The sequence below is a fragment of the Ovis canadensis genome, chromosome 1, assembly GCF_042477335.2.
Source record: "Ovis canadensis isolate MfBH-ARS-UI-01 breed Bighorn chromosome 1, ARS-UI_OviCan_v2, whole genome shotgun sequence".
Taxonomy (NCBI): Eukaryota; Metazoa; Chordata; class Mammalia; order Artiodactyla; family Bovidae; genus Ovis; species Ovis canadensis.
In genome coordinates, this window is record NC_091245.1 from 45,712,995 (window position 1) to 46,857,816 (window position 1,144,822).

Here is a 1,144,822-nt window from a genome sequence, read left to right on the forward strand (position 1 = left end):
AAAAAAATCATTATTTTCCCCTACATGTTTAAGTTCTTAGTTGGATTCCTCCTAACAGAAGACAGACTAACAAGAGACAAGCATACAGATTTAACATAAATATTTTGTGACATAATACTTCATAAGGAGTATTATGAGGAAGGAGGCTTCAGAAAAAAATAAAGCACCAGAAAAATAGTTCAACGTGAGTGTTTTCGTGCTAAGTTTGATGAATGATGGAAAGTCCTAGAAAGATGTAAAAGGATAAAGGTGAGCTAAGTATAGTAAACTGAGGGAAGCTTAGCAAGGCTTTTTTGTTCCGAGTTCTCTCTTTTTCCCTTCATCTTCAAAGATAAGAATGTTCCTTTCTTCTAAGTATTGGGAGATCACTTCTCACAAGACAGTTTTAAGGCCTACTTCAAGGGAAGGTCAGAAAGTCCTCCCTGCATATGCCATTTCTCAGATTCCTTCAGCTTCAAATATTTATCATGCTAAGTTGTCATAGCATGGTAAATAGTTGCCTGCAGTGTAGGAGACCTGGGTTCAATCCTGGGTTAGGAAGATCCCCTGAAGAAGGAAATGGCAAATCACTCCAGTATTCTTGCCTGGAAAGTCCCATGGACAGAGGAGCCTGGCTGGCTACAGTGCAAGGTCACAAGAGTCAGACACAACTTAGCAATTAGACCAACCAACCAAGTTGTCATGTTTGATCCCTGGGTTCAATCCCAAGTTGTCATATTTTAGAATAGCTTATCCTGAACTCCATCAACATTCCAAAGAAATTTGCATCAGAAATAGAAATTTTAAAATGTGATCAATGAAAATGAAAGCAGGGGTGACCCTGCTTAATACCACCAAGTATAATCCACCTCACTTGCTTCTATTTATTTGTCTGCATCAGATCTTAGTCGAGGTCAGGGATCTAGTTCTCTGAACAGGGATCAAACCCAGGTCACCTGCATTGGGAGCAGAGTTTTAGCCACTGAACCACCAGGGAAGTGCCCTAATTTACTTTTAGTCACTGGCTTTCAATTGATTTTGAACTAAACTCCCACCTCCTCATAATAATTTTTAAGTTGATTTTAAGGAACATTTAGCTAGTTCTTGCCCAGTTCAGACCTGTTGAGATCACCAACCATTCAAATGGGCCTATGTGAGTATCCCATGGGGGAACCTCTTGACCTCAGAGGACCCAATACTCCACCCTCAGAACATGATCTGAGCTTGTGTCATTCAGAGCCATGAAGCTAGACCACGCTTGCACAGACCACTGATTACCTCATTTTCTTGCCTGCAATCAACTTTGCCCACACCTTAGACCCCTCTGCCTCTTATCCCATGCTGTGTGTGTGCTTAGTTGCTCAGTCATGTCTAACTGTTTGCAACCCCATGGACTTCAGCCTGCCAGGCTCCTCTGTTTGTGGGGACTCTCTAAGCAAGAACACTAGTGGGTTGGCCATGCCCTCCTCCAGGGGATCTTCCCAACCCAGGAATCAAATCCAGGTCTCCTGCTTTGCAGGTGGATTCTTTATCATCTGAGCCATCAAAATAGCCCTAACCCTTCTCTTCTGGAGAAGCAGATCTGAAATTTACTTCCCTACCCCCTTGCTTGGCTGCCTTGTGATTTAACTGTTTCTCTGCTATAATCCTTTAGTGTTTGGCTTGCTATATGTCAGGCATATGAACCTAGTTCTGTGACAGAAACTATAGGGCCAAATACACATTTTTTCCAATGAGAGAATGTATTTGGTTTCATATTATGCTTATGTTGTCTTGAATTCACCCCAGTGTGGGTTTAAATCCTGGTAAAGTCAGCAAACGGCAGATATTGGAGAAATCCTGGCACGCACTTATCCTTATTTTGTTTTTGTTGTTCAGTCACTAAGTCATGTCCTACTCTTTGCAACCCCATGGACCACAGTACACTTCGCTTCACTATCCTTCACCATCTCCTGGAATTGGCTCAAATTCATGTCCATTGAATCAGTTACACACTTATTTAGACAACAAGCAGGCTTCCCTGGTGGCTCAGATGATAAAGAATCTGCCTGCAATGCAGGAGACCCAGATTTGATCCATGGGTCAGGAAGATCCCCTGAAGAAGGAAATGGCTACCCAATCTAGTGTTCTTGCCTGAGAATTCCAAGGACAGAGGAGCCTGATAGGCTATAGGATAGTGAAGAGTCAGACACGACTGAGTGACTAACACCACAATTTCCTGAGGTCTTACCAGAAAACTACAATTCCAGGCCCTAGGGGAAAAAACAACAACAAATTTATATAGTAGTCATGTTCTTTGGCTTCTTAAAGCTTATAGTATCATGAGCAATGTAGACACTAAACAAATCTGTACCAAATAAATATTTTCACTCTTCTTTAAAAATCTTATTGTAAAATAATATCAGATTTACACAAAAGAAGGAGAGAATTTGATGCCAAAACCTTGTCCTCTGTGCACCTGTGCTGAATCAAATCTTGGAGACAGTTTTGGGTGAAGTAAAAAGAACAGCTTTATTATTTTACCAGACAAAGGGGTCGCAGCAGGCTCATGCCTCAAAATTGTGTGTCCCAACCCAGAAGAGTTTGGTGAGGACTTTCATAGCAACAGTTCAAGGCTTGAGTGCTGATAAGGATCAGAGTATGTGAAGGGCTTGCATTCCTTTAATCTGGCCTCAGATGGTATTCTCATGAGTTTCTGTAGGTCCTTTAATCTGGCCCCAGGTGGTCCCATGATGAACTTCTCTAGGTTATCAAACTGTGACCTTCTCTCTGAAAGATCTTTCATTTGATGGCAGTTTTAGTTCTGCTGTGTGCTATGTTAAGGCGCTTCAGTTGCATCCAACTCTTTATGAGCCTATGGACTGTAATCCGCCAGACTCCTCTGTCCCTGGGATTCTCCAGGCAAGAATACTGGAGTGAGTAGTAATGTCTTCCTTCAGGGGATATTCTTGACCCAGGGATCCAAGCTGAGTCTCTGTTTCCTGCCTTGGAAAGAGGGTTCTTCCCCACTGGAAACACCACCTGTGAAGCACTCAGAAGAGTTTAAAGACATTGTTACATGTATCCCTTGAGGAAAACCAGGACTGTGCCCCAAGGCTACACTGTTGTTTCTTAACTGCTTCTCCTTTGTCTGCATTCCTTCCTTTCCCTGATTAGCAACTGTTTGAATCTGCCCTTTGCAACACAGGGAAGGTAATAGAAGCTGTGTGTCTATTACCTACAGATAAAAATGGGGAACACGGAAAGGCTTCTGTGTGCAGGAGCCCCACAGGGTCCTGCTAATTTCAATAGTACATTCCACTTTAATAGTACATTAAATAGTAATTCTATTTAATAGTACATTTAATAGGATATTTTAATATCCTACTATTAACATTGTCCATCACTATGGCATGTTTGCTAAAAGTGAGAAATTAGCTTAGGCAAATACTATTAACCAGAGATTTTATTTGTTTTCTTTTTCAGTTTTTCCACGAGTGTCCTTTCTCTATTCTCACGCCCAATCTAGGATACTACATTGCATTGAATGATGTCTTCTTATCACCTTCCATCTGTGACAGTTTTACCTTACTTTTCATGATTTTTATACTTTTGGAGAATTCTGGTAAGAAATTGTGTAGATAGTCCCTCAATTTGAGTTTGCATGATGTTTTTCTCATGACTAGACTTAGGTTGTGGGTTACGGGGAAGAATATTACAGGGATAAAGTATAGTTCAGTTCAGTTTAGTCGTTCAGTCTTGTCTGACTCTCTGTGACCCCATGGACTGCAGCACTCCAGACCTCACTGTCCATCACCAACTCCCAGAGTTTACTCAAACTCATGTCTGCTGAGTCAGTGATGCCATACAACCATCTCATCCTCTGTCGTCCCCTTCTCCTCCTGCCTTCAATCTTTCCCAGCATCAGGGTCTTTTCCAAGGAGTCAGTTCTTCACATGAGGTGGCCAAAGTATTGGAGTTTCAACTTTAGCATCAGTCCTTCCAATGAATATTCAGGACTGATTTCCTTTAGGATGGACTGGTTGGATCTTCTTGCAGTCCAAGGGACTCTAGAGAGTCTTCTCCAAAACCACAATTCAAAAGCATCAATTCTTCGGCACTCAGCTTTCTTCAAAATCCAACTCTCACATCCATACACGACCACTGGAAAAACCATAGCCTTGACTAGATGGACCTTTGTTGGCAAAGTAGTATCTCTGCTTTCTAATATGCTGTCTAGGTTGGTCATAACTTTTCTTTCAAGAAGCAACTGTCTTTTAATTTCATGGCTGCAGTCACCATATGCAGTGATTTTGGAGCCCACAAAAATGAAGTCTGCCACTGTTTCCCCATCTATTTGCCATGAAGTGATGGAACCAGATGCCATGATCTTGGTTTTCTGAATGTTGAGCTTTAAGCCAACTTTCACTTTCATAAAGAGGCTATTTAGTTCTTCTTTGCTTTCTGCCATAAGGGTGGTATCATCTGCATATCTGAGGTTATTGATATTTCTCTTGGCAATCTTGATTCCAGCTTGTGCTTCATCCAGCCCAGGATTTCTCGTGATGTACTCTGCATATATAAGCAGGGTGACAATACATAGCCTTGACGTACTCCTTTCCCGATTTGGAACCAGTCTGTTGTTCCATGTCCAGTTCTAACTATTGCTTCCTGACCTGAATACAGATTTCTCAAGAGGCGGGTCAGGTGGTCTGGTATTCCCATCTCTTTAAGAATTTTCCACAGTTTGTTGTGATCCACACAGTCAAAGGCTTTGGCATAGTCAGTAAAGCAGAAGTAGATGTGTTTTTTCTTTGGAACTCTCTTGCTTTTTCTGACAAAATATGGTCCACTGGATAAGCATTTCAGTATTCTTGCCTTGAGAACCCCATGAACAGTATGAACAGGCAAAAAGATAGGACACTGAAAGATGAACTCCCCAGGTCAGTATTTGCCCAGTATGCTACTGGAGATCAGTGGAGAAATAACTCCAGAAAGACAGAAGAGATGGAGCCAAAGCAAAACCAACACCCAGTTATGGATGTGACTGGTGATGGAAGTAAAGTCCAATGCTGTAAAGAGCAATATTGCATAGGAACCTGGAATATTAGGCCCATGAATCAAGGCAAATTGGAAGTGGTCAAACAGGAGATAGCAAGAGTCAACATCGACATTCTAGGAATCAGCGAAATAAAATGCACTGTAATGGGTGAATTTAACTCAGATGATCATTATATCTACTACTGTGAGTAAGAATTCCTTCGAAGAAATGGAGTAGCTATCATAGTCAACAAAAGAGTCTGAAATGCAGTAGTTGGATGCAATCTCAAAAATGACAGAATGATCTCTGTTCGTTTCCCAGGCAAATCATTCAATATCACTGTAATCCAAGTCTATGCCCCAACCAGTAAGGCTGAAGAAGCTGAAGTTGAACAGTTCTATGAAAACCTATAAGCCCTTCTAGAACTAACATCCACAAAAGATGTCCTTTTTATTATAGGGGACTGGAATGCAACAGGAGTAAAGTTTTCTCAGCAGGACATCTTTGGTAATGTTAACCTTGTCCAAGAAGTAGAGCCCGTTTTCTCTACTGGAAGGTTACTTTTTTTTTTTTAATTTTGATTTTTACTTTATTTTGCTTTACAATACTGTATTGGTTCTGCCATACATCGACGTGAATCTGCCACGGGTGTACATGAGTTCCCAACCCTGAACCCCGCCCCCCCCCCCCCCCCCGCCTCCCACCCCATATCATCTCTCTGGATCATGCCTGTGTACCAGCCCCAAGCATCCTGTATCCTGTATCGAACATAGACAGGTGATTCGTTTCTTACGTGATAGTATACATGTTTCAATGCCATTCTCCCAAGTCAGCCCACCCTCTCCCTCTCCCACAGAGTCCAAAAGTCCATTCTATACATCTGTGTCTCTTTTGCTGTCTTGCATACAGGGTTATCATTACCATCTTTCTAAATTCCGTATATATGTGTTAGTATACTGTATGGTGTTTTTCTTTCTGGCTTACTTCACTCTGTATAACCTTCCTTTACTCTTCAGCGGCAAGGAGTCACTGAGTCCAACCTATACTCAGAGGAGATTAAGCTTCACCTCCTGGAGGGGAGAATGTCCATGTTTATTATTTGGAATTCTCCTTCAAACAAGTTTTCTCTCTTCATGCCATTCCCAATACACAGTTTTACAAATTATGGTAAGTGTCGTATAGGAAAATAATGCAGTGTTGTAAGAGAGATAATAGAAGAGATTAATTTTGAAAGCTCTTTAAGCAAGATATCAACCTTCAGGTCTCCTAGACTGATGCCCCTTAAGGCATGGAACAAGCAAAGTGAAAATTACAAGGGAAAAATGTACAATTATTCTTCCTTTCCTCTCCTACCACTCATAGCAGGAATTACTTATAGATACTCAGGACTGGCAGTGCTTAGAAACAGCATCAAAAAAAGAAAAGGCAAAGTAAAAAAACCTGCAAAACTCTATCTAGAAATCTGGGACATGAACAGAATTCTTGTACTGTAATGATGGTTACTACTGATACACAGAGCATCTTGAAAGAATTCTTGAAGAAATAGCTAACTTCTGCAAAAGAAAAGTAAAAGGTCACAAATTGCTTTGCTACCTGAGAGGTATAATTTGAGAGATTATATCCCTTTCCTTCCTCTATTTCATATTTATTAAACCCAGTTATACTTATTAAAGACAAGATATATAATATGCAACATCACAGAATCTCAGTCTAATGTATTTCAAGAATAACAATGTGGAAAGTAATCAAGGCAGGGTTATGGGTGACAATAGGCTGGAGATAGCATGAGGAGAGTTAAATAATATGAGTCAGGATGTATGCACATTCATGCTTAAGTCTGTGTAACTTCACTTCATGGGATAAATGAGAAACTGGCAGATATAAATGTATAGCTTTAAAATCTTTGCATAATAGGACATGAAACCTCAAACCCCTTGTGAATTTGCAAACACTTTCCTGAGATGAAATACAAATGTTAAGAAAACTAATATTTTAAATAAAATAATAAAAGACAAGTGCATTATGAGATCAAAGAGAAAGTAGATAGATTAGTTAATTGAAACACTACTTTCAGCAGAAATGTAGATGAAATGAGCAGATAAAAGTGCTTTCTAAGCTTCTTTGCCCTTGTTTTGTATGTTTTTACTTTCTTTTCACAGCTCACTGTCCTATGCCCTATTTTAGAGCCTTTTTTCTACTCATCTTGGGAACCTCAGGACACTGAGGAAATTTGATGTTCAGATATTTTATTTTTAGGATATCACATTATATAATATCTTAGGCTGGTGTCATTCATTTCAAAAACTGCTGTTTTTGAACAAGAACTGAGAAAAATGTACCCAGTAGATATGAACCTTTTATATTCAATCTGTCTTAAAAACACCTTATAAAGACTCAGCAATCCCTCCTGAAAGCATTTTTTTTCTTTTATCCATTAACAAATACATATGTGACTCCAGGTTCATTTTCAAAGTCTAATGCTTATACCTCTATTTCTGGTAGGTTTTTTTTTTTTACAATTAATTAACATTCTTTTTTTTTCATCACTTTAGTTTTTTATTTTTTAAATTTTAAAATCTTTAATTCTTACATGCATTCCCAAACATGAACCCCCCTCCCACCTCCCTTTTTTTTTTTACAATTAATTAACATTCTTGAGAGGACAGTTAGGCACAACATTGAAAAAGATAACTTGTATTTATTTGGTTTCCCTGCTGTGTAAAGGATGTTAAGACTCCAGTATACTTCATCTTTTGAAAAACATCCTCTTGTTCTCCCATCAAGGATACCCATGAAATCAACACGTAGAGAAAGAAAAGGAGAAAAAGTACAAAGATAAAGAGTAACGAAGGGTATTGTATATATGCTGAGGCTTAAATATCAATAGGACTCTGCCACATAAATGTCCCCCAGTTGTGTCCGCTCACCACTCAAAGTACTCTTTTCATGTTAAAGGAAGAAAAATAAATTGTAGGATGTCACTGACAAGATCAATGTCAATTTTGAAATTCTGCATGGAAAACAATAGTGAGCTTCTGACTAGCAACTATCATAAAGTCAAAACATCTTACAGTTTTATTGCAAATTAGTAGAATATTTTGCTATGGTATTTATTTGGAAAACTTTTAATCAGTTCTACCAAGCATTTGATTGGTGCTTCTTGGTAATATAGCCAGTCTGATGTTTAGCAGAATTCTGCAGAAGTTAAGTGGAACAGCAATCCTAGAATGCTGCTGAAATACCCTGGATAAGCCAGGCTAGTTATTAGCTTTATTGCTAACAAAGAAGAAAATCGTGTGTATAATTATATGGATTGCAGAGCCAGCAATGAGAGCACCAGGGAATTATCTCCTTGCCACCATTTCTTCATCAGGATCAGAAGTTGCCTATATGCCTTCAAAGGAACATGAGGTTGGGAACAAAATAAATGTGTTTTCTTTTTGTAGCAGATGGTGTTTTGCCCCTAAGCAAACCTCTCTCTAACCCCTGTCAGCTAAAGTATGTTCAGAAGTCAGTGAACCCAATGAGTCAGTGACTTTAGGCTTCTTATGGTAACTATAACGCCAATACACTATCACTGGTAAAGGACTTCCTTGGTGCCCCAGTGGTTAAGAATCCACCTGCCAATTCAGGGGACATGGGTTTGATCCCTGGTCCAGGAAAATCCCACATGCCACTGGGCAACTAAGCCCATGCACCACAACTACTGAGCCTACATGCCCCAATTACTGAAGCCCATGCACCTAGGGCCCGTGCAACGAGAAGACTGCGCACAGCAATGATGAGTAGCCCCCACTCACTGCAACTAGAGAAAGCCCACACACAGCAATGAAGACTCAGTGCAGTCAAAAATTTTTTAATAAATAAGTAATAAATATAATATTGCTGGTAAAAATGACTACATATGAGAATAGAAAATCATGAGAACTGAAGTTCAGAGAAGTTTGAGTGTTTCAAAGTTATAAAGCTAGTGGTAAGTGTCTGTGTGTGTGTGTGTGTGTGTGTGTGTATGTGTGTGTATGAATGTGCTGGGGATTTGAAACTAGAACCTAAGTCATCTTGCCAGGCTAATCTACTTATATCTCTTGTTCATTGTCATCACTATAGTAAGTGATACACCAAAATTTTGAGGTCCAGTCACAGATGCCCTGCGCTTAGGTGGCACAAACAGATATGAACACAGAATCAGGTGAGCCTACCTTAGGCCTACTTGCACATTCTTATATTCTTATTCTGAAAGGCTTCTTTAGATATCAGCTTGTCAGTATCAGTATCAGTTCAGTCGCTCAGTAGTGTCCGACTCTTTGTGACCCCACGAACCGCAGCACGCCAGGCCTCCCTGTCCATCACCAACTCCCGGAGTCCACCCAAACCCATGTCCATTTAGTCAGTGATGCCATCCAAGCATCTCATCCTCTGCCGTCCCCTTCTCCTCCTGCCTTCAATCTTTCCTAGCATCAGGGTCTTTTCCAATGAGTCAGCTCTTTGCATCAGGTGGCTAAAGTATTGGAGTTTCAGCTTCAGCGTCAGTCCTTCCAATGAACACCCAGGACTGATCTCCTTTAGGATGGACTGGTTGGATCTCCTTGCAGTCCAAGGGACTCTCAAGAGTCTTCTCCAACACCACAATTCAAAAGCATCAGCTTGTCAGCCATCCTTGAATCTCTCATATCTTTTGTTCAATTAAGTGAAATAATATGCTAATTTACCAATATAGTTCCCGACACAAAGTAGACAGTCTCCCTTATCCAGATGCATTCCTATCCCTCTCTCCATTTGTAGTAGGAGAGCCCTCACTTTGGAATCCAAAGGACCCTTGTGGACAATGATCTTGAATCATTCAGATTTCTCCCTATTAACATGAAGATTGTAACACCTGTCCTACCTTTCCCAAAAAGTTGTAAAAATCAAAGCAGGTAATGCATATAAAATTGTTGTGTTTTTGATTCATTAGCTGATTTTCCTTCAGAATTCCACAGCATTTTTATGAAGCATCATTGCTTTAATCCTCTGAGATTGCTTTCCTCTAGTAAAGAAAACTTTGTCATTATCCTTGGTTCTCTTTGGCAAATAATGATATCTATAGATTAGAAAAATTTGTTTCAATATGTCCAATGCCCAGAGATTTATAAGGAAAAAATGGTCCCCGTAAACTTTGTCAAAGTGGGGATATTGGTGAGATAAAATATTACCCTGCAGAATGAAGATAAATAACAGTTCCACATGGCCTTATGGTTGGAAGCCTCTCAGCTCACAGATGCAGCTGCAGCAAATAATAGCCAGGGAGTAATGATCATTGTGATTTCAGTCCATTATTACAGGAACCCTGATATACATAAAATGTAGGTCAAAGCATTCTGTTTAATGCCATATTTATCTTCAGAATATGAAGCATGAGAATGTAGTTCCAGCATTAAAGAAATAGAGGTGATAAATTAGCAGTCTCCAAAGTGCTATTTAAATGACTACAGTCAATTTCTATCTCCTCACTGAGATATAAATTCCACAAGGGGGAATAAACCATGTTTATTTATTTATTTATTTATTTATTATCATCTCTCAGGACTTGGTACGTTGCCTGCCTTATGCAGGCCCTCAATCAGATGCATGTAAAATGTTTGATTCATTAGTTTCTTGACTGAAACCTGTATTGTTGCACTTATTTATTTACAACTGTTTTCCTTACTAAACTAGTTCTCCATGTGGGACAGGATAATATTGTATTGATCTTTTTCACCCCCTATCTAGAAAGGTGTCTATTCAGTGAATAAGTAGACATAAGAATGATGCTATAAATATAAGAAGTTGCTGCTGGATATTGTTTTTGCTCTGGGTCTTCAGCACATGTAAGAAAATACGAGATCTATAACGGAAACAGTTGTCTTCCAGGATTAAACCTGCAAGAGGAACTGATCAATGAAAGAAGGCAGAAACTATTCTGGATAGAAAAGTTACAGGAAATACAAGAAAATTAATGGGATATTCTGGACATAGACTAACTGGCGCAGAAGACCAAAAGTAACTCTGGAACAAGGAAAGAGCAAAAAGCAGAGGAGGAAATTCCTGGAGTCAAAAAAGTTAACATAGAATGGTAAATACAGCATGTTGCTTTTAAAATGTTAGAACACAAAGAAAATTTTAGAACTAAATTATGGATTTCAATTGTAAGAATTAAAAAGAAAACAGCATGGAGACAATTATTAGAGGCTAGTGATGTGTTTAGATGTAATTATGTGAAGAATATGGCAGTTTTGATTGTGAAAGCTGTGGTTAGAAATATAGGGACCTGTATTTTTTAAGCTAAACAAGTAAATTCAGATTGTTGGCTATAATCCAACAGCTGCTGTGCAAGGAATAGTGTTTATGTCTTGGAAACTAACAAATTATATTTGGCCTTTAGTCAAAAGTGAATTAACCAATACTTTTCCAGAGAGATTACATAAAATTTGCCATCATATTTTCCATAAATTGTATTGAACAACTTGAAATTCTGAGGGAAACATCAGGAAGCAGTTGATTTTTACAAGCACGTTCCCTTGCATATCTCATTCTTTCATATAAAGATGGATTTTGATAGTTTATCTGTTTCCAAAATATGCCTCCTACAGTTTATGAAAATGAGAGTTTTAAAGGTGAAAAAATAGTTGAACAGTATATTGTGCTCCCCACAATGATTAATTCCTTGACTTAAATTTTCATTCATCCTGAATTTTAAAAATAATCTGTTAAGGTATTGTATATACCTTGTATCATCTGACAGAGAGCAGAAGTTATCATGAATGGTGGTCATGAGATGGCAGTTGTTTAAACACTTTATATCTAACTGGATACTTTGAAAAGTTAAATATCAGAGCAATTCAGAAGTACAAAAGTGGAAAAATAAATATGATTTTATTTTAGCATTATATTTTAGGGTACATAATACAAATGTAAATACTGATTTGTTCAATATGGAAAATAAATTCATTTTAAGAATCTAATACATGTAAAGGCTATGGTTTTTAGAGAAGAGACCAACTTATACTGATGTTTCTTAGGACTGCTATCTCTCAAGTCATTTCCTCTTAAAATGATATTGTTAAAATTTGTCCTGAGTAATGCAGAGATATATCTCTCTTTTATCTGTCTACAATTAAAAACAATTTAATGATTCAAAAATAAGTATATGGAATATTGTATCCCAAGGATTCAGTAAATATGTCAAAAATCTCTATAAACATACATTTATGCATAAGTAAATAATTTGCATCTAAATTTTAAAATTTCTTTTGTGGGAAATAAATGTGCTAAATTGAGAGTTAAGAGAATGAAGAAGTTTTCCCAGTTTTATCACTAACTACGTCTGGATTTTGAAAGAGTCATTTAGCCGTTTGTGTCTCAGTACATAAAATAAGGAGAAAGTAGTAAATATTCTTCAAGCTTATTAAATAAATGAAATTCTATGATAACATTAACTACTGAGAACAACTGTTATAAATTGAATTGATAAAGTGAAGAATAATATCATCAATCATTATGGATTGAGTGCTGATGTCTAAAACCAATAATCCTTTGCAAAGTAATTAAATATACCCAGGGGGTTGTAGAGATCATTCTTACACTACAGTTAACATGTGAGGAACAATGGTTCTACTTCAGTTTTGTGAAAGATACATTGTAGGTTTATACAAAGATTAAGCTCATGGAAATTGATAAACTGTCAAACACATTTGAATAAGCACTGATGATAGGTTTTAATTCTATTTCTAATTAATCTCCTTACTATCTAGCTTTTTTGGTAGAAGTCTGAAATATCTATGTTTGTCAGTTGAGTTAATAGTGTCAATCTTATTAGCAGTTCAAACGTGTATTAACATTTTTGTATAGCTAGTTAGCAAGAGATTCTTATATTTGGGGGCATTTGTCACCTGGTTAATATTAAAATTAGAAAAATAATATTGATCTTTATTTAGGTTCACCAACTGTAGTCCACATGATGAAGTTCAAGCCACAGCATTTGATTGGTTCTGGGGCATGAAATGAAGTGAAGTCGCTCAGTCATGTCTGACTCTTTGCAACCCCATGGAATGTAGCCCACCAGGATCTTTGGTCCATGGGATTTTCCAGGCATGAATACCAGAGTGGATTGCCATTTCCTTCTCCAGGGGATCTTCCCAACCCAGGGATCAAACCTAGGTCTCCCGCATTGTAGGCAGATGCTTTACTGTCTGAGCTACCAGGGAAACCCATTCTGGTGCATAATTGTGGCCCAAAAACAGTTAAAATTAGTAATTTTATGAGTAAAGTTAGGGGCTTCGCTGGTAGTTCAGTCAGTAAGGAATCTGCCATCTATGCAGGAGACCCAGGTTTGATCCCTGGATTGAGAAGATCCCCTGGGGAAGGAAATGGCAATCCACTCAAGTATTCTTGCCTGGGAAATCCTATAGACAGAGGAGCCTGGAGGCCTATAATTGTCCATGGAATAGCGAGAGTTGGGCATGACTTAGCGACTAAATCACAACAGTATTTTACTAGATGATTTCAAAATTTTGACTGCTTTATAAAAAGCATAATGCCATAAATCAAATGATTGGGTATTTTTTGACCTATCACGTTTCTAATGATTGCAAAGACAACTGAGTTTGCCTTGCTTAACTTTTATTTGAAGCGTGTAGCCATTGCATCTGTGAAATAAGGTACATAATTCAGATCTAAATTTGCTTATGTGCAAAAATGAAATCAAAATATTTCAAAGAAAAGAGTTGATCCTACTGATGAGTTTCCAGACAAGTTTCAAGATGTATGTTTATCATTATCTTCCATGATCTGTTAAGGCTTATGAGTCTTTATATAACTGATACCAAAAAAGAAAAAAATATTTGTGTATCAAAATCTTGCCAGTTACTGAACAAATTTAAACTCACTAAAACCAAACAGTTTACAATATTTATTTGAGAGATACAATGTACATGAACAATTTTATGCAGAACAAACAGTTCATTCATCTTCTCAGATATTCTAAAATACCAAGCCAGACCAGGCAAGAGGTAAACATACAAAGTATACTACAAAGGCTACATATCCCAAATTACTTATTGTAAATTGTCTTCTGATTTGATGATGCCAACAGCTTACACTGAAATTTATAATGACAGGTAGTCATATGAAATTCAGTCTAGTTCAACAGTTATTGAGCATCTACTATGTGCTAACTATTGGGCTAAGGACCAGGGATATGACAGCAAACCAAATAGAGATGTTTTAGCTCCTATGGAGCCTGGTGATGTATGCAGGTATATACTGATACATACAACTTAGAAAGGAAAGTACTGTTGTGGGAGCAGTGCAAGGTGCCCTAGGAGCCAAGAAAAGTTTGGACTTAATCTGGAGGTTTCAGAAATCCTTGCTAGGGAAAGCAGTATCCCAATTAAAGATCTGAAGGATGAGCAAAAATTGGTCAAGGAAAAGGACCATTTGGTACACTATTATTAAATCTTTTGTCTTAAGGATATTACCGAAGACATTGCTTTTCACCTCAGAATGCTGTTTTTAAAAAGTAACCTTAGAATAATTCATGTCTGACCTTAATACCATGCCTGTTTGGTTTCCTTTGAATGAAAGGAATTTTTTCCTTTTGAATTCCTTTTTCCTCTTATGAATGAAGTTAAACTCCTTATTGGCTTCTCAGAGTTCAGATAAAATGGTTAGGTCATTTCATGTTGCATGTTTTGCTAAATGCTCAGTACCTACATATGTCCCTACCTTTGTTTTTCTTTCATTTTTCAACTGGTTTATTTCATAGAAATAATTTTTCTGGTTATTAATGCAGTACATGATCACTGTAGGAAATTTGAAGAGGGTAATATCAATAAAGAATCGGAAGTGAAAATAAATCCATAAATAATCTCAAGAGGAGTTACCCAGGTGGCCCTAGCGGTATAGAACCTGCCTGCCAATACAGGAGATATAAAAGGTGCGGGTTGATGCCTGGGTTGGGAAGATTCCCTGGAGGAGGAAATGGCAATCCAGTCCAGTATTCTTGTCTAGAAAATCACATGGACAGTGTAGCCTGGCAGGGTACAGTCCATAGGATCACAAAGAGTCAGACTAAAGCAACATAGCACACACACAACCTCAAGACAGTCTCCAAATAAGAATCCATATCTAAATGTTTAGATAGGAAAAAGACAACAGTATGCATTTGTAAATTAAACTACACTACGTTTTAACCAGACATCTACTTATCAATATATAATAAATATTTTCCTGTATCTTAATATTTTATTGGCAACAACATTTTACTGATTATGTATTAGTTTATCCTCTGGACAAGGGGCTTCTCTGATGACTCAATGGTAAAGAATCCTCTTGCAAATGTAGGAGATACCGGAAACATGGGTTCCATCACTGAATAGAGAAGATTGCCTGGAGGAGGAAATGGCAACTCACTCCAGTATTCTTGCCTTGAGAATTCCACGAACAGAGGAGCCTGGAGGACACAGTCCATGGGGTGACACGGAAACAGACACAACTGAGCATGCACTGTAACAAGTATACAAAGTATCCTCTGGATGTATAGTTTATCCATCTGACAGTATTTTTTTTCCAACATCTATGTTACTTTCAAATTTTGCCCTCATATATAATTTAAGTTTACTTGAGGAATATCTTATCAATACATACCTCCACTTTTGTTTTAATTTCTTTGGTTTTTGTTTTCAATCCTTCACATGATTTATTTTTTCAAAAGTATCAGTCTTTGTCAATCTGCAATATGAAACATGGCATTACTGTAAATTGAGATATTATACTACCAAGATATGGCAATTGGGTCAGGCATCTAGAAATTTCTGAAACTGCCTTATTTATTTAGTCTTTCCTTATAGTTTCCTTGACAACTTTGTCTGCAATATATATATATATATATTTTTAACCTATTTTATTTCATATATAGAATTTTCAGGTGTCAAAACTGTTTCTGTAATATATTTAAACTCACAAAAATTTTCCTTTGTGTTCATATCTTTGGTTATAGTCTTGGGAAAGTACTTCAACCTATCAAGATCTATAATTTATATATATGTATATGTCAGTTATTTTTTCTTTGATTCTCCCTACTCTTTTTTTTATTTTACATATCCACTTATACATTGCTTTAAATTATTTCTAAAACAACACAGTACATAGATACACACTATATTTCTTCAGTTCAGTCACTCAGTCATGTCGGACTCTTTGTGACCCCATGGACTGCAGCACTCCAGGCTTCCCTGTCCTTCACTCCCAGAGCTTGCTCAAAGTCATGAGCATCAAGTCAGTGATGTCATCCAACCATCCCATCCACTGTTATCCCCTTCTCCTTCTGCTTTCAATCTTTCCCAGCCTCAGGGTCTTTTCCAATGAGAAATATGACTATATTTCTTAAGACCCATAAGAACACTGAAATTTGAAAATTAATTAATTTATAATAAAAAGACAAATGAGAATGTTTAAAATTACAATCCTCTTTATAGTTCTATACAAATATTACTTTAGTGGCTTATAAATGGAATTTTATTGTAAAAGTCATGCAAGTTTCACTAAGAGTACCTATTGTGGCTTGCAAGATATACAGCATGCAAACATACTTTGAAATTGAAAGCATATTTTCACTGAGGTATATTAATTAATGACCTTCATCAAGAGACAGAATATTTATTTAAGCCCATGTGAGCATAATCTTCATAGCAAAGTTAAAGTATTCACATATGTGTTCATTGCTAGTCCTTATTATAGATATGTCAGTATTCAGTGTTTATCTGTGATGTATGTAAGAAAAACAGAAAATGTGAATGATTGAGTCAATCTTTTAATTCATAACTGCCAAGTAACTGCTGACGTTATGTTTTTCTTCAGTGTGACATTGGTCTCTTGAGATTAAATCAAGTCAAACGCTTACATCTTCTTAAACAATATTTTCTGGACTTTTTTGTTTTGTTATGTATGTGTAAGTGTGTATATATATAAATATATATATATACATATATATATATATAAAATGAATTGGACCGAATAGATTATACTCTTATATTTAAAACTCATCAATTGGTTAATGCCTATCTTTTCTAATTTTTTGTGATCTAAGCTGAGGTATTTGATTTTAATGAAAACTAAACTACCTGTTACAGTGGGTAGGAGTTTGGTACAGAGAAAATAATATGAGTTATATAGTTATGAAGAACTGGGTATACTCTCAGAAGGCTTGCTAGACATGTAGCTTTGAAAAATTACTCAAGTTCTATGTTACAGATTTTAACCTATCTAACAAATAGGAGTAATAAATATTAAGCTACTTAAATGATTAAATTAAATAAATTAAGTAATAATATATCATTTTAAATCCCCAAGCATCCAACCCAGAGTATAGTAGGTGCTAAATTGTTACTCATTTTTTTTCTTTAGGTACTAAACTGTATACTGTATAGCTTTCGTATACATAAAAAAAAGAAATAAACTTCAATTTAGCATTGATATTGTATTTCTGGACAAATCATTTGACAGTAAGAATTGGTTAAATGCTGTGGTTCAAAGTAGTAGAGCAGATGACACCCAAAATCAGCAAGAAAAATAAAAACCAGAAATATAAACACATTCTGTAACAAATCCATAAGCCGTCTTATGGATATAATCAGTAATATATGTGGAAGCATTACCATAAACTATGAACATCAACAAAACTGAAAAGTTTTTTTTTTTAATTAACATTTAAAAAAATGTCAATCAAGCAATTCCACTCCTAGCTATATATTCCAAAGAATCCAAAGCAGGGACTCAAACAGATACTTATGCACTGATGTTCATAGCAGCATTATTCATAACTTTTAAAAGGTAGAAATAACCCAAGTTTCCAACAGTACTTGAATAAATAAAGAAAATGTGGTATATATATGCAATATAATATTATTCAGCCATAAGAAGGAATGAAATTCTGATACATGCTGCAGATATGGATAAACCTTGAAAACATTGTGCTAAGTGAAGTAAACCAAACAAAGGAAAAAAGTGTTGTATGATTCCGCTCATATGAGGTACCTAGAAAGGCAAATTTATAAAGATAAAAAAGAGAATTGATGTTGCCAGCAACTGGGGTAAGGGTTGGTGAGTTACTATTTAATTAGTATAGAATTTCCTTTCGGAATAGTGAAGAGCTTTGCAAACAAATTGCAGTGATGGTATACAACATTGTGAATATACTTAATACCATGGAATTGTATACTTAAAATGATCAAAATGATAAATATTATGTTACGTATATTTTGCCACAATAAAAGCAAGGGAAAAAGAGAGAGTGCCAGAGGCTTCAGATCTCAGAAGAACTTCAGAGTACACCCTCCAAAGGTAAAGGAAACACTGTTAAGAATAAATCCAAAATCTCATATCTACAAGGAAAGACATAAGATACACAATATTAGCAATGGTCTTTTCTCCTTATCTTGTTTGGTTTTAAGCACCAGAGTAAGAAAGAGAGTCTTCATTGTAAACAGCAATCTTACAGATACTTAGATCTACTAGTATGAAAGAGGCTAAGGCTAAAAGAATTTACTAAATACCAAGAAAAATTTCTGCTGGCCCAAAATATTGCCATGGCATCTGCCAACAGAAAATTTCTGCAAATAACTAATTAAGAAAAAAATAAAACTTCCTACCTTTATTCCAATATGAAGAATCTATAAGGAATAAACACAATATCTGTGTTATGAGAAAATGCAAAAATAAGGAACAGGAAAAATGTATTCCAAATGAAAATCACCTAACTTAAAGATATTATTATGGAAGAGAAGACTGTGCTCAAATATGGCTATATACTTTTCAGAATTAGTAATAAAATAATTTTTATGAAAGAAAAAGAGTACAAAGCAGAAATACAAGTGTTCAGGGAAGAGATGATGAGAACAATAGAAGAAATCAAGATAAAACTGAAAGCAAATAAAGAATAAGTAGACAGCTGAAAATACGGTGAGGGGCACAGAAGATGAGAAAAATAAAAATGAACAAAATAAATGAGGATAATAGATATTTGACAAAGATTATAGAGAGAATGATGTGCTGTGCTGTTGCTTCAGTCATTTCCAACTCTTTGTGACCCCATGGAATGTAGCTTCCCAGGCTACATTCTACAATCTCTGTGGGATTCTCCAGACAAGGATACTGGAGTGAGTTGCCAAGAGAGAATGATAAATATGGACAAATTTTTAAAAGGGAGATTTGAAGTATACATTATAGGAGTCCACAAAGAAGAAATAATAAAGGAACAGAGAAAACTTTCAACATTAAAAGAAGATTTGAAAGTGTTGAACTTTGTCCCAATTAAAAATAAACTTAAAAAAAGAAATCACCTGCCTCACAAAATTTGTGTGAATCAAGCCAAAGAGTCAAACCTCTTAAGCCTTTTAAAAATCAAATCTTAGAAAAGATAGCAACTGTATTAAAAACTTCAAGATTTTTAAAAGAGGAAGATCTTAGTCTTCTTAACCAGATTGAAAGTGAAAGTAAAATCACTCAGTCGTGTCTGACTCTTTGCGGGCCCCCTGTAGCCTACCAGGCTTCTCCCTCCATGGGGTTTTCCAGGCAAGAATACCGGAGTGGGTTGCCATTTCCTTCTCCAGGAGATCTTCCCGACCCGGGGATTGAACCCCGGTCTCCCGCATTGTAGGCAAACGCTTTAGTTCTTACTCTCTGAACCACCAGGAAAATATTCATTAATATGAGTGTTGCGGGCATGAAGAAGAAGAGTGTGCAATTTGGATCCTACAAAGTTTCAAGGGATACAATTGTGACCTAAAATTTTTTTACTCAGCCAAATATAATTCAAATGTGAAGCACCAATATTTTCAACATGTAAGAAGTAAGAAATGAGAGATGTTAGAATCTCCTGACTCTTTCTTAAAGATAAAAACACAATAGAACAAATTTCCATAACCAAGGATGGCAGGGATGTTATAGCAGAAGAACCGGTAGTGAACGCTAAATAGTTGACACTGGGTCTAATATAAAATAAGTAATACACTTATAAAATGAATATGAGTATTTTAAACTGAGACAAAACAGAAATTATAGTTTTCAGAAAGAAAAAGCAAGAGTGGGAGGAGGAGAGATGATGAGAGGGAATATAAACTGCTTAATTTCTCATTATTTATTAACAAAATTTCAAGAGATACTATGTGAAGTTGATAAATCAGAAATCAGTGAGCAGGGTTAAAAATAACGTATTGGTCAGGGTTTCAGCAGAGGGCAGATGACATGCTTAAATGAGATAACTGAGAAGATTTAACAAGTGGATTTTTTTTTTTTAATGGTGGCAAGGTTAAAGAGGATGAGATGGCTGGATGGCATCACTGACTCGATGGACGTGAGTCTGAATGAACTTCAGAAGTTGGTGATGGGCAGGGAGGCCTGGCAGTGTTGTGATTCATGGGGTCGCAAAGAGTCGGACATGACTGAGCGACTAAACTGAACTGAAAGTTAAAGAAATCAGCTAGAAATGGTAAATTTCCCAGGACCTGGCAACAGTGAGGAGCTCTTACTACTTGAAACATGAAGGCAAGGGAGTTTCTATTACATCGTATGTGTGTGTGTCTTCAGTCGTGTCTGACTCTGCAACCCCATGGACTGTAACCCGCCAGGCTTCTCTGTCCTTGGAATTCTTCAGGCAAGAATAATGGAGTGGGTAGCCATTTCCTGCTCCAGGTGATCTTCCCAACCCAGGGATCAAACCTGTGTCTCTTGTGTCTCCTGCATTAGCAGATGGATTCTTTACCACTGTGCTACCCAGGAAGCCCATTATATGGTATAGGGTCACTCAATGGGGGTTTCCATTGACTGATCCACATGGAAGCCAGAGGTAACAGAAACTCTTGATACAGCCCATATTATACGTGTCAACATCGCAGGTCACTGAATAGAATGGAGAATTACAGATAGTGTGTAGTTCTTGAGAAACAAGTGGATAAAATCCAGTACAAACATACTTAATAAAACAAAGAAAAACAGTGAGAAAAATAAGATAATCTGCGAAGAGAAAAGGGGAGAAAGGAAAAAGAAGAGAGTGGATAGGAGAGGAAGATAAAATAATGACATCATTTGTGAAGGTGAGAAATCAATAGATATTATCTAAAGAAGTAGAGAATCAAGGTATTATATAGAAATATACATTAGCTAACCATTAGAAGCAAAAGAAACACTGAAAAATAACAGAAGATACAGGTACCCCAAACAAAACAAACAGATTATAATGACTTGATCCTAACACAAAATCTAGATCTGTTATATTAAAAAAACAATGTAAAATTATAAAACACATACAAACACATAAAAACGCATATGGACATGGGGGAATGGTGGGAGGGAAGGAGAGAAAGTTATATGGGGTAAATGCAGACAAAAAGAAGCAAGGATCACTATCATAGTTTTAGAAAAGGTTGAATTCAGGAGAAAATAAACGTTAAATGAGAAAAAAATCACTTTGTAATGATAAGACCTCAATTCACACATAACGTATGAGTATTAAATTCTAAGTGCTAAATGATAAAATATCTTATTAATAAAACAATTAATTGTGAAAGTCACAATTAATAAAACCAAAATAAAACCAAAATCCAGTAGTTCTAATCTTTCTCATTCTGGGACTAATCAAGTAAACTATGCTGTAAAATACTTAAACAATGTATCTATTAATAGCAAATTACATTGTATTTACTATATATAGTCACTTAAGACAAGAGAAATAATGATTAAAAAATAAAATGCTAAAAGTATTATTATTGTTTTTGTGCTACCTTTTGATTAAAAATATTCATTTTTAAATTTTCTTATTCAAAATTATATGTTTTCTGTTTTTCCAAATTTTTTGGCCTCCCTCAGTAACATTTACTTTTTAACAGAGAGTTTAATACTTTCCTATATTTATTTTTTAATAATTGTATTGGTTTCATGAATAGACATATTTCCTCACTATATCTTTAAAAAGCTTCTTTTTTCTATATATAAAAAAGCTATTGATTTCTTTATGCTATTTCGGTACAGACACTGAAATTTCTCGCTTAGTAGAAATTTTCTTATTTTCAGTTGGTCCCGTCCTGACAGGGACGTTATAGAGAAGAACCATTAGTGAGCATTAAATATTTGACAGTGGGTCTAATATTAAATAAATTAAGTAATATGCTTATAAAAGGGAATGTGAGTAGCTTAAAATAAGACAATACAGAAACTATATTTTTCAAAAAGAGAAACTGAGGGTGGAATGAACACATATTTCTACTTTGTTAAGTCCAATTATGTTTCATCTTTTTATTTTTTAATCATTAGTTCCTTTCTCTTACATGGCTTGTTCACCTGTTAAAAATTAATTAATCCAGTTAAGATTTTGTACATTTTTCTGAACATGTATTATTTTTCTGAACATGTATTATTTTTCACTTTAAAAAATGAAGTTATGTTTTTCAACTATGAAAATGGAAGAAATATAAAAAGTATTTTAACTGGGGAATAAGAAGAAACTGTTCTATTGCAGTGATAGTACATATATAAATTAATGCAACCTCTATGGAAGTCAATTTTTATTGTATCAAAAATCAAAACTACAAATGCACACATTCCTCTTCCCCACAAAACTACTGCAAAGGATACATTCTTCAGATACTCTCACACATGAACAAAATGATGTATGTTCAATGATATTCATATCAGCATTGTTTATACCAAATGCGTCTAACTTATAATGGTTTGATTCATAATTTTTTGACTTTACAACAGTGGAAAATTATACACTTTCAGTGGAAACAGTACTTTAAATTTTGATCTTTTGCCAGGCTAGACATCTCATGATGTTGGACAGTTGCAGTGTGACAAAGCTCCCAGTCACACAGACACACAATCACAAGGGTAAACAACCAATGCAGTTACAATCATTCTGTACCATATAACTACTGTTTTTCATTTTCAATACACTATTCAATAAGTACATGAGATATGCAATGCTTTATTATAACATAAGCTTTATGTTCTCTTGCCTGGGAAATCCCATGGACGGAGGAGCCTGGTAGGCTGCAGTCCATGGGGTCGCTCAGAGTCGGACATGACTGAGCGACTTCACTTTCACTTTTCACTTCCATGCATTGGAGAAGGAAATGGCAACCCACTCCAGTGTTCTTGCCTGGAGAATCCCAGCCGCGGGGGAGCCTGGTGGGCTGCCGTCTCTGGGGTCGCACAGAGTCGGACACGACTGAAGCGACTTAGCAGCAGTAGCAGCAGCAAGCTTTGTGTTAGATGATTTTGCCCAAATGTAGGCTAATATAAGTTTCTGAGCACTATTAAAGGTAGGCCAAACCACGATATTAAGTAGTTTAAGTGTACATTAAATGAATTTTTGACATAATATTTTCAACTTATGATGAATTTGTCAGGATGTAATCTTATCCTAAATCAAAGAAGATCTGTATTAGTAAGAAACTGAGACAACCTCAAAGGTCATCAATAAACATCTATTTAAATACATTATGGCAACAGCTATTCAATAGAAATTTATGAAACTGTTAAAAAAAAAAAAACACGAGGAAGAGCTTAATGCACAGTTAAGTGATTCCTAAAATATGTATTGCTAAATTGAAAAAAATAATATGTAGGAGGCCTGCATGGTATCTTTTCTTTTATTAAAAAAATGTTGGTGTATATTATATGTAGGGAAGGGTAGAATAAAAAATATGAAATATTTAATGCTTCTAGGCAAGGGAATCTCTTCAAGAAAATTGGCGATATCAAGAGAACATTTCATGCAATGTTGGGCACAATAAAGGAAATAAAGGACAGGACCTAACAGAAGTAGAAGAGATAAAGGAGAAGTGGCAAGAATACACAGGAGACCTATACAAAAAAATTCTTAATGACCCAGGTAACTGTGATGGTATGGTCACTCACCTAGAGTCAGATGTCCTGTAGTTTGAAGTCAAGTGGGCCTTAGGAAGCATTACTACAAACAAAGCTAGTGGAGGTAACAGAATTCCAGCTGAGCTATTTAAAATCCTGAAAGATGATGGTGTTAAAGCGCTACATTCAATATGTCAGCAAATTTGGAAAACTCAGCAGCGGCCACCGGTCTGGAAAAGGTCAGCTTTCATTACATTCCCAAAGAAGAACAATACCAAAGAATGTTCAACTACCATACAATTGTGCTCATGTAGTACGCTAATAATATTATGCTCAAGATCCTTCAAACTAGGCTTTAGCAGTACATGAACCAAGAACTTCCACTTGTACAAGCTGGATTTAGAAAAGGCAAGAGGAACCAGGGATCTAATTGTCAACATTCACTGGATCATAGAGAAAGCAAGGGAATTCTAGAAAAACATCTACTTCTGTTTCATTGACTACATTAAAGCTTTGACTGTGTGAATAGCAACAAACTGTTGAAAAATTTTAAAGAGATGAGAATACCAGACCCCCTTACCTGTCTCCTGAGAAACCTGTATGCAGGTAAAGAAGCAACAGTTGGAACCTTACATGAAACAATGGACTGGTTCAAAATTGGAAAAGGAGAGCTACAGTGCTGTATTCAGTCACTTTGTCTATTTAACTTCTATGCAGAGTACACCGTGTGAAACACTGGGCTGGATGAATCACAGGCTGAAATCAAGCTTGCCAGGTGAAATATCAGCAACCTCAGATACGCAGATGATACCATTCTAATGGCAGAAAGTGAAGAGAAACTAAAGAGCCTCTTGATGAAAGTGAAAGAGGAGAGTGAAAATTTGGTTTAAAAGTCAACATTCAGAAAACTAAGATCATGGCAATCTGGCTCCTCACTTCATGGCAAATAGAAGGAGAAAAAGCGGGAGCAGTGACAGATTTTATTTTCTGACATTACAAAATCATTGTGGATGGTGACTGCAGACATGAAATTAAAAGACATTTGCTCATTGGAGGGAAAGCTATGACAAACCTAGCCAGCATTTTAAAAAGCAGAGACATTTCTTTGGTGACAAATGTTCATATAGTAAAAGCTATGGTTTTTTTCAATGGTCATATACAGATGTGAGAGTTGAACCATTAAGAAGGCCGAGTACCTAAGAATAGATGCTTTCGAACTGAGGTGCTGGAGAAGACTCTTGGACTGAAGGGAGATCAAACCAGACAATCCTAAAGGAAATCAACACTAAATATTCATTGGAAGGACTGATGCTGAAGCTCCAATACTTTGGCCACCTAATAATAAGAGCTGACTCATTGGAAAAGACTGATGCTGGGAAAGATTGAAAGCAAAAGGTGAAGAGGGCAGCAGAAGACAGTTGATAGCATCACCAACTCAATGGACATGAATCTGAGCAATCTCCAGGAGACAGTAGAGGACAGGGAAGCCTGGTATGCTACATATAGCCCATGACATCTCAAGCTGGACAAGACTTTAGTGACTGAACAACAATAGACAAGAGAATCAGTAATGAAAAACTGATGATGATAGTAGGAAGAATTTCTACAGTATACTTTGTACTTTTTTTGACTAGGTAAATGTATCACTTCTTCAAAAATCAAATAGGACTTTCATTAAAATGAAACATCAATTGAGTAGGGAGAAAAATATACATATTATACAACAGAATAATTGTGGAAAAGGTGAAGTGAATTTTCTCACTGGATACTGTACCAATGTCAATTCTAAAGCCACACCTTATATTAGTAAATGTGAGATTTAATAAATCATTTAAAACATTCAGAGAAAGGAGTATTATAGTTCCTGTTTGATAGGATATAGGAAACCCTTGTCGGAGAAGGCAATGGCACCCCACTCCAGTGTTCTTGCCTGGAAAATCCATGGACGGAGGAGCCTGGTAGGCTGCAGTCCATAGCGTCGCTAAGAGTCAGACACGACTGAGCAACTTCACTTTCACTTTTTACTTTCATGCATTGGAGAAGGAAATGGCAACCCACTCCAGTGTTCTTGCCTGGAGAATCCCAGAGATGGGGAAGCCTGGTGGGCTGCCATCTCTGCGGTCGCACAGAGTCGGACACAACTGAAGCAACTTAGCAGCAGCAGCAGGATACCTTTGTGAGTATATTTATTGGAGTATGGCATTGTCAATTTAGGTCATGTATACTTCTTTATTCATTACTTTTTTAAAAAAATAGATTACCTAACATAGAGTCAGTTTACACTTGTCTTTCTGTTTTTTAGTTTTTTCATAATTTAAAAGAAATACTGCAGAGGCATACTCTTTATGAGTAGCTGTGTTTGCAAGGTATCTCATATCTGGATGGAAAGTAAACAATGCTTTAGTTCTAACTGTTTATATTTTTAGGTTAACAACCTTTTGTTATTTCAGCAAAATACAGACAGAGTTAGTATGGTTGTAAACTTAAAGATTTTATTAGAATGATTTTTTTTCCCCTAATTTAAAGAACACTTGGAGATATTCAAGGAATGTATTCTGTTAATATGGAAAAACGTTCAACAGAAAGGCTAACAATTTTATTTCAATAATTTATTATTGTAATATATATGTATATATTTCTCTCATATTTGGTAATATGGTATGGTTTATATCCAATGGTTAGCCAGTTAGAAAATTTTCATTTTATCAAAAAGAAAAAGAAAAACTTCATTTTATCATTGTATCCCAAACATTACTATACTTTGGAAATGTAGTTTTTAAAATGGAGGAGTAAATATAGCCTTTAAACCAATATTTTAGAAGTGACATGTTTAGTTTTCATATAAATTTTGTAGCTACATCAAGAAACTGAAGAATTATTTAAGAGCTTGAGAAAATCATTCTGTTAAATGCAACCAATATTTATTGAGAACCTAATTTGCTAGAAACCAAAGAGCTATAAAAGAACTCTTGAGTCATAAAAATCTTTTGACTGGGTTCTAAAGATACAGAACAGTAAAATCCAATCTCTACCCAGAAGAAACTTATTGTGTTTTGGATATGAGTTCTTTATCTGTAAATATATGTAAAGACATATAAAAATTCAATTTCTTGTGAGTTGTGAAACAGCAAATATTACCTGAAAATGTATGATATCCAAGAGCCTATCAGTCAGAGAGGAAGTTGGGTAACTGACCGGACTACAGAGAATCTGTAAAGAATTTAGCTTATTAAAACACCTGTTTTCAAACCCACTCTGTAGTAAGTCTACTATGTTTCATAATACAGAGAATTCATACAGTTGATAAAAAATAAATGTTTTTTAATCAATAACTGGATTAACATTTTTATAAGTAAATTACAATCTGCTATGGACACAGCATTTTCATAATAAAAATAATAAATACTATACTACAATAATAGACAGCAAATAAAGGAATTTTATAGTACTTAGCAAATAGTGATGAACACTTTTTTATTATTCTATTTTATTATATAATTTATTTGTATGTAAGTTCTCCTGAGACAACCATTTTGCCCTTTTGCATTTCTTTTTCTTGGGGATGGTCTTGATCACTGCTTCCTGTACAATATCATGAATCTCTGTCTAAGAGGTTCTTCAGTCATTCTGCCTATCAGATCCAATCCCTTGAATCTGTTTGTCATGTCCACTGTCTAATCATAAGGGGTTTGATTTAAGTCATACCTGAATGGTCTAGCAATTTTCCCTACTTTGTTTAATTTAAGTCTGAATTTGGTAGTAAGGAGTTCATGGTCTGACACACAGTCAGCTCCCAGTCTTTTTCTTGCTGATTGTATAGAGCTTCTCCATCTTTGGCTGCAAAGAATATAATCAATCTGATTTCAGCATTGACCATTGGTGATGTTCATTAGTAGAGTCTTCTCTTGTGTTGTTGGAAGATGGTGTTTGCTATGATGAGTGCTTTCTCTTAGAAAAACTCTGGTAGTCTTTGCCCTGCTCCATTTTGTAATCCAAGTCCAAATTTGTCTGTTATTCCAGGTATCCCTTGACTTCCTACTTTTGCCTTCCAGTCCCCTATAATGAAAAGGACATCTCTTTTAGAGTCAAATATCCTGGAATGTAAAGTCAAATGGGCCTTAGGAAGCATCACTATGAACAAAGCTAGTGGAAGTAATGGAATTCCAGTAATTTCAGCTATTTCAAATCCTAAAAGATAATGCTGTGAAAGTGCTACGCTCAATATGCCAGCAAATTTAGAAAACTCAGCAGTGGCCACAGGACTGGAAAAGGTCAGTTTTCATTCCAATCCCAAAGAAAGGCAATGCCAAAGAATGCTCAAATTACTGCACAATTGCACTCATCTCACACGCTAGTCAAGTAATGTTAAAAATTCTCCAAGCCAGTCTTCAGCACTACATGAACCATAAACTTCCAGATGTTCAAGCTGGATCTAGAAAAGGCAAAGGAACCAGAGGTCAAAATACCAACATCCACTGAATCATCGAAAAAGCAAAGAGTTCCAGAAAAAACATCTATTTTTGCTTTATTGACTATGCCAAAGACTTTGACGGTCAGGATCACCACAAACTGTGGAAAATTCTGAAAGAGATGGAGATACGAGACCACTTGACCTGCCTCTTGAGAAATCTGTATGTAGGTCAGGAAGCAACAGTTAGAACTGGACATGGAACAACAGACTGGTTCCAAATAGGAAAAGGACTACGTCAAGGCTGTATATTGTCACCCTGCTTTTTAAACTTATATGTAGAGTACATCATGAGAAATGCTGAGCTGGATGAAGCAGAAGCTGGAATCAAGATTGCCAGGAGAAATATCAGTAACCTCAGATATGTAGATAATACCATCCTTACAGCAGAAAGTGAAGAACTAAAGAGCCTCTTGATGAAAGTGAAATAGGAGAGTGAAAAAGTTGGCTTAAAACTCAACATTAAGAAAACTAAGATCATCGCATCTGGTCTGATCACTTCATGGGAAGTAAATGGGGAAACAGTGGAAACAGTGAGAGACTTTATTTTGGGGGGCTTCAAAATCACTGCAGATGGTGACTACAGCCATGAAATTAAAAGACGCTTGCTCCTTGGAAGAAAAGTTATGACAAGGCTGGACATCATATTAAAAAGCAGAGACGTTACCTTCCCAACAAAGGTCCATGTAGTCAAGGCTGTGGTTTTTCCAGTAGTCATGTATGGATATGAGAGGTGGACTATAAAGAAAGCTGAGCACCAAAGAATTGATGCTTTTGAGCTGTGGTGTTGGAGAAGACTATTGGGAGTCCCTTGAACTGCAAGGAGATCTAACCAGTCCATCCTGAAGGAAATCAGTCCTGAATATTCATTGGAAGGACTGATGATGAAGCTGAAACTCCAGTATTTTAGCCACCTGATGGGAAGAATTGACTCACTGGAAAAGACCCTGATGCTGGGAAAGACTGAAGGTGGGAGGAGAAGGGGATGACAGAGGATGAGATGGTTGGATGGAGTCACTGACTCAATGGACATGAGTTTGTGTAAGCTCCAAGAGTTGGTGATGGACAGGGAAGCCTAGTGTGCTGCAGTCCATGGGGTTGCAAAGAGTCAGACACAACTGAGAGAGTGAACTGATATAATTTATATATTTTGTTTGTTTGTTGTATGAGTTTGTTACTGAGGTATAAGTACCTGGAGGTAGTAGTATCTTGGACCCAGTTCCATTACTGCTTTAAGTCATGTGGTCTTAAAACACACCATAGAAATCAACAAAAACCACAAATGAGAACTTACAACCTACCTTCAGAATCAGTTGGTATACAGCACAGTAAACATATTTTAATATAGCACCCCATTGCCTAGGGGACCAGTGAATATCCATCTCCTTAGTTAAAATTTGTAGTCTACTTGGCATTCATTGGGCATAATTCTGCCATCCTAAAATTGGATATTCTCCCAGTCATTTTGCTTGGTTAATTGGTGATATATAAAAAAAGCTACATTATCTAATTTGCACTAATAAGTTTTTTCAGAACTTATTTGTACTAAAAAAAATGCTTTATGACAACTCATTGTTTTTAAATATAATTACTAAGCACAGAACTAGGTACCAGACCCTGTCAATTCAGTGGTGGTCCAAAATAAACACACTTTGTCCTCATGAAGCTAGTGACCTTTCCAAGGTGGACAGGCAGCTATAAAATTTTATAGTTTGTATATGTCTTGGTTCTCTTAGCAAAGATGTAGACTGAGGATAGGGATATATTGTCTTCCAAATTTATTTTAAGCAGAGAGAGGGGATTTCTTCACGAGATAAAGTGTCTGTTGTTGGTTCAGGTGCTCAGTTGTGTTTACTCTTTGCAATCCCAAGGACTGTAGCCTAACAGTCTCCTATGTTCTTCACTATCTCCTAGAGTTTGCTCAAAGTTATGTCCATTGAGTCTTTATGTGACCATCAATTATTTGCTGAAACCAGATTGTTACAATCTTTTATAATACTTGTCAGGTTCTGTCAATAGATATGAAACTCAAACTTTTTTTTCTCTGTTCTTTATGAGCATTTAAGTTAAAATTTGTGAGAGGTTTCACTGGCAACTACTAGGAAGGCTAATTTGTATTCATTGGATGTAACTCTGACATCCTAAAATTGGATATTCTCCAACTAGGAGCCTTCTCTTTTTAAGAAAAGTGAGTGCATTATTTCAAGGGATATTTACAACTTGAATTACAGCTTTCATTCATTCAACCAGTATCTATTGAAAACCTACTGGATGAAATCTAGTCTTAAGCTCTAAATACTATATTTTGTCAGACAACACTTACTAGTTGTAAAAAAAAATGTACCTCACTTGAATATTCCCTTCTGCTTTATTAGTATGACTGATTGATGCTGAAGCTGATGCTCCAATAATTTGGCCACCTGATGCAAAGAGCTGGTTCATTGGAAAAGACCCTGATGCTGGGAAAGATTGAAGGCAAAAGGAGAAGGGAGTAGCAGAGGATGAGATGGTTAGATAGCATCACTGACACAATGGACATGAATTTGAGCAAACTCTGGGAGATAGTGGAGGACCCTGGCGTGCTGCAGTCCATAGGATCACAAAGAGTCAGACATGACTTAGTTATTGAACAACAACAATTTAATTTATTTTGCTCAAGCATTATAATTTTCCATGGAAAACTCTGGTTATGAATCAATATGAAACTCTACTCCACTGTCTAAGGCAGAGGCATTTTGGATTCCTAGCAGACCCTGGAGCCACTTGAGGAAAAGTGCTCTTGCCAAGACTGGCATCTTGATACCATTTATTCACACTCTGTGTCAAAGTTCTCTTTCTGAAAAGATCAATATTATGACAGTCTCCTAAGATTGTTTCTGATCAAATGTCCCACTAAGTAACTTAAAGATGCCTCAAATTCCTGCGATATGATAAAATGAACCAGACAATTCCTTTGATTTGGCTGGTAAAAGCAGACACTTTATTGCTTGCAGTTTCCCTCACACAAACATCATAAACTATGTAATTGGGATGGGGAAGTTAGGGTAGGGTACTAGAATGTTATTCTACTTGCCCCATCAGTAACCTAACAATTTTTCCAATTTTTAGTACAGATTTTTCTTTTGAAATAAGGTTTTTTGGTATTGTTCTCAACAAAGTAAATGCTAATTAAATTTGCAACTAGCCGTAATTAAATAGGAAAATTGGAGACCAACAATTAAATATCACTTAGGCTATGGTTTTTCCCGTAGTCATGTATGGATGTGAGAGTTGGACTGTGAAGAAAGCTGAGCACCGAAGAATTGATGCTTTTGAACTGTGGTGTTGGAGAAGACTCTGGAGATTCCCTTAGACTTGCAAGGAGATCCAACCAGTCCATTCTAAAGATCAGTCCTGGGTGTTCTTTGGAAGGAATGATGCTAAAGCTGAAACTCCAGTACTTTGGCCACCTCATGTGAAGAGTTAACTCATTGGAAAAGACTCTGATGCTGGGAGGGATTGGGGGCAGGAGGAGAAGGGGACAACAGAGGATGAGATGGCTGGATGGCATCATGGACTCGATGGACATGAGTTTGAGTGAACTCCAGGAGTTGGTGGTGTATAGGGAGGCCTGGCCTGCTGTGATTCGTGGGGTCACAAAGAGTCAGACACGACTGAGCAAATGAACTGAACTGAACCGAACTAGGAAATTTAATACATCCATGGTACATTTAATATATCTATAATTAATTTTTATAGTGTTGCCATCAAAAACCAGTGTGGTTTCCTTTATATGTCCATTTTTAAATAGAAACTTCTTACAATTTAATCTATTTTCAAATGCCATATATTATTTGATTAAGCTATTTAATCAATTACAGGTGACATTTTCTTTTCAAATAAAGTTATGGGGATATCATATATAACCACATATCATGATTTTAAGGAATAGTGTACTCAAAATCTTTTTGTTCATATTATAGTTCCAAAATTTTGTTTTGAATGACTCTTACCTCTATAGCATGTATTTAACCTCTCTAATGTCAGCATAGATTTATTGATTGATTACTTAAATCACTCATTGAAAAGTTCTTATTTTGGCTTATCTATATGGCAGCATTGTGACAAGGCTACAACTGTTTGAAGGTTGCTACTCTCAAAGATTTTCCAGTTCAATGGGAAAAATAGCTATATAAACACATTATATTCAGAAAGAAAGATGGCTGCCAGAGCAGAGAAGAGAGAATAAGTTTCAGTTTTTGGCTTGGCAAAAGGCTTTGTGGGATAAATGATATTTAAATCTTACACTGGGAGAAAAGTGCATTTCCCATAAACAGGGGAAAAGGGTATTCCATTCAGAAGGAAATACATATCCACATGTCAAGGTTGAAGAGAAGAGCTTGTTGTGTTCCAAAAGTTTGAAGTACTATACTCAGTGTAACTGGATACAGAATGCGGGTGAACAGGAGCAATGAATCAGGATAGCTGGGCAGGGGAGCAGGGTGGGGGAAGGACTTATATGCAGTTGCAAGGAGCTTTGACCCGCACCTACAGTGTGGGAGGAAGGACACTGAAGAGTATACAATCTTCCCTCAGTATCCACAGGGAACTGGTTCCAAGACCACACCTGCCTACCTCCTTCAGATACCCAAATCCACAGATGCTCAGGTCCCTTACATAAAATTGCACAGTATTTACTTACAACATATGCATATCCTCCTATATAATTCGAATCAGCTCTATGTTAGTTATAATACCTAATACAATGTAAATGCTATGTAAATAGTTGTAAAAAATGTAAATATTATGTACATAGTTGCCAGAATGTGACAAAGTCAAGTTTTACCTTTTGGAACTTTCTGGAAAATTTTTTTTTGAAGTTTTAATGTTGAATCATGGAACCTGTGGACATGGACAGCCAACTATGTAATCCGTAATGAAACCAAAATTCCAAGTTTGAATGCAAAGAATAAGATGAACTGAGAAGTTCGGCAAAGTGATGTGTAAGGAGGCTTGGCGCATAGCTGTTCTAAGAATGCTGGTAAAAGGCTCTGGAGGCCTGAATTGTGGCAAATAATAACAAGAACAGAGGTCTGAGAAGTATTTAGGAGGTTAATTTAAGTTCTAATTAAAAGAAGATAAAGTAGATGTTGCATATGCATACGTATACCTAGCCATCTAGTCCATTTGATATGTGACTAAGAGCACCCTGTACAAAATACTGTGATGGATCAGTCATAGTATCTGCTTCTAGGCAAATCGCAATCCAGAAGTGGAAGAATGACATATTTAAATACTTGAAAGAAGAGTTAAAAAATGGCTAATGTCTGACTTGATCTATAATGATACATTTTATATATAATGTGCAAAAAGACAAAAATTGAATGCAGAATTTTTTCAAATTATTATGTGAAATGGAGTGCTATTGTAAGATGTCAAACATTAGGTATGACCTACAGGCTAATTTGAGTCCCTTGGACAACAAGGAGATCAAACCAGTCAATCCTAAAGGAAATCAACCCTGAATTTCACTGGAAGGATTGATGCTGAAGCTGAAGCTCCAATACTTAGGCCACCTGATGCAAAGAGCTGACTCATTGGAAAAGACCTTGATGCTGGGGAAGATCAAAGGCAGAAGGAGAAGGGACAGGAACAACAGAAAATGAGATGGTTGGATAGCATCACTGATTCAATAGACATGAATTTGAGTAAATTCAGGGAGATAGTGAAGAACAGGGAAGCCTGACATGCTACTGTCCAAGGGGTTGCAAAGAGTTGGACATAACTGAGCAACTGAACAGCAACAATACAGGCTAATTCATTCTGAGAATACTAATTACTGAATGAATTAAAGAATGGTTTAAAGGTTAAATGAACATTTTCCATTTTCTAGGAGACAGAGTTATTAAACTTATATAGCTCCCTACTTTGAGAGTGTTTAGAAAAACAGAGAAAATGGAAGGTATTCCAGATTAGGGAAGTAGTAAGAGCAAATGAAAAGGTGAAAATGAGATGATCTGAGTCACCAGAATTAAAATTTAATTTTAGGTGGCAGTGGATCCCAGTGTTATGTAAAGCAGCTTACTATAAAACATAATCAACTGGCTACTACAAAAGAAGAGGTAAGGAGAAAAGTCAATGTTTATCAGCATTTAGAAACTACTTATCTAAAGGCAATAAAGTATACTTTTTTAAAAGCACTGGATTATACCACTTACTAGATATTGTGAGTTTTTAAAACTTTCTGAGCCTAAATTTGATCTGTGGAGGTGATAATAATAATACCTATCTTAGAAGATTGTTAATAAGTTGTTATGAACAGACCCTAGTACATAGTAAGTTCTCTATCAGTGTTGGCTATTGTTATATGCAATATGATAGGTGGTTCTGTGTGGTTGAAAACTCATATGGTAGTTTAGTCATCATGTCCGACTCTTGTGACCCTATGGACTGTAGCCTGCCAGACTCCTCTGTCCATGGAATTCTCCAGGCAAGAACACTGGAAACAACCTATATGTCCATCAGCAGATGAATGGATAAGAAAGCTGTGATACATATACACAATGGAGTATTACTCAGCCATTAAAAAGAATACATTTGAATCAGTTCTAATGAGATGGATGAAACTGGAGCTGATTATACAGAGTGAAGTAAGCCAGAAAGAAAAACACCAATACAGTATAGTAACACATATATATTGAATTTAGAAAGATGGCAATGATGACCCTGTATGCGAGACAGCAAAAGAGACACAGATGTATAGAGTGGACTTTTGGACTCCGAGGGAGAGGGAGAGGGTGGGATGATTTGGGAGAATGGCATTGAAACATGTATACTATCATGTAAGAAACGAATCGCCAGTCTATGTCTGATGCAGGATACAGGATGCTTGGGACTGGTGCACGGGGATGACCCAGAGAGATGTTATGGGGAGGGAGGTGGGAGGGGGGTTCATATTTGGGAACACATGTACACCTGTGGTGGATTCATGTCAATGTATGGCAAAACCAATACAGTATTGTAAAGTAAAATAAAGTAAAAATAAAAATTTAAATAAAAAATATGTATAAAAAGAAAAGCTACAGCATATATACAAATAAAAAAAATTTAAAAAAAAAAAAAAGAATACTGGAGTGGGTTGCCATTTCCCTCTCCAGGGGATCTTCCCAACCCAGGAATTGAACCTGGGTCTCTTCATAGCCCATGGCATATGGTGAGTTTTCAAGAAATCTTTGCTTGGAAAAAATGAAGAAATGTTGAGAAAAGGAAAATGTGAATTTGAATTCTTGCCATATTGTTTACTGTGTGACCCTGGATAAGAGTTTGCTGCTCTGTGCTTAATTCCTTCATTAATTGATTAAATAAACACTTGTTGAATATCTATTCTGTGCCAGAAACAATAGCAAAGGAGACAGACTCGTTCTTTGTTTTTATAGTTTCCTTCTAGAGGGAGTCACCTAAAACTCCATAAACAAATACTTAAAAATAAGAATTTTGATTTGTGGTAAGCACCTCAATTCCCTCACCTGCAAAAGGAATATAGCAATACTTACTTTTTAAAGTCAGTGCAGTGTTTATAAACAACATGTGTAAAAGCGTTTGCCATAGTTCCTGAAATAGACTATATTGGAATAGTGAATGACTCCTTAGTGGTAGCATTAACTGTGTTCAAATAAATATAGCATGGTTCCAGCATTTCAGAAGCTGATGGTCTAGTGCAGTGATCAACAAACTACAACCCTTGGGCTGGCCAACTGTTTTTGTTTTGTAAACAATGTGTTTTTGGAAAATGGCCATGCCTATTTGTTTACATAAGCAGTCTACAGCTGCTTTCTCACTAAAGAGTTGAGTAATTATGGCAAAGACCATATGGTCCTTAAGCCATATTTACTTACACATTTACTATCTGGCCTTTAAGGAAGATTTTTGACCCTGGTATAATATACCAGTTAGGTGATATTTACCAAAAAATATGGCCCTAACATGTCTGTGGTGCATCAGTGATGAATATTAATCTTTAATGTTGTGAAAAGGGAGAGACTGATTGCTCCTAATTGGGGTTATTCAAGGGGAAAAAGTATTTTAACTAGAGTTAGAGAGATAAATAAAAATTCAAGAGATGGAAATGGCTGGGGAGAGGGCATTCCAGAAAAATTTCTGTAAGAAGAAAGGCCTTGATAGAACTATAGTACATGATGAGCATCACACTTCAGAAATTATTGGATAGGAAGCTAAAAGGCACGGTAGGAGATGAATGAGAAGTGTTTTGATAACCAGACCAATGTGTTCGAACTTCATTTGACAGACAGTTGAAAGTCACTGAAAATTTCTGAGCATGAGAATGACATAATCAGTTTTTTAAAGATATTCTTTGTTGGTTGGTATACAAAATGAATTGAAGCCAAGATAATGAAAAATGTCAGCCAGCAGTATGTGAATAAAAAATCTGCACAGGCATAAGATAATGAGAGCTAGCTCTAGGAGGATAGATGAAAAAGAAAAGGATGATTACAAATATTGCTGTAGTTACTGTGACAGATTGAGCGTGAGGGATGGAAGTGGGCAGGGAGAGCATGAAAGCTGGTATGTGCCATCAGTGTCAATGGTGTGAGAATGGATGAGAATAATGAACGATGTCAAATCAAACAGAGTAACCAAACTGAATGCGGACTGAATAAAGATCAGTGGATTTTGTGATGTTGGAAGTTAATTGCCTCTAGAACAATAGTGGTAGATGCAAGATTTTGACTTAAAGAGATGGTGTCCTTGAAAATCAAGGGAACAAAAAGTAGTAAGGTGGTGGGGAAAAAAAAGAAACAAGGCTCACCATCAGAGAGCTTACTGTTTTAAGCACTTCAGAACACTATTAAGTTGCATAATGACTCTATCAGTAGTCAGATTATTACCATTCCTATTTACAAATGAGGAAATTAAAACTTGACATCATTAAACTGACCCAGGATGGAAGCGACTTGGCATGTAAGTGTTCAGAAGCAAGTGACTTCCTATGGCTGGCTCAATTTGAGGCAAAACAGCAGGATCCTATGTGATTTCCAATGGCCCAGTTTCCTGACAGCAGCAAAGGTAGCAGCTCTTTGTGGGCCAGTTATGCACTGCTGTTCTGTGAGTCTTTCCTAGAAGTTAGGCCTAGAGCCTGCCAGACCCAACCCCAGCCCTCTGATTATTTTGTAAGCACCAAATTTCCTTGGTTGAATCCTTTTCTACTTAGCTTAGCTGGAATGATTTCTGTAATGTGAGCTCTAATCTATCCTATACCATACTGAAGCACTTTAAATTAGCAAGCATGAGACTGACAACCCTGAAGTTCCAGAGATTTCGTCCAAAATATTTTGGTAAGCTTTCTCTGCAAAAAAAAAAGGAGTGCACAATCAGGCAAGAGCTAGATTAAATGCGATGTTTTTAGTTTTTGTTTTTATTTTCAAATTGTGGCTATTTTCCAAATTGAGAAAAGGACTAGTGACCAACAGAGGATTCCTCAAGTTTAAGATCTTTGTGTTTGGGTTTAGTTTACTCTCTTATGAAACTGACCACAATCAAATAGTCCTGATGCATACTAGGATTTTAGGGAAATTGTGTTGCCAAAAGAAATCTCTCTAGTAGCAGCTTGTGACTGTTGCACCTAAAGAAATCCTTAGGCTCCTGAAACTTAACAATAGGGCAAGGTGTGAATGATCTGTGGTTCCCAGAAAGGCAGCCCCTTCAGAGCTTACCTAAGATAGCTGGAAGTTTTCTTTGGTTTCTATTTTTCCTCCTGATTTTCAGTTGAATTGTAATATCATCTGATAATGCAGTTTGTACTATTTCAAATTTGAAATTAAATGACTTTTTCTTTGAGTTTAATATGTAGTCCGTTTTTATAACTCTTACATGGATGAGTTCCTTTTTTTAACTAAATATATCTATAGATCAGTAGTCATCCAACTTTATTAATTCCTTTGTTATAAACTGTTCTGTTCTTACTTACAGTATTTTCTATGCAATCTAACAGAAAGTAAAAGAGATACATTTCTGCATTTATTATCTATTCGGTGTTTTGATGTTATCAGAATTCCCAGATGGCACTAGTAGTAAAGAACGTACCTGCCAGTGCAGGAGACTAAGAGACACAGGTTCACTCCCTGGGTCAGGAAGATCCCCTGGAGGATGGCATGGCAACTCATTCCAGTATTCTTGCCTAGAGAATTCCACGGACAAGGAGCCTGGCTGGCTACCATCCATAGGGTCACAAAGAGTTGGACAAGGCTGAAGCAACTTAGCACATACACATTTTGATGCTATAATATTTAAATATTCATGACAAACTATAATATGTTCACATTGCAGACTTGCACATTACAGTTATAAAGTGGTACTTTCTATATCATTCAATTTGCCTTGAATTTAATTTTGTCTCAACCTACTTATTTAAAGTTTTAATGGGCAATTGTTTTGATTGAAAATCACGAAATTTAAAACATGGTTAATAAACAAAAAGACATCCCCTCTACTGAAATAAGACAATTACATTCATTGTGCTTCTACATATTTCTGCAGTGAAGGCCAAGGGAAAGAGAGAATCAACGTCTCCCAGGGACAATAATGAAGCTAATAAGAAAATAAACCATAGGTTTCATCATTTGTAAAGTATATTAACAGATAAAAATAAAGTCTGGGGAAATAATTAAAATTTATTTAAAGAACCCCTCACCACTGAGATAGTGTGCTTTTCCCCTGATCTTTCCTAGCAAGTCTGTTTAATCTGAAGCTTTTAGTTAGGAGTATGTTCATATTATGCAGAGTTCATAAGCTGTTTGCATTTCTTTACATATTTTTGTCATTTATATGGGGAAAATTTTAGGAATTAGAATTGCATAATTGTACTTTAATTCTAAATACTTAATTCTTTTAAAGCTCTCGATAAAACTTCATTAGAAACTTCTCCTTTCATTTAGTTAACATAACAGAGTCAAGCATTTTAATAGGGTTTTTATTGCAATACAAATACGTTGTTTCCCACCACACTTAAGATCCAAATAACAGACTTTTCATAGCTTTTCTGACTATATTCCTCAGTCTCCTTAGGAATTTAAAAAATGTAACACCATTCACCATCAATATTCTTAATAGTTCTTAAAGGCCTGAAATAACCACTGCAAAGTGAAAATACCCAGAAGGGCAAGTATTCCAGTATAAACCAGTAGTTACAATTGGGCTTGTTTGACTTATAGCCATCATTTAGGTCAAATCTCAGAATCTTCTGTTTTATGTGTTTTATTGCATTTGACCTTTCTGTACATTAATCACGGTATGCTTAGCAATTAGATTACAAGATTTTTTTGGCATTTGGAAAATGTTGTCTCTGGGGGGCACCCCACTGTGAGTATGACAGACTTACTAAATAGAAGCAAAGAAATATGCAGCAGAACTGAGAAAAATTCTTATTTTACACTTTTTGGTTTTCTCATATGTGTTTTATTTGTAATTTGGCAAATTTGTTGCTTTTCATAGCTAGTAGTTATTTTTAGCAAGCTTTCAGTATTAGTTATTTTGTAGTAGTTTCCCTATTCAATCTGGTAAAGACCTAACAATGTGCAAAACCCCGTCCCGGTGAACCATTTCCCAAATATGTTAGAGGGATTGATCTCTCTTCTTTCAGAATGCCTTTTGTATCTGGATTTAAGGTCAGCTTCCCTGGTGGCTCAGATAGTAAAGCGTCTGCCTGCAATGCAGGAGACCCAGGTTCGATCCCTGGGTCGGGAAGATCCCCTGGAGAAGGAAATGGCAACCCACTCCAGTACTCTTGCCTGGAAAATTCCAGGGACCAAGGAGCCTGGTAGGCTACAGTGCATAGGGTTGCAAAGAATTGAACATGACTGAGCAACCTCCCTTTCCATGGTCATTTGGTCTGACTTCAGTGTTGCTCACTTGTAAGTCTAATTAGATCTCACCTGTTGGTTTCAACTCTTGTTTCAGTCCTTCTCCTCCTCTTTCAACACCATGTCACCCACCTGTCTCTGTCTATAAGTGAACCATCCTGTGCCTGCTTCGCTCTCCTTTTAAGTCTGTGCCAGCCTCTATGAGCAAGTATTTAGGTTATTTTTTCTCCTTAAATTCCAATTATCATTATCCTTATAGACATCAAATTTATGGCTATTACACATTGCAGAGATAATGGCACATCTTTGTTATAAATACAAATAATTATTTTCTGCTTATCTGCTTAGTATTGTTAGGAAAAAGTATCTAAAGATGTATAAATAAGGCAAAAGAATGCTTGCATACCTTTTTAATGTCACACTGAAGTATCATTTGACAGAATAAGGGTTGACTATGCAGAGTACATCACGAGAAACACTGGGCTGGAAGAAGCACAAGCTGGAATCAAGATTGCTGGGAGAAATATCAATAACCACAGATATGCAGATGACACCACCCTTATGGCAGAAAGTGAAGAGGAACTAAAAAGCCTCTTGATGAAAGTGAAAGAGGAGAGTGAAAAAGTTGGCTTAAAGCTCAACATTCAGAAAATGAAGATCATGGAATCCGGTCCCATTACTTCATGGGAAATAGATGGGGAAACAGTGGAAACAGTGTCAGACTTTATATTTGGGGGCTCTAAAATCACTGCAGATGGTGATTGCAGCCATGAAATTAAAAGACGCTTACTCCTTGGAAGAAAAGTTATGACCAACCTAGATAGCACATTCAAAAGCAGAGACATTGCTTTGCTGACTAAGGTCCACCTAGTAAAGGCTATGGTTTTTCCTGTGGTCATGTATGGATGTGAGAGACTCTGAAGAAGGCTGAGTGCCGAAGAATTGATGCTTTTGAACTGTGGTGTTGGAGAAGACTCTTGAGAGTCCCTCGGACTGCAAGGAGATCCAACCAGTCCATTCTGAAGGAGATTAGCCCTGGGATTTCTTTGGAAGGAATGATGCTGAAGCTGAAGCTCCAGTACTTTGGACACCTCATGTAAAGAGTTGACTCATTGGAAAAGACTCTGATGCTAGGAGGGATAGGGGGCAGGAGGAGAAGGGGATGACCGAGGATGAGATGGCTGGATGGCTGGACAGCGTGCTGCGATTTATGGGGTCGCAAAGAGTTGGACACGACTGAGCGACTGAACTGAACAGAGTCTAGAATGATTCTGGTTATAGTAGTTACCAAGATTCTCTCAGCATTTTTAAAACTGTTGTTCAATGTGCAAAAGTAGTAGTTTCACCAAAGCTATTCTGTGATGCTAATTTTTAAAGTCTTTCTTCCATTTTTGGTATCCCACTCACCCTGTGTAACTGCATAATATCAATGTAGCTGCATTAACCCTTGCTTCCTTCTTCATGTTCTTTTCATCTGCTTCTCAAGAGTTCATATTCCCACTGTGGAATTTTGGTCATACAATCCTTTGAGGGACTATCCTATAGATCATAGGCCACAGTTCAGGGACCCTGGTGTTTGGATATTCTTTCAAGTCACATTGACTTGCCTGACTGTATATCCAGTCTGGCCTCACCCAGAAATTTTATTTTCCAAAAGAAAAAAAAAATTTCTTTCTCACATATATACTTAAATTCAAAACTGCATCCACAAACTAATTGGTAGAAGAGACCAAAGATTGATAAACTACTTCTAAGATATTAAGTATTGTCTCATATGAATGAATATATTTTTAAAAATTTGAAAAGTCATTTACACATAACAAAATACAAAATTTTAATTCATTAATTACCTGTATAGACACAACCAAGTGTTATATTGACTTATAGTTTTCTTAAATGCATGTCCTGAAATATTCTGCCTGTACCATACATAGCTACCAGAGGTGAGCTTTATAAAGACAAAAATCATGTTTCTTTATATTGTTTTTAATAACATGATAACAAGGCTTATTATTGTTGTTTTTTTTTTTAATAATAAAGGTTGAATTGCCAGGCCTATTCTCATGTTTAATTCCAGTGAAATTCAAAGGTGAGATTGATATTTTCTTAAGAAAATCTTTAATCAGCTACACAAGACACCATTGTCAATCAGTATTGGGATTTTTCTCTATACTAGCCATGGCCTCACAAGACATAAAGTAAAATTAGAGAAATCAGAGGCTATCTAGCTCACAGAAACTTGGGCAATTTTATTAACTATTAGAAGTTATAATATCCAATCCAAATTGAAATCAGAGAGATTTTACCAACTTCTTTGAGTTTCAGAATCACAGTTTTTCTCCAGGGTTTCTCCAGTCCTTATTCTTCCTATTACTTCCATCACACCAGAAGAGAAGATTCTAACATCTCTCTAGTCCTTACCTTTTATTTGAAATCACATGGTCTGTTTTTTATATTCTGACACCATGTTCAGCTATGTGCCCTTGAAGATTATATTGAGAAAGCCAAGTTCCCTCAAATAACTATAAAGCATTTTAGGCAAGAAATAACTCCAAATAGTATCAGTCATAAAATAATTGGTTGGCATAATAGGAAAATTTAGGGCTATTACACATTGAGGAGATAATGGCACATCTTGTTTATAAATACAAAGAATTATTTTCTGCCTATCTGCTTAGTATTGTTAGGAAAAAATATCTAAAGATGCATAAATAAGGCAAAAGAATGCTTGTTATTTTTTAATGTCAAACTGAAGTATCATTTGACAGAATCATCCAACAGTAAATTCTTTAAGAGAATGTACAGTTGTTTCTCATTGCTATTCATTATTTATTAAGATAATAAATAAGGAGCCTCTTGATGAAAGTGAAAGAGGAGAGTGAAAAAGTGGCTTAAAACTCAAAATTCAAATAACAAAGATCATGGCATCCGATCCCATCACTTCATGGCAAATAGATGGGGAAACAGTGGAAACAGTGACAGACTTTACTTTTTTGGGCTCCAAAATCACTGCAGATGGTGACTGCAGCCATGAAATTAAAAGATACCCTTGCTCCTTGGAAGAAAAGCTCTGACCAACCTAGATGGCATATTAAAAAGCAAAGACATTACTTTGCCAACAAAGATCCATCTAGTCAAAGTTGTGGTTTTTCCAGTAGTCATGTATGGATGTGAGAGTTGGATTACAAAGAAAGCTGAGCACCAAAGAACTGATGCTTTTGAACTGTGGTGTTGGAGAAGACTCTTGAGAGTCCCTTGGACTGAAAGATCCAATTAGTCCATCCTAAAGAAACTTAGTCCTGAATATTCATTGGAAGGACTGATGTTCAAGTTGAAACTCTAATACTTTGGTGACCTGATGCGAATAACTGACTCCTTGGAAAAGACCCTGATACTGGGAAAGACTGAAGGCGAGAGGAGAATAGGACAACAGAGGATGAGATGGCTGGATGGGATCACTGACTCAATGGATATGAGTTTCAGTAAGCTCTGGGAATTGGTGTTGGACAGGGAAGCCTGGCATGCTACAGTCCATGGAGTTGCAGAGTCGGACATGACTGAGCTACTGAACTGAACTGACTGAAGTTAAGACTGTGAAGTTACATGTGAACTTGGAAATTTCATGTGGTAGAAATGCTAATAATTTGTATGAAAGTTAGCTTTCACAGGGTATTGTATAACATTTACCAGTTTTTTTAAAATCTAACCTGATAATCCTTTTTAAAATTCTTTATCAAATGTCCTAAAATACCCAGTTTTTAAAATGCCCTTTGAACCACATTGATTGTCATACTTATTTTTCATTAATTAATAAATCAAATAAATTTTGTACACATGCTAATCCTACATTTACATGAAATTTATGCTTTGAACCATTTGGAATTAAATTTTTGTTAGTACATATCAATTCTGTTTGAATCCTAGATATATTTTGCAGTTAACCTTAAGCATTTATGGCAAGTGCTTTTGCAAACTTAACTCATCAATTCTGTGCAGTTGATGAAATAGGATTCTCTAAAGTGATAGAAGAATACTCCTTCTGAGGGTGTACTTTGTTTTTATTTAATTAGGCATTAGTCTGCTCTGATTTCTTGGATTTCCCTATATAGGAACATTCTTCTCAGAGCAGGATGGAGCTAAGTAGCTGACACTGTCCTCTAAGGCTCAAAGTGGATATTCAGTTTATAGTTTCCAGGTTGCCTCTACCACCAGCCAGCCACTTGTGGGCTTCCTCCTACTTGCTGTTTAAAATATTGTCTTGCTAACATTTTTTGCCTAAGCAGATCCTTTGATTTTACTGTCTGGACCCTTTGGTGTCACTGCATAAACACCTTACTATTGCTGCTGGTCATTTAACTGGGGTGCTTAAGGAAACTCAAAGATCATAAAGCAGTTCTATTCTATCATATTTTGTAAATAGAAAAAAACAGTAGAAAACAACACCATTCAAGGAAATAAACAGGAAGTGAACACAGATTTCTTGTGTGAAAATGGTTTAGAAATAAGCAGATATATTTATTTTCTACTTTCAAGATAAAAAAATTTGCATGTAGACATTGAAGGGCTAACATCATTATTGCAAAAGTCCCCAGGGGTCAGAGAAAACACACTGCTAGTTTGGTGCTGTGGGCACTTGATATGGCCACTGTGCAGACTTCAAAGAGTAAAGAGAGTCTGAAGGATGGTAAACCTGCTCTATTTGCAAGTGCTAAAAATTGTTCCTCAACCAGCATTATTAAAGCTGTGATATACTTTGCAAAATCCAGTGTAATAATTTATATGAGATAGAAATGCATCCTTTTCTGGTATGTTACCTGTGTGTTTTTATGTTTGTATCACAAACTAAAAGCAGCTATTAGTAGATGTTCCTTGGCATTTTTCTTTTCCAGGAAAAAACTCCTATTGCTCTCATTTTCATTTCAATGCTGTGCTACAGTTACTTATCTTAATAGTTAGCTAGCATAACAAAAAATAATTGAATAAAGCATTTTGGTTTACTAGAGTATTTAAATCTATAAAACCAGCTGCAAATTTGATGAAGCAAATTCACTGAGGTTTAGTAGAAACATTGAGACAATTTTATTTTCTTGTTTGTTTGTTTACGAAATTTATTGAATTAACGTGGTTCAGGAACCAAAGATATGAACTGTATGTGACACCAAAATAATGAATTGGAATAGTTATATCTTTTATTGATTAAAAAAAAAACATAGTTATTTACTTTTGGCTGTGCTGGGTCTTTGCTGCTTGGCCTGGGCCTTCTCTAGTTGCAGTGATAGGGGCTACTCTTCACTGTGGTTTGTGGGCTTCTCATTGTGGTGGCTTCTCTTGGTGCACAGCACAGGCTCTAGGCACATGGGCTTGAGCAGTCGCAGCATGCAGGCTCAGCAGTAGTGGCCCATGGGCTTAGTTGCTCCTTTGCATATGGAATCTTCCTGGATCAGGGACTGAACCCATCACCGATGCCTTGGCAGGGGGATTCTTATCCTGTGTACCACCAAGGAAGTCCAAAATAGGTAGATTTTATTTTTAATCAATCAAACCAATATTTTATAGACCACAGATTTGATTGGCCAAGAGCTTTGTTCTCCACAAATGTAATTAAACAATTTTATGTGTTGGCATATATTATAAAAATCCATAGGATAGAATTCCTGAGCTTATTCAAGAAATCTGACTTTCCAGAATGCAGACATCTCTGAGGAAACCCAGCAGGAAATCCAGCATCTGCTATAGCAACTGGAGAAATCCCTTGGTTCCCAAACTGCCTCTGTCTTAATTTCCTGTCCTCCTTTTTGTTAGCTTATTTAACCTGCAAATTTATAATTAAAGTACAATGTTTTCAGCTCACTGAAAATAACCTTATTCAACCTCTCTTCTCATGTGAGTCTTGGAGCCCTGGTGGACTTGCAACAAGTTATTGGAAACTCTCTCTCTCTTCCTCTCTCTCTGAGTTTCTACATTCTACACAGAGTTTTATAAATTAAATGTCTCATCTTACAGTACAAAAGGGAAGAGATGTGACTACTGGAATGACGCTTGGGTCACATTGTTACTGAGGCAAATGGGGGCCTAGTTGCTCATGTGTAGTAAAGCCAATCCAGTGACACTGGACTGTGGGGAAGGAAAGTGCAGCATTTGCTGCTGTGCCAAGTGAGCAGTCCAGGGCAACCAGTGCTTTAAAGACCTGACCTCCCCGAAGGCTTGCAGGGAAAGGTTTTTAAAGATAAGGCGAGGGAGAAGGGTTATAGGGTGTGTGATCAGCTCTTGGCCATTCTTCTGATTGTCTGATGGAGATTAATCAGAAACCAGCATCAACAACCTTCTGGTTCCTACTGATCAGGTGTCTATATATGTGCTTGTAGGTGACATACAGTTAACTTCTCCCACTTTACAGGGGTTTCAGTATCTTCAAAACAACTCGAAAGACTTGACTCAGAGTATCTATAGCTTTTGAAGAGAAACTAAAAGTCCTTGACTTTCTTTAGTGGTTAAAATATCATTCTGTCTTGCTTGACTGTGGTTTCTTTATGCATTTTTCACTTCTCTGATTAAATTTACTCTTTAGAACTTAGGGAAGGCCTAGGAGGTGACAGTTTTTCTACAGACAAAAGGCAGGTGTAGAACATGGAGAGGGAGGTCTGTTCAGAGAAGGGTCCTGCTTTGTTACAAAATGGCCTGGGTCTGATTTTTGGATCAAAAAAATAATAAAGATAAAAGAAAATGTCCATGAAGGTATTTGTTAAGACTTTCCAACCAACCTTTAAGAATGACAAAGAGGAAGCCATAGACCCTCTTTTTAATTCCAAAGACTATATAATCGGAACAAAATCCACAGTCTAGCTTTAGTGTGACTTTGCATATCTTAATTTCTTTTCATTAAGCATTGATTTCTTGCTTTAATTCACACAGAGCAATCTTATTTTCCTAATTTCAAGGGTCTTATGGGAAGCATCACAGTGTCTTTCATCTACTGACATTAGTGAAATCTTTATATCTCTTCCTTTAAAATTATTCCCACTTCTTTTTTGCTTAGAAAATACTTCTCCATCAAGCAATCACAGAATATATATCAATTGAATTAGAATTTTTTCAAATATGAATTGAAAAGCTCAAACTAGCTTTAGAAAAAAGAAAAACATAAAGGACGTGTATAAATTCTGATAGTATACTGTCTCTTTTTTTTGACCTCTGGGATCCTTCTATAGTAGTTCCCTTTTCCTTTAGGTTGGGCTTTCCTGATGACTCAGATGGTAAAGAATCTGCCTGTAATGCAGGAAACCCAGGTTCAATCCCTGGGTTTGGAAGATTACCCGGAGAAGGGAATAGCAACCCACTCCAGTATTCTTGAAAGTGAAAGTGAAAGTGAAGTCACTCAGCCGTGTCCGACTCTTTGTGACCCCATGAACTGTAGCCCACCAGGCTCCTCCATCCATGGGATTCTCCAGGCAAGTACCTATCAGGAAGTACTCAGATCATCAGGAATCTCTTTCCATTCCTCAGTTCTACTTCTCCCACAGGTAGGCTCCCACATTCTTGCGGTGACCCATGATGGTTTCAAACTTTCATCATCCCAGCTTAGCTATTACAGAGACATCGCATGCTTCTTTCCCAATCATTCCTGCAAAAATCCCGGGTCTGACAATCACAAGAAGAGTGTGGGTTTGTTTTGGTACGTGAGTTTGTGGGCAGTGAGGCCAAACAAGCTGAAACATCAGAGTTTGCAGCAGAGAAAAGTTTATTGCAGGACCACACAAGGAAGATGGGCTTTTGGCTCATGCTCAAACCCCCCAAACTCCCTGATGGCTTCTGGGGAGAAGTTTTTCTAGGCAAAATTTGGAGTGAAGCCTAAAGTGTGTGTGACTTTTTTGATTAGTTAATGGTGAGGTGACAGGGTAGTCAGTGTTCCAGGACTCTCACTCATCAGCCTTCTGGTTTTCAAGCAATCTGGGGTCTGAGCCTGTAGTTACACTCTTCTGCCTCAGCGGTAGCCTTAGTTGCTACAGAAGAGCTCAAAGATACATTGTTATGTATATTCCTCCAGAAGGAGAGAGGGTATTGTCCTGAGCTGAACTATAGTTTCTTGTCTTCTCCTCCTCAGTTTCTGAATTCCCCCACTTCACTGATTAACACGTTTGAATCTGCTTTTTGGATCAATCACTAGCTGGGGCCTGGAGCATGTATGTAAGAAGGTTAGTCCTATGAGTAGGGACTAGGTGATGCAGGCACTGGTCAGGCAGGGAATGTACTAAGAGCGAGAGAATAGCCATCTTGAACTGAGGGAGTAGAGAAAAGGTGTCAGTTCAGTTCAATCACTCAGTCGTGTCTGACTGTTTGAGACCCCATGGACTGTAGCACGCCAGGCCTCCCTGTCCATCACTAACTCCCGGAGTTTACTCAGACTCATGTCCATTGAGTCGGTGATGCCATCCAAACCATCTCATCCTTTGTCATCCCCTTCTCCTCCTGCTTTCAATCTTTCCCAGCATCAGGGTCTTTTCCAATGAGTCAGTTCTTCACCCCAGGTGGCCAAAGTCTTGAAGTTTCAGCATCAGTCCTTGAGGACTGATTTCCTTTAGGATAGACTGGTTTGATTTCCTTGCAGTCCAAAGGGGAGAAAAGTGTATTAGAAGGACGCGCAGAAGGTTGGCTATAAAAAAACACAAATATAAAACATAATCAGTCTCATGGATGGCACATGCGCATACACATGTACACACACACACACACACACACACAAATCTCACCTCATAACCACAATTTAAACAATGCTTAAAAGTAGTGTGAAATGAAATGAAATTTTATGACAAGACAAGAAATATTTAAAGAAAGAAATCGTTGCTCTTTGCCCTCCTATCTCCCTCCATTGTATACTGTGTATAACGTAAGCAACAAACCTTCCCTATTGGAAGAAAAGCCCACTCAATCATAAAGAGTAATATTCTTCTAGCATCAATAACACAGCTCTTTAAAGATGATATTCCTTCTTGATAAGGGGCTGTGTGGCACTTTGATCTGGATTATGTAAACTATCAACAATATGTCATTCGAGGTACAGCCATCTGTCTCAAAAAACTTATGTAACTGTACCTTGACTTCTAAAGGGAGGAGCAGTTCTCACAGCTTTCTGAGATCCTCTTAGTGGGTTATAATCCTCAAATTTGGTTCAAATAAAATTTTCCATTTCTTCGTCAACAGTAAGTACACTGTAACTATTCCTCTTATAACAAAAATGCTCTCTTTCTCTCTCCATTTGAATTTATTCATAGATTCAGAAAGTTACTGCATCTAATTCCCAATTCATGGTCACTGAATGATGTGCACTTGAGTTATGGAATCCCATATTCTATAAACACTGAAGTAGATAACTGCCATAAAATGCCTATTTGAAAAAAAGAAAAAAGAAAATTACGTAGACTGGTATGCAAGAATACATGCCTTTAGCTGCACACGACTAGTTGCTGAGCATTTGAGAGTTGTCTTAATGGTTAAATGATCAGAAATCTCTATTTTCTGCTGTGGAAAAAAGAAAAATCTCCCTTTACAGTTTAGGTAGGAAGATAAGTCTTTAATTAATGATGATGGATTCATTTGCCTTGCTTTGAACCAAGCAAGCCTCCCATTCAAAAGAGTTGGAGTAGCTGGAAACAATATTTTAAAATCAAATCTATTTTCAGTTATCAGAGAGCTACCAAGACACAAGTCTTGTGAGACTAAGATTTCAGAGAAAAAGAAAATCCAGAGAGAGGTGATCCAAAGTCCATAGTGCTTTTCTTTGCCAGGCATTGGCTGATTCATAGACAGCTGCTGAGAGGCAGAGAGAGCAGGACAGTGAAGATGAGAAATGAAGCAGAGATTTCAGCCGTTTAACATGCTGAGGGAACAAACATTGATGAGAGTTTTGTTTCTGAAAGAATGAAAAAATATGAGGTGGATATTAAAATTGTCATCAGTAATTATAGGTGCCAAATATCAAACTGCTATCATGTTGCATTTTTCATATCACATTGGCTTTACCTTAGTTTTCCTCTCATTTTTGAAGTTAGATTTTGTGGGATCTGTGAGTCATAAGTTGCTTATCACTGTTTAGGTCTCTGAAAGACAGGGCCAAGAACTTTCAGAGTATATATGATTTGTGTGTGTGTGTGTGTGTGTTTTGATTCTTGAAGATATTTTGTTGCTATGCATCTATTCGCTCATTCAATATTTGCTGATGGCAACACAGAGGAGTTAAGAACACAGACATGGAACAGACTGCCCTGGTGGAATCCTGCTGTATTATGTGTTAGCTGTGTGAACTTAAGCAGGTTAATTTGCCTGTCTGAGTTTCAGTTTTTATATCTTTAGAGTGGGGATAAAAATAATACTAACATGATAGGAGTTTCTTTGAGGAATAAATGAATTAAAGCATACAAATAATCGTTCTTATCAACTAAAAAGAATTATAATAATGCTTCTTATCATCATCTGCATCTCAACATCATCTCATCACATTCTTTTTCTCTAATCTAGGGCCTTCTTTGATACTAGGAAGACAGACTTTTGTTATTTAAGGCTAACCACTTTATTTTGTGCAGTCATATATTCCTGTCCAAGGAGATTCTGTGCTGGAATTTTTATTATTATTATTAATTTTAAAAGAAAAGTAATTACTTTACAATATTGTGATGGTTTTTACCAAACATCAACATGAATCATCTACAGGTATACATGTGTCCCCCTGTCCTGAACCCCATTCCGACCTCTCTACCCACTCTGTCCCTCTAGATATCCCAGAGCACCAACACTGGGTGCCCTGGTACACCTGCCAATTAGCCCTGGCCATAGTCCATTTAGATAGGAGCCATGGAACTTGATCATGATGTGAAAAGCAGAACATGGTGAAACAGATTTGGCTGTTATGATAACCATGTGTTATTTTTCACAGAAAGTATTTCTGTCCATTAATGACCAATAGTTCTTGATTCCATTCTTTTTTATTCCACAGCACTTAGAGTTTGTCAAAGCTATATCTGAGGTAGGAGAACTGCTTCTGAGTTGTTCTGGCTACAACTTTTAGAGACACTAATAAGCTCAGGTCCATCCAAAAGATTGGCAGAGATCTAGAGAAATGTATATAGTGTTCTGATAAGATAAGAGTTTACTAATTCTCCTGAAATACAAAGCTAAAACAGTCCTGGAATAGGTAGACTGCTATGCCAGCTGATGCAATGTTAATATCTTGATGTTACTGCAGCCTTTTGAGGTATTATTTTCCTCACTAATTTTAAGTGCCATCAAAGTCAAAACCACTTCTACAACTGTGATGATTCAGTGAAAAAAAAAATCTGATTTGAATCACAAAATCTCTTTGCAACTCAAAATGATGAGTGACTGATTGTGCACTCTTATCCTTGGAATGTCAATGACATGAAAATCCAAATATACTCTCATTCTTCTGTATCTAACAACATTTAATCCTGATTATGTCAAGCTCTTAGACAACTGCTTGCCAAGTGAAGAGCTGGAAGAAATTTAAACCCAGCAGGTTGGACAAGTGTTAGTCTTTCACTGCAATTCATGAATTTCAGATGTCGCTATCTTAATCAATCTAGAGGTAATTTTCCATATCCATAAGTGGCTAATAACTACAAAAGTAGGTTAAAGCTGATTTCAGTGAAGTTGGATTGATAAAGGAGAGAGTATTTGACTGTAAGTTTTTAAAAAATTACTGTATCACAGTTTGGAATACAGTGTCTATTTGGATAGGGGATATTAAGTGAATTGATTACTCAGATTTCTCAGTGCTAAATGATCAAGGCTCTAGAAAGAGTTAATACAATGAAACAAAATTCATTTCATGTTAAATGCTAATCAAAACATATTGTGTTGTAAACTATACACAACTGATACACAGAGACAAGACTACAGCCAGTTTGGAAAAGGACTAGGGAACGGCTTTGGGTAAAATAGGCCTTGCAAGTTAAAGAACAAAGGCCTTGGGGGCATGAGTCCAAGAGACAAAAACCAGGAGTAGGAGTAAAAGATTCACTCTCTCTGTTACCGGAAAGAGTGTACTTAGTTGTCACAAGTTAAAATTGTAAATTTTAACATTATCTGTTCCTCTCCCTTCATGTAGCAAACTCTCATGTATTTCTGTTTCTGATAGCCACCATGGAGTCACCTGCTGCTGATCAGAGAAGTTTGACTGTTTCTGAAAATTATAGTGATCATGAGATAAACCCTCCCTTTTTTACAAAAGCCCTTTTCTACTCAGGGAGCTGGCACTTTTTTCCTGCATTTTTCCTTGTGCAGAAGCTACTTATTTTTATAAAAGGCTTTGCTTGCCAAAGAGTCTTGAGGAAACAATGTTCATTTCTATGGTCTTGGCTGTCCATGAATCTAGAAAGTGTCTGGTGACACAACTATATACAACACGTTATTCATAACACACGACAGTACTGTGTACTGCACAACACTGCATCATAACGAGCATAAACTGTTTAGAGACCGTACAATTCATTTCTCTATTTAAGCTGACACATCTGAGGCTCTAATAATTTAGAAAGAATTTGGTAAATGATTTTGAAAAAAAGTCAGTTAATAGATGTGAAGGAATTCTATAATACTCACATTGTTAATAGGTGCAATTTCTGGCAATGAAATAAACATCAGTATTTTCAGCACATTAATAATCCACATAATGTTTTGTTTATGGCTTTGTTATCCTTCATTATAAATAATCAAGTCACAGATTTATAGAGTGCCTAATGTCTGCTAATAATGAGCCACCTAAAGTTTCGGCCTGTGATAATTTTCTAATGGTTTATTTAAAAACTTCTGTCCTTTTTTGGAGCTGTTAAGAGCATCTGGCTTGTGTTTGTTGAATCTGTTAGAGGGAAAATGATGTTTTTATATTTACCTTAAAAATTTTAGATGTTATTTTCTTGAAATGAATATTCTATTTTTATAAGTTGAATTTTGCATATTTGTAAATTTATAACTCACATATTCAATATTTTTAGTCATCATTTATTTCAATAACCTTTTGTAAATATAAAATTAATGTATGTTCAATTCCAAAAACTTGGAAAATATAGAAAAGTACAAAAGGAAAAAAAATCAATAATTCCATTAATTAAATGTCCCATTATAAGTCTTTTTTGCACATACAATTTGTATGTAAATCTTAATACATTATGTTTGCCTTTATACATTCAGTTCAGTTCAGTCGCTCTGTCGCGTCTGACTCTTTGTGACCCCATGAATAATGTAATTGCTGTTTTGTAGCCATTTAATTTTCTACTTACCATTTTATACAGCAATATTTTTTAATAACATATTTTAATGCACACATTATTATACCATAATTTAGTAAATTAATTTTATATTATTGGACATTCAAGTTGCTGTCAAGTTTTCAGCATTATTAAATATGCTCTCCTGAACATCCTTATATCTATTTTTTCACAAATATCTGGAAATGTTCTTTCTGGTAGGAATAACCTTATGTGAACTATTGTTTCAAAGGGTGTTTAGATATTTTGATTATACTCAAGCTAAAATATTATATTTAGCATCTATTGTCTTCTCCCAACCTGATGATAAAAGCATGTTTTCAACTGATTTTTTAAAAAATCATTGTAAGTTGAAAAGCAAATTTTCTTATCTCATGAAGTTTTACAGTCTCTTATGAGCTATAATAAACTTCTGATATAAAACAATGTCAATGGTATAAAGAAAGAATTATAACTGTCATCCATAACATTTAGAATTCATTAAAGGCTTACTAAGTGCCTAGAATTTTTCTTAGAACATCTTGCTGTATGTGTGTGTGCTAAGTCACTTTAGCGTGTCCAAGTCTTTATGACACTTTTGTCCATAGCCTGCCAGGCTTGTCTGTCCATGGGATTCTCCAGGTAAGAATACTTGAGTGGGTTGCCATGCCCTCCTCCAGGGCATCTTCCTGACTCAGAAATCAAACCTGTATCTCTTATAGCTCCTGAATTGGCAAGCAGATTCTTTATTCCTAGAACCGCCTGGGAAGATCAGCTTGCTGTATAGTAAGTACTAACTCACCTAAACCTTGAAACTCTGATGAGATCAGTACTCTTAATGAGTTCATTTCAAAACTAAGAAAACTGAGGCACAAAGAGGCTGAGTAATATGCCCATGGTCCCACAGCTAGTGAGTGACAGGGCTGGATATGAAGCTCAGCACTCTGGCTCCTGAGCCCACAGTATTAACCTCCACATTACACTGCCTCTGAAAAACCCATCCTGATGTGAATAACCTCTTCATTTTTTTTGTTGTTGATGGACACTTGGCATTCCATAGCAAATATTCCCTGGTAGCTCAGCTGATAAAGAATCAGCCCGCAACGCAGGAAACTCTGGCTTGATTCCTGGGTTGGGAAGTTCCCCTGGAGAAGGGATAATCCATCCATTCCAGTATTTTGGGGTTTCCCTGGTGGCTCAGGCTGTAAAGAATCTGCCTGCAGTTCAAGAGACCTGAGTTCAATCCTTGGGTTGGGAAGATCAACCAACCTGTAGGAGGCCATGGCAACTCACTCTAGTATTCTTACCTGGAGAATCCCCATGGACAGAGGAGCCTGAAGGGCTACAGTCTGTGTGGTCGCAAAGAGTCAGATATGACCGAGCAACTAAGCACAGCACAACAAATATTCAAATGAATCCATGAAATTCTGTCCAGTTTTACAAAGTGCTTCCTGACTTTTTTTAGATTAAATATTTTCAGGTAGAAGTAATAGTTGTCTATGGCTCCTGCTTGATACATAGATTGCTTTTGTGTATACTCATTTCAAATATGGAAAATTGCATGTCTTTTTCCTGGTGGAATGAGGTATTAAGTATGATATTTGAAAAAAAACGAAAAATATGGTCTGACTTTTACCTCAGCAAAGGTGTGTTATTTTTCCTATTAAACCTGATCAAATGTACTTATTCTTGATGCTGAGCAAAGCACTTGAGATCTAGCTCTTATGAAATCTCTGGCTTTAAAAGGGGCAGGGACATCTTAAAAGTTACTTCTGAAGAAGAAACTAGCTGCTCTATCCAGAGCTCGGTTATGCCTATTAGGCTAAACCATAAAGGAAATAGATTGTTCATACTCTCCTACTACACAAGACCTTGACATTAATTTTCCTCACTCTCTTAAATAGTCTGCCAGTCTTGCTCTTAAGTCAAACAATGAAACGCCATGGACTTTGGAACTATGAGGATGACACCTTCAGTTAGGAATACTTAAAGGAATGATAATAATAACACAGTTGTACTTTTATTTTAAAGTGATCAATCTTGGAAAGTAGGTAGCTCTGTTACCCCATTTTACAGATGAGGATGTATAGGCATAAAGATAGTGTTTTGAATTACTTCAGGACATACAGCTAGGTGGCAGTTCATAGACTTGAACCCAAGCCCTTATAACCCAGGGCTTTTGTTCATGATCACTATTATCTGATCCTCAATAGCAGTGGTCTCCACACTTTTGGGTACTAGGGACCAGTTGTATGGAAGACAACTGCTCACCTCCTGCTATATAGCCTGGTTCTTAACAGGTCATGGACCAGTACTGCCACTTGGGGACCCCAGCTTTATATCATGCTGGTAATAAAAGTAATAATCACTACCTTACAAAATTTCTGTGAAGATTCATAGAAACTATCATAGTATCTGAAAGATGACATACAAATAACATACGATTGCACTGTTGTTGACCATGTTCTGGTTGCTACCACTCCTAAAAAAATTAAATTTTACTCATGTGAAATATTACATATGTCCCAATAATACTGATATATGCATTATAAATAATAAAGAAAATACATACTTCTACCCATTTTAAGAGATAAAATATGTGTGATCACTGCCTTTGAAGACACCATACAATCATGTCCCTCTCTCTAATACCCCAGTAGATTTATCTTACTCTGAATTTTTGTCTTATTATTCTCTCCCTCAGGGTTTCCCTTGTGGCACAGCAGTAAGAATCTGCCTGCCAATCCAGGAGACTTGGGTTCTATCCCTGGATCAGGAAGATCCCCTGGAGAAGGAAATGAAAACCCACTGCAATATTTTTGCCTGGGAAATCCCGTAGACAGAGGAGCCTGGCGGGCTATAGTCCATGGGTTGCAAAGAGTCAGACGTGACTTAGTGACTAAACAACAAAAAACATTCTCTCTCTCCCCAGCTGAAAAGTATATTGTCATTTATTCACTATCTGAGTTTTTGTCCAAGGACGACTATTCAGTTATCTCATCAATACTGTTTGATGAAAGTCCATCGTTCCATTTTTACCTCTAAATTTCTTGAATGGGTATTCTGCACACCTTTCCTCAGCTGAGTTTATTCATCTAGGTTTGGCTCTTATAGATACAGGAATATGAAAGTTAATGGGGAAAAGCAGGAAGCCAGACTCCTGACTGTATTTCAACACTTTTAATATGGTGTCTACGAGGGCATGAAGAACTGGAACTAAAGTGATCCTGGTGTCACCTTGTATGGCTTGTTAAAGTTTTAAGCATGCCTTTATAGTAGGGATATTTGTACCCAGCCATAGAGGACCACAGATCAGAAGGTCTATTCAGTGAGACCAGGGTTCTAGTCACACACTGAGATTTTGAAACTGGTCTGGTTTCAGAAACAGAGTGCAACATGAACATGGCTGAGTGTGCAGACTGCATCAGACAGGCCCTATCACAGCAGAGTTTTTCCTCTACAGGATGTAAAGATCTATGAATGTCTAGTTTTATGCCCAGACCTCATCTAAGATCCACTGAATATTGTGAAGGTAATAGGATTCATTCCAGATCCACATAACCATGAAAATATGGCCCCTGTAATACTACAAGATTGCTGTTTTTTTTTCCTAGATTATATAGATGTTCTCAGTAATTGTCTGCTCTGCTGTTGCTGCTGCTAGGTCGCTTCAGTCGTGTCCGACTCTGTGCTACCCCATAGACGGCAGCCCACCAGGCTTCCCCGTCCCTGGGATTCTCCAGGCAAGAACACTGGAGTGGGTTGCCATTTCCTTCTCCAGTGCATGAAAGTGAAAACTGAAAGTGAAGTCGTTCAGTCGTGCCCGACTGTTAGCGACCCCATGGACTGCAGCCCACCAGGCCCTCCATCCATGGGATTTTCCAGGCAAGAGTACTGGAGTGGAGTGCCATTGCACTAAGCTCAAAGCTTGAATGTGTCCAGAGACTGGTGCCAAGTAGAGCTGGTAGAGGAAGCAATGCATATGCCTGTTCCCGTATCTCCAGCTTCTACTCCTCTCAGTCCCTCCCACACGTGGCATTTAACTCTGTCATGCTACCAAATTCTGCCGAAATATCTTGGTTCTTCTGCTTATTCTCCTTTATTGCTTTCAAATATTTGAGAGTGCTAACCACCCTTTCTTTCTAAATTTCTCTTTCCCTTTTCTTCATTGAAATATATATGCCCTACTTCTATTATCACACTGCATCTTATTTTTTGGTGTAATTTTCTGGTTGCCATTTCACTTTCTTTTCCCTAAATTTCTTAAAAAAAAATTTTGTTTATTTTTGGATGCTCTGGGTCTTCATTTTTTTGGTGCAGGCTTTCTCTAGTTGTATCAAGCAGGAGCTACACTTGGTTATGGTGCTCAGGCTGCTCGTTTCTGTGGCTTCTCTTGTTGCGGAGAGCAGGTTCGAGGTGTGCAGGCTTCAGTAGCTGCAGCTTGTGGGGTCTATAGCCCAGGCTCAGTAGTTGTGGTGCACAGGCTTAGTTGCTCCATGGCATGTGACATCTTCCTAGACCAGGGATCAAACCTGTGTCCCTTACATTGGCAGGCTGATTCTCATCCACTGTACCACAAGAGAAGTCCCCTAAATGTACGGATCTGTCTTTATGTTTCTTTCCTTCTAATTTCTATATTTTCTTCTTTGACTATTTACTCATTCTGATGGTTCTAAGCTACTGAATAGTCTCTCTTTTAATTATTATTATTTATTTCTAACTTGTCATACATAACTCTCCATGAATATACTACATTAATTTCATCTCAATACATCTAAAACTGATCTCATTATCTGTCCTGCCAAAACTTGCTCTTTCTTACATGTTACCAGTGTTTATGAATGACATCTACATCATCCCTAACACCAAGGCTCAAGTTCTTGGCACAGCAGTTCTCAGAGGAAAAGATACTCTCCTAAGGTAGCATTTTGGACTTTCGTGTGGCCTTCAGGTTGTGATTGTCATGAGAATTAAGAATTACCCGTAGTACTTCTTATATAGGGGCTAAAGATGCTACACATCAGGCTGCCCACATCCCCCTAAAATTGTTTCATGCGTTGCATGAATTTAATTTTATTTTAATTTTATTGAAGTACAGTTGGTTTACAATGTTCTGCTTAATTTCTGCTCTACAGCAAAGTAACTTAGTTATGCATATATGTTCTTTTCATATTCATTTACATGATGGTTTATCTCAGAATGTTGAATATAGTTCCCTGTGCTATACAGTTAGACCTTGTTGTTTAGTCATGCTATATTGCATCTGCTAATTCCAAACTCCCAGTCCTTCCCTCCCCCATCCTCCCTCCTCAGGCAACTACAAATCTTTTCTCTATATTTGTATGTCTGTTTTTGTTTCATAGGTATGTTCATTTCTCAGACATTCAAAAAGGTAAAAAACATTTTATTTTTTTGAAATTCCTTCAGCCTTGAATCTAAATCCATTTAACATTAAGCATAGAATTTTTGGCAGTTTCAATACATAATGAATTTTTAGAAATGTATACACCATGTAAATTGTCCTTTTCCTTAAATATTGCCCAGAGATTTTCATCATTACAGAAAATTATATAACTGTTGGCAACACAACTCATGGTGTTTAAGTCACCATAAGTCTGCATTTGTAGCTGTTGTATTCAGTTATTATTCATATTTGTGCAAAAATCTGTAGAATCACTCTTTTCATTCATTCATTCATCCATTCAATGCATAACAACTTCCTTATGCCTTTCTATGGTGATTGTGCTACAGTTTGCATAAGGAAGTACATTTTGCTAAAACTCCTTTCCTTAATTTCTCTTTTTATATGTCACATTTAAAATATTATACTGATTTGCTTAACAAATTGATGCAGATAATTTTTAGGCATCTGTAAATTTCATTTTGGGATAAACAAAGGGGAATTACTAGAAATATTTTTATATAAGTGAAATTGAGAACTACTAACTTAGAGTCTTAAATTTTTCCTTTCCCTCAACTACTAACATAAAAGTGTTTGCAAACTTCTATAAATTTTACTTCATAAATATTTGTTTTATATTACCACTGACTGTATCTCAATTTGGGCTTCCCTGGTGGCTCAGCAGTAAAGAATCCACCTGCAATGCAGGAAACGCAGTAGACATGGGTTCAATCTCTGGGTCAGGAAGATCCCCTGGAGCAGGAAATTGGCAGCCCACTCTAGCAGTCTTGCCTAGAGACTCCCTTGGACAGAGGACCCTGGTGAGCTACATAGTCCATAGGGTCACAAAGAGTCAGACATGACTGAAGCCACTAAGCACATATCTAGATTTACACAGTCAGTCTCAGTGCTCAGTGGCTTTGTAATTAATCTTTTTTTCTTGAGAGATGTATAAAATGTTTTAACATGTTGTATAAGTCAGACTTCCCAGGTGGCACAGTGGTAAAGAATTCACTTGACTGAACACACACACACACACACACACACACACATAAGTTAGACTAACTTAATTCACATTTTATCTTTTCACTTATTAGCTATATATTAATTTTTGTATTAAAGTAATCCCTGCCTAGAAATAATGATGTTGTTACAAGTCAATAGAGCAATATACAATATTTCTAATGTGTAATAATAAATATTTAATGTAGTTTTCTCTCTCAAGTTCTATTATATATATTATGATGTTCATAACATTCTATATTGTATATTATCTTGAGTGCAATATTAAATATCATTGTCAAACCATGTGACATGATATTAGGCCTAGAAAATACAGTCAACATAATTGCAATATATCTTTTGGTATGTGCACTAAAGGCACAGGTGTATATGTACCTACAGAACAAGCAATTGAGAACTTCCTTTGTAAAGGGTATTAAATGACCTCAGGAGATAAATTCTCATTACTTCTTTAATAATATTGCAGATACATTTGATCCTGGATATGAACAAAATTTTCTTTCCCATCTAAGCTGCCATTTCTACTGAATGTCAAGAACTTACTTATTTTCAGCTTACATATTTTTGTGAACTGTATTTCCATTCAATTTCTGTTCACCTGCAATGGAAATATGAGGCATTTATCAGGAAGCAGGACTTTTCTTGCCTTTTTCATAAATGAAAGATTTCTGAAAATTAATGTTGTACCCTAAGTTAACAGCAGTCATTTGAAAGTCAGCATGGTTGCTACATAAAGAAATAGGGTACATAAGTTGTTTTTATTATTATCATTATTTGTAAAGCCCATTTCAGAAGATTGCTTATTTCCTCCAGTTTGGACTTCCTTATTTTAAATATTCATCTGTAAAATAAGTTGTCAGAAGGTTGATTTAAAACTGCAGCTCTGGCCAGGTTTCTGAGATGACTTTCTTAAATGTTAATAGATAAGCTCATTTATTCAGGAATAGTCCCAAAAGGAGAGCAGAAATAACTATAGAAAAAGGAATGAGTCAAGTTTGGAGCATTAAAGACAGTGGGAAAACCTTGTCTTCAGCTAATCTTTAGAAAGTGGATATACCAACAGAAAATATACATAGCAAGTCCAGACGGTTTTGAGCTAGCAAGGTAAATCTGGAGTTTGTAGGTAGAGAGAGAAAAATCTTTCCAAAGAAAGAGACTCAACATGCAATTCTCAAACATAGAAAGAAAAATATTAGATGGATTTGAAAGCCAGATAGTATGGGATGTAGGTATAAAAAAGGATAAAACAGATTGAAAGAGAGAGATTTTGAAAACTAAAGATAAAACAAGGAAGGAATTTGGGTTTAATGAGAAATTCATGCATCAAATTATAGATATTTTGATATAAAAACTATGAGATAAGACATAATCGAAATCCAGTATAAATATGCCAAATTAAAAAAAAAAACTTAGCTATAATTATCAAATAGAACTTGTAGCTTTATAAGCAACTTTATGTTTGAGGCATCTACTTGATGAAATATAACTTCATTGTCACATGTCCATCAGTTAAACCAACAATTTTCTTCTAGTGTTAATAGCAGAAAATAATCAAATTTGAAATCACTTGGGTTTTCTAATTAGCCACTGTTTCAGAAGCTAGGGTAATAGACTTCAGATGTCTTATTACCCTTGATTCTCTGAGAATCAATTTAAAATACCATGGTTTAGGTAAATGAATGATCACAGAACTTCTGCATCCAGTCATGACAAGAAGCTATAGACTAAGCAGACTGAAATTGCCATCCTGCTGTAAGCAAATATCACATGGCTAAATATGTGATACATTTGAAAGGCAGTGAAAAATAAGCAGTGTAGAACCAGATTCTTGAAAGAAGGGAACACATGAGGCAGACGAATGCAAATTTCTAGGTAAACAAAATAGACTAGCATATTTTTTTCTTTTTCATTTCCTAGAGGTAACTGATTGCTTAAGTGAAAAAAGCATTTCCTTATGGGGCTTATAATATTTATACACGTGAGATAAATGACAATAACAGAACATTCAATGAGAATGAAGATGGAGTTTTAGTGTTGTAAGGAGCATTATCTGAAATATATTTAGTGTGAAGTATACAATATCACTGTGGGCTTCCCTGGTAGCTCAGATGGTAAAACGTCTGCCTACAATGTGGGAGACCCGGGTTCGATCCCTGGATCAGGAAGATCCCCTGGGGAAGGAAACAGCAACCCACTCCAGTATTCATGCCTGGAAAACCCCATGGACTGAGGAGCCTGGTGGGCTACAATCCACGGGGTTGCAAAGAGTCAGACACGACTGAGCGACTTCACTTCACGACTTCACTTCATACAATATTACTGGGTGAATCACAAGTTGGAATCAAGATTTCCTGGAGAAATATCAACAACTTCAGGTATGCAGATGATACTATTATAATGGCAGAAAGCAAAGAGCCTCTTGATGAGGGTGAAAGAGGAAAGTGAAAAAGCTGGCTTAACATTCAAAAAACTCAACATTCAAAAATCTAAGACCATGGCATCCAATCCCATCACTTCATGGCAAATAGAAGGGGAAAAATGGAAATAGTGGCAAATTTTATTTTCTTGGGCTCCAAAATCACTGCAGATGGTGATTGCAGCCATGAAATTAATAGACACTTGCTCCTTGGAAGAAAAGCTATGCCAATCTAAACAGCATACAATGATCACCTTAATAAACATTACCATGAACCTTCTTTATATATACTAGCTATTCTACTCCAAAAATATACCAAGAAAAAGCTGGTTTTATTACAGTCATACAATTTTGGTTTAACATTTAAATATCAACAAATCAAATTCACCCCATTAATAGGATAAATTCCCCCAAACAGGATTATCTCAATAGTTCCCTGAAAAAAGTAGAGCGAAACCATCAATGATAAAAAGGCATTTGATACAATTTAAGAGATAAATGCCTATTTATTGGTTTGGCCCAAAAGTTTGTATCAGCTTACGGAGAAACTGAAATGAACTTTTTTGGCCACCTCAATTCATAATCTCTCATGTAACACAGAGCCTGTCATCCAGAAGTGCTTTCTTAATGTCAGTAGTTGCTGTTATTAATATTAAATATGTTTAAGCAGTTTCTTATTGTTTTAATGTGACTTTCAGGACAAAAGCTCCTATGTTTATTCAAGGACCAACTTTCAAACAAGTTAATGAGAAGAGTGAGTGACAATTTAATTCTGAGAGATGTTGAAGATAAATTCTCTGATTCATGGGTACTGGCTTCCAGCTCATGGATTAAGAGAGGCATCTGTAGTTCAACTTCATCCTCACAGTAGAAGCCGGTATTTTTACACTGATTATTATGTGCTGGGCCAGACAGCAAAGGAATATGCTTAGCTCAGAGCCTGGCAAATGGTGTTAGCTGAATCTCAATTTACCTCTAGAGTCCATTAATGACTAACTAGTAGGAGACAAAACTAAAGAAAGAAAGATTAGTGAAGTTATTTAAAAAATAGATAAGTAGGAAAAACTCTAATAAGAATTTGCAAAAGAGCAGGATGGATGTTATATCTGTCTTCTAATTTATAGTTAACAAGACACTTTCAGATATATTATCTCAGATCTTTGTTTGTCAATGCTAAGCTGACTTAAATTAGGAGTTTTGAAAGCCTTCAGTATGCTAACGTGAATTACACATCTGCAAAAGCAGATATATAATTACTCATTTCTCATACCTTTCCTTCCAAACAGTATTTACTTCCTAAAGGATCTGGGTGTCAAGGAGTATAGTTTATAAAATGTTGCACTGAAAATTTGTGACATCTTTAGGAGTATGATCTGTTTCAATTAAATCTTTATTTTCAGGACCAAGTGCAAAATCTGGCATTCTATGAATGTTTCTTTAATTAGTTTTTCCATTTATTATATTCTTGCTTTAGAAATGAAAAATAGATGCTCAGAGAAGATAAGTGATTTGCCTAAATCAAACAGTCAGTGGCAGAGATAGACTTTAATTCTCGATTACAGTCTTCTGCTGTGTAAACTCAACCAGTTAGATTCTATGCTGGAGGCAGATAGAGGGATTCATGGGGGCAAAAATGACATCAAATTGGTGGTTGTCAAAAATATGACCTTGTCGTGTTACTACTCCCTGGCAGAGGGATTTAGAGCAAGCTATGTAATCTTTCAGGGCTTCTGAGGTGGTGCAGTGGTAAAGAATCCACCTGCCAATGCAGGAGATGCAAGAGACATGGGTTCTATTGCACCTGGAGAAGGAAATGGCAACCTGCTCCTGTTTTCTTGCCTAGGAAATCCCACAGACAGTGGTGCCTGGAGGGCTACAGTCCACGGGGTCACAACGAGTCAGACAAGACTGGGCACATTCCTCATTTATTCAGCCAATCTTTCTGGGTTTTATATACTTCCTTTGCTATGAAATAGAGGAGCAATTAGATTAATGATTTTTGAACACCCAATAATTCTAAAGTCCTCTAAGTTGATCTGAGTGTGAAGGAGTGACAGAATATAAATGGGTGAAGAAGGTGAACAAGATAGTTTCAGGTATCTGGGGAACAGCTTGACACTTCAAAGTTAGTATCCATTGGCAGACTCTCCCTAAAACTGAGCACCAACACCAATTATTTTGTTCTATTAATTTCTTTGACCACATTACTCTGCAAGCCAGACCTTAGGCCCCCAATCAAGGATTGAACCTGTGACCCCTGAAGTGGAAGTTCAGAGTCTTAACCACTGGACTGCCAGAGGAGTCCCTCTTGTTTTATTAATATTGTTTTTTAGAAAAATCTGTTTATTAATTCTATTATAAGTAGTATTAATTATTAATTTTTTAAATTTTTATTTTTACTTTCTTTTGCTTTACAATTCTGCATTGGTTTTGCCATACATTGACATGAATCCACCATGGGTGTACATGTGTTCCTAATCCTGAACCCCCCCTCCCACCTCCCACCCATATCATCTCTCTGGATCAACCCCATGCACCAGCCCCAAGCATCCTGTATCCTGTATTGAACATAGACTGGCGATTCGTTGCTTACATGATAGTATACATGTTTCAATGCCATTCTCCCAAATCATCCCACCCTCTCCCTCTCCCTCTGAGTCCAAAATTCCATTCTATACATCTGGGTCTCTTCTGCTGTCTTGCATTCAGGGTTATCATTACCATCTTTCTAAATTCCATATATATGTGCTAGTATACTGTATTGGTGCTTTTCTTTCTGGCTTACTTCACTCTGTATAATAGGCTCTAGTTTCATCCACCTCATTAGAATTGATTCAAATGTATTTTTTTAATGGCTGAGTAATACTCCATTGTGTATATGTACCACTGCTTTCTTATCCATTCATCTGCTGATGGACATCTAGGTTGTTTCCATGTCCTGGCTATTATAAACAGTGCTGCGATGAACATTGGGGTACATGTGTCTCTTTCAATTCTGGTTTCCTCGGTGTGTATGCCCAGAAGTGGGACTTCTGGGTCATAAGGTAGTTCTATTTGCAATTTTTTCAGGAATCTCCACACTGTTCTCCATAGTGGCTGTACTAGTTTGCATTCCCACCAACAATGTAAGAGGGTTCCCTTTTCTCAACACCCTCTCCAGCATTTATTGCTTGAAGACTTTTGGATTGCAACCATTCTGACTGGTGTGAAGTGGTACCTCATTGCGGTTTTGATTTGCATTTCTCTGATAATGAGTGACGTTGAGCATCTTTTCATGTGTTTGTTAACAATCCGTATGTCTTCTTTGGAGAAATGTCTATTTAGTTCTTTGGGCCATTTTTTGATTGGGTCGTTTATTTTTCTGGAATTGAGCTGCATAAGTTGCTTGTATATTTTTGAGATTAGTTGTTTGTCAGTTGCATCATTTGCCATTATTTTCTCCCATTCCGAAGGCTCTCTTTTCACCTTGCTTATAGTTTCCTTTGTTGTGCAGAAGCTCTTAACTTTAATTAGATCCCATTTGTTTATTTTTGCTTTTATTTCCAGTATTCTGGGAAGTGGATCATAGAGGATCCTGCTGTGATTTATGTTGGAGAGTGTTTTGCCTATGTTCTCCTCTAGGAGTTTTATAGTTTCTGGTCTTACATTTAGATCTTTAATCTATTTTGAGTTTATTTTTCTGTAAGGTGTTAGAAAGTGATCTAGTTTCATTCTTTTGCAAGTGGTAGACCAGTTTTCCAAGCACCACTTGTTAAAGAGATTGTCTTTAATCCATTGTATATTCTTGCCTCCTTTGTCAAAGATAAGGTGTCCATAGCTGTGTGGATTTATCTCTGGGCTTTCTATTTTGTTCCATTGATCTACATTTCTGTCTTTGTGCCAGTAGCATACTGTGTTGATGACTGTGGCTTTGTAGTAGAGCCTGAAGTCAGGCAAGTTGATTCCTCCAGTTCCATTCTTCTTTCTCAAGATTGCTTTGTCTATTCGAGGTTTTTTGTATTTCCATACAAATTGTGAAATTATTTGTTCTAGTTCTGTGAAAAATACCGCTGGAAGCTTGAGAGGGATTGCAATGAATCTATAGATTGCTTTGGGTAGTATACTCATTTTCACTATATTGATTCTTCCAATCCATGAACATGGTATATTTCTCCATCTATTAGTGTCCTCTTTAATTTCTTTCATCAGTATTTTATAGTTTTCTGTATATAGGTCTTTAGTTTCTTTAGGTAGCTATATTCCTAAGTATTTTATTCTTTTCATTGCAATGGTGAATAGAATTGTTTCCTTAATTTCTTTTTCTACTTTCTCATTATTAGTGTATAGGAATGCAAGGGATTTCTGTGTGTTGATTTTATATCCTGCAACCTTACTATATTCATTGATTAGGTCTAGTAATTTTCTGGTGGAGTCTTTGGGGTTTTCTATGTAGAGGATCATGTCATCTGCAAACACTGAGAGTTTTACTTCTTCTTTTCCAATTTGGATTCCTTTTATTTCTTTTTCTGCTCTGATTGCTGTGGCCAAAACTTCCAGAACTATGTTGAATAGTAGCGGTGAAAGTGGACACCCTTGTCTTGTTCCTGACTTTAGGGGAAATGCTTTCAATTTTTCACCATTGAGGTTAATGTTTGCTGTGGGTTTGTCATATATAGCTTTTATTATGTTGAGGTATGTTCCTTCTATTCCTGCTTTCTGGAGAGTTTTTATCATAAATAGATGTTGAATTTTGTCAAAGGCCTTCTCTGCATCTATTGAGATAATCATATGGTTTTTATTTTTTAATTTGTTTATTTGTGGATATTGAAGAATCCTTGCATCCCTGGGATAAAGCCCACTTGGTCATGGTGTATGATCTTTTTAATGTGTTGTTGGATTCTGACTGCTAGAATTTTGTTAAGGATTTTTGCATCTATGTTCATCAGTGATATTGGACTGTAGTTTTCTTTTTTTGTAGCATCTTTGTCAGGTTTTGGCATTAGGGTGATGGTGGCCTCATAGAATGAGTTTGGAAGTTTACCTTCCTCTGCAATTTTCTGGAAGAGTTTGAGGAGGATAGGTGTGAGCTCTTCTCGAAATTTTTGGTAGAATTCAGCTGTGAAGCCGTCTGGACCTGGGCTTTTGTTTGCTGGAAGATTTCTGATTACAGTTTCAATTTCCATGCTTGTGATGGGTCTGTTAAGATTTTCTATTTCTTCCTGGTTCAGTTTTGGAAAGTTGTACTTTTCTAAGAATTTGTCCATTTCTTCCACGTTGTCCATTTTATTGGCATACAATTGCTGATAGTAGTTTCTTATGATCCTTTGTATTTCTGTGTTGTCTGTTGTGATCTCTCCATTTTCATTTCTAATTTTATTGATTTGCTTTTTCTCCCCTTGTTTCTTGATGAGTCTGGCTAATGGTCTGTCAATTTTATTTATCCTTTCAAAGAAACATCTTTTGGCTTTGTTGATTTTTGCTATGGTCTCTTTTGTTTATTTTGCATTTATTTCTGCCCTAATTTTTAAGATTTCTTTCCTTCTACTAACTCTGGTGTTCTCCATTTCTTCCTTTTCTAGTTGCTTTAGGTGTAGAGTTAGGTTATTTATTTGACTTTTTTCTTGTTTCTTGAGGTATGCCTGTATTGCTATGAACTTTCCTCTTAGCACTGCTTTTATAGTGTCCCACAGGTTTTGGGTTGTTGTGTTTTCATTTTCATTCATTTCTATGCATATTTTGATTTGTTTTTTGATTTCTTCTGTGATTTGTTGGTTATTCAGCAGCGTGTTGTTCAGCCTCCATTTGTTGAAATTTTTAATAGTTTTTCTCCTGTAATTGAGATCTAATCTTATAGCATTATGGTGAGAAAAGATGCTTGGAATGATTTCAATTTTTTTTTGAATTTGTCATGGTTAGATTTATGTCCCAGGATGTGATCTATCCTGGAGAAGGTTCCATGAGCACTTGAGAAGAAGGTAAAATTCATTGTTTTGGGGTGAAATGTCCTATAGATATCAACTAGGTCTAACTGGTCTATTGTATCATTTTAAAGTTTGCATTTCTTTGTTAATTTTCTGTTTAGTTGATCTGTCCATAGATGTGAGTCGGGTATTAAAGTTTTCCACTATTTCTTTGTTATTGTTAATTTCCCCTTTCATACTTGTTAGCATTTGTCTTACATATTGCAGTGCTCCTAAGTTAGGTGCATATATATTTATAATTGTTATATCTTCTTCTTGGATTGATCCTTTAATCATTATGTAGTAGCCTTCTTTGTCTCTTTTCACAGCCTTTGTTTTAAAGTCTCTTTTATTGGATATGAATATTGCTACTCCTGCTTTCTTTTGGTCTCTATTTGCGTGGAATATCTTTTTTCCAGCCCTTCACTTTCAGTCTGTATGTGTCCCTTGTTTTGAGGTGGGTCTCTTGTAGGCAGCATATATAGGGGTCTTATTTTTGTATCCATTCAGCCAGCCTTTGCCTTTTGGTTGGGGCATTCAGGCCATTTACATTTAAAGTAATTATTGATAAGTATGATCCCATTGCCATTTACTTATTGTTTTGGGTTCGGGTTTATACGCCCTTTTTGTGTTTCCTGTCTAGAGAATATCCTTTAGTGTTTGTTAGAGAGCTGGTTTGGTGGTGCTGAATTCTCTCAGCTTTTGCTTGTCTGTAAAGTTGATTTCTCCTTCATATTTGAATGAGATCCTTGCTGGGTACAGTAATCTGGGCTGTAGGTTATTGTCTTTCATCACTTTAAGTATGTCTTGCCATTCTCTCCTGGCCTGAAGCGTTTCTATTGAAAGATCAGCTGTTATCCTTATGGGAATCCCCTTATGTGTTATTTGTTGTTTTTACCTTGCTGCTTTTAATATTTATTCTTTGTATTTTATATTTGTTAATTTGATTAATATGTGTCTTGTGGTGTTTCACCTTGGGTTTATCCTGTTTGGAACTCTCTGGGTTTCTTGGACTTGGGTGATTATTTCCTGTCCCATTTTAGGGAAGTTTTCAACTATTATCTCCTCAAGTATTTTCTCATGGTCTTTCTTTTTGTCTTTTTCTTCTGGGACTCCTATAATTCGAATGTTGCAGTGTTTCATATTGTCTTGGAGGTCTCTGAGATTGTCCTCATTTCTTTTAATTCGTTTTTCTTTTTTCCTCTCTGTATCATTTATTTCTACCCTTCTATCTTCTATTTCACTAATCCTATCTTCTGCCTCTGATATTCTACTATTTGTTGCCTCCACAGTGTTTCTGATCTCATTCATTGCATTATTCATTATATATTGACTCTTTTTTATTTCTTCTAGGTCCTTGTTAAACCTTTCTTGCATCTTCTCAGTCCTTGTCTCCAGGCTATTTATCTGTGATTCCATTTTGATTTCAAGATTTTGGATCATTTTCACTATCATTATTTGGAATTCTTTTTCAGGTAGATTCCCTATCTCTTCCTCTTTTGTTTGGTTTTGTGGGCATTTCTCCTGTTCCTTTATCTGCTGGGTATTCCTCTTTCTCTTCATCTTGTTTATATTGCTGAGTTTGGGGTGGCCTTTCTGTAATCTGGGAATTTGTGGAGTTCTGTTTATTATGGAGTTTCCTCCCTGTGGGTGGGGTTGTATCAGTGGCTTGTCAAGGTTTCTTGGTTAGGGAAGCTTGTGTTGGAGTTCTGGTGGGTAGAGCTGGATTTCTTTTCTCTGGAGTGCAATGAAGTGTCCAGTAATGAGTTATGAAACGTCTATGGTTTTGGAGTAACTGCAGCTGCCTGTATATTGAAGCCCAGGGGTGTGTTCCTGTGTTGCTGGAGAATTTGCATGGTATGTCTTGCTCTGGAACTTGTTGGCCCTTGGGTGGTGCTTGGTTTCAGTGTAGGTATGGAGGCATTTGATGAGCTCCTATCGATAATGTTCCCTGGATTCAGGAGTTCTCTGATGTTCTCAGGATTTGGACTTACGCCTCCTGCTTCTGGTTTTCAGTTTAATTTTTACAGTAGCCTCAAGACTTCTCCATCTATACAGCACTTATGATAAAACATCTAGGTTGAAGATGAAAAGTTTCTCCACATTGAGGGACACCCAGAGAGGTTCACTGTTTTTGAAGACAATGATCTGCTTTTCTGGGTGCCTGATGTCCTCTGCCAGCATTCAGAAGTTGTTCTATAGAATTTACTCAGCGTTGAAATGTTCTTTTGATGAATTTGCGGGAGAGAAAGTGGTCTCCCCATCCTATTCCTCTGCCATCTTAGGACCACCCCTATTATAAATAATATTAATTATTGCTTAAGTTAGAAGAGAGTTTTCCTTTCTCAAAATTGTTTCCTCATTTATTTTCCCATCTTATCCTTTGCTTAGTATGATGCAAAAAGTGAAAGCAAATATATCTGGTTTTATCTACACTATTAGAACAAATGGAGAATTTACATAAGGTCCCCCAATAAGCAAAGGTCAGAGTCAAGGTCTGCTGACTTCCAGCCTTATGTTCCTTTTTCAAGATTGCTTTTTCCTTTCTCTTAATAAAATTTTAAAATATTTTTCTTCCAGATTTAGGTTTCTCACCTTTAATTTTGCTCAGGGATCATGATCTCTATATAACTGGAGCCAGAGCTTCTTATTTCCTTTCAGCCCTGAGGCTTTCTTCTTTAACTATAGATGATTAAAACATCTCTGCTTGTAGAGATGGTCCTTGTAAAACCACTGTAAATGCAAACTTCGAATCTCCTCTTATGAATATGCCTCAAACCTCAACTCACAGATAAAGGTATTTATTATACTTTGAAACTATACTAGAGACTTAATAATTCACTCTAAATGCAGTTTCCATACAAATTATTGTTATCCCTTCACAGGATAGTAAAGAAAGTATTTCACAGCAGAGTAAAGAAAGTATTTTAGGTTTCAGATTTGTTTGTCAGGTACTTAAGGGTGAATATGGTGTTGATAGAGGAATATAACTACTGAATGCCTAATATACTAATTAATACAAAAATGGAAATAATTCTTAAATAATTTATCTTAAGTGAGCAAAATCATGCTTTTTATTTGGTAGCATTTATTATATAACAAGATATTAGTAGAGTACCATCTTTTGCAAGAATTTGTGCTACATTCTTATTGATTTAAAGATAAACAAGGCAAACAGAAGAAAAAGAGAAAAAAAAATTAGCCTTGAAATTTTCATAGTCTAAAAAAGAGGAAAAGAAAAGAGACAAAATTCCATATTATTTCATATTGTTAGATTCCAAGTGAAAATAACTCTATGTAGGCAGAAGATGCTATGGCAACAAATAAGGCAGCTCCTGAGTATCAGGGTAAATTCAGAGAGGGTAAATTCAGAGTTAAATTGTAAAGAATGGCTAGGAAGTCATCAGGAACTGGGTGGGGAAATAATTCCAGCCATAAATTTTAGCATATGGAAAGAGCATATCGGTTTATGGGAAATGAACATTCTTTCTACGGTCATGTGGGAAAATAAACTGTGTTAAAGATAAAGCAAATCATAAAGGACACTGCATATCAAAAGAAATTTCTATTTTATCAGAAATCTCTTCAGGGATTATGTGAAGAATGTTGACTTGAATGGATTTAAAAAAGTAAAGGATTTTCCCAAATTATGAACTGAACAAAAAGGTAGTTACTTTGAAAAGGAAAATTTGGGAGAGCAGAAGGTCTCTTTGAGACATGATATTAAACACCCAAGTGAAAGTATAGAAAGCGGATACACAATCTGAAATTTAAGGAACATATAAATTCAATTTTATCAGCATACAGGTAAGAATTAAAACCAGTGACTAGATAAATCACCTACAGGAAAATGTAAATAAAAATACCTTCTAATAGTTTACCTGCAAATATATATGTGAGAGAAATAAATGGTTGTTGGGGGAGAATAATTATTGTTACAGATGAATCGACATCTTTCCTTATTTTCTCTGATTTATTGTAATCCAAAAATGAATTTGGAGCTAGAACAAAATGATGTCTTATTCAAAGTCTTGCAAACTCCTTGTTTGCAAGAATGAAAGCATCTCTTAAATTTTGGGACACAATTTTCTGGGTTGGAGACAGTGAAGCAAATAAAATACTAGCTAACTGATGTGTGTGGACTATTGTTCCTCTTCCTCTCCCACTCTGGTATCTTGAGTAGTAAATGAAGGATCTAGTCCTTTCAAGATTGAGACCTGTCTCTCTCCTTTTAGACGGTCTCTTTGTTCTTCCTATGTGAGGCCAAGGACTTCTTCCTTAACCTGGGAAACTTGAGGCAAGCAGTTTAGACATTTTCTGTTTAATGAATTTAATTTTGCTGAATCAGAGGGGTTTTTTGGCTATGTCTGAGGCATGTGGGATCATAGTTCTTAGACAAGGATTGACAAACCTTCACCCCCTGTGTTGGAAGCAGAGTCTTAAGCACTGGACCTCCAGGCAATCCATGATACAGAGATATTAATGTAAGAAACTATACCTAATATGGAAATAAAGCTTCATAGTGATACAAATGAAATGTGTTTTTACTGTTTTAACATAACATTAGTAAGTATTATAACATAACATTTTAACATTAGGTAAGTTTTTTTTTAACATATTAAACATTATTAAGAATTTTGCCATAACCACAGTTTTTCATTTTTGATGCCAGTGTTATCAGATATCTCTCAATCTTTTCCTATTTTCTCTAGGATATGATAGTCAACAATTTCTGGAAAATGAATATAGTGTATAAGAATGCATTCTGATTAGTCATATATTAATTGTCTTAAGAAAGTCTGTTTTATCCAGCTTTGATCCCACTCATTACCCTCAACTTATTGATTTGACAAAAGCAAATGGAGTATTTTTGATTGACCAATCCAGGAAGGATGCACAGTTCATACCATGACTGAAAACTCTTCTGAGGAAGGAATGGAGACAAAGTGAATTTTATCACAAAAAGGCTGAAAGGGCAGTCATACATAACAATAGATGTTTTCTTTAAAAAGATACAGAAATGGAGTAAATCTTGATTTATGTCTTTTCTGGGTGCTGGCAACATTTTTGCTTTACTACTCTTTTTCATGTATAAATGGATAAATAAAACAGTTTCATGGATAAATAAAATAGTAATCACCTACCCTGTTAGAGTTATAAAGAATTTAAAAGTTGTGTGGCTGTTCATGCACATGAAGCATGCTATGTCTAACCATTCCCATGGAAAAAGCTTGTTAATATGAATAAAGCAAATACCTGTAGGGTACAAATTACCATCCATTTAAACTTCCTCAAAGTATATGTTTACAGATAATAACAGAAATCTCAAGATTCCTGTACTTAATGTTATTATAATTTTTTGTGTGTATTTGCATGTGGGCTTCCCCAGTGGCACTAGAGGTAAAGAACCCACCTGCCAAAGTAAGAGACCTGGGTTCCATTCCTAGATGGGGAAGATGCCCTGGAGGAGGGCATGGCAACCCATTCCAGTATTCTTGTCTGGAGAATCCCACAGACAGAGGAGCCTGGTGGGCTACAGTCCATAGGGTCATAAAGAGTGAGATATGACTCAAGAGACTTAGCATGTATGCACATGCTTTGCAACCCCATCGATGTGGCCTGCCAGGCTCTTCTGTCCATGGGATTTGGATTTCTCAGCCAAAAATACTGTGGGTTGCCATTTCCTCCTCCATGGAATCTTCTTAACCCAGGGATTGGACTCGTGTCTCCTGAATCTCCTACATTGGCAGGCAGATACTTTACAGTTGAGCCATCTGGGAGACCCCTATAATTGTATGAAGTGAAGTCGCTCAGTCGTGTCCGACTCTTTTGGACCCCATGGACTGTAGCCTACCGGACTCCTCCATCCATGGTATTTTCCAGGCAAGAGTACTGGAGTGGGTTACTATTTCCTTCTCCAGGGGATCTTCCCTACCCAGGGATAGAACCTGGGTCTCCTGCATTGTAGGCAGAAGCGTTATCATCTGAGCTACAAACGAAGTTCAAATTCAGAGAGTGAGTGGTGTTCACTAAATGTTCTGGGAATAAGTAACAAAACTAAACTTCAAAACAAGAGTTTCCCCAAGGGTTCATAGGTCACTAAAGGGAAAATAAGATTTCAACATGCTAATCAATACAAACACAATCATGGAAGACTTCCTGGGTAATATTTTTCAAATTATTAATGAATTTTGACATACTCAATATAGTCTTCACTATGCCCATAATCCTTTTAGGACATCCTGTCTGACCTTTTTTTCCTTCCAATCTGTTTCAATTAGCAAGTAATTTTTGCAAAGTAAAGATGCTGGTGTCTTTGATCCAATCCACTCTTGGCCCAGAATCTTCTCTTGCTTTCTGCTGAATGAAAACAAACAAAATCAAGGCATTTTGGGGAGGAGAGAGGATCTTGATCACATGAGGCTAGAGCAGGCAGGCCAAGGACTAAAAGCTCATATTCACCTGTAAGGGCAGTCCAGCCAACCAAGAGAGGGTATTATTCCTTGGTGGCTCAGTGGTAAAGAATCTGCCTGCTATGCAGGAGATGCAGGTTTGATCCTTGGGTCAGGAAGATCCCCTGAACAAGGAAATGGTAACCAACTCCAGAATTCTTGCCTGGAAAATCCCATGGACAGAGGAGCCGGGTGTGCTAGAATCCATGTGTTCACAGAAGAGTTGGGCATGACTTAGCAATTAAACAACAACAATAATTATGGAAACACTGTAAAAATGAAACCATAAGAGGTTTAATCTTGTAAAATATATATCTTTACTGTTACTCTAAGAATTTGGTTTATTTGATAGCTTGGATAAATATTTATGTAATCTACATTCTGCATTTGAATTTAACATAAAATCACTTTATTTTTTATTTTATTTTATTTTATTTTATTTTATTTATTTATTTTTTTTTATTTTTATTTTTTTTTTAATTTTAAAATCTTTAATTCTTACATGCATTCTCAAACATGAACCCCCCTCCCACCTCCCTCCCCATAACATCTTTCTGGGTCATCCCCATGCATCAGCCCCAAGCATGCTGCATCCTGCGTCAGACATAGACTGGCGATTCAATTCACATGATAGTATACATGTTAGAATGTCATTCTCCCAAATCATCCCACCCTCTCCCTCTCCCTCTGAGTCCAAAAGTCCGTTATACACATCTGTGTCTCTTTCCCTGTCTTGCATACAGGGTCGTCATTGCCATCTTCCTAAATTCCATATATATGTGTTAGTATACTGTATTGGTGTTTTTCTTTCTGGCTTACTTCACTCTGTATAATCGGCTCCAGTTTCATCCATCTCAACAGAACTGATTCAAATGAATTCTTTTTAACGGCTGAGTAATACTCCATTGTGTATATGTACCACAGCTTTCTTATCCATTCATCTGCTGATGGACATCTAGGTTGTTTCCATGTCCTGGCTATTATAAACAGTGCTGCGATGAACATTGGGGTACATGTGTCTCTTTCAATTCTGGTTTCCTCGGTGTGTATGCCCAGAAGTGGGATTGCTGGGTCATAAGGTAGTTCTATTTGCAATTTTTTAAGGAATCTCCACACTGTTCTCCATAGTGGCTGTACTAGTTTAAAATATTCCAGATTGCAACACAGCTGACAAATTGAATACTGAATAGGATTACTGCTGTAAGGCAAAGACTTCTGCTAGTTTGCTTTAGGTAAAATAATACTCTCATATGGGTCCCCGCAACATCAAATAAATCAACTTTTTATTAAAAGACCAGTTTGGAAGAATTCCATTTTCAAATTACTCCTCTTCTCCAAATAGAATTACAGTAAAACTAGGAAATATTACAGCCATTATAATTTCAAACATTAATGGGTAGAAAAGAAATATTATCCTTCTCCCAAATAATAATAGCTTACATTTTCTATGAAGCTTTGTCATTTTATGCTTGTTTTGACATGAACAATCTCGTTTAAATTTCCTTTAACAACCAATGTTGCAGATGAGGAAAGTGTGTGATTCAGCTGCCTAAAATGATGTAACTAGGGTCAGGTGAGACTAGGACCTGCAGTTAATGTCTGTTCTACTTGTTAGTTGAGGGGTCTTCAACTACATTGAATTTCCTGTAACATTTTCAGAGTATGACACTCTAAATTATAAATATTTTTTGACAAGTTAATACAACAACTTACAGTCAGGACTAAAGTTGACTTAAAGTTGTTTCATTATTCAAAAACTGAGAGATTATTTTTCTTATTGCAATAATAGAATTTAAAACTTTAGATTTTGTCATCTTATGCCTGTTAGAAAAGAATAGAAGGAAAGAGAAAAATAGAGTGAATAAAGGATGGCAAGAAGGGAGAAAGGAAGGAAGGAGGGATGGATGGAAGGAAGGAAAGGCAGGTAATGAAAGAGGAAAGGAAGGAAGAAAGAAGAAAGATAAAAAGGGAGAGAGGCAGGGAGGAAGGAATTGCAAAATTGGTCAGGTTGTCCATTTCATCAATATTAAATACAGATTACCCCCAAAATAAAAAGTCTGTCATTTTTTTACTATTTAAGAGAGAAGACATCTAGTCAGTAACTCTTTTAAGAAACATGAAAATAATCAGCAAATCTTTGAGTAGGCTCTTTCTCAGCATAAATTCCTTCAAAGTGCCTAGAAATTATTTTCAGAAAAAATCCAAAATCTTCATTTCATTATGTATAGGTTTAAAAAGTGTATAACTTGCAAATAAATGTTCTTCTCCAGTTCACTAATTCTACATAAAAGCCTTGTGATTCTATTAGCAAAACATTCCAAAGCTGGAGGAGATAGGTATTGGGGAATAGTATAGATGCTTGCTTATCAAATTGATCTAGATTACAAATTAAGAAGCTGTTGAAGTACAGTAATTTTTAACATGAATAGCTACTTTAATGGCAAGGGAGAGATAGCCTCTAGACTCTTCAATCACATATAGTCTGAGTTGGAGGAAACCCTATATTAAAAAGTAAAACTTTCTTCCATCTAGCACAATATGGCTTTGATACAATCACTGCAGCATTCTGAAATTATAGAATTTGTAACAGAGACCTAATTGATTTTTTTATAACTTGAAACTTTTATCCTATGAAAGTTTCATAACAGAGCTTATAATTAGTAGTTACTGTTAGTGTGTTGCTACAGCTTTTTTAAGGCACAGTATAGTATCATCAAAGGGAGAAAATAGTTAAAAGAGTAGAATTATGGTAATTCTGTTTATTTAGTGTGTTTTTTTAAATGTTCTATGTATGTGAAATCTTACTGGAAATAATAATTTCCAATTAGCCCTCTTCCAACAACACAAGAGAAGACTCTACCCATGGACATCACCAGATGGTCAACACCGAAATCAGATTGATTATATTCTATGCAGCCAAAGATGGAGAAGCTCTATACAGTCAACAAAAACAAGACCAGGAGCTGACTGTGGCTCAGATCATTAACTCCTTATTACCAAATTCAGACTTAAATTGAAGAAAGTAGGGAAAACTGCTAGACCATTCAGGTATGAGCTAAATAAAATCCCTTATGATTATACAGTGGAAGTGAGAAATAGATTTAAGGGCCTAGATCTGATAGACAGAGTGCCTGATGAACTATGGAATGAGGTTTGTGACATTGTACAGGAGACAGGGATCAAGACCATCCCCATGGAAAAGAAATGCAAAAAAGCAAAATGGCTTACAAATAGCTGTGAAAAGAAGAGAGGCAAAAAGCAAAGGAGAAAAGGAAAGATATAGGCATCTGAATGCAGAGTTCCAAAGAATAGCAAGAAGAGGTAAGAAAGCCTTCTTCAGCGATCAATGCAAAGAAATAGAGGAAAACAACAGAATGGGAAAGACTAGAGATCTCTTCAAGAAAATTAGAGATACCAAGGGAACATTTCATGCAAAAATGGGCTTGATAAAGGACAGAAATGGTCTGGACCTAACAGAAGCAGAAGATATTAAGAAGAGGTGGTAAGAATACATGGAAGAACTGCACAAAAAAGATCTTCACTACCCAGATAACCATGATGATGTGCTCACTAATCTAGAGCCAGACATCTTGGAAAGCGAAGTCAAGTGGGCTTTAGAAGGTATCACTACGAACAAAGCTAGTGGAGGTGATGGAATTCCAGTTGAGCTGTTTCAAATCCTGAAAGATGATGCTGTGAAAGTGCTGCACTCAATATGCCAGCAAATTTGGAAAACTCAGCAGTGGCCACAGGACTGGAAAAGGTCAGTTTTCATTCCAATCCCAAAAAAAGGCAATGCCAAAGAATGCTCAAATTACCGCACAATTGCACTCATCTCACATGCTAGTAAAGTAATGCTCAAAATTCTCCAAGCCAGCCTTCAGCAATACGTGAAACGTGAACTCCGTGATGTTCAACCTGGTTTTAGAAAAAGCAGAGGAACCAGAGATCAAATTGCCAACATCTGCTGGATCATGGAAAAAGCAAGGGAGTTCCAGAAAAACATCTATTTCTGCTTTACTGACTATGCCAAAGACTCTGACTGTGTGGATCACAAGAAACTGTAGAAAATTCTGAAAGAGATGGGAATACCAAACCACCTAACCTGCCTCTTGAGAAATCTGTATGCAGGTCAAGAAGCAACAGTTAGAAATGGACATGGAACAACAGACTGATTCCAAATAGGAAAAGGAGTACGTCAAAGCTGTATATTGTCACCCTGCTTATTTAACTTATATGCAGAGTACATCATGAGAAACGCTGGACTAGAAGAAACATAAGCTGGAATCAAGATTGCCAGGAGAAATATCAATCACCTCAGATATGCAGATGACACCACCCTTATGGCAGAAAGTGAAGAGGAGCTAGAAAGCCTCTTGATGAAAGTGAAAGAGGAGAGTGAAAATGTTGGCTTAAAGCTCAACATTCAGAAAATGAAGATCATGGCATTTGGTCCCATCACTTCATGGAAAATAAATGGGGAAACAGTGGAAACAGTGTCAGACTTTATTTTTGGGGGCTCCAGAATCACTGCAGATGGTGACCGCAGCCATGAAATTAAAAAACGCTTACTCCTTGGATGAAAGGTTATGACCAACCTAGACAGTATATTCAAAAGCAGAGACATTACTTTGCCGACTAAGCTCTGTCTAGTCAAGGCTATGGTTTTTCCTGTGGTCATGTATGGATGTGAGAGTTGGACTGTGAAGAAGGCTGAGTGCCGAAGAATTGATGCTTTTGAACTGTGGTGTTGGAGAAGACTCTTGAGATTCCCTTGGACTGCAAGGAGATCCAACCAGTCCATTCTGAAGGAGATCAGCCCTGGGATTTCTTTGGAAGGAATGATGCTAAAGCTGAAATTTCAGTACTTTGGCCACCTCATGCTAAGAGTTGACTCATTGGAAAAGACTCTGATGCTGGAGGGATTTGGGGGCAGGAAGAGAAGGGGATGACCGAGGATGAGATGGCTGGATGGCATCACTGACTCGATGGACGTGAGTCTGAGTGAACTCCGGGAGACGGTGATGAACTGGGAGGCCTGGCGTGCTGTGATTCATGGGGTTGCAAAGATTTGGACATGACTGAGTGACTGAACTGAACTGAACTGAAATTCTATGGTCCAGTGTCATACAGACACATAATCAAAGGTGAAACTTCCCAGGTGGTTCAGTGGTAAGAACCTGCCTGCCAATGCATGAGACACAGCTTCAACCCCTGGGTCAGGAAGATCCTGTTGAGAAGGAAATGGCAACTCACTCCAGTATTCCTACCTGGGAAATCTCATGGACAGAGGAGCCTGGCAGTCTACAGTCCATGGGGTCACAGAGAATCGGACACGACTTAGCAGCTAAACAACAACAGCAACAAATTGAAGATGAAAAAAGATCCACAGACTAAGAAACCAAAACCAGTGTTCCGGTAAGGACCATATTTTTCAGGATACTCATTTATTTATTCTTTTATTTATTAGCTATGTATTAAGCTCTAACTCCATCAGAAGCACTGTGTTTTATGTCTCTGACACCTGATAATACCAGTCTTCTTATGGGATTACCATATGCAGCTGGAAGAGCCATGACTTTGGGACCTGAAAACCAGAAATTAATTCTCTCATTTATCCTTTGTTATCTGTGTACTCAAGCACTCATTACTTAATCATTCCTGAAGCTGTTTATTAGTTATAAAATAGAACCTTAACAGATGCATTATGACTTCATGAGAAATAGTTGAAATAACTACTTTTACATACCTGGCAGATCATCTGATTTAGAATCCATCAGTTCTTCAACTCCCTATGCTGAAACAGGTGAAACAGGACAATTATATGCTGATAAAATTTCTTTCAATTGACTTTTCCTCTACCAGATATTGAGTTCCTTAGGCAATCAGAGTACAACTCTGTAAGTGGATGTAGAATTTTGAGGAAATCTGAAAAATTTTGGCATGCGAATTGGTCAAATAAAGCAGGAGACCTGGGTGAGTATACTCATAAAGTAAAGGTGTGAGCCGAAATATATGTAATGGTGTGTGCTGAAATAATCTGAAATCCTCAAAGTCTTTATTTTGCAAGGACAAATAAAATGATACATTTATTTGTGTAAAATACTTTACTGTTAAACATACCTTAATTTTAATACTTTAAAATACATTTCAAATTTAAAAACTATAAACTAAAGAAATAATTGGAGACCCAAATCTCTAGTTAAGAGGTAATGTGTCTAGTATTTCAGGAGCTTCATTTATGTCCTCTGTGTGTGCCTCCTCAATCACACTAGTTCCACACTTCAAGAGGAAATTACAGACATTATTTTTGTCCTAATCAGGTCCTTGAATTCTTCTATAGTTTTTGCTATGTATATAGGTAACTCTAGGGAATATATAAGTAGTGTTGCCTATTTAAAACAATTTTTAAGTGATGGAATTATACCCTTTGTGGTTCTGTGATATATTCCTTTCAATATTATGTTTTGGGGAATTAGATTGACCCAATTCACGGCTGTAGTTAATTTATTTTCATTGCTTAATATTATTATACTGTCTGAATTAGCACAGCTAGTCTGTTCTACAACTGATCAGCATTCAGAATGTCAAAATTTATTTTCTATTACAAACATTACTGCCTTGTAAATTACCTTCTTCTGTACTTGTACAGGATTTTCCCAACTTTACTAGGCACTGGCAAACTGTCTTCCAAAGTGTTTGCAACAATTTCCAGCTCCTGAGCAATGGATGAATGTTCTTACTGCCCGACACTTCTGCTAACAGAGTCCTGTAAGATGATGTGTTATTGAGACATCAGCATGTACTTCTGGGGTTGCTAATGAGCTTGAGTATCTTTCTGTGTATTCAAAGGTCATTCATTTACCTCTTCTATGAAATGTCTGTTTGAGCTTTTTGTTCAATTTTAATTGGTTGTTTCTTTTTTTCTTGTTGATTGATTGGTTGGATAATAGTCCTTTATTAGTCATAAATGTTGTGAGAATTTCCTCAGTTCTTAGCTTGTATTTTGTAGTCTTTATGGAGTTGGTGATAATCAGTTGTTTAATTTAGTAACATATTTTCTCAATCTTTTGTAATGATTTGCATTTTCTGTTTTTTGTTTAATAAACTTTCCTTGCCTTGAGGTTGGAAAAAAGTCCTATAATAATTATAGAAGTTTCCATTTCCATTTAAATCTTAATTCTATTTGAAATTGATTCTTGAATGATGTAGAGTGTTAATTTGACATTTTTCCCCCAAATGGGTAAACAATGATTCAGAACCATTTATTTCCATTGACCTGCACTGATGACTATGTAATAAATTAAATTAAATTTTTATATACAGATATGACCATATGTGGTCTTTCTATTCTGTTCCATTTTTCTAAAATTCTACCCTTCAACCAATGCAATACTATTAAAACAATTTTAGCTTCATAGTAATTTTTTTCATAGTAAAGAAAATCTTCAGGGCTATTTTTGACCTTTTATATGTCCAAATCGGAGAAGGCAATGGCACCCCACTCCAGTACTCTTGCCTGGAAAATCCCATGGACCGAGGAGCCTGGTGGGCTCCAGTCCAGGGGGTTGCTAAGAGTCGGACACGACTGTGCGATTTCACTTTCACTTTTCACTTTCATGCACTGGAGAAGGAAATGGCAACCCACTCCAGCGTTCATGTCTGGAGAATCTCAGGGACAGGGGAGCCTGGTGTGCTGCCGTCTATGGGGTTGCACAGAGTCAGACATGACTGAAGTGACTTAGCAGCAGCAACAGCAGGATACCTCCAAATAATTTAAAAACCTAAGTGTGTAAACTTCCATAAGGATCCTGTGGGAATATTTATTAAAATTGGCCTAGGGATAAGCGGCATTTTTATTATAGTGAATCTAAAGACTTGAATACTTTTCTATATTTAGGTTTTCGATAACATCTTCAGATACATGTTATAATCTTATTTATAAAAGTCTTGAAACAATGTTTTTCATTCCTAGAGACAACATTTTTGCTTCCTATATGTAGCAAATGGTTTATTTAAAATTGCATTTTCTGATCAATCATTGCCCTTATTTTGCATATTGTAATATCTACTATCCTTTATCCATTATTAAAATTCTAACATTTTATCTGTAGATGCGTTAATTATTTTTAATAACAATCATCATCTGCAGTGTTGGAAATATTGATCTTTGTTTTTTCCTTCTAATTATTATACTCTTTCTTCTCCTTTTTTTTCCCCTTTAACTGTTCTGACTGGACCTCCAGTGCTGCTTTCAGGAAAAATAGTGAGAATGTGAAAGTGGGCATCTTGATTTGTTCTGATGTGAAGGAGAATGATTTCAAGTCTTTATTTTTACATATAATATGTGCTCTAGATGTTTTTGAAGGTCTCCTATATCACCTTAAAGAAGTTTCTGGTTTTATTTTTTTTGTTTATGTTTTTTGATTTATTCATCTTGGGATCAAATGGATGTTTTTTTAAAATGACTAGTCCTTGCAAGATTGAAGGCAGGAAGAAAAAGGGATGACAGAGGATGAGATGGTTGGATGGCATCACCGATGGACATGAGTGTGAGCAAGCTCTGGGAGTTGGTGATGGACAGGGAAGCCTCACGTGCTGGAGTCCATGGGGTTGCAAAGAGTTGGACACGACTGTGTGGCTGGACTGAACTGAACTGAGTCTTTGCAAATGGGCAGAACCAAAGCCTTACATGACCCAGCTCTCTCTTATCTCTTCTGTCTCATTTCCTACCTTGCTCCTACCCAAAACTCCAGGCACACAGAACCCCCTTTTCCTCCTACAGCACTCCAGAATGCTTCTACTTCAGTGCTTTTTCTTGTTGAATCCTCTACTCTTTTCCCAATATATCTACATGAATTATAGTTTTCTTCTTCATTTTTGTATTATTACTAGAAAACCCCATTCTCAGTAATGCTTTCCCCAGGTACCCCATTAAAACTTCAATTCTCACCCTCACCTGTCTGACAGGTCCGTTTTCCTTCCTCACTTTACCTTTGCCATTAGAATGTATCAGTACGGTGTTCAGTTCAGTTCAGTCGCTCAGTTGTGTCCAACTCTTTGCGACCCCATGAATCACAGCACATCAGGCCTCCCTGTCCATCACCAACTCCCGGAGTTCACTCAGACTCATGTCCATCGAGTCAGTGATGCCATCCACCTAGCTCATCCTCTGTCGTCCCCTTCTCCTCCTGCCCTCAATCCCTTCCAGCATCAGTCTTTTCCAATGAGTCAACTCTTCACATGAGGTGGCCAAAGTACTGAAATTTCAGCTTTAGCATCATTCCTTCCAAAGAACACTCAGGACTGATCTCCTTTAGAATGGACTGGTTGGATCTCCTTGCAGTCCAACGGACTCTCAAGAGTCTTCTCCAACACCACAGTTCAAAAATATCAATTCTTCAGTGCTCAGCTTTCTTCACAGTCCAACTCTCACATCCATACATGACCACTGGATAAACCACAGCCTTGACTAGACGGACTTTTGTTGGCAAAGTAATGTCTCTGCTTTTGAATATGCTATCTAGGTCAGTCATAATATGCATTTTTTTGTTTTGTTAGTGTCTTATTAAGAAAAATTGTCCTCTTGAGTATGCACCTCTGCTTTCACAAATAAATCAGCTGAGAAATTACTTTAGAGGCAAATAGACTTGATTCTGTCTCCTCTATTAAGAGTTTATTATCGTTCTAGGTAAATTATCTGAGTGCTCTTTGTTAAAAAGGAAAAGCACTTCAAGAATCTTTTAGTAAAATGTACACATCTGGGATCACTTAACTATGGAAGTTTGCAGCAGTTCTAAATTATGAAATATTTTATTTCCTTTATAAAAATGATATGATATATAGAATAACGAAAAGTCATTTTTTACCATGAACCCAATTGATCAGAACCATATTTTTATGGCTACTATGATTCTTGATAATGTGATAAATCAAGATTACTGAATGTTATGGTCTCAATGCATTTGGTTTTCTTTTTATAGGTGATAACAGTGGTCTTTCATTTAAAATGAAGAAAGGGTGTTGGATTTTCATTTATTTGTGAGGTCAAATCATTTGAAATTGTAGCAGCCAAAAGCACACGTGCTGGCTTTGTGTGACTATTGTGTTGTTGGTAGTTTTACCATAGGAGAAAGGACTGACTGAATCTTAAGCAGACAAGTGGCAGACTCTGGCCAGTACTGCAAACTGGCTTGTGAACTCACTCCAAACTCACTCCATTTGCTAAAAATTTCTTATCCTGGCCAAGACTAGAGTGAGAAAAGTGAGGTTTCCAGTCCCCCACATTTAAGGATGCAATCACTCTAAGACTTGAGCAGGTACAGGATTGGCACAAAAAAATGAACTCCCTGCTTGAACTCTGTGCCTTGGATGTCTCTCTTGCTTCACCCTAGTCCCAATCCTGCTTCCTAAAATCGACAACAGCTCAGTTCCACATGTGATCTAGCTTTTGATGAGTCAATATGTGTGCTATGCATGCTAAATCACTTCAATCATGTCTAACTCTTTGTTGCCTCATGCACTGTAGCCCACCAGGCTCCTCTGTCCATGGGATTCTCCAGGCAAGACTATAGAGTGGGTTGCCATTTCCTTCTCTAGAGGATCTTTCCAACCCAGGAATCGAACCCACATAGTTCAATAGTTCAGTTGCTCAGTCTTGTCTGACTCTTTGCGACCCCATGAACTGCAGCATGACAGGCCTCCCTGTCCATCACCAACTCCCGAAGTTTACTCAAACTCATGTCCATTGAATCAGTGATGACATCCAACCATCTCATCCTCTATTGTCCCCATCTCCACCTGACCTCAATCTTCCCTAGCATCAGGGTCTTTTCAAATGAGTCAGCTCTTCACATCAGGTGGCCAAAGTATTGGAGCTGCAACTTCAGCATCAGTCCTTCTAATGAACACCCAGGACTGATCTCCTTTAGGATGGACTGGTTGGATCTCCTTGCAGTCTAAGGGACTCTCAAGAGTCTTGTCCAACACCACAGTTCAAAAGTATCAATTCTTTGGCACTCAACTTTCATTATAGTCCAACTCTCACATCCATACTTGACCACTGGAAAAACCATAGCCTTGACTAGATGGACCTATGTTGACAAAGTAATGTCTCTGCTTTTTAATATGCTATCTAAATTGGTCATAACTTTCCCTCCAAGGAGTAAGCATCTTTTAATTTTATGGCTGCAATCACCACCTGCAGTGATTTTGGAGCCTAAAAAAATAGTCAGCCACTGTTACCACTGTTTCCCCATCTATTTGCCGTGAACCCCCACACATACACCTTTATGAGATTTGGAAGTAATAAGTAATGCAGAGTTCTTCTCCTAGGAATTCTGTCTTTAATGGCCTTCAAGGAAGAGAAGGAGTGTGGGTTTTCCTTATTAGCTTTATCAGCAGTTCCAGTAACTATCTCCCACATTTGTAGGCATTTAGGGGGAGAATGCAAGGAACCTGCAAAAGATCCATTTTTACTGGCATGAAATATAGCTTGAATGATGTGCTCCCGAAGCTAGTAGTTGGAGTGTTGTCTTGTTTATTCCATATCTAGATCTGATGTGGTCACATCTTAGAGCTGAGTTGGTGAAAATATCTTGACTTCCAGACTTGAGCAGAGTTGGACTGATCCTGGAGCAAGGAGTTATAGGAGCAGCTCCCTGACTTTTAGCCTTCCTGACTGGAAAGCAGCTGCTCCCTTAATAATCATTCTATGACATGTTTTGGAAGTAATCAGTGCTCAGCCTATAGCTGGTCTTGTAGTACTTCCAATAATCTTCTTAGTACACCACGTATTTTCTACTTATCTGGTAATTGCAGATCCTTCACTGATAGAAACAGAATAGATGTTTCATGCTAGAGAGAAAGACTTGATGAGTGTTTCGGTATAACACCAAGAAAGGAGGCCTGGCGTGCTGCGATTCATGGGGTCGCAAAGAGTCGGACACAACTGAGAGACTGAACTGAACTGAACAGGATTGAATATGAATAAATGTTTACTCAGGAAACATTAGGGTTTCCCTGGTGGCTCAGTAGTAAAGAGCCTGCAATTCAGGAGACAACCTGCAATGCAGAGACATGGGTTCTATCCCTGGGTTGGGAAGGCCCCCCCTGGAGAAAGAAATGGCAACCCACTCCAGTATTCCTTGCCGGGAAATCCTATGGACAGAGGAGCTGGCTGGCTACAGTCCATGGGGTCCCAAGAGTTGGACACGACTTAGTAACTAAAATACCACCACCACCAGGAAACATTTATTTACATATATATTTATTTTTAATCTTTCACCATGTTGAATATATGAATAATATTTGAACTGATAAAGAATGAATTCACTTTGGACCATGCTGATAAGTCAACTATTATGTTTTAAGAATGTGACTTGAACTTTAGAGTTTAAGAGATAAGAGATACAAAAATGACAAAATGTATTCCCTAAAAAACCTATTATAGAAAATAAAGAAATTGAAACTGATGCAAACATGACTGCCCTCCAAGAAGGCAAGAAGTATCTGTAAAGTCCAATATATCATGATACAGAATATTCATATTCAAAGTTATCTAATTGAATATATTGATAATTATAAAGAGTCCATCAATCGAAAGTGATGAGGGATTGGGTTATCACAGCCAAATAAAGGAAGAGTTACAAAGGCAAGATTGTCCATTTTAGCAATACACTGGCCACCCTGGAGGAATGTCTGTAAAGGACCTCGTAGTACTTCAGTTTCTATCTCATTGTCACATGGACATGACATTATTCTCATTTTCTTACAGTTCTTCTCATTGTGCTTTCAGGCCCAACAAGTGATATTCTGACTATGTTTTAGAGGAAATGGAAAGGTAATGCTCACCTTCCATCTGTTTTCTTGCAGTAGTTATAACAAACTATGCTATAGGTGTGCTCACTCTATTCACCACTCTTCAACTCCCTTTATGAGCATCTGTTGCTACAAAATATACCACTTTTTGTTAGGTTTATAATTTTGTGACTGTAAACACCAAGGGTTATGGCCTGGACTACGGAAAATTTACCATTGCCAACCTGTGCAACCAGATAACAAACACACTTTCCATAGGAAATAGGTATAAACCAGACATTACAAGACCACAAGTACAGTTAAAGGTTTTACTTATTTTACTTTACATTTAGTTAAATCATTTTACTAAATGGTTTATTTAATAATGTGCAATTTTTGATAGTTTGTGTTTTTTTTTTCTTTTTCTAGTTTTTTAAAATTTATTTTATTTTTGGTTGCCCTGTATCTTTGTTGTGGTATTTGAGTTTCTCGTTGCAGTAGCTTTTCTTGTTGTGGAGCACAGGCTCCAGGCTCATGGGCTCAGTAATTTCCTGGCTCTAGAATGCCAACTCAGGAGTTGTAGCATAGGGGTTTAGTTGTTGGTTGCAAGTGAAATCTTCCCAGATCAGGGATCGAACCCATGTCCCCTTGTTTGGAAGGTGGATTCTTATCCACAGAGCCACCAGGGAAGTCCTGTTTTTATTTCTTACCACAACATATACTTTTCCAGAAGCATAAAAAAATGACTCCTAAAGTTCCTATTATACTTATTTACACATTTCATCTGAACTGCTGGAGTTTTAAAGCTATGTCCTAATTCCTTTATTTTCTTGTACAAGTATATTGAAATCTAGTCCAAATTATTCACGCTATCCTAAGGTAGGACATACATGCTATATTATATATTCTATAGAACTTATGGTTCTAGATTTAGGCTCCTGCATTCTTCTCTATGGTATCTTTAACATTAAATCATGAATATTTTAAAGTGAAATTTAATTTAAACTTACGTCATATTTCTGTTTTAAACACACACAGCTTCATGAATAGTATATAGCTTATAAATGTTCCTTGATAGTGATGAAACAAGGTTATTTTAACAAGAATATGTTAACATATAAAATATATCTTTTCATTATTTTCTTCTGTGGCCAAATTTGAGAAAAATTAATAACATTCTGCATAATTTTATCTCTTTAAAAAATTGACCAGGCTAATTTTAATTCAATTTTGAATCAAGAGCAGTGGTTTATGACTTAGAGTTTGCAGATAAACATTTCACCAGCCCTGTGTAATACACCTAATCCCAGATCCTTTATAAAAACAAAATAAGATCCTGTTCTTCAAATTTCCCCCAACAATAACATCTCTAAGCTTATGCTATAGTAGTTAAAAAGTGCTTTGGTGTCCATTTTGTTTTAGCTTAGCAAGCAAGTTTGTTAGGTAGGTTGGAGTAATGTTATTTATTATTTCTATCATGCTGTTGTTGAAAATGAGGCTCAAAGGATATACTGGGTTTATTAAAATCTCTTGTTACTTAGTGCATGCTAAGTTGCTTCCATCCTGTCTGACTTTGTGATCCAATGGACTGTACCTGCCAGGATACTCTGTCTATGGGATTCTTCAGACAAGAATACCAGAGTGGTATTTTCTCCTCTAGGGAATCTTCCTGACACAGGGATCAAACCCATGGCTTTTAAAAGTCTCCTACATTGGCAGTTAGATTCTTTACCACTAGTGCCACTGGGGAAGCCCTGTTGCTTAATATTAGACCCAATTCTGAATCGAGAGTTTTCTCTCTCTTAAATTATCTTTATTGTGGTATAATTTATAAAGTAGAGAAATGAAGAGTGACTCAGAGGGTAAAGCATCTGCCTGCAATGCAGGAGACCCAGGTTTCATCCCTGTATCGGGAAGATCCCCTGGAGAAAGAAATGGCAACCCGCTCTAGTACTCTTGCCTGGAGAATCCCATGGACAGAGGAGCTTGGTAGTCTATAGTCCAAAGGGTCGCAAAGAGTCGAACACAACTGAGCGGCTTCAATTCACTTCACTTCACTTCAGGAAAAACCACTAGACCACTCAAGTATGACCTAAATCAAATCCCTAATGATTATACAGTGGAAGTGAGAAATAGATTCAAGGGATTAGATTTGATAGACAGAGTAGCTGAGGAACTATGGACGGAGGTTAGTGACATTGTACAGGAGACAGAGATCAAGAACATCCCCATGGAAAAGAAATGCAAAAAAGCAAAATGGCTGTCTGGGGAGGGCTTACAAATAGCTGTGAAAAGAAGAGAAGCAAAAAGCAAAGGAGAAAGGAAAGATATAAGCATCTGAATGCAGAGTTCCAAAGAATAGCAAAAAGAGATAAGAAAGCCTTTTTCAGTGATCAATGCAAAGAAATAGAGGAAAAGAACAGAATGGGAAAGACTAGAGATCTCTTCAAGAAAATTAGAGATACCAAGGGAACATTTCATGCAAAGATGGGCTCGATAAAGGACAGAAATGGTATGGACCTAAGAGAAGCAGAAGATATTAAGAAGAGGTGGCAAGAATACACAGAACTGTACAAAAAAGTCTTCATGACCCAGATAATCACGATGGGGTGATCACTCACCTAGAACCAGACATCCTGGAATGTGAAGTCAAGTGGGCCTTAGGAATCATCACTATGAACAAAGCTAGTGGAAGTGATGGAATTCCAGTTGAGCTATTTCAAATCCTAAAAGATGATGCTGTGAAAGTGCTGCACTCAATATGCCAGCAAATTTTGAAAACTCAGCAGTGGCCATAGGACTGGAAAAAGTCAGTTTTCATTCCAATCCCAAAGAAAGGCAATGCCAAAGAATGCTCAAATTACCACACAATAGCATTCATCTCACACACTAGTAAAGTAATGCGCAAGCCAGGCTTCAGCAATACGTGTACCGTGAACTCCCTGATGTTCAAGCTGGTTTTAGAAAAAGCAGAGGAACCAGAGATCAAATTGCCAGCATCCATTGTATCATCGAAAAAGCAAGAGTTCAGGAAAACATCTATTTCTGCTTTATTGACTATGCCAAAGCCTTTGACTGTGTGGATCACAATAAACTGTGGAAAATTCTTTAAGAGATGGGAATACCAGACCGCCTGACCTGCTTCCTGAGAAATCTGTATGCAGGTCAGGAAGCAACAGTTAGAACTGGACGTGGAACAACAGATTGGTTCCAAATAGAAAAAGAAATATGTCAAGGCTGTATAATGTCACCCTGCTTATTTAACTTCTATGCAGAGTACATCATGAGAAACCCTGGGCTGAACGAAGCACAAGCTAGAATCAAAATTGCTGGGAGAAATATCAGTGACCTCAGATATACAGATGACACCACCCTAATGGCAGAAAGTGAAGAAGAATAAAAGAGCCTCTTGATGAAAATAAAAGAGGAGAGAGAAAAGTTGGCTTGTAGCTCAACATTCAGGGAACAAAGATCATGGTATCTGGTCCCATCACTTCATGGCAAATAGATGGAGAAACTGTGGAAACAGTGGGAGACTTTATTTTTGGGGGCTCCAAAATCACTGCAGATGGTGACCACATCTATGAAATTAAAAGACACTTCTTGGAAGAAACGTTATAATGAACTTAGACAGCATATTAAAAAGCAGAGACATTACTTTGCCAACAAAGATCTGTCTAGTCAAGGCTATGGTTTTTCCAGTAGTCATGTATGGAAGTGAGAGTTGAACTATAAAGAAAGCTGAGCACCTAAGAATTGATGTTTCTGAACTGTGGTGTTGGAGAAGACTCTTGAGGGTCCCTTAGACTGCAAGGAGATCCAGCCAGTCCATCCTAAAGGAAATCAGTCCTGAATATTCATCAGAAGGACTGATGCTGAAGCTGAAACTCCAATACTTTGGCCACCTGATGTGAAGCACTGACTCATTTGAAAAGACCCTGAGGCTGAGAAAGTTGGATGGCATCACTGACTCAATGGGCGTGAGTTTGAGTAAATTCCAGGAGCTGGTGATGGACAGGGAGGCCTGGCGTGCTGCAGTCCACTGGGTCACAAGAGTCGGATATGACTGAGCTACTGAACTGAACTGAATTTTTAAACAATAACATTCACTCATTTGATGTATATCTTATGGTGATTTTTTCAGAATTTTATACCTCTCTCTGAAAATACCATCAAAATCAAGATACACAACATTGACATCAACTTAGTAAGTTCTTTGTGCTTCTTTGCAATCAGTTCCCCATCACAACCAGATATGGTCCTAGACAATCCCTGATATGTTTCAGGCCCTAAAGATTGCTTCAGCTTTTTCTAAAATTTCATATAAATGAAATCATGCTGTATGTATATTTTTGTGTCTAGCTGCTTTTGCTAAGCCTTTATTTGGGATTCATTCATGTTGTTGTGTGTATCATTATGAAATGAGATCTTTGAATGCTAGGTAATTACTATTCCCAACAGACTGTCTTATAATGCTTCTTTTTCTTCATCCCAGGTTTAGATAGTCTTAATTTTTCATTCAACTGGGTTGTTAATAATAAAATCATCTCCTAAGTAATTTTGGATCTCCACTCTATCAGCCATACTGTATAAGAGAATTCTTTCATCTTGCAGAGAAATCTTCCTTAATTAAACAATGCTAATATACTACAATTGCAGATAGCAGTCTCCAGGAAGCCCCAGGAGTGTAAGCAGAAATCATAAAAATAAGCTTATACACGGTTGGAAGAAAGTAGGAAAATAATACCACTGGTCTTTATTTCTTGACATAAACAGGTGAGGTACGCGTGCTCACCCGTTTCTGAATACTAATTTATAGAATCCTAGTTAACATGCTATGGCATCTTCAGAAGGAAACAATTTAAGAGAAGTAATAAAGATCATTTTAATTCTAGAGTTTATATGTTATTAAAGTATCCATATAAATAATAATATGTAGAATTAATTTTCTTTATTTTACCATGAATCTTTACTGTGTGCAACAGTACCAGGTACTGAGTATTCAAAATCAACATAACAAAGACCCTATACTTGGATTTCTATGAGGCAAGTTATATCTTTTGATTGAGGGATTTCCTTCAGAAAGTCACTCACCATGCATATGAAGTGACCAGAAAGGCAAGCTAGCAATGGTTACAGTGCTGAAGTGTCACTGAGTGTTCTGGCCCAAGAAGGATATAAAAACAAGTCACAAAAATTATTGCATTTCGCTGGAAAAGAGGAAAATAAAAAGGTCCTGAATATGAGAAGCCATTCAAGAAGTGAATATTCAGTAAAAAGCAAAACAAAAGCATTTCAGCTGGAAAAGAAGGAAATTAAGCTAATAAGAACACAGAAGCACATTTTATTCAGATTAAAATACTGTTGACTTCAGTTTTTTTGCCAAATACTTTACTTCACAACTGTTTGCTTCACAGTTTTTTATGCATTACACTTATAACCAATGTGATTTATATATCTTTAATCTCATATACACACACATATATGGAGAGAGAAAAAAGAGAGAGAAAGATCAAAAAAGAGCCAGAGAGTGCTTGTTTTAAGTAAATCTATACATTTATTTGAGACACGGCTATTGAATACTTACATGTGCCAGACAGTTTGGCAGGACCTGGAGATATGGCAATCGTAAGAATGACCCAGGTCCTTGTATCTTAAATATCCTACAGTCTCCTGGAAGACATAGGCAAATATAGTAAAGTATCTTCCATGATAGGAAGTACACTTCAAACTGTGTGAGCATTGAGAATAACTTAAGTCTAATGTGAGGCATTAAAAAGAGCTTCCAAAACAGTGATTTCTAAGTTGAGCCAAAGAGCAAAGATAAGAATAAGCCAGGCAAGCCCAGGAGAAGGAAAAGGAAGGGAGAAGTCAGAAAGAACAAATCTGTAAATACGATGCAAGAGGAAAGAAAATTTTCAGAGATCTAAGAGACACTTTTGTGGCTCAAGTTCAGAGTGTGAAGATAGATGTTAAAATGTTAAAATTAGAGGATATAAGTGTATTAAGATTCTATGGAACCAGATGCAGAGACTCACTGTTTCTAACTTGATCGAATAAAGGAAGGATTATATTTATAAGCCTAATGTATAGCCCGTGAACCCACATGTCAAGAAACTCTTTGGTATCAAAAAAGAAGGGAATCTGGAACTCAAATAGTATTAGGATTCCCTTCTTATCATTTGTCTTTTCTCTGCACTCTGGGTTAACTTCATTATCCATGCTCACTGCTAACATTGTCTCTAATCTATAGGCTATACTTTTGTCTTTCTCTGCTTCTCAGAGTGGATACTTGAAGTTTTTGCTTAGTCCCTGGTATTACGCTGACATAATTCCTTCTACAGCTGTCATGGTGGTCCCCAGTCATCACTTAGTACCTAATGGATTGATAAAGAAATGAAGAGTTGGCACAAGATAAGATAATAAGAATATTTTCCTGGCTAGTCTCTTAAATTCAGATTACTCAGATTTGGTTGATATGGGACCAACATATCACTATGATGACTGTAGAAAGATCTCTTTCAGGATAAGGCAAAGGTCTAAGCAAATACTTCTGTAGGTATCCATTACAAGATAATAGGGTATTGAGAAATTTGGATTTTAGTATATAAAAATAGGCTTATCAAAGTGCTGAAATTCTTCAACTGATTTTAGCACAAATGTTTCTTGAACTAGTGTGCTCTTTGAGTATATTCAACATTTATAAAATTTCCATTAGCTTAATATAAGTAAATCATTATATCAGGAGTAAATTAGCTACTTAAGCAAGATGCATTTCTCATACAGATGAGTCTTTTCGATGCATGTGAGTTCATGCACCAGGTCTGAAGACCTGAACAACTCTCATGAAGGGCCATACTTATCTCTTCAGAGATCCCTAAGATTTCATTATTCTTAGATTCAATGTAAGATAGAAGAAGTAGTGAGTGGAAGCAGATGTTCAAGCATTTTGTTCACTTTTGGCATTTTGCTTTCGATCAAATGAGATTTTCCTATATTTACTTTGGATATAGCCCTGTAGCTTTCTCCTAAACCCCATCATCTACATTTAACAGGCTATGTATAGTAGAAGTAGTGATTTTTGTCATATGACAGATCACATGTCATATGAACAGTGCAGCATGGTGACAGGCAAATAAATAAATGCTTTAACAAAGCATGGAATGGTACAGATTGTTTGGGTGCCCCTTTCTTATTCCCACTGGCATGTTTAGAAAAATGCTTTTAAAAACTCCTGAATCTTGCTGTATTGAGAGAAAAGCAGTCTTGCAGAGATTTTGTTTCTTGTATTAGTCAAGAAGAATAACAACTATCTTTTATTTATTTTGTACATGTTGTATTCCAAGTGCTTCATGTAAATTTTTTACTCAGATTTGGTTGAGATTCATGGTTTCACACACACACATACACACACACACATATACACACACAACACACACACACACACTCAGTACTTGTTCCAGTTACTTCTGGGTGACTCTGCTGTGCTTTGTATGTCCTGTGCTTAGTCATTCAGTTATGTCTGACTCTTTGCAACCCCATGGACTGTAGCCAGCCAGGCTCTTCTGTCCATGGGGATTCTCATGCAAGAATACTGGAGTGGGTTGCCATGCCCTCCTCCAGGGGATCTTCCCAACCCAGAGACTGAACCCAAGTTTCCTGCATTGCAGCCTGATTCTTTACCATCTGAGCCATCAGGGAAGCCCAAGAATACTAGAGTGGGTAGCCTATCAGGAATCGAACCGAGGTCTCCTGCATTGCAGGTGGATTATTTACCATCTGAGCTAGTAGGGTGACTAATTAAGCCCAAAGTTAGAAGCACAAGACAATCATCTTATCATGCTCACAGATTCTAGGGATCAGAAATTTCCTTATCCAACATATCGTTACTCAGCTGCCTCTGGGGCTGGGGGCGGCACAAAAACTGTGAGTCAAAATCTTCTAAAGACTCATTTACACATATCTGGCACTTGGGCTGGGAAGACTCAAATATTAGAATTGCAAACTGAAATTGCTAAGCGTGCCCTCTCTAGGTGACTTTGTTTCCTCACAGGATGGCTACCTTGGGATATTTTCACTACTAATATGGAGGCTCAGGTATTCCAATGCAGGTGTTTCAGGAAGCAAGGCAAAAGCTACATCATCTTTTATAATGCTGTATTGAAAGTCACACAGTGTCACTATCACCATATTTTATTGATCAAAGCCTCCCTGCATTCAATAAGTGGAGACACAGATCCTCTTTCAGTGGCCATCAAAATTTTTGGTGCCATGTTTTAAAAAACCCAAAGCATCAGATTGCCTAGGCATGGCATGCTTAAAATTGTAAAAATAGTATTGAAATTTTAGCTTATCATCCTTTTCAGGGATAAATAGCATATGTGAGGAATTACCAAACATTAGGAACGCTTTGGAAAAATTGTCAGTAGGTCACACATACTACTACTTGATGTCAACCACTGTGAAAAACAGGGGATAAGAGGAGAGTTCTGCCTGAGAGGAAGAGATGCTTTAAGAATTTGGAGAATTTGATATACATCTCCTGCAATTTGAAGGATCCAGTTACTACTATCTGATTCACGCCAAAGAGGTCTAAAGGATAGCAGCTTTGACTAGCTGAAGTTGTTACAACAGCAGAACAAAAAAGTCTTTACTGTAAACAAGCCAGACTTCAGAGTTCTTCTGTGCAATTTCCATGTCTCATAAAGAGGATAGCCATGAATTGTTTTGAAAATGACTGTAAGTCATTTGCCTTCCTCCAAAGACCAGGGCAACCTTGACATAAAGAAGCTAGAGGTGATAGAGGGAAAAACCAGAAGGGAGTGGATGTGGTCAACTGGAGATTGTCACATGCACCAATGAGCTGAAGTCAGAGATCCATAAAAGTGACAAAGGAAGTAAGTAAATGGCTCAGGATACCCACAACATCTACTGAATGTCACTGAACGATTAAAAGTTCAAGTAAGACCTCCTTTGCCCCATGCCTTTCTTCTACTGTTTCACAGAACAACTCTCTGGCATTGGAAGATGTGATGTGAAAATCAGAACGGAAGCATTGCCAGCCTTCCCCAGTAGAGGAGAAAGGGAAAGAAAAGGTTTTAATTGAGTCAGAATTCAATGATTCAAATGCTTATGGACTGTTCTATTATTAAAATCTAGGAAAAGAATATATCCTCTGAATACCTAATGATGACTCACTGTTTTATATCTGCTGAGATTTTATGCAGGATTGGAGATAAACAAACCCTAGCAAAAAAAGTACTTTGTGGGAGCAATTTTTGGGAGAGAATCATGCAGCAGGCTTGCTGTCTAACTTTTTCAAGTATTTCTATAAGCCTAATTCATATAGTTTAAACTTTATTTAACTCTCATAATAATTCTATTGAGGTAGGAAATATTATTCCTTGAAGCAGGCAAAAGATGGCCATAAACTCTCTGACATTCCTTTCATCAAGAGATGGAGTCTGTGTGTCCTCATCTTGAATATAGGTTGTCTCTTATTTCTCTGATGAAAAAAACCACAGCAGAAGTAATGCACTATCAGTTTCTAGGACTCAGGCCTTAAGAGACTGATAAGGGCTTTGATTTCCTTTCCCTTAAAACCTCTCTCAAGCGTTTCCCGTAGTGGTCTAGTGGTTAAAACTCAGCACTTCCAATGTAGTGAACCTGGATTTGATCCCTGGTCCAGGAACTAGAATTCTGCATGCTTCAGTTAAGACCTGGTGGGTCAAATAAAAAATAAATGAAATCTCTTTCTGAAGTCCTAAGCCACATGAAGAAATCTAGTTATCCTGATGGTATCATTTTAGAGATCCCACACATAGGTGTGCCAATCATGTAACCCTAGCTGAGTTTAAACATCCCACACACAAGATGCCATACAAGGCAGGTGAAGGAGGGGGAATCATCTAGGACCTTCCAGGCCAGACAGTCTCCCAAACGAATAATATATGGGTGACCTCAGTCAACATGGAGCAGAGAAATTGTCCAGCTGAGCTGTGTCCTAATTAGTGATTCCCAACACCATGAGATATAATGAAATATTATCCTTTAAAGCCACTGAGCTATAGAGTAATTTGTGAAAAGTGAAAGTGAAGTTGCTCAGCCCTGTCCAACTCTTTGCATTTGTACTCAGCACTGATTAGGTAGAATATCCCTATTTTGTGGATGAAGATAGTAAGACTCAGAAAGTTCAAGATTTTTCTTAAAAAGCCTACTTTAAAAATGGAAAAAAAAAGCCCCACACATTTCAAAATGTAGATTGTTTTAGATTGGATTCTCTTCACTATGCCATACTATCTCAAACTCAAATGCTGGATTGCCTAGAAAACATTTATTTTATGTCATCCCTTATTTATTCTACATATAGAAACAACAACAGTATCAACAGAGTAGAATTATTGTATCTAGGAAATTAGGATGGACTTCAAGTACTATTCAGGGTATATTTTCTTTTAAAAGCTTGAAGTTGATACACAGGATTAATGTATTTTATAGGTCAATTTACATTACAGATAATCCTGCTATTCTGTGTCATTTTCACTGAATTTGCTGATATAACATGTCCTTTTCACTTATCTATTAATTGTGTACTCCCTTACAGAAATTTTGTACATACGCTTGTATGCATACATACACTTACTAATTTATTCATTTATTCATCCTTCCATTCATTTGTTTCTCCCTTACTGCTTAAATTTTCATGGCTTTGGGACTGGTTTCCATAATTAGTAAAAACTAAGGAAAAGGTGTAGGGTTTCACATTTTTCTCCATCCCTCAGATTTTAATGGGTGGTGCCCAGAATGGTCTTAGGTTGAATTTTAGAGAATTTTAAAGCACTCATATTTCATGGCAAATGTTATATTAATTTTCAGATGTGCAATTTTGAAGAGAAAAATGTTCAAAATTTTAAGATAGTCTCAAATCTAATTTTTTAAAAGAGAGTGAAGACTCACCACTCAAGCACTTGGCAGAGTTGGGGGTCAATAGTCAATTCAAGATAAATATTGGTGATTATATTTACCTTTTGGTTTAGAACAGAGCTCTGCTTAACACTTATGAAACTAACAGCAAATGTGTGACATTGGGTCTCTACTAGACCAAGTTCAGATTCAAATTTTTCAAAAAGGAAAGTAATATACAGCTATAAAATACTAGCAAAGTCCAAAGGAGGAATAGATAAATTAAATATAAATTCATACAACATTTCTTCACTCAGAGGTAACCCTGTTAAAGTTTTACAGTATATTTTGCAAGTCCCTCTCACATCCTCTATATATAAGGCTTGCAAAAATATTCTTACCTTTTGAACACTACTGTATTGCTCTTTTAATTTTTGTCTTCTGAAGCATTGACTTTATTGTCACTCTAAAACCAAAAGGCATATCTTATAAAGGAATCTGACATTAGCATCAATGCCTCTTTACTGATCTTTCCCGAAAGCCACAGCTGGTGACCTGGGCCCTGTTTCACTTAGACACTGAGGCAGACACTCTATGCACAGACACTGTGTCACTAATAGGGAGACTGAAAGAGATCCCAGGAGTTCTATACCTGCTTTTCCTCCATCCAGTTGGCTAAGTGACTGTGGAAATGTAATTTTTAAGTCTCCAAGAAAAAGACTAGGCAAGAACTTCCCTGCTCCTTAGAAATTTATCTCCCTGATTTATTGATAACTCTCTCATACACACATACATACTTTTTTTTTTCCTGAATTACTTCTATCTAAACCTGATGTTCAAGCTGGTTTAGAAAAGGCAGAGGAACCAGAGATCAAATTGCCAACATCTGCTGGATCATGGAAAAAGCAAGAGAGTTCCAGAAAAAACATCTATTTCTGCTTTATTGACTATGCCAAAGCCTTTGACTGTGTGGATCACAATAAACTATGGAAAATTCTGAAAGAGATGGGAATACCAGACCACCTGACTTGCCTCTTGAGAAACCTGTATGCAGGTCAGGAAGCAACAGGTAGAACTGGACATGGAACAACAGACTGGTTCCAAATAGGAAAAGGAGTACATCAAGGCTGGATATTGTCACCCTGCTTATTTAACTTATATGCAGAGTACATCATGAGAAATGCTGGACTGGAAGAAACACAAGCTGGAATGAAGATTGCTGGGAGAAATATCAATAACCTCAGATATGCAGATGACACCACCCTTATGGCAGAAAGTGAAGAGGAGCTGAAAATCCTCTTGATGAAAGTGAAAGTGGAGAGTGAAAAAGTTGGCTTAAAGCTCAACATTCAGAAAATGAAGATCGTGGCATCTGGTCCCATCACTCATGGGAAATAGATGGGGAAAACAGTGGAAACAGTATCAGACTTTATTTTTCTGGGCTCCAAAATCACTGCAGATGGTGACTACAGCCATGAAATTAAAAGACGCTTACACCTTGGAAGAAAAGTTATGACCAACCTAGATAGCATATTCAAAAGTAGAGACATTACTTTGCCGACTAAGGTCTGTCTACTCAAGGCTATGGTTTTTCCAGTAGTCGTGTATGGATGTGAGAGTTGGACTGTGAAGAAGGCTGAGTGCTGAAGAATTGATGCTTTTGAACTGTGGTGTTGGAGAAGACTCTTGAGAGTCCCTTGGACTGCAAGGAGATCCAACCAGCCCATTCTGAAGGAGATCAGCCCTGGGATTTCTTTGGAAGGACTGATGCCTAAGCTGAAACTCCAGTACTTTGGCCACCTCATGTGAAGAGTTGACTCATTGGGAAAAGACTCTGATGCTGGGAGGGATTGGGGGCAGGAGGAGAAGGGGATGACAGAGGATGAGATGGCTGGATGGCATCACTGACTCGATGGACGCGAGTCTGAGTGAACTCCAGGAGTTGGTGATGGACAGGAAAGCCTGGCGTGCTGCGATTCATGGAGTTTCAAAGAGTCGGACACGACTGAGCAACTGAACTGAACTGAAACCCAAAGCTGATTGGTAAGCACTTGACTCACTGATAAATGACCTCCAATTTTGATTTCTGGAGTGGGTCCTGGTTCTGGTATCTATTATATTGCCTTAGATGATTGTCCTTAACTGTGACTTTGACATCACAACTGATGTCCTAAATCTCATTTATCTTGAAGAATTAGAGAATGTACAGCTCCACACTACATCCCAGACATATCCCTTAGAAAAAGGCATTAACCCAAATTACAGTAACTTCATTAAATCCCACTCCTTCCCAGATCTTAGATATAGACTTAGAGTTTTGAAATACTAGCCCCTTATTAAGACTTTTAGTGCATTTCTATGAATCATTGTTGCTGCAAGTTCTTGGTATACTCCCTGCAAGTTTTTAAGATCAGCATTTATATGACAGTTTGGAGATATCTCCAATTGGTAGAAGATTGCTTGGGCATTTGTCAACATGAAAGTTGTTTCAGGAAAATCAAGATGTCCCCTAGTGCAATTTAGGATGGGAAGCCATCCTAATTTCCTTCTTAGCGTTAGATCTTTCAAGCCTCTCTGAACTCTATGAAGAAAGAAGATCTTAAGTATTACATCAATACTGAAAATTATCCCTCCTATTAACTACAAAAGTTTGTATTCAATTTTATGCATTGAATATGCAAAACCTAGTCTTTGCTCCTAAATATATTCCTTAGTTTTCTGTTTCTACATTTTACTTTATTTTTCTCCTTCTGAGGCTTTATAATATTTTAGAGTGGCTATTTATAATTAAGGAAAAACATTCTCTAATTTTCAGAAAGCTGAAAAACACCCTAATGATTTTTCATACACTTTGGTATATATTGGCAGGTGTTTTCTGGTTGATGTTGTTGCTGTTTTTCTTAATTATGTAGTCATTTTCCCAGACTAATTGAATCAATTAAATAATATTCATTTATTCATTCTTTAGTTTATTCAACAAAAAAAATGATGTATCTACTCCATACCAGGCACTGTTCTAGACTTGGAGAATATTGCAGGGAACGAAACAGAGAATAATAATCCCCTGAAGAAGTTGGCTTGTTATATGAAGGGAATATAGATAATAAAGAAGAAAGTGCTAAAGAGAAAAATAAAGCAGAAAACAAGCATTGGTAAGATGTGGGATATGTCGGTCCAAAGAGGCTGAAATAAAAAGTAGAGTTTTGAGTAACAACCTTCAGGAATTGTATGAATAAGCCAGGAGGATTCAGGATAGAACATTCTGAAGAGAAGGAAAAGCAAATCCAGTAGGTACCAAAAAAGAAAAGTCACATTTTAGTATAAATTTTATAACACATTTTAATCACTTCTGGAAGAGTATTATGGCCACTGTTAGCAATCAGTGCCCAGTCAAGAGTTAAAATGAAAGAGGCTTAGGCGGAAACAGGGACAGAACACACTAAGAAGTGCAAATATTTTAAAAGGAGACCAACAACATTCAGACATATGGCATATGAAATATGAGAGTCAAGATTCACCCCAGGTTTTGACCTAAGTTACTGGAAAGGTGTATGAGTTATGAACAGAAATGGTAAAGACTATGGTAGATCAGGGTCTTTCAGTTCAGTTCAGTTTAGCCGCTCAGTAGTGTCCCACTCTTTGCGACCCCATGAATCACAGCACACAAGGCCTGCCTGTCCATCAGCAACTCCCAGAGTTCACTCAAACTCATGTCCATTGAGTCGGTGATGCCATCCAGCAGTCTCACCCTCTGTCGTCCCCTTCCCCTCCTGCCCCAATCCCTCCCAGCATCAGAGTCTTTTCCAATGAGTCAACTCTTCGTATGAGGTGGCCAAAGTATTGGAGTTTCAGCTTCAGCATCAGTCTTTCCAATGAATACCCAGGACTGATCTCCTTTAGGATGCAGGGTCTTTAGGAATAATCAGATGACGGGTAGATGAAAGGATAAATCGATAGAAAGACAGCAATGATGGAAGAAAAATGGAAACATACACATACAACTAAGGCTGCACCAAAATCCAGCTGCTCATATACATATTTTTTCTTTTATTAAATAACCAATATGTATTGAGTTACTATAATGAACTAGATGTTATATTATACTTTACATACTGTGTCACTCAGAGTCTTGTCATTAAAACAGCAACATGTCAAGTATTCATGTAGAGAATCAATTACATGAATGTGATCACTCAGAGTTGTTGGGAAACTGGTTAGAAAGAAAACAGTGAAGTAAACTGAAAATTAGAAGCTTCCATGACCAGTGTCTGCTCCAAAGTCTGAGAGAATAAAACATTACAGGAATATAAGATTATATAGATACTATGAGTCAGAGTTAGGCATTCAGACTAAAATTTATAGAAAAGAACTCAGTATTCAGGGAAAAAAGATTGCAGTGATGACTAGTCAAGTTGACAATGCCTAAGAGACTTCAAATTTGATACTATATGGCAAGTATTGAAGAGTGCTGTGCTCGCCTTTGGAAGTGTCAGCTTGGCTGGACTACAGTCCCCAGTTATTCAATCAAATGTCAATCTACATATTGCTATGAAGGTATTTTGTAGATGTGATTAAAGTCCTTAATCAAGGAGGGAAAATATCCTAGATAAGTTGTCCCGAAGAAGAAATTCCATCCATGGACAGCAGCTTGCCCTTCCTCATGGCCAGTGCTATGAATTTCGTACTTTTCCTAACCAGTTCTCATGATCAGATAAGTCTGGCAATACATTTTTAATACCTGTCACCTCTTGGTCCTGTTTCTCTGGTTGATTCTTGACTGATACACTTATTAAAGAAGACAACAGGGGAAAGGATGTCCACAGCAAATGATAAGGGGCTTCCAGGGGACACAGTGGTAAAAAAAGAAAAAAAAAATCACCTGCCAATGTAGGAGATACAGGATGAGAGACGTGGGTTCAATCCCTGGGTCAGGAAGATCCCCTGGAGTAGGAAATGGCAACCCATATTAGTATTTTTGCCTGGAAAATTCCATCAACAGAGAAGACTGATGGGCTACATTCTATGTGGTCGCAAAGAGTCAGATATAACTGAATATGCATGCAGGTCAGGTAGGCCAGCAAATGACAAGTCAGTGGGAGGGAGAGTAAGCAAGGAGACAGAGGAATGAAGTGGAGACAAAAAAAAGTCAGGTGGAATCACGATAAGTGAGGAAACTTTTGCTTCAGCCACAGGACATTTATCTTTTCTACTTACCTGTCCTTTGGCCTCGCTTATTTTGGAATGCGAGTTAGAAATGCTTGGTTAATACTCTTCATGTGCAATCAGCAAGAAGGGGAACTAGATGGTGATAGGTTGTTATGCTGAAGGCTCCCAGTGAATTACATGTGGTATTCACACCTTCACGTAGGTCCTCTGGACCTTGATAGAGGGCTTGGCCACATTATTTTTCTTTGTCCAATGGACAAATTAAATGCAGTGCTGGTTTGAAAGGCAATAAGAATTTCAATCTTGTATTAATGCCTGGAACTGCATGGAAAGAAACCCAGTCTAGTTCCCTGGAAGATGAATCACTGTAAGGAAAAAGAGGTCCAGCTTTCCAGCCCTCCTTGCTGGATGCCCAGTCCCCCTGCAATCCCACCGGCTGAATGTAGTTGTGTGAGTGAACCTATCCCTGAAAAATTACCTAGGCCATCCACAAAACCATGGAGAAGTAAAATTCATTTTTTAATCTACTAAATTCTGGGGTGGTTGCCAATGGCTAACTGATACATTGATATTCTTTGGTAAAGCCTGAGTGCATGATCTCCAGTAGTAATGGTCGAGTGCCAATACGAAATATTTTAGCTATATTTATTTTTAAGAAATTTTATCCTTCAGCTTCCTCAGTCATGTGGGATTTATAATGGTTAGAATTTAAGCTATTTAAATTTCCTATCTGGAAAACTATAAATATTCTTGAATATTCATGGATATGAAATACAGAAACATACATTATCTGATAATAAGTGATACAGCAGTCCTAAGGAAAAAGAAAGTGTGGATACCAGTAACATTATTAAATAGACAATGTATATAACTTTAGAAACCATGCTGTGCAATAATAAAACTTCCTTCTACCCAGAAGGGCTGCAAAATTGTTCTGCCTGTTTGAATCAGAGCCATCCAAGGGATTGTAGCTCCTAAATCATAACTAATTTCCTCTAAGGACATGGCTCTGCCTACTAATACAGATTTGGAAAACTCTCAAGAGAATCCTTCTGTTGCTATTGCTTTTATTTCCTGGACTACACTTGGGTATTTCTTATTCCATACTCTGTCCACCTGAGAGTTAAATTCAGTTATGCAGAACCCAACTGTCCTCTGTTCCATTTGGTCCTGAATTCAGTGGCATGTGTGTTTTCTAAGTCACTTTAGTCATGTCTAACTCTTTGTGACCCTATGGACCATAGCCTGCCAGGCTCCTCTGTCCATGGGATTCTCCATGCAAAATTACTGAAGTGGGTTGCCATGCTCCCCTCCAGGGGAATCTTCCCAACCCAGGGATCAGAACCATGTCTCTTATGTCTCCTGCATTGGTAGACAGGTTCTTTACCACTATTGTGCCACTAGGGAAGCTCCAAATTTAGTGGCAAATATTCTAAAAAATTGGTCGTCCCAGGTGGCACTAATGGTAAAGAACCTCCTGCCAATACAGGAAACATAGGAGACACGGATTTGATCTCTGGGTCAGGAAGATTCCCTGGAGGAGGTCATGCAACCCACTCCCAGTATTCTTGCCCGAGAATCACATGGACAGAAGCACCTGGCAGGCTACAGTATAGAGCATCACAAAGTGTCAGACAATACTGAAGTAACTTAGTATGCACAAACATGCTCAAAAATATACTTTCTCTTTGGGCATGTAAAGGTCTCTGTTTGTCCCCTTTACCCTTTAAAACCTCTTGCCTTTTCAACCATGCTAAAATTCTAGCTGTCCCACTGACCAGCTGGCCTGATAGATATACAAACCAATTACTGGCCACCATTTACCACTAGCCTGTATGACCAATTAACCAAATTCATACTTAAAAAGCCATGCTACCATTAGAATGGCTTTCATTAAGAAGACAAAAACCAACAGGTTTTAGTGAGGATGTTGTGAAAAGTGCACCCTGATATACTGTTGGTGGGAATGTAAATTGGTCCAGTCACTTTGGACGCAATATGAAGTTCCTTTAAAAGTTAAAATGCTCAGGAATGAGAAATAGGAAGAAGAATAAATACTAGGTCCCCCATCTCCTAATCCCTTGTGTGTTAGAAGAACATTCTTGTGGCAGTATACTACTAGAAAAAACTCACTCAGTGGGAGAAACAAAAAAGATGCTTCCACAGTCTTTTTTCTTTACTTGTTTTAAATTATGATACATCTATATCTTATGAAAATAGATCCTCGATACATCAAGAAAGTGTAGTGAAGTGGTTAAGTTAATGGGCTTTAGAACCAGATAGACAGATTTACTGGGCAAAGTGGCCATCAGCAAATTACTTGACTTCTCTAGCTCTTAGTTTTCTCTTATGAAAACAAACATTAAGTTGGTTTTGATTAGTAAGGGAAGGCAGTTGTTATTAAACTCTAGGCTGAGTTTGTGTCATATGGTGAGTATTCAATATCAGTAGCTGTCAATAGTGGCCATGCTCGTTTTCTTCATGTATTTGCTTTAAAAAAAAAAGTACCCCCAATTCCAGTCAATCCAGCCAGTAAAATTAGTAGCATTCTATCAGTAATTTTTTTAGTAGTCTTTATCAGTAAATTCTTTGCTGACCAATTTCCTGTTCTCAGATAGGAAATGCCACTTTTTCTTGTTTGTTTCAGAAGGTAATTCCGAGTGGATCTGATGAGCATCACCTCTGTGGAGCTGAGGCTGAGTCATTCATCAAAGGCTGTTAGAAGTCATCTATATCTGCTCTAACAGTGGCAGCATTCCTGCTCCTGGTGACCTCGCGTTGCACTGCTGCTCACGGGTGTTAAAAGCTCTCTCTCCAGGGCATGGCTTTTATATACAGAACCTTCAAGCAAGCACTGAAATGCCTTGACAAAATTGGGCTCTGCAACTGAAAACCCCAGTGTGTGCACTGAAAGTTGTTAATAATACACTATCACAATAATTGCTACCAAAGAGCAAAATGAGGCTGTTTTGGACTTATGCAGCTGAAAAAAAGCTGTATATGGGGAAAAGTCTCTCTCTTTTTTAGAGAGAACATTTTTCAAAAAATGTTATTTATTTGACTGTGCTGGGTCTTCATTGCAACATGTGGGATCTTTCATTGCACCATGTGAACTCTTAGCTGCGGCATGCATGCAAGATCTAGTTCACCAACCAGGGATCAAACCTGGACCCCTTACATAGGGAGCACAGTCTTAGCCACTGGACCACCAGGGAAGTTCAAAAGAAAATCTACTTTCTAAGATATCAATCCTTTGTGGAGAGTAAAGCTGACGTAGTAAAACAGCACTGAACTTGATGACGGGAGAACTGGGTGGCATGCCAGCTCAGTTTGCATGTGAGTTTGTCCCTGTGCTTTAATTCTCTGTGTCTCAGTTTCCCCACTAGGAAATTGGAGATAATCCTCCCTATCTAGGAGTCTCTGTGAGGTAATGTATGTGACAAAATCTCCCACTGCAGATGTTAAATAATGTGTGTAAGAGTCATATTTGCATAGGAAACTTGTTAATATTCCAGCTCCTGGTCCCGTTTCTAGAAATTCAGACTTAGATCTGGGGTGAAATTACAAATATATATATCGAACATGCATACAGCAGACCCTCAGAACCTGTGCAAGTTCTCTGTGGCCCATATTTTCAGAAACCTCTGCATTCTCTATACTGTATACTGTTATTTAGTATACTGCTAATGCTCAGGAAAGAAGGAACTGTGCTAAATGTTTTTCTCTAATGTTGGAAAATTATCAAATAAGAAAACCTGAGAGAAATATATGGATTCAGAGTGTCCTTTTCCTCCCCATTATTTTAGCAAAAGTTTATCAAAAGTAAATCAAGGGATGAAACATTAACATGCCAATAAATAAAGACAGAGTCTAATGACCTAATCATCATAATATCATATACTTAAATATAGTTAAGGCTTAAATGTGGATAGAAAGACCAAGAGAGAAAATAGAGGGGGATTTGGACCAAATTAACTTTTGTTTTGGCTGGAATCAGCTAGGCAACCCCCCTGACTGTGGATTCTCCTTAACCATTTAGCTATAGTTTCAGACATAACCTGTTTCTCTTAATCAACACAAATATTTAGGACAAAGCAATAAATGGAAGAAAATCAAAATGTGAAAGGATATCACAGTATTTCTGCTCTCCCGAAACTAGCTGCTGAGCCATATTTGTCATTGGACAATAGAAACAGGTGTTGCCATTAGTTTCCAGATTTCACTATTGCAAACACAGAAAATATCTACCACCCCCATTACCAGGAGAGCCTTTACAGAGATGGGATTAGCATGCACCTTTGAGTTGTCATGGAAAAGTGCCTAAAAGACTGCTTCTCAGGCCAAAAATGTATTTCTTTCTCTAATTTGTCACCAGTTGACTCCACATTGACCTCTTTTTAAAAAGCTAGCCCTTACAATAAATTAAGCATATGTGTTATTCCAGATCAAGAGACGTCAGAAGAATAGAAATTCACAGTTCTTGTCTCTTTAAAGAAATTAAATAGCCATTCAGTTCAGTTCAGTTCAGTTGCTCAGTCGTGTCCGACTCTTTGTGACCCCATGAATCACAGCACGCAAGGCCTGCCTGTCCATCAGCAACTCCCAGAGTTCACTCAAACTCATGTCCATTGAGTCGGTGATGCCATCCAGCCATCTCAGCCTCTGTTGTCCCCTTCTCTTCCTGCCCCCAATCCCACCAAGCATCAGAGTCTTTTCCAATGAGTCAATTCTTCTCATGAGGTGGCCAGAGTACTGGAGTTTCAGCTTTAGCATCATTCCTTCCAAAGAATACCTAGAGTCTTCTCCAATACCACAGTTCAAAAGCATCAGTTCTTTGGCACTCAGCTTTCTTCATAGCCATTAGGGACCTTAAATTACATTTTTGAAAGTTTTGTTTTAGACAATGTAGACTGGTTTATTTTGAAGCAACTTTCCTACTTAAATCATGTAGAAAAATATTTAGACAAAATACCAAGATCTGTGCATAAGCCTTGTTTGTAAGCTACCAAAGTAGTAAGGTTCATCAGACTAAGATCCCAAAGATGAATAAAACATAGAAATGTGAACCTGACTCTTAGGACAACTTTGCTGTCAAAGCATTTGCTGATTTGAAAGTAGTAGCTGGTGGGCTGCTGTCTATGGGGTCACACAGAGTTGGACACAACTAATGCGACTTAGCAGCAGCAGCAGCAGTAGCTGAGAGATAGGAAAGTGAACGGAACTTTAGGCAGACTCACTACATGGGAAAACAAACAGAGTCTACCAAGAATGGAGGAGTCCCAAAACAGGACATTGGAAATTTACATCCCCCAAAAGAGGGGGAAACAAATATATCAGCCCTCCTAGGGCTTCAAATTTTCTAAATCCCTGTTTCCATTAATGTTAAATGCCTTTAACCTAGACTGTTACAGAAGAAAGTCTACAACCCCACTCTTGTAAGATGGCATGGTTTAGAACCTCAATTTGTCTCTAGAAAATTTTGTCTAATATTTTCAGTTAATGGTGCTGGGTTAATTGGATATCTGTACAGAAAAACAATAACTAGATCTTTACTTAATTATCTATACATAAAACTGTTTCATAAAGCTTCAAGTGAAAGGCAAACAATCAGGCTTATAGAATATAAAGCAGAAGCAATAACTTTCCAGGAGGACATCTTTGACAATACTAAAATTAACATTGCTTTTAAACAAAAGAAACCCTGAAAAGAGGGCAAAACCAATTCATGTAGTTTTGACATTTGCAAAATATATTTAAATAGGGACTTGTGGCCCAATTATACAATGAATTTCTACAAACCAGTAGGAAAAATCAGACAGTGCAATAGAAAAATGGGCAAGAAGACTTAAAGAGGTACTTCATATGAGAGAATTTCCAAATTGCTATCATCATAGAAAGAGAAAGAAATGAAAAATAAAAGTGTGATGAGCTATCACTGTACAGTAGTATAATAGCTAAAAATTGAGATTGACAATAGTCCTGCTGGCAAAGATGTGGAGCAATGAGAGCTATCACGCATGGTGGTGGGAGTATAAATTGGTATAATTACTCTAAGAAAACTACATGGAAATAACTATTAAAGTGATTTTATGGCCCAGCAATCCCAGTCCTAAGGGCGTATATATGTGCCCTGAAAGACATGTATATATATGTCAAGAATGTTTATCACAGCATTATAATTGTCAAAAACTGGGAAATAACCCAAATGTCCATCAACTGAGAAATAAACAAATTGCAATATATTTACATTTCAGGAAGTATAGAGCATGGAAGAAAACAAATGTTTGCTACATATAGCAGCATTTGTGAATCTCACACACATAATATTGAGTGAGACAATTCATATTTAAGCATTTTTATGTCTATGAAATTCAAAATAGGCAAAATTAATATATGGTGTTAAAATTCAAGAAATTGGTTATTCTTGGTAAGGAGATTTTAAATACTTTGGAAGTGTTATGAGGGGGTTTCCGGTTCTTTGTTCTTGACATCAGTGGGCATTTCATAGGTGCATTTCTTTGTGATTATTCATTGAGCTATACACTTGTGAATTGTGACCTTGTATTTTTCTCTATATTAAAATTTAATTTTTAAAAGTATATCCTTGGTGAAAACAGCTAACATTTGTAGTGTCTTTTTTCTCACTATAAAACGTTAACTCTCTGAGGACCCCAGTTAGGACCATTTGCAAGAATCAACAGGCCACACCCTGCAAGTGAGTTAGAATCTTTAGTGATGGGACCTAGAATTTTGTTTTTTCCAATCTTCTTGGGTTCTTTTTGGCAGCCAAGATTGAGAACTACCACACAAAGTCCTCCAAGTCTTTCTCAGTTGCATTTATACATGCAAAACTATTTTTCCCGTTTGATATTCAATATTTATATTTGTTAATATACAAATAAATATAATGTATGAACATATACAATTATTTACTCTTTCCATAAAGATTTTTATAAGCTCAATTTTGTAAGGAAATAAGACGATTAATTTTTAAGTACATATTGAATTCAGTTCAGTTCAGCTCAGTCACTCAGTCGTGTCCGACTCTTCGCGACCCCATGAATCGCAGCACGCCAGGCCTCCCTGTCCATCACCAACTCCCGGAGTTCACTCAGACTCATGTCCATCGAGTCAGTGATGCCATCCAGCCATCTCAGCCGCTGTCGTCCTTTTCTCCTCCTGCCCTTAATCTCGCCCAGCATCAGAGTCTTTTCCAGTGAGTCAGTTCTTCACATGAGGTGGCCAAAGTAATGGAGCTTCAGCTTTAGCATCATTTCTTCCAGGGAATCCCAGGGCTGATCTCCTTCAGAATGGACTGGTTGGATCTCCTTGCAGTCCAACAGACTCTCAAGAGTCTTCTCCAACACCACAGTTCAAAAGCATCAATTCTTTGGCACTCAGCCTTCTTCACAGTCCAACTTTCACATCCATACATGACCGCAGGAAAAACCATAGCCTTGACTAGACCGACCTTAGTCAGCAAAGTAATGTCTGTGCTTTTGAATATGCTATCTAGGTTGGTCATAACTTTTCTTCCAAGGAGTAAGCGTCTTTTAATTTCATGGCTGCAGTCACCATCTGCAGTGATTTGGGAGCCCCCAAAAATAAAGTCTGGTGCTGTTTCCACTGTTTCCCCATCTATTATCCTTAAAAAACTTCTTTTCTTCATATATGATTATGTATAAAATTTAGGTTTCTGTTGTATCTATCTAGTAATTTGAGTCTCGAAATCTTAGTATGGGGCTTCTCTGATGGCTCAGCAGGTAAAGAATCCACATGCAGTGCAGGAGACACAGGAGATGCAGGTTCAATTCCTGGGTCAGAAAGATCCCCTGGAGGAGGGCATAGCAACCTACTCTGGTGTTCTGCCTGGAGAATCCCAGGGACAGAAGAGCCTGGCCGGCTACTGTCCAAAGGATTGCAAAGAGTCAGGTAGATTTCACTGGGATTACTTAAGTGCTACTTAAAATAGTAAAATTTATAGTAATCTGGGGAACTAATCTTTTTAATATTATAACTGAAAAAGAAAAAATAATGAGGTGATTTATGTTGGCCTTTGGAGACAGACTTTGGGCTAGATGACATTGTTCAAAATTATTTAACATATTATTATAACAGGACAAAGAATTCTTGGAGTAAGAAGTGGCAGCCCACTCCAGTAATCTTGCCAGGGAAATCCCATGGACAGAGAAGCCTGATGGGTTACAACCCACGGGTTCACAAAGAGTCAGACATACTGGAGTGACTAAACACAGATGCTTGCAGTGAAGATAATAGATTTTATTCCTGTGATTAGCTTATGTCAATGGCCCAGTTGACTTTAGAAAAGGGAGATTGTCCCGATGGGCCTGACATAATCATATTAGCCCTCTAGAAGTAGAGTTTTCTTTGGCTGGTCACAGAACATGTTGTTAGAGAGATGCATTCTGGCTAGAGGAAAGCAGACATCCATGTTGAACTGCTCATGTAAAGGAGTGACCTCAGGGGGTTGACAGTGGCCCTGCTGATAGCCAGCAAGGAAATGGGGACCCCAGGCCTATAATCCTTGGGCACTGAATTCTTCTAACAGTCAGTGAGTTTGGAGGATCTCAAGTCACAGATGAGAACTGCAGCTCCAGCAGAGTTCTGTCTTTCAGGCTTGTGCTACCCTGAATAGTGAACCCAGCCATGCCACACCCAGATTGCTGACCTACATAACTGTATGAGTTAACAATAGGTGTTGTTTTAAGTTGCTAGATTATAATTTATTACTATTACATAAGAATAGAAAACTAATAGAGATTTTTGGACCTGAAAGTGGGGTGCTCCTGTAACAAACATTTATAAATGGAATAGCTTTGGAACTTAGCAGTGAACAAAAGCAGGGAGAAATTTAAAGAGAACACTGAGGAGCATGGTAGAGAAGTCGTAAATGACCTTAAGTAGAATGGTAAGAAAAACATAGATGTTAAAAATGCTGTTGAGGGGGGCTCAGGAGGAAGTGAGGACTTCATTTTTGGAAATCAGAGCAAAAGGGATGGATCTTTATTAGATAATGGCAGAAACTGTGTCCTCTAGTTATGTGGGAAGCAGAACTCGTATGTGATGAATCTGGCTGCATTGCAAAGGAGATTTCTAAGCAAAGATTTGAAAGTTCAGCCTGAGCTCTTCTTGTTGCTTATATTAATGGTAAAATAGGATAGGAAAAAGACAGATTGAGGAAAGAACTATTTAACCAAGAGACTCACTGTCTGGAAAGTATACTTTGGAGAAAAAGCTGAAGGCATGGCTCTATTGTCCTTTGCTGAAACCTTAAAAAGATTAAATAAAAAAAAAGAAAAGAAAAATCGGATGATTCGTTCATGAGAGCTTAAGGGTATGCTTACAGATCCTCTCAATCAAACCGGAAGGCCTCTAGGAAGCTTGAGAATATTTTCTCTAAGCCACCTCAACAGGAGGTTGGGCTAGAAAAAGCATTATCTTAAAAAAATCTGTGCATGTAGTTTTTGTCTGATGGAATGAGACCCTGTAAATTCACAATGGACCCACAAGATTCTTGAGGAAATGATGTCAGCAGAAACACTTCCAGCTTGGATTACAAGAAACAGAGAGTGTGAATTTAAAACAAGCTCCTTGTTGTAAACTCCTAAAATTCTGATAAAAATACTCAGCCCCCAACACTTACTACTTTTCATGAAGAGGGAATGATGATTCAGAAGGCAGAACCAAGGGCCAGCGGGTATAAGGAAGTCCCCAGACGGCAGAACTAAGAGCCACAGAGAACTGTTCCCAGACCCTGAAACCTAATCAAATGACTCTGGTTGGATTACACCCAGCTGGATTTCAAAATTACATTAGACCCATGATTCTGTTTTACCTTCTGTTTTCCACCTTTTTTTTGGTAAGGTAATGTTTATATCCTACTCTTGCACCGTAGTTATATGTTGGGATGGTTGGGGGCAGATAACTTGTTTCATTAGTTTGAAAAGTCCAGGGATGAAGAAGAATTTTGTCCAAAAGTTTTGTCTAAAAGATAACCCTTTGGAACCTTATTTAGAAGCTTTGATGATGGAATTTTGGACTTTGAACTGATGTTGTAATAGAATGAGACCCTTAGTCACCTTGGGAGGTGGAAGGGGGAAGGAAGAAAGTGTATTGAAACTGTAGCACCTTACACTTAGGATAAGAAATGAGGTATTCCATAGGCAATGAAAAACCACAGAAAAACTTACATAGTTTTAAAAATGGCAAAGTTCAAGAAATGCCTAAAGGAAAAGCTTCTGTCACTGTAATGTAAAACTTTTAAAAAATTTGTGTATGAAATGAGGCACTATTCAGAAAATGAAAAAAAAATCACTATAAAATGGGCAAAGAGACTGAGTTTCTTGTCAGTGATGGTTCTACAGATGTGAAAATCCTATCATTTTGGAATTTGCCTTTGGTTGGAAATATTCATTAGGAACTGTTTGATGTTTTAGAAATTACAAGCTCTCTCCCCTTTATGTCAAGAACAATGTGTAAATGGACTCATGTTTGTATTTATTTATGCCTTGCAGATTTAAGGCAAGTGTCTCATCAGTGTTGCATCTGTGACAGTTTTTAAAAAAAAAAATACAAATTAAGAAAACTTCCCCCCTAATTATCCCTCATTTTAACTGCAAAGAATGTCATTTTTCTCAGAGTTTTAGTGTATCATATATTCAACTATAATGAGGCCATTTCCCCCTTTATTTCACAAAATCCAGAGATTTTGCTTTACAATCTCCCAAACCTTGTCATGATTTCTTTCTGACGATGGTCTCCTGCTTGTAGCCAATGGTGGAATATCCTAGATTTACAAAGTGAATGAATCTTCTAGGCTCTCTGTTGGCTATAAGGTGACATGAATTTTGGCACAAGCACTTAACCTAACCATAAACCATCCAATTAATTAGAAATAGGTTTCAAGAACAGAATATTTTTATAGCAATTTTGACATAGGTCTGAGGGATCTAGAACCCATGTGATGAGGAGTGACTCAAGAACTGAAGGACATTTAATCAAGTGGAAATCAAACATATTTAGTGTTCACTAATGAACTGGTACCAATTGGTAGACACTGAATACAAATTACTATTTAGAAGACAGATTTAAGATCTTGATTTGTTCAACAAAATCCATTTATTTTTTCTAAACTATTTATTAACATTTTCTAGGAGAGCTAATTGGGAGCCTATCAAATCTCTACTGAACATCAAGATGGCATTGTTTGTGTTGGCTGCATTGAGTAAAATGGACTACATGACCTAAACTCCCTTTGAACCTAGAGTCTAAGATTCCCTCTTGCAGGGTTTCTGATGTAAAGATCAACTGGTACCAAAAGGAAAAATGAATAAAGGTGACCTATATTATTTTTGTAATAGAAATTCTGTCTGACAGAATTCAAAGCAAAAATAAAAGCAACCTAGTCCAAAAAGATCTGAAAGCAACCCTAGAATTCATCTGATCCAAACTTCTAATTTTACCAGTGAGGAAACTGAGGCTCAGAGAGTTGATGTGACCTACCTAAGATTATACCACCTTCACACCTCTGAAAAGGGGACAAACCATCAAACTCCTGGTACTCAAGTTAGCTCTTAACAGTATTCTAGGATGTGTAACAATTGCAGCTGTTTTGTTGTTTATTTCCTATTAAATCATACCTCTGGTGTGAAGAGCCAGCTCATTGGAAAAGACCCTGATGCTGGGAAAGATTGAAGGCAAAAGGACAAGAGGGCAGCAAAGGATGAGACAGTTAGATAGCATCACCAACTCAATGGACATGAACGTGAGCTAACTCTGGGAGATAGTGGAGGGCAGGGAAGCCTGACACGCTGTAGTCCATGGGGTCACAAAGAGTTGACATGACTTAGTGACTGAACGACAACACCAAAAGAGTAGCATACCCTTTTTCAATTTCCTTTTGTCATCTAACCCAGTAAACTGACAATTTCTACTTCTTTCCTCTAGCACTTCATCTTACTTCCAACCTCATCCGAAACACTCAAAAGTTCTATCTGCTTCTTCATTAAACTAACAGCGGCAGATGGCTGTGTCATCTACAGTAGAGTAGAATTTAGCTTTCAGGGACACAGGTAGCAATACTCAAATTAGAAGGAAAAACTAACCCTATTGCTTACTGTTGTCAAAGGAGATCAGAAGCCAAAAGTTATGAAATAAAAGAGAAGGGCAGGAAGCCTTTAGGAGGAAATATAAGAGGTAATTGTGTAGAAGCCTCAGGAGCAGGAAGATTTGTAGGTACGGACAACACAAGAACTCATTGCTGAAAGCTCCCCCTCTCTCCCTTGACCTCCTCTGACTCTGATCCTATTTGTTACTTAAAATACTATAATAGGGGGCTGCCATAACAAAATACCATAATGTGTTTTCTCATAGTTCTGGAGGCTGGATGCCTGACCTCAGGGTGCTAGCTTGGTCAGGTTCTGGTGAGTGCTCTTTTCCTGGATTGCAGACAAGGGCCATCTCATCCTGTGCTCACATGACCTTTTCCTTGTGCGAGGAAAGAAAGCTCACCAGAGTGAGTTTTCTGATGGTTCTTCTTATAAGGTCACTAAAACCATCTTGAGGCACCATCCTCATAACTTCTTCTAACTCTAATTACCTTCCACATGAAGAATCTAGGTTACATATCAAAATACTTTTTTTCCCCAAAATATTAGTAAAGATGATGGGAGATGGCACATTAATGCCATTTTGCAAGACCTAGAAAATCTGCTTATTTTCAAATATGTACTTATTAAATATTTAGGGAAAATTGCATCTATTATAATTAAAACACCAAGCTATTGTAATATCTAGGTCAAACAAATCAATCCAAGGACTCCAAACTGGATGTTTAGTATTCAGCAATTCTAGAAAGAAAGGAATCTTGATAAAGAAGGTTACGTAAGCTGTATAATTAACTTATTTTGCTCACCCAGGGCATTCCTAATTATAAAAGGCAGATGGGAGTACTTCAGTCAAATATCTACCTGTGACAATACCTGAAAAATATTCTTAATCTCAGGACATGTGAAGACAAAAGGATTTGTTAAGAATGACTAAATCCATAATGTAGAAACAGAAGTCAATTTATTTCACTATATGTAATTATACACTATTTACCCTTTTTAAAAAAAAAACACACATTTATTTGACTTTGCTGGGTCTTCACTTCTGTGTAGGCTTTGTTCTACTTGCAGAGATCAGGGGCTACTCTGTAAGTGGGGTGTGTGGGCTTCTCATTGCAGGGGCTTCTCTTTTTGTGGAACACAGGCTCTAGGGTGCTCAGGCTCAGTAGTTGCAGCTCCTGGGCTCTAGAGCACAGTCTCAGTAGTTGTGGCACACAGGCTTAGCATTTTGTGGCATGTGGGATCTTCCCGTATCAGAAATCAAACCCATGTCTGCTGCATTGGCAGATTAATTCTTTACCACTGGGCTGCCAGGGAAACCTCTATTTATGCTTGATAATATAAAGTTGGGTTACAATTTTAAAAATTAAAAAGACACAGATGTGTATAGCAGACTTTTGGACTCAGAGGGAGAGGGAGAGGGTGGGATGATTTGGGAGAATGGCATTGAAACATGTATACTATCATGTAAGAATCGAATCACCAGTCTATGTCCGATGCAGGATACAGCATGCTTGGGGCTGGTGCACAGGGATGACCCAGAGGGATGTTGTGGGGAGGGAGGTGGGAGGGGGGTTCATGTTTGGGATCGCATGTACACCCATGGTGGATTCATGTCAATGTATGGCAAAACCAATACAGTATTGTAAAGTAAAATAAAGTAAAAATAAAAATTAAAAAAAAATTAAATTTCTCTCTATTAAGAGAATGGCAAAAATTAAATTCTATATCCTTAAGACTACATTTTTATTCTGATCCTCTTCTACCCACCACTCTTCTTCTGCTTATGTGATCTGTATTCTGAGTCATGGAGTGCTCTTACTTAAACCCACTAGAATTTAATGTTTACATCTTGTGTTTGATTCTAATGTTATGTATAAAAATCATATTTTTCTTGTAAATTCAGGTAGAGCCTCAAGTCTTTATCAGTGATATATTATATATATTGGTCAAGCCATAAATTGAAGTGTGTGAGAAGTGGGGTGTTATGTTTTTATTAATAGACATTATTTAAAATTCACATTCCTCCAGAAATTTGCAATTTATGTTCAGTTAACTTGGAGTCTCACTATCTTTTCTGAGGGGTTATATGCAAATTCTAAATGAAGGAAGATTATGTAGCACTATGGTCTTGCCATGTTAATAGTGGAATAGCTCAATAAAATCCCCATTTTCATTTATCCACTCTAACAGTCATTGCTTGTTCCCTTCTCACTTATAATCAAAGATTCACCCAGGGAGTTGCTCACCCTCTTTGCTCTAAATTAAGGTAATTAATCCCTCTGGCATGGCCACACCGCTCTCCATGTACACAAGATACATTCTGCTAATTCTGAACCCACCAGACTATCAGTACTTTTTGTACTTTCTTTTTGAAGGGTATTGGCTTACTTCTTGCTTTGGCTTTTGCTCTAGCAACATGCTTATTGTATAGTTACACTAGGCTCTACTCTGGGGACAAAGTTACAATTCCCCTCTGCTCATAGATCTCCAAATAGATCCAGAATATTCTCCCCCATCCTTCCCTAAGAGTTCTGCATGTGGTGGGGCAGGGGCAAGACATAAATCCACTTCTTGGGTAAATATCATAGGTTAAGTTGTTTGTTTTTCTCTGTGGTCATTAACGCCCCCCACATTGAGAAGAAATATGGATGCTATCATGCCCAGTGAGCTATGTCAATCAATATTCTCCACTCTGCCACAATTCCATCCTGTTTATTGTCTTTGGTAGCCTCACAGGGTAACCATGTAATCATATTACACTCAATATTGTATGAGCTTCAGAAGCATATAATAAACTCTGAAGTATAATTGATACACTTAATGCCAAGCAATCAGTACAGATAAAAAATGAGCTACTTTAATTAAGATGAGATCCAATTTGAGCTGCTGTTGTTGAGGAAGGATCACATGTAATGGTTCAATATCAAGAATATTAGAGTAATTGACTCTTCCAGTGAGCACACTCCAGATGTCAATGCTATATTCCAAGAGTAATATGTTTAATAAGTCATTGACACTGCCTCAAACTTGGCCTAAAGGATAGCAGCTGGATTTTCTACAAGACCATCAAATAACAGAGAAACCATGGTTTCCATGCTCATGAGACATAAATCTTATATAAAATTGACCTTTAGTGATTAAATAAGCTGAAAGATTTTTATCTTCTGAAACAAATGCCTTCCAGAACCTAACAAAAATCCTTTGTTTTATAAGAAAAACATTATTGAAATCATATCCCTGTTTCCTTTATATCTAACAGTTGGTCTCATTCCATAGAATTCAGATTTTAAAGCATTTTAAATTTATATATAACACAGAGTATTTGGAAGGGAATGGAGATGGGATGATACAGATTCTTTTCCTACAAATTGATGCTTATAAATGGGCACTTACATTTCCAATAAACCCATTGTACCAAATCTTATCCTCATAGCCTAAGGTGCTGGACTCACTGCAAAAGGTAGCAAAAGGTTAAAAAATAGATATTCTTATGAAAGGAAAACAAGTACAGAATTAAATGAAACAAATGCATGGCAAGCATCAAGCATCATAAGGAAAAAGTGTTGAAGAGTTATGAAGGTTCAGTTGTCTGAATGTTCACATTCATCTGGAGAAATTAAAAGTTTTCATGGAGACGTTGTCACCTAAGACATGCTGAAAGGATGTGTGAGAAATGAATAGCAGATATTCTGATTAAAAACAAAAAAATATAAATACTAAAAGTCATTATTGTGAAGGATATCAGGAGTAAGTTGAAAAACTATAGAGAACATTCAAGGAATAGGTTTGACCTGAGTGGCTGCAATGCAGAATTTTTAAGAGTAGAAGTAAAGTAAAAATGGGTCAGAAGCCATTAACTGAAGGACCTTAAAGATCAAATTAGGAGGATCTACCAAAACTGAGTGAAGCCATTGAGGAAATGATATTATGAGTGTGTTTTCTGCAACTTTTCCTGGATTGCAGATCAGCAGTTATATATTAAAACTAGCACAAAAGAAGCTGTGGTGTATATACACAATGGAATATTACTCAGCCATAAAAAGGAACACATTTGAGTCAGTTCTAATGAGGTGGATGAAGCTAGAATGTATTATACATAGTGAAGTGAGTCAGAAAGATAAAGATAAATACAGTATTCTAACATATATATATATATATATGGAATCTAGAAAAATGGTACTGAAGAATTTATTTACAGGGCAACAGTGGAGAAACAGACATAGAGAATAGACTTATGGACATGGGGAGAGGGGAGGAGAGGGTGAAATGCATGGAAAGAGTAACATGGAAACTTACATTACCATATGTAAAATAGATAGCCAATTTACTGTATGGCTCAGGAAACTCAAACAGGGGCTCTGTATCAACCTCGAGGGGTGAGATGGGGAGAGAGATGGGAGGGGGTTTCAAAAGGGTGGGGATATATGTATACCTATGGCTGATTTATGTTGAGGTTTTACAGAAAACAGCAAAATTCTATAAAGCAATTATCCTCCAATAAAAAATAAATTAATTAAAAAAGAAAAGAAAAAACAAACTGACCCTTACTGTTCTTCCTTAGTCCTGTTTCTCATGTCTGTATCTCTTATGTAGGTTCCAGATGTTGATTTTTATATTTCACTCGCCCTTCCCACACATATACAGATACACAGGTAAATAAACATGTGTACACACACTTCAGCACATCTTTTTTCTCAATTGACTTCCTGTTTGTTTTGTTATTGCTTGTGGTTTTTTCTTTCCTACCAGGATATACGGGCAGTATTTTTAGACAAGTATTGTAATGATTTATGGTTGCATTTTATGGGAAATCTAACACTCATTTCCTATCCCTTTCCCTTTGCTATTTCAATCACAGAGGCTGAAAGAATAAATATTCACTTTCTCATATTCTTCTGCAAGAAGTGAGTGGTCATGCTATACAGATCTTAGTGTATAGTTGGAAATCTGCTAGAATGGCTCCTGGGAAAGTTTTTGCTTTCTAGGTTAAAAGAACTGAATCAGTATCATAGAGACCACTTTCTTCCTCTTTTCTTCTTTCTGGAATGTGGATATGATAATTCTTATAGCTGAGGCAGGAGTGTAGGGTAGGGGAGTTCAGAAATTTCAAGAATATTTCATAAATATTGTTTTTTACATATTTGAACCATTGAACCAATATCAGAAGAAATTTCCAGATATCTAATATATGATAAAAGTAACCTCAAATTATTTAATACTCTTTTAGTTTATTTGCTGTTAGAAAAAAAAGTTCCTGATTAGCATATTATATTTATTTACTTTATGTAAATATTGATTGTACATAAATTTATAAACTATGTTTGGTTAAAGCCAAGTAATTTATTTGCTAAATTCATATAACCTTTCTGATTCTCACTTTTTTTTAATCTGCAAAACAAAGAAAATACCAGCTATTCTGGAGAATTTTGAGGATGAAGACCAACTAAACAGCAGATGCAGGATAAAAGCACCTATCACAGGGCTAATCCAGAGTGGCATATTAATAAACATTTTTAAATTAATGAATGAATCAGGTATTTGTACTTCTAAGAAGCTCCTTTGAATGGTGTTAAGTTTCTGTTGGGTTGACTGATTAAGTATATATCTTGAAAGAACCTTGTTGGTTATCTTTTCTTGCCATCAGCAAAAAAGTTGTCAATTAAAGAACATTTGATAACAATCCAAATATATATTTGTAGGTTATAATTATGTCTGTACATGAACCAAAAGAAGGAATGTAATCCTGAATCATAGAATTCAAAAGTTTTATTGGCAATCTTCTAAACAATCTTCTAATTGTTAAATTATATCAGCTTCAAATTTGAATATATTTGTCACCCACTAATCACCAAGGTTGATTTAGTATCAAATTCGAGTTCAAGGTAGAGAAACCAAATCCAAGATGCTATTTCCATCATTTGGTTTTGGTTTCTCTACCTTGAACTCGAATTTTATATTAAATCAACCTTGGTGATTAGTAGTTGGCAAATATATTCAAATTTGAAGGTGATATAATTTAACAATTAGAAGATTGTTTAGAAGATTGCCAATGAAACTTTTGAATTCTATGATTCAGGATTACATTCCTTCTTTATTTGTGCATTGCTTAAGAGTTTACTCAATAGATAGAGGAACATACTAACAACTTTCAACATTGTAGACGAAATAAAAATTACATTTTTCAAGGCTAATGCTATATATGATTCTATTCAATACCATATACCATAGCATGATGATGACTGACAGTATAAAATATTTCTTAATTTAATGCTTGAAAAGTAGAGAATCAATCAACAAATGAAGTAGAAGGATTGACATTTAAAAACCTCAAATCAATAGTACTTTAAGAGTTTGTTACATAAGCAGAAGATAATACCTGATTTCAGATAATGAAGGGATGTAGAAAACATGATTGATAAAAAGATGCTGCGGAGTTTATAATTGGCAGTTTGAGGACTGCTTATATCAATCTTCAGCATCTAGTAAAATCAAACTACAGGTTGGGTTCATATATGAATCCTTATAAAACTTTACATAGAATTTCTGAAACTGGTTTTATTTTGAATCACAAAAATGCCTATTGTGTCTTATAGTAAATCATATCAAAAATAATGTTTTTCATTTATAAACTCTCATTCTGACTCCAGAACTCAATCCTGCTGAGCATGTAGAAATTCAGAAGAAAATTTATGTAGGGTTCTTTATAAGGCCTCACTATCGGAATATATACAGAACCTTTAAAACAATAAACATGACCTCACTGGCTGTAATTCACAAGCAAATAATCATGACTTCAAAATGCTCTAGCAAAATTTTTGCCTTTGAAGTTGAATAAAGGACAAGTGCAAATACCCTCAGAGCTCAAACAAGTTCCTATCCAAAGAAAAATCTTTTATCTCCTTCTACTCAGAGCATTATTTTAAGTCTTCATGTCAATGCTACAAATGCATAGCTGTTCTCTCTTTACTTCAGTGGACTTGTATGTGAACTCTTGCTTCATGTATAAACATAGGACAGAGTAAAGACAGGAACTTAAAACAGAGAAATCATTAGTTTGGTACTCAATGTTAAGATATTTTCTCCTGCAAAGATGAAATCTTCCCAAAAGGTGTGTTTTGAGTATTGAATTATAAATAAGTAGTTCAAGCCATTCTGAAGAAACTGGCCTGGCTAGGTCAACATTTACCAGATAAATCAAGATAAGTACATTAATCATGTGGCAATTCTTTTGGAGAACTTCTTCCTGCTCAGGAAGCACATTTATGTTTGCGGAAATCTAGTGTGACAGTAATTAAGGTAAGGATTGAAATGATGTCATTTGTGAATTAGGGTGGGCCTTAAATTTAATGAGAGTGGGCTTATGAAACATAGAAAAAGGCATGTAGAGACATAAAAAAGAAGGTGATTTGAAAAGAGACAGAGATTAAAGTTGTGCTGCCACAAGCCAATGAATGCCAGAAGATACCGGAAGCTGAAAAACAGCAAAGCAGATTTGTCCATTTGAAGGAAGTTTTGTCCAGGAAACCCCCTTATTTTTGACTTCTGACCCCTAAAACTGTTGGAGAATAAATTGCTTTTCTTTTATGTATCTATGGTTCTGGTAATTCATTGCATCCATATTAGGAAACATGTAGACATGTTCCCAACCTCTGAGACTATCTCTGGTGTTTGAGAAACTAACAATTTCAAATGCTCATTTTTCCAACTTCCCTTATAGATAGCATGCAGGCCTAAGGTCTAGGTTCAGCTGCGGAATTTCTCATCTATTGTGTTTAACAATTACCAACAGTTAGTAGCCTAAGACAATGCAATGTGTGATTTCATGATTTCTGTGGTTCAGTAGACTGCGCAATGCTTAGCTCAGTCCTCTGTTTCTGGATCTCACAACACCTCAAGTTGTCAGCCAGTGTGTACTGTTATCTGAAGCACAGATGAAGGTGGATCTACTTCCAGGCTTATGTGAATATTGGCAGCATTCAGTTTCTTGTGGTTTCTTGGACTAAGGGCTTTAGTTTCTTAGTGGCTGTCAACTGGAGGTCATCCATTCTATGTGCCCCTTTCCAACATGGCTGCCTGTTTCCTCAAAGTTAGCCAGGAAGGGCATCTTTTTGGAAAGTGGGTATTACACTTTTATGAAACATAATCACATACACTGTGTCACTTTTGTCTACACTACTGCTTATTATAAACTCTCAGATCCCACTCATGCTGAAGAAAAGGGCATCACACAAAGGTGTGAATACCATGAGGGATTGTGGAAGCCACATTCAAGTCTGTCTGCACAGTCAGATATGTCTGTTCTTTAAACTGAGGAATGGTGCCATGAAGAATTGGGAAGAGCGGTGACCTTGTTTGTGGTGACCTTGTTTGGGAGTAAGTTGTGGTGATAATAGCTGTGTCAGAGATGTTCTGCAGGATCCAATACAGGTGGCTTTGGTAGGTTCATTACTGTGCCTGCTCAATAGTTCAGCTGTGTCCAATTCTTTGAGACCCCATGAACTTCAGCCCTCCAAGCGCCTCTGTCCATGGAATTTTCCAGGCAAGAATACTGGAATGGGTTGCCATTTCCTTCTCCAGGGGATCTTTCCAACCCAGGGATCGAACCTGTTTCTCCCAAGTCTCCTGCATTGCAGGAGGCTTCTTTACCACTGAGCCAATGGGGAAGCCCTGGGATCATTACTGACACTTGTGCTTATCAGCAGGGCCAGCAGTGTTGTTATCAAAATGCTCTACAGTGTTATTTGGGCTGTGGCTTTCACTACAAAACCTCTCTAGCTTTTGTTCACTTTATCTACTTATTTCTCTGGTCTATTAATATATGCCTAGTGATTTTGTGAGTTTATCGGAACACTTTCCAATATTCTTAATATTATGCTTAATATTATGCTTAAATAATATGCTTAAATCAATCTGACTTGGTTTCTATTTTGTGTAATCAGAACCCTAACTGATATACTTAGTAAAATAAAAAGTTTTCTAGTATTCTAGCTAACCTACACCCTTCCTGCCTTCCCTCACCATTGAAGATAAAGACAAGGTGATAATCATTAAACTTAGATGCAAACAATGAGTAGATGCAAAATATTTGTATTCATTTCTCTCTAGAAAGACTTCCTCTGACTCTTAGATTAGGTTAAGTACCCAACAACATGTTTCTATAATGGGTCATAATAGGTATCCCATTTTATCATCATCATTTGTAATGTCTTCCCCACTAGACTCAAAGTCTTCTTTGTTCACAGATATCATTAGCCTGTAAATCAGTGCCTGGTATGTCAATAGAGTTTCTTAAGTGCTTGCTAAAATAATAAATGTGTGAACGGATGAATGAATTTATATTACTGCTTTCTCTATAGTCTTGGTCCTACCTAGTAATCAACTGTGTCAGCTCCACGAGTTAAATGTGCTAGAGTTAACTTTAAATCAAGTTGAAATTTTTCCCTGAGAATGATGTTTCAAAATTCATTCACAGGAAAATTTTCTAATTTCCTCAATGTCATGTTATGAAACAGAGGTATTATTTCATCTTTTGGCCTACCTGAGATTCCCAAGATCGTTTTCTAAACTTTATGACATTCGATATGATATCAGATAAAATTCTTTGCTGATGTTTTCAATTAAATGCATATGCTTTATTGCCATGCTTTTTACAAAACTTGCAATATTCTCTCTTCTTCACGTCATATTTTTTTGCTGATATTTTCTGTTTCTCACACGGACCATAATTTTCTTTTTTTTTTCTATAACATAGACTTTATTTTTTTAATTATTATTATTATTTTTTTTAATTTTAAAATCTTTAATTCTTACATGCATTCCCAAACACAACCCCCCCTCCCACCTCCCTCCCCACAACAACTCTCTGGGTCATCCCCATGCACCAGCCCCAAGCATGCTGCACCCTATGTCAGACATGGACTGGCGATTCAATTCTTACATGATAGTTTACATGTTAGAATTCCCATTCTCCCAAATCATCCCACCCTTTCCCTCTCCCTCTGAGTCCAAAAGTCCGTTATACACATCTGTGTCTTTTTTCCTGTCTTGCATACAGGGTCGTCATTGCCATCTTCCTAAATTCCATATATATGTGTTAGTATACTGTATTGGTGTTTTTCTTTCTGGCTTACTTCACTCTGTATAATTGGCTCCAGTTTCATCCATCTCATCTGAACTGATTCAAATGAATTCTTTTTAACGGCTGAGTAATACTCCATTGTGTATATGTACCACAGCTTTCTTATCCATTCATCTGCTGATGGACATCTAGGTTGTTTCCATGTCCTGGCTATTATAAACAGTGCTGCGATGAACTTCTACCACCATTTCTTCATTCTTTGTTTTCTCTACAATGATCACTTTTCTCTACAAGTATTCAACTAATAAAAGGTCCAACAAAAATATGATCTCTTTCATTCTCATTTCCCTGCCCAGCCAAAAGTAATCTTTCCTTGATTCAAATTCTCATACTTATTATTTTATAGATTCTATAATAATATACATATATTTTATCTCTTTTGTACAATTTAAGTTCCCTGAGTATACAGTGAATGATGATTCATCTTCATATTTTCTGAGTGCCTTATATATTTTGGATATTCTATAAATATTTGAATGATCTTATAATGTAAAGAACATTGGATACAATAGCTATACCTGTAGACACTGACCATCTCCCACATAAAAATGCTAAGCTCTCTAAATTGCTTCATGTAGGTATAACTCAGTATCCCATATAAGCTTGACCCAGATAGTGCAACCCAAATAATATCATTCATAAAAATCTTACAAAATTAATTATCTGCCTCAGTTTCTGTGGCAGTCATTAGTGGTGCTGTGTACCAAATATTTCTGGCTTTCTGCCATCAACTCTCTAGGCACAATTTGTGATTGAGTGGAGCCATGTGATTATTCTTAACCAATGGTTTTGAGTGAAAATGATGTCTACAAGTTCAGCATTTAATGGCTTTTGTGGTACTTTCAGTCACCCTTTCACTCTGATATGGTAACTTATTGCATTTGAGATGCTCCTGCTCAATCTTCTGGGTCCCTGGGTCATTAACATGAAGAAAACTCCCTATTGACCTACAATGAACAAGGAAAAAACAAAATCATGGCATTCAAATCACAGAGAATTTGAGTTGTTTGTTAGCACAGTCTACTTTAGCTGATGGCACTTTTCTTTTCACTCAGCAAGCCTGGATGTGTTTAATAATACAAAATCTCTACAGTTTTTCATTTCTCACTTTTCTTTGCATCACAATTCTTGTCACCTACTGCTTAGAACATCAGCTATAATTTATGCACATGTGAAAGGAAGATGGAATCATTGATGGGGAAAATTAGCTATTATGAATTGGATACAGAGAAAGACTTCTATAATGAAAACATAGGGGCATTGTGGAATAAACTTCTAGAGAAAAGAAGAAGGTATTTAACCTTATTTTAAGTGTAAAATGATATAAGTGTTATACTACAGTCTCAAATTCCTATGGATTATTATTTTTTGTTTATTTTGACAATTCTTTATAAAAGAAAGACAAGATGAATGCAACTAAAACAACAAGTTTGGGCTTTAGGCTGTGATCAGAAAGGTAAACCTTTCTATTTAAAATTGGGATTTTTATTAGATAAGTGTGCTCATGGCAGAAATTTATACTAATACACAAATGTATTATTACACCTTTCTAAAGAAGAGTGCTATCTTTGCCATATATTATCATAAAATTTCAATAAATTATTTTCTTTTACAGTGGATCTAGACTTTAGAGATAAGCAACCTGCTCTCAGACATAAATGCAATGTGACATAGCCACTTGATCCTGGAAAAGATTGTGTTTTAACAATCTCCTTCCTCATAGCCAAAATGCAGTTTTAAAACAATGGTACTTTTTAAAAATTAAAGATCTGAGTAAGACTCCTATACTAGAGTAAGTTGCAATAAATTCTTAATCAGGATGTCATTTGAATCCATAATGACAACTGGGTGTTAGGAAATTTCTTTAAGCTAATATGCCTAAGGAGAACAATAGAAAGGAATGAAAAGCTTTATCTACCCACGGATCTTGGAAAAAATTGCTGACATAGCGCTTATGAAACCCTGACACAAGTAGTTTCCGTGCAGAGTCATATTAACAAAGCTTGATGCCGTGAAAGACAAAATCACCAACAATCAATATGATTTCATTTAGGCTATTGTTAATAGGGAGAACATTAATTAAAGAATAATGTCTCAAACAGAAGGATGGGGCCTGGTACATAGGAAGTCATTGCAGTGGTGCAGGAGTTATGAGAAATGGTGGAGCAAGGTTTTGGAATATTCGCAGGCGAGACACTCAGAACAAAAGGAAGGGGCTATTTCAGAATTATCAGTATTTTATGCTTGCGGGGCTCAAGTAAAGTTTAACAACATCAATTCCAAATCCAAGTTTCTGTCAGGACATAGAAATCCCTCTAAGAAGTTTTAGCAAAAGGGGGCTTAATACAAGGAATCAGTTGCTTGCAAAACCACTGGAAGGGCTGAAGATGCAAACATGAGGAGAAATGTCCTCTAGCTTTCAGGTTCACCACTACAGGTGGAGTGTGGAGAACCAGGTGGTAACCAAGTTCTTCCAACCAGAACAGAAAACTGCAGGACGCTGTTCTTGATGATCACGGCAAACTCTCTAGAAAACCTCACATCAGCCCATGCATTTACCTATCACTGCCAAAGTAAAGAAAAAAAAAGCAACAATTTGGCTCTGCCTTCCCTCCATCTTCCAAATCCTGCTCAAATGTCCCTTTTAGTAGAACCTCAATTGTATTCCAAGCCTGGAGTGAAGAGAACCTGGAGGCTGTGATTCCTAATATCCAGCCACTGTGAAACAGAAGAAATCTTAGAAGGATGTGCTGCTTGCAAAATTAAATCAGCATGCTACCTTTTATTCTCAATAAAACTTTGAAGAGGTTTAATTCATGAAAACCAGCAACATTTCTCCCTGTATCACCTGCTCAAACCTCTCCTATAACCTGCCATCCCCCCTATCCTTTCAGGTCCTAAACCCCTGCCCCTAAATTCTTCACTCCCCTCCCTCTTATTGTCTCTTTTCTATCTCTTTCCCTTAACTTTTTCTTTTGTTATTCAGTTTAAAAAATAAAGTCATTAAGTAGGCAGTCGATTTCCTACTGGATGTGAGATTGGTATTTCTCAGCAATTTCATATAAATTTCCAAGACCTGCTTGGTGATATTTTACTTAAAAATTGTACAGGTTTATGAGAATGTGATCACTCTTACAGAGTAATACACTCTCTGATATACACTGACTCATACATGGGACATGACCCCTCTTTCTTTCTTTATTCATAGCATCGCTGGTAAGAAACATTGGTCTGACAGAGTAAGGATTACATCATAGCATCATTCGGCAATGATAAAATTGAATCTTTAGCACTTCTCTTCCCTTGGCTACGTTTACTACCAGAAAGGGTTTCCTGATAGACTCACTTGTCCCTTCACGTCCCCTCTTTCCCTGTCTTCCTTCTTTCTTTCCAGCTGCCCATCTCTCCTCAATTTTTTATGCAAAACATATTTTACGATTTCCTTCTATCCTACCGTGAGTACAGGGAGATAAGAAACATTTCATCCTCTCTACCCTCAAAAGCCTATGAAGATACTTTATTAAATGAAAGATCATCTACTAAGGAAAAAAATGGTGCATTCCTATGGGGGCAGAAGTAGTGGCCAATATCATGATTCTAAATAGAGCAATTTGTTTGATACTATGCTATTTAAATGGAGAGGAAACGACAACCCACTCCAGTATTCTTGCCTGGGGAATTCCAGGGACAGAGGAACCTGGTGTTCTAGAGTCCATGGGGTCGCGAAGAGTCAGACATGACTGAGTGACTGAGCACCATGCTATTTAAAGGAAGACCAACTTTTTAATTCTCAGATCTTCCCCTCATAAAAGAGAACTGTGTGGCTAATACTGAAGCAGAGTGAAGACCACAGTACTCAGAGAAACAAACTCTCATTAGTACTAGTTTAATAATCTACCCAGGACACCATAAACTAGATCTTCAGTGCAATGTGCAAGAGTGAAACCATAGCAACCCTCCCTTCCTAAGCAATGTTTAGGTTAATACGGAGAAATGCAGTAGATAAAGAGAGTAAAAGTGTGACCCAACCTGCCTGCATTTGAATCTTGTCACTGGTAATTTAATTGCCATGCACTCCGGGATGGAGGACAACTTGACTCACATTTCGAAAACCCTGTCTCACCAACTGTAACAGAGAAATAAAATAAAGACAAATATCTTGGCTCCTTCAAGAGTTGATGAAAGTATGAATACAGCGGTGTTGTAAAGCATTTAACACACACTTAAAAAAAATTATTGGAGTAGAGTTGGTTTACAACGTTGTATTAATTTCAGGTATACAGCGGTGAATCAGTTATATATATATATATACATATATCCACTCTTTTTTAGATTCTTTTCCCATATAGGCCAGTGGTCCCCAATCTTTTTGACTCCAGGGACTGGTTTTGTAGAAGACCTTTTTTTCCACAGATGAGGGGTGGGATTTTGGGTGATGGTTTTGGGATGATTCGAGTGCATTGCATCTATTGGGTACTTCACTTCTGTAATTATTGCATCAGCTCCACTTCAGATCATTAGGCATTAGATCCCAGAGGCTGGAGACCCTGATATAGGCCATTACAGAATACTGAGTAGAGTTCCCTGTGCTATACAGCAGGTCCTTATTACTATCTATTTTATGTAAAGTAGTGTGTATATATCAATCTTGATCTTCCAATTTATCCCTCCCCCACGTTACTCTCTAGTAACCATAACCCTATTAACCATATGGATGTGTGTTTTCTATCTCTGTAACTTTATTTGTGCTTTGTAGATAGTTATTTGTACCTTTTGTTTTTTTTTAGATTTCACACATAAGTGAAATCCTGTGGTATTTGTCTTTCTCTGTCCGACTTACTTCATTCAGTATGATAATCTCTAGGCCCATCCATGTTACTGCAAATGGCCTAATTTCATTCTTTTTTATAGTTAATATTCTGTTGTATACGTGTACCACATCTTCTTTATCCATTCCTCTGTTGATGGGGATTTATGTTGCTTTCATATCCTGGCTATTTTAAATACGCTGCAAGAAATATTGGAGTACATATATTTTTTGGAATTATGGTTTTCTCCAGATATATGCCCAGGAGTGGAATTGATGTGTCATATAATAGATCTGTTTTTAGTTTTTTTAAGGAATCTCTATATTGTTTTCTATAGAGGCTATACTAGTTTACATTCCTACCAACTGTGTAGGAGGGTTCTCGTTTCTCCAAACCCTGTCCAGAATTTATTTTCTGTAGATTTTTTGATAATGGCCATTCTGGCTAGTGTGAGGGGATACCTCCCTGTAGTTCTGATTTGTATTTTTCTACTAACTAGTGATGTTGATTATCTTTTCATGTGCTTTTTAGCCATTTGTATATCTTCTTTGGAGAAATGTCTATTTAGACCTTCCACCCACTTTTTGATTTTTTTTTTAATATTGAGCTGCATGAGCTATCTGTAAATTTAAGAGCCTATTCCCTCATCAGTTGTTTTGTCTGCAAATAACACATGCACTTTCATGCAATACTTGTCACCAAAGCAAGAAATCTCACAGTCATTCCAAGCTGCTTCTTCCACTTTATCTTCTGTATCTAATTGCTCACAGAAGAAAAGAAAGCTCAGTCACATCCAACTCTTTGCAACCCCATGGACTACAGCCCACCAGGCTTCTCTGTCCATGAGATTCCCCAGGAAAGAATACTGGAGTGGGGAGCTATTTCTTTCTCAAGGGGATCTTCCCGACCCAAGGATTGAACACAGATCTCCAGCATTGTAGGCAGAGTCTTTACTGACTGAACTACCAGGGAAGCTCATGAAATTTACCCAATTATACCTTTCAAATATCTTTCAAATATTTTTCCACCTTAGTTTAAACCCTCAACAATAATATCTCCTGCTGGTACTTTTCAGCAACTAGGTGTTAACTCATATTTTATTGCTATTGTGTGTCATCCTCCTCCCCCTTCCCTATGTTTCACCTACACTGCAATCAGTGATCTTGCTGTATGGAAAATGCGATCAGTCTAACTTCAATTTTAAAACTCTCATTTTTATGCAAATACCTATAAAGTTTAATCTCTATTACTTAGTAGATATTAACCTCATCATCCAAATTTTCATTCTCTATAGCAGTGAAGATCAAACTTCAGAGTGGATCAGAATCTTCTGGGATGTTTGTTGAAAATGCAGGTTTTAGGTTCTTACTTCATGGACAAGTCTCAAATGGTGTATCAATTAAAGACCATAAGTCTTATTTTTGCACAGTTGGGCAAGGGCATTCAAATGCAGGGTTCTTGAGATCATCTTTTGAGAAATACTCTGCTCTATAGGCCCATGAGCAACCATTTCTCCACTACCCTACCTCTGTCCTCCTTACATAACCAGTGGTCTTCAACCATTATATGGCTTATATGCCTTTTTGCCTCTACAGCTGCTATTTCTATTTCCTAAAAAGTCATTCCTCACTTTCTGTCTGGCTAATTTTCATTCATCTTTCATCATTTCATTCAGATGTCACTTCTGTGTGAGGAGATACCTGAGTTCTCTCAGGGGGACTTTAGTTACATATTTTCCTGCTTTTTAGGAAGATCCTGTATGAACCTCTGCTTGTACTCATGGCATTGGATTATAAGCAAATTTTAGACATCTCTACTAGACTATAAAGACATGCCAACAGGAAAGCATCCCCTTCATTCTTGTGTTACCATTATCCAAGGCCTGGCACATACAGACACTCAAAAAAGTTCATTGGTTGAAAGAAGAAACTAATAAGTGTTAGAAAATCAATTATTGGGGATTATTTAAAGTTTAGGTCACTTCAATATGAGAAAGTATTTCCTCCATGAGGTTTCTACTCTTACCTGACCTCAGTAAATATTCTCTCTAAATCTTCAACAAGACTGTTTTCAAGACTGAGAAATAAAACATTATTAAACTTATGTTAGAAACACCTGACAAAAGTGAAAACTTTATTCCATTTATTTATTTAATTTCATTGAAACAGAAATTATGATACACTCGAGATAGAAGGTAAAAAGAGGTTTCACTTCCCCTTTATTCCCTATTAAATGCAATGCTGGAATAAACCAAGTATCTATTATTTGAACTGTTAGTAACTTTGCCTAAGGGTGGAATTCTCTAAGGACCGCAAACATTTCCTGGATGCTGGAACTGGTGCAATTCACTTGGCCATGGGAACAGATAATCCATAGTTTTGCAAAATAGAGTGACATGCAAAAAGGGACTAGTATTATTGCCAACATTTTACTGTTTCACTTAGAGGGGATACTGCTGAGTTAAAGGACTGAGAGTGCTGAACTTCACTTGAGGCCTGTGCTCCTGGAAAACAACAAAGGTTAAGAAATTCCGTTACCGTTTTGTATTCCAGGAAATGGTTTACTGCAAAGAACCATTCTTCCCTGTATGACTTAGTTAAGGCTCCCAGAAGACTGCTTTGTTTTTGGTTTTGGTTTTGTTTTTCACGACAAGGCCAGACACAGACTCTCCAAATCTCCATTATTTTCTCATAGTGATTAGCAACACTCTTTGTTCCCACTGACCAATCTGAGCAAAATGCTCACTAATGTGACTTGACTGATTTATAACCAAGCTTCTCTCTTTTCCCTAGGCCACTGAGCTCAAACAAGCCTTAAAAGCTTAAGCAGGCATTGGAACATGGGACAACCTCGACTTAGCAGTTCCTCCCAAGATTCAGCTGGGTTCAGGAAAGACATTCCCTACCTAATGTACAGTCATGGCCACAGACTCATCTCACTTTTATCCCACATACCAAACATAATGGTAGATCAAGAGATGGGTAAATCATGGCTTTCTTCTCCAAATGCACTGCTTACTAACATTATTTCTGTCTTAGAACCATCAGAGAGCTATTCTTCAGGATAATTTATTAACTGCAGAGAGAGATGAGGAGTAATGGACAAAGCACCTGTCATTCACTGAGTAAGGTTTCTACTGTGTTGTAAAGAATATGCTAACCATTTTATATTAACAAATTTGGAGGAAACTGGAGTTAAAAGGTGATTACTTAAATAAGATAATGCATCATGATTGAAGTTTAGTTATAGGAACCAGTCAATGGATAAGCTTGGATCACCAACTATAAGAACTGTCTTAATTGTAATAAGTGTCGTGTGTGTGTACGTGTGTGTGTTCAACTCTTCGTGACCCCATGAACTCACCAGATTCCTCTGTCCATGGATTTTTCCAGGCAAGAATACTGGAGTAGGCTGCTGTTTCCTCCTCCAAGTGATCTTCCTGAACCAGGGATCAAACCTGCATCTCCTGCATTGGCAGGCAGATTCTTTATCACTGCATTACCGGGTATTAAGCACTTCAGTTGCTGGGGATTGTCCTCCAGGATTTTCAGAGAGAAAAATGCAAAATAAATAAATAAATAAAGGAGATTTTTAATACGAATGTTATCCTGGCTTTCAAAAAATGACTTTATTTATGTTCAGCTGGGGGCTGAACATCTATATGTGGGCATTGAGAGATTTTGAGTGGATGGTAGAATTTTAGGCAGCTCTATTTACATGACCGATGTATTTTTCTTTCACGTGCCTGATTCTCATTAAAGGATTTTTCTATCCAGTTGAAGCATCACTATATAAGCGTACTTCATTTTATTATGTTTCACTTTATTGCATTTCACAAATACTGTGTTTTTCACAAATTGACAGTTTGTGGCAACCCTGCCTGAAGCAGATCTATCAGCACCATTTTTATAATAGCATTTGCTCACTTCTTGTCTCTGTGTCTCATTTTGGTAATTCTCCCAATATTTCTAAATTTGTCATGATATCTGCGATCAGTGACCTCCAATGTTACTGTTGGAATTGTTTTGAGGAGCTACAATCTTAATCAATAAATTTTGTGTGTGTTTTGACTGCTCTACCAACCAGCCATTCCTCCCCCCCACCCCCTTTTCAGGCCTCCTTAATCCCTGAGACACAGTAATATTGAAATTAGGCCAGTTGAACCATAGGATGGTCTCTAAGTGTTCAAGTGAAAGGAAGAATGACATGTCTCTCACTTTAAATCAAAAGCTAGAAATAGCTATGTTTGGCGAGGAAGTCAAGTGGAAGTTGAGATAGGCCAAAAACTTTATCTCTTATGCTAGACAGTTAACCAGGTTGCGAATGCAACTTTCTTGAAGAAAATTAAAATTGCTACTCCAGTGAACAAACAAATGATAAGAAAATGAAACAGCTTTACTGCTGATAAGGAGAAAGTTTTGGTGACCTGGATAGTAGAATAAACCAGTCACAATCTTTCTTTGAGCCAAAGCCAAAGTTAAAGCAAAGCCCTAACTATCTTCAATTCTCTGAAGGCTGAGATAGGTGAGAAAACTATAGAAGAAAAGTTTGAAGCTATCAGAGGTTGGTTCATGAGGTTTAAAGAAAGCAACTATCTGTGTAACATAAAAGTTCAAGGTAAAGAAGCAGGTGACGATGTAGAAGCTACAGCAAGTGATGCAGAAAGTAAGATAATTAATGAGGAACCTCAAAATAATACTTTTTTTTTAATGTAGATTAAAAAGCCTTACAGGGCTTCCCTAGTTGCTCAGTGGTAAAGACTCCACCTGCCAATGCAGGAGACATGAGTTCCATCTCCAGTCTGGAAGATCTTTTGGAGGAGGAAATGGCATCCCACTCCGGTATTATTGCCTGGAGAATCCCATGGACAGGGATATCTGACAGGCTAAGGTCTATAGGGTCTCAAAGAGTCAGATATGACTAAAATGACTTAGCATGTACACACGTCATTTAGAAATTTTGTAGTTAGAGAGAAGTAGCTAAGGCTTGGCTTCAGAGATCAAAGGACAAACTGACTTGTCCTTGTCTTGTTAGGGGTTAGGCAGCTGGTAACTTTAAAATGAAGAAAATGAAAAAAATAAATAAACAAATAAATAAAATAAAATGAAGAAAATGTTAATTTACCATTCTGAAAATCCTTGGGCCCTTAAGAATTATGCTAAATTTACTCTGACTATGTACCATAAACAGATCAACAAAATCTGAATGACAAGACATCTATTTATAACTTGGTTTGCTGAAACTTTTGAGCCCACTGCTCAGAAAGAGATTCTTTTCAAAATATTGCTGACCAGTGTACCTGGTCACCCATGAGCTCTGATGGAGACGTACAATGAGATTTATGTTGTTTTTATGTCTGCTAACACATATATTCTATAACTCATGTATCAAGAAGCAATTTCAAGCCTTATTATTTTACAAAATACATTTTTTAAAGTCTGCAGCTGCCATAGTGGTTCCTCTGATGAATCTGAGGAAAGTAAACTAAACACCTTTTGAAAATGATTCATTATTCTATATGCAGTCTGACTCTTTAGGACCCTGTGGACTGTAGTTAAGAACACTTGTAATTCATGGGAAGAGGTCAAAATATAAACATTAATAGGAATTTGGAAGAAGATTCCAACTCTCATGGGTGACTTTGAGGGGTTGAAGACTCCATTGGAGGAAGGAACTCAAATGTAATAGAAATATTAATTGCAAGAGAACTAGAAATTAAAATGGAGCCTGAAGATGTAACTGAATTGCTGCAATAAAACTTGAATAGATGAGGAGTTGCCTCTTAAGGATGGACAAAGAAAGTGGTTTCTGCATAAGTTACTTTAGTCGTGGACAAAGAGATGGAAACTACTCTTGATGAAGATGCGATGAAGATTGTTGAAATGACACAAAGGGATTTAGAATAGTATGTGAACTTAGTCGATAAGGCAGTGGAAGAGTTGGGAGGACTAACTTCAATTTTGAAAGATGTTCTGTGCATAAGATACTGTCAAACATTACATGCTTCAGAGAAATTGTTCGTGAAAGGAAAAGTCAATCGATACGGCAAACTTCATTGCCTTATTTTAAGAAACTGTCACAACCACCCCAACCTTCAGCAACCAAAACCCTAATTGGTCAACAGCCATTAACATTGAGGCAAGACACTCCTGACAAAAGGATTATGGCTAGGTGAAGATTCAGATGATGGTTAACATTTTTTTTTTTTGCAATAAAGTGTTTTTAATTGAGCTATGTACACTTTTTCTAGACATATGCTATTGCACACTTAATAGACCACAGAATAGTATAAACAAAACTTTTAAATGCACTATAAAACCAAAATATTTATGTGACTACCTTTACTGCAACAGCTGCCTTATTACGGTGGTCTGGAATAGGAACTGTAATGTATCTGAGGTATGCCTATACAGGGTAGCATGCAATATATTTATTTTAAAAGCATCACTTAAACATGGCATTGTTCATTGGCTTGAAATTCTACTATATGAAACCAGAATGTTTAGGTTTTATAAGTTTACAAATTGAAAGTTTCATTATGTTCCAATTCTAAGCATATTATGGAACTCATTATTTCTGGCTTGTATATTCTAATCATATTCTTAAGATTTATAGTTGTGATTAGAAGCACTTTGATGTTCAATGTAACACAATGACTTTTTGAAAGTGATATTTACAGTGGGTAATGTGTGTGCTTCATCATTCTCTATCTGAGCTATCATTGTCTAAAGAACAGAGATAAGCTACATTTGTAATAATGAGGATAGAGTGCACAACAAAAATTAAACATAAAACCAGAAAATAAAATATGCCAACTCCAGTTTTATGACAGTAGGCTAACATCAAAACATAATAGTATCAAGGGAAGAAAATAGAAAACCATCAGCAATTAAAATTTAACTATGAAAAGAATAGTGGTACCAGGGTTTGGAGTAGAAACACTGAAAATCTATCATTGGAACAGAGGGTTTCTAATGCAATATTTTCCAATCACTCATTGTTTAACTAAAATAGAACAGCCTGTTACTTTCACATAGTTATTAATATTGGAATACTTATAAATTTACATTAAAGGGGATTTATATCTACTGGTAAGAATAGTACTCCTGTTCTGCCCCATATGCTAATTTTTTGAAAGTGTTTGATTACTTTAGCTATCCACCTATGGAAAAACAAGATTACTTTTTTTTAAAAGACAAGCATTCCTGTGAAATTTCCTGTGAACAAATGTGCTAAAATCAAATTTTACCCTTCTTAATATGTGCTATTCCACCTCAAAGAATTTTGGCCAACTTTAATTCTTCTACCTCCTTTGTCGACTCTTCTTTTGAAGTCCAGTTCTGGCCGTGGAAGAAGAAGCAGCATGTCTCAGACATATTCCCAATCTTATAGAACAGCATCTTAACCTCACAAAGTTTTGCCTCCCATGGGGCATTGTAACTGATTAGCTAAAGGCTATCCTTACATCTTATAAGGCCATCTGCAACAAGATAATGGAAAAGCAATAAATTATATAGTTTTAAGCTATTACTGTATTTGAAAGTGGAAGTCACTCAGTCGTGTCAGTCCAATACTGTCCATGGAATTCTCTAGGCCAGAATACTGGAGAGGGTAGCTGTTCCTTCCCCAGGGTATCTTCCCAACCCAGGGATTGAACCCAGGTCTCCTGCATTGCAGGTGGAGTCTTTACCAGCTGAGCCACAAGGGAAGCCCAATTACTATATTTATTTAGAGGCACAATTCATTATTTGGTCAGGAGTACTATTTTGTGAAATATGTGACCCTAAACTAGGCATTCTATGAGTTCACATGTGAAAGCATTGCAAGTATGAAAGGCATTATTCGTATCAAGAAGAGTAGATAAATCACTGCCCAGTCTGTGAGGGAAAGGGTTCAATATAATGAATCTGCTGCTGGGTCACTTGATCTCATCCCAAAATGGTACTGTGTTCTATATACTCAACACTGATCTCATTGTTGACAGGCTGGGAACACTGCGTGGGAAACAGTCATATCAGTCTTGGTGATTGAGTATGAGTGTAGCCTTTGACCCTTGATGCCAAGTCCACTTTTTCATTAAGCAAAAATCATATATAAGTTTCCTAGCATTGCTGAAATATCACAAACTGGATGGCATAACACAAAACAATAGACATGTATCTTCTCATTGTGCTGGAGGCCAGAAGTCTGAAATCAAGGTTAGCAGGGTTGATTCCTGCTTGAGGCCTTAAGGAAAAATCTATTTCATGCCTTTCTCCTACTTCTGATGGCTGCCAGCAACATTTACTAAAAACTCTAATCTCTATCTCTCTATTTATCTGGTATTCTTCCCTATGTATCTCTGTGTCTCAGATCTTCTTCTTTGTCTTATAAGGATACTGGTCATTGGATTTAGAGACCACTCTAAATTCAGGCTGACATTATCTCAAGATTCTTAACTTAATTGTATTTATAAAGACTATTATCCATTTCCAAATAAGGTCATATTTAGTATCAAGGACTTAGATTTGGACATATCTTTTTGCAGGACACAATTTAGCCCACTACACACAGTAGGCTGAAAAGAGAGGTTGACTGAACTTGACCACAGCAAGAATCTATCTTATTTTCTTTGATGATTGAGATACTTTTTCTGCTCTGAATATCCTCTCTTGGTTATTCACTTGGAAAACAAATATCATTGCATATATCTGTGCCTATGATAAGCTATCTATTCCCATACCTCATCTATATATCATTTTCTTAACACTTTGCTAAACTTTTTTTTCTCCAAGTCATAACTACCTGGCCAAACTGTTAGCTATGTTCCATAAATCAGTGTAGATACATACATTGTAGTCCCATCATCTCTCTAATAAAGTGTCAGTTAGATACACTGTTTGAATTTCTGCTCTTTGAGAGAATTCCTTACTCTTCTATCATTCAGGACTTTCCTTGGGTACACCTTGTAATGCAATAGTTCTCTTGTGACTGGTCCCAGCATATCATACCAAGTGGTTACTAGGTACAGGCAATAAACTAACTTTAAGGAGATCTGTATAACAGGGGTTGCAAACTGTGACTCATGGGTCAAATCAAACTATAACTCATGCTTTTATAAAGTTTTATGTGAACATAGTCTCATTCCTTTACTTATACTCTATAATGGCAGAGCTGAGTAGGTTTGATCACAATCATAAGGCCTACAAAGCCTAAAATATTTACTATCTAGCCCTTTACAAAATGAAAGCTTGTCAACCTCTGCTCTATGTGGTCACAAAAATGAGTTGAAGGAGAGTAACAATATAGTTACTCTAATGATCCAAGACCATGCAATTTTCTTGAGCCCTCAATACCTGATCAAGTCCAACCTTTTATTTTTCACTTCTACTTGATGTACATATTCACTGGCTCGATGGATCAGATGAGCCCGATTTTGTCACTTTCTGCCTCATAGTCTAGAATTCAGACATTGTTGTTGTTCAGTTGCTAAGTCATGTCCGACTCTTTGTGAACCCATGAACTGTGGCACACCAGTCTCCTCTGTTCTTCATCATCTCCCAGAGTTCACCCAAGTTCATATGTCACTTTCTGTCTCATAGTCTGGGATTCGGATATTACTTGCTGCCAATAGTAAGGAGAAGGTGCTGTTCTTCTAAAAAAGCATAGTTATTTTCTAAGGAGGACTTGTGACTTTATTCTCTAAACATTGTGATTTATCCCTTCTAGACATGTATCACTAGGATCTCTATCAATGCGACATACTTTCAGCATCATCTAATATATTGGGCCATATGGACCAAGAGGAGGAAAGCTTAATTACATACTGGGTTTGTTGTAAATTTTCCTCTTACTCTAGGCACCTCTCCAAACACCAATGTTTATGGTTTATTTAGTAAATGAATCAGAGAACCATCCATAAGTGTGGTTATGCATTGTTTCTAAAATCCAAATAAGCCCAACAAGCTCTGTGCCTCTCCCTTAGTAGTAGGTTGTATATAGACTCAATTTCAATTTTTTTCAATTCAGAAATTTCCATGTTTTCATGTCCCAGATCACCTATATTCAAAGAATCTTTATTAGCTGCCCCTTAGTTTTCATGCATGTATCTCTTGCACTGGGATTTTTGAGTCTTACAAAGTCAGTTAGAACACTTCTTGCTATAGTGTCCAAATAGCATAATGTCATCAACCCAGAGGACTAGTGCAATATTTGTGTAAAGGTAGAATGATCAACATTCCTATAATGTAGGTCATGTCAAGAGAACCTAGGGCTGACATAGCCCTGAGTTAACACAGTAAAGGTATACAGTTGTCATTGTCAAATGAAATCAAAATATTTATCATGGCTCTTAGTAAATAGTATAAAAAAAGCATTTTTTCAGCTTGATAACTATACCAAATGCCAGAGACTATGCTTATTTATTTCAAGTAAGAGATCAATCTGTAATAGAAGCTGCAATTTTTGGAGTAACCAGGTGGTTAGGTTTATGATAATGCACAGTCTTTCTCTAGGATCCACTGGTCTCATTCAAAATAAAAAAGCAAATTAAGTGAAAATACTCTAAGAATCACTACCTTGTATCTTTCAAATCTTTGATAGTGAAATTGTTTTCTAAAATATTTTCTGAAATGTCCCCAAATGCAGTATTACATTTGATTTTCTATTTTGGTTGTTATTGACATTTCAGTGGCTTCTACTTGGCCATTCCTAATAACAGACCTTACTGTATGGGTAAGGAAGTCAATGTGGGATTTTACTAGTTGCCAAAAAATGTCATTTCAACTGTACTTTCAGTAACTGATTATGTCTGCCTAGTCACTGGTGCTCATTTTGAGAAAGTCTAAAGCCAAAATTTAATTTACTATCTGACCTGTACAAGCCTCTAGTTGGATCACTGGAGCACAGTGTTATCTCCGAGGATTAGTGTCAAATCTGAGCCATTGTTTAAAAATCTTCCCCAAGTCTATTTCCCTCCATTTCCTTTAGTAAAATTTTGAAGATTTACAGTACTACCTGTGACAGTACAAGAGAACTTGACCCCCTCCCTTGAATAAAGTGACTCTTGATCTATGAATTAGAAAAAACTTTTGTGACAATTCAAGTTATAGTTCTAGCTGCCAGACCTAGAATTTTGTTTTTATGTTATTTAGATCAAGTAATATTTTAGTAGGCTACCCATCTCTTCCATTCCAAGGTACAAGTGAAAACTTAGCCACCACTGAAATTCTATGGGTCAAATATTTTATTTGTCCTCTGGCTTTGCCATCTGTTAACTCTATTCTATCTTGTATCTGGTGTTTTAAGTATTGTCACCAGGACTTCACCACTGCAGCATCTTATTAGCACCCCTGTTTTATAATCATTTATTCCTGATTTTCAAGGAACCACTTGGAAGCTTTTAATGGATGATGGTGTTCCCTTTACCAAGGTATTGAGAAGTTTCTTGGTGCAAAGAGGACCTGTGTTCTTGCCTTTGTGATTCTCAAATTGTAATCTCTGGACCTCTTGGGAAAGTGCTAAAAATGCAAATTTTCTTCCCTCAACCCAGACTTACTAAATCAGAAATTTGGGGAGTGGGGTCCAGTAATCTGTTTTAATAAGGCTTCCAGGTGATTCTCATTTGTACCCCTTGATCACCACCATTTTCCATTAGTCCAGGTAAATTCTAATATAGAATGTTAGCCTTCACTGAGTTGAGGTATCAAATGAGTTCAAAGGTTTGAAATCAATCACATGAACTGCCTGATCCACCTCTGGTTTCTGGTGAATATCATTGTTGGCTAGGGCTGCCATGACAAAAAGACCACAGATATGGTGGCTTATCCTATCACTTCATGTCAAATAGATGGTGAAACAATGGAAACAGTGACAGACTTTATTTTCTTTGGCTCCAAAATCACTGCAGATGGTGACTGCAGCCATAAAATTAAAAGACTCTTACTCTTTGGAAGAAAAGCTATGACCAACCAAGACAGCATATTAAAAAGCAGAGATATTACTTTACAACAAAGGTCTGTCTAGTCAAAGCTATGGTTTTTCCAGTAGTCATGTATGGATGTGAGAGTTGGACTATAAAGAAAGCTAAGTGCTGAAGAATTGATGCTTTTGAACTGTTTTGTTGGAGAAGACTCTTGAGAGTCCCTTGGACTGCAAGGAGATCCAACCAGTCCATCTTAAAGGAAATCAGTCCTGAATATTCATTGAAAGGACTAACGCTAAAGCTGAAGCTCCAATACTTTGCCCACTTGATGTGAAGAACTGAATGATTGGAAAAGACCCTGATGCTGGGATAGATTGAAGGCAGGAGGAGAAAGGGATGACAGAGGATGAGATAGTTGGATGACAACACCAACTCAAAAGACATGAGTTAGATCAAGCTCCAATAGTTGGTGATGGACAAGAAAGGTCAGCATACTGCATTCCATGGGGTCACAAAGTGTTAGACACAACTAAGCAACTGAACTGAACTGAAGGTGGTTTAAATAACCAGAATTCCTTATAGTTTTGGAGACCAGAAGTCTTAAGATCGAGCTGTTGACAGATTTGGTTTCTTCCGAGAATTCTCTCCTTGGCTTGCAGATGGCCTTCTCAATGCATCTCTCATATGTCCTTTTCATGTTCATCCCTTGTGTCTCTCTTTCTTACAAAGACACCAGTCATACTGACTTAGACCCTGGCCCTAATGGCCTCATTTGAACTCAGTCACTTCCTTGAAGTTTCTACCTATAACTATGGTTATATGGACTAGAATCTACCCAATGATCTCATATAACTTTACATCTTTAAATAGTCTATCTCGAAATATAGTTGTACTCTGAGACACTGGGGGAGAGGGAAGTTCAGTCCATAATAGTTGGTTAAATGCAGCCACATCAGTAAAACCACCCCAGGGTAATGTGATTCCATCCTTCTGTATCTAGCACAAGATACATTCTCAAACATATTTCCCAGTCTCTGATAGAAATAAAAATCTCACAATATTTATTAAGGGGTGAGTATTTCCTCCATACTAAGATTTTGCTCTCATTCCACTGGCATACATCAGGGGTTTTTGGTTCTTGTCAAATGGAAATGGAGGTTAGTGGGATGGAAACTGAAAAAAATAGACATTGTTAGAAAAGATCATTGATATTCTTCAAGCAAGAGATGCCTACTTTGTTCAAATAGAATGAAAGGGATACTCCTATCTTCAAGGGAAGCTCATGGTAATATAAAAGTTCAAGGTTCTCAGATTCATCCAAATCCACCACAGTGCAACTATTGTTGTTGTTTTCAAGTCACTAAGTCATGTCTGACTCTTTCTGAGCCCATGGACTGCAGCATGCCAGGCTTCCCTGTCCTTCACCACCTCCCGAAATTTGCTCAATCTCATGACCGTTGAGTTGGTAATGCCATCCAACCACCTCATTCTGTCATCCCGTTCTCCCCCTGCCTTCTATCTTTCCCAGTGTCAGGGTCTTTTGCACTGAGTAGGGTCTTTTGCACTGAGTTGGCTCTTCGCATCAGGTAGCCAAAGTATTAGAGCTTCAGCCTCAACATCAGTCCTTCGAATGAATATTCAAGGCTGATGTCCTGAATTGTTTGTCCTCATTGTTAAGGTCCCACTTCTTCAGTCATTGCATTAATATCATAGACATGACAAGGCTGAATTCAAATTATGTTGTAACTCTATAACCTATATAAAGCTCTCTAACATTCCCAGTGTAGTGGCTATTCAGGCTCTCAAGAAGTCCTTCTTCATAGTGACTGCTTCAGAAAGTGGGATAAAACACAGAAAACTTGACTACCCAAAGTCTAAAATCATTGGTCCTAGATCAAGCATTAAATCAGAAAAACAGAAACAGCTCAAGGTTTTTGAAGTATCAAAAATTTAATTCAGGCTATTAGGTATAAAAATGTTGAAACGTCTGAAGGAACAAAATGGTTTGTGTTATCACACTCAGATTAAGAACTGTAGGAAGTCATCATCAGTCTTCAGGAATCTAAGAGTTCACACGTACTTAGTATTCCTCAAACTGCCATCTCTGTTATTTAGCAGGAGTGCAGTGGCTCTCACTTACCCCTGCCATTTCTAGAGGCACTACTTGAAATGGGCCTTGCTGGAACTACTGCTGTTGCCATTGCCATAAGAATAGCTTCTACATTCTCCCATCATCTCAGCTGAGTGCCTCCCACAGTCTGTAGAATGTGTCGTCCACAGCATTTATTTTTGTTGATTTGTTTTCCCAACAAGTTTCTTCTAATTCAAAGATATGTTTAGAAAATAGAAGTCTAGAGACTTTCAATACACCCAAGCACAGGCATTTGTTTCAGAGTGGGTTGCATGGATCCTCCTCTTACTGGGATTCTGCCAACTTCAACAACCAATAAAGATCAATCCTCACTGCTTCTCTGGACTCTGTCTTTGCTGACCATCTCTCTGCTGTTCATAACTGTTTTTGGTAGGCAGGTCAATATCAATGATTAAGTCAAATTACTTATTCTACCAACCTGGTGTGTGCATGTGTGTGTGTGTGTTTGTGTGTGTGTGTGCGTTAGTTGCCAAGTCATGTCCGACTCTTTTCGACCCTGTGGACTGTAGCCCACCAGGCCCTTCTGTCCACAGAAGTCTCCAGGCAAGAAGACTGGAGTGGGTAGCCATTCACTTCTCCAGGGGATGGTAGATTTTCTATATTCATATACAAAGTATCTAAATTCTTTTCATCTAACAAATAAAAACATTAACCATTAATCTACATATGTACTTTATGAAATTGGTACTGTTATTACATGCATGTTATAGATGAGAACTGGAGTAAATAAAGGTTAAGTAACTTAAAATCACAGAGGTAATAAGTGCTAGAACTGGATTTACTGAATTAGGCAATCTGACTCCAGAAGGCACACTCTTAACCAAGATGTTGTGCTACCTATGAAGTTAAAATATTATAATTCTTGAATTCAGTTTATATAAGTCAGTGCACAGTATGGATTCTGAAACACTTCCCAGTCTCCTCTCTCACACATTTGCTGAACTTCCCCAATATATGTGAATATTCATATGTCCCCTCATGCAGATGGATATTCACATGTGTGCACACCACACACACGTACACACACACACACGTACACACACACACACACAAGCTCTTCAAACTTTAGAAATATGGCCCTAGTGGTTCTTATAATGGAACCCATTGATCATCACTTAAATTCTCTTGCATATACTTCCTCACTACCTAGTATGTCCTATTTTACCTCATCACCTGATAAGCCTAGTGAGTACTGTTGTCTTTTAAATTTCCCCCATACACATACACACACATATTCCCAGTATAATTAATGGCTTCTCTTGATCAATGAAGTCTCTGACACTTGTACACATTCCTATTATTGTTATTGTTACTGCATCTGTTTCCATTATTACATTGTAAGCACAATGAATATAAGGTTTAGGTCTTAGTTTGCTTTGTATCCCTACCATCTACTACAATACCGGATGCTTAAATGTAGAATAGTATATTTTATGTTGAATAAAAATCCATTTTTTCCATACTTTTGGCAAAAAATACCTCAAAAACTCCATGCTACCTATTTTTAAAGGCTAAAATCCCTTAGTCTGCAGTAAACCCCCCCCCCATAATATTTACTCCCTTTTTCAGCTCCAGTTCTCACTTACACACAGAAACACATCACACTGGGCTCCAAACAAGACTAAACTGGGACCACCTAAAGATTCCAGAACACAATTAATCTTTGGGCCAAAAGATAAATTACCATTATTCAAGCACAAATAATGATCAATGGTTGACATGTGAGAACCACCAATTCCATATTTCTGAAGTTTGAAGAGCTTGTGTGTGTGTGTGTGTGTGTGTGTGTATAGTTTCTTTTATTTGCTTCTTGCTCTCATTGTCTCTCCTACCTGGGATCCACTGAACCAACTTTCACTGTTTTCTGAAATTCTGCTGACTTTCAACGCCTCACTTAAATGCTACTGTCCCATCAAGCTATCCCTTATTCTCTAAGTCAGAGCAAATTTTTTTTTATTTTCTATGAGATCATTCACTATAATAAACTTTCTCTCTTCTTATTTATATACAGCCATGGCTTATTTCATACAATGCATCATTAGCTCCATGGGGGCAGGCACCTATGTTACCTCTGCCTGTTCTGTATCAGCTCCCTAGAACACTTTGCCTGGAGCCTTGCCCAAAACAATTACTCACGATTAGCTACTGCGCTGACAGTAGGATGACACTCTTGTCCACACTCTTTTCAATGCTAAGTTATTATAATAGGTGTGTGCTATAATTCAATAATAATTAGGCATAATCAATAGCAGAATGAATGTATTTGCTAGTCACATTCAATTAAAATGTGTGCAGATTCAGAAAATTTAGGGAAAAAATCAGAATATAATACAAGTAGCTTCATTTAGGGCTTCCTAGGTGGCCCAGTGGTAAAGAATCTGCCTGTCAATGCAGGAGAGGCATGACATGCAGATTCAGTCCCTGGATGGAGAAGATTCCCTGGAGTAAGAAATGTCAACCCACTACAGTATTCTTGCCGGGAAAATTCCATGGACAGAGTAGCCTGGTGGGCTGCGGTTGGACATGACTAAGCCTGCACGTGTATCGTGTAAGCTTCTTTTATGAAATGCTTGCATGTCAGGCACTATACTATCTATTGATTCAGGATGCAAATTTTATTATTCCTGTTTTAGAAATAAGGAAACTGAGACTCAGAAAGCTCAAGAAATGTGCCTAAGATGACACATCTAGGAAATAGAAGAGCCCAGACTTAAGTCCTAGTCTATATGTCTCCTGTACCTATGTTTATAAAAATAGATTGCATTCCCTACTTATCATAAACAAACACATGGGCCCCAAGCATTTTACAAACATTATCATATTTGATCTTTAGAAAAACCATGTGAGGTATATATGGTCTCCATTTTACAAATGAGGAAACCAAGACTCTCAGATGAAGTTATTTCCCCTAATTCACATGCCAGTAAGTGATGAGGTTGAAAGTTGTACCAGGACCATCTGATGACAGTGTGATCTTAAATTATGAACTGTTGTGCATAGGACTCTTTCTGATCTAGCACTTTTTTTCCTTTTGTCCAGTGGACTATTTTAAATTTTCAGTGGAAGCAGTAACAGAGTCACTAAATATTTAAAATGCTTTCTTCCGGCCAGTTAAAGACTTGAAATGCCCATAAGTCACAAGGCACTAACCATTTCATACTGCAAAACAATCTCTTGTTTTTACTGAGCTCCAGGCTGGAAAAGAGACCCTAAATCTACATATAATTGATTTACTAATCATCTAGTTCTCTTTTCACAAATCATGTATTGGAAGGATTATTGATTCACATGTAAGTAGATTTTTAATTAGTTTTTCTTTTTCTTATAATAAGAAAAAGTTCAGTTTTCTCAGTTCAGTTCAGTCGCTCAGTTGTGTCCAACTCTGCAACCCCATGTCCTTCACCAATTCCTGGAGCTTAGTCAACTCATGTCCATAGAGTCCGTGATGCCATCCAACCATCTAATCCTCTGTCATCCCCTTCTCCTCCTGCCTTCAATCTTTTCCAGCATCAGGGTCTTTTAAAATGAGTCAGTTCTTCACATCAAGTGGCTAAAGTATTAGAGTTTCAGCTTCAGCATCCAGTGAATATTCAGGACCTATTGATTAATAACTAAGTAAATAATTCATGGCAGGTATGCACGCAATTAAATTGTCAAGTAGTGTCTGACTTTCTGGGTTTTCATAGAAACTCTGTGTTCAGTGATTTGTTGAAACAGTTCTTAATGGGCAGAAGCCCATGTTATCAGGGACCAGCTGTTAGGGTTGGATTGGTGCTAATCCCTGGGAAGGGAAGCAGAACGGAAACCCCAGGATAGCCTAACCCTGAAGCATGCAGTCAGCCCTCATCAAACTGCATATACCCACTAAAGCAGACTCCCTTGGAAAAGATAACTACATGTTTGCTTCCTAGCTCATTTTCTTACCAAAGTAGTGGTCATCTGATAAAAAATAATGACAAAGATGGCAAATAATAGGTTCACAGGCTTTTCCAGTTAATAGCTTTAAAGTCTGTCTCTTACTTTCATGCTTTTACTTATTTTAAAGTCTCTTTCTCAGATTTGCAAGGGCATATACCATGGAAATGTGTTCAGACGGTGGCTCAGATGGTAAAGAATCCACCTGCAATACAGGAGACCAAGGTTCAGTCCCTAAGTTGGAAAGATCCCCTGGAGAAGGGAATGGCTACCTGCTTCAGTATTCTTGCCTAGAGAATTCAATGGACAGAGGACTTAAATCTATGGGGTAGCAAAGAGTCAGACACAATTGAGAGATGAACACTTTAATTATTTTTTTTCATACCACGAAGGTATGTAAGTATGCAAGTATTTGACAAAGCTTCCTAGAAGGCCAATTTTATTCTAAATAATGTGAAACATGATTTCAATTCAAGTCAAATATAGGTATATTGTAAAGTAGACTGCAAAATAAGAATGAAATTTTAAGATAAAGCAGCAAGTTTCAAGGAAATATTATGCTTGCTTCAGCAAATTTGTGCTGTTTGCCAAAAACCCTGGGGGTTTTGACTTCACTATACTTGGCCACTGAAAGTATTAGAGAAAGTTCAAGATGCAGATATATTGCATTTCATTCGAAGTATAAGAATCAGATAAAAAGTTTTATTCATTTTATTAAATGGGTCAGGGTGATTTTTATGGTTGTAGGGTGTTTTTTTTGTTTGTTTGTTTTGTTTTGTTTTGTTTTTAAGATTTTAAGACTTTAAGATTTTCAAGCCCCATTCTTTATTTCCTGACTTTCCATCAAAACACTGGGTACTCTTTTGACCATGTGGAAAATGAATAGGTGCTCTAAGAAGATGAAAGCAATCTATCTTACTCTGTCCCTGTGTATCTGAGAATGTTTCATTAACAGTCACTGAATCTTTCTTTTCAAAATGATTCACTAATCCTCTAATTAACCTGCTTGTCGTGATTCTGAACCCTTTGGGTTGGTGCTTGTGACCAGCTGATATTTTAGACAACCATTGGCACACTCTTTCAGACCAGAGTTCTACAGAGTCAAAAGGGTAATTCTGCCAATGTTACAGGATTTCTTTCATAACTTGATTGCAGCAATTATGTCCCAAGTAGTATTTGATCATTCTAGTCTAAATGTTTTATCACACTTTTCATTTGAATCTTTTCTACTAAGACAGAACTTCAGCCTGAAGCTGTTTCCTTCAATGTATACATTATAATTTAATGTATTTGGGAAGGTACCATAGAGTGATTTAGAGCTCGTCTTCTGAAGTCAGCAGACTTGTTTTGATCTCAAGTCTGCCACTGACAAGGAAGTTGTTGAATCTTTCTAGAATCAAATCCTTACTAGCATAATTAATAAATATCCTTGGGCTTCCCTTGAAGCTCAGTTGGTAAAGAATTTGCCTACAATGCGGGAGACCAGGGTTCTGTTCCTGGGTTGGGAAGATTCCCTGGAGAAAGAAATGACAACCCACTACAGTATTCTTGCCTGGAGAATCCCATAGAGAGAGGAGCTGGCAGGCTACCATCCATGGGGCTGCAAAGAGTTGGACACAACTGAGCGACTAAATTTAATGAACTGAATGACATTCAACACCTTTTAATATTGTTGTTATTGTTTAGTCGCTAAGTCCAGTCCAACTCTTCTGCAACCCCATGGATGGTAGCCCACAAGGCTTCTTTGTCCATGGGATTTCCCAGGCAAGAATACTGGAGTGGGTTGCCATTTCCTCCTCCAGGGGATCTTCCTGATCCAGAGATCGAATCCAAGTCTCCAGCATTGGCAGATGGATTCTTTAGCACCGAGTCACCTGGGAAACCCATCTTTTAATATACTTATAGTCAATTTGATATATTCTTTTTGTTCAAAACTTTTGCTAATATTTCTGTTGTGCCACCTGTCCCTTTTTTATGACTTAATATAAATTTTGTGTATCCTCTGGATGTGAGTCCTTTGTAAAAATATCTGTATTTTAAACATTGTTATCTACCATATGGTTGGGGTTTTCACTCTATTAAAGAAATTTTTGATGAACAGATTGTTTTTATTTTGAGAAAGTTTAACTTTCATCTTTTCCTTTATAATAAATGTTCTGTGTTTCCTAATTTTTTTAAAAAACTTTGCATCTCAAAGCCACAATGATGTTCTCTTATGTTATCTTCTAAAAGGTTGATAGTTATAAATTTCACATTTATATCTACAAAGTAGGTAAAATTATATTTATATGTGAGAATTAGAGGTGAAAGTTCATGTTTTTCTGGTCATTACACATATCAACACAACATCAATTATTTAAAACACCACCTTTTCTCAGCGCATTGCTCTGTTACCTTTGTTGTTGAATGACCTCTAGACATGGGTTTGTTTTTGGACTATCTATCGTCTATTTGTTTTTCTTGCACAAGTCTTCAGTCAACTTTGTTCTTTTCTTTTTTTCTTACTAAAGCCTCCATCCAAACATTAACTATCTTTAAGAAAAAGATATTTTTTACTTCTATCAACATCAATTAGTTTTTAATTTTGTCTGTTTTCTGTATTGTATATGACTAGAAAAACACATATGTACCCTTCTGTGTTTGTCTTCCTCTTTTTTATATTATATCTGAGATTTCTTCCTGTTTCTGCCTAAAGCAGCATTTTGTTTATTCTAATTTCTTGTTTTCACTATTCTTGCCCTTTTAGATTTTCATTAACATTTTAAAATTGGCTTGTCACTTTCTACCCCTCTTTCTTGCCCTCTCCCCAAACCAAACAGCCAACCAAACAAGCCAAAAAAATCTCTTGGAATCTTAATTGAGATTGTACTGAATTGATAGATTCATTGGTAAGAAATAACATCTTTATAACACTGAGTGTACCAATGCATGTTCTGTCTGACTCTTTGTGACCCCATGCACTGTCACTCATCAGGCTCCTCTGTCCATGGAATTTCCCAGGCAAGAATCCTGGAGTGGGTTGCCATTTTCTCCTTCAGAAGATCCCTGACCCAGGGATCAAACTGGTATCTCCTATGGCTTCTACATTGGCAGGCGGATTCTTTACCACTGAGCCACCTGGAAAGCACCTGCTGTAGGTTTGTTCTCAGTTAAATGAAATTTTAATACCTATTCTCAAAGATTTTTTCTGTTCCATTTTCTAATTTATTGGTAGTGAATAGAATGCAAATGATTTATTTTGACTTTGTGTCTGGTGACTTGCTAAGTTCATTCACTAAGTCTAATAGTTTGTTTGCAGTTCATTTTGGATTTTCTATATCCATAATCAAATCTTTTATGAATTATGAAAGTTTACTACTTTCTTTTTAAGCTTTATAGTTTTTATATGTTTCTTACCTTATTGGAATAGCCTGTTTTCCAGGTCAACATTAAATAAAATTTGTGGTAGTACTTTGTCATCATATTTTGTTTCTATACACAAGAAACTTGATAAATAATTAAATATCATTTTTTGCCAAAGATTTTTCTTTATCAATTATTAAGTTAAGAACATGCCAACCTATTCTTAGGTTGCCAGTGGTTTTTATCATGAGTTTTGTATGTTATCAAGTGATTTTGCTATATTTATTAATATGATCATGTGATTTTTCTCCTTAATTTTACTAATATGGTGAATTACTTGGATTGATTGTCTAATGCAAAATCACACATGCATTCATGGGGGTAATTCTACTTAGTCATGATGAAGAGTCCTTTTTATATATTGTTAAATTACATTTACTGATATTATGGTTAGCATTTTGCAATTGTTTTAAAATTGATTTTTCTTAGTAATGCAATTTTCAACTCTTATTCTCAATATAATACTGATATTATAAAACATTTTGGGAAATGTGACCACTTTTTTTATCCTCTGAAAGAGTTGTATAAGTGTGCTACATTACAAATGAAAAAATTGATTTCATTTACTGTTAAGGGAATCTGGATCTGGAGTTTTCTTTGCGGGAAAGTCTTAGATATGGATTACAAAAGTTTTAGATATGGATTACATGTCTTTAATGAACATAAGATCATTAAGATTTTTACTTTTGTTAAATATTTTCTATATATTTCCATTTTATTTATATTTTAATTTTGTTGACTTAGTTTTCATAATATTCTCGATTTGTGTAATATCTATAGGATATGTTATTATGTCCTTCATTTTATTCCTGAAATTGTTTTTTTGTTCATTCTCTCTCTTTTTCTTTTTTGGTCAGTCTTGATGAGGAACAAACAATTTAATTTGCTTTAAAAATCAACGGTTTTATTTTCTGCCCTTCTCAATTGCATGTCTGCCTTTATGTTATAGTCTCCCTTTATTCTGCTCATACTATCATTATTTCCTTATTTCTGTATTTTGGGAATTTGCTGTTCTTTCTTACAGGTTTTTAAAGTAGGTGATTATAATTGTTACTTTTCAGCATGTCTGTATTTTAATTTATGAATTTATATCTAAACGTCACTTTATCTGCTCCCCACATTTTGATAAGTAGTATTTTAATGTAACTTATTCAAAATATAGTCTAATATTCATTTTGAAATAACCTATGGGTTATTTACAAGTGTGTGACATAATTTCAAACATTTGTAAATTTTCTAGTTTTTTTTTTTTTTAATTACTGAATATTAGCTTAAGCTCTCTGTGGTCATCAAATCCTCTGAATCATGATAAGGCTTGCTTTATGGCATAATAACTGGTCAATTTTGGTAAATGTTCCATGTGTACTTGAATATAAAATGTTTTCCCAATTGTTGATGCCGTGCTTAAACATGTAAATTAGGACATTTTGTTGATCATGATGTCTAAATCTTCTATTCTTTACTAAATTTTAGTCTGTGTTTTTTTCTCAGTGGCAAAGGTATAATAAATTCTCTAGCTATAATTATTTCTCTTGTAATCCTGCCAGAGTATTCTGTGGATATTTTATATATATATAGTGAATTACATTATAAAATATCATATATTATGGAGTGTCAGGAAGCATTTAACAGGAGGCTTCCTGTGTACTGCTTTGGATCTGTCATGAACCTCTGTCCCTTATTAATTCCTGAATATTCAGGATTTAAGTGGAGCAGCAAGCTACCCCCTGGGGGCTTAGGAATGCATGCATTTCCTGTGTTAGTTTTTCCATACAGTGATAAGTAACTATTGACTACCCTCTTCCTTTTTATGAACCATATGGTAAAAGTGATTATTTACAACCCTCTCTCTTTCATATGGATGACCTCATGTTTCCTTGATAACTTGTAAGTTTTGATTTTATCTCTGCTGAAAATAGCTGCCTTGTAAAACAGTATAAATACCCACACTATGTTGAATAAAACAACTTAGCTCCATCAGAGCTTTGGTTCCCCTGTGTTTTCTTTCTCTCTCTCTCTCTCTCTCTCTCTCTCTCTCTCTCTCTCTCCCCCGCTCCCTCCCTCTCTTTCTCCCTCCCTCCCTCTCTTCCTCTCTGTCTGTTTTTCAGGCTAGTTCTCTGTAGCGCATAGGCCCTTTGAGTTCACTTTCTTGACCAGGCTTCTAAGACCCTCTCAAGAAAGCACTCTGTGCCTTCACCCCATCAAGAGGGCACCTGAAGCCTTTGTGAACAGAGCAAACACCCTGTCAGGGACTTTATTGGTTTTCTGTGTAAACCAAGGAATATCAGCCTCGTTCTCTCTACTTTCTTATCATCAACTCCAGACCACCAGTTTCCAGTCCATTAAAGGACCTCAACAATGGAGTACTATTATGTTTCTGTCAAAGTAACTTCTTTTCCTGATACCATTTCATGCCCCCAAGTCTGAGCTGTCTGTTATGTAGTTTTTCTGGCTTTTTTCTACTTACAGTTTTCTTTTTTTTTTTTTTTTATTTTAATCCATCTTTAATTTTTTTTACACATATTTCCATGTGTATCAATAGATCTTACTTCTTTAAATCTACTCTGAAAGTATAGCTAGTAAAACAAAGTCGCAGGGTTCTTAGGAAAAGCTAAAGAGACGATGCATATATTTAAAAAATTTCTGGCCTATGGCAAGTGGTAATTAAATTGTATTTACTCCTTATTTCCATATTATCATCATTAACTACATTACAAATATTTGGGTTGACATTTCAAAGACAATTTGCGCATGCTCGCTTTAGATTTTCAATCCTTTCTTTTTGTGTTAGTATTTTCAAAGACTTGTATGTTGCATGAAGTTATTACCACCAAAGCCAGGGCCTCATGTCTTTTTTTTTTTTTTTTAGCATATTTGATTTTTATTTTATTTTATTTTTTTTTAATTTTAAAATCTTTAATTCTTACATGCATTCCCAAACATGAACCCCCCTCCCACCTCCCTCCCCATAACATCTTTCTGGGTCATCCCCATGCACCAGCCCCAAGCATGCTGCATCCTAAAGAATTCATTTGAATCAGTTCTGATGAGATGGATGAAACTGGAGCCGATTATACAGAGTGAAGTAAGCCAGAAAGAAAAACACCAATACAGTATACTAACACATATATATGGAATTTAGGAAGATGGCAATGACGACCCTGTATGCAAGACAGGGAAAGAGACACAGATGTGTATAACGGACTTTTGGACTCAGAGGGAGAGGGAGAGGGTGGGATGATTTGGGAGAATGACATTCTAAAATGTATACTATCATGTGAATTGAATCGCCAGTCTATGTCTGACGCAGGATACTTACAGTTTTCTTATTTCACTATTTTACTTTTAGCCTTAATCTGTCTTTGTATTTTTTTATTCCAGTTTTAAACTGTTTTTTTTAAACTCTGTGAATTTAGCTTATATCCATATTGATTTGAGTTTTATCAACCTTATTATTCTTTGCTTTTTGTATCATCATTTTTTCTATTCCCTTTTTTCATATTCTATTTGTTGAATCAAGCATGTTTCATGATTCTATTTGTTTCCCTATTGAGATTATTAATCATATTGTCTTTCACTATTCTTTTGATAGATTCCTTAGAGAGATCAAATATCTTTAACTTGATATAGTCTACTTTAAATTGGTATATTTTCCACTTGTACATATGTTTCAGTTCAGTTCAGTCATTCAGTTCTGTCTGACTCTTTGTGACCCCATGGACTGCAGCACACAAGTGTTCCTTGTCCTTCACCAACTCCTGGAGCTTGCTCTAACTCATGTCCATTGAGTCAGCGATGTCATCCAACCATCTCATCATCTGTTGTCCCCTTCTCCTCCTGCCTTCAATCTTCTCCAGCATCAGAGTCTTTTCCAATGAGTCAGTTCTTCGCATCAGATGGACAAAGTATGGGAGCTTCAGCTTCAACATCAGTCCTTCCAATGAATATTCAGGACTAATTTCCTTTAGGATGGAGTGGTTTGATCTCCTTGCAGTCCAAGGGACTCTTAAGAGTCTTCTCCAACACCACAGTTCGAAAGCATCAATTCTTCAGCACTCAGCTTTCTTTATAGTCCAACTCTCACATGACTACTTGGAAAACCATAGCTTTGACTAGATGGATATTTGTCAGCAAAGTAATGTCTTTGCTTTTTAATATGCTGTCTAGGTTGGTCACAGCTTTTCTTACAAAGAGCAAGCATCTTTTAATTTCATGGCTGCAGTCACCATCTGCAGTGATTTTGGGGCCCCAAAAAATAGTCTTTCTCTGTTTTCATTGTTTCCCCATCTATTTGCCATGAAGTGACGAGACCAGATGCGATGATCTTAGTTTTCTGAATGTTGAGTTTTTAGCCAACTTTTTCATTCTACTTGTTTACTTTCATTCAGAGACTCTTTAGTTCTTTGCTTTCTGCCATAAGGGTGGTGTCATCTGCATATATGAGGTTATTGATATTTCTCCCAGCAATCTTAATTTCAGCTTGTGCTAGATATACATAAGACCCTAGAAAAATAGCTATCACCTAATTCTCGGTTTTATGCTAATATTAACATGCATTGCAATTACACATATTAAACCACATGACTCACATCATCAGTGAGCCAGGGTCAAGTCATTGTTCTCACCTACAAATCCATCCTTCATTGCCTGCTTTGTGATACTCAGGCCAAACCCTCTGAAAATTTCTTCTGCTGTCTAAAGCAAGGTTTATGCATGAGTGCTCAATAACACCCAACTTGTTTGCGACTCCATGGACTGTAGCCCACAAAGTTCCTCTGTCCAAGGGATTTCCCAAGCAAGAATACTGGAGTGCTGTAGTGACAAAAGAAGGCAAAGGAGCCAGAACACACTTTTCTTCCGTGTGAAGGGCCTCCTTTTGATATAGCATGGGTGCCCTGCAGACTTCACAGATTGCTTTTCTCTGCACCCTCAGACTATCCTCTCCAATCCCAGTGGCCATCCCCACAAGGTTTTGTTGTGCTTTTATGGTAAACCTGGCTGAACCCAGGGCTTTATTTCTACCTACCCAATGGCTGCCTTTTTTTTTTTTTTTTTTTTTTTTGCCATATCTTGCATCATGTGGAATCTTAGATCTTGGACCAGGAATCAAACCTACCTCCCTTGAACTGAAAGGAAAGGGCGAAGTTTTAACCACTGGACCACCAATGAAGTCCCCCAAAGGCTGCTTCTACAAAGCTCCAGTGGGCTGTTTGCACAGCGGCTTTGGTCACATCCTCAGGGAACTGTTTCCCAAATTGAGAGCTATTTCCTTAAATCAGCTCCAGCCTGGCCACAGTTTCTAGCCAGAGCCAGTCATTTCTAAAGACCAGTCCTGGCCTGTGCCCTCTGGAATTTTTCTTTACCCTATGAGGTTCAGTTCAGTTCAGTCACTCAGTTGTATCTGACTCTTTGTGACCCCATGGTCCACAGCACGCCAGGCCTTCCTGTCCATCACCAACTCCCAGAGCTTACTCGAACTCATGTCCATTGAGTCGGTGATGCTATCCAACCATCTAATTCTCTGTCGTCCCCTTCTCCTCCTGCCCTAAATCTTTCCCAGCATCAGAGTTTTTTCAAATGAGTCAGCTCTTCACATCAGGTGGCCCAAACTGGAGTTTCAGCTTCAGCATCAGTCCTTCCAATGAATATTCAGGACTGATTTCCTTTAGGAAGAACTGGTTGGATCTCTTCACAGTCCAAGGGACTCTCAAGAGTCTTCTCCATCTGAGGTAGTGTGCTCCTATGGAAGTCATGCCTTCTTTAAAGAAGTCTGAGTCTCACCTCTGAGATGAGGCAGGGGGAGAGTCAGGAAGGATTATTTTGAGTTCTCAGTTTTAATTTTCTCTCTGCCTATAAATAATAGCTGAGTATTTTCCATTGTCGTTTGTTTGTTTGCACATGCTGCCTATGGGCTGCTTGTTGTTGTTTAGTCACTAAGTCATGTCTGACACTTTACAGCCTCATGGACTGCAGCATGCCAGGCTTCCCCGTCCTTCAGTATCTCCCAGAGTTTGCTCATACTCATGGCCATTGAGTCAGTGACACCATCCAACCATCTCATCCTCTATCGAACCCTTCTCCTCTTGCCCTCAATCTTTCCCAGCATCAGGGTCTTTTCCAATGAGCCAGCAATTCTCATCAGGTGGTCAAAATATTTAAAGTTCAACTGTAGCATCAGTTCTTTCAGCGAATATTCATGGTTGACTTAATTCCAGATTGACTAGTTTGATTTCCTTGCTTTTCAGGGGACTTTCTAGAGTCTTTTCCAACACCACAATTTGTAAGCATCGATTCTTTTGTGCTCAGCCTTCTTTATGGTCCAACTCTCACATCCTTACATGACTACTGAACTATAGCTTTGACTCTACAGACCTTTGTCAGTAAAATGGTCTCTGTTTTCTAATATGCTGTATAGATTTGTCATAGTTTTTCTTTCAAAGAACAAGTATCTTAATTCCATGGCTGCAGTTGCCATCTGCAGTGATTTTGGAGGCCAAGAAAATAGAATCTATCAGTGTTTCCACTTCCCTCCATCTACTTGCCATGAAGTAATGGGACCAGATTCCAAGATCTTCATTTTCTGAATATTGTTTTAAGCCAGGTTTTTTACTGTCCTCTTTCACTGTTATCAAGAAGCTCTTTAGCTCCTCTTTGCTTTCTGCTATTAGAGTGGTGTCATCTGCATATCTGAAAGTGTTACTATTTCTCCCAGCAATTTTGTGTCCAGCTTGAGTTTTATCTCATACAGCTTTTCTCATGATGTACTCTGCACAGAAGTTAAATAATCTGCTTAGAGTCTTCTTTTACTCCTTTTTATTAATAATAGTTAGATTTCTTTGACTAATGAACAAATCATAACATTAAATTTTCTCTGTTCTAACAACTGACTTGCTTCTGTCTCCTGGTTAGAAAGTGAAAGTTGCTCAGTCCTGTCCTTTGTGATCCTGTGGACTATATAGTCCATGGAATTCTCCAGACCAGAATACTGCAGTGGGTAGGCTTTCCCCTCTCCAGGGAATCTTTCCAACCCAGGAATCAAACTGAGGTCTCCTGCATAGCAGGTGGATTCTTTACAAACTGAGATGCTAACCATTATACTCAGATTTCTATTAATAGTAGTGTTTTTGATTATTTACCCTGTTTGGTGCTCTTTATTTCTTTCTTCATTTCTGTGATTCCATCTGAGATTGTTTTCCTTCTATCTGAAGAGCACCCTTTAGTATTTTTTGAAGTGCATGACTGTTGACAATAAATTATCTCAACCTTTATCTAAAAATGATTTATTTTACATTACCTACTAATGAATACCTTTACTTTGTGTAGAATCTGAGGTTGGCAGCTACTTCTTAGCACTTTAACAATGCAATTTATTGTCTTTGGTTTTATCATTTCTGTTTATGAGTCAGCTGTCAGTTTTATTGATGTTCCCTTGAAAACAATGTGCTTTTTCTCTGGTTACTTTTATGGTTTTCAATGTTCTTTTCTTTTTTGAAGTAGATTTTATTGTTATGTGCCTAGGAATGATATTCTATTTCCTCTTAGGTTCATAGAAATTACTGAATCACATTGACTGATACTTTCAGTTTTAGAAAATTCTCAACTATCTTTTCAGATATTTTTATTCCACTCCTTTTCCCTCCTCCTCTGTAATTCCAATTATACTTTTTTTTTTCTAATCATACTTTGTATTAAATCTTTTCACTATGCCCCTTTCATTCCTTTTGGTATTTTCAACATTTTTTTTTCTGTGTATTGATTTGGAAAACTTTTATCGCTATGTCCTCTAATTTACTACTCTTCTCTTTGAAAGTCTAATTTGTTGCTATATCAAATCTACCCAGTTATTTACTTCCATTAGTACATACATAAGATACTTTCATCTTTTTTTACACAGACCAGTTCCTCTCTGTCTTGACATTTCCTTTTCTATGAATATATCCATGATGATTATTTTATGTCCATGTCCTGTTGCCACAATATCTGGATTATAGGTAAGTCCATTTCTATTGCAGACTTTCTTTGCCATTTGGTGCTTCTTCATTAAATGTCTGTCAATTCTTGATTTAATATCAGAATCTATACAGATTAATTACTTGGTTTCTTTATTGTTTTATTTTTTACTTTTTAATTGCTTTCAAAATAAAATCTAAATTCCATATCTAAGAAGAATAAAGATTAATCTGATATGTAGGGATATTTTTGTATGTGTATCTCATTACAGATTATAATTCTAGAATTAAAGTTTACAATTAAAGTCACTGTTTAAGTCACCATATATTCATTATTGGATTTATTGTTTTGACATTTTCTAAGTTTCTATGTAAAAGTTCATGACATGTATTTTTTAAAAGGCTCTACAAGAATCAAAGGCTCTAAGAAATAAATCTCAAATAAATATCTTTATTAAGGAATTAGGTTGCATTTGGAAGAGATATGCATTTTCCCTGAGGCATTCATGATATAAATATAGAACCAATAATTATTTTTTTGAATCTAACAATTGATATTGAAATAAAGAAAAACCTGCCATGCATTTGAAATTTTTACAGATTTTGTTAAAATGGTTTAACACATAGGTCAGAGCTAGATATTTAAAGTCTGAGTGTATATCATCATCACTTTTTTTTTAAAGTCAGAAAATTATGTACCGAAAAATATTTGTGTAGAAAAATTTCTTAAACTGCTATGTAGGTACATGACTATGACTATGAGGAGAAAGAAAGAAGAAAAGAATATATAACAAGATACAATATATTCAATGAATTTTATATTCCATCATTGTGGAAGAGTTATATTTTTATCAGTCACATCTAAATTTAACAGAACAATTCAGCATGCTGAACACAGGGTATTAAAATAGAAGTGCTTGGGCCTTCTATTGTTAGCAGGAAACAGAGGTAGACTTCAAATTTGAGTCAGAAGAAGGTATTTTCTTCCTATGTTCTGGTTCTTTATCTTCACCTCCTGTGAATATAGATGAGCAGCACTTCTCGTAAGCAGCACTGTCAGCCTGGGTTGATTCACTTTGGGACCACTTATGTGCTTTTGACACCTACTGTCTCCCTTGCCACTGCCCCAAATGTCTCAGTTCTTAGACACTAGATATTAACTCATGTGGCTTTAAGATATCCAGGGCTCTCCATACTTTTAGTAGCAATAGGGTTAAGTATACAGTGGTATCAGTTCAGTTCAGTTCAGTCACTCAGTCATGTCCAACTCTCTGTGACCCCATGAATCGCAGCACGCCAGGCCTCCCTGTCCATCACCAACTCCCGAAGTTCACTCAGATTCACGTCCATCGACTCAGTGATGCCATCCAGCCATCTCATCCTCAGTCATCCCCTTCTCCTCCTGTCCCCAATCCCTCCCAGCATCAAAGTCTTTTCCAATGAGTCAACTCTTGGCATGAGGTGGCCAAAGTACTGGAGTTTCAGCTTTAGCATCATTTCTTCCAAAGAAATCCCAGGGCTGATCTTCAGAATGGACTGGTGATAGTATCAATAAAATTAATGTTATGTCTCTTTCTATGCATCCCCCCCCCAAAAAAAAAGGAAGCAGATTTTTTACAAAACCTGAAATTTTGTCTGTAAGGGTCTAAATTAACATGATTGGGCATCAGGATTTTGATAGTAACTCTAGGACCTATAAAACACTGAACTTTGGTGAGTGAAAATGAATGAGCACACAGTAGACATGTAATGTCTTATTAAATAAATCTTCGATGCTGCTTAAAGAAATTCAATATAAAGAACTGAGCACCATGAACTGAAGATGTTCTTGGATATCAAGAGACATTTTCAAGTGTAAAGATTATCACACTACAGTGAGAATTGATCTATTTTAAAAATCAGTTTTGAATAGAAATTATTTGTAACTTTAGGAAAACATAGGATATGACACACTAAAAACAATTTAAATACTTCTATTCAGATCTTCTGAAGTTGTTTTCTACTTATCAGTGAGAATATTTGTATTTTTCTATATCTGGTTAACAAAAAGGTTTTCCTTGGAATTGAGTACATTTTTTGTATTACAAAAACATTGTAAAGTTACTGAAAACAAGTCTTAATGGCACTCAATGGATGTTCCTACTTGGAATTTTCTAGAAAAAACTTGTTATACTTACTAGTTTCATACTATTCAGAGCTATTCTGTGCAAAGAACTCTGCTAGGCAAAGGGGATACAGAAATGAGTAATATATAGATTTCTTGCCATTAAGAAATGAGACACAAATCTGCATAAAAGATGCACTGCTTTGCTATTTGCTTGAGTATGAATTTCATCCTGGTTTTAACTTTTATGTTAGCTTCCCAAGGAAGAAATTTTTGAGATATTTGATCAGATTTTGCATGAAAACATAGTAATGAATCAGAGAAGATATAAACACAATTGATTCTTTTTTATTTTTAATAATTATAGGGTTTTTGTCTCATTGAAATCATAAAAAATAACCTCTTCTTCATAAAAATAAGACAATTTGTTTCAGAATTAAAGTAAGTAACAAAGCATTTCCCAAATGTTTTCTTCAAAGTGTTAGTGGTATGAGATTATGAGATCATCTGTACAAAAAATCTTTCAATAAAAATTTGTTTGTAAAATAATTTTTCTTATATCCCTCTATGAAGAATTCCAGAATATCAATTTTCTGGGAATCTGTGAATTAAGATTCCTATTTAAGTTTCCTTAGCCTTTGTTCCTCCATTATGAAGTTCAGACAAATAGTAACGTAATATAGAAGATGGTGGAAGAAGTATAATTCACACAGCAAAGAAAACGGTACCTAAATTTCCATTCTCAGACCTGAGTGTTTTCTAATAACCAAACTTGCCTGGTCAAGTAATGGTAAGAGTAAAGTTAACATTCTTACATGGAGGCTGAGTCAATAGCCCAGTACAGCAAAAAGCTGAAAGGTAAAATAGTGACCAGAATGCAACAACAAAAAACTCTGTATTATAGAGGGCACCAAAAGTTTCTAGAAAGAGCCTATGCAGTGCTTAATAGCAGGGCTCTGGACACAGACTAGATAAGTAAGTGTTTGTTGCTCAGTTGTATCCTACTCTTTGCTATCCCATGGACTGTAGCCAGCCAGGCTCCTCTATCCATGGAATTCTTCCAGCAATAATACTGCAGTGGGTTGCCATCCCCTTCTCCAAGGGATCTTCCTAGCCCAGGGATTGAACCCAGGTCTCCGTCATTGCAGGCAGATTCTTTACCATCTGAGCCACCAGGGAAGCCCCTCAGTTCAATTCAGTCGCTCAGTCATGTCTGACTCTTTGCAACCCCATGAATCACAGCACGCCAGGCCTCCCTGTCCATCACCATCTCCCGGAGTTCACCCAAACTCACGTCCATCGAGTTGGTGATGCCATCCAGACATCTCATCCTCTGTCGTCCCCTTCTCCTCCTGCCCCCAATCCCTCCCAGCAACAAAGTCTTTTCCAATGAGTCAACTCTTGGCATGAGGTGGCCTAAGTACTGGAGTTTCAGCTTTAGCATCATTCCTTCCAAAGAACACCCAGGGCTGATCTCCTTTAGAAAAGACTGGTTGGATCTCCTTGCAGTCTAAGGGACTCTCAAGAGTCTTCTCCAACACCACAGTTCAAAAGCATCAATTCTTCAGCACTCAGTTTTCTTCACAGTCCAACTCTCACATCAATACATGACCACTGGAAAAATCGTAGCCTTGACTAGATGGACCTTTGTTGGCAAAGTAATGTCTCTGCTTTTGAATATGCTATCTAGGTTGGTCATAACTTTCCTTCCAAGGAGTAACCATCTTTTAATTTCATGGCTGCAGTCACCATCTGCAGTGATTTTGGAGGCCCCAAAAATAAAGTCTGACACCGTTTCCACTGTTTCCCCATCTATTTCCCATGAAGTGATGGGACCAGATGCCATGATCTTCGTTTTCTGAATGTTGAGCTTTAAGCCAGCTTTTTCACTCTCCTCTTTCACTCTCATCAAGAGGCCTTTTAGTTCCTCTTCAGGGAAGCCCTTACATGTGTTCAAATCAACTCAACTATTAGCAGTATAATCTTGAAAATGTTGCTTAATGCTTTGTGTCTCAATTTTCCTACAAGAAATATAGAAATAGTAATAGAGGCTAACACAATCATATATAATGATTTCTAAATTAGTTAATATTGTTAAAGTACTTAGAACAATGTATAGCACATAGGAAACAGCATCTCACTGTATAAATAAATTATCCTCACGGTTCTTATCTTTCTTGGGTCTCCTACTTGAGGAATTGTCTTCTTCCAATCAAAAAATACATTTTTCTTACAAATTCAAGCTGACTGGGCTGACACTTAACAACATGTTTGGGAAATTCACAAAATGCGTTTATGGAGTATATAGAAAGCAAAAGAAGAGGAATATTTCCTTATATATGCTGGCAAAAATATTCAGCCTCTGTTCATATCCAGTATCTTGGGACATATTCACTGGAGAAAATCAACTAAACTCATGTAATGAGAACAACAGATTATTTTCCATATTGGTCCCTGTTGCCCCCAAATGTTTGCTTGTGGACTTGGTTATGCAATATTGATAATAACAAAGTATTTACTATGTGCTTGCCATATGCCCTGTGCTCTACTTAGGGATTAGTATGCATTTTTTTTCCCCCCACTCAACTCCTACAGCAGTCCTATAAGTTGGATATTACTATCCTCATTTTTATAGATGAAGATGAGAACCTAATGGAATATGTCTTCTTACTACTAAAAAATTTAAAGTTTCAAAATATTTTTAAATATTGTAAATATTTTCAGTTCTTTCAGCATAGAAATAGACTTTAAACAAGGGTCTTCCTAAGAAGAGACTGTCGGAGAGATTAATTCATAGCTTACAGATTTATACATAAATAATTGTGTATTTTTGGTGTGTGTGTGTTTGTTCCTCAGTCTTTGCAACCTCATGGGCTGTAGCCTGCCAGGAATTCTCCAGGCAAGAATACTGGAGTGGGTAGCTATTCCCTTCTCCAGAGGATCTTCCCAACCCAGGGATACACCGCTAGTCTTCTGCATTGCAGGCAGATTCTTTGTCATCTCAGTCACCAGGGTATCTTTGAAACTTAACCAAAATCCATCATTGTTTCATGTTACAAAGAAACAAACTGAAGTTCAGTGAGATTAACTCATTCATCTATGTTCATAATGAAAATAATCTACTTATTTCTTTTAAAATGGGCTAAAATTTATGAAGTATGTATGATTTTATCACTGAGGCTAGAGAAACAAAAAATGTTAGCAATAATGATAACTACATAAGAGATTATCAAACACAGGAAAATCTCCAGTGCTTAACTAGAAAAACAGAACATAGTGCAGGACAAATTTTAATGGAATTTTTTTCCTCCTGCTCACTTTAACTATCAAAAGACTGATTATGGACTCATTTACCTAATCAAGAACAAAGCATGGAGAAGTTTCTTTATATATGTATTAAATAGGACAAACAGAAAATAATCATTTATATAATTTAGTACTTCCCATGCAGGTACCTGCACATCTCCAAATTGAACCTCAGCCTTTGAACCACTTTTGCAGTTATAGGAATGATCAGAAGAAAATTTACAGTGATTTCTTATTGTATATGCTTGCATCTGGTTTTGCTGTCAAAATGAAATGGAATATCCTACAAACAGCATGAATATGTTTTCCCTAGCCACGTGTATATTTTGAAATCATTCCAACACCTTCATTTTGAAGAGAAAATGAAGTGTTTTTCTGCCTCTGTGCAAGAAGCTTGCTGTGAGTCTGTCTTCTGCAGAAGCAAAATAATTAAATTTCATGACCCTGTAATTGTTATCTTGAAAACTTTCACGCCTTAAGTTTAGCTACTTAAGAAAGCTATCTTTACAATGCATCAGGTATTCATTACTTCATTAAAAAGGGTAGAAAAACATCAAAACACTGTCAAGAAAAATCCAAGTTTATATTCAAGATTTCCAGCATTAACTATCATGAAAATGCAAAGACCCTCTCTTTCACTTCTCACTTTTTCTAGGATTTAGATCTACTGCCTAAAATATGATAAAATACTAAGTAAAAATTAAATTTCTTTTGAATAGAAGTTATGGAACTAAAAAGAAGTGGAATTCAACTCTCTCTTGTCTTTATATAGATCTAAGGGAAAAGTAAACAAAATACAAATAATATCTGGATTAAAAATCAAAGCTCATTTAGAGAACATCCTGTAGTTATTGTGATTCTCCCTGTTCGTTTTGGATTTTTAGTTTCTTCTGTCATGGTTTCATGATTTTCTTTAGTGGCGTGCTTGTGTTCCTTTCTTTCTTGCTTTTATGTATCTGTGGTAGGTTTTAAATTTGTGGTGTTCATATATATTGACCTATAACTGTATTTATTTGTTGTAAACAGGGAATCCTTTAAGTTCAAACACATTCTGAAAGATCTTCGCTTTTACTCTCCTCTCCCACGCTATACATTTTTTATATAACACTTTACATCTTCATGCTTTTCTGTTCATGGATTGTTGAAATTAAAACTGATTTTTAAGTTTTTATCTTTTAATCTTTGTAATGGCTTATTTAAATGGTCAATCCTCACTCTTTTGTATATATATGTCTTCTACAGTGGAATTTTCCTTTCCTCTAGTTACTTACTTCTTTTCATAGACTTTTCCAATTAGAGAAAGCCTTTTAATATGTCTTTTAGGGTTGGTTTAGTATTGATGGACTTTTAGTTTTTGCTTATCTGGAAGTTCCCTATCTCTCCTGAAATTCCAAATGACAATCTTAGGTAGAGTATCCCGCCCGCTAGCTAAGTCACTTTAGTCTTGTCCGACTCTTTGTGACCCTAAGGACTGCAACCCACCAGGCTCCTCTGTCCGTGGGATTCTCCAGGCAAGAATACTCGAGTGGGTTGCCATGTAAATAGGTTACAGGTTTTCCCATTCAGTACTTTAAATGTAACATGCCTTCTAATCTGTGAAGTTTCTGCAAAAATATCATCTGATAGTCTTGTGAGGGTCCCTTTATGTATGATTCTTATTTTGTTTTGTTTTTGTGTGCCATTAGAGTTCTCTTAATCATTAACTCTTGTTATTTTCATTACTATATGCCTTGGTGTGGGTCTATTTGGGTTCATTTTGTTTGAGATCCTCTGTTCTCCCTGTACCTGAATATCTTTCTTTTTTTAAAGCTTGGGAAATATGAGCCACTATTTCATTAAATATATTTTCAGCTCCCTGCTTTCTCTCTTATCCTTCTAGGGATCTCCATAATGTGAATGTTGATATGCTTGATATTATCTCAAAGATCTCTTCAACTGTTTTCTTTTTTCCTATTTGCTATCTGATTGGCTTTGATAGGAGAACTGGATTAGAGATGATCAGAAGCCATGTCTTTCTTCGGGATGTGCTGGTGGAGGTGAGGTTGAAGAAGGAAGGGCTGGGTCAGGTGTGAGGCAGGGCTTCCCTTTGAAAGGTTGTTGTTGAATTATGGGAAGACACCGGGATTCTTGGCCCCCGGAGGAGAAGAATTCAATCTGGGCCCAGAGACAAGGCTTGATAGCTCAGAGCTTTTGTGTAATAAAGTTTTATTAAAGTATAAAGGAGATAGAGAAAGCTTCTGACATAGGCATCAGAAGGGGGCACAAAGAGTACCCCCTTGCTAGTGTTAGCAATGAAGTTATATACTCTCCAATGAATCCAAAGACTATCTGGAGGTTGAAAAGACCTCACCAGACCTACTCCCATAATTTACATTTTAAGATAATAGAACTAGCCAGAAGGTTGAATCCAGAGATTTTCCTCAGGCAGGATACATTATTGTTATATAATCCTTGTAAAGACCAGAAAAGGAGTACTTCAAGGCTGTAGATTGTCACCCTGCTTATTTAACTTATATGTAGAGTACATCATGAGAAACGCTGGGCTGAAAGAAACACAAGCTGGAATCAAGATTGCAGGGAGAAATACCAATAACCTCAGATATGCAGATGACACCACCCTTATGGCAGAAAGTGAAGAGGAATTAAAAAGCCTCTTGATGAAAGTGAAAGAGGAGAGTGAAAAAGCTGGCTTAAAGCTCAACATTCAGAAAACGAAGATCATGGCATCTGATCCCATCACTTCATGGGAAATAGATGGGGAAACAGTGGAAACAGTGCCAGAGTTTGGTTTGGGGGCTCCAAAATCACTGCAGATGGTGATTGCAGCCATGAAATTAAAAGATGGTTACTCCTTGAAAGAAAAGCTATGATCAACCTAGATAGCATATTCAAAAGCAGAGACATTACTTTGCCGACTAAGATCTGTCTAGTCAAGGCTATGGTTCTTCCAGTGGTCATGTATGGATGTGAGAGTTGGACTGTGAAGAAGGCTGAGCGCCGCAGAATTGATGCTTTTGAACTGTGGTGTTGGAGAAGACTCTTGAGAGTCCCTTGGACTTCAAGGAGATCCAACCAGTCCATTCTGAAGGAGATCAGCCCTGGGATTTCTTTGGAAGGAATGATGCTAAAGCTGAAACTCCAGTAGTTAGGCCACCTCATGTGAAGCGTTGACTCATTGGAAAAGACTTTGTTGCTGGGAGGGATTGGGGGCAGGAGGAGAAGGGGATGACCGAGGATGAGATCGCTGGATGACATCACTGACTCGATGGACGTGAATCTGAGTGAACTCCAAGAGTTGATGAATGACAGGGAAGCCTGGCGTGCTGCGATTCATGGGGTTGCAAAGAGTTGGACATGACTGAGCAACTGAACTGAAGTGACTCCCATAATTTACATTTTAAGATAACAGAATTAGCCAGAAGTTTTAATCCAGAGACTGTCATCAGGCAGGATCAGTTCAGTTCAGTTCAGTTGCTCAGGCAGGATACATTATTGTTATACAATTGTAAGGAATGTAGAGAAGGAAAAAAAAAGTTTTCGTTTCTTCCTCCTTGAGAATTTCAGACCCCTCTCTCCTTGGAAACCCTTAGACTTCTTATCAACCTGCCTAGGAAATGACTCTCTCACCTTCTGCTCAGTGGCTGTCACTGCCCTATGGAGGGCAGTGTCGGGTCTCAAGACACTCGAGGAGAAGCCCATGAGGCTTGGTTCTGAGCTGGCTCACTTCTCTTTAAGTATGTGCTCTTCCACTCCCTAGCACCAGCAAATCTTGCCTCAGAGAGGAACAGTGCAGAGCAAAAGGGATAAGTATAAGTATTCAAAGAGGACTGGGGTGCAGGCTGTGGTGGTCTGCTCACTGTCACGGGTCTGGGCTGCCTCTGATGCACCGCCTGTGCTATCACCAATAATGGCTATCCCCTCTCTATTCAGATGGCACTTAGGGCTTCAGCTGTCTCACCGTCTCATGACATTTTGGGTTTTTTCCCCTGGTCGTGGCAGCTCTCTGTTGCTCCTTTGTGAAGCTGTGACATGAGACAAGTGGTGCTGGAGACTTCCATCAGCTCAGGTTAGGGTGCATGCTGAAAAGAGTGACTGTGGGAAATGTCAGCCACCTGTGCATTTTCACCTTCAATCCACTCTTTTCGTACTGCTTTGGAAGCAAGTAAGCATTCACATGCTCCTCACAAGTGCAGCCCTTGCAGCTTCCTACAGCCCTATTGTTGGTCCACCAGCCCTCTAACCAGAGAAGGAGGTTTGTATTCCACTCATTGAACCCTAGGACTGGAGTGCCCAATATGTGGCTGGGACTGCTCACTCCCCATTGTAGGATTTCTGTCTATGTAATTTCCCTTTTCCTCTGAGTCCCCTCCCACAGGGTCCCAATATGATTTCTTCTCTTCCTTTTCCTTTAGTGTTGGCTGTATAGGAGTCATTCTGATTGTCTCCATTTAGTTTCCAGTGAGAATTGTTCCACATGCAGTTCTATTTTTGATGCATTTATGGGTGGGAGGTGAGTTCCATGTCCTCCTATTCCACTATCTTGATTCCTCTTTAGATGACCCTAATTAATGACAAAATTAAAAATTTCCAAACATTCTTGACCTTCTATCTTTGTCTGGATATTCATTTCACCTTTCCATCTAAAAAGACTCCCAGAGAATAATTTAAATTTATTATTTCTTTTCCTTTGTATCTCTACTATTTATTGTGGCTAGGTAAAATATTTTCCAAAACTTATTCACCTAAAACATCTAGCATATTCAACCCACCATTTGAAGAATGTCTTAATGGGTATATCTCACTCTCTGATTCAAATGTCTCAGCTAGGGAAGCTCAAAAGCTGGGGACAAAAATCATTCGAAGTTTTGTTCCCTCTAGAAGTTAGTGCTCATGTTAGCACTGAGGAGTTAACTGGGTTATTTGACCAGAATACCTATATGTAGCCTCTCCTAGGCTTCCTCACAACATAGTTGTTGAGTTTCAAGAACTAGCAATGAGAAAGGTAGAAAGACAAAGAGGCAAGAAAAAGAGAAAACCTTTATTTCTTTTATGATCTAAGCTTGGAAGTCATATTGCTATTTCTGCTCATTGAGACAGTCTTAAAGTCTTATCTCAGTTCAAAGAAATGAGAAATTGACTCCACCCTTGCTAGGGTGTAGCAAAATTCTGAAAGAAAACTTGATATCAGAAATATTGCTGTGCTCACTTTTGGAAAAAACAATCTAATAGAATGTTTCATTCATACTTCAACCTTTTACAGAATGATTACAGTCTTCACCATTGCAATTAAACTCTGTAAATATCACAAATGAATCAATTATGGTTATATGTAGTATTTCTTCTCTCCTAATCTTGGTTTACTTCTTGCAACATTTGGTCAGATTGACCAGTTCCTTTTTCTTGATACACTACCATCTTGACTTCTTAGCATGAGCATCTCCTGATTTCCCTTGTACTGTATGGATGTGTCTTTTTGGTCTCTATATGTATGTTTTATATTTTTATATTTCCCAAAGTTTAATCCATGATGAGCTCTTACCTCATCACTCTAATATCTATTATCAGTCACATATCATCTCATAACTTCAACTAATTATTATGTGTAGGAAACCCACAAGTGTCTTAAACTCCAAGTTGAAGCCAATATAACCAACTGTGTGATAGACCTCTAAGCGTTTATATCCTATAGCCAATTCAAACTTTGCCTCTTCAAAACTAATCTTATTAATCTAGTCCTACCCTCAACTGTGGAAAATTCTGAAAGAGATGGGAATACCAGGCTGCCTGACCTGCCTCTTGAGAAACCTATATGCAGGTCAGGAAGCAACAGTTACAACTGGACATGGAACAACAGACTGGTTCCAAATAGGAAAAGGAGTATGTCAAGGCTGTATATTGTCACCCTGCTTATTTAACTTATATGCAGAGTACATCATGAGAAACACTGGGCTGGAAGAAGCACAAGCTGGAATCCAGATTGCCGGGAGAAATATCAATAACTTCAGATATGCAGATGACACCACCCTTATGGCAGAAAGTGAAGAGGAACTAAAAAGCCTCTTGATGAAAGTGAAAGAGGAGAGTGAAAAATTTGGCTTAAAGCTCAACATTCAGAAAATGAAGATCATAGCATCTGGTCCCATCATTTCATGGCAAATAGATGGGGAAACAGTGGAAACAGTGTCAGAGTTTGGTTTGGGGGCTCCAAAATCACTGTAGATGGTGATTGCAGCCATGAAATTAAAAGACGCTTACTCCTTAGAAGGAAAGTTATGACCAACCTAGATAGCATATTCAAAAGCAGAGACATTACTTTGCCGACTAATGTCCATCTAGTCAAAGGTATGGTTTTTCCAGTGGTCCTGTATGGATGTGAGAGTTGGACTGTGAAGAAGGCTGAGCGCCGAAGAATTGATGCTTTTGAACTGTGGTGTTGGAGAAGACTCTTGAGAGTCCCTTGGACTGCAAGGAGATCCAACCAGTCCATTCTGAAGGAGATCAGCCCTGGGATTTCTTTGGAAGGAATGATGCTAAAGCTGAAACTCCAGTAGTTTGCCCACCTCATGCAAAGAGCTGACTCATTGGAAAAGACTCTGATGCTGGGAGGGATTGGGGGCAGGAGGAGAAGGGGACGACAGAGGATGAGATGGCTGGATGGCATCACCGATTCAATGGACATGAGTCTGAGTGAACTCCGGGAGTTGATGATGGACAGGGAGGCCTGGTGTGCTGTGATTCATGGGGTCGCAAAGAGTTGGACGTGACTCAGCTCTGAACTGCCAGACTGACCTACCACTTAACTTCTTACCTGGACTTTGCTATCTTGATGAAATCATCACCCTTCTGAAGGCTGGGTGTCATTCTTGATTCTTTCTCTTCCATTTTGCAGCATTATATTAGTAACCATGCTCTATTACTTCCAGCTCATACTTATCTTTTTCTGTTTCTGTCGTTGACTTGGTTCAAATCTTTATTATTTGTCTCATGGACCACTGAAATATTTTTATAACAGTTTTCCTTACTGTACCTCCAATTTGCCTCTATACTGCAAGCAGAATCAACTGTTGAAAAATGCAAAGTATAGCATGGTATTCTTCTGGATAAAATTTTCAACAACTTTCCATTGTCTACCATGTATGATATCTGAAGTCCTTTTGTGGCATAATAGATTTTTTAAGCTGTGGCTCTAATCCTTCCAATTTAAATCTGATTTTAATATAATCAAAGCAATGATAGACTCTACCATAAACAATACAGTATGTAATTGTATTCATTATCTAATGTAAGCTTCATAAAATTCCTTTATACTGGTAATTAATTAATATTTGTATATAAATTATGATTTACATTTTATAATGAATCCTTATAAATATCATTTTTCAGAAGAAGAAATTGAGATTAAGAAAAGTAAAGTTATACATTTTCTTTCACTGTTGATGAGAATGTAAATTACTATAGCCACTGTGGAAAACATTCTGGAGGTTCCTTAAAAACTGTAGATAGAGCTACCATAAAATCTAGCAATCCCATTCCTGGACGTATATCCAGAAAAGATGAAAACTCTAATTTCAAAAGATACATGCACTGCAATGTTCATAACAGCCCTATTTAGTATATCCAAGACATGAAAACAACCCAAGTGCCCATCAATGGATAATTGATATATAAGATGTGGGGTATATATCTATAGGTATATTATCCCTCACATGATGAGATATTACTCAGCCCTAAAAATAAATGAGATATTGCCATTTGCAGCAACATGGGAGGACCCAGAGAATAACATACTAAGTGAGGTAAGACAGAGAAAGACAAATATGACAAGCTATCACTTATTTGTGGAATCTAAAAATAGACCAGAGTCACAGACATAGAAAACAAACTTATGGTTAGCAGAGTAAGGGGGAGATAAATCAGGAGTAGAGGATTAATGTATATAAACTACACAAAGAGTCGGACATGACTGAGCCACTAAGCACAGCATATCATGCATACATAGAATATATAAGGAAATAGATGACAGTTTCTTGTATAGCACAGGGACCTAAGGATTTCTTTGATGGCTCAATGGTAAAGAATCTTCCTGCCAATGTAGAAGATGTGGGTTTGATCGCTGGTTAGGAAGATCCCCTGAAGAAGGAAATGGCAATCCATGTCAGCATTTTTGCCTTAAAAATCTCATGGACAGAGGAGCCTGGTAGCATCATTGCAAGAGATTTGGACATGACTTAATGACTAAACAACAAGAAGGAACTATATCAATATCTTGTAATAACCTATCACACAGAAACAAAATCACTGCAGATGGTGACGGCAGCCATGACATTAAAAGACACTTACTCCTTGGAAGAAAATTTATGACCAACCTAGATAGCATACTCAAAAGCAGAGACATTACTTTGCTAACTAAGGTTGGTCTAGTCAAGGCTATGGCTTTTCCTGTTGTCATGTATGGATGTGAGAGTTGGACTGTGAAGAAGGCTGAGCGCTGAAGAATTGATGCTTTTGAACTGTGGTGTTGGAGAAGATTCTTGAGAGTACCTTGAACTGCAATGAGATCCAACCAGTCCATTCTGAAGGAGATCAGCCCTGGGATTTCTTTGGAAGGAATGATGCTAAAGCTGAAACTCCAGTAGTTTGCCCACCTCATGCAAAGAGTTGACTCATTGGAAAAGACTCTGATGCTGGGAGGGATTGGGGGCAGGAGAAGGGGACAACAGAGGATGAGATGGCTGAATGGCATCACCACTCCATGGACATGAGTCTGAGTGAACTCCGGGAGTTGGTGATGGACAGGGAGGCCTGGCCTGCTGCGATTCATGGGGTTGCAAAGAGTCGGACAGGACTGAGTGACTGAACTGAACTGAATACAACTAATCTTTAGTTGAAAAGTTTACCTTTCTCCATTGGATTTGGCATCTGTGTCGAAAATGAGGATTTATTTGGGAGCTCCTTATTCTATCAACACTTATACAGTACCACACTGTTTTGATTGGCATTAAATCTTGAAGTCAGATACTGTGTCTTCTACTTAAATTCTGTATTTTTTCAATATAGCTTTAGAGTCAATTTTTTGCATTTCTCCATATAATTAAAATTTTTCTAATCAGTGGAATACATGAATTGTCTATTTAGAACTTCTTAAAATTTTCTCAGTTTTTCAGTTTTCAGGAGAGAAATCTTACTTATCTTTTGTTTAATTTACTACTTAGTTAGAAGCTTTTGTTGCTATGATGAAGTGAATTGTTTTTAAATTTCATTTTCTAATGTTTTGCTACTGGTATATAGAAATAAAATTAATTTTTCCATCATAACATTACTTAATTTTGATGTAGTATTCTCCTGATATGCTGTGTTTGATTTGCTATTATCTTTTCCATTATTTTAAAGGATTTGGGAGGATGCAATTTTTTTATACTCTACTTGTAAGATTTTAAAATTAGAATTATAACATTGTAATATCAGGGTTTGTAACAATAACTTGGTAAATCTTCCTTTCTGCTTTTTTGTCTAACTTAAGACTGGTGATATGTTTTCTTTAAATATTTGAGAGAATTTTTTGAAAGAGATCATGTGAGCCTGGAGTGCCTACAGATTTTGGAAAACGAGTTCATCATCTTTAAAATGTGTAGGGCTAAACATATTTTTCTCTTTCAGCTTGATCAATTTGGATTATATATTTTTTAAATATTCATTTTTTTATCTAAGGACAAATATCTTGCATAAAATTGGTCATAAAATTACTTATTGTCCTTTTAATATCTGTGGAATTCAAAATGACAAGCTTTTTGATTCTTGATATTGGGAGTCCATTTTCTCTGTTTTGTATTTCATCAATATTGCTAAGCCTAGTTTGTTTTTAATTTTCTGTGTTGTTTGTTTCTCCTTCATTGATTTCCATTATTATCCTCCTTATTTCATTCTTGTTACTTATCTGGCTTTAAGGTGTTCTGTTTTTCTAACTTCTTGAGATGGAAACCTAAGTCATTAATTTTAAATCTCTTTCTTTCCAAATGTATCTATTTAAAGCTACATATTTCTGTCTAAGCACTAGTTTATTTTCATCACATACATTTTAGCGAGCTCAATTTTCCTTATTATTTAGCTGGAAATATTTAATAATTTCACTTGTAGTTTCTTTTCTGACCTATGAATTATTCAGTAGTTTTTAATTTGATTTCCAAGTGTTTTATGTTTTCCTTGATATCATACTATTATCTTATAGCTCCTAGTTTCCATTGTGGTAAGTTACTTTACTCTGTATTATTTGAATATTGAAAAATGCATTTAGAAGACAGAAAGAAAGATCATGAGAAAATCCTTGAGGAGATAATAGTTGAAAACTTCCCTAAAATGGGGAAGGAAATAATCACCCAAGTCCAAGAAACACAGAGAGTTCTAAATAGGATTAACCCAAGGCGAAACACCCCAAGACACATATTAATCAAATTAACAAAGATCAAACACAAAGAACAAATATTAAAAGCAGCAAGGGGAAAACAACAAATAACACACAAGGGGATTCCCATAAGGATAACAGCTGATCTTTCAATAGAAACTCTTCAGGCCAGGAGAGAATGGCAAGACATACTTAAAGTGATGAAAGACAATAACCTACAGCCCAGATTACTGTACCCAGCAAGGATCTCATTCAAATACAAAGGAGAAATCAAAAGCTTTACAGACAAGCAAAAGCTGAGAGAATTCAGCACCACCAAACCAGCTCTCCAACAAATTCTGAAGGATATTCTCTAGAAAGGAAACACAAAAAGGGTGTATAAACCTGAACCCAAAACAATAAAGTAAATGGTAACAGGATCATACTTATCAATAATCACCTTAAACGTAAATGGGTTGAACGTCCCAACCAAAAGACAAAGACTGACCGAATGGATACAAAAACAAGACCCCTCTATATGCTGCTTACAAGAGACCCACCTCAAAACAAGGGACACATACAGACTGAAAGTGAAGGGCTGGAAAAAGATATACCACGCAAATAGAGACCAAAAGAAAGCAGGAGTGGCAATACTCATATCCGATAAAATAGACTTTAAAACAAAGGCTGTGAAAAGAGACAAAGAAGGCCACTACATAATGATCAAAGGAACAATCCAAGAAGAAGATATAACAATTATAAATATATATGCACCCAATATAGGAGCACCGCAATATGTGAGACAAATGCTAACAAGTATGAAAGGGGAAATCAACAATAACACAATAATAGTGGGAGACTTTAATACCCCACTCACACCTATGGACAGATCAACTAAACAGAAAATTAACAAAGAAACGCAAACTTTAAACGATACATTAGATCAGTTAGACCTAATTGATATCTACAGGACATTTCACCCCAAAACAATGAATTTCACCTTTTTTTCAAGTGCTCATGGAACCTTCTCCAGGATAGATCACATCCTGGGCCATAAATCTAAACCTGATAAATTCAAAAAAATCGAAATCATTCCAAGCATCTTTTCTGACCATAATGCATTAAGATTAGATCTCAATTACAGGAGAAAAACTATTAAAAATTCCAACATATGGAGGTTGAACAACACACTTCTGAATAACCAACAAATCACAGAAGAAATCAAAAAAGAAATCAAAATATGCATAGAAACTAATGAAAATGAAAACACAACAACCCAAAACCTGTGGGACACTATAAAAGCAGTGCTAAGAGGAAAGTTCATAGCAATACAGGCATACCTCAAGAAACAAGAAAAAAGTCAAATAAACAACCTAACTCTACACCTAAAGCAACTAGAAAAGGAAGAATTGGAGAACCCCAGAGTTAGTAGAAGGAAAGAAATCTTAAAAATTAGGGCAGAAATAAATGCAAAAGAAACAAAAGAGACCATAGCAAAAATCAACAAAGCCAAAAGCTGGTTCTTTGAAAGGATAAATAAAATTGACAAACCACTAGCCAGACTCATCAAGAAGCAAAGAGAGAAAAATCAAATCAATAAAATTAGAAATGAAAATGGAGAGATCACAACAGACAACACAGAAATACAAAGGATCATAAGAGACTACTATCAACAGTTGCATGCCAATAAAATGGACAACGTGGAAGAAATGGACAAATTCTTAGAAAAGTACAATTTTCCAAAACTGAACCAGGAAGAAATAGAAAATCTTAACAGACCCATCACAAGCACGGAAATTGAAACTGTAATCAGAAATCTTCCAGCAAACAAAAGCCCAGGTCCAGACGGCTTCACAGCTGAATTCTACCAAAAATTTCGAGAAGAGCTAACACCTATCCTCCTCAAACTCTTCCAGAAAATTGCAGAGGAAGGTAAACTTCCAAACTCATTCTATGAGGCCACCATCACCCTAATACCAAAACCTGACAAAGATGTCACAAAAAAAGAAAACTACAGGCCAATATCACTGATGAACATAGATGCAAAAATCCTCAACAAAATTCTAGCAATCAGAATCCAACAACACATTAAAAAGATCATACACCATGACCAAGTGGGCTTTATCCCAGGGATGCAAGGATTCTTCAATATCCGCAAATCAATCAATGTAATTCACCACATTAACAAATTGAAAAATAAAAACCATATGATTATCTCAATAGATGCAGAGAAGGCCTTTGACAAAATTCAACATCCATTTATGATAAAAACTCTACAGAAAGCAGGAATAGAAGGAACATACCTCAACATAATAAAAGCTATATATGACAAACCCACAGCAAACATTATCCTCAATGGTGAAAAATTGAAAGCATTTCCCCTAAAGTCAGGAACAAGACAAGGGTGTCCACTTCCACCGCTACTATTCAACATAGTTCTGGAAGTTTTGGCCACAGCAATCAGAACAGAAAAAGAAATAAAAGGAATCCAAATTGGAAAAGAAGAAGTAAAACTATCACTGTTTGCAGATGACATGATCCTCTACATGGAAAACCCTAAAGACTCCACCAGAAAATTACTAGACCTAATCAATGAATATAGTAAGGTTGCAGGATATAAAATCAACACACAGAAATCCCTTGCATTCCTATACACTAATAATGAGAAAGTAGAAGAAGAAATTAAGGAAACAATTCCATTTACCATTGCAATGAAAAGAATAAAATACTTAGGAATATATCTACCTAAAGAAACTAAAGACCTATATATAGAAAACTATAAAACACTGATGAAAGAAATCAAAGAGGACACTAATAGAGGGAGAAATATACCATGTTCATGGATCGGAAGAATCAATATAGTGAAAATGAGTATACTACCCAAAGCAATTTACAAATTCAATGCAATCCCTGTCAAGCTACCAGCCACATTTTTCACAGAACTAGAACAAATAATTTCAAGATTTGTATGGAAATACAAAAAACCTCGAATAGCCAAAGCAATCTTGAGAAAGAAGAATGGAACTGGAGGAATCAACTTGCCTGACTTCAGGCTCTACTACAAAGCCACAGTCATCAAGACAGTATGGTACTGGCACAAAGACAGACATATAGATCAATGGAACAAAATAGAAAGCCCAGAGATGAATCCACACACATATGGACACCTTATCTTTGACAAAGGAGGCAAGAATGTACAATGGAGTAAAGACAATCTCTTTAACAAGTGGTGCTGGGAAAACTGGTCAACCACTTGTAAAAGAATGAAACTAGATCACTTCCTAACACCGTACACAAAAATAAACTCAAAATGGATTAAAGATCTAAATGTAAGATCAGAAACTATAAAACTCCTAGAGGAGAACATAGGCAAAACACTCTCAGAAATAGATTTGCTTTATAGTTTAACATATAGTCTGTATTGATGGACATACAATGTGTACTTGAAAAACTGTGTATTCTAAGATTGCTGTATATAGGATTGTGTAAATATTAATTAGGTCAAATAGGCTGATAGAGCCATTCAGATAACCTATGCCTTTACTGAGTTTTGTCTCTAGTTCTATTAATTGCCAAAAGAGAAAAGAAAAAGTCTTTGGTTATGTGGAATTATCTTCCTCTCTAAGTTTATCAACTTTGTATTGAGTATTTTGAGATTCTGACATGAGATACATACACATATCTGAGTTTTAGTTCTTTCTTATGGTTTGACTCTATTATCATTGTGGAGTATTCTTCCGTGACTCTGGTATCCTTTTTTCTTTATTCTGAAGTCCATTTCATCTGATATTAATAAAATGATACTCAATTTCTTATGCTTGTTGTTTGTATCATGTATTTTTTTTCCTATTCACATTCAACTTCCATTTGTTTATTTATTTTAATACAAATGTATTTATTTTAATTGGAGGCCAATTACTTTACAATATTGTATTGGTTTTGCCATATATCAACATGAATCTGCCACAGGTATACACGTGTTTCCCATCATGAACCCCCCCTCCGTCCTCCCTCCCCATACCATCCCTCTGGGTTGTCACAGTGCACCAGCCCCAGGCATCCAGTATCATGCATCAAACCTGGACTGGTGATTCATTTCATATATGATATGAATCATATATGAATGCCATTCTCCCAAATCATCCCACCCTCTCCCTCTCCCTCTCCCACAGAGTCCAAAAGACTGTTCTATACATGTGAGTCTCTTTTGTTGTCTCGCATACAGGGTTATCATTATCATCTTTCTAAATTCCATATATATGCGTTAGTATACTGTATTGGTGTTTTTCTTTCTGGCTTACTTCACTCTGTATAATAGGCTCCAGTTTCATCCACCTCATTAGAACTGATTCAAATGTATTCTTTTTAATGGCTGAGTAATACTCCATTGTGTATATGTACCACAGCTTTCTTATCCATTCATCTGCTGATGGACATCTAGGTTGCTTCCATGTCCTGGCTATTATAAACAGTGCTGCAATGAACATTGGGGTACACGTGTCTCTTTCAATTCTGGTTTCCTCGGTGTGTATGCCCAGCAGTGGGATTGCTAGGTCATAAGGCAATTCTATTTCCAGTTTTTTAAGGACTCTCCACCCTGTTCTCCATAGTGGCTGTACTAGTTTGCATTCCCATCAACAGTGTAAGAGGGTTCCCTTTTCTCCACACCCTCTCCAACATTTATTGCTTGTAGACTTTTGGATCACAGCCATTCTAACTGGCGTGAAATGGTACCTCAACATGGTTTTGATTTGCATTTCACTGATAATGAGTGATGTTGAGCATTTTTTCATATGTTTGTTAGCCATCTGTATGTCTTCTTTGGAGAAACGTCTATTTCGTTCTTTGGCCCATTTTTTGATTGGGTCATTTATTTTTCTGGAATTGAGCTGCAGGAGTTGTTTGTATATTTTGAGTTTAGTTGTTTGTCAGTTGCTTCTTTTGCTATTATTTTCTCCCATTCTAAAGGCTGTCTTTTCACCTTGCTTATAGTTACCTTTGTTGTGCAGAAGCTTTTAAGTTTAATTAGGTCCCATTTGTTTATTTTTGCTTTTATTTAAAGAAGGAATAGAAGGAACATACCTCAACATAATAAAAGCTATATATGACAAACCCACAGCAAACATTATCCAAAATGGTGAAAAATTGAAAGCATTTCCCCTAAAGTCAGGAACAAGACAAGGATGCCCACTTTCACCACTACTATTCAACATAGTTTTAGAAGTTTTGGCCACAGCAATTAGAGCAGAAAAAGAAATAAAAGGAATCCAAATTGGAAAAGAAGAAGTAAAACTCTCACTGTTTGCAGATGACATGATCCTCTACATAGAAAACCCTAAAGACTCCACCAGAAAATTACTAGACCTAATCAATGAATGTAGTAAATTTGCAGGATATAAAATCAACACAGAGAAATCCCTTGCATTCCTATACATTAATAATAAGAAAGTAGAAAATGAAATTAAGGAAACAATTCCATTCACCATTGCAATGAAAAGAATAAAATACGTAGGAATATATTTACCTAAAGAAACTAAAGACCTATATATAGAACACTATAAAATATTGGTGAAACAAATCAAAGAGGACACTAATAGATGGTGAAATATACCATGTTCATGGATCAGAAGAATTAATATAGTGAAAATGAGTATACTACCCAAAGCAATCTATAGATTCAATGCAATCCTTATCAAGCTACCAATGGTATTTTTCAGAGCTAGAACAAATAATTTCACAATTTCTATGGAAATACAAAAAACCTAGAATAGCCAAAGCAATCTTAAGAAAGAAGAATGGAACTGGAAGAATCAACCTGCCTGACTTCAAGCTCTACTACAAAGCCACAGTCATCAACACAGTATGCTACTGGCACAAAGACAGAAATATAGATCAATGGAAGAAAATAGAAAGCCCAGAGATAAATCCATGCACCTATGGACACCTTATCTTTGACAAAGGAGGCAAGAATATACAATGGATTAAAGACAATCTCTTAACAAGTGATGCTGGGGGAAATGGTCAACCGCTTGTAAAAGAATGAAACTAGAACACTTTTCTAATACCATACAAAAAACAAACTCAAAATGGATTAAAAATCTAAATGTAAGACCAGAAACTATAAAACTCCTAGAGGAGAACATAGGCAAAACACTCTCTGACTTAAATCACAACAGGATCCTCTATGACCCACCTCCTTTCTGTTTATTTAAAGTATATCCCTGTGACAACAAATATTTTGGTTTTTCTTTTTAAAATCTGACAATTGCTGACCTTTAATTAGAGTCTTGCTACATGAAACTTCAATAAAGTTATTAATATGGTTGACAATTTTAGGTTGAAATTATACCTAAGGCTTTTATTCATTTGCTTTTTGACACTACCCCTCAGTCTGTGTTTTTGGTATCTACTACTTCTTTCTTGACTTCTTTTTAATTATGTGAAGTTTTAGGATTACATTTTAATTACCCCATTGGTATTTTAGTTATACTTTTCTGGTCATTGTTTTTTGGTTGTTGCTCAAGATATTTCAATATACACCATGTTTAATGGTATAGCTAGAGTTAATATTGTACTATTTAAGAATAATAAAATTAGAAACCCTACCACCAAGAGGGTCCATTTATCACCATTCATTTAAGTTATAGTTATGTAACATATTTAACAAACATAAAAACTTCATAAGAAAAAATAATTTTGCTTTAAATAGTACATGTATTTTTAAAGTAATTAGAAGAAGATATTTACAATCATCCAGATATTTAATAAATTTTGATGGTACTTATTTTCTTCTAATGAGGTAAATTCCTACCTGGTATCATTTCTCTTCAATCTGAATGACTTTTCTTTTTTTAAAACAATCTTTGAAGCACAAGTCTGCCAGCAATAAATTTTCTTAGCTATCATTATTTCAAAATTATCTTCATTTTGCCTCCTATATCACAAAATATTTCCATTGTTTGTAGAATTCTGGGTTGAAATTTTTTAACACTTTAAAATTATTTACTTGTCTTCTTGACTCCATTGTTTTTAATGAGAAGTCGGTGATTTTCTTTTTCATCATTGAGAACAGTTCTACATTTAGTATGAACTCGTTAGAGAGTGAATTTCAAATATAGATCTTCTTGGGGATAGCTTTCATTTTGTCTTTTCTCTGGAGAATAGATCATGTTTTTGGGGCTTTTTTATTTTGATAACATTGTGGACACTGTGAACATTATGTTTACAACTCTGGATTTTCTTATAGTCCCTTGAAAAATTTGCGCTTGCTTGGATTGCTTATTCTTTCTTTGGATCTTGTTTCTTGGTATGTCAAAAATACATTGTTTAGTGCCAGGTGTTATATCTGAGAGTTTGTGGGCTGACATAATGTTACCTCCCTTTAGAGATAGCCAGTATTCACTATACTCTGATAGGCAGCAGAAGGCATCTCCATCTACTTACAGACAGAACAGACTTAAGGCTGGTTTTCAGTTTGTATTAGGCTCCAACTTTCTCTTTTTTGCCCATGATCCTGGAGTCCCTGTTGACAGCATGCATTATATTTTAAAGCTCTTATTCTTGTTAACTTCTAAACTCCATTTTTATCAGCATCAGAAAACTGCCAAAAGTTCTACTCTACTTCACAGTAACTTTCTGCTTTATTTCTAAGTTTTTGTCATATGCAACTGAAATAGAAAATGTTTGAGGATTACACATGCATCAGGGTGACTTATTTGCACTTTTTCACTCACTGAGGTCTTGAACTTTCACATCTAGGTGCTTTGGCAGTCTCAATCTCAAATTTCATCTTCCAAGTCTAAAGAGATTGCCTTGAAACTCACCAGTTCTTTGGCAGCATCTACTCTGGCATACTTCTAGGCCTTTAAGGCTCCTGTGTTTTACTGAAAATGGGTAAATGCCTTTAGAGGAAAAAACAGCATGCAGAAAATTTGGGCCGACTATGATGAATTTCCTTTGTCCCTTTCATGTAGTCTCTCAAGTTCTGACTACCTTAGACATTCTAATATCTTCATCACGATAGTTATGGAGGGTTTTTTTTTCCCCTGACTTATAAAAATTATTCTATAACTTTTCTAAGTTATTTTTACAACAAATGTTTATGATCACATTATATTTCACTGAAGTAGTACTCTGTAACTTCATTTCACAACATTAGCAATGATCTCATTTAAAACTGTCCTGCAGTGGGCATCTAATTTCAGTATAATTCTTTTTTCCCAATACGTTATATTTTCAAAATGAATTCTCAGGAACAAATAGTCCATTAGTGTTTCAAATGATGTTTGCAATGTACCTCTCATTAAAGACATTTCTTGATAATTTTTAAAACATATTTGTGCCAATTTATAACACCACTTATAATGTATACTTGCTGTAGTTTTATCACAAGCTTTCCAAAATTAAAGAATTTTAAAATATTTAATTTTGGATGATTTAATAATTTTAAATGATACCTCTTATTTCAATTTATATTCTATTTGATCACTTGAAAAATTAAAATTGTCTTATATTTAGAAAGCAGCAATTTCAAAGACGGCCTATCAGTTGAGCTACTAGGTAAGTGCTCATATGAGTGAAAGTCACTCAGTCGTGTCCGACTCTTTGTGACCCTGTGGACTGTAGTCTATGGAATTCTCCAGGCCAGACTACTGGAGTGGGTAGCCTTTCCCTTCTTCAGGGGATCTTCCCAACCCAGGGATTGAACCTAGGTCTCCTGCATTGCAGGCGGATTCTTTACCAGCTGAGCCACAAAGCAAGCAAAAGTGCTCATAATTATAACAGTAAATTAGTCCATTTCTCCAGTTGTTTGTGGTATACGTTTTCTTGTATTCATTTCAGAATTTTACATAATATCCTAGACATAAGCTGTGCTCACTAAGAATTTAGTAAGTTCAGTTCAGTTCAGTCAGTCAGTGGTGTCCGATTCTTTGCAACCCCATGAATCACAGCACTCCAGGCCTCCCTGTCCATCACCAATTCCCGGAGTTCACTCAGACTCATGTCCATTGTGTCAGTGATGCCATTTTGCCATCTCATCCTCTGTCGTCCCCTTCTCCTCCTGCCCCCAATCCCTCCCAGCATCAGAGTCTTTTCCAATGAGTCAACTTTTCACATGAGGTGGCCAAAGTACTGGAGTTTCAGCTTTAGCATAATTCCTTCCAATGAACACCCAGGACTGATTTCCTTTAGGATGGACTGGTTGGCTCTCCTTGCAGTCCAAGGGACTCTCAAGAGTCTTCTCCAACACCACAATTCAAAAGCATCAATTCTTCGGCACTCAGCTTTCTTCACCATGGACGTTTGTTGGCAAAGTAGTGTCTCTGCTTTTCAATATACTATCTAGGTTGGTCATACCTTTCCTTACAAGGAGTAAGCATCTTTTGATTTCATGGCTGCAATCACCATCTGCAGTGATTTTGGAACCCAAAAAAATAAAGTTTGACACTGTTTCCACTGCTTCCCCACCTATTTGCCATGAAGTGATGGGACTAGATGCCATGATCTTCGTTTTCTGAATGTTGAGCTTTAAGCCAACTTTTTCACTCTCCTCTTTCACTTTCATTAAGAGTTCCTCTTCACTTTCTGCCATAAGAGTGGTGTCATCTGCATATCTGAGGTTATTGATGTTTCTCCCAGCAATCTTGATTCCAGCTTGTGCTCCTTCCAGCCTAATGTTTCTCATGATGTACTCTGCATAGAAGTTAAATAAGCAGGGTGACTATATACAGCCTTGATGTACTCTTTTTCCTATTTGTAATCAGTCTGTTGTTCTATGTTCAATTTTAACTGTTGCTTCCTGACTTGCATATAGGTTTCTCAAGAGGCAGGTCAGGTGGTCTGCTATTCCCATCTCTTTCAGAATTTTCCACAGTTTAATGTGATCCACAGAGTCAAAAGGTTTGGCATAGTCAATAAAGCAGAAATAGATGTTTTTCTGCAACTCTCTTGCTTTTTCCATGATCCAATAGATGTTGGTCATGGGGAGGTGGCCGAGAAGAACTAACCCTAGTCCAAGGTAAGAGGCAGCAGCTGCACTTTGCTGGAGCAGCCATGAAGAGATACCCCATGACCAAGGTAAGAAAAACCCAAGTAAGATGATAGGTGTTGCAAGAGGGCATCAGAGGGCAGACACACTGAAACCATAATTTAGTAAGTTAAATGTCACTATTTCTTTCATTTTTTCAGGTATTGTAGTCACTCTTCAAATAACACTGCAAAGGCTGTAGTTGCATGTGGTACAAAATTGTGGCTTATCAGTTTAAACCACTTACCATATGTCCAATATCCTCCTTTCCTGGATGTCTCTTCTGATCTATTTTGCCATCATGTGAAATAATAGATTCATAAGTTATAAATCTGTTATCTAGACTTATATTGGTAAATTTTTCTTTTTATCTGTAGCAAACTGGCAAAGGGGACATAACTGTATTCCTGGATGTTAGCAGACACATAATAACAGAGTTTTAAAAAATGAGGACATTACTCAAGGCTGCTAGATAAAGCATGTCAGCCTGAGTCTTGACTGGAAAAACAGTTCTGCTCAACTATCATTCTCTTAACTCCTATCTTTCTGAAAGCAAAGATAGTAGTCAACATGTCATCAGTAATGTGATTTTGAGTTGTTTTTCTGGGAGTAGCAATCAATTTGCAATGATCCTTTCTTGTATTGCAAAATTTCTGGAAAAGATGGAATCATGGAAAATCAATTTAATGTTATTAATAATATTTTCAGGAAAAAATTTTCATTACAATATACAATACTATTTAAAATATTTTCCAACTTTAATTTAAAAGCATAAAATAGATGTTTTGATCATAAAAATCACTATTCTTGCTTAATTAAATTTAGAAGCATTGTTTATTCATGACAAAAATGATTGTTGCTTTTTTAAAAATGTGAAATCATAAGTCACTTACCATTAAAGATTCTAGCATCCCTTGAGCTACTGTGAAGTATGCTAAAATTTGTGAAGATAAGAAAACACATTAGTTAAATAAAAATTAAAATAAAAAACAAATGTATACTTTAGAATTACTCACTTTCAGAGAAACAAACAGATAGAAAAAAACATTTTTTTTTCAAATGAGCCAAAGAAGTACAGAAAAAGAAAGTATCCTTTAGCTCCTGAAATAAAATTTTATTTAATTGGTTTGATTTCCAGGTTGAAAAAAAAAAGGCATACTTTTTAAGATGTTCTATTCTTCATCTATTCAATGAATGAATATCCTTTCCATCATCTCTTATAGGAAGTTAGCTATACTGTAGGTTTAATAGCTGATGAAAGACATGCATTTCAAGAGGTATCCAGGGAAGCCAGTGTTGCCTTAATAACTTTATCTTGTCTAATTAAAGACAATAAAACATCAACTAAGAAAGTCTAAGATCTATAAGTATCATTCCCCAGTAGAAACTTAAAAAAAAAAGAAAAGAAAAGAAATAACCTCAGGATAAGATACACTTTTCACTGGATACATTTAATTGTGTAGGAAAATCATTACGATTTTTTTTCATTTTTATCTTTATCGAACAATATTTTATTCCCGACTAGTTACATGGATATGTTCATTTTGCCTCAATAAAACAAAAATTATTCAAAGTTAAAAAAAAAAAAAAAACAACTTTGCAAGCTAAAGCCAGTTCTTAGACTGACAGAACACCTAAACACCTCTAGCCACAGAAAACTTCGTGCTTTTTAAAATGAGGAAGCTCTGAAATTGTTTAAATGTTTTTATTATTTTGAAATAAAATCTGTTTCCCTATCATTTCTCCCCACAAATTCTAGGTCTGTCTTTTAAAACCCTATGGAATAGGGTTTTCCTTTTCTAAAACACAAATCTCTAAGTATTAAGATAATTATTGACGTTAAAACTTAATAACTTATTTAAAATGTAAGAATCATACTGGTAGTTTCTAAGTGTCTTCAAGCCACATTTTATCATTTTCAGGGACCTCTAAAACCCAAAGCCTTGAACATATTAAGAGCAATTTTCTGTAATTTAGTGGACTAGTTTACTTCTTGATTTTGTCTGAATTGGAGCAGATATGTGAGCTGCAGATAATGGTGGACATCTTTGAAGTAAGAGGCAGTAATCAGAGGGCTTACCCATAGACTGCCAGAAGCTTTTCTTGGCAGCACATGGACTGTATTCCTGGGTCAAACAGCTGAAGGCATACTCTGTTCTTTATCTGCTGTTCTTTATCTGCTGGAGGACTTTCCACCACAAGTCCTCCCATGCAGCCTGGTTTTCTGTCCTATGAGTGCTATAACCGTGCTGTCCTTGTCTAGTGAGAAGTGTCCCTGGAGACAGACATGAATCTTGCTTGCTTTTAAGAGTTGTATTTTTTTGTCCTTGGTTATAGAAATAGTGATGATCTGTTCTGTGTAATTTTACATGCTCTTCCTGCAACACTTGTAGGAATCACTCTGGGGGAGTAAAAGCTGAGTAACAGTATTACAGCACTTAACCAAACGGATTTAATTTAATATTCCCACTCTATTTTCCATGCAGCTACAAAACTTCTCTGCAAATATGTTCATTGCCTTCATATGGATATCTTGTAAATCAGAGGGTAAAATAGAATCTTCTTTGTGGTATTTAAATTGTTCCTGATCTGGTTCCTTTCTGACTTACCTGCATCATCTGTTGTCATTACTGCCCCCATTCAAAATTCCAGCCACACTGAACCACCAGCTCCCCCAAACCCCACATTCATTCTTACCTCTGTGACTTTGTGCCAGCAATTCCCTTTGCCTAAAATGAGTGTATACATCAAGCAATTCAACTTTTTCTTGTAGTGTCATTCCTTTTCTTTTCTTTTCTTTGGGGCACATCCATCATCATTAGTGGGACTTCATATGGGTCCCTGGTGTTACTCAAGGTTTATGGTATTGGGCTAAGTACCATGCAAATCAGGGGAGAACCACAAGAGATCTCTTTTGCTTCGATATGCAATTTATGGGAGAGGAACTGCTCACTCAGTGATGGATAGTGTCCCAGGACATTTTAAGCAGATACTTAAAACTCTTGAGCTCAAAATAGCAGCAGGAAGTGGCAATGAGATTATTACCATGGTAAAGTACACACTGCAGGAAACTTTATGCAATTATGATTTAATACTGCATCTTTACATTTGTTTACATTTCTCTGGCCTGCATATGATCTATGAGTGTCTGTGTTTGTGTGGGTGAGTTTTAATAAATTTAGACTTTTTACAGTAGATTTGTAAATATTTTATGGTAGCAAACAATAAACTAGTATCTACATATATTTTATGCACTAATAACATACTTTTTATTATATTTTTCAACATTTCTGCACTATATAGTTTATCTACAAGTGTTTTTCAAATTTTTGCAAATCTCAAAGAAAATTTCCAAGCTATGTATTGAAAAAAAAAAATCAGCATACAGTGAGTCTGTGTTGTTCAAATCTATGTTGTTGAAGGGGCAACTATATATTCAAAATGAGGATTTTATGTAGTCACCCATGTATCCCCAGGCTTCCCTTGTGGCTCAGCTGGTAAAGAATCTGCCTGCAATGCAGGAGACCTGAGTTCAATCCCTGGGTTGGGAAGATCCCCTGGAGAAGGGAAAGGCTACCCATTCCAGTATTCTGGCCTGGAGAATTTCATGGACTGTATAATCCATGGGGTCACAAAGAGTCAGACACAACTGAGTGACTTTCACATGTATCCTCACCATTTTACACAATGCATAGCATGTGGTTGTTGGTGTTTATTGCTATGTTGGGCATGACACTTTTGTGACTTCATGGACTATACCCACAAGGCTCCTCTGTCCATGGGATTTCCCAGGCAAGAATACTGGAGTGGGTTGCCATATCTTTTCCCAGGAGATCTTCCTCACCCGGGGATCTTCCTGACCCAGGAATCAAACCACATCTCCTGTATTGGCAGGCGGATTCTTTACCACTGAGCCACCAGGGACGTCCATAGCATGTGGTAGTTTCTCTGAAAATTGTATTTTTTTTTTTGTCCTCTACTTCAATAATTGATCAATGCTCTTCAATATGATCTTTTTAAATGAGTAGCTGCATGCATTTACAGAAAAACTAGCTAGAAAGTAGGATGAAAAGAAAAAGAAACAAACTTACCTGCCTCGAATACCTATTAAAACAACACAATTAGGCTCACTGCCAAAGTTGTCCAACCACATGAAGAACAAATCAAAGACCTTTTGATATCCCTTGTTTTACTAGGAATAATGGAAATTTCCCTTTCCCTGGTAGTGCACTGATGTTTGGTATTTTTGTAAAGATGCTTCCAATTCTACTGCTTGTGACAACCATAGTGCTTATGTGACCACTGTATGTAGAATAGCTGACAACTGTGAAGTCAGACAATGATGAATTTGTCATGCTCTTTTTACACTGACAAGTAGAAAACACTGCTTTATAGTTTCAGCTTAGTGGTAAGTACATTTGGTATCTTCTTTCAAAGATTTCCCAATCATCATGCCTGATGGATTGACAAGTTTAAAATCATTTTCTCAGAGGGTAAATTTAGTAAAACTTCACAACCTGATCCTGGAAAGAATGAAGTTCAGAAAATAAACGAACATAGATAAAGGAAAATGATGTCTGCATCAGAGCATGTTTTATCTAGATTAAGGAGAAAAATGTAAAGTTATTTCTCTCTATAAGATCATCCACCTTTGTATTCATAAACACATGCATTTTTTTTCTTTTTCACCCAGTAAAGTAGCAGATACTAACAATAGAGAATTTTAAAATGAAAGCCTGCTCTTTTGTTTAAGGATAGTCTATTCATAGAAATTGAATGATCACCCATTTTACTAAAATAATGCAACCAATTTCTCTTTATAAATCTGGGCAAGTCCATTGCTCTAGATATAACCAGTTGAATTTGTATGTTTTTGTGTTGGGCAGGTGCCACCGTTCTTAGTTGTGGTCAGTTACATGTGTCCTGTTGTGAATGTACAGAGATCAGGTAGTGCCTGAGAGAAATATTTATTCAACACTAACTCTTTGTTGGGTATTAGTGAGTAAAAGTCACTCAGTCGTGTCTGACTCTTGCGACCCCATGGACTGTAGCCTGACAGGCTCCTTTGTCTATGGGATTCTTCAGTCAAGAATACTGGAATGGGTTGCTATTTTCTTCTCCAAAGGATATTCCCCACCTAGGAATCAAACCTGAGTCTCTTGCATTTCAGGCAGATTCTTTACTGACTGAGCTATGAGGGAAGTCCTTGTCAAGTATTGGGTCAGTATTATTGCATGACTATTAATCATTATAAAGACCTATATGTATTTACATTTGCTTTTTATAAGGAAGTAAATTAAGTAAATAGCCTAGCTAGGATTAAAATCCAGGTAAAATTGACTTCAAAGCCCTTGCTAATTCTGTAGTGTCACATTATCAGAGATATATCAATTGTGTTTCTGTCTTTACATAGTCCATGTTTTTACTGAGCAAGACAGGAGGTAGTCCTTGAGCAGGACAGGAAGCTGCCCCAATAAATACCATCTGCATTCTATCTGGTCAAGTTGGCCTAGTTTATCTGCTTCCATAATATATGCTCAGATTTCCTGAAGTCCATATATCTCTAAGTTCTACTACAGATCTGCATAATCAGAAATTTTAATGAGGCAGAGCCTGGGTACCTATAGTTTTAAAACTTAGAAATGATTCTTTTTTTTTTTTTTTAGAAATGATTCTAATGTGGACTAAACAATATTTCTAGATTTTTCTATCCACTTAAATCAAATTCATAATTATTTATTGAAAACATATAAGGTTCTCTGCCTAAGGCTAATTTTGCTACAAGACTTGATAAGTCTCAGGAAATTTATCTTATGATTTCCTGATATTTTCCCAGAGCATGGAAAGTGACCCTCATTGATCAGATATTGTCTTCAGGGTATTTAAACACAAAAAGAACTCATCAGCCTATTTTTACACCTATAAAACATAGATAAAACTAGCTTAGTGACTTCTTTTGAGCTCATAGAAAGCGATCTGTGATTGATCTCTGTTTTTTTCTACTGGAGAGCAAGATGCATAATTTCATGTCCATACAATTTGACTATCAGGGTAGTAAAACTATTCCGTATACAATGAATACATGTCATTTTACATTTGCCTAAACCTATCAATGAGTTTCCCTGGTAACTCAGGTGTTACCTGCATTTCGGGGACCCTGGTTCGATTCCTGAGTAGGGAAGATCCCCTGGAAAAGGGATAGGCTACCCACTTCAATATTCTTGGGTTTCCTTGGTGGCTCAGATGGTAAAGAATCTGCCTGCAATGCAAGAGACCTGGGTTCGATCCCTGGGTTGGGAAGATCCCCTGTAGGAGGGCATGGCAACCCATTCCAATATTCTTGCCTGGAGAATCCCCATGGACAGAGGTGCCTGGTGGGCTACAGTCCATGGGGTCACAAAGAGTCAGACATGACTGAGCAACTAAGCAGAAGCAGCAAACCTATCAAATATATAACACAGTGGTATAACTCTAACATAAACCATAGAATTTAGCTGATAGTGGTGTGTCCATGTAGCTTTATCAATTGAAATGAATATACCACGGTGATGCAGATGTCAATAGTGTGGTAAATTGTGCATAAATGGGGATGATTATATGGAAACACTCAATTTTCTTACGAACTTAAAACTACTTTAAAACAAATTTTATTACTTAAAAGTAGCACAAAGTATGCAATATTATCTCAAAGTATCAAAATGATAAGTGTAAAAGTTATCAATAGTAATACTAATGATTTTTTAAAATTTGGAGCACATTGACCTAGTGATAATTAATTTGTTTAGATCTGTGTCTTACCTGAAAGGAGGATATCATTAAATAATGGATTTTAAATCAACATTATTTCATTTAAATCAAGCATTATTTCATTGTTTGTTCATTTCGCTTGATGTTAAATGTTGACCAAGATACAATTATAATTTTACTTCCAAAATGGTAAGCAATTGGAATATTCTATTATCAACCACGAATCAGTTATCTATATTTTTCTCATTAAGTTGACAAACTACTATTTTAGTAAATGATCCACCATTTTCTTAATAAATGACAAGAGTGAATATTAGTCTCTACGTTCTGGTTTTTCTTTCTTTGGTTATAGACCATTCAGTGCATTACTGTCTGTCTAACTAGAAACAATCTCTTAGTAAGTCTTAAAATGGCTTAACATTATCCATCAAAGTGAGGGAGCATTTTGTTGTTGCTTGTGTATGAGTGTATGTTTGCTTGGTGACAAAGGACGTTTATTAACGAGATGTTGAGTTGTGTCATTCATATACATGAATTCACTATGCTTTGTACCTTTGTACCTTCAATTCTTACTTTTCTTCCCCATATATATCTAAGAACTATTCTGGGACCATGCATGCAGCCAACATAAGGAGATGGGGAACACTATCTCTGAATTCCAATACTTAATCTATTGCCTAGACTAGTTACTTAGCCTCTTCATGCCTCAGTTTACACTTTGTTTGACATCTCTTGTAACAATCAACTATATCAAAAGAGAAGAAAGTATGGACTAACATGAGCGGTTACCAGAGTCTTACTGAACCATAATATTTTTTTAAAACTTTTATTTTGTTCAGGGATATAGCTGATTAACAATGTAGCAATAGTTTCAAGTGAACAGCAAAGTGGCTTAGTCATATATATATATATATATATGTATTCATTCTCCCCAAAACTCTCTTCCATCCAGGCTGCCACATAACATTGAATGGAGTTCCATGTGCTATACAGTAGAACTATAATGTTGATGCGGAGAGATAGAAAGCAATGGGATTGAAAACTGATAAAACTGGTAATGTTTGATCTTCATGTAATGGTAGGTGCATTTTGGGAGTTTGCAAGGGCTGTGAGACTTTGATGCTTTGAAGTTAACCTATGTAACCAACACCAGTAGCTTGGCTAGGGCAGTGGAGAATAAAAGCCTCTTGAAACAAATTTTCCATCTCTACAGGAATCCAGCAGCCCAAAGGAGCATTACTGCTTGAAAAAAAGACTCTAGAACTAAAGATGTTGAGTTCTAGGACACCAGGATACAAACTAAAAAAAAGAAAGAAAGAAAGGTGGAAAGTACAAGGCTATTCCCAGTGTGGATAAACAGCCACTTAACTAAAGCTCAGAGTTGAAGCACACCTAACACACTTTAAGAGTTCATTTCTTGGTGGCAAGGGATATCTCTTGGAGAAGGAAATGCCAACCCACTTCAATATTCTTGCCCAGAAAATTCCACTAACAGAGAAGCCTGGTGGCTACAGTCCATTTGGTCCCAAAGAGTCAGACATGACTGAGTGCATGCACATGCAAGGGACATTTATTAACAGGATGTTGAGTGATGTCATTCAAATGTACTTTGTTTAGCTTGATTGGAACTTGTCCTAGGTGCTGTTTGGGCTTCCCTGATAGTGCAGTTAGTAAAGAATTTGCCTGCAGTGCCAGAGACCCCGGTCGATTCCTGGGTTGGGAAGATCCACTGGAGAAGGGATAGACTACCCACTCCAGTATTCTTGGGCTTCTCTGGTGGTTCAGCTGGTAAAGAATCCACCTGCAATGTGGGAGACCTGGGTTCTATCCCCAGATTGGGAAGATTACCTGGAGAAGGGAAAGCCTACCCATTCCGGTATTCTGGCCTGGAGAATTTCATGGACTGTGTAGTCTATGGGGTTACAAAAACGCAGACACCAATGAACGACTTTTACTTTGAGATGCTCTTTAGTCGCTAAGTCTTGGTTGACTCTTTTTGAGACCCCATGGGCTATAGCTTATCAGGCTCCTCTGTCTATGGGATTTCCCAGGTAAGAATATTGGAGTGAGTTTCCATTCCTTCTCCAGGCGATCTTCTCCACCCAGGGACTGAACCCACATCTACTGTGTGTCCTGCATTCGTAGGTGAATTCTTTACCACTGTTACCACCTGGAAAGCCTATCTGAAGGCTACAGCCTTTGAAATTAAACTCTTATGAGAAAAAGCTCCCATAAATTTAATTTCAATGCTATATTTGCCATTTTCAAGGGGAGAATAGAGAAGAAGGATCTATTTACAGTTAAAAAGAGTATCCAATATTTCTGTAATTCTTCTTCATAGAATTAGATACCATCCATTGCTATATCGTTCTTTCTATTTTGTAATAGAACCCCCAAGTTTTAGTATATCATGTGTCCAATAAATTTCTGTATCTCTCCGTATCCCTTGTAGCCAAGGGGGGATATATGACTGGTTCTAGTTTTGAATGACACTGACATGTGCAACTTCAAGTTTGGGGGTTTGAAGTAAAAAGGCATGCTCTCTACTCCCTTTATGTCTCTTTCATTGTCTGGAATGTAGCCATAATAATAACAATCATCATAGATTATGACATATTAGTTACACTATGATTACAGTGGTCTCTGATATTATGGACCCTCCATTTAAGATCTAAACCATTTATGGTCATCTTCTTTCATGAAATTTCTATGCTATTTAAACCAGTGTTAGTTTGTCTTCATTAGAACAGCCAAAAAGATATACCAACAAACATAAATAGCATTAATGAGGAGGAGATTGTGCTAATAGGTGGAAGGAAATCATCAAAGGCAATCAGATGAAATGAAATGGTTTAGTTTTGAAAATTTTTTAGCAAAGGCATACTTCTCCAAACTGTTGTAAGAAATAGACAAAAAAAAAGGGAAAACTGCACAAAGTTTATGTGTTCTCAAATCACAAAAATTAAGCAAATAAACAACAAAGTGGAGGTTTCTCCAAGTACAGTTAAGACAGTGGATAAGGCCATGTGAATATTTCCTCCTGATTTTCCCATAAGAAGGACTTCTCTACAGTAATGCCGTTATGATGAATAACTTTGCATGCAAATGAAGTAAATTAGGAATAGAACAAGTCACACATTGCCTAAGTAGCACCATGTTAGAATAAGTAGGTCCAGGTATTTGTACCATCAATAAAAACTAAGATCCTGAATGAAAGATTTTTAACTGTATCACCAGTGCTTAACTTGAACCTGTGCTTGAAAAAATCTTTTGTGAATGGCACACCTGTTTTTCCCTATGAGTTTTCTAAGAAATAGTGTACATAATGCGCATGCAGTTGCATACTCACATATCACCAATTCAACTATTGATATCACCATCTTGAAGAACTCTTCATCTGAAAATGTTATAAGTTCCTTTTCTTGATGATCAGTGTAAGCTGCAGAATGATTATAGAAATTTGATACTTAGTTTGTTCCCACACACTTATCACTAGCAACCAGGATTATTGGAATGGCCCAGAGGAAGCACAGGGAGTAAGATGGAGAGACAAAAATCTTAACAGTTTAATAAGGAAACCTTAATGGTTTAATAAATATTGCAAAACCAAACATTCTGAAACCAGATCTGTAATCAACATAAAATGTCTTTGTTTTGATGGTGGTGGGACTGACTGTTCCCTCCACAGAAATGATAATGGTTAATTAGAGCTAGAATACAAATCTTAATTTAATCAAAGATATTAAATATGCTTGTTCCCATCAAACATTGGCTTTAATTTTTGTATAGCAATAATAATGACTAACTTTAGAACTGTACTGAATTTGAGACAGTTATCATTATTATCAATATTTATAGAAGACTAAAAATTTGTATTTCCAATGGCAGTGAAGAATAAAGTAATTAATATTCATATGGGCACACCACTTTCCTAAGTATCATACCAAAATCTTATCTTGCAAGACTCAGATATTATTTACTCTAGAAAGCCTTCTCAGAATTCCTAGCCTTATGTCTAGGTTAGACATTCTTCCTCTGTACACTGATGGCCTGATTTATCACTCCATTATAATACTTTTGTGAATTAATTTACCTGCCTCAATATGGTAAATTCTCTGGTAGTAGAAACATATATTATTTGATCATGATATGTTCCAGTTATTGATTGCTGCACAACAAATGACTCCAAGAATTTGTGGCTTGAAGCAACAGTCATTTATTTTGTTCACAAATCTGCCATTCAGACAGGATGTAACATGGATGGTTTGTCTTTGTTCCCACAGTAGCAATGAGGTAGCTGAACTAGGACTAAAAAATCTGTTGCAAGATAGCTTCATTGAATGGCTGGTATGTTAGTTATCTAGTATTGTGTAACAATTTAACCCAAATTTATCAGCTTAGAAAGGCAACAAGCAATTGTGTTTGTTTGTTTGTTTTTCTTACATAATTCCTGTGGATCAAGAGTCTAAGAATTAACTGAATTCTGCTCACTGTAGAACCACAGGTTCATGACACTGCTATCAAAACACTGACTAGGCCTGAAGTCATATGAATGCTTGACTGAGGCTGCTTCCAAGATGGTTCACACAAGTAGATAATTTAGAACTGGCTATTGTCAGAGTTCCAAAGAATAGCAAGGAGAGAACAGAAAGCCTTCCTCAGCAATGTTGTCAAAGAAATAGAGGAAAACAACAGAATGGGAAAGGCTAAAGATCTCTTCAAGAAAATTAGAGATACCAAGGGAACATTTCATGCAAAGATGAGCTCGATAAAGGACAGAAATGGTATGGACCTAACAGAAGCAGAAGATATTAAGAAGAGGTGGCAAGAATACACAGAACTGTACCAAAAAGATCTTCACTACCCAGATAATCACGATGGTGTGATCACTCATCTAGAGCCAGACATCCTGGAATGTGAAGTCAAGTGGGCCTTAGGGAGCATCACTATGAACAAAGCTAGTGGAAGTGATGGAATTCAAGTGGAGCTATTTCAAATCCTGAAAGATGATGCTTTGAAAGTGCTGTACTCAATATGCCAAAATTTGGAAAACTCAACAGTGGTCACAGGACTAGAAAAGGTCAGTTTTCATTTCAATCCAAAGAAAGGCAATGCCAAAGAATGATCAAACTACTGCACAATTGCACTCATCTCACATGCTGGTAAAGTAATGCTCAAAATTCTCCAAGCCAGGCTTCAGCAATACGTGAACCATGAACTTCCAGATGTTCAAGCTGGTTTTAGAAAAGGCAGAGGGACCAGAGATCAAATTGCCAACATCTGCTGGATCATGGAAAAAGCAAGAGAGTTCCAGAAAAACATCTATTTCTGCTTTATTGACTATGCCAAGCCTTTGACTGTGTGGATCACAATAAACTGTGGAAAATACTTCAAGAGATGGGAATACCAGACCACCTGACCTGCCTCTTGAGAAACCTATATGCAGGTCAGGAAGCAACAGTTAGAACTGGACATGGAACAACAGAATGGTTCCAAATAAGAAAAGGAGTATGTCAAGGCTGTATCTTGTCACCCTGCTTATTTAATTTATATGCAGAGTACATCATGAGAAACGCTGGACTGGAAGAAACACAAGCTGCAATCAAGATTGCTGGGAGAAATATCAATAACCTCATATACGCAGATGACACCACCCTTATGGCAGAAAATGAAGAGGAACTAAAAAGCCTCTTGATGAAAGTGAAAGGAGAGAATGAAAAAGTTGGCTTAAAGCTCAACATTCAGAAAACGAAGATCATGGCATCTGATCCTATCACTTCATGGAAAATAGGTGGGGAAGCAGTGGAAACAGTGATTTGGGGGCCTCCAAAATCACTGCAGGTGGTGACTGCAGCCATGAAATTAAAAGAAGCTTTCTCCTTGCAAGGAAAGTTATGACCAACCTAGATAGCATATTCAAAAGCAGAGACATTACCTTTCCAACAAAAGTCCATCTAGTCAAGGCTATGGTTTTTCCAGTGGTCATGTATGGATATGAGAGTTGGACTGTGAAGAAAGCTGGGCACCGAAGAATTGATGCTTTTGAACTGTGGTGTTGGAGAAGACTCTTGAGAGTCCCTTGGACTGCAAGGAGATCCAACCAGTCCATTCTAAAGGAGATCAGCCCTGAGTGTTCATTGGAAGGACTGATGCTAAAGTTGAAACTCTAGTACTCTGGCCACCTCATGCGAAGAGTTGACTCATTGGAAAAGACCCTGATGCTGAGAGAGATTGGGGCAGGAAGAGAAGGGGACGACAGAGGATGAGATGGCAGATGGCATCACCGATTCAATGGACATGAGTTTGAGTGAACTCTGGGAGTTGGTGATGGACAGGGAGGCCTGGCGTGCTGTGATTCATGGGGTCGCAAAGAGTCAGACACGACTGAGCAACTGAACTGAACTGAACAGATTGGCAGAAGGCCAGTTCCTCATCTGTGGGCATCGCCATAGAACTGCTTCAAGTGACATCATGAAATGGCAGGTCACTTTCCTCTAAGTATCCAAGGAAGAGAAAACAGAAGCTGCAATGGCTTTTTATACTTAGTCTAATAAGTCAAGTATTGCTGTTTCTGTAATATCCTATTGGTCACTTATTTAGCTTTATTTAGTGTGGGAGTGGATTACACAGGTCATGAATTCCGATAGTTAGGGATCCTGGTGAGCCGCTTTAGAGGTGACTCCCACAGCTGACAGGTTTGTACTGCCTATTACTTGGACTTCCCCATGAGACCATTTGGGCTTCCTCACAGCATAGTGACAAAGTCTCAAGACAAAGAAGATGCAGGGTGACCAAAGTGCAGCAAATGGCAGATAGCACAATGGTTGGGTCAGTTTGGGGGTATGTATTCAGAAATTGGCACAATAGCATTTCTAATTTATTCTACTAGTAAAAGCAGTTATTTATATCACACAGAATACCCAATAGGAAAAATAAAAAAAATTTGTGGTGATCTGTAATGTCAGTTCATGACATTCTCCAGGCATGAGTACTAGAATGGGTTGCCATGCCCTTCTCTAGGGGATCTTCCCAAACAACCCAGGGATGGACACTGCGTGTTAATGTCTCCTGAATTGACAGGCAGATTCTTTACCACTAGCACCATCTGGGAAGTCCTTAATGTTGAATTAGTCAATAGTATATATTACAGCTCTTAAGGAATGGAATTCATAGAATTTCTTTCCAAGACATGAGACTCTTAAAAGGTAGAAGTCAGAAGAAAGTTAAGAGGAAAGGAACAAGAAGTTTCTAGGTAACTTATAATGTACAGCTTACTCATAACCAGCTTCAGCAACAATGTGTAATTCTTAGGAGTCCCTTGGACTGCAAGGAGATCGAACCAGTCCATTCTAAAGGAGATCAGTCCTGGGTGTTCATTGGAAGGAATGATGCTAAAGCTGAAACTCCAATACTTTGGCCACCTCATGTGAAGAGTTGACTCATTGGAAAAGACCCTAATGCTGGGAGGGATTGGGGGCAGGAGGAGAAGGGGACAACAGAGGATGAGATGGCTGGATGGCATCACTGACTCGATGGACATGAGTTTGGGTAAACTCCGGGAGTTGATGATGGACAGGGAGGCCTGGCGTGCTGTAATTCATTGGGTCGCAAAGAGTCAGACACGACTGAGTGACTGAACTGAACTGAACTGAACTGAAACATTTGATGGTAAATATCACTACACAAAGATACACCCAAATCTAAGCAAGACTTTTCTAGTTAAAGATAACACTTGAGACATTAAAATCTATATTGTTTATACTTTCTAACAAAAACTGACTCTATTTTTGAAAGGTAGTGAAATAAAATTATAATCCTGCTGAGTACAGTTTCACCTTCTTTTCAATCAAATTATAAAGGTTTTATAAAGGCAAGGCAGAAATTTAATTACTATCACAAGAGCAACATCATCCCAATATAACATTCAGTAACACATATAATCAATTAAATTGAATTTTTAAGACTGTTTTGTGTAGGATACACACTTGGCTATATACTCTGTGTCATGAATAGTTTTCTAAAGACCTTAATCCATACTGGCTTTAATCCTGTTCCCTAGGGTTCTTTGCAGGATTAAATCTGAAGTGAGAAATTGTAATTAACAGATAAACAGCTCAGTACAGTATCTAAAAGTACTATGCAAACCACAGACAGGTTGGATTTTGTTGCTATTTCACAGCTAAGAAAAAACTGCAGCAACTTGACTGTGACCTGAATAATCAGAAGAAAAAAACCTTTGCATTAATTTTCAGATGAAGTTTTACTGTCAGAGAAATTGTCCATCCATAAAGTGTTTCCTTCATTAGCACTTCTCCTAGTAAATTATTTTGAAAACAGAGCAAATTCTATAATATTTCTTATATTAAATGCTATGTACCTTGAAGGTAACTTGGACAGGCTAATGTGCATTAGCAACAACAACAAAACCTCCTGCTAAATGTTTCACTGGACTTTTAACAAATAGAAAAAAGTTACTTCTAAAGATATTCAAACTTGAACCTAAAATATAAGAAGAAGCAAGATTTCAAGAAGCTCCAGGAAGATGAAATGCAGGAGTATATGAAGTGCAGACCTGAGATAGAGAAGAGTTTAGCATATACAAAGCACTTTCAGAAGATGAACGTGGTGGAAGTGCAAGAGTGAAACAAGAGGAAGAGGGAAACAGTGTGAGTTTAAAGGGTAGACAAGCAACATTGCATCCCTATAGGCAGGGAATGTATGCTGTAATTAAAGAAGAAGTAAAAAAAGAAGACTTCTTTCCAAGGAAAATGGGAAGGTATAGAAGACTTTTACATTAGAAAATATTTTGATCTTACACAAAGTTAGTGAATATAGATTGTTAGTGTGCTTAGTAAAACAATTGGGTCAAGTTAGAAGATAATTCAAATTGGAAATTGTGGTTGCTTCCACTAAGGTAGAAGCAATGACGGTGGAATGGACCAGATGTGTTTGAAATACATAGAAAATTATTTAAAAAGCAGAACCAATGGAACTGGAGGTGGATAAGCTATGCAACCTAAAAGATATCAGGAGAAATTATCAGATTTCTAAATTGGGCAGCTGATTCTGTTTTAGTGGCATTTAGTGGACAGGAGAAGCTTAGAGGCATAAAAGATTTGGGAAAACACAATAGTTCTATTTGGGGATATGTGAACTTTGCAATGCTTATGAAATATGTAAATGAGAAAGTCAAATATTCCTTCAGTTGTAGAAGTAAAAATATATCAACTGTTCAGTCATAAGTCATGTCCAACTATTTGCGACCTCATGAACTGCAGCATGCCAGTCTTCTCTGTCCTTCACTATCTTCCAGAATTTGCTCAAACTCATGTCCATTGAGCCAGTGGTGCCATTCAACCATCTCATCCTCTGTTGCCCCCTTCTCCTTTGCCCTCAACCTTTCCCAGCCTCAGAGTCTTTTCCAGTGTGTCAGCTCTTTGCATCAGGTAGATGAAGTATTGGAGCTTCAGCTTCAACATCAGTCCTTCCAGTGAATATTCAGCATCAATTTCCTTTAGGATTGACTGGTTTGATCACTGTGCTGGTGGATGTAAGTATGGGAGTTAACAACATAAAAATGATTTTAAAGTCATAGGAATGGATGAGCTCATCTAGCAAGAAAATATAAAGATGAGGACCAAGAACTAAGCTCTGCAAAGAATTTTAATAGGTGCATAATAAAAATAATTGCTAAAACCTTTGGAAGAAAACCAGTAGAGCATAGTGTTATAAAAATTAAAAGGATTTCTTCAAAAAGACAGTGGTTAACTGTGCTGAAAGATGCTTCAATGTCCAATAAGAGAGGCATAGAAAATTGCAATTTCAGTGGCCTTACAGGGACAAAAGACCAATTAGAAAGGTTAACAGAATAAAAAGTATTTGAAAAAATGAATACATTAGGAGATTGTCTCAAAATATTTTACCATAAAGGGGAACAAAGAAATATAGAGAAAATAATGAGCATATACAGGATCAAGGGCAGATTTTTTGGTAAGATGGGAAATGCTCTGGCAAATTATATACTTAATGGATTGATACACGATAGAAAAGTAGAAAATGATGATGCAGAAAAGGAGGTTATCATCAGAATATCACTCTGTCTGAGGTAGAGAAAGTGAGTGATGGAAGGTTGGGGTGATAAAAGAAATAACCAATTCCTTGAGATGAGAAGGAGGGAATATAGAAAACAGAGATAAAAGCAGAATTTATTTACTAAAACAGAATGAAACAGGAGCAGCTGGAACAAGGTGTGAAATAATTATTTCAGAGAGTGAGACATTAATTTTATGGGAAAACACAGCAGAACTGATGTGCAGAATCAGGGACTTGTTTGAAGTTTGTAATTATGAATTTTAAGTGAAAAAAGTGCTATGTGATTTTTCTCTGGTAATCTTCATTTCCTCAGTTTTAAGCAGAGGGGAGAAAAGAATTTGGTTTCTCTAGGGTTGAAGATAGTATATCAGATGATATCAGAGGGAAAGAGGAATAAGTGAGTGATGGATGTTTGCCAAGGTGTGATTATAATTACAGACTAGGAAACTAAACTTCAACAAGGATTTCAGGAAAAGTGAGAAGAACTAGGCAAAGAGACAGTGAGAGAAGGTGGAGTCATGTCTCAAGGAAGCTGAAGAATTAAAGAAGTTGTGGTTCTAGAGTAAATGTCTAAGAAGTATAGAAAGTGAAGTTTAGTTATTGGAATGTTGGAAATCCTGATCTAAAAGAAGGCTGAGTTTCTGATGATGATGACATTCAATGTGTATCCAGAAGAGCAGATGGCTGAGATGAAGTGGAAGAAATAGTCATAGGAGGTAGAAAGGAAGAGAACCGAGATTCTAGTTTCCGTAGAGATCATTGATATGCAAGTCACTAACGATGTGTGAAGGAGAAGAAGAATGTCAGCCAGGAACAGTTTTCAATGTGTGTAGTAAAACAGATTTCAGTGACTACACCTACAAGGAACACAGTCTATTTATTTCATTGAACTGTTCTTTTTAATGCAATCAGATTTATTTCTCTTTGGTTTACATGATCTTGTGAAAAATGGAACTTTTTCAATGTAGTTTTTCAGTTATATATCCTGAAAATGTCTGCATTACAAACCAAACACTTTATCACTGCAGTCCTGGGAAATGCTAAATCCAAAAACGATTGAGAAGAGCTGCTGATGTAGCAAGACAACACCAGGGAAATCATAGAGGAGCTAGACACCTTTCTAGGTGTCTCCAGAGGAAAGTAAGACATTCACCAGCAAATATATGTGAATTATATGATTGTTTACAGTGATCCTTTCTCCTCTATTATGAACTGAAGACCTGATTGTTAAATAGCCCACTTTCTCAGACATTAACACAGAGATAATAATGCAGGAGAAGCAAGACATGCAGATTTGAGCACTGGGTCAGGAAGATCTCTTGGAAGAGGAAATGGCAACTCACTCTAGAATTCTTCCCTGAGAAATCCCACGGACAGAGGTGCCTAGAGGGCTACAGCCCAAAGAATCACAAAGAGCTGGACATGGCTCCATGACTGAGCAAGTATGCAATAACACCCAGGCATCCAGTTGTTTTAAAGATTAAATGAGGGGAGCTATGTAAAGCCCATTTATTATTATTCATTATTATACTGGGTATAGGCTAATACTATAACAAAATGACTTAAAATTATAATTACTTCACAAAGAAGTTTATTTCTCTGCCACTTAACAGTCAAGGTGGGTGGGCAATCCTTGCTTTGCAAAGCCATTCAGGAACTTATTTTGTTTCCATCTTAGTGTTTTCTCAAAGCTTGAAGCTGGCTGACCTCCATGCCTGCATTCCTATTGGGTTCAAAAAAGAGAGAAAATCTAGGACAGATAGCTTGTCTTTAAGATTTGAAACATATTGTACAAGTTATTTCAACTTCCACACAGACAAGGTAGTCTCTGGCAGACCAGCCTATTTCTCAGCCTTAACTTTCGAGTTTTGGGGCCTAGCACCAAAAGAAATAGACTTTACCGGTGGCTCAGATGGTAAAGAATCTGCCTGCAATGCAGGAGACCTGGGTTCCATCCCTGGGTCAAGAAGATGCCCTGGAGAAGAGAATGACTACCCACTCCAATATTCTTGCCTAGAGAACTCACAGGAGCCTGGTGAGCTACAGGCCATGGGGTCACAGAGTTGGACATGACTGAGTGACTAACACCAAAAGAAATAAGAGGAAAATGGATCCTAGAAGAGAATTGCAGTCTCCATCACAACACCTACCACAATATTAGTATTATTTCTAATCATTATTTCCATTAATTACCCTTTTCAGGAGTAACTTCTTTCATCCCTTAGAGTGCATTAACTTTTAAATGGAAGCACCTTGGATTTTTATTTATAAACATACAGTAAAATTGGATTCCTTGATGATTATTAACATATCTCCACCAACATTTCAGGAACACTCTGCAAGTACAAGTGTTTAACCTGGTGTATTACTAAGCTATTCCTACGATAAGATGATGACATACCACATGCTATAAGTGTGTGAAGAACTTTAATTTGGAGTCTACACACAAACACTTATGTCTGTATATGGACGGAGAGTAATCTGTTATTTTACCAAGTGCAACAAATTTATGTATGTGGGTTCAGACCAAGTAAAACTACTCATAAGTAGCAAGTTAATGAAAATGACCATAACTCAAATTCTATTCACTTAATTTGGTAAATAGCCTCAAAAGCATGTATTATCTCTGCCAAAAAGAAATCTGTGACTGTCTAGTTTTATTACCTTTGCTTTACTTATTAAGCATTTTTTTCTGGCTTATGAAAACGTCTGGTTGTTCAGCATATATCCAGCAAAGCAAGAGAACATTTGCCTCTGATTCCATCAGAGCATTTCCAATAATGATCCTGTGCTGAATAAAGCAGCTGTAGCAGCACTAGGGACATGTAAATCAAGATGTTAATGAAGAACTGAATGCACTCATATCTACAGAGTTCCTAGGATTATGGCTTATAGAGATAAAATAGGTCATTACAACTCAAAAGTCAATTTTATTGGGGAATAGGCACTAAATTTCTATTGCCAAATGAAAAAATTTGTAATAGGGACTTTGCAAAATCAATTTAAAAATACAACTAAGACTATTGAAAATAATAGTATATGTATATGTGTGTGTATACATATATGTGTACGTGTGTGTGTGTGTGTGTGTATATATATATATATATATATATACAGGTTCCATCCTGGAGTCAGGAAGATCCCCTGGAGAAGGAAATGTCAGTCCACTCCAGTATTCTTGCGTAGGAAATCCCGTGGACAGAGAAGCCTGGTGGGCTACAGTCTACTGGGTGGCAAAAAGTCAACACAATTGAGCAACTAAATAACAACAACAAAAACATATGTAGATAAGGCAAAGTACCTTCATATTTCCCTCCTTTTGATCAATATGTACCATCATCTATTTTAAAGTCATTTTATATTGGACCTTCTCAACGAGGTTTTCCTTGTTTATTCGCTGTATCTTTCTACTTTATTTTAAATATTTTTAAATTATTTTAAAACTTTAAGACATGTTGATATATGACTCTGTAAAGCAAAACCAATATTATTTCATTCTTTAGATGTTAATATTCTAAATATATATAGAGAAAGAAACTTACATGTATTTAGTTACCACAAGTTATGTATCAGTTTCATTCCCATATATATTTTCATTTAATCCAATGCAGTATTATATGAGAGTGAAAATAATGTTCCAGAATCAGGCAGTCCTAGATTTGAATTGCTTGCTTAATAATTTTTGTGTAAGTCTACATAGGCAAAGCACAACTAAATTTCCTCATTTTGATAATTACAAAAGCTACTGATGAGTGTAGCTGGATGAAGTAATGTGTGCAAAGCACTATTATCCTAACATAGAATATACAGTAAACAAATATCTTTGCTGCTGCTGCTGCTGCTAAGTCACTTCAGTCGTGTCCAACTCTGTGAGACCCGATAGACAACAACCCACCAGGCTCTGTCTTCCCTGGGATTCTTCAGGAAAGAACACTGGAGTGGGTTGCCATTTCCTTCTCCAATGCACAAAGTGAAAAGTGAAAGTGAAGTTGTTCAGTCGTGTCCGACTCTTCTCAACTCCATGGACTGCAGCCCACCAGGCTCCTCCATCCAAGGGATTTTCCAGGCAAGAGTACAGGAGTGGGTTGTCATTGCCTTTAATCAGGGGCAAATGAGTTTTAAGGGTTATAAAATCATAAAGGTCATTCAGATGAAAGTCAAGTTTACACACTTACCAAAAGTTTTTAGAATTTTTATGAAAATAATAATTCAATCTTGAAAAATCTTACATCGAACACCTACTCAATACTCTGTGCTACATGGTTGTACTTCTCAAGAATCATTTAAAACTTTATTATTATTCTAAGATTTAACTTAAAGTGTAGTATCTTCAAATAAATTAATAGAAAATATTAGTTATAGTATCTTGTATCTGTCTAAAATTTTTATCTTTATTCAAAGATTTGTTTTAATGTAAATTTCTCTGACCCAATATGTAAGGGTCTCTGATCCAATATAAAGATGTTTGGTTACTGCTGAAATACCTGCAGACCAAAATTTTCACATATTTTATAATGCTTATATTTGTTTTACTTAAAATGTTGTCTAATAAAAGGATATTTAAAAACCTTGCTCATTGCTTCAATTTTATCATAATCAAGTAGCATTCACTCCACTTAGGCTGTTTAATGCATCCAGATTAAGGTCAAACATTTAGTCTATTTGGATGAGCGAGAGACATTGCATTACTAGCCAAAGTCAACAATTCAACTTTAGCATATTTTTTTATCAGAGAAAGTGAATTTTCCCAGGACTTGTCATATCTCAAGACATTAACTGTACAGTTCATCTAGACCATTCAGCTATTTACCAAAATTTAAATAAGAGATTCCAACTTTGAACATATATAAAATATGTGTTTTATTTTTATTTGGTATAATTCTATTGACACAGCCTTAGACAAGGCAGTGCAACATTGATCAACACCTCACTCTGTTTTCTTTCTATCAAATAATTAGAAATAGGAGAGCAAACTAAGCCCAAATCAAGCAGAAGAAAAGAAACAATGAAGATAACAGAAAAAATATCAATGAAATTAGAACATGAAAAAAATAGAGAAAATCAATAAAACAAAGATCTGATTCTGATTATTTTTAAAAATCAAGTAAATTGATCACTAATAGGAAGGCTGGTAAAAAATAAATAAGATATACAAAACACAAGCTTTAGAAATCAAACTAGGAATATCACTGCTCACTACATGTACTAGAGAATACTATGAACAACTACATCCTTGTAAATCTGACAACATGAAAGAAATGGACCAATATCACAAACCACTAAAACTCAACCTAGCTGAAAGACACAACCTGAATAGTCCTATAACCATTAAAGAAATTGAAATTTAAGAAACTAAAGAAATTTAAATGTAATTTTAAAGTTTCCAAAAGAGATATCTGAGGTCAAGATGGTTTTACTGGAGAATTCTACAAACTTGTAAAGATGATTCTAACATGAAATTTATTCCATTTCTTGCAGAAAATTGATTAGGAGGGAAAAATTCCAATTCGTATTATGAACTTGGCATCATCCTGATATTAAAACCAGGAAAAGAGAGTCCAACAAAGAAAACTACAGACCAATATTACTCAGACCTCATTTTTTTGGCCTCCAAAATCACTGCAGATGGTGACTGCAGCCATGAAATTAAAAGATGCTTGCTCCCTGGAAGAAAAGCTATGATTAACCTAGACACCATATTAAAAAGCAGAAACATTACTTTGCCAACAAAAGTCCATCTAGTCAAAGCTATGGTTTTTCCATTAGTCATGTACAGATGTGAGTTGGACCATAAAGAAAGCTGAGCATCAAAGAATTGGTGCTTTTGAACTGTGGTGTTGGAGAAGACTCTTGAGAGTCCCTTGGACTGCAAGGAGATCAAACAAGTCCATCCTAAAGGAAATTAGTCCTGTATATTCATTGGAAGGACTGATGCTGAAAATCTAAAACTTTGGCCATCTGATATGAACAGTTGACTCATTGGAAAAGACCCTAATGATTGCAAAGAATACACACTGGGGAAAGCATACTCTCTTCATTAAATGATGTTAGGAAAACAGTATCTACATGCAAAAGAATACAAGTGGATATTTACTTTACACCATACACAAAAATCAACTCAAAATGGATTATAATCTTAAATTAGGACCTAAGACTGTGAAATTCCTTTAAGAAAATGCAAGGAAAAATCTTTTTGACATTGGCTATGGCAATGATTTCTTGGAAAGAACACCAATATCACAGATAGTAAAAGCAAAAATAGACTAGTGGGATTACATGAAACTGAAAAGCTTCACCTCAATGAGGGAAACAATGAAGAAAATGAAAGGCAACATACAGAATGGAACAAGGTATTTGCAAACTATACATTTTAGGAGGAATAGTGTTCAAAAAGCATAAGGACCTTCTATAACTCAATAGTAAGAAACAAATAATCTGAATTTTTAAATGTACAAAAGAACTAAATAGGCATTTTTTTTTTTAAGAAAGCATACAAATGGCCAAAAAGTACTTGAAAAAGTGCTCAACATCACTTTCCATCAGCTGAATGAAAGCCAAAACCAAAATAAGATATCACCCTTCACCTGTTGGAATGGCTATTATTTAAGAAAAAGGAAAAAGTTAAGTGTTGAGAGATACATAGAAAAGAGAACTCTTGGACACTGTTAGTGAGAATGTAATTTGGAGCAGTTACTACAAAAACAGTATGGAGATTTCTCAAAAATGATAAATAGAACTAACCTGTGGTTGAGCAATTCCACTTCTGAGTATTAAATACCCAATGGAACTGATATAAGGATTTCAAAGAGATATCTATATTCCCAAGTTCATTGCAGCATTATTCTCATTCAGCATTATTCTTGGCATTGTTATTATTTTCAAGATGTGGAAGAAACTTAAATATTCATGGTTGGATGAATAAATAAAGAAAAGGTGATATATGCATATAGTTTTATATTATTCAGCTTTTAAAAAGAAGGAAATCCTGTCATTTATGAAAACATGGATAAATCCAGAGGACATTATGCTAAGTGATATAAGCCCAAAACAAAAGGCCATATATTACATGATACCGAAAACGGCATTGTAACATGTATACTATTATGTAAGAATCGAATTGCCAGTCTATGTCTGATGCAGGATACAGCATGCTTGGGGCTGGTGCACCGGGATGACCCAGAGAGATGTTATGGGGAGGGAGGTGGGAGGGGGGTTCATGTTTGGGAACGCATGTACACCCGTGGTGGATTCATGTCAATGTATGGCAAAACCAATACAGTATTGTAAAGTAAAATAAAGTAAAAATAAAAATTAAAAAAAAAAAGAAATAGACTCATAGAGGCAGAGAGCATAGTGGTAGTTTTCGAAGTGAAGTGAAGTGAAGTTGCTCAGTCGTGTCCGACTCTTTGCGACCCCATGGACTACAGCCTCCCAGGCTCCTCCGTACATGGAATTTTCCAGGCAAGAGTACTGGAGTGGGTTGCCATTTCCTTCTCCAGGGGATCTTCCCAACCCAGGGATCGAACCCTGGTCTCCTGCATTGCAGGCAGACACTTTACCCTCTGAGTCACCAGGGAAGTTTTCGAAGGCTTAAGGTAAAGCAGAAGAGGGAGTAATATCCAAAATGTAGAAAAATTTAGTTACAAAAAAGAAATAAGTCCTAGGGATCTGTTATACAGCATAACCCCATAAAAGAAGACCAATTCTTTCCAAGTTTAGGAGAGATTTCAATCAATTTTTACCAAAATAATGGTAAGATTTTTGTATACATAGAGGAGCTTATCTTAAAATTAATATGGCAGGGTATACACTCCAATATTAACAAGGTATAATAAAGTGGGTCAAATCACTCTTTCTGATTTTAAGGCCTATTATACAGTTACACTGATAAGGACAATGTTGTGTTAGTGGAGGAAAAGACACCTGAATCAATAGAACACAGAAAAATCTAAAAATAGGCACATACAAATATGACACATTGATTTTTTTTGAAAGTGCAAAAACAATTCAATGGATGATGACTGAGAAGTTTATTTACATCCAGAGATAATCATTTTTTCTTAATTATGCACTTAATTAGTAAAGAAAATGTCCTACAGAAGAATGGATAAATAAAATGAGGTATATATATATATATATATATATATATATATATATATATATATGTATATACACACACACGAAATATTACTCAGCTTTAGAAAGGAATGAAGTTGTGACATTTTCAGACACATGGATGGACCTAGAAAGCGTGATACAGAGTGAAGTAACTCATAAAGAGAAAAACAAATATTGTATATTAATGCATTTCTGTGGAATCTAGAAAAATGCTATAGATGATCTTATTTGAAAGGCAGAAATAGAGACACAGATGTAGAGATCAAAAGTATGGATACCAAAGGGTTAGGGTGGGGTGGGATGAATTGGGAGATTGGGATTGACATGTATATACTATTGATACTATGCTGAAAGATCCCCTGGAATAGTATATGGCAACCCACTCCAGTATTCTTGCCTGGAAAATTCCAGGGACAGAGGAGACTAGCAAGGTACTGGGTCGCAAAAAGTTAGACATGACTGAGCGACTAAGCACACACACACGTAAAATGGATACTAATGAGAATATACTGTATAGCACAGGAAAGTCTATGCAATGCTCTGTTGTGACCTAAACAGGAAGGAATTTTTTAAAAAAAATGTGGATATGTATACTATCATGTAAGAATTGAATCGCCAGTCTATGTCTGATGCAGGGTGCAGCATGCTTGGGGCTGGTGCATGGGGATGACCCAGAGAGATGTTGTGGGGAGGGAGGTGGGAGGGGGGTTCATGTTTGGGAACGCATGTAAGAATTAAAGATTTTAAAATTTAAAAAATAAAAAAACTAAAAAAAAATTTAAAAAAAAATGTGGATATGGGTATCAGTTCAGTTCAGTCGCTCAGTCGTGTCCGACTCTTTGCGACCCCATGAATCGCAGCACGCCAGGCCTCCCTGTCCATCACCAACACCCAGAGTTCACTCAAACTCATGTCCATCAAGTCGGTGATGCCATCCAGCCATCTCATCCTCTGTTGTCCCCTTCTCCTCCTGCCCCCAATCCCTTCCAGCAACAAAGTCTTTTCCAATGAGTCAACTCTTCGCATGAGGTGGCCAAAGTACTGGAGTTTCAGCTTTAGCATCATTCCTTCCAAAGAAATCCCAGGGCTGATCTCCTTTAGAAGGGACTGGTTGGATCTCCTTGCAGTCCAAGGGACTCTCAAGAGTCTTCTCCAACACCACAGTTCAAAAGCATCAATTCTTCGGCACTCAACTTTCTTCACAGTCCAACTCTCACATCCATACATGACAACAGGAAAAACCATAGCCTTGACTAGACAGACCTTTGTTGGCAAAGTAATGTCTCTGCTTTTCAATATGCTATCTAGGTTGGTCATATGTATGGTTGATTAACTTTGCTATGTAGGAGAAACTAACACAACATTGTAAACCAACTATACTCCAATAAAAACTAATTTTAAAATGTCTGATCATGCACCTCCAAGATTCGTGTACTCATTTCATTGTTCATACATTAGATGTGTTCTCATATACTTATTATGAAAAACATATGCAAGTCACATACAATTTTAAAGTATAAAATAAAGATGTAACGAGGGATTTAAAAAATTATTTCCATACCACAATGGATCATCTTGTATACACACTTAGGATGCAAACATTTACAATTTGATGATAACTTTGTAAATGAAGAGAAAGTTATTTAAAGGATTTATTCCTTTTGCATTAGTATCACTTTGGGGTTCACTTTTTTTGGCCCTTAAATCACTGTTCTGAAATATTACAAAGGACTAAATAACATAGGTGATAGTCTCACAGTGTTAGTCAGAACATATCATGATTCTCTAGAGAATTGTTTCTGTATTATTAATAGTGGAAACTTCACCAGTTTCTAGAGGCAAGAGAAATGTGAAGAATCTTGGGTGTGTTCATTATTTTTAAAATGTGTGTGATTACAGTAGGACTGAGTGCAGAAAACTAAAATGTAGTTTTTTAATTCTCTTAACCAATCTCCCCTTACACTATCATCATTATATCTCTCTGCAAAATATCTAGTGATTGAGAACTGTAAGTTGTTTATGGAATACATACATGTATATTTAAATATTCAGTACTACTGAAAGATGATGAGGACCTACTGAACTAAATATGTTTATCATAAAATATTTATGTCTTCTGTTTATTTTTTCTATGGCTTATGAAACAGTTCAGAACAAATACATCCATGAGGGTTCATTAAGACAGGGTAGTGCTGCATTATAGTTCTTCTTATGGGACCAACAGATGTATTTTAGTAAGTAAATATTAGAAATAATGTTTTGTATATAGGACACAACAGCCAATAACAAATATTCTAAATGCATAATGAAGAACACTGTGAAGGAGGACTTCCAACAAATATGGTGAAATTTTTAGAACAAGTACATGTTCACAAATAACCCCCTTTAAAAATAATTTCACAGCAACAAAAAGGTCCAAATAAAGATTAAAAAATACTATTTACTCCAAAACCAGAGAGGTCAACCTCCTGCCAAAGGATCTGGTGAAAACTTATCTGATGCAAAACAGTTCTGGGCCAACTTAAGAAAGGATGCTGGTACCTCATGTATATTACAATTGTATTAGGTGTAAGTGAGAAACTACTACTGGGATGTCTAGGTTCTGATAGATAAAAGCTAAAAATAAAAGGAGGTGTTTTGGTGGTAAAATGAAAAATACATACTTTCTCAAGTCATCAGTATAGGCAGGGCTAGAACAGTCATCATCTAACCTGGCCTTTTCATAAGAAAAAAGAAGAGCTAGAAAAAAAAAAAAATATCTGGGCTACTCTATAAACTGCTTTAGCAATTATGTGGCATCTAACATAAATTTTCAGCAAGATAAATGATCTACTCAAAATAGAAAGAAGAAGCTGAATTCTAAGAGGACTTACCATCAACGGAACAAAACGTTGTTGTTTAGTTGCTAAGTAATGTCCAACTCATTTGCCACCCCATGGACCATAGACCATCATGTGATTTCCCAGGAAAGAAAACTGGAACGGGTTTCTATTCCCTTCTCCAGGGGATCTTCCCCACCCAGAGATCGAATCTGCATCTGCTTCATTGGCATGTGGATTCTTTACGACTGAGCCACCAGGGAAGCCCCAGTCAAAACATAGTCTAATGAAAAATATCTGATGGGGAAAAAAAAAGATAACTTGGACTGCATTGCTCAGAGTCTCAGCTCTTTGGGCCCCATTCAGCAACCATGGTCCTAAACACTGAATTTGTAACATTAGTTTCCAGCATCATCAGGAAAACCTTACCTAATGCTCCTGAAATATACATCAGCCCTAAAGTCACTCTTACATTCCCACATGTCATTTTCTCCACAGAAATGAGAAAATGTTTAACAGTATCCTATGAATGTCTTTGTAGCTCTCCTAGAGAGCTGGCTGGCTGTCTTATTAACCTTTACATGTCAGGGCCAAAAATAGTGCTTGACACAGAGCATAGACTCCATAAATATATGTGCATTGACTGCACAGATGAACATAAAGAAAGTCGAGGAGGACATTCTACTTATAGCATTCTGTGACATATGGACTTAAATAGAACTTACCCTACTTAAAACATAAGTAAACAGAGGAAATAGGACTGCAGCAAAATCTGACAAAAGATAAAACAGGGAAACTTGTATACAATTAAATACATGGAGGGAAACATAACTCTTATGAAATAGAAATTATGACAATAAATTAAATGAAAGAGATAATAACAGAATAGGGAAATAAATTAAAATTGGAGTAAAATTTACAAACAAGCCCAGAAAAAGAAAGAATTCTGTCTACTTTTCAGAAGATCAGATCAATGGCATGGGGCAGAAATTTCAGAAAATTACACATAATACACAGAAAAACAGTTGTAAAAAATGTAATTATTGTTGTTCAGTTGTGTAGTTGTGTTCAATTCTTTGCAACCCCATGGACTGTAGCACTCCAGGCTTCTCTGTCTTCCATTGTCTCTTGGAGTTTGCTCAGATTACTGTTCATTGAGTTGGTGATGCTATATAACTATCTCATCCTCTGCTGCCCTCTTTTTTTTTTGCCTTCAATCTTTCCCAGCATCAGGATCTTTTCCAATGAGCTGACCCTTCAAATCAGGTTGCCAGAGTACTGGAACCTCAGCTTCAGCACTAGTCCTTCCAATGACTATTCAAAAAGGTAATAAAAGGGAGAAAAAAATTATCCAACATAAGGATTATTATAACTTATGCCTAGCAAGGAAGGTTGAGCTAGTAAACAAACAAACAAAAAAAACGCAAATATAATTAAAAGAAAATTATCTTGAAATGAAATAAATGTGCATCTCCAAAGTATTCACTGAGGTCTGCTTGTTAGAAAAATACAAACAAGCAAGCAAAAAAAAAGCAAGGACTGACAATCATAAATTCTATTTGTCACAAATTTTATACTTAGCTTACTTAAGAAGTTTTCAGCTAAAAGAATTACTCCTATAAAGGAAAATAAACAAATATGTTTGCCACCCAACTCTCTTTGGCAACTAAGCTGTTGACAGTGGGGCAGTGTCCAAAGCTGAGGGATGAGTACAGATCAAAATTGCAGATTATCATTCATACGTGTTAACAATAAAAGGACATTTTCAAGTACATCACCCATGTATCATTTTAAATTTTTTGTTTGAAGTGATCAAGTCAAATGAAAGATTAATCAAAGGATTTTCATAGCAAAATTATGAAAATAAGTGACAAATAAAATATTAAGAAATGTTACATATATTTTAACCATAAAGTATTTACTTATGCATAATTACATTTTAATTCAGAGGTAAATACAAATGTGTGTGTGTGTGTGTGTGTGTGTGTCTGTGTGTCTGTGCTCAGTCGCTCAGTCATGTCCAATCTGTTGTGACCGCGTGGACTGTAGCCCACCAGGCCCCTCTGTCCATGAAATTTTCCAGACAAGAATACTAAAGTGGATTGCCATTTCTTACTTCAGGGCATCTTCCCTACCCAGGGATTTAACCCACATCTCTTGTGTCTTCTGCATTGACAGGGGAATGCTTCACCACTGCACCACATGGAAAGCCCTAAATATGAGTATCTATCACAGTTGTGGCTGTAAAATAGAATGTAAATGTAATTTACCCTTCTTCTTAAACCAGCTAGAGGAGTTTCTGTTGTAGAAGTGAAAATTTTTCTGTAGGCGTGTATAATCCTGACGTCAGGGACTAGTGATCTTACTTACTGATCTCCACTGATCCCACTGATCACTATGCATATGGTCACACCTAGTCTTGGATCTCACTCTGCGCTAGCATTAGCTGCTGTTGTCTGGCGTCACTTGAGCTCTTGTTCCATGTTCCATATTCCTCTGCCTTTGCCCTCTCAATATTTTTGCATTTCCAGTATTGCTGATGGTAAAGGGGGTAAGGGTGGGAGTTCTAAATTTTTAGATATTTGCCTTCACCTATTAGCCGTTGTCTTCAGATTATTGGTCTAGACACATTTCTCCCCATTAGTGGGTATCTATAAGAAGTTGGAGGCTCTCTGAATTTGGAAGTATGAAGCCAAATCTCTGGTATACTGTATAAGTACATTTTGGGAGGTCTCTGAGAGAAAGTTATCTTTCTTAAATACACACATGCCCATATACATATATGCATACACATCAGAGTTTTTGATCTGCAGAAGGTAATGTAGAAATAGCAGCTTCTTAGGACTGCCAGCTAAAGAGTACCAGGCTTCTCACATCTGAGCTTCCTCTTTCTATGGTTCTGTGTTAGTGGTAAAGAATCCAACTGCCATTGCAGGAGACACAGAAATGCAGGTTCCATCCCTGGATCAGGAAGATTCTGTGGAATAGGAAATGGCAACACACTCCAGTATTCTTGCCTAGAAAATCCCATTGCCAGAGCGGCCTGGCAAGCTACAGTCCATGGGGCCACAGAGTCAGACAGGACTACAAGCACACAATCACGGTTTAGGTCTCCATGCTTTTCTCTTTAGTAATAAATCAGTTTATGAAAACAAGGACAACCTTTTCTTTTAAATAAAGTCAAATTTGTTTGGCTTTCAAACCACTGTCCCAATCTTGGAACTTAAATCTTTCTTTTGAAACTCGAAACTGAGCAATGAAATTTTTTGTTCTAGTCAGTACCTGCCTTTGCTCTAACTTCCAGTATTTCTCCTTTTCCAATTATACCTTGGAAATACTCATAAGTATTACTTCTTTTGTTTATTAATATTTTTGTTGAGTTTGGTGTCTCTTTCATGGTGCCAGTTTTCTTGAACAGTCAACAATTCTTGTTTATCTTCTCATATTTGTCTTGAGATCCTCTCTTTGCCTGTGGTGCTTGTTATGGAACACTGGCAGGGGTGGCCTTATCTTTGGAGTTTAGGTGCCAAATCAGTTGGGTTTGACAAACCATTTGCATGTCAAATTCCAGTTTAAGTTATTTGCTAATGTAGGTACACAGTTTATCAGATTTCAATGTACACTTTTACTCCTTTAAAAGTGAAATGAACGTGCTAGTCACCCAGTTATGTCTGACTCTTGGTGACCCCATGAACTGTAGTCTGCTAGTCTCCTCCGTCCATGGAATTCTTCAGGCAAGAATACTGGAGTGGGTAGCCATGCCTTCTCCAGGGGATCTTGCCAACCTAGTGATCAGAACCCAGGTCTCCTGCATTGCAGGCAGCTTCTTTACCATCTGAGCCACCACTTCTTTAGAACTGTGGGCAAATACTCCAACTACTCACTATTCAGTCAACCGTAAGAAACACAAGGGACAATCCCTCAGCTGCTCCAAATGCAGCTCACCAGGAAATGACCCTAACATTCTCCTTCCCTCCACTTCTACCTTTGTTCTCCAAGCTCAGCTTCCCAAAATCACCCCCATCACCTGAGGATCCTTTCCCTGATATTCCCTAATTTTTATTTCAGCAGTTCATCAAGATTTCTGCTGTAGTATCCTTGCTGATTGCTTATCAGCAGAGTAAAGGATTAAAGAAAAAAAGGATAAGGGTTTAAGTGGTTCTGGGAGAGGTATCATTTCTATAGAGAGCTAAGGAAAATGAGTCATATTATTTTATATAATATTATATAACATAATAAATCTGTGAGACTAGTATTCCAGGCAGTGGGAACAGCAAGTTTGAAGACCCTGAGAGAAAATTACTTTTACCCTGTTCAAGGAATTCAGTGGTACTGGAGAGTAGCATGCTGGTGGAACTGAGAGAAGAAAAATCATCACTGTGCCATGGTAAGAATAATAAACACACATTAAAAAGCAATCCAAAATAGAATAAGATGAACACACAAGAAAGGTCCTATCGGCATGGGAGAGATTAAATCTCACCTGGTGAATCAGGCAAGATTCAGTGAAAGACTTTACAGGAAGGGGCTTATTTCTTGTTTATGAAGCAGTGTGAGCTTGTTTGTTCACCCTTCTATGTGACTTCAACGAAGGAGCCATCACTGGTGAAGCTCTGCTCTTGTCTGAGTGGTATAGGATGTCTCACCACTATGTTGATATTGCAGCTAGCAGAGGAAAAGGAAGGCAAAGGGCATTATCTCTTCTTAATAAGGATAAGACTTGAAAATCACACACATCTCTTACACTTCATTCCATTTTAGTCACGTGGGCTGCTGCTACTAAGTCACTTCAGTCGTGTCCAACTGTGTATGACCCCACAGACGGCAGCCTACCAGGCTCCTCTGTCCCTGGGATTCTCCAGGCAAAAACACTGGAGTGGGTTGCCATTTCCTTCTCCAATGCATGAAAGTGAAAAGTGAAAGGGAAGTCATCATGTGGGCTACTTAGCTGCAAATCAAAGTTTGGAAGTGTAATCTTTATTGTGAGTTACATTCTACCTAGCTAAAATGTATTTCTCTGGAGCAGGGAAAATTCACTGTTAGGGAAAATGAGAAATGTATACCATGCTTTCTAAAAAAAAATTCATAATTTTAATAACAAAAATCTATCAACTATAGCACAGTTAAAACTCTACTGATATATAAATTTCAATTCTCCTAACCGTCTAAACAAACACATTCATTGTTAAGTGGTGCTAATTCCACCTTTCATTATATTTAATTTAGGTATTATGTGGAACACTCTTTGACTTGTTCAGTTACTTGACTAATAGATTGTAGCCTAAATTAAGTAGACACTCTACATCCAAACACAAATACTTTATAGGCTACCTGTCAAATTCCAAATTATATTAAATAAAATTTTTATTACTTTAGTCTCCATCACCTTCGTGGATTTTTATATTCCCATTTATAAGGGTATATGCTATTTCAGATTTGATGGATATGCATAGAATATGAAGCAATCTATATTTATGTTCCTTGCAAAGGCCAGAAGCTGACTAAACACATCTAGAAATTGCTCCTGTCAAAAGGTAGTTGTACACGTCATGAATACATTATTGCTGCTGCAGCATCTGCAATGCATTTGGCACAAACTGCTGCAGACTTTCAGCAGACTGCAGCAAATTGTAAATATATGCTGCTCCTCAATCAAAGAGGGAACTATTACATATTTTTTCCTGAAAGTATGGTCCTCAAATTAGTATGTAATGTACTGCAATAAAAACACAAAACCAAGTATTATTTATTACAACTGTGGTGACTTTTTAAATTAATGGGGCATTAATTTCAATGCTGCTGCTGCTAAGTCACTTCAGTCGTGTCTGACTCTTAGCGACCCCACGGACTGCAGCCTACCAGGCTCCTCCGTCCATGGGATTTTCCAGGCAAGAGTACTGGACTGCAGTGCCATTGCCTCCTCCAATTAATTTCAATAATTCTATACAAATGCTATTCTGCAAAATAGTTTACCCTATATTATCAATGACACCAAAATATTGATTTTGAATGAAACTTAAATGTCATTCTTGACTTAATAAAATAGTAGTTTTGTGACTAGAATATCATCCACAAACACTATAAATGCATATGGAAGAAATAATTTCTAGTTTTCAAAACAGCTAAAATACTGTTGTATTACTTGCATTGTCTGTATAATAATGAATAGTCATAGTTAAACAATAGAATTAAAGAAGCAGATGTTTTAACTATCAGGCAAGTTTTCATAATTTTTTTAAATAAATAACCTTAAATTAATGTATGAAAATGTGAAAAGTGAAAGTATTAGTCACTCTGTCGTGTCTGACTCTTAGTATCCCTGTGGACTGTAGTCCGCCAGACTCCTCTGTCCATGGCATTCTCCAGGCAAGAACACTGGAGTGGGTTGCCATTCCCTTCTCCAGGGATCTCCCCAACCCAGGGATCTAACACAGGTCTCCTGCATTGCAGGCAGATTCTTTACCATCTGAACCACAAGGGAAGCCCCAAAGTATAGTAGTCAAGAAATAATCACAATGAAAAATCACTTCTAATTTACATCTCTTGATCAGTTTGTTTTGAAAAAAGTCGTGAAAAACTATAATTGATATTATCAGAAATATAAAACATTGCATTGATAAAAATATGGAGAACAGTGTGGAGATTCCTTAAAAAATTGCAAATAGAACTACCTTATGACCCAGCAATCCCACTGCTGGGCATACACACCGAGGAAACCAGAATTGAAAGAGACACATGTACCCCAATGTTCATTGCAGCACTGTTTATAATAGCCAGGACATGGAAACAACCTAGATGTCCATCAGCAGATGAATGGATAAGAAAGCTGTGGTACATATACACAATGGAGTATTACTCAGCAGTTAAAAAGAATTCATTTGAATCAGTTCTGATGAGATGGATGAAACTGGAGCCGATTATACAGAGTGAAGTAAGCCAGAAAGAAAAACACCAATACAGTATACTAACACATATATATGGAATTTAGGAAGATGGCAATGACGACCCTGTATGTAAGACAGGGAAAGAGACACAGATGTGTATAACGGACTTTTGGACTCAGAGGGAGAGGGAGAGGGTGGGATGATTTGGGAGAATGACATTCTAACATGTATACTATCATGTGAATTGAATCGCCAGTCTATGTCTGACGCAGGATGCAGCATGCTTGGGGCTGGTGCATGGGGATGACCCAGAAAGATGTTCTGGGGAGGGAGGTGGGAGGGGGGTTCATGTTTGGGAATGCATGTAAGAATTAAAGATTTTAAAATTTAAAAAATAAAAAACTAAAATAAAAAAAATTAAAAAAAATGAAACAGAAGAATGAATTCTTGAAAATAAGAAATTTGATAGCTAACATATTCAAGAAAAATTCAAATTGTTAGAAATTGCATCATCTAGGAGGAAAATAGAAAGACAAATATATCAAAAATAGGGAGGAAAGACAAAATTAAATTCAATGCAGGGAAAATTAAAGTCAATTTGAATAACAGAAATATTTGAAAAAATAAAAAGGAATATTTCCAAAGAATTCCTTTAAAAAGATTTCCCACTACAAAGAACTTAATTCCATATTGATAAGAGCCACAAAGTATTCTCCTCATTGAATAAAAATTATCCATACAATGCAGCATTACAAAATATCAGAACAATGTGGATACCAAGAATATTCTAAAAACCTTCCAATAGGAAAAACAAATCAGATATGAAGGGAAAAAAAGAAAACACAGCTTTGGGCTTCTCAACAGCAACTTCAGCTACTAGGAAACAATCAGCAAATTCTTCAATACATTTAGAGGAAATGAATTCCAAATTAAAAAAAAAATTTTTTTTGACTGCATCACACAGCCTGTTGGATCTTAGTTCCCTAATCAGTGATTGAACCTACACTCCCTTGCGTTGTAACAGCAGAGTCTTAAACAATGGACTGTCAGGGAAGCCCCAAGTTCCAAATTAAAATATTATATTTAATGAAATTCTCAATCATTTGTGAGGGCAAAATTTTCCTATAAGAGTGAAAAAGAAATTACACCTCATGCACCTTCTGAGGAGAACAAGGAATAATGTGTCTCAGTAAAACAAGGAGATAAACAAAAAAATAAAAATCTGAGTAGCATAGAAGACAAGCAAGGGGAATTTCTAAAGTAAAAGTGAAGGAAGTTCCCTGCTGCTGCTGCTGCTGAGTCGCTTCAGTCATGTCCGACTCTGTGCGACCCCATAGACGGCAGCCCACCAGGCTCCCCCATCCCTGGGATTCTCCAGGCAAGAACACTGGAGTGGGTTGCCATTTCCTTCTCCAGAAAGTTCCCTGAGTGACAGTTTATTCATCAGAGTGAGAAAGAAATCTGTTCTATTGGAGCAGGGGGAAAAAAAATGTATGAAGAAAAGCTAGTAGGCAGGGAAAGGAAGAGAAAGGAGATGAAAATAAAAGCAGAGAAATGATAAATCATCTGGTCTTTGGCAGTATTTGTCAACATTACTGTAAATTTGGCTGGCCTGTTAGAGTATTTAGGGGGAAAATATAGCAATTGGTACACTAAGAAAAGAATAAAAATGAGACAACAATCAGCTGGAGGTAAAATTAAATGTATGTTTTTTTTAAAAGTAGTTTCATAGTCTACTACAGGGCTCAGTAATTTGCATAATCCTAGTTGGAGAAGGAAATGGCAACCCACTCCAGTGTTCTTGCCTAGAGAATCCCAGGGATGGGGTAGCCTAGTGGGCTGCCATCTATGGGGTCACACAGAGTAGGACACGACTGATGTGACTTAGCAGTAGCAGCAGCAGTAATGTAAGTACTAATGCTTTTACCAAGATTTATGATATAATTATACTGGGAAGATAAGAGGAAGGATTGTTAGCTTATCCAAAATCTTATCTGCTATAATTAAAAGCTTAATTGCTGTTGCTGTTTCCACTCTTTTTCAACCCCATCAACTGTACTCCACCAGGCTCCTGTCCATGGGATTTGCCAGGCAAGATTGCTGGAGTGGGTTGCCATTTTCTCCTCCAGGAGATCTTCCCAACTCAGGATGAACCCATGTCTCTATGTCTCCTGCTGTGCAAGTGGATTCTTTATCACTGAGCCATCAGGGAAGCCCCTGAAAAGTTTAATAGATTCTGTCAAAATTAACCAATCAAGAGAAATCTGAATATGCACAGATTTTAGAAGTATGGATGTAAATACCAGGAAAGGAGCTAAAATCTTCAAAAACAGCCACCTCTGGAAAGCATGACAATGGAGAAGAGGTGCTGGATAAAGATATTTTTTAATATAATGCCTACAATTTTATTATATGGGGGCTTTCCAGGTGCCTCAGTGGTAAAAATCCATTTGCCAATGCAGTAGATACTGGAGACAGGTTTCATCCCAGGGTTGGGAAGACCCTCTGGAGGAGGAAATAGCAACCCACTCCAGTATTCTTGCCTAGGAAATTCTATGGACAGAGCAACCTGGTGGGCTACAGTCCATGGGGTCTCAAAGAGTCAGACATGACTAAGCAACTGAGCAAACAGGCATTTTATTACATGGGCAGGAGTCAATAAGGTGCAAGTAGAAAATGGTGCCTCCACTGCTCTTTCAAATGCAATCTGCAGTATCTTTTTTCCTCTATCCCTTGGGTAAAATTTCTAACAGTTTCAATTAGTATTTTAGGTTATTCTCAGCCAGTAAAATGTCCTCTGGTCATTTTTAGATCTAAGCATAATAACTACCTAGTCCAGACTCAGGTCATATTTACAGAGCTCCACAGTTTTTCCCATTTGAAACCTGTTCTCAATCCTCAGGATTGTTTTAGGATGGGAGCCTGCAGTGAAGGTTGGGAGTGGTGATGGGAGAGAATGGAAGGCTTCTCTGTTTAATGTTTTTCCTTTTCCCTCACTCTTTGATTTTTTGTTTTGTGCGTAGTAATATTTTTGTGAGTTTCCCAGGGGTATTTTTTTCTGGGGCTCCCCTAAACTTTTTTTGCTGTGAACAGTAATGGCTCTCTATTATTAGTTGTTCTCTTAGGATGATACATTGAGTTTCTATACCAAATAACAGTTTCAGTCTTTAAAATGTACTATTTTAACTTGGCTTTAGACCATGTACACCTTCTGGGTCCACAGAGCTCATGGGAATAAAAATTCTTATAAGGACTAAAAATATCAGAAAAGCTTTCTCTGTTTGCCCTGCTGCCAGAGCAACTCCACCTACTAAATTTCAGCTTTACCTTTCCCAGATATGGCCAGTTACCAGACATTATGTCCCTTTAAAATCTAAGAGATAAACAAATTATCAGAATGATCCTTTCAAGGACCCCCTCATGCATCTTGAGTGGAAAGCATCCCATCCCCTCCACCTTATAGAGGTAAAAATCACACAGCACACGGCAGTACTCTCCAAGAATCCTCTTTTCCAGTTCCTCAGCCTCCCTTTTTATTGCAGGATGTGGTTGGTGGTGGTTTAGTTGCTAAGTTGTGATCTACTTTTGCGATCCCGTGGACTATAGCCTGCTAGGCTCCTCTGTCCATGGAATTTTCCAGGCAAGAATATTGGAGTGGGTTGCCATTTCCTTCTCTTCTTCCCAACACAGGGATCAAACCCAGGTCTCCTGCATTGGCAGGCAGATTTTTTACAGCTGAGCCAACTGGAAAGCCCCACTGCAGGCTGTGGAGGGTCATCAAAGCTGGGAAAATCAGTTCCACTATTGGCTAGTTTGTACAACACAGATCTGTAAGCACTCAGCTTCAGAATAAAGGGGTATTTGGTTGCAATTGTTTTGTTCTTGGCCTTTGAGCATCAGACAAAACTGTAAAAGCTGTTATATTATTCTGCTGCATTAGCTCTTTGGTACTATTTTTTGAACTATGTGCATTTTTAATTTGGACTAAAAAGGAAGGTTATTTTTTCTAAAGAAGAGCAAAAGTAATGAGACCCACCATATAAGTCAAATAATAGATTATAATCCTGAGTCTTTTTGTCAAATTTCTTGATAAAGGAAGACTTGAACATGATATAGGCAGCAAATTTCAGGTAAGATTCAGGGTCAGATCTGCAAAAGTCAAACTCAAATGCCCACAAGAACCTGACAGCTATGAAGTAGAGTAACACAAAAAGTAGGTTACCCTGACAAAAACTATGGTGCAATTCTCATATCCCCCCAAAATAAAGAAATAACATTAAAAAAATGTGAGCCAAGGATATGCTAATTAACTGATGGAGAAATCCTTTCAAATGTTTATGTATTAATATATCAAATCACCAATATACTACAATGTGCACTTGAAATACCTTACAATTTTTAAATCAGTTTTACCTCAATAAAGTTGAAAATTAAAAAGCAAAAAAAAAAACAAACAAACAAACAAACAAAAACGGTGCAAGTGTACTGAGCAGTGATAATCGTGTCAGGAAATATGAGAGAGTGCAGGGATTCTGAGAGCCTGTACAAGGTAAAGCAGATAGCTACTACTCAGTTGCAGCTGATTGCTATGCAGTGATTTAAAATCCTCAGCTTACAAAAAGAAACTGATTTTATGTAGACTTTCTTTTTTAAAAATTTGTTTGACAACTAATTGAAAATAACATGAACCATTTTCTAAAGAAAAATAAACATTAAAAAGAACTTGTCTCTCAGCCAGATACAGCATGTAGTCAAATCTTCAGATTTCTTTGCATAATTTCGTATATCAGTGCTATTAAATAGATGAATTATTTCCCATAATGCTTTGCAATTTTCTCTAAGATTATAAACCCTAGATTACAAGACCACCAGTCAAGGTGACTTAATCCACTCAACAAATATTTATCAAATACCTATAATTGTACAAGGCACTATTTAAGGCACTAGGGAAAAAAAAGCCCTGTTTTCGTGGAACTAAGTCTGTTGGCAAATTAACATTAGGGAAGAAACATTGTCTTTATAAGCATCATTGTTGGTTTTTACTAAGTGTTTATTTAATCCTTATAATAAAATAATAATGAAGTTACATTGGTGTCCTAATTTTACAGATGAGAAAATAGAAGTCTCAAAGACATTAAGGACCTTGATTAACTTAACACCAATATTAAATGGCACAATAGGGGCTTGAACTTAACTTTGTCTAACTTAAGGACTCTACATTTATGCTGAATGAAGGTCAATAAAATGACATGTTTGGAACTTGAACTAATATAGAAGGACTACACATGAAAAAAAATTGATATGATGATCACACAAGCATCAAAAAAGTGTGACATCAGGAATCACAATCAGGATATTAGGAAATAGCAAATACAGATACACAAGCTTCATGTTCAGTTATCAGAAATACAGAAATTCTTTAGACAAACACACGACAAGTATGCAAGAGGTGAACGACTCAGCTAGGTTGCATTCAGTTCAGTTCAGTTCAGTCACTCAGTCACTCAGTCGTGTCCAACTCTTTGCGACCCCATGAACCACAGTACACCAGGCCTCCCTGTCCATCACCAACTCCCGGAGTCCACCCAAACCCATGTCCATTGAGTCGGTGATGCCATCCAACCATCTCATCCTCTGTCGTCCCCTTCTCCTCCTGCCCTCAAGCTTTCCCAGCATCAGGGTCTTTTCAAATGAGTCAGCTCTTCGCATCTGGTGGCCAAAGTATTGGAGTTTCAGCTTCAACATCAGTCCTTCCAATGAACACTCAGGACTGATCTCCTTTAGGATGGACTGGTTGGATCTCCTTGTAGTCGCAGGGACTCTCAAGAGTCTTCTCCAATACCACAGTTCAAAAGCATCAATTCTTCGGTGCTCAGCTTTCTTTATAGTCCAACTCTCATACCCATACATGACTACTGGAAAAACCATAGCTTTGACTAGATGGACCTTTGTTGGCAAAGTAATGTCTCTGCTTTTTAATATGCTGTCTGGTTTGGTCATAACTTTCCTTCCAAGGAGTAAGCATAGTTTAATTTCACGGCTGCAATCACCATCTGCAGTGATTTTGGAGCCCAGAAAAATAAAGTCAGCCGCGGTTTCCACTGTTTCCCCATCTATTTGCCATGAAGTTGCATTAGATACCAAATAAAAGGAGACATGAATAATAGTAGCTTATACTATACAGATACTTTGTGTTTATTAACAAAACTAGAAGTCAATGTTTCCAAGTTTGTTTCTAGCAGTTCGACTTTGTTAAAATCCCAGGTGTTTTTCAATGCTTCGTCTCAGGCAAATGCATCTTTCTGGCTTCTCTTCTCTGGCTTGTTATCTCAAGGTCACAAGTGTCTAAATGAGGAAGAGGGGTGGATTTTCTCTGTCTCACTTTTGTGTGTCTTTACTAGAAAGAAATGTTGATTCTTCTATGTGGCCAGATACATTGTTTCTTGAATGAAATTTTGGTTTTATTAGAAACAGGAAGAAATAAACAGCCATTGGATAAGTCACTAATAAAATCTTCCAAAATAAAAGACTTACTGTGCCTATTATATACATGATACTTAACAGTAAAAAAAAAAAAAAGAAAGGTACAATACAATGATCTATGACTACAAAACCTTACTTTTTGTAAATAATCCTGAGTCAGATAGCTCATGGGGCTTCCCTGGTAGCCCAGCTGGTAAAGAACCCACCTGTAGTGCAGGAGATCCCGGTTCAATTCCTGGGTTGGGAAGATCTCCTCGAGAACGGTTAGGCTACCCATTCCAGTACTCATGGGCTTCCCTAGTGGTTCAGATGGTAAAGAATCTGCCTGCAATTCAGGAGGCCTAGGTTCAATCCCTGGGTTGGGAAGATTCCCTGGAGGAGGGCATGGCAACCCACTCCAGTATTCTTGCCTGGAGAATCCCCATAGACACAGTCCCATGGGGTCTCAAAGAGTCAGAAATAACTGAGCAACTAAGCACAGCACAGATAGTTCATGGATTCAATCAGATGTATCAAAAGTAATGACCTGCAAGAAATGAAAAGCCTTCTAAAGAAAAGTCACAGATGAAAACTAAAATGCAATCTTGACCTTGTATAGTAGGAAAGACAGTGGATTTCTGCACAGAAAAGATCAACCATATAGTTAGTGACATTATATTTTATTCCTACAATTTTTTAACCTTACTGGAGCTAGGTATACATACAGACACATTCTTTTTTAATAAGCAGTGGAATCAAGATATGCTTGTCTGACTTCTAGAAACCAATCCCTCCATCTTTCAGTTGCAGGCAGGCAGGAAAATATCTCAAAATGAAACTGCCTCTGTACCTGGAAACAAAAAACGTGTATACTTGATTAAAAGAATGCTGATTATTAGGTCCTTTTCTTCTATTCCTGTGTTTCTACAGCTCTGCAGACAAATTAAATATGAATTCCCCCAATTCTCTCTTCACACACATATTTTTTAAAAGACAACTGTGCCCTTTTTTATTTCTATATCTTAATATTTTACTTTCTCATTTGTTTCCACTTTTGCTTTTCTCAAATCAAATATGATTTTAAACATTGGGAGATGATTTACAGATACTCAGCACACATATTTACAATAGGAGTATTTTCCAAGTTTACTAACTCAAAGAAAACAGGAAATAAAGGTAAATAAATATAACCACAGAACCTCACTAGAAAGGAAAGCAATGGATTGTATGTCTGATTTACTTACCCCTTTTCTGCAGATAATTGATGTTCTTTAATTGCTTCCCAACGCATTCTGGCGGGTGCTGTCAGGGCTTTGCCATAGTTCCCAACCCTTTGCTAGTTTTCCCCATATAGCCCACTGTTGTTCTTTTCCTCCCAAGAGCTGACAGTTAACACCCTTGGATGAGGGTGTTTCACAGGTTGATCTCTGTTTACTGGAACCAGCACAAAGAAATGGAGAAGAATCCCTCTATCCATCCAGACATAGTGGACCCCTCTAACCAATGGCTGCTCTGTACTGAAGTTCTAAATTCCTATTCTCCTGGCTATGACAAAGATAACACAGAAGCGATACTTATACTGTTCAAGAGTTCTGTGAGAATGAACTAAAGTTTCCTTTTATGAACTTTCCCTTTTTGCTTGCCTTTAAAGGACAGAAATGGTATGGACCTAGCAGAAGCAGAAGATATTAAGAAGAGGTGGCAAGAATACACAAAAGAACTGTACACAAAAGATCTTCACGACCTCGATAATCACAATCGTGTGATCACTCATCTAGAGCCAGACATCCTGGAATGTGAAGTCAAGCGGTCCTTAGAAAGCATCACTACGAACAAAGCTAGTGGAGGTGATGGAATTTCAGTTGAGCTATTTCAAATCCTGAAAGATGATGCTGTGAGAGTGCTGCACTCAATATGCCAGCAAATTTGGAAAACTCAGCAGTGGCCACAGGACTGGAAAAGGTCAGTTTTCATTCCAAACCCAAAGAAAGGCAATGCCAAAGAATGCTCAAACTCCCACACAATTGCACTCATCTCACATACTAGTAAAGTAATGCTCAAAATTCTCCAAGCCAGGCTTCAGCAATACATGAACCGTGAAATCCCTGATGTTCAAGCTGGTCTTAGAAAAAGCAGAGGAACCAGAGATCAAATTGCCACCATCTGCTGGATCATGGAAAAAGCAAGAGAGTTGCAGAAAAACATCTATTTCTGCTTTTTTACTATGCCAAAGCCTTTGATTGTGTGCATCACAATAAATTGTGGAAAAATCTGAGAGAGATGGAAATACCAGACCACCTGACCTGCCTCTTGAGAAATCTGTATGCAGGTCAGGAAGCAACAGTTAGAACTGGGCATGGAACAACAGACTGGTTCCAAATAGGAAAAACAGTACATCAAGGTTGTATCTTGTCACCCTGCTTATTTAACTTATATGCAGAGTACATCATGAGAAACGCTGAACTGGAAGAAGCCCAAGCAGGAATCAAGATTGCTGGGAGAAATATCAATAACCTCAGATATGCAGATGACACCACCCTTATGGCAGAAAGTGAAGAGGAACTAAAAAGCCTCTTGATGAAAGTGAAAGAGGAGAGTGAAAAGGTTGGCTTAAAGCTCAACATTCAGAAAACGAAGATCATGGCATCTGGTTCCATCACTTCATAGGAAATAGATGGGGAAACAGTGGAAACAATGACAGACTTTTTTTGTGGGGGCTCCAAAATCACTGCAGATGGTGACTGTAGCCATGAAATTAAAAGATGCTTACTCCTTGGAAGAAAAGTTATGACCAACCTAGATAGCATATTCAAAAGCAGAGACATTCCTTTGCCAACTAAGGTCTGTCTAGTCAAGGCTATGGTTTTCCCAGTAGTCATTTATGGATGTGAGAGTTGGACTGTGAATGAGGCTGAGTGCTGAAGAATTGATGCTTTTGAACCGTGGTGTTGGAGAAGACTCTAAGAGTCCCTTGGACTGCAAGGAGATCCAACCTGTCCATTCTGAAGAAGATCAGCCCTGGGATTTCTTTGGAAGGAATGATGCTAAAGCTGAAACTCCAGTAGTTTGCCCACCTCATGCAAAGAGTTGACTTATTGGAAAAGACTTTGATGCTGGGAGGGATTGGAGGCAGGAGGAGAAAGGGATGACAGAGGATGAGATGGCTGGATGACATCACTAACTCAATGGACATGAATTTGAGTGAATTCCAGGAGTTGGTGATGGACAGGGAGGCCTGGTGTGCTGGGATTCATGGGGTCGCAAAGAGTTGGACACGACTGAGCAACTGAACTGAACTGAACTGAATTCTTCTGGTCCCACTTCCTAAATCCTCTAGCAGTTTGTATTTGTTTCCTGGGGTTGCTATAGAAAATAAGAGATAGGGTATTTACCTGATAAAAAATTCCAAATAATGATAGTGAATATGATCCTAAATCTTGAAATCAAAATGGAATCACAGATAAATAGCTTGGAGACAAGGATTGAGAAGATGCAAGAAAGGTTTAACAAGGACCTAGAAGAAATTTTAAAAAGTCTTTATATAATGAATAATGCAATAAATGAGATCACAAACACTCTGGAGGCAACAAATAGTAGAATAACAGAGGCAGAAGATAGGATTAGTGAAGTAGAAGATAAAGTGGTAGAAATAAATGAATCAGAGAGTAAAAACAAAAAGCGAATTAAAAGAAATGAGGACAATCTCAGAGACCTCCAGGACAATATGAAACATTCAAATTATAGGAGTCCCAGAAGAAGAAGACCAAAAGAAAGACCATGAGAAAATACTTGAGGAGATAATAGTTGAAAACTTCCCTAAAATGGGGAAGGAAATAATCACCCAAGTCCAAGAAACACAGAGAGTCCCAAACAGGATAAATCCAAAGCGAAACACCTCAAGACACATACTAATCAAATTAACAAAGATAAAACACAAAGAACAAATATTAAAAGTAGCCAGGGAAAAACAACAAATAACACACAAGGGGATTCCCAATAGGATAACAGCTGATCTTTCAATAGAAACCCTTCAGGCCAGGAGGGAATGGCAAGACATGCTTAAAGTGATGGAAGAAAATAACCTGCAGCCCAGATTACTGTACTCAGCAAGGATCTCATTCAAATATGAAGGAGAAATCAAAAGCTTTACAGACAAGCAAAAGCTGAGAGAATTCAGCACCCCCAAACCAGCTCTCCAACAAATGCTAAAGGATCTTCTTTAGACAGGAAACACAAAAAGGGTGTATAAACTCGAAGCTAAAACAATAAAGTAAATGGCAATGGGATCATACTTATTAATAATTCCCTTAAACATAAATGGGTTAAATGCCCCAACCAAAAGGCAAAGACTGGCTGAATGGATACAAAAACAAGACCCCTATATATGTTGTCTACAAGAGACCCACCTCAAAACAGGGGACACATACAGACTGAAAGTGAAGGGCTGGAAAAATATATTCTATGCAAATAGAGACCAAAAGAAAGCAGGAGTATTTCTTTCTGGCTTACTTCACTCTGTATAATCGGCTCCAGTTTCATCCATCTCATCAGAACTGATTCAAATGAAGTCTTTTTAACGGCTGAGTAATACTCCATTGTGTATATGTACCACAGCTTTCTTATCCACTCATCTGCTGATGGACATCTAGGTTGTTTCCATGTCCTGGCTATTATAAACAGTGCTGCGATGAACATTGGGGTACATGTGTCTCTTTCAATTCTGGTTTCCTCGGTGTGTATGCCCAGAAGTGGGATTGCTGGGTCATAAGGTAGTTCTATTTGCAATTTTTTAAGGAATCTCCACACTGTTCTCCATAGTGGCTGTACTAGTTTGCATTCCCACCAACAGTGTAGGAGGGTTCCCTTTTCTCCACAGCCTCTCCAGCATTTATTGCTTGCAGATTTTTGGATCGCAGCCATTCTGACTGGTGTGAAGTGGTACCTCATTGTGGTTTTGATTTGCATTTCTCTAATAATGAGTGATGTTGAGCATCTTTTCATGTGTTTGTTAGCCATCCGTATGTCTTCTTTGGAGAAATGTCTATTTAGTTCTTTGGCCCATTTTTTGATTGGGTCGTTTATTTTTCTGGACTTGAGCTGCATAAGTTGCTTGTATATTTTTGAGATTAGTTGTTTGTCAGTTGCTTCATTTGCTATTATTTTCTCCCATTCAGATGGCTGTCTTTTCACCTTGCTTATATTTTCCTTTGTTGTGCAGAAGCTTTTAATTTTAATTAGATCCCATTTGTTTATTTTTGCTTTTATTTCCAGCATTCTGGGAGGTGGATCATAGAGGATCCTGCTGTGATTTATGTCTGAGAGTGTTTTGCCTATGTTCTCCTCTAGGAGTTTTATAGTTTCTGATCTTACATTTAGATCTTTAATCCATTTTGAGTTTATTTTTGTGTGCGGTGTTAGAAAGTGATCTAGTTTCATTCTTTTACAAGTGGTTGACCAGTTTTCCCAGCACATATATATGGAATTTAGGAAGATGGCAATGACGACCCTGTATGCAAGACAGGGAAAGAGACACAGATGTGTATAACGGACTTTTGGACTCAGAGGGAGAGGGAGAGGGTGGGATGATTTGGGAGAATGACATTCTAACATGTATACTATCATGTGAATTGAATCGCCAGTCTATGTCTGACGCAGGATGCAGCATGCTTGGGGCTGGTGCATGGGGATGACCCAGAAAGATGTTCTGGGGAGGGAGGTGGGAGGGGGGTTCATGTTTGGGAATGCATGTAAGAATTAAAGATTTTAAAATTTAAAAAATAAAAAACTAAAAATTAAAAAAAAAAAAAAAAGAAAGCAGGAGTAGCAATACTCATATCAGATAAAATAGACTTTAAAACAAAGGCTGTGAAAGAGACAAAGAAGGACACTACATAATGATCAAAGGGTCAATCCAAGAAGAAGATATAACAATTATCAATATATATGCACCCAACATAGAAGCACTGCAATATGTAAGACAGATGCCAACAAGTATGAAAGGGGAAATTAACAATAACACAATAATAGTGGGAGACTTTAATATCCCACTCACACCTACGGATAGATCAACTAAATAGAAAACTAACAAAGAAACACAAACTTTAAATGATACAATAGACTAGTTAGACTTAATTGATATCTATAGGACATTTCACCCCAAAACAATGAATTTCACCTTTTTCTCAAGTGCACATGGAAACTTCTCCAGGATAGATCACATCCTGGGCCATAAATCTAACCTTGATAAATTCAAAAAAATCGAAATCATTCCAAGCATCTTTTCTGACGATAATGCATTAAGATTAGATCTCAATTACAGGAGAAAAACTATTAAAAATTCCAACATATGGAGGCTGAAAAACACCCTGCTGAATATCCAGCAAATCACAGAAGAAATCAAAAAAGAAATCAAAATATGCATAAAAATAAATGAAAATGAAAACACAACAACCCAAAACCTGTGGGACACTATAAAAGCAGTGCCAAGCGGAAAGTTCATAGCAATACAGGCATACCTCAAGAAATAAGAAAAAAGTCAAATAAATAACATAACTCTACAAATAGCTGTGAAGAGAGGTGAAAAGCAAAGGAGAAAAGGAAAGATATACGCATCTGATGCAGAGTTCCAAAGAACAGCAAGAAGAGATAAGAAAGCCTTCTTCAGCAATCAATGCAAAGAAATAGAGGAAAACAACAGAATGGGAAAGACTAGAGATCTCTTCAAGAAAATTAGAGATACCAAGGGAACATGGAATGATCCTAAAGCTGAAGCTCCAGTACTTTGGCCACCTCATGCAAAGAGTTGACTCATTGGAAAAGACTCTGATGCTGGGAGGGATTGGGGGCAGGAGGAGAAGGGGACGACCAAGGATGAGATGGCTGGATGGCATCACTGACTCGATGGACATGAGTCTGAGTGAACTCTGGGAGATGGTGATGGACAGGGAGGCCTGGCTTGCTGCGATTCATGGGGTCGCAAAGAGTCAGACACAACTGAGCAACTGAACTGAGCTGAATTGATACCTAAAGCAACTAGGAAAGAAAGAAATGAAGAACCCCAGGGTTAGTAGAAGGAAAGAAATCTTAAAAATTACGGCAGAAATAAATGCAAAAGAAACAAAAGAGACCATAGCAAAAATCAACAAAGCCAAAAGCTGGTTCTTTGAAAGGATAAATAAAATTGACAAACCATTAGCCAGACTCATCAAAAAACAAAGGGAGAAAAATCAAATCAACAAAATTAGTAATGAAAATGGAGAGATCACAAGAGACAACACAGAAATACAAAGGATCATAAGAGACTATTATCAGCAACTATATGCCAATAAAATGGACAACATGGAAGAAATGGACAAATTCTTAGAAAAGTACAACTTTCCAAAATTGTATCAGGAAGAAATAGAAAATCTTAACAGACCCATCACAAGCAGATAAATTGAAACTGTTATCAGAAATCTTCCAGCAAACAAAAGCCCAGGTCCAGACAGCTTCACAGATGAATTCTACCAAAAATTTAGAGAAGAGCTAACACCTATCCTACTCAAACTCTTCCAGAAAATTGCAGAAGAAGGTAAACTTCCAAACTCATTCTATGAGGCCATCATCACCCTAATACCAAAACCTGACTAAGATGTCACAAAAAAAGAAAACTACAGGCCAATATCACTGATGACTATAGATGCAAAAATCCTCAACAAAATTCTAGCAATCAGTATCCAACAAAATATTAAAAAGATCATACACCATGACCCAGGGATGCAAGGATTCTTCAAATCAATCAATGTAATTCACCACATTAACAAATTAAAAAATGAAAGTCATATGATTATCTCAATAGATGGAGAGAAAGCCTTTGACAAAATTCAACATCCATTTATGATAAAAACTTTCCAGAAAGCAGGAATAGAAGGAACATACCTCAACATCAGTTCAGTTCAGTTGCTTAGTTGTGTCCAACTCTTTGTGACCCCATGAATTGCAGCACGCCAGGCCTCCTGTCCATCACCAACTCACGGAGTTCATTCAGACTTACATCCATCGAGTCGGTGATGCCATCCAGACATCTCATCCTCTGTCGTCCCCTTCTCCTCCTGCCTCCAATCCCTCCTAGCATCAGTCTTTTCCAATGAGTCAACTCTTCGCATGAGGTGGCCTAAGTACTGGAGTTTCAGCTGTAGCATCATTCCTTCCAAAGAAATCCCAGGGCTGATCTCCTTCAGAATGGACTGGTTGGATCTCCTTGCAGTCCAAGGGACTCTTAAGAGTCTTCTCCAACACCACAGTTCAAAAGCATCAGTTCTTCAGCGCTCAGACTTCACAGTCCAACTCTCACATCCATACATGAACACAGGAAAAACCATAGGCTTGACTAGACGGACCTTGGTTGGCAAAGTAATGTCTCTGCTTTTGAATATTCTATATAGGTTGGTCATAACTTTTCTTCCATGGAGTAAGCGTCTTTTAATTTCATGGCTGCAGTCACCATCTTCAGTGATTTTGGAGCCCCCAAAAATAAAGTCTGACACTGTTTCCCCTGTTTCCCCATCTATTTCCCATGAAGTGATGGGACCGGATGCGATGATCTTCGTTTTCTGACTGTTGAGCCTTAAGCCAACTTTTTCACTCTCCTCTTTCACTTTCATCAAGAGGCTTTTTAGTTCCTCTTCACTTTCTGCCATAAGGGTGGTGTCATCTGCATATCTGATGTTATTGATATTTCTCCCAGCAATCTTGATCCCAGCTTGTGTTTCTTCCAGTCCAGTGTTTCTCATGATGTACTCTGCATATAAGTTAAATAAGAGGGAGAGAATATACAGCCTTGACATACTCTTTTTCCTGTTTGAAACCAATCTGTTGTTCCATGTCGAGTTCTAACTGTTGCTTCCTGACCTGCATACAGATTTCTCAAGGGGCAGGTCAGGTGGTCTGGTATTCCCATCTCTCTCAGATTTTTCCACAATTTATTGTGATGTGCACAGTCAAAGGCTATGGCATAGTCAAAAAACAGAAATAGATGCTTTTCTGGAACTCTCTTGCTTTTTCCATGATCCAGCAGATGTTTGCAATTTGATCTCTGGTTCCTCTACCTTTTCTAAAACCAGCTTGAACATCTGGAAGTTCACCGTTCACGTATTGCTGAAGCCTGACTTGGAGAATTTTGAGCATTACTTTACTAGCATGTGATATGAGTGCAATTGTGTGGGAGTTTGAGCATTCTTTGGCATTGCCTTTCTTTGGGTTTGGAATGAAAACTGACCTTTTCCAGTCCTGTGGCCACTGCTGAGTTTTCCAAATTTGCTGGCATATTGAGTGCAGCACTCTCACAGCATCATCTTTCAGGATTTGAAATAGCTCAACTGAAATTCCATCACCTCCACTAGCTTTGTTCGTAGTGATGCTTTCTAAGGACCGCTTGACTTCACATTCCAGGATATCTGGCTCTAGATGAGTGATCACATCATCATGATTATCTGGTTCATGAAGCTCTTTTTTGTACAGTTCTTAAAGCTATATATGACAAACCCACAGCAAACATTATCCGAAATGGTGAAAAATTGAAAGCATTTCCCCTAAAGTCAGGAACAAGACAAGGGTGCCCACTTTCACTGCTACTATTCAACATAGCTCTGGAAGTTTTGGCCATAGCAATCAGAGCAGAAAAAGAAATAAAAGGAATCCAAATTGGAAAAGAAGAACTAAAACTCTCACTGTTTGCAGATGACATGATCCTCTACATAGAAAACCCTAAAGATTCCACCAGAAAATTACTAGACCTAATCAATGAATATAGTAAAATTGCAGGATATAAAATCAACACTCAGAAATCCCTTGCATTCCTATACATTAATAATGAGAAAATAGAGAAATTAAGGAAACAGTTCCATTCACCATCGCAATGAAAAGAATAAAATGCTTTGGAATATATCTACCTAAAGAAATTAAAGACCTATATATAGAAAACTATAAAACACTGGTGAAAGAAATAAAGAGGACACTAATAGATGGAGAAATACACCATGTTCATGCATCGGAAAAATCAATATAGTGAAAAAGAGTATACTACCCAAAGCATCTATAGATTCAATGCAATCCCTATCATGCTACCAATGGTATTTTTCATAGAGCTAGAACAAATAATTTCACAATTTGTATGGAAATACATAAAACCTCGAATAGCCAGTCTTGAGAAAGAAGAATGGAACTGGAGGAATCAACTTGCCTGACTTCAGGCTCTACTACAAAGCCATAGTCATCAAGGCAGTATGGTACTGGCACAAAGACAGAAATATAGATCAATGGAAGAAAATAGAAAGCCTAGGGATAAATTCATGCACCTATGGACACATTATCTTTGACAAAGGAGGCAATAGATTAAAGACAATCTCTTTAACAAGTGGTGCTGGGGGAAATGGTCAACCACTTGTAAAAGAATGAAACTAGAACACTTTCTAATACTATACACAAAAATTAACTCAAAATGGATTAAAGATCTAAACATAAGACCAGAAACTATGAAACTCCTAGAGGAGAACATAGGCAAAACACTCTCCAACATAAATCAGAGCAGGATCCTCTATGACCCACCTCCCAGAATATTGGAAATAAAAGCAAAAATAATCAAATGGGACCTAATTAAACTTAAAAGCTTCTGCACAACAAAGGTAACTATAAGCAAGGTGAAAAGACAGCCTTCAGAATGGGAGAAAATAATAGCAAATGAAGCAACTGACAAACAACTAATCTCATAAATATACAAGCAACTGCTGAAAGGACCCAATCAAAGAATGGGCCAAAGAACTAAATAGACATTTCTCCAAAGAAGACATACAGATGGCTAACAAACACATGAAAAGATGCTCAACATCACTCATTATCAGAGAAATGCAAATCAAAACCACAATGAGGTACCATTTCACGCCAATCAGAATGGCTGCAATCCAAAAGTCTACACACAATAAATGCTGGAGAGGGTGTGGATAAAAGGGAACTTCTTACACTGTTGGTGGGAATGCAAACTAGTACAGCCACTATGGAGAACAGTGTGAAGATTCCTTAAAAAACTGGAAATAGAACTGCCTTATGACCCAGCAATCCCACTGCTAGACATATACACCGAGGAAACCAGAATTGAAAGAGACACGTGTACCCCAATGTTCATCGCAGTGCTGTTTATAATAGCCAGGACATGGAAGCAACCTAGATGTCCATCAGCAGACGAATGGATAAGAAAGCTGCCATACATATACACAATGGAGTATTACTCAGCCATTAAAAAGAATACATTTGAATCAGTTCTAATGAGGTGGATGAAACTGGAGCCTATTATACAGAGTGAAGTAAACCAGAAAGAAAAACACCAATACAGTATACTAACACATATATATATAATTTAGAAAGATGGTAATGATAACCCTGTATGAGAGACAGCAAAAGAGACACAGATGTATAAAACAGTCTTTTGGACTCTGTGGGAGAGGGAGAGGGAGAGGGTGGGATGATTCGGGAGAATGGCATTGAAACATGTATAATATCATATATGAAACGAATCACCAGTCCACATTTGATGCATGATACTGGATGCTTGGGGCTGGTGCACTGGGACAACCCAGAGGGATGGTATGGGGAGGGAGGAGGGAGGGGGTTTCAGGATGGGGAACATGTGTATACCTATGGCGGATTCATGTTGATGTATGGCAAAACCAATACAATATTGCAAAGTAATTAACCTCCAAGTAAAATAAATAAATTTATAATAGTTAAAAAAAAAATACCATAGCCAAGTGGAACTTGTCCCCCAGCTCTGGAGGTTAGAAACTTGAGCTTAATGTGTTGGCAGGATTAATTCCATTTGAAAGCTGTGAGATAGAATCTGTTTCATCTTCTGACTTAGCTTCTAGTGATATGTTGGTAGTCTTTGTATTTGTTTGCCTAACCTAATCTTTGCCTTCATATTCTCATGGCCTTCTCCTTGCATTCATGGCTATGTCTAAGTTTCCCCTTTTATAAAGAAACCAGTCATATTGGATTAAGAGCCCACCCTACTCCAGTATGACCTCATCTTAACTAATTACATATGCAATTATATACACAAAACCTCATTTCCAAATAAGGTCACATTCTCAGGTATTGGGAGTTAGGTTAGGACTTCAGCACCTTTTGGCAGGTAGAAGGAAATGGCAGCCCACTTAAGTATTCTTACCTGGGAAATCCCATGGACAGAGGAGCCTGGCAGGCTACAGTCCATGGGATAGCAGAGTCATACAAAACTTAGCAATGAAACCATCTTTTGGCAGGACACAATTCAACCCATAAGAAAATTTTTTCTAATAAATTACTTTCACATGAATTCTCATCTCAAGGTTTACTTTCTGGTAACTCATCCTGTCCATCTGATATTAATTACTGTCTCAGTTACAATGCTTTTAGCAACAAGGAAAAGATAGTTCAAATTAGATTGATTAAAATAATGAGAGGAGTGTACTTTTTATGTAAATTAAAAATTTAAAGAGAGACTGACTTTAGGAAAAATTTCATTCAGTGATTCATGAGTCATTCAACAAGTTTCTTAAGTGCCAACTCTATGCCAGGAAATGTTTTGGAGATGTAACAGCAAACCAAACAGAAAAATTCCTGGAACTTATATTTAATTATGAGAAGACAAAAATGAATAAAATTAACAAGTAGAATATTAGGTGATGATAGGATTATAGTGAAAAAATAAAGCTAAAAAGAAATCAAGTAGAGTTGGGGTATATGTGTGTGTGTGTGTGTGTGTGTGTGTGTGTGTGTGTGTGTGTGTAAAGGGGTGGTGTTTGTATGTGTAGTTTGGTCTGGAAATGTCTCACTGAAAAAGTAATATTTGAATAAAGACCTTAACAAGGAGGGAGGGGTCCATGAGAAAATCAAGGGGTAAAGCCGTTCAGAAAAATTAAAATTAATAGTGAAAGAACCTCAAGTGGGAGTTTGCCTGGAATGCTGAGAAGCAGAAACGAAGTTGCTTAGGTCTGAGCAGAGTGAAGAGGAGTGAAGGTGGAGAAAGATGGGCCAAGAAACAAAGACTGTTCATAGCTCACAGAATACATTAGGCTATTATAAGAAACTTAGATTTGACTCTGAATGAGATGAGGAACTATCAGGGGATATTGAGAAGAGAAGGGGAAAGATCATACTTGGCTGCTGTTCTGAGACTAGGCAAGCATAAAAGCAAGGAAACCAGTTCAAAAGCTATTAAAGTAAGACAAGCTGGAGTTGAGGTGTCTTGGACTAGGGCATGGTAATAAATGTGCAAGCTGGTCAGATCCTGAAACTGTTTTACATATAGAGTCAAAGGATTTGCTGGGAAATTTTTTCTTTAAAGAGAAATGTCCTCAAAAATTCATTTACATTTCTTTGCAGCTACATTTCTTTTTAATTCACTCAATTCTGTCATCATCATGGACTAGCTGCATCTTCAACTTATTTATCTCATGACGGAGAAACAAATGCTTAATGCTTCTTTGATAACATCCAGGAGAAAAGGACCTTCGCTTTCTCTAATCATTGCCAATAATGTCCTAAGATCCCCTTTGAATGAAGTAGCTTTGGTTACATTCACAGTGATCAAAAGAAAACCTTGTACCATATGACTTAAACCTAGGTTATGTGCTCATCCCTAAACCATTAACTGAGACAAGAAGCAAAGAATTTTCTTGATTGCTTCAACTCAACTGTTGCTCATCAGGTAGTCAAAATTCCACATGATGGCTACAAAATGGGAAAGAGGTTAAATATATCCTGGCAAAGCAAGCACAATATTTATTACGAATACAGCTCTATGGTCTAAAAGTTGTTTTCAAACCTAAACCTATGACTTCATATTAAATATAAGTAAAGCATCACAGTATAGTCCATTACACTGTTTTGAAAGAAGAAAAAGTGGATAAGCATCAGGAGAATTGCTAGTCTTTCAGTTGCCAATTATGAATGTCTCTTGCTGGGCAGACAGGAACATATGCAAAAAAATGAGAAAATGAGTTGAGTTTAATCTGATCTAATAATTTAAATAAAGAGTTATCATTCATACTTAACAGATGAATTAGGCAATACCTCAGAGAAGTTTTCCCAGGTGGCACTAGTGGTAAAGAACCCACTTGCCAATGCAAGAGGCATAAGAGATGAGGATTCGATTCCTGGCTTGGGAAGATCCCCTGAGAAGGAAATGGTAACCCATTCCAGTTTTCTTGCCTGGGGAATCCCATGGACAGAAGAGCCTGGTGGACTACAGTCCATGGGTCTCAAAGAGTCAGACACGACTGAAGCACAGGCATGAACAGAGAAGGCTGCTTTAGTAAATCTCAGTTTATCTTAGTTATACTGTCTTTAAACTAATAATCTTTGATTATACTGTTCACCTTTGGTCTTACTAAATATTCAAGTTTAAGAGTAGTCTGAAATAATAATATTATCTTTAATTATATATTTAGTAAGCCCTCTTTTAGATGTTGAGAACCATGCTAAACACAAATCCAGAGTGAAAAAATCTTCAGATCATCTGGAATCAAACTCCTGTTCTTGACCAGGAACTAAATATCCATCTGTAAACAGCACATTTTGTTAGGGTAATTAAATTCTATAATTACCCTATAAATCTTATTCACCTAACCAATTCAATATACATCTTTCTACTCCAGTTCATCAAGTAGTCTAAGCTATTCTGGATGAGATGGTTAGATGGCATCACGGACTCAATTGACATGAGTTTAAGCAAGCTCCAGGAGTTGGTGATGGACAGGGAAGCCTGCCATTCTACAATCCATAGGATCACAAAGAATCAGACAAGACTGAGTGGCTGAACTGAACTGACTGAAGCTATTTTGAGGACTCTCAACTATCAGAGTTATTATAGTGGTAATAAAAACTAACAGTCAAAAAAATAGTTTCCAAGAGTGGAATGGTAATTGCTGGGAGCTGGAGGGAAGAGAAATGAAGAGTTATTATCAATGGGCTTGAAGTTTCAGTTAAACAAAATGATTAAGCTCTACAGAGCTGCTGTACAACATTGTACATATAGTCAACAATAATGCACAGTACATTTAGAAATTTGTTGAGAGGGTAGATGTCATGTTAAGTGCTCCTAACAAAAGAAAATAAATGAATTAAAAATAATACCACCACCTACAAAAACAATGGCTGACTCATTCGTTATTAACTATGCAACAACCATTCTTCTAAGTGCTTTACATATTCAGCACATTTCATTCTCACAATGGTATCATGATCCCCATTCTTCAGATGGAACAGAGGTGCAAAAAGGTTAAGTAACTTGCCCGGTATTGAATCCAGACAGTTTATAAACTGAAAAACCACTGTGCCAGTAGAAAGGTGTTAACTATTGTATTGCTATTTTTTAAAATTTCAAGACAGTTATTACTGGAAGAAGATAATATTGGTGGTGTCTCTGATTTCAAATCTAGTGAAAAACATTAAAGCAAAAGTGCTAGATCTAATATTTGTAAAATATTGTATTGTAAGCTTTGTATCATTGACTCAATTGACTTCACCATGTAAAGCAGCCACAGTAAAAACTATTAATTTTCAAACAAATTAATTACATTGTTGAATAGATTTAACTTGATCTGGTAAAAGACAGAATAAATGAATGTCAGCAGTAATGGAAATTTTATTCACCTCAATTTAAAATAAGTAATGTAAGAAATTTATTTTGCTAAATTCCATTACTTTTTACCCTCTAAATTTCAGTATATTGAGAAGAATCATAACATTTGAATTATGCTAAAACTAGGGTTTTAATCTTGACTCTATGTTTTGACGTTATTTTGTCCTTGAAACAAAAAGGGAGAATTAGATTATCTCTAACTTTGCTTCAAGCTCTTACATTCATAGATAGAAAAGTGACAGAATATCTTTAAAATTTATTTCCTGCAGTTTCTTACTATATGAAGTTAAAGTGTTTATATTATATAGTACAAGGCATCTGAATTTTTACACTAAAACATTTATAATTATAATATATATGTATGTGTGCATATGTCCCCACACATGCACACTATTTTAGATAATGTTTTAATTAAATGAATAAGTTTTCTTATCTGAGACAAATAACTGCAGGCTAAATTTCCATAGGCAAGTTTGGAGTAAATCTTTTAAAAACATAGTTTTACTAGTGTTCTAAAAAGAAATATGATAGCAATATTGTTTTAAATCCCAATTATTTTGTCCTTCTTTGAGTCAAGTCAATTTAAAAGAAAAAGGAACTTTAACTTTTTGACATAGACCATAAAATTATCACACGTTAATTTTCCATTTTCACCTGTGTAATTCTTGTGGAAATAGTTGTTTGTCGTATATTCACCTTGACCCGAGGGTTTTAGTCACATTTTAGATTTCAGGGAAGGCAAAACAGACACAGCACACAAAATGCTGACAGCAATTCTGACATATCTGTATGACCTTTGATATTTTATAATACTCATTGAGGGTAGGGATTTAAACTTTCTTTACACAGAATGGCACTCACATGGTCTGGACAGTTTCACCTACATGTATAAGCAACCTTACTAAGGAAAGAACTCTGTATTTAGAGTTAATGTCTTAGATAAGCATCCTGATTGCATCTATTGCCTGTGGGTAATTTGTTTAACCTCATCTTTGGTTTTCTTTTCTGTAAAAAGAGAATGAGGTTATTGCTTACAAAATGATAAGGATGATGTTGTTACAGAGTCTTTAATAAGCTAAACTTGTATGATCTTCTCAGTAAATAAATTCAGTAAATGATTACAGATCTCTTTCTTAAGCTCTGGATCTGTATCTTACCCAGATGCACAATAATAAAACCAAAAACTGGTGGTAGTGAGCACGCATATCCTGTATCAACTGCTCCAGTCATTCATGATGGAGAACAGTATGGAAGTTCCTTGAAAACTTAAAAATGGAACTACTGTAGAATCTGTCAATTCTAATTCTAACTTATATGCAAAGACAATGAAAACGGGTAACTAATGAGACATATGAAGTTCCATGTTCATTGCAGCATTATTCACAGTAGCCAAGGTACAGAAGTATCCTAAATATCCACTGATAGAAGAATGGATGAGGGCTTCATGGTGGCACTAGTGGTAAAGTACACACCTGCCAAGCAGGAGACACAAAAGACACGGGTACAACCCCTGGGTCAAGAAGATCCCCTTGGGTAGGAAATGGCAACCCACTCCAGTATTCTTGCCTGGAAAATTCCATGGACAGAAGAGCCTGGCAGGCTATAGTACATAGGGACACAAAGAGTTGAACATGACAGAGCACACACACACACACACACACACACACACACACACACACATGAATGGATAAAGAAGCCATGTATGTATACAACATAATATTATTCAGCCACAAGAAAGAAGAGAATTCTGCATTTGTCCACAACACCAAAAAACTTTGAGGACATTAGGAAAAGTGAGATAAGTCAGACAGAGAAAGATAAATGCTGTATGATAGCTCTTATACACTGTTGGTGGGAATGCAAATTAGTACAGCCACTATGGAGAACAGGGTGGAGATTCCTTAAAAAATTGCAAATAGAACTGCCTTATGACCCAGCAATCCCACTTCTGGGCATACACACCGAGGAAACCAGAATTGAAAGAGACACATGTACCCCAATGTTCATCACAGCACTGTTTATAATAGCCAGGACATGGAAACAACCTAGATGTCCATCAGCAGATGAATGGAAAAGAAAGCTGTGGTACATATACACAATGGAGTATTACTAGCCATTAAAAAGAATACATTTGAATCAGTTCTGATGAGATGGATGAAACAGGAGCCGATTATACAGAGTGAGGTAAGCCAGAAAGAAAAACACCAATACAATATACTAACACATATATATGGAATTTAGAAAGATGGCAATGATGACCCTGTATGCAAGACAGCAAAAAAGACACAGATATGTATAGCGGACTTTTGGACTCAGAGGGAGAGGGAGAGGGTGGGATGATTTGGGAGAATGGCATTGAAACATGTATATTATCATGTAAGAAAAGAATCTCCAGTCTATGTCCGATGCAGGATACAGCATGCTTGGGGCTGGTGCACGGGGATGACCCAGAGAGATGTTATGGGGAGGGAGGAGGGAGGGGGGTTCATGTTTGGGAACGCATGTACACCCATGGTGGATTCATGTCAATGTATGGCAAAACCAATACAGTATTGTAAAGTAAAATAAAGTAAAAATAAAAATTAAAGAAAAAAAACAGAAAAGAAAAGAAAACCTGAAATTATAAAAACAGAGAGTAAAATGATGGCTACCAGGAGATGATGATGGGGGCATATGAGAGATGTTGTTTTAGATACATATTTGTGATTAGTAGATAAATAAATCCTGGACATCTAATACACAGTACAGTGATTATAGACAATAATACTTTATTATAAACATTGATTGCTAAAAGACTAAATTTTATTGTTCCCTACTCTAGAAGAAATGAAAATTGTCTGACATGATAGCTAATGCTATTATGGCAGTCCTACTGTAATATAAATGTATAAAATCAATATGTTGTATACCTTCAACTTAATGGAATGTGGTTATGTCAAACATAATTCAGTAAAAAGTAAAATTAAATAAAACAGAAAATCAACCACTTTTGAGAGCTCCCACAGGGAAATGGTTAAAGTCATACCCTCCCTACTCAAAAGTACAAACAAAACAAACACGTGAACAAAACCTGGAAAACCACTACCATGTAAGGAATTAATTCATGATGAGATAGAGTTAGTAGAAAATATAAACAAAAAAACAACAACTTAAGAACTTGAAATAAAGAAACTTGCAAAAGAAAATGTGTGTGTTTAAAAGTAACAACAGTTACTTTTAAGATTAAGATTTACTTTGTATTTACTGTGTGCCCTGTTCTTCTTGCTTTACATACATTGTTACTTAATTTTTTTTTAATTCTACATATAACATAAAAAAAGCTTAAAATAAAAGGCAGTTTGTCTAGAAAGAATGATATTTAGGTAGATAGCAATAATAGAACAGTCATGGAGATAGAAAAATATTGGAATATGTTCTTCAAAATGCTATAGAAAAAATAACCTCAACCTAAAATTCTATTCTCAATAAATTGTGACGCAATAAAATGTGGAAAACTGTGAAAGAGATGGGAATACCAGACCACCTGACCTACCTCTTGAGAAACCTGTATGCAGGTCAGGAAGCAACAGTTAGAACTGAGCATGGAACAACACACTGGTTTCACCCTGCTTATTTAACTTATATGCAGAGTACATCATGAGAAACACTGGGCTGGAGGAAGAACAAGCTGAAATCAAGATTCCTGGGAGAAATATCAATAACCACAGATATGCAGATGACACCACCCTTATGGCAGAAAGTGAAGAAGAACTAAAGTGCTTCTTGATGAAAGTGAAAGAGGTGAGTGAAAAAGTTGGCTTAAAGCAAAACATTCAGAACACTAGGATGATGGAATCTGGTCCCATCACTTCATGGCAAATAGATGGGGAAACAGTGGATGACTTTATATTTCTGGGCTCCAAAATCACTGCAGATGGTGACTGCAGCCATGAAATTAAAAGACGCTTACTCCTTGGAAGAAAAGTTATGACCAATCTAGACACTATATTAAAAAGCAGACATTACTTTGTCAACAAAGGTTCATCTAGTCAAGGCTATGGATTTTCCAGTGGTCATGTATGGATATGAGAGTTGGATGATAAAGAAAGCTGAGCACTGAAGAACTGATGCTTTTGAACCATAGTGTTGGAAAAGAATCTTGAGAGCCCTTGGATTGCAAGGACATCCAACCAGTCCATCCTAAAGGAGATCAGTCCTGGGTGTTCATTGGAAGGACTGATGCTGGCCACTTCATGCAAAGAGTTGACTCATTTGAGAAGACCCTGATGCTGGGAAAGATTGAGGGCAGGAGGAGAAGGGGACGACAGAGGATGAGATGTTTGGATGGCATCACCGACTCAATGGACATGGGTTTGGGTGGACTCTGGGAGTTGGCGATGGACAGGAAGGCCTGGCGTGCTGCAGTTCATGGAGTCGCAAAGAGTCGGACATGACTGAGTAACTGAACTGAACTGAACAGGAGTGAAATCAAACATATTTTACACAATGCCTAAGAAAGTTTGTAATTCATAGCTGTTTAGGCATGAAGGTATGTGCTGTGCTCAGTCATGTTCAACTGTTTACGACCCCATGCACTATAGTCTGCCAGGCTCTCTGCCCATGGAATTTTCCAGGCAAGAATACTTGATTGGGTTACCATTCCTTTCTCCAGGGGATCTCTCCAACCCAGGGATTGAACCTGAAGCTCCAGTGTCTCCTACATTGGCAAGCAGATTCTTTACAACTAGTGCCGCCTGGAAAGCACAGACTGTTTGAAATAACCACTAAGGCCAACATATTGCTGTGGAGATTTTTAAATAAAGAAGGCAAGATTATAAGAAATATGATTAGCATAGTAATTGATATTGGCAAACCTAAATAAGTATCAATTGTATAAAACAATTATGATGATAGTGACTTCAGTTCAGTTCAGTTCAGAGGCTCAGTCATGTGCGACTCTTTGTGATCCCATGAACCACAGCACGCCAGGCCTCCCTGTCCATCATCAGCTCCCAGAGTCCACCCAAACTCATGTCCATTGAGTCAGTGTTGCCGTCAAACCATCTCATCCTATGTCGTCCCCTTCTCCTGCTGCCCTCAATCCTTCCCAGCATCAGGGTCTTCTCTAATGAGTCAGCTCTTTGCATCAGGTGGCCAAAGTATTAGTTTCAGCTTCAACATCAGTCCTTCCAATGAACACGTGGGACTGATCTATTTTAGGATGGACTGGTTGGATGTCTTTGTATCCCAAGGGCTCTCAAGAGTCTTCTCCAACATCACAGTTCAAAAGCATCAATTCTTTGGTGCTCAGCTTTCTTTATAGTCCAACTCTCATATCCATACATGACCAATGGAAAAACCATATCCTTGACTTAAACGGACCTTTGTTGACAAAGTAATGTCTCTGCTTTTTAATACGCTGTCTAGGTTGGTTATAACTTTCCTTCTAAGGAGTAAGTGTCTTTTCATTTCATGGCTGCAATCACTATCTGCAATGATTTTGGAGCCCAGAAAAATAAAGTCAGCCACGGTTTCCACTGTTTCAAATTTATTTGCCATGAAGTGATGGGATCAGGTGCCATGATCTTAGTTGTCTGAATGTTGAGTTTTTTCACCTTCCTCTTTCAATTTCATCAAGAGGCTCTTTAGTTCTTCACTTTCTGCCATAAGGATGGTGTCACCTGCATATGTGAGGTTATTGATTTTTCTCCTGACAATCTTGATTTCAGCTTGTGCTTCCTCCAGCCCAGCATTTCTCATGATGTATTCTGCATATAAGTTGAATAAGCAGGTGACAGACAGTCTTGATGTACTCCTTTCCCAGTTTGGAACCAGTCTGCTGTTCCAGATGAAGTTCTAACTGTTGCTTCCTGACCTGCATACAGGTTTCTCAAGAGGCAGGTCAGGTGGTCTGCTATTCCCATCTCTTTCAGAATTTTCCACAATATTGTGATCTACACAGTCAAAGGCTTTGGCATAGTCAATAAAGCATAAATAGATGTTTCTCTGAAATTCTCTTGCTTTTTTGATGAGCCAGCGGATGTTGGCAACTTGATCTCTGGTTCCTCTGCCTTTTGTAAAGCCAGCTTAAACATCTGAAATGTCACGGTTCACGTATTGCTGAAGCCTGGCTTAGAGAATTTTGAGCATTACTTTGCCATCATGTGAGATGAGTGCAATTGTGTGGTAGTTTGAGCATTCTTTGGCATTGCCTTTCTTTGGGACTGGAATCAAAACTGACTTTTCCAGTCCTGTGGCCACTGCTGAGTTTTCCAAATTTGCTGGCATATTGAGTACAGCATTTTCACAGCATCATCTTTCAGGATTTGAAATAGCTCAACTGGAATTCCATCACCTCCACTAGCTTTGTTCATAGTGATGCTTCCTAAGGCCCACTTGACTTCACATTCCAGGATGTGGGCTCTAGGTGAGTGATCACAGCATCGTGATTATTTTTGTACAGTTCTGTGGATTCTTGTCATCTCTTCTTAATATCTTCTGCTTCTGTTAGATCCCTACCATTTCTGTCCTTTAATGCTGAAAAAGCTGAGGTTGAACGGTTCCATGAAGACCTACAAGACCTTTTAGAACTAACACCCAAAAAAGATGTCCTTCTCATTATAGGAGACTGGAATGGAAAAGTAGGAAGCCAAGAAACATCTGGAGTAACAGGCAAATTTGCTCTTGGAGTACGGAATGAAGCAGGGAAAAGGCTGATAGAGTTTTGCCAAGAGAACACACTGGTCATAGCAAACACTCACTTCCAACAACACAAGAAAAGACTCTACACATGGACTTCACCAGATGGTCAACACCAAAATAAGAGGGATTATATTCTTTGCAGCCAAAGGTGGAGAAGCTCTATACAGTCAGCTAAAACAAGACAGGGAGCTGACTGTGCCTCAGATCATAAACTCCTTATTGCCAATTCAGATTAAATTGAAGAAAGTAGGGAAAACCAGTAGTCCATTCAAGTATGACCTAAATCAAATCCCTTATGATTATACAGTGGAAGTGAGAAATAGATTTAAGGGACTAGATATGATAGACAAAGTGCCTGATGAACTATGGACGGAGGTTTGTGACATTGTACAGGAGACAGGTATCAAGACCATTCCCATGGAAAAGAAATGCAAAAAAGCAAAATGGCTGTCTGAGGAGGCTTTACAAATAGCTTTGAAAAGAAGAGAAGCAGAAAGAAAAGGAAGAAAGGAAAGATATTCCCATTTGAATGCAGAGTTCCAAAGAATTGCAAGGAGAGATAATAAAGCCTTCCTCAGTGATCAGTGCAAAGAAAGAGGGAAACAACAGAATGGGAAAGACTAGAGATCTGTTCAAGAAAATTAGAGATACCAAAGGAACATTTCATGCAAAGATGGGCTTGATAAAGGAGAGAAATTGTATGGACCTAAGAGAAGCAGAAGATATTAAGAAGAGGTGGCAAGAATACACAGAAGAACTGTACAAAAAAGCTTCACAACCCAGATAATCATGATGGTGTGATCATTCACCTAGAGCCAGACATCCTGGACTGTGAAGTCAAGTGGGCCTAATAAAGCATCACTAAAAACAAAGCTAGTGGAGGTGATGGAATTCCAGTGGAGCTATTTCAAATCCTGAAAGATGATGCTGTGAAAGTGCTGCACTCAATATGCCAGCAAATTTGGAAAACTCAGCAGTGGCCACAGGACTGGAAAAGGTCAGTTTTCATTCCAATTCCAAAGAAAGGCAATGCCACAGAATGCTCAAACTACTGCACTATTGCACTCATCTCACATACTAGTAAAGTAATGCTCAAAATTCTCCAAGCCAGGCTTCAGCAATACATGAACCGTGAACTTCCAGATGTTCAAGCTGGTTTTAGAAAAGGCAGAGGAACCAGAGATCAAATTGCCAACATCTGCTGGATCATAGAAAAAGCAAGAGAGTTCCAGAAAAACATCAATTTCTGCTTTATTGACTATGCCAAAGCCTTTGACTATGTGGATCACAATAAACTGTGGAAAACTCTAAAAGAGATGGGAATACCATACCACCCAACCTGCCTTTTGAGAAACCTATATGCAGGTCAGGAAGCAACAGTTAGAACTCGACCTTGAGCAACAGACTGGTTCCAAATAGGAAAAGGAGTACGTCAAGACTGTATATTGTCTCCCTGCTTATTTAACCTATATGCAGTGTACATCATGAGAAACACTGTGCTGGAAGAAGCACAAGGTGAAATCAAGATTGCTGGGAGAAATATCAACAACCCCACATATGCAGGTGACACCACCCTTATGGCAGAAAGTGAAGAAGAACTAAAGAGCCTCTTGATGAAAGTGAATGAGGAAAGTGAAAAAGTTGGCTTAAAGCTCAACATTCAGAAAAAGATCATGGCATCTGGACCCATCACTTCATGGCAAATAGATTTGGAAACAGCGGGAACAGTGTCAGAGTTTATTTCTCTGGGCTCCAAAATCACTGCAGACAGTGATTGCAGCCATGAAATTAAAAGACGCTTACTCCTTGGAAGGAAAGTTATGACCAACCTAGATAGCATATTCAAAAGCAGAGGCATTACTTTGCCAACAAAGATCCATCTAGTCAAGGCTATGGTTTTACCAGTGGTCATGTATGGATGTGAGAGTTGGACTGTGAAGAAAGCTGAGCCCCGAAGAATTGATGCTTTTGAACTGTGGTGCTGGAGAAGACTCTTGAGAGTCCCTTGGACTGCAAGGAGGACCACCCAGTTCATCCTAAAGGAGATCTGATCTGGGTGTTCATTGGAAGGCCTGATGCTAAAGCTGAAACTCCAGTACTTTGGCCACCTCATGCAAGTAGTTGACTCATTGGAAAAGATCCTGATGCTGGGAAGGATTGAAGGCAGGAGAAGAAAGGGAGGACAGAGGATGAGAGGGCTGGATGGCATCACCGACTTGATGGACATGAGTTTGAATAAACTCCAGGGGTTGCTTTTGGACAGGGAGCCCTGGTGTGCTGTGATTCACGGGGTCACAAAGAGTCGGACGTGACTGAGCGACTGAACTGAACTGAACTTGCTCTCACTGGTAACCCCACAAGGACACAGTAATTTCCCCTAGAAGTGTAAATGACATTTGAAGGAAGAACAGAGGAAGGTTGTAAAACTATGAGAAACAGCCTTTACCAATAAAGGACTAACTTAAGTTCAAAAATATTATAAACATGTAATCTTTCTAAAGTAGTTGTATTGATTTAAACAACAATAAAAAAAATCAGCCTCCTAACTACCCAGCAGAGTGAAGATGAGTGAGTAAGATTCAGTTCAGTTCAGTCATGCAGTTGTGTCCAACTCTTTGTGACCCTAGACTGCAGCATGTCAAGCTTCCCTGGCCATCAGCTACTCCCAGAGCTTGCTCAGACTCATGTCCATTGAGTCGGTGATGCCATCCAGCTATCTCATCCTCTGTTGTCCCCTTCTCCTCCCACCTTTAATCTTTCCCAGCCTCATGGTGTTTTCCAATGGGTCAGTTCTTCACATCAAGTGGCCAAAGTATTGGAGTTTCAGCTTCAGCATCAGTCCTTTCAATGAATATTCAGGATTGATTTCCTTTAGGATGGACTAGTTGGATGTCCTTGCAGTCCAAGGGAATCTTAAGAGTCTTCTCCAACACCACAGTTCAAAAGCATCAATTCTTCAGCAGTCACCTTTTTTTAATAGTCCAACTCTCACATCCTTACATGACTACTGGAAAAATAATAGCTTTGACTAGACAGACCTTTGTTGGCAAAGTAATGTCTCTGCTTTTTAATATGTTGTCTAGGTTGCTCATAGCTTTTCTTCCAAGCGGCAAGCATTTTTTAATTTTACGGCTGCAGTCACAATCTGCAGTGATTTTGGAGCCCCCCAAAATAAAGTCTCTCACTGTTTTCTTTGCTTCCCCATCTATTTGCCATGAAGTGATGGGACCAGATGCCATGGTCTTCATTTTCTTAATGTTGAGTTGTAAGCCAGGTTTTTCTGTCTCCTCTTTCACTTTCATCAAGTGGCTCTTTGATTCTTCTTTAGATTTGATGTATTTAAATGTTACACATTTTATACTTCTGTGGGTCATATTGTGAGTGCATTTTAAAAGGTATAAAGGGAGTCTCAGATATATTACAACAAAACTTTTTTTGTGCCTATTATCGTGCATGGAAAATATATCCTAAAGAACATATTTGGTTACTGTTTGCATTATAACTTTTTTTCATGATCATACATTTTTAGTGTTTCTGTATTTAAGATTCTCCAGAGAAACAGAACCAATAGGGGATATACAGAGAGAAAATAATATATCTATAGATAGATAAAATATTCAAATATACATATATTTGTAAGTATAAATATCATATATAATCATATATGTATATAATTTATTATAAAAATTTCTCTCATGCAATTATTAAGGCTGCCAAGTCCAAATCTGCTGTGTGACTGGAGGACAGAGACCTCAGGGGGCTGAGGGTGCAAATGAAGTTCGAAAGCTGTCTGCTAGAGAAACACTCTTGCTGGAGGAATCTGACTTTTTATTCTGTGTAGATATTCAGCTGATTGGATGAGACCGCTCACATTATGGAGAACAATCAGCTTACTTATAGTTCATTGATTTAAGTGCTGATCTCATTCCAAAACAGTTTCCTACTTTGTCTTTACGCTTTTGTTTGTAATGCTCTTCATAGGTTCTTTTTAAAACCAATTTCCAAGGACTTAATTCTTGATTCATTACTTTTTTTTTATATTGTTTTAGCAATCTCATCCAATCACAATTTTTAGTGCCTTCCATACACTAATGAAGCGCATCTATACCCCTACTTAACGACATCTTCTTTAAGCCTCAGGTACTTGTATTCATAATCTAGCAGCATCAGTTCATTTTGTGTTCATAAACACAAACCTGAAAACTTCCAATTTAAACTCTTACAACTACCTCCTTTCCACACCACCACTTCCCCCAAATCTTATTTTAACATTACTTATGCCCAAGCCATCCTCTCGTCTATTTTAATCCCAGCATTTTAAAGGCTTAACTACTTAGTTAAACATACAAAGATGTAAGCCATCTAAAACTTACTCAAATATTCTTGCTCCTAACTTCATGTTTGAGGTATTGAACCACATGTAAGTCTTTTACACTTTTTTCAGAGTTCCTTTTTGGCTGGAACACTATCCTCTCACCCATTTATTCACCTGGCCAAACTTTTAGCTCTGAATATTGTTACCTAAGTCAGCAGACTTAACTAGGGGCACTCCCTGTTCCAATCATTCCTTCCGCTTCTCTATTAGAACACTTCTGACACTGAGAGGCAGTTAATCTGCTCACAATTCCATTCCCAGGCACAGAATAATTCCTTCTTAAAAAATGTTATTGAAGTAAAGTTGATTTACAATATTGCGTTAGTCTCAGCAAACTGATTCAGTTATAGATGTTCATGTGCATTTTCTTTTTTAGATTCTTTCCCATTATAGGTTATTACAAGATGTTGTTGAGTATGGTTTCCTGTAACACAGAAGGTTCTGTTGGCTATCTTATTTTTTTCTAATTGAAACTTTTTTAAGATTTTATATTGGAGCATATTGATTTACAATTTTGTGTTAATTTCAAGTGTACAGCAGAGTGATTTAGTTATAATATACATGTATCCATTCTTTCTCAGATCTGTTTCCCATATACGTTATTACAGAGCATTGAGTTCCCAGTGCTATACCGTAGGTCCTTGTTGTTTATCTCTTTTATATATAGTAGCATGTGCATATGTTAATGCCAACCTCCTAATTTATTCCCCAACTTTTCCCCTTTGGTAATCACAAGTTTGTTTTTTAAGTCTCTGAGTCTGTTTCCATTTTGTAAATAAGTTCATTTGTATAATTTTTTATATTCTACATAAAAGTAATAGCATACGATATTTTTCTTTCTCTGTCTGACTTATCTGACATAGTATGATAATCTCTAGGTCCATCCATGTTGCTGCAAATGATGTTATCTCATTCTTTTTTATGGCTGAGTAATGTTTCTTGAATGTTACTGCTTTTTGAAAGTATGAACATTACATCCTTTTAACTCTAGCACCTATCAGAGTGCTAAGAAGAGAACAAGCTTGCAGTTTTTTGTTAAACTAAGCTGAATATGGGCTTCCCAGTTGGCACTAATGGTAAAGAACCCACCTGCCAATGCAGGAGATGCAGGTTCCTTCCCTGGGTCGGGAAGATCCCCTGGAGGAGTGCATGGTAACCCACTGCAGTATTCTTGCCTGGAGAATCCCATGGAGAGAAGAGTCTGACAGGCTACAGTCTATAGGGTCACAAAGAGTTGGACATCACTGAAGTGAAGTCAAATTGGCTGAACTTCACAAGATTTTTATAGACTAGTAGTTCTCAGGCTGGTCTGTGGATGCCTAATAAACTCAAAGCACTACCAAGAAATCCACCAAGCCAAAACTATATTCATAATAATACCAGGACATTATTTGCTTTATTGACTATGTGGAAATTTACACTGATGGTGCAAAAGAAATGATGGGTTGGATTGCTTGCTTTTTAACAAAAATCAAGGCAGTGGCACCAACTGTATTTCACCACACACTCTAGTGAAAAATAACAACAAAATAATAACTAATAAAAGTGGCAGTTTCACTTAATGTTCTTGATTTAAAAATAAAAATGATTGATTCTATTAAAGCTGTAGCTTTGAATATACTTCTTTCAAGTATATTCCTTGTGACAAAAATGGGAAGAATGCCACAGCATTTCTGAATAATACAAAAAATGTATTTGTATCAAGAAAAGCACTTGTGTAATTGTTTAAGGTGAAAGCTAAAATAGTCACTTTTTTCCCACACAAAACACCATTTTTGTTTGAAAGAATGATCGATAAGCTACCTGACTATTTTGCAAACATTATTTTCAAAAATCAACTAGTGAGCCTGCCATTTCAAAGACAACAACTGATATTATTGTTGCCAGTGGTAAAATTTGAGCTTTAGAGACCAAAAAATTAGAATTTTGGAAAACTTATGTCTTAAACCATAAGCTTGACATCTTCCCAATACTTAAAATACTTTTCTGATGAGATCAGTGTCAATATTTATAAATATGATTTTCATTGTGCAATGAAATATATTAATATATTTTGCAACATAAATATGCAGAAAGATCTGTATAAATTAGTGAACCAATATTTTTGTCATATTATTACTTTTATTTTTTACATTTTAATTTACTTTTTTAATTATGAACGTACAATAACAAATTTACAGGAGACTTGGAAAATACAGGACAAGGGTGAACCAATACTTTTACATAAAAGTGGTTGATGGCACAAAATCATACATGGATAAAAGATCCATTAAAAATGCAGAAGAAGCCAAGGATTTTGTTGTAACAGAATACAGAAAGTTTACCGATATAGTTTCAGATTCTGTTTGAAACTAATTTTAATGAAGCACTCACTTGTTAAGTTTTAGTGCAGTTTCAAAGAATATCCAAAATCATCTAAAAGCTCTCCTCCTTTTTTCCCCTATTAATTTAAGAACTTCCTTCATATACTTCAACCAAAATATATATATATATGAAAGATGTAGCATATAAAGAAAGCTGTCTTCTATTAAATCAGACATTACAGAAATTAACAATGCCTCTCTTCTCACTGAATTTTAAAATTTGAAGTATATAATTATTTTAACAAGATATTTCACTTATGTTAATATGCAATGAGTCTGTTGTGGTTTAGTCACTAAAATATGTCAGGCTCTTTTGTGACTCTATGGACGATAGTCCTCCAGGCTCCTCTGTCCATGGGATTTCCCAAGCAAGAATACTGGAGTGGGTTGCCATTTCTTTCTCCAAGAGATCTTCCCAATCCAGGGATTGAACGCACATCTCCTGCACTGACAGATTCTTTTCCTGAGCCACCAGGCAAACCCTAGGTAATAAGCTTGAGTGAGTGAGTGATAGTTGCTCAGTCATGTCCAACTCTTTGCAACCCCATGGACTATAGTCTGCCAGGCTCCTCTGTCCATGTAATTCTCCAGGCAAGAATACTGGAGTGGGTTGTCATTTCTTATTATTGCTCATCTTAAGGAAATTAATGAATAAATTTTATAAATTTTTAGTTTTAATTTCTACTTTGGTGAATATAGATAGGAATAACCCACCTTATAAGAACTCTTTATGGTCCTTAACAATGTCTAAGAGTGTAAAGAGGCCCTGAGACCAAAATATTCATGGACTACAGCTGTAGTAACATGAATCTTAAGCTGCAAATACTGCCATGGAATTATTTTTAAGAATACTGCCTATTCTCTAAATTGATAAAATAATTTAAATATTTATTTTAAAGTACATCTAAAAGTGACTTATTCTGTATTCTTGTATAGTCCCTTAGAGCACTGGTTAGGGGTGAAAGGAGGTAAACAGACCACTGTTCAAATCCTGGCCCCACCAGTTAGGCATGTTAGGAGTGAGGAAGGAGGAGGAAATGTATTTCAGATAGAGATGGCACACTGTATTATTGTTCCCAGTTATCAGTTGCCTGTGAGAGGATTTGACTTCCTTGACTCAATGGCATCAGCAAAATTTATTTTGCTTGATTAAGTCTGAGTAATAGTGACATAAGCCACTTCTTATAAGAAGTTCTTTTTTGACACTATGAGGTTCTGATATTACCCTTGTCTCTTTCCTGCAAAGTCACAGGTCATGTACAGGGATATGCTTTCAGCCCACATCCTAGAAAGAGAAAAACATGGGATAAAGCTGCTTGAACCATGTAACATGAGCAAGAAATACAGCACTGATTTTGCAAGATACTGAAATCTGTTACCTCAGCATAATTTAGCAAATCTGATGTATATACTAGGTCATTAATAGTGTCTACCATGAGGTTCACAATCTTGTGTAGATAATATAATAATAATGTATTACATGTGTTATTACTACCAAGTCTGAGTATAGTAGGCTCTTAGTGAATAAGAAGCAATTGGCTTCTTCTATTGTTCATTCTCACCCATCTATTTTTTCTGTCTTCTTATCAGAGCTTCACTTTAAATCAGGTATAATTTCCCTCCCCATGTAGCTCACATGACTCGGGATAGATGCCTCATCTCTAGGATCTGGAATAGTTCTGATTGTTTTAAGGATCCCATTCCTCCTTGTCTGGAATTGATGGACTTCTCTCTGTCTGGAGTTCATATAATTATTTAAATCAATGGCTTTCCTTTCTGGTTAAATTAATTTGAGTCATATTTTCCGATTTCTGTAGCCAAAAACATCCTAAGGGCAATAAGAAAGCTACTTTTTATTATTAAAGCTTCTCATTTAGTAGGATTTCATAGGTTTTTGACCCTCATCAGTGGCTTTCTTGCCATAGGGAGTAATTTCCAGGGCAACAGGTGTTCGCAATCTTCCATTTGTCTAGAACACTCTCCCATCATTTGGCTGATTGATTCAGGCCTCAGGTAAGGTCTTTTAAAACTTTAACTTTATATTTTTCATAGCAATAAAAATTTTTGATGCTACACTAACAGATATGTTGTTTAAATATAATTGCTAGTGCTTAACCAAAGCTTTCTTATTTTTTTAGTACTTTTGAGAACTTTATTTGAGAGTAATATTATACCAAATCAAGCATTATATTGATGAATATCCAAGAATGTTAGTTTTATTAAAAATGTATACTATGAATATTTTGTATATAATCTTCACTTGTGATGAAAATACTATGTCAAGACCATTGCCTTGACTATATGGACTTTGTCAGACTTTGTCTCTGCTTTTCAACACACTGTCTAGATTTGTCATCCCTTTCCTGCCAAGAAGTGATTGTTTTATGATTTTATGGCTGCAGTCACCATCTGCAGTCATGTTGGAGCCTAAAAAGAAGTCACTGCTTCCACCTTTTCCCCTTCTATTTGCCATGCGGTAATGGCATGTCCCTTACCATCTTCTATATGAGATGTAATTTAACTCTGTTTCTTCTGAACAACTCAACTCTCACCAAAATCTACCACTTACCACTTTGGATAATCAGAGCTGTTTTCACCTACCTCAGAAGACAAGCAGACTGTCGGTACAAATCAAGATGAGAGGGGAAGAACTGGTATGAACATTAGTGTCTACAAACCAGTCACTCGTGATAGGAAAGATGACCTAATCTGGTTCACCTAACACTTCCAGTTCAGTCACTCAGTTGTGTCTGACTCTTTGCGACCCCACGGACTGTAGCATGCCAGGCTTCCCTGTCCATCACCAATTCCCAGAGCCTGCTCAAATTCATGTCTATCAAGTAGGTGATGCCACCTAACACTCTGCAATTTAACAAACAATGTATATTCTTCAAAGAGTGATATTTTACCTTTGAAAATTAGAAATGACATAATATCAAGATGAGAGTTTTAATAAAAAGTGGTACAGCTATAACCTACACTGATAATGAATTGATGATAGATAGATAAATAGATTGATACATAGAGAGTAGGTGCAGAGAATGGGCTTTCCAGGCACCTCAGTGGTAAAGAATCCACCTGCTAGGCAGGAGACTTGGGTTTGACCCCTTACTTGGGAAGATCCCCTGGAGTAGAAAACAGTAGCCCACTCCAGTATTCTTACCTGGGAAATCCCATGGACAGAGGAGACTGTCAGGCTACAGTCATGGAGTCGCAAAGAGTTGGACATGACTTAGGGATGAAAGAGCAGCAACTTCAGGTGGAGAGATAGGTTTTTAAATTTTTGAAAATACTCCTCTGGACCAGCACTGATTCTTAAGACAACCATGTAAGTGAGCTAAGAACACTTTAGAAGCAAAGTTTAAACAAATGGGGACACTGAAGAAGATTTTAAAAAATACATATTCCTTTGTACAAGTCCATATTATTTCTTTCCAAATTTCACTTCCTGTCCCCAAAGTGATTCAACTTTTATAGCCTCTTAATTCTAAGTACCTTTTAGCCCATTATCTGTTAGTTTTATAAATTAATTGATTGATTTAGTCAATTAACACTTATTGAGCACATAGTACATGTGAAGTGTAGTGATTTAAGAATATGGTGATGTATAGAACCAGATCCATTCTGTCAATTACCTGCCCCATTCCCCGATCCCCGATTCTGTTTGTTCATGTTTCCAGAGTATTAAAACAGCTTGTTTAAAACTGATCAGAAAAAAGAAGGACCCTCTCATATTAATTTTCCTGTTGAAGTTCTTTGCGTTATTTAGTCCACACGTCTGCTCACTGTTCTACAATGAACATCTTCTTTACCATATTTAGGAGAAAAACTTTAAATTTTTTAAGTTATAGTGGTAATATTACAATCAGGAACATCCTGTCTTGTTATTTGCTCTCAGAGTGCTTTCTCCTTCTAAATAGCACAAGAAGAATTCAGCTATGGCTGATGTCTGTCTTTCCTACTATCTTGGAATCTCCTTGAAAGTGAAAGTCAAAGCTCAGTCATGTCCAACTCTTTGCGTGACCCCTTGGACTGTAGCCTGCCAGGCTCCTCCCTCCATGGGATTCTCCAGGCAAGAATACTGGAGTGGGTTGCCATCTCCTTCTCCAGGGGATCTTTCCAACCCAGAGATCGAACCTCCATCTCCCACATTGCAGGCAGATGCTCTAACCTCTGAGCCACCAGGGAAGCCACAGTCCAAATCCGCTAGTTCATTACATCTCCAGTACCAAGAATAGTTCCTTAAATATCATTAGAACTTAATTAGTTTTTGTTGAAGAGATAAGTGAATGAATTCATAACCCTACTCAACTTTAATTTCTATATTCTCAACTAATCAGTGAATGATTTATATTAATGCAGAAAATATCCATTAAACAAAATTGAGAGAGCACATGCTACATGCCTGCAAATGGAGAGATAAAGTTTGTGCTCTCAAGGAGCTCACAGTACAGTAAAATTGTTTTTTCACATTTGAAACTTGATTCTGATTTTTTAACAGATGACACATGCCTAATGCGGCAGATCACTTACTCATAATATTCTCTGTACAATATTTTTGAGTATTTAAAACACAATTTGAACATAATGAAATTGCTTTCTTTTTAAATCAAGGCTCTATAATACTTTCCTGTTAAAAATCAGGCAGAGAATAAACAATCTGGAGGGGAATGTTTGGAAGAAGAAAGTCATGGAAAGGATGATCAGGGCCACTTATGATGTCAGCTGCTCATGGAGAAACTTAGAGAATTGCAAGCACACACGCATGAAAAGCACATCTGAACAATGAATATAGATATTATTTCACAAAATATTTCACAAAAATACTATTTATTTTTAATAAAATAGTAGGGCTAATAAAAACTCATATATATATTATATATATATATATATAAATTTGAAAATGTAGTATTTTTTGAAAAGGTAGTATTTTCTTTATTATTCTCCAAATCTCCTCCTCAAGCTTTAAGATCTTATTCAAGTGCCATATCTTCTAAGATGACTTCAAGTGGTTCCTCTGCTAAAAGTAACACCATTTTATAGAATCCTTAGGAAGAGGAAAACAAAAAATATTTGTGAGTGCCCCTTCTGATGTATAAAGACTTAAATAACTATTAATTTATTCATTCTTTAATCCAATAAGACTTTATTAATCATCTGTCATGTACCAGCATTTTTTCAGGCACTGGACAGGGACAAGTTAAGAAAGAGACAAAAATCTCTCTTGGAGTTTATTTAATAATGAGATAAAACCAACAATGAACTAGAAAAGTAAGATATGTCATACTTACAGTTAAGTGCTCAAGAGAAAAAATTAAACAGAAAAGAATGATATGACATTTGTGTATGTGGCTAAAATTTACAGAGGGTGATTATGGGGAGTCTCATCGTGAAAGAAATTTTGATTAATAATCTGTAAGTAAGAAGTTGAACTGTAGGAAAATCTGGTAAAGAGGCAATCTAGGCAGAGAGAAGAGAGAATACAAAATTTTCTGAAAAGGAACTGTGTTTAGAAGGCTGGAGGAACAGTGAGGGGGCCCATTCGACTAGACAAGGTGGGAATAGAAAGTAGAGAATGAGGTTAAAACATGATGGGAGATTAAATAAGGATTTCATTATCAAATGTACCAATCAGTTATTAGCAATTCAGTTTTTATAAGTACTACAGTTCAATCACTCAGTCATGTTGGACTCTTTGCAACCCCACGGACTGCAGCACACCAGGCCTCCATCAACTCCTGGAGCTTACTCAAACTCATGTCCATTGAGTCGGTGATGCCATCCAACCATCTCATCCTCTGTCATCCCCTTCTCTTCTAGCCTTCAATCTTTCCCAGCAACAGTGTCTTTTCCAGTGAGTTAGTTCTTTGCATCAGGTGGCCAAGGTATTGGAGTTTCAGCTTCAGCATCAGTGCTTCCAATGAATATTCAGGATTGATTGCCTTTAGGATGGACTGGTTGGATCTCCTTGCAGTCCAAGGGACTCTTAAGAGTCTTCTCTAACACCACAGTTCAAAAGTATCAGTTCTTTGGTGCTCAACTTTCTGTATAGTTCAACTCTCACATCCATACATGACTACTAGAAAAATCATAGCTTTGACTTTATGGACCTTTGTTGACAAAGTAATGTCTCTGCTTTTTAATATGCTGTCTAGGCTGGTCATAACTTTCCTTCCACAGAGTAAGCATATTTTAATTTCATGGCTGCAGTCACCATCTGCAGTGATTTTGGAGCCCCCCAAAATAAAGTCTGCCACTGTTTCCACTGTTTCCCCATCTATTTACCATGAAGTGATGGGACCGAATGCCATGATCTTAGTTTTCTGAATGTTGAGTTTTAAGCCAACTTTTTCACTCTCCTCTTTCACTTTCACCAAGAGGCTCTTTATTTCCTTTCCTCTTTCTGCCTAAAGGGTGGTGCCATATACATATCTGAAGTTACTAATATTTCTCCCAGCAATCTTGATTCCAGCTTGGGCTTCATCCAGTCCAACATTTCTCATGATGCACTCTTCATATAAGTTAAAGAAGCAGGGTGACAATATACAGTCTTGATGTACTCCTTTCCCAATTTGGAAACAGTCTGATATTCCATGTCCAGTTCTAACTGTTGCTTCTTGACCTGCATACAGATTTCTCAGGAGACAGGTCAGGTAGTCCGGTATTCCCATATCTTGAAGAATTTTCCACAGTTTGTTGTGTTTCACACAGTCAAAGGCTTTGGCATAGTCAGTAAAGCAGAAATTGATGTTTTTCTGGAACTCTGTCACTTTTTCAATGATCCAATGGATATCGGCAGTATAATGTCTGGTTCTTCCAGCTTGAACATTTGGAAGTTCACAGTTCACATACTGTTGAAGCCTGGCTTAGAGAATTTTGAGCATTACTTTGCCATCATGTGAGATGAGTGCAATTGTGTGGTAGTTTGAGCATTCTTTGGCATTGCCTTTCTTTGGGATTGGAATGAAAACTGACCTTCTCCAGTCCTGTGGCCACTGCTGAGTTTTCCAAATTTGTTAGCATATTGAGTGCAGCACTTTCACAGCATCATCTTTCAGGATTTGAAATAGTTCAACTCAAATTCCCTCACTTTCACTGGCTTTGTTCGTAGTGATGCTTTCTAAGGCCCACCTGACTTCACATTCCAGGATGTCTGGCTCTAGGTGAGTGATCACACCATCGTGAATATCTGGGTCATGAAGATCTTTTTTTGTATAGTTCTTTTGTGCATTCTTGCCACCTCTTCTTAATATGTTCTGCTTCTGTTAGGTCCATACCATTTTTGTCCTTATTGTGCCCATTTTTACATGAAAAGTTCTCTTGTTATCTCTAATTTTCTTGAATTATAATTAGCAATAAGTAAATATTTCCCTACCTGGGCACTTACAGTGCATTTTAATGGTATTCCTTAATGGTCCTTATCATTTTTTTTCCTTTTATCCATGGCTTTTCCTATCTATTATATTATGGGATTACATTGTATTCATCATTTTGTAGCTTATAATATTAGCTCAAGAAAATTTTCCCCATAAAAATCTGAGTAAAACCAAGTTATTGAGCTGATCTTTATTGGTGTCTTTTATCATAAACAAATAGTCCCAGGTTTGGCTTCACCTTCACATTAGCCAAAGTAAGAGCTGGTGAAATTGATTTTTTTTTAAGACATGGTTCAACTATCTGATTTATCCTGTATGTATATGCAGTTTTCCAGATTTATTGGGACCATTAATGTTCTGTATGGCAGGGAGAACTACAAGTTCTTCAGGACTCATCACATGTTAATGTTTCCATAATATTTTAGGACTTTAAATGTCCTTGTAATATCCAAGTGTGGCAGTAGTATCCTCCTCAGTTGCATGCATGCATGCTCTCCTTTGGAACTTTGTAAGGTATATAGAAAACTTCTGCCTGGGTTACCGTTTGACAGTGGGTGTTTTTCCTACATTTATTGGCAAGATCACTTTACAAGCAGGGAAGCCTGACATGCTGCTATCCAAGGGCTCGCAAGGAGTCGGACAGTATTAAACAACAGCTTTATAAAATGTTTCTTTACCAATCCTCTTTTGAGCTCATTGAATACTTCTTATTGATGTATTTATTCCAAATTGGTCATATTATACCATAAATTATTACTTCATTTATGTATATATATATATATATATATTTATATATGTAAAACCTACACGTAAGCTGAGCGTCCTCACGGGGTGATTTTGTCTCTTTCTTCCAGAAGTTAGTTTGTGGTCATTGTTCCTTTCTTGCTTACTATAAGAAATCTAAACACAATCAGAATTTCCTCAGTTTAGTCCCTTCGGTACAGATTTGATGGAGTCATGGGACTAAATCACATTTTGGCATTCGACTCCTATAATCTCACCATGGCTTTCTCTTCCTCAAACTATCTCTTTCCCTGGGATATCTTTAATAATTATGCACCAAATAACATGAATGTTCATAGCCTCCACCTTCCTCTTTGATTTCTTGTTCATGTCAGCTGTTAACACTACCACTGTCCACTTTATTCTGCAGAATAATGTATCCAATATCAGCTTCTACCCTAAGCATTCCTAACCCATGCCATTTCCATTCTTCAGAAAATAAGATAAAATAATAAACACATATAGCTACTATGAAATATCACATCCTAGAAAACAGTGTTATCGTTTTATTTTTTAGCCTCTTTATTGAATTGAACTTACTTCAAGAGATTGTATTTTACTTCTCTACATCACCAATAGTTCTTTGCATTAGATAAATGCTCTACTATATGTTATTTGGTTTATGCATAGAATAGAACATCTGGGAAAGTGAATTAGTGAAACCAGTGTTTCCTTCTGAAATATTTTGTATAGTTGAGTTTTGTATTATCGGAAGGAGAGACTCCAGTAGCTCGTTTTGTTAGTTTTTAAAACAATATGTATGTAAGCTTACTTGGCTTGAAGCTCCTATAGGATGGAGACTTGGTCTATTTCATCTTCCCTATGGAAGCTCATGGGAACTTGGCGGCAGGAACATCAGAGAACAGCTGTATGAAAATGGTACAACAGAAATAGCCTTTCAGGGCTTGAAATATTGGACTCCTTCTTGAAAAAAAAAATTAAAAAAGAGTCTACTTTCTAGATGCAGAGAAATTCTCAGTATCACAGTGGGGCAAGGTTACAGACAGTAGTTTCAGCTCTATAAATTGTTGACTAAACCTCATCAAGTGAATGGAGTTTTCGATCTTCTTTCTATTCTGTGAGAGACTTAGTTGTCCCTATCAGTCACTGCAAGTTAGCCAGTATAATTTTATATTCTTCTTTTCAGGGGAAGGGCTTTGTACATTGTAGGTATTCATTAAATATGTTAAATATCATTTTATACAATTAAGAATATATTCAGCATAAGTAGAGTTTGAAAACAGAACAAAAGTCTTAAGTTTTGTCATAATTTTTAGGGAAATCAGTTAAAGGCATAGAATTTTCAAAAATCAGGCATGTTAATGGGGATGGATAAAACAGTGGTAAAGTATAAATAAAAGTGAAATCATTAATCATTTAATCATTGATTAAGTCATTTTGGTGTATATTGCAGTCATAAAGATATTTAAATACATTGTGGGTAATGTAAGAAGGCAGTTCAATTTTAAATTCAATTTTTATATAATAACTCTGCTACCTTAGAAAATTTTGGTTTATTTCCAGAGAAGTAAAATAATCTCTTTAAATTTAATGTTAGTTAGCATAAGCAAGGAATTCGTCAATTAACCAAGTGCATACTTTAGAGAAACAGGAATATATCTTGACATGTTTTTTTTTTTAATTTTTAGTTTTTTATTTTTTAAATTTTAAAATCTTTAATTCTTACATGCATTCCCAAACATGAACCCCCCTCCCACCTCCCTCCCCAGAACATCTTTCTGGGTCATCCCCATGCACCAGCCCCAAGCATGCTGCATCCTGCGTCAGACATAGACTGGCGATTCAATTCACATGATAGTATACATGTTAGAATGTCATTCTCCCAAATCATCCCACCCTCTCCCTCTCCCTCTGAGTCCAAAAGTCCGTTATACACATCTGTGTCTCTTTCCCTGTCTTGCATACAGGGTCGTCATTGCCATCTTCCTAAATTCCATATATATGTGTTAGTATACTGTATTGGTGTTTTTCTTTCTGGCTTACTTCACTCTGTATAATCGGCTCCAGTTTCATCCATCTCATCAGAACTGACTTTCACCGCTACTATTCAACATAGTTCTGGAAGTTTTGGCCACAGCAATCAGAGCAGAAAAAGAAATAAAAGGAATCCAAATTGGAAAAGAAGAAGTAAAACTCTCACTGTTTGCAGATGACATGATCCTCTACATGGAAAACCCTAAAGACTCCACCAGAAAATTACTAGAGCTAATCAATGAATATAGTAAAGTTGCAGGATATAAAATCAACACACAGAAATCCCTTGCATTCCTATACACGAATAATGAGAAAGTAGAAAAAGAAATTAAGGAAACAATTCCATTCACCATTGCAACGAAAAGAATAAAATACTTAGGAATATATCTACCTAAAGAAACTAAAGACCTATATATAGAAAACTATAAAACACTGATGAAAGAAATCAAAGAGGACACTAATAGATGGAGAAATATACCATGTTCATGGATTGGAAGAATCAATATAGTGAAAATGAGTATACTACCCAAAGCAATTTACAAATTCAATGCAATCCCTATCAAGCTACCAGCCACATTTTTCACAGAACTAGAACAAATAATTTCAAGCTTTGTATGGAAATACAAAAAACCTCGAATAGCCAAAGCAATCTTGAGAAAGAAGAATGGAACTGGAGGAATCAACTTGCCTGACTTCAGGCTCTACTACAAAGCCACAGTCATCAAGACAGTATGGTACTGGCACAAAGACAGACATATAGATCAATGGAACAAAATAGAAAGCCCAGAGATAAATCCACACACATATGGACACCTTATCTTTGACATGTTTTAGAAATATACAATACATAAAGACTGGATAGCAAAGGTAAAATCTTCTCATTTTTTTTAGATACACATTTAACATTATAAAATATCTTGTCAGATTTAGAAGATAATGTTTGCATTCTAATCCAGTATCTATTCATATGATGAAAGTAAAAAGCACCTTCACTGTTTTATACTGCAAATAAATTGAATCATAATGATTTTCATATTTTCTATTCATTCTCAACACTCCTAGATTCTTACATATTATTTTAATATGGTTTGTGGTACATAGAGAAGCCACCATAAATAAATATTATTCATTTTTATTTGAAATCAAATATCAACCTTAAAATAAAATGACTGAGTGGACTATGTTTAATCTTATTCTCTTACGCAGGAATAAATACACTAAGTAACCCAAGCTCAAAGATACTTGTTTATGTCATTTTCAAGCAATGAAACTAAGCATGTGTTAGTGAGGCTGATGATTACACAGTGTGGACTGTTAGTGTCTGGTTAGAAGAACAAGGTTATTAAAAACCTTTTGGCTATATCCATGTGATGTAAAATTTCTGTCCTCACACTCAAACATTTCTTTAAATCAGCTGACTATAAGTTAGCTTATTGATGTGGATTAAATCCAAGAGGATATCAGAGATGTTTGTATCTGTGACCTTTATCTTGTTAAAGAAATGAGAAGGAGCAGGGGGTGGAGATTTTAAGGATATGCAATTGTTACTCTTGGGCTTCCTTGACAGCTCAGTGGTAAAGAATCTGCCTGCCAATGGAGGAGACATGGGGCTTCAATCCCTGTTCAGGGAGATCCACTAGAGAAGGAAATCCCCACCCTCTCCAATATTCTTGCATGGAGAACCCATGGACAGAGGATCTGGCAGCTACAGTCCACAGGGTCTCCAAAAAGTCAGAAATGACTTAGCTGCTAAACAACAATGGTTACTGCTAAACTGTCATAAAGCTTGACTAAAAACTATAGGGAAGATTTTGATTTCTATATTGTTGCCTTATTTCTGGTTATTTTCTTGTCACAGATAAAAAGTAAGATAAAATGAGACCATCTTTTCCATTTTGTAAGTAATAAGATAAATCCTCTACATTTCAAACTTCAATAAAAAGACATAACACTTACCTTCAATTCAATAATCATCTTGTTGTTTTCATTGTTGTTTAGTTACTAAGTTGTGTTCAGCCCTTTGTGACCCCATTGCAAATTAAAACATGAAATGTTCTTGTCTGTTAGATTGGGAAGGTTTAAAAGATGATTGTTAACCAAGGTCAACAGTAGTATGAAAAACAAAAATTTCAATAAACAGTTGATGACAACTCAAATTAGTTTAATAGTTTGGGAGAGATTTTGGTACCATCAATTAAATTTTGTATAGGTATAGTTTTTAATAATGCTATAATTGTTATTATAGATTTTCAACTGGTATTAGAAAAATCAGAGGAACCAGAGATCAAATTGCCAGTATCTGTTGGATTATAGAAAAAGCAAGAGAATTCCAGAAAAAAAAAAACCCATCTATTTCTGCTTCATTGACCATACTAAAGCCTTTGACTCTGTGGATGACAACAAATTGTGGGAAATTCTTAAAGAGATGGGAATACCAGACCACATTACACCTCCTGAGAAACCTGTATGCAGGTAAAGAATCAATAGTTCCCCGGACATGGGACAAAGACTGGTATCACATTGGGAAAGGAGTATGTCAAGGCTGTATATTGTCATCCTGCTCCTTTAACTTATATGCAGGGTACATCATGTGAAATGCCAGGCTGGATGAAGCACAAGCTGGAATCAAGACTGGTGGGAGAAACATCAAGAACTTCAGATATGCAGATGACACCACCTTTATGGCAGAAGGTAGGAAAAACTAAAGAGCCTCTTGATGAAGGTAATACCAGAGGAGAGTGAAAAAATGGCTTAATACTCAACATTCAAAACACTAAGATCATGGCATCTGGTCCTATCACATCATGGCAAATAGATGGGGAAACAATGGAAACAGTGACAGACTTTATTTTGGAGGACTCCAAAATCAGCACATTTGGTGACTGGAGCCATGAAATTAAAAGATGCTTGCTCCTTGGAAGAAAAGCTATGATGAACTGAAACAGCATATTAAAAAGCAGAGACATCATTTTTCCAATGAAGGTCTATCTAGTCAAATGAGTCAGTTCTTCATATCAGGTGGCCATGGTTTTTCCAGTAGTCATGTATGGATGCAACAGTTGGACCATAAAGAAGGCTGTGTGCTGAAGAATTGATGCTTTCAAACTATGGTGTTGAAGAATTCTCTTGACAGTCCCATGGACTGCAGGAGTTCCTACCAGTCAGTCCTAAAGGAAGTCAATCCTGAATATTCATTGGAAGAACTGATGCTGAAGCTGAAGCTCCAATACTTTGGCCACCTGATATGAAGAACTGACTCATCTGAAAAGACCCTGATGCTGGGAAAGACTGAAGGCAGGAGGAGAAGGGGATGACAGAGGACTATATGGTTGTATTGCATCACTGACTCAATGGACATGAGTTTGAGTAAGCTCCAGAAGGTGGCGGGCAGGAAAGCCTGGCGTCCAGTCCATGGAGTCTTAAAGAGTTGGACATGACTGAGGGACTGAAAAAAATTTTTATTATATAGTCATAGTATTATATGACATCATAAAAGGAGTGTACTTAATGTATTGTATTTACATTATTATTATATAAAATGTACAGTTTTCTACTAATCTTTCTAAAAATATATGCTACAAAAGTCATGCATAAGAATGCAAAAGCATATATACAAGAAAATTCACTGGAAAATTGTTGAAATGGTGACAAAGTTAAGATTAGCCTAGCAGCCATTAATAGCAAAGTGGTTAAATAAATTATGATATATTCATGCAACAAGAGTCTATAAAGTTATAAAAAGGAACAGTATATCACTACATTGAGTGAAGTAGAATATTATTTCACTATATATTTTCCATTGAAAACAAGTAATAAGGCAATATGCATACATATAAAGAATATATTTTGAAGGGATAAATTTCAGAATGTATCTACCTTTATGTTACTGCATGCTAATAATAATTGAAAAGAGTACATTATACTAATAACTATGGTCATTTAAGAGGAAAAAATAAATAATACTTTGGTACTTTATAAAATCTGCATTGCTTGAGATTTCAACAAAAAACATAAATTAATTCTGTGATCCAAAAAATAGATATACAAAATGTCTGTCAGAGAAATATTTTGGTAATTTTTAATATATTTTTTCTTTCACAATGCTATATTGCTCCTATTTTTTTTCTTCATAATTTTCTAGATTATTTAATTCTATTACGTCTTTATCAAAGAATCCATATATTTCCAAAGGAGCGAAATTTGATTGGTTGTCTACCTTTTATGTCTCATGCATAAATTCTTAATAGTTAGATTGATGTTTGGAACACCATTCATGACTCAAGTTATTTGTGCATACTGCTATCTATCAGGAGAGAAGATTTTCATCAAATAATAATCATTAATGCTGTCTGCTAGTATGCCCTATAATAAAAAATATCTCAGAAGAATGTGTTCATTATCTAACTGATGGAGATAACTGGTATTAAAAGAGATTTTTGCCTAAACTGATCCTAATAATATAATATGGTCATCAAAAATAATAACCAAGTATGTTTCTGTTTGCTTCACTTAGAAGCTGTCGGTCGGTAAAGTCCTTTGTAACCCCATTATGGTGACAAGGCTCATTTCCACTGTCACCTCTAATGACATCATGCTTCACAGAAAGGCAACATACAAATGCTATTTAACTTAAGTAACTTCAACAGTTTGACACTGAAAAATATCACCTTAAAGTTGTGATATAATAGATAAATTAGTTCCACTTCCAAAATAAGTCAGTCTAAATGTCATCGAAATTTTTCTAGGACAAAACATCTAGAAATACTGAATAAAAATAACAAACTACTCTTTCTCTGTTTTGGGGGGGGGACAATTAACTTATAAGAAAGAAAATTAATTATTGGAATCCAAACAACTGATAAAATAAGAAACCACAGTGGTAAGAAGCATTAAAGATACAATTCTTCTGAAGGCATTGGCCAGTAAGTAATCTAGAATCTCCCTATAAACAGACAGCTGAATAGGACACTAGACCATTAGCCTAGAAAAGGTGGGAAATAACTTAAAAAGGGAAGCCTTTAGGGCTTACATTTGCATTAAAATTTTAATTTGGAAACATTCACCTCTGGAAAACAGGGATTTCAGTGCACATTGTCTGCTTCAATCTTGTCTCTGGGCAGGGACAAAAGTCTTTTCTTAGGATTTATGATCTCAGGCATATTCTTCTGAGCATTTAGGATTTATTGATGATCTGGGAAATGCACAGCTAAAAATTAAAAATAAATACAAATCCTTATTAGAGGAAAATGCCTTTAACCAAAAATTCACAATATTCATTCCCAAATGTAACAACCAACTGAGTATGAACTCAGAATCCAAGGAAATATACCGCCATGACCAAGAATTAGGAGAAAATAAACCAGCACTCCAAATTAGATTCCTTGAACTTCAGATATTGAAATTATTAGACCAGCAAGCAAAATAAAAGAGTGAATCAAAAATATGGCCAAAAACATGATGCTTTCAGAACATATCAGAAAATTGTATACATAACAAAAAAACTTGTTGAAATTATTAGTGAGATTCAATACATTAAATAGTTGAGAAAGAATCAGTTAACTGGAAGATAAAGGCCAAAAATTATAGAAAATGTAGCACAGAGAGAGAAACATTACAGGTTAGCTAGTGATATGAAAGATAAACCAAGAAAGAGGCAACATAGGGAATGGAAGAGAGAGAATACTTAAAGAGAGAAAGGCTGAAGTTTTTATCAAAATAAATGAATATATTTTTAATCCATAACAGCATAAATAAAAGAAATATTTTTTTAATTTAGAAAGTACAATGCAAGGAATTCTATGCTAACTATTACAATTATGGAACATATAGAAATATTACAGTATGATTTACATACTTAAAGGCTTTTCTTTCCTCTTAAAGTAAGCTAAATAATGAGAACTAACCTAAAAGTTCTGGGGTCCTTACTACATATGTCCAAACTACTCTATTCTGCTTTTACTAAAATTTTACTAAAATTTCAGATTGCTGAAAATACTGTGTTTGGCACTGTTATTTGACTATTTCCTGTCAGATATATAATAGACATCAGTATATCTCGCCACAGAATCCAATTAGAATTGTGTTCAATTTATATTTTCCTCCATTATTTTGATTTAGGTTTTGATGTGGTTTCACATAATAAACAAAAATATAGCATAAAGATTTTTCTAGTTATGTCTATTCTCCCATTCTTGAATGGAGAGACATTCTTTCCTAAAAATTATCTTCCTAAACCAAATCAGATTTCTCACACTGTAATTAAGGTCCTAAGATTTGTGTAATACAAAAAAATAATTATACACATACTTTGGAGATATTTTGGGTTCAGTTCTACATGACTACAATAAAGTGAACTTTGCAATGAAGCAAGTCACAGAAATATTTTGGTTTCTAAGTGCACATAAAAGTAATATTTATACTATATTATAGCCTATTAAGTTTGTGTAAGAAAGCAATGTATGAATTTAAAAATAATTTATTACTAAAAAATGTTAACTATTATCTGAACCTTCAGCAAATCATAATGAATTTGCTGGTGAAGGTTCTTGCCTTGAAGTTGATGGCTCCTGAAATAATCAGGATGGTGGTTGCTAAAGCTTGCTGAAAATTGGGGTTACTTTGGCAATTTTAAAAAAAAATCAGACATTAAATTTGCCATGCCAATTGACTCATTTCATGAACAATTTCTCAGAAGCATGCAATGTTGTTTGATCGCATTTTATCCACAGCAGAACTTCTTTCAAAATTTGAGCCAGTCCTCTCAAAGCCTGGCACTGTTTTATCAACTAACTTTATATAGTAAAGTTAGTTCTAAATCCTTTGCTGTAATTCCAGCAATCTCCACAGCATCTTCATCATAAGTAGTTTTCATCTCAAGAAACAATTCTATTTTATGAATGAAGCAACTCCTCATCCATTAAAGGTTTATCCTGAGATTGCAGCAAGTCGGTCACATCTTTAGGCTTCATTTCTAATTCTAGCTCTCTTACTACTTCCACTACAACTGTAGTTATTTCATCTATGATATTGTAAAGCCCTGGGTAGCTCAGACAGTAAAGAGTTTGCCTACGATGCAGGAGACCTGGGTTTGATTCCTGGGTGTAGAACATCCCCTGGAGAAGGAAATGGCACCATTTTAGTATTCTTGCCTGGGAAATTCCATGGACTGAGGAACTGGTAGGCTGTAATCCATGTGGTCACTAAGAGTTGGACACTGCTGAGCAACTTTCACTTTTAGATCTCTGTCTAACCCTAGTTTTCTTACCATTTCCACTACAGCTGCAGTTACTTCATCCATGAAGTCTTAACCCTCTCAAAATCACCCATGAAAGTTGTAATCAACTTCTCTCAAACTTCAGCTAATATTGATATTTTGACCTCTTCCCTTCAATCACACATGTTCTTAAAGAGATCTAGAATGGTGAACCTTTCCAGAAGTGTTTCAACTTGTTTTGGCCAGATCTAGCAGAGGAATCACTAAGTCAGATACTGTCTTAAGAATGTATTTCTTAAAGGTCAAAATGACTTCAATGCAATGCAAGGAAGGCATGGAGACTCAGATGTAAACAGACATGTGAACACAGTGGGGGAGGGAGAGAGTGGGATGAATGGGGACAGTAGCATCAATACATATACACTATCGTGTGTAAAATGGATAGCTGCTGGGAAGATTCTGTATCACACAGGGAGCCTAGCTGGGCACTCTGTGATAACCTAGAAAGGTGGGATGGGGGAATGGGAGGACTCAAGGACAGGATATATTTTATGGCTGATTCACATTGTTTAAAGCAATATTCTTCCAACAAAAAAAAAAAAAAAAAAAGAAAAGAAAAGTTAAAATGACACCATGATACTTGGGCTGCAGAATGGATGTTGTGTTAGTTGCCATTAAAACAACATGAATCTCATTATACTACACCTCCATCGGAGTTCTTGCATTACGAGATGCACTGTCAAATGGTAGTGCTATTTTGAAAGGAGTCCTTTTCTGAGCAGCTGGTCTCAATCGGGCTTAAAATATTCAGTAAATCGTGTTGTAAACAGATGTGCTTTATTGGTCTGTTTATGGAGCACAGGCAGAGTAGATTTAGCATAATTTTTAAGGGTCCTAAGATTTTTGGAACATTAAACAAGCACTGACTTCAACTTAGTCACCATTCAGTTTCATGAATGAGAATCAGCCTTGAAACTTTGAAGCCAGGCATTGACTTCTCCTCTCCAGATATGAAAACTCTAGGTGGCATCTTCTTCCAACAGAAAGCTGTTCACTGCATTGAAAATCTGTTGTTTAGTGTAGCCAACTTCATTAATTATCTTAGCTAGATCTGCTGGAAATTTTGCTGTAGCTTCTATATCAGCACTTTCTGCTTCACTTGAAACTCATTTTATAGCAATGGTTTCTTTTCTTAAACATAAAGAATCAACTTCTACTAGTTTAAAACCTTTCTCTGAAGCTTCCTCACTTCTCCCATGTTTCATGGAACTGAAGAGAATTGGGGCCTTGCCCTGAATTAGGCTTTGCCTTAAGGAATACTGTGTTTAGTTTGATCTTGTATCCAGACCACTAACACTTTCTCCATATCAGCAATAAAACTATTTTGTTTTCTTCCCATACATGTGTGTGCTGGAGTAGCATGTTTAATTTCATTCAAGAACTTTTCCTTTGCATTTCAAAACGTGGCTAACTATTTGATACAAGATTTCTACCTTTTGGCCTATCTAGGCTTTCAACATGTATTCCTTACTAAGATGAACCATCTCCAGTTTTTGATATAAAGTGAGAAACTCTTCATTTTCAAGTGATGCTAGTGGTAAAGAATCCATCTACCAAAGAGAGGAGACACAGAGACGAAGTTTCTATCCCTGGGCCAGGAAGATCCCCTGGAGTAGGAAGTGGCAACCCACTCCAATATTCTTGCCTGGAAAATTCCATGGACAGAGGAGCCTGGTGGGCTACAGTCCATGGGATTGCAAAGAGCTGGACACAACTGAGTGTGTGCATGTACACACACACACACACACAAACACACACAAACACACACTTCCTTTTACTTGAAAACTAAATTCCATACTGTTGTATCTCAGGAAAGAGGGAGACCCTGGGAGAGGGGGAGAGATGGGAACCATCTGTTCAATGGAGCAGTCAGACACACACTTACAAGTTTGCTCATAATATCTTACATATGGGTGCAGTTTGTGACATCCCAAAAGAATTATAATAGTAACATTAATGATCACTGGTCATTATAACAAATATGATAATAGTGAAAAAGTTTGAATTATTTTGAGAATTTCCAAATTGTGACACAGAGACACAAAGTGAACAAATATTAGGAAAATGGCACCCATAGATTTGCTTGATGTAGAGTTGCCACAAACTTTCAGTTTATAAAAACCAGTACCTATAAAGTGACATAAAGCAAAGCACAGTAAAACAAGGTACATCTGTATGATGGGCTAACATGACTCAATGATACTGGTGATAACAGGGCACTACTCTAGCAGTTATTTGAAAAGATAGAACCAATAGAAGAATTTATATGTAGTTAATTTTTCAACTATTTGGAGGTATAACCCACCTGCCAATACAGGAGATATAAGGGACGTAGGTCTGATCCCTGTGTTGGGAAGATCTCCTGGAGAAAAGTATGGCAACCCACTCCAGTATTCTTTCCTGGAGAATCCCATGGACAGAGGATCCTGGTGGGCTACAGTCCACAGGGTGGCACAGGGTCAAAATGACTGAAGTGACTGACCAGCAGCATGACAAAGGACAAAGTAGAAAACAAGCAGCAAATATTATCTTCCCCTATTAGTGTTTCCTTATTGACTCATTTATCATAAACAACTTTGTATTAGTAATTTAACAGATTCTTGGATTAAAGGATCATGTTGTCTAAGGAAAAGTCAGCATCATATATGTTCTGGATTGTGTGTACCTGTAGCCTTTCGAACTCTCCTGAGTGGTGAATTTAAATTCCTATATTTGCAGACTACTGAAAATTCTTTAGCAGTTTATAATTGTCATAAAAAATAGACTATTAAAACTATGAATTCTCCACCTATTTATTTATAAATCCTAACTCCTCAAATTAATAATAATGCATTGTATTAAAATTTAAGATCATGGAATAATGTAACTTTAGAATCAGAAAGAACTTTTGGTTTCTTTAACTACACTTACTAATTTTAGAACAAAAAATGTATTTTAAAATTTATGTATAGATATGAAACTACCCAGAGATAGCAAATACATTCTCAGAAAATGTTTACACCATAATGTGTTAGTGAAATCTACTTTAAAAAAATATCTATTTATTCCCTCTTAGCTAGTCTTTTTACTTATATTTTATCTAAGATCATCTTTCTGTTGGAGTACTGGTATATTAAATTTAATCTGAACTCTTTGTGAAAGAAACATGCCAAGTGATTTGGTTCTACGTATAGTGTGCAATAAGGGATTAATTTTTGTTCATAGCTTCAATATATTCCTCAGAAAGTAAATGATGGTCTTCTGCCTCCTCTATAATATAAAAGCTCATTGTTAAGTTTTTTTGTCTTTGTATTTGGTTTCATCTATTACTGTTTCAACTTAAAACTGTCCTAAATTACTACAGTTTCATAATCAATATTGACAAGGAAAGCAAGATACCTCATCTTCAGTTCAGTTCAGTTCAGTTCAGTGGCACAGTTGTGTCTGACTCTTTGGGACCCAATGAACCGCAGCATGCCAGGACTCCCTGTCCATCACCAACTCCCAGAGTCCACCTAAACCCATGTCCATTGAGTCGGTGATGCCATCCAGCCATCTCATCCTCTGTCATCCCCTTCTCCTCCTGTCCTCAATCTTTCCCTGCATCAAGGTCTTCTCAAATGAGTCAGCTGTTTGCATCAGGTGGCCAAAGTATTGGAGTTTCAGCTTCAGCATCAGTTCTTCCAGCGAACACCCAGGGCTGATCTCCTTTAGGATGGAATGGTTGGATCTCCTTGCAGTAAAAGGGACTCTCAAGAGTCATCTCCAACATCACAGTTCAAAAGCATCAATTCTTCGAAGCTCAGCTTTCTTTATAGTCCAACTCTCATATCCATACATGACCACTGGAAAAACCATAGCCTTGACTAGATGGACCTTTGTTGACAAAGTAATGTCTCTGCTTTTTAATATGCTGTTTAGGTTGGTCATAATTTTCCTTCCAAGGAGTAAGAAGCGTCTTTTAATTTCATGGCTGCAATCACCATCCGCAGTGATTTTTGAGCCCAGAAAAATAAAGTCAGCCACTGTTTCCCCATCTATTTGCCATGAAGTGCTAGGACTGGATTCCATGATCTTAGTTTTCTGAATGTTGAGCTTTAAGCCAACTTTTTCACTCTCCTCTTTCACTTTCATCAAGAGGCTTTTTAGTTCTTCTTCACTTTCTGCCATAAGGGTGGTGTCATCTGCATATCTGAGGTTATTGATATTTCTCCCGGCAAGCTTGATTCCAGCTTGTGCTTTTTCCAGCCCAGCGTTTTTCATGATGTACTCTGCATATAAATTAAATAAGCAGGGTGGCAATATACAGCCTTGACATACTCCTTTTCCTATTCGGAACCAGTCTGTTGTTCTGTATGCAGTTCTAACTGTTGCTTCCTGACAGGCATACAGGGCTGGTATTCCCATCTCTTTCAGAATTTTCCACAGTTTATTGTGATCCACACATTATCTTATTCTTTTTCAAATGGTCTGTAATTTCTCTTTATCCTTTCTTTTTGGGATATTAATTTTTAAGCACAAGGTGGATCCATGATAGCTTCTTTATTTTTTCTCACACCACTGATCTCTTGAAAACAGACTGTTAAATCACAAGACCTTTTTCTATCTAGTCATTTTAAGATAGTTAAAACAGTCAAATTATAAAAATTTTAGCATACAATATAGGAAAATATACTTGTAATCTTGGAATAGTAAAGATTTTCTTAAACTAGAAACAAAGCACATACCATAAAGGACAGTACTGATAAAGTTAGCAAAATCAAATTTAAACTTATTTTTGTAAAAATAAATCATATTAAGAGTGAAAATTAAAGATGATATATAACTGAGAAAGGATTAGAATCCAGGGTGCACAGACACAAACACGCACATATCAAGAAAACCCAATTGAAAAATGCACAAAACATATAAGCTAAGCAATTCATATTGGAAATCTAGACTGTTAATAAACATAAAAGGATGCTCAATCTTGGATGGAGAACAAGATGGCAGAGGAGTAGGTGAATGTGGAATACATCTCTCCCTACTAATACATCAGGAACACACCTTCAGACACAGAAGTGCATGCAGAACACCAGCTGAGAGTAGACAGGAGTACCTGACCACCGGAAAAGAACATACAGAACCATGCAAAATTCAGTAGGACAAAGGAACTAGGGGGGGGAAACAGGATTGTTAGTAGGACTGTACCTGCCCTTGGTGGGTGGGGGAACTGAAACTGGGGTATGATCCCCACATTGGGGCAATTGTCTGAGTCAGAGGAGAAATATTTAAAGCAGAGAGTGAAACAGCTGATCTGTGGCAGCCAAAATGGAATAAGAATCAGACAGTTCTTGCCACAAACATACATAACCTGGACAGGGAAGCAGTTCCTCTGGGAGACACAGTGGGGAGCTGGAGTTTAGGGATTGTGGAGCAATCCAAGGGCAAGGACTGCTGTTGACTGTGGAGAGACAGATCAGTGGGGTGTGAGGAAGGAGACTGTGGTGGGAAATGCCTGCAGAAGAAAGCTGGGCAGCCATGAAGCAAGGCGATACTGCTGAGTCATGCATAGGGGGTGAAGCCATCACCATAGCCTCTCTCTCCCCTAACGCCAGCATGGCAGCTGAACGATAGAGAGGCTGGCCCATCAAAGGCCTGACACTCTGAACTACAGAGTAGGACCCATCCAGCTTGCCCCTTTAAGTGACTGATGCACCCATTTCAGAGTAGGACCCTAGCCAAGGGGGCCCCTTTATGTACCTGCTGCTCAGAACAACAGAGAAGGACCCCAGGCAAGGGAGCCCTCTAAGTGCCTGAATGGGGCAGAGCTATGGAGAAAGACTGGCCAAAGAGGTCTTCTGACCGCCAGCTATAAGAAGCTTGAAAACAGACTCTGATATGGCCATAACTCATGCGTCAGAGGCACTCTGTGTCCCTGCACACTTGGCACGGCCAGAGTCCCCACAAGCCAAGCACTTGTGCCTCCTTCACGCTCAACTCTCACTGAGGCAGCGCTGCCACAGGCAAAAAAATTCTTCTATGCATGCAGGGTCATTTCAGTAATGTCTGACTCTTTGGGACCATGTAGACTATGGCCTGCCAGGCTTCTCTGTCATGGAGGGGGTTTCTCCAGGCAAGAATACTAGAGTGTATTGGCCAATACTGGTTTCCATACCCTCGTAGAACACTATATTTCCTGCTGCCCTAGCCACCAATTCCCCTGAGTACCTGGTGCTTCCAGAACCTCCACACGTGGCCCTCACAGGGGCAAACCCAAATCCTCCAGGGCAGCCCCAGGAGCAAACCCCAGTGGATGACCCACATACAGAGGTAGAAATAAAACCACAATTGAAACCCAGGGGCAGTGTGGCTAAAGAAGACCCAAAACCTTCCCACTAGCTGTACAGCTGCAGATTAAATCCACACAATCAACTGTGTCTATGGAATATATGAAAGGTCATTGAGAGCTCCCACAAAAGAAAAAGCACTAGTTCTGATAGCTGTAGACATTGGAGGCAAGAACACACAGGAGCAGGACCATATTAGAATCTGAGCTGCTCCCACAGCAGGTCCAGAGATCAGCACAGTGTTGGAGGGCATCCTAGGAAGCTGATGTGGACTGTGACACCCAGTGAGGGAAAGGACTCTGACAGCAGTTACTCAAGAAAAACATTTATTATTCTTATGTTTTGACGTGTTTTATGATTCTTTTGGATTGTTTTTCTTTTTTATCCTCTTCCTGCCACCCCCTGCCATTGTAGTTGTAAATTTTATTGGTACTATGAAGTCTAATTATGCTTTTGAGCTTTTTTTTTCTCAGTCATATTTTTAATTTTTGTTATAAACCTCTGCCTCTACACTGGGCTTTTACAGTTCTGTGGAGTTTCCCCCACTTTTTTTTTCTTTTCTCTTTTTTATTTTTAATTTTTTAAGCCTATCATTATTTTTTCTGCATTTATTCCTTTGTTTGCTTTTCCTAGTGCTCTTTTCTCCTTGCAGTTAATCTTTAATGTATAAAAATCTTCATCTACCTCTGTTTAACTTTGCATATCTATTCTTTCTTTCCTCTGCTCTCAACACATTTGTTAGTTTTGTTTTCATTGTTCTATTCCCCACTTGACACCTTGCTTTAGTTTTGTTTTCCAGTTTGTACTTTAGTTAGTTTTGCTCTGGTAGATATAATTTTTTATTCCCTTTGTTTGCCAGGCTAATCTATTGCACTTTATTTTTGTTGGACCGTTTTGATTTTGCTCATGGGTGTATATGTATGTGTGTCTATTCCATTATTTTAATTATTATTTGCCTGATTTTGTAACTCCCATTTGTCTGGGGTTCAACTTTGGTTTCTCATTTTTGGATATTTGTTTTAATCTCAGTTAATGCATAACAAACCACTTGTGGAATCTTCATTCCTGGGCAGAGATCAAGCCCTGAGCCTTTGGAGTGGGAGCACTGACTCCAAGACTCTAGATTACCAGAGAACTAACCCCAGGGAGTATCAACTAGTGAGAACTCACACAAAGGAAACCACCTGAATACAAGACCTGGCATCACCCAACCACCAGTAACACCCTGTACAGGATGCCTCATCTAAACAACAATAACAAAAAAAATACAAACCCAGTCATCAGCAGACAGGATTACCACCTCACAGCCTTGCCTATCAGAGGAAAACAGAGAAACAAACAAAACACAGCACAAATCTCACCCTAAATGAAGCTTACACAAATCACTGGACCAATCTTAGGAGGGCAGAAACCAAAAGGAAGAAAGAATTCAACCTTGAAGACTGGGAGAAGGAGACCTCAAACACAATAAGTTAAAATGAAATAATGAAAAGGTAAAGAAATACTACACAAATGAGGGAACAAACTAAAAAACACAGAAGTCCAAATAAATGAAGAGGAAATAGGCAAACTACCTGAAAAAGAATTCAGAATAATGATTGTAAAGATGATCAAAAACTTTGAAAACAAAATGGAGAAAATGCAAGAATCAATTAACAAAGAACTAGAATTAAAGAACAAACATACAGAGACAAACAACAAAATTACTGAAATTAAAAATACTCTAGAAGGAATCAATAGTGGAATATCTGAAGCAGAAGAACAAATCAGTAAGCTGGAAGATAAAATGGTGGAAATAAATTCTGAAGAGCAAAGTAAAGTAAAAATAATGAAAAAGAACTGAGGATAGTCTCAGAGACCTCTGGGGCAATATCAAACACACCAATAATTGAATAATAAGGGTCCCAGAAGAAGAGAAAATAAAAGTGCAGGAGAAAAACTTTGAAGACATTATAGTTGAAAATTTCCCCAGCATGGAAAAGGAAGTAGTCAATCAAGTCCAAGAGGCACAAAGAGTCCCATACAGGATAAACCCAAGAAGAAACATGCCAAGACACATACTCATCACACTAACAAAGACTAAACACAAAGCAGCAAGGGAGAAGCAACAAGGAACATACAAGGGAAACCCCATATGCTTAACAGCTGATCTTTTAACAGAAACTCTGAGGGCCAGAAGGGACTGGCAGGATATATTTAAAGTATTGAAAGGGAAAAATCTACAACCAAGATTACTGTATTTGACAAGGATCTCATTCAAAATTGATGGAGAAATAAAAAGCTTTTCAGAAAAGCATAGTTAAGAGAATTCAGTACCACCAAGCCAGCTTTGCAACAAATGTTAAAGGGACTTACGTAGTCAAGAAAAACAGGAGAAGAAAAAAGATCTACAAAATCAACCCCAAACAATTAAGAAAATGGCAATAGGAACATATATATCAATGATTACTTTACATGTAAATGGATTAAATGCCCCAACCAAAAGACACAGACTGGCTGAAGGGATACAAAAGCAAGACCCATATATATGCTATCTACAACAAACCCACTTCAGACCTAAAGACACATATAGACTGAAAGTGAGAGCATGGAAAAATATATTCCATGCAAATGGGAAGCAAAAGAAAACTGGAGTAGCAATGTTCATATCAGACAAAATAGACCTTAAAGAATATTACAAGAGATAAAGAAGGACACTACATAATGATCAATGGGTCAATCCAAGAGGAAGACATAACAATTTTAAATATCTATGCACTCAACATAGGAACACCTCAATACATATGACGAACACTAATAGACATAAATGGAGAAATTAACAGTAACACAATAATAGTAAGAGGCTTTATCACCTGACTCACACCAATGGACGATCATCAAAACAGAAAATTAATAAGGAAACACAAGCCTTAAATGATACATTAGATGAGATAGATCTCATTGATATCTTTAGGACATTTCATCCAAATGCAGAATACACCTTCTTCTCCAGTGTACATGGAACATTATCCAGGATAGACCATATCTTGGGTCACAAATCAAACCTCAGTAAATTTAAGAAAACTGAAATTGTATCAAGCATCTTCTCCAATCACAATGCTATGAGACTAGATATCAATTACAAGCGGAAAAAAAACAACTGTAAGAAACACAAACACATGGAGATTAAACAACATGTTTCAGTAACCGACAGGTTACTGAAAAAATAAACAGAGAAATCAAAAACATTTTAGAAACAAATGACAATGAAAACACAACTCAAAACCAATGGCATGCAGCAAAGCAGGTTTAAGAGAGAATTTATAGCAATACAATCCTACCTCAAGAAACAAGGAAAACATCGAGTAAACAACCTAACTTTACACCTAAAACAGCTGGGAAAAGAAGAGCAAAATTACCCCCTAAAATTAGTAGAAGGAAAGAAATCATAAAAATCTGAGCAGAAATAAATGAAAAAGAAATGAAATAAACAATAGTAAGGATTAATAAAAATAAAAGCTTGTTCTTTGAGAGGATAAATAAAACTGACAAGCCTTTAGCTAGGACTCATCAAGAAAAGAAGAGAGAGGAATTAAATCCACAAAATTAGAAGTTAAAAAGGAAAGGTTACACAGACAATGCAGAAATACAAAGGATTATAAGAGACTATTATTAACAACTAACTATATGGCAATAAAATAGATAAACTGAAAGAAATAAAAGATTCTTGAAAAAGCTCAATCTTCCAAGACTGAACCAGGAAGAAATATAAATTATGAACAACCCGATTACAAGCACTGAAATTGAAGCTGTGAGGAAAATCTCCCCAAAAGCAAGAGCCCAAGACAAGATGGCTTCACAGAGGATTTGATGAAACATTTCAGTTCAATTCAGTTCAGTTCAGTCACTCAGTAGTGTCTGACTCCTTGCGACCCCGAGAACTGCAGCAAACCAGGCCTCCCTGTCCATCACCAACTCCCGGAGTTCACCCAAACTCATGCGCATCGAGCTGGTTATGCCATCCAGCCATCTCATCCTCTGTCGTCCCTTTCTCCTCCTGCCCTCAATCCCTCCCAGTATCAGGATCTTTTCCAATGAGTCAATTCTTCTCATGAGGTGGCCAAAGTATTGGAGTTTCAGCCACAGCATCAGTCCTTCCAAAAACACCCAGGATTGCTCTCCTTTAGGATGGAATGGTTGGATCTTCTTGCAGTCCAAGGGACTAGCAACAGTCTTTTCCAGCACCACAGTTCAAAAGCATTAAATCTTCAGTGCTCAGGTTTCTTCACAGTGCAACTCTCACATCCATACATGACCACTGGAAAAACCATAGCCTTGACTAGATGGACCTTCGTTGGAAAAGTAATATCTCTACCTTTTAATATGCCATCTAGGTTGGTCATAACTTTCCTTCCAAGGAGTAAGCGTCTTTTAATTTCATGGCTGCAATCACAATCTTCAATGATTTTGGAGCCCAGAAAAATAAAGTCTGACACTGTTTCCCCATCTATTTCCCATGAAGTGATGGGACCAGATCCCATGATCTTCGTTTTCTGAATGTTGAGCTTTAAGCCAACTTTTCCACTCTCCTCTTTCACTTTCATCAAGAGTCTCTTTAGCTCCTCTTCACTTTCTGCCATAAGGGTGCTGTCATCTGCATATCTGAGGTTATTGATATTTCTCCTGGCAATCTTGATTCCAGCTTGTGCTTCTTCCAGCCCAGTGTTTCTCATGATGTACTCTGCATATAAGTTAAATAAGCAGGGTGACAATATACAGACTTGACGTACTCCTTTTCCTATTTGGAACCAGTCTGTTGTTCCATGTCCAGTTCTAACTGTTGCTTCCTGACCAGCATATAGGTTTCTCAAGAGGCGGGTCAGGTGGCCTGGTATTTCCATCTCTTTCAGAATTTTCCACAGTTTATTGTGATCCACACAGTCAAAGGCTTTGCCATAGTCAATAAAGCAGAAATATATGTTTTTCTGGAACTCTCTTGCTTTTTTATGATCTAGCAGATGTTGGCAATTTTATCCCTGGTTCCTCTGCCTTTTCTAAAACCAGCTTGAAGATCTGGAAGTTCACAGTTTACGTATTGCTGGAGCCTAGCTTGGAGAATTTTGAGCATTTCTTTACCAGTGTGTGAGATGAGTGCAATTGTGCAGTAGTTAGAGCATTCTTTGGCATTGCCTTTCTTTGGGATTGGAATGAAACCTGACCTTTTCCAGTCCTATGGTCACTGCTGAGTTTTCCAAATTTGCTGGCATATTGAGTGCAGCACCTTCACAGCATCATCTTTCAAGTCTTGAAATAGCTCCACTGGAATTCCATCACCTCCACTAGCTTTGTTTGTAGTGATGTTTCCTAAGGTCCATTTGACTTCGCATTCCAGGATGTCTAGATCGAGGTGAGTGATCACACCATTGTGATTATCTGGATCATAAAGATCTTTTTTGTATAGTTCTTCTGTGTATTCTTGCCACCTCTTCTTAATATCTTCTGCTTCTGTTAGGTCCAGACCATTTCTGTCCTTTATTGAGCCCGTCTTTGTATGAAATGTTCCTTTGGTATCTCTAATTTTCTTAAACAGATCTCTAGTCTTTCCCATTCTGTTGTTTCCCTCTATGTCTTTGCACTGATCGCTGAGGAAGACTTTATTATCTCTCCTTGCTATTCTTTGGAACTCTGCATTCAAATGGGAATATCTTTCCTTTTCTCTTTTGGTTTTTTCTTGTCTTCTTTTCACAGCTATTTGTAAGGCCTCCCCAGACAGCCATTTTGCTTTTTTGCATTTCTTTTCCATGGGGATGGATCTTGATACCTGTCTCCTGTACAATGTCACGAACCTCCATCCATGTTCATCAGGTACTCTATCTATCAGATCTAGGCCCTTAAATCTATTTCTCACTTCCACCATATAATCATAAGGGATTTGATTTAGGTCATACCTGAATGGTCTAGTGGTTTTCCCTACTTTCTTCAACTTCAGTCTGAATTTGGCAATAAGGAGTTCATGATCTGAGCCACAGTCAGCTACCAGTCTTGTTTTTGCTGACTGTATAGAGCTTCTCCATCTTTGGCTGCAAAGAATATAATCAATCTGATTTCAATGTTGACCATCTGGTCATGTCCATGTGTAGAGTATTCTCTTGTGTTGTTGGAAGAGGATGTTTGCTATGACCAATGCGTGCTCTTGGCAGAACTCTATTAGCCTTTGCCCTGTTTCATTCCGTATTCCAAGGCCAAATTTGCCTGTTACTCCAGGTGTTTCTTGACTTCCTACTTCTGCATTCCAGTCCCCTATAATGAAAAGGACATCTTTTTTGGGTGTTAGTTCTAAAAGGTCTTGTAGGTCTTCATAGAACGTTCAACTTCAGCTTCTTCAGCGTTGCTGGTTGGGGCATAGACTTGGATTACTGTGATATTGAATGGTTTGCCTTAGAGATGCACAGAGATCATTCTGTCATTTTTGAGATTGCATCCAAGTACTGCATTTTGGATTCTTTTGTTGACCATGATGGCTACTCCATTTTTTCTAAGGGATTCCTGCCCACAGTAGTAGATATAATGGTCATCTGAGTTAATTCCACCCATTCCAGTCCATTTTAGTTCGCTGATTCCTAGAATGCCAATGTTCACTCTTGCCATCTCCTGTTTGACCACTTCCATTTGCCTTGATTCATGGACCTGACATTCCAGGTTCCTATGCAATATTGCTCTTTACAGCATTGGACCTTGCTTCTATCACCAGTCACATCCACAACTGGGTGTTGTTTTTGCTTTGGCTCCATCCCTTCCCTTTCTGGATTTATTTATCCACTGATCTCCAGTAGCATATTGGGCACCTACCGACCTGGGGAGTTCCTCTTCCAGTATCCTATCATTTTGTTTTTTCATATTGTTCATAGGGTTCTCAAGGCAAGAATATTGAAGTGGTTGCCATTCCCTTCTCCAGTGGACCACATTCTGTCAGACGTCTCTCCATGACTCATCCGTCTTGGGGGGCCCCATAAGACATGGCTTAGTTTCATTGAGTTAGACAAGGCTGTGGTCTGTGTTTTCAGATTGGCTAGTTTTATCTGATTATGGTTTCAGTGTGTCTGCCCTCTGATGCCCTCTCGCAACACTTACCATCTCACTTGGGTTTCTCTTACCTTGGATGTGGTGTATCTCTTCATGGCTGCTCCAGCAAAGCACAGCTGCTGCTCCTTACCTTGGACAAGGTTGCCCCTCCTGACTTGAACGTGGAGTAGCTCCTCTTGGCCTTCTTGCGCCCATGTAGGTGACACTCCTTGGATTTGGGGTTGCTCCTCTTGGCTGCCACCAAGAATGAAACATTTAGAGAAGAGCTAATGCCTATCCTTCTAAACCTCTTTCAAAAAATTGCAGAGGCTATTATAAACAGTGCTGCGATGAACATTGGGGTACACGTGTCTCTTTCAATTCTGATTTCCTCGGTGTGTATGCCCAGAAGTGGGATTGCTGGGTCATACGGTAGTTCTATTTGCAATTTTTTAAGGAATCTCCACACTGTTCTCCATAGTGGCTGTACTAGTTTGCATTCCCACCAACAGTGTAGGAGGGTTCCCTTTTCTCCACACCCTCTCCAGCATTTATTGCTTGTAGATTTTTGGATCGCAGCCATTCTGACTGGTGTGAAGTGGTACCTCATTGTGGTTTTGATTTGCATTTCTCTAACAATGAGTGATGTTGAGCATCTTTTCATGTGTTTGTTAGCCATCCGTATGTCTTCTTTGGAGAAATGTCTATTTAGTTCTTTGGCCCATTTTTTGATTGGGTCGTTTATTTTTCTGGAGTTGAGCTGCATAAGTTGCTTGTCTATTTTTGAGATTAGTTGTTTGTCAGTTGCTTCATTTGCTATTATTTTCTCCCATTCAGAAGGCTGTCTTTTCACCTTGCTTATATTTTCCTTTGTTGTGCAGAAGCTTTTAATTTTAATTAGATCCCATTTGTTTATTTTTGCTTTTATTTCCAGAATTCTGGGAGGTGGATCATAGAGGATCCTGCTGTGATGTATGTCGGAGAGTGTTTTGCCTATGTTCTCCTCTAGGAGTTTTATCGTTCCTGGTCTTACATTTAGATCTTAATCCATTTTGAGTTTATTTTTGTGTATGGTGTTAGAAAGTGATCTAGTTTCAGTCTTTTACAAGTGGTTGACCAGTTTTCCCAGCGCCACTTGTTAAAGAGATTGTCTTTACTCCATTGTATATTCTTGCTTCCTTCGTCAAAGACAAGGTGTCCATATGTATGTGGATTTATCTCTGGGCTTTCTATTTTGTTCCATTGATCTATATGTCTGTCTTTGTGCCAGTACCATACTGTTTTGATGACTGTGGCTTTGTAGTAGAGCCTGAAGTCAGGCAAGTTGATTCCTCCAGTTCCATTCTTATTTCTCAAGATTGCTTTGGCAATTCGAGGCCAGATGTGTATAATGGACTTTTGGACTCAGAGGGAGAGGGAGAGGGTGGGATGATTTGGGAGAATGGCATTCCAACATGTATACTATCATGTAAGAATTGAATCGCCAGTCTATGTCTGATGCAGGATACAGCATGCTTGGGACTGGTGCATGGGGATGACCCAGAGAGATGTTATGGGGAGGGAGGTGGGAGAGGGGTTCGTGTTTGGGAATGCATGTAAGAATTAAAGATTTTAAAATTAAAAAAATAAAAAACTAAAAAAAAAAAGTTAAATAATCAGGGTGACAATAAAAAAAAAACATGAAGTCAATATATTATGGCAGTTCAGGTAACTTAAGGTGTTATTAAGAAGAATTAAAATTGTTTTCTAAGATTATTTAAGAGCCATGATCTGATTAAATTTTTAATATATATTTTAATACATTATTTCAAAAACCTTATTATTAATTAGACTTATAAGTCTAGATAAAATAAATATAAATTTATTTGTTTATTTACTTTCTCATATGCTTTTTACATATTTGAAATTTTTTATTAAAAATTTTTGTCCTAATATTAAAAAAAAAATTGCAGAGGAAGGAACACTACCAAACTCATTCTACAAGGCCACCATAATCCTGATACCAAAACCGGACAAAGACAACACACACAAAATAACCTATGGGCCAATATCACTGGTGAACACAGATGCAAAAGTCCTCAACAAACTTTTAGCAAAAAGAATTCAGCAACACGTCAAAAAAGCTCATATACCATGATCAAGTTGGATCTATTTCAGGGATGCAAATATTCTTTAATATATGCAAATTAATCAATGTGATACACCATATTGACAAATTGAAAGATAAAACCATACAATCATCTCAATAGATGCAGAAAAAGCCTTTGACAAAATTCAGCACCCATTTATAATTAAAACTCTTCAAAAAATGGACATAGAGGGAACCTACCTCAACATAGTGAAGGCTATATATGATAAGCCTACAGCAAACATTATTTTCAATGGTGAAAAACTCAAAGCATTGCCACTAAGATCAGGAGCAAGACAAAGGTGTCCACTTTCACCACTATTATTCAACATAGTTCTGGAAGTCCTAGCTACAGCAATCAGAGAAGAAAAAGAAATAAAAGGAATCCAGACTGGAAAAGGAGAAATAAAGCTCTCACTGTTTGCAGATAACATGATACTTTACATAGAAAACCCTAAAGATAGTATCAAAAATTACTATAGTTAATCAGTGAATTTAGTAAAGTTGTAGGATACAAAATCAATACACAGGAATCCCTTGCTTTTCTATATACTAACAATGAAAAATCAGGAAGAGAAATTAAGGAATCAATCCCATTCATCACTGCAAGAAAAAGAATTAAATATCTAGGAATAAACTTACCTAAGGAGACAAAAGAACTGTACATAGAAAATTATAAGACACTGATGTAAGAAATCAAAGATGACATAAACAGATGTTCCTGAGTAGGAAGAATCAATATTGTGAAAATGACTATACTATCAAATGCAATCTACAGATTCAATGTGATCCCTATCAAATTACCAATGGCATTTTTCACAGAACTAGAACAAAAAAAAATCACAATTCACATGGAAACACAAAAGATCCTGAATAACCAAAGCAGTCTTGAGAATGAAGAATGGAGCTGGAGGAATCAGTCTTCCTGACTTCAGATTACACTACAAAACTACAGTCATCAAGACAGTATGGTACTGGCACAAAAACAGAAATATAGACCAAAGAAACAAGATAGAAGGTCCAGAAATAAACCCATGCAACAAACAGGTATCTTATTTTTGACAAAGAAGGAAAGAATATACAATGGGGCAAAGAAAGCCTCTTCAATAAATGGTGCTGGAAAAACTGCACAGCTACATGTAAAAGAATGAAATTAGAACACTTCCTAACACCATACACAAAGATTAACTCACAGTGGATTAATGACCTAAAAGTAAGACCAGAAACTATAAAATTCTCAGGGGAAAACAGGCAGAACGCTCGATGATATAAATCAAACCAAGATCCTCTATGATCCACTTCCTAGAGTTATGGAAATAAAAACAAAAGTAAACAATTGGGACCTGATTAAACCTAAAAGGTTTTGCAAAGCAAAGGAAACTATAAGCAAGGTGAAAAGACAACCTTCAGAATGAGAGAAAATAACAGCAAATGAAACAATTGATAAAGGATTAACTTCCAAACTATAGAAGCAGCTCATGCAACTCAATGCCAGAAAAACAAAAAACCCAATCAAAAAGTGGGAAAACGACATAAACAAATATTTTTCCAAAGAAGACACACAGATGGCTAAAAACACATGAAATGATGCTCAACATTGTTCATTATTAGAGAAATGCAAATCAACTACAATGAGATATCACCTCACACCAGTCAGAATGGCCAGCATCAAAAAGCCTACAAATAATAAATACTGGAGAGAGTGTGGAGAAAAGGGAACACTCTTGCACTGTTGGTGGGAATGTAAATTGATGCACCCAGTATGGAAGACGGTATGGAGATTCCTTTGAACACTAGGAATAAAACCACTACATGACCCAGCAATCCCACTCCTAGGCATATACTGAGGAAACCAAAATTGAAAAACACACATGTATCCCATTGTTCACTGCAGCACTATTTACAGTAGCCAGAACATGGAAGAAACCTTGATGTCCATTGACAGATGAATGGATAAAGAAGTTGTGGTACATATACAGAATGGAAAATTCAGTTCAGTTCAATTCAGTTCAGTTCAGTTGCTCAGTCATGTCCAACTCTTTGCAACCCCGTGAATTGCAGCACACCAGTCCTCCCATCACCAACTCCTGGAGTTCATTCTAACTCATATCCATCTAATTGGTGATACCATCCAGCCATCTTGGCCTCTGTCCTCCCCTTCTCTTCCTGCCCCTGATTCCTCACAGCATCAGAGTCTTTTCCAATGAGTCAACTCTGTGCATGAGGTGGCCAAAGTATTGGAGTTTCAGCTTCAACATCAGTCCTTCCAATGAACACCCAGGACTGATCTCCTTCAGAATGGACTGGTTGGATCTCCTTGCAGTCCAAGGGACTCTCAAGAGTTTTCTCCAACACCACAGTTCAAAAGCATCAATTTTTCGGTGCTCAGCTTTCTTCACAGTCCAATTCTTACATCCATACATGACCACTGGAAAAACCATAGCCTTGACTAGATGGACCTTATTGGCAAAGCAATATCTCTGCTTTTTAATATGCTATCTAGGTTGGTCATAACTTTTCTTCCAAAGGAGTAAGCATCTTTTAATTTCATGGCTGCAGTCACTCTCTGCAGTGATTTTGAAGGGCCCCCCCCAAAAAAAAGTCTGACACTGTTTCCACTGCTTCTCCATCTATTTCCCATGAAGTGATGGGACCAGATGCCATGATCTTCATTTTCTGAATGTTGAGCTTTAAAGAACTTTTCCACTTTCCTCTTTCACTTTCATCAAGAGGCTTTTTAGTTCCTCTTCACTTTCTGCCATAATGGTGGTGTCATCTGCATATCTGAGGTTACTGATATTTCTCCTGGCAATCTTGATTCCAGCTTGTGCTTCTTCCAACCCATTGTTTCTCATGATGTACTCTGCATATAAGTTAAATAAGCACGGTGACAATATACAGCATTGACATACCCTTTTCCTATTTGGAACCAGTCTGTTGTATGTCCAGTTCTAACTGTTGCTTCCTGACCTGCATATAGGTTTCTCAAGAGGCAGGTCAGATGGTCTGGTATTCCCATCTCTTTCAGAATTTTCTACAGTTTATTGTGATCCACACAGTCAAAGGCTTTGGCATAGTCAATAAAGCAGAAATTGATGTTTTTCTGGAACTCTCTTGCTTTTTCTATGATCCAGCGGATGTTGGCAATTTGATCTCTGGTTCCTCTGCCTTTTCTGAAACCAGCTTGAAGATCTGGAAGTTCACGGTTCACGTATTGCTGAAGCCTGGCTTGGAGAATTTTGAGCATTACTTACTAGTGTGTGAGATGAGTGTAATAGTGCAGTAGTTTGAGCATTCTTTGGCATTGCCTTTCTTTGGGATTGGAATGAAACCTGACCTTTTCCAGTCCTATGGTCACTGCTGAGTTTTTCAAATTGAAATATTGAATGCAATATTTTCAAATTTCATATTGAATGCAGCACTTTCACAGCATCATCTTTCAGGATTACTCAACCATAAAAAGGAAAACATTTGAGTCAGTTCTGATGAGGTGGATGAACATAGAACCTATTATACAGAGTGAACTGAGTCAAAAAGAGAAAAATAAATATCATGTTCTAACGCATATATATGGGACCTAAAAAAATGCTACTTAAGAATTTATTTACAGGGCAGCAATGGAAGAACAGACATATACAATATACTTACAGATGTGGGAAGAGGGGAGGAGAGGGTGTGATGCATGGCAAGAGTTACATGGAAAGAGTAACTTAGATTACCATATGTGAAATAGACAGCCACGGGGAATTTGCTGTATGGCTCAGGAAACTCAAACAGGGCCTCTGTATCAACCTAGAGGGGTGGAATGGGGTGGGAGATGGGAGGGAGGTTCAAAAGGGAGGGGAATATATGTATGCCTATGGCTGATTCATGTTGAGGTTTGACAGAAAACAACAAAATTCTGCAAAGCAATTATCCTTCAATTAAAAAATTAATTAATTTTTAAAAGGTGCTCAATCTCATAGTTAAGCAGGAAAATGCACATTTACAGTATGATAAAATGCTACTTTATACCTCTTGGATTTGACTGGACAGTCTTAAATTACCTAATAATACCAGGTACTGACAGGATGTGAATCAAAGAAAACTCTTATAAATTATAGCAGGAATGTAAAACTGTTTGAAAACTATTTAGTATTAAATATGTACTACAACCCAGGATAACTGTGATATTGAATGGTTTGCCTTGGAGACGAACAGAGATCATTCTGTCGTTTTTGAGATTGCATCCAAGTACTGCATTTCGGACACTTTTGTTGACCATGATGGCTACTCCATTTCTTCTGAGGAATTCCTGCCTGAAGTAGTAGATATAATGGTCATCTGAGTTAAATTCACCCATTCCAGTCCATTTTAGTTCGCTGATCCCTAGAATGTCGACGTTCACCCTTGCCATCTCTTGTGTGACCACTTCCAATTTTCCTTGATTCATGGACCTGACATTCCAGGTTCCTATGCAATATTGCTCTTTATAGCATCGGATCTTGCTTCTGTCACCAGTCACATTCACAACTAGGTATTATTTTTGCTTTGGCTCCATCCCTTCATTCTTTCTGGAGTAATTTCTCCACTGATCTCCAGTAGCATATTGGGCACCTAATGACCTGGGGAGTTCCTCTTTTGGTATCCTATCATGTTGCCTTTTCAGTTATCCAAGTCTATGTCACAACCAGTAACGCTGAAGAAGCTGAAGTTGAACGGTTTTATGAAGACCTATAAGACCTTTTAGAACTAACTCCCAAAAAAGATGTCCTTTTCATTATAGGGGACTGGAATGCAAAAGTAGGAAGTCAAGAAACACCTGTAGTAACAGGCAAATTTGGCCTTGAAATGCGGAATGAAGCAGGGCAAAGGCTAACAAATTTTTGCCAAGACAATGCACTGGTCATAGCAAACACCCTCTTCCAACAACACAAGAGAAGACTCTACACGTGGACATGACCAGATGGTCAACACTGAAATCAGATTGATTATATTCTTTGCAGCCAAAGATGGAGAAGCTCTATACTGTCAACAAAAACAAGACTGGTAGCTGACTGTGGCTCTGATCATGAACTCCTTATTGCCAAATTCAGACTGAAATTGAAGAAAGTAGGGAAAACCACTAGACCATTCAGATATGACCTAAATCAAATCCCTTATGATTATACAGTGGAAGTGAAAAATAGATTTAGGGGCCTAGATCTGATAGAAAGAGTGCCTGATGAACTATGGAATCAGGTTTATGACATTGTGCAGGAGACAGGGATCAAGAACCATTCCCATGGAAAAGAAATGCAAAAAAGCAAAATGGCTGTTTGAGGAGGCTTTACAAATAGCTGTGAAAAGAAGAGAGGCAAAAAGCAAAGGAGAAAAGGAAAAATATAAGCATCTGAATGCAGATTTCCAAAGACGAGCAAGAAGAGAAAAGAAAGCCTTCTTCAGCAAGCAATGCAAAGAAATAGAGGAAAACAACAGAATGGGAAAGACTAGAGATCTCTTCAAGAAAATTAGAGATACCAAGGGAACATTTCATGCAAAGATGGGCTCGATAAAGGATAGAAATGGTATGGACCTAACTGAAGCAGAAGATATTAAGAAGAGGTGGCAAGAATACACAGAAGAACTATACAAAAAAGATCTTTATGACCAAGATAATCATGATGATGTCATCACTAATCTATAGCCAGACATCTTGGAAAGTGAAGTCAAGTGGGCCTTAGGAAGCATCACTACGAACAAAGCTAGTGGAGGTGATGGAATTCCAGTTGAGCCGTTTCAAATCCTGAAAGATGATGCTGTGAAAGTATGCACTCAATATGCCAGCAAATTTGGAAAACTCAGCAGTGGTCACAGGACTGGAAAAGGTCCGTTTTCATTCCAATTCCAAAGAAAGGCAATGCAAAAGAATGCTCAAACTACTGCACAATTGCACTCATCTCACATGCTAGTAAAGTAATGCTCAAAATTCTCCAAGCCAGGCTTCAGCAATATGTGAACCGTGAACTCCCAGATGTTCAAGCTGGTTTTAGAAAAGGCAGAGGAACCAGAGATCAAATTGCCAACATCTGCTGGATCATGGAAAAAGCAAGAGAGTTCCAGAAAAATATCTACATCTGCTTTATTGACTATGCCAAAGCCTTTGACTATGTGGATCACAAGAAACTGTGGGAAATTCTGAAAGAGATGGGAATACCAGACCACCTAACCTGCCTCTTGAGAAATCTGTATGCAGGTCAGGAAGCAACAGTTAGAACTGGACATGGAACAACAGACTGGTTCCAAATAGGAAAAGGAGTATGTCAGTGCTGTATATTGTCACCGTGCTTATTTAACTTATATGCAGAGTACATCATGAGAAACACTGAACTGGAAGAAACACAAGCTGGAATCAGATTGCCGGGAGAAATATCAATAATCTCAGATATGCAGATGACACCACCCTTATGGCAGAAAGTGAAGAGGAGCTAAAAAGCCTCTTGATGAAAGTGAAAGAGGAGAGCGAAAAAGTTGGCATAAAGCTCAACATTCAGAAAATGAAGATCATGGGATCTGGTCCCATCACTTCATGGGAAATAGATGGGAAAACAGTAGAAATGGTGTCAGACTTTATTTTTTTGGGCTCGAAAATCACTGCAGATGGTGACTGCAACCATGAGATTAAAAGAGGCTTACTCCTTGGAAGAAAAGTTATGAGCAACCTAGATAGCATATTGAAAAGCAGAGACATTACTTTGCCGACTAAGGTCCGTCTAGTCAAGGGTATGGTTTTTCCTGTGGTCATGTATGGATATGAGAGTCGGACTTTGAACAAAGCTGAGCAGTGAAAAATTGATGCTTTTGAACTGTGGTGTTGGAGAAGACTCTTGAGAGTCCCTTGAACTGCAAGGAGATCCAACCAGTCCATTCTGAAGGAGATCAGCCCTGGGATTTCTTTGGAAGGAATGATGCTAAAGGTCAAGCTCCAGTACTTTGGCCACCTCATGCGAAGAGTTGACTCATTGGAAAAGACTCTGATGCTGGGAGTGATTGGGGGCAGGAGGAGAAGGGGACAACAGAGGATGAGATGGCTGGATGGCATCATGGACTCGATGGACGTGAGTCTGAGTGAACTCCGGGAGTTGGTGATGGACAGGGAGGCCTGGTGTGCTGCGATTCATGGGGTCACAAAGAGTCAGACATGACTGAGCGACTGAACTGAACTGAACTGAACAACCCAGGAAATCCACTTCTAGATAGTATACAAAATAGAAAAGCATCATCCATATACATAAACAGACATATTGAAAACAGTATTACTTATAAAAGTAAAAATTGTCATCAGAAGGTGAAAATGATAAATTTATGTCAACTATCACACAGCAATAAATATTAGTGAACCAGAGTGACATATAACAAGATGATTCATTCTCATAGACATAACGTTGTTTTCTTCAAAATCCAAAGAAAGTGGCAAAAGAATTCAAACTGCATAATATCATTTTTGTAAAAGTTAAATTACCAAAGCAATGTAAAACTAGTCTTAGTGAAAGGGCATGAAATTTATTAATGTACAAATAAATACAAAAATTTAGGAATGGGGTTGCCTCTGTGGGGTGAGGGAAGAAGAGGTAAAGGAATGGCAGAGGAAGCTTCAGTCTTAATCAATCATATTGTCCTTCTTAAAAGAGATGCACGATTCATACATCAGTGTTCACTGTAATTTGTATATCATAAATATGCAATTAATGTTTAAAATAAAAAGTAATTATCCAAATGCATTAAATGTAACAATAACCCTTCTCTTTCACTAGAATTAGACTGTTAATCTGAGAGATTAGTTTCACAGTAAGGCCATCTAACAAATGAATTTGAAGAAGAATCTAATGACTCCCACTTCCTGCTCAGTGCTTCTCCCTGTTTTTCAAAAACTAACAGCCCTCCGTACCCATATGGTTCCCCACTAATGTTGATCCTGTCATACCAAGCTCCAGGAACTCTGAGCTCTTCAGATCTACATCCCCATACATAAAAATTTAACATTTTTAAAATTCCAATAAGAACCAATATCTAATTAAGTTAGATATTAGATAAGATATTAAACATTAAGATATTAAGATACATAAGTGGTTTTTGTTTAAATCAGGAATTGCCAAGCAACTTCTCTAAAACCAGGCCTCTAAAGAAAGTTATTAGAAAGATAGTTGACACCTGACAGTTAATATCACCATATGTCTTTTATTGGTCCTGCGTTTCCTGGACACAGATTATCATCTCAAAAATTTTAGTAGTGAGTCAAAGGAGTTGATTAACAGTTTATGAAATTTTATGGATTTAATATTTAGCCATTGATAGATGTAATCTGAATAGCTAATCTATTAAAACTGCTTTGATCTAATTTTGGAGTTGTTAATGTTTTGGAATTGGATCTCTGCTTGAGCAACAGCCTAAGGATATTCAGCATTCATCTTTCTCCAGTGTTCCGACAGTCATCTGCATTTCCAGAGGGTTGATGACAGGGCAACTTGGAGTTTTAGGACAAGCATCCGCATTTGCATTTCAATAGTTCCATAATTCTATGGAACTATTGAAATCTCCTCAGTATGCTTCATTGTTTAAATAGTGAAGGTGGCCAAAATTTGTTCAAGATTCATAAATCTTAGGAAAAAGTTGAATCATGGTATTCAAGGCTCATTCTACAGAGAACACTTCCTTCTATTTTTTTTTTAATGCTAAAATAGTGTTTGTTAAAACCCATAGGCGTTGCATCACACCTGCTCGTATTTAAAATGATTTATCCATTTGAACCTCTAGAGTCTGAAATCAAGGTTCTATGATATGACAAAGAGGAAAAGAGTACATATGTCTTGAAATATATTACAGAGGTATCATCAATTTTTAGTTTGGGGTTTCAAAAATATCTTTCTCCTCATTGTATGCATCTTAAATTGCTTCAGTCATGTCCTACTCTTTGATAACCTATGCACTGTATCCCACCTGGCTTCTCGGTCCATGGGGATTCTCTAGACAAGAATACTGGAGTGGTTGCTATTTCCTTCTTCAGCGGATCTTTCTGACCCAGAGATGGAACAAGCGCCTCTTATGTCTCCTGCATTGGCAAGTGGGTTCTTAACCACTAGTGCCACCTGGGAAGCCCTTCTCCTCATTCAGTTCAGTTCAGTTGCTCAGTTGTGTCCGACTCTTTGTGACCCCATGAATCCCAGCACGCCAGGCCTCTCTTTCCATCACCAACATCCGGAGTTCACTCAGACTCATGGCCATTGAGTCCGTGATGCCATCCAGCCATCTCATCCTCTGCCGTCCCCCTCTCTTCCTGCCCCCAATCCCTCCCGGCATCAGAGTCTTTTCCAATGAGTTAACTCTTCGCATCAGGTGGCCAAAGTACTGGAGTTTCAGTTTTGGCATCATTCCTTGCAAAGAAATCCCAGGGCTGATCTCCTTCAGAATGGACTGGTTGGATCTCTTTGCAGTCCAAGGGACTCTCAAGAGTCTTCTCCAACACCACAGTTCAAAGGCATCAATTCTTCAGCGCTCAGCGTTCTTCACAGTCCAACTCTCACATCCATACATGACCACTGGAAAAACCATAGCCTTGACTAGACGGACATTAGTCGGCAGAGTAATGTCTCTGCTTTTGAATATGCTGTCTAGGTTGGTCATAACTTTTCTTTCAAGGAGTAAGCGTCTTTTAATTTCATGGCTGCAATCACCATCTGCAGTTATTAGAAGGGGACAATTTTGTTTTTATTTAAGAAAACAGTTCCACTTAACACATGGTATATAATTTCTTTGGTTACCTATTTGCAATGATCTTAAGTTTCCTCATAATTGGCTGCGATTTTACATACAGAATTTTTTTGTAAAATATTTTGGTAAAAGGGAGTTAAATCCTGGAGTTAAAATAAGAAATTCTGAGTTCAGGTGCAGGGCAATTGGGTACATTTCTGAGATGAGCCTTGTGCCCTTCCAATAAGTGTGGGAAAATATTGTCCACTAAACAGTTTTAGGAAATGATTGAATAATGGATATATGTGAAAGTTATGTGCAAACTGCATCCAAAAGAACTGCAAACCTATAACAGTATTGATACAGCTGTATAATTGTTGTGTGAGGTTATTTATTTATTTTTAGATTTTCAATTGTAACCTAAAAATTTTCATATCACTGTCCAGCTGAAACACTGAGATGTGGCATATGTTTATAAGAATAAAACTGTGGGTGAAAAAGCAGAGCCCTAGAGAGCTCAATTCAAAAATTTGCTTTTTTGAGGGGGTTTAGGATTGGGAACTCATGTACACCTGTGGCGGATTCATGTCAATGTATGGCAAAACCAATACAGTATTGCAAAGTAAAATAAAGTAAAAATAAAAATTAAAAAAAAATTTGTCCTTAATTTTTTTTTTTGTTTGTTTCCTTGCCCTTTCAGAACCCTTTCTTGGTGGTGTTTTATAACTCACTTTTAAAATGACCTGGCTTTTAAAAATATGCTTTTATTCCTTTTTCCTTTTACATGCAAATAATATGATACACTGGAAAGTTATCCTTAAAAGTCACCCCTCTTTCATGGCCCAGGTAAAGTGGAAAATAATCATTTTTGGTACTCTGCTGATTAGGTGTCAATCTCCCAAGTCTCTTCCTAGACAACCCTTAGCAGCCGGAAAAGATGGCTTTTGACCTTGAAGATTTTAGTATTGCAAATCCAAGAATATGAGCAAATGCATTTTCTTTTTAGTAAACTGTGAATTTGCATCCACTGGAGTGCCATCTGAACATCATGACGTCTACTGTATTAGCGATGTAGAGAGATGAAGGGACATTCTCACTTATCATGAGGAAACGAAAAGCTTATAGCCCCTGTAATCCAAGAAAAGGAAAAAAAAATGATTTCAGGATGATAAATCTTATTTTAAAGAGAGAATTGACCTGTTGGGTTCAGAGAATAAAAGAGAAGTCTAAATATAGCACCAGCCTCGTCAATAGGGGTTTCTTAACATATTGCTCCTTTGGGGAGTTTAAAGACGTGTGAGACTTTATATGTCTGTGTGTGCCTTTACGTGAGAGAGGAGATGAATGTGCCTGAGTGTGAGAATGCGTGTTCCTGGCCTGAGGAGAGGGGATGGAAGCGTGAAGGGTGGTTGGAAAACCCCTTCTAATTTTGTGCACACCCAGGGCAGCCACCCGGGCCCCAGAAGGAGAAGGGAACTCGAGAGCAGGCACAAAGGTCGTTGCCTTGACTGATGTGAAGAGACTGAACCGCTAGCAGAGACTTTTCTCCTTGGCAGCCAACAACCTGCAGCCGGAAGGCGGGGGGGGGGGAGGAAACCCCGAGGAGGCGCTCCCGGGCGCCTCTTTGCTGAGATAGCAGGAGCGGCAGCCTGCGGAGCCACCGGCGCAGCGTCACCGAGCCGGTGCGGATGCGGGGCGCTCGGGAAGGCGCAGAGGCCCGGAGGCGCTGGTGCGGCGGAGTCGCCCGCGCTGCAGGACGCCGCGCCGGGGCCGCCGGAGCGCCACGGGCCGGTTGAGCTGCAGGAAGAGCCGGCGGCCGCGCGCTGCCCGGAGGCGCCGTGCCTCGAGCACCTGCTTGAAGCCCAGCGGGCGATTGAAAGACCCCGGAGAGCTCGACCAGTCGTCCCGTTCTTTACAAAAAACAGCCAGAGCCGGGAGAAGGCAACCATTTCAGTACTCCACGGGACTGGGAATTTGCTTCTCACAATTTGGGGGAGCCCGAGTAGAGGTCAGAGGGGCAGGAGAGGATCCCGAAAAGGAGCCGAGGACTGTGAAAGTGGTCACCCCCTTCCCTATTGCTGGAAAATCTCCTTGACAGGTTTTAGCACTTTGAGGCTGCTGCAGCTGGTGTCGTCGGAAAAGGGGGTGGGAAAAATAAGAGAGGGGGCGGGGAGATCAGGGAGACAGCCAAGAGCCAGGAGCAGCGCCTCCTCGACTGCCAATCCAGGCACCTGTGCACCAAGCCACTGCACCGAGGAGGACCCCACTCCGGGAGAACCCCGGGCTTGAAGCCACGGACAGTCAGCCCCTGCGCAGCGAGTTCTCACCGGAGGGACCTGCACCCGCCCACTCCACCGTCGCCTGCAGCCGCGGGAGCGCACTGCCCCTCCGAACCGCCCGCTGCTTCCTGGGTCCCCGGGGATCCTCGCCCAGGAGAGGCGCGGCAGCGGGCACGGGGTTTTACGGAGTTGGGTGCAAGATTCGCCTCTTTGGCTCGTCTCTTCTCCTCCCAGGATTTATTGTCTGTGGAGCCTTCTGGGGTGGGGAGGGAGCTGCGCCTCCGCCACCGCCGCGGCCGCCTCTGCTGCTGCGGTCGCTAGCGCGGCGCGCAAGGCAGGCGGAAGCTGGGGAGTGGATGCGCTCCTGCCTCCCCCGCCAGCGCTTCGGGCTTCCCCTCGGCCGCTTCCCGCGGAAACCTCTCCAGCTGTCCACCTGAAGGGCACCAGCATCATGGTCTAACGTGGCAGCTGCCTGGAATCCCCGCTTTCTCCTTCTCTTCTCCTCCTTCACCCCTCCTCTCCTCCGAGGTCCCTCGTGCCCACTCTACTGCGGACCCCGGACACTTTAAGGAATAACCCTCGGCAGCTGCACGATTCACTTTCTCCGGAACCTCATGGGCAGTTTCTCCCGCCGGCGATGTGAGTAGGATAATATTGCTCCGGGGCCAAGGGGGTCGCGGGGGCCTCGCCGCTTGTGGCCTCAGCGACAGTGAGCGCCCTAGGTGAGGGACCCAGGTGGCCGACGGAACGGGGGTGGGGGTTAGGAGAACCCGAGCCTTCAGCGCTCCCTGGGAGCTGCTCGCCCGCTGGCCCGCGGAGGTGGCGAGGATGTGGTAGATTGCGGGGCATTTAGAATCGCGTGCTTGCTGTTGCGGGTGCTGGGGAGTGCCAAGTGGCCTGGGCTGGCGGGTGAGCTTAAAGGGTTACATATTGCGAAAAGGAAGGCAAAGAGCGATTTTGGGTGCTGGTGCTGAGACCGACGATTGAGGTTGAGGTTGATCACAGTTCTTTATTATCTGAATATCTCCAGTCAGCTTTTTCCGGAGGTGTCTGAAGGATGAAGCGCTCCTTTGATATTGGTTCTCTGTCTCTCTCTTTCTCTCACACACACACTTGTGGCAGGTCACGTTTGTCCCTTTATCTTAAAAGCTATAGTATTACTGTGTGATGCCTATTTGTTTGAAAAATATAATTAGAAGACCTTTATGCCATTGGGAACTGAAGGGATAGGGTGGGGTTTTGGGGAGGGGATGAAGGGGAAGAAAGAGTATAAAAGACTGGAGGACCAAAAGAAGTAGGGGAGCGATGGAGCGAAGCCCTTCTTCCCGGGAGTCAGGGAAAGCGATGTCTCCTTCCCCTAAGCTCAACAACTCCAGCCCACACATCTCCTTTGTGTTGCTCGGAGAAGCTGGTGAAGCAGCGCTATTCCCAATCCCAGCGCTGGGCCCCCTTCAGCATCTTGCATCCTTCTTTCAGTCATTAAGGATGCAGGACTAGTTTTGGGTCCTACGTGGAAAGAGGGAGGAAAGCACATTAGCATCAGGGTAATAATAGCACCTTAGCTCACGGACAATTAAATCGGGTGCCAAAGGTTCTCCTGTCTTTACAGTTTGCAGAGTCAAGAATGGGAATAGGGGATGGGACTTTTACAGAATGTCTTTTTAAATAGTATGACTTCATGATAATGGAGATAGCTGCAAAACTGCCTTATTATAATACTTCTTGGCCATCAGGTCTGCATAAAGGACCCGCCTCCGCCCTCTCCCTTACTGTCTCCTCCCCATCAAGTCACAAAGCGAGAGGGCTGGGCGAGAGGGCGCAGCGCCAGGCAGAGAAGGGAAGGGGTCACTTTCACAACTCCCAGGAATCGGCTTCAAAAAGGAACCATCTGCGACTCCCACGACTCCCACGTTCCTTTCGAACTTCTTCAAAAGAAATTAGAAAACGGGGGAGGGCAGGGTGCGCTCAGTGAGACACGATCTTCCACCTGCTCTTTTCCATTACTTTCCCAATACACTTTCAACACAGAATTCACCTGCAGTGGTAACTGGGTCACCACGTAAATGTGTACCTGTGTACGTTGAAATGTGGTTCTCTTGGTAGATAAAAAGCAATTCATAAGTGAGCATATTTTAACGTGGGTAAAATTTCTAAGCACCATAGAGATTTTATAGCGTGGGCGAGAAGAGTGCATTCCAGCGAAAGCAGGACACGTGATCTCCAGCGGGAGAGATACAGTATTAGGAACTCGGTTTTCTTTGTTCCTGACTGAGCCTATGAGATGCTCAGCATCCCTATTGCTTAAACCCTCCTGTAAAACGGAAAAATAATAAAGTTGATGAGGGAGAGCCTAGAATGTGGGGAAGCACAAGTAGATACCTGCGAAGGGATTGAACCTTCTGCTTCGCCACCACCTCTCCTATTTTCCTGCCCACCTTCCACCCACCCAGCTCCTCGCCGCCGCTAGCCCCCTATTTAAAAGTGAGACCTTCCTTCCGGGAGACGTAGCGGAAAAGTTCCCCAGGCCCTGTACACGTGGGTTCTCTAGCGCCTCAGAACCTGCTGCGTTTCTCAACAGATTCTGCCACCTCCCCAGTCCAAGTGTCACGCCTCCATCCAGGCGTCTTGAGCTGACTTCACAGACTCTTAAGAGAACCTCCAGGGGATTTTGGGCAAAAGGCAGTAGAGCAGAGTCTGTTCCTTGCTTCTTGGAAACCGTTGAGAAAGTAGGAATGTAGGAATGATTTTATTTTTCCTTAAAAATAAGGCATAAGACCAAAGTATGTCGAGAGTGATGTTTAGTGATGTTTGCATTTGGACGCCCAGGAAGTGTATCATCAGGCCTGTGGAATGTCCTGAGGTGTGATTATTTATTAATTTAATGGAATTAGAATTTGTTCTAGACCCACAATTAGTTCTCCGACTTGGAGATTTCTTATTTCATTTTTCACTCCATGTTTTATAAGCGATCTTACTGGGTCGAAGTTTTTTAAAATGTGGGTTATTTCTGTACTGTGTTGCATTGCATCATACTAATATGTTGGTAAGGAAAGCAGAGTCAATTTCCATGGCATATTATGAAGTGAAAGTTCTTTATGCATTTTTAAAAAGACTTGACTGTCCAAGAAAAGATGTGTACTTCCATGGCAACCCTTACATTCCCCATCACGTGTGCCTGCACATTTGCAGCTTCAGAATTAGAAACCACTTCCTAAAGAAATAAACCTGTTTCTGTTACAGTAGCCATGTTTTATTCTGAATTTTAGGGCTGCTTTAGGCTGGCATTAAAATTTTCTCAACTAAAATCCCATTTCACTTTTGTTTATAAGCTTTAAATTCTTCTGCTTCCTTTATAAAATTCAAAACGTAGCTTGAAGTGTTTTGCGTGTCTGTATTTTGGTGTGTTTTTTATTTTTTAAAGATTGCAAAGATGGAAATTAATATCACTGAATTTTTAGCGATTATAAAGTCATTAAATGACAGTATTATCCACATAGTGTTAATTCTCAGAGCATTTCTTAGATCTCTCTCATTTGCAGTTTGTAGTCCATGGTAATACTTGATGTAAAAACCTAGTTTTTTTTTTAATGACTTAAAATAGTCACCTTTTTAAAACACTTGAAAATTTGAAGATATGTTGATGTATCAAAATTACACCTATTTTTACTATAATTTTATCTTTTGATGACTTTTGCTTCAATATGAGTGGATCCCTCATTCGATGATATTATCATTTCATTTTATACCCAAATTAACAGAGTACACAAAGAGTAATCAACTACTACTAAATTACCATCTGAGTTATTTCTGGATCCTTGTTCCCTTTTTTTCCTTTACATAAATTATTTCATATTTTTTGGAAAATTTCTCATTTAGAGAACATGTGCCATTTGTTGAGTATAATAATTAATAAAAGACAAAAAGACATTACTTGTTTGGGTCTCTCCAGTAACAATGGCTGCTTTGTAGAGTATCATCCACATTTCTTTTTGACTGGGTCTAGTCAGTCACGTGAATTTGCAAGATGACTTTGGGGGAAACATTAATTCACATCTATGACAAAAAACAGACCTTCAGTTTGTGCCAAGCCAGCTGACCAGTAAGTGATTCATATCTCCAAGGAAGAACATACTGAAGATGATTCTGGGATCTTCCTAGAACCTTGACATTTTTCTCTTTGAAGCTCTTTACTACATCAGTATTCAATAGAGGGTTTTTAATGCCTCAGGATTAGGGAATTTTAGTATCAAGCAGCAGTTTGACCATATAGTGTTGCTATTAAATTATACTCTGAGGGACTACAAAATCAGAAAAGAGATTCCTAGATGATAGGTTTTGTACATATGTTTAAAATATTGATTCGTGAATTGTCAATGAAAACTCAGATTTAAAAGTGGTACCATAAGTCAGCAATATTTGGAAAATGATGGCCATAAATCAGTAATATTTTCCCTTTACAAAGTTTTTAACCATGTTTTGTGAATCAGGCTTTAATCATTAGAAATATTCATGTTTTTATAGAAAATACTCTAATGAATTATCCTGAGATAGTGAAAGAAAATTAAGAAAACCAAATGTATTATACTTCCAAAATTAACATGTGATTTGGTAATACAAACAAGTCTCCTTTAATGCTGAAAATAGAAGTAGTGATAATTCCTAATTTATAATTCTAATACATAGCAAATAATAAGACAGATGGTACCTTTTAGAGGAGTGCAACATAAACTTTTTGGTACAAGTCAGGTTTTCCATAGTAGTGTGTGTGTGTATACGTGGTTATATGTAGTGATGGAATATGCTTTTAAGGTATGCTATTTAAATAAGAAATATATTTCTTTCCTATTTTGGAATTAATTGATATGCTTAAAATTCACGAGCTTTTGTGCCCAAGAGCCAACCCTGATCGTCTGGCTTCTCTTAACATACTGCATAATTACAGTAACAGCTACCAGTTCCTAAGTCAGGTGCTTATTTCCAGATAATCTTTAAAGAAGCAATATTATCACCATTTGAAAAATTAGAATGTTTAGATTCAAAGACAGAAGTGATAAGTTCATGTCACAAAGCTATTAAATAGAAAGTGATGAAGATTTAAATTCAGATTTGTCTCCTGTACCTTTTCCTCCATACCATGTCTTCTCCCTCATAGGCGAAAAGTGGTGCTTGTTAAATAACTGAAATCTGTAGGTCATTGAATTATTTCCTAATGAATAAAGAAAACAATATTTTGAAACAGCTTTTCAAAGTTATCAACATATATGGCAATAATGTACCACATTACTTTTGTGGTCATCTTTTAATATTGGTATAGGAAATGCTGCTGCTTGTCTTCCTGGCATAATTAACTCATGACAGAAACATTTAATAAACTCGTAGAACCTGTCATATAAAAGCTCATTAAGGAAGTTTTCAATAAAGCAATTTTGGGTCAATAGCTGTCATATCTACTTTGAAACAGTGATGATATATTTGATATATAAATCCCTAGAGAGGTATCATGTATGCTATTTAAATTATTAACCATAACAGAAAAATTATCATTTGTCATTCAATGACACATGAAAAACTATTAAATAAATTTAATAACCCAAAGATTTCCTACATATACTCCCTTTCATTATATGGTTTACTGCTTGATAAATTACTTAAAAATCTCTATACAATAATATTATTTTACTTTAATAAACATGGAAGCAATAGTATTTATCAGAGATGAAGTATTAAAATTTATATTAGCATTGGCATGATCTGTTTAAATATTTTAATACTAGAATAGATACTTAACATTGTTTAAAGACTTCACTTTCCTCTTTCTTAGTGAGGCAGTTTCTTCAGTTACATCAGTATATTTTTGCTGTACATCAAGTTCAGTACTTTGAGAACATCTTTAACCTTAGGTAATAGTGATACTGGGGCCAAGGTGATAGAATAACAAATTTATTAAGAACATGGGAATTTCAGGATACGTGTGTGTGTGTGTGTGTATGTGTGCAGAGAGAGAGAATTAAATTTTGTGCTCTTCAAGAAGTAAGACAGTATAAGAAGAAATGAGAAGCTATAGGTTTCAATTATACAATACAGATGAGGTAGGTGACCTGAAAAGAAAAATACTGATAGTGTAAGTACAATCATTGTGAGATTTTCACAGGGAGAAAGAAAAGAAAGTGGTACTGTGGAATACAGAGCTAACAGAGAAAAAGATGTGAAAAACAGTCTAAGAAAGCTATTTGACTTAATTCCCCAAGAAGAAAAAATAAGCTTTTATGCTATTATGATATTGAAAGATATAAAGATATATTTGTGTAGTGGAAAAATATTTTATAGATGGCTGTCTGCATTATCAAATTATTTGCTAATGGAAGAAAAGGCAGGGAATGAACCTTATTGAAATAGTGCCTAAATGTTATGAGGGTATTTGTTGCACTAAAAAGGTGAGTAATGGACACAAAGCTAAAATGTGTCAGCTGAATTTAAAGGATTAATGTAATGCAAATGGTGTAGCTAAAATAACTTAACAGTGTAAATAACAGACTTCTTAAATGTTAACTGATTAAGGGTTCTGCATCCAGTACATTCACCATTGCACTTCTTACTGTGAGTAGGCAACCTACAGAGTTATGAAGGATGGAGATGTATCTCAAACCTCATAGTGTTAGCACTGACAACACATTGAATATTTACTCTGTGTCATTCTGAGTCAATGTAACTCAAGGCGTGAAAAAATGTTCTTCCCTACTTCAAGTGTAATTAATTTCTTAAGGCAATTATAAAAGCTATTGTAATTAAATCAAATACCTATTTCAGCTTCCATGATTGTTAAATATTAGCAGTGTCCTTAGGGTAATATAATATTGTTGAACATCGAGCATACCACACACATACACATATAGCTGTAATTGCTCTATTTTATAATATGTACTCTCACATAGCTGTCATCTTACTATCTCATGAGTTCATAACTTTTCAGAGATGGAAAAGACTTTAGAGGGTCTTATTTTACAAAAGAGGAAACTAAGTACAGATAAGTTTGCCTTCTTGTACAAGGTTACACATATGTTGGTGAGAGAAACAAATAGAGCCAGAGCGCTTCACTCCCAACTTCTGCCACTAAAACCATACCCTTGGACCACTTAAGTTTTTACACCTTAGCAAAGGAAAATAGGGAAAAGAACCTTAATCTGATAAATTAGGTTCATGAAGTCAGCCAACAAGATGACCCACCCAAGATACACTTCTTTCTCATTTTATTTTGGCCTGAGGTTTCATTTGGCCTAAGTGTTTTGGACAATTGCCTTATCTTTCCATTTTGATTTGACTGTCTAGGCAGTTTAATTCTATACATTTAACATCTATGAAGTATTCTATTTTTAAAAAGTTACCATTATTTAAGAAATATGGAATTAATTTCACTAACATTAAAGTTTTGATACTATATTCTTTTTAATGAAAGTTAAAAATGTTCTTTAAAATTACTGATCTATTTAGAATAATGCCAACTAAATATCAGATAATGGAAAACGTTCAATTCCTTTTAAATGAATTAATTTCCTTCTAAATTTGCTAATTACATTAAAGCATTAATCAATGATTTTTCTTACCAAAAATCAATAATTCCTTAAAGTAAGGTTAGGCATTTCTGTAAAACATTGCCTTGAATATTGATTAGGAAAGATTTTTGATCAGGAAAGCAAAATATGATACAGCTAGAACATTTAAAAGCATATTCATTTCTATTAATTTTTTTGCATTACAAATTATATTTTGAAGGGCCTTTTGAAATAATAAGTTCCCTCTTGCTGCTAAATATCTGTTTATCTGTTATGTTATGACTGTTATGACTTTAAAGAAAGGAATTCTCTGTTCTTTCATGAGACAAATTTGAAACAAATGTTCTTGTTTAATGCTTTCTCTAATGCTTAAATTCTGAATCCATTTTATCTAGAATCTTCAGTTATTGGGAAACTTAAGGCAAGTGTTTTTGAACCTACTACAAAGCATATTAACAACAACTATAAAATATTTTTGAAATTATGATGTACAGCCTTTCCTGGTAGCTCAGTCTGTAAAGAATCTGCCTGCAGTGCAGGAGACCCAGGTTCGATCCCTGGGTGGGGAAGATCCCTTGGAGAAGGAAATCACAAACCACTCCAATATCCTTGCCTGGAAAATCCCATGGACAGAGGAACCTTGTGGGCTGCAATCCATGGGATTGCAGAGTTGGGCATGACTGAGCGACTAACACTTTCACTTAAAATATGTATTTGGCTTATATAAAGGCATATAGAAATATCTACAAACAAACATTTATTTAGCAAGATGTACTTAATAGCCACATCTAATAACTATTTTAAAGACAAATGAAATTTCTTAGTATAGCAATAATATTTAAAACTGAAGAAAAAATTAGTGACTAAAGTAGTTCATTACCTATCAGTAGATTAGCTATGCTTTTCATTTGTGGAATGGATCATATTCATGCCAGCTTTCAGTGTACTGTTCTGGGACTCGTGGGTGTGATAGAACGGAACATATTTCTGTATCTGTGAATATAATCCCACACAACATTTTACATGACAAAATCTGAATGTCCTAAGACTGGGTGTTAAAGATAAGACAAGATGCCAACCTTTATCCGTCCAGGGTTTGAACTACCTTCATATTAATACATGTTTTATCTTACAAAGTATCCAGTGCTATTTAAAGAGAAGCTATTTAGACAGGTACTAGAAGAAGTGAGGGTGTTTTGTGTTTGCTTCTTTGCTTGCTAGCTTGCTTGTTTTCTTACTTGCTTGCTTTTTCTATCTCGATAAAACTAAGGTTTGCTTTCTGCAGACAAAATGCAAGCTGCTGAAATAAACATAGTAAGCCAAAGTGGGAAATGAACAAGGGAAGAGGTGCAATGGTGATGTACTTTTGGACTTTGGTGTAGAAAGAAACTACTAGAACTGCAACACATATTTATTTTCTATATAAAAATTATGAAGAAAAATAAGCTTTATTAATGCTTATTAATATAGTTACTAAATAATTATGAAGAGTTAATAAATATATTAATTAATAGATGGGTGTATGCTCATTTACAAAAATATATTGGAAAAACTAGGAAGATGTGTGATTGAGAATGCATTTGTCTTAAAGTCTAAAATGTGCTAATGAATAAAAAGAGCACTGTTTGTATTAAGTGTTTAATGTTTGTTTTTTCTAAATACAATTGTCTATATATTGAACTCAGTCCTCGGTACACTCTATATGCATCCCATTCTAAATACACTCCCTGAGCCAAGCCCAGGGTGCTCAGTCACTCAGGCATGTCCGACTCTTTGTGACCCTATAGACTGTAGCCCACCAGGCTCCTCTGTCCATGGAATTATTCAGGCAACAATACTGGAGCAGGTTGCAATTTCCTTCTCCAGGAGATCTTCCTGACCCAAGGATCAAACCCACGTCTCCTGCATCTCCTGCATTGACCAGTGGATTCTTTACCAGGGAGCCACCTGGGAATCCCATATATCTTCTCTACATGTATTAGTATAAATTCAGCTGTGAATACATGGTATAATGCCGACTGCGAATGAAATAATATCAGTCCCTTTGCAGTCAGTCTTGTGGATGTACTTGTCACCCCTTTTGGCTCTGCATGTGACTAAGGCAGCCCCAAACCTTAAGGGTACATGTCTTCTTTACACATGTAAATTTATCCATGATTTTTAGAACGGAATATATTCTTAATCTTCTTTTTTCAGATAGAATTTCTTTGTATGATAATGTGTGAAAATAAATAGGAAGGCCGAAAAAGAAAGTTGAATTTGGATTCTAGGAATATGAATGAATATATTCTTGTCTTAAATGTCACTTAATGTTTTTAATATTGTTAATAATAGGTAAAATGGTATATTTTGGTATAAAAAGTAGAACATTTTAACGCGTCAAGAGTTATAGTCTAGTGGGCTCACAGTATAAAACTAATATAATAGTTTCCAGTATTCATACCGAAAAGGAAGACAACAAAAACTCTATGATGCTACTTAAAAAGTTTTATACTCTTCTAGGTCTGAGACAAGTGAGAAATTTGTCCTTAAGCTGAGTAAAGATTACTGTTATGTTGGTACCTTCTTTTTTAGAGAGCCTAGTCAAATGAAAATATATAGACAACAATAATGAAACTTTAGAGTTCTTTGGTAATCTTTTAAAAAAGAAAAAGATCAAACCTTTAACCTTCAACTTACGTGATTTGTGAGATCACCCAGTTCAGTTCAGTTCAGTCGCTCAGTCGTGTCCTACTTTTTGCGACCCCATGAACCGCAGCACACCAGGCCTCCCTGTTCCTCACCATCTCCCGGAGTTCACTCAGACTCACGTCCATTGAGTCCGTGATGCCATCCAGCCATCTTATCCTCAGTCGTCCCCTTCTCCTCCTGCCCCCAATCCCTCCCAGCATCAGGGTCTTTTCCAATGAGTCAACTCTTCCCATGAGGTGGCCAAAGTACTGGAGTTTCAGCTTTAGCATCATTCCTTCCAAAGAAATCCCAGGGTTGACCTCCTTCAGAATGGACTGGTTGGCTCTCCTTGCAGTCCAAGGGACTCTCAAGAGTCTTCTCCAACACCACAGTTCAAAAGCATCAATTCTTCAGCGCTCAGCCTTCTTCACAGTCCAACTCTCACATCCATACATGATCACTGGAAAAACCATAGCCTTGACTAGACGGACCTTAGTCGGCAAAGTAATGTCTCTGCTTTTCAATATGCTATCTAGGTTGGTCATAACTTTTCTTCCAAGGAGTAAGCGTCTTTAATTTCACGGCTGCAGGCACCACCTGCAGTGATTTTGGAGCCCAAAAAATAAAGTCTGCCACTGTTTACACTGTTTCCCCATCTATCTGCCATGAAGTGATGGGACTGGTTGCCATGATCTTATTTTTCTGAATGTTGAGTTTTATGCCAACTTTTCCACTCTCCTCTTTCACTTTCATCAAGGCTCTTTAGTTCTTCTTCACTTTCTGCAATAAGGATGGTATCATCTGCATATCTGAGGTTACTGTTATTTCTCCCGGCAATCTTGATTCCAGCTTGTGCTTTATCCAGCCCAGTGTTTCTCATGATGTATTCTGCATATAAGTTAGATAAGTAGGGTGACAATATACAGCCTTGGTGTACTTCTTTCCCGATATGGAACCAGGCTGTTGTTCCATGTCCAGTTCTAACTGTTGCTTCCTGACCTGCATTCAGATTTCTCAAGAGGCAGGTTAGGTGGTCTGGTATTCCCATCTCTTTCAGAATTTTCCATAGTTTCTTGTGATCCACACAGTCAAAGGCTTTGGCATAGTCAATAAAGCAGAAATAGATGTTTTTCTGGAACTCTCTTGCTTTTTCCATGATCCAGCGGATGTTGGCAATTTGATCTCTGGTTCCTCTGCCTTTTCTAAAACCAACTTGAACGTCAGGGAGTTCACGGTTCACATATTGCTGAAGCACCCAAGATCGCTCTAAACTGGTCTTTCAGGGATTCTTCAAAATGTGAATATGCACCATTCTTAGCTTCCTTAAGTAATTGTTCAAGTGGCTTTCTCCAGAACTAGCACACTTGATTTTTTATTGCCAGCAAATTAGTTCACAGCATAATGCAGAAAAAATGCATGTTATGTGAATGAATGGTTTCACTTATCCCTTGAATGTCTCCGACTCTAGCAGCCTGTAGTGTGGTTCCTCTGGGTTTCTTCTTCTCTTCCCTTTTTGAGACTATCATAGGATTTAATTTTCCAGTCTCTCTTTGCATTAGGCTGTCATGTGACTTACTTAGGCCAATGCCACAGGAGCTAAAATTGAGGAGTACCTTTTTGGAGTAGAAGTATTTATGGCCTAGTGCACTATTTGCTCTTCTCCTCTAATAGCAATTTTAGCACGTGTGTCATGATGAGGACTCCATCAGCCTGGTCTCTGAACAACTGCACTAAGTAAAGTCATCCCTTTTAATATGTAGCATGGGCAAGAGTAAATGTGTTCTGTTAAGATTTAGGGGAGTTATTTGTTACTAAATTTAACCTAGCCTTTCCTTCCTTTCACATTCATTGAGTGAAATTCTATCGAAAGAATCCTGATGTCCATTTTATGGTATCACAATTGCAGGGCTGTTATATGGACATGCCTCTAGTTTACATTTTAATATAATAATGTACTCTATTTTATGATTGATGAAAATTATAATTAAAAACTATGTTTAAAAGATACAAAATAAATCTACTTGAGACATTTTTATATGCTTAAAGCACTTTGACTTTCTCAGTTTGTTATTTTATGTGCTTACATATTTTGATATACCCAAAGTCTAAAAACTCCGATATTCTTATACAACACAGCAGCAGCTCCCCTGATTCATAACAAATTGAAGAAACCAGAAAGATACATATGTGTTCATTCTATAGCTTGTTGGGAGGATACTTGTAATTGAAAAAACTCTACCATGTCTACTAGAATCTGCAATATTTTCGTAATTTAGTACATTCTACCCAAGTTCACGCATCTGTTCATTCATCTATTCTAAATATCTATTGTGCTGTTACTCCACACCATGCCCAGTGCTTGGCGAGACTGATTACAAGTTGACTCCTGTCTTTAGGGCACTTACAGCCAAATGGGTTAGACAATATTAAAAAAACTAACCATTCTGGAAATATACAACTTCAAGTTATTATAAGATCTAAGAAGAAAAAGACCAAAGTACTGAGAGTGAATATAATAAGGATCTGAGCAGGAGAAGGAGAATTTCTGATGAATTGATATTGAAATAAGATGCCTAAGATGATAGGAGTTAGCCAGGCGAGAAGGAGAAAGAGAATTCTAAGGTAAATGGTATACGCAAAGACTCTATGGCTGAAGAAGGGGGTACATTGGAGGGCAGTACGCAGTGTGGCTGAATGTTAGGGAACAGGGGGTGACTGGCATAATAAGAGGTGAAAAGTGAAAGTCCTGTCCAATTGTTTGGGACCCCATGGTCTCTACAGCCCATGGAATTCTCCAAGCCAGAATTCTGGAATAGGTAGCCTTTCCCTTCTCCAGGGGATCTTCCCAACCCAGCAATCAAACCCAGGTCCCCAGCATTGCAGGGATTCTTTACCAGCTGAGCCACAAGGGAAGCCCAAGAATACTGGAGTGGGTAGCCTATCCCTTCCCCAGTGGATCTTCCTGATCCAGTAATTGAACCGGGGTCTCCTGCATTGCTGGTGGATTCTTTGCCAACTGGGCTATCAGGGAAGCCCTATAATATGAGGTAGGCATGAACAAGATCATCTCAGAATTTATTGACCTGGTTAAGAATTTAAAATTTTTATTCTATATCCAGTGTGAAGTCATTAAGCATTTTTAAACAGAAGAGTGATCTGAACTTATTGATTTTTTAAGTGATCTCTTATGCTGCTTTTAAACTCACTACAAGAAAGTCAGAGAGGAAGTAGGGATTTATAAATTAGGAGATATTTACAGTAGATTGGGCAAGAGATTAGGGTATCTTGTGCTAGTATTTTAGTCATGGAAATGGAGAGAGGTGGATAGAAAAGTGAAGTATGCCCTGTAGAAGCTCTTATATTCTTTGTTAAACTGATAGTAGGAGAGAGCTAGAAAGAAAAAGTATGGAACTGAGGATTATTCCAAAATTTCTGATAGGAATAACTGGACACATAGAGATGTATTTTATTGTCTGAAGAATCCTACATAAGGAGCTAATCTATTCAGGCATAACTAGAACATTGACACTAATATTATGGAACCTGAATAACTGACATATTGAGGAAGCATGAATCAGCATGTCAATTTATAAACATAAACATCCCTATATAAAATTACTGGAAATGTAGTGAATACTTTTGTAGGGAAAATAATAAAAACCTCTTTTTTTTGTTTGTTTCTATTTTTTTATTTTTTTAATTTTAAAATCTTTAATTCTTACATGTGTTCCCAAACATGAAAGAAAAATATTTTTCAAATAAGTGATAATTGGGTACATTAGAATGATTCACTTGATATTGCTCTCTTGATTTCCTTCTAATTATTCTCTGGCAGGAAAAGAAAACACGAATGTGTATCCATTCCTTCTGAATACCAATTTCTTCCACCTCTTTCTGTTATGCTTTAATGTTTGGGAAGAACAATTTACTCCTGGTCCTTTTATATTGGGTTGTCTGAGATGAACAGAAGGCTGTTAACTGCTGATATATATTATTTTAAGCAACCCATCTGAAGCACTTCCTGCCCTCTTGTAGCCTTGTAGCTACCCAAGTAACCATACTGTGAAGTTCTCTGGGCAAGGCCACACACATCTGCAGATTATTACCTGAGCTGTCTCTTTCCTTGAGCCTTCCACACTTGTAATATCCTGATGCTAAGCTCTGTTAGTTCAGACACAGTGTAAATCACTGCCCAGAGAGTACATATGTTAAGAAAAATGATAATCTTTCATTTATGTACATATTTTGGATATATTATTTAGGAATGTGTTCAGCTGCAAGTAACCACAATTTGTAGCTTAACTGAATAAAATATTATTTTACCCTTTCTTCTAGTTACCATTTGCAGTGGTAACTAAAAATCCCAAAACATTTCAGTGGCTTACAACTACATATATTTATTTCTCACTTAACACAAGTGTGGAGCAGCAGCAACTCTGCTTGGCTCTGTCCACTCAGTCTTCTCATTCCAGCATCCAGGCTGAAGGGATGTGTTGTTCTCCTCGTGGAGGTCAGGAGCAAGAGACTGAACTGACCCACTCAAATTCAATGAAAGCTTCTGTTCACACATAGCACATTTTATGGTCATTCACATTCCATTGGCTAAAGCAGGCCATATAACTATAATCAAGGCTCAGTGATGCTTTTAGGAACTCTGACTCCTTCCACATCATTGCTTATGGCTTGGGTAGCATTCTTAGCATTTATATTTGAAAAGACTACTCCTTCCATAAGACAGCTGCCTTCAAGTGGATTGGCATCTAATAGAAGCAGTGGATATCAATTGTGAGTTCTCTCAGGTCTCTTCTTTATTTCTGCTCTCCTTTTTTCATAGCCAGCCTACAGATATGTTTGATACAGTAATACTTGTGAATATGTTTTGATTATTTATTTTTTGAGTTTAAATGTATTTTATAAATTTCTAAAATGCATTACTTTGGCTATGCCCTACTATTTCCATAACATAGCTATTACCCTACCATGGGGCACTTGAGTAAAATAACATTCATCTTGAAATTTAGATTAATAATAATTCAGTTTTAGTTTGGATAAACAGAATTTCTTATTTTTTCAAACACTGAAGCTTTAGCTATGAAGTAAAATTTTATTCTTTTATGAAAATCTGAAGGATCTATAGAGTGATTTAGATTTTAAGTATAGATATACTTTGGAACTCTCAGATAACTGATGCTTAAATATCAATTGACAAAACTATCATCTGAAATTCCCTTTAACGTTTCACAATCTTACATATTTTATTTTTATTCAGGTCTACTTTATCTAGGGCTTCCCAGGTGGCTCTATGATAAAGAATCTGCCTCCCAGTACAAAAGACATAGGTTCGATACCTGGGATGGGAAGAGCCCCTGCAGAAGGAAATGGCAACCCACTCCAGTATTCTTGCCTGGAGAATCCCATGGACAAAGGAGCCTAGTGGGCTACAGTCCATGGGGTTTGCAAAGAGTCAGACATGACATAGCCACTGAACAACAACAAAACACTTTATCTAGAGCTTTGATTTACAACCATTATTTATTTCATGAATCATATTTTCACAAAGAAAAAATTTTTTTTCTATTATGTGGAATTGGAAGTATTTCTGACTAAACTCTTCAAAAGTAAATATATAAGAGTATTTATGTTTTACCTTCTTTGGTGTTCTTTTAAAACCACTTGAACTTCTACTTTGAATAACAACACAGTCACCACTAGATCAATGATTTTCAAACAGTTTTGTAATCGTGGAAAGATTTTATCAAGTAAAATAGTACAAAAAACTCCAATGTATAAAACAGAGGCACGTAAGTTTGCTGTGTTTGAAAATCACTGTTTTATATTCAAGAATTATCAAATCAAAATATAGTTATTTTATAGTTTCTTATCTTTTGTTTTAACAGAAAAAACATTTTACCCTCAATTGGTGACATTTGAAGAAAATATAGACATTATTTCTTTTCAGTTACAGGTTACCAACAGAATTAGCATTGAGAAAAGTTATTTGAATTGTCTTATGCTCCAAACAGGATTGCATTGCATTAGCTCTTCCTTTTCCTTTTTTCTCTAATTGACAGAGGGCAATATCTGCACAATGACTCCTAGAGGGTTTCACTTTATCATACCAAATTATCAGTGTATATTCAAGACATCTCTCTGCAGGACAGAAAGGTATTTGGAACTGCCACTGTTGCCTCTTAATGAGTATCTTCTGTACTCAGCCAAATAAGTAAAATGGTAGTGAAAACACAACTCTAGGATAATTGGAGGTAGTCAGAAAGACTCATTTTGCTGAATATAGTTCATTAGTTTTGGCTTTAGCTTTGGTTTTTTATTTTGTCAGAGCTTAAGATCACTTACTTCCCTCATCCCAAATATCCTGTTGAGACTGATTGCAGATTTTGTGAAAGTCAGTTCCAAGATCAGCAAAACAGAGCTTCAGAAGCAAAGGTGGACTGAATGATTATTTCTTCAGAATTTCATTTCTCTATTATACTATGTGACAGAAATATTTGAGGGTATTTGGGGGAGGTTTCTATTCAAGAAGGCATGGAATTATTGGCTAACCCATATTACTCTCTTGCCTTCTGTCATCCTGGCCTTGAAATTTTTACTTTATCAAATATCTCTCAAAATTTTATTTTGCTGGCCTCTGTGGTTTAGTGATATACGTAGTTGAGTTATAGTTAGACGAAAATGTGGGTTTAAATTTATTTCTGTTACTTTTTTGGTGGTTGACCTTAAGAAAGTTAATTTTAATGCTCTACTTCATAGTTTACTCACACTTGAAACAAACATACCATACTGTACTGTGAAAGTCACTCAACTGTGTCTGACTCTTTGCAACCCCATGGACTGTAGCCTCCCCAGGCTTCTCTGTCTGTGGAGACTCTCCAGGCAAGAACTCCAGAGTGGGTTACCATGCTATCCTCCAGGGAATCTTCCCAACCCAGAGACTGAACCCCAGTCTCCTACATTGCAGGCGGATTCTTTACCAACTGAGCCACCAGGAAAGCCCTGAAACAAACATAATATTGGTCATTTCACATAAATGTTGTGATGATTAAATAATTCATGTAAGAAAAAGTATCTAGCACACTGTTGTCTTAGTGATACTTTGGATATGCAAATTGAATCACCTTATCTCTCCAATGAAAATAATTTATTGATTTGCCATTGGTTTGGGGATAAAGACCAAAATTCAAAGTTTTTCTACAAGTCCCTCAAGTCTGTTATTCACACTGCAACTTAACTTCCTACATGTCCGAAAATGTAGGCCCTCTTTCTTTGCCTTGAAGAGACTTGTTTCCTTTAATCTTAGGGCCATTTCCTATGCTGTTCTCATTAACTGCTCTCTTCACCTGGTTAACTCTGAGTCAATGTTCCTGTTTCGAAAGAGTGATCACTTCCTGGGGAAGACCTCTGCCATCACATTCTCTTTTGGTACTGCACATGTAGGGCAATGCCATACAGAGTGTTCCATATGTGTTTATTGTCTGTGAGCTGCTCCACTCATGTACAATTTTATCTTTCTGGTCCTTCAAACTGTTTTATCTTGGACGTCATTAAAATGATTGAAAATGAATTTATATATAAAATGGAACAAAAGGAAAATTTAAAATCTAATAATTAGAGATCTACTGTCATTTCATGAACTCATCTACACATGCTATACTGTTTCCTTATTACTGACTCTGTGAGAAAATATGATTTTTAAGAAATAAATAGTGTTATATATAATATTATATTACATATCTATTCCTTAAAGGTCAAATTAAGAGGAGAAAGGGAAGTGTGCACAATTTATAGACTAAAAAGTACTTTTTTCTTTTGTTGACAAGATAGTTACAGGAAAGTTTTATTGCATAAGGAAAAGTTCATGCTGTAGAATACTGTAATTCTTTTTTTTCCTCAGGAATATATTTACCATTTGCACATATCAGGCTAGATAAAATCTAAAGCCTTTGATATTTTTGTATATTTATATATTTGTAAAGTAAATCGCTATTATGAAATTAATTGCCATCACACATAGAAGTATCTATGATGTTGATACTCATTTGCATTTGAATGCAAAAAGTTTTGAAAGAGCCTACAGATGTCAAGAATAAACTATGGGCAATCACAGTAAACGTTCTTAGAAGTGCAATATGTAATAAAATGCTTGCATCCAGTTAAGTCAGGGCCACTGACCTTGTCAGGATGACACTGCCAGCCACTGGTAATTTAAGAAGAACTAAATTAACTATTACCAAAAATATATATCCTTATAAAATTTTTAATTAACAGACTGTTCCATTGTTTATCTTATATATTTTAAAAGATAATGCCTTTGGTTCCTTTATACCATAAAAATGGTGAATGTCAACAAATAAAAATCTTTGCCTATAAAAAATGATTCTTAAAATGGAAGGAATATGGATGGTTTTTGTAGAATTAAATCTACTGTTATTAAAAAGTAGGGGTACTAAGAGATGATCTGACGTTCAGCCAGGCTTATTGTCTCCAGTTACATTATATGATAAGCCAGAATTTCAAAATAAAATTAAATTTTTGTCAATTTAAAATATTGACCCATTTAAAAATGTTTATTTCCTCTTATCTCTTTCCCTACATGTAAGAATTTAACATATTATTTTAATTGGTTTTTCTGACTTTAGTCTCCCTCACCCATCTGTCAAGTTAATCTTTGTGAAGATCTTTCCAGCAAAATTAATTTTCCTTCTGGGAGATCTCCAATAATTCCCCACTGCTTATAAAAGTCTATTTCTTAAGCTGAAGCTCACAAGCTTTCAAATTTCACTTGCAGCTTTCTTAAACTTATTCTCTGTTCTTTCTCTTTATTTACATTTCTCTCTTTAAACTAAGCTGAGGTCTCCAAAGAGACCTTATATATGCCTTCAAGGAGGAGGCATTATGGTGGGATGACCAAGGGGTCCTAAGTATTTCTATTGTGCTCAGTTACTTAGTCATGTCCCACTCTTTCTGACCCCATGGATTGTAGCCTGCCAGGCTCCTGTGTCCATAGAATTTTACAGGCAAGAATACTAGAGCGTGTTGCCATTTTCTTCTCCAGGGTATCATACCAACCCAGGGATCAAACCCCCATCTCCTGCTTGGCAGGCAGTTTCTTTACCATTGAGCCACCCTTGAGCCCTTTGTATTTCCATTACTCTTTTCCAGTAAACTGCACACCTTTGCATGCCTAACCTTTTCTCTATATCCCACTGATACTCAGTTTATCCCTCTGTACAGTGGGGACAATTGAAATAATAATTGTTAGCTCCCTCAAAGGGATGTTTTGAATATTATGTAGGATAATAGATACAAAGCAACAAGAGTCTAACACTACTGAGGCTTAATAAATGCTAGTTTTTATACCACTTGCTTTATTGAGTCAGTGCTTCCCCTAAAAGCACTAATGAATTGCTCAAGGTCACAGTGAAATGTAAGTCCAGGTGATTACAAAGACAGAACATGCAGGGAGATCATGTACCATTTGTAGTCAGGAGCAAGGGGTTCAGCTTCATCTGGCCTGGAATGAAGGCTCTAGTGCTGCTTTTTTTTCCAGCTGTGAGACCATAGATAGTTTAGTCTCCTGGATTCTTGGGTTCTGACATGTAAAATCTGTTGAGGAGGAACTTCCCTGGCTGCGGTCCAGAAGTTGGGATTTCACTTCCAGTTCAGGGGTGTGTGGATTTGATCTCTGTTTGGGGAGTTGGATCCCCTGTGCCTCACAGCCAAAAGACTAAAACATAAAACAGAAGCAATATTGTAATATTTACTGACAAAGGTCCATCTAGTAAAAGCTATGGGTTTTCCAGTGGTCATGTATGAATGTGAGTTGGACCATAAAGAAAGCTGAGCACTGAAGAATTGATGCTTTTGAACTGTGGTGTTGGAGAAGACTCTTGAGAGTCCCTTGGACTGCAAGGAGATCCAACCAGTCCATTCTAAAGGAGATCAACCCTGGGATTTCTTTGGAAGGAATGATGCTAAAGCTGAAACTCCAGTACTTTGGCCACCTCATGCAAAGGATTGACTCTTTGGAAAAGACTCTGGTGCTGGGAGGGATTGGGGCAGGAGGAGAAGGGGACAACCGAGGATGAGATGGCTGGATGGCATCACCAACTCAATGGATGTGAGTCTGAGTGAACTCTGGGTGTTGGTGAGGGATAAGGAGGCCTGGTGTGCTGCGATTCCTGGGGTCGTAAAGAGTCGGACACGACTGAGCGACTGAAATGAACTGAACTGAACTGAACCCTACTGCTATAGCCCCTGACTGGCTCTTATTTCCTCTTGACTCTTCTTCCTCTAGTCCAAACCCTGTGATGAATAGAACTCTCTGCCTCAAAAGTTTGTGAAAGACAGTAGTTCTACTTAGGACAATTCTCCTGATTGAAAGCCATCCCTGACTCCTTGTGTTCCAACTCTTTGACATGAATTATATATACATACAGTGACTTCTGCTCTAAATTCTCCTCCTATATGCCTTTAATATTCTGACCATATTTCACTGCTAGAAGGCCCCAAAATATACCCTGCCTTGCTCCAAGCCATGTTGTGTGCCAGAAATACTGGCAAGCTTTTATTCATTCTTGAGCTTTTACTCACAAATATTGCTTTCTCCATGCAGTCTTTCTATAACCTTTCTTCTTCTATTCCAGAGAAAGTTAGTGGCTTTTCTTCTGTGTTTTGAGAGTAATTTGCATTTACCTCTCAATTCAGTTCTGTTCAGTAGCTCAGTCATGTCTGACTCTTTGCAACTCCGTGGACGGCAGCATGCCAGGCCTCTCTGTCCATTGCCAACTCCTGGAGTTTACTCAGACTCATGCCCATTGACTCAGTGATGCCATTCAACCGTCTCATCCTCTGTTGTCCCCTTCTCCTCCTGCCTTCAGTCTTACCCAGCATCAGGGTCTTTTCCAATGAGTCAGTTCTTCGCATCAGGTGGCCAAAGTATTGCAGTTTCAGCTTCAGAAAACTAACTGTATTTTAATTGTTTATGTGTCTTTTCTGCTAGAATGAGCATCATGGCATCAAATGGTTATACCCATATCAAATTCTTATACCTATCTCTTAGCAAGCAGTACCTATGCAATAAATATTTGAGGAATAAATGAAGAATGAATAAATGAACACTAAAACTTGACAACAAATTTGTGTATACATATAGCTAATTCCATGAGGCCTAATGTGATCAGGCCTATACTCTAAATTGTGTGTTTCTTCTTGTTGTTTGATACAGATGAAAGAAGATCCTAAACATTTAATTTTCTAAATTGAGTATACCAACATTAAATAAAATAAATACAATGCATGAAAGTGGAAAAAGTATAAGTTTATGCATTATCAAATCTAGATTTGAGTTCTAGCTTTACCAAGTAATAGCTAGGGAATTTGGAACAGACTGCATAATTTTTCCAAGGACTGGTTTTTTACATCTAGGTAAAGAAAATAATATTTATGTTTACCTCACTGTTTGGCCATGAGAATCAAATAAAATAAATAAGTGGAAATATTTTGTAAAAGAGCCTAATGGGTGGAAAGGTTCTGTAAGTTACTGAAAACTATTAAAATATTAATTTAATTTTTCAGTAGGTTTAAACTTAGAGTCACAAACTCTGAAGTTCCAAAATGCCCCTCCTAAAGTCTAAACGAAGATCATGGCATCTGGTCCCATCTCTTCATGGGAAATAGATGGGGAAACAGTGGAAACAGTTTCACACTTTATTTTTTGGGCTCCAAAATCACTGCAGATGGTGACTGCAGCCATGAAATTAAAAGACACTTACTCCTTGGAAGAAAAGTTATGACCAACCTAGATAGCATATTCAAAAGCAGAAATATTACTTTGCCAACAAAGGTCCCTCTAGTCAAGGCTATGGTTTTTCCAGTAGTCATGTATGGATGTGAGAGTTGGACTGTGAAGAAGGCTGAGCACCAAACAATTGATGCTTTTGAACTGTGGTGTTGGAGAAGACTCTTGAGAGTCCCTTGGACTGCAAGGAGATCCAAACAGTCCATTCTAAAGGAGATCAGCCCTGGGATTTCTTTGGAGGGAGTGATGCTGAAGCTGAAACTCCAGTACTTTGGCCACCTCACGGGAAGAGTTGACTCATTGGGAAAGACTCTGATGCTGGGAGGGATTGGGGGCAGGAGGAGAAGGGGACCACCGAGGATGAGATGGCTGGATGGCATCACTGACTCAATGGACGTGAGTCTGAGTGAACTCCGGGAGTTGGTGATGGACAGGGAGGCCTGGCGTGCTGTGATTCCTGGGGTCGCAAAGAGTCGGACACGACTGAGTAACTGAACTGAACTGAAAGTCTGTATATAACCGCTATCAAAGCATCTCACAAGCTCTCAGTTTGTATTTATTAAATATATATTTTCTTGACAAATATGTCACTTTTTATCTAAAACAGTATATTCTTCTTTCTCTTTTTCATGCTGTTGCTACTGCTAGTACATGTGTGTGTACATGTGTGTGTGTGTGTGTGTGTGTGTGTGTGTGTGTGTGAGAGAGAGAGAGTGTGAGAGAGATAGGAGTAGGGGGAGGGGTACCTATCTCCCAAGCCACCCTCTTCCTCTGCTCAGGTTTTCAACCTCTGGATCAGCCCAGTCCTCACTACTGCTGCCCTTGAAAGTAAAAGTGGAAGTCGCTCAATTGTGTCCAACTCTTTGTGACCTCTTGGACTATAGAGTCCATGGAGTTTTCCAGGCTAATATACTGGAGTGGGTAGCAGTTCCTTTCTCCAGGGTATCTTCCCAACCCAGGGATTGAACCCAGGTCTCTCACATTTCAGGAGGATTCTTTACTGAATGAGCCACCAGGGAAGCCCAAGAATACTGGAGTGGGTAGCCTATTCCTTCTCCAGTGGATCTTCCCGACCCAGGAATCGGACCTGGGTCTCCTGCATTGCAGGCAGATTCTTTACCAGCTGAGCTCCCAGTGAAGCCCATACATTTCTGTATATCCTATTGATCACTCAGGTATCTGTATTTTATGTTCTCATCCAAGTTCCCCATCCCTTTTATACTTCTGTCCTATTAGCGCTTCATGCTCACCTCAGAAACATTTAGTTTAGACACTTTCATCTTTTACTGGGATGTGAAGAACCTCTGTGAGGTGTTCCTTCATCCCACTTCTGTAGAGATCTCTCCAGTCTGTTCCCTAGAGAACAGTTGTGAATCCAAGGTATTTTGAGAGGCTTGCAGACTTTCAGGGTTATGCTATTTCCAGGCGAGATGCCATTAGAGCCTTTTGGATGTTTCTTTCACACTGAGATTTTAATCCATACTGTAATTCTGTTCACTTTGAATCATTTCCTCTTCCTACGGGGTGAAATGTCTGTTTATTTTGGGGTAAGAAGTCAGATATTAAGTCACCAAGCACTTTTTTGTACTCTGTACTGAAAGTCACAATCTGTGCCCTTTTTTCTAGCTTGATCCTTGATGCTTAATGTCCAGCTTTTGAAATTACCATGAAAGAACTTCCACTTCACATATGTTTAGTTCCAGTTGTTCATGCTAGTTTCTAATATCGTTGGGAACATTTTATGTTGCCACTTCATAAAAAGGGGCGGGGGGGAATAAGAAGCTATTTGCAGAATAGTAGTTCCTCACAGATGTCGAGAGGAAAAATCTGCCCAGCAAACGGTTATACATGCTTTGAAGTAAAACCACATGATCCTCTGATAATCTCCCTATAGAAAAGCATAATGAAAACAATAGCTTCCATGATAGACTTATATTCTACGGACATTTATAAATCTGATCTTTAGTATTTTGACAACTCTGATTCCACAATATTTTATCACCCAATATCGCCAAGATAAACATTTTTTTTTCTTTTTCTGTACTCTCTGCAAAATCATCAGAAATCTAATCTGTGATTCAAGATTGATGATCAAGTGGGTAATGAACTATCTATTTCTTCATCCAATTAGAATAAACAGGAATCAAATCAATCAAGAAATGGACATTTAAAAATTCTTATTAGTGAAACATTTTAACATTTAGCACATCTATCTATGTAATAGCTCTTTAAAGGTAGGTCTACCATCTTATTTCAGTAATGCAAAACTTTTCTCATCTCTCACAATTCTCATTCCTCCATGTATTTCCTCTTTTATTTTTTCTCCTTCTTGCCTTGTAAACACTTATTAAAGTATTAATCTAATTATTAATTAGATTAATCTAATTATAATATAGTAATCTAAGTATTAATCTAGTTATATTCCCTATGTGCAAGGTATGTCAAGTGCTGGGGATGGACTTAATTCCTATTCTTAAACACTTTATAGTCTCAAGGAGAATATTGTGCCACATGCTACAAAAGGGCAATGTAGGTTATCTTGTGTAGTTGCACGCTAAGTTGCTTCAGTCATGTCCGACTCTTTGTGACCTGGACTGTTGCCCACCAGGCTCCTCTGTCTGTGGGGTTCTCCAGGCAAGAATACTGGAGTGGGTTTCCATTTCCTCCTCCAGGGGATCTTCCAGACCCAGGGATCAAACCCAGATCTCTTACGTCTCTCCTGCATTGACAGGCAGGTTCTTTACCAATAGCACCACCTGGGAAGCCTGTAGGTTATCTTGCTTAACTCAAATTCTTTTTCCTATCTACTGTCTATCCCCTTACACACACACACACACACACACACACACACACGCACTCCCACGCGTGCCAACACATTCCTTATGCCCTCAGTCTGTAAAAAGAGCAGATGTTCCAACTTAATTAAAGTTTTAAATGAAATTAAATCATTGTATAAAATCTGCTGATTCAAAAGAACATAAGGACATAACCTGAAAACGATCAACGATCAAAAATTTAGAGAGATTGTATTTTATTCCCAAGCAAAGAATAAAAAGGATAAAAAGGAGAGTGAGAGCAAGTTGTGTTTTTTTTTTGCACAAAAAATGCTGCCTTTATGGAAACACTTAAACATATTCATATCTTTAGTTTTAGGTCATTACATTATAAAGTATCTAATTTTAGCCAAACGCCAAAGTAAATTTTCTATATAGAGAGTGAAGGAGTCAGGACTATGAGGTCAGGACTAAATTTATGGTAGTTTTTTTTTTTCCTCTACTAAAATTTTGGCTAAAGCATAACTGAGCATTTAAGGAGCACTGAAAATTTAAGAACTTATATTGGTAGTAGAAATGACAAACATCTTATTTTTAATTTTCATGTATCAGGCATACTTTCATGAATGTCTGTTTTGTTTTTAAGCTTCAAAATATCTCTGGGAGAAAAGAAATCTTATCTTCCTAATTTTACAAACAAGGAAAACAACATATTGCACAACTGGAAAGGATAAATGATTTTTCTCAAGGTCCTAGGATACAGAGTTAGGATCTAAACCTGGAAATCCTGATATTTAAATGCTTACCCTTTAATGGCTCATAAAGGTTTTCACTTTCTTTTTTTTACATAAATATTTCTAATTAATACGTTGTTTTATTCTGCATAGAATATTTTCAGAAGATTAAATTTGTTTGATTTTGCAGTATGTAGCATGGAAGGGGGTGTGTGATGGAGAATATAAAATTAAAATTCTGTATTTAGAAATTTGATTATTCTTAGAATAATTGAGAAAGGAATCACATTCTAAGCAAATTAAGTAAAAATAATGTAAGTTCATGAAAAATCCACAGTAGAATCTGAGTGGTTTTCATAATAATAAAACTATATTTGAACATTTGACACATGCTTTATACTTTCTATATTGTTTTGCTTTTAGAACCAATTCATAGGTAGTTATAGAAATATTTCACATTTATTTTAAGCAAATAGTAGATATTCAATAAATATTCTTTGGTTTAAAAACATACTGACAGTTTAAGGTATCAGCAAGAGACTTGGATGTGTGAAATATAAAAGATTTTTTTAAACTTAAATACCTTCTAGTTATTAAATGTCCTTTCTTTGTGAAACCAAACTGCAGCAATAGCTAATGAAATTTAAACTTTCACAATACAGTGGTTCCCATTTTTCCTATAGATTTCTTTTCTTTGTCTTTTTTGTGCACATTTTACAGTAGAAACCATAGATGTTCAACTCTTCTTGTTTAAACATGACTTTAAAGCTGGTGTTCAGAACATAGGCTTTGTAGCCAGATGAACTTGATCTGAGCTTAAATCATTTGTCTTTTTGGGGAAACTGAGGCTGAGGGGAACTTCCTACAGCTATGAACTCAGAAACTGACCCTAATCCCTTAGCAGATCCTGTCCACAGGCAGCTTCTCCAGCCCTTTTGCCACTCATTAGCTAGGTGACCTTGGAAAATTGTCCTAATTTCTCTGCAGTCATATTTTTTCCTTGTAAAATAGGGATAAGGGTACTTACTGTTGAGAATTATGATTGTTAAATGAAATAACATAGAGAGTGTCTAGTACAGTGAACTCAGTAAGTGATAGAAGTTATTAAAATGTATAATTCCTATTGTCTGTGTAGCATTCTATGAAGTTGATATACTGTATAACTAGCCTTCTCCTGAAGATCATTCAGGCTCTGCTGACATTTTTCCTATTATCAAAAATGTCTAAGTTACATTTTTGTGTACATGGCTCTTTATCCCCTTATTTTCTAAATATATTGGAATAATTTATTAGAAGTAAAATTCTTCTATGACTAATTGTGAAGTTTTTTGCCTCTTTCTGCATTCCATCAAATTATTTTCCAAAAGGATTATAGTAATCTTTGTGCTGACTGTGACCAATTTTATTTGGCAAGCATTCCAGAATATAAACAGTAACATAAGTGCAATTGCACTCTTTTCTTCAAAGTAACCCCCAAGAAGGCTTTGTTCTGGTGCTAACAATTCTATTATGGTTCCTAACGGTTCTGAAATGCCTTGGGAATTGCTTTTATAACCCACCTCTCAGAGCTTGGTATTGAATTCTCCCTCTTCTTAACTTCCTATATCTTATTCATTGCTAAGTCCTGTCCATACTCTCTATATACAGACTTTCATGCTCACTTGTGATTTTTATCTTCTTATCAATGCCCTAGTCCATATCCTCAAAATCTCTTGCCTAAAATATTCCAGTTGCATTTTAACTGGTCTCACTCCACCCTTATTTTATCCCTCTGAGTCATAGTCTCTGGTGCTAACTGGTTAACTTTTCAAAATCAGTGTGTGTGTGTGTGTGCATGTGATCAATCGCTTTAGTAGTGTCCAACTCTTTGTGACTCTGTGGACTGTAGCTCACCAGGCTCCTCTGTCCCTGGGATTCTCCAGACAAGATACTCAAGTGGGTTTCCTCCACTACATAGTTATGGTCAAATCCTGCTTTCCATTCCTTATGTTCCTCTCTCCTCAGTGCTTTTGTTACCCATTTGCCTGGCTAACTCCTACTTAGCCTGGAGGAAGTGTTACCTAAACTATTCTAAATAGTGAAAAAGAATCTTAACATCGTTTCCTTTTGATATCAACATGCATAGAAAATGATGTCACTGTACATAAAGAGAGTTTTGTAAAAATAATTGTTGTTACATTTTTTGAGTAAATTTGCCATATATCAGGCACTATTTTAAACATGGGAGAAGGCAATGGCACCCCACTCCAGTACTCTTGCCTGGAAAATCCCATGGATGGAGGAGCCTGGTAAGCTGCAGTCCATGGGATGCCCGCTAAGAGTCGGGCATGACCGAGCGACTTCACTTTGACTTTTCACTTTCATACATTGGAGAAGGAAATGGCAACCCACTCCAGTGTTCTTGCCTGGAGAATCCCAGGGACAGAGGAGCCTAGTGGGCTGCCAGCTACGGGGTCGCACGGAGTCAGACACGACTGAAGCGACTTAGCAGCAGCAGCAGCAGCATTTTAAACATGTCACATGAATTAATTCATTTAAACCTCACAACTGTCTTATGAAAGAGGTACCATCTAGTGTCCATTTTTCTAATGAAGAAAATAAAGCAGAAGAAAGTTAAGTAACTTACCAAAATCTATAGATGGTCATGAATAGGAGTCGATTTCAAGGTGAGGAAGTCTGGCTTTTGTGTGTAAGTGTGTGCTAAGTCATTTTAGTGTTCCACTGTTTTGTGACCATATGGACTGTAGCCCACCAGGCTGCTCTGTCCAGGGGATTCTCCAGGCAAGAATACTGAAGTGGGTTGCCAGGACCTCCTCCAGTGGATCTTCCTGACCCAGGGATCATAACCAGTATTAGACCAATAGCTACCTGGTAATTCTTTTTTTTTTTTTTTTTCCAGTGGTAATAACTCTGCTGGGCTTCCCAAGTGGCTCAAGTGGTAAAGGATATGGTTCTATCCCTGGGTGGAAAAGATCCACTGGAGAAGGAAATGGCAACCCACTCTAAATTCTTGCCTGGGAAATCCCATGGAGATAGGAGTCTAGGCGGGCTACAGTCCATGGGATCACAAGAGTCAGATAGGATTTAGTGATTAAACAGCAATAACAATTACTCTACTGCAGCTACTAACTTTACATTATTTTCCTTAGCTTAGTGTTCCTGCTCTAATGATGTACCAGGCATTACCTGCATAGGAAAGTTTAACCTGTGCTGGCTTCACTCCATGCCATGTGTGATGAAATGATGTAGCACATTACTCATTCCAATGGCAATTAACTCTACCACATGGCACTTTTGTCATATCTTTGGTATATTATGAAATTTGTACAAATATCCCATCATTTCTCCATTTTGGAAATCTTTAGCTACAATTATACCACTTAAGTTTCCAGTAAATTTTCTTTAACTTGCTGCTGAGCACACTTTTACTTTAAATATATATTTAATAGTATATTCAATAAGTGATTGCCTACTCAGGCTATTAAACTGTCTCATATAGAGGAGATTATGTGATTTAGTTACCTTGTACTTGACTCTTCTAAGTAATTATCCTAAATCACACATAAATGAACAATAATACATGTGGGTCTGTCTGTAAGAGAAGGACTCTCCAGGTACTTTAAGGCAAGGACTTTTTGTTTTCTGTTCCGAGGCAAGTCCTTTTTCACAGTAAGAGCACTTCATTTGTACCTGGAGAGCTACAGTCCATGGAGACCCAAAGAGCTGGACATGACTGAGCACATACACACTGCAACCACCACACCACACTGCAATTTATGTCAAGCATTATTCTAACTACTTTATTAGGATTATTATATTTACTCTTCACAGCAATGCCAATGTTAGTACCAATTAGGAATTTCAAAAGAAAAACCCGGAGAGGTTAAGTAACTTGCTCAGACCTACACAGCATATTAAATGGTGAAAACAGAACAAAAACTCCAGCCATTTGATTCTAGAGCCCTTACTGTTAATCACTGGAGATAAACACATGGATGAAAACAATAGGATCTCGTAAATTGTCTCAGAAAGATAACCTTTTTATAACTAAGTGGTGGCTCCACCTACATTTACAGCTTTAATTGGAACAAACCTATTAACTCAGATGTCCAGGAAGTCAATCTTTTGATTTGTGGGGATATTGTCACCAGGTTTAGCTAAAAGCTGAACCACTTATATTCTCATCTGGAATTACAACTTACTTAAATTTTTTTTTCCTCATACTGATTTGGAGAATGGAAATGGAATTCACCCACAAAAACATGTTTGAATTAGGCTGAGAAATATGTGGTTAGACCATGACCAGCGTGCCTTTTCTTCCTGCCTTTCACTGGTGTAATAGCTGCACGTGAACTACACAGAACTAGTTATAGTGCCTGGATTGGGAGCAACAGTCTGCTATCGGTCCCTTGGTGTGTTGGTGAGGCAGGCAGATTAATTTTAGAAATTGACTTCAATTTTCATTGACTATCTTATAAAACTGAAAAATAAAATGTAATAAATACTACTGTTATCTTTTATTAGCCTTATTATAATACTATGTTTTCGTGATTAAATATTAACTGATAATTCCTTACACTTGGTCAGTGTTTCCCAATTTGCTTATACAAACGTTGCCTTATTTAATATTTGCAAAACTCTGTGGAGTGGCACTATCAGAGTTTCCCAACCTGGACTTGAATCCAAGGCTTTAACCTGCAAACCAGAGTTTTTTCTACTGTATATTCATTAATTTGTTGTTTTGTTTATGCAACAAATATATATTCAGTTATTATTATATACCAGATCTATTTTAAGAACTTAGGATAAACACTGAGCAAAATAGTAAAAAGTCTCTGTCTTCATAGAGCTTATACTCTAGATAGGGGGTGGAGGAGGTAAATAGCTGATATATGATGAGTATTTAAAAGCTAAGTCATATATAGAGTATATTGAAAATAATACTCTATACTGAAATTTCAATATCAGGTATTGATGACCTTGTTCATTAATTGATTCATATCCAGGCATATTTTCATAAGGAGAATAAGTTGAGAATTTTATTCTAGTTTCAAGATACAGGTGTAGATGCTTAATACATAATTGCTGAATGAATAAATGAAAGAATGAAAGGGATTGAGATGTGAAAGTCATTAGATTTAGGGAAAGGATCTGTAATTTCTGTACTGATTGTGGCTTAACTGATATATTTACTCAATAAATATATTCTGAAGACCTGGTCATTAGTTTAAAAAACATAAATTGTTTTTAAGGTTCAAAATTTCAAAAAATTCACGTGCAAATGTGTAGAGATTACAGACTATAATTGATTTTCTAAACTAAATAGTTTGGTTCTCTGAGTCTTTAGAAGGAAAAACAACTTACTGTCTTTCCCACCTCTTCTATCCTTTGTCTCCTCTACCATAAATAAAAATGTTCATTAAGCGAAACTGGTTCTACTAGGTATAATTTAAATAATATATCTTCAAGATTTAATTTGAATCCCAGCATCAAGCACAATGTCTCCAGCATGTAGGAAAATGCCTGACCTGTAATAAATAGTCAGTAAATTGCTATTGACTGAAAAAAGGTTATGGACTTGAAATCTTCAAGTGGCTGGATTTTAGAGGGAGTGTGGGATGATGCTAAGAAGAGATGTCTAGGGGACAGTCTGCTAGACTAACACCTGTTTCAGTGATGTCCATTTACCTCTAACTTCAACATAAACCACTAAGATATTAAATCAAACAATATCACATATTACTGTAAAGCAGTGTGATCACTTTCTTTGTAATTTGCACCTATGCAAATATTAATACTTTTGTGACTCAGTGAACTTATTTATATCACAGTCATAGAAATAGGGAGAGAACAAGCAAGGAAGACTTGACAGAAAAAAAAAATCACAATAGAATATTCTGTGAGGGAATGTTCACAACTACTAAATGAAATTTTTATGTGTGAGGTAAATTGATTTAAGGAGCAAAATTCTGTTAATGTATTACTTGAATAGATTTAAATCTGAATATGTTGTCCCTTCTACTTATGCGTACCCGGAAAGATGTATTTAGCCACAGTTAACTAAATTGCAGCTTTTTAATGAAGTGTGAGTTTTTCCTACTCAGTTGCTATTCAGTGTCAGGTTACTAAGCTTCATTTACCCATGATCCAGAGACTGAACTTTCAAAGATGTAATCTATGGGGAAATATCAGGAAGCATGTTTTGATCCAGTTGAAATAATTTGAAATATATATTCAATAGTGATGGCAAATATCTTGAGCAAACACAAGCCTTCTCCGTAGTATAGTTTAAGACTGGTAATTTTTACAAAGGGCTTCTCTGGTAAGGGAAGCTTCAGAGGGTAAAGAATCTGCGTGCACTCCTGGATCGGGAAGATCCCCTGGAGAAGCAGCCCACTCCAGTATTCTTGCCTGGAGAACCCTATGGACAGACGAGCCTGGCAGGCTACAGTTCTTGGGGTCACAAAGAGTCAGACACAACTGAGCATATTCTTTTTCTTAAATCTTTTGCAAAAGTTTCTTGAACAGTAAATTGATGTATGGTTGACATGAGGGCAGACTTGTTATTGTCAGAACTTATGAGTTATTTCCTTGTACTAAAATTTTTTTCCTAGGCATTTTCTAAAAGACAGGTTTAGATTTTTGAGGCATAGGCTGTGTTTCTCTAGGGAGAGGCCACTTTGTCTCCATGGAACAACTGATCTTTTTCTAACAAGCATATGAATACAGATGCTTAACATGGTAAGAATAACTATATAATAAATATTATACTTTGTAACTAGAAAATAACTTTCACATATATTGACATCCATAGCTATCTTGTAAGGGAGATGTGATACCACCATATACTATACTAAATACAGAAAATAGAAGCCCAGAGGAGTAGAGCAAATAAGGGGCAACCAAGGAAACTTAGCAAAGAATTAGAAAAAGGCTGACTCCAGCTGAAAGGAAGTCTTCTGTTTTCATTGTATGTGTCTTCCTACTACATTGTGAGGCTCAGGATACGTACTCTCTTAGGATTCTCCAGAGAAACAGAACCAATGGGATATACCCCATATATGTATATGGGCTTCCCAGGTGGCTCAATGGGTGAAAAATCTGCTTGCAATGCAGGAGATGTGGATTTGATCACTGGGTTGGGGTGATCCCCTAGAGGAGGGCATGTAACCCACCCCAATATTCTTGCCTGGAGAATTCCACAGACAGAGGAGCCTCGTGGGCTATAGTCCATAGGGTCACAAAGAGGCAGAGACAACTGAAGCAACTGAGAATGCATGCATGAGTTTGTGTGTGTATACACACACACACGCACACACACACAAGTATTAGTGAGTGTGTGTGTGTTTTAAGGAATTGGTGAATTGACTTACATGATTCTGGTTTGATGAATCCCAGATCACATGGGGCAGGCCAGCAGGCTGGGAAACTCATAGAAGTTTCAGTTTGAGTCCAAAGGTAGCTCCTGGCAGAATTCACTCCTGCTTTGCGGCGAGTCTGGAGTTGGGAGGGGGGTGGACAGATAAAGGGAGAGAGGAAAGGAGGTCAGTCTTTTTCTAATAAGGTTTTCAGCTATTGCAAGATGTCTGCCCTTATTACAGAGGGTAGTCTGCTTCTTCAAAGTCTATCAGTTTAAATGTTCAGTTCAGTCGGTCAGTCGTGTCCGACTCTGCGACCCCATGAATTGCAGCATGCCAGGCCTCCCTGTCCATCACCAACTCACGGAGTTCACTCAAACTCATGTCCATTGAGTCGGTGATGCCATCCAGCCATCTCATCCTCTGTCGTCCCCTTCTCCTCCTGCCCCCAATTCCTCCCAGCATCAGAGTCTTTTCCAATGAGTCAACTCCTCACATGAGGTGGCCAAAGTATTGGAGTTTCAGCTGTAGTATCAGTCCTTCCAAAGAACACCCAGGACTGATCTCCTTTAGAATGGACTGGTTGGATCTCCTTGTAGTCCAAGAGACTCTCAAGAGTCTTCTCCAACACCACAGTTCAAAAGCATCAATTCTTTGGCACTCAGCTTTCTTCACAGTCCAACTCTCACATCCATACATGACTACTGGAAAAACCATAGCCTTGACTAGATGGACCTTTGTTGGCAAAGTAATGTCTCTGCTTTTTAATATACTATCTAGGTTGGTCATAACTTTCCTTCCAAGGAGTAAGCATCTTTTAATTTCATGGCTGCAGTCACCATCTGCAGTGATTTCATCCAAAAAACACCTTCACGAAAACATCCAGTATAATGTTTGACCAAATATCTGACACTATAGCCCAGCCAAGTTCACACATAAAATTAACCATAATATATACCAAGGTATTTCTAGCCAACATTCACAGAGACATATTGGATGCAATTAGTAAAGTCATAGATGCTGTCAGCAGAGTCAATGATCCAATTCTACAGATTTCACATTCCAGGTATTTCTACTGAACATTATTAACTCTGATCCTATTCGAGCCTTTTTATCTCTTTCTTTTATATACACATTTTCTCAGACTTTTCAGAGTCACCATGGTTTTCATATATTTGGTTCACACACTTTTCTTACCTGACTTGGCATAGCAAATGATACCTAATAAGTACCTCAAATATGCCTGAAGCTCTAAGAAGAATCTCTACAGGAGAAGTATAAAAAAGAAAAACAGTGTGCATTACTCATCTCATACATTTCGCTAATGGGTACCATAAAAGTGGGATAGAAAGGATCTTATTTTTACAAACAAAGAATCAAAGGGCCAGAGAGGGTAAGTAATTGGCCTGAAAGTGAAAGTAAAGTTGCTCAGTTGTGTCCGACTCTTTGCGACCCCATGGACTATAGCCTATTAGGCTCCTCTGTCCATGGGATTTTCCAGGCAAGGGTGCTGGAGTGGATTGCCATTTCCTTCTCCAAGTAATTGACCTAGGATCACACAAAATAGAACTCAGTGCAGATGGTGCTCACGTTAATTTCTTTTTGGTATACCTGATTTTTTTTTCAATTTGCTACCTTTACTAAGGATTTTTGTAGAAATCTGAGGAAGCAGACTGACAGCTTTCTTGATCATTTATCTTGTTACAGTGCTTCTTACTCTATGGGACTATTGTTCAGTCGCTAAGTCATGTTTCTTTGCAATCCCATGGACTCTGGCACTCCACGCTCCCTTGTCCTCCACCATCAGTTGGCTCAAATTCAAATATCCATTGAGTCAATGGTGTTATCTAACCATCTCTTCCTTTGCTTCCCCTTTTCCTTTTGCCTTCAATTTTTTCCCGGCATCAGGGTCTTTCTAATGAGTCGACTTTTTGCATCAAGTGGCCAAAGTATTGGAGCTTCAGCTTCAGTATCAGTCCTTCCAATGAATACTCAGGGTTGATTTCCTTTATGACTGAGTATATATGATTTCCTTTAGGATGAGCTTATATGCAGGCTATATATTCTCTGGGAACTTCCCTACCCTGCTCAGGACCTTCTATTCTCATGAGATAATTTATGTAACTTACAACAGTAGACTAGAAGTAATGTAGGCTAAACTCCAGTCTTTACATTCTAAACCATGTTGTAAGTTGTCGTTATTTTTTTAAACTCAGTACACTAGAACTATGATAAGACCTTTAATAAGCTTTGGAAAATAATGTTCCATTCATTGGAAAGTCATATCTGATAAACCAGAAATAACATAATGCAAATGAAAAGTAGTAGGAGTTAGAGCCTGTAGTTTTCAGCCTTGGCCCTATCAATGTTTTGATTATGGGATGGCAGCAGACATGACTAGTTATCTACTTGACATCCAGCCTCTTTTTCTTGCTTGCTGACAGAACCCTAATTTTATTTGGATCTTTTTCTCCCCCACAAGTGTCAGGGAAGGATATATCTCTTTCCATTTACAGGGTAAATCATGATTGGTCTAGCCTGATCATGGCCATTCCAATCCTTTGTCAATGATTGGTTTAGACCCACTTCTGGCCAATGAGATAGGAAAGGAGTTCCATAAAAGTTTCCTCACCCCTCAAAAGATACAAAGATATTAAACTCCTTTTATTCCTATGCATATTTTTTTTCTTATCTATATTATACCTAAGACCAATGCATTTACATTTGACCACAAAATTAACCAGATTTAGAATGAATCTGATTCAAGAGTTGGCAGAATAGAGAAGGAGATGGAAGCTCCCCAGTTCCATGTGACTCTTTGAGACACTGATCAGATTAAGTCTAGAGCTACTCTACCTCTAGGCTTTATCTTTTATGTCCATCTAAAAGTCAGTGTAAGACAGGTTTTCTATTACATGCAGCCCAGTGCATCTTAAATTATACAGTTTACTTTTAATGAAGAAGAGACAGCCTCTTATTAGTGGTGATTCTATGAGCCTTGTTTTGTTGGTGTTTGTTTGTTTGTTTTGTCAGGAGGGGATTATTTTTGTTTATGTCCCTTCTTATCAATCAATCAATCAATTCAGTGGCTCAGTTGTGTCGGACTCTTTGTGACCCCATGAATTGCAGCACACCAGGCCTCCCTGTGCATCACCAACTCCCAGAGTCCAGCCAAACCCTTGTCCATTGAGTTGGTGATGCCATCCAACCATCTCATCCTCTGCCGTCCCCTTCTCCTCCTGCCCTCAAGCTTTCCCAGCATCAGGGTCTTTTCAAATGAGTCAGCTCTTTGCATCTGGTGGCCAAAGTATCAGAGTTTCAGCTTCAACATCAGCCCTTCCAGTGAACACTGAGAACTGATCTCCTTTAGGATGGACTGGTTGGATCTCCTTGCAGTCCAAGGGACTCTCAAGAGTCTTCTCTGAGTCCCTTCTTATACATACTAGAAAAATTAAATTTAGCAAAAATGGACTACTCTAAGTTGAAAAAATAATACCCTGAAAATTTCAGCACTAAAACTCAGGTGTTCAAGTTACTTAACCTCTCTGGAGCTTGATTCCCTTTGCTGTCAAAGGAAATGATAGTAAATATAGAGATTTAATATAATCATAGATATAAAGCACTTTAGTATTGTGCTGGATATCTTATGAGCTCTAAAGTTTATCAATAAATATTTATTGGTTGTCATACTATTTATTTCTACTGTAACTATTTTTGTTTCAAAAACCTTCCTATAAGCTTAGCTACTTACTTTCATTTCCTATGGAAAACAAAATTAAGACATATCTAGACTTTAGCGTATATCTCATTGCCTTTCTCTACAATCCATAAAAGCTCATAAAGGTTACAAATTTTATTTCAAATTGCATTGGTAAAAAGTAACAGAACCCCAAAATTCTGTTTTTCTGGTGTGCTGTTTCATACAACATAGACGTCTTCCCAGAAGTAACAGAATTGAAGAAGGGAACTGGCTGCTAAAGACTTGAACATATATAACAAAGCTGAAACTAGAAATATGGTCATAGAGGAAAAAGGAGATAAGTGAGCTCAACAAAGTGATTGTAAGGATCAAGTTTAGAACTGTAAGGCAAGCAAAAAATACACATCTAAACTAACCTTAGGGAATCACTGTATTATAGAAAAGCATATTTATGATGTTTAGAAAAGGTCATATTCAGTATATTCTAATTAAAAAGGTAAACTACACAATATGATATTCTATAAGTGATAGTATTTTTTAGTTAAATCTACTACTATTTCCATTTCTATGAACTCCATTGAAATAATACCATACAGATAAAGTATCATTGAATTATGTATAGGGTCTACTGAAATGGCATCATCAACAAGTAATAGAAAAATAAAACCTGAAATTTACATTTGTCTTTAGTAATAAATTGATATCATAGTATAGAGGACAATACATTCATAGTACAATTTTCAGTTTAGTTCATTCAGTAACTTTGTGACCTTGAGCAAGTACATATCTTAGTTTCATAGGTAAGGTGAGGTCATTGAAACAGGGGAATAGTCTTGTTCTTTCTCTTGGATACCATGACTATGATCATTTAAAAAAAATTTTTTAGAAATAATACAAGTATTTATAGAAAAATTTCAAGATATTACAGGGTGTTCCCATATACCTTCATGCCAACTTTCCCCTTTATTATGTTACCTTTTGTGGTTGTTTAATTGCTAAGTGGTGTCTGACTCTTTGTGACCACTTGGACTGTAGCCTGCCAGTCTCCTCTGTCCATGGGATTTCCCAGGCAAGAATACTGGAGTGGGTTGCCATTTCCTTCTCCAGTATCTTATGTTAGCATGGTACATGTGTCACTATTAGTTAGCAAATATTGATATATTGTTCTTTAAAGTCCATACTTTATTCATATTTTTCTTAGTTTTTAACCTAATGTCCTTTTCTGCTCCTGTCATCCAGGATATGACATTACATTCAGTCATCCTGTCTCCCTGGCTACCTTTGACTGTCTTTTTTTTAGATTTTCCTTGTTTTTGATGACCTTTACTGTTTTGAAGCATACTGGTCAGGTATTTCTTAGAATATCCCTCTACTGAGACTTGTGTTATGTTTTTCTTCTGATTAGACTAGGGCTAAAGGATTTGGGGAGAAAGAACATGGTGATAAGTGCCAATAGTGACTCATGGATGTTTATTTTATACTTTGGGTTATAATCCAATACAACTTTATTTTGTTGTTCAAATTCTTCCAGTTTTAAACATTATTAGTGCTCTGTTGGAGAAGGCAATGGAAACCCACCCCAGTACTCTCCCCTGGAAAATCCCATGGACGGAGGAGCCTGGTAGGCTGCAGTCCATGGGGTCACACAGAGTCGGACACGACTGAAGTGACTTAGCAGTAGCTTATGTGGGACAAAACACAGGACAGAAGGAAAAGGGGGTGACAGAGGATGAGGTGGTTGAATGGAGTTACTGACTCAGTGGACATGAGCTTGAGCAAACTCTGGGAAATAGTGAGAAACAGGGAAGCCTGGCATGCTGCAGTCCATGGGATCGCTAAGAGTTGGACACGACTGAGCGACTTCACTTTCACTTTTCACTTTCATGCATTGGAGAAGGAAATGGCAACCCACTCCAGAGTTCTTGCCTGGAGAATCCCAGGGACGGGGGAGCCTGTGGTCCGCATGGAGTCAGACGCAACTGAAGTGACTTAGCAGCAGCAACAGCAGTGCTCTACTATTTGCTTTCTGTGTTCCTTTGATATACACCTGTAGTTTTGCATTACTTCCTTACTCTGTCATGCTACAGGATACTCCTGGCTCATCTTGTATATTTCCTGTCCCAGTCTTAGAATCAGCCACCCTGCAAGAACATTTTAAAAAAGGATGGTATTAGAGACCAAAATCAAGCCACTAAGTGTGTTGCTGCTACTGGGATGTCATTGCCTCCAGGCCCTCTCAGCTGACAGAACTAGAAAATATATGTGTGCACACTAATGTATATCTATACATGCCCCAAGGTATTTCTATCTGTAATTCTCCATATCTGTGTTAAACTAAACATGAGTTTGTACTCTCTCGAACTTTCATGTTTTACAACTGGATTATTCTATTCTCCTCCTCTTGTTTCTCTGTAACCACCCATCCCAATAGTAAGAACCTACTTTCCACAATTTGCTATTCATTTATTTGCTTAGTTGTTCAATCCCACTACACATACATAGTAGTTTCAGAAAGTTAAGTCATTTCCTTGTGGGAAACAACTTATGAGCTAGTATGTATGTAGCTACTTACATGCAGCTACTTTTGCCTTTAGTGGATCCTTTTGTTTATTTACATTAACATCATTTTACCCTGCCCATATGGTAATTTTTAGTATAACAGCATAATCTTCAAATTGTTATAGATAAATATTTTATATGAATATCAATATATGAAACTTTTACCAGGTCAACATGAAAAAATAAAGACATCATGTAATGCTCCAGCCTTTTCATAATTTCTTTTTTCATTTATTAACAAGAATAAGCTGAACATACATTTATTTGAGGTCCAAATGATTTCCAGATTTAATATTTGTTAACCAAGCATTACCTTTTCACCTTTAGAAGAAGCTGCTGGTTTTGTTTTGTTTTTCTTTTGAAGAAGCCATTGCCGTTGATAGCCATATTCAAATTTTGTAAAGGTACTTATACTGGTTCACACATATACTTTCTTTGCAGTTTAATGTTTAAAAAACATTACTTTTAAGAAAATTTTTGAAGTATCTAATTCCAGTAATGTATAAAACATTTCATATAATATTTGATGTTTCAAAGAGAATATTAAGAAGATAGACTGGCAAATTTTTCAGGTTCACTTTACAAATAAAGAAATTGAGATTTAGTTAGTTCCATGTTTGTATGACTTTCGAATGGCAGAGCAAGGAACGGAACTCAGATCTTCTGTCTCCCTGTTCAATTATAGATTTAGTTTTAACAGTTTTTTGTCATTCGCAGTTGGATTTACTCAATTTTTTTTTACAGTTTCATGATTAGTTGATGGTACTAAATGACAAAAGCAATATTTCTAATCAGCAGTGCAAGACTGACCATAATGCTTAATAATTAGAATATTGTACACAAAGTACACTACAAAGAGAATAAATGTCCTTTGAAATAGACCAGTGATTCTTATGAGTGGCATATAGTTAAATGTTATGATACATATTTTATTATATATCTGAATTTTACAAAGCCTTAAAATGGAAATTTTCAAATGAATGGATTTTGGTAAAGCAAATTAAAATTAATTTTTAAATCACTGATATTTTTATTTTTCCACTCTTGTTCTATTGTATTATATTAGTTTCTTAGGACTACTATACAAAGTATCATAAATTGGGTGGCTTAAAAACAACAGGAATGTATTCCCTCATAGTTCTGGAAACCAGAAGTGTGAAACCAAGATGTTAGGGTTAATCCTTCTGGAGGCCTAGAGGGGAAAACCAGCCTGTCTGATGCCTCTTTTCTAGAATCTGGTCGCTTCAGCTCAGGCAGCTCTTGGCAGTCTTTCGCTTATACATGCATTGCTCCAATATTTAACTGGCTTCACGTGTCAGAATCTGTTCTCTTTTTCTGTCTCTCTTGTATGGGCACTCATGACTGGATGCAGGGTCCACCCTAAATTTGCATAATCTCATATCAAGATTCAGACTCTATTTCCAAATAAGATCACATTGACAAGTATCAGAGTTTAGGACTTGAACATACATTTTTGAGGCAGTTATTCAGTCTGCTACCAGTAGGTAACTTATATAGTAAAATTCACATGATTTAGAATCAACAATAAATTGTGTTATATGATCCTGGTGAAATCTGGTAAAGCTGATGATGGATGTGATAAATGGAAGGACACCCTTATTTGTTAGGAAAACAGCTTAAAGTGTGTTGAACATAATTTGATATGTTATAGTAATTATATTTTGTAATTCTTTTCATTACATAAAAATGTAGCTCCTACATTTATTGTAATCCATACTAGTTATGTTTCATTACTGAAATAACTTGTTACCAGATGTTTTCTACCCAGTAAAACCTCTGTTTGACTAATATCTTAATTCAAAAAACAAATGAAAGTATTTTTAAGGAAAAAATAAGTTGAAAGTTTGGTTTCATTTATTGCTTTTCTGATCTCAAGAACTAGATGTTTTGAATCAAAACACTGTAAAATCCTTTTACTCTTATATAGTATGTGCCCTGGGATTCCTTTGGAAGGAATGATGTTAAAGCTGAAACTCCAGTACTTTGGCCACCTCATGCGAAGAGTTTACTCACTGGAAAAGACTCTGATGCTGGGAGGGATTGGGGACAGGAGGAGAAGGGGACGACAGAGGATGAGATGGCTGGATGGCATCACTGACTCAATGGATGCGAGTCTGAGTGAACTCTGGGCGTTGGTGATGAACAGGAAGGCCTGGCATGCTGCGAATCATGGGGTCGCAAAGAGTTGGACACGACTGACCAACTGAACTGAACTGAACTGAATACTCTCCGAATTTCTGGTTATGTTTATATTTAAATTTATTGTGTATGTTTTGGGGGTACCAGAATGTGGATGACAAGTTAGGAAGATAGTAACCAGTCTCCCTGTAGTCACTCTGCTTGTGCCTTTTTCCTTCTGTATTCTTATTAGCTTGAGTTAATTCTCAAATATTTGGTTAGAAAAATAAATGGATCATTTTTCAGAAATATGAACAGTGTAAACTTTTAAGTTTATTTGCATCAGCTTTATAAATTACTTTTTAAAAATGTTATCAAGTTCTTGATTTTTTTTTTCCCTTTTCTTTGGACCTGGGGAAGCAAAGTATATATCTAAAACTTTTTTAGAAGACAAATTATGACTTTCATGTTTCTCTTTCTGGGTGGGACTTTACATGGATAGATATTCATTTTCAAATTCAAAGTCTAAAATACTAAGCCCCTCAAAATTTATACAAGAGAAGTAAAGAAGAGAAGCAAAAGGCAAAGTAGAATGGGAAAGATATACCAATCTGAATACAGAATTCCAAAGAATAGCAAGAAGAGACAAGAAGCCTTCTTAAGTGAATAATTCAAAGAAACAGAGGAAAACAACAGAATGGGAAAGACTAGCAATCTCTTTAAGAAAATTGGAGATACGAAGGGAACATTTAAGGCAAAGGTAGGCACAATAAAGGACAGAATGGTAAGGATCTAGCAGAAACAGAAGAGATTAAGAAGAGGTGGCAAGAATACACAGAAGAACTATACAAAAAAGATCTTAAAGACCTGGATAACCATGATGGTGTGATTACTCATCTAGAGCCCGACATCCTGGAGTGTTAAGCAAAGTGGGCCTTAGAAAGCATCACTACAAAGCTAGTGGAGTTAATAGAATTCCAGCTGAGCTGTTTCAAATTTAAAAGATGATGCTGTTAAAGTGCTTCACTTGGTATGCCAGCAAATTTGGAAAACTCAGCAGTGGCCACAGGACTGGAAAAGGTCAGTTTTCACTTGAATGCCAAAGAAGAGCAATGCCAAAGAGTGTTCAAACTACTGCACAATTGCACTCATTTTACATGCTAGCAAAATAATGCTCAAAATCTTTCAAGCTAAGCTTCAACAGTACATAAACCAAGAACTCCCAGATGTATGAGTTGAATTTAGAAAAGGCAGAGGAACCAGAGATTAAATTGCCAATATCCGCTGGATGATAGATAAAGGAAGAGAATTCCAGAAAGATGTGACTTTTGCTTCATTAACTACACTAAAGCCTTTGTGTGGATCACAACGAATGGTGGAAAATTCTAAAAGAGATGGGAATACCAGATCACTTTACTGCCTCCTGTGTAACCTGTATGCAGGTCAAGAAGCAAGAGTTAGAACCAGAAATTAAACAATGGACAGGTTCAAAACTGGGAAAGATGTATATTAAGGCTGTATGCTGTCACCCTGCTTATTTAACTTATATGCGGAGTACACCATGCAAAATGCTGGGCTGGATGAATCCCAAGCTAGAATCAAGATGTCTGGGAGAACTATAAATAATCTCAGATATATAGGTGACACCCCCCTAATGGCATCAAAGAGCCTCTTGATGAAAGTGAAAAAGAAAGAGCCTCTTGATGAAAGTGAAAGAGGAGAGTTAAAAAACTGGTGTGAGACTCAATTTTCAAATAACTAAGATCGTGGCATCCAGTCCCATCACTTCATGGCAAATAGAAAGGGAAAAAGTGGAGATAGTGACAAACTATTTTCTTTGGCTCCAAAATCACTGTGGATGGTGACTGCAACCACGAAATTAAAAGATGCTTGCTCCTTGGAAAGAAAAGCTATGGCAAACCTAGATAGCATATTAAAAAGCAGAGACATCACATTGCCAACAATGGTGCACATAGTCAAAGATGCTGTTTTTCCAGTAATCATGTATAAATATGACAGTTGGGCCATAAAGAAGGCTGAGCACCAAAGAATTGATGCTTTTGAATTGTGGTGCTGGAGAAGACTCTTGAGAGTCTCGGATAGCAAGGAGATCAAACCAATCAATCCTAAAGGAAAAGTGAAAAGTGAAAGTAAAGTCCCTCAGCCGTGTCTGACTCTTTGTTACGCCATGGTCTGTAGTCCACCAGGCTCCTCTGTGCATGGGATTTTCCAGGCAAGAATACTGGAGTGGGTTGCCATTTCCTTCTCCAAAGGAAATCAAACTTGAATATTCATTGGAAGGATTGATGCTGAAGCTGAAGCTCCAATATTTTCGCCACCTGATGTGAAGAGCCAACTAATTGGGAAAGACTCTTATTCAGATACGGATATGGATATGGAAGGTCCGGAGACTATGGTGGCAGAAGCCAGGGTGGTTATGACCGCTACTCAGGGGGAAATTACAGGGACAGTTATGACAACTGAGATAAGGTATGCACACCTAATGTGAGACTTCTGTGTTGCCATTTAAGAGACCTCTGTCCACCAGTCTTATCCTGTTCTCTCACCTTTCCTCCTGTATGTGCATACCTCAACAGGCCCACCTGACAACCATTCCTAGGCTTCTCTTGCTTTCAGGTGCCTGCTAAAGCTAGTCTGCTTTGATGGAAGTAGGGGTTGGGGGACCACCTGTCTTGTCTATAATCATCTACTCCTGTTGAGCATGTAAGAGATGGAGGGGTTTCCATCCTTTCAGCATCCTCGTCAACCCGGGGAATTAAGCATCTTAGCATAATCCCCGGAGAAGGCAATGGTAACCCACTCCAGTACTCTTGCCTGGAAAATCCCATGGACGGAGGAGCCTGGTAGGCTGCAGTCCGTGGGGTCACACAGAGTCGGACACGACTGAAGTGACTTAGCAGTAGCTTATGTGGGACAAAACACAGGACAGAAGGAAAAGGGGGTGACAGAGGATGAGGTGGTTGAATGGAGTTACTGACTCAGTGGACATGAGCTTGAGCAAACTCTGGGAAATAGTGAGAAATAGGGAAGCCTGGCATACTGCAGTCCATGGGGTTGCAAAGAGTCAGACAGGACAGAAAGACTGAACAACAATTTTATTTTATTTGTCAGAGACTTTCCAGATTTGATCCTAGCCCACAGAGGTAAATACTGCAGTTTTACTTTTTGTCTTCAAAACAAAATATTTTTTTAAAAATTTAACATGTCAATAAAAAATTATGGGGTAGTCTATATTGGCCATTTAGAATAATTCACAACTTGTAATTATTTAATCCTCTTGATTGGTGAAAAGAAGATAAATTATAGAAGTAGTCTTTTGAGATGCCATTTGGAGCTAGAAAAACATTAAGTCATTAATATCTTAACTTGATTTAGTGATTTGGTTTATTGGATTAGCTCTAGCAAAGAGTAAAACCCCAAGAGAATAATGTGCCTGATAGATTAGGTTTTGGTGAAGGACTATGATGTCTTTGGCATCACTTTTTATTGTTTTACGGTTTTGCTGTAATTATTTTATAAGTAGTTGTGAATCTACCAACATTTTTATCATAGTCCCCTGGGTTTGCTGGCCTTAGGTGAGGTAGCAGGTATTAGGGCAGCTCTGAGAAATTTCCTACCACATTAGAATCTGAGAATTAAAATAATACAAATTTAGAAGTTTCTATTCTGTAAAAGAAAATTAAACTATTTACTACTCATGGTATTACAGTAATGAGGTAGAAAAGACAGCATTGTGTATATATAGGAAAAATACTAAAAATTAATCATTCATCAAATGTAGGAGAGCAATCTGGTTTTGACATACGTTGCTGCATTAAACACCATAGTGATTCACTTGCTAGTCAGGTATCCTCTTACTTAGTCAAGATGATAGAAATGGACTGTTCTATTGAATATATAAAATGCATTCAGCAAAGTTATTGACAACTTGACTTATACAAGGTACTTGACTATATGCCAAAATTAATAAGGCAAAATGTCTCCTTTAAAATGAGTTAGATCTATTAGAAGGTGGAAGGGCTTCCCTTGTAGCTCAGCTGGTAAAGAATCCACCTGCAATGCAGGAGACCCTGGTTTGATTCCTGGGTAGGGAAGATCCACTGGAGAAGGTAAGAAGGTATAGGCTACCCACTCCAGTATTTCTGGGCTTCCCTGGTGGCTCAGATGGTAAAGAATCCACCTGCAATGCAGGAGACCTGGGTTTGATCCCTGGGTTGGGAAGATCCCCTAGAAGAGGGCATGGCAACCCACTCCAGTATTCTTGCCTGGAGAATCCCCATGGACAGAAGGGTCTGGCAGGCTACAGTCCATGGAGTTTCCGTAGCACAGTGGGTGGAATGGTAATTGTAACTGAGGTAAGTAGTTTGGTTGCCACATGACTATAATTGTGTTTAGACAGGGACATCAGCTGGTCCCTGACTCTGGATACTGTAGGGACAGTCCATAGAAACGCTTGCATTTGATGTGAGTCTTGAAAGATGAAAACAATTTCAGTAGTCCAAGATAAGGTAAAGATGTGGTATGGAAAAACACACATAACAAGTAGGAGGGCATGAGTTCTTATTTATTTCTTTAGAATAAGAATTGACTTTGACAAAGATTTGGGGTTCATTGAGAGTTATCACTGAAAAACTCAGTGTGCTAGATGTATGGAAAGATCTTAATGCTAAGCCAAAGAGCTAGAGTAATAGTCTCTAAAAATAAAACTGTAGATTAAACTCAAAGTTAATATTTAACCTTATAAAGAATCTTCTTTTTAAAGGAGCAAACTACAGTTGCTTTAAAAACTGAAATATATGTATACATTTGTATATATAGAACTCAAATTTCTGAACTGAAAAAAATTACCTCTCATGTGGTTGATGAAAAGTTTTATATAAAGCAAGTTCAAAATGCCTTTGGAATTTACACATTTAACATTTGTGATTTTACTGAGGCATCATTTTAAGTAAGGTACCTTTAAAACTAGTTCAGATCTAGTCACTTATCTAATTGCTGATCTTAAGGAACCAGCAATTCTCTAATCCTGATCGAAAACACATTTTGCAGTTGACCTTTGAACAAGTTAAGTTTGAACTGCACTGGACCACTTATATGCTGATATCTTTCTGTGGTAAATACTATAGATCTACACTATTCCTGGCTCATTGAATCTGTGGATGTGGAAGAACTCTGGATAAAGAGGGATGACTATAAATACTGGTCATAGCAAACACCCTCTTCCAACAACACAAGAGAAGACTCTACACATGGACATCGCCAGATGGTCAACACTGAAATCATATTGATTATATTCTTTGCAGCCAAAGATGGAGAAGCTCTATACTTTCAACAAAAACAAGACCAGGAGCTGACTGCGGCTCAGATCATGAACTCCTTATTGCCAAATTCAGACTGAAGTTGAAGAAAGTAAGGAAAACCGCTAGACAATTCAGGTATGACCTCAATCAAATCCCTTATGATTATACAGTGGAAGTGAAAAATAGATTTAAGGGCCTAGATCTGATAGATAGAGTGCCTGATGAACTATGGAATGAGGTTTGTGACATTGTACAGGAGAGAGGGATCAAGACCATCCCCATGGAAAAGAAATGCAAAAAAGCAAAATGGCTGTCTGAGGAGGCCTTACAAATAGCTGTGAAAAGAGGAGAGGTGAAAAGCAAAGGAGAAAAGGAAAGATATAAGCATCTGAATGCAGAGTTCCAAAGAATAGCAAAAAGAGATAAGAAAGCCTTCTTCAGTGATCAGTGCAAAGAAATAGAGGAAAACAACAGAATGGGAAAGACTAGAGATCTCTTCAAGAAAATTAGAGATACCAAGGGAACATTTCATGCAAAGATGAGCTCGATAAAGGAGAGAAATGGTATGGACCTAACAGAAATAGAAGATATTAAGAAGAGGTGGCAAGAATACACAGAAGAACTGTACAAAAAAGATCTTCATGACCCAGATAATTATGATGGTGTGATCACTCATCTAGAGCCAGGCATCCTGGAATGCGAAGTCAAGTGGGCCTTAGAAAGCATCACTACGAACAAAGCTAGTGGAGATGATAGAATTCCAGTTGAGCTGTTTCAAATCCTGAGAGATGATGCTGTGAAAGTGCTGCACTCAATATGCCAACAAACTTGGAAAACTCAGCAGTGGCCACAGGATTGGAAACGGTCAGTTTTCATTCCAATTCCAAAGAAATGCAATGCCAAAAAATGTTTAAACTACCACACAATTGCACTCATCTCACATGCTAGTAAAGTAATGCTCAAAATTCTCCAAGCCAGGCTTCAGCAATATGTGAACTGTGAACTCCCAGATGTTCAAGCTGGTTTTAGAAAAGGCAGAGGAACCAGAGATCAAATTGCCAACATCCGCTGGATCATGGAAAAAGCAAGAGAGTTCCAGAAAAACATCTATTTCTGCTTTATTAACTATGCCAAAGCCTTTGACTGTGTGGATCACAAGAGACTGGAAGAATCTGAAAGAGATGGGAATACCAGACCACCTGACCTGCCTCTTGAGAAATCTGTATGCAAGTCAGGAAGCAACAGTTAGAACTGGACATGGAACAACAGACTGGTTCCAAATAGGAAAAGGAGTACATCAACGCTGTATATTGTCACCCTGCTTATTTAACTTCTATGCAGAGTACATCATGAGAAACGCTGGACTGGAAGAAACACAAGCTGGAATCAAGATTGCTGGGAGAAATATCAATCACCTCAGATATGCAGATGATACCACCCTTATAGCAGAAAGTGAAGAGGAACTAAAAAGCCTCTAAAAAGTGAAAGGAGAGAGTGAAAAAGTTGGCTTAAAGCTCAACATTCAGAAAATGAAGATCATGGCATCCGGTCCCATCACTTCATGGGAAATAGATGGGGAAGCAGTGGAAACAATGTCAGACTTTATTTTTGGGGGCTCCAAAATCACTGCAGATGGTGACTGCAGCCATGAAATTAAAAGATGCTTACTCCTTGGAAGGAAAGTTATGACCAACCTAGGTAGCATATTAAAAAGTAGAGATATTAGTTTGCCAACAAAGGTCCATCTAGTCAAGGCTATGGTTTTTCCAGTGGTCATGTATGGATGTGAGAGTTGGACTGTGAAGAAGGCTGAGCACCAAAGAATTGATGCTTTTGAACTGTGGTGTTGGAGAAGACTCTTGAGAGTTCCTTGGACTGCAAGGAGATCCAACCAGTCCATTCTAAAGGAGATCAGTCCTGGGTGTTCTTGAAGGAAAGATGCTGAAGCTGAAACTCAAGTACTTTGGCCACGTCACGGGAAGAGTTGACTCATTGGAAAAGACGCTGATGCTGGGAAGGATTGAGGGCAGGAGGAGAAGGAGACGACAGAGGATGAGATGACTAGATGGCATCACCAACTCGATTGACTTGAATTTGGGTGAATTTCAAGTTTGGTGATGGACAGGGAGGCCTGGTGTGCTGTGATTCATGGGGTCGCAAAGAGTCGGACACAACTGAGCGACTGAACTGAACTGAACTGAGGTATAAATTTGTTTAAAGTATTTTGCCAAATGTATGAGACTTAATTTTCTTCCAAACAAAGTAATTTTCTTCCAAACAACTACTTTTAAGTACTAAGTGTCAAAACTCTCATGTCAACAGCTTTTTTTACTTCACATTCTTCATTAGTACTTTTCAAATTTGTGACCAATGATTTCAACTACAGTTTTAGCAAAAGTGGAATTAAAGACAATTGACTCAATAAATCTTATTTTCACAACTTTTTATGTTTGTTTTCTCATATATTATTGATACTAGCCCTTTGCTGTCAAGTGCTGCGTGTTTTTTTCCTAGGTTGTCATTTAGCTTTCACCAGAGTTTACTTATTGGAAAAGACTTTGATGCTGGGAGGGATTGGGAGCAGGAGGAGAAGGAGACAACAGAGGATGAGATGGCTGGATGGCATCACTGACTTGATGGACGTGGGTCTGAGTGAACTCTGGGAGTTGGTGATGGACAGGGAGGCCTGGCATGCTGCGATTCATGGGGTTGCAAAGAGTCGGACATGACTGAGCGACTGAACTGAACTGAATACTGACGTTATTTTAGATTTGTAGCATTTAAAAATTTTTATGAGGTAAAGTATGTCAGGAAATTGACTTTGGTTATCTGTAGTAACTGTGTTCTTATAAATTTGCTGCTAATACTGAAATAGCAAATCATGGCTCCTAGGAGAGATATAGGGTTAGATTCCTGCAAGCTTCCAGTCACAAGGCTTTTGTTAACCAAAGAATACATAACCTTGCCTTATGTGTCTTCTATTTGAAGACACCTTATGTAACATGTATTGTTGATTCATTAACAATGAGCTAATGGCCAAATAGCACTATAACTCATGCCTGAACAAAGCTTATCAAGATATTTCTTCCATAAGGTGTATGATAGCCTTCTTGCGCTTAGGAACACTAGATAGAATCTCAGTACCATGTTCTGGGAACACTTTAAGAGCAAAACCACCAACAAAAAAATGCAAATACATGGTGCTGAAGACCACAAAGAGGACACTTGTTTGAGGTATAAATGATGAAAGAAGAAGGCAAAACAATATGCATTCAATCCTCGGCTGGAAGTGTGCACATGGAGCAGTTCAACTTTTTGCTGCTCTGTGTATGCACATGGCCACACATGACCACAAACATGCTGTAAATATTAGGTTGCAGTTTACAGATACTTTTTTTTTGAAAGGGCAGCTTCATAAATTCAGGATCTTCAAATAATGGATATTGACTTTTGATTTGCTTTCTTTGCTTTTCTGTGCCATTGACCGTTTAATTATGTCTTTGAATACTTCCTATTATGGTCTAATGTTATTGCCCTATATTGCATTAAAAATAAATGTATATATTTCAATAAACTACAATGAAAATAATATGCCAAACCAGAGTTTTCTGACATAAAATAGTTTACTATAGATTTTTTAAGAATTTAAAAGTTAAGTGACTAAGTTAAAACTTGATCTAATATTTAAAAAAGACTGCAGCGCACTAGGCATCCCTGTCCATCACCAACTCCCAGAACTTGCTTAAACCCATATCTGTTGAGTTGGTGATGCCATCCAAGCATCTCATCTCTGTTGTCTCCTTCTCCTCCTGCCTTCAATCTTTCCCAGCATCAGGGTCTTTTCCAATGAGTCAGTTCTTTGCATTGTGTGACCAAAGTATTGGAGCTTCAGCATCAGTCCTTCCAGTGAATATTCAGGGTTGATTTCCTTTAGGATTGACTGCTTTGCTGTCCAGGGGACTCTCAAGAGTCTTCTCCAGCACTACAGCACCATCAGTTCTTCAGTGCTCGGCCTTTTTTATTGTCTAGCTCTCACATCTGGACGTGACTAGTGGAAAAACCAAAGCTTTGACAATATGGACTTTTATAAGCAAAATAATGTCTCTGCTTTTTAATATGCTGTCTAGATTTGTCATTGCTTTTCTTCTAAGGAGTAAGCCTCTTTTAATTTCATGGCTACAGTCACCGTCCACAGTGATTTTGGAACCCAAGAAAAATAAACTCTGTCACTGTTTCCATTGATTCTGCATCTATTTCACGTGAAGTGATTGGATCGGATGCCATGATCTTTGTTTTTTGATTGTTGTTTCAAGCCAGCTTTTTCACTTTCTTCTTTCACCTTCATCAAGAGGCTCTTTAATTCCTCTTCGCTTTCTGCCATAAGGGTGGTGTCATCTGCATATCTAAGGTTATTGATATGTCTTCCTAGTGTTATTAAATATACTCACAAGATAAACGGCAGGGAAAAATATATATCCAAGAAGAAGAGATAATGAAAAGCAATTATGGATTTTCATTAATAGCCTAGAAAAGAGTAATGACTCATGAGAAAAATATAAAAATATTTATTGAGCATATAATTGTGAGAACTCAATATTATCATTCATAGAATTTCAGCAATTAGAAACCATTCATCTAACTATACATCTAGTATCTCTGTTCTTGACAAATGTGAAATATTTTTTTCATATTAGAAAATATTCATAGATATATATGTATATATAGAGAGAGACACAAATTCTCCATTGGAAAAATTATTTATTTACTTACAGTACAAGAGCATTTGTTAATCATGTTTGTGCTTGAAGTGGCACATGGGAATAACACCAACAAAAAATGAATGTGACAGACACAGTTTTTCTTCTCAGATAACTTTATCATTAAGATAAACACTTAAGAGCATAATAATAAACTGTTCATTGTAACAATTTCCATACCCAATCCCATTGGCCACATATTTCAAGTAATATTAAATACAATTGGAATATAACCCTGGAGTATTTGATAACTGTGTAATACTCTTTATCACCCACTGTGTAACTGTGTACCACTAAAACTGAAAGCAAATCAGCTAGGGAAGGTGTTCATTTTTACCTATCAGCATTGTAGGCAGATAAAGCTCTGTGTCCTGGCCTCTGTGGCATGTTAATATCACCAAACAAACACCAATTTGGGCTGTGTTCTTTTGTGCAGAAAGGAATAGGAGCAATTTAAATCACCCTGAGGCAACTTTCATTGTCTCATTCATGTTCCCTTTCTTGGCACTGATTACTTATCTTGGCTCTCCTATTAACTTCTGTGTGACTTGAGGGATACAGAAATTTAACAACTTGTGTGATCTATCTCATTTGTAAAATGCAACTAATCTACTTACTGTGGCAATGAGTGGAATTTGTAATAACATCAGGCAACTCTAATTACTTGAATGACTAGAAACAATTTGCCACAAATTTGGAAGCAGGACATAGGTTTTATAAAATGTTTATCATTATAACATACAGATACTTCCAAAGTGTATTCCACTGCATAGGATAAAAGCTAGCATAGGTATACTGTATTTATGTCTTTTTAAGAGGCTGGCATAGCTTTCTTCTTCTTTCCTTTTGGCCAAATATTTGGCATAAGACATGCAGATTAAATATAAGCATGCTGGAATATGCATATAATTACTCTTTCTACTTTAAAATTATTTGTTGGACTTTATCAACTATGTAATCCCTTTTATAAAGAACCAAACACTCTTAATTTCCTTCTCTCTTGCCACTTGCATATATAGGAACTTAAAAAAAAAAAAATCCTCATTTCTGTAGCCTCCCTTGCAGCTAGGCTTGGTCTTATAACAATAGTTCTGGTCAGTGAAGTATTCACAAAAACTACTGGGGTCTTCTTGAAATGATTTTGCTTTTCTAGTGAAAGAAGCAGAGGCTTATCAAGTTGAAAGAAATCTGCAGTATCTGTCTTGAGAAAAATGTCTAAATAATATAAAGAACAAGGAGATGATTTGTTGAGCTATTAAATCGTGCCAACAGCTTCCTGCTTTCAGCTTTCTAATAATGTGAAGAAAATAAACCTTTATTTAAACCTCTATAAGTGGATTGATTTTAAACAAACACATTCTTGAGACAAGATAAGAGGCTATAAATATATATGTAGTTGTATGTATGTGCATATACGTATGTTAATGAAGATATTTGAAGGGGGTGCAAAAGATCAGTTGCAGTTTCATGTTACTATCAGGTTAATGGAAATTATTATTCTAGCAAAATCATTATTACTCTGAATTGAGAAAACCCCCAATGATCAGGAAGCAATCACTTACTAACATCCCTACCCTGCCCCACCACCCTCAACACAAAGAATGTTATAGGGAAAAGCCAATTTTGACTCCATGTTGGATCTATTTATCTATTTCTTTTACTTTAACCTTGGCTTCCCATTGTTTTTGTTCCCTAAAAGGATACTGTCCATACATAATGGTCTTTCTTGGGAACCCTGCCCCTCTGCCTGAATGTTAAATCAAAATGCCTTTGTTCAGGACCTTGTCCACCTGTGGATGCCTACAGGAAGGAAGAAATTAACACATCCCTCCCCCTACCACCCACCCCTCCTCATTCCAGGAGAGATATTTGCAAGGTTAATGGCCTTTTTATTTTACTTCCTCACCTCCTCCTCTCTGCTCTATAAAAGAACCTGTCATCCAGACCCCATAAAATGGCTAGTTTGAGACATTAGTCTGCTATCTTCTTGTTCAGCCAGCTTTCTGAATAAAGTCATATTCTTTGCCTCAACACCTAGTCTCTTGGGTTTATTGGCCTGTCATGCAGCCAGCAGAGGGAGTTTGGACTTGGTAACAAGAAAAGAATTTTTAGCTCCCTTCATGGGGTCGGGTGGTTAGAGGATGGGACTTAATCACCAAGTATATATTAATATTACTAAGATTACTATTAATGAAATTATTAATTTACTGTAAAAGATAAAGCAAAATTTAAATGATTGTCAAAGGACAATCTTAGCTATTTCTCAAGTACATTTTTTATATCAGTGCTGTGCTAGCACTGCAAGGTATACAAAAAAATATGATTGTTAATATCAGCCTCTTTAAGAAGATTACAAGAAACATTGAATATAGTTTTTAAAACCTCAGGCTTCATTTTGTAATGAATAATTTTTTATGTAAATAGAATTTAATGTTAGTTTTAAATACCTAGAAACTGAATATTTATTAGTAAAATCCAGATTCTTTTGGTTACTGTAAAAAAAAGCATGTCTTTGTAACAAAATGTAAGTACTTTCTGTAAGTAATTTTCTGTACTTACATTCTAAAATATTAATAGATCAATAATTCTGTTATAATAAAGGTATTTAGTAGTACCATGTTATATATACATCCAAACAGAACTCTCAAAATCAAATGTTTAGTAAAAAAAAATAATAATAATTCAAGCCTTCAAGTCCCAGTTGTTTTCTTCCTCAATTAATTCAGCAATATTTTATTTAAATTTATCATTATTGTAATACAGAAAACTTAATGGAAAAGTCTTTTCTAAAGCCTCAGTGATTTGATATGTTTGTGGACTTTATGATGAGGGAAAATAATAATCTGAATCCTAGAAAGCCTAATTGAAAAATAAATTTCACTTGAAGTACTTGCTAATGAATGACTAAGGTTAGTTTGGATTCTGCCTTAAAGATATATTGTCAAAAGTGTTAGCTTTACCAAGTTTCCAGAGAAACTAAATAAGCTGTATTTCAAAGTGGAAAGGACACATTCATAATGGCAAGGCATAGGCCAGAGTAGGAACAATAAGTTTAATTGGCTAATTGTCTATAATAAAGTACTTCTCCAACCCAAGGAAATTTACAAGTTTAGATTATACGGCAGGCAAGTGAGAGAAACATGTTCTTAGAGATATTCTGTCAGAAGAACTTGAAGGTCATTCATTGTTCTTTGAGAAGAATTTAATTTCCATATTGCATTTGCATTTTTAATCCTACATCTATTTGTCCCAAGTTACATGACAAAGACATTAAATTTTTAATCAGTAACAAAACCAGCGTTTGTCTGGTGGCCAGTTTCATTGCCCTTCTCTTTTTCATACATTTTACTCACAGCTGTGATACTTGAATGGATGTCCCAATTACCTTGGAATATGGGTGGCAGCAGCTAGAGATTAGAATTCAGCCTTAGGCACGTCTAGGATGGCATCTAACATAAATCAAGAGGATATAAGTCAAATGCAAATGAGTTAACAGAAACAAGCCTATTATTAATATAAGGTGAGGGATCATGCCCGATTAGCTGATCATTGTCTCACCGTCACCTACTACAATGCCTGGCACATGGTAGATTCCCAATTAATAATTATGGAATCTCTACTTTAAAATAAAAAGGTCAGTTATCTTGGGAATGTTATGTATAGGAACACATTAGCAGCAAGGGAGAGTGTGGAGTAAAAATCTTTGTGAGCTGAGTCAAAACTCAGAAATACTCAGACTGCTTGTGGGTCTACAAGTGGAGGAAATGATTTTTTTCTGTAGGACCCAACATCTCAAGCATTATGATCAAGGTAGATGACTGGTATAAAACAAAACAAGCAAACACCCCTAAATCTCAGCAAACATTGTAATAAAAGGCTTGCTTCACATTTTTGCTCGAAGTCTAGTGCAAGTCAACACAGTACACTCTGCATAAGCAGTTGTCCAGAGACAAAGGCTTCAGAGAACTATTTAGTTCTTTAAATCTTTGGAATTTTCATCATCAGCCAGAAGCTGAAGGAAGAAAATGGAAAATGAGGTATTTATATACTCAGAAATTGGCTCACATCACTTCCACTCACATTCCATTGTCCAAAAATAGGTTGCAAGCCCACGCCAAAGAGGTGTGGAAAATATATTCTTTGCTCAGAGAGAATGGAAGAACATGGAAACTGGTGAGTACCTGCCTTGTCATTTACAGTCTACTCTTCAGAACATCACGTACTTGTTTCGCTCTTCTTCCCATGCATAGGACAGATTCATTTCTCTTCCAGAAGGGCAACCCAAAGTTCCCTGTAGTCCCTGGTCCAGGTCAAAGTGGAGGGACAGTACTTGCGTGATAGGCAGTCCTCTTCATGAGATCTGAATGTGGTTCTTTGTGGGCCAGCATCCTAAAAACGAAAAGAAAACTTTACAACCCCACACATAGCAGTAATATTCAATGTGGAGCATAATTTAAAAAAAAAAAAGCATAATTGAAACTTGTTTTTAGGTAGAGGAAGACACTGGTCTGTAACATTTATGAAACAGAATGACAAGGCAGGATGTGAAGATTCCTGCTGTGACGGAGGTAGGAGGGATGTTCCTTAATTAGACTCCAGTTCTAATAAGAACACATTTGTCCTTTTTTTTTTTTAAGTTCCCTGGCTCTAGGCTCTGTCTAGGAAGTTCTTCCTTTCCTAATAGCCTCCATCAGCTGATCTGATGTGAGAATTCTGCGGGGGTGCTGGGGCGGGGGTATGTCTATCTTAGTGGAGGCCCAGTCTTCACAACTTACTTCTGACGCATGCAGATATTGGGGCCAGAGTCATTTTAAATATCAAGTAATTTCAGACTCCTGATTTTTTTGGCCATAAAATTTTCTTGAAAACTTACTAAGCTTTTGATCTATTTAAGTCAACTCTATGTTAGTAACTATACCCTAAGTTCTTTCCTGTGTATGCCAGTCTGACTCTACTTAATGATATCTACACACTAGACCATCAGATGTGTCTGGGGAGGCTGTATCCTGAGTCTGACCTTTGCTATAATGGCTAAGACTTGGTCAATCTTTGACTCTGAGAGGCAAATTTTAGGGATCTTATTTCCTATCGCTCAGAGCCTAGAAGTTGTTGTCTCTAGCATTCCTTCAAGGCCTCAAATTTATGGGCTTTCTCTTCCCTATCATCTCTGCTAACAAATCTATCAATTCTTGTTTAAGTTCATCTCTGTCTCATTAATATTCTGCTGAAAACAGCAGTAGCATCCAATACATAGGATTATGTTCATTCTTTCCTCTAGAGCTGTGGGTTCTGTGAACAGGTGCCTCTTCCAAGCTTTCGCTAGAGATAGTTCTACCAAATGTTTTAAAAGGCAGAATAGGACTTTCCACCCTTATAGCTTCTGTCTCCTTGCCATCTATAGCCCACACATCTTGCATTCACATAATGTCCATATTTGAGTTTTTGTCATGGTAACACCGAAGTTCAAAATATCACTTTCTAAGTTGAGATATTTTTTGCTGAAACAAACAACCTCAACATCGAGTAGCTTGAGCAATGCATTACTCATGCATGACTCATGTCACAGCCCAATGTAACTCTGGCGGAGGGCTTGACGTGTGTGCAGGCTCTGCTCTAGTGCTGCAGAGACTGACTCCTGTCCCGTTTATCTGTGACTACTTCTAATTCACAGTTTATCTGTGACCAGCTGTAGCTACCAGTTTTTCAGTTACTACCAGGGCTTCCTGGTGACTTATCTGGTAAAGAATCTGCCTGCAATTCAGGAGACCTGGGTTCAATCCCTAGGTTGGGAAAATCCCCTGGAGAAGGAAATGGCTGCCCATTTCAGTATTCTGGCCTGGAAAATTCCATGGACTGTATAGTCCATGGGGTTGCAAAGAGTTGGACACAACTGAGTGACTTTCATTTTTACTTCTACTTTAGGAATTCTCAAAATGTGGTCCATGGACCTTTGGGTTGGGTGGCCAGTATGGTCGAACTTTTTCTTAGTAACTAATGAAAAGTATATGTCTTTTTCAATGTGTTTGGCACTGATGGTAAAAAAAAAAAAAAAAAAATGCCGAGTAAAGCTATTTATGCCTTCATATGAATCCAAGCAGTGTCATCAAACTGAAATATTACTCTCCACTGCCACTCACCTGCAATCAAAATATCATCAGTTTCTATTAAGAATGTCCTTGATGAAGTAAAATTAATTATTTTAATAAATAATACTTTAAAAAATATTCCTGTATTTATTTTAGTTTTGGCTGTTCTGGGTCTTCATTGCTGCCTGCAGGCTTTTCTCAGGTTGTGGTGAGCAGGGGCTACTATTCACTGAGGTGTGCACACTCCTCATTGTGGTGGCTTCCCTTGTTGTGGAGCATGGGCTCTAGGTACAGGTTCAGTAGTTGTGGCACATGGACTTAGTTGCCAAACGGCATATGGGATCTTCCCGGACCAGGGATGGAACCTGTGTCCCCTGCGTTGGTAGGCTGATTCTTAACCATTGGAGCACCAGGGAAGCCCAAATCCTAAATTTTGAGTGCAAATCTATTTTGATTCTTCATGAAGAAATAGGAATTATGCATAAAGCATTTCTGCTGCAAACAAAAATAAAATGGTTGTTACATGGAAAAGTCTTTGTTCTATTTTTTAAGTTTCAAACTGAACTTGTCCTTTTTTTGAATACTATTTCTTCTTGAAAGAACAAACTATTCAGACTGGTTATTTGGCAGAAATTTCCTCAAAAGATAATAAAGTGAGCCAATTATTTCAAGGACAATAATTGTAGGGGCAAATGGTACAATTAAAGGTTTCAAGTGAAAATTAGCATTTTGGAAAACTTGCTTGTGCCGCTGTGAGCTTGAGGCTTTTCTGATAAGGTTGGTGGTACACTATCATTGCATAATGGCATGTGTCGGCATTTGGAAGACATGTATGACTCAGTGCTCTGCTGCTGCTGCTGCTAAGTTGCTTCAGTTGTGTCTGAATCTGTGCCACCCCATAGACGGAAGCCCACCAGATGCCCCCGTCCCTGGGATTCTTCAGGCAAGAATACTGGAGTGGGTTGCCATTTCCCTCTCCAATGCATGAAAGTGAAAAGTGAAAGGGAAGTCGCTCAGTCGTGTCCAACTCTTAGCGATCCCGTGGACTGCAGCCTACCAGGCTCCTCCATCCATGGGATTTTCCAGACAAGAATACTGGAGTGGGGTGCCATTGCCTTCTCCAAACTCAGTGCCCTAGTGTTGTCCAAAATGATCCATACTTGATATTGCAAAATTGTATATTGGTAAACTATCCATTCAAAGTGAAAGAGCTATAGATTTTAGAGTAACAGAAGATTAAAGTTGGTACTGCCCAACTTAAAGCTTACTATAAAGCTCCAGTAATCAGGGAAATGTGAAATTGGTGAAAGAATAGACAAATAGGTCAATGTAACATAATAGAGAGACCAGAAATGAACCCATTCAAATACAATTACCTGATCTTTGACAAAGAAAGCAGCAATGGAGAAAAGAGAATCTTCTTCTGTTCTGGAATAACTGGACATCTATGTGCAAAAATATAATTTAGACAGAGATCTTACACATTCACAACAATTAACTTAAAGTGGATCATCTATCTCAATGTAAATTGCAAAGCTAAGAAACTCCTAGAAGATATCAGGATAGAATCTGGATGACCTTAAGGTTAATTTTTTTTTGGCACACCACCAAAGGTGTGATCCATGAAAGAAAAAATTGATAAGCTGAACTTCATTAAAGTTTAAAAAATTCTGCTATACAAAAGACACTCTGAAGAAGATGAGACAATAAACCATAGAATGGAAGAACATATTTGCCAAAAACGTATCTGATAAAAGACTGTTATCCAATACATGCAAAGAACCCTGAAAACCCAACAATAAGAAAATGAATTATAAGTGAGCAAAATTTAAACAAGTGGGCAAAAGTTCTGAAAATACACTTCACCAAACAAGATATAGGGATAACAAATAAAAATATGAGAAGATGCTCAACATCGTATGTCATTAAGGAACTGCAAATTAAAACATCAAGAATTAACACTGCACATCTATTGAAATGGCAGAAATCCTAGACACTAACATCAAATGCTGATAAAGTTTTGGAACAACAGGAACTATCATTCCTGATGGTAATGCAAAATGGTATAATCACTTTGGATGACAGTATAGCAGGACTTCCCAGATGGTGCTGTGGTAAAGAATTTGCCTGCCAGTGTAGGAGACACAAGAGACATAGGCTTGATCCTTGGCTTGGGAAGATCCCCTGGAGTAGAAAATGGCACTGCACTCCAATATTCTTGCCTGGAAAATGCCATGGGCAGATGGGCTACAGTCCATGGGGTCACAAGGAATCAGACACAACTGAACAACTGAGCATGCACACAGATAGCTTTCTTATAAAACTAAACTTGCTTTCCAGGAATCATACTCCTTGGTATAAACTGAGAGGACTTAAAAACTACATTCACACAAAAACTTGAACATGGATCTTTACAGTGGCTTTATTTACAAGTACCATAACTTGGAAGCAGCCAGCAAGTCCTCTAGTAGGTGAATGGATGAATAAACTGGTTTATTCAGGCAAGGAATAGTATTCAGTACTAAAAATAAATGAATTATCCAAACCATGAATGGCATGGAGGAAACAGAAAAGCATATTACTAAGTTAAAGAAATCAATCTGAAAATGCTACATATCATATGAGTCCAACTATATGATGTTCTAGAAAAGGCAAAATTGTTGAGATAGTAAAAAGATGATTGGTTGCCAGGCTATAGGGGGTTCAGGAAAGGATATGAAGCAGAGCACAGAGGATTTTTAGAGCATGGAAAGTATTCTGCATGATAATATAATGGTAGATACATACATGTATTTTATATTTTTGTTATTTATATGATAATACACCAAAAAATGCTCAAACTACTGCACAATTGCACTCATCTCAAATGATGGTAAAGTAATGCTCAAAATTCTCCAAGCCAGGCTTCAACAGTATGTGAACCATGAACTTCCAGATGTTCAAGCTGGATTTAGAAAAGGCAGAGGAAAAAACAGAAAAGAAAGAGGAACCAGAGATCAAATTGCCAACATCTGCTAGATCATTGATAAAGACAAGAGAGTTCCAGAAAAATATCTACTTCTGCTTTATTGACTATGCCAAAGCCTTTGACTGTGTGGATCACAATAAACTGTGGAAAATTCTTCAAGAGATGGGAATACCAGACCACCTGACCTGCCTCTTGAAAAATCTGTATGCAGGCCAGGAAGCAACAGTTAGAACTGGGCATACTGGTTCCAAATAGGGCAAGGAGTATGTCAAGGCTGTATCTTGTCACCCTGCTTATTTAACTTATATGTAGAGTACATCATGCAAAATGCTGGGCTGGATGAAGCACAAACTGGAATAAAGATTGCTGAGAGAAATATCAATAACCGCAGATATGCAGTTGACACCACCCTTATGGCAGAAAGTGAAGAAGAACTAAAGAGTCTCTTGATGGAAGTGAAAGAGGAGAGTGGAAAAGTTGACTTAAAACTCAACTTTCAGAAAACTTAGATCATGGCATCTGGTTCCATCATGTCATGGCAAATAGGTGGGGAAGCAATGGAAATAGAGACAACCTTTATTTGGGGGGGCTCTAAAATCACGGCAGATAGTGACTGCAGCCATGAAACTAAAAGATGCTTGCCCCTTGGAAGAAAAGCTATGACCAACCTAGACAGCATATTAAAAAGCAGGAACATTACTTTGCCAGCAAAGGTTCATCTAGTCAAAGCTGTGGTTCTTCCAGTAGTCATGTATGGATGTGAGAGTTGGACTATAAAGAAAGCGGAAGGAATTGATGCTTTTGAACTGTGGTGTTGGAGAAGACTCTTGAGAGTCCCTTGAACTGCAAGGAGATCCAACTAGTCAGTCCTAAAGGAAATCAGTCCTGAATATTCATTAGAAATGAATGAAGTGTCAGCTTAAGCTGAAGCTCCAATACTTCGGCCAGCTAATGTGAAGAGCTGACTCATTTGAAAAGACCCTGATGCTGGGAAAGATTGAAGGCGGGAGGAGAAGGGGATGACAGAGAATGAGGTGGTTGGATGGCATCACCGACTCAATGGACATGAGTTTGAGTAAACTCCAGAAGTTGGTGATGCACAGGGAGTCCTGGCATGCTGCAGTCCATGGGGTCGCAAAGAGTTGGACACGACTGAGCAACTGAACTAAACTGAACTGAACTGAATGTGATTTATATATGTGTCAAAAGCCTATATGCTGTGCAATAACAAGAGTGAACCATATAATGACTTATCAGTTGTGACCAGTGTACTGTTCTGGTGTGGATGTAGATGGGTGGAGGGTCTGTGGGTTAGCAGGGGCCAGAGTGTATATGGAAATTGTACTTTCTATTTAGTTTTGCTGTAACCCCAAGACTTCTTAAAAATATAAAACCTATTAAAAATATATTGGCTCTTCTCAAAAACCATTATAAAAACCACTTTGACAATATTTTCAGTTGCCTTGGGATTTTGTTTAAACTGCAAATAAAACTGTAAATTAAGATTGGTTGACAGTTTGATTTATTTAGTATAGGATTTTCTTTGAGGAACATGTTATTCATACCTTGGTTTTTTTTTTTTTTTTTTTTTTTAGTTTTCTGAATGTTGAGCTTTTTTTAAATTTACACTTACTTATTTTAATTGGAGGTTAATTACTTTATGATATTGTATTGGTTTTGCCATACATCACCATGAATCCACCATGGGTATACACATGTTCCCCATCCTGAACCCCACTCCCACCTCCCTCCCCGTACCATCCCTCTGGGTCATCCCAGTGCACCAGCCTCAAGCATCCTATATCCTGCATTGAACCTGGACTGGCGATTCGTTTCTTATATAATATTGTACATGTTTCAATGCCATTCCCCCAAATCATCCCACCCTTTCCCTCTCCCACAGAGTCCAAAAGACTGTTCTATACATCTGTGTCTCTAACTGGAAATACCAATTCTTTATAACCTTAAGCATCTCACTCTCTGCAACCTGCACTTCTCCACACTCAGGCATTCAGCCTATCACCTATTCTTCAAACACTCTGAGACCCCATTCCATAACAGCTTTACACTTTCTATTGATTCTGTTTTATTTCCATTTTGGTGTAGTTTTAACTTCTTAATGTATCTTTAACCACTATGTCTCCAGTATATCCTCTATTCCTTTCTTTTTTTCCTTCTTACTCACTGACAAGTTCTCTTTCTACCTTTATTAATTATTGACAAAATAAATAACCCCAGAAGTCAATGTCATCAGAGTTTATGTGTTTTACTAATTTCTGGTTCTCATTGTATACATGCCTACTTCCTATCTTTTTCACATCCCCAAAATCTAATTTGAAAACATATACAACTTGCAACAACTAAACTTTTCTTCTTAAATTGAAAAGAATACAGACACTGTCCTATGTGAATTTTTCAATCTCTTGTCACCAAATCTGTAATCGTACTGATGTGAGTCCCTGTCCTCTTTTCTTCCTGCCGTTTCATGGTTCTTATTCACTTCTCTTGCTTAGGACTACAGTGTCTTCTACCACCATCTATCCATTATGCACTATCTCTGTATTTTAACATATCTATTTTCACTTGTTCCTTTTCTTTCTGATTTAATCTTCCACATTTATCTCCCATTAAAAACAAACAACTTGCCCTGTCTTACTTCTCTTTACCATTCATTTCTTTCCTCCTGTTCACAGCAAACCTTCTTAAAAGGGTTGTACCTTTGCTAAAGAGAATTGTTCAGTATTGTGCTATTCCAGATTATAGTGAAATTGACACATTTCTGTAGAGTAGATTTACAGGATTGCCTTTCATATGTCATGGAATTTTATAGTGCTAAATTGCCTTACAAAAAATGTGTGGAACAATTACCAACCCATCCACATATAGGTTTCATTTACCTATACTTGTCACCTTTACCATATATGATTAATTTTGGATAATCTATAAGTTTAATATTGTTCATCATTGCTTTTATCAGTAATGATATTAGTACCTTCTCAAATATTCATTGGCTATTTCTTTTTCTACTAATTGCCTGTTTGTATCCTTTAAGCTTTTATCTTTATATTTCTATGAGCTATTTATAAATTTACCCCCATGTGTGAGTGCTCAGTCATGCCTGACTCTCTGCGGCCCCATGGGCTGTAGCCCCCAAAGTTCCTCTATCCATGGAATTTTCCAGGCAAGAATACTGGAGTGGGTTGCCATTTCCTTCTCCAAGGGATTGAGCTCCTGACCCACGGATGGAACCCACATTTCTTGTGTCTCTTGCACTGGTGGGTGGATTCTTTACCACGGAACCATCTGGGAAGCCCTTATAAATTATTTCCTCTTATAAGCTTATAAGTATGTATTATACATATTTTTCCCTTTGTCTTCTAACTTAGACTTGGTAGCTCTGTAGCCAAATTTGTAACTCTCTTGATAATTTTCTTTCTGCCTCCTGGGTCACATGCTTCAAAAATCACTCCCTCTGAGGAAACTGTCTACATTGCTTGCATGCACTTCTCAAAACCCTGTTATACGAGTTAATCTGTGCAGTGTGATTTCTGTCTCCATCACCTAACTGAACTTGCTCTTGCCAAGGATACCAATAGCCACTGGGACCACAGCTTCCAAGATGCCCTCCTTTCTGCTGTTTTACATGATACTAGGCCTTATTCATTTGTTTGCTCCTTACTTTCTGACTAGCTTTCAGTGTACTCCTCCTTAACTCAAATTTCATTTTTTTTTCAAATATCCTCACTGTTGCTGCCCCTCAGAGTTTTGCCATAGGACCTCATCCCTCCTTATTTTACATTCAATGTGTTTTGTAGTGATAATAATTATCTCTGAGTTTGACATAACTTTGATAATTTTGGAATAGAATGATGTTCTAGTCTGTTTGGTACCATTTTGACCAGGGACCAAGGAATGCCAGGAACCTGTCTGCGAGTCTCCCTTCTTTCCTTTCTCCGTAGCCCTGAAATAGCTTTTGACCAAGAGCAATAACCAGAGAGGGGAGAGAAGATGCCGCTTTGTTATCCAAACTCAACTGGTTTCACCTAACCTAATAGAACACTGTTAACTTAGGCAACAGTATGTTGTTTAGACTTCCACTCTTTCCCCTAAAATCCCTGTCTTTACTTTTGTAATCTTACTACAGTCTGGCTGGTTGCTTGATAAAGAATCTCAACCCATTAATGAGCATTCTCAGTGTGTTCACAATCTGTTTTTGACTCTATAGCTAGCCTGTGTCAGTTCAATCGCTCAGTTGTATCCGACTCTTTGCGACCCCATGAATCACAGCACTCCAGGCCTCCCTGTCCATCACCAACTCCCGGAGTTCACTCAGACTTGCGTCCATCGAGTCTGTGATGCCATCCAGCCATCTCATCCTCTGTCATCCCCTTCTCCTCCTGCCCCCAATCCCTCCCAGCATCAGAGTCTTTTCCAGTGAGTCAACTCTTCACATGAGGTGGCCAAAGTACTGGAGTTTCAGTTTTAGCATCATTCCTTCCAAAGAAATCCCAGGGCTGATCTCCTTCAGAGTGGACTGTTTGGATCTCCTTGCAGTCCAGGGGATTCTCAAGAGTCTTCTCCAACACCACAGTTCAAAAGCATCAATTCTTCGGTGTTCAGCCTTTTCACAGTCCAACTCTCACATCCATACATGACTCCTGGAAAAACCATAGCCTTGACTAGACAGACCTTAGTCAGCAAAGTAATGTCTCTGCTTTTGAATATGCTATCTAGGTTGGCCATAACTTTTCTTCCAAGGAGTAAGCGTCTTTTAATTTCATGGCTGCAGTCACCATCTGCAGTGATTTTGGAGCCCAAAAAATTAAGTCTGACACTGTTTGCACTGTTTCTCCATCTATTTCCCATGGAGTGATGGGACTGGATGCCATGATCTTTGTTTTCAGAATGTTGAGCTTTAAGCCAACTTTTTTACTCTCCTCTTTCACTTTCATCAAGAGGCTTTTTAGTTCCTCTTCACTTTCTGCCGTAAGGGTGGTGTCATCTGCATATCTGAGGTGATTGATATTTCTCCTGGCAATCTTGACTCCAGCTTGTGCTTCTTCCAACCCAGCGTTTCTCATGATGTACTCTGCATAGAAGTTAAATAAGCAGGGTGACAATATACAGCGTTGATGTACTCCTTTTCCTATTTGGATCCAGTCTGTTGTTCCATGTCCAGTTCTAACTGTTGCTTCCTGGCCTGCATACAGAATTCTCAAGAGGCAGGTTAGGTGGTCTGGTATTCCCATCTCTCTCGGAATTTTCCACAGTTTATTGTGATCCACACATTCAAAGGCTTTGGCATAGTTAATAAAGCAGAAATAGATGTTTTTCTGGAACTCTCTTGCTTTTTCCATGATCCAGCAGATGCTGGCAATTTGATCTCTGGTTCCTCTGCCTTTTCTAAAACCAGCTTGAACATCAGGAAGTCACGGTTCACATATTGCTAAATCCTGGCTTGGAGAATTTTGAGCATTGCTTTACTAGCATGTGAGATGAGTGCTAGCCTGTGTGGTCATCTTAATCTTAAACCAGATCGTGTCTGCCTCTTACTCAAGTCACTCCAGATGCTCCCTGTTGACCTAAGGTTAAAATTCAAAACCCTTGCTGTGGCTTCCAAAGACTTTTTGATTCACCTCTGCTTTCAATAAAATCTCTTTTTCTTTCTTAATATTTTTCTTCTCTCTTCACCAGGAAGTCATAATCTTGTTTAGATTATCTAATAAAATATGTTCTCTCTAACCTTACATACTTTTTGCAAGCTTTTACCTCTCGCAGAACCTCATGCATTTCTTCCTGTACTGCTACCTTGAATTTCAAAGATGAGGTGAGTGGCCGTTCTTAGGTGGTTATCCCTCCAGTACATATTACATTGGGCTTCCCAGGTTGTGTTAGCAGTAAAGTACTTACCTGCCAATGCAGGAAACATAACAAGTGTGGGTTCGATCACTGGGTCTAGAAGATCACTTGGAGGAGGGCATGAAAATCCACTCCTGTATTCTTGACTGGAGAATCCCATGGACAGAGACGCCTAGCAGCCTACTGTTCATGGGGTTGCAAAAGAATGGGACACGGCTGAAGTGACTTAGCATGCAAGCAGGTATTACATTATATTTTACTTCCCTGGATATTTTTGTAGACCCCACACTAGACTTCGAGCTATGTGAGGAAAGAGGTAGTTTTGCTCACCATTTTATCCTCAATGAAGAGCTGACTCATTTGAAAAGACCCTGATGCAGGGAAGGATTGAAGCTGGAGGAGAAGGGGACAACAGAGAGTGAGATGTTTGGATGGCATCACCGACTCAATGGACATGGGTCTGGGTGGACTCTGGGAGTTGGTGATGGACAGGGAGGCCTGGCGTGCTGTGGTTCATGGGGTCGCAGAGTATCAGACACGACTGAGCAACTGAACTGAACTGAACTAGCACAGTACCTGAGATGTGGTATATGGTTTATAAGTATTTGTTGAATTAATAATTGAGGGCCAAGTATTCCCTTCAGTTCAGTTCAGTTCAGTCGATCAGTCATGTCTGACTCTTTGTGACCCCATGAATTGCAGCATGCCAGGCCTCCCTGTCCATCATCGACTCCTGGAATTCCCTCAAACTCATGTCCATCGAGCTGGTGATGCCATCCAGCCATCTCATCCTCTATCGTCCCCTTCTCCTCCTGCTCCCAATCCCTCCCAGCATCAGAGTCTTTTCCAATGAGTCAGTTCTGGTGGCCAAAGTACTAGAGTTTCAGCTTTAGCATCAGTCCTTCAAAAGAACACCCAGGACTGATCTCCTTTAGAATGAACTGGTTGGATCTCCTTGCAGTCCAAGGAACTCTCAAGAGTCTTCTCCAACACCACAGTTCAAAAGCATCAATTCTTCGGTACTCAGCTTTGTTCACAGTCCAACTCTCACATCCATACATGACCACTGGAAAAACCATAGCCTTGACTAGATGGACCTTTGTTGGCAAAGTAATGTCTCTGCTTTTCAACATGCTATCTAAGTTGGTCATAACTTTCCTTCCAAGGAGTAAGCATCTTTTAATTTCATGGCTGCAGTCACCATCTGCAGTGATTTTGGAGCCCCCTACCAAAAAGTCTGAGACTGTTTCCACTCTTTCCCCATCTACTTCCCATGAAGTGACAGGACCAGATGCCATGATCTTAGTTTTCTGAATATTGAGCTTTATGCCAACTTTTTCATTCTCCTCTTTCACTTTCATCAAGACGCTTTTTAGTTCCTCTTCACTTTCTGCCATAAGGGTGGTGTCATCTGCATATCTGAGGTTATTGATATTTCTCCCGGCAATCTTGATTCCTTCTTGTGCTTCTTCCAGCCCAGTGTTTCTCATGATGTACTGTGCATATAAGTTAAATAAGCAGGGTGACAATATACAGCCTTGACATACTCCTTTTCCTATTTGGAACCAGTCTGTTGTTCCATGTCCAGCTCTAACTGTTGCTTCCTGGCATGCATACAGATTTATCAAGAGGCAAGTCAGATTGTCTGGAATTCCCATCTCTTTCAGAATTTTCCACAGTTTATTGTGATCCACACAGTCAAAGGCTTTGGCATAGTCAATAAAGCAGAAACAGATAGTTTTCTGGAATTCTCTTGCTTTTTCCATGATCCAGTGGATGTTGGCAATTTGATCTCTGGTTCCTCTGTCTTTTCTAAAACCAGCTTGAAGATCTGGAAGTTCACAGTTCACGTATTGCTGAAGCCTGGCTTGGAGAATTTTGAGCATTACTTTACTAGCGTGTGAGATGAGTGCACTTGTGTGGTAGTTTGAGCATTCTTTGGCATTTCCTTTCTTTGGGATTGGAATGAAAATGGACCTTTTCCAGTCCTGTGGCCTCTGCTGAGTTTTCCAAATTTCCTGGCATACTGAGTGCAGCACTTTCACAGCATCATCTTTCAGAATTTGAAAAAGTTCGACTGGAATGCCATCACCTCCACTGGCTTTGTTCATAGTGATGTTTCTAAGGCCCACTTGATTTCACATTCCAGGATGTCTGGCTTTAGGTGAGTGATCACATAATCATGATTATCTTGGTCGTGAAGATCTTTTTTGTACAGTTCTTCTGTGTATTCGTGCCACCTTTTCTTAATATCTTCTGCTTCTGTTAGATCCATACCATTTCTGTTCTTTCTCAAGCCTGTCTTTGCATGAAATATTCCCTTGGTATTCCCTTATAACATTTTAAATTTTATATATCATTCATTCTTAATTTTGCATACTTTTGATTAATCATTTTTATGTGATTACTATGTGAAATCCCAGTTCACTAATTTTTTTCAAGAAACTGTTTTACATTTATTTTTCTCTTTTAAAGCTTGTGGCACTCCAAATTACTTTTTTATTTATTATTAAATTTTCTTCTTGCTTGTCTCAGGGTTTTCCCCATTTTGGTTATTTGATAACTTATTGATTTATTGAATGAGTAAGTTAATGAGTAAGTGCTTCTTTCCCTTCCCCAATGGAACTCCAGGCCAGCTAAGCAAGAACTGTTTTTCTTGCTTATCACTGGAAACTCAGTGACTTGAATAGTGAATATATATGAAATTAATGAATAAATACATATTTTAAGGCTGTCACTTTATTGAGTAGTTTCAAGTTCCTATCTTAATGTTCTCTCTAACTTAAGATGTTGTGGGGAGGGAGGTGGGGGGGGGGTCATGTTTGGGAACGCATGTAAGAATTAAAGATTTTAAAATTTAAAAAATAAATAAATAAATAAAGAGTTAAGTAGGGAATTTTGTAATTTCTAAATAGAGAGCTTTTCTTTCTTATTTGTATTATTGCTTTACAGTTTTCATGCAATGAAATCACAGAAATAGAGCGTTTACAATTTGTTCTTCTAATAACTTGCTAGGGTTGTCTTTGTGGTATAATATCTGATAGCATATTAAAATTTCTATAATTATTTAAGCATGAAATTTCTATAATTTACTGTTTGACTTACAACTTTTAAATAAACAAGAACTTAGTATTCAAATTTTATTACTTTGTTTTTCTTGTTTATTTTGGAATAATTTTCTAAAATTGGGTTCAGTTCAGTTCAGTCACTCAGTCGTGTCTGACTCTTTGCGACTCCATGAATCGCAGCACGCCAGGCCTCCCTGTCTATCACCATCTCCCGGAGTTCGCTCAGACTCACGTCCATCAAGTCCGTGATGCCATCCAGCCATCTCATCCTTGGTCGTCCCCTTCTTCTCCTGCCCCCAATCCCTCCCAGCATCAGAGTCTTTTCCAATGAGTCAACTCTTCACGTGAGGTGGCCAAAGTACTGGAGCTTCAGCTTTAGCATCATTCCTTCTAAAGAAATCCCAGGGTTGATCTCCTTCAGAATGGACTGGTTGGATCTCCTTGCAGTTCACGGGACTCTTAAGAGTCTTCTCCAACACCACAGTTCAAAAGCATCAATTCTTCAGTGCTCAGCCTTCTTCACAGTCCAACTCTCACATCCATACATGACCATAGGAAAAACCATAGCCTTGAGTAGACAGACCTTAGTAGGCAAAGTAATGTCTCTGCTTTTGAATATACTATCTAGGTTGGTCATAACTTTTCTTCCAAGGAGTAAGTGTCTCACATCATTTGTTATTATCCCACTATTTTACTTTTGTGTTTTTATCATTTCTTCATATTTTAGTATCCTATTTTTTATTATATAAAGCTTTATGATTATGCACTATACCTTTTGCCAAAGTTAAATCACCATATTTCTCCAATTTAAAGCTACTTGTTTTAAAATGATTTTTAGATGAATTCTCTGGCAGTCCAATGTTTAGGACTATTCACTTCTCCTGCAGGGGACAAGGGTTTGATCCCTGGTTGGGGAATGGGCATCCTGCAAGCTCCATGCCCCCAAAAATAAAAATGTTAATCTTTTTTTTTGTTTGTTTCATGTTTTCTAGTTTATTTCTGACTAATGCTTTACTTTTAATCCTTTCCTGTCATTTTTTTGAGTGCAGTTCTTAATAAGAGCATATTTTGACTGTTTAACAGTGAAGTCTGAGAGTCTTTGCAGAATAAGAGAATTTAACTCATTTATACTTAGTGACATACTAATGTTTATATAGTTAGCCTTTTAGAGATACTTACAATGTGTCAAGTACTATTTTAAACACTTTTATCTAGTAACACATTTCATTCTTATAACAGCCCTATCAGGTCATTGGTACTAATATACATATTTTACAGATCTGGAAACTGACATACATAGTGATTCTAAGTGACTTACTATAGTTACAGGGGTAAAATGCAGAAAAGCCAGAAAGTGTACTAAGCAGTCTGGCCATAAAGCCTGTGTTAACAACCAAGCTTTATTGTCAGCTAGTTTTATGTTGGTTTTGAAAACTGGATAGTATCTTACTTATTCATTGTGTGGTCTACAAAGATCTTTGAGATAGTCATTTCAAGTTGTTGCAAGTATGTGTTTTTACACATAGTCCAGCTGTTGTGGTAGTTTTCATCTATACTCTGAATCATAAAATTCTGGAATAACATTGCTCTACATGCTTAATTTGTGGTTCTGTTGAAACTATGTATCATTTTATATTTTCTGGGTGAAGGGTGAAAGAAAGGCTCACTCTCTGCCAGCCTAAGAATTCTATTATCTATTGTACAGTTTTATCCTTTTGTGTCCATAGAATTCAAATTACACTTTTCCTCTTTTAACTTTGTGGCTACAATTGCTGTGACCACCTCTCTCAGGATTCTTTGGAATTGTTACAGTGCAGCCACTGACATCTGAAACCCTAGAAGCAAGACAGATTTTTTAAGTTTAAGGATGAGGACAGGAGTCCAATAGATCTAACAGTATAGGCAGACACTTAACTGAAGATTGAAGTAAATGTAAAAGAAAAGCTGACTGGAGAAGTAAAATTGAAGAATGTAGAGTGGAAAGTGTCTGACATTCAAGGTCTTAAAGAACTTTAGTGTTTGCTTTAAGCTTAGTGAATATGATTAAGCCTTACTAAAAGACGAAATGAAAGAGAATGATATCAAAACTACTTATAAATATGGAATCTCTTATGAAAATAATAATTGTTGCATGAATTGTTGAGACAGAGTAGTAATTGTAGGAATCTAAAATAGATAATAAAGATAAGATCAAAACAGGAGAAATCAGAGATAACAGCATAAATGGAAGGGGGAACCAAGTAATGTGGGCTTCCCAGGTAGCTCAGATGGTAAAGAATCCACCTGCAATGTGAGAGACCTGGGTTTAATCCTTGGTTCGGGAAGATCCCCTAGAGGAGGGCATGGCAACCTTTTCCAGTATTTTTGCCTGGAGGATCCCCATGGATAGAGGAGCCTGGTGGGTTACAATGCATGGGGTCACAAAGAGTTGGACAAGACTAAGGCCCAGCCAAGTAATGTAGCTTTGTATATTTTTAAATTAAGTAACTTTGTTGGCCCACTAGAAGGGAGTGCCGAGGTTCACAGTGTTCCTGCAGATACTCAGTTGCATACAGGAAAAACACAAGACAGGTTGCTGGCCAAGTCAGCAATGCTGGGAAAGATAAGCATTTAGCAGAAATGACTACCTCTACAAAATTAACTGTGTGGTTTGTTGTTATGAACAAATCCTCCTGGAGAGCAACTCTAGATAATATTTAAGCTGTTTCAAATGAAGAAATACTCATGCAACTTAAGTGAGATACTAAATCTGTTGTGAATTATTATATGCATTAAATTTTACCCAACTTGAAAAAAATTAAATAACTTTGTGTTTTTGACAAAATGTTGAGTAAATTTTTTAACTTTTTGTCCAAACTGAAATACTTGTGTGCTTCTTCCAGCCCAGCATTTCTCATGATGTACACTGCATAGAAGTTAAATAAACAGGGTGACAATATACAGCCTTGACGTACTCCTTTTCCTATTTGGAACCAGTCTGTGGTTCCAAGTCTAGTTCTAACTGTTGCTTCCTGACCTGCATTCAGATTTCTCAAGAGGCAGGTCAGGTGGTCTGGTGTTCCCATCTCTTTCAGAATTTTCCACAGTTTATTGTGATCCACACAGGCAAAGGCTTTGGCATAGTCAATAAAGCAGAAATAGATGTTTTTCTGAAATGCTGGGAGGGAAGAAGCACAAGCTGGAATGAAGATTGCTGGGAGAAATATCAATTACCTCAGATATGCAGATGACACCACCCTTATGGCAGAAAGTGAAGAGGAACTAAAAAAGCCTTTTGATGAAAGTGAAAGAGGAGAGTGAAAAAGTTGACTTAAAGCACAACATTCAGAAAACTAAGATCATGGCATCTGGTCCTATCACTTCATGGGAAATAGATGGGGAAACAGTGGAAACAGTGTCAGACTTTGTCTTTTGGGGCTCCAAAATCACTGCAGATTGTGATTGCAGCCATGAAATTAAAAGACACTTACTCCTTGGAAGAAAAGTTATGACCAACCTAGATGGCATATTGAAAAGCAGACACATTACTTTGCCAACAAAGGTCTGTTTAGTCAAGGCTATGGTTTTTCCAGTAGTCATGTATGGATGTGAGAGTCGGACTGTGAAGAAAGCTGAGCGCCGAAGAATTGATATTTTTGAACTGTGGTGTTGGAGAAGACTCTTGAGAGTCCCTTGGACTGCAAGGAGATCTAACCAGTCCATTAGAAAAGAGATCAGTCCTGGGTGTTCTTTGGAAGGAATGATGCTAAAGCTGAAATTCCAGTACTTTGGCCACCTCATGGGAAGAGTTGACTCATTGGAGAAGACTGTGATGCTGGGAGGGATTGGGGGCAAGAGGGAAAGGGGATGACAGAGGATGAGATGGCTGGATACCATCAACGACTCGATGGACGTGAGTTTGAGTGAACTTCAGGAGATGGTAATTCATGGGGTCGCAAAGAGACACAGCTGAGCTACTGAATGAACTGAACTGAATTGAAATACTTGTGTAATGGAATAATTGAAATAATTGGAATTTTTCTACTGGAACTTATTATACAGGCAACATTTTAATACAATAGTTTTTCTACTTTTGTATTTTTCAAATAAACCAGAGCAAAAGTACAATGTTTGCTCAAGGAAAACAACCAAAGAGTTTGTGTGAAAATTAACAATACCCATCTATTACCTATCAAACTAGTGTAATTAAAGAAATGAAAGATAAAATATACATCATACATTATTCATATTTATTTTAATAACACTATGTCATCTTGGCTGTTATGAATAATGTAATAAACATGAGAGTGCAGATAGCCTTTCTGTACCCTGTTTTTATTTATTTGGATATATACTTAGAGGTATTTATATGATATGATAGTTCTATTTTTAATATTTTGAGGAACCCCCATACTGTTTTCCATAATGGTTAAATCAACTTAATGGTTTTCCATAATGGTTAAATCCCACTAACCCAGTGTATAAGGGTTCCCTGTTCTTAATGTTCTCACCAATACCTATCTCTAGTCTTCTTGATGGTAACCATTCTAACAGATTATTTACAATAGCCAAGATATGGAAACAGCCTAAGATATGTCAATGAATGAATGAAGCCAATGAATGAATGGATGAAGCCAAGATATGTCAATTAATGAATGGATAATGAAACATATATATACAATTTATATATCATACATATAATATTTATTAACAATAAGAAAGAAAGAAATCCTGCCATTTGTGGCAAAGTGAGGTGAGTCAGACAATGACAAATGCTATATGAAATTGCTTATATGTGGAATCTAATATAGGTGAACCACAAAAGCAAAGTACAACGGTAATTACCGGAGACTGGAAGGTGGAGAAATTGGGGAGATATTGGTCATATGGTACAAGTTTGCAGTTAAAAGATGAATAAATTCTGGAGATCCAATACACAATATAGTCAACAATATTATGTTGCATACTTTAAGATTTCTAAGAAACTAGATCCTAAATTTTCTCACCACCAAAATGAAATGTTAATTAGGTGACTTGAATGTTAATTATGTGACTTGATAGGATTACATAGAGAAGTTTAGTTAACACTATAGGTGGCAATATTATTACAATATATATATGTATCAAATTAATATGTTATGTATCTTAAACTTACAACACAGTGTGTAATATGTAAATTATATCGCAATTGAAGGTAAATTAATGTTGACAACATATGAAATAATCCCATAAAGATTATTAAATTAGTAAAAATGAAGACAATGCAGTGTTTAACCACAAACGATGCAATATTAGAAAATAGATATTAGAAAGTAGATTAAAACAAGTTCCCTAGTATGTGGGATTAATTAATCATTTTAACTGGCAGGCTTTGTTTAAGACATATTTGTTGAGTGATTGAATAAATGAGTACATGCTGAGCTTACTGGTTTGAAAGAATCCACTGTGCATCCATTCAGTACTACCCAAGAAAAGTGTACAGTTATGCATTTCTTGGGGGAAAATAAATGACTAGCTTCATGTTTTCAGGCCATGCAACCAAGTATATGATTCTACTTAAGTGTCTTGTATTATGAATCCATTGATTACTTTTCTTTTCCTGGAATATGACAGTTTTTCTGGTAGTAAGCTTGCATTATTTTTTTACAGAGGCAGAAGGAGAGAGAGTAAAGTTCAGTTGAACTTTAGAATATCCGCTCCTTAACTAACTAAATAAATGTAACATCCCTATGATCAATGAATTTTACATATGAACCTGCACACATATAGACATACATATATGTATATGGAAGTGATGTATACATGTATATATCTTCCTATAAAAACAACTTTTGTAGGAGGAAGAAAGGCTGTGATTATCTAAAGAATTTCTGTGCTGTGCTCAGTCACTCACTCATGTCTGACTCTTTGTGACCCCATGAACTGTAGTCCACGAGGTTCCTCTGTCTTTGGAATTATCCAAGCAAGAATACTAGAGCGGGTTGCCATTTCCTGCTCTAGGGGATCTTCCCAAGCCAGAGATCGAAACTATGTCTTCTGTATCTCCTGCATTGGCAGGCAGACTCTTTACCACTACATCACCTGGGAAGCTCAAAGAACTTGTAGGATCTTTCAGTTATTTGTTTCCTTATTATGAGCTTCTTAGGTGCTCTAGTGGTACCCCACTCCAGTACTCTTGCCTGGAAAATCTTATGGACAGAGGAGCCTGGTAGGCTGCAGTCCATGGGGTCTCTAAGAGTCAGACACAACTGAGCGACTTCACTTTCACTTTTCACTTTCATGCATTGGAGAAGGAAATGGCAACTCACTCCAGTGTTCTTGCTTGGAGAATCCCAGGGACAGGAGAGCCTGGTGGGCTGTCTATGGGGTCACACAGAGTCGGACACGACTGAAGCAACTTAGCAGTAGGTGCTTTAGTACAATGTTAAATACAAATGTTGACAATGGATGTATTTTTTGCTTGTCTCTGAATATAGAGAAACTATTTCTGATGTTTAATTTTACTGTAAAGTATGATGTTTGCTGAAGGTATTGGGTAGGTACTTTATTCAGGTTAAAGAAATTTTGGTATTTATTTTGTTGACATGAAAATCTAAGCTTTGAAATTCATCTAAAAGTTTTTGCACCTATTGAAGTAGTCATATGGTTTTTCTCCTTTAATAGGTTTATTAGGGAAGTTATAATAATAGATTGATTAAAGTTAAACCAACCATGCATTCTTGGAATGAGTGTGTATTGATCATGAATACATAAATATTTATTTTGCTGAATTTAGCTCACTAATATTTTATTCATGATATTTCAACTATGTTTATGAATGAAATTCAATTCCAATTTTCTTCTCTCATATTGCCCTTGTCTTATTCTTTGACATAAAGGTTACAGTGACTTAATATTACTTGGGGGACATTCTCTTTCTTTTCTCTTCCTTCTCCCTTGTTTCTCTTCCACATTCCCTACCAATTCACTTTTTTTTTTCTCACTTTCTTTTTCTTTCTTTCATTTCTCTAGAATAGTTTGTGTTAGGTAGATTTAGATTATTCAACCCATCTAGATTTGGGGGTTTTTGTAGTAGTGCCTGTTTGTTTCATTTTGTGGCATGGGAGTAGGTTTCAGACTACTGGTTGAATGTCTTTAATAGTCCTAAATAAATTTAGGTTTTCTAATTCTTCCTGGAGTCTGTTGTAGTTGATTATATTTTCTATTAAAATGGTCCTTTCTTTTGCATTTCAGATTTAAAATACTAATATTGTTCATAGCCTTGAGGTTATTTCTAAGGAAAGAATTCAGTATTATAGAGCAGAGCAGCAAAGTAGTAATATAATTACTATATTACAAGTAGTTAGAAGACCTGATTTTATCATCACATCTCTGTTACTAAATACACATGGTGGCTTAGGCAAAATGTTTTTTCACATCAATTCTATTACCTTGCTTAGAATTTTGGAAAATTGATAGAATTGTTTTGATAATTAAATGAGACAGTATATGTAAAATGTTAAACCTCTTCTCAAAAGGAGTTTCCAAATATATGTTAGTTCTATTTCTCTCTCCCTTTTTATGACTATTCGTATATATCTATTTTGTGAATTACCTTCAGTGATTTCTTAGCCTTATGTAATCCCTTTCCCTAAGCTAACGTATTTCCTGGTATATTAATTTCTTCTTATATGTTTCATATTTAATTATATAGAATAATTTTAATATGCTGATGATTGATTTTCTAAAAGACTAACAGAAAGTTTCTTAAAGGATAAACAAAGAGATCTATGGGCTTCCCTGGTGGCTCAGTGATAAAGCATTTGCCTGCTAATGCAGGAGACTCAGGTTTGATACCATTCCAGTATTCTTGCCTGGGAAATCCCATGGACAGAGAAGCCTTGCAGGCTACAGTCCATGGGGTCACAAAAGAGTTAGACATGACATAGCAACTAAACAACAACAACAAAAGAGATTTATTGATGAAACAAAGGGAAGTTTCTTAAGCCCAGTGCACTAAGATAAAACATGACCTAGATAGGATCTTATTAGTGTCTCAGAACAGGGAAGTCAGGGTAAGATCTTTTTTAGGATTTAAGAGTCTTGTCTGAGATTTTAAGGTAAGCTCAGCAGGGAGAAGAATAGGCTGGCACAGAGGATATAATGAAGTAAGTTTTTGTAAGTAATATATTAATCTTGGTAAATAAAATTTCTTGATAGTTCACAGAATTGTCTTTCAGAAGCAAGTATTTCTATAACTACAACCAAGTTTATTTGATTTTTTCTCAGTGATAACATTGGACTGGAAAGTATGCACTGTCTCAGCATTGCTTAATATTTAGGTACAGGAAAGTAATCCTGCTCTCATCATCTTTTAACACAGTGTCAAGGATGTCTATTTACTGCAGTTTTCAGTGACATTCTTCTGGTAATTTCTAATCAGAAACTGATATAGATCATTGTGATATGACGATGATTAATACAGACTCAAACTTGTGTTCGATATGTCATGATTATGTGTACATATGATGGCATCATTTCATTTTCTGTAAGTGGCATATTCTGTTCTTTTTGTTAGGCGATCATTTGTTGCATCTTTTATTGAGATGGAACAGTCATTGCATGGCAGCATTTGGAACTCTGAAAATCAAAAATTTGACCCATGCAACACAAACAAAAACATAAGTATTATAAACAGAGTTTTCAGTCTACTTCTGAATTAAGAGCATGAATTAAGCCAAGAGACCAAAACCCATCCACACTAAAGATTCTGTAGAACCAATGTGGACACTTCGGTTGTTTAGTCGCTCATTGGTGTCTGTATGCAACTCCATCGACTGCAGCACACCAGGCCTCCCTGTCCCTCACCATCTACTGGAGTTTGCTTAAACTCATGTCCATCAACTTGGTGATGCCATCCAGCCACCTCATCCTCTGGCATCCCCCTATCCTCCTGCCTTCAATCTTTCCTAGCATCAGGGTCTTTTCCAATGAGTCAGCTCTTCGCCTAATTGTATTCTTTATTTCTTTTCTGAAATCATTTTTCCCCTGGAACCATGGAGATCTGTCAGAATATAAGTACAACATTTTTCACCTAAGAAAACACATGTTCCACCAAAAGTTGTCAGAATTATATATAAACGAATTCTACTTTGAACCATCACCTGTCCAATTTTATGAATTTCTTGGGTGAGAAGATCTGTCTTATTGTCTTGTTATCCTACTATTCCCTGCGCTAAAGCAGGTAGGTGTTTTTGACCCCGTTTTCCGGTCTCTTTATTGTTGTTTCGTCACTAAGTCGTGTTTGACTCTTTTGTGACCCGGTAGACTGTAGCCTTCTGGGCTCCTCTGTCCATGGGGTCCTCTAAGCAATAATACTGGAGTGTGTTGTCATCTTCTCCTCCAGGGGATCTTCCTGACACAGGGATCAAATGCCGCATGTCTCCTGCATTGGCAGGTGGATTCTTTAACTCTAAGCCAGCTGGGAAGCCCTTTCAGGTCTCTTACGTAATGTGAAGTAAATAGGTTTGGAGGATGAGGAAAGTAATCAAAAGTTCTCCTTTGGGGTTAAAGTTTTGAACTCAGACTGAGATCCTCTTTTACCTTTCTTGTATCAAATGTCTATTTTCCTTCAAAGAGGAAAAGTTAATGGTCCCAACTGGGCTCTGGATAATATCAGACACCATATTGATTGCAAGTATTAGTTTATTGAGGTAAAATATCATATTTAAATTATAGATAGTAATCAACAGATTTTTGTGCCCCAAATCCAATAATAATATATTTTTAGGTCTCTCAGTGATCTGTTTCAGCTGAAATAATCAAATGGTGTTATTGAATGGCATGTAAATGTTCTGCCATCATTCATCAATAATCACCAGTGAACCAGAGAGTGACACTTCTAATGCAGAGATCATCTGATATACATAAAGCAGGAGTTTAGATTTGAGTCTAAGTGAGGCGATTTTCTTATCGCTTCTATTATAAATGGCAACCTCAGACTATATGCCAGTACTTATTTAGCTTTTTTGCCAGGTTTTATTTATGTGAAAATTTTGCTACCAAAACAGACCCCTGTGAAAGGACTCAGTTGTTGATTCTGTGAAAACAAGAACCTTCCCATAAAGGTGCATCCTTAAAGGTGTTTTAGATTCCTGGTTTCTGTCTTCTTGCATTGTTTGCAATGCCTTAGTATTTCAATCAAAGTACCTGGGAGACAACTTTTTCATTATTTTAAATTGGTATCATAAGCTGGATGGAACTGAACTATAAGTGAATATAAACACAACAGTTGGATCGGTCAGATGTTTTAGTCTAACACAAGCAGGTTAATTATTGTCTGATACCAAGGCCTAAAAAGGCAAAAAAAACTATTAAAGATAGAGACTTTGAGGTATCATAATTACCAAGTGAAAAATAAATGTCTATTAATAATATTGAATTTCAAAACAGTAAAAAGAAAATAAAATAGCTATGAAAAATTAAAAATCAAAACACATGGAGATGGAGGTAAGACTGTGAGTCTGTGACTCTAGGATTTTACTTTGTGGTTTAAGTCTTCAGCTTGAGGTCTTCAGAAGAATATAGAGGTGAGGAACAACAATCTTGTCTTTTACTATTGTATTCATTGTTAACAGGTGATAATTCCCTTCAGTTGTCTTAATGGAAGTTTTTTTCTGATGTCTTTTCCAGTTGATGAAATCTCCAGAAACAATATCATAATGGTAGAGACTGAAATCCTTTATTTAGGCATAGCAGACGGTGAATCTTTAAAGATGCAACCCATGTTTGCCTTGGGAGAAGAACATTTGTAAACAGTGCAACACAACTAATTTCAAAAAGAGCCTGTTTGACAATCCCTCTAAACTTGTCTATTCTGAGACTCTAGGATAGACCTAGGTTGGGCTTATCAAACTTAAAGCAATTTTCTTTCAATAGACTGTGTTTTAGAGACTCACCATGGAAAGTGACAAGAATAGGTAGAGACTATTGGTTGAATTTTTAGTTGTGTTATCTCTTCCACCAAAGAAATAACCATTTCTAAATCTAAACAGATAACCAGAACATTCCTAGCCCAAAAGAAATTTAGCATTTGGGAGCTTTTAAAAAGAAATCAGAGCTCAAATCCAATGAAGAACCTCCTCACTGTCACAGCTGGAGACATTCCTCAGTGGGTGATCCAAAGAAATACAAGGGAGAGCCTCACCCATGTAAGGGTTTTGAACCACATCTGCTGGGATATCATGACTGAATCTTGAGGCCTTAAGGCCTTGGAAAACCTTAAGATGAATCTTGCAAGGTAGGAACCTGATCGGGTTTTGGATAGTTTATAACAATAGCGTCAAATTATTGAGCACTTTCTTATACTGATCTTGGTGAGTAAGTTGATAGGCTTGCTATATAAAGTATTTTATTTTACTAGTTCACTAATACTAAAACTACTTTAATTTTAGTTAGTTCATAGTCTCCTTTTACAATAACAACTATTTCCTATAACAAGATTTTGTTGCTATTTTCACTGTTGTTTAACACTTGGCCAGAAAGAAATGCTTGCACCCAGGGTTATTAAACACAGAGACAGAAAATCATGTTGATTTTTATTCTTAACGTTAATGTAAGTATATTTACATTAGAAGACAAGTCAGTTAAAAGCAAATTTAATGTAATCTTAATTTAAATCTCAATGACCTTTAAATTGTCTATATCATTTCTTTCTTCTATTAGTAAGGAAAATTATTCACATTGCATGAATCACATACTTTTTCAAATAAAAATATCTTCTCTGAGTTTAACATTCTGTGAAATTAATGTCTATTTAATGCTTTAAATGTTTATTAATTATTTAAAATGCATGCTGCAAGTGGCAAGTCTCAACCTATGAATCAAGAACTTGATATATGAAATGGTAAACAGTGTGGTGCCTTTTGCAGTAGATCACATTAGATTTATTTTGTTAATCGCAATAATAACTCACTAGAGAGTTTGCTTACTTGCTTAGCAGTCTGCCACTAATTGATATGCTGAACCAACAGTGCCACCACTTATGCCAGATTAGTCCTTTGCCTCTGAAAACCACTCCAGAATGAGCCCTCAAGAGGTTTCATTTTAAACTATTGCCTGTTAGTTCTAGGATAACCCTTAAATGGTGAGCTTCCAATTCAGTTAAAAATGACAAAATATTAATCAGCCCTCAAAATAGAGAGCAATATATCATATATATAATCTCTATAATATAAAAAAGTAAATCTTCTGCATAAGACACAATGTCTACCTTGGTTCATTAGCTATACTAGAAATATCCACAAATTAGATAACTGAGTGGTTAAGGACATATAAAACTTAATTTGGAACATGTCTTTCTAAACTATTTGTAGAAATAATATACAATGACAAGAGGCAAAGTGTAAAATCTGTCCCCAAAGCATCCAAATCTCAGTTTTGCAAAAGTCTTAATTACTTCATTACTTCATCTTTCTGAGCTTTTATTTCTTCATCTGTTCGATGAGTAAAAACAAGGTTGCTAAAAATTACATGGGAGAGTATCTACAAAATTTCAAAGTGAAATGCCTTGTATAAAAACAGGAATGGTTTAGCTATTTGTTTTCTCAATGGGTCATGTAATTATGTGTTTATAATAGTATACATTATTTTTCTATCAGTCAATTGGAAACTGATCTTTTCTCTGTTTGTATTCCCATGCATTCAGGCATGCTAAGTCACTTCAGTCGTGTTTGACTCTTTGAGACCCTGTGAACTGTAGCCCACCAGGCACCACTGTCCATGGGACTTTCCAGGCAAGGATATTGGAGTGGGTTGCCATGCCCTCCTCCAGGGGATCTTCCTGACCCAGGGATCGAACCAGTGTCTCCTGGCTCCTGCATCGGCAGGCTTGTGTTTTACCACTAGAACCACCTGGGAATCCCATATTTTACTACTTGCAGCCACAACATAATGTTCAGTCACTCTCTCTGGCAGGCGGGTTCTTTACCACTAGTGCCACCTAGGAAACCTCTTGCATTCCCATGCCATTTTCCTATATGTTTCAAGGCTTTTATATTAACCTTTATTTTATAATTAATCATACTTATGAACTTTCCTAATTCAGTGAGATTCAAGCATCAGTTTTGAGGTATTTTTCTCCTATTAATCACTATCTTCAACAACACCCTGCCTTTCCTGTCAGTTAAAAACACTTGAGGCTCATTCCATAAATTTCTGATCAGTTTCTAATATTTAAATGTTCAGTCTAGATTGAAACTTCAATCACAAGGCCGATGCTTCTCTTCCTTTTAGAATAAGCCAAGCAAGCCAATGGGTAAGAGGAATGATCTGCTCCTTGTCCTCCTCCTTCTCTCCTCTTACATGTTAGTCCTGGAAGAGAGAGATAAAGGACAGGTGCTGATCTCATCCTTATCAAAGACCTAAGCTGACTGTGAAAACATACCATCTTACCCAGTGCTTTCTGAGAAAATACTGATTTCTACCTTTCTTTTGAAGCGCAGGTACTAATATCTGCAAAGGAGCCTGTAGAAGTGGGTCCTTCATGCTCTACTCTTGTGTAATAGAAATGCCTGTCCAATTGTTTCTCTTCCAGATTCCTTTAGCTGTTTTCTCAAAGGTACAACCCACATTCTTCTGCAATTCGAGTTCTCTTTCCTAATGATGAGTGATTCGTCTTCGTGATTGGTTAACCATAGCTTTTCCTTGCTAGGCCAAGTGAGAGATGCCTCTAAACTACCCCAAACTCTCTCTCTCTGTCTCTCTCTCTTCTTCCATTATTCTCTAATTATTGCTCTCTTTACTTAAAAAGTGGAAGGATTAATATCAGATTAATATAAACAGTTTATAGAAATCTCAAAACTGTCCAATTGTTTTTTAAGCCTCCCCTTACTTGGTTTAGGAAGAAGGCCATGTAACACTTTTGTTGACCCCTGGGTATATTCTTTCTCTCTCTCTCTCTCTCTCTCTCTCTCTCTCTGTCTCTCTCTCTGTCTCTGTCTCTGTCTCTCTCTCTCTCTATATATATATATATACATATATATATATATGTATATATATGAGGATATACCCTACCCCTGGGGTATATTCTCTTATTACAATGGAATTAAATAAGAGATTGATTTTTCAAAGAACTTGAAAATCCCTAAATGTTTTAAATTTATAAAACACATGGAAAAGTAGCCCATGGGTGAAAAAGAAATCACAAATTTTAGAAAATATTTCAAACTGAGTTAAAACAAAATTTATAGGAAGCAGTTAAAGTAATGCTAAGAGCAAAATTTTTAACTTTAAAAAGATTTTATTCATTCATTGCCTTTATTTGGATTATCTTGATATATGTCTAATGAGGGCTTCCCTGGTGGCTCAACCATAAAGGATCCACCTGCCAAATGCAAGAGACACAGGTTCAATCCCTGGGTCAGGAAGATCCCCTGGAGAAGGAAATGGCAGTCCACTCCAGTATTCTTACCTGAGAAATCCCATGGACAGAGGAGCCTGGCAGGCTACAGACCATGGGGTCTGTCCAGCAAAGAGTTGGACATGGTTTAGCAACTAAACAACGTCTCACGTATACCTGAAAAAAATGTGTATTCTGCAGTTGCCGGGTAAAGTAGTCCATGAATGTCAGTAAGATTAAGGTGATTGAAAGTGATACTCATATCTTCCATGTTCTTACTGATAACAACGTGTTAGCAAATAGAACCTAGCAATATAAAGAATGAGAATACATCATGAAAGAATGAGGTTTATCTGAGGCTTAATATTCACAAATTAATGTAAATCACCATATTAACAGAATAAAGAAGAGAATTCATACGACCATCACAATAGGTGCAGAAAATGTGTTTGACAAAATTCAATATGCTTTAATCATAAAAAAATCTTTAGCAATTTCTGGAATAGAAAAGAACTTTCTTCACCTAATAAGAGTAACTGTGAAAATTCACAGCTAACATTTTACTTAATAATTAATTGAATGTAGTCCCTGAGACAGGAACAAAGCAAGAATATCTACTTGCATGACTTGCATTTGACATAGTATTGGAGGTCCTAGCAACTGGAGGTAAGGCAAAAGCTTAGAAAAGAAGAAGGAAAATCATTTTTTAATTCTCAGATGACATGATTGATTTTACAGAAAACCCGAAGGAATGTATAAAATAACTACAAGGAGTAAGTAATGTTGTTATTGTTGTTATTCAGTCATTAAGTCATGTCAAACTCTTTGTGATCCAACGGACTGTAGCACACCAGGCTCCTCTGTCCTCCATTATCTCCCAGTTTGCTCAAATTCATGTTCATTGAGTCAGTGATGTTATCTAACTTTCTCATCTTCTGCTGCCCCTTTCAAAATATGTAAGTTCAACATGCAAAAGTCAATTTCATTTTTATACAACAAAACTCTCCAAAATGAAGTTTTAACAATTTTATTTACTGTATAAAGCATTAAACATTGTAAAATATTTAGTCATATGGTGGGTTTTTATGATTTAGAAGCTCAGGTCTTCACTTCTTAAAAATTACCTTGTCTTTGCATAATTTTTCTCCATTTTTGCGTTCTTTTTGGAATTTCAATAAGTCAGGATACTTAATCCTCAGAATTAATATCTCTAATTTTCTTTTCTCTATTTCTTCATCTTTCATGAAATTTTCTCCTTGTTTCACATCATTGTTCATTTTGAATAGATCAGGAAAGAAAGACTTCTAAGACTATTTTCTAAGAGATATTTTTAAAATGATTTGAGGGTCTGTTGAGTATTTTTGCATATATTTTTTACTTAAGCCATTATTTCACAGTTTTCTTCATAATTTTGGAATAAAGCAATAAAATTGTGTAAATTAGCAAATTCATTATAACTCACACAGCTGTAATAGCGTGTGGTACATATATGACATTTAGAGTAGCACTTGTAGAAAAAAATGAGACATGAGAATTACCCACATTTGGCTTTGTAGTCTTCTGGCATAATGAAAGTTAAGTATTGATTTCCACTTTGAATGTCAGCATTTTCCAACCTAACCAGTAGTCCTTGATGTAGTCTCCTGAAGCATATGATAAATTAACTATGAAAACAAAGATTGAAACATGAGTTAGAAGTTGTTGGCAAATACTGAATGAAGAGTTATGGCCTGTAAGAATGGAGGAAGAGCACTACAGGGTAGAACTTGAATGAGATGAAAAAACAAGAGAATCAGTTCAGTTCAGTTCAGTTCAGTCGCTCAGTCATGTCCGACTCTTTGCAACCCCATGAATCACAGCACGCCAGGCCTCCCTTTCCATCACCAACCCCAGGAGTTCACTCAAACTCACGTCCATAAAGTCAGTGATGCCATCCAGCCATCTCATCTTCTGTCATCCCCTTCTCCTCCTGCCCCCAATCCCTCCCAGCATCAGAGTCTTTTCCAATGAGTCAACTCTTCACATGAGGTGGCCAAAGTACTGGAGTTTCAGCTTTAGCATCATTCCTTCCAAAGAACACCCAGGGCTGATCTCCTCTAGAATGGACTGGTTGGTCTCTTTGGGACTCTCAAGAGTCTTCTCCAACACCACAGTTCAAAAACATAAATTCTTCGGCACTCAGCTTTCTTCACAGTCCAAATCTCACATCTATACATGACCACTGGAAAAACCATAGCCTAGAGAATAATTGTCTACTTTCCCATTGTGCTATTTTCTACTGTTTTAGTTCCATTATTAACTTTAAAGGCTGTCAATTTGGTCTTACTTACTTTTTAAAATCAAAAGTAGTTCAGATTTGCTAATATATTTTACTAATTTCTTTGCTAACCAATGTTTTTCCTTCCTACAACTCCTACCAAATTTAGCTTTTTTCTTATAGCCCATCCTTAAAAGATTCTATAAAGTGGAAGAATCTCAGTTTTTTAATGAAATATCTTTTTTCTGCTGTCAGTCTTGAGTCTAAGGATAGTGTACCCAAAAAAATTTTAAGTTTTCACCTGTTTTTTCAAAACTGAAGATATTTTAGTTCTGGCTGCCACTTTTGTACATGAGAAGTCTGCTACCATTCCACCTATCTCTTTTAAGACCTTATCTTTTTGTTTAATGTTTTGTATTGACACTACAATTTATTTCAGTGTAGATTTGTTTTTATTTTGCTCAGATCTTATGGTCTCCTTCCATTTGAAACTTATATGTTTATTTACTTCCGGAAAAGTTTCTGTCAATTCTTTGAATATTATTTCTATTTTATTCTCTCCTTTTAAAAATCCCATTATATGTATATTAGTTATATATAATCATTTGTACTTTTTAATATTTATTTCATATTTCACATCTACTTTAGTCTTCATGTTGCTCATGGGGTGATTTTTCAAGACAGTCTTATAATGAACTAGTTTTCTCTTCCACTGGTTTTATTCTGTTGTTTAACCTTTCCATTGATGCTTTTTTTTTTTTTGTATTTCAGAGACTATATATGTAATTTCCACATTTGCTTGAGATAGCTAGCTAGTTAACTAGATATATTTTAAATACACACACAAATTCTTGCTTCTGAAGTATATTCTTTCCTTTATATTTTTGAACACTAAATTTTTTTCATTCTACAATCTCCTTTATCACTCTTTTGGAGTGAAATTATGCATTTTTTGGTTTGCAGACCTTTTGTTGATTAACAATGTTGTGTTAGTTTCAGCTGCACAGCAAAGTGATTCAGTTGCACGTATACATGTATCCTTTTTCAAATTATTTTCCCATTTGGGTTATTGTAGAGTATTGAGTAGAATTCCCTGTGCTATACAGTAGGTCCTTGTTGGTTATCTGTTTTAAAGAAAGCATTGTGTACATGTTCATCCCAAACTCCCAATCTACTCCTCCCCTTCACTCTTCCACCTGGCAACCATTAATTTGTTCTAAGTCTGTGGGTTTATTTTTGTTTTGTAAATAAGTGCATTTGTATCATACTTAGGTATTAAAAGAAATTAACCGTATGGTTCTTTGGGAGAATCTAAGTGGTACAGGGAGATCTTTGTGAAGAAGGGCTAAGAATGAGGCATTCAGCAGATGTGCAGGGCCTGAGACTGCTTCAGGGCCTGCGCTTCTCTGCCTGCCTTCTTCTCTTGCCCATGCTCTATTAGTTGGTTTCTGGCTGGAACTCCTGTTGGAAGATTCTGGCTGGAGATGCCAACTTAAAAAGAAATGCAAAATGTGAGAATTGAGAATTAAGTTTTATTGGGGGCAAAATGAGGACTACAGCTTGGCAGACAGCATTTCAGATAGCTCTGAGAAACTGTGCCGGGCAGGGGGGAGGTCTATATATTTGTGATTTTGGTGAAGAGGGGAATACATGCAATCAAGCACATAGTTTTTTCAGAAGGTTATTGCTAGTCACAAGGAGCAGTTGTCACTGTGAAGGATTTTAGTGCTTTTCTAGATATGAGGAGATACAAGAATTGGGCTCATAAATTTGCTCCTGAAAATATCTAACTATCCAAAGACCTGTTCTGCCAGTTTTTCCCAGAGCACGAAGTGCCTCATTTCTACTCTCCATCCTGAACTCCTTTCAAGGGGTATTAAAAATCAGCAGCTGCAGCAGTACATGAATTCATTTCTGTAGAGGTAGCTGGCAAGTGCCCATGGCAAGTGCCAATTTGTAATTGACAAAGAGAGAAAGAGAGAAAACAAAGTAGTTCTCTTCCACTTCTTTGCCACAAAGGGCTAAACTCACAGGGGTACATCTCCACCTTGCTTTTGGCTCCTCCCAGATAGACATGCCATGCTTAAGTTTCCGCCAGGTGAATTGATACCCAGGCTTCAGAAACATGCCTCCTTCCTCAGTTTCTATGAATGAGTGCTGATAGTGGGTTCCTACCTGCTGTTGCTAATCTCTGTCTGTCCCCTGTTTGGCATCAGTTCCTCCACCTCCTGTGTCACTAATGTCCCTGCGTTCAGTTCTCTCTGTTGTAAACATTTGAAGTGGTTTTTTTCTTTTTTTGAGATACTAGATAAAACTAGGTGATGAGACATGTTCTAGAAAGTACAAACTTTATATTTGAAGGAAATATTGTTTCTATGGATTATGAAAAACCACCAGAAAATGTTGAGAATGTAATATTATTTCAAGTAAATAATTATGTGCTAACATAGAAGTAAAAATTTATGAATGGTGTTAAGTTGAAGTTTTTTAAGATTTTCAGTTTTCTAAGGGGTTATTTTTATTGGAATGTGAACTTACAGATTCTGTGTATCACTCCCTGCAGTCTTCAAATCCTGGCTCCACCACTTATTAGTTCCATGATATCGTGTAAGTTACTTTGCTTCTCTGTGCTTCCATTTACTCATCTGTAAAATGGAAATAATAATAGTAACTACCTTGTAAAGTGCTTAGAATGATGCCCAGATACAATGGACACTCTGAAATTATTAGTTGTTATTTCCCAATTTTGAAAGTGAAGAAATTATTATTTTTTTTCCTCCAGGAGGTGAAGAATGATCCATTTGCTTTGCCTAACTTAGACCCTGGAAAATCCCATGGATGGAGAAGCCTGGTGGGCTGCAGTCCATGGGGTCGCTAAGAGTTGGACATGACTGAGCGACTTCACTTTCACTTTTCAGTTTCATGCATTGGAGAAGGAAATGGCAACCTACTCCAGTGTTCTTGCCTGGAGAATCCCAGGGACGGGGGAGCCTGGTGGGCTGCTGTCTATGGGGTCGCACAGAGTCGGACACGACTGAAGCGACTTAGCAGCAGCAGCAGCAGCAGCAACTTAGACCCTAAGCAGACTTGCAGGGCTAGGGAAGAGTAGAAGTAAATGTGAGAAGAGTTGATTGGCTTCAGATGTCTAAGAACCTTGTATGACATACACAATTTAAGTATTTATAATATGAGGAACCATAAAACTGTTAAGAGAGATAGTTATATTTATCTTTTTATAATTATCTTTTTAAGAGCATAACCTCTGGTACCTTTAGATAACGGGATTGGCGGAAGATAAGGGTGAAGACTAGGAGAAATCCTCAAAGCTCTAGAAACCCTCTGGGACAGATGTTTGTGTGTCTGGCACCTTTGTGTGTCATGTGGCACCCCTTCCTCCATGCAGGAGCGACTCCAGGTAGGAACATATGGTTTTGTCAACAGACTTCCTAACCCAGAGGCCATTATGCAATTAACAAATTGCCATTTACACTGCAAACAGCTCTAGATTGGCCTAGGGCCTGAGAATGGCTGGTAAGAGTGATTTAAGGAATAAGATAGATATCAAGAGAATCCCTCATAGGTTACTTGTTAGGCTTCAGTGATATTCATATGTAGATGATGCTCACTCCTCAAAGCGGAGGCAAGCATGCAATAACAGATAACAAAATACCAAAAAAAAAAAACAAAACCTATCAATATTCTCAAACAAAATATTAAAGTCAGTGTGACTCTCTGCTAAGGAAATTCAAGGATATAGCACAACAGTAAAAATAATGCATCTTTATTTTGTGGTTTGCTTTTTTTTCCCATCAAGGCAAATTCTACCTTACTACTAGGTTTGTTTCTTCCTCATAGAAAGAGAGCAAATTTGTGTTTAAAAAAAAAAATGCTTTGGCGTATTCTCCAAAACTTTCTAATAAAAAACCTAAGCAGCTATGTCGTTTGTTACAAATGAATACATCATTTCATATACATAGGAAATATTCATTAAGTACCCATTGTGGGCTGTCTGTGAAGTCTTTGTTTGATTCTTGGAATGCCTGTAATCTTTGTGCTCTATTAGTATTTATAAACCACCCATTTTGAATGAAATATAGTGTGCAATTTTTTATAATCTGAAATTTTTAATTCTTTCTTCTTAAATGCACTTTGAGTGTTTCAAATTTGCAAACACACTTTGGTCAAATTTGGGAGCATATTGCAAGCATCATTTCTTTGGCTCTGTCAATAGTTTACCTAATTTAATGGGTATATTTTAGCACATTTTTCATTAGATGATAGCTGCCACAGATAGGAATGCTATACTCATATGAGAGTTACAGCTGTGATGATAAGTATAGATGTCAATTCAAGAATTATGGACTGAGGCCTCCAGCTAGATCATCCGCCAACACAGTTTGGCATATCTAAATTCATAAAAATAAGTGATGGATGTCAATTCTTTCTAATTAGTTGACAAGCCAGAGGTACCTGAATATAACTAAGTTTTGCAGTGAAATTAGACATAAATAATGATAATTTTTAGTATTTTATTCATATTGTTCATATATAATTTCAAATGTATAAATCTATTTAAAGAAATAAAAATAGTTAAAATTTTTTCCAGGCAAGTTTAACTTAGTTTACAAATTAGCTATAATAGTTATTTAGAAAAAAAATAAAAGTTTGAAAGAAACTTACCTCTAACTTTCTTTGTAGTTGAGTCCAAATTATGCATTTTTTTTTGGTCACAATGGAATTTTGGAAATCCAAGAGCATCTGTCAATGCAAAGACTATTTTACCTCATATCTGCTAGAGCTATTTTAAAAAGCAGCAGCAGATAAAATAAACTGGGTAATTTATTTAAAAGTCAAAAGCACAGTGGGGAAAGCAAAGACATGATCCTGAGAACCCTATATTTATCTTAGAAGCAGGATAAAAATATATACATACAGCAGGATAAGAAACTTCAGAAAAATATCTCCCAAATGTGGAAGCTTTAAATTTGAGTCACAGGTTTAGTTAGGTTGCTAATTCAGATCTCTTTTAGTGCATCTCTTTCTTTGTCTTAACAACAACAACAAAACCTGTATGTATAAATTCAGAAAACAGTTTCAGGTGAAATATTAAAATGGAAACTGCTGACTCTTTACCTTTTATTTAAAGAAATCCAGATTTTAAAAAAAGGTATATCTTAATTGTGATTATTCCAGTATAAACTCCTAATAGATACTTGCTTCCAGTTGCCAAATTAAGTATGTGCCAAATAGACCTTAAGAAGCCTTCCAACAGAGCACTATTACAGTGATGCTAGGCTAAAAAGCAAAGTTACCATTCTTAACACAGAGAATCTAGCTTTTTAATTAAAAAAAAAATCACTTCTGAACCCTTGCCCAATACTTTTCTATGCATTATAGGTTCATTTTTCCCTTATTTTTATTTTTATTTATTTATTTATTTATTTATTTATTTATTTATTTTATTATTTTTTTTAAATTTTAAAATCTTTAATTCTTACATGCGTTCCCAAACATGAACCCCCCTCCCACCTCCCTCCCCATAACATCTCTCTGGGTCATCCCCATGCATCAGCCCCAAGCATGCTGCATCCTGCGTCAGACATAGACTGGTGATTCAATTCTTACATGATAGTATACATGTTAGACTGTCATTCTCCCAAATCATCCCACCCTCTCCCTCTCCCTCTGAGTCCAAAAGTCCGTTATACACATCTGTGTCTCTTTCCCTGTCTTGCATACAGGGTTGTCATTGCCATCTTTCTAAATTCCATATATATGTGTTAGTATACTGTATTGGTGTTTTTCTTTCTGGCTTACTTCACTCTGTATAATCGGCTCCAGTTTCATCCATCTCATCAGAACTGATTCAAATGAATTCTTTTTAACGGCTGAGTAATACTCCATTGTGTATATGTACCACAGCTTTCTTATCCATTCATCTGCTGATGGACATCTAGGTTGTTTCCATGTTTCCACTCTCAGACATAAATCACAGCAGGATCCTCTATGATCCACCTCCCAGAATTCTGGAAATAAAAGCAAAAATAAACAAGTGGGATCTAATTAAAATTAAAAGCTTCTGCACAACAAAGGAAAATATAAGCAAGGTGAAAAGACAGCCTTCGGAATGGGAGAAAATAATAGCAAATGAAGCAACTGACAAACAACTAATCTCAAAAATATACAAGCAACTTATGCAGCTCAATTCCAGAAAAATAAACGACCCAATCACAAAATGGGCCAAAGAACTAAATAGACATTTCTCCAAAGAAGACATACGGATGGCTAACAAACACATGAAAAGATGCTCAACATCACTCATTATTAGAGAAACGCAAATCAAAACCACAATGAGGTACCACTTCACACCAGTCAGAATGGCTGCGATCCAAAAATCTGCAAGCAATAAATGCTGGAGAGGGTGTGGAGAAAAGGGAACCCTCCTACACTGTTGGTGGGAATGCAAACTAGTACAGCCACTATGGAGAACAGTGTGGAGATTCCTTAAAAAATTGCAAATAGAACTACCTTATGACCCAGCAATCCCACTTCTGGGCATACACACCGAGGAAACCAGAATTGAAAGAGACACATGTACCCCAATGTTCATCGCAGCACTGTTTATAATAGCCAGGACATGGAAACAACCTAGATGTCCATTTTTCCCTTATTTTTAAAATTTGTTTTTAATTGGAGGATAATTTCTCTACAATATTGTGTTAACTTCTATACAACAACATGAATCAGTCATAAGGATACATATGTCCCCATCCTCTTGAACCTCCCCCCATCCCCCACCACATCCTACTCCTTTAGGTTGTCAGAGTAGTATGCTGACCTCCCTGTCTTATACAGCAACTTCCCATTTGCTATCTATCTTATATATGGAAAATATCATATATTAATGCATGTATATGGGATCTAGAAAAAAATCATTCTGATGCACCTATCTGCAGGGCAGAAAGAGAGATGCAGACTTGTAGGTTCATTATTATATAGACAATAGCTGCTATTAGGCTACAAGAGAAGCTGCACTTAATTTTCTTCTGCAAACAAGTGAAAAAAACATTTAGGACAAGTTAATAGCAAATATGGCAGCTTGCCTGCCACTTATTCACTATTATTAAGTGATAAATTGTTTTAATAACATAAATGAGCTGTACTTCTCAGAAATGAAATTAATAAAAAATACACATTTTGATAATAAATTATCAGAATTACCCATACCAAATATGCTGGACAGTATTTCAAACAGATTGGTTTCAGTTCAGTTTGAGTACCCTATTGCCATTCATCATAGTTGAGGTTTTCTTCTAAGATGGTGCAATATTCCATATCTCATAGCTAATTGGTCTCATCAAGCCTATAAGCAAATGAATCCCTGGAGTAAGTTAGGCATTAGGCACATTGAGAAAGCCATGACTTGCTCAGATTTCTGTGATAAATTTCTGCTCAATAAATATTTAATGGAGTTAAAGATTTCACAGATTTTATCTATATGTCTAAATGCATTTATTACTAAAAGGCATTTGTACAAGTTATGAATTACATTCAATTGCTAGTAAAATTGACCCCCCCCACACTGACTTAAACCAGCATTTGATTCATGTTTCTATACTTATCTCTACTATAAGCAGTAAGATCAGCCCAGTGAAGTAGCTAGGAGATGCCACTAGAAAGCCCGGATTTTTCCAGCTGTCTATCCAACCTTGTATAGCTTTTTCTCTGCTTATTGCCTGCATGTTTGTATGGGCCATCTCTACTATCATACTCATGTTACAATCAGGAGGAAGAGAAAGGGCAAAGTGAAGAAACACAGAGACAAAGCGTAGCCAAGCCTCTCTCTTTCAAAGAGCTTTACCAGAAGTCTCTAGTGACTTGGCTTACAGAACTTCAGGTTGGATTGGTCACATGGCCACCCCTAGAGTCAAAGGAGTTTGCGACCTACCACCTCAAGAAGAATTGGGGCAGCAAGGGCACAAACTCACTTATCAGAATGCTTCCAGTAATTTGAAGAATTCGCAGTATGATAACCACCAAATAGAAACATTTTACTCTCAAACATTGCTCTAAGGATTGCTGAAAATTTGAGTTCTTTAACTTATGAAACAGGAAATTAACTATCTGAAGAAGAAAATGGCAACCCTCCAGTATTCTTGCCTGGAGAATTCCATGGACGGGGAGCCTGGTGGGCTACAGTCCATGGAGTCACAAAAAGTTGGACACGACTGAGCGACTAAACAACAGCAAATATTAACTATCAGGTTGGCCTAACGGCTTTTGTAATAATAATAAACTATGCAATACCATGAACAAAACTGCAGGTATTTCAATAATGTTAACAAGACCTGATGAGTTATCCTGAAAATAGAAAATGTTATATAACATTTTTTATATGAGCTTTCAAGACTAGGGCTGACTAATACTATTTGAAACAATGGGGTTGTTGATTTAATTTGCATTATGTGGATTGGTAATTTTTCCTTATTGACTGACTTAATACACTGCAGTTTAAATGTTAGTTCTTGTGTTATTAAAACCTTGGGCCAGCTCATCAACTTGTGTGCTTATTTATCCTAACCACTTTGATTGACATTGAGGGTAGTAGAGAACACGGCTCAGTTTCTGCTTTCCAGAGTTGATAGTCGGGTCTAGCAAATGCCAGTGGTAACCCATAGTTACCAGGATCCAGAATTCCACAGGCCACCATTAACATTGTATTCTAAGTGAAAGATGCTCTCCCCCAGGTTGTTATAATGGGAAGGTTCCAGGTAAGCCACTTGTGCATTGCAATAGCTTTTTACATTTCCAGAATAATTGGGAAATGTTTTTCTCTAGGGGAAAAATGTTACCCAGTAATAGTGTTTGGAAAGTTAAATAGAAACAAAGGCATTATGTAGGTATGATAAATTTTAGTTTAAAAATCTTAATAAATTTTAGTTAAAAAAAACATTGTCCTGTTCTCTTGGTTGAAAGTTTGTTTGATCTATGGAGCCAAATGACTTGAATTCAAATTCTGACTCCACCACTTTCCAGCTGTGACCTTTTTCATGAAATGCTGAACTCATAGGATTCCTGTGAAGAGAAAATGAGTTATATAATTCCTATAATCACACATTGTCAACACAGTTTGGTTATTAACTTATTAAATTGACCCTGGATTATTAAGCTTCAGCATCCATTTTGTTGGACAGTAATTGATGGCATTTTCTTAACTGCTATAATCACTTTGTCTTTGTCAATAAAGTAGAATAAACATAATTTAAACCTGTCCTCATATAAATATTGCTTTTACAAATTTTGATATTATACTGTAATAAAATTAGCTTGAATTTATTGATTCCTTACTAAGCATCAAGTACTCCTGTAAGCGTTTTACACATATAATCTTATTTGAGTCTCAGAACAAAGTTTGTTGTAAGATTCAGAGGCTTTATTTTCATTTTGTTATTGACTTCCTTTCATAGTCTCAGCTATAATTCAGATAGTTGAGGTTTCTCAATAACTGAATTACAAGATGAGTAAATATGAATATTTTTAGTACTTTGCAATGAACACTGTTAAGCTCACAATACCATTCTAGATCAGTGTTACTCAGTTTTTTCCCAAAACAAAAAAGACCCCCTTTTGAATTTTGCGCAGTGAAAAGGGTCACTATGAACCTGACCTAAAATATTATCTCCACTCCCACACCAACTGTAGCTATTTGACTTACTCTCTATTAAGAAATGTTGTTCTTGGCATTTGAAAAAATTATGATTGACCATACAATACTCAATTTTTAAAAACCCCATTCAAAGAAAATCATTTGCTATCAATATAAAATTCCAAAATTATAAAAGATATTGAGTTAAACTTTTATATTAAAACAAGAGTCTCAGTTTTTAAATCTTAACTTACGTTCATACTGTAGAGTCACTCTCTCTCCTATCTCAATCCAAAGTGACTGAGGCAAGCTCAGGAAAGAGTTTCTCATTTGGAAGTTAACTCAGATCTAAAACTTTAGTTAATTAAATAACCAATTAACCTTTACACAAAAGACTGATAGACATGAAATCTGTATTATTTTGCTAAGAATGCCATGATAAAATATCACAGATTAGATGGCTTAAACAACAGAAATTTATTTTACACAGTCTGGAGGCTAGAAGTCCAAGGTCAAGGGAGTGGTGGGTTTGGTTTCTTCTGAACCTTCTCTTCTTCGCTTGCAGATGGCCATGCAGCCTGTCCTCACCTGGTCTTTTCTCTGTGTGCATACCCCTGGTCTCTCTGTGTCTAGATCTTCTCTTTTTATAGGAACATCAGTCAGTTTGGACTAATGCCCACCATAACAGCCTGATTTTAACTTAGTCATCTCTTTAAAGGCTCTCTTAAAGATGACTATAAAGTCATCTCTTTATACCATTTCCAAGTATAGTTACATTCTGAAGTACTGGGAGTTAGGACTTTAACATATGGATTTCGGGAGGCACACAGTTCAGCCCAGAACACAATCTATTTAGAGATCACTTCTCTTCCATACCTCCTGATTACTAGACATTAGACTTCAACTAAATGCACAAAATAAATAGTAATATGAAATGATATATTTTTTCATGTTGTAGTAACATGTCATGTTTTTCTGATCAAGAATGTGCTTATTATTTTAATAAACACAGAGGGTAACATCTAATAAAATCTTAGTTTTAGTGATGATAGTTATTTTGGAATAATGAAATTGACATATAATATCTTACTAATGCATATGTTTATCTAACTTTGGTAAAAATAAACAATGCCTATTTAAATAATGCTAGCCAATATAGAAGGAAATGCCACTCTAGGTCAAAGGTTTAGAAATTATATTATTCAGTACTAGCAAATACAGCTTTTATTCAATACTAGCAAAATAGCTGCTGAATAATCATTTTTAGAAATGCCTATGTAAAATAAGATTGCTAAAAGAATGAGAAAATAAATTTTGTACAAAGGACAGTACATTCAAGAAAAGATAGTTTTATCTGTTATTTTTAGCTCCTGACTTTTCTCCTGGAATTGAGCTGGATTTACAAAGGGAAATAATGTTTTTGTTTCTCTCCTAGGTCTTAAGATGGATTTTGGTTACAAGTATCTATTGTTGCTATTGTTTTAGTCATTAAGTATTATCCAGCACTTTTGAGATTCCATGGACTGTATCCCACCAGTGTTGTCTGTCCATGGACTTTTCCTGGCAAGAATGCTGGAGTGGGTTGCCATTTTGTTCTCCAGGGATCTTCCTGACCAAGGGATCAGACACACATCTCCTGCCTTGGCAGACAGATTCTTTGCCACTGAGTCACCCGTGATGTGGATCAATTATTAGCACTTGTTTGGTTCCACACTCACTGGTACATGCTACAGTGCTTCCTGTTACAGTGCTAGGCAAGAATAAACTTCTGACTGGACCACACATATTCAAATATATCCATCCATGTTTACAACTGGCTTCCCTGATAGTTCAGTTAAAGAACCCGCCTGCAATGCAGGAGAACCTCGCTCGATTCCATGGTCAGGAAGATCTGCTGGAGAAGGGATAGGCTCCCCACTCCAATATTCTTAGGCTTCCCTTGTGGCTCAGCTGGTAGAGAATCCACCTGCAATGCGGGAGACCTGGGTATGATTCCTGGGTTGGGAAGATCCCCTGGAGAAGGGAAAGGCTACCCACTCCAGTATTCTGGCCTGGAGAATTCCATGGACTGTATAGTCCATGGAGTCTCAGAGAGTCGGACACGACTGAGCAACTTTCACTTTCATATTTACAACTGTACTTTAGTTCACTTAACATTCAAACAGCTAGTATTTTTTATTTTTAAATTAATTTTTATTGGAGTAAAATTGCTTTACAATGTTGTCTTGGTTTCTACTGTATATCAAAGTGAATGATTTTATATATACATATATACATCCTCTCTTTTTTGGATGTCCTTCCCATTTAGGTCACCACAGAGCACTGAGTAGAGTTCCCTGAGATATACAGTAGGTTCTTATTAGTTATCTGTTTTGTGTTCTTGTTGTTCAGTCACTCCATCATGTCCAACTCTTTGCAACCCCATGGACTGCTTTATCAAACTCATGTCCATTGAGTCAGTGATGCTATCCAACCATCTTATCCTCTGTTGTCCCTTCTCCTCCTGCCTACAATCTTTCCTAGCATCAGTATCTTTTCTAATGAGTCAGCACTTCCCATGAGGTGGCCAAAGTATTGGAGCTTCAGCTTTTGCATAGACCTGCCAATGAATATTCAGGATTCATTTCCTTTAGAAATGATTGATTTGATTTCCTTGCAGTCCAAGGGACTCTCAAGAGTCTTCTCCAACACCATAGTTCAAAAGCATCAGTTATTCAGTGCTTAGCCTTCTTTATGGTCCAGTTTTCACATCCTTATATGACTACTGGAAAACCATAGCTTTGACTAGACAGACCTTTGTTGGCAAAGTAATGTCTCTGCTTTTTAATACATTGTCTATGTTTGTCATAGCTTTTCTTCCAAGGAACAAGCATCTTTTATCTCATGGCTGCAGTCACCATCTGCAGTGATTCTGGAGCCCAAGAAAAGAAAGTCTGTCACTGTTTCCATTGTTTCCCCATCTATTTGCCATGAAGTGATGGGACCAGATGCCATGATTTTTTTTTTTTTTGAATATTGAGTTTTAAGACAGCTCTTTCACTCTCCTCTTTCACCTTCATCAAAAAGCTCTTTAATTCCTCTTCACTTTCTGCTACAAGGGTGGTGTCTTCTGCATATCCAAGGTTACTGATATTCCTCCCGGCAATCTTGATTCTAACTTGTGCTTTATTCAGCCCAACATTTCTCATGATGTACTCTGCATATAAGTTAAACAATCAGGGTGACAATATATAGCCTTGATGTACTCTTTTCTCAATCTGGAACTAGTATGTTGTTCCATGTCCAGTTCTAACTGTTGCTTCTTGACCTGCATACAGGCTTTTCAGGAGGCAGGTAAGATAGTCTGGTATTCTCATTTCTTTAAGAATTTTCCAGTTTGTGTGATCCACACAAAGGCTTTAGTGTAGTCAGTGAAGCATAAGTAGATGCTTTTCTGGACTTCTCTTGCTTTTTCTATGATCCAGTGGCTGTTGGCCTTTTGATCTCTGGCTCCTCTGCCTTTTCTAAACCCATCTTGTACATCTGGAAGTTCTCGGCTCATGTACTCTTGAAGCCTGGTATGGAGAACTTTGAGCATTTCTTTCCCAGCAGGAGAAATCAGTGCAATGTGCAGTAGTTGAACATTCTTTGGGATTGGAATGAAAACTGACCTTTTTCAGTCTTGTGGCCACTGCTGAGTTTTCCAAATTTGCTGGCATATTGAGTGGAGCACTTTAACAGTATCATCTTTTAGGATTTGAAAGAGCTCAGCTGGAATTCCATCACCTCCTCTGGTTTGTTCATAGTGATGCTTCCTAAGACCCATTCGACTTCTATTATATACATTATTGATACTATATATCTATTTTATACATAGCATCAATATGTATCTATTTTATACAACAGTGCTAGGTATGTATTTTATGCAACAGTGCTAAACACTTCCCCATGCTTTTTAATTTTTCCTAAGCAAGGGTATCACCAATCTCCAGCTTACTAAGTTGATCAAGAATGTGCTTTCCCAAAAGATCTTCCCCAAGATCATGTAATTCATTGCTTCCCAGACATTGAAATTTCACAGAGCAATGCTAGTTTTTAAATTGGAACATTTTGTTAGAATAATAAGGATAAAGTTATCACTGATTATCACCATCATTTTATGAGAACATTTTAGTACCAAAAGGACTGCTTAAAGAAGCCTCAAAACATTGCTTATTTTTTTCGTTTCCCTATTGAAAATTTTGTCATCCAAGGTGCAATGTTTGAGAACCACTAAGCCAGAAAGCAGAACAGAGAAAAATAAAGGTCATAAATATCAAAGAACTAATTAAAGATCTATGTGTGGAATAGTACATCCCTTCTCAACATGTTACTGATTTTCTAATTAAAACATCAAAAGGATTGTTGCTGTATAACATTTAAAAGAATGACATTTAGCTTATTTCATTTGTAATAATAGATAAATGAGAAAGAGTATTATTTTAAATGAAGTCATCCACTTGTGGCTTTAGTTCCTAACAAGATTCTCAAGTTATTTAACATATCTTGTAGCACAAACATCTCTCTCAATATAAAAAGTAGATTTTCAAATGTGTGTTTCCATTAATTAGAACCTTTAGATCCTAAAGATTGATTAAATGCTCATAAATATCTGTGATATTAATGACAGTAGAGATAAACAATTTTTCTTTCTTAAGTGAAAGTCGCTCAGTCATGTCCAACTCTTTGTGACCCCACAAACTATACAGTCCATGGAATTCTCCAGGCCAGAATATTGGAGTGAGTAGCCTTTCCCTTCTCCAGGGGATCTTCCCTACCCAGGAATCAAACCAGGATTTCCTGCATTGCAAGTGGATTCTTTACCAGCTGAGCTATCAGGGAACCCCCTGATAAATCATTTTAGTGATAATATAATGGAAAGCATCAAGAAATAACTATGATAATATTCAATTACTTTATAGTTACAAAAGATAAAGAAAGAAAAGGAAAATAGGAGACATAAATATTCAATTAAAAACAAAATCATAGTGATTTGTTTAGCTGTAAAAATCCACAGTCAGTTGTAGACCCTAATTAGACACTTGCACTGTGAGTCTGTGCGTATGTGAGGAGGTATTGGTAACTGACCCATATTCACACTGACCTGATTTCTCACCAGTGCTTGTATGTTTCTAATAGTGAGAAATATTCCTGAAATATTGTTACACTATGATTAATCAGAAATGCCAAAAGCATAGTAATATTTTTAAAGTATAATAACTAGTTAAGAACATTATAATTATTTGTTTGAAACAACTGTTTATTGAAATCTTAATGCACTATCTTAAATAGGTGATTTTAGATAAAGGATTACCAATACTTAAGGATATTTCATGTAGAGAGAATTATTTCAGAATAAGAATAGAACCATATGTAGAACCAGATTAGAAAGTTACCGATATTGTTCAATTTGAAAAGTACTCCCAAGACTCTGCTTTATCCAGGTATTATACATCTGAACCACTATAAGTAAAATGCATTCATAGTATTTTTTTCTTTGTGTATCTTTTATATATAAAATATTATGAGGCAATATTGAATAAATCCACTGTAAGTTATTACTGACTTACCCAGATCTTGAGAGAAACTAGGTAAAATAAAAGTAGAAAAAGCATGGGAAGTGAGGAAAATGAACAAAAGTAGATTTGAAGGCTCATGCAGATGAATTTTTTCCTATTAAAAATTTGTCTGGGAATAGACAGAAATCACCTATTTTTATCATGTTATCTTTAAGGTCATCATCCATTTTTTTCAAGTACTTCACATGGATTTATTTATCCTTATTCTTGTTCAGAGTACATTTTTGCCTAGTGAGATAAATTCATTTGGTTTTTTAATATTAAAACTGATGAATCTATTAAAATCTGTATACTGTTTTATTGATTCTATTGTATCTTATAGCATCTATTTTTAAACACATCACTTTTACACCAATAGCATGGGCATGTAATGGCTCCTGCTGCTGCTACTAAGTCACTTCAGTCATGTCCAACTCTGTGCGACCCCATAGATGGCAGCCCACAAGGTTCCCCCGTCCCTGGAATTCTCCAGGCAAGAACACTGGAGTGGGTTGCCATTTCCTACTCCAATGCATGAAAGTGAAAAGTGAAAGTGAAGTTGCTTAGTCGTGTCCGACTCTTTGCAACCCCATGGACTACAGCCTACCAGACTCCTCCATCCATGGGATTTTCCAGGCAAGAGTGCTAGAGTGGGGTGCCATTGCCTTCTCCTAATGGCTCCTACTTGAGCCTAAAGTAATTTCGTGTATTCTTAGCAGTATTATTCTGATATATACAAAAAACCAGGGTTAACAGAGGTCTTATAGCATGGAGAATCTGAAATCAAAGAACTTTAAAATTGAATTCTGTCTTTCCTACTTCTTATTCTGCAGCTTACATGCTTAGCATTTCTAAGGCTCAGTGTCCTCATATGTTGAATATAATGGCAATATTTTAAGTAATTCCTATTAGTTTGTTTTTATCTCTTCCAAAATATATTATCATGACAATTGAATTTGTTTATTTGAAAAATGTAACTTCTATTACTGTCAGCATGAAACACTAAATACTCTGAAAATACCTTCCCATGAAAACAACTTAAAAATCTGGAAAAACTGTAAATTACTGTTGTTGCTATTTAAATGCTAAGTCATGTCCAGCTCTTTGCAATCCCATGGGCTTTAGCCCACCATGCTCATCTGTCCATGGGATTTCCCAGGCAAAAATACTGGGGTGGGTTGCCATTTCCTTCTCTATGCATTTCTTTAAATGAATTGCTGAGCTGGTTAGAAAATAAAGAAGTAGGCAAATGCTTAAACCAAGGAGAAACCCTGGAAGGTAGGTAAGAATTAAAGCCAGATTTTGTCCTAAGAGCATCTGCTAAACTTGAGAAATCTTGAACTTCTGTTTTTGTTTCTGGAAATGGCCAGGCAGTAAGGAAATAAAACTTAGGTATTCTCTGGAGTAAACACATTTCAGTCTGGAATTCAAAGAATTTTAAAGATAAAATATCCCAGAAAAATGAGTTCATTGTATAAAATCACAAAACACAAAAAGAAACTGTAAGAAGCATAGTACTATAAATCAGGGTCAGCAGAAACAAGAATCAGAAGAATCAGATTACAAAGTCTTCAGATATTGGAATTTTCAAATGTATGTGCATTTAGAAATAAATAATGTAAATGTGAAAAAAGAACAGGAGTCTATCAAAATAACAAGATGGATTTATAAAAACAGGATAGTCAGAATGAGAGAAACCAGAAAGGTATGATGAAGCATCCAGGACTAACAAGAGTCATTTTCAGCCCTATGTGTAAAGGTTCATAGAAACAGAGGTTACAGGAAACTGGAGAAAGCTGTAACTGTAACAAGAGCAAAGAGTTATCTGAGAGGAATTACAAGCTTTGGTAGAGGCCTACATGCTAAATCGTGCCTGACTCTTGTGACTCCAAGGATTGTATGTCACCAGGCTCCTCTGTCCCTGGGATTTCCCAGGCAAGAATACTGGAGTATGTTGCCATTTCCTCCTCGAGAGGATATTCCCAACCCAGAGATTGAACCCACATCCTCTGTTTCCTGTATTAGCAGGCAAATTCTTTACCACTGAGCCAAATTTGGCAGAATGCAGCAAATGCTGACCCACAACCCACTAAGTATGCAGATGGGGAAATAAATATTCCCATCTCTCTCCTCCCACACCTGTTGTACCTTTCACTGACCAAACCACACCTAAATACCAGAGGCAAGGGAACTTTGGTAATGCGTGATGTAGATGTTAATATACCAGGACACAGAGCAGAGTGGAGAAGGGAGGATTGCAGGGACAAAAGAGAGAATTACCAGCAGAAGAGTATGAGACATTAAATATAGAGTGAAAAGTGAAAGTGTTAGTCACTCAGTCGTGTCTGACTCTTGTTGACCCCATGGACTGTCGCCCACCAGGCTCCTCTGTCCATGGCATTCTCCAGGCAGGAATACTGGAGTGGGTTGCCATGCCCTCCTCCAGGGGATCTTCCCAACCCAGGGCTCAAACCTGCATCTCTTACTTCTCCTGAATTGGCAGGCAGGTTCTTTATCACTAGTGCCACCAACTTACACTTAAACAGAGTTCTTTTTTAAAAAATAGGGGCGAGGAGAGAAAGCAAATGTTCAGAGATGAAATGGTTGATCATTTTCCAGAATTCCTGAAAGACAATACATCTCAGATCAAGAAACAACCTAGATGTCCATCAGCAGATGAATGGATAAGAAAGCTGTGGTACATATACACAATGGAGTATTACTCAGCCGTTAAAAAGAATTCATTTGAATCAGTTCTGATGAGATGGATGAAACTGGAGCCGATTATACAGAGTGAAGTAAGCCAGAAAGAAAAACACCAATACAGTATACTGACACATATATATGGAATCTAGGAAGATGGCAATGACGACCCTGTATGCAAGACAGGAAAAAAAAACACAGATGTGTATAACGGACTTTTGGACTCAGAGGGAGAGGGAGAGGGTGGGATGATTTGGGAGAATGGCATTCTAACATGTATACTATCATGTAAGAATTGAATCGCCAGTCTATGTCTGACACAGGATACAGCATGCTTGGGGCTGGTGCATGGGGATGACCCAGAGAGATGTTATGGGGAGGGAGGTGGGAGGGGGGTTCATGTTTGGGAACGCATGTAAGAATTAAAGATTTTAAAATTTAAAAAATAAAAAACTTAAAAAAAAAGAGAAAGAAACCCCGTTTAAAAAGAAATTCACAAATAGACAATATCATAGTGAAACTGAACACCAAAGACAATGAAAAGGTCTTAAAATCAGCTAGACAGAAAAGAAAGATTAGTTCCAAAAGACATCATTATTGATTTCTCAACCACAACGGGGCTGTAAATTGAAAATAACACCTTCAATGAGCTAGCATTTAATACTTCAAAGCTGTCCCTCAAGAAGAGGTATAAGATGTAGACATCTTCAAATGAACAACTTAGAGGTTTAAAATCTAACTCACTTTAAAGACAATTTTAAAGGATGAACTTTGGGAAGGAGAGTGATCAAAGGTAGGTCTGAGAAACAATAAAGAATAGTAAACAAATATTAATTACATGGTATATCTAAGCATAAAAATCATAATTTCCAAAGTAGAAAATGAAAATAAAATGAAAGCAGGGGGAAAAAACCCTTCATTTAAAAGAATGAAAGAAAGAAAATAGAAAATCTGCATAAATAGAAAGCACAAAATAGGAAATCAAAAGTAAATGTAATTATTATCAGTGAAATGAGATAAACACAAATATAACTTTCTTATAACAAAAATTCTGATTACAAACTGAGTTTTTAAAGAGGTGGATTTAAAATGCTCAACAATATTCTTTCCAAGAGACATATCTTAAATAGAATACCAAAATAGGCTTAATCCAAAGTATGGAAAATGATATTCCAGGGAATCACTATCCACAAGAGCTCTTGAAAACTATGTAATTAACAGGTAAACAGAATGTAAGGCAGACAGTCTGATTAGATCTTAAGATCACTACATAATGATAGAAGGGTCAATTTGTCAGGATGTCACAGTTTCTATATACTCAAAAATATAGCATCAAGATAGAAAACAAGGACTTCATGGGGGTTTCCAGTGGTTAAGACTCTGCTTTCACTGCAGGGTGCATGGGTTTGATCCCTGGTCAGTGGACTAAGATCCTGCATGATGTAGTAATGCCAAAAAAATAAAAAGAATTCACAAGCTGTATATATAATTTTTAAAAAATTATATAAAACAAAAAAATGACAGAAAAACGAGGATAAATTCACCATCAACCTGGGGAAGGCATTCACATATCTCTCACTAATTAGTAGATATATCAGAAACAAAAATCAACATTTGAATTATATACATTCTTTTCAAAGCACATATAGAATTTTACAGTCAATAAACTATGCAGATAAGTAGATTAAAAATTATTTTAGATGTGATAAACCCAAGGTTAAAGAGAAAAGTAGAAAAGGACAAGGGAGAACAAGAGTGTTCATGGAAGAATGAAATATTGGGACTGATTAAGAGGGGAAGGAGAGGATGTAGGGAGAAGTTACAGGCAGCATAACACAAAGGACCTCATAGGCCATTTTAAGGACTTTGACTTTTGCTCTGAGGGGAGGGAAATCCCCAGTGTACTGAGCTCAATGCAGTGATATAATCTGACTCATGATTTTGAAATCTGACTCATGATTTTGAAAGACTCCCTGGCTGCTAAATTGAAAATAGGAGGCAGTCCTAAGATGGCGGAGGAATAGGATGGGGAGACCACTTTCTCCCTCACAAATTCATCAAAAGAACATTTCAATGCTGAGTAAATTCCACAAAACAACTTCTGAATGCTGGCAGAGGACGTCAGGCATCCAGAAAAGCAGATCATTGTCTTCAAAAACAGTGAACCTCTCTGGGTGTCCCTCAGTGTGGAGAAACTTTCATCTTTAACCTAGATATTTTATCATTGGTGCTGTATAGATGGAGAAGTCTTGAGGCTACTGTAAAAATAAAACTGTAAACCAGAAGCAGGAGGCTTAAGTCCAAATCTTGAGAACATCAGAGAACTCCTGAATCCCTGGAACATTAATCAATAGGAGCTCATCAAATGCCTCCATACCTACACTGAAACCAAGCTCCACCCAAGGGCCAACAAGTTCCAGAGCAAGACATACCACGCAAATACTCCAGCAACACAGGAACACAGCCTGAGCTTCAATATACAGGCAACTCAAAGTTACTCCAAAACCATTGACATCTCATAACTCATTACTGGACACCTCATTGCACTCCAGAGAGAAGAAATCCAGCTCCACCCACCAGAACTCCAACACAAGCTTCCCTAACCAAGAAACCTTGACAAGCCATTGAAACAACCCCACCCACAGCGAGGAAACTCCATAATAAAGGGAACTCCACAAATTCCCAGATTACAGAAAGGTCACGCCAAATGCAGCAATATAACCAAGATGAAGAGACAGAGGAATACCCAGCAGGTAAAGGAACAGGAGAAATGCCCACCAGACCAAACAAAAAAGGCAGAGATAGGGAATCTACCTTGAGAAAGAATTCCAAATAATGATAGTGAAAATGATCCAAAATCTTGAAATCAAAATGGAATCACAGATAAATAGCCTGGAGACAAGGATTGAGAAGATGCAAGAAAGGTTTAACAAGGACCTAGAAGAAATAAAAAAGAGTCAATATATAATGAATAATGCAATGAATGAGATCAGAAACACTCTGGAGGCAACAAATACTAGAATAATGGAGGCAGAAGATAGGATTAGTGAAATAGAAGATAGAATGGTAGAAATAAATGATACAGAGAGGAAAAAAGAAAAATGAATTAAAAGAAATGACAATCTCCGAGACCTCCAGGATAATATGAAACACTCCAACATTCAAATTATAGGAGTCCCAGAAGAAGAAGACAAAAAGAAAGACCATAAAAAAATACTTGAGGAGATAATAGTTGAAAATTTCCCTAAAATGGGGGAGGAAATAATCACCCAAGCCCAAGAAACCCAGAGAGTTCCAAACAGGATAAACCCAAGATGAAACACCCCAAGACACATATTAATCAAATTAATAAAGATCACACACAAAGAACAAATATTAAAAGCAGCAAGGGAAAAACAACAAATAATACACAAGAGGATTCCTATAAGGATAACTGCAGATCTTTCAATAGAAACGCTTCAGGTCAGGAGGGAATGGGAAGACATACTTAAAGTGATGAAAGAAACTAACCTACAGCCCAGATTACTGTACCCAGCAAGGATCTCATTCAAATATGAAGGAGAAATCAAAAGCTTTACAGACAAGCAAAAGCTGAGAGAATTCAGCACCACCAAACCAGCTCTCCAACAAACACTAAAGGATCTTCTCTAGACAGAAAACACAAAAATGGCATATAAACCCAAACCCAAAACAATAAAGTAAATGGCAACGGGATCATACTTATCAATAATTACCTTAAACGTAAATGGGTTGAATGCCCCAACCAAAAGGCAAAGCCTGGCTGAATGGATGCAAAAACAAGACCCCTATATATGCTGCCTACAAGAAACCCACCTCAAAACAAGGGACACATACAGACTGAAAGTGAAGGGCTGGAAAAAAGATACTCCACGCAAATAGAGACCAAAAGAAAGCAGGAATAGCAATACTCATATCCGATAAAATAGGCTTTAAAACAAAGGCTGTGAAAAGAGACAAAGAAGGACACTACATAATGATCAAAGGATCAATCCAAGAAGAAGATATAACAATTATAAATATACATGCACCCAACATAGGAGCACTGCAATATGTAAGACAAATGCTAACAAGTATGAAAGGGGAAATTAACAATAACACAATAATAGTGGGAGACTTTAATACCCAACTCACACCTATGGACAGATCTACTAAACAGAAAATTAACAAAGAAACGCAAACTTTAAATGATACAATAGACCAGTTAGACCTGATTGATATCTATAGGACATTTCACCCCAAACCAATGAATTTCACCTTCTTCTCAAGTGCTCACGGAACCTTCTCCAGGATAGATCACATCCTGGGCCATAAATTTAACCTTGACAAGTTCAAAAAAACTGAAATCATTCCAAGCATCTTTTCTGACCACAATGCATTAAGATTATATCTCAATGACAGGAGAAAAACTATTAAAAATTCCAACATATGGAGGCTAAACAACACACTTCTGAATAACCAACAAATCACAGAAGAAATAAAAAAAAAATAAATAAAAATATGCATAGAAACGAATGAAAATGAAAACACAACAACCCAAAACCTGTAGGACACTATAAAAGCAGTGCTAAGAGGAAAGTTCATAGCAATACAGGCATACCTCAAGAAACAAGTCAAATAAATAACCTAACTCTACACCTAAAGCAACTAGAAAAGGAAGAAATGGAGAACACCAGAGTTAGCAGAAGGAAAGAAATCTTAAAAATTAGGGCAGAAATAAATGCAAAATAAACAAAAGAGACCATAGCAAAAATCAATAAAACCAAAAGCTGGTTCTTTGAAAGGGTAAATAAAATTGACAAACCATTAGCCAGACTCATCAAGAAACAAAGGGAGAAAAATCAAATCAATAAAATTAGAAATGAAAATGGAGATATCACAACAGACAACACAGATATACAAAGGATCATAAGAGACTACTATCAGCAATTATATGCCAATAAAATGGACAACATGGAAGAAATGGACAAATTCTTAGAAAAGTACAACTTTCCCAAAACTGAACCAGGAAGAAATAAAACATCTTAACAGACCCATCACAGGCATGGAAATTGAAACTGTAATCAGAAATCTTCCAGCAAACAAAAGCCCAGGTCCAGACGGCTTCACAGCTGAATTCTACCAAAAATTTCGAGAAGAGCTCACACCTATCCTACTCAAACTCTTCCAGAAAATTGCAGAGGAAGGTAAACTTCCAAACTCATTCTATGAGGCCACCATCACCCTAATACCAAAACCTGACAAAGATGCCACAAAAAGAGAAAACTACAGGCCAATATCACTGATGAACATAGATGCAAAAATCCTCAACAAAATTCTAGCAATCAGAATCCAACAACACATTAAAAAGATCATACACCATGACCAAGTGGGCTTTATCCCAGGGATGCAAGGATTCTTCAATATCTGCAAATCAATCAATGTAATTCACCACATTAACAAATTGAAAAATAAAAGCCATATGATTATCTCAATAGATGCAGAGAAGGCCTTTGAAAAAATTCAACATCCATTTATGATAAAAAACTCTCCAGAAAGCAGGAATAGACGGAACATACCTCAACATAATAAAAGCTATATATGACAAACCCACAGCAAACATTATCCTCAATGGTGAAAAATTGAAAGCATTTCCCTTAAAGTCAGGAACAAAACAAGGGTGCCCACTTTCACCACTACTATTCAACATAGTTCTGGAAGTTTTGGCCATAGCAAGCAGAGCAGAAAAAGAAATAAAAGGAATCCAAATTGGAAAAAAAGAAGTAAAACTCTCAGTGTTTGCAGATGACATGATCCTCTACATAGAAAACCCTAAAGACTCCACCAGAAAATTACTAGAGCTAATCAATGAATATAGTAAAGTGGCAGAATATAAAATCAACACACAGAAATCTCTTGCATTCCTATACACTAATAATGAGAAAGCAGAAAAAGAAATTAAGGAAACATTTCCATTCACCATTGCAACAAAAAGAATAAAATACTTAGGAATATAGCTACCTAAAGAAACTAAAGACCTATATACAGAAAACTATAAAACACTGATGAAAGGAATCAAAGAGGACACTAATAGATGGAGAAATACACCATGTTCATGGATCAGAAGAATCAATATAGTAAAAATGAGTATACTACCCAAAGCAATCTACAGATTCAATGCAATCCTTAAGCTTCCCCAGTATTTTTCACAGAGCTAGAACAAATAATTTCACAATTTGTATGGAAATACAAAAAACCTCGAATAGCCAAAGCAATCTTGAGAAAGAAGAATGGAACTGGAGGAATCAACCTGCCTGACTTCAGGCTCTACTACAAAGCCATAGTCATCAAGACAGTATGGTACTGGCACAAAGACAGACATATAGATCAATGGAACAAAATAGAAAGCCCAGAGATAAATCCACACAGCTCTGGACACCTTATCTTTGACAAAGGAGGCAAGAATATACAATGGATTAAAGACAATCTCTTTAACAAGTGGTGCTGGGAAAACTGGTCAGCCACTTGTAAAAGAATGAAACTAGATCACTTTCTAACACCACACACAAAAATAAATTCAAAGTGGATTAAAGATCTAAACGTAAGACCAGAAACTATAAAACTCCTAGGGGAGAACATAGGCAAAACACTCTCCTACATAAATCACAGCAGGATCCTCTATGATCCACCTCCCAGAATACTGGAAATAAAAGCAAAAATAAACAAATGGGATCTAATTAAAATTAAAAGCTTCTGCACAACAAAGGAAAATATAAGCAAGGTGAAAAGACAGCCTTCAGAATGGGAGAAAATAATAGCAAATGAAGCAACTGACAAACAACTAATCTCAAAAATATACAACAACTTATGCAGCTCAAGTCCAGAAAAATAAACGACCCAATCAAAAAATGGGCCAAAGAACTAAATAGACATTTCTCCAAAGAAGACATATGGATGGCTAACAAACACATGAAAAGATGCTCAACATCACTCATTATTAGAGAAATGCAAATCAAAACCACAATGAGGTACCATTTCACACCAGTCAGAATGGCTGCTATCCAAAAGTCTACAAGCAATAAATGCTGGAGAGGATGTGGAGAAAAGGGAACCACTGTTGGTGGAAATACAAACTAGTACAGCCACTATGGAGAACAGTGTGGAGATTCCTTAAAAAACTGGAAATAGAACTGCAATCCCCCTGCTGGGCATACATACTGAGGAAACCAGAATTGAAAGAGACACGTGTACCCCAATGTTCATTGCAGCACTGTTTATAATAGCCAGGACATGGAAACAACCTAGATGGCCATCAGCAGATGAATGGATAAGAAAGCTGTGATACATATACACAATGGAGTATTACTCAGCCGTTAAAAAGAATACATTTGAATCAGTTCTAATGAGGTGGATGAAACTGGAGCCTATTATACAGAGTGAAGTAAGCCAGAAAGAAAAACACCAATACAGTATACTAACACATATATATGGAATTTAGAAAGATTATAATGATAACCCTGTATGCGAGACAGCAAAAGAGACATAGATGTATAGAATGGACTTTTGGACTCTGTGGGAGAGGGAGAGGGTGGGATGATTTGGGAGAATGGCATTGAAACATGTATAATATCATGTAAGAAATGAATCGCCAGTCTATGTTCGATACAGGATACAGGATGCTTGGGGCTGGTGCACAGGGAAGATCCAGAGAGATGATATGGGATGGGAGGTGGGAGGGGGATTCAGGATTGGGAACTCAGGTACACCCATGGCCGATTCATATCAATGTATGGCAAAATCAATACAGTATTGTAAAGCAAAATAAAGTAAAAATAAAAATTAAAAAAAATAAAGCAAACTTCATATATATTATAAAAATAAAATAAATTGAAAATAGATCAAAGGGAAGCAAGGGTTGTAGACAGACTGTGAATATATGCTCTCAGTTCAGTTCAGTTGAGTCACTCAGTCGTGTCCGACTCTTTGTGACCACATGAATTGCAGCACACCAGGCCTCCCTGTCCATCACCAACCCCAGGAGTTCACTCAGACTCACATCTATTGAGTTGGTGATGCCATCCAGCCATCTCATCCTCGGTCGTCCCCTTTTCCTCCTGCCCCAAATCCCTCCCAGCATCAGAGTCTTTCCCAATGAGTCAACTCTTCGCATGTGGTGGCCAAAGTACTGGAGTTTCAGCTTTAGCATCATTCCTTCCAAAGAACACTCAGTATTGATCCCCTTTAGAATGGACTGGTTGGATCTCTTTGCAGTCCAAGGGACTCTCAAGAGTCTTCTCCAACACCGCTGTTCAAAAGCATCAATTCTTTGGCGCTCAGCTTTCTTCATAGTCCAACTCTTACATACATACATGACAACTGGAAAAACCATAGCCTTGACTAGACAGACTTTTGTTGGCAAAGTAATGTATCTGCTTTTCAATATGCTATCTAGGTTGGTCATAACTTTCCTTCTAAGGAGTAAGCTCTAACTTTCCTTTAATGGACTCACAAAAGAACTTGGTAGAGGATAAGCAAAAAGGAAACAAAGAAACGCAAAGTCTTCTGGCCATGGAGAGGGAAGGAACTGAGAATGAAATGCCAGATAAGATTGCTATGATCCATAGGATGTGATTCTTCATTGTGAGCCCATAAAGTTTTAGGTAAAGCCAGAAGATTTTTTTAAATGCTCCTAGAATTAGCACATAATTACATGAGGTCCGTCTGAGTAGTTCAGGCTGTTCAGGTACTCAGTCCCAAATAGAAGCTTAATTGGATTTTTCCCAGAAACCTATCTTTTCAAGGTCAATGAATCATCTTGTCCCTTCTTTCCTTAGTAAAAGATACAGCATGTTCCATTTTTCTCATCTAAGATACTAAGATGTTGAAAGTATTCGTGCTTTAAAACATCCTAGAAAATATAAATATGATTTCAATTATGTAGTTTTTTTTCTCATAAATAAGAGCAATAGCCATCAAACAATACTCAATCATAACAGTTTATTTATTTAAAGAAAATTCTGAATATCTTCTGTGTCTCAGAGCCATATGCAACAATACTAGAGAATTTACTAAGGGAATGTTGTCCTAACATTCAGTAATCTCAATCTGGTGACAGAGTCATTGACTCATGGGCTGTAACAAAGAGATTATTCAGGGATAGGATGCAGGAGAGCAGGCTGAAGGCAGAACTCCAGGGAAGAACTTGATGTTTACATCCCGGAAAGACTGTGATATCATTTATATTATCCATTATAGTATATGTTTAGATATTTATGCACATTTGGAAGATAATATTATTTTATATTTGCCAACTCTCCATATTTCACTTGCAGAAAGGAATATATGCTTTTCTTACAAAACAATTAAGTCCATCTGCACACATTTTTTCTGCATCTAAACAACTGCATATATGGTAATAGTCCTTCCTCTGAGACTTAATGAAGCTCCAGGAATCACTGGAAATGAGCAGAACAATTCCTTCATTTAGGCAGCTGTGCTCAGGTGCAAAAATCAGCAGGAAGCAGAAAATCCAGACATTAGTCTGGCTTTGCTGCTGACCTTGGGCAACCAAGTCTCAATTTCATTATTTGTAAAATATTGAGCCCATAGGCTCTTTATGAGGAATAAATAATACATATGAAGAGGTTTATAACCGTAGATCACATTAGAGCTGTACAGGGCATACATTTATTTCTCAAACCACTCATTCATTCAGTCATTTAAAAATGAATATTTAATTTCTACTATGCTCTGCAAATTGTGCTCAATCCACAGGAATGATACAATTTCTGTTCTAAAGGAATTTTAGTGGAGCCTGGGATGCTAAGATGTGTGTGGAGGATCCTGTAATAGGACAGAGAGACAGAAGATAGTTGGGGATGTGGTTGAAATCGTAGAACACTTTAAGAGGAGAGACGATTCTGTATTCCAGTGGCATTAGTATTCTCATTCAATAAATGTTGACTCAAAATCATGAAAGCAAATGTTAACACAAGTGTTGTTTTCAATCTTTGAAATCAAGGTATGTAGAGGAAGGAAAGAAAGAATGGAGAAAAAATCAGACTGGGTTTATAAATATGTATTGGGCCTCTCAAGTGGCTCAGTAAGAAAGAATCACCTGCCAATGCAGGAGATGCCAGTTCCATCCCTTGTCCAAGATGATCCCTAGGAAATGGCAACCCACTCCAGTGTTCTTGGAAAACAAGAAGATCAAACCAGTCAATCATAAAGGAGATCAACCCTGAATATTCATTGGAAGGGCTGAAGCTCCAATACTTTGGCCACCAAATGAGAAGAGCTAACTCACTGGAAAAGACCTTGATGCTGGGAAAGACTGAGGGCAGAAGGAGAAGGGAGCAACAGAGGATGAAATGGTTGGATGGCATCACTGACTCAATGGACATGAGTTTGAGCAAACTCTTGGAGATAGTGAAGGTCAGGGAAGCCTGGTATGCTGCAGTCCATGGGGTCACAAAGATTCTGACATGACTAAGTAACTGAACAACAACCAGTATTCTTACCTGGGAAATCCCACAGACAGAGGAGCTTGGCGAGCCACAGTCCATGGAGCCCAAAAGAGTTGAACATGACTTAGTGACTGAATAACAATGTCAATAAATAAATATGTATTGTGTTAATTTCTAAATAGTAGGTAAATATATTATATCTCTATATTTTACCTTATTCAAAAAACATATCTTAGTTTCCATATACTCATAAATTTTAAAAATGATGGATAGTTCAGATATGTTCCTTTCTAGTCACTCAGTTGTCCCTGACTTTTTGCAGCCCCATAAAATGCAGCACACCAGGCTTTCTTGTCCTTCACTATCTCCTGGCGTTTGCTCAAAATCATGTCCACTGAGTCAGAGACCCCATCCAACCATCTCATTCTCTGTCACCCTCTTCTCCTGCTGTCAATCTTCCCAGCATCAGGATCTTTTCCAATGAGTTGGCTCTTCACATCAGGTCCCAAAGTATAAGAGCTTCAGCTTCAACATCATTCCTTCCATTGAATATTAAGGTTTGATTTCCATTCAGTTGAGTTCAGTTCAGTCGATTAATTGAGTCCAACTCTTTGCGACCCATGAATCGCAGCATACCAGGCCTCCCTGTCCATCACCATCTCCCAGAGTTCACTCAAACTCACGTCCATCGAGTCAGTGATACCATCCAGCCATCATCCTCTGTCGTCCCCTTCTCCTCCTGTCCCCAATCCCTCCCAGCATCAGAGACTTTTCCAATGAGACAACTCTTCGCATGAGGTGGCCAAAGTACTGGAGTTTCAGCTTTAGCATCATTCCTTCCAAAGAACACCCAGAGTTGATCTCCTTCAGAATGGACTGGTTGGATCTCCTTGCAGTCCAAGGGACTCTCAAGAGTCTTCTCCAACACCACAGTTCAAAAGCATAAATTCTTTGGCACTCAGCTTTCTTCACAGTCCAACTCTCACATCCATACATGACCACTGGAAAAACCATAGCCTTGACTAGATGGACCTTTGTTGGTAAAGTAATGTCTCTGTTTTTGAATATACTATCTAGGTTGGTCATAACTTTTCTTCCAAGGAGTAAACGTCTCTTAATTTCATGGCTGCAATCACCATCTGCAGTGATTTTGGAGATGAAAATAAAAAAAAAAAATAAAGTCTGACACTATTTCCACTGTTTCTCCATCTATTTCCCATGAAGTGACAGGACCAGATGCCATGATCTTCGTTTCTGAATGTTGAGCTTTAAGCCAACTTTTTCACTTTCCTCTTTAACTTTCATCAAAAGGCTTTTTAGATTTAAGGGACTAGACCTGATAGATAGAGTGCCTGATGAACTATGGACGGAGGTTTGTGACATTGTACAAAAGACAGGGATCAAGACCATCCCCGTGGAAAATAAATGCAGAAAAGCAAAATGGCTGTCTGGGGAGGCCTTAAAAATAGCTGTGAAAAGAAGAAAAGTGAAAAACAAAGGAGAAAAGGAAAGATATAAGCATCTGAATGCAGAGTTCCAAAGAATAGCAAGAAGAGATAACAAAGTCTTCCTCAGTGATCAATGCAAAGAAATGGAGGAAAACAACAGAATGGGAAAGACTAGAGATCTCTTCAAGAAAATTAGAGATACCAAGGGGACATTTCATGCAAAGATGGGTCAATAAAGGACAGAAATGGTATGGACCTAACAGAAGCAGAAGATATTAAGAAGACGTAGCAAGAATACACAGAAGAACTATACAAAAAAGATCTTCATGACCAAGATAATCATGATGGTATGATGACTCTCCTAGAGCCAGACATCCTGGAATGCAAAGTCAAGTGGGCCTTAGAAAGCATCACTACAAACAAAGCTAGTGGAGGTGATGGCATTCCAGTTGAGCTATTTCAAATCCTGAAAGATGATGCTGTGAAAGTGCTGCACTCAATATGCCAACAAACTTGGAAAACTCAGCAGTGGCCACAGGGCTGGAAAAGGTCAGTTTTCATTCCAATCCCAAAGAAAGGCAATGCCAAAGAATGCTCAAACTACTGCACAATTGCACACATCTCACACGCTAGTAAAGTAATGCTCAAATTTCTCTAAGCCAGGCTTCAGCAATACGCGAACCGTGAACTCCCTGATGTTCAAGGTGGTTTTAGAAAAGGCAGAGGAACCAGAGATCAAATTGCCTACATCCTCTGGATCATGGAAAAAGCAAGAGAGTTCCAGAAAAACATCTATTTCTGCTTTCTTGACTATGCCAAAGCCTTTGTGTGGATCACAATAAACTGTGGAAAATTCTGAGAGAGATGGGAATACCAGACCACCTGACTTGCCTTTTGAGAAACCTGTATGTAGGTCAGGAAGCAACAGTTAGAACTGGACGTGGAACAACAGACTGATTCCATATAGGAAAAGTAGTATATTGTCACCCTGCTTATTTAATATATGCAGAGTACATCATGAGAAACGCTGTGCTGAATGAACCACAAGCTGGAATCAAGATTGCCAGGAGAAATATCAATCACCTCAGATATGCAGATGACACCACCCTTATGGCAGAAAGTGAAGAGGAACTAAAGAGCTTCTTATTGATAGTGAAAGAAGAGAGTGAAAAAGTTGGCTTAAAGCTCAACATTCATAAAACTAACATCATGGCATCTGGTCCCATCACATCATGGCAAATAGATGGGGAAACAGTGGAAACAGTGGCTGACATTTTTGTGGGCTCCAAAATCACTGCAGATGGTGACTGCAGCCATGAAATTAAATGACACTCACTCCTTGGAAGGAAAGTTATGCCCAATCTAGACAGCATACTAAAAAGCAGAGCCATTACTTTGTCAAAAAAGGTCTGTTTAGTCAAGGCTATGGTTTTTCCAGTAGTCATGTATAGATGTGAGAGTTGGACTATAAAGAAAGCTGAGCACCAAAAATTGATGCTTTTGAACTGTGTTGCTGGGGAAGACTCTTGAGAGTCCTTTGGACTGCAAGGAGATCCAACCAGTCCATCCTAAAAGAAATCAGTCCTAAATATTCATTGGAAGGATTGATGCTGAAGCCGAAACTTCAGCTGAAACTTGGCCAACTGATGCAAAGAGGAGTCAGTCTTTTTGTCTGAAAAGACTCTGATGCTGGGAAACGTTGTGGGCAGGAGGAGAAGGGGACGACAGAGGATGAGATGGTCGGATGGCATCATGAACTCAATGGATATGAGTTTGGGTGAACTCTGAGAGTTGATAATGGATAGGGAGGCCTGGCATGCTGCGGTTCATGCAGTCTCACAGAGTCGGACATGACTGAGTGACTGAACTGATCTGATGGAACTGGATGTCATGATCATCATCTTTTTTGAGTTTTAAGCCAGCTTTTTCACTCCTGTTTATCCTCATCAAGAGCCTCTTTAGTTCCTCTTCGCTTTCAATATTAGAGTGGCATCATTTGCATATGTGAGGTTTTGATATTTCTTCTGGCATCCATAAATGTATGACATGGCAGTATAAAGCCAGTTTCTCCTTGAGACTATCGATGATTCTTGAATGTCTGGTAAATTATCATCACTGGCTTTATAAATCACACATCTGTTTCTTTTCCAACTGAACAGTGCTTTATCTATCTTTATATTCTCTTAGGCATTTCACTCTCAACCTGAGCAGTTTAAGGGTAGTTAAAATGTGATATTTTTCACAACAGTGTTTCTGTTTAACTTTGTCCAGTTTGTCCTTGTTACATATCAATTCAAAATATTTGACTGAGATAATTCGGTATTGATTATTTTTGCACTGTCATTTGGAGTTCAAATTGGATCTTGATAAATACTTGAGACTTTTTAATGGCTACTTTATTAATATGTGTTCATAGTTCTAGTTTGGCTCCAGTTTGATTTGGAGTGCTGAATTCATACTCCACTTTCCATAAAAACAAAACCAACAGCTCAGAGATAAAGCAAGAACACTTTCCACTGCGTTTTTATTAATAACTCTTTCCTCTTTTTTCTTAAATTCAAAGCCAACAAAGGATTTCTGAAAAGCTGAGTGGTCACCTGACCTTAGAACTTTGTAAGGATGGATGGTCACAATATGCTGCCACCTTATTATTCTAGTTCCCTGGACAGAACAGACTACCAATCGTTATTTTCAAAAATCATATAGCAATATTTTTCTTCCTTTTTCTATATGCAGGCATAAGTACATTTTCATGTTTTAAATTCTTATTACTTTTATTTATTTTACTATGAATTATTTCTATTTAGTTTTTAGACTTAATAGAAGCCTAAGTTAAAGTGACAATAACTGATAAATATTCCATATTTTAAGATTTAGTGAACATCTACAACTCAGTAAGAAAACTACTTTTTGAGACACTAAAAATTAGGAAAAAGAAAAGATTGACAACCTTTTCTATGCATTGTGAGATGAAGATTAAATTTTGGGAGTCAAAGGACCTGAGTTCAAGTCCTTCCTCTGGCCCTCATGTGTTGCCTTGCCTATGTTACTTAATTGCTTAGACTTCCTGTTGTCTCATCTATAAATAGTAATGCACTGATATCTACTTCAGAATTGTCAAGAAAACGAAACAAATTATATGATAGTGTTTTGACAAATGTAATGTGTTATGTCAAAGGCCTCAAATGGGCTAGAATCTATATGAGTAAAGGATCCAAACATTGAAATGAAGAATAACATTAGCTGGAAGATCTTTGGTTACACTTCCAAACATTTAGTAGATATCACAGAGAAGAATCAGAAGGCAAGAACTGAGTATATTTGAAGTGGTTGAATTTGTTTCTGAGTGTAATCAGAAGTTAAAAATAGATCTTCAAAGATGGGTAAAATATGGAATGAAAAAGGAGAATATTCCAAATATTTCTGCCAGGATAGAGCAGACTTCATCTATCCACTGAATCATTTATTAAATACTTATGGTCTATTGACCATAGTCTAGGCCCTGGAAGGAATATCAAGAAAGATGGAGTAGCAATGGAAAGAAAAAGATGTTTGACTTGTATCACATGGAAGACACTTTAAACTTACTGACATGGCAAGCCTTTGACTCTGTTGCTCCAGCCACTCTTCTTATTTTTGATAGTACCTATCCTAACTGCAGTCTTCTCACCAGACCTCACCTTACCTCTGAACCAGTAGAACTCACTGAACTCCCATTTCCTGCATCTTCAAATATACATATTTTTATTTACATGGGTTCCCAAAGCCAATATTAGAACTAGTGTAAGGCTGTTTTAGAAGCACTTTTTGTTGTTGTTCAGTTACTCAGTCATGTCCGACTCTTTGCAACCCCGTAGACTGCAGCATGCCAGACTTCTCTGTCCTTCACCATCTCATAGAGCTTGCTCAAACTCATGTCCATTGAGTTCATGATGCCATCCAACTATCTCGTCCTCTGTTGTCCTCTTCTCCTCCTGCCTTCAATCTTTCCTAGCATCAGTGTCTTTTCTAATGAGTCAGTTCTTCCCATCAGGTGCCAAAGTATTGGAGTTTCAGCTTCATCATCAATCTTTCCAATGAATATTCAGGACTGATTTCCTTTAGGCTTGACTGGTTTGATCTCCTTGCAGTCCAAGGGACTCTCAAGAGTCTTCCCCAAGAACACAGTTAAGAAGTAAAAATTATTCGGCACTCAGTCTTCTTTATAGTCCAACTCTCACATTCAAACATGACTACTAGAAACCATATAGACCTTTGACCATATGACCATATGACCATATAGACCTTTGTTTGCAGAGTAATATCTCTGCTTTTTAGTGTGCTGTCTAGGTTTGTCATAGCTTTTTTTCCAAGGAGCAAGCATCTTTTAATTTCATGGCTGCAGTAATCATCTGCAGTGATTTTAGAGCCCAACAAAAGAAAGTCTGTTACTGTTTCCAATTTTTCCCCATCTATTTGCCATGAAGTGATGGGACCAGATGCTGTGATCTTCGGTTTTTGAATGTTGAGCTTTAAACCAGCTTTTTCACTCTCCTCTTTCACTTTCATCAAGAGGCTCTTTAGTTCCTTTTCACTTTCTGCCATAAGGGTGGTGTCATCTGCATTTCTGAGGTTATTGATATTTCTTCTGGCAAACTTGATTCCAGTTTGTGCTTCCTCCAGCCTGGCATTTTGCATGATGTACTCTGCACATAAGTTAAATAAGCAGGGTCACAGCATACAACCTTGATGTACTCACTCAATTAATGTTGAAAAAATATATATCTACCTGGACCTGACCCCAGCTTGTTGAATGGAAATCTTTAGTACTGAAAATGGGGGAATCTGTATTATATAAATTTTCTCAGATAATTTTGTGACCTTTATTTTGGAGACACTGCCAAGAGAGTTATGGACATGGTTGCTCATGACCTCTGATTGCTTTTTCATGCTGTTTGATATCAATCTGGCTGCCCCTATTTTTTCCCAGCAGTTGACATGTAGGCTGCACTTTGCAGAGCTCTTCAATGAGTTGTTAGAGCATCTGTCTTGCCTGTGGTCATCACACTTAATCTCTCCTTGCTGGCACTGTTAGCACACTCCCGGCTGGTGACATGCCAAGCCTGAGAGTAGCTAGAATAGCATCTTTGCTGTGTCCTGGCTGTGCTCCAAGGCTTCATTCTTGGTCATTTTGTCTGACCATTTAATGCAAACTGTATATTGTAGATGACACTGGTCATCTGGTAGAAGAGTTCAACTAGCCAGAAGTATAATCTCAAGAGGGTGGAAATCTCACAGTTATATTAGCTTGGACATGAACATTGCTGTGTAATACATTTAATTTGATTCAAAGTATATTTCCCACTTAGCATTCTGACAACTTTTAATGCTATTTGAATTTACATTCATCTATTACTATGTTGTATATATAGTTTATAGTGAGTTTCCTTGACCCCAGTTATCTTTTTCTTGGTTCTAAAAATTTTAAATATTATAAATGAAAGCAAGCATTTCTAAAATAACTAATTGGTTAAAAAATCAACATGTTAATTTGAAGATAAACATTTTTACAAATATATATATTTGTATAATATTATATTTACATATAACATATACTTTTTCTATATGAGTATGCATGAGTGTGTGCTAAGTCACTTCAGTTGTGTCCATCTCTTTGCTACTCCATGGACTATAGCCTGCCAGCCTCCTCTCTCCATGAGATTCTCCAGTCAGGAATATTGGAGTGGGTTGCCATGCCCTTCTCCCGGGAATCCTCCCAACTCAGGGATCAAACCCATGACTCTTGTGTCTCCTGCATTGAGATGAGGGTTCTTTACCATTAGCGCTACCTGGGAAGCCCCAAAATAACTAAGTATCTTTCCCTGAAATATTTCTTTAAGAGACAGAATGGGAGTTTAGCCCAGGCAGTCCAATTCCAGAACTTGGGCTCATCACATTTAAACCATGCTTCTTTGCTAATACTGCATAATCTCTTGCATATCTACTTGTGAGCATTCCCATAATGCAACATTTGGGCACCATAATTCTTCATGATCTTTGATGCCAATTAACAACCACTGTCAGTGAAACTCTCCTGGAATCTTTACCGTTACTTTCTAACATACATTCAGTTTTTCTGGTATACCCTCAAGTGTAGTTACATGGAAATCAATTAGACCACTTTTGTTTTCATATATTCAATAGTCAGATACATAAAAAGAAAATTAATAACCCATCTAAGAGACTGGTTTACTTAGATTTCCAACCAGGATAAATTGTAATCTCTCATTAGTATAATCATGATGACTAAAAATTGGTTTTTAAAGTTAAATCACAATCTTATGTAGATACTTGCATTTGTAGGTTATGTTTGTTGCAGTTTACTATTTTGAGCTTGTGAATACTAGTGGTTAATTTTAAGTTCACTTGAATTGTTATTATATCATCATGAAAATACATGCATTTGCTGAAACATGTAATCAGAATTCTGCGTTGAATTAATTCAAGAGTCAGAATCTAGAACATTTTGTATAATTTGCATGGTTTATACTGAAACTGCAGAGTTGGTCCTGGAAGCTCAGACCCTGCCCCTCATATATAATATTAAAGAAAATTATGTCTTAAACTGTTGAGATTTTCATTTTCTTACTTGTCACTGTATTATCATACACTGATAAACTTTTTTCTCACTCGAGCTTTGAGTGACATTGTTTCAAGTTATCACACATTGAGAAATATTTTCATGTACTTTATATACATAGCATGGGCATATGAGTGAGTACACACACACATGCACACATACACACAAAGTAGTCCTTACCTATGAATAGATTGGTATCAGTAAGTATATTTGGAAAAGTGTTTTTAGAACCAGTGACAGCTTCTCATAGGAATAATGTTATGTTACTGCGTGCATGCTAAATTGCTTCAGTCATGTCCGGATGTTTGCAACCTTATGGACTGGAGCCCACTAGGCCCCTCTGTCCATGAGATTTCTCCAGGCAAGAATACTAGAGTGGGTTGCCATGCCTTCCTCCTGGGGGTCTTCCCAACCCAGGGACTGAACCCAAGTTTCTGATGTCTCCTGCAGTGGCAGCAGGTTCTTTACTACTAGCCCTATTATGTTACTATTCCAGTACAAAAATGTTATTTACTCATATATCATGCCATTTTACATATTGCTTTTATTGGATCATCCTTTCCCAATTTCCTCTCTAGACACTAGAAATATGTCTCTGTACCACTAACCTTAGAAGATCTTCCACTACTGTAACCCATGACAACCATGCTGTTTTCAATATATGCTATCAGCCAGCACAGTGGTATTCCATTAGAATAATTATGTAGATGTTAAGCTATGTTTATATTTTCTTTTCTTTCTTTATATTCTTTTTCTATGTAGGCCATTACAGAGTATTGAGTAGAATTTCCTGGGTTATATAGCAGATTCTTATAAGTATATGTTTTTATTTTCAAAATGATACATATCACTGTTTTGTTCTGAATTTTCAAATCTTGAACACTCAATAGTTGCTTAATGTTTTCAAAATAAGTAGAGTGTACAATGGTGGCACAAAACTGTAAGGTTTACTAAAACTAGAAAATACTAATCACAAAGTATATTCTGTTTAATATTCCAACTCAAGTTGCATTTGGTGCATTTATTATTATTTTCTGGTTGTCAGCATTGAAAGTAACTGAGAAGTGCACTTTTTATTAGCCATATTTTCAAGGAGTCACAATTAATTTGGAATTAGAAAACCCTTGTCAATTTAATCATTGTCACAGAGGAAATCAGCAAGTAAACTCTGGAAAGCTGGTATTCAGAATGCTGGTGAAAGGTTTTTTCTTTCTAAAGTGTAAGCTGATTTTTAATCAATGTGTTTGTTTGTAAGTAACCACTTTTTAATCAATGGGTCTCTGACTTAGTTTAGGTAACTATAACAAAATACCACAGACTGGGTGGCTTAAGCTCACACTTTTCTCACACTTTTGGAGTCTTGGAAGTCTAATATAGAGGCACCAGCAGAGTTGGTGCCTGGCGAGAGCTCTCTTCCTGGTGCCTTTTCACTGTATCCTCCTATGCAGGGGAGAGGGAGCTCTAGTCTGTCTTCCTCATTTTATAAAAACACTAATCCCATTATGTGTGCCCCACCCTTATGACCTGAGCTAATCTAGTTACTTCTCAAGGGTTCCACATCAAAATACTGTTACTTAAGGGGTTAGAGTTTCAACCTGTGAAGGTAGGAGATGGGAGGAGTGGAGGGGAGTAGGGACACAAACATTCAGCCCATAAGAGTCCCTAATTGGAGAAAGTGCATATGAGTTTCATCCACATGGGTTTCTATATTTTTAAAATTGGAATGCCTTAGAGAAGTCAAGCCCTCTCCAGTTTACTACAGTCTCTGCCACTCCTGACTGTCCTGCTCCTTGCTCAGTACTCTTAAGGATGTGGTCTACTAAGCATCTTTATATACCTGAATCATTGATTCTTAATCTAAATCATTTAATTTTAAAAAATGTATCAAGATTTTTATATTAAACTATCCTTTTAATTTCCTCCTATAGGATGGAGAACTTAATACGGGGAAGGAATCCCCCACAATATCAGAGAAGTCCTTGTAAAGAAGTTCGTGCAGCACTTCGGAAGAGGCCTGAAGAGGAGTGTAAGTATGTTTAATAGGATTAACTTTGTTCTAGATAGTCTTAGGTGAGTAGCATAACAAAACTACAATGTTAACCTTTAAGTGATCAATCAAATAGTAGAGGTATTTAACAAATACTTGTTGAATCTAATTGAAATTACTGTATAAAATATCATATAGTACCTGGGTTTAGGCACTAAGAACATTGTTTTCTTTGTTGTTTCTTGTGTACTTCAAAATGCTCTACTGATAATTTGGTTCTGTGTTCAGATGAGATTGGAAAAGGCCGCACAGTTTACCACATCTTTCTTAGACATATGTTCCATGAATACTGCTTCTGAAGAAGTTAAAAAAATTTTTTAATTTGTTTTAAATGAACATTTTCCAGTTTTGTTTGACCACAGTACTCTTTCAACCTTTAAAAAACAAAACAAGACAACCACAAACCAAGGACTCTTTGAAAACCACTGCATTGATCTAAAGATAACTGTCTAGTGGCAAATATAAATCCATTGTTCAAAATGAAACATTTAAATTAATTGAATTTAGGAACAGATTTTGAATGAGGAGTCATGTATTCCCTCATAAAGCCATTTTAATCCATCCTTAAGTTATCGAAATGTTCCAATATATAATTGCAGAGATCTTGTCTAAATGTTTCTAGTCTATAGCATTGTTGGAGATGTTTTTATCATAATATGTGTATTTTAAGTTTATATGATGCCCCATAATACTAGCTTTCCTCATGGCATTTGCATCTGGTTATTTTCAGGGAACTAAATCGCAATTTATTATGACAAAAATTTATCTGAATGATGTATATTTACAGGAATTTACATTGTGTTAGGATAGAGCTAATGCAGTGGATTCACTGGCATAAACAATTTAGTAGACTTTTAAGGTAATATTGGTATTTTAAATTAGTTTGAAGTACACTATTCTGGGTGAAGATCAAATATATTAAATCTGGGCACACTCATAGCAAGCAGTATGCTTTTGTTTTCTTTCATTTTATTAGAAAGTCAATAGATGATCTGATTGGGTTGGCATCTATGTCATTCGATATAGTGTTTCATTTTGGTATACTTATAACTTCCAACATTATAAACAATATCCAAGTAAAACTAAAATTTAAAAATGAAGATATAGTTAATGGGCATGTTAAGACAAAAACTGTTTGTAAAATGCAGACTTGTGCATAAAACTATTCCTTCTTTATTGGGTTCACCAGGATTTCTCCTCTATGATGGTTTAACACAATCAACTTAGTCTCTGTTATAGTTCTACAGGTTTTATTTAGAAACTTAGAAGGGATTTTGCAAATAAAGCTATAGTTGATTCTCTTGGAGTCACAGAGTATAGTTAGTATATATAAAGTCATTTTTCAGCCCTCTTATACTGACTTGATCTAACCCAGAGGTTGACCAGCTACAGTCCAAATATATCCTGACACCTCTTTCTATAATGAAATTTTATTGAAACAGAGCCATCTCTGTTCATTTAGGAATTGTGTATGACTGCTTTCCACAACAAATGAAAAGTTGAGCAGTTGTGACAGAAATTATATGGTCCACAAAGCCAAAAGTATTTACTTGATCCTTTACAGAAAAAGGTTTTAAAACCCTTGTCTAGGCCAGTGGGTCTCAAAGTATGGTCTCCTGACCAGCAACAGAACCTGGGAATGTGCTGTTGAAGCACAAATTTTAAGTTCTACAGCCCACATCTACTGAATCCAAACAGCTGATAGTCTAGTCCTATAATCTGTGTTTTGAAGAAGCCCTAGAGGAGATTCTGAAGCAAGCTCGAACCTAAACACCACTAGGCTAAGTCAAGTGACTGGCTGTAAGATGACATTAAATTACCATGGTTACAAAAGACTAATAATAATAGACATATTTCAGAACTAAGTCTTTGTTGTTTAACGTAAGGTACATTAAAAAAAAAAACTTTATTCTGTTATAACAAGCAAATCCTCAACAACTGGATCATGGCAGTCAGGACAATTTTTGAAATATCACTACAGGAGCTCAACTGGATTGATGATGTTGTTGAACATGGAAGGACATAATGAGAAATTAGAAACATACAAAGTAATATTCTCTCGCATTATTCCCTATTAGTTTAATACATAGTTCTTCGTGTTTGGAATTGACTGCTGTTAATTCCCTAAGAAAGAATACTCTTTTTTAGAATGAGAGCAATACAGTAGTTAATTAAGACATTAACTTTAAAGTTATACACAAGGATTTATTCTTTAATGTGACACAATATGATCAGATGTAGGACCCTGGGTATTATTTGCTTAATCTAAATGAGTTAGTCTGCTTATTTGAAAAATGAGGATAATTAAAGAGTCTTCCTTGAAAATTTGTTTGGAGAATTAAGGACGATTTATATTAAGTACCTGGTATAGAACTTGGGATGTGGCAAGTTTTCTTCTTTCTTGCTTTCTTCCTCTTCAACTATTATGGCAGTGCTTATTTTCAGCTAACAATTTGAGAATAGCAAAGCATGTTTTGATCATAGAAATGTAAATGTAGGGAAATTATAACTACTATTTACCATAAGGAACAGGTTGTAAACAAATGACACAAAGCTGGAATCCTTGCAGCAGTGTTAGATAGATAGTAATTTGTCTCACGTTCTTTCCTCTTAATTCTTCAAATTCAACATGGGGTCTAGATCAAGACTTACACGTCAGCTCCTGTGGAAAGCTGCCACCTTAGAAAATCGTCATAGAAAGTCAAATAATAGTGGCTTTCCTTTGCTGAGAATTGAAAGAATAGTGGAACTTGACTCTGACAATGTGTGTGTATGTGCTGTTAGTCGATAGGATCCTCCAAACACAAGGAAGCCCTCTTTCATTTGGAGATTTGCAAACAAGAGGGTTTAGCTGAATAACAGAATTTATACTACTTTCTTTTATAATCATTTACAATATTTTCAATGTTAATATTGATATTAGGTCACCAGACATATTGCTTTTAACCAGTTATTTCATGTAAGTTATATCTAGCTATGCTGCATTTAGCATAGCCAAGCAAATTTTCAAGAATCAAGTACAAATTTTCAAGAATCAAGTAAAACTTGATCCTTCAAAAAGGCAGATTTTTAAATATGCTCGTTACTTCCCATAAAAAAACAAAAATAAAAACTTTGTCCTCAAAACCAAAGCACCATTCAGCTACAGCCCTACATTCTCCTTCTGTCCCCAGACAAACCTCTCTAAAGAGTCATCTATGCTCACTCCACTTACCCTCCTCTCACTCCTTCAAATCAATGCAGTCTGGCTCCTATTCAATCACTCTGCTGAGACAGCTTTTATTCAGACTAGCCGTAATCTCTTTATGATGCTGTATTAATTTTATATTGCTTTGTAATAAATTATCACAAATTTGCTGTCTTAAAAAAACAGTTTATCTCAGTTTCTTTGGATCAAGAATCCAGGTGGGGCTTAGCTAGATTCTCTGCCTCAGAACCAGGCTGAAGTTTCATCATGAACTCAGTTGGGGAAGAAGCCACTTATAAGCTTACTTAGGCTGTTGGCAGAATTTGCTTTCTTATGGCTCTATGACCAAGAGTCTAGATTTTTTTATGACCAAGAGTCTAGCTGAGGGCCACATTTAGGATCTAGAGATCTCCTGCAGTTCCTTGGTATATGTGCATTCTCAATACGGTTGCTTACTTCATTATTTATATGAAATGTCAAAATATTCTTGTATTAACCAGTTTGGTAAAAATCATGATAATTAGTCAAGTTCTTGCCTTCATATTAGAAGTTATTGAACATGATTTAATGTTCATTTACTGTTCATTTTCCCTGACGACTCGAGAGTTTTGTAAATGCCAGTTCCTATCTAGAATTTTATCTGAGTGTCCCTCCATATCAGGTTGTCACCTTTCACTTTTGCTGTGGTTGCTCTTGCTTTTTACCTGTCTACCCATTCTTTTGGGATTGTGTTTCCTATTTTAATGTTCTCTTTCAGAAACCATCCTTTTTAAGAATTTCACACTAAACATGTGTCAATGAATCAAGGCTTGAAAACCAGTCAAGCCCTTGGATGATTTACAGTGAACAGGATAGAGAAATAGGGAATAGTAAATGCAATATAAGAAGTGGGGTGCATTAATTTAAAAGATCTTAAGCCTACCTTTCTTCTCACTGACTTCATCTCAAGTTTGTGATGGGTCTCTGGAAACTTGGATTCTTTACCAGGTTCCTGTTTCAAATTATGTCCCAGTGATTCCAGTATGGTGTGGATGACCTGGTGTTACTGTCAACTCACTCACTTGGTCAGGGCGCTTAGGCGGTGGGGGTGGGGGAGGGTTCATATTTGCTAAGGAAATTTGAAGTCACCCTTTACGATGGTAGCACCGTGCTATGTGGTTATAGAACTCATACATGTGTGTAACAATGTCAGTGTGCAGAGGAAGAGTTACTTTGTTTTCCCGGGCTTCTGTTTATGCTAGGAAAATACTCCCTATCCTTTCATTAGCCTGCTGCTGCTGCTGCTAAGTCGCTTCAGTCGTGTCCAACCCTGTGCGACCCCACAGATGGCAGCCCACCAGGCTCCCCCATCCCTGGGATTCTCCAGGCAAGAACACTGGAGTGGGTTGCCATTTCCTTCTCCAATGCATGCCTAAATTGGGATAAATCCTTATTCCTGTATCTTCAATATACACCATAAGAATGCTATGTACTCATTGGCTTAAGCCTATTATACTGGACCAATCACATTTAAGAGTTGGTTTGGGGTTCCCTGATGGCTCCCATGGCAAAGCGTCTGCCTGCAACACAGGAGACTCGGGTTCAATTCCTGGGTCGGGAGGATCCCCTGGAGAAGGAAATGGCAATCCACTCCAGCTCTCTTGCCTGGAAAATCCCATGGACAGAGGAGCCTGATAGGCTACAGTCCATGGGGTCGCAAAGAGTCGGACACGACTGAGCAACTTCACTTTCACTTTCGTATTAAAAGTAATCCTAGATAATGTAAGGTAATGAAAGTGAGGTAATGTATTTGTCATTTGGCCTAGCATAATGGAAAAGGCAAAGTTACTCAACACTATATCCCATACTATTGCTTATAGTATGTATTTGTCTCTGTATATTTAGCTATCCCAAATTGTTTTAGAGTTGAGAATGGGAACATAGAAACAGAAGAGGTGGTAATTGGCAGATCAGGAATCTGAAAGTGAAAGTGTTAGTTGCTTAGTCATGTCTGACTCTTTGGGCCCCATGAACTGTAGCCTGCCAGGCTCCTCTGTCCATAAAATTCTCTAGGCAAGAATACTGGGGTGGATAGCCATTCCCTTCAGGGAATCTCCCTGACCCAGGGATAGAACTCAGTTTTCCTACATTGCAGTTAGATTCTTTACCATCTGAGCCATTAGGGAAGCCCCCAATGATATTAAAGTGACTTCCTGGCCTCTATTTATCATGCAGAACCCTCTTTCCCTATCTAAGCCCTATAATTTGTGGGCAGTTGTGTTTCCATTATCTTCAGTTGCTCTTCTAGCTTTTCTTAAGATACAGTTTCCTTCTTGTTTGGAATGAAACTCATTTCCTCTACATCTCCCTTCCGTTCTAGGGCCAGCCCTCCTTTTTGTCAAGCTTAATTATTGGTTATATTGTATAGATGAGGCTGGGGCTCCCCAGTGGCTCAGTGATAAAAAAAAAAAATCCACCTGCAGTACAGTAGCTGCAGAAGATGCAGGTTCAATTCCTGGGTCTGGAATATCCCCTGGAGAAGGGCATGGCAACCCACTCCAGGATTCTTGCCTGGAGAATCCCATGGACAGAGGAGCCTGGCGGGCTACAGTCCATAGGGTTACAAAGAGTCAGACACGACTGAACCGACTTAGCCCGCATGTACATAGATGAGGCTGTAGGATCTCAGACATGTTAAATAATTCATACAGTATCACACAACCAGTCAGTGCCAAAGCTGGGATGCAAATGTTAAGTTTGTCTCCAAAAGCCATCTTATTCCTACTGTTCCATGCTATATGCCTACACACAGTATTCTATGCCCTCATTTTAGCTCTCCAGGATTCACTTCCTTCTTAATTCTTAAAAAAATTTTAAGCATAAATTATCATACAAAGAAAGGTATATAACATGTGTGTATAGCTTAAAGAGTTAGAAACTAGCATGCATGTATCTAAAACATCAGAGTTGCTGAATTATAGATTCCTACTCAACTCTGTTTATCTCTTTAGTTTGGCATATCCATTCTAGAAAACTAGTCTTTCCTACTTCTCATTTCTGAGGTCTTTCTTTACAGTGACCATTTTTAAGTCCTACAACAGTCAAAGGAATAATGTACATGATTTTCGTACTAGGGGACTCAAAAGAAACAAATGGTCAGTGATTTCTTATTAGCTTGAAAATCTTATTATTTGTTTGATTTTTTTATTAATATCTTAGGTTGTGACTATACAGTGTCATAACAAAAAAACAAAGTTGCATTTTTAAGTTGAATTTTATCAGCACATTTGAAATTAATACATTACTCACTAATAATTTGCTCATGATATATTGTAAAGATAGAATTAAAAGATTAGATTAAATTAGATTCATAGCCTGACCATTCTTAGATTAATTAAAAAATTGAAATCAAGCTCATGCAAGCTTAGTACAAAATTGGTATATTTTAGATAACTTTTCCATTCAAGGTGGTAACAGAAATTCAGGCAGAAATATGTCTTGAATTTTTCTTTGGAATATCCACAGGTTTAAACCACCTTTCTCAGTTATCAGCAGTTATATTTGTCCCAAGACTCTATGTAAGATATAATTTTAGAAAAAATCCACTAGCAGTAATTTTACTGGCACCTCTGGCTTAGCAAGCCATTCATTTGAATTAGGTCTTGAATCATCACTGGACTTTTTAAAATGCAAATTCCTTCAAGGATAATACTAGTCAAATCTTAAGACTCTCTAACATAAAAGTGATTTTAGATCACGAATCTCAGCAATCAAATCTCGAGAGAACTTTGGATGCTCAGAAAGAAAAAGAAAAGGTCAAAAAATGGTTATATAGGTGAGGAGTTTAAAAACAAATTCACTTGCTACATATTTTTGCTAAGGGTTGGTTCTGTTATTGGGTGAAAGATATTTTCACATAAAATTTCAGCCCTGTCTACATTCTTCCATTTATTTCAGTAGTAACTACCATACTAATTTATTCCTCCTTTGTGAAAGGTTCTCCTTCTCTCCTTGGCAGATGGCAGGAAGGAATGCCCTCCTTTCGGTCCCTGAAACACTTTGCACAGATTAATAATGCAGTACTTACAGCACAGTATTTTACCATTTGCTTGCATGTTTATTTCCTCCTAGTTGGGTTCTAAGTTGCTTAGGAGCAGACAGATACATCTTACTCATCTATCTACCACTAGCATTAAGCATAATATTTGATATACAATCATCACGCTAATAAAAGTTTACCCCCCAAAATTAACAAACTGTAAATGATAAAACTAGATTCATGCCATGATATTTATTGGAGTCTGTGCCTGTGTGTGCTAAGTAGCTTCAATTGTGTCTAAGTTTTTTGTAACCTTATGAACTGTAGCCTGTCAGGTTCCTCTGTCCATGGGGATGCGCCAGGCAAGAATCCTGGAATGGATTGCTATGTCCTTCTCCAGGGGATCTTCCTGACCCAGGGATCAACCTGCATCTCTTATGTCTCCTGCATAAGCAGGCAGGTTCTTTACTACTAGCACCACCTGCGAAGCCCCTATTGGAGTTCAAAGGAATCCAATAAATAACTTCAATTTTCCAGAATAATTTTGGAACCAATTAAGGTATTGATAAGATGTCAGGAAATTAGAGATCAAGCATCACTCTCATTACTTTTAAAAGCTGGATAGGAAGACATAACTGAGATCTTTGACAACAATTGACTTCTCACTACAAATGCATACTTAACCCAAATGCATTCTTAACTCAGCCACAGCAGTTCAGGAAAACCATGGACCTGCTCATGTGGGGAATTCCTCCTACAAAATGTATAGCATTGAGAAACAGATCAGTGTACCTTGTCTTCCCTAAAGCAGGTTCACCCCAAAGAAAGATGGAGGAAGGGGCTAGCCTACACAGGTCCAATTCTTCAAAATTTACAAATAAGGTAAATCACTGCATTTCCTAGTAAGAGTTAGGAAAGAGATAAGAGGATCTATAGTGTTGAAAATATCTCTCCACACAGAAAATAAGTGAGTGGAGAAACATCACCACTTGCAATGTTGCTTATAATTTTTATGTCTTAAGCTACAGAGCTTAAACATTAAACCCTGAGAAAACTAGAGGGGAATTAATTAGGGCAATCTCTCCCAGATATAAACTGCTATTCTTTCATGAACTCTTCTGGTATCATTGGGGGCAGAGAGGTGAAGCAGTGTAGATTTAACTCCAAGACCACTGTAGACCAAAGTCTTAACACTTCATGTTCTACTTACTATCCAAATAATGTTCTACATGATTAGCAAGGTTTCTGCAATATGATTAAACTACATTCATTTATCCAACAAATATCTACTGTTTGAGTGCACATGTGTGCCTGTCTTGCTGTTCTGGGTGTTTGTGATACATAGTGAGAAAAAATTTAAAAATCAAAAAAGGTAAACATTTCTTGTCTCAACAAAGTTATGCTTTTGTTGGGGAAAAGAGACATTAAACAAAATAAGTAGGTTATAATCCATAGAAGGTTATTCATACCGTAGAACAAAGAGCAAAGTTAAGGGGGTTTATGATTAGAGAGACATTTGAGGGCACTTTTAAGTAGGAAGACCAGAATATGTAGACCTTCACAAATAAAGAGATGAAGGAGTTAGCCACACCAGTTTAAACTCTATGACTCTTGCATTTAAATTTAACTGGAAGAACCCTCCCATCCAGAGGTTAATTTTGGCATCATGCATAGTTGGGCATAGCTGAGTGACTAAAACTTTCACTTTTTTTGCATGCAATATTTTCAAACCTCTAAAAATTGCTGCCTTTTGGAGTGCCAGATATGGGGTGAATGTGAGTCTGACCAATAGCATGGTTTCTACAAAGTCTGATGAGCAAGTGTCTTTAGTCCTAGAACCCTAGTGCCTTTTGCCACGTGTACTGCTATGGAATTACTTGTTGTTAGTCATCAATCAATCATGTCTGACTCTTAGAATTCAATGAACTGTAGCCTGGCAGGCTGCTCTGTCCATGGTATTCTCCAGCCAAGAATACTGGAGTGGGTAGCCATTCCTTTCTCCAGGGGATCATCCTGACTCAGGGACTGAACCAAGGTCTCCTGGTTTGCAGGCAGATTCTTTACCATTTGAACCACCAGGAAGACCATGGAATTGCTTAGACCTTTATAACTGCTGTCATTGTCATCTGTTTCATCTGGAGAATTAACCTCAGCACATTCATGGCCTAAATCAGCTGTTGTTTCTTCAGAAATGTATGCCTCTAGGGACTTAATGAGGCTAAGTGTCTGTTCTTTCAAGAAACATTCTTTCTTCAACATTGGATTGTTCTGGGAAGGGCTTGAGTAGAATCTCTGTATTATCTTTTTCACAGAAGTAAAGTAGGCACTTTACTGATGAAGTAGGCTTCATCTCTTTCTATTGTACTACTGATTTTAGGTTAATGTTGCCAGATAGAATACAAGTTCAGTTCAGTCACTCAGTCGTGTCCAACCTTTTGCGACCTCATGAACCGCAGCACATCAGCCCTCCCTGTCCATCACCAACTTCCAGAGTCCACCCAAACCCATGTCCATTGAGTTGGTGAGGCCATCCAACCATCTCATCCTCTGTTGCCCTCTTCTCCTCCTGCCCTCAATCTTTCCCAGCATCAGGGTCTTTTCTAATGAGTCAGCTCTTCGCATCAGGTAGCCAAAGTATTGGAGTTTCAGCTTCAACATCAGTCCTTCCAATGAACACTCAGGACTGATCTCCTTTAGGATGGACTGGTTGGATCTCCTTGCAGTCCAAGGGACTCTCAAGAGTCTTCTCCAACACCACAGTTCAAAAGCATCAATTCTTTGGCAAGGCACCTGGATAAATTTGAATACATATACACAACAAATACATTTTTATATCTTATTTAACATTTAGAGTACATTTAAAATGAAAATATTATTCTTTATCTGAAACTCAGATAAGGGTGTTTGGATTCTACAGAAAAACAGAAACAATAGCGTGTGCGTGCGTGTGCGTGCGTGTGTGTGTGTGTGTGTGTGTGTGTGTGTGTGTGTGTATGTATTCCAAAGGAATTGGCTCACCTGATTATTTTGGCTGGCAAGTCCAAAATATGCAGGCTGAAGAACCAAGAAGAAACTGATATGTAAATCTAAAAGTCCATCTGTTAGCAGAGTTCCTTCTTCCTTTGGAAAAGTCAGAGTTTTTCTAGAAATAACTTCAACTAATTCGATGAGGCTCACACTCATTATGGCTTTCCAGGTGGTGCCAGAGGTAAGGAATCTGCCTGCCGATGCAGGAGACACAAGAGACATAGATTCAGTCCCTGGGTCGGGAAGATGTGGGGAGTAGGAAATGACAATCCACTCCAGTTCTTGCTGGAAAGTTCATGCACACACACACACACAGTCATTATAGAGGGTAATTGGTTTTACTCAAATTCTACTAATTTAATATCAATCTCATCCAAAAACACCTTCACAGAAGCCTCCAGAATAATGTCTGACCACATATTTAGGCATAGTGGCCCAATCAGTTTGACCTGGAAAATCAACCATTTCTAAGAATTTTAATTGTTCCTATGTCTGGTCCCATCACTTCATGGGAAATAGATGGGGAAACAGTAGAAACAGTGTCAGACTTTATCTTTTTGGGCTCCAAAATCACTGCAGATGGTGACTGCAGCCATGAAATTAAAAGACGCTTACTACTTGGAAGAAAAGTTATGACCAACCTAGATAGTATATTCAAAAACAGAGACATTACTTTGCCAACAAAGGTCCATCTAGTCAAGGCTATGGTTTTTTCCAGTGGTCATGTATGGATGTGAGAGTTGGACTGTGAAGAAGGCTGAACACCGAAGAAATGATGCTTTTGAAATGTGGTGTTGGAGAAGACTCTTGAGAGTCTCTTGGACTGCAAGGAGATCCGACCAGTCCATTCTAAAGGAGATCAGCCCTGGGATTTCTTTGGAAGGAATGATGCTAAAGCTAAAACTCCAGTACTTTGGCCACCTCATGTAAAGAGTTGACTCATGGGAAAAGACTCTGATGCTGGGAGGGATTGGGGGCAGGAGGAGAAGTGGATGACAGAGAATGAGATGGCTGGGTGGCATCACTGACTCGGTGGACATGAGTTTGAGTGAACTCCGGGATCTGGTGATGGACAGGGAGGCCTGGCATGCTGCGATTCATGGGGTCGCAAAGAGTTGGACATGACTGAGCGACTGAACTGAACTGAACTGGTGTTGATCTATTTCTTTCTTTAATAATGTAAAACTATAACTATTTCCTAGTACTTTGGTTTTTAGGTTTTCACTGCTTTTGGACTCAAATATATTTTTTGTAATATATTTTCCTAAGCTTCATCTCATGAAGTCTTCTATATGAGAGCTATTAAATCAATAAATTCTGAGTTTTTCAAAATAATTCACTATTCAAAGCAATCATATTCATCCTCACTTGTCTGGGTTGGATAGTCACACTGAGGGAGAAATTTCCCATGAAATCAGGATCAAAATCAAGCCGAGACTCCATCTCTTATTGTTCTGCATGCCTTTTCCTGCAGTGTGTCTCCTTTGAAAAGAAGTGAAAATGAAAGTCTCGGTCGTGTCCCACTCTTTGCGACCCCATGGACTGTAGTCTGCCAGGCTCTTCTGTCCATGGAATTCTCCAGGCAAGAATACCGGAGTGGGTAGCCGTTCCCTCCTGGGGATGTTCCCAACCCAGGGATTGAACCCAGATCTCCCTCATTGCAGATGGGTTCTTTACAGTCTGAGCTACCAGGGAAGCCCTGGATCTTCCTTTAAACTGATAACTGTATAAATTTCTGGAGTGTTTTTCTTAGGGTAAGACAATGCCTATACCCTCACCTATAATGATTTCATCACTTTGAAACTCACCTAATAATGCTTTAAATATACTTTTCTATCCTTAAATTTGTCCAGATTTTGTGGATGCTTTGGTACTGTGTCCTCTTTCTTTGAGTTGTAGTTCCCAGTTGCTGTCATTCTGGAGTCTTTATCTACAGCTTTGAAAGGCCACATCCTCTGTAGTTTCCCAGACCCTGCCATCTCTTGGGGATTCATTCCAGATTGCTCTCTGAAATTCTGTCTCTCTGCTTTGGTTAGATTTCTTTAAGCTACAGTCATAACTGTTTGACTTGGTACAACTGAAACATCTTTTGCTTTTCTACTTCCTCCTTTAAAATTTATCAGAGCTGGGTCTATCCGTTTCTTTTTAATATTTGTTTCTCTTGGCCTGAAAGTTCCCATTTTCTTCTCCCTGTCTGTCTAATATATCTTATAAAATCTCAATATTTCTCCTAAGGAAAACTCTCTGTTCCTCCAGTGTAATTAGCCAGTTTTCCTTTATTTTGTTTTTATTTTTGTATTTCTTCTGTTATAATAATAAAGCTAAAGCATGTTCCTTTTCATACCATTCCAGTTCCCCCTGGGTACCTTAACAAACTCAATTCTTACAGACTAAGTGCTCCAAACAGACTTTATTGTTTCTGTTTGTGGCCTTTATATATGCAGTCATTTCAATGGTATGTTTGTTATCTTTCTCAATTCCACCTAGGAGAGGACCTAGGATTCTCTTCATTATAAGGACTCCCTATTACTTTTCATTTGTTTGCTAATCAAATTCACTACTCTTCTGTGGGACCATCCACACTGAGAGTTCTCTGATTTATAAGGCCATGGACAGTGCTTATGTGAGGATCAAGCCTAGAGCTCAAGATCTAACTGCAACAGCTTAAACACTGTGGCCAGTGCCCAATACAATCAGTGAGGTCAATATAGTGTTGATAAAACAGCCTCGTCTACACAAAAACAACCATTTGCTTGGGCATAAGAGTGCTGTGAGTTGCAGTAAACCCCCAATCAAATCTTGCATATCCTACTTGCTAATACTGAAAGATGATGACTCCATGCCCTGGTCCCATCAGAAACTTTTCCAAGTGCCATTTGCATCACCAAAATTTACTTTTTGCCTACTTATTTTTATTACTGATAAAACTGACATTGGAGGATGTGGCTAATGTGCTTGGCTCCCATGATCTTCCTAAGAATTAGCTCATGTAACTTCATTCCAATGGGACATATTGCTGTACAGCTGGAAACTTGCAGGGTAAAACCAGATGTCCTAGGCAGGCGGTAGGAGGGAAAAGAGGGGTTCTGAACACAGCATCTGTGCCCAGTTCTTCTTCAGTATATGTTAAGTCGCTTCAGTCGTGTCCAACTCTTTGTGACCCCATGAACTGCAATCTGCCAGGCTCCTCTGTCCATAGGATTCTCTAGGCAAGAATGCTTCAGTGGGGGGCTATGCTCTCCTCCAGGGGATCTTCCCGACCCAGGGATCAAATCCACATCTCTTAGGTCTCCGGCACTGTCAGGCGGGCTCTTTACCACTAGCGCCACCTGGGAAGCCCTCTGAAACCACAGAGCTGTCTACAAAAGCAGGCTCCTGCTCAGGACACTCTTAGCTGCAGAAACAGACACACACCCAGGTAAGCCAGCTCTACACATGGCTCCAAGGCCACACATGAATGGGCGCTGGATCCCTGCTCTGTGGGGGACCAGCCTGACCTGCTCTCATGGGCAGACATGGAGAACATTGCAGCTGGGGAATCTTCTGGGGAGATGACATGGATCCTGACCAAGCAGGCCCAAGTTCAAGGCTTCCTGGCCTTGAGCCATAGACCTGGGCTCCCAGAGCCGCCTTCCTGAGAGCTGGGGATTCCTCTGAGAGCCCCCTGGCACATCCACCTTCTGCCTCCATCAGTAGACATGGGAGTCAGCTCTCCAGGGAGTCCGGATGCAGGCAGCCACTTGGGGAGATGAGAAGGGAAGCCCCCAGCAGCCGGTCAGTGGGAGGCGGTGTGGACCCAAAATGTCTTCTTCAGAACTTACCAATCAGATAACCCCATTCCACATCCCTGGAAAGGAGACAGCAGGGCAAGAGCTCAGGAAGTTTAGGGCAAATGTCTCCTCATGTAATCCTTAGAAGCGGGCGATATGTCTGTCTCCTCCTATAGCACTCATGGCACTCAACAACCATGAACCAGTTCTGGCAGGTGCTCTTATGGGTTATCTCTATCACAATGAGACTGCTCTTCAGTATCTAGAACTCCTGTTTCAGAATGAAAGGCCAACGCCAAGAGAGCATCCTCACTGGGATGGGAAGGTGCTCACACAATGGCAATAACCTCTCCAAAGAAGTTCCTTCATAAAGTCTCCTTTTCTTTCAGTGCACTAATTCTTTTTATAATAAATCATTGATCTGACTGGAAGGAGAGGATATCCAAAAATCACAGAGCATAAGCTTAGCTGCATAGATCAGATAGGTGTAGTCCAGAACACAGATTCTGGAGCCAAGCTGCCTACATCTGAGTGACACGTTTACTACCTCTGATCCATATGACATTGTTCTATATACGGAATAAATAAGTGTTTTTACAAAATAAAAGTTCTAAAAGCAAAGAATGTATATTTGCCCCCTTGGAAATTCTCTGATTTTATTAAAGAAAACATAACTATTTAATTGGAGCATGCTATCATAGAAATAGTTACCTTAATTTATTTTTATTGTACACAAAGAGTATTTGTACGCAAAGATTTTTAAATGGCATCTCGATTACTAGGGAGGCCAAAGGAAAGATTACATTTTACATGTTTCAATTATTTGAATTGACAGTGTGTCCATATGATATAAAGGCAAGAAAATTTTCACATCAGTACTTTTGAATTCATTCACATACAAAAGTCAGGCATTGCGTTGTTTCATTTTGTGTGAATTTGAAACTCCTGTCATCAAGACCAAAGCTAAATGCATGCATGCTCATTTGCTAAGTCATGTCCGACTCTTTAGCAACCCCATGGACTGTAGCCAGGCTTCTCTCTATATAGTATTTCCCAGGTAAGAATGCTGCAGTGGGTTGCCATTTCCTTCTTCAGGGAATCTTCCCAACCAAGTGATCAAATCCATGGCTCCTACATTAGCAGGCAGATTCTTTTCTCACTGAGCCACCGGTGAAACCCCAAAACTAAAGACTTCCTTTTTAAATGTTTTAATATGTATGTATGTATTTGTCTGTGCCAGGTTTTAGTTGCAGCATGCGGGGTCTTTAATTGGGGCCTGCAAACTCTTAGTTATGGCATGTGGGATCCAATTCCTAAACCAGGGATCAACCCAGCTCCCTGGCATTGGGAGTGCTGAGATTTAGCCACCGGACCACCAGGGAAGTCGTTCCTCTTTCATTTCAAAAGCAGAACTATATGTGACTTTTTGTGCCATTTGGCTGCACGCCTGAAGATTGAATAATGTTACCTACCGGCTTACAGGTCTTCACATACCATGTTTAATCAAGAGCCTCTTTTCACTTGTAACATTTGACATGTCACATGCCCATCAGTTTACTGTCAAGCAAGATAGAGCACATCATCAAGTACATCAGTTCCTATTGCTCTCTTTTAAAGTCAAGCACTACAGACGACCTTAAACTTGACAGCTTTTGTGATCAGCAGCATTTTTGCTGGCATCCTGTTATTAATAATAATACTGTGCCTAGACAGTATTACTAGGAATAATCCACGTTGGAACAATGGTTCCTGCATCATTAACTGCAAAATGATTTCTAAGCTTTTTCAAGGCTTTTTTGTTTTTCAGGTTTGTTTGTTTTTTTTTTTTCCCTCTCCTGTTAGGCCAAACGCTTAACTAAATTTGTTATAAAATTAACTGGGAAGGGGAAAAAGAGAAGAGACTGTTAAAGGCTCACTCTAATTCTTGACTCAACGGCTGACTGTAATTGAGAGGTGAACTTCAAAATATATAAAGAATTAAAAAGTGAGTTTTGATTGAATATGTAATTATAGCACTTGGAAAGCATATTAATAGCATGAATATTTCTGATGATTTCTGAAATGTAGGCAGTATTCTAGGCATACTATAATATGTACTTAATAGACATAATGACTTTTTTCTGTTTAAAAAAATCAGTGACAGTCAGAAAAGGGTGAGCAGTTTTATGACCAGTCATTATCCAAACATGTGTTCCTCTCCTAGGACCAATTGCAATGTTTATTACATAAATGTAACTTATATTTCTAGTACCATGTATTATCCACACCATCATTAAGCAAAGTTCATAAGGTGGCTTGTTCCAAGCTCAATGATCCATCTACACAGACTCCAGCCTTCAATTATGTAGTGCTTTCAGTTCTTGTGATCACCTAGGAGTCTGAAAACATCAAAGCTTTTGAATAAATCTTACCTCTGACTCACAAACTACCTTGCACTTTTACCTGTCCTGATTTGCTTTATTTTGAAAACTCTCATGGAAATGAGTCTCTCTGGAATTACTTATTAAGATTATAAGTGGTAAAAAAATAAATTATATACTTTCTCTAATTGTTTAATGCTTCAAGATAAAAAAAAAATCTCATTTCACTTTGTTTCAAAAAGTTGTTGCTCAATTTTTCTATTTCACTATAAATTCTAAGTGCTTTCGATAAACTTTTAGATAAGACCATGTGGATTTAAGAGGAGGTTATATTTCAGTCTTGAATTGTGCTAACTCTAGTTTCCTCCATGGGCTTCCCAGGTGGCACAGTGGTAAAGAATTTGCCTAAGCATGCAGGATTCTGAAGAGATACAAGTTTGATCCCTGGGTCAGAAAGATCCACTGGAGAAAGAAATGGCAACCCACTCCAGTATTCTTGCCTGGGAAATCCCATGGACAGAGGAGCTTGGTGGGCTACAGTCCATGGGGTTGCAAAGAGTCAGACATGATTGAGCACACACACACACTAGTTTGTCTAAGGATGGCATAACCTTAAAGTCCTTAAAAGATATATCACTCATTACATGTCTATGTATCTATTCCAGTAATAAATTCAAATCTCTGATCATTAGGATTCCAAAAGATTATATAAATTATTGCTTCAAATTCCCAAAATTACACAAATGTTTTTGTGTATGTATGTACACATATATATCATTTGTATAATGTGTGTGTGTTAACATATAATAATTTTGAGATGTACCTTTGAAGTAGCATAAAAACACTCAGTATTAAAAGGCTATTAACATAGAAATATAGGTAGATGATAATCATGCTTTTGATTTAATCACTATTCTTTATTTATTGAAAGGTCTTCTGTTTCTTTTCTAAACTTGGAAAAGTATAGAATTTGGTCACTGATAAACTTAACAGGTATTTTAGGGTGTACATTATGTGAATCAACAAATTAACCCCCATTAAGAATTCTACAGGCTTTCCAGGTGGCCCTAGTGGTAAAGAAACACTCTTCCAGTGCGGGAGGCATAAGAAACTTGGGATCAATCCCTGGGTTGGAAATAATCCCTGGAAAAGGAAATGGCAACCCTTCACAGTATTCTTGCCTGCAGAATTACATGGACAGAGAAGCCTGGAGGGCTACAGTTCATAAGGTCACAAAAAGTTGGACACAACTGATGTCACTTAGCACGCACAAGAGTTCTGCATCAGACTTAATGTGCTTCGTTTAAACAAATTAAGAATATGTATGACCTCTACTTTTGCCCTGTTGCCACCTTTCCAGGGAAGCAAAGAGATTCATCCCATACTAACTCACAGTAAATGTTAGTCCTAAAATGAGACCTTTTCATATTGTTGATGGGGTTCTCAAGGCAAGAATAGTGAAGTGTTTTGCAGTTCCCTTCTCCAGTGGACCACGTTTTGTCAGAACTCTCCACTGTGACCCATCCATCCTGGGTGGCCCTACACAGCATGGCTCATAGTTTCATTGAGGCATGAACATCCACATCTTCAAGCTGGATTTAGAAAAGGCAGAGGAACCAGAGATCAAATAGCCAACATCCACTGAATCATCGAAAAAGCAAGAGAGTTCCAGAAAAACATCTACTTCTGCTTTATTGACTATGACAAAGCCTTTGACTGTGTGGATCACAACAAACTGTAGAAAACTCTGAAAGAGATGGGAATACCAGACCACATGATCTGCCTCCTGAGAAATGTGTATGCAGGTCAAGAAACAACAGTTAGAACTGGACATGGAACAACAGACTGGTTCCAAATAGGAAAAGGAGTATGTCAAGGCTGTATATTGTCACCCTGCTTATTTAACTTATATGCAGAGTACATCATGCGAAATGCTGGTGTGGATGAAGCAGAAGCTGGAATCAAGATCACCGGGAGAAATATCAATAACCTCAGATATGCAAATGACACCACCCGTATGGCAGAAAGTGAGGAAGAACTAAAGAACCTCTTGACAGTGAAAGAGAAGAGTGAAAAAGTTGGCTTAAAGCTCAACATTAGGAAACTAAGATCATGGCATCTGGTTCCATCACTTCATGGCAGATAGCTGGGGAAACAGTAGAAACAGTGACAGACATTATTTTGGGGGGCTCCAAAATCATTGCAGATGGTGACTGCAGCCATGAAATTAAAAGATACTTACTCTTTGGAAGGAAAGCTATGACCAACCTAGACAGCATATTAAAAAGCAGAGACATGACTTTGCCACCAAAAGTCTGTCTAGTCAAAGCTATGGTTTTTCCAGTAGTAATGTATGGATGTGAGAGTTGGACTGTAAGGAAAGCCAACCGCCAAAAAATTGATGCTTTTGAACTGCAGTGTTGCAGAAGACTCTTGAAAGTCCCTTGGACTACAAGGGGATCCAACCAGTCCATCCTAAAGGAAATCAATCCTGAATATTAATTGGAAGGACTGATGCTGAAGCTGAAACTCTAATACTTTGGCCACCTGATACAAAGAGCTGACTCACTGGATAAGACCCTGACACTGAGAAAGATTTAAGGTAGGAGGAGAAGGGGACAATGGAGGATGAGATGGTTGGATGGCATCACCGACTCAATGGACATGAGTTTGAGTAAACTCTGGGAGTTGGTGATGGACAGGGAGGCCTTGGTGTGCTGTAGTCCACGGGGTCGCAAAGAGTCGCACACAACTGAGCGACTGAACTGAACCGAAAATGAGATCTTTACTTTCTTTTTCTTTTTCATGGTTCTAATATTTTTTACTTAAACCTAGATTATATCTGTCTTTTATTATAAACCTCCTCAAATTCCTTTACGTAGGAGATAAAAGGAAATAAAGTAATAATAAAAGAAAATGCCTTTTTTTTTTTGCATTGTCTTTATTAATTCAGTGAGCACTTACCAAGAACTTGCTATGTACAGTGTGTTTGTTTTTTTGTTTTAGTTACTTCAGGTAGGAAAAATCTCTTCTCTTCTTAAAGAATAGTCCATCCAGGTGGTGAAGCAAACATTTCAAAAGAAAAATCAGAGAATAATTTTTTTCAATATACAAATATCTATAATAGCTAAGACTTTATACAGTGATTTAGAAAGTTTTTATAAGTGAACATGCATTAACATTTTAAATGCAAAAAGAAGATGATAAAGTGCATTTTATGAAGCATTTGAAAGCCATTGTAAAAAGTGTAGTATTACCATAATTTTGGTTTGGGGCAAATTTAATTTCTCTAAGCCTTCATTTCTTTATTTACAAAATGAGAAATATTTTATCACTTCATAGTGACTTTTGTTGCTGTTGATTTTTAAATGTTATAGGATGACTTTTGTGCACAGTGAAGATTATCTATGGCTAATGCAATTTTTAATTTTTATTTTATAAAAGTTAAAGTTTTTAACTGAAACCTAGTTTTGAAATGTTTTTAAGAAAACATACAAATCTTATTCTATTTATAAATTTGTTACATTTTAAGTCCATTTAAAACATTTATTTAAATATTTTGTTAAATATTTTCTTCATAAATCAAATACATTTATCTTCTTTATAATGTATTTCAAACCCTGCTGTAACAAGCAAAACCTCCCTAAAGATTTAAAACACGCTTGCAAATCTTATCAATTAAATGTATAAATGTAGTAAATTTCAGGCATTTGTAAGGGTTATAGTAGTATTACTAACCAATAAAATTCTCCAGCACATTTCAAATAAATGTTACAACTCAATAAATAATTTGTCTTTTCATTTGAAATTATGTGCCCTTATGCTCTAACCTGTCAAAGTCTTTTCAGTATTAAAAACACCATTTATAAATTTTTCTTACATTAAACTTTATGAGTTATGAATGAAAAGTGGTTTTCCTTAAGATCTCAATTTTTAATTGTAAACTTCCCCAGAATGAGAAAGACACTTTAACCTACTTCTTTGACCACAACTTTTATCATTATAATAATAAACAACCTTAAACCTTTGTGTTTACAGCAGCCAAGATTTATTTTTCACCACCATTACATGTTGATTGTATATTGGCTGGGGCTCCATTCCATCATCTTTCTGTTCCAGATCTAAAGAGAAAATGGAGCCAATAGCTATGATTTGCCACAGACAGCAAAGAGCACAGGCAGGCTGGCTTAAAGCTTCCCTTTGACTTTGTATTCCATTAGCCTAAGTGAGTCACATGACCTAGGCTACTATCACTGGGCAGGAAGTATGATCCTCCCATAGGAAGAGGCACCCATGAAGAGGAGCAATAGCGTATGGAAATGTTTCAAATATGTTTAATCAGTCAATACATTCTACCACATTTCTCTTCTAAAAAAGAGAGGGAAAAAAAGTCATATTATTACCTAATTATTTCAAATGTGAATTTTCACTGTCAGTATTTAGGCTGCAACTCTCTTCTTTCAGTAATTTTGTTACTGCATGACTGAACACTAAATTAGGTTCCTGCTTTCCTTGGGCCCTACAGTCATGCTAATGACCTGGTCCTAAGGTTTAAATGAAATAATGTGAATGAAAGAATCTACATATCCATAGCAAATATTAGTAGAAATACATTGTTTTCTTGCTCTCTTGTTTCCTACCTCATTTTTCCTAGTTCATGTTGCTTGTGTGGTAGAGTGTTTTTTGTTTAGGCCCAACATCTATAGCAAAATCACTCATCATCCATGGATAAAAGGAATTGTGCTGTCCTGTCATCAGTTTATCTGAGTTCCAGTCATTTTTGGCCTCAGAAATAGTCTTAAGTGCACCATCATTAACACCCACCCCTCTGACTGCTCTAGAAATTACATTTATATTCATTTAGCCTTTTACTTTGGACTTTTTAGAAGCGACATAAGGCTCTTTTCTCATACGACACTAATTTTTTGACAATAAGCAACCCGCAAGTCATTTTTACACATGGTTTTAAGCAACATTTCATTCATTCTATAATGTGTTTGTGCCCTGATCTTTTTAAGATGCACTTACTAGCTAGGTTATAGAAGGAATTGGAAGTTATGCAGAATTTAGATTTAATGATGTAGGAAATAGGAAATAATTGAGTTTTCTGAGGCAGGAAATAGGAAAACAGCATGATATCATTATCACAGTGTGGTAAAGAGTATGGGATTTTAGGTCATCCTTTCCTGGATTGGAATACTGTCACCACCAGTATGGCCTTTGTGTTCCTATCCAGTAAAGATTACACTATCTAGCGCTATCAATTCAATAACTGATTCAGCAAATATTGGGTTCCTACTTTGTACTAGGTGGTGTTGAATGAAATAAACTTGGTTCTTGGCTTCATTATGTTCACAGTCTAGAAACAAATATAGAAATACAAGAAAAGAAGCAAAGTAATAGGAAACAATTGTAATAAAGGCTCAGAAGGACAGGAACAAGTGATAGTAAACTGGGGTATATGTCTTTCAGTGATCAGGGAAAACCTCTCTAAAGTGCTAATATTTACAAGGAATTAAAAAAAAAAACAAAAAACAAACAAACAAAAAAACCACGTTCTGTTCTGTAGCTGTTGGGAGCCGTCCTCAGACCTCCTGAATATTGACATTCTTCTGTGTACTCATGGCTGGAGGAGGGTGTGGCAGTCCAGTCCAGTATTCTTACTTTGGAGAATCCCATGGACAGGGGAGCCTGGCAGGCTGTAGTCCATAGCATTGCACAGAGTCAGACATGACTGAAGCAAGTGAGCACGCACATACGCATGTGCTCACGGCATCTAAGTGCAAGCACTGTTAGATTTTATTGAAACCCTTGTGAAAGCTTGTGTCCAGTGAAGCTGGGAAGTACAGAGGGATTAATGGCTCCAGGTGCAGCCTTCAGTCATTCACAGATGAGAGCTGGAGAATAAATAGTCCACGTTTCTCACCCTCTGATGGCTCACCTGAGGTATATTCCACATGGATGAGCCTTTGTTGCCCGGAGTGACAATCGCTCCATTATGTACTGATTGCTGGCCTCCGTCTCTTCCCTGTTTCACTTCTTTTCTACTGGTGTTTTCTAAGGTTGCCTCCCAAATAAAGTATTTATTCTCAAATCTTTATATTAGGCAGTCTCCTTCCAGGGGAACCCAATCTGAAAGAAATATCATCTCTAATTACCTAGGATAATGTTTGGAATAGCACATGCACTCAGTAAATGTTAGTTCTTCTTTTCTTCATTCTTAGTGTTCCTGAGTAAAACATATATGGTGAAATGTTTTAGGAAGTTATCTCTAGATTATATTATAAAATTGGAGGTAGCAACAGTTAAGAGTCCAAGAAACCAGTGATGAAACTATTACTTTAAGGTATCTGCTTCATTTATATCTCATTTTCTTCCTAGGACCAGTAGGCTAATCTGTATATGTTCAATTTCACAACCTTTACCCATGGTACAGGTGTAACAGTATGAAGAGAAACACACAAGGTCTTTTAAGACCTGGACTCAAAGTGGGGACTGTCACTTGGTTGTGTCCAACTCTTTCGTGACCCTATGGACTATACAATCCATGGAATTCTCCAGGCCAGAATACTGGAGTGGGTAACCTTTCCCTTCTCCAGGGTATCTTCGGAACCCAGGGATCGAACCCAGGTATCCTGCATTGCAGGTGGATTCTTCACCAGCTGAGCCACCAAGGAAGCCCAAGAATACTGGAGTGGGTAGCCTATCTCTTCTCCAGGGGATCTTCCTGGGCCAGGAATCAAACTGAGGTCTCTGCATTGCAGGCAGATTCTTTACCAGCTGAGCTACCAGGGAACTGGTCCATTATTATTTCCTCCTCTTTTGTTGGCCAAAGCAAGTCACAGAGCCAAACCCAAAATCAGTGGTACTGTTGGAAACATGGGGATTGGGAAGGGAATATTTCTGAACCATGATCCAATCTATTACAAAATGTTTCCTTTGTTATTCCAGTTCAAAGTACTCATTTTATTCCCTTCCAGGCAATTTTGTTTTTGTTATTCAATTGTTTAATGACTGTCTCCCCCATGAAATTTTGTATTAGACAAGAAAGAAAAAATAGGCTATCTATGGTATCAAATTAAACCTCAAATATTGTTTCACACAATCAAAGTTTATTTATTCCTCATGTCACAGTTCGACACAAATTAAGAAGCACTGCTCCCTTATATAATAGCCACGTTAATTGAGCTTGGGCAGCCCATCCAGGAGAGAACCGAAAGATCAAATGTGAAGATTCTTTCCAGGGCCAGGCCAAGAAATGGCTTCTATTACTTTTACTCAGTGGCACTAGTGGTAAAAAAAACTCAGTTGTCAAAGCAGGAGACATAAGAGATGTGGGGAAAATCCCCTGGAGGAGGGCATGGCAACCCACTCTAGTATACTTACATGGAGAATCCCATGAACAGAGGAGCCTGGAGGGCTACTCTCCATAGGATCGCAAAGAGTCAGACATGACTGAAGCAACTTAGCACACACACACTTTTACCTACCACTGGTCAAAACTCAATCATATGGCCCCAGTACTGCTGTAGTATGAGGTAGGAGGCAGAGAAATCCAGCCTTTTTGCTATTCAGGAAATTAAAATGGTGTGATGAACACACAACTTTTTTTTCTACTAAGATTGTGGGGTCTTTGATGGCAAGATGTGTCTCTGGTACCATAAAGCCTGGCAAGTAGAAGCTCATCACTTGTTCAGTGAATAAATGAACAGCTACAATAATGAACTGATTCTGAAGTCAGTTTCTTCATTTAAGAAAATAGAATAATAATACATACCTAACAGGATCATTATAAAATTTACAAAGTAATCACTATAATAGGCAGTCGTTTTATGGAAAGATCTACTTTCTATGGGTCTATCTTGGTTTTATGACCTCACTTCTGCTTTAGAAATGGTTCAGAAAACAACAAAACTCTAAAGCAATTATCCTCCAATTAAAAATAAATTAATTAAAAAACAGTAAAATTTTAAGTATAACTGATATGCTAAGAAAAGGAGAGAAAATCAAATCATATAAAATAATCACAGAAAACCACAAATGGAAGAAAACCAATGGAAGACAAAAATAGGGACAAAAAAAAAAGGGTAATGACCTGAAAAAATTAACAAATATGGTAGATGTTAATCCAACTGTGTTAATAAAAACTTTAAAACATCAAAGAAAAAGAAATGCTTCAAAAATGTTGTTATTGTGTATGAATTATTATCTGTGATAAAATAAGGAAAATTATTGATGCATGCAAATATGTGGATATATGAAGCAAGACTTGAAGTTGCGTTTCTTAAGATAATGGTTGAGAGAATATGATCTAAAAAAAAAAAAAAAAAAAGGATCAAGACAAGAGACTTAAAGCAGAAAGAGGCAGAAAGGACAGCACCGTCTAGCCCAGAGTCTTGTGTAAAGCCGTAGGGCTTCCTTCTCTTGGCCCCACTACTCAGAGCAGCTCTATACATGTGTACTCCTCTCCATCCCTGTAGAGCTGAAAGGATTTGGAGAGGGGAGTGAATGAAAAAGGAACAATGAATGAACACCTTATAGTGATTCATGAGACTCCGCCATTTTTTTCTGTTTTTTACTGGCCTTAAGGTAAAACAAATGCATAGAAGAAACTTAAGAAATTTTGGGTTTATTGACTGATCTTCAATTAAAATTTAATAAAATGTATAAAATGCTTGGGGACATCCAAGGCACTGACTGATCACTGCATCAGAATTTCCATGAACCCTAGATTGTGCTGAGTGCCCTTCCTCCAGGCTCCCCAGTACAATGTGCACACTTCTGTCATATCACGCCTTAGATTATATTTACATGTTTTGGGTCATTGCCCTTCAATGATAAGCTCTTGTAGGGGTTTATTCATAATTTATCCCAGAACCCACACAGGCCTTACTCTTGCATAAAGAATTCTGGATTGCCCTCTGGTTTCTGAAAAGGCTTCATATCTGGACTTCAAAGCTTTGCCTTTAAATTCAAGTGATTTGTAGTGCTACTGCTAAGACATCCTTTGCCCCACGTAAATCTCACAAATCTAGTGTTGAGTGTATAGCCTCATGCTTTCTGGAAAACCTCTTACTCTAATTATCATAGGTTGAAACCTGCCAAATGTAACAACACATCTTAATGAATTTTCTGAAGATATTTGTGACATTTAAAATGCAGTAGATTCTCACTTGCTAAGGACAGCTGTGGTGAAATTCTTCCCCAAATACTGAATGGACTGTGGCTATTTAAAGTGTCTCTCAAGCTTATAATTCAACTAAACATACAATATTTGTAGGGTAAGGGAGTTAGAGAAAGCGAGGTTCTGAAAAAGAAGGAGACTGGCACTTTACAGAAACAGACACCTTTAATGAGGCCAGAAGCGAGAAGGGGCAGCAGTCAGATTAGTGAGCTGCTGTACTAACCCAAGAAAAGAGTAAGTATGTATAGGCATATATGTGGAAAGCTACTGTCTTAAGGGGGCCTATTCTTCTCCAAGGTTGTTCGGAGTAGTTATCTCTTAAATGGCTAGGGCAGGGAATTCTGGAGATGGCCAAAGGCTGGCCCAGCTGGGAGCTGGGCATAATCAACCTTAATATCCTTTTTTTTTTTTTTCTTTGAGTGAGTGAGTTCTTTGTTTTGCATAGAATGGTGGGGAATACCCAGAGGGGGCATTTTAACTCCAGGCTATTTTGAGACATGTAACTTTCCTTCAATATTCTCTACCATAATTCTTTCTTGGGTTACAATTATTGAATTCATTTGATATGCCGCCTGTTCTTCTTTAGATCCAAGAACATTATTGCATTAAATGATTATTAGTAATCATATCACAAAACAGTAAGAGAACATGAACCTTGAGTTAGAGTTAAAGTTCTTAGTCAATTTAATGTTTATTTCAAAGCATTCTTGACATTTCAACCCTCCTGAATTTTTCATTTGTGCAATAGTGGTTGGAAACCTAAATCTCAAACTTTAGTGTTATTAGGAGTGCCCACGGGCACTGTGAATTTGAAAGGTTAATTTTAATGAACATTTAAACACTTTCATTAGCATTCTCATTTAAATATAATTGAAATGTGAAGCTGGGAGTTGTAGTGCTTGGCATCCAGGTCTGGTCTATTTATTGTTCAGTCACAACTTAAGTGCCCTATCCACACTTGTTAAATATTGCAGTGTCTACAGGGTGATAAACACTGATTAGACACATAACTGAACAAGGTCTTATCCCCAGGAGACCATATTTTAAGTAAGAACTTGTACCTTAAGGACTTTTTCTGTGTACTTTCTACTTTTGAGTAGCAGGAAAAAGAGGCAGCTGAATGCAACTCACGCCATTGAAAAATACTGAAAGTGCAGGAAGGAAAGGGCTATGAAATAAGAAGCACAAGCAAGTGATAATTAGCATCCACCTAATGCACACAATGATTTTTTTTTTCTCTTCTCTTGGTCTCATCATTTAAATACAAATAAGGCAGAAGGTGAAGAGGAACTAAAAATCCTCTTGATGAAAGTGAAAGTGGAGAGTGAAAAAGTTGGCTTAAAGCTCAACATTCAGAAAACGAAGATCATGGCATCCAGTCCCATCACTTCATGGGAAATAGATGGGGAAACAGTAGAAACAGTGTCAGACTTTATTTTGGGGGGCTCCCAAATCACTGCAGATGGTGATTGCAGCCATGAAATTAAAAGACGCTTAGTCCTTGGAAGAAAAGTTATGACCAACCTAGATAGCATATTCAAAAGCAGAGACATTACTTTGCCGACTAAGGTTCGTCTAGTCAAGACTATGGTTTTTCCTGTGGTCATGTATGGATGTGAGAGTTGGACTGTGAAGAAGGCTGAGCACCAAAGAATTGATGCTTTTGAACTGTGGTGTTGGAGAAGACTCTTGAGAGTCCCTTGGACTGCAAGGAGATCCACCCAGTCCATTCTAAAGGAGATCAGCACTGGGACTTCTCTGGAAGGAGTGATGCTGAAGCCGAAACTCCAGTACTTTGGCCACCTCATGTAAAGAGTTGACTCATTGGAAAAGTCTCTGATGCTGGGAGGGATTGGGGGCAGGAGGAGAAGGGGACGACAGAGGATGAGATGGCTGGATGGCATCACTGACTTGATGGACGTGAGTCTGAGTGAACTCCGGGAGTTGGTGATGGACAGGGAGGCCTGGAGTGCTGCAATTCATGGGGTCGCAAAGAGTCGGACGGGACTGAGTGACTGAGCTGAACTACAAGTCAAAGTGGTCACAACCTAGAAGTCTGCAGAGACAGGAATAACTAGCAAGTAAATACTATGTTATTTTACTATGACTAAGTATATAGAATTAAATAGTATTTTGGGAATTTTACTCTATAATGACCAAATAGTCTTATAATTTTAAATTTATACTTAGTATTATTTTTGTTAAGTATATGACATCACAAAAATAGTAAATGAGGTTATACTTCAAGAATGTTTACTAAAACCTGGGAGCCAGGAATACACAAAAGGAGTTTAGCCCCAAACAAGGAACTTTTCAAAAAGCTTTCATACAATATTTCCAAATATAACCCACTAACTCTTTTAAAATCACTTTAACCCAAAGGCTCAGGCACTTAACTAAGGGTATGCTGGACCAACCAGGACAGTGATAGCACTTTAAAAAAAAAAAAAAAAGAAAAGAAAAACTAGAAAATTTATTTTTTAAGATCTTATTTTATTTGTCAAAAAGAAACCAGTAAGACTGGTATGCTGGTCTCTAGCATCATCAAATGTTCTTTTTCTTGCACTTCAACATTGGCCTTAAAAACATGATGTTACCCCCAAAAATGTGATGTTACTAAAAAAAAAGAAAGTTATTTTACTTGTAACCAAGAATACTAGGTCTCTTGCAAAATTAAAGTATTGTATTTAACAATATGTATCTTCCTAATATCCTACAAACTTTTCTGAAAAGTGTGTATTTACACTAGCTATGGCAGGACTCAGTTCCAGTGATTTGCAGAGAACAAAAGCAAGTCTATCTTGTTGTTGTCCTTTAGTCACTAAGTCATGTCTGACCCTTGAGCTCTCATGGACTGTAGCCCACTAGACTCCTTTGTCCATGGGATTTCCTAGGCAAGAATACTGGAGTGGGTTGCCATTTCCTTCTCCAGAAGATCTTCCTGACCCAGGGAACAAATGCCCATCTCTGGTAGTGGCAGGCAGATTCTTTACCACTGAGCCACCAAGGAAGCCCAACATAACTCTATATTGTTGTTGTTGTTCAGTTGCTGAGTTGTGTCTGACTCTTTGTGACCCCCATGGACTGCAGAACACCATGTTTCCCTGTCCTTCACTATCTATCTCCCAGAGTTTGCTCAAACTCATGTCCATTGAGTTAGTGATGCCATCTAATTATCTCATCCTCTGTTGTGCCATTCCCTTCCTGCCCTCTATCTTTCCCAGTATGAAGACCTTTTCCAATGAGTCGGCTCTATGCATCAGGTGACCAAAGTATTAGAGCTTCTGCTTCAGCGTCAATCCTTCCAATGAATATTGAGGGTTGATTTCCTTTACGACTGACTTGTTTGATCTCCTTGCAGTCAAAGGGACTCTCAAGAGTCTTCTCCAGCACCACAGCTGGAAAACGTTAATTCTTTGGCACTCAACCTTCTTTTGGCCCAACCATATTAATATATAATAATTATAATATTATAATTGATATAATAGTATGTATATTGTACTATAGTAGAGTATCATTTTTATAACACTATAATATCATTATAATAATAAAATTTATTGTTCTATATATAGATATGTTAAGACATATATTTCTCTCATTATAGTGAATGATGAATCTGCCTGAAAGTGGAGCAGCAATTTTAGTCTTCAACAAGCAGCAACAAGATAACTGAAAACAAGAATATAATAAATTTATTTTTAAGTATATATCACTTTCTTGGATACTTAAATAGTAAATTTTGAGTTTATAATTTTACTCACTATAATAAAAGAAAATAACAACAAGTACATTTCTCCTAAGGAGAGTGATTAACTATTAAGAATTTATACAATTAAAAAAAAAAAAGCTTTATGGGACACTTAGGGTTAGTTAAGGGCTTTCCTGGTGGCTCATACAGTAAAGAATCCTCCTGCAATGTGGGAGACCTGAGTTTGATTCCTGGATTGGGAACATCCCCTGGAGAAGGGAATTGCTACCCACTCTAATATTCTTGCCTGGAGAATTCCATGGACAGAGGAGCCTGACAGGCTCATCTATGGGGTCGCAAAGAGTTGGACACAACTTAACGACTTTCACTACAATAAGGTTAATTTTTGAGATTCCCAGGTGGCTCAGTAGTAAGAATCCGCCTGCCAAGCAGGAGACACAGGTTCAATCTCTGGTTTGGAAAGATCCCCTGGAGAAGGAAACGCTAACTCAGTATTCTTGCCTGCGATATCCCATTGACAGAAGAGACTTGTGGGCTATACAGTTCATGGGGTTGCAAAAGAGTCAAACACAATTTAGTGACTAAATAACAAAAGTTTAGTTATTATTGCCATTTTACAGATAAAAAAGTTAAAATAGATGATTCAAGTTTTCAAATATGTAGGCCTAGACTGTATTAAATAGTATTTAATCAGACTGTATATTTGTCTTTCTATAAAATTCAAGATAATATATTGCAGACTGTAAGGATTTCATAGTGTAACACTGTAATGGTCATATGTAAATCACTTTTAATTTTCATATACAAGTTAAAATTGTTGACAATAATTATAACTACAGAATTTGTTAATTTCTTTTATTTTAATAATGCATTTATAATCAGAAAATTACTTCAGGCTAAACACATGGTTTGCTAAACTTTATTATATGATTGTACATTTTATAGACAGAAAGAATTGCATCAATTAAATAAATATAATCTCCAACATTTTGACTGCTGTTTATATATTTTCATCATAGTTAATGTTTCCTAGAATATCCTTTACAGTCCTAATTTCAAGAAGAGATTTATTATTTACTTACTAGACATAAAACAGGCAAGGAGTAAGATGCTTATATAAATAATTTTTCTTGAAGCTGCTGCTGCTAAGTCACTTCAGTCGTGTCCGACTCTGTGCGACCCCATAGACAACAGCCCACCAGGCTCCCCCATCCCTGGGATTCTCCAGGCAAGAACACTGGAATGGATTGCCATTTCCTCCTCCAATGCATAAAAGTGAAAAGTGAAAGTGAAGTCGCTCAGTTGTGTCTGACCCTCTGCGATCCCATGGACTGCAGCCTTCCAGGCTCCTCCACCCATGGGATTTTCCAGGCAAGAGTACTGGAGTGGGGTGCCATTGCCTACAGAAGTGTTACTTTAAGGGGGAATATTGAAGAATAGTATCTTCTTGTTCCCCACTGAATGTAGATAGTCACAGCATCTAAAGTGGTAGTGTCTATGTATATATACTAATAGGATGTGTAACCTGACAATTAGAAAAGCATCTGATTATGCTCTTCACAACCCAATCTTGCTTTTTATGTTTATTTGGATGCATTTGTCAATTTATAAGAATAGTTAATCAAAATTTTTTACATTTTCTTTTTTTTTAAAGGAGCCCGCTACATGAAAAAATGCAAGTCAAAGTGGTCACAACCTAGAAGTCTGCAGAGACAGGAATAACTAGCAAGTAGATACTATGTTATTTTACTATGACTAAGTATATAGAATTAAATAGTATTTTGGGAATTTACTCTATAATGACCAAATAGTCTTATAATTTTAAATTTATACTTAGTATTATTTTTGTTAAGTATATGACATCACAAAAATAGCTAGGAAGAAAAATTACAACTATATTTCAGGAAACTAATTTTCTGTCAATAATAATGATATGATCTTGTATTCTCTCTGAGGTCTTCTTTTTAGCACCCTAATTCAACAGTCTATTCCTTTGTAAAGAATAAGAGCTACCTTTCTCTTATGACATTCTTAACCACTATATAAATGTGTGAATTCCTCTCTTAATCATTAACAGAAATTATATTATAATCATGCTTTTAAGAACTAGAGTGAAATTACATTCAGTTCTGAAGGTTACATTTCAAAATTTCAAGGTTATATCAAATAAAATCCAGGCACAGAGCAGGAGCTTTCCACTTATTAGAACTCGCTGACATGTGCAAGAAATGAAATAGGAGGTTCAATGATAAAGACAAGCAATGTGGGAAGGAGTAAATAAGATTATTTCAATGGCAAGAAGAATCTTTGAAAGTCTCATTGTTCCAAATGAAAGTGTCTGGAGGTGATTCTTTCTCCTCAAATGTATCTTGAAGATTGTAGTAGAATCAGAAAATGTTAAAGCTAAAAGGATTTTAGAAAGCATTTTATCAATGCTTTCACTGATATGGATTAAGGAACAAAGATTGCAAGTAAGACTGATTTTATATGCTAAAATTACACATATATCGCATTGATACCTTTAGATACATACATATACATATGAGAGATAGTGAAGTACAAGGAAATCTTGTGTGCTTCAGTTCATGGGATCACAAAGAATCAGACACAACTTAGTGACTGAAAAACAACAACACAACATAATATACATATATTTTAAGATAAAATGAGTTCCCTGGTGGCTCAGAGGTTAAAGCATCTGCCTGCAATGTGGGTGACCTGGGTTCGATCCCTGGGTCAGGAAGATCCCCTGGAGAAGGAAATGGCAACCCACTCCAGTATTCTTGCCTGGAGAATCCCATGGACGGAGGAGCCTGGAGGGCTACAATCCACAGGGTCACAAAGAGTTGGACACGACTGAGCAACTTCACTTTAAGATAAAATTAATAAAGTTCTTAATTCAACAGATAGTTTTAATGGTGATTAAAATATATTTGCAAAGATACATATATAAGAAATGATAGCAGTATTTGCAATCAAAATATTTTAGAAATTTTCCATAAATATTTTTATATTTAAAATCCTATAGCAGAAATTTCTATAATTACAAAAAATATTTAAAATTGTATTTTAATTTCTTAACAGTAAAGATTCCTAAATAATTATGTAAACCAACAGAAGTTTCTTCTCTTTCAATCTATTTTAAGGCTTTATAAATGGCAAATCATGGATGGTAAACACCTTATATTTAAATGCCATCAAATATTTATACAATTTGAGCCATTTATTTTGAAAAGAAAAATGCTAAGAATGCCTCAGTAGAAATGAAAAACATCATTATAATGTAAAGTATTAGTCCTTAATGTATTTGGTTTACTAATTTAGACTATTTATCATGGATACACGCTTACACTATAAAATGGTAGAAAGGAAAGAACCTTCAAAATTAAAAAAAAAATTTAAAATAAGCATAGTTGATTTACAATATTCTGTTCATTTCAGCAAAGTGATTCAGTTATATATACATATATATATATATTTTTTTCAGGTCCTTTTTAAAATAGTTCAGTGCCAGGGTCCAGCCCTGGTGGATCCAGGGTAATTCGAAGGGAAGATGGAATCGACGTCCTAGGAAAAATCTTATTTAGTTACAGATATAAAGAGAGATTAGAAAAGAATAGTGTAGTAGGAAAATTAGTGGAGAAAAAGATGCTGAATAACTTGGTTTACGTGAAATACCAATAAAACTCCAAGACAAGGAATTTGCATTACCTACATAGGCCACAGGCATCTTTCTGTTCTCCTGAAGGAGAGGAGACATTGAGGCCTCCCCGGTCAGATCTTAGGAGCCCAGGCAAACTTAGCAGGCTTGGCGAGTACCCATGCTCCAGATGGGAATTCAGCCAGAAAAACAGAGAACAAGAAAGAAATGACACAGGGGAATAAGTCTTTCCAGAAACTGATCTGTTTTCTTTATTTTCAGGTTTGCTTACATACTTTTTGTTATACATAGGGATGAATACAGAGTCACGTGGGGTCAGCAGACCTGACCCTTGTCAAAATCAGGTGCTTCATATAAAAGTATACAAAGGTCTTAGAGGTTTTACATCATCTTCTGGCCATGAGGCCTGCTGACATTTTATGGCCCTTTCTCATAACAGTCAGTCAACTAGAAAACTTATTTTTTCCAGGGGTGATTTTTTTTCTTAAACCAGGCACCACCCTCCGGAGGTACCAGATAAAGTTGCATTCCTATAGGGTGAGGGTGTAGTGGGTTACAATTAAGAAAGGAATTTACTTAGCCTAAGGTTTAACATGATTAATCTTAAAGGTTAATACTTATTTCTCCTATATGCTAGTTATATTCATTATAAGGGCAGGGAATATGGAGATTTAGCAGCAAATATTGGCTCAACAAATGAAAAACCCTTCACCAATATAATTTCTAATCAACCCACTATACTAATAATTTTCTAACTTCTCAGAAGAGTCTGTATTTAGAAAGTTTTAAAGCATCTTGTGCCTCTCACAGTTGGGAGGCTGTAAAACAATCATGTGTGGCTGGACGAACCTGCTCAGGCAGGCTAGAGAACCTTCAGAGAAGTTTGTAAGTTGAAACACTCTTGTCACGCCTAGGAATTTCTATTAACTTGGAGCTGTAAGTTAACTCCTTCTCTGAAAGAGGTGGTGGAGGTCAGCCCCCCATAAAGTCAGAGGTGTAGGTGAGAGCATAAAAGAGTAAAGTAGGCAGACTCTGGTTTTGGGGGTAGATGCTTGGGAACAGGGGGTCTCCTGACGCTCGATCCCGCCTTTGCATAATGCCTAGCCTCCTTCCTCATGACCTTTGCCATGGGCAGAGTTCCTCACGCTGGCTCCCGGCAGTTCAGTTAGGCTATCTTGGTATTAAAGGAGACAACATTGTGAAAATATGTTTAGAAATACATTTGTAATAGTCAATATCAAATTTAACTCAAAAAGAAATGAAGAAGACCATAACTTTGAAGATACTGAGGAACTTACAAAGGGAAAAACATCTGCTATACTGTTGAGAGAGAGTCTGTACACAAAGAAACTGATGCTTGGAATATCCCAGGGGGAAAATTTTAGGAGCCAAACTATGTGGCTGCAGTAGGAGGATTTTGATGAAAGAAATCTCTTTTTCTGTGGATTCTATAGGAACCTGGTTTGGAAGAAGAGTAATCCCATTGTATAAGATCTGGATGATTAAAAAAAGAGCAGACACTTTTCTTGGTGGTCCAGTTGTTGAGAATCCACCTCTCAGTGCATGGCACTCAGGTTCCATCCCTGATCAGGAACTAAGATCCCACATGTCACAGAACAACTAAGATCATAAGCCACAATTAGAGTCATTGTACTGCAATGAAAATTGCACGTGCCCCAGATAAGAACTACACAACCAGAAAAATAAATATATTTTTAAAAAGAACACAGTTTACTTTTAGTAAAGGATGTTAAAATCCTTTTTAAAATCCTCTTTAAGGTAACTTTAATTTTAATATGAAATTCATGTGCCTCTAGCATAATAAAATAAGAATATTACAGAGTCAGTGGAAATGCAGAACTAGAGCTCCAGAACTAGAAGACATTGACTTGATTTATCTGAGTAGGGATACTGGTTGAACACACCAGAATTTGACCAGGCAGAAAACATACAGAGTGAAAAGGAAACATTGCTCCAGTATAGTTCCTAAGTTCAATTCACTTGCCCAGTCGTGTCCGACTCTGCAACCCCATGGACTGCAGCACATCGGGCCTCCCTGTGCATCGCCAACATCTGGAGTTTACTCAAATTCATGTCCATTGAGTTGGTGGTGCCATCCAACCATCTCGTCCTCTGTCTTCTCCTTCTCCTCCCACCTTTAGTACTTCCCAGCATCAGAGTCTTTTCAAATGAGTCAGCTCTTTGCATTAGGTGGCCAAAGTATTGGCATTTCAGCATCAGCATCATTCCTTCCAATGAATATTCAGGACTGATTTCCTTTAGAATGGACCAGTTGGATCTCATTGCAGCCCAAGGGACTCTCAAGAATCCTCCAACACCACAGTTCAAAACCATCAATTCTTCGGCACTCAGCTTTCTTTATAGTCCAACTCTCACATCCATACATGACCTCTGGGAAAACCATAGCTTTGACTAGATGGACATTTGTTGGCAAAGTAATGTCTCTACTTTTTAATATGCTGTCTAGGTTGGTCATAGCTTTCCTTCCAAGGAGCAAGCGTCTTTTAATTTCATGGCTGCAGTCACCATCTGTAGTGATTTTGGAGCCCAAAACGATAAATTCTGTCACTGTTTCCACTGTTTCCCCATTTATTTGCCATGAAGTGATGGGTCCAGATGCCATGTTCTTAGTTTTCTGAATGTTGAGTTAAAGCCAACTTTTTCACTCTCCACTTTCACTTTCATCAAGAGGTTCTTTAGTTCTTCTTCACTTTCTGCTATAAGGATGGTGTCATCTACATATCTGAGGTTATTGATATTTCTCCCGGCGATCTTGATTTCAGCTTGTGCTTCATCCAGCCCAGCGTTTCTCATGATGTACTCTGCATATATGTTAAATAAACAGGGTGACAATATATAGCCTTGATGTACTCCTTTTCCTATTTGGAACCAGTCTGTTGTTCCATGTCCAGTTCTAACTGTTGCTTCCTGACCTGCATATAGGTTTCTCAGGAGACAGGTCAGGTGGTCTGGTATTCCCATCTCTTTCAGAATTTTCCACAATTTATTGTGATCCACACAGTCAAAGGCTTTGGCATAGTCAATAAAGGAGAAGTAGATATTTTTCTGAAACTCTTGATTTTTCAGTGATCCAACGGATGCTGGCAATTTGATCTCTGGTTCCTCTGCCTTTTCTAAATCCAGCTTGAATATCTGCAAATTCACCATTCATGTACTGTTGAAGCCTGGCTTGGAGAATTTTGAACATTACGTTACTAGCATGTGAGATGCGTGCAACTGTGAGGTAGTTTGAGCATTCTTTGGCATTGGCTTTCTTTGGAATTTATCTGAGTAGGGATACTGGTTCAAGCCACCTTGACTAGGCAGGCAGAAAACATACAGAGGGAACAGGAAACATTGCTCCAGAACAGTTCATAGGGTCATCCATATTAAGTTGTCAAATTTCTGCATAGAGGAAGAAGAATTGGCAGCAAAAACTGCACTCTAGTCAAAAATAAGAGAAAACCTGACTTCAGATGTTTTTGTTTTGTTTTAAAGGAACCAAAGAAGCAGAGAGAATCAAAAGGGTTAACTGTATTAAGTGGTGCTGAAAAGTGTTCAGAAGAAGACAACTGAGGGAGAAAAAGCTTTTGGATATCACAATTAGTCAGTCATTGGGAGCTCTAATGGAGATAATCCAATTTCAACAGTCAGATGGATGTACGAATCATTTCCAATATAATAATGCCTTTGTTCTCTACCTTATCACCTTCCTATGTCAATCCCAATAATAGAATTGTATTTTTCAGATTTATCTTTAGGTAGTTTTATTTTATTCACTCAGATTCACTTAATCTCAGAATATAATTCAGTTAAAGATACCTTGCGTGCATGGTGCTAAGTCTCTTCAGGCAAATCCGACTCTGTGCAACTCTATGGATTGCAGCCTCCTTGACTCCTCTGTCAATGGGATTCTCCAGGCAAGAATACTCGAGTGGGTTGCCATGCCCTCCTCCGGGGAATCTTCCCATAAAACTTCCCATAATTAGAAGAGCTAATTCAATTAATATAGAGATGGGAATACCAGACCACCTGACCTGCCTCTTGAGAAACCTATATGCAGGTCAGGAAGCAACAGTTAGAACTGGACATGGAACAACAGACTGGTTCCGAATAGGAAACAGAGTACGTCAAGGCTGTATATTTGTCACCCTGCTTATTTAATTTATATGCAGACTACATCATGAGAAACACTGGGCTGGAAGAAGCACAAGCTGGAATCAAGATTGGAGAAATATTAATAACCTCAGATATGAAGATGACACTACCCGTATGGCAGAAAGTGAAGAAAAACCAAAAAACCTCTTGATGAAAGTGAAAGAGGAGAGTGAAAAAATTGGCTTTAAGCTCAACATTCAGGAAACTAAACTCATGGCTTCTGGTCCCATCACTTCATGGCATCTGGTCCCATCACTTCATAGCAAATAGATGGGGAAACAGTGGAAACAGTGGCAGACTTTATTTGGGGGGCTCCAAAGTCACTGTTGATGGTGATTGCAGCCATGAAATTAAAAGACACTTACTCCTTGGAAGGAAAGTTATGACCAACCTAGATAGCATATTCAAAAGTAGAGACATTATTTTTGCCAACAAAGGTCCGGCTAGTCAAGGCTATGGTTTTTCCAGTGGTCATGTATGGATGTGAGAGTTGGACTGTGAGGAAAGCTGAGTGCCGAAGAATTGATGCTTTTGAACAGTGGTGTTGGAGAAGACTCTTGAGAGTCCCATGGACTGCAAGGAGATCCAACCAGTCCATTCTACAGGAGATCAGTCCTGGGTGTTCATTGGAAGGACTGATGCTAAAGCTGAACTCCAATACTTTGGCCACCTCATATGAAGAGTTGACTCATTGGAAAAGACTCTGATGCTGGGAAGGATCGGGGGCAGGAGGAGAAGGGGACGACAGAAGATGAGATGGCTGGATGGTATCACCAACTTGATGAACATGAGTTTGGTTGGTGATGAACAGGGAGGCCTGGCATGCTGCAGTTCATGGGGTCAGAAAGAGTTGGACACAACTGAGCGACTGAACTGAACTGAAGGTAATCTTTACTATTGGGTAATTCTATCAAATATAAACAACTTATTATTATTTCATTTAGTAACCTCATAGATGCTTTTCCACAATAGGCTGACAAATATTCTATATCCCTCTGGGTTGGGAAAAACCAGACCTCCTGCATCTCTTCTACTATTATCGCACTCATAATACTTCTGACGCCAACGTATGAGGATTTTTCTCCCACAGCAAGCAATTTTATGTGATACCATCTGGGTGTCATAATTTAAGTCAGTTGTGACACCATTTACCTGAAGATACTGTCAGATCCCACAGGTGAAGGACTCACTCTCAAAGACTGCCGCCTGACACGCACACTTTAGATGACAACTGCAAGTAGCAGGTCCTAGAAGTTATCTCCAACTTCTGTCTGACAAAAGGCTACCCAGTCCGGTATTCTGGCCTGAAGAATGCCATGGACCGTATAGTCCATGGGGTCGCAAAGAGTTGGACACAACTGAGCGACTTTCACTTTCACTTTCACACTTTCTGTCTGACTAAGCTACACATTGGCAGATCCCAAGTCATACTCCCTTTGGATTCAGTTATTTGCTAGAATAGCTTACAGAATTCAGGGAAACATTTACATGAACCAGTTTTTAAAAGGGTATGATAAAGCATACAGACAAACCTCCCGGTGAGAAGATACATATAGCATGGTCTGGGAACGTTTTGAGAGCAGGAGCTTCTGTCTCTCTGGAGTTATAGTGTATTACTCTTCAAGTGGATGGATGCATTCACCTTCTGGAAGCACTCTGAACCCCACACTATTGGGATTTTCTGGAAGCATCCTCATGTAGGTATAATCACATATTAACTCTAGTTTTAGCCCCTCTCCCTTTTCTAGAGAATGAGAGATGGGGCTGAAAATTCCAGGCTTCTAATCATGGTCTTTCTGGGGACCAGCCCCAACTCAGGAGCCATCTAGGAGCCTACTCAAAGTCACCTCACTAGAATAAAAGACATTCCTATCACTCAGGAAACTCCAAGAGATTTAGGAGTAGGGTGTTAGGAACCAGAGTCAAAGACCAAATATTAGAATAAGAGATGTTTCCTGTGCTCTTACCACGTAGAAATTTATAAAGGATTTCAGGAGCCCTATGTCAAGAACTGGAGGTAGAGATCTATGAAAGAAAGTGTTAGTTGCTCAAACATGTTTGACTCTCTGCAACCTAATAAGCTGAAGCCCACCAGGCTCCTCTGCCCATGGGATTCTGTAGGCAAGAATACTGGAGTGGGTTGCCATTCCCTTCTCCAGGGAATCTTCCTGACCCAGGAATCAAACCCAGGTCTCCTGCATTGCAGTCAGATTCTTTATCATCTGACCCCCCAGGGAAGCCCATAGCCTCATAGGTAATAATTTCAACCTGGCACATAGTACCTACTTATTTATAATTACTTGTAAGTAATTACTGAATGAGCAAATGAATCAGTGCTCTTCTCCCTTTGGATTATCTCCACATTGTTTTTAAAGTACAATTCAGTTCAGTTCAGTTCAGTTCAGTCGCTCAGTCGTGTCCAACTCTTTGCGACCCCATGAATCGCAGCATGCCAGGCCTTCCTGTCCATCACCAACTCCCAGAGTTCACTCAAACTCATGTCCATCAAGTCTGTGATGCCATCCAGCGATCTCATCCTCTGTCATCCACTTCTCCTCCTGCCCCCAATCCCTCCCAGCATCAGAGATTCCAATGAGTCAACTCTTCACATGAGGTGGCCAAAGTACTGGAGTTTCAGCATCATTCCTTCCAAAGAAATCCCAGAGCTGATCTCCTTCAGAATGGACTGGTTGGATCTCCTTGCAGTCCAAGGGACTCTCAACAGTCTTCTCCAACACCACAATTCAAAAGCATCAATTCTTCGGCGCTCAGCTTTCTTCACAGTCCAACTCTCACAGCCATACATGACCACAGGAAAAACCATAGCCTTGACTAGACGGACCTTTGTTGGCAAAGATAAGTACAATTATCCTCTTGCAAAAAATACACTCAGAGTTTTTTTACTATATCAAATCCTTAAATAAACAAATAAGGAGATTATGTAACACTTTTGTGTGAGATTTTCTACCTGATTCTCATTAGTGCTACGTTTTATTTTTATGTCCTGTCACTATATACTTTATTATTATGGTTATCATTCAGTTCAGTTCAGTCGCTCAGTCGTGTCCGACCCTTTGTGACCCCATGAATCGCAGCACGCCAGGCCTCCCTGTCCATCACCATCTCCCAGAGTTCAGTCAGACTCATGTCCATCGAGTCCGTGATGCCATCCAGACATCCCATTCTTGGTCGTCCCCTTCTCCTCCTGCCCCCAATCCCCGCCAGCATCAGAGTCTTTTCCAATGAGTCAACTCTTCGCATGAGGTGGCCAAAGTACTGGAGTTCAGCTTTAGCATCAGTCCTTCCAGTGAACACCCAGGACTGATCTGTAGAATGGACTGGTTGGATCTCCTTGCAGTCCATGGGACTCTCAAGAGTCTTCTCCAACACCACAGTTCAAAAGCATCAATTCTTTGGTGCTCAGCCTTCTTCACCGTCCAACTCTCACATCCATACATGACCACAGGAAAAACCATAGCCTTGACTAGGCGGACCTTAGTGGGCCGTGTAATGTCCCTGCTTTTGAATATGCTATCTAGGTTGGTCATAACTTTTCTTCCAAGGAGTAAGCGTCTTTTAATTTCATGGCTGCAGTCACCATCTGCGGTGATTTTGGAGCCCCAAAAAATAAAGTCTGACACTGTTTCCAATGTTTCCCTGTTTAATTCCCATGAAGTGATGGGACCGAATGCCATGATCTTCGTTTTCTGAATGTTGAGCTTTAAGCCAACTTTTTCACTCTCCTCTTTCACTTTCAAGAGGCTTTTTAGCTCCTCTTCACTTTCTGCCATAATGGTGGTGTCATCTGCATATCTGAGGTTATTGATATTTCTCATCTTGATTCCAGCTTGTGTTTCTTCCAGTCCAGCGTTTCTCATGATGTACTCTGCATATTAGAGCCTAATAACCGACACATTTTTCTAAACTTTTAATTTAGAAAACAAATACTCTTAAATCTTTGTATTGTTTTATTCTTTTCTTTGTCCACATAAAAGTAGCTTTGTTGTTTTATTTCAGGTTATCTAAATAGTCCATGCTCATTGTGAAAACTTAAAACAATGTGAAAGTATGATAAAGAAAGTAAAAGTTGCTTCAAAAACCATTAACTGACTGGCTTTTTATCCACTGATAAAACCACAGTTAGCATTTACAGTCCTTATGGGTTGACCACTTTATCATTGTGAAATGTCCCTTTTTATCTCTAGTGATTATTCTTGTTTTAAAAGTCTACCTTCTATCTTTAGTACAAATACTGCCATTTTTCTTTTAGTTAATATTTGCATGGTATTTATTTTTGCATCCTTCTTCTTCTAAACTTCTTGTGTTCCTATAACTATGATTTCTTGGAAGCATCATTAAAAAAATCTAGTCTGATAATATTGATATTTACTTGGAGTGTTTAAGCCATTTACTTTTGTATAATTGCTGAAGATACAGTTGGGTTTTTACTGGGTTACCAAAAAGTTTGTTTTGGTCTGTAGGAAAAACTGGAAAGTCCATAGGAAAAACTAGAATGATCTTTTTGGACAATCCAATAATACTGAAACTCTGTACCCATTAAAAAACAACTCCTCAGTCTCCTTCCCCCTAGTCTCTGGAAGCCACCATTCTTTCTGTCTCTATGAATTTAGCTACTCTAGGGATCTCACGTAGGTGACTCACAGAGTATTTATCCTTGTGTTACCAACTTATTTCACTTAGCATAATATCTTCTACTTTCATCTCTGCTGCAGCATGTGTCAGAATTCCTTTTCTTTTACATGGAATAATATCCCACTTTAAGTATATATCACATATTTTATCATTCATCTGTGGATAGATACCTGGGTTGCTTCCTCCTTTTGCCTACTGTGAATAATACTGCTATAACTATGGATAATACAAATATCTCTTCAAACCTCTGCTTTCAACTCTTTCGGGTATATATCCAGAAGTAGAATTCCTGGATCATATAATAATTTTCTTTTTAGTTTTTTGAGGAATTGTCATACTGTTTTCCATAGTGGTTGCAAACTCATTATCTTGTGGGTTGTTTTTATTAGTAGCCATCCTAGGGGACTTCCTTGGTGGCTCAGATGGTAGAGAATCTGCCTGCAATGCAGGAAACCCAGGTTCAGTCCCTGAGTCAGGAATATCCTTTGGAGAAGGGAATGGCAATCCACTCCAGTATTCCTGCCTGGAAAATCCATGGACAGAGGAGCCTGGCAAGCTATAGTCTATGGGGGTATAAAGAGTCAGATACATATATAGTCGGATACATATTTATATATATAATTAAAGTCACTTTATTATGGTAAAATATACATAAAATAAATTTTGACATTGTTAAGTAGACAATTTTGTGGCACTGTTCATTAACATTCTTATGCTAAATATTATTATTAATGTTAATTGGTAATAAGTTACATAGTTCAAAAATGAAAACTTCCAAATGATATGACTTGAAAAAGTCTCTTTCAACTTTATACCCAGTCAACCAATCTGCCTCTTTAGAGGGAGGTAGCTGCTATTATCAATTTCTTATATAAATTTCCAGAGATATTTTTCCAATATATAAACCTATGGACACACTTTTTTTTCCCCCTTCTTCTCCATAGATAGCATTTTTAGACACTATTTGAAAAAGTTGCTTTTTCCACATAGTAGAAAATACAGGAGATAATTTGATATCTGTTTATAAAGAATTTTCCTATTTTTATTTTTTAAAACTCCTTAATAGTACATTGTATAGATGTATGTTGCCTCCAGTCTTTTGCTGTCACAAGCAGTGCTGCTCTAAGTAACCATATATAATTCATAAATTTCTTTGCATACATGCAAGCATATTATATGAATCAGAGAAATTGAATTGTTTTATAGAATGATATGTCATTTTGGTTGAGTCTGTCAAATTCTCCCTTATAGAGCTTATTTCAGTTTTTACCGTTATCTATAATGTGGTGTATGCATCCATGTTGCTTCCAGTCATGTCCTACTCTGTGCAACCCTGTGAACTGCACCCCGCCAGGCTCCTCTGTTCATGGGATTCTCCAGGCAAGATTCCTGGAGTGGGTTGCCATGCCATCCTCCAGGGGATCTTCTCAACCCAAGGATCAAACCTGCATCTGTTACATCTCCTACATTGACAGGCAGGTTCTTAACCACTAGTGCCACCTGGGAAGCCCCCAATGTGATGAATATGACTTTCTAAATTTAATAGATGGATATTGTACTCAAAAGCTGTGATGGATTAGATTGCCACAGGATTATATGTAGACATCCTGTCCTAACATTGCCACCCAGAAGTAGATTGTAATGATTCTTTTCTTATTCTGAGTCTCATTGTGCTGAATATGTAAAGTAATATATGAATTACTTCAAAGTTGCATTTTCTTGACAGTTAGAGAGATTCAGCATTGTTTCATATCTATCATATACTCTTCTATAAATTGCATATTATTGCCTTTATTGCCTACTTTTTTGTTGTTTTCTGTCACTTTGTAACTATACTTTATGTGTTAATTCATATACCAACCCTGTTTTCTTTCAAATATATAACAAATATTCTACCTAGCTAAAATTTTATTTTGCATATGTTAGTTTTTGTCATTTTTTAGCTATATGAGGCAAAACAGATCTTTTCTTATTCTAATAAAATTAGCTAGTTTTGGCTGTGATTCTTCTGTATGTAGTTTATATCGGTAATTAATTCTCTGGAAAGAGTTGTGTTGTTCTTAGAGTTTATGATGACTGGAAATCTGTTTTCTTAAATTATTTCATTATTTTAATCTTAATTCATTTATGATTGTGAAAGAGGTAGTTTTTACAGTTATGGAATGTTTTGTCTTTAATGTTAAATGCAGAGATGGTTTCACACTTTTATGCAGCTATCCTGAAAGTATTAATATTATTTCATAGAGAAGAAATGTCAGTAAATAAGAGAGAGGAAATGCAACCCACTCCAGTACTCTTGCCTAGAAAATCCCGTGGATGGAGGAGCCTGGTAGGCTATAGTCCATGGGGTCGCAAAGAGTGGGACATGACTGAGCGACTTCAAAGTGAAAGTGAAAGTGAAGTCGCTCAGTCGTGTCCGACTCTTTGTGACCCTATGGACTGTAGCCTCTGTCCATAGGATTCTCCAGGCAAGAATACTGGAGTGGGTTGCTATTTCCTTCTCCAGAGGTTCTTCCTGACCCAGGGATCGAACCCAGGTCTCCTGCATTGCAGGCAGATGCTTTACCCTCTGAGCCACCACTAAACCTCAATTTAGACTTACTGGACTAAGAGAAAAAAAATTATCTCAAAATGCCAGGAAGGGGAGAAGAATACAGCTGTTTTGTTTTTTCTGATACTAAAAAGTTGCCAGGAGTCCTCTTGGGTTATTTCTTACTTACCTCCATGCTTACTGGATGATTCCCACAAATTATTTGGATGAGTATTTGGAAATTAAAACTTTTACTTCTATTACTATTCATCTCACATGATAGAGACCCTCTCTGCTTTACAAATTACAATGTTAGTTGAGCATGATGAGTAGCAAGGATACATATGTCATGAGGATAATAGAGTCCAGTGGTTAAAATGCATGTTTGGGGGTTAAATCATCTAGGTTAAAATCCAGCATTACCATTTAAGGCTGTAAAAAATTGAATACATTTTTAAACCTTTCATTCCCTCTGTTTCCTCATCAGTAAAGTGAGTTTCATTGTGTGTGTGTGTGTTAGTCGCTCATCTGACTCTTTGCGACGCCATGGACTCTAGCCAACCAGGTTCCCATATCCATGGGATTCTCCAGGCAAGCATACTGGAGTAGCTATTCTCTTCTCCAGGGGATCTTCCCAACTAAAGGATCGAACCCAAGTCTCCTGCATGGCAGGCAGATTCTTTACTGTTTGAGCCACCAAGGAAGCCCCTCATTCCCATTTCTGTTTCCTCATCTGTAAAACAGTTTCATTGTACTTGTCTTATAAGATTGTTCAGGTGTTGTGAAGAAATCTGCAAACAAAAATGGCAAAATCCGTGAATTCATAAATGAAGTATTTGGGGATATTCATATGAAATATATATCTGAGAACACTATGAGAAATGAATCAGAATAAGAACCAACAGGACACATGGCACATAGTGAGCACACAATAAACAATACTTATAATGATTTTTTTAAGAATCAAGAAATACACATCAAAATGGACAAGTTTATTTCAAAAGAAAGTATGTTTACAGTAGGAGTCCGCAACCCCTGGGCCACAGACCAGTACTGGTTTGTGGCATTTTAGGAACCAGCCACATAGTAAGAAGTGAGTGGTGGGTGAGAGAGCAAAGCTTTATCTGTATTTACAGTCTCTCCCCACTGCTGCGTTACTGCCTCAGCTCTGCCTCCTGTCAGATCAGCGATGGCATTAGATTCTCCTAAGAGCATGAACTCTACCATGAACTGCACATGTGAGGGATCTAGGCTGTGAGCTTCTTATGAAAAACTAATGCCTGATGATCTGAGGTGGAGCTGAAGTAATGTTACTAGTGCTGGGAAGTGGCTGCAAATAAAGATTATCATTAACATAGAGGTTTGACTGCACAGAGACCATAATAAATCAATTGTTTGCAGACTCACAGCAAAAGCATATCAATGAGTGGCAAGTGACAATTAAGCTGCATCTGGTTTCAGGCTTTATAGTGACGTTGATGTACTTCAATTGTATGGCTGCATCTGGTGGCAGGCTTTAAGTCAGAGCCCAACACTTATTTTAGTCCACAAGTGGCCTGCCCATTATTATATTTACCATTTTCATCCGTGCCTCTTTCCTGCACTGCATGCTTGTCTCAATCACAGTTTTGGTAAGCCCGCAAACTACCCCTAGCCAAAATGAGTAAAATACAAACATCGCTGGAGAGCTTGTTTGAAAAAGCGGAAAGATTCAGTGATGAGACAACAGAAGACCGTAAGACTGCAAACTGAAATAAAGGTGCATTTGAAAGAAAATACAAGGAGTCCTGCTTAAATTATGGATTTGTTGCAACAAGTGATTCACATTCTCCAGGGCCACTTGCTTTGTATAATATGTGGTGACTGGCTCTCCAGTGAAGCCATGAAACTTTCAAAACTGCTTCACCACAGAGAGGCCAACCACCCTGCATTAAAAGGCAAGTCTTCGGAGTTTTTCGAAAGAAAAATGTGAATACAAAGGACAGAAGCAGTTATTGAAGGCCACTACTTCATCAAATGTGTCTGCAACGAGAGCATCATTCTTAGTGGCTAACCACATTGCTAAAGTTAAGAAGTCCTTTACTTCTGGTGCAGAGTTGATTCTGCCTGTTGCTGAGGACATTAGTCCTGAGCTTTAAGGAAAGGCTGCAGTTCAAAAGCTGGCACGTGCTCCTCTTTTGGCTAGCCCCATAACTGGACAAATTGATGAAATAGCAGAGAATACTGAGGCTTAATTGTTAGAGGGGATTAATGAGTCACTGTGGTACACAATCCAGGTTGACAAGTCTACTGACATTAACAACATGGCAATAATGCTTGTTTTTGTATGATGTATTTTTAAAGAAGGATGTGCCTGTACTATTTATTTTTAAAAAAACACCTGCAGGTACATATCTTACTGAGTGTGCCTTAGTCATTTTGTTTCTAGATACTCAGAGAAATATAAATATACAATATTGTCCATGAGACAGAACCTAAAATTAATAATCAGTTGTTATAGGTGTGGCATCTATATGGACAGAAATTCAACATTTAAAGAATGAAACTGGTTATGTGGTTCTTCAGATCCTGTAATGCCCATATGGACTTCCCTGGTGACTCAGGTGGTTAAGAATCTGCCTGCAATGCAGGAGACCCAGGTTCGATCCCTGGGTTGGGAAGATCCCCTAGGGAAGAGAATGGCTATCCACTCCAGTATTCTTACCTGGAGAATTCCATGGACAGAGGACCTGGTGGCCTACTGTCCATGGGGTTGTAAAGAATCAGGCATGACAGAGAAACAAACACTTTCACTTTCAACAGAATGCCCATATGCAACTTAGGTGTCTGTTATGATAGATAAGAAAGTAATTGTGGGTGAGCCTCAAAGTAGTGATCATATGAAAGGAAAGCTAGTGGTTAGGAGGGAAGTTAACACAGACTGTACTTGACTCTCAAGTCATGATGGGCAGAGAGAGACCACTACCAGCTCCACACTGCAGGCTCCTCGCCAGACCTGTGCTGCTCTGGGAATCTCTGCGTAAGCCTGCATCTTGGCTTCTGTGTCCTGAGGTGTTTTGATGCTAGGTGAATGAGTTCCTGATGCTTCTGTGTCCTGAGGTGTTTTGATGCTAGGTGAATGAGTTCCTGATGCTGTGGCATCTATCTGAATTTATTCCTACCTGTGCTGAAGAGCGAGCCCAGTTCCTACCTATGGCCTGGTTGAGAACTTTCTGGCTGGAATCTAGGAACTGATAGTTCTTTAAACCATAGCTGGAGCCAGGAACATGGAGAGGAAAAGAAGGGCAGAAGAGAGGGAAATTGACATTTATTGAGTAACTTTTATGTAGTCCAGTTTCATCTATACACACATTTTCTTTTTTTTTTTTTTTTTTTTTTTTTAATTTTATTTTTTTTTTTAAATTTTAAAATCTTTAATTCTTACATGCGTTCCCAAACATGACCCCCCCCCCACCTCCCTCCCCACAACATCTCTCTGGGTCATCCCCATGTACCAGCCCCAAGCATACACACATTTTCTCACTTAGCCCTCATAATATCTAAATGAGAGAGAAAAACTGAGCTGCAGAGAAGCTAGTTAAGTGACTTTTCCATTGTTACTACAGCTGCTAAGAGCTAGACATGACTGAGCAACTGAGCATGCATGCACACACAGCTACTAAGGGAAAATCAGTCTTAAAATCTATTTCTATATTACTCGAAGGATTATTATCTTTCTACTCTATTGCCAAGGGAAGAGAGTTTGCATGAGAAAAACTGAAAGGAGAGATCATAAAATTTAACCAGCATTATAAAACTCTAGAGCCATATGTCTATGAAATAGAAATTGAACAATGCCTTCTTAAAGCAATAACAATGGAACAATGACAATAGCTGTCAATATTGATGCATCAAGTATGAAGCCTCTGACCATGGGGATAAAGAGTACGTTTATGAAGATCATGATAGGAGGTAGACAGAATGACTGTTCAGGAGCCATGAAATATCCAGGAATAATACAAAGTAGGTTTTTGAAACATAGGACAGATCTGAGCTAAAAATGTAGATTCAGGAGGATTTACCATGAAGATGATAACTAAAGCCAAGGATATAAATGAGATTTCCCAAGAAGTAGAAAGCAGAATAAGAACCAAGAGCAAAACCTGAGCTAAAGAACAAGACAAAAAAAAAATAGCAAAAGCATTTAGAGAGGTAAGGAAAGGACAGGGTTAAGCAAGTTCATGGAAGCAAAAAAGGAGAGTGCTAAGGGGAAAAAGTAGTCAACAGAGTTAAATAAAAGCTGCAAAGAAACCTAAAGGTTTATGGAATCTGGTGGTTAAGATACTGTAAGGTAACTGTGGAAGAAGCCCATAATAGTATAGTGTAAGGAACTGAATGTGTCTTCAATTGAGTCCCTTGGAAACAAGCTCCAAGATAAAGATTATTTGAGAATGCTGGATAGAGAGAAAAATTAAACTATTGATGACATTACAAAGGGGGCCTCAATAGACCCTACAGAGAGCACTGGAGCTGGGGAAGCCCTTCAGAATTATGCCAAAGTGAAGCTTTTAAACGAGCATCAAACAGTCTTTGGAGGAATGTAACTAAGGGAGGTAATTGCCTTCAGAAAAAGACAGTACCCAGAGAGAGATGCACCTGTGAGCCATTAGTAAGTAACCTTCTAGCAGCTAGAAGAATGAATAGTTCTAGCCTACAGGAGATCTCAGTTTGGCAGCATCTCACAGCATCCCAGGAGAGGGTGGAATCAATGATTGGGAAGGGCAGGCTATCATTTTAAATACTTCGAGGTAAGAGATATTATTGCAACCAGTAATCCTGTCTTCCAAATTTTTCCCCACCATCTTCTTGCCAGTTCACTCCTTTACTGCCAGATTTTCTTCTTAGGTAGATTCTTCATCTACTTACACAGCCTCCAATTAAGTAGCTCTCTTTTCCTTCACTGTTCATTAATTGTTACTCTTAGATATATCTTGTACCATAGATGCAGCTGTGACCCTAAGTGGATATCTATGGCCATTGCCGTTAGCATGTATTATGTGAAGAATAACCATATTTTACAGAGTTGCTTTTCCTAAATCAATTACCAGTAGAAAAGAGGCTTTCCATGTTTGGTCTCAGTTAAGGAATTCAGAAATTACAAACCAAGACACGGTGTATCACTGTAAGGCTCTGACTGCATTGAACAGTCTAGTCTTAAATATTTCATGTGGGGCTTTCCATTTCCTTAGAAGACACTAAGTAAGCAGGCTGTACAATTACAAATAAGAAATCTCATCATAGTCACATGCTCGTGAATATAGAAAAAAGTTAAATATAGCTTTTCATCATCTTGGTGATTATTAATTTATGACAGCACTGAGTGTGAGGATAGTGCAAAAATACTTCCCAGGAGGGCTTTGAGTTGATACACACTTATATCATCATGCCAACCACTTTTATCACTCTGTAGGTACTTAATGCAACATCAACTGTCTGTAGTGGTCACCTGGGATGTGTATTTACTGGCAGTTTTATTACTTTTTACAGAATGTGTGTGTGTGTGTGTGTGTGTGTGTGTCTGTGCGCGTGTGCACTTAGTCACATAAAATAGAAGACTGTTTTTATTTCTCTTCTTAAATTATCAATGGAATAGTTTAATGTCTACGATGTATTGACAGAGTTCTTTAGGAAACTGGTTGAAGTTCTAATACACTAAATCCCCACATAACCAACACCCCCCAAAAAAACATCCAGAATTATGTGCAGCCTTATGGAGTTATACCTGGAGACTGTCTGAAAAAGGCAGATTTGTTCTTGCTTTGAAAATACCACATAAACACCAAAAAAAAAAAATCAGTCCCATCTGTCAACTTGCCTGGAGAATGCATTTAACAAGGAATGAAGCTACATTAAAGGCCATAAAATATGCAGCAAGGGAAAGAAGGATAAAGCCATCCTGCAGTTCATTGGCTTCACCTACTGTGCAGAGCTCTCCTTGTGAACAAGACAGATTGGGTAGTTATTGCCATATGAAAATATCTGCCATTGTAGAGTGTAAGAGAATCAGAAAGGGAACATCGGATTCCAGATTCCAGCTCTTTCTATGATCATTAGCCAAGGAAATGTGAAAATTAATTACATTTCATTTCATTTTAAGAAAGCAGATCAACTTTTTCAACTAGGGAGAAAAAACACAATTTTTATTTGCAAGCAAGGAAACTGATTGCTCCACTAATATTATTGCCAATTTGGCAACTGAAAGAAGTGAACTTTGCCTAACAGTTTTGCAGCTATGCCTAAGGGAAAGGAGCAAATTGTCAAAGGGTATACTGATAGACTAGCTATTGGGCAATTATATAAGATCATTATTATTTCACCAAAATGTGTAAGCGGCACAGGAAAATAAGATCCATTTGGAGTAGCTAACAGAATATAAATCACATCTAACTCAATCTTCTGGGGGGAAAAAAAAAAAAGACAAAGCATTTCGATACCCTCTTCCAAAGTACATTTTTACACAGGTAGTAATTGTGAAAAGTGTTCACTTCTTTGTCAAACAGCAAATTGGAAAACAACTATCTGAAACAAAATGTTCAATGCTAAGCTTGTTGGTCTCTATCTGTGAATGTTAGCAAATCATCCAATGATTCTCTGTTGATGCATTTTGAGGGTGAAACAGTAACATCAGATGTTCTGAGCAGTTTATAAGTACTTCTGGAAAAGGAGTGACAATGTTAAAAGGTCTTGCTTGTTATTAGTAATAAGTTATTATTTGGTGTTTTCAGCTAAAGGGTGAAAATTTCCTTTATATTGTCCTAATTTTACTCACTTTATAGAGAAACATGACATTTTGATGGCTACCTAGATAATTTATTTGAAAATATGAGACAGATTCTTTTACTTGATTTGTTTTATAAAAACTATAGAACTATTCGTCTAACCTCTTAATTCCTAGAAAGTGTAATAAACTAGAAAAAGTCTCTCAATAAAAATGTATTGCAAGTTGCAAAAGTAATTCCAGTTTAGTTCAGTTCAGTCACTCAGTCATGTCCGACTCTTTGTGACCCCATGGACTGCAGCACAACAGGCCTCCCTGTCCAACTCCTGGAGCCTACACAAATTCGTGTCCATCGCATTGGTGATGCCATCCAACCATCTCATCCTCTGGTGTCCACTTCTTCTCTTACCTTCAGTCTTTCCCAGCAACAGGATCTTCTCCAGTGAGTCAGTTCTTCTCATTAGGTGGCCAAAATATTGATTTCAGCTTCAGCATCAGTCATTCCAATGAATATTCAGGACTGATTCCCTTTAGTATGGACTTGTTGGATCTCCTTGCAGTCCAAGGGACTCTCAAGAGTCTTCTCCAACACCACAGTTCAAAAGCATCAATTCTTCAGTGCTCAGCTTTCTTTATAGTCCAAATCTCACATCCATACATGACCACTGGAAAAACCATAGCCTTGACTAGATGGACCTTTGTTGGCAAAGTAATATCTCTGCATTTTAATTTGCTGTCTAGGGTTGTCATAGCTTTTCTTCCAAGGGGCAAGCATCTTTTAATTTCATGGCTGCAGTCACTATCTGCAGTGATTTTGGAGCCCAAGAAAATAAAGTCTCTCATGGTTTCCACTGTTTCCCCATCTTTTGGCATGAAGTGATGGGACCAAATGCCATGGTCTTAGTTTTCTAAATGTTGAGTTTTAAGCCAACTTTTTCACTCTCCTCTTTCACTTTCATCGAGAGGCTCTTTAGTTCTTCTTCACTTTCTGCAGTAAGGGTAGTATCTTCTGAATACCTGAGGTTATTGATATTTCTCCTGGAAATCTTGATTCTAGCTTGTGCTTCTTCCAGACCAGCATTTTGCATGATGCACTCTGCATATAAGTTAAATAAGCAGGGTGACAATATACAGCTTTGACATACTCCTTTCCCTATTTGGAACCAATCTGTTGTTCCATGTCCAGTTCTAACTGTTGCTTCTTGACCTGAATACAGATTTCTCAGGAGGCAGGTCAGGTGGTCTGGTATTCTCATCTCTTCCAGAATTTTCCAGTTTATTGTAATCCACACAGTCAAAGGCTTTGGCAGAGCTGATAAAGCTGAGGCAGAGGTAGATGCTTTTCTGGAACTCTCTTGCTTTTTCGATGATCCAAAGGATGTTGGCAATTTGATCTCTGATTCCTCTGCCTTTTCTAAATCCAGCTTGAGCATCTGGAAGTTCACGGTTCACGTTCTGCTGAAGCCTGGCTTGGAGAATTTTGAGCATTACTTTACTAGCGTGTGCAATGAGTGCAACTGTGCAGTAGTTTGAACATTCTTTGGCATTGCCTATCAGCTAATTTTAAAAATAAAGATCTGAAACATATCTTCAAGAAAAAAATCTGGTATTTTTTTAATGAAGGAAACATTTTACATTATTGCAGATAAAAATTTTAAAGGTTTCTTATAGTTTTTGAAAATTGGATAGTGTTATACAATCTAATGAAAAATTGGAAACATATGTAGCTAATTGTTCAAAGGAAGATACACACTATTATGACTAAAATAGGCAATCACTGAGAAATTCAAAGTCTTATTCAATGAAAAAAGACACCTAAAAGTTTAGAAATAAACTAAATATCTTGTTCAAATTTAGAAACTGTGAAATAGTAATTATTTTAATGTTCTATGTGTTAACATACTGTTGTGAGAGAATGAAATAAAAATATGTCATATTGACAAACAGGGACAAAAATCTGAAGAAAAAATCGATTTCAGTAAATGTAATTATGGCATCTCTCTAGTGAAGAAGAACTAGAGAATTTTCTGCAACGCTCACTTGTACTTAATATACACTTGCAATACTTTGCCCCTAAATTTTGACAAAATGAATGAAGACTTGGCTATATCTCCTTTTTATAAACAAAAATACTTAATTTTCTTGAACTAAAAATTAGCTGTGAATGCAGACTGGATTGTAACCTACATGCTCCTTTGAACATATTATACTTTTGCCAAAGTATACTCTTGAAGTAAATGACCTTTTTACTCCTTTTGTAGTAAATCACCTTAAACATAAAGCATTTAATAGTTAATAGGGCCTCCATACATTCCTGAAACAGTAGTTCATCAGCAGCTCTGAAATTGATCCAGAGGCTCTGTACTGGATAGATGTAAAAAGAATATCTCATTCCCAGGGAGATTCCAGAGTAGGAAGGATCTAGATGGGTTTTGGTAGAAAACATAACTAAAGAAAAAATACATGGAGTATGTATTTTCTTATCTGTTTAAGATAAGGTAAAGTTAGAAAATCAGAGAAATATGTCCCAGTATACTCTGTTTATAGATGAGAACACTTTAGGAGAGGAAAAAAAGATGGTGATTTGATTCACCTCATGTGGCTACTTAATTGCCGAACTGGGACTAGCATTCAGGGCTCCTGACTCTTAATCCAAAGCCCTGTAGTGGAACTCTGGCAAGGTTTCTGATGATACTTGATGTTCCCTGTTAGACACGCAATTAAGCTTATAATTGGTCCTTGTTCCACTTTTCTGTGAACATGACTTTCTTCAGATTCTATGAGAGGGCACATTATTCACCCCGGGACAGAGAAGACAGTGTGAAAATTGAGTCAGTGAAGTAATTTTATTTAAATTATCCAGAAAACAAGGATAATAACATGATTTGATTATTTGTTATTTTCTGCTTAGGTTTCCTTATTTGCATTAACTGAACTACCTGACATCTCCCTTAGGTTCAAGTGACTCCCAATTTATTTTTAATTTTATTTCTAAGTAATAGTGGAAAATTTGCTGCAAATTGGGACCTCCCACATCAAATTTTGCCCACTTCTCCTGAATTTTGATAGTTATATATCATTCTCAACTTTTAACTTCTATAAGCTATCAAAGTGTTTTTTTACTAGCACTAAACATTTATTTCACTGATTTCTCAACACAGAATCTGTTTTATGCAGAGAAATCATGTCTTTGCTAAAACTGTAATTTTTTTCCAAAGGCATTTAATTGTATCAGGTTATGCATCTATACAAGCAGAAATTTTCTGTCTTGGAAATCATCCATCAGGTTTTCTTATCATTGTAATTGCACTAGCTACCATAAGCAGCTCAGTTAGACATACTGTCTCCTGTTGCAGTCTTCAGGTGATCATAAACAGGAGTTTGAGTTGATGATATGATACTCTTATTTGTCAGTAGGTACTTCACAAAATTTAGAGCATCACACAAAATAGCATAAGTATCAGACTGAGAATGTCACATATATTTATCAAGAATCTAAGATCCTGCTTAATTTTATTTTGCTTTATATTAATATTTTATCTGATTATTGGAGTGAAACAGAGTGGCTATAGAAACACTAGACAATACATATAGTCAAAACAAAGAAAATTGGAAATATCCATAAGCCATGAGAGATAGCCCCTGTTTAGCTTCTGAACACATTTAATACATAAGCACATACAAAAGCTAACATATATGAAAAGGAATAATTCCAAAAAGGTGACCTGTTAAGCTTTTTGGCTCTGATCAATATATGGCAAAGATCTTCTCATTAAATAGAATCAATTTTGAATTTAAAATAGTAATTATGTGGATTTTCCATTAATATTATCTCTGAATGAATGAGAGGTGTATGAACCAGAGTAGGATAGTATAAGCAATGTGAACATTATTCATCTACATCATTTTTAAAGGTTGCATGGTATTCTACTATGAGTGCATTCTATATTTATTTAACCAATCCTTTGTGACTATATTTTAAGTTATTTTAAATTGTCTTCACTTTTATAAACAATTCTGGGTAGAGTTTTAAGGGTATAATTATTGTTCAAATAAAAATTCTGATAACAGTTTTGAATTCATCACTTCTTATTCCTTATCCCACTGGTAATTCTTTTTTTGTTTTTTTCTTTTGCTTGAGGCATATTTTTATAATTCAGTTTTATTGCACTATGGACAAAATGGCTGATAAATAATTTTTAAAGTTGTGTGGATAAAGAGCCTCCTTATCCGATGGCAATATGCAAAGAGACATCATGAAAAGAGTAAAAGATCTTTCCCAATTTTTCAGAAATCTCCATATCTATAAAAAAATAGACAAATACCTTCATATGTTCTCCCTAGATTTACCAGTTGTCAGCATTTAGCCACATTTATTCAACTTACAGAGAAAGATTAGCTTTATCTCTTTCCCTGCAGTTTCACACATTATGATATTTTACTTTTAAAGATTGTACTCTATAGATCCTAAAGTAAAGACAATCATTTCCATAAGTACAATATCATTGTCAGACTTAAAATACCTACAGTTACTCCATAATATCATCCACTATGTGTTCCATATTTAAATTTCTCAAATTGTCCCCCAAATGCAATTTATGGCTGTTTCATTTTTAATTCAATCAATGTTCATATATTTTGGTTGTTGTATTCCTTTTGTCCTAATAACATTTACATGACATTAAATTTTTAAACATCATACTCAGTCATCTTTTTAAAGATGTCTTAGATACTGGATTTGTTAATCATAGCCTCTTTGGAAAACTTCTAGATTGTTGGTACTAATTGCTTCTGATTGCATCAGAAGGTGTATAAGGTCAGTTTGTCCTTCAATTGATGATACTAAAGTATCCCTTGGACTGAAAGGAGATCAAACCAGTCAATCCTAAAGGAAATCAACCCTGAATATTCATTGGAAGGACTGATGCTGAGGCAAGAGCCAACTCATTGGAGAAGGCTGATGCTGGGAAAGATTGAAGGCAAAAGGAGAGGGGGCAACAGATGATGAGATGATTAGATAGCATCACTGCCTCAATGGACATGAATCTGAGCAAACTCTGGGAAGTAGTGAAGGATAGGGGATCCTGGAGTGCTATACTCCCTGAGGTCACTGCAGACTCTGACCTAGCTTAGTGACTGAACAATAGCAGTAACAACAAGGAATTTGACCACTTAATTGAGGTGGTGCCAAATCCCTCCACTGTACATTTCCTCCTTTATAATTGGTAAATAATGGGTGGGTTTTGAAAGCTGTGAATATATCCTGACTCTTTTTACCCAATAGTTTTAGCATTTATGATGATGCCTTAAATTGCCATTGTTGTTGTTCAGTCACTCAGTTGTGTCTGACTCTTTGCGACCCCATGGACTGTAGCACACCAGGCCCCTCTGTCCCTCAACATCTCCTGAGGTTTGCCCAAGTTCATGTCCATTGCAGTGGTGATGCCATCCAGCCACCTTATCCTCTGACACCCTCTTCTCCTTCTGTCCTCAATCTTTCCCAGCATCAGGGACTTTTCCAATAAGTTGGCTATTCACATCAGATGACCAAAATACTGGAGTATCAGCTTCAGCATCAGTCCTTCCAATGAATATTCAGGGTTTATTTCCCTTAAGATTGGCTGGTTTGATCTCCTTCTTGTCCAGGGGACTCTCAGGACTCTTCTCCAGCACCACAGTTGGAAGGCATCAATTCTTCAGTGCTCCACTTTCTTTTGCATTCAGCTCTCATGACTGAACGTGACCACTGAGAAGACCATAGCCTTGACTACATGAACCTTTGTCTGCAGAGTACTGTCTCTGCTTTTCAACACACTGCTTAGGTTTGTCATAGTTCTCCTGCCAAAAAGCAAATGTCTTCTGATTTCGTGGATGCAGTCACTATCCATAGTGATTTTAGAGCCAGAGAAGGGGAAATCTGTCACTACTTCCACGTTTTCCCCTTCTATTTGCCATAAAGTAATGGGGCCGGATGCCATGATCTTAGTTTATTTAATATTAATTTTAAGACGGCTCTTTCACTCTCCTCCTTAACCCTCATCAAGAGGCTCTTTAGTTCCTCTTTACGATCTGCCATTAGAGTGATATCATATGCATATCTGAGATTGTTGATGTCTCTCCCACCTATCTTAATTCCAACTTGTAACTCATCCAGCCCAGCATTTTTCATGATGTGCTCAGGATATAGGTTAAACAAACAGGGTGACAGCAGACAGCCCTGTCATACTCTTTTCTCAATCTCGAACCAATCAGTTGTTCCATACAGGGTTATAACTGTTGCTTCTTGACCTGTATACAGGTTTCTCAAGAGACGGGTAAGATGGCCTGGTATCCCCATCTCTTTAAGAGCTTTCCACAGTTTATTATGATCCACATAGTCAAAGGCTTTGGTGTAGTTGATGAAACAGAGGTAGATGCTTTTCTGAAATTCCCTTTCTCTATGGTCCAGCAAATGTTGGCAATTTGATCTCTGATTCCTCCTTTTCTAAATACAGCTTAGACATCTAGAACTGCCATTAGTGAATGCCAAATGGGCATTCTATCATTTTTCTACACTGTTTTAATATTCTTTTCAGGAAGTTCCTTTCTTGCTCTCTCTCTCACAGCTTTGTAGACTCATGAATTTGTTTTAAATTCAAATATTTTTGTTAAATTTAGTGAAAGCAGTGGAAATTCAATTGTAAATCTAGTTCATTTTGCTGATAAATAATGCTCAGGATTTAGTGCTTGGGAAAGTGAATATATTTAGTAACATTAATATTGTTCCATTATTTTGAAAATAATGCTGCTTTTCTGTAAGTCTCCATGATATGTGGTGAAATTATTTCACAATTTTCTATATCCAAAATGACATTTAGAATTCGCGGGACTAAGCATTGCAGAAACAGTGTTATATAGCTTGCTTTTTATAGGCATTCCTATCTTTATAGAAATAAGGTTTAATTACCATTTTAACTGATTCACTAAGAATAGACAATTATTAATTTATTTAACAATGCTACAGTGTTTAATATGCAAACACTTGCCAACTCACTTTGCTGTATCTTCACCTCTTTGAGAAAAAAAAAACGACTTTATTTATAATTCTAGTTTTCTATTTTTAGCTTTTTACAGAAATATTTTCTGAATATTTCTTCATATTTTAATATAATCCAATAGTATTTGAATAACAATGAGACATTTTAGACCATCAAAAACTGATTTTCAAAAATACCTCATTAGTGTTTGTGAATATGTTATGATTCTCTTTCAGAAAAACAGAACATCTTCTGAAAGATGAAATTTTCTCTCTCAAAAGTTGCAGAATATTTGGGTTTATTTTAATAGAAAGGTGCATTCTCACGATAAGAAAGGAGTTTGTATAGAAGATAAATACAGTTTTTGTAAACTTCCCTGTGATTGAATCTCGATGCATTCACTAACTTGGGTTGTAGTCTCTTTATCTGTATAAAGGGAATAAAACTACCAGCTTTTTCTCCTGGTTATGAGGTTCAGAGTAGGCTGTCATCTAATTAATGTAGCCATCATGATTATTATTATCAACATCATTATCTTTATATTACCTTTTATATTTATCAGCCCTTGAATTGATCGGAGAAACTAAAGTTGTAAACTAGGGTTCTGCAAGTATGACCTCTGTGTATTGGCTCCTAGAGTTTGTCTTCACTGCAGGCTAAGACTGTTAGCTCAAAGTCTATCAGAGCCAAACTCAAATTCTTTCATGTCGAATTCATTGCCAAAGCTTAATTTTAGTCATGTGGAGCCTGCTGCTTTGCATGCCCCACAAAACTGCACCCAGTAGATGCTAGCCATGGATAAGACAAACCATAAGACAAACCTGGTGGCTCAGATGGTAAAGCGTCTGCCTGTAATGCGGAAGAACTGGGTTCAGTCCCTAGGTTGAGAAGATCTCCTGGAGAAGGAAATGACAACCCACTCCAGTATTCTTGCCTGGAAAATCTCATGGACAGAGGAGCCTGGTAGTTTACAGCCCATGGGGCTGCAAAGAGTCAGATACGACTGAGCAACTTATGACTATGACTATGACGACCCAGGATGAGATGGCTGGGTGGCATCACGGACTCGATGGACCTGAGTCTGAGTGAACTCCGGGAGATGGTGATGGACAGGGAGGCCTGGCATGCTGCAGTTCATGGGGTCGCAAAGAGTTGGACACGACTGAGTGACTGAACTGAACTGAACTGAACTGATGGCTACAAAAGAGGCTGTTACCCTTAGCAACCCTCCAATTCAAAGACTCCCCATCTATTGCTGATGGACATCATTACCTGGGCATATAAACCCCTTCTCCAATCCCTTTCCCTTGTCCTAGTCCTCTTCTGGAAGTTATAGTCCCATACTATACTGTAAGGAAGCTTTCCCACGACTGAGGTACTTCCCAGAGCTCTCTTGGAATCTTGGCCAACTGCCACAAACAAATCTTGCTGTGAAATGCTACCAGTGGTTGTGTTTCCCCTTTGATCAGCCCTGATATCCTTAAACTTACTGGTTTTATACTTGAGTTTTGGATCAAAGACCAAGGAGCTGAGTCTTTTAATAAATATTGATATTATGCTAGGGATACTCTTTTTCTTTTTTTGTGACAAGAGAGAAGAGGAAGAAAGAGCTTTTGTTGAATTTTTTTCACAGTTTCAAGCCAGGAAATTTGATTGTGGGCTCACATTGCAGTTGTCCAACAGAGGAATCTGATTGTCTGGAGCAGAAACCGCTTTATTTTACTCCAGAGGGAAAACTTATCCTGTCTGGGCTGTTTTGATGGTTTTTGTTCAGTTGCTAAGTTGTGTTTGACTCTTTGCAACCCCATGGACTGTAGCACACCAGACTTCCCTGTCCTCCTCCTCTAGAGTTTGCTTCGATTCATGTCCATTGAATTGGTGATGTTATCTAATCGTCTCATCCTCTGTGTCCCCCTTCTCCTTTTGCCTTCAATCTTTCTCAGCATCATTGTCATTTCCAATGAGTTCACTCTTCACATCAGGTGGCCAAAGTATTGGAGTTTCAGCTTCACCATCAGTCCTTCCAATGAATATTCAGGATTGATTTCCTTTAGCATTGACTGATTTGATCTTCTTACAGTCCAAGGAACTCTAAAGTGTCTATTCCAGCACCATAATTTGAAAGCATCAGTTCTTGATGCTTAGCCTTTGGTATGGGCCAACTCTCACATCTGTGTGTGACTGTTGGAAAAACCATAACTTTGTCTATACAGACCTTTGTTGACAAAGTAATGTCTCTGCTTTTTAATATGCTGTCTCAGTTTGTCATAGTTTTCCTTCTAAGGAGCAAGTGTCTTTTCATTTCATGGCTGCAATCACCGTCCCCAGTATTTTGGAGCCCAATAAAATAAAATATCTCACTACTTCCACATTTTCCCCTTCTATTTGTCATGAAGTGATGGGACCAGATGCCATGATCTTAGTTTTTATGTTGAGTTTCAAACCAGCTTTTTCACTTTCCTCTTTCACCCTCATCAAGAGGCTCTTTAGTTCTTCTTTGCTTTCTACCATTAAAGTGGTATCATGTGCATATTTGAGGTTGCCGATATTTTTCCTAGCAATCTTGATTCCAGCTGTGCTTCATTCAGCCTGGCATTTTACATAAAAGTTAAATAAGCAGAATGCCAATATATAGGCTTGACATACTCCTCTCCCATTTTGAACCAGTCAGTTGTTCCATATCTAGTTCTAGCGGCTGCTTCTTGACCTGCACACCAGGTCTTCCATCGTACTTCCATCTCTTTAAGAATTTTCCAGTTTGTTGTGACCCATACAGTTAAAAGGCTTTAGCATAGTCAGTGAAGCAGAGGTAGATATTTTTTCTAGCACTCTCTTGCTTTCTCCATGATACAAGCAATGTTGGCAAATTGATCTCTGGTTTACTGACTTTTTCTGGGTGCCAAGTGAGAGTTGAATTACTTGTCTCATAGAGATCATAAAATAAGAAAAATATACTGAGACCTAATAAGAAGTTTTGCATTGATTACTTCACTGAGTCCTATTTAGAATGGAATATGCCTCTTTTATGGGGAAGGTAACTGACATGATAGCACCAGTAATGAGTAGAGCTGAAATTTGAATGTTGTTGATCATCTGATTTCAGAAGTCCTGGTCTTACCCTCTCATCATTCTGCTTCACCTGTCCCAGAGTTGATACTAATCCATAATTGAGTGTTTTATAGGCTCTATAGGAAATGGCAACCCACTACAGTGTTCTTGCCTGGAGAATCCCAGGGAAGGAGGAGCCTGGTGGGCTGCCATCTATGGGGTCACACAGAGTCGGACATGACTGAAGCGACTTAGCAACAGCAGCAGCATGAATGATATAAATTGCCGGGGTCCAGCCCCGGTGGATCCAGGGAATTCAAAGTGGGGACAGAGTCAGCATCTGGGAAAGGACTATTTAATCAGAAATATAAAGAGAGATTAGGGAAGAATAGTATAGTAGGAAAATTGGTGGAGAAAAGAGGCTAGATAACTTGGTTTACATGGAAAGCTTATAAAACCTCGAGACAAGAGGTTTGCACCATCTACGTAGGCCACCGGTGCCCACTTAAATAGTGGAGGGTGCCCCGCCTTGGGCTCCCTCTCACAGGGGTCGTAGAAGCCAGGGCAAGTAAGTATACATGGTGAACCTCCATGCTCCAGATGGGAATTTAGCCTGAAAAGGAGAGGGAGGGAGAGGGAGAAAGAGAGAAAGAGAGAGTCGACATGGGGGGAGCCAGATTTCCAAGAAACCAGTTCGAGAAGCTGGTCTGAGAAACTGGTCCATCCTTTATTGTTCAGGAAAGCTTTTTATACTTTTGGTTGTACATAGAGATCAATGGGTAATACAAAATTATGCAGCGTCAGCAGCCCTGACTCATTGAGACCAGGCTTTCTCTCTGCATACCTAGCTGTATACACAAGTCTCAGGTGATTTACATCATCTTCTGGCCAGGAGGCCAATTAACATTTTACGGCCCTTTTCTGATAAGGGTCTCTCACCCAGAAAACTTATTTGCCCTTAAAAGTGTTGTTCTTCCCAAAGTCTGATGCCACTCTCAGAAAGCACTAAATAAAGTTACATTCTTACATAGCAAGGACACAACAATTTATAACAAGGAAAGAGGAGTAGAGTGATTTATAACAAAGAGAAAATTCATTAACTCAAAAGTCTAGTATTGCTAACATCAAAACTACTATATTCCTATTTCTGCATCCTGTTTACATTGATTAATATCCTCCCAGTTGCCTAAAAGATAAAGGATATGGAGGCCTGGCAGTAAACATTAACTCAACAATGAAATCCTTCACCAAACTAATTCTTAGCTCTAAAGGCTCTATATCTTTAAGATTTTTTAAGCTTCATGCCTCTTACGGTTGGGGGGCTATAAACAATCACAAGTTGTAAAAGTCCAGGGGAACCTGTCAGGCAAGTTAGAGAGCCATCAGAGGGATTTGAGCTGAAACATTCCTTTCATATGCAGGAGACCAGTTGGAGCTCTAAGTTAACTTTTTCCAGAGAAAGGTAGTCGGGGATAACCCCCTGTATGTCAGAAGAGTATAGTATAGCAGACAGTAAACAGGCAGATTTTGGTTTCAGGGTTGATGCTCAGGTAGAGGACCCCTTGAGACCTGACTTGCTTTGCCTGTCAGGTCTCTCCGCATGACCTTGTCATGGATGGGATCTCCCGTGCTGGCTCCAGGCAATAAATCTTTTTAAAAACTTTTTTTTTCTGCCATTTTTTACTTCTTTATTTTTCTTTATTGTCAGTTCATTGAGTATCTTATAAAACTGAAATATGGAACTCTTTAAAACAAAAGCCTACTTTTAAAAAATTGTCTTTATGTGTTTTTCTTCTTATACATAATGTTGTTAGTATACCAGTATGCTGCTTTTAGAGCCCATTGCTTAGAAATATTGAATAGTACACCTTTGAGAGAGAAAGAAAAAAGGCTTTTTCTTTTTTCTTTTTTTTTGTTCAAAAACACACACTGATGGATCTGTTAGTTGTAAAAGGCAAGCCCCCCCCCAGGGGCAGTTTATGTGAGAGAAATAAGACACAGAAAGAGCTAAATTGCTTTACTTAATAAACTATCAGGAATTACAAATCTGACTCTTTCTTGGCATCTTGAAAAGAAAAAAAACCTAAGTGAACCCTGGAGAGTTAGTAAAAAGTAGATATGCAGGAGGAAGTTCTTGGAGGACTTTTAATAGCTTGGAATCAAACAGGACCTGGAAAAAGATGGCCAAGTGAGAAATTCCTTAGAGAGAAAAAAACAGACTATAATTATACCCCCAAAGAGCAGTTTTTAGGTTACTGGGTATAATGCAAATTCCTGTATTGAACAATAAAGAGAGTTTGAAAGACCTGACTAAAAGCAAAATAGCAATAGCTGGTCACTATGGTAACAGAGGTGAAATGATGTCATTGGGAAAGATTAAGATTAGGTTGAGCTTATATATAAAGGCCATAGGAAAAGAAAACCAAGTTTCTTTTTCCATCCATTCCTTCCTGACTTAGAAAAGAACGGGTGGTGGGATAGACACTAGCTGTGCTATGTGCTTGGTTGCTCTGTCATGTCCGACTTTGTCCTCCCATGGACTGTAGCCCACCAGGCTCCTCCTCTGTCCATGGAATTCCCCAGGCAAGCATACTGGAGTGGGTTGCCATGGCCTCCTCCAGGAGATCTTCCCAACACAGGGATTAAACCCAGGTCTCCCGCAGTGCAGGCAGATTCTTTACCATTTGAGCCACTAGGGAAGTCTAGGTACTAGCTAGGAAGTATGTTCTATAGTTTTCCTTGGCCTTGCTGGAGCCAGCAAAAGGACAGCTGAGTTAAGGGTAGGCATAGTAATTAAAGGTGTTAGTCATAGTGTGATACAGCCATGGGCTTTCAGCAGGTCCACTGTAAACCCAGCAAGAAAGAAGGAATACTTCCAATCCACCTGGAAGGAATACTTCCAGGATGGCTTGAGACCATCTTTCTACCATCAAGCCTGCTTAGCAGCTACAGGATATTTAAACTGGACAGTCTCAGAAGGAATACAGGATGAGAAAGCACAAGATTAAAATAAGATTGGGAGCAGACTTTTAGAAAGTTAAGTGATCTGATTACAGACCTTTGTGTCCTTTTTTTTTTCCTATTACTTTGAATGTTGCATTTTTATCATCAAAGGAAAAGCAGCTATTTACTGGTCAACTGGGCAATTTACTGGTTAACTATACTAGATAATTTATATCTCATTTATTGAAGGATTAGTTGTTAAAGATATAAAGTCATACTTCGCCAAAAAGAAGTTTAATTTTTGTGTAATGGTGGCTATATATCTGAATTTTAAAGATGCCAATCACCAGAGGAGAAACTGGCTGCTGGTATAAAACAAAGAACTATTAAAGAAAGAACTATTATTAGTCAGACTGAATTCACTTTAAAAGTTAACAGTTTAAAAAAAATGCCTTTGTCATCTATTAGTCAGAATCTGCTTTCATAACTACCATCACTCACAGCGAGGAGGAACATCAGAAAAACCTCTAAGGTAGAGAACAAACAAATGGGGAAAACGAGCAAGGGATGTGAGCTTATGGGCTCTATTGTATGATTGGTTAGTTTTCTAAATTTAAAGGAAGATATGTATTGATTAATGATAGCAACATACACCAGGATTGCTGCATTAGTCTGCTTGGGCTAACATAACAAAATATCATAGACTGGGTGGCTTAAACAATAGAAATTAATTTTTTGACAATTCTGGATGCTAGAAGTCGAAGATCAAGGTGCTGTTAGAGTTGGCTTCTCCAGAGTTGGCTTTTCCCTTTTTGGTTTGAAAGCAGCTGATTTCTTGTTGTGTCTTCATAGAGGCCTCTTCTTTGTGTGTGCATATCCCTAGTAGTCTTCATCTTCTTGAATAGATACCAGTCCTATTGGATTGGAGCCTACTCTTCTTGACTTTAACTTCAATTATCTCTATAAAAGACTCTCTCTAAACACAGTCACCGGAGAAGGCAATGGCACCCCACTCCAGAACTCTTGCCTGGAAAATCCCATGGATGGAGGAGCCTGGTAGGCTGCAGTCCATGCTAAGGGTCAGACACGACTGAGCGACTTCCCCTTCACTTTTCACTTTCATGCATTGGAGAAGGAAATGGCAACCCACTCCAGTGTTGTTGCCTGGAGAATCCCAGGGATGGGGAGCCTGGTGGGCTGCCATCTATGGGGTCACACAGAGTCGGACATGACTGAAGTGACTTAGCAGCAAACACAGTCATATTTGAGGTTAGGGCTTCAACCTATGAATTTTGGGGAATTATGGCTCTGTCCATAGCAACTGCAAACCCCCAAACAGAACAGATTAGTAGAAGTAACCATAAATAAATTTACACATGACCTATTTTTATTAATTAGCTACTGTGTGACAGATTTTGTTTTCTTGGGTTCCAAAAATCATTGTGGATGGTAACAGCAGCCACGAAATTGAAAGACACTTGATCCTTGGGAAAAAAGCTATGACAAATCTAGACAGCATATTAAAAAGCAGAGACATCAGTTTGCCAACAAAAGTCTGTATAGTTAAAGCAATGGTTTTTCTAGTAGTCTTCTACAGATGTCAGAGCTGGATCATATAAAAGGCTGAGCCCTGAAGAATTGAAGCTTTTGAACTGAGGTGCTGGAGAAGACTCTGAGTCCCTTAGACAGCAATGAGATCAAACCAATCAATCCTAAAAGAAATCAACCCTGAATATTCTTTGGAAGTACTGATGCTGAAGCTGAAGCGCCAATATTTTGGCTATGTGATATAAAGAGCTAACTCACTGGAAAAGACTGACACTGGGAAAGATTGAAAGCAAAAAGAGAAGGGGGCTGCAGAGAATGAGATGGTAAGATAACATCACCAACTCAATGGACATGAATTGGAGCAAAAACCGGGAGATAGTGGAGGACAGAGGAGCCTGACGTGGTACAGTCCATGGGGTCACAACTGAAAAATGCACTCACTAGTGGTCACCAAAGGAACTGCCATAAGGAAAGGCAGTTCAGTTCAGTTCAGTTCAGTTGCTCAGTCATGTCCGACTCTTTGCGACCCCATGAACACAGCACACCAGGCCTCCCTGTCCATCACCAACTCCTGGGGTTCACTCAGACTCATGTCCATTGAGTCAGTGATGCCACCCAGCCATCTCATAATCTGTCATCCCCTTCTCCTCCTGCCTCCAATCCCTCCCAGCATCAGAGTCTTTTCCAGTGAGTCAACTCTTCGCAAGAGGTGGCCAAAGTACTAGAGTTTCAGCTTTAGAATCATTCCCTCCAAAGAAATCCCAGGGCTGATCTCCTTCAGAATGGAGAGGTTGGATCTCCTTGCAGTCCAAGGGACTCTCAGGAGTCTTCTCCAACACCACAGTTCAAAAGCATCAATTCTTCGGTGCTCAGCTTTCTTCACAGACCAACTCTCACATCCATACGTGACCACTGGAAAAACCATAGCCTTGACTAGACGGACCTTTGTTGGCAAAGTAATGTCTCTGCTTTTGAATATGCTATCTAGGGTTGGTCATAACTTTTCTTCCAAGGAGTAAGCGTCTTTTAATTTCATGACTGCAGTCACCATCTGAAGTGATTTGGGAGCCCCAAAAAACAAAGTCTGACACTGTTTCCACTATTTCCCCATCTATTTGACATGAAGTGATGGGACCGGATGCCATGATCCTTGTTTTTTGAATGTTGAGATTTAAGCCAACTTCTTCACTCTCCTTTTTCACTTTCATTAAGAGGCTTTTTAAGCCAGAAAGAAAAACACCAATACAGTATACTAACACATATATATATATATGGAATTTAGAAAGATGGCAATGATGACCCTGTATGCGAGACAGCAAAATAGACACAGATGTGTAGAGCGGACTCTTGGACTCAGAGGGAGAGGGAGAGGGTGGAATGATTTGAGAGAATGGCATTGAAACATGTACACTATCATGTAAGAAACGAATCGCCAGTCTATGTCCGATGCAGGATACAGCATGCTTGGGGCTGGTGCACAGGGATGACCCAGAGAGATGTTATGGGGAGGGAGGTGGGAGGGGGATTCATGTTTGGGAATGCATGTACACTCATGGTGGATTCATGTCAATGTATGGCAAAACCAATACAGTATTGTAAAGTAAAATGAAGTAAAAATTAAAATTAAAAAAAAATAAAAATAAAAAGCAGAGACAAAAAAAGAGGCTTTTTAGTTCCTCTTCACTTTCTGCCATAAGGGTGGTGTCATCTGCATATCTAAGGTTATTGATATTTCTCCCATTAATCTTGATTCCAGCTTGTGCTTCTTCCAGCCCAGTGTTTCTCATGATGTACTCTGCATATAAGTTAAATAAGCAGGGTGACAATATACAGCCTTGACGTACTCCTTTTCCTATTTGGAACCAGTCTGTTGTTCCATGTCCAGTTCTAACTGCAGCTTCCTGACCTGCATACAGGTTTCTCAAGAGGCAGGTCAGGTGGTCTGGTGTTCCCATCTCTTTCAGAATTTTCCACAGTTTATTTTGATCCACACAGTCAAAGGCTTTGGCATAGTCAATAAAGCAGAAATAGATGTTTTTCTGGAACTCTCTTGCTTTTTCAATGATCCAGCTGATGTTGGCAATTTGATCTCTGGTTCCTCTGCCTTTTCTGAAACCAGCTTGAACATCAGGAAGTTCACGGTTCCTGTATTGCTGAAGCCTGGCTTGGAGAATTTTGAGCATTACTTTACTAGCATGTGAGATGAGTACAATTGTGCAGTAGTTTGAGCATTCTTTGGCATTGCCTTTTTTTGGGATTGGAATGAAAACTGACCTTTTCCAGTCCTATGGCCACTGCTGAGTTTTCCAAATTTGCTGGCATATTGAGTGCAGCACTTTCACAGCATCGTCTTTCAGGATTTTAACTAGCTCTACTGGAATTCCATCACCTCCACTAGCTTTGTTCGTAGCTATGTTTTCTAAGGCCCACTTGACTTCACATTCCAGGATGTCTGGCTCTAGGTGAGTGATCACACCATCGTGATTATCTTGGTCGCGAAGATTTTTTGTATAGTTCTTCTGTGTATTCTTGCCACCTCTTCCTAATATCTTCTGCTTCTGTTAGATCCATACCATTTCTGTCCTTTATCGAGCCCATCTTTGCATGAAATGTTCCCTTGGTATCTTGAATTTTCTTGAAAAGATCTCTAGTCTTTCCCATTCTGTTGTTTTCCTCTATTTCTTTACATTGATCCCTTATGATTATACAGTGGAAGTGAGAAATAGATTTAAGGGACTGTAATTGATAGATAGAGTGCCTGATGACCTATGGACAGAGGTTCGTGACACTGTACAGGAGACAGGGATCAAGAACATCCCCATGGAAAAGAAATGCAAAGAAGCAAAATGGCTGTCTGAGGAGGCCTTGCAAATAGCTGTGAAAAGAAGAGAAGTGAAAAGCAAAGGAGAAAAGGAAAGATAAAAGCATCTGAATGCAGAGTTCCAAAGAATAGAAAGAAGAGGTAAGTAAGCCTTCCTCAGTGATCAGTGCAATGGAAAGGCAGACTCAGATCTTATTCTGCAGGTTAATGAGGAAGAGAGGCATTTAAACAATTAAGTTACATTTGGCAAAGTTCTGAATTCACTGAGTGAACTATGTACGAGGATTTAACAAGAGTTCTCAATCTAATCTTGCCAGATTAAATATAGAATTCCCAGTTAAACCTGCATCTCAAATAATTTTTGGTATAAACACGTCCCACCTATTGCATGGGACATACTTATCCTATTCATTGCTTATCCAAATTTTAAATTTAACTAGGTATCCTGATTTTTTATTGTTATTTGCTTCCTCATTTTTGTTTGTTTCTTAAATCTGACAACCTTATAATTCAGTCCAGGAAGATCAGGGAAACTCCACAAAGGTTACATGTAACCCAAGGCCTGAGGGAATGAGTAAGAGCAGAAAAAGAATAGGAAAGCTAAAGAGAACCTCACACAAGAGAAAATTGCTAGACACCAGCAGTGAATTAGAGATCACCAAAATGTAGTGTAGATGACAACCAGTGGTGAGAAGCAGACATCTCACAATGATTAACAAAAAAAAAAAAAAATGTTGACCAGAGACATCCATGTGAGGGAGATGGAAGAAATAACCAAATTCTACCATCTTCCAAAGGAACAAGCTCAGGAGATTTACTAACCATGACCAGATAATCTCCAGTCTTGCCAACTGTAACTATAATTTATTTACTAAATATTTTATTGTGCTTACTTCTCACATCTCTACCTCCATGCTGGCCACAGCTTCCTCAAGAACCTCCTGATGGGTTTCCCAGTCTTCCTGCCACTATTCTTCACTGGGGAGCAGGATACAGATGCAGATCTGGTCTGATCTTTTCCCCCTTTAGAACCCTCAGGACACTTAAAGATAAACTTTTATTTGTTTAAGCCAAGACAAATTATTCAGAAAGTGATGCTTTATTCAGAAAGTAAAAAATTTAAAATGTGATGAAGAGTTGAATATAATTTTTATAAAACAAGAGCAGAAGTCTTAAAAACTACATTAGTGTATGTGTATATGCAAATTATGTAACACAAAAACTCAGAATAAAAAGACTACCTAAAATTCTCATATATTCCAAATTAAAAAAAACAGAGCTAAGTATATGAAATAATTCAAATCATAAGGTATTACTTTAGGTAAAGATCTGCACTATTTCAGTCTAAAATTATTATTTACTTGTGAAAAACTAAACATCAAATAGTCTAAAACACTTATTGGTTTGTATCAGAATTAGGACTATGATACATGTTTCTTTATATCTTGATATGACCATGCTACTTTGTATAAGTTATATGTAAATAACTGGCAAAATATTTCCAATGAAAATATTTCCAAACAGTAATTTTAAAGGAAATATATTTTTATGACTAAAATAATTTTATATTATCATATATATTTTATTTTGAGTATGTTTAATGCCGACTAAGGTCTGTCTAGTCAAGGCTATGATTTTTCCTGTGGTCATGTATGGATGTGAGAGTTGGGCTGTGAAGAAGGCTGAGCACTGAAGAATTGATGCTTTTGAACTGTGGTGTTGAAGAAGACTCTTGAGAGTCCCTTGGACTGCAAGGAGATCCAACCAGTCCATTCTGACGGAGATCAACCCTGGGATTTCTTTGGAAGGAATGATGCTAAAGCTGAAGCTCCAGTACTTTGGCCACCTCATGTGAAGAGTTGACTCTTTGGAAAACACTCTGATGCTGGGAGGGATTTGGGGCAGGAGGAGAAGAGGATGAAAGAGGATGAGATGGCTGGATGGCATCACGGACTCGATGGACCTGAGTCTGAGTGAACTCCGGGAGTTGGTGATGGACAGGGAGGCCAGGCGTGCTGCGATTCATGGGGTCGCAAAGAGTCGGACACGACTGAGTGACTGGACCAAACTGAACTGAACTGAACGTCTTCAAATTATATGGCATTAGAAAGTGTTTAGGTATGTGTGTGTATGTGTGTATCTGTGTGTGAGTATAAATATTGTGAGATAGCACAGCAGTGATTGTGAATAATTTGGGGTTATTAGACCCATCTATTTAATAATGTTTATGAAATTCTGCAGTGGCATGGTCAGTCATTTTCAGATTAAAGCAGGAAAATAGGGTCACTATTATTTCACAGAGATGTGCCATATATAGACCTCTGTTATCTTAAATCTTTAGGAGAGAAAATATAATTATATAAGTGCTTTCAACTCTGTTACTAATTTCTTATTTTTTAAGGAGCATAATTATAATCTATAACTGACCAATGCTTTTTAAAAATTGATGCATATTATTTTGTACTTGAGGCAGACCTGCATTTCTGAGCCATAAGTTCACTAAAGGAAAGAAAAAATAGTGTTTTATTTTGAAAGAAAACAGAGTTGGCTTCTGGTTATATTTGTTATAACCCACCAGATTGTTATTTTGAACATAAATGTGACTATAGAAACTATTTCATAAAGAATATGATTCATCATTCAGATGTCACCTATATGTAATATCCAGTAAAGCATGAAAGTGTTTTGATTTTCTTTTGAAATTTAAAAAAGAAATTTGAATCCTCAGCTAGCTACAGATGGGTACTTTTAAAGTAAAGAATTCTGAAATTGTCTGTATCAGTCAGGGATGTGCAGGTTGGGTCATTATAATCCACAAATAAGCTTTGACAAATTTACCAGAATAAATGCTAGGAACTATTCTGAGGACAAAAGAAGGGATACAACTTACATGCTAAGGGAATTGGAAAAGATTTGCAGAAGGTGAGTCATGTGAGCTATCTTCAGGATGAATGATTGAGATTTCTTCAAGTTGAAAAAAGAGTGAAGATCAATACTGGCAGAGAAACACATTTGCAAAAGCATGGCAGTATGCAGAGGCATTGTGGATATGTGTTAGGTGGAATAAGAGGATAGCATTTATAGACTATGTTGAATCAACTAGGAAATTATTTAAGAAGTCAGAGGAGTTAAAGGCAAAAGGATCTAACATTCCAGCAATAGTTATGGGGAATGGGGGTGACTTTGAAAGTTCTGACTCATCTGTGATATTGAAAATGTATAACGATAGAAAATGCAGCATGAAGGATGGTTCCAAAGGTGTAGCTTAGGAAACTGGAGAGGGTTGACCCATTAACTGAAAGGTGACAGCACATTAAGGTCCAATTTGGAAGATAAAAAATTAATAAGAGCATGTGTTAAAAATTGAGGGCTTCCCAGGTGACATAGGGGTAAAGAATCCACCTGCCAATTCAGGAGACACAAGAGAAGTGGTTTTGATCCTGTATAAGGAAGATCCACTGGAGAAGAAAATGGCCACACACCCCAGCATTCTTAGGAGCCTGGCCAGCAATAGTCCATGGGGTTGCAAAGAGTCAGACATGACTTGGTGACTAAACAGGTAGTAGTAGCAGTAGCAGCAGCAGCAGTTGAGTAGTAGTCAACAATAGAATCTTTACAGGGGAGAAATTCACTGGGGAAACAATCTGTGAGATTCATCTGAAGTATAAACTTTTAACAAGGAAAAAATATATATTTTGTCTCTTACTCTGATATCTTGGTTGTATGATTGAACATATGTACTCAAAGTGGAAAATGTGCTAAAAAATATGGTAAAATTCCATTTAGTTTCTATACTCTACCCAATTATATCTAATATAATCTTTGCAAAGCAGACTCCCAATGCTGATAACTCTGAGACAGGAAGAAAAAATTAATTATCCTAAATATGTATTCATATATTCCCTTATTATGGCTCAAAGAATTTTTGCAGTATAAATGAAATGCCTATTCTAAAAAGCCAAAAAGATTAATTATCTAGTAAACTCACTTATCTCAAAGTGTTCATCTTTTCCCCTATTTTGACACAGCTTGCTCTCAAACCCCATACACACATACAAACACACACTGGCACAATGCTTATAAACTCTTTTAATGAATTATTTTCTACTATCTTTAAAACCTAAGCCTAAGGCCCGGGAGAATGATGAAATTGTGTTACTTTTCTCTTTCAGATTAGATTTAGCCCTTGGTTCAGAGCCAATCTAGGAAGACAGTTGTTGCTACTTAATGAGAAACCAGGTGCATTTTGTCTCCATTGATGTTCATTTCTGTGCCTTGTTTTGTTGTATGTACATCTAGAAAATGTGAATTATAAAGAAGATTTGTTCTGACAGCATTCATATGTTAATCTCACTATAATTGTTAGAGGTGGACTGAGCTCTAACTGGGTTTGCAAGCAAAGTAAAATATTAAATTTATATTAGTAAAAGAATTATTTGGTCTATGGCATCCTGTGTCAGTAAGAAAAATAAATATCTTGACCTAAGGCTTAGAATATTTAGATTTCAAGGTCAGTTAACAGAAGAGCCATCAGGAGGCATTTCCATTTGAAAGAGCCCATTAGTGACAAAGGAGAACAAAATCTTAGAAATATTTTCCCCATTTATTCATGTAAACACACAACCAAGTGAAAGATTAAGTTCTAAATTTTCACATATAAAGATGTACCCTTTATATAATCACTACCTGGTTCTCTTATAATGGACCCATCTGCATAAAAACCATGGCCAATAGAAAATTTCCAAAAATGTTTGGATTATTCACACACTATATTAGAACTTTACCCGAGAAAAAGTCTAATTATCTAAATGAGACTCCTCTTAGAACTGAAAATTTAGGAAGATATGGGATTGACAAAAGTTTTTTTCCAGGAGGAGAGAAAAGTATTCCCAAAGATGATATTTAAAAGCAATGACTGATAAAAAAAGAATAAATAAATAAAGTGTTTTCTTTTTATAATCCTGGAGAAGACTCTTGAAAGCCCCTTGGACAGCAAGGAGATCAAACCAGTCAATCCTAAAGGAATTTAACCCTGAATATTCATTGGAAACTGATGTTGAAGCTTAAGCTCCTATACTTTGGCCACCTGATGTGAAGAGCTAGTTCCCTGACCTAGAATCAAACCCCATACCTGCCAGAGATGCTTGGAGGGCTCAAACAAAACCTTATGTGCACCAGGGGGCCCCACAGAGACTGAGCCGAACCTGCCTTTGAGTGTTTGAATGTCTCCGTCTGAGGTATGGGTCAGCAGTGGCCTGCCACAGGGGCAGGGGCTCTGGGTGCAGCAGCCCTGGGTACGGCATAAGCCTTCTTGAAGGAGGTCGCCTTTAACCCCACCATAGAGCTGCCAGAACTTGCATAGGAATGGGGAAACAGACTCTTGGAGGGCACAAACAAAACCTTGTGTGAGCCAGGACCCTGGAGAAAGGAGAAGTGACACCACAAGAGACACCCAGACTTCCCTGTGAGTGTCCAGGAGTCTCAGGCAGAGGTGTGGGTTAGTGGTGTCTTGCTGCATGGTTCGGAGCACTGAGTGTGGCAGTACCTGCAAGGGACCTTTTCAAGGAGGTCACCATTGTCTTCACTACCTCCATCATAATTTGGCCTCAGGTCAAACAACAGGGAAGGAACACAACCCTGCCCATCAACAGAAAATTGGATTAAATATTTACTGATCATGGCTTCGCCCATCAGAACAAGACCCACTGTCCCCCTCAGTCAGTCTCTTCCAACAGGAAGCTTCTATAAGCCTCTTATCTTTATCAGAATGAAAACCACAATCACCGAAAACTAATCAAACTGATCACATGGATCACAACCTTGTCTAACTCAATGAAACTATGAGCCATGCCATGTAGGGCTGGCCACCAAAAATAAATGGGTCATGGTGGAGAGTTCTGACAAAATGTGGTCCACTGGAGAAGGGAATGGCAAACCACTTCAGTATTCTTGCCTTGAGAACCCCATGAACAGTATGAAAAGGCAAAAAGACAGGACACTGAAAGATGAACTCCCTAGGTCAGTATGTGCCCAATATGCTATTGGAGAGGAGTGAAGAAATAACCCCAGAAAGAATGAAAAGATGGAGCCAAAGCAAAAACAACACTCAGTTGTGGATGTGACTGGTGATGGAAGTAAGGTCCAATTCTGTAAAGAGCAATATTGCATAGGAATCTGGAATGTTAGGTCCATGAATCAAGGCAAATTGGAAGTCATCAAACAGGAGATGGCAAGAGTGAATATCAGCATTTTAGGAATCAGTGAACTAAAATGGACTGGAATGGGTGAATTTAACTCATGACCATTATATCCACTATATATATTGAATGGCAAACCATTCAATATCACAGTAATCCAAGTTTATGCCCCAACCAGTATTCTATGAGGACCTACAAGACTTCTAGAACTAACACCCAAACAGATGTCCCTTTCATTGTAGGGGACTGGGATGAAAAAGTAGGAAGTCAAGAGATACCTGGAGTAACAGGAAAATTTGGCCTTGGAGTACAAAATGAAGCAGGGCAAAGATTAACAGAGTTTTGCCAAGAGAATACACTGGTCATAGCAAACACCCTCTTCCAAAAACACAAGAGAAGACTCTACACATGGACATCATCAGATAGTCAATACCAAAATCAGACTGATTATATTCTTTGCAGGCAAAGATGCAGAAGCTCTATACAGTCCATAAAAACAAGATGGGGAGCTGACCGTAGCTCAGATCATGAACTCCTTGCTGCCAAATTCAGACTTAAATTGAAGAAAGTGGGGAAAACCACTAGACTATTCAGGTATGACCTAAATCAAATCCCTTATGATTATACATTGGAAGTGACACAGATTCAAGGGATTAGATCTGATAGACAGAATGCCTGAAGAAGTATGGAAGGAGGTTCGTGACATTGTACAGGAGACAGAGATCAAGACCATCCCCAAGAAAAAGAAATGCAAAAAGGCAAACTGGCTGTCTGAGGAGGCCTTACAAATAGCTGAGAAAAGAAGAGAAGCTAAGGACAAAGGAGAAAAGAAAAGATGTTCCCACTTGAATGCAGAGTTCCAACGAATAGTAAGGAGAGATAAGAAAGCTTTCCTCAATATTCAGTTAAAAGAAATAGGGGAAAACAATAGAATGGGAAAGACTAGAGATCTCCTCAAGAAAATTAGAGATGCCAAAGCAAAATTTTATGCAAAGATGGGCACAATAAAGACATAAATGGTATGGACCTAAAAGAAATAGAAGATATTAAGAAGAGGTGGCAACAATATTGAGAAGAACAATACAAAAATGATCTTCATAACCAAGATAACCATTATCGTGTGATCACTCACCTAGAGCTGGACATCCTGGAATGCAGTCAATTAGGCCTTAGGAAACATCACTGTGAACAAAGCTAGTGGAGTGAGGGAATTCCAGCTGAGCTATTTCACATCCTAAAGATGATGCTGTTAAAGCTCCACTCAATATGCTAGCAAATTTGGAAAACTCAGCAGTGGCCACAGGACTGGAAAAAGTCACTTTTCATTCCAATCCCAAAGAAAGACAATGCCAAAGAATGCTCAACCTACCACACAATTGCACTCATCTCACATGCCAGCAAAGTAACGCTCAAAATTCTCAAAGCCAGGCTTCAATAGTATGTGAACCATGAACTTCCAGATGCTCAAGCTGGATTTAGAAAAGGCAGAGGAACCAGAGATCAAATTGCCAGCATCTGTTAGATCATCAAAAAAGCAAGAGAGTTCCAGAAAACATCTACTTCTGCTTCATTCACTCCACCAAAGCCTTTGACTGTGAGGAACACAACAAACTGTGGAAAATTCTGAAAGAGATGGGAATACCAGACCACCTGACCTGCCTCCTGAGAAATCTGTATTCAGGTCAAGAAGCAACAGTTAGAACTGGACACGGAACAACAGACTGGTTCCCAATCAGGAAAGGAATATGTCAAGGCTGTATACTGTCAACCCTACTTATTTAACTTAGATGCAGAGTACATCATGCAAAATGCTGGTCTGGATGAAGCACAAACTGGAATCAAGATTGCCAGGAGAAATATCAATAACCTTAGATATGCAGATAAGAACAACCTTATGGCAGAAAACGAAGAAGAACTAAAGAGCCTCATGATGAAAGTGAAACAGTAGAGTGAAAAAGTTGGCTTAAAACTCAACATTCAGAAAACAAAGAACATGGCATCTGGTCCCATCACATCATGACAAATAGATGGAGAAACGATGGAAACAGTGAGAGACTTTATTTTAGGGGGCTCCACAGTTCCTGCAGCTGGTGACTACAGTAATGAAATTAAAAGATGCTTACTCCTTGGAAGACAATCTATGACCAACCTAGAGAGCATATTAAAAAGCAGAGATGTTAATTTGCCAACAAAAGTCATTCGAGTCAAAGCTATGGTTTTTCCAGTAGTCATGTATGGATGGAGATTTAGACTATAAAGAAAACTGAGCACCAAAGAATTGATGCTTTTTAACTGGGGTGTTGGAGAAGACTCTTGAGAGTCCCTTGGACTGCAAGGAGATCCAACCAGTCCATCCTAAAGGAAATCAGTCCTGAATATTCATTGGAAGGACTGATGCTGAAGCTGAAACTCCAATACTTTGGCCACCTTATGAGAAGAACTGACTTATTGGAAAAGACCCTGATGCTGGGAGAGATTGAAGGCAGGAGAAGAAGGGGATGACAGAGGGTGAGATGGTTGCATGGAATCAGTGTCTCGATGGACACGAGTTTGAGTAAGCTCCTGGAGTTGGTGATGGACAGGGAAGTGTGGTGTGCTGCAGTCCATGGGGTTGCAAAGGGTTGGACATGACTGAGCAACTGAACTGCACTGGACTGAGGACCCTTATCCTAGGAAAGATTGAAGGCAGGAGGAGAAGGGGCGACAGAGGGCTAGATGGGTGGATGGTATCAACAACTCAATGGACAGGAGTTTGTGCAAACTCCAGGAGACAGTGAAGGAAAGGGAAGCCTTGCATGCTTCAATCCATATAGTCAAAAGAGTTGGACATGACTGAGCATGTTGAACAATTTATAATTACGAGTCAAGTACATTCAGCAAACTAATATTATAAGCAAAGGAGGAACAAATAAAGGAAGAGATTAGAAACACTTCAAATTAAACACTGTCTCTCAAACTGACACAGCTTGTGAAAAAACTGATGATATCTGCTGGCAATGGTGCAAGGAAATGGATATACAGGTATAATACTCTGTTCAGTTCAGTCGCTCAGTCATGTCCGACTTTTGTGACCCCATGAATCACAGCACGCCAGGCCTCCCTGTCAATCACCAACTCCCGGAGTTCACTCAGACTCACGTCCATCAAGTCAGTGATCCATCCAGCTATCTCATCCTCTGTCATCCCCTTCTCCTCCTGCCCCCAATCCCTCCCAGCATCAAAGTCATTTCCAATGAGTCAACTCTTCGCATGAGGTGGCCAAAGTACTGGAGTTTCAGCTTTAGCATCATTGCTTTCAAAGAAATCCCAGGGTTGATCTCCTTCAGAATGGACTGGTTGGATCTCCTTGCAGTCCAACGGACTCTCAAGAGTCTTCTGCAACACCACAGTTCAAAAGCATCAATTCTTCGGTGCTCAGCCTTCTTCACAGTCCAACTCTCACATCCATATATGACTACTGGAAAAAAAAATAGCCTTGACTAGATGGACCTTAGTCGGTAAAGTAATGTCTCTGCTTTTGAATATGCTATCTACGTTGGTCATAACTTTTCTTCCAAGGAGTAAGCGTCTTTCAATTTCATGGCTGTAATCACCATCTGCAGTGATTTTGGAGCCCCAAACAATAAAGTCTGACACTGTTTCCACTATTTCCCCATCTATTTGACATGATGTGATGGGACTGGATGCCATGATCTTTGTTTTTTGAATGTTGAGCTTTAAGCCAACTTCTTCACTCTCCTCTTTCACTTTCATCAAGAGGTTCTTTAGTTCTTCTTCACTTTCTGCCATAAGGGTGGTGTCATCTGCATATCTGAGGTGATTGATATTTCTCCTGGCAATCTTGATTCCAGCTTGTGTTTCTTCCAGTCCAGTGTTTCTGATGATGTACTCTGCATATAAGTTAAATAAGCAGGGTGACAATATACAGCCTTGACGTACTCCTTTTCTTATTTGGAACCAGTATGTTGTTCCATGTCCATTTCTAACTGTTGCTTCTTGACCTGAATACAGACTTCTCAGGAGGCAGGTTAGGTGGTCTGGCATTCCCATCTCAGAATTTTCCACAGTTTATTGTGATCCACACAGTCAAAGGCTTTGGCATAGTCAATAAAGCAGAAACAGATGTTTTTCTGGAACTCTCTTGCTTTTGCGATGATCCAGCGGATGTTGGCAATTTGATCTCTGGTTCCTCTTCCTTTTCTAAAACCAGGTTGAACATCTGGAAGTTCACGGTTCACATATTGCTGAAGCCTGGCTTGGAGAATTTTGAGCATTACTTTACTAGCATGTTAGATGAGTACAACTGTGTGGTAGTTTGAACATTCTTTGGCATTGCCTTTCTTTGGGATTGGAATGAAAACTGACCTTTTCCAGTCCTGTGGCCACTGCTGAGTTTTCCAAATTTGCTGGCATATTGAGTGCAGCACTTTCACTGCATCATCTTTCAGGATTTTAACTAGCTCTACTGGAATTCCATCACCGCCACTAGCTTTGTTCATAGTGATGCTTTCTAAGGCCCACTTGACTTCACATTCCAGGAAGTCTGGCTCTAGGTGAGTGATCACACCATCGTGATTATCTTGGTCATGAAGATCTTTTTTGTATAGTTCTTCTGTGTATTCTTGCCACCTCTTCCGAATATCTTCTGCTTCTGTTAGGTCCATACCATTTCTGTCCTTTATCGAGCCCATCTTTGCATGAAATGTTCGCTTGGTAGCTCTAATTTTCTTGAAGAGATCTCTAGTCTTTCCCATTCTGTTGTTTTCTTCTATTTCTTTGCATTGATCACTAAAGAAGGCTTTGTTATCTCTTCTTGCTATTCTTTGGAACTCTGCATTCAGATGCTTATATCTTTCCTTTTCTCCTTGGCTTTTTGCTTCTGTTCTTTTCACAGCTATTTGTAAGGCCTCCCCAGACAGCCATTTTGCTTTTTTGCGTTTCTTTTCCTTGGGGATGGTCTTGATCCCTGTCTCCTGTACGATGTCACGAACCTCATTCCATAGTTCATCAGGCACTCTATCTATCAGAAGTAGTCCCTTAAATCTATTTCTCACTTCCACTGTATAATCATAAGGGATTTGATTTAGGTCATACCTGAATGGTCTATCAGTTTTCCCTACTTTCTTCAATTTAAGTAACAGTATCAATTGGCACGCAGTATCAACTGAGCAATTAGGCAGTATTTATCAAAAATAATAAAAGTGTTAGATTCATTTCACCTAGTAAATGCAGAAGAACTTATATTTGCCATTGTTTATCAGGGTATTAGTTATAATTTGGGAAAATAGCAAACTTTATAAATTTCTAGGATAAGATGATTGGTCAAATAAATTGGTAGACCTACTCACAACAATATTTCATAGTCTTCAAAAAGTATACTTTAGGAATGTTTTATGATGTGAGAAAATATTTATAGTATAATGCTACGTGAAAAAGCATGACACAAAGCAATGTACTTAATCTTAGTAATATATATGTATGTTGTATGTGTGTGCATGTGTATTTGTATGTATGTGTGTATTCAGAATTGCAACCTTAAATGAATGATAGAAAATACTCCACTGTGTTAGTAGTACTTTATTTCTGGATGATAGAAATATGGTGAGTTTTATTTTTCTATTATACTTTTCTATTTGCTTTTATGTTCTGAAGAAAATAACAAAGAATTTTAAATAGAAGAATTTTGATTGAGCAGAATTATGTGTCCAAAATATCTCAACAGCTTTTCTATCATTACTCCTATTTTTCTCTTGGTGCCGGTGGGATAATATTCATTAGAAAAACATCATTCATATATATTCCACATAATCTGAAGGTTAACAGGGTATTTTCTAAGGTAATATAATTTCTATATTTATCTTCTCTTAAATGTTCTGTAGTTTGCTTCAACTATCCACTTAAGATATCCATACTGACATAGAGCAGTCACTTTTTTCTTTTAGAACCGTTTCTTTTAAATAAGATATACCCGTTATTTACATATATCATCATATCAATTTTTCAAGACACTTTTGAAATCTTTAACTCTTTGGGTTAAATTGTTCAGTTCAGTTCAGTTCAGTCGCTCAGTCATGCCCGACTCTTTGCTACCCCAAGAACTGCAGCACGCCAGGCCTCCCTGTCCATCACCAGCTCCCAGAGTTTACCCAAACACATGTCCATTGAGTCAGTTAAATTGTTAGATTCAAGTAATTTATTGCATTCCCCATGTGTGATGATTAAAGACATTTGCTCAGTCATGTCCAACTCCTTAGCCCCATGGACTATAGCCTATCATGCTCCTCTGTCCATGGGATTTTATAGGCAAGAATACTGGAGTGGGTTACCATTCTCTTCTCCAAGTGATCTTCCTGACCCAGGGTTCCAATCCCCATCTCTTGTTTCTCTTGCATTGGCAGACAGATTCTTTACCACTAGCACCACCTGGGAAGATGGATTAAAGACAATGGGAGTCGTTTATTTTCCAGGATGTTTAGTTCTAAGAAAGAAAGGGATTGTCTATTCATTTTATTCATTTTGTAATATCACATATATTGTTCTTCAGAATATCTAATTTATACTTTTTTACCTGCATCTGAAACTGCAGTTTTAAATCTTCAAGGCTCCCCTGGTAGCTCAGCTGGTAAAGAATCTGCCTGCAAAGTAGGAGACCTGGGTTCAATCTCTGGGTTGGGAAGATCCCCTGGAGAAGGGAATCTAGAAGGCTACCCACTTCAGTATTCTGGCCTGGAGAATTCCATGGACCATATAGTTCATGGGGTCACAAAGAGTCAGACATGATGGAGCAGCTTTCACTTTTCAAACAAATTGGTGAATCTAAGGCCAAACAAAATTTCCTTCTTTCCCTCTATTCATTAATCTATACAAAAGAGAATTTCACTTTGCATGTCTGCCTTAGACTAAGAGAACAAACAGAAGAGAGAGTTCATGGTCTAATTAATACTACCTCAAGAGATTCACATGGAGAAGGCAATGGCACCCCACTCCAGTACTCTTGCCTTGAAAATCCCATGAATGGAGGAGCCTGGTAGGCTGCAGTCCATGAGGTCACTAAGAGTCGGACACGACTGAGCGACTTCACTTTCACTTTTCACTTTCATGCACTGGAGAAGGAAATGGCAACCCACTCTAGTGTTCTTGCCTGGAGAATCCCAGGGACAGAGGAGCCTGGTAGGAGGCCTTCTATGGGGTTTCACAGAGTCGGAAAATGACTGAAGCGACTTAGCAGCAGTAGCAGCCGGAGATTCACAAGGAAACAATTTTAATAAATCTTTGCCAAATTGGATCCTGGGTTTTATAGATGCTGAAGAAGAGATACTTAACTTTTGCTTGGAAGGTGAAGAAAGAGGTTTTATTTGTTTGCTGAGGCTGCTGTAACAAAGATCAGAAATTAGGTGGCCCACCCAGCAGGAATTCATTGTCTCATAATGCTGGAGAGTAGGACTACTAAAGGTTCCTTCTGAGGGCTATGAGAGGCCTGTTCCAGGACTCTCTCCTTGGCTTAAAGATGGACATTTTCTCCATGTCTCTCTACATTTTCCATCTATATGTGTCTCTTTCTTCACGTGCAATATTCTTCTAAGAATACTAGTCATACTGGAGTAGGGCCCTATCCTACAATGGCCAGACTTCATCTTAACTAATTATACTGCAGCAGATCTGTTTTCAAAGGGTTCACATTCTGAGGCACTAATTGTTAGAACTTCAGCACATGAATTTGGGGAAGACACAATTCACCTATAATAGGGATAGTAGAGGAATAGTTTTCTTAAAGGATAATCCTTGAATTTAGTTGAAAAAAGATAAGGAAGTGTAATGAGGAGAGATAAGCAGGTAAGATTGTTCATGAGAAGATCAGGAAAGGCAAAGACAAGAAGACATTTAAGATAAGGTATGAGTGTGGTCCAGGAGGAGACTGAAGTCTTGGCAGAGGATTATATACCCAGCTTGCAAATACAGAATTCATGGTGAGGTAGCAGGAAGCCTGAAAATAGTTTTACACATGTTCAGATTTGAATTTTAATAGTGATTACTCTGGTAACACGTGGTCTTTTTGAAGTTTATTCTATCTACCAGCAGGACTGTATTAGTTCAGCATGCTCTATTCATTCAGAGGTCTCATCTGCCTTCTTTAGGCTTCTTTCAATTCTTTTTCCAAAACTTTGCTGCTGATTTTATTCTCTTGATTCTCTCAAAACCTGTTGCCTTTTGTCATCTCCTAAATTATTAAATTCAATAAGAATATAAACCAAAAATTTTCATATATAATATTTATTATTTATAAAACAAATGTATGGCAAAACCAATACAGTATTGTAAAGTAAAATAAAGTAAAAAATAAAAATTTTAAAAGATAAATAAATAAATAAATAGCAAATAATAATAATAATAAAACAAATAAAGATAAGTAAATACTCAGGGTGGTTTAAATTCTTGTTTGAAATTATTCTTTTAATCTCATATCAGAAACTAACAATGAAAATAATTCAGAATCATAACAAAATATTTCAGTTTTAAAATGAGCCTCTGATTCTTCCATATTAAGCTTCCATAAGTTTGTCATTTAGCAATTATTAAATCTATGAGTGCATGCTCACATGTCATTAACTTCCTTGCAGAAAGCATTTTAAATAAATTTTCTTTTATTTTAACATTTCTTTCAGCCCAAGGATGACCTCAAGCAGGCTTACATGTTTCATGAGTCTCCTAAAATCTTTCCAATTATAAAGTAAATGCCTAAATTTAAATCCAAAGAAACTTAATTGATTAAAAGATTATTACCAGAAGCCCTGTTTATCTAGTTCACATTTTCAACATTTGCTCTAACTATCCTAAAGGCATAAGTACCACCATCATGAGCATTAATTAAAATATTAATAAACAGAGCTAATATCAGAACTTATCTATACTTGTGATTAAAGAATGAATATAAAGCAGCATGAAATACCATTTTCAAATGCTTTCTCAAAGTTGTTTGTATCAGATTGAAAAGATGGGTGTTTCATCATGTCTTGTGAAGGGCACCATATGGACATTGTGCCACTTCACAAAAAGCAAGAAATCCCTTAGCTGAGACAACTGCATGGAAAATGCTTTCTTACTGGCTCCCTCTGAAGCTCCTACTCAAATATTTGGAAGAAGGTGTAGAATAAAGTGTTTCACATAAGGTGAAATTTTTAAAAAATAAATATTAAGCATCATGTTCCCCAACTTTTATTAAATAAAATATTTGATTAAACTACTTCTAAATGTACTATATGTATTTCTGGCTTCTCAATAAATCATGCTGACTAATTGACCTTTCTCATAATTACTCAGTCATCAGGAACATAAGTAATTTTCTTATACCATATGATAAAAATATCTCCAGAGATATCAAGGTATAAGAGTATCATCTAAGTAATTTATTCAAGGATGAGATAAGTGATTAGACTAAAGTTGTAACCAAACCTAAGATGCTATTAATAGAATTGCCTCAATTCAGTCCAGTTCAGTTCAGTCGCTCAGTTGTGTCTGACTCTTTGTGACCCCATGAACCGCAGCACGCCAGGCCTCCCTGTCCATCACCAACTCCCGGAGTTCACTCAGACTCATGTCCATCGAGTCAGTGAACATCCAGCCATCTCATCCTCTGTCGTCCCCTTCTCCTCCTGCCCCCAATCCCTCCCAGCATCAGAGTATTTTCCATTGAGTCAATTATTCGCATGAGGTGGCTAAAGTACTGGAGTTTCAGCTTCAGCATCATTCCCTCCAAAGAAATCCCAGGGCTGATCTCCTTCAGAATGGACTGGTTGGATCTCATTGCAGTCCAACGGACTCTCAAGAGTCTTCTCCAACACCACAGTTCAAAAGCATCAATTCAGTGCTCAGCTTTCTTCACAGTCCAACTCTTACATCCATACATGACAAATGGAAAAACCATAGACTTGACTAGATGGACCTCTGTTGGCAAAGAAATGTCTCTGCTTTTGAATACGCTATCTAGGTTGGTCATAACTTTTCTTCCAAGGAGTAAGCGTCTTTTAATTTTATGGCTTCAATCACCAGCTGCAGTGATTTTGGAGCCCAGAAAATAAAGTCTGACACTGTTTCCACTGATTCCGCATTTATTCCCCATGAAGTGATGGGACCAGATGCCATGATCTTCATTTTCTGAATGTTGAGCTTTAAGCCAACATTTTCATTCTCCTCTTTCACTTTCTTCAAGAGGCTTTTTAGTTCCTCTTCACTTTCTGCCATAAGGGTGGTGTCATCTGCATATCTGAGGTGATTGATATTTCTCCCGGCAATCTTGATTCCAGCTTGTGCTTGTCCAGCCCAGCGTTTCTCGTGATGTACTCTGCATAGAAGTTAAATAAGCAAGGTGACAATATACAGCCTTGATGTACTCCTTTTCCTATTTGGACCAGTCTGTTGTTCCATGCCCAGTTCTAACTGTTGCTTCTTGACCTGAATACAGACTTCTCAGGAGGCAGGTCAGGTGGTCTGGCATTCCCATCTCTCTCAGAATTTTCCACAGTTTATTGTGATCCACACAGGCAAAGGCTTTGGCATAGCCAATAAAGCAGAAACAGATGTTTTTCTGGAACTCTCTTGCTTTTGCGATGATCCAGCTGATGTTGGCAATTTGATCTCTGGTTCCTCTTCCTTTTCTAAAACCAGCTTGAACATCTGGAAGTTCATGGTTCACGTATTGCTGAAGCCTGGCTTGGAGAATTTTGAGCATTATTTTACTAGCGTGTGAGATGAGTGCAATTGTGTGGTAGTTTGCGCATTCTTTGGCATTGCCTTTCTTTGGGATTGGAATGAAAACTGACCTTTTCCAGTCCTGTGGCCACTGCTGAGTTTTCCAAATTTGCTGGCATATTGCGTGCAGCACTTTCACAGCATCATCTTTCAGGATTTTAACTAGCTCTACTGGAATTCCATCACCTCCACTAGCTTTGTTCATAGTGATGCTTTCTAAGGCCCACTTGACTTCACATTCCAGGATGTCTGGCTCTAGGTGAGTGATCACACCATCGTGATTATCCTGGTCGTGAAGATCTTCTTTGTATAGTTCTGTGTATTCTTGCCACCTCTTCCGAATATCTTCTGCTTCTGTTAGGTCCATACCATTTCTGTCCTTTATCGAGCCCATCTTTCCATGAAATGTTCCCTCAGTATCTCTAATTTTCTTGAAGTGATCTCTAGTCTTTCCCATTCTGTTCTTTTCCTCTATTTCTTTGCATTGATTGCTGAGGAAGGCTTTTGTATCTCTCCTTGCTATTCTTTGGAACTCTGCATTCAGATGCTTATATATTTCCTTTTCTGCTTTGCTTTTCACTTCTCTTCTTTTCACAGCTATTTGTAAGGCCTCCCCAGACAGCCATTTTGCATTTTTGCATTTCTTTTCCATGGGGATGGTCTTGATCCCTGTCTCCTGTACACTGTCAAGAACCTCCCTCCATAGTTCATCAGGCACTCTATCTGTCAGATCTAGTCCCTAAAATCTATTTCTCACTTCCACTCTATAATCATAAGGGATTTGATTTAGGTCATACCTGAATGGTCTAGTGAGTTTCCCTACTTTCTTCAATTTAAGTCTCCATTTGGCAATACAGAATTCATGATCTGAGCTACAGTCAGCTCCTAGTCTTGTTTCTATTGACAATATAGAGCTTCTCCATTTTGGCTGCAAAGAATATAGTCAATCTGATTTCAGTGTTGACCATCTGGTGACGTCCATGTGTAGAGTCTTCTCTTGTGTTGTTGGAAGAGAGTGTTTGCTATGACAAGTGCATTTTCTTGGCAAAACTCTATTGGTCTTTGCCCTGCTTCATTCCATATTCCAAGGCCAAATTTGCCTGTTAGTCCAGGTGTTTCTTGACTTCCTACTTTTGCATTCCAGTCCCCTATAATGAAAAGGACATCTGTTTTGGGTGTTAGTTCTAAAATGTCTTGTAGGTCTTCATAGAACTGTTCAACTTCAGCTTCTTCCGTGTTACTGGTCAGGGCATAGACTTGGATTACTGTGATATTGAATGGTTTGCCTTGGAAACGAACAGAGATCATTCTGTCATTTTTGAGATTGCATCCAAGTACAGCATTTTGGACTCTTTTGTAGACCATGATGGCTACTCCATTTCTTCTGAGGGATTTCTGCCCGCAGTAGCAGATATAATGGTCATCTGAGTTAAATTCACCCATTCCAGTCCATTTTAGTTTGCTGATTCCTAGAATGTCGATGTTCACTCTTGCCATCTCTTATTGACCACTTCCTTTTTGTCTTGATTCGTGGACCTAACATTCCAGGTTCCTATGCAATATTGCTCTTTACAGAATCAGACCTTGCTTCTATCACCAGTCACATCCACAACTGGGTATTGTTTTTGCTTTGGCTCCATCCCTTCATTCTTCCTGGAGTTATTTCTCCACTTATCTCCAGTAGCATATTGGGTACCTACTGACCTGGGGAGTTCCTTTCAGTATCCTATAATTTTACCTTTTCATACTGTTCATGCGGTTCTCAAGGCAAGAATACTGAAGCGGTTTGCCATTCCCTTCTCCAGTGGACCACATTGTGTCAGACCTCTCCACCATGCCCACCCATCTTTGGTGGCCCCACAAGGCATGGCTTGGTTTCACTGAGTTAGACAAGGCTGTGTCCTAGTGTGATTAGATTGACTAGTTTTCTGTGATTATGGTTTCAGTGTTTCTGCCCTCTTGCAACACCTACGGTCTTATTTGGTTTTCTCTTACCTTGTATGTGGGATATCTCTTCACCGCTGCTCTAGCAAAGCACAGCTGCTGCTCCTTACCTTGGATGAGGGGTATCTCCTCATCGCTGCCCCTCCTGGCCTGAATGTGAATAGCTCCTCTAGGCCCTCTGGTGCCCGTGCAGCCACCGCTCCTTGGAAATGGGGTCACTCCTCCTGGCCGCCGCTCCTGGCCTCAGGCGTGGGGCAACTCCTCCCGACTGCCACCCATAGCCTTGGACGCAGGGTAGCTCCTCGAGGCTGCTGCCCCCGACCTTGGACGTGGGGTAGCCCCTCCTGGCTGCCGCCCCTGACCTCGGATGTGGGGTAGCTCCTCTTGGCTGCCGCCCCTCGGGCATGGGGTCCTCCCGACTTCTGCCTCTGACCTCAGACGTGGGGTAGCTCCTCTGGGCCCCTCTGCACATCGTCGCAGCCGCCCGCACTCTGACTATTTCTCTTCCATTTTCTTATTCTGTATCTCTATATAAACAAGGCTTCCAATGTTATTCCAGAGACTCTACTTTAGGTTACTACTTTTTGAAAGTTAAATCTTTGAGAATACCTTAATTAGAAATTTGTTACTTTATACTGCTCGTGGCTCAGGTTCACATGGTTCAGGATAGTTATAACGAATGTTGAAAATGTGCCTGAAAGCAAAGTTCTTCAAGAATTGTAACTGTACCATTTTATTACAGAATTAGAACTTTTTCAGGAACTTGGGTTATTTTAAGCTAAAACTGAAGTTTGATTTCTACTGTCCTCTATAGTCATATTTACATATTTAAGTAAGTCAGTAGATAAAAATTCTAAGAAAGGATGTATGGAAGAAGGTCAGAATTACTGAAATATTGTTATTCACCTATGTGATACAATATGGAGAATGTTGGGTTTTTTTGTTCTGGTTGTTGTTAACTTCTTTGGTTTTAGTTACATGGTCAGGGCCCTAGTTCCCAACTCTTAACTACTGAATCACCAGGGAAGTTCAAAGAGAGATTTTTGAATAAGCTCATAACTGCCACTACTCAATACAAATCTCCTCTTGAGATTTTTTTAAAGGTTGATTCTGTAATCCTTATGGTGATATTCTTTAGTTAGTGCTAAGATGATAATAATAATAGTAAGGAGGAGGAGGAAGACAAGGCAAGTGGCATTATTTATAGTCTGGAACAGTTAGAGAAGACTTTAAAAAGAAAAATTTGAGCTTCATAAGTGATCCAAATTCAATATCTGAGGATCTCTTTTCTATCAGAGCACAAGCAATGTGTGTTAGCAGATGGAGAAATGAACTACTGTGTGTTAGCAGATGGAGAAATGAACTACTGTGATGTTAGAAGACCTGCAAACAAATTATAATAACCAGAGATAAAATTATTCAATATAAAGATAGAATGGTATTACCATAGAGTGGCAGGATTGACATAGAAGAAAACGGATCAGTGTTTCAATCCTACTACTCTATGGTAATACCATAAACATCTATTTCTGCTTTATTGACTACGCCAAAGCCTTTGATTGTGTGTATCACAACAAACTGTGGAATATTCTTAAAAGGATGGGAATACCAGACGACCTGACCTGCCTCCTGAGAAATCTGTATGCCGGTCAAGAAGCAACAGTTAGAACTGAACATGGAAAAACAGACTGGTTCTGAACTGCGAAAAGAGTATGTCAGGGTTGTATATTGTAACCCTGCTTATTTAACTTACATGCAGAGTGCATCATGTGAAATACTGGGAAGGAGGAAGCACAAGTTAGAAACAAGATTGCCAGGAGAAATATTGATAACCTCAGATATGCAGATGACACCACCCTTATGGCAGAAAGTGAAGAAGAACTAAAGAGCTTCCTGATGAAAGTGAAAGAGAAGAGTGAAAAAGATGGCTTAAAACTCAACATTCAGAAAACTAAGATTATGGCATCCGGTCCCATCACTTCATGTAAAATGGAGAAGCAATGGAAATAGTGAGAGACTTTATTTTAGGGGGTTCCAAAATCACTGCAGCTGGTGACTGCAGCCATGAAAATAAAAGACGCTTGCTCCTTGGAAGGAAAGTTATGACCAACATAAACAGCATATGAAAAAGCAGAGACATTAATTTTCCAACAAAGGTCCATCTAGTCAAAGCTATGGTTTTTCCAGTAGTCATGTATGGACATGAGAGTTGGACTATAAACAAACTGAACGCTGAAGAATTAATGCTTTTGAACTGTGGTATTGGAGAAGACTCTTGAGAGTCCCTTGGACTGCAAGGAGATCTAACCAGTCCATCCTAAAGGAAATCAGTCCTGAATATTCATTGGAAGGACTGATGCTGAAGCTGAAACTCCAATACTTTGGCCACCTGACATTAAGAACTGATTCCTTGGAAAAGACCCTGATGCTGGGAAACAATGAAGGCAGAGGAGAAGTGGACTACAGAGGATGAGATGGTTGGAATGAATCAGTGACTCGATGGACATGAGTTTGAGTAAGCTCAGAGAATTGGTGATGGACATGGAAGAATGGCGTGCTGCAGTCCATGGGGTCGCAAAGAGTTGGACATGACTGAGAGACTGAACTGAATGATGGTGTAAGATAGAACATAAACTCAAAAGTACTAGATAAAATAGCTGAAAATTTAGATTAAGAGCCTGACTATCAAACTAAAGAATTTTGTTGGAGGATCTTTGTTGGAGCCTTTCCTAAAATGTATGATTTAGAAGACTAATTATGTTGATAAACTGTAACATTTTATATGTTTTAAATTTTAAGCAGTTTAGGAAACACTGAATAAAAAGAAGCTTATCTCTTTATCCTGAAGAACTCTTAGGCCTCAATTTGCTAACACAGCTTGCTTATGTCTTAGAAGAAGGTATGACCTGGGAATATGAACTGGGAAATATTTCTATTTAAAAATGTACACTCAGTGAAGCTTTTAGAGCTGGGGAATGAACATACATTTTAGAGGATTAATCAAGCTATGTTATGTGTAAATATATAAAATAGATAATTCTCTAATGTTTTCTTTTATGGCAATTATCTCAATGAACAAGTGTGGATTTATTTGCTTAATTTTTTGTTGAATATTTATCTCTCTCACTATCCAGGGAGATTTATCCAGAGCAGGGAATGTAGCTCTTTGCTCACTGGTTCTTCCCATCATATAACCCAGTGCCTAACACATTGTAGACATTTAATTTGCTGAATAAATTATTGTAAGGAAGGATGTCTGAAAATAGTATACTTTTGTACCATATTACTTTGGGCAGTACTGCTAAGAGATGCTGAGTTTGAACTAGATTGACTGAATGGTAGAGAAAGGAAAGGGAAGACATTGAATGTCTAATATAGAAGGAAAGAAAGGAGAAGTAAAAGATGACTCCAAGGAACAGCATTAAGAGAATTAAAACACAGTTAGCCAAAGCAAGAAATCAAGAAGGGAGGCACAATGTCTGGTACAGATTAGGAGCTTAGCAAATATTTTCAAGTTCTGCTTTAGAATAGTTGAATTGTATTTAAAAATAGGTAACTCATTAAGCAGTTAAAAACTAAATCAGAGATGGTATATATTAAGAATCATTTGTAGAAAGAGACATTCTGCTCAGTGGATGAAAATTCCTGGGAAATATGTGAGGAAAGAGAATGGAAGCACTGTTAGTCTTAAAACAAGTCACTTGCCTAAAAGCTGAATTAGAAGTATTTAAAAAGCCTTTTCATGGTACCAGGCACCATCCTTTCCTTCTTGATTTCTTGTTTTGATTGCTGATGTCATAATATCAGCATTAAAGACCATAAATGTGTTTCTCCTAATAACAGTCCTTTGATCTTGAAGACAAACTGGTTTTCTTGTAATAATAGCAAATCAAATTGTGGGTAACACTTGCAGGCTTTCAGATATTGTAATGATAAGATGAAAACAAACCCATGCAATCTGAGTATTTTTGAAATGTGAGTGTGTGAATAATCAAAAAACAAACGAGCCTCAGATGATCCACTTGGAGTCCAAGAATCACCATGATACTGTTTTGATAAGGGAGTTTCAGAGACTACTTCAGGTGAAGTATTGGTTTTAAAGATGTTTCTTGAAGTAGGACATGGAGAGAGATTGGCAGGTTTCCATATTCCTGTGGCAAAGGGTTTTTCAGTGAATAAATTAGAAACATTTGTCATTTGAAAAATGTAAGACTGTGCCAACTGATGAGGACAGCCAGAGTATTTATCACAAGAAATCTTGGAAAGATTGAACTTGCCGTTGTCCTTTTAACTTTCCAGGGATGAAATATTCGGCAAGGATAAAATTGGCATCAGTTCAGTTCAGTTCAGTTCAGTCACTCAGTCGTGTCTGACTCTTTGCAACCCCATGAACCACAGCACGCCAGGCCTCCCTGTCCATCACCAATTCCTGGAGTCCACCCAAACACATGTCCATTGTGTCGGTGATGCCATACAACCATCTCATCCACTGTCATCCCCTTCTCCTGCCCTCAGTCTTTCCCAGCATCAGGGTCTTTTCAAATGAGTCAGTTCTTTGCATCAGGTGGCCAAAGTATTGGAGTTTCAGCTTCAACATCAGTTCCTCCAATGAACACCCAGGACTGGTCTCTGTTAGGATGGACTGGTTGGATCTCCTTGCAGTCCAAGGGACTCTCAAAAGTCTTCTTGAACACCACAGTTCAAAAGCATCAATTCTTCAGCATTCAGCTTTCTTTATAGTCCAACTCTGACATCTATACATGACTACTGGACAAGCCATAGCCTTGACTAGACGGACCTTTGTTGGCAAAGTAATGTCTCTGCTTCTTAATATGCTGTCTAGGTTGGTCATAATTTTCCTTCCAAGGAGCAAGCGTCATTTAATTTCATGTCTGCAATCACCAGCTGCAGTGATTTTGGAGCCCATAAAAATAGTCAGCCTCTGTTTTCACTGATTCCTCACCTATTTGCCATGAAGTGATGGGACCAGATGCCATGATATTAGTTTTCTGAATGTTGAGCTTTACACCAACTTTTTCACTCTCCCTTTTCACTTTCATCAAGAGGCTCTTCAGTTCTTCTTCACTTTCTGCCATAAGGGTGGTGTCACCTGCATATCTGAGGTTATTGATACTTCTCCTGGCAATCTTGATTCTGGTTGTGCTTCCTCCAGCCCAGAGTTTCTCATGATGTACTCTGCATATAAGTTAAATAAGCAGGGTGACCATATACAGCCTTGACATACTCCTTTTCCTATTTGGAACTAGTCTGTTGTTCTATGATGTCCAGTTCTAACTGTTGCTTCCTGACCTGTATACATGTTTCTCAAGAGGCAGGTCAGGTGGTCTGGTATTCCCATCTCTTTCAGAATTTTCCACAGTTTATTGTGATCCACACAGTCAAAGGCTTTGGCATAGTCAATAAAGCAGAAATAGATGTTTCTCTGGAACTCTCTTGCTTTTTCCATAATCCAGCAGATGTTGGCAATTTGGTCTCTGGTTCCTATGCCTTTTCTAAAACCAGCTTGAACATCTGGAAGTTCATGGTTCATATATTGCTAAAGCCTGGCTTGGAGATCAGCCAATGTGATCACACAGACTACAGCCTTCTCTAACTCAGTGAAACTGAGCCATGCCATGTGGGGCTACCCAAGACAGACAGCTCATGGTGGAGAGGTCTGACAGAATGTGGTCCACTGGAGAAGGGAATGGCAAACCACTTCATTATTCTTGCCTTGAGAACCCCATGAACAGTATGAATAGGCAACAAGATAGGACATTGAAAGATTAACTCCCCAGGTCAGTAGGTGCCCAATATGCTACTGGAGATAAGTGGAGAAATAACTCCAGGAAGAATGAAGGGATGGAGCCAAAGCGAAAACAACACCCAGATGTGGATGGGACTGATGATAGAAGAAAGATTTAATGCTGTAAAGAGCAATATTGCATAGGAACTTGGAATGTTAGGTCCATGAATCAAGGCAAATTGGAAGTGGTCAAACAGGAGATGGCAAGTGTGAACAAGGACATTCTAGCAATCAGCGAACTAAGACAGACTGAAATGGGTGAATTTAACTCAGATGACCGTTATATCTGCTACTGTGGGCAGGAATCCCTTAGAAGAAATGGAGTAGCCATCATGGTCAACAAAAGAGTCTGAAATGCAGTACTTGGATGCAGTCTCAAAAACGACAGAATGATCTCTGTTCGTTTCCAAGGCAAACCATTCAATATCACGGTAATCCAAGTCTATGCCCCAACCAGTAATGCTGAAGAAGCTGAAGTTGAATGGTTCTATGAAGACCTACTAGACCTTTCAGAACTAACACCCAAAAAAGATGTCATTTTCATTATAGGGGACTGGAATGCAAAAGTAGGAGGTCAAGAAACACCTGGAGTAACAGGCAAATTTGGCCTTGGAGTACAGAATGAAGCAGGGCAAAGGCTAATAGCATTTTGCCAAGAGAACACACCGGTCATAGCAAACACCCTCCTCCAACAACTCAAGAGAAGTCTCTACACATGGACATCGCCAGATGGTCAACACCAAAATCAGATTGATTATATCCTTTGCAGCCAAAGATGGAGAAGCTCTCTACAGTCAGCAAAAACAAGACCGGGAGCTGACTGTGGCTCAGATCATGAACTCCTTATTGCCAAATTCAGACTTAAATTAAAATAAAATTGGCATAATGGGTCTAAAAAATCCTAGAGAATGCAAAGGTACTGAAAAACAGATGTTTTGATACACATATTCTTATTGCGTGAGTCAACCTCTGCAGACATAATTCTCAAGTGGTTGAAATTCTCTTTGGTTTAAATTATGAATAGAGAAGGATTTGAGGAATATATCAAGATGAATATTTCTGCTTCTTCAGCTAGTTTAGGCTGTGTTAGTGAGTGCTGCTATTTAAATGCATTTGATTCAGAGAGTGTTGATAGGAAGACTGTTGGCTGTATGCTTTGGTTGTAAAAAAATTCCCTTTAGCTCTTCAATTTAGATTTTAAAAAATAATGTTCAAGAGAGAAGAGAATCTATGCAGTGATAATCTAAAAAATAATATACTCTCAACTTTGATTTATGGAATTTATTGGAAGGATATTAACAGGAAGAGATTAATATTTTTGTCTTGCCTTTTTAAGTCCCTTTGAAAACCTGAAAATCTAAAAATCCCTCTTTGGGATATTTCGTAAGGGTATGTAGTAAGACAGGAAATCAGGTTGCTTCTGAGTCAAAGTCCATATACTAGACGTGAAGCTGCACACTTCTATAGTATACCAGGCAATGGTCGTGTTTCAGAAAGAAAGTAAATGATGCTTCTGTATGTCATGTGTGTAATATTTATGTGCTTTCTTGTGTGTTATGACCTACTCAATTCCTGAAACACTTTTTTCATTCCTACCTTATATTCCCATACTTTAGACATTCGAAAAAGCTTAAACTCTTTATCATCAGATAAAAGAGAGCAATGTTAACTTCTCTCACTGCTACCCCTTCATTCTATTTGTACCTATGAAGTATTCTGTGTGTAAATAACCATCAAATGTGTGCGTGTGTGTGTGTGTGCTGTAAAACTACTGATAAATTCATGTTTGATAAATTCTCAAATATTGCTTTCTAAATATCACTGTAAATGCAATGCATTGTCTGCTAATGGGGAAAAAATGGTGGCTTTGGGGTCAGGAAAAATGAAATCTAATCTCAGTCTACTAATTACTCTGTGTGTGACCTTATGCACATTACAAACTCACTAAACTTTAATTAGTTTATTATTAAAATACAATAATATATGGATGTCTATTTGTCTTGATAAAACAAGATAATTGATTATAAATTGTTTTGAAATTTTCCAAAGCTATATAAATAAAAGTCACTATAATCATCTTTAGTTCTCATATTCTTTCACTAATACAGTTAATGTTTTTAAAGTACCTATTCTGAACCAGATATTCAATACTAAAGTTACTAGAAATGTATGTTGTTGAAAGGCTAGACATGGTCCCTCTCCTTACAGAGGTGTCAATCTAGTGAACAAGATTTATTTGAATAAGTAATCAAAATGTGACCAACGGCTATTGCAGCATACAGTTGGAACATACAGAGAAGAGGACACAGTTGGAACATATTGAATAAAGAGAGGCTATTTTCCATTCTAAACTAAATTTTTAGAAAAGAGCAAGGAAATGTGCCCTGAGCAAAAGCAGAGCTATTTATGAAGACCCTCATAGAAAAAAAGATCAGGTAGTCCTGATTGTGGTAAAAGAAGCCACGATTACAAAGAGCACTGAAAACAAGGAGAAGAGTGGCACCTAACGAGGTGGAACAGAGCACTGGGTCTGAGAGTGGAAGGCCCCAGTCAGCCCAGAGGACAATATCATACTTGCAAGCCACAGTAAAAAACTTTTGACTTTGTCTGGAAGATAGAGAGGAGACATTGAAGTATTTGAAGTAAGATGATGACATAATATTTGCATTTTTAGAAGGTCACCCCAGCTTCACTGTGGTGGGAGAAAAATAGAGTGGTAGAGACAGGTACATAGGCAGGAGACAATAATTGAACAACATTGCTGGGGAGTTAAAATGAAGAAAAACCTTCCTGAATCAAGATAAGTTTTGGCTATTGAAGGATTCAGACTTGGTTATTGTTGGATGTGGAAAGTGAGAGAATGAGAGGAGCCAAGAATATTGCTAAGCTTTCTATCTTGAGAAACTAGGTGAACTGTGTGGCTGTTCTCTGAGACTGAGAACACAGGAAGAGGAGGTTTGGGCAGAACACTCAGTGAATACTTAAAACTAGATGGTGCAATTCTACAGGCTTGGTAGGTGCTCTGATTTTAGAGAGGACTAGACAGATAGAGGTTAAATATGTGCCGAGAGTCATACAGCCAAGGAATTGGCTTCAGAGTCTAAATTCTTGACCATGATGATAGACTCATACCTTTGAAAAGCATTTCTTCAATTTTGAACATTGTTATGTTTGAGATAATGATGAGGGAAATAAATCTGAGTAGAAATTTGAAATGAAAAGAGTTGGGAAAGGTGAGTGAGATTGTAAAGACTGAAAGGGAGAGAGCATACAATTAAAAGGGCAACAAGACTAGCTGGGGAATAACTCTAATATTTTAAATGTCAATGTTTGTAAGAGAAGATGGATCTTCTTAAAAGACTGAAATTGAGGAACATAAGCAGAAGGATAAATGTCAGAAGAGTGTGAAGTCAGAGGAGCGAAAGGAAGAGAGTGTTTGTGAAAAAAAAAATGTCGTTCTAGTCCAATACTCCTAGTAGGTCAGATAAGAAGGGATTAAAAGTATGAAGGGGATTAAAGAAAGGAAAACTTTCTTTTAAACATGGAAGTTAATCTCCTACTTACCTTGTTGAGCTGAACTTACAACCAAAATTCCACCAAACTAAAATAAAATTTTTAATGCATTTACTCCCAAAGAGAGAGAAAATTGAAGAAAAGATACCAAGAGATAAGAGATTTCAACAAATTTTAAGAAGACAGGGAAAGACAATGTAGTTTATATTTATCTGTATAGAAAGTACATTGTCAGCTACATTATAATATACCCACAGACATGCATGCATGCTAAGTCTCTTCAGTTGTTTCAGACTCTGTGCAACCCCATAGATGGCAGCCCACCAGGGTCCTCCGTCCACAGGATTCTCCAGGCAAGAACACTGGAGTGGGTTGCCATTTCCTTCTCCACAAAGGGATACAAAAATTAATTTGCTTCATAGCTCTCCTTAAGAGTCTTGGAGACAAGTACCAGACAAAGAACTGGAGAAACTTAGTAGTGAAAATAGAAAAACTGACTTAGATCCTTATTTACAAAACTGCATAGTTATGCCTCAGGCAGAAGACCAGAACATTCTTTGACTGACTGCCAGTCATCCTGCAGTGAAACTTATTATGCATACAAAGCTTCCAATTAGCTCTGTAGGGAGTCACTCTTCATAATTGAAGGACAGCCAGGGATCACCAGATACTTGTGAAAAACCTCTATCATGAAAGATAAAGACCAAAAGACCAAACAGAAAATGGAACTCAGAATAAATGCAAGGAGCAAGGGGGAAAAGGCACACACACAAAAAAAGTCCATCAAATTGTAGTGCTGGAGAAGACTCTTGAGAGTCCCTTCAACTTCAAGGAGATCAAGCCAATCAATCCTAAAGGAAATCAACCCTGAATATTCATAGGAAGGACTGATGCTGAAGCTGAAGCTCCAATACTTTGGGTACCTGATGCAAAGAGCCAAATCATTGGAAAAGACCCTGATGCTGGGAATGACTGAAGACAGGAGAGAAGGAAGTGACAGAGGATGAGATGATTAGATAGCATCACCAACTCAGTGAACGTGAATTTGAGCAAACTCTAGGAGATAGTGAAGGACAAAGAAACCTGGCATTCTGCAGTCCATAGGATTGCAAAGATTCAGACTTGACTTAGGAACTTAACAATGCTATCTTCTAAGAGAAATGAAAGTGATATGGCACCCTGAAATAAAATCATGATACTATGAAAAAGCGGGCCTCCCTGGTGGCTCAGAGGTTAAAGCATCTGCTTGCTTTGCGGGAGACCTGTGTTTGATCCCTGGGTTGGGAAGATCCCCTGGAGAAGGAAATGGCAACCCACTCCAGTATTCTTGCCTGGAAAATCCCATGGAGAGAGGAGCCTGATAGGCTACAAGTCCACAGGGTCACAAAGTCAGACCTGGTAGGCTATAGTCCACAGGGTTGCAGAATCAGACACGATTGAGTGACTTCACTTTCACTTTCACTGTGAAAAAGGAGCATGCTTTAAGAAGGAATAAATAATTTTTGGACAGTATGAATATGTTACCTGATAAAAGATAATGCAGGAGATGGATTTAAAAGATGAAGTTGAGACAATATCTCAGAAAATAAAATAAAAAGACAAAGGCATGAAAATTACAAAAGAAAAATAATTGAATTACCAGGTAATTCTAAGAAGTAGGTCCAACTGATCAGGATGGCATAAAAAAAATAAAAACAATGAAGAGGAAATTCTCAATTAAAAAAATATTAGAAGATTTAACAAGGGAAGGATAAGTGCTTTCAAAGTGAAAGGGCCCATTGAGTACCCAGCAAATGAATAAAAACATACCAAAGCACATCATCTTGAAATTTCAAAAGACTAAGAATAAGATAAAAGTTCTAAAATGTTCTGGCAGAGGGGAAAGTGGGCGTAAAACAGGAATTTGAATAGTAATGGAGTTAGATTTCCTGACAACAACCTTGAAATCTAAAAAATAATGTATTAAAAATGACTTCAAATTTGTAAAGAAAATTACTTCTGACCTAGAAGTATATATCTGACCAAACTTTAAATTTATTTGTAGGTGAAATGAAACTATGATCATATATGCAGAGGTTTAAACATGTTCCTGCTGTATATTCTCTCTCAGTGAGTTACTGGATATTATGTCTCACCATTGGGTGTTATAGTCCAGTAAGTCTAAAAAGAAAAAGACAAGGGGTTCAGGAAATAGGAATAAAACAGAAGAAGGAAATGTAAAATTTACAGAATGACAATGAAGAGCTATTCCAGGATCAAATGCACACACACATATACACAGACACACACACACACACACACACACACACATACACAGACACACACTTATATGTGTGTGTGTATGTGTGTGTGTGTGTATAAGATCTAGAAAAGGAACCACTCCAGACAGAAACAGGAAGGTAGAGTGCTCCTGAAGGATTATCCTTGGGGGTAAATTACACATTTTTCACTATACCAAGAGAGGAGGAGATAGTCAGCAACTTGAATGTGTGAAAGATACATTAAAAAAAAGAAAAACATAAAGCAATTTTAAAGAAAAAAAAGATGCAGAAGAAATAAAATGTAATTGAATTATAGTGATATTTATAGCTATAGTAAAATAAGTATTATTAATTTAAAACAAAATTGCTATATGTATTTTGGTTGGTTATAAGTGTGTGAGAATTTGTTAGAAGAAAGGTAAACCACCATGTTATATAGCAAAAATCTGTAAGGGAAAAATCATGGAGTAGCATTACAATTAAGTTTCTTAGAAATTCAGGGTGGAAAAAGTTGAAAGCTATTATGTCTAAGGAGTATACATCAGGAATGCAAGGAGTTACAATGAATAGATAATCCATAAATTAGATACCAAAGTCATCAATGGGTTCTAGAGGTAGTGAACTGAAATGAGAAAGAGTAGAACCATCCCCAAGAAAAAGAAAGGCAAATGGTTGTCTGAGGAGGCCTTTCAAATAGCTGAGAAAAGAAGAGAAGGAAAAGCAAAGGAGAAAAGGAAAGCCATATCCATCTGAATGCAGGTTTCCAAAGAATTGCAAGGAGAGATAAGAAAGTCTTCCTAAGTGATCATTGCAAAGGAAATAGAGGAAAATGATAGGATGGGAAAGACTAGAGATCTCTTCAAGAAAATTAGATATACCAAGGGAACATTTCAGACAAAGATGGGTACAATAAAGGACAGAAATGGTATGGACCTAACAGAAGCAGAAGATATTTCAAAGAGGTAGCAAGAATACACAGAAAAACTATGCAAAGAAGATATTAACAACCCAGATAACCACAATAGTGTGATCATTCACCTAGGTCCAGACATCCTGGAGTGCAAGTCAAGTGGGTCTTAGGAAACATCACTACAAACAAAGCTAGTGGAGGTGATAAAATTTTATTTTTTTTATTTTTTTATTGCAGTTTATTTTTTTTTTAATTTTTAGTTTTTTATTTTTTAAATTTTAAAATCTTTAATTCTTACATGCATTCCCAAACATGAACCCCCCTCCCACCTCCCTCCCCAGAACATCTTTCTGGGTCATCCCCATGCACCAGCCCCAAGCATGCTGCATCCTGCGTCAGACATAGACTGGCGATTCAATTCACATGATAGTATACATGTTAGAATGTCATTCTCCCAAATCATCCCACCCTCTCCCTCTCCCTCTGAGTCCAAAAGTCCGTTTTGAGCTATTTCAAATCCTAAAAGATGATGCTGTTAAAGTGCTGTACTCAATATGCCAGTAAATTTGGAAGACTCAGCAGTGGCCATAGGACTGGAAAAGGTCAGTTTTCATTGCCAAAGAAAGGCAATGCCAAAGAATGTTCAAACTACTGCACAATTGCACTCATCTCACACGCTAGCAAAGTACTGCTCAAATTTCTCCAAGCTAGGCTTCAATAGTACGAGAACTTCCAGATGCTCAAGCTGGATTTAGAAAAGGCAGAGGAACTAGAAATCAAATTGCCAACATCCATGGGATCATAGAAAAAGCAAGAGAATTTCAGATAAACGTCTACTTCTGCTTCATTGATTATGCTAAAGCCTTTGAATGTGTGAATCACAACAAACTGTGGAAAATTCTTCAAGAGATGAGAATACCAGACCACCTTACCTACCTCCTGTGAAACCCATATGCAAGTCAAGAAGCTATAGTTAGAACTGGACGTGGAACAATGGACTGGTTCCAAATTGGGAAAGGACTACATCAGGCTGTTTACTGTCACCCTGCTTATTTAACTTATATGCAGAGTACATCATGCGAAATGCTGGGCTGGATGAAGCACAAGCTGTAATCAAGATTGCTGGGAGAAATATCAATAACCTCAGATATGCAGATGACACTACCCTTATGTCAGAAAGCGAAGAACTAAAGAGCCTCCTGATGAAAGTTAGAAGAGTGAAAAGCTTGGCTTCAAATTCAGCATTCAAAAAATGAAGATCATGGCATCTAGTCCTCTCACTTCATGGCAAATAGATGGGGAAACAGTGGAAAGAGTGACAGACTTTATTTTCTTGGGCTCCAAAATCACTGCAGATGGTGACTGCAGCAACAAAATTAAAACACGCTTGTTCCTTGGAAGAAAAGCTATTACAAACCTAGACAGCATATTGAAAAGCAGAGACATTACTTTGCTGACAAATGTCCATCAAGTCAAACTATGGTTTTTCCAGTAGTCGTGTATGGGTGTGAGAGTTGGACCATAATGAATGCTGAGTGCTGAAGAATTGATGCTTTTGAAGTGTGGTGTTGGAGAAGACACTTGAGAGTCCCTTTGACAGCAAAGAAATCAAACTAGTCAACCCTTAAAGATGTCAGTCCTGAATATTCATTGGTATGACTGATACGAAGCTAACACTTCAATACTTTGGCCACCTGTTGTGAAGAAGGGACTCATTAGAAAAGACTCTGATGCAGGGCAAGATTGAAGGCAAGAGGAGAAGGGAACGACAGAGGATGAGATGGTTGGATGCATCATCGACTCGATGGACATGAGTTTGAGTATGTTCCAGGAGTTGGTGATGGACAGAGAAGCCTGGTGTGCTGTAGTCTGTTGGGGTCACAAAGAATCGAACATGACTGAGTGACTGAACTGAACTGAACTAAAGAAAGAGGTTACTGGCAGGCAATGAGATTATCAGAGGAACAATGCTTTGAACAAAAGGGAAAGCAGTACTAAAAGTGCATTTAATTGCAAAAGCCTTCCTGGACGGTAGACACTCTGACCAAACGGTTCAGGTACAGGCTTGGATATTCTCTTTTTTCTCCTCACAATAAAAAAATTGCAGTTGAAACAACAGATGGGCATCAAGAAATAGCCACATGGTTTGGCACAAAAGGGTGAGTGTAATGTACTGGGTAAAAACAATGTATCAACAATTGATTCATCAGCTGTGAATCATAGAGACAGACAGGATAAATGCCTTGAGTCAGCTTTATGGCATCACAGCTGAGTAGTCATGTGGCTACTAGAGACTTAAAAACTTGGGAATTTTTCAAGAATTCTCCCTACAGTACCCTTTCCACCTCTCATTTAATCCATCACCCACGCTAGGGATTCTGCTTCTTAAATACCTTGCCAGTCTATCACTTCTTCCCATTCTTACTGCTACTCCCATAGTCTGAGCCATCATCACTTACCTTTTACAACTACAATAACCTCAACAAACATTTGGTAGGTGCCTAGTGTATGTCAGATATAGTATGTGTCAGATATTAGATGCATTTACTGGCTGTTTATATGTCCTAGATCCTATGTAGAGATCAGCCTGTAATCAGGGCTTTCAAGTAAGGTCAGGTAAAACAACAATTCCAAAACCTTGTGATTCAAGCTCCCAGAAATGAGAAATGTAGGATTTTGAAAGATAGAAACTAATGGAGAAGAAAGGTCATCTTTTTAATGTTTTTAGATAAACCTTCTACAAATTACCATGTACAAATAACCATATGTAAGAGCTGACTCATGTGCCCCAAAATATAATTTTATAAATTTCATAAGTTAAAGGAAGAATAAAGGTGGCTTTGGGCTGAACTTTCACCATCTCTTAAGCATATCATATTCATTTGCCTCCAAATTTGATTTAATCTAAGCCATTCCAAAACAAAATACTGCATTGTTTTTGTCAACTATTGCTACTTTCTTTTTCTGCAACAGGTTTATGTTGATCAGTAAAAATAAATCAGTGAATAAAATACAAGTTTCAAGATGATGCTCATTCAATACTGTTTCTGCAGATGGCAAACTATGCTGTTACTATGAATTCAGAGATGAAAAAGACAAGATGCTCTCCTTCAAGAACCCACCTAGTACATGGGTAAATAGTACACATAATTAGGAAGCAGTGAGATTAGTGCCTGGTAGCTCCAAGGAAGATGCTATTCGTTTATCCTGAGACATTCCAGAGATAGTGACCTTTTAGTTAGAATGAGAAGATTTTCAAGCTAATTACCAGTATCTGATGGTGGTTGAGGACAGACTCTCAAATATATCCATCTGTTCATTCATGAATTGATTTGTTTAGTTTACATTGGTTATTGCTTGTCTACTATATGTCAAGCACCAAGACAAATGTAAAAATGAACAAAATAGCTTCTACCCTCAAGAGGCTTAGAGTCTAGGGCAAAAACGACTTGAAAAACAGTAACTTTAATGAAGTGTGGTAGGTGCCATGATACCAATTCATGCAAGTTTTCATAGCATTTGGTTGGTGCCAATCTAATGAAAGATATGTCAGGACATCACAGAAATTTCTGCCATGATTGTTTTCTCCCATTAAAATAAAAGGATTCATAAGTACGGATTCTTATTCTGAAGTGAATAACCAATATAGCTGTCTCCAACAGCTGTCTCCAGGGAGTTTGTTCAATTTATGCCTCTCTCCCTAGTTCATAGTTGAATGTCTAGAGCACATTAGCTACTCAATAGATAATTATTGATTAATGGAATAAATTTGAGTCAAAAAGAGGAAATCATAAACCTTATGGGTAAAACTTAACTATTAATATTTTGGAGAAATGAGGGAAATATATTTTTTGAACAAATCTGGAGGTTTCTATCCTGTACTGCAATTAGTATAAAATTTTAAAAATCTATATTATAGAACTATGTTTCAAATGTGAGTGTAAGCTCACTGTCAGGATTGTGTTCTGGTCCAGTTCTGCCATTCCAAACGTGTGTGACAAAGGGAACTATCTGCCCCTTTCTGAATCTATTTCTGTTTGTTAAATGTTAATAAAAATCTGTCTTATATACCTTACGGATTAAATGATATAATGCATATGCATGTCTTATGTAAACTTTTTTAAAGCATTATATAATTATAAAATATAATCATAATTAAATTTCTAAGCTTTAAATATTTTAAGAATGCCTTCCAAGGCTGGTGGTTAAGCAGTTGGTTTTTTGTTTTTCTGTTTTTCTCTAGTGCAGTGCCTGGAGATGACCACCAAGCGGAAAATCATTGGCCGTCTGGTGCCGTGCCGATGTTTCCGAGGTGAAGAAGAAATCATCTCAGTTTTAGATTACTCCCACTGCAGCCTTCAGCAGGTGCCAAAGGAGGTTTTTAACTTTGAACGGACATTAGAGGAGCTTTACCTAGATGCCAATCAAATTGAAGAGCTACCAAAGGTAATTTTAGACAACCTAAAACACATACTTTAAATGAGTATTTCATAGCTCCAAAGACTTGGCATAATGATAATGCTAACTATAGCCTTCTACCTAGGTAATTGACAAGTCATTCAAGTTAGCATAACTTTTCCCAATAGTTTCATCACCTTTTAATGCCATTCCATTTGCAACTTCTTGTGATATGTTAATAACCATGGAAATCATTACTTTATGGGATATGCATTTTTATTTTAATTTAAGATGCTCTTCAAGAAAATACAGATTGGTGAGTTGAGATCAATAGCTTATATTTAGAAAAGAAAGAGAAAATATAGTACTCTCTATTCCAGAACTGAAAATTTGAATATTGTATGTTAAGGTAACATTGTTTTAAAGCCTCAAATTATATGTTAAGTCTAAGTAATGCTCTTATACATACACATACAGACAAAAAATTAAGAACACTGTTATGGAAAACATGCTGTTGTTTCTAGAATTTGAAATCTTTGATTATAACAAATATCACTGAGTTTATATGGCATATAACTTATAAATATCATGTAGCTAAAAAAAAATTAACTAATATCAATTTTGCATACACATGAACACACACTGACTATGACCAGGAAAGATTGGAGAATTAGCTGAAGCAGACAAGGCTACACAGCAGAAAGATAAAATGTAAATCATTGGATCCTATTGTTCACCTAAATAAGTGACTCGGATTAAGTAGTTGGGCATGGCATCTACCTGTGAAGAACTTATGTGATAGCTCAGAGAGAAAAAAATGTCATGCAATACATTTCTATTGCTTATGTTAAAAAAATGCATATTAAATATCCAAGAACCAGAAAAAAAATCCTCCATCACAAAGCGAAAGTTACTCAGTGACTCTTTGCAACCCCATGGACTATACAGTCCATGGAATTCTACAGGCCAGAATACCGGAGTGGGTAGCCTTTCCATTCTACAGGGGATCTTCCCAACCCAGGGATCAAACAGGGAAGCCCAGGAATACTGCAGTGGGTAGCCTATCCCCTCTCCAGCAGATCTTCCTGACCCAGGAATCAAACCAGGGTTTCCTGCATTGCAGGCAGATTCTTTACCAACTGAGCTATGAGAGAAGCCCTGCATCATAAAAGCTAACTTAATTGTCAAAAGCAGAATAAAGTATTCTGATCAAAAGAATTTTTGAAAATTATCTTCGTTTAGGATGATGGATTATGGTGTTTATATAATACTTCAGAGACAGGAGCTATTTAATATATACTTCAAAGCAAATATTCTTCATTTTTGATAACCTAAATGTATAGTGTCATCTTGAATCTTTGCCCAGGAGAGCTGGGTCAGGCCTAAAAAAAATTTTTCCATATGGATTAACATCCACATTGCACGTAACTAGAGACAGGACTAAAATGAGCTGTATCTTCTACCAGGCTATAAACTACTTGAGGGCAGAGGAAGCATCTTATTCATATTTGCGTCCCTGTACAGGAGGATGCATGGTGACTTTTACATAATGAATACTCAATTTATATGTTGCCACCACTAGATGAAATAATGCAGAGAATTTCATGTGCTATAGGACTTCATTGGCAAAACTATATAAAGTTAAACAATTCATAAATGTGGTATTTAGCTCTAATTTAAGAAATTAAACACAATGGTTTTTTTTGTTTGTTTGTTTTTTTACGTCAGGTCCGTTTAGAATTTCCAGATGAAATAAAGGACATCCAGTAAAATTTAAAATTTAAACTACTAAACAAGCCATTTTTTAGTATAATTATACCCCAAATATTGCATTAGATATACTTATGCTGAAACTAAATAGTTATTTATTTATTTGAAAGTAAAATTTAACTGGCTATCCTGTATATTTATTTGCTATATCTGGCAGTTCTAAGGCAATCCAGATATTTAACATCTTTTTCTAGGTCCATGAAACAGTCTTTAAGACAAATAGCCAGCACAAGGTCAATTGATCAAATACATACTCATTTAATATCTACTCAACTAAACAGTAGTTGAAACTTTAGTGAATTACAAGAGAAATCAGTCTCATTCCTTGCTCTCAAGGGTCTGACAACCTAATCACAGAGAAAACTGAAGATTTAGAGGTGAATGCACAATGACAGATAATCAGAGCCAAAGAACCAAGTCCTGTGGTAGAGCTTATGTCCAGAGAAGAGTACTACTGTTGGAGGGGGGAGAGGAGGGCTGGGCCAAAAAGCACAGAAGCAAAAACTAAGATGGAATGTATGGAGAAGGGGAGGAGAGGAGCAGCAAAACCGTGAAGGGTCTGGAGCTGCAGGTGCAGGTGGGAGAGTGCTGACATATGTAGGTAGAGGAGGAGAGCAGAAAGAACTCAGATTATGAAAGGTCTTGAGAGCCACACAGCAGGGTTTGACTTCATACATCAGACAGATAATGCTGTTGGAGACTTTTACATATCAAATCACTAGGAGCTTAATGAGGAAAGCTTGGATTAACAATAAAGAAAAATAATACAAGTGAGTCAAGGACTTTAATAACACTTTTCTGTTGTATTAGAATTTAGGAGAAATGGTTATCTTTTGTTATTAGTATGCTTTACATATTTCAAAGATTTTACACATAATCTTTCAGGGTTTCTTTGACTCTCAAAGCTCAATATTATTACTTTCCTAAAACAACCCTGTAGATTAGTTTCTTCTAAAGCATCTAATATTGAGATATGATCTGAATTATTTGATTGCACAATCTGATCATAATAATACCTGTATATATTTCTATATGATTGAAAAATAGGTAAATTAAGAAACAAAAGGGCTGACATATCAATTAGGGTCCACTGAAAAAGTGAAAGTGTTAGTCACTCGGTTGTATCAGACTCTTTGCGACCCCATGGACCATAGCCCGCCAGGCTCCTCTGTCCATGGAATTCTCCAAGCAAGAATACTGGAGTGGGTTGCCATTTCCTTCCCCAGGGGATCTTCCTGACCCAGGGATCAAACCCAGGTCTCCCACACTGCAGGCAGGTTGTTTACTGTCTGAGCTACCTTATGTGTTTTAATTAATAGAAACCACAATCCAAACTGACTTAACAAGAAATAGGCTTGATTGGCTCACATAAATGGAAAATGCATTTCAGGACATGCTCCAGACTTGGTATGTTTCTATTTGCTTTATGTGGGAATAATTTTCCTGAGGCTGGCTTTCCCTAAGGGGGCAGGATGGCTACAGCAATTCTAGTGTTCACTGCCACATTCTCCAAAAATAGAAATATTTGGCTTCTGAAAACATTCTCTTTTTCTAAGAAGGACAAGAAGTAGCTCCTCCAGAACTCCTCGGTTACCTTGTCCTTAGATCCCACTGGACTTAATTGAGTCACATGTTCATTGTTGATCCTTTTGCCATGGGATCCACTGTGCAAGAAAAACAGGATTACTCTGATTGGGTTCAACAGTGATGGGCCACCTCTGTGGAGCTGTGGTTACTGGCAGCAATACAAGAGAAAGAGGTAGGAAGACTGGAGGGGAGATTACCACAATGTACACTACAAACCAAATGCTATACAATCACAGTTCATCTTCATCAAAGTTTGTAAGGACTTGTAGGCAAAATATTGAGTCCTTAGGAGATTTAAAGTTTTCAAAGTTAGATTAAATATAGTATTTTTTACTTGCTCTCTTAGTTTACTGTTTTTCTGGTACTATTTTGACATTGTTACCATTATGATTTCAGATTTGTTGAGTAATGAGATAACCATTTGTATTCTCGATATTACATTATGGCAAAAATTACCTTTTATATTTTTTTTATCTTCATTCTGATATTTTATACTGAGAGTGTTCTAGCTGGCCATGAATATCTAAGTTCTTATGCAACAGGTAGAGAACAGAATCAAGGTTAATGGCATTAGGAAAAGAATGTCAAGAGTGTGTCAGAAAAGACGCAAAAATAGATATGAAAGAATAAGAAGTCTTTTGATGAGAAATAGTTCAATCTGTGTTGCTTGAAAGGTAAAAATATAAAAATGACATGCCTTTCACACAGTGATAGAAACCCACACAGCTTATAATTTAGTGCTGCTTTACTTGTTATTTGGAATTGGAAGCTTAAAATTATACAAAGTACAAGAACATCACAGATGTATATTATAAATGAAGTAGTGTGGAAAGCCAAATGTGAAAAAAGTGCAATAAAGAAAAAAACTACAAAGAAACTTCTTGAAATTGAAGAGAAACTTTGAAAAAGATAATAGAAATAATTTTTGTAAAGTCAATATGAACCAAAATTGAAGGACACAGAGTGAATTTGGTAGAAGAGGTCAATTTATCTTTATATGAAAGAAAGGTGAAAGTGAAAGGTGTTCAGTTGTGTCTGACTCTTTGTGACCCCATGGGCTTTATAGACCGTGGAATTCTCCAGGCCAGAATACTGGAGTGGGAAGCCTTTCCCTTCTGCAGGGCACCTTCCCAACCCAGGGATTAAACCCAGGTCTCCTGCATGGAGGCAGATCCTTTACCAGTTGAACCACCAATGAAGCTTGAGTACTAGAGTGGTTAGCCTATCCCTTCTCTAGGGGATCTTCCAGACCCAGGAATTGAACCAGGGTCTCCTGCATTGCAGGTGGATTCTTTACCAGCTGAGCTACTAGGGAAGCCCTTATATGCAAGAGGATGGGACTAAATTTGAAATACTGTACTTACTAAATTTTGTGCATTTAAACTATCCAGAATTATTTTAGAGATTAAGAACCTTGGCTTTGGACTCAGACAAACCTGGTATCAGAACCTAGCACTGCTAATTGGTTGAGAAGGTATTTCATTTTCTGAAAACCTCAGTCTCTTCATTAGCAAAACTGGGAAAATTATAGCATCAATTCCTAGGTTAGACAGACAGATATATACATATATATATATATATATATATACACACACACACACATATGTACATAGGTAGATATATAAATAGATAGGGTGCTTGGTGTGATAATGTTTATGGAGAACTTAGAATAAAAAAAATCAATAATTGGTATTTATCATTCTTATACTACAGAGAAAGAAAATTCTCCATATTAACTACCCTGGGTAGAATAGTAAGATTTCAAAATAGTTCTGCATGTTAAACTCTCCATCAAAAAATGTTGTGGCATGTCTTCATTTCTAACTGGAATCTCCAAAGACAGCTTCTAGAAAAACAATCCTCTGTCCATAGTGGTGTTCAGTTGCTAAGTTGTGCCCAATTCTTTGTGACCCCACGAACTGCAGCATACCAGGCTTCCCTGTCCTTCACTATCTCCCGGAGTTTGTTCAAACTCATGTCCATTGAGTTAGTGATGCCATCCAACCATCGCATCCTCTGTCCATAATGAGTGATAGGTTATTTACCCAAATAGCTACTCCAAGTGCATGTGTAATAGACAATACCACCAGTTCCCCAGAGAATTTCCTTGACTCACAGAATCATGTTACGACATTTTGCAGTAAGTGCACCTTTGGAGATTATTTTATTTAAGCCCTTAATTATTATAATAAGCAAATCAAGGTCAGAAAAGGTAATTAACTTCTCTTAGGCCACATGGGATGTTAAATTTCTATCCAAAATTAAAATCAAAGACTGTGTTATAGTTAAGATAGAATCAATTATGCTATAGTAACAAGTCAAAAATGTATACCTGAAATTTTTCTTTGTGCCCCATGTTGTGTTGGCAGGGACCACTGATCTCTAAGAACCTATAGCTGATAACTAGTCCAATTTTCCACACAGTGCAGAAATGTCTATTATTTCCTTTTTAGAACAGTCATCCAACATCTTCATGAACCTTTCTATGGTGGAAGAAGCCACTCACTTAAGAATCAGACCATTATATTCTCAGAAATGTCTGGTTATTTGCAAATTCTGCAATATGTTAATGATGGAGATCCATTCACCTGTCTATCCATCTAAAACTTGGCTAGGCATTCAGAGTGCTGCTAACATTATGAAGGAGTGCCTTCTCTAGATAAAGAACTATGCTTCTGGAATTACTGCCTTGATCTTCAAATCATTTTAAAGGATTTTATATACATTGGTTTAGAGTTCTGTTTTCCAAGATGAGTTTCCAAGTTTCTCAAACCACTTTTCAAGGATATGCTTCCCAGATGCTTCATCATCTTAATGATATTTCATCCATTGTATTCAGAATATTGTTCTTAAGCTGAGAGATGCTAGGGGAAAAAAAAACTTCCATATCAACAGTTGCTTCTTCTGGGAAGGAAACAAACATTGGGAAGCCAGGCAAGGGCTGGCAAGGCCACCAATAAACAGATGGATGGTGCTCATTACTCTATCTTGGTCACTCATGCAAGGCTATAAGGCTGAGAAATTGATTATCCAGTATAAAGCAGACAAGAGTTTATCAAACAGGTATGTTTTAGATGGGTGAAAATTTTGGCATAGCTTGGATCCAGTCACTGGCTGTGACATGGAAGATATCTTCACTGACTCTTTAAAAAAATAAATGACCAATAAAAACACACCTGAATTATGCCTGCAGGTAAAATAGAGCTCCAAGTGAATGAGCAAAGAATGGGTTTTGACAACAGTGCTGGAACTGTTTCGGCTGAGCCTGCACATAAAAGTCAGGCAAGCTCTCTGGCCAGAGACGGCCCCTTCTCTTTCCCCTGCCAGTGCTGCCCTTCCTCATGGCCTCCTGCTTCATTTCCTTCAGGTCTGTGCTCAAACATCACCTTACCAGAGAATCTTTACCAGTGTTATTCTTAGACAAAATAACAATGCCCACCACCACCGTTTACTTCCCTCAACAAAACCTTAGGGTTAATTGTATCTCTATAAGATTTCTGGTACAGTTCAATCCTGTTAACCAGTAGTAAAACACTGCTGAAATACTGTATCATTGTTGTAAAAAGTCCCCACAACTTCCTCTGAAACAATGTATATTATCTTGCAAAGAGTAAGACCTTTGACAGCAGCCAGAGGTGAGGACTGGCAATGTTGGCACATATCTGGATCAGTTCAGTTCAGTTCAGTTGCTCAGTCGTATCAGACGCTTTGCGACCCCATGAATCACAGTACACCAGGCCTCCCTGTCCATCAGCATCTCCTGGAGTTCACCCAAACTCATGTCCATTGAGTCAGTGATGCCATCCAGCCATCTCATCCTCTGTCATCCCCTTCTCCTCCTGCCTCCAATCCCTCCCAGCATCACATGAGGTGGCCAAAATATTGGAGTTTCAGCTTTAGCATCGTTCACTCCAAAGAACACCCAGGACTGATCTCCTTTAGAATGGAATGGTTGTATCTCCTTGCAGTCCAAGGAACTCTCAAGAGTCTTCTCCAACACCACAGTTCAAAAGCATCAATTCTTCGGTGCTCAGCCCTCTTCACAGTCCAAATTTCACATGGCTACTGGAAAAACCATAGCCTTGACTAGACGGACTATTGTTGGCAAAGTAATGTCTCTGCTTTTGAATGTGCTGTCTAGGTTGGTCATAACTTTCCTTTCAAGGAGTAAGCATCTTTTAATTTCATGGCTGCAATCACCATCTGCAGTGATTTTGGAGCCCAAAAAATATCTGCATAGAACATAGAAAATAAAACTCTCTCATTGAATTTGTTGGTTGTTGTTTTCATTTTTAATGCTGACTTAAGAGGTGGAAGTGAGGTAGGATAATTTTCGAGGCTCCTCCATAATCCACTGCCTAATACAGTACACTCTGCATTTATTTTTACTCTCAACTTTAAGTACTTCATCCCTGTAAAATAGAACTTTCACATAATATTTTCTCAAGTTAATAAAACTGCTCTCTGACTCTAGAAGTGTTATAGGAGCAATGTCAAGGAATATACTTTAACATCTGTGGCAGTAGAGGGTGGAATAGTTGCTCTAAAATCCCTTTCAAACTTAACTTGTGATTCACTCATTTGAGATTTCTTTGAAATAGATTAAAATAATAAACAGTGGAAGGAAGTATTCTGAAAAGTAGAGTAGTGACTGTAGTTACTGATTGTTATCTCAGAAGTAATACAGTAAATGCAGAGTTCTGAATGGAGAAGACCTAGTTTTAACACAAGTTCTGGCAGAAATTCGTCAGGTTACTTTGAGCATCTTACTTAACCCCTTTGAATCTTGGCTTCCTCATCTGCATTAGATTCTAACAAATTTATTTCTGCCCATCTCCTGGGATTGCAGTAAGCACCAAACACTATAAAGTACATGAGTGTTCTTGAGCTAAGAGCAATGGCTTATTTTGATAAGAAAGAGCATATGTTTAATGCAGTTGATTTGCTTTTTAATATAAATTTATACAAACTGTATTATGATAACAAAAAATTTATTCAACAAATGCCTATGCATTTACTACTTAGTATGTATATACAGTTGTGTCAGTTATGGTTGTCTTTTTTTTTAATTTTAGGTCATAAAAAACAACCGGTCATTTTCGGTAAAGACCAAAGTCCATTCAAAATGTATCTCAGGTCCCAAATCAATAAGAGCCTGAAGAACTTTACATGAAAAAAAAAAATGGTAGAAACCAAGGGATCTGAATTTCTGCGTAGAATTCACAGTGCATTGATCATACAGACCAAACACTGCCGCTTTTGTGAGAAACGTACTTCAAACCCCCCGATATAACCGTGGCAGACATCTCTTAAGAAGCTGACATCTCTTAAGATTCAAATTCCAGATGCCTCCAAAATTATTAAACAGTGAAAGATGCCTTTAAAAAGAAGGTTGAGGTTCTAGTGGGAAAAGAGTGGATTTTGGATAAGCAAAAAAAGTGTCCTCTAATATTCTACATATCATATATCTGCAATTTTATTGATTCTTTCTTCTTTTAATTCACTCACATCTGCTAATTAGAATTAGGGAGCCTGAAGCCCTGTTTTTCTTAGGCCTTTAAATAAAATTGTTTGAAATCAAGGGCACTAGCTTATTTTGTGAGAAGTCTAATAACACCAAAGGAGCCAAAGAAGACATGTTTTAGGGGGACAAATTCTGAATTGTTTATTCATAATTATGATTTGTTTATCAAAACAAATGATCATTGATTTATTTTCTTCAATTCAAGAGGACTCTTTCAAAGTAAAAAAAAAACCTACTTGTTTCAGTATAGTTGTTAAGCAATTGTCATGTGTAAAAATGTGAAAAACTTTGCTCTAGATCAAACACAGGCTAAATTAACACATGCAGGATATAAAAACTGCTACCTGTTTAATAAATTGCCTAATTTTTTTTTTTAATTTCACAGTAACAGGTAACTGCCTAAGTGTGTGTCTTGCAGAAACACAATCTATAACTGTGGCATGTTATATAAGTAGCACTACCCGTATTTATGGAGGGCTCTCTGAAAATTCAATAAAAAATTTAAAAATTACCTTTTTCAACTCTCTCAGTCCCTTAAAGATATTCAGTGTGCATAGTGTGTGTTATTCTGTCTGCCAGTTCCAAAGGTATAGAATTTATCTGAATACAATAAAGCCATATCTGAAATCAAACTGTCACATGAGTGGTACATAAATAATCAAAGTTTGAATCTGTTTAATCTCTTGCCTGAAGCATCTTTATCCAAATCTGTTCTTTCACCTACAATTACTTTAGCATTCAAATGCATTGGCTTTTTCTTTTAATAAATAAAAAACATAGATGGACTCTTGTGGGGCCCAAGGGAAAGCAAGACAAAGGATAAATTTGTAAAAACCAAACCAAAGCAAAGCCCTGTGTATATGTGGAAATTTGTAGATAATTTTTTGTTACTCAGATTTCTACTCTTGTTTAAAATGTTTTTATTGTTTCAGCGGTGTATATTCAGTTCAGTTCAGTTCAGTCTCTCAGTCATGTCCAACTCTTTGCGACCCCATGAACCACAGCACGCCAGGCCATTGGCCAACTCCCAGAGTCCATTGCCAACTCCCAGAGTCCACCCAAACCCATGTCCATTGAGTCGATGATGCCATCCAACCATCTCATCCTCTGTCATCCCCTTCTCCTCCTGCCCTCAATCTTTCCCAGCATCAGGGTCTTTTCAAATGAGTCAGCTCTTCGCGTCTGGTGGCCAGAGTATTGGTGTTTCAGCTTCAACATCAGTCCTTCCAATGAACACCCAGGACTGATCTCCTTCAGAATGGACTGGTTGGATTCTCTTGCAGTCCAAGGGACTCTCAAGAGTGTTCTCCAACACTATAGTCTAAGCAACCCTCTATTATGTGTATTAGTGAGAAACTGGGACTTCTGTAGTACTCCAGTCAGTTTTTGAGATGTTTTATCTTGTAACTGGAAAATTACTCACCCCATCATTTATTGGTAATCTTTACACAAATATCAGATCACACTGAAATTTAAATGCAATTGAAAAGTTTTATTGATTTTTACTGCCTATTTTGGGAAATGGTATTAAAAAAAAACAAATTTTAGGTAAAATTTAAGCATTGATTAGTTCATGTACTCAGCAAACAATTTATGAGTACCAATTACATGCAGACAACTGTTATAGAAGCTAGAGATACATTATTGAGGAAGACCAATAAGTTCCTATTCTCACAAAACCTTTGTTGTTCAGTCACTAGGTTGTGTTCAACTATTTGTGACCCCATGGACAGCAAGCAGCTCACCAGGCTCCTCTGTCCTTCACTATCTCCTGAAGTTTGCTCACATTCATGTCCATTGAGCTGGTGATGCTGTCTAACCATCCCATCCTTTGTTGCCCCCTTTATCTTTTGCCTTCAGTTTTCCCCATCATCAGGGTCTTTTCCAATAAGTCGGCTCTTCACATCAGGCAGCCAAAACATTGGAGCTTCAGCTTCAGCATCAGTCCTTCCAATGAATATTCAGGGCTGATTTCCCTTAGAATTGATTGGTTTGATCTTGTAGTCCAAGGGACCCTTGGGAGTCTTCTCTAGCCTCACAATTCGATAGCATCCATTCTTCAGTGCTTAGCTTTCTTTTTGGTTCAACTCTCGCATCCATACATGACTTTTGGAAAAACCATAGCTTTGACTAGACAGACCTTTGTCTTCAGTGTCTCTGCTTTTTAATATACTCTCAAGGTTTGTCATAGTTTTTCTTCCAAGGAGCAAGCATCTTTTAATTTTGTGGCTGCAGTCACAGTCCACAGTGATTTTGGAGCCCAAGAAAATAAAATCTGCCAGTGTTTCCATTTTTTCCCATATGTTTGCCATGAAGTGATGAGATTGGATGCCATGATCATAGTTTTTATAAGATTGAGTGTTCAAGTCAGCTTTCTTACTTGCCTCTTACACCTCATCAAGAAGCTTTAGTTCCTCTCTTCACTGTCTGCCATTGGAGTAGTATCATCTGCTTATCTGAAGTTGTTGATATTTCTCCCAGTGATCTTGATTCCAACTTGTCATTCATCTAGCCTGGCATTCTGCATGATGTACTCTGCATGTGAGTTAAATAAACAGGGTGAAAATAGTCAGTCTTGTCACAAAACTTCCTTTGCTGCAAAAAGAGAATAGAAATAATTTTTAAGAGAAAATGTTATATAATGGCAGGTATCATGATGAAAATAAAGCAGAGAAATTGCTTAGATTAAGAGGACAGTAATGCCTCTCAGATGACAGTGAAGAATCAACCAGGTAGATTTTAGGTAGAGCCTTCCAGACAGAGGAAATACACCAAGGTAGAAATAAGTGAGGGCTTCCCAGGTGGCACAATGGTAAAAGAACCCACCTGCCAGTACAGGAATCACTGGAGACATGGGTTTGAACCCTGGGTCAGGAAGATCCCCTGAAGGAGGAAATGGCAACCCACTCCAGTATTCTTGCCTGGAAAATCCCATGGACAGAGGAGTCTGGTGGGCTACAGTCCATGGGATCACAACAGAGTCAGACATAACTGAGCAACTAGCATTAGTGTAGAAAAAGCAAAGCATTTCAGATTATGCTCTTTAGGTAAAGTTAATAGAGTTTGCTAACAGAATGGGTTTGGGAGATAAGAGAGTAAAGCCTGAAAAGAGATTTAGAAAGAGTTACCATTGACAGATTAGGATAGCAAGAAGAGAAAATGTTGCTATGGATACAGGAAGAAACCATGTGCTATTGTCATGGAAGCTAATGACAGAAGTTGTTTTAAGAGATGACAGAAGAGGGACTGTTGTATTTGCTTGCTAGAATATGAGTAATTGGCAACCTTGCTATGGGCAGAAACCCAGTGAAGTGGATTGAAGAAACAATGGTGTGTGTGTATATATACACACATTCTGTTCTATGAGGTTTTGCATTGAGGGAAAGCAGAGAAATGAGACAAGTTAGAGAAAAGGTTGAGGTCAAAATAAGTTTTGTTTGTTTGTTTGTTTTAATATCAATTGTATTAAAGCACATTTGTACACTAATGAGTGAAAAGAATGGCTTACAGCTCAACATTCAGAAAACTAAGATCATGGCATCCAGTCCCATCACTTCCTGGCAGATGGGGAAAGAGTGGAAACAGTGGAAACAGTGGCTGACTTTATTTTTCTGGGCTCCAAAATCACTGCAGATAGTGACTGCAGCCATGAAATTAAAAGATGCTTACTCCTTGGAAGGAAAGTTATGACCAACCTAGACATCATATTAGAAAGCAGAGACATTACTTTGCCAACAACGGTCCGTCTAATCAAGGCTATGGTTTTTCCAGTGGTCATGTATGGATGTGAGAGTTGGACTATAAAGAAAGCTGAGTGCTGAAGAATTGATGCTTTTGAACTGTGGTGTTGGAGAAGACTCTTGAGAGTCCCCTGGACTGCAAGGAGATCCAGCCAGTCCATTCTGAAGGAAATCGGTCCTGGCTGTTCATTGGAAGGATTGATGTTGAAGCTGAAACTCCAATACTTTGGCCACCTGATGCGAAGAGCTGACTCATTGGAAAAGACCCTGATGCTGGGAAAGATTGAGGGCAGGAGGAGAAGGGGACGACAGAGGATGAGATGGTAGAATGGCATCACAGACTCAATGGAAATGAGTTTGGGTAGACTCCGGGAGTTGGTGATGGACAGGGAGGCCTGGCAAGCTGTGGTTCATGGGGTCGCAAAGAGTGAGACACGACTGGGCAACTCAACTGAACTGAACGGTACACTAATGAGAATAAATTAGAAGAAAGAGGGAGAAACTAAATGAAAGAAATTGGTGGGATAATTATAAGACCAAAGTCCTGAAGGCAAGAGGACACAGAATTCACAGAATGCATAAAAGGGTCCCTTTTGAGAGGAATAGGAGCATTACATTTATTTTAATAAGAGAAAAGAAAGAAAATATGGGTACAGATGATGATGGTTGATAGGACTTAAGGGGCTAGATAGATAGAGAAATCTTTAAATGATAGTGGCCTCAGTATGTTAAACACTGGAATAGATGAGTCAAGAAAATGGCAAATGGCAATCTTGTTGTGACCTGAGAGGGTGAGAAAAGGTGTATAAAGCTTACGGTTATACAGGAATATAATTTACAAAAGAATTAAGGTTCTTAAATGTATAAATTACCTGTATTTTGTGAAGTTTTTCTTGAAGTAGCAGATAGTTGAGAAACAGATGCCAAGGCCAAGTTCTTCTAAACACTTATTAGCTCACATGCTTGGGCCAGAGAATTAGCAGTAGAAAAGGAAGAAAAAAAAAAAAAAGACAGATGGAAGAGCTAAGAAAAGAGCAGAAGACAGGAAATGCAACATTTCTTGAGCATCTACTTTGTGCTAGGCTCTTCATATGCAGTAGCTCTTTTGTCCTTTAGATTAACTCTGACAAATAGGTTTTGTTATCCTCACTTTAAGCCCAAGGATACTGAAGTACAATGGAATTATAAGAATTTACTAAAGGTATACAAAACAAGAAAATGGTAAAGTCCATAGAGTAGAAACTTAGGCTCATGTTACCCCAAATACCACATCCTTCCCACTTGACTAATCTGAAAGAATACCTTTCTTCTTAGACCTTCCTTCCTAGCATTTGACTAGACTGGAGGATAAACAGGAAGGAGGAATCAAGGATGATAAAATTTTTATCCATGAAAACCAGAAAAATTATACTATTAAAATATGTTGGAAGGGGCTATTGTGTACAAAACCATGACAGATTCTGTTTTAAATGCGAAATGTGAGCTATCAGCTGAGCATTCTCATAAAGATGCCAAAAGAAAGATCCAAAGCTGAGCCTCATCAGAGCATGACTGGAAATACAGACCCATCTTTCAACCAGACATCAGAAATAAGTAGCCATGTTTTGCTTGGCTTATTTTTGAAAACGAGTTAGAGCCAACTTGTAGAATATTAACTTTTACAAAAAAATACAAAACCTTTGCTTGCATTTAAAAAAAAAAAAAAAGGAAGATCTGGTGCTGCCCGTGTGCTCAACGGGTAACAATTAGGTGGCACTTAGTATTTTGCGTCCCTGTATTCCTTTGATGAAGCAGACCTAGGTTGCCATAAATCCCACCCAGGCTGCCCCTAGCAATGAAGTTACCCATCTAGCTTTTCTAGGAAATTGAGTTTCCATCCTAATATATATTGGATTGGCCAAATGTTCATTTGGGTTCTTCAGTAATGTTATAGAAAAACCCAAATGAACCTTTTGACCAACCTCTGTATTTATTCATTTTTTCACGAAAAAACATCCACTATGTACCAGATACTTGCTAGTGACTGGGAAAATAATGATTGGACAGAATTATGCACATTTAGCAAGAAAAGTAAACACTGAACATGTAATTATTACAAATATTGTGTATGCGTCTATTATAATGGGTGAGGAAACATTCAATGGAGTGTCCCCCTGAATAATATTACAACTAAGACACTGATAAGTCAGGAACTAGAAGTAAAGTACTTCTTAAATACATAGTGCAAAAGAAACCATGGGAGAAATGAGGCTGGAGAAATTATAAAGGCCTTCCATGCTAAGACACATGGTTTGAATTTTATACTGAAATGTATGGAAATTGACTTAAATTTTTATTTGGGTAGCAGGAAGATCAGATATGTATTTTAAAAGATAATTCTAGCTATCTGTTTAGAAAGATAGTTCTAGCTGCACTAAGAATAGAGTTCAAGGGTTAAATCCAGAGGTGAGCAGACCAGTTAGGCAGAGCTTGCAGAGGAATCTGTGAAAGATGACCATAGCCTGACCCAGGGTAGTGGCCCTCACGATTACACAAAGAATACAGATTGGAGAAGGTTTGGGGAGGCAATGTTCCTGAAGTTGGTCATGTCTTTGATCTCTTGATTTCTGGGTAGGAAGCAAAAAACCTGGTAACTCCTAGATTTCTATTAGAAGATATGGGCATAAATGCAAAGAAGGAAGGTCTGAGATCCAGAGAACCAGAACCCAAGTCAGCAAAGTAGCAACTTAGTCTCTGTGGAAGTCATGTGTATATCACAGTGACAGAGCAATCTACCCACACTGGAGCTGGCTGTTCTAGGTGCAGGAGTGAGGTCCTCCAGAATAAAATGTGGACCTACGAAATCTGATATTCTTTAGCATTTTGAAATACAACTGTTGGGCATTTGACAGAGTTATTTGTATAGTTGAAAATAATTAAAGATATATGCGCAGAAAACCAAGCAAATAAAAAGTGAAGAAACATCAGGGGAAAAAGAAAACTTTTCTACAAATACAATGTAAACAGTATAAAACAAACACAATGTGTGGACAAATATTACTGATTTAGCCAAAAATTCAGATGTGAGTATACTGGGAAGATGAGGAAACAGAAAGAGAGGGATGGTGGTTGTGGTGGTGCAGATGATATGACTTTTCAATTGCAATATGTGAAATAAATAGGCAGTATCTACAATTGATAAACAGGAAACTAAAATGCATGTGTATTCTCTAGAAATATAAAGGGAAATACAAGAAACTACAGCTTTAAAAGTTGAACTATTTTTAGAAAAGGGATGATACAATGGAAATGAGAGAATAATGAATTGATATAATGCTTTTATAAAATGGATATTAATTTCAAAAAAATAAAGAGAAAAAAGAGAATTGTGCTGGAATAGAGGAATTACCAGGAGTTAACCTTTTGGTAGCTGTGACCAAATCTGACCATATTATGGTAATTTCCTTTGAAAATGATCCATAGGACACATTGATAAATATAAATGTCTGATGCGCAAATAAATCATATGGTATCATTTGAGCAAATTAAATGACATTAAAATTGAAAAGTGTAAATTTATAAAGAAGGATCAATATCTACTATCTCTTCTTTTCAATGGCTCACATGATAATTCACTGATTATTAGAAGTTTTAGTGTTATTCATTTCCTAGTTCCATCCTTAGTATATGAAGTGGTGCTAAATCACAGACCATATTCTACTAATGTAGCAGTTTGGACTCACTTCCAGAATTAAATCAGCATTTAGGAAGTTGATGGAGGTTTATTTCTCTAGAGTATTAACTTTTTTGGCCTAAAGTTTCTTCATTTTTATTTGCTTGGTTTTCTATACGTTTATCCTCTAAATTTCTGGAGTAATAATTTCCCTAAAGTATTTGTGAGATTTAGAACAATTTCGTCATCCGGTTCTTGGCCAGGGTCTTCTGGAAAGTCAAGCTATGCTCAACTTGTTACAGAAATATGGCATTATGTCAGTGTGATTACGATGAGGTTGACCTTCCATAAAGCTGAACTATAGCTGATCTATCATATGTAACAATCACTATGTGAACATTTACTTCCAAAATTTAGTATAGATATGTTAGTATCTACCATATCATGCATGTGGTACATCTTTCTAGGTTGAAAATTCAATAAAAGATTTCTAAGAGAGAATATGTTATGGAATCAAAAACAAAAAAAAATTTCTGAATTGTAAAGAAAAAAATCACATTGGCTATATTCTGTTGTTAGAGGTGCTGTGGTGGAAGGTAAAGAGATCCTTAACTGGACTCCATAGATAGGTAATAGCTCCTCAGGTGCTGAGTGATAATGGGAAAGAAGAGAAGCAAAGGATATGAATAATATAAACTCACAGTTTTTACTTACTGGATCACATTATTTAATTTCAAAGGTCAGCTCCCAAATTTCATTAGAACCTCTAGTTGCTGAGATGAAGAGCAGGAGTGAAATGTCTGGTGTGCTGGAAAGCTATAGAGCTTTAGAATCAGGCAGATTTGAATTTAAGTTTGGGAGAGGTTTTCAATCTGTTTCTCCCCCATGTAGGAGATACCATTTACCTTGTTGGATTGTTTTCCCTACATCTTATTTCTGTCAACTACTGTTCAGTTCAGTTCAGTTCAGTCACTCAGTTGTGTCCAACTCTTTGCGACCCCATGAACTGCAGTACACCAGGCCTCCCTGTCCATCACCAACTCCAAGAGTCTACCCAAACCCATGTCCATCGAGTTGGTGATGCCATCCAACCATCTCATCCTCTGTCGCCCCCTTTTCCTCCTGCCCTCAATCTTTCCCAGCATCAGGGTCTTTTCCAATGAATCAGCTGTTCGCATGAGATGGCCAAAGTATTGGAGTTTCAGCTTCAGCATCAGTCCTTCCAATGAATATTCAGGACTGACTTCCTTTAGGATGGACTGGCTGGATCTCCTTGCAGTCCAAGGGACTGTCAAGAGTTTTCTCCAACACCATAGTCCAAAAGCATCAATTCTTCAGTGCTCAGCTTTCTTTTTTTAAAATTATTAATATAATCATTTAATATTATAATTATGCAAGTCCTGTGTACATTGATTTAAAGATTACAATTTCAAATTTTTTGTTATTTTTTTATTTTCATTTTTACTTTATTTTACTTTACAATACTTTATTGGTTTTGCCATACATTGACATGAATCTACCATGGGTGTACATGAGTTCCCAATCCTGAACCCCTCTCCCACCTCCCACCCCGTATCGTCTCTCTGGATCATCCCCGTGCACCAGCCCCAAGCAATCCTGTATCCTGTACCGAACATAGACTGGCGATTCATTTCTTACATAATAGTATACATGTTTCAGTGCCATTCTCCCAAATCATCCCACCCTCTCCCTCTCCCTCAGAGTCCAAAAGTCCCTTCTATACATCTGTGTCTCTTTTGCTGTCTCACATACAGGGTTAACATTACCATCTTTCTAAATTCCATATACATGTGTTAGTATACTATATTGGTGTTTTTCGTTCTGGCTTACTTCACTCTGTATAATCGGCTCCAGTTTCATCCATCTCATTAGAAATGATTCAAATGTATTCTTTTTAATGACTGAGTAATACTCCATTGTGTATACGTACCACAGCTTTCTTATCCATTCATCTGCTGATGGACATCTAGGTTGTTTCCATGTCCTGGCTATTATAAACAGTGCTGTAATGAACATTGGGGTACCTGTGTCTCTTTCAATTCTGGTTTCCTCAATGTGTATGCCCAGTAGTGGAATGGCTGGGTCATAAGGCAGTTCTATTTGCAGTTTTTTAAGGAATCTCCACACTGTTCTCCATAGTGGCTGTACTAGTTTGCATTCCCACCAACAGTGTAAGAGGGTTCCCTTTTCTCCACACCCTCTCCAGCATTTATTGCTTGCAGACTTTTGGATCGCTGCAATTCTGACTGGTATGAAATGGTACCTCATTGTGGTTTTGATTTGCATTTCTCTGATAATGAGTGATGTTGAGCATCTGCTCAGCGCTCAGCTTTCTTTATAGTCCAACTCACACATCCATAGATGACCACTGGAAAAACCATAGCCTTGACTAGACGGACCTTTGTTGGCAAAGTAATGTCTCCGCTTTTTAATATGCTGTCTAGGTTGGTCATAACTTTCCTTCCAAGGAGCAAGCATCTTTTAATTTCATGGCTGCAATTGCCATCCGCAGTAATTTTGGAGCCCAGAAAAAAAAAGTCTGACACTGTTTCCACTGTTTCCCCATCTATCTGCCAGGAAGTGATGGGACCAGATGCCACAATCTTAGTTTCTGAATGTTGAGCTTTAAGCCAACTTTTTCACTCTCCCCTAGAGGCTCTTTAGTTCTTCACTTTGTGCCTTTAAGGGTGGTGTCACCTGCATATCTGAAGTTTTTGATATTTCTCCCGGCAATCTTGATTCCAGACTGTACTTGTTCCAGCCCAGCGTTTCTCATGATGTAATCTGCATATAAGTTAAATAAGCAGGGTGACCATATACAGCCTTGACATACTCCTTTTCCTATCTGGAACCAGTCTGTTGTTCCATGTCCAGTTCTAACTGTTGCTTCCTGACCTGAATACAGGTTTCTCAAGAGGCAGGTCAGGTGGTCTGGTATTCCCATCTCTTGAATTTTCCACACTTTATTGTGATCCACACAGTCAAAGGCTTTGGCATAGTCAATAAAGCAGAAATAGATGTTTTTCTGGAACTCTTTCTTTTGCAATGATCCAGCGGATGTTGGCAATTTGATCTCTGGTTTCTCTGCCTTTCCTAAAACCAGCTTGAACATCAGGAATTTCACGGTTCACGTATTGCTGAAGCCTGGCTTGGAGAATTTTAAGCATTATTTTACTAGCGTGTGAGATGAATGCAATTGTGCTGCAGTTTGAACATCCTTTAGCATTGCCTTTCTTTGTGATTGGAATGAAAACTACCCTTTTCCTGTCCTGTGGTCATAGCCAAGTTTTCCAAATTTGCTGGCATATTGAGCGCAGCACTTTCACAGCATCACCTTTCAGGATTTGAAACGGCTCAACTGGAATTCCATCACCTCCACTAGCTTTGTTCGTAGTGATGCTTTCTAAGGCCCACTTAACTTCACATTCCAGGATGTCTGGCTCTAGATGAGTGATCACACCATCATGATTATCTGGGTCGTGAAGATCTTTTTTGTTCAGTTCTGCGAATTCTTGCCACCTCTTCTTAATATCTTCAGCTTCTGTTAGGTCCCTACCATTTCTCTCCTTTTTGAGCCCATCTTTGCATGAAATGTTCCCTTGGTATCTAATTTTCTCAAAGAGATCTCTAGTCTTTCCCATTCTATTGTTTTCCTCTATTTCTTTTCATTGATTACTGAGGAAAGCTTTCTTATCTCTCCTTGCTATTCTTTGGAACTCTGTATTCAAATGGGTATATCTTTCCTTTTCTCCTTTGCTTTTCACTTCCCTTCTTTTCACAGCTCTTTGTAAGGCCTCCTCAGACAGCCAATTTGCTTTTTTGCATTTCTTTTTCTTGGGGATGGTCTTGATTCCTGTCTCCTGTACAATGTCATGAACCTCCATCCATGGTTCATCAGGCACTCTGTCTATCAGATATAGTCCCTTAAATCTATTTCAACTACTGATCATGTGGTAATTTTTCTTCAGTGTTATAGATTAAATAACATGTGTGAAGTGTGAGTATGGGGTCTGGCAAAGCATAAAACCTTCAACAAATAGTGGCAAATTTATTAGCTCCACTAACATAAAGAACACCAAAAAGCTGACTTTCTTTCATAAAATGAAAAATGATGGTACCAATTTTAAAAGGAAGGTTTTTTTTTTCTTTTTTAAATTAATAGTGATATGAAAGGGTGAAAATCTTTGGAAAAATCTTTTAAAATTTGTGTGAAAATTAATTTTTAACAAAATCCTAGAGATATGTATTCTTTCTATTCAGAGATGGTTTGCAGTTTCTGAAATGAACCCAAGACAGCAATAAATAGTTGAATCCTAACCAGAGATTATAGAAAATACCAATAGTTCTCTCTTTCTCTGTGTCTGTCTCTCTCTCTCTTTATAACCTTTTTTGTGGCTTCTTGATTTACTGGTAACAATGTAGCCTTGTTGTTGAGTTTTTATTTTGGCATGTGTATATGCATATCTGTGCTAAATGATTTCCCAGAGAGTTAAGTTTTCTATTTTCTTTAAATTTTAAGTGGATGATTGGATGATAAAGGTTTGTTCTCTTTTTTGAGGTGGTAAAAAAGATTGTGCTGAATATAACTCCCCTGGCTTTCAGTTGTCTCCTTTCTTTTTGTCAGTGTCCTTTAATATGAGTAAAGGTTCTCTTTCTTTGTTCTAAATAATTAAGAACTGACTACACAAAAAGCTTGTAATATACGTTCACCACATGAATTTACTCATTAACATTAATGATGGCTGCTTCTTCATTGCCAGTGAAACATTGCCACCCACCTGCGGAGAAGCCGTCTCTCAGGAGAGCTGGAGTGGGGCCAAGGCTGTTGCGGCAGGGTTTGAGGGCGGCGGTGCATGCTGACAGTTGGAACTCTGTTTAGAAGAATAGTCACAGAAACTGAGGGAGTGAAAGCTTCTAGAGAGGGAGTGATGACATAGTCAAATGGAGTAGGAAGGCGAAGTAAGGCAAAAACTAGATAATGCATTAATCAGGGCTATAAAGTTTCATTTATGACTTTTACAATAACAGCTTTAGGGGAGAGGAGGAGGGAACTTCTGGATCTTTCCATTTTCTCCAGTTTATCACATTCATCCATCCTCAAGTTTTCAGCCACCGCACTGAAGACTCACAAATCTCTTGTGCCAGCTAAGTTCCCTCCATCCTCAGATTTATATGTGCTTTTAGGGCTTACCTGAATATTCACACTCAGCAAGTCTGATCCCCCCGCCCCTGAAACCTGTCTCTTGTCTATATTTTCTTTCTTAGTTGGTGACTGTCCATTCAGCCCCAATGCCAGGATGCTGCCATCCTTTACTCTTCCTACTTATTCACCTTCTGCATCACATCAATGGCCGAGACCTACCAATTTTGCCACCTAAATATTTCTTAATTTCTTTACCCTATCAACAGCGCCTTTGTCAGGCCCTCATGATCTCTCAATGGATTAATGATACAGTCTCCTTAATTGATATATCTTAAACCCGATTTTCATTTTTTCCCAATGTATTTTTCACATAGCCGACAGTGGTAGGTGCAAATGTAAATATGACCAGGCTTCCTGCAAGGTTAACTATGTTTCCTGTTTTCTCTGTAACTTACAGAGGAAAATTATGCAACCAAACATATAATGCTAATAGGAGTCCTCCCATGATCCAGCTACAGCTTACCTCTCCAGTCTCTTACTTCTGCTCTGAAAGGAAGTGTTCCTGATACACAAAGCTCTTTCTTGCCTCTCAACTCATCCTATTTCTTCTTCTTCACATGCTACTTCAGAATTCAACTCAGTTGTCACCTTCTCCTACAATCTTCATTCTTCACTTGCTGGAATTGTTATTTAAGTCTCCTCTGTGTCTATCTATTTACTATGTGTACAATTCTATAATTACATTTACCCAGACCTGTTGTACTTATTCATTCGGTACATATTTACTGAATGCCTACTCTATTCTGGGGAAATAGGATTTAAGAAGAAATACACTAAATTATGAGACTATGTCTACTTAATCAATGTTTGGCTCAAAGTTAGGATCTCAGTGAATATTTGATACATAAATAATTATGATTTTGCAAAAGTGGATTGTAGAAATGTGTCCCCAAGATTATATAAAACCAAAATAGAGAGACAGCTACTCCTGCTCTGCTTCTGGGTCAAGGCAGTCTGCTTGGCAGAAATGCATTGTTAAAGATAAGGTTAGGATACAATTTAGTTGGGTTATTTAAATGACAAACTGAGCCTTAGATGTATAAAATTTGCTCAATAGCATGTGACTTTTTCATGAAATCAGAATTCAAATCTATGTCTGTTTGCTTCCAAAATGTATAATCTTTCCGTTATACGATAAGTGAAACAGAGACTCCAGCTATACTTCGAGCCAACTTCACTCTGGTTTACTGACCTAGGCAGAGCTGGGTTTTTAGTACCTAGAACTGATTAAGGCATTGATAGTAAAAAAATTAACTTAAATATGTAAACTAGCTTATACTAATATGTATGTTACTTATCCATATATACAAACTTATACTAATATGAAAGTCAAAATTAATGTCATTCAACCCAGTTGTTAACATATCATATTGATTAATCTCTAGAGATAAAGCCAAGATTTTTAGAAATGTTAATTGACCAAATTTGTTTTAACAACCAATAGGTATTTTCCCAATGGCTCACAGGTATGGAATCCAGCTGCAATGCAGGATATGTGGGTTCATTCCCTGGGTGGAGAAAACTCTCTGGAGAAGGAAATGGCAACAAACTCGAGTATCAGTTCAGTTCAGTTCAGTCGCCCAGTTGTGTCCAACTCTTTGTGACCCCATGAATCGCAGCACGCCAGGCCTCCCTGTCCATCACCAACTCCCAGAGTTCACTCAGACTCACGTCCATCGAGTCCGTGATGCCATCCTTCCATCTCATCCTCTGTCGTCCCCTTCTTCTCCTGCCCCCAATCCCTCCCAGCATCAGAGTCTTTTCCAATGAGTCAACTCTTCGCATGAGGTGGCCAAAGTACTGGAGTGTCAGCTTTAGCATCATTCCTTCCAAAGAACACCCAGGGCTGATCTTCTTTAGAATGGACTGGTTGAGTCACCTTGCAGTCTAAGGGACTCTCAGGAGTCTTCTCCAACACCACAGTTCAAAAACATCGATTCTTCGGCACTCAGCTTTCTTAATGATCACAACTCCAGTATACTTGCCTGGAAAATCCCATGGGTAGAGGAGCCTAGCAAGCTATAGTTCATGGAGTCGCAAAAGAGTCAAACATGACTAAACAACAAAACAAGTTATTTAAAAAGCAACAAAAGAAAATTCATGCACACACCCACATACTGCCCCCACCCACACACACACACACATACCACTTGTCTTAAGTAATGTAGAGATATGGGGATTTGCCCCAAATGCCTAACAACAGTTAAGCTAGGTCAAAATTAAGAACATTTAAAGTGGTGCTGTTTATATTCAACTTTTAATTTTTCCTATTTGTTCCTTGGTGCTATTAACTTGCTAAAGTAATCATGAATATGTAAGTTAAAGAATATGTTCATTTAAAAAATCTTAATGAAATTTGTTATCATGTAGAATGGCCATAGCAACCTTCTGTATCTTATATATTTAAACAGACAGCTCTTATTCCAGTAAAAGAATAGATTCCCTTCCTTCTAAGACAGTGACAAAAGCTAAAATAAACTTGTCCCAAAGGGAGAAATGATTCAACATTTGGAAAACTTGTTGCTGAGAATATCTGTATTTTAAAAACAGCCGCAATGATAAAGGAATATGTCGAAGCTGTGTATTGTCACCCTGCTTATTTAAATTAAATGCAGAGTACATCAAGTGAAATGCCAGGCTGGATGAAGCACAAGCTGGAATCAAGATTGCCAGGAGAAATATCTGTAACCTCAGATATACAGATGGCACCACCCTTATGGCAGAAAGTGAAAAAGAACTAAAGAGTCTCTCAATGAAAGTGGAAGAGGAGAGTGAAAAAGTTGGCTTAAAACTCAACATTCAGAAAACTAAGATCATGGCATCTGGTCCCATCACTTCATGGCAAATAGATGGGGAAACAATGGAAACAGTGAGAGATTTTTATTTTGGGGGGCTCCAAAATCACTGCAGCTGGTGAATGCAGCCATTAAATTAAAAGACACTTGCTGCTTGGAAGAAATGTTATGACCAAACTAGACAGCATATGAAAAAGCAAAGACATTACTTTGCCAACAAAGGTCCACCTTGTCAAAGCTATGGTTTTTCCATTAGTCATGTATGGATATGAGAGTTGGGCTATAAAGAAAGCTGAGTGCTGAACAATTGATGCTTTTGAACTGTGGTGTTGGAGAAGACTCTTGAGAGTCCCTTGGACTGCAAGGAGATCCAACAAGTCCATCCTAAAGGAAGTCAGTCCTGACTATTCATTGGAAGGACTGATGCTGAAGCTGAAACTCCAATACTTTGGCCACCTGATGCAAAGAACTGACTCACTGGAAAAGACCCTGATTCTGGGAAAGATTGAAGGCGGGAGAAGAAGGGAACGACAAAGGATGAGATGGTTGGATGGTATTACCCAATCGATGAACATGAGTCTAAGTAAGCTCCGGGAGTTGGTGATGGGCAGGGAAGCCTGGCATGCTGCAGTCTATCGGGTCACAGACAGTTAGACACAACTGAGTGACTGAACTGACCTGAGGATAAAATGATGAGTATTTATTGCAGTTGCCATCTAAGAAAAGAGCGCTTCTGTACAATACATCCAATATTGCTAAAATGTACTGGAAGGGATTATAAGCTTTCTCCTCCCCTACAGCCTCAATTTTATTTGATACTACCAGCATTTACTATCTCCATACCTCTCACACCAGCCCACAGCTCCATTGCTGCTGGAGACCTTAAAGTGTTGTTGAATCATAAAATCCCCGCTTCTTTGACTGCCCATGTTACTGGCACCAAGTCTTTATGAGTCCTCTACCCAGAATGCAAATGACACCACCCTTATGGCAGAAAGTGAAGAGGAGCTAAAAAGCCTCTTGATGAAAGTGAAAGAGGAGAGCGAAAAAGTTGGCTTAAAGCTCAACATTCAGAAAACGAAGATCATGGCATCCAGTCCCATCACTTCATGGGAAATAGATGGGGAAACAGTGCAAACAGTGTCAGACTTTATATTTTTGGGCTCCAAAATCACTGCAGATGGTGACTGCCGCCATGAAATTAAAAGACACTTGCTCCTTGGAAGAAAAGTTATGACCAGCCTATATTGGTTAGTATATTCAAAAGCAGAGACGTTACTTTGCTGACTAAGGACCGTCTAGTCAAGGCTATGATTTTTCCTGTGGTCATGTATGGATGTGAGAGTTGGACTGTGAAGAAGGCTGAGCGCTGAAGAATTGATGCTTTTGAACTGTGGTGTTGGATAAGACTCTTGAGAGTCCCTTGGACTGCAAGGAGATCCAACCAATCCATTCTGAAGGAGATCAACCCTGGGATTTCTTTGGAAGGAATGATGCTAAAGCTGAAGCTCCAGTACTTTGGCCACCTCATGCAAAGAGTTGACTCATTGGAAAAGACTCTGATGCTGGGAGGGATTGGTGGCAGGAGGAGAAGGGGACGACAGAGGATGAGATGGCTGGATGGCATCACTGACTTGATGGACATGAGTCTGAGTGAACTCCGGGTGATGGTGATGGACAGGGAGGCCTGGTGTGCTGCGATTCATAGGGTCTCAAAGAGTCAGACACGACTGAGTGACTGAACTGAACTGAACTGACACAGTGTGTCTCCTAACTCTTCCTGATAGTGCCTTGACTAAAACTCTCATTATTTTTCACCTAGATATTTTCTCATTGTCCTTCTGCCTGCTTCTCTGGTCAGAGGTGCCAGTTTCTCAAAAACAAAAATCTGAGTTAGTCCCTCCCTACTTACGAACATTTAAGGGGTGGATTATAATGTGAGGGATTAGTGTAGAATAATTTAAAAAGGCACACAAATCCAAGCATCCCATATTTTCTAGGACAAGGCCAAAGTCCAGGAATGTTTCTCTTGGAATAAAATGTGCTTTGCAAGGCCCTTGTTCTGTGGTAGTATTTATCTGTTTTGGGGTGGTTTAGTCTCTCAGCCTTGTCTGACTCTTTGCAACCCTTTGAACTGAAGCCCATCAGGCTCCTCTGTCCATGGGACTTCCCAGGCAAGAATACTGGTGTAGATTGCCATTTCCTTCTCCAGGGAATCTTCCTGACCCAGTGATAGAACCAGCATCTATTGTGTTCCTGCATTGTCAGGCAAGTTCTTTACTGACCACCAGAGAAGCCCCACCTATTTTTACTACATTGCATTTTATTTTGTGTGTGTGTTATAACCACTAGTTGACTGTATGGGCTTCCCTGGTGGCTCAGATAGTTAAGAATTTGCCCGCAAGGCAGAGACCCATTTCAATCCCTGGGTCAGGAAGATCCCCTGGAGAAGGGAATGGCTACCCACTCCAATATTTTACCTGGAGAATCCCATGGACAGAGGATCCTAGTGGGCTACAGTCAATGGGGTTGCAAAGAGTCAGACATGACTGAGCGACTTTCACACACACAGTTGACTGTATACTTGAGAAAAGAAATACTTTGTTATTCCTCTTTGGGTTTTGACATTGTGTTTGTCACTGAGTTGATGTTCACGAGGGCTTCCCTGGTATCTCAGATGATAAAGAATCTGACCGAAGGAGATCAGGGTTTTATCCCTGGGTCAGGAAGATCCCTTGGAGGAGGGCATGGCGACCTATTCCGGTATTCTTTCCCAGAGAATTCCATGGACAGAGGAGCCTGGAGAGCTATAGTTCATGGGGTCACAAAGAGTTGGACACAGCTGAATGAATAACACACACACACACACACACACACAAACACACACAGATGTTCAAGAGATGCTCATTGAATATAAGCAGTCTGGAAGGAAGGGAATTGGGAAGGATAAAAAGGAAGGAGAGAGGGAAGGAAGGAAAGAGGAGGGAGGGAGAAAGTAAAGAAAGAAGTGAATGAATGTCATAATTGGAAGCCTACAATTTCACCAAGTGCCTACATTAGAATTATTTTTATTCTATTATTTTTGAATTGGCTCTTTTCTAACTAAAGATAATTATTAATACCTATTAAGCTAAATAATTTTAAAAGCATTTTATTGTAATATGCACAAAATAATTATTTATTTGAAACAGCTTTCATTTCCAAACTCATCTGGAGTTTGGAAATGCTGCAGGCTGAACACTTTCAAGGGGATTCAAAGCAAGAACTGCTAAGAAACCAGCCATTCAGTAACACCAACTCATTAGACAATCGCCTCTTTTCCCTGATGGAATCCACTTGTGCCAACATAGGGCATTAATAACACTCTTGTTGTACAACAGTGACCTTACATAAAACTTCTCAGGAAATGGGTTTATCTTTTCACAGTTCACAGGCAACTCATGCTTTTAACATCTGTAGTAGGAAAAAATAAAACACCTTATTCTTTCTAAGGAATTACATTTTGAGATCTAACCATTCATATTCATGATGTCATCACTGTGTCCTTAATTTTCCAAGCCTGAGCATAAAGGTGATAATAAAATGTTAATCCAAATTATAGTGTGTTGCATTTATGTAGCAGTTCAGGGTTCACAAAGCACTATAACATGTACTCAAATTTACTCAAATTCAGGACCTTGCTGTTAAAAGATAGTCACTGAATCCAAGTCTTCTTCCCTAACCTCTGTAGGATCATTATGATAGGCTGGAGATTCCCCCTCTTTCATTCACTTTCCCCTCCCAGAAAGCCACCAGCTGTCAATTATCACAATTGTCTTTCCCTTGCATAGATCTGATGGTACAGAGGGAACAATATGCTGCAGTAGAAATAGCTTTGTTTCCAGACAAAACTGAATTTGAATGCTGGTTCTGGCACTTTCTATATATATGACCTTGTAAAAGTTAACCTCCTAAATTTTCTCATCTACAAAGCAGGGATAATAACACCTTCCTTGCAACATTGTTGCAAGAAGGAGATTCATATACTTTAAAATCTAGATTAGTGTCTTGCACCTGTATAATAAGCACTCAGGAAATGGCACTATCTTATTATTTACCACCCACCCCCTGCCTCAGAATTTTCATGAAAGAACAACTATTTACTGAGAAAATACCATGTGTCAGGCATTGCATTATACACTGTAGATGCTGCAGAAACCAAAGAAGCTTACGGTCTAGTAATCCCAAAACAGGGGCATCCAGGCTTCAGTAGAGATTAGTACAGAATGTTGTGAAAGTATCCACAAATAAAGCATGTAAACCAGTCTTAAGCTGTAACCAGAGAGGTGAGAGGGCCTGAGCTTGAAGAAGAGGGTTGAGGGGAGGTGGGGAAGGATGGGGTGGAAGAAAGCATCAGCTGGAGACCTGGCATTTACAAAAGTAAAGGAGAGCAGGTGGATACAGAATATGACGCTGCTCAGTGTAGCTGAAGATGTGGTCCCACAGGATGGCAGGAGGGAAGGTGTGAGAAAGAAACAAGAGACAGGGGAATGACAAGATGAGATTCTAGAGAGGTAAAGAGCATTGAAAGCTGTATCAAGAAACTTGGACTGTCCCAAAGAGAGGAGAGAGCCACTGAATACAGTATAGGCAAGAGATGGACTTGCTCACATTTGCTTTTTTTAAAAAATTTATTTATTTTAATTGGAGGTTAATTACTTTAGCATGGCATGACCTATCACAGAGGTCCTTAAGCTGGTCCATAAAGCCATGCATGGGCTTCCAGTGATTTGCAGGCTTCTTGAAATTGGCTGCAAATGTGTATGTTTGTGTGGATGTGTGTGGATGTGTGTTTCTAGACAGAGTATCAGTAAGATTGACTCAAAAATGATTAAAAATCATCATCTGAACAACTTCTGTGGGATAAAGCCCTGACTGCTTTTATTTTTTATTTTTTATTGAAGTACAGCTCCAGGAGTTCGTGCTAGACAGGGAAGTATAGACTGCAGTCCATAGGGTCGCAAAGAGTCAGATACGACTGAGCAACTGAACTGAACTGAACTACTTTACAATGTTGTGTTATTTTCTGCTGTATAGAAAAGTGAGCCAGTCATATGTATACATATATATATATATACATACATACTATTATAGTCCCTCTTTTTTGAATTTCCTTTCCATGTAGGTCACCATGGAGCATTTCACGTTTTGATTAAAATCTTCATTTCCTATCCACCTCCACAAAGCTTAGAAAAGAGTCACTTTTAATTTTTTGCCATTCCTAACATACCTTGGGGCCTTTCCTCCCATTACAGCTTCCTGTACTGCCCTGCCTCTTCCCAATCTACCCCGATTTCCCCACCCTGCCTTCTGCTCACAGAACCTCTTCTCTTTCAAAGCTTGGATGGACTGTTTCTTTCTTCTCTAGAAATTTCCTCTATCCCTTCCCCATTCTTCTCTAGCATAAGCACAAGTCAGAGCCATAGAGTTCCGATTACCAAGCTAAAATGAGAGATAGACAAATAGACCAGTGGACTACCGATAGAAAATCTGAAGCTCTGTTGGAAACCCAACAGAATTTGTGTTGCAAATCGGTGGAAAAAATAATGCCCTATTTTTAAAATGGAACAACTGGTCATCTATAAAGAGAAAAGAATGGATCCTTACTTCACTTCATTCTCAAAAATAAATCCCAAATGAGTCAAATCAAAGCATTAAAACTTTTAGGAGGGAAAAAATAGGAGACCATCTGCACACACTAAAACTGAGACATAAATTTGACTATTGTAAATGTCTTTTTATCAAAAACTACCATAAAAAGAATGGAATAATGAGCCATATTTTGAGAGAACTGTCAAAAAATTCATATTCAGAATATATGATGAACTCTTTTAAATGAATAAAACATGAAACAGTGTTCAGTTTTTTTAGTAATAGATAAAATGTGTTACCATTTTACATACCACATATTGGAAAAAAATAGTCTGAAAATGTCAAATTTTGGAAATAATGTGAGGAAATGAGAATTCTTATCCATGTTAATAGGACTTTAAATTGTTACAGTCACATTGGAAAAACAAAATTCTATTATTAGTAAATGTGAATGTATGCCTACCCGCCTCAGAGAAACATTTGTATATGTGCACTAGGAGATATATACACACACTTAGCAACATTGTTCAAAAAATTGGAAATAACTCAAAAGTCTGTGAACAGTAGAATATATGAGAAGATTGTGTTATGTGGAGCATAAAGTAGTAAAGATGAATGAGTGGATTATATACATTAACATGGAATAATGTTAAAACACAGTATTGAATGAAAAGATCAAGCTGCAGAAGAAAGTATACCCCCATTATTTCATTTACATAACGATTAACAGACAAATCTCAGCAGTATATAAGTTTAGGATTACTAGACCTGTGGTAAAAGGAGAGAGAATGAGAAGTTGGTTACTTTTGGTGGATCAGGTAAGATGACAAGGGACGTGTTTTGGAGAAGAATAAAGTAGCTTTCTTAAACTGATTTGAGGAATATGGCTCTTTGTTTTATCATATAATTAAAAAATATGTATTACATATATTCCTGTGTATATAGATTTCACAGTATAAAAAAAAATTAAAAGATGGAGCCCATTATAAGATACATGCAATGACCTGGAAATGATGTGGTTCCTCTGTTTAAGGAGCTCCCAGTCTGGGGCTTGTTTCCTGCTTCATAGACCACTGTGGGTTGTAAGGGACTTGTTTCTTTATTGTTCCTACAATAAAGTTGGACATGACTGAGTGACTGAACTGATCCTGGTACTACATTCTGCTAATATTTTTCTGTCTTTTTAAGCTGCGTGCTTATTTAACTCTTTCATTTTCATCCAAAATAGTATTTGCACCCGTTAAACAACATCTTCCTATTTCTCCCACCATTCTATTTCTGTGAGTTCAACTCTTTCAGATCCCACATACAAGTGAAATCATACAGAAAATATTTATTTTTCTCTGCCTGACTTATTTCACTTTGCGTAATGCCTTCAAGTTCCATCCATTTTGTCACAAAAGATGGGACTTTATCTTTTTTATGGATGAATAATATTCCATTGTGTATACAGTTGACTCTTGAACAACATAAGGATTATGGGCACAGACCCCCACAGAGTTGTAAATCTGTATATTGTCCTCCCTTGCTATCTATGTGGGATTGGTTTCAGACTTGCCACAGATACCAAAATCTGTGGATGTCAAGTTCCATAGTTGGTTCTCCAGATCCATGATTCCGTAAGTGAGGATTCAACCAATCATGCATTCTGTAGCACATATTGTATATATGTGTGTGTGTGTCTCGGAGAAGGCAATGGCACCCCACTCCAGTACTCTTGCCTGGAAAATCCCATGGATGGAGGAGCCTGGTGGGCTGCAATCCATGGGGTCGCTAAGAGTCGGACACGACTGAGCAACTTCCCTTTCACTTTTCACTTTCATGCAGTGGAGAAGGAAATGGCAACCCACTCCAGTATTCTTGCCTGGAGAATCCCAGGGATGGGGGAGCCTGGTGGGCGGCTGTCTATGGGGTCGCACAGAGTCGGACACGACTGAAGCGACTTAGCAGCAGCAGCAGTGTGTGTATATAGATCTCATATTTTTATCCACTCATCTGCTTATAACACACAGGTTTTTCTATGTCTTGTCTACAGGGAACATGGGGGTGCAAACATGTCTTCAAGACAGCGTTTTTATTTCCTTTGTATATATACCCAGAAATGGGATTACTGTATCATATGGTAGTTCTGTTTTTAATATCTTGAGGCTCCTCCATGCGGTTTTCATGATGACTCTGCCAATTTACATTCCCACCAACAAGGTACACAGTTTCCCTTTTCTCTACTTCTTTGCTATCACTTGTTGTATCTTGTCTTTTTAATGATAACAAGTGTGAGTTCTTATCTCATTGTGGTTTTAATTTGCATTTCCCTGCTGACCCATAATGACAAGCTTCTTTCCATGTACCTGTTGGCCATCTGTGTGTTTTCTTTGGAAAAGTATATATTCAAATATTTTGCCAATTTTTTAATTTGATATTTTAGTATTGAGTTGTATGAGTTTCATGTATATTTTGGATATTAACCCCTTTTCAGATAAAGATTTGCAGGTATTTTCTCCCATTCTGTATGTTTTATTTCTGCTGATCACTTCTTTTGCTCTGTACAAACTTTTTGGTTTCATGTAGTCCTACTTGTTTATTTTTGCTTTTGTTGCCTTTGCTTTTGGTGTCATACACAAAAACTCTTTGCCAATACCAATGTCAAGGAGCTTTTCCCCTATCTTTTCTTCTAGAAACTCTATAGTTTCAGGTCTTATATTTAAGGCAGTAATTCATTTTGAGTTATTTCTGTGATTGATATAAGATAGGAGTACAATTTCATTCTTCCACTTGCAGTTATCCAGTTTTCCCAACACCATTTAATGAAGAGCCTATCCTTTCCACATTGCATCTTTTTGGCTCCCTTGTCAAATATTAATTGACCATATATGAGTGAGTTCATTTCTGGGCTCTCAGTTCTGTTCCATTCATCTACATATCTATTTTTATGCCACTACCATATTTTTTTCTATTTTGACCTACACTGATGTTTTAATCCCACAAGTAGACATTTTGGGTTTGTTTTATTCTTTTTCTCCTTATCTTTTTTATTCATTCTCTTCTTCCTTCCTCCCTTACTCCCTCTCTCTTTTCCCTTCTTGCCATCCTTCCTTCCCTCCTTCTTTCCTTCCCTCCTTTCTCCCTTCCTTCCTCCTCACCTCACCCAAGACTGAGAAAGTCATATATTCACCACTGACTCTTTTTGCAGAATCCAGATTTCTTCCTTCCTTTACTGAAGTATTACCCTTAGGAGAACCCAACTGTGTATAGAGTGGTCTCTCAGCCAGTCTCCAACCTCTGTTCAGACCCCAAGCAGTCTTCTATATTCCACTGGCAAAAAAAAAAAAAAAAAAAAAAAAACAACCCTTAGTCTTCAGCCACCAGAGACCAACAGATACCACCAGAGCAGAAGCTAAATACAGACCCACTCAACTCTGTGTAGTAACATTTTCTTGTTATTCTGGAATTTGAGAAATTCCAGTATTTTTCAGCCAGAGCTCAGCTATGTATTAAAGGAGTGTGTGTGTGTGTGTGTAATTCATTGCACTAAAAAATTTTCCTTTGAATATTTAGCCTACCATTCTGAAAATAGGAATTGATGGGACTCTCATGTCCTTATGCTCAGTGTTGAAATAAACCATATCATATTCTAGGCATTCAATAAACATATTTTAAATGCATAAGGATGTTGTAGACATAGAGAATTCCCTCCACAATCCTAATATCCTCATGATGTCAAGCATATATTTGAAACTAGTTTGAGTTACACAGTCTTTGAATTTGGAGTATCTTTAGCTACTATAAATACATTATCCTTGTTTAGCCTTTATCTGGTTATCTTGTGCTGGCTCTTAGGTGATACACATTTTTTAATTACCTCTTCCAGATATACTTTCATGAGTCAACCTCATCACCATTGTCAATGTAAATTCGAGCAGACTTCTACCAGTGTGTTTTCATTACATCTGATATTTACCTTAGCATAGTCTTTTCACATGGTATTTAATATCTAAATATTACACTGTAAGCTGATCTACTGAGCTCAATTGCTGTGTCTTATTCATTTTATGTACCTTTCACTTAGCATATTGTTCAGTTTTGTGGCAGATATCATTGAATGGTTTTCCATAAATTAATGAGTAACACTTTTTAGAATGTGCATTTTTGGTCCCAAATCTGTTTTATTTTCAACAGTTAGGTCTTTCTCTTTGGTATCAGCTCCCTTGCAAACACCTAACAATTCCTGTTTGGAGTCAGTAATTTAAATTGCATAGTCTTCTTAAACCAGTTTCTGTCAGAGTTAAATTGCTTCCTTCAGTCCAAGAAAAAGAACACTTTAGTACTCAAATATTTTAAGACTCAAAACATTTTTTTGAAATGGGAAATATCATTAGTAAATTAAAGGCAGAATAACCATAATCATTAAGAGGTTTACTTTAATTATTAATTATAGTTGCTGTCTTATACTATATTGAAGAATTTATGATAATTCTTTACCTCATTTTCATTCAAAGTTTGAATATTTAAAGAATCTTTAAGATGCCTTCATTTCTTTGCCAGCTTATAGACATCATGACTCATATTCAAGAGTTCACTGCTTTGTTTATTAAATTTAGATTCCATTGAGATTGTTAGTCTATCTGAAACTTCCAAACCAGTGAAGTACCACTTAAGATGGAACTTAGCGCTTTCCTCATTTTCACTTTACTTATCTAAGTATACTTTCAAATATATTTATTCAACATACAGTATGTATAGGGCACTATGTCAGTCACTTTGTTATATACAAAGGTGAAATAAATTGACACCAAGATGAATCAGACATGACTCCTGCCTTCAGAGACCTCATCATCTAGAAAAGTAAGGAATAGATTATTATGCAAGTATATATATATATATTTCTGTATTAACATGTAAATATTAGTAAAGACTAATAGTTATCAAGCTCTTACTATGTGCCAAATGTAGTTTTACATTTTTACAAGTAATTCATTTTATCAAATCCAAGGTTATTGATTATAAGACACAGCATTACCATTATTATAGTACCATGAAGGGAAAAAAAAACTGCTTTAAAAATATAACAATCTAGATTGGGAGATAAATCCCAAATATCAAAGATATATGTGAAAAAGTATAAGACTTAAAATTGATGACAGGCATTAAAGGTAAAGAGCCTGCCTGCCAGTGTAGGAGACACAAGAGATGCACATTCAATCCCTGGATAAGGAAGATCACCTGGAGGAGGGCACTGCAACCAACTCCAATATTCTTGCCTGGAGAACCCCATGGACAGAAGAGCCTGGCATGCTATAGTCCAAAGGGTCACAAAGAGTTGGGCATGACTGAAGTGACTTAGCATGCACACACGCACACACACACAAAGTAACTCATTTAATTCTCTCAACAATCCTTCAAGTAAGGTAATGTTATCCCCATTTTACAGATGAGGAAATTGATAGAGTTCAGAGATGTCAGGTAACTTTCCCAAGGTCATACAGCTAGTAAGTAGATAAGTGGGGATTGAATCCACATCAGTCTGATTCCAATGCCATGCTCTTAACCACTGTACCATATCTTGGATCTCTTAATGTAATAGTGTGTTCAGAAATTCCCAAACCTTTTCTTCCTCATGTGGCTTCATTTAAAATTGAAGAAGAATGTAGCTTCTATTAATTCTTGAGATAAGCTGAGAATTTAGTTGAGAAAATAAGACTTGAATTTACAGATTGAAAAAAAAAGAATGTTTTGAAAATAATTTATCTGAATTTTGCATAAAATGGTTATAATATACTAAGGAGTAACTAATACCATTTACCAGTATCAACCAAGATTGATAGGGTTGATTTAAAAATATATGTATCTGCAGCTATAATTAACCACATTGCATGTAGTGCAATGGTCTTAATAGAATGATAGACCCTAGACAAAAATTTAAGTTAACTCTGGTCATGAGTGTAGATATTTTTTCCCCTATATATTAAGGGAAAATTAGTAGTTAGTGGAAACTGTCTATTGAAGTTCTCTTTTTTAGATTTTATAACAGTAAGTAGCAACATTTCTATGGAGAATATTGAAATTCTAGCACTACATGAGATATTGCAAGTGAGCTTTGTAAGGAGCCAAAAATGACAAATGTATTTATCCTAAATAACAACTAACACAATATATTTTGTAGAAAAAAACTGAGTTAAGAAATAATAACCATGTACTATATAAATTATGAATTATGTGTGAGAAAAAGCAATAGTTAAATGTACTGTTTGCCAATTGCATAGTCATGGATACCAGAGACTTCATCTGTGGAAATTCAGCAAAACAGAATTAGAAATGTTAAACAGAAAAGATCTCATTAAGATAATTCTTTCAGAAATGAATAAGAAATTTCAGTCCCAGCTGTTCAAATCTTGAGTAGTTAAGGTGAGATGGACATAGTGAAAAAAATCTAACTGCATTATTTCCAGAAACAAGATACTGGAAACACCTATGTAAAAAATAACCATATCACTATTATTTCTTGGGATTTCCTGGTGGCTCATACGATAAAGAATCTACCTGCAATGCAGGAGACTCAGGTTCAGTCCCTGGGTAAGGAAGATCTCCTGGAGAAGCAACAGGCTACCCATTCCGGTATTCTTGCCTGGGAAATCCCTGGCAGGGTACGGTCCATGGGGTTGCAGATTCAGACATGACTGAGCAACTAACTTGAAACTTGAGAACTAATTAACTAACTAACAGGTGACTAACTTGGAACTAACTTATTAAAAGTGACGATTTTTATCTTCATCCCAGACCCATCATATCAGTATTTCGTTGGGCAAAACCCAAAGACCCACATTTTAACAAGCACCTCCACCCACCAGTGATTAAAACCATGCTGGATTTGAGAACCTTTGTATTACCACTGACTCGTCCCCATCTAGTACTTTTGAATTAGTGGAAAAAATGAACCAACTACTAGTGGTTATTTTTCATAAAATATCAGAGATTAAATGTTTCATTTGCTAGATATTTATGAAGCAGTGTGGGGGTACACAAAAGAAATGTGAGTGCATATATTCAACTGTTTTGCATTTCTTGCATGTCTGATAAACAGCTGTTTGACGTGATTAAATGGAAGTAATTTGTGGTTGTGGTGAAAGAGAATTAAGGTAATCCTGGTACCTGAGGGAATAAAAAGGAAGTAGCTACTTGAGAAATTATTTCAAAGAAACAAAATCGATTGGTTCACTGGCAAATTAAACATTAATGTTAATGAAGAAAGAAATGTTGAATACCTTGGGTGGCAAATCTGGGTAGCAGACAATCGGGAGGGACTAATGTGGGGATGGAATGTGAAAAAATTCTGAAAAGAATCCAGAGTATTCTGTGGAAGGGTGTGGAAGAAAGTGAGACTTTTGTACTGGCCCTTTTATTACCACATTGGTAAAGATGGTGAATTGAATGTTGCTTCTAAGTTTATATATAAATGGATATAACCAAATTAAGATCTAACTAATTATTATTTTCTTTTCACAGCAATTGTTCAACTGTCAAGCTCTAAAAAAGCTAAGTATTCCTGACAATGACCTTTCAAATCTGCCAACCACTATCGCTAGTTTAGTAAACCTTAAAGAACTCGACATCAGTAAAAATGGTAAGATTTTCAGTTCATCTCTAAATAACTTGAATTTTTAACTGAAAATATGCTTTACATGTTTTCTCTTAGGAAATGATATAACACCTTTTCCTTGTTTATGTTACAACTCTAGCTTAATGTTTGTTGAAAAACTAAATCTTCAATCATAAAACTGAAGACAGAAAATTTTACTCCCCTCCTCTTACTAATGTCCCTGACTCACTCAGGCCTTATTTCCCCTTGCATTCAGATATGTGATTTAACCTCTGTGAGATTATTTTAGTGACTTTACAGTGTACATTTTTCTCATTCTTTGAGTAAAACTTTTTCCAACATGTTTCAGATATCATCTGCTCAACAAGGCCTACCCAATCACACTTTTTGGCATTGGAACATCCAGTCTCCCTGTCTCTGCTCATTTTTCTCCCATAACAGTGACCATCTTCTCAATACATATAATTTACTTAGTTTTTATGGTTTTGTCCCCCTTCTCTTGCCCCAAAATATAAACTACATTATGTGACAGGAGGGATATTACTCTGTTTTAGTCACTGATGTATCTCAGATATTTAGAGCAATACCTGGTGAATAATAAGTGCTCAGTAGCATTTGTTATAATTTTGGCCAAACTTTATATCTGGTGATTTTGTTGATATTCGTGTTGATGATGTTTTCTTCTTAATGTTTTTGGGGGTCTCCTGTGTTCTCATATGTTCATTAAATCCTCATTTTCTTCCAAATGAACATGGCCCTCCATTTTATTAGAATAAAGCAAGAATCAGTCAAAAAAGGTTATGTCTAGGCATTATGAGGATATAAAGCAGGACTCCTCTGTCATTAAGCTAGTTGGTTAAACTTTGTGTGTTGTATGTATATCTTTGTTAACTTAAGGCATTATTATTGGGGCCAAAGAAATAGACATGAACAAAACAGATCCTTGCCTTCATGAAACTTACATTCTAGAACATGCATTCAACATTAAATAAATAATTAAAAGGAAAGATATACCCATTTGAAAGCAGAGTTCTAAAGAATAGCAAGGAGAAATAAGAAAGCCTTTCTCAGTGATGAATGCAAAGAAATAGAGGAAAACAATAGAATGGGAAAGACTAGAGATCTCTTCAAGAAAATTAGAGATGCCAAGGGAATATTTCATGCAAAGATGGGCACAATAAAGTTCAGAAATGGTATGGACCTAACAGAAGCAGAAGATATTAAGAAGAGGTAGCAAAAATACACAGAAGAACTATACAAAAAAAGATTTTCATGATCCAGATAATAACAGTGGTGTGATAACCAACCTGGAGCTAGATATCCTGGAATACGAGGTCAAGTGGCCTTTGGAAACATCACTACAAACAAAGCTAGTGGAGGTGATGGAATTCCAGTTGAGCTATTTCAAATTCTAAAAGATGATGCTGTGAAAGTGCTGCACTCAATATGCCAGCAAATTTGGAAAACTCAGCAGTGGCCACAGGACTGGGAAAGGTCAGTTTTCATTCCAATCCCAGAGAAAGGCAATGCCAAAAATGCTCAAACTACTGCACAGTTTCACTCATCTCACACGCTAGTAAAGTATTTCTCAAAATTCTCCAAGCCAGGCTTCAATAATGTGTGAACTGTGAACTTCCAGGTGTTCAAGCTGGTTTTAGAAAAGGCAGAGGAACCAGAGATCAAATTGCCAACATCCATTGAATCATAGAAAAAGCAAGAGAGTTCCAGAAAAACACCTTCTTCTGCTTTATTGACTATGCCAAAGCCTTTGACTGTGTGAATCACCACAAACTGGAAAATTCTTCAAGAGATGGGAATACCGGACCAGCTGACCTGCCTCCTGAGAAGTCTGTATGCAGGTCAGGAAGCAACAGTTAGAACTGGACATGGAACAACAGACTGGTTCCAAATAGGGAAAGGAGTATGTCAAGGCTGTATCTTGTCACCCTGTTTATTTAACTTACATGCAGAGAACAACATGAGAAATGCTGGTGCGGATAAAGCACAAGCTGAAATCAAGATTGCCGGGAGAAATATCAATAACCTCAGATATGCAGATGACACCACTCTTATGGCAGAAAGCAAAGAACTAAGCCTCTTGATGAAAGTGAAAGATGAGAGTGAAAAAGCTGGCTTAAAACTCAACATTCAGAAAAGTAAGATCATGACATCTGGTCCCATCACTTCATGGCAAATAGATGGGGAAACAATGGAAACAGTGGCAGATTTTATTTGGGGGGGGGGGGGGGCTCCAAAATCACTGCAGATGGTAATTGTAGCCATGAAATTAAAAGACACTTGCTCCTTGGAAGAATAGTTATGACCAACCTAGACAGCATATGAAAAAGCAGAGACATTACTTTACCAACAAAGGTCCATCTAGTCAAAGCTATGGTTTTTCCAGTAGTCATGCATGGATGTGAGAGTTGAACTATAAAGAAAGCTGAGTGCCAAAAAATTGATGAATTTGAACTATGATGTTGGAGAAGACTCTTGAGAGTCCCTTGGACTGCAAGGAGAGCCAACCAGTCCATCCTAAAGGAAGTCAGTATTGAATATTCATTGGAAGGACTGACGCTGAAGCTGAAACTCCAATACTTTGGCCACCTGATGCAAAGAACTGACTCACTGGAAAAGATCCTGATGCTGGGAAAGATTGAAGGTGGTAGGAGAAGGGGACGACAGAGGATGAGATGATTGGATGGCATCACTGACTCAATGGGCATGAGTTTGAGTAAACTCCTGGAGTTGGTGATGGACACGGACCTGGCATGCTGCAGTCCATGGGGTCGCAAAGAGTCAGACATGACTGAGCAACTAAACTGAACTGAACTGAAATAATTATCAGTGGTTAAGTAAAAATTGAGTTAAAGGTACATTGAAAGTGAAGGGCATGCATACTAGTAGGACATAATCCAGTCAGTGCAGTTAGATAAAGTTACCCTAAGAAATAATAACTAAATCCAGCCATGACAAATAATAGTTGTTATTCAGTGGGTATAAAGTTTCATTTGTGCTGGGTGAATAACTTCTAGAGATTTACCAACCTACATCTTGCCCATAGCTAAAATTACAGTATTGTGCACTTCAGAATAACTGGTGTTATCCCAATGTCCTTCCTGATTTGATTTTCTTAATAGTCTTTATGAGTAACTGACATAGCGTATTTTAGCTTGTTTAGGTATTATTATCTGTGTTGTCCTTAGTCACTCAGTCATGTCCGATTCTTTACCACCCCATGGACTATAGCCTGTTATGCTCCTTTGTCCGTGGGGATTTTCCAGGCAGGAATACTGGAGTGGGTTGTTGCCATGCCCTCCTCCAGGGGATCTTCCAAACCCAGGGATTGAACCCAGTTCTCCTGCATTGCGGGTGGATTCTTTGCTGTCTGAGCCACAGGGAATCCCAAGAATACTGGAGTGGGTAGCCTATCCCTTCTCTAGCAGATCTTCCTAACCAAGGAATTGAACTGTGGTCTCCTGCATTGCAGGTGGATTCTTTAGCAGTTGAGCTACCAGGGAAGCCCTATATATTTTTTAGATTCCCCTAACTAAAAAGTTCAGTGATGTTCTAACTTTTTATCATTGTCTTGGTCACTGATACATCTCTATTGCATAAAACAATGCATGGCACATTGAAGGAGTTCAGTACAATTTATTGGATGAATTCATAAATGAATGGTTCTTCTGGACATGAAACACTTGTTGAAATATACCAGTTTAAGTCACTAACAGTCTTCAAAACTACGAGAGTCATAGAAAAGTTTACATTCTCACTGGGGAGAGAAGACTAACATAAAAATAATCAAGGAATATTGTAAAGCATTATATTGGGTTGGCCAAATTTTGTTTGGGTTTTTCTGTAAGATGCTATGGAAAAATCTGAACCAATTTTTTGACGAGCCCAATACAATGAAGCAATTAATTATATGGCATGTGTGTGTGAGCTCCAGGTTTCCCACATGGCACTAGTGGTAAGGAGCTAGTGGTAAAGAACTTGTCTGCCAATTTAGGTGACAAAAGAGACATGGGTTCGAACCTTGGGTGGGAAAGATCCCCTGGAAGAGTGCATGGTAACTCACTCCAGTATTATTGTTTGGAGAATCCCAGGAACAGAGGAGCCTGGTACAGTCCATAGGGTCACAAAGAGTCAGACATGACTGAGGTGAAATCGCTTCAGTTATGTCCAGCTCTTTGCGACCCTATGGACTATAGCCCCACCAAACTGCTCTGTCCCAGGGATTCTCCAGGCAAGAATACTGGAGTGGATTTCCATACCTCCTTCAGGGAATCTTCCAAATCCAGAAATCCAGCCCACCTCTCCTGCACCACAGGAAGATTCTTTACTGCTGAAGGCCACCCGGGAAGCCCTAACTGTATGGCACAAATTACAATTGTAAGTTCTTAGAGAATAAGATTAATAGAGAGTGATTTATGATTAGGGAAGCGTTAAAATAAAGAATATAGCTTGAGGAATTCCTTGAAGCACAGTAACATATAAATAAAGGAGAGCATTTCATTTAAAGGAAACAATGAAGTACAAATGAAGGACACATATTTCTATACCAACTTGACTTAGCACTTAGAGGGTTTTCAGGAAGACAGTGCTAAATGGATAATTTGCCAGCTTCAGTTCAGTTCAGTTCAGTTCAGTCGCTCAGTCATGTCCGACTCTTTGCGACCCCATGAATCGCAGCACGCCAGGCCTCCCTGTCCACCACCATCTCCCAGAGTTCACACAGACTTGCATCCATCGAGTCCGTGATGCCACCCAGCCATCTCATCCTCTGTCATCCCCTTCTCCTCCTGCCCCCAATCCCTCCCAGCATCAAAGTCTTTTCCAATGAGTCAACTCTTCGCATGAGGTGGCCAAAGTACTGGAGCTTCAGCTTTAGCATAATTCCTTCCAAAGTAATCCCAGGGCTGATCTCCTTCAGAATGGACTGGTTGGATCTCCTTGAGGTCCAGTGGACTCTCAAGAGTCTTCTCCAACACAACAGTTCGAAAGCATCAATTCTTCAGTGCTCAGCCTTCTTCACAGTCCAACTCTCACATCCATACATGACTACTGGAAAAACCATAGCCTTGACTAGACAGACCTTAGTCAGCAAAGTAATGTCTCTGCTTTTGAATATGCTATCTAGGTTGCTCATAACTATTCTTCCAAGGAGTAAGCATCTTTTAATTTCATGGCTGCAATCACCATCTGCAGTGATTTTGGTGCCCCAAAATATAAAGTCTGACACTGTTTCCACTGTTTCCCCATCTATTTCCCATGAAGTGATGGGACTGGAAGCCATGACCTTCGTTTTCTGAATGTTGAGCTTTAAGCCAACTTTTCCACTCTCCTCTTTTACTTTCATCAAGAGGCTTTTTAGTTCCTCTTCACTTTCTGCCATAAGGGTGGTGTCATCTGCATATCTGAGGTTACTGATATTTCTCCCGGCAATCTTGATTCCAGACTGTGTTTCTTCCAGTCCAGTGTTTCTCATGATGTACTCTGCATATAAGTTAAATAAGCAGGGTGACCATATACAGCCTTGACATACTCCTTTTCCTATTTGGAACCAGTCTGTTGTTCCATGTCCAATTCTGACTGTTGCTTCCTGGCCTGCATACATATTTCTCAAGAGGCAGGTCAGGTGCTCTGGTATTCCCATCTCTTTCAGAATTTTCCACAGTTTATTGTGATCCACACAGTCAAACGCTTTGGCATAGTCAATAAAGCAGAAATAGATATTTTTCTGGAACTCTCTTGCTTTGTTGATGATCCAGCAGATTTGGCAACTTGATCTCTGGTTCCTCTGCCTTTTCTAAAACCAGCTTGAATATCAGGAAGTTCATGGTTCACGTATTGCTGAAGCCTGGCTTGGAGAATTTTAAGCATTACTTTACTAGCATGTGAGATGAGTGCAATTGTGTGGTAGTTTGAGCATTCTTTGGCATTGCCTTTCTCTGGGATTGGAATGAAAACTGACCTTTTCCAGTCCTGTGGCCACTGCTGAGTTTTCCAAATTTGCTGGCATATTGAGTGCAGCACTTTCACAGCATCATCTTTCAGGATTTGAAATAGCTCAACTGGAATTCCATCACCTCCACTAGCTTTGTTCATAGTGATGCTTTCTAAGGCCCACTTGACTTCACATTCTAGGAAGTCTGGCTCTAGATGAGTGATCACACCATCGTGATTATCTGGGTATTGAAGATCTTTTTTGTACAGTTCTTCTGTGTATTCTTGCCACCTCTTCTTAATATCTTCTGCTTCTGTTAGGTCCATACCATTTCTGTCCTTTATCAAGCCTGTCTTTGCATGAAATGTTCCCTCGTATCTCTAATTTTCTTGAAGAGATCTCTAGTCTTTCCCATTCTATTGTTTTCCTCTATTTCTTTGCATTGATCACTGAAGAAGTCTTTCTTATCTCTTCTTGCTATTCTTTGGAACTCTGCATTCAGATGCCTATATCTTTCCTTTTCTCCTTGGCTTTTCACTTCTCTTCTTTTCACAGCTATTTGTAAGGCCTCCCCAGACAGCCATTTTGCTTTTTTGCATTTCTTTTCCATGGGGATGGTCTTGATCCCTGTCTCCTGTACAATGTCACGAACCTCATACCATAGTTCACCAGGCACTCTATCAGATCTAGTCCCTTCAATCTATTTCTCACTTCCACTGTATAATCATAAGGGATTTGATTTAAATCATACCTGAATGGTCTAGTGGTTTTCCCTACTTTCTTCAATTTAAGTCTGAATTTGGTAAAAAGGAGTTCATGATCTGAGCCACAGTCAGCTCTTGGTCTTGTTTCTGTTGACTGTATAGAGCTTCTCCATCTTTTGCTGCAGAGAATATAATCAATCTGATTTCGGTCTTGACCGTCTGGTGATGTCCATGTGTAGAGTCTTCTCTTGTGTTGTTGGAAGAGGGTGTTTGCTATGACCAGTGCATTTTCTTGGCAAAACTCTATTAGTCTTTGCCTTGCTTCATTCCGCATTCCAAGGCCAAATTTGCCTGTTACTCCAGGTGTTTCTTGACTTCCTACTTTTGCATTCCAGTCCCCTATAATGAAAAGGACATCTTTTTTGGGTGTTAGTTCTAAAAGGTCTTGTAGGTCTTCATAGAACTGTTCAACTTCAGGTTCTTCAGCATTACTGGTTGGGATATAGACTTGGATTACCGTGATATTGAATGGTTTGCCTTGGAAACGAACCGAGATCATTCTGTCGTTTTTGAGATTGCATCCAAGTACTGCATTTCAGAATCTTTTGTTGACCATGATGGCTACTCCATTTCTTCTGAGGGATTCCTGCCTGCAGTAGTAGATATAATGGTCACCTGAGTTAAATTCACCCATTCCAGTCCATTTTAGTTCACTGATTCCTAGAATGTCAACATTCACTCTTGCCATCTCTTGTTGACCACTTCCTTTTTGCCTTGATTCATGGACCTGACATTCCAGGTTCCTATGCAATATTGCTCTTTACAGCATCGGACCTTGCTTCTATCACCAGTCACATCCACAGCTGGGTATTGTTTTTGCTTTGGCTCCATCCCTTCATTCTTTCTGGAGTTATTTGTCCACTGACCTCCAGTATCATATTGGGCACCTACTGACCTGGGGAGTACCTCTTTCAGTATCCTACCATTTTGCCTTTTCATATTGTTCATGGGGTTCTCAAGGCAAGAATACTGAAGTGTCTTGCCATTCCCTTCTCCAGTGGACCACAGTTTGTCAGCTCTCTCCACCATGACCCGCCTGTCTTGGGTTTCCCCATGGGCATGGCTTAGTTTCATTGAGTTAGACAAGGCTGTGGTCCTAGTGTGATTAGAATGACTAGTTTTCTGTGAGTATGGTTTCAGTGTGTCTGCCCTCTGATGCCCTATTTCAACATCTACCATTTTACTTGGGTTTCTCTTACCTTGGGCGTGGGGTATCCCTTCACGGCTGCTCCAGCAAAGCTCAGCCGCTGCTCCTTACCTTGGATGAGGGTTATCTCCTCCCGCCGTCCTTCCTGACCTTCAATGTGAATGGCTCCTCTAGGCCTTCCTGTGCTCGCACAGCCACCACTCCTTGAGCGTGGGATAGCTCCTCTTGGCCGCCGCCCCTGGCCTTGGATGCAGGGTAGCTTTCGGCCATGTTTAGTAACGTATGAAGCACAGTAACATATGCATAAAGGAGAGCATTTCATTTAAAGGAAACAATGGAGTACAAATGAAGGACACACATATTTCTATACCAACTTGACTTACCACTTAGAGGGTTTTCAGGAAGACAGTCATAAATGGATAATTTGCCAGCTTAGTGAACAGCAATTAGATTTAGGCCAGTTGAACGATAATGTGAGGTCTTCTGCTGCTGCCAGGTCTCTTCACTCATGTCCGACTCTGTGCGACCCCACAGACGGCAGCCCACCAGGCTCCCCCCTCCCTGGGATTCTCCAGGCAAGAACACTGGAGTGGGCTGCCATTTCCTTCTCCAGTGCATGAAAGTGAAAAGTGAAAGGGAAGTCACTCAGTCGTGTCTGAGGTCTACCTTTATTCTTTTAAAAATAGACTTACAGCCCGCTTGTTTTTATGGATTGATATTTCTTTACTTTACTAACAATACTATTTTTATGTTTATATACATTCACACATGAAATTCTGTTTTCAAATTACAATTTCTTAGATATATTTTAGAACCAAATATAACAATCCCTTGGTCTTCAGGCAGGTCAGGTTTGACTAGATAGTTCAAATAAATAAAAATCTATCTTATTCATAAAGAGAATCAGAAGAAAATTCATCACCAAATACAGACATGAAAGTTCTAAGAAATACGACATTTTTATGAGCACTGTAATCATCTCCTAGCAGTTTTCTTGCATCACAAAATTTTTGTTGCCAGGATGTAAACTGCGAGTTATAGTTCTATTCAGAAATAAGTCTGTAAACATAATTAGAAGTCCTAGTAAGTAGAATTTAGGAACTTTTAGCTATGCTTATAATGGTTATATTGTGTAAATATTTATGCAAAAAGCCAAGCAAAGCATGGCAAATCAATCTGCAAGGTTAGTATAGTACAAAAGCTTTGATGAGCATGATGATAGAAGTGACATTGCTAGAAGTGACACAAATAGTGAAAGATTTCAACACATCAGTCCTTTCACAAAATTATACCTAAAAAGCTGTCATTGAATTTCGTGGCAGAGACCTAGACAGTTACTTAAGGAGCATAATGTATCCTTTGGGAATCTCTCAAGTGAAGAAAGGGCAGGTAGAAAAGAAGTGCAGTGTCAGCATCACTGTTTGGCAAGGTTGGAATTGTCCTGGTGGAAAAGAGTCAAGACATGTGGTATTGAGGGACTGAAAATGAATCTTTATTTTGGACCAAGGGCCCATTCAAGTGCTAGTCAATCTTGATAAATATTTGCCTTAATTGTGTTGGAATTTGATGAGTGACCCCTTATGAGGAAATTAATTCACTTGGAGATGGATGTGAAATCTGATCTTGGTTGTCCCTGTGCCTCCAATTTTTACTTTTTGGGTCTAATTCTTCCACCTGTTATCCAAATGCGCTATTTTTCTTTCCACAATTTAAAAATATTATTTTATATTAAAACCTTTAGATAAGCAAACTGTTGTGCAGAGGAATGGATCTAGAAATTTTGTGTAGATAAGTGTCACTGCCTCTCTAACCATACCTCCAACCAACCCATGTCCCTTCCATTGCATTCCCAGGTAATGCCAAACTATCATTTTCAAATGCATCAGGCTGGTTACTGTGACAAAAGAAATGATACTATTTCTCTTCCCAAAGTATTCCTTCCTCTCACTATTGTCCCCAGCAACCAGAGTCCTTTTCACCTTTAAAAAGACATCTGTGATGTCATTTATTCTGAGAAACATTCCTGATATCCTGTAGATGAAGAGAATTAATTGCTCCTTTCTCTGTTATATGTTTATACATCTTAAGTGTTTTTGCTAGAAACATATCTCACTTTGTAATTTGATTTCTGTTTATCCTTATGTATTGACTAGATTGTAAAACCCTTGAAATCAGGGAGTATCTTGTTCATTGCTCTATTTGGAACAACTAACCAATACCCATAAATGGCAGGTGCTCCATAAATGTTTGGACGATGAATAAACTTTATACTTTAGCATTCTGTAAAATACATAACATATATTTCTATTATATTACATGAGGGACCCTACAAAGAATAGTATCCCCACCTATTATACTGGGATGTGTTAAATATTGCAACTGAATGCTGAAAAATAGGAATGATACTGCAATAAATGCTGCTCCTGCTGCTGTTAAGTCACTTCAGTCGTGTCTGACTCCGTGTGACCCCATAGACGGCAGCCCACCAGGCTCCCCTGTCCCTGGGATTCTCCAGGCAAGAACACTGGAGTGGGTTGCCATTTCCTTCTCCAATGCATGAAAGTGAAAAGTGAAAGTAAAGTCGCTCAGTCGTGTCCAACTCTTAGCGACGCCATGGACTGCACCCTACCAGGCTCCTCTGCCCATGGGATTTTCCAGGCAAGAATACTGGAGTGGGTTGTCATTGCGTTCTCTGGCAATAAATGAGTAAGCCCTAAGATCAGCTCCAAACTGCCATATAGTAATATATTTGATAGTCCTGTTCATAGGATAATGACTACTTCACATTAAGCTTTGACCTCTCCCTTGAGCTTCAAACTGGTTTAGCCAACTACAGGCTGGACATAGCTAAAATAAGTTCCACAAACTCCTCCAAACATAATGTGTTTAAAACCAAGCTAAGCATCCACCCCAGTCTGTTTTTCCTCCATTATATCCAGTTCTCTGTTAATGTTACTATTATCCACACAGGCATACAATGCAAAAACCCATCCTTTTCTTAACTCCAATATAATTGAATTAGAGTTAATTCCAATAGTTGAATCACCAAATCCTGCCTATTACATCCCAGGGAAAGTGAAAGTCGCTCAGTCATGTCTGACTCTTTGTGACCCCATGGACTAGTCCAGGGAATTCTCCAGGCCAGAATACTGAAGTGGGTAGCCTATCCCTTCTCCAGCAGATCTTCCCAACCCAGGAATCAAACCGGGGTTTCCTGCATTGCAGGGGGATTCTTTATCAACTGAGCTAACAGGGAAGCCCCACACAGGCATACAATGTGAAAATCCATCCTTTCTTTAACTCCAATATACATTAAATCACCAAATCCTGCCCATTTTACATCTTAAATGTATGTCAAATCTGTTTCTTTCTCACAATTCCCACTCTTACCATCTTAATTTAGTGACTTGTCTGTTTCCAAGACCAGTTGGTATAGTCTCTTAATTGCCCCCCTCCCCATTATCTTGATGAAGGTGAAAGAGGAGACTGAAAAAACTGGCTTGAAACTCAATATTCAAAAGCTAAGACCATGGCTTCCAGTCCCATTGTTAGTTGCTCAGTATTATCCTACTCTTTGTGACCCCATGGACTGGGGCCCGCTAGGTTCTTCTATCCATGGGATTTCCCTGACAAGAATACTGGAATGGGTTGCCAATTCCCTCTCCATGGGATCTTCCCAACCCAGGGGTCAAAGCTCGGTCTTCCACATTGCAGGCATATTCTTTACCACCTGTGCCATGAAGGAAGCTTCACTTCAATTCAGTTCAGTTCAGTCGCTCAGTCATGTCTGACTCTTTGCAACCCCATGAACTGCAGCTTGCCAGGCCTCCCTGTCCATCACCAACTCCTGGAGCCTACCCAAACACATGTCCATTCAGTTGGTGATGCCATCCAACCATCTCATCCTCTGTGGTCCCCTTCTCCTCCTGCCCTCAATCTTTTCCAGCACCAGGGTCTTTTCAAATGAGTCAGCTCTTCCCATCAGGTGGCCAAAGTATTGGAGTTTCAGCTTCAACATCAGTCCTTCCAATGAGCACCCAGGACCAATCTCCTTCAGAATGGACTGGTTGGATCTCCTTGCAGTCCAAAGGACTCTCAAGAGTCTTCTCCAAGACCACAGCTCAAAAGCATCAATTCTTCAGTGCTCAGCTTTCTTTATAGTCCAACTCTCACTCCCATACATGACCACTGGAAAAACCATAGCCTTGATTAGACAGACCGTTGTTGGCAAAGTAATGTCTCTGCTTTTTCATATGCTGTCTAGGTTGGTCATAACTTTCCTTCCAAGAAGTAAGCGTCTTTTAATTTCATGGCTGCAATCACCATCTGCAGTGATTTTGAAGCCCCCAAAAATCAAATCAGCCACTGTATCCCCTGTTTTCCTATCTATTTGCCGTGAAGTGATGGGACCAGATGCCATGATCGTAGTTTTCTGAATGTTGAGTTTTAAGCCAACTTTTCCACTCTCCTCTTTTACTTTCATCGAGAGGCTCTTTAGTCCTTCTTCACTTTCTGCCATAAGGGTGGTGTCATCTGCATATTTGAGGTTATTGATATTTCTCCCAGCAATCTTGATTCCAGCTTCTGCTTCATCCAGCACAGTGTTTCTCATGATGTACTCTGCGTATAAGTTAAACAAGCAGGGTGGCAATATACAGCCTTGACGTACTCCTTTCCCTATTTGGAACCAGTCTGTTGTTCCATGTCCAGTTCTAACTGTTGCTTCCTGACCTGCATACAGGTCTTACTTCATGGCAAATAGAAGGGGAAAAAAAAGAAGGTGTGACAGATTTTATTTTCGTGGGCTCCAAAATCACTGTGGATGGTGACTGCAGTCATGAAATTAAAAGACACTTGCTCGTTGGAAGAAAATCTATAACAAACTGCGACAGCATATTAAAAAGCAGAGACATCACTTTGCAAACAAAGGTCCATATAATCAAAACTATTATTTTTCCAGTAGTCATGTATGGGTGTGAGAGTTGGACCATAAAGATGACTGAGCATCAAAGAATTGGTTCTTTTGAATTGTAGTGCTAGAGAAGACTCTTGAGAGTACCTTCAACTGCAAGATCAAATCCTAAACGGTTATAATCAGTCAGTCCTAAAGGAAATCAGTGTTGAACTGAAAGGATCATTGCTGAAGCTGAACCTTTAGTACTTTGCCCACCTGATGCAAAGAGCTGGCTCATTGGAAAAGACCCTGATGCTGCTTAAGATTGAAGGCAAAAGGAGAAGGGGACAACAGAAGATGAGATGGTTAGGTAGCATCACTGACTCAATAGACATGAATTTGAGCATACTCCAGGAGATAGTGGAGAACAGTGGCATCCCCAAACCTGTCCTTCATTAAGTAGCTTCATTACTTTCTAAGTTGCAAAGATGACTAGGTTACTCTCCTGCTTAAGATGCTTCAATTGACCTAGGATAGAGGGTAGGCTCCCTAACAGCATTAAAGTGAAATGAAAGTGTCAATTCCTTAGTCGTGCCTGACTCTGTGACCCCAAAGAGGATGTAGCCCACCAGCCTCCTCTGTCCATGGGATTCTCCAGGCAACAATACTGGAGTGCATTGCCATTCCCTTTTCCAGAGGATCTTCCTGACCCAGCGAACCCAGGTCTTCTGCACTGCAGGCGAATGCTTTACCATCTTAGCCACCAGGGAAGTCCAACAGCATTAAATGTCTCCACAACTGACCACCTACATTTCCATTCCATCTGCTCATCTCACCAAAGATAATTTGTGTTTTTTTAAGTTTATGGTTTAGATGTTGAAGAGTCACCTCAAATGTTTAATGCTGTTGTATTATCTCCGTGACTCTATCTGTATAATTTCCTCTGCCTGAATTACCTTTCACACCTCTTTTCATTTCTTTCAATCTTAGTTATCATTCAAAACTCAATTTATTATTAAAAACTGTTGACAGTTATATTAAAATATTTACGTGGCTTTTACTTTTTTAATGATTAAATGTTTAAAGCATGAAGGAAATAGTATGGAAAGCAGTTTGCCCATTGTGAAAGTGTTAGCATTTATTAAAAACATAACAATCCAGCTATTTTAAATGAATAAAACATTACTGAAACTTGTAAATTCTCATCTCCTTCCTTTGTCTTTCCTTTGTGTTAATGTATTTAAAATTTCAGTGACGTGCTAACACATTGTGGATGTTATTCTGCAAGTTTTCGTTTACATTATGTCTCTAAAATTTGTCCTTAATGATCAGTGTGAATCTAATTGTACCAGCAGAGCACAGAAGTCCGCATTACTCCATTTCCTTGCTAATACTTAGAGTTATTCATGATAATTTAAATGTTGGCCAATCAGATGGATATATAAGGATAGTTCAGTGTTTTAATTTGTATTCTGTTAATCACCACCGAGGTTGGCATTTTTTTCATTTGTTTTTATTAGCAAGCGTAGAGTATCTTTCTCTACAAGTTGAAGTTTTTGGTCCATTTTTATTTTGGATCATTTGTCTGTTAGGTTTTAGGTGATTTGAAAGACTTAATGTACTGTGAACACTAATGCTTTGTTGGTTAAATGAGTTACAAATGTCATCTCCCAATTTGTGGTTTTTCTTTTCACTTTGCTTGGGGTGCCATTTATCACAGAGAGTTGTCAATGATAATGTACTAAAATTTACCATTGTTCTCTTTTGGGGATGTATTTTTACAGTTAATCTAGGAAACTCTTGTATGCTCATATCATAAACTATTTGTCTATATTTTCTTCCAAAATTATTAGTTTTTCTTTTCATATTTATGCCTTCAACTCATTTGCAGCTTACCTTTTGTACTATATGTTATCAAAATCTATTTTGCCATATAAATAAATGATTAATTATTCTACCACTTATTAAATAATCTCATTTTCTCACTAATTTATAGTTATAGTTATATCCCTTTTACATATAAAAGACATTTTTTTCCTAACTTTCCTTTTTGCCCCATCAGCTTACTTGCCTATTCTTATACCAATATCACATCATTCTAATCATTCTAACTTAATGTTGTTTTAATATTTAATAATATTCTTTTAAAAGTATTATTATTAAATAATAAACTTATTATTACATACTCTTTATTTTTTAAATTATTTATTTATTTTAATTGGAGGCTAACAACTTTATAATATTGTAGTGGTTTTTGCCAAACATTGACGTGAATCAGTCACGGGCGCACATGTGTTCCCCATCTAGAACCCCCCTCCCACCTCCATCCCCATCCCATCCCCCAGGGATATCCCAGTGCACCAACCCTGAGCACCCTGTCTCATGCATCAAACCTGGACCAGTGATCCACTTGACATATGATAATATACACATTTCAACGCTGCCCTCTCAAATCATCCCACACTCGCCTTCTCCCACAGAGTCCAAAAGACTGTTCTTTACATCTGTGTCCCTTTTGCTGTCTCGCATATAGGGTCATCGTTACCATATTTCTAAATTCCATATATATGGGTTAGTATACTGTATTGGTGTTTTTCTTTCTGGCTTACTTCACTCTGTAGGCTCCAGTTTCATCCACCTCATTAGAACTGATTCAAATGCTCTTTTTTAAATGGCTGAATAATATTCCATTGTGTATATGTACGGCAGCTTTCTTATCCATTAGTCTGCCAATGGACATCTAGGTTGCTTCCATGTCCTGGCTATTGTAAACAGCACTGCAATGAATATTGAGGTACATGTGTCTCTTTCAATTCTGGTTTCCTCAGTGTGTATGCCCAGCAGTGGGATTGCTGGGTCATATGGCAGTTCTATTTGCAGTTTTTTAAAGGAATCTCCACACTGTTCTCCATAGTAGCTGTACTAGTTTGCATTGCCACCAACAGTGTAAGGGTTTCAAAGTGTGTCTCACTGTTTTTGGTACTCAATTCTTTATATAAATTTTAGGTTAACTTGTTGAGATTCATAATCTATTGGAATTTTTTAATTGGTTTGAATTTAAAGATGAATTTGAGATAACTGAAATCTTTATAATAGTAAGTATTGTAGTCCATGAACATGGTATTCACCTTTATTTAGATCTTATTTTGTCTTTCAATTAAGTTTTGTTATTTCTTTCAAGAAAGATCTGCACACTTTTTATTAGAGTTATCTCTAAGTAGCTGAAGTTGTTAGTTTTATAAACTGTATTCCTTTTATTTTTTATTTTTTTTCTGGCTTCACTATGCAGCATGCAGGATCTTAATTCCCCAACCAAAGATCAAATCCATGTCCCCTGCAGTGGAAGCACAGAGTCCTAACCACTGGACCAGGGAACTCCTGTATTCCTTTTTAAAATTTTAAATGTTTCAATTGATACTATGTATAAACACATTGCTCATTTTGATGTCTCAATCTTACATTCAGTCATGGTGCGGAATATATACAACCAATAGACCCTTTTTAATTATTTGCATATAAAATCCTATCATCTGCATACAGCAATTGTATTTTTCTTTTTATTCTTACACCTTTATATCTTTGTGAGCTACTTTTTTATGATATAATTTTCTGAAAAATAATCTATTCCATCACCCAGATGTTTAATTTATTGTAAAAGATTGTCCACAAGCTTCTTTAAGGTGTTTTAGAAATCTCTACCATATCTGTGGCTCAGAGGTTAAAGCGTCTGCCTGCAATGCAGGAGACCTGGGTTCGATCCCTGGGTCGGGAAGATCTCCTGGAGAAGGAAACGGCAACCCACTCCAGTATTCTTGCCTGGAGAATCCCATGGATGGAGGAGCCTGGTGGGCTACAGTCCACGGAGTCGCAAAGAGTCGGACATGACTGAGCGACTTCACACACACACACACACCATAACTGTGACTGTTTCTTTGTATTCTTAATGTTGTTTAATTATTCCATCTATCTTGTACATTTTTATCTTCCTTACTGCAAGAGATTTTTCTGCTTTACTAATCTTTCTCATAATACTCTTGACTTACTAGTCTCAATATTGTTTGGCTGGGTGGTTGTCTTTTTCTCCAATCAGTAGAAAATTCTACTTTATACTGCAGCTTTTTCATTATGCACCTCCTACTTTTTTAGTTTATGTATTGGTTTTTAGTATGCCAATATACTTGCAACTTTTTTAGTCATATTATTTCTACTGAAGCATGTTGCAGATTACATAATCTGGATAATTTTTCTTTATTCATTAACTTTCATATAGTGTCCTAGGATATGGTCAATGTTTAAAATATATTCATTGTTTGTGAGAAAAAATTTATATTCTCAGATCATTGAGTATAGGGATCATCTAATAATACACTTTGTTCTTCACAGTATTATAGGCTTTTCTAGGACAAATACAATCTCCTAGTGATTTCTATATGCCTGGACATTAAGAGCACCCAGTGTTTAGAACATTTACCTACTTGAAACATTGAACACACCTAATGAACTGGGATAAAATTAATTGGAAATGAGATTTTAACCTCTTGTGTTCAATAAAAATTCTATTCTTTTTTTTTTTAATAAGTACTTTAACCTCTATATTCCTTGAGGAGAAAGAGAAAGAAATGTAGATAAATATTCATGCTGTGTGTAAATCACTCTTCCTCTCAAAGGAAATTCCCCAAAATCATATACAGCAATCCATGGGTAAATGTGTTGACTTTCCATGCCAATGGATCTTTAATCTTTTCTTCCTCAGATCTTAATCCAACAGTAAAATTAAAATCCTAGTCCATCGGAGATAACTGCATTGTATGATAGTGTGTTTGAATAGATAGTCTATGCCTGTTGGCAGAGCTGATACATGGTCATAATGGAGTAAATTGTTTTATATAATAAAGCAGGATAATGAATGATAAGGTTTAATGAGGCAGTGATTCAGTTTTAAGTCTGATTGTTGATTTGTCCTAGCTTCACAGAGACTGTGACACTCTAATTTAAGGACGTTAATGAAAATGATTTAATGTGAAAACTTTTCCTAATACTGCAGCAATTAAGTGATTTTTCTCCCATCCTCTCAAACTTATTTCTATACAAAAATGGATTTGAAAGGCATCATAGTGGGCAAAATCACTGTTGTTAGTTATAATGAAAGGCAATCAGAGTTGAAGGCATTATTATGTGTTTTACTGACTTGCCAATTATTCCACCCCTTCCCCAAAAATGCATGCAGAACACTGAAGACAGCAATATCCTCAGTTTTCAGTGAAGAGAAAGAGTTTCTCTCAAACACACTAGGGACAGAAAATATTAGGAACCAGTTAAAGGATGAAAATCTTTAAAATTTTGAGCCTATTAACAGAAGAATAGAGACTCTGGTTATACATATATATTCTCAAGGAAATCTATTTTGGAATGACTTATGTGAGTTGGGGATAAAATATCACCATGCAGTTGTTCTCAATTAGCAGTAAATATGTTCTTTGATGTTTGGCAAATCATTAGGCCATTTGTTTAGAGTAAAGCTTATTATTTTATTCTCTTAAATACCTCACTTTCAACACTTGATGTGCTGTTTATCTAAAACTCATTAGCACTTCCATCACTGTAGGACTACTTTCCTTTCTTTAGTATCTACTTCTGCCCAAGATTATAGTGTTTAAATAGAGGATTGACTCCTCTATTTCCATTAAAGAATATGATGGCAACAAAAGCCATGTCTATCTCCTGCCACCTTCTTAGCTGGATGCCAGGATTTTTAACTCTTTCTGATGTCTTCATCAGGAAATAAAGTCAACAAATAATTTTTCTGTGTGTTACCATGTAAGTACCAACATTTACTCCATGGGGGTAGAAATTCTAATCTGGTAATAAATCTAAATACTAGGGAAAAGGGAACTGGTGTCACCTCGTCATCCTTTTGAAGGTAGTGTTCACTTAGACCAATAAATTTTCCTGGAGTTCAGCAAAGTCTTTTATGGGCTGATTGATTAACCTGGCTTCTGGCTTCTTTGTGTGTCTCTGTAATTCCTGGAAATTGTAAACTAACCAAATTGAACTGGTAATGGAACGTCATGAGCATTCTCTCTACTAGGCCACACTCTCTCTCAGCTTCAGTATAAACTCCTTAAAAATAAACACTGCTGCACTTTATACTGTTTCTAGATCCACAATAGCCACTATCAAAGAGCAGGCATAGTAAATGTTCAATAAAGTGGTTAATTGATAATGAAAGAAAAAAATCATTAGTCAAATATGAAGTAAGATTCTTAAATAGGTTCATTTCACATAATGTGAGCTCAGTCACTCAGTCACGTCCAACTTTGCAACTCTGTGGGCTGTAGCCCCCTAGGCTCCTCTGTCCGTTGAACTTTCTAGGCAAGAATATCAGCGTGGAATGCCACTCCTGACTCCAAGGGATCTTCCCAACCTCGGGACTGAACCCATGTCTCTTGCATCTTCTGCATTGGCAGGCGGACTCTTTATCACTAGCACCACCTGGGAAGCCTATTTCATAAATAGTGACTCCATATGTTTGTTGTTGAGGCAAAAAGAAGGTGAGCAGGGAGGGTAGGCGTCATTTTAATTCATTTTGACTAAGATTCATTTCTCTGTGAAACAACTCATTGTTGGTCAAGGTCATAAAGATTTCTCAAAATTTTCTCCAGACAGACATGTCCTAAAGGCAGAATCCGTTGCACAACTGCCTCAAAGTGTTGATTATTTTACCTGATTTAGCTTTCCTCTTTATAGTGCCACTAAAACAGGCTGAGTCTTGCAGGAAACTGTCCTCTTGCTTGGGTTCCTACTGAGTGCTTCAGTTCAGTTCAGTTCAGTTCAGTCACTTAGTCGTGTCCGACTCTTTGAGACCCCATGAATGGCAGCACGCCAGGCCTTCCTGTCCATCACCAATTCCCGGAGTTCACTCACACTCACATCCATCGAGTGGGTGATACCATGCAGCCATCTCATCCTCTGTTGTTCCTTTCTCCTCCTGCCCCCAATCCCTCCCAGCATCAGAGTCTTTTCCACTGAGTGCTTAGCTCCCTTCATTTGAAGGATAGTAAGTAAAGCAATTCATTCCAGTCAGTTTGTTCTCTCTCTCTCTTTCTCTTTAAGATATAACCGACCTGCCCAGTTTCTCCCAAATTTATGAACCTAATTGCTGTATGCTTTTACTTTCTCCCGTACAATAGGTTGTGTCTCTGAAATCTAACTCTAGTCCGTACTTCCATTCTTAATAGAGTATTGCCTCATTTACTGGATATCCTTCGGGAATGTGGGCTTATACACAAAATTATTTTCCCAAAAATATGTACAATTTATCACTTTATATGTCAAGTTTATAAATCTTGTGTGAATCATGCTGAATGGAAAATATTCCAAAAATATTTCCTATTTTTTTTTTATGTGACCGTAATGAATGCACTTTAACCTTTCCAAATTGACTTGAGTTCACTGTGGTTTGTGTCACTGAATTTTTTTTTTTTTTTTAGTATTTGTAGCTGCTTGCTTCTAGACAAAATAATAATGTTAGACTTTAAGAGTTCTGGTGCTAGAACTTCTCTGGCGATCAAGTAGTTAAGACTTTGCCTTCCAGTGTAGGGGGTGAGGGTTTGATCTCTGTTAGGAGAGCTAAGATCCTCCATGCCTCGTGGCCAAAAAAACCCAAACATAAAACAGAAGCAATATTCTAACAAATTCAATAAAGACTTTAAAAATGATCCACATCAAATAATCTTTTTAATAAAAAGAGTTCTAGTGTTAATGTTGTACTTTGCCCCATTACTACCTTTTCTATCAGACCATGTGATCACATTTTCAGACTGATATTCTCCCTATTTTGAGTAGCCTTTTCCTATTTGTTCCTTCTAATAGCTATTGGTAGGACTATATATTAAAAGGACAAATTCTGAACTAAGCTTATAGCACTTATAGTATGTTAAATTCAGAACTAAAGGAAATGAAAACCCACTCCAGTATTCTTGCCTGGAAAACCCCGTGGACAGAAGAGCCTGGCAGGCTATAGTAGATGGGATCACAAAAGAATCAGACATGACTGAGAAGTTAAACAACAACAAAACAGAAAACTTTATGAGCTGAGCAATGTACTCAAAGTTCCAGAAATTTGATACTATTAATGCTGATTGAAATTTGATCTAAGATAATCGTAGTACAAATGCAGTTTGCAATGCCCCTGTATGAACACCACATGGTAAATCCTGAATGTGGATTAAACTCAGAGTTCCAGGAAGTTAGGGTTGTTTGTATTTGACCTGGAAAATATGTATGGAACAAATCCAATATATTGTGGTCTGTTATAAATGTTGCATTTTCATTTTTGAGTAACTAAAATTTATAAACCCAAATAGTTTAAATCCTGGATTTGATGGAGTTACCTTAATAACATGAAATGCGATAGTGTTTGGAATAAACTTGGCCTGGTTTCAAATACTAGCTAGCCTCAGAGCCTCAATTTCTTCATTAGTTAAGTAGCAATAATAAATCATTTTATAAAATTGTTGTGAAGATGAAATAAAGCAAAGTGCTTATAATGTTTCCTTAATAAATTTCATTCATTCTGTTCCTAAATCTAATACAATTTATTAGATATCCAAAAACCTGCCCACTTTCTCAAAACTTTAAAAGAGAAATATAAAAATTGCTATCACATTTAAAATATCAGGTGAAAATTTTAAAATGTTATAAATATATATCCCTCTTCTTTATATAACATTAAGGTTTCAATCATTTTTCAGCCTGTGTCATTTGCATCATGGAGTAAATCATTTGAGCTGATGATACCTCTGAAATTCAGAGAACTCAGAAACATTTCAAAATGCACTATCCATAACTATTATCATGTATTCAGATTTATATACAAATTTAAGTAATAAACATAAACTTTAATGCATTTGAGAGCACATAGAAGCATTCCAACTTTGGTATTTGCAGGAAGTCCTTTTTATAATTTTGTATGGAAAAGTTAATTTGAATCTAAAGCATCTATACTTAAGAGCCTGTGTTTCTTTCCATGTTTGTAAAGTGTTTTGCTTCATTGTTTCAGGATATTGATACAAAAATATAATTAGAGCCAATTTAACAGATACTTCTGAGTTTCTGTTGTTTGCCTAGGTCTGATCTAGGTATTGTCGGGAATATCAAATGGAATGCCACTGACTCCATCCTCCTATCTTAACCAGAACACTCCCTCTTATAGCACTCCAACTTTCCTTTGACCCCATCAAACCCACCAGTCTATAAGTACCACCATTATTTCATGAATTCTGTCAACCTCAATGTTTGCTCTGCCCTTTTTGCATGGCCTGAATGTTATGGCCAGTCATCAGATGACCCCTTTTACATCTTTGCTTCTCTCTCATTTATCTACATACACTCAGTAAAATTACAGGCATGACTGAATCTAACTGTCTACCTACGGTTGAAGGGATCTGAAAAAAGGAAAAGAAAAACACTCCACCGCACTGACTGACATGACTTAAAATTCATGACTGCTATTCTGAAGTGTAGCCTTAATGCTTCCCAGTAATCATATTGTACTTCCTTTATCTGTTGACTCTCCTCTTCTGGTGACTGTTTCACATGTTCTCGTCTGTCTTCAAACCTCTCACATCTTCTCTCCAATGTTCATGGTTATTTGTCCCACTCTGCTGAGAAAATTAAAGCTTCCAAAAGATAATCTCCAGACTGGCAGCATCCTGTCTTTTCTACCAACATCTGCATCCATATCCTCCCATTTCTCCCTGTTATAGATGAGCTACTGTCTCTCTTTAAACCTGTGTCCCCACTGGATAACCATCCTCTCTTGCCTACCTATGGATATCACTGGAGCACTTCTCAGCCTCTACCACATGATCAAGATTTCCCTCTCTACTTGTTCGTTCTAATCAGTTTCAACATATGATATATTTTTTTCTATACTAAAGAATACTTCTTAGATCTTCTTCCCTTAATAGTCTCTTACCTCCTTGTAGCAAAAGTTCTAGATGTCTACTTGTTTATATCCTCTATCTACAATTCCTTTCCTCTCATCCTCTCTTAAACCCACCCCAGTCTTTAAATCCTCTACTGCAAAGTAATTTCAGTTGAGGTCATACAGATATCCTCACTACTAAAGTCAAAGGCAGTTTTAGGGCATTGATTTACTTGACACCTTGCTTGAATCTGCCTACAATGTAGGAGACCTGGGTTCATTCCCTGGGTTGACAGGATCCCCTAGAGAAGGAACAGCAACCAGCTCAGTAATCTTACCTGAAGAATTCCATTGACAGAGTAGCCTGATGTGCTGCCATCCATAGAGGTCACAGAGAGTTGGACACAACTGAGCAATTAACACACATGCTTTACTTGACAGAGTAACATCATTTGAAACAGTTGAGCACTTCTTCCTTCTTATATATGTTCTTCATTTGACTTCTAGGATTCAATACTCTTATTTTTCCTCCCGTCTCACTGATTTATCTTGTTCAGTATCTTATGCTGATTCTTCTCCTCATCTTCATTTTGGAGTACTTCACGGTTCAGGCCATGGTCCTTTTTGGTTCATTATCTACATTTACACCATTGGTGTTCACATTTTTTCTCATGGTTTAAATACTGTCTAAATGATAATGAATCCTACATTTTGAAATGTACAGTCTAGACCTCTCTCCTAAAACTGTATGACATTTTCTCTTTTACCTCCACCATAGTTTGGCCCCAGGTAAATAGCAGGGAGGGAACACAGCTCCAGCTGTTGACAGAAAATTGGATTAAATATTTGCTGAATATGGCTTACTCCTTGGAAGAAAGGTTATGACCAAACTAGACAGCATATTAAAAACAGAGACATTACTTTGCCAACAAAGGTCTGTCTAGTCAAGGCTATAGTTTTTCCAGTAGTCATGTATGGATGTGAGAGTTAGACTATAAAGAAAGAATTGATGTTTTTGAACTGTGGTGCTGGAGAAGACTCTTGAGAGTCCCTTGGACTGCAAAGAGATCCAACTAGTCCATCCTAAAGGAAGTCAGCCCTGAATATTCATTGGAAGAGCTGATGCTGAAGCTGAACTCCAATTCATTGGCCACCTGATGTGAAGAACAGATTCATTTGAATAGACCCTGATGCTGGGAAAGATTGAAGGCAGGAGGAGAAGGGGACGACAGAGGATGAGATGGATGGATGGCATCAATGTCTCAATGGACATGAGTTTGAGTAAACGCCAATTGTTGGTGATGGACAGGCAGGCCTGGCGTGCTGCAGTCCATGGGGTCACAAAGAATCAGATGTGACCCAGTTTCCCCCTCATTCAGTCTCTCCCATCAGGAAGTTTCCATAAGCCTCTTATCTTTCTCCATAAGAGGGCAAAGGGAATGAAAACCATAATCACAGGAAACTAACCAATCTGATCACATGGACCACACCCTTGTCTAACTCGGTGAACCGATGAGCCATGCCGTATAGGGCCGCCCAAGACGTCCGGGTTATGGTGAAGCTTTCTGACAAAACGTGGTCCACTTGAGAAGGGAATGGCAAACCACTTCAGTATTCTTGCCTTGAGAACCCCATGAACAGTATGAAAAGGCAAAATGATAGGATACTGAAAGAGGAACTCTCCAGGTCAGTAGGTGCCCAATATGCTACTGGAGAAGAGTGGAGAAATAACTCCAGAAAGAATAAAGAGATGGGGCCAAAGTGAAAACAACACCCAGTTGTGGGTGTGACTGGTAATGGAAGCAAGGTCTGATGCTGTAAAGAGGAATATTGCATAGGAACCTGAAATGTTAAGTGCGTGACTCAAGGCAAATTGGAAGTGGTCAAACAAGAGATGGCAAAAGTGAATGTCAACATTTTAGGAATCAGCAAACTAAAATGGACTGGAATGAGTGAATTTAAATCAAATGACCATTATATCTACTGCTGTGGGCAGGAATCTCTTAGAAGAAATGGAGTAACCATCATAGTCCACAAGAGTCCAAAATGCAGTACTCGGATGCAATCTCAAAAATAACATGTGATCTCTGTTCGTTTCCAAGGCAAACCATTCAATATCACCATAATCCAAGTCTATGCCCTGACCAGTAATGGGGCTGAAGAAGCTGAAGTTGAACAGTTCTGTGAAGACCTACAAGACCTTCTAGAACTAACACCCAAAAAAGATGTCCTTTTCATTATAGGGGACTGGAATGCAAAAGTAGGAAATCAGGAAACACCTGGAGTAACAGGCAAATTTGGGCTTGGAGTACAGAATGAAGCAAGGCAAAGGCTAATAGAGTTTTGCCAAGAGCACGCACTGGTCATAGGAAACACGCTCTTCCAACAACACAAGAGAAGACACTACACATGGACATCATCAGATGACCAACACTGAAATCAGATTAATTATATTCTTTGCAGCCAAAGATGGAGAAGATCTATACAGTCTGCAAAACAAGACTGGGAGCTGACTGTGGCTCATATCATGAATTCCTTACTGCCAAAGTCAGACTGAAATTGAAGAAAGTAGGGAAAACCACTAGATCATTCAGGTATGACCTAAATCAAATCCCTTATGATTATACAGTGGAAGTGACAAATAGATTCAAGGTATTGGCTCTGATAAATAGTGCCTGAAGAACTATAGACAAAGGTTCATGACATTGTACAGGAGACAGGGGTCAAGACTATCCCCAAGAAAAAGAAATGCAAAAAAAGCAAAAAGGCTGTCTGAGGAGGCCTTACAAATAGCTGTGAAAAGAAGAGAAGTGAAAGACAAAGGAGAAAAGGAAAAATATATCCATTTGAATGCAGAGTTCCAAAGAATAGCAAGGAGAGATAAGAAAACTTTCCTCAGTGATCAGTGCAAAGATATAGAGGAAAACAATAGAGTGGGAAAGCCTAGAGACCTCTTCAAGAAAATTAGAGATACCAAGGGAACATTTCATGCAAAGATGGGCTCAATAAAGGACAGAAATGGTATGGACCTAACAGAAGCAGAAGATATTAAAAAGAGGTGACAAGAATACACAGAAGAACTATACTAAAAAACCTTCATGACCCAGATAACTACAATGGTGTGATCATTCACCTAGAACCAGACATCCTGGATGTGAAATCAAATGGGTCTTAGGAAGCATCACTGCGAACAAAGCTAGTGGAAGTGATGGAATTCCAGTTGAGCTATTTCAAATCCCATAAGATGATGCTGTGAAAGTGCTGCACTCAATATGCCAGTAAATTTGGAAAACTCATCAATTGCCACAGGACTGGAAAAGGTCAGTTTTCATTCCAATCCCAGGGAAAGACAATGCCAAAGAATGCTCAGGCTACAGCACAATTGCACATATCTCACGTGCTAATAAAGTAATGCTCAAAATTTTCCAAGCCAGGCTTCAACAATATGTGAACTTGAACATCCAGATGTTCAAGCTGGATTTAGAAAGGCAGAGGAACCAGAGATCAAATTGCCAACATCCACTGGATCATAAAAAAAGCAAGAGAGTTCCAGAAAAACATCTATTTCTGCTTTACTGACCATGCCAAAGCCTTTGACTGTGTGGATCACAATAAACTGTGGAAAATTCTTCAAGAGATGGGAATACCAGACCACCTGACCTGCCTCCTGAGAAATCTGTATGCAGGTCAGGAAGCAACAGTTAGAACTGGACATAGAACAGACTGGTTCGAAATAGGAAAAGGAGTACGTCAAGGCTGTATATTGTCACCCTGCTTATTTAACTTATATGCAGAGTACATCATGAGAAACGCTGGGCTAGAAGAAGCACAAGCTGGAATCAAGATAGCTGGGAGAAATATCAATAACCTCAGATATGCAGATGACACCAACCTTATGGCAGAAAGTGAAGAAGAACTAAATAGCCTCTTGATGAAAATGAAAGAGGAAAGTGAAAAAGTTGGCTTAAAGCTCAACATTCAGAAAACGAAGATCACGGCATCTGGTCCCATCACTTCATGACAAATAGTTGGGGAAACAGTGGAAACAGTGTCAAACTTCATTTTTTGGAGCTCTAAAATCACTGCAGATGGTGACTGCAGGCATATCATTAAAAGAAGCTTGCTTCTTGGAAGAAAAGTTATGACCAACCTGGAGAGCATATTAAAAAGCATAGACATTACCAACAAAGTTCCATTTAGTCAAGGCTATGGTTTTTCCAGTAGTCATGTGTGGATGTGAGAGTTGGACTAAAAAGAAAGGTGCTCACTGAAGAAAGAATGCTTTTGAACTGTGGTGTTGAAGAAGACTTTCGAGAGTCCCTTGGACTGCAAGGACATCCAACCAGTCTATCCTAAAAGAAATCAGACCTGAATATTCATTGTAAGGACTGATATTGAAGCTAAACTTCGATACTGTGGCCAATTGATGGGAAGAACTGACTCATTGGAAAAGACCCTGATGCTGGGAAAGATTGAAGACTGGAGGAGAAGGGGATGACAGAGGTTGAGATGATTGGATCACATCACTGACTCAATGGACAGGAGTCTGAGTAAAGTCCAGGAGTTAGGGAGGCCTAGCGTGCTGAAGTCCATGGAGTCAAAAAGAGTCAGACATGACTGGGCGACTGAATCCAGCTGAAATTAACAGACATTTCAGATTACACATGTCCAAAACTGAAATTTTTATCTTCTCTCCAATACCTATTTCACATACTGTTTTTCCCATCTAAATTCAAGACAACCCTTTTATTCAAGTCACTCAGGGTAAAAAAAGCTTGGAGTTATCCTTGATTTACTTTTTCCTTTCATACTCTACATCCAGGGAGAAGGCAATGGCAACCCACTCCCTTACTCTTGCCTGGAAAATCCCATGGACAGATGAGCCTGGTAGGCTGCAGTCCATGGGGTCGCTAAGAGTCGGGCACGACTGAGCGACTTAACTTTCACTTTTCATTTTCATGCATTGGAGAAGGAAATGGCAATCCATTCCAGTGTTCTTGCCTGGAGAATCCCAGGGACAGGGGAGCCTTGGGGGCTGCTGTCTATGGGGTTGCACAGAGTCAGACACGACTGAAGCAACTTAGCAGCAGCAGCAGCACTCTACATCCAAAACATCAGAATATTCTATTTGTCTTATGTTCAAAGAACATCCTGATTCCACTCACTTCCTTCTTGTTCATTGCTCCTACCCTGATGCAAGCCATCATCAACTCTCTTTATGGTTTATTTTCAATAGCCTGTGATTGACCTCCCTCTCAGGAACACTGTACTACTCAGGAGCCAGTGCTAGCATGCATGCATGCTAAGTTGCTTCAGTCATGTCCAAGTCTTTGCAACCCTGTGGCCTCTAGCCTGCCCAGCTTCTTTGTCCATGGGATTCTCCAGGCAAGAAATCCCCTCTCCAGATGATCTTCCCAACCCAGGGGCTGAAGCTGCATCTCTTAATGTTTCCTGCATTGGCAGAGGTGTTCTTTACCACTAGTGCCACCTGGGAAGCCCGTGATCCTCTGTAATTATATATCAGATTATATCACACTTATGTGTTTCTATATCAATCTATGTCATTCAGAGTAAAAAGCAAAATTTTTGTGATGGCTTGAGGGGCCTATAGAAGTTGACTGCCCCCCCACCATCTCCCCACCATACATACCCTTATTACTTCTCTAACCTAACTTTTTGCTGCTCTTCTCTTCCTCATTGTATTCTATCCACACTGGCCTCCTTGCTATTCCTAGAATATGCCAAGAATAATTCAGCTCTGTAGCATCTTCAGTGTCTATTCCTTCTGCTTGAAACTCTTACTTTCCACCCTCAGATGCCAGATATCTATATTTCTGTCATTCTCATCTTCTTTAAGTAATTTCTCAATTTCCATAAGGTTTGGAAATACTTTATGGAATAAATAAGGTTTACCTTAATCAATCTAGTTAAGTTTGAAATCGTCAGGCATTTGTGATCCATCCTGATTCTGTTCTAATTAGATTTTCTGTAGCATGTCTCAAAACTTAAATGCAATTTAATTTTATATATTTCATAATATGCTAATTATATCTATGGTTTATTGCATGTGTTCCTTTGCCAGAATATAAGTTTCACAAATGAAGGGAATGTATCCATCTTTATCACACTGTATCAACAATGTTTGATACAATTCCTAATACAGAGTAAGAACTCAATAGATATTTTTTGAATGTATAAATTACTTTCCTTTTGGATATCTTATAATCAAAATATCAGAGAATCATATAAGACATAATGATAAAGCAATGATTCCTTACTTTATAACCATATACAGCATCTTGTTATTTTTCATTATTTCATTTCAGAAAGAATACAATCTAAAATCATGGAAGAGGGAGTCATATGAACTAAAACAGTTGAATAAACTTCCATGCAGATGATAGAATTTAAATGTATTTATATAGATAAATTTAGACAAGATTTGGATGAAAAAGTGGGTGGGGATAGGTAACATAACTTTATTCATAAAGTGATATTAAAAATAAATATGTGTTATAGAAATGTCATACACCCAGTTTTGTGTTTCAGAGATCTTCTATTCATGACATAGGAACAAATGTTGCTATTGGTATTGGTAGATTCTTTAAAATCACAAAATTGTTGCCACACTTAGATTCCATACTTATCTATTACACTGGAAAAAAAAATGTTGCTTTTATACTTTAATTACAGCTTAAAGGGCTTTCCTACCCACTCCAGCGTTCTTGCCCGGAGAATCCCAGGGACAGGGGAGCCTTGGTGGGCTGCCGTCTATGGGGTCGCACAGAGTCAGACATGACTGAAGTGACTTAGCAGCAGTAGCAAAGGGCTTTCCTGGTGTCTCAGTGGTAAAAATCAACCTGCCAAGGCAGGAGACATGAGTTCAATCCCTGGGTTGGGAAGACACCCTAGAGAAGGAAATGGGAACTCACCCCTGTACTCTTGCCTTCAAAATCCCAAGGACAGAGAAGCCTGGCAGGCTATAGTCCATGAGGCTGCAAAAGAGTCAGATGAGATTTAATGACTAAATAACAACAAATAGCTTAAAACCAACTTAAAGTCTAACACAATTTTAATGACATTTAGTTTTGGCTTTCATTTTGAAATCAATAATGTTTCATAATAAAATAAATTATAAAGCTATATTCATTAATATTTTATATTTTATATAATTAAATTTTTTTATATTTACATAATTAAATATTGTATAATTTAACAAAATTAAAAGATGCTTACTCCCTGGAAAAAATGCTATGACCAATCTAGACAGCATATTAAAAAGCAGAGACATTACTTTGCTGACAAAAGTCCATCAGTCAAAGTTATGATTGTTCCAGTAGTCATGTATGGATGTGAAGTTGGACCATAAAGAAAGCTAAGCACTGAAGAATTGATGCTTTTGAACTGTGGTATTGGAGAAGACTCTTGAGAGTCCCTTGGACTGCAAGGAGATCCAGCCAGTCCATCCTAAAGGAAGTAAGTCCTGAATATTCATTGGAAGGACTGATGCTGAATCTCAAATACTATGGCCACCTGATGTGAAGAACTGACTCATTAGAAAAGACCCTGATGCTGGGAAAGACTAAGGGCCGGAGGAGAAGGGGACGACAGAGGATGAGATGGTTGAAAGGCATCACCGACTTGATGGATATGAGTTTGAACAAGCTCGAGGAATTGACAGGGAAGCCTGGTGTGCTGCAGTCCATGGGGTCACCAAGAGTTGGACATGACTGAACTACTGAACTTAACTGATATTAATTACAGATTTAAGGTTCTTCTGTCAAGACATGGAAAGGGTAGTCCAAATAAAAATATTTAGCCTAAATTTACCTGTGACTTTCAACTTCTCCCATGCTAGGAAGGAAAGAGCCACATTGGATGATTTCAGAATTCTCCCTTTTCCCTTCTCTGGTGGAAGAATGGCTGAGCAGTCAATGGTCAGATAGAGGCAGGCGAATTAAAACCCCACCAAGTAGATTAATTATTGAACCATGAAGAGTTGAGCAAGCAGGACCTTCTTCAACCTCTTTTTTTAAGAGGAGGAACAGAGAAAACAATCAGATAAAGTAGGCTTTTACATCTTTTCTTCCTCAAGGTATTAATATCTTGAGTTGGACATGACTGAACAAATGAACTGAATGAAATTTTGCATAACTCCATTGCATTAAAAGCTTCGTTTCCAAGGAGTTTTAAGATCAAAATGCAGAGGTGTTATTTGTCATTTGACAGTACTTTTGTGTACATATTCAAAATAGATTTATGGCATAGTTACTGAAGTGAACATTTGGGGAAAATATTACCACAATGTCCTAATTGGAAGGGTAAACTTTTTTTATCTCATCTGATATTTGTGAATAAGGCAATTGTCAATTTTTAAAACTAAATATATCATTTTGCTTATAAAACACAGTACTTCCCCTGTAATTATTTCAGAGCACAGTCCTTACTGGTTGTTCAGTTTAGGTTCAAATCTAAGCTAAATATCAATATAATGAGCCTGACTATCCAGGAATTCCCAAAAGAATTAAAATTGTAGTGCCTTTAGAAAAAAAGTTCTTTATAGGCCTGTGTTAGAAACTTTATGTGATGTCTCAGCTGAAAAATTGAGGTTAAAACTTGAGTTACACATCTACAAATGTTTGAATCTATTTTTTGTAATAATAGCAAAAAAAAATGGCTAGAACAAGATACATTATAAAAGTGAAGTCCTATTTCTGGGTAACTTCAAATCAAAGCAAAGTTAATCTTAAGTGTGTGTATGAACTTTTTTATAATTAAGGAGTATATGTGTGTGTATATTTATATATATATATATATGTATACATATATTAGTATATAACATTTTAAAAATCAAACATGCTGTATTTCAGAGGACCAGAGAGGCCAATCTCAAAAACTGGTTAATAAAAATGAGGATTCTACAAGGAATTTCCTGGCAGTTTAATGGTTAAGACTCCATGCTATCACCACCAAATTCACAGGTTTGATCCCTGGTCAGATCTCACAAGCCACCTGACCAACCAAAAATTTAAAAAGAAAAAAACAAGATGCTTAAAAAAAATATGGGCTCTATGATAAAATACCACCCAATTCGAATGAGAAGTAACATAATAAGGAGAAACAATAGATATGGTGTAAAAAAATTAATCAAACCCCACATATATCTGTTTCTATCTATAAACACCCATTAGGTATTTTAATAAGTCACCTAATCTTTGTGAATGTGTGTTTCTTCATCTACAAAATGAAAATAATATTGCCTAATACATCTTCCTCACAAGATTATTAAAGGGATTAAATTATTTTACACAGTGGCATAAAGTACAAGTTAACTTTCCTGTTATTAATACACAAATTTTATCTAGTACTTATTAGGTACTTATTAAGTGCCTGACATGATACTAAGTGCTTTGCAACATACTATCTAGTACTCAGAACAGCTCTTTGAACTAGACCAGAAATGAGAATCTTATGTTCAAATATTATAATGTCTGACCAAGATTACATGGCTACTTGACAATACTGAGATTCAGTCATCCTTCCAACCTGTGCTTTTAACTACAATACTTTATTACCTGGTGGCTCAAACAGTAAAGAATTTGCCTGCAATACAGGAGATCCGGGCTTGATCCCTGGGTTGAGAAGATCCCCTGAAGAAGGGAATATGTACCCACTCTAGTATTCTTGCCTGGAGAATTCCAAGGACAGAGGATCCTGGTTGGCTAAAGTTCATGGGGGTCGCAAAGAGTCAGACATGACTGAGTGATTAACACTTTCACTTTTTCACTTTTTCCATGAGTTGAAGATATGCTCTAGAATCTTTTCCTAAAGTCTAAGGGACATATATTAGTATATATAGTAAAGTTCTCCTGGCAACCTATTTTTCCAAATGTGTTCTGACTTTCATGGGCAAATTGAAATAGCTATGAAAAATCCACAAAAATAGAAAAATATCGCTCAGCATAGGCTAGTTATATATGTTTATTTATGTATTTACACTATAATTTATAAATACATGTTTATGAATACATGAATTTACTGTTTACTTCGCATCTATTAAAACATTTATCTGAACTACTACATTGATAAGAAATTGAGATATTCTTTCAGCACACTAATTTCTTTCTCTTTGCTATACTCTTAGGTAGATAAACTTTGCAAATTTATACAAGTCAGATCATTTCAACATGATTGTTGGTCCCTTGATTGGCATACACCCTCTGCTTCTGTTTCAAATGACTACATAAAACATATATGCAACACTTTGTGCCAGTTACTTCACCTACTTTACCTCCTTCAATCCTTACTGCAACTCTCTGATGAAACCATTCATATAATAATGATATTGCAGAGTAGAAAACTAAAACATCAAACATTTATATGACTTGCCTAGTTACCCAACAAGAAGTTAGTAAAGTTGGATTCAATTTTTTAAATTTATTTGTTTTAACTGGAGGAAAATTGCTTGCAATATTTTATCGGTTTCTGCTGTACAACAGTGTGAATCCCTTGTGACTCGGTCAGTGAAGAATCTGCCTGAAATGTGGGATACCTGGGTTCGATCCCTGGGTTGGGAAGATCCCCTGGAGGAGGGCATGGCAACCCACATCAGTATTCAGGCCTGGAGAATCCCCATGGACAGAGGAGCCTGGTGGGTTACAGTCCCTGGCATTGCAAAGAGTTGGACACAACTGTGCAGCTAAGCACATGAATGTGCATACACACACACGTGTGCACATATATCAGTTCAGTTCATTTGCTCAGTAGCATCTTACTCTTTGTGACCTCATGGACTGCAGCATGCCAGGCTTCCCTGTCCATCACCGGCTCCTGGAACCTACAGAAACTCATGTCCATCATGTCAGTGATGCCATCCAACCATTTCATCCTCCATCTTCCCCTTCTCCTCCTGCCCTCAATCTTTCACAGCATCAGGGTCTTTTCCAGTGAGTTGGTTCTTCACATCAAGTGGCCAGAGAATTGGAGTTTCAGCTTCAGCATCAATCCTTCCAATGAATATTCAGCACTGATTTCCTTTAAGATTGACTGATTGGATCTCCTTGCAGTCCAAAGGACTCTCAAGTGTCTTCTCCAACACCACAGTTCAAAAGCATCAATCCTTCAGTGCTCAGCTTTCTTAATAGTGCAACTCTCACATCCACACATGACGACTAGAAAAACCATAGCTTTGACTAGACGGACCTTTGTTGATAATGTCTCTGCTTTTTAATATGCTGTCTGCTGCTGCTGCTGCTGCTGCTTCTGCTAAATTGCTTCAGTCGTGTCCGACTCTGTGCAGCCCCATAGACGGCAGCCTACCAGGCTCCCCCATCCCTGGGATTCTCCAGGCAAGAATATTGGAGTGGGTTGCCATTTCCTTCTCCAATGTATGAAAGTGAAAAGTGAAAGTGAAGTCACTCAGTCGTGTCTGACTCTTCCCGATCCCATGGACTGCAGCCTACCAGGCTCCTCCATCCATGGGATTTTCCAAGCAAGAGTACTGGAGGGGGGTGCCATTGCCTTCTCCAAATATGCTGTCTAGATTGGTCATAACTTTTCTTCCAAGGAGCAAGCATCTTTTAATTTCATGGCTGCAGTCACCATCTACAGTGATTTTGGAGCCCCCCCCCCCCCCCCCCGCCAAATAAAGTCTCTCACTGTTTCCATTGTTTCCCCATCTATTTGCCCTGAAGTAATGTGACCAGATACCATCATCTTAGTTTTCTGAATGTTGAGTTTTAAGTCAACTTTTTCGCTCTACTCTTTCACTTTCATCAAGAGGCTCTTTAGTTCTTCATTTTCTACCATAAGGGTGGTGTCATCTGCATATCTGAGGTTATTGATACTTCTCCCAGCAATCTTGATTCCAGCTTCTGCTTCATCCAGCCCAGCGTTTCTCATGATGTACTCTGCATATAAGTTAAACAAACAAGGTGACAATATACAGCCTTGATGTACTCCTTTCCTGGTTTAGAACCAGTTTGTTGCTCATTGTCCAGTTCTAACTGTTGCTCCTTGACTCACGCACAGATCTATCAGGAGGCAGGTAAAGTGGTCTTGTATTTCCAACTCTTTAAGAATTTTCCACAGTTTTATATACCACCTCTATCTTGAGCCTACTTTTACTTCATGCCCCATCCTCTTGGTGATCACAGAGCACCAGACTGGGCTCCCTGTGTTATGTAGCAGCTTCCCACTAGCTGTTTTAATGATGTTCATATATCAATGCTACTTTCTCAATTAGTCCCACCTTCACCCTCTCCTTTCCACACTGTGTCCACAAGTTTATTTTCTACATTTGTGTCTCCATTACTTACCTGCGAATGGGTTCATCAGTACCATTTTTCTAGATTCTATACATATGATTTATATATGATATTTGTTTTTCTCTGTCTGACTTACTTTACTATGTGTAACAGGCTCTAGGGTCAAACACCTCTCTGCAACTGACTCAGTCAGGTTCCTTTTAATGACTGAGTAATATTCCTTTGTGTATATGTAACGCATCTTCTTTATCCATTCAACTGTAGATGGACACCTGCTCCCTTCTATGTCCTGGCTATTATAAATAGTGCTGCAATGAACACTGGGGTGCATGTGTCTTTTTGAGTTGTGGTTTTATCGGGATATATGCCCAGTGGTGGGATTACTGGGTTAGATGCTAGATGCTTTCAAACTGTGCTGCTGGAGAAGACTCTTGAGAGTACCTTGGACAGTAAAGGAGATCAAACCAATCAATCTTAAAGGAAATCAACCCTGGAAGGACTGGGCTGAAGCTGAATTTCCAATACATTAGCCACTGATGCAAAGAGCCAACTCATTGGAAAAGACTCTGATGCTAGGAAAAATGGAGAGCAAGAGGAGAAGCAGGTGACAGAGGATGAGATGGTTGGATGGCATCAGCAACTCAATGAACATGAGTTTGAGTGAACAGGGAGATAAAGAAGGACAGGGAAAACTAATGTCCTACCGTCCATGAGGAGGGAAAGAGTCAGACATGAATTCACTACTGAACAACAACAAGTGCCAGATTCATTCCTAGATTGTTAAGGAACCTCCCTACTGTTCACCATAGTGGCTGCATCAATTTACATTCTCAGCAGCAGTGCAGGATGGTTCCCTTTTCTCCACATCCTCTCCAGCATTTATTGTTTGTAGAAATTTTGATGATGGCCATTCTGATTAGTATGAGATGATACCTCATTGTAGTTTTGATTTGCATTTTTCTAATAATGAGAATCTTTTCATGTATTTATTAGCAATATGTATATCTTCTTGGAGAAATGTGTATTAAGATCTTCTGCCCATTTTTTATTGTGTTGTTTGTTTTTCTGATATTGAGGTGTATGAACTGCTTATATATTTTGGAGATGAATCCTTTGTCAGTTGCTTCATTTGCAATTATTTTCTCCTGTCTTGAGGACTGTCTTTTCATCTTGTTTATCTCTCTTTTGCTTTGCAAAAGCTTTTAAGTTAACTCTTGCCGGAAAGGTCCCATGGATGGAGGAGCCTGGTAGGGTGCAGTCCATGGGATTGCTAGGAGTCAGACAAGACTTCACTTTCACTTTTCACTTTCATGCATTGAAGAAGGAAATGGCAACCCACTCCAGTATTCTTGCCTGGAGAATCCCAGGGACGGGAGAGCCTGGTGGGCTGCCGTCTATGCGGTCACACAGAGGCGGACACAACTGAAGCGACTTAGCAGCAGTAGCAGCAGCAGGGTCTCATTTGTTTATTTTTGGTTTTTTATCCATTAAGTTAGGAGGTGAGTCATGGAAGATCTTGCTGTGATTTATGTAAAAGAGTGTACTTCCTATGTTTCCCTCTAAGAGATTTATAATTTCTGGCTTTACATTTAAGTATTTAATCCATTTGAGTTTATTTTTTGGTACAGTGTTAGGATGTGTTCTAATTTCATTCTTTTATATGTAGCTGTCCAGTTTTCCCAGCACCACTTATTAAGTAGGCCATCTTTCCACCATTGTATTTTTTTCCTCCTTTGTCAAAGATGAGGTGCCCATATGTGTGTGAGTTTAATCTCTGGGCTCTCTCTCTCTTGTTCCACAGGCCTGTATTTCTGTTTTGTGCCAGTACCATACTATCTTGATGACTGTAGCTTTGTAATATAGTCTGAAGTCAGGATGGTTGATTTCAACAGATCCATTTTTTTTCCCCTCCAAGATTCCTTTGGTTATTCAGGGTCTTTTGTATTTCTATACAAATAGTAAAAAAAAAAAAAGTTTCTAGCTCTGTGAAAGTGCCATTGGTAACTTGATAGGGATTGCATTGAATCTGTACATTGTTTTCAGTAGTATGGTCATTTTCACAATATTGATTCTTCCCATCCAAGCACATGGTATGCCTCTCCATCTGTTTGTGTTGTCTTTGGTTTCTTTCATCAATGTCTTATAGTTTTTTGCATACAGGTTTTTTGTCTCTTTCAGTTCAATTCAGTTCAGTTCATTTCAGTCTCTCAGTCATGTCTGACTCTTTGCGACCCCATGAATCTCAGCACGCCAGGCCTCCCTATCCAACACCAACTCCCGGAGTTCACTCAAACACACGTCCATCAAGTCAGTGATGCCATTCAGCCATCTCATCCTCTTTTGTCCCCTTCTCCTCCTGCCCCCAACCCCTGCCAGCATCAGAGTCTTTTCCAAATGAGTCAACTCTTCACATGAGGTGGCCAAAGTATTGGAGTTTCAGCTTTAGCATCAGTCTTTCCAATGAACACCCAGGGCTGATCTCTTTTAGGATGGACTGGTTGGATCTCCTTTCAGTCCAAGGGACTCTCAAGAGTCTTCTCCTGCCGGGGTCCAGCCCCGGTGGATCCAGGGAATTCGAAGCGGGGATGGCGTCAGCGATTAGATAAGATTATTTATTTAGAGACAGAAAGAGAGATTAGGAAAGAATAGCGTAGTGGAGAAAATAGAGGAGAAAAGAGGCTGAAATTCCTTGGTTTACACAGGAAGCCAATAAAGCCCCGAGACAAGGGACTTGCACCGTCTACGTAGGCCACAGGCACCCACTTGAATAGCAGAGGATGCCCTGCCTTGTGTTCCCTCTCACGTGGGTCTCTGAAGCCCGGGCAAATAAGTAGACACGGCGAGCCTCTGTGCTCCAAACGGGAATTAGCCTGAAAAGGAGAGAAAGAAAAGAAGACACAGGGGAAACCAGTCTGTCCATGAACTGGTCCATCTCTTTATTTTTCAGGAAAGCTTTTATACTTTAAGTTATACATAGAGATCAATGGATAATACAAAACATGCGGGGTCAACAGACCTGACCCTTATCGAGACCAGGCACTCTTTGTGCATGCATACAAAGGTCTTAGGTGATTTTACATCATCTTCTGGCCAGGGGGACTGCTAACGTTTTATGACCCTTTCTTTCTGATAATGGTCAGTCAACCAGAAAAATTATTTTTTCAAAGGGTGATTTTTTCTTAAACCAGGCGCCACTCTCTGAAGGCGCCAGATACAGTTGCATTCCTACAGGGCAAAGGTGCAGTGGGCTATAATCAAGAAAAGAATTTACTAGCCTAAGGTCTAATGTGATTAATATCAAAGGTTATTACTTATTTTTCCCATATGGCAGTTATATCAATTAATGTATATAAGGGACAAGGGATATGGAGACTTAGCAGCAAATATTGGCTCAACAATGAAACCCTCCACCGGTATATTTCTAACAATCCACTAATACTGCACTAATAATTTCTAAGTTCTCAAAAGACTCTGTATTTAGAATGTTTAGAGCGTCTCATGCCTCTCATGATTGGGAGGCTGTGAACAATCACATGTGGTTGTAAGAAGCCAGATAAACTTGCCAGGCAAGCTAGAGAGCCATCAGAGGAGTTTTTGGACTGAAACACTCTTGTTACACCCAGGAGACTTATTAACTGGAGCTCTAAGTTAACTCTTTTCAGAGAAAGGTGGTAGGGGATATCCCCCTGTTAATGTCAGAAGAGTTGGTGAAAGGCATAATACAATAAGGCAGAGAGACTCTGGTTTTGGGGTAGATGCTCGATAAAGTCCAGGGGGTTCCCTTGAAGCCTTATCTCGCCTTTGCCTGTCAGGCCTCTTCCTCATGACCTTTGCCACGGGCGGGATTCCCTATGCTGGCTCCTGGTATTCTCCAACACCACAGTTCAAACACATCAGTTCTTCGGTGCTCAGCTTTCTTCACAATCCAACTCTCACATCCATACGTGACCACTGGAAAAAACATAGCCTTGATGAGATGGACCTTTGTTGGCAAAGTAATATCTCTGCTTTTTAATATGCTATCTAGTTTGGTCACAACTTTTCTTCCAAGGAGTAAGTGTCTTTTAATTTCATGGCTGCAATCACCATCTGCTGTGATTTTGGAGCCCCAAAAAACAAAGTCTGACACTATTTCTACTGTTTCCCCATCTATTTCCAATGAAGTGATGGGACCAGATGCCATGGTCTCAGTTTCATGAATGTTGAGCTTTAAGCCAACTTTTTAACCCTCTTCTTTCACTTTCTTCAAGAGGCTTTTTAGTTCCTCTTCACTTTCTGCCATAAAGGTGGTGCCATCTGCATAGGTGAGGTTATTTCTCCCGGCAATCTTGATTCTAGCTTGTGCTTCTTCCAGCGCAGCATTTCTCATGATGTACTCTGCATATAAGTTAAATAAGCAGGGTGACAATATACAACCTTGACGTGTTCCTTTTCCTATTTGGAACCAGTCTCTTGTTCTGTGTCCAGTTCTAACTGTTGCTTCCTGGCCTGCATACAGATTTCTCAAGAAGCAGGTTAAGTGGTCTGGTATGCCCATCTCTTTCAGAATTTTCCACAGTATATTGTGATCCACACAGTCAAAGGCTTTGGCATAGTCAATAAAGCAGAAATAGATGTTTTTTTCTGGAACTCTCTTGCTTTTTTCCATGATCCAGTGGATGTTGGCAGTTTGATCTCTGGTTCCTCTGCCTTTTCTAAAACCAGCTTGAACATCTGGAAGTTCACAGTTCACGTATTGCTGAAGCCTGGCTTGGAGAATTTTGAGCACTACTTTAGTAGCATTAGGTAGGTTTATTCCTAGGTATTTTATTCTTTTTGTTGCAATGGTGAGTGGAATTTTTCCTTAATTTATCTTTCAGATTTTTCATTGTTAGTGCATAGGAATGCAAGAGACATCTGTGTATAAATTTTATATCCTTCAACTTTACTAAATTCATTGATTACCTCTAGGGATTTTCTGGTAGCATCTTTAGGGTTTTCTATGTATAGTATAATGTCGTTTGCACGCATTGAGAGTGTTACTTCTTCTTTTCCATTCTGGATTCCTTTTATTTCTTTTTCTTCTCTTAGTAGCATGGTTAGGACTTTCAAAACTATATTGAATAATTGTGATAAGAGTGGGCACCCTTGTCTTGTTTCTGATCTTAGAGGAAATGCTTTTAGTTTTTCACCATTGTGAATAGGTGTTTGCCATGAATTTATCACATATGTTTATTATGTTGAGGTAGATTCCTTTTATGCCCATTTCCTGGAGAGTTTTTATCATAATTGGGTGTTGAATTTTTTCATAATGTTTCTCTGCATCTATTGAGATGATATGTTTTTTGTCTTTCAGTTTTTGGTATGGTGTATCACATTGATTGATTTCTGTATGTTGAAGAATCTTTGCATCCCTGAGATAAACCCCACTTGAGCATAATGTATGATTCTTTTAATGTGTTGTTGGATTCTGTTTGCTAGAATTTTGTTGAGAATTTTTGCATCTATGTTCATCAGTGATATTGGCTTGTAAATTTCTTTTTTTGTGATACCTTTTTCTAGTTTTGGTATCAGTGTGATGATGGCCCCATAGAATTTGTAAGTTTTCCTCCCTCTGCAATTTTTTGAAAGAGTTTGTGCAGGATAGTGTTAGCTCTTCTCTAAACATTTGGTAGAATTCAGGTATAAAGCTGTCTGGCTCTGAGCTTTTATTTGTTGGAATATTTTTTATCACAGTTTTGATTTCAGTTAGTTCACTTAGTTCTGCTTATGATTGGTCTGTACACATTTTCTATTTTTTCTTAATTTAGGTTGTGCTTTTCTAAGAATTTGTCTATTTATTCCAGGTTGTCCATTAAATTAGCATATCAGTTCAGTTCAGTAGCTCAGTTGTGTCCGACTCTTTGCGACCCCATGAATCGCAGCACGCCAGGCCTCCCTGTCCATCACCAACTCCCGGAGTTCACTCAGATTCACGTTCATCGAGTCAGTGATGCCATCCAGCCATCTCATCCTCTGTCATCCCCTTCTTCTCTTGCCCCCAATCCCTCCCAACATCAAAGCCTTTTCCAATGAGTCAACTCTTTGCATGAGGTGGCCAAAGTACTGGAGTTTCAGCTTTAGCATCATTCCTTCCAAAGAAATCCCAGGGCTGCTCTCCTTTAGAATGGACTTGTTGGATCTCCTTGCAGTCCAAGGGACTCTCAAGAGTCTTCTCCAACACCACAGTTCAAAAGCATCAATTCTTTGGTGCTCAGCCTTCTTCACAGACCAGTTCTCACATCCGTAGATGACCACAGGAGAAACCATACATTAGCATATAGTTGCTCATATTATTAGTAGTTTCTTATAATCCATGGTATTTCTGTGTTGTCTGTTGTAACTTCTTTTTCATTTCTAGTTTTATTGACTTGAATCTTCTCCCTCTTTTTTTTTAAATGAATCTAGTTAATGGTTTGTCAATTTTGTTTCTCCTCTCAAAGGACCAGCTGTTAGTTTTATTGATCTTTGCTCTTGCATCCTTCATTCTCTGTTCATTTATTTCTACTCTGATCTTTACAATTCCTTTCCTTCTACTAACTTAGGCAATTTTTTTTCTTCTTCTTTTTCTTGTTCCTTTAAGTCTAAGGTTATATTATTTGTTTGATGCTTTTCTAATTTCTTGAGGTAGACTTTTATTACTATAAACATCCCTCTTAGGTCTGCCTTTACTGGATCCCATGGGTGTTGAATTGTCTTGTTTTCATTGTCATTTGTCTCTAGGTTTTTTGTTTTGTTTTTTTTTTTTTTTTTTACCTCTTCAATTTATTCAGTGACCGCTTGGTTATTTAGAAACATATTGTATAGCCTTCTTGGGCTTGTGTTGTTTATAGTTTTCTTTTCCTTTGTAATTGATATCTAGTCTTATTGTGGTCAGAAAGAATGTTTGATACAATTTCAATTTTTTTTAATTTTACCAAGGCTTAATATGTGACCCAAGATGTGATCTATCCTGGAGAATGTTCTGTGTGCATTTGGGAAAAGGCATATTCTACTGTTTTGGGGGTGGAATGTCCTCTAGACATCAGTTAAGGTCCGTCTGATTGTTTGTGACATTTAAGGCTTATGTTTCTGTATTAATTTTAATTTGTCTGGACGATCTGTCCATTGGTGTGAGTGTGGTGTTAAAAGTCTCCCATTATTGCTGTGTAACGATCAATTTCCCCTTTTATATTTGTTAGTATTTGCCTTACGTATTGAGGTCCTCCTATGTTCGGTGCATATATATTTATAATTGCTATATTTTATTCCTGGATTGATCCTTTGATGATTGCATAGTGTTCTTCTTTGTCTCTTATAGCTGTCTTTATTTTAAAGTCTATTTTACCTGTTATGAGTATTGCTACTTCCACTTTCTTTTTATTTCCATTTGCATGGAATATCTTTTTCCAGCCCAAGACATTGGTCTTTATGTGTCACTAGGTCTGAAGCAGCTCTCTTGTAGAGAACATATATAGAGGTCTTGTTTTTGTATTCATTCAGCCAACCTGCGTCTTTTGGTTGGATCACTTAATTCTTTTACATTTATGGTAATTATTGCTATGTGTGATCCTATTACCACTTACTCTATTGTCTTGAATTTGTTTTTGTAGGCCTTTTCTTTCATGTTTCCTGTCTAGAAAAGTTCCTTTAGCTGTAAAGGAAGTTGTAAAGTTTAGGAGTTGTAAAGCTGGTTTGGTGGTGCTGAATTCTCTTAACTTTTGCTTATCAGTAAAGCTTTAAATTTCTCCTTAGAATCTGAATAAGATCCTTACTGGGTACCGTGATCATGGTTGTTGGTTTTTTCTTTTCATTGCTTTAAGTATATCCTGCCACTCCCTTCTTGCCTGTAGAGTTTCTCCTGAAAGATCAGTCATTAACCTTCTTGGGATTCCTTTGTATGCTATTTGCTGCTTTTCCCTCACTACTTCTAATACTTTTGTTTGTGTTTCATTTTTGTTAGTTTGATTAATATCTATCTTGGTGTGTTTTGCTCTGCTTTTTCCTGTATAGGGCCTTGTGGGCTTCCTGGACTTTGGTAACTATTTCCTTTCCCATGTTAGGAAAGTTTTAGATTATAATCTCCTGAAATATTTTCTCATACCATTTCTTTTTCTCTTCCTCTTCTGGGATTTCCTATAATTTGAATATTGGTGTACTTCATGTTGTCTCAGTGGTCTCTGAGACTTTTCATTCTTTTTTCTTAGTCTTCTCTGCTTCAATTATTTCCACCACTCTATCTTCCAACTCACTTATGAGATTCCATTTTAATTCAACAGATTCAACTCTGAATGGTTTTTTAAGTTTAAACTGTAAACAATATAATACAAGTTTTTAACAAATGATGTGGTAACATTTCACCACAGCAGGGGATTCCATTTTCAGCAGAAGATAAAGAGATACAGTCTTTTCTTTAAAATCCTACTTTAGTTTGCTTCTGCTCCCATATCTTGGTTTACACATAATTTCAGCCAATATCAGCCAAAGGCAGGCACCTGTGGAGATAAGGCATCAGCACACTGGCTTGTAATGAGCCCAGATTGGTGACTGAACAGAAAAAGCTAAAAGGAGCAAAGAAAAAGCCTTGTATCCTTTTTGGTTGCAGCTATTCTGAGTGATTATGAATACTCAGGAGAAATGTTGAGGATAGTTCAAAGGTTACCTTATTGACTTCAGTGCCATTTTGTTAACATCTAGTTAATAAGGGCAGCTCTAGGTGTTATGACCTTTCCAAAAAAAGAGAATTGCTTTTCTCATCCAATTCATACATAATGGCACTCCTAAGACTTCTTGAGTTTTCATTAAGAAACCAGACACTTCAGCAGTAATTTTAGGATAGCATAGTTTCTGATGAATTTTCACATAGAAAGAAGTGGCTGAGAAACATCCCCATAACACTTTCATACCCTTACTTTTCAGTGGTAAATGACCTGTTTGGTTTGGTTATCCTCCTGCTGCTTTGCTCGACCTCAAGATCCTATGAACATGGTGGTCTAGATCACCTTCCTAGAATCTAGGAAGGTGAGGATTTACTTTCCCATTTATCTATCATCAAAAAATTCATCTAAATCCTACCACAAACTGTTCCTTATCCTTCTGTCAGATATGAAGTACTTGGCAGGGCTAGTGCTTCATGCTTAATAATATTTTCAAGGTGAAAGTGTTAGTCACATAGTCATGTCCAACTCTTTGTGACTCAATAGACTATAGCCCTTCAGGCAACTCTGTCCATGGGATTCTCCAGGGAATAATACTGGAGTGAGTTGCCATTTCCTCCTCCAGGGGATCTTCCCAACCCAGGAATTGAACCCATGTCACCTGCATCTCCTGCATTACAGGCAGATTCTTAACTGCTAAATCACTGGGGAAGCCCAATAGTTTCAAAACTAGAGACCAATCAGTACTGCAGGGATATAACAATGGCTTCTTATAGCCATTTTCTCTTCTAACCTTTGTAGGGCTTATTAGAGTCATTCTTCAGTAACTATGAGGGATGAGTTCCAGAAGCCCTGTGGATACCAAAATCCACAGGTGCTCAAGTCCCATATATAAAATGATGGGATATTTACATGTAACCTATGCACAGAAGCAGAAGATATTAAGAAGATGTGGCAAGAATATAAAATGGTGGGATATTTTCACATAATCTATGTAACAGAAGCAGAAGATATTAAGAAGAGATGGCAAGTATACACAGAACAATACAAAAAGATCTTCACAACCCAGATAATCATGATGGTGTGATCACCAACCTAGAGACAGACATCCTGGAATGAAAAGTCAAGTGGGTCTTATGAAGCACCACTAAGAACAAAGCTAGTGGAGGTGATGGAATTCCAACTGAGATATTTCAAATCCCAAAAGATGATGCTGTGAAAGTGCTGCACTCAATATGCCAGCAAATATGGAAAACTCAGCAGTGGCCACAGGACTGGAAACGGTCAGTTTTCATTCCAATCCCAGAGAAAGACAATGCCAAAGAATGCTCAAACTACTTCACAATTGCACTCATCTCACATGCTAGTAAAGTAATGATCAAAATCCTCCAACCCAGGCTTCAACAATATGTGAACCATGAACATGCAGATGTTCAAGCTGGTTATAGAAAAGGCAGAGGAACCAGAGATCAAATTGCCAACATCTGCTGGATCATTGAAAAAGTAAGAGAGTTCCAGAAAAACATCTACTTCTGCATTATTTAATCTGCCAAAGCCTTTGACAGTGTGAACTACAACAAACTATGGAAAATTCTTAAAGAGATGGGAATACCAGACCAGCTGACCTGCCTCCTGAGAAATCTGTGTTCAGGTCAGGAAGCAACAGTTAGAACTGGACATGGAACAACAGACTGGTTCCAAATAGGAAAAGGAGTACATCAAGGCTGTATATTGTCACCCTGCTTATTTAATTATATGCCAAGTACATCATGAGAAACACTGGGCTTGATGAAGCACAAGCTGGATTCAAGATTGCTGTGAGAAATATCAATAACCTCAGATATGGAGATGACACCACCCTTATGGCAGAAAGTGAAGAAAAACTAAAGAGCCTCTTGATGAAAGTGAAAGAGGAGAGTGAAAAAGTTGGCTTAAAGCTCAACATTCATAAAACTAAGATCATGGCATCTGGTCCCATCACTGCATGGCAAATAGATGGACAAATAGTGGCAGGCTTTATTTTTGGGAGCTCCAAATCACTGCAGATGGTGACTACAGCCATGAAATTAAAAATGTTTGCTCTTTGGAAGAAAAGTTATGACCAATGTAGACACCATATTAAAAGGAGAAGAATGGAACTGAAGGAATTAACCTGCCTGACTTCAGGCTCTACTACAAAGCCACAGTCATCAAGACAGTATGGTACTGGCACAAAGACAGAAATATAGATCAATGGAACAAAATAGAAAGACCAGAGATAAATCCACACACCTATGGACACCTTATCTTCAACAAAGGAGGCAAGAATATACAATGGAGAAAAGACAATCTCTTTAACAAGTGGTGCTGGGAAAACTGGTCAACCACTTGTAAAAGAATGAAACTAGATCACTTTCTAACACCACACACAAAAATAAACTCAAAATGGATTAAAGATATAAATGTAAGACCAGAAACTATAAAACTCCTAGAGGAGAACATAGGCAAAACATTCTCCGACATAAATCACAGCAGGATCCTCTATGACTCACCTCCCAGAATACTGGAAATAAAAGCAAAAATAAACAAATGGGATCTAATTAAAATTAAAAGCTTCTGCACAACGAAGGAAACTATAAGCAAGGTGAAAAGACAGCCTTCAGAATGGGAGAAAATTATAGCAAATGAAGCAACTAACAACTAATCTCAAAAATATACAAGCAACTCCTGCAGTTCAATTCCAGAAAAATAAACAATCCAATCAAAAAATGGGCCAAAGAACTAAATAGACATTTCTCCAAAGAAGACATACAGATGGCTAACAAACACTTGAAAAGATGCTCTACATCATTCATTATCAGAGAAATGCAAATCAAAACCACAATGAGGTACCACTTCACACCAGTCAGAATGGCTGCAATCCAAAAGTCTACACGCAATAAATGCTGGAGAGGGTGTGGAGAAAAGGCAACCCTCTTACACTGTTGGTGGGAATGCAAACTAGTACAGCCACTATGGAGAACAGTGTGGAGAATCCTTAAAAAACTGGAAATAGAACTGCCTTATGACACAGCAATACCACTGCTGGGCATACACACCGAGGAAACCAGAATTGAAAGAGACACGTATACCCCAATGTTCATCACAGCACTGTTTATAATAGCCAGGACATGGAAGCAACCTAGATGTCCATCAGCAGATGAATGGATAGGAAAGCTGTGGTACATATACACAATAGAGTATTACTCAGCCATTAAAAAGAATACATTTGAATCAGTTCTAATGAGGTGGATGAAACTGGAGCCGTTTATACAGAGTGAAGTAAGCCAGAAAGAAAAACACCAATACAGTATACTAACACATATATATGGAATTTAGAAAGATGGTAATGATAACCCTGTATGCAAGACTGCAAAAGAGACACAGATGTATAGAACAGTCTTTGGGATTCTGTGGGAGAGGGAGAGGGTGGGATGATTTGGGAGAATGGTATTGAAACATGTATAATATCATGTATGAAATTAATTGCCAGTCCAGGTTCGATGAATGATACTGGATGCTTAGGGCTGGTGCACTGGGATGACCCAGAGGGATGGTATGGGGAGGGAGATGGGAGGGGGATTCAGGATTGGGAACACATGTACACCCATGGCGGATTCATGTTGATGTATGGCAAAACCAATGCAGTATTATAAAGTAAAATAAAGTAAAAGAAAAAAAAAAAAGCAGAGACATTACTTTGCCAATGAAGGTCCGTCTAGTCAAAGCTATGGTTTGTCCAGTAATTATGTATGGATGTGAAAGTTGGACTATAAAGAGAACTGAGTGCCAAAGAATTGATGCTTTTGAACTGTGGTGTTGGAGAAGACTCTTGAGAGTCCCTTGGACTGTAAGGAGAGCCAACCAGTCCATCCTAAATGAAATCAGTCCTGAATATTCACTGGAAGGACTGATGCTGAAGCTGAAACTCCAATACTTTGCCCACCTGATGTGAAGAACTGACTGATCTGAAAAGACCCTGACGCTGGGAAAGATTAAAGGCAGGAGGAAAAGGGGACAACAGAGGATGAGATGGTTGGATGGCATCACCGACTCAATGGACATGAGTTTGAGTTAACTTCAGGAGTTGGTGATGGACAGGGAAGTCTGGCATGCTGCAGTCCATAGGGTCTCAAAGAGTTTGACACGACTGAGCAACTGAACTGAACTGAACCTATACACATCCAGCTGTGTACTTTAAGTCATCTCTAGATTACTTATAATACTTAATGAGATATATAGGCTATGTAAATATTTGCCAGTGTGTAGCAAATTTGAGTTTTGCTTTCCGAAAATTTCTGAGGTTTTATTAAAAAAAATATTTCCTACCTGCTCTTTGTTAATCCGTCAATGTGGAACTTATGCTTATGGAGGCCAACTATTTGTTTAACTCATTTTTATCAACTGATTGTAACATCCACTGCATCTTTTATTCCTCTGACTATCACATTTATGGATTAAGTTGTGGCTTACTGATTTTGAGTAAGAAAAATTCGTGTTTTTCTGCCACAAAGCCAACAGCACAGCTGTGACAGCAGATGAGCAGTTCTCCAAGGGCAATCAGCCATCTGGCTACCTCAGAGACTTCGGAGAGGATTCCAGCAAGGGCTGCTCACCTAGTCACCCTCTCAGGCAGATGCAGCGTTGCACTGTGTGCCAGCTAGGAAGAGCTGTATAAAATGTTTTAGGGCTCCTGAATAGTTTGGGGATATCTATTGATTTATGATTTTTCTTTAGGCGTCTTTCCATTGTGCATGTTCAGTCTTCCCAATCTTTTAAAATGAAAGGAGCAAGCACAGATTTTACTCTTTTCTTATATCTGCTGGTTTCCCCTTCCTTTTGTTAGCTTTTATGATAACTAGATAAGCCCAACTATTTTTTCTTTAGATTAGTAAATAGCCAAGATCTATCTTATACTAAATTTTTCTGTTTTTTGTCTAATTTCCAATTATTACTTCATAAAATATAACCGTGTTCACATTTTATTTTTAAAACATAGACATGTACTGTATGACACTAATGTATTATTAAGTTTTTATTCTTACTTAATGATTATCCATATGGTGTTTACACTATGTATTTATCTATTTTTAATGTTAAACTATAGTTTAGTATATTTTCATGTACTCTTTTTCCAATTTTAGGTGTACAAGAATTTCCAGAAAACATAAAGTGCTGTAAGTGTTTAACAATTATTGAAGCCAGTGTCAATCCCATTTCTAAGTGAGTATAAGTCATCACATTTTATTTACCTTTGTGTTTCCAGGGATAAAAGAATAAAGATAAAAGAAGCTTACATAGTAAATGAATTTTAAATGCTGTGCTTAAAATTTAATTTAATAGAATATTGGTAAAGGAATAATCAAATCAGAATAGTTCAACAAAAGATGAATAAAGCATTGCTGAATAACAGTGAAGGCCTAATTGGCACAAGATGGCATTACTTTACAGCAAACCATATCATTTTTTTGGCTATCAGGTGACATTCCATGGAAAAGCACCAAAACTAAGAAAACAGTTATTAGTTGTGGTCATGCTGAAAATTAGCATCACGGTTCTGATGAAAGTTCAAGAAAGTACAAGAGTGTAAGGTGCATGAAATTAGTTGATAATGTGGTTCAAGCTGAAAAATGAATTAAGTATGATCTGAAAAAAAGGACTATTTAGGTACCAGTGATTACATGAAGAGGGAAAAAAAATATAATTATATGAGGATAGCCAAATGGAAGACATGGATGGTAAAGATGCTATAACCAGAAGTAGGGTATTTGTGTGTTACGATCTGTTAGTAGAGCAATGCCATGGGAAAGTGAAATTCAGCATGTGACCATGTTTCAAATTACAATTATGTCATAGTGATAGAGTGTGTGGAATCAAATAGGTCAAGAAACTATGACATGAATGGCTTTGGTGAGTCATGAACCTAAATGTTAAAGTTATTTAACCATAAAAATCTAGAAAGTCTATTGAAAAGTGTAGTAATATTTGAAAGTGGTTGAATTTATTCAGTGGTGTTGGTTGCAGGTAATGAGTTGCAAAGACTGGTATTTTAATTATACAAAAACTGACAGAAGGATTTGAGAAAATTCCTTCAGTCCTTTGTCCACATAGAGAAAGGGAGACAAGGAGAAACTAAAGTTCAATTAATCAATCTAGTGTTTCCAGAAGACAAAAGAAGTGTATCAAAATGCATTTAATGGGAAATTTTTCTCCAGTAGGGTTGAGGATATGTAGAAGTGAGGATGGTTTCTCTATAGATCACAAAAAGAGGATGTAAGTGAGACTAGAAATGAAATAGAATGTAAAAGGATAAGTTTAGATGAGGCTCTTTACAGTGAATGGTTAGTTAGTGAAATAATTTGAGGCCTTTAGTAGAAAGTGTGGAGCATTAAGGAACAAACTATGATTGAAAGATACAAATTTTCTACCTCAAATGTAAAATATGGTGCAGAAAAAAATGTGAAAAGTATTCTTCAAAAAACTTAGACCAAAATGCAACTTTCTCATAAAAGAAATAAATATTGCTGACATATCACAAGACTATAAGTATATCCTTGACTTAAGTCATAATCCAAGGCAGATGATTAATTGTTTTGATTTCTGGTTCTTTAATTTTAATAGCTCATTTTATATTTAGGAATCATCAGGTCTTTGGGAGTGGAAGTCAGATAATAAATTACAAAAGCGTAAAAGCTATAGTTTTATTGACTATGTCTCTGAATTCCTTTCATATACTTAACATTTCAAAAGATAAATGAATATAACCAATTTCATCAAAAAATGTCTAACACTAAAAGCAAGTTTGAGAATTCATTTTAAAAAATTACTCGAAAGAAAAGTCAATTTAGGAAAAAAAAATTACTCAAAAGGAAAATCAAATTTCCATGGTTTTGCTTTCCCAAAATATCATATAAATAGTGCCATACTTTGTGTGTTTTTACTTACCACAGTGATTTTAAGATTTATTCCTGCCATTTCAAGAATTCTACTACATTCCCATTTATTTCTAGGCAGAATTCCTTTGTATGAATATAGCAGAAGTTGTTTATATATTCCTCAGTTGATAGATAAAATTTAAGTTGTTTCTAGTTTGGAGCTATTATGAATAAAGTAGCTGTAAACATTTCTGTACAGGTGTTTGTGTAAGCATCTGTTTTCACTTCTACTAAGTGAACACCTAGAAGTAGTTTTCTGCATAGTGAGGTACATGTATGTATCACCATATAAGAAATTTCCAAACTGTTTTCAAAATAGCTATTTCATTGTGTATTCCCATCAGTAATCTATTAGATTTTCCATTATTCCTTATTATTGTCAGGATTTGATACTATCAGTTGTTTAATTTTTTTTCTATTTTAGCCATTCTAGTAGATACAGTATCTCTTTGTTATAACTCACTGTAGTTTTAATTTACAGTTTTAAAATCAAATTAAAATCTTTCCTTGTATTTCTTTAAAATATTATTGCTTCTTTGATAAATGTTCATGTTTTTTCATATTTATTGAGTTCTCTTTAATATTGAATTATAGAAATTTTTTATAAATTCTGGCTGAAAATTGGATACTTTTAGTCAGAATTTAATTTGATTTTAAAACTGCAAATATTTGCTCTCATGACTTACCTTTGCACTTCCTGAACAGTGACTTTCAAAGAGTAAAAGATTTTCATTTTGATGAGACCTATTTATAATTTTTTATTATTTATTCTTCTTGTTGCTATCTAGGAGATCTTTACTATTGATAAATCATAGTTATAAAGATTTTCCCCTAAGCTTTCCTTTGGAACTTTTGTAGCTTTGATTTTACAGTTAGGTATATGATCCATTTAAAGTTGCTTTTTGTTTATATGTATGGTGTGTGTGTGTTGTGCGTCTCTTTTTTCTTTATTTATTGCATTTTATATGTTCCAGTACCATTTGTTGAAAATTTTATCCTCTTTTGTAAATAAAATTATCTGAGTATCTGTTTTGTAAGTCAGTTGATCTTATGTGTTTGGATCCATTTCTGGATTCTATACTTTTGTGTTAATCTATATGCCTCTCCTAATACCAATTTTACACTATCTCAATTACTGTAGCTTTGTAATAATTCACACAGTCAGTGAGTGTGAGTCCTTCAGCCTTTTTCTTCTTAATCAGATTATTTGGGCTCTTCTATTCCCTTTGCTTTTCCATATATTTTTTTAAATCAGCTTGCCAGTTTCTACAAAAATATGAAAACCTTATGGAATTTTGATAATAGTTGTATTGAATCTGTAGATAAATTTGGGCAGAATTGACATGCCAAAAATATTGAGTATTCCTTTCCCTAAACATAGTGCATATCTATTTTACTCCAAGTATTTCAAGTTTGGGGGTAATTATAAATGATTTATTTATCACAAAAATACAATTGCTTGTTGTATGTTGCCTTTAAATCCTGCAACTTTAATAGATTCATTTAATGGTACTAATAAATATTTCATAGATTTGAGGGAGAATGCATGCAATTTTCTAGTAGATCATAATGTCACCTGGGAATAAAGATAGTTTTATTTCATTCTTCCCAATCTATAATCCATTAATTTACTTCTTTAGCTTTATTGTCCTGGCTAGGACCTCCTGTATAATGTTGAATAGAAGAGGTGAAAACAGACACCATTGCCTTGTTTCTCAATCTTAAGGAAAAAGCATTCAGACTTTCACCATTATGTATGATAGTTACTTTTTTTTTAAATACATTCCCTTTACAGGCTGAGGAAATTTTAAATAACCTATTTCTCACTTCCTTTTAAGCTCTTAGCAACAGGGCTCTCAAAGCTTAGATTCCTACTTTCAAACTTTTTAAGAAAATCTAAGCTTTCTCTATAATGTTCTTCAATAGTTGTGCAGTCTCTGACCACTTCCTGACTCCAAAGCCACTCCACATTTTTTAGGAATTTATTATAGCAGAATCCCAATTTCAGATACCAAAATCAGTGTTAGTTTTATAATTCTGTACAAGAAATCACCACAGACTTAGTGGTTTAAAACAATATATATCTGTTATCTTTTCATTTATGTAAGTCAGGAATCCAGGCATGCTATAGCTGGGTTCACTTTTTGAGATTTCCACCAGGCTACTATCAAAGCAACAGTCAAGATGTAGTCTCATCTGGAAGCCCAACTGGGAAAAAAATCCATTTTCAACCTCATTCAGCTTATTGGTAGAATTCATTTCCTTGCTGTCATAAACCTGTGAGCTCCAGCATTTTTCTGGCTGACAGCTAGAGGCCATTCTTGAATCCTAAATGCTAGTGCAATCCCCAGTCAGGTGACCCTCTCCATACGTAGTTCACAACACAACATCTTGTTTCTTCCGGGCCAACAGATGAGTAGAGTGAGCATCCTAGTAAGATAGAGGTGTATAACATACTATAGTTTAGAGAATGACATCCTATTTGCCACAGTCCATTAATCAGAAGCAAAGGACAAGTCCTACCAGTACTCAAGAGGAGAAGATTTTGCAAAGGCCTAAACTTCTAGGGCTCCAAAATCAGTGCAGATGATGACTGCAGTCATGAAATTAAAGACACTTGCTCCTTGGAAGAAAACCTATGACAAACATAGACAGCATATTAAAAAGCAGAGACATTACTTTGCCAACAGAAGTCCACATAGTCAAAGCTATAGTTTTTCCAGTAGTCATGTATGGATGTGAGAATTGGAACATAAAGAAGGCTGAGTGCTGAAGAATTGATGAATTTGAACTGTGGTGTTGGAGAAGAATCTTGAGAGTCCCTTGGACTGCAAGGATAAAACCAATCAATCCTAAAAGGAATCAATCCTGAATATTCATTTAAGGGACTAATGCTGAGGCTGAAACTCCAATACTTTGGCAACCTGATGCAAAGAGCTGACTCATTGGAAAAGACCCTTATGGCTGGGAAAGATTGAAGGAGGAGAAGGGGATGACAGAAGACGAGATGGTTGGATGGCATCGCCAACTCAATGGACATTAGCTTGAGCAAGCTCTAGGAGATGGTGAAGGACAGGGAACTCTGGCATGCTCCAGTCAATGGAGTCGCAAAGAGTGGGACACAAATGAGAGATTGAAGAACAACGAAACTTATAGGGGCTTCCAGGTGGCACTAGTGGTAAAGAATCTGCCTACCACTGCAAGAGACACAGGAAATGTGGGTTTGATCCCACTTTTGGGTCAGGATCCCACTTCTGTATGATTACTCAACCAGAGCCAGACATCCTGTAATGCGAAGTCAAGTTGGCCTTAGGAAGCATCACTAGAGACAAAGCTAGTGGAGGTGATGGAATTCTAGCTGAGCTATTTTAAAATTCTAATAGATGATGCTGCACTCAATATGACAGCAAATTTGGAAAATTCAGCAGTAGTCACAGGACTGGAAGAGGTCAATTTTCATTCCAATCCCAAAGAAAGGCAATGGCAAAGAATGCTCAACTACTGCACAATTGCACTCATCTCACACACTAGCAAAGTAATGATCAAAATTGTCCAAGCCAGGCTTCAACAGAACATGAACTGTGAAAATGCAAATGTTCAAACTGGATTTAGAAAATGCAGAGGAACCAGAGATCAAATTGCCAACATCCGCTGGATCATCAAAAAAGCAGGAGAGTTCCAGACAGCCACTTCTGCTTTGTTGACTCTGCCAAAGCCTTTAATTGTGTGGACCACAACAAACTGTGGAAAATTCTGAAAGAGATGGGAATACCAGACCACCTGACCTGCCTCTTGAGAAACCTATATGCAGGTCAAGAAGCAACAGTTAGAACTGGACATGGAACAACAGACTGGTTCCCAATTGGGGAAGGAGTACATCAAGGCTATTTATAGTCACCCTATTATTTAACTTATATGTAGAGTATATCATGAAAAATGCTGGTCTGGATGAAGCACAAACTGTAATCAAGATTGCCTGGAGAAATATCAACAAACTGAGTTATGCAAATGATACCATCCTTATGGAAGAAAGAGAAGAAGAACAAAAGAGCCTCTTGATGAAAGTAAAAGAGGAGAGTGAAAATGTTGACTTCAAACTCAACATTCAGAAAACTCAGGTCATGGCATCCAGTCCCATCACTTCATGGCAAATAGATGGGGAAACAATAGGAACAGTGAGAGACTTTATTTGGGGGCGGGGGGTGGGGGTGCCCAAATCATTGCAGTTGGTGACTGCAGCAATGAAATTAAAAGATGCTGACTCCTTGGAAGGAAAGTTATGACCAACCTAGACAGCATATTAAAAAGCAGAGACGTCAATTTGCCAACAAAAGTCCATCTAGTCAAAGCTATGGTTTTTCCAGTAGTCATGTATGGATGTGAGATTTGGACTATAAAGAAAGCTGAGCACCAAAGAATTGATGCTTTTGAACTGTGATGTTGGAGAAGACTCTGGAGAGTCCCTTGGACTGCAAAGAGATCAAAGCAGTCAATTGCAAAGGAAATCAATCCTGAATATTCATTGGAAGGACTGATGCTGAAGCTGAAACCCAATACTTTGCCTGCTTGATGGGATGAACTGATTCATTAGAAAAGACCCTGATGCCGAGAAAGATTGAAGGCAGGAAGAGAAGGGGATGACAGAGGATGAGATATTGCATGGCATCACTGACTCAATGGACATGAGTTTGAGTAAGCTCCAGGAGTTGGTGATGGACAGGGAAGTCCAGCGTGCTGCAGACTATGGGGTCGCAAAGAGCTGGACATGACCTAGCAACTGAACTGAACTGAACTGGGTATGGAAGGTCTCCAGGAGTAAGAAATGGCACCCCACTCAAGTATTCTTGCCAGAAAAATTCCATGGGCAGGGAAATCCAGCGGGCTATTTTCCATAGGGCTGCAGATAGTCCCACATGACTAGGAACTAAGCAGCAACAAACTTGTAGAAGAGATCTTAGGGGACACCTTAGAAAATAGCCAATTTTGATATCTGTTTTGCTGAGAATTTTTGTTGTGAATAGATGTTGAGTTTTGTCAAAGTTTGTGTTTTGTTTTTTAAAATAATATCTATTGCCACAATGATATAAATAAACTTACCTGGTCATGAAATATTATGCATTTTATACATGAATGCCTCTGATTTGATAGTATCTTCTAAGGATTTTCCATCTATATTCATGAGGCATATTAGCCTGAAATTTTTTCTTATAATTTCTTTGTCTGCTTTTGGTATCAAGGTAAAACTGGCCTCATTAAAACAGCTGGGAAATGTCTTCTATTTCCTGTAAGAAATTGTATAGTCTTGGAATTATTTCTTCCCTAAATATTGATAGATTTTACAAGTGGAACATTCAAGCCTGAGCTTTTCTTTATGGGAAAGTTTAATTACAAATTTAATTTCCATAATACCTATCAGTTCAGTTCAGTCACTCAGTCGTGTCCGACTCTTTGCGATCCCGTGAATCGCAGCACACCAGGCCTCCCTATCCATCACCAACTCCCAGAGTTCACTCAGACTCACATCCCTCGAGTCCGTGATGCCATCCAGCCATCTCATCCTCTGTCGTCCCCTTCTCCTCCTGCCCCCAATACCTGCCAGCATCAGAGTCTTTTCCAATGAGTCAACTCTTCGCATGAGGTGGCCAAAGTACTGGAGTTTCAGCTTTAGCATCATTCCCTCCAAAGAAATCCCAGGGCTGACCTCCTTCAGAATGGACTGGTTGGATCTCCTTGCAGTCCAAGGGACTCTCAAGAGTCTTCTCCAAAACCACAGTTCGAAAGCATCAATTCTTTGGCACTCAGCCTTCTTCACAGTCCAACTCTCACATCCATACATGACCACAGGAAAAACCATAGCCTTGACTAGCCGGACCTTAGTCGGCAAAGTAATGTCTCTGCTTTTGAATATGCTATCTAGGGTTGGTCATAACTTTTCTTCCAAGGAGTAAGTGTCTTTTAATTGCATGGCTGCAGTCACCATCTGCAGTGATTTTGGAGCTCCCAAAAATAAAATCTGACACTGTTTCCACTGTTTGCCCATCTATTTCCAATGAAATGATGGGACCGGATGCCATGATCTTTGTTTTCTGAATGTTGAGCTTTAAGCCAACTTCTTCACTCTCCTCTTTCACTTTCTTCAAGAGGCTTTTTAGTTCCTCTTCACTTTCTGCCATAAGGGTGGTGTCATCTCCATATCTGAGGTTATTGATATTTCTCCTGGCACTCTTGATTCCAGCTTGTGCTTCTTCCAGCCCAGTGTTTCTCATGATGTACTCTGCATATAAGTTAAATAAGCAGGATGACAATATACAGCCTTGACGTACTCCTTTTCCTATTTGGAACCAGTCTGTTGTTCCATGCCCAGGTCTAACTGTTGCTTCCTGGCCCCTACATACAGATTTCTCAAGAGGCAGGTTAGGTGGTATTCCCATCACTTTCAGAATTCTCCACAGTTTATTATGATCCACACAGTCAAAGGCTTTGGCATAGTCAATAAAGCAGAAATGGATGTTTTTCTGGAACTCTCTTGCTTTTTCGATGATCCAGCGGATGTTGTCAATTTGATCTCTGGTTCCTCTGCCTTTTCTAAAACCAGCTTGAACATCAGGAAGTTCACGGTTCACATATTGCTGAAGCCTTGCTTGGAGAATTTTAAGCATTACTTTACTAGTGTCTGAGATGAGTGCAGTTGTGTGGTAGTTTGAGCATTCTTTGGCATTGCCTTTCTTTGGGGTTGGAATGAAAACTGACCTTTTCCAGTCCTGTGGCCACTGCTGAGTTTTCCAAATTTGCTGGCATATTGAGTGCAGCACTTTCACAGCATCACCTTTCAGGATTTGAAATAGCTCAACTGGAATTCCATCACCTCCACTAGCTTTGTTCATAGTGATGCTTTCTAAGGCCCACTTGACTTCACCTTCCAGGATGTCTGGCTCTAGATGAGTGATCACACCATCGTGATTATCCAGGTCATGAAGATCCTTTTTGTACAGTTCTTCTGTGTGTTCTTGCCCCTCTTCTTAATATCTTCTGCTTCTGTTAGCTCCACACCATTTCTGTCCTTTATCGAGCCCATCTTTGCATGAAATGTTCCCTTGGTATCTCTAATTTTCTTAAAGACTTCTCTAGTCTTTCCCATTCTGTTGTTTGCCTCTATTTCTTTGCATTGATTGCTGAAGGCTTTCTTATCTCTTCTTGCTATTCTCTTCAACTCTGCATTCAGATGCTTATATCTTTCCTTTTCTCCTTGGCTTTTCACTTCTCTTCTTTCACAGCTATTTGTAAGGCTTCCCAAGGCAGCCATTTTGCTTTTTTTGCATTTCTTTTCCACGGGGATGGTCTTGATCCCTGTCTCCTGTACAATGTCACGAACCTCATTCCATAGTTCATCAGGCACTCTATCTATCAAATCTAGGCCCTTAAATCTATTTCTCACTTCCACTGTATAATCATAAGGGATTTGATTTAGGTCATACCTGAATGATCTAGCGGTTTTCCCTGCTTTCTTCAATTTCGGTCTGAATTTGGTAATAAGGAGTTCATGATCTGATCCACAGTCAGCTCCTGGTCTTGTTTTTGTTGAATGTATAGAGCTTCTCCATCTTTGGCTGCAGAGAATATAATCAATCTGATTTCGATGTTGACCATCTGGTGATATCTATGTGTAGAGTCTTCTCTTGTGTTGTTAGAAGAGGGTGTTTGCTATGACCAGTGCATCTTCTTGGCAAAACTCTATTAGTCTTTGCCCTACTTCATTCCGCATTCCAAGGCCAAATTTGCCTGTTAGTCCAGGTATTTCTTGATTTCCTACTTTTGCATTCCAATCCCTTATAATGAAAAGGACATCTTTTTTGGGTGTTAGTTCTAAAAGGTCTTGTAGGTCTTTATAGAACCGTTCAGCTTCTTCAGCGTTACTGGTTGAGGCATAGACTTAGATTACTGTGATATTGAATGGTTTGCCTTGGAAACGAACCGAGATCATTCTGTCGTTTTTGAGATTGTATCCAAGTACTGCATTTTGGACTCTTTTGTTGACCATGATGGCTACTCCATTTCTTCTGAGGGATTTCTGTCCACAGTAGTAGATATAATGGTCACCTGAGTTAAATTCACCCATTCCAGTCCATTTTAGTTCACTGATTCCTAGAATGTCGATGTTCACTCTTGCCATCTCCTGTTTAACCACTTCCAATTTGCCTTGATTCATGGACCTAACATTCCAGGTTCCTATGCAATATTGCTCTTTACAGCATCGGACCTTGCTTCTGTCACCAGTCACATCCACAGCTGGGTATTGTTTTTTCTTTGGCTCCATCCCTTCATTCTTTCTGAAGTTATTTCTCCACTGACCTCCAGTATCATATTGGGCACCTACTGACCTGGGGAGTACCTCTTTCAGTATCCTATCATTTTGCCTTTTCATACTCGTCATGGGGTTCTCAAGGCAAGAATACTGAAGTGGCTTGCCATTCCCTTCTCCAGTGGATCACATTCTGTCAGACCTCTCCACCATGACCCACCTGTCTTGGGTTGCCCCGCGGGCATGGCTTAGTTTCATTGAGTTAGACAAGGCTGTGGTCCTAGTGCGATTATATTGACTAGATTTATGTGGGTATGGTTTCAGTGTGTCTGCCCTCTGATGCCTTCTTGCAACACCTACCATCTTACTTGGGTTTCTCTTACCTTGGGCGTTAGTATTATTCAAATTATCAACTTTTCTTTGAATCATTTCTGGTATTTTGTGTTTTTAGGGATATGTATATTTCATATGTTTTCAAACTCATGGCATCTTATTTTCCATATTATTTTATTAGCCCTTAAAATCTATAAGGTCTCTAGTGATGCTCTCTGTTTTGTGTCTTTTTTCTTTTTTATTTGATGAGTTATACTAGAGATTTATTAATTTGCTCTATTGAAACTAGATTGAGGTTTCATTTTTCTTTCCTGCTTTCTGTTTTCTTAGATACAAGACATCTACATGGTAGTTAAGTCATGAAAACCCTAGAAAATGAAAGTTACAGTTTTAAGTGTTATATTGCTAGGTTTAGTTTTAGATGTGAACTCTATAGTATAGTCTGAATGCCTTAACCGAGTCAGTGGTGAAAATTATTACAGTAAAATTGAGAATAACAACTTCTCAAAAAGTTGAAGACCATCATTTACTGAGAACCTAGCATATCTCAGGCTTTTAGACACATTATTTCATTTTTGTCTTCACAGAAAATATGAAGTAGAAAAATAGTATCTACATTGTTTTTTACATATGGAAATACACAAGGATAGTATAAATTCCTGGATTCCTTTTATTATATTTCACAAATCCTGGGGGAACAGTTTGATTTTGGTTTAAATTAAAAGATACATTTTGAAAAAATTGAACATTCTTAATACTCAACAATAAGAAAATTGCTAATAAATTATAATACATCTTCCACATGGATATGAAGATTGTATATAGGATGATTATATGTCTCTGCTCAGGTCTTCCCAGTTTATATGTCATGATGTGGCATGATTACTAATAGTTCCCTCTACAACTGAGCAACTGAACTGAACTGAACTGAACTGAAACTCTAAAAAATGTCCTAGTTTGACTGATAGATTATAATCACTCTGATTTACAGCAAAATTGAAAGATAATAACAAAGTAAAGGGAGAAATCATGATACAAGTTGGCAGTGATGTTAAAATAATTAATTGGAAATTAGATAAAAAATAAATGTATTAAATAAAAATAATAGTTAAAATGTTCTCTGATAATGTTATGTTAACTTTATAACTTTAAGGTTATAAATTATAATGTTTAGATGCAAAATACCTTTCCAATTAGACCAGAAGATTTTACATTGGCTTCTTAATCACAACTTATAGCTCCTAAAATTTTAATTTGGTTTGACATTCTAATGGAGGTCAAATGCCTGTAATGTGTTTTCATTAAACTTCTAAAGTAAACACATTTAAAAAAGAAAAATGTTGAAACAAGGATGTCTGCAGCCAATCTTAATTTGTCTATTCCAACAATAAATTTAGCACTAATATAAGTATTTAAATTAGTATTCTAGTTAATATTGAAAAATTAGAATAAAAGCAATAAAAACAAAAGTAATACTATCGCTCCTATTTAGTGAGTCTTATGGAGCAGATAATCATTTAACTCTTTGAAGCAACTCTGAAAGTGGATATTAGTCTTATCATTTTACAAAAAAAAAGGAAACTAAGTCTTACAAAGATTAAGTAATTTGTAAAAGTCACAGAGATGAATAATTGAAAGAACTGTGGTTCAGATTTAGATCTTCTAACATCAATGTCCATGTGCTCAAGCACTAAATATTTTGGGTGTCTGATTCTAGTATCATTTATTTATTATAATTTGAACATGCTACTTTTAATTTAAGCCATTAGTGAAATGAAAATGTTTCCTTAGAGAAATTATTTATCAGTATATATATATATTTTAAATGCTTTGAATTTTAAAATTAATCTGTCCACTATGGAAAGCTACCAGTTACTCTAGGAACATGAAAGTATTTCATTAGACTTCACTTACTTAGTGTAAACTGTTGGATTCCATTGAATATCTTGGAGGAGGATAAAGACAGCCTGTGGTTTTCATCTTGTTTAAGTTTAACCTAGCTTGTTAAAGAGTATCTTCTTCCTCACAGGTTCTTGTGTGTTCCTCCAGAAATGGTGATTTTGACAAGTGAAACCATTAAAACTACAAAAACATACCATAAAGTTAATAATAAATAAAGTTGAATTTTTTTAGCAGATCTACTGACTATATATTTTTCAAATAATATGTTTTCAAAGTACAATACTAGGTCTTGAGGAGATTTTAAAAATTCCTTCTCAAAGAATGTAATTTAGCTCTGGAATAAAAAATTCTTAACATTTGTGTAAACTTAATTGTCATAGCATTTTGCTAAATCTATAAATATAATGCTGTGGAGAAGGTAAGGAAGAAGGCATTAATTTTGAATGTCAGTGCAGAGTGACCATTCAACAAATTCTTGTTTAAATAAATTGAAATTTAAAAATGTGCATGCTATTAAACAAGACATACTGTATAAATGTACCCCTTAATTCTGCATTTTTAAAAAGAAAGATTTGATATAAAATATCACCCCATCTCTGTTTATAAGCAGACTGAAAAAACTATCTTACATTCCATTCTGATTTTTCATATAACTTAGTTTTGGCAGTCCAGTCTTGCAGTTGGAATCTGCCCAATGTAATCAATTCTTAAATCCTTAGAGAAGTGCTCTATTTAACAGCCAGATTTTCCTGCATCATAAACTTTCTCAGAGAGGTACCATAAAGAAATATATTTTTCATCAAAAGAAGTAGTATAAAGTAATATCATTTAGTGCATACATGGGTAGAATAATAGACTAAGGTAAGCTGGGTTTTCCAAGCTGTCCTTATAACTAAAAAATTAATATTTTTAAAGAATTTTTATTTACTAATAGTTATGATGTTAATATTAATTTTTAGATCAAAAGTCTTAGCATTCTTCTCATTTTACACATATTAATCTTCTTTTTTGAGAAACCATAAATGATTTCTTTTCTTGAATGATTATAGGAACGAAAAGAACATCAAAGTAAAATAGTAGTTAAATTGAATTGTAATCTGTTGAACATCTGTGCCATTTTCATGAAAACGATTATACTACCAGGATATGAGCTCTAAAGTAGTTAAGGAAGAAAAACATAGAGAAAAACAAAGATTTCCAGTAGATTCTTTTTTACTTTTATAAGATAAAATGTATACCTATGAGTCAAGCATTAAATATCCTCTAAAACCTGTCCCCTACTGATACTCTCAAATATTAACTACTGATACTCTTATTCATAAAATATTCTCCCTAGAACCCATGTTCTCTTTGTAACCCATCTCAGGTGAATTTTTACCTCTTCACTGTAGCTCTGACTTTCCCCAACCTCCTTTTCCCCTCTTCTCTGCTTTTATGAATCCTACCTCCTTTTGGAAGCAAATTTATGGAAGCATCCTCTAAGAAGTCGTATACAAACAATCGAGCTCCAAAATACAAAGTGAAGCAAGATGTTTGTAGCAAAAATAATCCATATAAGATCAGTGTCTTAAGAGCGTATAAACAATTCCTACTGAATCGATATAAAAATATTAATTGTGTTTAGTTTGGGTTCCTCAGAAGAAAAGTTTAGAAAAGAATTCAAGCAATATATTTAAAAAATGATATCAGGAAATATCAATTAAGGATATGTTATCAAGCTATTTACTAGTATGGACACTGGACCTTAAGCTTTCTGAGGAACTCTGGGAAAGAGTTTAAACACACATCACAGATTTGGGTGAGAGAGCTGAGGTATTTATACTCCTGCTAATCATTAGCTGAGAGCTTTTCATAAGGATATTAATCTCTTCTGACCATCAATATTACTTAAGTAATCTCTTGCACACCAGGATATATGTTCAAAAATAAATAGAATATATAATAGAAATACAGACAAAAAGTAGAAACAACTGCAATGTTCAATTAGATGAAGAATGATTAATGAATTGTGATATATTCATACAATGGAATACCATGGTATGGTGATCAGTCATCTACATCTAAATGAATGAATTTCACTTAACTAATGAATTATTTAATAATGTGAATTATTAAATGTCCCATAAAAATATTCATAGTATGATTTGATTTAGATAATATTAAAAAAACCAAACCACATGACTTTTCCTCAGGGATTTAAATAGGTGTAAAACTCCTTAAAAAACAGAAAAGTAACCATCATTTAGAAATTTGTGGAGCAAATAGAAAGATGTAGTCAGGGAGGGACAGCCAGAGGGTTTTAAGGATACTGGTTCTATTTGTTAAATTATATTGTGGGTATGCATATACTCTTTTATATACATAAAACATTTCATAATAGAAGATTGGTCAGAGGAAGAGAAAGCATGGAGTGAAACTCAGATCTAGTGTTCCAGGAGTAGGAAGAAGAGCAGGGAAGTGGTGTAGTAGAAGCCCAGAAGGAGAGGACAATCAGTGATGACAACTGTTGCTGGGCAGTGTGGGTTATGAAATAAAATGAAGTTAATGAAATTGGAATTTAGAGGTCATCAGAGGCTTTGGCGAGTGCAGCATCAGTAATAGAGTTGGAGTAGATGTCAGAAAACAATGGCTTGAGAGTAGTAAAAAGTAGTCACTAGAGGCAGCTTTTTAAATAATTTTGTCAGTAAAAACAAGAAAGGTCATAGGTTATAATCTGAGGAGAAGGCATATTTGGACACTCTAAAAATATTCTGTGAAACAATATAGTCTTGTCTAAAGTGTAGAAAAAGGCATTAAAATGTTTAAATAGAAATTAAATTAATAAAAAGTCAATATCTTTTTAAGAAAAATCCTTGAGTTAAATCTTTTTGGTAAAAATGATTTAAACATTTCAAATAATTACTTAACTCACTGATAAGATTGTTCCCAAAGGATACTTTCTAAACTTTTAAATGACTCTTAAAGTCTTTAGAATTCTGTTTATTATTTTAATGTTCTTGTTCATTTTTAGCGTGCATGAATCAGGTCAGTTTGAATTATAATGCATGTATCTGTTGGGCCTGCATTAAGGAAATTATCAATTAAGGGACAAAACACTCTTTCCCTTCTCATTTTGGGCACCTTTAGCCATCAGTGTCGCAAACTCCACACAACTTCTAATGATTAAGTGAAAGAGTAGATAACCTTGCCTGACTATACATGTGAATTTTCTAATGAGAAGAATCATAAATTTGAAATTATAAAAGATAGTACACATCTTGAAATTTCCATAAAAATATCTCACTGGTGTGTATAATGCCAGGGTAACAGTAAGAAATGATGCCGCTGACTTTGGCGGTGACATAAATCTCAGCATAGGAGAGCAGTGTGGAGGGGTGAATGCCATTTATTTTAATAACAGGCAAAATTTTCAAGCTGTAACAACATGCTCAATAAATTCTTCCATTACTGTGATACCAAAGGAGAGTTGAAAAATGTATTACACTTCTATTTTTTCTCCTTAGAGATATATATTTTTGTTCTGTTTCTATGGCAACATCTACACAGTGACTAAACCTTTAACTCCTTTCTAGACTCCCTGATGGCTTCACGCAGCTTCTAAATCTGACCCAGCTCTACCTGAATGATGCCTTTCTTGAATTTCTTCCAGCCAATTTTGGAAGGTAAGAATAAGAACTTTATTTTTTTTTTTTTTTTTTTTAAATTTTTAGTTTTTTATTTTTTTAATTTTAAAATCTTTAATTCTTACATGCATTCCCTACCATGAACCCCCCTCCCACCTCCCTCCCCAGAACATCTTTCTGGGTCATCCCCATGCACCAGCCCCAAGCATGCTGCATCCTGCGTCAGACATAGACTGGCGATTCAATTCTTACATGATAGTATACATGTTAGAATGTCATTCTCCCAAATCATCCCACCCTCTCCCTCTCCCTCTGAGTCCAAAAGTCCGTTATACACATCTGTGTCTCTTTCCCTGTCTTGCATACAGGGTCGTCATTGCCATCTTCCTAAATTCCATATATATGTGTTAGTATACTGTATTGGTGTTTTTCTTTCTGGCTTACTTCACTCTGTATAATCGGCTCCAGTTTCATCCATCTCATCAGAACTGATTCAAATGAATTCTTTTTAACGGCTGAGTAATACTCCATTGTGTATATGTACCACAGCTTTCTTATCCATTCATCTGCTGATGGACATCTAGGTTGCTTCCATGTCCTGGCTATTATAAACAGTGCTGCAATGAACATTGGGGTACATGTGTCTCTTTCAATTCTGGCTTCCTCGGTGTGTATGCCCAGAAGTGGGATTGCTGGGTCATAAGGTAGTTCTATTTGCAATTTTTTAAGGAATCTCCACACTGTTCTCCATAGTGGCCGCACTAGTTTGCATTCCCACCAACAGTGCAGGAGGGTTCCCCCTTCTCCACACCCTCTCCAGCATTCACTGCTTGCAGATTTTTGGATCGCAGCCATTCTGACTGGTGTGAAGTGGTACCTCATTGTGGTCTTGATTTGCATTTCTCTAATAATGAGTGATGTTGAGCATCTTTTCATGTGTTAAATGATACAGTTTTATTTCACTTTAGGTAAGTACTTAACCACCATCAGTAGGTGAGGCTTCAAAAGTGACCCCAGTAATTAAAGATACCCTCACTTTTATCCAATAAATGAGACCATGACAATTAATGAAACATTTTTAAAAAATAAAGTAAAATTAGGTCTTTACATGTCATTAATAATCAGATTCCAGATGAATTAAAGAGTTAAATATTAAAAAATAATATCAGAGATGATCTGGAAAAATATACATATGTATATTTTTGACACGGGTTAGAGAATACTTTTATAGCATAGAAAAAAAGGAAAATACCATAAATGGATATATTTGAATACATACATGCCTTTAAAATAAAATAATATTAGAAAATATTTTAAATATTAAGGTAATAAATAGGAAAATATTTCTACCATATATGCAAGGCAAATTAGATCCTTAACTTATAAAGAATTCTTTCAAAAGAGTATTAAGTTAAGATCTCATTAGAAAAAATGGGTAAATAACATGTGGAAGCAGTTCATAATAAGTGTACAAGTTGAAAACACAAAAAATGTTTATCATAAATAATAAAATAATACAAATTAATATGTGAATAAAGGGCCTTTGTGCTCTAAGCATATCACAGAAACTGTAAAACTATTTAGAGTGTGAGGAAAAAGATAACTTCACACTGCTGATGAAATTGCAGAATGTCATGTGCTCTGTGCAGGGCAGTGTGCTTTAAAAGATGTGAAAATATTTATAACCACTGCCTTTGTAATACATTTCTAGAAATGTATCATCATATATCACACTAGGATTTATGGACAAAGATGTTTATCATTATTTACAATATGAAAAATTTGGAAGCACACATCCATCTAGGAGATTGCTTGAATATATTATGGTACATCCATATGACAATGTAGCAATTTATAATCTTGACTAGAGACATATCTTTTAATTTCTATGATGTTATGTTTAAAGCTTATCATAACTATATATAAACTGTGTTTCCCATATGAATATGAATATGCAAGAGATAAAATAATTTCCTTGGAAGGGAAATTATGGAAGGTTTTTATTTTCATCTTAAATTCTCAATATTTTCTAGGTGTTCTAGACTGAACATTTTTCATCTTTATTGAAATATAATTGATATATAGCACTGTATGAACTTACGGTATACAACATAATAATGAGAAATTTATCACAAAATGATTAGCACATTAAATTTAGTTGATATCTATTACTTTATATAATTATGAAAAAACATTTCCTTGTGATGAAAATGTTTAGAATTTACTCTTAGTTACTTTGAGATACATTGGACACTATATAGCAGTATTAGCTATAGTAATCATGCTATGCATTACATCTCCAGTACATATTTATTTTATAAGCATAAAGTCGTATCTTTTGATGACAATCAACCATTTCTCCTTCCCCTACCTCCACCTCTGATAACCACAAATCTGACCTCTTTTCTGTAGTTATTTTTTCTTCTTAGATTTCATATGTGAGATCATAGAGTGTTTGTCTTTCCCTGTCCAACTTATTTCACTCAGCATAATGCCCTTAGGGTCAGTTCATGTCATTACAAATGGCAGGATATTCTTCTTTTTATGACTGGTATATTCCACACACACACAGGTTTTCTGTATCCATTCATGTGTCAATGTAACTTTGTTTCCATATCAAGGCTATTTTAAATATAAAAGATATAGCTTAAAAGTTAAGATATTTTAAGTTTTTTGTTAACTGCCTTTTTCTAAGTGATCATCTCAAATTGTTCAAATAACTGACTGACTGTACCTCAACCTCCTCCTCTGGGCAGAAGTTAATAAATGACATTAAGAAGAACTCAGTGAAATAATGAAGTCTTTAACAGGTAGCAGCCTCTATTTGCATATAGAAATCACCTCAAAAGTTTTTTCCAAATTCTCTTACTTTTGTGGATCATGATTTCATAATATCTGCGAATACCATATACTCAGACAGTTATGAAAATTCACAGATATTCACAAGAGCATATGCCTAGTCTCTAAATGAATTAATATTTCACCATTTGTTCATATAAAGTAGATTTTCATTCTGGTACTGGCCACAACCACAAGTATACTTTTGGTTTATTAAATCATAAAATGTTTAATTATCTCCCTGAAATACATTATTTGCTTTAGCATTTTGTTAGTTCTCTTTACTAGTCCTAATACAAGGGAAGAAATCTGGACAAATATATAACTTAATACCCAAACCACTTCGAATTAGATTTCAATTTTATGTAAATTATCTGCCACAAAATGCTCCATTTTATTATTGTAATCTAACAAGCTTTTGAACCTTCAGCTGGATAATTTGACAAAGAATGTTTAATATACTTTCTGAAACCTAAGATTTAGTACCCCTAAAGGCCAAATTAAGTCATAAAATGTTATTACTCTAGTACAGATACTAAGATTTTAGATATATAAATGTTTAAGAAATGTCTTTTACTAGTGATATCCCATGCTCTGAAGAACTGAGACAATTTGTTTCAAATACAGATTAAGAGTTATAAGATTAAAGTTAAATTGGAAACTTGATAGAACTCAAAACCAAAAGGAAACGGGAAGAGAACTAGTTGAATACCTAAAAGCACAGTAAATATGGGACACTGTAGGTTAAAATAGTTCAAACAGTGAAATATTCCCACAACACTGAGAATTTGGATAAGTCATTTAATATTTGTCCTAAAATAACCACAACTGAGTAAATTGAAAAGCTCGCTTATAGACATTAGCAGGCTTCCCTCGTTGTTCAGCTAGTAAAGAATCCACCTGCAATGCAGGACACCCTGGTTAGATTCCTGGGTTGAAAAGATCCCCTGGAGGAGGGCATAGCAACCCACTCCAGTATTTTTGCCTGAAAAATCCCCAAGGACAGAGGAGCCTGGTGGGCTAGAGACCGCGGGGTCACAGAGTCGGACATGACTGAGCGACTAAGCACAGCACAACATAGACATTAGTAGCAACACTGCCCCAGATTGCAAACATTAACAGTGTGAAATGCATTCCTAATCACCCAAGTATTTTGCAAGCATCAGAAAATGTAAGCACCTCTCATCCACTTCACTTGATTTTCCCAACTCTAGTACTATCATAGGACGGATGATACGACAGGATTTTAAATGTGCACTACTTGAAATGTTCACATCTCAGGCTCAGAGTCCATTAAATATGCTATATTATGCCATATATATGGCACTTTTCCCAGTATTTAATTAAAGGTAACAGTAACTGTCATGCTCTTTGCACAGGTTGAAAAGAATTTCCAGATACAAGGCAGAATGACAGTAGAATAGAGTTTATTAGAGCAGGAGACACTGTTAGAACAGAGAGCTGGCTCACTGGAGAGCCAACTCCTTTCGTGGTTTAGTAGCCAATTTTTATAGTCTCAAGACAAAGAAAACTATTGCTGGAAGACTGGCATTAGGTGATTGGTTAGGGTGCTATAGGGTGAGTACGAAGGTGGATATTTTTACCTAATATGGGGTCAAGAAGTTAGCCACTTTAGATCAGAGGGGCTCATAGCAAAAGTCAGTGTCTGAAACTAGAGCTCTGTCAGTTCTGCACATGACTTTGGTGCGGAGTTCCAGATCTGTGGCCTTGGCAACAAAACTTTACAACTATGACCTTGGTATAGGGCTCCACGGGAATAAGTAACACTCACTAAAACTTACAGTGTGCCACGTATTATGTTTTACATGTATGATGACATCATTTAACATTCAAAACCATATAAATTTTGTACTATTATTGCATACTCATTACAGATGAAGAAACTGGAGTTAGGAGGGGTTGATTAATTTGCCCAGTGTCATAGGGATAGAATACAAAGAGTCTGGATTTCACCCAGATATATCTGACCACAAAGCTCAAGCTTTTAACCACTATGCTTTATCACTTGCTTTAAAAATCCGTTTGTCATCGTCATCTCTTGAGGGAAATTGTTACCATGTTTCAGAGAACTCAGTACTTAGTATTTAGTAAATATTCAATAATTTGAATGCATATGATTAAACAACAGTGAATGTATTTTTATAAAACAGAAAATTTAGATGGTTAAGACAGTGATATCTTTTCAAGATTTTAGGAAAGTTTAGGAAAGTGGTATTTATCATTCTCCAATATTGATACAACCCTACTCATAATCAATTTACATAATTCTTAAAGATCTATAACCATGGTTTTTAATGTTTGGACATTGTCATTTGGTTAACACAGTAACAATTTGGTTTACCATAAAAATATTGTTTTATAGAGAAATATCAAGAAACAAATTTTTAAATTCATTTCTACAGACTTGCCAAATTGCGGATATTGGAGTTAAGAGAAAATCACTTGAAAACTCTACCAAAGTAAGTGACTGAGTATTTTTGAAATTTTTAATGGTGATTTTTCACTAGTAGGAAGAAAAAGGACTATTTTAATTTTAGCTGTGTTTTGTCATTATGATTGAGTTAATTTTTCTACAATATTTTTCTAGGGGTGGAAAAGTACAGTATACTATAAGAGATTCATATTAAGTAAGAATGTATCCTGCCTTATAAAATTGTATAATTACAAGTAAAAATGGGAAGAATCCATTTAAGATTCTTGTCATAACTGAACATACGTACCAGGAAGTTACTGCCTTGAAACCTATGAAACTGACATTTCTATGACCCTCAAACAATCACCAGTTTCAAATGCTTAACTTTTCAAGCTAATTTATGGATTGTGATAGTTTTCAAATAAAAAATATAAAAGATATTTCATAAAAATGAAGTTTTTCTAGAGATCCTATAGTGACTTGGCAGAAAATATGTATTTATACATTCTTCAAACTGTACCTGCATATAATAGTCTACGTAAAATATGGTTTACATAAAAACACAGGATAGTTTTGTATAAAACAATCACCAAAATTTTATACAATGTTTAGTTTAATAGAATTGTTTGTTCCATCCTGTTTTGCCTTATTTATATCTAATAACAGAATGTGTGCTATATAGAAAAAATATTTTTGAAAGTCAAAATTTATTTAAAGTGGGGATTATTTTTACTCAGATAAATTATTATAATTTGTATGTGTTACAGTTAAAATATTGAAAGTACTATCTTGCTGTTTCAACCCTCCTGCAGTATTGCATAAAAACATTGAGTACAGTGATTAATTCTTCAAGCATATCAGCAGGATTTAGTGACATTTCATCTGCTGAACCAAAACTTAATTTTATTTTCCTCTTTTTATATTCTTTCTCTATGCAAACTACACTGAATTTCATTGATTTTTTTTCAGACAATATAGCAATAAAATACTCTCAAATACATTTTGATACATAAATATGCATGAAAATTCTATCAGTACAATATAAAACTTCCAATAATTATGTGAATTTCATTAAATATATGCACAGAGATTAAACATCAGTTCATTTCTCCATAAGTGGTAGACAAGGGGAGAACATGAAAAGTAGGAGATGTCTCTGTATCTAGACACCCTGCCTTTTTGAGTGGTTTTTCGCTAAGCCAAAGCATTATACATAGGTTAATGGAAGGCACCTCTTCTATGGTGGGGGCACAAACAGAAATGTAAATATAATTGAGTGTTATTTATCCAGCATTAATCTACTGCAAATTCATTTCTATCCCCCATGTTTTCAATGTCTACATTTAAAGTAGAGTGGAAACAAGCTAAGTACAAGCTAAACTATGGTGAAACAGCAGTTGTTTCGTTCCTCTAAATATAAACATTTGAGTTAAGGAGAAAATACTGATGGTGTAGAAAAGATTCCTTTCCCTTCTGCTCTTAAATAACAATTTTGACATAAAGTAATAAATAAATCTGACACGGGTTTTCAAATACGTATTTTTAAATATACATTTTAAATATAAATTAAAGCTTGACCATAGATTGTTAATACAGTCTTTATATGAGATAGGTGAGTGGACATTTCAGAGTAATGAATAACAATGCTCATAATTGGTACACGGGTATTCTGTAAATTGTGAGACTGAGTATCAGTTATCAAACAAAATTCAAGCAAGTAGAATAATAGGCATTTAATTTTGTCATTGAAAAAGTGTAAAGATATGTAGAAATGAAACTGCGTCTTCTTGGTGGACTGTCTGCATTTGTACCATTAGTATAGCTGTTACAGTTTTTACATTTTAAAAATCTTCAGTTATTTTCAATCTAGTGTGCTTAATTTTTACTTTATAGACAAAAATAAACAGAACCAAGGACATGCATAATATATGGAGAACTTTATCTTATTTTGATGTCTACAAAAATTAGAGTTGCAAAAAGTTCTGTCTTGAAAAAAATTAACTGTGCTTTCAGTATGCTTTATCCATAGTGCTTTCTGATCACCAGTCTAGACCTCTAATGGAGAGATACATGAGAGCTTCCTACTGTCCTTTATTTTGCACTTCCAATGAAAATAAAGGAAGAGAGTTAGTTTTAGGAAGAAAGCTAATTTTTAAATAATTATTGCAAGAACAGATAACTCATGATTTCTTCATGGACACAAACATGATGTCAGGTCTTTAGCAGATCCTCAGTGGCTTTGTTCTTCTTTTTGTCTTAAAGTCCGCATGTCTAACAAGGTATAAAAAATGTAAAAATATAGAGAATTAAAATATGACTTTTTAAAGTAAACTGATAGAGACATCTTGATATGTGCAGATTCTAGAACAAATTCTATTATTAATTAGAATTTAGCATTATAAATTTTTCCACACTGTTCCTTTATGATCACCCTTCTAGATATGTCAGTAAGTGAGAAAATTAAATTCCTCAGGTACACATTTGCTGGAAAATCATTGACACAATCACTTTTGATTATGTGTAATAATTGAGGACATTGAACATCTGGAAAAAACTCAATAACCATAAAGAAAAAAACTTTAAATTCGATGATAATATTTTTCCTCATAGCAGAATTATCCTCTTAAGTATAATTTTGAGGAGTCCAAAAATGAGTACGTTCCCATTTTGTAGCTTTTGCACTAGCTATTTTCTTTGGAATTTTCTTACTTCAAATCTTTGCAGATTAGATCTTCCTTAGGATTCCAATCTTTCTTCAAATGGTGCCTCCTCAGAGGCTTTTCCTAATCACATCATATAATGTTGCTCTCTCAGTGCCTTTATATCATCTCACTATTACATTTGATTTTCTCGCTTGTGGCTCTCTGAATTGTATTGACTCCGTTTGCTTGGAAATGAACTCCTCAGGAGAACATTAAATTCTGTTAAGAAAAAGGTTTTTTTCTGTTTTGTCATTGCTCAATCTCCAGTGCCTAAAACAATGCCCAGTGCATAGGGAGCACTTAATGAATAAACTAGAAAGCTGATATATAGATTCACAGAGAGAAATACCTGTCATATGACCTGGACATTTTGTGTCACTTGTATTTTTTCCCATAGAAAAGTATATGGGATACCAAATATTAAAATGAGTCTTTGAAGAGCATCAAGAAAGCAAAAAAGGATAAATGGTTAATGAGTTCTCAATGGCTGATAGGTGAGCCTTGAATTTTAAACCTACACACACACACACACATGCACACACACTGCTTCAGGTGGTTTCAAGTTACATATAACAGGCAAGGCATGACAAGGGAAGAAAATAATTTCAAATTAAGGCATTAATATTTATAACAACTAAAGAATATCCAAAAGTAGTATAACTTATTTTTTTATTTTGTCATTAAAAAGTGATACATTTAGCTAAGAAACATCTGTCAAGATAAAAACAAGAAATAAGACAATTCTTTTAAATGAAATTTAAGAACCATTTCCATGAATGTTAGCATACAAATGGTCCCTAATAATGGTGAGTTTTATCCTTAAATGGAAATTTTCCATTTTATGACAATTTTTCTAAAACCTTAAAGTTAAAATATGGCCTATCCATTGATAAATTTTTATGACTATGACTGTATCAGCTTGAGCTAAAATATGATGTTGTATAAATGTGTCTGTGGTGATGACAAAAATATGAAATAGTTTGAAGAAAAGGAAACATGATTTAAGCCAATATTCATTTTATTTTTGCCCTGCCACTTGAGTACCTAAGGCATAAAGTGTGATTCCTTGGTCTGTGGTCATAATACAGCAACTAAGAGAGGAATATTCCAAACATGTTCCAGTAGAATTGCTGGGGCAATGTCAATAAATAAGTAAACCCTGGTAAACAAATCCAGAAAAGGAAAAATGAATGAATTTGATGGATAAGAATCTTTAACAGTTTTGGAGAAAGGGATTCAGGTTAGGGAAATGATGTCTGAACATCATAGGGACAACTTTTAGACCCTAGACTTCTCTGTGAAGCTGACAAAAGCAATGGGATCCAGATGCGTATTAATTGTGTAAGCCAAATTGTCTCTATTTTCAACATATTCATGGCCCATTGTGAGTTTTCACATTTTTATTTTTACCTAGAAGCACATTATTTGGCACTTATATAAAATAAGCCATACCAAAATACCTAGTATACTATGACAGAGCGCTAAAAAGGGAGCCCTCTTTGAATGGATTATTTTAATTGTGTAACTTCTTCTAGTATATTCACTCAAAAGATAATATTTTGCTGAGCAGATTTTCCTTGGAGTTGTTAAAATAATCATTCTATTTCATTATCATCTGTGACAGTTTTTGAACTCTCCATAGAAAAAAATCATTAGGGAAAAATTGAAAAGAAAACTTTGCCAAGTACAAGCATGAATGATGCTTTGAAACTGCTAGAATATATATACTTGAAAACTAATAAACGATGCATCTATTATTTACATCACTTTATTCCTTGAGCACCATTGCTTTTATTAAGTATTTCCTCCACCTAAAAGAAAAGGTTCAGAAACTCTATTGTGAATGCCTAAAGACACACACATATATTTACAGAAGGTGCAGAAACATTGGACCTTATCTGTACATACTCGAAGAAAAATTATAAATTGAATTATAAATATAAATTGAAACAAGACACTAGATCGTGAAAGTGGAGAAAAGATTGAGAGAATGTTTCAGATTGAAGAAGAGTAAAGAGACATTATAACTAAAAGCAGTGACTCTGAATTGATGCTTTTGCTATTAAAAACAAATCAACACTATTGGGGCTCTTGGCAAAACAAGGGCAAAACTTGCATGGGGTCTGAGAATTAAATAGTAACAATGTATCAGTGTTAATTTCCTGATTTGGATGATTATGTTTTGGTTTGTTAAGAAAATGTTCTAATTTATAGGAAATATACACCAAAGTATTGGGAAATGATGGTGCACCAGTTCTGAATTTACTATCAAGTAGTTCAGAAAAGTTATTTGTATGATACTTTGAATTTTTTTGTAAGTTTTTTGTAAGTTTTTGTATTGTTTCTACATTAAAAAAATCATTTTAAAAAACTATTTTCAAGGAAGCCCTTTAAAATTAAAAAAGTCACTATCAACACAGAAAACTATCAGTTTCATATCTGAAATATTTGCAGTTATAGTGTGCAAGGGAAGAGTATGTATTTATGTACTAAAATGCTTAACTATTCATAAAAATAAAAATTTCAGTGATAAACATTTTACATATATGAATATATATGTGCTTTTTCCTAACCTGAGTGGCAATAAACATTCCATATTCATAATTTTCATTCAAATTTCTATTTATTTGCAAATTACATTTTAATTTTCATATAAATTTATTTATTCTTTTAAAATAAGATTGCTTTTTAGTGAGACTTACAAAAATGTAATGTATTTGACACATTTTCTTTTTAAAAGCCTTTCTTCCTTTGTTATTTATTTCCCACCAGTTATCACTGTCAGCATAGTGAAGAAAAATCCATAAAATAATATGTATTCTGAACTGGGCAGGTGTGGCTAAGTCATATTCTAGTCTTATTTCAGTGTCCTATTAATGAATTTATGTCATTGGGCTTCACTGTACTAGTTGCTACAATGAAATACATCAATAGGTTCCTTGGGGCTACTGTAACAAAAAAAAATTTATATTCAGGCACAGCTTACAGAATAGCTTTTTGATGTTTCTATTAACTGGTTTTGTGACAATAATACATAATTGGATACAATGTGTTTTTATTATTGTATTACCTTATACTTTTACCAATTAGTATCAATTTATAAGGCTTGATGTTTTGTTAAACCCATGGTACCATCCCATTCTGGGTTACTTTTATCAAAAGTGACAATGTAACAAGTGCCTAATCAAGGATAACCATGGTAATCCCCTCGGGTTTTAAAGAATTGCACGTAGGACTTTTTTTACTTCTTATCACATGGTCTTATATTTTTAATTCAACTGAAATAAGTGATAATTATGACATTTAAGATTTTAAAACATTCTATAAATTATAATGCATCCTAACAATGTAATTATTTTAGATTCCCTTTGAAAATATCAAACATACACTTTCAGATGTGCTTCCCTCCAGTGGGCTCAGCAGTAAGAATCTGCCTACCATGCGGGAGCCTCAGGAGACGTGGTTTCTGTCTCTGGGTTGGGAAGATCCCCTGGAGGAGGGCATGGCAACCCACTCCAGTATTCTTGTCTGGAGAATCCCATGAGCAGAGGAGCCTGGCAGGCTACAGTCCATAGGGTCTCAAAGGGATGGACACGCCTGAAGCGACTTAGCACTGGCAGGGCACAGCACACTTTCCGACAATTCACAAGAGTGTGAGCTCTCTGTCTTGTGAGCTAATTATATTTCTTTTTAGGCTTATATTTTCAGTATAAGATAAGACTGAGAGTATTATGGTTAGGAAATGTTGTGTCAAGTCCAGCGAGGAGCTAGTGGGAGGGCACAAAAGCCACATAAAACCATGGGATCAAGTTGCTGTTTTCAGAGACTTCAAATCAATAGCCACTCTGATCCCTGATGATTAAATTTACCAAAAGATTGAAAACTGCCTGATATAATAGCAAGGTTAAAAGTGCTATGACTTCACTTTCATAAGATCTCAAGACTTAGACTCTCATGGAACAATTAGCTTGAACCTTGTTTCATTTTAGCTGAGAAGAGCCAGAATGTACTTAAAAGAGGATTTGCTTTGCAGGCAAACTTGGATTTGTATTCAGGCCCTTGCTTCTTGTTTATGAATTATTTAACTTCTCTGAACTTCAGTGTCATTATTTTAAAAGAATATTGGGTGGTCATTGCCTTCTTTAAACTGTGGAATATTCTTTGGGTAATTGTTGATGAAAATGAGTCTTGTGATCATTTAGAACCAGAAAACTGTTAAAGCAAAAGTAGTATACTATGGTACTTAGACAACTTAAGAGGGTTCAAGAAAAGATTGGAATGAATTAAATATTTTTTTCTTTTTATCTCAAAAATATCTTTATTAGAATGGAAACAGAAGGTATTTTTGTATTTTCTGTAATATTTAAATCTTTAAAATAGCATTTAATGCTAATATGTCTTTTGTATTCTTCAAATAGTACTGTAACAAGAATTTGTATAAATGATTGTCTCGCAGTCTCAGTAAAGTATATAAAAAGTTTAAATATCTACCAATCAATTCTTAACGACTGTTTTCTAAGATTTAGAGTTTCTTTGGGTGAAATGAACTCAGATAATAAGACATGATAAAAAATAAATAAAAACTCTTTGTTGTTCTTGTTCAGTTGCTCAGTCATGTCCAACTCTTTGTGACCCCATGGACTGCAGCATGCCAGACCTCCCTGTCCTTCACCATCTCCTGTATGTTGCTCAAACTCACGTCCATTGAGTCGGTAATGCCATCCAACTGTCTGGCCCTCTGTCATCCCCTTCTTTTCCTGCCTTCTATCTTAGAACCAAAAGGAACATACCCACCATTTGCAGATTTGCAAATTCAGACAATTTAATGTGGATGATTGCTCTCCCCTTTATGAAAAAATGTAGTTTCTTTATTAAAGATATATTCTGAACTGTACATTAGTATTGATCTTGGTCTCAGAGTCTTGGCCCAGAAACATATACAAAGACACAAAGGACCTAGCTAACAGATTTACTCCTGTGGTTTCAGATATGGTGCCTTGCAAACATCTATCTGATTTCCAATTCCATTTTCCAATAGCCGGATCTCAGATGGAATGTTCACCACATATCAAAATTGAAATCATCTTCATACCTCTTTGCTCACCACTCCAAGCAAAACCAAACCAAACAGAAATTCCAGGCATCTTATTATATACTCTTTAGTGACAGTACCATCCACCTAATTACAAAAATCAGAAGTCTCAACACTATTTTCCTCTCCTACTACCCACAAATCCACTTATGTCCATCAACTTATATCACTCTTCTCTTTCTTCTATCATTGCCCTACTTGTGATCTTTAATATTACTCATCTTAACCACCAAATACTCATCCTTCATCTTGTCTCTTCCACTGGAATCCATCTCCTTATTATTGTCAGAGCTTCTTACTAAAATACACCATGACATACATCAATGTAAAAGCTCATGGTGACTACCCACAGCTTGCAGAAAACAAGCGTGTCCAGACCCTACATGACTGGGAGCCAACATTTCCAGTGTCATCATCTTTCAATATCCACTGTCCCACAGGGAATCTCGGATAAAAACAGTTTACAATGCGCCTTTGTATCTCCAAGCATCTTTCTTGGAATCTTCCCTTTTTCTCTCTGAAAAACTCCAAATCATCCCTTAATTTTCGCATCACTTGTCCTGTGAAATTAGCCATGAATTCTGCATTCATACTGGTAGCTTAAAAAATCTGCTAGAGTTTTTTCAAGGCTAAATTTTCACAGGAATTTTGATCTTATTATAGTCTGACTCAAAATTCTAATAAGCTTCATTTTGTGGGAAACTTTTTGTCATCTTAAATATGTTATTTGAAGCCCCAACTCTACAGTCCAACTCTCAAGGAAGCAACTGCTGAGCAGTATGCTTTTTCCTTCCCAGTTACTAACTTTGGGATGACAGTCTCAACAACAGTGGACATGCAACAGGAATTGGTAAAATGATTTTCACTAGGGTCCTCCTCTAGTTTTTTGGAAAGTGCAGGGGAAAAAAAAAAAAAAAAAACCTGACTGCTGGGAAATATGCCTTATTCCGGCATTTTAAAAGATTTCCCTGCCACCCATGTTTTGATTTTCGCTTTTAAGAAGGACTCATGATGAGTAAACAACAAAGTATTACTGATAATTGGCTCAATAGGACACATGAAAACAAGTGAAATATATCTAACTTCCAGAGATTTCCTGCTTTCTTCATGTCTCCACTTTTCTCTCTACTCAGGTTGGGGTTAATTCGGTCTTTCAATATGCAAAATATATCCTAAAAAAAACTTGATGTTCTGCTGAACAGACGCAAGGGAAACATTTCTAAATTGCTATAGTTTTCCACAGTTTCTATGACATTTAAGATCAGTGCCTGAGCAATATTAAAAGTAAAAATTCACAGAAGATATTAACTCCCTGACATTAATTTCCTTGGATGTGTATTTTATACTGCCTTTTAGTAACACAAGATTTTTTTTGCCCTTTTATGGCTTTTAAAAATTGTGAATTCTTCCTTGCCAAACTTCCTATTTCATTACGTTTAGTTTTACATTTATGCTCAAAATGATACCAAAATTTACCTAGCTATATTGTGTTTCCATTCATTTTCTTTTGTAGTTAAATTTATTCCAGTATATTAAAAGGACTTCTGTTAACCTGTAGTACAACATAACACAGTAACTTTTCTAGTTATAAAGTAAATACTGTATAATTTTATAAGTAAGATTAAAACTAGAATTAATCAGATTAAAGCACTATGATTCCTACCAAGCTTTTGCTGTTCATTTATGATTGTTCTAAAACAATGGGGTAGAAAATGCACCAAATGGAGTGGTTAAAAAGTAAGAATAACACACTCTCTATTAAGACATGTTCAGTTGCAACTTAGATAAATAAATTATGTGATTTAATTACATTAAAGCTATTGACTCTTCTGATTTAGTAAAACATTTCTAAATTAAACAGATTTCTGGAGGCAAAAGCTTTATTTTGATTAAATATTTCATGATATTTTCAAACGCAAAAACATTGCTTATACTAAATAGACCCTTAAAGGCATCTCTTTAAATATTAAATCCAACTTAGTAGAAATAATTTTAAAATACACTTACTTTAGTTTTATAAAAGAAAGATCTCATAACTACGGACTTTAAGAGAGAATATAGTTTTAAATCTTTGACTTTCCATTGATTTCACAATAACATCCAAGCCGCTAAACTTAATTAGAGTTTAAGACCATTCATAGTCTGACTCCCTAAGTTCTCTCCAGTTACTCCCCTAAATATAACATGCAAGTGTGTGCCTCTGTACATTTGGCAATAAATTCTCAGTTCATATGATGAATGTCAGTTTAAAAATAACTTTTAGTATATACCTAGCATGTGTCAGACACTATTCTACATGTTAGAAGATATGACAATATGACAATGAACTATAACGATGGATTCTCTTTTATTCAAAAGCTACAACTATTCAAGTGTAGTTGAGGGAGACAGACAACAAACACATAAATAAATAAGTGACTGAGACGAGTAACTGCTATAAAGAAAACAGGATGACAGTATAGTGGTTGAGTTTGGAGTAGTTGTTTAGTTGGTTAATGGTTCTCTGGATTTTTAAAATTCTTTTTTGGCCAGCCTGGTCAGAAAAGACCTTTGTGAAAATGTGGCCTTTGCATGATTTAAATGATGAGAGTAATACAAAGTTCTAGAGGAACAGCAAAAACAACAAGGAACAGCAGGAGTATAAACATTTGTGATGGGAGCAAAGCCTGATGTGGCAGGAGCAAAAAGGCCAGTGTGGCCAGAACATAATGAACACTAAGGGGAGAGGCAGGTTGGGCAAAATGATGAAGTGTCTTGTGAGCCATGTTTGGAAATTAGGATATAGTCTAACTATAATGAAATTCATTTGAAGATTTGAGCAAGAATGATGTGTGATTTCATCAAAGCTTTGCAAAGATCTGTCTGGCCACTTCACAGTGAAGGTGTTCTAGTGGACAAAACTGAAAGGACATCAATTAGGAGGTGACTGTGATCATGCAGATAAGAAATTATGGTAGGACAGTACTCTGGAGATGGTTAAGTGGTCAGATTTGGGATCCATTTGGAGGTGGAACCTTGCTAATGAAAAGAATTTGTGGTGAGAAGAATAGATAAGGATATAAGAAGAAATTAAAGAGAATTTCCAAAGATTACATTTGACTAACAAGATTTTTGGTAGCATAATTTCCTCATATGGAAAAAAAGCTGAAGAACAGATGCAGGAATTATAAGTTTGATCTTAGCAATGAAAAAATGGAGATGCCTAAGTGTAGGCATTTGAATAAATGATATGCTCAGGAATATAGAGATATAAATATAAGAGTTATTGCTCTGCTCAGGAATATAGAGATATAAATATAAGAGTTATTGCTCTATCGATGATATTTAAAAATAAGAGATTGGTCAAGGTAACCAGTTGAGAGTATAAATAGAGAAGAGATGAGAACCCAGAGTAAGTCTAGGAGACTTTCATATTTATAGTTTAAGTATGGAAGAGAGGATCCTACAGAAGCCCCTCAGGATGAATAACCAGAGAGTTAAGAAGGAAACCAATTGCAGGAAGAATGAAAGAGGAAGGGAGGAGTCAATTGTATCAAATGCTAGTTGGAGGTCAAGTATGATGGGAACAGAAAACTGAGCAAGATCTAGGGCATTGATGGGGCTTGATAAGAGCTATTTCAGTAATGCATTATCTGTTCTCTCATTGGAGTGGCTGAGCAAAGAGCAGAGATTAGCAAAAGAGGAGAACAAGTACAGAGGGTTCCTTCAAGGAGTTTAGGTGCAGAATGAACAGCAAAAAGGTAGTGTTAACTGCATAGGGGTATGGTGTTAGGAAAACTGGGATGACCCAGAGGGATGGGATGGGGAGGGAGGTGGGAGGGGGACTCAGGATGGGGAACACATGTACACTCATGGCGGATTCAAGTCAAGGTATGGCAAAACCAATACAATATTGTAAAATAAAATTAATTAATTAATTAAAATTTTTAAAAAGATTTTGTTAAGAATAATAATGTTAAAGCGTATTTACAGGCTGATAGAAATGATGCAATAGAAACAAAAGAATTAATGACGCAGGAGAGAAGGAAAATAATTACAAGAGGAGATGAGGGAATGGGATGCAGAGCACAAGTGGAGGAAGTGGCTGTAGAAATACAAGGATGCTTCTCACACAGAAACATAAGGTTTCTAGGGAAAATGGATTTTAAGGTAGATACATAGATTTGTGCCTTGAAAGTGGAAAGATAAGAATGTTTGCAACTAACTGCTTCAATTTTCTCTATGAGGCATGAAGAGTTATCACCTGAGAGGGAGTATGGGATAATGGAGATTTGAGGAGATCAGAGAAAGTGTGAAAGAGAAATAAGTTCTCTGAGAAAATGGGAAAGTGAATACACTAGGTCAGTGTCATAGAATCCTCTGGCAGTGTTGACTCCCCATTTGAAATTTATGGTTATACATGTGAAAGACATCCATTCAGCAAGTTGAGCAGACTTCAGAAAGTCAGTTACTTTGCTTCAGGCTTAGAAGACAGCTGGCTGGGTTTGGCCAGGCACACCAGATGGAGGAGGAGAGGGGCAAGGGAATTTAGGATGTTGACAGAAGAGTGGCTGGGATCTGGGGCTACAGAATCCAAAATGGGAGATGGAAGTAACTGAGGATGTGAAAGGGTCAGGAAGAAATGTTTTATTGACCTTCTCTCTTTTTTGATATACTGTGAATCTTTAAAGTACAGACCAAATGCCACTTCTCTATAAAGTGTTTCCTGACTCTGCAGATACAAGTAATTATTCCTTCCACTTTGCTACCACAGTGTTTTGTACATTCCTCTGTGATAGCCTTTATCACATTATATTGAATTTGTTGCCTATCAGTATATCCCCAAGAAGACTGTAAATTTTTAAAGGAAAGAATTATATCTTATTTATTGATCTTTTTATTGACAACAAAATGAGATATAAGGAAGGCTTTCAAAGAACATTTGATGAGTGAATGCAGGCAGTGTAGTGCAGAAGGAAGTTTTTCCTTTCCTTAAACATTGCCAAGCATTTGGTGGGCACCTGGTGAAAACCTGATTAATTGAAAGAACCAGAATTGAATAGGAAGTTAAACTATGTGTTATTTTCTCATTAAATATTTTGTCCACTGCAGCTGGCTCTTGATTATTGAAAATTAACTCAGGTATAAGGCACATTGTATTTCTTTATTTTAATTTCCCTGGCATACATTATAGTCATCCCACTGATCCTTAGCTTTGAAGAGAGCACATTACAGATATCAAGTTGGTGTTGCTGTATTTTGGTTAAAAAAAAAAAATTAGCCATGTGGTTGCTCAGGAGGGGACAGGGAAGGGATGGAGGGAGAGTTTGGAGTTTTTGTTATTGTTGTTCAATTGTTCAGTCATGTCTAACTCTTTGTGACCCATGGACTGCAGCACAACGGGTTTCCCTGTCCTTCAATAGCTCCCTGATTTGCTCAAACTCATGTCTATTGGGGCTTCCCTGGTGGCTCAGCTGTAAAGAATGAGCCTGAAATGTGATAGACCTGGGTTTAATCCCTGGTTTGGGAAGTTCCCCTGGGGATGGAAATGGCAACCCACTCCAGTATTCTGGTCAGGAGAATTCCATGGACTGTACAGTCCATGGGGTTGCAAAGGGTCAAAAGAACTAAACGACTTTCATTTCACTTCATATCCGCTGAGACAGTGATGTCTTTCAACCATCTAATCCTTTGTTGCCTCCTTCTTCTCCTGCCCTCAATCTTTCTCAGCATCAGGGTCTTTTCCAATGAGTTGGCTCTTTGCATCAGATGACCCAAGTATTAGAGCTTCAGCTTCAGCATCAGTCCTTTCAATGAATATTCAGAGTTGATTTCCTTTAGGATTCACTGATTTGATCTCTTTGCTGTCCAAGGGACTCCAGCACCACAGTTCATAAGCATCAATATTTGGTGCTTGGGCTCCTTTATGATTCAACTCTCACATCCATACATGACTACTGGAAATACCGTAGCTTTGACTATATGGACCTTTGTCAGCAAAATGTCTCTGCGTTTTAATATGCTGTCTAGGTTTGTCATAGGTTTTCTTCCAAGGAGCAAGCATCTTTTAATTTCATGGTTGCAGTCACCATCTGCAGTGATTTTGGAGTCCAAGAAAAACATCTGTCACTGTTTCCACTGTTTCCCCATCTATTTGCCATGAAGTGATGGGAACGGATTCCATGATCTTCATTTTTTGAACATTTAGTTTTAATCCAGCTTTTTCACTACCCTTTTTCACCTTCATCAAGAGGCTCTTTAGTTCCTCTTCACTTTCTGCCATAAAGGTGATGTCATATGCATATGTGAGATTATTAATATTTCTCCCTGCAATCTCGATCCAGCCTGTGCTTCATCCAGCCCTGTATTTCACATGATGTATTCTGCATATAAGTTAAATAAACAAGGTGACAATATATAACTCTAACATACTCCTTTCCCTATTTGGAACCAGTCTGTTCTTCCATGTCCAGTTGTAACTGTTGCTTCTTGACCTGCTTACAGGTTTCTCAGGAAGCAGGTAAGATTTGGAGTTAGCAGATGCAAATTAGTACATATAGAATGGATAAATAACAAGGTCCTACTGTTGCATCAGATGGCCCAAGTATTAGAGCTTCAGCTTCAGCATCAGTCCTTTCAATGAATATTCAGAGTTGATTTCCTTTAGGATTCACTGCCTCTTGAGAAATCTGTATGCAGGTCAGGAAGCAACAGTTAGAACTGGGCATGGAACAACAGACTGGTTCCAAATAGGAAAAGGAGTACGTCAAGGCTGTAGATTGTCACCCTGCTTATTTAACTTATATGCAGAGTACATCGTGAGAAACGCTGGGTTGGAAGAAGCACAAGCTGGAATCAAGATTGCCAGGAGAAATATCAATAACCTCAGATATGCAGATGACACCACCCTTATGGCAGAAAGTGAAGAAGAACTAAAGAGCCTCTTGATGAAAGTGAAAGAGGAGAGTGAAAAAATTGGCTTAAAGCTCAACATTCAGGAAACGAAGATCATGGCATCCAGTCCCATCACTTCATGGGAAATAGATGGGGAAACAGTAGAAACAGTGCCATATTTTATTTTGGGGGGCTTCAAAATCACCACAGATGGCGACTGCAGCCATGAAATTAAAAGATGCTTACTCCTTGGAAGAAAAGTTATGACCAACCTAGATAGCATATTCAAAAGCAGAGATATTACTTTGCCGACTAAGGTCCAGCTAGTCAAGGCTATGATTTTTCCTGTGGTCATGTATGGATGTGAGAGTTGGACTGTGAAGAAGGTTGAGCACCGAAGAATTGATGCTTTTGAACTGTGGTGTTGAAGAAGACTCTTGAGAGTCCCTTGGACTGCAAGGAGATCCAACCAGTCCATTCTGAAGGAGATCAACCCTGGGATTTCTTTGGAGGGACTGATGCTAAAGCTGAAACTCCAGTACTTTGGCCACCTCCTGTGAAGAGTTGACTCACTGGAAAAGATTCTGTTGCTGGGAGGATAGGGGGCAGGAGGAGAAGGGGACGACCGAGGATGAGATGGCTGGATGGCATCACGGACTCATTGGACTTGAGTCTGGGTGAACTCCGGGAGTTGGTGATGGACAGGGAGGCCTGGCGTGCTGCGATTCATGGGGTCGCAAAGAGTCAGACACAGCTGAGCGACTGAACTGATCTGAACTGACTGTTGCATAGAGAAATATATTTGATATCATGTGATAAACCATAATAGAAAAGATAATAAAAAAGAATGTATAGGGGGACTTCCCTGGTACTCCAGTTGTTAAGACTCTGCACTTCCACTGCCGGGGCACAGTTCAGGGATCTGGTCAGGGAAATAAGATCCTACATGCCATGCCAAAAAAAAAGAATGTATAACTGAATCACTTTGGACTACAGGAGAACTTAACACAACATTGTAAATCAACTATATTTCAATTTAAAAAATTTTTAACAATATAAAAATTTGGCTTAAACTGATACAATTAGTTATAACTTTATTTACTTTTTTGGACTAATCTATGTGTTAATATTTTAATTTAAAAATTCATCTCTGGATATATTCTTTGATTATGTTTCCTTGTAAGGAAATTTATTATGATAGTTTTTATATGGAATAAATTTCCATAGCATTATGTAAAATGAAAATGTGTTCTAAAGATAGAGATAACAAAGAAACAGTGTACTGTGAGACACTATGGCCTCTTCTAGATTGCCAAATTGTTGCCTGGGAGGCAAACCATTTAAAACACTATGTATCAGAATATCCATAAAGCAATTATAATTTGCTATAGATGCCATTGCCTTCTCCACCAAGGTTTATAGAACTTATTAAATGCATTCTGCTTGGAAATATTTACAAAATCTTTAAATTATTCCTGATACCCATATGCAACTATTGCATATCCCCTTGATATGAACAGTAAAACAAAGCAAAGAACAACACTAGATTATACACAGTGTGTTTCATTGTTGTAGTGAAGGAACCACTATTGAGTGATTTGTGACCTATCTTAAATTTTAAAATAAGCGACATTTTAGTGGAATTCTGCTCTACTTGAATTATCGTTAAGAAATTTAACACCTTTTATTTCTTCCTTTTGGATATAATTCATGATAGTTAATTTTTCATTTAAAAGTATTTGGGCCATCATAGGAGGAAGTATGTTGAAAGAATCCAATCCGAAATTAAGGCAAAACTGAAACTCAGCAAAGTGTGGGAGAAAGTAGAGGAGAAATATGAACTTAATTGATTTGGGCAATGGATAACTGTTACCTTTTATAGTAATAGTGAGAAACCTGAAATTCTTTCTTCAGTTGTAACTCAGTAACTTACCCAAAATTTTTTTCTATCAACTACAATGGCTACCATTCAATATTGGTTCATGATTAAAATTTACTCCATAAAATCCAGCAGACATTCCATTTATGAGGTTTTGGATAGATGATACAAAATCCCATTTAACAAGCTGATTGTGTTTGCTATTTTTATTCTACCTGGAAAATAAGTATTAAATAAGTAAATCTAGATTATTTTTAAATTAAAACTTTAAATGTAATTATAACAGGGATAACTGACTTCCTAAAAATTTCGTCTAAAAAATGCATTTTTCTGTTTTCTCTATTTGCATTTTCTAACAAAAGTCCATACTGATGTTCCCTCTGTTGCTACTAAACAAGTAAAATTAAACAGAAATAGAATTTTTGGTATATCATCAACTATTTTTTAATCATCATACTTGGGTTGGCCTGATGCAAAGGAAATCCAGAAATCATTATTAATCTCATATATAAGGAAGCTATTGCCTGAAAAGTATGTACTAAAAAATAAGTATTGCTTTGGAAAAAAAAAAAAAAAACAGCTCTTCAATGAGCTATTCCAGCAGTTTAATAGTAAAATTCAAAAATCTTCCTTTAAAATCCAATTCAGATTTCCATAGTATATCAATATGATTGTTTTGGAGTACAAAAAGTAAAGTCTGGAATACATTTTCTTAACTCAACCTGTGGTTCCCTGCCTACATCAGGATCAGGAAACCATCATGGCCAAGAGAAGGGGGCTTGGACTTTAGAATAGACAAATATGAATTGAAATGTCTTTTACCCCTTAATAATGTGTGCCTTAGAGCAATTAACTTATCCTTCTTAAACTTATTTCCCATATGTATCATATATTTAGGCACTATAGAGTATGTATTCAGTTCAGTTCAGTCGCTCAGTTGTGTCCGACTCTGCGACCCCACGAATCGCAACAAGCCAGGCCTCCCTGTTCATCACCATCTCCCAGAGTTCACTCAGACTCACATCCACTGAGTCGGTGATGCCATCCAGCCATCTCATCCTCTGTTGTCCCCTTCTCCTCCTGCCCCCTATCCCTCCCAGCATCAGAGTCTTTTCCAATGAGTCAACTCTTCGCATGAGGTGGCCAAAATACTGGAGCTTCAGCTTTAGCATCATTCCTTCCAGAGAAATCCCAGGGTTGATCTCCTTCAGAATGGACTGGTTGGACCTCCTTGCAGTCCAAGGGACTCTCCAGAGTCTTCTCCAACACCACAGTTCAAAAGCATCAATCCTTTGGTGCTCAGCCTTCTTCACAGTCCACTCTCACGTCCATACATGACCACAGGAAAAACCATAGCCTTGACTAGCCGGACCTTAGTCGGCAAAGTAATGTCTCTGCTTTTCAGTATGCTATCTAGGTTGGTCATAACTTTTCTTCCAAGCAGTAAGCGTCTTTTAATTTCATGGCTGCAATCACCATCTGCAGTGATTTTGGAGCCCCCAAAAATAAAGTCTGACACTGTTTCCACTGTTGCCCCATCTATTTCCCATGAAGTGATGGGATCAGATGCCATGATCTTCTTTTTCTGAATGTTGCGCTTTAAGCCAATGTTTTCACTCTCCTCTTTCACTTTCATCAAGAGGCTTTTTAGCTCCTCTTCACTTTCTGCCATAAGGGTGGTGTCATCTGCATATCTGAGGTTATTGATATTTCTCCCGGCAATCTTGATTCCAGATTGTGTTTCTTCCAGTCCAGTGTTTTTCATGATGTACTCTGCAGGGAAGTTAAATAAGCAGGGTGACAATCTACAGCCTTGATGTACTCCTTTTCCTATTTGGAACCAGTCTGTTGTTCCATGTCCAGTTCTACCTGTTGCTTCCTTACCTGCATACAGATTTCTCAAGAGGCAGGTACGGTGGTCTGGTATTCCCATCTCTTTCAGAATTTTCCACAGTTTATTGTGATCCACACAGTCAAAGGCTTTGGCATAGTCAATAAAGCAGAAATAGATGTTTTTCTGGAACTCTTTTGCTTTTTCTATGATCCAACGGATGTTGGCAATTTGATCTCTGGTTCCTCTGCCTTTTCTAAAACCAGCTTGAACATCAGGGAGTTCACGGTTCACGTACTGCTGAAGCCTGGCTTGGAAAATTTTGAGCATTACTTTACTAGCATGTGAGATGAGTGCAATTGTGCAGTAGTTTGAGCATTCTTTTGCATTGCCTTTCTTTGGGATTGGAATGAAAACTGACCTTTTCCAGTCCCGTGGCCACTGCTGAGTTTTCCAAATTTGCTGGCATATTGAGTGCAGCACTTTCACAGCATCATCTTTGAGAATGTGAAACAGCTCAACTGGAATTCCATCACCTCCACTAGCTTTGTTCGTAGTGATGCTTTCTAAGGCCCATTTAACTTCACTTTCCAAGATGTCTGGCTCTAGATGAGTGATCACATCATCATGATTATCTGGGTTATGAAGATCTTTTTTGTACAGTTCTTCCATGTATTCTTGCCACCTCTTCTTAATATCTTCTGCTTCTGTTAGGTCCATACCATTTCTGTCCTTTATCGAGCCCATCCTTGCATGAAATGTTCCCTTGGTATCTCTAATTTTCTTGAAGAGATCTCTAGTCTTTCCCATTCTGTTGTTTTCCTCTATTTCTTTGCATTGATCACTGAAGAAGGCTTTCTTATCTCTTCTTGCTATTCTTTGTAACTCTGCATTCAGACACAGAGAAGGGAATGGCAAGCCACTTCAATATTCTTGCCTTGAGAACCCATGAACAGTATGAAAAGGCAAAATGATAGGATACCAAAAGAGGAACTCCCCAGGTGATTAGGTGCCCAATATCCTACTGGAGATCAGTGGAGAAATAACTCCAGAAAGAATGAAGGGATGGAGCCAAAGCAAAAACAATACCCAGTTGTGGATGTGACTGGTGATAGAAGCAAGATCCGATGCTGTAAAGAGCAATATTGCATAGGAACCTGGAATGTCAGGCCCATGAATAAAGGCAGATTGGAAGTGGTCACACAAGAGATGGCAAGGGTGAACGTCGACATTCTAGGAATCAGGAACTAAAATGGACTGGAATGGATGAATTTAACTCACATGACCATCATATCTACTACTGCGGGCAGGAATCCCTCAGAAGAAATGGAGTAGCCATCATGGTCAACAAAAGAGTCCGAAATGCAGTACTTGGATGCGATATCAAAAATGACAGAATGATCTCTGTTCGTTTCCAAGGCAAACCATTCAATATCACAGCTATCCAGGTCCCTGCCCCAACCAGTAACACTGAAGAAGCTGAAGTTGAACGGTTTTATGAAGACCTACAAGACCTTTTAGAACTAACACCCAAAAAAGATATCTTTTTCATTATAGGGGACTGGAATGCAAAAGTAGGAAGTCAAGAAACACCTGGAGTAACAGACAAATTTGGCCTTGGAATGCAGAATGAAGTAGGGCAAAGACTAATAGAGTTTTGCCAAGAAAATGCACTGGTCATAGCAAATGCCCTCTTCCAACAACACATGAGAAGACTCTACACATGGACATCACCAGATGGTCAACATTGAAATCAGATTGATTATATTCTTTGCAGCCAAAGATGGAGAAGCTCTATACATTCAACAAAAACAAGACCAGGACCTGACTGTGGCTCAAATCATGAACTTCTTAGTGCCAAATTCAGACTCAAATTGAAGAAAGTAGGGAAAACCGCTAGACCATTCAGGTATGACCTAAATCAAATCCCTTATGATTATATAGTGGAAATGAGAAATAGACTTAAGGGCCTAGATCTGATAGACAAAGTGCCTGATGAACTATGGAATGAGGTTCGTGACATTGTACAGGAGACAGGGATCAAGACCATCCCCGTGGAAAAGAAATGCAAAAAAACAAAATGGCTGTCTGGGGAGGCCTTACAAATAGCTGTGAAAAGAAGAGTATGTGTGTGTGTATATATATGTATGTACGTATGTATTATACCCAATAGTGTTTGCATGAAGCAGATGCATGATAAATGGTTCTTAAGCTGCAGAGGGAGGAAACAAAAAAGAATCCAAGAGAAGCTTCTCAGAGGGATTCAAATATGCAGTAGTCCTTGGTCAAGATAAAAAGAAATTCATAGGGAAGTGGGTATATCCATGTAGGATACACAATAATACTTTTCATACTAGAAGTACCATACACTGAGTGTTCCCTTTTCTCTTTTTTCTTTCACCCTTTGAATTGAAAATTTTGAGAGGACCCCTGGGTTCTGAATTTACCAATTCTACTCTGGCTTTTTCCACTTACCTCATACTGGCAATTATACAGCAGGATCCAGGAAGCCAAAATACTGATATTAGAATCACCCCTCTGGCCCATTAAACCTTGAGTCATAACATATTTGTACTAAATTGCCATAATGAAAGTGCCCATTTTGCATTTCCTGAGTAATCTGACCTCTAGTTCCTGAGAACTGTCCTTTTAGCTAGCCCTTTTACCTTATTTGGTGGCTCAAACTATAACAAACAATTGGTGGCTCAGACTGTAAAGCATCTGCCTACAATTCGGGAGACCTGGCTTTGATCCCTGGGTTGGGAAGATCCACTGGAGAAGGAAATGGCAACCCTCTCCAGTACTCTTGCCTGGAAAATCCGTTGGACGTAGGATCCTGGTAGGCTATAGTCCATGGGTTCGCAAAGGGTCAGACACAACAGAGCGACTTCACTTACCTTACCTTACCTTATTTATCATAGTAACCTCCTCAATGTCTAGCATCTTAGGTTACACAAAGTTAAACAATCAATTATTATTCAATCACTGAAGAAATAAATATCATTTATTTTCAGAGAATGCATATTTATCTTGGAATCAGAAGACATAACCAGAAGGCAATACACCTATGTCTTCTGATTCCAAGATAAATATGCATTCTCTGATAACAAATGATATTTATGATCCAACCAGTCCATCCTAAAAGAGATCAGTCCTGGGTGTTCATTGGAAGGACTGATGCTGAAGCTGAAACTCCAATACTTTGGCCACCTCATGCAAAGAGTTGACTCATTGGAAAAGACCCTGATGCTGGGAGGGATTGGGGGCAGGAGGAAAAGGGGATGACAGAGGTTGAGATGGCTGGATGGCATCATCAACTCAATGGACATGAGTTTGGGTAAACTCCAGGAGTTGGTGATGGACAGGGAGGCCTGGCATGCTGTGATTCATGGGGTCGCAAAGAGTCGGGCACGACTGAGCAACTGGACTGAACTGAACTGAACTGAAGAAATAAATATCATTTGTTTTCAGAGAATACATATTTATCTTGGAATTAGAAGACATAACCAGAAGGCAATACACCTATAGCTATTTGCAATGGGTAATATTTTATATTGATGCTAAAGTTGAAACTCCAGTACTTTGGCCACCTCATGCGAAGAGTTGACTCATTGGAAAAGACTCTGATGCTGGGAGGGATTGGGGGCAGGACGAGAAGGGGATGACAGAGGATGAGATAGCTGGATGGCATCACTGACTCGATGGATGTGAGTCTGAGTGAACTCCGGGAGATGGTGATGGACAGGGAAGCCTGGCATGCTGCGATTCATGGGGTTGCAAAGAGTGGGACACGCCTGAGCGACTGAACTGAACTGAACTGAATATTGTATATGCACCAGTGTACACCACACTCCAAGTCAGATGTTATGTGCCCCATGTTCATATGCTGAAATCTAGCAGACTTACTCAATTCAAAACAATTAACCATGAGTAGACACATGGATCATTAATGTGATTGAAGAAAGATGTGTTTATTTACAGAAACAATCTTAGAAACATTTCAAATTATTAATTTGATCACACAGTGAATAATGAAGATATGTATATTTATACATTTATGACACTTTTAAAGTCAAGTATTCAACTTTCCTTGTATTTCCATACTTACCTGATAGTAAATATATTAAGATCTATTATGTTTTCAAAATGTTTTTGTCTTAAATAAAAGCAATAATTGCCTGAATATCCATGAAGATCATATGAAGATAAATTCAAAACCTTTAGAATTATTTCCAGCCAATTTTTAAAAGTTTTTCTTAACCAGAATGTTGTAGAGAACCCCATCAATACTTCACACTCATGCCAAATTCAAACTGACATTTAGATGTTATTTTTGCTATGCCTTGCTCAGGTCAATAATCTGCTGTAACAAGTTCTGGTTCAGGTAAAGGCAGTGAGCAGTATTATTCAAACAGCCAAACAGTAACATAAGATTGAGCAGGAATAGTTGAACATTCTGGATGCTTTCATAAATATTGTGTTAGATTGTTTTACTCTCATAGCCATTACATTGAATTATTTATTGTTGACTTGTTTAATGTTGCCATGAATCCTTTAATACATTCAAAGCTTGCCTCTGCAACTTATGGTATGAGAAAACCTAGAGAGGACACACAAGAAATGTAAGAACTTCTGCTTGAAATCACCCACTTGAATTTATGAAAACTTCGGCAGTAGTTTTATATGTTTGACTTGATTTAATACGAGTCAAATGAGTCCAGTTCTCGTTTTCTGGTGATTCTTCCTGTTGCTGCTGCTGCTGCTGCTAAGTCGCAAAGCAAATTCAATAAATAATCGCTGGTGATAAGAACAATATTTAGTGAAGATTCTTTTTCCTGATTCTGTGATATAGAAAAAATAGAGTTATTTGAATGATGACCCAACTCCACATAGTTTTGAAGGGATGAGATAATTTACTGTTGTTTTTTATAGGAAGACTACAGTTTTCATAATCAAACAAAAAACAGTTTAGTTGAGATTCTGTGTTGACATGCAACAAGGAGCCTCTTTATAGAGAAACAAGAAGGATAAAATTTGGATTGTATTCATATTGCAATAAGGTGTTTAATAGAAAAATGAGACTAATGAGGCAATTAAGGACAAACTTTATATAAATATCTGGAAAGAGTTAAGTGGAAGAAAATGAGTTTTACAAATATAAATTGCTACTCTTAACCCTGATCAGGAAATGAATGTCATTATTCACAAACAAAACTAAGCTCCTACCCATTCCCCCGAAGGAATTTCCCCAGATCAACTCAAACTCAAATACACTGCTTCACATCAACCCATAACATTGCATGCTTCTGCAGAGAGTGATTCAGTTTGTACTCTCTGTGTATATAAGGTTCACATTAATAAACGTGATTCTCAATTAGAGAGTTTTGATAATTTCCAGTAACAAGATGAAGACAATAATTTTTTTAAATTTTCAGACAATGAAAACATGCATTATCAGTCTTGCATTATTCAGATTATTTATTCAGTAATATTATGTTAACATATTATGTTAGTAGCACATATTATGGTAGTATATTTACTATATACGTTATCAAAACTATCATTATTGTATCAATTATTATCACCAAATTCAACACACTATACCAGATAGCTAATCTGAATATTAGCAGTGGCAGACTTTATTTTGGGGGGTTCCAATACCACTGCAGATGGTGACTGCAGCCATGAAATAAAAAGACGCTCACTCCTTGGCAGGAAAGTTATGACCAACCTAGATAGCATATTAGAAAGCAGAGATATTATTTTCCCAACAAAGGTCTGTCTAGTCAAGGCTATGGGTTTTCCAGCAGTCATGTATGAATGTGAGAGTTGGACTATAAAGAAAGCTGAGAGCAAAAGAATTGATGCTTTTGAACTGTGGTGTTGGAGAAGACTCTTGAGAGTCCCTTGGACTGCAAGGAGATCCAACCAGTCCATCCTAAAGGAAATCAGTCCTAAATGTTCATCAGAAGGACTTATGTTAAAGCTGAAATTCCAATACTTTGGCCACCTGATGCAAAGAGCTGACTCATTGGAAAACACCCTCTTGCTGGGAAAGATTGAAGATGAGAGGAAAAGGGGACGACAGAACATGAGATGGTTGGATGGCATCACCAACTCAATGGACATGAGTTTGAGTAAACTCTGGGAGTTGGTGATGGATAGGGAGGCCTGGCGTGCTGCAGTCCATTGAGTCGCAAAGAGTCGGACACGACTGAGCTACTGAACTGAACTGGACTGAATCTGAATATCCTGTCTACCATTTTGGTTAGTAAAGCCTATATTAAAGGTTGAGTTTATTATAAGGGAGTTTTTATTCCCTTTGATTTTGCTCTGATGTCAGTTAGGGTTAATGAATTCTCATGTTAAATCTCTTTCTTTTGACAAGTGTAAATTAATCACTTTGGGTGAAGCTTTTTTAAGCTAAATTATAAAACTTTAAGTGTCAATCTTTTTATACATAAAATGCTTTTATTAAGAACTTGCAAAGTTGAAAAGGAGTGAAAAATCCAAAACTGTGGAAGTTTTTTTAAATCGACAAAATAATATGTTCATTTTGACCTGTTTTTAAATAAACAAAAAAATTTCCTAGAGAATTTACTCCAGTTAGTTAGACTTCAATAAAATGTATTAATATTTGAAAAAAACTGCATAAATCTTTCTTTATTAATAAGTTAAATATTTAGGAATAAATTTAACCAGAAAGTCATAAAGAAAACTATAAATTCTTATTGAAAGGTATACAAGAAAATCTGAATGGTTGAAAACAAAAATTATTTTATATGGGAAGTTTAATATCATAAAAATATTATTTCTCTCAAATTACTACCAATGAAGTTTAATATTTACTTAACTCATCTTGTCTTACAATTCCAAAAGCTTTTATTTGGATAAAATAATCTAAAATTTATATGAGAAAAAGGAATTATGTATAACGGTCAAGAATGTATAACAAAAGGTATTAATGATGGAAGAACTTGCCTTGTCAAATATCAGAATATAGCATTATCTATTCTTGAGGCAGGAGGTAGATGGGCTCCAGGTTAGACATCTACAACTGGCCTCCTATTTGTATTTCAGGGGGCACAAAGAAGTGGGTTTCAGACTGGATACTTATAATTTTTAGTATTTCCCAAGACAGAAGATAGATAGGCTCCAGTTAAGGCATTTATAATAAGCTTCCTGTTTGCCCTCTGAAATGGAAGTAACAACAGAAAGAGTGAGTACCCAGTCTTCGTCTCTTGTAAATACCTTAGGGTAATAGTCATGGCAATAGTCAAGGTAATAATCATGGCAAAGACAAAGAGGGGCAAAACCATGTTTGAGTGAAAGATTAAGAAATCTCCACTCCCCTTTTCCTGGGACAAGAGAGACACTACACATGCACAGAAGGATTCCTTGTGGGTCAAAAGTCGGGGGAAAATGCCAGGCCATATGAGTCTGTTCCTCCCAGAAGCCTTCAAAATTCATCTTGGCTGAGAGGTGCATGCACACTTAGGGCAGGGTCCCAGGGGAGGGTAGATGTGGGAAAAGAAGCCAGATAATTGGCCTGAAGGAAGACCCAGAAGAACTGACCTATATAAATGACTCAACAACTTCATTACTGCACTCCTCCTCACTAAGGACGCCCACACCCTTTCTCTCCAGGTGCGCGTCTCTGCCTTCCTTCTGTCTTAACTGAACAAACTGTTTCTTTGTGTGCTCTCCCACTTGTTGTTATGCTATGTCTCTAATAATAAACTTTGTACCAGCATTTGTAGTTTCTGTCTCTGTGATAAATGCATTTTTCACTGAGGGCAAAGATCCAGGGATAAATAGCTTCTAAACACTAAGCCTTGCTGGTCTGGTAGCCAGGATTCTTGGTTTTCCTACAGGCTACTCAGGTTCAATTCTGGGCAGGGAATTAAGATCTTGCTTCATACCACCACTCACTGCTGCCTCGCCAAGATCATTCTTATCAAATATTGTCAAAATAAAAAGCACATCAATGTATAAATGCAAGGTAGAAATAGATCTCAGTATATATAGCAGTTTTAAATATGACAAAATGGATATTTTAAAGCAGTGGAAGATGATACATTACTTTATAAGTGCCATTGGTACAATTGATGATTCATTTGAAATAAAATAGAATTAGACTCTGTATCTGTATATATCGAACATTGTTGGGGGTTACTTAACTTACAAGGTTTATGTCAGCATTGTTTGTAGTACCAAAAAAAAAGATTTGGAAAAATAAAAATTGACAAAATGAAGGCTAACTAAAATAATAGTACTGAGTTGATAAAGTCATTGAAATGACTTCTATAAGTTATTATTGAAGGAAGAAAGATTCAGAAGATGGCATACAGTGTAATTTAATTTTTATATAACAATGCCAACACTCTTTATATTTGTGTGTACTTGTGTCTAATTATATAAGCATCAAGAAAAATATAGGCTGCATACTAGGTTATATATTTGGGTCACCTGAGACTGGAGTTAAGATGAGAAATGAGTAAAAGAGTTAAAAGGAAGGAGGAAAAGACATAAAAAGTAAAATAAATAAATAAATAAATTTAATTAAAACTGCACTAAAAAAACTATATATGTGATCATATTTATACATTTATGAAAGTGATATTTTATTTTATGTATATATAAAGCATTTCAAATATAAAACAAGTTGAAAAGAACTACAAATTAATTACGTCAATTGTTATCAGCAATTTGCAACTCTTTGCATTATAATCTGCCACATCTTCAGCCATATTGATATTTCCCTAGGTTCATATATAATGTGTAAATTCAGTAAATGGGATTCTTAAGCAATATTTAATGGACACAACTTGCTATGACCTTGTGGCAACATATTGCTTTAGAAAAATGAGAGTATCATTAAAAATCTAGCAGTGAGAACATGAAAATTGCAAACGCTTTTTACTGGACTTTGACTCCTAAAATGCAATAGATTCAATCTATATTATGAGTCCTGCTGGACGTGACAAGCAATTTACCCAATTGTGTTTACAGAGAGCTAAGAGTAATAATCAGACTAAAAAGGAGGAGCCTAGAAAACAGGTTTGAGAAAAGCTAAGTACATCCACAATCAAACCAGTCAATCCTAAAGGAAATCAACCCTGAATATTCATTGGAAGGACTGATGCTGATGCTGAAGCTGAAACTCTAATACTTTGGCCACCTGATGCAAATAACTGACTCATTGGAAAGGACCCTGATGCTGGGAAAGATTGAAGGCAGGAGGAGAAGGGGATGGCAGAGGATAAGATGGCTGGATGGCATCACTGACTCGATGGACTTGAGTTTGAGCAAGCTCAGGGAATTGGTGACAGACAGGGAAGCCTGGTATGCTGCTGTCCGTGGGGTCGCAAAGAGTCAGACACGACTGAGCAACTGAACTGAATGGAACTGAACATCCAAGAAGGTAGAAAATGAAGCTGAAGAAGAGAAAGTGTTAAACTGGGCAGGATCCAGCTATCAGTGAAAGTGTCCAATTCATATAACAATGGGAGAAGAAGCTAATCAAGAATCTTAATTCTAACCCAGAAGCCATTTGCTTTATGCTTTATATCATGCAGTGTCTATGTGTGGCAGAGCTAGAAATCATGATGTTAGCAGTTCAAAGACAAGAAGCTACCAGGTCTTACCCACACTTGATAAAATCAGTTGCTAAAGTCTAGCTTTCTGGTACTTTTTAAAAGTTATCTGAAAAATAGGTTTATCAGGTCAAATTCCTTGTAATCGAGCCTTCTCTTTTTAGATAATATTTCATTGTGAAGTTGCAGCAGTTGTGTATGTAGCAAGACAGTCTCTGCTATGTCTGTTCACAAAGGACACTTTTTACATGGCATGGTCTTTAGTCATTATAACACCTTTCGAAATTAACCACAAAAAATATCCTCAGTAAAGAAATTTTATTTTCTCCCTTCTCATCAAAGGCCTAAAGGGAACTGTCCACGCCCAAGATAGTACTGAAACATTTGCAGTATGCCACATAGACGTGAACCTAATCCCCAAGAGTACGTTGAACAGGAAAAAAAAATGGTAATAGGTTTTTATGTATGACATTTCAGCAAAAGTAGTGGATGAGATCCCTCAAACCTTGGTCATGTTTCAATAGAAGTGAAAACTATTTTTATAAGAAACCAAAAATTAAAACAGCATTGAAACATTGTAGTGAACAGCACAGTAGAAGAGTATAGATTTCCAGATTTCTGCCTGGAAATAATTAGTCCTGTCTAAAGACTACCAACAACTAATAGTCATATTGTGTTTGGATATTCATGTTAGAGAATCCTAAACAGAACAGGGTTGGCTTGTCCTGAATAGTAGGAGGTATTGGGAAGACTTTCAGCACACATAGTCAGCTGACAATATTGTCAGCCAAGAAGTTTAATCTAAAGAACCCTAACAATCCTTTAGAGTTGTAGTCTATACCCTTTCTGTTCTTATAAAGTTTCTTGGAGATAAATTACCATCTGCTTATTTCAGTGCATCTCAAGTACCTTAAAATCAACAGTTCCAGCACTGAACTGAATATTTACATCACTGAAGGCAATGGCACCCCACTCCAGTACTCTTGCCTGGAAAATCCCATGGACAGAGGAGTCTGGTAGGCTGCAGCCCATGGGGTCGCTAAGAGTCAGACAAGGCTGAGTGACTTCACTTTCACTTTTCACTTTCCTGCATTGGAGAAGGAAATGGCAACCCACTCCAGTGTTCTTGCCTGGAGAATCCCAGGGGTGGGGGAGCCTGGTGGGCTGCCGTCAGTGGGGTCACACAGAGTCGGACACAACTGAAGTGACTTAGCAACTTAGCAGAATTGGTACTTTAGCCAGTATCCCCAAGCTCATTTAGAAATAATAGAAATAACACTTTCCAGATCCTGTGAATCATCCTAGGCCTATTTCTTACTCCCACAGCCAATCAGTCAACAGATTCTGTCAAACCTGTCTAATTTGCTTATTCATTTCCTTCTGTCTGGAACTCTCTGCCCCCAGATCCACCCGTGGCTGGCTCCTCTCTTATCATCCACATCTTAAATCACATGTCACTTACCCTAGAACTCTTTGATGACCCTTCCATCTAAAGTCACCTCTTCCACTCCAGCACTTCCCTAAAACCCTATTTTAACTTCTTTGTAACACTGAGTACTATCACAAGTTCTCTTATTACTTGTTTCTTCCCTTTCTAAAATTTCTCCTTGAAAGCAGGAGTCTTGCCTAGCTTATTCAACACTGAATCCTCACTGCCTTGTATCCTGTCCAGTTCATATTTAATATGAATGTACTTCTAAAATTCATTCATTATTGAATTCACTCAACAAATACTTATTAAGTATTTGTGTGCCAGTCGCTGTGTTAGGCACAGCAAATCTAATGGCAGACAGAAATGAATTCTATCTTTGTACTCACGGAACTTATATTTAATAAAAGAGATATATACTAATAAAAGTCACATAAATAAAAGTAAAATGGCAACTGTAAGTAGTGATTTTCATCTGTTTTACCTTCCCTTTATTTCCATTACTATTGCTTTAGTTCAAGTTATCATTGTCTCATGCTTCAGCTATTAAAATCATGTCTTTCCCTGCTTCCAGTCTTGCACCCTCCACTATGTTTTTCCAAACTTAAAGTGCAAATTTTAAGTCATTTTCTACATTAAAATCCTTAATAACTTCAGTGACCTTCAAGAACAAATATCTAAGCTTGTTAAGATAATGACCCTTTATGTCCTGCCCTTTAACTCTCTTTTTCCCTCCTCATACTCTATGCTTGATTCACCCTGAATTACACCCTTATCTCTGAGCCTTTATGTATTTTATCCCTTCTGCCTTGCACATATTTCCCTACTCTTTGAGTAAGTAATTCACAAATTCTTTATAATTCAGGGGAGATAAACTCCTCCAGAGGGCATTTTCTAAACTCAGTCAGACTGGCACAGCCATTCCTTTAGTGTGCTCTCTTAGGAAAAAAAAAAAAATTATCATGTTGTGCTATAGTTGTTTATTTACTTGCTTGGTTCCCTTGCAGGCCAACAGTTTCCATTATGGCAGACTGTCTTTACTATTTCTATCTCCATTGCCAGAGCAGTAACAAGTGTGTAGAATAAATGGAAAGAAGGTTGGTAGGATGGATGAATGTATGGATGAGTTCTCTTGACAAAATTAAAAATAAAACTCTAAGATGATATTCAACAAAACTTCAAACATATGCTGTTAAGAATGCATTTAAAAACATACTGGCCAGAATGAAAGGCTGGTGAAGAAGCCCATGATGAATCTTCCAAGCACTGTGGAGGGCAGCACTCAGTAGTTTGTCACTAATTATATTTCATGTTTGTTGTTGTTAAGAAAATAGCATTAACTATCCAGAGCCCAATGTTGAAGTGTTGGAAGATAAGGCAACATAGCAATTATCAGTTCAGGTCAGTTGCTCAGTCATTTCCAACTCTTTGTGACCCCATGGACTGCAACATGCCAGGCTTCCCTGGCCATCACCAACTCCTGGAGTTTACTCAAACTCATGTCCATTGAGTCAGTGATGCCATCCAACCACCTCATCCTCTGTTGTCCGCCTCCCCTCTTGCCTTCAATCTTTCCCAGCATCAAGGAAATGATGCTTTTCCAATGAGTCAGTTCTTCACATCAAGGTGGCCAGAAAGTATTAGAGCTTCAGCTTCAGCATCAGTCCTTCCAGTGAATATACAGGGTTGCTTTCCTTTAGAATTGACTGGTTTGATCTCCCTGCAGTCCAAGGGACTCTCAGAGTCTTCTCCAACACCTCAGTTCAAAAGCATCAATTCTTGCATGCTCAGCTTTCTTTATGGTCCAAATCTCATATCCATACTTGACTACTGGAAAAAACATAGCTTTGACTATATGGACATTTGTTGGCAAAGTAATGTCTCTGCTTTTTAATATGTTATCTAGGTTTGTCAAAGCTTTTCTTCCAAGGAGCAAGCATCTTTTAATTTCATGGCTGTAGTCACCATCTGCAGTGATTTTGAAGCCCCCCCTCAAAAAAGTCTGTCACTGTTTCCATTGTCTCCCCATCTATTTGCCATGAAGTGATGAGACCAGATGCCATGATCTTTGTTTTTTGAACGTTAAGTTTTAATCCAGCTTTTTCACTCTCCTCTTTCACTTTCATCAAGAGGCTCTTTAGTTCCTCTTCACTTTCTGCCATAAGGGTGGTATCATCTGCATGTCTGAGGTTATTGATATTTCTCCTGGCAATCTTGATTCCAGATTGTGCTTCATCCTGCCCAGCATTTCACATGATTAAAGGCCAATTTGTAAGATTTATAATACTGATAAAACACAAACTTAAACAAAGGATGTGAACACTGAGCTCAAAACATATTAAAAAAAAAAAAAACCCTCTAGACTTCAGTGGGAACTCTGTAACCAAAGAAGAAAAAGGTGGGATGACAATCTTTTTGTCACTGGATAAATGGAATCATGGAGCTAATACCATATCATATGTTAGAGAAACGTGAATATTTAAACAAATAAAGTATAATAGAGACTTAGGCTTACTAAGCACTAAGTGGCAAAAACTGCTTTGCAAGTGAAGTTAACTATTTTTTTTTCTAGTGAAGAAGAACATGAGGGCACAAAGATAAGCTGGTCCTTGAGAAACTCTCAGCATCTGTTTGCAACAGAAAGTTGCCTACTGAAGTTTGCCATTAAAGATAGAATCAGTATCAACCACAAGTATAAAAATAGGGTAATTTTAGTTATTCTACCTGAGAACATCCTCATAGAGTATAACTATTTCCACTTCACCCAGAACAAATGTAGAGAAAATAGCTTCCCTTGCCTGAAAAGGGTAAACTAATTACTAGTGCAGGTACTTATATTGTAGCTATGGTTCTAGTAGAGGTGTCAGCTGACCATCTGTAAAACATCTCTTTAATATTCAACAAATGTTTATTAATTGCCAGCTATTCGATGCATTAAGCACTGCACTGTGCTTAGTTGCTCAGTCGTGTCCAACTCTTTGCCATTCTGATGGACTGTACCCTGCCAGGCTCCTCTGTCCATTGGATTCTCCAAGCAACAATACTAGAGTGGGTTGCCCTGCCCTCCTCCAGAGGATCTTCCCAACCCAGGGATTGAACTCAGGTTTCCTGCATTTCAAGCAGCTTCTTTATCATCTGAGACACCAGAGAAGCCCATATTAAGCACTAGGCCACACGAACTCTAATTATTAGAAGGAAGAACTAAGGGTGCTAATGGAATGGAGCAATAGTGAACTTTTATAAGCCAGTGCTAATAGTCATTAGGTTTCAACAGCCAAGAAAGTAAGGTCCTTAAAGAGCATCAGAATAAGTGAGCCACTGATGGCAATTCTTTTTGTATATATGACAGAGATGCATAGTCACTGAACAAAGTACTGGTCATGTCAGGAGTGATCTGAAAATCAGCCTCCTAAACAGGATAACTTCAGATCCATCATCAGTAATGAGGGAAGACATAACTCCTAGGTGCTACTGCCAAAGCAAAAGAACATTTGGGGGTATACAGAATGTTTGGAAGGGAATAACTGAGTCTAACCACATTTCTGATACTATAAAGAACACTATTACAGAAGAATCTGGAGTTTTAGGTATGTGAACCAAGGTGAATTGGACATTATCAGGCAAGAGATGGCAAAATTGAACTTCAGTGTCTTAGGAATCAATTATATCTTAGGAATTAGTGAACTAAAATGGATGGGATTGGGCAAATTTAATTCAGATGACCATTATAATACTGTAGGCAAGAACCCCTTAGAAGAAATGGAGTTGCCCTTATGGTCAAAAAGAGTCTGAAATGCAATCCTTGAGTGCAACCTCAAAAGTGACAGAATGATCTCAGTTCATTTCCGAGGCAAACCATTCAACATCACAGTAATCCAAGTCTATACCTAAACCACTGATGTCGAAGAAGCTGAAGTTGACCAGTTCTGTGAAGATCTACACCACCTTCTAGAGCTAACACCAAAAGAAAGATGTACTTTTCATCATAGAGGATTGGAATGTGAAAGTAGGAAGTCAAGAGATACCTCGGGTAATAGGAAAGTTTGTCCTTGAAGTACAAAATGAAGCAGGGCAAAGTCTAACAGGCTTTTGTCAAGAGAATATCCTGGTCATAGAAAACATCTTTTCCAACAGCCCAAGAGATGACTCTGCACATGGACATCACTAGATGATCAGCACCAAAATCAGGTTCATTATGTTCTGTGCAGCCAAAGATGAAGAAGCTCTATGTAGTCAGCCAAAACAAGACCTACAGCTAACTGTGTCTCAGATCATCAGCTCCTTATTTCAAAATTCAGACGTAATTGAAGAAAGTAGGGAAAAACCACTAGACCATTCAGGTATGACCTAAATCAAATCTTTATTGATTATACAGTGGAAGGTGACAGATTCAAGGTATTAGAGCTGATAAACAGAGTGCCTGAAGAACTATGGATGGAAGTTCATAATATTGTACATAAGGCAGTGACCAAAACCATCCCCCCCAAAAAAGAAATCCATTAAGGCAAAGTGATGGTCTGAAGAGGTCTAACAAATAGCTGAGAAAAGAAGAAAAGCAAAAGGCAAGGGAGAAAGGAAAGAAATACCCAACTGAATGGAGAATCCCAGAAAAAGCAAGGAGAGATAAGAAGGCCTTCTTAAACAGTGCAAATAAATAGAGGAAAACAATAGAACGAGAAAGACTAGAGATTTCTTCAAGAAAATTGGAGATACCAAAGGAACCTCTCATGCAAGGATGAGCATGGTAAAGAACAGAAGCTGTAAGGACCTAACATAAGCACAAGAAATTAAAAAGAGGTGGCAGTAATACACAAAAGAACTATACAAGAAAGGTCTTAATGATCTGGATAGCCAACATGATGTGGTCACTAACCTAGTGTCATACATCCTGGAGTGTGAAGTGAAGTGGGCCTTAGGAAACATTGCTGTGAAAAAAGCTGGTAGAGATGATGAAATTCAGTCAAGCTATTTCAAAGCCTAAAAGATGATGCTGTTAAAGTCCTACACTCAATATGTCAGCAAATTTGGAAAACTCAGAAATGACCACAAGACTGGAAAAGGTAAATTTTCATTCCAATCCCAAAGAAGGGGAATTCCAAAGAACATTCAAACTATAGTACAGTTGCACTCATTTTACATGCTAGCAAGGTAATGCTCAAAATCCTTCAAGCTAGGCTTCAGCAGTACGTAAACTGAGAACTTCCAGATGTACAAGATGGGTTTAGAAAAGGCAGAGAAATCAGAGATCAAATTGCCAGCATTTGTTGAATCATGAAGAAAGCAGGGAGTCCCAGGAAAACATCTGTTTCTGCTTCATTGACTATGCTAAACCTTTTATTGTGTGTATCACAATAAAGTGTGGAACATTCTTAAAGAGATGGGAGTACCAGACCACCTGACCTGACTCTTGAGAAACATGTATACAGGTCAAGAAGCTACAATTAGAACCAGACATGAAACAACTGACTGGTTCCAAATTGGGAAAGGAGGAAAACATGTCTGTATATTATCACACTGCTTATTTAACTTATATTCAGATTATGTTATGTAAAATGCCTGGCTGGATGAACCACAAGCAGGAATCAATATTTCCAGGAGAAATATGAACAATGATATTTGTTAATATGAAATTTAGATGTGCAGATGATACCACTCTAATTGCAGAAATTGAAGAGGAATTAAAGAGCCTCTTGATGAGGGTGAAAAAGTTGGCTGAAATTTCAGCATTAAAAAAACTAAGATCATGACGTCTGGTCCAACCACCTCATGGAAAATAGAAAGATAAAAAGTGGAAGCAATGACAGATTTTATTTTCTTGGGCTCCCAAATCACTGTAGATGGTGACTGCAACCATGAAATTAAAAGATGCTTGCTCCTTGGAATGAAATTTATGACAAACCTAGACAGCATATTTAAAAGGAGAGACATCTTCTTTTGTTGACTCTGCCAACAAAGGTCTTCCAGGAGTCATGTACAGATGTGTAACAGACCATAAAGAAGGCCAAAGAATTGATGCTTTTGAACTGTGGTGTTGGAGAAGACTGTTGAGAGTCCCTTGCACTGCAAAAAGATCAAACCATTCAATCCTAAAGGAAATCAGCCCTGAATATTCATTGAAATGACTGATGCTGAAACTGAAGCTCCAATACCTTGGCCACCTGATGCAAAGAACCAACTCATCAGAAAAAATCTTGATACTGGGAAGGATTGAAGGTAAAGGAGAAAGCAGTGAGAGTGAGATGGGTAGATACCATCACTGACTCAATGAACATGAATTTGAGCAAAATCCTGGAAATAGTGGAGGACAGAGGAGCCTGACGTGCTGCAGTCCAGGGGTCACAAAGAGTTGGACATGACTTAGTGACTGAACAGCAACTAGTACATCTCATCTACTACTTAATCATAAGTTGACTTGTATTTGTCAAGGTAGCAAATTCTCAGATGGTGATGGAATGAAACCTAAGATACAGTCAACAAGATGTTTTTCCTGTAAGTCTGTTACTATTTCTAGCTTTGAAATACTGGAAAGGAAGGTGAGTGAATCTTCTAATGGAAAAAGGAGATTTGGGATTTGTGTGTGTGTGTGTGTGTGTGTGTTTGTAAGTCACTAGGTCTGAAACAAATAGATGGTAAAAATAAGACAAAGTAGAATCTTCTCCTTACTTCCTCTCCAATAAAACTAATTGTTCTTTATGGGCGATGTGGTTTTCAAGGGAGAGAGTATTGCTGTGCCAGGAGTGGGGAAGCTGCAGGGTCTGAAAAGAACCATAAAGCTAAAGAGAATTGATAAACCAACACTGTGTGGCTCACAGTAACAGGCTCAATGGTAGAATGGTGTATCCTTTCATCTCCCCAAAGTATAATTAAAGAGCATTTAGAGGTTAGGATCTGATGGCTTCCAGACTTTTTAGAACACAGACCTTTTGACTTCAAGGATTACTTACCATTTTCTGTTTATAAAGCATCTTACTATAATCCTGCCTTAAGAATATATGTATTACCTGGTTTCCCGTATAAGGCATACGTCAGAACATTCTTAAAAATCATAATAATAACCATTACTTATAGTGGTGTTATTCAAAACACAGTTTTGTTTCAATTAGCTTCAAAATTAATTTTCTAGCGCTGAATATCAATTCTGCATTAGTGCTCCTTTGGTAATTACTGCTTACCATCAAGGCTCCATTACGTTTCCATGTTTAAAATAATGAATGTGTAACTCTGTTGATTACTACTTGTGGTTTATTGAGTTATTCTTAGAATACTAATGTTTTTAGCAGTATGTTTACTGTTTTTCCAAGATTTGTGAATCTACTAAACCTTGAAAAGTATATGTAGATATGTATGATATATACATATTAATATACATATAAAGTTAAAAAGTGTGTATGCTGCTGCTGCTGCTGCTGCTAAGTCGCTTCAGTCGTGTCCGACTCTGTGCAACCCCATAAACAGCAGCCCACCAGGCTCCCCCATCCCTGGGATTCTCCAGGCAAGAACACTGGAGTGGGTTGCGATTTCCTTCTCCAATGCATGAAAGTGAAAAGTGAAGTTGCTCAGTTGTGTCCAGACTCTTAGCGACCCCATGGACTGCAGCCTATCAGGTTCCTCCATCCATGGGATTTTCCAGGCAAGAGTACTGCAGTGGGGTGCCATTGCCTTCTCCCAAAAAGTGTGTATCTCTGTATATAAAATTTAAACTCAAAGTAGGTGTACTATGTCATATTTTTTTCAGGTCCTTAGGTATTCTGGTATAAATACATTAGTGAAGATTCTATTACAAAATTATCATACATTTCCATGTCAGAGGAACTTAGAAATGTAAAAAAAAAAAATCAGTTCTTATTGTGATTCTATTACAAGTTTCTTATATTTTATTCTGCTTTCTCTTTTAATATCTTTCCTACCATGAGCCTACTTGAAGATTTTGTCAACATAAATATTTAGACCTGTTGGCAAATTTTTTTTTGGTTTTATACCTTCTTCTAAGTTCCCAATCTGAGAACAGACACATAAGTAGACAGTCAAAACAGACTTCTTTAAGAATGGAAAACTCAACTGATTCCCTCAGAGGAGTGCAAGAAGGATTGGTCGGTTCGGTTCAGTCGCTCAGTTGTGTCCAACTCTTTGCGACCCCATGAATCGCAGCACACCAGGCCTCCCTGTCCATCACCAACTCCCGGAGTTCACTCAGACTCACGTCCATCGAGTCCGTGATGCCATCCAGCCATCTCATCCTCTGTCGTCCCCTTCTTCTCCTGCCCCCAATCCCTCCCAGCATCAGAGTCTTTTCCAGTGAGTCAACTCTTCCCATGAGGTGCCCAAAGTACTGGAGTTTCAGCTTTAGCATCATTCCCTCCAAAGAAATCCCAGGGCTGATCTCCTTCAGAATGGACTGGTTGGATCTCCTTGCAGTCCAAGGGACTCTCAAGAGTCTTCTCCAACACCACAGTTCAAAAGCATCAATTCTTCAGCGCTCAACCTTCTTCACAGTCCAACTCTCACATCCATACATGACTACTGGAAAAACCATAGCCGTGACTAGACGGACCTTAGTCAGCAAAGGAATGTCTCTGCTTTTGAATATGCTATCTAGGTTGCTCATAACTTTTCTTCCAAGGAGTAAGCGTCTTTTAATTTCATGGCTGCACTCACCATCTGCAGTGATTTTGGAGCCCCAAAAATAAAGTCTGACACTGTTTCCACTGTTTCTCCATCTATTTCCCATGGAGTGATGGGACTGGATGCCATGATCTTCGTTTTCTGAATGTTGAGCTTTAAGCCAACTTTTTCACTCTCCTCTTTTACTTTCATCAAGAGGCTTTGTAGTTCTTCTTCACTTTCTGCCATAAGGGTGGTGTCATCTGCATCATTAGTAGAGATGCTATTTGAAACAGTGAGAACAGATCAGTGAGTCTGAGTGATGAAAGCAATATACTTAAACAGAAAACCAGCATTTACAGACCAGGCAGATAATGAGTCCATGGTGGAGAAACGAAAGCAGAAGAGTGCCTCATCGTAGAACCTAAGGAAGTAGAGAGGTTTGATGAAGGGAATAATCAAAATGTCAAAGAGAGCAAAGGGATCCCAAATGCAAAAACTGAAAAATATTAGTTGGCTTTGGAATTATTAGGGCTTTTAGACATGGACACTTAACAAGTTCCTTGAACTTCTATGTACAAGGCACTGGGTGAAGCATTATAAAGCATATAATCATACTTCATTTTGAGCTTCACTTAAGACTGAGGAAAGGAGCATTATGTTTGTTTTATAGAATGAGAAAGCAGTGGCTCAGGGAAGTCAAATAACTGTCTTAAGGTCAACAGACAACCCAAGATCAATGGAAGTCAGCTTTAGATTTCTTTCTGTGTCACCCAAACTGGCATGATTAACTGCTAGTAATACTAACTTCCTAAAGCAGAGGCAGTTATATTAAGTTGGAAGGACTGGAATTCCACAGAGCAGTGGATTGGTGAGTGGATGTTAGATGAGTAAGTAAAACAGAGTACCCTTTTCAGAAGAGAAGAAAGGAGGACAGCTCATCTTGCTTTCATTTCTTTAGTACATTGCATGGAACACAGTAGATGCTCAATAAATTTTAGTTCAGTGAACAAGAAAGAAATATTGACTTGAGCTAGGTATGTGGTATACATGGAAGTGGAGGCAGCAGAGATGTAGGTGGCATACCACCCAAGGCGGGGAAAGTAAAGAGGATAACACAAAGAAGAAAGGGAGGAAAGCTTAAACCAGATGCTTCCTAGAAAAGGTTGATAGAGTTCCGGATCAAGTGCACAAGTAAGAATTTCACCTGAAACAGCTTTTTTAAGGTTGGACAATAAAAGTGAAGTAGAGAAATAAATGTGTAAGGACAAGATGCTTCATCTTTTAACAATTTTTTCCATATTAAGCTCCCTCAAGAAAGACTGTCTCACCATTTCCAAGTAATAAATTCATATCTGTAATGTCCTCTGCCTAAATTTCCCTCTTTTTCACTGTATGGCAATCTCTTATTGCAACATAATGGCTCCAATCACAGATTATCTGTTCAAATTTTTTGTTCAATTCTCTAAACAGAATCTGTTATTCCTTCTCTTTTCTACCTCTTCATGCACTCCTGTAGTGACTTAAAGGCTATGGATAAAATACTCTTACATTTACCTATTAAGTAAATAAATGAAATACCTCATGAAATTAAATACCTTAGCATATCAACAAAATATTTCAAAACATTATACAGTGTGTTTCAAACCAAAGGAATTTCATAAGTTGATTTAGCTTTGACACAAATTGTATTTATTAATTCAACCTTTTATATACAAAATAATGTTTTATCTTTTCTTACTAGTTAGCTAAAGACTACTCTGTCAGATGACTGTATTTTGTCATAGAAACACATTCATAAGTTTTAATTCATTGAGTTTTAATAGTCTCACTGCAAATGACAGATAGGTTGGAAAATTTTTTGCAATGTATTTAAAGAATGAAATGTTACTTGCCATTATAAAAATTTATATATTGCTCACTGTGATGTTTAAATAAAATGGTATGTTCTTGTGCCCTCACTTCAAAGTCAAATTGTGTGCTGTAACACTTTAAGCTTTCAGTGTTGAATTTTGGCTAGTTCAATAGTGGGATGAGATTATTGACTGCTATACTACTATTCTGTAGACAAATTCATTCTTGAATAATCTGTATGCCCTATGAGAAGGTCAAATGATAAGGGAGAAAGATCTGAAACAAAGCACTAAGATTTCATTGCTTTGAGTTTGGCAGGTATCCAGTTGCATATTTCAAATTATCCAGAAAAATACACAAAGTGAACAATTATATTCAACTGGAGCTGTATAGTATTATCCTCATCTAAATTATAAAATACAGTTGTTCATATAAAATAGGAAATATAAAATTCTTTTTAACATTTTGCACATGCAATATATTCCTTCTATACTAAGAATGTGAATTTAATAAGCATATATCAGAAGAATTAAGATAATGTTGTAAAATAGCTATATCAATTTGTCTAATAAACACCTCTCTAAATAACTATTTAATATTATACCAAGAAAATAAATGAAACGAAACTCAAGAAAAATTTGAGACAAAGTATCCTCACAGATAATCTGTGTATGTATTGCCTGTCCATTAAGTTTGCCTGTAGACAATTTTTGCTCAGTCTATGTGCATTTTTAATCCACCTTATGCAAGTATTGAGTTCAACATTTAGAGAATTTCCAAAGTTACACTGTAATTAATAATCATATAGATTTGAAGACTCTAATTCTTGCTTTCTACTGCAAAAATGCTTGAATGTGTGTTAATTTCAGTTGTATGCAAAAATATTGTAACGTAATATGTTTCTGTTCTTAATTGAAAATGTAAATCTCTTACTGGAGCAAAGAGAAATTTCTAATGGAGATAAGGTATTTAATCATTATTTAATATTTTGTATAACCATAATTGCATTTATCTGAGAAACTGTAATTTGCTTTGTTTTGCTATTTAAGCATATCCAATTTTTAAATCATACGTTAATAAAATAGAGCATTTAACTAATTTGAATAAAATGTACATCAAAGTTGTAAGTGAAATACATATAAGTCATTAATTGAAATATGCAATTGGTGACTTTTTTGGAAAAAAAGAAAAGCAGAATTAAAGTAAAGTAATACTGTGATTAATTGATTCAGGATGGCTCCTGCTGAAAAATTATGTTCAATAAGATTCTGTCATTCTAATTTGTGATCATTTGTCACTTTACACTAAATCAAATATAATGGATTCAGGTTCACAAGCTGTATAAATGACTGCCCTAAAAAAGACAATTTTTAAAATAAAAAGACGGTTGTTTAAACGATTTAAGTTAAAATAGTCACTGTATATTAATTTGAGCTACTTATGTGTTTCCAGTAAATATTTACTTTGTAAATGGTTTTTTCTCCTATATGCATATGTAATTTTAAAATCAAATCAATTTTTAAAAATATGTTTCAAGATTCAAGTTACAAATATTTTGTCAGAACATGAAGATATCCAGTAAAAGTTGTTGTTAAATATTTAGAAAAAAATAAATAGAATGAATGATTTTTTTTATAACCCAAAACATGATTCTACTCAAAATTCTTTGAATATAGTAAAGCACACTCTTTTACAGTATGTTCCCTTCTGTATCTCAACTGATTTCTTCGGTGTTGTTGTCCCCTATAAGAGCTTTTGTCAAACACTATAGATTAAGCTGAATTATTCTACATATGATGTAAACTGATAAACTTGAGAAGAAAATTTTACTTAACAAAGAACAATCATAAACCAAATTTTGTTATTTTCAGAGGGAAAGGGACACTGAAAAATTGCAGTTAAATATTAATGGATTCATTTGTATTCTGCCTTGAACATCATGCATCAATAATGCTTGTTATTGTAGAATTAATTTAAATGAATAGAAATAGCCTTGAAAATAAAAGTTTAGGCAAGTTATTTTCATGAGACTGGTTTATTGCTCAATGATCCTTATATGAGTGTTTTGCCTTCTTCTTTTAGGAAGCATGCATGTTTTTTAGTCATCTTGTCCAATACCACTCAGTTTGATTTTCTGTTTCTATCCTATCTAGTATTTGTCTAATCCTAGAACTGTACCACTTTACAAAAATCTTGTTTATAACCTACTTATATGCAATTATATTGAAACAAGCAAACATTTCCCCTCCCTGTAATATAGACCAATTGAAATAGCTATTTTAGTCACCTTCTGCATTAGGAATTCCATCTTTTGGGCATTGAAATTGATTTTTCTCATCTTAGCATCTGAAGATCCAGAGTGTGCCCCTTGCCCAATCGCCTGAGACTATACAGTGACACCTACAACAGAGGATGTGGAGGCAGCTGCTTTTCGGGCTCCAGAAATGGCAGCATCAGGAGCATCAGCACGAATAGACTTTGTAGAGGTAGTTCTCCCAAACTGTATTATGAAACCAAACATTTTTGGTGTGCTACCTGCTGATGGGGGCTGCCTTCTTACTGCCTAGTGTGATGCAAAATGTTTGGTCTTTGTTAAAATTTAACAATGACATTTCTGGCTAATATAAAGCAACCTGAATTTTTCCCAAGTGTGTTCAGTTGCCTTAATTTCCAATTAATATGAAATTTTATCAGTCTTAGAAAAACATTAACAAATATTTTTGTCCAATTTATTTCACTTAGTTGATATAAAGCTGCTGTCACATATAATTTTTGTATAAATATTTTTGAATAGCTCAAAATAAACCATCATTTAAAAGGCATCCTAAAGCAGTTAAACAAGAGAATTTCTCTAATACTTCAGAGGCTGAATAGAGTTGCCCAGTTTATATGTCATACCCGCTAGTTATGTTCTATTATGAACTTACTTTGCAAAGTAAATGACTATTCCCAGATGGCCCTTATCAAAATATGAAAGATCAGTGATTGACTGGTTTTATGTTTCCTTAAATTTTATGTAATTTAATGTGAAACAGTTATTTTGTAGCTATAAAACACATTTGTTAATTAACCACATTAGCTTTATCTATGCAGTTCAATGACTTATAACATTTCAATTTGCATATAAAATGAATCTCTCTAATGATGTCTTTGCAAAATAAATAACCATTGACATAATGGGTGCTAACATTTTATACATTTGACTTCAAAGAGTAGGATATATTTCATAGTGAAATTTTGAAGAGTTTGAAATTCAGCATCCAGAGATCTTCATCTTGGTACAATACCACATATTCATTCTTCACTTGGTCTTCACTTCTTTTTGGAACAAGACAAGATACAAAGAATTTATACCAGTTTTATTGGAACTATTGCTTGATTGAATATAATTTGAAGGTTCTTTTCATAAACCAAATATAAGAAGTATAGATACATTGAGCTTAATAATGTTTTTATTTTTTATTGTCATTTGCTTCCATTTTATTTTCTTAGTTAGGAAATTACAAATTGTCACTTTTTATAAAATCTACACTATAGAGTTGAATTGTACTTTTCTGAATATTTCTATTCTGTTTCTAATGCATTTTAATTATGTGAATTTATAAAATAATGACCCTAAATGTATAGCCTTTTGTAAAAAGCACATATATATTTGAAAGTGGATATTGTTCTTTCAGTTCAAATTGTGTAAATATGGATTCTTCCATGTGTACTTGTAAAGATCTTATGTAAAGTTTCACAAACCTATTTAACTGAGTTTGTACATTGTTTTCAGCTGTGTGGCATATACTCATTGACTTCTGTCATTTACACATATACTGCACATATCTCTAGAAACTGTGTTTTGAAACGTATATTGCTTTCCTAAGAACATAAATATCTGACTCTGCTTTAGAACAAATTGTGCTATTTTAGTGTAGTTTTATAATATGCTCCCACCATGTCCTTCAAATAGTCTGCATGAAAATAGCATTAAAGTATTTAAGAAATATTTCTGCCTCTGTCATATTCCAAGTAAGGAACTAAATTTTCTATTGTTAAATTTGAGAAGTCTTACAGAACTGCAGTTAAACTCTGCAACAACATGCAGTAGTTCTGTTGGATAATTATTTTGCTGAACTATGTTGCATTTCTGGTCTTATGATAATGTATTAAATGCAATTGAGAGCTTATATGTATAGGATAAAGGAAAGTTCTCTTAATGAAAAGACATTAACAAGTAACAAATAATTGTTGTCTAGTTGGAATGGTTTAAAACTGCATCAATAGAAGTGATTACAGAAGTAAAAAATTAAATTATATACCATTGACTATGATACTTGATTCATTTTTGTCCACCGTTAATGCTACATCACAGTAGTGTTCCAACAAGTGGAACTGATTGTAAATTCTTTGACAATGTTTATGGCACTCTAATCTTTTATGCTAAGAGGAATCACATGTGTTAATTTAACAAAAATATTAAATGTATTTGTTTTATAAAGTTGCATATTTTTTAGCCTCTAGATATATATTATTTAAATTAGATAAATTGCTTAAAAGATGTGTTCATAGGCATTTATTATTATTGAAATCACAGTAATCTCATTGAGCTAACATTTAGAAATATATTCAGTTGATTACATTTTCATGGGTGGTGGGATATGCATATTAAACCAGAATTTAACTAAATATACAATAATAATTAAAATGAAAAATAATTCTTAAAAAGAAGGCAACACAATATGTGCTTACCCATTGTCTAGGATACCAAGTATTGTACGACAGAACCCCTTCCCACCTTGTAAGATAAGTATCCGTCCTGGGAACCTGGACCATCATGTGAGCAACATATTGAGTTGCCTTTCGACATCTTATTGACATTTCATGAAAAGAAGTCAATTTTTAATGGCTCTTAGCAGTGTGTAAAGGCCTTCCTTGCTGGTTCAGTGGTAATGAATCCGCCTGCCAATGCAGATTTGATTTCTGAGTCAGGAAGATCCCCAAAGAAAATGGCACCCCACTCCAGTATTCTTGCTTGGGAAATCCCATGGACAGGTGACCTTGGTGGGCTACAGTCCATGGGGTTGCAGAAGAGTCGAACATGAATTAGTAACTAAACAGCAGCAGCAGTATCTTAGAAAACAGAATACATCCCCTTATGTTTCTCAGAAATCACAGGTTCCTGCATGTTTATTAAGAATTTCATATACTCTCCCATTCCTATATTTTTTTGCATCAAATTTTACCAACTATGATTTCTGCCATTTTGTATTCTATTTTAAATCAAGTCAACTTTCTCTGGAACAAAGCTGACAGATCTAAAAGTATGTTAGTCACTCAGTCATGTCTAACTTTTTGTGACCCCATGGACTGTAGCCCACCAGGCTCCTCTGTCCATGGGATTCTCCAGGCAAGAATATTGGAGTGGGTTGCCATTTCCTTCTTCAAATTTTGTCACCAAAGAGTATGATTACTTTACAAATTTTTAGTCATAAACAAAACATGGCAAAATTATATTAGGTGTTGTCAGTTTTACTTTATGGTAGTTGCTTCTGCCACAGCAACCAATATAAATTAGGTAAAGAATGATAGTCTATGTGTACTTATTAGCATAAAACCAGAAAATATTAATAGGGCAAAGATATAGCATATTGATGTCATTACAGTAAAAGTAACAGGTTTAGGACAGAAGAGGTTAGAAGAGCTTGAGGATGTGGAAACTACACAGTTGCTCAAAATCTTAGTGAAGTAAAATCTTCTGTAAATCCAGTAATTCCCCTTTACCCCTCACTCAACACATACAGCTGCTTTGGTTGCAGCTATATGATGCATAAGGATGGGACTAGATACCATTTAAAACATAACTCAGTAATCTCTTGTGCTTGGGCAAATTTTGGAGAGAATGCAAACTAATTCAGTCCAGCTCAGTAAACATTGGTTAAGCACTGTGATTAACATCAGAGACACCAAGTACAGTAGATCCCCTGCAATTAGGCCTATCATGTTTTGGTAAGGAATATAGACAAGTAAAACATAACATGCTATGCAGCATTTGCATAGGATTATAGAAACGTGATGAACAGAAATAGTATAGAGTAATGCTTAATCCTGTCAGCAAAGTTCAGATAAAAATGTACAAAAGAGGTGAAGCTCAAAGAGTCTTTTGAACAATAAATTTGAATCAACCAATAACAAGTGGTCAGAAGGAGTAGTTCGCTTAAAGAGGAAGCATGACACAAGGATTGAACATGCAAAATCACATGTGTGAGGGAGGAATAGCCAGGAAGTAGACAGAGAAGATCTCAGGAAGGACCCATGTGCCACGGTTGGACTTCATTTGTGGGTAACACTGAGGTTTCAGTGAAAGGGCTTTCAGTTGAGGAATGATGAATTTGTGAGTTATGGGATAAAATTTGTAAAGATTTATAGGCGACTTCTTCACTAAGGCAGCAGAGAGCAAAAGCCACTCAGTGTATCTTTTAACAGCTTTATTGAGGTGTATGTTACACAACGTAAAATCTGCCCACCGAAGTGCACAAGTTAATGATTTTGGGTAAATGTATAGAGCTGTGTAATCATCACCACAAAGCAGTTTGCAACATTTCTGTCACTTTCCAAAGTCCCATGTGGCATTCCCAGTCAAGCTTCTATCTGATCTGTTTTCACTCCAGCCCTATGGCAACCACCATTCTGTTTTCTGTCTGTATAAATTTGTCTTTTCTCAACATTCCATGTAAATGGAATCACACAATATATGATGTTTTATGTCTGACTTCTTCCACTTGGCATCATGTTTTGAGGTTTCTGAAGAGTGTTGTGAGACAAGCAGAACAGAGGTATTTCACTTCTCAAAAGGTTGTGACTATGGCAAAAACAAGACATATGAGAAGGGTGTTGTGTGAACCTGTCCAAAGTGTGAGGGATACAAGGGGACCAAGAGTGTGAGACAGGATGGCATGGAGAGTTCATTCAGAGTAAAAGAGTCAGAAGTGTACAAAAACAAAAGTAGAAAAAAAAAAAAGGAAAACTATTTTAATTAAATGTACTGAAGACTAAATCTTGAACTGCTGTTTCCTCCCCTCTTTAAAGGTTTGTAATGGGCATTTGTAAATATTGTACTTCCTACTTGTGGTTACTACTCTAGAGATATCACAAACTTGTTGGCTTCTTGGATTAAAATCACTTCTCCAAAGAACACAATGTCTTAGAAGAAAGTCAGTACATTGGGACAGACTGACATCTGCTGTTAAGATGTAAAGGGGAAGGTGAATCTAAAACAAGCTGTATTTTCCTTGGAAAACCACTTGGGACTTTGTGTTTGGTCACACTGGTACTGAAACTACAATTTTTTAAGTATGCAGGGTTGGTTTATGAATTTGTGTTCATTATAAAGCCACTCAAGTCATAAAGAAAGTTCTTTCTTCAGGAAGAGAAGGCTACTGGCACATTCTCTAGATCTATTTTGAAACTCCACCCTATTAGCTGATAAGGCCTACCCTGCTGGACTACTAGTATTAGAAAAATAATAAGATTAATGGTGTAGTTGATGAAATAAAAAGACTTAAGTGCTCACCGAAATAGCCCACCACTTGGGTGTACTAGAAGGGCAAGCTCAGAAACAAAGAAGTAACCAAGTAAGAGAGCCTGACAAAGATTTCCAGCTTTAATGTCTTGACTGACTCCAGTCCAAGAACCAGATTAATAAATATCAGAGCCTCAGAGCACAGCAACCAAGTTCTGGTTTCCCAAGGCTCTATCAAGAGAACTTCATCCACGTAAACTCTGGCTCCACTGCCAGGGAGGCTAGACATGAATTTGCCGCAGCTCACCCACTAAAGAACCTTGTGGTATAGTGTGACCTAAGGAGGCAAAGAGAGACTTTTGCTCAGTCCTAGTTAGAGTCCTTTGGCAGTCATTTCAGGTAAGGACTAGAACTCAGTTCCAAAGCCACAGTCTTAGGGTCCCCTGATGTATCCCAGATTGGACAGGACAAATCCAGAACCTGAATCCAGAACCTGATAGAGGTTTTTGTATTTTTCCTCTTCCATTTACCCACTTAGTTTCTTCCCCTACATCTGTATACTGAGAGGAGAAAAGATAAACCACTGGCAGATTCTTTTAAAGAAAAGTTGTCAAAAGAGAAGAATTGTACTCTCATGTGGGCTTCATGTAGAAGCTGGTGGTGAAGGGACATGACACATCAGGAGTATACACTGTGAGACTTTTATCCAACACTGAGAAAGAGTATATATCCATATAGTCAAAGCTATGGTTTTTCCAGTAGTCATGTATGGATGTGAGAATTGGACTGTAAAGAAAGCTGAGCATTGAAGAACTGATGTTTTTGAACTGTGGTGTTGGAGAAGACTTTTGAGTGGAAGGAGAATCTTTGGACTGCAAGGAGATCAAACCAGTCAATCCTAAAGGAAATCAGTCCTGAATATTCATTGGAAGGACTGATGCTGAAGCTGAAGTTCCAATATTTTCACCACCTGATGCAAAGAGCTGACTCATTGGAAAAGACCCTGATGCTGGGCAAGATTGAAGGCAGGAGAATAAGAGGACAACAGAGAATGAGATGGTTGGATGGCATCACCAACTCGATGGACATGAGTTTGAGGAAGCTCCAGGAGTTGGTGATGGACAGGGAGGCCTGGTGTGCTGCAGTCCATGGAGTTGCAAAGAGTCAGACAGGACTGAAGAGACTGAACTAAACTGAGAAAGAGATGATCAAAGGTACAAGATGAGGTGAACATGATAACAGAAATAAGAGGAAGATTTACAAAGAATAAGAGAGTAAGCTTTTCTTAGGTGTTGGTGTCATGTCGGGTTAATAGGAAATACTATGAAACAAATTTGGGCTTCCCGGGTGGTTCAGTGGTAAAGTATCTGCCTGCCAATGTAAGAGACACAAGAGATGCAGGTTCGATCCATGGGTCGGGAAGATCCCCTGGAGGAGGAAATTTCAACCTATTCCAATATCGTTGCCTGGAAAATTCCATGGACAGAGGAGCATGACAGGCTACAGTCCATGGGGTCACAAAGGGTCAGGCACAACTGAGCACACACACACACACAAACACATGAAACAAGTTCACAGCATGATTCCCTTATCCTTCAGATAACTCAAGGAAAGAAGCTTCTATTTAGAAGCGGTGTTTCTTTAAACATCCTTTACAACGCTATTATAAGAGTGAATACAGATAGCAGGGAGATCAGCTGCTATAATCTGGCAAAGAGAAGGTGAATGCAATGACAATAGGGCCAAGAAAAGTAAGTAAAATTGAGAAGTATTTTTGGAAGTGAAATCCAAAGGCTTTCATCAGAGTGTTTGCTCTTGATGTATATAAGGAAAATAGGAAAAAGTTGACAAAATTAAACTGCTTTCAGTTTATTCCTTAAATCAGGGTTTCACTTTGTGGCTTTATGATTTGATTTGAAAAGGATTTTCCATACAACAGACATGCTGCTGCTAAGTCACTTCAGTCGTGTCCGACTCTGTGCGACCCCATAGACGGCAGCCCACCAGGCTCCCCCGTCCCTGGGATTCTCTAGTCAAGAATACTGGAGTGGGTTGCCATTTCCTTCTCCAATGCATGAAAGTGAAAAGTGAAAGTGAAGTTGCTCAGTCATGTCTGACTCTTAGCAACCCCATGTGCAGCTTACCAGGCTCCTCCATCCATAGGATTTTCCAGGCAAGAGTACTGGAGTGGGGTGCCATTGCATAGGCATGTTCAAATGCAACTAATAACAAATCTGTAAAGCCAAACATAAGACATTAACACTTTTTGATTGACTATAGCTCTTCTTCCATATAGTACTTGACTAAGGTCCAGTCCAAGTGTCGGTGCTGGTGATTTAGTTAAGCTGTGTCTGACTCTTGAGACCCCATGGACTGTTTTCCAGGCAATAATCCTGGAGTGGGTTACCAGTGCCTTCTCCAGGAGAATCTTCCTGATCCAGAGATTGAACCCATGTCTCCTGCATTACTGGCAGATTCTTTACTGCTGAGTCACCACGGAAGCCCCCAAATGTTAATACCTTTGAGAAAATTATGGTTTCCCATCCATAATAACTCTACCACAAATACATATAGGCCTTTGAATACAATATTGTTAAAAAATTGTCATAATTAGTTGTTTGAAGGTCTGTTTCCTTGAGCTCTTTAAAGACAATACTACATCTTTATTTTCTTCACCATTGCATCTCCAGTAGCTAGTACTTTGTCCAAAGTTAGATTTGTGGAATGAACAGAGAAGATATGGCAGTTGAAGGAATTATAATTTTCTGTTCAGTTCAGTTCAGTCACTCAGTCATGTCCAACACTTTGCAACTCCATGGACTGCAGCATGCCAGGCTTCCCTGTCCATCACCAACTCCCAGAGCTTACTCAAACGCATGTCCATTGACTCAATGATGCCATCCAACCATCTTATCTATATAATTTTCTGCTTAGTGTTTAAGTACTATTATGCAATAAAAATAACACAAATTTGAAAGGCAGTCTCTATCCAGAAATTGTGAAATTGTTGCAAGAACTATTCTAATCAGAACTTCCAGTGAAATCAACATATTTACATGCTCCTAGTCCAGTGGTCATGTATGGATGTGAGAGTTGGACTGTGAAGAAAGCTGAGTGCCAAAGAATTGATGCTTTTAAACTGTGGTGCTGGAGAAGACTCTTGAGAGTCCTTTGGACTTCAAGGAGATGCAACCAGTCCATTCTAAAGGAGATTGTTCCTGGGTGTTCATTGGAAGGAATGATGCTAAAGCTGAAACTCCAGTACTTTGGCCACCTCATGCAAAGAGTTGACTCATTGGAAAAGACTGATGCTGGGAGAGATTGGGGGCAGGAGGAGAAGGGGACGACAGAGGATGAGATGGCTTGATGACATCACCGACTCGATAGACGTGAGTTTGAGTGAACTCTGGGAGTTGGTGATGGACAGGGAGGCCTGTTGTGCTGCAATTCATGGGGTCGCAAGGAGTTGGACACGACTGAGTGACTAAACTGAACTGAACTGAGTCTCAGTTATTCAAGCTGCTAGATTATTATTGAGTACTTATATAGATGTCACTGAGTGCTCACGGTGGCCAAGAAGGTAAAGCCTCTGCCTGCAATGAGGGAAACCCGGGTTCTATCCCTGGTTCAGGAAGATCCCCTGGAGAAGGAAATGGAAACCCACTCCGGTACTCTTGCCTGGAAAATCCGATGGATGGAGAAGCCTGGTAGGCTATAGCTCATGCGGTCACAAAGAGTCGGACATGACTAAGCTACTTCACTTTCACTTTCATATAGATGTCACTTCCATTTGAATTACTAAAGTATAATTTTAGACCATCATTCTAAAATTGAGCAAATATCTTTTAAATGAAGCAATGATTCTGACCTTTCTCATCTAGCTTCACCTACTTGATTGATTTCTTACTATCCATCCTTTAATTTACCTATGTATCAGGCCTACATGTCTCTCTCTCTGTCTTATTTATTAATGTACTTTTTGTATTTTTCTAAATTGTAGGTTTCCTGAAGATGGGTATGTTGTTTATTCACTCTCCAGAGTAGCTAAAATAGTGGCTTGAAATTGGTATGCGGCTAATGAAAAAGAAAGAAAAAAAAACTAATTCCCCCCCATACTTAGAGAAAATAAGATTACTTCCAGTTGGGAGGTAAGGAGAACATACTTGAGAACATTTGACCTAGGCTTTAAAAAGGAAATTATATTTCAACTACTGGGAAGAAAGCAGTGGTATATTTGCAGAGGAAATGAAGGCTGTCAGAAAGTACCAAGCGTAGTCATGGAATGTCCTAATTTTGCTGACAGTTGGATAAGTTAAGATGAGTAGTGGGAGTAAAAGTAGAAAGGTGGATTGAGGTGGACCTGACTAACTAATGGCTACTAAAAATTTTTGATTATGTGAGTAACAAGGAAAAGCTGGTATTTAAGACAGGAGTTAAAAACTTAAATAAGAAAATAAATGTTAGAGCAATATTCAGTGAATAAAGCATATGATGTGTTTCAGCACAGTGCTATGCACCTTTTTAAGTCTCTTCTGAGTGGCTGGCACTATGATAGGCCTGAAGATAGATGAAGTCATATGCTGAACAACTTAGTCTTTGTCTGTCTTTCCCTCCAATAAAACAATAATCTAGACAAAACTGATTTAAACTGTAGGTGATCTTGTATTCATCGACAGTGAAAGGGAATTAATATTTATTTAGTGGATACACCAGGCTCTTTATCCACAAACATTATTTCATTAAACCTTTTAACAGTGTAAGGTATGTGTTGTGACTTTTCTTAACCAACTGGGAAACTGCGTCTCAGAAATTAAGCAGAAAGTGGCAGAACTTGAATTCAAACCCATTTCTTTTTCCAGTATTCTGTAATGTCCTAACTTCACTATTTTGCCTACAGATTATAGCTCTGCTTAAATTATACTTTTAGCAACCTCAAATTATTTATGCTGATATTGTTCTTAATTGAATTATCTTCAAGGCACTTGATTAAATATCATACCCTATTAATGCTTCTTCTGTATTATAGATATGAATCACATATGACAAGAATTGCTATTATTTAGAAGTGTTTTTCATTAAAAAAAATACATCAGGATACATTTTGGGTTCTGATGTAGCAGATTAACCATTCAGTCCCCATAACGATAAATTAAGCAGATGATCAATGAATTTCAAAGACTGTAAGAGTATCAGTATATTTGTAATTATGTAAGGTTTTGTTCCTCCTTTAAATTTATGGCTCAGTGTCTTTATCAGTTTTACCTTTCCAACCTGTTAAAACCAAGCTGATTTCTTCTTTAGCATTTCCTAACATAAGAGACTATAAAGGTACCAATACCTCACACAGTCAACATACATTACATTTTTATAAACTTTAAATTGTAATTTTTTGATCTGCACATTAACTGGTAAGGAAAACATCAAAGATATTTTTCATTCAGGTAATAAGAATTTTAATGTTATTTGTTACCATATAAATAATATTCTTTGTACCACAGGTAATGAACTGGTTTTTGTGTCAATTTTATGATGTTTATTAGGGCTTCCCTCATAGCTCAGTCTGTAAGGAGTCTTCCTGCGAGGTAAGAGACCCATTCCTGAGTGGGGAAGATCCCCTGGAGAAGCAAATGGCAACCCACTCCAGTATTCTTGCCTGGAGAATCCCATGGACAGAGGAGCCTGGCAGGCTATGGTCTATGGGGTCACAAAAGTTGGACGTGACTGAGCAACTAATCACATAGCACACAATATACATCAATTCTATATTATATTTCTTCTTGAGGAAAAATGTTTAGAATTGTAATTTTCATTATAAGTTGATGCTTTGCAGAAGGATTTTGGAAAATTGGTGACACTTTGAAATAGAAATTTTTTCTACAGTAATTACTGTGAAACACAGTCAAGTAAGTAGTTCAAGATGTTTCCATAGGAATTACTGAACAATGTGCTTTCAGTATTCCTTGATGTAAGTAAATATAGAAACTTCAGCTTTTAATATTAAAGCATTTGTTACTTTAGGATATTTCTAAATTTACTTTTTAATGTAATATTTATCATGCTTGAAATCAAACTTATTTCTGTGATACATAATTGATATACAATTTACTCTTTAGGAAAATAAATAGGAACTGAAAATTTTTTAGGAAAAGCAAAATAATGTAATTCTCATCAGTCTTCTCTAGATCAATAGGTTTGCACATCTATAATTGTAAAAAAAAAAAAGACTTGGAAATAAGGAGGATTAAAAAGCAGCAATAAATGTGGATACATTGAGATGACAATCTATAAACTATCATCCTAATTTTGTCTTTTAGTAATGCTAACAGAAGAGCAAAAGGGTATATTCCATTAATACCAAGCTTAAGGAACAAGAAGTAAATGTATTTAACACTAGTGACAGAAAACTCAGTAAGAGAATGAATATTAGAATCAAGGAAAACTTGTCCAGCATAATGTATTGAGTACTGTACTATGTGTTCAGAATTTCAAAGATATATTGATTCCTTTTATTGAGATTTTGGTTCTGTAGAAAAGGTATTCTAGCCAAGGAAACTCATGTGCTAAAGTTGAGAAAATGGATAAATTATGAAAAATACTGGGAGATTCATTTGTGTTGGATGTATTGAATTGTACATAGCAAAACAGAGGGTTTGAAAAGTAGAGTAGAGCCTATCCAAATTTTGTGTGCTAGTATAAAAAGTGACATGGAACAAGAGACTGGTTCCAAATAGGAAAAGGAGGACATCAAGGCTGTATATTGTCACCCTGCTTATTTAACCCATATGCAGAGTACATCATGAGAAATGCTGGGCTGGAAGAAGCACAAGCTGGAATCAAGATTGCCGGGAGAAATATCAATAACCTCAGACATGTAGATGACACCACCCTTATGGCAGAAAGTGAAGAGGAACTCAAAAGCCTCTTGATGAAAGTGAAAGTGGAGAGTGAAAAAGTTGGCTCAAAGCTCAACATTCAGAAACCGGAGATTATGGCATCTGGTCCCATCACTTCATGGCAAATAGATGGGGAAACAGTGTCAGACTTTATTTTTTTGGTGACTGCAGCCATGAAATTAAAAGACGCTTACTCCTTGGAAGAAAAGTTATGACCAACCTAGATAGCATATTGAAAAACAGAGACATTACTTTGTCTGTCTAGTCAAGGCTATGGTTTTTCCACTGGTCATGTATGGATGTGAGAGTTGGACTGTGAAGAAGGCTGAGTGCTGAAGAATTGATGCTTTTGAACTGTGGTGTTGGAGAAGACTCTGGAGAGTCCCTTGGACTGCAAGGAGATCCAAGCAGTCCATTCTGAAGGAGATCAGCCCTGGGATTTCTTTGGAAGGAATGATGCTAAAGCTGAAACTCCAGTACTTTGGCCACCTCATGCGAAGAGTTGACTCATTAGAAAAGACTCTGATGCTGGGAGGGATTGGAGGCAGGAGGAGAAGGGGACGACCGAGGATGAGATGGCTGGATGGCATCACTAACTCGATGGATGTGAGTCTGAGTGAACTCCGGGAGTTGGTGATGGACAGGGAGGCCTGGCGTGCTGTGATTCATGGGGTTGCACAGAATCGGAAACGACTGAGCAACTGAACTGAACTGAACTGATAGAAAGTGGAAGTGAAGTCACTCAGTCGTGTCCAGCTCTTTGCGACCCCATGGACTATAGTCGACCAGGCTCCTCCATCCATGGGATTCTCCAGGCAGGAATACTGGAGTGGGTTGCCATTTCCTTCTCCAGGGAATCTTCCAGACCCAGGGATAGAACCCAGGTCTCCCACATTGCAGGTGGACGCTTTAACCTCTGAGTCACCAGGAAAGCAAAATACATTTAATTCAGTCAATTTTTCAAGGAATACTGGACATTTAATTTTGCCTAATATAGGCACAAGAATTTAACTCATAAGTAGTATAATTGCTAATATTTATTGAGTTCACCTATATTAACTCATACAACCTTCATATTAATTCTCTGAAGTATTAATACTATCCTTGTTTTATAACTATATAAAATTTATAAGTATAAAAATTTTGTAATTGCTTACATTTATTGAGTTCACCTATATTAACTTATACCATCTTCATATTAATTCTCTGAAGTAAATATTAGTACTATCCTTATTTTTTTTCTTTCTTTCTTTATTTTTTTAAATATAAATTAATTTATTTCAATTGGAGGTTAATTACTTTACAATATTGTATTGGTTTTGCCATACATCAGCATGAATCTGCCACAGGTATACACATGTTCCCCATCCTGAACCCCCCTTCCCACTTCCCTCCCCGTACCATCCCTCTGGGTCATCTCAGTGCACCAGCCCAAAGCATCCTTATTTTATAAGTAAGGGCACATAAAGAAATCACTTACCCAATGTCACAAAGCTGGTAAGGTGAGATGGAAGGATTCTAACCCTTGCAGCCTGACTCAGAAGCCTTGTTCTTAATTACCATGGCTCAGCAAGGTAGAATCCACTCAAACTGGATTGAAGTTCTGAGGATATCTGATGATATTTTTGTAGGTTTAAATACATATTGAGTTCAGGAAAGCTTTACATTTGTTAGCAAAGTACCCAAATCTTAAAAAATAAATAAAAACAGCTTTATTTAAGTATTTACGTGTGTGTGCGAATGGTATATATGCTTAGTCGCATCCAACTCTGTAACCTCATGGACTGTAGCCTGCCAGGCTCCTCTGTCCACGGAATTCTCCAGGCAAGAACACTGGGGTGGGTTGCCATTTCCTACTCCAAGGGATCTTCCCAACGAAGGGAATCAAAACTGCATCTCTTATACTTCCTGCATTGGCAGGCAGATTTTTTTTTTTTTAATCACTGCACCTGGGAGCACCTGGGAAGCCCTTATTTAAGTATAATTGATATCTAATTGCACATATTGAAAGTAACATTTAAGTATAATTGATATCTAATTGCACATATAGAAAGTAACAATTCGATAAATTTTGAGACATATATACACCAACAAAATCATCACTACAGTCAAGATAATGATCATATCCATCATCAAAAAAATTTTTCCTCATGACACTGTTTACCCACTCTCACCCAGGCAAATACTCTTCTGCTTTATATCACTACAGATTTATTTGAACTTTCCAGAATTTTATGAAAATGTGATTTCAGAATATATTATATTTTTGGTCTGACTTCTTGAATCATTGATCATTACTGGTTTATTTGTCTACATTTTAATGGTTATCAAATTTTGTTGTTGAAAGTGTACATTGTATAAATATAGCACAAGTTCTTTATCTTCACCTCTTAGTGGATATTTGAGTTGAAAGTTTTCTCCCAGTTTTTTGCTCTAAGCAGGCTGCTTTTGTTACAAGTAGGTTGCTATGAATAGTCAGGTACAAGTCTGTATGAATGTTAAATAAAAGAAGTCAGGCACAAGAAATATCTTTGTTTTAATTTATGTAGGCTACAACATGAGGCAAACTAGTCTTGTCTCAGGATTTATCAGAAATTATAATAGTGGTTATCTGTAAAGGGTACATGAAAGAGACTGCTGCTTTTGGACTCTGAAAGCATTTTATTTCTTCACCTTGATGTTGATTATGTGAGAGTCAGTTCAGTATATACTTCATTATACTTCTGTACTCTTTTATAGGTATCTTACACTGTGATTAGCAGTTAAAACAAAAGTGAAAAGTGAAAGTGAAGTCGCTCAGTCGTGTCCGACTCTTTACGACCCCATGGGCTGTAGCCTACCAGGCTCCTCTGTCCATAGGATTTTCCAGGCAATAGTCCTGGAGTGGATTGCCATTTCCTTCTCCAGGGGATCTTCCCAACCCAGGGATCGAACCCAGGTCTCCCGCATTGTAGACTGACGCTTTACTGTCTGGGCCACCAGGGAAGTCCAGGGGCAATGAAATGGTTTGGTTCCATCTAGATGATTTTCTATATGTTATCTGGCATGTATACTTTTTATTGCACTATTCTGGTTATATATTCCTATAGTATCCTCTCTGGATGTCCTATACCATTACACTTATACCTTTTACTGTGATTACTCTATTTTACTGTATGTCTTCTTGTTATACTATAAAATTTCTATAAAAGAAGAGATAATGTCTAACTTTCTTACCTCCGTGTCCATTATCTGGCATGGTGCTTGAAATGCAGTAAGTATTTGATGAATACTTGGATGAATGATATGGAATTTTTCTTTGTGGTTTCCTATGCATCTGCTCACCTTATTTGGTTCCTACTGAAGATTTGGCTTCCCCTAACAGTTTATGTCTATAAATATGGATTAAATTATGTCTATAAATTATGGATTGTATTGTGTGATATTTTCTCTTCCTAACCTGCATACATTTTTCAAAACAATAGTAACTTCTGTCATTGAGTGTTTACCATGTGCTTTCAGCACTTTACATCTATCAACTTATTTAAGAGGTACAACCCAATAATATAGATACTCATATAGTTCCCATTTTATGGGAAAACTGAGGCACAGGGATACTAAATATCTTGCCCTAAGTCTTATAAGTGACAGAGCTCAAATTTGATCCTGGACAGTCTTAACCACAGAAATCATGATTTATACAGTATAGCATTTTGTGTTTATATATCTACCACATTATGTCACTGCCTTTCTTTATGTCTTTCAGAATTTTGATAAAATGTTAGCTTTACACAGTGGCCTTCTCTGACTCTTTTATATGAAATAGCAGCTCTCCAAATACTCTCAATCATTCTCACACTGCTTTACTTTCTTCATAACACTCTCAACACATAGTATGTTGTATGCTTGTGTGCTAAGTCCCTTCAGTCATGTCGCCTCTCTCCATGGGATCCTCAGGCAAGAATACTGGAGTGGGTTGCCCTGCCGTACTCCAAGGGATTTTCCTGACCCAGGGATCAAACCCATGTCTCTTGGGTCTCCTGCATTGTCAGGCAGATTCTTTACCACTAGTACCACCTGGGATGCCAGCTGTATTGTATCCTTATGTTTATTTCCTTCTCATACATCTCTCCCACTAAAATGGTAGCTGCATATGGCAGAGACTTTATCTGTTTTACTTTTATCTACATTCTTATATTGTAGAATAAGTCCTAATCCATAGTAGATGCTTAATAAAGATTAAATGAACAAATAAATGCTTCTTAGGATTAATTTATACTGTGATGCTTTGGTGCTTACAGGGTTTGCAAAGGTTTCTAAAAACTTCTTTGGCAGAATCATTTCCTGTTTAGAATAGAGACTAAAAAGAGTCACTATTAGACATCATTACACATTCCATGAAGCACAATTGAAGATATCCTGGAAATAGTAACTCAAGAGCATTTGAATCATGTGAATTTTTATTCTGGAAGCAACTTTGTTCTGGCAAGGGGAGCCAAAAGAAAAGTTTTATTTGACATTATTATAATTTTTGCAAATTTAAGAGATATATGCAGCTTCTAAGTGGAGAGTGTTATAGAGGATACAATAACCAGTTGACAACACCAGGGAAGTAATTCACGGGACAAACAATGATTTGAACTAGAGCTATGATGGTGAATATAGAGATGAGAAGAAACAGGTTTCAGAGAGAGTAGAATCCACAGGACTTGTAACTAATTAGTTATGGGTTTTTGATTTACGTAGTATCAACTCATACTCAGGAAAATAGAAGAGGTCTGGGAAGATGACTAACTTTGTTTTCAACCTGATAAATTGGAAGTGCAAATGATGTAGCCAAAGTGTTCAGCAAAAAATAAAAAAATTTAGACCTGGAACTTAAGAGCATCTGTGATTAGATAGTTATATTTCAATCATCAAATGTTTGAGTTTGCATAGGGGGATACTATGTAGAATATTGTTCCAGTATCAACAGATTCTTAACCAACTTTGTATGATTTTAAAATTTTATTTATTTATTTTTGGCTGTGCTGGGTCTTTGTTATCATGCAGGGCTTTTTCTCTAGTTTCTGCTAGCAGAGGCTACTCTCTAGCTACAGTGTGTAGGCTTCTCATTGCAATAGCTTCTCTTGTTGCAAAGCATGGGCTTCAGTAGTTGTGTCCCCCAGTCTATAGAGCACAGGCTCACTAGCTGTGGCACACGGGCTTAGTTTGCTCCGTGGAATATGAGATCTTTCCCAACCAGGAATCAAACCTGTGTTTCCTGGATTGGCAGGTGGACTCTTTACTGCAAGCCATCATGGAAGCCCACTCCGTGTGACTTAAGCTGAAAAGACTTTAATGATAGGACACTGGATAAATGAAAGAACAGACTATATAACAAGTAAAACTTAGAAAAAAAGGCAAAAGCAATTTTAAAAAGAACACTGTAGTATAATACCATTATTGCCACCACTGAATGCTGAATGCCACTGTTTGTACTGGCACCCTGCCAGCACTGCGTTCTCACCACCAATATTGAACCATCGCCCTGCAGTGTTACTTTTGCTGCTGTTGCTGCTTCAGCCATAAAGAATTCTCCATAGTTAGCTTCTGTGGCAAGAAGGAAGCACGTGTCTGATGTAAAGCCCCTGCACCCAATTCACTGATGCCAGCCAGAGAAACTTGAAAGCAAGATACCTGGTTTCTAAAAGGGATGTTGATCCCCAGCAGCCAAAAACCACCATGTACACTTACTCATCAACATTAGGTTTGTTCATTGCTGCAGCATGCAAAGCTGCATGCCGTGGAGAACCATGGGGTAGCTCAGTAAGGGGGAGTTAGGACAGACTTCCAGGCGATTTTGGAGAAGGTTTGAGTACATGTTTGTCTTTTCTGGATCAGGTGTTCTCTGAAAGTGGGACATTCGGTTATTGGAGATTTGGGCATTTTTTAACCCATGAGACCAGGAGAATGGAAAGGAATTAGAGTTGTCATGGGAGAGGTAGTAACACCTCATAGTAATAGAAGCACGAGGTCGGCTTTGGTCTCTATTCAGGTCTGATTTTGTAGTCGACTTATGTCTGTTTTATTGTATCATTGTCTGAAGAGTCTTCAACTGATAATTTTGTGAAATTGCTTATGATCAGCAGGGAAATCTCATGATTTGGTGGTAGGAGCCAGGCTAGCTACCAGCTGTCAGCTGTCAGGCCTGCTGTTCCTTTCTCAATAGGTAAGCTTTGCCTCCTACCAAGATTCCTAAAGTGGAAATTACCAAAATGCCAGATGTTGGGGATCCAATTTAAGAAATTACCAAGCCTGTAATTTCCAAATATTATTAGTCAGCTCAGGTTGCTGTGACTGAATGATTTGAGCAACAGGAATTTATTTCTCATAGTTGTAAAAGTTGGAGGACCAAGACCAAGGTACTGGTCAGTTCTGTTCCACAAGAGGACCCTCATAATATAGGTCCTATGGAAAAGGTATAGCTTTTCCAGTAATCAGGTATGGGTGTGAGTATTGGACCATAAGGAAGGCTGAGCACCGAAGCATTAATGCTTTTGAATAGTGTCGCTGGAGGAGACTCTTGATAGTCCCTTGGACAGCAAGGAGATAAAACCAGTCAAAAGGAAGTGAACCCTGAATATTCATTGCAAGGACTGATACTGAAGCTGAAGCTCCAATACTTTGGCCATCTGATGTGAAGAGCTGACATATTGGAAAAAAGACCCTGATGCTGGGAAAGATTGAGGGCATGAAAAACAACATATATATTTATACAACATATATGCATTTATGTGTATATACTGAAATTATTTTTCCAGTAAGTTTAGTTAGCATCTACCATCTCATTTAGAGGCATAAAAATAAAAAGTAAAAAAAGAAGAAATTTGTTTCCTTATGACAAGAACTCTTAGGATTTCCTCTCAACTACTTTCATATATATCATACAGCAGTGTTCCCTATAGTCATCATGTTATATATCACATCTCTTACATAGATTTTAAAATATTATTTTCTATTACTCAGCTTCTCATGAGAGACTTCATATTGGTTGCATACAAACCAAAATGGTTTGGTGGGGTTTTTTTTTCTGATCTACAAAAATTATGACAGTTTTTCTTATAATAGTCCTCTGATAGCATAATACTTTTCAAGAGGCAAAACCGCAATGATATTTTCACTAATAATTTCCTTTCATAAAAATGCAGTTCTTCTCAATTGTATTTTTTAATCTGCAGAGTCTTCTGAGACATTTCTAAAGGGGCACAATTTAGTCTCATGGCCTCCCAGGCTAAATCTACCAGAGAATGGCTCCCATTAGAGAATATAGCTAATTTAGGATACTATAAATGGCTGTAGACAATAATATCTATAAGGGGATTATAGGTAGTAAAACCAGAAAGGTAGACTGGTATCAAATTATAATTTCCTTGAATATAGTGTTGAGGAATTTGGATCTTTCCCTGAAATAATTTGATTTCTGTGCCCAGAAATGACATGAATTGAGAGATTACTCTTTGACAGTGATAAATATGAATTAGTTGAAGCTGAAAGCTGAAGGTGGGCAACTAGCAAAGAGGCTGTTACAAAGTCCCAGGTCACCATAGCCCATGAAGTAAGAGGGGCTAAACCAAGAAGTAAGTAAACTAACAAGTGAAAGCAGCTAAGGGATTCTTCATCTTTTAAACCCTAATTCTAATATCATCTGATGTTGTTGTTGTTCGGCCGCTAAGTCATGTCCAATTCTTTGTGACCCCATGGACTACAGTACACCAAGCTCCTCTGTCCTCCACTATCTCCTGGAGTTTGTTCAAATTCATGTCCATTGGGTCGGTGATGCTACCTAACCATCTCATCCTCTGCCACCCCCTTCTCCTTTTGCCTTCAGTCTTTCCCAGCATGAGGGTCTTACCCAATGAATCAGCTCTTCACATCAGGTGGTAGAAGTATTGGAGCTTCAAATTCAGCATCAGTCCTTCCAATAAATATTCAGGGTTGATTTCCTTCAGAATTGACTGCTTTAACTCCTTTAATCCCCAGTCCAAGGGACTCTGAAGAGTCTTCTCCAGCACCACAATTCAAAAGAGTCAGTTCTTTAGCACTCAGCCATCCTTACGGTCCATTTCTCACATCTGTACATGAATACTGGGAAAAAACATAGCTTTGATTGAACAGACTTTTCGTCAGAATGTTATCTGATATGAAGCCTTTTCTGGGTCAGGCAGAGAGGATAAAAAGAGAATATATATTCAAGACATATAACAGAGGAAGAATAAATAGATGCTTGAAATTCACTGATTTGGAGGGTGCTAGAGGAAGAAAAGTTAGGAATAGCTTCCAGGTTTCTATTTTAGACTACAAGGAAGGTAGTGATAGCACTTATCAAAATAGGAGATGGAGACGTTAGAGGCAAGTTCTTTCTAGCAGCTTTACTGGGGCAATCAATCCTTCCTTTTCTTAAAGTGTGGTGGGCTCCATCTTATTTTGGCACTGATGGTTCTCCATCCCCAAGACCTGTGAGCTGTACTCACAGTGTGAAGGTCCAGTTTGACTCTGGGAACATGACCCACTGTGGCCTCACAGGGGAGTTATTCTCTGAACCAGTCTTCCCCACGAGTGAACTGCTTTGAGAAAGAACTTTCTGTGTCTTCCTCAGGCTTTAACGTTAAGGAAACAAAGAACTCCTTGGAGTCCCTTCTTGTTTCCAAGAGTTTTATTGAGAAAACATTTCTCTATTTCCCAAACATGTCAAATACTTCAATACCTTGGAGAATGCTGATGCTTGTGTCCTTTCTTTGCTTGAAATTTCCTTTTTGCCTGCTCTGTCCACTGAACTCTTCATCTCATTAGCCCTAATTCCAATATTATCTGATATGAAGCCAACTCTGGGTCATTTCCTGAATCACAAGTTCTCACAACACTGACATTTTCTGGGCAACATGAGTCCCAGGCATAATAAATTAGCACATTAATTTCTAAATCATTGAACTTCTGAATTTTCTGTTAGAATATAAACTCCATCAGAGAAGGGACTATGTTTGTTGTATAAATCCTTGAATTACTGTTTAACACATAAGAAAAACTTCCGATGATCCGTTATTATTGTTAATTTTAAGTTTTTACGTCCATTTCACTAAGTTGTGAGGTACCTGAAGGCAGTGAGGACATGTTAGTCTTAGCCCTTAGCCTAGTGTGCTTAATAGATGTTTGTTACATTAATGAAATAATTGTTTGTTTAATAAATTTAAAAGGCTTAATTTACAAGGAATTTGTAAAGTGAAGTTTCAGGGTAATACAAAAGAGAGATAATGAATTTGTTACTTTGTCTACAGTGACAATGATGATATGAAGATCAGACCTTTCTTTCTCTTTGGGCACTTAGCTTAGTGTTTTGTAACACTGACAAAAAGTTAATCTTTCCTCAATAAAATTCAGGTTCAAAAACGTAATTTTTGACAGTACATTGAGAAACACTAAACTTATGACTTTTTAAAAGCAAAACTGATTTTATATAATTACCCTTAAGAAATAGTGATATTAGAATTTGGTGTCTTTAACAGTTCTTTGATTGAAATGAGTCTTCATTATGAGGCGCATTTCACAATGGTCTCACCTGGAGTTTATTTGTTACCCATTGTTCCATTTGGTTTCTCTTATACAGTCTATTATTTCTGGTAGCTATTGCATTATATTTTATTTCACAACTTCTGACCACAGATTGTTACGTTTTAGCGTGATAGACTATATCCATGGGGGAAAAAATTAGTCCTGTTTCAGTTCAGTTCAGTTCAGTTGCTCAGTCGGGTCCGATTCTTTGGGACCCCATGAACTGCAGCATGCCAGGCTTCCCTGTCCGTCACCAACTCCCAGAGTCCACCCAAACCCATGTCCATCGAGTTGGTGATGCCATCCAACCATCTCATCCTCTGTCATGTCCTGTTTAAGGCTGATCAAAAAGTTATCTTAAGTGAATTTGTTCTATATGTACTGATAAGCACCATAAAAAAATACTAGTAATGGAGGTTTTAGCATTCAAATATTAAGGGAAGAATGTCTCATAGTAAATACATAGAAGAAAAAAATCTAGTTGAGTCTGAAGCAAATATTTTAAGAAGAAGCTGAATTAAAAAAAAAATTTGTGAATATATACCAAATATAAAAGTGAAGAGGTATACAGATTTGAAAAATATTATCTTTACCTTATTTCTGAAACTATAAAGTAATAAAAAGTAAAGAAAACAGAATATATAGAGACCTACAGTCATTGTTTCTGAAAAGTTGAAATTGTAAACATCAGAAATCATACCAAAATCCACAGAATAATTGATGAAAATGAAATTGTCAAAATGAAAAACTAGGATTTTGATAAGTCAAATTCAGGAAGGAAAAAACATAAACTACTTATAACATTGTTGAACCTAGAAGGTATTATGTTATTAATCAATGAAATAAGTCAGACAGAGAAAGATACATACTATAGGATTTCACTTATACATGGAATCTGAAACCCAAAACACAGGATCAAACAAACAAAATACAGAAACAGTCACAGACACAGAGAACAGATGGTTGCCAGAAGGGAAAGGCATCAAGGGGATGAGTGAGATGGGTGGAGGAAGTTAGTACAAATTTCTAGTTATAAAGTAAATAACAGGGACGAAATGTACAGTGTGAGGAATATAGTTAATAATTATGTTATATCTTCATGTGGTGACAGACGGTAAGTACTTATCACGGTGATCAATTTGTAATGTATAGAAATATCGAATCATTATGCTGTGCACCAAGAACTAACATAGTGTTGTAGGTCAATTATACTTCAAAAACAAGCAAACAAGCTCATAGAAGAGAGATCAGATCTGTGGTTACCAAAGGGGAAAAAGCAAGGAGGTGGTTGAAGATACAGATTTTCCAATTTTAAGGTAAATAAGTACTGCTGCTGCTGCTGCTAAGTTGCTTCAGTCGTGTCCGACTCTGTGCAACCCCATAGACGGCAGCCCACCAGACTCCCCCATCCCTGGAATTCTCTAGGGAAGAATACTGGAGTGGGTTGCCATTTCTTTCTCCAATGCATGAAAGTGAAAAGTGAAAGTGAAGTCACTCAGTCGTGTCCGACTCTTAGCGACCTCATGGACTGCAGCCTACCAGGCTCTTCCGTCCATGGGATTTTCCAGGCAATAGTACTGGAGTGGGTTGCCATTGCCTTCTCCGAAATAAGTACTAGGAGTGTGATATATGACATAAACAATGTAATTAACATTCCTGTATATTCTATATGAAAGTCACTAAGAGAGGAAATACTAAGAGCTCTCATCACAGGAAATTTTTTTTTCTTTTCTTTTGTTATCTATATGAAATTATGGATGTTCACTAAACCTATTGTGGTAATCATTTCATGATATAAGTCAAATCATCTTGCTGTACATCTTTAAACTTGTACAGTGCTGTATTTCAATTATAGCTCAATAAAAGTGGAAGAAAAAATCAATTAAAGCTGCAAAAGCTATGCAAATAATTTTATACATATTTTCTATTTCTTTTTAAATTTTTTAAATGCATATTATCTCTAAAAGTCCCCAAAGTGCCTTTGTACTTAATTTAGGTAGTAAAATATTCATTTCTGCACTAGCTTAGTATTGTCAAAAAATGTCTTTTCTAATCAAGAACAAAAGTGCTAAGACTATTTCTTTTATTTCTTTTATACTTTTGCCTAAAACTCAAATTAACAAATCAGGATTTTTTTAGGATTTTTTTTTAAATGAGTGGGATATAAGACACTTCTGGGATTTAAAAGATTTCTATTTTTACTTTAGATCTGCCACCAACAAGCCATGTGACACTCTTAGAAGTACTTATTAGCTTGGTAGAAGGAGTGTATTTAGAAATATGCTTTTGGCAGTAAGAAACAGAATTCTGAGTAAAAGTGGCTTTTTAATTAATAAGTACCTTGTTGTCCATAACAAAGCCTTGAGATAAGCAGTTCCGGTTTCCGTGGCTTAACAACTTTACCAAAAGCTTTTTTGATTTTTCTACATGCTATTCCCAGCATATTGGTTGTCATCCTTGGGTTTGTTGCCTCATGGTTTCATAGTGTCTGCCACAACTCCAGACCTCACATTTTCATTCACACATGAGAAAAAGAGGAGAAAGAGGGACAGGGGGAGAGTTCTCATGCCTCTCTCCCTCTTTTTAAATCAAGGGGAAATTTTTTTCTTAGGATCTCCCTGAGAATCTCTTTTCCTCCTCTTTCTGTTCTAGTAACCAGAACTGAGTCATATGCTTATGTCCTAGCTGCAGAGGAGGTTTGCCTAGTAACTCTTTGGCATTTCCAGTTTCTGATGCAGGCTGATACCGCTGGCAAGGAAGAAAGAGAAAGGAAATGACAGTTGCCTGGGAAACCAGCCATGGCTACCTTGGCAGATTATTTTCAAATGTCTTTATCTGCTAAAGTTCAAATTCTATGACATCTTAGTCACAGGGTTGTTTCTGTATTATACATCAGTCAGTGTATCAACACTCTAAGGCCAGATCTATCTAAAAGCACATGAATATATAGAAAGCCCAATGTGGCAAGTTATAATTTTTTCATCAAATAATAGGAAGAAATAATAAGCCTGAAACAATGAGCCTGTGTGTGTGTGCATGTGTGTGTGTGTATGTGAAAAGGGTCTTATAAAACACACAGGGTCCCTGCTCAGTTTAAAACTATAGGAGTTTTAAAATAGCTTTGCCTGAGTGCTTTTTCAGTAGCATTTAAAACCTATTCATGAGCAGACAGTGTAGCTTGCAGCATATTCTAATGCAGACGAACATCTTCATAGTTGACTATGTTTCCCATAACCTCTTGATTGGACAGCTTCAGTGCAAGTTAGGAGCTTCAGTTCCTCCAGCGTGGTCATCCACAGAGATGATTGTTGTAGTTGCTGCTCATATGTCACCGTCCCTCCAGAAAGAGTTCAAAAAGTCTTGTATGATTTCTTTGTTGCATTGTCATGAGTTAGGAATGCACAAAAATGTTTTGTCAGTGGGAAAATTCATGCTCAGAGTGAATGAATGATTGGTTCTGGTCATAAACCCAAGAAGACTAGAGAGTAATGAAATCCAGCCTTCTCCTCAATCTAATTAGAGCAGTGCAGAAATTGTCTTATATCTGGTTGCAGTTTCAGTTCGGTTCAGTCGCTCAGTCTTATCTGTTTACAAGGTACTATTTTACACTTCATTGGAAAAGTTTATCTTACTATATGAACTAGAGGTCATCTTCAGAAGTTACCTGTGAGTTTATTTCTTCATACAGAATATTTTTTCATGTTATACATTAAATTAGAGACATTTAGTTATAAGAAAGAAAATTTTTTCAATATGACATCAAAAAATCAGCTTAAACTTTTAAATGTTGACTATTTACATGGAAAAAATATTTCCCACAGACACACTGAAAATATGTGACAGTTTGATATAAATTATACATTTAAATATTTTTCTAATAATTTAAATACTATAAGGAGAAATATCTTAATTAGAAGATTTGCAAATTGCTTAATTAGAATTAAAAATAAAGTCTTCTCAATATTCTTCAACAAAATAATAGATGTTTTATGTGGTTACATGTCCTTCTGGGACATCCAAGGAGTCAGTTTAGCTTTTTGTTGTTCTTCTTAGGAGGAAATTGAATGGATATGATGGAGAGTACATTAGTATTGTAACTGTAACTTTGCCTTAACATTTAACAATAATCAAGGAAGAATTCTTTAAATTTTTATTGGAATATAGTTGATTTACAATGTGCATTATCAGGTATACAGCATAGTGAATCAGTTATACCTAAGCATACATCCATTCTTTTTTTAAGATTCTATTCCTGTATAGGCCATTAAGGGAGAATTTTTATAGAAAATATTTTATCATAGAAATTATGTTATTGGGTACTAGATTTTATATTTTTTCTGGTGTGTAAAGATAATGAATGTACATTTCTTCAAAATAAATGAGGTATGCCAGCGTTGCATTTTTAAAGGATATAAATTCCTGGGCCTTCTTGTCCTCAGTACATATGTCATAAGAAATGATGCCCATCAGCAGATGAATGGATAAGAAAGCTGTGGTACATATACACAATGGAGTATTACTTAGCCATTAAAAAGAATTCATTTGAATCAGTTCTAATGAGGTGGATGAAGCTGGAGCCTATTATACAAAGTGAAGTAAGTCAGAAAGAAAAACACCAATACAGTATATTAACACATATATATGGAATTTAGAAAAATGGTAATGAAAACCCTATATGCAAGATAGCAAAAGAGACAGAGATGTATAGAACAGGCTTTTGGACTCTGTGGGAGAGGGAGAGGGTGGGATGATTTGGGAGAACAGCATTGAAACGTGTATAATATCATATATGAAATGAATTGCCAGTCCAGGTTCGATGCATGATATAGGATGCTTGGGGCTGGTGCACTGGGATGACCCAGAGGGATGGTACAGGGAGGGAGGAGGGAGGAGGTTCAGGATGGGGAACACGTGTATACCTATGGCGGATTCTTGTTGATGTATGGCAAAACCAATACAATATTGTAAAGTAATTAACCTCCAATTAAAATAAATAAATTTATATAAAAATAAAGAAATGATTTATCTCAAAATGTATAATATAAGGTTCATTTAAAGAAAGATTGTGAACAAGAGAAAGACTCAATAGTGTGATAGAATTGGCATGTCCAAAGTATAAAATGCAAATGTCCATTTAACATAGGAGATGGATTAGGTAAAGTGGAAAAATAGTATATTCTTTTCCTAAGTTCCAATGAGAGAGAAACATCAGACAGTAGGAACTGAGGGGAGTTTTCCTATCCTTGTGACATGAATAGCCACTAATTAGAGAGTGTCTGAGAACATTTGAAAGACAAGTTAAAAGCTGGAATGAATAAACCCATGCCAAAAATTTGCAGAATCTTGCAAGAGTCAGCAAACCCAAGTTACTGCACTGGGAATTTATGGAGAAACAAAAATCCTGCCAACTTAATGTGGTTTCAGAAGTAATTGTACACTTAAATAGATAAAACCTCTGAATCTGATAAAAAGTAAATCACAGATTATACAATTTTATCAAAGTGACAGATGTACCAAGATATTGCATTATTTCCCGTAATTGCTCTAACTGGAATCTTTTACCAGATTTGCAATTGGATAAATGATATAAAGTAATAGCATTTTAGTAAGGATTTAATTTTCATAAGTGAAACCAAATGACACTATTAAGAACGAATGCCCCTAGATTCCAGTAACATGTACCCTAAGAATAAGAATTTCAAATAGTGTATAAATATAATTATCTAGTGGCAATTATCTAATGATAAATATTTCTGGTCCTTAATTTATCTATCAAGTTTTGAAGACTTAGATATTTCTTATGGACCAGGCTTATATCATAAACACATTGAGCTATTTAGACTGATGTAGAACAGGGGTTGGAAAATTATGGCTTATATTCCAAATTTGGTGACCCTTTTTTTATAAATAAAACTTTATTGGAAAACAATCATATCCATTTGTTAACATGTCATATATGGCATTGCACTACAATAGCAGAATTGAGTAATTGAGACAGAGAAAATATGGCCCACAGAACATAAAACACTTCTTGACATATTGAAATTGAAGACACTCAGTCATGTTGGACTCTTTGCGACCCCATGGACTCTAGCCTACCAGGCTTCTCCGTCCATGGAATTTTCCAGGCAAGAGTACTGAAGTGGGTTGCCATTTCCTTCTCCATGAGATCTTCCCAACCCAGGGATCAAACCCGGGTCTCCCTCATTGTAGGCAGACGCTTTACCGTCTGAGCCACCAGGGAAGTCTTCAGTTCAGTTCAGTCGTTCAGTCGTGTCTGACTCTTTGCAACCCCATGAATCATAGCATGCCAGGCCTCCCTGTCCATCACCAATTCCCGGAGTTCATTCAGAATCACATCCATCGAGTCCGTGATGCCATCCAGCCATCTCATCCTCTGTAATCCTCTTCTCCTCCTGCCCCCAATCCCTCCCAGCATCAGAGTCTTTTCCAATGAGTCAACTCTTCGCATGAGGTGGCCAAAGTAGTTTCAGCTTTAGCATCATTCCTTCCAAAGAAATCCCAGGGCTGATCTCCTTCAGAATGGATTGGTTCATTCCTTCAGAATGCATCTCCTTGCAAGAAGTCTTATATAGCCTTAAACAGAAAAACGTTTGTTGACTTCTTATCTAGCCTTAAATAGAAAAACATTTGTTGACCCCTGGCATAGACTACAGTCTTAGAGCATATACTTTTCTTAAAAACACTCATATTTAAACAATGGTCAAGCCAAATAATTTAGGCCAGATTTAGATGACTAGCCACTGCTGGAAAAAGTGGCTGCCCTGTGTCAGCCCTGACACTAACTTTCCATGTGACCTTAAACAAGTCACCAAGTCTCCTCTAGAGAGAAGGGAACATTCCTTTTTCCTGAGGTTGCAGTGCATAACACCAAATGGCAAAAATCAACACGGTCTTTTAAAGAATGTGAAAGTCAAACCAGGGGAACGTGTCTAAAATAGTTATAAATGCAAGGCAAGCCTGAAGTGAATATTGGGAGCTGAGAGGCAGAGCCTGATTGGTCAGAGTTAGAGGATGGTCATGAGGATGATTTGATCAAATTTAAATCCTGTACTCATGATAGGAAAACACACAGGCTTGTGTTTTCATGCACTAAGTATATGTCTATGATTTTATGGACTAGGATGGAGAAGAACACAATTTCATCATCTGCAAAAAATCATTTAAAGCATTCTCCAAGTCTAAGAAATGTCCTGTAGAAAAGAGAAATGTTTTTGATCATATATATGGGAAATAGTCAAAATGAATCTGTTAAATAATCATAATAAGCATTTGTATATTTTATGAGAAATCCTGCTGATAAGAAACCTATTTGACATTTTTAAAGCAAGATTTGCCAAAATGTACTGGCCATCTGAATCTTTTTTTAAATCATGCAACACATAAGTCCTTAGGAAAACTTCAGGCAGCTCTGACCTCAATAATTTCTTACAATATTTCCAACTCTGAAAGTCTTCCCTAAGTTTTTCAATACCTAACTCTTAAAGACCACCTACCATATGTCAGGCACTATTTATGTGCTTAACTTATTAACTTATTTTAATCATCAGAATAACCCTATAATGTAAGGATTCTTATTATCATTCCCATATTACAGATGAGAAGCGAAGATATTCTTGTTGATTTAAAGTCAAACAGTTAGTGAGAGGTAGAATTGGGATTTAGATCCAGGTTGCCCGAATTGATTCTGTGTCCTAAACTGCTTTCCTTTTGGAGTTTTGTTGCTATATTTGAGATATCAAAAAAAAAAAAAAAGAAAGAAACTCACCTGAATATTTCACTTAGTATTTTTTATTATTTGATTTTTTTTTTTTTTACTTTACAATATTGTATTGGTTTTGCCATACATCAACATGGATCTGCCACGGGTGTACACATGTTCCCTATCCTGAACCCCCTCCCACCTCCCTCCCTATACCATTCCTTGGGTCATCCCAGTGCACCAGCCCCAAGTATCCTGTATCATGCATCAAACCTGGACTGGCAATTCATTTCACATATGATATTATACATATTTCAATGCCATTCTCCCAAATCATCCTCTCCCTCACCCTCTCCCTCTCCCACAGAGTCCAAGACTGTTCTATACATCTGTGTCTCTTTTGCTGTCTCGCATACAGGGTTATTGTTATCATCTTTCTAAATTCCATATATATGCGTTAGTATACTGTATTGGTGTTTTTCTTTCTGGCTTACTTCACTCTGTATAAACGGCTCCAGTTTCATCCACCTCATTAGAACTGATTCAAATGTATTCTTTTTAATGGCTGAATAATACTCCATTGTGTATGTGTACCACAGCTTTCTTATCCATTCATCTGCTGATGGACATCTAGGTTGCTTCCATGTCCTGGCTATTATAAACAGTGCTGCAATGACACTGGGGTACATGTGTCTCTTTCAATTCTGGTTTCTTCAATGTGTATGCCCAGTAGTGGAATGGCTGGGTCATAAGGCAGTTCTATTTGCAATTTTTTCAGGAATCTCCACACTGTTCTCCATAGTGGCTATACTAGTTTGCATTCCCACCAACAGTGTAAGAGGGTTCCCTTTTCTACATACCCTCTCCAGCATTTATTGCTTGTAGACTTTTGGATAGCCGCCATTCTGACTGGTGTGAAATGGTACTTCATTGTGGTTTTGATTTGCATTTCTCTGATAATTAGTGAACTCCGGGAGATGGTGATGGACAGGGAGGCCTGGCGTGCTGCGATTCATGGGGTCTCAAACAGTCGGACACGACTGAGCGACTGAACTGAACTGAATTGATAATGAGTGATGTTGAGCATCTTTTCATGTGTTTATTACATGTCAGGACTAAACTTAACATAAGATATAGATATTCTAAGACAGATGAATTTCAGCTTTATCTGCCTTTAACATTATGCATACTTCTTAATAAGTAAGCTAATGTATATTCATTATAATATTCATTAAATCAGGCTTATTAGGATATCTCTTTGGCAACTGTTAATTAATTGTAGATGCCTGGTAAAAATTGAATGGTTTTTCTTTGTAAATATTTCTAGAATTCAAACATCTCACTGGTAAAGAATCATTCATTCATGCACATATGAATATCTTCACTAAACAAACACTGACTGAGAAACTGTTTGTATGACTGACAATTTACTTGCTTTCATGAAGCTTGAATCTAGCAGGAGGAAAATAATTAGGAAGTAATCAAAAAGTATTTTAATTTTCAGTATTAAATATTTAAATAAAAATGTTAAATAATTTCAATGGTAAGTGTTAAGAAAATGGAACTGGGCAATGTACAAAGTGAAGATGGGAAGGGAGATTTAATTTGGGGATATGAGAAGGAAATATATGAGCTGAGTGGAAAAGGAGCCAGCTTTGCAAAGATATATGGGTAGAATGTTATAGGCAGGAGAAGTAGCAATGATAAAAGTAACAGTCATGGATATTTTACACATTTCTACCACTTTTACATATAGAATATGAACATAGGTTGGTAAACATCATTTAACACAAGTGAGTACCAGTTTCATTAGAACTTGATCATTAGAACTTCAGATAACTAGGTGAACATTACAATGAATCTGAATTATCAGCAAGTTACTTCGTTCAGACAAGTGATGATGAAATTGTCATCATAACTGATGGAGAATGTGACCCAAACTGTAACCAAGTCCTGATGTTTTCTCCCTGACGTAAGGTTGTGATTGTGCCTTCTAGGCCAGTCATTTGTAAGGGGAAGTCATACCAGTTAGATTCCTGTGCAGAAACAGGGAAATAGGCCCCAAACCCACATGTGTTTACCATAAGGACAAAGGCATAGAATCAAATGAGTACACTATACTCACATTTCTTCTCAATGAGACCTGATTACCCTGTTAGAAAATGCAATCTTGTTATAAGAATTCTTATCTTCCTCCTCTGCTTAACTATCCTTCATAGCACTTACAACCTTCTAGTATATTATTTTATTTTACTTAATAATTTTATTGTCATTATCATCTGCACTGGAAGCAGAGTCCTTTCAAGGAGTAATTTTTCTTTCTTTTCATACAGTGCTATTCCCCAGACCCCAGAAGACTCTCTAGCACATAATAATCTTTCAAAAGCAGTTTCTGAGTAGAGAAAGAGTACACAGATATATATATATTTTTTGCATTTCTGAGTGTCTGAAAGAGTCTGAATTATAGTAGTATTTCATTTGCTGATCATAAAAGTCCTGTAAGATAATGGCTACATAAATTTTAAAGATGAAGGAACTAAGTTTTATTAAGATTTGAGTCAACAATGCCTCCAGAGTTTCTGTACATAGTCAAAACTTGAGGATAGCATTCTGGTTAGTGGGGAGATAAAAAAATTTGAAAATCAGAAGAATGGTACTATCTTTTCCTATGTTGTTTGTTATACTTGAAAATGGCTTGATAAATACTGATTATGTATGTAATGTGCATAAGTACTTCTAATCTTTGGGACCAACTCTCACCCTAGGTTTACAGTTATTCAAAGCTGTAACATCATCAAGCCAATATGCTTAGGAGATAATGAGTACAAAAGTTAGGAGTAGGGGCTTTTAGTACAAGCTGCTATGTATAAAATAAGCTACCAGGGTATATAGTACATCTCACGGAATATAACCAATATTTTATCATCTATAAATGAAATATAACCTTTTAAAATTATGAATAACAAAAAAAATAAAATAAAATTGTGAATAACAACCTTGTCCATCTGAAACTTACATGATATTTTAAATCAACTATACCTGAATAGAAAAGAAAAAAGTTTGTCTATAGCAGAAATTCATTTAAGAAAGTAAAAATTGACAAGACTGATGATGAAATTGTGGCCATACTGTGGAATTTTAAAATGCTTCATGAAGAGCTGAGTTTATCCATTGGTTCCCAAAGCTGTGTGGATTATTAAAAATATGGATGTTAGAGCCTCAACTGGTACCTTGTTTTGGTACAGATATTTAACAAGCTTCCCAGATTTTCATTATGCAGTCAGGCCTGTACTCCATGCACAGACTGGCATTTGGAAACATGGTAAGCTACTAAAGGTTTTCAGGTAACAGGTAGAACATGTTTCTGTATATTTGAAATTTACTTATTCCTGAAAAATACCCCCATATCTGTGCATAATAAACCCAGATAAATCTGACAAGAAGGTGGTTGGAATGTCTTTTGGAGCAATGTGTCATACACTGCCTCACAATATTATTTTTCTCCATCTGTTATAGGTCAATGCACAAACTGGCCCAGTTGGAAAGGCTTGACCTAGGCAATAATGAATTCAGTGAGCTGGTGAGTGAATACATTTTCTAAACTTGACCAATATACACCAGGAGATTATTTCTGTTGTTCTTTGTAACCCCAGGTATTAAATCAAGTGCACATTTACATTTGCTAAGTATAAAAACAAAATAAAATCTGAAATTAAAGTGATTGTTTAGCTATATAGTAAACTATAGGTAACAATAATATTATGATTAACTTTTTTAAAAAAGTTAAAAGGGTAGGGTAAGTAGATAGGCAGATGCAAATTGTCAATTTTGAGCACCAGCTATGTAGCAGGCACCATATTCAGTGTGTTATATATGTTGCCTCATTTAATCCTGATTTGCCATGTTACCATATTAACTTTATAGACACAAGCTGAAAGTGGCACTGATTTACATATCTTTTATGTGGTTGAACAGGGCTTCCCTCATAGCTCAGTGGTAAAGAATCTGCCTGCAATGCAGGAGACCCCAATTCAATTTCTGGGTCAGGAAGATCCACTAGAGAAGGGATAGGCTGCCCACACCAGTATTCTTGGGCTTCCCTTCTGGCTCAGCTGGTAAAGAATCCACCTGCAATGTGGGAGACCAGGATGCCATCCCTGGATTGGGAAAATCCCCTGGAGAAGGGAAAGGCTACCCAAAGCAGTTTCTGGCATGGATTCAAGACATCCTGGATTCCATGGCCTAGATTCCAGACATCCTGGAATGTGAAGTCAAGTGGGCCTTAGGAAATATCACTACGAACAAAGCTAGTGGAGGTGATGGAATTCTATCCGAGCTATTTCAAATCCTAAAAGATGATGCTGTGAAAGTGCTGCACTCAATATACCAGCAAATCTGGAAAACTCAGCAGTGGCCACAGGACTGGAAAAGGTCAGTTTTCATTCCAATCCCAAAGAAAGGCAATGCCAAAGAATGTTCAAACTACTGCACAATTGCACTCATCTCACATGCTAGCAAAGTAATGCTCAAAATTCTCCAAACCAAGCTTCAACAGTATGTGAACCATGAACTTCTAGATGTTTAAGCTGGATTTTAAAAAGGCAGAGGAACCAGAGATGAAATTTCCAGCATCCGTTGTATCATGAAAAAGTGAGGGAATTCCAGAAAAACATTTACTTTTGCTTTATTGACTATGCCAAAGCCTTTGACTGTGTGGACCACAACAAACTGTGGAAAATTCTTCAAGAGATGGGAATGGAGGACCACATGACCTGCCTCCTGAGAAATCTCTATGCAGGTCAAGAAGCAACAGTTAGAACTGGACATGGAACAACAGACTGGTTCTAAATCGGGGAAGGAGTACTATTGTCACCCTGCTTATTTAACTTATACGTAGAGTACATCATGTGAAGTGCTGGGCTGGATGAAGCACAAGCTGGAATCAAGACTGCCGGGAGAAATATCAATAAGCTCAGAGATGCAGATGACACCACCCTTATGGCAGAAAGTGAAAAAGAACTAAAGAGCCTCTTGATGAAAGTGAAAGAGGAGAGCGAAAAAGTTGGCTTAAAGCTCAGCATTCAGAAAACTAAGATCATGACATCCGATCCCATCACTTCATGGCAAATAGATAGCAAAATAAGTGGAAAGAGTGATAGATTTTATTTTGGGGAGCTCCCAAATCCCTGAAGATGGTGACTGCAGCCATGATATTAAAAGACTTTTAGTCCTTGGAAGAAAAGTTATGACCAAACTAGGCAGCATGTTAAAAAGCATAGACATTACTTTGCCAACAAAGGTCCATCTAGTCAAGGCTATGGTTTTTCCGGTAGTTGTGTATGGATGTGAGAGTTGGACTATAAAGAAAGCTGAGCACCAAAAAATTGATGCTTTTGAACTGTGGTGTTGGAGAAGAGTCTTGAAAGTCCCTTGGACTGCAAAGAGATCCAACCAGTCAATCCTAAAGATCAGTCCTGGGTGTTCATTGGAAGGACTGATGTTGAAGCTGAAACTCCAATACTTTGGCCACCTGATGTGAAGAGCTGACTCATTTGAAAAGACCCTGATGCTGGGAAAGATTGAAGGCGAGAGAAGGGGATGACAGAGGATGAGATGGTTGGATGGCATCATTGACTCAATGGACATGAGTTTGGGTAAACTCCAGGAGCTGGTTATGGACATGGAGGCCTGGCGTGCTGTGGTCCATGGGGTTGCAAAGAGTCAGACACGATTGAGCAACTGGGCTAAATTGGGCTAAACTTTGACCATAACTAATTTGGTCATTATTCCAGCCTTTATCCAGTTTATTGAGGCTAAAAACTAATTTTTATTCCTCTGTGATTAGAAGTTTAATCTAATTTTATGAGTTACATGTTCCCTTTAGGTTGTGTTCATCTTTCTCGCAGAGAAATGCTCTGTCATCTCTTGCTTTTCTCTGCATGTCTCCTTAAGATGAAATTTGGGTGAATGCAAAGGAAGGTACATGTCTTTGTAACTTGAGGGAAAGAGACCCCCTGGACTCAGACTGGCTTTCAGAAGTGTTGGCCTCTGAGGCTGATGTCTGCAGCTGATAGTTCCTTCTATGTCCAGTCTGCAGTTCTGAACCTGCAGTCAGTTTTTTGGGCTCAGGCGGTACCCCCCTGCTAGCATTGGCCATCTCCCTCTTGCTGAAGGTGCGATCACCCAGCCATCATTGCATGTGCGTGCGTGAGTCCCTGCCCTGTCTTCCCTCCTGCACCATGCTTGGCAGTCTTTCCCTGAATTCTGTTGTGAAGGAACCCTCACCAGTCACAATGCTACTAGTGGACCTAAACCAAGTCTACAGGCTCCAAGAATCCACATGACATGCAAACTGAAAAAGGTCCAATAAAACATAAATTTCAGACCTTCCTTTTGCCTGCTACACTGCACTGACAAGCTTACTCTGCTTTGGATGCACCTAACTTTGAGGCAAGTTGGCCTCAACACAATATGTCAAGAGGACCTGGTACCTAGTATAACACACCTCTGGTATTTTTAAGGGAAATGTTTATTAATTTAAGCAGAGCGAGTGGTAATGGTAGTGCATAACAGTAGCAAAACTAGTTTATACTAGTTTTTAAATTAGTTTTTAAGAAGGTAGGGTCTGCCCATGACATATAACTTGGCCTACTAGTTGAAAGAACATGTACAATGGTTTCAGATGACTGAGGTTTAACTTTCATCACTGGTTAGCTAGGTACCTTTAGATCTGTAACTTGCTCTCTATCCTCAGCTTCCTCTTCAATAAAATAAATATATTGAACCTATCACATAGACTTTTTGAGAGAATTTCATGTGAGAGAATCTATAATAAACAATGTGTGTTTCAAATGAATTTCAATTCTGTCCAGTATAGCATTTTGCAAGCCTTTTGTATGGATACTTTGTGAATCAATGTTTTACTCTAAATATTTCCATCAACAAAGATGAATAAGACATGTTTATTTTTCGAAATTAAGCTTTCTAAAAGTAAATTTTAAATACATTTATTTTACCTTCTGCTTTATGATGTCTAAGAAATCATCTGAGCAAAAATATCTTTTACTTTTGAACTCCCAATATTCCCACTTGTCACAAAGTAGGTCTCTTAAACATTTTCTTTTGCATTTGTACTGGGGTACTTTATTTGATAATACTCAGTTATTTGGTAGGGTAGGGGGATGGGAGTATAATTCTAGAACTTCATATCTCTAATATTATTTACTTTTAGTCAAATATTTGACTTTCATTAATCATACTTGTGGGAGTAGCTGTTGTTTCTGTGACAGTAACAATTTTTAATGTGAAAATAAGAGAATTTACTTTGATAAGAGACCTCTAGAAGCAATATCACATGGAGGAAAGGGAATTAAATTCTAATCTGTAGCTAAATACTGACACATAAAAGATTATTAGATGATTCATTTTGTGACACAGTAAAAATATGGAGGGATGGCAGTAAGTAAAAAAAGAAAGAATGAGGAAGCCTAACGAAGAGAACAGATGTCTGCTTGTTAGAGAAGCAATGTACATATCCTGCATAAGGTTTGAACTGGAAATGCCTACTTATGGATGCTTTTGTAGTCATAAAAGATTCTACACAAAAGAAATTATGCTTCTAATAGCAGTAAACTCTAGAAGATTCTGGGCTTCCCTGGTGGCTCAGAGGTTAAAGCGTCTGCCTGAATGAAGGAGACCTGGGTTTGATCCCTGGGTCAGGAAGATCCCCTGGAGAGGGAAATGGCAACCCACTCCAGTATTCTTGCCTGGAGAATCCCATGGATGGAGGAGCCTGGTGGGCTACAGTCCACGGGGTCGCAAAGAGTCGGACACGACTGAGTGACTTCACTTTCGTTAGAAGATTCTGGACACAGTTCTGAAACATAATAGATTCCTAAAGCTTTTTTTCCCCCAAAGATATCTTTTACAGCTTTTTAATCAATATAAAAATTAAATAAACGTTCATATAAATTTATAAAATTAAAAGTATAAAGATGATAGTATAAATAGTTGGTGATTTCATCCATGTGTATAATCATTATTAATAATTTTGGTATATTCTTTTTCCCCTCTCCCACTTTCTTTTTTATGAGATCAAATGAATATTACTTGGGGCCTGATCAGAAATGGCACACTGTTAGGTTGATGTGAGGAGTTGGATAGTATCAATCCTTAAACCCTTTTGTATATCCTAGGTAGTACAGTCTTCACAATGTCACAATAATGAATAACATCTTAATGTCAAGCAATGGGCAACGATGCTAAAACAGATTAAGTGATTGTCATGGGGCCCAGAAGCTGTATGGTAATATATTTCAGGAATATAGAGATTTATCCCATAAACTAAGAACTGTTACTGGTTCTGAACTGGTGGAGGAAATAATGAAGCCCCCAAAGTGAATCACCATCAGCAAGAATACTGGCAAATGGAACAGACTGAATAGCAAAGCCTGGAGGAGATAGGATGGCTCCAGTAACAGTGTGAGGTCACGGCTGACCATCCCTCAGATCTAGCTCCAGCTTCCTGCTCCTTCACTTCCTTTCTTCACCCAACTCTGCCTTACAAAGGAGAGGCTGAGACACGCAGAGAAATGTCACTTAGAGCCCTCGACAATTCTGCTATGAGAACCTTCATCAAAAGAGTCAGTCATAAGAGCAAAATAGAAAGCTTTTTGCCACCAGAAAGAGAAATTTGCTCAGCTCAGAGGAGGTTAACAGCAGACTGGAAAAGGGTCTGTGTGTAGCTTAGAGTTCTGGAATTGAAAGGTAGCAGGCAGCAGCCGGGGTGACAAACCACTGACCACAAAGTGACAAAGGGCGGGAGGTGAACACAGAGATTACAGTGAGCATTGGAGCAGCATCTCCTGTTATGTGAAAGTTTCTCTTCTTTTTGCCCACCACTCCGCACCCCCACCCACCACCACAAAGGGACTCCTACAAGGAATACTTGGGAAAGAGGATCTTGATATGGGAGGTCAGATCCAAACAGGAGGGAGGCAAGAGAAATGAGCTTTGAAATTTTACCTTAACTATGACATACATATTGTTTATGTGTTATATAGAAAGAGATTTCTATTTACTATATTGAAATGATAGTGTATACTCTTATTTCTGTATTCAGTCATGATTATCAAATTCAAATAATTAGATTCTTTATAGACGTTATGTCATAAGCTTTCTCTGCAGCTGAATTAGGAAGACTGTCAAATAATAGCCATGAAACAAATAGTGAACTAAAACTTAAATTTAAGAGAAAATTATAAAATTAAAGAAGCTTAAAATTTTATTATATCAAATTTGCTAGGTTTAAAATAATATATGTAATATATGTTTAAGTTAGAAAGCAGAATAAAATATATCCTTGAGAACCTATCACTATATTCTTATGAACTAGAAAATTATCAGTTCTGTACAGTCCTAAATTTTATTTCACATTCCATACATTTGCATATATTTCAAACATTATATTATTTCACTTTGCTTGTTCTCAAGCTTTCTAAAAACATGACTATACTACAACTTTATTTACCCTTTATTTTCTCATGTACAATCATGTTTATTACACTTTTTAGCTTTTTATTTTGTATTGGAGCATAGTTGATTAACAATGTTGTGTTAGTTTCTCTCTGGTGCCTCAGCAGTAAATAATCTGCCCACCGTGCAAGAGACCATCTGCAATGTAGGAGACATGGGTTCAGTCTCCCAGGTGGGGAAGATCCCCTGGAGAAGGAAATGGCAACCCACTCCAGTATTCTTGCCTGGGAAATCCCACGGACAGAGAAGCCTGGCAGGCTACAGTCCATGGGGTTGCAAGAATTGGACACGACTTAGTGACTAAACCACCACCATACAGCAAAGTGATTCAGTTATTCATATACATGTATCTATTCTTGTTCAAATTCTTTTCCCATTTAAGTTGTTACATAATATAGAGCAGAGTTCCCTATGCTATACAGTAGGTCCTTGTTAGTAATCCATTTTATTGCTGTGATGAATATTTTTATAAATACACATGTACAAGAGTTTATGTAAGACATATATTTACAAGTGAAATTTCTTGGTCCTAGATTGTGCACATACTCAATTCAAAAAATAGTTTTAGTTTTATTGTTTGTTTGTTTCAAAACAGTATGTTTTGAAAAGTTCCCAAGCTTTGTATCTTCTTCTATACGTGATTGTCAGATTTTATTACTTTTGTTTCTTTTTTTTTTTATGTGTAGAATCACTTTTTTTTTTTTACTTTATTTTACTTAACAATACTGTATTGTTTTGCCATACATTGACGTGAATCCACCACGGGTGTATTATTATGATATTAATTTGCATATCTCTGATTCCTAATGTGATTAAAATTTTTCCCTAAGTTAGTGGTAGTTTGTGTTTCCTCTTCTGTGAAATGCCTGTTTATATATTTTTGGGCCATATACTGTTAGTTGTCTTTTTCTCATAGATATCCAGTGATCTTTTATATATTCTAGATATTAATCCTTTGTTGATGATGTGTACTACAGATATCTCCCCTGATTCTCTGCAGGGTCACTTTATTTTCTTCATAATATCTTTTGATGACCAGAAGTTCTTAACTGAAACATAATAAAATGCATAATTTTTATGTCTAGAAGGTCCTGTGTCTTACTTAAGAAGGTCTTGGTTCCCCGAAATCAAATAGATCTTTTTATATGTTTTCTTCTTTAAAAAATAAGGATTTCATTATTCATAGTCAAATTTATTTCCACCTGGGCTTAATGTTTTATATTGCATACATTTTTTCTTAACAGATATTGAATTTCTCAAGCAACATTTACTTAGCTATTCTTTTCACCTATTGTGACTACAAAGTCCTATTAATAAAATATGATTTCTATACACTAATATGTTACTTCCTTCATTGATCATTTTACTATCTTGGTGCTAAAACCGATGTCTTAATTAGCACAAACAGTAAATTTTTGATATCTGATAAGACAAGTGTCTCCAACTTAGGCACTTGGACATTTTAGATACTTGAATTTTAGAAAAAGTTTTTCAGGTCTCTCAAAAGGGAAAAAAACATTGTTAGAATTTGATTAAAAATGAGTTCTATAAATCAATTTTGATTGGACTAAAAATAGAAAATTGATATTTTATGATACTGAATTCTTATACATCATGATATATCTCCACTTGTCTATTTTTATATTGTTCAGTATAATTTTGTAATTTTTTAAAAAGTTTTTATGTATTTCTAATTAGTTTACTCCTTTCTACCTTATTTTTTTGTTGTAGTTATAAATGCACTTTAAAAAAATATATAGTCTCCAACTATTTTGTTGCAGCCTGTAGTAATCCATTTGATTCTTGCATTTTTACTTATATCTATGTACTTGCCAAACTCCCTTAATAATATGAATAATTTGTCTGTAGATTCTTTAGGGATTTCTAAAGTGATTTCTAATTTGTCTGTAGATTTCTTTAGTGATGGTTTAGTCACTAATCTGAATAGTTGAGTAGAAGAAAGTGTCCTTGATTCTTGATTTTAATTGAAAAACATTTAATGTTTATTATTAAAAATGCTCTTTAATATTAGTTTTAGATAGATACTTTTTATTAGGTTCAAACATATCTTCCTATTTCTAAGAAAATTTATTATGATGCTTTGCCAAACTCTATAAAATGCTCTTTTTGAATTTATTCAAATAATATTGTTTCTCCTTTAAACTGTTAATGCCATAAATTACATAGAATTTCTAGTGAAAACCGCCTTTGAATCTCTGAAATACATCCAACATAATTATGACCTTCTGTATAAACTACATTCAGTTCAATCTTGAGAATTTTTTCTACATCTATGCTCATGCATGAGGTTGGTATATATTATTATTGTGTGCTCTATCTGTGGGTTCATTTTTTTCATCCATTTTGGAAGATTAACAGTCTTTATCTCCTCAAATGCTGCCTTTTATCTTTATCTTCTGTCTCTTCTGCTAAAATCTGGATTAAATATGAGTGATTTTGAAGTAAGTGATTTTGAATAACCATTTTATTAATTATTTTGTAAGCTTTTTTCTGGAAAAGTAATCAGATAAAGGGTAATTCTAAAATATGTATTTCATGTCCTTAAAGCAAGTCTTTCTGCCTCTGTACCTAAAATTAGCCAGTATTCACTCTCCAGAGTTTAAGGCATGATGATGAAATCATTTTAAGAATATGTTCAACTCTTTGAGCAGCTTAATGTACCAGTTAGTTCTAAACTACAGGTGATTCAAATTCTGGATACAAGAACAAAACATGCATTTTAAAAAGCAAAACACCTAAATAACAGCAACAAAAATATTTATAGTGTAAAAAGAAATTTTTTAATTAAGGAAACAATTCTTTAAACACCAAAGATGGATTGCTTTTAAAGATTCAGAGGATTCATTAGGAAATAATAGCATTGTTTGCATTGTTTTAAATATCTAATATTTGAAACAGTATGTCAAGTAGTCTTTATAGATTTCATAAATTCGGCCATCCATAGACTGTATTCGGGCTTCCCAAGTGGATCAGATGGTAAAGAATATGACTATAATGTCAGAGACTTGTGTTCAGTCCCTGGGTCTGGAAGATCCCCTGGAGAAGGGGATGGCAGCCCACTCCAGTATTCTTGCCTGGAGAATTCCATGGACAGAGGAACCTGGCAGGCTACAATCCATGGGATCTCAAAGAGTCAGACATGACTTAGCGACTAAACAACAGTGGACTATAGTGGAGTATTTATATTATATAAAACTTCTTTATGGAAAAGCAAAAATAGTCTGCACTTTATAAATCACTATTTTAAATACTTAGTAAGGCTACAGATCACGATAAACAAGAATTTCTAGTCTCAATATTCAAACTGAATTTGTTTCTGTTGACTTTTTCAACTTTATTTCATTGAATCAAACAAAACTTTCAAATGAATAAATCAAGTGAAGAATGGAAGCACTCTGAGCAAAATAATGTAGAAGAAACGCCAATACTTTTATAGACCATTTGGCTTTATAAATAAATATGAATGTGTTTTCATAGAAATTTGAGGCAGCTGAATGCTGTTTTAACTTGTAATTTAAATTGATTAGAATTTAATTAAGCTTTACCTTAATGGCCAATGAGTTCACCTCCATAGTTTGCCCAAGGTATGTTCATTTTTAATTACCTAGGATGCGTGTATACATGAGGCAAGCATTATATTCACATATCCAGCAATTTCCTTTATAGATAATTACAGCATAGGCTTTCCACGTGCCATGTCATAACTCACTTCACTTGTGTCCAACTCTTCAGGACCTTATGGACTGTAGCCCACTAGGCTTCTCTGTCCATGGGATTCTCCAGGCAAGGAGAGGACAGAGTTGCCATGCCCTCCCCCAGGGGATCATCCCAACTCAGGGATCAAACTGGCATCTCACATCTCTGGCTGTGGCAGGCAGGTTCTTTACTAGTGCCTTGGGAAGTCCCAGGTTTGCCACACCTACTAATAAAATTTTGCTAATTATTCCTCAAGTAAAACTTATAAGAAAGAAAAAAGTAATAAAAATATGATTTGTCATCAGATAACCAGTCATCCCATTTTCAGGGAAAAATATTTAAAACATCCTAGTTATTAACTCTTTCATTTCCTGTATTTGTAAAATGATTGATGCCATAGATTTTGTGTGTGTATACACATATAAATTTATATATATCACAGACATTGCCAGAGTTTATTAATATATCAAGAGAAAGTTGAAAAATGTAACTCGTTTTAAAATTATTAGAGGCACATCAGTTTCTGTACCAGTAAAGGTTCAAACAGGGGATGGAAACTATATTAAGCATTTAACAAAGAAAGTTTAATATAAACAATGGGCAATCATATTAGAAAACTGGACAGAAGGGGGACTCTGAAGGACCAGAGATGTAATAACTCTAGGAAGCAGCTACCACCTCTAATAGAGGAGACAAATGGAAGACAGTAGTCTAAGGAATTATGAAAACTTAAAGCTGAGACTCAGGCATATAAAGTGGGGCACCAGTGAGCTGGTGCTGATGTCTTCAAGGGGCCAATAAGGCTAGTTCTAGTTGTGTGGAAAAACTGCAAGCTGCAAACAACTGCTGTTGCTAAATGTTAGTGTCACCGTAGGGAGCAGTGTTGCTGTTGAGATGCTAACTGTCCAGCCATTAAGTAAAAGAAGCAAGTCCCTTCTTCTTCCTCTAGCCTCCCAGTCTGTCTCCACTATAACCAGTTGCCAGTGCCTGATGCAGAGCCACCTGTCAAAAAAAAAAAATTAACTCAGAATTTCACTTCATGTCTGAACATAATTATGGAGTTTTTTTCAATAGGAGGTCAAACTGGGGTGTCCATTTTTATAAGTACAACATCTGTTGATCTAGAACTTTAAGGAGCAATCTACAATGTTGTATCTACAAACCTCATTTATTTACTTTTCAACTTTCTTTTTCCTAACAATAAAATAAATTATCTTTGCCTCTGTTTTCAGAGGAAGAAGCTTTTCCCTCATGGCCATTTCTCATTACTGCAATAAGGCTGGGCACTTTAAATGAAATTAATTAGTACTATTTGTTGTTGTTCAGTCACTAAGTCCTGTCCAACTCTTTGAAACTCTATGAACTGTAGCACACGAGGCTTGCCTGTCCTTCGCTATCTCCCGGAGTTCACTCAAACTCAGGTCCACTGAGTCAGTGATACCATCCAACCATATCATCCTCTATCACCCTCTTTTTTTGTCTTCCATTTTTCCCAGCATCAGGGTCATTTCCAATAAGTTGGCTCTTTGCATTAGGTGGTCAAAGTGTTGCAGCTTCAGCTTCAGTCCTTCCAATGAATATTCAGGGCTTCCTTTCAGATTGACTGGTTTGATCTTGCTGTCTGAGGGATTCTCGGGAGTCTTCTCCAACACCACAGTTCAAAAGCATCAATTCTTCAGCACTCAGCTTTCATTATGGTCCAATTCTCACATCATACATGACTACTGGAAAAACCATAGCTTTGACTTTATGGACATTTGTCAGCAAAATAATGTCTCTGCTTTTTAATATGCTGTCTAGGTTTGTCATACCTTTTCTTCCAATAAACAAGCATCTTTTAATTTCATGTCTGCAGTCACCATCTGCAGTGATTTTGGAGCCCAAGAAAATAAAGTCTGTCAATGTTGCCATTGTTTCCCCATCTATTTTCCATGAAGTGATGGGACCGGATGCCACGATCTTAGTTTTTTTAATATTGAGTTTTAAGCCAGCTTTTCACTTTCCTCTTTCAGCTTCATCAGGAGGCTCTTTAGTTCCTCTTTGCTTTCTGCCATTAGAGTGGTATCATCTGCATATCTAAGGTTGTTGATAGCTCTGTTTTCCTTTCCATAAATAATTTTTTTCTGAGTGGCATATATCTAAGTATAATCAAGTGTCCTGGTGATTCTGTCAGTAGTTTCAGCCAGAGAGTTAAAGAAAAAAAAAAAAAAAGCTCTCTGATTGAACCAATATAAATTATGTTAAAAAAGAATACAAATTTGTAGTCAACACTTTACCAAAAAGTAGGAGTATTGTGCAATTATGTAATAAACCCACAAGAATATTCTTGAGTTGTGAATAGGATTTTCAAATAACCCAAAAACTAAAAAAAAAACAAAAACCTATATTTGAAATAATTAAATTCAAAATGCCATCTTCTACATTTGTATACTGAATATCATATCAGGATGTACTTTCTGAAATTTAATCAAAAATTTATTTGATTTCAACCTTCCCAACAAACTGAAACTAGAAGGCAATGAAAATACTAATGAGAAATATAAAGAAAGACTAGAAAGAGAGAGTATGTGTGTGGTTGTGTGGGTCTGGGTATGTGTGTATACAGGTCTGCAGAGTATAATTAGATAAGGTGGCCAGGGAAGTTTTACACAGAAGGTGACATTTTAATAAAAAACCTAAAGAAGACAAGGGAATGAATCATGCTAATATCTGGGTGTATGATCATTCTAGACAGGGGAACAGGAAGTATAAACACCTGAGATGAAAGCAAGCCTGACTTGTGGACAGCAGGAAGACTAGAAGGCCTGGAGCAGGGTAAGTGAGAAGAATAGGTGATGAGTTAATTGAGGGAACTTGAAGGCAGATACACAAGGAGAGGTGGAATCCTGGAAGACATTTCAAGGCTTTTGGTTTTTACTGTGAGTAAAGTAGAAGCCCTTTGGAAGGTTTTGAACAAGTAGAACCCACGGCCAATTTATGTTGTCATGTCATATTATGTTACATTAGGTTACAGTATGTTACATTAATTATACCATATTATATCACACCAGGATAATTTGATTGCTGTGTTGAGTATCATGGAAAGTGGGGCAAGGTATAGTCAAAGAGACCAGTTAGGAAGTTATTGCAATAATATAGGCAAGAAATGCTAGTGACCTGGAATGAGGTAGTAACAGTGGAGGTGGTAAGAAGGAGTTGATTTCTGGGTAAATGTTAAAGATATAGCTAGAAGGAGGATCTGAACTTGGAAATCAGGGATGTGCGTGCTCAGTCACTTCAGATCTGTCTCTTTGCAGCCCTATGGACTGTAGCCTTCCAGGCTTCTCTGTCTATGGAATTATCCAGGCAAAAATATTGGAGTGGGTTGCCATGCCCTCCTACAGGGAAATTAGGAACACCTTCTTTCAAAAAATAACACAAAATTATGAATACATAATTAAGTTAATGTTTACTCATGATGAAAAAAGAAACTGTGAATTTTAAATTACAAATTAACAGAATACAGTTTTGACAAGCTGATAAATGTCATAAACATCATTAAATCCAGAAAAAATAACATAATGGCACACATCTGCAATACTCCTTTTCCCTTCAATATGATGCTCTTATGCTCTTTAACAGTCTTTTCACAAGACAAATATTTTGTAATATTATTTTCTATTGTGATAATAGGAAACTAACCCAGGTTTATCTCTTCCATAGTTTTTATTGATGATAATTTGGAAACATTTGTTTCATCTTTATAATTTTCCATTGGTACACCTTGTAAAATTTTAGGATTGTCAAATTTGGGAAACCTCCCTATATTTCAAGCCTCGTTTTTCTTCCTTCACCTACAAATCTGGTACTGAGAACCAAAGAACATATTCATATTCCAATACTTTCCTTGGCCTTGTACCTTAAAGTTATGAGGGTCAGGGGAGTTGAACAATGAACACAGTCAGAATATTTCTGGGAGATATTTCAACTCTAGATGGCTAACAACCGGTTAACTATATAGAGACTTGATTGCAAACTATATAAATATATTCCATGAAATGTATACTAAAGGTATTCCCATGCAACTTCCTTTTATCTATTAATATCTCCCTAAAATGCCTGCGGTCATTTCATCAGAACATGTCATGAGAAAAATTGCAGCACAAAGGAAGTCAGGTTCATTCAGTTCAGCAGCTCAGTCGTGTCCAACTCTTTGTGACCCCATGGACTGCAGCACACCAGGCCTTCCTGTCCATCACTAACTCCCGGAGTTGACTCAAACTCATGTCCATTGAGTCGGTGATGCCACCCTACCATTTCATGCTCTGTTGTCCCCTTCTCCTCTCTCCTTCAATCTTTCCCAGCATCAGGGTCTTTTCCAATGAGTCAGCTCTTCCCATCAGTTGGCCAAAGTATTGGAGTTTCAGCTTCAAAATCAGCATCAGTCCTTCCAATGAACACCCAGTACTGGTCTCCTTTAGGATGGACTGGTTGGATCTCCTTGCAGTTCAAGGGACTCTCAAGAATCTTCTCCAACACCACAGTTCAAAAGCATTAATTCTTCAGCACTCAGCTTCTGCTTCTGTTAGGTCCATACTATTTCTGTCCTTTATTGAGCCCATCTTTACATGAAATGTTCCCTTGGTATCTCTAATTTTTTTTGAAGAGATCTCTAGACCTTCCCATTCTATTGTTTTCCTCTATTTCTTTCCACTGATCACTGAGCAATGCTTTCTTATCTCTCCTTGCTATTCTTTGGAACTCTGCATTCAAATGGGTATATCTTTCCTTTTCTCCTTTGCTTTTTGCTTCTCTTTTTATCTATTAATCTATTATTCTATTAATCTATTATTATTTACCTATTAATATCTCCCTAAAATGCCTCTGGTCATTTCATCAGCACATGTCATGAGAGAAATTGCAACACAAAGGAAGTCAGGTTAGAAATTATAATTAAAAGGTGTTACTTTTCCCAGCATTTCAGGCCTAGGCACCTACCTGTATTTTTTTCTTATTGTTGATCAAATAACCCCAGACTTAGTGGCTTAAAACAATGCAAAGTTACTATCTTACAGTCCTGGAGGTCAGAGGTCCTAAATTTGAAGTGTTGTCAGGGTTTTGATCCTTCTAGAGTCTTCATGAGAGAATCTGTTGCTTATCTTTTCTAGCTCCTGGAGGCTACTTCATCCCATGGCTGGGATCCCATTCTAAATTTGAAGTGTTGTCAGGGTTTTGATCCTTCTAGAGACTTCATGAGAGAATCTGTTCCTTATCTTCTCTAGCTCCTGGAGGCTACCTCATCCCGTGGCTGGTGATCCCTTTCTCACATTACTTCAGTCTCTGTGTCTGTTATTATGTCTCCTATTCTGATTTTACTTCTGTCATTACATCTCTTTCTTTCTCTTCTCCCACTCCCCTTCCTCTCTCATCTAAGTACTTTTGTGATCACTTTGGGACCACTCAGATAATTCAGGATAATCTCTTTCTCAATATCTTTTAAATTAATCATATCTGCAAATTCTCTTTTATCCTGTAAGGTAACATATTCATAGGTTCAAGGAATCAGGACATGGACGTCTTTGAAAGTCCATTGTTCAGCCTACCAGTAAGGTCTCTATCCCCACAGATTCATTTCTAACCACATGAAAATGCATCCATCCCAACTCAAGGTCTCCAAAATTCTCACTTATTACAAAATCAACCAATGTATAAAAATCTCATCTAAATCTCATAAGCTCAAAAGTTCCAAATTCCATCACCAAAGTCATCTAAGTTAGACATCTAAGGACAGGGAAGCCTGGCATGATGCAATCCAAAGGGTTACAAAGACTCAGACACAATTTAGTGACTGGACAACAAAAAGCTAGACAGAAGTAAAGTTCTGGGTATAATCTACCCTAGGTCCAAATCTCTTTCCATCTGTAGACCTATAAAACTAGAAAACAGGTAATCAGGTTCCAAAATATGACTGTGTGATAGGGAAAGGATAACAGTTATAGATATCTTCACCAAAAAAAAAAAAAAGGAGGATGGGAATGGAGGCATAGAAAGAGTCTACATTCAAAACCAGTTTCAAAATTCATCCAAGCAAACCCCATGAGGTTTCAAGGCCTGAGAATAACCTCTGTGGTTCAAGATTCATTTTTCTGTGCCTGTAGCCTTACTCTCTGCATCACTGTTCTTTTTTCTGAAAGGAAAGCAAGGATTTGCAGTGGAGTAGCTTTATAAGCCTGTTTACTACCTATATAATGTTATGAGTCTGAAAGAAAAGTTATGACCAACCTAGATAGCATATTCAAAAGCAGAGACATTACTTCACCAACTAAGGTCCGTCTAGTCAAGGTTATGGTTTTTCCAGTAGTCATGTATGGATGTAAGAGTTGGACTGTGAAGAAAGCTAAGCGCCAAAGAATTGATGCTTTTGAACTGTAGTGTTGGTGAAGACTCTTGAGAGTCCCTTGGACTGCAAGGAGATCCAACCAGTCCATTCTGAAGGAGATCAGCCCTCGGATTTCTTTGGAAGGAATGATGCTAAAGCTGAAACTCCAGTACTTTGGCCACCTCATGTGAAGAGTTGACTCATTGGAAAAGACTGATGCTGGGAGGGATTGGGGGCAGGAGGAGAAGGGGACAACAGAGGATGAGATGGCTGGATGGCATCACTGACTTGATGGATGTGAATCTGAGTGAACTCCGGGAGTTGGTGATGGACAGGGAGGCCTGGTGTGCTGCGATTCATGGGGTCGCAAAGAGTCAGACACGACTGAGCGACTGAACTGAACTGAACTGAACTGCACAGTCTTCTTTCATTTTGTCCACTCTCTGTTCCTTTCAGCCCATGCTGTCTGTGTTTCTGCTGATACAACAGTCTAAAGAGCCTGTGGGTCTTCCATTTATATCTTGAGGATTCTTCCACTGTGCAAGAGAGTTTCTTTACAGATCAGTCAGTTCAGTTCAGTTCAGTTCAGTTGCTTAGTCACGTCCGACTCTTTGCAACGCCATGAATTGCAGCACAACAGGCCTCCCTGTCCATCACCAACTCCCAGAGTTCACTCAAACTCACGTCCATCGAGTCGGTGATGCCATCCAGCCATCTCATCCCCTGTCATCCTCTTCTCCTCCTGCCCCCAATGCCTCCCAGCACCAGAGTCTTTTCCAATGAGTCAACTCTTCACATGAGGTGGCCAAAGTACTGGAGTTTCAGCTTTAGCATCATTCCTTCCAAAGAAATCCCAGGGCTGATCTCCTTCAGAATGGACTGGTTGGATCTCCTTGCAGTCCAAGGGACTCTCAAGAGTCATCACAGTTCAAAAGCATCAATTCTTCAGCACTCAGCTTTCTTCACAGTCCAACTCTCACATCCGTAAATGACTACTGGAAAAACCGTAGCCTTGACTAGATGGACCTTAGTCGGCAAAGTAATGTCTCTACTTTTGAATATGCTATCTAGGTTGGTCATAACTTTCCTTCCAAGGAGTAAGCATCTTTTAATTTCATGGCTGCAATCACCATCTGCAGTGATTTTGGAGCCCCCCAAAATAAAGTCTGACACTGTTTCCACTGATTCCCCATCTATTATTGCCCATGAAGTGATGGGACCAGATGCCATGATCTTTGTTTTCTGAATGTTGATCTTTAGGCCAACTTTTTCGTTATCTTTCACTTTCACTAAGAGGCTTTTTAGTTCCTCTTCACTTTCTGCCATAAGGGTGGTGTCATCTGCATATCTGAGGTTATTGATATTTCTCCTGGCAATCTTGATTCCAGCTGTGTTCTTCCAGCCCAGAATTTCTCATGATGTACTCTGCATATAAGTTAAATAAGCAAGGTGACAATATACAGCCTTGACATACTCCTTTTCCTATTTGGAACCAGTCTGTTGTTCCATGTCCAGTTCTAACTGCTGCTTCCTGGCCTGCGTATAGGTTTCTCAAGAGGCAGCTCAGGTGGTCTGGTATTCCCATCTCTTGAAGAACTTTCCACGGTTTATTGGAATCCACAGAGTTAAAGGCTTTGGTATAGTCAATAAAGCAGAAATAGATGTTTTTCTGGAACTCTCTTGCTTTTTCCATGATTCAGCAGGTGTTGGCAACTTGATCTCTGGTTCCTCTCCCTTATCTAAATCAGCTTGAACATCAGGAAGTTCATGGTTCACGTATTGCTGAACCCTGGCTTGGAGAATTTTGAGCATTACTTTGCTAACATGTGAGATGAGTGCAATTGTGCAGTAGTTTGAGCATTCTTTGGCATTGCCTTTCTTTGGGATTGGAATGAAAACTGACCTTTTCCAGTCCTGTGGCCACTGCTGAGTTTTCCAAATTTGCTGGCATATTGAGTGCAGCACTTTCACAGCATCATCTTTTAGGATTTGAAGTAGCTCAACTGCAATTCCATCACCTTCACTAGCTTTGTTCATAGTGATGCTTCCTAAGGCCCACTTGACTTCACATACCAGAATGTCTGGCTCTAGGTGAATGATCGCACCATCGTGTTCCAAAGAATAGCAAGGAGAGATAAGAAAGCCTTCCTCAGCAATCGATGCAAAGAAATAGAGCAAAACAACAGAATGAGAAAGACTAGAGATCTCTTCAAGAAAATTAGAGATACCAAGGGAACATTTCATGCAACTATGGGCTCGAAAAAGGACAGAAATGGTATGGACTTAACAGAAGCAGAAGATATTAAGAAGAGGTGGCAAGAATACACAAAAGAACTGTACAAAAAAAAAAAAGATCTTTACATATAATTACTGGATAATCTCAATTTTATTCTTGGTTTCTGCTAAGATGTCAATCAGGTTCCATGAAACACTTATCTAAGCACTTTAATCCTTACAAGGAATTAATAAAATGTGCCCCCACACACCCCAACTTTATTTCCAAAGCACAATTTCCTGGCAGTGAATCTCCTCATTTTAGCATTTTTTGTAGTCTGAATAGGATGAGTATTTACCAAATAAGTCTCTGGTTTCTTGGTTACCAACCAAGTCCTGGTTTCTTTTTGCTTAATAACTCTTTCAGCTTACTCTTTTCTCTTATATTCTAGCACAATCAGCAAGCAAAGATCAAGCCACACCTTCAAAATTTTGTTGGAAATCTCTTCAGCTAAATATAAAATTTATCTCCTACAAGTTATGCTTTCCACATGAGTGTATGACACAGTTCAGCTACTGTATAACAAAGATTCCATTTACTCCATTTTTCATGTCAACATGTTCTTCATTTCCTTCTGCGCCCTCCTTCAGTTCAGTTCAGTTGCTCAGTTGTGTCCGACTCTTTGCAACACCATGAATCGCAGCACACCAGGCCTCCCTGTCCATCACCAACTCCTGGAGGTCACTCAGACTCACATCCCTCGAGTTGGTGATGCCATCTCATCCTCTGTCGTCCCCTTCTCCTCCTGCCCCCAATCCCTCCCAGCATCAGAGTCTTTTCCAATGAGTCAACTCTTCTCATGAGTTGCTCAAAGTACTGGAGTTTCAGCTTTAGCATCATTCCTTCCAAAGAAATCCAAGGGCTGGTCTCCTTCAGAATGGACTGGTTGGATCTCCTTGCAGTCCAAGGGACTCTCAAGAGTCTTCACCAACACTACAGTTCAAAAGCATCAATTCTTCAGCACTCAGCTTTCTTCACAGTCCAACTCTCAGATCCATACATGACTACTGGAAATACCGTAACCTTGACTAGACGGACATTTGGTGGCAAAGTAATGTCTTTGCTTTTCAATATGCTATCTAGGTTGGTCATAACTTTTCTTCCAAGGAGTAAACATCTTTTAATTTCATGGCTGCAGTCACCATCTGCAGTGATTTTGGAGCCCCAAAAAATAAAGTCTGACACTGTTTCTACTGTTTCCCCATCTATTTCCCATGAAGTGATGGGACCAGATGCGATGATCTTAGTAGTGTCCTTATAATCCACATTGCCACCTGCAGTCTTTTAATGAAAATTTAGCTGTAACCCTATAAAGATACAGTTTTTCTGTACCATGCTCTTCACTTTGTTCCAAGTCCTCCTTAGCAGAGTTTATTATCATCCATATTTCTATTAGCACTATGTTCAAGGCAGTCTAGGCTTTCTTGATCATGAATTTTTAGCTAGAATTTTTCCAGCTCTGTTCACTACCCAGTTCCAAAGCCACATCTGCATTTTTAGTTATTTGTTCCAACCCACTTCAGAATTCTAAAATTAATTCCAGTTGTGGAACTATAACAAATTATGACAAGTTTGGTGATTTAAAGCAAACATATAATACAATACCGCACAAAATTGTTATTTTAAAGTTCTATAGGTGTTATCAGAGCTGTGTTATTTCTGGAGTCTCTAGAGAGCAATCCGTTTTCTCTCCCTTTTCAGCTTCTAGAAACCACTTGCATTCCTCTGCTCATAGCCCCTTCTTTGCATCACTTCAACTTCTCTCTGTCATGACATCTGCTCCTCTACCTTCCCTGACCTTCCTATCTCCCTCCCGCTTGTGACTACATTTGGCCAATCAGATGATCTCTTCATATCAAGATCCTTACATTAATAGGATCTGCAAAGTCTCCTTCTCCATGTAAGGTAATGTATACAGAGCTCCCTGGGAGTAGAATGTGTGCATCTGTGGGGAGTTATTATCCACCCTACCACACTTCCCAAGAGAATTTAAACCATATATCCACACAAAAACATGTACTTGAGTATTCATCGCAGCATATTCATAATAGTCTAAAAATGGAAAAAATCCAAATGTCTACTAATTGATAAATTGATAAACATGATACAGTATACCCATACAATGAAATAATATGATGAGCTTTGGAAACATCATGCTAAATGAAAGAAGCTAGAAGCAAAGGCCAAAAGGCCAGCTATTTGACCTGTTCAAAATAAACAAATTCACAGTGACAGAAAGTAGATAAGTAGTTGCCAGGACCCATGGAGAGGGGAAGAATGAAAAGACTGAATGTGGTTTTTTTTTTTTGGAAGAGGGGGATGATGAAAGTGATCTAGAATTATATAGTTATGGTAGTTGCACAACTTTTAAAATATTCTAAAAATCATTCAATTTTGCATTCTAAAAGGGTAAAGTGTATGATATGTAAAATATTTTTTAATTTTTTAATCTAAAAAAAGATCTGTGCAAATTACGTGAAAACATATGGCCATGTGAACACTTTGCCAGGCTGCCTCCCAGGATCTGGAAAGGAGTTCATGAAAGTAAGAGGCCTGAAAGTTTGAACTTCATTAAGCTTAAAGTAACCTGCCTCTATGTAGAAGCAATAGGATTTGTTGACAGATGGGATGTCAGGAGTGAAAGAGAGAGTAGTTAAGGATGAGTTTAAGATTTGAGACTAAGCAACTAAAAGACGACATTTCTACTTCTGAGTAGAATACTGTATAAGGTGCAAGGGTTTTGTTTCATTGCGGTAAAAAAAAGAAAGAAAGAAACTGCATAACATAAGACTTAACCTCTTAAATTTGTAAGTATTCAGTACAGTATCTTTAACTATAACCTTCTTCAACTTTTGAATGTCCACTTCCCTCCCCAGATTTGGGAAGTTTTCAGCCATTTTTTTTTTTTGCTTTGTTTTTTATTTAATATTATTTTTTATTGAAGCATAGTTGATTTACAGTGTTGTGCCAATTTCTGCTATAAAGCAAAGTGACCCAATTACACACACACATACATTCTTTTTTAATATTCTTTTCTATTATGGTTTATCACAGGATATTATGTATACTTCCATGTGCTATACATTAGTACCTTGCTTTTTATCCATTCTCAAGGTAATAGTTTACATCTACCAACCCCAAACTCCCAGTTCATTCCTGTCTCCCTGCCCTTGACAACCACAAGTTTGTTCTTTATGTCTGTGAGCCTGCTTCTGTTTTGTAGGTAGGTTCATCTGTGCTATATTTTAGATTACACATATAAGTGATATCATATGGTATTTGCCTTTCTCTTTGTGACTTACTTCACTTGGTACAATAATCTCTAGTTGCATCTGTGTTGCTGCAAATGACATTGTTCCATTCTTTTTATGGCTAAGTAGTGTTCTATTTGTGTATATATGAACCACATCTTGTTTATCCATTCATCTATCAATGGACATTTAGATTGTTTCCATGGTTTGGCTGTTGTGAACAGTGCTTCTGTGAACATAGGGGTGCATATATATTTTTGAGTTATAGTTTTGTCTGGATATATTCCCAGTAGTGGGATTGCTGGATTGTGCACTAGCTCTATTTTTAGTTTCTTAAGGAACCTCCATTCTGTTCTCCATAGTGGCTGAACCAAATTATACTTCCACCCACAGTGTAGGGGGGTTCCCTTTTCTCCACACTCTCTCAGCATTTTTTTGTAGACTTTTGATGATCAGCTGTTATTTCTTTAAATAAACTTTCTGCCTTTGTCTCTCTCTTCTTATTCTAACATTTTAATAGTGAATATTTTGATACATTTTACAGTATCCTATAAGCTCCTTGAGCTTTCTTCACTCTCTTTTCATTCTTTTTCCTTTTTTCCCTCTGATTATGTAGTTTCCAGTGTCTCATCATTTCTTCTGCTTGATCAAGTCTGTTGTTGAACATGAATTTTGCAGTTTAGCTACTATATTTTTCAGCTCAAAAATTTCTGCTATTTTTATTATCTGATTCTGCTTTAAAAATATTTTTAGTCGTTTGTCATATATCATTTTTTTCAAGTTCTTTGAACATTTTTATGACATTTATTTTGAATTCTTTAGTGTTGATTTTTTGAGATTTATTTTGTTCCTTTCTTCAAGCCATATTTCCCTGTTTCTTAATGTTCTATGATACTTTGTTTTGGTGTCTGCACATTTAAAAACACCTACCTTTCCCATTGTATAGACTAGCTTTGTATAGGCGAAGATCTTCACCAGTCAGCCAGATAGAGATTCTGGGGATAGAGATGTAATTTTAGAGGGAAATATTAGTTTTATTCTGGAAATCTTAAGTTTGATATGCCTTATATTTCCAAATGAAGATATCAAGAAAGATATTTACTCTGAGTCTAGGCAGAAGTTCAGGACAGATCTAGAACTTTAAGAAATACCAGTATATATGTACATTTTAAAACTATGAGGCTAGATGTGATTACCAAAAGAAAAAGTATAAACAAAATACAATAGCTATTTCTACAGACTATTGTTGTTGTTCAGTTGTTCAGTTATGTCTGACTCTTTGGGACTCCATGGGCTACAGCACGCCAGGCTTCCCTGTCCTTCACCATCTACCAGTTTGCTCAAACTCATGTCCATTAAGTTGGTGATGCCATCCAGCCATCTCATTCTGAGTCATTCCCTTCTCCTTGTGCCTTCAGTCTTTTCCAGTATCAGGGTCTTTTCCAGTGGGTCAGCTCTTTGTATCAATCAGGTGGCCACAGTATTGGGACTTCAGCTTCAGCATCAATCCAATGAATATTCAGGGTTGATTCCCTTTAGGATTGAGTGACTTGAGCTCTTGGCAGTCCAAGGGACTGTCAAGAATCTTCTTCAACACCACAGTTCAAAAGCATCAATTCTTCTGTGTTCAACCATCTTTATGGTCCAACTCTCACATCAGTACATGACTGGTGGAAAAACCATAGCATTGACTGGACAGACCTTTGTCAGCAAAATATTATCTCCGCTTTTTAATATGCTATCTAGGTTTGTCATAGCTTTTCTTCCTAGGAGCAAGCATCTTTTAATTTCATGGCTGCAGTCACTATCCACAGTGATTTTGGAGCCCAAGAAAATAAAAAGTCTGTCACTGTTTCCATTTTTCCCCCTTCTATTTCCCATGAAGTGATGGGACCAGATGCCACGATCTTAGTTTTTCAAATGTTGAGTTTTAAGCCAGCTTTTTCACTCTCCTCTTTCACCTTCATCAAATCTACAGATGATAATTGTGTATAATAGTTAAAAATGGGATTGCCCTGGTAAAATGAGGGAGGGCTCCCACATTCAATAATCTTCTTCTGCTTCCTGTGGCTCCACAGAACATGATTCTCTGGTCTGTATTACCAGGCTAAATTAGCAACTGGGGGCTGTTGAGAAAGGCAGAATTCTAAGATGGCCCCCAAGATCCACACCCTCTGGAATACAGACTTCTCTCAATTATTCAATCAAACACTGATATCAGCATTACTGGGAATTTGCAGATATAATTAAAGTCCGAAATCAGATGACCTTAAATAAAGAGATTATCTTGGGTGAATCTGACTTAATTGGGTTATCCCTAAAAAGGGAATGGACTCTTCTTAATTAAACAGATTGAAAGTGTAAGAGGGCTCTTGGAAGGAGCCACATTCAAGGAATATAGGATTCTTTAGAGCTGAGAGTGACCCCAACAAGAAAGTAGCTGACAGCAAGCAAGAAAACAGGGACTTCCCTCATACAACTCCAAAGAATTGAATCCTGCCACATCTACATGAGTTTGCAAGAAGATGCCAAGCTCCAGATGATAATACCACCCTTTTAGCCTTTTGAGAGCCTAAGCAGAGAACCCAGCTACAACATGCCCTGACATCTGATATACAACACTGTGAAGTAATACGTGAATACTGATTTAAGCTGCTGCTGTCATTGTTCAGTCATGTCTGACTCTGCAACCCCATGGAATGCAGCATGTCAGGCTTCCTTGTCTTTCACTATTTCCCAGAGTTTACTCAGACTCATGTTCATTGAGTCAGTGAAGCCATCCAACCATCTTATCCTCTGTTGCCCACTTCTCCTCTTGCCTTCAATCTTTCCCAGCATCAGTCTTTTCCAATGAATCAGCTCTTCACATCAGGTAGCCAAAATATTGTAACTTTAAGCTACTGGGTTTTCAGTAATTTGTTATGCAGCACTAAAAAACTAATACAGCTATATTTTATTGATGATACTTACAAAAATTACAACACAGATAATTGAAAGTATTTGCAAGACCCCACAGAGCTTTCTCATATAAGATTTTCAATAAAGGCAAATTATACAGCAGAACAGTAAAAAATAGAATGCAGGCAAACATTAGGGACCCAAGAGCCTTCCAAGTACAACTTCTCAAAGTCCTTATTGTTCACACAGGACATCCTGCATCTCTGGATAAAACCACCAAGATTTATATGATAAATCTTATTTTTAAGAGGCCTCCCTAGAAGTCTCTAGTGGGATCTTTCATGCCCTTCTGTACACATAGCCAAGCTAGGCTATTCATCCTATGATGCCAGATATAAGTCCCAATAAACAAATTAGCCATGAGTACTACTAGGGGCATTTCAAACTTTAGTTCAGTATAAATTATTAATTAGCCCACTGCCCTTATTTCAGCAAAAGTCAGTGCCAGACTTATCAACCCCGAATATAAGCATGGCCCTGACATGACTGAGTGACTTCACTTTCACTTTTCACTTTCATGCATTGGAGAAGGAAATGGCAACCCACTCCAGTGTTCTTGCCTGGAGAATCACAGGGATGGGGGAGCCTGGTGGGCTGCCGTCTATGGGGTTGCACAGAGTCGGACACGACTGATGCGACTTAGCAGCAGCAGCAGCAGAACCACTCCAACTATAAAATAATTCTCTCATGCTCTTCTGTTTCCCTTTTCCTACTTCACTCCCCGTAAGCAAGGTACTATGTACTGACTCTGATGAGTGAGCGAGCAGGTAGGCATCATTTGGAGCCTTCAAGAATGGTGGATGGCAGCCGAGGGGCCTCATTTAGGCGACATATCTTCTTTTTACAGTCCATGCCTGGATAATTAACGCTGTGGTCAGCTACCTCTTGTGAGGCAGTCTAGTTGAGTTCTCTCAACCCACCATCTCTTCTAGCCATGGTTAGGGGCTTCCTAGGGGCTAAAGCTGTACTTTGGAAAAGGCAATGGCACCCCACTTCAGTACTCTTGCCTGGAAAATCCCATGGGCGGAGGAGCCTGGTAGGCTGTAGTCCATGGGGTCGCTCAGAGTCGGACACGACTGAACGACTTCACTTTCACTTTTCACTTTCATGCATTGGAGAAGGAGATGGCAACCCACTCCAGTGTTCTTGCCTAGATAATCCCAGGGATGGGGGAGCCTGGTGGGCTGCCATCTATGGGGTCGCACAGAGTCGGACACGACTGAAGCGACTTAGCAGCAGCAGCAGCAGCAAAACTGTACTTGCTAGCAAGATGTTGAGGAAGAATTACTAACGAGGATAAACCGTAGTGGAACTTTATTGCTGCTTTTATTGTGCCAACCTGAAGTTAGCTAGAATACTGTCTTCTCTATCTGACCCTGCCCATTATATTAGAACCAATCTTTAATGAGCAGACAGTGAAATAACTAGATATTGAAATAACCAGATAGTGAAATAACTCTAAGCACTAATCCTTACTATCCTAGAAGTCCTTTGATTGTTCCTTATGGACTACTATGGCCTATTTTGCTCTTAGTCCCTCCTATTCCATGTCTGAAATTTTTCTTTGTTTAAGTTGTTAAACTGCTTATATTGCTCTTTTTGAAATTAATTTTTATTGAAGCATAGTTGTTAGTTTCTACCATACAGAAAAATGAATCAGCCATATATATATATAAACTTATATCCTCTTCCTTTTGGATTTCCTTCCCACTCGGGTCACCACAGTGCATTAAGTAGAGTTCCCTGTGCTACATAGTATGTTCTCATTGGTTATCTATTCAATACATAGTATCAATAGTATATATGTGTCATTTCCAATCTCCCAATTCCTCCCTTTCCCCTCTGGTCGCCATACATTTGTATCTCTATTTTGCACATAGAGTTGTCTGTATCATTTTTCTAGATTCCACATATATGCATTAATATGGGATATTTGTTTTTCTCTTTCTGTCTTACTTCACTGTACTCTAGGTCCATCCATGTGTCTATAAATGACCCAGTTTTTTCATTTTCTATGGCTGAGTAATATTCCAGTGTGTGTGTGTGAATACCACATCTTCTTTATCAGTTTTCTATTGATGGACATTTGTGTTGCTTCCATGTACTGTCTGTTGCAAATAGTGCTGCTGTGAACATTGGGGTGCATATATCTTTCTGAATTATGGCTTTCTCTGGGTATATACCCAGGAATGGGATTGCTGGGTCATACGATAATTCTATTTTTAATTTCTTTAAAGAAACTCTATACTGTTTTCCATAGTGGCTGTATCAATTTATACTCCCAGCAAGTTATAAAAGTGATTATAATATAGAAGTTAAAAAGGAAAAAGAGAAAAATCCCTCTTAGCAAACTCCAGTCCCACTCCCTAGAAGGAGGTACAATTTAATGTCTGTCGTCTCACTTTTTTTTAATGCATTTACAAATATGCACATGCATATGCATATTTTTCACTTAAGAATGTATCACAAGTATTGTACATCTTTTATTCTTTTCTAAAAGTTATATGTGGTTTCCTATAGTGGGTGAACATTATTTATTTAATCTGTAATCTATTGATGGACGTGTATGTTATTTCCAATATTTTGCTATTTTAATGATGCAGTGACCAGCTATTCACATATAAATGCAAATATTTGTATAGAATGGTTTCTTAGAGGCAGAAATGGTGGATCACTAGCCATACATATTTCATGTTAATAGATGCTACAAGTTTTCCCTCTCAAAATCAGAACTAATTCGCACAAACTTTTGGAACTCGTTAGAGAAACCAAGCAATTCTGACTTCCCAAAGGGACATTTTTTGGATTGTATTAAGTCACAGGTGATTGGCATTGAATTTTTTTTAATATAATTTAGTCTATTTTGTATCCTCCACAGAATTTTCTAAGTTTCTGGCTTCTTATTTTTATCATTTCCTGTTTACTAGCAGCAGCACTTTTTCTTTTTTTTTTTTTTTTTGTGGAACTTGGGAGAAAAATGAGAGATAAACCCATTTTGACATTTGAATCCACTTGCTGTTTATTCATTCACGTTATGTTTATACTATTTATGCCGGTACTCTGCAAGGACTGAGAATACAAAGATGAATAAAACATAAATTTTGCCTTTTAGAAATTCAAGTCTAATAAGAAAAATGCAAATGATAGCACCACAATTAAGAGACAAAAGGTAGATGCTTAAACAGGTAGAAAATAAAATAGAACTGAAGAGTGACTTTCAGAGGGAAAGACAGAGAGGTTCAAGGTAAAGAAAGACTTGAAAGGTAAGTTCAGTTCAGTTCAGTCGCTCAGTCGTGTCCGACTCTTTGTGACCCCATGAATCGCAGCACGCCAGGCCTCCATGTCCATCACCAACTCCCGGAGTTCACTCAGACTCACATCCATCGAGTCCGTGATGCCATCCAGCCATCTCATCCTCTGTTGTCCCCTTCTCCTCCTGCCCCCAATCCCTCCCAGCATCAGAGTCTTTTCCAGTGAGTCAACTCTTCCCATGAGGTGGCCAAAGTACTGGAGTTTCAGCTTTAGCATCAGTCCTTCCAAAGAAATCCCAGGGTTGATCTTCAGAATGGACTGGTTGGATCTCCTTGCAGTCCAAGGGACTCTCAAGAGTCTTCTCCAACACCACAGTTCAAAAGCATCAATTCTTTGTCACTCAGCCTTCTTCACAGTCCAACTCTCACATCCATACATGACCACAGGAAAAACCATAGCCTGGACTAGACGGACCTTAGTCGGCAAAGTAGGGGAGAGAAAACAGCTCATGGAAGTTATGGATGGATGAAACAGAAGAAGAGGCTTGGAGGGTTTTAAGTGGTTAGATATAATTGGCATACAGATACTTTTGTAGGATAAAAGATGGCAAGATTAGATAAATGAACTGAAATGAAAGCTTTAGACTCTGAATTGTCATGCTAAGAATTTGGTATTTATATCATGAATGACAGCCTGGAAGTTTTTAAGTAAGAGGTATGTTCAAGTCTACATTTTAAATTTCACCCTTGATCTGAGGGATGAATTAATCACTATCAACATTTTTTTTTAATTTGTTACCTACTATGTTTCAGAAATTGTGATAGGAGCCAGGACTTCAAATAAGAACAAGCTAAAAACTGATAAGTGAAAGATTACTAAAATAGTTTAGTACACAAATTAAATAGCCAGAACTAAGAGAGGGAGACAGAAGACATGAAGAAAAAGTTCATGGATACAGTAAAAAAAGAACTGATGGATAGGGGGAGGTAGATAGAATGAAGAATCAGATCTGTTGTGTGTAGTTGTAATTGGGGTGATTTGGTGGATAATGTTGGTGTTAATTGAAATAAGAGGGAAATAGGGAGAGGAGGAAGTTGAGTAGGAGAAGATGGACATTCTGAGCACACTGAGTTTGAATTAGGTAGAGGTGCCTAAAAAATACTTAGAAATATAGATCTAGAATTTGGTAAGCGTGTCTGAGCTAGCAATAGAGATTTGAAAATCATTGACATAGTGGACCCTATGGAAATGGATAAAAATAAAACAGTTTGAAAAATCCAAAGGAAAGACAGTTGTGAAAAAATAACACAACAAATATGTAAATGTTTTACAAACTTTAAAATACTGTACAATATAATTAATTATTATTATTACTATTGCTATTGTTGTTATTGGAACAGTTGAACCAAACTACTAGATCTTATTAGAATTTAAGTCTTACAAAGCATATGCCAGAACCTAGAGTATTTTCAAACATGAAATAGATTTTCAATAAATATTTATTTTTTGTCTTGATGTATTTATTCAAAGTCATAGGCATATATTTGTTATGGGGGTGAATTAGCAATCATGATTTTTCTTCATCTCATGACCCTTCTTCAATCCATAAAGAATCTGAGGGTGAGTTCTTTAACTCTTAAAAAAAAAAAATTTGAAACAAAGCAATACAAAAGGTTTCTTGCTTAAATTTGTAACCCAAATAAAACTATAATAATCAATCATTACATTTTAAATATTCAAACTGCTGTTTTACAGAGTAGTCATTACTATATGTTTCCATTCCAAGTGTACATTTTTATTTATGTTAATAAGACAGAAATACAAATTTAAGAAAATATCATTAGTTACTGTGCAGAAAATGAAAAAAAAGTATGTATCTGTAGTTCAGTTCCCAATGGGCTAAAATTTCATTTTTAAATACCTCCACATACTCATGGCCTGACCTCTGTGATTGTCAATCGTGAAAATTTTCTCATATGCTTAACATGGAGCCAACAGAGTGAAGTTTTGTCAGTGGTATATGGCCCTCCTGTACATTATGAAATCTTTCCTTCTGAGAACAAAACCAATCTCTTGATCAACCAACAGAAATATTTTGAACTCCTGCTGTGTGCTATCATTGTCATACATTTTGAGGGATTTCAAAAAAAGTGTGAAACATGCCCCAGCCTTCAAGGAAAAAATAGGTTTATTGGGCAGACAAGTTATAAAATGGAATATATATATATACACATATGTATATGTATGTATATAACTTATATATGTATACTTGCTTGCTTAATCATGCCAACTCTTTGCGACCCAATGGACTGTAGCCTGCCAAGCTCTTCTGTTCTTGCCTGTTCTGCAGGCAAGAATACTGGCATGGGTTAGCTTTTCTTACTCCAGGGGATTTTCCCAACCCAGGATTCAAACCCGTGTCTCCTGCACTGGAATGCTGATTCTTTATCACTGAGGCATTGGGGAGGCCCTAATACGTATTATCAGAGAAGGCAATGGCAACCCACTCCAGTACTCTTGCCTGGAAACTCCCATGGATGGAGGAGCCTGGTAGGCTGCAGTCCAGGGGGGTCGCAAAGAGTTGGACACAACTGAGCGACTTCACTTTCACTTTTCACTTTCATGCACTGGAGAAGGAAATGGCAACCCACTCCAGTGTTCTTGTCTGGAGAATCCCAGGGGTGGGGGAGCTTGTTGGGCTGCCGTCTATGGGGTCGCACAGTCAGACACAACTGAAGCGACTTAGCAGCAGCAATATGTATTATGGGCTTTCCAGGCAGCATTAGTGGTAAAGAACCTGCATGCGAATGCAGGAGACATAAGAAACATGAGTCCTATCCCTGGGTTGGGAAGATCCCCTGGAGGAGGGCATGGCAACCCACTCCAGTATTGTTGAGAGTCCCTTGGACTTCAAGGAGATCCAACCAGTCAATCATAAAGGAAATCAGTCCTGAATATTCATCAGAAGGACTGATGCTAAAGCTAAAACTCCAATGCTTTGGCCACCTGATGTGAAGAACTTATTCACTGGAAAAGCCCCTGATGCTAGGAAAGATTGAAGGCAGGAGGAGAAAGGGACAACAGAGGATGAGATGGCTGGATGGCATCACTGACTCGATGGACATGAGTTTGAGTAAACTCCGGGAGTTGGTGATGGACAGGGAAGCCTGGCATGCTGCAATCCACGGGGTCACCAAGAGTCGGACACGACTGAATGACTGAACTGAACTGAACTGAACTGAACCAGTATTCTTGCCTGGAGAATCCCATGGACAAAGGAGCCTGGTGAGCTACAATGCAAAGAATCGCAAAGAGTTGGATATGACTGAAGTGACTTAGCTTGCACACACAGTATATATTAAATGTCAAATAAGTCATCCAAGGAACAAATGCTACTCTGAAGTCTAATACTCAAAGTCCTCTAAGATCTAGTCTAGTTTACCTTCCTAAAGTATTTCCCTAAATCTACAACTACAAGAAAATTAACCTTCTTATACCCTTCCCAAGCCAAATTAAACTGCTTGCTTTTCTCCCTGCATGCGGCTTGCTTTTCTGCTTCTGTGTCCTTGCTTGTACTGATTTTTCCTTCTGGCATATCTTGCTTTCCCTTCATGCTCATGTGTATATTATAGTTGGTAGATCTTACTCTTCCTTAAGGCCCAGTTCCAATGCAGCATCTCCTAAAAAATTTTCTGATGTTACTAGCAAGAAATCTTTCCCACCTACAAATCCCTCTCTAAGGAGACCTCCACTGCACTCATTACTTTCCTATGTCTTAGTTGCCCCTATCCATGTAGATACATGCTCCAGAACACCACCCTTCCTTCTGCCTCCTCTGCTGCTTGGTGAATATTGTCTTCAAAAGGACTTTAATCCCTCAGAACCCAATGAGGTTAATTTGTAGTTTTAGTGTACCCAGTACTATTGATTCTTTCCACCCCCTAGGGTCACTAAAACTATCTCACAAGCCTGTTCTATTTTTAATGTAATAATTCCATAATATTTGATTTGCATTATGATTAACCACTTGCCTAACTAGACTGTGAGCTCCTTAGGGGCAGAGAATCTGTGCATTCATCTGTCCAAGAATTGTATATTAGAGAAGCATGCTCAAATTACCATCAACATTTTTACTTTTGGGTCACACTTTTAGAAATTCTGATTGAGTGGGTTTCATGTGGAGCCCAAGAATCTACACTGTATCAAGCTCTCCAGATGATTCTTATCCACCATAAATTTTAAAGTGTTCACCAGTTAATAAGTATTTTTTGGATGAATGCTGACTTTTTTCTCTCTTAAACTGTAGCATCATAGGGGAAAGACATGTAATTACATAATATTCGCTTTTCCCCTTATGGCTGGTTTATATAAACAGAGTAGAATCTCAAAAACTGTGGAATTGATGTATGTTCATGGGTTGACTGATAACTGCTATAATTTTTAAAAGCTTTTCCTAAGGCATAGGATTTGCTGGGCCATGGAGAATGAGTTGGTTTTGGATGAATGGGGAGGGGAGAGAGCAGCGTGGCCAGGAAATTGATATGATCACAAGAATAGATAGAGATGAGGAAGTGCACACATGCTGAGGGTTGATTATTAGATTAGTGTAACAAGAGCAAAGGTTCTTGTGGCAAAGGAATGAGAGATGAGGCTGCCTCCCCACCATATAAAATAGAGCCTTTGTTAGCAGAACTCTCACTTTCATTTTAATTTAATAATAGCAAAAATAAGTGGATTTGATGTGATTAATGACCAACAAGGGAGCTACAGTGCTGACTTGGCAAGCATCCACCTCCATACACATGTAGAAGTAAAAGATTTAGTACAGAATTAACCTGCCCAAGCATCTGTTCACAACTCCATATGAAAAAGAAAAAAATAGGCCGTAGCATATGTTACAAGTTGAAGCCTGGGAAACTTTTTTCACATGTTTGTCGGAATTTACATTTTAGCAATATTCCTTATTGACTTCCTAATATGAATTAGAATATTAAATAACCCTAATAGTGATAGGTTGTTATTAAATTATTAAAAATATGTTCACACATGAAGAGAATAACTTGTTATGAAAAGGACAATGAATTTGCAGTTAAAATATAGTCCTTTGTTCCTGTGACAATAGCCAGCATTAACCTACACATCATAATTAATCCAATGGGACATTAGTTTACTCATCAAGCTGGCAAATGGTTATTAGCAATCTACTACTTGCAAAGCACTGTACACAAAATGTTAATGGCAAAGCATGTGCATGAAGCAAAGGTTCATTCTCACATGGAAGAAAGGTTGATATGGAATAATTAGTATCAACAAGTCATTATTCATCCTTTTATGCAATAACTCTTGGATGAATGAACGTAGCTCTATGACTTTGTTTTATTCTCTGTCATATCCCCCACACTAAGCACAATGCTTGAGGTACATTAAGTGCTTAATAAAATGTGGTGGATGAATACATTTATTGAGCACTATGTCAGACTCCCAGTATCCAAAATAGAGTGAAAAAAGAGAGAGTTCCTCCCTGGTGAAGTTGATAATGTAACGAGGACAGCAAATATTAATCTAGTGCACTCAGAAATGTGAAATTCCAGCCATGACAAGTGCTGAGGATCACCTAATGGAGTTTGGCCATGCAAACACTTTTCTCAAGGAGCGACCTTGAGCTGAAATCTAAGGGATGACTGGAAATTAGCCAGGCAAAGAAAAGAAGGAAAAGCACTTTGGCAGAAGAAGGAGTAGAATGGAGCATGAGGAGTGACTGCAACATAGATTGAGACGGAGTCACAAAAGTGAGGGTAGAAAGCTGGGTAAGTAAGGTGTGAGTATGTGAGGACAACTCAAGGAGTTACAGAATTACAAATACTAGGCTAGATTATATAGATCAGAAAGTTTCTTGCTTAAAGTTGGTATAATATAAATTGATTTGAGTTATAACCTCAAAATTCATTGCTCCTTTGTAATAGAAAAATTTGTGTGATAAAACATACCAAAATTTTTATAGTGACAAGCAAAACAATGGAGCATGTAATTTCAAATTGCATAACTTCAATCCTTGTAGATTGCCCCGATAAATATTATAATTTTACTAAATTATGTACATAGCAGCAATTAGCCCTCAAATGGGGGTTAATAAAGGAATCAACACAGAACAATAAGAATAATTTGGGTGTACTGATGTAGAACAGATTGATGCACCCTAGTGATGGCTCATTCAATTATTTTATGAAACTATTAAAAATATATATAATTTATTGGTATAGTTCACATGATAGAATTTGTGCAGAGAAAAATAAAACCAAGACTTTTAAAGTGTCTTAAAGCAAATATGGAAACAATGAAATGTTAAAATCATATTAGGATCCTCTGGAGTTTTCCCTCTCCTGTGTGCACCTAAATCCCATAACAGAGAGCTGGACATGAGGGTAGTGCTCAGAAAGTACTTGTTAAATTTTCAGAAGTGGCCAGTTAGAAAATTTACAAATAAATAGATTTAACATTGTGGCACTTTAGTTTACCTATTCGAGAAATGGAAACACTTATACTTATCCTACTTTACTTCACTACATAGCTTACAGCGAAAGATGTCAGATTTGTGATCTCCAAAGAAGATAGAATTTCAGGACCAGGGACCAGGCTTGATCACTCAAGAGCTTTTGTGTCGCAGAGTTTTATTAAAGTAAGAAAAGGGATAGAGAAAGCTTCTGACATAGATATCAGAAAGGGGACCGAGAGTGACCCCTTGCTGGTGTTAGCAACGGAGTTATATACTTTTTAAAATTAAGTTATTACAATAAATCAAAAGCATGTCTCAAGGTTGTAAAGATTTTACTAGACCCACTCCCATAATTTACACTTTAAGATAACAGGATTAGCCAGAAGGTTTTCAGGAAGGAGAAACTGTCCTCAAGAAGGAGACATTGTTGTTATATAATCCCTAGTACAGAGTTTAAAAACCAAGTTTTTTGTTGTGTAATCATCGGTGAGCTTAAAGAAAAAAAAAGTTTTATGTGACTAAGACTAAAGAATGCAGAGAAGGAAAAAAAAGTTTGTCCTTTCTTCCTCCTCTTCCTCCTTGAGAACCCCAGACCCCTCTCTCCTTGGGGACCCCCAGACTTCTTATCAACCTGCCTAGGAATTGACTCTCTCACTTCTACTGATAGGTAACAGTTTTTTTCTTTTTTAATTTAACAAATATTTATGAAGCAGAGACTAAGTGGTAAGGATATAATGGTGATAATGATAACTCACTTTTAACATTTCATAGTTGCTACAACTTGAAATCAGGATAACTTTGGAACCCAACTATGAATGGGTATTTTCTTGACTCTTCTTGCCTACCTCTAATGAGCTACTCTGGCTATGAAACACTTAACAAAAGGATCTTCACATGGAAGAATTTAGAGTTTTTAATATAAGTTCTCATTTCAAGTGATATAAAAATAATGATCTGCCTTATCACTTATTGGCTTTTGGGCAGAAAAGACAGGCATGCATACTTGACAATCCAGTTTCTTATTTGATGCATTTCTTACTGTTTATCAGACCAGTGACATAATTTCTCTATTATTATCTGTTCAAGTAATTGGGCTTTGTAAAGTTTAATAGAAAACTAATTATATGGTATACCAAATACTGATTACTGATTTTCAAAGAATTTAAATTCTTAATTACATTTAAATTACTCTGAATAGAAGTGGACTTTTTTTTTAATTTTTTTAATTTTTAATTTTAAAATCTTTAATTCTTACATGCGTTCCCAACCATGACCCCCCCCTCCCACCTCCCTCTCCACAACATCTCTCTGGGTCATCCCCATGCACCAGCCCCAAGCATGCTGCACCCTACGTCAGACATGGACTGGCGATTCAATTCTTACATGATAGTATACATGTTAGAATTCCCATTCTCCCAAATCATCCCACCCTCTCCCTCTCCCTCTGAGTCCAAAGGTCCGTTATGCACATCTGTGTCTTTTTCCCTGTCTTGCATACAGGGTCGTCATTGCCATCTTCCTAAATTCCATATATATGTGTTAGTATACTGTATTGGTGTTTTTCTTTCTGGCTTACTTCACTCTGTATGATTGGCTCCAGTTTCATCCATCTCATCAGAACTGATTCAAATGAATTCTTTTTAATGGCTGAGTAATACTCCATTGTGTATATGTACCACAGCTTTCTTATCCATTCATCTGCTGATGGACATCTAGGTTGTTTCCATGTCCTGGCTATTATAAACAGTGCTGCGATGAACATTGGGGTACATGTGTCTCTTTCAATTCTGGTTTCCTCAGTGTGTATGCCCAGCAGTGGGATTGCTGGGTCATAAGGTAGTTCTATTTGCAATTTTTTAAGGAATCTCCACACTATTCTCCATAGTGGCTATACTAGTTTGCATTCCCACCAACAGTGTAGGAGGGTTCCCTTTTCTCCTTTTATGATTCAGAAGGTACATCAGTTTTGCAGTACAACTTTTATGACCTTCAAGGGTCATTGCTGATATTTATGCAACAAGCACACTGCTATGATAAGTGTTTGGAGCAAGAAATGGCGACCCACTCCAGTATCCTTGCCTGGAGAATCCCATGGATGGAGGAGCCCGGGGGTTGGGGGGACGGTGCTATAGTCCAGGGAGTAGCAGAGAGTCAGACAAGACTGAGTGACTAATCACATAAGTGTTAGGAATTCAGAAACGTAAGCCCTGCTCCAGAAGCTCACAATGACAAGTGTGGAACTAACAGTGTAAACAGATTTCAGGTATTGGTTTGCCAAATAAACTAACTTTCATGGTATTAAATAAGTAAAATCCAATAATGTTATCATCAAGTAGTAATATATAAAGAATTTTCCCAGTATCTACAGAAAATAAGATTAATGCTATACATAGATTCTTATGTACATCTTAGCAGTTTCATTAAAAACATTTCTTTCTCATTGCTTGTAAATTAATCCACATTGGAGAGTTGACTAACAGTGATAAATAAAAAATAGTGATTCAGATTTGTTTTTGATTCAGTGAAACAACTATATTGGAAAAAAATATTTATCTGATACAGAAGAAAGAAAACAATTTTAAATATTTTCATAGATTATCTCATAGGAATATATGAATTATAAAATATGATGCATCTAAAGTATATATTCATACTTCCAGCATTTCAAACATTAATAAGAGATAGAGAACATAGGTATAACATAGAAATTATATAGTTTACCATAATTACAATTTCTATTAATGAACACTCAAATATCACCCAATTATTCTGAAATTTTAAACATCATTGGCAACTGGAAATTTTTTATGTATCTTGAAAATACTTACAACATAAATTTTCTTTAATCAATTTTCCCTTTAATACAAATTTTTCATTTCTACATTTAATATTGTTTTTCTTCCCTGATTTTCTACTTTTCCTTTATTTTCTGACTTTAGTAGCTAAATACAAAGTCAGAATCATGTAGCTGTAATTTAGGGACCCCAGTCGTAAAATGCAGCTCATGATGACTGGCACAAAAGCAATTTTCAGTAACATACCACAGTTTCAAGAGTAAATGGGAGATAAGAAAGCAAAGGTAAAAAGAGTAGCCAAACTTTTTCTAAAGTGTCTCTGTGAAGAAAAGCAAACAAATGGAAAATAGATGGAAGAGACCACGGAGGCAATGAAAATAGTATTTTTTTTAAACGATGAGACAAACTAAAGCATGTTTGAATGCTGCTGGAAGTTGCCTAGTAGAGACAGAAAAATTCATGTTGTATAGGGGGAAAAAAAAGATTACTCTAGGCCTGAAGTAAAGTTGCTCAGTCTTGTCCGACTCTTTGCAACCCCCTGGACTGTAGCCTACCAGGCTCCATCCATGAGATTTTCCAGGCAAGAATACTGGAGTGGGTTGCCATTTTCTTCTGCAGAGGATCTTCCCGACCCAGGGATCGAACCCAGGTCTCCTGCATTGCAGGCAGACGCTTTACCGTCTGAGCCAATCCCTGCAAAGATGAAAACAAAAAGTGGAAGAGATATATAATCTAGAGCTCACACGCACAAAGGAAGTCACAAATTTGGAAGAGCCAGAGGTGCTTAGTGAAAGAAAACTCCAGAAATGACTACAGAGCACAGACACATATTATGCTAAACCCAAAGTAAATGTATCCCCAACTTAACTCCAACTAAACCCAAGCCCAACTGTGCCACATCACACCCTAGGAAGTATGATGGAGGGGAAATCTGTGTATCAAATGACAGGAATCTTAGCTAATTGTTTCTAAAATATATTCCTCTGCAAATTTTTCTAACTACGTGTGTGGGAGGCCTGAAGCAAAAGCTTCATTGCCTTTGGAATAAATCCACCTCAGATCACGCGTTTGCTTGTTCATTAGTTTCAGAGAACAACAGGGTATTATGAGCTGGGGTATGGGAAGGATATAAGATTGAAGAACTATGAAATAGTTTCAGAGAGGTGAAAAGTAACTTCTCAGTGAAAAGAAATAGGGTCACCTGTCAATATGTGGTCGACATTTCATGTACTTGTCATGAAGTTAAAGTAAAGCTGATCAAACAAAGTGATTTTCTCCAACTAATCTTGGTACAGTAGCAGAAAAAGCAGAAAGTTGGATGCAATGAACATTAAGTTCATTTAGCTAAACATGACAAAAGGAAAGAGGACATATTTGCCAAGTGATGTTAGCGAGAAGAAACTGTTTATAATGATGGAACATTTATCATGAATCTCAGCATGATAAGGAAACATAGACAAATAATGGTTAAATTTATAACATCAGTGATCTATCAATTACTGCTGTTAGGGAGTTCTAGGGTGTTGGAATAAGTGAACTAGAAGCATAGAAAGTTGTTGTTGTTCAGTCACTAAGTCATGTCCGACTCTGTGTAACCACATGGACTATAGCACACCAGGCTTTCCTGTGCTCCACCATCTCCCAGATGTTACTAAAATGCATGTCCATTGAGTCAGTGATGCCATCCAACCACCTCATCCTCTGTTGTCCCCTTCTTCTTCTGCCTTCAATCTTTCCCAACATCAGGGTCTTTTCCAATGAGTTGGCTCTTCACATCAGGTGACCAAAGTATTGGAGTTTCAGTTTCAGCATCAGTCCTTCCAGTGAATATTCAGGGTTGATTTCCTTTAGGATTAACTGGTTTGATTTCCCTGCTGACCAAGGGACTCTTAAGAGTCTTCTCCAAAACCACAGCTCAAAAGCATCAATTCTTTGGAGCTAAGCTTTCTTTATGATCCAACTCTCACATCCATACATGACTGTTGGAGAAACCAAAGCTTTGAATTTATGGACTTTTGCTGGCAAAGTGATGTCTCTGCATTTTAATATGCAGTCTAGGTTTCTCATAGCTTTTCTTCCAAGGAACAAGCATCTTTTAATTTCATGGCTGCAGTCATCATCCACAGTGATTTTGGAGCCCAAGAAAATAAAATCTGCCACTGTTTCCATTTTTCCCCATCTATTTTCCATGAAGTAACGGGATCAGATCCCATGATCTTAGTTTTTGAATGTTGAGTTTTAAGCAAGCTTTTTCACTGTCCTCTTTCACCTTCATCAACAGGCTCCTCAGTTCCTCTTTGCTTTCTGCCATTAGGGTGGTATCATCTGCATATCTAAGGTTGTTGATATTTCTCCCCTGTTGATATTTCTCCAAGCAATCTTGATTCCTACTTGTGATTCATCCAGCCTGGCATTTTGCTTGATGTACTCTGCATGTAAGTTAAGTAAGCAGGGTGATAATATACAGCCTTGATATACTCCTTTCTGAAGTACTACCTTGCACAGATTACCATGAAAGGAATTGGAGACGCAGAGGTGAACAAAATTCAATTCCGTGCTTCAAAGAGTTCACACTGTAATTTACAAAGAGCTACAGTAGGCTTACCAACATTGAAGGAAGGACTTAAACCAGTCAGGGATCAGGTGAACAGGCTTAAAGAACATTTGTAAAGACCAGTTGCAAACTAAAGCTTGATACCTTTGAGAACAGCAAAGAGTTGACTTTTCCTTGAGGCTCACTTTAACTCAGGGTACTGTGAAAGAAAAGCCTGAGAAGTAAGCAAGGGTCAGATGAGAGTCATTTTGTCTGATACAGTCAAGGTATGCGGGCCTTGCAAAAGGCGACGCAGTGAAATGGCCTACTGGCTGCACTGTAGATAGAGAATGGAGGAAGTCTTTTGGAGAAAGAAAGCAAGAAAATCAATTTGAATTATGAGACAAGAATGCATTTTATTCAGTTTTCACTCTTAAATTTAGACTTAGACAAGGTCATTAACGTTTGCAATCTAGGTAACGGGTAGTGCATTAAATTGGAAGTCCTGAAGCCAGAATTGTTTACCATGCCCAGATGTTAACATTTTGTAGGACCCAGCCTAGTAAACATGAAACATCAGAATGTTATCTTCATGAGGACTTGGTTGTTTTGTCTACTACTCTTTCTCCAGTGCTAGGCTCTTAATAGACTCTTAATGAACATTTTCTGAGTAAAATTATTAAGTTAAACTATTACATTAATTTATTAAATTAAATTATCAAACAAGTCTGTCTTAAGCATCTAATCTCCTTTGGCACCTTCGTTCTAAAGCCAAGTAGTTGAAAACCATACCTTTTCTCTGGAATACTCATCTCCTTTTGAACCTTATTTATCACATCTTACTTCAAGATTATGCTCTTGCCTTCCCTGTATATTAGTCATTTAATTCTGGACACAGTAATTTGCTTTTTTATATCCAAATTTCCTTGTCTATAAATAGGAATAAGAGCTAACACTAACTGAGCATTGAGCCCTAACACTTAGAACCAGGCACTGTTCTATGCATTTGAAGTGTTTTATCAGAACTATTCCTCATTATCACAACTATTCCTCATTATCACCCTATGTGGGGAGTACTACTGTTTTCTACCTATTGCAGAAGAGGAACATGAGCAAATATTTGAAAGCAAGTAAGTGACAAAGCCTGGATCTGGACTCTGTCTAGCTCCTGAAACCACGTTCTTAATCATTCTGCTTATTGCCTGTCCAATGATAGTACCACCTGTACAATAATAATTGTGAAGATTCAAGGAGAATAATCTATGTAAACACATTTTTAAAAGTGCCTTACTGTCCCAAGTGATCAATAGAAATGAGCTTTTGTCGTTGTTATTGTTTTGTTCTTTTTTATTTATACCTTCTCGGGGAGCTAAGTGTTCCTTTGAGGGAAGAGTCACTATCTCCTAAAGGAAATTAGATTATTTCATTTTAGACAGATCGAATAGGAAAAAATCACTCCTGTGTAATGCTTACTTACATCCACTTTCCTGCAACTTTCCTCATGGATTCTAGTTCTGATCTGGGGATAGAGGATAAACCCAGCCCCTCTTCCTTATAATAATCCTCAAAGATGGGAATCTTTAACACCTATATCTTCAGTCCAACAGTTTGAGGCATTTTCACCATTTCTCCTATGGAATGGTTTCCAGATATTCTGAATAAATTCTGCTTTGTTGAAGACACTTAATGTTTAGTAACTTAGAGGGGAACAACCAACATATGTTGCATTTGGAACAAGACATTGACAAAGAAGATGGAGAAACAATCCTGTAACAGTCTGTATTGTAATCCCAGAGACCTTAATAAAATGTCTTCTTTTCATAGCGTAGATAACATTTCTTGAGTGAGTGTATTTATAAACAAATGAATTAATGAATCTCCTAATATTTCAGATTATTCTGGAAACTAATTCAGTGATTTAATGGATTGTCTCCCTCTCAACATCATGTCATCTGTGGATTACTTCCTGCGTGCCATTAATGTATTGATTTGAATATTTAAATGAATGTATTACACCCCTATATTTGGTATAATATTCCTAATAGTTTATGGCTGAAATGTTTTAATTAATTATAAATTAATCTTATTTTCTCAGCCATGCATTTTTATTATTGTTGTTAAGAATGCTTATTTATTCATCCAATAATTTCTAAAATATAAAAATATTTTCTACATGTTACCTAACTGTAGTAGTTACATTGAAACCAAAACTTTAAAATTTTTGAATGTATTAGTAGAAGTGGCATCTGAAATAAAATTGAGAAACGTGAAACTAACATAAACTGGAAATATGCTCAACCATATGGAGCTAATCTTTTTATCTCCAAAGAAATTAACTGAAGAAGTTAAACGGTCTAAAGGCATGTTCGACAGAACTACTGAGAGAATGAACAAGCATCAAGAGCTGAACAATTTCAGTTATTCAGTTTTGTGTATCAGAAAGAGTTTCAACAGTACATCATAGAATTCATAAATAAAAGATTTCCCAGTTGTGAGAACTATAGAGCTGGTAATAAGCTAAAGCGAAAGTGTTAGTTGCTCAGTTATGTCTATCTCTTTGCAACCCCATGGACTGTAGCCCTCCAGGCTCCTTTATCCATGGAATTCTCCAGGCAAGAATACTGGAGTGGGTAGCCATTCCATTCTCGAGGGTATCTTCCTGACCCAGGGATTGAACCAGGATCTCCTACATTGCAGGCAGATTCTTTACCATCTGAGCCACCAGGGAAGCTTAAGTGTGTTGTGAAATTAAAAAATGAAGGAAAATGAGGGAAAGTTTGTTAAAATGCAGTCATATTTCCTTGGAGGGGCATGTGTGTACAGTTGTGTCCAACTTTTTGCAACCCCACGACTACCCAGGGAGCAGGTTGCCATACTGGACTGGGTTGCCATTTCCATCTTCAGGGATATTCCCACCCCAGGGATCCTGCATTGGCAGGTGGATTCTTAATTACTTGAGCTGCCTGGGAAGCCCTGCTTCCTTGGCAGATTGCAAGCTCTAACATTATCAAGCAAAAATGATAAAGTAAAAAGTAAATAAATAATACTTTGAAATATTGATCTCAAAATTTAGAAAGGATGTAATAACAGATAATGAAATGTCATAATTGGATCACTTTGGTTAAAGAACATAATTTTTTAATTTGCATTGGATATTTTACATGTATTAATTTGAGAAATCACTTTCTTGTGTATTATCAGCATTTTGAACCAGGTTCCATGTTGACTTCCAGTTCTGCATTATTTCTGAGAATAACAATTTTTTGTTACTACAGTGTCTACTAGATAATCTCAATAATTTTAAGACATTTCAAATGCAAAGTGCTTTTTTAAGTTTTAGAGTTCCCTAGTTTAATTTTGACAAAATTAGATAAATGTCAGATGTTATATTTTTCAGTGAACATTTCTCTTAGCCTTATTGGAAGAAAACATTTAATAGAGGTATAAATAAATATAATCAAACTCTATTATCCAAATTAGTGGAATAAAAGTAACACCTGTAGTCAAATAAAGAGAACAGAGTAAACTGCATATACACGACAGGAGTTTTTGGAATCTGTTGTAGTAATGGAAACCGTATGTTAAAACTGATGTAACCATTTTCTTAGATCACTTCAACTAATAAAAATAAGATTATTTAATACTATAGTGGTGTAGGTAAGTATAAATGTAAGACAAGACACTGAAATGTTCCCTAATTCTTTTATTAAATTAATGCCTATATCACAAAGAGTCAGACATGACTTAGCAACTGAACAACAACAATATACTATAGGATTTGGAAAACACAGAAAAAATTCCTATGAAGAAAAAAATAATTATGATTTTATCATATTTTTTCTAGTGTTTTAAAAAATGAAAGCAAATATAAAAACTTCAAAGTAACAAATAACTGCCAACTGAAAAGAACAATTGTTAACCATTTTTTGTATCTGAGTTAGATTTGGGGGGGGAAGGAAATAAAACAATGTAGACCAAGAAGCTGGAATTAAGATTGATGGGAGAAATATCAAAAACCTCAAGTATGCAGATGACACCCCTCTTACGGCAGAAAGTAAAGAAGAACTAAAAAACCTCCTGATGAGGGTGAAGGAGGAGAATGAAAAAGCTGACTTAAAACTCAACATTCAGAAAACTCAGATCATGGCATCTGGTCTCATCACTTCATGGCAAATAAATGGGGAAACAGTGGCAGACTTTATTTTTGGGGGCTCCAAAATCACAGCAGACGGTGACTGCAGCCATGAAATTAAAAGATACTTACTCCTTGGAAGGAAAGTTATAACCAACCTAGATGGCATATTAAAAAGCAGAGACATTACTTTGCCAACAAAGGTTCATCTAGTCAAGGCTATGGTTTTTCCAGTAGTCATGTATGGATGTGAGAGTTGAACTATAAGGAAAGCTGAGCCCCAAAGAATTGATGCTTTTGAACTGTGGTGTTGGAGACAACTCTTGAGAGTCCCTTGGACTGCAAGGAGATCCAAGCAGTCCATCCTAAAGGAAAGACTGATGCTGAAGCTGAAACTCCAATACATGGCCACCTGATGTGAAGAACTGACTTATTGGAAAAGACCCTGATGCTGGGAGAGATTGAAGGCAGAAGGAGAAAGGGAAGACAGAGGATGAGATGGTTGGATGGCATCACTGATTCAATGGACATGAGTTTGAGTAAACTCCAGGAGTTTGTGATAGACAGGGAGGCCTGGCATGCTGCAGTACATGGCATCACAGAGTCGGACATGACTGAGCAATTGAACTGAACTAAACTGATCCTATTACTTCATGGGAAATAGGGGAAAAAGTGGAAACAGTGAACGATTTCATTTTCTTGGGCTACAAAATCACTGTGGATGGTGGCTGCAGCCACAAAATGCTTGCTCCTTGGAAAAAAGGAAAAAATGCTTGCTCCTTGGAAGACAACCTGTGATCAATCTAAACAACGAGTTAAAAAGAGACATTACTTTGCCAACAAAGGTCCATATAGTATAAGCTATGGTTTTTTCAGTAGTCATGCATGGATGTAGCAGTTGGCCCATAAAGAATGCTGAGTGTTGAAGAATTGATGCTTTTGAATTGTGGTGCTAGAGAAGACTCTTGAAAGTCCTTCAGACAGCAAAGAATTCAAACCAGTCAATCCTAAAGGAAATCAACCCTGAATATTCATTGGAAAGACTGATGTTGAAGCTAAATTTCCAATACTTTGGCCACCTGAAGTTAGCTAAATCTCCAATACTTTGGCCACCTGAAGGTTCTTTTGCCAAGAACCAATCATTGGAAAAGACCTTGATGCTGGGAAAGATTGAGGGCAGGAGGAGAAGGGACAACAGTGGTGAGATTGTTGGATGGCATCACTGACTCAATGGACATCAGTTCAGTTCAGTTCAGTTCAGTCTCTCAGTAGTGTCCAACTCTTTGCGATCTCATGGACTGCAGCTCGCCAGGCCTCCCTGTCCATCACTGACTCCTGGACATGAGTTTGAGTAAACTTTGGAAGATAGTGAAGGACAGAGAAGCCTGACATACTGCAGTCAATGGGGTCACAGAGTCAGACATGACTGAGTGACTGAAAAACAACACCAGACCCAAGTAAAAGTCTCCGTCCTAGTCCTACTCCAATTCCAGGACAATTACTATTTTTAGTTTTGTGTGCATCTATTCTATATATTACTATTTTTATTGTATGTATATATATTTATAAATATGTAACACTTTAAAATCTATGCAGATTTGTGTTATACAAATTTTCCATACTTGCTTTTTCATTCAATGTTATTTTCAAGGTCTATCTTACATAAAAATATAGATAATTCATTCTCATTGTTGTACACTGAACCAACTTATGATTTTACATAATTTGGTTATCTCTTTTCTTATGCTGTTGTTTATTTAAAGTGTGACTAAGTTTTTAATATTATTAATTATCCTATAATAAAATTTTTCTGCAATAAGTTTTTCCTATGTGTCAGATAATTTTAGTATAACTGCCCCAAAACCAAAGTGAACATTTTGATAACATGAGATACATATTTGAAAATGTTTTCCTAAAATACTACACTAAGTTATAATCATTAAAGGAGTTATATGAGTGTCCAGTGCACAACACCTTCATGAGCATGAAGTATGCCAAGCCATTCTTCAGTTAATTCACTCATTTTTAATGGAAACAATTGATTTTGAGAATGAAATCAAATGGTATGAATAAAAGGCAATTTGTGTGTTAGGTTGGGTGAAAGCCATTTAGTTTAGTACCAAGATCCATTTCAAAACTGTCTATTGATTATGAGATATCATTGCATCTTTATGTTGTTTCAGCAAGGCTATGTATTGATCTGCTAAATATACTTGGTCTCTTCTTATATCAGGAAGTTGTTGAGATTTCCTCTGTGACACATTTTATATAACATCCAATAATGAAAACATTATCTATTTTTTAGAAATCCAGCATATGCTTTACTTCCTTTATTGGGCATTTGTGATCACCAGTGTTCATTATTTCAGTTTTAAGCTGTAACATGATGTCATCTTTGGAGCCAGGAGATCTGAGTTATGATCCCAGCTGCAGTTACACAACCCTTATCCACCTATTCTTATTTTCCCCAGAAAATGATATTTAGAGTATTCATCTGTAAAGTAGGACTACTGTTACCCTATTATGTTATTAAGTTAATTAAATGGAACTTTTGAAATAAAGTAGAAATATAGGTTAGCATCAGAAATCCCTCTCCAAGTTGTCTTAGATGCCTAGAGTCCCCAGAATAACCCAGCATGAGAGATATTTTAGAGGTATTGTTGGTCAATTTTATCTGACATTTTACCTAATGGTGGCTCAGATGGTAAAGAATCCACCTGCAATGCAGGAGATCCGGGTTCCATCCCCAGGTTGGGAAGAACCTATAGGAGAAGGGAATGACTACCCACGCCAGTATTCTTGCCTGGGAAATACCATGGGCAGAGGAACATGGCAGGCTACAGTCCATGGGTTGCAAAGAGTCTGACATGACTGAGCAGCTAACACTTTCACTTTCACCTTACCTGACACAGCCAAGGGAGCAAGCAATGTAGTTCGCCAAAGGTTACCCGGATCCTTAGAGATCATGTGAGGTCTTATGTTTCCACAGCATTCTCCCTTGCCCACACATACCAACGTGTCATAATACCCAGGGTTACGGCTTGAATTTTGTCATTGCCTGAAACAATTTCAGCAATCTTGACCTCCTAACTTCTGCTCTCTCATTCTAATTTTTTATCCTTTTACTTCTCCCAGTCCTTCACTCCTGCTACATTCTGTCTGGCCTCGTGGGAACCTGAAATCCCTTATTCTGTGTTTTCCTAGATTGTCAGTCTCCCACCTGGCTCCCCCAAAAGTTAAAATAACAGTGATCATTGATAAAGCTCTTTGGATTCCCCTCAGTTTCTTCTTTGATTCCCCTCAGACAATTCCAATATGAACCATTCTCATCTAGTATCTTCCTGTCAGCTTTCTTTTTTGCCTCAGCTTCCTCAATTTCTTCCTAGCTCCTCAATTTCTCTCCTCTCATCTCACCCAGACTTTACAAAGAATATTCTATCTGTGCTGTCCCCATTTATTTGCCTATTATTTATCTTCAACCCACTGTAATATAGTTATCTCATGAAATTACTATCACTAAGTTTACCAGTATGTAACTATTTCCAAAACTGAGTTCCCATTTTCATCTTTTATTTTACCGGACACCTCCCCAGTGTATGATACTCTTCTTCACTTCCTTATTTTAATACAACTCTGTTCATTGGACTTTAATAAGCCCTTACTCTCCTGGACTCCATTTCTTCTTACCTTCTTCTGTATTTTGCTCTTCTTTTACTGACCCTTTCTAGATGGACCCCAACAAGGGTCCTCCTGCCTGGTGTCCTTCCAGCCAATAGAACAAGACTGAGTTCAGCTCAGGAGCAAAGGAAAGTTTTATTCTTTGATCAGGAAATGAGGTGGAGCTCACACTCTAGCGCACGCGCTCTAGAGGGCACAGATGTGCTACTTTAGGCTCCATATCACAGTGCCAGATGCAATGTCCCTGCACATGCCCCAAGATGAGGTGTTCAACATAATTGGTACAGCCATTTTACACTAGAAAACTCTGTTCTGAAGTGCTTGGGGTAAGGCTTCTGTGGGTGGCACCCTATGAGAAGTGTAACAAGATGAAGTTCAAAGAGAAAAAGGGTTCTATTTTATTACCCAGATCCTACTTTTATTTCTTGGAGATTTTTAGTGGGCTTTGCCAGTGATACTTCCAGTTTTCAACTGTCAAATGTTAGTATCCACAGTGTTCCTTCCTCAGTCGCCTGTACCTCTGATTCTCTTCACATTCCCCATAGGGAGCTCATCCACAAGAGTTCTATTTCCACAAAATACCTAAGTTGAACATCTTTAGCTCAGACTCATCCCGTAAGTTTCAGATTTTAATAGCCAACTGATTTCTGGACGTGTCCATCTGTGTCTCACAGAAGCCTAAAGCTAATCATGATCAAAACTGAATTAAGTGCTCTGTGACAACCTAGAGGGGTGGGAGATTGGAGGGAGGTTCCAGAGGGAAAAGTGGGAAGGAGATACAAAAAAAGGGATCTATGTGTACCTGTGACTGATTTGTGTTGATGTGTGGCAGAAACCAATACAGTATTATAAAGCAATTACCTTCCAATTAAAAATAAATAAATTTTTAAAAACGCATCCAATCCCTTTCATAAACCTACTCCTACCTCCATATTCTGCACCCCCATAGTTGTCAGTACCATATGCTGTGTAACTGGGGGACATGCATCTCCTAAAGGTCTCCTGAATCCAACTTCTCTTTATTTCTCATTATTTATTACTAGTCCTAATAAACTTTTCTGGCTTCTTCTTTTCATTTTTCAAAAAGGAAGTTGGCGCTAGTGGTAAAGAACCTGCCTGCCAATGTGGAAGATATCAGACATGGGTTTGATCCCTGGGTCAGGAAGATCCCCTGGAGGAGGGCATGGCAACCCACTCCAGTATTCTTGCCTGGAGAATCCATGGACAGAGGAGCCTGTTGGGCTATTGGCCATAGGGTTGCACAGAGTCAGACACTACTGAAGTGACTTAGCATGCGTGCAGAGTGATAAGGATAAAATACCACTTCCTCTTAGAAATCCTTTAGTGATCCTCCTTGACACATAAGATACATTCCTATCTCCTTAACAAAACGTGAGGCCTTGACAGACCCTACCCTCTTTTGTTAGCCTCATTTTCTGCTGCTTACACTAGTTACTCCATATTAAACTTGACAATTCAGTAAAGCAAACTGCTTATGGTTCCCCTGCATACATCATGCTGTTTCTCACCTCTCTGATTCTGGTTAAAATATGCTTCCTCTCCTCTCCTTTCTTCTCACCAGTTCCTTCTCATCTCAGCTTCAGGAATCCATGTCTGGTTTCCCTTGATACTATAGCATTATAGACCCCTCCTTCTTTGTATTCCCATAATGTCACGTAATTGCTCTTTATATGTTTGCTCAAGAAATAGACTATGCGTGGGCTTATTCCTTGAAGGCAGAGATCATAGCACACATTTTGACTCTAGTGAAGTACCTGGACTTAGAAGCTGTGTAAAAAACACTTTTAAAATTAAGGGATAACTAAATCATGAAAGTACTATATCTTCATTCTTGTCATTCTTTATTTCATAGGGTGTCACTGTGTGGCAGGGGCAGTTGTTGTTGTTTAGTCACTAAATTGTGTCTGACTCTTTTTAGTAGTCACCCAATATTCCTTGAATTCCTCCCACATTCCCCAGCCTTCCCTAAACTTAGGTCCAGGCTGTATAAACAGTTCTAGACAATGAGCTATAAGAAGAAGTGATTCAGTGTCACTTCCAGCCTGAGATCTGTAAGGGCAGTGGCTAGTTTCCATACTCTCTCCCTGCTTTGACTCTTCTGAAAGTCTTGGTTTGCTGGTAACACAAGACTGGTTGGTGGGGGGCAGAAACCCACAGTGAACATGAAATAAGAGTAAGTAACCCTGTTTGTTAAGCCACTGAGATTTCAGGATTAATTTGTTACCACAGCACAGATAGACTTCCTGAATAATGCTCATTGTTTCAAATTTATACACTAGCCTCTGTCTTATTCCATAAACTTGTGTTGAGCTGGAGAAGGCAATGGCACCCCACTCCAGCACTCTTGCCTGGAAAATCCCATGGATGGAGGAGCCTGGTGGGCCGCAGTCCATGGGGTCGCTAAGAGTCAGACACGGCTGAGCAACTTACACTTTTCACTTTCATGCATTGGAGAAGGAAATGGCAACCCACTCCAGTGTTCTTGCCTGGAGAATCCCAGGGACGGAGGAGCCTCATGGGCTGCCGTCTATGGGGTCGCACAGAGTCGGACACGACTAAAGCGACTTAGCAGCAGCAGCTTAGCAGTGTTGAGCTAAGGTATGCAACTTTTTCTCTTCCCCTAAAGTCTGCATGATGCCTGAGCTTAGAAATATTATGCCATATGACTGATACAGAGACAGAGTTTTCCAATAGAGTAGTTCACTCCCTGTTCCCCATGAGCTAAGCAATAGTGGGAATATTTTCCTATACAAAAATCCGCCCCCGACCTTCCTCACATAGTCCTAACTATTTTCCAAGTTGAAACTTTAGATTTTGATCCTTGTTACAAATGAAACTTCTCTCAGGAATAGCACCATATTCCATCGCATTTGCAGGCTAAAGGCATCAGAAACTTATCTCCAAAGTAGTCCAGAAGTCTCTGAAGTGTATTGTACTGACCCATAATTATCAATAGTCCAGAGTAACATTGATACCATTCCATTCTTTTCCACTGAATATCCCATCAAATATACTAGCTTTCCTCATTAGGTCTCAAATTTTACTGAACTGTGGTTGTATCTTATTTCAGTGATAATTTTTTTAGTTGGAGACCAAAAAAAAAAAAAAATCTGACTTAAGGTGATGGCTCAGACGGTAAAGAATCTTCCCGCAATGCAGGAGACCAGGGATTGATCCCTGGGTCAGGAAAATCCCCTGGAGAAGGGAATGACAACCCTCGCCAGCATTCTTGCCTGGAGAACTCCATGGACAAAGGAGCTTGGCAGGCTGTTGTCCATGGAGTCACAAAGAGTCGGACACAACTGAGTGACTAACAACAAGGTGTGGCTTAATTCTAAGCTTAAATGATGCCATCAGGATCCATCTTTTAATTCAAACAGGCTCTCCTTCTTACCTCATGCCTGAAGCCCCCAGAACTGTACCCTTCCAGCTTCAAATCCAGCAGACAAGAGCAAGAGTCTTTTCCCCAAGTCCCAGTCAGAGACGTCTTCCCTGGTGGCTCAGTGGTAAAGAATCCCCCCGTCAATTCAGGAGACGGTGGTTCAATTCCTGGGTCAGGGAGATCCCCAGGAAAAGGAAATGGCAACCCTCCAGTATTCTCACCTGGAGAATTTCATGGACAGAGCAGTCTGGCGGACTATAGTCCTTGGGATTGCAAGAGAGTCGGATACAGCTTAGCGACTAAACAAGAACAAAACCCAGTCAGAGAACCATTGCTTCTTATCTGCTCTGAGTGGATCCTCGAGCCAAACCCTGAGGGCAGGTGAATATAAGGCAGTAATTAGTTTTGGCCATTGTCAATTCCCTGGAGTGGTTAAAAAAAGAAAAAAAAGGAATCAACTTCAAAGGAAGCAGGTGGCCTTTCCCTGGAGTGGTTAAAAAAAGAAAAAAGGAATCAACTTCAAAGGAAGCAGGTGGCCTTAGAGTGGGAGCAGGGGAGATAGTTTCTGGAAAGAAATCAGGAAGAGGTCATCATAAATCAAGAAATGATGCTGTCAGCAATAGCAGCTGACCCTCTGAATAGTCTGCTTCCCAGGAGACAGAATTTAGAGACAGCTTCTAATTTTGAAATTAAAGTATCTATTATGCACAGTATGTTACCTCTTGATCATATTCTCTTTTTTTCTCTGAACTTCTCTACATTATTCTTTTCTCCCATATGATGCCTTGTGATTTTGTTATTTATATACATTTATTTCCCCAATTAGCTCCTCAGCTACTTCAAGGCAGGGACTAGCTTTGAATAACTGTGGATCCTGCATTGTATGTTTTGCATAGTAGGCCTCCCCATTATTCAACAAATAATTTTTTATTAAGTAAATGAAAAGATAAGAAATGAGTGGGTCTTATACTATTATTGTGTGTGTGTGTGTGTTCCTTCACTCACTTGTGTCAAACTCCTTGCAACCCCATGGACTATAGCTCACCAGGCTCCTCTGTCCATGAAATTTCCAGGCAAGAATACTGGCGTGGGTTGCCACTTCCTTCTCCACGGGCTCTTCCTGACTCAGGGTGTCTCCTGCCTTGGCAGGCAGATTCTTTACTATTGTACGACTTGGGAAGCTCCTGTACTATTATTACATCATGGAGCAGAGGGTGTTTGTGTGTATGGTGTTATGATAAAAAACTGCTATTTACCAAGTACCATGGCAAACAAAGAGGATCTGAGGACCCAGGGATTAAAAACTGGGTATTACTCTGCCCTTCAAAAAATTATACTCTAGTGAAGAAGACAGAGATTGATAAATACTGCAGAGAATAGTTATTGCATGTTAAGGGAGAGTAATAGATTCTACCTTTTATTATTCTTATTCTAATGGTTTCCACATCAATTATAGGTTGGCTACCTCAGGGAATACCAGTTTTGCTAGAAGAGATCTGTTAAACTTGTAATTTCTTAGAGGATTAACACTGGATTCCCAAATAAAAGTTTCAGATCCAGTAAATTACGTCTTATACTGTGATAAGAAAAGACTAATGTAGTTTTCTTCTCCTTTCTCTTTTCTCCCTACTTCCCCAGCCTGAAGTTCTGGATCAAATACAAAATTTAAGGGAGCTGTGGATGGATAATAATGCATTGCAAGTGCTACCTGGGGTATGTAAGTTTTTATTATGCCATGTCGTCTAGCATCTACATTGTATATTAACTGTAACTGATAATGGTTAATCTTACATCTTAAACCTCAGCATTTTCATTTCAAAGTTAAACATTTGATAATAATATTCCATCAAGTGTTTTTCACTAGTTTTTTAATACTGAGTGTTATGAGTGTTATGTGTGTTATAGGTGAGTAAAATGAGTATGTAACGTATGAAAGATTTTTCTTATACTCTTAGAAGTACATTTCATCTCTTTCTGTACTAACTGTTTTTCAAATCTGAACAAAGTTATATTGTTATATGAAAAAAATGCTATACATAATACCAAGCCTCAGTTTTACAAAATCATTTTTTTTCTTATCAGTAATTAGATAATGGTTTCTGCTCATATTGTTTGAGCTCTTCCACAAGATAAAAACTCTCTCAGTTCAGGTGATTTCCAGTAGACCTATTTGATTTTTTGAAAAACACAAAGAACATAACTTGTTAAAAATAGGAAGTTAGAGTCAAATTATCTCTCTAACAGAAAATTCAGTAATATCTCCTGAATCATAGGTGGACTAATCAACTCACTGAGTGTGACCATTCATTTTCCATCCAGTGAAAGAATGGCTTTCCATATAACACTGTTTCTTGCCACTCATGACACGTGCACTCAAGTATAAGCATGTACATACATACACAGGGCTTCCCAAGTGGCTCAATGGTAAAGACTCCTCCTGCAATGCCAGAGACATGGGTTCAGTCCCTGGGTTGGGAAGATCCCCTGGAGGAGAAAATGACAACCCACTCCAGTATTCTTGCCTGGAAAATCCCATGGACAGAGGAGTCTGGTGAGCTACGGTCCATGGGGTCACAAAAGAGTTGGACACAACTTAGCAACTAAACAACACACAAAAAAAAAAACAACTAGAAGGCTCTCAGTAGTGAAAACCACTCTAAATTCCTTGCGTGGGGTTAAGTAGCCAGGGCAGTTGGTTGTGGAATAATTCTTCAGCCACTGAGATTTCAATGTGTGCTCCTAAAGCCAGACTTGATTCTTTGTTTGAACTGACATTAAACATTTCTTAAAATGATTGCAAAAGCAAGAAGAGGAAGCTATTCTCTTTTGAATAAGCATGGGACCACATAAAGAAGAAAATCTGACAAAAGATTAGGGAAAATATACTTTCTTCTCTCACCAAAAAATACATTTCTACTATCCTCACAAATACAAAACAGAAAAGCATGCATATTTTCTGTTTATTGATTTATTAAAAACCATATACAAATATACCTCTATGAATTAGAAACCATGCTTATGTGAGAATTACAAAAATAATATATTCAATGACCTTGAGCATATTTGTTTGAGAGGTTTGCATATAACAGAAGAGATGAATCTATATTCTACTACACATAGCAGAGACTGATATGTGCCATATTCAAGGTGTATATCAGTTCAGTTCAGTCGCTCGGTCATGTCCCACTCTCTGCGACCCCATGGACTACAGCACACCAGGCTTCCCTGTCAATCACCAACTCCCGGAACCTACTCAAACTCATGTCCATCATGTTAGTGGAAATCAGAATGCATGTCTAGTGGGAAAAGTTTATACCTGCAGTGTATTTATTTATTCAAAACTACTTACATAGCATTTATCAGGGGCTACGCACTATCTAGATATTTTACAAGTGACTCACTAAATTCTCAGAGCAACCCTGTGAAGCAGAATTTATTACCAAGCCCATGTTATAGATGCGGAAACTGAAACAGAAAGAGTAAGTAACTGGGCCAAGGTCACACAGTCAGTAAATGGTGGACCTGTGATTCAAACCAGCTTCAGAGGCTCATGCTCACTATGGTGCTCCAAATGCTGTTGCTATGGGAATCAGTAGAAGGTATGAATGAGAATTGGGCTTATCCTACTTTTCACACTTATTCTGTTCCCAAAATCCAACCTTGCAGGTGAATTCCATGGTGGTCGTTTAGTCACTAAGTCGTGTCCAACTCTTGCGATCCCATGGACTGTAGCCCACCAGGCTCCTCTGTCCATGGGATTCTCCATGCAAGAATACTGGAATGGGTTGCCATTTCCTTCTCAAGGGGATTTTCCTGACCCAGGAGTCGAACCCGGATCTCCTGGATTGCATGCAGATGATTTTCCGACTGAATTATGAGGGAAGCCTGAAGAATTGCATAGTCGATGTATTATTTAATGTATTATTTAAATGTAAAGATAGTGATTCAGTTGTCTGTAAAACAGACGGTGCTGTCTAATTTGCCTGTTACAAAGTATTTTTTTCTTATATGCTGCCATCTTCAAGTGGGTTTCTTGCTTTACTTAGTACACTTGAACTCCATATTTTGTGACACTCCTTATGGGAATACTTACGGGATACTCCTATACCTCCTGCCCTTAAACAGGTGTGGTTTTTGATGCCTAAGGCTGGCAAAGAGCTGTTAGACATCGGGCCTTGAAAGTTTAAGCTTGAATACAGTCTTCAGCCCATGTCTATGAGTTTCACAGAAGGATTAATTCTAAATATTTAGAGTCACAAGATACAGGAGAAAAAAGCACATTCCTTTTGTTTTTAGTTCACATACCATAATACATTAAGCTAATATATTTTTAAATACTTTTAGAAGCCTGGATTATCACTTAGCCACTTTACTTTTCACAAATCAGAGAAGCAAATAAATAATGATCAAAAATTTGTTTGCTACGAAGCTCTGTCTTAAAACCATCACTCTAATATCAGTCAATAAAAATATAATTGAACAGCAAACTCCAATATCTCCTTTTGCTTGTAGTGGCTTCCCCTTTTTTAATTTGTTGCCCTATGCTCATCTGTAGATCCCTCATTGTCCGGATGTTGGAGTAACATTTAATATCCTCAAGAACTCTGAGTCATTGGGCTACAAAGGCCTTTATCACCCCAGGCTATTATTGCCTTTATAAGGTGCTTCAAAGTGAGGATTTAGAAAGACTCAAAAATAAACATTGAAGTGTTATTTTGCTTCCAAAAAAGATGTTTAGAAACTTCACACAAACATATTGAGTTGTGCTACAGATAGCAATTTAGGAAGCTTCAAAGAGAAAAGAAATTTTCTCATGATAAAGGAACAAAAAAAAAAAAGAAATCCTCATACACACACACATACAAACCTAAACACATGTATTATTCTTTGTGTGCTCATCAGAAGAGATGAGCTAAGTTAGCATAATAGTTCCTTGGGGTGGACAGCTCTAAGAAGTGTGACAGTGTTTTTCCAAGTGACGTATTTCTAGGCATGAGAAGAAACTCAGCCCTCTGGCCTGATTCATCCAGAGCACCCAGTTCCTAGCCTAGCAACGATTCACCTACCCTGACTGTGTTCACACTCTCTGCCTACAAAGGAAGAGCAGGGCTAGAGATATGAGCTGGATTAATAAGCAATTTAGAGGTCAGGACCTGCTAATCTAATTAATAGGCTTTACAGTCTATAATCTGATAAAATTGAGTTTGAAATTTTAGTTCCACTCCTTATTAACAGAGCAATGTTGGAATGTTACTTGTGGTGGATCTTGCCATGTGTCATCCTCCTGGAATGAAGAGCTTATTCTATTCCCTCAACCTCTGGGAATACTGCTTGCAACTCTCCACCCTCTTCAGGACTTTCCTCAGCTGAAGAGAACTTTCTCATGTAGGGTTATAACTGTATTCCAGGAGACCACCAATTCAGTGATCAATCAGTGCAAGAGTATGAAGCTCTGGCCCCTTCACTGCTACTCAAGACAACTGCAGTACTACTTGAAGAGTCAGCTGAGTAATTCCTCAGAACCTTCACCTGCCCAGTCCTTCTTCCTTCCTTCCTTCTTTCTTTTCACTGGTATTAATCCCAAGAATCTCTCTCAAAAATTTCTCTTTGTCTCCATTTCTCAGGGAACCCAATGTGTGATATTACTTAACCTCTAAGCTTTAGTGTGTGTTAAAGTGCAGATTCCAATTCAGTGGGTCTGGAGTGGATCTCGATCCCACATTTCTGACAAGCTCCCAGGTGGTGCTGATACGGCTGCTGTGTAAAACACATTCTGAGCAACAAGAACATAAAGTATTGCATCAAGTAATATGTATAAGGTACTTAGCACAGTGCCAAGTATGTGCTTGTGCAATTAATTTGTTGATGTAGTGTTTATGTGCTTATACTCTGTCAAATAAGTAGAGACAGTATAGCGAAGTGTTATAGGTAGACAAACAAGCAGATGAATCATTGAACACAGATATGTGTGGGACATTTATTTGCAAAACATGCCCTTAAAGAAAAGGAAAATGAATTTCGTCTTGCCCTAAGTCCCATAATTCACGTCCAAGCTAAATAACCATTGTTCATCCCTTGCCCACCATATGGTCTGATTCCACTCCTGTCCTCAAATATCAGTTATTAATCCAGTCATTCCACTTCTAAATTTTTCTTGAGCCATCCCCACTTCACCCTCACTTCTGCTGCCTTCATTCAAGTCCTTTTCATCTCGTTAGCTAAACAGCTTCCAGATCCTTCTGATCCTTTCAGTTCTACTCTAACTCTAGTCATAAATCTTCCCTTCACATTTCCCTGAGATTAATATCTCAAAATGCATATCTAATAATGTTATTCACCATCTTAAAAGCCTTGAATAGCTCTCCTTGCCAATAAGATAGAATTCAAATAACCTTCACATGAAAGGTAAGGCGTTTTAACAGGTGACTTCTAAGGCTTAACTTCATCACTATATTCAGTAACTTTGAATTTCCCACTCTTCCTCAAATATACTGCACTATTCTCTGCACTATTCTCTGCACTATTCTCTCTTCCAGGTACAAGTTCTCTTTTTCTGGACAAGCAGTGCCTTCCTGGCAATTTGTGGCCTTGTGTGTCTATGGCATTCTCTACAGGCTTTTTTAATTCCACATATCATAGGGCTTTATAATTATTTGTTTATTGGGCAGTTTCTTTCACTGTATGAGCACCTTAAAGATAAAGACTTTGTCTATATCATGACAAGTCTCTCCCCATACTTAGCTAAGATATTCATGATTGTTCTCCAGTATATAATACAAACTCTGGTATGTAGTAGATCCTCAAAAAGGACTGTTGAATAAACAAAATATTGATTCTGCTTAGTAGGGTAAAGTTCAAATCTTGATTTAATACCTTTCTCATGCATTTGAAATTGTAAGCATCATTATATCAACAGAAGTTGTTTGGGTAACAACTTTCTCTTCCATCCTTCCTTTTTTTTTTCTATATTCATTTAAGTCTTTGGCAACTTTGAGATCGTTGTTGTTATCTTTTAACATATCTATGTTGCAAGATATATTCCCATATTATAAAGTTCATCTATTTGAAGTATACAGTTCAATGGTTTTTAGCATACTCACAAAATTGAACAAATATCACCACAATCTAATTTTAGAACATTTCCATTACCACTGACAGAAGCCCTGAAAGCCATTAGCAGTTATTTCCTTCCCCCTGATCTCCCAGCCTCTAGCGACCCTAGTCTACTTTCTGATTCCATAGATTTACCTATTCTGGACAATTCATATAAGTAAAATCTTACAATAGGTGATCTCTTGTGACTGGCATCTTTCACTGCATTTGTTTCAAGGTTCACCCATTTTGTAGCATGCATTGGTACTTTATTGCTTTTTATTGCCAAATAATGTTCCAGCTTATAGATATATCACATTCTGTTTATCTATTCATCAGTTTATGGACATTTGGGTTGTTTCCACATTTTGAATGTTGTAAATAACACTGCTTTGAATATTTGTGTTTCTGTGTGGACAAATGTTTCATTCTTAAGCATGTACCTAGGGATTGATAGGTCATATGGAAATTCTGTTTAACATTTTGAGGAATGGCCAAACTGTTTTCCAAAGTGGCTGCATAATTTTACATTCCTACTAGAAATGTATGAGGGTTACAGTTTCTCCACATTCTCACCAATACTTATTATTGTTGCATTTGCTTTTGAAATGAATTTTACAGTGTTGTGGTTTTTACAACTTTAAAATATTTCCTGAAAGTTTCTGACTAACCCTGAGTTTACTCAATGTCATCAAGTCTATAGGGAAGTTAAAGATGTTGGTATACCTGGATATGTCAAAAAACAGAATAGAAACTGTTGACATGGATATTTCTGGATGTGAAGCCCTGGAGGACCTCTTACTATCATCCAATATGTTGCAACAGTTGCCTGACTCTATAGGTGAGAACATAATATTTTGTTATCAATGTTTATATCAAATATACTGTTTTCATTTTTAGCAGTAGAGTTTGTTTGCAGATATAGGGAATATACTGTTAGCCTGATATTAATAAATTAGCATAATCATTATCCAATATGAAAAATTATTTCACCAATATTTTAGGATGAAATAGTAACTCTAGCTGTCAAAATACTCTCCTATTAAAATGATCTTACTAAACTGACATACTTTAAATAATTGTAGATCTACTAAGTCTCAAAGTGTTATTAAAAGGAGTATTCATCTTAGATTTAAGTACTTGAATGACTATGTGTATCTTCTTTTGTCACTATAGAATCACCAGTACATGGGCTTCCTTGGTGGCTCAGATGGTAAAGAATCTGCCTGCAATGCAGGAGAGCCTGGTTTGATCCCTGGGTTGGCAAGAGCCCCTGGTAAAAGGAATGGCTACCCACTCCAGTATTCTTGCCTAGAGAATCCCATGTCCAGAGGAGGCTGGCAGGATACAGTCCATAGGGTCCTAAAGAGTCAGATATGACTGAGCAAATAACACTTTCTATCCACAGTGTTGCTCTATTCCACTTTAATTTTATTGTAACCTTGCTCTATTTTAAGAAAAACAAGATAAATATATAAATATAAATATATCTTCATAGTTCTGTCATTTAAAAATGACATCTCATCTTTTGCATGCTGTCAAGAGTCATAAGAGCAGAAATTTGTCTGTTAATAAATATTAATTACTCAATCCTTTTTTTGTCATAAATTTTATCTGAGTAGCAATGAAAGAGTCTAAATAATGAGTAAACTTTTATATCTTACTCTTATTATTTATGAGGGGACACAGATAGGAGAGGAATCATCAAACTACTTAATTTTGGAATATAGTTTTAACACTCCTTGAATTAGATTATCATATGTTCTGGAACATATTAATGCTTCTGAAAACTGAATCACAAGCCAAAATTTTTCTCCAATTTTTGTTGCTTCCATTTTCACTATTCTTTTAGGTTAATAGAGAATACTACTTTTAACAGAATGGATTAGTTTTTCCTTCTTTGTAGATTTAATGATTTTTTATATAGTTATATATTTTTGTAACAGTGTTCTTTCAGCTTACTCCTCTGTAAGACTTATCTTAAGCTTAATTAAACACTTCCACATTTTCAGGCTCTTTCTGTGAAAATTCTGACCCCATAAGTATGTAATAAGCCCTGTGTTCTGCATCCTTATTAATTATCTTAGATGAAACTTGTGATCAGATAAGCTTAGAAAGTACTATTTTATGTTGTAGAAAGTAAGGAAATATAATGGTGTAAAAGAGCATCCTCTGATGAAGATGCTAGAGATGATCATCTGGTCAAGATAGCAATCTGGTCAAAATACATTTCTTACTCTCCTTACTCAAAAACCGCTCCATATCTTCAAAAGCATAATGAGAATTAAAAAGCTATTTATATTAGAAGAACATAATTTTCTTCATTACTTTCTTCTCCATACAAAGAATTATGGGTAGTATATGGTGAGTACTCCTTAAGTATTGAGTCAATAACATAATTTAGCTCTGCTTAAAGGGAATGAGCATATACGTGGAACTGAGATATAATGGAAACACAGTAATGCCTACAGACATGATGGCATCCAGACCATAAATTCTCATCCTGAGTAGTTTAAAAAAAAAAAAAAAAAAACCTTAAGCATAACAGGAGAATACGAATTTACAGGGATTGAGGAAGGAAAAGCTTTTCTGCTAAGAGAGACTGAAGAACCTAGAGCTAGGGTGAAAGGAGAGAACAGATACAGATTCAACACTGAAAATTACAGCACTTTACCAGCTGCTGTGGACTGAATTTGCAATATCCGGGTTGAATGAGAGCACTAAGTTGCTAATTTAAGACTTGTTTCTAAACCCCAGAAACTTGAGTGTCAGGTGGAAGTAACCAGTGTCAGACATGGAGGAGTGAACATAGGTAAGATAATATTCACTGACACAAATGGGCATGAAAACAAATACTTTAAAGGAAAACTAATGTTAAAACAACTCAAACAATAGAAATTTTACCCCCAAGGGAAACCAAAGTTATCAAGCAAGTTAAAAAATTACTTTAAGTGTGTGTAGATTCTCAAATAAATAAAAAGAAGAACAATATTTATAAAAACAATAACTTATGAAACACGAATGATGACTAAGAACAGGTGGTTATAAACAAAAAAAGAACCAATTAGAAATTCTGGAAATGAAAAGGTCACATAGTGAAATAAAAGATGATGTAACTATTTCTTTAAAATATCCTCTGTTAAGAAAGTGGACTAGGGAGTTAGCCTTCTGGTCTGGGGAAAATAGCCTGTACAGATGATAGAAAATACCAGATTAGATGCTTGGCTGGCATTAAGCAGACCAGCACAGGCAAGTTGTATTATGTATTTAATATCTTCCTTTAGAATCTGTGCATGTGTGTGTGCTAAGTCGCTTCAGTCATGTCCGACTCTTTGCGACCCCATGGACTGTAGCCCACCAGGTTGCTCTGTCCATGGGATACTCCAGGCAAGAATACTGGAGTGGATTTCCATGCCTTCTTCCAGGGGATCTTCCCAATCCAGGGATCAAACCCACATCTCTCTGTCTCCTGCTTTGACAAATGGGTTCTTTACCACTAGCGCCACCTGGAAAGCTGAGCAATCCTCAAATTAAGAAGGTAACTTTGACAGTAGCTTCCTGCTGGAAGTATCTTTGGACCCTATTGACCTTTTAGGGAAAATTACATTTATTCATCTGCAGAGTTGCCAGAGTACCTGATTGTATATGTAGAAAGGCTGGCTTTCCTTGAAAAATTTCCTTCTTGGTCAAGAAAAATACCTGGGAACTCTGTTCAAAGGTCCTAAAATAATTTATTGATTCTGATTGGATGGTAAATTACACCTTATCTTCTCTATTTGAACCTGAGTTGTCTATTGGACTACCAACATTTAAATGAATAAAAGACAAGAACTGTCATAGTATTATTAATAATAAAAGGAAATAGGAACGAAAAATCTTCAGTTCCTTTATACCTATTTTAGCTGTGGGGTAGTTGAATGGAGTTATATATTCAACAAACAACCCTGTATGCTGAGTCTCTTTCAGTGTGCTAGTTCCAGGGAAAATGAAGAGGACTTTATGTTTTCTAGGTAGAGCTTTAATAATCAGCTTCTTTGGACAGCAGAGAAACTCAATAAAGGAGAATATATATATATATATATATATATACACGTACATATACATATATATATATTTACTTTCCAAAATAATTTATCTTATTCACTTAGTGGTTAAAGACACAAGTTTTGCAGTCAAGCTGCTTGAATTCAGAGTCCAGCTTTTCTACCTTATTAGCTGTGTGACCTTATGCAAGCTACTTAATCTCTCTGTGCCTCAGTTTTATCATCTTTTAAATGGGGAAGTAATAGTACCTGCATCGGGGAATTATTTTGAGAAATAATGGATTAATATATGTAAAATTGCTTAGAACAGAACTTAGTATACAGTAAATGTTCAATCAATGTTAGGTACTATGATAATATAATAATTATTATAATCTTAGATTTGATGAGTACATAGCAACTTGGCTTTCAAAAATTCTAAATATAGTGTAAATGTCATATAAATATTAGCTATTTGATAACAAATTATATTAATGTTTATTATACTGCTGCTTATTGTATATTTATATGAAAGTAGCCAGAATCATAGTAAAAAAACTTCCTTTTCCTTTCTCTTCAGTATATCTGAATTGGGAATACAAGATAAAGAGGTAGAAATAGTATAAAATACCTTTGGTTCCTGAGGGTAGAAGACAGTCCAAACAGATATATCAATAGCTAGACAGTAAAGGAATTATCTGTCAGAGGAAGTCATGAGTAACAGAGCTGAGGTTGATGGCCTATTTCTATTCCAAGAACAACCAGACTACTACAGAAGTTCTGGAATCTGTCCAGAGAGCACACCCTTGTATGGAATGTGTGAATGACAAAGTAGCCATACCACAAATGAATGATGATCCCTTTAGCTCACATATGTGGAACAAAGGAGGGAGCCCTCACTTGCTTTAGCATTTAAAGTTGTAGAAAGAAAATGAAGTCGCTCAGTCATGTCTGACTCTTTGCAACCCCATGGACTGTAGCCTACTAGGCTCCTCCGTCCATGGGATTTTCCAGGCAAGAGTACTGGAGTGGGTTGCCAAAAGTTGTAGAAACTTCTGTCAAAGATCCATTATTTTAAAAAAAAAAATCTGTTGTATCAATCTTTTGACCTTAATTCCTATCCTGCCTCAAGATTTTCACACCACTACTTCAGACCTGGGGACTGTGATTCTCTTAAAGACTGTTTGGCAACCTGGCTTCAAGGTGTTTGCACAGCCTTCTGTAATCCAACGCAAAACTTCTCATAACCCAGCCAAGTGATGTGGAAACCGTTAGCCCTCCTCTGACTCCACCTGTGGGCAGGGACAGTAGTTTGATCACAACTACAGCTCATAAAGAATTTAGTTGTAATTCATGGTCCTGTGTTTTCTTTTCACAATTGATGAGCAAGCTCAAGAGTTCTTTTATATTTCCAAGGTTGATGGTTTTTTACATATACAGTAGAGAAGCTAAAATGATTCAGTCACCCTTTGAGCATAGATGAATAGGCAGTGGGTGTTCAAATTTCAGAGATAAATAACCCCAGTGAGAATCGTCCTCTTTCCCAGGTGACTGTTTTCAGCTGTGTATCATAAGGGCACAAGCTGATGTATTAATCTCCAAATATTTTAGGTATTTTCTCACAGCAGTCTGATAGTGATGACATTTCTCTTCACTAGAGATTCTGCGTGCTTTGATAGGCTATGTAATTGAGCATACTGAAACTTCAAATGCAACAACAGCTTTATTTCTGACTTCTTGTCAGTTACTTTTTGCCTTTAAGCTATGCTGAAAATACTTGAGGTGGGTAGGTATGAGCTGTAACAGCACTTCTCAGAGCATGTTTGTGAAACACCACTGTACAAGATATTCTGCATACACACAGAAGTTCCACAATAACTTTAGAGTCACCCTGCTACATTAGTATATTAAAAGTTCCTTAACATTTTTCATTAAAAAAAATATGGTTGATTTTGTTTAATTTAGCATTTCCCAAATCCCATGGACGGAGGAGCCTGGTAGGCTGTAGTCCATGGGGTCGCTAGGAGTCGGACACGACTGAGCGGCTTCACTTTCACTTTTCACTTTAATGCACTGGAGAAGGAAATGGCAACCCACTCCAGTGTTCTTGCCTGGAGAATCCCAGGGATGGGGGAGCCTGGTTGGCTGCGATCTATGGGGTTGCACAGAGTCGGACACAACTGAAGCGACTTAGCAGCAGCAGCAGCAGCAGAAACACATTTGACCAAGGAACCTGCTATATCTGTCAGAACAAGTTTTCTGCAAAACATATGTAGAGCCAAAATCAGCCACTGTTAATGCTTTGTCTTGGATTTTGGCTATTTAGGCCATAGTGATACTCTGGGTTCTGTTATGGCTGGGTAAAGGAAGCTGTTCTTCTATTACTCTGCAGTATTTGCTCATTAATACCCTGAGAATAGGAGTAGATAAAGCAGGAAGTTTATGAAGGGCATAAATTAGAGAAATATGAATAGTTAGAATGTCAATTATTAGCCAGTTCTGCTTGATATATTAAAAACTGAGGGTTTTGTGTTTACTACTGATCCCAGTCAAGGATTTATGGTAACTGAAAGAGTATGAAGTTATATGTTGTTATTTTCCAAGTCCATAATTATAACCACTACACTGCAGTACTTCAGTACCCATTCAGGTTTAATTCAGATTTGTTTTCAAGTTGTATCACAACAGGAATGTTAGTTATTAGTGCTTATGAGTTAATTAAATATTGAATCACAGCTGGCTTGAAAAATTTCATCTCGTCCGTTTGCTATATAATAGATAAGGAAAATGTGGTAGTAGTACCACCAATTCAGGTTTCTTTGGAACCCTATGTTTTCTTTATTGTCTCCATCATTGTACTTGAACTCCCACTGATGTAAGCGAAGTTTTTGCAACTGGAAGGTCGGAACTAGACATGCGAATATGTTTGTAGGTTGATAAAAGCATAGTACAGCCATTTAGCATGACAAACATTCATCACAATTACATTGTGACGTATATTGTACTTTATATATTGTATTTTCTGTCAGTAGTCTGTTCTTGTGTACTAATACATCTTCTCTGTTTTAGGGTTGTTGAAAAAACTAACTACTCTGAAAGTAGATGACAATCAACTTACGATGCTACCCAATACAATCGGAAAGTAAGTGCCAAAGTTTCATACTAGTTTGCTTCTCTAAAGCCAGAGACAAAGGAATATATTGAGTTTTCTACTTTAACACATTTTCCACTGGAGATCGCAACAATTTTGTTCATATTTAAACTCATTTTAGACCACATTTTATTTACTTATATATTTGTGTATATCAATTTAGTTTCATATGTGAACATTACATTGACACCCAGCTATATAACATAAGAAATACTTGACCATTGCCCTTTCACAAGCAAAGCGATTGCCCAGACCATCAATTATATCATTGCCTGTAATTTTCCAGATACTACTAATTTGGATGCTTTTGACTGAGTAGCTGCTCTAACTTCACTTGAATGTCTTACAAAATCAAATCAATTTTTATAAGATCTGCATTATGTATACGTTACCATTACACTGTTAGTAAAACTTGATATTTATAGAAACTTTATGTATTTTTAGACTTAAGGAAATAAACATATTTTAGCTTGCATAAAAAGCTTCAAGGTAAAAGATCATTGTTCCCTTTTAAGAAAAAAATATATTCCATTGATCTGAAAGTGATTCATTTCTAATTTTATGTTGTCATTAATGTTTGATTTACAGTTCTTAAAGAAATGTATGTATGCTATTATCAATGTTTCATTGGAATTATTTTGTTTACAACTTGTGTAAAGTGAGAAATCCATAAGCTGTCTTCATTCTAAAATTATTTAAAGCCATTTTATAGGAATCTTGTCCCACATTTCATGTGAAGAATTATATAAATCCACATTTTAACAGATTTGGGTGTACTTGGGGTGGGGAGAAAGCTTTTTTAAAAAAACAGTTTTATTAGACATGATTGAGGTACAATAAACTGCATATATTTAAAGTCTACAATTTGATGTTTTGATACTCATATAAAGCCATGAATGGAAGTGTTAGGGAAATGCACTATAATAGTATAGTTTATTGCAATAAAAAGGAGAATAAAAAAAGCAGTAGGAAACATATGAGAAATCTCTATCTTCTGCTCAGTTTTGCTGTGAACCTTAAATGGCTATAAATTAAAGCCTATTTTTAAAAAAGGGAGAATGACTGACAAACTGTGGTTAGTCAGACTTGGGTATTTGGCAGACATTTTCTCAAAAATGAACAAAGTGAGCTTTGTTACTTCAAGGACAACAACTGACAGTATTTGTTGCCAACAGTGAAATTTGAGCTATCAAGCAAAAGTTGGAATTTTGAAAAATGTGTATCTTCCTCTGTAAGTTTGACGGCTTCCGTACATGTAAAGGCTTTTCTGATATCACTGGTGTGATAATGAATGTGATTTATTGAGGTTGTCTGTGAAATGCATCAACATTTGGAAAATCTGTTTAATTCTATAAAGCAACATTTTCCATGACCAATGCATGAGCTACAAAATCACACATGAGAAATAGACTCATTCAAAGTGCAAAAGGATTAGTTGATGTTAATGTATTGGTATGAAGAGTAAGAAAAGTTCACTGATGTATTTTAGATTCCATATTGCAATTACTATATCCCCTAAAAAACCACCACTTGTTGAGTTTTGGTATAGTATCAAAGAATAGTCACAATTATTCAAAAAGACTGTGAAAATACTCCTCCTTCCCTTTTCCAACTACATATCTGTGTGAGATTGAAATATATATATATATATATATATATATATAAAACTTAAACAGAATAATATACAACAGCATATTGAATATGTAAGCAGATATGGGAATCCAATTACCTGCTATTAATCTAAACATTGGAGAGATTTGAAAAAACAAAGCAATGTCACTCTTCTCACTAAATGTTTTTGTTTTGGGAATATAGATACTTTTATAAAAATATGTCACCTACAGTAACATGTCATGGATTTATTATTGTTATTTAAGACTGAATAATAAATATTTTTAAATGCATTTTTAATTTATAATATGATAGATACCAATAGATATAAACCATATAAACAAAAGTACTTTAGGGTTACCAGTGATTGTTAAGAGTGTAAAATGGTCCTAAAATGAAAAATTTTTAAGATTTCAGTTCTACAGTACATTTTTTGGTTGGTAAAATTATGACAGCCATTTCCTCACTTACATTCTCACTTCAATGGAGCACTTGTGCAAAACGTAAGCCAAATCTAAACTTTTATAGTATACCTTGATAAACAATCTTCATGAAGTAAAAATAATAATGATACATTGGCATTGCTTTCTTTAGGGAATTCAGAACTGACAGATCAGAGGTTTAGCTCAAGGCTAGAGATAAATTCTATTAGAATACTATTTAATGTCACCCCAGGTCACATGCAGAAAGTATTTTGTAAATGGTGGAAGTTATTTTTGTTCAGTCACTCAGTTGTGTCTGCCTCCTGCAATCTATGAACTGCATCACACCAGTCTTCCCCGTCCTTCACTATCTCTGGGAGTTTGCTCAACCTCGTGTCCATTGAGGCAGTGATGCCATCCAATCAGCTCATCTTCTGTCATCCCCTTCTCCTCCTGCCTTCAATCTTTCCCAGCATCAGGGTCTTTTCTAATGGGTCAGCCTCAGGTGGCCATCACCCCTTTGCATCAGGTGGCCAAAGGGTTAGAGTTTCAGTTTCAGAGTTTCAGAGTCTTATTTTATTATGGACATTCTATCTAGCACTCTGCTCACCAAAATGTTAAGATCAGCTGCAGTGAGCAAAAATATTCTCATTCTGCGTATAGAATGTTTCCTAGATTAAACTTATCTTTGGTAATTTTTAATAGTCCAACTAGTAAAAATTGCTGAAAGAATTCGGCTGTTTTTCACAACTGAAATAGATTCCATGACTTTTGTGCCAAATGACTTGTAAAATTGGTTATTTTTGTTGTCAAATCTTAAGTTGTGCCTAGGAGTTCCAGCCATTCTAAGAACTGAATGTGCAATGACAATAGCAATAGACAACTTTTTGTTTGTGTTCACATTGTGCCAGATACCATGTTTGGTGCTTTACATGTATTCTTATTTAAAAACCCCATCAATACTATTCAGTGTGTATTGTTTTCTCCCCATTAACAGATGCAGAAACAAAGGCTGAGAGAAGTTATCAGATCTCAAAGTTAAACTGTTAATTGACCTATGATGCTTCTTAATATATGAGATAGTTGAGTCACATATTTTGCAATATTTGATCATTGAAGAGCTCCAGTGCTCTAAGGGCAAAGGATCTTCCATAGGAAGAGTAACTACACTAAGCCTTCTCTCTGTTAGCTTTGTAGTTTTAGAGAAAAACAATGAAAGCTCAAAAATTTGAATGGATGTTTTAAAAAGTCATTCCATCATAGCGTATGGTCAAAGAGAAAGATTGGAATCATAAAATTTAATAACTATGCAAAGCTAGATAAATCACTTCTTTCCTGTGGCCCCATGACTGCTGAGGGATAATGCAAGGAGCACTGGCTTTAGAATCCAACAGCATGGGTGTGATCCCTCGCTACGCCACTTAACTATGTGAACTTGGACAAGTTATTTAAATTCTCAGTGGCTTAGTTTCTTCATTTGTAGTTTCCACCTATGTCTAAGATTCTAATTATTTGATCTAGATATTTAGTTTATATAACATTAATACCCTAGATGGTAAATTCCAGTAGTCCACTTACTAGACTGCTATGACAAGAAAATAAGCATTCTATGTACCTGAATGCTCAAAACTGTGCTTCCCTTTATTCTCTCATCATAGAAAGATACACAAGGAACTAGAAATGTATGTGACTTTGGGAGGAGAACTTGGGGGCTGGGCAATAGAGTAAACAGGAGATTTCCTTTTATTGAATCCACAGTGTACTTCTGAAGATGTAAAGTTATTCTAGTCAAAAACTTAGAGAGCATACACACACACACACACACACACACACTTCATTTGATAAAACCTAAATTCCTTCACACTAATATTCAATTCTTTCCATAGTCTAGAGTAGCCTGGTGATTCTCAGTACGTGGTCCTCTGACCAACATCATCAACTCCAACTGGCAACTTGTTAGAAGTGCAAATTCTCAGAGACAGTCTCAGATCTATTGAATCAGAAACCCTGAACATCAGACCAGCAATCTGTGTTAACAAGATGTTCCAGGGTTTCTGATGCATGCTAAAGTTTAAGAACCAGTGTTTGGATTCAGCTTCTTAAACAGCCATCAGATAACTGTCTTCTCAAACCCTATTCCATTGTGATGCTGGTTTAAAACAAAGCTCCCTTAAACAAGCTTGCATAATGGTTGGCTGCTTTGGCTCTGGAGCCAGACCTTTTGGGTCCAAAATCTGGCTTGTCAATGTACTAGTGGGTTTATAGCCTTAGATTCCTCCTCAGTAAAACAGAAATCATAATAATGCCTACCTCATGAGAATGTTGTGAGAATTAAATGGGAAGTACTCACACCTTAAATGCTTCTTAAAAGTAAAATCTAATAAGGTAAAGAGCTATTGACAAATCAAATTGGGGGTATTTGGGTTCAAAATATATGTTTACTTGTTTTGCTACTTAATTATTTTCCTTCTGCCCACCTAGACCACTGCAGCTTCCTCTAAATTCAAAGCTCAGTATACCTACTAGATGAACCAGCATTTTCTAAACTTAATTCCTCAAAACAGTCATTACTTGAGATTTTAATAGGTATGACACAAAAATAAGCTTCATGGACAAATAAGTTTAGGGAACTCTTTACACAAGTTAGAGAACACTAATGTGATATTTTTCCATTTCTTATGTTGGTCTTTTGTATCATCATTTAACTTTTCAATTATAATATCAAATTTATAATTTATAATTTTCAAATATAATATGCCTTCCCAACTAGAATATGTGCTCCTTAATGGTTGATAACATGTCTTGAATATGTTTAATCCCTTCACGGGATTCTCCTTTCATTAACTAATTGACCTTGGGCATGTCAAATCACATCTCAGAGCTGCAGTTTTCTCATCTGTAAATGGGAAGTAATAATACATCTCAGATATTATTGCCAGACTTAATGTTAGATAGCCTTCAACAAATCATAATAGTCATCAACAATAATAAGCAAAAAGACATTTCTTTATTGATCCTTGCTTATGTTTATCTGTGTGAGGATTAGTAATATAACATGAGTGAAACATCTAGTTCTTAAAAAGAAAATTTAAATACTTATGAACAAAATATAATAATGCATTGTCATTATATATATATTATATATGATGATGCAATAATGCATTATTCTGCTCAGACTGCCATAACAAAGTAACCATACATGAGTGGCTAAAACAGCAGACATTTATTACTCTAAGTTCTGAAAGCTGAGAAGTCCAAAATCAGTGTGCTAGCAAGGTGCATGCATGCTGAGTCGCTTCAGTCTTGTCCAACTATTTGCACCCCTGTGGACTGTAGCCCGCCAGGCTCCTCTGTCTATGAGATTCTCCAGGCAAGAATACTAGAGTGGGTTGTCGTGCCCTCCTCCAAGGTATCTTTCCAACCCAGGGACTGAACCCAAGTCTCTTATGTCTCCTGCATTGGCAGGCAAGTTCTTCACCACTAGCACCACCTTGGCATCCCCGTGCTAGCGAGGTAGCATACCTTGAATCGTCCCTGATACTCCATGCAGCAGGCATTATAAACCAATTTTATAGATGAGAACACAGGGATTAATAAGCAATGAAGTGCACTCAACTATTAAGCGACTATGCAAGCCTGTCTCAACATTTTTCACATTTTTCCATTTCCAACATTACTTCTATTGAGTTAAAAGTGAACTAAGAAAGTAAAGCCCAAAGTCATTTACTTTTATGTTTATTACCACCTACAAAATAAAAGATTTAATGGCATCTGATGGTTTCTAATGGTCATACATGAAGTTAAAGTGAAATTTTGCATTATCTATGTAATATAGTGACAATCCCTCTTCTTCACTAGCTCAGTAATTGAGGGTTAATAATAACCTCAAATGATAACCTGAGAAGGGCACTATCTTCTCATCCAAGACTAATTCATGGAGACCGAACTAGAGAACAATGTAGTTTTAGATTTAGAGAATAGTTTTAGAAAACTAAGTCAGTATTGTTGTTTACCATCAAGCATTACTGCCTCCAATACTGTCACTAGTACTGACATGTGGTCTAAGGCAAAATTTTACCAACTCTTGTAATATGTATACATGGATTTTAGCTGTCATTGACATATTTTTTGTGTGTGTTTCATGTTATCCTTGAAATATTAGCAAAGGACTTTAAAAATGTGTGGTCCCAGGACCAGCAACTTCTATATTACCCAGGAGCTTGTTACAAACACAGAATCTAGGCCCCATTCCAAATCATTACATCTGAGTTTGCATTTTAACAAGTTCTCCTGGGGATCCATATGCACGCAAAAGATTGGGAAGTACTGCTTTGTATTTTGTTTGTTTGGGTTTTTTGGTGATGCTGTTTGTGGGATCTTGGTTCCCCAGTGAGGGGTTGAACTCATACCCTTGCAGTGAAAATATGGAGTCCTAACCACTGGACCACCGGGGAATTCCCTGGAGAGCACTTTTTTCAAGTATTCTACACTTCTTTGTAGCTTGTTTTTACTTTCAAAGTGCACTATTATAGACAATAGAAAAACTTCTTTAAAAAGATAGGTTTTTGTCTTTTTTATACACAAACGATAATGCGGTTTTGTTGCGCTACAGGATGATTTTATATTTGTATATACTAATAATGGTTACCACATTAACTCTAGTTAACATTTGTCACCATATATAGTTACAAGTTCCTGGTGGCTCAACAGTAAAGAATCTGCCTGCAGTGCAGGAGCCATAGGACGCACAGGTTCAATCCCTGGTCCGGAGGATCTCTCAGAGGAGAGGATGGGAACCCACTCCAGTAGTCTTGCCTGGAGAATCCCATGGACAGGGGAGCCTGGCAGGTTACAGTCCATGGGGGCACAAAAGAGATATGACTTAGCAACTAACCAACAGCACATGACTTATTTATTTTATAACTCAAAGTTGGTTCCTTTTGATCACTTTCACCCATTTTTCCCACTTGCCTAACCCCACCTCTGCTGCTACTGCTGCTGCTAAGTCACTTCAGTCGTGTCCGACTCTGTGTGACCCCATAGACGGCAGCCCACCAGGCTCCCCCATACCTGGGATTCTCCAGGCAAGACCACTGGAGTGGGTTGCCATTTCCTTCTCCAATGCATGAAAGTGAAAAGTGAAAGTGAAGTCATTCAGTCATATCCAACTCTTAGCGACCCCATGGACTGCAGCCTACCAGGCTCCTCTGTCCATGGGATTTTCCAGGCAAGAGTACTGGAGTGGGTTGCCATTGCCTTCTCCTCTGGTAAACACCAATTTGCTCATGTATTTATGAGCTTGGTTATTTTTTCACTTTTTTGCTTATTTTTAAATTTCACATACAAGTGCAATCATACAATCTTTGTCTTTCTCTGTCAGACTTATTTCACTTATTTTGGTCTATCTTTTGGACACCAGTGATCGTGTGAGTAATATGGTACAACTGTACTCAGGATCCTGTAATAAAATACTTTAGGTGATTTATAGCAGGACAGCCATCAATAAAGTCAGTTGGAATGTTATATTTTGAGTTTTAATCCTTTGAATTTCAGAGATAATTGAAGGATGTGTGTTTTGCACCTAATAGTTTTCTTTGTAACACAAAGGTGTAAAATAATTTCAGGGTATAAATTATTAATTCAACATAGCCCATGATCCAGTAAAAATGTTACCTTTTTATTTCAGGAAGTGCTCACTTTACATTGTCTTGGGGACTATGAAAACAACCATGCACTGAAACTGCACAAAATAATCTTTTTAATCAATGGGGAAAATTATGATAGTTTTCATGAAGGATCTTTCAGTTCAGTTCAGTCGCTTAGTCGTGTCCGACTCTTTGCGGCCCCATGAATTGCAGCACACCAGGCCTCCCTGTCCATCACCAACTCCCAGAGTTCACTCAGATTCACGTCCATCGAGTCAGTGATGCCATCCAGCCATCTCATCCTCTGTCGTCCCCTTCTCCTCCTATCCCCAATCCCTCCCAGCATCAGAGTGTTTTCTAATGAGTCAACTCTTTGCATGAGGTGGCCAAAGTACTGGAGTTTCAGCTTTAGCATCATTCCTTCCAAAGAAATCCCAGGGCTGATCTCCTTCAGAATGGACTGGGTGGATCTCCTTGCAGTCCAAGGGACTCTCAAGAGTCTTCTCCAACACCACAGTTCAAAAGCATCAATTCTTCGGCGCTCAGACTTCTTCACAGTCCGACTCCCACATCCATACATGACTACTGGAAAAACCATAGCCTTCAAAACATCAAATACTGTTACTGTTGGTTATCAATGTATTGGAGAAATGGAAAAATAATAAAACCAACATGCATTTAATGTACCATCACTGTAAACATTAGGAGCATTAAGAATTAAAGTGAGTTTTTTGTGAAAAAACCTATCAAAATTACTTTGAACAGTACTTGCCTTGTTTTCTTTGTGTGAGTCATAATTCAGAGTGGACATCCTTTCTAAGCATCAGTGAAATGTCATCATCTTTTTAAGCTTGGAGCAGCTTCCAGACTTCTATCTTTTGTGTTTTCAACACCATGAAATATCTCTAAGAGTTTCTTTAAGGTAAAGTTTATTGCCAGGGTCACTTCCTCTGGGACATCATCCTTTTCATTACAACCACTTTCCTCCTTGATGTCAACAAGTTTTGCTTCACTAAGCTCCTCTGGCAGCAGATCTAAAGGCTCTTGAATAATGGCAAGCAGCATTCCCATAGTCAGCTGTTTCTTCTATAATCCCATATATGTTCAGCTCAAATCCTACAGTGTTATTTGCACATTGTGCTGAAAGTTTCTGCTATACTGCATCCATATTACGTCCTGTTACTTCCTCCCATGATGCTTGCATATTTTCAATTGAACGCTTTATGTCATATGTCTTCTAAAACTCTGCCAAAGAAACTGTCTGATCTCCAGTTGTAGCATCAAAACTTATTCCAAAATGTGTGTAAGATAATAGGCTTTCAAAATTGAAATAGCTACTTGGTCCACCAGTTGAATTAATGAAGTTGTTCTTGGTGATGGAAAGCAAATTTTAATATTTTCATTTAAATCCCCAAGAAAATTAAGATGACCAAGTGCATTACCCAACAGGAGTAGTGCTTTAAATGTTAAATTTTGGTGCCAACAGTATCTCTTCACAACTGATTGACAAGAAGGCAACACAACTACAGGATTTACTGTCCATATGTGAACTGAACAGCAGATGCACAGAGGCTGATCAACGACAGACTGAAAAGAGTAATGAGACTCATCCCTGATCATGATGCACATCTGTTATTTACATTGTGATCTATGGGCTGAAGAGTTAGCAGCAAAGCTTTTACTTCATGTAGTTATTCACAGTTAATATAGACCTTCCCTAGTGTCTCAGACAGTAAAGAATCTGCCTTCAATGCAGAAGAACCAAGTTTAATCCCTGGTTCAGAAAGATCTCCTGGATAAGGGAATGGCTACCCACTCTAGTATTCTTGCCTGGAAAATTCCATGCCTGGAAGGCTATAGTCCATGGGCTACCGTCCATGAGCTAAACTCCATGGAGTCGCAAAGAGTCACACACAACTGAGCAACTAACACTTTCACAACTGATATCCCAAGGTAATTGGAATTTGAGCCATGTTGTTGTAAGACTAATGCTATTTAACAAATCCTGAGCATTTAACAAATCTTGAGCATTACTTTGCTAGTGTGTGTGGTGAGTGCAATTGTGCAGTAGTTTGAACATTCTTTGTCATTGCCTTTCTTTGGTATTGGAATGAAAACTGAACTTTTCTAGCCCTGTGGCCACTGATGAGTTTTCCAAATTTGCTGGCATATTGAGTGCAGCACTTCCACAGCATCATCTTTTAGGATTTGAAATAGCTCAACTGGAATTCCATCACCTCCACTAGCTTTGTTCGTAGTGATGCTTCCTAAGGCCTACTTGACTTCACATTCCAAGATGCTGGACTCTAGATGAGTGATGACACCATAATGGTTATCTTGGTCATGAAGATCTTTTCTGTATAGTCCTTCTGTGTATTCTTGCCACCTCTTCTCAATATCTTCTACTTCTGTTAGGTCCATACCATTGTTGTCCTTTATTGTGCTCATCTTTGCACGAAATGTTCCCTTGGTATTTCTGATTTTATCTGAGAGATTGCTAATCTTTCTCAATCTATTGTTTTCCTCTATTTTCTTTGCATTGATCACTAAGGAAGGCTTTCTTATCTCTCCTTGCTACTCTTTGGAACTCTGTACTCAGATGGGTATATCTTCCCTTTTCTCCTTTGCCTTTCACTTATCTTCTTTTCTCAGCTATTTGTAAGGCCTCCTCAGACACCCATTTTGCCTTTATGCATTTTTTTTTCCTTGAGGATGGTCTTGATCACTGCCTCCTGTACAATGTCACACACCTCCATCTATTGTTCTTCAGGCACTCTGTTTATCAGATCTAATCCCTTGAATCTATTTGTCGCTTTCACTGTATAATCATAAGGGATTTGATTTAGGTCGTACCTGAATGGTCTAGTGATTTTTCCCTACAAAATTTAAAGTAATACTCAAATTCTCCAAGCCAGCTTCAACAGTACATGAACCACCACCTTACCTGCCTCCTGAGATATCTGTATGCACGTCAAGAAGCAACAGTCAGAACCAGACATGGAACAACAAAGTGATTCCAAATTGGGAAAAGAGTACCTCAAGGCTCTATATTGTCACCCTGCTTATTTAACTAGTATGCAGAATACATCATGTGAAATTCCAGGCTGGATGAAGTACAAGCTGAATTAACAAATGCTGGGAGAGATATCACTAACCTCAGATACACAGATGACACCACCCTTATGGCAGAAAGCAAAGAACAACTAAAGAGCCTCTTGATGAAAGTGAAAGAAGAGAGGGAAAAAGTTGGCTTAAAGCTCAACATTCAGAAAACTAAGATCATGGCATCTGCTCCTATCACTTCATGGCAAATAGGTGGGGGAACAATGGAAACATTGAGAGACTTTATTTCGGGGGTTCAAAATCACTATAGATGGTGACTGCAGCCATAAAATTAAAAGACACATGCTCCTTGGAAGAAAAGTTATGACCAACCTAGACAGCATATTAGAAAGCAGAGACATTACCTTGCTGACAAAGGTCTGTCTAGTCAAAGCTATGGCTTTTCCAGTAGTCATGTATGGATGTGAGATTTGGATTATAAAGAAAGTTGAGTGCCAAAGAATTGATGCTTTTGCATTGTGGTGTTGGAGAAGACTCTTGAGAGTCCCTTGGACTGCAAGGAAGTAAACCAATCCATTCTAAAGGAAATCAGTCCTATTCATTGGTAGGACTGATGCTGAAGCTGAAGCTCCTATACTTTGGCCACCTTATGCAAAGAACTGACTCATTAGAAAAGACTCAAAAGATTGAAGGAAGGAGGAGAAGGGGACAAAAGAGGATGTGATGGTTGAATGGCATCACTGACTCGATGGAAATGAGTTTGAGCAAGCTCCAAGATTTGGTGACAGACAGGGAAGCCTGGCCTGCTACCGTGTGGGGTCTCAGTCAGACAAGACTGAGCGACTGAACTGAACTGAAGTTGTATAAAAGCAGACAAAACTTTTTGTTATTCTCAGGCTCAGTTAAATGACAAGTGAATTAAGAAAGGAGAAAAATGAACTATATTTATTTTACCAAATTGAGCCACTTATTAAGATATATTGAACCATTTAGTTGAACTGATAAATTAACTTACATAATATTAAGCAGCACTACATAAATAACTTTTGTTGGTGAATTTTAATATGTGGGCTTTTCAAAATTTTTTTGCCATCTGACCTTTTAGAATGTCTAACTAATGTATTTAACTTTTCAGTTTATCTTTATTAGAAGAATTTGACTGTAGCTGTAATGAACTGGAGTCTCTACCTTCTACTATTGGCTACCTTCACAGTCTTCGAACATTAGCAGTCGATGAGAACTTTCTTCCAGAATTGCCCAGAGAAGTAAGGAATAAACTTGTTTCTATTAATTAATTTTTAATGACTCTGTTTGGGATATAAATTTTAGCAGGTGCATTAGCAGTGTAGCTTCATGAGTTGAGCTGTGAATGCGTATAGGAGTTATATATTTGTTAATCATTCTTTTTAAAATAACAAGGGATAAGATCTTATATTTGACCAAGGAAATGCATTTGACTTAAACATTGCTTGCCAAAAATTGTAATAAAATAAATTCATGCAAACAATTTGTATATTTTGCTTTTAAGAACAGTTTTTAAATAAATTTGGAGATAATTATATTTCCATGTCTAAGTGAAAGTTTTAATGTAAATAAGTTTTTTAAAGTATCATGTTGCATAATATTATTTTAACTTCAGGATCCACCAAAAGGGTTCATTAGCATTCATCTCCAAACAGGACTTTCATTTATTCATGTCAAGAAAAAACTGTGAAGTATATTTTAAATTTAACATTTTCTATTAAATGCTTTCATAATCAGGAGCAGTAATCCATATATCATTGTCTTAGAGACAAAAGTTACAAATAAAAACAAAAGTACCATTGTAATGTGAAGTTAAACTAATTTTGCAAAGGAAATGTCAATAAGACTTCATTTTTTAGTATATTGATCTTTTATAAACAATATTATTAGTGTTTATTTGGATAGACAAAAAAAGGATTTGTGAAAACAATGAAGCTGACAAGTATTCTTTTTTTTGGACAACTATTCTAATCATAAAATTTAAAGGAAAATTATTCCTTTGTAACATGTATAAGAATATGAGATACACATTGCCTTAATATCTAAAGGAATATATTATATAATATATTTTAAACATATTTTAAAGATACACATAAAAATTAAACTGCACATATTGAGTCTTAGAAGTGATAAGGAAATCTATGAATCAATCAGATCACCTCTAAATTATAAATATTAATATAGAATAGTTTACACTGTGATCCTTTGCTTTTTTTGTTACCTGTAGATTGGAAGCTGTAAGAATGTAACAGTCATGTCTCTACGCTCCAATAAGCTGGAATTTCTTCCTGAAGAAATTGGACAGATGCAGAAACTGAGAGTCTTAAATCTGAGTGACAACAGGTATTTTTGAAACTTTTCACAATCTCTTTATTTTCTAAAAGCAAATTATTCCTTTTTATTAATAATTTTGGAAATTTCTTCTATATCTTATAAAATATGTGGAATGCAAATATTTATGTAAATATGCAAACATTGAGTTAGAAAATAGCAGAAGCTAAATTATTTTTAAACTATGTTTCAAAAATTATATGCCAAAACCCTCCCATATGCAGAAAGCATAATATTATGAAGACATGGAAAATAATCATAATAAAACTATAAAAGTTGATAATAAAAATGTGTGCATAGGTATGTATGTATGTACATATATGTTTTCATATATACATATATGTTTCCAGTAAATTAACAGAGCTATTTTTATACTGTCCACACCACCAAAACACTGGTAAGAATAATGACAAGAACCTAATACTAAAAAGTCATAAGGTTTGTGCATTTTAGTAAGGACAACCAAATGATTATTTAGCCATGTTCAGAACAGAATGGACAAAGAAAGAACAGGTTCTCTTTTTGTGACTAAAGTGTTACATTGTTGAACAGGCAGAAAGAAAAGGTGAAAATGCAATTCATCTTTATCTCTACCACAAATGTTTTCAAATAGGAAAGGACAAAAATCAATATTGACTAAAAATAACTGTGAAAAAGATAAAGTGGTAATGGAATATAACAGACTACTTGAACTCTGTGTTTTCATTACGTTTCAGTCAGACAAATAATAATATGAGAAGCTGAGACTGCAACAAAACTATCAAAGATTAGCTTTTATGGAATCATGGAGAATGTTTAGATTCTAAAGTTTCAGTGGGTGTAGGAGTTGTTATTTGTTAGTAGCTCAATAATTGGAAAAGGAAATGGCAACCCACTCCAGTATTCTTGCCTAGAGAATCCCGTGGACAGAGGAGCCTGGTGAGCTGCTGTCCATGGGGTCGCACAGAGTCGGACACGACTGAAACAACTTTTTAGCATGCATGCATGCATTGGAGAAGAAAATGGCAACCCACTCCAATATTCTTGCCTGGAGAATCACAGGGACAGAAGAACCTGGCGGGTTGCTGTCTATGGGTTGCAGAGTCAGACATGACTGAAGTGACTTAGCAGCAGCAGCAGCAGCTCAATAATATTTTCATGTAAAGAATTAAACATTTTTTTAAGCTTTGGAATTTTATTTTTAAAATCGAGCTGACCAAGAAGCTTCATAACTTGCTGCAACAAGAGTAATTCATTTCAAATCAACCCATTTCTTGTTTTGACTCTTTGACAGGAAAGTGAAGTAGATGCATTAAATATTGTGCTCAACTTTCAGTAAGACATTTTTCAGAATTTTCTAATTATATTCTTGTGAACAATATTATAAATACACTCATAGAGAGATTATAGGAAGATGGGTTCCACTGGGTTCTATTACAGTCCTCAATGGAATCAAGTTCCATTATTGTCAAACTGGAGGAAGAGTTTTCATGATGAGCTGAAAGTTTTTCCTAAATTCTTGGTCCACTCAAATTTTATACATGAATAATTCACACAATATGGAAAATATGCTTACAAAATATTTAAGTGACCTGTAGTTAAGACTACTAATGCAATTATTTATCCAACAAATATAGCATATGTGAGTGCTTACCATGGGACAGTACACTGCTAAAAGCTAGCGCAAAAGATATTAATAAAACATTGAGAATCTCATAAAACTAGGAATTTAAGTACTTTATCAGGTCAGAAATATAAGCCAATCTATCTCCTAATACAGTGATTGGAACATAATATAGAACCAAACTAATATTTTGAGATTGATGAATTAATCAGTGAATTTTTTTTAATTTTGGAGAGTTGCTTACAACTATACTATTGTGCAATAAATAATGAATCTTAACCTGAGATTAAAATCAATATTCAGTCAAAGCTGAGGCAAAAGTTGAATATCACTATCAGAGAATAAACTGCTTGAATAAAAGATTAAATATTGCATGTTATTTAAAAGTCATGATTACTCCAATTTTATATTCTCAATACAATAAATTTTAGAAGTTTGTCATTACAGTTAAGGAACAATGATTCATTTATATTATCAACTATAGGATTGCTCCTGTGATCGATTTACTGGACAGTTATAATACTAAATAAAGCCTCACTTTCAATGGTGGTCAGAGGAAGAGGGAAAAAAAATATGGGTAACATCTTCTCTGACAGTTTCTTTCCATATTCTACTTTTATGATTTGCCTGATGATTTATCATGGATACTGTAAATGATTCTGGAGGTTATCCCCTCTTGTAATTTTGATGTGGCAGAATGGATATTTTACTTTTAATTCATCTCCACATGATGTAAAAACTTCTCATAGCATCTTACTTTATAATTTCCAACTTAAACTAAATAACTAAAATTAGAAATAGCTTTTATGGACAGTTTGGTTTAATGTTATAAATGCTAGTATAATAATTATATTAAAAATAATTATGATATAATTTGATCTCGTATTCTTTATATTCTTATGTTTTACAAGTACCTATTAGCTGAGCAAGGTCATTATATCCTTCCTAAAGTTTCCCAGCCAATGCACACTCTGTTGATACGTTTATAGGCTTGTCAATATCTTTTTGTATTTGTTAAATTATTTAATAGTGCCTTTGGAGATACAATTAACTGCTTCCAAAATCCTTATTCATTATTCTGACATTTTCTATCTTTGTTATCAAAATATATTTATTCAGCATTTGGTTGATAGAATTCCAACATATTAAAGATTTAGCAGAAATTTTCATTCCAAGTCTTATCTAAAATGTTTGTCTGTATTCAAAAATGAACATGCAGAAAGTAAGAATAAATTCACTGGTGTGCCTTGTTTGTATTATTCACTGTGCTGACTAGCTATGATGGTAATTCATGTAATAACAATATATTGATCATGCACAATTCAGGTATATCTTATTTATGTTGAAGTAGGCAATTGGTGATTTGACCCTCCACAGGCTGAAGCCAAAGCTTAATAGATAATTTTGATTGAATACAATTTCATATACCTTAAAATGCTATTTTTAAAGATTGCCTCTTTGAATATCTATTAAATGATGTATACAGGATGGAAGGACAAAAGGACACACTTTCAGGAATCAATATATGTTGATGTATGGCAAAACCAATACAATATTGTAAAGTAAAAAAAAATAAAAATAAATGTTTTACCATCTTAAAAAAAATTTCAGAGCTGTAAATTCATTTAGTAATAAGATGAAAATGGCCCTTGCCCTCATAAAGTCTACAGTTTTAAAGAGATATTAAACAGTAACCGTAAAAAAAAATAACTACAAAAATAAATATTGTAGATAATATCAAACTGTGATATATCTATGAAGTAAAAGTGCTTTGAGACTAGATTGGGGAAAGAAATTTAAGTGAGGAGTCAAGAAAAGCTTCTTGCAGAAACTGGCATTTCAGCTGACTAGAAAATCTGTGGAATTTTAGTTCAGTGAAGTATGGAAGAAAGAGTATTCCAGGCAGAGAAAGGAGCTTGGCTCTTCCTGGGAATAGGCTGATTGAAGGCCAGTGGCACTGGCAGGACTGCCCGAAAAAGAGTAGCAAAGAAGCTGTGGAGAGGTTTGAGGGGACCAGATCTTAGAGGGTCTGACGATGCATGGTAACAGTTCTAGGTTTTATCCTATCATTTGAAGAATTGTAGCCTCAAGATTTTCACTTTTACATGATTCCTCAGGCTACTCAGAAGAGAAAGAAGTAACGAGAAGAATGAAATAAATGTTATAGTATTTTAAATAACTCTTCATTAAATGATCTTTATCCATCTTCACCCATTCTATTAAAAATTTCTTGTTTTTGCAGATTGAAGAATTTACCATTCTCATTTACCAAACTGAAGGAGCTTGCAGCTTTGTGGCTTTCTGACAATCAGGTAACATTTTTTTATCACCTGATTTATTTTGTTTATTAAAATGAACTATAATTGAAATGTTGAATTACTAATTTATTTGCAATATATACCTTTGACAATTACTACAAAATATAGATTTTTTATCCCCTGGAGGAGAGATTTTTATAAGGGTAACAATTCAAATAAGTATTCCATTCCTATGGACAAACAATAGTACAATTCTCATCCCTTTGAAATATGTCAATTTAGTGTCTACTTTCCTCTCAGAAATCTAATACACAAAAATGATCATTTTTCTAAGTGATATATACATGTCCTTAGAGGATGTACTTTAATTATACCTCTGAAGGTAAAGAATAAGAAATCATTACTGCAATCCCCATAAGAGGGAGTTACTATCCTCCATGTTCGTTTTTTTCCATGCTTTTAATTATAGTCAACTTAATTCTAAAAATGTATTCAAAAATATTGTGATGCCTTTTGTTGCTCTTATCAATACTTTCTGTGAAATTGCTATGATATTAATTCTTACACTTATGAAATTAGATTATAATTGAATCAGTAATTTGAGTGTTAATGAATAATTTTATTAACTGGAAAGTAAAAATAGTCGAAACCATCTGATTTACCACCACAAAAACTAGTGATAGACCATTTTGACATACTTTGTTTTCTTTTGGCTTTTCCTTGTAATCTTAAAATTTTAAAATATCCTACCCCAAAATATAAATTCTTGGATTTAGTTTGTTGTGATTATTTTCTGAGCATAAAAGTGACATTACCAGTAAATGAATTGTTCAGACATAAGTATTGGGCAATTTTTGTAAAAAATTAAACCTCTGCAAAATGTTATGTAAGTGTGAGAATAATGTTTATATTCCTACAGTCATTACAGCATTTTCTTCCCATCTACTAAGTAAAAAATTAGATTGTCAGTCAAATTCAAGTCATCAATGAACTGTAGATTTTTCAAATCATCAATATACCATTATAAAATAAATCATTTCTGGAATCAATACAAACTATGCTAATGCAACAGTCTTTTCTACAGTCTTACATCGTAAAAAAAAAAAAAAAAACAAAAAAAAACAAACACCATAATATCAGGATTTATATTCTTGTGGAAGAATGAACAGAACAGTGGCTGCATCATTTAAATTTTATTTAGAACAGTGATTTAATGTGTTTTTGACTCAGTTTCATGAGACAAGTTGGCATCCTAAATTGCCATTGTACTTCACTCTTATTAATAAATGTCATGAAATAAGCATAAACTATTAAACAATATCATTATTCTCAATGTTTATATATTGTATTTAAAATCAAAGTTCTAAAAACCTTCAAAAATTGCATTTCTGAAATAAAATTAATATAGAGAATTAAATGTTATTATCCATAGGTAAATTCTTTGTGATATATCAGATACAAGGACAGTTGCTTATGTATATGTAGACTTTGTCTTTGGTTACAAAAATCTCTTAAAAGTAAATGCTTATGTTTTAACTTAATTGAATTCATAGATGATCTTGTATAGTATGAACTTAATAGCAAATTCCATTTGCCTTTTTAAGGCAACAGTTAATGAACATATAGAACTATACCAAAAGTTTGCTTAGTTGAAACAGTTTAACACATTTTGGTCTCTTCAAGGTAAAAACAGGTATTATTCAATGAAGATGAATAGGTTTTGAAAAAGAAAATAATAAAGAAAAAGAAAATCTCACTATGAAACCCTTATAATTTCAAAATATTCCTCTACAGTAGTCTTATTTTATCTTACATTTTATTTTTTTGTTATTTTTCCCTACTTTTCTTTTAATTGTTCATTCAACACAGTGAGGCCAGACTGTTGACCTCTATCTTATAGCCAGACTGTTGACCTCTATCTTATATAAAAGAAATATTCTTTATATTTCTAATATTAATCTAATTTATATCCTTTGCTTCCAGTCCAAAGCCCTTATCCCTTTACAAACTGAAGCCCATCCAGAAACAAAGCAAAGAGTATTGACTAACTACATGTTTCCCCAGCAACCTCGTGGTGATGAAGGTAAACATAGAAATTTCTCCTATACTTGTATGATTATGGATAAAAGGGATTAATTTCATTCTAACTCTGGCCAATACTAGCACATGGCCATGCCACATAAATCATTTGGGAGCTAACTCCAAGCACAGATCTTATCTTCCATACGATAATATTTTATTAATAAGTGAAATTTCAAAAAACATAACTCTTCCTCTCTATATTTATCATGAAAATAACATTGACTCTTAGGAGCAATATCTTATCTTGGTGAATTGACAGGCACAAGACTTCTAACTAAGCACTCAGTTCAGTTCAGTGGCTCAATCATGTTAGACTATTTGCAACCCCATGGACTGCAGCACGCCAGGCCTCCCTGGCCATCACCAACTCCTGGAGTTTACTCAAACTCATGTTAATTGAGTCAGTGATGCCATCCAACCATCTCATACTCCATTGTCCCCTTCTCCTTTTGCCTTCAATCTTTCCCAGCATCAGAGTCTTTTCCAGTGAGTCAGTTCTTCACATCAAGTGGCCAAAGTATGGGAGCTTCAGCTTCAACATTAGTCCTGCCAATGAATATTCAGGACTGATTTCCTTTAGGATGGACTGGCTGGATCTCCTTGCAGTCCAAGGGACTCTCTAGAGTCTTCTCCAACACCACAGTTCAAAAGCATCAATACTTTGGCGCTCAGCTTTCTTTATAGTCCAACTCTCACATCCATACATGACTATTGGAAAAACCATAGTCTTGACTAGACGGACCTTTGTTGGCAAAGTAATGTCTCTGCTTTTTAATATGCCGTCTAGTTTGTCATAACATTTCTTCCAAAGAATAAGCGTCTTTTAATTTTCATGGCTGCAGTCACCATCTGCAGTGACTTTGAAGCCCCAAAAAATAAATCTGTCACTGCTTCCACTGTTTCCCCATCTATTGCCATGAAGTGATGGGACCAGTTACCATGATCTTAGTTTTCTGAATGTTGAGTTTTAAGCCAACTTTTTCACTCTCCTCTTTCAATTTCATCAAGAGGCTCTTTAGTTCTTCGCTTTCTGCCATAAGGGTGGTGTCATCTGCATATCTGAGGTTATTGATATTTCTCCTGGCAATCTTGATCCCAGCTTGTGCTTCATCCAGCCCAGCGTTTCTCATGATGTACTCTGCATATAAGTTAAATAAGCAGGGTGACAATATACAGCCTTGATGTACTCCTTTCCCAATTTGCAACCAGTCTGTTCTATGTCCAGTTCTAACTGTCACTTCCTGACCTGCATACAGATTTCCCAGGAGGCGGGTCAGGTGGTCTGGTATTGCCATCTCTTTAAAAATTTTCCGCAGTTTGTTGTGATCCACACAGTCAAAAGCTCTAGGCATAGTCAATAAAGCAGAAATAGATGTTTTTCTGGTACTCTCTTGCTTTTTCAATGATCCAATGGATGTTGGCAATTTAATTTCTGGTTCCTCTGCCTTTTCTAAAACCAGCTTGAACATCTGGAATTTCATAGTTCACATACTATTGAAGCCTGGCTTGTAAAATTTTGAACATTACTTTGCTATCACATGAGATAAGTGCAATTCTGTGGTAGTTTGAGCATTCTTTGGCATTGCTTTCTTTGGGATTGGAATGAAAACTGACCTTTTCGAGTCCTGTGGCCACTGTTGAGTTCTCCAAATTTTCTGGCATTTTCACAGCATCATCTTTTATGATTTGAAATAGTCAACTGAAATTCCATCACCTCCACCAGCTTTGTTTGTAGTGATGCTTCCTAAGGCCCTCTTGACTTCACATTCCAGGATGTCTGGCTCTAGGTTAGTGATCATACCATTGTGATTATCTTGATCATGAAGATCCTTTTTGTATACTTCTTCTGTGTATTCTTGCCACCTCTTCTTAATATCTTCTGTTTCTGTTAGGTCCATACCACTTCTGTCCTTTAATGAGCCCATCTTTGCATGAAATGTTCCCGATAGACAGAGTAGACAGTGTCTGTCTTGAATCTATTTGTCACTTCCATTGTATAATCATAAGGGATTTGACTTAGGTCATACCTGAATGGTCTAGTGGTTTTCCCTACTTTCTTCAGTTTACGTCTGAATTTTGCAATAAGGAGTTCATGACCTGAGCCACAGTCAGCTCCTGGTCTTGTTTTTGCTAACTATAGAGCTTCTCCATTGTTGGCTGCAAAGAATATAATCAATCTGATTTCGGTGTTGACCATCTGGTGATGTCCATTTGTAGAGTCTTCTCTTGTGTTGTTGGAAGAGGGTGTTTGCTAAGACCAGTGAATTCTCTTGGCAAAACTCTGTTAGTGTTTGCCCTGATTCATTTTGTACTCCAAGGGCAAACTTGCCTGTTATTCCAGGTATCTCTTGACTTCCTACTTTGAAAATTCCAGTCCCCTATGATGATGAAAAGGACATCTTTTGGGGGTGTTAGTTCTAGAAGGTCTTGTAGGTCTTCATAGAACCATTAAACTTCAGCTTCTTCAGCATTACTGGTTGGGGCACAGACTTGGATTATTGTGATATTGAATGGTTTGCCTGGGAAAAGAACAGAGATCATTCTGCCGTTTTTGAAATTGCATCCAAGTACTGCATTTTGGACTTTTTTGTTGACTATGATGCTACTCCATTTCTTCTAAGGGATTCTTGCCCACAGTAGTAGATATAATGGTAATCTGAGTTAAATTCACCCATTCCAGTCCATCTCAGTTCACCGATTCCTAGAATGTCGATATTCACTCTTGCCATCTCCTGTTTGACCACTTCCAATTTGCCTTGATTCATGGACCTAACGTTGAAAGAGCAAATTCACTTTAATTCACCCAAGGGTTAAATCCACCCAACCCATTTAAAAGATCAATTTTTAAAAGAAATTATTTGCTCATGAAGTTCATATTTACAGAATAATTACAATAAATGTTGTTAGGTTTTTGTTTTTGTTTTTGTTTTGTTTTTACTTAAAAAGGAAAGTGAATCATTTGTGGATATTTTTCTTCAGATTTTGATCTACAGAAGTAGGAAAAGGAAATCTTGTTTCATACGTATTTTTCAGGCTTCAGTAAAAGTGATCTTTTAGAATTTATGAAGTAAAATCCACTATGTTTACATAGGTTATAAAAAGAATCTTAAGTAAAGATTATGTTTTATTCATGCAATTTTACTTACATTCTTTTTTAATATCCCTAGATTAACAGAATATTTCATTTTGAAAAGATATAGGAGAAAATGAAAAGTCTCTCATATTTGCCAGTTATTTCTGAAATCTAGCCTCAAAGATTAAATCCCCAATTTGATCCAGGGAATGAGGTTAGACCTAGTTAGGTAAGATGGGGTATTAAGAAATTAGCCTAATTTGTTTTGTTTTGTTTTCCTTTGAGGAGAGCAGAGCTGGTAACAGAAAAGCTTTCTTGAACTTTAAGCAAGTCACTTTTTTCACTTTTCATGCAGAAAACCAACTCTCAGAACTCCTTGCAATAAAGTTTTATATATAATAAAGTTGATGTGTTGGGAAAGAATTTAGCCTAAATTAAGTACTTTTATTGGACGTGAATTTTAGCAAACTGGGAGACAGTGGAGGACAGAGGAGCCTGATGTGCTATAGCGCATGGGGTCACAAAGAGTAGAATATGACTTAGCAACAGAACAAAAGTGCTTTTATTGCCTTTTAATGTGAACTTCACAATAATGTTGCAAAGAAGATATTACCATTAACCAGCATGTAAATTAAAGATTGATAAGCCATTTCTTTTCCCTGTTGATTTGAGACATATTTAAACTAATTGAGACCCAAATGTTAAAGACTTCATTTCCACATGTTTTTACCTAGCACCACTACATTGCCCCCCAACCAGACACACAAAACTACAACAAAAAAGTTTGAAATCTTGGGCCATTTATTGCAAAGCAGCGTTACATAGTATCTTTTATAACACCTTAATAAAGATTACTGATGACATTTATGTAATTAGTCACAGGACATGGAATAGAATCCTGCATTGGCCATGGAGAAGCTGCACCACTTTGAACAAGTCTCTCAAAATTCAGTGATAGTTTTCTCATTATTAAATTGAGGATTATATTAGTATGACCATTATGCTGTTTTGCAAATTAAAGGAGATAATAGTTTAAAATGCTTAACTAGCTCTCTCTTTTATCATAATTATGCTATGTCCATTCTCTACACTGGAAAACTTCTCAACCCCAATATATAATTAATGTACACTTAGCAAAGCTGAATTTGGGTTAAGATGTCAAAAGACTATACAACAAATATCAAGAGAATTTTTCCTTTTTTTTTTCCTTTCCTTGTTTTTTACTTGCTTTTTTCTTTCTATCCCTTTATTTTTTCTTTTCTTTTTTTTAATATTTGTTTTTAGTACCTATCACCATTTTTTTGTATAGTATACTAAGTTCTATTAAATAATAATTTTTGTAAAAACAAAACAAAACAGTAACACTTTGGAATCTAACTGTAGATTTCCAGTCAGACAGTGACAGCTTTAACCCCACACTATGGGAAGAACAGAGACAACAACGCATGACTGTTGCCTTTGAATTTGAAGAAAAAAAGGAAGATGATGAAAATGCTGGGAAAGTTAAGGTGAACCTTTTAATTTTTGTTTCCTCTTCCTTCTCATTATTTTTGTTTGTTCATTGTTATTATTCAGATAGACTTTGGGACTCACTGACTGACCTCTGCTAGAAGGTCAGATACATCTTCAAGTTTCACGGCGGTACTTTTCCTTATAGCAGGATGTGATTTTGGAAGCACGGCTGTGCTTCAGAATGAGGCAAACATCCTGACTGAGAAAATTTCATAAACCACCCCATCTTACAGAATAGCAACATGAGAGATTCAAGCTGAGAGAAAGCAAAAAACAAAACTAACAAAAAGTCTGAGTAGTGGGCTTCACCTAATACCTTACTACTACATCTTTGAAACACTGAAATGCTTTTTTAACCACTGAGCAAGGCAGGGCATCATTCAGACTGTATGAAGTCAAAATCCACATATATGAAAGAGCCAGTGGGTTGATATATTACATTGCATTAAAATTTTGGAAAGATTCTACGTTTCCGGAATGTTTGAGAAGACGTTATGAATTTTCTTAAGTGTGAGAACAAGTTTTTCACTTAGTGTGAATGTCTAATAGCAGATAGTATCCCTTAAGGAAAATTACTTAAAATTTTTCACCTTAAAGCATATTTTAAAAAATCCTTTATTGGTACTAATCTAAGTAACAAGGTCAGAATTTTAAAATCTATATTTTTCCATTATATAAATTTGAAAATGTCAGAATTTATATGAATTACATTAACATCAGGTCTTCATCTTATCATCAGGGCAACATCTTGAATCTCTCATCATTTTTATATTATTTTTGCACTTTTTCCATCATGGATACTAACAGCTCTCACCCTTGGTGACTACTTGCCTAAGTAATTGTATATGCATCCTGTTAATAGATCTGGATTGTGTGACATGTTCTTCTCTGTCTCCTCCTTCCCACATTTTCTAAACTTTTGTCTTGAACCAGCACACCATAGAACCTTACTGTAATTGACAAAGCCTACCTGTATCATTGTGAAGAACTCAAAATAGATTCCCAAATCAAAATAACAATTGTGTTAAAGATTTGGGTTTTAAAAAAATGTTTCTGAATGGTTGATTAGTGCTGTCTAATAACCAAAGAGACATTTTTAACTAAAACAAGAAAAAAGACCTTTAGAACATTTCAGTTCTTCTTGTAAGGATTTTATATGTTAAATCCGGAACCAATGGATGATGCATTCTATCCTGGACCTCTGATTCATTCTTTTATTTCACTGAATGTCAAAAACTACATAATTCTTCCTTAAAAAAAGAAAAAAACAATTCAAAGGCTCTAGGAAGAAAAGAGTACACTTAATATGCTTTGGTATATGTGTCAATGAAAGCATAAAATATAGTAAATGCAAACAGACATTTAGAAGCCCTGTTCGTGTGTTATGTGATCAGGTTTGATTTTAATGAGAGTAGGTTCATTATACTTTAGAGTACATTTTCTCTATGTTTATTTATATTTGATTTATTTTATATATTGGGGAAATAATACATGTTTCCAAAATCTCAGAGTACTTGGTTTTGACTAATTTGAGTATTTCCAATGCTATTGGTTATTGGAAAAATTAGAATATGAGCGAACATCTAAATAAATCATCATGGAAGCATGATGAATGGAATATGCTGAAATCTTACACGAAATTATACTTTTCTGGCTCATTACATATACATTAAATTTAGCACCATTTTCATTTTACCTTTAATTTACATAAAATTTTAAAAGGAACTGCTAACCTATGGCATTAACTTCCAAATGGACTAGAGTATAATGCCCTACTTATAGTGTGCTTAGTGTAGTATGAATGCTGCCTTGTGTGAAGAAATTGAGACCCTGTGGTTTTGTGTGACACTGGTACTGTTTTATCACGCAGAGTTAAAACTAATTTTCTGATGGTTGTTTTAAACGCATTACCCAGAATGAAAAAAAAAAATCAAGAATAGAAAAATGATAAAGTGAAAGTTTTGCTACAGTGCTCCTCTTTCTCCCAGAAAATGGAGATTCCTTCTCCCACAGGATCACTCCTGCCAAGCCCCCTGGGAAAGGGGCCAGCGTGGGATTACTCTCCAACCTGCCAGACTGTCTGGCGATTGCTGCACACCATGGGCCAGGTGTGATCAGCAGATCCAAGAAATGCCTGTCCCCCAGAATGACCCACAGCTGGCATGGGGTTGTATAAGTGGCCTCCAGCAGGAAAGGAGCATGTGCACTCCATTGCCAGTTGCAGCACAATCTACCACTCTTCCCTCTCTAAGTGGCAGACAGGTAGGCCTAGGTGTTTGGGGTAGGAGAATCCCCTATGTAGAAGCAACCTTGGAACAGTGGTTTATGGGGTATGTTCTGCATGATGTGGGGTAAGAAATGTTGATCATCTAGAAACCTTTCAATTGCCAATGTTTGATCCCAATTTAACTTTTGTTCATTGACATCGGCAATGGGGAGGGAAGAACTGAGTCAGAGGGGGAGGGAACATCAATATGAGATGCCTACTGGTGGGATAGCTGGCATGGTTTTTGAGTTGGGTACTTCATTTTTGTTTATGTGTTTTTTTCCAAGGTCTTTCTCTTAAAGTGTGGGAATACCAATAGTTGGGCAGAATGTTGATGACACTATTGATGCAATCTAAATTGTCCCCAGACATACACACATTTTTCTGTAATATCAATTCTAGGAGAGATTGAATAACTAAAGCTAGATTCTTAAAACAGCATGAAATTGCAATTGAAATTTGCTGAGAGTGGATTTTGAACACAAAGATGAACATCTATTGAAAAGCATCAATTTCCCTTTAATTTGAAGGCACAGATAATGAGAATTCCTGTAAGAGAAGATTGGCCTGGAAATTCTGGCAAATAGGACTTCCTTATCTCAGTAGGTGGGGTGTTTAAGAGTTTAATGAAAAAGAAAATCTTCATGGGAAGTAGAAGAGCACTACTTTTTATAAACTTTATCATCCACATATAGTGGACTAGATTCTTATTCTGCGGCTTATATTCTTTCTACAATATAAAGCAAGCTGAGAATCCTAACTGAAACTACTATAGGTTTCCTTTCTATAAAATGTTCCAATTAATTTCTAGAATAAGATATTTAAAAGAACTAACAACCAAAGCATTAACTATTATTTCTCTTACTGGAATTTACAGTCAAATCAAATTATATTTTAATCATTATATAAGAAAAGCATACTTCTATGTGAATTTGTGATATCATTTCTAAATCCCTTACTGGTTTTTTTTTTTTTTCCCTTACTGTTAACATTAATTCTTCATTGCCAAATCTTTGGGAGTCTCCAACATCTTGCAGCTACTATTTGCATTTACTGCACTTTTTTCAAGGTCTAAGATATATATAATGTTGTGAAACACTTCTATTTTTCAAAATTAAGATAAAATAACATTTCAGTAAAAATCTTGCATTTTGATAAAATGTATATGTAAAATGAGCAAATACTTTATGGTGAGTGATATAGACAATATTTTACTAAGAACATAACTGACAAATTTTTACCACCTATTACATATATCCCATATTAGAATAAGGGAATATTTATAACTTATATATTTAGAAATATAAAGAAACTACTTTTTTATTTGAGCTTTACCAAACTATAAATATAATTGTATTTATGATCATGTTTATTCATTTCAGAAGCACATCACACATGAGTTGGAAACACTTTGCATAGTGCCTGGCACATGGCAAATATTGAATAAATGATATTGGTGCATACAACCTGAAAAAGATCCAGTTAGATATTATGGTTAGACATATATATAATAGATCTAAATTGCCAAAAGACTCCAGATTTTAAAAATACCTAAGTAGAATCTAATATTAAAAATAGTATCTAATCTCTGAATAGAAATTGTATATTTTCAAAGAACTTTTACATTTATCTTATTTGAGTTCTGAATTAACTCTAAATATTATCATTACATCTACTTATTTTACACAAATAGAAACTGGTCAGATTTGTGGCTTATAGCTAGTTGGGGGTAAAATTTAGTTATTCCAGTCAATTCTGCTGGTAGACTAGCAAATGGGAAGCAAGGACCTTATTGTATAGGTGGAACAATTCCAGATTTCATGATTTTCCACAATTTGGAGAGGAGCCTCTTTAAGGAAAAGAATATAAAATAACCCTGTAAATACATAAGTAGGGCCCCTTATAAGGCTTTGAAAGAGCCCATGAAGGTGATATACCCTCAAACAAACTTCTTTAGCTTCATGGCAAATCTACTCTATTTCCACATTTAAATATTTTTACAGAGATAAAGTACCCAAATATATTCAGTGATGTGACCAAATATAACATTAACTTGTTTATAAAAAAACCAGAAAGTTTCAGCACTATGGCCATAAGAAAATAGTTATCTAATCGTGTCAGTGGAGACACAGCATCTTCAAAAATTAGATTACATTATTCAATGAAGTATTTAATTCAATTAAGAAAGAACATGTCCCATCCCATTTTTTGCCTTTGATTCAGTTTACAAATGTAATTTTACATTGAAGATATTTTAAGATGTGTAGAATTTTAATTTAATGCCTTATTTGAAAATTACTTTTCATTCATATACCACCACTTATTAAAAATTAAAAGGTGTTCTTAATTGGTATACTAGGCATATCATTTTATAATTTAAATTTTATAAATGTAGTTTTTTGACTTTTAGTCCTCTGATATCAGGTATTTTTAAACAAGTTCAATAATATAATTTAAAACTCAGATTGAATTTGTGATTAATGTTTCTAATACCAATTTAAACAGCAGATCCAAGAATGCATGCATCCCAGTGGACTTTGTCTAGCATGGCTATCATCCTTTTTATTTATTTAAGAATGCATTATAAAGTACCCTGAGAAATACTTATATTACACTCTAACAACTTATACTTTTTTTTTGTAAAGTCTAATTTTTTTATGGGTTATATTTTTTTAGATTTATTTCTATATATTATTAACTTCATCCTTGTTTCAGCATGTTAAGGATTAAATCACATTTCAATGATATTTATACTAACAAAATTATCTGATTTTTTATAAGCTTTCTAAACATTAATTGAAAAAATAATTTTAGTACTGAAGCGAATGTTAAAAATCATCCAGTGAAGTCTAATCCCAGTATTTAATATGGACAGTGAGCCACAAGAAAATATACTAGAGTAACAAAGTTGGTGGATTTGCTAAACTGCAGATGAGCAAAAGTGTTTGAATTCATATTTATAACCCTCAGATCTATACCACTGTCATAGTTTCTTACATTCCATGTGTTACACAGGTATGGGGGGATGTGTGTGCCCCACCCTTTTTCTCTTTTAATCTCTCATTCCCTCTCTTCCTCTTCCACCTCTGCTCACTTCTAAACCACCCTCACACATATTTTTAATAACACATACTCACCACAGTCACATAAATCATTCCATTTTGTAAAGTTGATTCTACTCAGATGCAAAAAGACATGGCTATTAGAATAAACCAAGCCAAGTAAATATGCCCCTATTTTTCCTCTTACTCCATTTTAATCAGCCTGGATAATTTATATCTATGCCATTTTAAATATATTTTAAGCACTCTGATGGTGGAATATTCTATATGGAATGTCTCATATTTTCTTTCTCTAAATTAAATGTGAAGAATAATAATTAATATACATGTATTCCTTAAAGTGAGATTCATATGCCAAAAATGAATTCAAGAATGGAAATAAATCTCTCAATAAAAACCAGCCAAAATTTACGTATTTACCTAGACTATCTTAGACAAAGGTCTCAATTTTTTTTCTCTTTATTGTAAGATATAACCTATAATGCATGTTACTTTATTAGGGTAAAAGCTAACATGAAAACCTTTCTAAAGGTGTTTCTTTAAGTTATTAACAAGAATTAGCTACCTACCTTCTGATGTAACATGCTGATTAACATAGAGCTGGTGCATATTTGATGATATTAATAGATAGTGTCAACTCCCCATTTTTTTCAATAAGTGATAAATCTACTTGTAAATCTTTTAGAGTCTCATTGCATCACCTGCATTGATATTTCAAAGATATTTCTAATGTCAAAAGTTATTTATAAATAATTAAGATAGTGCAGAGAATAGCCTCTAAAGTATAAATAAAGCTGACAGTAACTTGATTAAATTTTTCAGAGATTACCAATCACTTAAGTGTTTGACCTACTGCTATTTCAACCATTTATAGAGTAGGTCTAAACAGGATAAAACCCCAAAATTGTTTTTAATCTAGAAGGGTGACCAGGGGTGGGGAGAAGCCCTAGGAGGCAGAGTGTGTAAAGAACACTCTATAGCACAGTTTTTCAGCCAGCTCAACACTCACTATATTGCATTTGGTTATACTACTGCGCATAAAATGGAGTTTTGTGAACATGCTTGCTGAAGGTATTTTTATGTTAAATTTCTTTTTATAAACTTCTAGGTTGAAATAAACCTAAAACGATATCCAACTCCTTATCCAGAGGATTTAAAGAATATGGTAAAATCTGTTCAAAATCTGGTGGGTAAACCAAGCCATGGAGTGCGTGTTGAAAATTCAAATCCAACTGCTAACACGGAGCAAACTGTGAAAGAAAAATATGAACACAAGTGGCCTGTAGCCCCAAAGGAGATTACAGTGGAGGTATTTCAAGGTTATTGGTAATTGCCAGTGTGGTTTGGATTTTTTGAAATTACTAAATGATATTTTTTTTAACTGAGCAGATCTTCATTAGGTGCATTTTTTCCTAATGTATAAATAAATCTGTCTACTCTTTTTAACTCTGAGGGTTGCATTTAATAAATGACACCTTCATGGTCTTAAACCATTAATACAGCTTCGAAAGTTCCAATACGCAGAAGGAATAGTTTACTCACCTGGCTAGTCCTGGTCAGTAAGTTAAATCATTTTCACAATATTCCTTTGACTATCCCTAACTTTTATTGTATGAGTCATTAGAGAAGTATAAATGAAGTTTTATTATTATTCTGCAGATCTTATTAAAACTCTTGATCAGATTTAGGGCCAATTTTTTTAAATATTTTTGTGTTTGGGTTTCACCCTTTATAGAAAACACTATTATAAGCAGCAAAAAGGGGGCAATAACTTTGAAATTTAGCTTTATGGAATGTAATATGAAGCTTAATTCCTATATTTTAGAATGAATTAAATATTCATCCTTATCAATTTGTGTGGTCTGAAAAGAATTCAACTACATTTATGCCACCTCTGTACTATCTCATCTACTCTTCAACTAATTTTATTATCATCTTTTTATCTTCATTAGAAACATAACTGATATGAGTATATCTAGAAATTCCTATACATGCTGCTTAAATATCTAGGTTGACAAAACTCTTTTACAAATCTGCATTTCAAAGCGTCAGTTTGTTGCACTGATTGAACACCAACTGTACATTTAACACTGTGCTAAACACTGTGAGAGAAAGAAAAGAAATATAAAATGTATTAATAGTCCCCAAATAATTTAGAGACTAACCAGGTAAATTTAAGACAGATGAAGCAACTGGAGAATATATAAAGTGTGATAACATGATCGGCTTTGTGATGGAGAGTACAGTACTCTAAGAAACTGGAGACACACATGATCATTGCCAGTCACTTTAAAAGTTACATGACGTGTTAAAGGTTGAATTCCATGTTCAAGATTGGGTGATTCTTTTAAAGTCAAAAACAGAGGAAGGCATTCTAGGCAAAGAGAAAAAAAAAGCCTAAGCAAAAATAAGCATGGTGTGCACCACTTATTCATTTTCAGCACTTCTTTATTTTGCCTATAAGAGCCATATTAATGTACTTCTTCATTTCTAAAATATTACAGATATTTTATAACAAAGCAACAGACTTTTATATCTAAGTACTGCAATAATATAAAAAGGAGGAAAATTAAGAGCTAGTGTGTACACAGAAGTATACATACACTTTATATTTAGCTCTCCTGTCATCATATAACTGTAAGGTAATGATAATCCATAAGCTGAATAACTACAGCAAAATACATAGATCCTAAAATTGCTTTATACCTGGATGGAAGAAGTGAGGCAAGGAAAAAGGAGCTTTGATCATGAATTTAATGATAACCTGATAGTAGAGAAAAAATCTTAAAATTGTCCGACAAGGACTCCAAACTTAACAAATCCAAAAAAAAATTTAATCTTTTCACTTCAGACTTACTTCTCCTCTGCATAATTGGTCTTGACCTCAGCTGGTACCATTATCTACCAGTTCACTCAAGCTAGACAATTGAGAGGTATTTTGATTTCTTTTTCCTTCTTTCTCCCTTCTCTATGCCCCTTCCAAACAATCACCAACGCCTATACAGTTTCATGAGTGAGTCTCCTAATACTCCTCAGGTCTTGCTTGAACTCTGCCCTTCATTTCTGTAAAAACTGTCAATTTCTTGGCTTACTTTGTCCCAAGCTTCCTCACTGCCTTGCTTTTGATCTTTACAAAACACAAGTCTAATCCTGCCCTCCTTAAAAAACAGTACAGTGACTTGGTATTAGCTATCTGAACTTCCTAATTAGCTATAGTAGACAAGCTAAATAAGACGGAAGCTCAGCTTTTAGCTTCATATTTATTTCTGTGATTTGCCCCACTCTTAGTTTTCTTATTCTACAAGCCTTTTCCTCTTGAAATTTCACTGATAATATCAACATTTTTCCTGAAATCAAGATTCTAGATCTTTCCTCAATTTTTAGACATCCTAGAACGAGAAGATGTTGCTTTCTGTATCATCCTCCCTTTTCAAATTACTGCACGCAAATTAAGGGGCCATACTCCAGTATTCTTGCTTAGAGAATTCTATAGACAGGGGAGCCTGGTTGGGTTATAGTCCAGACACGACTGAGCAACTAAGCACCCACACCCTCTATCTATTCTACTTTCAGATATAATAAATACAAATAACCAAGTGTCTAGCTGGTCTGTGTATATTATGCATTTTTATTTTATGTTTTGCCTGTGTATGAAATTTTTGAATCATCATTATTTAGATCATACTGCCAAGAATGTGGAAGAGTACCCTCTTCCACACTACATGATATATTTATCCATGTTGTTAAATATGGAGAACCACGAAAAAGGCAAATAGAGGTAGGCAGAATCAGAAAACAGAAAGAAAAAAAAAAGGTAAAAACAACAGAGAAAGACGAAGAAGGAAAATATATCAATATAATTATTGATCACTTTCTATTTGCAACCCTATGCCAATAGTTTTAATGTAAATCTAGACTGAGACTATGGCCAAGAATACCATAAACTGGATGACTTAGAAACAGTTTTTAAGGAGCCAGATTTTATTTATATATAAAAATCAAAGCCTAAGAGACTTAAAATTTCAAAGGCTCAAAAGTGTCAGTGGTTAATAAACAGTTATAGCCAAGAAATACATAACAGTTCTATTTATTATTGTTAGGTCTGAACAACTTAGTAAATATTTATGCCCCATTTAGTGGTTGAGAAACAGTACACAAAACCAATTCAATGGACATGAGTTTGAGCAAACTCTGAGAGATAGTGAAGGACAGGCAAGCCTGGCGTGTTGCAGTCCATGGGGTCGCAGAGTCAGACATGACTTAGTGACTGAAAAACAACACACATAAACTGAAAGAAAAAATAACAGTTTTATTTCACTCTTAAATAACCAAAACTACTTACTAATGAAATGTGTGCACCTTTTAGACACCACCTACCACCTCAAACCTTGGAATAATATTGGATACCACAATTCTAAATTCTGTTTCACATTGATTTTTGGGTGGCACTTGATTTTTTGATCACAGCAACAAATACCCAATTCACAAAGACTATTAATCAAAGAAGTGTGCAACTGAATTTTGAAATTGAGAGCTACCTAGGGTAGCAGACATAAAGATAACTATTGTGCATAAATTTATATCACTACTTACTCAGGAGAATAAACAAGCCACTTTTATACCTAGAAAAATGAAAATTTAGTATTTTTGCATTTCTTAATGTTCTCTTGCTACCTGGTTAATTGGGAATAATAAGTTGAATTCAGTTCATTTCAGTTGCTCAGTTATTTCTGACTCTTTCCGACCCCATGGACAGGCTTCCTCATCCATCAGCAACTCCCAGAGTTTACTCAAACTCATGTCCATCGAGTCAGTGATACCATCTAGCCATTTCATTCTCTGTCGTCCCCTTCTCCTCCTGCCTTCAATCTTTGCCAGCATCAGGGTCCTTTCCAGTGAGTCAATCTTCACATCAGGTGGCCAAAGTATTGGAGTTTCAGCTTCAACATCAATCTTTCCAATGAGTCTTCAGGACTGATCTCCTTTAGGATGGACTGGTTGAATCTCCTTGGAGTCCAAGGGACTCTCAAGAGTCTTCTCCAACACCACAGTTGAAAAGCATCCGTTCTTTGGTGCTCAGCTTTCTTTATAGTCCAACTCTCACATCCATACATGACTACTGGAGAAACCATACATTTGACTAGACAAACCTTTGTCAGCAAAGTAATGTGTCTGCTTTTTAATATGCTGTCTAGGTTGGTCATAGCTTTTCTTCCAAGGAGTAGGCATCTTTTAATTTCATGGCTTCAGTCACCATCTGCAGTGATTTCGGAGCCCAAAAATATAAAATCTCTCACTGTTCCCATTTTTTTCCTATTTGCCATGAACTGATGGGACTGGATGCCATGATCTTAGTTTTTTTTAATGTTAAGTTTTAAGCCAACTTTTTCACTCTACTCTTTCACTTTCATCAAGAGGCTCTTTAGTTCTTCACTTTCTGCCATAAGGGTGGTGTCATCTGCATATCTGAGATTATTGATATTTCTCCCAGCAATCTTGATTCTAGCTTGTGCTTCATCCAACCCAGCATTTCTCATGCTGTCTCTGCATATAAGCTGAATAAGTAGGGTGACAAATATGCAGCCCTGACATACTCCTTTCCCAATTTGGAGCCAGTCTGTTGTTCCATGTCCAGTTCTAACTGTTGCTTCTTGACCTGCATAGATTTCTCAGAAGGCAAGTCAGGTGGTCTGGTATTCCCACCTCTTCAAGAATTTTCCTCAGTTTGTTGTGATCCACACAGTCAAAGGCTTTGGCATAGTCAATAAAGCAGAAGTAGATGTTTTTCTGGAACTCTCTTGTTTTTTGAATGATCCAGTGGATGTTGCCAATTTGATCTCTAGTTGCTCTGCCTTTTCTAAATCCAGCTTGAACATCTGGAAGTTCATGGTTCATTTACTGTTGAATCCTGGCTTGGGGAATTTTGAGCTTTAATTTGCTAGTGTGTGAGATGAATGCAATTGTGTGAACATTCTTTGGCATTGCCTTTCTTTTGGATTGGAATGAAAACTGACCTTTTCCAGTCCTGTGGCCATCGCTGAGTTTTCCAAATTTGCTACAGAAGTTTAAAATCCATTGGTTTTTTTAATATGATTATTTTGTTATAAAGTTATATTCTTATACCAGTGTTGTTCATTACACTCAGTGAATGAATTTAGAGTGAAGATTTAGCAGGCTAGATTGATCATGAGAAAACCAGAAATCTTAGGAAGAAGGCATGACATAACCAAAGAAACTGAGATGATCACTTGGAAAACAGTAGGCATTGAGAGAGAGATTGGTGGTTAAAATAGGTCCAATTGTGCATTAACTTTGTTAATAATCCAAAAAAAAATCTAGTTTGTCAGTGTATACTTTACTCTTAGAACTCTAAAAGAGTTCACCCCTTAGAACTCTTACATGCTTCTATCTTATATATTACTTATATATTACTTATCATAATTCAATCTTGTTTTATGAGTTATATCTAACTCCGTAACTAGACTGTAAATCCCCACAGGGCATGGGTGACATTTTGTCTTTCTTTGGAAACTCTGCAGTTCTTCGCACAGTGTAAGACATATAAATAGCTTTCAAAAAGTGTTTGAGGGATAAATGGACTCATTTAAATTAGGAAAAAAAAAACATTTTAGTGCTTACCTTAGAGATACGTATGATTCACTTCTTCTAGCGTGCCACAGTGAACTAGATTCTAGAGTCCTATTATATCTGAGCCAAATAAAGATATTGCCTTCTTGGTTAACCAGTATTTAAATGTTTACTTTCCTTGTCCTATATTATTATATCTCTCAGGATTCTTTTGTTCATCCAGCTAATGAAATGAGGATTGGGGAACTTCACCCTTCATTAGCTGAGACCCCTCTGTACCCACCCAAACTTGTTCTGCTAGGGAAGGACAAAAAAGGTAACATTGTGAACCTGATGTGGAAAATGTGCCACAAATGCATGTGCATGACGAATCACCAGTTGTAAATTATGATACACCATAGTCTATAGAAATATTTTGTAATATGTATTTCTGACATTCACTAGTATGCTATTTTTCATACTTGCTTTTCTGTTTATACTTGTCAATGTTCATAGCACTATAATATTTTTTTTCCCTTTACATTTCAGAATCAACTGATGAATCTGAAGTTGACAAAACTCACTGTCTGAATAACAGTGTTTCCTCAGGCACTTACTCAGACTACTCACCTTCCCAGGCTTCCTCAGGATCCTCTAACACCCGGGTTAAAATGGGGTCCTTGCAGACAACAGCTAAAGATGCAGTACATAATTCTTTGTGGGGTAACAGGTGTGTTTAGAATTCCCTCTTTTCTGTCCCCAAATGCTTATTTTCAGCAACTTTTTAAAAAATGGAATCTTCCTAATTTGGGAATTGTGTTCAGCACATGAATGGCATAGAAGACCTAAGGGGCAGGTAAGCAAATGTAGTCCCGCTGGGATTTCCAAGAGCGAATGAATCCATTTTGTGAAGCAAAACCATTGTTTATGGGAGAGATGGTAAGAGATTAGCAGATTGAGAGGATAGAACCAAAAATAATTAATCAAAAGTTGTGTTTGCATCATTACATAATTGTGACATATTTGGGCATTCAGCATCCAAAATGGTGTTAAAAACTAGAGTAAAATGCATGGAAAGCACTAAGTGCTGAGTACAAAGTGAACTCAATAAATTTTTCATTGGCCTCTTCATCATCATCATTTTATCACCACATGGGAAAGTTAGAATGTAAGTAAAAGTATTAAATCCTTCCAAAATGCCTTCTATTCTATTTTACTTTCATTTTTACAGATATATTAAGATCAAAAGCCATAGAGGGCAATAAAGTGACTCAGAGAAGTAGCATTTGCCCAGTTCTGATTCCTTTTTTTATAGCTTGTTGCTATATTTCACACTACAAATAGCAAATAAAAATTGTCATATGACATAGATAATCAATGACTTCCATGCAGATTTAACTGATAATATCAATACCATCTGCAATATATTCTTTGGTAATTAATTAATGACTGTTTCTACTCACTGATGCCAATGATAAAAATTTAACTCAGTTTATAAATTTATTATTTGTCATACAAGCTGAGACTGATTTAGGTACTTTTGGAAAATGCCTTCCAATGCACTTTTTTTTTTCAGTTAGTGAAAGCACTTAAAAGGCTATAATAAAAGATATATAATTTGAGATTAGTATGCAAATGGTTTAAAATAAACTTAGAAAAATGGGCATCATCTAGAGATACTGTGGTCACTGGAATAAACATACCAATGACCAATACTCATAATTTTATTTACCTTCTAGAAAAAGATATGTGAATGCATTCACTATACAATGGATTTAATGTCTTCCAATACCTGCCCCTCAAATATATTATTTGAAGACAATTTGAATTTATTTGATATACCAAAAAGTGATAAGAAAGGTACCTTCAACCAATAGTTTGGAAGTGTACTGAATCAGAAATTCCAGAGATGGAGGCCAAGAATCAGGTAGTTCTAATTATCAGACAGGTTTCAGGACCATTACTGAAAATCTCTGTATTTCTTCATTCACTCATTTATTCATTCATTCCTTCATCTGACAAATATGTGCTTAGTACCTACTATGTGCCAAGTACTATGTTAGGCACGAAGAGAAAAAAAAACCTCTGCCCTCATGAGTTTACATCCTGCAGAGGACACAAGGCAATGTGCAATAAATATAATAGGTAAGTAAACTATATGTACTGGAAGGTGGTAACTGAGAAGAAATAAAAGATCAGGGTAAAGGGGTGAATTTTTTTGGACATGAAATAAAAATACTATTCTTAATCATAAGTGAAGTGTGGCTGAATGATCAGTTGAACAAAGGATGCTGGTATTCTTGCCTGCTTGTTCTCTTTCTGGCAAAGACCCAGCTCTTCCTCATTTTCATGTTTCTTCTTCCCATTGTGTTCACAGGATTGCACAATCTTTCCCACAGCCTCTTGATGCAAAGCCATTACTCAGCCAGCGGGAGGCTGTCCCCCCAGGGAACCTACCACAGCGTCCTGACCGGCTGCCAATGAGTGACGCATTCACAGACAACTGGACCGATGGCTCCCATTATGATAACACGGGGTTTGTTGCCGAGGAGACCACAGGCGAGAATGCCAACAATAATCCCCTCCTGAGTTCGAAAGCTAGAAGCACATCTTCTCATGGACGCAGGCCTTTGATTAGGCAGGATAGGATTGTTGGTGTTCCCCTGGAACTTGAGCAGTCTACACACAGACACACACCAGAAACAGAAGTGCCTCCTTCCAATCCTTGGCAGAATTGGACCAGAACCCCTAGTCCTTTTGAAGACAGGACTGCTTTCCCTTCCAAATTAGAGACAACTCCTACCACCAGCCCATTGCCTGAAAGGAAAGAACATATAAAAGAAGCTACTGAAATCCCTAGTCCTTTTTCTCCAGGAGTACCGTGGGAGTATCACGATTCTAATCCCAACAGGAGTCTCAGTAATGTTTTTTCTCAAATCCACTGCCGCCCAGACTCTTCTAAAGGTGTTATTTCGATTAGCAAAAGCACAGAGAGGCTTTCCCCACTAATGAAAGATATCAAGTCCAATAAATTCAAAAAGTCACAGAGTATCGATGAGATTGACATTGGTACATACAAGGTTTATAATATACCATTAGAAAACTATGCTACTGGGAGTGATCACTTGGGAAGTCATGAACGACCTGACAAAATGTTGGGACCAGAGCATGGGATGACCAGTATGTCTCGAAGCCAGTCAGTCCCGATGCTGGATGATGAGATGCTCACCTACGGAAGCAGTAAAGGGCCTCAACAACAGAAAGCATCCATGACCAAAAAAGTCTATCAGTTTGACCAAAGCTTCAATCCCCAAGGAGCAGTGGAAGTTAAAGCGGAAAAGAGGATACCGCCCCCTTTTCAACACAATTCTGAGTACGTGCAACAACCCGGGAAAAACATCGCCAAGGATTTGGTTAGTCCTCGAGCTTACCGAGGATACCCACCAGTGGAGCAAATGTTTTCATTTTCTCAGCCATCTGTTAATGAAGATGCTGTGGTCAACGCCCAGTTTGCAAGTCAAGGCGCCAGGGCAGGCTTCTTGCGAAGAGCTGACTCCCTGGCGAGCTCTACAGAAATGGCCATGTTTAGAAGGGTCAGTGAACCTCATGAGCTAACTCCGAGTGATAGGTATGGCCGACCTCCGTATAGGGGTGGTCTGGATCGCCAAAGCAGCGTTTCAGTGACTGAATCCCAGTTCCTGAAAAGGAATGGCAGGTATGAAGATGAACACCCTTCATATCAAGAAGTGAAAGCTCAGGCGGGAAGTTTTCCAGTTAAAAACCTTACCCAAAGGAGGCCATTGTCTGCAAGAAGCTACAGTACAGAGAGTTACGGTGCCTCCCAAACCAGGCCAGTTTCAGCTAGGCCTACTATGGCAGCTCTTTTGGAAAAAATACCATCTGACTATAACTTGGGTAACTATGGTGACAAGCCATCAGATAACAGTGATATAAAGACGAGGCCCACTCCTGTCAAGGGAGAGGAGAGCTGTGGTAAAATGCCTGCAGACTGGAGACAACAGCTGCTTAGACATATAGAAGCTAGAAGGTTAGACAGGGTATGTTTGGCATTTCTCTGTAAGAATATCCCTCCTGCCTTTAGTTTTACTTTATTGGCATTTCTGAGCACATGTAGTGAAGCATGAACTACATGAATGAATAGATGATGAGCATTTTATTTATCTTATATGTGGGGAAATTGATCATAATAGTTTTTCATGGATACTATTTAATGCTCTTCGAGAGTTCACCACTTGTAGGTCAATTATTTATCAAAACTATCCTAAAAGTGGTTAGTGAGAAAGAATTCAACTCTGTTATATGGGATGGTGCTTCAATTGCTTTCTAGCCATGAGGGCAAAATGCCTCTCCTAGGACACGAAACTGTTCTCTAGTGACCTAGAGAAAATTATTTTTATTGAATCTATGAAAAGTGAGTATTCTGCTCCATTCTGCACAGACTCACATATACTGAAGTCAGACCTAATTTGTTTATAAAATCCGCATATAGTTACTGCTATGGGACTCCTAAAGTTGTTACTTCTAATGAGCAATAATCTTCCCAGCAAGAAACAGAAAAATAAAATAAGCAGAGATTGAATGCCCTCCCACACATTACTTTGTTTAATGAAAGTCCTGCCATTTAGAATGTTGGTTTTCATATAGAAAGAAATGTTTAAATTCTAATCATACTACAGACAACAAAAATAGATGATGTCTTTATGAAGACTATAAACATACAAATTAGTGTGTGTATATTGCAGCAAAAAAGAGGAAAATAATCCCAATTCAGTTAAAATTGAATCACAATAAATCACAGAATGCATAGTAATTGAAGAGAGTAAAAAAAAATTTCTATAAGGCCTGAATTATATTCTTGTTGCTGTTTATATCTCTCTAAGAGAAATCTGGTATTTCATTTTCTAGAACTATGATCAATTGACCGTCACCACTGAGTGTACTTTGTAGCTTTGGTGTAGAGGGCTCTGTACACTGCATTGACCTTAGAATCTTAAAACTCTAGTTTGTGAAAATAGGGCTTTTTGTTCTGATTTTCTAGGTTTCAACGCTCAGTGTAAATTGGGGATCTGGGTAATAATATACCATTAGAATGTTTCACTCAGTAGTTTTAGTTAAAACTATTAAAAGCATAGGTCATTGCATTTATTATATATTTTCTTAATGGTGAATTTTATGTTTTCAGGTGTACTCTTTTAAAATAATTATATTGTTTGTAGGTCGTGTCTACATGACAAGAAAAACAATTATTAATAAGAAAAGAGTGAACTAATAAATGTGGGTGTGGGTGTTAGTTTCTCAGTGTGGAAACTGGTTCTGCCTTGCAAAATATTTCATCAGAATGTCTGTTTCAAATAGATGTGCTCAGTCCCTTTGAAGGGAGCCTCATCAAAGCCCCATGACTGGGTGTCAGTGGGAGACACCTGGTCGGTTGTCACCATGCCTTACTTCAAGTTTTACCCTCCATGTAGACAGATAACTTGAAGGGCGAAAATATTTGGGGACAAATAAAACAGTACAGTTTGGGAACTCTGGCCTTGTGTAGACACGACCATACATAACAGGGTAAGATGAACTAGCCGAGAAAGGTTATCAGAAGCTTTTTGGAGCATGTATACAATGACTAGTAAATTGAGGCAACAAAGGAGTGAATGGAAACAGATAATGAAAAAAAAAAAAAAAAAGACAAAATTTTAAGCATTTGGTACTATCATTTATTTACTAGTTTCCCAGATAAATGTTTCATTTCCCTTGATCAGAGTTGCTGTAAAGTAGGCATCTTCCCTAGTTGGAGCAGGAATTTGGAGGGAGGAAAATAGGACTAAAGAAAGGGGATTTAGATCAGCAGAATTCTAGAGACCCTGCCCATCCCAGATGCAGATAACTAAAAGTAAATTTGTATGTATTTTCCCTTGTTGTGACAATGCCTCCCTTTTAAATTAGTCTTCACATATCCCGTGTCTGTTTATAATTTCCTCAGTTTGTCTTTCATTTTTCAGAGCAATTTCAATGTATGTTCAATAGCTTCTCATTTAATTCAAAGAAAGTAAATTACCTTAGAATACTGCTTCAATCCATCAAATCCTGAAAGCTCTTACTCCTTTCTCTGAGTAACTTCTTCCCTCTCTCAATCAAGTTGCTGAGTTATTCAGGTTGTATCTTACTTAAAACTTACATACAACATAAATTCAGGGTACTGGAGCACAGACTTATTATGTAAAAATAGTTCTGTATTGTGGTATTTGACATTTTGCCCAAAGTGAGATTGCACCAGGCACAGCTTGCTTCCTTCCCAGTAAAATTTAGTTGTGTGATTTGAACTCTGGGAATCAAACAGTTACACTGGAAACTACAAGATCTTTGTCCATTCCTTATAAAAGAGAACTGCCTAGAATCTTGGACATTGGATAAGCTTAACAGCTCTACATAATGTTGGTTAAAGACCTTGCTTGGTGTTGACCTTGGAGAGGCAGCTCTGAGTACTGCCATAGAATAAAGGTGCTTGTTTTCTCCTTTGGTTTGATCTCAAGGCTCGTGCTTCCACTACAGAACCCCACTTGACTGAGAGGTAGTAAAACATGAACCCATATGTCTAAGACTGCTACTCTGCCATAGCTGCTGAGAAATCACTAGACTGAAGTCATTTTAAACCTTAAGGAATCCTTCAAGTGCTAGCTTGAAATGTTCAATGTCCTTCTCAACTTTGGCATGGTGACAATGAAAAAAATTCTCTGAATGAAATAATCAGGTATCCATAACAAATATGAATGGTTGACAGCACACCATCAGGAGTGTAATCGTCTTTCAGTTGACAAAATTCTGATCCTAAAAATCATTACTTTGCAAATAATGCAATAATAACTGTCAGAATAATAACTGTCTCCTGCTAATGTTCAATAATATTCGGTTTTAAAAAGTGTACTAACTTCAATAGATTTTTTAAAATTAATTAAAAGGGCCAAATGCTGTCAGTTATTGTATTTTCATGACAGGCAGAAAGTAGAGATCATACTGATGAAAACCATCTGATGACAAGATATGCAAAATGACTTAATTTTAAAATGAAGTTCTGTAGAAAAAAACTGAACCACTTGGAATAACTTCAGATGCACTTACTGAAGGGTAGCCGCAGTGCAGATATCACTAGAATATTCTATAAATGTTTAGGTATATCAGATAAATAGCATTAATAATTCAAAGCATAGTTCCTTTAGTTTCATTATGAAATTTCATCAGTTTAAAATGTAATTTTTAAGAAACAACAAAAGAGAATAATTGGATTCACATACAAAATGAGTAGTTTAACTAAATTAATAAATTCAATCATCCACTGGTCAGATTGAATGACTTTTTGACCAGCTCTTTTCCTGAGTTGCCATAATTATGCCTATAAGACAGAAAAAAAAAAAAAACTGACTGATTTTCACTTTAACTTTGCAGGGCATTAGTTTTAAGGCAGAATTAGGAGCTAGTATTTGTCTTTTGTGTATGCTAATCTCACAATATGAAAGAGACCATGAGATTTGCAGCTGACAAAATTTAAGACCTCACTGTTTGAAATTTTTGAATTAATAGATCACTACTGATAAACATTTGTCCAGAATCACTACAATCATGATATATAAAAGATAGGCTCTATGCCTATGAGATAGTAACAATGTAAAACAGAATGTTATCTTTGCTTTTTTGTCTTTTCTGTAGTTTTGGATGGTACTCATTATGTTCATAACTAACACTGTTTACTGTATGCTTCTGTCTGATCAAGTGCATGTTTAAAAAAGAAAGTTACCGTTTGCCTGCATAAAGTTAAATGTTATAAATTTAAACATGTTCATGTAATAATCAGTTTGTTGAGCATGTGTTCACATCCTGTCACATGATTATTTCCTCTACTCAGAATGCTGCTTACAAACACAACACAGTTAACCTTGGCATGCTGCCCTATGGAGGTATTTCAGCAATGCATGCAGGCAGAAGCATGACTTTAAACTTGCAGACTAAGTCTAAATTTGATCTACAAGAACTACCTCTTCAGAAAGTAAGTATGGACTGCCCTACATGTGTCAGCATACCAAAGCCAATTAATGTTGTTTGTTCACGTAATGTGTTTAGGCTGTACGTACAATCCTGCTTACAGACTCTCAGGAGTCCAAAAAGCATAAGGGCAAATAATATAGAGCCCCTACTCTTAGCTGCTCAATGAATATTGATAGCTAGACTGATTATTAGGTTCCTACTTAACAGCTTTGCTTTTTGGATTGAGCAGGTACATGGCTTCTTGTGTTGCTTTAAGACTCATTTTTCTTATTAGTCATTTCCTTTTTCTTTTATTCTTTGCTTTTCTTTCTTTCGTGTGTATGTATATGTATATATACACATGTTGACTTTTTTTTTTAACTTTTTGGAGATAGTCCTATACTCTCTTACTGATGCATTCTGAGAACAGAAAAAGAAATTATGATTGGATTTTAGTTGGAAAAGTCCTAGAGCCCTAGGTTAGAATGACAGTTAAGTCATTAGCACTTCTAAAAGCTTCATTAGTCCATTTTTTGTGTGGGAAATATTACACAGAAGTAAAACATGGGAAACGAATTTGCGGCTTAAGTAGCAAATTTTTACTCATCCTAGGTTAATGGGAAAGTAGCAAGTTGACATGGTTTAAAATGAAAATGTAGACTCATTTGAAAGGGCATATACGATAAGAGAAAATATTTCCATTGTCCGAGGACCATTTCTGCTTGTTTTATTCAGGCAAAACAGAAAATGTCCATTATACCTGTTTAAATTGACTAATGCAATCTGTCTTAATTGCATTTCAATGGAAACTAATGAGTCATTTTCACACAATATGCCATTATGACTATATTGTTAATGTAGTCATTAACCTGGTAAGTTTTTATTAAAAAAAGAAAAAGCAATGTCAAAGTAAGGATAATAAAATGATGGTAGCCTCCAAACTCTCTTCTCTTAATCAATTAATGAACAGATGAAACAAACTACCCTCCCAGCAAAATGAATGTCATAAGACCTCAAACTCATATTTTATTGTCAAATTAGTCTTAATAACAGTCCCTAACTCTGGATACTTTGCTTCCTACTCTGAGGAGAGTCATAAAATCAGCAAAACATTTCTGTTCATAGCTTTTTTTCTTTAATCACCCATGATCACTTAAAAAAAAAAACCGACTTAATTGAGAATTTCTGTAAGTTATTTTCTCTGTCCTCAGTCTCCTGTTGCAGAGCCAGTATTGTATACAAAAGTCTCTCCAGGAAGAAAAATGCCTGATCTGTGGCCTGTGCCTATGTCAATGACAGAACCCTCGCTCTCTGAGAAATTTCAAAGTGGTAACTTGACGTCACTGAGCTCAGAATTGAGACTGAGTGTTGTTGGCTCCAACACACTACTATCAGTAAGACCCTTTTCACTGGAGCCTCTCCTTTAATGGAGCCTGTTCTTAACATCTTCTTAGATGCTCAGGGCTCATCCTCTGCCCTCAAAAAAAAAAAAAAAAAAAAACAAACAATGTTCAAAAGGGCCTTGAAACTCATTTGCACTAAGGAACAGATGAGCTATCACCAACTTAAACAGACAGCTTTCCTGGAGGGCTTGTCAATTAAATAGAAATCAAACCCTTAAGTTACAATGATAGAATTTCAGAATACAAAGAGCAGATTAGAGAGGGCTTGGTATGAAATAAGCTATTGCTCAAACTCCTTGAAATTATTGTATGGACAGCCCCTTATTTTACTTAGTTTTTTTGCCCTGTTTTCTTGTCAGTCTATAGAATAATATGCACATATTCAGTGCCTGAAAGGGCTTCCCTTGTGGCTCGGCTGGCAAAGAATCTGCCAGCAATGCAGGAGACGTGAGTTTGATCCCTGGATTGGGAAGATCCCCTGGAGAAGAGCAAGACTACCCACTCCGGTATTCTGGCCTGGAGAATTCCAGACTGTATAGTCCATAGGGTCACAAAGAGTTGGACGTGACTGAGCGACTTTCATTTCAGTGCCTGAAAAATGGTAATACACTTGAAACACTGTTTCTCACTGTGTACATTATTCTCCAGATATAAATTAAGTACCTCTTCGCTGCTGTATTAATTTTATGATGTTCTTTGGAGTACTCTATAGAATGGATTCATTAACTATTCTTGTTGTTCAGTTGCTCAGTTGTGTCTGACTCTTTTCAAACCCATGGACTGCAGCACACTAGGCCTCCCTGTCCTTCACCATCTCCCAGAGTTTGTTCGAACTCATGTCCATAGAATCAGTGATGCCATCCAACCATCTCATCCTCTGTCATCCCCTTCTCCTCCTGCCTTCAATCTTTCCCAGCATCAGGTTCTTTTCAAATGAATTGGCTCTTCGTATCAGGTGGCTGAGGTATTGGAGCTTCAATTTCAGCATCAGTCCCTCCAACCAATATTCAGGGTTGATTTCCTTTAGGATAGAGTGGTTTGATCTCCTTGCAGTTCAAGCGGCTATCAAGAGTCTTCTCCAACACCACAGTTCAAAACCATCAATTCTTCAGCACTCAGCATTCTTTATGGTCCAACTCTCACATTCATATATGACTACAGGAAAAACAATAGCTTTGATTATACGGACTTTTGTCAGCAACACGATGTCTCTTCAATATGCTATCTAGGTTCATCATAGCTTTTCCTCCAAGGAAAAAAACATCTTTTACTTTCATGACTTAAGTCACTGTCCTCAGTGATTTTCGAGCCCAAGAAAATAAAGTCTGTCACTGTTTCCATTGTTTCCCCATCTATTAGCCATGAAGTGATGGGACTCGATACCATGATCTTAGATTTTAGAATGGTGAGTTTTAAGCCAGCTTTTCACGACTCTTTAGTTCCTCTTCAGTTTCTGCCATTATAGTGGTGTCATTTGCATATTTGAGATTATTGATATTTCTTGCACCAGTCTTGATTCCAGCTTGTGCTTCATCCAGCCCAGTATTTCACATGATGTACTCTGCATATAAGTTGAATAAGCCAGGTGACAATATACAGCCTTAATGTACTCTTTCCCAATTTGGCACCAGTCCATTTTTCCTGTCCAGTCTAACTATTGCTTCTTGACCTGCATACAGATTTCTCAGAAGTCAGGTAAGGTGGTCTGGTATTCCCAACTCTTTAAGAATTTCCCACAGTTTGTTGTAATCCACACAGTCAAAGGCTTTAGTGTAGTCAATGAAGCAGATGTTTTTCTGGAATTCCCTTGCTTTTTCTGTGTTCCAATGGATGTTGGCAATATGATCTGTGGTTTCTCTGCCTTTCCTAAATCCAACTGGAACATCTAGAAGTTCTCAGTTAATGTACTGTTGAAGCCTAGCTTGAAGGATTTTGAGCATTACTTAGCTGGCATGTGGGATGAGTGCAATTGTACAATTGAACATTCTTTGGTATTACCTTTCTTTGACCTTTTCCAGGCCTGTGGCCACTGCTTAATTTTCCAAATTTACTGACATATTGAGTGCAGCACTTTTACATTATCTTTTAGGATTTGAAATAGCTCAGCTGGAATTCTATCACCTCCACTAGCTTTGTTTGTAATAATGCTTTCTAAGGCCCACTTGACTTCACACTCCAGGATGTCTGGCTTTAGGTGAGTAATCACACCATCATGGTTATCCAGGTCATAAAGACCTTTTTTTGTACAGTTCTTCTGTGTATTCTTGCCACCTCTTCTTAATATCTCCTGCTTCTGTTAGGTCCATACCACTTCTGTCCTTTATTGTGCCCATCTTTGCGTAAAATATTCCCTTGGTATCTCTAATTTTCTTGAAGAGATCTCTAGTCTTTCCCATTCTACTGTAGCTCTAAGACGATCTATGGATGGCACAGATCTTCCCTGGTGGCACAGTGATAAAGAATCCACCTGCCAATGCAGGAGATGCTGGTTTGATCTGTGGGTCAGGAAGATCCTGTGGAGAAGCAAATGGCAACCCACTCCAGTATTCCTGTCTGGGAAATTCCATGGACAGAGGAGCCTGGAGGGCTACAATCCATGGAGTCACAAAAGTAGACACTACTTAAAAACTAAACAGCAACAAGATGATCTGTAACAGAAATGTTGCAGAATTATAATACTTGGAGATATTGCAAACTTCCCAATTGGGCAAAGAGATGATGTAAATGAATTCTGTTTGGAAACTCTATTAAACTGCAAACCAAGAATAAAGAAGTATGGAAAAGAAACTGAAATATATATGTATGTAGACACACACACATATGTAGAACTGAATCACTTTGCATACAGCTGAAACTAATGTAATATTGTAAATCAACTATGGCGCCTGTGTTCTAAGTCACTTTAGTCATGTCCAACCCAGGACCCTGTGGATTATAGCCTGCCAGGCTTCTGTCCATGAGATTCTCCAGGCAAGAATACTAGAGTGGGTTACCATGCCCTTGTCCAGAGGATCTTCCCAACCCAGGGATCGAACCCACATCTCTCATGTCTTCTGCATTGTTAGGCAGGCTGTTTACCACCTGGGAAGCCCCAAATCAACTATACTTCAATATAAATAAATTACTATGCTGCCATCCAGCTTCGCATCAAAAAAGAATATCAAGTATTGAAATAGCCTATCTCAAAATGAATTATCACTAATACTTTATTATTTGGTGATTCAGTTGGTAAAGAACCACTTGCAATGAGGGAGACCCAGGTTCGATCCCTGGGTTGGAAAGACTCCCTGGAGAAGGAAATGGCTACCCGTTCCAGTATTCTTACCTGGGAAATCCCACGGACAGAGTAGCTGGTGGGCTACAGTCCATAGGGTCACAAAGAGTCAGACACGACGGAGCAACTGACACTTTTCATTCATACCAAAAACAACAACAACAACAGAAGAGAGAGGGCAAGGATGGAAAAGAAACAGGGTTACTACTCTGTTGCCCCCAAACTATTATATGATCCAAAGGATCGCTTTAAGGCCTATAAAATGTAGGTATTTAGGCATCTGGACAACTTTCCTCCCCTGCTACTATTGCAAAACATTATCAGGTGTATGTACCGGATGCTTAATCAGTTTCAAAATTACTCCAGGGACTCCTTTCTTTCCAACCTTGGTCTCTGCCCTTTTGCCTTTGTGCTCAGATACGTCTCTCCCACAGAGCTTATTAATTATAAAATTTGTTTGGTTTTCCTGGGAAACTTTAGGGTTAACCTTTCTTAAGGTACAATCTCTCAGAGTCTCCCTTCTGGCTCCACTGACCCATTGATAATCAGTCCTATGACTGAAGTTCAATTTCCTGGAACTCTTCTCACCAGGAAAGGAGATAGGCAAAAATTATTTTCCTTTGATTTACAAATATATAAAAATCTATTATGACACTCTCACCTTACCACTTAAGATAATAATATTAGCATCAGCTATTTAAATATCAGACGACACTCTCACCTTACCACTTAAGATAATAAATATTAGCATCAGCTATTTAAATATCATGAGGGCCTCTAAATGATTGTTAGCCGTGAGAACTGCACTAAAATATAGAGTAAGATCAAAATATAAACACTCTCAATAGGTAAAATTAACAAAACTGTTTATTTTCCCTTGAAAATACTGGAGCTGTCTTTTTATTCATAAAATCCCTGAATGATAATAGTGCCTCTCTATTTATGTGCTATGGTAAATGAAACTGAGTTGTCCTAGAAAGAATGAATGAAGTGTCCTAAGAAACTGAAATGAATGCTTTCAGGTATTGCCAATTAAGCACTGGATAGGGAATTGCAGCATCCATTTTTCATAGATGGTGCCTTTGCCAGGGAATATTTGGAAGCTGAGATCCAGGCCCTTTCCCCACACTCTCTGCTGGCAAGACTTAACTTCTTGTAATTAGGAGAAAGGAGAATCCTTTTGTATTTTTTCTGTTACACTGAAATTGTCTTTTTGCAAGTTATGTACCCAGAGAGAGCACCTTTGTGTGATTGCTACCTCTCTACTCCCTCATGGTAATTGACAAAAAGATGCTATTTGTATTAATACTACCTGAAGTCCTGATCCAGCAATTTATTTGGGTTTTTTTTGGTTTGCTGATTTTTTATTTTAAGGCTACCAAAATGTGTCTAATTCTTTTTTTTTCCAAATTTTCTTTTAAGCTAACTTGTAATAAACTAGAGGATATATCTGTTGATGAAGATTAAAGAACTCTGCACTTAATAAAGCATTTAAACAATGAATATTTAAGTGGATAAAAAGAAAAGGCACTCCCAGATTTTGATACATGTTTTGAATATTTCTATTTTTTTATATTTCTTATATTCCAAGTCTAGTATTATACATTTTCCATGGATTACAAGCCAAATATAGGCTTTCTGTACTGTAAAGAGTAAATTACAGTTTCTATGGTAACTTTATAGAATTTCTTGATATTAACAGAATGCAAATAAAAACCATAAAAATTAGTTTGATAAATTTAATTTCTTTTTTAATATTTTCATTTTTTTGATGCTTATTCTAATTTCCTAAAAGATTTCATAGTACTTATTACCAGAACATGTAAGACATACACATGTGCTATTGAATTATAGATTATTAGTATTCTGTCTTTATTTATGTATTCATTTATTCATTCATTTATTCATTTCTCATTTATAACTGCCTCTCCAAAAAGCATTTAAGGTAGCTTTCTATGACTTTATTGATGGTTCAATGTGCTTCTTTGGATGTGCTCTGTTGTAAATGAGCTTAGCTAATGTCTTGAAATTTTATGTTATCAAAAGAAATATAATATTGCAAAATGTCAGTTCAAACTGTCATTTTTATTATCCACATTAATGGTGGGAAAAAATAGATATCTTGACAGGAGAAGAATAAAGACTAGGATTTATTGAAAATATGTACCTAGTACCATGAGATATTTTAAATGCATTTTTTCACACAACCCTCACCAAAAACCCTAAATGGAAGTATTATCACCATTGTATAGAATAGGGAACACAAAAGAATACACAAATAGAATGTTTTAACTAATCCAAAATATATCACAGCCCAAATCATCCCCTATGGGCTATAGAAACAGTACTTTCTTATTTAGCTGAGTTTAATAAATGCTAGTAGTTACCTTCCACTCTTCAACATATGCTTGCATTTCCTGAGCACTCAGTATCACTAAGAAATATGTTTGGTAGCAATAAAAGGTTATGAACCTAAGAAAATTGCAAGTTACTCATCCATGCTACTGCTGCTCCAGAGATATGCAAGCCTAGGAAAGAAATCACTTGCCTTTTCCAACACCCTATCTGCAGGTGTCCGGCTGCCAATATACACAGTGTGGTCTCTTCTGCACTGAAGAAATAGATAATTTTTTTCTTGTTCTTTTTTTTAACTTCTACCACCATAATATTATTCCATAGCTCCTACTACTTACTGGCTATTGAAGCAGACACTAATATAAATTATAATTTCAGGGGAAGAGAAGTTGAAATTATGGAAACATGTATTAAATAATATTTTAATATAATTTTGCCTGGAAGAAAATGACCTCACTGTTTTATTAGTTGATACTCATTTTACTATCATTGAATTAGGGAACGTTTGCACGTAAACTCTTTAAATTTCTAATGTCCTTTCCTATAGATATATGTGCATTACTCAGGATCAGATAGTTCCGGTATTAACATGTATTCATTCACCTGAGTTCCAAGGGTTATTTATTTAATTCCAGTTCTGTTTTGTTTGCTGAAAGCAAAGCAAGATTTATGTAGAACCTTGGGTTAATTTATGCCTATAGTTTCTCTTGATTTTGCTGCATCTATTATTGGCTATCTATCACTCAGGAAGGATTCACTTATCTTTATAACTACGAAAAAAATCCTTCAGTCTGTAAATCCACATAATTCCTCATAGACAGTGACTAAAACTACCAAAATAATCTTGTACTCATACAGATGCTTCCTCACCTTTATAATGAAACAATAGCTTAAAGATCATCTGGATATTCCATTACCATCTTCAGACTGAGATCTGTGAAATCATAATGATGTAGATTCAAGCTTGATGTATATTTGTCTTTATGACCTACTTTTTTCAGAAAAAGAATAATATAACAATAATTTCACTGAAAATACTTTGGAGAAAGTTGTTTTCAATACGTTTTTTAACTGTGTGCCTTTGTGAACTATGTGCCAATTACTAAGTGAAATAATCCTTGAGTTCTTAAGTAATATATCCCAAGATCTTTGCAAAGTGCCAAATTATAATACTACTCTGATATAATTCTTCCAGCTAATTGCCATAAGTTAATTTCCCAAGCTTGCAATGCCCTTAACACTAATGCAATTAACAGTCAAGAGCAAACCTTCAGGAGCAGCTAAGCCCATTTACTCATATATGCGAATCCTGTACATACACATATACTCACATAGAGGCATGCATACACACACATGCATACATACACTCATATACATGCTTGTACATACACAGATATATAGACACATAAAGACACATATATTCATACACATTGTGTCTCAGGAAAATCAGAAATTACTTCTTCCAGTGGAGGCTTGTGATCATTCGCAGCAGTCAAAATCACAATTGTTAAATCTGCAAATGTTTGCAGTCATTTTTTGGACTAGTGTCTGTTCAGCAAAACTTTTTCTAACATTACTGAATTTCTTAAGTTTAATTTCTGACTTTTAAGTAAATCACACTGACCATTTTCTCTTTTATTTTGAAATATTAAGGATCTGCAGAATTTAGAAGCTGAAGAAATGCTATATTGTGATGATTCTCCACATATTTTATGTTTAATTGGTTATATGTGGTGAGGAAAAGACTAATTCTTAATCTTTTAAAGTATCTAAAGAAAATAACTCAAATGTGATACTAAAAATAAGTGAATGAAAACTGAACTCAATTGATTATGTTCTTTGAAATAATAAATTATAGCCTCATTATTCTTTTTACACTTTTTGGTTGCTCCTTTTAACATTTCATAAAATTTTAACAACTGCATTTTTGAACAGTTCAGGAGCACTTTATTGAAAGTATTTTTTTGGTAAATAGCTATAATCATTCCTTTTGAGAAAAAATGTGAACCCACTACATAATTCTCTTTTGGGTTCCTCCCTCCCAAACATAAATAAATGTTTTCACAGTATTTCCGCGTTTGAAAACTGAAGTCACTCCTCGAGTGTCTCACTTAAGAGAAACAAAGAAGCCAGAGCATTCTGGAAATGAATAAAGGAAATTGCTTTCAGGAAATTCCTTTACTCTTGTTGTCTATTCAGAGTATTTTCTTTTTCGTGTGTCTGTGTATTTATGTTCTCTTTGGCCGCTGTAACATATTGAAATTGGTGGAGTTGTTAGTTCTAATTTTAAAAAGAGAAAGATTAATTGGTAAATGAATGAAGAATCTATGTCATCATGATCTTAGGATTTTTAATAAGGGTTTTAGCCTTTTTTAACATTAAAAAGAATCGTGCAATTTCAGTTGTTCTCTGTGACTAAGAGTCATGTTGGGGTAGCTGACGGAAGTTTAGTGGAGGAAATAGTGATAAAGATGGGGATGAAATGGAGAAAAAAAAGGATTATTTGTGCTTAATTCTGGCCACTTTGAAAAACTCTGTGTTCCACAAACTGAGCTAGTTGAACATATTTATAATCCCACTTTACTGGCAAAGAAATCAAACCAGCAACAACATGCATACTAAAAATTCCAAAAGAAAACTGTCCAGTAGGGCCCACTCTGCATAATTGTATTTTAACTGCTTAATTTTAAAAATTGTATGTCATAATATTAGCTAGAAAAATTATGCATGGGCATGTACAAACACTAATCTCTAAAAATAAAGATTGAAAAATTAATGCTTGAAATCAGGCAGATAGATGGTCATAGAGGAGCTGTCTGGTTATTTTCAAGTAGTACATACGTTACATATGTTAAAGTGAAGTCACTCAGTCGTGTCCAACTCTTTGTGACCCCATGGACTGTAGCCTACCAGGCTCCTCCATCCATGGGGTTTTCCAAGCAAGAATACTGGAGTGGGTAGTCATTTCCTTCTCCAGGGGATCTTCCCAACCCAGGGGTCAAACCTGGGTCTCCCACATTGTAGGGAGATACTTTAATGTCTGAGCCACCAGGGAAATCCTCTTAAATATGTTAACCTAAATCTGATTTTCAAGCAAACACAGGTGAATTCATTCCTAACTAACCCAGGAACCTTAATTCAATACCTTTTTTCTTTTTTTTCATACTTTCTGATACTCATGAAAAAGGAATTCACACAGTCAAAATACAAGAAGAAAACTGATTTCCTTACTTTCACTATATCCACTAGACCCCAGAAAAATTTCACCTAAATTTTAGTTAGTTTTGTCATAATAAATATTATTTTTAACAGTTCCAAGCAATGCTTTTTAAAAATGCATGTAATGAAAATGCAGATAGGATCATTATAAAATTGTTTTGTAAAGGAGGACAGTTAGGACCACTCAGTATAACTGGATGAAGCCTGGCAAGCAGCACATCTGCACCATATTATGAAGAGAATGGCCCAGTTCTCTCATTCCAGGGCTGGAGGACAATTCTTCACACAAAGAACTGCACATACACTCTCTAATCAGACTTTCTGTATCCACAGGGATCCTCCAAAATATGTGGGGTAAATGGCATAAGAAAAACTGACTATAATATCTCACCCCATAAGAATTCCCCAGGAAATCAGGCAGTACTTGTATATCCTATAAGCTAGAGGAGAAAAAAAGTCTATACAAAAAGTTAATCTGCTTCGACAGGAAAAATATCCCACTACTGTAGCCCTCCATAGGAGGCTGTCTTTCTCTTGGTTTATGATTACCTTCTGTTACTTAGATCAGATTACAAATGCCTCCCAAAATATCCAGTAGTAATAATAACAGAGACAGGAGTATTGTTATTTGTTAAAAAATAATAAGCAGTAAACCAGCCAAAAATAAAATATATATGAAGAGTTTAATCTTTAATGTATAAATGATCTACACAAATAAATTTGGAGTCAAAACAATTATGATTTATTTAAACTGAAATTCTAACAGCCCAATACTTTTTGATGTGTTAGTTTTTCCTCTAACTGATCTATGGATAATGTCATAGTAACATGAATCTCACACTATGCTAGTGTTAACATCATTGTAGATTAGTGCAAGACACATTCTCCCAGAATCAGTACAGCTTGATAAAATTTGTTTTAGATTATGGTTTGGAATATTAGAAATTACATACTGTGTATTGTATGGTTTCAGTTTATATTCTAAATGCTAAGATCATACTAAAGAAGTAACTTAAGCAACTTTTAAATGTGGTTTGTAACAATTGGTTAATTTTATTCTGATTATTTTTATTCCAGTACTGCAAATTTAAACTTCTCTTTAAAATTAAGTAAATAACTCTAAGATGGTTATTTTAATTGAATTTCTCATTGCTTCCAAAAAGCTATTAATTTACAATTCTTATCAAGTAAATAGTGGATAAAAGTACCTCCAGTTTAGGATATATGTTTTTCTGCAATTAAAAAAAAAAGTAATTTTACCATAATCATTAGGGACTCTTTTCAGAAAACTATGATAAACTTCTATTACATCACTAAAGAATGCCATACCATTTTTGCAATAGACCCCGTCCCAGCAAAGCAACATTTTAGACAATGGACAAGAAGATGTATCTCCTAGTGGCCAATGGAATCCTTATCCTCTTGGGAGGCGGGATGTACCTCCGGACACCATTACTAAAAAGGTAACCAATTTCAAATTAATGACACAAACCATGAACCTTGCATATCCATTGTAATATGTAATCCATATCTTGTGTCTTAACATCATTTCTAACTTTGTGATAAATTTAGGCTAAATACTATCCTACAATAGGGAGTTTGGCTAACTGTTTTAAGTGTGTTGAAAAAAATGAAAAGTGAATATTGCCAAATGTTCAGAGCTGGTAATGAATTTTTATAAACAACATCCTGCCACCTCTCTGAAAATGTATCACCTCTTATTAATGCCTGACACCCACCTTCAAAGTACAAGTACAGGAAATTGTGTAGTGTATACTTTCTGAGCTCGGATTCAGCAGCATAGTGTAACCAATTTGTAGAAAATGAAATTTGACCACTAAAAGATTGATTCATCACCTGTAGAATCATAGCAACTCATTTATCCTGTCATTCATTCATTTAACACTTAATGAGCAACTGTATGTATGAAGCAGCACTACTGTGTTGAGGTCTCGCTAGATGTTAGGGCACAAAAATGAATAAGATATAGTGTGATGTTTTACCTCTAGAACCTGTTAGTCTGGTGAGACAGGCTGAGTGATAAGTACGTGATTATAATACTTCATGTTAAATCACCATAAAAGGAGTAAAAAGAAAGCTCTAACCGAGAAGATAGCTGCAACATATATGTAGGACAAGAGACTAATATTCCAGAATATATTTTTTAAAACTCCTACAAAAAATATGAAAAGATGGATAACACAATACCAAAAGTATGGTAAAAATGAAAGCAATTGGGAGAGTAAATTAATATTAAAACTGAATTTTTTATCAATCAGGAAAAAGCAAAAAGCTGTTATTTTAAACCTACTAGACTATCAAAAATTAAGAAATATGAAACTATAAGCCGTTTCCAAGTATAAGAGTAGTGGGCGCTCCTTTATACTTCTTGAAAGAGTATGAAATACAATCACATTGACAATGAATTTTCTTATAAAAGCTGAATATGAATATATCCAACATTCCAACAATTGCCCTCCTAAGATATCCTAGCAAAACTCTTGTGTATGTCATTCAAGATACTTGTAAAGCTTACAATGGTAGAAAACTGGATAAATCTATTACAAGGACTGTGAGAAAGTAAATTCTGTTATTTACACAAAGGAATATTTTGCAGCAATGAACACTTGTTAGCTATAAGGATAACATGTATAAACTTTAGAAGCATAGTTTGAGTGAGGAACAAGTTTCAGGTGATGGCACACATCAAGAGCAAAAAATAAAGCAAATGCAACTGAATCAATTAAAAAGAATTTCATATTTATAAGTCTCAAAAACAAGTGAAACTAAAATATATTATTTAGGCACAAGTATATGAGTGAGAAAACTTTTTATAAGGGAATGGTTAGCAAAACATTTAGGATTATGGTTGTCTCTAAAGAGATAGGATCTAGGGATAGAATGATCAGGGAGGAAGCTGATAGTAGTAGTAGTATTCTGTTTCTTCAGCTGAATTGTGGTTCTTACACTTTAGTTCTTAAGCTCATGAATGTTCATTTTGTAATTGTGCTTCATAACATATACTCTACACAATCACATACTTTCTTTGTAACTTAAGTGATTTTTTCCCTTGATGAGTGCTTCAGTGCTTTTTTAAAAATTATACAGTAAATGTCAAATTATTTTACCCCAAAATTGTTAATATCCTGGTTTTCAAGTGTTATACATATTATTAATCTGCCTATTGAGCAATATCCAGCACTGCAGATAAATACAGTCCTGTGAGGATAGAATACAGGGCTGGGAGAGCACCTGGAAAGGACACCTATTTAGTAAAGATATTGAAGAAAGTAAAGAGAGAAGGATTGGAGAAGGCAATGGCACCCCACTCCAGTACTCTTGCCTGGAAAATCCCATGGATGGAGGAGCCTGGTGGGCTGCAGTCCATGGGGTCGCGAAGAGTCGGACATGACTGAGCGACTTCACTTTCACTTTTCACTTTCATGCATTGGAGAAGGAAATGGCAACCCACTCCAGAGTTCTTGCCTGGGGAATCCCAGGGACGGGGGAGCCTGGTGGATTGCCGTCTATGGGGTTGCGCAGAGTCAGACGTGGCTGAAACGACTTAGCAGCAGCAGTATCACCAAGAGAAAAGGATGGTGTGAAAATAAGGCCAGGAGTATAAGCATAAACCAGTGCTTTATCCTGAAAGAAATGGGAAGAAGTGTTTTAAACAGGGGAGAGCCATCATTAAAATTTTACCTGAAGAGCACTTTGACAGGTTTTCTGAGAAAGAATTGGAAAGGAGAAAGATTTGAGGCCATGCAACAAGTTACAAAGCGTCTCTTGTAATCCAAGGGAGAGTGGATGGACCAATGAGTGGTAGAGAGAAAATGCAAAGATTTGGTATATTCTCAAAAGATAGAGCCAACATGATCTTGTGATTGACTGTACATAGGGCATAAAAGACAGATAATAGTTCTAAGATTGATAACCAGGTTTCTAATTTGTATGAGTCATGATGTGCCATTCACTGAGGTGGGGTGGCAAAACAAGTGACAAGTGGAAGTGGAAGAGAGGAAGGGAATTTAAGGTTTAATATGTTGATTTAAGACTTCCCTGGCAGGTCAGTGCTTAAGACATCATGCTTCCAAAGCAGGAGGCAGGAGTTCAATCCCTGCTCGGGGAACTAAGAGTCCACATACTATGCTGTGCAACAACAAAAAAAAGTTAAAATGATGATTTGAGGTATCTTCTAGAAAATGAGTGGAAATTTTTAGTGGATATTTAGATATATTTTTCAGGAGTTCAGGAGAGAAATCTTAGTTGATGATACAAATTTAGCAATCATTAAAACATAAGTCATAACTGAGTCACAAATAAGACAGAAGACACAGAGCTCCACGGAACACCAACATATGACATATTCTTAGAATCACAGAGAAGAAATGGCTAAATATTTTATCAATAAGGTTTTTTCTACCACAAGCTATAGAAAATTTTAGTCTTGAACATTAAAGAAATATTTAGCTAACATAAGTAGACAAAATCTAGGCTGAGCCTCAGATTAATCTTCAGTTAGATAATTGGAAAAGACCCTGATTCTGGAAAAGATTAAAGGCAAAAGGAAAAGAGGGCAGCAGAGGATGAGATCATTAGGCATCACCAATTCAATGGACATGAACTTGAGCAAACTCTAGGCGATAGTAAAGGACAGAGGAGCTTGGCATGCTGCAGTCCATGGGGTTGCTAACAGTTGGACTTGACAACTGAACAACAAAGATAATTTTAAATACTTGGGGTTTTTCCCCTCTCCACTCTTCCATTCATATTGTTGGTTCTATCCTAAAATTGGTTCCTCTCATAATTATCAGCTGACTGCCTATGACAGTTGAAGATAACAAGCTTCCTCTTTCAAGTTTATAAGGAGAGAGAACCAAGTTTCCAGTAGTTGTCTCTTACAAGCAAAGCCTTTCTTCCCTAAATCCCCCAACAAGCCTCTTTTTCCATCTCACTGATCCAAAATAGCTAAGGATTTCTCACCCATAGTAAGATGAATAAAACTATATGATTGGCTTTGACTGGTCATTTGGAGTAGAATAGATGGGGCTTTCTACTCCAATGACAAGCAAAAAGCTGTAAAAGGGAAAAACAAAGAAAAGTGACGTCACCTTGGAACTAAAAAAAAATGTTAAGGAAGGGTCAACAGTATCACATGGTGACAAAAAAATCAGGCAAGGTATGACTAAAGACTTTTTGACTTTAGCAACAAAAAGGTTATTGGTTGTCTTGGCAAAAGTAATTTATTTAATCAATGGGGCTGAATCCATACTAACCCATGTTAAGAAATAGAGACAGAAAACTCAAAAAGTAGTTTCCTTTTAGAAAGAGAGAATTATGGTAGACTCTGGAAGAGGGTATGACGAAGACAGAAGTGATATTTAAGATGGCAAACACCTGGTTATATTTAAAGGCTGTTGAGTAATGATTGGTGAAGAGGAAGTTGAAAGATCTCAGAAAAGTAGGAAAATTTACTTCTTTATGAAGAAAGAGGAGAAGTTGAAGAAATACCTATCAAAGCCAAGGGATCCTTAAATAACCTGACCAAAGAAAATAACCATATCACTTACTTGGTTGCAAAAGGCTTCAATAATTTTCCCATAAAAGGAAAAGTTTTATTCATTTATTACTGTAAATGGAATGAATAGGTATTTACATTATCCATACATGCATCCATTTTACATGAAATCTATTTTCAAAATCCATGATATTATGTTTAATCATATTAGCAGTACAACTCATGATGATCATTTGCTTGTTTCTCTCCTTGCTTTGAGAATCCCATGCAATTATGTAAGGATTAAACATTTGTGAGCTAGTCCCTCTTATTAATAGCTAAATAATTGTTTAATCTATCCAAAAACTTTATTAATCATTTTGTAAAATAATGTAATATGTCTTTAAATTTTCTGTATCTTTCATGTGTAAACTCATTTATATCTTCTTCCTACTATCATAAGCATTTCCTGAATACCCTATATTGTATAGCACTTTTGCCTAAAATCTGAAATTTCAGAACCTAAAATGGGTATGTTTGCTATTACCGCACAGAGTAAAAAGAATAATGATTCCTTTAAATGTTCAATTTTAGTTTTTTATTATATGTTAATTGAGGATATCAAGTTAAGATTCTAGTGAGAATCAACCTAAAGAAATGAAAATGATAATAGGATTATTAGCCTGGGCTTCCAGATTGACTGAAATAGGTGTGAAAATGGTACTATTATTATTTGAGGTTATATTTCACTCTACAATTAATGTTTTTTGTTTCCGTGTTAGTTTTACAGTTGTCCTAAAATGAGTAGGCATTAGGCTGGATAGGATGAAAGTGTGAAAGTGTTAGTAGCTCAGTCATGGCCAACTCTTTGCGACCCCATAGACTATACAGCCCACCAGACTCCTCTGTCCAGGGAATTCTTCAGGCAACAATATTGGAGTGACTAGCCATTCTCTTCTCTAGGGAATCTTTCCAACCCAGGGAATTAAACCCAGGTCTCCTGCATTGCCATCAGAGTCTTTACTGTTCAGGGAAGCCTGAATAGGATGAGAATGAAGAATCAGAAATTAAACTACCAATGGAATGGGAATCAAAGGATATTAATTGGTGAAATCTTAGCCAGTACCCCATTTGAGTCTGTTTTGCCAAGTCTCTGTAGAAGATTTTTTCAATCTTATCTCTATGTCAAAAGATACTACTGTGATATTTCTACTGTGATAATCCTACTATGTAGCATTAATACTTTGATACTACTGTGATCAGAAACTACTGTGATACTGCAGAGATTCAGTGGGGAATCCATTTTATAAAGGCTTTGGTTGAACCTTTTACTCTCGGTTGTAGCTATTGTAGCTTTTGAACTAATTTTGGTGATACCTATGGCTTCCCTGGTGGCTCAGACAGTAAAGCATCTGTCTACAATGCGGGAGACCTGGGTTTGATCCCTGGGTCAGGAAGATTCCCTGGAGAAGGAAATGGCAACCCACTCCAGTACTCTTGCCTGGAAAATCCCATGGACGGAGGAGCTTGGTGCAAACTACTGTCCATGGAGTCGGAAAGAGTCAGGCATGACTGAGCAACTTCACTTTCACTTTCATGGCTATGCAGAGCTTCCCCAGTGGCTAGCAGTAAAGAATCCACCTGCAGTGCAAGAGCTGTAGGAGACACGGGTTTGATCCCTGGGTCAGAAAGATCCCATGGAGGAGGGCATGACAACCCACTCCAGTATTCCTGCCTGGAGAATCCCATGGACAGAGCAGCCTGGAGTGCTACAGTCCATAGGGTCATAAAGAGTTGGACATGACTGAAGCAACTTAGCACGCAAGCATGGCTATGCCTAGCAGTACTCCAAGCATTATGGGAGAGCAAATTGTGGGTACCCACCAAGTTGTGGATCCAGAGATTTAGATATATAAAATAAACAAAATGTGTTCATCTATCAGAAAGAATTTTGCTCCTGCATCTACTGTCTTATTCTATATATCTGGGAGTGGATATTACATAACAAAGTGTTGAAGGTGTTAAATCTTAGCCTGTTTTTTAGTGGTAGTTTAAATTTTCTCTTGCTATGTCAGTCTCCAAAATCTTAAATTCTAATATCCATTATTTCAAAAAGTCTGTGAATCACTGCTAGAAGATGTCACAGTGAGGTAAATCCACCCCCACTCCTCGAATTCCAGGGAGTACTACTTTGGGCACTTTGAGAATTAGTTGAAACTTTGGTGGTGACTGAAAACAACAGTGCTCTCAGGAGTATTTGTATTTTAGTCTTCGTATCACGTCATTGTTTTTACCTTCAGTCTATCAAATTATATTGCAGTCACCTTGGGAAGAACTATGAGGTACCATGGCAGGCATTGTGCTAAATACTTATTTGTTCATCTTATCCTCACAGCAATCATATGAGGTAAGCACTATTATTTTTGTCCACTTTAATGAAAGAAGAAACTGAGTTTAGACTTTCTCAGTTGTAGACTTGGAGTTTAGGTTAAGTTACTTGCCAAGATCACACACATGCCTGCTCAGTCCTGTCCGACTCTTTGTGACCCGATGGACTGTAGCTCAACAGGCTTCTCTGTCCAGAGATTTTCCCAGCAAGAACACGAGAGTGGGTTGCCATTTCCTACTCTAGTGGATCTTCCTGACCCAGGGATTGAACTCAGGTCTCCTGCTTTGCAGAAGCATTCTTTAAAACAAATGAAACTTAAATTATTTCCCTTCTTGTAAGAGCAACCCAAGAAACTTTAAAATTTCAGTGATATTAAATCTGAAAGTTTTCAGTATGTAAAGACTAGACATTCAAATCTCTTGCAACATTAGTGACTCTGCCCTCTTTCAAGTGTCTTTTGTTCTAAGTGCATAATGACTTGGCAGTTAAAATAATAAAAAATGGGTTTCAAGGTCAATATCAAGATGAATATAATTGAAGAAAAAGGTATTAAAATGCAGCTAATTAAGTCTTGGCTTACAGATGACTTCTGTTGAGCTTGCCCATGGTTTTTCCACATCTATAATGCCTGCTCAACCATTCAGAGCTTCAAGATTTCCAGATGTTCATCATTTCTGAGGCATGCCCAAAAACTCACTAGAAGAAACTAAAAGAAATTTGAAAGAAATTATGTGGATTTTAGGCTTCCCTTGTGGCTCAGCTGGTAAAGAATCAGCCTGCAGTGTGGGAGACCTGGGTTTGACCCCTGGGTTGGGAAGATACCCTGGAAAGGGGAAAGGCTATCCACTCCAGTATTCTGGCCTGAAGAATCCCATGGACTGTATAGTCCACGAGTTGCAAAGAGTCGGACGCGATTGGGCCACTTTCACTTTCACTTATGTGAGGTTTTGTCATTTTTGTGTTCTTTTAATCCTTTCTTTCACAAACCCCCAAATCAGAATTTTTGCTTTTCAGACTGTATAAAATACTAATATTAAAATTTGTTTAATTCATTAATAATCACTCCTTATTATAATCGTGCCATTTGTCACATTTCTTAGTATAATGCATTTTATTTAGTGTAATGTATGTTTCTTTATATACTTATTTAGCAAATGTCTAAAATATATTTTGAAAATCTTAAATTGTTTTGCTGTTGAATACCATGCAGCCACACCATTGTCTGTGTTTAAAACAAACAAATCAAATTACCACTGGGATTGATTTTTCACTTGGTAATGAAAATCTGTCTGTTGTAAAATTTTTCACAGGGTAAGAATAGATATATGTCATTTTTTAAATGAGAAGTAGATGTTTAAAAGAAAATCAACTTCACCCATACATTTAGTAATTTAAATAAAATCATTTTATTGCTGTGCTATAAAAAATCTTGGGGCTTCCCTAGTAGATCAGATGGTAAAGCATCTGTCTCCTGCAATGCAGGAGACCTGGGTTCAATCCCTGGGTTGGGAAGATCCCCTGAAGAAGGAAATGGCAACCCACTGGTATCCTTGCCTGGAAAATTCCATGGACAGAGGAGCCTGGCGGGCTATCATCCATGGGGTCACAAAGAGTTGGACATGACTGAGTGAAACACACACACACACACACAAAATCTCATCTAAAATATATAATCTTCAAAGTTATAGTCATTGAAAAGTAATTTTCTCCAAAACTTTTGCCTTTAAAAGCAAATATTGCTATCAGTAGTCTATATAAATATAGAACTGAAATAAATGCAACTACAGTTCTTGGCTTTTGCAGTTTAACTGAGAGTGGGCAGTGTTGCTGTTGGAATCCTTTATAATGATTAAGGCAGGGGGCAGGAAGTGGGGTAGGGGTGGAGGGTGGATGTAGCTCACTTACATAGAAATAGAGAAAGTCTGGAGTAGATAAGAAAGAGAAATGAAGATTTAAATATTGGAAAACATAGGGATGGCAGTAAGCAGAATAAATTTTGAGGCTATAAGAGAGCGAGACAGATGTGGATGAAGCAGATAGGAAAATCAACTGAGTAAACCTTACATACGAGAGATAAGAGACAGGGAAATAGAAATGCTTCCTATTTCCATCACAAGCATAAGAGTCAAGAATATCTGTTCGAGTGTAAAGTAAAATTGAAATTTAAAACATTCTGAAACTTTAGTGAATGTCAGTGCGATAGCTAAACTCTTCTTTTGTACAGAAAGAAATATGTCAAGTAGTGTAAGTTTTGCCTGAAGATTTGTACTTTTTCCCTCCTAAAGCAATATACATAATTAACTGTGAAGAATACCCAGGAGTAATGTCTTGACTTCATCAGTCCACAAGCAAATGAAAACAATATTCTCTATTATTGTGAGTAATGCCAAGCACAATTCTGGCTTCCTCTTTTCTGATTCTTTCCCAAACCTCATTTTTCTCCTCTGATAGCAAATTTTGCACTGGTTGGAGTACATTTTTCTTCTGGTACACTCAGTCATCTGGTAGACTTGGTCATCACAGAAACTCAACAACAGATTGGAATTCCTTTATAGAGTCATTCTGAGCCCCAAACGTTTTTATAAACAGTCGGGAAGGAGATCTTTTTGAGTCAGTTGGTAGGTTGATATTCTCCTTGCTTCCTTCAACCATCCTCTTCTCATCACTCCTACTCATGTTGGTGTCACTTCTACTGAGGCTTCTGGACTTCTAGAAAAAATAGCAGTTGAATACATTTGCTGTCAGTAAGCTCTGCCACCAAAATGAGAAGAGAGTCACTGAAAGGGTAGATTGATGAATTCATACAATTATAGATTTCTTTAATTATTAAAAGCAAATAAACAAAAAATTTTAGACCTATCTGTTGTCCCCAGAGAGTTATTTCTTACACAGATATATTCATTTTTTCTCTTGACCAAAAGCCACTTTTTCCCAGGAGCTTAAGTTTTAAAAGGGAAGTGGAACCATGGGAAGATACCAAATGTGTCCAAATGAAAAAGAACCTCTATTCCTAACAAAACTTTGAATATGGCTCTCTAGATCTAAATGACACAACTCTACTTTTCTTGGAGTTTGGGATTTCAGAAATAATCTAGAACTGAATATCTGTGTGAATAGTATGTATTCACACCTTAATTTCAAATGTCAGTTAAAAGTGTTTTAAGCAACAGTTCCAAACACATCAATTGCCTGAAGGGCTGTCATAATTACCACAGATTAGGAAGGGTTAAGAATAGAAGTAAACAGGTGAAAATTATATTTTATGCGACTTTTATGGATAAGGATCAACTATTGATGATATTTTTAGGCATCCATCAAACACCAGACGGCTCCGTGGAAATGTAGAAAAGGCAGATTTCAGAATGGGTCAGAATGATCCTCTGGAGGAGAAAAATGACAACCCACTCCAGTATTCTTGCCTCTTCCTCCATGGAAAGAGGAGCCTGGTGGGCCATAGTCCATGGGGTCGCAGAGAGTTGGACATGCCTGAGTGACCGAGCATACATCAAACACCTATTGAGAGCTCATTGAAATTCTTCAGGCTTATATTTAGTGACTATTAAGAAATATCCGCTAATTTCCCCTCCTTAACAAATACATGCTTCTGTCCAGCATGGTCTTTATGGAATAAATATATTATTGTTCTCGAATAGGATAAAAATGCACCGTTTAAAGTTCTACAAATTCAGTTCAGTTCAGTAGCTCAGTCGTGTCTGACTCTTTGCAACCCCATGAATTGCAGCACACCAGACCTCCCTGTCCATCACCAACTCCCACAGTTCAGCCAAACTCATGTCCATTGAGTCGGTGATGCTATCCAGCCATCTCATCCTCTGTCATCCCCTTTTTCTCCTGCCCCCAATCCCTCCCAGCATCAAAGTCTTTTCCAATGAGTCAACTCTTTGCATAAGGTGGCCAAAGTACTGGAGTTTCAGCTTTAGCATCATTCCTTCCAAAGAAATCCCAGGGTTGATCTCCTTCAGAATGGACTTGTTAGATTTCCTTGCTGTCCAAGGGACTCTCAAGAGTCTTCTCCAACACCACAGTTCAAAAGCATCAATTCTTCGGTGCTCAGCTTTCTTCACAGTCCAACTCTCACATCCATACATGACTACTGGAAAAACCATAGCCTTGACTAGATGGAACTTAGTTGGCAAAGTAATGTCTCTGCTTTTGAATATACTATCTAGGTTGGTCATAACTTTCCTTCCAAGGAATAGCGTCTTTTAATTTCATGGCTGCAATCACCAGCTGCAGTGATTTGGGAGCCCCCTAAAATAAAGTCTGACACTGTTTCCACTGTTTCCCCATCTATTTCCCATGAAGTGATGGGACCAGATGCCATGATCTTAGTTTTCTGAATGCTTTGCTTTAAGCCAACTTTTTCACTCTCCTCTTTCACTTTCATCAAGAGGCTTTTTTAGTTCCTCTTCACTTTCTGCCATAACGGTGGTATCATCTGCATATCTGAGGTTACTGATATTTCTCCCGGCAATCTTGATACCAGCTTGTGCTTCTTCCAGCCCAGCGTTTCTCATGATGTACTCTGCATATAAGTTAAATAAGCAGGGTGACAATATACAGCCTTGACGTACTCCTTTTCCTACTTGGAACCAGTCTGTTGTTCCCTGTCCAGTTCTAACTGTTGCTTCCTGATCTGCCTATAGGTTTCTCAAGAGGCAGGTCAGGTGGTCTGATATTCCCATCTCTCTCAGAATTTTCTGCAGTTTATTGTGATCCACACAGTCAAAGGCTTTGGCATAGTCAATAAAGCAGAAGTAGATGTTTTCCTGGAACTCTCTCACTTTTTTGATGATCCAGCAGATGTTGGCAATTTGATCTCTGGTTCCTCTGCCTTTTCTAAAACCAGCTTGAACATCTGGGAGTTCACAGTTCACGTATTGCTGAAGCCTGACTTGGAGAATTTTGAGCATTACTTCCCTAGCATGTGAGATGAGTGCAATTGTGCGGTAGTTTGAGCATTCTTTGGCATTGCCTTTCTTTGGGATTGGAATGAAAACTGACCTTTTCCAGTCCTGTGGCCACTGCTGAGTCTTCCAAATTTGCTGGCATATTGAGTGCAGCACTTCACAGCATCATCTTTCAGGATTTGAAATAGCTCAACTGGAATTCCATCACCTCCACTAGCTTTGTTCACAGTGATGCTTCCTAAGGCCCACTTCGCATTCCAGGATGTCTGGCTTTAGGTGAGTGATCACACCATTGTGATTATCTTGATCATGAAGATCTTTTTTATATGGTTCTTCTGTGTATTCATGCCACCTCTTCTTAATATCTTCTGCTTCTGTTATGTCCATACCATTTCTGTCCTTTATCGAGCCCATCTTTGCATGAAATGTTCCCTTGGTATCTCTAATGTTCTTGAAGAGATCTCTAGTCTTTCCCATTCTGTTCTCTTCCTCTATTTCTTTGCATTGATCACTGAAGAAGGCTTTCTTATCTCATCTTGCGATTCTTTGGAACTCTGCATTCAGATGCTTATAGCTTTCTTTTCCTCCTTTGCTTTTTGCTTCTCTTCTTTTCACAGCTATTTGTAAGGCCTCCCCAGACACCCATATTGCTTTTTTGCATTTCCTTTCCATGGGGATGGTCTTGATCCCTGTCTCCTGTACAATGTCACGAACCTCATTCCATAGTTCATCAAGCACTCTATCTATTAATCTAGTCCCTTCAATCTATTTCTCACTTCCACTGTATAATCATAAGGGATTTATGTCATTTAGGTCATACCTGAATGGTCTAGTAGTTTTCCCTGCTTTCTTCAATTTAAGTCTGAATTTGGCAGTAAGGAATTCATGGTATGAGCCACAATCAGCTCCCAGTCTTGTTTTTGTTGACTGTATAGAGCGTCTCCATCTTTGGCTGCAAAGAATATAATCAATCTGATTTCAGTGTTGACCATCTGGTGATGTCCATGTGTAGATCTTCTCTTGTGTTGTTGGAAGCAGGTGTTTGCTATGACCAGTGTGTTCTCTTGGCAAAACTCTATTCGCCGTTGCCCTGCTTCATTCCATACTCCAAGGCCAAATTTGCCTGTTACTCCAGGTGTTTCTTGACTTCCTATTTTTGCATTCCAGTCCCCTATAATGAAAAGACATATTGTAATCTACAAATTAAAATATGTGAAATAATCCAAAGAATGATTATAGGAATTATAAACTAAGGGCTCAAATTTAGCCTTGAGAATTTTAAACTGAACTTCTTTCAGGCTAACAGGATCAGAACAATTATTCAGATGAACTGAATATACCCTTTTAAAACAAGGTCATTAACTGATTATCATGTTACTTGTTCTAGTGAATCTATGCAGCCATGCCTTTTGCTATACTAGAGGAATAAGAATGAATGTATCCAGTTAGATTCAAATCTCCCTATAATTGGTATTATTTATGGCAGAGAGAAAAGGCTGAAGATATATAAAGACTTCCTTGCTAAATGAGAATTAATTGCCAAAGCAAGGGTACATGGCTGGTAGGAAGTCAAAATTTTCATGAAAATGGGATCCTTCAGAGGCAGTTCCACACACTTAGTAGCTGAATCAAGAAGAAAAGCTTGAAGAAAGCAATGAAATATCCTCTATTTAACGATCCATTTCAAATACTTCTTTTGTTAATCTGAACAGTCAGGATGACATATTTTAATCAGTTGACTTTAGTATTATTTCAGTCATTGGTATATTTAAAACCTATTCTACTTCTATTATGCAATTAAATTTGTTCTCAGAAATAATGCAGTAGGAAGTTGTAGAAATATCAATGGAAAATTTCTTGTCTAACTTACAGAAACAGTGACAGATGAGTAAAGTATTGTTAGTTCCACAGTTGTTTTTGTACTAGACTTTCTTACTTAATTACAGCATTAATTCTTTAACTTATAAAGCATATTACATTATCTCCTAATGCCAGTACAAAAAATATAGCTGTATCCAATAGTAAGGGACATCACTGTCATAAAATCTGGAGATTGTTCTCATCCAGACTGATTCTAAATTATTTCCTTAATAAAAGTGAGAGCCCAAAGAATGTCTATCAAATGGTTCTTAAATGACAGGTAAAAAAAAAAAAACTTTGTCACAGATTAAACAAATAGAAACCGTGGCAGATTAAACTACTTATTCCATCAATTCTTAACATTTGTTCCTTAAAACAAACAAATAGTTGACTTCAGAAAATGGAGATAACAATAATATTTATACTATCTTCATTTCAGAAGAAATTTAAGAGCAAAAAAAAAAAAAGTGAATTTGACCCATTGTAATGAAAATGTCTGTGATTGAATATGTAGTTTGAAGACCTAAACAATATGATAACTGGCAGATGATTAAGGATTGCTGCCACATGGAAACTATTAAAATGATAAGATTCCATTTTGTGTCATTTGACTTTTATGTGATTACTCCACTACCTATCAGTTCAGTTTAGTCGTTAAGTCGTGTCCAACTCTTTGCAACCCCTTGGACCATAGCCCACCAAGCCTCCCTCTCCATCACCAACTCCCCGAGTTTACTCAAACTTATGTCCATTGAGTCGGTGATGCCATCCAACCATCTCATCCTCTGTCTTCGTATTCTCCTCTTGCCTTCCGTCTTTCCCAGTATAAGGGTCTTTTCAAATGAGTGAGCTCTTAACATCAAGTGGCCAAAGTATTGGAGTTTCAGCTTCAACATCAGTCCTTCAGTGAACACCCAGGACTGATCTTTAGGATGGACTGGTTGGATCTTCTTGCAGTCCAAGGGACTCTCAGAGTCTTCTCCAACACAGCAGTTCAAAAGCATCAATTCTTCAGCGCTCAGCTTTCTTTATGGTCCAACTCTCACATCCACACATGACTACTGGAAAAACCATAACCTTGACTAGACAGACCTTTGACAGCAAAGTAATGTCTCTGCTTTTTATATGCTGTCTAGGTTGGTCATAACTTTCTTTCCAAGGAGTAAGCGTCTTTTAATTTCATGGCTGCAGTCACCATCCGAAGAAGGCAATGGCACCCCACTCCAGTACTCTTGCCTGGAAAATCCCATAGACAGAGGAGCCTGGTAGGCTGCAGTCCATGGGGTCGCTAATAGTCAGACATGACTGAGCAACTTCACTTTCACTTTTTACTTTCATGCATTGGAGAAGGAAATGGCAACCCACTCCAGTGTTCTTGCCTGGAGAATCTCAGGGACGGGGGACCCTGGTGGTCTGCCATCTATGGGGTTGCACGGAGTCGGACGCGACTGAAGTGACTTAGCAGCAGCAGTCACCATCTGCAGTGATTTTGGAGCCCCAAAAAATAAAGTTTGCCACTGTTTGCACTGTTTCTCCATCTATTTGCCGTGAAGTGATGGGACCAGATGTCATGATCTTAGTTTCTGAATGTTGAGCTTTAAGCCATCTTTTTCACTCTCCTCTTTCACTTTCATCAAGAGGCTCTTTAGTTCTTCTTTGCTTTCTGCCATAAGGGTGGTGTCGTCTGCATATCTGAGGTTATTGATATTTCTCCCAGCAATAATGAATGTCTATTTTCTTAGTTCATCAGTTTTGTTTTACACCTTTGCACCTCTTTTTCTGTTGTGTATACATTTAGGGTTGCTTGTTTTCTTGGTCGATTGACTCTTCTTTCATCACATAAGATTCCTCTCTTTTCCTAGTATATGGTCTTTGTTCTGAAGTATACCTTATCTGGTATTAATATAGCCACATCTCATTTCCATTAATTCATATTTGCATGACATTTACTTTCAACCCTTTTAATATCTACCTGCCTATGTCATTATATTTGAAGTTATTTCTTATAGTCTGCATATAATTAAGCAATGTTTTTTAATCTACCCTTCCAAGATCTGTCTTTTAATTTGCATATTTAGTCAATGTTTAATTTGACACATTAAGGTTTAAGTTTTAATAAGTTTTTGTTTTGTTTGTTCTCTTTTAGTGCTTCTTTGTTTCCTTTTTCCTGCTTTTTCTGAGTTTTTGAATATTTTTTAGAATTTAATTTTGATTTATCTACAGTGTTTTTAGTATACCTTTTTGTGTAGCTCTTTTAGTGACTGTTCTTGGTATTGCATTATGTAAACATAACTTACAAGAGTCCATTAGCATCATCACTTAGCAGCTCAAGTAAGTAGGTAAGAAACCTTGCCTTCTTTTATGTCCCTTCACCCTCCTCTACTTATAATTGTCTTAAATATTTCCTCTACATACATTTAGTATTGCCTCAGATAGCACCATAATTTTACTTCATCCTCAAACATAATTTTGAAAATTCAAGAAGAGAAAGAAAGCTCATTTTATTCACCCATATATTTGCTTGTCTTGTTCTTTTTCCTTTCTTAATGTTCCAGGTTTCTTTTTTTATCATTTTTTTGTTTAGAAAATTCCTTTAACCATTATTTTAGGATAAAAAAGTGGTGACAAATTCTCCTCATTTTCCTCATCTGAGAATATTTCGGTTTTTCTTTGATTGCTGAAGAATATTTTTCAGGAGTATAGGATGTTGAGTTGACAGTTCTTTTTCTTCAGCACTTGAAAAATATTGTGGCACCTTCTTCTGTCCTCCACGGTCTTTGATGAGATATTCAGTGTAATTCAAATTGTTTTTCCTCTATAGGTAAGAATGTCATGTTTCTCAAGCTGCTTTTGAGATGTTTTTCTTTCTCTTTACTTTTCAGAAGTTTAATTATAATGTGACTATGCGTTGATTTCTTTGTGTTTACCCTGTATGAGATTTCTTTCTGCTTCTTAAATCTATAGGACTTTTCTTTTGCCAAATTTCAGAATTTTCTGTCATTATTTCTTTTAATTTTTCAGCCTGACTTCTTTCTCATCTGTTTTGACAATATTACTGTTGGAACCTTTGAACAGAGTTTCTGGGACTCTGTTCATTTTTTTTTTTTTCTCACTGTGTTTTCTCTTTGTTACAGACTGAATAATTTCTATCATCCTTTCAGTTTTTTTTTCCTCTTTGTTCTCTACATTCCGATGTTAAGCCCATACACGGAGCTTTTCAGTTATGTTTTCTAACTGTGAAATTTCCATGTGTTTCTTCTTTACATCTTCTGTTTCTTTACTAAGATATTATATTCCTTTGGTGGGTTTCTGTTCTTCTGTTTCAAGCATGTATGTAATTAACCACTGAAGCATTTTTTTATTGTCACCTTAAAAATCTTTTCAGCTAGTTCTAATTTCTGTCATCTCAGTGTTAGCATCTATTGGGTTTTTTTTCCCCATTGTTTGAGATCTTCCTTGTTCTTGGTATGGTTGAAACCTAGACATTTTCACACTATGTTACAAAACTCTGAATTATATTTAAATCATCTGTTGCAGCTGGTCTTCTCTGACACCACTCCAGTTGCCTCATTTTGGCCAAGCTGGGGTACAAGTCCAATTTTTTCATTTAGAATCCAGTGACACTTGAGGCAAAGTCTCCTCATTTTTGTTAGGGGATTAAAGTTCCGGCTCCCAGAATGTCTCCACTGATACCTAAGTGGGAGTAGCCCCATTGTACTTAAGCGATGGATGATATCCTGACTGTCTCCTAAGACCTCTCTAACCACCCTAATCCGAAGGTAGAGTGCCTCATTACTGCTGGGTTGGGGTGTGAGTCCATGCTCCTTGTGTGGTCTCCACTGACACCACTGGGTGGCAAGTGGCTTACTACTGGCCAGTGGGGATGCATTCACTGATGCCTCACTTGGCCTTCTCTGACACCACCCCAGCAGAAGTGTTGTGCCTTGTTAAAGCCTTATAAGGGTAGACGTCTCCTCTTCCCACTTGGTCTTTGCTGGCATTGTCATGGTGGGACCACAGTCCTTTCCATGGTGTTTGGCTATAATAGAGCAATTTTTATCTAAAAGTTTTCTGTCTTGCTAAGATGCTCTTTTTTTCCTTGTCCTTTGGCTAGAGAGAATAGGCTTTTGTTGGGGCTTTCCTCATCTATCCTGGTTGGCATTTGGGGGATGTCCACTTTTTGAACTCCTAGTCTGGGATATATGACACAAAAATAAAACCTGAGAAATTTACTACCATGTTGTTACTTGGTCCTTAGCCTCTTCAGTCTACGTTCCCGAGTTTTCCTATATTTGTTTATTTATAACATCCAGTGTTTTTCATTGTTCTTAATGGAGGGAATAGGGAAAAGTATGTCTACTCTATCTACTTGAAGCAGAAATCCTACTGTCCTGATTTCTGACACTGAACCCTATCTGTTAAAAAAAAAAAAGGTACTGCAGAGTATATGTTGTAGATTGTAACTGATAGAACTGTTTTGTTGTTGTTTTACAAAATTATTGAAACCAACTCATTTAAATGAGTACTGCTGTTTCCTTGAAATCAGTTACTTAATTATTCCTTGTAGATGTTTCTGTGTTGTTGACATTGCTCCCAACTATCTTTATAACTCTTTTGAACTCAATTTTAGAAAATGAATTGTATCCATTTGAGTATTCTCAGTGGCATAAATTGTCATCCTTTGAGGCTGTGTTTAATTTTTGGAAGCAATTACAAGTGGTCCAAGAGCCAAGATAAGTAGTAAAACAGATAGCCAAATTGAGTAATACACTTGTCAGTCTTTTCTAAGAAAATAGTGTGAATCACAACTTGATGTAGTGAAAAAATATCATCTATTTTATATCATACAAAACCCCCCAAACATTTCAAATTTCCACAGAATAACGAGCTGTGCGATAAATTGTATATGAATAGTGCCATTTGGTATCGAATCACATTTTTTTTTTCCTGTGGCTTTGACAAAAATATTTCCTTGGGATGTTTGGAGTTTTTCTCTGTAAACCTTGACAGTGTTTTTGGGTCAACTTGAAAACATCATATTCCATACTATTCTCCTCAAATACATGTTATTCTGTTCAACCTCCCTTTGAAAGTTCAAAACAAATGTCAAAGCTTCTCTATTTCTTTTTATCATTCAAAATGTGCAACTCAACCTTTATAGAAAACTTCATGTTCAAATTCTCCTTCAGTATGAGTCAATGTTCTCATAGCTAACCCTCTACTTGAACAAATCCAGTCTCTTTTTTTTTTTTTTTTTTTTTGGGTTGGCCAAAATCTTTATTTATTTTTTTTTTTTAATTTATTTATTTTTTGCATTTATTTTTTATTATTATTATTATTTTTTTAAATTTTAAAATCTTTAATTCTTACATGCATTCCCAAACATGAACCCCCCTCCCACCTCCCACCCCATAACATCTTTCTGGGTCATCCCCATGCACCAGCCCCAAGCATGCTGCATCCTGCGTCAGACACAGACTGGCGATTCAATTCACATGATAGTATACATGTTAGAATGGCATTCTCCCAAATCATCCCACCCTCTCCCTCTCCCTCTGAGTCCAAATGTCCGTTATACACATCTGTGTCTCTTTCCCTGTCTTGCATACAGGGTCGTCATTGCCATCTTCCTAAATCCCATATATATGTGTTAGTATACTGTATTGGTGTTTTTCTTTCTGGCTTACTTCACTCTGTATAATCGGCTCCAGTTTCATCCATCTCAACAGAACTGATTCAAATGAATTCTTTTTAACGGCTGAGTAATACTCCATTGTGTATATGTACCACAGCTTTCTTATCCATTCATCTGCTGATGGACATCTAGGTTGTTTCCATGTCCTGGCTATTATAAACAGTGCTGCGATGAACATTGGGGTACATGTGTCTCTTTCAATTCTGGTTTCCTCGGTGTGTATGCCCAGCAGTGGGATTGCTGGGTCATAAGGTAGTTCTATTTGCAATTTTTTAAGGAATGTCCACACTGTTCTCCATAGTGGCTGTACTAGTTTGCATTCCCACCAACAGTGTAGGAGGGTTCCCTTTTCTCCACACCCTCTCCAGCATTTATTGCTTGCAGAATTTTGGATCGCAGCCATTCTGACTGGTGTGAAGTGGTACCTCATTGTGGTTTTGATTTGCATTTCTCTAATAATGAGTGATGTTGAGCATCTTTTCATGTGTTTGTTAGCCATCCGTATGTCTTCTTTGGAGAAATGTCTATTTAGTTCTTTGGCCCATTTTTTGATTGGGTCGTTTATTTTTCTGGAGTTGAGCTGCAGAAGTTGCTTGTATATTTTTGAGATTAGTTGTTTGTCAGTTGCTTCATTTGCTATTATTTTCTCCCATTCAGAAGACTGTCTTTTCACCTTGCTTATATTTTCCTTTGTTGTGCAGAAGCTTTTAATTTTAATTAGATCCCATTTGTTTATTTTTGCTTTTATTTCCAGAATTCTGGGAGGTGGATCATAGAGGATCCTGCTGTGATTTATGTCTGAGAGTGTTTTGCCTATGTTCTCCTCTAGGAGTTTTATAGTTTCTGATCTTACATTTAGATCTTTAATCCATTTTGAGTTTATTTTTGTGTGCGGTGTTAGAAAGTGATCTAGTTTCATTCTTTTACAAGTGGTTGACCAGTTTTCCCAGCACCACTTGTTAAAGAGATTGTCTTTACTCCATTGTATATTCTTGCCTCCTTTGTCAAAGATAAGGTGTCCATATGTGTGTGGATTTATCACTGGGCTTTCTATTTTGTTCCATTGATCTATATGTCTGTCTTTGTGCCAGTACCATACTGTCTTGATGACTGTGGCTTTGTAGTAGAGCCTGAAGTCAGGCAAGTTGATTCCTCCAGTTCCATTCTTCTTTCTCAAGATTGCTTTGGCTATTCGAGGTTTTTTGTATTTCCATACAAATCTTGAAATTATTTGTTCTAGTTCTGTGAAAAATGTGGCTGGTAGCTTGATAGGGATTGCATTGAATTTGTAAATTGCTTTGGGTAGTATACTCATTTTCACTATATTGATTGTTCCAATCCATGAACATGGTATATTTCTCCATCTATTAGTGTCCTCTTTGATTTCTTTCATCAGTGTTTTATAGTTTTCTATATATAGGTCTTTAGTTTCTTTAGGAAGATATATTCCTAAGTATTTTATTCTTTTCGTTGCAATGGTGAATGGAATTGTTTCCTTAATTTCTTTTTCTACTTTCTCATTATTAGTGTATAGGAATGCAAGGGATTTCTGTGTGTTGATTTTATATCCTGCAACTTTACTATATTCATTGATGAGCTCTAGACATTTTCTACATTTTCGTCAGTCCTTTATACTTCTTCATGAGCATCCTCATTACTTTCTCAAGCCTCTGTGCCAGCCAAAATAACTTCCTCTTTATAGTCCCTCCACACCATAATTGTTCCATTAGATGTCTTGTGTCATTTATGTTTGGTTAACTTCACATAAAATTTAGTGTTAATTCTTTGCTTTCTATAGCTGTCATTGCCCATCCCCAATTATTGCACCCTGTAGCCCCAACAGAGGGTGAAAGAACTGCTGCTGATGTGAGCAGAATCATTTTACAGAATGTTCTTTTCATGCCCACTTTATGTTTGCCAAGCCATCTGAGAACATGAGCATTATTATTTTATAATCATGAGAAGATTGCTAAATACACAGAGCATCCTCCTGTTTGCTGAAGTATAAAGTTCTAAGTCACATACATAAGATCTAAAACTAGATAATAGACCTAATTCAAAAAGTAGGAATGGCTCTTTAGCAAATTAAAGGACTGCTAAAGAAATTTGATATACCCTTCCTCAATAACCTGATACTTTTGTTTCTTTTTGTGGTTCCTTTTCATTTCATAGTTCAACTATTGGAGGGAGAGAGACAATTTGGGGGAAATGGTTGTTGCACTATAATTTTGCATTTAAGAACATGAACTCTGATTGTCAGACAGCCTTGGTTCAAATCCTGGTCCATCCAGTTTCCCAGTTGTGCAAATTACTTGGGAGAGTTACTTAACTTCTCCAAGCCATAGTTTCCTCCTCAGTAAAATTAAATAATAACAGCTAATAATAATTAATCCCTTAATACTATTGTAAGGGTTAAAGGAGATAATATGTATAACATAAGTCTTAGCACATTGTCTGGCACTTAGTGTTTGGATGGTAGCCATTGTTTATTAAATATAAATTACAGTGCCAGTTATTAAAGATGTTAAGCATGCCCTGAAAGGTTTCAAATCAAAGCATAATTAAAGCTCAAACTTTCCAATCAGAAGGAAAAAAATAAGCCATAAAAATTATTTTTTAATATAAATTTATTTATTTTAATTGGAGGTTAATTACTTTACAATATTGTATTGGTTTTGCCATACATCAACATGAATCCACCATGCATAAAAATAATTTTAAAGGCTATAATATAATACATTTTAAAACTATAGCATACAGTTTTTTACCCTTGAGTAGACCATTATCAGAATATTCTAATCAATGAAATTGTGGCTAAGCAATCATTATTGATTATCTCATGTGAATTATGCTTATGGGACTTGAGCTATGTTCTGGACCCCTCTAAATTTGGGGGGCTGTCACTTTCAATTAAACAGCCAGTCTTCCTCTTTTCCATTGGCTCAAGCACTAACTGAAGACCCATGAATACTACATCTATGGAGACAAGAAGAGGATATAAAGTCAATTGATTGTTTAGTAGTCAAGCCAGTCAGTCTTAGTCAGCCTGTACCCCCAGCTTCTCTAAGTCCAGGAAACTATTTCCTCTAAGTAACTCAGCAGGCCAGTGAATTCATTCAGAGTACAGTAGCTCAAAATGTGATTCTGGGCTTATCATGGTTTTCCTCTCCTACCTAACAAGAGAACATGAAATTCCATGGAGGTATGAGAGAATGGAATTTGCAAAAAGGGAATACTTGACCAAAAGTGTGTTCAGTCTTCTAGAATGGCTGAGAAAGTTGTGACATCTTTCATTTAGATTTCTGAGAAGGAAATAGATATATTAGAGAAATACACATTTGCCTATTATGACTTTATCTTAGTTGTGCTTATGATGTCATAGTTTTGTGATCCCTGGTTACATTAGACAGTATTGGTATGATAATTGTTTTGATATTGCACTGTGTTTGATATTGTGCCTGAACTTCTTTTTGCATCTTTTCCTCCAATTTCTTGTGACTGAAATATCTTTACTGTTTTTGAATGTAAAAAAAAATTTGTACATGATAAGACAATCAATTGGATATCTAAAATGTAATCAAATGATTTTTTACTTTGCCTTACATATTGCCAAATAGTAATTTTTAATATTTTCTTAGCTGAAATACCTGTTGTTTGAAATCAAACAACATGCCTTCCCTCTCCAAATGATTTTCCAATGATCACTGTCATCTCCTTATATCCCTATGTTGCTCTTCTGTAAGAACCTTAAAGTAATGAAGTCATCTTTTCCTTGAATACTTGTTAAATAAATTTTCCTTGTTCCTCCAATCTGACTTTTTCATAGTAATCAAAAATCTTGATTAGTCAGGAAAATTCACCAACTTTCATAACTAATGAATTCTTAGGTGAAATTTACTTTTAAATTCCAAATTGCCTACCCTTAAAACATCAATAAGAAAGACAGTGAATTCAGAACGTAATCCCTCAGATCCTTTCATAATGATGGTGTAGTACCAAGCACAATATTAAAATATAGTTTTAAAAGTATTAAGGATGAGCATTCATTTCCCAAGTTAGACCTCCACATTAAACCATACTTAATTTTAAAAGGCATGTTCTAGGGGACTTCCCTGATGGTCTAGTGGTTAGGACTCTGCCCTTCCATTGCAAAGGGTATGGGTTCGATCCCTGCTTGGGGAACTAAGGTCCCCACAAGATGCCTGGTGTAGCCAAATCAATCAATCAATAAATAAAAGGCATGTTCTGGTTATCAACTCACAAACAGAACTACCTCCTTAGAAGAAAAGATGTCAGCCAGAATGACTCAAGAAACCCATGCTAGAATGAAGGTGAGAAAATGGAGTGAACAAAGAACTGGATTAGATATTGTTTCATGTAAAGATTGGAGACCAAACTTTCCCATGCCCTTTAGCAACTCTCCTCTAGCAAACTAGACTTGTTAAAGTTGCTCAGTCGTGTCTGACTCTGCGACCCCAAGGCCTATATATACAGTCCATGGAATTCTCCAGGCCACAAGACTGGAGTGGGTAGCCATTCCCATCTCCAGGGGATCTTCCCAACCCAGGGATCTAACCAGGACTCCCGCATTTTTCAGGCAGATTCTTTACCAGCTAAGACACCAGGGAAGCCCAAGAATACTGGAGTGGGTAACCCATCCCTTCTCCAGTGGATCTTTCCAACCCAAGAATCGAACTGGGGTCTCCTGAATTGCAGGTGGATTCTTTACCAGCTGAGCTACCGGGGAGCAACCATACATGGACTGATAAATGATTGCTGTTGCTTTAAATGGGGTACTGATGAATCTCTGAAAGCTCACATCAAGATCTGCATGCAGAGCTCATTTTAAAGACCTTTGCATAGCTGGGCTTCCCTTGTGGCTCAGCTGGTAAAGAATCCACCTGCAATGCAGGAGACCTTGGTTCAGTCCCTGGGTTGGGAAGATCCCCTGGAGAAGGAAACAGCTACCCACTCCGGTATTCTGGCCTGGAGAATTCCATGGACTGTTTGGTCCATGGGGTCACAAAGAATTGACAGGACTGAGCATCTTTCACTTCACTTGCATAACTAGTGCCTCTACAGGCTAGACACAAGAATTTCACATGATTAATTTTAATGGAATTTTAAAATTCCCAAAAAAGTATTCTTGGTTTAATAATAGAGAAAATTAATAAATATCAATTGTACTCACCAAAACAAGCTTCCTATACATATGTGTGGCATGAAGACAAATATGGAATTCAACTCTTTTGCTTCAGAATTAGGAATTCGTTTCTATCATTTCCCCCAATGTTTCACATATTACATTCCTCTCCCTGCTATTGTTCAAAGTGAAATGCCAGATGGTTCACCTCTTTATTTTTTAAGTTCTGACCTTTTCTTCTTGAAATTTTTCAGACTGAACATTGTTCCTTTAAAATGGGGGTTAAAATCACCTTTGATAAGCTATCAGATGACTACGAATGTATTGAATGTGACCTTGCTCTGATATTAACATTTTCACAGACCACAGTAGGCAGACCCTTACTGTTTTTTCATTATCTTTTCCAGCCATGGCTGAAAGCCCAAATGATGCCACTATACTTATTCTGTGCTTTTTCCCCCCCTACTTTAATCACATCCTTTCAACACCACAAATCTTCTGACAGATTATCTTCTCCACAGGCAGGCAGCCACATCCAGACCTTGATGGGCTCCCAAAGCCTTCAGCATCGTAGTCGGGAGCAGCAGCCATACGAGGGAAACATTAACAAAGTGACCATCCAGCAATTTCAGTCACCATTGCCTATTCAGATCCCCTCTTCACAGGCCACTCGGGGACCTCAGCCTGGACGGTGCTTAATTCAAACTAAAGGGCAAAGGAGTATGGATGGATATCCAGAGCAGGTGAGAGGAGTTCTTATAACTGATGAATTTTTAGGAAATGTTTGGATAAGTCCCAGCAGTCCATGGTTTGCCTTCCCTCATTAATGTAGCATGAGACATGTTAATGTGTCACCATGTTGAATGGATTGAAGCCCTCTTTGTTGCAATTTTACTGTCATTTTCAGTGGTTAAGATCTACAACATATAGTAATTGATGGTTGATTAAAATGCCCATTTCACATAGAGAAAAATTGATGAGTTGGGATAGTTTTTCTGGTTTATCCTGCACCTTTTTCTACCTACTCTCAACTCTGATTTAGCTTTTCAGCACAGCTTTTGAATGTTACGAAGTGCTTCAGTGAATTAGGTGTAAATACAAGGCCTTTGGTGAAATTAACAGTGTATAAAGTAAACTGTATATTCCCTTCTATTTGTGGGATTTTTTTTTAAGTTTTATCTTCTAATTGTTGAATAACACAGAGATAAATCTTTGCTATGATCAAAATGATAAAGCAGTTAGGAGGGAAACATTCCTGAAATGCTCCAAAAGCTATTGATAAATACCATGTAGTAAAAAAAAAAAAAATTGGTGCTCTTCTGACCTACCTAAAATTAGGATTTGGTTTTCTATTGTAAAATCTTTTTTTCTTCCTTAAGGCTAGAATATTGAATAGGCTCTCATCTTTTGAGTCATATTAAGCTTAGAAAGTAAGACAACAAGATCTTAATACTCTCAGAAAATTAATTTCCCTTATTTCATTCTGCAGATAATAAGGCAAAGCTCCTACTGACTTCACTAACCCCTTAATATGGTTTGTAAAGGTTTCACTTTATTATTGCTTACTCAAAGCTTCACAAATCACCCTTCTCATTTTCTAAACATATCAAATAAGATTATCTTCATTCTCTAGCTTTTTCCTTTATGCTATTAAGAGTCATTTATTATTTGGATCCCAGCTGCTCTAGAAATCTCCTGTGTTTCCTAATACCCTTCTTGAACCTGAGATTATATATTAATCATTCTCAGAATCACGGGTTTTTTAAGATAATTTTCTTCCTATCTTGCTTTGATCTAGGCCAAGTGTTAGATTTAAGGTAAAATAAAGCAGACAGATGTCTTTAATCAGGTAATGAGTTGAGGTTTTTAATTCTCTAGAGATTTTTAAAAGTTAATAAAGTGTTAAATTATGCTTTACCACAGGCATCTTAGGTTAAAAATTGTTCATATCCTCTTCACTACAAATATCATAAGTTCAATCTAATTCTCTGATTTAATTATTCCTGTTGTTAGCAGACATAATTAATAAAATAAGTTATTACAAAAGTTCTTTCTCCCAGAATCAGCGCATTTAAATCCACTGAGATCAATACCCTCTGTTTCACCTACTTTTAGTGATAGGGTTAGTATTGTTATTTGTTGTTTATTTGCTAAGTCCTGTCTGACTCTTTTGCAACTCAATGGACACCAGGCTCCTCTGTCCATGGAATTTTTCAGGCAAGAATACTGGGATGGATTGCCATCTCCTTCTCCAAGGGTTAGTATTAGCATGCGGTTATTCTGAACACTCTAATTTAAAGGCCTTTTAGCATTATTACTCCAAAAATACATAAATTGTATAGCTTGACTTAATGAGAGTATTACTAAGTTTTAATTCACATACTTATTAAATTTAAAACATCATAGAGAATGCATTTATAGTCATTGCAAGTGTTTTGCAGCTCTAAAAACATGAGGTATCTTTCAATCTGGGAGGTGAAAACTTAAACATTCAGTGTTTACATTAAGGAAAGTACTTAAGTGTAATTACTTTTGAAATCCCCAGGTTTTTTTCTGCCTTGGTTTCAGGCTGAAATGGTTTGGAATGCTGAGATAAAAACTGGAGTGAACATGAGGAAGTCTAAGGACACTTTAAACAAATAGTACTAGTCCCCAAACAATGCTCCCCCTTTCCCTGAGTTACAAACCCAGAGACAGTTTCTCAGAACATTTTTTATGACTCAGACTAATAATTATCCACTACCAGTGGCAGGCTGACACATAGACATCCTGGCTCATTACAATGTACATCTCTTCCCAACTCCACCTTCGGTGACATCACACTGATAAATTGAAATTGTGAAGATAATTACACTAGGGAAATCAACAAACACTACAAACCAGGGGCCTCACCTTCTCCCAGCCAGCTCTTAAACATTTCCCAGTACATCACCAACTGCTACACTGCTTTCTTTCATATCTGTCTTTTTCTAACCTCTCCACTTCTTCGTTTAGCTCTACAACAAGGGGTCCCCAATCTTTTTGGCACCAGGGATTGGTTTCATGGAAGACAATTTTTCCACAGACCTGGGAGGGGGGATGGTTTGGGGATGATTTGAGCACAGTAGAGTTCACACTCCTGTGAGAATCTAATGCCAAAGCTGATCTGACAGGAGACGGAGCTCAGGTGGAAATGTGAGCAGCAGGTAGTGGTTGAAAATACAGATGAAGCTTCACTCGTTCACCTGCCACTCACCTCCTGCTGTGTAGCCCAGCTCCCCACAGGCCACGGGCAGTACCAGTCCATGGCCCAGGGGCTGGGGACTCCTGCGCTATAGCATTCAACAAATGCTAGAATACTAGGAATAGGTCTCAGAATTTGGAGTTTGAGTTTAATGGTACCTTTTTTAAAGTGTGTGACTCTGACCAAGTCTTTAACTCTTTCATGAGGTTCTGTTTTTCTCCTTATGAAATGAGAACATTACCACCCACCAACAACATTCAAAAAGTTTTGGGGGCAGTCAAATGATACAATTTTACACATATGCATGCACATGCAAAATAAGTTTGGCACTAAAGAAACTGGAAACAAAAGAAATAGAAATACAAGATTTTAAGGATTAAAATACTAGATGTTGCTTAATGATTATCAGTACCAACCTCCCTATACAGATAGAAAACAAACAAAAAGAGGCTGAGGAGATTATATAGTTCACTCTCATAATAAAAATACTTTATGTATTTTTTTACATTCCTAAGTCACTTTAATTTTGAAAACTCGGACCTCTCTAATAAATGTGTGTATGCGTTAAAAGCAAGACGTTTTCCATATTTAGCAAGAAAAAATGGAGGAGAATATTTAAAACATCTAAGATCTGTATAGTTTCACATGAAAATTATAGAGCAATGATTGAAGTGCAAAGACCCAGGAAGTAACTGACAATTTCTAATATAGGCTTTAGACATATAAATCAAAATCCTGTATCTTCATAAGACATTTTTAGTGGTGCATTAAAAAGACCAGTAAAACAGTTTTCTTAAATGATTACAGCAACAGTGTAAAATTTGATCAAGTACTGCATGGAAAAAACCTAAGTCATTCACAATTTTTAAGTGCAAGGAGACATCATAAACATAGTACCAATAGATATGCTGCTGCTGCTGCTGCTGCTAAGTCGCTTCAGTCGTGTCCGACTCTATGCAACCCCATAGATGGCAGCCCACTAAGCTCCTCTGTCTCTGGAATTCTCCAGGCAAGAACACTGGAGTGGGTTGCCATTTCTGTCTCCAATGCATGAAAGTGAAAAGTGAAAGTGAAGTCGCTCAGTCGTGCCCAACTCTTAGTGACCCCATGGACTGCAGCCTACCAGGCTCCTCCGTCCATGGGATTTTCCAGGCAAGAGTACTGGAGTGGGGTGCCATTGCCTTCTCCAATAGATCTGCTAGGTATAGCATAATAAAGCACAGTAATTTCTATGAAAGTTTGGAGATTTTTACTTTTACAAAATAATCACTTAGGATATCCCTGGTGGAGCAGTGGATAATGCTTAATTATAATTCTTCATTAAGATTATAATTCTCAATAATCATCCACCTGCCAATGCAGGGGACATGGATCTGATCCCTGGTCTGGGAAGATTCCTCATGCTGCAGAGCATCTAAGCCTGTGAGGCACAACTCCTGAAGCCCACACAACTAGAGCCACTGCTGCCCAAGAGAAGCCTCTGCAATGGAGAATGACCCTGCTAGCCACAACTAGAGAAAGCCCACACAAAACAACGTAGACCCAGCACAGCCATAAATAAATTAATAAATTAAAACTTTTAAAAAAAGTAATCACTTATTGGAATGCTATAGGTATAAATGTCAGAACCAATTACAATGAATCTACATTTTTTTTAATTCAGGGAAGAGAAGTCTGAATGAAAATAGGAAAAGAAGGGACAATAGTTGTCATATATTAAGTATCTACTATGCTATTTATATTACATGTAGTGTATCTGTGCTATATATACCAGGTACCTTGCACACAGGCCTGGCTTCAGGATGTGTGATCTGTACAGCTGCACCTGCACTTGGACGGGCCCTGCACTTGGTTTAATGCTCTGCTATCACCAACTTGTAATTCTTAATAATCATTAAATAAGGAGCCTCATGTTTTCATTTTGCATCAGGCCACACTAATTATATAGCTTGTCCTGCTTGCATATCCTCTTGTACTTAGTGTGCACAATAATCTTACTTACTTTTTATAAATGAAGACCAAGGCACAAAGAAAATAATATGTGAGAGGTATAATTGGCCAAGCTGAAATTTTAACCCAAGGCTGTCTAACCCAGAACCCAAGTTCTGTGTGCCAGTTTTACTATTAAATTAACCATATGAATCAGAAACTTGCTGTGGCCTTAGTGTCCCCTTCTGTCAAATAATATTAACTGAACCTGTTTCAACTACAGTTCAAAGTTTTAGAACTGCTTTCTGTTCAGTCTCTCAGACGTGTCCAACTCTTACGGCCCCATGAACTGCAGCACTCCAGGCCTACCTGTCCATCACCAACTCCTAGAGTCCACCGAAACCCACGTCCATCGAGTCGGTGATGCCATCCAAGCATCTCACCCTCTGTTATCCCCTTCTCCTCCAGCCCTCAATCTTTCCCAGCATCAGGGTCTTTTCCAATGAGTCAGCTCTTCACATCAGGTGGCCACAGTATTGGAGTTTCAGCTTCAACATCAGTCCTTCCAATGAACACCCAGGACTGATCTCCTTTAGGATGGACTGGTTGGATCTCCTTGCAGTCCAAGGGACTCTCAAGAGTCTTCTCCAACACCACAGTTCAAAACCATCAATTCTTCTGCACTCAGCTTTATTTATAATCCGACTCTCACATCCATACATGACTACTGGAAAAACCATAGCCTTGACTAGACGGACTTTTGTCAGCAAAGTAACGTCTCTGCTTTTTATATGCTATCTGGGTTGGTCATAACTTTCTTTCCAAGGAGGAAGCATCTTTTAATTTCATGACTGCAATAACCATCTGGAGTGATTTTTGGAGCCCCAAAAATAAAGTCAGCCACTATTTCCACTGTTTCCCTGTCTATTTGCCATGAAGTGATGGGACGGGATGCCATGATCTTAGTTTTCTGAATGTTGAGCTTTAAGCCAACTTTTTCACTCTCCTCTTTCACTTTCACCAAGAGGCTCTTTAGTTCTTCTTCACTTTCTGCCATAAGGGTGGTGTCATCTGCATATCTGAGGTTATTGATATTTCTCCTGGCAATCTTGATTCCAGCTTCTGCTTCCTCCAGCCCAGCGTTTCTCATGATGTACTCTGCATATAAGTTAAATAAGCAGGGTGACAATATATAGCCTTGATGTACTCCTTTTCCTATTTGGAACCAGTCTGTTAATCCATGTCCAGTTCTAACTGTTGCTTCCTGACCTGCATACAGGTTTCTTAAAGGCAGGTCAGGTGCTCTGGTATTCCCATCTCTTTCAGAATTTTCCACAGTTTTTTGTGATCCACACAGTCAAAGGCTTTGGCATAGGCAATAAAGCAGAAATAGATGTTTTTCTGGAACTCTCTTGCTTTTTCCATGATCCAGCAGATGTTGGCAATTTGATCTTTGGTTCCTCTGCCTTTTCTAAAACCAGCTTGAACATCTGGAAGTTCATGGTTCACGTACTGCTTAAGCCTGGCTTGGAGAATTTTGAGCATTACTTTACTAGCATGTGAGATGAGTGCAATTGTGCAGTAGTTTGAACATTCTTTGGCATTGCGTTTCTTTGGGATTGGAATGAAAACTGACCTTTTCCAGTCCTGTGGCCACTGCTGAGTTTTCCAAATTTGCTGGCATATTGAGTGCAGCACTTTCACAGCATCATCTTTCAGGATTTTAACTAGCTCAACTGGAATTCCATCACCTCCACTAGCTTTGTTCATAGTGATGCTTTCTAAGGCCCACTTGACTTCACATTCCAGGATGTCTGGCTCTAGGTGAGTGATCACATCATCGTGATTATCTGGGTCATGAAGATCTTTTTTGTACAGTTCTATGTATTCTCGCCACCTCTTCTTAGTCCCTACCATTTCTGTCCTTTATTGAGACCATCTTTGCATGAAATGTTCCCTTAGTATCTCTAATTTTCTTGAAGAGGTCTCTAGTCTTTCCCATTCTATTGTTTTCCTCTATTTCTTTGCATTGATCACTGAGGAAGGCTTTCTTATCTCTCCTTGCTATTCTTTGGAACTCTGCATTCAGTTGGGTATATCTTTCCTTTTCTCCTTTGCTTTTCGCTTCCCTTCTTTTCACAGTTATTTGTATGGCCTCCTCAAACAGCCATTTTGCTTTTTTGCATTTCTTTTTCTTGGGGGTGGTCTTGATTCCTGTCTCCTGTACAATGTCATGAACAGCCATCCATAATTCATCAGGCATTCTGTTTATCAGATCTAGTCCCTTAACTCTATTTCTCACTTCCACTGTATAATTAAAGGATTTGATTTAGGTCATACCTGAATGGTCTAATGGTTTTCTCCACTTTCTTCAGTTTCAGTCTGAATTTGGCAATAAGGAGTTCATGATCTGAGCCACAGTCAGCTCCCGGTCTTATTTTTGCCAACTGTATAGAGCTTCTCCATCTTTGGCTGCAAAGAATATAATCAGTCTGATTTTGGTGTTGACTATTTGGTGATGTCCATGTGTAGAGTCTTCTCTTGTGTTGTTGGAAGAGGGTTTTTGCTATGACCAGTGCGTTCTCTTGGCAGAACTCTATTAGCCTTTTCCCTGTTTCAATCTGTACTCCAAGGTCAAATTTGCCTGTTACTTTATGTAGATGGAATAGACACTGACTGGAACTCACATGAACATGTCCAATGCTTTAAAAAGCAAAAATACTCAACAAATGGAAAGTTTTCTTATCAACAAAAATTTACCTCTGTATCCCTTAGTGTGGCCTAAAGAACTAATGAGTTCTAATATGATTAAAGTGAGTTCCATATACCCCTGAAAATACATAATAAATTCTACCACCAATGATATTGAATGGATTTAAATGAATGTCATTTGTAGCTAGCCAGCACACTTAACTTTTTTTAACCTTAAAGAAGCACTTAGTAAACTTTGGTTTTCCTCCTGAATGATGAAACTATCTCAACATTCAAACTACCCATCACAATAACACAAGGCAAAATATCCAAGAATTCTAATTTAATACACTTATTTTTACGTATTCATTTCTCATAGAAATTAAGTAGAAAGTCTGTTTTCAACTCTATAATTAACATAAAACATATGAAAGTGATTTTTAAAGCATAAAGTACTATCCAGATTCAAGGTATTAGTTTTTATAAACTAGAAATCTGATGTATAATAATTATATCTTTTTTAACAAATTACCTTCAACAAACTCGTGTGCATGTCACTGGAAGTTCATTATCAGGGAACTCTACTTAGAAAAGGGATTATACAAATGACCCAATTTTGCTCTTTTTTATGGCTGAGTAATAAATATTCCATTGTATATATGTAACACATCTTTATCTATTCCTCTGTTGATAAATATTTAGGTTGGAATCTATAAAAATGATACAGATGACCTTATTTGCAAAGAAGAAATAAAGACACAGAGGTAGAGAATAAATAAATAGATATCAAGAGGGAAAAGAAAGATGGAAGGAATTGGGAGATTGGAATTGATACATATATACTATTGATGCTATGTATAAAATAAAGAGCTAATGAGAACAACTCTGTAGCACAGGGAACTCTGTTTAATGCATTGTGATGATCTGAATGGGAAGGAAATCCCAAAGGAAAGGGATATATGTATATGCATGGCTGATCCACTTTGCTGAACGGTAGAAACTACACAACATAGTAAAGCAATTATTTCAACAAACAATAATTTTAAAAAAGAAAAAATAAGGGATTATAATGCATAAACTATTTTGATTATTGACAAATATAATAGAGAATCATAGAATTGTATTAAACAGTGAGTTGAAGAAAACCAGAGAGTGAAGACTTGACTCCTTCCCATTCCACATGAAAATTCTTAGCCATCATATCCATTTTCTCAGCTCCTTCCTTTGTTTCCCAGTTCAAGTGACTATTTACCTTATCCTCTTCTCAGTAAATTATACTTTATATCAGTTTTTCTCAACCTCAGCTGTACTTTAGAATCTTCTCAACTTTTTTATTGAAATATAGTTGATTAACAATATTATTTTAGTCTTAGGTATACAGCATAGTGATTCAGTATTTTTGCAGATTATATTTCATTATAAATTATTGTAAGATATTAGCTATGATTTCCCATACTATATAATATATCCTTGTTTATTTATTTTATAAATAATGGTTTGTTTCTATTAATCCCATACCCTTAATTTATTTTTACCCCCTCCCCTCTTCCGTTTGGTAACCACAAGTTTGTTTTCTATGTCTATGAGTCTATTTCTGTGTTGCATATATATTCATTTGTATTATTTTTTAGATTCCGCATGTCAGTGATGTCCTACAGTATTTATCTATCTCACTTATTTCATTTAGCATAATGCCCTCTAAGCCCATTCATTTTGTTGTAAATAGTAAAATTCTATCCTTTTATATGGCCTTTTATATTGTGTGTATATGTATTACATCCTCTTTATTCATTTGTCTGTTGATGTGCACTTGGGTCATTTCCAAGTCTTGGCTATGGTAAATAGTGCTTCTGTGAAGATAGCACTTCGTGCGTCTTTCTGAATTAGTGTTTTCATTTTTTCTGGATATAGGCCCCAGAGTGGAATTGCTAGTTCTAGTTCTAGGCTTCCCTGGTGGCTCAGATGATAAAAGAATCTGCCATGCTGGAAACCTGGGTTTGATCCCTGGATTGGGAAGATTCTCTGGAGAAGGGACTAGCAGCCCACTCTAGTATTCTTGCCTGGAGAATCCCATGGACAGAGGAACCTGGTGGACTACAGTCCATGGGGTCACAAAGAGGGAGGGAGGTTGTTCAGGAGCTTTGAAAAACACTAATGTCCGGGCCTCATTCCCAAAGAAACTGATTTCATTAGTCTGAATGTGAGCTGAGTGATGGGAATTTTTGAAACTCCGCAGGTGATTCTATTGTGTAGCTAAGGCTGAGAAGTCATACTTGAGATATTCTACAGCTCAACAATGTACCAGCTGAATAACGTATTGTTATTAACACTATTTAGAAGCATACACAATTCATACATAACTTGTTGAATATTTTTAAAAGAAACTGAAATAAACGTTTTCTCTTTTGCAAATGTATAAGTAAAGTAAGTAAGTGTTAGTCACACAGTTATGTCCGACTATTTGCGATCCCATGGACTATAACCTGCCAGGCTCCTCTGTCCATGGAATTCTCCAGGCAAGAATACTGGAGTGGGTTGCATTTCCTTCCAAGGCAAAGCATATTTGTATATGTAGAATACATAGACTCCAAAGCATAAATAGGAAGGAAAAACAGCTTGATGCTTCAAATGTTTCAAAATCCTTTCATATATTAACTGATTTCATCTAACCAATAATGTGATGGATAGAGCAGTTCCTGTTTTATTGACTAGAAGCCTAAGATTTGAAGAAGCAGAACTAGAATTAAAATCCAATTTCATGAGTGTACCACATTATAAGCCACAGCCTGCTGCACTATGGCCAAACACAGGGGTCAAGAGTAAGCTCACACTGGAAGAATAAAAATATAAAAAATACACTCTAGAGTTTCTGTCTGCCCCAGACAAGAAAGAGGACATACCCGCTAATGAACCTAATACATCAGGATGGCCAGAGCCGCAGAGCTGTCTCCTACCAGGAGTATACATTCAAACTAAAGTTTGTGCCTGAAAGAGGACTTGTAGCATTACATTAGAATTACATTAGAATAAGCTCGATGAGTTATACAAAGCAGTTCCCATCCATCATATTCAAGGACAAAAAAAAATAAAGCTCAGAAACCCTCCCTGAAGGAGATGCTGTAGTGTACCCCAGAAGAAATCATTTTTAATACTTAATAATATGTGGAGCATATAATAATTCATGAAGCAATTGGCTAAGACATGATTTCAGACATTTCTTTAGATACTCTGATCAGTTGCCTGAAGGGCTCACAGGGTTTCCAGTTGAGGCTTTCATCTATCAGGACCAAGTGAAGAAAAAACCATTATTCTGAATGCTTAATAGTTTAATATAAGAAGAAAAACTTGGAAATATTTTGGGGTTTTATTTATGAATTTTTAAATTAAAAGGCAATAATTTAATAAAAGTTATAGAAAACAGATATTAAGATGGTTTTAATGTATATTATTTACTAAAATGATTTCAGGGACATCCCATACCTCATCCTGCTCCACTTAAAATACAGCTATTAATTCATATTTTCCTCATAGAATTTTATTCTTCAGTAACCTTAGTACTGCAATTCTGAAATTACAAATGATAGTGCGACACAAATAATGTCTAACTCATCACAACAAATTCTACAAATTGACTTATGAATTTTATGCAGTTATTATAGACAGTGGCATTCAGTAAACACTGTAGTAGGAATCAGAAGGCCTCTCTCAGTGTTCCACTAAATATATGTATGGTCTTGGTTTCCTTAAGGGTAAAATGAAGGAAATGAAGTGAATAACCTTTTAAATTCATTTACATACTAAAAAAATTGAGTTTCTGTTTTCTAGAAACATATAGAGTTGGCAATTTTTTTCCTGAAAATCTAGAAAATGCTACTAGAAGGACTGTATTCATCAATTTCTCTTTTTAAAAAAATCATTGTATTTATTTACTGTTTTGGCTGTGCTGGGTCTTCACTGCTGCGCGGGTTTTTCTCTGTTGTGATGAGCAGAGACTACTCTCTAGTCGCAGTGCACAGGTTTCTCGTTGCAGTGGTTTCTCCTGTTGCAGAGCACAGGCTTCAGTAGTGGCTGCCCGTGGGCTCAGCAGCTGTGGTTCCTGGGCTCGAGAGCAGGAGCTCAATAGTTGTGGTGCCCTGGCTTAATTTCTCTGAGACATGCAATATCCTCCCAGATCAGGGGTCAATGTCTCCTGAACTGGCAGTTGGATTCTTTACCCCTGAGCCACCAGGAAAGCCCCTATTCATCAATCTTTCTATTAGGATGTTTCTTCAAAGATTTAATGAGCAATTTAGTTGGACTTGCATCTCTAATTCACAACAGAAAAAAATATATGAAAACAGAGGATCAAAAGTAGTAACTGTTCTTAAATATTTATATATTTTATAATTGTTATATTTTTGAGCCTATTACCTAGGCTTCTTAGAAATTCTGGAAATGCAGAGTTTTATGTAGATTTTATATAATTGTATAGAATTATTTATCACACAAGCCCTGTTATATAATAACCCATAACACCAGGTACTAAAAGTAAAAGTAGCAGCAAATATAATTTCAACCACAGAACATTCTCTCTACCTCTGTCAAGTCCCATAGTCAGATCCCCATCATCATCTCTCAGCATGTGGCTTGACCTCTTTCTTTAAATTTTCTTCACTTGGCTATCACTATTCTGCTTGTTTTCCTCTTTCCACACTAGCCTTTCCTTTTTTTTTTTTTCCATTAAGATGTTTCACTCAAGAGTGGATTCTCTGAGCCAGATTTCTTTGTTCTTGTTTGGGGGTATAGTTGCTTTACAATGTCTCTTTTGACCATGCTAAGTTAAAGAATTCCTTGTAGCTCAGTCAGTAAAGAAACTTCCTGCAATGCAGAAGACCTGGGTTTGATTCCTGGGTCAGGAAGAGCCCCTGGAAAAGGAAATGGCAACCCACTCTAGTATGCTTGCTTGAAGAATCCCATGGATAAAGGAGCCCCAGCAGGCTACAGTCCCTGGGGTCACAAGAGTCAGACACTCCTTAACAAGTAAACCACCAAGGACAGAAGAGCCTGGTGGCCTACAGTCCATGGGACTGAAAAAGAGTCAGACACGACTTAACTGACAACTAATCAACAAGTTTCAGAAGTTCACTGGGCATTCAGATTGAGATATCAACAAGTGGGTAATTGAATATAAACATCTGAAGTACAGAGGAGAGGCCAGGGGTAGAGATGAATAAATTTTGGAGTCATCCATCCTGGAGCCGAATGAAACCACATAGGTGTGTGTTGTTTTTCAGTCACTCTGTTGTGTCTGACTCTTTGCAACCCCATGGACTGCAGCACTCCAGGCTTCCCTATTCTTCACTATCTCCCAGAGTTTGCTCACTCATCCATTCAGTCGATGCTGCCATCCAAGTGTGTATGGATACAAAAGAGAAGAGGGTCAAAGTCTGAGCACTGAATCACTCTATCATTTAAAGGTCATGAACAGAAGAAGAGCCAATAAAGAAATCAAGAAAGAATGGTTAGTTTGTGCTGTACAGTGAAGGGACTAGCCACTCTTTTTTTATTTCTTTATTGGTAGAAAAATAGCTCAAGAGCTTCAGACCCTCTCAGACTTAAAACGAGCAAGTTAGAGCAAGATTCTCTTTTCTGAAAATCCCAATAGGCTTCTCATTTCTCCTATTTGATCAGGTTACCTGCCCATCCTATAATAAATGATATTTTTAGGGGATACAGTGCTTTGTTTTAGGTCTAGATAACATGATTCACTGAAAGCATAGAGGCTAAGAATAATGAAGTGGGTGGTTTTCAAAGAAAATTGGAGATGATAGCTGCCAGACAAAGAATGAATGGCTCTTGAGCAGAAAAAACAGCAGGTATCCACTGAAAGCTTCATAAATACACACTGCTAGGAAAGGGAATGGTCTCTAGAAGAAAGCACAGTAAGCAAGTAAACTACAGCATCACCAGGTATCTTTCTATAATGCAACTCTCTAATCCTGAATTACACCTCACATACATCCAGGCATGTGCATGTACACACACATGTTTTTCATATATATAAACACACAAGGTACAACAATTCCCTTTATTCTTTTTTTTTTTTGGTGCAGTCTCTTTTTTTTTTTAACATCTTTAATTCTTACATGCGTTCCCAAACATGAACCCCCCTCCCACCTCCCTCCCCATAACATCTCTCTGGGTCATCCCCATGCACCAGCCCCAAGCATGCTGCATCCTGCGTCAGACATAGACTGGCGATTCAATTCTTACATGATAGTATACATGTTAGAATGTCATTCTCCCAAATCATCCCACCCTCTCCCTCTCCCTCTGAGTCCAAATGTCCGTTATACACATCTGTGTCTCTTTCCCTGTCTTGCATACAGGGTGGTCATTGCCATCTTCCTTAATTCCATATATATGTGTTAGTATACTGTATTGGTGTTTTTCTTTCTGGCTTACTTCACTCTGTATAATCGGCTCCAGTTTCACCCATCTCATCAGAACTGATTCAAATGAATTCTTTTTTACGGCTGAGTAATACTCCATTGTGTATATGTACCACAGCTTTCTTATCCACTCATCTGCTGATGGACATCTAGGTTGTTTCCATGTCCTGGCTATTATAAACAGTGCTGCGATGAACATTGGGGTACATGTGTCTCTTTCAATTCTGGTTTCCTCGGTGTGTATGCCCAGAAGTGGGATTGCTGGGTCATAAGGTAGTTCTATTTGCAATTTTTTAAGGAATCTCCACACTGTTCTCCATAGTGGCTGTACTAGTTTGCATTCCCACCAACAGTGTAGGAGGGTTCCCTTTTCTCCACACCCTCTCCAGCATTTATTGCTTGCAGATTTTTGGATTGCAGCCATTCTGACTGGTGTGAAGTGGTACCTCATTGTGGTTTTGATTTGCATTTCTCTAATAATGAGTGATGTTGAGCATCTTTTCATGTGTTTGTTGTCTATTTAGTTCTTTGGCCCATTTTTTGATTGGGTCGTTTATTTTTCTGGAATTGAGCTGCAGAAGTTGCTTGTATATTTTTGAGATTAGTTGTTTGTCAGTTGCTTCATTTGCTATTATTTTCTCCCATTCAGAAGGCTGTCTTTTCACCTTGCTTATATTTTCCTTTGTTGTGCAGAAGCTTTTAATTTTAATTAGATCCCATTTGTTTATTTTTGCTTTTATTTCCAGAATTCTGGGAGGTGGATCATAGAGGATCTTGCTGTGATTTATGTCGGAGAGTGTTTTGCCTATGTTCTCCTCTAGGAGTTTTATAGTTTCTGATCTTACATTTAGATCTTTAATCCATTTTGAGTTTATTTTTGTGTGCGGTGTTAGAAAGTGATCTAGTTTCATTCTTTTACAAGTGGTTGACCAGTTTTCCCAGCACCACTTGTTAAAGAGATTGTCTTTACTCCATTGTATATTCTTGCCTCCTTTGTCAAAGATAAGCTGTCCATATGTGTGTGGATTTATCTCTGGGCTTTCTATTTTGTTCCATTGATCTATATGTCTGTCTTTGTGCCAGTACCATACTGTCTTGATGACTGTGGCTTTGTAACCTGAAGTCAGGCAAGTTGATTCCTCCAGTTCCATTCTTCTTTCTCAAGATTGCTTTGGCTATTCGAGGTTTTTTGTATTTCCATACAAATCTGGAAATTATTTGTTCTAGTTCTGTGAAAAATGTGGCTGGTAGCTTGATAGGGATTGCATTGAATTTGTAAATTGCTTTGGGTAGTATACTCATTTTCACTATATTGATTCTTCTGATCCATGAACATGGTATATTTCTCCATCTATTAGTGTCCTCTTTGAAACTAGATCACTTTCCTTTATTCTTGTTACTAGGTTTTAGAGCACTGCAAGACCAAATCAGGTCACTGAATTCCAGAGATTATAGATTATGATTCACAGAGCCTCACTGCTACATAACAATCCATTTTGTCACAGGCTTCTCCAAGTTATGACCCAGTATTTTAGTTGGAACAAGATCAATATAAACCAGAATTATCAAGTAGTCAAATGATAGAAGCAGACTCCACAAGAAGCAAATGCACCATTTATTGCCAAACTGTTGCCAGTATCTTCAGTCAGAAATTTCACTCATTGATATCAGTAACTTGATAGAAAATAGAAAAGCTGATTGTCACTAAATAAGCTATTTATTAGCCTCCTAGATCTGACCTTTTGCTAGAACACGGCATTTCCTCTTGGCTAAACTTCTTTACTTTCAGACTGCTTCTTAACGTATTCTCTGCTCTTACATTTCATGGCCCCTTTGGGCCTTAGCAGACAGGTGGAACTCCTTATATGTGAGATGCGTACTGTCTCTGACATGCTTTATGGGACACAACAGCCGCACACAACCTATTAACCATAGCACAGCATGCCCAAGAGGAGTCTAGCTTCAGATCAGAATGTATGGCTGTTTGTCACACTTATAAAACCACAGTGGCATCTTTATTATTTCTATTATTTAAAAAATATATTGAAGCAGTTCTTCATATACCTGGCACATATGAAATTTGTTTTCCTTAGATTTTTAGTTCCTTCCAGATTGACACTATAAAATAGATAGAGTCACTACAGGAGAATAGCTGAAAAGTGTTCTCAGCAGTTTACTTTGTAAATAAAATCTGTTACATATGTTTCCTTTCAGTTTTTATAGTGGTCTGGAGAAAGCCAGAAGTGTGCATACCTTCCACATATTGCATTGTAAAATATAAAATTTTCACATTAGAAAAATATAACCCCAATTTTGAATAATTTAATTGGAAATACACAGAAATACTGGAAAATATAAAGGTAAAATATTTAAGTTATGTTTAGTTCCTTTCTTCTCATTTTCTAATTAATGACAAATAACAAAAAAGGACTACTAAGTGAAATGGTATGTTGAATAAACCTAAAATATTCCTTCAAGCTACATCAAGCTGTTATATGTTCCTGTTGATAAGACAGTGAGCCATTTAAATACAAAACTATTCAAAATCGTAGTTTCTACCACCATTTGATAACTAGTTTTAACAAATCTAGATCAACTAAAGGAAAGTTTTAATTAAACCTATCTTTAAAATAAAACATAGAGTACTTATGATAATTGCAGTTACTCATCATTTAGAAACTGTTCATTAATGACTTCACCATAAAAATCACATTAGTGGATAGTTTTTTGTTCTTGTGCTGCAAGTGAACTACATATAATAGTTAACCATTGTATTTACTGTTAAAGAATATGACAGTGAATTAAGGATAATCTCATTAAATGGCCAGTTCCCATTTAATGAGACATGATGGGAGCAAATTGATCCAGTTCCCATCAACTCACAATATATGCTAATTAAGTCAGGAATAGGACTCAAGTTTGCCTTGAACTGTCTAAGAGGTAAGGATTAAATGTACCTTAAAAATAAAGAGGTAGAGAACATTTTGGGCATTTGCATTTGCCTGTAAGCAAATTAACAGGCTAAGAAGTGCTGCTGGAGAAAACATTAAGCTGATGATGGAGGTTGTGGTTCAATAGCTAAGTTGTGTCCTACTCTTTCGCAACGCCATGGACTGTAGCCCGCCAGACTCCTCCATCCATGGGATCTCCCAGGCAAGAATACTGGAGTGGGTTGCCATTTCCTTCTCCAGGGGATCTTCCCAAGCCAGGAATCAAACCTGCGTCACCTGCATTGCAGGCAGTCTCCTGTGCTGAAGGCAGATTCTTCACCACTGAGCCACCAGGGAAGCCCTTCCAGTATGTATTTACATAAATACAAAATGTATTCTAATGTATTTTTAAATTTTTTTAAACTCTTTTTTAACCTTTTGCCTGCTAATCTCTGGTAATACTTGGTTCATCCTAGTTTCAGTCCTTGTTCAGTAGATTAAAGTTATAAAAGTTTTTTTCCCGTTATGTAATCAAATTATATGCTACCTCTGGGGTTCCGAAGTCTTTCAGTCATCTGGGGTCACCCTGTCCCACTTCAGATGGAAAACTAGCATTTTCTCACAGACCCCCCACACACATCCCCAGCTCTGAATCATCAAGAATTCCTAGGTTTTTTATAATTTCTCTGGGGCAGTGGTCCTCAGTCTTTTTGATACCAGGAACCGGTTTTGTGGAAGGCAGTTTTTCCATAGACAGGGTGGGGGGAGGGCAAGATGACTTACGAATGATTTAAGCGCATTACTTTTATTGTGCTCCTTATTTCCATTATTATTAATCAGTTACACCTCAGATCATCAAGCATTAGATCCTGGAGGTTGGGGACCCTTGCCCTAGCTCAATGTTGGCACTGACGTTCCTTCCACTGAATTCTTGATCTGCATCTTTTTATCAACTTTTATAATGGCTGTTACCTTTTCTACCTCCTTACCCCAAGCTGGACCTACTTCTAATGCCATCATTTCATTGGAAAGCATAGGGCTCTGATGTTTAACAGATCTCATTTATGATTTGGGGCTTCGGGAGGTAACAGAGCACAGAATACTAGAATATTAGCCTTCACAGTCCTAAATATTTACTGACTCTTCTCTATCACAAACAATTCCTCCGTATTTTTGATCTCTTTCTTTTTTCAGTCTTTTCCTCTTTCCTTTAAGACCTGTTAACTGTCTCTTCAGGAGCTGCTGCCAAAACCCTGAACTGTTTTCAGAGTCTTCCTTTTCTCTTTTCTTTCACCTTCACTCAAACTGTGGCTAAAACTTCACCCCTTTCTCAAATTAAAGCCTCTGCTGTATCTAAACAATAGAATTATCTACCCAGGAGATGAATTGTTCTATTCTCCTAGAAAACAATAGCAACTAATTTAAATTACGTAGCCATCTTTTCCCTCACTCTACATTTGCAAAATTTCTTTCACTTAGTCACACAGCTCTTTCTAATTAGTCAGAATATATGTGCATTTAAAGTAGATAATTAAAATAATGCAATTGTTATTGCTAAAAGATTTTTAAGTTTTACAAACTGCTAATCAAAATTTAGTCCTGCACATGGTAATGAATGAATACTTACTCATGTCTGCTTGCTCAGGTAATTTTAAGTTAATTCCTATCATAGTTGATGCCTATAGAAACACTGTTGCTAAAGCTGAAACTCCAATACTTTGGCCACCTGATGTGAAGAGCCAACTCCCTGGAAAAGACCCTGATGCTGGGAAAGATTGAAGGCAAAAGGAGAACAGAGGATGAGATGGTTAGACAGCATCACTAACACAATGGACATGAATTTGAGCAAACTCCAAGAGATAGTGGAGGACAGAAGAGCCTGATGTGCTGCAGTTCACTGGCCCACAGAGTCGGACGTGACTTAGCAACTGAACATCATCACCAGAGAAATACTATTTTGTCAGAGTTTATACTGTCTTTTGTGTACCAAGTTAACATAGGCTAACCCTGAGAACTTAAGTGAAATGTGAATCTTTTTTAGTAGGATACAATTATTTGAAGATATTTAGCTTTACATGTATTTGATTACTTTTTTATCTTTTTTTACATAGTTTTGTGTAAGAATAGAAAAGAATCCTGGCCTTGGATTTAGTATCAGTGGTGGAATTAGTGGACAAGGAAATCCATTTAAACCTTCTGACAAGGTAAGAAGTTAATTCCTTATTGACAATTTTAATTAGTAAAACACTGTACTGTGGCAAAAAAATATTTTTAAAATTTTGTGATTTTACTGTGCTTTGATAAGCTAGCTAACTATGAAACCAGTTAGAAACTTTCTCAGCAAGGGGAAAAACAATTGACTACAGTGATTGACAAATCCTACAAATAAGAAGAAATAAATTTAAGCATGCTCTTTGAAAAGGAAGTTCTCTGTTTTTTACTTTTTGTTTTGTTCACCATTGTATATATCTGTAAAGGAAGCTACACAGGTAATTTTTAACAATTTGTTTCCAAAAGTTGTAAATCACTTATTTGAGAAGATGTTTTCTCATAGTAACAGAATGAATAAATACTAATTCAACACCAGGGCTAGTTAATTGGCATCTTTATGTTTAATCCATCATATTTGTAAAGTATTTCACTGATAGGATTGTAGAACTAAAAGCCCAGAGAAAAGAGTTATCCTGTGAGAACATCAGTTGACCACGGCAGAGGGATCGGGTCCTCCTCTCATGGTTACCCCTGTGTGCCAAACCACGGGTAAAGGGTCACCTCCTCCCCCAACTCTACCCTCAACCATTGCCAGATATCCACCATGCTGCTCATGCTCACAATTGGCCTGTCTGATCCCACTGAAGAACGCTTGCCTTTTTTATTCAAAAAAGTGTACCCTGGGCTGCATAATCTGCCCTCTGCCATCAGTGTTTTAATACTCTCAGCTTCTAAACAATTAGTAATTATAATTTGATGGTAATTGAAACTGTCTGCTTTTGACCCCATCAAATTTAACTGCATTAAGCAACATCATAAAACTTTGGGTGATGAAGAAATACAGAAATTACATATAAGTAAAACCTCCACAAGCTCTTGACTTACTTCTGAGTCACATGCTGGTGTAGACCTTTTCAATGTGCCACTGTTATAAAGGTAACCCACATATCAGTTTCTGATCAAAAAACCTATTTCTGAAAAAACTTGTATGCCCCTACTCTGGAGATTTCCAAAGCCTTTAATCCCTTATTTTCCTCACTTCTTCCCACTCTTTTTGTCTCCTACTATCCATTATGCCCTTCTTTTTCTTTTTGGAGAAGAAGAAAGGAAGAGTTTAGACCAAGAGGAAGAATTATTCTTACTGTACATATTATATTAGGATGGAAGGGAAAGAAATCCCCAGTATCCATAAATAAGAATTTCTTTGATTAAGTAATTGGAACAGGTATTCCCATATAAGGAATGTGTATCAAGCAGCCCTATATAAAAGGGGAATTCCAGTTTAAAATGTTTGTATAAATAACTGCTGCATTTCCTTTTTGAAATGATGTTGAAGATAATTATTGATTTAGTAGAATTTAAATATTTGTGGCTTAGTAGGACCAAGTGTTTACTGAATTTTAATAAGTTATTAATGTCTTAAGACAAAAAGCATGAAAATGCAAAATCATCAGAAACATATGATATTTTTAAAAGCCTCAAATCATTGTCTGATTCACCTTGGCCCCTCTTTTTCTCTCTGGTTTTACATCTCCTCCATAAGCTCTTTCAATGAAAAGTTAACCACCTTATCATTCATAAGACAGTTTAAATTCAAATTCGTTTTCCTCTCCTTTCTCACCAGCGTGTACACTTTTCCACCATATTTTTGGAAAGCACAGGGTACTAGATATTTTTCAATTAAGGATGAACAAATTACTAAGTAGTCAAAATGTCAGAATGCTGTTACTTTTTTGCTTTTATTTTTAACTGAAGGGGACAGTAGATGTGAGGCTTTCAAATCATTGCCTATGATTCTTCCTCTATGAGGAAATATGAACACTTTATAACTATTAATTTAATTTCTCATTTGTAATATGTTAATGACTCTAGTGAGACTGAATTATTTCTATGATCTATATAATCTATCCATTGAAAGATTTCCTCTCAAAAGCATTTTCTTTGCCTGATTACTTTCTAAAACATTTAAAATCTGAAAAGTCTCCATTACTGCAAATTGATCAGATTAATTAAAAATTAATTAATTTTCATTTCTTCTGTAGTTCCAAATCTACAGAAGATTCTCAGATTGCTTTTAATTTATTGACCACATCAATCATATGGTAAATCCTCAGTAAAAAGTGTTGAGGGGATCTAAAGACACTAGCTCTGGACAAAAGAGTTTAATCCTCTCACAAGGAAAGGGATTACTCTCAAAGAAATCCAGCTGCATTTCTTTATCCCCCATGCTCCGTTCCTATAGTGGTTGCATAAAATTTAGTGTACAACCCAGTGCCTAAAACCTAAAAGTGTCAAACAGCAAGAAAATGAGAATCAAGCTTAAAAATACTCTTCTTGAGAGGTTCCTGGAGCTCCAGTGGTTAGTACTTGGCATTTTCACTGCTGTGGCCCTGGGTTCAATTTCTGGGCAGGAAAATAAGATCGCACAAGCCATGTGGCACAGACAAAATAAAATACTCTTCTCTCCAATGTTAAAGAACAAGTTTCATCATAAATAGGTTAATTTTCAGCTGTGAGGAGAGGTGAGGAGAACCAAATTCAACCGATGTTTTAATTCAGCAGATAGTAACTGGATCAGAGGTTAATGCTTTCTTTATAAGGAGTTCTAGTAAAGTTAGGAAAAAGCTTAAACTTTAATAGAATATATACCCTCTTCCAGTAAGAGCTTCCTTCGTGTCTCAAGGATAAAGAAAACACCTGCTAATGCAGGAGACATAGAGATGTGGGTTCAATCCCTGGGTCGGGAAGGTCCCCTGGAGAAGGAAATGGCAACCCACTCCAGTATTCTTGCCTGGAAAAGTCCATGGACAGAGGAGCTTGGCAGGCTACAGTCCATGCAGTCACAAAGCGTCGGACACAACTTAGCAACTGAAAAACAACTCTTTTAATAAACAGGTCATGGATTTAAAATGGTCTTTCAAGCACACTGTATAATTTTACTTACTATTTATGAATGTTCAAGTGTTTGTTTTATAATGTCACTCAAAATTCTAAGTATCCAAGATATCTGAACGTCTTAGAGTCATTGAAGACTTTCTGTACTAAAGCAGCCAATGGAATTGTTCCAGTCTCTTTATTACAATTGCTAGGAACTACTGTTTCAGCCAAATGACAATGGCCAAAGTGAAATAGCATCCAAACCGATTACGGGTATACAGCCGGGTAGGAAAAGCATGAAGTAGTCATCCCAAAGGCCTGAGAGGATGGAGCTGAGGCAAAAGTGAGTTGTGTTGTTCAGTCTATCAGAAGTTCCAATTTAGATTCTGTTCCAACTTATATATTGCAGAAAAACTCTTGCTACAGCTCAAAAGTTAACTGAGGTTTTAGAGAGAATTGAGGATCAAGCCAGATACGAAGACTGTACCGGATTGTATCAGACTTTGAGAGCTGAGAACAGCATCTAGTCTTGCAAATGTAACTCCTCTCAAAGACCTCAGGGTAGTCTGAATCAACTATGGTCTCCTTGGATTAAACGGATGGAGCGTGATTAGTCAGTCCTACAGTTCATATCATTGTCAGAACGGTGGTGAACAGAACAACTACTCACAGTTGAACAACCCAACTCACTCATCATGGAGTTCATTATTTTAAGTTCACTGCCAGGTGAAAGCTGCTTTTACATACTTGAAAAGAGAAAACTGTAGAAAACCAGATAAAAATGACCTTATGTAATGCTTGCCTTTGCCCTCTCAGTGAAGTGGATGGAGCCATTATCTGATTTATTATTATAGAGGAACATTGCTATCAAGATGGCAAGATACTCCACAGAGATAAAAGATTTTGATGTAACAAATCTGATAATAATAATAAAACTATATAGACTTTTATTATCTATAATGTGTTAGTCACTATATTTGGCTCTTTAAATACATGAACTGATCTGATCTTCATAACAACTTATGTTAGTTGAATACTATCATTCCTCATTTTGTGGAATGGCCCAGAGAGGTTAATTAAGTTGCCCAGGGCCATTTAGCTGATCTGTGGCAGACAAGATTGGAACCAGATTGATCTGATTCCAAATCCTTTTCTCTTAATAAGCCATGTGATGCACACCTCTATCTGCAAATACCACTTAGCAGAACATGTGACAAATTTATACCTTGTAGAGTTGAGACTAATATAATAATCTAATATTGAAGGTGTTACAGAACACTCTAATTAGTTATAGCCTAGATATTTGCTTCAACAAATCCTCAAAAGTCAGCATATTTTCTCTATTGAACTTAGATAATTAGAAGCATGTGTACAGCATACAGTACACATTGGATTGCTAAGCATTTGTATAATTTTTGGACTAAGGTATTATTACAGTGGAGATTGTGCCAATGGAGCAAACCACAATAATCTTTCCCTATTTAAGTGTTCATAAAATAATAACTCATGATTGTAAAATTTAAGATACCAATACAGTTTCCATGAGATGTTGTTGGGAAGAGATTGGATTAATGAATGATTGATATCATGTTGTGTGACTTCATAAGGCAGCCCAAGACCTGAAAATAAATAAATTTTTAATGTATTCACATAGCTCCTCATTGAAGGACTGATATCCCTCCTTGCTTCATTTGCGAAGGATGGACTAAGAAGCTTCTGGATTTTAAAGATATTAAAGGAGATGACAGCCCCTTTCTCTATATGCTGTAAAAGTATAGCACTGAATAATTCCATGAACAATTACCTAGAAACAGGACCAAATGGAAGCTACACTGTGCATAACCTCTAATTACATGATAGCAGGAACTACACATACTAGGATATTGAGACCAAAGAATCACTTATTCTCCACAGTTTCATCATAAACACTTATGCTCAGCAGATGCCGGAGACCTTACTTATATTTCCATGAATTTGGACAATCTGCATGTAGACAGAAGTGATAGAAGAAACAATTCATGTTCTTTCTTAAATGCCTTAATTTGCCCATGGTTTAGGTAAAATCCCAAGCCAAAGAAGAATATTAGAGGCATGTCAACTGTAAGATTCTATAATCACCAATAAACTCAAAATGTTCTGGAATTTCAGAATAAATTACTGTGCTTAATTGTACATAAATTTTAAAAGATCAATTCCAGATGCCAAACAGCCTGCAGCCAGATGTAGGTCCCTCCTATTTACACACCACCTTCCACCCCTAGAAAAAAAGTTGTATGGAGATGGGCATTACAACAAATAGAAGTGTTTTTTTTTAATTAAAAAGAGAAGAAAAGTTAGTTGTGCAAATCCAAAGCATTTCTTTGATACCTTTATTGAAGATAATAATACTCAGAGGCATGCTTGGCAGTAGCAAGTTCGAAAACATACAAGAAAAATTTTTCAGGTTTGTTCAGTCTCATGACACTGGTGGATCACAAACAAAAAGTTGCAAAGATCTGTTCTCGACTTATGAAAAAAGTACATATCATAAACCTATTTACTGTCATGTATTCTCCATGGATATAAAAATCAAGAATAGCAAACACATTTATCTAGAACTCCACACAGCATATGATTTATATTTACTACATAAATATTAAACTACATGCAATATTTCCTTAATTTTTTATAACTCCTAAAGATGATTTATTTTATATATTTCTAAATTAATTTTATAATATAACTTATATGTCTGTTCCATTCTGAATTCTACTTTGAGTGCTTATGTAATACAAAGTAATGTGGAGAACCTATTAATTATATGAAAATAACAAGAAAGAAATAGATTAAATATAAATAGATAAAGAAATAGATAAAATATAAATATGTGTAACTTTTATATAAAGCTGAATTTTTAAAAACAAATAACAAGCATAAATTATTGTACTACTTGATTATCCCAGCTGCATCTTAGTCACATTGGAGTTTGAGGTTTAGAATACCATTTGGTTGTTTAAGGACATTAAAAGCAAGGATTTTTTTTTTAATAAAAATGCATTTTTGCCTATTTTGTTCTTTGTCTTATATGTTAAAAAGACCCTAAATCTATTCAGAAATATGAATAGAAATGCAGTCTTCACAATCTCCTTTTACTAGGATTCTACAAGTATGATCACCTATATGAGGTCTTTTAAGAAGGCTCCAAGGCTTCTCTGGTGGCTCAGACAGTAAAGAATCTGTCTGCAATGCAGGAGACCTGAGTTTGATCCCTGGGTCAGGAAGATCCCCTGGGAGGAGGAAATGGCAACCCACTCTAGTATTCTTGCCTGGAGATTTCCATGGAGAGAGGAGTCTGGTGGGCTATTGTCCATGGAGTCTCAAAGAGCTGGACACAACTGGGTGACTAACACTCACTCAAGAAGTGTGGCAATGTCCTTTAGTCAATTCGATGATTTTATTATCAAGACATTATGTTATAAAAAAGAGATATAAGATTTCAGCTTGCAAAGGGATGTAATAAAACATAAAAACACAGACAAGATTCTTTAAGAAAATATCATTCTATTTTACATATGAAAAAATAAGGTGATTTAAAAGAACCATTTCAAATAAGAACATTGATTGGGACATTTTAATTCCATGGTATATTTAGAAAAACACTTGAATTGAGATTGCTATCACTTTGTGATATTTTTTAACAATCAGTAAAATATTTTTCAGTAAAACTGAAGTCCAAGTATATAACCAGTTATATTAGTTGCTAGAGTTAAGTGTTATCTGTGTTTTGTCTGCTGCATAATGTCAGCTATTTAGCATGGAACAAAATATACTCACTAAGGAGACAGAAATGGTATGGGAAAGGACTTGAGACTTTTTAAGTTTGTTTCAATTTTTGGAAAAACATCAGAGACTTTTCAATCAAAATATGAAAACACTTAAAATTAGTTCATAAATAATATCTTATGTAATAACTAATAAGAATTAACAGGTCCATCAATTAGAGAAAGCTCATTACTAAGGGTTCAAAAGATCTTTGAGAAATGTGTGAAATCTTTCATATCCCGTTTATAAATATACACTACAAGCTGTAAATGGTATTCCAGGGACTCCCATAGTATTTCTAATTTCTGCTTGAAGATGTTATAACTAACTAGAATCTTGAAAATATTATGAAGTCAGATTAATAGAAATAAAAACAAAGTAAAAAGTAATCTTCCATGTCTCTTCCTGTAGCAATATTGTTTAACTTTTAAAAATTTACCCATCTAGCATTTGAGATATATCTCAATAGCATGTATTTAATAACAGTATTATCCATGTTTCCTCCAATCCACCCCCAAAGTTGCTATATGCACGGGAGCCTGATACTGGCTTCCAAAGAATCTGCTGCTACGGCTAAGTTGCTTCAGTCGTGTCCGACTCTATGTGACCCCATAGATGGCAGCCCACTAGGCTCCCCTGTCCCTGGGATTCTCCAGGAAAGAACACAGGAGTGGGTTGCCATTGCCTTCTCCAATGCATGAAAGTGAAAAGTGAAGTCGCTCAGTCGTATCCGACCCTCAGCGACCCCATGGACTGCAGCCTACCAGGTTCCTCTGTCCATGGGATTTTCCAGGCAAGAGTACTGGAGTGGGGTGCCATTGCCTTCTCCCTCCAAAGAATCACTAGTAAGCAAAATATAGAATCTGCATATACCTTCCAGGCAAGAAGATACTGCAGAACTTTAATTTTTGTAGTTTATATTTTTCTAAAATCAGATCCTCAAGATGAAGAACCAGAGATGGAGATTTTTGTGCAAGTTAATTGAAGAATTGCTGTTAGGTGAAATCTATATGAGAATGAGGGATGCAGTAGGGCAGGTGAAGAAACCAGGCAAAGATATGGATTTAGTGGAAATTTTAATTAAATTTTAAAAATTGAATTTAAAAAATAGGGTACCACAGAGTTGTCTCACCCTAAGGAAGGAAACAGCCTTTTGTATCCTGGTACCAGTCATTGAGGGCTTCATAAGTGGCTCAATGGTAAAGAATCTGCCTGCCAATGCAAGAGATGTGGGTTTGATCCCTGGGTCGGGAAGATCCTTGGGTCGGGAGAAGGAAATGGCAACCCACTCCAGTGTTCTTGCCTGGGAAATCCTATGGACAGAGGAGCCTAGCAGGCTACCGTCCATGGGGCTGCAAAAGAGCCAAACACAACTTAGCGACTAAACAGCATCATCAGTCATTGACTACGTGGGAAGGAGCATGACCTACCCAGCATTTCTCAGTAAGGAAGCTCCAGGCTGAGGGTAATTTTCAAAAGAAGTGTTAGATGTGAGCTGTCAGCAGCATCTGCAGAGTGAGAGCACCAACCTTATCAAGGGAATCTGGGCAGGTCCCCAAAAATGTCCATTATACCATTATGAAAATAATGGATGTTTTTCATCTTTCAAACTGAAAGTACTTCAGTACCAGTAATTCTGATATGCTTTAATCTATGAGAATTACTTCCCTAGAGCCTGAGTGCTTTCAACCATGGCATCTGAGAGGGATTGCCAAAGCAACTGATACTTCAATATGGATCTTGAAATTTGTTGTGTTGTATTTTTTCAACAAGACCTATTAAATCTGCTTTTAAATCCTTGTAATTTTCTGATTAATCTTTAAAAAAAAAAGACTGCTATGTCCCACATTTATAGTCTTAGCCTCTCTAAGAGATGGTAATCACTAACTGAGCCAAATCTCTGTTCTTTGATAGCTAAAGAAAGTGGTTCACAAAATAATATTGATCACAAGGAGCAGGGAAATTTGGTGTGAGCACACTTAGGTGGAAAATAAATCAGGTAGCAATAGGTACGACCAAATAAATCTAAAACAACTAAAAAGAAAACCCAAGTAACTGCAAAACACTTTTATTGTGTCATTTTTCTCTTTTGGGTGTGTAAAGAAAATCATGAGAACACAAAGAGTTGATTCTTAAGTTCTGTAAGTTCCAACTTAAGTTTTCCCTAAGATCTTTTGAATGAGTTGAAAGAAAGCCGTAAAAAGATGAGAATAGATTTCCAGACACCAAGTTAACCTGAAGGCCCCAGAACTCTGCTGGAAAGTTGGACTACTAGATCAGAATTTTTAGATTGTGTTATTTTAATATGTATATATATATAAATACATGTATAAATATATATATACACACACATATGTAAGTACGTATATTTTCAAAATATATATTATGGGGTTTGGGGGCCTATTGCTTTTGTTTTCTGGCTGTGCTGGGTCTTCATTACTACACACGGGCTTTTCTCTAGTTGCTGCAAGCGGGCGCGACTCTCTAGCTGCAGTGCTCAGGATTCTCACTGCAGTAGCTTCTCTATGGCAGAGCACAGGCTCTAGGCATGTGGGCTTCAGTGGTTGCAATGCGTGGGCTCAGGAGTTGTGTCTCACAGGCTTAGTTGCTCTGCAGCATGTGGAATCTTCCCAGACCAGGAATCAAACCAGTGTCCTTTCCATTGAAAGGTGGATTCTTGACCACTGGACTACCAGAGAAGCCCCCAAAATATATAAATTGTTAATAAACCCACAGTTACATTAAGCAGTGAGCCGTAATAACAGTTTAGGATTACTGCATAAGGTACAAAATTACTAGTAAGATTTTATTTAATTGTCTATCATCTTTATAATATAATTAGCATAGCTATACATGGTCTTGCGGAGAAGGCGATGGCACCCCATTCCAGTACTCTTGCCTGGAAAATCCCATGGACAGAGGAGCCTGGTAGGCTGCGGTCCATGGGGTCACGAAGAGTCAAACACGACTGAGCGACTTCCCTTTCACTTTTCACTTTCATGCATTGGAGAAGGAAATGGCAACCCACTCCAGTGTTCTTGCCTGGAGGATCCCAGGGACGGGGGAGCCTGGTGGGCTGCCGTCTCTGGGGTCACACAGAGTCGGACATGACTGAAGTGACTTAGCAGCAGCAGCATACATGGTCTTAGTAACCAATTCTATTTTTAAATATAAAGGGGTAGAAATTATTTCCCATATTTGAAACCTACTGGGTCAAACCCCATCACCCTACACAAACCACATTCCAATAACAAGGCACTATCATTTAACCTCCAAGGACATTTATTAATAGAAAATAGGAAGCGTTGAACTATACATTAAAATGATTAAAGAGAATCATATCTTAAATTTGTGTTTCTCTTTATTTATTGAGCTATACCAAGATTTATTTTTATTGAGAGGAAAATCATATATTCATCCTGTCCTCTACTTTTTAAATATGGTTTCTACCTCAACTCTGAATGACTAATTTAGTAGGATACCTCCACTAAGGTACAAGATGTGCTTATTCCTATCCTGCAAGAAAACCCTATAGTATGCTGGGTTTTGTATTACTTGCACACACCAGCTGGGAGCAGCTTCAGTTCTCCGAAGGTGTCCGTCTCTGAGCCACAATGTGAGGGTCGCCAAAGAGATAAACAGTTGAGAGCCACTTTCACTTAGGTATCTTCTGCTGATTGTGAACTAGGGCATTCTCAGAGCTTTTACTCTGGACAACATAGTCATCCTTTTAAATCATAATTAACTTAAAAATATACAACAAAATTCTAACCAGTAGGTTTAAACTTTGAATTTTTAAAAAGTAAACACGTATTACTTACAGTCTTCAAACTTCACACATTTGTTATTTTTACATGGTCTTTATTACCAGGATAACTTGAAATAAAAAGGCTCTTAAGCATTTGTTGTATATTTTTAAATGCTTTTTATCTTTCATGGTTTACATACTTTTTGCAAACCAGCTAAGCTTTTCCTGGAGAAGGAAATGGAAACCCACTCTAGTATTTTTGCCTGGAAAATTCCATGGACAGAGGAGCCTAGTAGGCTACAATCCATGGGGTTGCAGAGTCGGGCCCAACTGAGCACACACTGCCCAGGCAGTCTTCTCCTTTATATTAAAGTATCCAATTACATTTATCCAATTACATTTATCCAATTACAGTTGTGACTTGAGTTGTATCTTTCAGGAATGTTGAAGTTTTGTACATATTTTATAATTACTAAATCTGGTGTTTTCTCTGCACAAAAAATAATAAATACAATCATAATACAGTCTTAGTCTCGGATGTGTACAACTGCAGTCTTTTTACTTAACTTAAACCTCAGAAAAATTATACAGGTAATAAATGAAAACATTGTCACTATAAAAATTAAATAATATAGAAATATAGAGACTAAAACGTAATTTTTTTTTGGTGTTTCTTTTTTTTTTTTAATTTTTAATTTTTTTATTTTAAAAATATGGAACGCTTCACGAATTTGCGTGTCATCCTTGCGCAGGGGCCATGCTAATCTTCTCTGTATCGTTCCAATTTTAGTATATGTGCTGCCGAAGCAAGCACTAAAACGTAATTTTTTTAAAAAAAGAAACTTCCTTTTCTCTCTACCTCACACTGCCAATGCACAGCCATGGCTAAGAGCCACACTGTCAGTCAGTGTATCAGAAATCCACAACTGTAGAGCCTCCGAGACATTTGTCACTGGCCTTTTGACCTCCTGATTTCACTGCCGGCTCTAAGCAATACTCCAGCATGGTCTACTCTACATAAAGCCATATTTTATATAAAAGAATCATAGTTTGACTGAATGTAGCTCAAAAGAGAATAATTTTTCACTTTAGAAACCTTATTTTAGTGTAAGTGACAAAAAAGACTTCACTGAATTTTTTACTTCTCAATCCATTATTTTGAAATGGTATAGTGTCAAAAAATTTGACAATTGAAGGGGCTTTGGGGAAGCTTGCAGGGGTGATAATCAGAAAGCTGATTATTGATACTATTTTAGGAATAACTAAGAAGGAGAATCCACAGCCACCTACAGTTACTCACTCTTGGTTTTAATGGCTTCTACTATTTTATGCTATATATTAAGCTGAGAAGAAAAGCAAGTAGGAGCTCTGACAGAATCAGTAAACTGTATGAAACTCAGCAACCAACTACTCACTGCAAGTTAAGGTCTCATATTAAATACAGGCTTTAAAGTTTAAAGAAGTCATAAAATAAAAGAAATGGAAAATATTTCACCTGTTTTTCCCAAATAGGCAAGAAATCTGGAAAAACAGTATATAAAGGAGTGTGATCTCTTAAAAGAAAATGTGAAAATCAAATGAAAGAAGATTCTTTTTTTAAGCTTTAGAATTTTAGAAATTCTTTAGAAATAAACAGAAATAAAAAGGTAGTTTAAGTCACAAAAGAGAGACTCCCAGAGATTTTTAATTTTTAGGTAATAATTGGAATACTGTAACAATCAATTAAAGAAAAGTTATGATTATAATTCCTATAGGAATACCTCCAGGATATTAAAGTTTGGTTCCAGACCACTGCAATAAAATGAATATTGCAATGAAGCAAGCCCCACAGATTTTTAGGTTTCTAAATACCTTTAAAAGTTACATTTATACTATAATGTATTCTTTTACGTTATAAAATGTAAAAATGTGGGGAAGGCAATGGCAACCCACTCCAGTACTATTGCCTGGAAAATCCCATGGAAGGAGGAGCCTGGTAGGCTGCAGTCCATGGGGTCGCAAAGAGTCGGACACGACTGAATGACTTCACTTTCCCTTTTCACTTTCATGCATTGGAGAAGGCAATGGCAACCCACTCCAGTACTATTGCCTGGAAAATCCCATGGAAGGAGGAGCCTGGTAGGCTGCAGTCCATGGGGTCGCAAAGAGTCGGACACGACTGAACGACTTCACTTTCTCTTTTCACTTTCATGCATTGGAGAAGGCAATGGCAACCCACTCCAGTATTCTTGCCTGGAGAATCCCAGGGACGGGGGAGCCTGGTGGGCTGCCGTCTATGGGGTCGCACAGAGTCGGACACGACTGAAGTGACTTAGCAGCAGCAGTATTCTTTTAAGTGTGCAATAGCATTATGTCTAAAAATAATATAGATGCCTTAATTCAAAAATACTTTATTGCCAGGGGATTCCCTGGTGGCTCAGATGGTAAAAATACTTTTATTGCCTTTTTTTTTATAGTGAGTGAAGAGATGGAGTGGGAGGTTGGAGTTAGCAGATGCAAGCTTTTATGTATAGAATGGATAAACAAGGTCCTGCTGTATAGCACAGGGAACTGTATTCAATATCTCATGATAAACCATAACGCAAAAGCATATTTTAAAAAAGAATATATATATATATATATATATATATATATATATATAAACTGAATCACTTTGCTGTATGGTAGTAATTGACATAGCATTGTAAATCAACTGTACTTCAATCAAAAAATTTAAAAATATTGCAAAAAATGCTATTATCTAAGTCTTCAGTGAGTAACATCAATTATCACTGATCACAGACCACAAACAGAATAATAATATTGCAAGACTTACCAAAATGTGACACAGAGACATTGAAGTTAGCAGATGCTGTTGGAAAAATGGCACCAGCAGACTTGCTTGACAGAAAGTTGCCACAAACCTTCAATTTGTTAAAAAAAAAAAAATGCAGATCTGCAAAGTGCAGTAAAGTGAAGCACAGTAAAACAAGGTATGCCTATATAAAGTAGGCAAAGCCAAACATAATTTTAACTCATATTCAGATTCCCCAAAAGAGAATATTGCATGATAATCAGCATCAAACTATTAAAAAAATTCAACTTTTTAGTAGTCAATTTGTCGTGTCTAACAGGAATCGCAGATAAAAGGAAATCAACTTTTGGGTTGCTTTTATCAAGTCATAAGGGCAGTATCTTGAAAACTGTATATCTATATACATTTTTCTTTTTGGCTACTAAATAAATCTTACAGTGACATAAAAGAATGATGCAAATGTATTTTTTTCTGTTAGGATTGCTCCATTATATTGTTACTAAGATATCTATAATCATATAACCAGGTTCTATGGGCTTTAATAGTCTCCTGTTGCACCAATGGATTATTAATAAATATGTGATTTTTATGTTAATATTTCTTTATATAAAAGTTCATGAAAGAGAGTTTTGAATTTCTTTAAAATCTGTGGATAAGATTTTAGTGACATTTTTAGAGGACTTTAGTCAGTTGTATAATTTGCAATCTCTGTCTTTTGAGGCTCAATTATTTTAGGTTTCTAAAGCAACTCTTCTTTCTGTTCATTTTGTATGGATTTCATATTCATTTTTTGTCAGCTAGAGTTCAGTCATACATTGAAGCATCATGTTCAGCTCCCAATGCCCTCTTTTATCTTTTTTTCTTTCCTTTCCTTCCCTCTCTTCTCTTTCTCTCTCCTCTTCTTTAGTTTCTAATGATCCCTGGGTAAATCTCTTCTCTTGCTGCATACAAAGTCTTCAATTGTTAAGCTAGGAAACTGTTCAGAGCTCAAGATTTGACTTTCAGCAATTAACCTTACAATATTTTTTTTTCACACTTTTGACTCATAGAGTAAAACTATTGATAGCATCTTTATTCTTGATGTGTCAAGTGGTCTAATAATCACAGGGATTAAGTAAACGCAGTCTACTGTGTATTTGTCATGCTGCGCCTTTGAGCCACATCATAGCTTAATATTAACATTGCCCAATTTATGAAAAAAATATTTGCCAATATTTGACCCCCCAAAAAGTTACACCTTACAAGCTATTGAATCAATGGCTAAGTTTACTATTTCTATGAGTCATTTTTTTCCTCTAGAAACACTCTCTGAACTTTTATAGTTATATGAAACCATAAAATATCATATTTTATAATATATAACCAATATGTTATAAATTATACTTGCAATCATATGCAATTTTTATCTTATGTATGGCCTTCCTAGAAACCAATTTCTTAGCATCAGCTAGAGCCAAGTCTTTTTCAGAATTTTAAAGAAAAGTATATTTCACAAACTGATGTTGCAGTTCCCTTAAGACAAGTTCTATTTTGGTGTCTACGTTTACAATAGCTGAGACTGTCACAGTCATTCACCTTCATCATTAAACAGTCATATAAAGTTCCTTTCTCCTCTAAAGTTAGAATGTTAAATGTTTGCCTTGTAGACTTACTTCCTGAGTCCTTCAAGGTTTATGTCCAGTGGTATGCAGGCTAGATAACCAATAAGACAAGGTCAGATCGTAACACTATGAAAAATCTTCCATACCCATCTTTTTTTCAAAACTACTTGTGAAAAGCAAAACTTTTTAAAAGCCCATAATGGGTACTTTTGGAAAAACCATTTATAAACTTATATGAAAACTGGTTCAAAAACTGGGGTAGAAATATGAAATGGTAACAGGTCATGCCTATTTGCAGCACATGGCCAACGCTCTCTGGATTAGCTTTGGTTCAAAACTGGGAGGGTTCCTCTGTGATCCCTGAGTCCACTGAATCTGTGTCTGTCTCAAACACACTTAGATATTGGTGTTTGATAGGAGAAAAGACTTCTTTGGAAAGGACTGAGATACTGTTGGAGAAGACAATGGCAACCTACTCCAGTACTCTTACCTGGAAAATCCCATGGATAGAGAGTAGGCTGGTAGGCTGTAGTCCATGGGGTTGCTAAGTCGGACGCAACTGAGCGACTTCACTTTCACTTTCATGCATTGGAGGAGGAAATGGCAACCCACTCCAGTGTTCTTGCCTGGAGAATCCCAGGGACTGGGGAGCCTGGTGGGCTGCCATCTATGGGGTTGCACAGAGTTGGACATGACTGAAGCGACGCAGCAGCAGCAGCAGCAGCAGCGATACTGTTGCTCTGCTGCAAGAAGCCCTCCAGAGGTGGTGCTGAGGGAAGACCACTGAACTGCTAAAAAACATGAGCTCACACAGGGGCCCTGTAACAACCTAGAGGAGTGAGAGGCAGGAGGGAAGTTCAAGAGGGAGGGGACATATGTACACCTATGGCTAATTGAGGTATGGCAGAAATCAAACCAATATCCTAAAGCAATTATCCTTTGATCAAAAATAAATTTGAAAACAAAAATAAATAAATAAATAAAAAACATGAGCTGAACATGAGGTGCAAAATATTAGAAAAACATACTCAGATAAGCCATTAGCCAATAACTAGACTCGGCCATTGTTGCAGATCCGATGCTCTACTGACTTGGAGCGACCAAAGGAGATAACCTCTAAGTGTTCTTAAGGACCATCAGAAAACCCTCTTGTTGGGACCTATGTCCACTATTAAGAGTAAAACAATAGTTGGAGCCATTATAGCTGAGAGCCACCACTAGGAAACCACAGATGATATAGGAAAGACTTTCCAGCCCTCTTGCCATCCCCTTCCCGAAATAAAGATGGCATTCAGTATGGGGTCAATAAATGTTGTTGTATACCCTCTTATCAGTTGGGAATTCGAGGGAAAGATAATAAATGTTGGTCTTTCAGTACACTCCAAGACTAAGAGTAAAGGAGAATTTTCTGTCAGTAAATCCAGTACAGTTGGGAGACTCAGAAGTCTCTTAAAGTGGGCTTTGCTGGATAAAAAGACACTGGATTGTAGCTCAGTCTTCAAATTTTCAATAATTATAATAACACTTATTGACCCCATACTGAATGCCATCCACTGCTCTAAGTGTTTTATATATATTCACTCAACCTAGTAACTATGAGGTATAAACCACTATTACGGGCTTTCTTGGTGGCCCAGAGAGTAAAGAATCTGCCCACAATGCAGGAGACCCAGGTTCAATTCCTGGCTTGGGAAAATCCCCTGGAGAAAGGAATGGCTACCCACTCCAGTATTCTTGCCTGGAGAATTCCATGGACAGAGGAGCCTGGCCAGCAATGGGTCGCAAAGAGTTGGACACAATTGAAAACGCACACCTGCAGGCCAACACCTTTGTTGCAGCCCACTGAGAACTGAGTTAAATGGCTAACCTAAAGAACTGCCAGATAATAAGTTTGTGATGTTTAGAGCCACTAGGTTTGTGATAACTTATTATAGTAACAGCAAAAAAAAAAAAAAAAAAAAAAAAAAAAACCCTAATACACACTACTCATTGAAAAACCGTTACTGAGATATTTTCCTTATTTGGGCAAAATGGATTTGCTATAGCCTTAGGTATATAGGTGTTTCACTAGTTTGGAGGTATTGCATGATAGTCTGATCCACATTTAGCACTCTGCTAAGTGTTACAAGAAATAAATATTTTAAGATCTTGTCCAGAGAATTATAAAATTGGTCATATGCCATGATTTGGATCTTTGATACATACAAGATGGCTTACTGCACTTGGAATTCAGGAGATGGCTCTTTACCAGTCAGTGGGAAGTTATTACTCTAATTTTAACAATACAAATAGTTTGGTGATTCCTCACCAATATCTGTCAGTGTCAAAGTATTCTTTGAAATCTCAGAATATAATGAATTTGTTGAAAGGGTAACACACTGCTACAAAGAACTTTTTCAAAACAGTGTCAAAGTTTTCATATTTCTCATTTATATTCATCATAACAGAGACCATAAAATGAGCTCAGAATTATTTTGTCTCTTTCATATGACAGTGTTTATATATGTAAATACAGTGGAAAATCAGGGCACTGGCCTTTCAAAGCAGCCTTTGGGGAAACAGTCCACCTCCAAAAATAATGAATGCTACACACCATTATCAAACATGACACTCATTGCTATCTGTTTTGACTAATGAGGCAATATGCAGGCTGATAAAGTGAAAGTGAAGTTGCTCAGTCGTGTCCAACTCTTTGCAACCCTGTGGACTGTAGCCCACTCGGCTCCTCTGCCCATGGGATTCTCCAGGCAAGGATACTGGAGTGGGTTGCCATTTCCTTCTCCAGGGAATCTTTCCGACCCAGGGATCGAACCCAGGTCTCCCACATTGCAGGCAGACGCTTTAACCTCTGAGCCACCAAGATATATGTACATACAGAAAAAAGGAAACTATATCAATGACAGTAGCAATTTCATAGTTGGTAAAAAAAAAAATTAGTGATTGAAAAGAACTATTAGAGCTTTAGAAAACAGCAATAAATACTTAGGAAGACTCAGGCCACCATAAAAGTAAGCTTCAAAGCAAGTCTTCAGAACAGTGGCTGAGTTATGCAGAGCTTTGTGATGAATGAAATTAAACTTGCCACAGACATGACATTTGGATTCTTCTGGCAGTCCGGTTGTGGGGTGTTGCTGTTCCTCCCAGCATTGCAGATATGATGGTCACAATTTCGCTCCTACAATCTGGATTCACACAAACATTATTAAAACCGTTCCTGTATAATGAGCTGGAAAAAGGCAATCAAAATTAACTAGGGAGCAAAGACTTTTGACTGCTGGGACAAAATATAATAGTAAAAGAAGCTTCACCTTCAGCATCCAGAGATGCAGTGCCTTATTTTAGGCAATAATGTCATTCTGTCTGTTGTACAGTGATCTCAACAGCAAAAAGAGGGGACCACCAAGGGAACTGAGTACTCATACAGTTTCCTGGATTGATGGAGAATGAGTTATGTGCTCAGTATGAAAAGGACTGTAAGAATTATATTTGTTTTCACAACCAATGCCATTCACTGGTCTAGTGGATTAGTCGTTATGTTTTATTTAGCTGTCCCTTTCAAACAACCTGTTTTCTTTTTCATTGTGAACTGAGCATTTGTACAACTGAACTGACCAAAACAACTAGCTGTTTGGACATGGCACTGATTTGTGACAACATAAAGTTTTTAAAGTTTTTATTACTATTTTTTTAAAATAGTAATACCTTATTTTTCTTATAAGTAGTGTCTAATTATTGTAGAAAAATAAGAAAATTAGAAAGTGCAGATAAGCAAAAATAAAAAGAAAGATATATATACCCCACTCCAGAACTCTTGCCTGGAAAATTCCATGGACGGGGGAGCCTGGTAGGCTGCAATCCATGGGGTCTCGAACAGTCAGACGCAACTGAGCGACTTCATTTTCACTTTTCACTTTCATGCATTGGAGAAGGAAATGGCAACCCACTCCAGTGTTCTTGCCTGGAGAATCCCCGGGACAGGGGAGCCTGGTGGGCTGCCGTCTATGGGGTCACACAGAGTTGGACACGACTGAAGTGACTTAGCAGCAGCAGCAGCAGCATATATATATATATGTAAGGGTATACCCCTAAACATAAACAGTGGTTGTGCTAGGTAATATAACATCTATATATATATATATATATATATATATATATATATATATATATATGTATGTATATGTATACACACACATATTTGCACATATATACAATGTCTCATTACCCAGTACAGCCACTGCTAAGTTCAGGAGTATATCCTTCCAGACACTTTTCCACAAAAATATACATTTAAACATGTTTCATTGAAAATAGTATTATGCCACACATAATGTTTTATAACTTGCTTGTTTTTGCTAAGCACCAGTATACTTCTGTATCTAAAGAAGTCCTCACCTAAGGACTTCATTTTTAATGACCACATATCATTCTATTATATAGATTTACCATAATTTATTTAATCTATCTCCTATTGTTAGATATTTTGGTGTGGTTTCTAATTTTTATTATTAAAAATAATATAATGAACATATTGGTAAATCCTTGCTGCATACTTATCCAGTTATTTCCTTAACCTAAGTTCTAGAAGTCAAATTACTGGTTAAAGTTATGTACTTTTCTAAAAATGTAATGCCTATCTAGAGTTTCATCTTTGAATGGAAAAGAAAATAAGTTAAAATCAGAAGATAAAAATCATTCAAAAGCCTTAATGTCTCATAAAGACCTGAATTGCTAAAGTAAAATACATGGAAATATTTTAATTGGCTCTGCTTGTTAAACCACTTACATACACACAAAGTTATGGGTTTAAGTGAGTCATTAAGTCTACAGATTAGCAAGAGAGATAATTTTCTGAATAACAGGCAAAGCCATTATAATATTATCTTCTATTAATACTTATTTTAATACAAATTATTTTTAATAATTTAAAAATAATAAGAGCAATATTGATATACAATTCATATAACATAAAATTCACCCTTTTGAAATGTACAGTCAAGTGATTTATAAGTATAGTCACAGAGTTGTGCAATCATCACCACTATCTAATTTCAGAATCCTTTTATTACCTTAAATAAAATCTGTACACATTAACAGTCACTCCTCAGCCCCCTGCTTCCCAGCCTCCAGCAAACACTAATCTGCTTTCTATTTCTATGCATTTGCCTCTTCTTGACATTTCACATAAATGGAATCATACAATATGTGGTCTTTGTGAATGGCTTATTTCACTTAGCATTGTTTTCAAGTTCCTTGATGTCAGCACTTCATTTCTTTCCACTGTCGAATAATATTCCACTGAATATACACGTTTTGTTTGTCCATTCTTAGGACAGATGCTATTCTTAGGATATTAATTAAAATTTTATCATCATACTTCAAATACTTCAGTAGCTCCCCAAACTGATAAGGATGTCCATTAAAGGCCCGTCTTGATCTAGCACCTACTTAATTTGGGGAGTTGGTGGGTTGTTTTCTCATACTCCCAACCCAACCAACCTGAACCCTTCCACAACCAACGCAGTCATAATAGAACTACTTGCAGCCTGCTTAATATAAAAGGCATGCAAAAAATAAATAAATAAATAAAAAGCATGCACTTTTGTATATGCCATCCCTTCTATGTGGAATATCTTTCCTCTCCTTATCTGTGTGGACCCTTTAATTTTCATTTGTGATCAGTTGCCAGATAGCTCCTCTTTGTGAAAGCTCCAAACTTTAAGTTTAATATGGATTCAGTATTTTAAATGTTTAAATCTATTATATTTCTATCATAATTAGAAACCCCGACAAACTAAGGATAAGCTGAATTCAGCTTTGTAAATAATTTATTATCCCTCTATCGTAACACTTGTCACACTGCTTTATACTCACTGGTTTTCTTAACTTTTCTTCTACTGTATAGTGAGCTCATTGAAGCCAAAAATTATATTCAGTGTACCTTTATAATACCAGCAATCAGGCCTCAGTTCAGTTCAGTTCATTCACTCAGTCCTGCCCAACTTTTAGAGACCTGATGGACTGCAGCCCCCCAGGCTCCCTGCCCATCACCAACTCCCAGAGCTTACTCAAACTCATGTCCATTGAGTTAGTGATTCCATCCAACCATCTCTTATTCTATCATCCCCTTCTCCTCCAGCCTTCAATCTTTTCCAGCATCAGGATTTTCCAGAGGGTCAGTTCTTCACATAGGGGGCCAAAATATGGAGTATCAACTTCAGCATCAGTCCTTCCAATGAATATTCAGGACTGATCTCCTTTAGGATGGACTGGTTGGATATCCTTGCAGTCCAAGAGATTCTCAAGAGTCTTCTCCAACACCATAGTTCAAAAGCATCAATTTTTCAGTGCTCAGCTTTCTTTATGGTCCAACTCTCACATCCACATATGACTACTGGAAAAACCATAGCTTTGACTAGACGGATCTTTATTGGCAAAGTAATGTGTCTGCTTTTTAATATGTCTAGGTTGGTCATAGCTTTTCTTCCAAGGAACAAGCATCTTTTAATTTAATGGTTGCAATCCCATGGACAGAGGAGCCTGGTGGGCTGCAGTCCATGGGGTCGCGAAGAGTCAGACACGACTGAGCGACTTCACTTTCACTTTTCACTTTCATGCATTGGAGAAGGAAATGGCAACCCACTCCAGTGTTCTTGCCTGGAGAATCCCAGGGATGGGGGAGCCTGGTGGACTTCCGTCTCTGGGGTCACGCAGAGTCGGACACGACTGAAGCGACTTAGCAGCAGCAGCAGCAGCAGTCACCATCTGCAGTGATTTTGGAGTCCCCCAGAATAAAGTCTGTCACTGTTTCCATTGTTTCCCCATCTATTTGCTATTTAGTGATGGGACCAGATGCATGATCTTAGTTTTCTGAACGTTGAGTTTTAATCCAACTTTTTCACTCTCCTCTTTCACTTTCGTCAAGAGGCTCCTTAGTTCTTTGCTTTCTGCCATAAGGATGGTGTCATCTGCATGTCTGAGGTTATTGATATTTCTTCCAGCAATCTTGATTCCAGCTTGTACTTCATCCAGCCCGGCATTTCTCACGATGTACTCAGCATATAAGTTAAATAAGCAGGGTGACAATATGCACCCTTCATGTACTCCTTTCCTGATTTGGAACCAGTCTGTTGTTCCATGTCCAGTTCTATCTGTTGCTTCTTGACACGTATACAGATTTCTCAGGAGGCAGGACAGGAGGTCTGGCATTCCCATCTCTGTAAGAATTTTCCACAGTTTGTTGTGAACCACACATTCAAAGGCTTTGGCATAGTCAATAAAGCAGAAGTAGCTGTTTTCCTGGAACTTTCATTCTTTTTCAATGATCCAAAGGATGTTGGCAATTTGATCTCTGGTTCCTCTGTCTTTTCTAAATCCAGCTTAAACATCTGGAAGTTCATAGTTCACATACTGTTGAAGCCTGGCTTGGACAATTTTGAGCATTACTTTACTAACGTGTGAGATGAATGCACTTGTGTGGTAGTTTGAGCATTCTTTGGCATTGCCTTTCTTTGGGATTGGAATGAAAACTGACCTTTTCCAGTCCTGTAGCCACTGCTGAGTTTTCCAGATTTGCTGGTATATTGAGTGCAGCACTTTCATGGCATCATCTTCTAAGATTTGAAATAGCTCAACTGGAATTCCATCACCTTCACTAGCTTTGTTCATAGTGATACTTCCTAAAGCCCACTTGCTTCACATTCCAGGATGTCTGACTCTAGGTGAGTGACCACACCATCATGATTATCTGGGTCATGAAGATCTTTTTTGCATAGTTCTTCTGTGTATTCTTGCCACCTCTTCTTAATATCTTCTGCTTCTGTTAGGTCCATACCATTTCTGTCCTTTATTGTGCCCATCTTTGCATGAAACGTTCCCTTGGTATCTCTAATTTTCTTGAAGAGATCTCTAGTCTTTCCCATTCTATTGTTTTCCTCTATTTCTTTGCATTCATCACTGAGGAAGGCTTTCTTATCTCTCCTTGCTATTCTTTGGATCTGTGCATTCAAATGGGTATATCTTTCCTTTCCTCCTTTGCCTTTTGTGTCTTTTCTTTTCTCAGCTATTTGTAAGGCCTCCTCAGACACCATTTCACCTTTTCGCATATCTTTTTCCTGGGGATGGTCTTGATCATTGCCTCCTGTACAATGTCGTGAACCTCTGTCCATAGTTCTTCAGGCACTTTGTCTATAAGATCTAATCCCTTGAATCTATTTGTCACTTCCACTGTATAAACATAAGGGATTTTATTTATGTCATACCTGAATGGTCTAGTGGTTTTCCATACTTTCTTCAGTTTGTATCTGAATTTTGCAATAAGGAGTTCATGATATGAGCCACAGTCAGCTCCAGGACTTTTTTTTTTTTTTTTGGCTGACTGTATAGAGCTTCTCCATCTTTGGCTGTAAAGAATATAATCAGTCTGATTTCAGTGTCGACCATCTGGTGATGTCCGTGTGGAGTCTTCTCTTGTGCTGTTGGAAGAGGGTGTTTGCTATGACCAGTGCATTCTCTTGGGAGAACTCTATTAGCCTTTGCCCTGCTTCATTCTGTACTCCAAGGCCAAATTTGCCAGTTACCCGAGGTGTTTCTTGACTTCCTACTTTTGCATTCCAGTCCCCTAAAATGAAAAAGATATCTCTTTGGGTGTTAGTTCTAGAAGGTCTTGTAGGTCTTCATAGAACCATTCAATGTCAGTTTCTTCAGCATTCCTGGTTGGGGCATAGACTTGGATTACCATAATATTGAATGGTTTCCCTTGGAAATGAACAGAGATCATTCTGTCATTTTTGAGATTGTATCTAAGTACTGCATTTCAGACTTTTTTGTTGGCTATGATGGCTACTCCATTTCTTCTAAGGAATTCGTGCCCACAGTAGTAGATATAATGGTCATCTGAATTAAATTCACCCATTCCAGTCCACTTTAGTTCACTGATTCCTAAAATGTCCATGTTCAGTCTTGGCTACCTCCAGTTTGACCACTTCCAATTTACCTGATTCATGGACCTAACATTCCAAGTTCCTATGAAATATTGCTCTTTACAGCGTCGGACTTTTCTTTCATCACCAGTCACATCCAAAACTGGGTGTTGTTTTTGCTTTGGCTCCACCTCTTCAGTCTTTCTGGAGTTAGTTCTCCAGAAAGCATGTTGGGCACCTACTGCCCTAGGGAGTTCATCTTTCAGTGTCGTATCATTTTGCCTTTTCATACTGTTCATGGGGTTCTCAAGGCAAGAATACTGAAGTGGTTTGCCATTCCCTTCTCCAGTGGACCATGTTTTTGTCAGAACTCTCCACCATGACCCATCCATTTTAGGTGGCCCTACACATCATGGCTCATAGTTTGATTGAGTTAGACAAGCCAGGGCCTCGCATATGGTAAAATGCAATAAATGTTTGCTTTGTGTAAATGATAAATAAAATGATTTTTTTCCCTTGACTGGATAAAGTCTGTCTAAATTTTTTATATTTTTTGAATTATGAGTATATGATAAAACATTTACAAAAAACTTGGAAAATACAGAGCAAAGTTACATATAGTTCTACTATATATTACAATAACTTTTAAAGTAAATTCATATTTTTAGTTGGAGTTCCAATATCAAACTCTCAAAAATTGATACAGTGAATAGACAGAAGAGCAGAAGGACACATACGCTTGAAAAGCACTATGAACCAACTTAACACAATTAAGATTTGTACAATTTTCACACAACAGCAGGGGATAAATTTTATTCAAGTTCCTGTAGCTCATAAACCCAGAGACACTGGAACATATCCAGAGACATAAAACAAGGTGCAAAAATTTCATGGTATAAAGGTTTTGAAGTCATACAGTCTATTCTCTTATCACTGGTAATTTGACTTTTTTTTAAACTAAATCAGTTTAGGAATTTTGTAACCATGTAGCTGCACACTTTGTATTTAATATTTATATTGGAATTTTCTTATGTTTAATTTGTTCATTTTACTTTAAAATTCTCAGTAACATATGAAGTAATACTCATTAAAATAAACCAGTATTATATGTAATTCTAGTAGGTTTTTAAAGTGTATATTGAGTTTACAACCTGTCAAACAGGAGACATTTTCAATGAGGAACAACTTTAGACAACTTCAGAAGCTACACAAAAGATGATTTAGTACCATACACGAAATTATTTAAGGAAGAAATTAAGAATATGCCATGAATTTAACTTATAAATCATAAGTGCACTTTAAAAACAATATGAGCTTTTTATGCAAATAAAAATGTCATTTTCCTTAAATGACTTAGAGGTGTGTTGCTTAAAATAGCATAATAATCTTTGAACCTTATATGTGTAAACTGTTTTTAATGTTTTCACTGTTTTCTATGTAAATGAAAAAAGTTTTTAAGTAGGTCTAGGTCTTGAAAATAGAATCCTAACCTCTGTTACTTCTGACTTATAGGGTATCTTTGTTACTAGGGTTCAACCTGATGGACCAGCCTCCAACCTGCTACAGCCTGGTGATAAAATCCTTCAGGTAAGACAGATACAAAACAATGCTTTCCAAGGCTAATATTGAAACAAATAAGTGATTTTAGTTAAATGATTGAAAACAAGTTTTCATTACATTTCTTATTTGCCTTTACTGTTTTGGGGTGGAGAGACCGATCAGAAACCAATTCAGCCTGGTAGAGTCCTATATTCTCAGTACCTGGGGCTTGGAAGTTGTTCTGCATATTTGTTTAAAGGAATGGTGTTACTTTGGGAATGTAAGAAGAACTGATGTATACAAGAATCTGTGCATAGTTATCAAGTGTAAGTAAGAAGGATGAAGCACCCAAAAACGGTACTGATGTAACTTCAGATGAGGGAGAAGGGACTGGTTCATATTTAATTCCTCAACAATAATCTAGTTACTGTTTTAATAGTGTTTATGGTTATTTCTCTCTACTTTCCCTGCTCAGATAGTTACCAAAATGGAAAGACCCCACTCAACTCAGCAGTGATCCTCTACCTTCTATTTACTGAACTCTGTCAAAGAATTGCAGAAAAGTAAAAACTCTATATAGATAAATTGTCTTGGAATTGTATTCTCACAAATATCTTAAACTAACTAGCAAGATCATGAAAACCTAAGTTTTCAATAATGATAATTATCTGAAAAGACTATTAATTACTCCAGCCTTTGGCAATGTCACAGTAGAAATACCACCCAAAAGGTCCATGTCAATTTCACGTTGACAGAAGACCAAACCAACCACTTTTCAAATGTGCTTGTACAGGGATGGCTATCAGAGTGCTGTTATAAAAAGAGCAAACAGAAAGCAGCCTTACTATCCAGTTAATATGAAAAAGGTTAAGTAGCTTATGACAAGGCATTTCTTTAATGAAGCACTGTATGGATTTTTAAGAGCCATCATTCAAACCAGATTTTTATTTATGTATACAGAGAGGTTAGTGATATGTTGTTGAGTGGCAGAAGTAGATTACATAAGAGTGAATTATATGAACACTTTTGTATCCATCTGTTCATCTCTTGGTATCCATATTGTGTGATTATACAACATGTACATTTTATATATAAAACTGTGCTATGTTATGCAAAAAAAAAAGACCAAATTGGTAGATGGGCTTTTGAGTGAAGACATTGAAACAAAAGAGACACATAAAAGCTAAATATTTTCTTCATTATTTAATTATCAAAGTTCTCTATTTTTTAATTGCATAGCTAGCCCTTTGATGTTAAGCATTTTATATCATTTCTATAGAACTCACATTCATCATATGTAAAATGAACTGTGGTTTATATGATAGCTGAGGTCCCCTAACTTAAAAATTCAACTGTTCAATAATTTTATCAATTTCCGTGGAAAACAGCTATGAATAAACTCACAATGTAACTACCTAACATTTAGTACATGGTGCTGTTTAACAAAGGAACTCGCTAGTTCTTTTCCTCTACTGAATTTTGAACAAATTATTTCAAATGTCAGAGTCTGTAAAAAATGAAGCCAGCTCATCTCAGATCCCGGACCTATTAGAATGCCAGGCTGGATAGAGAAGTATCCCATAGCATGAAACAAGTTTGGAGACTTTGCCTTCATCCGTGACAAAGGAGCGCAAAAGATTTTTCTCTCCAAACTGAGAAAAGAAATATACTTAAATGGATATTAAAATATTCTATAGATAGAGAGATACAGATGTAGATATCCTACAGAATTAAGATGATATCTAGTTGCAGGTTGAGAATATGTTCCTGGCTGTGAAATTCTAGAACGGTTATATGTGGGGAAATGAGGATTTAGTAAACTGTGTTTCTAATCCTGAGAAGTATACAGCAACAGCAAAGTGCACAGAGAAATTAATTCTTAACGCGAGAAGTAAAAAAGAATTAAAAATGGAATCAAAGTCAGAAGAGCTGCCCCTGGGTTGTCTATTCTCTCCACAGAGGAGTCTCAAGGATGTAACTTTTATTTTTTCTGTAGAACTCATTTGTATCTAGTACAATAAAATCAAAGTCCATTTTCAGTAAAAGAAAAATGTACATAGACCTTCATCAAACAAATTGCTGTATTTACAGTTTCATTCATACTAGTTAAAAAGTACAAATGGCCAGTTATATTTTCTGAAGGAAATAAAAATGACTAATTCTAAACTGGAATCATTGCCAACATCAGATGTTAAGAGAGAAAATTATATTTTTATCTCTTAATGATACAGTAGCTCTTAGTTTAAAGAACACTGGGATAAAAATGAACTTATAACATTGAGTAATCTGTCGCTTCAAGATCATTAGAATATATCCTCACTGGAGCAAATTTATTTATAAATCTTAATGAAAGCATACAACCTGGAAAATCAAGGTAAAAAAATAAAATCAATGAATGAGCTCCTCTTTAATGTGAAGGCAGTTTGGGGCTTGATCTAAATCAGTAGCAAGTAGAAAAAGATATATAAAATGGCAAGAGATGTACCTTTCCCAAACCTCCCCCAGGCCCAGAATTTAAGAGCTCTCTCTTTCTTCTTCTGTAACTCTTTTTACCCACAACTCTCTTATTCTGCTGTTGTATTATGAGCGTGTTATTTGAGTTACATGAAAACGTGTGCATTAAGAAATGATGTTAATTAAAACATATTCACATGATTATTCTGTCATTTACTATTCATTTTCCTAGAATAGATACTGTAATTCATGAGCTTATTCAAATTATTGACTAAAGTTAAGTAAGTCATTTTGCTTTAAGATAGTGTAGCATGAGGAAAGAGCACTCTGCCAGGGGACCTGACCCCTCACAGCTTCATCTTATGTAAAGTCGAATCATAAAAGAGTGAGAGAGAAAAAGGGAAAGCACATGGACCATAAAAAATGTTATTCAGTTGAACCCCCACCATGTGAACTTGCCAATATTTGACCATTTTTGAAGTGGCAGTTTTGTTGGTTTAAAAATCACAGTTTCTTTTTTCTAATATTCTTTCCAGTTTAAAAAGTCAACCTAATTATACATTTTACAATTTAAAATATATTTAAATATAGAAAATCCACTAATTATAGTTACTCTGTTCAAAAGATGAATAGACTGCAAAAAAAAAAAATGTATTGTACTTTGATAACATGACTCACAGTTGTAGGCCACTTGTAAGTATATTGTATCCTAGTCTATCACAGTAGTCAATTCCTATCCTCTTCATTTACTTGCCCTCTCACCTTCCCAGGACAAGAGCCTAACTTCATCAGGAGCAGAGAAATTAAGTGACTTATAATTAGTTTATGATATCCAGTTCTACTTTTCCAAAATTTTAATAGCTTTGAACTTTATAATTCAATGTATACTCCTGGTCTATGGCTATCTCTCAGAGATACCAGTATAGAATAATCAGAGATGATAATTCAAACAAACCAGATATATCCCTTTTTTTCTAATCTTGAAACACCTTGTCCCTACAATTCATACAGACAAGTTGAAAAACCACTCTCAACAAATGTATCTGTCAAGTTTCACTAGTCATTGGTAAGCTATTGGGTCAGAGCATATGATATCTTGATGAAGCAGGAGTTATTCCAGATTTAATAGACAGGAGAAAAGACGATGAGTAGAAGGAAGAATAAAAGTGAGAGTGAAAATGTTAGTCTCTCAGTCATGTCCAGCTCTTTGCAACCCTGTGGACTGTAGCCTACCAGGCTCCTCTGTCTATGGAATTCTCCAGGCAAGAATACTGGCGTGGGTTGTCATTTCCTTCTCCAGGGAAAGAATAGCCATGGGCTAGACTGGCATCTGTCTTCAGGAGCAGAGGTGAGGGCCTTATGATGGACGGGTGAGTGTGGAGTACAATGAGAGAGGAAAGAGATCCCAAACACAAAGAAAGAAAACCCTCTAACTTTATAGTTTCTCACTGAGTTGGAGAATTCAAACATAGACATGGCTTGGTGTGAGACTGGGGGTTAGGATAGGATGATGAGTTACAGCTTTCATGGTTCAGAATGGAAAAAGAAAGTTTAGATTTCCCAAAAGTCTAAATGGAATAAATGTCCATGAATGCCTGGGTCAGCTGTGTACAGATATACAGTGCTATATCTATATACAATCACTGAATCAAACATTCCTTGTCTGAGGGGAAGTTTGATACCTCTTTTAATGACCAGTAGGTGTAGTTAGCTGCTAATAGTATTATCTTACTCAAAGTTTACTTATTTAACAACCTCAAACAAAGTTCTTTCGAGACACGGTATTATTGTCACGAATTCCACGCACTAAATCTCATGACTTTAACTCGTAAGAGAGACTTATTTCTTACTTGGAGTCTTTGGTCTAGTTTTCCAGACCATCAAGGGGAAAGCCTCTGGATCCAGGCACATTGTAGGAAGCAAGAAGTCATGTACACCCGTGGTGGATTCATGTCAATGTATGGCAAAACCAATACAGTATTGTAAAGTAAAATAAAGTAAAAATAAAAATTTTAAATAATAATAATAAAAGAAAGAAAATTCAAAAAGTATTATTCAATTTAGAATACTGTTTCCCAATGGAATCTTTTAAAAAAATTTTTTTAAAGAGTTCCTTACTCAAATAAGTTTCAGAGCCACTTTAGAGTCTATCCTTTGTTTCAGAATTTCACAATGTTCTAAGCATATTAAGAACCTGAAAAATCTTACATTTCTCAACATACTTAACCATACAACCATTTTGACCAGCAACATCAATTAGCTATTTCCACAAAATACATTTAGGGAACTGTCTTTCATGGAAGCAACTAATTGGCTTTATTCCACAGTGCTCACATTCATAATTATTATCATGAGTCACTAAGAATGGGTTAGAGTATGTTTATTTCTCTGAATTCTTTACAATTTCTTCCCAAAAAAAGGCCACAAAAAGTAAAGAGGAGACATCTTTGTTATGGTTAAAATGAAAGTCAGTCAGTCAGTTCAGTCACTCAGTCGTGTCCAACTCTTTGCAACCACATGGACTGCAGCACCCCAGGCCTCCCTGTCCATCACTAACTCCCAGAATTTACTCAAACTCATATCCATTGAATCAATGATGCTATCCAACCATCTCATCCTCTGTCATCCCCTTCTCCTCTCACCTTCAATCTTTCCCAGCATCAGGGTCTTTTCCAATGAATCAGTTCTTCGCATCAGATGGCCAAAGGATTGGAGTTTCAGCTTCAGCATCAGTTCTTCCAATGAATATTCAGGACTGATTTCCTTTAAGATTAACTGGTTGGATCTCTTTGCAGTCTAAGGGACTCTCAAGAGTCTTCTCCAACACCATAGTTCAAAGGTATCAATTCTTCAGCGCTCGGCTTTCTTTATAGTCCAACTCTCACATCCATACATGACTACTGGAAAAACCATAGCTTTGACTAGACACACCTTTATTGGCAAAGTAATGTCTCTGCTCTTTAATATGCTGTTTAGGTTGGTCATAATTTTTCTTCCAAGGAGTAAGCATCTTTTAATTTCATAGCTGCAGTCACCATCTGCATGAAGTATAAGACCCTTAAAGAAATAAAATATTTGAAAATTTCACTAAAGCATTTCCCAACAAGGCTAAATGTGTTAACATTTTCTATAGTTGATCTCTTTTGGCGGGTGAAAATCAAACCATCAGAGAGGACTGGGGAAAGGTGGGCAGGGGTGTAGGTGGTGAGTGGGTTCAGTATTATGTAATGCTTAGTCTTCAGAGAATGATAAAATACATTTGAAACATTTTTTATAATACTGTTTGGTTAGAAGACAACCAAAAATAATTTTTTAAGTGTGGATGGTTTTATATGCCAGAATTTCACTGCATATCTTTATCCATTTGCTTTGTTCATTATCTATATAGTTCAGCACAGATAACTAATTAGAGATTGAGTAAATACTTTTTGCAAATCAAAAAAAAATGTACTAAGTAAAACACAAAAAACAATGAAGACAAATTAAGTTCATTAAGCTGGCTCTAACTTCCATAATTTGAATAAAGTAAAAGTAGCATTAACTGGGTACCCATAGTATGTCATTTATAGCACACAACCACCCTGCAAGGTATCTATTGTTGACAGAGGCTAAATCATTTATTTGAGCTTCTTCCATTATACCATGCTGATTCTACTGAAGCAAATTTTACTGATAGCAACCTGTTCATCACATTTTCTACTTATTGGTTTGGAAAATATGCATTCAATGTTGATGATGTACAAAATATTGTGCCAAGCAATGTAAACAATCTAATAGGGATTTGTAACTAAGTTTTTGCCCAGGAAGTAGACACGTCGGAAATTACCTAGAACAGATAATGGAGGAAGAGAGACAGGGAAAAGCTGACTTCAAATATGTAATAAAATCCATTCCCAGTATGTCTTCTTTTAACAGCAAGCTCTCTACAAAATCAGAAACCAACCTGGCTACAAATATTGCCTGAAACTAAGAGACTGATTTTGCAGTTCCTTTTGTGGTAAGGTAAAAGACATAAAGTGTAGGTTATTGGGAAACTGCTTTCAAACAACATAGGGAATTCATTTGAATTCAAAGGGAATTCGTTAGAAATATTCATTCAACATATTTGATAAGAAGAAAACAGGCATTCTAAAATCAAAGCAGATAAATAAGTAAATATCTTCAGGATTACTATGTATTATAAGTTTCATGCCAGAATTTCTATACAAATAATAGACAAAGTCTTCAGTTTAGTGTTTTCTATTTTGTCTTGCCTTTTTTTGAGCCTGAACTCATGAAACATGCAAGCTGCAGTACATGAGTAAGTTTAAGACAGAAGAGAAATTTTTATTTATGTTTTAGTCTATCAAGATTTTTTAATACTATAATAAAAGCCACTGAGACATCAAACTTTCTCACATTTAAAAAGTGCAGTATAAAATTTTCATTGGAACTGTCTAAGAATTAAAGGTCTGTAGTTCAGATTTTTGATAGAAAGGAAAATGTTTCAAATGACTTGGCACACAGTCAATGTAGTATTGATTATACAGTATACTCAGCCCTAAATATATCCTTATATTTAATGAGATTAAAATTCTGCAATGGGAAATAATTCCAGGTAATGTGAAACATAATTGTAATTACCTAAGATACCCACTGTTTTCTCTCTTAATGTCTCGCTCTCAGGTTTAGACAACATGAAGTCCAATGACTCAAATAAGATTGCCATATATTTTCACTTTCTTTCATCCTAAGAGTTATACACATTCAAAGTACACTATATTAATTTAAAGAATCCGCCTGCAATGTGGGAGACTTGGGTTTGCTCTCTGGGTTGGGAAGATACCCTGGAGGAAGTCATGGCAACCCACTCCAGTATTCTTGCCTGGAGAATCCCCCTGGACAGAGGTGCCTGGCAGGCTACAGTCCATGGGGTCACACAGAGTCAGACACGACTGAGTGACTAAGAACAGCAGCAATGTATATCTAATGCATAAGATATATGTGTACTGGCATTTTAAATGTTTGTTCCTTGAAGGGGAGTTTAAATCAATTTGAAATCATATAACAAATCTCTAATCCCATTTCTCCTTTGGATTCTAAGAGTCATGCTGTCCTTCTTATTGGATAATCCCACCAATTTTGTGGCCAAACCTTCTCAGAAACTCGTGTTTAAATATAAAGCTTTGAATAATAAGAATACAGTGAAATTCTTGGAGAATTACAACACCCTCTGGAAAATGTCTATGGCATAAACATCCATAATTTAGCCACTTAACAAAACATTTACCAGAAGGAAATCAAAGATAAATTCAGTAAGGAACAAGAGGATGAAATCCAGAAACTGAGTATGTTTTACAGTAAATTGATAAGCTGTAATTGCAAAGCTCCACTTTTTGTTAGAATTGCAAATATTATGTTCATTAACCCTCCATCTTTTCATGTCTAAGTCATGCAAAGGAGCAATTTAAAAACATTTTGTGGCACAGATGTTAACTGGAATTAAAATAAGGAAGGATACCTTCTGGAAATAATGTTGCTATAGTAAAATAATCCTTTATGCTTCAAATCAGTTAAAGTCAGAAATCAATGAATTATGTACTCTTGAAGCATAAAATTTTTTGAGTATCTTTTCTTTTGTAAATTGTTTTCTTTTTAACTTCATTTTTACTTAATAAACCATGCAGTTAAGTTGCAATTTCCTCAAAATTGGACATATTTTATTATAAGCCATGATAGTGTGTATTTATATAAAATATATATGTAGCCAAATTTGACAACATATTTTAAAGCTTCATTAATTTATTAATAGGATTTGTTCTTCAAATTGTCTTTTGTATTTATATTATATATATTCAAAATATCAAATGCATAAATGTAGATTATATGCATTTAATTTCAAAGCATTATCAGATTTATACTCTGCAATTAAATGGAATAGTATCCTCCTTTATTTCCTCAGCTCTTCTTCTAATCACACACATGAAGCAGCCACAAGACTTTTCTAACTGGAATATTGTGATTCTTCGAAACTTCATGTGGATTGGGAAAGTCCCACATACATGTAGTAACATAACTGTCTGATTCCCTGTCTGAACCATCCAAGATGTAAGCCAGACAGCCATAATCACTTTAACAAATACAATTTTTTTTAGCTCTTCTCACAGTGGAAGAAGAAAGTTCTCTACAACTAAGATTTTATCTTTTCCTTCCATTCAAACCCCTCTGTTCTTGCCTCTCCTGGCATCATGCCTACCGTAATGTTCCATATCAAGAAATAGCTCAATTAATCTTAAAAAGTGAATTCACTGAATGAGTCTGTGACACTTAATGAACCTAAAAACATTTGTTTCAACCTCACAACACCCAGTGAAATGAATTGTGTCAAGATACAGAGTCATGACATAAATTCCCATCTAGACACTAGCTGTGTGAGCTTGGATATTTCATGTAATTTCATTGATCTTCACAATTCTCATCTAAAAAATTGCTAAGGAAAAAACCAAAACAAAATAAAAGTTAAAAATTGCTAAAATTAAGTAAAATAGTTCTTTCCTCTGAAATTTTGCCCTTTTGTTCTTGTTACTATTCTTGTTACGTAATGAAAATTGTATTTCTGAAATTCAAAAAAGTACTAGTGAAGTAATTAATATTAATAGTAGTAGCTAACATTTATTGATTGTTTATAGTGTGGCAGGCCTTGTCCCTAAGCAGTTGACATATGTTAACTCATTTAATCTTTAATAAACTTTCTAAAATAGTTTGCTTTCAGATCTTTCAGAATCCTTTTGGTAATTTGAACCAATTCCCAGGAAGTCTCTAGCTGTGGTCTTTTAAATAGGCCCCTTGAGATTCACCAAAGTTCTGGCTTAGAGGCAAAACATTTCTGGGGACTAGAATTACAGGTAGAGTCCTACTGTTTGACTCAACGATCTAATTTATCAACTTGCTTATTTCCTCTGGGAAATCAGTTCTTCGTGTTTCCAACTATATGACTATTATTTATATAGTTACAAAGCATGTACTTTGAACTTAACAAAGCATGAAAACTAAAAGCTGATGCTTTAAAGCAGTATTGAAGCTAAATTTATACAAGGGGTTTCCCTAGCCTTGAATCAGAACCTGGATGGTGGGTCTGAACATCTTAAAGCCTGATTTATTGGAAACGGACCCAGATTTCACACCAGCGTTCATCTAGCTACATTTTATTTCCTGCTGTTTCCTCTGTGAGGCAGAAAACTGAAGCCATTACAAAGGACTTGATCCCCTTGGATTTCCTGCTGCCTAGCCTGATCCCCATCAGGACAACCCTTTCCAGTTCTCCTCCTGCCAGTTTTCCTGTCCCCTCCTCTCAATGCACCTGTATCTTCTTCCTTTAGTTCAGCCACCAGCCCGAGTCAGCTTTCTGTCATGCTCTGGCAGAAAAGACTGGGCCCTCTTTCACTTTTCCCTCCCTCACTTCAGACAGATTTACCTAGATGCCCAGGTCCATGGGGTCGCAAAGAGTGGAACATGACTTAGCAATAGACCAAGAACAACAAGGTCAACAGCAAATGCCGTCTTTCAGTTCTGCTCCTCGAATTCAAAGCTACGACCAATCCTGCTCCCCTCCCTAGATTTTCCTTCTTTCACAATGCTCCCTTTTAAACTTATTTCCTGATAATTCTCTCAGCAAGAAATAATAAGAAGGAATATTACAGTATCAGATGATTCAGCCCTAGGTTAGCTGCGTAACCCTAACCTAATGCCTGTTGCTAAAGGGCCACTCTGACCTCCTTCCTGAACTCCAGTCTTTTATTTCTAAATGTATGATCAACATTTCCTTGCATGTGTCGCCGGTACCACAAACTCTGTTGTTTTCCTGACTAAGCCTGCTGCTTCTCCAAGATTTCCATTTTCTGTTAACAGCATCATACTTTGATTTTTCATTTATTTCTTATGCCCTTATCCAATCAGATGCTTAAAAGTTTTCTCCTTTTTAATGTTCCCTTTCAGGTCTCACCGCCCTAGCAGATGGTCTCACTTAGTCTTTCTACTTTTGAGATGGTTCACACGTAACTGCAACAACAACAATTAAGCCAGAGTTAAAAGTTAAAACTATAAGAATGAGAGATTCAGCATTTCTTTAGATTCTAATTTAGGACAAAGTGTTATTCTTACAAGTACTCAAGTTAGATTAAACCTGTTAGGAATCTGAATGAGAATTATAGCTTTGAAATCATGATGTACTAGGCATCACCACAGTTTCCCTTGACTTCCACATTCCTTCCTTGCCAAAGCCACTTCTCTTATTTGAGATTCTGCATAAATTGAAAATAAAGAAGTGGAAAATTGGTGTAAAAAAAATTACAGTAGAAAATAAGATAGCAACTATTTTAAGGATAAAATGTTGATTAATTTATCATGATCAATGAAATGGTAGTTCAAATCACTGGGAGCAATTGTAATGTTACTATTTCAGTAAAGTATTGCAAGAAATAATAAGAAGGAATATTATAGTATCAGATGATTCAGCCCTAGTTTAGCTGTTTGACCTCAGGCATGTTGCTTAACCTCGCTGAGGTGTAACTCTTTCATTTATAAAAATAACAAAACTAGCCTAGATCACCCAGAAATTAATTCATCTCTGAATGGGATTGAGAACCACTGATAGAAATAATGAATATATTTGCTTTTAACAATGAGGGAAATAGAAATTATCTTTTTAATATTAAAATTTTAAATTAAGAACTTTTCAGTGAGTCAAAATAAGATTTAACTATACCATATGTTTTGTTTTACACAAGTGAAACATTTGACAGTGTTGGTGGGTTTATCAGTTCAGTTCAGTTACTCAGTCGTGTCTGACTCTTTGCAACCCCATGGACTGCAGCACGCAAGGCTTCCCTGTCCATCACCAACTCCCGGAACTTGCTCAAACTCATGTCCATCATGTCGGTGATGTCATCCAACCTTCTCATCCTCTGTCATCCCCTTCTCTCTCCTTCAGTCTTTCCCAGCATCAGGGTCTTTTCCAGTGAGTCAATTCTTTACATCAGGTGGCCAAAGGATTGGAGTTTCAGCTTCAGCATCAGTCCTTCCAATGAATATTCAGGACTGATTTCCTTTAAGATTAACTGGTTGGATCTCTTTGCAGTCCAAGGGACTCTCAAGAGTCTTCTCCAACACCACAGTTCAAAAGCATCAATCCTTTGGTGCTCAGCTTTCTTTATATGACAAAAAGGCAATGGTCCTGTGAACACTTCTAAATCACATCAACAGAGTTCCTGAAAAAACAAAATAAATCAGACCAAGAACAAAATAACTATCATATTTCAAGTGTATCTGTGTGGTACTTACTGGTGTTTCTCTGTGATTTGCATAGTGGCTATAAGATCATGGCATCTGGTCCCATCACTTCATGGGAAATAGATGGGGAAACAGTAGAAACAGTGTCAGACTTTATTTTGGGGGGCTCTAAAATCACTGTAGATGGTGATTGCAGCCATGAAATTAAAAGACACTTACTCCTTGGAAGGAAAGTTATGATCAACCTAGATAGCATATTGAAAAGCAAAGATATTACCTTACCAACAAAGGTACATCTTGTCAAGGCTATGGTTTTTCCTGTGGTCATGTATGGATGTGAGAGTTGGACTATAAAGAAAGATGAGCACTGAAGAATTGATCTTTTGAACTGTGGTGTTGGAGAGGACTCTTGAGAGTCCCTTGGACTGCAAGAAGATCCAACCAGTCCATTCTAAAGGAGATCAGTCCTGGGTGTTCTTTGGAAGGACAGATGCTGAAGCTGAAACTCTAATACTTTGGCCACCTCATGCCAAGAGTTGGCTCATTGGAAAAGACCCTGATGCTGGGAGGGATTGGAGGCAGGAGGAGAAGGGGATGACAGAGGATGAGATGGCTGGATGGCATCACCGACTCGATGGACATGAGTTTGGGTGAACTCCAGGAGTTGGTGATGGACAGGCAGGCCTGGCGTGCTGTGATTCATGGGGCCACAAAGAGTCGGACATGACTGAGTGACTGAACCGAAATGAACTGAACTAGCATTATACTAGGACAAGCCAAAGTAGGATATACTAGATAATTGATAAGTATTTGTTGAATTAATAAATTAAGTTGAAGCTGGGTGAAATTAATTAGTTGTTTCCATAGTTGCAATTCTGGTGTGAATTTTAAAAACATATGACTATTGGTTGCTCATACTCTCTTAAATCTTATTATTAGAGACAGGAACAATGTGATAAACAAGTATCTTGCATTGATGACCCTGTTTTATTTGTGTGTTTACAGGCCAATGGACATAGTTTTGTACATATGGAACACGAAAAAGCTGTATTACTACTGAAGAGTTTCCAGAACACAGTAGACCTAGTTATTCAACGTGAGCTTACTGTCTAAATATTTTTTATAAATAGTGAAGATACGTCTAGCCAGACCTAATGTTCAAATAAATTTATACATAGAAACAAATTTTGCCAATTGCTGGACCAATGGCAAACATTAGTGCCAAATGTATAATACTATAATGTTAGCACTGATCATCCTTAAAAATGTTAACTATATAAATATGATGTTCATGTGGTTATGTATTAGTTTTAATTGTCAGCCTCTGGCTGTGCATTGGTGCAGTTTTGGTTTTGATTTTTTTTTTAATTGAATAAGTTTCTTCTCAAAGTGGATTTCATATAATTTCGGAGCACGGAAGCACACACAAGCTCTTTATGAATTCTGCTCTCCATCAGAAACACTGCCTCAAAATTGTATATGCCTTTATATAGAAAATACAAATATAAAGAATTGTAATTCCCATAAAATATTTCTAGCACAAAGTATATGTTGGCATATAAACAAAAAGAATATAGAGAAAAAAACAATATTTTCATAAATTAAACATCTCGGATTGAGAAAGAAAATATATCTTAAAATAAGACTTTACTATATTGAATCTTTTTCAATAAAAATTACAAGATAATGCCTTATGAAAGTAACTGTACATATGGTATAAAGTGTTTATATTTGGTTCCATATTCATTTGCTAAATTCTCATAACACAGAGTGAAATATTTCATCAGTTAGCCATTTACCTCTGGGACCTGAATAAAAGATAGAACAACCTAATTTGTTCAATGCCTTTAGCTAATTACAATACAGACAGAGTTAAGAAACAGACTAAAGGTCATTGTAGATAAATCTTTTCACCACAAATGTAAGCAGTGAATGATGGGTGGCAGCAAGGTGTTGCTTTATTTCTTTCAAGTTTATGTTGATTATAAACTGTAGCCCTGCAATTTCTTTACTTGTAAATGTGGAATTTATTTGTGTGTTGCTTTATCCAATTTGCTACTTTTAAATCATTTTAAATGAGTTTGGGGTATTGATAAAATTTATCATTAAGAAAGACTATTGTTAGAAAGTTATGGGGGTGATAAAATAAACTTTGCTATTTAAATATGAAACTTCAAATATAATTTCTCAGAGCCATGGTCTATCTGGTATTACTAATTTCCATGCCTGCCTTGGAGGGCAAAGTAGAGAAAATATCTTTTTTCCCCCCAAAGTTGCAAAATACATATAATCTTAAATTCTATCTCACTGAAGAGAAAGATGAGCATCATTAATATATAATTAGTTATTTTTACATTGGAACTGTTTTCCTTTACAAATGATCAAAATCCATTTTATAACCCTTTAAAAATGTTTCTTTTATATATTAGTCATTCATTTGATTAAAATATTAATTTCACATTCCAGAATAATTTCCCGGAGTTGGTTATATGCATTCTCTCACATTTTGACATAGCTCTCTTTTTTTAAATATATATAATGAATTTACTTTACACGCCAGTGTTCCAAGTATTTTGTTACAATTTTCACAACAGTATCATATATTGATGTCACCAAAGCTCTGAGAGTAATATTTGTAAGTTAACTGTTTTATGGGGACATTGAAAATATTGTATTTTTGTAGGGTCTATTAAAATGAGTGTCACTTATTAGAAGTACAGTGGTATTTTTTTGGCAATAGAATTTGTCACTTGAAGGCAAATGATACTTCACTTTATAGATGATGCACTAATTTTGATGTTGCTTTATGTCAGGGTGACATTAAACTATGATTTTATAGGCTTTGATATTTAGCAAATGATTAAATGATTGGCCTATTTAATATGCTTCCCAGAAGTAACTTTTAAATGCATTTTAATATATTGACAATTTCTGATGAGAAATGTCTTTCAGAGCCTAATTTTTTCTTTGCCAAAAACTCACACCAAACTACCATACCAGCCACTATATTCGGATGATCATCAGTAGTCAAGATAGAGGCCCTCACTGTCTTCCCAAGATCACTTAAAGGAGAAACAAACTCATGGGTGTAGTTTGGCAGCCATGAAGCAGCTCCAGTCATCCCATTAGCTTTGTTAATCTTTCATGGGATAATTGGGAGAAGAGCCAGATAAAGGACTTCCCAAGTCTTTTTTCTTAGGTCAAGCTTCCACATCAAACACAGGGTCTCAGGAGATATTTCTGAGGCCAAGCGGAGAGAACCATGACCTAGTAAACCCTCTGCCACTCCTAATGTGACAGACAACATTGTCTTGGGCCATGCTTTACTCCTTCCTGTTCTCAGGAAATGAGAAAAAGAGAAAAGGGACCCCTGACCAGCTGGAAAGGAAAGCTGATGTGCAAAGCACCTCATTGTCAATTGTACTGCCATGCTGCATACTGAAAAAAGGCAGGTAATAATGAAAAGAGGCATTTTGTTTTTTTAGGTTGACTGAAAAAAATCATTGATCACTTAAGGGGGAAGAGTATTATTGATTCCATGGGTGACCAAAACCAATAATACACAAATTTGTGGTATTGGTTTTTTTGGAAGGACTGGTTTTGCTGTTTGAATTAGCATCTGGTTTATGTTAACAAAAATGAACAAGCAAAAGTTAAGGGTGTGCCTTTAAAAAAGAAAAATCAACAGCCACAAAAAAAAAAGGAGTGCAATTCATGATGACTCCAATAGACTCACCTTGGTCTTTGATTTTTATTAGGATCTTTCTGCTGAGAAAGCTGTCTTATACCTGACATGAGTAAGACATAATGGGAGGGAATGAGAAAAGTATTAGGTGAAAAGAATAAGCACTGAAAATTACTAATAGAATTGTTACAGATTTTGCAAGCCAAACAGACATTAGTGGACATTTTTTTTTTTTTTACAATTTACATGGCTTATCATACATTGTCACCAAAGCTCTCTTATGATAATTCTAGCTTACCAGACAACACAGCTACCTAAACAAATATAACACTTTCAAAATATAAGGATCTTTTTGACAAGAAATATTGAAAGTCAGTATACCATACAAATATTTATATCATGATAATTTATTGCTTATTGAAATCTATCAAATATATGTGTCCCAGTTAATAAGAACTGTAATTACATAGATGTCAAACAATCTGGGACTTATGTTGGATTACCACCTTCAGGATGGAAAGCAGTTTTAAAGAGAATGACAAATCAAGATTGATTAGTTCTTAATCTTGAAGATGATTCCACATATATCACTAATATAATTACTTATTAGAAGCAGTACTGAGATATGTTTTACTAGATGAGCTAAAGACAGGGAGTATTCAAAGGAAGGAAAACTTTGAAAAAGTTAAATTTATACATTCATACATTACATGAAAAGTATCTGAATTTGGCAAAATGACTGATGAAGGAAAAGATTTTACTTTTAATCACAAAATCGATTTAATATCTCCACCACAATTTAAAGCCTTGGAAAACAGTGTGTGTTTGCCAACTTGCCTTTCTATTGACTTTTAATGCTGTCCTCAGTAAGTTCTGCCCCTTGTTGGCACACAGATCAAGAGTCCATTCTGACAACTTCACACCTGGCAGAGGGTACCACAACATAAGCAGATGACAAACCAAGTTGGCAGAGGACCACCACTCTAAGTCTTTGGTGAATTCAGTCAACATCTTTGGCTGATTCCTGATACGCTGACCAAATAACAGCTTTTTTGAAACACTGGGTCAGTAAAAAGTTATGCAAATAATAAAATCTAATCAGTTAAGAAGATAGGTCCTTTATGTAGTATCAAGAAAAACAAGGTTGAGTTTTCCTCTCACAGAAATGCTAAATCATTCTGAGGCTTAATAAAATATTCAAACACTGGGTTGGTGATGTGCCCTCTCTTTTGGTTGTATTAGTGCTGCCTGATCATCTGGGAATTGGGAGGAAATCTTCAATCTGCATGAACTTTTTTCCTAAATAATACACCTTCCATTAAGAAAAGCATCCTGGCTTGGCCCAGAGTATTGCCCCCATCATTCTCAGCACAACCATCCCCCAAGTATACATTACAGCGAGAAAGTAGAGTGTGGGCTATGGAAAAATAAATGTGCGACAAAGAAAAGCATGTAGGTCAATATTATAGGAGATCCCGGTCATCACCTCTCCTAGGCATCCTTTCAACCTCATTTGATCTAAACTCTTCAGAGAATGTTTTTTGAAACACTCTACCATACAAAACTAAGGCAGATACAATCAAGTTTTCTAGTTACATTCTGAACCTTCTGGTGTTGTTTTTGGTTCTAGAATGCAAAACTGACCTGTCTTCCTCACTGCTGTTGCTGCTATAGATCCATACCTCCAACTCCCCGTGATGTTCCAAGGGCAGATGACTGCTTCTGTCCTGCTGACACAAGGATAAGAGGTCCCCTTAGAGTTCCATTTGGAGACCCCTGACTATCAACTGATGGGTCCAGCTTCCAGTTTGGGAGGAAATTTCTTGGGTGATCCAGGAACCTAGAGTAGTAGCATTAACCAAGGCTCAAAGGTGGAGCATGGATCATGTTTCTGACAGCATCAAACAAAGCTCGTGTGCAAGGGTGAAGCTGGCAGGGCTTCAATAGAACTGTTTCCACTTCTGTTTTTGAAACGTTGGGTTTTACTACATTGAGGACACTCTCTGAGGCTCCCAGCTGATTGTCATGGGGACAGGTTCCAATCGTCCTCACCTTTGACACTGTCTACAAGAGGGTGATTGGGAAATACTATCCTGTGATAGTATAAACTCCATGATTTTAACTTTGGAGAATTCAAAGATTTCTGATAAATGGAGGGAGAAAGTCCACTCTAAGTTTTGAATAAAGAGGGTAAATGAAAACCTAGGAATTTCATTAAAGCCTTGGGCTTTTAGCTATGTGATTATCATAATCTTCTCTGACAGCAGTTCTATAGGAAGTAAAGAGAGAAAAACAGAGACGGAAAATAATTCACCGGCCCTATCTTTAGAAGCATTATTTTATCTGGTAGCTTTTTCCCTGTTGGATTTTGATGTGTAACAGTGAGCTCTTGCTTTGCAACAACCCAGTGAGCGCTGAGCAAGATAAGAAGTAGACCAGGATGTAAAGCAGGCACAGATGAGAACGTTATCTCTACAGCCACACCAACCTCCCCTAATTTTCCTGGGCTGCATAACTCACTTTTCTCGGCCTAATTTTGTATTTTGTTAATAGCAGCACCTCAGAGTAGAAGATTGTGAAATTCAGGCAGTGTTTATGTAGAAAGCAGTGAAATCCTGTGACTCTGCTGGTAAAAGTCTTATCCCTTTTTTTGTGGGTGGGGAGGCTTTTAAAATATTTCATTCTTTAAGCTAGTGTAACTTTTAATGTGTGTAGGAAAGGATGTTGAGGGGAAAAGTTAAACGAATCATCCAATCTTTCTCTACTTTTGAAAATGCATATTTTTTCTCAAATCTATCCCTGTTACACAATTGTATTATTTGTGTCAGTTTTTTCCTTCCCTTCTTTAAAATAACTGGATGAGTAAGCAGCCTAAAAATAGTCCACTAACTCTATACCTAGAGTAAAACATCTTAGTACAGAGCCGTACTTTCATCAGCAAACTCTGTAATTCCTCCATAGGAGAACTGTAGCTGAATCTCAGATGCCTAAGGTATGTCATTCATAATGTCAAAACATTTGGGGAATGTTTATTGAAGAATATAACAGAAACATTAAATGTGATGTTAACAAATATTTGTTGAGCATCAGCTATATACCAGGCACTACGAGGGCTGTAACATGGTCTCCTCTGCACAGAATCTCACAATCAAGTGAAAAGGTGGGAGAACTTCCCGATCAAAGAGTACAAGACCATATGGTGAGTCCCTGTGTCCCTGCCCTCAGCCCATGCATTGCAAAAGGAAGCAGCATCCTTATCTAGTCAAATCTCTTTGAGGCTGGAGCATGTTACATTTGGAGCTATAAATAGGTCTTCCTACTGGGTTCTATGGTCTTTGGGAGGCTATATGAGTATTTCCCAAGACTTAGGACAATATTTGAGAGGCTAGAAGTGGCAAGAGTGGATGCCTTACTAGACAAGATAAATAGCAACTGTAATCCTTTGAATCTGTGAAAGAAAATTTTACCAATTTGTTCCAAAGAAGAGAGAGACTGTTAGAAAAAATGATATCCTTCAACCTGGCTCTGCAGTGTGCCTGTATGTCACTGACATGATGGAGGAAAGAGATAGAAGCTGTGTTTTTAAAGGCTTGATGTGTTTGATTGAAGAGATTCTTCTATGCTTAATGTCCCTAAAGGATCCCTCCTATGACCACTGCTTCTTACAGGCCATCAGAAAGCATGAGTCCAGAGGAGCAATATTAGAATCACTCATGACCCATGGAGAAATGCAATGAGTTGAATATTCATTCAGCTGGCTGCATGTCATGTTTATTTACCTCACTTACTTCAGTGAGGTGAAAGTATTTTACTGAGTGCTGTTCAGACTAGCCCATGAAAATACTGTTTGCATTAAGTAGGATCAGACATTCACATATCATGGACATCTGTTTATTCTTTCAAGAAAAGTTTGATTATTTGAATCTAGGAATTACTTGTTTTTTTTCACTCAATCTGTACATATGCAGGGTTTTTTTTTAACAATTTTATTGAGGTAGAATTTGTCCCCAGGTTGTTTTTTTTTTATTGTTATTGTCTTTTTTTGGCTGCACCATGTGGCATGTGGGATTTAAATTTCCAGACCAGAGATCAAACCTGTGCCCCCTGCAGTGGGAGATAAAAGTCTTAACCACTAGACCACCGGGGAAGGCCCCATACCCAGTGTTTTGGACATCTAAAATCTTTACCTTTCACTAAGTACTTTCTGATCTCAGCCTTTGCCCACAATGGTCCCTCTATTGAAATGTCTTCCTCTCCCCATTCTCTTTGTAAAGTATCAAAATTATGTGCAGCCTTCCGGATCCAGTTCAAAGATTACCACTAGATTTTCCCTAGTATTATATTGGAAGAAGTTTCTCTCCCTAATATTAATACCATCATATTACTTTTTGTATGTTTTATAGTACTTATGACATTCTACCTTCAGTCATAGAGGTTTGATACACCTTTGTTCTTTCCTCTCTTATCACCTGGATGCTTCTTGGGAGGATCAGACAATACTTAAAAGAGGCATTCTAGACTGAAGAGCATCGAGGAGGCACATCTGGTTTTGCTTTCTATGTATCCTTAGGGCCTGTAGAGTGTCAGAAGCATAGCAGGTGCTCAATAAATATTTGTTCAGTGATTAAGTGGATGATAGGCCTGGCACATAAACACATTTACTGGATTAAACAAGAAGTTGATGTTCAATTTACATAACAACTTTGAACAAACGTTCACTTTCTCAGTTCATTCTTTTCTTTCTTCAATTCTCCCTTTTAAACCAATCTTCCTCTCCTCCCCAGCATTTCTTCTAAGACCTTTCAGGTTCTTGTGCTGTGTTTCAACAGTTGTATTTGATTTCCCTTTTATATTTTCTAAGGACCTTGTGATGTGCTTAGTCACTCAGTCGTATCTGACTCTTTGTAATCCCACAGACTGTAGCCTGCCAGGTTCCTCTGTCCATGGGGATTCTCCAGCAAGAATACTGGAGCGGGTTGCCATGCCCTCCTCCAGAGGATCTTCCCAACCCAGGGATCAAACTCAGGTCTCCCGCAGTGCAGGCAGATTCTTTACCGTCTGGGCCACCAGGGAAGCCCATGAATACTGGAGTAAGAAGCTTATCCCTTCTCCAGGGGATCTTCCCAACCCCAGAATCAGCCCATTGAAAGTGGATTCTTTACCAGCTGAGCTACTAGGGAAACTAAGGACCTTAAACACCATCCAAAGAGTTTAAGAAACAACTTTTGTTCATTTAATTGGAGTACATCATGTCAATCCTTTTGATTTCGTTTGGGTCTTCTCTTCTTGGAAGAAGTCATGCAGATGGATGCCAGAAATCTCCCAGAGAAATGAATGCAAATGTTGAACTTATAGAGCCATTGTCTTGGTCTTAGAGTATCTTAGAGGTGATCAAGCCCTGTTTCCACATTGTACCAGAGGCCTAAGACCTGGAGAGGTCAAGTGATTTTGTAAACCAAGGAGACAAAAGTGCATGCTTAGAACTGGCTTTAGGTCCCTATTTAGGGTTATTCCAGCTCTACACTGTGACTTGGTAGATCACTTTATCAAGCTTTACAATTTGGAGCGTGGGCAGTAGTAAAAGAAGTTGTGATAGGGATGGCTAGGGAAAAGTAGTTGAGAAGAGCGAATCCCTAACCCTATTTTAGCTCTAAAATTTAATGAAACCACTGCCTAACGCTGCCTGCTCTAAATAAAGACAAGTCTGTCCACAGCTTTTAGCTATAGTTCAACATAACATTATTTTCACACTGCATTTGGGATCCTTTCATGGGGATAGTCCACTATCGTCATCCTTAAAGTAAAATATCATATACTCCAGAATTCTCAGGCTACTGCAAAAGCTTTAAAATTAACATAATTAACTGTGTACAGAGATCACAGAAAAGCTGATTACTTTAATAAAACCACATGCCCCCTCCCAAACTTTTATACAGATCAGAATCTAGCCTGTTGATCTCAAAGCAGAAAGAAAAGTATTTCTACTGCCATTGCTATTAGTTTCATTGTGTATTTTGTTTGTAAGAGCAAAAAAAAAAAAAAATGGAATTCAACCCCTGAGGGAGAAAAAAAATGTCTGTTAGGAGAACACTAGGTTGGTAAGCTCCTAACCAGAGTTCCTTTATTACCTCATAGGATCTTGCTTTCCTTACAAATAAAGCATTTCTTTCTTAGCTTTCTCTCAACAGTATTTCCCACTTGGGTTTCTATTTGGGTTTCATAGCAAATTGAATTACAGAATTCAATCAGTCTCAAACATTAAATCTATTTCTCATTACTGCTGTGTTTATACTAATAATACTAATTATTCCAGCTGCCTCTGCCTTTTTTTTTTTTTGGTCTCTGCCTTTTAATTTCTTTGTATGGGGAGAACTTGCTAACGGGCCGTGTAGGGCTTCTTTTAATGAAATTTTGTATCTAGAAGCCATTAGTATATCCTGAAGGAAATTTCAAATCATTTTTTTTTATAGTAGGGTGCCTCAAACTGTCCAGCTTGGTCATATAGCCCACTCTCTATGTATTTACATGAGGAAAAGAATGCCAATTTCTGTCTGAACAAAAATGCAGTGAAAATGAAAAGGGTAGTAGTAATCGAGAGAGCAACATTATTTTAGACTAGCGAGTGGGTAAGAGTATTTTAGAAGAGCTGGAGTGCTATATTTTAAGTAAGAGTTTTTAGAAAAGTGAGGAAGAGTAATAAAAGGCTGGATGAAAGGGAGAAATTAATGTTATTAGGGAAGTAAGAATGAGAACGGGGAACAAATGGAGATGCAAGGCTGATAGAGAGGAACGGAAGGAACTGGATGGCAGAGATCAGACCCAGATTCAAACACATCCTCATCTCCTGGTGACCACACCCGCTTCAGACATCCCTGGAATTCCCTTCCTCTCCCTCCCTCTCTCCTGGCAGAAAGTGATGAAAAATAAGGCATAATATTAGAAATATGTTTCATTTCATCATTATTTATAACAAGTTATTTTTGTAATGTGGTGGATAATTTTTTTAGTCATGTTAACTTCTCAGTAAAGGAAGGGAAAAAAAAATCACCAAAAGGTAGCTCATAAAAAAAAAAAAGTTACCAGAGCCCTCTTCTGAAATAAAGGCCAATATCAATATAGCCCTAGGTGAAAGTTCAGCGAAGAAATAAGGAAAATTATCGTTCTATAACAGACAGAAGAGGACCTTGAGAGGATGGTTTATCTATCGACCTTTAAGGAATTACATTCCTCCAAAGAGGAGGCTACCGCTTACCTCTATAACCCACCCTGATAAGGAAACAAATCATATGTTTCATCTCACTGATACCCTCCGTTTAAATTACGGAGAGTAACAAACTAGGCTTCACGTCTAACGTAGTATCTTCATACATGGTTGAACAGAGCCGCACTTTGTAGGAATACGTATGCAATTCTGAAGAGTTGCCACCAGATGGAGCCCTTATATCTATAGTACAATTTTATGTATCTCAATCAGCAAGTCTGCAGCTTGGATAACCACACTCTGGACAGTCCGTTTTTATACCGGTCCCGCTGATATAACAGTAAATAAGTGTTAATAAACTATTGATAAAACTGTTAACACCCTTTTAAAACTGTTAATACTCTTTTGAGAGAATTAGTTTGAAATAATGCTCTAAATTTAAACAATACAAGCAAAAAATTAAAAGTTTTAAGCTTATTTTAATCAGTTTCTATATTTTTGACTACACCTCTCAGGTTTTACCAACCACCCAGGACCCAACCACAGAAAGAAAGAGTCTCTCTCTCAACTTCAAGTGAGTGTGTGATTTTAAATCCTGATATTCCAGCTCAGATTAATTACGACATCTGCCAGTTTGTTCTTTAACCTCCTTTGGTTCTCCAAATATTTTGTAGAGATATTTTAACAAGTTTCCTTCCTATATGCTCATTCCAAATATGTGGGAAGGTATTTACCACAAATTATTTAAAATATGTATTTTTAGATGACCTCTCCAAAACATAAACATCAGGAATTAAATATATAGGCCTGGCATGCTGCAGTCCATGGGGTTGCAAAAAGTCAGACATGACTGAGCGACTAAACTGAACCAAAGTGAGCATAATCTTGATTATGCAAATCTAAAACTAGTCCAAATCTAAATATGTGTATATACGTATACAGCTTTATTTCCAGGTGACACCTGGTAGTAACAAGGTATCCAGCATAAAATCTAATTTTTCATTTTATCTATGTGAAGAGAAATTAATATAATATTATGATCAGATTTGGGCTTTCCTGGTGGCCCAGTGGTATAGAATCTGCCTGCAGCGCAAGAGACGCAGGGGACACGAGTCCGATTCCTGGGTAGCGAAGATCCCGTGGGAGGAATTGGCAACCCACTCCAGTATTCTTGCTGAGAAAATCCCATGGACAGAGGAGCCTGGCAGGCTCTAGTCCATGTGGTCACAAAAAGTCAAATCTGACTGAGCACATCATCAGATATTATGTATTATAAACTGAATACAGAATGTATTTCAAAATACATCTCATAAATTGATAATCAGATTCAAGGGGATGGTTTAAAATCTCCCCCAGCCTCCCTTCTTTCAACCAGAATGTCTGGGTGTTGAAGGCACAAAGCCCCTAGCATCCTTGGTGACCAGTGTCCTCAAGCTATTTTGGTTCTTAGACATTTGGAATGTCAGGGCCTCTACTGGCTAGATCATTGTTTTAAAAACCGAATGTTTCTGTTTACTTCTAAGCTAATTATATCCTCACTTTCATGGCTTAGTGATGGCTTAGCCATCATCCTTGTTTGGTCCTCCTCTGTGCTAGTTCCACCAAAGGCCTATTTATTCCTGTTTGTGGTATTTCTCTGCCAACCATTTAATCTTTGTTTCTTCTGAACCCAAGCAAAGCTGGAAAGAACACACAGTGTTCCTTCCCAAAGTCTATGTAAAACTGTTTAATCCTCTGGAGTTTTCCTCCAAAGGAAACACATGATCAACCCACTACTAATACAGTATGTTCTTAGCAAATTCAGTCAACCTTCTTTGGGGGTTGGCCAAAAAGTTTGCTTGGATTTTTCCATCAGGTGTTATGGAAAAACCCAAACGAATTTTCTGGCCAACTCAATAACTTCTCTATGACCTGAAGCGTGTTGATTTCAGTGCACCATCTTGGGTTTGCTTACCAAATGTGCTTTCTCTCTTTTCAGAAGAGAAAAATACCTCCTAAACAAATTTAATTGTATACAACATGGCCACACATTTTAAAGCACGGTTTCATTCTTTTTAATACAGCTTTTGCCTTGTTTTATTTGCTTTATTTTCTATTTCATCATCTTTTTTCCTCTCTTCTTAGATTTCCAAGAGCTTTTCATGATAGTTTTGGCTGTGAAATCTGAACTAAATATTAGAACAAAAATTAGGAGAAATTTGTACTGAGAATGAGAGAAGAGTTACTTGAAAACTATTTCTGTACTCAAATAGTGTGGGGTTTTTTGTTTATTAATGCTTGTGGTACTTTTTTATTTCTAGAATTTTTTATATCAAATAGCACCTAAAGCATTTTCACATATAGAGTGTTTTAGGGCTTCCCTGGTGGCTCAGTGGTAAAGAATCTGCCTCCAACGCAGGAGACGCAGAAGACGTGGGTTCGATCCCTGGGTCAGGAAGATCCCCTGGAGGAGGAAATGGCAACCTACTCCAATATTCTTGCCTGAACAATCCCATGGACTGAGCACCCTGGCGAGCCACAGTCCGTGGGGTCTGAGTCGGACACGACTGAGCGATTGAGCATGCACCACACACACAGTATTAACTCTATTCCTGGGAAGAGACTCTAGGTGAGGGCTTTCTATCCAGCAGGCAGTTTAGTTCCCTCAAGCACTGAGATATTGATCCCTTCAGAGTACATGGACTTGTGACTTGTTGCTTTCACTTGCGGCCTGGAGAGACCTTATCTATTTTACCCACCTATACCCCATTATGTAGAACAAGCATGACTGTTTTCTATCTGTGCCATGATGTAAAGAGGTTGGGAAGCTCTGGGTTTTGTTAAAACAAATGGGGAAATCACCCAGGTTGGGTTGGGTGTGGAGCCCTAAGCGGCTGAAGGAAGAGCAGAAAGTTGTGAAGAACGGTTGCTTACAATGCCTACACCCCTCTGGAACACTCCTTGCACGCCTGCCACCACATGTAGGGTGCCAGTTGTCCAGCTGTGCCACCTCACTGAGAAATAAGTGAATGATGGACATATTTGACACTCCATTTACTACTGCTGTTTATGAAGCCAGGAATCACCCATAAAAGAGAGTTGTTAGGTTGTGGGCAAGATCCATTTTCCAAATTTGATTTTTCCTCTGTTATCATTATACACAGTGTTCTTGACTTGCAACATTTGTCTTTACTTGCTGTCCTTCTATTTATTTTATCTCTGAAAGCCAGTTTTTGGACATAATTTTTTGCCATATTAAAGGTGTCGTTCAATTTAGCAATAAGTGTTTTCCATTTGATATAATCACACAGTGTTATTGTGATCAAGACAGATTCCCTAACAGGCCATCACTCTATGTTCTTCAGGAAACCATGAATGTTGCTAGCAAATGTTACCAATCTCTTTGTGACCATTTCTCAGAGAAACGCAAACTCAAGACTCTCTTTCTCTTTTGCAGTCTCTCTCTGGCTGCATCTCTCTCACACACAGAGGCACACAGACACACACAGTATCAGGTACTAATTTCTCTTTTTTTTGGTTTTCACATATTTCTCCAAATGACCTAGATCACCATAAAATACTGAAAGGTAAGGGACTATGTCTTCTTGTTCTTTTCTTTTTAAACTTCCCATATCAACAATAATATTTACTCATATTTAGAATATTCATCCAGGCCTATATGTACGTTTGAATAGTTCTATAGCTTAGAGAGGTGATTAAGTAATTATCTCCCAAGTCTTCCTCTGAGCCATCCTAAGATTTGTCCTGTAGTCAATCTATGTGTTTATCCTTTAAGAAAAATTATCAGTGATTAAAATGACTTATCTCTTTTACTGTGCATTTAATAAACATATGTTAATGAGCAAAAGATTTTGAGAACAATGGGAAATAAAAATATAATTAAGCCATGGTCCTTCATCTCAAAAGCTCAGTCTAATGGACAGACAGACGCATAACCTGCCTAATAAATACTACAATATAGGTATAAAATATAAGGTGATGACAGAGAACAGAACAATATCACTTTCTCTCCCAGAATAATAAAATGGCAAACACTTCCTTTCAGCTTTATTGTGTGTGTGGTTTTTTTTTTAAATGTGGACAGAGAATATTTTTCAGTTCCCCTAGGAAGGCAAGGTTCTTGTCCCTCATATATGTTCTTTTTCAAAAAAGACAAAGTCTCAGGTGACAGGGAGAATCTAATTCACTGCAGGATGTGTGCAGGGCATGCCCAGTCTCTAAGTCCTGTCCAATTCTTTGTGATCCCAAGGACTATAGCCCACCAGGCTCCTCTGTCCATGGGACTTCCCAGACAATAATTCTGGAGTGGGAGCCATTTCCTTCTCCAGGTGATCTTCCTGACCCAGGGATCAAACCCACATCTCCTGCATTGGCAGGCAAATTCTTTACCACTGAGCCGAAGCATAACAAATGCCTACTGTTTCACTTAAAGAGCTCAGTCTCAGGAAAGGGAAGAATCAAACAGTTAAACTTTAGGGTCTTTTGAAATCTTTGCTTTAAAATAATTTGTGTTTTAAATACCTTTAAAAATGTACATACTTCTGGTGGACTCGCATATTCTAAATACTTATGTACATAAAGAAAAGATCACACTCTTTGTATTAATAAACACCTTCATATTAGGAAGATCAGTTCAGTTCAGTCGCTCAGTTGTGTCCAACTCTTTGTGACCCCATGGACTGCAGCACGCCAGTCCTCTCTGTCCATCACCAACTCCCAGAGTTTACGCAAACTCATGTCCATTGAGTCGGTGATGCCATCCAGCCATCTCATCCTCTGTCATTCCCTTCTCCTCCTGCCTTCAATCTTTCCCAGCATCAGGGTCTTTTCAAATGAGTCAGTTCTTTGCATCAGGTGGCCAAACTATTGGAGTTTCAGCTTCAGCATCAGTCCTTCCAGTGAATATTCAGGACTGATTTCCTTCAGGATGGACTGGTTGGAGATACTTTGTGTGTAAGAACAGAACAGGCCCATGAGAATTCAGAAAAAAACAAAAAACAAAACTTGAGCAGTATATCTATGATAAAATTTTCTGAAAGTTGAAGACTAAAGAGTGCCTAGAACTCTGCAGATACAGGCCAAATCTCACGTGTACCATTTAGATGGACGCTGAAATGCCTATGTGGTCAGTCTTCACACCCTTCTCTAAAGGTCCCCCAGTGTTGACCGTTGCAACTGCCCTGGCATCATCTCCTAATTATCAAGAAGTGGAAGTCATATAAACTTCCACAAGTTATTCTGAGGAGAAAATCTCCTCAGAGATTACACTGGCCAGAGAAATAACAGATGTGGTTTTTAATGCAACAAAATTTTAGAGATTTTGTTTGCTATTTGAGATGAAAAATCAAGGATTTTCAAATTCATTTTAGCGTTAACCTAGAGGTGGGATCGCTATGTTATAATAAAGGTGGGTGGGTGAAAAGTATGAGTTCAACCACGGTCTGAAAAATTAGCTGCAATTGTGGATGAAGTGGCTGGTGGGTTTTATTTGTGAACAATGCAGTGTCTCTGTGCAGCAACTCAGACAATGGGAATTATTAAAGCTATGCGATGGACTGTGAGGCATGCTTGAATTTGAAAATAAGATTGTGGTTATTAAATTCTTAATCAGAGGTATTTTGACCTTCAGATATTACTTTGGGCATATTACTGAAGATCAAGGTTAACAGGTATTGAAAAAAGCCCAGTAACTACACATGGTCAGTGGTTCGTATGCGAGGTCATATTTTTTTACTTTATTAAATTGAACTATTTAGCCAACATCTCACCTTAATCCAGAAAGAACAGCAATGGCATGTGACATTTTGGGTTTTTTTCATAAAAATTATGTATATTTAAGGTGTACAACATGATTTGATGTACAAATACATAGAGAAATAATTACTACAGTCAGTCTAATTAATGTCTCATTGCTTTGGTCACCATAGTTGCCATATTGTGTGTGGTGAAAACACCTGAAAGATACTCTTTTTAGCAAATTTCCAATATTCAATATAATACTGTTCACTAGTCATCAATGCATATTATATCTCTAGACTTATTCATCATATGCCTTCCATGCAGACACCATCATTCCATTCAATTTTTCTTGATTTCCAAATGCTTGTAACTGAAAGCAAAAAATGTACTAGATTGGCAAGACTGGCTATTTGTGACTATATGCTAAACTGTATGATAAACTAGAGATAACTCCATAAAAGTTATGTCTATAACCCTTTAAGGTGCATTATGTAGCAAGGAGTCACTTAACCTCAGGAAATTGAGAAGGGAAATCAAATTGTTTTTAAAAAATGAAGAAATCAAATTTAAATTCTCAGAACTCCAATTTAAATTCTCAGAAATCAAATTTAATACATCATGAGATGTTAAGTGTTTCAGATTCTTATCTGAAGAATGAACAGATGATGCAGAACTATTAAATAGTATCAGGTGGCCTCTTAGCCTGAAGGAACTCAAGTTGTCCAAGGTATGTCCAGTTCAGTATAAAAAGATGCAGAAAAACCTACATTGTTTAGTTTAAGGCAGACTATTTAGTCTTCCTCTAGGCATCTGCTGACTGATTTTAGAGATGACAACAGAAATTAAAAGCAGTGTCTTATATAGCATGTCAATTCCAAGGCATAACTGCTTGTGAAGATCCTATCATATTTTATTTGCCTATTTCAGAAACAGCTGCTGAACTGTCCTTAGGGCTTCATGTAGCTTTAAAGATTAGTCCTGCATCAGTCTATTCTAATGCTTCCTACCTGCAAAACCCAAGCATGGACGTCTCAAATCCTGAAACTCACTGAAATATTGATGTAAAAAGTTATTTTAGCATAAGCAAGAACACTGTACTCAAATTTATTATCAAGATCACCTCCAAACTCTGCAAGCAGCAGAAAATAAGGTGTTTAACTGGATTTCAGAACCTTGTAGGCCCTACTGGAAAAGCAGAAATTTAGTGGGCATCTGGCATTTCAAGAACTCATTGAGACTGTCAAAGGTTTCAGTAAGAAATTCTAACAACTAGAACAGCAAGTCATTAGTGAGAAAGAAGAAAGCATCTCTAGTGAAATGTGTGTCCAGAGGACTTTGCTGCTGCTGCTGCTGCTAAGTCACTTCAGTCACGTCCGACTCTGTGCGACCCCATAGAAGGCACCCCACCAGGCTCCCCCATCCCTGGGATTCTCCAGGCAAGAACACTGGAGTGGACTTTAAGTACTGCCCAAAGAGCATATTTTATTCAGACTATCTGAAGTTAGATGTACCCCTCCCCCCAAAGACTGCTGTACAATAGTGGCTTTTCTCCTATTCCTGGGTGATGTTTTTAGCTTTTGCATATGTTGGGAGGGTGTCAGGTGAAGGGTTTCACTACTACTTGAAAACTAGCTCTCCATCAAAGGTGAAATAAATTCCTCTATAGTGTGACCTTCCCTCCTCTCCTTAGGGCAGTTATACTTAAACATGGGCCAAAGGCTGAAGTCACAAAATGAGGTATTTAATCATAGGATTTCAGAAAGTAGCCCAATTAGAGAATAGGACAGCTGTCTCCTGAGAGCCTCTGAAAGTATAATAGGTAGGTCTGCTTTCTCAGGACAGGCTGAAACTCGAACCAAGCCGTTATTATAGATGGTCCTGATATCCTACTCTGGCTTGATCAGTGTATTATCAACTCCAGAATGACAAGAAGGCACACAGGAGGACTTGTATCAGATAAAATAAATATTTCCTAAATAAAACAAATTTAAATTCTACTTACAAAAGCTTTCTTATGGAGGGGCAGGGGGAACCACTGATTTGAAAGCTGCTTTTGTTAATTTTTTAGTATTTGAAAAGACATTTCAAGCAATAACATATTAGGTGAGCAATACTTCTGCCAGGCAGTGTGTGGGGCTTTGGAAAGGTGAAAATTGTTACAGCAAGGTACTTTCATTTATTAAGCTAAGCATGCATATGCCTTTTGAAGGGTCCCTTTGATCATAAAGTTAACATTTGGGCTGTTCATCACCAGAGGTTTTACAAGGCCCCCTTATCCAAACTACAGCACAGTTACTGCTTCTTCCTGTATCCCCAGATAAGTCTCCAGGACCAGATACCAACAAGTCATTTTGTCTGCTTTCATTGGTTTGGCCACACAAGGAATATTCTGTTTATTTACATCTCAAGTGCTCAAATTGCCATGCAAAAACCAACGATCAGTTTTTCTCCATATTTAATTCCCAGCTTTTTTTTTTTTCATTTTCTGCATTAGTTCCCATGGTAACAAGTCTGTTGGCAGAGAAGGCATGACTCTGATTCTAGCTTTCTGCACAAATTCAAAATTTTTCTAGTGATCCTCAGGCGAGTGTCATACAAACAGGAAGCAAGAGAGCACAGTTCCCTTAGCTAATGCCTCTAATCCCTTACCCTGCCATATGCATTTCCCACCCTATTCCCCAAACCAGGCCTGCTGACCCCAGAGATGAAGGTCAGCACTCAAGAAAACTGTGCAGAGTCCCTTCACCTGTCAATACAAGGATTCAAAGGGCCCTTATATCCAACTACAGGTGCAAGGGTTGAAATCTTTCCAGTTGGCTTCCTCTTCTAAATGTCAGTGACTTAACTGACATGAATGCATAATTAATGACAATGTCATCTGGGGGCAAAGTGGAGAACCAACTTGCACTCATTTTCTAAAAAATTTTCTCAATGTGCTTCTGAGATGTTTACAGCCCAGGGATTATGTAGATCTTGAAATAGCCTTAAATCAGTATCTCATGATAAGAGGGGACATTGACTGAATTTCCCCCAATACGTAGTTAAGTGGTATGTGAGAGGGGGCAAGCAAGTCATCCCAGAAAACTGAGCTCCTGAAGAGAGATTAATAAAGATGTAGATAAATGAAGAGGACATTGTCCCTGGTGGCTGAATGTGAACCAGGGAGGCACAAGTCACAATCAGTTGGCACAATTCAGGGTTCAAGAATGGAAAACTAAAGAAATGAAATAAAATGAAAGCTAAGGAAATGGAGTGGAGAAAGGAGTTTTTAAGAGTGAATCATTTGCAGAAAGGGAGCCTGCAGGTAAGAATGGCTTCTTGCAGACTTTGGCCCAACTCTATCCACAAAATATTTTTCCAAATAGTTTCTTTTAAAAAATAGATTATATTTCTTTTGAATTTTAGAATTCCTTTGTGGCTTGGCATTGTTATATGCCTAGCAACCCCAAATCTCCTAGGTCCTCAATATTTAGAAAAAACCAGGAACTGTTCATCACAGTCCTCATATCTGAATGTGCTTTTAACTTTTTTCTTTTAGAAAAGTTAATGAATTCAGGGGAATGAAAATAGACATTAGAAATTAAAATATGGGTATCTAAGCTATAGTGAAGAAAATTGTAAATGGTTGCTTTTTTTGTTGGCTTCTATAAAATATGTGATGCTTATGCACACTGAAGTTTTAAAGGTAGTACATTATATTGTACAAAGGTATTTTTTGCCCTTTAAAAGTTATTTTCCTACATTAAGAAGTTTTCTTATATTAGAAACTTTTTATTGAAACTCAGGTTTTATGTCTCTGTATAGACAGACATAGGTGTTTTTCTTTGCACACTCGTTTTGCACAGGTAAAGTAATGAGTTAGACAATGCCCAGGTATGCAAGTCAACTGACCATTATATTAGCTAGATTAGGAAAAGTATTTGATGAATGGAGGAAAAAAAAAATCACCTTATATTTCTTTGTGTCTTTCTGTCCCTCTTCCCCTTTCCTTATTTAGTCAGGAAATCTTATGTAATTTTTGAATAGTCCACAGGAAAACCAAGATGAAACTCTCAGGCAGATATAATATAAAGCAGTTCCTGTATCAGCTATGGTAATTAATTTTCAGAATGTACTGCTGTAATAAGTTTTATTTTCAATACTTGCAGTCTTTCCACACAGAGGACTCTTCTTGGTCTTGAATGTGGAAAGGCATCTGTTCAGGGCAGAAAGAAATGTTTTATGTTAAGTCTTACTCTAGAAAATTTGGTTTTAGCTTTGATGACACCTAGTGTCAATGGAATGCAATAAATGTTTAATACTGCTTTATGATGTTTAGGCATTTCTCATTAACATCCTCAAGTACGTTTTCCTCCTCAAAAATGCAAGCCTTAGTATTGATGTGAAAAATAATTGATACATAAACCACATATTTTTAATCTCAAGAGCCAATCAAGTTTCTCTGTGTATTCAGTGTATAGATGGGACTAAAGGAAGCTTAAGGACAATGACACTGTCTTCGTATGAAAGAGGAATTTTTTCCTAGTTGAAAATGAGAGGTAAAAAGCTACTGAATTCTGTTTATAAATTTTAAAGACCACCAAAAATAACCTTGCAAAAGTAAGATTTGCAGGTACTGTAGTTTTATTTTTCCTACTTTATAACCACCTAAGGGCACGCCCCCACCCAGCTGTATAAAGTATGATATGAACTATAGTCTCTTTCTATTCAGAGAAGAAATCTTAAATTAACAACAGCAATTCTAAACAAAGACAATGATAAAAATTTAATTGGCTTAAGAATTAAAAGGATACTAGATACTATGTTTTTAGGATTTTTAAGTATCCGTGAAAATTCTTTCATTCCTAAAATATTTTATAGTTGATTTCTTTTGACCTCAGTTATTTTGGGGCATAATCCTTTTATTATTGTATAATGAAGCTCTAATTCCACCTATTTATTTAATATTTTTCCATATGCTAAACACATGCACACACACACATTTTCCACTTTTCATTTGAGGTCATATAATTCAGTTAGTGAAATATTTCACTCTTCTGTAAGTTTAAAAACTAAATCCTATGCAGAGATGCAACACTGGGCCACAGTTTTAAAAAATGAAGACAGCCACTAGACTCATATTCTTTTACGACATCTGATTTCTCTACCATATGTGCAGCACAACAGTGACATCTTAAGGCCAAGTAACTAAAGCTCCTTTAGCCAGAGAAAGAACTTGAATTGGGATCTATGTTCAAAGAAATTCCATTATATTATTAAGAACTTTTCAAGTTTACAATTTGCAATTGGTAGATCTTAGAAGTGCTTCTTTATTTATGACTTCTTTTGCAGTCTTTGTGAACATTTTAATGTGCACTAAATGCTAACATTTTACATAGACATATTGTATATTAATGCATGCATTTCACTGCATAGTTTATTGACACTCCCCTTGTAAAGATTTTATGGAAGAAACAATAAGCCACGGCAGTATAGCAAAAGAGGCTTAATCTTTATAAATTGGGGCCTTTTCTGTCTCTTTGCTAGCTTAGGTGGCTGTATACAAATTCGGGTGGGAGGGGCCGGAAACACCTCTTACCATTTAAGGTTTTCTACATGGTGAACTCTAGCCAATTCGAAACAAATTGCTTACTTTAATAAAAAATTTTACCGTTTTATAAAAAGTTAAATCATGACATGTTTAATTGAAATGGCTGTGTTGTAATTAATATTTTGAGATAATTGTGATTTTGAGCTTAAATTATATATAAAAATTGTCATTTTTGTATGTGTTAAAAAAAACTACTGTATCACAACAGTACCTTTTAGTTGAACTACATATTGATGTAAATAAAAACTGAATGAAGACATATTTACTACTTTATTAACATAGATTGTGAATGTAGTTAATGTTTTTTTTTTGCTGTATAAGACCATGACAACCTTGAAAGCTGCTTCATTTTATGTGCAAAGAACTCCTATGGATCTATATTTTAAATTTACTGAATCAATGAAGTTACTTTGTCAGTTAATTCGCAAATGCAAGCTGTATTCTCCAGTTTTATTTTATGTATTGACACTAAAAGGTAAAGGTGTACAATGTGATTAGAATGCATTTTGAAGATGCTTTCTGTACAGATACAAAATACAGGGACTATAATAATGCTGTGCAGTGTATAGCAAAGCCATTTTTCGGCTTTGATGTACTCAACTTTTTCAGTATTTAAAAAAGTGTTTTGAATAACATAAAAGTCTCTTTATTGTATAAATAATAAAATGTCACCTTATTGTAAAGTGTCTTTTGTTTAATATGGAAGCTGATTTCTTAGGCAGCAACAGAGTTGTTGTATGAAAAGGGAATATTTCTTTTAAACCAAAAACATAAACATTGTAATCAATATTTGAAAAATGTAACTTTTTAATGAACATGTAGTATTTATCTTTATTAGCAATGATTTTTTCATAATATGATTATGTCTCAATCACCCACAAACAAGCTATCCATCCATCTATTATCTACTTACCTACCTGTCCACCCATCTATTTATATAAACTAGTTAATACCATCTATCAATTGGTTACTTAATAGAATCACACAGTACATTTTATAATGACTGACTAGCCTACTTCTGACATTTTTGGTGTAAATACAAATGTTTATATTTAATTTTTATTAAATCGGTTCATCTATAACAAATTACTTTTTAGAAAATTACCGCATGACTACAAATTTAGTCTTACTAACATTACTAGCAAATTAAAAAATTAAGACCTTGGAAATTAAAAAGAAATGCACAAGGTAGGATTAGAACACATCAACAGAGTAATTATACATACAAATACCTGCTTAGTATTTAAATAAAACACATTTCAAGATTTCTATGCGGTATATGCTCTTATTTTCTGTTGCTGGTATCTATAAAATTAATAAAATTTTAGTTTTTTTTTTTAAAGGACAAAAGGTATTGTTTAAATGCTCACACTCTGAGGGAAAAATATGCAGATCTAATTTCTTTAAATGTGTTGAATCTAGAAATACTAGGTTGTTGTATGGAAACTTAGTACTTTAGTACTAAGCATCTTAAAAACAAAGTCCAATCAAGTTTTAAATTCAAAATTGTGAGAGCAATTAAAACAACACTTCTATTATTTTCTCCACTAATAACTATATCTTGTGTACCATTTCTGTGACATTAGAAACCCTGGTAAAATGATTTCATGAAACATGGAAAAAAGACTAGGAAAAAACATTTCAACTATATTAAAACAAAACAATAAACATTAATTTCAAACTTATATTGATACCAACCATATCACAAAAGTCTTATCATGGATAATGAAAAGCCAAAGAACAGTATTAAATAAAATTCAATTGTATAGTCAATGAAAATTTAGAAATTAAAAAAAAGTTTAAAGAAAAGATAGAAATTGGATGGTCATATTCAAGTCAGTTGGTCATAATATACGTAACACAAGTAGAAATGGGAAAAGCATCTCTATAAAAATGCTTTGTCATTATAAAAGTATTTAACTATAATAAATAAAAATTCACTTTTGAAGAAACTGTTTGCTATGTGGGAATGAGTGAATTATTTTTGCATAAATCTTATGCAAAACATTTAGAACAAATGTATGAACACAATACGTGGTTACACCATCATAAATGAAGATAATACCTTAGAAAAATGTTAGTTATCAATTTAAGAAGTCTAAGAATTAACATGACCAAGATTATGTAATGACTGCAATTTAAGTAGGAATTCTGTCTCTCAAATATTCCAAAATAGCAGCTGTTCCTTTCATTAAGATGGCTGCTCGAGGAACACGGAATGGATTTCCATCTAGTAGCAATGTCCTAAACAAAAGAGAGAAATCAGAATTTTAACAAAAGAGAGAAATCAGAATTTTAACATTTTCCATTAGGGAGGCATTTCTTCTAATTTCATTTACTATTTCATAAGTAAAATATGTGTGTTTTTTTTGAATTGTCCCTTTTCAGTCTAAGCATTTAAACAGAATTGTAACTATAATAATGACTGAAATAACATTAACTGAATACTCATTACGTGAACGGTATGATTCTAAGTAACTTACATTCACTGACTCTCTTAAAGATCTTGACAATTCTATGAAGTAGGCACCATTAATATTTCAGTTTTATAAATAGGAAACACAAGCTCAGGAAGATAAGACTTGTCCAAGATTACAGTTATTAAATAGAAGAGCTGTGATATGAATCATTATTTTACCCATCACCTCCTCAATCTTATAATGACCATATACTAAATGGTTGAATTATATTTACACACGTTAGAATGAGCAAATTGACAAATACTCATATCAAAGACTATAACATAGTCAATATATCCTATCCACACCAGCAACATTAACACGTCTGTCTTTGTACTTCCTCCCTTGACCAGATGCACTTATAGAATCTATTTAAATGTTCTGAAATGAGTGCAGTTTAAGATCTAAGGGATGGTTGATTTACTTATTAAATTTAATGAAATAAGTTATAAGAGATTTTTTTCTTAATTTTCACTAACAACTGTTTATATAAACAAACATCAAAGGATTCACAACATATTATACAGTAGATCTAAATTATATCTTCAAATATATCTGTGTGCCATGGGAATTCTTTTAAAGACTGATTTTCTCAATTTATAGAAAAAAAGTTAATTATAGTCAATCTTCACTACTTATAGACTCCAAATTTGTTGATTTGCCTGCTCACTAAAATTTATTAGTCACCTCCAAATGAATACATGAGGCACTTTGAAGATCATTTTGGACATGTACAGAGCAGCAAAAAATTTGAGTCACTTGACACTGAGGACAAAAAAGGTGACGCTTTGTCTTGCATCAGCTCTCATACCATAAACAAGTGTTCCTTCCATCGTCTATTCAGTGTGACTTTTTTTGTATTATTGTACTTTTTCTTGGTGATTTTGCTGTTTAACACAGCCTGCAAGCATAATGCTGACGTATTTCTAGTTTTTCTAAGCACAAGAAGGATGTCATGTATCTTACAGGGAAACACACACATTAGATAAGCTTCATTCAGGCATAAATCATAGCGCTGTTTAGCCATAATTCAATATGAATGAATCAACAATATTAAATAAGGCATCTATTAAGATGTATTAACAGAAACACACATAACACAAGATTATGTGAGGATTGGTTGATGAAAATGTGACCAGAAGCTTGAAAGAGCCTAACTCTGTGCTTCCCCTAGGGAATAATGGTTCAGTATTTGTTAAGTTGGTTTTCACAAAGACTTTATAGAATACACTTATGGAACATAACAAGAATCAACTCACTTGCCTTCTATAATTCAATAATTGAGGTACCAAAGATATCAGTGCTGCCCTAGTAAACTAAAATGTTAAACCATTATATGCGGTTTTCAAGAATTAAAATTTTCTGACACATTCTGTTTAACTACTAGGCTTGCTGTTCATGTCTCAAATTCCCTTTATATTCATTTAACAAGTACTCATTAGGTGCTTACCACTTTCTCAGCACTGGGATAACTCTTGTATAGGAGGACAAAGAAATGATATAAATGAGTCCTAACAAAGCAGGATGGGAAATCTTAGGCTTGACTAACTCTGCCTGGAGTTTGGAAAGGTTTTTAAAGGTGATAATTAGGTTGATTACTGACAGAAGCAGGGTAAAGGCACTTGAGGCTGAGGTAGTAGCAAACACAGAGTAAGAAAGACCGTGCAGGGCTTGAAACAATCGGTAGTAGTCTATAATCAGATTTTAAAAATCCCTATCTGCACAGCTAAGGAGTTGATATTTCCCTGATGTTTTTATGCAGTAGTTTCAGGTTATACACATACAGAGGAATGAGAAAAGTGTCACTAAAAACAATCAACATGTATGATAGATGTGTACTATATTTATACATATAGCATGCTATATAAACAAAACTAAAAAATACATTTGGTAAAATTTGGAAAACAGAATTGGGATTCAGAGTTTTGTTACTTGTTATTTTTAACAGGACATTACATTTTTTATTTCAACTTGCCTGCAAGAGTTCCTCAAAAAACAAACAAACAAAAAGAAACAAAAACACTTCCACAACTGAATAAATGAAAAAACTTAGCATTTACCTTAAGTTCACACAGTTACCAAGCTCTGGTGGAATCTGTAGGAGGTCATTATTTTGAAGGTCCAATGTGATCAGATTTTCCATTGTCTTCATTTTCTGAGGGTCCAAAGATCCAACCTGATTATTACTAATCAAAATTGTTTCAAGTGTGGGAATTCGATACAGAACTTCAGGTAGTATTCTGAACCTATTAGAATATGAACAGAACAAACAGGAATCAGAGGCAAAATTATCCCCTAGAGGATGGAAGTTTGATCTAATGACATAAAGCTTTCTTAATGTAAGGGGTTTTTTTTGTTTGTTTTAATTTGGTATAAGTTCTGCACTTAAATTTTTCAGAAAATTCTTAAAAATGGATAAGCTTTGGAACCCTTGAAATATATGTTAAGTGGACATATATGTTAAATTGTTGCAGTTTCCATTGACTATACAAAAAAAAATCAAACAAAAGTTCAGAGTAAATTCTCCCATGTTTTTCTTTTCTCATTCAGGAGACAAGGAAATCTTCCTGAAATGCTCTTTATAAAACGTCTCCATGTAGGTATTCTTCCTTAGTTTACTTTTATTTCTTATGAAACAGAATTACTGCCAATATTTAGAGTAAAAGAGACTTATTCTTTGCTTTGACTTAGGCTTCAACAATCAAAAATACATTCATTTTGGTTTTTGAAAACATTATAAAACAACTCTAGGTTGCTGGCTTCTTATCCAAAGTAACCCTGAAGAGGCCACAAGAGAGCTGGGAAAGTTGATGGCTCTCAGAGCAATTTTCAGTAACACTTCAGGATCCCTGGGTGGGGGGAAAAGAAACTAGCTTGGTTTTAACGTGAGGCAAACTGCTGCCTCAACTGGAAAAGAGAAGGATGTGGTGAAGGAGAGCTGTATAGTGGTGGCCTTTTCACTTCCCCATACTGCCCTTCCTTTGCTGCCTTGATGTTAAAAAAAACTGAACTACAATGAAGGGTAAACTCATTAAGGAAGTTCTGAAGTTACAGCGGGACGGAAGAGTCAATAACCAGAGGTACAGATGGACCAAATCATCTTGAGTAGTCCCTCCAACTTCTCCCACAAAACATGAACAAAGTAATTAAAAATGATGCAGCTAACCAGTTAACAAAGAAGCTAAGGTTAGGTTTTGCCAGCTCCCCAAAGACATTAATTAACAATGCAATTGATAGCTCAATGCATGAGTGCATGCTTAGTCACTTCAGTCGAGTCGGACTCTGTGACCCTGTGGACTGTAGCCCTCCAGCCTCCACTGTGCATGGGATTCTCCAAGCAAGAATACTGGAATGGGTTGCCATTTCCTTCTCCAGGGGATCTTCCCAACCCAGGGACTGAATCCAGGTCTCCTGCATTGCAGGCAGAGTCTTAACATCTGCGCTACCAGGGAAGGCCCTGATAGCTCAATAGACAACTCAACAGAGAACTGATAGTTCATATCAATAGAGACTGACAGTTCAATTAATAAAAATTAGAATACACAACTCAATAGAGAACTGATAGTTCATATCAATAGAGAACTGACAGTTCAATTCACAAATAAAAATTAGAAAAATCTGAGAAGTACTTATATTTTTAAACAATGACAGCAAAGGTATAACCTATACTCGAGAAAACACAAATAACTGAGCAGACAGAAAAAAAATTAATAGGCAGTATTTTAACATCACTGTGCCTTAGATTTCTTATCTGTAAATGAGCATGAATAACAGCACTAAAATTATATACTTGTTACAAGGATTAAATGAATGTATACAAAGGTCATGGGACAGCATCTGTAATATAATAAATGTTAGCCACTACTATTTATATTAAATTGTTACCAGAATCAACTTTCATCATAGGAAACAATATGACATCATTGTTAAGAGCCCAACTTCTGGAGTCAAACCACCTGGGCTCAAATCCCAGTTCTACACTCCTCGATTTCTAAATGGACATAGTAATAGAACCTACTGTGCCGGGCTTTTGTGAAGATTAAGTGAGGTAATACACATAAAGTACTTAGTTCAGTGTCAGCAGACAATAAATATTAATAAATAAGCTCCCAATAAAAATTAGTTATTCTTGATTATTACACTGGGCTTCCCTTGTGGCTCATCTGGTAAAGAATCCACCTGCAATGTGGGGGACCTGGGTTCAATCCCTGGGTTGGGAAGATCCCCTGGAGAAGGGAAAGGCTACCCACACCAGTATTCTGGCCTGGAGAATTCCACAAACTATATAATCCATGGGGTCGCAAAGAGTCGGACACAACTGAGCAAATTTCACTTTAACTAATTATTATATCTTAGTGTTCACAAAATGCAATCTAAATTTCACTAGCATAAAAAGCTCTGAAAGGGCTGGCTACTGCTACACATCCAATATCATTTGTTATTCTAGTCTTCTGCTACCTCACTTTTTGTTCTGAGCCATACTAAACTTCTTGAAGGGTCCCAAACACATCATTTTCTCACATCCTTGGGCGTCAATACATGCTGCTTGCTCTACATAGGATGCCATGTCCCTGTGTGTTCCAAGCCTCAGTTTCAGAGCGACCTCCTCTACCTTCAAGTAATCTCTGGAAATACCTCCGTATGCACTGTGCTTCCTCCGTAGCAATAAGAACTATTTATTTGCATATCTGTCTTCCTACCAGGCTACAAGTTTCTTAAAATAGTTAAAAGGAACAAAAAAATGTAGACATCAGTTGTGAAAATTCTAAAACGGCAACATCACTTTTAACTCTAAGTGGAACTAAGTGACAAAAAACCTGGATATTTAAACGAGGAAAAAACATACAGCCTTTTTGTTTGTCTCTTTATTCTCTAGTAATCTCTAGTATTCTCCAGTAAGATCTACAAATTTTCTACAGAATAACTGTGAGTAAGCTGTTTCTTACCTATTAAAGGAAAGGTTGATAGTTTGTAGCCGTGTCAATGATTCCATTTCTTCAGGCAAAGAATTTAAAAAATTATTCCTAAATTAGAGAGAAAAAGATGATTTACAAAATTTGAAAATTTGTCCAACTTTATAATTAAAGTATTGATTGGACAAAAATGTACATAGCTCAGTTTGTCAATTCTTGATTTCAATAAGACTGTGTCCTGAGAATTCTGAATTAGTCACCAGCTTTATGTATTTGATCAATGGGCCTAATCCTAATACCAAAGTGCAACCAACGGGTAATGCAAACAACTCTTTAATAATAGATTTAACAGAGTAAACACTGTAACTAATCCCTTATCTACTTCAAATTGTAATCAGCAATACTTTCCACAGTCAGAGCCCTTTAGGTCATGCCTATAAATACTGTATTATTTGACATCACAAGTATTCTACGTATTTGATTAATACAAATATTTCATATATAGAATAATTGAAGAATAATGGAAAAATTACATGAAAAAGATGAAACAGAAATGCAAAGGGATTCTGTATATTTAGAAACTTAGAGTTTTCTACTATATAAGTAGACTGTTTCTACTATATGAGGAAGACCATTTCTACTTTTAGTTTAGAATTTTAATTTGCACAATGTGTAACTTTTCACTATCTTACAATAAAACACAGAAGGGAATCTCATTTACCACTGAAATGATCTGGGAAAAAATTTAGAAGGTTAACAAGAAGGTAGAAATATTCTAGAGGCCATACAACTACTACTGTTGTTGCTGTTTGGTTGCTAAGTCATATCTTACTCTTTTTGTGACCCCATGGACTGTAGCTCACCAGGCTTCTCTGTCCATGGGATTTTCCAAGGATGGACTTGGAAAACCCATAGAGTGGGTTACCATTTCTTTCTCCAGGGGATCTTCCCAACCCAGAGACTGAATGCACATCTCCTGCATCCGTTGAATCCACAGGTGGATTCTCTACCACCGAGCCACCAGAGAGAAGCCCCAAAACTACTAATAATAGAAAACATTTGTGAGAAAATTATCTCCAACTAGATGGGTATCCATCACACTGAGTAATTTTCTCTAACCTATATCTTTGCATTCACAAGTGAAGCCTAATATATTAATATGCCATACTTTGTACAACTCAACATATGTCCTTTTTTCTTTTCTCTGTATTTTTCTCCATTATTGTCTTTATTAATCCGTGTTGAATACCAAATGATAGTCTGTATCTTCTCCTAGAGTCTTATACATACTGATATAAGCATATTTTGGTCACTTAATTAGAAATTTCCACGTATAGTTATAGACAGAGGCACACACATAGATAGACACACATATACACACAAGGATGGAATGAAAAGAAATAAAGTCAACAGCACTGGGGCAGGGATTCATTCTCACTGTTCCATTTAATACTGAACTAAAATGTGATTTTAAACTGTTTTGCCAGTGTAACTGTCCGTGGAAAATAGAAATAATTCCACATTTAGCAATAGCATATATGCTAATATACTTGTTTTAACTGCATAAGGAAAAAATTTTTGTCTCTGTATGAAGACTAAATCTTCAAACAGATATAATTAGCTTATTGTAATTTTAACTACTGTGAGAGTGGAGCAAGAGCAGTTACATTTTAATAAACTAAAACCACACCTAGTAACAACATACATGAGCAGTAAGAAGCCCAGGCAATAGAAATATACTTTACAAATCAAGTTTTAAAGCCTAAGAAAATAAACGACTATCTGACCCTGAAATACCTATTATCACCCTCAAAAACCTGTGACACTTCTGATCCTGTCACTTAAACTTATGACATATTTAAATTAAACTTTCTATTACCTCTGTAGAGCCTTAAATAGTTTCATTTTTGCTGTCAATCATAGTGTTCTTTTTCTTTAACTTGCCTTGCGTGGCTAATATATTTTGAAACCAAATGGGTTCTTTTTATGATAAAGTCATGCTAGCTATTGTGCCAGCATAGCATTTGGACAGTTTTATGTTAAAAAAGAAAAAAGCAGTATGAAGCAAATACTTTCCATGTGCTATTTTAATTTTGCTTAAGTATGAATCTAATAAAGTGTCAGTATGTCCTATTTTAAATAATTGTCTTATCACATAACTTCAAATGATATCTGATTAAAATATTTCCTAAATGCTTACTTTTAGATTACTCCTAAAATTTTATTAATAAAGACCAATTTTGTTTCTTAGGAAAACATGAGGGAAAGGGCAAAAATCAGGTAAAATACAAATTATTATTAAAAAGGGAAGCAATAGTATCAATAAATACCTGAGATCTAAAAAAGTCAATTTCTGAAGTGTACATAATTCCAAGGATATACAGGAAAGCTTATTATAACTGAGATTGACATCAGAAACCATTTCCTTCAGTTCCACAATCCTGAAACAATAATAATTTTAAATATTAATACTTGAATTCACTGTCAAAACTTTAAAACTACAAGCTGACCATAGAGAAAAAAAGCTTATATTATTTTTGCTAATTAAGATTTTCTGTAACTTTTACTTTTCTCACAAAAAATCACAGTTTAGATGTGTAACTGATAAAAATAGATTTTTAAAAACAGCTGCAATATTATCTGTCCAGGAATTTCTATTTGACTTTAAACGTATGTTGAAGTTTAAGAAACCATTCAGTCTATACTTAAACTAATTATGGACTCACTGCACTTTCTGCCAAAATCTAGGCAATATTTTATTAATTCCTATCTCAGGAAATACTTAAGTAAATTTTACCAAATCCCTCAAATATTAACAATGTAAGGTATTTTATGTAGACTTTCTATTAAAAAACTATGAAAAATAATTATTATTGCAACTAAGATGTAAGTACAACTGAGAATGAGTCACAGCTTAATAGAAATAGCATCATTAACAGTTCTTACCTTTTGGGAATTTCACATAGCTGATTCTTACTGAAGTTAATCGAAGTGATAATGTTACTTTTTACCGCATCAAACACTTCATCAGGAATCAAAGCTGTCTGTTTATCACTAAATGAAAAATGGTTTAAAAATGCATCATTCTGGGACTTCCTTCGTGGTCCAGTGCCTAAGATTCCATGCTCCCAATGCAGTGGGCCCTGGTCAGGGAACTAGACCCCACATGCCCCAACTACGACTGAAGATCCAGACAGCCTCAACTAAAATCTGGTGCAACCAAACAAATAATTTTTTTTTTTAAGTGCATCATTCTCAGCAATCTGGAAAGACATGATTATTGCTGTTCATTTTAAAGGCCTTTAAAGATTTCATAAGGAGATTTTTCAAGGTAGTTTATTATGAAGTTCTGTAAAGAATACAACAAAAACCTACCAACTCACAAAATGTTAGGAATTCAGACAACCTATTGTGTCATAACACTTTGTGTCACACCTTTGGTGTGACATAAACTCAGTCATAAACTCAATATGAATAAAAACAGGTACCTTTAAGGTCTAAGATGTCCAAGATTCATACAGTAAAGGAACAGTAATTGGGATTCCTGTACTGCAGAGAACAGCTAAATCTTTAATTTTAAAAACTATCTCGCCTCCTTTCTTAAAAATCTCTTAATAGAGTTTAGCTGTCAACTTTCTTTGGATACAGAGTTAACTGCAGACAACAATCAATTTTTAAAAGTTTAGCACGATACTAAACTAGTTTTCTCATAACCTAAACCAGTTTCTCCCTCACTTAGCATGTGACTAAGTACACAGGGTTATGGCCTTGGACTAAACTATTTCTGGTTTTTTCATTAATATACTTTGTTAATTTACCTTCCTTAAACCTCAGTTCCATGAAGTTAGAATCTAAAGGCATTTTCTTTTCATTAAATTTCATTACATTTCTTTTCGATTAAAATTTTCAGTTATATTTTCAATAAAATATAATTTTACTAAGAAAGTATAGTAGAACTCTGGCATTTGCAAATTTAACAATTTGGTGTTATAATTGGGCATTATGCCTATGTTCTTCTGTTACAATTTTTAATTCCTAACCTCATCCACTAAAAAGAATCTTCAGAGGAATGCCAAAAATGAATGACTGTATGAACAAGAAAACAATATTACATATAATGTGTGATACTGGAGAACTGTATAAGAAAAGCACTATAATACAGAAAGATAAAAAGCCTAAATTTCACCGTTATTATGCTTCCACTTTTGCTTTTGGGTTCCATTTTCTGCTGTGCAGATGGAGCACTTTTACCTTTTCGATCAGAATTGCTCAAGTCACAGAGAACTGATTTATTTAAATTAAAGTTTGAAGAGTTATGCTATTTTAAAAACTTCAGTTGAAGGCATTTATGCCTTAATATTGGGAAATAATTTATACCTTAAATAGAATACTTCTGTCCAATTCAAGTCTCCAAGGAAAACAAGTCACAATAAATTTAGAATCAAAACAACCTAAGATATATAGTCTTAAGTGTTACCTTTATTATGCTTTTGTGATATCTGTGCCTTTAAAGAATGAGAATGATTAACCCTCCCCCCAAAAAAAGTATCAATACTACTTTATAGATTGCTTATAACAATTAAAAGAAAGAGCATATGTAAAGTAGCATAGTGTTCAGCATAGAAGAGAAACTCAATAAACTCAATAAATCATATCCATGCAGAGCAGGGGGAGTGGAAGCCAGAGATAAAAGGAATTCTAAGCCAAGAAATTCCAAGACAGGAATCAAGTCTGTCTGAACATTTGGTATATTACAAAACCTAACATAGAATTTGGTACCTAGTAAGTTCCAAAAATATCTACTGAATAAATGGGTATATTATGTGTAAAATAAAACATACTAAAGTACTACACTAGTATGCTATGAAAAGGACACAACTACAACTATGGATGAGTACTATCTTGTGTTACAGTGTCAAAGAAGGAAGGCTTAGAGTAGTGATTTCTATGTGAATGAAACACAGCAAATATGAAATGGAGACTGTATCCTGACTGCTGAGGAGGTAGTACCCACTGATACTACACATTAAGGAAAAGAGGCCAGGAATTGATGATGGTTCTGTGGATAACTGAATAAACCTTGTCACTATCTGACTTGAGAATGTATTCTTTTCATTACAATACCAAAGCATGAGCTAATCACTGAAAGACTTCTGACTGTACTGGCTGTTTTTATCATTGTTGCCTTAGACAGTACTGACAAATACTTGACAATCACTTCCAATTTCCACATGGGTATATCTTCTTTCTCCAGTCAAACACATGCCCATAATATATAAACATCATTAGGCTTCTCCCTCGGTTTACATACCAACATTGTAACTATTTCAGGTTTTATATATGTGCCACCAGAGCACATTATTATAATATATTATTTGACTTGAATTCAGATATATAAACAGAGTACAACCTCTCAAGCTTTGCCTGCTTGAGGTATTCATTAAATAAATGATACTTATACTTCTTAGTTACCAATATATGACCTCCCTCCAGTATAATTCTCTCTGGATGCTAGTTACTAAGTCAGAAAATTTTATTACCAAACAATACTGCGTCTCATATTTTACAGTTATAAAATGTTATTATAAAAAATTACTACTGATAACCATATATCAATCTCCTTAAGCCTAATAAACACAAATCACCTAAGGAATGGTGATTAAGTTCATTGTACTTTTAATATGCTTTTATCTCATCTCTTTTTTTGCAACTGCTATTCTTCTAAGTACTAATGCACTCTGATGAATTCTTCTTCACCAACTGTCCTTTTCGCTGAAGAATTATTTCTGAAAGTTACCTATGTGTTTTACAACATTTAAGAAAATGAATTACATACCTATAGTCTAACATTTTTAATGTGAGGATGGTATGCACATTGACTCTAGATTCACTTGGCAGTGTCATGGCAGTCTCAGTAACAGAATCATTTTGGCTAGGTCCATCATCTGGCAAAAGAAAAGTTATATAAAACTAATATTTATACTACAAAGTCATTTAAAAATTCCTGAAAATACTTTAAAAGAGTACACATGATTTTTAGATACTATTGGTGAAAATGTCTTTTCATATGCTTTATTTCCAATAACTCAAATCTAGGTATAGAGTTTGATCTTTATTTAATAGAAAAAAGATAAAAAGTTCAAAATCTTTTAATAAATCTTACCATAAGAAAATTTAGGAGTAGAAAAGGATAAAGAATAACTACAATGTCTTAGAAGAAACAATGACAAGCAAAAATAGTATTCCTTCCAACAAAGGAATTTGTTAACAAAGGAAAAGTACTATTTTCCAAAAATGTCTACCAAACAGGCATCTGCCTATCTTTTCAGTTTAGGACACAATGAAGCTGATTATCCCCAATCATTTGAAATCTGGCAATCTGCATAGCCTAGTAAGCTTTTGGTACATTAGTTATATTTACTAAGATTTTTCCTAGCAAATATAAGACTGTATTCTCAATAGATATTTCCTAATATGCATACCCACTCACATTTACATATAGTCAACTCCTTCACCAACTTCTGAAGACTGTATAATGTTTAACACTGTCATCACACAGCATAAAAAGCAAAACAAACAAAAATCATCCACAATTAAAAGAAATGGCTTGGTGATTTTTTGGCGAAAGAAACTTCAGCCATTTAGACATAAATAAAATAAGACAATTTTTAGCAATGTGGAAATCATGGAATAGTCTTAATAGTCACATTAAGAACAGAGGCTTGCCAAAAGAACATTAAAAAAAAATTAGCGGTATCCCTGATCTTTCCTCAACCCTGCAGGCATTTAATGAAACTTGCTGAATGATACTAAGTATACTTCTCTTGCCTTAAGCTCACCAGACATTCATCAGTCAATAATTATTAAACTATTTTTTCCACACAAATACATTATGTTACATACAGTAACATAATAAATGACAGACTATCGAATAGAGATAAACGACACAGAGGACAACACTGATTTCAAGTGAAGTGCTTTGCTATTTAGAAGCGCCCTAGCGGTCTGCTTATGCCACTTCAAAGAATATGTAATATATACTGCCAAATTACATCTGCAGAGACAATATTAAACCAGCAACAAAACCCAACATTATTTTTAAATGTACATTTATATTAGCATGATTATATATTAAAATAGAATATTCTCAATACTTTCCAAAGAGCTACTTTTATTTATTTATTTATTTATTTATTTTAATTGGAGGCTAATTACTTTACAATATTGTATTGGTTTTGCCATACATCAACATAAATCTGCCACAGGTGTACACATGTTCCCCATCCTGAACCCACCTCCCTCCCCATACCATCCCTCTGGGTCATCCCAGTGCACCAGCCCCAAGCATCCTGTATCCTGCATCAAACCTAGACTGGCAGTTCATTCCTTATATGATATTATACATGTTTAATAATCAGCATCAAAGAGAATGTAAAGAGGAAGGCAATTGTCTCTCGGGGGGAGGGGGACACTATTGTGAGAAACAGATTTACTTTGCACTATATTTTCTTGTACATTTACATTTATTGCCTTTTTGATTAAAAAAAAAAAAACAAGATGGTAAAATTCCATAACTGGACCTAGATTCAATGCAATCCCTATCAGAATGATAACTTACTTCTTTGTAGAAATTAACAAGCTGATCCTGAAATGTTTATGAGATTGCAAAAAAAACCCAGAACAGTCAAAACAAACTATTTTGAAAGAATAAAGCAGGAGGACATAAGTCCACCTTCCAATTTCAAAATTTATTACAAAGCGATGGTAACCAATATACTGTAGTACTGGCACAGGATAGGAATACAGATCAATGGAATAAACTTGTGAGTCTAAAACGAACCCTAATTTCATGGTTAACTGATATTCAACAAAAAAATGCCAAGACCATTCAGTGAGAAAAGCTGACTTTTCAACAAATGGTACACAGAAGCTGCATAATCACATGCAAAAGAATGAAAGTGGACCTTTATCTCATAGCATTTATAAAAATTAATTCACAGTGGATCAAAGACATGAATTTAAGAGCAAAAGTATAAACCTCTTAGAAGAAAAAAAGTATAAAATCTTCATAAAACAGGATTTTGCAAAGAAATTTTAGATATGAAACAAAAAGCATTAGCAAAAAAAAGAAAATGACTTAAAATTTAAAAAAAAAACTTGTGTTTTGAAGGACGCTACTGAGAAAATGAAAAGACAACACACAGACGCCTAGAAAACATTTCCAAATTATGTATCTGACAAGAGACTTATACCTAGAATACATAAAGATTCTTACATCAACAATTAAAAAATTAAAAATTGGGCAAAAGAACTCAAGATATTTCACCAAAGGTGTACAAATGGCTAATAAGCACATGATGCTCAACATCATTATTCAAATCTGTTAATATACTTCCCAGTCAACAGAATCCTTATTTTATACAGTAATAGTCAAGTTTTGTTCTTTTACAAAGGTAAAGCATTAGGTGCTGACACAATATTTATTATAATTTCTAACTGGTACCCTATAATACAACTCAGAGATTAAGGACAGAACAGTATTACTGTGAATTTAAGAGTGTTTCCATAATTTCAGCATATTTATGGTCTCATGGATTCAGATCAGAACCACATCTACCAGAGGCCATTTCTTCTAAATATTTATACTAAAACTATATGCAAATTTATATACAATTAACACTTCACCACTTTTCACGTCATCTTTCAATATATGGGAGAAAATAGAAGAGTACCTTTAATCTTGCTTCGTAGGTATTTTAAGACTTCTTGGGTTCCTTTCTGAAAAGAGGGGGATAAAAACATATTCACCAGACATACATTGTAGTTTTATATTAATAGATCATGTGCATGTTTCAATATCAAGTTTAAAAACAAGAGCTGAATTCTAAATATGCTTACATTTATAATTTCTCTTCGAATGGTTCTCAAAGGATTTCCTTCAAGTGCCAGGAATTTCAAATGAAGTCTTCCCAATGAACAGGGCAGACTATAAAAGATTAAATAGATTTCAAGGAAAACATTAGGGATAAGTATAATTCAACCAAGCAGTTGATTATAAAACAAACAACATATGACAAGCTTTACATCATAAAATAGTGTCAAAGAAAACCCAAGTTAATTTAGGCCTAAAATATTTCCTTTCAAGATAAATGCCAAACATGTTTTAAATAAGATTTGTTTCAATACTGTCATATTATGATTACTAGAAAAAGAATGTGAGCTATAAAATATTTCCTAAATTGTAGACAGTACTACTCTTATGGCAGAAAGTGAAGAACTAAAGATCCTCTTGATGAAAGTGAAAGATGAGTGAAAAAACTGGCTTAAAACTCAACACTCAGAAAACTAAGATCATGGCATCTGGTTCCATCACTTCATGGCAAATAGATGGAGAAACAATGAAAACAGTGACAGACTTCATTTTTCAGGGCTATAAAATCACTGCAGATGGTGACTGTAGCCATGAAATTAAAAGACACTTGCTCCTTGGAAGGAAAGTTATGATTGACCTAGACAGGATTTTTAAAAGCAGAGACATTACTTTGCCAACAAAGGTCCGTCTAGTCAAAGGTATGGTTTTCCCCGTAGTCATGTATGGATGTGAGATTTGGATTATAAAGAAAGCTGAGTGCCGAAGAATTGATGCTTTTGAACTGTGGTGTTGGAGAAGACTCTTGAGAGTCCCTTGGACAGCAAGGAGATCCAACCAGTCCATCCTAAAGGATATCAGTTCTGAGTGTTCATTGGAAGGACTGATGTTGAAGCTGAAACTCCAATACTTGGACCACCTGATATGAAGCTCTGACTGATTAGAAAAGACCCTGATGCTGGGAAAGATTGAAGGCACAGGGAGAAGGGGATGACAGAGGATGTGATGGTTGGATGGTATCACCACCTCTATGGACATGAGTTTGAGTAAACTCTAGGAGTTGGTGATGGGCAGGAAGGCCTGGCATGCTGCAGTCCATGGGGTTGTAAAGAGTTGGACATGACTGAGTGACTGAACTGAACTCAGACAGTGCTAAAAAGTAAATGTTAGCAAATAAAAAAATTCCTAAATGAAAAAAATCATAAAGAATAATTTTTAATCATATACTTCAGATTTCATTCAAAAAGGAAAGTCTTTTTTTTTTGGTATACAAGATAAAACCTGTTGATATACATAAAAATTAAACCTCAAAATTTATTAAGCATCTATAATATACTAGGAATTGTTGTAGGGATATCAAGGTCCTTTCCCTTAAAAACTTTTCAGATGAACAAAAGAAAAGGAGACATAAATGGCTAACCAAAATACAGGAATTATCATATGTTGCTGGTGAGCATGTAAAATAGTACAGCCACTTTGGTGAGTGGGAGTTTTTTCAAACACACATTTACCATATAACTAAGCAATCCCACTCCTACATATTTACTCAGGAAAAATGAAAATTATGTCCAATAGAGACTTACATGAGTGTGCACAACAGTCAGAAAATTGAGAGCAATCCAAACATCCATCGACTAACTACTGAAGAGATGAAAAAATTGTGGCATATCTGTATAATGGAATAACACTTGGTATAAAAATAAAATGAAATAAAAATGAATAAATTACTAAGACAAAAATCACACGAATGAATCACAGAAGCATTATACTACATGAAAGAAAGCACAAAAACTATATGCTGTGATTTCATTCATATGATACTTAAAAAAAGAAAACTACAGTGACAGAGCTCATCAGTGGTTGCTAGGGGTTGGGTGTATGAAAGGTGGATTGACTGCAAAGGGTATGAAGAGACTTTAGGAAAACAGAAACGTTCATTACTGTGACAGTGAATTATACCAACACCTATAGTTGTCAAAAATCATCAAATTGTCTATTATATATATATATATAAAATTAGATAAATGCTAAACAAGTAAAGCTGCTTTCAGACTAGGGAAGTAGAAATTAGATAAAGGACTAAAGGGAGAAGGAAGTAGCAAAGCCTGGATTTGGACCTAAAAAGAACAGAATTCCATTAGGGAGTCAAGCAGGAAAAGAGCATTTTAAGGTAAAGAAAATGAAGAAAGAAAAAGTCAGCATATTTACAGTTCAATGTAGACATAAGATACTTGTGGGACCCAAAGATGAAAAAGAGAGAATGATGAAGTCTGACTATGAGATGTACTTGACTATTATGCTAAAAATCCTGGACTTTATCTTACAAGACAGTGATTCCTAATTGTTGGTTAGAAAACCAGATGTATCAAAATCTCTCAGGAACTTTAAAAAACAAAACCAAGGCAATCCTAAGGTCCCACTGCTAAAGATTCTGATTTACTACTGTATCTGCATTTTTCTTCTTAAAACTTTTCTTGTGGTTCTAATACATAATTAGGAAAAGTGCTATAACAATGGAGAACCATCAGTTTTTTAGTTGAAGAAAAAGCTGATAACCTGTATTTTATAAAAACTACTCTGGTAGCATTGTAAGGAATCAATTTTGTTAAAGGAGATTCTGGAGGGGTACGAAATGAAAAGAATGGTCTTAATGTCTAGGACGGAGAAGGCAATGGCAACCCACTCCAGTACTCTTGCCTGCAAAATCCCATGGACGGAGGAGCCTGGAAGGCTGCAGTCCATGGGGTTGCTGAGGGTTGGACACGACTGAGCGACTTTACTTTCACTTTTCACTGTTATGCATTGGAGAAGGGAATGGCAACCCACTCCAGTGTTCTTGCCTGGAGAATCCCAGGGATGGGGGAGCCTGGAAGGCTGCAGTCCATGGGGTCGCTGAGGGTTGGACACGACTGAGCGACTTCACTTTCACTTTTCACTTTCATGCATTGGAGAAGGAAATGGCAACCCACTCCAGTGTTCTTGCCTGGAGAATCCCAGGGACGGGGAAGCCTGGTGGGCTGCTGTCTATGGGGTCGCACAGAGTCAGACACGACTGAAGTGACTTAGTAGTAGTAGTAGTAATGTCTAGGAAGTATGAGGTTAGATGAAAGTAAAGAAAATATTTACTAGCTTCATTATGTCCTAGGCCCTGTGATACATACACACTTTATATCCAAAGCTCTGGAGAAAGAGAAATGTACGTATCAGAAATATTTGTACTGATTACTTAAATAGTATTTATCACCATTTTTGTTTCAAATATTTCCTTTCTACTGTTTTTACATATTATTAGTAGCCATAATAAAACTGCTATGGGGAGAAAGGTAACTCCCTGGTGGCTCAGATGGTAAAGAATCTGCCTACAATGCAAAAGACACAGGCAATGTGGGTTCAATCCCTCGGTCAGGAAGATCCCCTGGAGAAGGAAATGGCAACCCAGTCCAGTATTCCTTGCCTGAAAAATTCCATGGACAGAGAGGACTGGTGGGCTACAGTCCATAAGGTTAGAGAGAGTCAGACACAACTGAGTGACTAACATGGGGAAAAACGTACATGTCAATATTTATGAGGCAAGCAATTCTTTCATTCATTAGTTATAGGTACTTTTAGGGATATCCATTCACTTACTAATTGTCATAAATAGAAGTGACTGAAAAGAATGGTCACTGTCCAAGTATTCAAATTGATGGTCAAGATGTACCATATGCCATATGTACACTGTGAAAACAATTCTGACTTTTAAAAGTAGCTACTGAAATAGAAACCAAGAAGAAAGTCTACCTTGCTTAACCTTTTCCCTCTTCATAACAAAACAGGTTTCTGACATCCAAATACAAAACTGCAGACACCTAACTGGATTACTGGTTTATAACCCTAAGTAAGTCTGAGTTTTATTTTTTTATATATCTGTAAAGTAATTCCATCTCTAAATATTATGTCTTTATAAGCTTTTATGAGTCTTTGTTCACTATCCTCTTCCTCTGCCTCTCCAACACAATCAATTGCCAAATACTACTCAGATTCTAACTCATCACACCTCTCACATCTTTGTCTTTCCATTCTCATTGTCACTAGTTTAGGTCCTTATTACATGAGAGGAATCTAAAAAGCTGTCAACACAGTAAACTGGACATAGCAAGTGTGCATTTTCAAGTTAATTATTACATTAATCTAACAGAACTTATTTAGAATTCCTATCTATAAACCCACTCCTATCCAAAGCATTCAACCCACTATTATCAACTTACAAGGTTACAATCAAGTTAATTTTGCTTTTAATCTCCCCATCTCTTAACGAATGAAAACTGACTCTTCATAGGGATTTCAAGGACCTCTTTCACATGGCCTCAGTTTATCTTTCAAGACCTGAATACCTCACTACATGTACCCTACTAAACCTGATCCCTCACTGTCCTCTGAACATATACCTATAATTTATTTTCTAAACTTTCAGAGCTTTGTTTGTAGTTTTCTCCTGCAAAGTCATTCTGACCACCGTACATATGAACTTGAAAACTGTGGTCATCCTTGAAAGATGGATGTCTCAACTAGAGTGAGGCATGCCCCAGTGAGTACAGTTTTAAATTCTGTGCTCTAGGCAATTAACCTGCTTCACTCTGGTCTCAGTTCTATAACATCATCTAAAAATTTTACTTCTTACACAAAGTCTGCCCTGACTTTTCTCAATAAATTGTGATCCCTGTATCATCTTTAAGTCCCCAAAGTATTTCATATCTTTCCCATGGTTTTATAGTCATTTAACAAATTCAACAAATATTTATCAGGCAGCTTCCATGAACCCAGGCACTGACATAGAAGTTAGAGCAGTGAAAAAAAGAGATAAAAACCTACCCATCCTCGAGTTCATGTTCTAGTGGTTTACAAAGAAAAATAGCACTAAGTCATGTCCGACTCTTACAATCCTATGTACTGTAGCCCGTCCAGGTTCCTCTGTCCATGGGATTCTCCATACAAGAATACTGGAGTGGGTTGCCATTACCTTCTCCAGGCGGATATCCTGAGCCAGGAATTGAACCCAGGTCTCCCGCGTCGCAGGCAGATGCTTTACCAACTGAGCTCCGCAGGAGTCACTTGCAAATACAACTGATTCCATTAGTATATTAAGCTTGCTGCCAAGAACAAAATCTAATTACCTTTGTAGGTCTGCACATGACACCTGCTAAATAAACATTTATTGAATTCAACTTATAAAAAAGATCTCTGCATGTTTTAACCTATGAATTATAATCAAATACAGACATGATTTCATATCATTCCTTCTTAAACTTACCTACTAATATCATTGTTGCTTAGATCCAGTCTTTCCAAAGACTGCAGCAGTGTAATTTCATCTGGAACAGATTTTAACTTGTTATCCCGCAGGTCTAGCACAAGGATAGAATTCAGATGCTTAAGATGTTCTGCCCCTAACTTTTCAATCTGGTTTTCTCCTACATGTAATTCCTACAAAACCAAAGATCAATCATGTGTATTTTTGTATTCAATTTTATACTAGATAATGAAAGCAAAACTGAAATATTAATTTCAAATCACTGACAAACATGGAAAAACCATAATTTTCTAATAACTAAGTTGCTTAAATTTTTAATTATGTTTAAGCTATTTTACAGTTACAGCAAAAAAGAAAATTTTCAAGAATTTCCTAGTAATTTAAAAATAACTAAAGGCTTAATCCAGCAGAAAGTTCAAAGTTTAAAAAACTAAGGTAGAGAAATGATTTAGTAGTTACATTTTCAGAACAAAACTACAAATCCAAGAGTTATACTGATGAAAAACTAAAGTTTTAAAACAAATCAGTATATGTTTAAAAAGTTATTTATATTATAATAAATGTTTGTTACTCAAAATTTGTATTCATGATTTATAATAATATATTGTTATAATACATATTGATTTCCCATTAGCAGAATCTAAGATTATCAGATAATTAATTTTATTAAATGACAACTTTATTTATCATTGTCACCATTTTGTTTAAAGAAACTCAATGTATAGAAGTATACATAAGGGAAAGCAAAGTATGGCAAATTTAAATACAATGTTAATGCATATACTTAATACCAAAAAAAAAAGTAAATAATTTTAAACAGATCTTATGATGAGGTAAATAAGAATTGGCAACTTAAAGAATTAGAAACATATTTTTTCCTGGTATTCCAGGCTTCCTACACTATGGTCCCAATTTACTTTGTTAGCTTCATCATCTATTAAGTTGGTACAAAACTAATTGAGGTTTTGGATTGTGAATTTTAAGTCATTATTTTGCTATTGTTCAGTTGCTTAGCTGTATCCAACTCATAACCAGGCTCAAACATATTTTTATTAACCAAAATAGGACCATTACAATCAACACATTTTTGCCAATGAAAAAATAAGTTTATTTCTACAGAATAAAAATCTGTGCTTCAGGATTCGATGAACTCTTGGAAAGCATTTTCTGCATCCTGCTAGTTATGGAAGCGCTTTCCCTGCAAAAAATTTTCGAGATGCTTGAAGAAGTGGTAGTCGGTTGCCAAGAGGTCAGGTGAATATGGCGAATGAGGCAAAACTGCACAGCCCAATTCACTCAACTTTTGAAGTGTCGGTCATATGACGTGCATTCAGGTGCTGTCATGTGGAACTGGGCCCATCTGTTGACCAATGCCAACTGCAGATGCTGCAGCTTTCAGTGCATCTAATCGATTTGCTGAGCATACTTCTCAGATGTAATGGTTTTGCCGGGATCCAGAAAACTGTAGTGGATCAGACAGGCAACAGACCACCAGACAGTGACCATGACCTTTTCTGGTGCAAGTCTGGGTTTGGAAGTGCCCTGGAGCTTCTTCTCGGTCCAACCCCTGAGCTGGTCATTGCTGGCTGTCGTATAAAATACACTTTTGGTCAAAAGTCACAATCTGATCAAGAAATGATTCATTGTTGCATAGAATAAGAGAAGACACTTCAAAAAAGATGATTTTTTTGATCTTCAGTCAGCTCATAAGGCACCCATTTACTGAATTTTTTCACCTTGTCAATTTGCCTCAAATGCCAAACAACTGTAGAATGACTGGTCAACGATGAGTTCTTCAACAACTTCTCATGTAGTTTTAAGACGATCAGCTTTAATGATACTCTCAATTGGTTGTCACCTTCTGATGGCTGGCCACTATGCTCCTCATCTTCAAGGCTCTCATCTCTTTTGCAAAACTTCTTGAACCACCACTGCACTGTACGTTCGGTAGCAGTTCCTGGGCCAAATGCATTGCTGATATTGATGTGGCGAGTTGTTTCTGCTGCTTTCTGATCCATTCTAAACTCAGAAAAATTGCTTAAATTTCTCTTTGTCTAACATCATTTCTATAGTCTAAAATAATTATAAAATAAACAGCAAGCAATGTCATTAGCAAAGATATAAAGAAATGTACATTAAAATGATATATAATGTAACCATTTATTTAAGAATGTATTCCAGTACCAACTGGCAAAGTTCAACAATGCAAAATCACAATTACTTTTGTACCAACCTAATACTACTTCTCAAGTTATAAACTACCCTCCAGATGAAATCGGCAAATTCTTATTTTTAAAACCGATTATTTCTTTTCTAAAAAAAAATGCTATTAACAATACCATTAATATATTTAATCATAATAAAATTCTGAAAGATAAAATTATAAGAAAAAACCCACATAACTAATACATATTCTTAATGTAAAATAAGTTTAAATTTTCATTTTCATGATTAACTTTCAGAAAATATATCTTTAATAAACAACTAAATAGTACCTTTAATAGTTTACAAGAAGGAAATTCTGGTAGAAAACGTAATTTATTCCTTCGCAAATATAGCAATTCTAATGATTCCATGCTGGCCAATTCAGGAGGAATAGTTTCCAAGAGATTTGAATTGCAATCCAAATGCTTTAATCCTGTAATACATATTTAGTGAAACACAAAGATACTTTAATAGAGAAAAATATTGGTTTACAATTCTATATATGTTAAAGAATGTTCATGTAATCATGAGGACTCACAAAACTGATTTTCTACACTGCTGTAATAATCAAGAATCCTAGAATACCACTGAATTACATAAATGTAAACTAAAACATTTTTACATTTAGTTACAATTAAAGAAAAACAATGGTACTAAAGTCAATGTTTAATAACAGTCCAGGTCACCTTTGCAAAGACTTAAAAAACAAAATACTCTAGTACTCCCTTAAAGTACTCTAAAATATATAAACTATACTCTAAAATATATAAACTATGAGATTATTTACCTCAGTATCATACATCTTTAAAGAAAAGCTTAAATTATTAAAGACATGAATATACATGCATACTACTCATATGAATGAATGTCAAGTAACCCTGGCCAGTAGTAGCTTCAGTTCAGTTCTGTCAAAAAACCCATGGATTTCTATGTATTCTCTTTTACTCTTTCAACCACTCACAGTGCCTCTGTCCCTGTCTTCTTTCCTTCCTTTTTTTGAATTTTAAGTTAAAGGCTTTTTCTAACAGCTTAGCTCACGCTCTTGATAAGAATGTTCTCACTTGCAGCATCTCTCTTACCTCCTGAATATCTCATAGAAGGCAGGATGGAAAACAAAAACAGAAGAAAAGTAAAGGTCTTCTTTTTCTTAAGACTTTAATAAGCAATTTCTCCCTAATCCATATTGCAGATTCTCCACTTACTGCTGCTGTTGTTGATTTAGTCACTAAGTTGTGTCCAGCTCTTTTATGACCCCATGGACTGACTGTAGCCCACCAGGCTCCTCTGTCCATGGGATTTCCCAGGCAAAAATACTGGAGTGATAGCCATTTCCTTCTCCAGGGGGATCTTCCCAACCAGGAATCGAACCCACACCTTCTACGCTATTAGGTGGATGTACTACCACTGAGCCACTAGGGAAAGCCCTCTTCCACTTATATCTTCCACTATTCTCAGCCCTATAGTTTGAATAGGTAATATATATTTTACAACCATTTTTCATGTACTTTAAGCTTATCAATTTTAACATTAATTCAAGACTGAATTGATCTATTTAGACTACTTTCAGGTTTACAGAAACTAATGGCTTTTCAAAACAAATTTAATAGTACTTCAATTTATAGTCTGATAATTTATGTATCATTTGGCTACAGCACTGAGGAAAATGTTATAATCCAATCCACCCTAAATCCAGTAAATTCTATAAATAAGTTTGTTTTACATCTAGAAACTAGTTTTCACAAGTTTTTGCATTTAAGAGCACTGGTTGAGAATACAAGCAGTATGTAGCAGAAAAAGCAAGCGGGATGAAGTAAGAAGATGAAAACCCTGGCTTTACAATTGGCTGTATAATTTCTAAACCTAGGTTCCTGAATCTTTAAAATGTAAGTAATATGCATCCCCATTGACTTATAGAACTATTGTGATGGCAAAATAATATATTTTAAAGCATTTTGAATTACAAAGAACCATACAAATGTTAGAAACTGTAGAATCTCGGTCGTGAATAGTGGAAAAAACAACTAAATTTCCTACTGGTGATAGCTTAAAAGTATCTTTGTAATGGCTAAAGCACAGAAAATACCTGAGACTAACTATATAGTATATTAGAAAACCTTCTATAAATTTAAAGCATTTTTCTGTTGATTTCAATATCTATTCTTCTCTCTCAATATTTCTACTCAATTAAAAAAAAAAAAACAACACACGCTTCTGGCATACTCATTCCAGGTATCGTATTTTCTGTTCAACTCTGTTTTCCAATACCTTTACTGAAAAAATGGCAAAAACAAGCAGAGTTAACTATTGGTATCACAAGTAAAGGCTCCCCTAAAATGTCAATTCAATTCATGGCATTTAATTCACGCATTCCTGTAATAAATGACAAATAACCATTGTGCTGTGCTCAGTCGCTCAATCGTGTCTGGCTCTTTGTAGCCTCGTTGACTGTAGCCCACCAGACTCCTCTGTCCATGAGATTTTCCAGGCAAGAATACTGGAGCAGTGTGCCGTTTCCTACTCTAGGGGATCTTCCTGATTCAGAGATTAAACGAACATCTCTTGCAACTTCTGCACTGGTAGGCGGATTCTTTACCACTAGCACCCAATCAAAAGCCCAAATAACCATTATTCTATAGTAAAACAGCAGTGATCATTCGTAATGTATAAAAATATCAGTTTTATTTTTGCACACCTGAAACTAATAACATTGTTAGTCAATTATACAGTATTTTTTAAAAATACCTAACAGCACAATTTTACAAACTCACCTCTAAATAATCTCTAACAAAGTGTTCGAAATCACATCTATGATTTTCTCCAAAAAAGGGAGGTTTAAAAAAAATGAAAGAGCTCACATATGATTAGCAGAAAAAGTATATAAGGTAAACAGTCTACAGTTGACACATAGTGATCATCAACTGAGAAATAATAAGAGTTTGCCTTTAGGTGAAAAAGAGTTGATTGATTTTGGACTCAAGAATTCTAACATGAACAAGTATACTTATTTAAATTACTGAAATGTACCTTCTATTTTTTTCATCCCACATATTAGTTCTACAATACTTCAAATGTACTGATTCAGTGGTGAACTTTAATAAAATAGAAACACTAAATTTAACCTTCTTTTAAAAAGGATTAACAATCTGAGCAAAACTAGACTATCTCTTGACTAGACTACCCACGGTCCAAGGTAAGGAGCAGCGGCTGTGCTTTGCTGGAGCGGCCGTGAAGAGATACCCTACGTCCAAGGTAAAAGAAAAACAACTAAGACAGTAGGCACTGAGAGAGGGCATCAGAGGGCAGACAGACTGAAACCACCATAACAGACAACTAGCCAATCTGATCACACAGGCCACAGCCTTGTCTAACTCAATGAAACTAAGCCATGCCATGTGGGGCCACCCAAGACAGCCAGGTCATGGTGGAGAGGTCTGACAGAATGTGGTCCACTGGAGAAGGGAATGGCAAACCACTTCAGTATTCTTGCCGTGAGAACCTCAAGAACAGTATGAAAAGGCAAAAAGACAGGACACTGAAAGATGAACTCCCCAGGTCAGTAGGTGCCCAATATGCTACTGGAGATCAGTGGAGAAATAACTCCAGAAAGAATGAAGGGATGGAGCCAAAGCAAAAACAACACCCAGTTGTGGATGGGACTGGTGATAGAAGCAAGCAAGGTTCAATGCTGTAAAGAGCAATACTGCATAGGAACCTGGAATGTTAGGTCCATGAATCAAGGCAAATTGGAATTGGTCAAACAGGAGATGACAAGAGTGAACATTGACATTCTGGGAATCAGTGAACTAAGATGGACTGGAATGGGTGAATTTAACTCAGATGACTATTACATCTACTACGGTGGGCAGGAATCCCTTAGAAGATATGGAGTAGCCATCATAGTCAACAAAAGAGTCCAAAATGCAGTACTTTGATGCAATCTCAAAAATGACAGAATGATCTCTGTTCATTTCCAAGGCAAAGTACTCAGTATCACAGTAATCCAAGTCTATGCCCTATCCAGTAATGCTGAAGATGCTAAAGTTGAACAGTTCTATGAAGACCTATGAGAACTTCTAGAAGTAATACCCAAAAAAGATGTCCTTTTGATTTTAGGGTACTTAAATGCAAAAGCAGTAAGAAAAGAAACACTTGGAGTAACAGGCAAATTTGACCTTGGAGTACAGAATGAAGCACGGCAAAGGCTAATAGAGTTCTGCCAAGAAACACATTGGTCATAGCAAACACCCTCTTCCAACAATACAAAAGAAGACTCTACACATGGACATCACCAGACGGTCGACACTGAAATCAGACTGATTATACTCTTTGCATCCAAAGATGGAGAAGCTCTATACAGTCAGCAAAAACAAGACCGGGAGCCGACTGTGGCTCAGATCATGAACTCCTTATTGCCAAACTCAGTCTGAAATTGAAAAAAGTGGAGAAAACCACTAGACCATTCAGGTATGACCTAAATCAAATCCTTTATGATTACACAGTGGAAGTGAGAAATAGATTTAAGGGACTAGATCTGATAAACTGCCTGATGAACTATGGATGGAGGTTCGTGACATTGTGCAGGAGACAGGGATCAAGATCATCCCCAAGAAAGAAATGCAAAAAAGCAAAATGGCTGTCTGAGGAGGCCTTACAAAGACCTGTGAAAAGAAGGGAAGCGAAAAGCAAAGGGGAAAAGGAAAAAGATACACCCACTTGACTGCAGAGTTCCAAAGGCAGCAAGGAGAGATAAGAAAGCCTTCCTCAGGGATCAGTGCAAAGAAATAGAGGAAAACAAAAGAATGGGAATGACTAGAGATCTCTTCAAGAAAATTAGAGATACCAAGGGAACATTTCATGCAAAGATGGGCTCAACAAAGGACAGAAATGGTATGGACCTAACAGAAGCAGAAGATATTAAGAAGAGGTGGCAAGAATACATGGAAGAACTGTACAAAAAAGATCTTCATAACCAAGGTAATCATGATGGTGTGATCACTCATCTAGAGCCAGACATCCTGGAATGTGAAGTCAAGTGGGCCTTAGAAAGCATCACTATGAACAAAGCTAGTGGAGGTGATGGAATTCCAGTTGAGCTATTTCAAATCCTGGAAGATGATGCTGTGAAAGTGCTTCACTCAATAAACCAGCAAATTTGGGAAACTCAGCAGTGGCCACAGGACTGGACAAGGTCAGTTTTCATTCCAATCCCAAAGAAAGGCAATGCAAAAGAATGCTTAAAGTACCGCACAACTGCACTCATCTCACACGTTAGTAAAGTAATGCTCAAAATTCTCCAAGCCAGGCTTCAGTAATACATGAACTGTGAGCTTCCAGATGTTCAAGCTGGTTTTAGAAAAGGCAGAGGAACCAGAGATCAAATTGCCAACATCTGCTGGATCATGGAAAAAGCGAGAGAGTTCCAGAAAAATATCTACTTCTGCTTTATTGACTATGCCAAAGCCTTTGACTGTGTGGATCACAATAAACTCTGGAAATTCTGAAAGAGATGGGAATACCAGAGCACCTAACCTGCCTCCTGGGAAATCTGTATGCAGCTCAGGAAGCAACAGTTAGAACTAGACATGGAACAATAGACTGGTTCCAAACAGGAAACGGAGTACGTCAAGGCTGTATATTATCACCCTGCTTATTTAACTTATATGCAGAGTACATCATGAGAAACGCTGGACTGGAAGAAACACAAGCTGGAATCAAGATTGCTGGGAGAAATATTAATCACCTCAGATATGCAGATACCACCACCCTTATGGCAGAAAGTGAAGAGGAGCTAAAAAGCTTCTTGATGAAAGTGAAAGAGGAGAGCGAAAAAGTTGGCTGAAAGCTCAACATTCAGAAAACTAAGATCACGGATTCCGGTCCCATCACTTCATGGCAAAGAGATGGGGAAACAGTAGAAACAGTGGCTGACTTTATTTTTGGGGAGCTCCAAAATCACTGCAGATCGTGACTGCAGCCATAAAATTAAAAGATACTTACTCCTTGGAAGGAAAGTTATGACCAACCTAGATAGCATATTCAAAAGCAGAGACATTACTTTGCCAACAAAGGTCCATCTAGTCAAAGCTATGGTTTTTCCAGTAGTCATGTATGGATGTGAACACTGGACTGTGAAGAAGGCTGAGCGCTGAAGAATTGATGCTTTTGAACTGTGGTGCTGGAGAAGACTCTTGACCGTCTCTGGGACTGCAAGGAGATCCAACCAGTCCATCCTAAAGGAGATCAGTCTTGGGTGTTCACTGGAAGGACTGATGTTGAAGCTGAAACTCCAATACTTTGGCCATCTGATGCAAAGAGCTGACTCATTGGAAAACACCCTGATTCTGGCAAAGATTGAGGGCAGGAGGAGAAGGGGACGAAAGAGGATGAGATGGTTGGATGGCATCACCGACTCGATGGACATGGGTTTGGGTTGACTCCGGGAGTCAGTAATGGACAGGGAAGCCTGGTGTTCTACAGTTCATGGGGTCACAAAGAGTCAGACATGACTAAACTACTGAACTGACTGAGACTATCCCTTGCCGTTATTACTTATGGACCTCAAGGAGGATACAGATATAACATAACCTATCATAGGTGGAATCACCTGGGAGAGGGTCATGACCTCTCAGTGAATATTAAATATGAGAAAGAAGAGACAGCATGCTTTAAACCTTAATCAATTTCTCAGGTATATAATTTTCCCACAACTTATAATCTTACTTCCTTTTTATTTTTTTGATGTGTTAAACTACTGTTCGGTAGTATGGATAGCATAGGACAGGATGGGATGGTTGGATGGCTTCACTGACTCAATGGACATGAGTTTGAGCAAGCTCCGGGATTTGGTGATGGACAGGAAAGCCTGGCGTGCTGCAGTCCATGGGGTCACAAAGAGTCGGATATGACTGAGCGACTGAACTGAACCTTTTTGGTGGTAAATCTTAATGAAGTTGCTAGACAATAATGCCCTGGAGAAAATCTGACTAGTTGTTATTGTTTGTATTTACCACAATAAAATCTATTGTTTTACTTGTCTGTAACTACATAAAAATTTATTTTTCTAAATGTAAGTTACACAAACTTCAAATTTATTCAATTCTTAAAACAGAGAAGATTTACTTTTCATTCCACTTAGCTCTGCTGGCAAACTCTTCAGTTGATTACTGGAAAGATTGAGACGCACCAAGCTGGACAGAAAAGAAAAACTAGCAGGAACAGTTGTAAGACGATTATTTGAAAGATCCTTTAAAAAGAGGAAGACAAAATGAATGAATGAATAAGTAGATAAAAAAAAATAAATGAAGGATCCCTAAGGGGGGTGTTCAGAATTTTAAGGGCATTGCAACATTTAAAAAAACTATTTAGAGTAGATACACTTTCTAAGTCCCATTCACTGGCAATTTCACAGATCATCATTCATTGCATCAATATTTTCTGTGAACCTATTACATGTCTAATAATGTAACAGAGAGAAATTAAAATGAATTTATTTCAAAAATATTTTACAGACACATTTCTGTTAGTACTAAGTCATGCTGTATCTTGCATTGTGTTTCTAAAAAATCCATTTATTCATCCAGTATTTGCTGAGTATCTACGATACATCAGGCAAAATGTACTATGATACATTTTAATGATATGTTAACAATGTTTAATGATACTTCAGTTAAACTGTAATATATAAAGAAAAACGTCTTTACAAAAAAGAAAAATGCTTGAAAGAAAACAAGTAAGGCTGAAAAATATGGCCATTTTCATTTGGGAGGAAAAAATATTCCCTCTTGGTTCTTCTGCTTACCACAGTAAGTCTGCTTTAACTAAGTAGAAAAGTCTACTGTTTAGTTTTCACTCATTCACTCTACCTAATTAATCCCTATACCTTACTTTTGCATTATAAGTCTTTGCTTTTTCTCTAAATAGTTATGAGAATTTTTTGCAACTCCTTTTAAAAGACAATACTATATATTAGGCATTCTTCTTATGACATTCAAATTAAACCTAAGTATTCTACCAGCTATCACTGAACTATTAGGTAGGGCAACAGTGAATAAGAAAAAAATGACTTAAAGGAACTGTTCTCTGAAGACTATCATTTAGTCTAACATTAAATAACTATAATTCTAAATAAATCAAGAAAATAGAAAAAGGAAAAATGCTATTATACATCAGCATATTTTTTAAACATACTGTTATTATTATAGTAACAACACATAATCTACAACATACAACATAATACTCTACAACTCAAATACTCTAGGGTCTAAGAATCAACAGATTACTAATAAGTATTTTGTGATATCAGAATTTACTGACACTAAATGGAATGTAGTATTCTGGATTGGATCCTGGAACAAAAAGAAAAGGACATTAGTGAAAACACTGGGAAAATATTATAAAATCTATAGTTTAGTCAGCAATATTGTACCAAAGTCAATTTTTTAGTTTTTATAAATATCCTGTGGTTATGTAAAATGTTCACCCATTAAGATGGGTGAAGGGTATACAGACACTCTGTACTATCTTTCCAACTTCTCTATAAATTAAAATTATTCTAATATCAAAAGCTAAAAATAAAGTTTCTGATAAAAAAGATTAATTCATAAATTCTTAAGAAATTTTAAAGAACTTAAAGTAACAGAATTACTAATAGTTAAATATTAAACTATTGCAGTTAATGATTAAATCTGATACAAAATACACTGCATATGAATTAATCATTATTTATGTGACACATTTCTTCAATAAATATTTATTTAACACTGTGCTAAGCAGTTCTATGTAACTTTAAGAAATATCACTAGCTTAAATTCTTGCCCAGAAATAAGACCACTGTTGAGCTACCACTAAAGAATAAATGAATATTTTAATGCTACAATCTTTCCTGTTGCCTATGGAGTCTCTGCTGAAATGAATTAGGATTCGAGTTCTAGGATGAGACAGAAAATCAAAGCATGTTGTTTGCCAGGACACTGTGGGTTCATATTGATGTGTAACAAGCTGATTTAGAACACTGGAATTCCATACTTTTTTTTTTTTTGGTAAAGGCAATTAACTAGTCCCAGGAAGGATCCTTCAGTTATGTAAAATTTTGTTTCATCAAATGTCATGACTCCATTCATAATTTTGTCTTGTTTCAGCTGGTATATACAACTTTCAGAGCTCTTGTATTTGGAAAATTGGAAGGGCCCAGAATTTGAAACAGTATCTTATTTTCACTGTTTTTGTTTTAAACTATAGCTATATAAAGCTTGTGGATTAAACAGAATTAATTTCTAAATTAAAAAAAAAGAAATATTCTTAGCTTAAATTATTACATATCTTATACTTTAAATGCTTTAATTTATTGTTGCTCACATTTATGATTTATCTGATAATTAGTCCTTAAGATCATAGTTCTTAACTGAAGCATTCTTTTATTAAGAAAATGAATATCTGGGAACCCAGAACAAAAGTTTATAAGATTTCCATTAAGCCTTCTACTAGATTCTTTTTTTAATCAATTGCTATCTTTTACCACTAAATTTTATAAGAAAATGTGATGGCTCCCTTCCTTCCCATTCATTTCATCTACCTTTTACTTTTCAAACTTTATTTCCAATCTGATCAGACTGAAAAACAAAGAGATACTAAAGAAATGGTTGAGGAGAGTATAACTTTGATTTCAACCACTAGAGCAGATGGGGGAAAATATCAAGAAAGAAATAAGTAAAAGGAGTAATTTGTCCTTCAATAAAAAATAAACAAGTCTAACACTAATGAGTTTTTCAAAACATGTAATAGTGAACAGAACAAGAATGTACTATGAAATAACTACGTGGAGTAGAGATTTATATTGGAACATCTGATCTAATAAAGCTCAAGTCTTTCAGATAGGATAGCTTATAGTAGAGTCTTACTCCTCCTGTGGTAAATTTGGGAGGGAAAAGTGTATACACTTTGAAATCCAATTGTCTGATCTTAAAATCCTGAATTCCTTAATCAGTTGTATGACTTTGGATGTTACTTTTTAAAAAATCTATAACAGGATGAAACTACTTAGCTATATGTAAAGTAAAGTGCCTATTGTCTGTATTATTCTTAATAATATGACTAAAATAGTATTTGTACTGCTTCATGGTTATCTCTACTTAAGATGTGAAACAGATGGAATGAAAATTTCACCAAGAAATGTGGCCACTTCGGAAAACAGGGAAGAAAAGGCAGGCCCTGAAGGTATTATCTGGACACTTAGGGAACAGAAGGACCATAAGGGCTTAAGAGGAGGTAACAGGAATCTACAAGAGAAGCCACCTCCATTAGAAGCCCAAGCACCGCAACTAGAGAGGAGCCCTCACGCACTGCAACTAGAGGAAGCCTGTATGCAGCAACCCCCGTGCAGTCAAAAATATAAAAAAAAAAGGGGGGGGGGGTAAGTATACGCTAAAAACCCCTTTCCTCTATTTTGCTAAATCATAAAAGCCTCTGAATCGCAAAGTCATCATCATCAGGCCCCTTCTAAAACTCTACTCTGAAATTAAAATCTAAGGTAATTTCTATCATAAGAAAAACATAGGAAAAAAGAAGAAAAACAGGAAAATAAATTTGCAATTATTAATTTAGCAATCTAATTGTAATACATAGTTCTGATAATCTAGTCATACAAACAGGCGCCCATGTACTCATGATTGGTATCATATATCCAATTTCTCAGCCAAATGAAAAATCCCTCCAGCCCCAAATTATACAAATATTACAAAATCAAAACTTACTAAATCTTCTAAGTTGGAAAGTTGTTCAAACCCCTCTGGTATGCAAGTGAGTTCATTATGTTGGAGATACAGGCCCTTCAGATTTCTTAGATTTGTAATTTCTTCAGGGAGTATTTTCAGCTTGTTATGGCTATTGATTGATAAAACAAATGCTGAATAATTTGGTGACAACAAAATAAATACTTAACAAGGCATTTCTGCTAATCAACTACCTGGGTTCATTAAAAAAAAGACAAGTAAGGTTACTAATTTTAAGTACTTATCAAACTTTACATCCTAAAATAAAACACCCATTAAAATGACAGTAATGTAATCAAACTGAGTGTTTCAAAGAAATAAAGATTTTGAAGCAAAGATATAATTTGTGAAATTTTGATTGGTTCCTTTTAATCAACTTCATTTCACATGCAATGTGAAAAAATACACTGGACTCTAAATTTTCACACTCTGTCAGAGTTTCAAGATTTTGACAAAGATGCATACACACACTACAATGAAGTCACATTTTACATGGGGATTAGGCTTCAATCTAGCACTCAAAACAAAAAGAGCTATTTCTATTAGAGGGTCTAACATATCCAGTTGAATGTGTAATATGCAACTCCAATCTTATTTGTACTGAATCATTATTTTCAGTTCAGTCCTGCAGAGATTCCAGTTTATTGGTGGAGAAGTCCCAAGTCACTTAGAATAATACATTCCCTGATAATTAAGAGATGATTTAACTTGTTCTTAGATTCATGCCAACTGCTTGTTTGGGAACTCTATTCTATTGTCTAGCCATATACAGTTTCTTCACAAATAACAGGCAGGAAAAGGGAAATATAAGCATATAATAATGACTTTAAATTATAATAAAACTAGCTGGAACAAAAATGCCAAAAAATGTTTTCTAAAATATGAACCACTGAAACCCACTAAAAATTGGTTGACATTGTCAGTTACTTAATTGTAATCTTTGCATATCTGACAGGAATCTAGTTGGGCAAAAATATAATTTTTGCTATATATTTCCTTCTTTTCCTCTCGTTCTATTCCTCCATCCTAACATTCATACTCTTTAAGTGCTAGAAGCTAAAGCTAAAGCCACCCACAGCTGCTGCACACTCTCTTCTCCTCTCAACCCTGCCCACTCTTCTTTTTGCAGGGCATATCTATGCCTTTGGCTTGCAATGGGAAGAGGTTCTGATGTACAACTAAACAATATGTATCTTCACTAAGTGTCCTAAACAATTTTGGGTACAGATATTTTTGTTAATTTATGGTAATTTTAAGTTTTTCATCAAATAAAGACTGTTATTTGAGGAACTGTTCTCCCTCAAACTAGTTAACTTCAGAAAACTGAGGCTTGATCATGCTATGTTAGACAGATCAATAACCCTTTTGAAACAATGTTTAACACTTAAACCCTTTTAATTTTTTCTCCTAAATTAAATCATCCCTAATCCCTTTTCCACAGTGTATATATAACATATAAGGCAGTAATTTTTCTTGAAAGTCTGAATGCAGACTGAAAGGCAAACAGAGGTATCTGGAATCTCAGCTAGCTGGCTTCCCATGTACCTATCAAAGAGTACCAGAGGCATACCCATGGAATCTGAGTCCTCAGAAAGGTTTAAAACTACTAATACCAAAAATGTGAAATTTTCCTGACTGATGAAAAAAATTGTTTTAATTTCTTCCTACTGTTTAACACATATATATCTTTAGACTATCAAAGTAACATAAAACTTGAGATGTCAACAAAGATTTGGAAAATAACCACTACAAATTATTTCACAAAAAATATAGAGTATTTTTTTAATTGGTCTTAAATTTGTAAAGCCAAAAAATATGTAGGCAATTCTAAAACAAAAAATAAAATAATCGGAGAATTAAAGCTTAAAATTCTTATCCTATTTAATCACTTTCTGAGATAATATAAAATTTTTTTTGCATGTTAGAAAAAATGTAAGAAAAAAAATTTTTTGAAGAATATTAGATTTATACCTTTATACACTGAAATACTGAATTAAGTTTAAATATTACCTGACATTAAGTTTCTGAAGATTTTCTAACTCTCTTATAGCAGAAGGAAGGGATGTCAACTGATTATCATGTATCTGAAAGTTATTAAAAGACACAGTCAATATCTTGCTCTTATAAATAACCATAAACTTTGTTATTGCAAAATATTCGCTGGCAATACTCTAATTATTCTAATTGAATAGTACTGTTGGACTACTGCTAATTTGTTCTGAGTATAGAAGAGAAAAAAAGTTTGAAATTGACCACATTGCTGTTCAGAGATCATAAGTGGCAAGACATTAATTTTAAATATTACAGTTAAAAAAAAAGGAAACTTCACCTCATTGAGTGGAATTTCAATCTCAAATGAGAGACGAGAGGGTTAGAATGTATAGCCCTCTGTTGCTATGATTATGCCAACATTTACAAAAAATAAATGAGGAGGAAGATTTCTTCTCTCATGTTTTTACAGAATCATATTGTTTTCAAGGTACAAGGAACCTTCAGGAGAACACCGACACCAACGGATTCACTTTACAAATGAAGAAAATTAAAACTTCTCTAGAAATCTGATTACATCCAACTTTTTCAGACAAAAACTGGAAGATTTTTTGGTGATCCTAAGTAAAACAGTGGATTGTGATACAGAAGTCAGTGGACTGTGAAATAAACTGTTCATGTTTCACTTTACCACATGACATACCAACTAGGGACTAAAAACAAAGTCCCTGAATAAATCCACAAAAACTTAAGCCCAATAATTTAAGTCAGTATTGGAGATAAGTAACAAAATAATAATAATAACCTTAAGTACTTGCTTTAATGTCTAAAATAATAATGATCATAAAATAATAGCAATAAAAAAAGACAAGCTGCAGAAGCCACCAGTTAAACATTAATTCTAATTCTGTTTGTATGCGTTAACACATTTAATTCAAAGATAGGCAGTACTAACAATCTCGATTTATAGATATGGAAACTGAAGCACAGAGAGGTAACTGTCCCAAGATCACACAGCTATCAAGCTGCAGGCGGAACCGGAAGCCTGAGGTTCTGATTCTGCATTCTTAACCATGATGCTTTGCCTAACACAGTAATTTGTTATTCTTCTTGCACTCTACCAATTGGGCTTTCTTGCTTCTCGAACTTAGCTTCAGAGTCTTTTCAAACAAAAGACTCATAAATCAACTTACATCAAGAACAGTCAGTGCAGGAAGGAGTCGGAGGTCATCAGTAAGTGACTGAAGTTTATTATTTGATATGATTAGTTTGGTCAAATCCGTCTGCTCCCACCATCGCTCAGAGGCATTGAATGAAAGATTCTGATTAGCTTCCTCAGGGATATCCACATTGATTCTCCAAACACACTGAGGCACTATTTCCACCATAACCACACCAAAAAAAGGAAAGAAAAAAAGTGAGATACTAAGTACGTAAGTTGATAACAGCTATTCAAGTTATCCACTGAAATTTCTGAAACATTAAAAACTTTCAAGTAAATCAAACAAATTACAATGAATTACAACAACATTAAAGTGAAAGTTTGATTTTATTCCAAAACAGAATAGGGGATATGTATTTTTCATATTAGATCTCACTTTTATCTTCATTCAACTCTATTTACTATATACATTTCCTGCATAGCACATAGTGGTTGGATATGTAAGACAAATAAAAAATGGGCTCTATCTTTATGCCACCATAACAGAGAAGATATGGAAATCAAATGAACAAACTCCTGTATCACATAACAACTCCGGGAGGCAGGTGTTATGACTATTCTCACTTTATACATGAGAGAAATGGGACACAGAGAGAATGTATCATTTGTCCCAGGTTATACAGCCAGATAAGATTAAACCCTGGAAAAGCTAAACTATCTTGCTTCTCAGTGAATATTGGAAAGGTATATCTGACTCTGGTAGCTGCTCTCTATCTGACACACAACACAACATTGTTACTCTTGTTGCAGCAAATATAGCAATTCCTTCCACATAGCAAATGAGTCTGTACAAGTTAAAACAGAAAGAGTTCAGGTTTATCACTATTAAAATGAAACTCTAGAAGGTATTAACTTGCTTCAGTGCTACAGCAAATGTGTTATCGCACATTACATCCATGAAAGAAATTGAATTTGCTATTTAAAACAATCCCACAAACAAAACTCTAGACCCAAATAGCTTCACTGGTGAAATCTAGCAGACATTTAGAGTAGAAACAAAACTAATTCCATAGAACCTTTTAGAAAATAAAGGAGATAAAACTCCTGACTCAATTTATGAAGTCAGCATTATTCTGATACCAAAACCAGAGACATTAAAAACAGTGGGTTACTCCAAAAAACAAAAACTATATCTAAACATCATGACCAAGCAGGAGTTATATCAGGAATGCAAGGCTGCTTTCAGTTCAGTTCAGTCGCTCAGTCGTGTCCGACTCTTTGTGACCCCATGAATCAAAGCAAGCCAGGCCTCCCTGTCCATCACCATCTCCTGGAGTTCACTCAGACTCACATCCATCGAGTCCGTGATGCCATCCAGCCATCTCATCCTCTGTCATCCCCTTCTCCTCCTGCCCCCAATCCCTCCCAGCATCAGAGTCTTTTCCAATGAGTCAACTCTTTGCATGAGGTGGCCAAAGTACTGGAGCTTCAGCTTTAGCATCATTCCTTCCAAAGAAATCCCAGGGTTGGTCTCCTTCAGAATGGACTGGTTGGATTTCCTTGCAGTCCAAGGGACTCTCAAGAGTCTTCTCCAACACCACAGTTCAAAAGCATCAATTCTTCAGTGCTCAGCCTTCTTCACAGTCCAGCTCTCACATCCATACATGACCACAGGAAAAAACCATAGCCTTGACTAGACGGAACTTAGTCGGCAAAGTAATGTCTCTGCTTTTTAATATACTATCTAGGTTGGTCATAACTTTTCTTCCAAGGAGTAAGCGTCTTTTAATTTTATGGCTGCAATCACCATCTGCAGTGATTTTGGAGCCCCCCAAAATAAAGTCTGACACTGTTTCTACTGTTTCCCCATCTATTTCCCATGAAGTGATGGGACTGGATGCCATGATCTTCGTTTCCTGAATGTTGAGCTTTAAGCCAACTTTTTTGCTCTCCTCTTTCACTTTCATCAAGAAGCTTTTTAGCTCCTCTTCACTTTCTGCCATAAGGGTTGTGTCATCTGCATATCTGAGGTGATTAATATTTCTCCCAGCAATCTTGATTCCAGCTTGTGTTTCTTCCAGTCCAGCGTTTCTCATGATGTACTCTGCATATAAGTTAAATAAGCAGGGTGACAATATACAGCCTTGACGTACTCCTTTTCCTATTTGGGACCAGTCTGTTGTTCCACGTCCAGTTCTAACTGTTGCTTCCTGACTTGCATATAGGTTTCTCAAGAGGCAGGTTAGGTGCTCTGGTATTCCCATCTCTTTCAGAATTTTCCACAGTTTATTGTGATCCACATAGTCAAAGGCTTTGGCATAGTCCATAAAGCAGAAATAGATGTTTTCCTGGAACTCTCTTGCTTTTTCCATGATCCAGCGGATGTTGGCAATTTGATCTCTGGTTCCTCTGTCTTTTCTAAAACCAGCTTGAACATCAGGGAGTTCATGGTTCACGTATTGCTGAAGCCTGGCTTGGAGAATTTTGAGCATTACTTTACTAACGTGTGAGATGAGTGCAGTTGTGCGGTACTTTGAGCATTCTTTTGCATTGCCTTTCTTTGGAATTGGAATGAAAACCGACCTTTTCCAGTCCTGTGCACTGCTGAGTTTTCCAAATTTGCTGGCATATTGAGTGCAGCACTTTCACAACATCATCTTTCTGGATTTGAAATAGCTCATCTGGAATTCCATCACCTCCACTAGCTTTGTTCGTAGTGATGCTTTCTAAGGCCGACTTGACTTCACATTCCAAGATGTCTGGCTCTAGATTAGTGATCACATCATCATGATTACCTGTCGTGAAGATCTTTTTTGCACAGTTCTTCCGTGTATTCTTGCCACCTGTTCTTAATATCTTCTGCTTCTGTTAGGTCCCTACCATTTCTGTCCTTTATCGAGCCCATCTTTGCATGAGATGTTCCCTTGGTATCTCTAATTCTCTTGAAGAGATCTCTAGTCTTTCCCATTCTGCTGTTTTCCTCTATTTCTTTGCAGTTGACAATCAAAATTCATTTGCTCCCTGAAACTTTAGTAGACTAAACCATCTGGGTCCAATCAATAAGTACATTCCAGCACACACTTAGTTTTTGGGGACAACTCATTCATCTACTTATTCCTTCCACAAATTTTTTAATAAGAATCTACTATGTACCAAGCACGACTTTTGAGTGCTAAGGACACAGTGAGCAAAATGAAGGTCCCTGACCACATCTAATTAATATTCTAGCAGAGGGCGAGAAGACAATAAACAAATACAGAATACAGATTCTGATAATAATAAATGCTATTAAAAACAGGTTAGAGAATACAATGTTACCAAAAGAATTTATTATAGATAGGGTAGTGAGGAAAGACCTATCTAAGCAGAGTCCTTGAAGAAGTCAAGAAGTGAACCCTAGTCAGGCATCTTGTAGAAAGTTCCAGGCTCTGGAGTACGCATGTGTACAAGCACAGCAGTAATTTTAAAATATTTATGTTCCCATTGATTAAAACTTTTTCTAAGTAGAGCAGAGTTTTTATCATATATCCTTTCATTCAGCAAGTGCTTGTTTGCACGGTCAACTGTCTACATGGCACAATTTTAAAAAAGCAATCATTACAAGGAAATGGAAACGTTTAACTCCAGATGGCCTAAAACCTAAATATAAGTAAAGGAAAACATTACAGGAATAATGCCATAATTTCTGTCTCCCCACTTCCCACGCCCTCCCTTACACAACAGAAAATCAGAAGAGCATCTGACTGTAATTCACTCATGGTATCCAGATTTGCGCATTTGATCTTTACTAGATTTTTAGGATGGCCCCAAATTCACTTTGTGTGGCATCCATCTTGATTTTCAATTTAGGAAATATGCTAAATATTCCTTGTATTTAGGATTCTGTCCACATGCAGATAGAAAAGGGACTTGAACAAAGAACAGTGTCATTTACTCTATATGCACAAAGAAGCAGATCAAATACAGAATTTTGGCGTTGGTAAATGATCTAAAAGATTAAATTAAGAGGAACAGAGGACCAAAGAAACAAAGCATGTGCCCATCATGTGACAGCTAACTTAGTCAAACATTATGTTGTTTATCCGACAGAATGTGGTAATCCCAGAAAGCGCCCCGTTTAAATTTTGGCCATATCCCCAACACATCCCCTGCACCAGACATTTCCTGGAACGAAAAGCAGAAACCGAACAAGCTGACCAAACCAGTGGAAATGTGATAAAAGCCCGAATTCCAGCAGCAGGATCTTGGCTAGGATACGGAGCCAAAGGTAACCAAAGCCAGGACAGAGGAAAGAGAGGCTACCAGGGGCAAGCGCTTTGTGCCAGGTCGCACAAACGGGTCGTACCTCTGGATCTTACCTTCGCTGAGGTTGCGGCCCGACAGATTTAACTGGCCGCTCTTCCTAGCCGCCTTTAAGAGTCCCTGGGGTACGCAGGCACTGCAGTCTCTGCTCTCAGTTCGGAAACCCGCTCGGGTATCCCGCCCCGCTAACCCCTTCAGCCGCGACATGTTCAAAGCCCGGGGCTCCGCAGCAGAGTCCCGCCCGTGACGCTTAATGGTGGCGCCGCTGGGCCGCCCCGCCCCTATCGGGAGCGCGCGCGGCGTGCGTCGGGCCTTCGCTCTCGGCGGCGCGACTCGGATGTCGTCATCGCCAGCGCCTGGGGCAGGAGGACAGAGGAGCCCTACCCGTTGCCGGTGCCGGCCTAGTGTCTTGGAATTATTTCGCTCAAGTAAGTGCGTTTAACGGGCTGAAGAACCATGTTGAGTTTACTGTGTGTACTATTACTGCGACTGCAATCTTCTCTTTTGTGCTCCCGCGGCGGCGAGGGTGTCAGGAAAGGATAACCTTCTCTGCGCCTCTCGTCTGACCGGAACGTGGGCCTTGACTAAAACTTGAGACCTGGGCGCGGTCTGCAGCCTCTCTGGACCCCTGCCTGTGTTTGTTGCCTGTGGTGCTGGCGCCAGATCTTCGTTCCGCGTAGGAAGTAAAGCCGATTTCGGTTCTTCTGATCTCTACTCCGACTCTCAGCATTAGTGCGCCTTGATTGTTGTTGCATGGAATTTGTAGCCCAGCATAGGAGGCAGTGTGAAATGGAAGGGTTGGCCACAGAGAAGGGAAGGGGGAAAAAAATAGAGCTTCATAATAAATGTCGTCTCTGCCAGACAGTTGAGAGGAGCCCAATGTAAGCGCGAGCTTGAGTATAGCGAGAAAAGCTTGCTCTTCGGAACTCGAGAGATAGGAGTTCGAATCCCAGCTGCTTCTGTAGCTTACAAGCTGTGTAACTTTAGGCAGTTTGCTTGACAGCTTTTAAAGTTAACTCCTTTTTCGTTAATTTAGGGTTAATCATTTCTTTCTCATTCGATTTTTTAAATAATTAAGTGACAATAAAGTTTTAAATATTGAGCGCTTGGTGGGGAAAGGAACTCCATCCAGTTCCGAATGGAAGATGAAAATTTTGTTCAAAGTCGATTATCTTGGGAAGTTAGTTTCTATCTGAAATGTAGAGCTTTAATGAGTCATTCAATATGTAATTAACAACTCCTCATCTTTAGTATTGCCTTGGGTGGTAGATTTTTCTTTTGCCTAAAGTAATTTTGTCTTAAAACGCATACAGCAGGAAATACTCTCCTGCTGCTGCTGAGTCGCTTCAGTCGTGTCCGACTCTGTGCGACCCCATAGACAGCAGCCCATCAGGCTCCCCCGTCCCTGGGATTCTCCAGGCAAGAACACTGGAGTGGGTTGCCATTTCCTCCTCCAATGCATGAAAGTGAAAAGTGAAAGTGAAGTCGCTCAGTCGTGTCCGACTCTTCGCGACCCCATGGACTGCAGCCTACCAGGCTCCTCTGTCCATGGGATTTTCCAGGCAAGAGTGCTGGAATGGGGTGCCATCGCCTTCTCCGAAATACTCTCCTAAGCCCCCTCAACTAGGCTGGGGATCTTTAGGGTAGTTAAAGGTAATATGATGGCCCGCTGACGAATTATGCAGCACACACAGTTTTTCCCGAGTCTAGGTTCTTGCCAACCATAAAATTTGGCTTCTAGTCCCCCACCCCCTCGATTATTTCTCTTAATTCTCTGGTGTCCTTTGCATCGATAGTGAGCAGCACTACTAGTAATTACACTCCTAAGCAAGAAAAGGTGAGTTTTGAAGCAAGGAACATAGTAGTTTTTGCAGGATCACTAATAAACACCCAATAAATTGAAGGTGAAAGGGATTAAGAAACTTGCCAAAGGTCACGAGTTTCTCTTAAGTGGTGTGAGCAAGCATTTGAACCTAGCCCTTTTAACCTTTCTTGTTAATCATTATGATTTGCCTAGTGGCTTTTATTTCGTCATTTTCAACTGGCTTTTGTCCTCCAACCATTTTTAGGAAGACTTCAATTATGTTTTAAGAGATAATTATTACAGAAAACTCTTATTTTCTCTTTTTTAGGGTGTAGAAGCCTACCTTTGGCAGATTAATTGCTTGAATGTAAAAATTTACAGTAGCCACCTCTCCCCCTTAAAACTCCTTTATAGCTCAGCATTTTTTTAAAATTACAGACAAGGTATAGTTTTTTGATTTATTGTGCTTTTACTTGATGTTAGATATTTCATTATTGACATTAATTATAGTATTATATTGAAACTGTTGCATTTTGAATGACAAGCATATTCTAACTAATGGCAGAGTAATTCTGAAAAATCCATGTGACTGCACACTTGTGGTAAACTTCAATAGATATAAACTGACATGTATAAAAATTTAACAAGTATATGTCTATAGTACACCATGTATTATACCTGTGTAGCAAGTGCAGATTGAACAAGTAAAGGTGAATATTATTACCTCATGCAGTCAGGAAAATCATGGGTTTTGTCTCAAATTGATGCAAACTGAAAGTTTATCAACTTGAACTTTATGAGAAAGTGTAGTTATGTATAGTTATATTTGTGGGAATTAGCACTGTATATAAATTGTAACGCTTCCGAAAGAATACATTAAAACAAAAAACCCAATCCTTTTTTGACGTGGGCATTGAAGCTCAAGTATTTGCTTTTTTTTTTTAAAAAAGATCAATTATTAAAACAATGTGAAACGTATATTCTGTATAAGGGCTGGAGACTGCATAGTTACCTTTATAATATAATTTCCCTAGCTACAATTTATTATATTCATTTTATTAAAGTATGGAAGGCTTTGCTCTTCTAGCTTTGCTAAATGAAAACAGAAAATGAGGAAGTCAAATATATATTGAGAATTAGATCAGCCAAAAATAATATTCCGTCTCATAACAGAAAGTAAGACTTATCAAAGTAAGGTAGAGTGGCTTGTCACTACCACTAAAATTTAATAAGATGTTAAAACATGGCTGTGTTATTCTTATGAACAGTGCTATGTGTTAGATATTTTCAGTGTTTAAAGGTACATTTGATAAGATGAATCTATTGAGGCAGATTGATAAATTGTAACAAAGGAAAATGGCATTAATTTGTGCACATTTTTAAGCACAGTTTTTTAAATGTCATCAGGAACTAAGTGAATTTGATTGCAGGCAAAACGTCTGGGAAGTTTTCTTTTTCTGTAAAATGGCAGATTTCGATTTAGCCTGTATTGAATCAATAATGTTCAACTTTCAGAATATTGCCTTATCTATGAGAACTGCTATTTTATGCTAAAATTATTTATTAAGAGAACATTCTACTTTTTAGCAGTCATTATTGACAAGCTGTTGCACCTAACAAGTATTGCTTATTAAATATTCTGAGTTGAATGTTTTATATTCTCATATACTTATTATTCAGAATTTTCTTTCTGTGTTTGCCTTTACTCTATAAATAAATTAGTTTAAATTGTCAAAATGGAGAGCAAATTATTTTGCACATGGACTCGTCATGTTTTAAATATTCAACTTCAGTGGTGCTTGTTACTTTTAGTTTCCTTTGAAAATTGCATTTTGGACATTTGTTTTCTATTTAAACTTACAACTACCAGCTTTTAAAAGTAGTTGGTAGAAAACATACTATTTCCTTGAAGGCAGTACATATTTTGCATATTTATTCACAGTTTCAAATGTGGCTTTGCCTTGCATTTTATTTTTACTGGGGCTGTGTGGTAATTTTTTCTGAAGACAGTGCATTTTACTTAGATTATTCATTTGTGTATATATCCTTTGTATGCTCCCTTTGTTTCTCTTCTTAGTTTTGAATTAGGAAGCAGTGAATTTGTTCTAGGAGATTTAATATTTTATATAAATGTTGTCTTCTATTTCTCTCTACTTTCAGTGTAAAAGTCCACTAGAATTAGGGAAATATTTTTAGTTTCCTTTTATAAAGAGGCTTTTACATTGCTACTGGTTTTCACATGAAGTGGAGGAAGTAGGGTTTTTTTAAGTTTTTATATCTTGATTACTTGTATTGTTTTTTGTTTGCTTATAGTCTGTCTGTTGAAAATAAGTTAAAACAGAGGTTTTAAAGCAATCTTGCTTATGTCATTAAATAAGAAGCACTTATGGTATTATTTCTTTTTCTAAAATCAGCTGAAAATGTTTCCATTATCTGTGAAAGTGAAAGTCACTCAGTCGTGTCAGACTCTCGAAACCCCATGGGCTATACAGTCCATGGAATTCTCCAGGAATACTGGAGTGGGTAGCCTTTCCCTTCTCCAGGGGATTTTTCACAACCCAGGGATTGAACCCAGTTCTCCTGAATTGCAGGTGGATTCATTACCCCTAGAGATTCTTAACTATTAACATTTAGTAGCTGTTTTCTTGCTTGTTTTTCCATGATTAATGTGATCTGTGACTTAAAGTCTTAATTTTAACATTAATTGTATAGGTTTCTATGATTTTGTTTATCTTAAAGTAGTAGAGTAATAAGAGATAAAATTAGGACACTAAACCTGGAAATGTACTTCATGCCATTCATTGTGTTAACAAATACAAAATCAATACCAAATAAATGTTCTTTTAATCATTTTTATAAAAATCCACTATTTTAATATTTGACTTTATATTATCTCTGCCAACATTAGATTTGTCTAATAGATAAATTTGCTCAATAATTATATATGGTAAATGGTGTTCTGTATGGACAAATGTCCCCAACAGCTTTAATAAGACAAGATATGGCTCCTGAGACTTTATTCTTAATACCAACTTAAGCTGATAAGGGGAAAAATATTAATTTGATAGTTTGTTGACATTCACAACTAATAGATTTTTATTTAAAAATTTGATTGTAAATTTGCAGATGGGATATTTATATTCACAATTGCAATTAAGATAAATGCTAGCTTAACTTTCAAAATACCTTCGACTGTCCACTACTTTTTTTAATCATTTTTTTTCCATCCTTTAAAATATTACAGTTACTTATATTTACATGATTTGAATGGTACTATTATTGCCAGGGAGGGGTGTGGTAAAATCCTAATGAACATTTAAATACTTGGTTCTCACTATACAAATCTGTGAAACCAGAGCTTTTGCTTTTTATCCTTCTAGAGATAACATGTTTTCCACTTGTCAATAAATTTACCTGACCAGTATCGTTGCCTAGAGAATCCCATGGACAGAGAAGCATGGTGTGCTACAATCCATGGGGTCGCAAAGAGTCAGATACGACTGAGTGACTAACACACACACATACAGTTTTAATTTTTTTTCCATTTTAGAGCTGCTGATTTTTTTTGCTTTTCTTTTGATTCCTCATTTCCTAAAAAGTTATCTTTCCCCCATCTGTTCCTTCCTTCAGAATAATTTAATCAATGTCTCCAGGTGCTTTAGACTTCTACATGAGCTAATTATGTCTTGAAAGTTGTTCATAGTTAAAAGTAGCTAAAATGGAAGTTGAAGGAAAAAATCATTGTGGTCTTTAGCGTTAGCGTGTGTCAGAAATTCAGTTTATTTTATGTTTTTCCTAATGTTCGCTTTTTTATTTTTCTGATCTGAGCTCTGGTTATTTGATAGTCTGTTGCTCTAACCCATGGCAGTGTACTTTTAAAACTGATCAAGTGTATGTGGAGTTGTTTGTCTTTTGAAAATTAAATAGTGAGTGATCTTGCTGTAAATAGAGACAAGTAATTGAACCCTTCCTAGAAGGAGTTTTCCATGAAGCATTTGTGTTTTATCAAAAAAGGAATGTTTTATTTAGCTATCATCTATTTACACATACTGTTGGTAAAGTGCTACTTTAGGAACAAAATGAATATGAAAATCTGAAATTTGTTGTAATGTTTCCTTTGTGGCACCCGCTTAAGAGAGAAAGAACAACTAGTAATAGTGTACTTCACATGTTTACTAACACTTACAAAGTATTTTCGCATTTGATAGTAATGCTCCAAGGTTAGACAGAAGTATTACTGTTATTATTCATCTGTTAAAAAAAGAGGAAGTTGAACACAGACTTTTTTGTAATGGTATATTCCATTTGTTGAGTACCTGTGTGCTGGGCACTGTGATATGTGTTTGATACCCATAATACTTTATAATCTTTTAAAAGAGAATATACCACCAAAAACCTATATTAGAATGTGAGCTCTTAAGTAAGAAACTCTTCCCACTATATAAATTAACTCTTCTGATTCATATCTTTCATGTAAATGATGAAGTAGAAATAGTTCAAGGTACTAGCCTAAAATAGGGTGGTATAAAATAGAACCCAGCTGAGGTTACCATTTTTCAAACTAAAAGTTTTTAAATTGTAGAGTAGGAATAATAGTTAATATTTTTTCTAAGCATTTATATTAATATTCTCATTTCATCCAGAATTCATCCTCACAACCCAGTGAGGCGGGCATTATTTTTCAAATGAGGAAATTGAAGCAGAAAATAATAAGCCAAAGACTGCAATATCTTAATTGGTGGCAGAGTTCCTTTGATTTGACTCTAGGCCTGCATTGTTAATCCACTGTAGCACCTTTTAAATGTGAGGATTAAAGTTAAGTTGCTCAGTTGTGTCTGACTCTTTGCGACCCCGTGGACTGTAGCCCACCAGGCTCGTCTGTCCATGGGATTTTCCAGGCAAGAATACTGGAGTGAGTTGCTATTTCCTTCTCCAGGAGATCTTCCCAACCCAGGGATCGAACCCAGGTCTCCTGCATTGCAAGGCAGACACTTTAACCTCTGAACCACCAGGGGAGCCCTGTGAGGATTAAAGGGCATTTCAAAAGCATACGGTTAATGTGGATCTTCAAATTACTGAGTTAAGTACATTTTGGGTTTTATTAGTTTCCTAAGATTTCCTTTATGAAGAGACAGTTCATTTTATAGCATAAGGGGGGAAAAGAGCTCAGATGGTGCAAATGTCTAATTCCTTAATCAGGGAAAACTCTTTAATATTAAAATGCTTGAAACTATTTATTAGATAAAGAAACATGTAAATAACTGCATTTTTTTTTCACTTTTTTTTTTTTTAAAGGTTAAGTAGTTGTCCCTCAAACCGCCTTTTTCTCAATTGAGACTCTAAAAAATCTTATAAAACATAGAGGATAGTAATGAGTGCTGCTAAGTCACTTCAGTCGTGTCCGACTGTGCGGCCCCATAGGCTGCCCTGTCCCTGGGATTCTCCAGGCGAGAACACTGGAGTGGGTTGCCATTTCCTTCTCCAGTGCATGAAAGTGAAAAATGAAAGTGAAATTGCTCAGTCGTGTCCAACTCTTCTCGACCCCATGCATGGACTGCAGCCCACCAGGCTCCTCCATCCATGGGATTTTCCAGGCGAGAGTACTGGAGTGGGGTGCCATCGCCTTCCGTTGACCCCATTCAATTCCAAAAGCCAAACAAGTCTGTTACAAATAAATTGACTATGGTTTTTCCAAACATTTGTATGGACTACAGCTAAGAGTACTATGCATATAGATATAAGCAGTAGTATCTTAATGTAACTACTCTTCCCTCTATGTTAATCATAAACAAAGCTTTGAAAAATGAAAAGTACAGATTTTTGCCTACAGTTTCAAAGTACTCTGTCAGTCTTATAATATGGATACGGAATGTCTGCTATTGACAGACAACATAAATTAAAACAAGTATTTGGGAGTAAGTAGACTTTTCCTATTCTGGTGTGTGTCTGTCCATCCCTAATGCTAACGTGTCCTTCAGTCTCTGAAAAGGGAGCATGGGATTTAGAATTTTGACTTGAAGATAGATATTAATCATTTTACATTTATCTAATTTATTGAATTAGAAATAGAAGAAAAATTCGGTTGTATAGTTTTTAGAAGGAGAAAAACAAAATAGATCTGTAGGTAAGTTTTTTTCTTTTTTTTTAATTTTTAACTCTAGTTTGTAAGCAGCAATTTATTTCCTATGTTTTTCTTACTGCTTTCTGTAGCTATAGGGGAAAAATGTATAGCAAAATAGTTTTGAGTTTCTCAACCAAACTTTCTTGTAAATCTAACAAATGCCTTGATTCACCAAGCTTTTGTTGAGTGGATTGTGTAAGGCATAAAGTTTCTAGCATATTTGTTGTTCAGTCACCAAATCATGTCTGGCTTTTTTCGACCCCATGGACTGTAGCACTCCAGGCCTCCCTGTCCCTCTCTGTCTCCCAGAATTTGCCCAAGTTCATGTCCATTGAATCAGTGGTTATATCCAATAATCTCATCCTCTGCCACGCTCTTTGCCTTTTGCCTTCAATCTTTCCCAGTATCAGGATCTTCCAATGAGTCAGCTATTCACGTCAGGTAGCCAAAGTAGTGGAGCATCAGTCCTTCCAATGTGTATTCGGAGTTGACTTCCTTTAGGATTGGCTGGTTTGATCTCCTTGTTTTCCAGGGGACATAGATGATACTCAGTAAGTTTTTGTCAAATGTTTACTTTGTTCCAGTAAAATATTGCTGGATATCAGAAACACAGAGATAAATACATTGTCTTCCCTCTCCTCAAAAAGTATATTTGCTAGAGGGAAAAAGCTGCTTAACAACTAATTTGGTAAAACCTGTTGGTTGTGAGGATTTGCAAAATTATGTCAAATTTGGAGGACTCTACAGTCTTCTCAAATAGTGTAAATAAACAAAGGTGGCTAGTAGTAACAGGTAACTTACCCAACTGGGAGCATGGTGTCTAGTGGATAAAGTTATTATACATATTTGTGGCTATTCTATGTTTTAATTAAAGAATTTCCGTCTAACACATGATGTCTTTTCCTTTGAACTGTCTTTACTCAAGTTCTTTCCAGTTTTACTGCCGAATAATTGACATACAGCACTGTATAGTGAAAGTGAAGTCGCTCAGTCGTGTCCGACTCTTTGCGACCCCATGGGCTGTAGCCTACCAGGCTCCTCTGTCCATGGAATTTTCCAGGCAATAGTCCTGGAGTGGATTGCCATTTCGTTCTCCAGAGGATCTTCCCAACCCAGGGATCGAACCCGGGTCTCCCGCATTGTAGACAGACGCTTTACCGTCTGAGCCACCCTTAGTGAGTTGACATACAGCACTGTATAAGTATACAGCATAAACATTTTACTTACATATTATCTTGAAATGATTACCACAAGTTGGTTAATATCCATCATCTCATATAGATAGAAGATGAAAAGTAAACTTTTCCTTGTGATAAGAATGCTTAGAATTTACTCTCTCAGCAACTTTCATGTATATCATACAACATTGTTAAGTATACTTGTGTCATACATCCCCAGTAATTATTTGTCTTATAACTGGAAGTTTTTATCACTTGACCACCTTTTTCCAATTCTCCCTCCTCTCACTCCCATCTTTGATAGCCACAAATCTTATCTCTCTCTTTTTTTTATGAATTTGGTTTTATTTTTTTATTTTTTTAGATATAACTTGTTTGTCTATTCATCCATCAGTGGGCACTTCCCATGTCTTGTCTATTGTATATAATGCTGCTATAAACATGGGGATACAGCTATCACAACATGGTGTTTGTTTCCGTAGTGGCTGCAACAGTTTACATTCTTACCGGTAGTGCACAAGGGTCCCCTTTTCGCCACATCCTCTTTAATTTTTGCTCTTTTGCCTTTTTGATGCTAGTCATTCTAACAGATATGAGGTGTTTTGGAGTGCTCTGTATTACTTTAGATATTAATCCTTTATCAGACATACGGTTTGTAAATATTTTCTCCCATTCTGTAGGGTTGTCTCTTCATTTTATTGATGGTTTTCTTTGCTGTACAGAAGCTTTTGAGTTTGATGTAGTCCCACCTGTTTATTTCTAATCATGTTGCTTATGCTTTAGATGTCCAGAGTATCATTCCTAAGACCTACATCAGGGTATTTTTTTTTTCCTGTGTTTTCTTCTAGTAGTTCCATTGTTTCAGGTGTTACATTTAAGCCTTTAGTCCATTCAAATTAATTTTTGTGAGTGGTATAGATAAGGGTCTAGTGTCATTCTTTTATACATGAGCTCTTTTAGAACCTTGATACTGGAAAGAACTAAAAGCTTGTTCTTTATGACTGAGAGAATTGGTATTGTTTTTGAGAATTTCCATAAAGTATTTTGTAATATTCTTTGAGAGACTTTCTTTCCAAAATCAAGCACCACACTGTAAATTTGTCTTAGCGGTGTGGTGGTAGCAGAAGCTCCCCACCTGTGAGCAATAAGGCCCTACTATCGGGAGTCTTATTTTTCATGTTTCAGAAATATATCAGAAATCATACACTGCACTATACATGTATAGGCCAAACATGACTAATAGGCCGTAATATGACTAGAGAGAGCAAAAGGACAGGTTGCTTTTTGCTTTGGATTAGAAATAGCATTAACCATTAGTAAGATTGGTGAAAGTGAAAGTTACCTTAGTTGTGTCTGACTCTTTGCGATACTGTGGACTGGAGCCCAACGGGCTCCTCTGTCCATGGAATTCTCCAGGCAAGAGTACTGGTGTGGGTTGCCATTTCCTTCTCCAGGGGATCTTCCCGACCGAGGGGTTGAACCCAGGTCTCCTGCATTGCAGGCAGATTCTTTTACCGTTTGAGCCATATTCATCAATCAAGTATAACTGGAAGCTTTCCCAAACTCACTCCCAAAAACGAGCTGTGGCTCTTCCCTTTTTCATGCTTCTTTCACTTCAGTTCCCACATGATACTGAAAGGATCTTTTTACCATTCTCTCTGTGAAATATAAGTTGTAAAGCATTTAATCAACAAAGGAAAGGGGTCTTCCTACTTTCCTTGAAAGCTTCAAACTTGTTCTCACCATTAAGTTTCTAATTACTTATTTCCTTTGCTTGGACTGCTCTTCCCCCAGAAATTCAAATGGCTTGCTTCCTCATTTTAATAAAGTCTCAGCTCAGATAACACCTCCCCATCCTCTATCATGTTTATATATATATATATATATATTTTTTTTTTTTTTTTAATTTTTCTGCGCTGGGTCTTAGTTGCGGCATGTAGGATATTTGATTTTGTTGCCACAAGCGGGATTTAGTTGTGTCGGGTGAACTCTTAGTTGCAGCTTCTGGGATCAAGTTCTCTGACCAGGGATCAAACGCTGGCCCCCTGCATTACAAGAGTGGAGTCTTAGCCACTGAACCATCAGGGAAGTGCTTTCCTGGTTTATTTTCACCACAGCACATTACTTTCTTCCGTCTTTGTTTTTGTTTATTGAGAACTTGCAGTACTGAAGCTGGAGTTTCATGAGATCAGAAACATTGCCTGATTTTTTCCTTGCTGTATTTCTAGGGGGTGGGAAAATCCTAAAACATAATATTTGAAGGAATTCATGAGTTTTTTTGTTCTTTTTTTTGTTAACATTTTCATGATCCTTGGGTTAAAGTAAATAAGACAGGCATGATACTTTTCTCCAGGTTCTGTACTTTTTTTTGACGTGAAAGTCTCTCAGTTGCATCCAACTCTTTGCGAATTCTCCAGGCCAGAATACTGGAGTGGGTAGCCTGTTCCCTTCTCCTGGGGATTTTCCCAACCCAGGGATCAAACTCAGGTCCCCTGCATTGCAAGCAGATTCTTTTCCAGCTGGAGTTGTGTTTAATTGGGAGCCTAAACGAGTCTAAAGTGATTTAAAATTAGTATATATTAGATATATCTGTTATTTGCTATCATATATTAGTAATTTGCCTTTAGCTATTTCATTTCTTTCCCCCCCCCCAGGCTAATTGTTCATGCTTTATTAACAGTGTCATAATAATATGTTATTTATGCAGGACATAGTCAAAGATTTATCTTCTCAGTAATGTGTGAATGAGAACTGTGACATTAGAGACATAGACTAATGTATGAATCTAAACTCGGGATGGTGACTGACAGTGTGTTGGTAAAAGAAACTGATGTTACCTGGCACAATTCTAAGAGACCACAGAACTAATTTATCTTCTGATATAGTCTCAATTCTAAATGAGAGGAGAAATGGCGATACATTAGCTATTTCATTTCTATGGGAAACAGACAATAATAACACAAGGAAATTATGTAGTTATTCCATCTGTTGGGCCTAACAGGATCTTCAAAATTATAATACAACTCCTTACTCAGCTTCTGACTGAAGCAGATTCTTAAAAGTGAAGTGAAATTTCCTCGTTACAATTAATAACTAATTGTAGTTATTAAAATACTACTAAAGGTATTTTATCTTAAGCCAGTCTTCTGGCTCTAAGTTCAGTATTGTTTTTAGCTGCTAGATAATTTGAAAATAAAATACTCAGGAATCCTCCTTAATTGAGTGATTCTTTTTTGGCACTCTGTTTCGCCATCTGGAAGCACCGTCCATCTGTATATCCAGTAAGTTTTTATGTATAACCTGGCTTCTGATGATTTAAAAGATTTATCTTAGCACAGAACTATATGGTTTGTGTGGGGTTTTTTTGACCTGAATGTGTAATTTTAATTACATAATGTGTCAAACATACAGAAAACTGTGGAATAATAGAAAAGATTTCTGTGTATCCACCGCAAAGAATAAAAAGATGTTAACATTAAAAAATAAAAACAAAAGGAAAACCCTGAACCCAGCCCTTGTATTTATTGGTCCTTTTGTCATAGAACATTGTAGCATGCCTTGGTACATGGTAGCCACTTCTAATGAGAGTTAAACTTGTCAGGTGACAAAACTGAAACAATTTAGTAAGGAGTTTAATGCCATTTATTCAAGGAAAAACAGTCCATGGATTGGGGGAATACAGTGCCTGACAGGTGTGGAGCGCTCTTCCCAAGGGATTCTGGGTAAGAGGGAGTTTTATAGGGATGAGAAGAGATATTGGTCAAGAGGTGGAGAATTCCTCATAAGCTAGCAGGTCTTATTTTCTAGGACAAAGAAAGCTAGCTAAAACTGAATTGGAAGATTGCGAATTTGTATGTTTTCCTTAACAGGTGTTTCCTCTAAGTGCAGGCAGACGTAGGTTTAGGTTTGTTTCATGGACCAGGTCACTGTGGCAGCCTCCGTTTTGTAGGTACTGATACACTGATTAACTTTACAAACAAGACTCTGTATTTGGCAGTTACATATGTACTATTCAAAATAAGAAAGTTACTTGACATGTTTTATATTAACAGACATTAATGAATAATGTGCAATTAGTTGTAATTAGTAATTTTGCCAGACTTATGGTCAACTTACCATTCCCTTTGTATAAGAGCTAGGAGAAATGGCTTAACTGGTAAGTAAACCTAGCCAGTTGGCTTTACATCCAAATCTCAATAACTTTAGTTTCTAATCTCTCACAAATCGCACTCTCAGTTGCATTATTCCATAGAAGTATTTACTAACAAAAATAATCTGTGAGTCCTCAGATTTTGGCCTCCAGGAGTATTTAGGATCAAGTAATTAACAATTGTCAGAGTAAATGACACTTACTTGTGGGTGTGTTCAACACATCTATTGGCATTGGCTGTGTGACAGACATTGTGCTAGATCCTAAACTGACCCAGGAAACTCGGGAGCTTTTGGCAGGGGAATACATGTCAATATAACAAATATTTTTGTGCCTCTGTCCTTGAGTGGAGAGAAGGAAACTCTAACTCTGCTTGAGGAAGTTGTGGCAGTGAGGTGAGGAAAGCCTTATGAAGGATAACGGGTAAAATGAGGGAGGTCATTAATAACTTGTGGAAAGGCACAGCGAAGTAAAAGATTTTGTCAGGTTTGGGGAACTGCAAGTCTTTAAATAACACTGGATGAAAGTGGGAGAATAGTTCACATGAGGTTGAAAAATTAGGCAAGGATCTTTTTATGATCAAAATTATTAAAATTAGGCAAGGATCTTTTATGATCAAAATTATTTTAAGCAAGAAATGCATGTAAAGGAAGTTCTGTCGAAATATTAGATAACATACTTGAACATATTTGGGTTCTGTAAAATATTCTTTAAAAAAGTGAATTTGTTAAAGCACTAGTGAGTGTAACATTAATATACCTTTTTCTTAAGATTTTAGTGCCAAAGCAAATTCGTTGCAAATTTAGTATTACAAGGATGTGTGTATGGTAAAGAGAAAATGTTATAGGAGTGGGGAGGAAACTCTTGATAGCTAGGGTTAAATTTCATTAGTAGCTGACCAGATCTGTAGAAGATACTCTGTACAAAGAAATACCGTGGGCATTTTAAATAAGAATAGTTGTTTAAGTGTGCAGTTTTTGCCGGGGAGTGGAGGCGTGCTTTTAAAAAAAAAAAAGAGAGAAAGAAGTTAACGCCTTCCACCTTTCTCCTCTTTTTGGGAGTGGGGGGGGAAAGGAGCGAAGAGGGATGCAGGAGATAAGGCCTTTCACTAGACAGCAGCCCCTTCTCGCGTCTTTTCCGGTTGCGAGCATGGCTTGCTGTGCCGGCAGAGGGCGGAGCCGACGGTGACGCACCCGTGCGCCGCAAGGCACTGTGGGAAGCTCGGGCCGCGAGTGAGGTGGTTGGAGGCGAGGTGGGGGCGGCCGTTTGTTTTCTCGTGGTCTCGAACTCGCGCGTTCTCTTCCTTCCCCGCGGCGAGCGGCGGGGCGGAGAAACGGCGGCGACGGCAGCAGGAGCAGCTGTAGCTTCGGACACCGTCCTGTGCCTTTTCCGGCGAATGGTTCCTCTTCCCCCTCCCTCTCACTGTTTGTTGTGTGTTTGGTGTGTTAAAGCAGGAGCGAGAACGCGAGCAGCGCCATGAGCAACACTACCATCGTCCCCAGCACCGCGGGCCCGGGCCCCAGCGGCGGGCCGGGGGGCGGAGGCGGCGGCGGCGGAGGCGGCGGCACCGAGGTAATCCAGGTGACTAATGTCTCCCCGAGCGCTAGCTCTGAGCAGATGCGGACCCTCTTCGGTTTCCTAGGCAAGATCGACGAACTGCGCCTCTTCCCGCCTGAGTGAGTATCGTCCACCATCACGGTTTTTGCTAACTCCTCCCCAGCCTGGGCCTACCCACACCATTTCCTGCAGGCCCTTGTCTGTGCCTCCCTGGGCCAGGCTGCTTTGGTTGAGATTGGCTGTTGGGTTTACTTATGAAGGAAATCTGCATTAGGCCTACTACTGATGCACAGAGGCAGAGCCAGGGTTTGGGGGTTTAGGAGACAACTGGCTTCTAATCTTGGTGTGTTTTTTTTTGGTTTTTTTTTTTTTTTCTTTTTTCTCTTTAAATTGTGCCTGCGTGGTCGTTCTTGGGGCCCTTAAAAGCAAGACAGACTCCATTTTATGTATTTTCTATAGGTTAATTTCTCAAAAAAAAAACGCGTTTGAATTCTTTGAAAAGTAACAAAAATTTTCATTTCTGTGTTATTTTGATATTGAATTTTATAAACTGTTCGCTAACTGCTCGATATTAAGTGATTCTGGCCTATTTAACATAATTCAGTTAATACTCTGACAGACATTCAGTGAGCTTGAAGTCGCTCAGTCGTGTCCGACTCTTTGCGACCCAATGGTCTGTAGCCTATCAGGCTCCTCAGTCCATGGGATTTTCCAGGCAAGAATACTGGAGTGAGTTGCCATTTCCTTTTCCACAGTGAGACTTAGTACTTTTTAAAATGAGAAGAGTTACAGCTGAAACCTCATATTTCCCTTTGTTAAATAACGTACACATTTTTTATATTCTAGAATTATTCTTCAGAAGGAATTTTTTAGAACGTTAATTTTTTTAATTTGGGGTGTACGGGTTTTTGTTTTTATCCTGTTGTCTTACATTTCTTATTTTTATCACAGATGTGTTAAATGAGTGCAATAATTGTAAAAAAAAAAAAAGCTATAACAAGATGTGATAAATACTAGAGCAAAAATTTGAAGTAATAAAAACAGTCCAGTGCTCTTTGGGAAGAGTGAAAATTCAGATTTTACTATCAGTGGGTACTCAGTTCCAGCTGTACCATAAGTTTTTTATGATGCCGCTTAAGTACTACTAAACAGGAGATTGGAATCCTCAAAGAATCCACTGTTGTGGATGTAATAAATCATTAATAACCTGGGCATGATAAATCTGTGCGCTTGTCTTAAGTTGAACATACCGCAGTCGGTATTTATCACTGTATTTCATCATGTTTTCCTTAAAGTATTTTCGGATAATAGTGTTCTCAAGTGCTGTATTGCCTTTAATTTGGGAGTAAATACTATAGGTATGGAGGGAGGTTTAGAGTTAATTAATTTACATGAAGTGTAGAATTCTAGGAACAAACTTTTTGTTGAAGTTATTTTAAACAGGTATTTACTTTGACAATGAAGGACAAATGGCTTTCATAATAAGAACTTACGGAAATGGATGTTTTACTGTTAGTTTCTGCCAACATTCCTTTTATCGTTAGTAGTATTAATAAATGGTAAAATGGCAGGAAATGAAAGTGACACATCTGATTATTATTGATTACTTGATTGTAATCATGTTATTTCTGAAAGTGTATGAGATGCTGGACTTATTTATAAGAAAATTTTCCAGTCCCACAGGTCATTAAGAATTTTTTTTAAGAGTTGCTGACTATGAAATGGTTTTCTTGTGAAAATGTTCTTTTTATGATACTTTCATAAAAAGATGACAAGTGTGGGATGTTACCTTGTCTGTTGTCTCAAGGGGGTCATGATAGAACAGACTGGCTTTTTGATTTGTAGTCAATGGAATGGTTCAATCCTAACCAGGAGAGTTGTGTGTTCCAGGTAACTTGATGTCTGGGGTGCTATGCATTAAGAGGATTTTTTTCCTACATTGGGAAGAATAAATACTGACACATGTTTTGCTCTGACTCCTTCATATATGCGCCCACGTACAGATCATTTTCTTTTCTGAAAATACGTAAGGTTATAATGTAGTGAATTTTACATTACTTTAGTGGCCTTTACAAATTGAATAGTGTGAATGTAGATCCTGTTGTTCATTTAATATTATATGTATATGAACATAAAGTGTTTTTTGTTTTTTTTTTTTACTAATTTGTCTTAATAGATAAGCTGACCTGCACAATTTGGAAATAAATTATTGACGGTTTCTTTAAGCTCCCCACAGTTTTCAGTAGTAGCTTGTTACAGATAATGTGCTATGGAGTCCTAGTAGTCTAAAAGGGGTTCATCTTTCCAGAAGTACTCCAAAAATTTACTCTTACTCACAGAATAAGATTAAATGACTTAACTTGAAATTTTATTGATTGTAAATATATTTGTTGCTTGATTTCTTTTTTTTTTTTTAATGGGTGTGTGTTTCTCCCAGAACGTGTTCATATCCACTTGGAACTCTGACATGCTTGCTTTCTTTTTGTTGTTCAAATGTCACCGATTCACGCTTAATAAAAATGCAACCACTCCCTGCCTTCTCTATTCAATTTAATTGCTTTTTCTCTGTAGAGCTGTTCACCAACTGACAAGTTTTAACTCCTCTGTCTTCTAGAATAAGGTTCCTTGGGGTCATCAACATCACTTGAGGGGCCGTTTTAAAGTATTATGTGACTGAGTTCCGACCCACACCTACTGAAATTCTAACTTTAGCCCCAAATTCCTGTTTGTGGGGAAAATTCCTGGGATCATAAACATTTCACTGAGAACCTCAAGAAGGTGTCTCCCCTTATTTTGTTATCAAATCCACCTATTTCTTGGTTCTTTTAAGCCAGAAATTGCTAACTTAGAATTCCATGCAGTGATACGACCTGTCTTCATAAAGTAGTATTTTATCCCTCTTTCAGTATGATAGCCTGATATATACAGAGGAACTAAGCCTTGTATCCTGTTTTACAAATGAGTGAACTGAAATTCACATAGATTTCTATCAGTGTCAGAACTAGTATTTGAAACCTAATGTGATTCTTTTCTACCACTTCATCATGATTTCCTCAAAGCCAAGCAACTTGTGAGTGGAATCATTCTTTTACACCTAATAGGTATTCTTCAAATGTTTGATTTTAGTGGGGTATCAGTGGAGAAAGTCACTGGAGTGCTTATCAGGTAATGATCCTTGAGAAGCATATGTCAGTTACTCAATAACTGAAGACTTCTGTTACACTGCAGATAAATCTATTACTAACTTCTCAGGGACCAAAAAGAGATACTTTCAGGATCATATAAGTAACTTAGTATAGTTAGGTAAGGGAGAGAACATAATTTCTTTTAAAAATTTTTTAATTTAAAAATATAAAATTTATGTTTAAAACTAAATGCAACGATTTACTGGTTTTTTTAGAACTAAATGAGACACATGAGGGAAAGAGGATGTGAGGTCAACAGAGTTAATTTTGTCACAGACTTGCTATTTTGTGGGGCTTAAGAGGTAACTTTGTTTATAAGCTCAGAATTCTCTGCTCTGAAATGGTTAGCTCAATATTAAGATGAGGTTGAAAGAACTGACCCAGACCAGAATTTCTGCTTTAGCAGTCATGAATATCAGCTAAGGATCTTGTTAAAAATCAGAGCCTTCCTCTGAAAAGGATTCTCACATTCAGTGGGCTTGAGGTGGAAAACAGTCATCTGAATTTTATGTGTGTATCCCAGAAGATTCTGAAACAAGCCTCAGAGGTCACTGTAAGAAACTAGACACAATACCACCACCACTGTTAGATGGTGAAAGCATCACACAAGGCTTCCTTTTCCCTATCTTGTTCCTCAGTTCTTTTCAACTGCACTGCCTCTTCTATATTAATTCTTAAAGGTAAGGATATTCTTAAAGGTAAATTATGTTTAATTCTTAAGTCATATTTTTAGCAGTGGTACTTGCACAAAATCCTAGGGTGGGAAAATAATTTCTGATGTCAGTTCTTAACGTCTCTTTTATTGATTTTAACTGAGAAAATGTGACAGTATAAATTGCAGGACCAAATGGCAGTGGTTTTACACGACAGTTTAAAGTGAGGAGAGATGAATTATTTGCCCTTCTGCGTTCTTACTGTACTTCCCCATAATATTTAAATTGTTCATGTTTTATCTTTACCTCACCACCACTTATAGGTATAATAGAGTAGTCAAATAATGTTCCACGTACATGAGTGGGTAGAAAAAAATGTGAACATTTAAGATCAGTAAATGGAAATATATTGGAGGCATGTAGGCATACTTTCCTAGGTTTTTAGAACACTTGATTGTTTATATTCTTTAATAACCTAATATTTGATAGTTATATTTTCTTTCAGTTAGATGCCAATAGAAGGTGTCAAAGAAATAGTAGAGGTCATTTTTTTTTAATTGCTTCACAATGTTGTGTTAATTCTGATGTACAACAAAGTGAGTCAACTGTGTGTATATATATACCCACTCCTCCCTGGATCTCCATTCCACCCATCTGGGTTGTCACAGAGCACCGAACTGAGCTCCTGTGCTATACAGCAGCTTCCTGCTAGCTGTTTTACACCTGGTAGGGTATATATGTCAGTCGTACTCCCCCAGTTGATCCCACTGTCCCCACCCACGTCTGCATGTCCCTTCCCTATGTCTGCATCTCTATACCTGCCCTGCAAATAGGAACAAAATTGGGTGATTGGTAGAGATGTATAGTAGGGTCACTTTTTAAGAAATGATTGCACTTTAGAACATAAAATGATAGCATTTAAAGAGCTTTTTATTTTAGTTGTAAAAATGTGGCTGTCAGAAATAGGAAGAGCTATGTAGCTCTAGTACTAATGATGAAAAAGCTTTATTTTCAATATACTGGGTGTAGCATTTTAAAATTTCAGAACAGTGATGCTTCACATTAAAAAAAAAATTGTATCCTTTCCAAAAAAAAACATTTTCCAGTAAACTTCTCTAGCAATATGGCTTAAATCCATTTCAGTACATACATTGACAGCTTTGCTTTGAATCTAGATTAGCATCTGTGCTAATAAGGGCAACGCCTTGAAGAAAACTTACATTCTAGGAGGTTAGAATTCTCAGATTATAGATTGATGTTGGTAAAAAGTTTTTATTTTCATATTGTGCCCAAATTATAAGAAAATGTTTCTTTTCAACAAAACTTAATCTGAAACACTTAGTGTGAACAATCTGATGTAATCCAGTTTTTATGCATATATTGAAATCTCATTTACTTAGAAAAGTTGACAATTACCCCGTTCTGATAATTCAAAACAGGATTTCCCTCTTCTTTATTGAGTCTCAAGATATAATTGGCTTGTTAAAGCAGTGGTTCTTTACACTGGGTGCATATTAAAATCATCAGGGAAAATTAAAGATGGCATCATTCAGTACTTCTAATTGTAGTCCTCCCCCCCACCCCACCCCCACTTCGAAGATTATAATATAAACCTGGGATAATGTGATTACTTCAGTTCACTGATTTTCAGATAGCTTATGGTTTGGTGTTAGAGAGCAGAGAAACCTACCTTATTTAATCTTTCCTTCCACAAAAAGTTTAATGGCAGAAATTTAACTGTCTCATATTTTTAAAAAACAACTCTGCTCCCTTCCTAATCTTATCTTGCTTAGAGCGATTGTTGCTTGGACCTTAGCTGCTTTTTGTTTTACATAAACAAGTTGCCAAGGAAAGTGACTTTTGTTAATTGAAATTTTGGGTAATAGTTGGGGGTAGCAGTATTCCCGTGAGTGCTTAATTTTTTTCTCTGTGTGAAACTGCCCTGAGAGACCCTTAACTATTTATAATGCCTGGGAGTGTTAATCAGCTATAGATGAAGGAGGACAGGGCATTTAGTAGGCAGGTCAAGAAAACTCATTGATTGTCAAATAGATGTACTTGACCATAATACTCTTTTGTCCCTGAAATGGAAAATTTTTGTTTTTAAGTCTTAAAAAGTTAGCCATGTGTAATGAAAAGTTTTCCAAGCCAAAACTAATTACTTGCTATTTGTATTTTTAAATGCCTGGTATTGATATTATGAAATAAATGTTGACATTTTTGTGATCTGTTCAGACTCTGAGACTGGTTTCAAACTGTTTTTAACTTGATGCATTATGAATTTAAACAGTGATTGTTCTGGGTGTAATTTTCTATAGTCAGTTCTATGGATAGTACTTGGTTGAAAAACGCCATGTATTTTTGAACTGGTTAATATGTGTGCAGTTATGTATTTCTCTGCCTCTTATACTTTTGAATGCAAGTATTTGTGAGTCATTCATTTGTGGGTTTGCTTATAATTTCCTCTTCTTTATGTTATCTGTGTATTTTTTAGTGATTCGCCTTTACCAGTCTCCTCCCGAGTCTGCTTTGTTAAGTTCCATGATCCGGACTCAGCAGTTGTGGCACAGCATCTGACAAACACTGTATTCGTTGACAGAGCTTTGATAGTCGTACCATATGCAGAAGGTTTGTGCTTTGTTTAACTACCTATGTGGGCATCCTATGATGACCATCTACCTCAGTGTAGTTTTAGAGTGAGCATTAGTAGCATGTTAAAAAATCTAAGCTATTAACATTTTGAAACCCTTGTTATACTGTGGTCCATAGTTTTTACGTGAAGGCTTCCTAACTTAAAATTCAAAATCTGATTTGTTTTTATAAGATATTTAACCTTTTGCATTACTTTAAAACATTTTAAGTTCACTAAAACCACTTCCCTAATCGTAATTCCTTAAGATACATCTACTTAGTTAATTTAATATTGTTTTATATAAAAGTCCTGAAGGTAAATGGTTCACTTCATGAACATTTACACAGAAACCTTCAAATAAATGCATGATGATGTTTCTATTTTGAATAAATGTGACCAGGTTGGTTTTATTTCCATAGTGATTTCTCTTAGTGATTCTTCTTACCAATAACTTTAAAAAATATATCCCACATTGAATTTCAGTATACCAAGGGTCGCAATGGTTTTGGTTTTTATGAAGTTCAATATTTCCTATAGCTTAGGTGCCAAATGGGCACTGGGTGTTTTGTTTTATGCCAGATTTTCTTGTTCATTCTTGCTATATTTTCTAGAATATCTCTAAATAATAAATTCTTCTCTCTGTTATTTGTGTGTGTGATTTTTGTAGTGGAGAAGGCAAATGCAAAACTCTTCCAGATGACTGAAAAACAGTGGGTCCTCTGCAGCTACAGGGGATTCTAGACATTAACTAAAGGCCAGCAAGCACTCAAGTCCCCCAAGTGTTTTCCTGGTGTAACCATTTGTTAACTACATTTTCTCTCTTTTTACATTTTAGGCTGTTAAAGTAATTTGGCAGAAAAATAATGAGCAGGGTTTTTGGATCTTAAAAAGCCACTGTGACAAGACAACACTATCTTTATTCCACTTTGTGAAATTTTCTAAGACATTTTTTTACTTAGCTTGTTCCCAGTGTACTGCTACTTTATTTGCTTTTTGGTAACTATAAATTTAGTGAAAGAAATCACTGAAATATGTTAAAATTACTGGATTTTATTAACATATGCTGACCAGGGTATAAATGCTTTCCCCTTTCCTTAATGAACTGGTCAGTGGAAGCAGAATCTAGATACTGTTAACTTTAGTTGCTATCTTTGAATACTGATGTGAACATTTAAAACCATTCCTTGTAAAAATTGTGAAATGTCTCGTCCTTAAAACTTAGAAAAATTTCCTCTGTGGTTTTCTAAAGAAATTAAATTGCATTCATGGATAAATTAAGGCATGCTATATAACAGTAAATCTGTCTCCATGCTATTAAAGTGTATGAGCCCAGTTTTAAGGTTTTAAAGTGTATATATATATATATATATGTAGTGATAAACTTGTGAGTGTGTTTTGATTAAGCGATTTCTGTCAGTGTGCCTGTTGTAGGATGACTTACCATCAAGAGAAAATTTGCAGAATTCAAATGTAGGATAAGTAAATGTAGAATATAGCTTTTGGAACAAGGGTCAAATCATGTGAGTAATTTGCAAAACACTAGTTAGCCTTATAATTTTAAAAATTCTTTTTGGCCAAATATGTCATAGTTCCCAAGCCCTGAACATAATACAGTATATCATATAACAAGATTTCATAAATATTTTTAGACCATAGTAATTTTTTTTCATTTGTTTTGAAACAAATATTTAGGGAGTACATTATTAGAATTACAGAACTATTTAGTTACAGAATCTATTAGTATATTACTGGTAATTACTGGTATGGTATGCTGTATTAATGTTGCCTCCACTAAATAACTGATGTACTCAACCCTTTTGTCACCATTCACCCTGGTTTTAGCTCTTAAATTATGCCGTTGCTTCTCGGTCAGTGTTTTAGAGCAATAGACACAGTCTACGGTAAGGAATAGTGTTTAACCGATAAAACTGAGATAGCTGAATTTGGAAGGAACTCTTAATAATAATGGATTTGGGGACTATTTAGGTTCCTTGGTTAATGTTTGTTTCTTTTGTCTGTTTCTTTTTCTTTCGTTTCTACACATTCATGCAGTATTTCATGGTTCTATCAAAGCAGCAGTAAAAAAAATACTCTTGACGCATGAAAATTAACTGGTGAGGGGCCTCATTGCTATTTTTAAATTGTAGTTTTATTTTTAAATAGTCTTTTTTTAATCAGAGGATCAGATGCATGACTTTTTTTTTAATGGATGCAGATCTTCTATCCGGTGTCTCACAATAAATTCAAGAGGATTTTAGTTTGCCAGAAATGTTGCAAATGCACTAATTTTAGCAAGATGTTGATACTTAATATTATCCTCTTGAGACATAATTTTGCATGCAAAATTATCCCATAATCTTTGTAGGTTTGTTAATAATGATGCATTAATGCCCTATATCTAAATCTTCTCCCTTCTCCCCCCCTCCATAACTCTTGGTATCTAAATTGATGACAGCTCTGACACAAGCAAGATAACAGTGCTGTGTAGTATACATTTGTTTTATATTATCGGCACTTCTCAGTTTAGGTGGAAGGAACCATTACCTTTATTTAACAGTGGTTTTTCTTTTTTGTTGTTGTGTTTTACAGTTCTTTTCCCTGGTTCAGCCTGAACTATATACCAGGCCCTGCTGAAAATACCACCCAACAGTTTTCTTCTGCAGCTTATCCAGTTTCTCTTAAGTGCCCTGTACATATTGTATGTTTTATGATGAGATGCAGTTTCTTAATATGTATTACAGAAATACTACTGGTATTTGCAAATATGTAGTTTAATTGTATTATTGAACTCTCATTTTGGGGGCTTGGGCACATTAACAGATTAATCCATCTGTATAGGGCTTTTGCTGTTGGATAGAATTTAAATTGTCTACATAAATATTTGTCTCAGGACCCTTAGATTTTATCTGAATACACAGATAAGGCTTTAAAAACAGACATACATGTTGTTTTTGGCTTTAGGAGTTTGGCTAAGTTAGCTTTTGAACTGACACTATATAGCAGCATTTTTTGGTATGGTTAGCATGGCACATATTGGAACATAAAGCATTTTACTGTACAGGTAAGGAATGTGCCATGTTTTACTTTTTCTCTTTCTCTTTCCCTCTCACTCACTCCCACACACATCCTGTGTGTATTCAGAGACCTTCAGAAACATTCATATTCATTTTCATGAGTCAGCAAAAGCCCTACTCTTGATTCAACAGAATATTTCCTTTACATACTTTTTTCTCTTAATTTTTACAAAATTGTATGGTAGGTGTAAAAGAAAATCATAGTAACTGTACCATATTATTAACCCCTAAATCAAACTTTTTTTGTCTTGTGTATCTTGATTTTTCTGTGTGCTTTATAGTGAAGCAGCCGACACGAGTCGTTGTTCATAAAACAGCTTTTGAAAGTTGAGAGCACACCCCTGGAGAACCGACTGTGCTTGCTTACGTTTGGTTCATGACTTAAAAATCGAGTACAGGTGATGAAATCTTGGCAGTGTTAACAAAAAAGTAGTGTGTATTGTGCTATTTTTTTTTTACTCTAGAAACTTAACCATTTGTAGAGAAAAAGGAAACAAATTTTCACACATTGAAGTTTCATTCTGACATAAAATTAATGATAAATAATCATAGAAATCAAGCTTTATATTTTAGCGAACATAAGTACTTTCAACAAACTCAGGTGGTGTATCAGGGAGACATTTTCTGGGTGTTTTTGTGTGTTTTCTGTCTTGCAGAAGAGTGTGTTCTAATGCATGGGTGTTTCTCTGCAGGAGTTATTCCTGATGAGACTAAGGCTTTGTCTCTGTTGGCACCAGCTAATGCAGTGGCAGGTCTTCTGCCTGGTGGTGGACTCCTGCCTACTCCTAACCCACTTACCCAGGTATTAGTTCTGTTGAATTCTTAAAGCATGGAAAGGAACACAGAATGGTGGATAAATCTGAATGTATTTGTGCCTTTTTTGAGTCCTGTGTGATTCCACTTCACAGACTATTGTCACGTGGTCAGAGTATTGTAAAATGCTGTTGTATTATAATCATAAGTATTAAAGTGGTAGTTTACATTTTAAGGACATTCTCAAAAATAATATATATCTTATGATTTTGTCACTGACTCTCAAAATAGCCCATAAGTCATGAGGCATATTTCTGTTGCAGATGTTGTTTAGTATGTTGATCTGAACTGAGAAAATTAAGGTGTGACGTTAAGACTTTTTTTTTTCTTTCCCCATACCCTTTTATCTTTTGCTCTTGGGGTTTACATTAGGTAGATAATGTGAAGATGAATTTGAAGATCTAGGTAATTCATAGATACCTTTGATGTATAAAATTGTATAATAAGCCAATTTTATAATGGTAATCTTTGAACAACATGAGTTTGAACTGTTTGCTCCATTTATATGAAGATTTCTTTTTAACTACTACATGGCTTACCTGGTGGCTCGGACAGTAAAGAATTTACCTGCGATGTCAGAGATCCAGGTTTGATCACTAGGTCGGGAAGATCCCCTGGAGAAGGGAATAGCTACCCACTCCACTCCAGTATTCGTGCCTGGAGAATTCCATGGACAGAGGAGCGAAGTGGGCTATAGTCCATGAGGTTGCAGAGAGTCAGACGCAACTGAGCGACTAACGCTTTCACTTTGAATACGTATTATAGTACTACACACCCAAGATTGGTTGAATCAAAATGTGGGCCAGTCAATAACGGAGAGCTGACTGAAGTTACAGGTCGACTACATTAAGAGTCGCACTGCTAGCCTCCATGTTGCTCAAGGATCAACTGTATGAACAGGATTTTAACTCAGTGATCGGTTAAATTACAGTATGTTTGCTGCCTATACTTAATAAGTAATAATGAAACAAGGAGAACTTCAAGGACAGTGCTTGTGAAGAGGCTCAAACTGCCTGCAAAGTTAAAGATTTTGCATTGTTTGTGTGCGTTAAATTGACTAATTATGAGGAATTCCTAGTGGCTCAGAAAGTAGAGAATCCTCCTGCAATGCAGGAGACCTCGGGATGATCCCCTGGAGAAGGGAATGGCTACCCACTTCACTGTTCTTATCTGGAGAATCCCATGGACAGAGGAGCCTCGTGGGTTACAGTCCGTGGGGTTGCAAAGAGTCAGGCACGACTGAGAGACTAAGAACATACAACAGGAAATTACTAGAGAACTCTTAATGAATATATATAACTCAGGTATAGAAAGAGCCACTACTGCTGTGGTAAGAAATGTAAGAGTTGCTAAGTCATGTCAGATCCTTTGTGACCTCATGGACTGTAATCCACCAGGCTCCTCTGTCCATGGGATTCTCTAGGCAAGAATATTGGAGTGGGTTGCCATTCCCTTCTCCCAGGGGATTAACCCACCCCAGGGATGGAACCTGGCTCTCCCATGTTGCAGGCAGATTCTTTACCATGTGAGCCACCAGGGAAGCCCTAAGGAATAAACTTAAGATATACACACTTAGTTGGGGGGAGGAGATCCCACAGTTTATAAACTTCAACTAGTAGTCATCCGACCCTTTAGAGGGAAAAAAAAAAACGTTGACATACTCTGCCAACCTGGCAGTATAAGACATAGAAACAAAATTTTAAATAAATACAATCTGAAATTTCACAGATTGGCGCTGTTCCATTGGCTGCTTTGGGAGCTCCTACCCTTGATCCTGCCCTTGCTGCACTTGGGCTTCCTGGAGCAAACTTGAACTCACAGGTAATTTAATATCCTTGAACTCTGAGCTCCTTTTATAATTCAGGAATTTGCTTCATTAGATGTTAGTTTGCATTTCAACAGCAGGAGATAACCAACTGTAATATTGTAGTGAATTTTTTCTTACGTAAACTTGTTAATGAGAGATATAAAAGGTCACTTCATTAGCCCCTTGCCCATCAAAGAATTTCTCATTTTATGATGTTCAAAGTAAAGACTAGTTAGTGGAAGACTAGTTAGTAAAGACTAGGTAGTGGAAGCCACTACCACATCAATGTTGCAAAGTCAGAATACAAGTCATGAAAAGATAGGAATGTGTTCATAATTTGTTCTCTTCTCATTTACTCACTTGGAAATTTTTGTTTTCCCTCATTGAAATTTAGATTAACTTTTATGAAGTTCTTTATGAAACTTTTGATTATTATACTGATTGAGCACTTTGATTTTTGTTTTACATGTTTCCTTAAAATGTTACTTATCCTCAGGAAATCTTTAAGCAGGAGCTAGTCTATAAAATCTGGACTGTTCAGCTACATCATCTTTGTATTTAACTTGATAGAGCAGCTCTGGATATCCAGCACTGTAGTCACTATTGTCATCTGTTTATTTTTTTGCAGCTAGAAAGTTTACTGTGACGTGTTTGCCTGGCATTATATTTCTGTTAGTCATTGTGGTGCTTGGGATATGTTAGCTTCTATAGGTTTGCCAAATTGTTCTAGGTCATTTCAACATACTAAAAAAAATTAAAATTGTAATCATTTACTATTCTGTGTTCTCATTTTTAATATTTTCATTTTCCAGTCTCTTGCTGCAGATCAGTTGCTGAAACTTATGAGTACTGTTGATCCGAAGTAAGAACTTTTTTCCTTTTGTTTCCATTGATGATAGAAATATGTCAGTGTCTACAGATAGCACTTATTTTTTGATAGCTAAAAGAAATTGATCTCACGGCGTGCAATCAGTTCAGTTCAGTCGCTCAGTCGCGTCCAGCTCTTTGCGACCCCATGAATCGCAGCACGCCAGGCCTCCCTGTCCATCACTAACTCCCGGAGTTCACTCAAACTCAAGTCCATCCAGTCGGTGATGCCATCCAGCCATCTCCTCTGTCATCCCCTTCTCCTCTGCCCCTAATCCCTCCTAGCATCAGGGTCTTTTCCAATGAATCAACTCTTCACATGAGGTGGCCAAAGTACTAGAGTTTCAGCTTCAGCATCAGTCCTTCCAATGAACACCCAGGACTGATCTCCTTTAGAATGGACTGGTTGGATCTCCTTGCAGTCCAAGGAGCTCTCAAGAGTCTTCTCCAACACCACAGTTCAAAAGCATCAATTCTTTGGTGCTCAGCTTCTTTCACAATCCAACTCTCACATCAGTACATGACTACTGACATGCAATACATAATCCTGTTTTCTAGAAAGAAAAATCCAGAAGTATGCCCATCTATAAAGTGTTTTGTTTTGGTGTAATTTTTAATCTTTGAAGATCATTGTCAATAGCTTAAACCAGAGTGACCAAAACCATCTACGAAAAAAATGCTGCAAGGCAAAAGGGTTGTCTGAGGAGGCCTTACAAAATAGCTGAGAAGATAAGTGAAAGTCAAAGGAGAAAAGGAAAGATAGTGCAGAATTCCAAAGATTACTTAGATATAAGAAAGCCTTCCTAAGTGAACAGTGCAAATAAATAGAGGAGAACAATACAATGGGAAAGACTAGAGATCGCTTCAGGAAAGTTGGAGATACTAAGGGATTATTTCATGCAAAGATCGGCACAAAAAAGGACAGAAAAGGCAAGGACATAACAGAAGCAAAAGATACTAAGAAGAGGTGGCAAAAATACACAAGTGAACTGTACAGTAAAGGTCTTAAGGACATGAATAAAAATTATGATGTGATCACTTACCTCGTGTCCCATATCCTGGAATGTGAAGTCAAGTGGGCTTTAGGAAGCATTACTGTGAGCAAGGCTAGTGGATGTGATGGATTCCAGCTGAGTTATTTCAAATCCTAAAAGATGATGCTATTAAAGTACTACATTTTATTAAAGAAGTGAGGGAAGCACTAGCCTAGAGTAAGAGTAATATACATCACATACTAAAAGTCACTGTCTTTCGGTGCTTTGAAAAGTTTTATTTGTGCTGCAATTTATATTTCCTACTTGACATATCGCAGCTTCTTGAGATGTTTTCATTAGTCATTTCTTAGTGTGTTAAGTGAAAGTCACTCAGTCGTGCTCGACTCTTTGCAACCCCATGGACTATACAGTTCATGAAATTCGCCAGGCCAGAATAGTGGAATGTGTAGCCATTTCCTTCTACAGGGGATCTTCCCAACCCAGGGATCAAACCCAGGGCTCCCACATTGCAGACGGATTCTTCACCAAATGAGCCACAAGGGAAGCACCTTAGTGTGTTAAATGTGAGCAAAATTAATTTTCCTTTTTTTTTCTGTTTATTTTAATTGGAGGCTAGTTACTTTACAATATTGTAGTGGTTTTTGCCATACATTGACATGAAACAGACGTGTGTACATGTGTTCCCCATCCTGAACTCCCCCACCACCTCACTCCCCATCCCATCTCTCAGAGTCATCCCAGTGCACCAGCCCTGAGCACCCTGTCTCATGCATGGAACCTGGACTGGCAATCTGTTTCACATATGATAATATACAGGTTTCAATGCTATTCTCTCAAATCATCCCACCCTTGCCTTCTCCCACAGAGTCCAAAGGACTGTTCTATACATCTGTGTCTCTTTTGCTGTCTCGCATATAGGGTCATCATTACCATCATTCTAACTCCATATAAATGTGTTAGTATACTGTGTTGGTGTTTTTCTTTCTGACTTAACTTCACTCTGTATAATAGGCTCCAGTTTCATCCACCTCATTAGAACTGATTTTCATTTTAACTGGGTGAAAGTTGCTGTCAGTAAGTAGAGCATGTGGGGGAGGCAGAACAGAATCATTTGATTATAGTAGTTGTTGGCGTTTTTTCTAAAAATGACCAAGTGAAATCCAAGCATGTATCTACCATGAAGCTTATTAAGTAAAATATGACTAATAGAGTTAAAAAATAAAAAAACCTCCCATAGTCATTCTTGTTTACATTTTACACTGCCCGCAAATAACTACCATCCTCAACTTGGTGTCTATAGTTTTTTCTCATTTTTATAAACCCTTAAGGCTAAAGACTAAACCCTTTAGCCTGCAGTCAGGAATTTCATAAATAACTTTGGTATGTCATTGGCTTCTGCCTCAGTTTGTCATCTGTAAGCTTAAAAAGTAATTCTCTTCCCCAAGAAAATTAGGATGAAATAGAAAACATGAAGGAACATTCTGTTAATCAAAAATCACTAGCATTATTATATTCTCATTTACTAGCAATTCTTAGTATATGAAAAGTTCATGGATGTTCAGCAAAATTAGTTTTTTTCTTATTTGAAATATCTTCGTCTGTTAAAATGGTGAGTAACATTTTGCATAGTACTATTTTACTATATTGTTTATGATTTTGTCAAAGTTATCATGGAGTCTTCTCACTTTTTTTCAAGGAGTATCTTAGTAAAATGATGATAGGAAACGTGTATTTAATTAGATATACAAATACGTTTTTAAATGTGTCAAATGCAATTCTTGGTTCTATTCCAGATTGAATCATGTCGCTGCTGGTCTTGTTTCACCAAGTCTGAAATCAGATACCTCTAGTAAAGAAATAGAGGAAGCCATGAAGAGAGTACGAGAAGCACAGTCCCTAATTTCTGCTGCTATAGAACCAGGTAAAATAGATTTATGCAATTATGTTTGAAATATGTTGAGTAATACTTCCATCATTTTTTCCCCATATTTTGGTAAAAATTCATTCTGAAATATTGGTGCCTAGGATTACCTAATGCTTGTGTGGTATTTTGGTTGTTTTTAATTTGGGGGGTTTTACTACTGTTATTTTTAGTCATTTATGTTTGCCTAAGTTCAGGTATAACCTAAATCAAATCCCTTATGATTATATAGTGGAAGTAAATAAATTTAAGGGACTAGATCTGATAGAGTGCCTGATGAGCTGTGGATGGAGGTTTGTGACACTGTACAGGAGACAGGGATCAAGACCATCCCCATGGAAAAGAAATGCAAAAAAGCAAAATGGCTGTCTGAGGAGGCCTTACAAATAGCTGTGAAAAGAAGGGAAGTGAAAAGCGAAGGAGAAAAGGAAAGATACACCCATTTGAATATAGAGTTCCAAAGAATAGCAAGGAGAGATGAGAAAGCTTTCCTCAGTGATCAAGGCAAAGAAATACAGAAAAACAATAGAATAGGAAAGACTAGAGATCTCTTCAAGAAAATCAGAGATACCAAGGGAATATATTTCATGCAAAGATGGGCTCAATAAATGACAGAAATGGGTATTGACCTAACAGAATCAGAAGATATTAAGAAGAGGTGGCAAGAATACACAGAAGAACTATACAAAAAAGATCTTCATGACCCAGATAATGATGATGGTATGATCACTCACCTAGAGCCAGACATCCTGGAATGTGAAGTCAAGTGGGCCTTAGGAAGTATCACTACAAACAAAGCTAGTCAAGGTGATGGAATTCCAGTTGAGCTCTTTCAGATCCAAAAAGATGATGCTATGAAAGTGCTGCACTCAGTATGTCAGCAAATTTGGAAAACTCCGCAATGGCCATGGGACTGGAAAAGCTGTTTTCATTCCAATCCCAAAGAAAGGCAATGCCAAAGAATGCTCAAACTACCGCGCAGTTGGCACTCATCTCACACGCTAGTAAAGTAATGCTCAAAATTTTCCAAGCCAAGCTTCAGCATTACATGAACCGTGAACGTCCAGATGTTCAAGCTGGTTTTAGAAAAGGCAGAGGAACGAGAGATCAAATTGCCAACATTTGCTGGATCATGGAAAAAGGAAGAGAGTTCCAGAAAAACATCTCTTTCTGCGTTATTGACTATACCAAAGCCTTTGACTGTGTAGATCACAATAAACTGTGGAAAATTCTGAAAGAGATAGGAATACCAGACCACCTGACCTGCCTCATAAGAAATCTGTATGCAGATCAAGAAGCAGCAGTTAGAACTGGACATGGAACAACAGACTGGTTCCAAATAGGAAGAGGAGTACATAAAGGCTATATATTGTCACCCTGCTTATTTGACTTCTATGCAGAGTACATCATGAGAAACGCTGGGCTGGAGGAAGCACAAGCTGGAATCAAGATTGCAGGGAGCAAGAACAATAACCTCAGATATGCAGATGACACCACCCTTATGGTAGAAAGTGAAGAAGAACTAAAGAGCCTGTTGGTGAAAGTGAAAGTGAAAGAGGAGAGTGAAAAAGTTGGCTTAAAGCTCAACATTCAGAAAACCAAGATCATGGCATCCAGTCCCATCACTTCATTGGAAATAGATGGGGAAACAGTGTCTTTACACTTAAAAGTCTGTGGAAACAGACTTTAGTTTTTGGGGCTCCAAAATCGCTGCAAATGGTGATTGCAGCCATGGAATTAAAAGATGCTTACTCTTTGGAAGGAAAGTTATGACCAACCTAAACAGCATATTAAAAAGCAAAGATATTACTTTGCCAACAGAGGTCCATCTAGTCAAGGCTGTGGTTTTTCCAGTAGTCATGTATGGATGTGAGAGTCATGTATGGATGTATGGATGTGAGAGTTGGACTGTAAAGAATACTGAGGGATCAAGAATTGATGCTCTTGAACTGTGGTGTTGGAGAAGACTCTCGAGAGTCCCTTGGACTGCAAGGAGATCCAACCAGTCCATCCTAAAGGAGATCAGTCCTGGATGTTCATTGGAAGGACTGATGTTGAAGCTGAAACTCCAATACTTTGGCCACCTCATGTGAAGAGTTGACTCATTTGAAAAGTCTTGATGTTGGGAAAGATTGAAGGGAGGAGGAAAAGGGGGCAACAGAGGATGAGATGGTTGGATGGCATCACTGACTCAGTGGACATGAGTTTGGGTAAACTCCGGGAGTTGGTGATGGACAGGGAGGCTTGGTGTGCTACAGTTGATGGGGTTGCAAAAGTCAGAAGTGACTGAGCGACTGAACTGAAGTTGGGATAGCCTGATCTATAGTCTTTTATTTGACCAAGAAGGCCTAATTAAGTTTCTTCTATTTACATCATTTGTTTACAGAAAAGTAAATACATCATTCTTTGCAGAATGTCTTTTTGTGATGAGATGAATTATTGTCCCATTTTCTGCATATGTGTATTTGGATATTTGGTCCTGATTTTTTTTTCCCCTTGATAAACAATGCTTTATTCATTTTCTTCATTCCAGTTCTTAATGGGATGATTTTTATTGTATATGGTATTAGACAAATAATTATAAAGTATAATGGATAAATTAATACCAAATCTTTATGTGTATTATCTCATTTAACCAAGTTATTAGATAATTAACCCAGCATCATATGACAAGCAGTTTATATAGATAACTGGACCTGTATGACTCCAAAACAAGAACATTTCTGTTTTCATTGGAAACATAACTGAAATGACTGAAAACGACTTCTTTATGAAATTTTGTTTGCTGCACAAATTTCTGTTAATTTGATATTCACAATAAGTTGAATTCTATTAATGAAATGATAGAAATGTAAAAGAGGAACTCATTCTCACTTTGTGCATGTGGGCTGTCGCCTGAGTCATGTCTGACTCTTGTAAACCTATGGACTGTGGCTCACCAGGCTACTCTGTCCATGGGATTCTCCAGGCAAGAATAGTGGAGTGGGTTGCCATGACCTGCTCCAGGGGATCTTTCTGAGGGAATGCAGCTCCTGCATTGCAAATGAATTCGCCGGGGCGGGGCCAGCATTCTCACTTTGAATGATAGTCCATATATGAAGAATGCAATAGCTATATTTCTCCTTCATTTGGTCCTTAAAGGAATTTGTGTTATTTTAAACTACTAAATGGTAACAGATCATTCTTGCTCTGCTCTGTAAACTTCCACAGTGTTGAAAATGAATGCAAAAGTAGAACAAAGGTTAAAGAGAGCTGGTTTAGTTTCTGTCCCAGAAGTATAGAAATGAGTGAGTGAATGAGACATATCTAGGAAAGAAGCATAGAGTTAAGTGATGACTAAAAAGGAACATTTTGCTGGTCCAAGAATTTTAAATGTTTATCTTATGTTTTTATTATAGATACAAATATTTTACACTTAGGTACAGTTTGAGGAGGTTTTATTAATCCATGAACATGTACAGAGTAGAGTTTTAATCTGGGTAGATTGTAGCTCTGTTTGGGGAAAGAGAACCTAAGGCATGCAAACAGAAAGGAGTCATAGTTTAGAAACCTCTGAAGAGTAAAGAATGAGAAAGGTGATCATTTTCATGGGTTGTTTTATGGATGACACTTCCTAGCTCCAGAAACCTTTAGCTACCTGAATTTAAGGATCATATAGTAAACCTGAAAATTAGTGTAATAAACTCTTACAGTAACTTCTAAATGGAAATAATCTTTCTGCTTACTGATTGCTAAATGCAGATTTCTTTTCATTTTAATCCAGATAAGAAAGAAGAAAAACGAAGACACTCAAGGTCAAGATCACGTTCGAGGAGGAGGAGGACTCCCTCATCTTCTAGGCACAGGTAATTAGGTTGATTGCTGTTTGGTAGTAAGTTCTTCCTTAGACAAAGACAGTTTCCCTATGTCACACCCGCTGTTAACCCGATCAGCTCATGGTTACAGTGGTTTTGATAACTGCTGCTATTTGCAGAGTATGTGAATTACTATTCACAGGTATATAAATAGAGGAAAGATGGTAGATACTTTAAAACCCCAAAAAATCTAGAGGTAGGAAGAAGCCACTGGGATTTGAGCACTTAGTACTCTGGAAAGGACACTATCCTTGAAACTTTTGACTTGAATTCTAGTTCTGACATTTTACTAGACTCCTAACTTGGAACATGGAGGGTTGTTATGCAGCCTTAGCTTACCCATCTAAAGCTTGAATATTTGCAGATGACGTGTTTTGAGATTGTTCTTTGTATTACTGGATAAACTACATGATGGTAACTATTATTCTTTATCCTACCTATAGTCAGACTCTGCAGGGTAGAAGGACCAGTGTATTCTTTCTCACATGACATACTTGTGTATATTTGTAAGGATCTTGCTAGACTAGTGACTCTCAAACTTGGTGATATTAGGACCTCTATACTCATAAAAAATATAAGAGCTCCAATGAGCTTTTGTTTATGTGGCATACAGCATCATTGTTGGCCATAGTAAAATTTGAAACCATCATTTGAAATAATAATGAATATTGAAACCCATTCGTATTAACTTAGCTTTGAAACAAAGCTTTTTCCCCCAAGATTAAAAGAATGGCTTTATTTACATCTTAACAGCTTTGCAGATTCTTTAACGTTTAGCTAAATAAAAGATGTATAGGATTGTGCATTCTGCTTATTGTAGTATATTTTGGTTAATATATATAGAAAATCTGACTTCACACAAATATATCGTGAGAAGAGGGAAAAGTAATTTCTTACTCTGGGTAATTGGGAGTAGTATTCGGGTAATTGGGAGTAGTAGTCTTTGATACAATACCAAAACTTGTAAAATCTGTTGATCTTTATTATACTTTGAGTGGATCTCTTCACCAGGCATCCTTTTGTATAGTTATGCATTGTTTGGAAAATAATTGGTTGATTGCATTATGCAAGTTTTCAAATGTTGACACTTTTCTACACAATCTCAAAAGATGACTTGGTGATATCACCATACATCTTACCAGTAAACCCTTTTAAAATGTGCTGTCAGATTCACAATGGTGGGTTTAAGTTTTCCAAAGTTTAATTTTCTTCTGAAAGCTCAGATTTTATTATTGGCAACATATTTTTTTCCTTGAAATGATAATTCATTTTTCATGAAAGTGTCTACCAGATACCCAAGTCTGAAGAACAATGGTTTGTCAGTTCTTTCAGGTAAAGATGTTTCATGGCAAAAGCAATTAGGTAAGCTCACACTCAATCACACAAGTGTCTTCCTTGACAGTTGCTGAACTTAAAAATATCAGAAATGATATATGCATACTGCCCATTTCATTGCAGAGAATGTTGCTGAAGGGACCAGATTTAACATTTCTAGTCAATAATGATACTACTTTAATAGCACTCACGGAACTAGATTTAATAAAATTAAAAGTTTTTACTGGCTCTATCAAAGATGTCGTTGGTGAAATGGTCAGGATTTTCACTACAAAATCTTCACTACAAATGCCAGTGAAAATACAGTAAATTGCAGGTTCAGTTGCCATTATCTTGATTTGTAGTAAGGAGATGCTTTTGCACCATTGGTGCAAATGTCAAAGTGGCAAAGGAAGTGTTACCTTGTTACAGTTCTGGGGGGCGGGGGGGAATTGACCTTATAGCTCCCATAGCATTGTTAAGTCATTTCTTAGACTGTCCCTTAGTCCATTTGACTGCTATAACAGGATACCATAGATTGGATGGCTTGAAAACAATAGAAATTTATTTCTCATAGTTCTGGAGGCTGGGAAGTTCAAGATCAAGGTGTCAGAAAACTTGCTGTCTGGTGAGGACCTACTTCCTCATTTATATTCATAGTTTGCTATATCTTCACTGTGTTCTCACACAGAAGGATGGACCAGGGGTGGGGTATCTCTTGAGTTTTTTTATTTTAATAATTTTATTTATTTATTTTTGAGTGTGCTGGGTTTTCATCACTGTGCAGACTTTTAGCTAGTTGTGGTGAGTAGGGCTACTCTGTAGTTATGGTGTGTGGGCTTCTCATTGCAGTGGTTTTTCTTGCTATGGAGCACAAGCTCTAGACGCTCAGGCTTCAGTAGTCATGGCACATGAGCTCAGTAGCAGTGGCTCCAGTCTCTAGAGCGCAGGCACAGAAGTTATGGCTCATGGGCTTAGCTACTCCATGGCATGTGCAATATTCATGGACCAGGGATGGAACCCATGTGTCCTGCATTGCCAGGTGGATTCTTTACCACTGAGCCCGCTACCAGAGAAGCCCCTTCTTGAGATGTCTTTCATTCATAAACGCATTCATCCTATTCATGAAAGCTGGGTCTTCGTAACCTGATCACCCCAAAGGCTCCTACCTCATGTTGGGTATTTGGTTTCCTCTAAGAATTTTGGGAGGACGCAAAGTTTCAGTCTGTAGCAGAATGTTACACGGTGGTTCTGTCTGGTGTGTTTGTGTCATCCACCTTCATCCCAGCCCATTTCATGCTTAAAAGATTTTGTCTTTCAAAAAACCCAAATCTAGAACATCTGAGGGTTCCATTGAACCTTTAGAAGTTCCCTATTGCCTTAATGTATGTACAGTGTTTCTTAGCCATAGTGCTATTGCATACTTCACAGATTATACTACAGTGTAAACATAACTTGCAATGTACTGGGAAACCACAAATTCATTGTGACATACTATTACTATGATATCCAGTTTATTGCAGTGGCCTGGGAGCAAACTCGGTATGTCTGAGCTGTGCCTATAACTTAGAATACTAACTTTGCAGGACAAGTGCTTCCATGGCTTTGTTTAATACTTAGACTTAAAAAGGAGAACTTACATCTTTTGTATATAGGAGTTACATGCTAAGGTTTTCAAATATTAATTTTAATTATGACCATGAGAGAAAGTCCTTTGGAACACTTGTTGTAAACACATCATAGCAGAAAGATAGTTATTATAAATTGTAGTATTTTAAGCATCTTGACATATAAAATGACTCTTACTTTCAATATGCTTTTTACTTATATATAAATAATAATATATAATAATAATTGTTTAATTGCTCAGTTGTATGCAACTCTCTGTGACCCCATGGATTGCAGCACACAAGCTTTCCTTGTCCTTCACTATCTCCCAGAGTTTGCTCAGACACTTGTCCATTGAGTCAGTGGTGCCATCCAATCATCTATCTCATCTCATCTTCTGTCGGCCCTTTCTCATCCTCCCCTCAATCTTTGCCAGCCTCAGGGTCTTTTCCAATGAGTCAGCTCTTCTCATCAGATGGCAAAAGTATTGAAGTTCCAGCATCAGTCCTTCCAGTGAATATTCAGGATTGATTTCCTTTGGGACTGACTAGTTTGATCTCCTTGCAGTCCAAGGGACTCTTAAGAGTCTTGTCCAGCACCACAGTTCAAAAGCATTAATTCTTTGACATTTAACCTTTATGATCCAACTCTCACATGCATACATGTCTACAGTAAAAACCATAGCTTTGACTATGCGGACCTTTGTCAGTGAAGTGACGTCTCTGCTTTTGAAAACGGTCTGAAAAAGTGAAAGTAAAGTTGCTCAATCGTGTCCGACTCTTTGTGACCCCATGAACTGTAGGCTACCAGGCTCCTTCCGTCCATGGGATTTTCCAGGCAAGGATACTGGAATGGGTTGCCATTTCCTTCTCCAGGGGAATCTTCCTGACCCAGGGATCGAACCCGGGTCTCCCACATTGTAGACAGATGCTTTTAACCATCTGAGCCACCAGAGAAAGTCAATGGTTTGTCATTGCTTTTCTTCCAAGGAACAAGCGCCCTTAAATTTCATGGCTCCAGTCACTGTCCACAGTGATTTTGGAGCTCAAGAAAATAAAATCTACCACTGTTTCCACATTTTCCCCATCTATTTGCCATGAAATGATGATACTAGATGCCATGATCTTCGTTTTATTGAATGTTGAGTTTTAAGCCAGCTTTTTCACTCTCCTCATGCACCTTCATCAAGAGGCTTTTTAGTTTCTCTTCACTTTCTGCCGGTAGGGTGGTATCACCTGTGAATCTGAGGTTGTTGATACTTCTGGCAATCTTGATTCCAGCTTGTGAGTCATCTAACCCAGCATGAAGTACTCTGCACATAAGTTAAATAAGCAGGGTGACAGTATACAGCCTTGACATGCTACTTACCCAGTTTTCAGCCAGTCTGTTGTTCCATGTCCATTTCTAACTGTTCCTTCTTGACCTACATACAGGTTTCTTAGGAAGCAAGGTGATCTGGTATTCCCATCTCTTTAAGAATTTTCCACAGTTTGTTGTGATCCATACAATCAGAGGCTTTAACGTAGTCAATGAGGCAGAATTAGTAATTTTTCTGAAATTCCTTTGCTTTTTCTATGATCCTACGGATGTTGGCCATTTGATCTCTTGTTCCTGTGCCTTTTCTAAATCCAGCTTGTACATCTGGAATTCCTTGGTTCATGTACTGTTGAAGCCTGGCTTGAAGGATTGTGAGCATTACCTTGCTAACTTGTGAAATGAGCACAGGTGTACATTATTATGAACATTTTTTGACATTGCCCTTCTTTGGGATTGGAATGAAAACAGACCTTTTCCAGTCCTGTGACCGACAATTGCTGAGTTTTCCAAATTTGCTCACATACTGAGTGCAGCACTTTAACAGCAGTATCTTTTATGATTTGAAATATCTCAGCTGGGATTCCATCACCTCCACTAGCTTTGTTGTATAAAATATATAATAATCTCTATGTTTCTCTAATTTTTAAAAGCTTATATGAACTGAATGTTGAAGTGACTGCAGTGCAGTGCTGTTGAAAAATAACTGTTTCAGGACCTTATAGTAAACTGATAGATGTAATGTTTCTGCTTATTAGATTTTTAAAATATTATTAATTTAGAAGGAAACGTGAGAATGCATTCATAATTTTTATAGCCATTTTTTTATACATTAGAGGTAAGATAAATATGTTGCATGGTTTTGCTAAAATGATTGTTTAATTTTTTTTAAAGCCAGATTTCTCAAAAGATGAACACTTGCTAATGCAAACAGCATCAATTTTGGTTTTCCATAATTTCTTTTTTTTAATTCTTCATAAGAAAGTGATGGTTCTGATATTTTAGAGGGTCAGTGTTTCACTCAAAATACATTAGTAGTACCTTTTATTATATAGTATAGTAGTTGTTGCTCAACGGTATAGTTGGTGAATAAGATAGACATATATACTGCTATCCTTATGGAGCTTAAAGAAAGGTAGGTAAGTATTACATGAAAATTTCCTGGGATATAGACATGTTATTGAGAGGGATTGTTTAGTTTCAGATTTGGTCAAAAATAAGTAATGTACAAATATAGTTACTGAATTTGATGAGATGTTACTCCTAATGTGTTTTGAAACAGCTGTTCTAGAGAATGATGGCAACACTATGGTAGCACAGCAGTAAGAGAAGTTAGTATTTAATTTATATGTCTACACTAAGGTGCTGAGCTGGATTTTATAATTTTGCTTAAATTACAACTATTCTATGATGTAGGTGCTTTTTTTTTTTTTGCCGAAGTAATAGGCTCAGGTTAAATAATGAATACTTTTATTAACTGACTTTAAAAGGCGGTCAAGAAGCAGATCCAGAAGGCGATCACATTCTAAGTCAAGGAGTAGACGACGATCCAAAAGTCCAAGACGGAGAAGATCTCATTCCAGAGAGAGGGGTAGAAGGTCAAGGAGCACATCAAAAAACAGGTACAGTAGAAAACTAGTAACGAGTGAGTAAAATTTCTCTGTAGTAAGAATTCTTAGCTGTTTCTACTACCTTTTTTCATTTCGTCTTTTCCATTCAACCATTGGTAAGAATTTTGTGTTCCCAGCAACTTCTTGATATGCCAGAGTTTTTGGCATACAATCATGCCTTCTTAATTCTTCTTTATATATCTCATCATGAGCAGCTTTTAAGTATGAATTAGTATTGCTGTATTCCTGACACTGAACCATACTTAAGAGTCTAATCCCGTAATTTGGAGGCCAGTAAAGAATTAAAGTGAGGACTTGCTAAAAACCAAAACATCCACACCTTAACATTGTATTTTGACTTAAACATTCATTCAATAATTTATTTTTCATACAGGGCCAAACCCTTTGAAATTAGTAGGCCTAGTTTTGAATAATAGATACAAAATCACTTTTTGTTTAAACCACTTTTAAAGTATCAAGAACTCTGTTACTTGAAAGTACTTAGATTTTTCCCTCCGTTTTTAGCTGTCACACAGTATAATTTTGTAACACTTATTTTTTAAACTATTATCTCTTTATAAAATATTTGCCTTAATTTTCTAGAAACAGCCCTATATTTTATTCTTTACCCATTTATGTATTTAATTATGTGATTAAAAGTAGTAAGAATCACAGCAAAAAGCAGCAATTTTTTTTTTTTCCCCCCAGAATTTATTCTTGGTAAGCATATAACTCAACTTGGGACTTGGATTTTGTGATAGCTTTACTGCATACTCAGCCTCTGATGAGACTTCTAATCATATTTAGAGCTAGTCATCTCTTAATTCAGCTAAACAAGCTTACTTAATGAACCATCTCTTACACAGAGAGCAATTAGGCATTCCTTCACTTGAGGAACTTTATTTATACTAGGGGAAAAACTAATGTAATTACCAAGGAAGGGCCATTGTTAGGGATGTTGGAAGAGATTTATTGAGAGGTGACTTGAGTATTAAATTCTGATAGATTTGACTGGACTCAGGAGCATGATTTCCAGTAGAGAATACTTACAAGGTTAGCATGAATTCTTGAAATACGGAGTATGTTGGTGTAGAAGGACCAGGAAATGAGGTCAGGACAGTTGAGACAGATCACACATAAAAGGCTTTATGGTTCACACTAGGGAGTTTACAGCTGATCTGAAGTCAATGGGAATGAATTGCAAAGTGATAAGCAGAGAATTAATATTTTCAGATTTGTACTTTGAAAAATTTCTGATAAAGGGGTATAATATGAATTTGTAAAAAACATGACTGGGACCACTTAAGGGACCATTTAGAGTTGAGGTATGCTTGTAGTACCAGTCCATTATGATTATTTTCCCTAATAGTATTGAATAGCCCAGAATATATAATAGCAGGGCCACACTTAGAAGGTTGGCTTCATTCATGATAGATGTTTACATCAGTTGTGTGCTTTAAAAGAATAAAAGTTTTTATCAGAATAACATATCTTAAGAATGAGCTTCCATTTCATTGTACTTTTGTTTTAAATTTGTATATATATATATTTTCTATTAACTGAATCTTCTAACACATTAATAAATTGTGTTCATTTATTAGAGATAAAAAGAAAGAAGACAAAGAAAAGAAACGTTCCAAAACACCACCAAAAAGTTATAGCACAGCCAGACGTTCCAGAAGTGCTAGCAGGTAGGGTGGCATTATGAATTCTTGGCATTATTTTTGAAACTTTGTTTGCAAAGACTTATAAGGCTATGAACATGAAATGTTTTCCAGTACAGAACTACATACTTTAATGGTGAAGTTTTCTAAAGGCAATCTGTGAAGAATAAGTTTCCAATTAACACTTTATGGTATAGAGTTCATTTACAATAACATGGAATTCAACAGAAGTCAGGTTTTATGTTTGCTCTATGCATTTCATATCCTAATTTGAACTGTTTGTGAGTTTTCTTTTCTCCCAAGCATTTGATGGCTAAAGTATACTGCATTATCACATTAGATTCATTTTATTACATGTTAATACTTAAAATAGTTTTTTTTCCATACATAATGGTTTGTTGATAAAATAATTAGAGGCAAGGCAAGTTCAAGTTTGTGTCATTCTTAGAGTAGTTAACCTGCTATGGTGAAAATTTGGTGTTACAGACTTTAAGAAAATGTATTTTTCATGCTTAAACATGGCATTCGTGTGATAGTAGAAAGAACTGGCCATACTGCATTTTCTTCCTGTCTTGTTTACACATTTTTATACAGTGTTTGTTTTCTTAATCTTGATCATTTAAATTCACCTAAGGGCTCAAACTGTCTATAAAAATTACCTTAAAATGGATAAAACACTTAAACGTAAAAGCCAAAACTAAAAAGCGCTTAGAAAAAAACATGTAAGTTAACCTTCACAACCTGGCATTTGTCAGTGGTTCCCTACATATGACAAAAGTCATAAGTAACAAAGAAATAGCCAAGTTTGAGGATAATAAAAACTGAGGAGTTTTTGTTTCAAAGAACACTGTTAAAGACAGCCCTCAGAGTGCTAGAAAAATGTTTCAATAATGGACTTCTGCCTAGAATATAACAACTCAGTCATAGAAAAATTGTGCAGCTGCATTGGAAAAACAGGTTGGCAGTTCCTACAGAAATTAAATTTAAGAGCTCTTTAACACAGCAGTTTTGTTCCCAGTGATACGCCCAAGAGAAGCAAAAACATGTCTGTACAAATACATGAATGTTCTTGGCAGCGTTATTCATATCCAAGAAATCAACCAAATATCCGCTTAACACGAGTAAACAAAGTTGTATACTCATACAGTAGATTATTATTCGTCTGTAGAAAGGAACCAAAGTAATGATAGTACAGTATGAAAACATGATAGTACAATATGTACATACTATATGTACATGGTAGTACAATGTGTACATGGTAGTACAATATGAAAACATGCCATGTTACAGAAGCTAGTCACAGCAGACCATACACTATATGATTTCATTCATATGAAGTGGACAGAATGGATGAATCTATAAAATAGATTAGTGGTTGGAGTATGATAGCTAAAGACATGGGGTCTCTTCGGGGTGTTGAAAATTGTCTTTTTAAAAAAAATTTTGTGTATATATAAAGAAAGTGAAACCATATATAAGTGCTGAAGGAATACCAAAATAGGTCTAAGGCGGCAAAGGGGAATAAAAGATGAGAGGTGCAGTATGTATTCTATTACCTTAAAAACTGGAGGCATATATTATTTGTTTCTTTCCTTAATGGAATTGCTCATAAGTGCCTTACTCTGCTTAATTATTGAATCATTCTTTATCATTTTTGGCTGCATTGGGTCTAAATTGCTGTGTACAGGCTCTCTTGGATCCAGCAAGCAGTAGCTACTCTAGTTGCTCTGTGTGGGCTTCTTATCTTGGAGAGCACAGGCTCTGGGGCACACAGGCTTCAGTAGTTGTGGTGGCATGTGAACTCAAATTCCATCATTGTGGCACAAGGGCTCAGCTGCCCCGTGGCATGTGGAATTCTCCCAGACCAGGATTGAACCCATGTTCCTTGCATTGGGAGGCAGACTCCCAACCAGTGGACCACCAGAGAAATCCTGAATCATTCTTAAATTATGGCATATTCTATACATTTCTATTGAATACCTACCAACATGTTTGCACCTGTCATACAGTCTATCATAGGTCACAGAAATATAACTTTTTAAAGCCCATCTTTTCTGAGGAATATGGAATATTTGTTATACAAAGAAGTATGAAAAAGTGTTAGGTATATAGCCCTGACAAGCTTAATAAACATTTGATGAAGGAAAAGTTCTGTGTAACGTTTCCAGGACAGGGGTCACAGACAACTTGTGGTTTTTTGTTCTTTGAAGCTTCATGTGGCTGCTGAAATGAAGACAAAGCATATTGGGCTTAATTTTTTTTAATTTGTGTCTAAATCATATACTTTTTTCATTTAATCAGTTTTTTATTAAAGTTTACTATCCCCTTATAGTTATTACAGAATACTGACTATATTCCCCATGTTGCATAAGACATCCTTGAGTCTATTTTAAACTTAATAGTTGCTTGTCATTAGGTGGGTTTTTAAGTATAGTTGCTATACAGTACAGCAATTCACAGTTTTTAAAGACTGTGCTGTTTATTGTTGTTATAAAATATTGGCTATATTCCTTGTGTTGTAAAATATAAACTAGTAGCTTATTTTACACCTAGTAGTTTGTGTCTCTTAATCTTCTACCCATGTAATGTCCCCTGCCTTTTCCTCTTCCCAGCGGTAACCACTAGTTTTCTCTCTGTATCTCTTGAGTCTGCTTTTTTGTTATTCAGATTACATGTGTAAGTTATATCCTACAGTATTCGTCTGTCTCTGTCTGACTTATTTCACTTTGCTTGAATGCCCTCCGTGTCCATCCATGTTGCTGCAAATGGCACAATTTCATTCTTTTTTATAGCTTACAAATATTCTGTTGTATAAATAGTAGCAATTTTCTTTATCCATTTCTTCTGTTGATGAACACTTGCATAGCTTCTCTATCTTGAGAATTATTAGGAAATGGTACTGTGAATATTGGGGTTACATTTCTACCAGCAGTGTAGGAGGGTTCCCTTTTGTTTATACCCTCTCCAGCATTTATTATTTGTACACTTTTTGATGATGGCTGTTCTGACCACTGTGAGGTGATAGATAACTGATTGTAGTTTTGATTTGCATTTCTCTTAATAATTAGCAGTGTTGAGCATCTTCAATTTTGGCCATCCATATGTCTTTTTTGGTGAAATGTCCTGTTTGGATCTTCTGCCCATTTTTGATTAGTTTGTTTGTTTGATACTGAGCTGTATGAGCTGTTTGTATATTTGGGGGATTAATGCCTTATCAGTCAAATTGTTTGAAAATATTTTCTCCAGTTCTGTAGGTTGTCTGTTTTGTTTATGGTTCTTTTGCTGTGTAAAATCTCTAATTAGGTCCCATTGGTGGTTTTTGCTTTTATTTACTTTAGGAGATGAATCCAAAAAAAATTGCTATGATTTATGTCAGAGAATGTTCTACTTTTCTTTTCCTCCAGTTTTATAGTATCTGGTCTTACACTTAGGTCTTTAATCTACTTTATTTTTGGATATGGTATTAAAGAATGTTGTAATTTCTCTCCTTTACACGCAGCTGGTTTTTCTAGCACCACTTATTGAAGAGGCTGTCTTTTCTCCATTGTATATTCTAGCCTCCTGACCATAAGTGTGTGCCTTTATTTCTGGACTCTTACTCTGTTTCATTGATTGATGTGTCTGTTTTTGTGCCTGTACCGTACTGTTTTGATTACTATAGCTTTGTAATATAGTCTGAGGCCAGGGAATGTGATTCCTCCAGCTCTTGGTTCTTTCTGTCAAGATTGTTTTGGCTATTCAAGGTTGTTTTTGTTTCTATACAAATTTTAAAATTGTTCTAATTCTGCAGGAAGTGCCATTGGTATTTTGATATGGATTGCATTGAATCTTTAGATTACCTTGAGTGGTGTAGTCATTTTAACAGTATTGGTACTTCCAGTCCAAGAACACAGCAAAGCTTTCCATCTGTTTGTATTGTAGAAGCAGGAGTTTTTAAAAAGTCAATTTAAAGAGAAGGAGGTATATCTTAAAAAGCTAATTGCTCAAAATAGGGATTGGATTAGGGGCATGATTTGCTGGACAACAGGAAGTCAGTTTGATCCCCGTTTCCTGATGGCTCAGTGGTAAAGAATCAGCCTGCAGTTCAGGAGAGGTGTGTTTGATCCCTGGATCGGGAGATCCCCTGGAGAAGGAAATGGCAACCCACATCAGTATTCTTGCCTGGGAAATCCCATGGATAGAGGAGCCTGGTGGGTTTATAGTCCTTGGGGTTGCAAAAGAGTCAGACATAACTTGGCAACTAAACCACCACCACCATTAACTCTAGTTCTCGGTTCTCTGTTTTACCTGATGATTTAGAAGTAGTTTTGAATTTCATTAGCAACTGCCTTCCATAACACAACACATTAATCCTTTACATGTTCTGTCCTTTGAATCTAAAGCTGGTTCTTTGAATAATAATTTACTTCAGACTTGAATTAGCACCTTTGTTGATCAGTTTTTCCTTGAGCTTAACATTTCTGATGTTTTGATGACATCATGTCTTTAAGAATTGCTAGAAATTAGGGCTTTCCTAAGGGCATTAAAGGAAAGGCACATAGTTTACCCCCAAAAAGTTGCCGACTTTTATTACCCATTTGCTTCTTCAGCTCCAAACAATATTTGAAAATGGAGTTTTCTGTTTCTATTGGAGTTCCATTGTAGACATTTCTGGTATGATGTGCCTGCATTTTTTGAATAACACTGTATTTTAAAGTCTAGTTTGCACATTTGTTCTTCTAGAGAGAGACGACGACGAAGAAGCAGAAGTGGTACAAGATCTCCTAAAAAGCCTAGGTCTCCCAAAAGAAAATTGTCTCGTTCACCATCCCCTAGAAGGTAAGTATTAATCTTTTATTAGATCTATCCTGTTTTTCAGAAACTGTCCTAGGATTTTTCTTCCTTCTCAGGAATTAAAATACTAAGAATGTGCTGATACATTCTCTTCATGACTTGAGATTGTTAAAATAAACACTGTTTATGATTAGGCATTTTAGACCTGTAATCTCCTTATAGCAGTGAACTTAACATCAAGCTTACCATCTAAAACAAATTTAAACTTATTGCTGTTTAAATAATGGCAAAAATTCTTGAGCACTTTGTTTCAAGCATCTTGTGAGCATTTTACTGTCATCCTAGACATAAAAAGGAGAAGAAGAAAGATAAAGACAAAGAAAGAAGCAGAGATGAAAGAGAGCGATCCACAAGCAAGAAGAAGAAAAGTAAAGATAAGGAAAAGGAACGGGAAAGAAAATCAGAGAGTGATAAAGATGTAAAAGTATGTTTACAAACTAATATATTCTGGTGTTTTGGTTGATGTTGGTACTTTAAAGAAGTAATTTTTCTGTGAAGACGTTTACTTTTCTTATTCTCCTTGGCAAAGCAGGTTACACGGGACTACGATGAAGAGGAACAGGGGTATGACAGCGAGAAGGAGAAAAAGGAGGAGAAGAAACCAGCAGAACCAGGTTCTCCTAAAACAAAAGAATGTTCTGTGGAAAAGGGAACTGGTGATTCACTAAGAGAATCTAAAGTGAATGGGGATGATCATCATGAAGAAGACATGGATATGAGTGACTGAACCATGCCTCTGTGGGAATCTAACTGTGTACATGCATCAGTGTCATTCCTGTGTGATTTCTTAATGCTGTATTTGTTCATCTCAAACCTAGATGTATACAGCTCTGAGTCATAAATGGTTATAAAGCTCCTGATGTTGATATTAGTTATTTACATCCAAAAGCTTTTAGGAAAATGATACAGGGGTAACCAATTCGTGACAGGGTGAAATCTGATTGAGTAACCAAGCAGTTTTACTATCCTGGTGCTGCTTCATAACAAAAATGAAAAGCTGCATGCATCTACAGCAGGCATGGATTGTTTATGTTGTATGATCTCCTTTATTAAGTAAGTTCACTTATAGTATTTCTAGAATTTGATTCATTGCCGTAATAGAGCCATGTAGGGAATGCACTGATTGCATGTTTATTGTGGCAGGAATATCCTAAATGTCATTAAAATCCTTCAACATGATGGATCTACTTATGGTCGTTTGTTGACATGACAAATTAACCTCCTTATAGTTACATCTGGAAATGAGCATTTGAAATAGATAATCCTTTGAGCCTTGTGGCTAAATTTTTGTGGCTTTTGTTTAACTTTGAAAGGTTATATATGCACTAACCTTTTTTGATGGCTATAATTAGGCTTTAATTACAGAAACAAGATTTCAAATGACTGTCTTTGGCAGTAAGTAAATAGCATATTTTGAAGTAGAGTTGTATACTTTTTCATAAGGTGTTTGGGAATTTTTTTTCCTAAAATAATTTATTCCACATCTACATCAGTGACAGCTGTTTGCCTATCCTGAAGTCCATCCGTAAAAGAAAGTTAGCTTTTGTCCTGAGTTTGTTTTCCACACTTTTATTAATTTGTTTTAATCTCATTGTTGGAAAAGGGGGATAGTGCATTTTAAATTGACCTTCATATGCTTTTAAAAATAAGACAAATCTACTTGATAATGTACTTTTTATTTGATCTCAAGTTGTATAAAACCAATAAATTTTGTGTTACTGTTACTGCAGTAGTAATTTTATGCACACAGTGATTCCATGTTAAATGCAAAGTAGTTAGGCAACTGTTTTCTTACAGGAGTTTCCAAGCTTTACTTTTGTGCAGTAAAAACAAAAGTAGGCTACAGTCTGTGCCATGTTGATGTACAGTTTCTGAAATTGTTTTACATGACTTTGATAATAAAACCCTTAAACTTATGTTTATGTTCTGTAAAAACGTATTTGTATTTATTTACATTGTTGAATGTATGGCATTTACCTCACTCATTTTACAAATCAAGTTCGTTCTCCTTGCAGACCACATATTTTAATATAGCAGTAAAATGAAATCCATCGGTAGTGATTAGTTGCCATCAGAATTGTCAAAATTAGTTTAATTTCTAAAACAGTCTTTTTAAGTGTAATTTTATTTCTTATATTTTGGGTGTAGGATTTGCGTTGAGTCAAGCAATGAACTTTAGGATAAACAAATGATCCCACCTATATTTAGTAAATTTATATTTTTGGTGAATATAAACATAACTTTTCTGGAATAGTATAGAAACTCAATGGTATGTATCTACTGTACAGTACTAAATAGTATATTTATTCATTTATGAAATGAGTAGTGTTTGAGTGGCCGGGATTAAGGGGAAAGTGAGACTTGGAATTGTAGCTTTTATCCAAGTTGGAGTATGATTTTTTTTTTTTTAATCTTTTAAAATTGAAATGCCGTATAGAAAAGCACCATTGTTTTTACAGTTTGTAGTAACTTTTTAAAGATTTTATGGAAAGGAATTTTGTCTATAGTAAGACATTGTAGTAATGGTCCGAATAATCACTGCATTTTTAAACACAAAGTTGAATGCAAATGACATTTCTTTAAAGTTAAAAAAATTTAGTAGAAAAAAATCTAAAAGGTTGAACCATATAATATTGTCTTTTGTAAGTCAGAAACAAGTAAAATATTGGCAGTTTCACTTGGTTAAGCCTAATTTTACTCATTCTATTCCCTTTTAGTCTGAATACAAAGTACGCTAATTTCTCAAAAGGGATTAAGAAATTTTTGGCCTTAAATAGTGCTACTGACATAAGATACTATCGAAGGGAGTCTGTATTTAGGTTATTTTTCAGTGAACATTTATGCACAAAGGTAGAGTTGCAGGTTACATGAGCCTTTAATACAGATGAGTTGAAATCAAGTGAACACTGCCTCCACACTGAGTTTTGTTCTGTATTTGATAGTAAAAATGATTTAAAAATAAAAGTGGTTTTGTTAGAAAAATGTTTGTGCTATTTATTTGCTTAAATTCTTCAAGAGTGAATGAAGATAGTGGCCATGTAAGGGTCCAGTCATGAATTTTGGCTTCAGTTACAGCTGGGGAGACATGTCTGTCTTACTCATTTTTCTGTTTGTAAAATGAGGAGTAATATTTACCTTGTAAAGTAGTTAAAAGTGTAGCCCTGTACACCGGGTCAGTAAGTGGTACCTACTATTTAATTATGGTGCTTTTCAAAGCTATAGAAAATTTTAGTTTGGGAAAATGGTTTAGCAAAAGCACAAGGATAAATTTCTTACAGTGATGGCTATGTTGCCCTTTATGTTTTTGTAAATACAGATTTTGGATAATAAGCTTCCTGGTAGTGATTTCTATGTGGAAGGTAGAAAAAACTATAGTCATTTAAGGGGAAGAAAAACTCAGCGGGCACAGTGAGAACTAGTTTTACATTTACCTTGGAGCTGCATCTTAAAACAGGTTCTACTCGTTACCATATAGGCTGCATAAGCCAGCTTTTCCTCTGATAGAGCAGTACCACTTTCTTCACTTGGCACCTGATTAAGTGGTCTGTGCTGTTTGAAGTCTTCTGTGCTGGCATTAAGATTAACATTCTTTTCCTTCTGTCTCAAGTCTAGCTAATGCATCTCCTATCGAAAATACTTCTCTAATCAAGTATATGTAGTATATACTGAAGTATATTTACATATGGATGTAATGGAGATGCTATTGGTACTTTCAGAATATGTGTTACAGAGGTAGTTTTTAAATGAGACTACTAAGTTGTTGATTCTGAGTGTTCTATTTTTGTTCCTACTTTAGTATCAAAGATTACCTAAAATTCATTCAGACATTCTTCAGCAAAATAACTCACGTGTGAACAATGCTAATTCTTTACCAGTGGGGATATCCATAAGAATATCCTTAAAATTTACAGTAGGTGTTAAATACCAGGTTTTGGGAGACAAGCGTCAGGTCAGCATCATATAGTTTTGCTCTTCTTATTCAGCATTCAATCCAGGAAGCAGAGTGACTCAAAGGTTTGTTAGAGATTTGACCTTAATTGTGGGAGCTGTCTTAATGGTCTCAAAATTGTCTATACTATGCATCTGATGCTAGAGACTCAAGCCCACAGGAGTCAAGAAGAGCAGGCTGGTTGGAGGGGTTGAGGTTAAATTGAAACTACAAGCTGGAACCCACAAGAATGAACTCAAAACAGCTAAAAGTCTATGTACCATACGTGCCATAGCCAGAAGTACTATTCTAAGATGAGCTATAACAATTTTTAAAAATCGTCACAGGTATCGCCTAATGGCATTAACCACATTATTGGGAAGTAATTACCCTCCAATTAAAGATCATCACAGGTAGTTAAGTCACATATCAAAGTTTCACTGTCAGTTGTCTTTTAAAGGTCCCAAATTTAGGTATTTTGGAAGATAACCTTTTGCTGGAGCTAACAGTACTAATCAGTAATTCAGCTCAATAGTAAAGGTTAGCATACTACAAACAGAACTTGTAATTCACCTAGATTCTTAACTGTCAACCATGTTGTGTGTGGGTCACTCAGTTGTGTCCGACTCTTCCTCCCCATGGACTGTAGCCCACCAGGTTCCTGTCCATGGAATTCAGGCAAGAGTACTGCAATGGGTAGCCGTTCTCTTTTCCAGATCTCTTGACCAGGTCTTCTGCATTGCAGAAGATTCTTGACCATCTGAGCCACCAGGGAAACCATGTTGGCAAATAAAATACTAAGAATGAACAAAAGGAAGCACCCCTTTAGTATTTTCTTTACTCATTGCTTTGTGGCCTTGAAACAAGCTCTGTCTGCTGTAGGCTAAGTGGAAACTAGGGAGAAGCTTTAGTAAAACACTTGTTATTCACCACCCTTCCCTCAAGATGTGAATGATAAGCTGTGCATGAATAACACTATAAAAACATTTTTTTGTGTGAGTGGGGCTCAATACCAGTTCTAAGCAGGAGAAAGAAACTGAATAGTTTTTCAGCTTCTCTGACGTGTTCCATTTCCAGACCGTGTGTAGCTATACTCAAGATATTATCAGAGCATCAGCTTTGTGCCTCCCTCTTAATGAAGCTTCATAATTTTGTATACATGAATGTCTAGTCTACAGAGAGGCAAATTGCCTTCAGGGAATTTTCTTTTAAGACTATATTCTTTTGAAACCATAGTGGTGGCAGGGTATATTGAGCCTTTTAAGTGGCCATTTAAGGTAACCATTTTATAGTCCAATTTTTAAACAAGTTTTTTAATCACAAATGGAAGGCATAGAGAATTTATGAGCCTACATTATAATACTTAGATCTTCATGTAAGTATCAAAATATAAAGTTTTTATCTACTTGAAACAGCATATAGCTTCACTCATTAGCTGGATTAAAAGGCACATTTTGAAAAGTCTAATATTGTGAAAAGTTTATTTGCATTAAATAGCTCCTTATTTTTACCATTATAAGAGATACTGACATATACCTGTCCTTTGTGATCAGATAAAGACATTTTGGAATGGATAATTTCTTTCTACTATTATTTATGAGAGAGAGTTAAAATCCAAGTGCAAAAGTTTCAGTAGTCTTCCTACCTCCAGTGTACCCCGGCAAAAGTCACAGCTTGTAGGGAACTGATAAGTCCTAAGCTGCAATGTACCATTTTTTTCCCCCACTGAATTAACCAGTACAAAAAAGATCTGCAGTATATTCCTGAAAGTATACCATATTGCCACAAAGTAAGGGAGCCTAAAAGCAACAGTGATCATTCATTACCTTTCAGTCTCAAAACCTCACATAATCATTGACAGGATAATAGATCTCTAAGTCACTTGATCAAAACATTCCCAAAATAATAGGGATCAACTTCTATTCAATAAACCTAGTATGGTTTTACCCACTCTTTCCACAGAATTCGACAGACCCACATAAGGTAATAACTGGTCTTTGAATTTTTTTAACTATGATTATTTTTCATCATATAAAATGTATTTAATAAACTGTCAACATATGCAGTGTAATAGGTATCAGCATGGAAGATGCAGCTTCAAAGACGTTTATTATAAAATTTCTTATGGTTGATGCTTTGGATTTTTAAATAAATCATCTCTTCAATAAAGGTCTCTAAACTCATTCAAATTATTTAAAATCCTGGAAAAAGTTTAAATTACTGATCACTCTAAAAAACTTGACAGATCCATTCTGACATTTCTCGGGATACATTTAAAAAACATTTCTTCAGCTAAGTTCTTTAATGTAACATAACATTTTATGACTGTTAATACATTATTCTCCCTAATTTATATTCATTTTTGGACCTTCAAACCATCTTGGAATAAGTATGAAAGATTTTAAGTGCAAAAATGAATAATGCATGATTTAAACACTGTGGAGGTAATTAAAATCAATAAATATTTTCTTGTGACTTAAAAAAATAACAGTAGGAATTGTCAGTCTTGAGTACGTTTCTGGAATTTAACTTGTAACAAATATATTCTGTTAGCATATAAAATGTTTTTACCTTATTTTGAAAGCATTAAATATGTAGGGATGTCCAAAATATGTGGATTGTTTTTAAAACTGACACAAATGCATCCATATACCACTAAAAACAAATGAAATAATCAGAATGATGTGCACTTATTAGGAAGCAAGTTTAAATATTTGGAATTTCTTTAAAGTGCTCAGATTTGGAAGAAGAGTATCTTTAAGCATGCTAACTGTACCTTATCATGAACACAAAAAAGGACTTTTAAACTCAAGTTTAGAAAAAAAAACCGAGGTTCTATGAAAGGAAGATTAGTAACAAACATTTTCCATTGAAAGAATTCAGGTAAAAATAAATAGCACCACAATGAATTGCACTAAGGTGCTAAAGGAGGTACCTTATTCCCTGCAGAGTGAACGCTCCTTCTGAAATGTATTGCAACATATAAATGCAACTGTTTAATGGTTACCATTTGGTTCATTCATCTACAGAAAACTGCATTCCTTCTAGTTCATTATATTGAACGAACATTCAAATTACTGAACTATACATAATGTTACATACTTTACATTTTATGAAAACAAAGCTTGAAGGAATATTTATAAAGGTCACCTTGAATATAAGATGACAAGTTTAAAAGGGCTTCATTTATCTTAAGACATTTAATTTATGTTAATGGTCCAGGAGTGTTTTAGATATAGATATAGATATATGCATATATATTTCAACAAGAAGTGTAAAAATTTTTAAAAACAAATCACAGCACTCAGCTGTTTTACATAAGAAGGACTTGGGGTCATTAAGGTGTCAAACTATTACACTTATGTATATTTTTAAAAAGACTGAAAATGGCACATCAGGAAACTTGCTGAAATTCTTGTTAGAGGCCCATTTCATTATATCACTGATGTGTCAAGTCAACATTAATTCCCTTTTCCTCGATGAAAGCATTTGTCCCTTCTATTTGGATTCACTCTGGGGTCTCTGCATTCTCTAGCTTTCCTTGGTTGAATGGCATCATCTTCTGTGTCAGTTAAAGATCAGGAAAACGGCTTGGGTCTTCCTTGTAGTCTTCAGGTATGGTGAAGATGGAGCCATCAAATTCATCATATCGAAACTCCTGAAAAGTCACAGTGGCTGTGATCGTAGGAAACACGGGTATATCTAGAGAGGACAATTAATGGTAACACTGTAAAATGAAATGGTAACTTATTTATAGACAATGAAATACTGTAAGAGAGAAATATATATATTCCTTAAAGTGTAAAAAAGCATTAGTCAGGGACCAGACAAACCCTAATACATGTCTAGTATGAGTGTGTTTGGCAGGGATGAGGGATGTGGGGGGAGAAGTTTGGCTACTCATGAGAAAAGAAAGACACCAAGGCATCAAGAGTTACATCAAAAAATCAAGGTCCCACTGCTCCCCAATCTTAGAACTATAATGGCAGATTCCACTAGACTATTTTTTCTTTTTCTTGGGGCAAAGGTATGGCTACATTTGTACTTTTTTGCATTCTGATATATTTTCTTTAGAATGTAGTGTATAGACTCTGAATCTGAGCTGATTTTTTTTTTCATTTAACATATGAAATGCATTAATCCTTTTTTGTTTTTAAAACACTAAAAACAATCCGTCACTTAAATATATGAGATAAAAACAATCTTGTCGGAACTGGAGTAATATCATACCACCACAGCCTAATATTTTTCTAAATAATATACATTTCTAGCTGAAATTGAGTTAAATCTGACAACAAAAATGACCAAATGGGACTTCCCTGGTGGCACAGTGAATAAGAAACTGCCTGCCAAAGCAGAGGACATGGACTCAATCCCTGATCTGGGAAGTTTCCACATGCCATGGAAAAGCTAAGCAGGTGCACGGCAACTAATGAGCCCTGTGCTCTAGAGACCAGGAGCTGCAATCACTGAGCCTGCGCGCCTAGAATCCATGCTTTGCAACAAGAAAACCACTGCAATGCGAAGCCCTTGTACTGCAACGAAGAAGAGTAGTCCCAGTTCACAGCAACCAGAGAAAGCTCACACAAAACAACGAAGACTCAGCACAGCCAAAAACAGATAAATGAATAAATTTATTTTTTAAAAATTAAAACTCAAAATTTGATTACTCTGCTTAGTTTTATTCCTAACACAATTTATTGGAAAGAACACAAATTATAAAACCTGGGTTGATTGCTACAAGTCATTTAACTTATCAGGCTCAAGGATTTCATCTATGAAATAAACTTGAAAGCCTCCTTAAAATTCTGAAATGATTCTATGAAAGCTAAGTTGAATGTCTGTCTAGGATAAAGGCATACCATTAACTAAGTCTGACTGTTACAAACCTAGTATTTTATTGCAGAAAGTAATATTTTCATTAAAAAAAAACTAAACACAGAAATCAACATAAGAATTACAGAGTTTTTCCAGTTATTTCTGAGGAAAAGATCATTCATTGGGGCCTACTGAGTGAAGATTCTGTTCTGATTCAGAGGTCAGCAAATTAAGGCCTGTTGCCTGGGCCTTGCAAGGCCTACGAGCTACAAAAGATTTTATATATTTTAATGGTTTAAAAAAATGGTTCATGCAGATAAAATTACATGAAATTCAAACATCATTGCCCATAGTAAAGTTTTATTGGAACACATGGTTTACTTACTCTCTATGGCTGTTTTCATTCTCTAATTAGAGACAATAGTTGTAACAGAAACCATATGGTCTGCAAAGTCTAAAATACTATCTTTCAGAAAAGTTGGCTGACCCTTGTTTTAGGCACTGGATATAAACCAGTAAACAGGAGAAAACAAATCATGCATTTAAGGAGGTTACATTCTGGTTAGGAGATCCAAACAAGTAAGTAAAGAGTAACTGTGACTGAGGATCCAAAAAAAAAAACAAAGCAAGTTGGGGGATAGGCAATTTCACTGTTGAAGGTAAGAGTTCTTGATTAGGGTTCAAAAGCAAACCTCAATAAAGGGACCTTTCAGCAAAGACCTGAGAAAAGAAACTATACAGTTGCCTAGAGGAAGAAAATTCTAAGTAAAGGGAGTAAGTTTTGTTTTTGTTTTTTAAAAAAAGCCCTAAAATCAAACAGTATGGTTTATTCTGGGGACAGGTGGGAGATCAGTTTGGCTATAGCCAAATGAGTAAGGGACAGATTAGCAGATGAGGTCCGAGGAGAAGTAGGCAGCCAGATCAAGTGGGGTTTAAGTCAAGGAAAAGTCTTTGGCTTTTACTCTGGATGAGATGGAAATCAATAGTTGGTTGTGAGCATACTAGCAACACATTTGAATAAAAGTCTGGACAGAGATAATGAGAATTTAATGTAGGATGACAAAAGTAACAGGAGAGATGTGTTCCAGAAGGAGCAGTCAGGGCGGCAGGAAGAAAATCGAGAGAGAACTCTATCTCAGAAGAGAGGAAGAGAATCTGTACCAAGAAGCTCCGCTGTTTCTAGCCTAAGGCTGTTACAAACTTATTTTTGTATACAGCCTTTTATGTGAGTATATCTTTATTTTTCTGGTACAAAAGGCTAGGAATGCAATTGCCTGACTGCAAGGATGTTGGATAGTTAGTTTTTATGTTTTCGTTTTTTTTTTTAAAGCAACAGCTAAAACGTTTTCTAGAGTGGCTGTACCATTTTACATAACCATCAGCAATATGAGTGATTGATCCAGTTTCCTCACATCTGCACTAACATCTGGAGTTGTCACGTCTTGGTTTTCTTAAATAGCATTATTTATTCATGTTTGGCTGTGCTGGGTCTTTGTTGTGCTCATGGACTTGCCTCAGTTGTGGCAAGTGGGGGCTACTCTCTAGTTGTGGTGCACAGACTTCTCGCTGCAGTGGCTTCTCCTGTGACTCGCGGGCTCCAGAGCGCAGGCTCAGTGGTTGTTGTGGCGCACAGGCTTAGTTGCTCTGTGGCATGTGGGATCTTCCCAGACCAGGAATAGAACGAGTGTCCCCTGCACTGGCAGACAGACTCTTAATCACTGGACCATCAGGGAAGCCCCAGCAATGTTTTATTTTAGCCATCCTGTTGCTGCTGCTGCTAAGTCGCTTCAGTCGTGTCCGACTCTTCGCAACCCCATGGACTGGAGCCTACCAGGCTCCTCTGTCCATGGGATTTTCCAGGCAAGAGTACTGGAGTGGGATGCCATCACCTTCTTCTCTGCCATCCTGTTAGGTATATACAATGATCTCACTGTGGTTTTAGGCTTCCCTGGTAGCTCAGCTGCTAAAGAATCTGCCTACAATGTAGGAGACCCCGCTTCGACTCCTGGGTCGAAGATCCTCTGGAGAAGGGATAGGCTACCCACTCCAGTATTCTTGGGCTTCCCTTGTGGCTTAGCTGGTAAAGAATCCGCCTGTAATGTGGGAGTCCTGGGTTCGATCCCTGGGTTAAGAAGATCCCCTGGAGAAGGAAACAGCTACCCACTCCAGTATTCTAGCCTGGAGAATTCCATGGAGTATCCATGGGGTTGCAAAGAGTTGGACATGACTGACCAACCTGCACTTTGTTTCACTGTGGTTTTAATTTTTTGTTGTTTTCCAGTTGCCAAGCCGTATCTGAAATTTTGATATTTGTAATTTTATTTTCATACAGTTCAATATATTCTTTTCCCTTGAGATTTCACCACTGACCCATATATATATTTAGAAGAGTGCATAACAGAATACCACAAACTGGAGATTCTCCTGTTATTATTTCTAGTTTGACTTGACTGTGACTGGTTTCCATTCCTTTTCAATTCTTACGGTTTTATTTTATAGCCCAAGATACAGCCTATCTTGGTATATGTTCCATTTAAAAAAAAAAAAGGGTACCCTGCTGATGTTGGGTGAAGTGTTCCCATAAATGCCAACTAGGTGCTCTGGTTTATGGTGGTATAGAGCTGTTCTATAGTATCCTTGCCGATTTTCTTTCCAGTTGTTCTGTCAGCTGTTGAAAGAAGGATGTTGCAGACTCCAATAATAATTGAAAATCTATTTTCCCTTTCATTCTTTCAGTTCTTGCTTCACCATCCTACAGTTCTGTTGTTTGGTGTATACATATTTAAGATTGCTTTCTTCTTCATGGATTGATACCTTTATTGTTATATAATACCCCTCCCCCCCATAATTTTCTTTATTCTGAAATCTACTTTGTCTAATATTAATATATCTAGTCCTGTTACCCTTTGATTCATGTTTTCATGATACATCTTCTTCCACCCATTCACTTCATTTTCAACTTGCCAAAATCATATTTGAAGAGAGCTTCTTAAAGACAGCATGTATTTGAATCATGGTTTTTAATCTATTCTTCCAATCTATGTTTTAAATGGTCTGTTTAGACTGTTCACATGTACGGCAATTATTTATATACTAAGACAATTCTGCTATTTCATTGCTTTTTTGGTCATCTCTTTTTTCATGTCTTTTTCTTGCTTTCCTGTAGGTTACAGGAATACTATTTATTTGTTTGTTTACTTTTGGCTGCACCACGAAGTATGCACAACTTCCCTGATCAGGGATCAAACCCCACAACCTCTGCAGCAGAAGCGTGGAGTCTTAACCACTGGACCACCAGTGACATGACCACAGTTTAGAATTTTATTTGTATTTATCTATAGTATTTTTGAGTATATCTCTTTGTACACCTTCTTTTTTTTTGGTAGCTGCTCTAAGTATACATTAAATATAACTAACTTATCATTGGTTCCTGATGTCATCATTTCAGCAGTTCAAGTGATATAGAAAAACCTTGCCTCCCCCTCCTTTACCTCCTTTTCACTTTCCCCTATTTATAATATAACTATAAATGGAAAGAATGGAGAGATAAAAGTAGACTTGGAGTAACCTGGCTATGAGAAGCAAAGGTTAAAGCCAAGTGCTGGGTAGGGTAGAGCTAAAGGGATTGTTTTATTAGATTGGTTGAATTTTTCTCTGAAGTTTGGCCATATTCCTTCACCTCCCTGACCCTGAATCTCTCTTTTTTTTTTTTTAAGCTACACCATACAGCTTGCGGAATCTCAGTTCCCAAACCAGGGATTAAACCCAGGCCATGACAGTGAAAGCCCAGAATCCTAACTACCAGGCCACTAGGAAATTTCCTAGATTGGTTGAGTTTTAAAAGGAGAAAGACCTTTGACTGGTTGAATTTTAAAAACCTGAACACAACCTAACAGCTAAGAGAAGGCGGCTGTACTGGGCTTCCCTCATGGCTCAGATGGTAAAGCGTCTGCCTGCAATGCGGAGACCTGGGTCCGATTCCTGGGTCGGAAAGATCCCCTGGAGAAGGAAATGGCAATCCACTCCAGCACTCTTGCCTGGAAAATCCCATGGATGGAGGAGCCTGATAGGCTACAGTTCATGGGGTCGCAAAGAGTCAGACACGACTGAGTGACTTCACTTTCACTTTAAAGCAGTTGGGAGGTTAAGGAGAAATGTAGGAAAACAGAGCCAGCTTTTTTAAAAAGTGGGAAGGAGAACAGATCCATAGTACAAATGAAGAGATTACTCAAGCTAAGAAAAGGGACACCACTTACAATGATATAGAAAAGCTGTAAGAAAAGATAGCGCTTGGGGCAAAAAGTTTGTATGAAAGGTTGGGAATAATGAGGGAGGTCTCATTATTTCTGATGGCCTCTTTTTGTAACTAAGAAAACAAAAAAACTCATCTGCTTAGACTGCGGGAGGAAGTAATGGAGGGGACGCAGACGGGGACTGATGAAGGAGGCTCAGATTTAGCCTTTGAAAGCAAACTGAGAGAAGCAGCAAATCAGAGAAAAGATCATTCAAAATTAGCATTTAAAGCTTTGGCTGAGGACTTCCCTGGTGGTCCAGAGAAGGTGGCACTAGTGGTAAAGAACCCACCTATCAATACAGGAGACCTAAGAGACACAGATTCGTTCCCTGAGTCAGGAAGATCCCCTGGAGTAGGGCATGGCAACCCACTCCAGTATTCTTGCCTGGAGAATCCCATGGACAGAGGAGCCTGGTGGGCTACAGCCCATAGGGTTGCACAGTCATACACAACTGAAGCGACTTAGCACACACGCACACCAGTGGTTCCCCCTTCCAATGTAGGGGACATGGGTTTGATCCTGGAGTTGGGGAACTAAGATCCCACATGCCATAGGGCAACTAAGCCCACGCACATGTTTCACAACAAGAGAAACAACTACAGAAGCCCCGATCACCGCAATGAAGAGTCTATGTGCAGCTCAGCCAAAAAAACAAAAAGCTCTGGCTCATTTTGAAAATATACACTTGTGTTAACAATTTCCAGATTTCCCCCCTCAGTTGTACCTTCTATCCTAAATATAGAAACAGAAATGACTGAAGATTAAACTGACCTAGGACTAGATATTATAGGGTCATTGTAAAAGAAGGACAGAGACGAGAAAGATACTTAAGCAAATTCCCTATGAGTATATACGCAAAAAATTATAAATCCCTTGTCAATAAAGCTTATGTCAGAGAAATGCCTGCAAAAAAGTGCTGTAGACTTTTTTCCCATAAAACCAAGGTGTTTCTTTTTCACAAAAACTTGTGTTATAAGGTTTGACTTTGGCTTGGAACTTAAAAAAAAATGTGAATACAATAATAGTTTCATATACTTAATTCCTGCCCTCTATTCAGGTTTGTCACTGTGCCTCTTAAATACAATATACAGAACAGAGCCAATGCTTGAACTATTTTCTGGCTATAGATAAAGACAGTGGGATTTTAAGCTTCTGCAGAAAAAGTTGTGTGATGATCCATAACTCAAACACTCAGCTCTTCTTTAGTTTTTAGCAATTTCTGCCTACAATCTTATCATTGGTTTACTCAAGTAGATATAGGTTCTCTGCATTTTAATATCACAAAGGGAATCTAGAATGACATATTGAGAATATGTTTTAAAATCAATTTTAATTCACAATATGCATATTCCCAAATTTGAAAAATTGAGAAGGTTGGGTTTAATTTTTAGTAATAAAAGCATTACTTCTGGGAGTATAGCACCTGCCCTAATTGTTCTGAGATGTGGTTTCAGTAATATTGAGTGAAATAAGATAAATATATCAGAGGAATTATACAAAAGTTATATTTTCTCTGTAATACCCCCTACCCCATCCAGAATATAAACACCAAAAGGACAGGGATTTTCACTGTCTCTCATCATTAGAAAAGGGTTCAGCACACAGTAAGCACTGATTAAATACTTGGTGGCTGGATCGATGGGTGGTATTGAAGGCCCCCATGGAGCTTAGTGAAGTGAAGTCACTCAGTCGTGTCTGACTCTGTGACCTCATGGACTGTAGCCTATCAGGCTCTTCCATCCACAGAATTTTCCAGGCAAGAGTACTGCAGCGGGTTGCCATTTCCTTCTCCAGGGGATCTTCCCAACCCAGGGATTGAACCCGGTCTCCCACATTGCAGGCAGATACTTTACCATCTGAGCTACCTGAGAAGCCCCCCATGGAGCTGAAATCACTGCTAAATCTAAGCCTCAACTCCTAAAGAACCTGTAAATAGTGTCTTACTCCTCTTTTTCTAATATAGTTAAGAAGATAAATATATACAAAATGATTTTACTGTTTTGAAAGATCATTGGTAAAAGTGAAGTTAGGTTTAAATATTTAAGACTGAAAAATAAAATGTAGTAAGTATTACTTTATCACTGAATATGACTGTTGACCCCAGAAATATTCCCACTGTTCAGAAGCTCAGAATCTGCAGAAAATATGGGCTAAAATCCTGTCTCTCGATTTCACATTAAAATATTATCACAGTGCATAAGTTCACTCACACCCTCTTGAATGAAATATTTGTATATCCCTCACTTACATTTGCTTTAAATCAAGGAGAGTTTTCATCAAGCAAAATATGAATATCAATGCATGTAATTACAGAAAAAAACATAAAATTATAAACTAGGAAATCCATATTCCTTCAAAGAATATTTCTTTTTAATGTTAGTAAACAGCTCTGTATTTCTAATAGACATTAAACTTACAAGACAATTTTTCTCTTACCTAGTTTTACAGGAAAGCCTGGAGGAAGTTTCATTTGAACAAATTCTCTAAGCTTATTAAAGTGCTTGAAGGGAGCTATTACTTCCAAAACATTCAATAATCTGAAATATGGAAGGAGAAAAAAATTTTTCACATTGATTTTATTGTGTCCTTACATTTTATAACTACATGCTCCAAACTTACAGTATCACAGCTCCAATATCACAGATGTTAAAGATGACACCTCCTTTACCTCATTTTTTTTGGTTTATTATTCTTTTCACTGTGTCAAGGTCTATAACTTTTACCTTTTATTGTGCAGCCATAATTTCCACAGTTATTTGATCTTAGATCTACATTTCAGCAGACTCAAAGCTCACATTAGTCCTCCTCCTAAAGTCTACACATCCCCAAGTTCTTTAATTAGCCTACTGTTTGGATGCCTGAATTGCACTGTCAATTTTGTGTGTGAGAGGGCTCCGAAGTGTTTATTATTCCTTGATTTCTTACAGATTTGATAAATGAGTATTTCATTTTTGCATACAAAAGGGGACTCTGACTGGCATAGTTTCAGTTTATACTATTTCCCTCTTAACTAACACAATTTCACAAGGTCTCTTAGCAAGTGCTAAGAGGTCTCACGTACTCTTAGCACTCAGTATTACACTCGTCATTATACTGTAACTCATCCTTTTAGCCTTTGGTTGGATGAATTTGATTTCAAGTAGTATTAATTTTCTCTCAAGAAGGGCTCATGGCTGCTGTACTGACTGAATTTTTCTGTGTCCTTTTCAATTGCCTTGATATATAAATGAAATTTTACCTAATTGTGGAAAAAAAGTAAGGTCAGGCTGTTTTTTCAACACCTTTTCTCCCAAATGCCTTTAGAGAGTTCTCTATTATAACTGAAATGCAATAGTTTAATCAGGAAAATCACTGTTACTACTTCTTGTCTATTTTTATTGAAGCCTAATCAGACTACAGATTTAATTCTTCCACACAAGAAAATTTGCTTCTATTATATTTTGAATACTATTTTGTTTACATTTTGGAGGCTTTTTATTTAAGTGGAACAGCAACGATCCTTATATTGAACCACTCTCCTCCATAAATCAGTTCAGTTCAGTCACTCAGTTGTGTCCAACTCTTTGTGACCCCACGGACTGCAGCACACCAGGCTTCCCTGTCCATCACCATCTCCTGGAGCTTACTGAAACTCATGTCCATCAAGTCGGTGATGCCATCCAACTATCTCATTCTCTGTCATCCCCTTCTCCTCCTGCCTTCAATCTTTCCCAGCATCAGGATCTTTTACAATGAGTCAGTTCTTCGCATCAGGTGGCCAAACTGTTGGAGTTTCAGCTTCAGTATCAGTCCTTCCGATGAATATTGAGGACTGAATAGTATTATCCTCCATATATATTACTTCTCAAATTCCTTTAACATTTTCTTTCACTGGACTTCCTAGGTGATACTGGTGGTAAAGAACCCGTCTGCCAATGCATGAGACACAAGAGACGCGGGTTCAATCCCTGGGTCCAGAACATTCCCCTGAAGGAGAGCAAAGCAACCCACTCCAGTATTTTTGCCTGGAGAATCCCATGGACAGAGGAGCCCGGCAGGCTACAGTCCAAGGGTCACAAAGAGTCGGACACGACTGAGCAGATTTAACAAGCACATGCATTTCTTTCACTGGATTCACTATTAGCTATCAAAATTTAATTTTTGGCCACATCTGTTCTGTTCATTGTTGTTTCTAATGTATTTCTTTTGCAATAGTGCTATTTAGTGCTTAACTTATTTCCTTAGCTTTATAATCTCCTTTTCATTTCATTCTATTATACCTTAGAGTGATCTAGTTTACAGATCATGTTCTTTTATGCTCTCCTAAAGTATTTCTAAAACTTATATTTTCACTTACATTTTATTCTAGAATGAGTTCTTTAGCTCTTACATACTATCTATGTTCCTTATTTTACTTTTTTAAGGGGGAATGGTTATAATTGCCACATTTTATAAATTCTGAGATACCTAATTTTTATTCACATATTAACATCTCTGAAATTGGAATAACTCCTAAAACTGATAACATCTTATAATTTGCCACAGTTTTCTTCTTCCTTACAATATATATCCAGAGTATCTTAGAGTCATTTTGGGTTCAAGATAAGATAAATTTTGCAGACTTGTATGTATGGCTAATTCCCTTCCTACATCTTCTGAGAACTATTATTTTCCTCTTTGATCAACAGCTTGAAGACTAGATATGGAACTCTATCTACTCTTCTAAAACTTGGCTATTGAGGAGTATAGGATGTATATAGAATCTGTAGAAAAATAAGGGTCCTGCTCTCTTCCAAAAGAAATTTTTTTTTAATGTATTAGGTCAGACTGGAAGTAGAAGGATCTAGGAAGGAAAGCCTAGGGCTTCAACTCATCCCCAGCTTGTGAGAAGCCTGAATTTACCGTTCTGTCCGAATCGGCTCTAGCTACCCATCTCCCATTCCAACATCTCTCCAAACTGGTTTTTTTTTTTTTTTTTAATGAGCAACTGATGAATACAGGTTTGGAAGGATATATTCAAGATATTCATGGGAGTATTGTTTATATTGGTGACAAACTAAAAGTAATTAAAATGTTTATCAGTAGGAGGATAACAAAATAAATGGCAGTACATTAATACCATAAAATACCAAGGAAAGAAAAAAAAAAGATAATGTAATTATTTTAAGAACTCCAAGATAACTCACTTTTAAGAGAAAAGAGGAAACAGAATAAAATGCAGACTATTTCCCCATTTTTACAAAAAATGCTAAAAAAACACAAAGCAAAATTTAGACAAAAATACATTATTTACCTGTCAACTATTAGGAAGGTCAAAGAAAACTGCCATGTTTATTCTATAAACTTCCATACTGTTAGATTTTCTACAATAAGCATGTATTCATGTATTATTTTTATAATTTAAAAAAATTATTCAAAATTTTATTTAGTTGAAATAATTAAAATGTTAATATTTTGAGAGCTGGAAAATTACTAGAAGGGTGTAGACACTGCCAAAGCAAAGGCTATTTTACATTTCAAAGGCCTCAAATCTACCACTCAGATGCAAACATAATTATAGCCTTAAGATTTTAATAGTTTCTTTCATAAACTTGTGCAGTTAGTAACAAACTTACGATTCAATTCCCAAGGGAAATTCCTGGCTCATGGCTATTGTGGCTTTAAACGTTTTCTTACTTTCTTTGCACACCAGTTCTCTACCCAGATGAGGAGCTCTAAATTGAAAAAGAAAATATTAGGAAATTTTTTCCACGCTGTATCATCATCCTAAGAAGAATCTGTCATCTTTCAATGACATTCATTAATATTTCAACTTTTCTTACTCTGAGCATAGAAATAAAATTATGCTAATAGAGAATGAGACATGTATAACAATTGAGACAAGGGTAACAAGGAAAATAACAAGGTATAAAAAGTTATTTCACACTGAATATAATTTTAATAATCACTATTTTTAGTAACCAAAATCCTAGAGAAAAACAAACTTTAAAAATATCATTCCAGGTGGGAGGGGGGTCCAGGATGGGGAACACGTGTATACCCGTGGTAGATTCATGTTGATGTATGGCAAAACGAATACAATATTGCAAAGCAATTAACCTCTAATTAAAATAAATAAATTTATATTTTAAAAATATATATACCATTCCATATTTTTAAATCACTTATTCAATTCAATCTCTTTTTACTATCTATGGTTCTCAGCACTGATCAATAAGAAGCAAGGTAAAGCATAAAGAATTTTATATTGTCAAATATTATAAGAAGGAAACATTTTATAGAAATTTTAAAAGTATACTACAAACCTTCCAATATTAAAGAAAAGACAACTTCTTCCTAAGCATAACGGTAAGTAATATTTATTCTCCAACAAAAGAACATTTTCTATGAAAGACAGTACCTTCTTTGATATGGTCAGCTAGAAAAATTTATTTATTCAAAATAAACTATTCATTCATCATTCTTTTATTCAATCAGCATTTACTGGCTACAAACTATGTACTAGGTACTTTACTAATTATAAGCAATATCAGTTCAGTTCAGTTCAGTTGCTCAGTCGTGTCCGACTCTTTGCAACCCCATGAATCGCAGCACGCCAGGCCTCCCTGTCCAACACCAACTCCCGGAGTTCACTCAGACTCATATCCATCAAGTCAGTGAAGCCATCTCACCCTCATCCTCTGTCGTCCCCTTCTCCTCCTGCCCCCAATGCCCCCCAGCATAAAGTCTTTTCCAATAAGTCAACTCTCCCATGAGGTGGCCAAAGTATTGGAGCTTCAGCTTCAGCATCATTCCCTCCAAAGAAATCCCAGGGCTCATCTCCTTCAGAATGGACTGGTCGGATCTCCTTGCAGTCCAAGGGACTCTCAAGAGTCTTCTCCAACACCACAGTTCAAAGCATCAATTCTTCGGCGCTCAGCCTTCTTCACAGTCCAACTCTCACATCCATACATGACCACTGGAAAAACCATAACCTTGACTAGACGGACCTTAGTTGGCAAAGTAATGTCTCTGCTTTTCAATATGCTATCTAGGTTGGTCGTAACTTTTCTTCCAAGAAGTAAGCGTCTTTAAATTTCATGACTGCAGTCACCATCTGCAGAGATTTTGGAGCCCCAAAAAATAAAGTCTGACACTGTTTCCACTGTTTCCCCATCTATTTCCCATGAAGTGATGGGACCAGATGCCATGATCTTCGTTTTCTGAATGTTGAGCTTTAAGCCAGCTTTTTCACTCTCCTCTTTCACTTTCTATCAAGAGGCTTTTTAGTTCCTCTTCACTTTCTGCCATAAGGGTGGTGTCATCTGCATATCTGAGGTGACTGATATTTCTCCTGGCAATCTTGATTCCACCTTGTGCTTCTTCCAGCCCAGCGTTTCTCATAATGGACTCTGCATATAAGTTAAATAAGCAGGGTGACAATATACAGCCTTGATGTACTCCTTTTCCTATTTGGAACCAGTCTGTTGTTCCATGCCCAGTTCTAACTGTTGCTTCCTGACCTGCATACAGGTTTCTCAAGAGGCAGGTCAGGTGGTCTGGTATTCCCATCTCTTTCAGAATTTTCCACAGTTTATTGTGATCCACACAGTCAAAGGCTTTGGCATAGTCAAGAAAGCAGAAATAGATGTTTTTCTGGAACTCTCTTGCTTTTTCCATGATCCAGCGGATGTTGGCAATTTGATCTCTGGTTCCTCTGCCTTTTCTAAAACCAGCTTGCACATCTGGAAGTTCACGGTTCACGTATTGCTGAAGCCTGGCTTGGAGAATTTTGAGCATTACTTTCCTAGCGTGTGAGATGAGTGCAACTGTAACATTAAGCAATTGTCTTGGGTAAGGAAAGTAGTCTGGCAGAGGCTGAAACAAAGGGATGATGACATGGAAAGGTAAAAAGCAGATAAACAATGAGTGGCTTTACAGACCTTGCAAAAGACTCTGGATAAGAAGAGAATATAAAGTTCATCTTACAGCGAAAAAACTCAAACAAGCAGTTTAACTAGGCAGTCTTCATATTCTATTTCCTTAGAATAATGTCGTATGGGTTTGGGGAGTATATAAACTGGCAAGAGGGTCGTAAAACTGCAGCTCTACATTTTACTTGAAAGAGAGAATGTAATTAGGGATGCTTCTCCCTCATCATACTTCATCCACATTTTTAAAAGAAAAAAGAAGTGCTTCAGACAAAACTATACTACTAATTCTCTGTAAAAAAATTTTTCTATAAAACTTTTTTCCTATAAACCAAAAAATACATGAACACAACAAAACCAACACTTACTTTCCATTTTCAGCAGATATATACTCTTCCCATGTAATAGTGTTCTGAGGAGGAGGGGTAAGGGACTGTCTTCGAATCGGCTGCCAAAAAAAAAGAAAGAAAGAGTAAGGGGGAGAGGGAAAGGGAGAAAGAAGGGGAATAGAGACAAAAGAGAGACCGAGAGGGAGACAGAAAAGAAAATTATATTTTAAAAAATATAAAATTAAAACATGAAATAAACTACAATCTCCTTAATATCATCAATATAATGCTTTAAGAGGTTATTCAGAGACAGTTCCATGTTATAAGCTCCATCAGTAATATTTATTATTAATATCATTTTTAAAATCTCAAAAAAAAGAGAAGTATAAAAGAGGTAAAATCCATTCATTTATATCATCTAAAATGTTTCTGACATTATGCTAGATGCTGATCATGGGAACTACAGAGAAGTATAAAAACTAATCCTGACTTCATGGGGCTCACAGTTCAGAGCTGGAAAGAAAAAACATACACAAACATGAACAGTTAATCAGGAATACAAAATATTAAATGACTAAAGACAAAATTTGCTTACAAAAAACTGGGTAATACAGGGGTTCAGAAAACAGGGCAGTCTTCTACAGACAATAAATTGAGATTAGAAGATTAACACTCCAATTTAAAAGAAAAGAAAAAGAATATTTTGGACAGGGAGAATAACGAAAATACTAGGTTGACTTGAACTAGGGAGGAAAGTTCAAAAGGAATATCAACAACAGTGGTAAGGGTCATATCAGATTTAAAACTTACCCCTTGTCTTTGTTAACTAAGAATCTGGATCACTATAGGATAAACTGGCAATAAAGAAATAAGGGAGTAGAGTAGAAATTGCTAAGAAAAAATCAACAGGACAAACTATGTACAGCAAAAGGGTAATAAGTGAAAGACTGCTATAAATAACAACAACAAAAAAAAAACAGTACCACTAGGAGAGGTTCCATTCAGAAAAGTATAGTTTTGGATATAATGAGTTTAAGATGTTAATAGGCAGCATGTTAAACCAAGGATTCTGAAGACACAAAAATGAGCCAGAATCCCACCCAGCTCCACTAGCTAGTAGTTATGTGAACTGGGACAAGAAACTTTATATAACTGTCAATTTAACTCACCTGCAAAATGGAAATAGGACCATCACATCACAGTTAAAAATTCAATGAGACAATGTATAGAAAGGGTTAGTGCGTGGCACATTAGAAAAGATTCAGTAAATAATAATGAGTATTTTATACTGGGAAGTTCCTAAAGGGCAGTTACAAAAAGAGAACAATCAAGAAGGAAATCATATTTAGAAATAATGTTAAGAATTCTCTGACTAAATAAAAAGTAAGAAAACAGGACTGATGACTGAGTCCTAAAACTCACACAGACTGGGGGTGGTAGGATTGGAGAATGCAGAAGAGGACAGAAAGGAGCCTTTCAAAGTGTTTAAAATTAAAGGAGATATTAGTCAATAAGGAAAAAAAAAAACAACAGAGTACCAAGGTATCATGGACGTGAAAAGACTGTTTCAGTACCATAACACAAAGACTTTAAAGAAGGCTGAAAAACTGGCAGTTAGATTTTGTTGGCTAGAAATCATTGATGATCTCTGAGTAACAGCCGAAGAATGTGGGATGAAAGGAAACATAGTTTTTTGAGCATCGGGCAGTATGAAAGACAAAATTCTGCCCTTGAGAAGCTTATAAAGAGATACACAGGAAGTGAGTAATTATAATCCAGGGTGATGGTTATTATGATAGAGAGATCAAGAGGATGGCATAAAGAGCACAGAGAAGAGATTGGCCTGACCCAGGCTGGGGCAGGCAGCCAAAAAGATGTGGGAGAAAGGCTGGTTCCTAGTGGAGAAGTCTGAAAGAAAGAGAACAAAATAACCAATTGAAGGACACTGAAGAACAAACAATGGTGAGAACAAGCATGCTGTAACAGGAAACTACAAGTGTGGTGTGTCTAGTTGGCATAAGTAACATACATAAAAAGAAAAACAGCAAGATACAGGGTAAAAGGGCAAGACAGAAGAGAAAAAGTAGTTTGAAAGGGTTTTACGCAGTAAGTAGACTGTATTTTACTCAAAAAGCAATGGACAAATATTTTGAGCAATATTATGCAGCTTTTAGAACACAAACATTGGAGCCAGACTGACCAAATCCTGGCTTTGCCAATTACTAGCTGACTTTGGAAAATTATTCAAACTCTTTTGTCTCGTTTAGTTAACTATAACTTCTCAGGGTTGTTGTAAGGATATAACTGGATAGTTAACCTAAAATACTTAAAACAGTGCCTAACGAACAGTAAATATTCTATACATTTTAGTTATTAAGGCTTTACATAGTTCAATCTATTTCAGAGAGCTCATTCTGGTAGCAGTAAGTTAGGAAGCTATCTCTAATTCAAATGAGAAATGATAAGGGGAGCTATTTCAAAGTGGAAGAAGAGAGATTCGTGAGATCTTTAGGATTTTGTGATCAAGTGTAGACACAGAGAAGGCAATGGCACCCCATTTCAGTACTCTTGCCTGGAGAATCCCAGGACGGAGGAGCCTGAAAGGTGGCAGTCCATGGGGTCGCAAAGAGTCGGACACGACTGAGCAACTTCACTTTCACTTTTCACTTTCATGCACTGGAGAAGGAAATGGCAACCCACTCCAGTGCTCTTGCCAGGAGAATCCCAGGGATGGGGAGCCTTGTGGGCTGCCATCTATGGGGTTGCACAGAGTCAGACACGACTGATGCAACTTAGCAGCAGCAGCAGCATAGACACAGAGGTAAGGAAAGTTAAGAAGCTCAAGGACAAATGGCAGGGTGCTGACTTAGGTCATGGTAGCAGATAATGGTGGTACCACTCAGAGAAGGAAAAAAATTGTATGATCAGATTTAAACATACTAAATTTTAGATACCTGTATTTATCCATGTGGAGGAAGGAAAATACTATAGATCTGGTGATTAAAAGTCAGGTCAGAACTGAAGGTATATACTGGGGGAGAGTTACTAGTATTTATGTGGTAACTGAAGCATCAGTTATATATCTAACAGAGAGACATTAGAGAATACTAGATGTCTACTCAATCAATAATCTATTCTGCTATTCTTTGTTGTAAAATCTTCCTACCAATTTTTGACTGGACATGTTACTTCCTAGATAAAAGACTTCTTTTCTAGCCATCTTTACAGCCAGCTAAGTGTTATCATGTAACTAAGTTCTAACTAATGGGATTTGAGCAGTGATGTGTGCAACTTCTGGTTGGGTTCTCAAACAGAACATGTATGGCCTTTCCTTCCTAATTACTATTAGGAATTATTATTCCTAATGGTTGGGATACTAAGCAGGTAATAAACCATCATATACCATGTGGATGAGAGCTAGATCCTAGAAACGCTAGAGAAATATTGATAAGACAGAAAAAAAAAGGATAGGTCTGAGATGAACTCACAGAGCAATGAAACCATACAAACTCAGATTTTTACATAAGAAACTCCTGTCTTGTTTAAGTTACTGTAATTTTGAATCTCTTATAGTCAGTGAAACTAACATCATGAAAAAAGTGGAAGTGTTAGTTGCTCAGTTGTGTCCAACTCTTTGCAGCCCCATGGGACTGTAGCACACCAGACTTCTGGGTCCATGGGATTCTCCAGGCTGGAATCGGTTGCCAACCCTCCTTCAGGGGATCTTCCCAACCCAGGGATCCAACTTGCATTTCCTTCATTGCAGGTAGATTCTTTACCACTGAGTCACCAGTCTATTTAATACCTATATATATATTTAATACTTGTATATATATTTGGCTATAACTAGTGTTATATATATATATATATATATATAAAATCTTAGTGAAGACTCATTTTTCTGGCATGATTAATGTAGCATGTCATATAATTTTACAGGTAATAAACTTCTCTAAGCAGTTTCTACTATTTCCAGTAGAATTCTTTCTAAACTATGTATTAAACGTCCCCCATCTTAGTAGAGACTAATGAATCTAACTTCACCTTTTACTGAGCACTTTACCTCACCATTATGAAAATCAGTTGTTAGATTTTAATAAGCTCTGTCTTAGTTTATGTTTATTCCAACTTGCCCTTTGTTATATACTGATACTAGCAGTTGAATCCGTCAGTGTTCCCTCCGTGCAGTTATCACAACTATTTAATGAAACAAGAAGACATGAAGGCTGCCACAGGACACCAGATGGCTTTCTGTTATTTCCCCAAGGCTCTGTAACTGAAATGACATCAAACCTTTCCTACATAATTAAATGCAAACTTCTAATGCCTGTTTTTCTTAAAGCATAAAAAAAGAGTTTTAATTTATTGCTAGATTTGCTAAATTTTAGTATTTTATGTTGCAAAGATTTCTGGAAGTTTAAGGCATTCATGTATTTTATGTCTATGTGTTCCTATTTTGATTTTATATATTAAAAAATATATAATCACTAACAGAGGTTAACTCAATATTCTACATATATATATATCTAGTTGGCATAAATTAATACTTTTATCAATGACTGTCTAACGTATAAATATGACACTGCTTCCTCCAGTTGGATAGAACAAAGTGGAAAGCAGCACCAAAAGTATAGGAGCAAGTAGCCATGACTTAAGAATTTCTGAGCACTTAAATTTTACTATAAAAAATACTGTTAAAAATATATACTAAATATGTCTGGAAAGGAGGGGGGAAGAAGAAGTAGGCATGGCAAAACTAGTTAAACAGCAATTTCTCCTAAATGCTACCTATACGCTATTTCTTATAGAAATTAAAACAAATATTTGGCTATAAAAATGAGAAGAAACTCAAAAGCTAATTATTTAGAATAAAGAACATAAACTCATTCTGAAAAAGACTAGTATATTTATTTTTAAGAAATGAAATTTTATTAAAATGTGGCTTTAAAATATAGTATTTTCGGGAATTCCCTGGCAACCCAGTAGTTATAACACCATGCTTTCTGCAGGTTCAATCCCTGTATAGGGAACTAAGATCCCACAAGCCATGCAATGCCACCCAAAAATGAAAAAAAATATATATATATATATATGTATATATACAATATTTTCATGTCTTTTTGAAAACAATCATAATAAAAATAGTCATACATATTTTCTAGGCTTGCAAAAATTTCAATAATGCTCAAAAGCCGAAAACATGTTTTTTACTAATATGTTTTAGACACAACACTGAAAAAAAACACAATACTAATTTTTAATACACTTTTCAATAGCAAACTTCCCTTATTCCTTTTCCAAGTTCAATTTCACAATATTCTGAAAGAATTGCTAAGATTAGTTAAATATGTGAATACACACAAAGAAGAGACTATAACAAAGGCAGACTGGGAAGCTATATACTTAAAATAAGAAGAACCTGGGGAACGGTCCTAGAATCAAAACCCGTCATTGCTACTTACAGCTTTATGATTTCAGATATATTATTTTTTTTTAAACTTCACTCTCCTTTCTATAAAATTGCATAATGATAGTCATCTCAGTTCAGTTCAGTTCAGTTGCTCAGTCGTGTCTGATTCTGCAACCCCATGAAGTGCAGCATGACAGGCCAATCTGTCCATCACCAACCCCCAGAGCTTACTCAAACTCATATCCATTGAGTCGGTGATGCCATCCAACCATCCCATCCTCTGTCTTTCCCTTCTCCTCCTGCCTTGAATCTCAGTAGGTCAATGTAACAATTAATAACAAAATGAGATAATATATGAAAAAATACTTCACACAATACCCAGCACAATTTCCTTTGATTCCTAATTAGAAGTCAAAAGCTTAATTATTTAACTCACATTATTTTGTTCTATTATATAGGCATCTGGGATTAAACTAAGTTTTAAATTCAATGTGTAAAACTGTACTTGATTAAAATGTCAATTAAAGACCCTTTTAACAATTCAATTGCATTGTTACAAATTCCACCCTAAAGAAAATAACTTGTGTACTTATCTCAAAATGGTTTGCTGCCAAAATTAAACAAAAGTAGCAGTAAACACCTATAAGCAATAAGCAAAACAATGTCATCTTTTTAAAAAGAACTATAATAAAAATAAATAACAATGTAGGTCCAAAGAAATGCCTTTTTTGGCTATTTTACAATGAAAAAGGGTAGTGGCTTTGTGAAAGATTAAGCTCATCATTCCCTCTCAGTCCATTTCCTATTACCCCAACATAACACATCCTACAACTCCTACTGATCAAGAGATCAGTAAATACCAGGAGATGTATGGAAAATAAAGTCTAGTGAGGCTCTATCCCAAGGACAAAAGAAAAATGAGGACTGCAAAAGGATCTGACAGGAAGAGAATAGGATCATACTAAACTGGTCTGATCACATTTTAACTTAAACATTTAATGTGGATTCTTAAGTACTTTTACATCCTGTACTCATGAAACAATGGCTGATTTGCTCAATATATAAACTTCTTAAACATTAAAATAATTTTCCAAACCATCACAGTATCACCATGAATTAATTGAAACCTGGCATACTTTTCTACAAACTTTGTCTATCCCTAACACAAGAGAAGACTCTACGCATGGACATCACCAGATGGTCAACACCAAAATCAGACTGATTATATTCTTTGCAGCCAAAGATGGAGAAGCTCTATACAGTCAGCAAAAACAAGACCCGGAGCTGACTGTGGCTCAGATCATGAACTCCTTATTGCCAAATTCAGACTGAAATTGAAGAAAGTAGGGAAAACCACTAAGACCATTCACGTATAACCTAAATCAAATCCCTTATGACTATACAGTGGAAGTGAGAAATAGATTTAAAGGACTACATGTGATAGACAGAGTGCCTGATGAACTATGGACGGATTGGTGACACTGTACAGGAGACAGGGATCAAGACCATCCCCAAGAGAAAGAAATGCAAAAAAAGCAAAATGGCTGAGGAGGCCTTACAAATAGCTGTAAAAAGAAGAGAAGTAAAAAGCAAAGGAGAAAAGGAAAGATCTACCTGTTTGAATGCAGAGTTCCAAAGAATAGCAAGGAGAGATAAGAAAGCCTTCCTCAGTGATGAATGCAAATAAAGAGAGGAAAACAATAGAATAGGAAAGACTAGAGATCTCTTCAAGAATATTAGAGATACCAAGGGAACATTTCATGCAAAGATGGGCTCAATAAACGACAGAAATAGTATGGACCTAACAGAAGCAGAAGATATTAAGAAGAGGTGGCAAGAATACACAGAACTATACAAAAAAGATCTTCACGACCCATATAATCACGATGGTGTGATCACTCACCTAGAGCCAGATATCCTGGAATGTGAAGTCAAGTGGGCCTTAGAAAGCATCACTACGGACAAAGCTAGTGGAGGTGATAGAATTCCAGTTGAGCTATTTCAAATGCTGAAAGATGATGGTGTGAAAGTGCTGCACTCAATAGGTCAGCAAATTTGGAAAACTCAGCAGTGGCCACAGGACTGGAAAAGGTCAGTTTTCATTCCAATTCCAAAGAAAGGCAATACCAAAGAATGCTCAAACTACCACACAATTGCACTCATCTCACACATTAGTAAAGTAATGCTCAAAATTCTCAAAGCCAGGCTTCAGCAATATGTGAACCATGAACTTCCTGATGTCCAAGCTGGTTTTAGAAAAGGTAGAGGAACCAGAGATCAAATTGCCAACATTCACTGGATCATCATAAAACCAAGAGAGTTCCAAAAAAACATCTATTACTGCTTTATTGACTACGGCGAAGCCTTTGACTGTGTGGATCACAATAAAATGTGGAAAATTCTGAAAGAGATGGGAATACCAGACCACCTGACCTGCCTCTTGAGAAACTTGTATGCAGGTCAGGAAGCAACAGTTAGAACTGGACTTGGAAGAACAGACTGGTTCCAAATAGGAAAAGGAGTACGTCAAGGCTGTATACTGTCACCCTGCTTATTTAACTTACATGCAAAGTACATCATGAGAAATGCTGGGCTGGAGGAAGCACAAGGTGGAATCAAGACTGCCAGGAGAAATATCAATAACCTCAGATATGCAGATGACACCACCCTTATGGCAGAAAGTGAAGAAGAACTAAAGAGTCCCTTGATGAGAGTGAAAGTGGAGAGTGAAAACGTTGGCTTAAAGCTCAACATTCAGAAACCTAAGATCATGGGATCCGGTCTCATCACTTCATGGCAAACAGATGGGGAAACAGTGGAAACGGTGGCTGACTATATTTTTTTGGGCTCCAAAATAACTGCAGATGGTGACTGCAGCCATGAAATTAAAAGATGCTTACTCCTTGGAAAGAAAGTTATGACCAACCTAGACAGCATATTAAAAAGCAGAGACATTAATTTGCCAACAAAGGTCCATGCAATCAAGGTTATTGTTTTTACAGTAGTCATGTATGGATGTGAGAGTTGGACTATAAAGAAAGCTGAGCACAGAAGAATTGATGCTTTTGAACTGTGGTGTTGGAGAAGACTCTTGAGAGTCCCTTGGACTGCAAGGAGATCAAACCAGTCCATCCAAATGAGATCAGTCCTGGGTGTTCATTGGAAGAACTGATGAAGCTGCAACTCCAATACTTTGGCCACCTGATGCAAAGAGCTGACTCATTTGAAAAGACCCTGATGTTGGAAAGATTGAAGGCAGGAGGAGAAGGGTTGGTAGAGGATGAGATGCTTAGATGGCATCACCGACTCAATGGACATGAGTCTGGGTATGCTCTGGGAGTTGGTGATGGACCGGGAGGCCTGGCTTCCTGCGGTTCATGGGGTCGCAAAGAGTCAGACATGACTGAGCGACTGAACTGAACTGATAATGTAATTTGGCACAACACTGCAAGGGAGAGACTAAACATTCAAGGAATTCAAGTCTCTTCACAGTAGCCTTTAAGCTTTTCGTGACTGTGACTGACGTTTTACACTATAACCCAGCAGTCAACACATATCCACATAAACACAACGTATACACACACCCCTGACACTACTGACTCATAAAGTAATATGGACCCAACTGGAGATGCAGGAGACAAGGATTTGATCCCTGGGACAGGACGATCTCTTGGAGGAGGAAATATGGCAACCCACTCCAGTATTCTTGTCTGGAGAATCCCATGGACTGAGGAGCCTGGCGGGGTACAAGTCTATAAGGTCACAGAGTTGGACATGACTGAGCGACTGAGCGCACACACACACTATGTGCTCTAGTTTTTATTATCTGAATTTAGATTCTACTTAAAAAAAAGAGCAGAAGTCATAATAGCCCACTAAACTGAATTCATAATCCACTAGAGGTCCCAATCCTACAATTTGAAAACACTGCTATAAAAAATGTCATAAAATGTTAATCTTTAGGAATCTTTTCTTTTCCAGTCTTAAAATCTAAAATTGTTAAAAGACCAATTCAATTCATCTTACTAAGGAAATAAGATTGCAGACACAAGTTATCGTGTCTTGTACCTAAGTATTTCCTTGATTTCCCTCCCCTTTCCAAACTGTCACACAATTCTTTGCAGGTAACATGTTTTCAATAAATACATACTGAATACAAAATTTATTGGATGGTATTGGCTAAAGGAGATCAGCTCTGGGTGTACTTTGGAAGGAATGATGCTGAAGCTGAAGCTCCAGTACTTTGGCCACCTCATGGGAAGAGTTGACTCATTGGAAAAGACTCTGATGCTGGGAGGGATTGGGGGCAGGAGGAGAAGGGGACGACAGAGGATGAGATGGCTGGATGGTATCACAGACTTGATGGACGTGAGTCTGAGTGAACTCCGGGAGTTGGTGACGGACAGGGAGGCCTGGCGTGCTGTGATTCATGGGGTCGCAAAGAGTCAGACACGACTGAGCGACTGAACTGAACTGACTGAACTGATTGGCTAAAAATGACTTCATAAAGTAGGCAGATTGTTAGTAAGGCCTTCAAAGCAGCAGCAGGTTTCAGTTGATGGAGTAGAAAAAAATGTATGCAAAGGGATCATGCTTTGGTTTCATGTTTACAAAATGATTTTAATCTATTTATTAGTGAAGACTCAAAAACAAACAACAGATTCACAAAAAAATCACCAGACCATCACAGAAAAATAAAAGGTGATACATGGTAAACGAAACCTATGAGCATACTTAAATAAACTCACTGAATGCCAGGAATGAAGTCTACCCCCTCCCTTAGAACATTATACATTAAGAAAAGTAAAATTATACCTCAAAATTCTGTTCCATTATGTTTCCACCTTTACTCAAACTCTCCATAATGGCCTTATTTCGAAGAATGTCTTCTTCACTGAGATGTTCTCTTCTTTTTCTTGATTCTAAAACAAGTCCATTCACCAGGTAAAAGTCGGCCAAAAAGTTTCCTACCCTTTCCTAAAACGAAATCAAATATTTCAAAATAATAAAACAAATAAAGTTTACCTTAGATTTTTTTTTTAAGTTTCAAAGTAAAATATACAGTTTCTCCATAAACATGTAACATTTAGATGAAAATAAATATTCCTCTGGTACTTAAAATTATCAAATTATCTTATACATTCTATTAAGCTAAAAAATACATAATATTACACATTTTAAATTTGTAAAGGAAAATTTTTAAACACATAAAATGCAGGTAGTTAATCTCCAATTAAACAGCACATAGTATTCCTTTAAAATCTACTAAGTAGCACAAAGCTACAGAAAACTTAATTTAGATAATAATCAAATATCATGAATTATAAGGAGGGGTCAGGGATAATTAATGTTCCCATTTTATAGATAGAAATAAAAACTAGAATAAAAAGAAATAAACTAAGTCACATAAAAACTTCTAGTACAACTAAAATTAATTACCTGTTCCAATATTCTCTAGCAGGCCCAAACTTCCAAGATACAGTTGCTTGCTTCTTTCAACAAAAAGAGAACAACCAAGCAGTCTTCCTCACTAGTACAATTTATATTTATATTATGGATTGAGACTGAGGAACTCAAATGGAATAAAAGGACATCAAGAAGAGTCCTCGCTCAACATTAACCTTCATTTTTTTCAGACCCACAGGTGGTCAGAGTTTGAAATACCTTACCTGAAACAACATGATCAGTAACTTACTAAAAATAGGCTTCCCATTTCTACCTGTATGCAAATCACTTCTCTTGCTGCTGCTTTCTGGCATTCCAAAACTAAGTGTTTAGAGTGGTTTCTGTTTTTACCTTGCTTTGTGGCTTCCTTATCAATCATTAGAAAGGAAGGCATTTTGCACCTGTTTCTACCTACAAAATGGGAACTATAAGCAATTACTGACTCCCTCCTTACCTGTCAACGATTTAAGAAGATCACCTAGACACTCTTCAAGAGCTTTGAGCTGCTTAGCAGTAGTACTAGATGAACAGCAGCTTCAATTTTTATCTTCTCTTGAAGTGATCCTTCTAATGCTGTCCAGAAGAACAGAGTACAAACATAAGACTCAGGCCAACAAATGGATTGCAATATAGGATCTCACATCTGGAAATCCTATAATGTTACTTGTTGCCAAATAGGCTTAGAGATGAAAACTGATGAACATAGACCTCAAAGTGAGAATTTTTCTGTGGTTGGGAAACATTCAGGTGATAATGATCAATTTTTGAAATCTTATAATGAAAAAGCATTTATTAAAAATAAATCAAAAGACAAGTCATATCAATAAAAATATTTAAATGTATATTTCCCATAATACAACCATTCCATTTCTTGCTAGCTATAAAAGACAATGCAAAGGGATATAAAAGGATGGTAAATGTAACATCATTTATACTGGGAGAAAACTGGACACAAATGTGTATCCACCTAAACATCCAAAAATCAGATACTGAGTAACTAAATTACAATATATCCATACTATGGAATACAATGCAGTAGTAAGAAGAATAAAGTAATTCTAAGACATACTAAAAATTGGGTGGGTGGGGGGAGGAGTTGCAAAATAATAGATACAATGCAATGACACTTTTTGAAAAAATAAATATTTGTATCAATAACTAAATATTATTATAGATATAAATCAATATACATTGAGATATGTTGATTATTATAGGTATATATCAATGTACAATGAATTGTACATGACTGAGCAACTGAACAACAATGTACATAAAGTATAAAAAAAGTCAGGAAGATATACAGCTGGATAATCTGCAAAAGACTCTGGGACTATAAACTGTAGTCAAGGGGGATTTCTCAGCTTTAAATGTAAGACTGTGTGGTAGTTAATTTTATGTCAATTTGGTTAGACTATGATGCTCAACTGTTCAAACAAACACCAGTTGAGATGTTGCTACGAAGCCAACATTGGGTATTGGGGGGGGGTGCGCCACACAGCTTGCAGGATCTCAGTTCTCCAAGAAGGGACTGAACCAGGCCATGGTGGTGAAAGCATATCCTAATTACTGGACTGCTGAGGAATTCCAAGATGGCATTTTTCAGATTAGTTGAAAGTTAAATCTGTAGACTTGGAGTAAAGCAGATTACCCTCATAAGGTGGGAAGGCTGTTTCCAATCAAATGCAGGCCTGAAGAGCAAAAACTAAGGTCTCCCAAAGGAAATGCAATTCTGCCTCAAGACTGCAACACAGAAACCTTGCCTGAGATCCTGATCTATAGATTTCAGGCCCAAAACCATACACCTCTTTCCTGAATTTTCAGCCTGCTAGACTGCACTATAAATCTCAGACTTACCAGGTCCTACATTCACACAAGCTAATTCCTTAAAGTAAATCAACCTCTTCCTTACTCTTCTCTCCTTCTGTCTATATATGTGTATGTGTGTGTGTATATATATACACATGCAGATATATACATATATACAGATAGATATAGGTCTCCTACTGATTCTGTTTCTCAGAGAACCTTGACTAATTTACTTTTGTCTTTCTAATAAGGATATATTTCTGTTGTGTGTAATAAAAGATAAATTCATAAAATCTTGGCCCTTACTCAATGTTATTTATTCTTTAAAATTTTATAAAATGCTTCTTCATATATCCAACTAAAAAATGTGTGAGTTTATTTTGAGCAGATGAAATAAGAATTATGGAAAGAATTGACAATTTACTAATGGAGAAACCTCCAGTGAGATTTAATTAAATAAGTACTGTAGAAATGTAAGCTTATTTAGTCTTAGTCAAATATATGGAATACTCAGGAATAGATAAGGGGTAAGTAAATAGTTTTAAAGTTGAAAAGTGGAAAAAAGGTCCAGGGAAATGAATTTAACAGTGGAGCTTCTTTATGGTCTTCTTAAAATTAAAGCATTAGAAATATAACAGAACCATGTGAAGCACTGTTTCCTATTCAACAACAAGGCAACTGACAACAAGAATATTTTTCAACATAAAATTCAAATGAACTAAGCTTTCTCTCCTGGCTTCTCTAAGATGATCTTCCAACTCTGTAACCAACCATTATAATCCCTATTTGGATTCAAGGAGAAAAGAACACACGACTTGACAACTAACTAAGCTACTTGTTCTCCATGCATTTCCATCACATTATTTTGGCAATATTAAATGCTGAACAGTTTTTAAAGTGTAAAAATCTCGATTTGCACATACTGTTTTATCTTCCCGAAAAAGCCATCCAGTTTGGGCACGCGTGAAAGAAATTGATTTGGTTGATAAGGTTGCAGAGTAAATATCGCTACTCATTAAAATGTCAACCTCTTCTTCTGTTTCCATCTCTGATTCCTGAGGTAGAGGCAAAAGGTAGATATAAGAAACTAAGTTTTTAAAGGTTATTAGTGCCACAAATGAAAATATCAACAATTAAAATGCTACGCATTTCAAGAAGCAAAAAGGACCGATTCTAAAAACAATTACAGAAGTTTAAACTTCATATATCTAAATAAGTTGGGTTTCCCTTGTGGCTCAGCTGGTAAAGAATCCATATGCAATGTGGGAGACCGGGGTTCGATCCCTGGGTTGGGACGATCCCCTGTAGAAGGGAAAGGCTACCCACTCCAGTATTTTGGCCTAGAGAATTCCATGGACTGGATAGTCCATGGGGTTGCAAAGAGTCAGGCATGACTGAGCGACTTTTACTTTCATCTAAATAAGTTAGAATTATAACTAATTATGAATCTAAAAATACAGGACACATGAAAAATGTACTTTATAATGAAAATAATAATAGTTTACCCCATCATAGAAATATATAATGGAAATAATACTAGATTGATTACTCATTACATAAATACAGAGTACATAATTACAGAAGATTTAAGAATTAAGTAGACAGGTCTGAGACAAAATGCCTATACAAAGGTTTTGTTTTCTTTAAATACAGATGAATCTTACTTTAGTTTTTTTAACCTGAAGACCCACTGCTACCATTTGAGCCCTTCTTTCCCAATAGTTTTAAGTAGAAGGAAGGAAGGGAAGAGAAGAAAGGAAAGTAGACTTTCTTTCCGAATAGTTTTAAGTGGATGGAAGGAAGGGAAGAGAAGGAAAGAAAGGAAAGGAGTATAGGATCTTCTCTATACTCATCAAAGAAACAAAAGGAATCCACAAATATCATCCCATGGTTTCCAAACTCAATTAGCAGCCTTGCTGCTAATAACTAATAACTTGTGCTGGCATATAATAATTGATCAATAAATATTTTTTAAAAGAAAAAGCTTTGCGCTTGTTTCATGTACAGAAATGTAACTAAATGACCAAGTACAGAAGAGTAACTGAGTAGGTAATAAATGAGGTTCTATTCCCTTAATAGGCTAAGAGAGTTTCCCTGATACTTTGGACCACAGAATCCGAAAAAGAGAAGGAGAAAAAAAAGAAGAACCCAGAGCCTTAGTGGACAGTGAGAACCATCCATAGGGTTTACAGTAACTAGAGGCTCTATTTTCCATATTTCCTGATTTCTAGATTCCCAAGAGGCCCATTTTCTATTCTTCACCACCAAACTTGCACCCAGATTTCCTTCACCCTTGCAAGCGAGAAATGGAAAATCTTGACATTAATGCTCTAAGGCTGTAATAGATGAAAATGTATTCCTGGTAACCCAAACTAACTCTGAACACAACTGCAAAATTTTGGTTGGCATAGACTGTACAGAACTATTAATCCTCATGATGCAAGTATGTTATAAATTAGGATTTTATGTATTAGCTTGGGAACAACACCATATGTAACACTACCTATGAAGAAATTTGCCTTAAGTTTTCAAACATCGCATTTCCAATAAACCTTTTTATCTATAATTTTACTTATGGATTTATTGTGGCTGTGCTGGGTCTTTGTAGCTACATGGGCTTCTCTCTAGCTTAGGTGAGTGGGGGCTACTCTCTAGTTGTGGCACAGTGTCCTCAGTGCAGTGGCTTCTCGAGTTGCAGAACGCAGGCTCCAGAGTGCAGGCCCAATCGCTGCGGCACACAGGCTTAGCTGCTTCTTGACATGTGGGATCTTCCTGGACCAAGGATCACACCCCTGCCTCTCTCTTGCACTGGCAGGCAGATTCTTTAGCAGTGAGCCATGAGGGAAGCCCGCAAAAAACATCTGAAACAGAACCCTTCTATAAACTGTACACTGACTATCTCCTAACCACATCATTGAAAATGACCTGTTATTAATTACATTCATTCAGCAAACATTTAATGAACAGTTATTACTTATATATACATATTTGAGGAAAAGAACAAGTATTCCCTGCCTTGAGAACTACTGCTCACTATCTAGCTTTTCTATATTCTTTTAGACATAAAATACACACGCATATATCCTAAATACATCAGCTAATATTTACACCACTAGCCTTAATCTCTGGCTTCTCTTTTAGTATCATCTTTCTAATTCATCTATTGCCTCGTTAGCTATCCTATTGTTATTTAAGACACAAGAATTCAAATTATTTAGTACATTTCTGAGAGTCTAGAAAAAGGGTCAGCAGAGTAAGAACAGCAGTCAAATCCAGTGCACCACCTGTTTTTATAATTAAAATTTTATTAGAACACAGCCATACTCATTCATTTATATATTGTCTAGCAGCAAGGTGACTTTTACGTTAATAACAGCAGAGATGAGTAGCTGTGACAGAGACCATATGACCCCACAAATACAGTTAAATATCTAAAATATTGACTCTCTCCCTTACAAAAAGAGTTTGGCAAACTCTGGCTGAAAATGCACTGATGCTGTATTAAGTACCAGAGAACACAACTAAAAGAACCCCATACCTTTGAGGAGCTTAGCCCCCCAAAAAAGAAGAATGCATATAGATTAAAAGAAAAAAGAGAAATAGCACTAGAAGCTCTACAGTACCAGATTTAGTGGATCATTGAGAAAAGAATGGTCACCCAGGAGAGGAGGAAGCAACAACACTAAATAGGTATCCCTCAGGGTGAGAGTGTAAGAAGTGTATTCCTGGAAGTGGAAACAACATGAACAAAGGAATGAAATACTAAATAGCCTGGAAAAAACTGCAAAGAGTTCAGCATGAGGGTAGCTACAATAACAAGGTAGGCAATCATGGGAAAGTCAGCAAGAGCCACGTCATGAAGGAACCATACCATGAGGAGGAATTTGGATTTCATTCTTCTTGGCAATAGGGAACTTTTAAAGTGTCTTTAAGGAAGACAAGTTTCATGAATTTTTTTTCAGTGTTCAACCTATCTCCAATATGTGAGATAATTTAGAAGCAGGCAAGAAGGGGGCCAGGAAGATCATTTATGAGACATTTGTGGCAGTCCAGCTGAAATAGTGAGTATCTAAATTATGGCAATAACAGCATCAATAAAAAAGGGATAATTATAAGGCATTTGGAGAGGGAAATGGCAACCCACTCCAGTATTATCACCTGGAGAACCCTGTGCACAGAGGAGCCTGGTGGGCTGCTGTCCATGGGGTCACACAGAGTCGGATGAGACTGAAGCAATCTAGCATGCGTGCACCCATAACGCATTAGGGAGACAAGAATAACCACACATGTTCTCTAATTAGGAAACCTGAGAGTACAAGAAAAGATGTCCAAAAAACTCCAAGCTTTCCCACGGAACAGAAGATGATATTAATCACTAAAAGAAAGAAAATGGGAGAACAGGCACCTAGAGGGAAAATAATGAGTTAAGTCTTCAACAAACTGAATTTTGAGGTACTTAAGAGAGGCATATGATACCCAATAGGCATTTAAATAGGTCCTCACTCAGAAGATTTGAGTTAGAAATAAATACTCGTGAATTATCAACTAAAAAGAGGTAGTGAGAGCTGTGGGGATATTCTGGCAATTTGTAAAAATGAGAACAACATCAAGGGCCTATCAATATTCAAGAAGTAAGCAGAGGAAGAGCCTCTTGACGAAAGTGAAAGAGGAAAGTGAAAAAGTTGGCTTAAAGCTCAACATTCAGAAAACTGAGATCATGGCATGTGGTTCCATCACTTCATGGCAAATAGATAGGGAAACAGTGGAAATAGTGTCAGACTTTATTTGGGGGGCTCCAAAATCACTGCAGATGGTGACTGTAGCCATGAAATAAAAAGATGCTTACTCCTTGGAAGGAAAGTTATGACCAACCTAGACAGCATATTAAAAAGCAGAGACATCACTTTGCCAACAAAGGTCTGTCTAGTCAAGGCTATGGTTTTCCCAGTAGTCATGTATGGATGTGAGAGTTGGACTATAAAGAAAGCAGAGGGATCAAGAATTGATGCTTTTGAACTGTGGTGTTGGAGAAGACTCTTGAGAGTCCCCTGGACTGCAAGGAGATCCAACCAGTCCATCCTAAAGGCGATCAGTCCTGGGTGTTCATTGGAAGGTCTGATGTTGAAGTTGCAACTCCAATACTTTGGCCACCTGATGCGAAGATCTGACTCATTTGAAAAGACCCTGATGTTGGGAAAGATTGAAGGCAGGAGGAGAAGGGGACGACAGAGGACGAGATGGTTGGGTGGCATCACTGACTCAATATGTGTTTGAGTAGGCTCTGGGAGTCGGTGATGGACAGGGAGGCCTGGCATGCTGCAGTTCATGGGGTCACAAATAGTCGGACACGACTGAGTGACTGAACTGAACTTAACTGAAGTAGAGAAAAAGGAAGAGGCAAAACAGAGTAAGACAGAAACAAGGGAAAAGAACATCTACTGGCCAGTCAAATTACAAGGAAATGAAATTTTAAGAACTGAGTTACTGAAGCTGACTGAACTGAACTGAATACTTCAGAGAAGTCTACATAAAGAGAAGGTTGAAACAAGCACAATGATATCAGCAATGGACTCACTATGAACATCATCTAAAACCCCAAACCCTACTTCCTTTTCCAAATGCTCCAGTGTATCAGTGTGACACCACCATCATGTACACCATTCTGTAGTCTGTGCAGTGTGCAATACCATCGTGCTTAAAAAGCAAGGTACTTACCTTAATTTAAAAATATCAATATACTTTATTGCTAAAAAATGCTAACCATTATCTGAACCGTCAGCGAGTCATAATCTGTTTGCTGGTGAAGATTCAAAACATTTCAGTTCAGTTCAGTTCAGTCGCTCAGTCGTGTCCATTTCTTTGCAACCCCATACACTGCAGCATGCCAGGCTTCCCTGTCCATCACCAACTCCCAGAGCTTACTCACATCCAACCATCCCATCCTCTGTTGTCCCCTTCTCCTCCCGCCTTCAATCTTTCCCAGCATCAGGGTCTTTTCAAATGAGTCAGCTCTTCGCATCAGGTAGCCAAAGTATTGGAGTTCCAGCTTCAGCATCAATCCTTCCAAGGACTATTCAGGATTGATTTCCTTTAGGATTGAGTGGTTTGATCTCCTTGCTGTCCAAGGGACTCTCGGAGAGAGTGTTCTCCAACACCACCTTTCAAAAGCATCAATTCTTTGACGTTCAGTTTTCTTTATGGTCCAACTCTCATGTCCATATATGACTATTGAAAAACTATAGTTTTGACTAGACGGATCTTTGTCCGTAGAGATGTCTCTGCTTTTTAATATGCTGTCTAGGTTTGTCACAGCTTTTCTTCCAATCAGCAAGCATCTTTTAATTTCATGGCTGCAATCACCATCTGCAGTGATTTTGAGACCAAGAAAATAAAGTCATTGTTTCCATTGTTTCCCCATCTATTTGCCATGACATGATGGAACCGGATGCCATGATCTTAGTTTTCTGAATATTGAGTTTTAAGCCAGCCTTTTCACTCTCCTCTTCCATCAAGAGGCTCTTTAGTTCCTCTTTGCTTTCTGTCATAAGGGTGGTCATCTGCATATCTGAGGTTATTGATATTTCTCCTGGCAATCTTGATTCCAGCTTGTGCTTCATCCAGCCTAGCAACATGCATGATGTACTCTGCATATAAGTTAAATAAGCAGGGTGACAATATACAGACTTGACATATTCTTTGGGATTGGAATGAAACTGACCTTTTCCAGTCCTGTAACCACTGGTGAATTTTCCAGATTTGCTGGCATGCTGAGTGCAGCACTTTGACAGCATCATCTTTTAGGATTTGAAATAGCTCAACTGGAATTCCATCACCTCCACTAGCTCTGATCGTAGTGATGCATCTTAATACCCACTCGACTTCACACTCCAGGATGTCTAGCTCTAGGTGAGTGATCACACCACTGCGGATTTTACCTGGTCATTAAGATCTTTTTTGTACAGTTCTTCTATGTATTCTTGCCACCTCTTCTTAATATCTTCTGCTTCTGTTAGGTCCATACCATTTCTGTTCTTTATTATGCACATCTTTGCATAAAATGTTCCCTTAGTATCTCTCATTTTCTTAAAGAAATCTCTAGTCTTTCCCATTCTATTGTTTTTCTCTATTTCTTTACATTGATCACTTAGAAAGGCGTTCTTCTCTCTCCTTGCTATCCTTTGCAACTCTGCATTCATATATGATAGTAATTGATATACAGTTGGCCCTCCATATTTGCAGGTTCCACATCTACAGATATAACCAACCAAGGATGAAAAATATTTGGGGAAAAGATTCCAGAAAGTTCCAAAAACCAAAATTTAAACTTGCCACATAGTCCAGTCAACAATTTACAAGTCATTTACATAGTGTTTACAACTATTTACTTGTGCGTCTGTGGATTTTGGTAACCTCAGGGCTCCTAGAATCATTCCCCGGTAGACACCAAGGGACAAACTGTCTACTATTAACACAATGCCACTATACATAGCACCTGCTTCTGCTGCTACTGCTAAGGTGCTTCAGTCGTGTCCAACTCTGTGGAACCCCAGAGACAGCAGCCCACCAGGCTCCTGTGTCCCTGGGATTCTCCAGGCAAGAATACTGAAGTGGGTTGCCTTTCCTTCTCCAATGCATGCATGCATGCTAAGTCACTTCAGTCGTGTCCGCCTCTGTGCAACCCTATGGACAGCAGCCCTCCAGGCTCCTCTGTCCGCAGGATTCTCCAGGCAAGAATACTGGAGTGGGTTGCCATTTCCTCCTCCCATGCATAGCACCTAGCAGTGTCTAGACGCATTTTATTAGGTCCTTGATAAATGTTTAAGAAAGAAGACAGGGAAGGAGGAAAAGTCAACTATGTAAAATTAATTCACTTAAATTACTTTTTGATCATATCAATATGCTGTTTAAGAATCTTGCTCTGTTATCAACTATGTGTGCCTGCATAAAATAAAAATAAAAACAAAATAAAAGCAACAGTGATTAAACAAAATGTTGATCTAAGAACATCTGTAGTGCTATCAATGATATATATAGATACTATAAAAGCTGTTTCTTTGGTTTATAGCAGGGAAAGGAGCTTTCAGGGAACAATGGATCAAGATAATGGTGCATATGGTTTTTCAAAGGTGGTTGTAGAGGCAAAACCAATATGGTGATACAGTGTTTAGAAGGAATATAATTTTACACTTTAAGAGTGAAAAAAAAGAGAAAACAAAGATAGCCAAAAGAGTTAGTTAGTAAAAGGGTCCAGACAAAGAACCCTAAGAGTTACTCATATTAAAGAGACCGAGATGGTTCACAACCCTAAAACAAAGTAGGGGCAGAACAGGTTCAATAAATGAGAACTACAAGAAGTTAGAGTTTATTTAACCAGGACATTATCAGTGAATTATGAGCAAACAGACTCAATAGTTTAGTCAGGATAAAGAACAGATGATAAAAAATTTTTTTAAAAAACTAGAGGTAAGAAAATGGAAACTTTAGGAATAAACCATCTCAATTATGTCTTATGCCTTTCAAAACAATTACACTGAGGCTTGGCTGCATACACAGACTTTTTTAAAAACCCATTTATAGGAATTTGCTCAACATGCTCACCTCATGGTGTATTCGCTGATAAACTTTTTGTTCATTGTCTAATACTACAAAAGATTCAGAGGGTGCCGCATCCCCATTGAAAATGAAGCTTAAATCCCCTCGTTGGCACTTCATGTCAGTAAAGTCTATGAGAGTAGTGTCAAGCCTGTGAAAGAAGGACAGATGAGAAATTCTGACAAATAAAATTTCAATAAAACTCCATATTAATGAAACAAGCTTTGTTCCTTCTAAACTCAAACCAAGAGGCTAATATATTTCAAAGCCAAACTTATAAATAAGTGCTAAATTTTAAATATCTCATTAAAAAACACCAAAAGAATATTTAAATATATATTCAATTTTACCTATATTTCATGTTATTGAATATATAACTTCATTAACCCAGCAGGAGAAAGGTTGTTTTCCCATTGCTGATGCATCTCTCTACCTATACCCCATTCTATTTCCCTTACCATAGCTACTCCACAAAATTTACTTCAAGGAAGAAGGGCAGAAAAGGAAAGCAAACCCGTCTAACATTTTTTGATCCCTTTAAGACAAAGTTGCTAGCTCAGCAGAGTACAGCTGACCCTTGACCACAGGGGTCTGGAATACTGACTCCCATCCCCTCCATATATAACTTTACAGTTGGCCCTCCATATGTACATTTCCACGCTCTCAGATTCAACCAACCTTGGATCATGTAGTACTATAATATATATTTATTGAAAAATGATCTGGATATAAGAAGGTCCAAGTAGTAGTTCAAACCAGTGTTGTTCAAAGGTCTGCTGTGTACATGAAGAGTATAGCAATGGACAGACCACATTCTTAGATTAAGGACTGTCTGTCCACAGTCTTGTCCTTGTCAGCTGCATCGATGCTGACGCTTAATCATACAGTACTAAACCTTACTTCATCCTTCAACTCAATAAACCTTTTAATTTACTCCAAATTCTTGGCCTTTTTGCTTGACTTCTCAGATTCAGATTAGCATTCTCTTTCCCAACATTTTCTTTTCTAACATGTCCACGGCCTGAAACATTTTGGATCTTTCCTATGGCAAATATTCATGTATTCAAACACCTGTACATTTGTTGTGTTCATTGTAACCAACACCTGACATGGTCGACCCAATGGGTTGGTCTCAAATAAATTCCATAAATCACTACTTGGTGAAATTAGAGAGAATAACGGAGTGGAAAACTTTACAAGTACCCTGACGTGCTTCAGTCTTGCCCAAGGCTTTGTAGTCTCCAGATCATCGTATCAGGACCTCTCTGACTGGCTGCTCAAAACACAGTCCTTAAGTTAAGAAATAGGTTCACACAGCTGTTAAGAAATGCTGATCACATCCCAAAGAAAATTTCTTTTTTTTTTTTTTCAAAGAAAATTTCTTGAAGTCTTTGTGAGAGGTCCACCATGGCTACTGAGTTTCTAACACAATATAAGAACTCATTACTTTGTAGGATTTTCACCATAGACAAGGCAAATGAGTGGGCGTTACTAGTTTCCCTTTATAGGAAAAGCTGAAAAATAGAACATTTTCACATGCTGCATCAAAAGAGTAACCAAGGTTACATATAATTTAACACCCAAACTAGTAACTTTTGAAAGTGAAGGTGACACTATTAATAATTTTACTAGGACAACAGAGATGAACAGGGAAGTATGATTAACCTGTGTATACTGCTACTGCTGCTAAGTTGCTTCAGTTGTGTCCGACTCTGTGCGACCCCATAGATGGCAGCCCACTAGGCTCCTCTGTCTCTGGGATTCTCCAGGCAAGAATACTGGAGTGGGTTGCCATTTCCTTCTCCAATGCATGAAAGTGAAAAGAGAAAGTGAAGTCGCTCAGTCGTGCCTACTCTTAGCAACCCCATGGACTGCAGCCTACCAGGCTCTTCCGTCCATGGGACTTTCCAAGCAAGAGTACTGGAGTGGGGTGCCATTGCCTTCTCCGAACTTGTGTATAAGAAGCTCTTTTCTGAGCCATGTAAAATACAGACACCCCTCAGAGTCAAATAAGTCCTAAAAAAATAGCAAGGCACCAACTCCTGTAGGAGTGAGCTCGACTTGCTGCTTTATAGTTGAATTCTTGCTCCTGGTCCACTTTCAGTGGCCTGCTATTGCACTATTGGTGCTTGTACTACTAAAAATATTCTGTTATTGCTTGTACATGTGGCACAAGAGAAAATGATGCCAATAAAAGGGGCTTATCTCCTACCTCTAATGTGGGCTAATGTGGGCTAATGAAGTCTCAAAAAGGGGACAGATCATTTTATGAGTGGCCTATTTGGACTCCACACTTCAGCTACCAGGGAACTCTATACCCTTTGAAAACAGAAGACATGGGCCTGAATAGTCTTTTGCCTCCACTCCCTTCTTGCCCATCTTGGGTGAGAACAGTAGTGGGCTGCAAGGGGTTGGGGTGAGAGAAGAGATGCACAGAGAGACAAAGACAGACTGACATTGGAGACACTTGAGCCCTTCAATCTAGTCACACCTAAAATCAGTCAATTGTCAATTTTTATTTTATATGTGTTTTCATAATTTGCAACTGAAAGACTATCTAATACAGCTTAGATATTAGACATATTAGATGGCATAGTAAGCTGTATCAAATATGCCTCATAATGATATAATTTATCATGGTGATATTTTAATGTATTAACTAGTCCTTGGCTTTCAGCTTAATGAGCCTAAATACTTCTAATTTTTACCATGTAATTCACCATGAAGGACACAAAGTTCTTTACACAAATGCAAAGATTCAAATAGAAAATGTCCTTTTACAGAAAAAACTTGATAACTACCCAAGTAACAGTGAAAAGAAAATAGGGCCTACCCTTGAGATAGGAAGAACTCAAATGAGACAGTTCGCAAAGATTATGTAGGTCAATAGTTATATATTACCTCAAAATTATTAACAGTGAAAATATCTATTAGTATTCTCAACAATAAAGTTGTTCATATTACTATTTCTACAAAAATACTAATTTCTCCCTGACACCAAGGAAGATACTGTGTTGTTTTTTGCCCACACAGCTTGCAGGATTTTAGTTCCCCAACCAGAGATGGAATCTGTGTTCTTGGTAGTGAAAGCATGGGAGTCCTAACTACTTGACCGCCAGGGAATTCCCATACTTTAAATAATCACACTGCTATCATGAGATACAAGTAAAAGTCATTTGAAGTGATGTTTAAAAGAACTAATTATCTCATGATTTTAAATGTGAAAGTTTTTACTTAATGTTAACAAACTTGTTTTTCTTTTAATTCTTCACCTATGCAAAAAACCTTTACCATACATTCTAAAATGCAGCTTCTCCATTACTCTAGTTAACTTTGATAACCAGCATTTTGAACCCATCACTCTTCAGCCTTAATAAAGAGCTTTCCTGCTAGTAAGCCCCAGGTTTCAGTGTCTTACTAAATTACAGTAGCTCCCCTTAAAATACATTCTTTCACACAATTATTCTCTCGGGCCCTTATTCTCATATGTCTATCTTAGCCATTTTGTGGGGTTTTTTTAATCATCTATATTTATTATGTAATATGCATCATGTCATTTACTTTTAAAAGGTATATATAAATATGAAATAATTTTTTAAAAGAAAGAAGCTCCTTTTCTTCTAAATTTAAGAATCAAACAGAACTAAAACTAACCTTTAACACAGCACATGGAAGACAATACTATTCTCCCAAGTTATCTACTAACTGTGGCAAGTACCTATATTAAAATTTTTTAAACTGATGAATAATTTTTTGAAATTCATAATATATTGCTAACAATAGGCTACTGAATTAAATCTACATCATTAACAAATCCTTTCATAGTTTTTCATCCATACTTTACTGTGTTTTCCAAGGTTTCTGTATTGACCATGAATTTAATGTGCATGAGAACGTTCATGATGAGCAATATCTGAGGAGGTTATTTTTAAAAAACAAAAATACAGAAAACTCTACCTTAACCAATAGAATTTTGCTTGAGAATAATTACCCTAGAACTTACTTCTAACTAAAGGTTATCTCTTCATTATAATTCATCATACTTAATAATTAATCTCATAAACAGTTGATTTTCTTTAAATTTCTGTCTTGTGACATGATAAGAAGTCACATGATAGGAAGACAGTAAGTCAGAGAGGTCCTGGCTCAGCCATTAATTTGGAATATGCTCAAAAAAAATCACTTCACCTTTCTGAACTTGCTAATCTATAAAATGAAGAGTTTATATAACTTTTTAAGGCATCTCTAGTTCTAGACAATGCTCAAATTAATATCGTGAATTTTTATAAACATAGGCATATAAAATTATATATATACATATATAAATATACTAATATGAATACATTAAAATGGGGACATTTCCTGGCAGTCTAGTGGTTAGGACTCTGCACTCTTACTGCTCAGGGCCCAAGTTTGATCCCTGGTTGGGGAACTAAAATCCCATAAGCTGCACAGTACGGCCAGTTAAAAAAAGTTTGCATATTCACTAGCATTCTAAATAGCTTAAATATGTATCATTTATATAATTTGTTGTTCAATGCTAAATTGTATCCAACTCTGCAACACCATGGACTGTAGCACACCAGACACCTCCGTCCTCCACTATCTCCCAGAATTTGCTCCAATTCATGTCCATTCTGTCAGTGATACTAACTAACCACCTCATCCTCTGCCACCCAATTCTCCTTTTGCCTTCAATCTTTCCGAGCATGACGGTCTTTTCCAATGACTCAGCTCTTTGCATCAGGTACAAAGTATTGGAGCTTCAACTTCAGCATCAGTCCTTTCAATGAATGTTCCCAGCTGATTTCCTTTAGGATTGACTGCTTTAATCTCCTTGCTATTCAAGGAATTCTCAACATTAAAAAACTAAGATCCTGGCATGTGGTCGTCCCATCACTTCAAGGCAAACAGAAGGGGAAAAAAATGGAAGCAGTGACAGATTTTATTTTCTTGGGCTTCAAAATCACTGCAGATGGTGACTGAAGCCATGAAATTGAAAGACATTTGCTCCTTTGAGGAAAGCTATGGCAAACTTAGTGTATTAAAAAGCAGAGATATCACTTTATTAACATAGGTCCATCTACTCAAAGCTACGGTTTTTCTCGTAGTCATGCACGGATGTGAGAATTGGACCATAAAGAAGGCTGAGTGCCAAAGAAGTGATCATTTATAAATATACCTATATTAATATAAAGATAAAGAAATAATGATAAAATTCTGAAATGAGTAAAATAAATAGATTCTTCATGAGATCCAAATATCAATCAGTTAAAAAGGAAACAGAAGAAAATTAAAATTAGCCTTAAAAATATTCACTAGAATCGACAGATGAATGGGTAGAAGCATGGGTAAGTAGATAGGGGAGGGAACAGTAGGAAAGGGATGCAGTAAAAAAGGACAAGAATCGGGTCCTCCTTATGTGTTCCTTATTCCCTAAAAAGCTAGGAAGAGGGGCATGACCATCTTAAATCTTCTTGGTATTGTATCATGATCTATTTGCGTTCTAGATAGTCTGTAGTTGAACAATAATACTAGATAGTCTGTAGTTGAACTTTGTTTTAGTCAAGATTTTATGCCTTTGGTTTCTTATCTCTAGTACCTCAAAGGAGAAAAAACATTGTGAATACATTAAGACATGTTTAGGTTATAAAATACTACATCCATGTATAAGCTACAGAAAGAAAAGCTTCCTCTAAATCTCAGTTATCTGTTACTCAGAGAAAAATCAAATTACCTTACCTGATATTGATACCTTGCTTGTATATTTTACATGCATCAGAAGGCAGAATTCGGGAAAGTAAAGGCACTGTATTTGTAAAAAGAAAAGGTGAAAAATAACCACCTAAAGTTCTGAGACATTATAAAATTTTTAATTAGAAGAACAGTACTGTAACATTTTACTATTTTATCAAAATTGTCATAATTTCCTTTAAAATTTCCTTTAAAATTATTTTTCACTGAAAAATAATACACAAAGCAATTCTGAGCAACCTCAAATATCTACTATTTAATTGTAATTACCATCACCACCACCCACCACCAAATACAAATAAGAGTAGCAGAACTGATGCACTGCCATTCTTGGTAGATATTGCAAGATGCTACTATTAGTGAGAAAACAAGGCCTTTTAGTAACTAAACCCTCCTGAACGGGTAACCAGATAAACCTGGATCCCATCTAATTCTTTACATATAACTGCATAAAATACCAGAAAAGTAATATGTATAATAGAAAAATATACTTTTAGAGCTAGTTGAATTTGAATTTGAATTCTAAATATATTGATTACTCAATAAGCTCAATGTACATTAGTTTTAAAATTCTTAAAATGCAATCATACTATTGACTCACACATTTCTACATTTCAGTGTTGCTCACATTCATATCATAAGCTATATTCTTATAGTTTTTTATTATTCATTATCTGCTATATTTTAAGGAAAGATGAGTTATTCTATAGATAAATAAATCTACATAACAGGCTAAATAATTAAACTACCATATACCAAAAAAAGAAAAGAATGTGAAACTCAAAATTCTTGAAATTAAAGATCTCATCCCATGTACAGGTGTATGTATGTGTGTGTGTTTATCTGTGTAAGATGTATTACACATATATTTTATAAAACTCAAGTGTTTTAAAAATGGGTGATAAAAATCAACCTGGTTAGAAAGAAAGACCCTAGAGAAAACTAAAGACTAGGTTTTTAACTTTTTCAAAAGTTTTCTAAATTTTTATATATTTTCTAATTAACATTAAAAGTTTTTTAATTCTTTAGAGGTTATTCAATCTAAAATGATTATATCATTAAAGACAGTTTTCTAGACTTTTTATTTTATGAAAATAAGAAAAGTTTACAGCCCAGAGGGAGTATCAGCTAAAAGTTACCCTGGTCAAAGAACATAAGAAATCATTTTCCAATCAAATTCTTCCCTATATGAAACAACAGAAGTTAAGAAGAGTAATAACGGCATATGCCTGTGCGTGCTTCGCTCAGTCGCGTCCAACTCTACGACCCCATGGACTGTAGCCTGCCAGGCTTCTCAGTCCATGGGATTCTCCAGGTAGGAATACTAGAGTGGGTTGCCATTTCCTTCTCCAATAATGGCATGCTGCTGCTACTGCTGCTAAGTCGCTTCAGTCATGTCTGACTCTGTGCGATCCCACAGGCAGCAGCCCACCAGGCTCCCCCATCCCTGGGATTCTCCAGGCAACAACACTGGAGTGGATTGCCACTCCCTTCTCCAGTGCATGAAAGTGAAAAGTGAAAGTGAAGGCGCTCAGTCGCGTCCGACTCTTAGTGACCCCATGGTCTGCAGCCCACCAGGCTCCTCTACCCATGGGATTTTCCAAGCAAGAGTACTGGAGTGGGGTGCCATTGTCTTCTCCAATAATGGCATAAACCTATATAAATGATCAAGCTCCTCTTTCTTACTTATTAATTGAGATCTACTTTTCTGTTCTTAAATATTTGATGTAGTAAGAAAAAGATGATTACAATAAGCCAGCACTCTAACTTAATTTAAATTTATTATATCTTGTAAAGTAGTATGGTAAACTACAAAAGCAAAATTCAGAATCACACACCAATATCCACTTATCAGAAAAGGAAGAAAGGGGGAATGTAGAGAAAAAAAGAATCTGAAGATTGAAAAGCAAAAGTTAAAAAAAAAAAAAGAAGGTATATCATAGAGGAAAAAAACAGATTTCAATGCATTCCAAAAATAGAGCAATTTGCATTTTCCCAATTGTGTGATGACTTTTTCTTCCCCCATGTAAATTGAACAATCAGGCTCTCTATATCTTATTTCAACTTTATCTAAGAGTCTAACAGAGTACTCCAAAGACAGTATAATCTACTGAACTGAAAAATGAACAATCTCTAAGTTTTCATTCTGGCTTTGCTATCACTTATTTCCTGATTTTAAGAAGAGTCTAGGCCTGATGTTTTCCATCTCTAATATGCAAAAAAAAAAAAAAAGTCCTAAAAACAGGACAGATATTCTGTAGATTATGAGATAAAGAAAAAAACTATTAGTTTTTCTATTGAAACATGCCATACACATAATGTTAAGTTTGTAGTGATTATAATACTATAAATTATTTAACACTTTACAGCATCTAAAGTGCTTCCTTCAAAAACATGATTTCATTTCATCTACACCAAAACAAAGACTTGAAAATAGGTGGGGTGTTTATTCTTACTCCCACTTTTAAAATGAAAAAACCCAAGCTCAGGAAAAATATGTGATTATCCATTGCAAACAGGAGTCAGTACTTCTGGTTCCATTTTAAGGCTTTTCTATACCTAAAAACTCACTCTGGAATAATTTAGCTGCCTTCAGACTTGCTATTAACCAAGTCTCAGGCTATTTTCAGCCAAATACTGAAGGAGAGAGAGTGGAGTTTTTGTGCTCTACTACCACTAAACTAAACTTACCCCTGGATCTCAGTATTTCTTAACTTGCCCTTATTTCTGGGTTGCCTTTTTCTTTTCTTTCTTTTTTTTTTTTTTTTTTTTAATATCAGGGGCTTTCACAAGGGAGGAAGCATGCCTAAACTCTAGAAAAAAGCTTGATAATCAAATCTTATATCAGAGATTATCCAATGTTTTTTAATCCAAAGCATCTAAACTAAATCTAGCCAGTGAGTTTAGTTTTTAGAATGATAGATGACATCCAAACATCAGGTGCTAATAATGTGACATGAAATCAGTAAAAACCTTTATCAACAATGAATCAGATGTGCTAACTTTCTTGCATCAAAGTCAAGTTCTCAGAGAAGCAATACATTTTTTCAAAAATAATTTTTATTATATTTTGCCCAAGTCATGGGGCATGTGGGATCTCTGTTCTCCAACCAGGGACTGAACCCAGTGCCCCCTACTCAGAGTCTTAACCACTGGACCACCAGGGAAGTCCCAGAAGCAATACTTCAAACTAGTACCTCAGTGGTTACATAATAAACTTGATTATGCAACAGTTACAATGTGTTTACAACTACAGATAATATGTGCAATTTCAGGAGTAATTATATCCATTTCAATTTGTTCATGTAATTGAAATGTCACTTTTAAAATATTTCAGAATATTTTGCTCAGCAAGATAAAGTGACAATATTAGAATTCAAAATACTAACAGTTACTAAAACAGTCAATTAAAGAGCCAGTATACCCAAGGATCACCAAGAATGACTGGGGTCTTAACAGTGAAAAAAATAGCATCCAGACTTTAGACCAATCTAACTTGGAGCTCTTTTATTACACAATGCTATCACATCTCTTTTTCTTTTGGTATTCTAGGACACTGGGACTTCTGAATGATAGAGCATAAAGCATTATGAGAGTTAAGAAAATCTTGAATGAGTGTTTTTGGCCACACCAAGGCACTTGTGGGATCTCAGTTCTCCACAAGGGATTGAACCTGGGCCAGAGTCAGTGGTAAAGAGTCCACTTACAATGCTGGCGACAGAGTTTGACCTCTAGGTCAGGAAAATCCCCTGGGAAAGGAAATGGCAACCCACTCCAGTATTCTTGCCTGAAGAATTCCATGGACAGAGGATCCTAGTGGACTATAGTCCACGAGATCACAAAAAGAGTCAGATGGGACTTAGTGACTAAACACCACCACCACCTACAACAGGAAGGAAAGCCCAGAATCCTAACCACTAGACCACCAGGGAACTCCCACATGTATGATTTTTGATGGAGCCAAAACTAGCCTGATGATCTAAAATTGTAACTGATTATATTTAGGGATTAAAATTTTTTATTTAGAGATTAAACAAATCAGAAATATCTTAATCACCCATCTCATAAAGTATTATGCTGCTGTTTTTTTTTTAAAAAGGAGGTACTTCATGAACTAAAATGTAAGATATTTATGATAAAATAAAAATGACAAAATGTATAATAATTGTATGATTTCATTTAAAAAACTAATGCTGAGGCTATATATATACATTTAAATTTATATTTATCTGTGTGTACAAACACATGTTCATAAGCATTGAAGAGAGTTTGAAAATATTCATATGAAACATTAATAGTCATCTCTAGAGTGGTCTCTGTCAATTTCTGATTTATTGTTATGATTATTTTATGATTTATCTTTATGATTATTTTGGTGATAATAAGCATTCAAATGTTTACATCATAAAGATTAATTCAGATGCTTTTAAAAAACACATAAGCATACTATATCCAATTTATATATAGATTACATTAAAAAATGTTTAACCCAAAAGTCAGTTGTTTGGATAGTTATTTATTTAGTAAAGTATAGGTCACTAGGATCAAGCTTCCTATTTGAACACAAAAGTTTCCTAAGTAGACTCATGTTTAAAATGAGAAAGAGAGAAAACTTACCTTACTGAGGTAAATCAAAATGACTATAAAATATCTAGGAATTAATATCTTTTATAAATAAGTGGAATGGTGTGCAACCAATGTGTTAAGACAGTGGCTATAAAGTATGCAATAAAAGCAGCAAAAGTGATTGAAAGATGAGAAAATATACAAATTCAATTAATATTAACCAAATTCTTCACATTTAGGTATCTAAATACTATACCTCAAATTTCCCTAAATTCAGTAATCTAATAATCCCATAGTTATTCTTCTCTTCTCTCTGAAAATTTCTTACATTAAATTATTATATTTGAACCAGCATTTCGTTTTTAAATAATACAATTTTTTACCTTAAAAAAATAATTATGGAAGTTACTAATCAGGTTGGGATAACTAAATATTACTATAGGGCTTTATGGGCTTCCCTGGTGGCTCAGATGGTAAACAATCTGCCTGTGCTGTGGGAGACCTGGGTTCAATCCCTGGGTTGGGAAGATCCACTGACTGGAGAAGGGAATAGCAACCCACTCCAGTATTCTTGCCTGGAAAATTCCATGGACAGAGGAGCCTAGCAAGCTATAGACCACGGGGTCTCAAAGAGTCAGACAGAACTGAGCAACTCACACACACACAGGGCTTTATAACCATTATATTCAACATGATGAAAAATATTTAAATTTCCTTACGGCAAGTATTGGTTATTTTAACATGTCTATTTAATAGTTATTTTTGCATACCTACATATTACACAGTAAAACATAGCACATTCTTACCCCAGCTTTGAAAATCCCAGTGAAGTTCGAGATAAAAGTCACCTAGCTGAGAAATGAAGTATGTATAATTAGTAAATGCATACCTTAGTTAACAGCTCTTATACCTGCATAACATTTTGCTTTAAAAAAAATCTGTTATCATTAAAGATCTATAGACAGAAAAAGGAAATAATTTCAATTATGGAGTCGGAGAAAGAACCAAAATATATATATATACTTACTGCTTAAAATAATACTACAATAGCAGACATTACTACACTTATCCACAGAGGAAAATACAGACCACTTTAGATTTTACAAGAACGTTTTAATCACATAAAACTGATAGGCATTTAAATTTGCATCAATAAATATTCTACTTCTCAGTATAACCAAAACGAAATGAGTAGTATTATGAAAATAGTTAATAACTTTAGAAGTGTTATTAAAAAAAACTTCTAAAATGATTACTGTGTAGGCTCATAATAATCTAATAAAATCATTCACTGCAACAGAAACTTTTTTCCATAAAGTGATAACACAAGTTTTCTAAATTTGAAATAATCTGTCATCATATTATCTACAGACAATGCTTTTATTTCTTAAATTAGAAGGTAAACAACAAAAACTATAACTCTTCAAGGAACTATTAATCAAATAGTCTCAAATAATTTATCCCTTGAGATTTCAAAAAATAGCATACCTAAAAGAAGACACAGTCATAGGTCTTTCTCCCACAGTTTTTTCAGGCATCCAAAATAAAGAGAAAAAATAACAGAAAACAAACCTCTCTCCCATTCTGTACCACTACACCCAGCTGTACCACCATGGAGTAGGATAGATAAACAGTTTTGTTACATATAGAAAATGTAAACTGCCCCTACTAGCAGTAGCAGCTTCTGCTCAGAGAAAATTTTTGAATCCAAAGAACAAAGGAAAATTACTTCCATTAATTATCATTTACCTTCTTTTTTCTTAGAGCTGTTACCTAATTTATTGAGAGCAATAATTCTTTATCTACCTTCTAAGTTCAAAGCAAATAATGCTTCCCATAAGATTACACACAGTAATTAGTATTTTTTAATGTCATTATTGCTTAATTGAAGCAGGATTTTTACTATTTCTTGACCCTTAATAATTAGCGAAAAATTAAACTGCATTTTTAAAATGCATAAAAGTACACTTTCAATTACAGTTTAGGTACAAAATCAGTCAAGAAATTGAGCTTACCTCTTTCAGGGCTTTTAATAATCGAGGTCGTTTTTCTTCAACACTTTCCCTGGATTGCTGCTTAAGCTTCCTTAAAAGAGCTGTAACTAAAATTTAAATTAAAAATTCTTTTTTAATTTAAAATAAATTTTGCCATGTTAGACTGCTAATTATACCTCAAAAAAAATTGTGAAAAAAAATGTCACCATGCTAAGAAATACCACTGGCTTATTACACACAGATATAATACAGATATTGTGAATATGTTAGAAAATATCTTTGGCAAAGCTGTTATGATCCTCAAGAAAAATTGAAAGGAGATACCTCAACATCAACTTACAGTCATACTAGCTTTGGTGGTTTTTAATCATCAGCAAGGCTTCATCTGACTGAGTCAAGATAACCAACCTCAGTCAGATGATACAGTGTCCTGTTGTTAACAGTGATCTAAAAGATAATCTCAAAGATAGAAAATCTCAAGAATCATACTAGATATTATTTTTCTAAAAATGTAATTATCTACAAAATTTTATCAGTTGAATCTGTTCTTTTACTTGAGACTGTACTTGCTCTCACATACTACCAACATAGCATAAAAAATACTAAAAAGAATCCTATTCTATCTGTAAAAAGAACTTCAGACTCTTAAAAAACCCCTGAAACCCTCCAGTGTCTTCTTGATAGTTAACAGATATTTAGACAAACTGCTTAAGTGCAAACCACAGCTTTACTACTTATTAGCTGTGTCAATATGGAACACAATTAATTTTCCTAAACTTCACTTTCTTTTTTTCATTTGTCAAGTAAGAATGAATCTATATTAAAATCTATAGTAAATCTCAAGTAAAATCTACTATAAAGAGTTACTATAGAGGCTCAAAATTAACTGCTTACTACTGTGCCTGCAATTAGGTAAACAGAAATTTTATTAGAATGAAGGTCTAAAATATACCAGCAAACTCAATCAATCTCTCACATTTACTGAAATAAGAGAAAATATTAGCCTTGAATAAAATAAGATAAAAAATGTATTAGTGGGGTGGAGAATGTATACATCAATACATGGTGAAAGAGGAGAGTGAAAAAGTTGGCTTAAAGCTCAAGATTCAGAAAACTAAAATCATGGCAGCCAGTCCCATCACTTCATGGCAAATAGATGGGGAAACAATGGGAACAGTGGCTGACTTTATTTTGGGGGGCTCCAAAATCACTGCAGATGCTGATTACAGCCATGAAAGTAAAAGACACTCCTTGGAAGGAAAGTTATGACCAACCTAGACAGCATATTAAAAAAGAGACATTACTTTGTCAACAAAGGTCCGCCTAGTCAAGGCTATGGTTTTTCCAGTAGTCATGTATGGATATGAGGTTGGACTATAAAGAAAGCTGAAAGTGAAAGTGAAAGTGAAGTCAGTGTCCGACTCTTTGTGACCCCAAGGACTGTAGCCCACCAGGCTCCTCCATTCATGGGATTCTCCAGGCAAGCATACTGAAGTAGGTTGCCATTTCCTTCTCCAGGGGATCTTCCCGACCCAGGGATCGAACCCAGGTCTCCCGCCTTATAGGCAGACGCTTTAACCTCTCCGCCACCAGGGGAAGCTGAGGGATCAAGAATTGCTGCTTTTGAACTCTGGTGTTGAAGACTCTTGAGAGTCCCTTCGACTGCAAGGAGATCCAACCAGTTCATCCTAAAGGAGATCAGTCCTGGGTGTTCAATGGAAGGACTGATGTTGAAGCTGAAACTCCAATACTTTGGCCACCTGATGCAAGGAGCTGACTCATTTGAAAAAACCCTGATGCTGTGAAAGATTGAGGGCAGGAGGAGAAGGGGATGACAGAGGATGAGATGGTTGGATGGCATCACTGACTCAATGGACATGGGTTTGGGTAAACTCCAGGAGTTGATGATGGATAGGGAGGCTTGGCGTGCTGTGGTTCATGGGGTCGCAAAGAGTTGGACATGATTAAGTAAGTGAACTGAACTGATGCTAAAATGAAAACTTCAGCTACCTACATCAATCCTCAAATAAAATTCTTTTCTGGCCTATAAAATCCAAATAGTCTAAGGACCAATTACCTAGATAAATTAGGATTCTTTAAAGATTCAAATTTATATGACTCTGACTAACCTCCATGTTTGTTATAATATCAAAACTATATTATCTAAGTATAGAATTCTTTCTATAATTCTTCTCCACTATAAATGCAAATAGTTTAATAAATGTTTATTCAATCTACCTTTACTTCAGGTCAAAACAGAACCTCATTCACATGAAGAACAAAAATAATTAATTTTCTAAAAAGAAAAAGCATCTTAATTAAAAGCAGAAACCATACAGTTTCCATCAACTAAATATACTATAACTGACTGAAGACCTTCAATACATAGAAAATTATTAAAATGACCAAATATTATTAAAAATGTAGTGACAGCGACTACATATAACATAGTGATGTGTGCAAAAAGATTCCTGTTCTATGAGATTTCACATTAAAATATAACATCAACTTATGGAAACACTCAGAACACAATCAGACAAAATTATTAGCATATCTGGGGGAGTCAATATTTGTACTGCCATATTATAAGAATCTTATTAACAGTGATTGACAAATAAAATAAAATTAGCTACAACAAATGTCATTGGTGATGGTTTAGTCATTGAGTAATGTCCAATTCTTTGCAACCCCATGGACAGTAGCCTGCCAGTCTCCTCTGTCCATGGGATATTCCAGGCAAGAATACTGGAGTGGGTTGCCATTTCCTTTTCCAGGAGAACTTCCTGACCCAGGGATCAAACCCAGGTCTCTTGCATTGCAGGTAGATTCTTTACCAACTGAGTCACCAAGTGACGAAAAAGTCACCAGCTGTTTTCCTCAATAATTTCCGAACTTTCTACAACAAATGTCATTACTTTCTTTAAAAAAAAATTTTTTTGAGTATCTCAGGAGAGTGATAATAAATAAAAATCTAATATAATACTTTTCAGAAATTTTTAAATTATTGATTAATCTCAAATCTTCCTTGTAGTTTTAATTATCTTCATTAATTCACTGAACAAATACATATGCCAAGCACTGTTCTAGGAGCCAGAAATGAAAGGCTGAATAAGAAACATATTGATGACTTGAGTTTTCACAAAGCTTACATGATACACTATGAGGAAAAGACATTGCAAGACAGCAAAAGAGACACAGATATAAAGGACGGACTTTTGGACTCTGTGGGAGAAGGCAAGGGTGGGATGATTTGAGAGAACAGCATTGAATACATGTACATTATTATATGTGAAATAGATCGCCAGCCCAGGTTCAATGCATGAGGCAGGGTCAGGACTGGTGCACTGGGATGACCCTGAGGGATGGTACATTTATATATATACGGTAATATATATATATAGTCAAGAATAATTCATACATAAGTTTATAAGTAGCTGTAAATTCTTCATAGTATGGAAAGTTACACCAAATGAAAAATATGTCAAATGCATCATTTCATATTTTTAGAATACATAACAACAATAGTAATTTATATTGCTTACTCATCTGTCTATCTCCATAACTGATGGCTTCCGCCAGCGGGCTCCATCCCTGAGCATTTTTCACCTTTACTGGAGCATTGTGAGCCAAAAGTAAATGGGCACATTCTGAAACACAGAACGGTAATAATGTCAAACATGATACAATTTTCAGAATCTCTAAATTAAAAAATCATGTAAAAATTCAAGGTATCAAGTTAATATAAACAGATCTATGAAATAAGCATTGTACTATAGAGAATTAAGTAATTTTTTTAATTCCTATGTATCTAACCATGTTATTTCCAATCCTTAGATTCAAGAATTATCTATTCTAGTACCCAAAAATAAATTGGATCTCTCTGCAAACAAAATATTGTGTTCCCTAATAATTGTTTCCAAGGATATTTTAAGAATGTTTCCATATTATAACAAATTACTCAAGAAAGTCATAAGTAATTTACATAAAAACTTCTACTAACTAATAAGACCCAGAAGAGGACTATCTGCAAGGTCAAATGGAAAGTTCATTATTTATTTCAAGGGGAAAAAAAAGTATTTGCAAAAAGAATCACTGATGTTTCCATATTATTTTTCAAATTTTACAGCTTGTTTAGTTCAGAAAAATACCCAAAGGGGACAAAAACTTGTTTATAAGGACAAATCTGGACAGTCTTTCTAATAATCAAAAAAAGTAATAAAATAATCAAAAAAGGTAACTTTAAAAAAGGTATACTTGGCTCACCATCCAGCCCAGGCACAGTTGCCTGCTGAAACTTAAGAGAAACACTGAAGACTGCCACAAGAGACAGGAAAATTACAGTTAAAAATCTACGATCAGGACAAAAGTTCCCAAAACACTGGATTTTGGGGGGGCTGGTCACACGGCATGCAGGATCTTAGTTTCCCATGCAGGATCTTAGTTCCCCAACCAGGATCAAACCTGTACTCCCTGCAATGGAAGCATGACGTTCTAACCACTGGACCACCAGGGAATTCTCAACACTGGATATTTTAGGATGCACTGAGGGATCTCAGCCTCTTTGATCTCAGCTGGTAAGTTCAGGGGTGGTGGCTTTAAATCATCACTGTCAACATTTTCAGTTATTCATGGGAAAATTAATTTACATAGTACTTCATCAATGGATTTTGTGGTTTCAACTGTTTTATCTATATAATACTTGCTGTTTCCAACTCAGTGGCTAGGGCATTTCCAACATTTAACATTGAGGATATGTCATAATCTGAACCAAGTCTTACAATAAGAACTAACATAATATATGACAATATGAATAAAAGTTTTCTACAATAGGAAAAAAAAGTCTAAGGTATAGACCTATGTATAGGCTGAGGACATTTTTCTTAAATTAAAAACAATAAGCATATTAACAGGCAGGAAAACATCTAAAACAAGGCTCATGGGAAATTTAAGATAGCTATCCAACTTAAATTCCCTAAATGAATGATTCATTCATCCAATCAGTCTTTTAGCATATATTTATCAAGTTCCTATTATATGCCATTTCTAAGTTCTAGGTCCTAGATATAAGCAGTGAAAACAAAGATAATCAAAGAGCTCACATATTATGTTAAAATATAATTAAGTAACGCAGTAAATTAAAAAAAAATAATGTTAAGGGCTCTGAAGGAAATAAGAGTGTTATGACCGTTGTAATGCAAGTGAGCTGAGGTGGAAGAAGAATGGTATTAGCGCTATTTCTAGTAATAGAAGAAATACCTACACTAGCAGGACATTATATTAAGTAAGTAAAACAAACACAGAAATTTCACAAAGGTGTTTAAGAAAGTCTGCTAGTAGTACATAAAAATATATGTACACTGAAATCTCCTTTAACTATAATGTTCTTCTCCATTTCAACTCAAATCCATAAGTGAAACTCTTCCCAGCCAATATGGCCAATATACCCACCAGAAATTCAGAAAAAATTAAGATTTCACTAGTGAAAAACAGGTTACTCAGTAGGTTAAGGTGAGGGAAAGAAGTAAATACAAGTGTGTAAGTTATAGGGTATCTTCCTCTAATTCAATCAACAAATGTTTGAATGCCCTGGGAATTTTTACTGTGTTTACAAATACGTATACAAATAAAAATTGCCCTTCACAGCACACCTCTAAAGGAGAAGATAAAAGAGAACAGAGTAGCACAGACTGAATGGTGGTAGGATGTAAAATTGCTGTACAGAATTAAACATAAGGTACATGTTTTATCTTCCACTACCTATTTCAGTCTCACACCTATGCAACCAAATACCAAAAATATTAAAAGGTCAAATAGGAAAAAGTAGAAAAAGAATATATAACTGGAAAAATGTAAATGGAAAATTATAAATTGATAGGTATATTAATGGCTACCTACTCTACATGAAAAGGACTTAGGAAGAGCAAAAACGGATATTATTTTCAGATCATGAATAATCTAACCAAGTGTTTCCCAAAATATGTTCCACAGAATTATAGTTTCTCAAGATACTTGTAAAAAAGAGAAAATACCAAAAACTACAGGGAACAATGACTCTATAATAGAAGGCTCCAATTCAGAATGTCACAATGAATATTAGCACCTCAAAGGTGCTAAGGTCCACAATTTAAAAAAAAAAAAAACTGCTTAATATGTATTAAGCCACTATTTTCCAAATCACTATTTTCCTCTAAAAATTACTTCCCATGAATCAAATGTTCTGTGAAACAATTTTGGATAGGCCGATACAATCCTATGATGAAACACAGCAAAACCTCCTCCACCAAAAATTAGGACCTAGGACAGTAAGTGTGTTTCATTTCACATTCAAATTCTGGTAAATATATATTTACTATTAAAGTGTTAAATTTAGAATAGCAGTCAGACTTGGCATCAAATTAACTATGACTATAACAAAGACAGGAGGGGAGCAGGCTACATGTTAGCTAACTTTGATTTAGACCATTTTCTTTTCAAATGATTCACAGTGAAAAGAGAGCAATGCCAATCACCATAATGATTAGGAATCCAGGCTCTGACATAAGATACTCCAAGTTCAAGTCAAAACTCTGCTACTTCTCCCTAGGAAAGCTGCTTAACATTTCAGAGCTCTTTTTTCATCTGTAAAATGGGGACAACGACAGAATCTTCCTCACATGGTTGCTGTGTTAAATGAGTAAACATGTATAAAGCCCTGAAAAAGCATCTAGCACATTGCAAATGAATACATTTCAGTTATTTTCTAAAGTTCTGACCCAAAGTTCTTCAAAAGAAGGCATAAGCTATTATTGGTCAAATTTAGCTAACTGTATCTTTCTTTTCACCAAGGTGTAGAGATGACTATCATGGTCTGCCCTACCAATAGTCCTGCTAAATATTCTTCCTCTGTATTCTTGATACCCTCTTCTACCCCAACTCTCTCCTAGTCAGTCTCACTAAAGCTAATTTTATATGAGTAACTACATATCCCAAACACAATTCATGAGATCGCTAGTCACTCATCACTGTGACTTGACTAAAGATGAACTGGCCCAATCAAACTTTCTGTTCAGAAATTCAGGAACCTAAGAAATTGAACACTGAAATCAGAAAGCCTTCAAGATTCAGGAACTTAGAACACTTATTTTGGGTCATGGTCAATTTCAATAAACAGAAAAATCAATCAAGAAAAGACAGAATATTATATATATAAATAAAGAACAGTAGATACACCATAAGAAACAGACCAGATGATTGATATAGATGGATAGATATACATACATATACGAAGGGAAGGAAGGAGGAAGGTTGGGGGGGGGGGGGTTGTAGAGGGGAGGGAAGAAAGGAAGGGAAGAGAAAGGAAGGAAGGAAGGAAGGAAGGGAGGGGAGAGACGGGGAGGAAAGGGGAAATGACAGCTGATCTCCCAAACTGCCTTTTGTTACTACTCCTCCTGAGACATAGATAGTCCGCATAGCTCGAATTTAATATATAGCCTCTCAATGAATCTCTCTTTACTTAAAAGTTACTTGAGTGAGTCTCTTCTCTGTAAGGAGGAAAAAAACAGCCTAACTAACTAAAATTTGAGTCCCCAGTTTTGTTGTTGCTGTTCAGTCGCTAAGTCATGTCTGACTCTTTGCAGCCCCAAGGACTGCAGCATGCCAGGCTTCCCTGTCCTTCACTGTCTTCTGGAGTTTGCTCAAATTCATGTCCACTGAGTCAGTGATGCTATCTAACCATCTCATCCTCTGCTGCCCTCTTTCCCTTTTGCTTTCAGTCTTTCCCAGCACCAGGGTCTTTTTCAATGAGTCAGCTCTTCGCATCAGGTGGCCAATCTATATAGTATTAAAATCTAAATTAAATTTCCTACAAATCATGTTTCACGTAAGCACATAAACTTAAACTAGCAAAAGAATTTTGTTTTTCATCAAAGCAAGTTCTAGTAATATCTTTCAGATCAAACGTTTACAGCAACAGCTATTTTATAGTATATAACAATAACAGATGTTCATGGTATGGTTAGAACATCAGAAAAGTGTTAAAAAAATTATCTTGTTTAAAAATTCAACAGTATATGCTTTCCGAAGATTTTTATCAAAGACATCCAAAATTCTAAAATCTAGCACTCAGAAGGTTGTCAATCAGCTCCTAGAATCCTCACTTCTCAAGATAACTGGGAATCCAGATAATTATGGCATCTGGGAATAGGCTTAAAAAGTAGATCTTTTGGGAATTTCCTGGTGGTCCAGTGGCTAAGACTCCATGCTCCTGTGGCTAAGACTCCATGCTCCCCCTACAGAGGGCACAAATTCCATCCCTGATCAGGGAACTAAGATCTCACATGCTGCAACTAAAACACAGTGCAGCCAAATAAATAAATAATTTTTTTTTAAAAAAGGAGATCTTTTAAATCATCCGTGAGCTGTTTTTTTGCTCTGAAGAATAAACAAGTACTAACTTTTTATGACCTATAGAAATAATTCTAGACTTATGAGTTTATAAAGAATAGTCCATATTAAAGAATCTTATAAAACTCTATGAATATTAAAAATATTATAATAATTAATAAAACTTGATATTTGGAAACAAGAGTCTCCTGATATTATGCTGACTTGAAAAATAACCAAACAAGGAAAACAGCTTCAAAAGGCATAAAGGTTAGTATAAGATTTTCACTAACTCTTTGAAAAAAGTGCTATGAAAAATGAGAAAGTAGTTGTGCTTTTTAATATACTGAATCTTAGACTCTAGCAAATCAAATAACCAGGTGAATGTTTTAAAATTCAAAACATAAAACTCATCTTAAAATTTTAAAACTGATTATACATGAGTGAAGTCAGTTTAAAACTGATTCAGTTCAGTTCAGTCACTCAGTTGTGTCCGACTCTTTGAGACCCCATGAACTGCAGCAGTCCAGGACCCCTGTCAATCACCAACTCCCGGAGTGGACTGAAACTCATGTCCATTGAGTCAGTGATGCCATCCAGCCATCTCATCCTCTGTCGGGATCCTCCTGCCCCTAGTCCCTCCCAGCATCAGAGTCTTTTCCAATGAGTCAACTCTTCGCATGAGGTGGCCACAGTACTAGAGTTTCAGCTTTAGCATCATTCCTTCCAAATAACACCCAGGGCTAATCTCCTTTAGAATGGACTGGTTGGATCTCCTTGCAGTCCAAGGGATTCTCAAGAGTCTTCTCCAACACCACAGTTCAAACGCATCAATTCTTCGGTGCTCATCTTTCTTTATAGTCCAACTCTCACATCCATACATGACTACTGGAAAAACCATAGCCTTGACTAGACGGACCTCTGTTGGCAAAGTCATGTCTCTGCTTTTCAATATGCTCTCTAGGTTGGTCATAACTTTCCTTCCAAGGAGTAAGCGTCTTTTAATTTCATGGCTGCAGTCACCATCTGCAGTAATAAAACTGATTATACATGACTATACAACAACAAAAAAAGAAAATATTTACTAACCTTTATTTCCTAACATCACAGCAAGATGTAAAGGAGTGTTTCCTAAAACAGAAACAAAAACAAATCAAATTAGTATAAAAACACTGGAAAAATTATTTTTAAATGGTTTCTGCTCCTTTAGAAAGTTCACTGACAAATTTTAAGCAAAAATAATGTGACTACAAAACGATCCTCCTTATGTGGTAAAGTCAAGGTCAGAGGACGCAATGGTTTCTAAACACAGCATATCCTACTTGTGTTTCCTCCACCTCCCATGAAAACTATCCATTTTATTTTGGGACTTCTTCAAATAGATGTCAGATTCCTTTGTTGGTTATTTCTCTGTATCAACCTTTGTTCATTCAGCACACAGTTTAAATACCTACTACACACTCATCCTTCCTCATCTCAGTAAGATTCAATCCTGTCCTCAAGTTTTAAAAAAATAAAAGAAAATGAAAACACTAACTGGAAAAAATATATTCACCCCCATGTTCACTGCAGCATTATTTACAATAGCCAAGATATGGAAACAAACAAGGCACCCATCGACGACATATGGATAAAATGTGTGTGTGTCTGTATTATTACACATTTCAATGGAATGTTATTTGGCCATTAAAAAAAGAATGAAACCTTGCCATCTGCAACAACACAGATGGACGGTGAGGGCATTATGCTAAGTGAAAAAAGTCAGATAGAGACAAATACCATAGTCTCACCTATATGTGGATTTTTAAAAAAATACATACATATGTATATATATACACAGAGAGAGAGAGAGAGAGAGAGAGAGAGAGAACAAACTGATGATTGCCAAAGGTGAAGAATAGGAGAGTAGGTGAAATGGGTGAAGAGAATTAAAAGGTACAAACTTTCAGTTAAGAAATTAAGTTGTGGGGATGTAACATATGGCATGGTTACTATTATACTGCATTTGAAAGTTGTTAAATGTAGATCTTAAAAGCTATCATCACAAGAAAAAAAAAATTTGAACTATGTATGGTGATGTATATTAATCAGACTTCTTGTGGTAATCACTTCACTATACACAAACATGAAAACATTAAGTTAGAGACCTGAAAGTAATAAAATGTTATATATCAATTATACTTCAATTAAAAAAAAAAGAGTATATTGCAAAGGGAAACAATTTCCTCTGTCTCAATATGCTAAATCTAGGTGGGTCTGTACCATTTTCTGTTTTGCTAAAGTCAATACCTTGTTATTGTAAACATTCGTTTCTCATCAGCTCCAGAGAAAAAGAAATCTACATATACAAGTATCAATTTCCAATTTGATTGGTTAGAATAAGATCGTCTTCTACCTTTTCTAAATATTGAACTAATTTCATGTGTTGCATTTACATTCTATGAAAATCTCTATCAAAACCAAAAAGAGTCACAAAAAGTAAACAAAACTTGTTGACAAACTGATGCCAGAAACAGCTCAACACTAGGTCAAAACCAAAGCCTTTACTTTGGACTTTCATTCTTAATTCCCATTTCAATCTCCTCTCTAAACTGGAATAATAATTTTAAAACAAAAACTTGACAATGTTGTAGTTTCACTTAAAAGGCTTGACCATGGTCCACATTTTATCTTTAACATGGCATAAAAGGTTCTTGAGATAAGTCCTTACCTTCCTTTCTTCTCCTATTTTCTTCCTTACCCCTACTTCATCTGAATTGCATGCAATAAATTCTCCAGTAGCCGAGATTCTTGATATTTTATACAGACTTTGTTAATTCTTCCTAAACATTCCTTCCCATTGGCCTAGCAAGTTAACACTCACCTTTTAGGGCTTAGCTCAAACATCATCTATCCACTGAAGACTTCTCTAGATAATCAGATGTCCCTCTGCACTGCTCCCAGAGCCCTCTATACCTATCTCTTTATTGAAGCACTTTTCACACTAAACTGTACTTTTTATTTTATGTAGAAACATCTGTCTCCTTCATTAGACATTAACCTCAGTACAACTAGATACATATTTTATTCATTTATGGGCATGAAATGCTTCCAATACACATACAACATTCAAAATACAGTCAATAAGCATTCATGAATGAAGGCTTCAGAAAAAGCTCTGACTGATAGCAACAAACCCTAAAAATATCACTAAAATGCAACAGGCATTACCTTAGGCAAGGGTTGCACACTCGAATATTTCCATAATTGGGTAATGTAACTGTAAAAGTTTTCATGTTATTTTTCCTACATGTTTATAAGAACATGTTTATAAAACTATTTGGCCCTTGAATTTCCTTAGAGTGAACATTTTTATTATGGATTCATAATGACAAGAGTACTGATGTTTCCTAATTCCTTTTTTGTGTACATTTTGACAATGTTTTTCTAGGATTCTGTCTATGTCATCTAAATTGTCATCTATTGTCATACATTTTGTTCATAAATATCCTTCTACGATTTATCAATGACATTAAAATTTATACAGATGCCCCAGTTTTCATTCACATCTGTTATTTGTGTTTCTTATTTGATCAGTCTGAGGTTCATTAATTTTATGCATCTTTTTAAAGAACAAAGTTTTGGCATGTTGCTACCTAACATCTGTTCTAATAATTGTTGCCTTTATTATTTCTTTTCTTCTGTTATTTGGGTGAAATAGACTTAAGTTGGGAAATTAGGTAAATTAAGTTGTTCTTTTCCTAATTTCTCGAAATGGATTCTTAGATGCTTGGTTTTTCACCTTTTCCTAGTATCTTTATCTTTTGATCACTAATCTCTAGATTAATTGCAATGTGATCAGAGAACAAACTCAATATAATTTCAGTCTGAAACATGTTGAAAGTTGCTTTATGGTCAAGTTTAATCAATTTTTGTAAACGTTTTCTGTATGTTTGAAAACAACATGTAACCTGAGGGTCTGGGGTACAACATTTCAAATAAACATACTAGGTCCAGTTTGTGTTGTTCATACTCTTTGTATCCTTACCGGTTTTCTTGTCAGCTTATTGTTAAAAAGAGGAAAGCTAAAATCTTTCACTATAATGGGGATTTCTATATCTTCTTATATTTCTAGCAATATTTGCTTGGTATATTTTCAGCCTCTGTTATTAATTTGTAATTACTTTGCCAGTAAAATAAATGATTTTTTTCATCTTGAAGCACCTCTCTATCTCAGGTATTTTCTGCTTTAAATTCTATTATGATGTTAATATTGGAGAAGGAAATGGCAACCCCCCCTCCCCCTGTATTCTTGCCTGGAGAATTCCATGGACAGAGGAGCCTGGGAGGCTACAGTCCATGGGGTGCAAGAGTCGGACACCACCTAGTGACTAACCTACAACCACATGATGTTAACACAACTATACCAATTTTTTGACTGTTATTTACATGGAATATATTTTTCACTCCTTTCACTTTCAATTTTTACATGTTGTATTTCAGATATGTTTCCAATTGTATGCAGTTGGGTGTTTTTTCATACAGTAAGACAGTATTTATCATTTAACTGTTAGAGCATTTAATCCACTCATATATTGTACTTAATCATATTGAAGTGAAAGTTGCTCAGTCATGTCCGACTTTTTGCAACCTCACAAACTATACAGTCCATGGAATTCTCCAGGCCAGAATACTGGAGTGGATAGCCATTCCCTTCTCCAGGGCATCATCCCAACCCAGAGATGGAGCCCAGGTCTACCCATATGGCAGGCAGATTCTCTACCAGCTGAGCCACTAAGGATATTATTGGAGTTTAACTCTACCTTCCAGCATTGTGCTTTTTTTTGTGCTTTCAATATCTTTCTTGCCAGTTTTCCATTTCTTTTTCTCATCTTCCTACCTTTTTCCAAATTGATTATTTTCATATTTCCATTTTTTGGTTTTCTATCTGTGGATGGAAGGTATATATTTATTTTTACTATTTTTATAGTAGTTATCCTAGACATGCACTGTCCAATATAGTAGCTATATGTGGTTATTGAGTATTTGAAGTGTGGCTGGTCTGAACTGAGATGTGCCATAAGTAGGATTTTTAAGACTTTAGCATGAAAAACAAGAATGTAAAATATTTCAATAATGTTTTATATTGATCATCACATTAAAATAATGTTTCAGATATTTTGGGTTAAATAAAATGTAGTATTAAAATTACTTTAACCTACTTCTATTTTATAAGGCTAATAGAAAATTTAGTTTTAAGAGAGGCTTGCACTGGCTTTTTATTAGATAGCACAGCTCTAAAGTTTACAATATGCATCCTTGATTTATCAAATTCTCACAGTAAATGGCACATTACCCTTGAGAGCAAGTCAATGACCTTAGAATACTAACTTCATTCCCTCCATCCAGACTGACATGCTGTTATCTAGTCTCATGAGTTTTTATTTGAATCTTACAGTCAATATTCATTTAGGATTTCTTACCACTTCTGTTGCTCTTCATTCCTCTCTACTTCAGAATCACTTTTATTCTATCGGAAACACATCCTTCAGTATTTCTTTTAGTGGTGGTCTGATAAGTGAATTCTCTTAGGCTTTGTTTGCAAATGTTTATTCAACTTCAAAGGGTACTGTAAGGGGTATATAATTCTTGATTAGCTGTTCTTTTCTTCAGTATTCTATATGGTCTTATGGTTTTCTTTCTTGTTGAGAAGTCAGCTATAGGAATTTCTACCGTTCTTTCTAAAGTAATACGAATTTTCTGACAGCACTTAAGTTTTTTTTTTCAGCCATCTCATTCCAATGTGCAATTCTTTTTTTTATTCTGGGTTTTGCCAAGAGAACCCACTGGTCATAGCAAACACCCTCTTCCAACAACAACACAAGAGAAGACTCTACACACAGACATCACCAGATGGTCAACACTGAAATCAGATTCGTAATATTCTTTGCAGCCAAAGATGGAGAAGCTCTATACAGTCAGCAAAAACAAGACCCAGAGCTGACTGTGACTCAGATCGTGAACTCCTTATTGCCAAATTCAGATTTAAATCGAAGAAAGTAGGGAAAACCACTAGACCATTCAGTATGACTTAAATCAAATTCTTTATGATTATACAGTGGAAGTGAGAAACAGATTCAAGGTATTAGATCTGATAGAGTGAATAAAGAACTATGGACCAAGGTTCGTGACACTGTACAGGAGGCAGTAATCAAGACCATCTTTAAGAAGAAGAAATGCAAAAAGGCAAAATGGTTGTATGAGGAGGCCTTACAAATAGCTGAGAAAAAAAAAAAAAGATGAAAAAGGCAAAGGAGAAAAGGAAAGATAAACCCATTTGAATGCAGAGCTCCAAAGAATAGCAAGGAGAGATAAGAAGCCTTTCTGGGTGATCAATGCAAAAAAAAGAGGAAAACAATAGAATGGGAAAAACTAGAGATCTCTTCAAGAAAATTAGAGATACCAAAGGAACATGTCATGCAAAGATCGGCTCAACAAAGGACAGAAATTGTAAAGCAGAAGATATTAAGAAGAGGTGGCACGAATACATAGAAGAACCATACAAAAAACGATCTTGATGACTCAGATAACCACGATGGTGTGATCACTCACCTAGAACCAGATATCCTGGAATGTGAAGTCAAGTGGGCCTTAGGAAGCATCACTACAAACAACGTTAGTTGAGATGATGAAATTCCAGTTGAGCTATTTCAAATCCTAAAAGATGATGCTGTGAAAGTACTGCACTCAATATGCCAGCAAATTTGGAAAACTCAGCAGTGGCCACAGGACTGGAAAAGGTCAGTTTTCATTCCAATCCCAAAGAAAGGCAATGCCAAAGAATGCTCAAACTACTGCACAATTGCACTCATCTCACACGCTAGTCAAGTCATGCTCAAAATTCTCCAAGCCAGTCTTCAACAGCACATGGACCATGAACTTCCAGATGTTCAAGCTGGATTTAGAAAAGGCAGAAGAAACAGAGATCAAATTCCCAACATCGGCTGGATCATCGAAAAAACAAGAGAGTTCCAGAAAAACATCTACTTCTGCTTTATTGACTACACCAAAGCCTTTGACGATGTAGATCACAACAAACTATGGAAAATTCTTAGAGATGGGAATACCAGACCATCTGACCTGCCTCCTGAGAAATCTGTACGCAGGTCAAGAAGCAAGTTAGAACTGGACATGGAACAACAGACTGGTTCGAAATCAGGAAAAGAGTACATCACGGCTGCACACTTGTCACTCTGTTTATTTAAATTACATGCAGAGTACACCATGCAAAATGCCAGGCTGGATGAAGCACAAGCTGGAATCAAGATTGCCGGAAGAAATATCAATAACCTCAGGTATCCTGATGACACTACCCTTATGGCAGAAAGTGAAGAAGAACTAAAGAGCCTCTGGTTGAAAGTGAAAGAGGAGAGTGAAAAAGTTGGCTTAAAACTCAACATTCAGAAAACTAAGATCATGGCATCTGGTCCCATCACTTCATGGCAAGTAGATGGGGAAAAAATGTAAACAGTGAGAGACTTTATTTTGGGGGGCTCCAAATTCACTGCAGATGGTGATGCAGCCATGAAATTAAAAGACACTTTACTCCTTGGAAGGAAAGTTATGACCAACCTAGACAGCAGACTAAAAAGCAGAGACATCACTTTGCCAACAAAGGTCTGTCTATTCAAAGCTATGGTTTTTCCAGTGGTCATGTATGGATGTGAGAGTTGGACTATTAAAATAACTGAGCACTGAAGAATTGATGCTTTGAACTGTGATGTTGGAAAAGACTCTTGAGAGTCCCTTGGACTGCAAGGAGTCCAGCCATTCCATCCTAAAGGATATCAGTCCTGGGTGTTCACTGGAAGGACTGATGCTGAAGCTAACACTCCAAGACTTTGGCCACCTGATGTGAAGAACTGACTCATTGAAAAAGACCCTGAGGCTGAGAAAGATTGAAGGCAGGAGGAGAAGGGGACAACAGCAGATGAGACGGTTGGATGACATCACTGCCTCTATGGACATGAATTTGAGTAAGCTCCAGGAGCTGGTGATGGACAGGGAAGCCTGGCATGCTGCAGTCCATGGGGTCACAAAGAGTCAGGCACAACTGAGTGACTGAACAGAACTGAACTGGGCTTCTTAAATCTCTGAATTGGTATCTCTCATCAATTTTTGAAAATTCTCAGCAATTGTCTTCTCAAATATTCCTCTAGCCCCATATCCTCTCTCTTCTCTCCTGTTGTTCAATTAACATAAAACTGCCGTTACCTTTTTAGTTTTTAAAAAATTTCTTCCCCTTTTTCATTATATTTTCTTCTGACATATTTCCAAGATCATAAATTCAGTCTTCTTCAGGATCTAAACTGTTATTAAGCCCATTGATTTAGTTTTTAACTCAGGATTATACATTTCCATTTGAGAATTTCTACTTAGTTCTTTTCCAGATATTTTATTTCAATTTTCATAGTTCCAAGTTTTCTACTAAAATATTCAACCCTGTCTCTCATCCTCCAAGAAAATCATAAACATTGTCATCTAAAGTGTCTGTCCATACAAACTACTATACTTAAAACAGATAAACAAAAAGGTCCTACTGTAAATAGCACAGAGAGCTATATTCAGTATCTTATAATAAACAATGGAAAAATCTGAAAAAGAGTATGCAATGAATAATTGAAATACTTTGCAATACACCAGAAACTAATATAACATTATTAATCAACTATACTTCTATTAAATAATGAAAAATAGTTCCTAATAATAATTACAATAAATGAAGCTCTGATGATTGTTTCTTTTACTGCTTCTCATTCATGTTGTCCAGTTTCCCTGTAATGCTGGTCATCTATAAGCTGAATGTGATATTTAACTAACTCCTTGTGCAAAAATCCTGGAGCCTAAGAAACAAATCCTTCAGAGACTTTCATTTGTTTCTGCCATATGGCTGGGGGTACTACACTAACCCAGGGACTGATATTTTTTCCTGGCCCTCAAGACTCAAAAGTATGATTCACCCTGTAACAGAGCTGATTTACCTGCAACTGACCCTTATTCCCAAACTGCAGCTCTTCAAGTTTTCATCCCAAAGACCAGCATTTTTAACAGATACCTCACACCTGGTAGGCCCTGAAAGTGAAAGTGTTAGTCCTACTCTTTGCAACCCCATGGACTGTAGCACTCCAGGCTACTCTATCCCTGTAATTCTCCAGGCAAGAACACTGGCGTGAATAGCGATTTCCTTTTCCAGGAGCTCTTCCCAATCCAGGGATCGAACCCGGGTCTCCTGCAGCGCAGGCAAATTCTTTACCATCAAGCCACTAAGGAAGCTCAATCTCTATCTTTTGTCCTCTTAGCTCACTGAGACTGTCAAAAATAACCACTCAGCCTTTTAACCACTTCTTCAGGATTCACAAAAGCTACTGGGGAAATATAACCTCAAGTGTTAGGCTCACTTCTTTGGGTTTTCATCTTCTGCCAGATCTTGGACCAGGGGTTCCTTCCTACCTCATTAGATCTTCAATGCCCTTAAAGTAGAATATTTTATTCTTTGTTGTTGTTCAGTCGCCCGGTTGTGTCCTACTCTTTGTGATCCCATGGACTGCAACATGCCAGGCCTCCCTATCCCTCAGCATCTCCCAGTTTGCTCAAGTTCATGTTCATTGTATTGGTGATGCCATGCAGACATCTCATCCTCTGACACCCTCTTCTGCCCTCAATCTTTCCCAGCATCTTGAACTTTTCCAAAGAGTCATCTGTTCGCATCAGATGACCAAAATACTGGAGCTTCAGCATCAGTCTTTCCAGTGAATATTCAGGGTTGATCTCCCTTAAGATTGACTAGTTTGATCTCCTTGCTATCCAAGGGACTTTCAGGAGTCTTCTCCAGCACCGGACTTCTATGGCATCAATTCTTTGGCGTTCTCTGCCTTCTTTACGGTACAGCTCTCACAACCATATGTGACCACTGAGAAGACCATAACCTTGACTATACGGACCTTTGTCGGCAGAGTAATGTCTCTGCTTTTCAACACACTGTCTAGGTTTGTCATTGCTTTCCTGCCAAGAAGCAGTCGTCTTCTGAGTTCATGACTAGTCACCATCCACAGTGATTTAGGAGCCCAAGAAGAAGAAATCTGTCACTACTTCCACCTTCTCCCCATCTATTTGCTATGCAGTAATGGGTCCAGATGCCATGATCTTAGTTTTTTTAATATTTAGTTAAATGGGCTCTTTCACTCTCCTTCACCCTCATCAAGAGGTTCTTTAATTCCTCTTTGCTTTCTGCTATTAGAGTGGTATCATTCGCACAGGAAACTGTTGATGTTTCTCCCCCCATCTTGATTCCAGCTTTTAACTCATGTAGCCCAGCATTTCTCATGATGTGCTCAGTGTATAGGTTAAACAAACAAGGTGACAGCAAACAGCCCTGTCATACTCCTTTCTAGATCTTAAACCAATCAGTTGTTCCATACAGCGTTCTAACTGTTGCTTCTTGACCTGCACGTGGGTTTCTCAGGAGACAGGTAAGATGGTCTAGTATTCTCATCTGTCTAAGAGCTGTCTAGTTTGTCATGATCCACAGTCAAAGGCTTTAACATAGTCAATGAAACAGAGATAGATGTTTTCTGAAATTCCCTTGCTTTCTCTTTAATCCAGCAAATGTTGCCAATTTGACCTCTAGTTCCTCTTCCTTTTCTAAACCCAGCCTGGACATCTGGAAGTTCTTGGTTCACGTAATGCTGAAGCTTAGCATGCAATATTTTAAGCATGACCTTACTACCATGGGAGATAAGTGCGACTGTCTAATGGTTAGCACATTCGTTAGTACTACCCTTCTTGGGAACTGGGATGAGGACTGACCATTTCCAGTCCTGTGGCCATCCACATTTGCTGACATAATGAATGCAAAACCTTGATGGCATCATCCTTTAGGGATCTGAATAGTTCTGCTGGAATTTTATTCTTATTTGCTTCTAAAGAAGACTGGTCCTAATTATCTAGCTCATCATTACAAGAGGCAGAAATCCTACTTTGATTTTATTTGTTTTCTCTATCTTCATTAATACTTTGCTATTTTTTTATACTTTTTTGATGAGTGCATAAACATGCAATGACTTTATGAGTGCTAATGATCATAACTTCTATCAAAATATAATTACTGTTAGCACTTTTAAATCACTTTACCTCAAATTCAATTTTATCAGCAATTGACAGTCATAGCTTTCTTTTCTTTACCACCAACACAACAATAAAATTTACAATTTTCACTATTCTCCAAGGATGTATGAAAGTCCTTTTCTTTGCTTTAGTTACCAGATGTCATAGTTACTATTTTTGGAATTTCTTCACTGTTGTTTTCTTAGTAACAAATGCCATACCTTAGAACAGGGAAGACACATGACTCAAGCCCAACTAGTCTGATACCCAATTAGAAAACTGCTAATGTACAATAGTATGCAAGTTTCAGGTGTATAACACAGTGATTCACAATTTTAAAGGATATATTCCATTTATAAAGAATAGGCTATATTGTCTGTATTATATTATGTATCCTTATAGCTTATTTATTTTGCACATAGTGGTCTGTATCTCTTATTCTGATACCCTCCTCTTGTCTCCTTTTGCTTCTCCCCACTGATAACCATTAGTTTGTTCTCTATATCTGCGACTGTTTGTTTTTTGTTATACTCACTGGTCTATTTTACTTTTTAGAATCCACATGTAAGTAATATCATACAGTATTTGTTTCTGTCTGACTTATTTCACTTCAAGTTCATCCATGTTGCTACATAAAACAAAATTTCATGTTTTTATGGCTGAGTAATATTCCATTGTATATAAATCACATTTTCTTCCATTCATATTTAATGGACACTTAGGTTGCTTCCATACTTTGGCAATTGTAAAGAATGCTGCTATGAACACTGGGGATGCATGTATCTTTTCAAATAAGTGTTTTCAGTTTCATTCAGATAAAATACCCTAGAGTAAAACTGCTGGTTCTATTTTTACTTTTTTGAGAAATTGCCTTACTGTTTTCCATAGCAGCCCCACCAATTTGCATTCCTGACAACAGTGTAGGTTCCCTTTTCTCCATATCCTTGCGAGTATGTTATTCATGTTTTTTTAAATTAATTTTTATTAGAGTACAGTTGATTTACTATTTGTGTTCTTTTTGATGACAGCCATTCTGACAAGTGTGAGATGACTGTGATTTTAATTTGCATTTCTCTGATAATTAACGTGTCTCTTAGCAATCTGTATATCTTCTTTGGAAAACTGTTTATGCAGACCTTCTGTACACTTTTTAATTAGGTTTCTTTTTTTTTTTAATGTTGAGCTGTATGAGCTGTTTATGTATTTTGGATATTAACCCCTTGTTGGTCAGATCATGTGCAAATATTTTCTCCCATTCCATAGGTAGTCTTCTCATTTTGTCAATGGTTTCTTTCACTATGCAAATGCTTCCTGGTTTAATGAGGTCCCATTTGTTCATTTTTATTTCCTTTGCTTAGGCAACAGATAAAAAAAAATATTGGTACTATTTACATCAAAGAGTGTTTTGTCTATGTTTTCTTCTAGGAAGTACTGGTCTTACATTTAGGTCTTTAATTCATTTTGAGCTTATTTTAATAAATATATGGTGTCAGAAACTGTTCTAATCTCATTCTTTGACATGTAAGCTGTCCAGTTTTCCCAGCATCACTTATTAAAGAGACTGTATTTTCTCCATTGTGTATTCTTGCCTCCTCTGTCACAGACTAATTGACCAACATGCATGGGTTTATTTCTGAGCTTTCTGTTCTGTTCCATTGATCTAAATGTCTCTTTTTATGCCAATACCATACTGTTTTGGTTCCTGTATTTTTATAGTATTCTGAAGTCAGGAAGCTTGATCCCTCCAGTTCTGTTCTTTCTCAAGATTTCTTTTGCTAATTAGGGTCTTTTGTGTTTCCAAACAAATTGTAGAATTATTCATTCTAGTTCTATGGAAAAACACCCTTGGTGTTTTGATAGGGATTGCAATAAATCTGTAGGCTTCTTTGGATGGTACAGCCATTTTAACAATATTAATTCTTCCAAACCATGAACACGGTATATCTTTTTGTCTATTTATTTAATCTTCAATTTCTTTCATCAGTGTTACTGTCAAGACTTTTTTACTGTATTCAATTTAGATATTTTAAAATGAAGTAACTATATTTTTTTAATTTCCATAGTATCTTGATAATTTGGACAGTTTTCTTCACATCATGATTTACCAGTTTTAAAGAAACAAACTGCTTTATGTGTTACTAAAAAACAAGGCAATTATCTTCTAAACTTCTATTTCTTATAGTTCTTAATAGAGTCTTAGGATACTTATATTGATGCTTCTTTTACTATAACCATTTTCAAAGACTCTCAAATGGATTTTTTTTTTCCTGCTTTTCCATCCTGGAATGATTCATTCAGCTCTAGTATGGGAAAGGGCAAGCATATTGCCCTTGCTTTTCTCTCAACGTCCAAGAGAAAAAGCAGCAGAAACTCCTCTACATGCTGAAGCTAAAAGAACAAACTGATATTTAAGTACTTTCCTATGACACTCTAAATACAAAGAAATCAAACAGCTGAGGGATTGAAGAGTTGCTGCACGTAACTCAAAAGATAAGCAGAATGGTACAAGGCTTCTACTCCAAAAACTAGAAGATACTATTGAAAAAAATTAAATAATATCTAAATACCCCAAATTCATGGATTAAATATTGTTAAGATGGCAATGCTCCCTAAATTGGTCCATAAACTCAAAGCACTCTCCATTAAAACACAGCTGGCTTTTTGTTGAAAACTGACAAAATGATCCAAAAATTCATACAAAAATTCAAGGGACCCAAAATATTCAAAACAATCTTGGGAAAAAAAACAACAAAGTTGGAGAAGTCATACTTTCCAATTTCAAAACTTACTACAAACCACAATAATCAATATAGTATGTACTTGCATAAGGACAGAAATATATATCAATCACACCATCAAAAAATAATTTAAAAAAAGATCACAGACCTAAAGGTTAAGATTAAAACTCTAAAATCCTTAGGGGAAAAAACAAAGGGGTAAATTTTTGTGATCTTTAATTAGGTAATGGTTTCTAAGATACACCAAAAGCACAGCAAAAAGAAAATAAATTGGATTTCACCAAAATTACAACATTTTATGTTATAAAGGATACCATCAAGAAGAGGAAAAAGACAACCTACAAAGGAAGAAAATAGTCTGCGAATCATATATATGATAAGGGTTTTGTATCCAGAATATATAAAGAACTCTTACAACTAAATAATAAAAAGACAACCCCATTTAAAACTGGGAATATATGAATAGCCATTTCTCCAAAGAAGATATACAAATGGCCAAAAAGCACATGAAAATATGCTCAATACCACTAGCCACTAAGGAAGTACAAATTAAAACCACAAGCAGATGCAACTTTATGCTCACTTGGATACCTATAACCAAAGACAGGTAACAACAAATGTTGGCAAGGAGGAGAAATTGAAATCTTCAAACACTGTTCTTGGGCCAGTGAAACGGTGCAACTACTTTGGAAAACAGTTTGACAGTTCGTCAAAATGGTAAACACAGACTTAACACATGAGCCAGCAAAAGGTATACACCCAAGAAAATGGAAACATCTCCACACAAAACATATACAAGTGCTCATGTGAGCATTACTCAAAATAACCAAAAGGTAGAAACAACTCAAACTTGCATTAACTGATGAGTATAAATAAAATGAGAAATACCTATACAATGTAATCTTAATTGTAAATAAAAAGGAATCAAGTACTGATACATGCTATAACACAAACTAAAAAAAAAATGCGCTAAGTGAAAGACCACATATTGTGTCATTTTCTTTCATAAGAAATGTCTAGAATAATAAAATCTAAACAGACAGTAGATTAGTGATTGTCTAGGGCTGGAAGAAATGGAGCGGGAAGCATTGAAATGTAAAAAAAAAAAAACATGATTTCTTTTCAAGGTGATAAAAATGTTCTCAAATTGATTGTGGTGATAGCTGCACAACTTAGAATTTACCAGAAACCATTTAACTGTATATCTTTAAAGGTTCAACTATATACTAAAGGAATTATATCAGAATAGGAGAAGAGATAAGGAAGTGAGGGTTAACACATTCACCGAAATAATTTTTTTTTAAATCTTCCTTAAAAAGATCTTTTTACCAGATTTATTTTACCTTAACCACCATCACACCCAGGTTAGTCTAGCTCTCAACTAAAACAAGCTTTCTCGCCCACTTGCTTTCTCAGTGTGAATTTCTCTATTTAAAATAAGGTACTGTAAAAAAGCTTTATTATTTTTCAACTGGTATCAATCTTAATGATATCAATAAATGAAGGCAAGAAGAAGGGGTAAGCTTGCTCTGGCACAAATTTACTCCTGCCATCTGTTTCCTGTATTAGAAACTTCTTTATCCTATAATTCAGGGACATGACGTAAATACAGTTTTACTGGAACCCAGCCACATGCTGATTGTTTATGAATTGTTTATGGCTACTTTTAAGTAACAAATGGTATAGCTTGCAAAGCCAACAATATTTATTTATCTTGCTCTTTAATGAAATCTTTGTAGACCAATGCTCTAAATACTGAGGGTTTCATGTCACATTATATTGTTCCCAGGATAGAACACTTATCATTCATCAATATAATTTCTATATGTAATCATACTACACTACTGTTATTAAAAATTTCTCACATAACCTAGTTTACTTGATTCTAGAGTCACTATTGTATCCTAATATAAAGTTAGAAGAGGAGTTCATCAGTTCAGCTCAGTTCAGTCGCTCAATCGTGTCCAAATCTGTGCGACCCCATGAATTGCAGCACGCCAGGCCTCCCTGTCCATCACCAACTCCCGGAGTTCACTCAAACTCAAGTCCATCGAGTCGGTGATGCCATCCAGCCATCTCATCCTCTGTCATCCCCTTCTCCTCCTGCCCCCAATCCCTCCCAGCATCATTCTTTTCCAATGAGTCAACTGTTTGCATGAGGTGGCCAGTCTTGGAGTTTCAGCTTTAGCATCAATCCTTCCAAAGAACACCCAGGACTGATCTCCCTTAGAATGGACTGGTTGGATCTCCTTGCAGTCTAAGGGACTCTCGAGAGTCTTCTCCAACATCACAACTCAAAAGCATCAATTCTTCGGCACTCAGCTTTCTTCACAGTCCAACTGTCACATCCATACATGACAACAGGAAAAACCATAACCTTGACTAGACGGACCTTTGTTGGCAAAGTAATGTCTCTGCTTTTCAAAATGCTATCTAGGTTGGTCATAACTTTCCTTCCAAGGAGTAAGCGTCTTTTAATTTCATGGCTGCAGTCACCATCTGCAGTGATTCTGGAGCCCCCAAAAATAAAGCCTGACACTTTTCCACTGTTTCCCCATCTATTTCCCATGAAGTGATGGGACCGGATGCCATGATCTTCGTTTTCTGAATGTTGAGCCTTAAGCCAACTTTTTCACTCTCCTCTTTTATTTTCATCAAGAGGCTTTTTAGTTCCTCTTCACTTTCTGCCGTAAGGGTGGTGTCATCTGCATATCTGAGGTTATTGATATTTCTCCCAGCAATCTTGATTCCAGCTTGTGTTTCTTCCAGCCAAGTGTTTCTCATGATGTACTCTGCATATAAGTTAAGTAAGCAGGGTGACAATATACAGCCTTGATGTACTCCTTTTCCTATTTGGAACCAGTCTGTTGTTCCATGTCCAGTTCTAACTGTTGCTTCCTGACCAGCATACAGGTTTCTCAAGAGGCAGGTCAGGTGGTCTGGTGTCCCAACTCTTTCAGAATTTTCCACTGTTCATTGTGATGCACACAGTCAAAGGCTTTGGCATAGTCAATAAAGCAGAAATAGATGTTTTTCTGGAACTCTCTTGCTTTTTCCATGATCCAGTGTATGTTGGCAATTTGATCTCTGGTTCCTCTGCCTTTTCTAAAACCAGCTTAAACATCTGGAAGTTCACAGTTCACATATTGCTGAAGCCTGGCTTGGAGAATTTTGAGCATTACTTTACTAGCGTGTAAGATGAGTACAACTGTGCAGTAGTTTGAGCATTCTTTGGCATTGCCTTTCTTTGGGATTGGAATGAAAACTGACCTTTTCCAGCCCTGTGGCCACTGCTGAGTTTTCCAAATGTGCTGGCATATTGACTGTAGCACTTTCACACCATCATCTTTCAGGATTTGAAACAGCTCAACTGGAATTCCATCACCTCCACTAGCTTTGTTCGTACTGATGCTTTCTAAAGCCCACTTGACTTCACATTATAGGATGTCTGCCTCTAGGTGAGTGATCACCTCATTGTGATTATCTTGGTCACAAAGATCTTTTTTGTACAGTTCTTCTGTTTTCTTGCCACCTCTTCTTAATATCTTCTGCTTCTGTTGGGTCCATACCATTTCTGTCCTTTATCGACCCTAGCTTTGCATGGAATGTTCCCTTGGTATCTCTAATTTTCTTGAAGAGATCTCTAGTCTTTCCCATTCTGTTCTTTTCCTCTATTTCTTTGCATTGATCACTGAGGAAGGCTTTCTTCTCTCTCCTTGCTATTCCTTGGAACTCTGCATTCAGATGCTTATATCTTTCCTTTTCTCCTTTGCTTATCACTTCTCTTTCCACAGCTTTTTGTAAGGCCTCCCCAGACAGTCATTTTGCTTTTTTGCATTTCCTTTCCATGGGGATGGTCTTGATCCCTGTCTCCTGTACAATGTCACGAACTGCATTCCATAGTTCATCAGGCACTCAATCAGATCTAGTCCCTTAAATCTGTTTCTCACTCCCACTGTATAATCATAAGGGATTTGATTTAGGTCATACCTGAATGGTCTAGTGGTTTTCCCTACTTTCTTTAATTTAAATCTGAATTTGGTAATAAGGAGTTCATGATCTGAGCCACAGTAGCTCCCAGTCTTATTTTTGCTGACTGTATAGAGCTTCTCCATCTTTGGCTGCAAAGGATATAATCAATCTGATTTCGGTGTTGACCATCTGGTGATGTCCATGTGTAGAGTCTTCTCTTGTGTTGTTGGAAGAGGGTGTTTGCTATGACCAGTGCGTTCTCTTGGCAAAACTCTATTAGCCTTTGCCCTGCTTCATTCCGTATTCCAAGGCCAAATTTGCCTGTTACCCTAGGTGTTTCTTGACTTGCTTCTTTTGCATTCCAGTCCCCTATAATGAAAAGGACATCTTTTTTGGGTGTTAGTTCTAAAAGGTCTTGTAGGTCTTCATAGAACCATTCAACTTCAGCTTCTTCAGCATTACTGGTTGGGGCATAGACTTGGATTACTGTGACATTGAATGGTTTGCCTTGGAAACGAACAGAGATCATTCTGTCGTTTTTGAGATTGCATCCAAGTACTGCATTTTGGACTCTTGTTGACCATGATGGCTATTCCATTTCTTCTAAGGGATTCCTGCTCACAATAGTAGATACAGTGGTCATCTGAGTTCATAGGTTCTGTTGTTTCTTTAACATTTTACCTAGAAGCAAACTCCATTCATTTTCATTCAATAAATATTTACTGAGCATCACTATGCACTCAGCATATAGTACTAGACACTAGAAATTCAACCGCTAATAAGCCAGAAACTCTTGTCTTCATGGAGTTTACATTCATAAAAGGAAGAGAAATATAAAATGAAACAAAATAGATTTTAAGTATTGAGAAAAACAAAAGCTAAGACTGAAAATAATGAGAAGCATACTTTTTGATATTTAAATTAGGAAAATCTTTCTACAGAGATAATGTTTAAAATGAGATCTAAAAGCTAAGTAAGAAATAAGAAATCAAAGAATGAGAAGAAATGCATTCTAGACAGCAGCCAGAAATAACCTAGCATATTCAAGAAGTGAAAGAAAACAAGTATGGCCAGACACAGAGAAAAAGGAAAGATTGGTACAAGATTATATCAGAAAAGTAAAAAGGGTTCTTTACCTATGATTTTAAAAATATGAACTTATTTTGAAGTGGAGAAGGCATTAAAGGATCTTGAACAGGGATATGACATGATACAACTTACATTTTAAGATCACTTTTCTTACCCCACAGAAAATGGAATTGAGGGGGACATAGGGAGACTAGTTGCAGATCCAGTACAGTATTCCAGGGAAAAGATAATAAAAATTGGTTGGTCTCAACGTGGAGTGGAGACAGAAAGTAGACTGACTTGCTAATTAGATATGTGTGGGTAAAAAAAGGGAGTGAGACAAAGAAGGAAATCAGCCCTGAATATTCATTGGAAGGACTGATGTTGAAGCTGAAGCTCCAATACTTTGGCCAAAGAACTGACTCATTTGAAAAGACCCTGATGCTAGGAAAGATTGAGGGCAGGAGGAGAAGGGTACGACAGAGGATGAGATGGTTGGATGGCATCACCAACTCGATGGACATGAGTTTGAGCAAGCTCTAAGAGTTGGTGATGGACAGGTAAGACTGGTATGCTGCAGTCCATGGGGTCACAAAGAGTCAGACATGACTGAGTCACTGAACTTAACTGAGACAAAGAATGATCTCAATGACTGACACCTGAGAGCTGGATATCTAATGATGTGATTTAGGGGATGGCCGGGGCCGGGGGGGGGGGGAGGCAGAAGGTGATAACTCCATTTTAGACAAATAAATTTTGAGATATCTCTAAGATTCTCAAGTGTGGATAATTATAATATCTGGAACTCCAAGGAGAAGTCTAGACTGGAGATATAAATTCAAAATTAAAAAAAGAGAAAGACATTTAAAATCAAACAAATAAATTTCTGAATATCTATTTTTGTCCTAATATTAGAAAAGGTAGCAACAGCTCTCTTTCTTCACTTCTCTTTCAGGAGAAAAAAAAAAGCTGTAATGTTCTAAATGGTAACAGAAAGAAAACAAGGAACTGATAACCCTAGTTGCTGCAAAGAGGATAACTGGGTGAATAAAGACAGGTGGGAGACAAACTTCATTTTTACATCATATCCTTGTATATCTTTTTGTAGTTTTGCAGCATGTAAACATACCAACTATTCAAAAAATTACATAAATTAAGAAGGACCCACCAGAGTCTAGACAGAGCACAAAGGTGAAGAAATCAAGACATTTATGCACCTAAATCATTACTGTTTTCTTAAATCTTCCAAGAACATATAGATGAAACGGTAAAAGCCTTAGTACCTACTGAAGTTACAAATGAAACTTCCTATTACAAGTCCAAAGTAATCCAAATTTCAAAAGATTTATGAATTAGAAATGACTCTGAGTTCAACAATCCAATCCCTCTCACTTCACAGGCAGGAACATGAACAGAAATACATACTACCTATAATCAAGAATGCCATATGTCACACTATGATTTCAGTAGCTTAAAATGCAAAATACTCATCATCAACATCATTCTCTACCCAACACCACATGACCAAATGTATCATGAAACTAAGTGCTCAAGCATCCTAGTTTGAACCATCATATACTATCCCCTCAGTTATCTAAATCCTCAACCTGCTGCTTAAGCTAATCTGTTAAACAAAGGATGCTAAAAATCTTAAAAATAACTGTTAACTTTTCAAAATATACTTTTAAATCTGAAATTGGATGCCTTGGTTCTAACTTGATAAACAAAACTGAACTCTGTTTTGCTAAATGATTAAAAAACATTCCAGTAACATTAAGAACACTGCAGTGTTAAAATATGCAAATTATTAACCAAATGGCTGGCATTCATAGGGCATATATTAGTATAGGCCCAGCACTATGCTGTATAATTTAGATATCTTATTTAATTTGCTCCCTAACCCCATGAGACAAAGATTATTGCTATTTCACATGTCATAAGAAAAAGACATCTAGTAACAGTTAATTTCCTAAAATAACACATATAGGAATCATGACAGTCATGACTCTAAAATCAGTACTCTTTTTATCATACCAACAGATTTCAGACTTTCTGGTTTCAAGACCACATTAAATTGTTTAAAAATTTTCCTTACTAATTTTAAAATTACAATAAACTCATTACATGCTAATATAAATTTTTTATGAAAAACATAATTGCAATTTTCCAAAACAATAAAAAAAGATGAGTGGTACCATTCCAAATTCTTTAATTAAAAATTAAAGTATATTAAATGTTTGACTTAATAAAAAACAGCTGGATTTTTATAACTAAATCCAGATTCAGATGACATGCAATTAAAATAAAAGAGGAGCATTTTAATAGCCTTTTAAAATAATTAAGTGTATTGTTCGATACAACACCAAAACTTATTAAGTGTTCATTTCTAATGGACTGTTGCCATGTGAAATCTAAAACCTTACCAATAAATTTTTTGTTTTGTGGCACACCAAAACTCATTGGTTTCACTTGCACTTTGAATGAATCTCATGATTCTGTAACATAATGGACTGATCAGTCTAAAAACTACTGGTTAACTGAGTCATTCAGATCTTCCATATGTCAACACATTTCACTATACAAAAATTTTTAAATCACATTTAGTAATATTACCAACATGGCCAAAACAGTCCTTAAATACTAAGAAACTGTCAAGCTTAGAGTGACAAAGACAAGTGTTTTAAATTCTTTCATCTCAAATTGAACTTATTCCATTGGCAGCAAAGACTAGCAATTGTTTTCCTTGAGGTCCCAGGTTTACTTTTCCAATTTCCAGGAAATGCATCCCAAATATCCAAATTGGAATAACCATAATTTGTGTGTAAGCTGTTTTTTCAAATAAAAAGTGTTTCATGATAAAAGCAGCCAGTTTGGCTTACAACTCAAAATGCACAGATGTTTTTCCTTATTTTCTCTTCAGTATGTAGCAGAAAAGCATGCATAATCCACATAATGTCTCAAAGAATATAAAAAGCATGTACTCAAGATCAAGACTTTAAAAATTAACAATTTCTACAGCTTCGGCAAAGACATTGTGAAATTGGCTTCCCCACCCCCGCCTCACTTCAAGTACAGGCAGTGAATGATACAATGACTACTAGCAGTTCAGTGCCTTAATTCATGCTAACACTCCAACAAGCAGTACCCACCACTGCTTTTGTACCATCAGTGAAAATGTCACTGCAGTGAAAAACAGGCAAACAATGACTTTGTATTATTACAAAAATAGTTCTGACTTCATGTGCCCCCTAACTAGGGAGCAAAACAGGAAATTATATGTTGGGATGATCCCCTGGAGAAGGGAATGGCAACCCACTCCAGTATTCTTCCCTGGAGAATCCCATGGACAGAGGAGCCTGACATGGGGTCTCAATGAGTCAGAAACGACTGAGTGACTAACACAGACACACACACACAACCAACAAAGCTCCAGCTTCCACAGATAACTTCAAGTCTCATCCAAGCAAGCAATAAAAAGGGAGAACTTTTGTATTTTCTCTCATGAATGGTATTTTACTACTGAAATTCACACACGTATATTTACATTCAAAATATCATCAACTCTTAACCAGCTTTACCTTCTCATTATTTCCAGTTACCCCATTTATTACAATGGCATGTTAAATTGATCCATGTCCATCCAAGTTTCTTTTCTGCTTCATATAGCAGCCAGAGAGAGCCTTTTAAAATCAGATCATGTTACCTGGCTGCTCAAAATCCTCAAATCACTTCCTATGTTGAGTGAAGTAAAAACAATGAATGGTCTACAAAAAGTCCTGCATGCTTACATCTCCCACCTCCACATCTCAAAATTTCCCATCTCCTACCACTCTCTGCCTTGTTCTGGTCACACTTGCCTTCTTCCTATTCCTTGAACATGGTACCTTTCTTTATATTTGCAATTCTCTGCCTGAAATTCTTTTCTCCTAGAAAACAGCTCCTTAATTTTCTTTAAGTAACTGCTCTAATTTTTCTCATCCCTGATGTCTTCCCAGACCCTAACCTCCCCTCCCTATACTGCCAGCACTCTCTTATCCTCTATATACTCTATAAGATTTTACTTTATTTTACTCTATATACTTTATTAATATGTTGTTGCTGTGTCAGTTGCTCAGTGTGTCCAACTCTTTGCGACCCCATGGACTGTAACGTACAGTCTGTAACTGTAACCCACACAGACTGTAACCCACTCCATGGCTCCTTTGTCCATGGAGTTCTCCAGGCAAGAATACTGGAGTGGGTAGCCCTTACCTTCTCCAGGGGATCTTCCTGACCCAGGAATTGATCCTGGGTCTCCTGCAATGCAGGCAGATTCTTTACCATCTGAGACACCAAAGAATATTATCATATGTTTATTAGTTTGTTTACTATTTATCTTGCCCCATTAGAATGTAAGCTACCTGAGAGCAGAGACTTTGTTCATTTTGTTCACTGCTCTAAGTAACCCCAGAACCTAAAACACTGTTTATCACATCAGGAGCTCAGTATATTTATCAGTTAAATGAAGGAATGAATGAACCAAAAAAATGGGGTGGGGGGAGGCAAATATAAAAAACCATTAGCGAGCAAGCTAAGTTGCTTCAGTCGTGTCTGACTCTTTGTGACCCTAAGGACCCACCAGGCTCCTCTGTCCATGAGATTCTCCAGGAAAGAATGGGTTGCCATGCCCTCCTCCAGAGGATCTGCCCATGAAGAACCATCAGAATAGTGTTAAAATCTGTTTTTATTCTCCAAAAAAGCATTTTAGCCAGGACAATGCACATGATTCTCTATGAAAGCCAACCAATGTCCAAAAGGATGGGCAACATAGCACTGGTGGCTTTATAGAATTCAGCACTATGCTAATTAAGAGAGGATGAATTAACAAACCTGACAGATATCTATACCCAAGAATCCAAATGCATTTTGTTGTTGTTGTTCATATACCTAGAAGGTATATGAAGTTATTGTAAACTGGAATATACCACTAACCTGAAATTGAATTTAACATGTATTTAGTTGGAGAAGACTCTTGAGAGTCCCTTGGACTGCAGGAGATCCAACCAGTCCACCCTAAAGGAGATCAGTCCTGGGTGTTCTTTGGAAGGAATGATGCTGAAGCTGAAACTCCAATACTTTGGCCACCTCATGTGAAGAATTGATTCATTGGAAAAGACTCTGATGCTGGGAGGGATTGGGGGCAGGAGGAGAAGAGGACGACAGAGGATGAGATGGCTGGATGGCATCACCGACTCAATGGGACATGAGTTTGAGTGAACTCTGGGAGTTGGTGATGGACAGGGAGGCCTGGCGTGCTGCAATTCATGAGGTCACAGAGTCAGACACGACTGAGCGACTGAACTGAACTGAGGTGCTTAACTTTATCTATTGTTCCCCTCAGAAGTGAACTCTTTTTAAAGTATATTTATTCCTTCAGATTTTTCCTTCTTTTGGATCTCAACTAAAACATAAAAAGTAGGAAAGACAGAAACAACTGAAAAATACATGCAGAAAAACAAAATCCAAATTAGAAACACCCCAAAACAAACAAAAGTGATGACAGTATATGACAGGTATGAGCCAAGTTATACCAGTAGCAGACTAAAGATGACTTACAGGGGAGAGACAAATAAACCTAACCTTGTAGCAAACTGATAGGCAGTATAAATTCAAGTATCAGATAAACCTCAATTGAATGAAGCTCTATCTGAACCTCAAAAACTAGAGTGTCCTCTGCTGAAAGGTACGTCATAGCAAATGTGAGAGCAAGGTATTTATATTAATCGCTACTACGATATGAGCCTTCAACATTATGTTCAAGTACAGTCTCCCATATAAGAAAATAATGCCCCAAGAGATAGATATTATATCTACTTATTTCAGCAGTTAAATAAATAGTATAATTACATAAAATCCAGTTTGTAGAGAAGCATGGTCTCAAACTCAGATCTGATACATAAAAAATGCCTTCTAGTTTTGTAGACAGAGAAAGCAATGGCAATCCACTCCAGTACTCTTGCCTGGAAAATCCCATGGACGGAGGAGCCTGGTAGGCTGCAGTCCAGGGGGTCGCGAAGAATTGGACACAACTGAGCGACTTCATTTTCACTTTTCATGCACTGGAGAAGGAAACAGCAACCCACTCAAGTGTTCTTGCCTGGAGAATCCCAGGGACAGGGGGAGCCTGGTGGGCTGCCATCTATGGGGCCGCACAGAGTCGGACACGACTGAAGTGACTTAGCAGCAGCAGCAGCAGCAGTTTTGCAGATAATCTCTGGGATATCAACAAGACTAACAGGCTCAAAAACAGATGAAACGCAACCAATCACAGAGTTAAACCTCACATATCCTGGTAGCAAATAGCATTCATAATCTTTAAACAGAAAAGAGATCATTTCTCTTTTTCCTACACTCATTTGACACGCTTCTGTCTTACTCTAAAACTGACCTCCATCTCTCTCCAGATAAAACAGATGACATATGAATATGAAAAGGAATATATTCTCTGTCTGCTCAACCCCCAAACAATTTTTGAGAAACTACACTCATTTTCTAGAACACAAAGCATCCTGACAATCACCTTGTACTCTAGATTCCTATGACTTAAGAACGTCATTAATTTGGAACCAACATACTCAGTTCTCCAGTAAGTCCTTCCGAATTGTCCTGCCTCATTGCTGATGCCCAGGACACATCATCATCAGTAACTGCTCATTTCTGCTTCCTTTTTTGCCAAGTTGAAAGGTCAGACCTTCCTACTTCTACCGTAGTTCAGTGAAAGTAGGTCTCCAGAAGATGTGTTCATATCCCAGCTTTAAGCAACAGTTCACATTCTACAATGCTAATGATGAGGGCATTGGGAAGCACAGTCATTTAACCCCAGGAAAGTCCTATCTGGTCGGAGATATACACACAGGAAAGGTGAAAGGAGGACGGTCATATTTATATAATCATCAAGATTAATCAACTCCACAGATTAGTGGAGTGACAGACTTCACAGCCAAATCAGCCCCATAAGCAGTGTCAGTGCTGAAAACTTTAATGGATTATCTTGGGCTTCCAGAAACCACTTTTTTTAATCTGAGGAAAAATGAGGCATGTCTTCCAAAAAACAAAATTCAAAAAAGACTACGAAACATGAGAACCAATACAAAACCACTAGCGTTCATTTAAAGATGTGCCTCTTGACTAAAATTGCTCACCTGAGACTTCAAGATTTTTTTTCCCATGCAAAGTTTCTCTTTATAGTCCCCTCTTCTCAAACAAACAACGTATTGTACATCACCCCTCATGAATGTTAGGGACCAAAAACAGAGAATAGTATCAAAAGGAAGATCAACTTATATAGAATAAGCCAGAATAAACATATTGCATGGGCACCAAACAGATTATCCTATTGCCTCCATATTCAAGTGTATATTTTTAAACTTTCTGAATGTAAGATATTTTAAAATTTCTGTCTGAAGAAATTTGCCAGCCACCAGACACAAGTTGACCGTTTCTTTATCACTTCACTGAGTCACTTGCATTGGTAGGAATAGTCTCAAAATGAACTTTATCTTGAATTTGAAATCTCTAATCACTATGTAAAACAGCTTCAAGAAGATGGCAACTCAGTAAAAAATGAAAATTAACTGTGTATAGAGAAAATGGCTTGTCCCATGCCAGATAATGTAATTAAACGCAGTATAAACTGCCAAATCTCTCAGAATAGATCAAAATTTTTCCATATCTACGAAAGAATGGTTTAAGCAATTCATAGATCAAGGATATTCATCACTTTAACACCTAAAAGCTTTTGACTAGTTTCCAAAATAAAGTGCTTAACTTCCAAAGATTTAACTCAATTAAGGGAAAAAAAAAAATTACAAGTTTAACAAATAGGAAATGCAGTCAAAATCAAGAAAGTCTTCTATAAACTTCACAATCATTCTCATTTCTAAAGAAGAAATAAAAATCATTACCACCAACTGTAAAAAACAAAACAAAACAAAAAAAAGCATGTTAGCATGATGCTTTCTTTAAATACCAATGGCAAAAAAAAGTCAGAAAAATCTTTACACTCAATGTGAAAAAAACTTAGATTTAAACTTTAATCCTATACTTAAAAAAAAGTAGTATAAAGCTACACTAATGTCATAGAGTTGAATCAATTTTTGTTATGTTTAATGTATCTTTTTCCCCACTCAAACAAAACTGTTACTAAATATACCATGAGTCAAAATCATTGCCATTTCTGAACACAGTATGTAGATGATATTATGATTGTTACTGTATTTAACTATATTTCAAGCAATATATTTGGATCCAAATACAATATTCCCCAGTATAACTGATGGCTCAGAAAAAGCAATTCAAACTAAACTAACATTTTTCCACAAACACACACACAAAAAGCTCTATCCCTGCCCCTATTCAATTTGACAATAGCTTATAAATACACACATACACACACACACACACACCCAAAGGAAGTGTTTCAATTCCAAGATCACTAAAACTGAAAGAGCTAATGAATAGTGAGCTAAACAGTGACCAAATTAGGATCCAATAACGGGTGTCACAGTGGTAAATCTGCCTGTCAATGCAGGAGAGGCAACAGAGGCAGGTTCAGTCCCTGGGTTGAAAAGATCCCCTGAAGTAGGAAATGAAAACAAACTCCAGTATTCTTGCCTGGAAAATTCCGTGGACGGAGGAGCCTGGAGGGCTACAGTCCATGGGGGTCACAAAAAGTCAGATACAGATGACCACATACTATCTACTATCTGTAGAATTCAATAAGCTTTCAAAGTAGATAGAATAAAGGATCAAGACTAACAAGATAAATATTAGTAAATGTAAAGTTCTGTTTTGAGGTTTTAAGAAAAAGCACAAGAGATTAGAATTGGAAGACAACCACTTGAGAATAAACAACATTTTTTAAAATCCACATATTATTTCACTGTATTATTTAATGTGTGCTCTTTAGTAATCCACATTACTGAATGTGTATCACTTAAAGCAATAAGTATAATCTCTTTGTCTTTGTTTATGAGGCTACTATAACTTCAACACAAGGTTGGTTCTTTCCATCTTCAAAGGAAAGACTAAGCAACTAGAGAGTCACTAAAAGATGAGTAAGATCCTCATTTACTTATTTAGTACAGTTTTATAGTATTCATTATGTCTCAGGGACCATTCTTAGCACTGTAAGTCATGTCCTATGAAGAATGGATACAGAAGTTAGAAATGCTTAACTTGACGATAGGAAGAACACGACAGCTCTTGCTTGTAAAGTATCTAAAGGGCTATCATGTGGACAAGGCAGTGCATCTATCCGTGCCACTACAAGAGAAAGAAAAACAACAATAGTGAGAGGTCTGGGCTGTACAGGAAATCTCTGAGAGCTGTTTAATAGCATTACCTTTCTATATGTACTAAATGAGAAAATATATATCAAAGAACTTTGCCATAAAATGCCACATACACATTATTAAAACTGACTTCTTTGCAAATTAGTGGGTCCTGATCAACAGAAAATTTACAGAGGTTGATCATGGGCTTTGAAGCCCTCACTGTTAGTTTAGTTCCCCCTTTTGAAACTTATACTAAGTATGCAACTTTGGCAAAGTTTCCTTGTGCCTCGAGGCTTCAGTTTCCTCCTTTAAAACAAGAATAAAACTATCTGCTTTGCAGGGTTATTGTAAGAATTAAATGTGATAACGTATGTAAACACAGCATAGTGTTGACATGTTCGAGAAACTATGATCATGATCATCATCATCATTACATTATGGAAGGAATGTCAAGTGAACATACAACTATGTCCTATGATGTGGTTTAATTGTATGGCTCTGCTATGCACCTGAATGAGTAGATGATTCTGCTATATATTTATCATGTTTTAACAATCCAAATATAATACATAGCTTGTTTTTGTTGGGCAACTTAAAATGCCTTTATCTTCTGTAATTTGAAAGGGAAAATATTCCAAAAAAAATTAACGAAATATCCAGGTTAGTAAACTCTGAAGAGTAAAAGTAATGTAAACATAGTAGGGAAATTATGCAGCTATAAGCAAAAAGATTGAAGAAGTAGCATATTAAACAGAAATGGGCTTCCCAGGAGGCTCAGTGATAAAGAATCCACCTGTGGAGCAAGGAACACAGGTTTGATCCCTGGGTTGGAAAGATCCCCTGGAGAAGGAAATGGCAACCCACTCTAGTATTCCTGCCTGGAAAATCAAATGGACAGAGGAGCCTGGTGGGTTACAGTCCATGGGGTCACAAAGAGTTGGACATGACTTAGCAACTAAACAAGAACAACATTAAATAGAAGCTACTCTTCCTAGGAGTCTTCACTGTAGGAGATGAGAATGTATCCATATACTGCAGAAAACAACAATTACAGTTTCCACCAGTATGTGAAACACTGGTTATATTCATGAAAAATGTCAACAATGTCACTGTTGGTAGGAATGTAAATTGGTGCAGCCATTAAGGAGAACCGTATGGAGGGTCTTTAAAAAACTAGAGTTAACAGAGGATCCAACAATCCCACTTCTGGGCATATATCCAGAAAAGACAAAAACTAATTTGAAGATAAATGCACCCCAAAGTTCACAGCAGCATGATTTACAATAACCAAGACATGGAAATAATTTAAATGTCCATCGATAGATAAATGAATAAAGAAGATATAGACAATGAAATGTTACTAAGCCATAAAAAAGACTGAAATAATGCCATTTGCAGCAACATAGATGACCCTAGAGATTATCAGTCTAAGTGAAGTAAGTCAGACAGCACTTATATGGGGAATCTAAAAAAGTAAATGTCGCTCAGTCGTGTCTGACTCTTTGCGACCCCACAGACTGTAGTCTACCAGGTTCCTCTGTCCGTGGGATTTTCCAGGCAAGAATACTGGAGTGGGTTGCCATTTCCTTCTCCAGGAGATCTTCCCAACCCAGGGATCGAACCCAGGTCTCCTGCTTTGTAGACAGACACTTTACCATCTGAGCCACAAGGGAAGTCCATATATAGACAATGGAATACTACTAAGCCATTAAAAAGACTGAAATAATGCCATTTGCAGCAACTTTAAATGACCCTAGAGATTATCAGTCTAAGTGAAGTAAGTCAGAGAAAGACAAGTATCTTAAGACAGCACTTGTATGGGGAATCTAAAAAAGTGATATGCAGCTCCCTGGTACTCCAGCGACTAAGAATCCACCTGCCAGTGCAGAGAACACGGACTCGATCCCTGGTCCAGGAAGATTCTACATTCCTCAGGGCACCTCAGCCTGTGTACCACAACTACTGAGCCAGTGCTCTACAGCCTGTACTCCATAACAAAAGAAGCCACTACAAGGAGAAGCCTCAGCACAGCAATGAAGACCTAGTGCAGCCAAAAATTAATGAATTCAAACAAATAAAAAGTGATCCAAATGAACTTACTGACAAAACAGAAATAGACTCACAGACATAAAAAAAATGTATGATTACCAAAGGGGAAGCGGGGGCTAAAAACTGGGATAAACAGATGCGCACTACTACATATGAAACAGCTAACAAGAACCTACTGTATAGCACTTTCCCCTGATGCTGGGAAAGACTGAAGGCAGGAGAAAGGGACGACAGAGGATAAGATGGTTGGATGGCATCACCAACTCGATGGACATGAGTTTGAGCAAGCTCCATGAGTTGGTGATGGACAAGGAAGCCATGGGGTCACTAACTGCATAGCACACGGAACCATATTCAATATTGTGTAATAATCTAAAACAGGAAAGAATCTGAAAAAAATCTAAAATACATGTGTGTGTGTGTGTATATATATATAACTGAATCACTCTGCTGTATACCTGAAACATTGTAAGTCAACTATACTTCAATTAAAAAAAAATCAACAAAGAGCAGCTAAGTACAATGCAAGCATTTAGTATATCAAAATGATTTTTAAAAAGAATGTCAGTAGGCTATGGAAAAGAGTTTAAAGGTATTTAGGATTCTAATTACTTTGAGCAGAATTTGTACTTGAACAAACCAGCTCTCACCTGCTAGATGACAGACATGCAAGCTCAATATGCAATTCAGTACCTTCTGTGATCAATCAAAAAAATCAGCTCTAACATCATACTATCATAGTCAGTCATAGTCACCTCTCGCTTCTTTCAAAGGGAATCATCCCTCAAAAACAAAGTTTCAACTTTTTTCAGGTATATTTGTAATGGAACCCTTAAGTGGCAATATTTTTAATGCAATGGCCATAAGATAAACCTTTCATATAGCTACTATGAAGATCAAATCTGAAAAACATTCTAAACATTCAAAGCTACACTAGATCTCCCACTAAAAACCGTTTCCCAAACGGTTAACATATAATTACTATCAACAAACAATATGATGCTGTTGCAACAATAGTAATTAAATAAACTTAAGAATGAAAACCTGGGTGCAACTTTTAGGAACATTTTGGGGGGGTTGATTTTTAATAAATGACAGTAACATTACAATATTGTAAATTCAGAATACAAATGCAGTTGTCAGAGAATTATACAAACAGTGGAAATCTCAGTCTTTTTATCCTCAGTTTTTGTCCTAATTGTAGATAAGAAGCCTAGAGTCCAGTGGAATTCAGGAAGCTAATTCAACAGGCATGTATTTCATTAATGTGTTATACTATTTTGAGCACAGAATTGAGTGTGTTCTAATTGAGTGTATACAATTCTCATGTTCGGTTAAAAGCGAACTATTAACAATATTTGCCAAGTACCCAGTTTAAAATGGCCTATTTGTCAAATGCTGAAAATATCAGTGTTTACATTAGCTTTAGTTTACGGTGGCTTAAATCACAGTAAAATAAAGTCAATCATATTATGACAGTCAAGTGATAATCACATTATCACAGTCAACTCAATCACATTATGTTTTTAGAAGAAATCAAAAAAAATCAGCTAATAAAGCAAAAAACAGAAATACAGTCCTTGAATAACAAATGACACTACATGTTGTTATGTAGGATATGAGGAAGTTACTATGAAAAATCATAGTACTATTTTATCACAGGTCATCAAGTAATGTTTTAATTACTATCAGCAATTACCTATGTGAAATAAGTGTAAAACTCTAAGCTCTGCTTCAACAAAATCTTAGCCACTTGGAAGTCACTACTTGCTCTAGGTATCAAATGCCAACAAATTGGTACTGTTGCTTTCAGAAATCAAAACACTTGCAAAAGTGTAAACACTTTGTATCAAACTAAGCTTCCTAAAACCAGAAGGAAAAAGAAAGAAACAGACAGCCTAATGGCGTGTAGAAATCATAACCAGTTGCAGCCAGGTTGGGGTCTGTACCTGGACAATAAAGGGAGGTGGACAATTTATATGTTCAAAATTCAAGATCCCAAGGGTGGAGAGGGGGCAGAAAGAGAAGATACAATTCAATAAACAAGGATGACGACCAGCCTTGATGAGAGGCAGTCTAAAATTTCTTATTGTCAAGAATCAACTAAAGCCCTGACTCAAAGATAAAACAGCTTCTAATAGTTTGAAGAAGGCAAGGAAGAAACATTCCTTTGCACCCACAAGAACCAATCCCCAGACCACTGGCATGCTATTACATGATTTACGGGCATTTGGCTCGGACGATGGGCAAAGGAGAGGAAAGAAGAGTCCGATAGAAGCCTCGGATGTATAGAAACCTAGGATTTGAGAGGCCTGAGGAGGCGCAGGCTCTAGGAAAGAAAGGTGGACAGGGCGAGCACTCCTCACCGTGATTATCTTTCTGCCCGATATTGTGCGTGCGGATGAGAGAGGACAGTCTCCTCACATCCCCCTTGAAGACGCACTCGTGCACCGGATAGTGTGCAGGGCAACCGCCTCCACCTGCGACGACAGCAATGGGGCTGGTGCCCGCTAAAAGCGCCGGGGACTGGGAGATGGGAGTCGCGGAGGAATTGTGCAGCGGCAGGGCCGGGGGGCCGGGGAGATTGGAGGAGGCCGGGGCTGTCTTCAGCTGTAGCCGGTGGTGATGGTTACTGAAGATCTTATGACAGGCTCTACCGCTCTTGCCGCTGCCGCCTGTGCCAAGCCTGCCTCCTGTAAAGGTGCCGCCGAGGGCAGCCGCCGCTTCCTCATCCCCAGGTTCCAGCAGGTCCCCCTCTTCTTTGCTGGGCTTGTGGTCCCTCCGCAATGAGCGGATCTTCTCCCCGGTCATCGCCGCCACGGGCAGAGAGGGAATCCAGGAGGCTCACCGCTGGCGACGAAGCTGGCGCTGCGGCGGCACAAGGCGATTAGAGCGGTGGCCAGGATACTCCAGCGCAGCATGAACTCCCAGAGCGCCCCCGAGCCCGGGACAAACGCATCTCCCGGAGGAAGAAGAGCCGGCTCTCGCCTAGGCACGAAGGGACGCGCGCTCGCTTGGGGGAGCTACAGCTCAAGTGCCCACGACACTAGGATTCCCGTCCCCACCGCCGCAGCCGCCGCCACTGCCTCAATCCGAAAAACAGGGCACGGCCATCTTCCCCTGGCTTCTCTCGCGAGAACTCCCCCGGGAGGGAGGAGAAAGGAAACACCGCGATAAGTGAGCTGCCTGCTCCCGCCCTCGCGCGTTCTATTCCCAGAGTTGCTGGACGCCGGCGCCTACGAGGCAGCGGGTTTCGGCCCCCAGCTGGAGTCTCTGAACCAGAAGCAGCATTACCGATGGCTGCGTTTCTTGTGGGAAGTCTGCAACCTGGGCCTGCGTTTGAGATATTCGATGCACCTTATAAACAGTGACTTAAACCCTGCGACCTCCAAGCTTCCCGGAGATGAGTGCAGACTGACACCCAGGCACACAGGATATGATGTCACTAAAATGCACGGGACACTTATTCAATAAGCATTTGTTAAGCATCTACTTCGTGCCATACATTGTGTTAGTGTGTGTGTGTGTCATTAGAGGAGGAAAAATAGTCAAGCACTTGAGCACAAGATATAACTGCGAATGAAGTGGATGCAAAGAGTTGGGATGAACGGGGGAAAAAAGGTGGGGAGGAGAGGCAAATTTTAGTGCTGAAGTGTCAAATCACCACAAAAGTTTAGAAACTGACCTTGGAAAACAGACTATTCAGTAGACAGAGAGGGTAGGTCACTCAAATATTTGTTGGATGAATGAACTTCGGGCAAGCGTCAGTTAAAGCATGAGGAGTGCACCTTGATGAGAAACAATACTAGTGTAATTGAAATATCACTGGACTAATTCATGGCCAACTTTGACCTAGTGTCAAATTCTAAAATACATGAATCTCACTTTGACAAAATAACTAAAGCTGTTGGGAACTGGAGGGGAGAGGAGTCATCAATGTCCTAAATTTTACTTTATCCGTCCAAGGTCCCATTTACCCTGACAGCTGCTTCTCTCAACTTAAACCAACTTTATCACTACCTCCATAACACCCCCAACCCCCACCAGAAGTAACTGCTACATAATACAGTATGTAAAACAAGAATCAAAATTATATGAGATAATGTCCATCTAGTCAAGGCTACGGTTTTTCCAGTAGTCATGTATGAATGTGAGAGTTGGACTATAAAGACAGCTGAGCACAGAAGAATTGATGTTTTTGAACTGTGGTGTTGGAGAAGAGAGTACCTTGGACTGAAGGGAGGTCCAACCAGTCCATCCTAAAGGAAATCAATCCTGAATATTCATTGGAAGGACTGATGTTGAAGCTGAAACTCCAGTACTTTGGCCACCTGATTCAAAGAGCTGACTCATTTGAAAAGACCCTGATGCTGGGAAAGACTGAAGGTGGGAGAAGAAGGGGACAACAGAGAATGAGATGGCTGGATGACATCACTGACTCAATGGACACTGAGTTTGAATAAACTCTGGAAGTTGGTGATGGACAGGGAGGCTTGGTGGCTGCAGTCCATGGGGTCAAAAAGAGTCAGACACGACTGAGCGACTGAACTGAACTGAATTGATAGAAGAAGAAGTTATTAATTCTATCTGGAGGAAATTAAACTTGCATGATCAGAAAACCTTTCTGGAGGAAGTAATGTCCAGCCCGGGTTTTAAAGAATGTATAGGAGTTCCCCAACTGGGCAAGAGGAAAAAATATTATAGGTGATAATAAAAGTTACAACAATAGCTATCATTTATTGAGAGCTTAACATGTTAGGCATTGTTCAAACAAGTTCTAGAACCATTTTATTTAATCCCCACCACAATTCTATGAGGTACTTTCTGTCCCTGTTTTACAGATGAGACAACTGAGGCATAGGAAGTGATGATTCAAATGCTGAATAGAAATAAAGAGAATAGTATGTGTAAATATAGAATGATATTTGAGAATCATTGGAGCATAATATGTCAGGAAAAGTGGTAAATGATACTAGAAAGGAAAGCTGAGACTTGATTACAAGGAGCAACTATATGAAACTTGGACTATATATGCTAGGCAGTAGAGAGTTTGCAAAGGATTTCAAACACATTAAAGTCAGAATCACAACGCTATAATGTACCCAGTATCCCAGTATCCCAACCAGTATCCCAAAGATAGGAGATTTTACCAATTTTTCCAGCTTGACCTCCTCCCACTATGCCAAAGTGATTCTTCACTCTAACCAAAGCAGCCTGTTGAGAGTCCTTATCTGCTCTTAAGCCTCCATGCCTTTGAATATGCTCTTCCACATATCCTGAATTCATTTCTATTTCACTTACCTAAATACCTTATTCAATCTGTAAAGAATTAGTTCAAATTATATCTCTTCTTCACACAAGGGTTTGTTTTTTTTTTAAGTTGGCATAGAATTCAGGGGTCCAGGAAATTATATTGAATGAAACCGCTACAAAAAATTCAGCACATCCTTCTTTTATGAATGTCTGCCACAAACCACAATAGTACTAGAGGTACCTGTGCCTTTGCAACCAAAAGAAACCAGAGATATTTTTGTATTGCATTACAGCTGCTGCAGATAATTCAAAATATCATTACATTCATCATTACCTCAAAACTAGGTTAATATTTATGCCTACTGATAATCTTTGTTCTTCTGTTAATAAAGAAGCACATATATTACTATATCATACATTCAAAAAAATATTTTGATAGCTATTTCATTACTCTAAATTTCCTTCTTAATCCAAAGTATTTTTACACACTTAAAAACATTGTTCTGAAAATGGTTGCCTAGGCTTCATCATACTGCCAAAGAGGTCCAGGGCACAAACAGAAGTTGGTAACTCCTTCTTAAGAGTTTCTAATGATACCTACCCTTCCCTCTCTTCTCTCCAACACCACACCACTTTGAATAGCTGTCCCTTCTTCGCTTTATTTCTGATTTCCCATTTTAACTTTGCATGCCTCCTTGATATTCTTGCCCACATCTTCAACTAATCCTTTGACCTTTCTCAGTACTGAAACTGTTTATCACTCTTGTATGCACAGTGCCTGACAGATAGTGACATATTGAATGCTTAATATTAATAATGAACAGTTGTTGAATCAATCAGCCAGAACATAAAACCGCAAAGTATATAAAATGTACCAAGAGAACTAAGTGATGAGAGGCTAAATAAACTTATTAAATAACCCCAACCTGACTACACTTCAGTTGACTACTAGTTTCTTGGATTCTTATGTAAGGCCCAAGAGTAAATAAATATCAATTTGTTGTTGTTGTTGTTTTAACCAAATAACAGTAAATTCAACTGAAACGGTCTTAAAGGGGTTTACTGACTAACATAACAAAAAGGTACAGAGCTAGGTCTTCAAGAGGTGCTCTTCCAAATTGCATGTCAGTTTCTCCGTGACTCAGGGCACCTTCTCCCTGTTAGGAACATCCTCAGAAGGCCAGCTTCCTCAAGGACCCAAGATGGCTGTCAGCAGTAACTCTCGCCTCCTGCCTCCTCCTTCCGGTGTGGAATGAAGGCCCAGGACCACACAACTCTGGGGCTCGGCATTTATTAGATGACCCTGTCCAGTCTTCATGTCTGGGAGAGTGTTGATTGTCAAAGCCCTGTGGCCAATGAGATTACCCTGATCAGTTTTGCCCAATCAGATTTTACCTCTGAACGGGTGCGGGGGCGGGGAGGGTGTTGCTGGGCAAGTACTCCAACCAGCAAAACTATTAGGAGAATGAGTTAGAAAAGGTGACGGGGAGAGACAAATACAAGCTCAGTCTGGAAAAGTACTAGATCCAAGGACTTAAAGTGGGATTTTCCCGTTGGTGGAGTCGTGTGTGTGTGTGCGTGTGTGTGTGTGTGTGTGTGTGTGTGTGTGTAGAGCGGGGGCGGGCGGGAGGGGCGGTGACTGGCTTGTTATCAGTGTCAAGACTAAATATGATGAAATATATTGATTATCAATTATAGCAATAAATAATGAGTAAATAACTTCACCAGCAAACAACAGATTTACATTTTATTCAGATGTCGCAGAGATAGCATTCGACCAACAACTCTACTATTATATAACTTAAGTATTGAATAAACTAGATTCACTCTAGTTTTACAGACTAGCACTTCTTAATTTCCTCACGGTATGGCTAAGAATCTAGATGATGATAAATTTGCTTTGACTAGAAGGAGGAAGTGCCTTCTGACAACTGGATGTCCCAACTTTTTCTAATGAAAATTTTATTAAATAGCTTATTGTTCACCAACACCCAACAACAACTGGAGGATTAAGTGTGGTTCTAAGGTGAACCACACTTTTATTTCTTAGTTTTAGGGGGAAATTATTTATCTGTATTAGCTTTAGACAAACATCTAATCTCCATCCTGGTATCTTTATTTAATGAAAGCAATACTATCAGAGTATGAATATAGAATATACTGTATAAAATAACAAAACCTCACTGCTATATTTTATTAACACTTCAACAAACCTAAAATTAAGGTTGATCATTACAACTCTCATGCAGTCCTCTTTACATTGTATACTAATATGTTTCTAAAGTAAACATTAGAGCAAATTTCATCTACATCTTTTTTTTTCACCTCTTGAGGTTTGTGTTTTATACTTCCCACAATAACCTAGAATATGATTTCCTACACTCCTTGTTGGTTTACCTAGGCCTAGGAGAATTTTGCTTGCTTAGATGGTATAGCTGCCTAGCTCTTGAGGTCATTGTCTAGATCAGCCCCAACAACACTCCAAACAGTGCATTCACAATGAAAATAACAAACCTTGTAAATCAATACTTTCATGCATTTTACACCCATCCCTTTGGGGCTCAGTATTTTTATTTCCTCTAAGTTTGCCCACTCCTTTTCTCAGAGACCGTGCTGAGCACTTTAATTCCTTCTGCTATTTACGGTCAGTGCTTATCAGTGATTTACTCAGATTTCTCTTAGAAATCAGAAATCTTAGTAATCAGAAAAAAATAAGAGAGGCAAGGGTTGCCAAGGAAACCAGAGCCAATAGCTGTGGAAGTTCCTGAAGGATGCAAATCCTCTGAGACAGGTAAAACACAGACTTTTTATTGAGGGAGGAGGGTCAGGGAGGGGCAGGGAGGAAAGATGCCAAGACCTTAATGAGAGGACAAGTCAATATGAAATGAAATGGAGAAGATAAAGTGCAACATATGTAAACATATTATTTTTAGATCACCAATGTGGGCTTGGAACAAGAGATAGAACAAGGATATGAATAGGAATTTTAGTAAAAGAAATTCAGTTCAGTTCAGTCACTTAGTAGAGTCCAACTCTTTGCGACCCCATGAACCACAGCATGCCAGGCCTCCCTGTCCATCACCAACTCCCGGAGTTCACCCAAACCCATGTTCACCGAGTCAGCGATGCCGTCCAACCATCTCATGCTCTGTCCTCCCCTTCTCCTGCCCTCAATCTTTCCCAGCATCAGGGTCTTTTCAAATGAGTCAGCTCTTTGCATCAGGTGGCCAGAGTATTGGAGTTGCAGCTTCAAAATCAGTCCTACCAATGAACACCCAGGACTGATCTCCTTTAGGATAGACTGGTGGGATCTCCTTGCAGTCCAGGGGCCTCTCAAGAGTCTTTTCCAACACCACAGTTCAAAAGCATCAATTCTTCAGCACTCAGCTTTCTTTATAGTCCAACTCTCACATCCGTACATGACCACTGGAAAAACCATAGCCTTGACTAGACAGACCTTTGTTGACAAAGTAATGTCTCTGCTTTTTAATATGCTGTCTGCTGCTGCTGCTGCTAAGTTGCTTTAGTCGTGTCCAACTCTGTGCCAACCCCATAGATGGCAGCCCACCAGGCTTCCCCGTCCCTGGGATTCTCCAGGCAAGAACACTAGAGTGGGTTGCCATTTCCTTCTCCAATGCATGAAAGTGAAAAGTGAAAGTGAGGTCGCTCAGTTGTGTCTGACCCTAGCGATCCCATGGACTGCAGCATACCAGGCTCCTCCATCCATGGGATTTTCCAGGCAAAAGCTCCGGACTGGGGTGCAATTGCCTTCTCTAAATATGCTGTCTAGGTTGATTATAACTTTCTTCCAAGGAGTAAGCGTCTTTTAATTTCATGGCTGTGGTCACCATCTGCAGTGATTTTGGAGCCCCCCAAAATAAAGTCTGACACTGTTTCCACTGTTTCCCCATCTATTTGCCATGAAGTGATGGGACCGGATGCCATGATCTTAGTTTTATGAATGGAGAGCTTTAAGCCAGCTTTTCATTCTCCTCTTTCACTTTCATCAAAGAGGCTCTTTAGTTCTTATTCACTTTCTATCGTAAGGGTGGTGTCATCTGCATATCTGAGGTGATTGATATTTCTCCCGGCAATCTTGATTCCAGCTTGTGCTTCCTCCAGCCCAGCATTTCTCATGATGTACTCTGCATATAAGTTAAATAAGCAGGCTGACAATACGCAGGCTTGACGTAGTCTTTTCCTACTTGAAACCAGCCTATTGTTCCATGTCCAGTTCTAACTGTTGCTTCCTGACCTGCGTATAGGTTTCTCAAGAGGCAGGTCAGGTGACCTGGTATTTCCCTCTCTTTCAGAATTTTCCAATTTATTGTGATCCACACAGTCAAAGGCTTTGGCTTAGTCAATAAAGCAGAAATAGACATTTTTCTGGAACTGTCTTATATTTACGATAATCCAGCCAATGTTGGCAATTTGATCTCTGGTTCTTCTGCCTTTTTTTAAACCAGCTTGAACATCTGGAAGTTCATGGTTCATGTATTGCTGAAGCCTGGCTTGGAGAATTTTGAGCATTACTTTGCTAGCATGTGAGATGAGTGCAATTGTGCATAGTTTGAACATTCTTTGGCATTGCCTTTCTTTGGGATTGGAATGAAAACTGACCTTTTCCAGTCCTGTGGCCACTGCTGAGTTTTCCAAATATGCTGGCATATTGAGTGCAGCACTTTCACAGCATCATCTTTCAGGATTTGAAAGAGCTCAACTGGAATTCCATCACTTCCACTAGCTTTTTTCGTAGTGACACTACCTAAGGCCTACATGACTTCACATTCCAGGATGTCTTGCTCTAAGTGAATGATCACACCATCGTGGTTATCTGGGTCATGGAGATCTTTTTTATATGGTTCTTTTGTGTATTCTTGCCACCTCTTCTTAATATCTTCTGCTTCTCTTAGGTCCATATCATTTCTGTCCTTTATCGACCCCATCTTTACATGAAATGTTCCCTTGGCATGTCTAATTTTCTTGAAGAGATCTCTAGTCTTTCCCATTCTATTGTTTTCCTCTATTTCTCTGCACTGGTCACTGAGGAAGGCTATTTTATCTCTCCTTGCGATTCTTTGGAACTCTGCATTCAGATGCTTCTATCTTTCCTTGTCACCTTTGCTTTTCACTTCCCTTCTTTTCACAGCTCTTTGTAAGGCCTCCTCAGACAGTCATTTTGCTTTTTTGCATTTCTTTTTCTTGGGGATGGTCTTGATTCCTATCTCCTGTACAATGTCACGAACCTCCGTCCATAGCTTATCAGGCACTCAGTCTATCCGACCTAGTCCCGTAAATCTATTTCTCACTTCCACTGTATAGTCATAAGGGATTTGATTTAGGTCATACCTGAATGGTCTAGTGGTTTTCTCCGTTTTCTTGGTGTACACAATAGGTGTATATGTAAGGTATTAAATGGAATAGACAGATTGGGGCGAATGTACTTGTGTGCATAGTTTTCTAGATCTGCTTTATTTTAAATTACTTAATTTCCCCAGGATACATCCAAGTACATGCTGTATCAATTAGCCTAAATATTCCTCAAAAGAACATCTAACTCAACAAGTCCAAATTAGAACTTATCTCTGTCAGCAATGCCACTAGCCAAACCTTTTATTATCCTCAACTCCTCCCTCTCCTTCACTCACACGTTCAACCAGTCACCAAATCTTGACTTTTCTTTCTCCCATATAGCTCTAAAATTGAACTATTTCTCTTGATTTTCCACCGGCCAACTTAGGTCCAGGCCATTTTCACTTGAACTGTCCCCAAACTCTTTTGTCCCTGGCTCCCAGTTCTTACTGTTGCATGCATACTTATGCAGAACGAACCCCACATCTACTCACCCCTTAGATTAACAAACTTATCAAATAAAATTACAGGACTCCCAGTTACATTTGAATTTCAGATAAACAATTTTACTATAAGCATTTCCCAAATATTGCATGGGACAGTGTTGCAAGTATTACAAATAGTCAGTCAATATTTCAGACATACTTATACTAAAAAACATTTTCTAAATCTAAAATTCAAGCTTAACTATATTTTGTCTGTTAACTGTATTTTATCTGCTTAACTATATTTCATCTGGAACTTTATCTGAATGATTAACACTGCTATCCCCTGATCTCATATGCATCCCCTTGTCACTTTTTTCTATGGATATATATTATAACATTTTATGTGATCATTGTCAGCTTACCCCTCAACCATTTGTTTATGTAGCTGAGAGTTACATATATAGCTAAAGTATGAAACCATATGTGTAAGAATAATAACACTAAATTCGAGATAGTAGTTTCTATGAAGTATGAAGAAGGAAATGTCATCCGCTAGGTATACAGGAGGAAATTCTATTGTATGAATGTTTATATAGAGTATATTTTTAAATTCTGCTTTTGGGGTTTTTCTCTAAGAGTATTTATGTTTCATAATACATAAATGGTGCAAATGCAGACTTTTTATATTACTACGCTTCTTTGTGTGTCTCAAATGTTTGCAGTAAATATTTTAAAAATCTCCAATAGCCCTCTAGATAAGGTCCAAAGAACAGAACAAGGATTACAAACACCTTCATAGGTCCACTGACCCTATTTATGTCTCTAATTGTACCATTTCCAGCTTGTACTCAACAGTTTGGTCATGTTGAAAAATTTTCTGCAAAAGATGTCCAAGACTTAGTCCACACTATTTTCTCTCAGAGGAGACTCAGCCCCACCCTCATCCTCTCATCACTAAGTCTCAAATTAATTATCAATATCTTTGGGGAAACTTCTCTGACACCTTATCTGTGTCTGGGTTAGGTTCTTCTTCTATGTGTTGAGTTGGCCAAAATGTCTGTTTGGGTTTTTCCGTAAGATGTTACAGAAAACCAAAGCAAACTTTTTGGCCAATCAATAATTCCAGTGCTTTGAGTACTGTCATCCCCACTTACATCTAGGCACACCACAGTGTAATTGCTGACTTACTTCTCTGTGTCTCCCATAGAAGGTAAACTCCTAAGTACAGACTATGTTGTGTTCACCCTAATAGCCATAGCCTGGCATTAATGAACCCTCAATGAATACTTGCCTTAGAGAAAAAAATACTTACAATAGGAATTAGTTAATTAATGAATGATGGACTGGTTTATTTAACATTCTTCTGGCCTGGAGAATTCCATGGACTGTATACTCCATGGGGTCTCAAAGAGTTGAACATGACTGAGCGACTCTCACTTTCACTTTCACTTCAAGGCATGCTATAATTTACTTTTAATAAGAATCCTGATTTGTAATCAGTATTTAGATGGAATCATAAAATCTTACCACCTCATGGAAATCATTACCTGGAATAAAGTTCTCTTCTGTCATTCATATTGCAAAGTTTAGTTTCAGTATCATCTGTCACCTAAACTAGGTTTTGCTTTTGCTGTTTAGGATTAGCATATCATAAACATTCATCAATTTCTACAACCTACACTTAGGCATATGTGATGTTTCTGAAAATTGCTTTTTATACTTCTATATTCAATTTAGTGAATATGGTAGGCATTCTATTATGCAATAGGTATTAGATATTTATACCACTTGCATTTATGGAATCTAGTGTAAATTTTGTTGTTACCTATATCTTCTGCTCAGTCTGCTCTTTTCCTTCATTTCCTTTAAAGTCCATGTGCTACAAAAGTTGTGATTTACTAAGAACTCCTAATCACTAACCATGTGTAAAAATCAATGCAGTATTACCTTAATAAAATAATACAATTTTCATTTACTATGTAAATTTGCCTCTGAGTTTTCTCTCTCCTGTCATCTGTTTTCTGGATACAATTATTAATTTGACCAGTACTCTTCCTTCAATTCTGATTTTAAGATGCTTCTTGGAGTCTTTGCTCCTCAGCATTTTTCCATTCTCATTTATAGAAAAAAAAAAGTGGATATTGGGAAAGCACTGAAGCAGGAGAAATTGGTGCAATGAAAAACAGTATGTGAAACATACTTCAGACTTCCCTGGTGACCCAGTGATTAAGACTCTGTGCTTCCAATGCAGGGGGTATGGGTTTGATCCTTGAGGAGGGAACCAAGATGTCACATGCCTCACAGCCAAATTTTTTTTAAATTTTTAAAAAAGGATGTCATCTTTATTCTACCTACTCCTTGTTTATTTATTTCCATCCCTCAAACTTCATAATTTCAACTCTCAGTTAAGTCTTATCCTCACATTCTACTCTTCATACTTCTAAAATAATACCATCTGGATTGTTTTGAGGCAATATCAAGAGAAGAAAATTAAGTCAAGTGATCATATAATTATTGAAGATCCCCTATTGCTAAAATCCAACCTACCATACTTCCCTGACTGTTATGAACATTTGGTCCAGGGAATGCAAAGAGTTACCATTTGGAGAATGTTGGCTGATAATCAAGAGCCTTCGATAGTGAAACATGCTACAACGGATTCACCATAGTCCATGAACTGGTCCCCAGTATGACAAGTAAAGAAACCTATTTTTGTCAGCTTCTTGAGAGTCAGTCCATTTTGCAGGAATGGACTTGAGACAGTGGAAGATAAATGACTGATAAATCAGAATTCTAATCTAAAATTAATGATGGATTGGACTAGAATTACTCAACAGCACACCCTCCTGTAGATAAATCTCATACAAAGCCAAAGAAGCAGAAGGCTGCTTGGTGAGCATGGAATCAGAATAAGTGGAGCCAATTATTTGATTCTAATGTTTAGTGGCATTGTGTTTTGTGAGCCTTTGTGTTCTGTGCCGCAGGAATGAAATTTCTGTCTGTGAGGCAGATGGAGATTTACATGATCTAAGAAGGACCAGCCCACGCCTCATCAGCACACAATGCTTGGATTGCGGTACAAATTTGTGTGTTTGTGATTCCTTTTTTTCCTGGAATTTCTGAATGATTAACACTGCTATGCTCTGATCCCATATGCATCCCCTTGTCACTCTTTTCTATGGATATATATTATAACATTTTATGTTATCATTGTCAAGTATAAGCCTGGAAGCTATTGTTTCTTTCCATGACTTTATACACTTCTACTCAAATTGATTATGTGATCATTTCAAATTTTAACTTTCAAATAACTCTGCTTACTTGTAACTGTAATTTTTCTTCCTGGAGGAGGCTCCTCATCATGGTTTCTATATAAGGTTAACACATGAAAGCAAAATATTTTTAATATTTCATTTCAGGAAATAAGGATTAGGCATAATACTAATGGATGTGATCTATCAGTTGAAATATTTGTTAGACTTTTTAAACTATCCTTCTGAATGTATACACAAACACCTACACAATATAGGACAATTCTTTTAGTTCTTAGACTTCCCAGGTGGCACTGGTGGTAAAGAACCTGCCTGCCAAGCAGGAGACAGAAGAGATGCAAGTTCGATCCCTAGGTCAGGAAGAGTCCCTGGAGTAGGAAATGTCAACTCACTCCAGGATTCTTGCCTGGAGAATCCCATGGACAGAGGAGCCTTGTAGGCTTTTACTTTCACTTATGATGTACATTCAGCTTCATTTTGATTAATCAGTCTCTAATTTTTAAACACCATCTAGCTTTTTTGCTTTTCTTTAAACTTGTTTTTAATGGGAGGATAATTGCTTTACAATGTTGTGCTGGTTTCTGCCATACAACAATCATAAGTATACCTATGTCTCCTCCTTGAACCTCCCTCCCATGACCTACCCCATCCCATCCTTCTGTATCATCACAGAGTGCCAGGTTGAGCTTCCAGTGTTATACAGCAACTTTCCATTACCTATCTGTTTTACATATGGTGATATATATGTTTCAATGTTATTCTCTCAATTCATTCCACCCTCTCCTTCCCCTGCTGTGTCCATAAGTCTGTTCTCTATGTCTGTATCTCTATTCCTGCCCTGCAAATAGGTTCATCAGTACTGTTTTTCTAGATTTTCTATATATATGTTAATATACGATATTTGTTTTTCTCTTTCTGACTTTCTTCACTCTGTATAACAGGTTCTAGGTTTTTCCACATCACTGGCAGTGGCTCAAATGTGTTCCTTTTATGGCTAGGTAATATTCCATATATATACCAACTTTGTTTTGTTTCCAATCTGTTGCAGACTAGTATTTTATAAAATATACCAAAAACAAATAGCTAGAAAAATTTAAATGTCATACAAAATTTTGTTATACTCAAAAGATACCAATTTACTCTGTCAAATTTTTATAGTAATTTCTATTGCTCACATTTCATGTCTAACCTGCAACAAATAGTCTGCTGACAGACACTGCTATGAAGACCACACTTGGAGTAGTGCTATCCTATACTACAGGAGCTCCCCAGGTGGTGCTAGTGGTAAAGAACCCGTCTGCCAATGCAGGAGACATAAGAAACATGGGTTCAATTGCTGGGTCAGGAAGATCTCTTGGAGGAGGAAATGGCAACACCCAAGTAATCTTACCTGGAGAATCTCATGGACAAAGGATCCTGGGGGACTACAGTCCATGGGATCGCAAAGAGTCGGATATGACTGAAGCAACTTAGCATCCTATACAAAGGGGTTTCCCTGGTGGCTGTGGACTAAAGAATCTACCTACAATGCAGGAGATGCAGACTCACTGCAAAGATGGAGGTAAAGGGTCTAGAATGGTATCTTTATGCAGTGGAAAGAATGGCTATTATTGTGAATGTCAGTCTTGGGCTTCCCAGGTGACTCAGTGGTAAAGAATCTGCCTGCTACTGCAGGAGACACAGGAGTCATGGGTTTGATACCTAGGTTGGAGTGGGAAATGCAACCCACTCCAGTATTCTTGCCTGGAAAATTCCATGGATGGAGAGGCCTGGCAGGCTGGAGTCCATGAGGTCCCAAAGAGTCAGACATGACTGAGCACACGCTCATAGCCCTATGTTTGGGCTTCCCTATTGGCTCAGATGGTAAAGAATCTGCCTAAAATGGGGGAGACTCAGGTTCAGTTCCTAGGTCAAGAAGACCCCCTTGGAGATGGGAATGGCAATCCACTTCAGTATTCTGGCCTGGAGAATTCCATGGACAGAAAAGCTTGGTGGGCTACAGTCCTTTGAGTCCCAAAGAGTGTGACATGACTGGACAGCTAACACTTCCGCTTTCAAGGTAATACAAAGAATTTCTCCTTTCGATTGCTCAGAATAGAATCCCATTGATTGATTCTGTCACTAGCTATGTCCAGGCCTATAAGTCTTTCTTTCCTTGAACAGCCATAATGCACAATAAAGTAGTCACTATGAGTTAATAGCAATATATTCATTGTAATGATTGACTGTACTTTTGATTCAAGAATGTATTAAAAGTGTATGTAAGGAATAAAGTTTGTTACTCTGAGTGCTTAATGAAAATTGTATTTGAGTGAGTAAAAAGAAGTTAACTGAAGTTAAGCACAAAGTGTTTTTAGAGTAGTAAAAATAGTCTGTACGATATTATAGTGATGTCAGACATTTGTCCAAACCCATAGAATATGCAATACTGAGAGTGAATGCTAATGGTAAATATGGGTTTAATCTAACAAACACACCACTATGGTTAGGATGTTGAAATTGGAGAAGCTGCACACATGTAGTGCAGGAGGTAAACAGGAAATCTCTGAATCTTCCTCTTAGTTTTTTAGTGAACCTAAAAGTTCTCTTGAAAATAAAATCTTTTAAAAAAAAAAAAGAAGAAATGAAAGATTTTCTGAATTAATGAGAAAAAAAATGTTGTTAGCTTTTGGTGCATTTGAAATGTATATGGTTATTTGTAATATTATTTAAGAACCACTGGGTCTTAATGCAATCCTTCAGGAGTCAAGGGTTCAATCCCTGGGTTGGGAAGATCCCCTGGAGAAGGGCATAGCAACCCACTCCAGTATTCTTGCCTGGAGAATTTCATGGACAGAGGAGCCTGGCAGGTTACAATCCACAGGGTTGCAAAGAGTCAGACATCACTGAAGCAACTGAGCACAGCACAACATATCCTATACAAAATAGGGATTATTATTTCCACTTTCCTGTTAAAAAAGAAAACTTGGCTAAATAAAATAATTTACTTAATTTCACTCAGATAATCAATGGCAAAGGCCAAATGTGTATCCAAGACTGATTCCAAATTCTGAAGTTATAAATAAGTATGGTTTCACTGACAATTCTAAAATGGTGCCATCCAATACAATAGTTGCTAACCACGTTTGGCTATTTAACTTTAAATTAAATTTAATTATATAAAATTAACTTCATGTTTTCAGTTCTTCAGTTGCACTAGTGACATTTCAAGTACTGAAAAGCCACATATAGTTTGTTAGTGGCTACTGTATGGAAAAGTACAGACAAAATTCGCATCCTCACAGAAAATGCTATTGAAATGTCTTGCTCTAGAATACCAATAATTCCATGTTTGTAAGCTACTATTAGACACTTTGGGGTTTCCTGCTTGACACACAATTAACCCCTCTTCTTCAAGAAGCTGCCCTCTCCTCAAAACAAGGCAGTTTTTATCCTCCAAGAATTTGCCCCACCTTTCCAGTCATGGCTGACTTAACCAGCTATGAACAACTTACAAAGAAAGTGAAGTCACTCAGTCATGTCCAGCTCTTTGTGACTCCATGGACTGTAGCCTCCCAGGCTCCTCCATCCATGGGATTTTCCAGGCAAGAATACTGGAGTGGGTCGCCATTTCCTTCTCCAGGAGATCTTCCTGACCCAGGGACTGAACCCAGGTCTCCCACATTGTAGGCAGACGCTTTACTGTCTGAGCCACCAGGGAAGTCTATTAGCAGGTTGGTACAAACCCCTGACAGGGTTTCTGCCATAAGCTGTATTAGATCACTGTGGAACCACAGCCAAAGCAAGTACATGTGTCTTTTATCTTTAGGAGAAGGTGCAGGCATCCTAAAGTGATTTACCTTGGTGAAAAGAGAACATTCACAATCTACTAATGTCAATAATTTCTCAAGAGAAAAGAAAATAGTAATTAAGGCGTGAAAAGGAGAATTTGACCTAGAGTCCCACAAAGTATCAGCTCCAAATCAAACAACTATAGTTATATATTAAGACTGAAATAAACTAATGTGACAGCCTTGCAGCAGAGCCTATGGATCAATGGAAGAAAATTGCCAAGGAAGAGGAAATAGTAATGAATTTTGTATCTATAGCTATAGCCAACATTGAGTGTTTGTTTACTGTTTATCAATCATGTTTAGGCATTTACATGCCTATCTTCTTTGTTGTTCAAACAAATTTTTGAATACACCAATTTTGCAAATAAAGGGTATAGAGAAAACTGAGATTTACAGAGCACTAGGGCATAATTATGGAGAAGACAATGGCACCCCACTCCAGTACTCTTGCCTGGAAAATCCCATGGGCAGAGGAGCCTGGTAGGCTGCAGTCCATGGGGTCATGAAGAGTCGGACAGGACTGAGTGACTTCCCTTTCACTTTTTACTTTCATGCATTGGAGAAGGAAATGGCAACCCACTCCAGTGTTCTTCCCTGGAGAATCCCAGGGATGGCAGAGCCTGGTGGGCTGCCGTCTATGGGGTCGCACAGGGTCGGACATGACTGAAGCGACTTAGCAGCAGCAGCAGCAGCCGCCGCAGGGCATAGTCAAAAGCTTTGGTGGTTGCTGAAACTTCATACAGTAAGAAAAGTACTATACAACACCATAAAATATTGAGTTAGAAAAATCAATGTGAATTCATAAACTTACAAAGAAATACTGGACTCTAGTTCTATACTAAAAGTGATCCAGCTGCAATAGTCGTAGCAGTACTTTTGCCTGCCACAGAAAGCCATGGGCAATCCTAGAAGCCCAGATTTTTATCCCTAATGTTATTTTAGAAAAAAATAATAAGATTGAATAGAGGGCAGTTGAAAATATTTTATCTATTATTTATTTATCTATTGTTATTATTAAAAAGTGAGGATGATTTCAAGAATGTCAGGGACAGGAAAAAAAGTGCCATCTTAAAGGGATTTCCATCCACCAACTTGTAACAATTTGACCATTAGAAACTCAGTAATGATATTGAAAAAAGAAGATTAACAAGGTATTTTTAATATGTGTGACTATAATCAGTCAGTTCAGTTCAGTTCAGTTGCTCAGTCGTGTCTAACTCTTTGCGACCCCATGAATCGCAGCACGCCAGGCTTCCCTGTCCATCACCAACTCCCAAAGTTTACCCAAACTCACATCCATCAAGTCAGTGATGCCATCCAGCCATCTCATCCTCTGTCGTCCCCTTTCCCTCCTGCCCCTAAACCCTCCCAGCATCAGGGTCTTTTCCAATGAGTCAACTCCTCGCATGAGGTGGCCAAAGTATTGGAGTTTCAGCTTCAGTATCAGTCCTTCCAATGAACACCCAGGACTGATCTCCTGTAGGATGGACTGGTTGGATCTCCTTGCAGTCCAAGGGACTCTCAAGAGTCTTCTCCAACACCACAGTTCAAAAGCATCAATTCTTTGGTGTTCAGCTTTCTTTATAGTCCAACTCTTACATCCATACATGACGACTGGAAAAACCATAGCCTTGACTAGATGGACTTTTAATAGTAGATGTTAAATTATATTGACTTTAATATAAATAGAAAACATTAATATATAAGTGCATTTTCTTTATCCCATTAAGTATGTGTCTATAAAATATGGATAGGTCCTTTTCTCTAAGTATAAGCAAGATACAACTTACATTGCTGTTGTTCACTGTTGCTCAGTCAACAAGTCTCATCCGACTCTTTGCAATCCCATGGAATAGAGCATGCCAGGCTTCCCTGTCCCTCACCATCTCCTGGAGTTTGTCCAAGTTCATGTCCATTAAATCAGTGATGCCATCCAACCATGTTATCCTCTGTCAACTTCTTCTCCTTCTGCCTTTGATATTTCCCAGCATCAGGGTCTTTTCCAATGAGTCAGTTTTTGGCATCAGGTGGCCAAAGTGTTGGAGCTTCAGCTTTAGCATCAGTCTTTCCAAGAATATTCAGGGTTGATTTCCTTTAGGATTGACTGTTTTGATCTCCTTGCTGTCTGAGGGACTCTCAAGCGTCTTCTCCATCACCACACTTCAGTATCCATTTTTTGGCACTCTGCCTTCTTTATTGCTTAGGTCTCACATCCATACATGACAACTGGAAAGACCATAGCCTTGACTGGGGAACTCTCAGTGAACCAAATGCTTCCAGAAAAAAAAAAAAAGAAATAGGTTCTGTGTCAAAATCAAATGGACTGATATACTCCATGGGTGATATAATATAATGAAGCAGAAGGTGGATCCAGCAATTGCTCACTACTGGTGGTCATATACATAGTAATCAACTTAAAGATAAATTTCCCCCAAAATGATGGATTAACAGCTATCCCACTGTAAGAATTAACTGAAAAGTTGATCTCTCATCTTCTGGTAAATAAAATCTTTAAGTGTTCTCTAAATAACCCTACACAATGAATTATAAATACTATTCTGATATGACTTAGAAAGTTTCCAATATTTGTATCAGACTAGATCCAGTAACAACAAAATGGCATCATCTCAAAAAGCAGGATGGTTAATTGCATGTGAACAATGGCACTGAGATCAGCTGGCTTACGCTCAAAATAACTTCCTGCAGACGAGTTGTTTGATCTTTTTGTATTTTGGTTTCCTTATCTATAAGTGGGAGTTGTAACATCTCCAAACAGTTTCTTATCTAGTGGGAGTTCTAGTAGTTTCTTTATCAATAGTTACTGTGAGAATTAAAGAGTGAATATGTGTGATATTGTAGGATTGACACTACCTGATGTCAAGACTTGATACAGACATAATACTGAAAGATGAAATCCCCAGGTCAATAGATGCCCAATATGCTACGCTACTGGAGAACAGTAGAGAAATAGCCCCAGGAAGAATGAAGCGATAGAGCTAAAGCAAAAACAACACCCAGTTGTGGATGTGATTGGTGATGGAAGTAAAGGCTGATGCTGTAAAGAACAATATTGCATAGGAACCTGGAATGTTAGGTCCATGAATCAAGGTAAATTGGAAGTGGTCAAAGAGGAGATGAGTGAACATCAACATTTTAGGTATCAGTGAACTAAAATAGACCAGAATGGGCAAATTTAACTCAGATGACCATTGTATCTACTGCTGTGGGCAAGAATCCCTTAGAAGAAATGGAATAGCCCTCTTGGTCAACAAAAGAGTCTGAAAAGCAGTACTTGGGTGCAATCTCAAAGATGACAGAAGGAAAAAAAATGAGAGAAAGATCTCTGTTCGTTTCTGAGGCAAACCATTCAATATCACAGTAATCCAAGTCTATGCCCAGCCAGTAATGCTGAAGAAGCTGAAGTTGAATGGTTCTATGAAGACCTACAAGACCTTCTAGAACTAACACCCAAAAAAGATGTCCTTTTCATTATAGGGGACTGGAATGCAAAAGTAGGAAGTCAAGAGATTCCTGGAGTAACAGGCAAATTTGGCTTTGGAGTACAAAATGATGCAGGCAAAAGGCTAACAGTATTTTGCTAAGAGAAAACACGGGTCATAGCAAACCATCTTTCAACAACACAAGAGAAGACTCTACACATGGACATCACCAGATGATCAATACCCAAATCAGATTGATTTTATTCTTTGTAGCCAAAGATAGAGAAGCTCTATAAGGTCAGCAAAAACAAGACCAGAGGCTGACTGTGGCTCAGATCATGAAGTGTTTATTGCCAACTTCAGACTTAAATTGAAGAAAATAGGGAAAACAACTAGATCAATCAGGTACAACCTAAATTAAATCCCTTACAATTTTACAGTGGAAGTGACAAATAGATTCAAGGGATTAGATCTGATAGAGTGCCTGAAGAACAATGAACATAGGTTTGAGACATTGTACAGGAGGCAGTGAACAAGACCATCCCCAAGGAAAAGAAGTGCAAAAAAGTAAAATGGCTGTCTGAGGAGGCCTTACAAATAGCTGAGAAAAGAAGAGAAGCTAAAAGCAAAGGAGAAAAGGAAAGATATAAGCATCTAAATGCAAAGTTCCAAAGAATAGCAAGGAGAGATAAAAAAGCCTTCCTCAGTGATCAGTGCAGAGAAATAGAGGAAAACAATAGAATGGGAAAGACTAGAGATCTCTTCAAGAAAATTAGAGATATCAAGGGAACATTTCATGCAAAGCTAGGGTCGATAAATGACAGAAATGGTAGGGACCTAACAGAAGCAAAAGATATTAAGAAGAGGTGGCAAGAATACACAGAAGAACCATATAAAAAAGATCTTTATAACTCAGATAACCACGATGGTGTGATCACTCACCTAGAGCCAGACATTCTGGAATATGAAGTCAAGTGGGCCTTAGGAAGTGTCACTATGAACAAAGCTAGTGGAGGTGATAGAATTCCAGTTGAGCTCTTTCAAATCCTAAAAAATGATGCTGTGAAAGTGCTGCACTCAATATGCCAGCACATTTGGAAAACTCAGTAGTGGCCACAGGACTGGAAAAGGTCAGTTTTCATTCCAATCCCAAAGAAAGGCAATGCCAAAGAATGTTCAAACTACCACACAATTGCACTCATCTCTCATGCTAGCAAAATAATGCTCAAAATTTTCCATGCCAGTCTTCAACAGTACATGAACCATAACTTCCAGATGTTCAAGCTGGATTTAGAAAAGGCAGAAGAACCAGAGATCAAATTGCAACATTTGTTGGATCATTAAGAAACGAGAGAGTTCTAGAAAAACACCTACTTCTGCTTTATTGACTATGCCAAAGCCTTTGACTGTATGGATCACAACAAACTCTGGAAAATTCTTCAAGAGATGGGAATACCAGACCTCCTGACCTGCCTCCTGAGAAATCTGTATGCAGATCAGGAAGCAGCAGTTAGAACTGGACATGGAACAACAGACTGGTTCCAAATCAGGAAAGGAGTATTTTAAGGCTGTATATTGTCACCCTGCTTATTTAACTTACATGCAGAGTACATCGTGTGAAATGCCAGGCTGGATGAAGCACAACTGGAATCAGAATTGATGGGAGAAATATGAATAACCTAAGATACATAGATGACACAGCCCTTATGGCAGAAAGCAAAGAGGAACTAAAGAGCCTCTTGTTGAAAGTGAAAGAAGAGAGTGAAAAAGTTGGCTTAAAATTGAGCATTCATAAAACTAAGATCATGGCATCTGGTCCCATCACTTCATGGCAAATAGATCATGGCAAATAGATGGGGAAACAATGGAAAGAGTGAGAGATTTTATTTTGTTGGGCTCCAAAATCCAGGGACGAGGGAGCCTGGTGGGCTGCTGTCTATGGGGTCATACAAAGTTGGACACAACTGAAGCGACGCAGCAGCAGCAGCAGCAGCAGCAAAATCACTGCAGATGGTGACTGCAGCTATGAAATAACATATTAAAAATGGAGACATTGCCAACAAAGGTCTGTCTAGTCAAAGCTATGTTTTTTCTCAAGTAGTCATGTATGAATGTGAGAGTTGGACTATAAAGAAAGCTTAGCTCCAAAGAACTGATGCTTTTGAACTGTGGTGTTGGAGAAGACGCTTGAGAGTCCCTTGGACAGCAAGGAGATCCAACCAGTCCATCCTAAAGGAAATCAGTCCTGAATACTCATTGGAAGGGCTGACTCTGAAGCCAAAGGTACAAAACTTTGGCCACCTGATGCGAAGAACTGACTCATTTAAAAAGACCCTGGTGCTGGGACAGATTGAAGGTGAGGAGAAGGGGACAAGATGGTTGGATGGCATCACCGACTCAATGGACATGAGTTTGAATAAGCTTCGGGAATTGGTAATGGACAGGGAAGCCTGGTGTATTGCAGTTCACGGGGTCGCAAAGAGTCAGACATGACTGAGCGGCTAAAGCGAAATGAACTGAATTGGTATTATTAGGTGATTCATCAATCTGGCAGCATCCCATCTGGCAACTACAAAGGCAAGAAGTGATACCAAATGGAAAGCTTAAAAGAAGGGTTGGGCAAGATAATTAGAAAAAGAAAAGAAACCATGATTTGAGGGTGGCACATCTTTTTTTATGGGGAAGGAAATGTAAGGATTTTATCATACAGATTTCCTCTTCTTCCCTTGGGGAAAGGAGTGGGGATGAAAAAGGTCCACGTGACAGATTACTTCTTTGGTGTTGTCATTCAGTCACTAAGTCATATCTGTCTCTTTGGGACCCCATGGACTGCAGCTTCCAGGCTTCCCTGTTCTTCACTATCTCCTAGAATTTGCTTACACTCGTGTCCATTGAGTTGGTGATGGCATTCAACCATCTCATTCTCTGTTGCCCACTTCTCCTGCCCTCAATCTCTCCCAGCATCAGGGTCTTTTCAAATGAGTTGGCTCTTTGCATCAGGTGGCCAAAGTATTGGAGCTTCAGCTTCACCATCAGTCCTTCCAATGAATATTCATGGTCAATTTCCTTTAGGATGGACTGATTCAATCTGGTTGCTGTCCAAGGGACTCTCAAGAGTCTTCTTCAGGAGCACAATTTAAAAGCATCAATTCTTCAGTGCTCAGAGCTCAAAGATACTGTTATGTATATCCCTTGAGGCTTCCCAGATAGCTCAGTGGTAAAGAATTCACCTGCCAATTTAGGATAAGCGTGTTTAATCCCTGGGTTGGGAGGATCCCTGAAGAAGGAAATAAATGGCAACTCACTCTAATATTCTTGCCTGGAAAACCCCATGGACAGAGGAGCCTGGCAGGCTCCAGCCCACGGCATTGCAAAGACCTGGACAGGATTTAGTGACTGAACAACTTGATGTGGAACCAGGACCCTGATCTAAGGTTGCAATATTGTTTCTTGACTGCACCTCCCTTGTCTCTGCATACCCTCCCTTCCCTGACTGTTGTTCATTCAGATCTGTCTGACTCTTTGTGACTGCGTGAACTATAGGAGGCTAGGCTTCCCTGTCCTTCACTATCTCCTAGAATTTGCTGAAACTCTTGTCCATTGAGCTGTCAATGCCATCCAACCATCTCATCCTTTGTCGTCCCCTTCTCCTCCTGCCTTCAATCTTTCCTGGCATCAGGGTCTTTTCCCTTTCCTGATTAGCAACTGTTTGAAAGTTTCCTGTGCCTAGAAGCCCCACCAGGGTCCTGCTCATTTTCAGGAGTTTCCTATGAACATTAATGTTTTAGAAGCATTGTTTAAAGTAAAATTGAAACTATCTGAGCTTTTAGGTGTGTGATCATTTCAATGGTAGAACTTTTGTCACTTTTCTAGTCTCTATTTAATTTGCCTTCTTTCTTAAGTCAATTTTTGTAATGCTTATTTTTCTAGTATATTATCCTTTTCCTGTCTTATCAAATCTGTTGCCATAGTTACTATTAGTATTTTCATGCTTATTTTAAGATCTCTTACCTTTGTAGTTATATCTCTGTCGTTTAAGTTGATGTCTAGCTTTGAGACAGGAGGGAAGGGGGCAGGGTATAATTGTCAAAAGAACCACAGCTGTTGAGGATACAACATAAACTGATTAGAAACAATTAGGCCCAAGTTGGTGGAAGATTCAACTTCCGGTAGACCTTGGACTTTATTGCATCCTAAATGATGCACCCACAGGCACCATGACAGTTCCAAGGTTGATCATAAAAGGCTAAAAAGTGGGCAGTGCCCCAATTCCTGGAAATCCCCACCCCTTCCTCAAAATAGTTGGAATAATCCTCATTCTTTAGCCTATTAAATTACCCAGCCCGTAAACACTAACCACCTCTGCACCCCAGAGATGCTCTCACCTTCTGAGAAGGCCTACATTCAGACTATGGAATGTGTATCTCTGCTTTAGCTTTACTATGGCTTGCTCTTGAATATTTTCCTGCATGAACCAAAGACCCTCCCTTGGTAGCCTGTCTCAGGAACTTGCCTGAGACCTGGAACAGGACAGGACCATCCTCTCAAATCCCATTTCCCTGCAACCTCTTTACAAAAGATATTAATAAATCTCAGTTCAGTTCAGTCACTCAGTTGTGTCCGACTCTTTGCAACCCCATGAATCACAGCACGCCAGGCCTCCCTGTCCATCACCATCTCCTGGAGTTCATTCAGAGTCACGTCCATCGAGCCCGTGATGCCATCCTGCCATCTCATCCTCTGTCGTCCCCTTCTCCTCCTGCCCCCAATCCCTCCCAGCATCAGAGTCTTTTCCAATCAGTCAACTCTTCGCATGAGGTGGCCAAAGTACTGGAGCTTCAGCCCTAGCATCATTCCTTCCAAAGAACACCCAGGGCTGATCTCCTTCAGAATGGACTGGTTGGATCTCCTTGCAGTCTAAGGGACTCTCAAGAGTCTTCTCCAACACCACAGTTCAAAGCATCAATTCTTCGGCACTCAGCCTTCTTCACAGTCCAACTCTCACATCCATACATGACCACAGGAAAAACCATAGCCTTGACTAGATGGACCTTAGTCGGCAAAGTAATGTCTCTGCTTTTGAATATGCTATCTAGGTTGGTCATAACTTTTCTTCCAAGCAGTAAGTGTCTTATAATTTCATGGCTGCAGTCACCATCTGCAGTGATTTTGGAGCCCAAAACAATGAAGTCTGACACTGTTTCCACTGTTTCCCCATTTATTTCCCATGAAGTGATGGGACCGGATGCCATGATCTTCGTTTTCTGAATGTTGAGCTTTAAGCCAACTTTTTCACTCTCCTGTTTCACTTTTATCAAGAGGCTTTTTAGTTCCTCTTCACTTTCTGCCATAAGGGTGGTGTCATCTGCATATCTGAGGTTATTGATATTTCTCCCAGCAATCTTGATTCCAGCTTGTGTTTCTTCCAGTCCAGCATTTCTCATGATGTACCCTGCATAGAAGTTAAATAAGCAGGGTGACAATATACAGCCTTGACGTACTCCTTTTCCTATTTGTAACCAGTCTGTTGTTCCATGCCCAGTTCTAACTGTTGCTTCCTGACCCGCATACAGATTTCTCAAGAGGCAGGTCAAGAGGTCTGGTATTCCCATCTCTTTCAGAATTTTCCACAGTTTATTGTAATCCACACAGTCAAAGGCTTTGGCATAGTCAATAAAGCAGAAGTAGATGTTTTTCTGGAACTCTCTTGCTTTTTCC

The 1,144,822-nt window shown here is 37.0% G+C and overlaps 4 protein-coding genes and 1 non-coding gene across 16 annotated transcripts; 2 read left to right on the forward strand and 3 right to left on the reverse strand.

Moving 5' to 3' along the window:
* Positions 1-300,160: 300,160 nt before the first annotated feature.
* On the forward strand, positions 300,161-915,868 carry LRRC7 (leucine rich repeat containing 7). Of its 3 annotated transcripts, XM_069565050.1 has the most exons (27): positions 300,161-301,489; positions 425,205-425,302; positions 529,355-529,557; positions 566,933-567,050; positions 615,792-615,870; positions 631,689-631,778; positions 637,001-637,057; positions 712,072-712,135; positions 764,573-764,647; positions 770,723-770,867; positions 777,118-777,190; positions 789,076-789,205; positions 790,192-790,307; positions 794,141-794,210; positions 796,140-796,239; positions 800,695-800,819; positions 802,837-803,085; positions 807,260-807,460; positions 812,944-813,055; positions 813,268-813,448; positions 815,096-816,776; positions 820,634-820,774; positions 832,347-832,466; positions 857,040-857,261; positions 875,834-875,926; positions 901,185-901,259; positions 913,938-915,868. In XM_069565050.1, coding segments are annotated over exons 1-27 (4,728 nt in total). In that variant the 5' UTR covers positions 300,161-301,487; the 3' UTR covers positions 914,046-915,868. The 3 variants fall into 3 exon arrangements, with proteins under 3 accessions (XP_069421151.1, XP_069421001.1, XP_069421089.1); XM_069564900.1 differs by lacking the exons at positions 770,723-770,867; positions 777,118-777,190; positions 789,076-789,205; ... (13 more) ...; positions 901,185-901,259; positions 913,938-915,868 and adding exons at positions 456,233-456,307; positions 768,343-768,753 and having other exon boundaries at positions 300,253-301,489; XM_069564988.1 differs by lacking the exons at positions 712,072-712,135; positions 764,573-764,647; positions 770,723-770,867; ... (15 more) ...; positions 901,185-901,259; positions 913,938-915,868 and adding exons at positions 456,233-456,303; positions 679,212-681,327 and having other exon boundaries at positions 300,743-301,489.
* Positions 887,067-887,173, reverse strand: LOC138431145 (U6 spliceosomal RNA). The gene has a single exon (XR_011253554.1). It is a non-coding gene; the product is annotated as a U6 spliceosomal RNA (small nuclear RNA).
* An 11,457-nt stretch (positions 915,869-927,325) lies between the features above and the next one.
* On the reverse strand, positions 927,326-977,688 carry LRRC40 (leucine rich repeat containing 40). 3 transcript variants are annotated; one of them, XR_011251709.1, is made up of 17 exons: positions 977,159-977,382; positions 972,832-973,013; positions 971,660-971,733; positions 969,632-969,761; positions 966,003-966,126; positions 959,174-959,316; positions 956,679-956,851; positions 951,418-951,505; positions 951,252-951,297; positions 948,356-948,464; positions 945,466-945,573; positions 944,850-944,960; positions 942,553-942,630; positions 939,667-939,852; positions 937,213-937,391; positions 933,506-933,752; positions 927,326-928,763 (listed from the first exon to the last, which is right to left on the reverse strand). XR_011251709.1 is itself a non-coding variant. In XM_069565164.1 (15 exons), the coding sequence occupies exons 1-15, from the start codon at positions 977,307-977,309 to the stop codon at positions 937,286-937,288; spliced, it is 1,809 nt and encodes a 602-aa protein (XP_069421265.1). In that variant the 5' UTR covers positions 977,310-977,688; the 3' UTR covers positions 935,937-937,285. The 3 variants fall into 3 exon arrangements, 1 of the variants encoding a protein (XP_069421265.1); XR_011251696.1 differs by lacking the exon at positions 927,326-928,763 and having other exon boundaries at positions 931,618-933,752; XM_069565164.1 differs by lacking the exons at positions 927,326-928,763; positions 933,506-933,752 and having other exon boundaries at positions 935,937-937,391; positions 977,159-977,688.
* On the forward strand, positions 977,238-1,027,038 carry SRSF11 (serine and arginine rich splicing factor 11). Of its 8 annotated transcripts, none has more exons than XM_069565451.1 (13): positions 977,238-977,530; positions 991,810-992,031; positions 998,245-998,378; positions 1,002,149-1,002,258; positions 1,003,998-1,004,090; positions 1,004,889-1,004,938; positions 1,007,732-1,007,859; positions 1,011,623-1,011,704; positions 1,017,440-1,017,571; positions 1,019,161-1,019,250; positions 1,023,946-1,024,041; positions 1,024,342-1,024,480; positions 1,024,586-1,027,038. In XM_069565451.1, the coding sequence occupies exons 2-13, from the start codon at positions 991,832-991,834 to the stop codon at positions 1,024,781-1,024,783; spliced, it is 1,452 nt and encodes a 483-aa protein (XP_069421552.1). In that variant the 5' UTR covers positions 977,238-977,530; positions 991,810-991,831; the 3' UTR covers positions 1,024,784-1,027,038. The 8 variants fall into 8 exon arrangements, with proteins under 8 accessions (XP_069421552.1, XP_069421735.1, XP_069421639.1 ...); XM_069565634.1 differs by having other exon boundaries at positions 1,024,589-1,027,038; XM_069565538.1 differs by having other exon boundaries at positions 977,419-977,530; positions 991,807-992,031.
* Positions 1,027,039-1,029,436: 2,398 nt separating this feature from the next.
* On the reverse strand, positions 1,029,437-1,120,942 carry ANKRD13C (ankyrin repeat domain 13C). The gene is made up of 13 exons (XM_069565359.1): positions 1,119,893-1,120,942; positions 1,088,333-1,088,374; positions 1,082,425-1,082,529; positions 1,078,904-1,078,989; positions 1,077,695-1,077,740; positions 1,072,311-1,072,377; positions 1,066,575-1,066,719; positions 1,058,900-1,059,031; positions 1,055,541-1,055,702; positions 1,045,355-1,045,434; positions 1,042,692-1,042,790; positions 1,039,534-1,039,634; positions 1,029,437-1,031,686 (listed from the first exon to the last, which is right to left on the reverse strand). The coding sequence occupies exons 1-13, from the start codon at positions 1,120,335-1,120,337 to the stop codon at positions 1,031,556-1,031,558; spliced, it is 1,641 nt and encodes a 546-aa protein (XP_069421460.1). The 5' UTR covers positions 1,120,338-1,120,942; the 3' UTR covers positions 1,029,437-1,031,555.
* Between the last annotated feature and the right edge of the window lie 23,880 nt (positions 1,120,943-1,144,822).

Coding starts and splice junctions, on each gene's coding strand:
- LRRC40 (XM_069565164.1), bottom strand. CDS start 977,309: ATGTCGCGGCTGAAGGGGTTAGCGGGGCGGGATACCCGAGCGGGTTTC. Junction 951,298..951,417: donor TTCGAAGAGAAATTATAAAT/GTAAGCATATTT, acceptor CCCTCTTTTCAG/AAAGGAACCCAAGAAGTCTT. Junction 942,631..944,849: donor TTGACTTTTTTAGATCTCAG/GTATTTATTGAT, acceptor TCTCTAATTTAG/GAATAATTTTTTAAATTCTT.
- SRSF11 (XM_069565451.1), top strand. CDS start 991,832: ATGAGCAACACTACCATCGTCCCCAGCACCGCGGGCCCGGGCCCCAGC. Junction 1,019,251..1,023,945: donor CGTTCCAGAAGTGCTAGCAG/GTAGGGTGGCAT, acceptor TTGTTCTTCTAG/AGAGAGACGACGACGAAGAA. Junction 1,024,042..1,024,341: donor CGTTCACCATCCCCTAGAAG/GTAAGTATTAAT, acceptor CTGTCATCCTAG/ACATAAAAAGGAGAAGAAGA.
- ANKRD13C (XM_069565359.1), bottom strand. CDS start 1,120,337: ATGACCGGGGAGAAGATCCGCTCATTGCGGAGGGACCACAAGCCCAGC. Junction 1,039,635..1,042,691: donor TTTCCCTTGGGAATTGAATC/GTAAGTTTGTTA, acceptor TCCATATTTCAG/ATTATTGAATGTTTTGGAAG. Junction 1,031,687..1,039,533: donor AGGCTTTCCTGTAAAACTAG/GTAAGAGAAAAA, acceptor TGTCCTCTCTAG/ATATACCCGTGTTTCCTACG.
- LRRC7 (XM_069565050.1), top strand. Junction 813,449..815,095: donor AATTCTTTGTGGGGTAACAG/GTGTGTTTAGAA, acceptor TTGTGTTCACAG/GATTGCACAATCTTTCCCAC. Junction 875,927..901,184: donor CATTTAAACCTTCTGACAAG/GTAAGAAGTTAA, acceptor TCTGACTTATAG/GGTATCTTTGTTACTAGGGT.